The sequence below is a fragment of the Pogoniulus pusillus genome, chromosome 10 (genome assembly GCF_015220805.1).
Source record: "Pogoniulus pusillus isolate bPogPus1 chromosome 10, bPogPus1.pri, whole genome shotgun sequence".
NCBI lineage: Eukaryota > Metazoa > Chordata > Aves > Piciformes > Lybiidae > Pogoniulus > Pogoniulus pusillus.
Window position 1 is genome coordinate 33388276 of NC_087273.1, and position 1049676 is coordinate 34437951.

The 1049676-nt window shown below is 45.2% G+C and overlaps 4 protein-coding genes and 4 long non-coding RNA genes across 26 annotated transcripts; 6 read left to right on the forward strand and 2 right to left on the reverse strand.

Annotated features, from left to right (window-relative positions):
- The first annotated feature begins 92757 nt into the window (after nucleotides 1-92757).
- PTPRM (protein tyrosine phosphatase receptor type M) lies at nucleotides 92758-690848 on the forward strand. 11 transcript variants are annotated; one of them, XM_064150185.1, is made up of 35 exons: nucleotides 92758-93363; nucleotides 222750-222872; nucleotides 264451-264716; nucleotides 281856-281934; nucleotides 289014-289129; nucleotides 304172-304346; nucleotides 318746-319039; nucleotides 388378-388686; nucleotides 391092-391201; nucleotides 395307-395508; nucleotides 399859-399961; nucleotides 433177-433450; nucleotides 435178-435214; nucleotides 443605-443679; nucleotides 469052-469184; nucleotides 481162-481191; nucleotides 548865-549016; nucleotides 552553-552627; nucleotides 552859-552885; nucleotides 558626-558637; nucleotides 559399-559586; nucleotides 599543-599630; nucleotides 611047-611123; nucleotides 615530-615566; nucleotides 636786-636883; nucleotides 656673-656789; nucleotides 665473-665627; nucleotides 666438-666573; nucleotides 666868-667017; nucleotides 667588-667761; nucleotides 671685-671816; nucleotides 675427-675552; nucleotides 677686-677849; nucleotides 681440-681575; nucleotides 682293-682692. In XM_064150185.1, exons 1-35 carry the CDS (start codon nucleotides 93291-93293, stop codon nucleotides 682302-682304), a joined length of 4455 nt encoding a protein of 1484 aa, XP_064006255.1. In that variant the 5' UTR covers nucleotides 92758-93290; the 3' UTR covers nucleotides 682305-682692. The 11 variants fall into 11 exon arrangements, with proteins under 11 accessions (XP_064006255.1, XP_064006248.1, XP_064006249.1 ...); XM_064150178.1 differs by lacking the exon at nucleotides 682293-682692 and adding an exon at nucleotides 689884-690848 and having other exon boundaries at nucleotides 92759-93363; XM_064150179.1 differs by lacking the exon at nucleotides 682293-682692 and adding an exon at nucleotides 689884-690848 and having other exon boundaries at nucleotides 92759-93363; nucleotides 481165-481191.
- On the reverse strand, nucleotides 621481-705082 carry LOC135178858 (uncharacterized). Its single transcript, XR_010303763.1, has 4 exons — nucleotides 704831-705082; nucleotides 662133-662334; nucleotides 644477-644583; nucleotides 621481-621734 (listed from the first exon to the last, which is right to left on the reverse strand). It is a non-coding gene; the product is annotated as an uncharacterized LOC135178858 (long non-coding RNA).
- Nucleotides 704843-716537, forward strand: LOC135178857 (uncharacterized). Its single transcript, XR_010303762.1, has 2 exons — nucleotides 704843-705061; nucleotides 715649-716537. It is a non-coding gene; the product is annotated as an uncharacterized LOC135178857 (long non-coding RNA).
- A 17000-nt stretch (nucleotides 716538-733537) lies between these two features.
- RAB12 (RAB12, member RAS oncogene family) lies at nucleotides 733538-766454 on the forward strand. Its single transcript, XM_064150191.1, is given in 7 exon segments — nucleotides 733538-733804; nucleotides 733806-734013; nucleotides 751169-751229; nucleotides 759619-759757; nucleotides 760291-760380; nucleotides 762945-763049; nucleotides 764104-766454. Coding segments are annotated over 7 exon segments (753 nt in total). The 5' UTR covers nucleotides 733538-733768; the 3' UTR covers nucleotides 764218-766454.
- Nucleotides 766455-791328: 24874 nt separating this feature from the next.
- LOC135178862 (uncharacterized) lies at nucleotides 791329-797778 on the forward strand. Its single transcript, XR_010303764.1, has 3 exons — nucleotides 791329-791481; nucleotides 792427-792555; nucleotides 797676-797778. It is a non-coding gene; the product is annotated as an uncharacterized LOC135178862 (long non-coding RNA).
- A 2745-nt stretch (nucleotides 797779-800523) lies between these two features.
- Nucleotides 800524-937372, forward strand: MTCL1 (microtubule crosslinking factor 1). Of its 9 annotated transcripts, XM_064150197.1 has the most exons (17): nucleotides 800524-801599; nucleotides 815757-815981; nucleotides 819127-819285; nucleotides 884463-884522; nucleotides 887051-887128; nucleotides 892240-893565; nucleotides 894557-894712; nucleotides 903906-903998; nucleotides 907179-907409; nucleotides 909002-909187; nucleotides 914907-915074; nucleotides 915847-916101; nucleotides 921227-921532; nucleotides 924578-924609; nucleotides 926137-927697; nucleotides 931554-931611; nucleotides 935669-935758. In XM_064150197.1, the coding sequence occupies exons 1-16, from the start codon at nucleotides 800703-800705 to the stop codon at nucleotides 931590-931592; spliced, it is 5772 nt and encodes a 1923-aa protein (XP_064006267.1). In that variant the 5' UTR covers nucleotides 800524-800702; the 3' UTR covers nucleotides 931593-931611; nucleotides 935669-935758. The 9 variants fall into 9 exon arrangements, with proteins under 9 accessions (XP_064006267.1, XP_064006262.1, XP_064006263.1 ...); XM_064150192.1 differs by lacking the exon at nucleotides 931554-931611 and having other exon boundaries at nucleotides 935669-937372; XM_064150193.1 differs by lacking the exon at nucleotides 931554-931611 and having other exon boundaries at nucleotides 887054-887128; nucleotides 935669-937372.
- Nucleotides 937373-942496: 5124 nt separating this feature from the next.
- Nucleotides 942497-1003108, reverse strand: LOC135179033 (uncharacterized). The gene is made up of 2 exons (XR_010303874.1): nucleotides 1002156-1003108; nucleotides 942497-943585 (listed from the first exon to the last, which is right to left on the reverse strand). It is a non-coding gene; the product is annotated as an uncharacterized LOC135179033 (long non-coding RNA).
- A 29856-nt stretch (nucleotides 1003109-1032964) lies between these two features.
- Nucleotides 1032965-1044525, forward strand: NDUFV2 (NADH:ubiquinone oxidoreductase core subunit V2). The gene is made up of 8 exons (XM_064150202.1): nucleotides 1032965-1033125; nucleotides 1035948-1036013; nucleotides 1037287-1037349; nucleotides 1037441-1037557; nucleotides 1039764-1039932; nucleotides 1041709-1041818; nucleotides 1043257-1043333; nucleotides 1044370-1044525. Exons 1-8 carry the CDS (start codon nucleotides 1032982-1032984, stop codon nucleotides 1044461-1044463), a joined length of 840 nt encoding a protein of 279 aa, XP_064006272.1. The 5' UTR covers nucleotides 1032965-1032981; the 3' UTR covers nucleotides 1044464-1044525.
- The last annotated feature ends 5151 nt before the right edge of the window (nucleotides 1044526-1049676 follow it).

Here is a 1049676-nt window from a genome sequence, read left to right on the forward strand (position 1 = left end):
CTGTATCAAAGATGAGAAAATTCCACTGGGTGTAATGGAAGCATGATGAAGAAACCCAGCTCAAAAAAACCTGAGGATAATTTAGGATGGAAGTGACCTTAAGGATTGTCTATTTCCAACCCTTTTGCCATGGGCAGGGACACCTTTCACAAGACCAGGTTGCTCAAGCCCTCATCCAGCCTTTCCTTGAACAACTCCAGGAAGAGGGCATCTGCAACCTCCCTGGGAAATTTCTTCCTAACATCCAGTCAAAATCTGCCCTCTTCCCCCTTAAACCATTGCCCCTTATCCTATCACAAAAAGCTCTTGTCAAAAGTCCTTCCTCATCTTCCTTGTAGGTTCCCTATAGCTGCTATAAGGTCTTCTTGGAGCCTTCTATGCTCTAGGCTGAACATAGAATCATAGAATCAAGCAGGCTGGAAGAGACCTCCAAGATCATCCAGTCCAACCTAGCACCCAGCCCTGTCCAATCAACTAGACCATGGCACTAAGTGCCTTAGCCAGGCTGTTTTTGAACACCTTGAGGGAGGGTGAATCTCACAAGCTGTCCCCATAGAGGAGGTGCTCCAGCCCTCTGAGTATCTTCACAGCCTCTTCTGGACCCACTCCAATAATTCAATGACTTTCATGTATTTGGGGCACCAGAACCACATGTTCAAGCCCAAATTACTTCACAAGCCCTGCTTTGCAAACTGGAGCGTATGGAGTGTGCTCAGAAAACAGAAAATTAAGTGAGCTTCATTTTCCCTCAGTTTTGAGGGCCCAGATCTAAGAGGGCAACATGGAGAAGTCTACATTGACACAACAATGGATGGCTCAAGTGCTTCAGTGGAAAAAAATAAGGAAGAAACCATGTTCCAGCCCTGGAACCATTCCAGGGCAGGTTGTCTGGGGTTCTGAGCAACCTGCCCTAGTTGAAGATGACCCTGCTGACTGCTGACTGCAAGGTGTTGGGACTAGATGACATTTAAAGCTACCCTCCAGACCAAACCAGTCTGTGAATCTTAGTAGACAGCTTTCACAAGAGATGACTAAGTTGCCCAACCAGGAGGACACTTCCAATGGCAAAGCTACTCAATGTATGGATATTAATGTTTGAAGCATGAAGTTGTTGTCTTGTTGCTATTTTGTTTTGTTTGTTTATTATCCAGCATAGCAGATAAAAAGCAGGAAGTGTTTGGAGCAGTTTCCTAAATGCAAAGGGGCTAAGAGCATCCCATGGGAAATGTGAGAGGTTTGAGGAAGTCAAATCCAGTAAGGCTTTGCCAGTGGTCACACTCTGGAACCATCAGCGTTTTGAGCCTCAAATAGTACAGGGGAAACAGCTGTGGAATTGTAGATCTGGTTAAACCTCTTGGAGACCAGAAGTTGGGGGAATATCTAACAGCAGTTTTCCACCTTAGAGTAGCCTAAAAACAAGTGAGTGACCCTGATTTCTCCTACATATGGGGGCCTGCATCAGCAACAGCGTGGCCAGCAGGACCAGGGCAGTGTCTGGCTCCCTGTATTCAGCACTGGTGAGAGCGCACCTCAAATACTGGGTTCAGTTTTGGGGCACACACTCCAAGAAGGGCACTGAGATGCCAGAAAGGGTCCAAAGAAGGGCAACAAACCTGGTGAGGAGTCTGCAGAGGAGCAGTTGAGGGAAGTAGAGTTCCTTAGTCTGGAGAAAAGACGACTGAGAAGAGGCCTCACTCTCTGAAACTCCCTGAAAGGAGGTTGAGTGAGGTGGGGGTTAGTCTCTTCTCCTAAGTAACAAGTGACAGGGTAAGAGGAAACAGCCTCAAGTTGCTTCAGAAAAGGTTTAGGCTGGACATGAAGAAGAACTTTTTTTCCCTGAAAGGTTTATCAAACCTTGGAACAATTTGGCCAGGGCAGAGGCAGAGTCCTCATCCCTAGAGTGACTAAAACACTGTGTGGACATGATGCTGAGGGACATGGTGTAGTGGTGATCTGATAGTGCAAGGTTAATGGTTGAACTTGATGATCTGAAAGACATCTTCCAACCAGACAAATCCTACAATTCTACAGCATCTTCACCTCCACACCCCACAGACAGAGCAGGAGCACTCAAGAGAAAGCCTACCTCATCCTTTCCTGCTCTGGAAATTTTCTGTGTCTGCAAGAGAAACTGCTGCAAGGAGAGAGGCATTGAAAACAGGGAAGGAAGCAAACACATTAACAATCAGGAAACCACCGAGTAGAGAAGGGCAGGTAGAACGGCTTCAGAGAGAATGCCTGGAGAGCTTTTGAGTTGGGTGTTACTTCAAAGAGGTTCTTTACTCACTGCTCTGTGGCTTCTGTGGTTTGAGGGTTTTTTTTGTGTGTGTAGCTCTTGTGTTTTGGTTCCTGCTGTAATCAGGGGAAGTAAATCAGAATGCATGACATTTATTTTCAGCATGAATTTTGCTTCCTACCAGTTAACAGCATGCAAGATAACCTCTTTAGCAACTGAAGGAAAGCCAATCACTGTCCTTCACAAAGGAGAGCCATAAGAGGCCACTGATCTCCCTTATGTAACCAGGCTGATAAAAAAAAAAAGAGGTTCCAGATGGTGTATTTGGGCCTTGTTATACCTTGAGTTTAGCATCATCGAATCATTAAGGTTGGAAAAGACCTCTAAGACCATCAGGTTCAACAACCAACCCAAAGTGCCACATCCACAAGGTTTCTGAACACCTCCAGGGATGATGACTCCACCACCTCCCTGGACAGATTGTTCCAATGCCTGACCACTGTTATGATGACTCCACCACCTCCCTGGACAGCTTGTTCCAATGCCTGATCACTCTTTCAGGGAAAAAAATCATTCCCACTACCCAACCAAAAGGTCCTCTGACACAACTCTAGGCTAGCTCCATTTAGGATGAAGCTGCCTCAGGCCTCTGCTTCACTCTGTTTCATCAGCTGACATTTTGCAAGCTGCTTTTTCACTACACTGAGTGAAATTCACAATAAATCAGTTATTCTTCAGGAGACCTGGCATGTTGAAAATGAAAATAAGAGTCTTCTGAGATCCAAAGCCGCAGGCATGAATTGAAGCCTATAGATTTGGACCCATGTCTCTCCTCTATCCTTTCCCTACAAGATTAAAGGGTTTTAGGTTCTAGTCTATTTAAGTCTGAGGAGGGCAGGGAAAGCCTCCCCTTCATCTTGTCTTTTCACACAACAAACACTGGATGAGGTTCATACTGCAAGTGTTGGCACTTGGATCTCTTGCTCACCAGCAAAAAAGATTAAAAGTGTCTCTTTGGCACATCCCATCAGAGGATTTCTTTTTATGCCTTGGATCAACAGAAGCTTTGGTTCAAAAAGCATGGAAGCAGGTGTCTCTTTTACCTCATGCCCATCTATCCTTCCCTCCTCCTTCAGAAAATTGTTCTTTAGCTCTCTCAAGGATACACAGCAGTTAGGTAACCATTTGTTTCTGCTTTATCTTGACAGGTCCAAACCAAAACAACATTAACCCCAGGATGCAGGACTCAAAATCGCCTACACTTTTATCATTATTGTTATATAGATGATAGATTGCATTAAGTAATCCACACAATATCATGCTATCAGATATGAACCAGTGCTCCTCTCCAAGGTTATGTTTAGCATCTCTTAAAATGCAGCTTTTCCATCAGAAACTTCTGACTGTTCAGAAGGAAGTACCCCCGAGGTGGATATTCTCTTGCCTTTACAAAAAGCCTTGCTTGAGATAGTTTCATGCATACTCCAAGGCTTGTAAAAACCCATTTAACCTTCTGTCCCTTCCCCCAGTCACTCACTTATGCTTGTGACCTTTCCAAAGCCATGGTGGGAGGGGTTTTGCACTGAGCTAGACAGTAGAACTATGGAACACACGACAAGGAATTGCTTCTTTCATTGGCAGTGCTAATGGCTCAAGTTGTAGATTGTGGCTGTGGGACATCTTTCCTTGAGCTGACATAAAGATCAAATTGTAGCTTATTCCTGCTGTGCCCTAGTCTTATCTGACAAGACTAAACACTGCTCCCATGCCTTGTTGTCCTTCCACATTAATATTACACTCCTGAAAGATAAGATACTTGACCCTGGACAGGCTGGAGAGCCACACATAGGGGAACCTCATGAAGTTCAACAAGGACGAGTGTAAGGTCCTGCACCTGAGGAGGAATAATGCCCTGCATCAAGTGAGATCAGCTCCAATGAAAAGGACCTAGACAACAAAATTGTGCTGCTAGGCAATAAGTTACCCATGGGACAGCAATGTGCCCTTGTGGCCAAGAAGAGCAATGGTATCCTAGGGTGCACTAAGAGGAGTGTGTCAAGCAGATCAAGGGAGGTTCTCCTCTTTGCACCGGGGTGACACTGCACCTCAAGTTCTGGGCTCTCCTGTTTATAAGAGACAAGGAATTACAGGAGAGAGTCCATTAGAAGTTACAGATGCTGAGGGGAATGGAACATCTCTGTGAGGAGGAAAGGCTGAGAGATATGGGGCTGTTTAGCTTGGAGAAGAGCAGACTGAGAGGGGAACTTCTCAACGCTCAGCAATATCTACAGGGCAGAGAGACAAAAGGATGGGGCCAGACTATTTTCAGTGGTGCCCAGCAGCAGGACAAGGGGCAACAGGGAAACATACAAACACAGGATGTGTCAACTGAACTTAAGGAAAAACTTTGAAGGTACCAGAGCCCTGAAGCAGGCTGCTCAGAATAGTTGTGGAGTCTCCACTGGGGAGATTCCAAAACTGCCTGGACATTGTGATCCTGGGCAACCTGCTGTGGGTGACCCTGCTTTAGGAGGGCTGGACTAGGTGATCTCCAAAGGTCCCTTCCAACCCCTGCAATTCTGTGGTGTGGGATGTCCTACTACCAGTAGTAGTTGGTTTGGATTTTCTCAAATTCTGTGGAGCAGAGCAGAAATGCCCTGCCTTGGTCTCCCAGCAGGGACACTTTAGAAGCAGCAAAGGCCTGGATGTTCTACATCACTTTTTTGGGGGGGTGGGATGAGGTTTGTTTGTTGGTTTGATTTGGGGTTTTGGGGTACTTTTTTGTGTATGTGTTTTTCCTCCCATTTCCTAACCTACCATAACCTACTTCCATGCTTGTGCAATCACTTGAGAGCTATCTCCTTCCCACTCCTTCCCCCTGCCTACCTCATCAACCTGTTGCTGGACTCTCAAATCCTCAAGCACTACAAGAGGAGAGTCTTCTTTTCTCAGCTAAATTAACACCAATCTGCTCTTGTTAGAGTGACATTCTCCTGAGAGCAGCCATACAACCTCTTCATTTCCTTTACCCCTTCTCTTATGGCTTCAGAAGTAGCACATCCTCGCACCAGAGACACTTGCATGAATCAATTTGCAGTGACCAGCTTAAAAATCTCTCCTGGGCCACTCTAGCTGCTTTCATTTGGAGCTGTACAGTGAGGAAATTGCTGCCCTGTGATGGCTGTGAAGACAACTTGACAAGGGATGGAGGTGAAACTCTCATGTTGGCATGCCGTGCTTGCTCCTCAAGTCAGCTCTCACAGCCTCAGTGGGAGCATCATCAGGCCTGTTAAGCACATTTCAGATTAGTCTTTTTTATGATCCTTACAATTCTCTTCACACACACTGTACATCTGGGCATTTGTGCAGGAGAGTGGTCTGGTATCATCCCTCAGAATCAGTTTCATGCTGGTAATCCTTGCCAAACTTTACAGAAGCTATGGGCGAAATCCTGCCCTGTCTAAAGCCAACAGCAAACTTCCCACGAGAAGCAGAGTCCAGGACCATATTATCAGTTTTACCCACAAGAACCAGCTTTCTTGTGCCTGTCTGGAGAGCTTTCTGCTGAGAGCTATTCCTTCCTCATGGAGAAAAGGCTGGAAGGCAAGCAAAATCTGCCCAACATAAGTAGGATATTAAATGTGGTGTTAGGGTTTTTAAAGACAGTCTTCCTCCTTGGAAGGAGTGCCCGAAGCACAGCTGCCAGGTGAAAACCTCCTAGAGGCATCCTCATTGTCCCCAGACTGATAAAACCTGCTGGAAGAAGCTGTGGATCTTTTTTTTTCCTCTGTTTTTTTCCCTCCAGTGAGTAATTCTCAGAGAAGAAATAACCTTAAACTCAGCATCTCAGTCTGGATATTATGCCTGGAGAGGAGGAGCCATCTAACCTCCTGGGTGATTATTCTTTAAACCACCACCAAAAAAAATACCAACAAAAACAAACCAGGAATAAACATGGGTTTGTGGTTTGGGTTTTTTGGGGTTTTTTGATTTTACTGTGGCTTTCATGGATAAAGCAGCTCCTGACTGACCTCCCTGTCAAGCTGCTGCACTAGCAGCTCCCCAATTACTCACTAAATGTCTCCCAATCATTTGGTGTGTTAGAGATGATTTGCAGCAGGCTGCATGCTCCGAGTTAGTACATCTTACTGGGGACATTAAAGTCCTCGTTGCCATAGTTTTGCTGACTCTTTCATCATTGTGTTTTATCATTTCTCTACACCAAAGCTGCAAGTGAAACAGTAGCTTCTAAGATATTATCTTCCTGGCTGTCAAATATCTCTGGGGCAGGGGTAAGTGAACCTCAATATAGACCACAGAATTTCAGGAGAGAGAGAGGAATTACTAAGGTTTCAAAACCAAAAAGGTCATGTAATCATGGAATCATTTTGGCTGGAAGAGACTTTTAAGACCATCAAACCCAGCTGCCAAGTCCACCACTAAACCACTTCCTTCAGCATCACATCCAGCCTGGTCCAAGGCTTGACTAAGATTTCAGGGAAGAAATTTTTCCTCATATCAAACCTAGACCTCCCATGGTGTAAGTTATGGCTGTTTCCTCTCATCCTAACACAATGCTAATAGTAACTGATCTTCTTTAGCTGCAGGCCATTGATCCTACAATTAGACAACCCTGTAAACTTAGAGAAGGTGGTTTGAGGCAAGAGATTTTCATGCTTGAACCTGGCTCTCCAGTAGGAGTAAGTAGCAGTAGATCTCTGTCTCTTTTTTTTTTCCCTTCCCTTACTGTTTAGGTTGTGGAACCACATTCAACCAGCTCACATTCTCCACTCTTGAAGCAATTTAAACCTTTGGGGTTTTTTGAAGCCACATAGTCTCAAAGATGATCAGAAGTACACCTGATATGAAGGGTGGACTATTCCACTCTCTCTTGTCCATCAGATTGGCTTACTACAAGAAAACCAGACACAAGCAAATCTCCTACACATCAGGCTTCTAACAGAGTAATGAACTCTCTTAACATCCAGAGCATTAATAACCACTCATGCAAAACAAATCTGAAAATTGCAGAATAATCACAGAAATATATTTCTAGATGCATCAGAAGAGATGCAATAATAAAAGATCCTCCCTTCAAATCACCAGTTCATGAGTTCTGTGATCCTAAAAACCAGGCAGGCTTCCAAATGGTAAAACATCACATCTATTTGAACTGACTCGTTTTTCCTCCTGCATTCCTTAAAGGTCAATTTGAAACAAATGTGTACATTTGGTGGGGGGGGGTGGTGTTGTTGTAATTTATTTGCCTTCTATGGCTACAGGAATTTTTTAATTGGGAATCATAATGTTCCTGCTCCTTAAAATTGAATTTAATATTCATCAGAACAGCAGAAAAGCTACCACCATCTAACAGTGGTAATAGGATGGATGATAAACAGCCCAAGATCTTCACAGGAGGATCTATCATCATCCTCCAATACCATCTACAGTGATGTTGCAGAAAAGAATCCTGGAGAAAAGAGGACTCAATGGAGACCTTATGGAGGCCTTTAGTATCTAAACAGGTGCATAAAAAAGTTGTGAACACAGTTTTTGATAGGGCCTGTGATGACAGAACAAGGGGTGATGGTTTTAAAGTAAAAGAGGGAGATTCAGGCTAGGGAGAAGGAAGAAGAAATTGTTTACACTGAGGGTAGAAAGACCCTGGCACATGTTGCTCAGACAGGTGGTAGCAGCCACATAGCTGGAATCATTCCAGGTCAGGTTGGACTGGGCTTGAGAAACACGCTTTAGTTGCACATGTTCCTACTGGCTGCAATGGAGTTGGGTTAGATGACTTCAAAAGGTCGATCTTGTGATGGATTTATGACCATGATGACCAATCAATGATTTACTTAAACATAAAATCAATAGAACTTCCAAAACAAAACAATGAGATACTTGTCTGAAAAGAAAGAAGGTAAATGCTATGCCCTAATTCCTCATTCATCAGTGAATTCCTCCATCCTCTTTAATAATTTCATTTGGGACTCTCAGAGAAGATGTAACCACTTGCTCCATAACAGAGGTTTCCCACCTGCTCTATACAGGCTGAAAAAATAAGCAGGTGGAAAACAAACAGACAATCAAGCCACCTATAGCCAACTCAGGTTAGGTGTTCTGACTGACTCCAAAAGGATGACAACCTGTATCCCATGTCTGGCCTGGGACTGTATCCCAGCAATACCATGGCAGTGATGAAATCAAGCCCTTGCTTTTAAAACTGGAAGAGAAGAGAAGAGAAGAGAAGAGAAGAGAAGAGAAGAGAAGAGAAGAGAAGAGAAGAGAAGAGAAGAGAAGAGAAGAGAAGAGAAGAGAAGAGAAGAGAAGAGAAGAGAAGAGAAGAGAAGAGAAGAGAAGAGAAGAGAAGAGAAGAGAAGAGAAGAGAAGAGAAGAGAAGAGAAGAGAAGAGAAGAGAAGAGAAGAGAAGAAGGCTCCAAGGAGACCTTGTTGTAGCCTTCCTGTATCTAAAGGAGGCCTACAAGAAAGCTGATGAGGGATGTTTTTAGGATGTTGGGTAGTGATGGGACTAAGGGAAATGGAGTAAAACTAGAAGTGGGTAGATTCAGACTGGAGATCAGGAAGAAGTTCTTCAGCGTGAGGGTGGTAAGACTCTGAAACAGATTGCCCAGGGAGGTGGTGGAAGCCTCATCCTTGAATGTTTTTAAGGCCAGGATGGATGTGGCTCTGAGCAACCTGATCTAGTGTGAGGTGTTTCTGCTCATGGTAGGGGGGTTGAAGCTAGATGATCCCTGAGGTCCCTTCGAGCCCTGACATGTGGTTTCACATGCCTTTATCTCCTCCACCTGAGGTGGTTAGGCAGGAACCAAGTGTTCCTATCTGGCCATCATTAACCAACTTACTTTTGATAGATGTTGTAGTAGAAATGCTTATTGTTGAGTTAAATATTGATTTCATTCCAGCCTGAGGCATAGGGAGGTTTCTTTCTTCTGACTTCTTTCACCTGATGCTATGCTGACTCAAGCAAATGGAAATTCACCATGAGGTTCATAAAGTCTTTAAAAGCTTTTCAGGGGGCTGTCTGACAAGAGATATTCTGTGATTTCATAGTATGGCTTGTGTTGGAAGGGATGTTAAAGATCATCTAGTCCAAGCCCCCTGCCATAGGCACAGACACCTCACACTAGATCAGGTTGCTCAGAGCCCTATCCAGTCTGGCCTTAAAAACCTCCAAGGATGGAGGCTTCCACCACCTCTCTGGCCAACCTATTCCTGTGTCTCCCCACCCTCATGGTGAAGAACTTCTTCCTAACATCCCATCTGAATCTACCCACTTCTAGTTTTGCTCCATTCCCCCTAGTCCTATTACCTGACATCCTAAAAGTTCCTCACCAGCTTTCATAGAATACATTGGGTTGGAAAAGACCCAGAGGTGGTGCATCCACCACTTCTCTGGGCAATCTGTTCCAGTGTCTCACCACCCTCATAGTAAAGAACCTCTTCCTAACTTCCAATCTCAGTCTAACCCGGTCCATTTGAAACCATTGCTCCTTGTCCTATCACCACATGCCCTTATAAAAAGTCTATCTCCAGCTTTCCTCTAAGTGCCCTTCAGATACTGAAAGGGTGCTCTAAGGTGTCTTCTCCAGGCTGAACAGACCCTGCTCCCTCAATCTGTCCTTGTAGAAGAGATTTGCTTCTTTTTACATTATCAGATCTGCTTTCTGCAGTCCACATCTGGTTATGGGTTAAGTTCATCAGGTAATTATTTATTACTTCATACAGGCTTACTTGAAAGGAATGGATTCAGGCATGACTGTATCTGCAGTGCCTTCAGATCAGGTTTTAGGGCTGTAGATCTCTGCACTAACCACAAATAAATGTTAAGGAAAAGTCTCAAACCCCAATACTATTAAACAGAGGGAAACTTCAAAAACAGCAGCATATGGTACATATGCAACTACTAAGAAGCCACCTCAAAATCCTTGGTGTATCTCCATAAATCCTTAATCTAGGGATACCCCAATAAGAGAGCCCCTAAATAACCTTTTAGTAACAACTGCATGCTAAAGACCAAGCTCCATGTTCTCTAATCCATTTGAAAGCTTCTTCAGTGTTTGCTTCTAAATCAAGAGGAGCAGCAAGATCCAGGGCCAGAATGCGTGTGCAACTGTTTAATCTCTTCAAATCTTTTAATGGTGCCATAATTAACCAGTTCTGGTGTTCAGGCTCAGATCCAGGCAGGCAAGGCTTAACATGATCAAATTTAAGCAGCTAAATTGTGTGTTCAATTCGGGACATGGTTAATGGCCAAGGTGGTGTTAGGGTGATGATTGGACTATCGTAGAGGCCTTTTCAAACCACAACAACTCTATGATTCTATTCTACATCAAATGGACCTCCAATGGTTGGACTCTATGATCTAAAAGGTCTCTTCCACAATGATTGTGTGATTCTATGATCTTCTGCAAGAATATGTATAAGATGAGCTAGATCTGCCTAGCTTTTGCAGTTTCAGAAGGCAGAGAAGAATTAGGCAGCTACCAGAGGACATTTAATGATTTGATGTTTGATAAACTGTTCTGTAGCAGCCTCTGAAAGTGTCAGACATAGAAAACCCTTCACTTGGCATTTCCAACTCAGCAGGGACTTCTGCTGACACCTTTGCATCTCCCCAAGTATTGCTTTCCTCTTCTATGACACAAAAGAAGCACAACCAAGTAGTGGTGATAGAAAACATTGCCATTTTTCAAGCATCAAGCCACCAGGAGGAACAGATCCTTTTGTTCCTAACTAGAACAGCAAAAGCAAGAACCCCTGCACGCACTTCATGCAGTTTATTTCTTCAGAGCTCCAGGAGCTGTTTCCATCCTTTGGTCTATTTCATGTTAAGGCTGCAATTTTGGAAGCAAGTACTCAGGTGTGAAGATAAAAAGGTAGCACAGACCCTTGTTTTTCACACTGGAAGTGATGAGAAAAAGCAGTAAGAGCTGCAGACTGTAACAAGCATCAAATCCATTTCACTACAGATGCTGTTTTTTTCCTTTAATCGTGGGTGGTGAATCTACACAGAATCATAAAGTTGGTTTGGCTAGGAAAAACCTCTAAGATCATGGAGCCCAACCTTCAACCTCACACAACCATGGCCATTAAACAACTCCTGAAGTGCTATGTCCACGAATTTCTTGTCAGCCTGTTGCAATACCTAGCCACTCTCCCAGGAAATAAGTTGTTCCTCATGTCCAATATAAACCCCTTTTGGTGCAAGTTTAGGTCATTTCCTCTTGTTCTATTACCTGATACTAGGGAGAAGAGGCTGACTCCCACAGAATTGCAGTGCAGAACTCCCACCTCACTACAATGTCCTTTCAGGGAGCTGTAGAGAGCAAGAAGGTCTCCCCTCAGCCTTCTTTTCTCCAGACCAAACAACCCTACTTCCTTCACTGTCTCCTCGTAAGAGCTGTTCTCCAGACCCTTCACCAGCTTTGTTGCCCTCTCTGAGGTCACTCCAGCAACTCAGTGGTCTTCTTGAAGTGAGAGGCACATAACTGTGAGTGTAAGTGTTCCAAGAACTCTGCTAAAAACTTGAGGTGCCTAAAGTTCTACGTAAAAATGTGCAGAGCTTGGACCAGACTGCCTGGAGAGGTTGTGGAATCTCCTCTGGAGACTTTCAGTATCCACTTGGATATTGTGCAACCTGATCCAGGTGTATTCATGTCAGCAGGGGGGGAGGACTTGATGATCTCCAGACGTTCCTCCCAACCCCCACCATTTTGTGAGGCTGTGTTTGGGCAGTAGTTTTATTGCAGAGGTAGTTCAGCTACTGAAATGTTTCCTTCTGTTTGTGTATCCCAATTGGACCTCAACTTGCTTTTTAAAGAAATAACCAGTTTATTTCAGGCAAACCCTGGAACTTCTTCAAGAAGAGTTGTCAGTGGTTAGGTAGAGCTGGGCTGGCCACTAAACAAGTGACAAAGACTCTTTATGAACCCCTTTCCTTTCCCAAATGGAAGAGAAAGGGAGGAATGGAGAGAGACTGATGGGTTGGGAGACCAACTAAACCATCTGGAATGGAAAGAACAATCCAATAAAACAGAGAGAAAAAGACACAAACCCATATCCAACTCAGCCCCTGATAGCAATGATGTCATCATTGCCATCACTGATGTTGGGAGATGAGGCACTAGGGAAGTCCCAGACTAGACTGAGCAACAGATGAGAACTGGATTCAGGAACACAAGGACTGGAATTGGAAACAGAACAGAGTCCTCCTGGGACACCAAACATGCAGGTAGTAGCTTGATCCTAGTGATCCCTCAGCTTGATCCTGAAGATGCCACCCAAGGGATGAAATCCCTTGTTGGTCAGTTGAGGGTCACCTGTCCTGTCTGCTCATCCCCACTGATGCCACCTCTGACTTCCTGAAGCCCAAAATGAGGCACAAAATGGGGCAGTGCCCTTGGTCTGCTTATGAGCCTTTCTGCATCCTAGCCCTTGGCAGTAATTCAGCATTCTCAGTGCTAGAAGCAGCCACTGTGCATACAAACCTGCCCTGGATTTCAGAAAGTGCTGTCATGGACCAGAGACTGATCTGAGAAGTCACATTCCTGACCAGAACTGATTTTGGTCTAGCTCAAACCAGGAGAGAAGGTAAAAGATGGAAAAATTAATTTTACTAAACTCTCACTTTCAAGTATAGAAATTTGCTAGTCTGAAAGCAGCTGCCTTGCTTTACATGAAGGTGCCTGTCCCATCCTTTCAGGGATATGAACTGGCTTCTATTCAGATGTCCATAGAGAGTCAAGCAGAAAGAGCATGGAATGATTTTTGGAAGCAAAGATGGTTGCAGGGCTTTGAGCTTGCCAAATTAGGTGGGAAATGATGTTTCCTCTGTGACAGGCAGCTTTGCCTCATTCTGTTCGTGACAGAAACTCCCCAAAGTGACATGACTGATCCCCACAACTGGTGGAAATGCAGGTATTTCAGCTATGAGTCACCTGAAGTGATGGCTCAAGCACTCCTGCCTGCTTACTATGCCATTAGACAGCTTATTACCCCAGCAGGTCTACCTGGAGAGCCTGCTTACAGGCATTTCTGCAGGCTTCTGCTGTGATCTCCTGTCAGATGGGATGGGACAGGGATGCAAAGGTCTTCTAACCTCCTTGGAGACTACTGCTTAAAAGGCAGATGGATGCAAGCAATAATTTACCTCGAGGGAACCTGGTGTTCTGCTTTTGGCTGGGACTGAGATAATTTTCTTCCAAGTAGCTGGTGCAGTGCTGTGGTTTGGATTTGGAATGAGAACAGTGTTGAAAACACGGAGTTGTTTTAGTTGTTCCTAAGCCAAAGACTTTGAATCTTCTCATAGAAGAGAAAGTCACAAGAAGTATGATTTGCAGATAGGGAGAGATGATTCTACCACTCTCCTCTGGTGAGTCCTCACCTGGAATGTTGTGTCCCACTTTGGGGACCTCAGCACAAGAATAACATGGACCTGATGGAGCCACAAAGATGATCAGGGGGCCGGAGCCCCTCTGTTGTGAGGGTGTGCTCAGAGAGTTGGGGTTGTTCAACATGAAGGAGAGAAGCCTCCAGGGAGACCTTACAGCAGCCATCCAGCACCTGAAGTGGACCTTCAAGAAAGCTGAGGAGGGACTTTTTACAAGGGCTTGTGGCACAAGGACAAGGGCCAATGTTTTTAATCTAGAGCAAGGTAGATTTAGACTGGATATTAGGAAGAAATTTGTTAGTACAAGAGCAGTAGAACACTGAAACAAGATGTCCAGGAAGGTGGTAGAGGCCCTCTTCTTGGAAACATTCAATGAGTTCTACCTGATTTTGATTCTTCTCCACATCCCACTGGGTGGGAGTGAGCGAGCAGCTGTGTGGGGCTTAGTTGCCAGCTGGGGTTGAAATACAGCAAGCAGCCAAACTGCTTCTTCTCCTGCTCCAGTGAGAGAAGCCTGAAGCTTTGCCAGTTGGAGCTCAATCATGCTGCTGTCCAGTCTTCTGCACCTCTAAGCTAACAAAACATTATCCTCCAAACAGGAAATGAGATGTGGCAAAACAGTTCCCTATCCAAGGTTACATTCTGAATTTCCAGAAGGTGGCTTTGGAGCCTGCTTGCATCATGTTTCTTTTGGAAAGAATGGAGCTTAGGAGTTGTTCTTTGGGTCTTGGGATCTGCCAGATTCTGGAAAAGAGAATCAGACCCTCAAAAGGTTGCTGGAAAAAACATAAATATCAGGTGTTACCAAGAACCTCACCCTGAGCAGCAGAGAATAGACAAAAAACCTTACTAAATACTATTGTATTTTTGTTCCTTCATCCTCTCCCAAAAAAGTGAAGATTCCATTTCAAAGGTTTTCTACCATGGCAATCAGATGGCAGACCTTCGAGGGTTGGCTTGAAAGCTGCTGGGGCTGTGGTGGTCACTGATTATCTGCATTTGATCATTACTAGAGTAAGACTGCACTGACATAAGCATGACCATAGAATCAAAGAATGATAGAATCAGCCAGGTTGGAAGATACCTCCAAGATTTCAATTCCCTGGTCCAGATCATTGATAAAGATGTTGAACAGAGCTGGGCCCAGCACTGATCCCTGAGGGACACCGCTAGTGACAGCTGCCAACTGGATGTGGCACCATTCACCACCACTCTCTGGGCCCAGCCTTCCAGCCACTTCTTGACCCATATCAGAGTGAATCTGTCCAAGCCATGAGCTGCCAGCTTTGCCAGGAGCTTCTTGTGGCAGACAGTGTCAAAGGCTTTGCTGTGATTCTGTGAAGTGATTGTGCCCTTGGACTCAGCACTGGTGAGGTCACACATCAAATACTGGGTTCAGTTTTGGGCCTCTCATTCCAAGAAAGACATTGAGCTGCTGAAATGTGTCCAGAGAAGGGCAATGATGCTAATGAAAAGTCTAGAGGACAGGTCTTTTTGAGGAGTGGCTGAGGGAACTAAGATTGTTTAGTCTGGAGAAGAGGAGACTGGGGAGAGACCTTCTGGGGAGAGACTTTCTACAACTACCTGAAAGGAGGTTGTAGTGAGGTGGGGCTTGGTCTCTCCCTAGGATCAGGTGATAGAATGGGAGGAAATGACCTGAAATGGTGCCAGAGAAGGCTTAGATTGGATATTAGAAAAAAATTCTTTCCTGAAAGAGCAGTCAGGTATCAGAACAGCCTGCACAGGGTGATAATGGGGTCACCATCCCCAGAGATATTCAAGAAGCATGTGGATATGGCACTTCAGGAAATGGTGTAATGGCCATTGTGGTTATAGGTTGAAGGTTGGACTTGAATATCTCAGAGATCTCCTCCAAATGAAACAGTTCTAGGAGTCTGTGGGACCTAGCCTAGAAGGTAATGCTTCTGCCCATGATGGGGGGTTGGAATTAGATGATTCTTAACAACCCTTCCAACCCCAACCATTCCATGATTCTTTGATTCTCTGAAAATGGGGTCATATAGCAGTTGTTTGCTTAAAGCAATTTCACAACCAAGCTAAAAATTATTGCATTCAACTGCATTAAAGCTGTGCCATAAATACCATCATAGATTTGCTGTGATCTTAGCAGTCTAAGCACCCTAGAAATAAAACCAGCAGAAGGCATTTTACCTTCATGTTGTTGTGTTTTGCTCATTTGCAGTCCTGTATCTAATTAAAGAAGTAAATGCAGGTACCTCACTAAGTAATAGTTACTCTGTTCTGCTGGAAAGGGTTCAATATCCATATGATAATATAGATCCATATATGTGTATATATATCTCATCTATTGAAAGACTGATCTCTTCTCTAAATGTTACAAAACCTGGCTGTGGCCCTGTATAAAATGAGGAGCTGGGTGTTACTCACAAGTTCCTCAGAACATCTGCTAAACACATTAAACTGGACTTCAGCATCCCCCTTAATAGTATTCCTGTTGCTAGGAAACAGTTCTCAAGACCCCATAAGCCTTGTCTTTGGGCCTGCTTTCAGACTTTCCTCACAGCTCTGGTATTCTCAAAATTGCCTTTCCAGTTTTCATTGTCTTTCCTGTTGGTTTTGGTTTTTTTTTTTCTTATTTCTTTGCTTGCAAAATCCAGCTCTGTAAATCATAGAATCAACCAGGTTGGAAGAGACCTCCAAGATCATCCAGGCCAACCTAGCACCCAGCCCTAGCCAGTCAACCAGACCATGGCACCAAGTGCTTCATCCAGTCTTTGCTTGAACTCCTCCAGGGACGGTGCCTCCACCACCTCCCTGGGCAGCCCATTCCAATGCCAATCACTCTCTCTGACAACAACTTCCTCCTGACATCCAGCCTATACTTCCCTCACCACAACTTGAGACTGTGTCCCCTTGTTCTATTGCTGATTGCCTGGGACAAGAGGCCAACCCCCACCTGGCTACAACCTCCCTTCAGGTGGTTGTAGACAGCAATGAGGTCCCCCCTGAGCCTCCTCTTCTCTAGGCTAAACAACCCCAGCTCCCTCAGCCTCTCCTCATAGGGAGAAGATGAAGATTGTGTGGCCAAGCAGTGGTATCAAAGTATGGAATCATAAAGGCTGGAAAAGACCTCTAAGTTCAACCATTAACTCAGCACTGCCAGGTAAGCCATGTCGCTCAGCACCACATCTACACAGCTTTTAAACACCTGCAAGGATGGTGACTCCACCAGTGCCCTGGGCATCCTGGTCTAATGCCTGACTGATCTTTCAGCAAAAACTAAATAAATCTTAATATCCAGTTTAAACCTTCCCTGGCTCAGTCTGAGGTCATTTTCTCCTGTCCAATCAGTTGCTATTTGGAAGGACACCAACCTCACCACAACCTTCCTTGCTGCTTGCAACTAGATGACCTTTCCAACCCAGATAATTCTATGATTCTATAATTCTTCAGGTAGTTGTAGAGAGAGAGGAGGTCTCCCCTCAGCCTTTCCCTGGAGCTCTCCTTCCACGTGAACACTACTGAGATACCTCAAAGGTGTTCCTGGAACAACTTTTTACCCTCAGCCTTTGTCCTGGGATGAATGCTTAATGTGGATGAGACTACTCATGGAAGATTGCCACTTCCTAAGTGGCAACATCTGTATTTCTATCTCAGATGCAATGATTTCCTTCCCTGCACTAGTGAGGTGTTTATTGCACCCATCTGCAGCAAGATGAAGCTTAACTGGAAGCCTTACAGGTTTATTTGAATCATGGAATGGTAGAATCAGAAAATCATAGAATTACAGAATCATACAATCACAGAGCCATAGAATCACAGAATGACAGAATCATAGAATGATGGAATCATTTAGGTTGGAAAAGACCTTCAATTTACAATCATAGAATCAGTCAGGGTTGGAAGGGACCACAAGGATCATCTAGTTCCAACCTCCCTGCCATGGGCAGGGACACCTTACCCTAGATCAGGCTGGTCAGATCCTCTTCCAACCTGGCCTTAAATACCTCCAGGGATGGGGCCTCAACCACCTCCCTGGGCAACCCAGTTTAACCATTAAGCCTACCCTGCCAAGTCCACCAAGCATCACATCCCCAAGCATCACATCTACATGTTTTTTAAACACAGAATCACAGAATATGCTGGGTTGGAAGGGATCCTCAAAGGTCATCTTGTCTCTTCCCCCTGTGATGAGCAAGGACATCTCCAAACAGAACAATGCATTTGATGCCCTTTGAGATGATATCAGTCTGCAGGTAAGACTCACCATGGGTTTAGTAGAAGGAAAGGACACTATGTCCTCTTGCTCTTGCTTATAAATAAATTGTACAGTTTATCTTTCAGACATCCTCCCCAAGCCAAAATGGTAATGATAGCTCTAATTATTAAAATGTGTTGCTAGCTGGGCTTGTTATCACCTCCCAAGGATCAGCAAAGGGATAGGTGCCATGGATTTGATGACAGGATTGCTTTAGTGGCTCTTGTTTGACAAAGCACAAGTAAGGAGGTGGTGAAAAGGTCGCAGAAGGTGGCAAAAAGGGTGAATTCAGCATTCTGCTCTCGAAGGCGCTCCTTAGGTATCCTCCAAAGAGATTTCTCAAAAGCTAGTCTGGGATATAAAAAAAACCCAAAGCTTCTAGACTTACCCTGTTTAACCTCTTCCATATCCCTGATTCAACACAATCTCCACATATAGGTTGCCAGGACACTTTTCCCTCAGTGTATCAAACTTCTGACCTTGCAGTTGTTGTAAGTCAATCACAACGACACATTCTGCTGTTCCGTGTTATAAATAAAGGCAACTTGCTCATCAAATGCCAAAGAGCCTCCAGCACTGTGCAGCTTGAGCCTGTGCTTCTCACACCTTCATGTCTGCCACCGAGCTACAGCTTTATTTATACTCTTGATGGCTTCAGCTCCCTTATACTCATAAGGGGAATCCATAAAGCAAGATTCACCAAATGAAGTAATGGGTGTGGACAGAAAATCAAGTGTAAGTGGAGAAGCAAAGGACTGTAATCCTGCAGGCTAGAGTGCAATCCTTGAGAGCCTGCTCAGTGGAAAACTTGTTCCCCCCAACTACCTGAATCCTTGTCTCTATGGAATCTGTAACTTCAATGCTACTGACAATAATCATTGAGTAATTTTCTGTGCTCACTTCTTACCCTGCTCTCTTAGGAGGTTGGATCGCTTCAGCTAGACGGTAACAGCTTCCTTCTGTGTCTTGCATGCTGTGATGAATCACAAAGCTTCACACTTTGCTCTGTCACTTTGTTTTCCCACATGGAAATTAATCTGAAAAAATGGGAAGAAAAGAGTTGGAGTTGGATTCAACTTCCTGCAAGAATCATCTTGTCCTGAAATGAGGGTCTTGATTTTCCCTTATCTGGTTATGAGCCTCAGACTAATCACCTATGAAATGCTGGAATGCTTGATTTATATCTGGCAAGGATTAGGGCTGGGCTGGTCACTAGATGAGTGTCAGGCTTTCTATGAACCCCTCTGCCTTCCAAAAGGAAAGAGAAAAGGGAGAGAGATGAATGGGGTGGGAAAGGAATTAAACCAGCTAGGATGGAAAGAAGAGCAATCTAATGAAATGGAGTCAAAGAATTACAAACCAACATAGAACTCAACCCCTGATGGCAATGACATCACCACTGATGCTGCTGATGCTGAGGGCAGGCACTAGGGAATTTCCAAGCTCGACTCAGCAGCAGATAGGAACTGGATTCAGGAGCTGGATTCTGGAATTTGATTCAGGAACACATGATTTGAGATTGAAGGCAGATGGGACAGGTTCCTCCTAAGACACTGGCTGTTGAATAAGAGGCTTGACACTGGCAATACCTCAGCTTGATCCTGATGATGCCATCCATGAGATGGAATCCCTTTGTTGGATAATTGAGGGTCACCTGTCCTGCCCACTTCTCCCCACAAATGCCACCTCTAACCTCCTCCTCCCTAAGGTATGGCACAAGATGTGGCAGTGTCCTTGGTCTGCACAGGAACAAGACTAAGCCAAAGCCTTTCTGCAGCCCAGCCCTTGGCCGTAACTCTCCCCATCAGTGCTAAAAGCAGCCACTGTCTGTGCAAATATGCCCTGAACTTCACAAAGTGCCCTCACTGAGCAGAAACTGAGCTGAGAAGTCACATCTCTGACCAGAACTGGTTCTGCTCTAGCTCTAACCAAGACAATATCACTAATAAGTGACATTAAATTTGTGTCACTGCTGAGAATGCAGGATGTGAACATGCTGCAGATCTTGGGGAGCCCGGAAAGGAGACAACTTGTAAACCAAATCCATCCTACACAGCACAACTTTGTCATGCAAATCCTGGCATTGCTGACAGCTGCCCCCGAGTGAATTCAGAAATTGCTCAGTATAAACTCCAGTATCAAAAAACTATGGGCCTTGGGTTTTACATCCAAACCAAAGCACTCCTTGAGAGTCTTGATTTCAGAACACTGTTCCAGTTTTAAGGTTGCTGGTGACTGAGGGCATTAAGAGGACAATATATTTATAGGCCAAAGGAGCTTCAGCCAAATCCTTGTTTTACTGTGGAGGAGCTGATCACAACTTCATCACTCGAGATTGCTTGGCTGTCATTCATTAAGATATGCACACCAGTCACTCTGGGCCCAGTGACAAGGCTAAATAATGCCACAGAGAAGAAGGCTAAGAGATGCACTCCAGCTGTCCCCTGTCCTGCATCCTAAATATATCTCTTCAGTGGTTTGACTGGCTTAGTTTCCAGGAAGACAAGCAAAGGTTTAGCTTTGTATCTGGCAATAAATGAAGGAGGGTTTCTAGGGGGAAGGTTTGTTCTTCACAACACAGAGCACAGGACTTAAGAAGTGGCTTTGCTGTCCCCATGTGTTGAGTTAAAAAGAGATTTTGGCAAAGCATGATAATCCTCAACATGGCATTTTTTTCTTGTTTGTGTTATCCTCTTTCAAATCCTCAGTAAAACTCTCCCAACCTACCTACAGAAATGTGGCAACAGTTTGGTTCTCCTGTTCTCAGAAGTGCCCATCAGGCTGGTGGGGAAGGTCCTCCTGCCTCCGTACATTCCTCATCTCCCTTTGCTCCCTAAGAAAAGCTCTCGTGGTAGAGAGATGTCTCATTATTGGAGGGTTGTGCAGGAGAAGGTGTCCAAGATTTGGAAAGAATTATTTTCAAGGTTTCTCAACTGGTGTTTATGGCAGCAATAGACAGTTTTGTAGATTCACAAGTTGCATCGTGTGGGAAGGGTCTCTCAAAGGTCATCTTGTCCAACCCCCTGGGCAATGTATTCCAGTGTTCTACCACTCTCATTGTAAAGAACTTCTTCCTGAAGTCCAACCTAAATATAATCTGCTCCAGTTTTGAGCCATTGCCCCATGTCCTGTCACCACAAGCCCTTCTATACAGCCCTTCCCCAGCCTTCCTCTATGTCCCTTTCAGATATGGAAGTGTCTGAAATAAGGTCTCCCCAGAGCCTTCTCTCCTCCTGGCTGAATGACCCCACCTTTCTCAGCCTGGCTTCATATGAGAGATGCTCCAGGCCTCTGATCATCTTTGTGAGCCTCCCCTGGACCTCTCCAGTAGATCTATGTCTCTTTTGTACTGAATGTCCCACAACTGGCCAAAGGGTCAAGGCACATCTCCTTCAGCCCACTCTTGACTTTGCTAGAGATTGTTTTGGGCATGGGAGTGACTTCACTGAATGGAGAGGAGAGGAGAGATGAAGGAAATGGCCTTCAGAAAGTCAAAACTATGCTTTTTTCTTCTTTTGAAGAAAGAGAGCAAGCCACTGAGAAAGAAAGCAGTGGTCAGCCATTGGAACAGGGTGCACTGGATGGTGATGAAGTCACTGACCCTGGAGGTCTTCAAAAACTGTGTAGACATGGCACTTCAGAACATGATTTAATGGCCATGGTGGTGTTGTGATGAATTGTGGATTTTACAGTCTTAGAGGTCTTTTCCAACCCAAACAATTCTATGATTCTATAAAGTAAGCTGGGCAAGGAATGTTGATCAGACACAAGAGATGAGGAACTGATTTGAATCTTTAGAGTGTGTCAGGAATTATGAGCCAGCTTTGGGATCTCATTACCATCATGGAGATGGAAGTCCTTGGGCTGATGGTGTTGGGACCTCAGGATTTAAGAATCAGTCTAGGCAAGAGAATTCAAAGAAGGCACATACCTAGGACTCTGTCCTAGTCACTGGGAACTAAAGCTGGGGAGCTTGGCATGACTTGTGGATATTCCAACCCGATACTGTGAATTTCCTTGCATTTCCTTCTCAATTTGCAGAGGGCCTGGAGCAGAGCCAGCTCTCCTCCTTGTCCAAGCCCAATGGTGTTCGTGTGTCACTGTCAGAATGACAGGGCTGAAGGAGTCCTGCCTGTGGATTTGCACCTCCCATCACTTTTGCATGCTGATTTTTTGAACCTGTTGTCCTGAGTAGCACAGTTTCTGCTGGGCACTCTGCCACAAATCCTCTCTCAGGTGGAAAGTAGCAATTAATTCTGTTCAGCAGAGCACTAATTTGGGCAGCACGGCTGCTGGGATGATCGCTGGAGAGAAGGGCACATTTTGTGCTGTCCCTCAAGGCCAGAAAACCTCCAAATCTTCCATGATAGTCCCAAAGAAGATATGTTGGGAAAGCTGGCTGAAAAAGATGTTTTTCTTTTAGATGATTTTCCCCTGTAGAGCATTTGGGTTAACAAGGAGAAGCTCATTCAATTGTGGAAGCAAAGGTGGCCTCTGGACTCCTGTGAGCTGCTTCTGCTCAAATGAACTTGTTTAGTGAGACAGCTTCCCAAGCCTGGAACTCATTCCTTTGAACTTTCACACTTTGTGAGCCAGTAATTAAAGATATTAAAGGAAGAGGTTGAGGGAGGGCACAATTGCTTGGTTTTCAGTCGCTTGTTTGTGCTTGCCTGGAGTTCAGCCCTGGGAAGTGTGATCCTTCTGATGTTTAAAAGAAACCAGACTACAAAATATCCTATTGCTTTTGCCTCTTGGCTTTCTCAGTTGCAGAGCATATCACTTAGCAGGAGGAAAGGAAGCCCATGGCTTGCATTTTGGCACCTAGCTCTTGGCACTTATGTAATCTGCTTTTAGGACAGACTGTTGCATTTTAACCATTTTCCCCCGACTGCTCAATTATCAATCTGTCTTTATCATCCAAATTTCAAAGGTGTGTGGGGGGGTGAGGGTTGACCAGCTCTGTTTTCATCACAGATTTAAAGCTGATTACTTCTTTGGGATCCTCATAAGCTCCATCTCTGAAGCTAGTGCTTTTCTGCAGTATGGTCTTGGTTGTTTTTCTTTCTTTTGGAGGTCCTTTGTCTGGGGTTATTACTTTGGCTGTCTTAATAAGCAAAAGCCATCTGGAGGCATGGTTGACCGAGTTTGCACCTGCGTCTGCATCTGCACTGTCTGGCCGTGTCAGGTGGATGTTCACTTAAAAGATCCATCTCAGTGTGAAGGAAAAAGGAAAAGAAAAGGGAGGGAGGGTGTAAAATTGTTATTCCTGCCTCACTGCAACAGCAGGTGCACCAGATGGCTCACCAAGTAATTAGAGTGAAGAGACAGTGTCAAGACTTCATGTGGTGTGGTCTGCAAGTGATCATCAAATCAAATTCTTTATCAAAGATGGACCTCTCTTTCTCTCTCTCTCTCTCTCTCTCTCTCTCTCCCCCCCCCCCCCCCCCCTTCTCTCCACTGGCACAATCGATACACATTTGAAATGGCACATGGGATCTGCTTCCTTGCATGTGAGTACCTGGAATGCAGACAGAGAAACCTGGTCAGGAGGAGACCATCCTTGTTAAGCAACCATCTGTCCCAACAGACTGTCCCAAAGCGTTCTCAGCCTGTTGAGTAGTTATGCTTCATTTTATTTGAAGACCATCTTCCCTAAAAAAAACCCCACCTCTTATTTTTTCTTCAGCTCCTTAAGTGGTTACCTAGAAGAAATGTTGTCATGCAGTGTGTAAACAGTATAAAGCTTCCTCATAGAGTTCTGCTTTGCCAGCACAACAAGACCTTGAGCTGGTTTAATCTACAGACCTAATTATTTCTAAAGCTTCTTGTAGGTTGTTTTTTTCCCTTTTTCTTTGCTTTTCACTGTGTTGTCTCTCTTAGGCACAGGGTGAGACTTGCTGCTGCTTGAATCTGCTGGATAGATCTACTAGGTGGTGATTAGCATATTAGATATCAACATTCTATCCCTTTGTCTCAGCCTGGAGCATCCCAGCAGAAGACCACTGCATCCAGGATGACTATGAGCCAGTAATATGCTCTGTTGGCCAAGAAGGCCAACAGTATTTTAAGGTTCTTAAAGAAGAGTGTGGCCAGCAGGTGAAGAAAGGTTTTTCTCCCCCACTGCTCTGCCCTAGTGAAGCCACATCTGGAGTATTTTGGCCAGTTCTGGACTCCCCAGTTCAAGAGAGACAGGGAACTCCTGGAGAGAGTCCAGTGGAGGCTATACAGAAGTTGCAAGGATTCAGCATCCTTCCTGTGAGAAGGAAAGGTTGAAAGACCTGATATGGGAAAAGAGGGAAAGCCAATATAGAATGTAGCAACCTAGGTAACCATTAGCTGTATAAAGCATCATCAATCAGGTATACACAAAGTGATTTAAGCATGAGAAGCCCCAGAAACACTCCCATGAAGAAGAATACTGTATTCAAAGATGAGACCATCAGAAACTTTGGCCAAGAATGTGACCCATAACTGCTGCCAGATGGACAAAAAGTAGAGGACAAATGAGGAAGATGTCAAGCCTTCATCAAAAAGACTCCAAAAGACGACCACCAGGTGGCAATGAGCATGCGTGAAGAGGCAGGACGTTAGGGAAATGAGTTCCAAGAACTGCCTGGAACAACTTCACCTATTCCTACAACTAACTGTACTGGCCCTGCCCATGTACTGAATATGTATGACTTTATAGCATAAGTACCTTACCTGCACGAGGTGCAGGTGTGCAGGGTTTTGGGGGAGAGATCCCCCCCATCACCCAGTGCCAAATAACTATATCTTTCCTTACAACACTCTGAGTGCTCTGAGCTATCCTTTTCAGTAAGACAGACCTGGGATTGTTCAGCATGGAGAAGAGCAGCCTGAGAGGGGATCTTACCAATGTTAATCAGTATCTAAAGGGTGGGGGTCAAGAGGATAGGGCCAGAATCATTTCAGTGGTGCCTAGCGATAGGACGAGGGCAAAGAGACACAAACTGGAACCCAGGAGGTTCCATCTGATCATGAGGAGAAACTTTGTTGCTGTGAGGGTACTGGAGGCCTGGAGCAAGCTGCCCAGAGAGGTTGTGAAGCCTCCTTCACTGGAGAGATTCCAAACCCACCTGGGCAATGTGCTGTGGGTGCCCTTGTTTTAGCATGGGGGTTGGACTAGATGTTCTCCATAGGTGCCTTCTAACTCCTACCATTCTGTCATTCTGTGATTCTTGAAAAGAACTTCTGCCCACCCTCCTCTCTAACTCACCTGCAATAACCACTCCAACTACCAGCACCTTCTCCCCTATTTTTCATGACCTTATTGTAGAACCATCGAGGTTGGAAAATATCTCCATTATCAGGTCCAACTCCACACCAGCATGGACATTAAACTACAACCTGAAGTACCATGTCTACACATTATTTGAAGTCTGCCAGGTGTGCTGACTCCAACACCTCCCTGGGCAGCCTGTTCCAGTGCCTGGCCACTCTTTCAGTAAATAAATTGTTCATAATTTCTCATCTAAACTTTTCCCTGGTGCAACTTGAGGCCATTTCCTCTCGTTCCCCACTTGAATTCCTACATCACACCCAGGGATCTCTACACCCTTCTGGCACCAAAGGGAGAGACATCACTGAAGACTACAACCACTGGTGAGCTATTTAATAACATCCCTAAGGTTTTAAATACTTCTCCAAGGGTATTTCTGTTTATGCTCTGAACTGTGTCTCTTTGTCACACAGCATTTCATCAAATAACTACAGCAAAGCAACAGCAGATGAAAAAGAAGAAGCCTAAAGCTGAGCTTTCAGCTGGCTTCTCAGATAATCACAGAGTAGCAGGGGAGCAGCTGCACAAGGCTTAGATACTCCAGGATAAATTCTGTGGGAAAAAAACTTCCATGTAGAAAGAACTTTTAACAATGTATAGAATGCTAGGTTAGGATTTGAATCTCAGGCAGGTATTTTGTTGTCCTGCTGATATTGCCTACAAACTGCATCCTCCTTTTTTTTATGTTTTATTTGATTGTCAGCATGTGTGGTGAATGGTTTGGTTTTGCTTTTTTTTTCTCCCCAGTGATATTCAGAGCTCTGTGCTTAACAGTGGTGGAAGATTTACCTTTGTGAGCCTGTGAAAAATCATTCTCTAGCTAAAAGTTTTCTGCTAATGGAAGTTGTCATAGAATCATCATAGAATCAATCAGGTTGGAAGAGACCTCCAAGATCAGCCAGTCCAACCTAGAACCCAGCCCTACCCAGTCATCTAGACCATGGCACTAAATGCCTCAGCTTTTCTTGAACCCCTCCAGGGATGGTGACTCCACCACCTCCCTGGGCAGCCCATTCCAATGACAAATCACTCTCCCTGTGAAGAACCTCCTCTTAACAGCCAGCCTATACTTCCCCTGGCAGAGACCTTAAAGATCAGCTAGCTCCAACCCCTCCAAGCATGGACAGAGACATCCTCCATTAGATCAGGTTGCTGAAGGCTCCATCCAATCTGGCCCTGACCACCCCCAGGGAGGGAACATCCACGACCACTCTGGGCAACCTGTTCCAGAGTTCCACCACCCTCACTGTAGAAAATCTCTTCCTAATATCCAGTCATAATCTTTTTCCATCTTAATTTTTTTCCAGGGAGCTACTGTAGAGCAGGGCTTTGTAGCCTAGAAGTAGCACCTGAAACATCTGATGTTGAACCCAAGAAAGTTCTCCAGAGCTTGCAGCATTTTGGTATATAACTCTGAAACTACAGTTTTTATTTGTCTGTCTTTTACAAACCACTCAAAAGCTACCACCCAGCAGTATTGAACCTTGCTGGGTTTTGGGGTTTTTCGGCCAGAATGCTTTTACCCAGGGCTTGTACATTATCCACCTAGCTCCAGAAGCTAATCAGGGGACAGCCCTTCCAACACCTACTGTTCTGTCACTCTGTGTGCTTGGACATAGTATCTCTGGGACTGGACTGGGCCAAACAGAAACCAGTAGTACTCTTGCTTTCTTTTGCAATCACAGAATCACTGAGTGGTGAGGGTTGGAAGTGACCTCTGATGATCATCTGGTCAGACCCTACTACTAAAGCAGAGTCACCCACAGCAGGACACCCAGGATCACAATGCCCCAGCAAGTTTGAAATCTCTCCACTCCACAACCTCTCTGGGCAGCCTGCTCCAGGATTACAGAACCCTCACAGCAAAGAAGTTTCTTCTCCTCCTCAGATGAAATATCCTGCACCTCAGTTTGCATCTTCTTGTCTTATCACTTGACCACTGAAAAGAGCCTGGCCCCCACCTTTTAGCTACTGATCACCATTGAGAAGATTGCCTCTCAGACTCCATTTGTCCAGGCTAAACAGCCCCAGGTCTCTCAGCCTTTTCTCCTCACAGAGATGTTCCAGTCCCCTCAGCATCTTTGGAGCCTCCACTGGTTTCTCTGTAGTAGTTCCCTGTGTCTCTTAAACTGGGGGGAGCCCAGAAACACTGCTCTCTGTCTTCTCTCCTCTTCCTTCCATCTCCACTCCCCTCAGACTCAGCAGGCCTCCGAGCCCAATTCTTGAGCCCATACTATTGTAGAAAATTCCATGGTGAGAACACCTCATGTCTTATCAGAAAGAAAACTCAGTTTCTCAGCTGACAAACCTGGCTCTAGGTGCCCACCACATGTAAAGGCCTTTGACTCCTTGCATGGTTTTGCACAGATCCTGAACTTTAGTTTTCCTTGCTAACCAGCTGAAAATAAGGAACTACTCAGGCTTTTCTGACCCAGATGGATTTCAGTTTCTGCTTATTGGACTCAGTGCTTTACGGTCTCGGCAGAGCACTGCCTAATTTCATAGAATCACAGAATTGCTTTGGTGGGAAGAGAGCTTTCAGATCACCTAGGCCAACCCTTAACCCTGCACTGCCAAGTTACCACGAAGCTGTGTCCTTCAGGACCACGACTACATGGCTTTGAAACACCTCCAGGGATGGGGAGTCCACCACTTTCCTGGGCAGCCTATTGCAGGGGTTGGCAACCTTTTTAGGGAAGATGTTGCTCCTAATATCCAACAGCAATGGGGGTTACAAATCCCTTATTTCTTCTAGCCCTCAGTTTAGTGTGGAGTCAGATGTTCAGTGCTTTCAACCTCTGGACAGTGATCAAAGCTTATTAGTTATCTGCTCCTGTAATGGTGGTGGTGAGCAGTGTGTCACTACCTTGCAACTGCATTCTGGGTTATTCATGGCACTACTTTTATCTTCCACTCTAGTAAAAAGGAGCCAATTTTTTTTGTTAATCACCTTTGCAAATCAAACCTAACAATAACTAATTAAATCAGCTCTTGTAGAAACAGAGAGTTATAGAATTGCTTTGGTGGGAAAAGACCTCTAAGTCCAGCTGTCACGCAAAGACCACTATGGCCATTAAACCATGTTCTAAGGAGCCATGTCCACAGATTTCTTGAAGACCTCCAGGAATGTTGACTCCATCACCTCCCTGGGCAACATATTCCACTCTTTCAGAAAAGAAATATTTCCAAATATCCAACCTAAACCTCCTCTGGCACAATTTCAGGTCATTTCTTGTCATTATATCACCTAATAATGGGGAGAAGAGAACAACCCTCAGTTCACCACAACCTCCTCTTCTGTATCTGCTCCATTTTTAACTATTTCCAGAGCAGATTTTGGATGTCTTTTCTATACAGCTAGAGTTTGCACCATCAAATATATTTTCATTGAAACATGAAAAAACATTAATCTGGTTTTTTAAATCCCCCAAATCTTTATTTCCCTCTAAGAGGCAGCCTAGGAGCTTTCCTCAGCTTTAGTCTGCATGCTTGCCTTTGCTTCTGTAATATCTTCATAGGTACCTGAAAACACAGCTTCTTTCCCTACTGCTTTTGATTATTCCTGGTTGGTAAACAATGAAGATTAATTGTTTTCTGATGTGGCAGGAGCAAACGTGCTTCTTATTCACAAGTAACCTTGGTAGTGTCATGAGGGGCACAAACAGCTCTGGGAAGGATGCTCTTAGCCAGCTGCACTTTTCAGAGCTACAAAGAAAGATCCTCTAGCTTAAGTAGATAAAACTAGGGCAGAGAACTAAGCCGTGGTCCAAGTCTCATATGCAAATTAATAGGTAATTAAGTCAAAATGCATCTTTGAAGTTATTTTCCTGTTTTTATAAAGCTCTTAAATGTTTATGGAACATTTGAGGAGCTGCTTGTTTTCCTGTTGTGTAGCAATTCAAGAACTACAGAATGCATCGTGTTAGAAAGGACCCCCGAAGGTCATCTTGTCCAGCTCCCTGCAATGAGCAGGGACATCAACTAGATCAGGTTGCTAAGGGCCCCAGCAAGTTTGACCTTCAATGTTTCCAGCAATAGGGCTTCCACCATCTAGCTAAGCAACCTGTTAATTATTTCAGGAAAGAAATTTTTCCTACTATCTAACCCAAACTTCCTTTGGCACAATTTCAGGTAGTTTCATTGCTGTCTACAACTACCTGAAGGGACATTGTAGCCAGGTGAGGGTTGGCCTCTTCTACCAGGCAACCAGCAACAGAACAAGGGGACACAGTCTCAAGTTGTGCCAGGGTAGGTATAGGCTGGATGTTAGGAGGAAATTCTTCACAGAGAGAGTGATTGGCATTGGAATGGGCTGCCCAGGGAGGTGGTGGAGGCACCGTCCCTGGAGGTGTTCAAGAAAAGCCTGGATGAGGCACTTAGTGCCATGGTCTAGTTGATTGGCTAGGGCTGGGTGCTAGGTTGGCCTGGATGATCTTGGAGGTCTCTTCCAACATGGTTGATTCTATGATTCCATGATTTTATCACCTGATACTAGAGACAAGAGACTGATACCCACCTCACTCCAACCTCCTTTCAGGGAGTCATAGAGAGCAACGAGGTCTTCCCTCAGCCTCCTCTTGTCCAGACAACAATCTTCAGTAAGTTTGAATCATGTTGCATCCCTTGGGAAAACACAAACATGCCCTTAGTGATGAGAGGAAGAAGGGCACTTAAATCCTAATGCAGACATCTTTTTATTCACAAAAGTATAGGAGGACTCAGAGTAATTTAACTGCTTATAAAATGAAGCAAATGGCTATATTTACACTGGTAGATGATGGAACACAACAAAAATGCTCTCATTCTGCAAATGTTTTCTGTGATATGTTTGCAAACAGTGAAACAAAAGAAATAGCAAAATGATGCCATTAATCTATTCATTTGGCTCTGTTGTAATGTTTTCTCAAATCAAATTATTCCCTAATGACCTATTTGGTGTTTTGCATTATCTTCGAAACAAATCATCTATTACTTTAGTACTTTCCCAGCCCTTAGAAATGTGTCTCAGCGCTTCAAACATAGTTCAGAGAATCACAGAATGGTTTGGGTTGGAAGAGACCTTTAAAGGTCATCTAGTCTGACCCCTTCTGCAACTAAGGCAGGCTGCTCAGAGCCCCAAATCAAGCTTACCTGGAATGGTTCCAGGGATGAGCCATTTACCACCTCTTTGGGGAACATGGGGCACAGTCTCACCACTCTCAGTGTAATCACTTTCCTTCTTCTCTCTAGTCTAAATCTCTCTCTTTCAGTTTAAACCCATCAGCCTTTGTCCTGTCACAACAGCACCTGCTAAAAAGTCTGTCTCCAGCTTTCTTATATCACCTCCTTTATGTACTGAGAGCCTGTAATAAGGTCTCCTGGAGACTTGTATTCTCCTGGCCGAAAACCCCAACTCTCTCAGCCTGTCCTCTCAGCCGAGGAATTCCAGCCCTCACACCACTGCTGTGGCCCACTCTGGCCCTGCTCCAACAGGTGCATATCTGTCATGTGCTGAGGACTTCAGAGCAGGATCCAGCACTGCAGGTGGGGTCTCAAGAGCAAGGAGCAGTAGGGAAGAATCCCCTTCCTCCACCTGCTGCCCACATTGCTGGGGATCAGCCCAGAACAAAATTAGTTCTGGGCTGTGAGCACACATTGCCAGCTCATGTCCAGCTTTTCATCCACCATCACTCCCATGTCCTTCACAAGGCTGCTCTCTCCCTTTGTCTCCCAGTCTGGGTTGATAGCAGGGATTGCCCCAAGACAGGTGCAGAACCTTGCACTTACGTGGTTGATCCTCATGAGGTTCACAAAGGTCATGTAGGAAAGCAACTTTTATTTCTATTCCACAAATAGGAAACTGAGGTGCTGTGATCCTAAAAAAGCTTAGTTACTTTTATTTCTATTCCACAAATAGGGAACTGAGGTGCTGTGATCCTAAAAAAGCTTACTTACTTTTATTTCTATTCCACAAATAGGGAACTGAGGTGCTGTGATCCTAAAAAAGCTTAGTTACTTTTATTTCTATTCCACAAATAGGGAACTGAGGTGCTGTGATCCTAACAAAGCTTAGTTACTTTTACTTCTATTCCACAAATAGGAAACTGAGGTGCTGTGATCCTAAAAAAGCTTAGTTACTTTTACTTCTATTCCACAAATAGGAAACTGAGGTGCTGTGATCCTAACAAAGCTTAGTTACTTTTATTTCTATTCCACAAATAGGAAACTGAGGTGCTGTGATCCTAAAAAAGCTTAGTTACTTTTATTTCTATTCCACAAATAGGAAACTGAGGTGCTGTGATCCTAAAAAAGCTTAGTTTTACTTCAATTCCACAAATAGGGAACTGAGGTGCTGTGATCCTAACAAAGCTTAGTGACTTTTATTTCTATTCCACAAATAGGGAACTGAGGTGCTGTGATCCTAACAAAGCTTAGTTACTGGCAGGTGTAGCCCCAGTGAATTTCTGCAGTGGCAGAGCCTAAGGGGACGACCAAGATGAAAAAAGAACAAGGACAGGGCTAAGAGTGAAGCAAGGTCACCTCACACTCAGCTTGGACAATCCTTGACAAATAAAACTGATAAAATTAGGTCTGCCTTCATATTAACATCTTTAATGCAATCCTTCAGTCCTAAGTGCTGTTCTGCTTCTGACTGGGATGGAATGTTTTCTTCCTAGTAGCTGGTGCCCTGCTGTGGTTTGGATTTGGAATAATAATGACATTGCTAACATACCAATGAGTTTGTTGTTACAAATTTGCCTTTCTACTAAGTCATGAACTTGTCATCTTCTCACCCTACTACTGCTGAAGAAGCTTTGAGGAAACGTGGCCAGGACAGCTGACCCCAACTGGCCAAAAGAATATTCCAGACTATATAAAGCCATGGGCAGTATACAAACTGGGAGGAGTAAGATAGGAAGGAGGGCCTGAGCATTACTTGTTCAGTGGGCAGGTGAACAATTCATATAATCATTGAACCATAGAATTGTTTCACTTGGAAAAGACCTCTAGGATCATCAAGTCCAAATGTCAACATAAGACCACCATGGCCATTAAACCAAGTCCCAAAGTGCCATGTCCAAACGTTTCTTGAACACCTCTGGGGATGGTGCCTCCACCATCTCCCTGGGCAGCCTGTTCCAATGCCTGACCATTCTTTCAGGAAAGAAATTTTCCCTAATATCCAACCTAAACATCCCCTGGCACAATTTCAGGCCATTTCTTCTCATTTTATCACCTGATACTAAGGAGAAGAGACCAATCCCTACCTCACTCCAACCTCCTTTCAGGGAGTTGTAGAGAGCAATGAGGTGTTCCCTCAGCTTCCTTTTCTACAGACTAAACAATCCTAGTTCCTCCAGCTACTCCTCATAAGACTTTCTTTCTAGATCCTTCACCAGCTTTGTTTGCCCTTCTCTGGACCTTGTCCTGCACCTCAACGTCTTTGCAGTGAAGCTCCTGAAATTGAATGCAATTGCACTGTGCCTTACTTGTTTTGTGTAATATTATTGTTGTTGCTGTTATTACTATTATGATTGTTATTGCTATTTTCTGTACTATTAAACTCTCTTTAGCCTGGACTCTCCTCCATCTGACTGTGACAGACTGGGTGTGCAACTCTGCAGTGTTTAGCTGCCTGCCAGGTTAACCCATAACAAATTCAAAGTGCCATTTTCAGTAGTTAATGGTGGAATATTTTGGCCACCTGGAGTTCAGACACCAGAGCACTGGACCAGAGTGCCCAGAGAAGCTGTGGAATTTCCTTCTCTGGTAAGATTCCAAACAGACTTGGACTTTGTGATGCTGGACGATGTGCTGTGCGTGCCCCTGCTTTAGCACAGGGGTTGGATTAGGTGATCTGCAGAGATCCCTTGCAACCCCTATTGCCCTGTGAATTCTGTGACTCTGTGAAATGTGTTCAATAAATTCATGCTGCGATGTAAGGTTGCCATGCCAAAAATCTTGAGCTCATTTGGAGCTAAAAGCCAGCTGTGCTCAGTAAAACTCTGCTGTACCCACGGTAGGACGTGGCCCTCTGTGGACTCAGCAGAATATTTTTGCAGCTTTTCTAATTAAAATAATAATGATGTGGTATCTATTGGCATGGAATTCCAAATGTAAGCCTCAGGGTCAAATGGCTTAGAAAACTGAAGCTCTCTGCTCCCTTTGTAGGGAAAAAAAAAAGAGATGAGACAGTTCTGGGCGGATTCATTTACATAAATTACAAATATTTATTGCTGATAATTCCATCTACCGGGTTCTGCTCTCCATCTGGAATCTTTCTGCATAAGTGAGAAATAAATGATTGCTCCTGCACCCCAGAACTGGTCACTCACTGGTCGTGTTGTCAGAGAGTCATAGAATATGGAAAATATCTTGAGGGCCATCAAGTCCAACCATTAACCCAGCACCAACAGGTCACCACTAAACCATGGCCCTCAGCACCACACCTACAAAGCCTTTAAATCCCGTCAGTGATGGGGGCTCCACTGCTTTCCTGATGTAGACATCACCTTGAGTACTGGGTTCAGTTCTGGGCCCCCCAGTTTAGGAAGGACATTGAGATGCTTGAGCATGTCCAGAGAAGGGCGACGAGGCTGGTGAGAGGCCTTGAGCACAGCCCTACGAGGAGAGGCTGAGGGAGCTGGGATTGGTTAGCCTGGAGAAGAGGAGGCTCAGGGCAGACCTTATTGCTGTCTACAACTACCTGAGGGGTGGTTGTGGCCAGGAGGAGGTTGCTCTCTTCTCTCAGGTGGCCAGCACCAGAACAAGAGGACACAGCCTCAAGCTACGCCAGGGGAAATTTAGGCTGGAGGTGAGGAGAAAGTTCTTCACTGAGAGAGTCATTGGGCACTGGAATGGGCTGCCCGGGGAGGTGGTGGAGTCGCTGTCCCTGGAGCTGTTCAAGGCAAGGTTGGACGTGGCACTTGGTGCCATGGTCTAGCCTTGAGCTCTGTGGTAAAGGGTTGGACTTGATGATGTGTGAGGTCTCTTCCAATCCTAATAATACTTTGATACTGTGAGACTGTGATTCTGTAGTAGTTTGGAGGGTCCCAGGTTTCCTTTAGAAAACTACAGGGAACAAGTCCCATCCCAGGGGACAGACCTGCTCATCCCAGGACATTGTAATGTTGTTATTCTGTACTGCTTTCTGGCATCTGTGACAGTTTGGGTGTTACCTGTCCCCCCCCACACACACACTTTGAAAATCAGCTAGACTAGAGCCATCCTGCTCTGGAAATTGAGTGAAGGTTATTATTTACAGCTGGCACAATATACAAGCAGATATTTACAGTATATACAGTTATAGACAGAAACATACAGGGTAAAAGGCAATAGAGAAACACAACAGCCCTCCCAGAAACCTGAGTCCCCAGGAGGGGCTCCCAACCACCCCTGCACCTTCCCCCTGCCCCTCTCAACCTTACCCCAGTCCCAAGGAAGAATGGAGGTTCAGCCAGGGGGTTAGGAAGCAAAGTGGATTAATTAAAGGGCAGAGAGAGGCTAGAGAGAAATGCAGCTCAGCCAGTGCCCCAGCAGAAGTGCCTTAGCTATGTTTTGATTCTTCTTCTTGTATCTCTCAGCAAGCCTATGAGTGAGGCAGACACCAGCCCTGTTTTCCTTCCGCAGCCTATGATCCAGTCCTTCCCCCCAGAACATTCCAGCTAAGCTCAAACTAGCACAGCATCACAGCTCCCAAGGCAGTGCCTGGCTGTATCTCCTCTCCTCCCTGCCTCTCCCCCCTCCCTCCCCTGCAGCAGAGCTGCCCCTGCTCACCTCAGGCTCTGTGTGGAGATGGCTCCTGGCTGCAGGCAGCTCTCAGCTGCCCCACGCGGCCTGCTGAGGCCTTGCAGGCCTACGCTGGGCAGGGCAGCTCCGGCCTGCTCTCAGGCCTGCCCAGGCTGGAAGGGGTGGAGGGTTCTAGAAGGCCTTGGCCTGACAGCCTAAGGATGTGTTCACTCTACCTGACTGCCCTCTGCATGCATGCAGCTGCCAAGAGACTCTCCCTTTGCACTCCCAGTGGGTGAGCAGTGTCTCACTGCTGCCCCCCAGAAGCAGCCAGAGGCCTTTCTGCCCTGCAGCCCCATGGGCAGCCTGTTCCAAGCCTTTACAGCCCTTTCGGGGAAAAAACTATTCTCCCAGGTCTCCTCTGCCAGGCAAGCAGCAACAGAGCAAGGGGACACAGTCTCAAGTTGTGCCAGGGGAGGTCTAGGCTGGATGTTAGGAGGAAGTTGTTGGCAGAGAGAGTGATTGGCATTGGAATGGGCTGCCCAGGGAGGTGGTGGAGTCACCGTCCCTGGAGGTGTTGAAGCAAAGCCTGGCTGAGGCACTTAGTGCCATGGTCTGGTTGACTGGCTAGGGCTGGGTGCTAGGTTGGCCTGGATGATCTTGGAGGTCTCTTCCAACCTGGTTGATTCTATGATTCCTAACATCCAACCTAAACTTCCCCTGGTGCAACTTGAAGCTGTTTTCTCTCATCCTACCACTTGCTGCTTGAGAGAAGAGCCCAACACCCACAAAACAGGGGCAGAAGAATAATGCAGTAGAAGGAGGTCTGTTAGAGGGTGCATGGACTTCTTATGAGCACAGGCAGTGTTCACAGGTCTGGTGCTCCTAAGTATGGCAGGTAAAGGTCCTGTAACCTGGTTAGCTTTGGGGCTGAGGAAAACAACAGAATCATAGAACCGCTGAGGTTGGAAGAGGCTTTAAAGATCAAGAGATCATCAAGCCCAATCATCAAGAACACACTGTCAAGAGAGTTAGGAGGCCCTTTTTGTGGAACAAAAAAACCCAGACCAGCACAGGAAATCACAGAACTGAGCCCAATTAGCTGCACGTCAGAGTGGATGCTGGTGAAGTGATTTTCCTTGAACTGAAGCAGTATGGTGGAGGATCAATCAATCAATTTATAAGCACCTCGAGGGTAATAACAGTCTAGTGAATGTGGATTTGTCAAGGACAAATTGTATCAAACCAATCTAATTTCTTCCTTTGACAGGATAAGTGAATAAAGGGGAAGCAGTAGATGTGATATATCTTGACTTCAGTGAGGCTCTCGAGTCTCCTACATCGCATTCTTGTAAGCAAATTAAGGCACATGATTAAATCACTGCAGAGAAGGCTCACAGCTGGCTGGGAAAACAAAATCAAAGAGAAACGATCAATGGTTCCTTGTGTCAAACTGGGAGGACAATGAAAATGGGGTGGTTTTGAGATCAGATCCCTTCAGTCCTGTGCTGAGCAATGGGCTGGATTATTAGGTGCTGAGAAGGCTTTTAAATTTGGAATGAGTGTCAGAAACTGGGAAGTTATTCCAAAATCAACTGGTGGAAATTTGCTAGAGGGATGTGAAATGTACAAAATCATAGAATGCATTGGGTTGGATGGGACCCTCAAAGCTATCTTATCCAACCACCCTGCAGCATGCAGGGACATCTCCAACTAGATCAAGCTACCCCAGGCCCTGTAAAGTTTGACCGTGAATGTCTCCAGGGGTGGGGGCACAATCAGCTGCCATAGAACCATAGATTCATAGAATCATAGACTGATTTGGGCTGGAAGCCACCTTTAAAGGTCATCTAGTCCAACTGCCCAGCACTCAGCAGGTACATCTTCAACTAGAGCAGGCTGCTCAAAGTCCCATCCAACCTGGCCTGGAATGGTTTCAGAAACAGGGCACCTACCCTGGGTAACCTGTTCTGGTGTCTCACCACCCTCAGTGTAAAGATTCCTTCCTTCTAACTAGTCTAAATCTCCCTCTTTTAGATCAAAACCATCACCCCTTGTCCTGTCATAATGACCTCTGTTAAAAAGATTGTCCCACACTTTCTAATTGGACACTTTAAGTACCAAAAGGACTCCAGAAGTTCTCCCTGAAGCTTTCTCTTCTCCAGGCTGAACAGCTCCAACTCTCTCATCTCATTCTTGCAGCAGAGAAGAATCAGTCATCCCATCATTGCTGTGGCCTCCTCTGGCCCTGCTCCAACAAGTCTGTGCATGACTTTCTTATGCTGAGGACTCCAGAGCTGGACTCAGCACTGCAGATGGGGTCTCAGCAGAGTGCAGCATGAGTAGCAGGGCTGAATCCCCACACTGCTGGGGATGCAGCCTGGGACACAGCTGGTTCTGGGCTGTATCACACATTGTTGAGTCACATACAACTTTTCACTCACCAGTACCCCCAAGTCCTTCCCTGCTGAATGGGAGAAACCTTTTTTATATGTGAAATGTGGAAAAATCCATGTGGAAGCACCATAAGAAAAGGAGTTGGAAGTTGGAGGGGATGTAGACAGTGGCAACAGTGTTGGGAAATATTCTTCTTCTTCTCAGACATATTGATTTTCATTTCTAAAGGGTAACAGCTTCTAGGTGGCTCTAGGGACTCTGCTTGAGGGGGGAGCTGGACAAGATGACCTCCAGAGGTCCTTTTAAACCTCAGCCTTTCTGTGTTTATGTGTAAATCTAGCTATCCTTGAGATCAGTCATACCTCAGTTAGAATCTAGTGTCAGCTTTCAGGCTATAGGAAAGATGTAAACAAATATTAAAAGGGCAAAAGGAAGAGTAGATAAATGACAGAGGCTTGAAAAATCTGACATTTGAAGTAGAACAAAAGTGAGGGATGCCACCTCTTTCATTTCTCCTCTTCCTCTACCCTGCCCTGGACAGGCCACATCTGGAGTACTGGCTTCAGTCCCCGACTCCCCTCTCCAAGAGAGACAAGAAATTGCTGGAGAGAGTCCAGTAAAGGTGACAAAGATGCTGCGGGGAAAGGAGCATCTCTGTGAGGAGGAAAGGCTGAGAGACACGGGGCCATTCAGCCTGGAGAAGCCTGAGAGGGGATCTCTCAATAATGATCAATATCTAAAGGGTGGGAATCCAGAGAATGGAGCCAAACTCTTCTCAGTGGTGGCCAGCTACAGGGCAAGGTGCAACAGGCACAAACTGGAGCACAGAAGATTCCATCTGAATGTGAGGAGAAACTTCTTTCTTGTGAGGCTGCGGGAGCCTTGGAGCAGGCTGCTCAGAGAGGTTGTGAAGTCTCCTCTGGAGAGATTCCAAGCCCACCCAGACATTGTGACCCTGGACAGCCTGCTGTGGGTGACCCTGCTTTGGCAGAGGAGTTGGATTAGATGACCTTCAGGGGTCCCTTTTAACACCTACAATGCCAGATTTCTGTAATTCTGTGCTTTTTGCACAGGACAGCATATTTCTTACATCTTCTCAGTGCCAGATTTGCAAAGTATCTGACTGTATCACTGGAGATATTCAAGGTGAGAGTCGATAAGGCTGTGGGCAGCTTGATCTAGTTGAGAAGGTCCCTGCTTACAGCAGAAAGGGTTGGACTAGGAGACCTTTAGAGGTCCTTCCCAACCCAAACTACCCTATGATTCTATGATCTAATGTGTGAAAACTCAGGGTTCACCAGACTTCTGATGCAGCTTTGCTTCTGTGTCATTTTGTGACGTCTTTCAAAGTGTGGATGGTCTTTATTTCTGAGCCACCCAATTCAAGAGAGATGTTGAGGTGCTGGAACGTGTCCAGAGGAGGGTGATGAAGCTGGTGAAAAGCCTGGAACACAAACGCTATGAGGAGAGGCTGAGGGAGCTGGGGGTGTTTAACCTGCAGAAGAGGAGGCTCAGGGCAGACCTCATTGCTGTCTGCAACTACCTGAAGGGAGGCTGTAGCCAGGTGGGGATTGGTCTCTTCTCCCAGGCAACCAGCAACAGAACAAGGGGACACAGTCACAAGTTGTGCCAGGGGAGGTCTAGGCTGGGTGTTAGGAGGAAGCTGTTGCCAGAGAGAGTGATTGGCATTGGAATGGGTTGCCCAGGGAGGTGATGGAGTCACTGTCCCTGGAAGTGTTGAAGAAAAGCCTGGATGAGGTATTTAGTGCCATGGTCTAGGTGATTGGCTAGGGCTGGGTGCTAGGTTGGCCTGGCTGATCTTGGAGGTCTCTTCCAACCTGGTAGATTCTATGATTCTATGATTCTTTTTTGGGGTTGTTGTTTTGATTTGGTTTGGGTTTTTCTCCATGTTGGTAGCTTGGGGTTTGGGGTTTCTTTTTTTGTGTGCTTAGAAAAATCTCTAGACAGATGAAACTCTCTCTTGGTGTTGGCAACTAAGACTTGGAGGAAAGGAAAACAATAGTCTTTCTCTGCTTGGGACTTTGTAAATTTTCTAGTATTTTCTTTTCCTGTTTTCTACCAATTGGAGCAACACAGGTAAACTAAATGAGTAATGCTAGTCAAGAAAACACTGTGGCTTTGTAGAGTCACTATTCATGAAGAAAAAAACCTTGAAACGTTTCCAGAACTAGGAGGAAGAGAATTTATTGTTCCTACTGGCACCCAGAATAACTATTGCTTTGTGTCATCATTTTATAATCCTTGTCTGTCAATAAACATAACTGTAGTGAGCAATAAAAATGATACAGGCTCAGGCAGGCAACACTACCCTGGTAAAACAAATTTATGAGCCATTTAATATTTTTAATCCTATTACAGAGATGACCTCAAACCCCAGAGCATTTATCTAAGCCTCTGTCCCCTCAAGGAGCACATGTGGAGGTCAGATAAGTGAAACCTGCTTTACAATCACGTTGATCTTGGTTTGAGGTTGGGCAACAAGAGGGAGATAGGCTGGAACGGTAGATACCTGTCTGCAAAAACAAACCAGCCCTGTTAGTGTCTGTCTCCTACCTAGCACAGAGTTGCTCAAACTCTTTTGCAGACTCAAAATGAGGCTGTTCATCCAAAAGCACAAAACTTTGGTACATTGTACTTTTTTTCCTCTTCTCCCCATCAGTTACATGCCAACGATTACTCCAGTTCCACCATCGATCCACGATGACTTATCACAACGGGGAGTCATTCTGTTTACTCAGCCTCAGAAATCTGGGAGATGTTATTTGATCTGCAGCCTCCATTAAACACACCAAATACATTTCCTTCTCTATGGTCTCATCTTATTAACGAGACATGGCAATGACACTGTCTGCTAATTGCTACCCAACTAGAGCTTTGTGCCTTGTTAATTTGGTCTAAGACATTTCCCCCGCATAACACAGTGTGGATATCACTAATAGGGGAAAGACAGGTAGTTAATTGGTATCCTGAGTATTACACAGGCAAATAAAAACTTGACTGATAATCAGTTTTTCTCTGATGGAAGGGTCAGCTCTTGTCACTAGCTTCTACACCATCCTTTCTATGCTGTAATATATAAAGTTCTTAGTCTAGTAAACAATGCTGAGATCTGTAATGGCTACCAGAGGAAGACAAGCTGCTGCCTGGAAGTTAGAATGGATTAATATAAAGAAATGCTCACTTTAAAAAAAAAAACCAAAAAACACCTCAGTGAGAGATTCTCCTAAAGGTGAGAGCCATTGGGGCTCCTAGGTCAGCATGTACACCAAATCTCCGGGGAAGCCTGCAAGACACATGGGCTTAACAATTCAGCTACAAGATCCACCAAATACGAAGTGAGAGGAGCTAGAAAGATGCATATTGTTATTGTTTGGGAAGCCAGGAGAGTCAGTCTGGCTGCAGAGGTTCTGCTTCTAGTCCTAGTCTGTCATGTAAGGGAGGAATTTTTGACAGCCAATCTTTGAGTGCTGCAAAGAAAAGAACTGAAAGTGCAAAGAAAGGACTTTTCTTTCACCCCATCTACTCACAAATTCTATTTGTTCTTGGACTCAGACCCAAGTCGTTCTGCAGTGCCTCATCAAAAATACAGGTTGAATTTTCAGTTCTTGTTTCTTATGTATACCAATGTCCTCTGCTGCACCCGCCAAGGTACAGCTCAGTCAAAACAAGTGATAGTTCTTACAGAGTGTGAGCTAATTGTTGAGCTAAGTACCCAGGGACAGCATTCAAATCTCCTAAACCAGGTGGTAATGGCAGCTTTCTGCTCATGAGGAGATACATTTTGGTAGAAGGAATGGATTGAATGCAATTCTCTTTCTGCACATTGGAGGTTTGTGGAGTGTTGGCATCCTGAAGTCCCCAGCGGGGACAGAGCCATGAGCATGCAGCATCTCTTAGGCAAGCGCAAGACTTTTAGATAGACAAGTCTTCATTGAGACAAATTTGCTAACCACATAGAATGCTACACATTGTGTTCAATGTCTGCCTGCTGACTTGTGAGGAAATGTTCTGCTTCCACTGCTCATTTTATTCAGATTTCTGAGTCTGAAGAACCGCCTTCGGACAAATAATCAGTTAAACGTAGCCGCTGAAAACAAACCCCAGCAAGACTGCAGCATCAATTAATTTCTTAGACATGGGAATGGCTCTCTGGATAACAACCAGAAGCAGCCAGGCAAGAAAAATCAAGAGCTAAGATGAGGGCAACAAAATGGCCCACTAAATTCAGCACAGCCTGATGACAGCCAGACTCTAGATGGATCTTGCCACAGAACTGCAAAGAAACTATGTCTGGTCTTCACCGTGTGAGGTGAGATGGGTGTGCAGAGCTCAGTGCAGCACCCTTGCTCCCACTCTTTGTTCTGCCTAATGTTACTCCAGCTTGCAGAAAATGGATGAATTCCAACTTCTCAAGCACTGTCTGATCTTAGAGACCTATTTAAAAACCAACAGAGAATATTTTACCTCTATTGCTGTAACAACATCTACAGTTAAAAAGGGGGAAAAGATGCCTATCAATTTGTGTCTCTTCTCTCCCAGTTTGGGTGGGGCTTTCTCGGTGCATTTGAAAGCTATCTGTACATTGTCTGCTTCAGTGTTTGCTCAGTCTAGTCACTCTGTTCTCCTGGGGAGAAGGAGCTAAGGGAGGGGGCTGGGTAAAAGAAAGGAGAAAAAAAAGCATCACGTAGCAAGAAAAGAAGGAATTAATAAAGAAATAGGGCAGTATGCTTTTTAAATCTGAACAAAAAATCACAGGTGTTTGTGGCTGCATCTAGGGAAAAGGATAAGGAAAATGTTTTAATTGATTGGGGTTTGATGCAACAGCTCCTGGAGAAAGGAAGAGCAATGGCGATTTTCTCCCTCCAGGGAAGGAAAACCAAGGGAGGAAAACCAGGTGAGAGTCTTTCTCCCTGCTAGGGCTGCTGTTCTGTGCATGGCATGAGATGTGCAGTGTGTTAAGCACAGCATAGCCAAAAGAACTACTGTTCTTCTCTGGCAAGTCTGCTGGTGGACAAGCAAATGTTCTCTCAGTCTGTTCCCTTTCCCTCCAAGTCTCAGTGCAGCTGTCCAGTTGGAGGATTACAGGTACTGCATGTGCTTAAGAGATTGCTAACTCAAGCTCCTGTTTTTCCCTCCTTCCCTTCCTTCCACTGGGTGGGCAGTTCTCATTTTTCATTCAGTATCATGCTGTGTTTTCTACTTTCAAATCTAATATTGATGGAGGAGGGAAAAATGAAGTCATCAATAGTGTAAGGAGTAAATCATCAGCCTTGATTTATAGTTATTTTTTCCCCTCACCTTGCAGAGAAAGCTGTAGGGTGAAATTGAGTCTTGGAATTGTTAAGGTTGGAAAAGACCTCTAAGACCATCAAGTCCAACTTTCTACCCAACACTTCCATGACTACTGGACTATGTACTGAAATGCTATGTCTATTCATGTTTTTAATACCATCAGGAGTGGTGACTCCACCACCTCCCTGGTCAGCCTGTTCCTATAACTGAAGAAATTCTTCCCAATATCCAACCTAAATCTTCTCTGGCATAGCTTGAGGCCATTTCCTTTTGTCCTGTCGTTAGTTACTTGAGAGAAGAGGCCAAAACCAGACTCTCAACAACCTCCTTTCAGGCAAGTGCAGAATCATAGAATCATAGAATCATAAAATCAGCCAGGTTGGAAGAGACCTCCAAGATCATCCAGTCCAACCTATCCCCCAGCCCTATCCAGTCAACTAGACCATGGCACCAAGTGCCTCATCCAGGCTTTTCTTGAAGACCTCAGAGCAAGAAGGTGTCCTCTCAGCCTCCTCTTCTTCAGACTAAACAACCCCAGCTGCCTCAGACTCTCTTCACAAGACCTGCTCTCCCAACCCCTCACCAGCTTCATTGCCCTTGTACCACAGTGCCCAAAATTGAACCCATTACTCCAGGTATGATCTCAGCAGTGTTGAGTACAGTTGCACAATAATTTGCTTGCTCCTGCTGGCCACACCATTTCTGATACAGGCCAGGATGCAGTTGGCCTTCTTGGCCACCTGGACACACACTGGCCCACGTTCAGCTGGCTGTCAAACAATACACTTCAGTTGCTTTCCCACCAGGCAGCTTGAGGAAGATCCAACTGCTGCTGAGGGCGGAGAAAAATGCAAGTCAACAAGAGTAGTGCTGATAAGCTTATTTAAACTGCTTCCACACGACCTCTTTCTTCCCTCTCCTACACAATGTTTGTCACACTGGTTCTTGTACTACCAGCTACACCAAAAGGCCACCTTGAAATCCATTTCACAAAATACCATTTCCCCCAGACGTGTTTTCCACACCTTATTTATGATTAGGGAGGGGAGCTGGAAATGTAACCTTTGATCCAGACTAAATAACTTTTTTTTCCAGTTCACCCAGAACTGTCATTTCCCCTGAATTGACTAAAAGAGAAGCTAAAAAAAGCTGTTTGCTGAAAATTCTCTCATGATGCCAGTGTCTCAAAGACAAGCTGGGACTAGTCTGTATCAAGATGCTTTTAAAAAGCCCACATGTATTTGTATTATTGCAGTATTTTTCCTTTGGCAAAGGTAATTTCACAGGGGATTTATAAATGATGAAGGCTTCCAGAGTGTGCAGGAAATCCAGGCGGAGCTAATGCCAGATATCTGTTTACACCTTGATATGACCAAAGAGGTTTTCAGCAAGCAACAAAGGTGATCTCACAGTCTGCTATTAATGACTTTTGCCTTTGTAAAAATACCTGGATGTGGGTGTTTCCAAAACTCAAATGCTAAGGCATATTTTGGTTTCCTAAAGTTAAATCATAGATTCATAGAATTAAGTTGGAAAAGACTCCTTAAGTCCAACCATTATCCCAGCACTGCTAAGTCCACCATTAATGCAACAGCTCACAGGATCCAGCACCTCATCTACACATCTTTTCAGTGTCTCCAGGGATGAGGATTCCATCACTTCCCTGGGCAGCCTTTTCCAAGGCTTGACAATCCTTTTAGGGGAGTAATTGTTCCTCATGTCCAACCTAAACTTTCCCTGGTGGAAATTGAGGCTCTTTCCTCTTATGTCATCATTTATTACTTGGGAGAAGAGACCATCACCCATGTCACTCCAGCCTCCTTTCAGGCAGTTGTAGGGTGAGAGGGTCTCCCCTCAACCTCCTTCTCTCCAACTGAAACAACCCCAGCTCCTTCCTCACAAGGTTCTGATTCTCAAGTGGCCAATGAAGCAGCACAGCCTAAGAAAATGAAGTGAGAGGGAAGGAGAGAGACTGAGGAGTGGCAGTTCTGGTGGCTGTGTCTAAGACTGACACTGATAGATCAGCTTTGGGAGGTAGAGATTTGGCTTGCCCTACACCTCTGTAAAGTGCTTAGCATATTTTGGCCCCTGCAAGTTGTTGCATTAATAATCACTTTGGCTCCTAAATCACAAAGAACCTTAAGCTCAGTCCAGTCAATGTTTAACCTGGCTCAGGAGGGAAAAGAGAAGGTGACACTCCAAGCCCTCTCTATTTGAGTTCCCAAGATGCAGGGTAAACATCTCAACAGTGGGGTAGATCACACAGTCCCAACATGGTGTGGGCTAGAAGGGACCTCTGGAGATCATCTTGTCCAACCCCCTTGTGAAAGCAGGGTCACCCACAGCAGGTTGTCCAGGCAGAGCTGGAATCTCACCAAAGGGGCAGAATACACATCCTTTCTGAGCAGCCTGCTTCAGGACTCTGACAGCCCCACAGAAAAGAAATTTCTCCTCATGTACCTAGACATTCACATTGTTTTAATAACTTCTGATGATCAGCACTGAAATGGTTAACAGTGAAAATAATTTAAAACACTTCTGATCTCCTCTTCAGTGCTCTCTGTGGATGCAGGCCAGTGTCAGATTCTTGTTTACTGTCCCAAGGTTGTTCCTTGCGAGAAGGGAGATTAGCAGAGGTAGTTTAGGAGAAGATCTCTGACTGTAAGCATGGAAGAAAAAATGCTGCAAGTCTGATGGAGATGGCTTGGGCCATATCTGTAAAGATTATAAGCTATTGAAGAAGAGCCTGTTCATCTGACACACATTTCATGTAATGCAAAGAATTATTTGGGAAAAATAATCCACAATAAAAAAAAGAGCAGAAAATGAGGTCTAAAGGAGTGCTCTGTATTCCTGGCTTTTATGGTGCTAGTGGAAAGCTGTAAGGAAAAGGATGTGATGATACCCAGGATTTATAAGCCACTGGAAAGAAGATGAGATGGTGCTATAACACTCACAGTAATAGCTGGTGTCTTCACAATGTTCAGTGCAGGAATACTGCCAGCAGATCCAGAGAGGTGATTCTGCCATTGCTCTGCTGAGACTTCGCCTGGAGAATCGTGTCCAGGTCTGGAGTCTTCAGATTGGAAAGGACATAGACCTAATGGAGCAGATCCAGATGAAAGCCATGAAAATCATCAGGGGATTGGAACACCTCTACTATGAAGACAGGTGGAGAGAGCTGGGGGTGTTCAGCCTGGAGAAGAGCAGGCTCTGGGGATACCTAATAGCAGCCTGCCAGTACCTGAAGTGGACTACAAGAAAGTTAGAGAGACTGTTTGCAAAGGCCTGGAGAGATAGCACAAGGGGCAATGGCTCCAAAGAGCATACTTAGATTGGATGTTAGGAACAAGTTCTTTGCTATGAAGGTGGTGGAACACTGGAACAGGCTGTTCAAGGAAGTGGTCTGGGATCCATTCCTGGGGATATTCAAGGTGAGGCTTGACAGGGCTCTGGGCAACCTGATCTAGTTGAGGATGTCCCTGCTGACTGCAGCAGGGGTTGGGCTAGATGACTTTTGGAGGTCCCCTCCAAACCAGACCATTTTGTGATTCTGTAATTCTGTAAGGTGATGGTGGAACAAAGAACATAATGCAGATTTACAATCAGTGATCTGTAGAATGGATGTTCCTGAAAGGGACATCCCCTGAGAGGTGTTCCTGAGAGAATTCTCTCCACAATGACAAAGAAGAAGGGAGAGAGAAATCAGAACCATAGAATTGTTTTGGTTAGAAAAGACCTCTAGGATTACCAAGTCCAACAATTGACCTAAGACCAAAATGGTCACTGAACCATGTCCCCAAGCGTCACGGCCACACATTTCTTGGACACATCCAGAGACAATGACTCCATCAAGCATCCTGTTCCAATGCCTGACCACTCTTTCAGTAAGTGCATTCTTCCTAATATCCAGTTTAAACTTGTAAAGCAATTCCCATGTTCCAAGGGAAATGGTAGTGGAAGGGCCCAGAGCACAACTCTTATGATGAGTGAGTGGGACTGTTCAGCCTGGAGAAATGGAGAGTGAGGGGAGAGCTCATTGCTCTCTACAGCTGCCTGAAAGGTGGTTGGAGCAAGGAGGGGGACAGCCTTCCCTCCCTCATGGCAAGCCACAGGACACATTGACCTGGTGCTTAGCGGCATGGTACAGTGGGGACTGTGCAGTGCTGTGTTGAAGTTTGGACTGGATGATCTTGAAGGTCTCTCCCAACCAAAGACATGTGCTGATAAGGAAACCAACCAACCAAAAAGTAATATTTACTCAGTATTTTGCAACTATTAAATATGGATGCATCAAAATACTTCAATTGCTCTTTAAAATTAAAATGTACCAGGGCAATAAATATGTTAAGCTCCTTTGTTGTTAGAGGTCAGCACAGGCTAAAAATCTGGATTGCTAAACAAGCTTAGAGACAATATTGATTTTTGTGCTTCCCAACCTCTTTAGCCCATAGTTATATATTTGTGAAGCTGCTGTTTGGAATTTATTTCTGCTGGAAAATCCTGTTTAGAATTGTAGAACAGCTTCAGTCAAAAAAGGCCTCTAAGATCATCGAGTCTAACTGTCAACCTAACACTGCCATGGCCATTACACCATGTCCCAAAGTGCCAGACCCACACATGTCTCAAAGTGCCATGTCCACCACCTCTCTGGGCAGCCTGTTGCAATGCCTCACCACTCTTTCAGGGAAGAAAGTTTTTTCTAACATCCACCCTATTGCTTCCCTGACACCATTTCAGGCCATTTCCTCTTGTTCTACCACCTGATATTACAGAGAAGAGACTGAACAACACTTGGATACAGAGAGTTGTCGAAGTTTTCCCTCACCCTCCCGTTCTCCAGACTAATCAATGTCAGTTCCCTCAGCTGCTCCTCCTAAGATCTGTTCTCTAGACCCCTCACAAGATTTTCACAAACAGTGTGATTTAGTTCAGATAAAATCCAGAGACATGGAATAAAGCTCAAGTTGGTGATCTTCAAGATCTTTCCCAAGCAAACCACTTCTATGATTTGAAGGTTGGAGGTGGGGGTGTGGGGATAGCATTGGTGGTGAGGGGAATGTGGGGGTGTAAGGAACAGGCAAGTGCCAATTAAAAGCATAATGTGTCTGTGGAGATTTTCTTTATGTTTGTTCTCCTTGGCATGAAACTTTCTAATGAAGGAAATGTCCTTTAAATTCAAAGCTAAGTGCTGCTGGAGTGGAGTACACATTATCTGAAAGACCAACAGATGTTTTAACTTCTGTCAAGAGGACAAAGCACAATGGGTTTGAGCCTGGCAGTGTTAGTGGGTACTTGTTTACATGTTGGTATTCTTCAGGAAAACAAACTTTAACCTTGACACAATGATGGAAGCTTGAGGGGGGGGGAAGAAAGGAAAACTGAGTGGCTGAGCCACTCCATTTCCTTTCAAGGTGCAGCAGCAGCAGCAGGAGACGCCTTCCTGTGTGACACGCAGAGGCTAGAACAATAGCACATGTGGGGAAGTGGCTAAATGATTACCTTTTTCTTTAGTCAGTGATGCATCTCTGAAACAATGAGTGTTCAGAGCTAACTTCCTTCAGCCTTCTCCCTCCCTGCTCCTCATCCCCCCAGGAAATACATATAAGAACCTTAGAGGTAGCTCCTGCAGCTGGGGAGGAATAGTGGTGGAGTCGCCGTCCCTGGAGCTGTTCAAGGCAGGATTGGACGTGGCACTTGGTGCCATGGTTTAGCCTTGACCTCTCTGGTAAAGGCTTGGACTTGATGATCTATGAGGTCTCTTCCAACCCTGGTGATACTGTGATACTCTGATACCAGTTCAGGTGAGGGCTGACCTGCTGGGAAGCAGCTCCACAGAGAAGGATCTGGGAGTGTTGGTGGACAACAAGTTCACTGTGAGTCACTGATGTGACCTTGTGGCCAAAAAGGCAAATGGTCTCCTGCAGTGCATGAAGAGTATGAGCAGCAGGTCTGCCCTGCTGAGGCCAAATTTTGAGTACTGTGCCCTCCAGGGAGAACAGGGATCCCCAATACCAGAGAGAGAAGGAATTACTGGAGAGAGTCCAGTAGAAGGCCATGAAGATGCTGATGGGACTGGAGCACCTCTGTCTCTCTCAGCATCTAGAAGCTGAGAGAGATGGGGTTGTTTAGCCTGGAGAAGAGCAGCCTGAGAGGGGATCTTCTGAATGCTCAGCAAGAGCTAAAGGATGAGTGGCAGGAGGATGGGGCTAAACTTTCAGGGGTGCCCAGCCACAGGACAAGGGGTGACAGTCGCAAGCTGGAACCCAGGAGATTCCATCTGAAGATAAGGAAAAGTTATCTTGCTCTGAGAGTGCTGAAGCCCTGGAGCAGGCTGCCCAGAGAGGCTGTGGGGTCTCCTTCTCTGTGAAGATTCCAAACCCACCTGGACATTGCAATCCTGGGCAGCCTGCTCTGGCTGGCCCTGCTTTAGTGGTGTGGTTGGACTAGACAAACTCCAGAGGTCCCTTCTGATCCACATGTTGTGTGCCTTGCTGTCTGTGTGATTTATTGAAGTGACTAAGACCAAAAGGCCAAAATGGAATCAAAATGTGGGAAAGCATGGACAATATGATTCCAGAGCCAAGCAGTGGCAGTCATGATTACATCAGTCCAGTCTTACTGTAGTAAATTCAGTGACCACCACAGCCCCAGCAGCTTTCCAAGCCAACCCTCAAAGGTCTGCCATCTGATTTCCATGGTAGAGAACCTTTGAAATGGAATCTTCACTTTTTTTTTCCCTATGGAGGTGTGAAGGCACAAATATATACTAGTATTTGGAAAGTTTATTTTAGTCTATGCTTCTGCTGCTCAGGGTGAGGTTCTTGGTAGCACCTGATATTTATGTTTTTTCCAGCAACCTTTTGAGGGTCTGATTCTCTTTTCCAGCATCTGGCAGATCCCAAGACCCAAAGAACAAATCCTAAGCTCCATTCTTTCCAAAAGAAACATGATGCAAGCAGGCTCCAAAGCCACCTTCTGGAAATTCAGAATGTAACCTTGGATAGGGAACTGTTTTGCCACATCTCATTTCCTGTTTGGAGGATAATGTTTTGTTAGCTTAGAGGTGCAGAAGACTGGACAGCAGCATGATTGAGCTCCAACTGGCAAAGCTTCAGGCTTCTCTCACTGGAGCAGGAGAAGAAGCAGTTTGGCTGCTTGCTGTATTTCAACCCCAGCTGGCAACTAAGCCCCACACAGCTGCTCGCTCACTCCCACCCAGTGGGATGTGGAGAAGAATCAAAATCAGGAAGAACTTGTGGGGTAAGAGTACTTTGAGAGTTGAAATTGAAGTAAAATTTTATCATGACCTCATGAAAAGGAAGATAAAAAAAAGAAAGTTGAAATAAAACCAAAGAAAGTCAAGTGAGGCACAGTGCAGCTGTTCATCACCTACTGACCAGTGCTCAGATAGTCCCACATCAGTGATCCATTCCTCAGAGTCAAATTCCCCTGGTTTATATACTGGGCATGATGTCATATGGTATGGAATATTCCTTTTTATGCTCTGCAATATTCCTTTATATAGTCTGGAATATCCTTTTAGTCACTTTGGGTGAAAGAAAGAAAGGGTGAAAGCTGTCTCAGCTTTCTTTCCTCCCACCTTGGAATCACAGAACCCACTGGGTTGGAAGGAACCTTTAAGTCACCTTATCCAAATCCCCTACAAGCAGCAGGGACATCCCCAAATAGGTCAGGTTACTCAGAGTTCTGTCAAGCTTGACCTGGATTATCTCCAGGGACTTCCATCACCTCCCTGGGCAACCATTTCCAGTGTCTCATCACCCTTATAATAAAGAACTTCTTCCCAATGTCCAATCTAAATCTAGCCTTCTCTAATTTAAACCCACAGGCCCTTGTCCCAGTGGGCAGCCTGCTTTAACAGGGTGTTGGACTAGCTGATTCCCAGAGGTCCATTCCAATCTCCACTTTTCCATGATTCTATGATTCTGTAGTCATAGTTCAGTGACAGAAAGCCCACCTGAGTTGTTGCCTAGGTTGCTTTCCTGCCAGTACCTGAAAGTGAGTCAGCAATAAAAAAGTGACGTTAGCCATCATTTTCTTGGGTCATATCCATTCAATGGTGGTTTTGAGGAGCATAGAAGTGATGGAGTGGCTCAGTTCTTGTCACAGTGACACAAGCTGCCACTGAAAAAAAAGAAACAACAAAAAAACCCCAACAAAACAAAAAAACAATGAGCAAGGAAAGCAAATGTATGCACCAGAGCATGGAGAGTAGGATATCCTCTTTCCACTGGCCATACATGGATGACAAAGCACACACAGGATGTGGCTGAAATGGCCTAGTGTGCTAGTTTGAAGCTAGCTAGAATGTTTTGGTGGGAAGAACTAGATTACAGGCTGTGAAAGAGAGACAAGGCTAATGTCTACTTACAGGCTTGCTGAGAGATATAAGAACAAGAATCCAAACATAGATAAGGCACTTCTTCTTGGAGCATTGCTTGAGCTGCACTACTCTCTAGCCTCCCTGCCATCTCTCTGATTAATCCACTTTGCTTCCTAACCGCCCTGGCTGAACCTCCATTCTCCCTTGGGACTGGGGTAAGGTTGAGAGGGGTGGGAGAAGGTGGAAGGGCAGTTGGGAGCCCCTCCTGGGGACTCAGGTTTCTGGGAGGGCTGTTGTGTTTCTGTATTACCTTTTACCTTGCCTATCTCTGCCTCTAACTGTATATACTGTAAATATCTGCTTGTATATTGTGCTAGCTGTAAATATAAGCTGCATTCAATTCCCAGAGCTGGCTGAGTCTAGTCTGGGTGATTTCCAAAGTGGAGGGGGCGGGGAACACCCAAACCATCACAGCTAGCCAGGGACAACAGCAACACAAACAGTGATGAGAGAGTGTAGTTAGCATACAGAGCAATATTCTGGAACCATTATAAGTGAAGGACTTTTCAGACTAGCTGATCACAGAATGTCAGGGGCTGGAAGGGACCTCGGAAGATCATCCAGTCCAACACCCCTGCCAGAGCAGGATCACCTATACCAGATCACACAGGAATGCATCCAGGATGGTCTTGGATGTGTCCAGAGAGGGAGAGACTCCAGAACCCCCCTGGGCAGCCTGTTCCAGTGTTCTATCACTCTCACAGGCAAAAAATTCCTCCTTGTGTTTCCAGGAAACTTCCTATGCCTCAACTTCCATGCATTGTCCCTTGTCCTGTCAGTGGAAAGAAGAGCTGAGGACCACCTGAGTGCAATGTTCAAGGTGTTGTTTGATCACTTCCACTTGAAGCTTTCAAATAATGAAAGAAAAAGGTGTTTGTTTTAACCTTTGCTCCCCCCCCCCCCCCCTTACTTACATAATTTTAATAAAAACAGCCAGAACTTTTTTCCTTCCCCATCTGAGAAGAGAGAAATCTGTTAGTTGGAGCTTTGCTTGTTTCCAGACACATCTTCAGCATTTCCCTGTTCCTTGCCAGTGTTCCCTGCACTGCCTGCTCCTCTTTAAGATTGCAGAGGGGAACTCAAAAGGTTCCTTTGCAATCTGTGACCTCCACAACTTTAGTAAACAAGGGCACAGGAGGTTTCAGAGGCAGCAAGTTTGGAGTTGCTGCATGTTAATCGACTCATTACCTTTCACAGAAATAATGACCTCTGCTAACATCCTCTCTAACGTGGCCTTCTTCAGACTAAATTCTTCATCTGTCCTGATGGGCTGCCTCATAAAGTGCTTGCCAGTCTCATTAGGTCTCTAATTCCCATTTGTACACAACTCTTCCGTCTGCTCTCTTCTGGTCTCTTTTTTTCTTTATTCTGAGCCATCCTTTGCTTTCTGTGCCTCTGCAGCTTCTGTTCCATTTAGAAACAGCATGGCAGCAACAGGGGTTAATGCCAACACAGAATTTCTCGATGCCAGAATTAGGAAGCTCTCCTCTGGATGTTATTTTTCCATTATTCACTGTACAAAGTGCTGAAGCAATACCTCAAGGAATGTGGTTTGGGTTTTATATTATTCATTTTCCTTGCATCATCCCCAGTTTCAGCTGATCATTGATTTCTTCCAAGCCAGGATTCAAATGTGCTGGACTCTGTTCCTGTTGGCTCCTGCAGGTCTCTTTTGACTGCCATCTGACCAGAGCCCCCCCATAGCTTTCATCTGTTTTCACTCCAAATCCTGCTTCTAAAATGTAAAATGCTGGCCTCTAGCCAGCATGTTGCCTTTTGCTCTTCCTGTGGCCCAGACCTCAATTAAAGATTTAACAAAAAAGCCAAATAATGGAATAAAATCTCAAAGTTTTCTCCAAATGAGAGCGCTGAGCCTTTCACAGGCAGCTCCTGCACTCTTTGGCAGTTGAAATCTAGCACAAGCTTTGCTCACATAATAGGAAATAGCTTTAAAAAAAAAAAAAAGAAAAAGAAATATAAAACCTATTTCTGGAGCTTCCAATTGTTGCCTTTAGGTTTTAACACCTCTGATTTTATAAAATCTACATGAAAGATGAAAGCAAATTGACCTTTTCAGACTTCCTGGGTTATCATCTCTACTTCTGTGCAGGGAGTGCAGGATAGCAGCAGTCTCCTGCAGTTCAGTGAGCATCATTCCACACAGTTTCCACTTGCAAGCTCATGAGCCATCCTCACTGGGGTATATGGGGCTGTCCTGAGTTTTCCCATGCTTGTGGAAGATCCTCATCTTTGCAAGCAGTGACAAATCCAGAGGAACATCTGCATCTTGTAGAGGAAAGTCTGAGTCTCATAGAGGAGTATCTAAATCTCTTAGATGAGCACCTGGATCTCACAGAGGAACATCTACATCTTGTAGGTGATATGTTATACCTGTAGAGCAGTGTTGGCTTTGGAATCTCAAGATCAGAGCCTCTATTTTAGCAAAGCACTGGGATAAAGCTGTGTTATCCTCAGAGGAATCTGCTATTTAAACCTAGTGAGAGTAGGAGTACTTAAAACTGATTATCTTCATGTTTATTCATAGAATCATGGAATGATTTGGGTGGGAAAGGACCTTAAAGGTCATCAATGGATATAAGCTGCAGCACGGGAGGTTCCACCTCAATGCAAGGGGGAACTTCTTTGCTGTAAGGGTCACAGAGCACTGGAACAGGCTCCCCAGAGAGGTTGTGAGTCTCCTTCTCTGGCGACTTTCAAGGCCTGGATGCACTCTTCTGCAGCCTAAGATAGATTGTGTGCTCCTGTTCTGGCAGGAGGGTTGTACTTGATGATCTCTTTGGGTCTCTTCCAACGCCTAACATCTTGTGATTCTGTGATCTAGTTCCACTCCCCCTGCCATGGGCAGAGACACCTCCTACTAGACCAGGTTGCTTCAAGGTCCCATCCAACCTGGCTCTGAACACTTCCAGGCTTGGAGGCTCCAGAGCTTTTCTAGGCAACCTGTTCTGGTGCCTTACCACCTTCATGGGAAAGAAATTCTTCCTAATGTCTGATCTTAATCTACCTTCTACTTTGAAGCCATTACTCCTCATCATGTCACCTCATGTCTTTGTAACAAGTCTCTCTCCAACTCCCCTGTACCCCCCTGCAAATATTGGAAGGCTGCTAAAAGGTCTTCTCAGAGACTTCTCTTCTCCAGGCTGAGGTTTTGTTTGCTATTGACATGATTTTACAATGAGAAACTCAAAGGAGGTTTGAGGTGAAGGAGAGGATCAACTCCTCCATGTACAGTTCTCATAGAATCATAGAATGGTTTAGGTTGTAAGGGACCTCAAAGATCATCTAGATCCAACCCCCTACCATAGGCGGGGAGTGCATGTGTCTGTTGAGGCAAACCAAATCCAGGTTGGTCTTCAACCAGCCTGTCAGGGAGCACAGTCTTGGATGTGCTACTGGAAGAGATGATTCAGAAGGACTCATGACACTAAAGCACTTTTGTCCAAGTATATGACAGACACTTGGAATGTGTGATGTGCAAAACCGATCCAGCTGGAGACTGGTTTGAAACAGAAGATGGTGAATCCTGTATTTTTCTGATGGCTTTGGGAAAGGATGAGTTTGTTCTCCCAAACCACAGGCTTCTCCCCTTCCTCCTTAATTCTCAAAACATCTTGCTTGGCATAGACATTGAGGAGCCCCTGCTGCAAAACTAAGTTTAGCTCCTGAAAAAAGAATCACAGCAGTTACTGGCTCATTCTTTAGGACACATCCATTGGGGTAGGGGGTTTGTTTGTTCTGGTTGTTGTTTTTCTCTGTTCCAAACATTTTACCTTGAACGAGTTACATTCACAAACAAACAAAAACATTCCTTCTGTTTTTTGGAGGAGTTGTTTTGTGTGGATGCTGGCAGCCACTTTGGAATTCTAGGTGCCAGCAGTATTAATGCACTGAATTGTATCAAAAAGGTCTTCCACTCTTCTGAGTGCAGTTGGAATTTCTCAAGGTCCCAGTTGCATTTATTTCCTTGGAAATTCAAGGCCTTTCAGCTGAGAGACAGGTTGCCAGCTGATGCTTGAAGCTCTATATAGCAATGGTAGAGAAGGAAAAAGTGCACTGAGAAGACTGTGGCCAGCAGGTCAAGTGAAGCTCTCTTCCCACTCTATTCTCCTCTAGTGAGACCACATCTGGAGTACTAGGGAAAATTCTGGGCTCCTCAATTCAAGACAAACAATAACTACTGGAGAGAGTCAAACAGAGGCTACAAAGATGTTGATGGGAGAGGAGCATCTCTGTGAGGAGGAGAGGCTGAGAGAAATGGCATTGTTTAACCTGGAGAAGAGTAGCCCGAAAGGAGATCTTCTCAATGCTCAGCAGGAGCTAAAGGGCAGGAGGCAAGAGGCTGGGGCCAGACTCTTCAGTGGTGCCTGGACACATGTGCTAGTTTGAAGCAGGCTAGAATGTTTTGGTGAGAAGGACTAGGTTACAGGCTGTGAAAGGAAAACAATGGGGATGTCTACTTCCCTCATAGGCTTGCTGAGATATACAGGAACAAGAAATAAAAACATAGATAACCACTCACTTGGGCTGCTGAGCTGCATCTTACTCTCTAACCTCACTCTCCATTTTGGACTAATCCACTTTGCTTCCTCACCCCCTGGCTGAACCTCCATTCTTCCTTGGGACTGGGGTAAGGTGGAGAGGGGTAGGGGGAAGGTGAAGAGGTGGTTGGGAGCCCCTCCTGGGGACTCAGGTTTCTGGGAGGGCTGTTGTGTTTCTGTATTACCTTTTACCCTGTATGTTTCTGTCTCTAACTGTATATACTGTAAATATCTGCTTGTATATTGTGCCAGCTGTAAATATAAGCTTCATTCAATTTCCAGAGCCTAGTCTGGGTGATTTCCAAAGTGTGTGTGTGTGGGTAAAACCCAAACCATCACAACACAGGACAAGGAGCAATGAGCACAAACTGGAACACAGGAGTTTCTATCTGAAGACGAGGAGAAATCTCATTGGTGTGAGGGTGCTAGACCCTTGGAGCAGGCTGCCTAGAGAGGCTATGAAGTCTCCTCTGGAAAGATTCCAAACCCACCTAGACATTGTGATCCTGGATGACCTGCTGTGGGTGCTCCTGCTTTGGCAGAGGTTTTGGACCCAGTGATCCACAGAGTTCCTTTCCAAGCCCTATCCTGTGACATGAGTCTTCCCAGGCCTCTGTGTCTACAATATATCAAGCTTAGGCAAGCATACATACAGAACCAGATGAAACATGAAATGGGCAATAGGAAAGTTTACATGACCTTCATTGGTGCTCTTGAGGAAACCATGATAATGCCACCACAGCAGCAAATGCTCACTTCTTTTGTGTTTGGGGAAATTGTTTCTCTAAAACATTTCTTGCCATGAAATCTTTCACCTGAGACATTTTCAATATGAAAGAAAATGTTCCCCCAGCAGAACGGCTTTATCGTGGCATTGCCCTCTCAGACTGGATTGTTTCTATAGTAATGAGCTGCACCAGAAAAAATAGCCTGAGAATGTTGGGGGAGGCAGAAACAAGAGCTGCTGTTGGGTTCCCCACTCAAAGCCAATGAACTGCTGAGCACTGCTGACAAAAAAATGAATGGAGGGAATGTGGCTGTTTAGAAAATACGTTCATAAATATGAGAGACTCACTGCAAGTGGAATTCTCCCATCCCTAGATATGCTAGTGGATGGCTTTTTTATGTTTCAGTGCACAAATTAGAGATGCTTCCCAGGGTGTCTTGGAGACAATTCCAGATTTTTGGCAAATCCATCCTGAGAACTGTGCAGCGTGTTGGAACAAACACAGAATCAGTCATATCATTATGATTTCGTTTGTACTGTGGTCACCTCACCTTCCTGCTCCTTGTTTTCCTTCCCTTGATCCTCTGATTCATTCTTCTGACACAATTTCTTTCCTTTCTAAGACATTAATTTTCATTGTCTTGGAGACTAGAATATACTGGCTCACTTTCCACTCCAGCTCTGCCTTCTTAGTCATGTACAGCTTATATAAAACAGGCTGTGCTAAACAAGAGCCCTTAACTGAGTACAGCAGGGGAAGAAACAGGCACTAAAAACAGCCCCACACAACTGCAGTGAAGATCTTGCATTGCTTTCACAAGAATATGGAAGACAAAAAGTGTGTGCCAAAATAAATCTGCTCTCGTCTCGGCTACAGCAGAAGCAATTTTGGTCAGGGATGTGACTTCTCAGCTCAGTGTCTGCTCAGTGAGGGCACTTCCTGAAGTTCCAGGCAGGTTTGTACAGCCAGGGGCTGTTTCCAGTGCTGAGAATGGTGATGAGGAGAGTTACTGCTGAGGGCTGAACTGCAGAAAAGCTCTGGCTTAGGCTTGCTTCTGTGCAGTCCAAGGGCACTGCCACATCTCATGCTCGACTTTGGGGTGCAGGAAGTCAGAAGTGGCATCTGTGGGGAGGAGCAGACAGGACAGCTGGCCCACAACTGACCAACAAGAGAATCCATCCCACAGACATCATCTTCAGGATCAAGCTGAGCGTTCACCAGCCAGTGTCAGAGGAGGACTCTGTCCCTTCTGCCTTCGGTTTTGATTTATGAGTTCCTCAATCCCTTTCCAGAACCCAGCTCCTGAATTTGGTTCCCATCTGCTGCTGAGTCCATATAGGTTTGTAACTCTTTGTGTCTGTTTCATTGAATTGTTCTTCCCATCCCACTTGCTTTAGTTTCTTTCTCAACCTATCAGTCTCTCTCCCTTATTGCTCTTCTCTTCCTTTTGGGAAGGGAGAGGGGGCCATAGAGAGCCTTTGGCACTCCTCTGGTGGCTGGTGCATCCCTACCCTCAACAAAATATGAAGGGGAAAAAAAGGACACAAGGTACATTTTGTACTCCTCAAGGGAGATTGTAAAATAAATACTCTTCAAAGTATTTCAGATGTTTCTTACAGCAACTCTCCCCAGTACTTTAGAACTTCTCTCTTTCCCCTCCACAGCCAAGTCAAAAAGTAACTCTAATGCCTTGTCTTTGTGAACAAAAAGTAAGCCTTAGATAGAGCTTTAAAATATCATGAATAAGCACTTGAAAATGTTTCACCAGTCAAGAACAAAAAAAAAAGGAACCCAGATCAGAAATGGATCATTCTCAGAGTTTGTGGTGATTAACACCTTATTAAATCCCAAAGAAAACATCCAGAAGGAAGCTGCTGCCACCTTTATGCAGGCTTAATAACAACTTACCCTGAAAAAGAGAGAAATCCCAACTGGAAATTAAGGAAGACTGATACTTTGCACTCTGTTTAAGTGTGTCAAACCCTGAGCAGAACTCTTGAGATGCTATTTTTGGGGATTTTGAATATTCTTTCCCTTTGGAAGAGAACAATTTAATAAGCATGAGTCATGGAGGGGTTGCGAGAGGTAAATCGCCTCAGACAAATCCCACTGCTTAATGAAACAATTGCTGGGCATGGCCACAGCCAGCAGATTTAACAGGCAGGGATGGTTCACAAACCTGTAGTCAACCTGAGGCATGGATGGATTACTGTGGCCTGATCCCTTCAAATGTAGGACAGGTGAAAAAGAGAAGGTAAAATAAAATGGGTAAGGAACATGACAGAGGTGGAAAGCAAATGGCTGAAAGCATTTTCAGAAGAGAAAGATCTCTGCTGAGATCAATGACTTTAAATTTTAGTTTACAGAACATTCTTAAACTGATGACTTCTCATAGAGGTTCATGAGCTTTTTGCTAGCAGTTCCACAGGATCATAGAATCAAGCAGGTTGGAAGAGACCTCCAAGATCAGCCAGTCCAAAATAGCACCCAGCCCTAGCCAGTCAACTAGACCATGACACTAAGTGCCTCAGCCAGGCTCTTCTTGAACACCCCCAGGGATGGAGACTCCACCACCTCCCTGGGCAGCCCATTCCAATGCCAATCACTCTCTCTGACAACAACTTCCTCCTAACATCCAGCCTAGACCTCCCCTGGCACAACTTGTGACTGTGTCCCCTTGTTCTGTTGCTGGTTGCCTGGGAGAAGAGACCAACCCCCACCTGGCTACAACCTCCCTTCAGGTTGTGATCTGATCTCATAATCAATTCATAGAACATATGGAATTAAATCCTACCTCTTTAAGATTGATCTTGCAAGCACAGCAAACCAGAAACAAAACAAAAATAAAAAGCAACCAAGCTGCTTGCTGTGTGGAATTGTCTATATCAATCTCAGAACCATAGAATCATAGATTCAGAAGTGTAGAATCACAAAATCATAAAGCTGTAGAATCACAGAATGGTTTGGGTTGGAAGGACCCTTAAAGATCTTCTAGTTCCAACCCACCTGATATAGGCAGGGACACTTACTAGACCAGCTTGCACATGATCCCATCCAACCTGGCTTTCAACATATGCAACGGTGGAGCCTCCACAACTTCTCTGGGTGCCCTGTTCTAGTGCCCCACCACCCTCATGGGGAAGAAGTCTGTTCCAAATCCAGCCTTTTTCCACTTTGAAGCCATTGCTCCTCATACTGTTAGTGAACACCTTTGTCAAAAGTCTCTCTCCAGCTGTCCTGTAGCCCCCTCAGATACTGGAAGGCTCATCTAGGCTGTCTCCAGAGCCTTTTCTTCTCCAGGCTGAAGCACTCCAACTCTCTCAGCCTGGCATCGCAGCAGAGGGCTTCCAGCTCTCCCATCATTATTGTGGCCTCCTCTTGTTCCAGTTCAACAGGTCCATGTCTCTCCTGTGTTCAGGATTTCAGAGTGAGACCCAGCACTGCAGGTGGGGGCTCAGAAGAGCAGAGCAGAGAGGCAGAATCCTCTCCCTCCACCTGCTGCCCATGCTGCTGGGAATGCAGCCCAAGACATGGTTGGTTTCTGGGATGAATATTTGGATAGAAACGAGGCTTTTGAAGTGATGAATCTTTCAAATGATATCTGATTTCCTAATATGATTGAGACAAAGGCTTCATGTTCAATAACACAGCAGGTTTTTCTGGATATACATGTATCTAACCACAGCTACAACAGCCAAGAGGATTAGCTTGGGCCATCCATATGTGGTCTGTTTCCTTTTGCTGCTGTTACCTGTTTTACAAGAGTGTAGAAACACTGTGAATGAAATGCTGGTGATGGAAAAGGCCATTTGAAAGAAAATCAATTTACAATTGAAGTCTGCACTGTATATTTTCACACTGTATATTTTTAGCTGTAGGTGACCTGAATCAGTGTCTGGTGACATCTCTAATATGTAGAAGTCCAACTGCTCAACTCCCCATGCTCTGTGCTAGGCAAAGGGGCTGATGTGAACATCTATTTAGACTATTCAGTGCTCATTAGTGAGGAAATGAAGTTTCTTAAAGTGGTATGAAAATCATTGCATATATCCAGTAAACAAAATCAAAGTCTATAAAGTTGGAGGCAAAAGCTTTAGAGTTTCTATAAATTTGGGAGGGAAGAAAATGCTGAGTCCTAGAAACATAGAAGAGTTTCATTTGGAAAAGACCTCTAAGATCATTGAGTCCAACTGTCAACCTAACACCACCACAACCACTAAACCATGCCCTGAAGTGCCATGTCCACATGTTTCTTGAACATCTCCAGGAACAACTCTACCACCTCCTGCAGCAGCCTATTCTAGTGCCTGACCTCTAGAAGAGGTTTCTGTGAATTGTGGCTATTTTAGCTACTCTGATGTACTTAAATAGGATTTTTTGGTGTGCTTTAAAAGTCAGCATGTGATTATTAAAAGCAATATATTCAAAATGGACTCATCATTCTACCGTCTGATTTAATCATCGACTTACTTTGCTTTGATTGATGTGAATCATGAAGGTATGAAAGCATAAGCAGTTTAAAAATGAGACTTGGAATTTTGTTCTTCATGATAATCATCACTTAAATAATCGGGAAAAAAAGAGAAGGAAAAAGAGAAGGAAAAGAAAAAGAGAAGGAAAAAGAGAAGGAAAAAGAAAAAGAGAAGGGAAAAGAAAAAGAAAAAGAGAAGAGGAAGAAAAGAAAAAGAGGAAGAAAAAGAAATAGAGAAATAGAGAAATAGAGAAAGAAAGAAAGAAAGAAAGAAAGAAAGAAAGAAAGAAAGAAAGAAAGAAAGAAAGAAAGAAAGAAAGAGGAAGAAGAAGAAGAGGAAGAGGAGGAGGAAGAAGAAGAGGAGGAGGAAGAAGAAGAGGAAGAAGAAGAAGAAGAAGAAGAAGAAGAAGAAGAAGAAGAAGAAGAAGAAGAAGAAGAAGAAGAAGAAGAAGAAGAAGAAGAGGAGGAGGAGGAGGAGGAGGAGGAGGAGGAGGAGGAGGAGGAGGAGGAGGAGGAGGAGGAGGAGGAAGAAGAAGAAGAAGAAGAATGTGCTAGTTTGAAGGTAGCTAGAACGTTTTGGTGGAGAAGGACTAGATTGCAGGCTGTGAAAAGAAAACAGAATGATGTCTACTTCCCTCATAGGCTTGCTGAGAGATACAAGAACAAGAATCCAAACATAGATAATTCACTTCTGCTGGAGAGCTTGGAGCTGCATTTCTCTCTCTAGCCTCTCTGCCATCTCTCTGATTAATCCACTTTGCTTCCTAACCCCTTGGCCGAACCTCCATTCTTCCTTGGGACTGCGGTAAGGTTGAGATGGGGGGGAGAGAAGGTGGAAGGGCAGTTGGGAGCCCCTCCTGGAGACTCAAGTTTCTGGGAGGGCTGTTGTGTTTCTGTATTAACTTTTACTTTGTATATTTATGTAGATAAACATATATACTGTAAATATCTGCTTGTATATTGTGCTAAGCTGTAAATAATAAGCTTCATTCATATTTCCAGAGCTGGCTGAGCCCAGTCTGGGTGATTTCCAAAGTGTGGCAGGGTGGGTAACACCCAGACCATCACAAAGAATAGGAAGAAGAAAAGAAAAGAGAAAACAGACAAGAAAGGAGAAGGGAAGGGAAGGGAAGGGAAGGGGAGGGGAGGGGAGGGGAGGGGAGGGGAGGGGAGGGGAGGGGAGGGGAGGGGAGGGGAGAGAGGAGAAGAGAAGAGAAGAGAAGAGAAGAGAAGAGAAGAGAAGAGAAGAGAAGAGAAGAGAAGAGAAGAGAAAAAAAAGATAAAAGAGAGAAGAGAAGAGAAGAGAAGAGAAGAGAAGAGAAGAGAAGAGAAGAGAAGAGAAGAGAAGAGAAGAGAAGAGAAGAGAAGAGAAGAGAAGAGAAGAGAAGAGGAAAAGAAAAGAAAAGAAAAGAAAAGAAAAGAAAAGAAAAGAAAAGAAAAGAAAAGAAAAGAAAAGAAAAGAAAAGAAAAGAAAAGAAAAGAAAAGAAAAGAAAAGAAAAGAAAAGAAAAGTTGTGCTGAGAATGTTCCTATTTGTTTACGGTGGAGATTTGATTATCTTCTAATTTCCTAACACCGTCTTTGGTTAGGAATAAATCCAGGTTATACTGGCTCTATTTTGTATGATTTTGTGGATAATGTCTTCCCTACAGTCTAGGAAAAACTAAACAAAACACAATTTGTACTTTTCTTGCAGTTCTGTGAAATATTTCAGCCACTTTAATCCAATTTCTCACACTTACTATTTGTTTAAAAATCTTTCACTGGGGACCATGTTTTAATGATTCCTTTCCTGAAATTAAAACAGCAGTATACATCTTGAGATACAGAAAAGACAGACCCTGGACTTATTTCAATTCTTTCTGAGCACAAGCATTGAATTTATTTAATCATTCTAGCTGCAGAATGCTAGATTGACTACAGAATTTGTTGGGGGAGAATAGATGAGGAAATATGGAATAAGAACTTCAGATATATCCTTGGGCTACTTAGGGGAAGGTATAGCAAGAGAAACAAACAAATGAAAAGAAAATTAATTCATATATCCATGGGTACTAAAACATGTTACTGTTTCAAGTCTAATATATTCCTTTGCACATCTATTGCCTTTTTTATATATTTATACAGAAAAGACAAAAAAAAAAGTTGTCAATGTGGTTTCCCTTTAAAAACAATAACCCAGCTACTGCTTTATATTTCTTTTAAATACCTGCATTTGGAGAAAGAAGCCATTAAGGTAAGGTCAGTGCTGGCTGAAATCATAGAATCATAGAATCAAGCAGGTTGGAAGAGACCTCCAAGGTCATCCAGGCCAACCAAGCACCCAGCCCTAGACAGTCAACTAGACCATGGCACTGAGCCAGCCTTTGCTTGAACACTTCCAGGGATGGAGACTCCACCACCTCCCTGGGCAGCCCATTCCAATGCCAATCACTCTCTCTGACAACAACTTCCTCCTAACATCCAGCCTAGACCTCCCCTGGCACAACTTGAGACTGTGTCCCCTTGTTCTACTGCTGCTTGCCTGGCAGAAGAGACCAAGCCCCACCTGGCTGCAACCTCCCTTCAGGTAGTTGTAGACAGCAATGAGGTCAGCCCTGAGCCTCCTCTTCTCCAGGCTACACACCCCCAGCTCCCTCAGCCTCTCCTCCCAGGGCTGTGTTCCAGGCCTCTCCCCAGCTTTGTTGCCCTTCTCTGTTCTCTCATGGTTGTTAGGCTAGGACCACTTCTCAAATTGTTTTGTCTTTCAAAATCATAGAGAGATGGAAACAGACTGTAAACACACACAAGCATCAGTCAGCAGATTGCTTTGAGCTCGCCAGAGCAAAGTTATGTTTGAAACACAGGATCATACAAGGTTTTGGGGTAAGGGACACTTACAGGTCATCTAGCCCAAACTCACTGCAGTCAGGAGCAACATCTTCGACTAGAATAGGTTGCTCAGAGCCCCAAAGAACCTGATCTGGAACGTTTTTTCCAAGGATGGGGCTTCTACCACCTCTCTGGACAACGTGGGCCACTGTCTCACCACCCTAAATTCAAATAAATTCTTCCTTCTCCCTAGTCCAGATCTCTCTCTTTTAGTTTAAGCCCATCACCCCTTGTCCTGTCACAAGAGACTCTGCTAAAAACTCTGTCCCCAGTTTTCTGATCAACCCCTTTAAGAGATGAGGGACCACAAGAAAGTTGCCTCTGCACCTTTCTCTTCTTATAATGTACTCTAAATGAAATACACTAGTTTTGAGTCACAGAACTCATTTCATTATCTGATTTTTAGATATGCCTGCTTCAGGGGAGATAGTGGGAAGTGCACTTCTCCTTTTCAGCTCCACCATAAAGACTGAGACATATTTCAGCATTTACTGAATGCAAACCCTTTGCAAACCACTCAGAACGAGGGCTGCTTTTCCACCTCTAGGGTAAAGAGAAGTTGGCAGAGCTTTACACAAATCCACTATGGTGACATCAGAATATCCTGTGTTGGTTATTCAGTGTTGTTAGGGAAATAAACTAGATTCCCATTAGCACAGTGAACATCCCATGGGGTTTTTTTTTCTCTCCCTTTTTGTACAGTCAAATTATGTAAGTGGAATCAATTCATAGAATCACAGAATTGCCTAGATGGGAAAAGATCTTTAAGGCTGTTGAGTCTAATCATTAACCTAACACTGATAAGTCCTTGACTAAACCATATCCCTTAGCTCCACATCTACCCAGCTTTTAAAAGTCTTCCAGGGATGGCGTCTCCACCACTGACCTGGGAAGCCTGTTCCAATGAAGTTCTTGGTAACTTGGTTCTTACATAGAATTGTTTCAATTGGAAAAGACTTCTAAGGTCTTTGAGTCCAACTGTTGACCTAACACCACCATGGCCATTAAACCACATCCCAGAGTGTTGTGTCTACATGCCCTAATAAATTGTTATGACCTTGATAAAAGTTTAGGAGTCAGATTATTCCTTCTGTGCTTGCTGCTAGAAAACAAACAAACAAACAGAAGCTAAAACCAAAACAAACCCCCAAATGAACAAACAAATAAAACCCCCACAAAAACCAGCATCTAAATATTGCTGTATTAAAGAAAAAAAGTAAAGAAATAAATAATACAGTACAATAAATATTGAAGTGCAGGCAAAAGCTGACCTGATCAGAAACTAAGCACGAAGCTTACTGTGGTGGTTTGGGTGTTACCTGCCTCCCCACACTTGTGAAAATCACCCAGACTAGACTCAGCTGATATGGAAATTAGAATGGAGCTTTATATTTACAGCTTAGCACAATAGGTCTAGGCTGGATGTTAGGAGGAAGTTGTTGGCAGAGAGAGTGATTGGCATTGGAATGGGCTGCCCAGGGAGGTGGTGGAGTTGCTGTCCCTGGAGGTGTTCAAGCAAAGCCTGGCTGAGGCACTTAGTGCCATGGTCTGGTTGACTGGCTAGGGCTGGGTGCTAGGCTGGCCTGGCTGATCTTGGAGGTCTCTTCCAAGCTGCTTGATTCTATGATTCTATGAATATACAAGCAGCTCTTTACAATCTCTACAGCTATAGACAGAAAGATACAAATGAAAAACAGTACAGAAACACAACAACCCTGCCAGAAACCAGAGTCCCCAGGAGAGGCTCCCAAGCACCCTTCCACCTCCTTTCCACCCCTCTACCTTATCCCAGACTTTGCCTTATGTTCAAGGTGAGTTTGGAGATTTGGCCAGGGGGGGCAGGAACCAGATGGATTAGTCACACAGACAGCACGTTATAGAGAGAAGGGAGGCAGCCAAAGCCAGAGAGCAACTCTGTTATCTATGTTTGTGTTCTTGTTTTTATACATCTCAGCAAGCCTATGAGTGAAGTAGACATCACCATTGCTTCCTTTTCACAGCCTATAATCTAATCCCTCCCACTAAAATGTCCCAGCTAGGCTCAAATCAGCACACTTACCCTATGCAAATAAGTGCCAACTGTTCTTTATAGATGTGGTGCTGGGGGACATGGTTTAGCACCAGGCTTGATAGAGTTAGGTAATGGTTTGACTCAGTGACCTTGCACCTCCAACACTGGGTTCAGTTTTGGGCCCCTGACTACAGGTGCTGCAGAATGTCCAGAAAAGAGCAACAAAGCTGGTGAAGGGTCTAGAGAACAGGTCTTATGAAAGGTGTGGAAGGAACTAGGGTTGTCTAGTCTGGAGAAAAGGAAGCTGATGAGAGACCTCATTGTAGTGAGATGGGAGTCAGTCTCTTCTCCTTAGTGCCAGGTAAGAGAATGAGAGGCAATAGTTTGAAATTGTGCCAGTGGAGATTTAGGTTGGATATGAGAAATACTCCATTACTGAAAGAGTGGTCAGGCATTGGAATAGGTTGGCCAGGGAAGTGGTGGAGTCACCATCCTTGGAGGTGTTCAAGAAACACGTGGACATGGCATGCCAGGACATGGTTTAATGGCCATGGTGGTCTTAGGTTGACAGTTGGATCCAATGATCTTAAGAGGTTTTTTCCAACCACAACAGTTCTGTGATTTTAATGTTCTTTTCAAGCCAAAACAATTCTATGATTGAACCTGAATCAAACAAGGGCTTCTTTTGTGTGTCTCATGCCAAGAATTAAATAGGATTCTCTTTGCCACAGCATCCCATAGGCAAAGTCCTACCAAAAGGCTTTTCTTCAGACAAAAACCCCAAACAAACAAGGGACAGTCTGGTTCTAACTCTGAATACATGATGAAAAGAAGCTCTTGGGGGGAAAAAATATATTTATACACAGAGAAGAGTCATTAGGCTTAACTTCTGTTAAAGGAGCAGTAGAATGAAATGCAAGTAATTAAGGATGGAGGCCAGTGGTTACATGTGATAAATTATTTGGCAGTGGTGATTTGCTTTAAAGCATCTCCCCTTAAGGGGGTGTTTGTTATTCTTGAAAGCTTTATCTGGGAACAAGGAGAGACTTGAGCAGGAAGCTGGATTCAGTAAACAGAATGAGCCACTAAATGATTTAAAAACATAAAAGTTGTGTGCATTTTTAAACGTGCACACTGGCATCAATTTTGCAAAGCAATTGCTTGGTGTGATTATTGTGTCTGTCATCACTCTTCAGTTATGACTAAACAACTTTTAACTTCATCATGTCCCCTTTTCAAGCAGTTTACTGTTATGCAGAGAGAGGATTTTTTTTTTCCCTTCTTGTGAAAGGAGTGGCCAAATCCAGACATTTGGCTACCTATTACTGAAATTTGGCAAGCTGTGAGATTCAGTCAGCAAAGAGATGTGAAGCAGTCCACTTAACTCATATCCAGCTGTCAAAGTGGTCCAGCTACTGAGCAGAGAGCTGCTGCTCTCAACCCAGCAGAAGCATTTCGTTTTCTCTAACTGCAAATAGATTCTATTGAAGAAGCCTACCAAAGGTTGAGGGGTTTATTGATATTGCACAACTTGAGAATGCAAAACATCTTCTAATGCACTGAGTAACTTCTGAATAGACAGCATTCTGCTGTTATCCTCCTTCCCTGCACCAATCCCATCATTTTGGAGAAAATTGGGTCACCAGGAGTGAAAATTCAGTCTTATTAATGTGAAAGGAGACAGTTTTGACCTGGACAGCCTGAAAATTTGTGTGCAGAAATACTCACGAAGATCAGCAGAGGCAAGCAGGGAGGAATAACTCCCTGGATCAGTACAGGTGAGCAAGTGACCTGCTGGAAAGCAGCTCTGCAGTGAAGGTCCTGGAAGTCCTGGGGGATGACAAGTTCACTGTGAGACAGCATTGTGCTCTTGATGGCCAATGGTCTCCTGGGGTGCATTAAGAACTGTGTGACCAGCATGTCAGTAGACATTCTCTTCTTCCTCTACTCTGCCCTAGTGAGACCACATCTGGAACCCTTTCTCCAGCACAAGAGAAACAAGGAACTACTGTAGGAAGTCAAATAGAGGGCCATGAAGATGCTGAGAGGACTGGAGCATCTCTAAGAGAGGAAAAGCTGAGACACCTCAGGCTGTTTAGCCTGGAAAAGAGCAGCTTGAGAGGTGATCTTCTCAATGTCAGCAAAAACCAAAGGATGGGAGTCAAGAGAACAGGGCCAGACTCTTTTCAGTAGTGCCCAGTCACAAGACAAAGGGCAGTGGACACAAACTGAAACACAGAAAGTTCCCTGCAGTAAACCTAAGACATTGGGAGGGGAACAAGGAAATATAGAACTTTACCTTCTCTACTAAAAATAGCTTAGATCAAGAAACACTTCCCCTATGTTTCATTCCATTCAAAACATGGAGTGCTTTTAAAAGCATCAGGATAAATCTCAGCCAGCTTTTGAATTATTTTAGCATATCTGGGACTGCAGATGTTGCCTTAATTATCCTCAGAAACATATTAGTGAGATCAGCTTCCAGGCAGGCTCTCAGCAGCTCTGAACAGCCCAGGATTTCCTCCTTTATGTTTGCTTACCACAAAATGGTGCTCAACCTCTCTCTATGTTTTTGGAACTGGAGTAAGTGTCAGCTGTAGATTTTGGAGGAGAAGACATTCACATTTTCTTTCATCAAAAGGGATTTATTTCTTTACCATGCGACATCTTCTCTCACCATAAAAGATGAGGAGGAGGTTAGAGCTAGGTAGGAGTTGGTCTCTAGTAACAAGTGAAAGGGTGAGAGGAAATGGCTTCAAGCTGCATCAAGGGAGGTTTAGAAAGGAACTAGAAGGAAATTCTTTACTAAAAGGGTCTTGGACATTGGAACAAGCTTTCCAGGGAGGTGGCTGAATCCTCATTCCTGTAGGTGTTTCACAGAGGCAGAGATGTGGTGCTGAGGGACATGGTTTAGCACCAGACTTGGTAGGGTTAGATGCTTGTTGGACACAATGATCTTAAAGATCTTTTCCAACCAAAGTGATTCTATGGTTCTGTGCTTTAGTGACAGGTTTGAACTCTTTTGTCATGTTTTTTAGGTCTATTAAAGTTTGCTTTCCACTTCCTAAAAAACAAATAGAAAGCCCCAGATCTCTGAATCTGAAATGTGTGAGTCATTGTGAACATTATTTTAATGACTGAAGTAGCAAGGATAATTTTCTTCTTGGCTTCTTGAAGACAAATAATGTGTGTTTAGGATCTTAAAAATACAATAATGATTTTACAAGTAAGGAAGCTGGTGAAAAGAAGTAAATAACAAAACACTTTCTACTTAAAATAGTCTGTTTATGGAACAGGCATAGCATTTGGAGGGGAAAATTAATACATTTTTGAAATGCCTATGCCCAACATTCATTAGAATAGAAGCAAATTTCCTGTGCTCCTTGAGTTAAAAAATGTTTCTTTTTGCCTGGAATACTCCAATATTCATTAGGGATAAACACCCACAAGCAAACAAATGAAAACCAAAAGCAAACCCAACCTAAACACTTTAACTCTCCCCAAACACTCCCAAATAAAAAAAACAAAAGAAAACCCACAAACCAAAACCAAACCAACCAACCAAACAGAAAAGGCAGGAAGAGAATGAGAAGAATTGTTTGATAAGCTAGTTTTTAGGCTATCCCTTTAGCCTAAAGTGAATTTGGGTTCCAATCCTTCTTCCACAACATGTGTCAAGATGAAAGGCTGATAAATACAGATATTACAGCTCAAAGCTCCATTCAGCCTGGCTTTGAACACTTCAAGCCTGGAGCTTCCACAAGTTTTCTAGGCAATCTCTTCCAGTGCCTCACCACACTCATGGGGAAGAATTTCTTCCTAAAGTCTAATTCCTATCCAGCTTCTTTCAGTTCAGAGCCATTACCCCTTGTGCTGTCACTACAATAATGTCCTTAAAAGTGCTTTAGATGCAGACTTTCTTCAATGCAGACACTTAACTTTCATGTTATAGATCTTATTGCTTTATTAGTTTTCCTCTGGGTAGCCTGAAAAGAAAAATCAACTCAACTGCTAAGAACTTTTCCAGTAGCTGAAAGAATTTGACCTGACTCTTTGGTGGTTAAACTGGACTTTCCCCCACCTCCAATGACATTTTCCAAAGTATACACCAGAAGAGGTATCTGCCAAGTCAGATGATATGTGGAAGAGAATACTGAACATAGAGAGTTAGGGAAATGATGATACCTCCACAAATGGGTACAAAAAACTGGTATTATAAAACTCTCAGTGTTCAGAATGATAGATGGCTTCCATCTTCTTGCTTTGTTTTTTTCTTCTCACCTTCTCCTTCCATCTTCTTGCTGTGGTTTTCTCTTGGTTCCAAACCAGGACCAACTCGATGTGTACTATCAGAAGGTGGTTATCCAATTAGCATCAGGCCCTAGGTGAACTACCAAACTCCCACCATGCCTGTGTATTCAGAAGAGGTTCAGAGGAGATCTGAAATGGTGTTAAAAGTGACAGCATTGGCCTGCTGGCTCTTGGGTTCTGAGCCAAATGGAGATGAGCTCATTTAGGAAATAGTGGGATGCTATTAGGAACTGTGGTGGCTTGGCCCTGACTAGGGATCAAATGTCTACCAAAGTCATTCTATCACTCTCCTTCTTACATGGATAGTGGAGAGAGGAAAGTACAACAAAAGGCCCCTAATGAGATAGAAGCAATTTAATAGTGTGAAGCACAAGCAAAGGCCATGCACAGAAGCAAAAGGAACCAGAGATGTTATTCTCTGCTTCTCATCAGCACACAGTGGTTGGTCACTCCTGGGAAGCAGGGTTCTAACATGCATAGTGGTTGCAGGTGCCATAGATGTGTATTTACACACTTCCTTCTTTCACTTTGTATGTACATCTGTGTGCTAGTTTGAAGCAAGCTAGAATGTTTTGGTGAGAAAAACTAGATTATAGGCTGTGAAAGGAAAACAATGGTGATGTCTGCTTCCCTCAGAGTCCTACTGAACAAGAAGAAAGTAATGATCTTGGAGATCTCTTCCAACCTGGTTGATTCTATGATATGACTCTATGATACATAAACATTAGATAACACTTTTGCCACTTTGCTGCACTCTCTGGCTGGGCTCTGGCTGAGCTGCATCTCCCTAACCTCATCTGCCACTAACCTTGCTTCTTAACCTCTTGGCTGAACCTCTTTTCTTCCTTAGGACTGGGGTAAGGTTGAGAGGGGCAGGGGGAAGGTGCAGGGGTGGTTGAGAGCCCCTCCTGGGGACTCAGGTTTCTGAGAGGGCTGTTGTGTTTCTGTATTACCTTTTACCTTGTATATTTCTGTCTCTAACTGTATATACTGTAAATATCTGCTTGTATATTGTGCTAGCTGCAAATAAATAGCTTCATTTATATTCCCAGAGCCCAACTGAGTCTAGCTAGGTGCTTCTAAAGTGGGGGGGGTCGGATAACATCCAAACCACCACAGTCTGAGCTCACATCACATGGCATGTGATACACTTTTGGCCAGTTTGATTCAGCTGGCCCAGCTGTGCCCCCTGCCAAGGTCTTGACCACACCTCAGCATACTCTTGGGGCAGAGAAGTGTTGGAAAAGCACAGCCTGGGTGCTCATTCAGCAGTAGCCAAAACACTGGTGTGCTATCAACACTCAGCTACAGAACTGCAAAACACAGCACTAAAAGATGCTCTGAGGAGAATTTACCCCAGATCAGCTAAACCCATATCCTAAAAGACATCATCATAGCTCCAAGAATTAAAGAAAGGAGAGAGAACAAAGAGATGACAGGGTAAGAGGAACAGAAAGACAGCCACAGAATCACAGGATGGTGGGGGCTGGAAGAAACCTCTGCAGATCATCTAGTTCAACACCTCTGCTAAGGCAGGGTCACCCACAGCAAGTTGCCCAGGATCACAATGTCCAGGCAGGTATAGAATTTCTCCTGAGAAGAGGACTCCATAACCTCTCTGGGCAGTTTGTTTCAGTGCTCTGCCACCCTCAAATTGAAAAAGTTTCTGCTTACCTTTGGGTGGAGCTTCCTGTGTTGTAGCTTGTTGAAAAGCTGATACAGTTTTAAGGCTACAACCTTAAAGCAAGTTAATACAGAGTGACATTTTGGAGAGAAAGATGGGAATGGATCATTCTGGTTATGTCTAAACTGATGGTCTCATGTGCATCATCTTGTAATAAAGTCCTGGCCTTCATTTTTTTAGACTGGATATTAGAAAGAAATTCTTTGCAGTGAAAGGTGATGAGACACTGGAACAGGTTTCCTGGGTAGGTTCTGGATGTGCCATTCCTGCTTTCAGCAGGGGGGTTGAAACTAGATGATCTTTAAGGTCTCTTCCAACCCAAACTATTCTAAGGTTCTGTGATTATCAACTGGCTTCTGCACACTTGGCCTTGTGTAAGAGAAAGGTGTGACATCACAACCTGGTTTGCTGCTGAGAGACCAAGAGACCAGACCATGACCTTAGTGTTTAGTGATAAACTATAGACACCCAGAGAGAGGTGTATGAGGTGTTCCTATGCATGACTGCCCAGGGAGGTGGTGGAGTCACTGTCCCTGAAGGTGTTCAAGCAAAGCCTGGCTGAGGCACTTACTGCCATGGTCTAGTTGACTGCATAGGGCTGGGTGCTAGGTTGGCCTGGATGACCTTGGAGGTCTCTTCCAACCTGGTTGATTCTATGATTCTATGTTGTTTACAGCACAGCACCAGACAGCAGGATTCTTCGCCTCATGATATCAAGAAAGAAATAAAAAAAAGTAATGTGCTGTAGCAGTCCCAGAGATATTAAAAGAAAAAAAAACCCAAACACATATATATATATCTCCAGAAATTGTTGATGTTGAATGAACTGGAAAACAGGCCTCAAAATGTAAAATCTTATTAGCTGTACCTGGAAGAGTGGCTCAATGCTGTGAGTCATCACAGCTCTACAACAAATCCTTGTAACATTTCTGACAATGGTGTTTTGTCTCCAAGAGAGCAGAAGAGGAGAAAATCAACTATTTTTAGTCTCTGACCTGAGAATATTTTGGACAAAAAGCAGGTGCAAGTCAGAGAGGCCTCTCTGAAGTCTGTTCTCAGAAAAGACTCAGTTGGAAAAGTCTGACTGGTGGTGGTTCCATCCCAGGTGAGCTATTCCTACAACGATATCTGAAGTTGCTTCCAAGTTCCATCATGCCACACCAAGAGAGTAAAGGCAGATCCCTTCATGTAAGGGTGGAGCTGAAGGTTTCATCTGTGGTCTTTAGAAGGACTCAAATTTGAAATGCAAGTTTTTCTGAGCACAGCCATTAGAAAACCCTCTGTATGTTGAGAGGTTAAACACTACACCAGGCCTCCAATCCTAAAAATGCCAAAGAGCAAAATGCTTACTCCTAACTCTTGCCCTGCTCCTTTGGTCATCTCACTACATGAAGGTCATTGAGGTGCTGGAGTGTGCCCAGAGTAGGATAACAAAGCTGCAGAAAGGTCTGGATAATAGGTCTTCTGAGGAGTAGCTGAAGGAACTGGGATTATTTGAGCTGGAAAACAGGGGGGTGAGGGGAGACCCTCTAGCTCTCTATAACTCCCTGAAAGGAGGTTGAAGCAAGGTAAGGGGCAGTGTCTTCTCCCAAGCAATAGGACAATGGCCTTAAATTATGTCAGGGGAGGTTTAGGTTGGGTATTAGGAAAAATGCCTTCCCTGAAAGGGTTATCCAGGCCTTGAACAGGCTGCCAAGGGCAGTGGTTGAGTTCCCAACCCTGAAGGGGTTTAAAAGATATGAATATGTGGTGTTGAAGTATATATTTCATCTGTGAACTTGACAATGTTTGGTTCATGGCTGAACTTGATGATCTTAAGTGTCTCTTCCGACCCAAATGATTCTATGATTCTGTAGATATGCTGTGCAGTAATAACTAAGCCTTATGGATAAGCAGCCTGTTTGTGACCAGAGAATGACTCCTTGGTTGCCCTCTTAATGCCTAATTTTGACAGAACAGAAACAGCCACAGATGCAAAAGCCAGAAGATCCTGCAGGGTGTGGTTGGAGGCAGAGATATGGGAGGAAGGGCTGCATCCAAGATAGTTTGGCAGAGTGCTACAGTCAAATGGATACTCAGAGCTTAGCAAATATTCAAATGGTCCAACTCTGTAGGCAATGATAATCAAAACAGTCACCTCATGTCTCAGCTCTCTTTAAGAGAGTAAGGGAAGCCTTGGTTTCACAAATGCCACCTTCCTACTGGTAGAGGAGTGGATGTGGATCCTGAGGATGAGTTGTGCTGCTGGTGTTACTGGGTCTTTAACAGCCCTATTTCCAAATCACACCCTTCCAAGCCCCTCTCTGAAAACTGTGCCCACTTTCCAGTATGCCACCATTGTGAAGTATCTCAGCTGTGACACAATGCACTTGTTCCAACAATCCAACTGAAACAAACACTTGGCCCATAGGGTTGGAGGCTAGATGGTCATTTAAAGAAATTTAAGCATCATGAAATTCTGTTTCATTTTACACCTTATCCTCCCTCTTCCCCTTTATCTCCATCTACCATTAACAAGCTCTTTCTCCCCATTCTTATCTATTTTCCTTCCTTGCCTTTCATCCCTGTTTGTGTCCTTTTCATTTTCCCTTCCTTTACTTTTCTTTTTTTCCAAGGCCTTTTGATCATCTTGTCTTCTAAGACCCCCCAGGTTCTTTACCCCTCTGTGTTCCTGGGCTTTTCCATTTTAGACCAGCCTTTCCCTCTCTTCTTCCTTACTATATTCCTGCATCTTCAGATGAACTAAACCTTACTCCACCAATCCCAGGGTCTGATCTCCAGCATTGCCTGTGACAAATATTAGTCACTGTTCCTTAATGAGCAGATTTGGATGGAAACAAAGTGTATGGCTAGAAGGAACAGAGAGGAAAATGGGGAGATAAAAATCAGTGGGATGAAAATGAATTTAATTACATTGTTCTTATCATTGTATCATCCAAATGCTCATTTGCCTTGACAACCGTTTTCTCTCAGCATGTGTGACAGCTTAGCCATATACTTCATGTATAGCATTGTCCCTCATTTGTTATTAAAGAGCAATGCAAGGTTTGTCTAAATGAAACCAGAGCTGCATTCTCCCAGCAGGAATTGAAACTTCAGAGCAAATCATCTTGCCAAGAGTGTCTGTGCAGGTCATGTATCCCTGTATCTGTTTTAATTATTCCCCTCTAAACAAGCTTGGTTTGTGTAGCTGTGTATAAACAGCAGCAAGACACACAAGGGTGTGGGGTAAGCTACCCACTTACAAATTAACCTCATTATCCATTAAACTGCTGCAGATCAACTCATTTGCTCACTTCCACGTGTTTCCAGGCAAAGTGTTTCTGCTCTGAGGCTTCTCAAAGTTCCCTAAACTTCTATTCTAAAACCAACACTCTTGAACTTGAGATTTCTTATTCCCTACCTTGCTCACTGCAGGATCTGCATGTGCCCAAGCCCTCTGGTCACGTATCCTGCCAGAGTGGTTTGTAGATCAAATTCATACCTTTCAGATTCTGCTGTGACAGAAAAAAATAGAGCTTAACTTCAGGAAAGAAATTCCTTAACTTACAACACTCAACACCTACAGCTGCTTTTCTCCTAATTTGAGCTGGAGCCAGCACTGTGCCTAGATGGCCATGAGGGCCAAGAGTGTCATGGCTTGGGTCAGCAACAGTGTGGCCAGAAGGGCTAAGGCAGTGATTGTCTCCGTACAGTAGGCACTGCTGAGGCCACATCTCCAATACTGGATTCAGTTTTGGGCCCCTCACTACAAGACAGACATTGAGGTGCTGGATCAGGTGCAAAGAATGACAATAAAGCTGGTGAAGAGTCTACAGCACAAGCTTTGTGAGGTGTGGCTGAGGTACCTGGGGTCGGTTAGCCTGGAGAAAACAAGGCTCAGGTACCTTTCCACTCTCTACAATTCCCTGAAAGGAGGTTGGAACAGGGTGGGGCAGTGTCTTTTCCCAAGAAACAAGCAATGCAACAAGGAGAAGTGGCCTCAAGTTTCACCAAAGGAGGTTTAGATTGAGCATTAGGAAAAATTTCTTCCCTGAAAGAGTGGTTAAATCTTTGAACAGGCTTCTTAGGGAGGTGGTGGAATTGCCATCCCTGGAGGAGCTTAAAAACCATATAAATTTGGTGCTGAGGGACACAATTTAGTGGTGAACTTGGCAGTGCTGTGTTAATGGTTGTACTTGATGATCATGGAGGTATTTTTAACCATGATGATTCCATGATTTTATGATTTCTTCACTAAATCTGCTTGGGACTTTTTTGCCAGCACCTGAGGCTGATCACTAGATCTGCTTGGGGTTTTTTTTTTGTCAGTAGCTGAGGCTGATCAGTCTCTTTCCTTCTCTCTGACCAATTGTTAAGCACCAAAGTCCTAGTCTTTTCCACACAGCTGAATAACACTCTAACCTCACTCTGTTAAATGATGATAAAAAACATCACCACTCATGCTAATTCTGTCACTCTCCCACTTAAACCCATCCAGAATTGGTCCTTGAGAATGAACCAAGTGTCCTGGGTAATCTAAAGTTATTACTCAGAACTGGTGATTCTTGGCAGAGAAGCATTAAATGCCTTTTTCAAGGAATCCAGTTACTGAGGATGATCTAATGCAAACTCTGAGAATCTCCTCAGTCTGCAGTACAAAACAGACCTCTTAATTTCAGAAAGGTACAACCCACTTCAGGGAAACATCTGACAAAACCCACCCCTTTCCCAACAATTTGCTGCAGACTAAACCATTCCTCCCTTCTATGCTTGAAAACGTTTCTTTGAACATCAGATCAGGCTTCTGCAAAGTCTTTTACTGGTGTATAAGTAAAGCATTCATTTCTTAAAGTCTTTAAAATACTCTGTGTGATATCAACTGTAATTCATCATAAACCCCATAGTACACATACAGGCCACAGGAAAGCTTGTCTTTACAATGACACTGGTATTTCATTTCACTCTGAGCAGAGCCCAGAGCATGCCACTGACAAGTTTCCAGATTTCAGCCACTTAAGAACTATGAAATATAAGTGATGATATAAAACTGGGAGTGGGCGACCTAGTGTCAGGCTATGCTGCCATTCAGTGAGACTTGGTCAGGTTGGAGAGTTGGGAAAGAAGCAGCTCATGAAGTTCAGCAAGGGCAAGTGTAGAATTCTTGCACCAGTACAGGTGAGGGTTGGACCCACTGGTAAGCAGACCCATAGAAAAGGACCTAGGAGTGCTAGTGGTTGTGGCAGGTACAACCACCCTCACAAACACAAAGGTGCAGAGAGACACCAGAGAAAGGGCCAAGGCTTGCTAGGAGCTCAACAGGGCATAAACAGTTTCCAGGTGGCTGTTGCTGTCTGTTTTGTGTGTAACTCCACAACAGTAGACAATAAGCCAGTAAGAGGCCAATGGTCTCCTGAGGTGTACTAACAATAGTGTGGCCAGCAGGTCAAGAGACATTCTCCTTTCCCTCTACTCTGCCCTAGTGAGGCCACATCTGGTGTACTGGGTTTAGTTCTGGGATTCCCAGTTCAAGACAGTCAAGGTAGTCAACTAGTAAAGAGAGTACAGAGGAGGCTACCAAGATGCTGAGGGAACTAGAGCATCTCTGAGGAGGAAAGGCTCAGAAACCTGGGGCTGTTTAGCCTGGAGAAGAGCAAATTCAGAGCTAAAGTGTAGGAGTCAAGAGGCTGGAACTAGATTTTTTACAGTGGTGCCTGGTGATAGGGCAAGGGGCAAATGACACAAACTGGAACCCAGGAGGCTCCATCTGAACATGAGGAGAAACTTTGTAGTGAAGGTGGTGGACCCCTAGAGCAGGCTGCCCAGAGAGATGGAGGAGTCTCCTTCTCTGGAGATTCCAAACCCACCTGGACAGTGCAATCCTGAGCAACCTGCTGTGAATGACCCTGCTTTAGCAACGGGGTTGGACTAGATGATCTCACGAGGTCCCTTCCAACCCCCACCATGCTTGGATTTGTGATTCTGTGATAAGTGAGCCATTTGTATTCCAAATATGCCTTTCATTTTAGCTGCAGATAAGTTTGAGTCTTCTGTGTCAGACACAATTGTTTCATCATGTTCTGGATTCCTTTATTCTGGGTTTCTGATTGCTCTCACCCTTCATGCCTTCCCCCTTCATTAGTGCTTCTGTTACATGCTGTTTTGCTGCCTAACTGCACCTTTCCTTTCTTTGTTTCTTTGCTTTCTTTCCCCTCCTTTCTTTCCCTTGCCTATTGTATTTTTCCTAGAGTCTCTTCAGAGAAACAGAATCACAGAGAGGAATTAAGAAAAATGAGAAAAAATCGTTCCCAAGGGCATCATAAGCAGCCCAGAAATGTTTGCTTCTCAGTAAAACCTCAAATGTTCAGTGAATGGGAGAGATGTTTCCTGTTACCTTTGTCTAAGACTGATACAGCTATTAGTGAAGTCTTGTGGCTGTGTGAGCTTCAACAGAAGTGGAGAAGATGCAGCACATTTGTGTCTAAGTGGTATTTATAAAGGTCAGAATAGAATTTGGGGTAGCTGAAGATTAAAGATTTTTATTTTGGAGAAGTTGTCCTGAGCTGAGCTAGACCACAGTCAGTTCTGGTCAGGGATGTGAATTCTTAGCTCAGTCTCTGCTCAGTGAGGGCATTTGCTGAAGTGCAGGGCAGGTTTGCACAGCCAGGGGCTGCTTCTAGCAGTGAGAATGCTGATGAGGAGAGTTACTGCCAAGGGCTGGGCTGCAGAAAGGTTCTGTCTCAGACTTGCTCCTGAGTGCACCAAGGCCACTGCCACACCTGGTGCTCCACTTTGGGGAACAGGAAGTCAAGGGAGGCACCTGTGGGAATGAGTGGACAGGACAGGTGACCCTCCATTAACCCTCAGCTCCATCCCATGGTACGGCAGCATCAGGATCAATCTGAGAGATCACCAGGGTCAAGCCTCTTCTCCAGTGGCTAGTGTCCCAGAAGGACCCTGTTGCTTCTGTCTTCAATCTCAATCCATGAGTTCCTGAATCCCTTCCCAGAATACAGCTCCTGAATCCAGTTCTCACCTGCTGCTGAGTCAAATCTGGGACTTCCCAGATTTTACCTGCCACAGTAAAATCACTGACCAGAATTAATTCTGTCCTGGATCAAACCAGGACAGTCACAGAAATTCATAGAATCATCAAATCAGAGAATCATTCAGATTGGAAAAGACCACTAAGATTATCAAGTCCAACCCTCTACCCAACCCTTCTATGACCACTAGACCCTGTCTCAAAGTGACACACATAACTCACTTTTTTAAACACCTTCAGGGATGGTGACTCCACCACTTTCCTGGGCAGCCTGTTCCAACACCTGAACACTGTTATAGAGGGGAAAATTTTCCCAATATCCAATTTAAAGCTCTCTTGGTGCAACCTGAGGCTGTTTCCTCTTGTCCTGTCATTTCCTACTTGAGAGAAGTAAGTGTTTGAGAGCAGTAAGTAACACTGCTATGTAGCCCTTGAAGTGTAGCTAGGTTGGTTTGGGTCTGGGGTTTTTTTTGACAGGGGCAGTGGTTTTGCCCCACAACAAGCCTGTACTTCACACTAATCCATGTAACAAAGCTAGTGGGGGGCCTGGGACACAAACCCTATGAGGACAGGCTGAGGGAGCTGGGGTTGTTTAGCCTGGAGAAGAGGAGGCTCAGGGGGGACCTCATTTCTGTCTACAACTACCTGAAGGGAGGCTGTAGCCAGGTGGGGGGGTGGCCTCTTCTCCCAGGCAACCAGCAATAGAACAAGGGGACACAGCCTCAAGTTGTGCCAGGGGAGGTCTAGGCTGGATGTTAGGAGGAAGTTTTTGGCAGAGAGAGTGATTGGCATTGGAATGGGCTGCCCAGGGAGGTGGTGGAGTCTCCATCCCTGGAGGTGTTGAAGAAAAGCCTGGATGAGGCACTTAGTGCCATGGTCTAGTTGACTGGCTAGGGCTGGGTGCTAGCTTGGCCTGGATGATCTTGGAGGTCTCTTCCAACCTGGGGATTCTATGATTCTAAAACTCCCAGCCCTACCACACTGCAGAATTCCCATTAGCTTTAATGGAAGTGTTGCAGAAGAAGGGACAACAGGATCAGGACTCATTTGGAAAAGCAAAATAACATGTAATGATTCACCACGACTGCAAAGCCTCCCTGACTCATAATTATCACACTTCTTGCTTGGTAATCGGTCCTGCCTCATCAGAAGGGTTATTTAAACCAGTGAGAGGAATCCATTTAAGCACTGTGCTTCAACTCATACATTTGTGCCCATCATAACTCTTCATTTAGGCTTAATAAAATAATTTAGCAGTTAGTAGAAAATTGATTATTAAATAATAGATTTTGGGTTGCTTTTTTTTTATAGCACAGTAGTGCGCAGAACAGGAGGATCAATACCAATCGTGGCCACAATGAATTTCAAGTTATTATTCTCTATTCCTTTGACTAATCAATGGGTAGCTGAATTCCTGCTAATTTTATTATGTTGAACTAGCTAAAAATGTCACTGCATGCAAATAAAGTCACTCTTTGATATATTTCTGCTCTTCTCCCCCATGCTCCCTGCTTGGTCTCCTTAGGGCCACTCTATTTAAATAAGCTCCCATTATTTTCAGGGGAATGAGTTGCTGAAGGGAAATATTTGTGTCCCTTCACTGGACATCTGCTGCTGGTATGAAAGCAATCAAGAGGAAAAAATGATGGCATGAAACACTTTTAACTTTCACGCCTCTTTATCATTCTGCACAAGCAGACACCACTGAGAATTCAATCGCCTCTAAAACAGATTCCTCCCCTTCTGAGAAAAGGAGGAAGCATAGAAAATAAAGAACTGGGGGGAGGAAGCCTAAATGAGAGCAGATTTTACAGGTGAACTTTCCAACTTTGTAGTACCTCCCCTGATTCAATATTAAGTACAACCAGGTCCTGCACTTGCATCACAACAACCCCAGGAATGCTCCAGGCACTGAAGAAGACAGAACCTGACCCTGGTGATCATAGAATCATAGAATCAGTCAGGGTTGGAAGGGACCACAAGGATCATCTAGTTCCAACCCCCTTGCTTGGGGCAGAGTGGCTGGAAATCTGCCTGGTGGAAAAGGACCTGGGAGTGCTGGTTGACAGCTGGCTGAAGATGAGCCAGCACGTGCTCAGGTGGCCAAAAAGGTCAAGAGCATCCTGGCTTGCATTAGCTCTAGTGTGGCCAACAGGACTAGGACAGCGGCTGTCCTCCTGATCGTTCCCCTGTACTCAGCACTGGTCAGGCCACTCCTCTAGTGCTGGGTTCAATTTTGGGACCACCTCTCCAGAGTGCTGAGGTGCTGAAATGGGTTCAAAGAAGGGTACCAAAGCTGGTGATAGGTCTGGAGGACAGTTCTTTGGAGGAGAGCCTGAGGGAACCTGGGTGGTTTACACCTTCTTGCTGTCTGTAACTCCTTGAAAGAAGGTTGGAGCAAGGTGGGGGTTGATCTCTTCTCCCAAGGAACAAGTGATAGAATGAGAGGCAATGACCCCAAGTTCCATCAGAGGAGGTTTATGTTGAACATCAGAAGAAACTTCTTCATTGAAAGGATTCTCAAGACTGGAACAGCATCCCCAGGGAGGAGTTTTAATCCCTATTGCTGGGGCTGTTTCAGGGGCAGAGGTGTGGTGCTAAAGGACAAGGTTGAGCATTAGACTTCATAGAGTCAATGATCTAAGAAGTCTTTTCCAACCAAAATTATTGTCTGATCCTTTGATTCTGTGATCCAAAAATCAAATTTTGGTCAGGCATTTCTAGAGATGGCTACTAAAGGGAATGCTCCATTTACATCAAGAGAAGCATAGCCAGCAGGTTAAGGGAGGTGATTCTCTCCTACTCCACTCTGGTGAGACCCCACCTAGATTACTGTGGGCCCTGGAGCTCCTATTACAAGAAAGATATAGATGTGGTGGAGTGTGTCCAGAGAAGGGCCATGAGGATGTTCAGAGGCCTGGAGCACCTCTGCTATGGAGGCAGACTGAGTTGAGGCAGTTCAGTCCAGAGAAGAGAAGGCTCTGAGGAAACCTTACTGTGCCTTCCAGCATCTGAAAGGAGCCTACAAGAAAGCTGCAGAAGGACTTTTTAGAGTGTTAGGTAGTGATAAGAAGACTAGGGGGGATGGAGCAAAACTGTAAGTGGGTAGATTCAGATTGGATGTTAGGAAGAAGTTCTTCACCAGGAGGGTGGTGAGATACTGGGACAGGTTGTCCAGAGAGGTGGTAAAAGCCTCATCCCTGAAGGTTTTCAAGGCCAGTCTGGATGGGGGCTCTGAGCAGCCTGATCTAGTGTGAAGTGTCCCTGCCCATGGCAGGCGAGCTGGAACTAGATGATCCTTGAGGTCCCTTCCAGCCCTGACAATTCTGTGATTCTATGATTTGATGGGAGCCTGTGGAGAAACCCATTCTGGAAAAGGGTTTATTGATGTAGAGGGATGGACTAGAATATTTTCAGCAGCAGAAAGCATAATGCTGTAACTCTGCTGGTACAGCTCAGTGTGTGTTCCTGCTTTTATGTAATAAATGTTAATTTCTTTTGGAACAATTACTCTGTCTTGGAAGACTGAGAAGTTCTCTCACTCCATAGTGCTTACCTCCTAAATCTGGATTTTTTTTTTGGCCTCATTCCTTGACGTGGCTGATTACAGAAGTACTGAAGAGAAAGAAGAGCAGCTTGAAGTTTGAATGAGTATGGGAGAGGTAGAACAGCAAGGAACTTTGGAGATAGTGAAATTAAGCCCAAATTTGTAATAGAAAAGGATGTTAACCCAGATGAATGACAAGATCAAAGCAATGAGTGACAAAGATGATATTACAGTCTGTATTTGCACAGACTTTGAAGACTGAATATATGAATATTTGTAAGCATTTGCATTTCATCAGTGCTGTTTCTGTTTCTCTCTGCTCCTGACCAATCTTCTTCAGCTATACACAAATGTGAAGGTTATACACTCTCACTTGGCATAAGTAGGTGTTTGTTTAACAGTATTAGGCATTTGAACTCTTTTGCTCTTGTCTCCTGAATGTACCTCTTGATAACATTGACAGAGACATTGCTAAGGACATACACATTTTGGGAGAAGCTAAGAAGTAGTAAAAGAAGAATAGGATCAGTAGGGTTGGAAAAGACCTCCAAGATTGTTAGGTCCAATGATTAACCCATGGACTTATCACTGTGGACCTGCTTGGTGATCACCAAACATGATCCTAACCCTGCAGATTTTCTTCCTCAAAAGGCTTTTCAAGGCCTCTATCAGGGTGCCTGAGGAAGTGGTAGACTCCCCAGCCATAGAGGGATTTTAAAGACATGTAGATGTGATGATGAGGGACACGGTTTAGTGGTGGACTTTGCAGTGCTGGGTTGATGGTTGGACTTGGTCTTAAAGGTCTGTTTCAACCAAAACAATTCTATAATCCTATGGTTGTCTTCCTGGCTTTACCTCAGGTTGGCCTCATCATCATGAGCCTGCATGATGATCTGGAGCCTTTGGTGAACCTAGCCATGCTCTCCTGGCCTGCCCTATCCACCTTGCTGGAGCTGGTGGATCAGCCCTGTGTCTTGTTTCCTGCTGGGTGGTGTTGCTGCACTCAACTCTGTGCTCCTCACCCTTTAGGAACAGCTGAGCTTTTCTGTTCCCTGACAGAATGTTCAGGTTTGAAGTGGCCTGCTTCTCACATGTGCCACACACACACACACACACACACTAAATTATCTGTAAGGGTAGAATTTAAAGTCACAATGTTTTTTAGTCTTTGTAGATTATTCAACATAACAGATTTCTAAAAATGCTGAAGATCAGAAGACAGGATTTGGCTTGCAGACATCAAATTACATAGAACTAAAGCTGGTGTGAGGTACAAGTCCTTCCTTGTCCATACGAATCACACATGTAGGTAGAAGGAGATTATGTTGATCATAGAATCAAAACCTTTGCTTCCAGCAGAGAGACAGCATCGCATATAGAGTTAATTTTTATATGAGCTTACAAGCTTCTGCCTGCCTCAGCTAGGCTCTGTCTTATCCATCTTATTACAGCCAAGTGTGAGATTATGAAATAGATATTCTTCACAATGCAGTGATCTGTTCTTGGGCTGGAACCCGCAACAACCACCTCTATACAGTATTAGCTGTTGCTCGGTGCTCCCCTTCTGACATTCAGATCTTAAAGGGCTCTCACTGTTTTCCCTGGATACTTTGGACATTTCCTCATCTATCTTTCAACCATTTCTGATTGAAGATAGTTTCTCTCTCTTGTCTTTTAATGTTGTTCTTTTTTTTTTTTAAGATCTGAACGTGTTTTCTCTCTCAAGTCTCAGCTATGATAAAATTATCAGGAGGGACCACATAGAATTTCCTCAGCTATCATAAAGTAGTCATTTTTTACTAGTTGGAAACAAAGGGATGTGGAGTTTGGTTACCACCAAACTTAATTTCCTCAGCTATTATAAAATAGTCAGTTTTTACTAGTTGGAAACAAAGAGGACTTGGAGTTTGGTTACCACCAAACTTCAGAGCGATCAAGTGAGTAAGGTAATGTGTCCTTGGTGTTGTCTTGGATCTAATTTAAATTCCCAGAGACTCAAATAAATTTGATAGAACCAATAACAACTTTATAGAGTGCCCTTCTCTCTTCCCCCTTCTTTCCCAAAAGAAAGGAATTAGATGTAGAGAGAGGAAAAGGTAAGCACAACCAAATAAATAATGACTGGTTAGGGCTGGGTGTTAGGTTGGACTGGATGATCTTGGAGGTCTCTTCCAACCTGGTTGATTCTATGATTCTATGATTCTAAAAGGTATCTGAGGTAGGGAAGTTACAAAGGTATAGGGAAGAGAAAACAAATACAAAATGTGTAAATATGACCAGATTTTGATGGTAATGGGTTTGTCTGTCTCTTGGGTGACGGCCACGTGGTAAGAACAAAACAAGCCAGGAACAGGATGGTGTTGTTGTAAGCAGGGAGAACAGGAAGTCCTCCTGCTTTTATAGAGCTTTAGACAGGAAGGGGGAATGGGCTAACCATGATCACCTGGTGGTGATCAGACCCACCTCTGAGGAGGGGTCAAGACCACCTAGGGTCAGGTTCAAGGTCACTCCCCCTGGAGGATTAACCCTGTCCAGGTACAAAATGGATTGTTATCATAGCTTGAACAAGTTATACTGGAAAATGAAAACAAACAAAGAAGCAAGTAGTTATGTTACAGAATCAGAGAAGCCCAGAGCAGTGGAGTTTGGAAGAGACCTCTGGAGATCATGTAGTCCAACCACCATGCTAAAGAAGAATTACCCACAAGAGGTTGCACAGGATCACAACAGTCAGGCAGGTTTGGAATCTCTCCAGAGAAGGAGAAACCACAACCTCTCTGGGCAGCTTGCTCTAGGGCTCTAGCACCCTCACAGCAAAGAAGTTTTTCCTCATGTTCAGATGGAACCTCCTGGGTTTCAGTTTAAGCCTGTTACCCCTTGTTCTGTGCCTGGGAACCACTGAAAAGAGTCCAGCCCCATCCTCTTGCCCCCTGCCCTTTAGATAATGTTAAGCATTGATAAGATCTCTTTCTTTCATTACACATGACAACATGTGATAGGGAGCAGTCACCATTGTGATTAGCACATCTCAGAGGCAAATGAACAATCAGGGAGCAATCCCAGTGCCAGGAAGCCCCAGAAGAAATAAGCAGGAAAGATTATAAGCAAGATGATGGAACATTTTGTCTGTGGAAACTTTGGCAGCTGGTTTAGCTTGACCTTAGATTCCAAGGAGCTCTCAATCGTTCCTCAGAGGCAATGAAAGACAGGGTATAGGATAGAGGTGATCTTTTGAGGACACTAAAATCACACTAGAAGATATATCCAGAACACTACATTTAGCACTGAATTAGATTTCAGCAACAAATGAAACCTTTTCAACATCTATGGATACAAATACATGAAACATTATGAAATAACTGAGTATAATGCAATCAACAAATCCTAGTGTACAGATAAGCACTTTTATTTTCTGTTATTATTTATTGCTGAAGGCTTTGACAGAAAACTCAGCTGTGAAAAAGTGAAGAGTGTGAGTATCACAGGATGACAGAATGTCAGGGGTTAGAAGGCACCTTAAAACCTCATCCAGTTCAACCTCCATGCCAGAGCAGGATCACCTAGAGCAGATCACATAGGAGTGCATCCAGGCAGGTTTTGAATATCTCCAGAGAGGTACACTCCACAACCCCCCTGTGCAGCATGTCCCAATGTTCTGTCACCCTCACAGTGAAAAAATTCCTCCTCATGTTTCCATAGAACTTCCTATGCCTCAACTTCCACCCATTGCCCCTTGTCCTGCCATTGGGCATCACCCAGAAGAGCCTGATTCCAGCCTCTGGGCACTCATTCTTTACATACTGATAAACATGAATGAGGTTATGCCTTAGTCTCCTCCTCTCCAAGCTAAAGAGCCCCAGCTCCCTCAGTCTCTCCTCAGAAAGAAGATGTTCCACTCCATCATTTTTGTGGCTCTGCACTGGACTCTTTCAAGCAGTTTCCTGAGGTTGTTCTTGAACTGAGAGGCCCAGATCTGGACACAATATTCCAGATGCAGCCTCACTAGGGAAAGGATAACCTCTCTCAACCTACTAACCACACCCCAGAATGGCATTGGCATTCTTGGCCACAAGGGCACATTGCAATGTGAGTGAGAAGGTCAAGCCAGCTGAAGGTAAATGAAGACTGGCAAAGGACACATTTCTGTACATTTAAGAAGAAAGAGGGAAATGGGAAAAGAAAGGAAATCCTTTCATTTGGCATCTACTCTCTCGACCTAAACTGGTCATGGGATTTGTCCTGAGTGAGTAGAGACTGGCTCTGGAATTTCACTGTAGCTGAGAAGCAGCTTTGATGAAAACAGAGAATTCAAATTGCTGTTTGTCTAACTGCTAACAAAGCAGAATCATAGGAAAGCACAGAATCATCATAGACTGGTTTCGTTTGGAAGAAACTCCTAAAGGTCATCTGGCCCAACCCCCCTGCAGTCAGCAGGGACATCTGCTACTAGATCAGGTTGCTCAGAACCCCAAACAACTTGACCTGGAATGGTTCCAGGTTTGGAGCTTCTACCACCTCTCTGGGCAACTGGGACAGTGTTTTACCACCCTCAGCACAAACAAACAAACAAACAAACAAATAAACAAATAAAACATTCATTCTCTCTAGTCTGAATCTCCTCCTTTTACTTTTAAACCATCACCCCTTGTCCTGCAACAGCAGGCCCTGATAAATAGTCTGTCCCCAGCTTCCTCATCGGCCTCTTACAGTACTGAAAGACCACAAAAATATTTCCTTCAGGCTGAACAACCCCAACTCTCTCAGCCTGCCAGCACAGCATAGTTCCAGCCCTCTGACAATTTTTGTGCCCTCCACTAGACCTGTTCCAACATGTCCATGTCTCTCCTGTGCTGAAGGATCCAGAGCTGGACTCAGCACTGTAGGTGGGGTCTCAGAGGAACAAAACAGAGGGGCAGAATCCCCTCCCTCAACCTGCTGGCTTGTTAGCTGTAGTTAACTAAAAGAATTTGTCCCTGTCCTGTGGAAAAATATAAAGACAATTACTTTTTAATCTCATTTCAGTAGTAAAATCACTGAAAGATTCATAAAGCTTTTCTGTCCTGTCTTTAGAGTGAGACAGGGAAAATAATTCTTGTCCAACTACTTTACAGTGCAAAAAATAGCTCTGAGCTGTGTGATGTTATCTGCTGCTGATCCCAAAGGATCAGGTGACAGTTCTGTGGCCAGCATTCTTGGCCACTTAATCAGCATTGTCACAGGTCAAAGCAAGGCAGGATGTTTGGGCCTTCCTCCAGTATTTAAATAGGAGTCTTCGCTGGTCTATTTGTGCTGTAACATGAGCAAGAGAGTGTTCCTGCTTCAGATCATTATAGGAAGGTTGACTTCATGCTATGGATTAGACAGGATGGCCTTGAGGCCTTATGGAATTTGAGATATGTTTACTTGTTCTTGTGCCAATGATATAGAATGAGCAGCACTGTGAATATCATTAGTGCCTTAAAGGAAAGGTGACAGCTAAAGAGATAACCATTGTCTATATCTAACTGATAAGAATATATATTTGTGTGTGTATATCCTAAATATTAATTAAGAACTTCTGCTTCTGCATTATGATAAGGATTTGGACCTCAGAACTCTCTGATCAGTAACCCACATCTCTGTAGGTTTGGAATTTCTTAAAATCATTTCTTGTAAGGAACTCAGATATCTGGAACACTGGAAAAAGATCTACAAGACAATGGCAAGCAGGGAGAGGGCAACTGAACCAGGCAGTTTCGTGTAATAAACAGTGTGATTACTCAGATTTTAGCATCACATTAATTTCCCCCCAAAAGAATATATGCAAATTCTGTATTGGCCTGGTTTGGCCTGGATCAGAACCAGTTCTGGTGAGGGATGTGAATACTCAGATCAGTCTCTGCTTAGTGAGGGCACTTTCTGAAGCCCAGGGCAGGTTTGCAGAGGGAACAGTGATGAGGAAAATTACTGCCAAGGGCTGGGCTGGGCTTAGACTTGCCCCTGTGCAGACCAAGAGCATTGCCACATTTTGTGTGCCACCTCAGGCTGCAGGAATTTAGCATTGACATCTGCAGGGAGAAGCAGAAAACAGAGGTGACCTTCAACTGACCAACAAGGAATTCCATCCCATGGACATCATATTCAGGATCAAGCTGAGAGATCACCTAAGTCAAGCCTCTTTTTCCATGATTGGTGTTCCAGGAGGACTCTGTCCATTCTTCTGCCTTTAATCCTGATCCATATGTTCCTGAATCCTGTTCCAGAATCCATTTCCTGATTCCAGTTCCCATCTGCTGTTGAGTCCAGTCTGGGACTTGCTCAGTGCCTGCCCCCAGTGGTGACAATAGTAATGTCATTGCCATCAGGATTTGGGTTCCATATAGGTTTGTATCTCTTTTATCTCTATTTCATTGGATTGTTTTTCTTTGCATCAGAGCTGGTTTAATTTCTTCCCCAAACCATGAGTCTCTCCCTTCTTCCCTTTCTCTTCCATTTGGGAAGGCAGAGGGATTTAAAGAGAGACACTGGCACTTGTCTGGTGGCTGGCCCAGTCCTGACCCTTGACATGCATTTAAAAATAAAACAAAAACCCTTCCAGGAAGGCTGACTATGTGTTTCCTGTTTATGTACATTAAAACCTAGAAAATAGTTAAAATATCTTCCAGGTGATTTTTCCCCTCTATGCCATGTCCAATTCTCTGACTCCCTTCAGCAGGAGTCATTTTATTTGTGCTATTTTTGTGACCTCTCACCTCCCTAAGATGAAAGGTGTGTAGAGAGGGAAGCATCATCAGGTGTTTCATTCAGGTGAGCCAGTTCAAGCACTGATGCAAAGCATCTGTCAGGGAGAGACAATCAGCAAAATACTTATTTTGCAGCTGCTTCAAATCCCCTTTCCAACCATAGTTTATATCTTTTAGCCCTCAAACTCTTTTGAAAGCATCCTTGGAATCCAACCATTAGTGAACTATGCCTTTTTATCTAGGGTTGTCTCAATGCTCTAGTTCTTTTTTTTTTGTAGTGTTACTTGTTTTATCCATGGCCTGGTACTAAACTGCAGCAAAACACAGCTAACAAGTTCCAATCAGCCACTCATGAGCTGTGCTTTCTGCTGCTCTTGTTGTTTTAGCTATTCCCCAGAGCTTAACTGCTTCTTGAATTTTCTGGAATTAAAGCAGGATGGTTCTGTCTGTGAAGGTTAAGCACTCTGTGACCACACACCGCACTCCACAGAGCTCGGTGACTTTCTGCCTCACCTTCACTATGCTAACACCAAATAGCTGTGGATATAGGTTCACTGTTTCCAAAGCCATCACACAGACAGAGTTGAGCATTATGATTCTGTCTCTGAACATGATACCTCATCACATGGTCTTAGGATTGACTTTGGCTGATCAGAGATAGAGCATTACCTGTGTCTTGACATTGTAAACCTCAGAAGAAGTCATCATTAGTGTAAGCATTGGTTTAACTTCTCATTTTTGGAGTTTCAGTGACAGATCTACTAGAAGGTATTAGGACACTCACTTGTTGGACTGGGGCCAGAGGAGGTCACAATAATGATGCAAGGGTCAGAACCTCTCCGCTATGAGGACAGGCTGAGAGAGATGGGATTGCTCAGCCTGGAGAAGGCTCCAGGGAGAGCTTCTTGTGGCCTTTTACTACTTCCAAGAGCCTGATAATAAAGCTGGGGACAAAGTTTTTAGCAGAGCCTGTTATGACAGAACAAGGGTGATGGTCTTAAACTGAGAGTTTCAGACTGAACAGAAAGAAGAATGTTTCTTATGCTGAGGGTGGTGAGACACTGGCCCAGACTGCCCAGAGAGATGGCAGAAGCCCCAGCCCTGGAAGCATTCCAGATCAGGTTGTCTGGGGCTCTGAGCAACTTGCTCTAGTTGCAGAACATCCCTACTGACTGCACGGGGGGTTTGAACTAAATGACCTTTAAAGGTTTTTTCCAAACCAAAACATTATATGATTCTACAATTCCAAGACACCTTTTAAAGTAAAATTTACTGCAAGTGAAATTACTTTTCATGTAATTTTATCTTTAATTTAAATCTAATTTAAAATTACCTTTCTTTAGGTTTTTCTAACAGCTTTGTACTTAAAACGCAGAACTTTCATGGTTTCTAATTTTCAGAAGCTCTAACTGCAGCCTTTAAAGAACATAAAATGTGCATAAATTATGCAAGCAGGAAAAAAAAGAGAAAAGGTAAAATAAATCATTTTTTTTACTGCAGCATGCCCCAGGTTACCAAGGCTTTGGGGAATTAAGGTAACGTTTTATGGTAAGAAGCCTGGGAAGTTCCAGGCAGCTAATAAACGACGGAAATGTTCACAAATCAAAAGTCTGACGTCAGGAAGCACAACAATTAATGCTATTCTGCCCTCTCGTGTTAACTTTTGAGGTAGCTGCCTTAATTCCACCTCCTCAGCCTCCCCCTCCCCCTACCTAAAAGTTCATGTCCTTTGGTGAAGATTGCACCACACAACAAACGCCATCAGCAGAAACATAATGGAGCAGTGTCCTGACAACAGCATGGCTGGGCGATTGCGGGAGGCGATACAGCTGCGTGCCTAAGCTTGAAGATGATGTATTATGTGTAAAAAATAATACAAAAGATGCACAAACCATTAACGCTGTAACTTGCACGACCACGGCGGGGGATGGGGAGAGTTAAAACCTCGACTGTAGTGAGCATGAAGCTAGTATATGAGCAGCTAAGAGAGGACCTTGGAGGTCACTTCCAACTTGGTTGATTCTATGACCTGTGCTATAGAAAAATGAGAACTTAGAATCTGAGCTTTTGCATTTGTGATTGCCAGCTCAAAGCCTTAATTGCAATGTTACCTATAGGCTTGTTTTTACCATTTTATTTTAACACACAGGGGGAAAAATGGGCTCTAAATCTGGCCACACTTGCGCTTGCAATAAAAAGCTTTCATTGAAAGCCACAGCCAACAAAAATATTTCCACCTCTAGACGTCCAATTGAGAAGGAAATGGTTTAAAACCCACAAACAACATCCTTGAAGTGTCTTGGACACCAGGAGCCAAAGCCCTGACGTGAAAAAGACTGTCAAGCAGCTGGATTTCATACATGACACAGACAAATGCCACAAGCTGCAGACTGCAATTAATGAAAGGTACCTGCCATTTTGACATGATCTTCCTTCCATCAGGCACTATGAAATCCTACTCAAGGGAGTAAAAGCTGTGACCTTGCTTTCAGCTGTGGCATCTCCAGCGGTTTCTTCCTACCTTGCAACCAGCTCCAGAGGAGCAAAGGGTGTTTGCTAACTGAGGGGTGGCCAAGGCATCTAAGTTTTCTTAGCAGCACACAAACGAGAAGCAATTGAGTGGAAACAGAGCCCACAGGAACTGCTTACACCTGAATTTGGTGTCCTCAAGTTGCATCAGAGGAGATTTAGATTGGACATTAGAAGGAACTTCTTCACTGGTAGGACTCTTTAAACACTGGAATAGGCTGCCCAGGGAGGTAGTTGAATCCCTATTCCTGTATGTGTTTCAAAGAGGCAGAGATGTGGTGCTGATGGACGTGGTTTAGCATCAGGCTTGGTAGAGTTAGATAATGGTTGGACTTAATGATCTGAAAGATCCTTTCCAACCCAAGCGGTTCTCTGGTTCACCTCAGACCTCGGCTGTCAGGGCAGGGCTCTTCAACGTCTTCCACCGCGCTCTTGAGTAGCAGCTTCAAATTAGCTCCTCCAACAGACTCCAGATCTCTTGTCAAAACAACAGAAAACGATTACGAAGAGGCACCGCTTTTCTCTTCCCTTAATCCTTTCCCGGTCCTGGTGTCTCAGGATAGAGCTGGGGCAGGGAGGGAGCGCGGAGGCTTCTCCCTCCTCCAGGGCCCAGCCGCTCCCGTTCAGGCCCCAGCCGCTGCCGTCCAGGGCCCAGCCGCTGCCGTCCAGGGCCCAGCCGCTGCCGTCCAGGGCCCAGCCGCTGCCGTTCAGGGCCCAGCCGCTCCCGTTCAGGGCCCAGCCGCTGCCGTCCAGGGCCCAGCCGCTTCCCTCAGGGCCCAGCCGCTTCCCTCAGGGCCCAGCCGCTTCCCTCAGGGCCCAGCCGCTGCCGTCCAGGGCCCAGCCGCTCCCGCCCAGGGCCCAGCCGCTCCCGCCCAGGGCCCAGCCGCTCCCGTCCAGGGCCCAGCCGCTCCCGTCCAGGGCCCAGCCGCTGCCGTCCAGGGCCCAGCCGCTGCCGTCCAGGGCCCAGCCGCTGCCGTCCAGGGCCCAGCCGCTTCCCTCAGGGCGCCGTCCTGGCTGGGCAGGTAACCACGGCGCAGTCTTCACTTCTTCGGCAGCTCTCACAGTGGCAAAGTTACCGAGGATCACTTGACTGAGATTTTTCTCTATTTTAAAACGCATGCATTTATTTATTTATTTCCCCCAGTTTTTTCCTTCTCTTTACCCGCTGCTCCGAGAACTTTTCGACACAGTCCTGCCAGGCATGGAGCCGCCACCTCTTGCAGACAAAGCCACTTTGAAGACAGAGAAGAGAAAAAGGGGAGGTGGAAGAGAAAGAGACGGGAGAGCTTCTCCTCCGCAGGCGGCAAGCGACAGCCGTTGCCCGGAGCCCTGGCCGTGGCCAGCCTCTCCTCGCCCTCTAGTGGGGTAAAGCGTCGGCGCCGGCGGCTGGGCGTGACTTTCATCCGCTCCCTTTAGCCTGCCGGGGGGGACCGAGAGTCAGTCAGGGAACTGAGCTAAATCGGGACTAGCGGCAGTGCTGGGTGAAGATAGTCCGGGATTAACGGCGTCCCCCTCGTTCCCGACAACCCACCTCAGGGCACTGAGGAAGGCGAGAGGTGTCCCGCGCGGTCCCCCCGGCTGAGGGCAGCGGCGCAGCTGAAGACGGACGGGCAGCCCCAGGGCTCTTCCTAGCCCTTTTCTGCCCGCTCTTCAAAGCGAGGAGAGGGGGAAACAGCCCCGTGAAGGAGAACGAGGTGGGAATCTGGCTCCCCCCACCCCCTCTCTCCCCTCAGTGCCTGGAGAGAGGGGCGAGAGAGGGGAGCCTCCTACTTTGGCAAGCACTTTGGCACTTTGCTGGATCCGGAGAAAGAGAAGGTGGAAATATGGGGAAAGTTGGAACTTGCCTGGTTACTTTGGCTGGACTTTTGCTGGCGGCTGGAGCAGAGACGTTCACAGGTAAGGAACCGCTTCGCCTGCCCCGGGGGCCAGATAGCTCTCCCAGGTGCGGATGGTTGGGGGTGATGAGGGGAAGCTCTGGCTTTTCGCTTTCACTTAGCTTTTGGTTTGTGGGGTTTTCAGTTGTTTTGCTTTTTTTATTTCTCCGTCCTCTTGGTGGGGCTGACAGCGGAGCTGAGGAGGAGGAGGAAGGGAGGAAAAAAAGCGTCCCAAGAAGGCGGAGAGGAAAGCGCCGAGCTGCGCCGAGGGGAGAGGCGAGGGCAGGGGTGGAGGGACGGACGGGCGGGCGGGACTCGGCATCGCTCCGACGTTTCGCCGACTTTCCCCAAAGTTTCCCGTTGCTCCGGCTAGGGAAGGCGAGGGGGTGAGGTACCAAGGAGTCACCGGTCCCTCTCCTCTGCCCGGAGGATGGGCGAAGGAGAGTTTGCCTTGTTTCCTAGCTGCCCTCTCTGTCTCACTTCGCTCGCCCCCCGGGAGCTCTCTGCCCTTTGGGCTGCCCGGAGGTAAAGCCGTGGCCTCTCATTTTCTGACACCCTCCCCCCCCCCCCCCCACCTCGATCACCCCCTCAAAGAGCAGGGATTGAGATGTCTGAGTTTAAGGGATGCCAGGGTTCACTGCCAGCGAGGAACCCGGCAAAACGCTCTACTGACAACATTTTTCTGTTGCCCGAAGTCCAAGAGCTACTGCCGGTGATTATAGAATCGTTTCGATTGGAAAAGACCTCTAAGATCGAGTCCAGCCATTATCTAGCTACTGTATCCGGAATGGGCACCGATCTCGGTGTCGAGTCCTCTTGCCTATACCCCTGCCCTGTTTCTCTGTTGAAGAAACCCATCATTCTAGGCAGAAATTTAGGTTGTGAAATAGTTCCACAGGCTTCGGGGGTATTCTTTGCTTTGTTTTTGTTTGCCTTCTTCTTGCTTGTTTGTTTTGTCCTTAACGTGAAGTTAGAGACAATCACGTTAAATTGAAGACAGCTGGGCTTCAGTTCATGAGCAGTCTGCTTTGGTCTGGTGGGAAGCAATACTTTTGACTCTATTTCTTGTTGCTCAGGCTGCAAGAGTTGTTTATGTTCTGTATGTTACATGTTGCTTCTATGTAGCACCGTAGCCAAGACGAAGTTTTACGGCTAAGAATTGCCAGTCTGCTTTTAAACTTTGTCAGGATTGGGAAAAAAAAAAAGTGTATTGTCTGGTTTTATGTTGAGTTCTAGGGTGAGTTTTTTTATAGATGCAGCTGTGTTCCCTCTCGTTCCTCTCCAGTGTTTTTACTGTGGATGAGGCAGAAGATTCCCGAGCAGAAAACTGCTTTGTGCTGAGGTGATATATAACAATGAGAAAATCTTTTCCCCAAGCAGTCCTGGTAGGATGAAACCCTCCTCTAGAGTGAATTATGGACCTGAACTCATGGATGTTAGCCCTATAACTCATTAACACTGGAAGTCAAGCTCCAGACTTGAGCACGAGCTCTTGCTTTATGAGATAAACTCATTGCTGACCTGGGTGAACTGCCTTACTTCTTGTTTCAAGTTAAGCTGGGGCAGCCCTTCTTCTCCTGGATGCTTAAGTAACTTAAATGTCTGCCACACACTGATGCTGTATAAGGGTCAGTGTTTAAGGCTTGTTCATGTTGCTGAAGAACAATTCCACATTAGTCTTGTATTTGTATCTGGTGTGCTTGTTTCTTTTGAAAGAACCGTGATGTAAAACATCATTCTGAGGTGACCTGTGCATGGTGTTATTCCAAAAGTGCTATTCCAACCCTTCCCAAGCACAATAACACAGAAGCTATGACTTGCATACCTCAAAGCACAGCATGGGATGCAAAACCTGGCCTCCTCTGTTCCTCTGCAAGCGTCTGACCATGTGTGTTAAATATTGAATGTAACGATTATTTGTGAAGCTGCACATAGAGATTCTTTTTTAGTATTGATTCCTGGCACTCAGAATAAAATTGATTGAATTCCCATTTTTGTACTTTTCCATGCCAAGTGCGTGCCTGGGAGTAATTTTTTTTTTTGCCCTGGGTTTGGGGGATTGCTTTTGTTAAGAGCTTGATGCATCGGTGTGATAGAAATTAAATGACAGAAGAAATCTGCTCTTGAGTTTGGGTAGCTGCCCCTTGTTGCAGGTAGGAGTTAAGTGGCTTAATCTACAATAAAATGGGAAAACCAGACAGGAGGAAAAAGAAATCAAATCCAACTCCACACGTACTCTAAGCAAGGAATAGCAGTGGGTGAGTTAAGTCATTGTTGGCATTTAAAATTTCATGTTTATTTTTACACTTTCCTAAAGTGATTTGGTTTAGAGGTTGAGCTTGAACATTGAAGTCAGCTATTGTTTCTTAGTTAGAAAATAATCTTACTGTAAGATCAGATCTTGGCTTTTTAAGGCCTGGGAGCTTACAAGTAATCTTTGGAAAGCAGCTTAACAGTTAATAACAATGCGATTTTTCTCCGAGCTTTTAACTAAGGAATTTCACATTCTGGATTCAGCAGTTCAAGGAGCAAATGGTTTGAAGAATTCAAACTGCTGTCGCTAAAAACAGTGTCCTAATGCAGCTTCATTTATTTTAAAGTAGCTGAGATCACACTGCAAGAGTGGCTTTTTGGGTTTGTTTGTGGGATTTCCCTTTTGTTTCTTTCTGAGTAGAGGTGACACACTAAATTCAGATGATTTTTTGGTTAGAATTCTGAAGTAATTGTTATGAAGCAGCCCGTATGAACACCAAAAGCTGGTATAACACGAGTTCCTGTCCTACAAAATGCCACCTGGCTCCACCGTGTTCCTTCTGCCGTCTCCCTGGTAGATTATTCGGGTTAGGGAAAGCAATCCTCTCCTGCAAGGGATTGAGGGCAAACACAGAGATGGGGAAAGTTAGAAGGGATGTTGTAGGACTATATATTAGCCCTTCTATAAAACAAAGGATCTGGGTGAGCTGACTTCTGCCAAATACCCAAGCAGGAGATGCAGAATAGAGGTGGGAAATGATGGTTTTGTGAGGAGTTCATGGTCAGATAGATGTAAACCTGCAGGCAGTCGGAATGCTGGTATCAGTGCTGCTCACTTGTTGCCCCAGTTGGGCTGAGGGAAGGGCTACTGGTAGGCTGGTAGGATCTCTTTTGCTGTGGGAAGCCATGGAGCTGTGTATTGACACATTCTTTTTGTAATACTGGTTTGGAAAGTTTCCTCTGAGAAGAGATGGTTCCTGCCGCAGTGAGAGAGATGTAGATGGAAAGATGGACTAAAGGTGCTCTTAGAAGGCTGTTAACATCAAACCAGGGCTACTGATGATTCTGAAGAGAACAGGAAAATAGCAAAAATTACTTTTCCTAATGACTAGTAAAGGTTTTACATGCAGAATAATGATACTAAAGCTGTTTTATGGATTAAAATCACAAAACCATGCCTCCTGAATGGATATTACACCTTGAATACCCTTATTTTTGGAGGTAGGCATTCCAATATTATCTTCTTTTCCACTTTTGGAGGTAAGAAAGGAGCTTGAAACACTGAAGTTGAAACTTAGAGTGCTCATACTGATACTTGATGACTGCAGGGAGGAAATAGAAAAATGAGTACAGATTAAGTCTACATGGGTTCAGTCCCGGCTGAAATGAAGCTTCTTATAATTGAGGCAATGTATAGCAAAAAGCCCTACAGTATCTTTTTTCTCAGGGTAGTCAGTATCTCTGGAAACCTTTAACAGCTCTTCTGATCATCAGCGAAGAGCTTCAAGGGTGGTTCTAGCTCATTGTAACAAATTCTCCTTTTGCTTGCATCGCTTTTTCCACCTGCTTTCCTTTCTCTCCACCCATCCATCAAACCTGTATCCCCATGCTTCCTAAGGGAAGTAACATATGCCAGGGAAAATGTGGGTTTATTAGTGGCAGAGGCAGTTGTCAATTCATCAACAAAACTATTCCAGTTCAAGTTTGTAGTGAGGCCAAATCCACCCGAAACTGTGAGGGCTGTGGGGAGATGTGCTCAAGTAAAGCTTCTTGCTGTCAGATGAATGACTTGGTTTGTGTTTTACACCTAAAAGTGTTCACAGAATCATGGAATCTCAGTATGATGAGGCTTGGAAGGCATTTCTGGAGATTATCTAGTCCAACCCCCTCTGCTAAAGCAGGATCACACACAGCAGGTTGCCCAGGAGTGCAATGACCAGCTGGGTTTGAAGTATTTCCAGAGAAGGAGGCTCTGCAAACTCTCTGAGCAGCCTGCTCCAGGGCTCCAGCATCCTCACAGCAAAGTTTCTCCTCATATTCAGATGGAACCTCCTTTATTCCTGTTTGAACCCATTATCTCTTATCCTGTCACTGAGCACCACTGAATAGAACCAGGCTCCATCCTCTTGAGCCTCCCCACCCTTTAGTTACTGATCGGCACTGAGAAGTTCCCCTCTCATTCTGCTCTTCTCTAGCCTAAATAGCCCCAGGTGTCTTGGCCTTTCCTACTTGCAGAGATGCTCCACGCCCTTCAGCATCTTCATAGCCTCCACTACACTCTCTCCAGTAGTTCCTCATCTCTTTGAACCGAGGATTTCAGAACTGGACCCAGTGCTTTAGATGTGGCATCACTAGGGCAGAGTAATGGGGGAGGAGAAAATTTTTGTGTTTAAAATAGTTCAGCAAATTAATGGAAACATGCTGAAGAATCAGCTTCTAAATATGTATTTTTTTTTTCTCTCTCTTTTTTCACCATTTCATAGAAACAGGTGAAATAATTTGTGTTCCACTCTAAAGTGGGACATACAATAGAATGCTTCAGGTGAAAATGAGAGTCTGGGTTTTAGAAGTGGCCCCATTTGTCTAAGAAGAAATTATGTGTTGTGTATGTGGGTTGAATTTTAAGTTTTTCTGTATTGAGCTATTCTGGTCTCGTTCTGGTGTGTAATTTTGGAGGAAATAGTGTATTCAGTGCTCACAGAAGTTGCCAGATTGACAGCTCGAGAGAGCAAATCCTCAGGCAAATCGCATGTTAGGACAGAGCCAGTAAGCTCCTGAACTTCATCTCGCTAACATCATCAATTCTGAGTTTAGTTTGTGTCAGTAATTTCAACCAGGGAAAAATCTCAGGTGCACACTCCGGGGGGGGGGAGCCCAGTCATTTTCTGGGGTCAGGACCTGTCCCCTGATCCAGGATATCACAGGCTGCAACTTTATCCCTCTCAAGTGGTCTTTCCTTTAGGATATTTATTGTGTCTAAAGCTCGTTAGTGTCGCTGTCAGGCACTTACTTGAGGTGTAGCTGCATCGCTGTGTTTTAAAGGTGTTTCAACAGAAAACAAAACAGAGTTATGAACCTTTCAGCTCCCATTTTATGACTCTTGTGTAAGGAAGTAAAAATGTTCTTCCCCTCCCCCCCCCCAGAAATAAATTATTGGTTGATGTGTGAACGCAGCTGAATTATCTGCTCATTCTCTGCAGGAAAAAACAAACCAACAACAAAGACTTTCCCTTTTATTGTATTTGATTTTTGCCAGTAACTTCCAGATCAGCATTTCTACTTCGATGTGCTACAATTTCAATGTGTCACAAAGAACTTCAAGAAAACAAAACCAATTCAGACCATGTGGTCATGTGTTTAGGGGAGGAAAAAATACCCCATCCCTAGAAGTCTAGGAATAAATCTTCCCGTCTGGCTTTATTCACCCCACGATGCTCAGATGCTTCTTTCTGCTTTTCCTGCTGCCTTTATGAACTCGGCTTGCTGTGATCTGCTGCTGATCACTAGGTGTAGCTGCATCTCCAACTCCCCTTCTCAGAGCACGGAAAGAGGAAGGGTTGTAAAGTAGAAAGAGGAAGGGCTGTAAACTGGGCTTCATGAAAATGGGGGTGTACTTAGAGCTGGGGAGGTGTGAAAATCCACGATGGGTTTTAGGGACCTAGAGAATTTGAATTTATTGGTGGCTTGTTTGCAGAGGGTTGGTTATAACACAAATCAGCTTTTAATAATTTGTAAAAAGGCTGATTTCAGTGTCTGGGTTAGCATGAAACAGAGAGGTGAATGAATGCTCTAAAGAACAGAAATACACTTTTAAAAATGCATGTAAACGGCAAAATTTACAATTCCCTGGAGATTTAAATATAAGGTTATTGGTATAGGGGTAGGATAAAGTTATCTTTTAGAATGACAGAATTGGTTTTGTTAGAAGAAATCTTTAAGATCATTGAGCCCTTCTATTATCTAACTCCACCAATTCTGGAGTGAAGCTATGTCCCTCACCACTACATCTATATGGCTTTAAAAAACACCTCCAAAGGTGCTTTTCTGATGACTATAGACTAGACTGAGTAAATAATTTAAGAGCATCACAAGCTGGTGGGGGTTGGAAAAGACCTCTGGACATCATCTAGTCCAACCCCTCTGCTAAAGCAGGGCCGCTCACAGCAGGTCCAAAACATCCAGGTGGATGATCTTGGAGGTCTCTTCCAACCTGGTTGATTGTATGATTCTATGATTTGAATCCAGTGACCTCTGGAGGTCCTTTCCAACCCCTAACACTCTACAGGGATTCAGGCACTTCCCTAGGGAGCCTGTTCCAGTGTCTGAGAACCCTTTCAGAGAAGAATTTTCTTCTAATACCCAAAGTAAAACTCTCCTGGTGCAACTTGAGGCTATTGCCTCTTGTCCTGTTACTTGGGAGAAGAGACCAACCCCTTCTCTCTACAGCCTCTTTCATGTAACTGTAGAGAGTGAGAAGATCACCCCTCAGCCTCTTTTTCTGTAGCAACTCCATCAAAACATCTGTCAAGCCCTGCAACAGGCTGCCCAGGGCAGTGGTGGAGGGATTTAAAAGCTGTGTAGATGTGCTGCTGAGTGGCAGAGTTTAGTGGTGACCTGGCAGTGCTGGATAAACAGTTGGACTCGGAGATCTTAGAGGTTTTTTCCAACCTAAATAATTCTGCGACTCTCTGATCTTTACACATAGCCATTAATAACATTACACTTAATAATCCTTTTTTATCCTCATGAAATCATGCAAGCCCATCATTTTCCTGAGCGTGTTTGGTTTTCTCTTTCTCTTCCACTCCATGTGCAGTCTGGCCTGTTTCATGGAGCAGTAAGTTTTGGCTACAGTAGGAGTTTTATGAGGGACAGATAGGCTTTCCCCTTCCCTTTTTAAATCTTCTTCACTGTTAGGTGATAATAAAGCTCTCCTCAGTACTGTTTTGTTCATCACAAGGAATGTGGTTGTGCTCTGGAATAACTCATAGCAAATTGCCTTTTTCATCACTTCAGCTCTTCATCTTGTAGAATGAAGCAGAGGCTCACACACCCCTGTTAGGGTTGGTTTGGGGGGTTGCATTTTTGTTTGTTTCCTTTACCTTTACAGCCCAGATATTTGGGGCACTTTTCTAGAAAGGTCATGCTTTATCACCCTGAATTTTAACACTTCTTTTAGCCCTTAACTTTAAAATCAGTTATCATTGAGACTCTTATTTTTGATAGTAATATAGCAGATAAAATACTTCTGCCTGCAGCCCTTTGTTTTAATTCCATAGGATGTAAAGTGAGGATGAGAAGGAGAATGAGAGTTAAGAATCTTAGCAGCACAACTAAGGTAAGATTGAGGGGGATATTACAGAAGTTTTTGTGCACATTCAGGTGAATGGATAGTGGAGTAGCAATGTCATGAGGCTGTCATAATTAAGTTGTTCTTACAGATAAACAGAGAGGGCTTTTTGCATTTGCTTTTCTGGTGGCTATAGACTGAGAAAATAACAGAATCACAAGCTGGTGAGGGTTGGAAAAGACCTCTGGACATCATATAGTCCAACCCCTCTGCTAAAACAGGGTCGCTCACAGCAGGTCCAAAACATCCAGGTGGGTTCAAAATCTCTTCAGAGAAGGGGAATTCGTGGTCTCAATTCATGGTCTCTCTGGGCAGCCTGCTCTGAGACTCAGGCACCTTCACAGCAAAGAAGTTTCTCCTCATGTGCAGATAGAATTTCCTGTATTCCAGTTTGTGCCTGCTGCCCCTTGTTGTGTCACTGGGCAGCACCAAAAAGAGTCTGTCCCCATTCTCTTGCCTCCCACCCTTTATCTCCTGCTGAGCATTGAGAAGATCCCCTCTCAGATTGCTCCTCTCCAAGCCAAAGAGCCTTGAGTCTTTTGTGCTTCCTCCCAGTTTTATATAATGAATTATATTTCATGGGACTTTCTGTTCAGCCCATTTGAAAATAACTCTGGAGGAGCCCACTCTACTGGACACAGAATGAAGGGACCTTTGGAGATAACCTACTCCAACCCCCACTGCTAAAGCAGAGTCCCCCAGAGCAGATAGCCCAGGACTGCAATGCCCAGGTGGGTTTGGAACTACTCCAGAGAAGTAGACTCCACAACCTCTATAGGCAGCCTGCTCCAGAGTTCCAGCACCCTCACAGCAAAGAGGCTTCCATCCATGGCATGAACATTTTTATTCTTGTATATGTGCTTGTAATCCATGGACTAAGTTATGACTATGTCTTACAGTTTTTGTTATCAAGGCTCTATAGTTCTGGAGGTGTGCAGAGGGAAAGCACTATTGAAAAAAGAATGTTGCAGGAGTTGCTCTGCTTGGTGTCTAACCTAAAGCAGTTCACATTGTGCTTTACCTGTGTAGTAATTCCCACTTGTTTTACTACTTCTGCCAGAAGAAATTCTTCCCTGTGAGGATGGTAAGGCCCTGGAACAGGTTGTCCAGGGAAGTTCTGAAGCTTCCAAGCCTGGATGTGTCCAAAGCCAGGCTGGATGGGGCCTTGAGCAACCTGGTGTAGTAGAAGGTGTCCCTGTCCATGACAACTGTCATGGAACTAGATGGGCTTTAAGGTCCCTTCCAACCCAACATGTTCCATGCTTCTATGATTTTCATATTTGTGGCTTTTAGCTGTTTTAACAAGCACTCAAAAACACATGTGAAATTCAAGTGCCACCTGCATGGACTGTGTCAGGTCCCAGAGAAGAATCATAAAATCAACCAGGTTGGAAGAGACCTCCAAGATCACCCAGTCCAACCTAGCACCCAGCCCTAGCCAGTCAACTAGACCATGGCACTAAATGCCTCATCCAGGCTTTGCTTGTACTCCAGGGATGGTGACTCCACCATCTCCCTGGGCAGCCCATTCCAATGCCAATCACTCTCTCTGACAACAACTTCCTCCTAACATCCAGCCTAGACCTCCCCTGGCACAACTTGAGAATGTGTCCCCTTGTTCTGTTGCTGGTTGCCTGGTAGAAGAGACCAACCCCCACCTGGCTACAGCCTCCCTTCAGGTAGTTGTAGACAGTAATGAGGTCCCCCCTGAGCCTCCTCTTCTCCAGGCTAAACAACCCCAGCTCCCTCAGTCTCTCCTCATGGGGTTTGTCTTCCAAGCCTTTCACCAGCTTCCTCAAGTAGTTGTGTGGTGTAGTTGCTGCCTCTTCTTAGGTGAAAAGACTGTTTTGTTGATCATTTTTTGCACATTATTGCTATTTTAGTACTTTAAGATCTGTCTTACTTAATTGGTTTTATATCTGCTGTATTATCTTAGCCAGGATATTATTTTCTCCCAGTGGAATGTTCTGAACCTGGAAAGTTTTCCCACGTTGGAATGAGGTAGCCTGCTGTGAACCATACCAGTGGAACACAGCATGGAAAAGTCACACAGATATTTTACCTCCCGTTGTGATCGTTAGTTGCTTAGTGATCAGAACTCCTACATAGCTGTGGAAGACAATGGGTTTCAGCCTGACCTCTGGTATTTGTCTCTAGCATGGGTGAGGATAATCACAGTGGTCTTTTACATGGTTTTGACCTGTTGCATTTCTTAATTATTATTATTTCATGACTGAGACTTCTGAATTTCTATTTAAATAAAAAGAGGAAAAGTGACAGTTTGGCACTCCCCAAGTTATTTAGAGCCCTCTACAGCATCCACTTCTCACCACCTGTAACTTCACTTTTCCCTAGAAACTCAACAATTCCTTAGATGCTGTGACACATTTAGGAGACAAAGGCAGGCAGCTGTGGACATTTCCAGCAGGTATAGCACTTGGGAGGGTAATTCTTAATGACTGAGAATGGTTGTAGCTTCCCCCCCCCCTCCCCCTTCTCTTTAATGTTACCTTCTCTGCATTCTGCAAGGGAAATTATTTCACAAAGCACCACATTCAACACTTGAGTTCAGCACTTTACATAACACATCACTTAAGCTGTTTTTCATTTTACCTTCTGCAGAGACAGCTTACTGAAGTAATTCCTCAGTTATGGAAGATAAATTGTTGTCCCAGTAATCATTCTAAGGCATTGTGCAAATCATGCTCTCTGGATGTGTCTAAGAAAGACGATGAAGATGGGGAAGAGTCCAGAGCACTGCTGAGGAAATTGGGGTCATTTAGCCTGGAGAAATGGAGGCTGAGAGGACACAAACTCACTTTGTGCAGCTCCCTGAAAGAAGGTTGTAGTAAGGTGGGGGTCAATCTGATTCCCAAGTAACAAGTAATAGGGCAAGAGGAAACAGCCTCAAGTTGCACCAGGGGAAGTTTAGGTTGGATGTGAGGAGCAACTTCTACCCCAGAAAGGTTATCAAGCCCTAGAATAGGCTGTTCAGGGAAGTGGTGGAGTCCTTATCCCTGGAGGGATTTAGAAGCCCTGTAGGTGTGCTGCAAAAGGACAGGTTTTAGTGGTGACCTGGTTAATGGCTGGACTTGGTGGTCTTAAAGATCTTTTCTGGTCTAAACAGTTGTATGCTTCTGTGAGAGGTGTCATCTTGATTCAGGCCTGGCTTAGAAGAACATCTTTGCAAGTCACCTACAAATCCAGAAGCAACTGCTTTTTTTTAGGTTAGGCCTGTGAGTGTCAGAGGAAACCAACACAGCCAAAACACAATTAAAGTTAATATTTCTTTAAAACCTTAATGGTTGAAAAGGAGGAATGGAAGCCTGTGTGTTGCCCAACATTTCTGCCTTCTGTTTGCAGTGACAGGAAAGCAGATAGATTGAAGAGCAGGTGTAAAGTTCATGAGGTGTGTTCTATTTATCTTTCCTTTAAGAATTGTTGTTAGAATTGCCTACATAAATCTAGGCTAGTAAAGGATTGATGTGAATTAGCCCAGCTTTTTCACCTGGGGCTTTGGAAAACACTGGAGTTTGCTTGCTTTATTTATTTAAGAGTGTTTGAGACAAGCACACACCCTTTAGAGCAAATAGGCATTGAAATTGCACAGGGCCCAGGAGCCCCAGACAAGTTGAAATAGACTCTTGACAAATAAAAAGCTGGCAGCAGCATCAAACGTGGGTTGGGGGTTGAAATGAATCTCTCAGACACTTCAGAGCTGGATCTCCACACCTGCAATTGCTTAGCTGAAAGTCACTCTGCTCACTCAAATGTCACTGCTTTGCATCCTGAATATTGAGGACTAAAAGCTCTTAATATGGGCAACATTTGCAAGACTATAAAAAGATGTCAATGTGAACAACCTTAAAATGCCCTTCAGGTTGCAGCCCACTATTAAGGATAAGGATTATCCATGCTGGGGAATGACATGGAAATAGCCCTTTAAGAATAGTATTCCTCAACTATTTGTGTTGTATTTTCAGCTGTTGGCAGACATGCTGCTGTGTTTTGTGGGCTGATTCACTGGCACATCCATTGCTGCATGTTGACTTCAGATTTAGCTGTACTTTCCTTTGTCATGTAGTGGAGTCTTGAACTGCAGATAGTAATTCTGTGTTGGGCGTAGGGGCAAAGCCTTAAGTATTTCATCTGTTCAGACCAAGATGTTTGGAGAAAGACTCTCTGGGCTTGGTCTAGGTGTGTGGTTGAAGAAACACAGAATAGCAGGGACTGGAAGAGACCTCTGGAAAGCATTTGGTCCAATCCTCTTGCTAAAGCAGGGTAGCCCACAGCAGGCTGCCCAAGACCACAATGTCCAGGTGAGTCTGGAATCTCTCCAGGGAAGGAAACTCCACAACCCCTCTGAACAACCTGCTCCAGGGCTCTGGCACCCTCAGAAGAAAGAGAAACTTTTCCTCATGTTCAGCTGGAACCTCCTGGGTTTCAGTTTGTGTCTGTTGCCCCTTTTCCTGTCACTGAGCACCACTGAAGAGTCTGGCCCATCCTCTTGACCTCTACCCTTTAAATATTGCCAAGTGTTGACCAGATTCCGTCTCAGTCTGCTCTTCTCCAGGATAAACGGTCCCAGGTCTCTCAGTCTTTCCTCTTCACAGAGATGGTCCAGTTCCCTTGACATCTTTGCAGCCTCCACTGGACTCTCTTCAGTAGTTCTCTGTCTCTCTTGAGCTGGGAAGCACAGAATTAGATCCAGTGCTCCAGATGTGGCCTTGCTAGGGCAGAGAAGAGATGGAGGAGAACTTCTCTTAACCTGCTGGCCACACTCTTCTTAATGCATCCCAGAGGACCCTTGAGGGCACATTGCTGGCTCATAGTGAACTTGTGGTCCATCAGCACTCCCCAGTCATTCTTCTGGGAGCTGCTTTCCAGCACATCCCCTTCACACCTGTACTGGTGCAGGTGGTTTTTCCTCCACAAGTACAGGATTCTATGTTTGCCCTTGTTGTATTTCATGAGGTTCCCCCATGCCTAACTCTGCAGCCAGTCCAGGCTTGGCTGAATGGCAGCACAATCTTCTGATTGTTTCAAGTGGAACTAGGGAACGTCGATTTTGACCTTATTCTGGCATCACTTGGGAATTACTGCATAGGTTTTGGATGCATAGGATGGGTTGCAGTTCAGACTGCAACACAGAAGCTTGTATTTAGAAAGTTACTCCTTGCCTGTCAGTTCTGTTGTGTTCTGGAGTCAGTTTTTGACGTGAAGCCCAAACTTGAGCAGTTTGTAATGAAAATTGTTGGCAAACTTGAAGATCTCAGTTTCAAGACGAGTGTAAACTCACTGCTGCCTGAATTGGACTCCAGTAAATCTGCCTCAGTGAAGCTGCATCTGACAGTCTTGTTTGCTTCAAATCACTGCTTGTAGTGAGTGGATCAGAGTTCTGCAAACCACGCTCTGGGAGCCACTCAGTTGCAGTGAAGAATAAATTGGACTTTACCAGAACTCTGCCTGCTCAAGTGTTCAGCAGCTGCAGAATTCAAAATTAATTTGGGCTTGTATGCCAGAATTAGATGATGTGGATTTCAGGACCTTTGGGAGCCAAACTGCAAAACCCCTGGGATCTACGTGCTTGAAACTGGCAGTGAGCAAATGCCTGCCACTCACCAGCAGTCCTATTCACATGATTCCAGGGCTTTGACTCCACACAGTGGTCTAGCAATAAAAGAAAGAATTGGCCAATTATGGTAATCTGCCAGAGCTGTGTACTCTGGAATTTTGTGCAGAGTAAGAAGGAGAGTTCCTACCTGCTCTCAATTCTCTCTAAAATTATACTTTAGTACCAGCTATTCCACAGCAAATGGCACATAGAGTTAACAACGTTTTTAATTGCCAAGCCACCTCTAAGGATGTGCCACCTCCTGTTCCCTCTCACTTCCTTTCCTGTGTTCATGTCTATTCCTCATTACCATGTTCCACAAAACCCCAAATTGTTTTTGCTTTCCTCTGCCACCTCCATCCTTTGAGAAGCTCTGACTGGAGTGAGAAGAAAGACAAGACAGGATGTCCTCCTTAGAGCCACCACCCTCCTGAGGTAGTATGGACCTTTACACTTTGGGGGTTGATATGCACATCTTGAAACCCTCCCAAGAGGCTGAGACAAAGGCTTGGAGATATAGTTCCTGCCTGTGTGAGTGTTACTCACAACAAATTAGGATGCTTGCCTTTTAAAATTGGTTTTGCTGAGAGAAAAATGGTCCAATGCATGTGATGACACACATGCTAGCTGAACGTGGGCTTCAAAGTACTGTGAGGAAGGTTGGTGTGGTTGAGCTCCAGGAAGAGCTTCTTGTGGCCTTTTGGTACTTACAGGGGCCTGTGAGAAAGACAGAGATAGACTCATTAGTAGAGCCTGTTGTGACAGGACAATGGATGACAGATTCAAACTAAGTGAGGGACATTAGACTAGAGATAAGGGAGATTTTTTTTTTTACACAGAGGATAGTGAGACACTGACTCAGGTTTCCCAGAGAGGTGGTAGATGTACCATCCCAGGAACCATTCCAGCTCAGGTTGTTTGTGGCTCCAAGCAACATGCCTTAATTGTAGATGTCCCTGCTTAGCACAGGAGTGTTGGGCTAGATGACCTTTAAAATCTCTTATCACCCAAGCCATTCTGTGACTCTAAGTTTAATTCTTCCTTCGCTCTGCCTGTGTTTGCACTGAACAGCAACAGCAGGAAGTGCTGGTGGAGAAGGAGATGCTGGGGCCAGATCTAGATTTCAGCCCAGATGGACATCATTTGTAATATTACTTGAGTGTGAACAGTTTCTATTAGTGTGAAGTAAATTGATGATTGTTGTTTTTCAAGATGAAAGCAATTACTAATCCTGTCACAATAATAAAACTCACAGATGAATGCAGTAGGTTTGGGGCATACTCTGAAAGGAATTCATAGAGCCTGGAACCCCTCTGTTGTGAGGATAGGCTGAGAGTTAGGGGTGTTCACCTTGGAGAAGGCAGCATGGAGACCTTTATTGTGATTTTCTACTATTTGAAGGAGGCCTAGAGGAGAGCTGTACATTTTACGTTGTCACATAGAGACAGGATGAGAGGTAATGGCTTTGAATTGGAAGAAGATGGATTAAGATTAGACATTAGGGAGAGATTCTTCCCTGTGAGGTTTGTGAGGCACTGGAATAGGTTGTCCAGAGAAGTTCTGGAGGCTTCAAGCCTGGAAGTGTTCAAAGGCAGGTTGCATGGGACCTTGAAACAACCTGCTCTAGCAGGAGGTGTCTCTGCCCACGGCAGGTGGGTTGGAACTAGATGATCTTTAAGGTTCATTCTAACCCAAACTGGTTTTACCTCCTCAGCCTGCCTTTGAATATTCATCTGGAGTATCTTTCTGTAGACAGAATGCTATTAAGTATTGAGAGGTATCAGCATTTCTAAATCTTTTGAGCACTGCTTATGGGGAGAAACTTAGAATTTTCTCTTCCCTGTCTGCTTCTGTTCTTTATAGATACAGCATTTATTCTATTTCTAAAGATTAGGAACATGTTTGACTTCTTGTTCAAATCCTGTGGTTAAATGTTTAACATCCAAAATGTGGGTTAACTTGTGTTTTGTCTGTGCTGCTGTGTTGATTTTGGCTAATTTATGTGTGCTACTAATGCTCATGCAGTGTGTTCTGTGCTGCCAGTGCATAGATTTAGCAGTTAAAACTCTGCTTTAGGATGAGCTCTGAAGTTCACACTGTTCTTAGTGTGCAGATTATTAATGTGGTTCCTATTGATGTCCTGGTTTGAGCTAGAGAAGAACCAATTCTGGACAGAGATGTGACTTCTCAGCTCAGTCTCTGTTTAGTGCTCACTTTCTGAAGTTCAGGGCAGGTTTGAACAGCCAGTGGCTGTTGCTAGCAGTGAGAATGCTGATGGGGAGAGCTACTTCCAAGGGCTGGGCTGCACAAAGGCTCTGGTTTAGACTTGCTCTTCTCCAGACGAAGGGCATGTGCTCCATGCTGGGGTGCAGGAAGTCATTGTTGCACAGGACAGATCACCCTAAACTGACCAACAAGAGATTCCATCCTGTTCAAGATCAAGCTGAGAGATCAGCAGCATCAAACCTCTTCTTCAATAAGCAGTGCCCCAGGAGGACTCTGTCCCTTCTGCCTTTAATCCCAATTCATGTGTCTCTGAATGCTTTTCCAGAATCTAACTCCTGAATCTGGTTCCCATCTGCTGCTGTGTGCAGTCTGAGACTTCCCCAGTGCCTGCCCCCAGCCTCAGTGGTGACAATGCTGAAGTCTTTGCCATCAGGCACTAGGTTGAATATTGGTTTGTAGATCTTTGTATCTATTTCACTTTATTATTTTTCTTTCTATCCCAGCTGCTTTATTTTCTTTCCCAACCTGTCAGTCTGTCTTTCTTTCTTCCTTTGGGAAGGGAGAGGGGTTGTTAGAGAGCTTCTGTGACTCATTTGGTGGCCAGCCCAGCCCTGACCCTTGCAGGCCACATTTGCATCATTCCCTACGATACAAGATAGCTTCTACGGTGCTGAAGTGATCACCTAAAGCATTCAGTGTGTCACTCCATATTGAGAGCAGAAGATTCCTTCTTAATCCCTGTATGGCTGATGTCTCTGTTGGAGTGTTAATAGATAGTCTAATTTGTGAGCTAAATTAGTAATTGTATTATGAGTCTAAACCTTATTAAGCCCTTTGTGTAGAATTAGATCACAGAGCTTTGGGAAGCTGAGTAGTGGTTGGGTTCTGTCTCCTCTCTAGCGACAGGAGCAAGTTTGCTGGCATCTTTTCTTCAGGGTTGCATAGCTATGAGACTGCAGATTTATTTTTTGCTGGCTTTGTCAGTACTAACAGAATCTCAGTTTGAAAAGCAGGGTAGCTTTGAGGATAATTTAGGATTTCCAAGCAGAGCTTCGGATATCTGAAGGAAGGAAGATTCTGTGTTCAGTTGAGGTGAGGCAATGACTGGGAATATGAAAAGATTACTCTGATCTTGTGTACACAAAGTGCATGGAGGTTCAGCTGTGTGTGGATTGTTGGAATCACAGAATGACAGGGACCTCTGAAGATTATCTAGTTCAACCCCTTTGGCTAAAGCAGGGTCACCTACAGCAGGTTGTCCAGAATCACAATGTCCAGAGGATTTGTCTCTCCAGAGAAGACTTCCTCCAGCGCTGACACATTCACAGCAAAGAAGTTTTTCCTCCTGTTCAAGATGGAATCTCATGGGTTCCACTTTGTGTCCATTGCCCCTTGTCCTCTCACTGCACACCACTGAAAAGAATTTGGCTTCACCTTCTTGACCTCTGTCCTTCAGATATTGATGAGCATTGAGAATATAACCTCTGCTCTTCTCTAGGCTAAAGAGCTCCAGGTCTCTCAGCTTTTCCACCTCAGAGATGCTCCAGTGGACTGTCTCCAGGAGTTCTCTGTTTCTGTTAAACAGGAAAGCCTAGAATTGTATACAGGACTCCAGATGTTGCCTCATTTAGGCAAAGTAGAGGAACCAGTTGAACCTCCCTTGACCTGCTGGCCATAGTCTCCTTAATGCACCCCAGGAGACCCTTCTCCTTCTTGGTCACAAGAGCACAATGTTGGCTCCTGGTGAACTTCTTGTCCACTGGCATTCCCAGGTCTGTCTCTGCAGAACTCCTTTCTCACAGGTCAACCCCTTCACCTGTACTGGTGGAAGGAGCTATTCCTTTCCAGATGCAGGACACTTGACCTTGCTGAACTTCATGAGATTTCTGTGTCTGACTCTCCAGTCTGTCCAGGCCTTGCTGTGTGGCAGAACATCCTGGTGATGGGCTTCATGGAAAGGTTTTTAAATGGCTGCAGTTACATAACAAGCTGCTGATGATTCTGTGGAGGTATGTTCCTGTAGGAGTTTGGGTCGATGAACTCTGAAGTTCAACAAATGTCTTGAGTTAGGTTTTTTAGGTTGTTTGCTTCCAGAAACATTCAGTACCCACCTAGAGATGGAGGATACTTCTCTTATCTCTCTGTTGTGCTGCTGGATTTCATGAGCACTTCTCATGTTCCTGTGCTAATCTAGGTGGGCCAGCTGAGACTATTTTCAGAGCTGATTCATGCTCCCTACTCTGATTCACAACAGTCAGCCAGCTAATGCAGCCTGGTCCTAGGTGGAGCTAATTGCCTCCAGCGATGGATCCGTGGGGGCTTAATGGATTTTAACAGCACCAGCAGTAAATGTTTATGTTGGTATGGAAGATGTCTGTGAGCTGTTGTGCCTTTGGTACAGGAATATTTTGTCCATGGTCAAAGGTCTACTTTAAGAGGACATATTCATGACTACTCCATACATCTTCCTGAATGTACATGAAGTAGAATCACAGAATGGAAGGACCTTTGGAGATCAAGTCCAAGCCCCTGCCAAAGCAGGATCACCTAGGGTGGGTCACACAGGAATGCATTCAGACAGGTCATCAAAAGTCTCTAGAGAAACAGGCTCCACATCCAGTGGTATCAAGTTCTACTTTGTAAACAGCACTCTAAAGTGTTGTAAGAAACTACTCTTGTTTTATATCTCAGGCTATCAGGGACCTATATTTAATGGTTTGGCTTATTTGTGGTTGTAAACTAAGGGCATTTGAAATGCATGAAGAGTGAATGAAAATAACAGGATTTATTGCTTGTGTCACTTTGTTTTGTTGGTGAAAAGCTGAATGTGTGCTGACAACATGCACTTACAGCCCAGAACCAACCATGCCCTGGGCTGCTTAACCAGCAGTCTGGGAAGCAGGTGGAGGAAGGAGAATCTGCCCCTCTGCTCTGCTGAGACCCTACCTGCAGTTCTGAGTCCAGCCCTGGAGTCCTCAGCATAGGAGACACAAGGAACTGTTGAAGAGGAGCCAGAGGATACCACAATAATAATGTGAGGGCTGGGATTCAATTGCTGTGAAGCCGAGCTGAGAGAGTTGGGGTTGTTCAGCCTGGAGAAGGCTCCAGGGACACCCTAGAGCAGACTTCCAGTACTCAAAGTGGCCTAGAAGAAAGTCTAGGACAGAGTTTTTAGCAGGGCATGTTGTGACAGGAGAAGGGGTAATGGGTTTAAACTAAGGGGAGGAGATTTAGGCTGGATACAAGACATTTTTGACACTGAGGATGGTGATGCACTGGCCTAGGTTGCCCAGAGAGGTGGTAAATGCCTCATCTCTGGAACCATTCCAGGTCAGGTTGTTTGGGGTGTTGAGAAACCTCTGGTTGTAGATGTCCCCGTTCAGTGTAGGGGGCATTGGACTAGATGATCTTGAAACATTGCTTCCAATCCAAAACACTCCATGATAATATGATTCTGTGATCTGACACTTCTAAAGAGCTTTCTGTTACTGTATCCCATTTAGCATTATATTTTGTAAAAGACCTCAATAAATACTTCTGTGTCTGTCCTGAGGGAGAAAACCCAAAGACTTCTGCACTGTTCTGTTCCATGCAGATTCGTTCCCTCAGCCTTCCCACTCTGTATTTATTATGTACCTGTGGGTCAAGCAGGCAAAAGTCATTTCCAAGAGTTAACTGGCTTCAGGTGTGTCTGTGGCAGACTGTATCTGTTAAGGGGTTCTGTGTAGATCACAAATTGATTGTCAAGCTTCTGGAAGTGTTTTGGTAGGTGAGTAGTGTTTGTGAGAGTTTTTGTATGTTTTAGTGAGGCTTGAGAACAAAGCTGAAGAGAACTTCAGTCTAAATTCCTGTTGAAGGGAGAAAATCATGCCCTTTATCTACCTTTTGGTAACAAAAGCAAGTCACAGTGGCTAAGTCTTGAAGATGGAATAACGTTGGGATGTGGGAGTGATTTGACAGGACAAGAGGTGACAAGCACAAACTTGAACATAAGAACTTCCATCTAAACATGAAGAGGAGCTTCTTTAAGGCTGATGGAGCACTGGAACAAGCTGCCTGGAGAGGTGATTGAGTCTGCATCCCTGGAGTAATACAAACCCCCCCTGGATGTTTTCCTATGTGGCTTTCTGTAGATGAACCTGCCTTGATAGGGAGGTTGGACTTCATCTCTTGAGGTCTTTTCCAACCTTTACCAGTCTGTGGTGATAGAGCTTTCTTGCCTACTTTGTCAGAGGTGTGGTTAGGAGTATCATGATGGTACCTAATGATAATACTTCACCCTGCTCACAGGACATGGAGCAATGGGCACAAATAGGAACGCAGGAGGTTCCATCTGTACGTGAGGAAAAGCACCTTTGCTGTGAGGGATCCATAGCCCTAGAGCAGGCTCCTCAGAGAGGTTTGGAGTCTCCTCCTCTGGAAAGATTCCAAACCCACCTGGACATTGTGATCCTGGGCTGCCTGCTCTGGGTGACTCTGCTTTAGCATGGGGGTTGAATTAGGTGGTCTCCAGAGGTCTCTTCCAACCCCCACCATTCCTTCTTCCTCCCTTAACTTTATATACTGGGCGTAATATCACACGATCTGGGATACCTCACTGGTTTGTTGAGATCAGCTGTCCCATCCAGCTTCTTGTGCACCCTCAGCCTGCTTGCTGATGGGGTGAGGAGCAAAAAAGACCTTGATAATGGATAAGCACTGTTAAACAGTCACTAAAATATCCCCGAGTTTCTGTTTCCACTACAAATCACAGAATCATTTCTGTGTGAAGAAACCTTTTAGATCACCAAGTCCAAAACACAGCCCAATCCCATCTACTAGGAAGAGAATTAACTCTAGCTTGGATAAACCCAGCACCTTTGTCTGGTTTGGAATGTGGGTATCTGGGAAAAGGGAGCCCTCTGGGTACTTAAAGAGCAAATTATCTGTTCCCCATTAGGTTTAGCCATCCAGTGGGAGATGGCAGAGCAGTGATTTAAGCCAGGAATGAATACTTGAGGCTTTGACTTTGGTGTGCTGCTTTTTACTGGTTCTTTTCTTCTTTATTTTTTTCTTCTCCTGTAAATAAGTTTTCTGATCCTGAGGGAGAGGATGGGAGGACAGTGGTGTGATAACTACCTGCTGTACAGCATTAATTATGGTATAGATTACATATTAATAGGGTACTCTCCAGGAGTCTCCCAGTGGGAGGTACAGGAGGAAGCTATTTCAGAAGCAGGGAGCAACAGAGAAGCTTTGTGCATGGCAGCATGGGAGATGGGACTGTGTGCTGAAGTTGTGAGGGCAGCAGCTCTGCCAAACCTCATGATGCATCATTGCCATAGAAAAATCTAGAGCTGTGCTGGCTTGGAAGGAGCTTGCAGTTAGGGAATGTGTGCCAGAAGTTTTCCAGGGATTGCTGTGTTACAAGAGGATGGGACCAGACACTTTCTAGTGGTGTTCAGTGACAGGACAAGGAGCAACAGCCATGAACTGGAACCCAGAAGGTTCCATCTGACCATGAGGAAGACTCCTCTTTGGAGCAAGCTGCCCAGAGGGATTGTGGAGTCTCCTTCTCTGGAGAGATTCCAAACTCCTCTGGATTCTGTGACACTGGATAACCTGCTGTGGGTGATCCTGCTTTAGCAGGGTGTTTGGACTGGATGATTTCCAGAGGTCACTTCCAACCTCCCCACTCTGTGATTCTGTGATTTTGAGACATGTAGGAAGGGATTGTGCATGGACATGAAGGTTTATAAAAGCTTTGCAGGCTAAGAGCTTTTCAAGGTACATTTAGTTGAGATACTTTTCTGCTTAGGCTTGCTTATGGTCTCCTATATTGCATTTATGTGGTGGGAGTTTGAGAGCTGTGGCCTTGTTGTTTATTCCTGAAGGAGGGAGCACTTGCCTATTAAAAAAAAAAGGGGGGTGGTGGAGAAAAAAGAATAACTGTGTGGTTGTTATGTTAAATGAATTTTAAAGCTGGTGAGAAGAGGCATTCAGAGATGAGAATGCTTGGGGGGAGGAGAAATGAAAGTGCATTGAAGCTGTTTCCCCTCGAGGGCTTTAGACAGGATGGAGAAGTAGTGCATACTGAAGCCTTGTTTATAGTCTTTCACTTACTGTTAATAAACCAGAGATGTTCTAAAAGGTTTCCATAATTAAAATGCAGTCCTTGAGTGTAGTGCATTTTCAGAGGGGTCTAAAGCCTTGCTGCCTCCCAGACTGCTTAAATCATTATAGATAAAAAAAACTGCTGCACTGGACTTCATGTTTTGCAGCTGCTTTCAATCAAGATGATATTACAAATGGTGGTTATTGAATAAATGAAAACAGAACTTATGAGCAAGCTGATGATAGATGGATGAAGATGAGCCAGCAGTGTGCCCAGGTGGCCAAGAGGGCCAACAGCACCCTGGTCTGGATCAAGGATAGTGTGGCCAGCAGGACCAGGCCAGTGATTGTCCCCCTGTACTCAGCACTGGTGAGGCCACACCTTGGATAATGGATTCAGTCTTGGTGTGCCTACCACCTTGAATAATGGGTTCAGCCTTGGGGTGCCTACTCCAAGAAGGACATTGATATGCTGGAAAGAGTCTAGAGAAGGGCAAGAAAGCTGGCAAAGGGACTGGAGAACAGGTCTTGTGAGGAACAGCTGAGAGAACTGGGGTTGCTTAGCCTACAGAAAAGGAGGCTGAGGAGAGACCTTCTCACTCTCTATAACTCCCTGAAAGGGTATTGAATTCAGCTGGGAGGATGTTATCTTCTCCCAAGTGACAAGGCAAGAAGAAATGTCTACAAGTTGCACCATTGGATGTTTAGGTTGGTCATTAGAAGAAACTTCTTCCCTGAAAGGGTTCTCAAATGCAGAAACAGCCTCTAAGAGGATATTTGGGCCCCTCAATTCAAGAAGGATGTTGAGGTGCTGGAACATGTCCAGAGAAGGGCAACAAAGCTGGTGAGGGGCCTGGAGCACAAATCCTATGAGGAGAGGTTGAGGGAGCTGTGCCTGTTTAGCCTGGAGAAGAGGAGGCTCAGGGGTGATCTTATTATTGTCTACAACTACCTGAAGGGGCATTGTAGCCAGGTGGGGGGTGGCCTCTTCTCCCAGGTAACCAGCAATAGAACAAGAGGACACAGTCTCAAGCTGTGCCAGGGTAGGTATAGGCTGGATGTTAGGAAGAAGTGATTTCCCATTGGAATGGGCTGCCCAGGGAGGTGGTGGAGGCACCGTCCCTGGGGGTCTTCAAGAAAAGCCTGGCTGAGGCACTTAGTGCCATGGTCTGGTTGATTGGATAGGGCTGGGTGCTAGGTTGGACTGGATGATCTTGGAGGTCTCTTCCAACCTGCTTGATTCTATGATTCCATGTTTGAATCCACATCCTTGGAGGTATTTAAAAGCCACCAGGATGTGGTACTGAGGGACATAGTTTGATATCAGCCTTGCTAGAGTTTGAGAATGGTTGGGCTCAATGATCTGAAAGGTCTTTTCCAACCAAACTGACTATGATTCTGTGGCAAGTGTACCAATTGATTGGTTAGAACTAATTGCCAGTATAGAGAATGAGATTGCCTTTCCCCTCCCCCCTGTTCTCCTTAATTGGTTGAGTATTAAGAAATCTGGTTTGTTCCTGGAAAGCAGTGACTTGCAATCTTCTGGCAGAACTTCCTAATGAAAAGAAAGAAAGAAAACCAAAAAAGGGGCACAAGAATTAGCATAATAAATAATTATTGCTTGCAGGGTTTTTTTTTATTGTTCTGATAATGAAAACGTTCAAAAGCAAACCACTTGAGTAGAAAGTAATTGCTCTGACAAGCACCACACAACCAGCCTTCACAATGAAATCAACTTTCCTTCAATGTCAACCTGATTTGCTCTCCCCAGAAAAGCTTCCTCACATTATGGAAATGTGTGTGCTTTTTTTTCTTTCCCCTCCCCTCCTCCCTATCACCAGAAAAGAATGAAACTGCAGGCATCTAATTAATCTTGTCTGACGTTTGATTTCCTACTCGGGTTAAAACATGAGACAGGTGGGTCTAGTTTTCCCCCCCTCTCCCTCAATGCATGACCACAGGCAAATCACTCCATTAATGTCAAGCTGTATCTGTGTGTCTCTGGCTCTGCCACATGTCAGTCATTAGTGCATTAACGTTGCTTGGGTTTGATTCATATATACCAGTTTTCTTGTCTGGGTGGCTTGGTAAATAGGAAACTAGGAAGCTTCAGCTCTACATCACAAGTATTTCACCTTGACCCTCCTTGGGAAGGAAAGTGAGCTCCATAGGAGGAGGATTAGAAGTGGCAATTTGTAGAACAGGGAATTTCCAAGCTGGTGTCTTCAAGGAGAAGAAAACTGATTTGGTGTTGACATTTATATTGATTAGCAGTGTTCCTGTTAGAGACTAAGAACTTCTCCTAAGGCCTGATTCTGTTACCTGCAGAAGTCTAGTCTCGTTGTTTCTCCAGAGTACGTGGGGAAAAACCTTCCTAACACCAGTTAGATGCACCATGGGGGTTTTGTTTTCTGAGATCCTGGCTAATGGTTTCTGCCAGAGGCAGCAGACAGCCCTTGGAAATGTGATGGTTTGACCTTGCGTGCTAAACCCAGTGAAACTGCTATACTTTTACATACCTCAGCACCACAAACATTTAGAAGGATACAATTAAGAACTTAGATCTAAATATTTATCCTAGTTTGAGCTAGACCTGAATCAATTCTATTCCTGGATGTGACTTCTCAGCTCAGTCTGTGCTCAGTGAGGGCACTTTGTGAAGTTCAGGGCAGGTTTGCACAGCCAGTGGCTGTTTCTAGCAGTGAGAAGGCTGAAGAGAAGAGTTACTTCCAAGGGCTGGGCTGCAGAAAGGCTCTGGCTTAGACTTTCTCCTGTTCAGAGCAAGGCCACAGCCATGTCTGATGCCCCAGTTTGGGGTGCAGGAAGTAAGAGATGGCACCTGCAGGGATGAGTGGACAGGACAGATAATCCTCAACTGACCAACAAAGGATTCCATCCCATGGACGGCATCGTCAGGATCAGGCTGAGGGATCTGCCTGGGTCAAGCCTCTTCTCCCATGGCTGGTGTCCCAGGAGGACTCTGTTCATCCTGTGTGTTCCTGATTCAGTTTCCAGAATCCAGTTTCTGAATCTGGTTTCCCTCTGTTTCTGAGTCCAGTCTGGGATTTCCTCAGTGTCTGCCCCCAGCATCAGTGGTGACAAGGGTGATGCCATTGCCACCAGGGGCTGGGTTCCACACTGGTTTCTAGCTCTTTGTTTCATTGGATTGTTCTTCTTTCCATACCAGCTTACTTGATTTCCTTTCCACTCCATCAATCTTTCCCTCCTTCCCTTTGGGGAGGTAGAGTGGCATTGCTCCTTCAGTGACCCTAACCCCTGACAGCAGTGGATCCTACTTATTCTTAAAAATCAAACAGTGATAACTTGAAGCAGTTTCATAATTAAAAGCAGCAAACTGAAAAATATCTTAATGAGCATATTTTTAGTACTAAAAATCCCCACATGTACTAGACCAAACAAAAATGTGTGTGTATATATACAGCTTTGATATGTAAGGCAAAATATAGATATATAAATAGTATCTTACCAGAAGTAAACTGGCAGAAACTATCAATGAGAAATTTTCTCTTGATGATGAAACACTCCCAGAAATGTGGTAGATGCCCTATCTCTGGAAATGTTCCATGTCAGCTTGTTTGGGCTCTAAGCAATGTGGTCTAGTTGAAGATGCCCCTGCTCAGCGCAGGTAGGTTGGACTAGATGACCTTAAAAGGTCCTTTACAACCCAAACAGTTCTGTGATTGTATGATTGACTAGTGGCTACACCACACATCACCTGTTTTTGAACAGTGGCTGATAGAATCTGATACCAGGGGAATGAATATTTAGACCTAAAATAGAGAGAAACTTATTCATAACAAACTTCTGGTGATAATGGCTGTCACTATTATTGTGCTGGTGCTTGGTTTAACTGCTTGCCTGTGCTCTCAAAAGGTGGCTTCACCAAACAGAGGTAGGAGATGAAGCCAGGAGATGCTACTACCCCATAAACCAATCATGATTGTGTGATTGTTGCTGGCAGCTTTTAGCTTCACCCAACAGAGGTAGGAGATGGAGGTAGGAAAAGCCACTACCTGATAAACCAGTCTTGATTATGAGATGGTTGCTGGCATCTTTTCCCTGGACAGTCATTTCAAAGCCCTACTGTTCCTTGAGCAGTGATATCTCTAGAGGAGTTTGTGGAAAGGAATGCTAGGCACAAACATATTTTGTTGTTGCAGAGGAACTAGAACCTTGTGCTGTGCCTGAAGATTTTGGGGTTTATGTTCCTTCAACTGCTGTTGACTTCCAGCTGATTACTCATTTCATGTGTTGTAGAACCTTAAACCTTTCTTTTAGTCTGGAGACCAAATTAAATAAGACTCAGAGGCCTGACTAGACACGTTTTGAACCCCAGGCATGTTATTATTCCCAAGGGTATGGTCCATTTGAAACTCATCTACATAAATGTCCATTCCTGTCCTATTTCATTATTTATCCTTTGAACAATAAATTTCACTCTTGCCAGAAATGTGCTAAATAATGATGTGACACCTGCTGGTCGTTTCCAGGGGACTGAAGTTCCTGTTTACAGAGAATTCTGGAGTTCATAGTCACAGCAGAAAACATCTTGCTAGTCATCACTGAGCAATCAAAAGGTTATGGGTTATTTTGTGTTGAAATTAATTACCATGTCAGGCTTCTAATTAGGTGCTGGTGTGTTGCAGCTGAGATCTCACCAGACTGGTATGCAAGTGTGTCCTCTGTCTTCCTGTGATTTTGAAGTCTTAGCATAGAATCACAGAACAACTTGGGTTAGAAAGAACTTCTAAAGGTCATCTAGTTCAGCTCCACTGCACTGAGCTGAGAAATCTGCAAGGAAATCAGGATGTGCTGTCCATGCTGGCCTTAAATCTTTCCAGAGATATGGCACTGACCACCACTGTGGGCAACCTGGACCAACGTCTCACTACTCTCAGTATAAAAATGTCTTCCTTCTCTCTAGTCTAAGTCTCACTTCCATTTAGTTTCAAACCATCACCTTTTGTCTATAACAAAAGGCCTTCCTTAAAAAAGTGTCTCCCCACTTTTCTTATCAGCAACATGAAGTGCTGAAGTGCCACACAAAGGTCTCCCTGGAGCCTTCTCTTCTCCATTCTCAACAACCTCAGCTCTCAGCCTGTTCTCATAGCACAGAGGTTCCAGTCCTCACATCATTGCTGTGGCCTCCATGACAAGAGGTCCATGTCTCTCCTGTGCTGAAGATTCCAGAACTGGATCAAGCACTGAAGGTGGGTTCTCAGCAGAGCAGAGGGGCAGAATTTTCTCTCTTCACCTGCTGCCCACTCAGCTGGGAATGCAGCCCAGAGTAAGGTTGGTTCTGCATTTTGAGTACACAGTACTGATTCATCCACCAGCCCCCCGCTAAGTCCTCCACAGGGCTGTTCTCCATTCCTTCATCCCCCAACCTGTACTGATACTGCAGATTGTGCTGAGTTACATGCAAAACCTAGCACTTGGCATTGTTGAACGCCATGATGTTCAAACATACCCACTTCTCTAGCTTGTCCAGCTTCCTCTGCATGAATTCCCTTCCCTTGGGCATGTTAACCCCATAGCTCAGTTTGGTGTCATCTGCAAACTTGCAGAAGATGCACCTGATCTCAGGATGTAATTGATGAAGTTATTAACAAAGATGAGGACATGAGATTATACTGGTCCACAGTAGAATTCTGTAGGCTCTTCAGTGGATTCTAAAGGTTCTGTAGATTCCAAACTTGGGGATCTAGGTTCTAAGTACAATTCTTATACTGTTTAAACTGCTTAGTGGAGGCTTTTTAAAGTCCTATAAAACATTGCAAAGAGATTCTTAGTTCTTTTTCCTCTGGTTACTGCTGGTTTAGCTAACAATGTGCTAATGTGGTCTTATTAAGGGATAAAATGCAGAACACTATGTAGCATGCTTCAGCATTTAGTCATAGAATTGTAGAGTTATTTTGGTTGGAAAAGATCTTCAAGATCACAGATTCCAATTATTACCTAACCCTGGCAAGTCTGATGCTCTGCAACACCCATTTGTGACTTTTCAACACCTCTAGGGATGGGGATTCAACCACTTCCCTGGGGAGCCTGTTCTGGTGCTTGAGCACCCTTTCAGGGAAGAATTTCCTTCTGATGTCCAAGACAACCTCTCCTGGTGCAATTTGAGGCCATGTCCTCTTATTACTTGCTACTCCAGAGAAGAGACCCAAGCCCACTTTACTCCGACCTCCTTTCAGGAAGTTGTATGGTGCGCAGTCCATCTCCCCTCAACCTCTCTTTCTCCAAGATGATCAACCCCTGTTCCCTCAGCTGCTCCTCACAAGGCCTGTTCCCCAGACCCTTCACCCAGCTTCATTGCCCTTCTCTGGACCCACTCCAACACCTCAGTGTTCTTCATGTAGTAAGTGGCACAAAATAGTGCTGAGTACAGTGGAACAACCACTTTCCTGGGCCTCCTGGCCCCACCATTCCTGGTACAGGCTGTGTTGCTCCTATTTTCATTTCTGTGTGTATAGAGATGGGCACAGAAGTGCCAATTTTAACTCTGGATTCAAAGCAAGACACAAAAAAAATAGTGTTAGACACCACACTTTACACATTAACATACTTCTTACCAGCCTTTTTGCTCCAATACTAATTATGGCTGGTTGCTGGAGGTTCTACTGCTGGTAGGTGTTTTGAAACCTAGCTAAAGCTGCTGGAATGTGAAGCTTCAAATTCTGGCTTATTTTACAGTGCAAGAGCTTTAGACTAGGTAATCTCCAGAGCAGCCTTTTAACCCCCACCATGCTGGGGTTCTGTGAGCTGTTTTCTTTGTTGGGTACCCTATGGCATGAGCAGTTTTCTCTCCAGCAGCTTGATTTGCTTCTGTCATGGATGTCCAGTTAATCTATCAAGCTCTTGTCTGGATGTTTGCCATAAGTAGGTGTTGTGTTGTTTCTGTCTTTGCAACAAGGCTGTGTAACAGTTTACATAATCTTTAGAATGAGGAAACTTTTTATTTTGAATTTTCAACACCCTTTTCAGTCTGGGCAACCCACTGTGCTTTTAATTGGGCATGGAATTAAAATAGATTTGTTTACTCAGTTGGTGTTATCTGGCCTGTCAGTACCAGCAAAACTACTTGGGGCAAAGTTTGAGGCTAATGCCTTGCTCTTTTTTCTGACATACTCCAGAAACAATAGTCATTATAACTTTGAGACTAAAGCAATTAAATGAACAAATCAACCCCACGCAGTGAAATGAAAAAAGTAGACTCCCCTCCCAAGGTTGCTTCCCCAGCACAGAAGGAGTAGGGGCAGGGGAAGATGTCTGGGCATGGATAAGGCCATGTTTGCCCCATCAAGCCTATCAGGAAAGACAGGGAACTACTGGTGAGAGTCCAGTACAGGCTACAAAGGTGCTGAGGGGAATGGAGCATCTCTGTGAGGAGGAAAGGCTGAGAGACCTGGGGCTGTTTAGCCTAGACAGGAGCAGCCCGAGAGGGAATCTTCTCAGTGCTCAGTAATAGCTAAGGAGTGGGCAAAAAGTGTGTAGAGCCAGACTCTTTCCAGTGGTGTCCAGAGACAGGATGGTGATCACAAACTGAAAACTTGGTGGTTCCATCTGAAGAGAAGAAAACACTTTTCCTCTGTAAGGGTGGTAGAGCCCTGGAGCAGGCTGCTCAGAGGACTTGTGGAGTCTTTTTCCATGAGGAGATTCCAGACTTATCAGGACATGTGATCCTGGCAGTCTGCTATGGGTGACCCTGCTTTAGCTGCAGGGTTGGACCAGACAGATCTCGAGAGGTCTCTTCCAACCCCCAGCACGCTGGCATTCTGTGACCTCTATTTTTACTTCACGTGTTTGAGTTCTTCAGACAAATGTGGAGGAACACTTTGGTGTTCTTTCACTTCTCCAGTGGAAAGGATTTGCAGTGAATCTATGTGTAGTGATTGAACCCCGAGTTTAGATCTTCTCTGGTTTAATTGTACGGTGTAGCTGGTTTAATTGCACAGTGTAGCTGGTTTAATTGGTCTTTCATTCTTTTGTGGCTGAATAGGATTTTGTGTGGTTGAGAAAATGCTTCCATTCAATCTGGATTGAAGTTCTATCCTTGGTGATAGCTTTGGTGAGGTTCATCAGATCCATCTGATCTAATGGAGGATGTCCATGCTTACTACAGGGGAGTTGATCTAGATGCCCTTTGGATGTCATTTCCAATCCAAGGCATTATGATTTTATGGCTTGTTGCATGTAGCCCTTTAAAAGGCCTGAATTATGTAAAATGGATTTTTGCCTTTTTCAGAAAACACCCTTATGTGTTAAGGCTAAAATGATAATTTTGGCTTTATTAATTCTACAGGGGAATTCCAATGGCTCATTGGTTTTGCTGCAAATGCTAAACATAATGTAGTTAAAAGCTCAGAGGAAGCATAAGATCACAGTCTGTGATCTCCTGGGCAGAGTTCAAGAATCGGTGCTGAATGTATAGCAAGGAGCACTGGGCCTCTGGTTCCCTTTTGGACATAGACTGACACTTTGAGAAACACAGTAAATGATTCTGCTTTTAGGATCTGTCTCTGTATAAATTCACTGCTCACCAGATCATGTGAAGTCACCTACTACTGGTTGTCAAGAGGTTCTTAAGGGGCTGGGCATGTGAAATAGCAGCATGGACCACCACTGCTTGAAGAGTAAACAGTTCAATTTGTAGGCATTCAAACCACACTGTGAAAAGTATCTTCCTAACTTCTGTGATGCTTGATACTTCAAATTCCTTTCTTTGGGATTTTTTGGTGTGTCTTGTATCTTATTATATGTTAAGATTTCACTGTATGCTGTGTTCACTATATTCCATTTCTTCATGTCTCTTCTCCAGGCTAAGCAACCTGTGTTAGTTTGAAGCTAATTAGAATATTTTAATGAGAGAAATGAGATCATTGGTTGTGAAAAGAAAACAATGATGAAGTCTGTATCATTCATTGGTTTGCTGAGAGGGATAAAAAGCCAAAAAGTCAACAGTTTGTCCCACTCGGTTCTGTGAGGCTGCTCCTGTTTGCTTCCTCCTTCACTCTGCTCTAATACCTCTCTGCTAACCTTGGCTAACACAGAAAACCTAAGCTTTACTGGTTGGTTGTTTGGGAAAGTAGAGGGAGAAAGAGAGGGCAGTTTTGAGCCCCTTCTGGGCAGTTTCCTTTGTCCTGGAGGGAGTTTGGATTTCTATATTATTCCTAATTTGTATCTAATTGCAAATACTTGTAAATATCTTGTGTATATATGTTTGTAACTTCTGCTTTGCTGTAAATACAGCTTCAGCTTACTTCCAAGCCATCTGAGCTGCTAGTCTGGTAAATTTCAGTAGTGTGTGTGTGAAGTTTCTAACCCACCAGAGAACCCAAGGTCCTGCTGCTGCTCCTCACAAGACCTGTTCTCCAGATGCTTTGTGAACCTGATGTATTCCACAGCAAGGGAAGCTGCTGTTGGCACAGGAGGGCTGGATTTCCAGTCTTCCATAGGGCAAAGGCAAAAGAATCTCTATCCCTGCCATCAGTTTGTATTGGGTGTAATGTAAACTTCATTAGAAGTTTGTACAGTTTCATAAACCCCTCTCAGCTTCTACTGCCCAGTAGAGTTTTAAATACTCATCTGTTCTGTGTAGATTGGAGAGATCTGGGGAGATAGCAGGGGAAAAAATGAGCTTAATTTTTGTTTTAATTAAACAAGACTTATATTGGTTATGAAGCTCCTTCTGCAGATTGTCTGCTGCTGAAGTATATTTTTACCAGTCTCATTTAAATTATCGTGTTTGATATCACTCCCTTGTAATGCAACTACTGTGACTTAGTAATTTGCCACTAATTCTTGATTAACATAATGACAGCAAGCTTTAATAAAGTCAGGCTAATATTAATGATTTGCTACGGATTTGCTACTATGTTGTAGAGCATGAGAAGTTTGTTGTGCTCATCTTCTGAGACACAACTTGCTGAGAGCATAGAATCGTGGAATCATTTTGGTCAGAAGAGACCTTCACGATCATCAGGTTCAACCATTAACCCAGCACTGCCAGGTCACCACTGAACCATGTCCCTCAGCACCACATCTCTGTGGCTTTTAAATCCTTCCAGGGGTGGGGACTTCAGCACTGCCTTGGGCAGTCTATCCCAGGACTCAACAACCCTTTTGGGTAAGACCTTTTCTTTTAATATGACGAACTGATAGATTGCATTGGTTAGAAGGCACTCTCAAAGGTCATCTTGTTGACTCCTCCTGCAGTGAGCAGAACACCTCCAACTAGATCAGGCTGCCCAGGGTCTGATCTTGAATGTCTCAAGGGACAAGGCCTCAACCACATCCCCAGGCAACCTGTTCCTGTATTTTAAATAATTGTCTTTGTAAATAATTTCCTTGTAATTTGGAACCTAAATACACCCTGCTCTAGGTTCAAACTATGCTCCTTGTCCTATCCCTAGAAGCTTTTCTAACCAGTGCTTCCCCAGTTTTCCTGTAAGTCCGGATAGATACCATGTAGCTATAATGTTTCCCTGGAGCCCTCTCTTCTCTAGGTTCCAGGGATATATTGTAACTACATTTTACTTCCAATCTATTGCACCCTCCTGGTGCAACGTGAGGCCATTTTCTTTCGTTATTTTTGAGAAGAAACTTACCCCCACCTGGTTCTAACCTCCTTCCAGGGAGCTGTAGAGAGTGTGAGAAGATCACCCCCCAGGCTCCTTCTTTTCCAGGCTAAGTGACCCCAGCACTCTCAGCTGCTGCTGCTGAGGGTTGCTCTCCAGACCCTTCCAGCTTTGTTGCCTTTCTTTCCACCTGAACCAGCACCTCCATGTCACAGAATTACAGAAACATTCAGGTTGGAAAAGACTCTCAGGATCACCAAGTCCAACAACATCCCTACTGTGCAAGGTTCACCCTAAACCATATCCCCAAGCACCACATCCAAATAGCTTTTAAACGCATCCAGGATTGGTGACCCCACCACCTCCCTGGGCAGCCCATTCCAAAGCCTTGCCACTCTTGCTGGGGAAAAAAAAAGAATTCCTAATATCTAGCCTAAACCTACCCAGTCACAGCTTGAAGCCATTCCCTTTTGTTCTGTCACTGATTACCAGAAGAGACCAGAACTCACCTCTCTACAATGTCCTTTCAGGGAGTTGTAAAGAGTGATGATGTCCTTCATGGAGTAGGGCGGCCCAAAACTGAATCCAAATGCCAAGTACAGGAGGTCAATAACTTCCCTGGTCCTGCTGGCCACACTATTGCTGATCCAAGCCAGGATGCTGTTGGCCTTCTTGGCCACCTGGGCACACACTGGCTCATCTTCAGATGGCTGTTGACAAACATTCCCAGGTCCTTTTCTAATGGGCACATTTCCAGCCACTCTTCCCAAGTCTGGAGCATGCATGGGGTAGTTGTGATCCAAATGCAGAATTCAGTACTTGGCCTTGTTGATTCTCATCCTCTTGGCCTTGGCCTATTTATCTGTCATGTTTTCTACTTTTTTTCTCTGTGTCCAAAGAAACTGAGCCACTTCTTTGGAAACTAAAGTCAGGAAAGGTACAGTTAAACCACTCACAGTTGGTCTTAATTAGAACAGGATTGTACCTAGTGATCACTATACTGAACACTACAAATAATGTTTTACAAAGTTTCTATCCCTGATCTGTTTTGGAGTAAAATCTTTGTCATTTTTACTTTTGGTCTTAAAGTGTTTAAGGTAAATAAAACAGTAAACAAACCAGCACCTCTCTGCACATTTCCTCATCTGCAGAGGAGCCTATAAAGCTCTTGCTGTTGTGAGCATCTGTCTTGACTTTAAAAGAGACAGAGAGAAGAGTTTAACCAAACTACTCAAAGATGGCAATACCTGCAATGCAGTTAACCTAAATAAAGTATGATGAAACCAGTTATGAAACAGTTCTGGCCACAACTGCTTTAAGGGTTTTGCTTTTTCCATCCTGAAGTAGCTGGTGTGACTGGGCACACAGCCCACGAGTTTTCAAACAATGGTCAGGAATCTTCTGAAAGCTGGAAAAGATATTTGCTGTCTTCATGGATTTTATTTTATGTGAAGTTTACATAACAAATAAAGAATTTTGGTAGTTGTTGTAGCAGCCTTAATGGAGAAGGAGCTTAATTATTGATAATTTACAGGGGTGGAACACAGGCTGGATTTTCACCCGCGTAAATCTGCCGCTGCTGTAGCAACAGTCGGAGTGTATCATTTAGTGCTTAGGCTGTTTGTGGACTATGCAAAATCATAATTACAGAAAGCAATGTACCAATGTAGGGGCTGGAATGTAAATGAGCTGTGTCTCATCCACTCTTGAATTTTTTAGAAGGGATATACTTGATGTGAATGTGTCTACCTCTCAGGTTTTGTGTCCCTCATTGTTTCCCATGTGTAAGGGAACAGCTGGTTATTGTTTAGGACATCTATACCATGGCATGGGAAAAGGGAGCATGGAAGCAAATATAAAGCCAGAAAGTTGTTGTTGTTGCAGGACCAGAGAATGTAAATGAGCTCATCTCTTTCCAAATAGTGGGATGTTAGTAGGAACTTACAGTAAAGACACCAAAAAGCAAAGAAGGAAGAGAGAACAATGAGATGACAGGCCAGAAGGGGGAAAAAAGTAGTCCCCACAGGATAGCAGGGTTTGGAAGGGACCTCTGGAGATACCTAGTCCAACCTTCTTGATAAAACAGGGTCACCCAGAGTAGGTTGCCCAGTATTACGATGTCCAGGCAGATTTGGAACCTCTCAGGTTTGGAAGAACAAGAAACTTGAAACACACTAAATATATAGAAGTAGTCTCAAAGTGTTTATGTGAATGTCAGTTTACAGAAGTATTTGAGCTTGATGTATGTGAATGAGATGACCACAGATTTGTTTTAGTTAGAAAAGACCTTTAGGATTCAACCATTATCTAACTCAAATCTGGTGCTAAACCATGTCCCTAAGCACCACATTTCTGTCTTTTCAACACCTCTGGGGAAGGGGATTCAAACACCTCCCTGGGGAGTCTGTTCCAATGTATGAGAACCCTTTTAAGTGAAGAAATTTATTCTAATATTCAACCCAAACTCCAGCAGTGCAACTTGAGGCCATTTCCTGTCATCGTTATTGCTAGGGAAAAGAGACTAACCCTCACCTCGCTGCAGTCTCCTTTCAGGGAGGTGTAGAGAGAAGGTTTCTCCTCGACCTCCTTTCATCTTCTAAACAACCCCATTGCTGCCAGCTGCTCCTCAGAAGACCTGTTCTCCAAATTCTTCATCAGCTTTTTTTGTCCTTCTCTGGACTCACTCCAGCACCTCAATGATTTTCTTGTAGTGAAGGACTGAAAATACAGATTTTTATACTTATCCCCTCTAAAAGATAGCATTTAAGTGCACTGTGTACTCAAATGTCATCAGAGAAGTTAAGGTGGATGTTGTGAGTTAAGGAGAAGCAAGAATGGTGTTTTCCATGCCAAGCTGTTTGTAGAGGTTGATAAGGAGTTGACGTAAAAGAAAAGTGGTGACTGTGAAGGTGCCACCTTTTAATTTGCTGCTCCAGTCATAATGTGCTCAGCAGTGCTTCAGTTTTGTGTTGAGTGCAGCCAAGACATCTGTAGAGACTTGACGTGGCGGAAAAGCCTGGAAGTGATATAAAGGCTGTACTGTGCCCATCTCCTTAAGCAGCTTGGAAGAGAAAAGGGAATTTATTATTTAGATGTTTATGAAAAGGATGAGAAGAGTTAATGTGTGAATGGGCAGGAAAAAAAGAAGACAGACTAATTGAATTGGGGGGTGGTGGTGGGGACCTGCAGCTTTCAAAACTGGTGGTAGCTTTTTCTTGCATCTTAAATTAAGCTCAGAGTCACAGAATCACAGAATGATGGGGGGATTTGTGGTGGGGTTGGAAGGGAACTCTGGAAATATCTAGTCCAACCCTACTGCTAAAAAACGGTCGCCTGCAGCATGCTGCCCAGGATCATATCCAGGTAGGACTGAAATCTCTCTAAAGAACAAGACTATCTCTGCTTCAGGGATCTGGCACACCCACAGCAAGGAAAATGTTCCTACTGTACAGATGTAACTTCCTGGGGTTGAGTTTGTGCCAACTGCCCCTTGTCCTGTAGCTGGGCGACACTGAAAAGAGTCTGGCCCCATACTCTTGACCCCTGCCCTTCAGATATTGATGAGCATTGTCAAGATCCCCTCTTAGGCTGCTCTTCTCCAGGCTAAACAGCCCCAGGTGTCTCAGCCTTTCCTCCTCACAGAGATGCTCCAGTCCCCTCTGCATCTTTGTAGCTTTCACTGGACTCTCTCCAGTAATTCTGTCTCTCTTGAACTGGGAAGTTCAAAGTTGGACTCAGTACTCTAGATGTGGCTTGACTAGGGCAGACTAGAAGGACAGGAGAACCTCTGCGATCTGCTGGTCACGCTCTTGTGACCAGCACCCCAAGGGACCATTGACTTTCTTTTCTCAAGGACAGGTTTCTGGCTCATGGTGGACTTGTCCACCATCACTCCCAGTTCTTTCTCCACAGAGCTGTTTTCCAGCAGATCCATCTCTAAGCTGTACTGGTATAGGGGCTTATTCCTTCTAAGTTACTGGTGCTTAGTTTCTGTATGTAATACAGTAAAAGTTTCTGTATACTAATAAATAGCAAGCAGTTTGAGTGTCTTCAAGGCTCATGCTTGTTTCCATGACCTACATGTTTGTTGGTAGGAGTGATTACTAAAACACATGAGAGGTTTTGTTGGCTTCAGTGTATGTGAAAATCCCAGAGTAAAGCAGGGTAGGAGAAATGGTGCAGGATGTGAGAAATGGTTTGTGAATCTTGTCTTTCAGCTCCATCATGAGTGTCGAGGTCGCAGGTTCTGATTTTGAGGGTTTAAATTTCCCAGGGATGGATTGTTTCTTTTCACTTAGGAAAACCAAAATAAATTTCTTCCTCTTGTTCCTTTTCAGGTTAATAAACCAGGGAAAAGTGTGCTTTGATTCCAAATACATGAATTTTATGAGAGATCTGGATGTAGGCTTTAAGTTGCAGTGTCTAGTGAGTTGTCCACTGCCTTCTTTATAAATTGGGATTTTATTTTGTCTGCTTCACTAAACTGCAAGGTTTAATATTAACTCTGGTTTTATCTCCAGCACTACATAAAACTGCAGGCTGACTAAAAATTTCTGTGCTGAAATGGTGGCAAAGATTCTGGGGCTTCCAGGTTGCTGTTTGGTACTTTGGGGTCTTCCTTTTCTTCCTTTTCTTCCTTTTCTTCCTTTTCTTCCTTTTCTTCCTTTTCTTCCTTTTCTTCCTTTTCTTCCTTTTCTTCCTTTTCTTCCTTTTCTTCCTTTTCTTCCTTTTCTTCCTTTTCTTCCTTTTCTTCCTTTTCTTCCTTTTCCCCATCTTTATTATTTTTCACATTTTCCCTCCTATTTACTCTTTTATTTCCTCTTTTTTCCTATTTTTCCCTTTCTCTCTTTTTTCTTCTCTTTCTTCCTATTCTTAATTTTTCTACACTCTTTTGCTCTCTCTTATTTATTTTTTCTTTTACTCCTCTCTCTTTTTTCTTTTTCCACATCTTTTTCCTTTTCCTTCCTCTTTTTAATTTCTTTCCACTCTCTTTTTTCTTTATTTTTTCTTTTACCCCCTCTCTTTTTTCTTTCTACATATCTTTTTTCTCCCTCCCCTAACTTTTCTTTCTCTGCTCTTCTTTTTCTCACTCTTTCTTCCTTTCCCTCCCTCCCTTCTTCTGTTTTCCTTCTCCCTCCTTTTTACTCTTAACTACTCCCTCTTTTCCCCCTTCTTTCTTCTTTTTCTCTCTTTTAACTGAGACTAAAAAGAAAGAAAAAAGATACTTACTGCAATGAGTTGCCAACTACTTTGACTTCCCTGCAATAATCCACATAAAAAACCAAAACCAAACTCCTTGTGTTATTAAAATTACCTTTCCATTTGTGTCATTAAAGTTACTTTTGCAGTTGTGTTATTAAAGTTACCTTTGCAAAGTCTCCAGTGTGAGCTATAGAAAATGGAGTTGTTTGCTACCCAACTCTGTAGCCCTTATTAAGCTTTCCCCATCCTGCAAAGGCAACAGTGCTGAAATACAGGAGAGGCTGCATTAAATCCTTGGCTGGCAGTTTTGTGGGGGATTGAGTATTGAAATGCAGCAAAGCAAATAATGAAGGCATATGTTTACCTATAATTCTTTTTTACCTTGGGAGCAGGATTAAATGGGAACAGTTTGGTTGTTGTCAAATTCTTAACAGTTGCTTTCAAGCATGAAACAGTCCCAGGGCTCCCGGAGGATTTACTTAGCAGTTTGAATAGAGAGGTCTTTACTGCTAATGGAACTGAGATGGCAGACTTAAGCGATGGGTTGCTTTATAGCCTCTTTAGCCACTTGAGAAGATGTAACATCAAATAGCTAAACTCACCTTGGTCTCCATTGGTATTGGGGAAGTTGCACAAAGATTAGTGAATAAATAATTCAGAGCAGTGTGAACATCTTGAAGCTGCAGCCTTGCAAGCATCTAAAAGCTTCATGCATAGAAGGTTTAGTACCAAGAGATGGTCTGGAGTTTTTGTGTGAGCTTTGCCCTAGGGAGCATTTACTGATGATTCAAAACCAAAATAAACCAGTAGGGATTGACTGAGGTTTGTACAGAGGTCTTTAAGATGCAGAAATGTTCATCATGAAAAGGAATACGTTAGCTTTGAGGGGATGGCTTGAATCGTTCTGCTGGTTTTGATGGGGAGAAGTTGAGGTTTATTAGCATTTCAGCTTTTTTGGAGTTGTGGGAAACTCCAAGACTGGAAGAGTTGGAAATCATGTTGGTCAGGGACTAGAGCGACATGGTCTACTGGGAGAAATCACATCTTGAGTACTGTGTCCAGTTTTGGGGCCCCTCAGCTTAAGAAAGATGTTGAGGTACTTGAATGTGTCCAGAGAAGGGCACCAAGGCTGGTGAGGGGGCTGGAGCACAGCCCTTTGAGGAGCATCTGAGGGAGCTGGAGGTGTTCAGCCTGGAGAAGATGAGGCTCAGGGGAGACCTCGTTGCTCTCTACAACTACCTGAAAGAAGATTGTAGCCAGGTGGGGGTTGGTCTCTTTTCCCAGGCAACCAGTGACAGAACAAGAAGACACAGTCTCAAGCTATGCCAGGGCAGGTTTAGGCTGGGCATTAGGAAGAAGTTCTTCACAGAAAAAGTGATTGACATTGGAATGGGCTGCCCAGGGAGGTGGTGGAGACATCATCCCTGGAAATGTTTGAAAGGAGACTGGAGGAGGCACTTACTGCCATGGTTTAGTTAATTAGAAAGTGTTGGGTGATAGTTTGGACTCGATGATCTTGTAGGTCTTTTCCAACCTAGTTAATTCTGTGATTCTGTGCCCTGTACGTGGCAAGGGGTTGGAAATAGATGATCTTTAAGTTCCCTTTCAGCTCAAACCATTCCCTGATTCTGTATTTGCTGTTTAATTCCCTTCCTTGTGATTTCTGATGAATATTATTTAACAAGATCTTTACTAAATCATTGTTTATACACATTTCTTTAATATGTGATTGTGGATTCATCCTCAATTCTGCCTACAAATCCGGTTTTCACTTTTGTTTTGGCCTTGGTTGGGGTTTTTAGTTTGTATTTTTTTGGTGGTTTTACTTTGTTTGTTTGGTGTGAGGGTTTGTGTGTGTGGGCTGGGGTTTTGTTTGTTGTTTTTTTTATGTTTCAGAATTTTGTTTTGCTTAAGGTTGTGTCTGGTTTGGGACTCACCAGTTGAAGAGAGAAAGTGAAGTACTCTATAGAGGACAGCAGAGGCTGCAAAGATGCTGAGGGGACTGGAGCATCTCTGTAAGGAAGAAGAGATGAAAGATCTGGAGCTATTTAGCCATGAGAAAAGCAGCCTCAAAAGGTGATGATCAATAGCAAAAAAGCAGATGTCAAGAGAGCGGGACCAGACTGTTTGCAGTGATGCCCCTTGTCCTGTAACAAGGGGCAATGGGCACAAACTGGAATTAGAAAGTCTTTAGATGGTGTTTCCATCTGCAGATGAGGAAATGGTTCCCTGTGAGGGTGCTGGAGCCTGGAGCAGGCTGCCCAAAGAGGCTGTGGGATCTCTTTCTCTAGAGAGATTCCAAATCCACCCGGACATCGTGCTTGCTGCCCCTTGTTCTGTTGCTGGGCACCTCTGAAAATAGGCTGGGCCATTTCTCTTGAATCTTTAGCACTCAGAATATCCCCTTTCAAGCTGCTCTTCTCCAGACTAAACAGCCCCAGGTCTCTCAGCTTTTCCTCCTCACAGAAATGCTCCAATCCCCTCAGCATCTTTGTAGCTCTTGCTCAACTCTCTCCTTTAGTTCTCTGTTTCTCTGGAATTGGGCAGCCCAGAACTGGACAGAATTCTCAACACAACTCTTTCTCATCACTGCTTTGCCCATTGGCACTAACATGTTCTTTTCTCCTTTCTTCTCATAATATATTTGAGAAACTTTGTATTTTTTTGTATTTCATCATGGTAGGTGAGTTCACAGTTTCCATGGAAAAATGGCAAAATGGCATCCATTTCTCACAGTCTCTGGAAAACTCAGGACCCATTGGTAGCTTTTAGTCACTTTCCTGCCTTTTATTTTCCTTTGGTTTGTTTTTTCTTGGTCATGGCTTCCTTCCATTAACAACCAATTTAGTGCCCTCTCACTCTTTCATGGGAGAAGCGAAGGCATTTCTGTTGAGGTCAGCAGATCTCATCCTGAGGTATTGTTACATTCACTTGCCTCTTTAAACAGGAATATCTCTTCAGGGACTTCCTTAGCTCGACTCTGAAGTGTTCTTGGGAAGCTAAAGATTGGTCACCTCCCATTGTCTGAGGAATGGCATGCTTACAATTCTGCTCGTGTTCTCAGGCACAGCCAACGTTTATAGGCTTCTCTTCCTGTCTGAAAGACAAGCAGGACCTTTTTCCAGGCCAAACAGCCCTTTTCCACAGCAGTGAAGTGAAATATAAGACTCATAAAATCAAGAATATGAAATGGGAGAGGTTTGCTCTGCTTGAGTCTTTTGGGAATTGACACTGGAAGGAGTTTTGTAGCCGTTTGCAAGTGCCACTGCAAAGTGTTTGAGATGAATTCCTTGGGGTTTAGAGGTATGGTGAATCTTGCAGTCAGCTGGAACACAGAGAAGTTTTTCAGGTGGTTGATCTTCACCTGCAAGCTCACAGCAAAATGAAATGTCTGCCATGTAGTTGCCTGGATTTGCAGCGGGGTGAGGGAAGAGATTCTTGGCATTGATGAAATAACCAGACTAACGTGAACAACATCTGGCAAAAAGAAGCATAAGATTGGGTTGGGTTAGAAGACATCTTACAGGCCATGTAAGCCAACCATTCTTCAGTGGGCAAGGACACCTTCCACGATACCAGGTCACCGAGCAACCTGACCTAAAATGTTTCCAGGCATGGGGCTTCTACCAGTCTGCATTGGTGTCTCATCACCTGCAGTGGAAAACATTTCTTTGCTCTACTGAATCTGTCTTACCTCTTTTAGTTTCATCATGCCTTGTCCTGTCCTGACAGGCCCTGCTAAAAATCTGTCCCCACCTTTCTGATTGACCACTTCAATTATTGAAAGGCCATGAGAAGGTCTTCCTGGAGCCTTCTTTTCTCCAAGCTGAATAACCAACCCCCTCGTTGTGAGCTTCTGCTTAAAATGAGACATCTTCCACAAAACAAAGCTGCTCAGGGCCCCATCCAGTCCTAACCTGAGCACTTCCAAGGAGGAGACACCCAGGTATTGCATTAGCTAAAGGTCTAGGGAAGGTTTTAACTGCTGTGAGAGAACACACATGGTAGAAAACTTATTTTCTTCTAAAATTGTCATCTTACAAGAACTCAGATTAGATTGGGCAGTTGAGTGACCTGATCATTCCAAACTCCTTGATGTTTCAGATCTACCTACTTGTGAAAGAGGAATTAGGAGGAGGATCTGAAATCCTGGGGTAGAATTCCAGTTGTACATTCAGAGATTGTTGCAGTGGGGGTTTAACTGTTCCAGAAACAAACCATAGCAACTAATGTTGCTGAAAGGGACTCAGTTGATTCAAACATAGCAACCTCTGAAAGAAATTGGAGAGGTGGATGCTCTGCAGTGTTAACTAACTTACAAACCAATGAATATTAACTGGATTATAACCAAAACTCTTGCTTTTCACTCTGTAGATTGCTGGTATCTGAAGGTTAGTAGGCATGTCCTGTGCATACTGGACCGGATGACTCTCTCTATTTCCCTAAGACAAAATAACAGAGTTCCTGTGCCTGCCAGTAATCACCAATTAAAGTGGAATCCTTGTTTACCAGTCTTGAGCTACCCCAGGGCAGACTGAGTCAGTGTTGTGGTGGTTTTCTTTACAGTAAACCTCCTCTTAATGGCTCTCTCATGAAGGATCCTTCCGGGCTTCCTACGTTACAAGTGTGCCACAGGAAATTTTTAGCTTGGGGTCACCCACACTAAGAGGTAACCCAGCTAGATGAGCTCACTGCTTCCTTTTTGCTCCTGTTGTCAACTTTTATTAGCAAGGAAAGTGACAAATAAATAGTCTCTTCAACAGAAGCCAGGCTTCCTCATGTGGATCTATTGTTGCTGTTCATGTTCTGCATGCATTTCTCAAATGTTTTCTTTCAAGTGTCTAAGGGAAGAAAGTTTCAGGGATGTCTTTCACCTGTGGTTTCTACAAACCACTGTTACCTGGCTCATGAAGACCAATGCTATCCTCAGTTGCATGAAGAGGAGTGGGCAGCAGGTTGATGGAGGTTCTCCTCCCCCTCTACACTGCCCTAATGAGGCCACATTTGGAGTACTGGGTCCAGTTCTGGGCTACCCCAGTTCAAGAGAGACAGGGAACTACTGCTGAGACAAGCAAGCATGTTGAGGGGCCTGGAGTACCTGTGTGAGGAGGAAAGGCTAAGAGACCTGGAGATATTTAGCCTGGAGAAAAGCAGCCTCAGAAGGGATCTTCTCAATACCCAGCAAGAGGTAAAGGACAGGGGTCAGAAGGATAGGGCCAGACTCTTTCAGTGGTACACAGTGACAGAATAAAGGGTAATGGGCACAAAACGGAACTCAGGAGGTTCCATCCTGAAGATGGGGAAAAAAATTCCTTATTGTGAGAGTGCTGGAGCAGGCTGCCCAGAGAGCTTGTGAAGTGTCCTCTACAGAGACTCCAAACCCACTTGGAGATTGATCCTGGGTGACCTGCTGTAGGTCACCCTACGTCAGCCATGGGTGTTGACTTAGATGAACTCCAGAGTTCTCTTCCAACCCCCACCGCACTGAGATTGTGTGATTTGTTGCCCAGCATTTTAATATCACTTGAGTAAGATCATATCTTAAAATTAGGGAGGAAAAAGTAAATCTCTATACTAATATTTAGAAAAGGTCCCCACTGACACTAAGTTGTGTTGTGGCTATTAACAATGCCAAGGAGCTTGGGAAGTGGGAATTGCTTTCTCACATCCATACTCTAACAGCCATCAATCCTTCACTACAGAAATGGAGAATTTCCATAGCTCTTTGTCTTTAAATCTTTTGGGGTTTAGATAAATATGTGCCTAAAGATATCTTGGTGAAGCAGAAACTTGTGTCTGCAGGACAGCACTTGCAGTGTTGGAAGCTGCTCAAGCTCATGACAAAAATCCAGAGGGCACCAATTAGAATTCTATTAGTCAAATATGTATAACCTCCAAGGTTGACCCCTCTTAAAGCTTTTTTTGTTTTCTCTGTTTTATTGCTTTCACAGTATCCACACATTTGACCTCTGTATCCTGCAACAGAGCTTTACTGAATAAAAAATGTGCTTTAGTGGTCTGTACCCTTTGCCGGTAAAGACCTTGTGGAGGTCTTCTAGAAAATCCACACAATGTGCTGTGGTGAAAAGTTGCTTTTCCTAGACAAGAATTTTCCCTCTGTTTAGGGCTTGATTTAGATTGAAGTGAATTTACAAACAACAGAAAAAGAAAGGCTAAGAGGGTACGAACCGCCTGTTAAAGGCCAGTTTCCTCCTTTTGTTTCTTTTTCCTTTCAAGGGAAGCTGATCTGGCTTTTGGGTTATGGAAATGTTTACATGCTTTTGGAGATGGTATTATCAGAAGGTACTGGGGTGGTATGGGGGGGGCTGTTAGTCTCTCTGCCACATTACCTATATGTAGCTGTTTTCACAATTAAGTCCTCCTGAAACTCCCAGCATAATCTAAGATCAGGAAGTTAACTCCCCCCTGCTCTTCATACATCAGTTCTGGGCCCACTGTTCCATGAAGGGCAGAGACTTTTCAGATTATCTGGGTGGGTTTGAGTTGCTTGGTTTGTTTTTAAACACTGTTTTTTCAATTCTTAGCAGTAGTGGTAGGATTGTGAGGTCTAGGCAAGTGATTGGGCTTGATGATCTCAAAGGTCTCTTCCAACCTCAGCAATTCTGTTTCTATTTTTTTTCCTTTCAGTTCTCATTCTCCAGAGTCATCTTTTCATGGTATGTGTTTCTTTGTATGTGTTTGCCAGAGTATGTATTGCAGAGAATATTTTGAGTTGGAAGGGACTATAAAGATTCTCACTAGATCAAGTTGCTCAAAGCTCCAGACAACCTGACTTGAAAGAGTTCCAGAGATTGGGCATTTAACTTCTCTGGGCAGCCCAGATCAGAGTTTCACCTCCATCAGTGTAAAATTTTCTTCCTTTTCTCTAGCATAAGTCTCATGTCTTTTAGTTTAAAACCATCATGCCTTGAGCTGTCAAAACAGGTCCTGTGAAAATGATTGTCTTCATCCTTCTTCTAGGCTTATTTTAAGTACTGAAAGGCCACAAGGCCTCCCTGAAGTCTTCTGCAGGCTGAAAAACTCCAACTCTCTCAGCCTGTCCTCACAGCAGAGGAGTTCCAGCCCTCCCATCTGCTGTTCCCTCCTCTGGCCCTCCTCCAACATGTCCCTGTCTCTCCTGTGTTGAGGACTCCAGACCTGGAGTAACCACTGCAGGTGATGTCTCAGCAGAGCAGAGAGGCAGAAACCCCTCCTTCTGCCTGCTGCCCTTGCTACTGAGAATGCAGCCCAGGACATGGTTTGCTTCTGGACTGTGAGCACAGGTTGCTGGCTTGTGTGCAGCTTTTCACTCATCAGCATCCCAGGTCCTTCTCCATAGGGCTGCTTTCCACCCCCGCCAGCCTTATCAAGCCTCATGAAGTTCATCCTCCTTAATTAATATATATATATATATATATATATATATATTTATTTATATTTCACTGTAAGAGTAGATCCTTTATCTTATGACATGGGTGATGTATCTGCAGTATTAGATGCTTTTCTCAGTGTTCCTCATATACAGAAGCCAAAGCAAGTCTGTAAAACTGAACTTTAGTTACATCTTCATGTAATGAACCATGGAACTTGACATAATTTTCTGGGTTTGAGTTCCTTAGCCCTAATAAATGATCAAAAGCAGTCAGGAACATGCTCAGGTTCACTGGACTGTACTCAATAACATAGCTGACTGATTTTAACCATCTTCCCCTGGAATTTGACCAGGGAAATGCAGTAGAAGCAGGTGAAAGTGCACTGGATGATAGTGGTGTGATTAATACTGATATAACTGTAACAAAAACTGGCTCATAATATTATTCCCTACTGTCCCCAAGTGTGCTGTTTGAACACAGAGGTCAGGAAACTCAGACACCATCTCTTCTCCCAAGTCACAAGTAATAGAATAAGAGGAAATGGCCTCAAGTTGTCCCAGGGGAGGTTTAAATTGGACATGTGGAACAATTTTCTCCCCCAAAAGGATTGTCCAAGCCCTGGAGCAGACTGCCCAGGGTAGTGGTGGTGGAGTCCTCATCCCTGGAGGGATTTAAAAGTTCTGTAGATGTGGTGCTGAGGGACATGGTTTAGTGGCGACCTAGAGGTGCTGGGTTAATGGTTGTGCTTGATGATCTGCAAGGTCTTTTCCAACCAAAACGATTCCATGAGTCTATAATTAAGGGTGGATTATCTTGGCTTTATACTCTGTTTATGTAACCCTTGAGTCAGAAACGAAAGCTTTAGCTTTGCCAGGCACATTGTATCTGCAGCTCACTGTCCTCAGTGGGGGGGTTGTTCTGGCTGCTCTGCTCTGCTTGCTGTCCTCTTCAGCTCTTCCTTGTAACACTGCAGCTTCTCGGTGTTTAATTACCTTAAAACGCTTGAGAGACAACGAGCTCCTGTCAGCTGTGTGAAGATTCGTGACTCGAGAGAGGAAAGAGATTCACGTTGGTGCCTGCCAGGGGAACCAGCTGCTGCTGCAGCTCAGCTGTAGCCTGGCTGGCTGTGTGGACACCTGGAACTGTCACTGCAGAAGTGCTTCATGCATGATGTGATAAGGTGTTCTCCCGGGCAGCCTCCTCTGGGTGACCCTGCCTTAGCAGTGAGGTTGGACTAGATGATCTCCAGAGGTCTCTTTCAACTACCCCCACTCTATGCTAAGCTGTAACAATTTGTGCTTGGGCAGTTTCCTACAGACCTGATTTTCTTCCTTTCACTTTGACAAAACTCAGCTACCTGAGTTCAAATTCGTTTTTAAGTGAGATATAGTGAGGAGAGCTTCTAGGGGCAACAGTGAAGAGAGCTTCATGGGGAGATAGTTTGATATTGTGTTGTTGGAAATACACTGTTTTCAGTGTATTTCACATTCTGCCTTGTCCTGAGGATGGTTATTAAGCTTGTGTATACTAATGTTATTGAATTAATTATTGCTTTGATTTGGACTCGATGAAGATTATGATTTGCAGTGTTTAAGGTCTCTTGCCTAAGGTTGTAAGTTGAAAAGTATGATTAGGTGTTTTGTCTGGCACTGCTTATTTAATCTTGACCTAAACACAGATAGAGGATCTGTGATTTTATCTCTTGACTCTGTCTGGGTGACAAGGCAGGGATTATGTATTTCCACAGGAGTTAAAAAGAAGAAAACAGCTAAAACTATGGATAAGAGGGTATGAGGAGAAACTTGGAAGCTGCTGGCATTCCTGTTAACCTGAATTTCTTTCTAAGAACACTGCTTTTTGTGGGGTTGGTTTCCTCCTTACCTTGAATAATAAGACAGCTAAAAATGCTGAGGTCTGCACTAACAATTTTGTATGAACAGAACCAATTCTGGGTTAGAAGAGGTAAAGGTCAACTAACCTCAGTTTCAGAGGTCAGTCTCTCTGAAGCTAGATAATTAAGGCAGTATTCAAACTGATGTTTTCACACAGGACTCAAGCTGGAGACTCAAACTCAGGAAAAAAAACTTCAGCACCCAGATGTTGTCTCAAAATTGGGAAAGTAAATCAAGGCTCCATTAAAAATCTGTGATGCTACTTTCAGCAGGGTTAAACATTATCAGATAAATGATCTAGATGTTAGGTGGTTCTGTCTGTTGTGGGTGACACAAAGTGGACGAGATTAATTGTATACTAGCAGTGACAGCAACAGTAGAGATCTTTGCTTGTAACCAAGCTGCTGCTCATCATTTTTGCTGACAGCTAAAGAGCAGTGAATGGGGGTTCTGAGTGGAGGTTAAATTATGTCTGTCAAGGGTCGGGGCTCGTTGACCTTGAGAAATTCCAGAGGCTCTCTAAGAATGCCTCTGCCTCCCCAAAGGGAAGAGGAAGGGAATAAGGAAGAGAGACTGATGAGTTAGGAAAGAAATTAAACCAGATGGGATGGAAATGAGAACAATCTAATGAAATAGAGACAAAGAGATACGAACCAATATCTAATGCAACCCCTAATGGCAATGAGGTCACCTCTGTCACCACTGACGCTGGGGGCAGGCACTGGGGAAGTCCTAGATTCGACTCAGCAGCAGATGGAAACTAGATTTGGGAGCTGGATTCTGAAACTGGATTCAGAAACATATGGATCTGGATGAAAGGCAGAATGGACAGAATCTTTCTGGGGCATTGGCCATTGAACAGGCTTGACCCGGGTGATCCTTCAGCTTGATCCTGAAGATATCATCCATGTGATGGTATCAACCAGAAATATGGCAAAGAACAAGGGGTGGAAGAACAATGTGAAATGTAGTGACCTTGGTAAGAGAAGGAGTTATGAGAGTGTGGATTTATGCTTGCTGCTGTTAGAAATAGACTTTTGTCCTCATCACAGCAGCAAATGCACTACCTTTAAGAAAAGCAGGAGGAGAAACTGAAAATCCAATTGAAAGCAGCCTAACAACTACAAAACAAAGGAAAAACTCAGAGAGGAAGCAATAATTAAAAGCACTAATTGAGGCCACTAAGCCCATCCATTAATAAAAGTACATCAACAAAGTAATCAGCAGATTAAAGCCCAAATAATGAAAACATTAGGCCTGCAATACTAATTTAAAGCACTAAATGAAAAGGAGGAGGCATTACTGTTGTCTCTGAAGATCTACTCACTGTATATGGCCTCAAGAATTAAATTGAATATTTTAATAATTAAAGAGCTTTTAGTGGCCTAGGCTGGGGGGAGGGAAAGCAGTTTTGTTTCCCTATTCATTGTTCAGTTTTGCTGAATAACAGTGGATTGGTTATATGCCATCCACAAACATGCAATCAAAATGTAGGTGTCCTGGTTTGGGCTAGAGCACAACCAGTTTTGGTCAGTGATGTGAATTCTCTGCTCAGTGAGGGCACTTTCTGAAGTTCAGGGCAGGTTTGCACAGCCAGGGGCTGCTTCTAGCAGTGAGAGCACTGATGAGGGGGAGAGTTATTGTCAGGGGCTGGGCTGCAGAGAGGCTCTGGCTCAGACTTGCTCCTTTCACACCAAGGGCACTGCCATATTTCGTGCTCCACCTCAGTGTTAAGAAAGTCAGATGTGATAGCTGTGGGGAGGAGCAGACAGGACAGATGACCCTCAGCTGACCAACAAGGGATTCCATCTTATGGGCAGCCTCTTCAGGATCAAGCTGAAGGATCACCAGACTCAAGTCTCTTCTTCAATGGCTGGTGTGCCAGGAGGATTCTGTCCCTTATACCTTTGACTCTATCCATGTGTTCTTGAATCCATTTTCAAATTCCAGGTCCCAGATTTGCTTTCCATCTGCTGCTGAGACCAGTCTGGGGCTTGCCCAGTGCCTGCCTCCAGCATCAGTGGTGGCAATGGTGATGCCATTGCCAGGAGGAGTTGGGTTGGATATCGGTTTGTATTTCTTTGTTTCTGTTTCATTGAATTGTTCTTACTTCCAGCCCAGCTGGTTTAGTTTCTTTCCCAATCCATCAGTCTCTCTCCCTTATTCTCTCTCTCCCCCCTTTGGGATGGCAGAGGGATTCATAGAGAGCTTTTGGCACTCATCTAGTGGCCAGTCCAGCCCTGACCCCTGACAGCAACCATTCTAGTCAGGAGTAAATCCCATACCTCACTGAGTTACTCTGAGTGTTAGTAGATCATGTGGGTGCTCTGTCAGAGCTGTAATGAAATAAGGAGGAATAATATCTTTTTGGTAGCTCACAGTTGTATTTTGATTAATAAATGCTTCTCAACAGAAAAGGTATTTCCATCATGAAATAAGCTGAAAAAGTCTGAAAGGGAATTAGAACAAATAATAGATATTATGAGTCTTGAAAAAAAGCCTTGAAATTTGCCATTTGGGTAGGCAATTTCAGTAACAATTACTGTTACTGCTTGATTAGGAGGACAGATGAACCAAAATGCAAGGACACATAGTAAGTGTTCTAATAATTCACCTCTTGAATAAAGAGCTGAGATGAGGTTTTGAAGCAGTAAAATATTGCCTTAATTAAGTATTATAAATGACAGAATTTCTGATTTAAGGCCCTTTTTAATAGTTTAAATGACACTTTTTGTTGTTTTTTACCTCTTCTGATGTTTTTATCCTGAAATGTTCTATGTAACCATATGCTTTACACACTTCTCTCATAGAATCATAGACTGGATGGTTTGGAAGTGACCTTATAGGTCACCTAGTTCCAATCCCTGTGCTATAGGCAGGGACACCTCCTACTAGACCAGGTTTCTCAAGACTCCATTCAAACTGGCTTTGAACACTTCCAGATTTGGAGCCTCCACAGCTTCTCTGTGTAGCCTGTTCTAGTCACAGGGAAGGATTTCCTCCCAGTGTCTAGTCAGAATTGAGTTATTTCAAGTCTGAAGTAATTACCCTTTGTTCTCTCAAGGGTATTGTCATTTCAAGGAGTCCCTCTCCAGCTTTCCTGTAGCCCACTTCAAATACTGGAAGGCCAAAACAAGGTGTCCCTGGAGTCTTCCCTTCTCCAAGCTGAACAATGGTAACTCTCTCAGCCTGTCATCACAGCAGAGGGATTCCAGCCCCTGCACCATTGTTGTGACCTGCTCCAACAGGTCTATGTCCCTCCTATGTTGAGAAGTCCAGAGCTGGACCCAGAACTGCAGGTGGGGTCTCAGTGAGGCAGAGAAGAGGGGCAGAATCCCCTCCTTCCACCTGCTGTCCACCCTGCTGAGGTTGCAGCCCAAGACATGGTTGGTTTCCAGGCTGTAAGCTTACATTGCTGGCTTATTTTGAGCTTCTCATCAAACAACACACCCCTGTCCTTCTCAGAAGTACTTTCCATCCATTCTCCATCCAGACTGTATTTGTGCTTGGAATTGTCCTAACTCTGGTGCAACCATTGCACTTGGCTTTGAGTTGAACTTTGGCTTCAGCTGCCTTACAGAATCACAGAATGGTTTAGGTTGGAAGGGACCTCAAAGTTCATCTAGTTCCAACCTCCTGCCATAGGCAGGGACACCTCCCACTAGAACAGACCTCCTACTTAGTCATTCACTGTCCTGCTTGTTCATGCTGCTGTTCCCACCACCAGAGGCCGAGGTAATAACTGCTGTTGAAATCAATTAAAATGTTCTCTAGGAAAAAAAAAAACCCAAAGAGTTCCAGTTGTAAGCATTTTTTTGAGGTAATACAGAGCATTTGGTCAGAGGCTAGAATGTGAAATTAAAAATTGCTGAAATGTCTCAATTATTTTAAAGCTTCAGATGATGAGGTTAATCTATTGCTAACTTCTACAAAATGGATATATCTGAAATATCTCCAGTAACTTTCTGCTCCAAGCTCTTCAGTTACTGCAAGTATATCTCTGTCAATAGTTCATTGTGGCACAAAGATGAAAATCTTATAGAATCACAGAATTGTCAGGGCTGGAAGGGACCTCAAGGATCATCCAGTTCCAACCCCCCTACCACGGGCAGGGACATCTCACACTAGATCAGGCTGCCTGGAGCCACAGCCAACCTGGTCTTAAAAACCTCCAGGCATGAGGCTTCTACCACCTCCCTGGACAACCTGTTCCAGTGTCTCATTACCCTCATGGTGAAGAACTTCTTCCTAACAACCAATCTGAATCTCTCCACTTCTAGTCCTATCACTACTTGACATCCTAAAAATTCCCTTGTCAGCGCTCTTCTAGGCCCCCTTCAGATACTGGAAGGACACAATAAAGTCTTCTTGGAGCGCTCTCTTCTCTAAACTGAACAGCTTCAACTCTCCCAGTCTGTCTCCACAGTAGAGGTGCTCCAGCACTCTGATCATCCTCATGGCCCTTCTCTGGACACACTCCAGCACATCCATATCTTTCTTGTAATAGAGGTTCCAGAACTGGCCACAGTACTTTAGGTGGGGTCTCACCAGAGTGGAATAGACTTCAGAATCTTTATTTCAAAGCCAGTTTGGACAAAGCTTTGGGCAGCCTGATCTAAGAGAAGATGTCCCTGACCAAGGCAGATGATCTTTAAGGTCCCTTCCAGCCCAAACCATTTTATAGTTCTAGATGTCATAGATCTGGAAGGAACATAAGAGAGATGGTACATGTTCCATTCCTGGAAATATTCCAGGTCAGGTTGTTTAGGGCTCTGAGGAGTGGGTGCCAAGAAGAGGAGGACAGGCTATTTTCAATGGCACAAGGTGATAGGACAAGGAATAATGGATATAAGCCAGAACACAGGAAATTCCACCTCAACATGAGGAGGAACCTTACTGTGAGAATAACAGAGTACTGGAACAGGCTGCCCAGAGAGGTTGTGTCGTCTCCTTCTCTGAAGACCTTGAAAGCCAACCTGGCTATGTTCCTGTGGGACCTGACCTAGGTGATCCTGCTTTGGCAGAGGGGTTGGACACGATGATCTCTAGAGGTCCCTTCCAATCCCTAACATTCTATGATTCTATGACTTAAAGATGACACTGCTGACAGCAAGGAGGTTGAGACCTTTAGAGGTTCCTCCAAGCCCAAACCATTCTATGTTTCTATGATAGTGTGATGAAACCTTTTCCATAGTTTGTACAATTCCAGTTTTCCATTCTGGAGACTGCCCCAACACATGGTGAATTGTGAAACTTTGGAACAGTGCTGGTTGCTGGCTTGTAGGTGATCTGAACTCCCACACTGAGTTCAGTGGCTGATGTGTCTGAGTTGCTTAGTGTCTTCTCCAAGTTGTTTGTCTTTCTCCAATTCCACAGTGCATGTGTCATTTCTAACAACACAATTTGGATGCCCCAGCATTTTCTGGCTCTTGTTTCTTCACCACAGGGGACTGTAGCAAAAGCTTTAGTGGGATAAGATATCTGCACCATGTCTGAGATAGTCACAGCCAAAGGGTAAATGGAAACCAGACAGAGTAATATATACAGAATTCATTAGAAATAGTGTGGCCAGCAAGACTTTGTCTCTCTCTTTTCCTGGAGCAAAACATCCTACTCCCTTTTTTAAAATGTCCACCTAACTTCTCATCTTGCAAGACACAGTTCTGATGATGTTTCATATTGATTCCTAAGATGGGTGAAGCTTCATCATTGACAAACAACAAAAAATACAGGAAAATACCACATAGGAGCACGTGGATGATATTTTAGTGGAGCTGAGTATGATAAGAGAGACAAAACAAAAATTAAGCATACTTCTCTCACTGCATTATTCACTTTCAATTCTGGTTTTAATCTTTGGACCACTTAATTTAACAAGTAAATATTCCAACTGTTCCACATAGAAAAATTCCTCAAGACACTTCAAGAAGCATCAACATCTACTATTTATTGTGCAATTCCAGCTACATGTGGCAGATCTATTCAATATCACTTTTCCTACAGCTTTATCACTCAGATTTTTCTTTAATATCATTAGATATTCATTGAAATAGAACAGAAATGTTCTTTCAGGATGTCTATTACTCAGTTCAAGGTATTAGGTTCACAGAATCACAGACTATTAGAGAGGTTGGAAGTGATCTCTGGAGATCATCTAGCCCAGCCCCACTGCTAAAGCAGGGCCATCCACAGTAAGCTGCTCAGGATCACAATGTCCAGGTGGGTTTGGAATCTCTCTATAGGAGACTCCACAACCTCTCTGCACAGCCTGCTTCTGGGCTCCAGTGCCCTCACAGGAAAAAATATTTCTCCTCATGTTGAGATGGAACCTCCTGGGTTCCAGTTTGTGCCTGCTGACCCTTGTCTTGTGACTGAGCACAACTGAAAAGAGCCTGGCCCCAACCTCTTGCCTCCTACCCCTTAGCTGTTACTGAGCATTGAGAAGATCCTCTCCCAGCCTACTCTTCTCCATGCTAAACAACCTCAGGTGTCTCAGCTTTTCCTCCTCAGAGGTGCTCCAATAGCTTTAGCATCTCTGTAGCCTCTGCTGGCTTCTCTCCAGTAGTTCCTTTTCTCTCTTGAACTGGGGAGCACACACCTAGACACAAGCTTCCAGATGTGGCCTCACTAGGGCAGAATAGAGGGAAAGGAGAACCTCTCTTTTCTTTGTGTCAGTGTTTAGTATGCTTGGTTTTTAGTCATACAGCTGCTAAACCAAAAAAGACTTCATATACAAAAGCCTATTTTGTTTGGGACCCTGTGATGAAACACGTTTGATGATCAGTCACAATAGGACATTGTGTAACTGATCCATGCACTGCAAAGGGAAACCTGGAAGCCTCCCTCTTCATTTTCCTTTCTTTCTGTGATTCCAGTGATTGCCTCAGTGCCCTAAATCCTCCTGTGTCAGCAATTAGCAGTAGCAGTGTTTCATTAATCCATCAGATTTCTGATGTGGCACATTCTAAGACCGGGAGATAATGGGCAATCATTTGTTTAAACCTCAGGATTAGGCTCTGATGCATCAGGCTGTGGCGTGGCAGTGACAGCAATGCTGGCAGAGCTGTGAATTAAAGCAGATTTGGGGCTGATGCTCTCAAATCTAGTGGCAGCTTTGCTGTCTTGTACCTTTAATTTGGTAAATAGGTAGTGCAGCTTACTTAGAGTTAAGTAACAGCTGTGGGGTTTTAACAGCATTGATATGGTATTCCTCAGGACCCAGCACTGAGGCCACCTCTGCTTAACATCTTTGTTAGTGATCTGCATGAGGACATTGTTCTCTGCTCGAGTATTGTGTTCAGTTTTGGGCACCTCAATACAAGAGGGATGCTGAGGTGCTGCAGCGAGTGCAGAGGAGGGCAACAAAGCTGAGGAAGGGCCTGGAGAATAAATCTTATGAGTGACTGAAGGAGCTGGGGATGGTTAGTTTGAAGAAGAGGAGGCTGAAGGGAGACTTCATTGCTGTCTCCAGCTACCTGAAAGGACATCGTGGAGAGGTTGGTGCTGGTCTCTTCTCAGAGGTTGTCATGGTTTTTTAAAGAGTGGACAGAGGGAGATGCTCTCAAGTGGATTGGGAAAGAAACACAGAATTACCATGGTGTCAGACCACACCTTGAGTACTGTGTCCAGTTCTGGGCCCCTCAATTCAAGAAGGATGTTGAGGTGCTGGAACATGTCCAGAGAAGGGCAACAAAGCTGGTGAGGGGCCTGGAGCACAAATCCTATGAGGAGAGGCTGAGGGAGCTGGGGGTGTGCAGCCTGGAGAAGAGGAGGCTCAGGGGTGACCTCATTGCTGTCTACAACTACCTGAAGGGGCATTGTAGCCAGGTGGGGGTTGGTCTCTTCTCCCAGGCAACCAGCAATAGAACAAGGGGACACAGTCTCAAGTTGTGCCAGGGGAGGTCTAGGCTGGATGTTAGGAAGAAGTTCTTCACAGAGAGAGTGATTGGCATTGGAATGGGCTGCCCAGGGAGGTGGTGGAGGCACCGTTCCTGGGGGTCTTCAAGAAAAGCCTGGCTGAGGCACTTAGTGCCATGGTCTGGTTGATTGGACAGGGCTGGGTGCTAGGTTGGCCTGGATGATCTTGGAGGTCTCTTCCAACCTGGTTGAGTCTATGATTCTATGATTCAATGCTGAGCAAATGAGGAAGCCTGGCTTAGCTGCATATATTTCAGAGTGAAAACTGAGTGCTCTGCTCTGCATCTCTTCCAAAGAGTTTCAGGGTGAAATATTGTCTCTGAATGCATGTATAGATACCCTCAGAAAGGGGAGCAGACAGAGGATAAATGAGCTACCTTTGAAAAGAAAGATACAGAAAGAAGTTACAGAGCATATACAGGATACACAGCACCCCCTCAAACCTTCTCCCAACACTAAGCCACCATCCCTGCTGCTCCCCTCCAGTGCCTCTGCCACCCATAGAGCCAAGCAAGGCCTCTGCAGGCCCCAAGCAGTTTGCCCTGATAATGAGCTCCCACCAGAGACAGCAGGCAGGAGGGAGAGGGAAGGAGAGTGAGTTGGCCTTGCCACCAGCTTACAGAGGTAGCAGAACTATGGGGTTGGATACCAACTTGACACATTCCTGTGTCCACCCCCTGGGCTCCTCCAGTCCCCAGAGGACTTTTAACTCTTTGGTTCCTAACCCACGGCAGAGGTAATTAGCGATAGGGTGAGAGGGAATGGCCTCAGGCTGCTACTGGGGAAGGTGTGGTGAGTAGTCCCACAGGACATAAAATGGGCTTGAGCATGTCCTGTGCTATTCGCCTGCCTGTCTGCACTGCAGCCAGAGGCGGGAACACAGGACAAAGGAACCCAGGCAGCGCAGACTGGTTCAGTCCGGTTGCCTGACAGGGGTTTCGTGGGGCCCGCGCCCCTGTTGCGTGCAGGGCGAATGCGCTCCCCGCTTTGTAAGACAGCAGCCTGTGGGTTCTGCCTGTTTTGTGTCTGCTTGGGTGATTGCCAGAGGTGATTGGGTGATTGTGTGGGCAGTGAGATCGTTAGCCTCGGCCATTACCCTATAAGCGGGGGTGAACAGGTGAATGAGGAGCTGGCTTGCTCGGTTCGTGCCTCACTCACCTGCCGCTCACCCTCCCGCCGCCTCAAGCCGCCTCAGCCACCTCCGCCAGCAGCTGATTGCACTTTGCGGCCCACATGGAATTTGCCACAGGACTTCTGTTGGATATTTTCCTGCCTGTGTTTTGGCCAGGGACATTAGGACTGGTGAGTATCCTCCATTCTTTGTTCAAGTTGCTAAAGGATTTTAATCAACCTCACAAGCGGCGAATTAAGCAGCCAGCACGATCAGGGAAGGGATTTTCCCAGCTGCTCGGCACTGGTGGGGCCACACATTGTGTACTGTTGTCAGTTTTGGCCTCCTCAGGGGTGGCCTCATTGCTGTCTACAACTACCTGAAGGGAGGTTGTAGCCAGGTGGGGGTTGGTCTCTTCTGCCAGGCAACCAGAAACAGAACAAGGGGACACAGTTTCAAGTTGTGCCAGGGGAGGTCTAGGCTGGATGTTAGGAGGAAGTTGTTGTCAGAGAGAGTGATTGGCATTGGAATGGGCTGCCCAGGGAGGTGGTGGAGGCATCGTCCCTGGAGGTGTGCAAGAAAAGCCTGGCTGAGGCACATAGTGCCATGGTCTGGTTGACTGGATAGGGCTGGGTGCTAGGTTGGACTGGATGATCTTGGAGGTCTCTTCCAACCTGGTTGATTCTGTGATTCTCCTCATTACAAGAAGAACACTGAGGTGCTGGAGTGTGTCCAAAGAAAGTAACTAAGCTGATGAAGGGCCTTGAACACAAGTCCTGTGAGGAACATCTGAGCGAATGGAAGTTGTTTACTCTGGATAAGAGGAAACTGAGGGGCAGACCCTGAAAGGAGGTTGGAGTGAGGTGGTGTTGGTCTCTTCTCACATGAAACACGTGACTGGACAAGAGGAAATGGCCTTGAGTCATGCTAAGGGAGATTCAAGTGGGATATTGGGAAAGTTTTCTTCAGGGAAAGGGATATCAGGCATTGGAACAAGCTGAAAGTACTTAAGAGCACTTAAAAGCCAGGTGGATGTGGGCTGAGGGACATGGTTTAGTGGTAGTAGCTTAGCAGCAGCGGTGCAATTGTGAGCTTCAGGGGAGAGATTGGACTTGATGATCTCCAAGTTTTCTTCCGACCTCTTCTAACCTCAGCAATTCAATGATTTTATGATTCTGTATTTCACGTTGTATGAATCAGTTATTACACACTATTTCCTAAATATTTGTTTTCTCAAGTTAAAATAAACCAAATTCCACAATGGAACTGTGCAGGGTACCCAGAGACTCTGAACTTACCACCACTGGCTTTGGAAACTCACTGTAGGGCTTCATACATTAGCAAGAAACATCGTGGGCAATGAATTTAAAACCTAGCCATGACACATCTGCTATCTCATTTGTACTGAAAGGTTGCTTTTTCTTTTCCCAGTTAATGCATCCAGATTATTATTATTATTATTAATGCTAAATGCATTTGAAATGCCTGTTCCTTACAAAACACAGGAGTTGTACTAAACCAGAGGAGTTTTATAGTCCTCCTAAGCTTTTAGAAAGGGCTGTTTCATTTGGGTACTAAGCACTGGCTTTTAATAAGGACAACTCTTCAGAATGCTGGCAGTTGATTTAATTTGGAACTTAGGCAGTGTATTGAACTTCCAAATTGTTGTGCTCTTGTATTCTAGAGGCAAAAGAACATTTAAAGGTGTTTTCTCCTTTCAGTTGAGTGGTACTTTCATAAGAGCACTGTAAGTGCAGTAATTGCTGAAGTGATCAGCCTGGTAATACTACTTGGCTCATCTCTGGGAATAGGAAAGGTAGAGAGGGAATCACATAATGCTGCACTGGAGATCTGGTCAGTGCTGATCAGCATTTAAAAGGCAGAAATCAAGGGGATGGGGCCAGTCTCTTCTGCCCAGCAGCAGGGCAAGCAATCTTTGGCACAAAGAGGAACCCAGGAAGTTCCATCTGAACATGAAGAAAACTTCTTTGCTGTGAGGGTGCAGAGCTTGGGACCTGGCTTCCCAGAATGGTTGTGGAGTCTCCTCTGAAAACGCTCCAAATCCACTTGGATATTATGATTCTGGGCAAGCTGCTGTGGGCCACCCTGCTTTAGCAGAGGAATTGGACTAGATGATTCCCAGAGGTTCCTTCCACTCCCCCACCATGCTGGGATTCTGTGAATAGCAGATGGCAGCTTGTCTAGAGTGTAATCACAACCAGACAGAAGTGAGCTTTTGTTCACCTGTGTTGACAGCATTGGGTCCATTATAAAGAAATACCAAAATCTCCTTTGACTGACTGCTGCACAGTTAGGAGAGATTGCCCACTGTGGCCAGATAGGTTTTGCTGCTTCCTCTGAAGCTCAGAGTCACAGAACTATTGAATTTTTCAGGTGGGAAGAAACCTTTGAGTCCAACTGTTAACACTGCTAGATCACCATTAAACCATGTCACTCAGCACCACCATATCATCTCCTCTCTTCTGCTGACCTAGTGAATACTGTATGGCATGAGCAGACAGACGATTGTAGAGAGGTGATGTTCATCTGCAGGGTTTTGCATGGGCACTAAAAGCCCACCACAGCAACCCTCAGTAGCTCTGTCTGCACAGAGGACCTCTCTTTGCTATCACCTTCAGGGCCAAGAAGTGTTTAGCAGCTTCCTACCCCCAGCCCCAAAGCTGTTCTCTTCCATTCCACGCGGTGGCATTTGCAGAGCTCTTTGTAACAGCCCTGGGGATTTCTCTGACATTAAAAAAACGAAGAAAGAAAAATTGCTACAGAGTGACCTTTTATTAACTACAACCTTCAGCATCTTCCCAGAGCTGCTGGGGTAAAATTGGTACCATTGCATTTTAAGTTCCAAGACTGTTAATGTGTCCCCTTATGTGCCTCCTGGTTGTAATTTTCCTAACAGAAACACTTAGATAAGGCTTTGGGGAGTCTTCTTAGTCCTGAGGAATAGCTGACTAAAAATAATTTGCTTTAAAACATAAAAAAAAACAAACAAACAACCCCAAACCAAACAAACAACAAATGAACAAACAAACAAAAGTAAAAAAAAAACAGCAGAATGTTTTCATGATCAGAATCTGCATACAGTGGGCAAGGTGTCAGGGCTGTTTTCTACTGGACTGAGTCAAAAAGCTGCATTTCCACTTTTGGCTCTTTGAGATGCTTTCTTGGTTTCAGTGATGGGCATTTGAGGGACCAGGATGAAAACCTGTTTTCATTAAGTGAGCCCTGTCTGCCTTGAGTTTGAGCTGTACTTGCCAATATTGTCGCATCTAAAATGGTTGTTCCTTCTCTACTCTGCCCCAGTTTGGACACATCATAGAGTCATAGAATCAACCAGGTTGGAAGAGACCTCCAAGATCATCCAGTCCAACCTATCCCCCAGCCCTATCCAGTCAACTAGACCATGGCACTAAGTGCCTCATCCAGTGGAGTACTTTGTCAGTTTCCGGTCTCCCCAGTTTAAGGGAGATGATTAACTACTGGAGAGAGTGCACTGGAGGCTACAAAGATGCTGAAGGGATTGGAACATCTCTGGTGATGAAAGGCTGAGAGACCTGGGGCTCTTCAGCTAGGAGAAGAGCAGCCTGAGAGGGGATCTGTTCAGTGCTCAACAAGGGAAGGGAGAAAGAGGTTGGGGCCAAACTCTTCTTAGTGGTGCTGAGCAACAGGATGAGGAACCCAGAAGCTTCCATATAAAGAAGAGGAAAAAATTCTTTGCTGTGTAGGTGCTGGAGCCCTGGAGCAGACTGCCCAGAGGGGTTGTAAAGTCTGCTTCTCTGGAGAGATTCCAAACCCACCCAGATATTGTGTTCCTGTGCAACCTTCTGTGGCTGACCCTGCTTCAGCGGGGAGATGGGACTGTATGATCTTCAAATGTTCCTTTCCAACCCCTACCATTTTATAATTCTATGAACTGAACAATTTGCTGTTTACTTTCATCTGGGGCTTTCTCTTCCTTTCAGATTAAGCTATTTTAGTATCATAAGATCATTGCAAATTCATCTGACCTGAGGCAACTTGGATGTGGTCAAGGATGATTGTACTGTTGAGGCAGAAATATGGTTATGGTGGGGTGAGAGTGGAGCTGAATTACTTTTAAATTTTAGATTCTATCTCTGCACTTAGGAATAATCTACTAAATAAGAGTCTTATTACACATATGCAGCAGAATTTTATCTATAAAGCCATCAGGCTTTAAAAATAAATAAGTAAAGTTTGTCTCTGATGGATGGTGAATCAATAATCTTCTGCCTCATATGAAGTGCCCCATAAAGAAGCTCCATCTTAGTAGAATAAATGAAGATTAGCCCTTCTAGGAGAGAAGTTTTGTGCTGTAAGTCATTGAGACTGCTTAATTCTCTTTCCTCGCCCATATCCTCCCTGCTCTGTTCCTCTCCCTTCTTCCCTGTAGCAAATATTGTGCTGGTGGAGGAAGATTGACCACCCAAACTGTGTTACCACTCTTACACTTGTTTTGTTGCACTGGATATTGACACAATGTTGGGGAATTCCATAAAAATAGTTTTGTCTCCAAAAGAATCTTCCCCTGCCCAGCCTCCCACATCCTCTCACCCCACTTTACACGGAGCAGGGTGCTCAAGAAAAGACTGGATCAGGCACTTAGTGCCATGGTTTAATTGACTGGATAGTGCTGGGGGATGGGTTGGACTGGATGCTCTTGGAGGTCTCTTCCAACCTGGTTCAATCTATGATTCTATCATCTTCAACTAGATCAGGTTACTTGAAGCCCCAAACAACCTAACTGGAAACATTTCCAGGGATGGGACATCTACCATCTCTCTGGGCAAGCTGGTCCAATGTTTCACCACTCTCCAGTGTAAAATATTTCTTCCTTCTGTCTGCACTGAGTGCAAGCTGTCTCTAGACTCCTGCGTAAAGCATCTGGGAAAGTGTGAACAAGTCACCAGTGCTGCTGTGTTCCTACCTATGTTTTGCTTCTCAATTTTTCTCTGTTCTTAAATTACCAGCGTATGTTTGCCTGAACTTAGATGTGTTAGAAGAAAAGGACACCTAATGTTGCAGAGTAGCTTCAACTCATGTTGTAATACCATCTCCCTTCCTGAATATGTTGCATGTAAAGCCCAAACAATTCCAACATTCATCAGTAGCACATGGATGTGGAACTTGGGTAGTTTTATTTTTTGTCCCCAAGTTGTAAACTCACTGTAAGTGAAAATCTTTGGTGGAGACCTTAAACGAAATTCAGTTCTCTGAATCACATAGAATTATGAGATTTTAAATGGATATCTGGAGAACATTTAATCCATTCCCCTGACTTCCCAGGATTACGGTACCCAGACAGATTTTGAATCTCTCCAGAGAAAGAGACTCCACAGCTCCTCTGGGCAGCCTGCTTCAGGATTCCAGCACCCTCACAGCAAAGAATTTTCCCTCTTGTTCAGATGGAATCTCCTGGGTAGCACTTTGTGCCTGTTACTCCCTGTCCTGTCGCTGGGCACCACTGTGTTGTTGATCTCTTATAGTTGAGTACACAGCCTGTTAAGTCACCTCCTGTTCATAATCTCCTTGCTTGTTATGAAACAGGAGAGATGAAGCAACATGTAGAAACTGAAGCATCTTTCTGTCTCTCTCTTTTCTCATTTGTAACTCTTTTGATCGACTTTCTCTCTGCTACTGCAGTCCGTCCTTGCTGACAGTGATGACAGTGCTGCTTCTCTCTGGTTTACATTTCCGTTAGGACTTCCTTTCAAATTCGAGCCCATATTTCTCTTTCATGGTCAGATGGTCATTTGGGCCAACTGCTTCCAGTCAGTCTCTTACCTATCATCATCAGTCTGAGTGAAAAATGGGGCAGGTTGGCATGCTGGAATGTGTCTCTTCTCTTATGCTGTGATCCTTCCCCTGGAATACCTCTAATCATTGCTCTATTTGTTGAGGAAAGAAAAATTGTATGGTCTTTATTTTTGAAAGCTATGAGTCACTTCGGATTTCAGTTGCTGAATTTTGCATTGACAGGAGGCAGATTGCATTGAAGACCATAAACTGACAGTTTAGGGCAAGCATGCTCTTGCCTCAGGCAGTCAAGGCTGTAGCCCACTCCATCCTTCCAAGTTAGGACATTCACCCCTCCTGAGGTTCCTTGTCCTTTCTGCTGATGGATTGAGGAAGACAAGCAGCACATGGGTAGGCAAACACCTCACCCAGGCACTTGGTGCCATTTAACAGTTTTCCCCTGCATTTGACATTTTCATTTCCCTTCCTCACCTCGCTCATCACTAACTGTTTGGGTCTTGTTTGCTGTACACAACACTAATAGAGAATGACAGAAGACAAATATGAGCTCCATTACTCATTTTATATGCTGCATATTCCAGCAATATTACATGAGAAGCCTCACCAGCTGAATCATGAAGGCAACACTTAAGATTTAATTGATGCTGACCTTGTGTGGCCATTATTCAGGGTAAAGTGTAGGGGTGGGGGGATTGTTGTTGCCTTTTTTTGTTTGCTTAGATTTTTTTTCTCTGCTTTTAACAAAACGTTGGTGCCCAGCAATGTGCAGATACTCTATTTGCTGCTCTGTAATTCCTTTCTGACTTTTCTACAGTCACAGCACCACTATCAGATTACGCTCTGCATAGAAAATTATCTTCCAGACTCTCAAGCTGTGGTAGAAGAGGTTTAGGTTGGACATGAGGAATAATTTCTTCCCAAAAAGAGTTGTCAAGCCCTTTAACAGGCTGCTCAGGGCAGTGCTGGAGCCCCTATTCCTGGAGGGATTTAAAAGCTGTGTAGATAGGGTGTTGAGGGACATGATTTAGTGGTTGGTCATGCTGGGTTACTGGTTTGCCTTGATGATCTTAAGAGTCTCCTTCATTCTATTTAATGATTATGAAGCCAGAGAAAAGTTTGGGCATTATATAGATATTGCAGGCATGTCCCTCTTTCATTTCTCTCTAATCCACCCTTCTTGACAATATGAAAATTCTCATAATGTCTATTATCACACTGAGAAATTAATTACCCTGGCTTATGAAACTCTGCTGACCACCGTGACTGATTTGGTCTCCTACTTTATTCTACGGTTAAAAGCTGCGTGTGGAATCCTCTCTCTCTCACTAAAGGACCTGGCTGTTGCCTCCTTGTTATTCATGCAGAAAAGCTGGTAGTTGAAAATATTAAAGGGATTATCATGAATATTTGCAGAATCATCAAATCATAAACTCATTTAAGCTGTAGGAGACCTTTAAGAGCATGAAGTTGAAACGTTAACCCAGTACTGCCAAGTCACCATTAAGCTGTGTCCCTCAGCATCATGCCTATATAGCTTTTAAATGCCTCCAGGGATGGGGACTCTGCCACTGGCCAAGACAAGCCTGTGCCAGGGATTGATAGCCCTTTGGGGAAAGAAATCGCTCCTTGTGTCCTACCTAAACTTCCCCTGGTGCAGCCTGAGGATATTTCCTCTTGTTCTATCACTGACCCCCTCTTCAGTCCAACCTCCTTTCAGGTAGTTGTAGAGAGGCAGAAGGTCTCCTCTCAGCTTCTTTTTCTCCAGACTAAACAAGCCCAGTTCCCTCCTCACAAGAACCTTTTCTCCAGACCTGTCACCAGCTTCATTTCCTTTCTTTAGACATTCTCCAGCACCTCAAAGTCCTTGGAGTGAGTGGCCCAAAACTGAACTCTTCATTTGAGGTTCAGTCTCATTTTGAGTTTGGAGCCATATTATGACAGATTCCTCCAAGAAAAAGATGTGGAAAGGTTATTTTTTCATAACTATCTCTAATATTTCTCATACATTTTCCAATTTCTCTGCTACTTAGCTACAATACATTATTTAGAGCATAAAAGATATTAATTTGAAAGCCTGATCTCTAGAGATAAGGCAGCTTTCCTTTCTAATAACCCATTTAATGTACAGGGTGCCTAGCAAGACTTCTGCAGATAATACTTCTGATTGCATTAAAATAATTACTTCATTCAGGTTGTACTATTCCACACATTTGTGCTCCAAGGAGAAGTACATGACAGGGTTTAAGCTTCATAAATGATGATATAACATCAAATTCCCATATGGAAAATGTGATTTTCTTCTTGTTCATTATTTTTGGTTCAGTTCTTGGTGGTTAACTATTGTTGTTTAGTTCTTACCACATGCCATGAAGGTATCACCTCTTCTTTGTGATGGCCTTTTGGTTTAAAACCTGTCCCACTCTAGCATTGCTTTGTTATTTGACTACAAATATCAATTAAAAATCAATGTTTTTGCCTACTGGGTATTTTTTTCCTCTACTTCACAGGAGGTTTGCAGAATCCCAGAGTTGGAAAAGACCTCCAAGGTCATAGAGCCCAATTATTAACCCAGCATTAGCAAGTCCACTGCTGAGGACAGGATATTTGTTTAACCGTAGACAGAATCATAGAATAGTTTGAGTAGGAAGAGGTCTTAAAGATCATCCAGTACCAAACCCCTTGCTGTGGAGAGGACACCTTCCACTAGATCAAGTGGATCAAAGCCTCATTCAGCCTGATCTTAAACACTTTCAGAGATGAGGTGACCACAACTTCTCTGGGCGACTCCTTACCACCTTCACAGTACAGAGCTTCTTCTTGATGTCTAATCTAAATCTACACTGATCTAGTTTAAAACTACTGCCTCTTGTCCTGTCACCAATTAGGCATGCATCTTCTTTTGCTATAATGAATGTGTATTTAACTTCCAGAAAAAAAAAGATGTTAACAAAACTTGCACTTTTTCTTAGCCAAATCATATCTGGACACAAAGATGACACCAGTTAAAGTGGAAAAGAGAATTCTGGAGGAGACAGCAAATGTTGATGTGGCTTTATACTAGGGGCAAATTTAAAAAGTCTTAATTTTCTGTAGGCTTTTGAATCACAGACTAGTTTGGCTTGGAAGGAACCTTTCTAGGTCACCAAATCCAATCACCCTGTAGTCAGCAGAGACATCTTCAACTAGAACAGGTTACTCAGAGCCCCAAACAACCAGATCTGGAGTGGTTCCAGGGATGTGGCTTCTCTGGGCAGCCTGGGCCAATGTCTCACCACTCTGTGTAGCAATTTTTTTCCTTCCCTCTAGTGTGGATTTCCTCTCTTTAAACCCATCACCCTCTGTCCTACCACAATGAAGAACCAGTTTGATGTAGCTTTCCATGTGGAATACTTGAATTGCAGACTCTGATTCTGGTTAAAATGGTTTCCTTGGTTGCTGTACTTAAATATTGGTGAGGTGTCAGACGCTTTTTCCATTGCATGGATGAAATCCAATATCCCAGACCTCCCTTCCACAAATAACTCTCTAGCATAGAGAAATAAATAGTTTCTCTCTTCCCTGGTGTTTCCTTGCAGCTAAGAGTGAGGCAGTGTAGGTTGGAGTAGGTACTAGGCACCAGTCTTACCTAAGACGCAGGTGAATATCAGACTTGTGAAGAGCAGCCTGAGCGGGCAAGAGCTCAGCAACAGCTAAAGGATAGGGGGCAAGAGGATGGAGCCAGACTCTTTTCGATGGTGTCCAGTGACAGAATAAGGAGTAACAGGCACAAACTGGAACTCAGGAGGTTCCATGTGAACATGAGGGAGAGAGCTTCTTTGCTGTGAGGGTGCTGAAGCCATGAAGCAGGCTGCTTAGAGAGGTCACGGAGTTTCCTTCTCTGTAGAGACTCCAAACCCCTGTACGTTATGATCTTGAGCAACCTGCTGTGCGTAACACTGCTTTAGCAGGAGGGTTGGACTGGATGATCCCCAGACTGCCCTCTTAACACACACACACACACCCCACCACCCCACCACCCCCCCCCCCCCCCCCCTTCTGGAATTCTGTGAAATTGCATAGAAATGATGGAAGGTCAGCATCTGGTATGTGATCTCCAAGTGACCTCCTGGGTCTGCTGCTTTTCTGCTGAGGCATTTCCAGTTTTCCAGCCTGTGTCAAGGCTGCTCACTTTCAGTGCACATCCCAGCTGATTTCCAAGCCATGTAGGAAGTTTTGAAGACGAACTAGTTTCTTGAATGGCATTTAATCAGTAAAGCTGAAAAATCAGTGTTTCTGCAAGAAATTACTCACTGTTTGGTGCCATCTGTGTCTTTTATAAACCAGAAAATATTTGGCATATTATCTTTTTCCTTTCAAATGCAACTGCAAGATGATATCAGAGGAACAGTGTGCTGGTTTGGGGTATGGGTTTGTTGTGGGTTTTTTTAACTGTATCACAGAATTTGCATTCATATAAAATTAATTTCTTTGAATCATCTCTCAGGATGCTTAGACTAAATGGTCTCCAGAGGGCCCTTCCAAACCACATCATCCTGTAATTCTGTGATCTTTGCAATTTAATGTACTTTTTATTCTGGCAATTCCTAGGATGTGGCTGAACGTGGTGGGTTTGGGTCTTGTCATCTCTTCTCATGTCATATCCTTTCTGCTAAGAGAGTATGAAAGGGAACAGCAGCTCTTCCACTCTCTTTTTCAAGCACTACAAGTAATGTGTAGGAGTGTCTCACCCAGATAAATATGTTCCAGTTATTATGTGCGTATTACTGCCCTCAGAATCCCAGAATATCAGCATGATGGGGGTTGGAGGAGACCTCTGGTGATCATCTAGTCCAACACACCTGTTAAAGTAGAATCACCTAGAACAGGCTGCCCAAGATCATAATGTCCAAGTGGGTTAGGAATCACTCCAGAGAAGTAAACTCCACAACCTCTCTGGACAGCCTGCTTCAACACCCTCACAGGAAAGAACTTTCTCCTCACGTTCAGATGAAATCTCCTAGGTTCCAGTTTGCTTCCACTGCCCCTCGTTCTGTCCATGGGCACCATTGGTAAGAGTCTGGCTCCTATCCCCCACATTTTAACTCTTATTGAGAAGATGTTATCTCAGGCTGCTCTTCTCAAGGCTCAACAAGAGCCCAGATCTCTCAGCCTTTCCACTTCACAGAGATGCTCCAGACCCCTCAGCATCTTGCTAGCTTCCTCTGGACTCTTCCCAGTGATCCCTTGTCTCTCTTGAGCTAAGAAGTCCAGAACTGGACCCAGCACTACAGATGTTGCCTGATGTGCCAGGTTGACAATTATAGGGTTCAAAATCCTCTGGGGACTAGAAGATTGATATTCAATCCTATAATTCTGCTACCTTCTTATAGACTCACAGCAAGGCCAGCTCATTCTCCTTTCCTCTTCCAGCCATGTGTTGGGCAGGAGCCGCCTTTATCGGGACACACATGTAAGGACTAGGCCTGTTTTGGGACCTCTAGAGGCTTACATTTAGGCTCCTTGGATGGTGGAGGTGTTGGGGAGGATCGGAGCACTGGGCATTATAGTTTTGCGTTGGGGAAAACTCAAAGGGTTAACCATGGATGCTGTGTTTGCTTTGTAATCTCTTTTCTGTCTCTCTCTCCAGATATAATTCTGTGTTTTTTATCCAATTCATTTGAGAGCTTCATTCTGTTGGCTCTCTTTAAACACCACGATACCTGACTAGAGCAGAATAGAGTGGGAGAAGAATAGGTGAGAGCTGTGCTAAGCAGAATGTATTGGTTTAAGCCTGGCCTGGGAAAGGGAGGTGATGTCCAGATGAGAAATGAATGGGAAGGGAGGAGGGGAGAGTGTGAATGTGGGTTTGAGATGTTAGAGAAGAAGCAGTGGGGAGTTCATTCCTGGGCAGTGGTTTTTATCAGGATTGTGGAGCAGGAGTGTTTGTGTGCTTTAGTCTGAACAGTCTGCTTATTTCTTTGTCACTGTAGTCATGGGCTCTTACAGCCCTTCTGACCTCTACATGTGCTTATCATTCTGGGGCAATGGACAGGGTGCTGCTTGGGGCAGCAAGTGAGAACAGGTACTTCCATCTTGGACAATGGTGACTTTTTCCCAATTTCAATATTCCAGGAACTTTTCAAGCTTCACCTAAAAGGGAGAAAGAAACAAGGTTACACTGAAAGTAGAATTAAAGAGAATCTGCCTGACAACCTTTAGATAAATCTTCCCAATGGCTGGTACAGGTCCTGTGGATTTATTGCTGCCAGCAAGTTAAACTGCATAAACCAAAGTGTGGATTTCCTTTGTTTGGTTGCTTTTAAGGTGGAAGATTTTGTCACCTTAGAAAGGAAGTAGAGTCCCATTCAAGCTTGGTTGAAAGGCAGGCAGAACTGGAGGTGGTGTTGCTTGTGCTGTACTTCTAGGTGCTGTGCAGGTTGATGGGGTCTGTTGGAATCTCTTTCTCTGGAGGGATTCAAAATCCCCCTGGGTGTGATCCTGTGCAGCCTGCTCTGGGTGACCTTGCTTTAGCAGGGAGGTTGGACTAGATGATCTCCAGAGGTCCCTTCCAACCCTCACCATTCTGTGATTCTGTGAGAAGAATGTCCCTCAAACTGCTGGACATGTTTTTCTTAATGCACCCCAGGATGATGTGCTGTTGACAAGAGATCCTAAAATTCATTTAGTCAAATGAATTTCATTCACATTCTGAGCAACCTATTCTAGCTGAAGATGTCCTTAGCTCACTGCAGGTGGCTTGGACTAGATGACCTTGAAAGGTCCATTCCAATCCACTCTGATTCCTTGATACTAGATGGGTTCATGTGATATGTGGATGATTCCTTTGCTGATTCAGAACCCAAGTAGAGTGTTTATTTTTGCTGCTTCTTCCACTATTCAAAATGAACTCATTTTTTTAGTCATTTACATCACAGATTAATGCTGTATGACTCTATTGCTTCTAATCTTCCTTTCTTGACATTGATCTCTAAATTAAGAATGTTAAACCCTTGTTTTTCTTCATTAGAAGAGGATGTTAGAGCTTTGGTTATGAAATGAGCTAGTGTTCCTTAATGTTACAAGCAATTTAAACATATGCTAGGATATGATGTAAGATGCTTCTGAAAGGAGAAATTTACATGAGTCATCACTCTTACAGCAAAATGGCAACCAGTAAAGTCAAGACAGAACATCTGGAGTTGTGTTTTCTGGCTAGCAACCTTCACTTCTTCCTTAAGGAACTTGATGTGCTTTTCAAATACATCAACAACTTCCAAATAGGGTAGGTGTTGCTTGTCATCATTTTAGGCAGAGATAAAGAAGTTTGGGCATCATTCCAGTACCAACTTTGTTCATAAAAATCAGTATTTTTAACATATGTTCAGGAATTCAGAGCAGTAATAGGATGAAAAAGAGCTCTGGCTGAGGGAAGAACTGCTTAGAAGGGCAGGTAGCACTAGGACAAGGGACAAAAGTTTTAAACCAGGGCAAGGTAGATTGATATTGGCCATTAGGATGAAGTTCTTTGCAATGAGGGTGGTGGAACACTGGAACAGATTGCCCATGGAAGTGGTGGAGTCCCAAGCCCTGGAGGCATTCAAGGTTAGGCTTGGTGGGGCTCTGGGCAACCTGATCTGGTTGAGGATGTCCTTGCTGACTGCAGAGTGTTTGGAATAGATGACCTCTAGAGGTCCCTTCCAACCAGTGCATTCTATGATTCTATGGATGAAGGTAGGAAAAATGCTTAGTTACTAAAAGATCTTGGAAGGGAGGAGGGATCACATCTGCAGTATTTATATGTATACATAAACATGTTTTTGTTGGAGAGAAGTACAAACATATGGTGGCATGAGATGGAGGATATTGGAACAAAGAAAGCTATTAAAAGGGGAGACCTTTGAGCCTCTTTTTGTTATCTTGACCAGGATAATTTTTCTTTTCTTTTCACGACTTTTGTTCTGGCATCAAATTTTGTATCCACACCAGTCTTTTTCTGCCTTCAACACAGATCTGAGGCAATTGCAATCTGTGGTAGCAATTCTTGATTCTCCTCCCTCCTGGGGTTCCCTTCCTGGTTTGTTTTACTCTTTTTCCCTGGCATATTGACAGAGTCATCTGCTTCCTTCTCTGTCTTAAGAGAGCTGAGCTGTTGGGGTATAATTAGAAAAATGTAGTGGGTGGAGGATGGAGCTGTGGCAATGCTTTGGATGGTTGTCAGGAACATGTCTATTCCTTTTTTTTTCTTCCTAAAGAACATCGTAATTTTGTGCTTTGAAGAGAGTTTAAGACATACAAGTGACTCAGAGAATGGTTGGGATTGTAAGGGTCTTAATCAAGGTCAGTTAGTCCAACCCCCAGCAGTCAGCAGGGACATCTGTGACTAGAGCAAGTTGCTCAGAGCCTCTTTCAACCTGGCCTGGAATGATTCCAAGGATGGGGCTTCTACCACCTCTCTGAGCAACCTGGGCCAGTGTCTTACCACCTTCAGCATAAAGAATTTCTTCCTTCTATCTCATCTAAGTCTCCTCCTTTTAGTTTAAACTCATCAGCCCTTGTTCTGCCACAACAATGATTGCAAAGAACTCTGTCCCCATTTTACAGCCCTCCTTAAGTATTGAAAGGTGAGGAGAAGGTCTCCTGAATATAAAACGACAAACCCCATTATGTGAACTTAAATTGCAGAGGAACACAATAACCTGTTTTTCAGATGCACAATTTAAGTAGAAAAGAGTTAATAAACTTAGAGGCTTTGGATTTTATTCCATAGTATTTTGAAGAGGAAAGAATGAAGTGTCCTATAAAGACAATCAATGCATAAAAATGAACTAAATTTAAAAAAAAGAGTTACTTTAAAAGACAGAATTTATTAAAAGGCAGTGGCATTGGGAAGGGATCAGTTATGCACAAAGACTGAATTGTGTTTTGCTGAGTGCCTTTTGTTCTACTTTACCTTGTCATAGAATGCTCCTCTGGCATAGCACCACAGAATTGTTTAGGCTGCAGAAGACCTTTAAGACCATTGAGTCCAATCATTAATTCAGCACTGTCAATTCATCACTAAACCACAGTTCCTCAGCACCACATCTACAAGGCTTTTAAATCTCTCCAGGTTTGGGGACTCCACCACTCCCCTGGGCAGCCTGTTCCAGGACTTGGTAAGCCTTTGGGGGAAGAAACTGTTCCCAGTATCCAACTTAAACCTTCCTTGGTGCAACTTGAGGCCATTTCCACATATCTTATCTCTTGGTACCTAGGAGAAGAAACCAGTCCCTCACTTCCCTCTGACCTTCTTTCAGGAAGCTGCAGAGAGACAGGTCTTTCCTCAGCCTCATGGTCTCTAGGTTCAGGTTACTCATCTGGTTCCCTCAGTTGCTCCTCACAGGACTTGGTTCTCCAGACCCTTCATCAGCTTTTTTTCTCTTCTCCAGACCCACTCCAGTATCTGAATGTTCTTCCTGGAGTTTGAGACTTCGTTGTAGTCATTCAGTGCAGTTCAGTTATACTGGAAAACAAAGTTCTGTGAGTTTCCAAATCCACACAATTATCAGGAGAGAAAAAAAAATGTGTCATTCTATTGTACTCTTGTAAGTGGCTTTTTCATCTTTGGTCAAGACTACAACTAACTGTAAAACAAAAAAGAAAAAGAGTTTGTGCATATTCTGAGCTTTTTTTTAGTCTGTGGACAATAAACTATTTCTTGGCCAGCAGGACTTTCAATAGAGAGGTGGTATGTGATTCCAGTTTATTCCACTGGGTCAGAAAATAGAACATTGGAATTTTGAGCTGGATTTTTGGGTTTGAGAAAATGTTGTGCTTCAACAGCTTCAGCTTCTAGGATAGTAAGGCTGGTGAAGGGTCTGGAGAATAAACCTTATGAGGAGTGGCTTTGAGGGAACTGGGATTGTTTAGTCTGGAGGAGAGGAGGCTGAGGGGAGATCTCACTGCTCTCTACAATACCCTGAAAGGAGGCTGTAGTGAATTGAGGGTTGGTCTCTTCTCCCCAGCATCAGGTGATAGAATGAGATGAAATGGCCTGAAATTGTGCCAGGAATGGCTTAGATTGGAAGTTAGGGAAAAAATATTTCCAGAAAGATTGATCAGGCATTGGAACAGGCTGCTTAGGGAGGTGGTGAAGTCATCACCTCTGGAGGTGTTCAAGAAATACGTGGACATTGTACTTCAGGATATCATTTAATGGTCAAGGTGGTGTTAGATTGAGGGCTGAACTCAAAGATCTTAGAGGTCTTTTTCAACCAAAGCAGTTCTATGACTCTGTGATTCAAAACTGGTGTAGGGTGCTTGAATTGTTGTTTTTTTGGGGGTTTGGGCTACTCAGCAGCCTTTTTATGCTGCTGGGAAAAAGAGGTGTTGCCTTTGCCAGGACTTAGTCCCAAGTCCCTTAAAAATTTAATCACTGTAAAGATCAATACCTAAAGTAGTTAGCCAATATTTCACCGAGCTTAGAGGAAGTTGGGAGCTACAAGATTTTAATGAATTATTGAATGCTGCTTGCAGGAGATGGATTTAAATAAACTACAAATACTTCCCTCCCTTCCCCCCATTCTTTTCTTCCTTTTATTTTCCTTTCCTTTTACCAGAGTGTTGTGCTCCGTTAAGAGGAGCTTGAAGTATCCTAAGGCTGAAAAAGAGTGGTTGTACAGAAGTCACTTCCCAGACAGAGCTTGCCCCAGAATAATTTGGAATGATGGTATTAAACATGCAGAGACTTTCAGGGCTACATGTAAACCACATGGCACCTCATGAATTATTCAGAGTAGCCCACAGGTATAATTACTCAGAGAAGTGAAAATGAAGGAAATTATTTCCTATTAATGTTTGCTTATTCAGATAATTATTGTAGTGATCTTTATGTAGTTCTCTGAGTCGAGCTCACACAAGGCTTTTGATGCTGTCTCCCTGAATATCCTTGTAGAGAAGCTTAAGAAGTGTAGGTTAGAGGAGTGGACAGTGAGGTGGATTGAGAACTGAGTGAAAGGTAGAGCTCTGAGGGTTGTGATCAGTGGTGCAGAATATACTTGGAGGCCTGGAGCTTGTAGTGTTCCCCAGTGGGCAGGATGGGGTCCAGTCTCAGTCAACGTCTTCATCACTGACCTTGATGGAAGGGTGGAATAGATCCTCAGCAAATTGGTGATGGGAGGAATGGCTGACACCCCATCAGACTGTGCTGCCATTCAGTGAGACCTGGACAGGCTGGAGAATTAGGTAGGGGGGAACCTCGTGACATTCAACAAGGGCAAGTCCTGAACCTGGAGAGGATTCATCTCCTGCACCAGTACAGGTGAGGGTGTGACCTGATGGAAAGCAGCTCCACGGAAAAGGACCTGGCATTGCTGGTGGACAGGAAATTCACCACGAGGCAGTAATGTGGCCTGGCGGCCAAGAAGGCAGGTGGTCCCATGGAGTGTGGCCAGCAGGTCAAGGGATGTTCTCCTCCCCCTCTACTTTGCCCTAGTCAGGACACATCTAGAGTACTGAGTCCAGTTCTGGGCTCCCCAATTCAAGAAAGGCAAGAAACTGCTGGAGACTGGAGTCCAACAGAAGCTACCAAGAAGCTGAGGGACTGCAGCATCTCTGTGAGTAGAAAAGGCTGAGAGACCTGGGACTGTTTAGCCTGGAGAACAGCAGCCTCAGAGGGAATCTGTTCAATGCTCAGCAATATCTGAAGGGCAGGGGCAAAAGGATGAAGCCAGATTCTTCAGTGGTGTCTGTGGACAGGACAAGGAGCAGTGGGCACAAACTGGGACCCAGGAAGTTCCATGTGAGCAGGAAGAGAAACTCCTCTGCTGTGAGGATGCCAAAGCCATGGAGCAGGCTGTCAAGAGACATTGTGGAGTCTTCTTCTCTAGAGAGATTTTAATCCTGGGCAACTTGCCATGGGACACCCTGCTTTACCAGGGGTTTGGACTAGATGATCTCCAAAGGGTCACTCCAACCCTCACCATTCTGTGACTTAGTGTAAAATATGTGTACTATACACGCATTTTCCTTGTGACCTTAAACCCAGGAATGGTGCATGAATCATCTGTGTTAATATTCCTCTACCAAATCACATATTCTACTTCACTCTTCTCTTCTGTGCTTTCAAACAACACCTTCCTCAATTGATCTTGTTGTGCAGACATGCCACGTTCTGACACCAGATGTAACACATCAGAGGATTTCAGAAAGGTGCCCAGGTGGATGAAAGTGGAGCTCTCCAAGCTGCCATGTATAAAATATGAGTGTCAGCTCGGCAAAATGAAAGACCCTCTGCATGAAGCAGAATGGCAGGGAGAAGAAAATGGCTTTAGGTCTCATTTTGAAAACAACAGAATCACAGAACGTTAGAGTTTTGAAGTGATCTCCAAAGATCACCAAGTCCAATCCCCTGTCCAAAAGCAGGATTCCTTAGGGTAGTCCACACAGGAATGCATCCAGGCAGGTTTTGAAAGTCTCCAGAGAAGGACATTCCACAGCCTCCCTGGGCTTGACCCTCTTGGCCACAAGGGCACATTGCTATCTGATGGTGAATTTACTGTCCACTAGGACTCCAAGGTCTTTGTACAGATGTTCTTTCTAATGTGAGTAATCCCACTGAATAAAATTATTCAGATTTGGTGTTGAAGTTAAAAATTCAATCCTCCAGCTGCTCCAAAGACAAGTGCAAAATCTATCAGAGCCTTTTCTGCTTTGGTGTAGACAATGGCCACGTTGCTTCTTAGCTTCTGGTGTCAAAAGGTGCTACAGAAAACCAGGAAGATTATATTTTAATTTGTATTTAAATGTATTTTAGCCACTCTCTGCCTTTTAGAGCCTGGAATTGTCTTTTTTTTTTTTCCAAGTTCATAAAAATGCTAGAACTAGTATTTAAACCGGTTTTGCTATGGTTGGAAAACACCTTTAAGATGATCAAGTCCAATCATTATCTTATTCTACCAGGGGCATTGTTACACCGTGTCCTTGAGCAAGCACAGAACAGTTTGTGTTGGAAAGGGTCTTTAAAGGTCATCTAGTCCAACCCCCCTGCAGCCAGTAGGGAGATCTTCCACTAGAGCAGGCTCAGAGCCCCAGACAACCTGACTTGGAATGATTTCAGGGATGAGGCTTCTGCCACTTCTCTGGGTAACCTGGGCTAGTGTCTCATCACCTTAAAAGCAAACTAATTCTTCTTTCTCTCTAGTGTGAATCTCTCTCTTTCAGTTTAAAACTGTCACCCTCTGTTCTGTTCAAAAGAGCTCTGCTGAAAGAATTCAAGTGTCTTGGATTTACTTCTTTTGAGGCATTGTCTTCTATTTGCAGACACAACACATAGCATCACAAAACGTAAGTTCTCCACTTGACAAAATCAAGCTTCCCAGTTCATCCCAGTGGACAAAGAACCAATTTCTTTCTCTTGATTTTGAGTATCAGTCAGACATTTTGTATAACCTAATTGGTCAGGCTTCTGCTGTTGATAGTGGCAAAAAACCTCTTGCAGGGCCTCACATCTCACTTTTCTTGGTTACTTTTCATAGTGTTGGATCAAATACCTAATGGAGTGTCTGTCTTCATTATAGAGGGAGTGCCAATGGCTAGCTTAAGTGATAACCAGAGAGAGGTTACATTAGTATTTTGCAGCTTGAGCCATTGGGAATCCTCTTCAGATATGGTGCTGCAGGTGCAGAGTGACACCATCAATGCTGTCATCAATGGCATTGTTGGGTTCTAGGAAAACAGACATAAAGAAGTGCTCTGCACTTCTGGATCTGTCCCTGACTCCTGCAGAGCTGGAATTAAAAAGTGATTATCATGTAATTCTGTGTTTGTCACTTTTGATATAAGAATCAATTATCTTCTCTCAAGTAACAAGGAATAGGAAAAGAGGACATGGCCTCAAGTTGCACCACGTGACATTTTGGTTCCCCAGAAGGAAAAATTTCTTACCTGAAAGAGTTGTCCAGCCCTGGAACAGGCTGTCCAAGGCACTGGTGGAGTCTTCATCCCCAAAGACATTTAAAAGCTGTGAAAGGATGCTGAGGGACATGGTTTAGTGCTGGTTTAATGGTTGGGTTTGATGACATTTAAGGACTCCCAAGGGTTTGTGAATCTATGATTCTTTATATGTTTGTGCCTATACAGACTAGTGACTAATTCTTTAATCCTGGAGAATCTCAGTAGCAAAAATAGCAAATTAGTAAGGACACAAAATAGACTTGGTGAAATGGATGTGGGGAAATATGTTTTAGTGATGAAGTTTTATAATAAGGTATTTGTCAGTTCGTAGTTAATGTATGTGCTCCATAAAAGTATTACCTCTGCATTTCCCTCCTCCTCTACTCTGCTGAGACTGCATCTAGAATACTGTGTCCAGATCTGGGCTCCTCAGTTCAAGAAGGACCTCAGGGAACTGCTTGGAAGAATCTAGCACAGAGCCACAAAAATGGTTAAGGGAATAGAATATCTTCCTTACGAGGAGAGATTGAGGGAACTGGGGCTCATTAGCTTGGAGAAGAGGAGACTGAGGGGTGACCTCATCAATGTTTATAAAGATGTAAAGGGTGAGTGCCAGGAGGCTGGAGCCAGGCTCTGCTTGGTGATGCCCAATGACAGGACAAGGATCAATGGGTGGAAACTGAGGCATAGGAAGTTCAGTGGAAACATGAGGAAATTTTTTTTCCCCTGTGAGAGTGACAGAACACTGGAACAGGCTGCCCAGAAATGATGTGGAGTCTCCTTCACTAGAGACATTCAAAACACCCCTGGATGCATTCCTGTGCAGCCTACTCTAGGTGATCCTGCTCTGACAGGGGGGTTGGATGAGCTTTTGATGTCCCTTCCAACCCCTAACGTTCTGTGATTCAGAGATTATCTAACTAAAGCTGATAGTAAACTGTATCCCTTAGCACCATAACCAAATGGTTCACTCTGCTGCAGTCCTCACTTCTTCTGTTGGCTGAGGCAGTCTCGTTGCCCAGAGGTAGAACTGCATCCCCTTTCTCAGGGAGAGGCTGTGTTTAGCTCTCTGTGGCAGCAGGATGGCTGCCAGACACTACAGTGCATTTCTGCCACAGCAAGTATTAGGTATAGCAACACTGAAACCAGCAAATCCTGCAGACTTTGACAGAAGAGAACATAAATGAGGATCAAAAAAGCCTGCCTGATAGAAATCCATCTGGCTTTTACAGCTTTACCTCATCAATTATAAACCACTCTTGTTTGTGTTCAGGGAGCTCAACAGCCCCCTACGATGCATCCTCCACCCTCTGCTGTCTTCTCTCATTCACACAGACAAGCTGGTGCCAGCTTCCATCATGGGATGAGGAGAGCTGTGGGTGACAGTTTGTGTGACAGTTTATCCATCTCTGTTCACTCCATAAACCTGTTTTTATGTAGATGGTTGTCACCGCGCTTGGATATGACAATGTGAATGCAAATAAATAGAAGAGCTGCAGAATTTCTGGCTGTCAGTGAGGTTTAGAAACCTTCTGTAGTAAAGAAGATGCCTTTATCTGCTCTGGTGAGACCTCACTTGCAGTGCTGGGGCCAGATCTGGAGTCCTCAACAAAAGAGAGACATGGACCTGTTGGAGCAGTTCTAGAGGAGGCCACAGCAATGATCCAAGGGCTTAAAACCCTCTGCTGTGACAACAGGCAGGGAGAGTTGGGGTTGTTCATCCCGGAGCAATGAAGGCTCTAGGAAGACCTTATTTCAGCCCTTCAGTATTTACGAGGGACTAGAAGAAAGACGGTGATGATGGTTTTAGCATGGCCTATTGTGGCAAGACAAGGGTTGGTGGTTTTAAGTTAAAAGAGAGAGATTTAGACTGGATAGAAGGAGGAATTTTTTTTTTTTACCCTGAGAGGTGAAACCCTGGCCCAGATTGCCCAGAGAGGTAGTAGATTCTCCATCCCTGGAACCATTCCAGTTGAGGTTGTTAGGGGCTCTGAGCAACCTGCTTGAGCTGTAGGTGTTGCTGCTGGCAGCAGTGGGGTTTGACTATATGACCTGCACTTGGGTCACAACCACCACAAGCAATAGTACAGGCTTGGGGCAGCGTGTCTGGAGAGCTGCCTGGCAGAAAGAAATCTGAGGGTTGTGATAGACAGGAGCTGAATATGAGCCAGCAGTGTGCCCATGCAGCTAAGAAGGCCAATGGCATCCTGGCTTGGATTAAAAATGCTGTGGCCAGCAGGAGTAGGGAGGTGATTGTTCCCCTATACTCAGCTTTGGCGAGGCCACATCTTGAGTATTGTTTCAGTTTTGGGCACCTCAATGCAAAAGAGATGTGGAGGTGCTGGAGAGGGTCCAGAGGAGGGCAACAAACCTGGGGAAGGGTCTGGGGAATAAATCTTATGAGGAGCAACTGAGGGAGCTGGGGATGGTTAATTTGAGAAAGAGAAGGCTGAGGGGAGACCTCATTGCTGTCTACAACTACCTGAAAGGACATTGTGGAGAGGATGGTGCTGGGCTCTTCTCACGGGTAATTGGAGACAGAACAAGGAGGAATGGCCTCAAGCTGAGCCTGGGTAAGTTTAGATTGGACATTAGGTAAAAGTTTTTCATGGAGAGAGTAGTCAGGCACTGGAACGAGCTGCCCGGGGAGGTGGTACAGTCACCCACCCTGGATGTGTTTAAAGGTCGTTTGGATGTGGTGCTTAGGGCTATGGTTTAAGGTGAATCTTGTAGAGCAGGGTTCTAGGTTGGACTTGGTGATCCTGAGGGGCTTTGCCAACCTGGATGTTCCTGTGATTCTGTGATCCCTTCCAACCCAAACCATTCTACAATTTTAGGAAATGTCTTGAAACTCCTGGACCCTGAGTCAGCTGAATCAGATCCAGTAAGTTCTGTGAGGTGAAATTTTGAAATGCAGACAGTATCTTCTGGTTTGGAATACTCTGAGAACTTTCCATAGCATTTTTATGTTCCACTTGCATGAAACCAAATCCCAGACTTAACAAGAATGCTGTGAATGAAGTTGAGCTTGAACCCACCACCTCCCTGGGCAGCCTGTTCCAATACCAATCACTCTCTCTGTGAAGAACTTCCTCCTAACATCCAGCCTATACTTTCCCTATCACAACTTGAGACTGTGTCCCCTTGTACTATTGCTGGTTGCCTGGGAGAAGAGGCCACCCCCCACCTGGCTACAATGTCCCTTCAGGATAGGGCTGGGGCATGGGTTGGACTGGATGATCTTGGAGGTCTCTTCCAACCTGGTTGATTCTATGATTCAAGGTGCATACAGAAGGAGAATGGAGGTCTAGGGCTCACAATGGAGAATGTTAAATCACAGAATGTCAGGGGCTGGAAGTGACCTCAAAAGATCATGAAGTCTGATCGAATTTCTCAGAATTTTACAAACCTCTCTGTAAAACTTCCAGAGTTAAAAATTCACCACTGCGTTAGGATGTAAGAAGCAACTTAAATCTGCATCCCTAAAATAAAATAAATTCAAAAACTTTGAAACACTTTGATAAGATTATGAAAAGGAAGAAAATAGTTTCTCAGCTCTTTTTCCTTGACTAAAAAGCTTGAGGGAAGAACAAAAGGTATTTAAAAAATGCAAGGTATGAGAACAGCTTTTTAGATGTTTATAAAATCTAACAAATTGTGAAAGTTCCTCCTTAGGCATTAAAACCTCCTCATGCCTTGGTCTGGTACCTCTCATTTGTCCACTTCTTTTGCTTTCCTCTTCACTTTAACAAGCAATCACATGTGCACCAGCTAAATGTCTGATAAATCTCCAGGCAAGGCTGGGTTGACTTGTGTGGAACTGACTTTAAAAATATTTGATGGAACATTGCTTCAGTCTCTGAATACTTGTCAGCTTAGATTTATTACAGCTGCTCCCCTTCCAGAGATGTGCACTTTGCTCCTTGGGGACCTTTCTCTCTCTTTTGCTGTATGGTCCCAGCTATTGTAGTGTCACAGTCAATCAATTATTCACTTCCACACTTGGAGTCCAGCAGGACATTGGTAACTTATCACCAGAACTTCCTGATTGCTTTGCTCTTGTCTGTAGAAGTAAAATAGGGTTGGGGTTTTTTTTTTGTTAGTTTGTTTAGGCTTTGGCTTTTTTTTTCTTCTGTTTTGTCTTTTGGCTTGTTGGTTTTGTGTGCAATCTGTTGTATTTTGCTATTTGTCATTTTTGGTTTTAAGTAGATGGGTGCATGTTCCTTTTAAAGAATTAGAGGGGAAATGAAGTTTCAAGCAAGGTCAGGATTATGGAGCGTCTAAAGGACTTGCTGTAGCTGGGAATGTCTCTGCCTACTGCAATGGGGGTTGGACTAGATGACCTTTAAAATTCCTTTCCAATCCAAACCTTTCTATGATTCTGTGAAGTTTAACAAGTCCTGCACCTGGAGAGGAATAACCCCCTGCACCAGCACAGGTGAGGGAAGCAGCTCTACAGAGAGTAACTAGGAGTGCTGGTGTGCAACGAGTTCATCATAAGCCAGAAATGTGCCCTTGTGGCCAAGAAAGCAAACGGTCTCCTGGGGTGCATGAAGAAGAATGTGGCCAGCAGGTCAAGGGAGATTCTCCTCCCCCTCTATTCTGCCCTAGTCAGGCCAAGTCTGGAGTATTGTAACCAGTTCTGGGAAACCTTTGAGTGAATTCTATACTAGTAAAAAAAACAAATTAGAACTTCTATTCACCATATTTATGTCTCAGGAGGTCTGAGGAAAACTTGAGTAGTAAAGGTCTCCTGATTTGAGCCAGACCACAACAAATTCTGTTCAGAGATGTGACTTCTCAGTTCACTGTCTGTTCAGTGGCAGCAGTTTCTGAAGCTCAGGGCAGTGATTACTTCTAGCAGTGAGAGCACTGATAGGGAGAGTTATTGCCAAGGGCTGGGCTGCAGAAAGACTCTGGCTTAGACTTGCTTCTGTACAGAGCAAGGGCAGTGCCACATATTGTGCCCCACCTTGGAGTGCAGGAAATCAGAGATGGCACCTGCAGGGAGGAGTGACCCCCAACTGACCAACAAGGACTTTCATCTCATGGATGGCATCTTCAGGATCAAGCTGAGGGATCACCAGGGTCAAGCCTCTTCAGTAGTTGGTGTCCCAGGAGGGATCTGCTCTGGTTTTGATCCTTATCTGTATGTTCCTGAATCCAATTCTTAAATCTTGTTCCTGTCTTGCAACTGAGTTTGGTCTGGAACTTTTCTAGTGCTTTCCCCAGCATCAGTGGTGACAGTGCCACCAGGGGTTGGGTTGGATATTGGTTTGTATGTGTTCTGTTGAACTTTTCTTATTTCCAACCCAGCTGGTTTAGTTTCTTTCCCAACCCATCATCCTCTCTCCCTTCTTCCCATCTCCTCCCTTTGCAAAGGCAGAGGGGTGCATAGAAAGCCTCTGGCACTCACACGTTGGCCAGCCCAGCTGTAACCCTTGATAAAAGGTGAATTTATTGCTCTCAGGAACACAAGAAAGCCTATGCCTTACTTTTTAAATTGAAAATGTCATTTGTGTCTTCAATCAGCATTTCTTCCCTTCCCCCTCTTTCCCTGCACCTCCAGAGAAGCGTAGGTCAGAAGTGTGGAACCTTTCAGTGTTAGTGGTCAGTGCTTCTATTTAGAGCTTTCCTGAGTGGAATCCTGTAGAGCTGGTCATTTAGCATGTTACAGTGGACTCAGTTAGCACCAGGAGGTCACTTAAATGCTCTTTCAAGAATATTTTCTGATTTTCTCAGTCCTGTGATAAAAGAATCAAAGTTGACTTGTAACCAGCCCTTGTCAAAGAAGCTATAGCTGACAAACTTGAAGCCAGTTATGTTCATGACATGCAGCACTCAGCCAGCCCCTGTTTCACAAGCAATTGAGATTTAGAGTGACCCACTTTTCCTTTATTCAGCAAATTCCTGGGTTTCTTCTGTTCAAACAGAACTCACTGGCAAGGTTGTTCCACAGCCAAACGTTTTTGGTAGCAGATGACTTCCTCTGTACTTTTCTTCAGGTGTTTACTCAATGCTCTAGTATTTTATCCTCCAAATAAAAGCATGATCACAAATATATCATACAGGATGTTTTCCCCCTTACTTTGACTTAGCATCTTCAGCAAATATGGCCAATTTTAGGGTTTCAGCCCACAGAACCAATCTGAGTTGAAAGAGGAAGGAATCAGATCTTACATCAGATCTTACAGTTTGTAAAGCTGCAAAATGAGAGCTCTACGGAGAAATGGACATAAAGGATTGGACCAGACTCTTTTTGCTTGTGCCCAGCAACAGAACAAGGGACAGTGAGCACAAACTAGAGCACAGGAAGCTGCATCTGTTGCTTAGCCTGGAGAAAATGAGGCTCAGAGGACATCTCCTCACTCTACAGTTTCCTCAAATGAGGATGTACTGAGGTAGGGATTGGTCTCTTCTCCCTAGCAACAAGCAATAAAGCGAGAGAAAAAGGCCTCAAGTTGTGCCAGGAGAGGTTTAGGTTGGATATTAGAAGAAACTTCTTCTCAAGCACTGGAACAAGCTCCCCAGGAAGGTGGTTGGATCTCCATCCCAGGAGGTGTTTAAAAGACATAGAGATGTGATGCTGAAGGGTATGGTTTAGCAGCAGAGTTGGCAGACTTAGATTATGGTTAGACTCAGTGATCTTAAAGTTTTTTCCCAACTGAAACTGTGCTATAATTTATCTTTAAATCTGAAGCCAAGATAAAGAGCCAAATTCAAAATGTTTTCAAGGGTAATGTTGCCATCTAGAAAAGTGAAACATAGATATTTCCACATTTTGAAGTGTAACTGTATGTCATGAAATCTGCTTATTTGTTCTGAATTCCAGTATAGGAGCAGGTGCACTGCACCAAAACCACTTTTCTTACAGGAAGCTTCCCTTGCTGAATGGATAGAATCACAGAACCTTAGAACTGTTGGGATTGAAAGACACAGAACCACAAAACTCAGAGGTTGGAAGTGACCTCCAGAGATCATTGAGTCCAGCCTCCCTGCCAAGCAGGATTCCCTAGGGTAATCCACACAGGAATCCATCCAGGCAGATTTTGCAAGTCTCCAGAGAAAGAAACTCCACAAGTTCCCTGGGCAAACTGTTTCAGTGCAGATTGTTTCAGGGTTCTGTCACCCTCACTGTAAAGAAGTTCCTCCTCGTGTTGAGGTGAAATGTTCTGTGTTCCAATTTGCAGCCATTGCTCCTTGTCTCATTGCTGCAGACCACCAAAAAGAGCTTGGCCCCATCCATTTGATACCCACTCTTCAGATATTTGTAGACATTCATGAGATCTCCTCTCAGTCTTCTCTTCTCCAGACTAAACAGTCCCAGGGCTCTCACGCTCTCTTCATAGGGGAAGATGCTCAAGTTCCCCAGTCATCCTCAGGGCTCTATGTTGGACTGTCCCCAGCAGGTCCCTGTCTCTCTTGAACTGGGGAGCCTAAAATTGGACACAGTATTCCATGTGTGGTCTCACCAAGGTAGAGTAGAGGGGAGAAGAACCTCCCTATACCTGCTGGACACATTTCTCTGGATGCACCCCAGCCCTTTGAGATCAAGTCCAACAACAATCAGAGTTCATAATCCCACTCCTAAGCTTCTACCACTAGATTGCATCCCTCAGTATCACATCCACATGTATAGCTACATAGTGAGGATTTTGCCTGCAGAGCTACCCTAGCAGAACTTACATCTCTGCTTTTTTCTGGAGGGGGTGCAGGAAGCATGTTACAATGTCACTGAGCTGAGTCCCCAGTTGCACCCATTTCTGTATTTATTCCATGTACTGGTTGGAAAACTGGCAGCAAGTGAGAAATGATGTAGATTATGTTGAAATAAAGATGTGTTTTATCCCTGCAGATGAGTTGCAGAAGGTAGCTTAGATGTTTAGCCAGCTAAGGCTTCCTGGTATACTTAAATTCTTGTACATCTTTCCCTTCTCCCTGAGACCCAAATTTAAATCCATCACTCGAGGATATCATGGGGATTTGTACACTTGCTGGTGGATTGGAGTCCCATAAAACAATGAAAAGATTATGCTTATCCCTTCTTATTCCTTCTGTAACAGATGTAATATTAATAATATATATCTTTTTTTTCTTCAGTCACTCATCTTTAATCTGGTGCAAATTAACTGAAATTAGAACTTGTCTATATTTTAGCATTTCAGAGCACTTCAGGCAAGAGAACACATATGACTGATTATTTCTGGTAGGAGGTAATGAGATAGGTATACTGAACTGTTTCTTTTTGCACACACTGTGGTTTCCAGCCATTGGAACAGGCTGGCCAGGTCAGTGGTGAAGTCATCATCTGTGGAGGGATGATGTTAACAATTGGACTTAGAGATCTTAAAGGTCTCGTTCAACCAGAATGATTCCATGAGCCTATGTTCTTTCCACATAAACTCCAGTGCTGCTTTGGTGGCTTGCAGAACTTGGGAGTTTGTTGCAGAACTCATACATTGGTTTAGGCTTGCTCTTAATGGTATGGAAAATTCTCTCAACTCTGGAGACTTTTTAGCAGCTAAATTGTTAGCAAAGTTGTTTCTGGCAGCTTCCTGCACCATTCTCCACTTTACAGGACAGAAAGCATGCTGAGAAGGGAAATGAGAATGATATTGCTTGTACTTCCAGCTGATGATCTGGTCCAGGTTAAATCTGGTTATAACATCTCACATGTACATTACATTTCTAAGATGTTCCCAGATGGTTGTAACTGAAAAGCCTGAAGTATTCCATTGGAGCTCAGAGAGATCAGCAGGGTCAGGTAAATTTGCTCATCTTTCAAATCAAATCTAATCATGTCTTTTGATCACTAAATAATTACCTCTGAGTTTGTGTTTTGAAGCATGTGTGAAAGAAAATGTGGCCCTCAAATAGACAAGATTTCTGTCGTTGAATTCATTGGTTTGATCATAGACATCAGCATAGACGCAGCATTGTGATTAGCACAAACCATTTAATTGCTGTCCTAAATTTGGTCTGCAGATGAATGACTTAATTCATCACTAGCTTGAGTGAGATCAGCAGAAAGGCTGGTACAAGAGGAAGATGGATTTGGAACTCTGTAACACTGGAATGCTTCCCAGGATTTACCATTTTCTTTGGGGAATTTCCTTTAGAAGGAAAAAATTAAGGATATTTTTAAATATGTCTTAGAAGAAGGTTTTAACAATGACAGTTAAGGTTGGAAAAGACCTTCAAGACTGAGTCCAGTTGTTAACTCAGCAGTACCAGGTCACTACTAAACCATGTTTTTTCAGTACTGTATCTTTCAAATCCCTCCAAGGGTGGGGACTCTACCATTGCCCTGGGCAAATTCTTCCAGGGCTTAACCACTCTTTCAACGAAGATATTTTCTATAATATCCAACTTATACCTCCCTGCTGCACCCCTCTTTTCTTGCTATTTGGGAGAGCAAACTGACCCCCACCTGGCTTTAGCATCCTTCCATTGAGTTTTAGAGAGTGAAAAGATGTCTCCTCAGCCTCACTTTCTCCAGGGTAAACAACCCTGGTTTCTTCACCCAATCATAGAATCAAGCAGATTGGAAGAAACCTCCAAGATCATCCAGTCCAACCTAGCACCCAGCCCTAGCCAGTCACTAAGTGCCTCAGCCAGGCTTTTTTTAATATCTCTAGGGACGGCAACTCCACCACCTCCATGGGCAGCCCATTCCAATGCTAATCACTCTCTCTGGCAACAACTTCTTCCTAACATCCAGCCTATACTTCCCTTGGCACAACTTGAGACTGTGTCCCCTTGTTCTGTTGCTGGTTGCCTGGCAGAAGAGACCAACCCCCACCTGACTACAGCCTCCCTTCAGGTAGTTGTAGACAGCAATGATGTCTGCCCTGAGCCTCCTCTTCTCCAGACTAAACATCTTCAGCTCCCTCAGCCTCTCCTCACAGGGCTGTGTTCCAGGCCCCTCACCAGCTTTGTTGCCCTTCTCTGGACACATTCCAGTATCTCAACATCTCTCTTGAATTGAGGAGCCCACAGCTGGACACAGTACTCAAAAAACTTCTTATGTAGACCCTTCACCAACTTTACTGCCCTTCACTGGACTCACTCTAACACGTCAAAGTCTATCTTGGAGTGAGAGGCCCAAAACTGAACCCAGGACTCAGGCTGCAACTTCATAAACAGCAAGCAGTGTTTCCAAGTTCTGTGTTCTGGGCTGAAAAGACTCCTATGTCCTTGTCTGCTTCTTGTAATAGGATTGTGTATATGTTTAGTGAATGCTTCCAACTAATCCTTTTTATTATTTTTGCAATCTGATCATATTTCTCTTTTAAATGAACAACATGTATGTTTAACATGCATTTCCCCAGAGCCACCAATTTCTGTGAAAGCTATCAGGGTGTAATAGCATTGTCAGAAAAGCTCCTTTTCTTCTTTTAAACCCTTAGATTTAATCCCTCCAAGCAGCAAGCAACATGCTGGCCAGAGAATTAACTTCAGATTGGAGATAAAGAGGAGGCCAAAGTTAATGACAGTTACAGAAAGCTGGAAGATATAATATTATACAAGTAGGAGAGCAACAGCTTGCAGAGCAGGTTGCAGTATTTGCTTTGTGAGGGATAACTAGTGCAAAAGAAAGTGTGGTCTCTGTGTTGGCAGAAAAGCACATTTTCTGGTAAATAGACTTTTTTTTTTTTCAAACTAATTTTGCTGTGAACATGGAGGAAATAAGTTTCAGGGATTGTGTTTGGGATGATACTGCTGAGTTGTTTGACATCAGGACAATAAATAGATGTGCTGTGGGATAGAAAAAATTCAATAATCAGGCTTAAAGTTTCTATTTTATATGGTGAAATAGTGACATAGAAAGGAAATTGGTTTAATGGGGAAAGAAATGAATCATATTTTCCAATGAAACTCAGAGTAACAGTTTCTATCCTACTGAAAAGCAAATAAATACGAATTTCAAGACTTAGAACTGTTTAGACTGGAACATCATCAAGTCCATCCATTAACTCGACACTACCAAGTCCACCACTAAACCATGTCCCTCAGCACCACATCTACACATCTCTTAAATCCCTTCACTGATGATGATTCAACCCCTTACCTGGGTTGCCTCTTCCAGGGTTTGACAACCCTTTTGCAGAAGAAATTTTTCCTCATGTCCAACTTAAACCTCTCCTGGCAGAACTTGAGGCTGTTTCTTCTTATCCTGCTATTTGTTTCTTTGGGAAGAGATCACTCCAACTTCACTTCAATCTCCTTTCAGGTAGTTACAGACAGCGACATGAAGCATGTTCCCAGAAAGACGTGTAGTAAATATTCTCTGAGGTGCGAGTACTTACTAAGTATTTTCAGTCCTGTTTCATCAAAAGCTTTAGAACCCCAGTGAGTGTCTAAAACATGATGTGGTGTCCCAAAACAAGACAGAAGTTAAAGCTGATGTGTCACACAGAGATTCATAGCAGTCTCAAAAAGCTGAATTCCTTCCTGTAATCATTTAATTTTATCTGATTGAGGTTACGTAAAATATTTGAGCCTCATAATTCTTTGCACTCCATTGCACTGAGAGTCCAGGAGCTCTGTCCAAAGTATTGTCTTTTTTTTACTGAGAGTGAAAACAGAGCTGCCACATCTTCATAGTTTACACAGGGTGCCCAGGTTTGAATCATTGAATCAGCCAGGTTGGAAGAGACCTCCAAGATCATTTGGTCCAACCTAGCACCCAGCCCTAGCCAGTCAACCAGACCATGGCACTAAGTGCCTCAGCCAGGCTTTTCTTGCACACCTCCAGGGACGGTGACTCCACCACCTCCCTGGGCAGCCCATTCCAATGCCAGTCAGTCTCTCTGGAAAGAACTTCCTCCTAACATCCAGCCTAGACCTGCCCTGGCACAACTTGAGACTGTGTCCCCTTGTTCTTTTGCTGCTTGCCTGGGAGAAGAGACCAACCCTCACCTGACTACAACCTCCCTTCAGGTAGCTGTAGACAGCAATGAAGTCAGTCCTGAGCCTCCTCTTCTCCAGGCTAAACAACCCCAGCTCCCTCAGCCTTTCCTCATAGGGTTTGTGTTCCAGGCTTCTCACCAGCTTTGTTGCCCTTCTCTGGACACGTTCCACATTTTGCTGGAAAATACATTGCAAATAAATGCTGCATTTTAAAATAGAAGCTAGAAATTATCTGAATAATGACGAAATTTAATCAGCAGCATTGAAACCTCTTGGAAAGTGAAGCCAATACAACCTTGGGAGTTAAGTAGGGCAGTTTATTAAAACAAATGGAAGAGATCAATTCCCAGCTTTTCAAGTCTCGGCCAGTAGACTAAATCAGGAATAAGCAGTATGTAAGAGAATGCTTTAATGACAGAATCCTCTTATCTTGGAAACCAAGTAATAAAATGTAGTTATTATTGTCTGGTTGCTGCTAGCATAGCTTTGACATTAAGTACAAGTAGACATCTGCCTTTTTAGAGAGTGGGTGAGTGCTTCAGTGCTACTCAGGCCAGGAGAGAAGAACCCAGGGCTTTGTTTTGTGCACAACCTCCCTAAGTGGTTGGAAAGAGAAAAGGCAACAATGATACTTTAAAAGAGTTAGGAGGAAGTTGTTGCCAGAGAGAGAGAATTGCTATTGGAATGGGCTGCCCAGGGAGGTGGTGGAGTTACCATCCCTGGAGGTGTTCAAGATAAGCCTGGATGAGGCACTTAGTGTCATGGTCTAGTTGACTGGCTAGGGCTGTGTGATAGGTTGGACTGGATGATCTTGGAGCTCTATTCCAGCCTGGTTGATTCTATGATAATTTCTAAATATGTTTCATGTAAACTTTCAGCATCAGCTTTATCGAGACTTGTACTAAAATAGTTATGATGCTCATAATTGATAACAGAAGATTGTTGTGATCTGTGTCTTACAAAACTCAGAATATTTGTAATGAGGAAGAGGTTTGTGAAATATTGCCTGAGAACAACTGAAACTGGTCTGTCTCTGAATTCATAATATCTTCATTCTGTCCAGAACAGTGTTCAGGAAATATATCCAGGCATGGCATAAGCTTCCTATTGATCTCTGGTGAATTACACAGAATCCCAGCATGGTAGGAATTGGAATGGATGTCTGGAGGTGATCTAGTTGCACTCCCCTACTAAAGCAAGGACACCCACAGTAGGTTTTCTAGGATTGCAATGTCCAAGTGGGTTTGGAATCTCTCCAGAGAAGGAATTTCCACAACTTTTCTGGGCAGCCTGCTCCAGGGCTCCAGCAATCTCACAGTAATTTTTTTCCTTACATTCAGATGGACCCTACTGTGTTCCAGTTTGTTCCCACTGCACCTTGCCCTGACCATGGGCACTACTGAAAAGAGAATGGTTGTATTCTCTTTTTCCTTAGTCTTTAGTTGTTAGTCACCATTGAGAAGATCCCCTCTGAGGCTGCTCTTCTCCAGGCTAAACAGTCCAGGTTTCTCAGCCTTTCCTCCTCACATAGATGCTCCAGGGACCTCAGTATCTTTGTAGCCTCTGCTGGACTCTTTAGTAGTTTCTTGTCTCTCAAACTGACAAGCCTGGAACTGGCCAGAATACTCCAGGTATGTCCTGACTGGGACAAAGAAGAGGGTGAGAACTTCTCTCAACCTTCTGGCCAGACTCCACAGAGTGTCAAATATTAGCTTCACTTAGGAAAGTCCCCTTACAGTGAGAATTTTAAGCTCTACTAAGCAGTGTTGGAAGGAATTTGAGATCAGAAGCTTATTCACAGAAAGTTTTGGCTGTAGAAATTGTCTCACACAGCACTCAGTCAATTTACCTTCAGAGAACATGACAGAGTTCATGCTTTTTCTTTCATTACTTCAGCCTTCAATTAAGCAAAGTCATTTAGCAGAAGCATATTGTTATGCAGGCAGTGGTGGCAAAATAATGATGCTCTTTAGAGCCTAAGTGAGCATGCTTCTCAACTGTGTTAGTAATGTGGAAAGATTTACTTGAAAGACAGAGAGATCAAGAGGCAGTTCTTTGGCTGGAGTTGGTTCTCCTCTCAGAGAAGTTAGAGAATGTAATACTCAGCAGCTGTTTAAAATGCTTTTACCTGAGCAGTCAAACATTCCCAACACATACTTCGTCATTGCCCACAAGGAGCTGTCTTTACTCTTTTGTCACTTGGGTCACAACAACCCCAGGCAATGCCACAGGCTTGGAGAAGAGTGGCTTGAAAGTTGCCCAGCAGAAAAGAGCCTGTGGGTGCTGCTTGACAGTCATTTGAACGTGGGCCAGAGGTGTGCTCGAATGACCAAGAAGGCCAACTGCATCCTGGCTTGAATCAGCAATTGTGTGATCAGCAGCAGTAGGGAAGTGATCATGCTGCTGTCATGCACCTCAAATACTGGGTTGAGTTTTGGGCCACTCACTCCAAGAAGACCATTGAGTTGCTGGGACATATGCAAAGAAGGACAGCAAAGCTGGTGAAGGGTTTATAAAACAAGTCTTGTGAGGAGCAGCTGAGGGCACTGGGGTTGTTTAGTCTGTAGGATGCTGAGGGGAGACCTCACTGCTCTCTACAGCTCCCTGAAAGGAGGTTGTAGTGCTGTGGGAGTTTGTCTTTTTTTCCAAGGATCAAGTGATAGTGTGAGAGGAAATGGCCTGAAGTTGTGTCAGAGGATGTTTAGGTTGGATATTAGGGAAAAAGTGTTTCTGGAAATTGTGGTCAGGTATTGCAACAGGACACTCAAAGGGGTAGGGGTCTCACTGTGTTAAGACACTGATGAACCTCAGAAATAAATGGGTGCTGCACAATTAAGCTAGTGACTAGGGAGAAAGGACCAACCTCACCTCACGACAACTTCCTTTCAGGTAGTTCTGGAGAGCCAGAGGGTCTCCCCTCAGCCTTCTCCTCTCCCTGACTAAACAAGCCCAGCTTTCTCAGCTGTCCCTCATAACAGCTGTTTTGAAGATCCTTCAGGAGTACTTGACATATTTCTCTTCATTTCTCCCTTTCCAAAATACACCATTCATATTCTGTTGACATCATTCCCTTCCAAGACACTTGAGCTGTGTCCAGTTCTGGGCAACTCAATTTAAGAAAGAGGTTGAGGTGCTTGAATGTGTCCAGAGAAGGGCACCAAGGCTGGTGAGGGGGCTGGAGCACAGCCCTACAAGAAGAGGCTGAAGGAGCTGGAGGTGTTTAGCCTGGAGAAGAGGAGGCTCAGGGATTACCCCATTGCTGTCTACAACTACCTGAAAGGAGATTGTAGCCAGGTGGGGGTTGGTTTCTTCTCCCAGGCATGCAGTGACAGAACAAGAGGACACAGCCTCAAGCTGTGCCAGGGCACGTTTAGGCTGGATGTTAGGAGGAAGTTCTTCACAGTAAGAGTGATTAGTCCATTCCACAGCAGGAGTGGAATGGGCTGCCTGGGGAGGTGTTGGAGGCACCATCCCTGAAGGTTTTAAAAGGAGGCTGGATGAGGCACTTTGTGCCATGGTTTAGTTAATTAGATGTTAGGTGATAGATTAGACTTGATGATCCTAGAGGTCTTTCCTAACCTGGTTAATTCTGTGAACTTTCCTTAGTTTTTTTTTTTTTTTTTTTTTTAATCCTTTCATCCTTCAAGGTAAAAAAACCCCAACAAATAACAAAACAAAACAACATAAATGTACTGAGTTATTAGCAGAGTCTAGGTTAAGTAAAATCACCTCATCATCAGGACATGTCATGTACCTTACTGTGAGCGGCAGCACTGCCAGGCGTTTGCTTCTTTTACTTGAATGCTGTGATTCTCTTCAGCAGAGTTCATGTGATGAGCAAATGGAGGTGTTCAGAAGGGGTGCTGAACCTCTAGTTTCTTCTCACCTTTCTCTTTTCATGGGACTGGGAAAGCACTGGTGCACTCTGAGATCTCGTAGTGGTTGTTGTAGTAGGGGAACCCCTTTGAAATATTTACTTCCTTATTTCTTCCAAAACATAATTATCACTTCATTAGGAAACCATAGTCACGGGATTTTGCAATGGGTGGTCAGTTAGCACTAGTTTCCTTGTTTAATCACTAACTGAATGTTGTACTTAGACAAATATTTTGCTGACTTAAATGCCTAAAACTACTTGGAGAAGTTCAAATCCATTAAATCTTTTGGATGACCTTGAGTTTACCACAGCACATCTGGTGTGCTGCATGGGCTTGTGTAAGGGGCTCTAAGGATTTTGCTCTGTGGTTCCCCACAGATTTGATAAAATCAAGGAATAGTTTGGGCTGGAAGGGACCTTAAAGGACATTGTGTTCTATATACTCTGCCTGGGCAGAGATATCTTCGACCAGGCCTTCAACTCACTCTAGGTGAGCCTGCTTTAGTGGGAGGTTTAGAAAGGATGAACTTCAGAGGTCAATTCCAACATTTACCATGTTGTGATTCTGTCATTCAGTCCAAAACATTTCCTCGTGGATACACAAATAAAATGCTCACCAATGGGACGTCATTATGGTGAGTGTGAGGTTTTTAGACATGATTTTCAGTTCTGGTGTCAAGTTGCAGAATAACAATGTGAGCAGGCATGATGCTGCTTGGGAGACAGCCCATTTCATGCACTTGATGTAGCCTGTGGGGAAGTTCTCTTGCTGTTGCACGTGATGAAGTTTTTATGTGATGGAAATGATGATATTGCATATTACATGTTGGTGGGTAAAAAGCTGGACATGAGCCAGCAATGTGAGCTCACAGCCTGGAAGCCACCAGTATGCTGCATTGCATCCCCAGCAATGTGGGCAGCAGGTGGAGGGAGAGGATTCTACTCCTCTGCTCCTCTCTGCTGAGACCCCTCTGCAGTGCTGGGTCTAGCTCTGGATTTCTCAGCACAGGAGAGGCAGGGGCCTGTTGGAGATGGTCCAGATAAGGCCACAACAATGATGTAAGGGCTAGAATTCCTCTGCTATGAGGACAGGATGAGAGAGTTTGGGTTATTCATCTTGGAGAAGAAAAGGCTCCAGAGACACCTGTTTGTGGGCTTTCCCTGTTTAAAGGGGCTGATCAGAAAGCTGGGGACAGATTTTTTTGGTGGGGTCTACAGTGAGAGGATGAGGGGTGATGGTTTGAAACTAAAAAGAGAAGATATTTAGATTGGAGAGAAGAAGCATTTACCTTGAGACTGCTGGCCCTTTGGGCTAGGTTGCCCAGAGAGGTGGTAGATGCCCCATCCATGGAATCATTGCAGGTCAGGTTGTCTGGGACTCTGAGCAACCTTATCTAGTTGCAGATGTCATTGCTGACTGCAGGGAGATTGTCCTAGATGACCTTTAGAAGACCATTCCTCCCATACTAGTCTGTGACTCTAAATTTAAGGAGTTTTCTGACCTCCATTTAAGACTTTGAAGAGCAGCCACTTCAGTTCCTACTGATCTAAATGGTTTGGGCTTAATTTCAGTCCTTCAGAAGTCAGTAAAGTGACTTTTATATTCTTCTTTTTATTTCTGTAAAGAAAAAGTGCTTTGTGCTGATGATTGCATCCTAGAAGTTGCTTGTTAATGTTCAGGTTTGGTGTTGCTAAGCAGTCATAATAATTAATCTTTTGTGTGATAGAGCTAATATTTTTGTGTGATATACTGGAAAGCTGTTACCACTTAGAAGTTGTCCACACATTTCCATAACTGGTCCAAAACAATGTTGACAGAAATATGGAGATGACATTTAGTAAGCTGCAAGACCATGAGAAATGTTTATTTTTAAGATAAACTCAGCTCCTGCTTGAACCCTTCTCTGTTCCTCATACAGCACTGAGAGCACTAATATCTGGCGTTTCAGGCATCAGCACTAATTGTGTACTGATTTAATTACTTGATTGTTGAATGTGTTGACATTTAATGGGATAATTTAAAACCCCCAAAGGGAGCAGCATGACTTCTTGAGCAGCCTTATTTATCAGTGCCTTATAATACACCTTCCAGAACCTGTTTTCTTTAAGATTTCCACCGCAAAATTCAAATTTTGGGGGAGAGAGATTATTGAGCTACATTTATTTTTTTCCCTAAGCAATTTTAATACTTATTTTAGTTCCTCTGATAATATCATAGGTAAAAAATAGTGTTGAATATTTGTCAGACTAGGAAGTCCATTGTGTATTGCTCCTCTTGTACCAGCTTGCTGTATAAAGTCAAGTCTGGATTTTTGGAAGCAAGAAAGAGGTTATATCTCTGATACTACTGTATGATATTGATATGTTTTTCTTCAGTCATACTTATCAAAGAATTGCTTCAGTTGGAAGAGACTTTTAAGATCATTGAGTCCAACCATCAGCCCAATACCACTGTGGCCGTTAAACACTGTCCCTAAATGCCATGTCCATGCATTGAGCACCGCAGAGGTGGTGACTCCATCACCTCCCTGGGCAACCTATTCCAATGCTTGACTATATGTATATATAGTACTTAAAAGGGCATATTAATCAAGCAGAGGAGACAAATGCACTGTATAACAGTTGCTTTTCCCCAGAATCCTGCATTTCCATAGCTCTCCCCTTTATGCAAATCACACCATGGCTGGATATTCACTTCAGCAAGATTTTGTTCTCTGCCCGTCAATTTAGCTGCTTTAACTGGGTCATTACAACGGCTGAAGGATGATCTGCAGAAATACAAACAAGGAATCTGTCAGCACTATTTCATTACCAAAGCTGAGAGATGTCCAACATAATTACCCAGACTAACATCTGGAGAGGGTTAGCGATGGGAAACGTGCCAGGATTGTTGGCACATACAATAAAGCATTAGCCATATGCATGAAGCTTTAGAACGGGAATGAGCTGGGTGAGTGCTGCAAGTAAAAGGTGCAGAATACAGCAAAGATGATTTATGAACGAAGCTACTGTGGTGATGGGTTTGAGTAAACTACTCCAAGAAGCTGCATCTCAGAGCTTTCACATAATCACAGAATGTCAGGGGCTGGAAGGGACCTTGAAAGATCATCCAGTCCAACCTCCTTGCCAGAGCAGGGTCACCTAGAGCAGACCACACAGGAATGCATGAGACAGGTTTTGAATATCTGCAGAGAGGGAGACTCCACAACTCCCCTGGGCAGCCTGTTCCAGTGCTCTGTCACTCTCACAGGGAAAAAAAAATCCTTCTCATGTTTACATGAAACTTCCTATGCCTCAGCTTCCAGCCATTGCCCCTTGTCCTACCATTGGGCATCATCAAGCAGAGCCTGGCTCCATCCTCCTGGCATGCACCCTTTACATCTTTATAAACATTGATGAGATCACCTCTCAGTCTCCTCTTCCTCAAGCAGCAGAGCCCCAACTCCCTCAGTCTCTCCTCATAAGAAAGATGTTACATTCCCTTCATCATTTTGTGGCTCTGTGCTGGACTCTCCAAAGCAGTTCTATGTCCTTCCTGAACTCAGGTGCCCAGAACCTGTCACCATATTCCAGACATGGCCTCATCAGGGCAGAGTAGAGAGCGAGGAGAACCTCTCTCAACCTACTAACCATAGCCCTTCTAATTCAGCCAAGAATGGCATTGGTCCTCCTGGCCGCAAGAGCACATTGGTGGCTCATGGTCAACTTCCCATCCACTAGGACCTCCTTTTATCCTTCACTGCCATCCAACAGGTCAGTACCCAACTGACCTCAGTTTAAGGAGTACTGCTTGTCTCAGAAGGTTAGGGATATATGTTATCTAATTTGGAAAAGAGAAGACTGAGAGATAAGTGTTTTTCACTAGCTGAAGGGTGGGTGTCAAGAAGGCAGCACTAATCTCTTTTCATTGATGTCCTGTGATAGCACAAGGGACAATGGATACCAACTGTAACACAGGTAGTTCCAGCTCAATGCAAGGAAATCTTCTTTATGGCAAGGGTGACTGAGCCCTGAAACAGGCTGTCCAGAGAGGTTGTGGAGCCTCCTTCTCTAGAGAACTTCAAGACCTATCTGGATGCATTCCTTTATGGCCTGCCATAGGCAATCCTGCTTTGGCAGGGGAGTTTGAATGAATGATCTCTGAAGGTCTCTTCCAACCCTTACCAATCTATGATTCTGTGATTATTTGAGCTTGCTGTGAAGAATTAATTTACATGAAAGTTGGATCTCTCCATCAGAGAAAAAGCAGCATCTGTTTGCTGAATGGAAGGTTAGATTTGTGCCCTTTTATCAGGCCAAGCTCCCTTAACATTTCCTTGTTTAATACAGTGCTGAGGGTCTTCGCTCCTGATTCTTCTCCTGCTAGGAGCCTAACAAAATACTTTGAAGGAAGCATGATTTGTCTTTATGCTCCAGCCTCTATCTCTTCATAGTCTCACTTTACCAGCAGAATGAGAATCAACAAACTATGAGTTTTGGATCATTTCAATGGCCATAGAAGCTTGCTCTGATGAACATGAAGTAGGCAGGAAATACTGAGTTGGAAATTAAGTCATGTTCTTCACCACTTGCAAATTTCCTACCACCTTTTTACACTTTCATAGGTTCACAGACTGTTTGGGGTTGGAAGGGACCTTTAAAGGCCACAACTGCCTGTGCAAGGATTTTTTCAATACATCAGGCTGCTCAGAGCCATGTCCAAGCTGTCCTGGAATGGTTGCAGAGATGGAGCTTATACCACCTTTCTGGACAACCTGGGCTAGTGTTTCAAAACCCTCATTGTAAAAGCTTCCTTTCTTCTATCTAGTCTGGATCTCTCTCTTTTAGCTTGAAACAGCAAGGTCTCCCCTAACTTTTCTCCAGGCTAAACAACCCCAACCAGGACAAAAAAAGGAGCTATGTGGATGTCAAATGCCTCTTAACTAGAACATCAAAGACTTACCTCTGCTCTTGATTCCTGCTTCTTTTTTAGGTATTACATCATTTCTGAATGTATTGCATGGATTACTGAAAAACTTTGCAGAGAAGACAGTCACAAAACATCCAGCTAGTTCTCATGGCAGTTGGAGGTGATTCTATGATATATGCTGTGAGGTGTAGGAGAAATACTTCACTGTAAAATGTTTCCTCATGTGAACTTGTAAAATAACCTGCTCCAGGAATCTGATGCAATTATCTTCATTCATCTTCTGACGAACAGCACAGCACATTAATAGGACAATTTGTTGCATCTAAAATGAGAGATATTTGCTGACTACCAACAAAATATTTGAACTTAAAGCCATGTGGTGCCTTAAAATTGCAGGTTGCAGCACCAACAGACTGTCCTGTTGTAGATAGCTGTGGTAAACACTTGTTTACAGCTCTGCCTTCAGTAAGAGCTTCAATTCATGCTTAATTATTAAGAACAAATGAGCTCCCAAGGAGATGTCATGTATTTTGTTATATCTGAAATGAGCTAGAAAGCTCTTCTAATTAATTCACTTATTTCTTCTTACATCAACTACATCCATACACAGTGAACATCAGTATTTTGTTTAGAATCAAATAAAGCCTGATTTGTATCTTTTCCATTAAAAATAGAAGACCACAGTGGATTGAATCTTGGCCACAGAATCCTAACATAGTGGAGATTGGAAGGGACCTATAGAGATCCCTCTAGTCCAACTTCACTGCTAAAGCAGGGTCACCCACAGCAGGTTGCACAGGATTGCAGCATCCAAATGAGTTTGGAATCTCTCTAGAGGAGACTCCACGACCACTCTGGTCAGCCTGATCCAGGGATCTGGCACCTTCACAGTAAAGAATATTTTCTTCCTGTTCAGATGGAACCTCCTGGGATCCACTTTGTGGCTGCTGCCCCTTGTCCTGTCCTGGGCACCATTGAAAAGTGTCTGACACTATCCTCTTGACCTCCACCCCTTAGATGTTGCTGAGCACTGAGACCCCCTCTCAGGCTGCTCTTCTCCAGGCTAAGCAGCCCCAGCCCTCTCAACCTTTCCTCTTCACAGAGATTCTCCAGGCCCCTCAAAGTCTCTGTAGCCTCTACTGCGCTCTCTGCAGTAGTTCCTCGTCTCTCTTGAGCTAGGGAGCCTGAAACTGGACACAGCACTCCACATGAGTCCTCGGTAGGGCAGAGCACAAAGGGAGAACCTACTCCTACTGGCCACACTGCTTTTGAGAAGAGCATTTCATGGTCAGCTGTAAACTTGGTGAAAGTTGTGCATAGTGTGTGTGGATGATGTGTGTAAATTTACTGTGATCACTTGAATTAGAAATAATAAGCAGTGTCATTGATTACAATATCCAACAATTCTTCATTTACTCCTGTTTTCACATCATGAGAAAAGCTGAGAACATGATGCTTGACAGTCTTATGGATAAAAAGGCAACATCTAATGTGGCAGTTTGGAAGCCAAACCTCTGTTTAATGAAGCTGTATCAGTGCAACAGATTTATGCTGCAAACAAATCTTCCTCAAGCATTTGATGACCAAGTTAAGCACCGATTCCCTTCCACATTGCTGCTTTGGTTTTGCTCAAAGGAAAATAAGCAGAGTATTTATTAGATGAGCTAAACCACAACCTAAAACCAAGCTGACCACGTCCCTTTCCAAACAGAAGGATGATCATTATTTAAAAGAGGGTGCATCTTCCTCCCTCCCTCCCTCCTCAACCCCTTTAATAACCTTCCTGTAATCCTTTAATCCTGTAAGCTTTTATCTGGGGCTTTGTGTATATTACCAGAGCAACTTTCTTTCATTACAACATCATCAAAGAATGGGTTGCTGATGTGCTCTAGTGCACAGGGAGTGTTAGGAATATATGGGGTTTTTTTTTGCTTTTTTAGAAATACAGTCCCAGAATCCCAGCATGGTGGCAGTTGGAAAGGACCTCTGGAGCTCATCTACTCCAACTCCCCTGCTAAAGCAGGGTCACCCATAGGATTTTTCCCAGGATCACAGTGTCCAGGCCATTTTGGAATCTCTTCAGAGAAGGAGGTGCTACAGTTTCTCTTGGCAGAGAGGTCTCTGGCATCCTCACAACAAAGAATTTTTTCCTCCTGTTCAGATGGAACCTCCTGGGGTCCAGTTTGTGCCTGTTTGCCCTTGTCCTTTTACTGTGCACCACTGGAAAGAGTCTGGCCCCACCCTCTCATCCGCCAACCTTTAGCTATTGCTCAGCATTGATCAGATCCCCTCTCAGGCTGCTCTGCTCCAGGCCAAACAGGCCCAAGTCTCTCAGCCTTTCCTGCTCACAGAGATGCTCCACTCCCTTCAGCATCTCTGTGCCTTCTGTTGGCCTCTCTCCAGTGGTTCCTTCTCTGTGTTCAGCTGAGGAACACAGAAATGGATCCACTCCTCAAAATAATTCCTTTCTGTCCCTGCTTTGCCTGCTGGATGCAAGAGGTTACTTTCTCCCTGCTTCTCATAATGCACTTTAAAGGCTAAACTTCTGCACACTTTTTCCAGAGAAAAATTAGCTTGGAGTAACTTCAAGGTTCATAAGCAATGTCCTGTAACTCAGTTTATTGACTGAGGGTCTAAAAATTATCTATTTGTGTGTGTAACACACTAACCCTCTTGCCAGTTGCCAAGACAGGAGGAACAAATGACAGTTGGAGTCTCACCAGAGCAGTGTTGAGGGCCTGATCCACATGCTAAACCCAGGATGCTCTGGATGCAGCCCAGGATTGTGGGCTGTCAGCACACCTTGTTAACTCATGTTCAGTTTTCCACCCACCTGCCCACTCAAGTAGTTCTCCTCAGGGCCGCTTTACAGTTCTTCATCCTCCAGCCTAGACTGATACTGAGGATTGCCCTGACCTATGTGCAGGACCTTTCTCTTGGCCTTTTTGAACCTCACAAGATTCACACAAGCCTGCTTCCCAAGCTTATCCAAGTCCCTCCGGATAGTTTGTGTTATCAGTATAATGATCTTTTTTTCAAGACAAATCTTTAAACTGTTCAGCAGTTGTAGTTGCTTTAAATAAAGTGTGTAGATTGTTTGGGTTGGGAGTTTTTTTGTTGACTAGGTTGGAGTTAGCAGTAACATCCAACTGGCCCCCAGTAAGCTGTAAGCATTGGGTTTGTGGTTTAGAACAGCTGGAGTGCTGGCTTTGTGTGAGCTGTCTCAGGAGAATCCTGGTGTGGGTAGACTGCATCATTGACTTCTACACTGCTTTATAGATGATTCTTGTATGGAAATATATATATATATATATATCATAGAATCAACTAGGTTGGAAGAGACCTCCAAGATCATTCGGTCCAACCTAGCACCCAACCCTAGCCAATCAATCAGACCATGGCACTAAGTGCCTCAGACAGGCTTTTTTTAACATCTCCAGGGACAGCAACTCCACCACCTCCCTGGGCAGCCCATTCCAATGCCAATCACTCTCTCTGACAACAACTTCCTTCTAACATCCAGCCTAGACCTCCCCTGGCACAACTTGAGACTGTGTCCCCTTGTTCTGTTGCTGGTTGCCTGGCAGAAGAGACCAACCCCCACCTGGCTACAATCTCCTTTAGGTAGTTGTAGACAGCAATGATGTCTGCCCTGAGCCTCCTCTTCTGCAGGCTAAACACCCCCAGCTCCCTCAGCCTCTCCTCACAGGGCTGTGTTCCAGGTCTCTCACCAGCTTTGTTACCCTTCTCCTGACATGTTCCAGTACCTCAACATCTCTCCTGAATTGAGGAGCCCAGAACTGGACACAGCACTCAAAATGTGGCCTGAGCAGTGCTGAGTACAGGGGAAGAATAACCTCCCTTGTCCTACTGGCCACACTGCTCTTGATCCAGACACAGGATGCCATTGGCTCTCTTGGCCACCTGGCCACACTGCTGGCTCATCTTTAGCTACTATCTACCAGTACCTCCAGCTCCCCCTACAAATAAAAAGATAGGGGAGATGTCTGCAGAACTCCTGATGCCTCTTCCCAGGTTGTTCTTGCTCCCACCCACTGACAGCTGGGGAAAGCACTGTGGAGTATCTCTTCTCACCCTGAAGACACTCATCTTTGAAGAGATTGATTCAGGCTTTTTAACTACCTCTCAAGAATCTCTCTCCTCTGTGAGGAGTGGCTGAGGGAACTGGTGGTGTTTAGTCTGGAGGAAAGCAGACTGAGAGGGGACCTTGTTCTTTGATAGGAGGTTGCAGCAAGTTGAGGGTCGATCACTTCTCCCAGATAAGAATCTATAAGATATTTTCCTGTCAAGGCTTGTAAAGCCCTGAAATAGGCTGTCAAGGGCAGTTGTGGAGTTCCCATCCCAGAGGAATTTAAATGACATGTAGATGTGGTGCTGAGGGACACTGTTTACTGGTGACTTGGCACTGCTGGGTTAACAGCTGGACTTGATGATCTTGGAGGTGCTTTCCAAGCTTAATAATTCTATGTTAAGTTTAGTTCAAGTTTAAAATAGTGAGGTGTCCATTTGATGCTGGTGCAGTGCAGTTGTAGGTCACTGCAGAGTGAAAAGGCACTGGCTGGTTTTATTCCACCTCACATCATCTTCTTTCAAAAGCTACATTTCAAAGCTAAAATAAACTTATCTAGAGCTGTGCAGTAGCAAGTTGGAAGGGAATGAAATGAATAAAAAGACCTATTTTTTATTAATTCTGATAATAATCATGATTTTATCTGTCATCAGTCTCAGTGGTAGGCTTGACCAATTCTCACATTTCTCTCACATTTTCTGAGGAAGTGTTGTAACTTTTGTTTCAGAATTGCTGAATAATCAGTTTTAGTGCTTGCTTCTTTGGATCTCCCTTTCCTTTCTTAGTTTTTCTTCTAGGAAATGAAGGCTCTGAGGAGTGGCTTTTCTTTTGAAACCCACTAGTATTTTTATAAGTGTTGGGGCTTAAGCTCTATCAGGAGTTTTGTTATCTAGCAGTCTTGAAAAGAAGTTGCTTATTTAAATCACTGGATCTTACTTCTATAATGCCAGAGTTATCATAGGATTTTCCTTCTAATTGATTTATTTTTATTAAAGATATTGTGATGGTTTGGGGGTTACCCCGCCCCTCCTACACTTTTGAATTTGCCCCAGCTAACTCAGACAGCCTCTGGGAATATAGATGAAGCAATTTATTTACAGCTAGCAGAATTTACAAGTAGCTATTTACAATATATACAGTTATATACAGTTATATACAGAAATATACAAAGGATAAACAATACAAAAGCACAACTCCCCTCCCAGAAACCTGAGTCCCCAGGAGGGGCTCTCAAACCACCCCAACACCTCCCCCTGGCCCTCTTAACCTTACCCCAGTTCTCAGGAAGAAGAGAGGTGCATCCAAGAGGTTAGGGAGCAAGGTTAGTAGGAGCAGGGTTAATGAGATGTGACCAGGTCCAAGGCAAAAGCAAGAGTGAGAAACAAAATGGAGAAAAAGTCTTTCTTCTTCCCAGAGCTCTCAGCGAGACTGTGAGAGAAGTTGACATCAATTGTTTTCATTTCACTGCCCGTTATCTAGTTCTGTTACCAAAACATTCCAGCTTGCTTCAAACTAGCACAGATATCTTAGACTGGTCATTAGGAAAAAAATCTTTACTATGAGGGTGGTGGAAAACTCTAACAAGTTGCCCAGGAAGGTGGTGAAGGTTCAGGTCAGGCTTGATGGGACTCTAAGCAACATGATCTAGCTGGGGATGTCCCTGCTTACCATAGAGGGGTTGGACAAAACAACCTTTAAACCATCTTTGTGTTTCACCCTCTTCTGTTCTTCATAATGTGATGGTTTGGGGGTTACCCCGCCCCCCCACACTTTTGAATTTGCCCCAGCTAACTCAGACGGACCTCTGGGAATATAGATGAAGCAATTTATTTACAGCTAGCAGAATTTACAAGCAGCTATTTACAATATATACAGTTATATACAGTTATATACAGAAATATACAAAGGATAAACAATATGAAAGCACAACTCCCCTCCCAGAAACCTGAGTCCCCAGGAGGGGCTCTCAAACCACCCCAACACCTCCCCCCGGCCCTCTCAACCTTACCCCAGTTCTCAGGAAGAAGAGAGGTGCAGCCAAGAGGTTAGGGAGCAAGGTTAGTAGGAGCAGGGTTAATGAGATGTGACCAGGTCTAAGGCAAAAGCAAGAGAGAGAACAAAATGGAGAAAAAGTCTTTCTTCTTCCCAGAGTTCTCAGCATGACTGTGAGAGAAGTAGACACAATTGTTTTTCATTTCACTGCCCGTTATCTAGTTCTGTTACCAAAACATTCCAGCTTGCTTCAAACTAGCACAATCCACCCCTTGTCTACTTCGCTCAGAGTATCGCTGAGAATTATCCAATCTAACCTAAACCAATATTTACACTAAAATAATATATACAAGTTCAGTTCACACTTCAATCAGATGTAGGTGATTCAAAAGCTCAGAACAGGGACTCCCAGGTGATGTTGGGTTTCGTGCTCACGTGCTGTAGATTCTATTGTAGATTCTCTCAGTGTTGGGCGCCGATGTTACCTAGAATAGAAAACTCCTAACAACTTGAATTTAAACTCTCTCAGCTAAGGTTAAATTTCTCTGTGGAATACACTGGATTTCACCATTCTCCTGCATTACCCAGTATGTATGACCAGGACCTTCAGCAGAAACCACCCCTCGGACAGGTTTCCCTTCGCCCGAAGGAGAAAATACCCAAACAGTTTTCCCTAACAGATTCTTCTCACGTACAACAGGAACTTTATCACCGTCTACTGTTTGGACCAAATCTGATTGTGCAGGTCCTGCTCTGTTTACTGAACCTCTACTATTTACCAACCAGGTAGCTTGTGCTAAATGTTTGTCCCAGTTTTTTAGAGTTCCACCCCCCATGGCTTTTAGGGTGGTTTTCAGCAAACCATTGTAGCGTTCAATCTTCCCTGAAGCTGGTGCATAGTAGGGTATGTGATAGATCCATTCAATACCATGCTCTTTGGCCCAGTTTTTCACAAGATTATTCTTGAAATGAGTACCATTGTCTGACTCAATTCTTTCTGGAGTTCCATGTCTCCACAAGATCTGTCTCTCCAAACCAACAATAGTGTTACGTGCAGTAGCATGTGGAACTGGATAGGTTTCCAGCCATCCAGTGCTGGCTTCTACCATCGTCAACACATACTGCTTGCCAGAACGAGATCGAGGTAAAGTGATGTAGTCAATCTGCCAGGCTTCACCATACTTGTACTTTGACCATCTCTCACCATACCATAAGGGCTTGATTCGCTTAGCCTGCTTAATAGCAGCACAAATGTCACAGTCATAGATGACTTGGGTGATAGCGTCCATGGACAAGTCAATTGACCTATCACGAGCCCATCGGTATGTTCCATCTCTGCCTTGATGTCCAGATGAGTCATGGGCCCACCGAGCTAAGAACAGCTCACCTCGGTGTTTCCAATCAAGGTCAAGGTCAAGTTCAGAGTTGGTATCAACTTGAGAAATCTTAGCAGCTTGATCTGCCTTCTGGTTATGTTGATGTTCCTCAGTGGCTCTGCGCTTAGGCATGTGTGCATCTACGTGCCGCACCTTCACTGGAATTTTCTCCAGCCGTGCATCAATGTCCTGCCATAGATCAGCACACCAAATAGGCTTTCCTTTCCTCTGCCAACCATTCTTCTTCCAGTCCTTTAGCCAACCCCATAGAGCATTGGCTACCATCCACGAGTCGGTGTAGAGGTAAAGGATAGGCCAATTCTCACGTTCAGCCACATCAAGAGCAAGTTGAACAGCTTTTACCTCAGCGAACTGACTGGATTCTCCTTCTCCATCTTTTGTTTCGGTAACTCTCCTGGTTGGACTCCAAACTGCTGACTTCCATATTCGCTTGTTCCCAACAAGACGACAGGAACCATCTGTGAACAAAGCATAGTTCTTTTCCTGATCAGAGAGATCACCATAGGGAGGAGCTTCCTCAGCACGAGTTATTTTCTCCTCTGGAGGTTTGGAACAGTCTGTGCCTTCCGGCCAGTTGGTGATCACCTCCACCAGACCAGGTCGATCAAGATTACCCATTCGTGCTCGTTGGGTTATCAAAGCCATCCATTTAGACCAGGTTGCATCTGTGGCATGATGTGGTGATGAACCTTTGCCCTTGAACATCCAGTTAAGAACTGGCAGTCTAGGAGCTAAAAGCAATTGTGACTCAGTTCCAATTACTTCAGAAGCTGCTTTCACTCCCTCATAGGCTGCTAGTATCTCTTTCTCTGTTGCAGTGTAATTTGTTTCTGAACCTCTGTAACAACGTCCCCAGAAACCAAGTGGACGACCACGTGTCTCATTTGGAGCTCTCTGCCAAAGACTCCAAGTTGGACCATTGTCACTGGCAGCCGTGTACAGAATGTTTTTAATGTCTGGACCAGATCTCACAGGTCCCAGGCCCACTGCATGGACTACTTCTCGTTTGATCTGATCAAAGGCTGCTTGTTGTTCAGGTCCCCACTCGAAATTGTTTCTCTTACGAGTCACATCATGCAGAGGTTTGACAATCTGACTGAAACCAGGAATGTGTAGTCTCCAAAATCCCACCACACCAAGGAAAGAAAGTGTGTCCTTCTTACTGGTGGGAACTGCCATGGTAGAGACTTTGTTGATCACATCCTGAGGAATGTAACGGCGACCATCCTGCCACCGCACTCCCAGAAACTGAATTTCTTTGGCAGGTCCTTTGACCTTGTCTCTCTTAATGGCAAAACCTGCTTGCAACAGAATGTCAATGATTTTGTTACCTTTCTCGAAGACTTCCTCAGCAGTTTGGCCCCACACAATGATGTCGTCGATGTACTGGATGTGCTCTGGAGCTTTACCTTTCTCCAGTGCATTGTGGATGACTGAGTGACAGATGGTTGAGCTGTGTTTCCACCCCTGAGGCAAACGGTTGAACTGGTACTGGATTCCTCTCCAGGTGAATGCAAACTGAGGCCTGCACTCCTTTGCTATGGGAATAGAGAAGAAAGCATTAGCAATGTCTATGGTTGCATACCATTTAGCCTCCTTTGATTCCAGCTCGTACTGGAGTTCCAGCATGTCTGGCACAGCTGCACTCATGGGTGGCGTCACCTCGTTGAGGGCACGAAAGTCAACTGTCAGTCTCCAATCACCCGTAGGTTTACGCACAGGCCAGATGGGACTGTTGAAAGGTGAATGAGCTTTCTCGATGACAGCCTGACTCTCCAATTGACGAATCAGCTGATGAATGGGCAACAAAGAGTCACGGTTAGTTCTGTACTGCCTATGATGAACAGTTTGAGTTGCAATTGGCACTTCCAGGTCCTCTATGTCATGATGTCCCACAACTGCAGATTCATCAGAAAGTTCTGGTCTAACAGACAATTTCAATTTATCATCCTCAATCTCTACAGATGCTATTCCAAAAGCCCATTTGTGACCCTTAGGATCTTTGAAACAACCTTGTCTCAAAAAGTCAATTCCCAAAATGCAAGGCGCATCAGGACCAGTTACAATAGTATGTGTCTTCCACTCTTTACCAGTTAAACTGATCTCAGCCTGTACCTTAGTTAACTCTTGAGATCCACCAGTGATTCCAAAGATAGAAATGGACTCTGTCCCTTTACAATTTGATGGCAATAAAGTACACTGAGCACCTGTGTCAACTAAAGCCCTGTATTTCCGAACTCTTGAACTGCCAGGCCACCTAATGAATACATTCCAATAGATTCGGTTTTCTCCACTATCCCTTTCCTCCTCCTGGCTGGAGGCAGGGCACCCCTAATGCTGAACATGGCATGTGGGGTGTACACAATGATTGGTGTTGTTGTGAGAGGAACTGCAACTGTTGGAACAATTGCAGCTGCTCTCGGGAGCTGAAGAAGTGACAGCTACCTTTCGGGCATTACTGCCTCTGTTTCTGCCACTCTGCAGATCCCTGACTCTCTTTGAAAGAGCTGAAGTAGGTTTACCATCCCATTTGTTCATGTTCTCCCCGTATGTGTCACGCAGAAGTATCCACAGTGACGCACGTGATTGCTGCTGTCTGGGTGGAATTTGTCTCCTCCTAGGCTGGAATTGCCTTGCAGGAGGTGGGCGTCTGTTCCTGACTGCAGAAACATGCACCCATTCAGATGATGCAGGAATGGTATCCTTTACCAGATTAGTAATGTTTTTAAGATCCTCCTTCAGTTCTTTCATGGTATCTTTAATCTCTGTGGTCATAGTTTGTATGGCAGAGACTAGGCCAGAATGTGACAAGCTGTCCTCAATCTGCCTGAGCTGATCAGTGAATTCACCAACAGTGAAAGACCTTCCATTATCACTCCTTGCTAGGAATTTACTGGCCAAGATGTTAGCATAGGATGAAGGAGCAAGCTTAATCAGCTTCTTCATGAGACCTGTTCCCAAAGGAATATCGTCAGGCTCATGAGTACCATGATCTCCATAAAGCACTTCCTTCATAGCAAACTCCTTCAGAAGCTTAATTCCCTGCTCAACGGTGTTCCACTTCTTGGCAGCCCATGGCAAATCATCTCGGGAAGGATATCTCATAGCCACAGCCAACAGAAGGCGTGTCCACAAGCTAACCCTACCAAGAGGACTTGCTAGGTGTTTGTCCACTCCACTCTCCTTAGTGAGTGGTCCCAGCTGCTTGGCAGACTTGTCTCCTACCTGCAGGGCATTAGCACCAATGCCACGGCATCTCACTAGCCAGCTTAGGATTGGCTCACCTGATTCTCTTGTGTATTCCTTCCTAACTTCCCTGACCTCTCTGAGTGGATCCTTGGAGCCTTGGATGTCATCTTCCTCCTCTTCCTCCTGTTGTTCTGGTGGTGCCGGGCCTAACACAATCTTCCTCATAGCATTCCTAAACTCATGGGAACCATCCTCTCTCCTGGCAGCTAACCTCACAGCACTCCTCTCACTTGAGTATTGTTGTCTCAGCACATCTACAAGGTCTCGTAGACTAACTGCCTCCTCTTCCTCCTCTTGCTGCTGATCACCAGAGGTCCCATCTCTTACATCCTCCTGCGAACCACTCTTTGTCTTAGCTTTTGCCTTAGCAGGTGCCAGAAGGGCCTGAGCAGCAACAGACTTGGATGTGTCTGCTGGAGGATTTGAATCTTTAGGAGTCTGACTTGGAGGGTTTGAATCCTTAGGGGTCTGACCTGGAGCATTTGAATTATTGGAGGTCTGACTTGGAGCATTTGAGTTCAGATCTGCCTTGCTTTTAACAGAAGGATTTTGGTTCTGGTCTACTGGCTGGGGGTTCGAATTGGCTGAACTGGTGTCATTAGGATTTGGACTGACTGGGCTAGTGTTACCAGCATTAGCATTAGCATTAGTGGGATAATTTGCCTGTCCTGCTGGGATGCCTGCCAACCCCGATGTGTTTTCATTTTTGCTAGGAACATTCTGATTTTGGGTACCTGCCTGTGCTCCTGAGGCTCCTGCCGAACTCTGCCCGTTATCATTGTTTACATTAGTGGCGGGAACATTGGCTGTGTTCCCAGCACTTGGAGAAGGAGGGGCAGAGGCTGGCAAGGGGGAAGCCGATAACTGTGTTCCCTTGTTTTGCTGTGAAAGAGACTGCTTCTGAGACACAGAATTTTTCCTAGCTCTTACAGAAGCTGGTTTTGAATTTTTCACCAATAATGCCAAAATTAATATGAATATCAAAATCATGAGGCAAATATTAAAAACTGTGAGAAGAAAAACAGTTTTACACGAGCATGTGCCTATGCAAACAGTTGGAATTCCTGTCTTAGGCTGAATAACTCTCATTAGAGCCATATTCAAAGCAGAATTTCCATTGATTGTCACATTATTGACCAGAGCTCCTGTGATATCCTTGGTAATATTCTCAGAGATATTAAAACCAGCATAACCAAGAATAAAATCACCCCAGCTCCAGAACATATCTGAAACCTTAGCTTTAGCCTTATTATAAGCCAGATCAATAAAATAAGCAACAATTTGAGCTTTTATCCAATTAAATGCCAAGTAAACAAAACCAGACCAGAGCAATGCACCAACCAAATACAATAGCTGCTTGATCAGCTTCATCTTAATTCCCAGAGCTAATTTCCACTCACTGAAATATCTAGCCCCACGTTGGGAAAGCCAATAAAAAATGTGATGGTTTGGGGGTTACCCCGCCCCCCCACACTTTTGAATTTGCCCCAGCTAACTCAGACGGACCTCTGGGAATATAGATGAAGCAATTTATTTACAGCTAGCAGAATTTACAAGCAGCTATTTACAATATATACAGTTATATACAGTTATATACAGAAATATACAAAGGATAAACAATATGAAAGCACAACTCCCCTCCCAGAAACCTGAGTCCCCAGGAGGGGCTCTCAAACCACCCCAACACCTCCCCCCGGCCCTCTCAACCTTACCCCAGTTCTCAGGAAGAAGAGAGGTGCAGCCAAGAGGTTAGGGAGCAAGGTTAGTAGGAGCAGGGTTAATGAGATGTGACCAGGTCTAAGGCAAAAGCAAGAGAGAGAACAAAATGGAGAAAAAGTCTTTCTTCTTCCCAGAGTTCTCAGCATGACTGTGAGAGAAGTAGACACAATTGTTTTTCATTTCACTGCCCGTTATCTAGTTCTGTTACCAAAACATTCCAGCTTGCTTCAAACTAGCACACATAATCAATAAGAGGGATGTGGAGATGCTGGAGCATGTCCAGAGAAGGGCCATGAAGATGCTCAGAGGGCTGGAGCAGCTCTGCTATGTGGACAGACTGAAAGAGTTGGGGTTGTTCAGTCTGGAGAAGAGGAGGCTCCCAGGTGACCTTCTTGTGGCCTTCCAGTATCTGAAGGGAGCCTGCAGAAAAGCTGGGGAGGCACTTTTTAGGATTTCAGGGAGTGACAGGACTAGGGGGAATGGAGCAAAATTGGAGATGGGTAGGTTCAGGATGGATGTGAGAAGGAAGCTGTTAAGCATGAGAGTAGTGAGAGCCTGGAATGGGTTGCCCAGGGAAGTGGTTGAGGCCCCATCCCTGGAGATGTTTAAGGCCAGGCTGGATGAGGCTCTGGGTAGCCTGATGTAGGGTAGGGTATCCCTGCCCATGGCAGGGGAGTTGGAAGTAGATGATAGGTGTGGTATCTTCCAACCCTGACTGATTTTATGATTCTATGAGATTCTATGATTTAGGGACCTCAGCTCCAGGAGTTAAGGAGAGTTGCTGTCTGTGTTGGTGAAATACAAGGAAGAAATACTGCCTGCTCCTCACATATAAATAAATACATCCAAGAGAATTTACTGTTTCTATCTCAGTGAAAATTCAGCACATTTTACTTGCAACATAGAGTCCAAGGATTGATCTTGTTAACCAATCCTGGTGTAATGTGGAAGCTGCATAACAAAACCTTTGTGGTACATGTCTTGTATGAGGAATTGCCATATCTATTGGATTATGGAATGTGTTGAAAAGGAATTAAAATTTAGAACAGAATGCAGATATGGTGTATTTAATGGAAAGGATGGAAATGCATAGAATCACAGAATGGTTTGAGTTGGAGGATGCCCTTAAGATCATCAGCTTCCAACACCTCCACCATGGGCAGGGATACATTCCACTAGACCAAGTCTAAACAGGCCTTCCCTGTCAAATCTGGCCTTAAGCACCTCCAGGGAGGGGGCATCCACAGCCCCCCTGGGCAACCTGTTCCAGTGTCTCATCACCTTCAATGTAAAGAGTTTCTCACCAATATCCAGTCTAAATTCTTCCAGCTTCAGCCCACCTCTCCCCATGCTATCACTACAAGCCCTCGTAAAAAGTCTCTCCCCAGCTTTCTTGTATGCCCTCTTCAGGTACTGAGAGGCCACAATAAGGTGTCCCTGGAGCCTTTTTTTTCTGTAGGCTGAGCATCCCCAATTCTTACAGCCTGTTCCCACAGGGAAGGTGCTCCAGGTCCTCCTGTGGACCTGCTCAAACAGTTTAGTGTTATTTTAGTGTTGGGAACACCAGACATGGATGCAGTACTCCAGATGGTAGTCTCACAAGAGCAGAGGGGGAGAATCACCTCAGTTCTACTTCCTGGCAGCATGGAAAGGAGATTGTTTAGCCTTGTGAAGAACAAGAGATCTCTGCAATGCTGATGAATACCTAAAAGGTGGAGTTCAAGAGAATGGGGCTAGACTCCTTAGTGGTGCCCAGTGACAGGACAAAGGGCAGCACACACAAACTGGAACCCAGGAGGTTCCATCTGAATTGTTAGTTTTAAGAATAAGTGGGGGGGAAAGCTAGACTAATAACTCTACCAGCAAGTTTCCCATCTTTGATGAAAAGAATTCTGCAAAGTTTCTGAAGGTGCAGAGATGAGGCAGCAGCTCTGCCAGGTCTCAGTGGTCTGCTCTGACTGACAGCTGTAGAGCTTCCCAAACACATCTTGACAGTTAACCACTCTGAGACACGGGGAACTGTATTTTAAGTTTGCAAAAAAGGTACAATGTGACATTTACAAGGTTTCTGAGCAGAAAAACCTCAGGGACAAATTCAATCCATATTACCTTTATTTCATCCCAGCCTTCCTTAAATACATTGCCCAAATTGTTCTGATGTCTCTTCTACTGATAAAGACCTAATGCCTAGGAACTACCTTGTCATTTTGAGGCTGCCAGAAGCTTTCAAAACCAGCATTTCTCCCTCTGAAACATGAAGTGTTTTCCTGCTGCTGAAATGACATTACAGCTTGCAGGCTTTCTTCATTCATCCCCAGTGATACCAGCTGCTGTGGAAGGTTAGATCTGAGTCATCGTCCCCCCCTCAAAGGAAACTTGACAGTTCATTTCAGAGGCTCCTTTTTTTGTCTCCAATTTCTGAGCAGAAGGTAGTGTGCATTCAGAATCTTCTAGCAGAAACAGAACAAAAAAAGGTATTTCTCAGAATTAGTCTGTCATAGTTTCAAGCACCAGAGTCGTTAGGCAATTCTCAAGTGACATTGTAATTACAGAGTGCAGCCCCACTGATGTTATACTAAAGGTAGAAAGAGCTATTCCTATAAAAAAACTCCAGCATTTTCAGTTCCTTGCACCTTCCTCAGCACCCTCCCTTTAAAGCATCCTTGACTAAAGCACTACTTCACATGGGGTTACTTCACAGTTGTAATTTTGATTGACTAAATAAGCTATGTTCCACAGAGAGGTTCCTATTCAAACAGCAGACAGAAGAAATTGCTCCACATAAACAATTAGCAAACCCAATTAAGTAAAATCATGCTTTTTCCCCCCACAAGGTATTGGATGACCAAAGTGATGCATGTAGTTGAAAGCAGGTTGTGATAGCAGTGAAGATGCTACAGAACCAGAATTGGTTTGGTGGAAGAGACTTCTAAGGTCATTGAGTCCAAGTGTTAAGCCAGTGCTGCCAGGTCACCACTAGACCATGTCTCTCAGCATCTTATTCATACCATAGAACCAAACAGGTTGGAAGAGACCTCCAAGATCATGCAGGCCAACCTAGCATCCAGCCCTAGCCAGTCAATTAGATCATGGCACTGAGTGCCTCATCCAGTCTTTTTTGAACACCTCCAGGGACAGTGACTCCAACACCTCCCTGGACAGCTCATTCCAATGCCAATCACTCTCTCTGCCAACAACTTCCTCCTAACACCCAGCCTAGACCACCCCTGGCACAACTTGAGGCTGTGTCCCCTTGTTCTGTTGCTGGTTGCCTGGCAGAAGAGACCAACACTGCCCTGGACAAGCTGTTCCAAGTTTTCACAACCCTTTTGGGGAAGAAATTGTTCTTAGTACCTAAACCAAAAGTCCTCTGGTGAAACTTGAGGCCATTGCCTCGTATCCTTCATATTCTATTTTTTGTTACTTGGGAGAAGTGACCAATTCCAACCTCACTTCAACTTCTTTTCAAGTAGTGGTAGAGAGTGAGAAGGTCTCTCCTCAGCGTCCTTTGCTTCAGGCTAAACAACACAATTCCCAGAGCTGCTCCTCACAAATCCTGTTCTCTAGACTCTTCACCAGCTTTATTGCATTTCTCTAGACATGCTCTAGCACCTCAATCTCCTTTTTATATTGAGGAGCCTAAAACTCATTTCTGTATTCCAAGTGTGGTCTCACCACTGTTTATTATGATGGCCCAACCACTGCCCTGCTCCTGCTGGCCACACTGTTTCTAATGCAGGCCAAGATGCTGTTTGCCTTCTTAGCCACCAGAGCACACGCTGCCTCATATTCATTTGGCTGTCAACCAACACCTCTGCATCCTTTTCCACCATGGGAATTTCCAGCCACTCTTCCCCAGGCCTGTATTGATCATGGGGTTGTTGTGTCCTAAGTGCAGGAACAAACATTTTGCATTGTTGAACCTGATCCCCTTGGCCTCAGCCCATGGATACAGCCTGTCCAAGTCACTCTGTAGAGCTTTCCTGACCTCAAGCAGATCATCACTCCCACCCCACTTGCAAACTTACTGAAGATGCCCAGTATCTTTTTTGAGGTGTTTGATTCATCATAGTCTTTTCTACCTCAAAGTCCTCCTAAAGCTTTGATAAACATTTCTTACCAGGTTCAGTTACTTTATTTAAAGCGGAGAGGGTAGAAAGTGTTTAGTTGCATTGCACACATTTGTTGTTGCTTTCAGTGTCAGGGGACTTACTTCAGCGTCAAGGGAAGCATTTTTGGCCTTCAGCTTCTTTATCATAATTGTGGAACGTTCTTTGGGTTCTGATGGAGATGGATTTAGGCTCTTTATTGAGGGGATGTTTTTCATGAAGCAGGGGTGGTGAGCAGAAAGAAGGCATTGAAATTCAGTAATGTGCATAATTCATCTATCATAATTTAACAAATGGAAAAGACCAAGACAAGCTGCCATCCATCACAATTATTTAACTGCACTCCAGGGTGAGTTAAATTACATTAAACAACTTTTGGCTTGGCAGATTCAGAGAATTGTATTGAGCATCTTCTCAATCAGTTACTGCTGCTGCTCAGTGATTTACTGGTTTGACATTTGTTACAAAACATTTAATTGGAACTAGAGATTTTTCAGAGCTGTTTTCAAAACAAAGTTGCGTGGATAAAGCATTTTATGTGTCTAGCGCTTAAATAGTGGCAACCAAACTTAAACTGAAAGTGATATTACTGCAAGTCTGAATTTATCAAATCCTGTGACAGTTTGGGTTGGAAGGGACCTTAAAGATCATCTCTCCCCTGCCACAGGCAAGGAGGCCTCCTACTAGACCAGGTTGCTCAAGGCCCCATCCAGCTTTGCTTTGCACACTTCCAGGTTTGGAGCTTCCACAACTTGTTTGGGTGACCTGTTCCAGTGTCTCACCACCCTTATGGGAGAGAATTACTTCCAAATGTCTAATCTGAATCGAGCTTCTTCCAACCTGAAGCTATTGCCATGGTCTAGATGACTGGATAGGGCTGGATGATAGGTTGGACTGGATGATCTTGGAAATCTCTTCCAACCTGGTTGATTCTATGATTCATCCAATCACTACACACCTTTGTAAAATGTTCCTCTCCAGCTGTCCTCTAGCCCCTTCCAATACTGGAACTATCCTTTAGAGGTAGCTCCTGGCTCCCTGGAATAGATACTGGAAAGCCAGGACCTTAAAAGAACAGCTTTTCTCATTGTTGTGTCCAAAGTCAAGGGGCTACAGCCCAGAGACTCTTCAACCCTTAAGTTAACCTTTTGGCAAGGTCCTATGTTTGTTTCTTGCTTTTCTGAGATGAACTATTTCACGTTGCTCATATTATAATTTAACCAAAATAAACTTTCTCCTCATTAATAAGAAACAAGCTAGATAAAGAAGAAAATCTTTCTTTGTACATTTCTACATGTGGATGTGGTGCTGAGGGATATGGCTTAGTGATGAGTTGGTAGCCATGGGTTTAGATTGGTCATTAGAAAAAAAAAAATCTGTCCCAAAGGGGTTTTCCAGCCCTGGAACAGGCTGTCCAAGGCAGTGGTGGAATCTCCATCCCTGGAAGGATTGAAAATCCATGTGGATGTGGTGCTCAGCATCATGGTTTAGCAGTGACCTGTCAGTACTAGGATAATGGTTGGGCTTGATGACCTTAAAGGTCTTTTCCAACCAAAATGATTTTGTGATTCTATAATTCTGTCAATAAGCTGTTTAATCAGATTCTCATGTATTGTTTTATGTGAGAAAAAGCTTCCCTTCTTCACTAACACTTCCTGCTGTCAGCTTCTGTGGATTATCACATTTCACAGAATCATAGAATCACAAGATGGTGGGAATTGGAAGGGACCTCTGGAGATCATGTAATCCAACCCTGCTGCCAGAGCAGGTTTACCTAGAGCAGGTTGCACAGGAGGGTTTGGAATGACTCCAGGGATGGAGACTTCCCCACCTCTCTGGCAGCCTGGTCATCCTCACAAGTAAGAAATTCCTTTTCATGCTTAGATGGAACTTCCTGTGCTCATACTTGTACCCATTATAGCTCTTGTCCTGTTCCTGGGCAGCGCTGAAAAAGCATTGGTCCCATCCTCCTGACACCCACCCTCTAAGTATTTATATGCATTGATAACATCTCCTCTCAGTCTTTTCTTCTCCAGATTAAAAAAGACCCAAATCATTCTGCAGTTCTTCATAGGAGAGATGTTCTAGTCCCCTAATCACAGAAATATTCAGGTTGGAAAAGACCCTCAGGATCACCGAGTCTAACCAATAACTCTACAAGGCTCACCCTTTAACCACATCCCCAAGTACCACATCCAAATGACTTCTAAACACATCCAGGGCTGGTGACTCAACCACCTCCCTGGGCAGCCCATTCCAATGCCTGATAACTCTTGCTGGGAAAAGAAAAAACTTCCTAATGTGCAGTGTAAACCTACCCAGTCACAGCTTGAGGCCATTCCCTCTTGTTCTATTGCTAATTACCTGTGAGAAGAGCCCAGCAGCAGTCTTTCCACAACATCCTTTCAGGTAGCTGTAGACAGCAAAGATGTTTCCCCTCAGCCTTCTCTTTTTCAAACTAAATCATCTTTGTAGCCCTTTACTGTACCCTCTCACGCAGCTCCCTGTCCTTCTTGAACTGGGGAGTTCAGAACAACACTTCAGATGAGGCCTCCTCAAAGGCTGGGAGAACCTTCCACAATCTGCTTACCACATCTTCTTGATGCCCCCTTCTTGATGTCCTTGGCCTTTATGGCCAGTAAGACACGTTACTGGCTCAAGGTCCTTCTGTTGTCCAGGTTTTTAAGTCATTTGCAAGATTACTGTTGGCTGTGGCTGCATCTTTCTTGCCTCTTCCTTCTCTTAAGCAAGGCTTAGTCAGTTTCACCTACCTACTGGAGATCTTGTAGCTGTCGACAGAACTTGTTCCATGCCCCCTAGTCAAAAGATTTCTTCCACATGCATCTCTTCATTCAAATGCCATCTTATAACCTGACACTAAGATTATGGGAAAGTAATTAGTCAACTGATTAGAATGAGGAGCAGTGAAAGGCAGCCTAATACGATACTAATTAGAGGGCTTTTGGCAGTGTGGTGAGAGATGAACAAAGATGATTACAGGGAGATGGACCTTAAAGGCAAGGATTTGCAGTTAGCAGTAAAAGATTTATGATACTGAAGCTGTTTTTTATTTGATATCTGTGGAACTGCTGCAGTAGACCAAACTTGAGATCATCGAGATGTTGTCTCAAGACTCTTAATGAGTAGGGTGCATTTTCTAAGACCATGAAGCCATCTTTGTGGCTTCAATTTTGGCTGTTTGTCCAGAGAAGGAGTCTCCACAATCTCTATGGGCAGTGTGCTCCTGGTCTCTGACATCCTCACAGCAAAAAAAGTTTCTCCTCGTGTTCAGATGGAATTTCCTGGGTTCCAGTTTCTGCCTATTGCTTCTTGTCTTGTGACTGAGCACCACTGAAAAGTGACTAGCCCCATCCTTCTGTCTCCCACCCTTTGGCTATTGATCAACACTGAGGAGTTCCACTCTCATTCTGCTCTTCTCTAGGCTAAACAGCCTCAGTCTTTCCTCCTCACAGAGATGCTCCAGACCCCTCAGCATCTTTGTAGCCTCCACTGGTCTGTCTGCAGTAGCTCTGTGTCTCTCCTGAAGTGAGGTGCAAAGAACTGGACTTAGTACCCCAGATGTAGCCTCACTACTGCAGGTTGGAAGTGGAGGAGAACCTCTCTCAACCTGCTGGCCATATTCTTCTTAATGCAGCCCAGTCAAAAAGGTAAGGGAGTGTGTAGTTCCATGTAGTCCTAAGCTGCCTTTTTCTTGTGGTGCAATGTTTAAGTGAGTTTAATACTGATTTAATCCTCTGATAAGCTGAAATTGGAAGTAATCATTTTATATTATTGCTGGCAATGCCCTGTTCAGCTATCAAGAAGACTCAAGAATTCACTCTCAGGGTCATATGAGCTTGGGGATGTCAATGTTGCAGCTGGAGTGGTTTGAATGCCCTCAAATGTGGGTCTCTCTCACAGTCGATCAGCAGTTTCTAAAATCACTTCTTCTCCTTCTGGGCAGAGGTTGTAGACGTGGTGAATGAAATAAAATCTAATTTATTGCAAGAGATAATGACTAAAAATGAGAGGAAAGGAAAAAAAACAGATCAGCAGCAAAACACATTTAAAAATAGAAAGTTATTTATACCTGCAGCACAGTGAAGTTCTGTTGTGCTGCCTGGATTTAGGAAGCAGAGCTGGGCTCAAACCTTAGTGATAATAACTCAAAACTTTTCTGATGTAGTAAACTAATTACTCATGTCAGCCTCCCTGAAAGTGTTGAAGAAGCATGTATACATGGCAATTCAGGACAAGGTTTAGTGGACATGGCTGTGTTGGGTTGATGATTGGATTTGATGATCTTAAAGGTCTTTTCTGACCTTAATGATTGTATGATTCTATGTGTTGAAGTTGCTTGATGGAGGTTTTTGACTGCTTTATCAACATGGTTCCTGTTGTAGTCAATTTATTGAGTGTCATAGATGTGGAGTGTGCTGGTTTGTGTTTAGCACAATATATACAAGCAGATATTTACAGTATATACAGAAATATACAAGGTAAAAGGTAATACAGAAACACAACAGCTCTCCCAGAAACCTGAGTCCCCAGGAGGGGCTCCCAACCTCACTTCCACTTTCTTCCACCCCTCTCTACCTTACCTTAGATGTTGACTTGTGCCCAAGGAAGAATGGAGGGTCAGGCAGGGGGGTTAGGAAGCAGGTGGATTAATCAGAGAGATGGCAGGTTAAGGTTAGAGAGAGAGAAATGCATCTCAAAGCTCAGGCAGTAGCCAAATGTCTTATCCATATTTACATTCTTGTTCTTATACCTCTCAGCAAGCCTATGAGTGAAGTAGACATCACCACTGTTTCTCTTTCACAGCCTGTGATCTAATTCTTCTCACCAAAACATTCTAGATAGTTTCAAACTAGCACATGGAGGTTCTGCTTTCTCCTCATCCAAAGGGTTGTGTTGACAGCAGGAACCAAAACAAAATGAATCCTTGCTTATAGGGAAAGGCCAAGACCGGAGACTGTTTAGGCTGGAGAAGAACAGACTGAGAGGAAATCTTAACAATGCTGATCAATAGCTAAAGAGTCAGGGACAAGAGGGTGGGGACACACTCTTTTCAGTGGTGCCCAGTAACAGGACAAGAGACAATGGGCCCAAACTGGAATCCAGGAATTTACATCTGAACAGAATGGAAAACTTCTTGAACTTTGAGGGCAGTTGAGGCACTGAAGCAGTCCACCCAGAGAGCTGCTGGAGTCTCTGTCTATAGAGAGATTCCAAACCTGCCTGGACATTGTGATCCCAAGCAACCTGCTATGGGTGACCCTGCCTTTGCAGGGTGACCCTTCCAACTTCCAGCATGCTGGGATTCTGTGATTTTCCTAAATCATTGAGTAGCTGTGGAGCTGTATCATAAACTAAATGGGGTGGGATGGAGCTAGAACAATTCACAGCCACTGCGTGGTAAAATTCATACCCTGCAACTTCAAAAAGAAAACTAGATATGTTAGCAGCCTCTCTCACCTGAAGGAAAACTCTCAGAACAAGAGAGGAAATGCATGGAAGAGACCCTGGAGATTGGAAAACAACAACAAAAAAAAAAAAGGAAAAACAAGCAGATGGGGGAGGGACTGCACAGGGGCTTCGGTATCCCTTTGAATTCTTTCACTGAGTACAGTTCTTCTGTGGCATTTGTTCTGAAGTGTTTCAGTGCACACATTAAAATTCATAGCATAAACAGCTGTTTAATTAGATGATAAACTGTTTAAACTTACAGGGGGAAACTGCATTTGTGAGACAGGCTGATAATGAATGAAATTAATCCCAATGAATCCTGTCTGGTTGTCTATATATTGACAAAGTGGAATACAAACCTTAGTATAGACTGGGTTCAATTTTGGGCCCCTTGCTTCAAGGATGTTGAGGTGCTGGAGCAGATCCAGAGTAAGGTCAACAAAGCTGATGAAGGGTCTGGTGAACAGCTCTTGTGAGCAGCAGCCACTGTGATACTGTGATACTGTGTTTAGTCTGGGGAATAAGAGGCTCAGGGGAGACCTTCTGGCTTCCTCAAACTCCCTGAAAGGCCATTGGAATGAGGTGGGTGTTTGTCTGTTGTCCCAGCTTACAACAATTAGGATGAATAGAAACAGCAAAAGTTTCAGCATTAGGGCTTCAGGTTGAATATTAGGACCAGTTTCTTTTCTGGAAGGATTGTCATTGCCACACTGCCCAGGGCAGTGGTGAAGTCCCCATCCCTGGAGGAATTTAAAAAGCTGTGTAGATGTGATGCTGAGGAACATGGTTTAGTGATGTATTTGGTAGTATTGGGATAATGGTTGGACTTGATGATCTTAGAGATCTTTTCCAACCTAAATGATTATGTAACTCTATATTTTGTGCAAATCTAGATTTTTGGATATATCAGGCAGAAGAAACGAGGGTGGTGGAACACTGGAACAGGATGCCCAGGGAGGTGGTTGAGTCCCTAACCCTGGAGATAGTCAAAGTGAAGCTCAACAGGACTTTGGACAACCTGATGTAGTTGAGGATGCCTCTGCTTGCTGCAGAGTGAGTTGGACTAAATGACCTCTGGAGGTTCCTTCCAACCCAGCCCAGATTGTACAATTCTGTGGTCCTATTATTGGTTTCATGGAAAGATTTTATTGGGTTATTTTGTGTGTGTTTTGCTTTTATTGTGGTTTAGCTTAAAAGCCTCTGAGACCAGCTAACTTTGCCTTTGTTCTTTACTTAAAGCCAGAAGTGTGTTGTAAATAGTCTGGATTTCTCATCCGAGCTTAATACGCCGTTATCTAACAGGATGCACTAAGTGTTCTGCCCCAACTGCAGAACTCATCAAGCAAATGGAAAGATTAGCCCAGAAATCAAGCTTCCAACTTTTATTTCCTCACAATCAATAGGCAAGTAATGCACATTGGGTTTATAATGATATTGAGATTGACTGCTTAAATCCTTTTTAAAGTTCAAAGCTGGAAACAGATTGTGTGTGTGAGCAATCCACAGCAGAGTTCCTAAGCAGGGGTTTGTGATAAATAAGTGAAACTGGGTTTGACTGAAATGGCCCATCAGGCCCACATGGCTTTAACAGGAAGATTTCAGCTTAGAAAAACACCAGACAGAGATTTGGAGAAGCATCAAGCATTGGTTTCACAGCACCTGAGGTTGCTTTGTGGAGTCTGTCTTCTGGGAGACTTAAAGACAAGCTGCTAGTTAAAACCAAGCAGCGCCAGGGAGGATGATGGAGTTTCAAGTACACTTGGGTTCTTTGAGCTCAGAAAGTTTAAAGGTGAAGGATCATTTTGGCAGATGAGAAGAACACTGCCAGCTGTCTCCCTGAAATCTCTTTATACAAACAGGATATTAGGGCAGATTTTTGATAACAAAAGGAAACCAAAACAAAACCAAATCTATTGTTCTGATTTGAGGTAGAACAGAACCAATTCTGGTCAGGGATGTGACTTCTCAGCTGAGTTCCTGCTCAGTGAAGGCACTTTCTGAATTTCAGGGCATGTTTGCACAGCCAGTGGCTGCTTCTAGCAGACAGAATAATGATGGGCAGAACAGAAGGGTTCAGAGTCTCTGTCATTCAGCTAGTGGCCAGCACTAAACCTTGACACCAGAAAAACAATAAATGCTCTAATAATTGGATGAAATGGTAGTTCATCTATCAGCTGTCAGAACTGCCTTTGATGAAACAGGTTGTCTTTAGGCTCTATGATTGTCTTTAGGCTGTAGCCAGGTGGGGGTTGGTCTCTTCTGCCAGGCAAACAACAACAGAACAAAGGGACACAGTTTCAAGTTGTGCCAGGGGAGATATAGGCTGGATATTAGTAGGAAGTTGTTGCCAGAGAGAGTGATTGGCATTGGAATGGGCTGCCCAGGGAGGTGGTGGAGTCACCATCCCTGGAGGTGTTGAAGAAAAGCCTGGCTGAGACACTTTGTGCCATGGTCTGGCTGATTGTATAGGGCTGGGTGCTAGGTTGGACCGGATGATGTTGGAGGTCTCTTCCAACCTGGTTGATTCTATGATTCCATGAATGACACAAGCTGAATAGAATGGTGATGTTGGCTTTCAGTAATGTAGGAAAAGAAAAAGCAAAAGAAAAAATGCTACCTTAAAAGTTTTAATGGAAGTATCCCGTTGAAAATCAAATTACACTGGGAATAGGAATTTGAAAGCTTTGTGAGGTGAAGAGCTTCCAGTGCTGGTGGTAGAAAAGGTGGCACTCTCTTTGCTCATGCTGGGTTTCCCCTGGGAACTGGGAAGGATGTGGCATGAGAAGGTTTATCCTCATGAATTCCAGTGCAGTGTTTCCTGAATCATAGAATCATAGAATCATAGAATCAACCAGGTTGGAAGAGACCTCCAAGATCATCGAGTCCAACCTATCACCCAGCCCTATCCAGTCAACTAGACCATGGCACTGAGTGCCTCATCCAGTCTTTTCTTGAAGACCCCCAGGGACGGTGCCTCCACCACCTCCCTGGGCAGCCCATTCCAATGGGAAATCACTCTCTCTGTGAAGAACTTCTTCCTAACATCCAGCCTATACCTACCCTGGCACAACTGAATGGATGGTTGAGAAGTGATGTGATGTGGGCTCATAATCATGGCCTTTATGATGGTAGCTTAGCTTACTTTCAAATAAACTGAAGCATGGACATTTCTTATGAAGGATTTTGCCTATGAGGAATTGTTTCAATCCCTTCCTCCCACCTGGGGATGGGGGGAAGAGAGAAAAGCTTGAATAACCCTGCTGTGTTTTTTCCTTGCTTGTGAACTGCATTTTCTTTATCTCAGATTCCCTAATATGTCCATTTATTTCATGAATGCCATCTGTGAAGTTTGGTGGTGCTGCCCAAATGCCTTGCTCTGCTCTCTTCTCCTTTCCTCTGGACAAATCATTCTGAGACAGCTCTCTTGTGCGGTATTTTAGTGAAAGGTAGAATGCTGAGGTACTCAAGTGAGGTGAACTGAAAAGGAGTAAGCAGTTTTTAGGATAATCAATTGAAAAAAAAAAAGTGTAATTAATGTTTCACTGAATTGATATCACTGAAAGCAGACAGCTGTCCTCTTTCCTCTTGTGGAAATGTGTCTATCTGCCATGGATCAGCACAACCACTTCTCCCTCTCCTACAGAGAGGTTAATGATGAGTAGTTCCTGAACTCACCCTTTGTGAGGGCAGCACTTTATCCGAGGAAGCTACTTAGGATTTTGCCTCTAGGCTCTGGTAGCTCTACAGGAGCAAATGGAACTGGGAATAAAAATGAATTAGTGAGTAATTTGGGTCACAAGAGCCTTCATCAGTGCTTCATGCTTGGGACAGAGTGGCTAGAAATTGCCTGGCAGAAAAGGACCTGGTGATGTTGGTGGACAGCTCTCTGGATATGAACCAGGTGACCAAGAAGGCAAACAACATCTGGACCAGTATCAGCAGTACTGTGACCAGCAGGACTGAGGAAGTGTTTGTCCCCCTGTACTCAGCACTATTGAGGCCATGGCTTGAACTGTGGGTTCAGTTTTGGGACTTTCACCACAGCAAAGACATTTTGGTGCTGGAGTGTGTCCAGAAAAGAGCAACAAGCTGGTGAAGGGTCTGGAGAAGAGGTCTTGTGAGGGAACTGGGGTTGTTTGATCTAAAGAAAAGGAGGCTTGGGGAGACATCTTCACCTTCTACAGATATCTGAAAGGAGATTAGAACTAGGTGGGTGTTGGTCTCTTCTCCCAGGTAACAATCAATAGAACAAAAGGAAATGGCTTCAAGTTGCAGTAGGAGAGCTTTATGTTGACTGTTAGAAAAAAGATTCTTCACTGATATTTACACCTTGGAACAGGCTGCCCAAAGAAGTGGTGGAGTTTCTGTCCTTGGAGGATTTAAAAGCTTTGTAGATGAGGTACTGAGGTAGTGCTGCATTAACAATTGGACCTAATGATATTAAAGGTCCATTTGAACCCAGAAAAATGATTCTGTGATTCTGTTTCTTATTATGTTTAGATATTTTCTTATTAATTCCAGCTGCACTCAGCCATGTTTTGGTGATAGCTCTCCTTGGAGAACTAAAAGGAGAAATGAAGGTAAAAATGCAGTGAAACCTAAGTGAGGATAGACACATTATCCATGATAATTAAATTAATAAAGGCAGCATCTGTTGCCAACATAGGAAATCACAAATGGATGCTGAGTGGAAAAGAGCTATATGGTAGATGCTTGCTCCCTTGGTTGACAGAAGGTGAAGTGTTGCAGAATGACCTCATCCTTCTCTACCTGAAAAGAGGTTGTAGTGAGATGAGGTTGGCCTCTTCTCCCTAGTATCAGCTGATAGAATGAGAGGACATGGCCTGACATTGCTGTCTACAACTACCTGAAGGGAGGTTGTATTCAGGTGGGGGTTGGTGTCTTCTGCCAGGCAACCAGCAACAGAACAAGGGGACACAGTTTCAAGTTGTGACAGGGGAGGTCTAGGCTGGATGTTAGGAGGAAGTTCTTTCCAGAGAGAGTGATTTGCATTGGAATGGGCTGCCCAGGGAGGGGTGGTGGAGTCACCATCCCTGAAGGTGTTCAAGAGAGGACTGGATCAGGCATTTAGTGTCATGGTCTGGATGACTGGGTGCTATTTTGGACTGAATGAACTTGGAAGTCTCTTCCAACCTGGTTGATTCTATGATTCTATGAAATTGTGCCAGGGGAGGTTTAGGTTGGGCACTAGGAAAATTAGACATTAAGAGTGGTCAGTCATTAGAACAGGTTGCCCAGGAAGGTGGTGGAGTTATTGTCTCTGGAGGTGTTCAAGAAATGTGCAGACGTGATGCTTCAGGACATGAGTTAGTGACCGCCGTGGTCTGAGGTAGATGGCTGCATTTGGTGATTTATGGCTGGACTTTATGATTTTAGAGGTCTTTTCCAACTGAAACAATTTTATGATTCTACAATTCAAGTGACTGGTTAATGTATGGCTGATGTATGGGCCAGGAGCTAGACTACCTTCTCTGCCAGCCAAGATGACTGAATTCTTTTTCACACATTTAGCAAAGGGCTTTTGTGCACTCCTGGGTGGTAGCTATAAAAATAAATTAAGTGAATCTTTCGCTAGAAACTATATAAAAGAGGTGTTCAGTTGCCTTTTTGTTTTTCTCAGGAGGCTTATTCCACTGCCAGGATATCTTTTGAATTTTTAATTCTGTTTTAAGTATGTGAAAAGAGGATCCTTCTGTGGGTTATTTGTAGGTCAAAGCTTTATGTCGAAACGTTTCAGGCAGTTTGTACAGAAGAGTTCTGCATTTTGAAGCGGGGGGGGTTTGTCGTGTATTTGTGATAAACAAGATAGGAAGCATCTGGGAAATCTGCCTTTTATTTATTCATTTGTATCGTGGTTTTGACCTCAGCAGGTTGAGTCAGCTCCAAAGTACACACACGTCACCCATCTCCCTTTTGCCACTACTGTGCCAAATGTGACCTGTTTAATAAGCTGTGTACAGCTGTAGGTTAATGTTAAGGGTCAGGGCTGGGCTCACCACTAGACAAGTGACAGAAGTTCTCTATGAACCCCTCTGCCTTCCCAAAGGGACGAGAAAAAGGGAGAGACTAATGGGTTGGGAAAGAAATGAAACCAGTTGGGATGGAAAGAAGAACAATCCAATGAAATAGAGACAAAGAGACACAAACCAATATGGAATCCAACCCCCAATGGCAAAGTTGTCATCATTGGTGTCATTGATGCTGGGGACAGGCACTGGGGAAGTGCCAAACTGGACTCAGAATGAGATTCAGGAGCTGGATTCTGGAAAGAGTTAGGCAGAAGGGACAGAGTCCTCCTGTGACAGCAGCCATTGAAGAAGAAGCTTGATCCTGTTGATCCCTCAGCTTTATCATAGAATCAAGCAGGTTGGAAGAGACCTCCAAGATCACCCAGTCCAACCTCAGCCCTATCCAGTCATCTAGACCATGGCACTAAGTGCCTCATCCAGGCTTTTCTTGAACACCTCCAGGGACAGTGACTCCACCACCTCCCTGGGCAGCCCATTCCAATAGCACTGTCCATGGGATATAATCCCTTGTTGCTCAGTTGAGAGTCACCTGCCCCATATGCTGCTCCCCACAAGTGCCACCTTTATTTCCTACCTCCCAAGGTGCAGCACAAGATGGAAACAGAATCCCATCATTGTGAGCCAGTGTTTGGGGTTTTGTTTTGCTTTGTTTTATTTTTTCCAGAGCATTGCAATAAAATCCAGTAACCCAAATTCTGAATTTCTCTCAGTATCTATCCGACAAGAGGCATTTTTTGGGAACACACTTTGCTTGTGCAAAGATGGGCAGGTTTCCAGGGGATATTCAAGCTGACAGGTCTGTCTTCCAGAAAACACAGATTCGTTACAATGTCCTGTGTCACCAAAATGGAAATGTTCTTGGAGGCATTTGTGTAGATTCAGTTTCTGTCAGGTAAGAGGAAGGGGAACAGAGAGAACAACTGTAAATGTTTTATGAACATGCTGTGAGCTTTTGAAGTCTGAGAAAGAACAGCTTTAAATGTGTATCCCAAACGATTATTTTCTGTGTTCTGTCACCACCTGTGACACTGCTGGAAATGGGTCTATGGATTTGGAACTCTCTAGCATCCTGATGCCAGCTTTTCCACATTTCTTCACAGATTCATAGAATACCAGCACAGTGTGGGTTGGGAGGGAAATCTGGAGCTCCTCTTGCCTAAGCTCACGGCTAAAGCAGGGTCAACCACAGCAGGTTGTCCAGGATCACAATGTTCAGGCCATTTTGGAATCGCTCCAGAGAAGGAGACTCCAAAGCCCCTCAGGCAGCATACTCCATATCCACATCTCTGACAACCTCACAGCAAAGAATTTTTAACTCATATTCAGATGGAACCTTCTAGGTTCCAATTTATGCCTATTGTCCCTTGTTATGTGACTGGACACCACTGAGAAGAGTTTGGCCCCATGCTCTCTTTCTCCCCTGCACTTTGGATCTTGTTTAGAATTGGGAAGATCCCACCTGAGGCTGCTCTTCTCCACCCTATCCAGCTCCAGGTCTCTCAGCCTTTCCTCCTCATAGAGATGTGTCTGTCCCCTCAGCATCTTTATAGCTTCCACTGAGCTCTCTCCAGTAGTTCCCTGTCTCTCTTGCACTGGGGAGCAGAGAACTGGAGAGAGTATTGCAGATGTGGCCTGGTTTAGCTAGAGAAGAAGGTGAGGAGAACCTCTCCCAGCCTGCTTCAAATAAACCTTCATGCACATTAGGATAAATACAGTGTGCTCTTTATCTGTATTTACTTTAAGTGGTTACTTTCATCTTAAAATATTTTCTTTGTGTAAGCTCGTAAAGTTTTTGAGATCCAAACAGATTTAACCAAATAAAAATAGAAGCCCACAAGGAAGAGGTACACTTAGACAATGATATATTTGTATTGAACTGGATTCCTGATGGTTAAGTAGATGACTGCACTTAAAAGACACACAGGGTCTAATGGATTGTGTTGCATCTTGTGAATTTGTCAATCCAGTTCCTCTCAGGAGTCCAAAACCATCTCTAAAATGTAGCAGAAGGCAAAGAATCTTGGTGGGATACATATCCCCTGATTTACTTATATTTCAGTTGGTGCAGAATTGATCCTTTGCCATTCAGTTTGTGAATCCAGAATGTGATGTCACTTTAACTGGCAGGGAAATGGCTTTGCTTGATTAAACTGTCTAGCAGTCAATGTGTGTTTTGATTGTTATTAGAAAGTCTAATAGCAAAAAAAAAATGGGCAGAATCTCTCAAGTGGATGAGTTGATTACAAACACTTGCCCATGTTTCTAAACGTTGTAGTGAAAAGAGATGTTAAAGACAATGAATAAATATTCAGATGCTACTATTCCTTCTTCATATCATGTGTGGATAACTTTTTATCAAGTGGAAATTTTGTACAGTAAGAGTTTCACAGGTGGAAAGCAGACAAAGTGCTGCAGAGGAAGGCTTGAGAACCTGAGTAGATGCTAAGAAGCTACCAGCAGGGCAGGGGAGCTGATTCTCCCCCTCTAATCTGCTCTTCTGAGACTCCACCTGGAGTACTGTGTCCAGATCTTGTGTCCCTGACACAAGAAGGGAATTGAACTATTGAGTAGCTCCAGAGGCCGCAGAAATGATTAGAGAGCTGGAGAGACTGTCCTGTAGGGGTAGCCTGCAAGAGTTAGGGCAGCTCAGCCTGGAGAAATGAAGGCTCAAGGGACATCTTAGGGCAGCCTTCCAGTACCTGAAGGGGGTCTGCTGGAAAGCTGGGGAGGGACATTTTGTGGTGCTGGGTCCAGCTCTAGAGCTCTCAGCACAGGAGAGAAATGGACCTGTTGGAGCACAGACAGAAGATGCTACAACAGGCTTGAAAACCTTCTGCTGTGAGGTCAGGCTGAGAGAGTTGGGATTGCTCAACCTGTAGAAAAGAAGGCTCCTGGGAGACCTGATAGCAGCCTTCCAGTATTTGAAGGGACCTCTAAGAAAGATGGAGACAGATATTTCATAGGATCATAGAATGGTTTAGGTCGGAAGGGGCCTCAAAGATCATCCAGTTCCAACCCCCCACCATAGGCAGGGGCCCCTCCCACTAGAACAGGTCACTCAAGGCCTCATCCAACCTGGCCTTAAACACCTCCAGGGAGAGAGCAGCCACAACCTTCCTGGGCACTCTGTGCCAGTGTCTCACCACCCTCACTGGAAAGAACTTCTTCCTAACACCTAGTTTAAATCTCCCTTCTTCCAATTTAAACCTATTACTCCTCATCCTGTCATTACAAGGCGTTAGCAGAGCCTGTTGTGACAGGACAAGGAGTAATGGTTTAAAAATGTAAGGAGAAGATTTATAGTAGATAACAGGTAAAAAAAAAATCCACTGAAGGTGGTGAGACACTGGCCCAGGTTGCCCAGAGAGGTGGTAGATGCCCCATCCCTGGAAACATTCCAGGTTAGGTTGTTTGGGGTCCTGAGCAACCTGATCTGATTGAAGACCTCCCTGCTGAGTTCAGGGCAGAGTGGACTAGAAGACCTTTAAAGGTTCTTTCCATCCTAAAGCATTCTATGATTCTGTGAAGAAATGACATACTTTCATGTACAGATAATTTCTCTGGAAGATTTCATGCTTTCAAACTTCTTCCCAGCTGGACACTGGGACTCACATTAGGAAGGCTGCACTCCACTTAGGTGAAGCTTGTCGAATATAATGAAGCTTTCATCTTCTGTTGTGCTTTCTGATAAGATTTTCTGTGACACCATTTACACTATTCCAGGCAAAACGAGTTCTGTTTTGTTTTGTTCTGTTTTAAGCTAAATTTTGTCTGCCTCCTATTTTAATGCAGCTTGGCAAGGCTCAGCCTGCTGTGCCTATGGCCAGATAGGAAGGATGATGAATAGCCCTGGAGTTGAGCTTTGTTTGAACAGCTGCAGAATTCACTTTAATATGGACTGAAATCTCTGTGACGAGGTTTATATTTGTTTTCCTGAATAGGAAAGATGTCATTCTGCACTGGAGTGAAACATCAAAGAGAAACAGGAGTTTTGTAACCCTGTGTTGGTCTCAGTGTAAAAAGGCAGGAGAAGCATCCTCAAAGCAAAGGGAAAAGCAAAGTTTTGTGGATTCTTGTGCTTAACATTAGATTCTATTCTTCTGAATTCCTGAGAACAAAATTTTCCCTCTCCCGTCTTGGGATTCCTTTCTAAATCACATAGAGAAGAATGGGGGAAAGAGGGGACATAAATATTCCTTTCTTTTGGAGTGTTTGAAGTTTTTTGAGGTAGATGTCATGATGTGACCCCCACCAACACAAAATCTGGTACCTCTTTTCATACCTGGGAGCATCTAATTCTTCCCTTACTGGGAAGAATACAAGAGACAAGTTTGAGAGCTAATGTCCCAATATTTATATTCTTCTTCTAAAATACAGATTCTGAGGCATGGAATGCTTTGGCTTTTGTGAAGAACACTGACCATCCCAGCTTTGGAAGCACTTGGATTTTTCAGATTCGTTTTTGCTGGCTTGGTTTTGTTGCGTCCTGATGATTGTGTTGCATGTGAGAATTTATCTGCAAATTAAGTACAACCTAAGCAGATCAAGGGAGGTTCTCATTCCCCTCCATTTTCCCCTAGTCAGGCCACATCTGGAGTATTCTGCCCAGTCCCAGGCTGAGACAGTGAGCTGCTGCACACTCTCTAGTGGAGAGTTCTAAAGATGCTGAGGAATGGGAGCATCTCTGTAAGGAAGAAAGACTGAGGAACCCAAGGCTGCTTAGCCTGGAGAAGTGCAGCTGAGAGATCTTCCCAACGCTCAGCATTATCCGAAGGGCAGGGGTGCAGGGGCAAGAGGATGGGTCTGATTCCTTTCAGTTGTGCCCAGCCACAGAACAAGGGGCATTGGACACAAACTGGAACTCACGAGGTCCCGTGTGAATGTGAGGAGAAACTGCTTTGCTATTAGGGTGCTCTGTGGAGCAGGCTGCCCAGAGAAGTTGTGGAGTCTCCTTCTCTGGAGAGATTCCAAACCCACCTGGATATTGTGATCCTGGCCAACCTGCTGTGAGTGACCCAGCTTTAATAGGGGACTTGAACTAGATGATCTCTTTAGGTCTCTTCTAGCCTCCAACATGTTGGAATTCTGTGATTTTACTCTGTGATTTTCTTTTGCTGACAAGAAGGTTTTATGCCTTCTGAGAAAGTGTTAATTAGTAAATAGAGAATTGTCTGTTTTGAAAGCCCTATTAAAACTCCCCAGCCTGCACTGAGTCATGCTGCAGTTGTTAGGATTAGAAATTCAGAGCCTGTTACCTGCACCCCTGGCTGAGTTTCTCTCTTTGTGCTTCTTTCACAGGTTGCTGTACATTTGATGAGCCTCTCAGTTCCTGTGGCTACAGTCAGTCTGATGATGATGATCTCAACTGGGACCAAGTGAATGCACCAATAAAGCCTTCCTCAGCTCAAGGGATGCCATCAGGTTGGTCTTTTGCTTTCTTTCTCTTTGACATTAGCTTAGGTGCTTCTTTAGCACTTCTTTACATTGTATTGTTAAAATACCACTTGGATACAATGCTTGTTGTGTTTAAGGTAATTTTGATATTGTTATTTAACATTGTGCTCTGGTTTTGGCTGGACCTCATTCCAGGTCAGCAACCCTGTATTCTGCTGAGCTAAAGATATATTCATAGAATCATAGAGTGGGTTGTGTTGGAAGGGACCTTAAAGATCACCTAGGTCCAACACCTCTATATAGACATAGAAACCTGCCACTGGAGCAGGCTACTCAAGGCCCTGTCCAGCCTGACCTTGAACACCTCCAGGGAGGGGCCATCCACAGCCTCCCTGTTTCAACGTCTCAATACCCTCACTGTAATGAATGCCTTATTAATATCCACTCCTCAGGCTCAAAGCCACTCTCCCTCATCCTATCACTACAAGCCCTTGCAAAAAGTCCCTCCCCAGATTTCTCATGGGCTCCCTGCAGGTACTGGAAGACCACTCTAAGGTCTCCTTGGAGCTTTCTCTTCTCTAGGCTGAACAGCTCCTGTCACTACAGGGGAGATGTTCCAACCCTCCAATCATAGTCTATCATTACAGCCATTCCTTTACCACTTCATACATAAACTTTATCCATTGGTTATTCCTCTTTACATTTATTTATGTCATTAATTTAGTTGTCTTGCTGGGTTAAGAGTTTCCCTCCTCTCATGCACTGATGTCCATCCCCTGGGGGGATGATTACCTGCAGCCCTCCTTAACATCTTCAGTTTTTATAGACTAAGCCTTCTTTAATTATTGTCATCCAAAGTAACCAAAGCGAAAAGACTTCTTCATAAAACCACTGTTTGGAGCATCATGGGACTTCTACATCTCAGAGTTATAGAATTCTGGGTTAGGATGAACCTTAAGGATCATCTGCTGCAAACTTCCTTGGGAAAAGCATGGCCTAAATAAGATTGCCCAGCATTTGTCCAGCTCAAATGAGCCTCAGAATTTAGTATAAATACACCCAAAACACTTAAAAGCATTGAAGACAGATGCCCTGGTGCTTCACATCCATTGCATTGAGTTCTTTAATGCACTTTGGCATTTCTGTAAATTACCTTTAACAGCTGTTTTTCTCATGGAAATGCTCTCCCTGTGTTTTTAGATAAAGAAAGTAGGAGAAAAATATGTGAATCTCCAGAAATGAAAAATGTCTTCTCCAAAATTGTCAAGCCCTGGAGCAGGCTGCCCAGGGAAATGCTGGAGTCACCATCCCTGGAGTGGCTTCAAAGCTGTGTAGATGTGTTGCTGAAGGACATGGTTTAGTGGTGACCTGGCAGTGCTGGGTTAACTTTTGGACTCAGTGATCAAGGTCTCCTTCAACTATGATTCTATGAACTTTAGTGTTTTTTTCTTTCAGCACTTTGATTCCTTTGACAGAGGTAAGACTCTCAACTTCAAGCTGAGCATTCATTTTCCCTGAGTCACGGCACTTGGATCGTCATGCTTAGATTAAGTTCATCATCCCAGATAAAGGAGGTTCTTGCAAATTCCTTTTCAAACTGGCTTCCATCCAATGGTCTTGGCACACACTGCTAAACATTTTCTGGACTATTTCATTAGTGCTTAATATTGTTTCTCAAGTTGGAGCACACACACATAGTTTATCAGTCATCTTGGCTTGCAGCAGAAGATATACATTCCTTTCCTCAATCGTGCCACTGGAAATTTTCTTTCTCTTCCAAATTTCATTCATTACTCTCCCCCAGTTGGATTTTTTGGAAAGCAATTATTATGTTTTTTGCAGTCTTGGCAGATAGGAGAGGTTCAAATCTATGTTCTTTCCTGTGATGACCACAGGCTTGAAGACGTTCTGGTCTGTTTTGGTTTCCCAGGGGCAAGAGTCCAGACTCCAGAGTGGTATTTTTATGGAAGGAAAATGATATCTCTGTAACTTTGTTTATCAGATGTCACACAACTCGTTTCTTATTTGTCTTCCTGCCCTTTTTTTTTTAATCAGCAGCCTGAAATAAAGTTCTGATGATCAAGTGAAAAAGGTATTACATTTGGTAATAAATTATATTTAGAGTTTAGGGAGTTTGATTTCTGCCCATAAAGGAAGTGAAATATGCTTTGGGAGTCTTGGGTCAGAAGATGAACGAGTTAGTTTGAGGAGGGCTGCGGATATTGGTGCCTTAAAAGGTCAAAAACCCCTTTGAGAGGGAAAGAGATGCTCACTTTTTGCAAATGAGATGCCATGTGTCTAAGGGCATGCATCAGTCAAGTGGGATCTAATATTTCCTCATAATTTAATCTAGACATTATTTTCCTGTACTTGTTCAAAACATTATCTTAATGACTTTAATTAGGGTTTTTTTTTTGGGTAGCCTTAGCCCAGAGAGTTACATGATACACTTCAAAAACTGATTTCAAGTAGGTTGTCAGCAGTTTCTCAGCTACATATTGCAAAGCAAAATAACTTCAGATGCTAATGAAAAGAACAGCTCAGATTAATAGTTTGTGGGGAATTGTTGGCTTGGAAGCTCAAATGCTTGATACAACAACGTTGTAATGCTAGGCTGTAATAAGAGCTCTCAGTTCAGTAGTCCCTTGTCAGGAGGGATAAAAAAAACCCCAAAACAAATAATGCACATAACATTCCTAATTTCAGGCAATATGCTCCAGTGAGTGAGCTGATGTCAATATATAATAGTTTGTGTAACTTGGTGGCAGCCGGGGAGAAGCTCAGTAGTTGTGGCATTTGATTTATTTTAATCTGCTTGAGGCTGCTGAGAGCAGAGCTCTGCTTCAGATAGATAAATGTTTTGGCTGGATGTGTTATTTCAGTGGCACAAAACACACACCATGTGATTTGCCATTGGAATGGGCTGCCCAGGGAGGTGGTGGAATCACTGTCCCTGGAAGTGCTCAAGAAAAGGATGGATGAGGCACTTAGTGCCATGGTCTAGTTGACTGGATAGAGCTGGGTGCTAGGTTGGACTGGATGATCTTGGAGCTCTCTTCCAACCTGGTTGATTCTATGATGTTCATGTATAGCTGTGTGTGCACATTCATGCACACAAGACATCTTTACAGCTTCCTATCAGTGAAGGTGTAAAGACCACACATCAGTGGTTTACCACACAATCTGGTTTTAGATGAAAATTGGCAATTTGAATCAAAGATAACAGTAAAAAGTGTTTCTTGCAGTAAATTTTAATCCCTGACTGACTGTGTGTCCAGGTTAGAGCTAGGGCAGAACCAATTCTGTTTGGGGATTTGGTTTCTCAGCTCAGCATCTGCTCAGTGAGGACACTTTCTCAGGTTCAGGGCAGGTTTGCCACAGTGGCTGCATCTCTAGCAGTGAGAATGCTGATGGGGTGGGTTGCTGCCAAGGGCTGGGCTGCAGAAAGCTCTGGCTTGGGCTTGCTCCTCTCCAGACCACAGGCACTGTGAAATCTTGTGCTCTGCCTTGTAAGGCAGAGGTGGCAACTGCAGGGAGGAACAGACAGGACAAGTGATCCTCAACTGACCAACAAGGGATTCCATCCCATGGACATCATCTTTAGGATAAAACTTGAGGGGTCATCAAGATCAAGCCTGGTATTCAATGGCTGGTAGCCCAAGAGGAATCTGTCTATTCTGCCTTCAGTCCCAATCCATATGTTCCCAAGTCTGATTCTAGAATCTAGCTCCTAAATCTGGTTCTCACCTGGTGCTGAGTCCAGCCTGAGACTTCTTCAGTACCTGCCTTCAGCATCAGTGGCAACTGTGGTGATAGTATTGCCATTAGGGGTTGGGTTTGGTATTAGTTGGTATCTCTTTGTCTGTATTTCGGATTGAATGTTAGGAAGAAGTTCTTCACTAGGAAGGTGATGAGATGCTGGAACAGGTTGCCCAGGGAGGTGGTGGAATCTCTGTTGCTGGAGGTGTTTATGGCCAGGCTGGATGTGGCTCTGAGCAACCTGATCTAGTGTGAGATGTCCTTGCCCATGGCAGAGGGGTTGGAACTGGATGACCCTTGAGGTTCCTTCCAGCCCTGATAACTTTGTGATTCTGTTTCACTAGGCTGTTCTTATTTCCATCCCAACTGATTTAGTTTCTTTCATAACCCATCAGTCTCTTTCCCTTTTCCCCTTTGGGAAGGCAGAGGCATTTGTAGAGAGCCTCTGGCACTTGTCTAGTGGCCAGCTCAGCCCTGACCTGTGACACTGTCAGAGAAACATGAAGTTATCGCTACTAAAGCAAGCAGGGTGCTGGCTGTATAATTTCTGTGATAAATATAAACATGACCTTTAAGGAATCACTACTGATCTGCAATTGCATTAAACAGACCCAAACAGCAATGACACCATAATATATATTTCAGTAGATATTTGGATGGATTACACGAGGGTGGTTAACCCCCTGCTCTTCTGTTTGGAGTGGCCTGTGCCTCAGAGGTGGTAAATGCTGTAGGAAGAGCAGCTCTTCCTTTTCTCAGCCTCTATCTGTTCCCAAACTGTTTATAAACAGTGTCAAAACTGTAATTATAGAAACACTTAGTTATTATTAATTCCATCTTGCTTTGGCCTACAAAACATTTTCAGCAGTTAGATATTAATGTGGAGATTTAATACACACTTACAATTTACAAGCTGAAGAATTAATATATATGTAAATGAAATGCATAAGCACAGTTTGCTACTTGAGAACAACTGGCACATAGCAGCGAAGAGGAGGAAGGGTCAGAGCTATGAAACAAGGAGTTATGTAAGGTCAGGAGTAGTCCAAGGAATGAGTGGCATAAGATTCGACTCACACCTTAAGTACTGGGTTCAGTTTTGGGACCTTCACTACAAGAAGGACATTTTGGTGCTGGAAGGAGTCCATAGATGGGTGACAAAGCTGGGGAAGGATCTAGAGAACAGGAGGATTCCTGCTGTGAAGACAGGCTGAGGGAACTGGGGTTGTTTAGGCTGGAGAAAAGGAGGCTATAGAGAGACCTCTCTACAACTCACTGAATGGACATTTTAGTAAGGTGAAGGTCAGTCTCTTCTCCCAAGGAGCAAGCAACAAGATGAGGAGAAATGACCTTAAGCTGGGTGTTAGAAAGGCTCTCTGGAGATCATCTAGTCCAATCCCTCTGTTAAAGCAACCTGAGAGCTTTGTTCAACAATCAGAATAATCTGAGAATCATGGAATCAGTTTTGTTGGAAAAGACCTCTAAATCATTGTCTACTTCTGCCAAGTGTGGTGCTAAACCATGCCCCCAGCTACATCTGCTTATTGCTTGCTGTGACAGCTTGCATGTATCTCATGCTCATCTTTATACCTTCTGCCCTGACTTAGAGGTTTCAGCACCTGCCACTAGTATTTGGGTTATTACAAACATTGAGCATCCACTTTAGGAAGTTTCATCTGAACATGAAGAGGAATTTTTTTCTTGTGAGGGTGGCTGAGTGCTGGAACAGGCTGCCCAGAGGGATTGTGGAGTCTCCCTCTCTGGAGATATTCAAAACCTAGTTGACTGGATAGGGCTGGGGGCTGGGTGCTAGGTTGGCCTGGATGATCTTGGAGGTCTCTTCCAACCTGGTTGATTCTATGATTCTAACCCACCTGGATGTGTTCCTGTGTGATCTGGTATAGGTGGTCCTGCTCTGGCAGGGAGGTTGGACTGGATGAGCTTTCCAGGTGCCTTCTAGCCCCTAACATTCTGTGATTCTTGCAGAGGGAAGTAGGAGATCTGTTGCCATCAGAATCTCTGGTTCTGAGTTGCTGATAGTGTTCTTAGTTTGATGAATAAGTTACTAGACACTTGGTCATGTTTTTTGTCACATCTTTGATAGATCAAATAGTGGGGGTAATTCATAGGGTCACAGAATACCAGATTGAAGGGACCTCAAGGGTCATCTAGTCCAATCATTCAGGGTAAGAACATACTTGAAATGAGATGGCCCAGTACCCTGTCAAGCTGGGCCTTGAAACTCTCTAATGCATGGGAATCCACCACCTCTCTTGGGAGTTTATTCCCATATGGATTCACTCAATTACTTCCTGTAGATGTCCTTTATATATTATTTTGATTTTACACTCTTTTCTTTTTCTGAGGGACAATGTCTTGAATATAAAGAGGTAATGCCCAGCATAGGTGACTGGCTTTCAGATTTCCATCTTTATTCAGTATTTATACTCTAACTTTGTCCTTCTCCCTTACACATACCATCAGCCCTCTGATAATACCAACATAGCATCACAGAGTCTAAAAATTGCACAATCATAGAATGATAGGAGTTGGAAGGGAGTTCCAGAGATCATCAAGTCCAACCTTGCCAAAGCAGGGTTGCTTAAGGCAGGCCACACAGGAACACATCCAGATGGCTCTTGAAAGTTTCTAGAGAAGATTTCATAACATCTCTTGGCAGCCTGCTCCAGTGCTCCATCACCCTTACAGCAAAGAAGTTTTTCCTCATGTTGAAGTGGAACTTCCTGTGCTCCAGTTTGTATCTGTTGCCCTTCACCCTACCACAGAATACCACTGAAAAGAGACTAGCACCTTCCTCTTGACACCCACCCTTCAGATATGTGTAAATATTAATAAGATCTCCTCTCACTCTTGGGGACATGGTTTAGTGTTGACCCTTCAGCACTGAGTTGAGGTTGGCTTGCCTGATCTTTGAGGTCTCTTCCAACTGGATGAATGCTGTGATTCTGTGATTTTCCAGGCTAAGCAGTCCTGTGTCTCTCAGACTTTCCTTGTCAGATGCTCCAGTCCCTTCATCACCTCATAGCCTCTCTCACATATCTCTGTTCCTCTTGAACTGGGGAGCACAGAAACAGACACAATACTTCAAAAGTGTTCTCACTAAGACAGAGTAGAGGGGGAGGAAAACCTCCTTAACCTCCTGGCCACACTCTTCTTAATGCACTCCAGAATACCATGGTCTTCATGGCCATGAGGGCACGTTGCTATCCCATGGATAACTTTTTGTCCACTGCATGTATTGCCCTCATGTTTGAATGCAAGTGGAAGCGAGGGGACATGCTATACTAGAATCCAGCACTGATTGCTACAGGCTTGTTCAACATATTGCCCTTCTGGCCAAGGGAGACAATGGCAGCCTGTGGTGCATCAGGAAAGGTGCTTCTAACAGGTCTAGGGAGGTTCTTCTCCCATTCTACTCTGCCCTAGTGAGACCACATCTGGAATATTGTGTCCAGTTTTGGGGGCCCCAGTTCAGGAGAGACAGAAACCTGCTGGAGAGAGTCCAGAGGAGAGCCACGAGGAGGACTGGGGGACTTGAGCATCTCCCCTATGAAGAGAGACTGGGAGCCCTGGGGATGTTTAGTCCAGAAAAGAGAAGGCTGAGAGATCTCATCAACATGTGCAAAGATCTGAGGGGTGGGTGTCAAGTGGCTGGGGCCAGTCTCTTTTCAGTGGTCTGCAACAATAAGACAAGGAGCAACAGCTACAAACTGGAACATAGAAGGTTTCACCTCAACATGAGCAGAAACTTCTTTACAGTGAGGATGAAACAGGCTGCCCAGAAAGGTTGTGGAGTCTTCTTCTCTGAAGACTTTCAAAACCTGCCTGGATGCATTCCTGTGCAGACTACCCTGGAGGGTCCTGCCTGGGCAGGAAGATTGGACCTGAAGGTCTTTGGAGGTCATTTCCAAACCTTTAAGTTTCTGTGCTATTTGACTGGAAAATGATGATCTGGCAAATTAAGACTCCTTTAATATTTGAGGAACTCTTCAGTGGAAGTCAGAGGCTATAAGAAAAGTGTGGCAATTGACTTATTAATCCAGAAAGTTCTCAAAGCAACCTGGAAGATGAGGTTGGCTGCTGCTGAGGGCGTTTTAGTGTCTCACCATGTAGTGCCATACTCATTTACCTTGCTGTGATTCCATGCTCCTGCTGAGGTTACATATAACACCTGCCACAATATATGCTAAGAAGCAGCTCACATAACAAACTAGACAATGGATCTGGGTTTGAAATGGATTTCTTGACAGCAAAAATGTGTAGAATTGCAAAGTTAGACACTAGAAACTCAATCTCCCTCCCATCCTCTACCCATAGTGCCAGACATTGTCCTGCTGGTTGAGCATGTCAGAGTCCTGTTTCAGATTTCCCTGCTAAATTACAGGTAGAAAAACAATGTATGACTGAGCTTTGGGTTGTGTGTTTGTTATCTCTCTCTGGAATGTTCATGAGGAGTTTTGCCTGATGAGACAGGAGTATCCCAACAGGTGAGAGTGAAAGTGAGCTAGGAGAAACCCAACAGGAGGGAGAGAAAGTGTTTCATATTCATAGAGTCATAGAATCAAGCAGGTTGGAAGAGACCTCCAAGATCATCCAGGCCAGCCTAGCACCCAGCCCTATCCAGTCATCTAGACCATGGCACTAAGTGCCTCACCCAGGCTTTTCTTGAATACCTCCAGAGATGGCAACTCCACCACCTCCCTGGGCAGCCCATTCCAATGCCAATCACTCTCTCAGCCAACAGCTTCCTCCTAACACCCAGCCTATTGTGAAGGTAGTAAAGCATAATTTAAGTACTACTACTACTTTTGCCTTACCTTCTGGGGAAGTAACATTTCATAGAAGAGTAGAAATTGTTTCAGTTAGAAAAGACCTCTAAGTTTGTCAAGTCCAACTATCATTTCTGAAACCATTATGGTCTGCAAACTTCAGTTACTGCTGGTGAAAGCTCTTGGTTCAGGAAAGACAACACAGAGTGTAAATTTTCCTTGCTGGGGATGTGCTTGAAACATGCAAATGCGCCTCAGAAAGTCTGGGTCCCCCCAGCAATATAAATGAAGTGCTGCAGTGTAGGGTTCTCTAGGTACTCAGTTGTTACCAGCCATGCTGTGGGTAATTTACTGCTTCTGCTCCAGTTTCAGCACACTGGTATTAGGTAGCAAAACAAATTTCATGCCTCTTTGCCTGCTTGTTTTCTTCTACTGGAGAATGTAAATAATTTGCCTGTTTGAGAAGAACTGCAGCTGGTAAAAATCTTATGAGGACTTTAGCCTGCAGAAGACCTGGACTGAGAGGGAAGCTCAGTGCTGACCAATAGATAAAAGGCAGGGGGGTCTAGAGGATGGGGCCAGACTCTTTTCAGTGATTCCCAGTGACAGGGCAAGGGGCAACAGATACAAACTGGAGTCCAAGAGGTTCCATCTGAACAGGAGGAGAAAATTCTGTGCTGTGAGGGTGCTGGAGCCCTGGATGAGGCTGCCCAGAGAGACTGTGGAGTCTTCTTCTCTAGAGAGCTTCCATAGGCACCATTGTGATCTTGACCAAGCTGCTGTGGGTGACCCTGCTTTGGTAGAGGGGTTAAGCTAGATGACCTCCAGAAGTCCTTTCTAATCCCCACTGTGCTGGGATTCTGTGACTGTGAGTAAATGTGTATCTGAAGGTACTGCACTCACTGCACTGCAAGGGGGAAAGGAAGGAGAACAATCAGAGTATTCCTAAACAAGCTTTTCTTTAGTAATTAATGCACTCTTCATTTCTTGCAGTCTTGAGGAGTTTTCTTTCAGTCTCATGCTTATCCCTTCAGATTTCTTCTTATCCATCCCGCCCTTTAGAAACTAATAAAGAATGGATCAAAACTTTTCCTTGCATCTACAGGCTTTAGAGTGTGTAACGAGGCTGTCTCCATTTTGGGGGCTAAGTCAGTTATTTCCTGACTTAGAACTTTATTAGAACTGGTTTTAGAGTTTTTAGGACAGCTCCACATGACAAGACCACAGTGATAGTCACCACTAGAACACTGGCCAACTGGAGATGGGCTCCACCACTCTTCTTTAGGAGATAAAAGTAATGATTCCTCAGGGAATCATCTTCTTGGCATATTATTTTAAAGGCCTTTTGCTGAAATTAAAGAGGGAATTCTTGTCTCAATTAGATTTATGGGAGATTTTTTTCATCCCTTCTTACAGTGCCTAATTTGTTGGCAGGCATTGATGACTGATAGTATGCTGTTAGCAGCTTGAGCTGTGACTAGAGTAAGAGCAGCCAAAAAGTCATTGATTTGAGTGATTTGAGGCAGAGGTCATTAAATGCTGCATCAGAAAGCTATTTGGCAAAGCTGTCATTCACGGAGTGCTTGTTTGTTGGGTTGAATTGGAAATGACTCTGAAGTACAAGACAGTGATAAAGAGTCACACACACACGAAATGAGAGCATGGTGGGGCCTGGAAGGGACCACTGGAGATCACCTAGTCCAATTCTCCTGCTAAAGCAGAGTCACCCACAGCAGGCTGCCCCCAGGATCACAATATCCATGCAGGTTTGGGATCTCTTCAGAGAAGGAGACTCCACAACTTATCTGGGCATCTTGCTCCGGGGCTCTGGCACCCACACAGCAAAGAAAATTTCCCTCATGTTTCTGGGTTCCAATTTGTGTCTGTTGCCCCTTGTCCTGTGACTGGGAACCACTGAAAAGGGTCTGGCTCCATCCTTTCTCCTCCCTTCCCTATTTGTCTGTTGATCAACAAATTGCCTCATCTTGCTCATCTCCAGGCTCAACAGCCCCAGGTGTCTCAGGCTTTCCTTCTCACAGAGATGCTCCACTCCTCTCAGCATATTCATAGCCTCTTCTGGGCTCTCTAAAGTAGTTTCTTGTCTCTCTTGCACTGGAGAGCCCAGAACTGGCCCCAGCTGTCCAGCTGTAGCTTCACCAGAATACCTTCCTCCTCACCAATGTCAAAGCCAGAACAATGTTCCAGCCAAAACAATATTTTAATCACAGTTTAAGAACAAAAGTATTTTTAGCATCTCCTTTTGTCTTTCTTCTTTTAGCAGAGAATTGTTCTGTTTAAATTATGTCACTAACATTAACCAAGCCTTGTAGGAAGTTTGCTATGCAATATTTTCAAGGCTACAGTAGAAGTGTGCTGGGAAATGTCTACTATTTTTTGCAGATTGCAGTTTCTTCTCTCAGCATTTATGTAATGTATTTATGTAAAAGTGGTAGAAATGTCTCTGTGTAAAGGTTGCATAAACAACAGTTTTTGAGCAGAAGTCATGGCTTCCACCAATAGCAGCACATTTAGGCTTCAAGTGCCTCTAGGTACCTATGCTTTCTGGACTATGACCATCAGGATGTGTGAGGTGATTTTCTCCTTCTCTCAGAGCATTTGCTCTGCTCTCATGAGACTCCACATTCAGAACTGTGTCCAGCTCTGGAGTTCTCAGTGCAGGAGAGCCACAGACATATTGGAGCAGAGTCACAGGAAGCCACAAAAATGATCCATGGGCTAGAATCCCTCTTCTGTGAGGACAGGCTGAGACAGTTGGGATTGTTCATCCTGGAGAAGAGAAGGATCCAGAGAGACCTTGGGGCAGCCTTTTAGTACCTGAAAGGGGCCAATAAGAAGGCTGGGGAGGGACTTGCTACAAGGACTTCTAGTGATGTGACATGGATTTAAGCTGGGAGGTTGGAGAATTAGACAGGACATTAGGAAGAAATTCTTTAGAGTGAGGGTGATGAGACACTGGAACAGATTGCCCAGTAGGTTGTAGATCTCCCCTCCCTGGAAAGGTTCAAGACCAGGTCAGACAGAGCCTTGAGCAGCCTCATCTAGTAGCAGTTGTCCCAGTCCATGGAGGCTAGGTTGCAACCAGGTGATCTTTAAGGGTCCCTTCCAACCCAAACCATTCCATAATTCCATGACTTCTGCTGCCAGGTTGAGGACAGGCATGTAGCAGCATGTCAGGTGACTGCAGAGGTGAGTTAATGCAGAAGGAAATAGCTTGGATTCTGTTTGGTGTTGCATTGAAGTCCTCCTGGAGGCAATCAGTTTGCCCCTCCATATCAGGCACAATTTTAATTTCCTTGTATATGTTCACAGAACTCAGAGTCAGGAGAAGAAGCAATTAAAAGGCTTTCATTAATTGCATGAGCTGAATTAAGGAGCTCAGTACTTTTGTTCTCAGTGTTGAAGCAATATAGTTATTTCCCTCACCAGCTGAAATAATGCTGCCTTCATCTAGAAGTCACAACATTTCTAATCAGCTGCATTTCAGGAGCACAAAGGAAGAAAAAGAAACACTGTCTGGACCTCATTGAGAAATTAATGATGTACAGAGCTGTTTAATTATGAGCAAACAGGTGCAGGTAATTATCCAAGTCATAATGTTGCAGCAGCTAATAACGTCAAATATTTGTGATAATTGCCCGCCGGCAACTGATCGCAGCTCTCGGCTCCTCACGTGGGGCAGAGCTGAAAAGCACTTTTCAGTACACTTGCACTCATCTGTGCACAAAGAGGAAAAGGTGGTGAGGCACTGGCCTAGGCTGACAGAGACGTGGTAGATGCCCCATCCCTGGAAACGCTCCTGGTCAGGTTGGATGGAGCTCTGAGCAACCTAATCAAGAATCTTAGAATTCTAGGTTATGACTGATCTTAGAATCAACCAACTAGGTTGGAAGAGACCTCCAAGATCATCCAGGCCAGCCTAGCACCCAGCCCTAGCCAGTCATCTAGACCATGGCACTAAGTGCCTCAGCCAGGCTTTTCTTCAACACCTCCAGAGACGCTGACTCCACCACCTCCCTGGGCAGCCCATTCCAATGCCAATCACTCTCTCTGGCAACAACTTCCTCCTAACACCCAGCCTATACTTCCCTTGGCACAACTTGAGACTGTGTCCCCTTGCTCTGTTGCTGGTTGCCTGGCAGAAGAGACCAACCCCACCTGGCTACAGCCTCCCTTCAGGTAATTGTAGACAGCAATGAGGTCCCCCCTGAGCCTCCCCTTCTCCAGGCTGCACACCCCCAGCTCCCTCAGCGTCTCCTCTTAGGGTTTGTGTTTCAAGCCTCTCACCAGCTTTGTCGCCCTTCTCTGGCCATGTCCTTAATGAATGCAGGAGGGTTGGGCTATGTGACCTTTAAAGGTCCCTTCCAGACAAAAAAATGTTGTGAATCTTTGAGGCCAAATATGGATTACTGGGTCCAGTTCGGGGCTTCCCAGTTCAAGAGAGACAAGGAACTACTGGACAGAGTTCAGCAGAGCACATGAAGTTGCTGAGGGGACTGGAGCATCTCTGTGAGGAGGAAAGGTTGAGAGATGTGTGGCTGTTTAGCCAGTAGAAGTGCAGCCTGAGAGGGGATCTTCTCAGTGCTGATGAGACCCCACTTGCAGAACTGTGTCCAGCTCTGGAGTTTTCAGTGCAGAAGAGACATGGACATATTGAAGCAGGGCCAAAGTAAGCCACACACTCTGCATGTGTTTAAAAGTCCTTTGGATGTGATGCTTGAAGACATGGCTTAAGGGTGAACTTTGTGGAGTGGGGATACCAGTTGGACTTGATGATCCCAGAGGTCTTTTCCAACCAGAATGTGTCTGTGATTTTGTGAATGGCTGAAGGGATGAATAGCTAAAGGGTCAAGGGAATGGGAGCAGACTCTTTGCAGTGGTGTCCTGTGACAGCACAAGGGGCAACAGACATAAACCACAACCCAGGGGGTTACAGCTGCATGTGAGGGGAAATTTCTTTGCCCTGAGGACTACAGAATCCTGGAGCAGGCTGCCCAGAGAGGTTGTGAGGTTTCTTTCTCTGGAGACATTCGAAACCTGCCTAAACATTGCAATTATGGGCAACCTGCCATGGGTGACCCTGCTTTAGCTGGAGGGTTGGGCTAGGTGATGCCTAGAGGTCCCTTCCAACCCTCCCGGTGCTGAGATTCTGTCACAATAGGTTTATATTTGGTGTAGCCTTCACAGCTGCACAGCACCAGCAGGAAGACTGTGTTTCTCCTTTTCTACACATCTGTGTCAATTATCCTTGTCCAGCTTCTCCTTTGCTTTCACCATTCTTTTCTCTTCCAAGCTGTATGGAAAATGCCTCCAGCTTTTATTTGCCATTCAGTGTGTTATTAAGGTTTAGATGAGATATATCCTTTTCTATCAAGTCATTCCCCTTTATAGCTTTATTTTCACTAAACAGCAGTGATGTTCTGACTCAACAGCAAATGAGTCATAAAAAAAAAACCTTCTCCAAAGTGGAGTATTTCTGGAATCTGAGATCTGTAATTGTTATGACTTACTGAAAGATATTTAGCAATATACAGATGAAACCATCCAGACATAAATAAAAAGTTCTGCAGCTTTGTTTCCCATTAATGAATCTGCCTTGGAAGTTCCAGGAAAGAGCTCCTCTGAGATCTTTTAATTACCAATATCACTGTCGTTTAAATGAAAATACTCTTGGAAATGCTTGTTCTCTACCTGCAATAGGGCAATAAAAATTGCTACTGCAATGATGCTTCGCCAACTAGAGTGCTGCTATTTATCTGTTGTGTCTGGCAAATGGAGTTTGCCCTGCCTAAGAGTACCTACAAGTCCTCTGGAGGGCCATGAAAATGAGCAGGGCTTGGTACAGCTCTCCTACAAAGACAGGCAGAGGGAGCTGGGGTGGTTCAGCCTGGAGAAGAGAAAGCTCCAAGGAGACATAACAGCAACCTTTCAGTACTTGAATGGGGCCTGGAAGGAGGATGGAGAAAAGCTGTTTACAAAGGCCTGCAGCAATAGGATGAGGGGCAATGGCTGCAGACTAGAGAAGAGTAGATTTAGGTTGGGCATGAAGTTCTTTACCATGAGGATGGTGGACCACTGGAACAAGTTGCTTGGGGAGGTTATTGAGGCCCCAACCCTGGAGGTATTGAAAGTGAGGCTCAACAATGTTCTGGGGAACCTGCTCTAGTTGAGGATGCCCCTGCTGACTGCAAGGTAGGATTGGACTAGGTGACCTCTGGAGGTCCATTCTAACCCAAGCCATTCTATGATTTTATGGTATAATCTCAGCTTGTCTTCTTTGAGGCCTTTGAGATCATCCCATCCAGTGCAAGTACTCCAAATTCTGCTGAATCCCCTATCATAGACTTTACATCCAGCATCAACTGCTGTCTTTGTTGCTGTTTGCTGTTTACTACTCCCAACTGGAGATGCTTTTTCTCAGCATTACTATCATTCGCAGATTTGTTTCCTAACTGAAGCATTGCTGGTGCACTGCACTTCAGCACATCATTGATGCCTGGGGAAGCACCAACTGTCACATTCCCTGAAGGGTTTTGGGATATCTGGTTGGGGGTTTTTGATTCACTTTTTGCCTGTTAAAATATCACAGAATCATAGAATCAAGCAGGTTGGAAGAGACCTCAGGATCATCCAGGCCAACCTATCCCCCAGCCCTAGCCACTCAACTAGACCATGGCACTAAGTGCCTTATCCAGGCTTTTCTTGAACACCTCCAGGGACAGCAACTCCACCACCTCCCTGGGCAGCCCATTCCAATGCCAATCACTCTTTGTCCAAAACTTCCTCCTAACATCCTTTCTTTATATTTGTCCTCATTTAAGGAGAATTTGCTGGAATATTTGAAGATAGGCCTCAGAAAGCATGAATAATTCTGGCTGCATGTATTCTGACTCTGGCTAGAACCACATTGATGGTCCCTCGTGCTTCTGCTGAACCTCAGGATATTCTGAGCCAAGGTTGTTGCTTTTGCTTTGAAAGGAACAGATAGAATCGTAGACTTTTAGGATCATTAATGTTGGAAGTGACTTCTAAGATCATCAAGTCTAACCTTCTACCCGACACCTCCATGACCAGCAAGCCATGTCCTGAAGTTCCACCTCTCATTTTTTTAACACCTCCAGGGATGGTGACTCTACCTTCTCCCTGGGCAGCCTGTTCCAATTCTTGACCACTCTTTCAGTAAAGAATTTTTTCTCCTAACATCCAATCTAAAGTTGCCCTGGTGCAGCCTGAGGCCACACGAAGAGGCTAGGTTTCACTTGGCTTCCAAACCTGCAGCTGCATTACTTGTGTTCAAAAGAAGCGATGTTACCATCTGCTTTTGTCCCAAGGTGTTCTTCAGTATGTAACACAAAGCCTCCTGCTTGCTTCCAAGCCAAGGTTAAACTCTGGAAAAGCATTTTCAGAAAAGGAGACCATTTTCCACTCATTTTCCATCTATTTTGAGGTTGTTAATTAAGTGTGAGCAGCAGCTTTGCCCTCATCTGATGTTCTTTGTCTGCAGAGCTAAAGTTCGTTATATGCGACGTGTTAATTACAGCACAGTAATTAAAAGTATAATTACTGGTTTTCTTTGTTCAGTACAGTCTATTCTATGGTTTCAAAAAGCATTTTGCCTCAAATATTTTCATGGTCTCTTAAAAAGGGACAAATCCCTTTGTTAGAAATGAAATACTCAAGTACATTTAATTGCTCTTTTTGGAAGAGAAATCGCAGAATCATAGAGTCATTAAAATTGGAGAAGACCTCCAAGATCATCAAATCCAACTCTCAACCCCCTCTACCATGACCACTAAAACATGTCCCAAAAGGACATGTCTGCATCTGTTTTGATCATCTACAGGGATGGTGATTTCACCACTTCCATGGGCAGCCTGTTCCAGGGCTTGACAACCCTACTGGAGAAGAATTGTTCCTCTTGCCCAACTTAAACCTCCCCTTCTGCAACTTGAGGCCACTTTCTCTCCTCATCTGATTTGTTGTTTAGGTGGCACCTGCCTCACTCCAGTCTCCTTTCAGGGAGTTGTAGAGAGTGAGAAAGTCCCACCTTAACCTCCTTTTCTTACAGAATCACAGATTTATTGAGGCTGGAATAGACCTCTGATATCATCAAGTCCAGCCTATGACCTAACACCACCACATTGACCAGAGCATGGTGTTATGTGCCACATCCAGACTTTCCTTAAACACCTCCAGGGACAGCAACTCCACCACCTCCCTGAGCAGCCCATTCCAGTGTCTGATTACACTTTCTGTGAGGAAGTGCTTCTACCATCCAGTCTAAACTTCACCTGGTGAAGCTTCAGGCTGCCCAGGGGCATTGTATAGTCTCCCTTTCTGGAGATATTCAAGCCTGACCTGGATGCATTCCTGTGTGATCTGCTATAGGTGATCCTGCTTTGGCAGAGGGGTTGGACTGGATGAGCTTTCAAGGTGCCTCCCAGCCCCTAACATTCTGTGATTCAGGCCTTGACCTCTTGTCACAGGTTGAACAAACTTTCCAATGCCTGACCATAATACTTTGTCACAATAAGATGAAAAATCCTGGTGGAAATTGTGAACACATCATACTTAGAACTGGAGCAACACATTGATTGTTAGCATCTAGGACTAGAGCCTGAAGCTGAATGATGGTTTCTCTGGTTCTAAATTATGTTAGCCAGATGGGTGCAAATGCTCACAGCTGGAGGTGTGATGGGCTGTATTTTGTGAGTAGAAGTTTCTTGTAATTTAAATTGATGAAGAGACCCCAGTAACAGAGTTTTTCTGTGCTGGAGCTCACCCAGAGAAGAGTGAGGAGGCTTGTGAAAGGCTTGGAGCACATGACTTATGAGGTGCATCTAAAGGAGCTGGAGTTGTTCAGTCTGGAGAAGAGAAGGCTGAAGAGAGACCTCTTTGCTCTCTACAACTACTTGAAGGGAGATTGGAGTGAGGAGGGGACAGCCTCTCCTCCCTGGGGTCAAGCGACAAGACTAGAAAAAATGGCTTCAAGCTGCACCAGGGGAGGTTAAGGCTGAATATTAGGAACTGTTTTTTCACTGAAAGGGTTCTCAAACACTGGAATGGTCTGCCCAGGGCAGTAGTGGAGTCACTGCCCTTGAAGGTGTTTAAGCAGTGTGTGGACCTGGCTCTGGGGGACATGGTTTGGTGTTGACCCTTCAGTACTGGGTCAAGGGTTGGACTGAATTATCTTTGAGCTTTCTTGCAACCATACATATTCTGTGGTTCTACCCTCTCCTGCTCTGTTACTACTGCTTCCTCCACCATCACATCCCTTTTCAGTAAAGAAAAAATTAAGAAAGGAAAAAAAAGAAAGAGGAACCTATTCTGTATAATTATTCTATCTTAATTGGAGAGATTATCTTCAAAACTGTGTCACACTGTGGAAAGCTAAGTGTAGTCTTACTTTACAGTTCCAAATGGTTTGTTACAACCTCTGAAATGTTTTTACTGTGAGACTCAGATGTGAATGTACAACTGAGTTTTATACAAATTGCTTTAGGAGAAGAAAAAGACTTCAGGGTTTTATTTTTGGTTCTTTAATGAGGAACATGCACTCAGGCAACATTTCCCAAGTAAATCTTTTACTTTATGAATCAGAGTATCGGGTTAGAAGGGACCTCAAGGATCATCTGATCTAACCTGTCTTTAGACAAGCATGGCCCAGACAAGATGGCCTAGCCCCTCTTCAGCTAAATATTAGCAATGTCTGATGCTGGGGTCTCCACCACTTCCCTGGGGAGATTATTCCAATGGCTGAATGTCCTTGTGAAACATTTTTCCTCTGTTGTCTAAATGGAATTTCCCCAGGATGAACTGGCAGCCATCACTCCTCATCCTTTCTGTGTGACTCCTTGTTAAAAGGGAGTCTCTCTCTTCTTTGTAACCAACCTCTACACACTGGAACATGGTGAGAAAATCTCACTGACCCTTCTTTCCTCCATGGTGAGTAAATTCTCTTTGCCCAGCTTCCACACCTCTACCTGATGTGTTTCCTAACAGATGGTGTATTAATGATAGTCCAAACAATACTTTGCCCATTTCAGAAAACAGGCTGCAACAGCATTTTATATTACACTTCAAGGTTATTGAAGGCTCTGCACTTAAGGAATATCTCTTGAGAAAAGACCTTTGGTTCCTTCTGTCAGCCTGGTTGGTGTTTTGTTTTGTTTTGTTTTGTTTTGTTTCCCCTCTTCTGTTTATTTAGCAAAAAAAAGAAAGAAAAAAAGAGTCTATTCCTGTTTTAATTAAAAGAAGCCCAGAAGAAGGTGTTAATAACAAGATGTTTCTTGTGACTCAACAAATCAAAAGCATATTCCCTCACCACAAGTTGCTGACATCCATATCTAATGCCAAATACTGCTTGTTACTGTGCAGGAAACAGTTTTTTTCAGCTTCTGGCTTCAGGTAATAATAATAGAACAGTAAAACACATTTAGAGGTCTTCAGCAGGCTTTGGGTTTAACATTACACAGGATCACAGGGCATCAGGGGCTGAAAGGGACCCAAGCAGATCATCAAGTCCAACTTTCGTATCAAATAAATTATAGCATGTTCTAAATTCACTTGTTGGGCTCAATATTATGTTGAGAATGGTTCTACTTATCAGGAAAAAAGTATAATCAAGGGCATACCAATTATGACTAAAAAGGTGCTATTTGTTTCCTTCCCACAACAGAAAGAGTGCTGTATTTCATTTTTGTGGAGGCCATGCACCCATTTTTATGTCTGTTCTCTATGTACTGACAGTTGCTGCTCTTGTTTCATATCTGTCTTTCTGCACATTTGGTGGAGAAGTCTAAAATTAGAGAGATAAGTTCTTCACAGAGAGTAATTTGCCATTGGAATGGGCTGCCCAGGGAGGTGGTGGAGGCACCGTCCCTGGAAGTGTGCAAGCAAAGCCTGGATGAGGCACTTAGTGCCATGGTCTAGTTGACTGGATAGGGCTGGGTGCTAGGTTGGACCGGATGAACTTGGAGGTCTCTTCCAACCTGGTTGATTCTATGATTCTATGAAATAGGGCAGGGATTGAGAAAAGTGACATTCACCACTGATGACTGTTTAAGAGTCATTTGTAGAATTGCAGAATCATTTTAGTTGGAAAAGACCTTTAAGATCATCAAGCCCAACCATTATCTAACTCTACCAAGTCTGGTGCTAAACCATGTCCTTCAGCAGCACCTCTCTGTGGCTTTTAAACACCTGCAGGAATGGGGATTCAACTACCTCTCTGGGGAGCCTGTTCCAGTGGTTGAGAACTCTTTCAGTGCAGAAGGTTCTTTTAATGCACAACCTAAACCTCCCCATGTAGAGCTTGAGGCTTTTTCCTCTTGTCCTATCGCTTGTTACCTTGGAAAAGAGACCAACACTTAAATTGCTATAACCTCCTTTCAGGTAGTTGTGGAGAGTTATAAGTCCTCCTATGAGCCTGCTTTTCTCCAGATTAAACAATCCCAGTTCCCTCAGCTGATCCTCACAAGACCTGTTCTCCAGACCCTTCACTAGTTTCATTGCCCTTCTCTGGACCCATTCCATCACCTTGGCATCTTTCTTGTAATGAAGTGCGCCAAACTGAAACCAGTACTCCAGGTGCAGCCTCCCCATTGCTGAGTACCTTGCCACACAAAATAACTGCAGATGCCACACAGCATGGCCCTCTTACATGCCAGTTTCCCTTTAGGTGGCACTAACAAAATCTACATTGTCATTTGTCTAGGAATGTCATGAGTTTTTCCTGAATGAGTAGCACCTCATCACAGCCAGGAGGCCCTGTGGTACCCTGCTTAATTCACAGAAAATCCAATTGACCCGAGCAGGTTAAGTGGCTCACTTGAGATAATGAGTCAATGGCAGAGTACAAATCAAAGCTGAGAGGTACTTAGACCAGTTCACAATTCCAAATCAGACACCTGTATGGCTTTCTGCTCTCAAACACTGATGCTGACTCAAAGATTGCAATCCATCTTTCACTCCAATTACTCTAGGTGAACCTGCTTTATCAGAGCAGTCGGACTACATTAGATTAGACCAGAAAAGACTTTAGGAAGAATTTCTTCCCCATGGCAGTGGTGGTAAGGCACTGGAACAGGTTGCCAGAGAAGCTGTGGAGGCTATAAACCTGCAAGTGTTCAAAGCCAGGCTGGATGAGGCCTCCAGTAACCCAGTCTGGTAGGTGATGTCCCTGTCTATGGTAGGGTAGTTGAAATTGGATGACCTTTAAGGTCCATTCCAACTCAAGTCATTCTATGATTCTATGCCTAGATGATCTTCAGAGATCCCTTCCAAGCCCCATCATCCTATGACTCTGGGATTTAAACTTCCATTGCAATGAAAACAACCTTCATGAAAGAGCCATTGGTGAAACAGAAGCTTTTTATAACAGATATTTACACTCACCATTGAGCGAGTTACCCTAAAGAAATGCAGACATTGAACTGTCTTCAAATGCTGTGTACCTTTCTCACTTGAGTGAGCTCCAGGTTGCAGGTGACTCAGGAGAAGTTTCTCTTCACATTAGTTCAAGGCAGGAAAATTTCTTTCTCATTCTTTATGGAATTTTCTTTCAGAAAGCCTGAGCTACTCTTCTTCAGCCTCTTCCTGGTGACAGAACTTTGTCTCAAGTGCTCCACATTTAAGGTTTCTCTCCATTTTGCATTGCAGTCATCTGTAAATGTTGGTAGTCTGATAGTACTTGTCCTGACTCTGTATTTTTAAACTTCTGAGTGTTATCAAGTGATGCACATTTGTGATGCAGATTGCATTTGAAAGGCTAGAAACTGTCTTTGGCAGTTGAAATTTCTAAGTCTCTGTTACCAGCACAGGGCTACAAAGATGCTGAGAGCACTGGAGAATCTCTACAACCAAGAAAGGCTCAGACCTGGGGCTCTTTAGCATGGAGAAGAGCAGACACAGAGGAGATCTAAAGGGTGGGAGTAAAGAGGATGGGCCAGACTCTTTACAGTGGTGCCCAGTCACAGGACAAGAGGCAACAGGCCCAAACTGGAACCCAGGAGGTGTGAGGAACAAATTCTTTGCTGTGAGGATGCTGGAGCCCTGGAACAGGTTGCCTTAAGAGTCTGTGGAGTCTCCATCTCTGGAGAGATTTCAAAGCCACCTGGACATTGTGATCCCTGGCAGCCTGCTGTAGGTGATCCTGCATTAGCAGTGGAACAGGACCGTGGGACTTCCAGAGGTCCTTTCCAAGCCCTACCATTGTGAGATTCTCTGATTCCAGGTCTTTGATTCCAGACACCAAATCACTGTGTCTGTGTAACTGGGCACCAGCCATGCCTTTCACCATCTGTGGTGAATCTCTTCTTATCTAGGGGAAAAAAAAAGGCTAAAAGCTGCAGAATATTTGTGTGAAGATCTACAAGAACAAAGCAGAAGGATAAGGGGAAATGTATAAATTATAGAGCTTGTAGCAGACTGTTCAGCAGAATTATTCCACTGGATTTTCTATTAAAATGCCAACTGTTTGTTAAAAATAGTGAATATTTGTATTGCTCTATTATCATCTTAGCTGAGTCTTGGTGACACATCCAACCCTAAAATACTACTTATCTGTGCTACTGAAGCGTTGGAGCTATTGTTATGTAATTGTAGTACTGAGTATCCATTCCTCACTATCTTCAGAGTTAAAGGAGAACTGAGGATTGCAGGTTTCTTTCTAGGTATAAGTAGAACCATAAAAATCATTGAATTGTTTTGGTTGGAAGAGATCTTTGAGTTCATTGTGTCTCAACCATCAACCAAAGCTGGTCACAGTAAATAAGCCATGTTTCGAAGTGCCATGTCCACATGTTTCTTGAACACCTTGTGGGAGGGTGACTCCACCATCTTCCTGGGTAGCCTGTTCCAATGCCTGACCACTCTTTCAGGGAAGAAATGTTTCTTAATATCCAGTGTAAACTTCTTAATATCCAGTGTAAACTTCCCCTGGCACAGTTTCAGGCCATTTCCTCTTGTTCTCACCTGATACTAGGAAGGTGAGATCAACGCCTGCCTCACTCCAGCCTTCTGTCAGGTCACTGTAGGCAGCAATAACATCTTGCCTCAGCCTTCTCTTCTCTAGACTAAACAACCTCAGTTTCCTCAGCCACTCATCATAAGACTTGCTCTCCACATGCTTCATCAGCTTCGTTGCCCTTCTCTGGGTACACTCCAGCTTCTTTCCTCTAGTCAGCAGCCCAAGCTCGAAACCAGTATTTGAGGTGTGGCTTCACTAATGCCAGAGGATAATCACCTCTTTACTCCTGCTGTCCACACCATTCCCGAGACAGGCCAGGATGCTGTTGACCTTTGTGGCCACCTGGGCCCACTGCTGGATCATGTTCAGTCGCTGTCAGCCAACACTCCCAGCTTCTTTTCTGCTAGGCAGCTTCCCAGCCACTCTGCCCCAAGCCTGTAGCACCGCATGGCATAGTTGTGACTCAAGTGCAGGACCCAGCCTGATATAACTGACCCTGGCCAATCAATCCAGCTCTCTTTGCAGAGCCTTTCTTCCTTCAAGCAGATCAACACTCCCACCCAACTTACTGTCATCTGCAAACACATCTGCAAACCTACAGTAAATTAACTAAATGATGTTGAGTGATATAAAAGGAAAAATAATTAGGCTATAATTGCTGTCCTGGCTGAGACAGATGAGAAATCATAAGTAACTGCAGAGTGACAACATGCTTTATGCCAGAAAAAGAAAAGCTGCAATAAGGAAAAGGAAGCTAAGGGAAAAGATAGGTTCTGGTCTCCCTGTGAGTTATATCTCTGTGGATATAACTTAGATGCTGGAGAATTTTAGTTATTCCTCAGCTATGGTCCCTTTCAAAGTACAAGTGATGTTTCCTAACTGCTTAAGCATGTGCTGTATTGTTGTAGGGAGTAAAATACTTTCTGCTTTGCTCCTTATGCTTGATTAAAAAGCAATTCCCTGGTAATGATTTTTTTTTTGGCAGCTGAGGACCCTTAAACAACATTTTTAGTAGTGTCTCAGAAAATCTTCAGTGTTTTCAGTTTGTTTTTTCTTTCTCTCTTCTTTTTTTTAATGGACTGAACTACTCCTTAAAAAGCAAAGGAAGAAAACACAACCTTTTCTAGCTGCCATGAATACAAAAAGAATGCTACAGAGATTAAGTGAAGGGTTGGTATTTTGGCTCAACCAGGGGTTTGCCATCTGTTAGGAACTCATTTGAGATTTTAAAGGTATGAAATGCTGATAGTGTTGTTTGGTTCAGATTAAAATTAGCTCATCTAAAACATGCTTTTCCTGTGCTGTTCAGCACACAATGTGTCTTTCAAACTGATTTAGCTGGAGAAAGAAAGGGGATGGGTGCTTGAATAGTAAGTCAGAGGGGAAGGGACAAACATAGGGTCTTGCACTGGGAAAGAACAACCTCAGGTATCAGTTGGTAGGCAACTCCCCAGAGTTGCCTACCAACTCCTACCATTCTGTGATTATATAGAGAGAGTTTATAAACTGTATCTAAGCATATAAATCTTAAACTGGTGTTTGTAGGTGTGAAATAAAGATCAGTGGTTTTTCATAATAGCACAGTCAACTAACTGTGCCCATAGAAAAGCATCTTTTCCTAGGAATCCTCAGTTCTTATAAAGAGAAATAGTTGTAGCAGAATCCAATTCTTAAAGGATTTTTTCCCCCTAAGCTTTCATTTCCTCCTTTCTGCTTTGTTTCTGAAGGATTGGAAAACAGTATTTTTATGGACTGCTGCAAAGTTTACTCAAGGGGTATCAAGACAGCAATTTTTCTAATCAAAAGTATAAAGATTTTTAAATCAGTGAAACAGGCTTATACATTGTCATCATTGAAGTTTGGTTTAGTGCTGATCTTGTTTTGTTTGAAAATGTTTGGCTGAGGAAAGCAGAGGATTCGAGAGCAAACAGCAATTCAGCATTATCCCTGTCTAGTTGCTTGAGCTGGGTTCACAGAGCTGTTGGTCTCTCTTGAAGTAACCCTTGTCAGAATGTGTCAGAATATTTGCCCCTGACTTTTGATGAAACAGTTCACAGAATCACAGCATTAACCAGGCTAGAAAAGACCTTTGAGATCACCAAGTCCAACCTATAACCTGACACTTTCTGATTAACCCATAGCTCCAAGTGCCTCATCCAGCCTCCTCTTAGACACCTCCAGGGATGAGGACTTCACCACCTCCCTGGGCAGCCCATTCCAATGCCAATCACTCTCTCTGCCAACAACTTCCTCCTAACACCCAGCCTGAACCTGCCCTGGCACAGCTTGAGACTGTGTCCCCTTGTTCTCTTGCTGGGTGCCTGGCAGAAGAGACCAACCCCACCCGGCTACAGCCTCCCTTCAGGTGGCTGCAGACAGCAGTGAGCTCTGCCCTAGCAAGGACATTTGCAGCACATTCTTCTCTCCTGCCAAACCAGGCTGGAAGTTACATTATTTTGTATTTTCAATTGCCAGTCTCTATAGTTCTGGAAGAAGTTTTGGGTGAAGTCTTTTTAAAGTCTGGATCCCATCTAGAGGGACCTTGACAGGCTGGAGAGATGGGCTCATGCCAACCTCATGAAGTTCAACAAGGCAAAGTGCAAGGTCTTGCATTTGGGTAGGGGCAATCCCAAGCACAAATATAAGTTGGGCGATGAACAGATTGAGAGCAGCCCTGCGGAGGACTTGAGGCTGCTGGTTGATGAGGTGCTTGACATGAGTCACCAATGTGCACTGGCAGCTGAAAAAGCCAACTGTATCCTGGGCTGCAGCAAAAGATGTGTGGGCTCAGACTGTGAGAGGTGTTTCTGGCCCTCTACTCTGCTCTAGTGAGACCCCACCTGGAGTGCTGTGTCCAGCTCTGGTGCCCAAAACACAAGACAGAGATGAACCTATTGGAGAGGATCACAAAGATAATCAGAGGGCTGGAGCACCTCTTCTACAAGGATAGGCTGTGGTGAGAGGACAAGGGGCAATGGTTTTAAACTAGATCAGGGTTGATTATGTTGGACATTGGGAGGAAGTTCTTTACTATGAGGGCAGTGGAACACTGGACTAGGTTGCCCAGGGAAGTAGTTGAGGCCCCATCCTTGCAGATATTCAGGTCAGGCTCAGTGAGGCTCTGGGTAACCCGATCTAATGGAGGATGTCTGCTCACTGCAGAGATGTTGGACTAGATGACCTTTGGCTGTCCTTTCTGACCCAAACCATTCCTTAATTCTATGATTTAGATTACACATTAAGAAGAAGTTGTTTGTTTTAAGCTTGGTGGAACATTGGACCGGGTTGTCCAGAGAAGTTGTGCACACCTCCTGCCTTTAACTGTTGAAAACCAGGCTGGCTGAGGCTTTGAGCAACTTTGTCTAGTGGGAGGTGTCCCTGTCCATGGCAGAGGGGTTGAAACTAGATGATCTTTAAGGTCCCTTTCAACTCCAGCCATTCTACGAGCTATGAAACAGGGCAGTAAGAGCTCATCTGCCATCAACACTTTTCAGTCATTGTGTTTTTCCCTTTCCCTCTATGACCTCTGTGAGTTTTGCTACTGAAATACAAGAAGAGGTGACAGACTATTACAGAAAGATGAGTGGAAGCAGTGCATTTGTAAGACCAGACTGATTCATCCTGGCTGACCTCCATTACAATAACGCTATCAGCCAATCCACCTACTCAAGTGATAATGAAGTAGAAGTAATTAGGTTTTAAATAAAAATGTCCCTTACATTATTCTTTCAGGAAATTAACTTAGATTCTGCTAAAGCTTAGTGAGCTTTACCTCCTATATCATGACAAGTCTTATCAAAGTGATGAGCAAATAGTAGGAATAGCCTAGATCCATTTATCTATTAATTGTTCGGCATAAGACGGAGTCAGTCGAGCCTTGGTCTGCACCAAAAATCAAGTTGGAGCCTGTTATGAAAGGGGTGATGCTGCTGCCTCATTGGGAAAGTTTCCTTGCTTTTTAAAAGAAGTACATTGCAAAAGATTAAAAAACCTCTTTATCTCTAGAGACTTACATAAGAAAGGGGGAGGGGGAAGAGGATTAATTTGCAGCAGGCTTTGGTTAAAACAGCGGTGCACAGCCTGCTTTGGCAGGGCAAGGCAAAGGATTCGTTCTGTGAAAACAGAATGTACGTTCTGTAGGTAGCTGTTTGCTGTTTTCTTCACACAGCAACCTCTGTGCCTCAGCAGGCAGGCAGTTCAGGGTTATTTGATGTAAAAAAAAACCTATCCAGAAAAATGTTTAAAAGGATTTGTTGATGATCAGAGTGCTGGAGCATCTGCGCTATGGAGACAGGCTGCAAGAGTTGGGGCTGTTCAGCATGGAGAAGAGAAGGCTGCAGGGAGACCTTATAGCAACCTTCCAGTACCTGAAAAGGGCCCATAAGAAAGCTGAAGATCATAGAATCATAGAATCAACCAGGTTGGAAGAGACCTCCAAGATCATCCAGTCCAACCTAGCACCCAGCCCTGTCCAGTCAATTACACCATGGCACTAAGTGCCTCATCCAGTCCTTTCTTGAACACCTTCAGGGATGGCGACTCCACCACCTCCCTGGGCAGCCCATTCCAATGCCAATCACTCTCTCTGTGAACAACTTCCACCTAACATCCAGTCTAAATCTCCTCTCTTCCAGTTTAAACCCATTACTCCTCATCCTGTCATTACAAGACCTTGTCAGTAGTCCCTCCCCAGCCTTCCTGTAGGCCTCCTTCAGATACTGGAAGGCCACTATAAGGGCTTCTTGAATCCATCTCTTCTCCAGACTGAACAGCCCCAACTCTCTCAGCCTGTCCTCATAGCAGAGCTGCTGCAGCCCTCTGAGCATCTTCATGGCCCTCCTTTGGGCTCACTCCAACAGTTCCATGTCCTTCTTGTGTTGGGGGCTCCAGAACTGCACACAGTACTCCAGCTGGGGTCTGAGGAGAGCAGAGTAAAGGGGCAGAATCCCCTCCCTTGCCCTGCTGGCTACACTGCTCTTGCTGCAGCCCAGGACACAGTTGGCTGTCTTGGCTGCCCATGCACACTGTCAGCTCATGTTGAGCTTTTGACCCCCAGGTCCTTTTCCTCAGGGCTGCTCTCAGCCATTCACCACCCAACCTGCATCTGTGCCTGAAATTGTGCCAAACCAGCCTGATGCACATATATATATACATACACATACCAGGGGTTTAATGTGAGTATTTTCTGCCACTTGACATAATTATTCCTGAGCTGATTGCAGATAAGTCTTTGAAATTCGGTACATTTAGTTTGAATCTTCACCACTAACACACTTAAAAAATATTAGCAAAAAATAAGGTAGGCAGGCTCCAAAGGATCACAGCAAAAAAGACCCAGCAGCAGCAATGTGGTGCTGCAAACGTGGTTTTGACAAACCAAACTGAAGTCAAGCAAAACAATTCTATCAACAAAACAAGAAGACAAGAAGTGAGGTGAGAGCAATAAATGCTACCATGTCCCAAGGAAAGATGAGCTGCTTGCCTAAAGATGAACTTATGTCACTCACAGTATTCTTCATTCCTTCTCTTGACACCAAGTTGTACTCTTTAACACAACACAAAATATTTCCTATGTTGTAAAGGATAATTGAGTCTAACAATTATTCACTGTAGGATTTTTGTTTTCCTTTTGTATTTTTGTGTAACCTGGTTCATTATGGTACTGTTTTATAACATTTCCAGAGGTGTTTCTCTCTTGAAAAGCTGTTGAAGTGTAGCTTGTGTGGTAATCTGAAACAGGCTTTCAAAGCAACAATGAAAAAAGGTCTGTAGTACTTCAGCAGATACCTTAAAATGGTTTATGTTTGCAAAGAAGGAAAGGAAATATAGGGAATTTCACAGAATCACAAAATGATAGGATGTGGAAGGGACCTCTGGAGATCATCAAGCCCAACCCACCTGCCAAGGTGGATTTCATCTAGAGAAGGTGACACAGGTTTTGAATGACTCCAGAGATGGAGACTCAACCAGCATTCTGGGCAGCCTGGTGCAGTGCTCCATCAACCTTAAATTAATTTGCTTCTCATGTTTAGATGGCACTTTTTATGTTCAAGTCTGTGCCCAGTATCCCTTGTCTTGTCACTGGGTATCACTGAAAAAAGACCAGCCCCATCCTCCTGCAATTCACCTTTTCATATGTATAAACATTTATGCATTCATTAAATAATTGCATTTCTTCATAGAGTCACAGAATGATTTAGGGTAGAAGGATCTTCTAAAGGTTTTCTACTCCACCCTACCCTTGCAGTCAGCAAGAACATCTTCAACTAGATCAGGTTGCTCAGAGACTCAACCAACCTGGCCTTGCATGCTTACAGAGATGAGACACCTACCACCTGTCTGGGCAGCCTGGGCTGGTGTCTCATCACCCTCAGGGTAAACAATTTTTTTCTTCAGTCTGAATCTCACTTTTTTAGTTTAAAACCATCACCCTTTGTCCTACCACAATGGGCTCTGCTAAAATGTGTGTCCCCATCCTTATTCTGTGCTCCTTTAAGTACTAAAAGGTACAAGAAGCAGGCTGGATGTTAGGAGGAAGTTCTTCACAGAGAGAGTGATTTGCCATTGGAATGGGCTGCCCAGGGAGGTGGTGGAGTAGCTGTCCCTGGAGGTGTTCAAGAAAAGCCTGGATGAGGCACTTAGTGCCATGGTCTGGTTGATTGACTAGGGCTGGGTGCTAGGTTGGACTGGATGATCTTGGAGGTCTCTTCCAAGGTTGATTGTATGATTCTCTTCTTCAGGCTGAACAACCCCAGCTCTCTTAGCCTGCTGTCAAAGCAGCGGTGTTCAATCCCTCAAATCATTGTTGTGGCCTCCTCTTTCCACTTCACAGTCACTCACATTCCTTAATATTCCACATTTATATTAAATTATGGGCTTGAAAAATAAATTTACAAGAGTTTAAGTCAGTGTTGTCCAAACCTTTTTGGCTTCAGCACTGTTACCAAGCCTTAATTTTCACTGGGCCACCAGCTACCCTTAATATATTAACTGAAGACACCGTAGAGAATCATGCTTGATATGGTCCTGCATAGTTTATTTCCTCTAGGCAATTTGGGAGTTCCAAGTCTGTTTAGAAATGCCTGAATACTGTTGAGAAAAGTAGTTTCAGGACATAGGAGCTTGAGTTCTGCTTAATTAATTAGCACTTGCTTCTTGAGGCTAGGGTGAGTTCAGTAGTTCTACTGCTATACAAAATGCATAGAAGTGCCAATAACATTTTACAGCTTGCAGCTACTCTCTTGACAAATTAGCTTTGACAAAAATCAACTCTAAGGTTTCTGTATCACTCACTTAGGTATTTTTGGATGTTGCATGCGTGACTATAATGGCTTTTCAATTACCAATTTTTAACTAAGCTGTGAAATGTCAGGTTCCTGCCGTAGCAGGAACTCAGAACTCCAGCAAGCATCATGCAGAAACATTATTCATGCACTTTCCCAATTTTTAATCCTATTGAAGCCAAATTAAGTAGTATTTAAATGCTTTCCTGAATGGTACTTAAGCACATCGTTATGCCCTTGTGCTAATTAGAGTCATATGCTTTCCCATTTGGTAAAACCCCCAACCCTGTTGCTCTTTTGAGAGGCATTCTAGTACCTGGGGTTGGGAGTCATGGAAACTGGAGGGGTTATTTTGGTGATGGATCAGGACCAAACTAACTTTAATGCATCTGTAGGAGACTATGACTTCAATAAGGTGTATCAATGCCCTGCATAAGACTGCACAGGAGAAAACAGGATATATAGTTCCATGGGAGAAGTGTGTTAACTAGAGTGGTTTGCCATTGGAATGGGCTGCCCAGGGAGGTGGTGGAGTCACCAACCCTGGAGGTGTTCAAGATAATCCTGGATGAGGCACTTAGTGCCATGGTCTGGTTGACTGGATAGGGCTGGGTGCTAGGTTGGACTGAATGATCTTGGAGGTCTCTTCCAACCTGCTTGATTCTATGATTCTATGCACCAGTTAAATGATTTGGGGATGTTTTCTGTTGTATTTCAGGTGGATCCAACTGCAGAATAACTAGGATAAAGCAAATGGGGACACCTTGCTGCTCTTTACAACTGCCTGAAAGCAGACTGCAGTGAGTTAGGGGGAGTCAGTCTCTTCTCACTGGTATATGTGATAGAACAAGTGGAAATAAGCTGAAATTATGCCAAAAGAGGTTTAGATTGGATAGTAGTAAGAAAATATTTACTGAAAGAGTGGTCAGACACTAGAATAGGTTGTTCAGGAAGGTAATAGAGTCACTGTCCCTGGAGGTTTTCTAGCAGTGTGTGGGCAAGGTATTTCAGGACATGGTTTAATGGCCATGGTGGTCTTAGTTTGAGTGTTGGACTTGATGACGTTAGAGGTCATTTCCAACCAAAATAATTCTGTGCTTCTACAAAATAGACATAGTAGTACAAGACTTAAATCCAATTCCATCTGGGGCTTAGAAAAGTCTCCTTAAAGGAATGAGAAGTGAAATTCCCACTTTATAGGGTTACAGATAGCTTTGGAAATTCTGCTTCTTTCCACAGTGAAGGAAATTATTGTTTGAATAAACACAGATAAATTGGCAGCTTGCACAGTGTTCCTTATTTGTGGTCTAGCCTGTGATGTAGTCTCTCCTAGATAAGAGCCTTTAAAGATAGCTTTACTGTGCTGGTTATCTTGACTGGACTAAACTGGCCAGGAGTCTTTCCTTCCTGGAATGTCAGAAAGAGGGTTTTTTTTGCTTAGGAATCACAGAATCATAAAATAATTGTTTTGGTTGGAAAAGACCAACAAGAGCATCAAATCCAACTGTCAAAATAAGACCACCATGGACATTAAAGCATGTCCCCAAAGTGCCGTGTCCACACATTTCTTGAACACTTCCAGGGATGGTGACTCCATCACCTCTCTGGGCAGCCTGTTCCAATGCCTGACCACTCTTTTTGGAAAGAATTTTTCCCTTACATATAGCTTAAACTTCCCCTGGCACAATTTCAGGCTGTTTCCATTCATACTAGGGAGACACCCACGTTGTTGCAGACTCCTTTCAGGCAGTTGTAGAGAGTGAGAAGGTCTCCCCTCAGCTCCCATTTCTCCATATTAAGCAAGCCCAGATCTCTAGCCACTTCTCACAAGACATCTTCTCCAGACCCTTCAATGTCTTTGTTGCCCTTCTCTGGACATGCTCCTGCAACTCTGTCTCCTTGTAGGGAAGAACTGAGGTTGTTTAGCTCAGAAAAGAGGAGACTCAGGGGTGACCTCATTGCTGTCTACAACTACCTGAAAGGAGATTGTTGCCAGGTGGGGATTGGTCTCCTCCTAGGCAGCCAGCAACAGAACAAGGGGACACAGTCTCAAGTTGTGCCAGGGGAGGTCTAGGCTGGATGTTAGGAGGAAGTTGTTGGCAGAGAGAGTGATTGGCATTGGAATGGGCTGCCCAGGGAGGTGGTGGAGTCGCCGTCCCTGGAGATGTTCAAGCAAAGACTGGATGGGGCACTTAGTGCCATGGTCTAGGTGACTGGCTAGGGCTGGGTTCTAGATTGGACTGGATGATCTTGGAGATCTCTTCCAACCTGCTTGATTCTGTGATTCTGTGAAGGGCCCAAAACTGAGCACAGTATCTGAAGTGCAGCCTCACCAGTGCTGAGTACAGAGGCATGATCGCTGCCGTAGTCTTGCTCACCACACTATTCCAGATACAAGCCAGGATGCTGTTGGACTTCTTGGACACCTGGGCATGTTCAGACAGCTGTCAGACAACACCCCCCACTGCTTTTCTACCAGGCAACTTTCCTTAAATTATATTTATTTTTCAATTTATCCTTTACTGAAACTCCTTGATGTGACCCTATCATAGAAGTTAGACACTGGGTCACAGATACCTCTGCACTGTGACCCTATCATAGAAGTCAGACACTGGGTCACAGATACCTCTGTACTGTGACCCTGTCATAGAAGTTAGACACTGGGTTACAGATACCTCTGTACTGTGACCCTATCATAGAAGTCAGACACTGGGTCACAGATACCTCTGTACTGTGACCCTATCATAGAAGTCAGACACTGGGTCACAGATACCTCTGTACTGGGACCCTATCATAGAAGTCAGACACTGGGTCACAGATACCTCTGTACTGTGACCCTATCATAGAAGTTAGACACTGGATCACAGATACCTCTGTACTGTGACCCTATCATAGAAGTTAGACACTGGGTCACAGATACCTCTGTACTGTGACCCTATCATAGAAGTCAGACACTGGGTCACAGATACCCCTGTACTGGGACCCTGTCATAGAAGTCAGACACTGGGTCACAGATACCTCTGTACTGTGACCCTATCATAGAAGTTAGACACTGGGTTACAGGTACCTCTGTACTGTGACCCTATCATAGAAGTCAGACACTGGGTCACAGATACCTCTGTACTGTGACCCTATCATAGAAGTCAGACACTGGGTCACAGATACCTCTGTACTGTGACCCTATCATAGAAGTCAGACACTGGGTCACAGATACCTCTGTACTGTGACCCTGTCATAGAAGTCAGACACTGGGTCACAGATACCTCTGTACTGTGACCCTATCATAGAAGTCAGACACTGGGTCACAGATACCTCTGTACTTGTGACGTGCTTTCCAGTTTGGAATATCAAGTAGGAAAGAGGAAATCTGAACACTTGAGTTATGTCACTTTTCTTTCTACTGGTGATAGGTGTAACAGGATCCTTAAGAAGAGAAAACCAAAATGGGATATTTATTTAGATACCAGTTTGTGGAAAATCCTGTCAGCTGCTTCCATGGCAAAGGCACAAGCGCAGTAAAATTAGAAAGAAATCCTGGATCTTATCCTTTGAGGCTTAAACCATCTTGTAGTTGCCACGAGGCTCAAGAGTAAAGGCCCTGAGCCATCCTGTTGTTCATCAACTGAACACAGGCCCTGAATGTGCCTAAATATTTACTCAGCGAGTCTTACCTAAGGTCTGCAAAGTGCTTCTGTGGAGGAAAAATGTTCCAAATGCTCATCTAAAATAGTAGTTGGAAAAAGCCAACTCCTTGTGTTTTGCAGAGTCAGTGAGTGATTCCACCCAGAAAAACAAACAAACAGAATTCTCTGATCCAACTTATAGTGTTGTGCTTCTAATTTCTGAGCAAGATTTTGTACTTGGAAGTAAAAGAATCGAGGTTGCATATAGTCCACCCTAAGGGAGCTTTAAATGGTAGTGTTAGATGAGAAAATGATGGTTACTTTGACTCAAATGGGTAGGTTAAACATTACCCTGCAGACTATTGGAGATCTGTGGAGTTGTTTTGATTGGGTTTTCTTTTTCCCTGCTCTGTGATAGAAAAGGTGGATTTCTTGTGAGCTACCTTAATTCTCACTCACAGAACCAGGAATAAATTACTGCAGTAACAGAGTGGCCCTTGAGGCTAATATACTTCTGAAATTACCCATATGTCAAACAAGATTTCAGAAGGCTCCTGCTTGTTGTGGGATTTAGTGCCACAGGCAATACAGTAGTGTTTTGTTGTCTCTCTTACAGGCCTGTGACAAACTATCAGATATTTGAGTGGAATGCAGCAAGTGGATGTCATTTACAGGAGCTGTCTTACTGCAGATACTAATCCGTGCAACACCTTATTAGCAGCTGACACACCTGACAGGATTAGAATCACAGAATGCATTGGGTTGGAAGAGTCCCTAGAAGGTCATCTTGTTCAGTTCCCCTTCAGTGAGCAGGGATCTCTTTAACTAGATATGTTGCTTAGAGACCCATGGAGTTTGACCTTGAGTGTCTCCAGGGACTTCACCACATCCCTGGGTAACCTGTTCCAGTATTTTACTACTCTCATTGTGAAGAGCTTCTTCCTGATGTCCAACCTAAATCTGCTCTCCTCCAGTTTCACACCATTGCCCCTCATCCTATTGCTACAAGCTCTCTGAACAGTCCATCTCCAGCTTTCCTGTAGGTCCCCTTCAGATATTGAAATGCAACTCTAAGGTCTTACTGGAGCCTTCTCTTCTCCAGGCTGAACAATCTCAATTCTTTCAGCCTGTCTTTGTAGGAGAGGTGCTCCAGCTCTCTGGTCATCTTTGTTGCTTCCTCTGGGCCCACTCCAGCAGGTCCATGTCCTTCTTGTGTTTGGGATTCCATAACTGAACACAGTTCTGCAGGTAAGGTCTTACTGAAGCAGAGTGACAGAATCACCTCTCTAGATCAGCTGGCCACACTTCTTTAGATGCAGCCCAGGATGCAATTGGCCTTCTAGGCTGCAAGGGCAAATTGTTGTTCATGTTGCTCGCTTTCAGCCTCTCATCCACCAGCATTAGGAGGAGAGTTTGCCTTTATCAGTAGTTAGGAAATGGTGGTAGTGTGCTTTCCAGAGAACACTGTGTGCAGAATGTACTGGGCCTGTCTGCTTTTGAATGAGAAGTAACCTATTGCTGGGGTGGTCTGAAATCTGGAGGGATATACATAGGTATGATCTCTAGTCAAACATTAACCTGGCAACCCAAAGCTGAAACAAAATTGAATTTCTCCAGGAGTTGTAAAGCTCACTCTCTTTGGACCTGGAGAAGCTTTTTATATTAACCTCTGTGTTTAACAAACCTTTCAGGCTGCCATTGGGAAGGGAGAAGGGCACCAGTAGCTCTTGACCCTGTTCTTGGAGATGGCCCTTTTCAATCAGGATAACATGCAGGATCAACCCATGCCTCCTCCAGTTACATCCACTTTCCCAAAGCTTTTACCTGAAGAGTAACTGCTTCACTCCAGGAGCTCCCCTGAAACATGCTAAGGCTGATTTCTGCTTACCTCCTGAGTATTGTTTTCTTAAATGCTGAGTTACATGGTTGAATAGGTTACAAAAATAACAACTAATGCTAGTGGAGGTGCAGCAAAGAGAGTGCGCTTGGGAAAGAAGAGAGACTTTCTGGACTACAGCATAGATTGTTGGTACATGTTGGTTAGTTTTATCATAGCATTGTTTTGCTTGGAAGAGACCTCTAAAATCACTGAGTCCAACTGCCAGCCTTGGACCACCATGGCCATTAAACCATGTCCCAGAGTGCCATGTCCACAGGTTTCTTGAACTCCTCCAGGGACAGTGACTGCACCACCTCCCTGGGCAGCCTGTTCCAGATACTTCAGTGACAAAATACAGATATTTCAGTGACTAAACAACTGTCTCATGCTTTGAATGCCAAGCTATAATGAAATGCAAGTTGACCTATAAGTGACTCTCTAGAAAATGTGGATTGTGGTTCTGCTTGCTGCCTTCACTCTATGTGTGACTATTAATGTGGGGACCAATGGCATGAGTCGAAAAGGATTGGGAAGGAGTGAGTGTGTTTAAAAGAGAGGGATAAAGGGACAACAGGCACACATCAAGTATAAATAGCTGAGCACTGTTGGTGTGACTCTACCTGAGGTTTGATCATTGAAGGTTGTCCTGTGTTCATATTAAACCCTATTTCTAACCATGGTGGGTGTGGATGCACTCTCATCTTCAAAGTGTGTCTGAACACTCATAAGCTTCAAACCAGGCTATTCAGAGGGGAGTAGAAAAGATCTGAATGCCAGAAAATGGTCATTTTTGTGGCTTTGTCAGGCCCTGCTCCTATAGGTCAATACCTTTCTCATGCTGAAGACTCCAGCGCTGGACCCAGCACTGCTGGTGGGGTCTCACTAGAGCAGAGTAGAGGGGTAGAATCTCTCGTTTGACCTGCTGGCTACAATTAGGAACAGACAAGGTGAGGAAGCATTTGCAAGTGTATGCCTTAGAGGCAGGGAAAGGTTCTTTTGTGCTAAATAGGTTTTATTCTGTTTGTGAGTTTGGAATCTTCCTCTTATTTTCCTGAGAAGAGAAGGAAGGTGCAAACAATGCTTCTGAGCAGATTGTCATTCTATGTGTGATAAAGCAGGCAGTAGCTCAAGGTGTCTTCTGATAGCTTTTTGTATATGAGGAACAGACACTAAACCAGGCCAGAGATGATGAAAGGAGGGGAGATTTTTCTGTTGACCCAGCAGAAGACAGATGGAGTTTGTTAAAACCAAGAGGCTATTGAAAGTTGCTAATGTGAAAAGCAGGTTTTGAGGAAAAGGGCCCTTGTTGCAAAGGCTCAGTTGGGCAAGAAAGGTATTTGTTTTTAAATGGCTCTATTTTATCTCTGTCACTCAACAGAATCCAAGTTTTCAGACAGAAGAGAGCTCCTTCAAGTTCATGTTCTAATAAAACATTACTTCTTCAAAGTCCTTCTGGTAGTTTTTGGTGTGTTCACTTGAAAGAGAAGGTGCAGACAGGTCTGGCTCAAAGCTCTGGCATCTCTGAGATCCAGTCATAGCATTAAAGTTAAAAAAAGTGAGAGCTGGTGAAAGGTTATTAGGCCAGCTTTGAAGAAACCCAGCTGACTGCATGATGAGGACTCTTGAGATTTTGAAGAAGACTCTGTGTTTCTTTGGTGGGAAGCTGCCTGTTGTGAGTACAGTTTGTAAATTGGTTTACTTGTGGAACAGTGTGCAGCAAAACCCTCTCGGGCTGCAGAAAGTGCTGGTGGACCAGCCAGATTGTGTCATTTCAGGCCAAACAGTGGATGAGGGATCTTGGAGAAATTAAATGAACCAAGAATATTGTCCTGCACTGAATTTGTCTCTTTGAAGTCCAGAAGGAGCACAGGGTTTTTTTCTTAAAATAAAAGGGAAAGCTCCCCCAAGCTGCTGCAGTCCTTGGACAGTTTGTTAGTGACCGGCACTAGTGAGCAGAGCTTCTCCTGGTGGTACTGCGTTACTGCCTTGGGACTGCACTGCAGTCCTACAGGGGCAGGAGGAGCTGCACAACTAATTGGAGACTGTTCACCCATACTGCACTCACCCTCCCTTACCAAAGAGTGGGAGAATTACCTTATTGCATTTGCTTTGGATGCAAGCAAGTCAAGCTCCCTGTGCAACAAAATATAACAGTATTTTTTCAGTTGGTTTCATCAGTGGAATTGCAGTTCAATGTGATCCTTTTCTCCTGCTCTTCAGAAAGTTTTACACAAATCCAATGCTAACTTATCTTTGTTCCAAATCAACAATGTCCTGCACCCACAAAGTAGAAGCTAAGAAAATTATGTCTTATTTAAAAGACCTTTAACTGCAGGTAACATTCAAAACTGTGAGCTTTAGCTTTCCCTTCCATTAAAGGGAGGATTTTCCAAAGGACTGGGCTTGGAAGAGACCTTTGGAGATCACCTAGATCAACCCCTCTGCTAAAGCAGGGTCACCCAGAGCAGGCTGCCTAAGATGGCAATGTCCAGGTGGGTTTGGAATTTCTCCAGGGAAGAGGACTCCACAACCTCTCTGGGCAGCCTGCTCCAGGACTCTGTTGTCACAGGCTGGAAGGAAAAATAATCAATTGTCCTCCACAGTTCATCATGAATTTGTCCTCCACAATTCCATCATGGAATCATAGAATCACAGAATCACTTTGGTTGGAAAAGAACTTTAAGTTAATAATTGAGACCAATGATTACAGAACTCTATCAAGGGTGGTGCTAAATCTTGCCCTGTAGCATCACATCTCCACCCCTTTTAAACACCTCCAGAAGTGATGATTCAACCACTTCCCTGGGGAGCTTATTCCAGTGTTTAAGAATGCAGAAGAGTTTTCTAATGTCTTACCTAAACCTCTCCTGGCACAACTTGAGGCCATTTATTCTGCCCTATCTCTTGTTCCTTGAGAGAAGAGAGCAACACCCACCTGGCTACAGCCTCTTTTCAGAGAGCTATAGAAAGCAAGAAGTTGTTCTCTCTGCCTCCTTTTCTCCAGACTAGACAAACCCAGTTCTCTCAGCTGCTTCTCATAAAACCTGTTCTCCAGAGTCTTTTCCGTGGAAGTGCTCCAGCACTTCAATGCCATTTTCATAATGAGGGACTGAACCCAGTAGTCAAGATGTGGCCTCACCAGTGCTAAGTACAGGTGGACAATCACTGCCCTACTCCTGCTGGTCACACTTTTTTCTGATGCAGGCCAGGATGCTGTTGGCCTTCTTGTCCACCTAGGCGTACTCTGGGTCATACTCAATAAGGCAGCACTGTATAAGCAATGTATAAAGATGATGGAAAATCAACTCCCTTTCTTAGCTCACTAGTCACATTATCTTCCTGCATGAAAAATGATCCCACATGCAATTTCATCGTGTTTGACACTCTGAGTCTAAAAAGTGGCTGTTAAGAAGGTGATGTGACGTGGTGAAAACTTGCAGATGTGACTGGGAAATCTCTCCTGTGCCATTTCCATCAGTTTTGTGGGACAGTGCACTGCTTTTCCACTTGTCACATATATATATATATATATATATATATTTTTTTTTTTTTTTTTTTTTTCAAAGCAATGCTTCATTCTTTTATTGCAGTTTTGAAGTCACTTTATCTTCTGGGCATCTTGGGGTTTTTGTGTGTACAAAGCTTCAGTTTCCTCTGTAACTAACAGAAAATTTCCACTGATGCTAATGAGAATCACTGGGATGCTTGACTGCTTATTTCTTCTGGAGCAGCTCTAGACTCTATTTTCTCTTATCAAGTCTTATCTCTTCTGAGAATGAATGTTTTAACAAACTCACTATTAGCTGAATGACTGCTGAAGGATTTTGCAGTGGGGAGTTGTAAACAGCAACAGCAGCTGCAGAAAATTCACCAGTTTGTTGATTTAAACCTTCAGGGTGAAATGGTGAAGTATGGACGATTTAGCAAGTCTGTGGACTTAAGAAGCCTGAATTTAATGAGTGCTGTGCAACATCAGCTACCTACCTTGGATTTTCTTCTCAGTTTGATTTCAGTGTGTGCCATCAAACTACTAATTGTGTTTAGTGCCTAAACATAGACCTGAGCTCTAAGCCCCAGTAAATGCCATTCAAGCATTCTGATTGAGGAAATGACCTTCATCCATGGTTTTAAACATGAAACTGCACCTAGGAAAATTAGTCACCTTAAAAGGAGTGTGGTTATAGTCAGAAGTGCACTCTCTTCACAGAATCCCAGCATGGTAGGGGTTGCAAGGGACCTCTGCAGATCAACCAGCCTGAACTCCCTGATAAAGCAAGATCACCCATAGCAGGTTGCTCACTGTCACAGTCTCCAGGTGGGTTTGGAATATCTCCAGAGGAGGAGACTCCACAACCTCTCTGAATAGCCTGAACCAGGGTTCTAGCACTCTCAAAATCAAGAAGTCTTTATTCATGTTCAGATGGAACCTCGTGAGCTCCACTTTGTGCAGACTGACACTTGTCCTATCTGAGAAGTGTCTGGCCCTGTTTCTCTTGACCTCCACCCTTTAGCTCTTGACAAACATTGAGAAGATGCCCTCTCAATCTGCTTGTCTCCAGGCTAAAGCAGCCCCAGGTCTTGCAGCCTTTCTTCCTCACAGAGATGCTCCAGTTCCCTGCTGGACTCTACACTAATTTCCTGTCGCTCTAGCTCAGACCTGGACACGCTACTCTAAACGTGATCTCAGGAGAGCAGAGTAGAGGGGAAAGAGATCCTCCCTTGACCTGCTTGTTACAAATGAGTACCAAACTGAAGATGACTTTATGTGTTTTGTTGTGGCATTGCTGTTTCCTGGCAGATACAGCAGTGAACAGTGGCAGTTATTTTCTGTGTTTCTCATCTGCTAGTTACTACTGCTAGCAGTAAAACTAACCCAGCAAATCTGAATGACATCCTGCTGCTTAATTCAGTTCTCTTTAAAGATTCCTTTTTCTTACAAAAAGGGAAGTAGGATTTATTCTGTTTACAGTGACATTCTCTGTACTTTTTCATTTTCAACAAAGGAGTTCCAGAGGGATTTTCAAACCAGGCTGAGAAGATTCCTCTTCTTAAGCCACTAATAAATCTTCAGACACTTCAGTTGTGCAATCCATACCCTTTTAATCAGAATGCTTTAAGTTGAATAGTTATTAAAGATGTAATTCTCCCAAAGACTGTTGGTTTATTAGTAGCACTGAACATAGAACTGGTTGGATTATCAGGAAGATACTGGTTTGAAATTTTAAAGTGGCTAAGAGAAGGTGGACATCTTCCCATGGTGTTCTCATGGTAAGATTTCTAATAATAGAATGGCTTCAGTTGGGAGGGGCCTTAAAAAACATCTAGTTCAAATCCCCCTACCATGAGGAGGGACACGTCCTAGTAAGACCCCATTGCTCAAGACCACCATCCAACCTGGCTTTGAACATCTCCTCAAAGCCTGGAGCTCAAACCTTTGACCCACGTGTCAAGGATTAGGGCTGGGCTGGCCACTAGATGAGTGATAGATGTTCTCTATGATTCCCTGTCTCTTCTTCTCCATGAACTTCTCCAATGCAAGTCCTTCCCACAGACTGCAGCTGTTCAGAACCTCCTCCACTGTGGGCTCCTTGTATGAGGTGCAGTTCATAGAATCATAGAATCAAGCAGGTTGGAAGAGATCTCCAAGATCATCCAGTCCAACCTAGCACCCAGCCCTAGCCACTCAACTAGACCATGACACCAAGTGCCTCATCCAGGCTTTTCTTGAACACCCACAGGGATGGTGCCTCCACCACCTCCCTGGGCAGCCCATTCCACTTGCAAATCACTCTTTCTGTGAACAACTTCCTCCTAACATCCAGCCTATACTTCCCCCGTCACAACTTGAGACTGTGTCCCCTTGTTCATTGCTTGTTGTCTGGCTGAAGAGACCAACCCCCACCTGGCTACAACTTCAAGTTCTTCAAGGACAGACTGATTCATTGTAGATCCCTTGCACAGGGCTACAAGTCCTGCCACAAACCTGCTCCAGGCTGGGTCCTTTCTCTACAGGGCCATAGATTCCGCCAATAGCCTCCTCCAGTGCAGGCTCTCCAGTAGCATCCCAACATCTTTCAGGCCCAATGTGATGTCCTCCATGGGCTGCAGGAGGAGATCTGCTCCACTGTTGCCCATATGATTCAAGATTAAATATTTACTGAATACAAATTACTCTAAGTGGAAGCAAAGGCATTTTTTAAAGTGATGTTTTAATTGCAGCTCACTTTATTAGGGAAAGGAAAATTAAATGGTGAAGAAATTCAACAGGTGACTTTGTTTTTCAGGTTCTTTCATGATGGTGAATACATCTGGGAGATATGCTGGGCAGAAAGCTCACCTCTTGATGCCCCATCTGAAAGAAAATGATACCCATTGCATCGATTTCCACTATTATATCTCAAGCAAGAGTGGATCTAGCCCTGGCACTTTGAATATCTACGTGAAAGTTAACAATGGACCTATTGGTAACCCAGTCTGGAACACCTCTAGCACTCCTACTTGGGGCAGAGCAGAACTGGCAATAAGCACTTTCTGGCCCAATTTTTATCAGGTATGTTTTCCTTTTTTTAATGAAATGCTCATTCTTGTGATAGTTATCTGCTTCCTGGTGGTTATTTTGACTTTAAACCAAAATGTCAGTACATTTTGTTGATTTCTAATCCTATTTGTATTGATGATGCTAACTGTTTGGGGTTTACATGTGCAAATCAGAGTTATAGAGTGGTTTCTGTTGGAATGGACCTGAAAAATCATCTAGTTCCAACCTCCCTGCCATGGACAGGAATACCTTCCACTAGACCAGGTTGCTCAAGGACCTGTTCAACCCAGCCTTAAACAGTTCCAGGGAGCCCCTTTGCTGGCATCCACAGCCTCCCTGGGCAACCTGTTAAAGTGTCTCATCAACCTTACTGTAAAGAATTTCTTCCTAATATCTAGCCTAAATCTGCTCTTTTCCACCTTAAAGCCATTTTCCCTTCTCCTATTACTACAAGCCCTCGTAAAAACTCCCTCCCCAGCTTTCTTGCAAGTCCCCTTCAGGTATTGAAAGGCCACTCTAAAGTCTCCCTGGAACCTTCTCTTCTCCAGGCTGAACAGCCCAAGTTCTCACTGATCTTTAATTGTATTTCCATAGATTCTGCTAATTGCTTGGGTTTTACATCTACAAATCATAGAATCGTAGAAAGGTTTGGATTGGAGGAAACCTTAAAGCTCATCTAGCTCAAACCTCCCTGAACTGAACAGGGACACCTCCTAGTAGACCATATTGCTCAAGGCCACCATCCAACCTGGCTTTGAACACTTCCAGGTTTGGAGCCTCCACAACTTGTCCCCATGCCTCAGCAACCTCATGGGGAAAAATTCCTTCCCAATGTCTAATCTCATCCAACCTGGCTTTGAACACTTCCAGGTTTGGAGCCTCCACAACTTGTCCCCATGCCTCAGCAACCTCATGGGGAAAAATTCCTTCCCAATGTCTAATCTCATCCAACCTGGCTTTGAACACTTCCAGGTTTGGAGCCTCCACAACTTGTCCCCATGCCTCAGCAACCTCATGGGGAAAAATTCCTTCCCAATGTCTAATCTCATCCAACCTGGCTTTGAACACTTCCAGGTTTGGAGCCTCCACAACTTGTCCCCATGCCTCAGCAACCTCATGGGGAAAAATTCCTTCCCAATGTCTAATCTCATCCAACCTGGCTTTGAACACTTCCAGGTTTGGAGCCTCCACAACTTGTCCCCATGCCTCAGCAACCTCATGGGGAAAAATTCCTTCCCAATGTCTAATCTCATCCAACCTGGCTTTGAACACTTCCAGGTTTGGAGCCTCCACAACTTGTCCCCATGCCTCAGCAACCTCATGGGGAAAAATTCCTTCCTAATGTCTAATCTCATCCAACCTGGCTTTGAACACTTCCTCACCCGGAGCTTCCCCAACACCTCTGGCAGCCTATTCCAGCACCTCACCACTCTTGTGGGGAGGAATTCATTCCTAATGTCTAATATAATGTCTGTTATGGCTTGGTGTGTTCACCTACGTGTATTTATTGAAGCATATGAAACGTTTGCACACAGACAGAAGCTTTCAATGAGGATAAGATAATTATATTGAAACAACTGAGCTATTTTACCACTGATTTCAGTGAGTTGCCTCCATATCCCTGTAATTCACTCACTTTTTCAGTTCATTAGAGATGCTGCAATTGAATGCCAGTAGATTTTTAGTACAGTAGAGTCTTCAGGTTTGATTTAGATCAGCAATACTTGTTGCTTCGCCGCCAGAAGAATCTTTGAGTCCTCAGATTGACTCCTCAGTTTGAATGCAATATCCATTTGTTCTGTCCAGTGATAAACACAAATGTGAAGTAGCAATTGTAGGAATGGGCTTCTGATTATATCCTAAAGATCTAAGGAGAATTTCACTTGGCAGCTCCTTAGAGTGCTGCTTTTCTGCAGGGAAGTTTACAGATTATTTACTATTGTATAGTAGTTCCAAGCTTTTTTTCCTTCTTCCCACAAAATAGATATATTTTACACAAGCAAGTAATTTGGTGTAGTAAGGAGAGACCAGTAAATCAAAGACATTATTGAGGTTTCTCTCATCTTCACCTTCACTTTGGAAAATTCTATCTGGATTTTATTTGGTTCCTGTGCTGAACATTGTCACTATACTTATGGCTTCAAGCTCTCTGAGGAAAACTCACTCCCAAAGATGACCTCATAGAATCATGGAATGGGCTGGGTTGGAAGGAACCTCTAAAGGTCTTTTAGTCCAACCTCTCCTGCAGTCAGCAGGGGAATGCTCAATTAGATCAGGTTGCCCAGAGCCCTGTCAATCCTCATCTTTAATATCTCCAGGGATGAGGCCTCAAACATTTCCCTGGGCAACCTGTTCCAGTCTTCCACCACCCTCATTGTGAAGAACCTGTTTCTAATATCCAATTTAAATCTGCTCTTCTATAATTTGAAGCAATTCTGTGATTCTGTTCTGTGACTTTCTAAGGCTCTATGGCTTTATTGAACCAAGTGAAGTTGGTTAAGGAGATCTGTAAGGAAAAGAAATTAAAGAGAGGAGCATAGAATCATAAAGGTTGGAAAAGAGCTCCGAGATCACTAAGTACAAATGTAAACTCAACACTACGAAGTTCAGCACTAAACTACATCCCTAAGTGCCACATCTATGTATTTCTTTAAACACTTCCAAATAGGAGAACTCCCCCTCTCCACTGTGCAGCCTGTTTTAGGGCCAGGCAACTCTTTCAGGGAAGAAATTGTTCCTAATGTTCAAGATAAATCTTGAGGTTGTTGTTTCATCTCATTCTGTTGCTTGTTACTTGAGAGAAAAGGCTTGACCCCCACCTCACTACAACCTCCTTTCAGGGAGCTATAGAGAGCCAGAAAGTCTTCCCTAAGCCTCCTTTTCTCCAGGCTGACCATCCTTAGTTCCCTCAGCTGCTCCACAGTCTCAAGTTGTGCCAGGGGAAGTATAGGCTGGATGTGAGGAAGAAGTTCTTCACAGAGAGAGTGATTGTCATTGGAATGGGCTGCCCAGGGAGGTGGTGGAGTCACCATCCCTGGAAGTGTTCAAGAAAAGCCTGGATGAGGCACTTAGTTCCATGGTCTAGTTGATTGGATAGGGCTGGGTGCTAGGTTGGCCTGGATGATCTTGGAGGTCTCTTCCAACCTGGTTGATTCTATGATGACTCTATGATGATGATTCTATGATGATTCTAACTCTGTGCTCTACATCTTTCACCATCTTCATTGCTGGGTTTTTTTGACTCAATCCAGCACCTCAAATGTCCATCTTGTAAGGAGGGACAACATTTCAAGGTTATAACATTTACACAGTTGAGAATACTTCACAACATAGTGAAGTATTCTGGTCTATATTGCTGCTGATGCAGGGAAAAAAAATAAGAAAAGGGAGTCAAAATAACTCTCTACTGGCAACTGGAAATTCAGTTGTGCAGTGTGAATTAGATTGTGGAGTGAGTTTTAATCCCACTTCTAAAGATGTACTTGTTTAAATCACATGTTACTAACACACATATGCAAAGCAATCAAAAGATTTAATAATTAGCAGTATTTTTGTTCTTGTAGCACCAGTTAGCCAAGCTTTTTAGTACCTTTCATGGATCTCCATTTAAAATTGACTCTTTGGAAGTGCACTTGCTGAACAAAGTAATTAATTTCTTTTAGTCTAGCCTTTCTCCTAAGTAATTTTTTTTGTTGTTCTATGTGGAGGTTTCATAGAATCATATCATAGAATCATAGAATCAAGCAGGTTGGAAGAGACCTCCAAGATCATCCAGTTCTACCTAGCACCCAGCCCTAGCCAATCAATCAGACCATGGCACTAAGTGCCTCAGCCAGGCTTTGCTTGAACACCTTCAGGGATGGTGACTCCACCACCTCCCTGGGCAGCCCATTCCAATGCCAATCACTCTCTCTGCCAACAACTTCCTCCTAACATCCAGCCTAGACCTTCCCCAGCACAACTTGAGACTGTGTCCCCTTGTTCTATTGCTGGTTGCCTGGCAGAAGAGACCAACCCCCACCTGGCTACAGCCTGCCTTCAGGTAGTTGTAGACAACAATGAGGTCACCTCTGAACCTCCTCTTCTGCAGGCTGCACACCCCCAGCTCCCTCAGCCTCTCCTCATAGGGTTTGTGTTCCAGGCCCTTCAGCAGCCTTGTTGCCCTTCTCTGGACATGTTAAATCACTATCATAACCTGCACCTAACAACACTGATTGTAGTTTAATTGCTACTTATTTTAACTTAAATTGTCAAGTATTCCATTGATTGAGGACATGTATTTAATTCCATAATTAATGGTCTTCTCAGTGCTGCTGCTTCACATCTGCTTTTCACTTTAGGTCATATCTACACTGCAGTCCAGTTCCTGGTTACCGTTATAGCTACACTAGCAGTTTCTAAGCTGCCAAACACCTCCTGAGGGTCAAAGATTTATCAGCACAGGTTGTTCTTTTCTGCCTGCTCCTCCTGGTCTCCAAGCTATTTGTTTCAAAGTAGCTGGGATGTTTCTACCAGAGCTGGTTTTATTTTTGTGTTATCAAACCCCTTTAGGAGTTGTCTCGGGAGGGAACCTTGCTTTTCACTTTTGGTTATGGGTCACAAGAGAGATGGTTTGCTTTGCTAAGCTCTTGTACACACCTTGAGCAAGGGCATCAGGGAGTTTATCACTGAAACGAGGTGGGGGTCAGCCTCTTCTCCCAAGTGACAAGTGATAGGATGAGAGAAAATTGCCTCAAGTTGCACCACTGGAAGTTTAGGTTGGATATTACAAGAAACCTCTTCCCTGAAAGGTTTCTGAAACACTGGAACAGGCTCCTTGGGCATGTAGTTCAGTCTCTGTTCCTGAAGGTGTTTAAAAGAGGCAGAGATGTGGTGCTGAGGGACATGGTTATACACCAGACCTGGTAGAGTTAGCAGTTGGACTTGATGATCTTAAAGGTCTTTTACAGCTGAAATGATTCTATAAATAACAGGAAAAAAGAAATTATCCTCAAGTTATGGCAGGTGAGGTTTAGGCTGGACATTAGGAAACCTTCTTCCCTGGAAGGACAATCAAGCTCTGTAGCTGCCCAGGGAAGTGGTGGAATCGCCATCCCTGGGCTGGTTTCAAAGTCATGTGGCTGTTGTCCTGAGGGACATAGCTTAGTGATGATTTGGCTGTGCTGGGTTAGTGATTGGCCTTCACAATCTGAAAAGTCTCTTTCAACCCTTAACATTGTATGATTCCTTGATTCTACTAGAGACAGCCTGCAAACAAAACAAAGCTTTTCAGGATTAGTAAGACCTTCACAGAATCACAGCTTTGCACAGGGAAAAAGGAGGAGGGTTAAATACAACACAGATTGCTGTGGGTAGTGGTGAGCTTGGTTTTAGATTCTTGGGGAGTCTTAGGAGGTTGAGAAGGTCTTAAATTGATGCTTTTAGGTACAAACCCATCCTAAAGAGGCTGCTTCCCTACAAAGAAGGAGGTGGAAGAGTTTTAGGTGGTTTTATTTTCCTTAGTGTTTTGGTACTTTTGTCTTCATTTAGATCTTTTAGCAGGAGGCAAATCTGTTGTTTTCTTGTTTTGTGTGCTTAGAATGAGGGAGTAATTTCTTTTCTTTTTCCTACTTAGTGATTCTCAGATCAATTGGTAGCATCCTAGTTTATTATTCAGTGATTCTGTAAATTTAAGTATATTTTGGGGTCTTCACAGTATCATCAAGGTTGGAAGAGACCTCATAGATCATCAAGTCCAGCCCTTTACCACAGAGCTCAAGGCTAGACCATGGCACCAAGTGCCACGTCCAATCCTGCCTTGAACAGCTCCAGGGACGGCGACTCCACCACCTCCCCGGGCAGCCCATTCCAGTGTCCAATGACTCTCTCAGTGAAGAACTTTCTCCTCACCTCCAGCCTAAATCTCCCCTGGCACAGCCTGAGGCTGTGTCCTCTTGTTCTGGTGCTGGCCACCTGAGAGAAGAGAGTAACATCCTCCTGGCCACAACCACCCCTCAGGTAGTTGTAGACAGCAATAAGGTCACCCCCAAGACTCCTCCTCTCCAGGCTAACCAATCCCAGCTCCCTCAGCCTCTCCTCGTAGGGCTGTGCTTAAGGCCTCTCTTAAAGATCTTTTGGAGCTTTACGGTGTGCAGAACACCACTTTGAGTGGCTGAATCTGGTGAGCAGTTTGCATTCCTTGCTCCTAAACCTGGAAGCAAACAACTGGCACAGCAGCATGGTGAGTTCCACCCTGTCCCCTTCTCAGCTGGTATCTTCAGAGTGATTTGCTTTTCACTTTGCAGGGAGTCAGGCATGGCAGCAGTGAGCTGAAACAAATCTTGATTAAATAAAACAACCAACACCATGGTTTGGAAAAAAAACAAACAAACAAACAGAAATGGGATTGAAAGGATTAAAAACAGCTTCCAGTGGAGTGATGCTGCTCTCTGTGCCACTGCACAATCTTTAAACCTTACATTCCTATGAAGCTGAAATGAGAAAATAGGAGAATATCCTGATAGTAGTTCCCAATTCTTTTGAGAGAGGACAAAAAGGAATCACAGAGTCATTAAAGTTGAGGAAGAAGTCTAAGGTCATGAAGTCCAAGCCTCCATGACCACTAGAAAATGTCCTGAAGTGCCACATCTACTCATTTCTTTTAGCACCTTCATGGATGGTGACTCAACCACCTCCCTGGGCAGCCTGTTCCAATGTCTGACCACTCTTTCAGGAAAGGAATTTTTCCTAATACTTGACTTAAACTTCCCCTGGCACAGTTTGTGGCCATCACCTCTCATTTTGTCATTAGTTTCTTGAGAGAAGAGACCAACAGCAGCAATAAGACAAGGAGCAATGGCAACAAACTGGAACACAAAAGGTTTCACCTCAACATGAGGAGAAACTTCTTTCCAGTGAGGGTGACAGAGCCCTGGAACAGGCTGCCCAGAGAGGTTGTGGAGTCTCCTTCTCTGGAGACTTTCAAAACCTGCCTGGATGCATTCCTGTGTGAGCTACCCTACAGGATCCTGCCTTGGCAAAAGGGTTGGACTCGATCTCTGGAGGTCCCTCCCAGCCTCTAAAGTTCTGATTCTGTGAACATTCATCTCCAACCTCCTTTCAGGTAGCTGTAGAGAACAATACAGTCTCTGTTCAGCCTCCCTTTCCTCAAGCTAAGCAATCCCAGCTCACTCAGACTCTCTTCATGCTCTCCAAACCCCTCACCAGCTTCATTGCCCTAGCATTACATGCTACCACTCCACACTGAGATGAGATTTACTCTTCACCATTCTGACATTTTCCCCTGTAAATTAGGAGTTTAGGGAATAAGGAGCCAGAAATCCAACCTGCCTTTTCAAATCTGGACTTAAGCTTTCATTTGTTTCATAACTTGCTTTGTACTTGCTTTGCTCAGAGGCCAGCTCATGCGATGGACTGAAGTTATTGGGCTGGGACAGGGAATTAAGGGTCTTGTGCTGTAAATGTCAGGCTTCCATGCTCATGTGTTGTGTGTGTTGCATGCAGCTGCACGTGTATGGTTCAGAATAAACTTTGAAATGCATACTGCAGTTTGACCCTGTGCCAGGCATCTTAAATAGCTCTTCTTCACTGAGTTGGGTGGTTTGGGAATAGTTATTGTCAGAAGAACATGCCAGAGAAAACCACATATCTAAATAGAAAAACCCCAGCAGCCTAGGAGTAGCCAAGAGAAAGCAGGTGAGTGGAGTTTTTTCTTGTCACAAACACAAGGTTCTGTTATTTCCTCCTGTCCCTTGTTCGTAAAATAAGAAAGCTTCTGGGATATCAGTAGGAAAAATGTAAACTGACACCTGGTTTATAAACAAAAAGTGAAGAATAAGATCACAAAATCATAGAATGGTTTTGGTAGGAAAGACTTCCAAGATCATTGAGTCCAGCCATTAACCCAGCACTGCCAGGTCGTAGGATCACAGGCTTACAGCATGTTAGGGGTTGGAAGGGACCCAAGGAGATCACCAAGGCCAACCCCCCTGCCAGAGCAGGACAATACTACCTAACACAGGTCACAGAGGAACACATCCAGACAGGCCTTGAAAGTCTCCAGAGAAGGAGACCCCACAACCTCTCTGGGGAGTCTGTTCCAGTGCTCTGGGACCCTTACAGTAAAGAAATTCCCCCTTGTGTTGCAACTTACATCCATTGCTCCTTGTCCTATCACAGGGAGCAAGTGAGAAGAGCCTGTCCTCCCCATCCTGGCCAATCTTCAGATATTTGTAAACATATATCAAATCCCCTCTACATCTTCTCTTTTCCAGACTAAACAGCCCCAGGTTCCTCAGCCTCTTCTCATAAGCCATGCCCTCCAGTCCCTTAATCATCCTTGTATCCCTCTGCTGGACTCTCTCCAGCAGATCCCTGTCCCTCTTAAACTGAGGAGCCCAAAACTGAACACAGTATTCAAGATGGGGTCTCATCAGGGCAGAGTAGAAGGGGAAGAGAACCTCCCTTGATCTGCTGGGCACCCTTCTAGGTCACCACTAAACCATGTCCCACAGCTCCAGACCTACATAGCTTTAAAGTCCCTCCAGGGATTGGAACTCCACTGCTGTTCTAGGCAGCCTGTTGCAGAATTTTTTCCTAATATTCAATCTAAACCCTCACTGGTGCAACTTGAGTCCATTTTCTCTTCTCCTATCACCTGCTACTTGGGAGGAGAGACCAACCCTCACCTTGCTACAACCTGCTTTCAGGGAGTTGTAGAGAGTGAGAAGGTCATCATCACCCTTCTTATCACCAGGCTAAACAATCCCAGTTCACTCAGCCACTTCTCAGATGTGTGCTGTAGATCTCTCTGGGCTTCTTTGCCCTTCTTTGGGCACGCTCCAGCAATTGTGTACTTGTTAGAGGTTTCTTTGGAGCTTCAGGTTGGCAACAACCACCAAAGTGCTTTTTGATGTGCTTGAGTGCATATGTGAGTGCCAAATGGTAGTTGTGTTGGAGTGAGAGGAGGGGAGAGCAACAGCATAAATCCAATTCCCAGCTGGGGAGACCTGATCATATTTTAGGCAGGCCAAATCAATAATCTGTGATGGGTTTCTGCAGAGCCTGCTGCCCCAGTTTGAGCTAGAACTGATTCTGTTCAGTGCTATGACTTCTTAGCTCAGTCTCCGGTCAGTGAGGGCACTTTCTCGAGTTTAGAGCGGGTTTGCACAGGCAGTGGCTGCTGCTAGCAGTGAGAGCACTGATGGGGTGAGCTACTGCTAAGGGCTGGGCTGCAGAAAGGCTCTGGCTTAGACTTGCTCCTGTGCAGAACAAAGGCACTGCTACATCTCGTGCCCCACCTTGGGGTGCACAAAGTCAGAGGTGGTACCTGTGGGGAGGAACAGACAGGAGAGATGACATTCAACTGACCAGCAAAGGATCCCATCCCATGGATAGCATTTTCAGGATTAAGCTGAAGGGTATCAAGGATCAAACCTCCTCTTTAGTAGTTCATGTCACAGAACTCTGTCAGTTCTGCCTTTGATTTTGATCCATGTGTTCCTGAATCCAGTTCCAGAATCCAGCTCCTGAATCTGGTTTCCATCTGCCGTTGAGTCCAGTCTGTGATTTCCTCAGAGCCTCAGTTCCTTCTGTGCATCAGTTGTGGCAATGGTGGCATCATTGCCATCAGGAGTTGAGCTGGATATTGCTTTGTCTCTGCCTCTACTTCATTGGATTGTTCTTCTTTCCATCCCAGCTAGTTTAGTTTCATTCCAACCCTATCAGTTTCTCTGCCTTCTTCCTTTTTTCTTTCTTAGAGAGCTTCTGCCACTTGTCTAGTTGCCATCCCAGCCCTGAGCCTTGACACTTGTGAAGGACCAGGTCAGGTACCTCCCTCTATGTGGCCATGACAAAGCAGCAGTCGCTGTGATCATACATTGCTGATGAAGCAAGTAGACCTGGGCTTAGTCAAAAGCAGAAGAGCTCAGCCCACAGGGGTAGAAGGCAATGCCAAGTTTCTGGAGGGAAGCCAGGCTTAGCACCTTGTGAAATCAAGCCGAGGAAGGTGCAAAGCCCAGCAGGCAGAGAGAAGAGCACGCTGTGGGCAGGGCACGGTGCAGCCAGGATGGCAGCCTGACGCTAAGCAGCTTTCTTGCTACCCCTTTCTCTTTCTCATTTCTGCCAAGTGCTATTTTTAAGCCGTGTGAAGTAGTGAGTGTTTATATTAGGTACAATCCACCTTTTGACCAAAAGCCTTGTAATTTCACCCTGACAAAGGCAGGAATTTACGGCGTGAGGTTGTGTAGCAACAAACCCTGTTTATATGCATTGTTCTTCAGAACACAGAAGTTATCTTGAGCTGCACATTTTTCAGCAGTAAGCATTTCTGCTGCCGAGCAGCTCCTCTTTCTTTGTTCCTACGTAGCAAGGGGAAGTGGCAGGAATGAAAAGCTAATTTTGCTCTTCACTGAAGCAGGGAGGATCAGGGACAAAGTGGGGCTAAACTACTTCCCTGGTTCCTGTTTGGCAAGCCTGCCAGGAGGAGAAGGGAGTAAAAGAGCTTGCAGGCAGAGCTTTTTCCTGAGCACATGAATCCAGTGCTTTAACCAGTTGTTTCCGGGCTGATAAGGGGGTGAAATAACAGACCAAAAAAACAATCTGAGGGCTGCCCAGTCTGAGGTTGCTTGAGCATTGTCTTTGTTTGGTCTGCTGTCACTTTTTTGGATCCTGAAGGTGTTGCATCAGCCACAAGGAAAAGCAAAGTTTGGAGGTGGGAGTGAAAATGTGAACTTTCACAAGAAAAGCAGCTAAACCATGAAATTATGTGGGGAAAATGGAGCCTAGAATCATAAAATAGCCTGGGTTGGAAGAGACCTTAATGATCATCTAGTTCCAACCTCCCTGCTATTGGCAGGGATGCCTTTCACTGGACCAGGCTGCTCAAGGCTTCATCCAGCCTGGCCTTGAATACTTCCAGGGAGGGGGTATCCACAACTTCCCAGGGTAACCTGCTCCAGTTTCTCACCACCTTCTGTTGAGAATTTCCTCATAACATCCAATCTAATTCTCCCTTCTTCCAGCTTAAAGCCATTCCCCCTCATCCTATCACTACAAGCCTTTCTAAATTGTCCCACCCCAGCTCTCCCATAGCCCAGTTCAGGTACTGGGAGGCTGCTCTAAGGTCTCACTGGAGCCTTCTCCAGTCTGAACAGACCCAGCTCTCTCAGCCTGAAGTGAAATAAATGCCTGTGTTTCATAGAATCACAGAAACAACCAGCTTGGAAAAGCCCCTCAGGATCACCAAGTCCAACCTGTATCCCTACTCTACAAGATTCACCTGAAACCACATCCCTAAGCACCACATCCAAACAACCCTTAAACACATCCAGGGTGGGTGACTGCACCACCTCCCTGGGCAGCTCATTCCAGTGCCTGACCACTCTCTCTGTGGGTTTTTTTTTTCCTAGTGTCCAATCTAAACCTCATGAAACTCCTAGTAAAGCTGATTCAGATCTGGAAAGAGCCTTGGCATCTCTCATGGAATGGCTTAAATTGGAAGGGACCTTAAACATTATGAGGGGACCTTGAGTTAGAAGGGACCTTAAACATTATGAAGTTCCAACACTCCTGCTGTAAGCAGAGACACCTCCCACCACACCAGGTTGCTCAAAGCCTAATCCAGCCTGGTCTTAAACATTTCCAGGGATGAGGCATTCACAATATGACCTTTTCAAAGAATTAATGAGCTACCAGAGGTGCTGTGAGGGTAGTGAATCACTGGAACAGGTTGTCCAGAGAAGTCCTAGAGGCTGCTAGCCTGGAAGTGTTCAAAATGAATTGGTCCTTGAGTGACCTGGTCTAGTAGGAGGTGTTTTAACCATTCTATGGTTCTATGATTGTGAAGTGTTTCCAGGCACTTTCCTGAGCATGGTTACTTCTTCCCCTGTACTCAACACTGTCAGGCCACACCTTGAGTCCTGTGTCCAGTCTGGCCCCCAACACTGCTGGGCTGGAACCAAACTATAGTCCAGCCCCCGACACTGCTGGACTGGAACCAAACTATAGTCTGGTCCCCAGCACTGCTGGGATGGAACCAAACTATAGTCCAGCCCCTGACACTGCTGGGCTGGAACCAAACTATAGTCTGGTCCCCAGCACTGCTGGGCTGGAACCAAACTATAGTCTGGTCCCCAGCACTGCTGGGCTGGAACCAAACTATAGTCCAGCCCCTGACACTGCTGGGCTGGAACCAAACTATAGTCTGGTCCCCAGCACTGCTGGGCTGGAACCAAACTATAGTCCTGCCCTGACACTGTCATGTTCATTTGTATATGAAGCAGAAGACACATGAGCAATGCCTCTTTGGTGATGGTGTGTCACTGAAAGCTGGTGATGGTTTGGGTGTTCCCTGCCCCCCCACACTTTGGAACTCAACTCAGCAGCTCTGGAAATTGAATGCAGCTTTATATTTACAGCTTAGCACGATATACAAACAGGTATTTATAATCTATACAGAAATGTGCACATTAAAAAGTAATACAGAGACACAACAGCCCTCCCAGAAACCTGACTCCCCAAGAATGGGGGGACTCAACCACTCTTTCACCTTCCTCCCACCTCTCTACCTTACCCAAGACCTTGCCTTATATTCAAGGTAGTTTGAAGGGTCAGCCAGGGGGGTTAGGAAGCAGATGGATTAGTCACACAGACAGCAGGTTAGGTTAGAGAGAGAAGTTCAGCCCAAAGCCCAGACAGAGAGCGATTCTGTTCTCTATATCTGTGTTCTTGTTCTTATCCATCTCAGCAAGCCTACGAGTGCAGTAGACATCACCAGTGTTTCCTTTTCACAGCCTGTAATCAAGTTCTTCTCACTAAAATATTCTATCTAGCTTCAAACTAGCACATAGCTGTGGTGTCTTTTTCCATGTACTAAGAGTTCCATAGTTGCTGTCAGAAACTTCTGATGGTTAAAGCTGCTATCAGCTCGGCTCTGGCTTTACATGGGCACATGATTAAGCTGACAATATTTCACTTTGTACTGCTCTTCTTTGGAACATGCCCTCTTTAATGACACTAATTGTAAGCTAATGCTATGTCCAGCTGGCAGTTTCTTGAATCATTGCCTGGCTTATCTGTCATAAGGACATTTTTGGAATGTTATCCAGAGATCACAGAATCCCAGGATGGTGAGGGCTGGAAGGGACCTCTGGAGGTCATATAGTCCTTGCCCAGTGTTAAAGCAGGGTCAACCACAGCAGGTTGCCCAAGATTTCAATTTCCAGGTGGATCTGGAATCTCTCCAGAGAGGGAGACTCTATGTGATGGTTTGGGTATTACCCACCCCCCCACACTTTAGAAATCACCCAGGAATCTTCTTCAGCAAGACTCTGAGGGGAGTAGACATCACCATTGTTTTCCTTCACAGCCTATGATCTAGTTCCTCTCACCAAAACACTCTACCCTGCTTCAAACTAGCACACTCCACAACCTCTCTGTGCAGCCTGCTCCAGGGTTCTGAGTTCCTGAAGAACCCTTTTGGCTTTCAGACTTTCCTCATTGCCATCTTGTTGCTGCCTGGTTCATCTAGGGGCAAAAGTGGCTCTTAGTTGAAATTCTCATATAGAGAGGAGACAAAACTAGAATGAAAGTAGTTATTTCCTTGTCAGCCACGTGGAGTTAAAGCTGTGTTTACAGCAATTCCCAGGGAGATTAGCAGAAATGGACAGGGAGCTAGAAGATCATAGAATTATGGAATCATTTCAGTTGGAAGAGACTTCTAAGATTGCTGAGTCCAACCATTAACTGCCAGGTCACCCTCAGCACCACATCTACATGGCTTTTCAATTTCTCAAAGCACAGTGACTCCACTGCTGCCCTGGGCTGCTTGTTGCAGGGCTTGGCAACTCTTTGGGGTAAGAAATTATTCCTCATGTCCAACCTAAATCTCCCTTGGTGCATCCTGAGTTTCCTCTTGTCACATTACATGTTACCTGGGAAAAGAGATTGACCCCCACCTTGCTCCTTTCAGGTAGTTGTAGAGAGTGAGGCCTCCCCTCAGCCTCCCTTCCTCCAGGCTAAACTGCTCACAAGAGCTGTTCTCTAGACTCTTTCACCAGGTACACTGCCCTTCTTTGGATGCATTCCAGCACCTGAATGTCTTTCTTGTAGCAAGGACCCTAAAATCAAAGATAGCATTCAAGGTTTGACCTCAGCAGGGCTGAGTACAGGGAGACAATCACTGCCCTACTCCTGCTGGCCACACTATCGCTGATTGAAGCCAGGATGCTGTTGGCCTTCCTGGCCACCTGGGCACACACTGGATCAATTTTGGCTTAGTGTTGACCAATACTCCCCAGTCCTTCCTCACTGGACAGTTATCTGTTATCTGGGAGAGAGAGAATTGAAGTCCACAGATAGAGCAATGAGAAAGATGTGAGAAGGCAGACGCAGGAGGTGGTGGAAAATTTGCTCCCCTCAAGGTTTACTTTGAATCCAGAATGGGTGCTCTGCCAGTGTTTATTCAGCACCAGGAAATAGAGATGGGAGGCCATCTGTTTTCCTTGTGACATGTTTGCATTCAGTGTCATTCTCGTTCTGCTGAAGTAATCGCACTGAAGGAGAGGGTTTGTAATGTCCTTCAGCATCTGCTCCAAGGTCAAGGACAGCATATGTGTGTAAAATGGTTTCTAAACTTTGTCTTCCTCAGTTTACTTCCTGGGACTAGCTAGAAGAGGAAATTAGAGTTGACTTGGAGTAAATCATGACCTGGATCTGAGGTTGAGGGAGCTGGGATTATTTAGTCTGGAGAAGAGGAGTCTGAGAGGAGACTTCATTGCTCTTTACAACTCCCTGAAAGGAGTGAATGTTGGTCTCTCCTCCTTAGTATCAGGTGATAGAACAAGAGGAAATAGCCTGAAATTGTGCCAGGGGAGGTTTAGATTGGATATTAGGAAAAATTTTGTTATGGAAAAAGTGGTCAGTCATTGGAACAGACTGCCCAGGCAGACTCACCATCCCTGGAGATGTTCAGGAATTGTGTGGACACGGCAGTTCAGGACATGGTTCAATGGCCATGGAGGTCTTAGGTTGACAGTTGAACCTGGTGATCTTAGGAATCTCTTCCAAACACAGTAGAATCATAGAACCAACCAGGTTGGAAGAGACCTCCAAGATCATCCAGTCCAACCTAGCACCCAGCCCTATCCAATCAACCAGACCATGGCACTAAGTGCCTCATCCAGTCTTTTCTTGAAGACCCCCAGGGACGGTGCCTCCACCACCTCCCTGGGCAGCCCATTCCAATGGGAAATCACTCTCTCTGTGAAGAACTTCTTCCTAATATCCAGCCTATACCTACCCTGGCACAACTTCAGACTGTGTCCCCTTGTTCTATTGCTGGTTACCTGGGAGAAGAGGCCACCCTCCACCTGGCTACAATGTCCCTTCAGGTAGTTGTAGACAGTAATAAGATCACCCCTGAGCCTTCTCCTCTCCAGGCTAAACAGGCCCAGCTCCCTCAACCTCTCCTCATAGGATTTGTGCTCCAGGCCCCTCTGTACTTCAGTGATTCTTGAAGGTCCATTTGGAAAGGTACCTGCTAACATTGCTGGAATGCTTGCACCTATTCCACATAAACATTCCTGGGACATTCAAAGCTCAAGCTGACAGAGTTTGGAGAGGTTTACTTTGCAGTGTGCTGAAACCAGACGACAAGAACAGTCCATTTATTTAGTGACCTATTTATAGCCATTAAACAAACCGCAGCAAATGCATCTGCTTTGCTTAATTCACTATGTTGGGTGGAAGATTAAGAGCATGGAAAAGGCACTCCTTAAAAATAGGTATGACTTTGTCTGTGCACTGCAAATCTCTGTGCACTGCAGAGCTGCAGCTGTTTAAATCAAAGCAAGAGTTTACTCTGCAAGACAGAGAACTGAAACAAAAATATCAATCTGAAGATGATCATTAGGTAGCTACTATTGGAAGGATTTGGTTATTTCTTACCAGGATGACTCTCATAAACCTCTAAAAATAGTACAAATATATATATTTTTAAAGTGATTTATCTTCTGGTTAATTCTAATTGTAAGAACAATACACTTTGAGAGTTTTTGCTTGTACTTTGTTTTCACAGAATCATAGAATCACAGAACTGCTGGGGTTGGAAGGGACTTTAAAGATCATTTACACCAACCCATCTGTCGTAGGCATGGGCACCTTTCATTAGACCAGGCCACTCAAGGCCTTATCCAACCTGGCCTTGAACAACTCCAGGGAGGGGACATCCACAACTTCCCTGAGCAATCTGTTCCAGTGCCTCACCACCCTGCCTGTAGAGAATTTCTTTCTAATATCTAATCTAAATCTGCCCTCCTCAAGCTTCAATCCATTCCCTCTTGTCCTATCACTACAAGCCCTTCTAAAAAGTCCTTTCCCAGCTTTCTTGTAGGACTTTGTCTGGTACTGGCAATTCACTACAAGGTCTTTCCAGAGCCTTCTCTAGGCTGAGCAACCCCAACTCTCACAATCTGTCCTCACAGGGTTGGTTCTCCAACCTTCTGATCATCTTCTTGGCCCTCCTCTGGACTCACTCCAACAGTTAGTTCAAAGCTCTTCTTGTGTTTGGGGCACCAGAATTGGACACAGGACTCCTGGTGGAGTCTCATGGAAGCAGAGGATAGGGGGAGAATCACCTCACTCATCTTGCTGCTGACACTGCTGATGCAACCCAGCATATAGGGTTGGCCTTCTGGGCTGCAAGCACATATTGCTGGCTCATGCTGAGTTTTCCTTCAAGCAACACCTCAACTACTTCTAATCAAGACTCCTTTCCACCCACTCCTTGCACAGCCTATATTTGCTCTTGGACTTGCCCCCACCCAGGTGCAGGGCTTTGCATTTGGCCTTGTTGAACTTCATGAGGTTGGCATGGACCCACCTGCCAACCCTGTCCAAGTCCCACTGGATGTCATCCTCTCTCCCCAGGCATGTCAGCCGAGCCATACAGTTTGATGTCATCTGCAAGCCTGCCATGAGTGTACTCAAATCCACTGTCCATATTTCCAACAAAGATGTTAAACAGATATTTCATAATGTTCTCAACACATTGAAGAGGTTGATCCATTTTTCCACCACAGAATCATTTTATAATCCCTGTGTTGTAAAGCTGATAACTGAAATATTTATTCCCCTTTTCTTTTCTCTCCTCAGGTTGTTTTTGAAGTGGTCACATCAGGTCACTCAGGATATGTGGCTGTTGATGAAGTGAAGGTTTTAGGACATCCATGTAGTAAGTACCTGTCTGCTGTTTTAAAGCCACCCTCTAAAAAGAGCATGCCATTGTGTTTCAATAAACATAGAAGCAGGAGAGAAGGGAAATGTCAGAAAACAATGTCACTGCTATAAGTACAGGTTGAGCATGTACAGAATGTTCTGGTATTTGAGCACTTCACCTTATGGGCTTTAAAAGCATCTCTTGTAAGCACCCTGTGTACAAAGCTTGTCATGAGCCCCAGACCCTAACTGAGCCTTGTCACAACACCTGCAGAACAAAAACCATCAAGATTTGTTGATGAGTTTCCTGTCTGCAATGAAAATTCACTGCAGCCACCAGCTAAGGCATTAGTGAGAGCAGATGAACAGCACAAGAGCTGAATATACACTTGACAGAACAAGAGGACATGGTCTCAGACTGTGCCAGGGCAGGTTTAGGCTGGGTGTTAGGAAGAAATTCTTCACAGCAAGAGTGATTGGCATTGGAATGGGCTGCCCGGGGAGGTGGTGGAGTCACCATCCCTGGAGGTGTTTAAAAAGAGGCTGGATGAGGCACTTAGTGCCATGGTCTAGTTAATTAGAAGGGTTAGGTGATAGGTTGGACTTGATGATCCTAGAGGTCTTTTCCAATCTGGTTAATTCTGTGATTCTGTTTTTCATTTGTCCAAGGCTTAAGAGGGAAGAAAACTCAGCTGTTTGAGGGCTGAGTCATGCTAAGTGAGATGATTTAGGGTACTTCTCCAGGTTCAAGGCTCAATTTCTACACTGTTTTGCTTCATGTGCCTTTACCCCAGGTTCAAGGCTCAATTTCTATGCTGTTTTGCTTCATGTGCATTTACCCCAGGTTCAAGGCTCAATTTCTACACTGTTTTGCTTCTTTATGTGCATTTACCCCATTATTAAGGAAATGCAACACTTTATTATCCTAAATCCTTTTAAAGGTGATGTCACTCAAAACTTTGTACATTAAAGCTTTCATTTCCTAATCCAGCTGTAGCTGAACAGATTACTTAGATATACCATTATATCATGTATTTTCTGTCTGTTAAATAAGGTGTATTGAGATCATACATGGCATTGCAAGTTATAATCTTGTTGTCCAATCTTACACCATTTGGCCAATTTGGGATTCATTAAGAAGAGCCTCATTAGCAGAGTGAAAGAGGTTCTCCCCATGCTAGACTTTGCACTAGCAAGGCCACATCTGGAATATACTGGAGCCAGTTCTGAGTCCCTAGGTTCTTGAGAGACAGGGAACCACTGGAGAGAGTCCAATGAAGGCTACAAAGATGAGGGGCCTGGAGCATCTCTGTGAGGAGGAAAGGCTGAGATACCCGAGGCTGTTTAGCCTGGAGAAGAGCAGCCTGAGAGGGGATCTTATCAATGATGATCAATAGCTAAAGGGTGGGGGCAAAAGGATGGGTCCAGACCCTTTTCATTGGTGTCCAGTGACAGGACAAGGGGCAAGAGGAACAAACTGGAACTCAGAAGGTTCCATCTGAACATAATGACAAAATTCTTTCCCATGAGGGTGCTGGAGCCCTGGAGCAGGCTGGCCAGAGAGGCTATGGAGTCTCCTCTGAGAGATTCCAAACCCACCTGGACATTGTGATCCTGGACAACCTGCTGTGAGTGACCCTGTTTTAGCAGGAGGGTTGCACTAGGTGATCCCATATCATTCTGTGAAATGACTGAGGAAAAAGACACCAACTCCTGTGTAGTAGCTCAGCCTCCTCTTACAGGCTGTTGTTCTTGCATGCATTCCTTGGGGCTTGTTAGAAAAGCTGTGATTTAAAATAAAAAGTAGTTTATTGGCTGGCACCAGAGTGCCTCATAAAAATGGTTATAGTGTTAGTGGTGAAAAGACTCAGACATTCCTTCACATGCAGAGCCATTCCTACAGGATCAGCAGCTGTTATTCCTGAATCACTTAGTTCTAATAAAGGCAGCAGGCTCTCATGTCGTTAGGCATTTGTGCATTTCTGCTGCTGTGATTTTGAATTTATATCTTTGCTTCAGGTAGGAGAAGCCTAAAGCAGCATTTTATCAGCTTAATGATTTTGGGGGTGCAGATTTTGAGAGGTTTGATCTGCACATTTTGTACCAACCAGTTCTCCAGACCTGCAAGTTAGCTGCTCTTAATGTGGAGGCTGAGTTGCATCTCATAGCGTGTGGAGTTCTAAAGTGGCAGTGCTAAAATGCAAAAGCTCTAATGAAAAACTCTTGGGTGAAGTAATTAAAATGTTGGGAATTAAGACATCAAACCAGTTACATTGTCTACAAGGAAACTGAAATAGTGTGAAAATTAGGATAGATCTACTATGTGTCTAAACCTGTGCAAGACTCATGATGTTATTCTTTTTATATAGTGCCAGAATAAAAAGTACTTTGGGAATTATTAACACCTTAAACCAAAATTGAAATGGAAAAAAACCTATTTGCTGGTTGATTGTCTGGGCAGTAAGGACAAAGATCTCCCAGAGTGCAAGATGTAAATGTGTAGAAAGGAAAGGGATGGGTAGTTGGTTGAGGTTTGTCTTGAGTGTGTAGAATCATAGATTCAGAATTGATTCTGTTGGAAAAGACCTCTAAGATCATCAAGTCCAACCATCCACCCAAAAGCACCATGGCCATTAACCATGTCCCAGAGTGCCACGTCTACATGTTTTTTGAACACCTCCAGGGGTGGTGACTCCACCACCTCCCTGGCCAGCCTGTTCCAATGTCTGACCACTCTTTCAGTAAGGATTTTCTCCCTAATGCCCAACCTAAAATTCCCCCATGTATGGTTCTGTTTGTTCATAAAACTCAACACCCCTCTCCACTTAGACCTCACCTGGTAACAGAGAATTGCCATTTCTGCAGTGTTCAGGAGGACAAGAGAAAAAATCAGTGTGCTCAAAAAGTGACTGGCAAGCAGGGAACACAGAATCTCAGCATGGTGAGAGTTAGAAGGGACCTTTGGAGATCACCCAGTCCAACCCTCCTGCTAGAACAGGGTCACCCACAGTAGGTTGCCCAGGATCACAGTGTCCAGGTGGAGAAGGGGTCCAGGAGTCTCCCAGAGAAGCAGACTCCACAACCTCCCCTATGTCTGAGCTAGAGAATCAGCTCAAACGGCCACAGCAGCCTGCTCCAGTGATCTGGCACCTCCACTTTACAGAAGTTTTCCCTTATGCTCAGATGCATGCTCCTGTGCTCCAGTTTATGCCCACTGCCCCTTGCCCTGTCGCTGAGCACCACTGAAAAGAGCCCAGCTCCATCCCCTTGACCTCCACCCTTTATATATCAATCAGCACTGAGAAGATCAAGACTTTTACTGGATAGTCAGACATTTGATAGGAGAAGAAGTGGATGACTTTGACTCAAAGTCTGACTATCCTAACTGGGAAGTACTGAAGAAAATAACACTTCAATAAGGACTGTTACCACAAAAAAAGATTCCTTCCATAGTTAGATATTATTTTAGGTGTTTTTATCCCATCTCCTCCTCCTTGCTCTAGACACTGAGCTCTCTTGAATTCTAGTAGCTAGTTATTTATAAATTCCTTAAAGCTGTGATTTCTCCCAGGGATAAAATCTTCTAAGAAAATGTCAGCAACACTTTAAATGGTTGTGAATCTCTGCTAGACAGTGTATGTTTAGTTTGCCAGTTTACTGTAGGTGCTAAGATTTGATGTCTGAAAGCAATGTGCAGAGCCTGGCTTATCTGCTAGTACAGACAGTACAAAAACTTCCCCTTGCCTCTGCTAGGATTTGGCTGGTTAAGGAATGCTGCCTTTTCAAGGAGGAGGTCCTGGATGAAATGTCTGTGTTATCCCATGCCATCTGGGTAACTCTTTCCAGCAAAACAAAAATACACTTACTCTCTTGCCTCATTCAATGCACACAGTTCTTGTAGGAGTATCTATTTTGAGACCCCACCTGAAGTACTTGAGACCTGCAGTGCTGGGTCCAGCTTTGGATTTTCCAACACAAGAAGGACCTGGAACTGTTAGGAAGGGTCCAGGGGAGGCCAGGAATGTAAATAGAGGGCTGGAAGACCTCTGCTATGAAAACAGGCTGAGAGAGTTGGGGTTGTTCAGCCCAGAGAAGAGAAGGCTCCAGGAAGACTTTATAGTGGCCTTCCAACATTTGAAGGGGACTACAAGACAGTAGCAGCAGAGGGACTTTTGACAAAGGAGTGAAGTGACAGGATGAGGGGTAATGGCTTCAAACTGGAAGAGACTGGATTAAGATTACACATTAGGATGAAATTCTGCCTCATGAGGGTGCTGAAGCACTGGAACAGGTTGTCCAGAGAAGTTGTGGAGCCTCCAAGTCTAAGGCAAGTTGAAAGAGACCTTGAGCAACTTGGTCTAGTAGGAGTGTCCCTACCCATGGCAGGGGAGATGGAACTAGATGATCATTATGAGGCCTTCCAACCCAAACCATTCTACAATTCTAGGATTTGTGAAGTTGTGTGTAGATGTTTTCCTTTAATTTTCACCAGGAGTATTTTCTTCTCCTAACTAAAAACTAAGTATCAGTATGGAGTATATTGCAGAATCACAGAATGTTAGGGGCTGGGTGGACCTCCAGAAATCAAGTCCAACCCTCCTGCCAAGCAGGATCACTGTGGGTAGTCCACACAGGAATGCATCCAAGTGGGTTCTGAAAGTCTCTAGAGAAGGAGACTCCACGACCTCTTTGGGCAGCCTGTTCCAGTGCTCCATCACCCTCACTGTAAAGAAGTGTCTCCTCATGTTGAGGTGGATCCTGCTTTGTTCTAGCTTGTAAATCTTGTTCCTTGCCCTATCACTGGGCACCAGCAAAAAGAGATGATCACCTTCATCTTGACAGCCACCTCTCAGATATTTATAGATATTGATAGGGTTCCTTCTCAGCCTTCTCTTCTCAAGACTAAACAGCCCCAGATCTCTCAGTCTTTCCTCAAAGGAGAGATGTTCAAGTCATTTGATTATCCTCAAAGCTAACTCATAACTCTAACTTTCAGTAGATCTCCATCTCTCTCTCTCTGTAGATCCCTGCTTCACATGAATTGTGGAGCCCAAACCTGGACACAGTATTCCAGGTGTGATCTCACTAGTGCAAAGTGGGGGAGGAAAATCTCTCTCAAACTGCTGGACACACTTTTCTTAATGCACTCAGGATGCCAGTGTCCCTTTTGACCACAAGGGCACATTGTTGTCCCATGGAGAATTTGATGTTCACTGGGACTCCAGGGTCTTTCTCCATGGAGCTGCTTTCCAGCAGAATGATTCCTAGTCTGTGCTGGTGCCTGGCATTATTCTGCCCTAGATACAGGGCTCTGCTCTTGCTCTTATTGAACTATTGAACTTCATGAGGTTGTGGGGTTTTCATGGGGGGAGGAATCATAGAATCAACCAGGTTGGAAGAGACCTCCAAGATCATCCAGTCCAACCTAGCACCCAGCCCTAGCCAGTCAACTAGACCATGGCACTAAGTGCCTCATCCAGGCTTTTCTTAAAGACTCCCAGGGAAGGTTGGTTGGGTTTATTTGTTGCTTCTTCTTCACATATTTGGTATTTGTTTGATTGTTGCTTGTTTGTTTTTTGTTTGTGGGGATTTTTGGTTTAGGTAATTTATATGGTGGTTTGGTTTGGGTTTCTTTGGGGTTTTTTTTGGCTGGTTTGATTGCTTTGAGTTTTTTTGTTTGTTTTGCCTGCAATGTTACTGAAAAGATCTGTGTTTAAAGAATTCCTCTGTAGTTGGTGAAAAGTGTTGTGTTGATATTTTATCCATTTGGTGTGTTGCATTTCCAAAGCATCTCTTCTCAACTTGTTTCCCTGACAACATCACACAACTTTTTACTGCTTTCTGTAGTTGGTGGTGTATGTAACAGAGCTTTATTCAAAACATCCTTAGTTTCCAGTATGATCTTTACTAATAGTGTTATTGCAAGAGGGGTTCTGAGCTAAGATGATTTACACAGCAGGAGCAATTAAATAGCACCCTTCTCTTCTGCTCTCTCATGGAATGATGGGGGTTGGAAGGGACCTCTGTAGATCATCTAGTCCAACCTCCTTATAAAGCAGGGTCATCTACAGCAGGCTCCCCAGCATAGCTATGTCCAAGTGGTTTCGGAATCTCTTCAGGTAGGGGACTCCCCATACTCACTGGGCAGCCTGCTCCAGTGCTCCAGCATCTTGGTCTGAGGACAGGTGTATGATTCAACAAGTGCTGGGTCATACATTTGCATCAGAACAGCCCCATGAACACTCCAGGCTTGGGGAAAATTGTCTAGAAATCTCCTTAGCTTGTGGAGGACCAGGGAATGTACATGCACAGCCATCTCAATGTGAGCCAACGTGTGCCCAGGTGGCCCAGAAGGGCAGCTGCATCCTGGCTTTGATCAGAAATCCTGTGGGCAACAGGAATAAGGTAGGGATTGCCCTCCTGGGCTTAGTATTGGTGAGTATACCTGAAATATTTGGTTCAGTTTTGGACCCCTCACTGTGAGAAGGCCATTAAGCTGGAGCATGTCCAGAGAAGGGCAATGAAGCTGGTGAAGGGTCTAGAGCACAAAGTCCTGTGAGAAGTGGCAGAGGGAACTGGAGTTGTTTAGCCCAAAGAAAGGGAAGCTTAGGGGAGACCTTCTCACTCTCTACCACTCCCAGAAAGGAGATTTTAGTAAGGTGAGGGTCAGTCTCTTCCCCCAGGAAACAAGACACAAGATGAGAAGAAATAACCTCAAGTTGCAGCAATGGAGGTTAAGATTGAGTATTAGGAAACAATTCTTTGTTGATGAGTGATTAAGCCCTGGAACAGCCTGCCCAAGGATGTAGTAGAATTGCCACCCCTGGAAGTGTTCAAAAAATGTGTAGATGACCTGCTGAGGGACATGGTGACCTGCAAATGTTGGATTAATGGTTTGACTAGATGATCTTGGAGGCCTTTTCCAGGCTTGCTGACTCCATGATTCTGATGTACGGAGTAGAGATAGAGAGGAAACCAACCTAAACTCCAACATCTAGTCAGTGATTTCAACCTTTCAAACCAAGACTGTTTCATTTGTTCAGTGTGTCAGCACTTCCACACTGCATAACTTACTCCTTTGTCTTCTCCCAACAGCAAAAACTCCCCACTTCTTGCGTCTGCAGAGCGTGGAAGTCAATGCAGGACAGTTTGCTACTTTTCAGTGCACCGCTAATGGTGGAACAGACTCCAGTGACAGACTCTGGTTGCAGGTAATTTCTTTCCTTCATAATGCACTGAGATCTGAAGTCCACCACTCTAATTGGAATGTAGAAGAGCAAAAAAAAAAGAAAGCTAGAGCTGTCCATTCCATCATTATTAGATTTTATAGCTCCTTTGAACTGCTGTGTAGTTGGTGTTCTGTTGTAGGAAGTGACCCTGGAAGATTTTCCTCCCTTGTTTCAATGGGACACCTTACTGAAACTAAAGGTACTGAGTTTGTTACATGTGGTGATCACAAGGAAGGCTAAATCCCCACGGAGGAGCACATGACTTTCTCAGAAAGTCTGTGCTGGCTATCTGCAACATGAAGCATCATGATTTTCTTGCCTTGTCTTTTAATCTGTTTAGTGTTTTCAGCTAAATTTCTGTTTGCTTCCAGCACTTCCCATATTCCCTTCTTTGAGGGAGTACTTTAAGAGAGCCTACAGGAAAGATAGGGAGAGATTGTATCAGGGAGGGCAGTGATAGGATGAGAGGTAACGATTTTGAAGTAAAAGAGGGAAAATTTAGATTATATATTAGGAAGAACTTCAGTGTGATGGTAGTGAGGTACTGGAGCAAATTGTTCAGAGCAGCTGTGGATGCCACATCCCAGGAAACATTCCTGGTTTGTTTGGGCAAGGCTTTGAGCATCCTAGAATCATAGAATCAGTCAGGGTTGGAAAGGACCACAAGGATTATCTAGTTCCAACCTCTCTGCCATGGGCAGGGGCACCCTACCCTAGATCAGGCTGGCCAAAGCCTCATCCATCCTGGCCTTAAACACCTCCAGGGATGGGGCCTCAACCACCAACCTGGGCAACCCATTCCAGAGTCTCACCACTCTCATGGTGAAGAACTTCATCCTCATGTCCAGTCTGAACCTACTTATCTCTAGCTTTGCTCCATTCCCCCATCCTAATCTAGTTGAAGATGTTCCTGCTCAGTGCAGGAGATAGGTGGCCTTTAAAGGCCCTTCCAACCTAAACTATTCCATTATTTAATAGACATCTGTTCAAATCTGATGTTTTATAGTGCCAAAGAATCCTGCCTGTATTCACTGAGTCCTTTTTTTTGTTGTTGTTATTGTTGATTCTATGATTCTAGGTTGTTTTTTTTTACTTATTCAGTTACTCAGTTTCTAGATATCAGATCTTGACTTAAGGACCGTCTCCAACTCCTTTCCTTTCAGTAAAGTCAGTCTCAGAATCACAGAATGCCAGGTTGGAAAGGACCTCAAGAATCATCTGCTCCTCCCCTTATCCATTTGCATAACCCCCGAAACCATGCACCTTACTTAATCTCTTTTAATAATGGGGGGTGCAGATTTAACTGCTATCCTGCTGCCATCACCCCAGAGTTCAAAAGAGATAAAAGTCAGGATGCTGTTGGTCTTCTTGGCCAGTTGGGCACATGCTGGCTCATCTTCAGCCAGCTGCCAACCAACACTCCTCTATAAGCTAATCTCATTCTCCTTACCACCAGCAGCAGGAATTTCCAGAGTATCTTTGCTGATTTTAGTTAAATGATTTCTTGTTTATTCACATTTATGAGACTTCTCTCTGTAGATGAAGACTAAGAGAGTAGTGACAGATTGACTTTTTGGGGTATTTATCTTCCTGCAGAACCACTGTTTATTTTTCCTGCCCATACGACTGCAGGTCCCTCTGGTAATCACTCTGAGGTTGTGTAAATTCCAGATGTGCCTCAGTGTAAGAACATTTTCAAAGTTAACAGCTTCTCCTGGATCACTTGGATTTATTTTTCTGCTTGTTTGCCCATATCCACAGATGTCTGCTGCTGCTTGCAGTAAGACTGAGCAGAGAGCTGCACATGTGGGATGCTGCAAACTTAAGGCTCTGAGCTGCAGTTCCCAACTGGATTAGTTGTGTTTTTGTGTTCTGGGTCACTACAGGGTAACAGATCCCTAGGCCTTGCAGTTCTCCATCAATCAACTGACACCATCTGCTTTCACGGTGTGATCTTGAGGAATTCTGTTGTGCCTGCTTTTAGCATCCCAGGACACTGCCACAGGACCATGACAGCAACGTAGATACCTCTCATAGCCATCAGAAAACAGGATGTCTTCTGCACCATGTGTCTGGTTAAACAGACCTTAAAGGTTCTTTTGTCCCCAGCAACTTTCAAACCAATATTCAACTACAAGGCATCTTCATAAAAGTCATTCAGATTTACAACAGAGCCAGAACAATAAAATGGAAACCTTTCTCTGGAGATATTTATGCTGGTGCTCAGCTAAAAGATATTCAGGTTATAGTCATGCTACAAATGGGTCATTCAACGAGTTCACCATGACCCAGCCATGTGTCCTCGTGGCCACAAAGGGCAATGGTCTCCTCTGGTCCATTAAGAAGAATGCAGTCAGCAGGTTAAGGGAAGTTCTCCTTGCCATTTACTCTGGCCTAGCAAGGCCACATTTGGCCTACTGTGTCCAGTTCTGGGCTCCACAGTCTAGGGGAGGCAGGGAACTACTGGAGAGAGTCCAATGGAAGCTACAAAGATGCTGAGGGGACCAGAGCATCTCTGTGAAGAGGAAAGGCTGAGAGACCTGAGGCTGTTTAGTCTGCAGAAGAGCATCCTGAAAGGGGATCTTCTCAATGCTGATTAATATCTAATATCCAAATAATAATAATAATAATAATAATAATAATAATAATAATAATAATAATAATAATAATATCTATTTCTATAGTGCAAGAAGAAGAATATCTGTATCTATAGTGCTAGGGGTTAAGAAGGTGGGTTTAGACTCTTTTCAGTGGTGCCCGTTGAGAAGACAATGGGCACAAGATGTAGTGTATCAGGTTTTGTTTAAACCTTGCACTCTAAACCTTTCACCAGCTTCATCACCTTCATCACTGGATGTGCTCCAGTACCTCAGTGTTCTTCTTGGAGTGAGGGCCTCAAACCTGAACCCAGCATTCATGGTTTGACCTCACCAGCACTGAGTACTGTGGCAACAATCACTTCCCTGGTCCTGCTGGCCATACTATAGCTGATCCAAGCCAGGGTGCTGGTAGCTTTCTTGGCCACCCAACCACATGGTGAGTCATATCTAGCTGGCTAGCACAGACCTAGGAGTAAAAATGTGCTGAAGAGATGGAAATAACAACAAAATCTCGGGCTGTCTGACAGCTGCAGTGAGAAGCAGCATCAGACATACCAACAGCAAGAGAATGTTCCCTGGCAGAATGGGAGAGGGTGGAATCTTTCATACCTGTGGTTTCTGCATGAGGAACACATGCTGATTCATTTGCAGCCAAGAAACTCAGAGCAGGATCATTTTAAGGACCAGTCTTCTCAAAACTATGCAAACAGTTTATTACCTGTTAATAAGGCATTTGCCTTCTCTTCTCTTTCCTGACAGATGTCTGTCAGGGTATGTGAGGGGTTTTTTTTGGGTGTATATTCAGTAGTTATTTGTTAAGGGTGTGAAGAGTATGAAAGATTTTATTCCACTACATACATAGCCTGTATGCATTATTTGTTATTCAAAGGAAGAGATATAATCCCATGTCAGAGGGAGTTCTGGAAAGCAAATTGTTTTCCCCCCAAATGCACACACATAAATGACAGGTATCAAAAACATCCTTCTGAGGACATGGAGCCAGTGCAACGACCCCTGGCAAGTTATGAAGACAAAATACATTTATAGGCTATACAAACTGCTTGTGTGTGTGTATGTCTGCATGTGCTTCCTTGTGTAAATCACACAAAGTATCCCAGGAGGTGAGCCAGACTCCTGGGGTTTCATGAGAATGGTTTGCTGTGCTGCAGGCTCTCCAAGGCTTTCACATAATTCCTCTTTCCATTGCTAAGTCTGGAAGCACTTTGGGGAAGAAACTGTTTCAACCAGCTTTGAGTCCTAAGCTAATGAAACAGCATTACACTGGTTAAAAGTGACAGAATCACAGAATTGGTTTGGTTGGAAAAGACCTTTAAGATCATTGAGTCCAACCATTATCTAACCCTACCATGTCAGGTGCTAGCCCATAGCAGCACCACACCTATGTGATTTTTAAATCCCTCCAGGGGTGAAGATTCATCTACCTCCCTGGGGATCTTATTTCAGTGTTTGAGAACCTACTCAGTGAAGAAGTTTCTTCTGATGTCCAACCTAAACCTCCTCTGGTGCGACTTCAGGCCATTTCCTCTTGTCCTATCACCAGTTACTTAGGAGAAGAATTCAGACTCACTTCACTTCAAGCTTTCAGTAGAGAGCCAGACAATGTCCCCATGTTCTCCTTTTCTCCAGGCCCTCAGCCACTTCTCAGAAGACTTTTTCTCCATCCCCTTCATCAAATTTGTACACATATAACAAGTTACTAACATGTAAATAATGGGAACTGTACAAGGGAATAGGCCTACAAAAGATTTTTTAATTTGTTATTAAAATTAATAGTTGGGGTTTTAGCAATAGGTGCTTTGGGGTACTACAGGAGTGCAGGAGATCATTCTGGAGGTGTTGAAAAAAGCCTGGATGAGGCACTTAGTGCTGTGGTCTAGTTGATTGGACAGGGCTGGGTGATAGGTTGGACTGGGTGAGCTTGGAGGTCTCTTCCAACCTGGTTGATTCTATGCTGCTCATAAACAGTTCAGTGTCCCATGACTGGTGAGAACACCTTGTGCATAGCTCATTGCCTTGGGTCCATTGACTTCAGAAGAACTGTAATGACATGAATTGACTGAAGACTTTGCCAGAACTACTTGTGTTCTGAGGTCTCTGCATCTTGATGTGAATCTTGTGTGTCACTCTGGGTGTTTAAGTCTCTCTGCTAGAGCATCCTGCTTGGGTTTCTTCTCACCTTGCTATTTTTCCTTCTCCTGATCTTAAGGACTGTCTTCCTGATTGATGTGAGTGCTGCACCTTTGCTGGCCTGAGTATAACTTTATGTACTCTGTGTTGACATTGGGATCAGTTTTGTTGTTTCATTGAGCTTGTTTTTCTCTCAACATGTGAGCATCTGAGTCTTTTCTCCTGTTCCCTATCCCTCATCTCTGCCAGGGAGAGGTCAGTGGGTGCTAGACTTTAGCTCCAGATACAAGCTAAAGGCAGACAGGGCACAAACTGAAATACAAGAAATTCTACTTAAACATAAACATAGAAAGATAATTTACAGTGTTCAAACACTGGAACAGGTTGCTTGGAGAGGATAAGGAGTCTCCATCCTTGGAGATACCAAAATTGCAGCTGGATGCAGTCAAGAGCAACTTGCTGTAGTTGACTGCTTTGTGCAGGTGGCTGTGACTGTGTGAAATCCTTTCCAAGCACAGAGACTTTGTGGTTCTGAGACACTTATAAATCACTGTTTTCATCTGGTACATTTATCAGCTTCACTGATAAGGACATAGCAGTATGGAGGTTTTCCTCCTTCCCTATCTACCCCATACATAATTCACATTAGATGAAGAGAAGTTGTTCTGAGATTACCTTTATCAGTCTAACCTTGCTGAGATTCTGGTCTGACTTTGGAGGTGAAGCAACCCGAGTTGTGTTCTCTTTTCAAGAAACCCAATGTGATGTGTTTAATCTTCCAGTTATACTGAAGCATTAAATAATACAGTACATGATGATTACCAAACTGGAGAGCATGGAGCAGCTGACCTGTGCCACAGATGGCTGGTTAAATTCAACTTACTTTTCAAGAGTGTGTTAGATATGCTGTTCCTGGACCCAGAAGACTGCCTTGATATGATGCACAGTTCAGCAGCAGTAGAATCACTTAGGGACAGTGAGTGAGTTAGGTAATTGGTGAGGTAAATTCAATCAGCTTTCAGTGCTGTGCTCTTGGACCTTTGGGAGATAGAAAGTGACCTTTAAAATGAATGCTGTGCTCAAAATGTAACAGCTTACTACTGGGAGGTATCATATTCAGATTGGAGGTTAGCAGAGGCTTTGCTTGTTTATTTCTTTTTAAGACCAAGGGCTGTTGAAGCTGTTTTGGAGTGAGAGACAAAGTAAAGATTAGATTAATTGAAACCCAAAGAGAAGATAGCAGGAAAGAAACAGTGTTGAGGGAGGTGTTTTGGGGATGGCAACTGTTGAATATGCGACTGGTTCAGTAGTCAAGACCAAAACACCTCTGGCCAAACCCTTCTACATTAGCTTCCCTGGTACCTGAACCAATGTGTACTATGCTTGCTTTATTTGCAAATGGCAGGTGCCTAGAGAACAGGTCTTGCAAGGAGGAGCTGAGCAAAATGGGGTTGCTTAGCCTGGAGAAAAAGAGGCTCGTGGGAGATGGTTCTTGTTCTCTGCAGCTCCCTGAAAAGAAGCTGTAACCAAGTGGGGATCAGTCTCTTCTCCAAGGTCAGAAGTGATGGAACAAAAGGAAGTGGCCTCAAGTTGCACCAGGGAAGATTTAGGTTGAACACTGGGAAAATTCTCTTCCCTGAAAAGGTTGTTAAGCCATAGAGCAGGTTTCCCAGGGAAGTGGTGGACTCCCTGGAGGAGTTTATAGCTCTGTGTATGTGATGCTCAGGGAATCAGTTTAGTGGTGACCTGGTAGTGCTGGGTTAATGCTTGGGCTTGATCTAAAAGGTTTTTTCCAACCATAAGGATTCTGTGATTCCATTATTCCTCTTCCTATTCATACATCCAGGTTGGAAGAATCTTTTCAGGAGACCATTTCTTCTCCCTCAATATGGCATTAAATGCATAGGCTGCTTTCTTGGCTACTAATTACTTACCTGGTCTGTAAGATCTAAAATTGCTTCAGTTTTGCCTGCCATTTGCCTGCTATTCCAGTGGTTAAAAAGCTTTGGAATAGACTTTAGATTGTCCCCAGAAATTGAATTTGTTCATCTCATGCTGTTATTCTTTCCAAGAATATAACATTTTTCAGTGAAGAGAGAGTAGAAGACGAGCACAGTGATTTTCAACTCTCCTCTTACTTGCATAGAGAAGTAAGACAAATGCCTGCATCAGTTCTTTGCACTGTGTGTATGGATTGAAGTTATGCTAATAATTATGAAATTATTATAGTTGGAAGGGACCCTTAAGGTCATCTAATCCCAGCTGGCTGCAGAGGGGTTTGACATCTTCATGTAGAACAGATTGCTTAGAGACTTGTCCAACTTGACTTGGAATGTTTCCAGGGACAAGGCTTCTACCACCTTTTTGCACAACCCGGGCCAGCAACTCACCACCCTTGATGTAAACAATTTCTTCCTTCTGTCTAGTCTAAATCTTCCTCTTTAAATGAAAACCATCACCCCTTGTCTGGTTGCTACAGGAAAAGATTTTGAAAAGATTGTCCCCATCCTTCTGATAGGCTCCTTTTAAATACTGGAAGACTGCAAATTCCCACCAGAGCCTTCCCTTCTGCAGGCCTAACAACCCCAACTCTCTCATCCTGGTCTTACAGCAAGGAGCATTCAGCCCTCAGTTCACGTCTGTGCCTTTCTCTACCCTTTCTCCAACAGGTTCATGTCTCTCCTGTGCTGATGACTCCAGAGCTATATCCAGAACTGCAGGTGGGGGGCTCAGCAGAGCAGAGGGGCAGAATCCCCTCCCTCCACCTGCTGCCAACACTGCTGGGGGATGCAGTGCAGGACATGCCTGATTCAGGGTTGTGAGCACATTGTTTGCTTCTGTCCAACTTTTTACTCACCAGCACCCCCAAATCCTTTTCTGCAGGCCTGCTCTCAAGCCCCTCATACCACAGCTTGCATTGATACCAGGGACTACCCCAACTCTGATGCAGGACCTTACGCAATAATGGTTTTGCTTTTATTTCAGAGAATCCCAGAACCAGTCAGGGTTGAAAGGGACCACAAGAATCATCTATTTCCAACCCCCCTGCCATGGCCAGGGACACCCTACCCATTTCAGTATGTTTAATTGTATCTGCCAGTAGTTATCACTGCATAATATTTGCTAGCATCACTATTTGATGTGTAACTTCAGCAACATTTTATGATATTACCTGGCAGCTGCAGGCTGTATCTAGGCTTAGTCATCATGAAGAGGTTTATTGTGAGTGATGTGATTTGAAGAAAAGACTCAGTTACCTATCACACAAACACTGGAAGCTGAAATCCTCCTTGAAAGGAGAAACAACAACCTTTTGCTTGAACGCCCCTGAGTTACACATGCTGAGTGCAATTCCAGCAATGATTCCAAACAGAACAATAATAATATTTTTCCACCATGGCTTCATTACTCAAATGAAATACACTTGTTAATGCAGACAGATGGAATAAATAGAGGCTAATCACAGGATCTGTGGTGGTTCTAATCTGGGCTGACAAACAGTTGTCTTGGTTATGAAAGCAAGTCTGGAAATCCAGAGGCGGAGCTGACTGTCTTCATTACTGAGATCTGAACCCTGTGAAGCAATTTAGTTGAGGTATTAATTACTATTGGATTTGGATTTTATACATCTTTTGAACAAAATTACTTGAGGTGCTGCTGATGTTATTTGAGATCCCTCTGGTGTGACTCTCATCACTGGTTTATAGTTGTGCATATCCGAACGAGTGATAACAGACCTTGCCTGTGTTCAGTTTGGGGCTTCTCGCTACAAGAGTGGGATTGAATTGCTGGAGCATGTCCAGAGAAGGGCAACAAAGCTGGTGACAGGTCTAGAGAACAGGTCTTATAAGGAGCAGCTGAGAGAACTGGGCTTGGCTGGAGAACAGGAGGCTGAGGGGAGACCTCATTGATCTCTACAACTCCCTGACAGGAGGTTGGAGTGAGGTGGGGGTCAGTCTGTTCTCCCTAGTATCAAGTGACAGAACAAGAGAGAATGGTCTCAAATTGCTCCAGGGGAAAATTTAGGTTGAATATTAGGAAATATTTCTTCATTGAAAGAGGGGTCAGGTACTGGAGTAAGTTGCCCATGGAGGTAGTGGAGTCCCTGTTCCTGCAGGTGTTCATGAAGCGTGGATGTGGCACTTTGGGACACGGTTTCATGGCCACGGCAGTGTTAGGTTGGTGGTTGGACTCAGTTCCAGAGGTGTTTTGCAGCTGAAGCAATTCTGTGATTCTGTGTGAAGAGCTGCTTAATCTCTATCTACAGGCAGAGGGTGACTGACCAATGCCTCCTTTTAGGCAAGAATATTTAAAGCAAGCCTTGAGAGTGATTGATGCAGTGGCAGTGCTGGAAATGTTATCATTCCAGAACTCCATTCCCTCAGAATTACTGCTGTGCTTGTACTAAAAGTATTTCTGAAAGGTCTAATATATATCTTATTGCTGCTAAATTGCCACTCATTGAGAAGACTTGGAGTTAGTTCATTGCCTAAAAGAGACTCTAAGTCTAATTTAAATAAGCATCAACCTATTTCTTTTCAGTCTGGCTTGCCTAAAATGGAGAAATAATGTGCTTTTTAAAGTGCTTAAAGCTGTCTCTGTATTCATTTAATATGCTGCTGCTAAGAATATGGATTTTTCACAACGAGTATATCCCAAGGTTAAATTAAGATTATTCTTTTTATATCCCTATGCATTAAATAAGATGTTGGGTAATAGAAAATTTATTCTTACAACTGACTTAGCAGCCATATATTTTCATTAGTTGCCTTAAATAGCTTCTTACAATATGTGTATTTATGTTGTTTCGGAGGCTTTCCCTGAGTGCTTGGAAACATGAGGGTTGCTCAGCAGGCAGTGGAAGCTGTTCTTTGCATTTTTGGATCTCCACATCTTTCAGGCTGCCAGTGGAAGCTGTTCTTTGCAGTTTTTGGATCTCCACCTCTTTCAGGCTTTGCTTTCTTCTTCTCCTCTAGACAGCGTGGATAGCTCTGCTCTGATGACCTGACCCTTGTAGTCCAAGCAAGTCTCACATGTCCAATCAGTGTCCCTGGCTGTGCTGTGTTAATGGCTGGAACTGATTGTCTTAATCATAGAATCAAGGAGGTTGGAAGAGACCTCCAATGTCATCCAGTCCAACCTAGCACCCAGCCCTAGCCAATCAACTAGGGCACCAAGTGCCTCATGCAGTCTTTTCTTGAACACCTTCAGGGACAGCAACTCCACCACCTCCCTGGGCAGCCCATTCCAATGGCAAATCACTCTCTCTGGCAACAACTTCCTCCTAACATCCAGCCTACTAAAGATCTATTCCAACCAAAACAATTCAGTGATTAATGATTCCCTGACATTAAATGACTATGGCAGCTTCCTTTTCCCAAGAGGTTATGTGTCCTGTTCGCACAGTTGCAGAATCACTCTGTCACAGCATGGTGGACATTGGAAGGACCTCTGGAAATCATCCAGTCCAACCTCTCTGCTAAAGCAGAGTCACCCACACCAGACTGCACAGGATCACAAAGCCCAGGTGGGTTTGGAATCTCTCCAGAGAAGGAGTGTCCACAACCTCTCTGGGCTGCCTGCTCCAGGACTTCAGCAACCTCACGGGAAAGAAGTTTCTCTTCATGTCAGGTGGAACTTCCTGTGTTACAGTTTGTGCTCACTGCCTCTTCTCCTCTCACTGGGAACTGATGCTGAGGGGACTGGAGCATCTCTGATGAGGACGGACTGAGAGACCAGGGTCTGAGAGGAGATTTTCTTGATGCTGATCAATAGGTAAAGGCTCAAGAGGATGAGGACAGACTTTTCAGTGGTGCCAGCAACAGGACTAGAGGTCACAAGCACAAAGTGGAACGCAGAACTGGATCCAGTACTGACCTCAGGGGAACACCACTAGCTACAGGCCTGGTATTTGAGCAGTTCCCTATGTTGACTGATGGTAGTTTATATGGCAGCCCACACTGGGCAGTTCAGGATTTCTACTGGACTTTGGGATGTCTGAGGGGACTGGTCTGGGAGATTATCTTCTGTGCAGAGCCACTGACAAATGTCTTTGACTCATACCTTTTCCTGGTCTTCTCTCTTCATGGGCTGCAAGTTAAGGAAGAAATTTTACTGCCTCATGGCATTAGCTAATCCTTTCCCTCAACCTCCTTTCTTTAACAGTCTCCTGTCAACTTTGTTGGCTGGCAACAAAAAGAAACAGTTCTTAAAATATATACATGGTCCTTCTAATTGTTTCCTGATGGTAAAATTCAGGATAGAGGTGCCCTGCATGGAAAGGTGGGTGTATCCTGCAGTTTGGAGTGCAGATGGGCTTTTTCACACTCTAAATGAGCTGAGCTAGTTTAGGTAGTGGAATTAATCAGCCTGTGGCAGCATGTTGTTCCCTAGAGAAGAACTTACCCTAGTTCTTTGCAAGATAAAGCAGCCTGCATAAAGCTTCCTAATGTTGTGACAAGGAGAAAGGAAAACCTACCACAGGTGGAGGCAATGTAAGCCTGTGGTTTGGCCACAAGTGCAGTCCTGAAGGAGTCTGAAGACTGCAGAAACATACTTTAAAACCACATGGGCTGTGACTGGTCACCTGCTCTGGCAATCAGGATCAATCAGTTATGGTCTTAGGTGAAAAAATAATGTTGCTTTTAAGAAATCTGCATTCTCCAGAGTCATAGCTAACTTGATGTCCTGGTTTGAGCTAGAGCTAGAGCAGAAGCAGTTCTGCTAGAGCAGAATTCTCTGCTCAGTGCCAGCACATTCTGAAGTTCAGGGCAGGTTTGCACAGCCAGTAGCTGCTCCCTGCAATGAGAACGCTGATGGGAAGAGGTACTGCCAAGGGCTGGGCTGCAGAAAAGGTTTGGCTTAGACTTGCTTCTGTGCAGACCAAGGACCCTGCCACATCTTGTGTCCCACCCTGGGCTGCAGGAAGTTAGAGGTGGCACTTGCAGGGAGGAGCAGCCAGGACAGGAAACCCTCAACTGACTGACAAGGGATTCCATCCCATGGACATCACCTTCAGGATCAAGATGAGGGGTCACCAGAGTGAAGCCTCCTCTTCCATGGCCAGTGGCCCAGGAAGACACCTGTCAGTTCTGATCCTGATCCATATGTTCCTGAATGCAGTTCCAGAATCCAGCTCCTGAATCTGGTTCCCATCTACTGCTGAGTCCAGTCTGAGACTTTCCCAGTGCCTGGCCCCAGCATCGATGGTGGTAATGGTGATGCTAGGGGTTGGCCTGGGTATTATTTTGTGTCTTTGTCTCTATTTCTTTCAATCCCAGCTGGGATTAGTTTCTTTCAATCCCAGCTGGGATCAGTTTCTTTCAATTCCAGCTGGTTTATTTTCTTTCCTTCCCCATCAGTCTTTCTCCCTTCTTCTCTTTAGGAAGGCAGAGAGTTTCATAGAGAGCCTCTGGCACTTGCCTGCATACCAGCACAGCCCTAACACTTAACACCAACTCTTCCTGCTTTCTGCAACCGTTCATGCTTGAAGGATCTTTTGGTGACCACTAAAAAAGAAAACAAAGGAGTTGTGAAACAGCAAATACAAATATTTACTTCCAAATTTTGTTCTTGGTAATTGCTATCAGAGAAGCCACTTTATCAGCAGCTCAGAATCCTAAGAATTTTAAGGAGCTGGTAAATTACCTGAAGTAATTCTCTAGTGATGATTTAAGAGCAGTTTTTTTAGTCATGACAGTAGATTGTTCTTTGGATATCTTTACAAGCATTTCCCCCTCTTTCTTTTAAATAAGCTGTACCTGTGTTACTGTACATGAAAATGAGTGTTAGTGTTAATGATGCTGGGGTTGGAGCTTTAATGGCATGAGTAACTTTGCCTTGGTTTTGTGATTTATGGATGAGTTTAAATTTATGTGGCTGGTATTGGAAACTCTGCTTATAACTGATATTTTAAGAGTACTTTCAATATAGCAGCAACTAAAGGGCATAAAATAAGGTCACTGATTCTCAAATGAGTCTTAAATCGTGCTGGACAAGCTACAAACTCAAGGGCAGAAAACCAGACAGCACCACTGGTGTGGATGGGTTACAGAAGCTTAGCAGTGAAAGACCTTTGCCTTGCTTGCAGCTCCTCAACTCAGGAAAACCTACTAAAGATAATCAATATCAGGAAAATCTCCTAAAAATATCTACTGTCTGGTCAGCAGGAGCAGGGAGGTGATTGTCCCCCTGTACTTAATACTGCTGAGGTCACACCTTGAGAAATGTGTTCAGTTCCAGGCCACTCACTGTAGGGAGGACATTGAGGTGCTGGAGAGTGTCCCGAGAAGGGCAGCAGGGCTGGAGAATGGCCTGGGGCACATGGCCTACAGGGTGTGTCTGAGGGAGCTGGGTCTGGTCAGTCTGGAGAAGATAAGGCTGAAGGGAGACCTCATCACTCTCCACACCTACCTGAAGAGAGGTTGGAGCAAGGAGGAGGTAGCCTCTTCTTGATGAGAAGCAGCAGGACCAGATGAAGTGGTTTCAAGCTGCATCACAAGAGGTTTAGGCTGGCTAATATGAAATATTTCTTCACAGAGAAGGTTATCAAACGTTGGAATGGTCTGCCCAGGGCAGTGCTGGAGTCCCCATCCCCAAGGGTGTTCAAGCAGAGTGTCGACCTGGTGCTTAGGGACATGGTTTAGCATCAGCCCTTCAGTGCTAGGTCAAAGGTTGGACTGGGTGATCTTCAAGGTGTCTCCCAGCAGATATATTCTGTGATTCTAGCTATGCCTTTCTGAAAAGCCAGTCTTCTGGGAGGTTCTGGTTGGGGTTCTCCAGCTCCTCTTGATGTTTTGATGATGGTTGTAGCCTTCAGTTGGAAATGTGCTTCTGTGAAAATCGTGTCTTTCCTGTGTGCTCATGTGGGTAAATGTTGTCACTAGGGTTTTTATGATTTGGGCTTTTTTTTTCAACTGGGTCAAATAAGTCAAGGATTATATGTTTTCTGAAGGCTTTTGAGTGTTCATAGTGCATGTAGCTCAATTCATGGTCAGGTGAAACACAAGTTCTTACAAGCCAAGGCTCTCTGCCTTCGTCTTGCTGTCAGAGAACCTGGCAGGATCTCATCCCTGCCCTCCTCTGTCTCCATAATCCAGTCATGCTCTGCATTATGAGGGAGTAGGCCAGTAGCATGAGACCTTGTGGTCTTTGGGACCTTGTGGCCTTTGAGGCCTTGTGCTTTTTGGCTGTTACATGGCTCATTTTCATGTGCCACGGGTGCAATACATTGAGGCTGAGACACTGCACTGAAATAGAACCTGACGAGTTCCCAGATCATAAGATTCATAGATGGTTCCAGTTGGAAAGAACCTTTAAAGGTCATCTAGTCCAACCCTTCTGTGGTCATCACAGACTTCTTCAACTAGATCAGGCTGCTCAGAGCCCTGTTCAACACGACCTGGAACATTTAACTTGGATAGGTTGTTCCTCATGTATAGGAAGTGAGAAATACAGACTGCTTCAGCCTTGGTGATGGTTTGCATGTTAAATACATGCCTAGCCTCTTCCACCCAGGCTGGTGATAGACCCATGTGTGTGTGCTGCTATAGAACCATTTGCTGACTTGTCTGCCCAAAATACATGTGTCAAGTAGCAGATATGGAGAGGAAGTGGAGACTGAGTATTCTGGGCTTCATGGTCCTTTAAAATTAGTATATGTAAACTAGTATGTACCTTAGGAGAAAAAGAGGCTGAAAGAAGGCTGGAGCCAGGTGGGGGTTGGTCTCTTTAGTAATAAGTGATAGAATGAGATGAAATGGCCTCAAAGTTGCACTAGGGGAGGTTCAGTTTGGACATTAGAAGAAACTTCTTCACTGAAAGGATTCTCAAACACTTGAAGTGGCTTCACACAGAGGTGGTTGAATTCCCACCCCTGGAGGTGTTTAAAAGATGCAGAGATGTGGTGCTTATGGACGTGGTTTAGCACCACGCTTGGTAGAGTTAGATAATAGTTGCACTTGTGTAAAGCAAGCCAATTAAGTAAAGCAAGCCAATTAAGTAAATCCTACATTGCTCTTAAATCTTTCTATTAGTTAATCTATAAAAGGTTGAAAGCAGCTGTTCCAAATGAGTGCTCACCCACTGGTGATGAATGGCTGAACTCCCAGTGAAGCCTCAGTAACATCCCACACAACATAAATACCTGGAAAGTCACACTCAGACCTGTTCTGACCCTGCCTGCCCTTTGAGGAGCAGGAGAGAAACAGAATTGGTTGTCAGCATGGGTGTTTTTTGAGCATGACTAATAATCTTGTCTCTTTTTTTTTGCTCCTAGGGCATTTATGTAAGAGATGCACCTTTGAAGGACATCAAAGTGTTCAACTTCCGCCGGTTTGTGGCTCTCTTTAGCGTGGTAAATGCCACCAAGAGGGATGCTGGCAACTATCGCTGCATGATTCGGACCGAAGGAGGAGTTGGGGTCTCCAACTATGCCGAGCTGATAGTCAAAGGTATTCCACCATAAAACCCAATATTTGCATGCTCAGTGTATGGGATGAGGGCCTGCAGTTGCTAATTGGTTAGGAATGTCACCCATGGCCTGTTCCAGTCAATAAGAGGTTCAATAAATCAATTCTGTTTGTCTACATCTTAGCAGTCAGTCCAGCTGTAACAAGGGAGTGACAGAAGCAGCCAGGGCTAATTAATGAGCTATTTGTTGATTGCTGTTCTCAATATTTTCTCCAACTGCAGTCTTCAGGATTAGATCATAGAATCATAGAATTGTTTGGGTTAGAAGTGACTTTAAGGATCATCCAGTTCCAACCCACCTGCCATGAGGAGGGACAGCTTCCACTAGACCAAGTTGCTCAAGGTCTCATCCAACCTGGTCATGAACAACTTCAGGGAGGGGTTAGCCGTGGCCTCCCTGGCCAACCTGTTCCAGTGTCTCACCACCCTCACTATAAGGACTTCAGCCCTAACATCCAATTTAAATCTCATCTCCTCAAGCTTCAATCCATTCTCTCTTATACTGCTGCAACAAGCCCTTGTCAGGGCTGGACGTGGATGAATTTGTTCTGCATCCTATCTCACTCTTGAATTTGAGTATGACCAGTGATGAAAAAAATGAGGCAGCAATGATTGGTACAGATGTTTAAAAGCTTCTTTTTTTGAAGGTATGAACTTAATGCTGTTTATTTACCTTCTTTGTGGAGATTCTGTTCTAAATATAGATAGATTTACTACAAAATATGAACCTCATAAAGTTCAAAGAGGCAAGTGTAGAGTACAGCATCTGGAGAGGAATAACCTCCTACACTGATACAGGTGATGAGGGGTCGACTTGCTGGAAAGCAGCTCTGTATAGAAAGACCTGGGAATGCTGGTGGACAGGTTCCCCATGAGGCATTAGTGTGCTCTTGTGGCCAAGAAAGCCAGTGGTGCCTAGAGGTTCACTTACATGAGTGTGACCAGCAAGTAAGGGAGGTTCTTCTCCCCATCTACTCCTCCCCTACTCATATCTAGAGTACTGGGTCCAGTTCTAGGCTCCACAAGCTCAGAAATACAAAACTTCTAGACAGAGTCCAGCAGAGTCTGTAAAGATACTGAGAGGCCTGGAGCATCTCTATGAGGAGGAAGGGCTGAGAGACATGAGTCTGTTTAGCCTGGAGAAGAGCAGCCTGAGGGGGAATCTTCTCAATGCCAATCAATAGCTAAGGGGTAGGAGATGAGAGGATGGGGACAGATTCTTCTCAGTGCTGTCCAGTGACAGTACAAGGGGCAACAGACACAACCTGCAACCTAGGAGGTTCCACCTAAATCTTTGCTGTGAATGTACCAGAGCCCTGGATCAGGCTGTCCAGATTGGTTGTGGAGTCTCCTTCCCTGGAGAGATTTCAAACCCACCTGGACATTATGATCCTGGGCAACCTGCTGTGGGTGCCCCTGATTTAGCAGGGTGGGGTTGGACTAGTTGACCACAAGATAGCAGCTATCTCAGAGAAGGAGGTTGCACCTAAGTGGTATATGAAGATAAGACTGAAGAAGTTGTTGTATGAACAGATCATAAAATAGTGGGAGTTGGAAGAAAACTCTCTGGATCATCTAATCCAACCCTCCTGCTGAAGCAGGGTCACCTAGAGCAGGTTGTATAAACAGATGAGGAAAGAAATAGAATGGATGAGTTAAGGCATGGTAGTAGGCATGAGATAAGGCATGAGAGGAGTCTCAGGGGTTACCTAATTGTTGTCTACAGCTATCTGAAAGGATGATGTAGCCAGGTTAGAGTTGGTCTCTTCTCCTAGGCAACCAGCAATAGAACAAGGGGACCCAGTCTCAAGTTGTGCTGGGGGAGATATAGGCTGTATGTGAGGAGGAAGTTCTTCACAGAGAGAGTGATTGCCATTGGAATGGGCTGCCCAGGGAGGTGGTGGAGTCACCATTCCTGGAGGTGTTCAAGAAAAGACTGGATGAGGCACTTAGTGCCATGGTCTAGTTGACTGGACAGGGCTGGGTGCTAGGTTGGACTGGATGATCTTGGAGGTCTCTTCCAACCTGGTTGATTCTGTGATTCTGTGGTGGAAAAAAAAAATGAAGTCATTCCAGTTCAAGCACAAAAAGGAAATAAAAGATGTCCCAAAATGGAGATTTATAAAAGTCAGAAAAGAAAATGTGACCTACGAGCCCCAAAGGGAGTGAAGAAGCATCTTTCAGACCTAACACCAGTGAAAATGAGGAACAATAGTTTGCATTTGAGGCAATCCTGCAGCATCAGTGACAGGAGATACAGGAAGCTGAAGAATTTAGGGGTGTTTTTCCTTTTCAATTTCTTTAATTTAGGGTGTTTAAATTTATTAGTGCTCCTTTTGCCATGCAGCAGATGAAATTACAAAGCATATCATTAAAGAATTTGTGCTTACCCAGGTTGTTCTTTACACTGGGCACTGGGAACAAGTGGATAGCCTTAGGGTGTAATCCCATTAACTACTTGTAGAGTGGCAAAGTAATTATGGTAATCCCCATTGCCTCTACTGGAGCTTTTACAAGACCACCTGCAGGTCATTCCTTCTGACCTAAAAAAGCTCTTATTTTAGACGTTGTGCTGTAAAACCTGAGATGACTATGCTGAAATAGCAGCATTAGGGGCTAATTAGTAAACAGCCTTTCTTATTGATGGCTTATAATTAAGGAATTGCACTTGCTAATGTTTTGTTTTTCAGCAGCTTCTTTGCAACGTTGGTTAGCAAGCACCAAAGACAGTGGGTGCCTTTCAGTGTGTGTGTGTGTGTGTGTATATATATAAACCAATCCATTACCATCAGTAAGTCAAGGAAAAACTACATTTAGCCACATTGCTTGTAATGCTTAGTACACTTGGGAATTACTGATGGCTTAATAACCATGTGTGGAAGCAGTTGTGTAATTGCTCCCTGCTCTTTGTTGCAAACAAAGAATCTAATTCTCTTCTCATTTACTCTGGTGTAACTAAGCTGACTTAAGAGGAATTTCCCTGGAATCACATTGTGGGGATGACAGGAGAGTAAAAGTTTGGAAGTTAGAGGCAATCAGATCCTCACACTTAATGTGCTCTTTCATTCTGGTTACTGAACTTGCAGCTCTCAGTTACAAACAAAGTAAATCCTGTGTTAGGAATTACCCAAATATCTATGATTATGTGGTTGGTTTGTTGGTTTTTTGGATGGTTTTGTTTGGGTTGGTTGGTTTGTGTTGGTTGGTTTTGGTTGGTTGGTTTGTGAGTGTTTTTTTTTAGCAGGGGGGGTTTGAGTTGCTCAGCCTGGAAAAGAGAAGGTTCTGGGGAGACCTTCTTGTGCCTATTAAAGGGGTCTAGAAGAAAGATGGGGGCAGTCTTTTTTGCAGGGTCTGTTGTGACAGGAGAAGGAGTGGTGGTTTGAAACTCAAAGAGGGAGATTTAGATGGGAGAGAAGAAGGAATTTTATTTCACTTTTTTACTCTGAGAAGTGAGACCCTGACCCAGATTGCCCAGAGAGGTGGTAGAAGCACCATCCCTAGAACCATTCCAGGTCAGGCAGTTTGGAGTTCTAAGCAATCTGATCTAGTTGCAGATGTACCTTTCATTGTAAACATAATTTCACTACATAGAAACTTACTCTAAGTAGAGGCCAATCCCTCTCCTGTGTAGCCCTCTTTAAATTTTCTAGTACTACTGTGATGATGTTGTATGACACTGGAAACCAAGTACCAGAACCTTTAAAATCATCAGAAGTGTTGTGAACTTCAGGTGCTGCAAACCAAACCTGGCATCAGAGAATGATAGAATGGTCTGGGTTGGAAGGGACCCCCAAAGGTCATCTAGTCCAACCTCCTCTGCAGTCAGCAGGGGAATGCTCAACTAGATCAGGTTGCCCATACCCCCATGGAGCTTCACCTTGAATATGTCCAGGGATTTGGCCTCAACCACCTCCCTGGACAACCTATTCCAGTGTTCCACTACCCTCATGGCAAAAAGCTTGTTCCTAACATCCAATCTAAATCTATTCTTCTGTAGTTTGAAGCCCCTGCCCCTCATCCTATGGCTGCAGGCCTTTGTAAACAGTCTTTCTCCAGCCTTCTTGGAGGCTCCCCTCAGGTACTGGAAGGTCGTTATTAGGTCTCCCAGTGCCTTCTCTTCTCCAGGCTGATCAACCCCAGCTTTCTCAGCCCGTGGTCACAGCAGAGGTGCTCCAACCCCCTGATCATTTTTGTGGCCCTCCTCTGGACCTGTTGATCAGTTCCATATCCTTCCCATGGGAATAGGAATGAAGTTTTGATGTGAGATATGGAAGGAAATGCCTAATGCTCTTTTATTTTCTTTTTCCTTTGATTTTTTACTTCTGCCTTCTTCATCTTACCTTCTTTATTTTGTCTTCTTTTCTTACCTGAGCAGATACTGCTTTAGCAAGGTTTAATATGTATGGAGAAGGGGCAAAAAAAAGCAATTAAAGAGCTGTCAATTAATCCCATGTTATCTTACTAAAGAACTGTAAACACGAATACTGTCTAGTTAATGAGCAAAAAGCTTGTCAGTGAACAATTAAGCCTGGCCTTAAACAAGAAGGGAAAAGGATTATTTTGTTGAGAACTTGTTTATGTTATCTCATCTGACTCTTAGAGGGTGGTGAAATAAAGTATTGATTGCCCTATTTAAATCAAACCTGAAGGGGAGGTTTTCAATTTCCACAAGTGTTTGCTCTGATAGGAGAGGCTGAAAAGACAAGTGCCTTGTCATTGTGTGTGCTCAAACTACACAGGATCCTCATCTAAGTTTGTCAGGGAATTGGATTGAAATGTCACTTTATGTAATGGGAGACATGAAATTGGCCTTGTCAGATCACCCACTCAGTGGGAAAAAAAACCAAACTAACCACCCAAACAACCAAACAAAAACCCCAACAAGCAGTTTGTATGGAACAGGTGACATAAAGTAATCAAGCATTGAGCCAAAGGCAAATAGGAGGGTGGAATTGATTAAGTGTATTTGCTGAAGTAAATTAGGCTTCTGCATATGATCCCCAGGTTGAATGTCCCTAACAGTGGGCAGATCCAACACAGATTAGATTTAGGAGAGCAGAATGAGCCTGTCTGAGCAGACATCAGATTATTGCAGAGTTCAGACTACTTATTGAGTTCAAACAAGGTAAGCCCAGGTGTCAAATTGGTTAAAAGGAGTTTTGTAAGGTTTTTAAGTGAGGGCACAGCAAGGTAGCCATCTGTAATGTTGGCAGCTTAAATCTCTCCATCCTTCCAAATGGAAGATTTAACACCAGGAGCAGAACCAAACTGCTTCTAGACCTCTAGAGAAAAGAATCCGTTCTGGAGGGCAAAATCATTTTGAGATCAGCACTCTGAAAATATTAACAATTGCTTCTCTGTGGCATCAATTGCACTGTAGGCTTGTTTTGATTGGAAAAGACATCTAAGATTGAGTCCAGCCATCAGCCCAATGCTGTCCTGGCCATGAAATCACATCCTGAAATGCTGTGTCTGCACTTTTTTGCACACACAATTTAGAATCTAATTTGTAGATTAAATATACACAGGTACTCTGCATCTGCTTTCTCTACCAACCTGCATTTCATGTTGGATCTGTCAGTTCAGTCATATCTTTTTTACAGTCAGTGCTGCTATTAGGACTGTGATGGGTTAGGAACTTTCCTCCCCTCCTCTACTATAGAAAGTTACCAGACTAGCTCAGACAGCTTGGAAGTGAGGTGAAGCTATCCTTACAGCAAAGCAAAATTGACAAGCATATATACATAATGTATTTACAAGTACTTACAATTATATACAAATTGGAAACAGTACAGAAATCCAAACTCCCTCCTAGGCAAAAGAAACTGCCCAGGATGGCTGAAAGGCATCCTGTCTCCCTCAACTTCCCCAGACAGACAAACAAAACAACCAGTTTATGTTGTTTTCTGTTAGCCAAGATTAGCAGAAAAGATGTTAGAGTGGAGTGAGGAGGAAGCAAATAGGAGTAGTGTCCCTGACAAGTCGCTTGACATTTTGGCTTTTTATCCCTCTCAGCAAACCAGTGAATGATACAAATTTCATTGGTATTTTCCTTTTATAACCAATGATCTAATGTCATAGGATCAGAATCAGGCAGGGTTGGAAGGGACCACAAGGATCATCTAGTTCCAACCCCCCTGCCATGGGCAGGGATACCCTACCCTAGAGCAGGCTGGCCACAGCCTCATTCAGCCTGGCCTTAAACACCTCCAGGGATGGGGCCTTAACCACCTCCCTGGGCAACCCATTCCAGGCTCTCACCACTCTCATGCTGAACAACTTCCTCCTCACATCTGTTGGGGAGGGGAAATTAATTGATGGGAGATGATATTTTCTAAAATTAATATTGTTTATTAATTTTGCTATTCAGAGCTCTGCCCCCACCCCCCAATTTTAATAATATTGTGGTTCTTACACAGTCATGGAAACATTCTATGGATAATATCCAGATCTAGCAACAACCAGCAAAATACATAAACATTAATTGGACTGGAAGAGAAGGTTCCCACAGTCAAATGCTGCTTGTGGTCAATATGCTGCTTGCCCAGTAGCTGGGCTCAAGCTCTTTCTGCTCTATGGCAGAAGGCAATGGAGAGTTACAAAGAGGCATTTAAGCATTTACTCACAGGTTATGATTACCTACTCGTGGGGGCTTAGTCACAGTCCAGACAGTGCCCAAATGCTCCCAGGGGACTCTGTCTTGTTGGACATTGAGGCTTGAATCTTCCCAGCTTCTGGGGACAGGAGGCAGACAATCTCTGACCTTATCTCCTGGCTTCTTCTGGACCATCTGTGTATATGCCCAGGGATTCTAGGCAGGACCTTCAGGTGCAGAGGCAGATGTGTGCAGCCTCAGCACAATGTCAGCTGGCCACACAGGCTGATCACCTGCAGGCATCCAGGGTCTGCTCCTGGTAACTGGCGGCAGTGGAGTTTGGCAGGCAGCACTAAGGCAGTGTGCAATAGCAGCAGGGCTGGGAGCAGCAGAGAGAGCAGGCAGAGAGCAGGGAAGCAAAAGCAGGTTGTTCACCTGCCTATCTCCTTTTGTCAATGTGCCCCTTGGACACAAGCACAGCCACTCAGGGTGGCAGTTAGCCAAACCTTGCCATGTTAGGCAAAGCCACAGGCTCACTTTGCCCTAATGTGGGAGCAGCACAGGCCCTGCACTAGGCAGGCACAAGCTAAGTGTGTGCACCTTACACCATAGGGCCCTGGGCAGGCCAGACTCAGTGGCTCCAGGTTCTTCTGTGTCCATTTCCCATGCTTGCCCCTCTGGTGGAGCAGAAAAGCATGCCTGGGCAAGGCAGGACATGTCCGAGCCTATTTTGGGCCTACCAGGCCTACCACAACAACATCCAGTCTGGATTTCCCCACCTCCAGCTTTGCTCCATTCCCCCTTGTCCTGTCACTCCCTGAGAGCCTAAAAAGTCCCTGTCCCTCCTCAGCTTTTTGTAGGCTCCCTTCAGATCCTGGAAGGCCACAAGAAGGTCACCTTGGAGCCTCCTCTTCTCCAGACTGAACAGCCCCAACTCTTTCAGTCTGTCCTCGTTAAAATCTTCCAGTTAGCCTCAAACCAGCTCCAAGACTTATTTCCATGGGTCACCTGACAACTCCTGCCATGAAGTCCTGCTTTCAGGTACTTGTATTTTGGTAAACTGACTTCAGGCTGCTATTTTCCTGTACCCGTGTGTGCCTCAGCCTGAAGGCTTTGAGACATCCTCCAGCCAAGGCACTTGAGATAGTTCAACCACCTTAGCAAGCTGCCTGCAGGAAGCCACTGAAGTCTCTCAGCTTCAAATGAGGGACTTCTTTTTTTGTTTACTTCCAGAAAAGCAATAGCTGTGTCAGGAATGCTGCTTTTATGCTCCTTGGAAAACCTGCTTTACATAGAATCATGGAATCATCATGGTTGGAAGAGACCTTTCAGATTGTCAAGTTCAGCCATTATCACAGCACTGCCAGGTTCACCACTAACCATGTTCCCTAGCACCATGTCTACATAGCTTTTAAATCCCACCAGGGATGAGGATTCCATCACTGCCTGGAAAGCCTGGCAAGCAAAATCACTGAATGGAATTGGTTCTGTTCTACCTCAAACCATGACAGTGCTTGACTCTGGCTCTCATATTTATGGAGTGGCTGGTTAAAAGGAGTATCATATTGGTAATGAAGTGTTCATTATAAGTGCAGTGTACTCCAGCTGGGGAGGAGTAGCAACAGGCACCACTACAGGTTGGGGGCTGCCCTGCTGGGAAGCTGTTATGCGGAGAAAGACCTTGGAGTGCTGGTGGACAGCAAGTTCTGCATGGGCCAGCAATGTGCCCTTGTGGCCAAGAGAGCCAATAGAATGCTGGGGTGCATCAGGAAAAGTGTGGCCAGCAGGGCTAGGGAGGTTTTTCTCCCCCTCTACTTTGCTCTGGTGAGATCACATCTGGAATACTGTGTCAAATTTTGGGCTCCCCAATTCAAAAGAGACAGAAACCTGCTGGAAGGAGTCCAACGGAGAGCCACAAGGATGACTGGGGGACTTGAGCTTCCCTGTGAAGAGAGACTGAGAGCTCTGAGGCTGTTTAGTCTGGAGAAGAGTGAGAGGAGATCTCTTCAGTGTGTACAAATATGTGAGTGGTGGGTGTCAAGTGGCTGGGGCCAATCTCTTTTTGCTGATCAGCAACAAGAAGACAAGGAGCCACAGCTACAAACTGAAATATAGAAAGTTTCACCTCAAGATGAGCAGAACCTTTGTTAGAGTGAGGGTGACAGAGCCCTGGAACAGGCTGCCCAGAGAGGTAGTGGAGTCTTCTTCTCTGGAGACTTTCCAAACCTGCCTGGACGCACTCCTGTGTGAACTATCCTCAGGGGTCCTGCTTTGGCAGGGGGGGTTGAACTCAATGACCTCTGGAGGTCCCTTCCAACCTCTAAAGTTCTGTGTTTCTGTAATCTTATTCAACCTTAACCTCTGCTATGATGCCTGTTAGCATTAGACAACATTACTATAGCGTAGTACCAAACAACAGCATACACAGGCTTTGCTGAAACCTTTTGCACTGTTGGTCATGAAAGAATGAAAAATCTGCCCTGGGGGTTCAAAAGACAATAAAATAGTGCCTGTTTCAAGTCCTTGTAATATTTGCAACGACCTGGTGTAACCACTAACCTTGGTGACCTAACTCCTGAGTCCGCATTTTGAACGGCGCTTCAACCAGCCCTTTAGTAGCATTTGGAACTTGAAAGTAATTAACTGTTCTTTCAGCATGGCTAAGTAAATGCCTCAGGATGCTCTAGAAACGTTTCATTTCATGTCTCAGTTCACAAAACAGCCTAATGATTTAAATTGATGCTAAATCATTTTGAGTTGAGTCAGAGCTGTTTGCAGCCGTGCTAGCGCTGCGTGAAGCCGTAGTTTAGCTACCTTAGGAATAAGGATTTTGGTGTGTGTCTAACCCAGGAGATAACTTCTGGCACATAACAGCATTTTCCTTAGGGATCTGAAAATATAAACACTGTTTGGTTTCTCTCTTGGAATCTAGCACAAAATACAGAGGTTAATTTTGTATTTACTCCAAGCAGTAATAATTATTACAGGATTAAATGTTGGAAAAGATCTCCAAGATTGAGCCCAAACCTTAAACCAGCACTGCCATAAACCATGTCCCTCAGCACCATATCTTTTAAATCCCTCCAGGGATGGAGACTCCACCACCTCCCCTAAGCAGCTTGTTCCACTTTCCTAATATCCAGTTTAAATCTCTCCTGATGCAATTTGAGGCTCTTACCTCTTATATTGTCATTTTTCTTGGGAGAAGATGGTCTAGTTGACTGGCTAGGGCTGGGTGCTAGGTTGGACTGGATGATCTTGGAGGTCTCTTCCAACCTGGTTGATTCTATGATTCCCACCTCACCTTTCAGGGAGTTGGTCAGAGCAAGAAGGTCTCCCCTCAGTCTCTGTTTGTTCAAGCTAAGCAATTCCAGTGCCCTCATCTGCTCCTCACAAGACCTTCTCTCCAGACCCTTTGTGCTAGCTTGAGCCTAGCTAGAATGTTTTGGTGAGAAGGACTAGATTACAGGCTGTGAAAGGAAAACAAGGCTGATGTCTACCTCGCTCATAGGCTTGCTGAGATGTATAAGAATAAGAATCAAAACATAGATTAAGCACTTCTGCTGGGGATCTGGCTGAGCTGCATCTCTCTCTAGCCTCTTTGACTAATCCACTTTGCTTCCTAAACCCCTGGCCAAACCTCCCTTCTTCCTTGGGACTGGGGTAAGGTTGAGAGGGGTAGGGGGAAGGTGAAGGGGCAGTTGGGAGCCCCTCCTGGGGATTCAGGTTTCTGGGAGGAGTTGTGTTTCTGTATTACCTTTCACCTTGTCAGTTTCTGTATTACCTTTTCCCTTGTATATTTCTGTATATGCTGCAAATATCTGCTTGTATATTGAGCTAAGCTGTAAGTATAAGCTTCATTCAATTTCCAGAGCCAGCTGAGTCTAGTCTGGGTGATTTCCAAAGTTGGGGGGGACGAGTAACACCCAAACCATCACACCCTTCACCAGCTTAATTGCCCTTCTCTGAACACACTCCAGCACCAAAGTGTCTTTCTTTCAGTGAGGGCCCCAAAACTGAACCCAGTATTCAAGGTGTGGCTTCATCAGTGGCAACTAGCAGGGAACAATTACCTCCCTGATTTTGCTGGCCACACCATTGCTGATCCAAACTAGGATGCTGTTGGGCTTCTTGGCCACCTGAGTACATGGCAGCTCACATTCAGCCAGCTGTTGAGCAGCACTCTCAGCTTAGTAGAGATCTTTGCAGACATTTTTGACCGTTGCCTGCTCTGTCATATATCATAGTCATAGTCACCCTGGTGGACCAGGACTTCCAATTCTTCCTGCTTGTTACCCAAGCTGCGTGCATTGGTGTAGATGCATTTCAGCTGGGTTCTCGATTCCTCAATTGTCCCTAGTTTCCTTCCCACTCTCTCCTTCTCAGAGAGAGTAATTGCCTCACCCACCCCCTTCAGACCTAGTTTAAAGCCCTCCTAATGAGCCCTGCCAACTCCAGTGCCAGGACTCTCCTGCCCCTCCTAGACAACTGCACCCCATCACGAATGCATCAGGAATGGTGTGGTCAGCAGGAGCAGGGAGGTCATTCTGCCCCTGTACTCTGCACTGGTTAGACCACACCTTGAGTACTGTGTTCAGTTCTGGGCCCCCCAGTTTAGGAGGGACATTGAAATGCTTGAGCGTGTCCAGAGAAGGGCGACGAGGCTGGGGAGAGGCCTTGAGCACAGCCCTACGAGGAGAGGCTGAGGGAGCTGGGATTGGTTAGCCTGGAGAAGAGGAGGCTCAGGGGTGACCTTATTGCTGTCTACAACTACCTGAGGGTTGGTTGTGGCCAGGAGGAGGTTGCTCTCTTCTCTCAGGTGGCCAGCACCAGAGGACACAGCCTCAGGCTGCGCCAGGGGAAATTTAGGCTGGAGGTGAGGAGAAAGTTCTTCACTGAGAGAGTCATTGGACACTGGAATGGGCTGCCCGGGGAGGTGGTGGAGTCGCCGTCCCTGGGGCTGTTCAAGGCAGGATTGGATGTGGCACTTGGTGCCATGGTCTAGCCTTGGGATTTGTGGTAAAAGGTTGGACTTGATGATCTATGAGGTCTCTTCCAATTCTGATGATACTGTGATAATGTTTTCCATGCCAGCAAATTATCATTGTGAAGCTGTCAAATTTATATGCATGTATATATATATATATATATATATATATATATATATATATATATTAACCTTATGTTTGCTGTTTTATGATGTCATATTTCAGCAGTTATAGATTGCATCAATGAGTATGATTTTACAGGGCTAATTAGAGACACTATCTGAGGTGTAGCTGATCTGCAGTGTACTTAGGGCTCTGAGAGTTGAGTACTTTCTGTGTAAATGAGGAAAGGTAACGCAGGATAATTATGTGTTTGTCAAAACAGCAATTCTGCTATTTCTCAGGATATATTAATACTTATTTCCAGAGTTCCCTTGTGCTTCTTTCTTTCTTTTATGTTCTTTGACTTTGAAGTCCTTGAGAAAATGCTGAAACAGGTAAATTGAACTTCTTTTCAGTTTCACTGCCCATATCTCAACACATTGGGAAACAGTGAGCAGAAGAGAATAAATCTGAATCTGCAGCTTTGGGAAGGCAGATGTTTGGTGTTCATTACATATTCTGGGTAGCCTTAAGAAGGTGGCAGTGTTTGCTGATAGTTACATTAGGCATATTGGATCCAACAGTGCCTTATTACAGCAGCCTGGTATCATTCTGCTCGAATATATTTAACCAATGGGATGGTGAATTTTATGCAGATGTGAAGCATGAAAGAGCAGAGTGATTTCCTGCTTAATCATTAGAGGAAAAAAAAGAATTTGCTATTTATCTTTAAAAAGAGATGAAGTCTGCAATTTATTTCAGCAATCTAATTCAAAATCAGCTGTCTAGCATGTAATAAATAAAAGAGGGTTTAAACTTTTGCTCACATTTGAGAATCTTTAGAACCCAGACTATCACAGAGTCAGTCAGGGTTGGAAGGGACCACAAGGAACGTCCAGTTCCAACCCCCCATGCCCAGGGACACCCTCCCCTACTTCAGTCTGGCCAGAGCTCCGTGCAAACTGACCTTAAACACCTCCAGGGATGGAGCCTCAACCACCTCCCTGGGCAACCCATTCCATGCTCTCAACGATCAGGACATCATACACACTTGCTCTGAGAGAGCACTGCTGCTCTGTGGTAGTTAGTGAAAACAAACCACTGTGTGAAACAAGAGCCAGGCTCACCATAAAGACCCAGCAGCTCCCCCAGCTCTCATTTAGAAGATCTCTCTCTCTTTAACCAGGATATAAGACTTGAAGAAATACTACATTTATTCTGCTCTACAAAGAAGTCTGGAAATATGAAGGCTGAGTTGTACAGCCTGTGAGACACTGAAAAGCTTTAGGTAAACCTTCCTGAAAAGGTTGTCTAGCCCTGGAACAGGCAGCTAAGTGGAGTGGTAAAGTCCCCAACCCTGGAAGAGCTCAACAAATGTGTAGGTGTGGCACTTACAGGCATGGTTTAGTGGTGGATTTGGCAGTTCTGGGTTAATGGTTAAACTTGATTATCTTGGAGGTCTTTTCCAAGCAAAATGATTCTATGATTCTACAAAGTGAATTAAGTTCATTTTTTTTGTGTCATGCAGGAATCACAAAGGAAAGACTGCACTAACTCTAGCTTTAAAATATTAGTTTTGAGTAGGAATTATACCTACTAAAAATGGATTTGGATGAGAAAACCTGAGAACATCTTTTAAATTGGAAGTTAAAAATGGATGTGTAATATCTAGCACATAAGGTCAAGGTTCAGGGCTGGGCTAGCCAGCAGATGAGTGACTGAGGCTCCCTATGAAATTCCCTGCTTTCCCAAAGGGAACAGAAAGAGCATAAGGGAGACAGACTGATTGATTGGGAAAGGAATTCAACCAAATGGAATGGAAATAAGAAAAATCATGTGAAACAGAGGCAGAGGTACATAGCAATATCCAATCTAATGCCCAATGGCAATTACGTCACCGTTGTTACCACTGATGTTGGGGGCAGGCAGTGCAGAAGTCCCAGACTGAACTCAACAGCAAATGGAAACCAAATTCAGGAGCTGAATCCTGAAACTGGATTCAGAAACACAAAGACCAGGATCAAAGTCAGAGAGAGTCCTCTTGGGATACTGGCCATTGAAGAAAAGGCTTGACCCTGGTGAACCCTTAGCTTCATCCTGAAGATGATGTCCCTGAGATAGAATCCCTTGTCTAGGGTCACCTGTTGTGGCCATTTCTCCCCACATGTGCCACTTCTGACTTCCTGCACCCCACGGTGGGGCACAAGATGTGGCAGTGCCCTTGTTCTGCACAGGTGTCTAAGCCAGAGCCTTTCTGCAGCCTAGGCCTTGGCAGTGAACTCTCCATCAGCATTTTCACTGCTAGAAGCAGCCACTGGCTCTGCAAACCTGCCCTGAACCTCAGAAAGTGCCCTCACTGAGCAGAGATCGAGCTGAGAAGTCAAATCCTTGACCAGAGTTGATTCTGTTGTACCTCAAACTATGACAAATAGAATTCCAGCCACACTTGGTTTGAAGTTATATGGTGTAAAACAAAAGCTTCATGTTCAAATCTCAAAGCACATAAGCAAAAGCGTTTGCGTCTCAGAGTTTCTTGGACATAAGTTCATTTTTTCTGATGACTTCTTCATGTCTATAGTTTTATGCAACCTTCCCCTCTAATACAGTACACAACTTGTTGCTTGTTTGAATGTTATAGATACAGGAAAAGTGCCAGTGTGACCATTGCTGCTTTTTGCCACTTCTTGTCCTTCAGAGCCGCCGGTTCCCATCGCCCCACCTCAGCTGTCCTCAGTCGGTGCAACTTACCTGTGGATCCAGTTGAACGCCAACTCCATCAATGGGGATGGCCCCATCATTCAAAGGGAGGTTGAATACCGAACTGCAAGTGGCAGCTGGTATGACATCCAGCCTGTGGACTCCACAAGCTATAAGATTGGGCACCTGGATCCTGACACAGAGTACGAAATCAGCGTGTTGCTTACGCGACCGGGTGAAGGAGGAACCGGCTCCCCTGGCCCAGCTCTCAAGACAAGGACAAAATGTGCTGGTGAGTACTCCAGAAGAAATGCTGTAAGCATCTTTCTAGGGTTGAATGTATATGTCATTTCCATTGCAGGCTGCAGGAATCAAGACTGAATGCTTTTAAGCCATTAGCTATGATGACCTTGAAACCAGGGTGGGTTGTAGATGAAATCATGCCTGTGCTTGCTTTGAAGTGGTCAGTGTAGAGTGCTGGATAAACAATTTTTGCTCTCAGGTGTGCCTTGAGCTCTCTCCATTTTATTATATCCTTCTTTTTTTTTACCAGTGTGTGCTTGGGTTTCAGATTAGTTCATCTTTTTTTGGGGTGCTCTTCTTGGCAAAAAAACCTGTTTGCTTTGGATAGAGTTTCTTTGTTCTGTTTGGGTTTTTTTTTCAGTGTTGGTATATCAAACTTGTAGATAAAATAGAGAGAGATCTCTATGACAGCAAAAGGATGGAGTATTACATCTCAATTAGCAGCTGAGGTTTTGCTTCCCTGAGTGACTGAGAGGATATCTTTTCATTAGAATGAGCTAGTGTGATTTGTGACACTGTGTAGCAGTCTTGGCTCCTGGTTTGGATGTTGTAATTAATAGTGCTGACCTATGATGGTGAAAAGACACAAAGTAAACATATTATGCCAAAGCAATTGTATAGTAATTTTCAGGAAGAGTGGCACTGATATTAATTTGGGATTCAACTGTTCAGAAAATAATAGAGTATACTGTGACCTGGATCGTTTTGTTGTTTGTTATTAATATTTCCCCTTCCTAATATTTTGAATCTTCTTTCTGCTGCTGTAAGGTTGGTGGAAGATAGAAGTGAGGAAATTGAGAGTCTAAATTACTGAGACTAAAGGAATGGGTTTAGCTTATTGATCTTAATCCTTTAAAGAATGTTTTGGTGATGTTTGTCCTATTTAATGATGCATTTCTATTGAATATGAAAATAAAGTGGGTTTTTTTTTCTCTCTGGTGAAGTTATCTGGCAACTTAGCAGGGGCTAAGTGCTGTTTAAGTTAAACTGGCTGGTGTGGTGTCAAGCACAGGATGAAATACAGTTGCTGTCAGGACTCTGGTGTTGGTCTTGGAGATGCAACCTTATACAAATATTAGCACTTTCATGCCTTTAGGGTTCTTCTTTTTTGCTTCCTTTCATTACTGGGATGATGGATTTAATGCAGAATGCCAAAAAGCACTGCAGTGATGTTACAGTAGCCACAGAATTCTAGAGCTTTTTTGGTTAGACCTATAAGATCATTGAGTTCAGCCATTATCTAACTCTAACAAGTATTTGCTATTTAGAAGATGTTCTTTACTAGACTAAGATACCTCCAGCTTAGTCAAAAGTGAGACATAAAAGTTCTTTAGACTTCCCTTCAGGAGGGCTTCTGGGTCACTGTGACTTTCATAACAGTGCAAAATCATAGAGTCATAGAATGGTTTGGGTTGGAAAGGATCTTAAAGATCATCTAGTTCCAACCTCCCTGTCATAGGCAGGGACACCTTCCACTAGACCAGTGGATTTGTCTAGACATGGTCAGTACATATTTAATACACAAGTGCTTCAGTTACTCTAAAATTAAAACCTTTTTCTCTCATTGTTTCATCATCTGCTTCTATGATTTAATAATGTAACATTGGATTGGGAGATGTTTGGGAGAGCTTATTGTGGTCTTTCAGTACTTACAGGAAGCCTGTTAGAAATATGGGGACAGACTTCTTAGCAGGGCCTGCTGTGACAGGGCAAGTGGTGATGGTTTTAAACTAAAAGAGGGAGGTTTAGACTAGATAAGAGGAAGAAATTGTTTATGACAGTAGTAAAATGCTGGTCCATGTTGCCTAGAGAGTTGGTAGGAGCCTCATCCCTGCCACCATTCCAAGTTAGGATGTCTGGGGCTCTGAGCAACCTGCTGTAGTTGCAGATGTCCCTGCTGGCTGCAGAAGGATTGGACTAGGTGACCTCTAAAGGTTCCTTCCAATAGAAAACATTCTACAAATCCATTACAAAATAGAAGGAAGGGAAGAAGACACATGGCTTGAGATGAAGGCACTTTAGTAGCTGAAGCAAGAGCTGCACTCACCAGTGAACCCAAGTAAGGAAGATATTCGCTGTTTCCCATCAGTAGGCAGGTGGGGAAAAGGGCTTTGGCACACCCAGCATCTACTTGAGAAGACAAACAGCACACCAGTGAACATACCTTCTTTATTCTCCTTTCTTTGTTTTTTTGCCTGTTGACCATGAGATCATACAGTCTGGAATATCTCTATGGTGAGGTGGAGGTAGCTGTCCCTGCTTTGTCCCCTACTACTTTGTCCAGCTACTTGCCCACTTCCAGTTTGCTCACTGGAAGGATGAAGTGGGTGAAAGAGCCTAGAGGTTGTGCAGGCACTGCTGAGCAACATTCAAAACATCAGTGTGTCCTCAACCTTGGTTTAGTCACAAATCCCATACACTGCACCACAGAGGATGTTAACTCCATCCCAGTTAAACATATTAGAGAGAAATCCATGATTTTTAGTCATAGAATTACAGAATTAGTTTGCTTGGAAGATGCCTTTAAGATCATTGAGTCCAACTGTTAACCCAGCACTGCCAAGTCACTGCTAAACCATGTCACTCAGCACCAATTCTACTTGTTTTATTAAACACCTCCAAGGAAGGTGGCTCCACCATTTCCCCAGGCAGCCTGACCTAGGGCTTGGAAATCCTTTTGGGGTAAAAGCCCCCCGACCTTTTTCACTAAGAAAACCACACCATTCTTGGTCTTTTCAATGATACATTGAGTTGAATATTAAACTGTGCAGTCAGCCTCATAAACCACCATGTACTGGAACTATTTTATTACCTCATAATGTCTTGTAATACATCAGCATTAGTTGTGTTTTCATTAAGCTAAACAGTAACCTCAAATTAGAAGCAGAAAGTGGTGGCTAGCTGAAAAACTTAAATTGAGTGATGATATTAAGTCTCTCTCTACAAATTGGCTCCTTTTTTTTTCTTATAGCAGATGATTCTGCTTAGAAGGTATAGTGCTTATTGGTTAACTGTTAGCAAGTGACATGCTAATAACTGGCCCAAGGGCTTAAAAAGGATGCTGATAAACTAATGATGGTATAATTAAGTAGGGTAGAAGTAAAATACTGCCAGTCTCCAAAGCATATCACAGAATTAATAAAAGAGGAGTCTTTAAGAGTCATTGCACCTTTTTAATTACCACCATAATTGTATGCTGCTTGCCCATTCCCTTGGGGTCTAGCAAACCACTCAGAGACCTGAAGCAGTGTGTTACACATTCAATAATCTTAATAGTTCTCCAAAGCATTTGAAATATGTTTTCATTTTAGCAAAATGAGATTTCAGGAGCTTATAACAGACAAGTCCTAGCTGTAACTTCTCATAAATAAAAGCATCTAAAATTAGAATGCAAAGAAATGCAAATGCATCCCCCTCACTGGAGCAGTTTGATGCCTTCTAAAGTGTTTTGCTTCCTTTTGATGCAATGTAATACATAAATGTAAGTGTTCAGGTTTGGATTAGATTTAACTTAGAATGTGAAGTTCAGGTTTGAAAAAGAGGAGGTTCATGGATTGAGGACATTGTGAACCACAGCTGAGTCAGAAAAAAACGAAGTGGGGTTTATTGTTCCAAGGTGTGAAATGATAGAATGTTGGAAAAGACTTGTAAGGTCATTGAGCACAACTATTATCTTACACTAACAAGTCTAAACCATGTCTCAGCACCACATCTCTGCCTTTCAAGCATCTCCAGGAATGGGGATTCAACCACCTCCCCTGGGCAGCCTGGTCCAGTGCTTGAGAACCCTTTCAATGAAGAACCTGCTTTTGATGTCCAGCCTAAACCTCCCCTGGTGCAACTTGAGGCTCTTTCTGTTTGTCCTATCACTTGTTACTGGAGAGAAAAGGCTGACCCTCACCTCACTACAACCTCTTCTCAGGGACTTGTAGGTAGCAAGAAGGTCTGTCATGAGATTCCTTTTCTCCAGGCTAAATAACCTCACTTCTCTTAGCCACTCCTCAGAAGACCTGTTCATTGCCTGTCTCTGGACTTACTCCAGCAGCCTTCCCAGCTTATTTGAATTTGAATCCCTGATTGCTGTGCTCAGAACAACCTGTTGAGCTCTGTGGTAAAGGGTTGGACTTGATGATCTGTGAAGTCTCTTCCAATCCTAATAATACTGTGATACTGTGAAATGGAAACTCATCAGGAGATACATGACAGAACATTTCCATTGTACAGTATATCTCAAATTCATAGAATCATAGAATTGTCAGGGTTGGAAGGGACCTCAAGAATTGTCCACTTCCCACCCCCCTGCCATGGGCAGGGACACCTCACACTTAGATCAGTTTGCTGTGATGCCTATTTTCCACTGTGTGGAAATAGAACTTTCTCAGAGGCAGCATTGGTTTAATCTGAAAACTGTAGTCTGTTTCAAAGCTGAAGTATAAAACAACCTTCCCTATGTCCTAATTTTAGGGAGTCTCTACAAGTCATGCAGTATTGTCACACACCCCCTAACTGCATCAGCATGGCACAGATGGAAGTGTCTTTAGGTAGATGTTCACTGCTTTGAACCCTGAGAGCAAAGTCAACACAGTCAAGAATCACAGAATCCCAATGTGGAGGGTGTTGGAAGGGACCTCTGGGGGCCATCTAGTCCAAGCCCTCTGCTAAAGCAGAGTCACCCACAGCAGATTGTGCAGGATTGTAATGCCTAGGTGGGTTTAGAATCTCTCCAGAGAAGACAAGTCAAACAGGACTCCATGCCAGCACTTTCCTCCTGCTTCATGGCATGAACAGCTCTCAACTTCCCACAAGATGGACAACCTGCATCCCCTCCTGTATGACATTCTGAATACTCAATCATCTTTGCATCTGAGCTTCACTATTTTCCACCCTCCTACCTTCCTTTCTTATTAACTCTGTAGTTAGTCTCTCCCTTCTTCAGTGTTCACATGGCAGCCTATCTTGGACCTCAGTGCTTCTCACTGCTTATTTCCATGCCCTTCCCTTTTCTATATCATTATTATGAAATATTAGCTCCTTCCTAAGAGCTTATCTAGGCTGAGATGGTGGCTGCCTTTCTCTGTCCTTACAGGCTTCTTGGGACCTTTTGACTCTTTTGTCTGAAACAAAAAGTGAGGAACTTTGTGTCACAGGGAATGAAGTTCTTCCTTCTTGTTGCTTTGCTTTGGATATCTGCCTGTGAAAGAGGTTCAGGTTTTGGTTTCTTTTTTTTCCAGCCATGTAACAAATTCTTAACATCAGATAGTTTTGTGATCATAAGAAAATGTCAACTTGAAGTCATCCTAAAGGTTCTTTTCTACCTCTCTTTCTTAGAACTTCACAATTGTCTCAGAAGTTCCAACCAAAGTCATGCCGTCATGTTGTCCCTTCTAACCCTCAGATCACAGACGTCCTGAGGAGGAGGAGGGTTACAGATGTTGCACCAGCTTAGTTTCCATGGAAAAAAGGACAGTGGTGCTTCTGAAATCACCATGCCAAACCTGAAACTGTAATAAACTTGAGTGAGAATTTATGCTCAGCTTTCAGACCAGGAAGTCCACTGTGAACTTTCATTTCATGCATGGTTTTATTGGGAAACTAAGTCACAGGTTTAATGCAGATTTGAAATGAGGGATGCCTACTCCATCACACCTTCTCCTAATGCTTTTCTGACATGCTCCACTTTCTCATAAGGGAAAAACCTTACTAAGCCTCACTGTTTCTTGCTGATCTCTCTAATGTTGTACAGAAGAGTCTTGCCTTGTATTATTGGGTGACCATTTCCCTCTGGGAGACCTCTGAGTCTGAATGAAAAGCAAAGGAACCAAAACCAACCAACCAAACATAAAAACCCAAACAAAACCAGTAAATGGCAGCTAGTACAGCTGCAATAAATCAGAACCACTGAATGGTGGGGTTGGAAAGGACCTGTGGACATCATCTAGTCCAACCCCCCTACTAAAGCATGGTCACACAGAGCAGGTTGCCCAGGACTGCAGTGTACAGGTGGGTTTGGAATCTCTTCAGAGAAAACTCTGCAACCCTTATGGGTAGTCAGTTCCAGTGCTCCATCACCCTCACAAGATAGGTTTTTCATCATCTTTAGATGGAACCTCCTGGTTTGCCTCCCACCCTTTAGATATTGGTCAGCACTGAGAAGATCTCCTCCCTCTTCTCCTGTGCCACTCTGAGCTGTAAGAAAGGCAAAAAGGAAGACCTGGGGAACTTCAGGTTGGCTAACCTCAACATAATCCCCAGGAAGGTGATGGAATAACCAGACTCAGAAACCATTTTCAGGCACACAAAGGAGCTCCTCATTACAATAAGGACAAGCATTTTGGATTCTTTCCTGACAATTACATCTGCATTAATATAGGGGTGGAAATTCAGTGTTTGTAAGAAGAACTGACAGAAGAAGAGCTCTGGTGGTGTGAAAAGTAGTCATATAAATGGACACTTAGCTCTTCACTTCATTAGATTCCCATTTCATAACATTTGCAGAGGAAGAAATTAACCTGCTCTGCAAGACAAATGAACCTTCACCATCTTACAGCAAACCTGGGAGGTAAAGTTATTAATTTCACATCTGCTAGGCAGAGGGAATGTGAAGAAAACATGACCCTTGAGAGAAAGTAGATTATATCATTTTTCCTATGACATAGCTCCATCTCCACATTTGTTGCAGTTGCCTATTAATTATAAGGATAAGCTCAAAAGCAACCCAAAACTCCACACTCAAAGAATTGTTCTACTTCATTTTAATTGAGGAAGACTTTCTCAGTATGGAGTGAAAAGTAAAATAGACCCAGTAAGGAGGGAGTCTTCTGAAGATTGGTGTGTGAGCACCTTTATTAAGAGTGGTAAATAAGCTGTACCTATGAAAGATGTCTATGAGGATATCCTACAGCATCATTTTATTCTGAACAAATGAAACCTGAACAATTCCATGCTTTTGATCTCTCTTTTCAGAAGTGTTACTGAAAATGTGAATGAGTGCTCCACTAATCTCTTAGTAAAAGCCATTAGGAATAAAGAAAAGGGAATATTCTGGGTGTAGAATCATAGAATCAAGCAGGTTGGAAGAGACTTCTAATATCATCCAGGCCAATCTATCCCCCAGCCCTAGCCAGTCAACTAGACCATGGCACTAAGTGCCTCATCCAGGCTTTTCTTGAACACCTCCAGTGATGGTAACTCCACCACCTCCCTAGGCAGCCCATTCCAATGCCAAGCACTTTCTCTGTGAAGAGCTTCCTCCTAACATCCAGCCTGTACTTCTCCTGGCACAACTTGAGACTGTGTCCACATCCAGCCTGTACTTCTCCTGGCACAACTTGAGACTGTGTCCACATCCAGCCTGTACTTCTCCTGGCACAACTTGAGACTGTGTCCCCTTGTTCTAAAATTTACTTTCTTTTGAAACAAAAATCAAACTGTCTGTCAGTTGGTCTTTGTTTTGACTTTTTCAGCAGGTGTTTTGTTTGCAAGCAGCTGAAAAAAACCCCACAGAATAAAAATAATAAATACTACTAATAAAAAACCAAAGACCCACCCCAAACTATTCAATGATTTACTTAATTACTCCTGCACAGCATTGAATTGGAGAGGATGACCCAACATGTTAACTGCTGTGTCTGGTCAAGTAAATGAAATAAGTAAATACCTGAATGAATGAATGAAAATAGAATGACCTAAGCATAATTACAGATGACTTTGAAATGACAACTGACAAAATTTGTCCTATAATTAAATTTCCATTATAAAAGTTTCATCCCTTTTCCTTTCTGTCTGATGTGTGAGGCTAAATTGTGAAGAGTATTCATTTATAAAAGGAAGAATTAGAGAGCTATAATTTATAATTCAGGGTAATCAATGAAAGCATTTCTTGTGTCAAAAACCCTTTCACTGACAAATAGCATTGCATTGTTATTTGTTTTTAAAAAAAGAAGCTCCAAAATCCTGCCTCTTTTTTTTGGTTGTTTTTCACATATGCTGTAAAATGAGCTGAAAAATTCTGTTGGCTTAATCAAGTCTTGCAGTAATTCAAAGTAATATTATGCAGATAGGGCTGAGCTTCTCAGTCTGCTTTTATTACCATTAAAATTGTCTCTCTCTGTTTCTGAGACTGTTCATGAAAAAGTAGGAGCTTTCTAAGTTCATCTCACCAAGGTTCTGCTTAACATGGAACAGGTCATCTTGAGTGTCATGGCAAAGCACCTGCAGGATGGCCAAGGGATCAGGCCCAGCCAGCATGGGTTTAGGAGGGGCAGGTCCTACCTGACCAACCTGATCTCCTTTTATCATCAGGTTAACCCCTGGTAAATGTGGGGCAGGCTGTGGATGTAATCTACCTGGACTTCAGCAAAGCCTTGGACACCATCTGCCACAACAAGCTCCTGGCAAAGCTGACAGCTCATGGTTTGGACAGATTCACTCTGATATGGGTCAAGAACTGGCTGGGCCCAGAGAGTAGTGGTGAATGGTGCCACATCCAGTTGGCAGCTGTCACTAGTGGTGCTCCCCAGGGATCAGTACTGGGCCCAGTCCTATTCAACATCTTCATTGATCATCTGGACAAGGGGATTGAGTCCAGCATCAGTAAGTTTGCAGATGACACCAAGCTAGGAGCAGTTGTGGAGCTGTTGGAGGGTAGGAGAGCCCTGCAGAGGGACCTGTACAGTCTGGATGGGTGGGCAGAGGGCAGTGGGATGAGATTTAACAAGACCAAGTGCAGGGTTCCACACTTTGGCCACAACAACCCCAAGCAGCACTACAGGCTGGGGACAGATTGGCTGGAGAGCAGCCAGGCAGAAAGGGACCTGGGGGTGCTGGTAGGTAGTAGCTGAAGATGAGCCAGCAGTGTGTCCAGGAGAGCCAATGGCATCCTGCCCTGGCTCAGGAACAGTGTGGCCAGCAGGACAAGGGAGGGTATTCTGCCCCTGTACTCAGCACTGGTCAGGCCACACCTTGAGTGCTGTGTCCAGTTCTGGGCTCCTCAATTCTAGAGAGATGTTGAGGTGCTAGAACATGTCCAGAGAAGGGTGACAAAGCTGGTGAGGGGCCTGGAACACAGCCCTGTGAGGAGAGGCTGAGGGAGCTGGGGGTGTGCAGCCTGGAGAAGAGGAGGCTCAGGGGTGACCTCATTGCTGTCTACAACTGCCTGAAGGGACATTGTAGCCAGGTGGGGTTGGTCTCTTCTGCCAGGCAAGCAGCAACAGAACAAGGGGACACAGTCTTGAATTGTGCTGGGGGAGGTCGAGGCTGGATGTGAGGAGGAAGTTCCTGCCAGAGAGAGAGATTGGCATTGGAATGGGCTGCCCAGGGAGGTGGTGGAGTCACCGTTCCTGGAGGTGTTCAAGAAAAGCCTGGCTGAGGCACTTAGTGCCATGGTCTGGTTGACTGGACAGGGCTGGGTGCTAGGTTGGCCTGGATGATCTTGGAGGTCTCTTCCAACCTGCTTGATTCTATGATTCTATGATCTTGAAGAGTTGTCTCTAGTACAAGTGCTCTCCCAAGGGACAAATCATAGAATGAGAAGAAACAGCTATAAGTTGGTAAACCAGGAAAGGTTTAGGTTAGACATGAGGAACAATTTCTTTCCCCAATGGATTTCCAATTGAATCAGGCTGCCCAGGAGTTGAGGTCATCATACCTGAATGAATTCAAACTAAATGTGGATGTGATGCTGTGGGACATGGTTGTGGTGGTTTAAAACTTAACAGTCTGACCTGGCTCTGAATTATAAGCAAGAAATAGGTAAGTAGTTCAGAGGATTGGCTACCAAAGAATAATAACAGATTAGTCCATTTGCTTGCAGGTTAGGATAAAGTGTGCTGCACAAACCATTCCTTCTTCCTTTTCTCTTCCTCACTCCAGCTGCTGCTGGCTGATGCTTTTGTACAGTTTTCACTGACTTTGGCTGAGATTCTTCTTATGGCTAAGTAGAGAGCAGCAGTGGGACCTTTCTGTCTTCTCTTTCTCCCTTGTAAAGGTGGGGGTGGAGAGCTATTTTACTTGTCCCTCTGTCCAAGGAGGTCCTTCTGTTGTTTGTGACTTGTAAATAACTGTAGATATTTACATATTGTAAACACAACTAATTGTAACTATTTTGTATAGATATATTACATACATTGAGGGTTGGACTCGATGATCTAGGGAGGACCCTTCCAATCCCTAACATCCTGTTATCCTGTGTTTTATACTTCTAGAATTTAGCTTGCTTGTAAATACGGCTTCATTTTGCTTCCAAACCTTCTGAGCTAGTCTGGTGTCATTCTATTTTGGGGGTAATTTCGACCCACCGCAGTGGTTTACTGATGAGACTTAGCAGTGCAGTGTCAAAAGCTGGACTTGATCATGAAAATCTCTTCCAACTGAAATGATTCTATTATTCAATTTACTCCTGCATAACTCAGGCATCACAGGTGGATGGAAGTGAATCTTTCACACACCCATCTGAGCTCCATACTTGCAAAAGGATTTTGTGGGCTTTTGTGATCACTGCAAATTAGGCAGAAATCACTTATTGCCTGCTGATTTCTCTTACTGTACTATCTGTTATTTAAACAGAGTGTACATGCCATTAATGCAGATTTATTCTGCTTCAGTGACATGACCTCTGTTGAGCATCTAATGTACAGCATCATACTGAGCTCCTAAAATAACTGACTTGAAAATCGGCTATTTTCAGCAAGATAATTTTCAGCAACTGCCTACTAAAATTCAAAGCAATCATTTACTTCTCTGTGTACCAGCACCTTGCTCTTAGTCTTTTGACTTGCAGATTATTGCTTATGGTAGCAGCCAGTGCTAACATCTTAAGCCTATCAGAAAAGTGCCTTTTTGTGTTCATTTTCCTGCATTGCAATAGCTGCAACCTGGATGTTCCTGCACAATGCTGGGGCTAGTTTGTCCCATTCTTTCATCTCTCCAAACTTATTTCTGCACTGATTGTTAGAAGGTCTATGGATTGGAGTTAGATAATATCTTAGGGTTTTCTTCTGCTTTTCACAGAATCACAGAATGTTAGGGGTTGGAAGGGACCTTCAGAAATTGAGTCCAACTCCCCTGCCAAAGCAGAATCATCTAGGGTAGTCCACACAGAAATGTGTTTAGAGCTTTATGGAACACAGTGCTGCAGTGTATCAGACTGAAGCTTTATCCTTAAAATTATAGAGTTGCTTAGGCTGGAAAAGATCCTCAAGATTCTCTAGTCCAAGCATTAACCCACCACTAACAAGTCCACTGCTAAATCATGTCCCTAGGCTCATTTGCCTATCATTTGATATTTCTCCCTAGCATCAAGTGATAGGATGAAGGAAAATGACATCAAGTTGTGTCAAAGATGTTTAGAATCACAGAATCATAGAATCAACGAGGTTGGAAGAGATCTCCAAGATCATCCAGTCCAACATATCATCCAGCCCTAGCCAGTCATCTAGTCCATGGCACTAAATGCCTCATCCAGGCTTCTCTTGAACACCTCCAGGGACAGTGACTCCACCACCTCCATAGGCAGCCCAGTACCTCCAGGGATGGTGATTCAACTGCTCCCCTGGACAGCCTGTGCCAGGGCTTGACAATCCTTTTGGGAAAGAAACTGTCCCTAAGGTTCAAGCTAAACCTCATGCTGTGCAGCTTGAACCTCTTACCTTCTCATCTTGTCAAGCTTTACTTGGAAGAACAAACCAACTCCCTCAGATTCAAAGACTTGAGGTGTCATCTGTTAGTGAGAAGCTTTAAGTGGCCCTAGATGTCTTCTGTAACAATTGTGATCTAGTTTCTGCTGATTGGACAGATTGAAATAGAGAAATGGCAGGGCAGTGAACTGCTCTGGCTTTGCAATGTCTTAAAGATGCATGAAGAAGCCAGAGGTGTCCCTCAGAGAACTCTGTGAGCATGGGTGCATCACAGAGCTCCAGAAACATTTCCATTTTTCAATCAGAGAGGATTGCTAAGTGTCATGATCAAAAATGGGCACATTGATGGTTGGAGCAAACTTCTATTATGTTCTTGGATTGTGATGGCTTTTTACAACTCCTAACTCCAGGTTTGTTTTTCTGAGCACAGGCAACAATTTCTTTTTTATTCTTTTTCTTTCTTTTTCTCCACAAGATTATTTCTGTCCCCAAAGTGATAGGGGAGCTATAAAGTAGTTTTAAACTCTATCTCAGAACAAGATGAGCTATGTGTGCTATGTTTGTTTGCTTGTTTTCTTATTTGTGCTAATTGTTAAAGTTGCCCAAGCAGTTGGTAAGAGAATGATTAAGAAATGTATGTGAAAAATATGACATTGTCTGAGGGATATGATTTAGTGGTGATCTGGCAGTGCTCAGTTAATGGTTGGACTTGATAATCTTAAAGGTCTCTTCCAAGCAAAATGATTTTGTGGTTCTCTGTTCATGGATGTCTTTAGGCTTATACTTGCTTGTGCTATTTTTTGTGCAAAACACCAAAGTTAGGGTCTGGAAAACAAGTTTCATGAGGAGTGGCTGAGGGAATTGGGGTTGTTTAGCTTGTGGAAAAGGAGGCTGAGGAGAGACCTCCTGGATCTTAGCAACTATCTGAAAGGAGAATGGAGTGAGGTGGGAGTTGGTCTCTTGTCCCTACTAACAAGTGATAAGACAAGTGGAAATGACCTCAGATTGCACCAGGAGAGGTTTAGGTTGGACATTAGAAGAAAGTTCCTCACTGGAAAGGTTCTCAGACACTGGGACAAGCTGCCCAAGGAGACAGCTAAATCCATGGAAGTGTTTAAAAGAGACAGAAATGTACCAAATGAATTCAGAAGGAAGTCTCTTTCAAAGTCAGTTGCTTGACTTTGACACACAGTGGCTGATGTTTGGATACAATAAAAGCCATTAAATACTACTTAAAGCAGTAGTGAGTATCTTGGGTTTCTTCATATTAAATGTTAAAGCACTCAGCCTTTTGGAAAGAAACCTAAAGTGATATCCTGGGTAGTACATGTGCAGGTGTAGCAGTAGGAGGATAGAACTTGTACAAGCAGGGTCTGGATAGTAAAAAAATAATCATGAATTAAAATCAGAATTTTGTCTTACTGTAGTAAAATTCTGTGAAAGGAAACAAAATGGCCTACTCCCAGTTCTAAGGCTCCATGGATTGCAAAACAAAACAAATCAGTATTTTTGCTGCTTAGGAGAAGAAAAAAGGCTTCAGTGGTGTTGCATGATCCACCAAATTGCATCTAGAAATGACTTAACCTGCAGGAATCTGTACTGGGTTAGGAAGCCTTTACCTGCCAGTGACTTGCACAAACTGATGCAGTTTGTAGCCATATCCTAACTCTGCATGTAGAGAAACAACAAAGGGATAAAAGCAGAACAGCTTTTGTGGGGGAGTGAGCAAGAGTGAGCAACAGCCTCTTGTTGAGGAGGGAAAAGGGAAAGGAGTAAGCTCATTTCAGATGGAAGCATTCTGGATGAGGATCAGGAGACCCTTGAGTCTGTTGCTTTGGCAAAAGTTAAACTCATTAATGCAGTCCAACCTTGGCCTGATTCCTTCTCTTTTTCTTTTTCTTTTTCTTTTTTTTTTTTTTTTTTTGCTGATTTCCAGCATTTTCTTTTGCTTAGATCCATGGAGAAAACTTCTTTCCTCCTCATTAACTTTCCTCTTCTATTCATCATGTTTGACACCAGTTTTGGGAGCATTTCTTGTCTAAACCATATTACAAAATAGGTTATGTAGGCGTAATTCTGAAAACCAGAGTTGGTAAAGCAGCAATTCAAGCAACTAAGATATTATTGAAGAAGAAATTCTGAGGCAAGTAGATTAAAACACCAAAATGATTTTTCTTGTAGATCAAAACACCAAAATGATTTTCATGTAGATCAAAACACCAAAATGATTTTCATGTAGATCAAAAAACCAAAATGATTTTTCCTTGTAGATTAAAACACCAAAATGATTTTCCTTGTAGATTAAAACACCAAAATTATTATTTCCTTGTAGATTAAAACACCAAAATGATTTTCTTGTAGATTAAAACACCAAAATTATTTTCTTGTAGATTAAAACACCAAAATTATTTTCTTGTAGATTAAAACACCAAAATTATTTTCTTGTAGATTAAAACACCAAAATGATTTTCTTGTAGATTAAAACACCAAAATTATTATTTCCTTGTAGATTAAAACACCAAAATGATTTTTCTTGTAGATTAAAACACCAAAATGATTTTTCTTGTAGATCAAAACACCAAAATGATTTTTCTTGTAGATTAAAACACCAACATGATTTTTCTTGTAGATTAAAACACATATTAGCAGGGGAAGGAGTGTGTGTGGGACCTATTCTATTTCAAGATGCAGAAAACAATCACCCAAAAGGTGGAAGGGTTAGGTGATAGGTTGGACTTGATGATCCAGGAGGTCTTTTCCAACCTGGTAAATTCTGTGACTGTGACTCTGTGACCAAGTCCTTGGTATTTATAAGGAGTAATCAGAGAAGTTAAGAAATGTTTGTTTTCAAGGTACCATTAAGTACCTTATACAGGTAAAGTAGGTACTAGGGCAATAGGTAGTAGTAATCTTTTTATGCTGTGTGACTGTTTTTCCATCATGCTGTTATGCCAAGTCATTTTATTTAGGACAAACTAAATACAAGCCACTGAGACTTGACTCATTTTGCCTTCTGTGATCAAACCTGGGAAGATTTTGTCCATATTTTCATCACAGACTTTATTCTGACTTTGCCCCGGAATTGCTATGCATAATTGGAGGAGATGCTGTGGCTCCTTAGAAATCTTAGTAACAGTGGAAACAAAAACTTCTTACTCCAATCAGCTTATTTTCTAAGGTAGTCTAATTGAGAATTACTTCCAGCTTTTCTATGTGCTGTCCAGAACTGTGCTTGTGAGTATCTCAGGTAGCTTCTGTAGTCAACATGGCAAGATAGGCTGATTCAGAGCAGCATCCAAAGAAAGCATTATCATCTTTTAAATGAATCTTGTCTTTATTCATATTTTAAAGTCACTCTGTAAATCTTATCATCTTTCCACTGATGATGAAATGTTTTCTGGGGGACTAATCATAGAATCAACCAGGTTGGAAGAGAGTTCCAAGATCATCCAGTCCAACCTAGCACCCAGCCCTGTCCAATCAACTAGACCATGGCACTAAGTGCCTCATCTAATCATTTCTTCAACACCTCCAGGGATGGCAACTCCACCATCTCCCTGGACAGGCCATTCCAATGCCAGTCACTCTCTCTGGCAACAACTTCCTCCTAACATCCAGCCTAGACCTCCCCTGGCACAACTTGAGGCTGTGTCCCCTTGTTCTGTTGCTGCTTGCCTGGCAGAAGAGACCAACCCCCTACAGCCTCCCTTCAGCTAGTTGTAGGCAGTATCATCACAGAAGCCTTTCTGTGGGTAAAGATGGGATGAAGATAATATTGACTGCTCCTGTAAAATAAGTGAACTCTCTAGACTGTCAGCACAGTGATAGTGTCAGTCCTAATGTCTACTGATGAAGGACTAAAATCAGTTGTTATCCAAAAAAAAAAAAAACCCAAACCTAAAAACCATCAGGTTTGGGCTAAAACTTCACTTTTAGGCCATTTCTGAATACATCCTGCTACAACACAGACAGTGCTTTGACTTTCTGTGTTCTTACTCTGAATAGAGAAGATTAAATCTTGTCTCTTTAATCTTCTAGGCTCGATCCATTCATTTTCAGATGAGCCATTGCCAAGGTTAAAGTGTAATAACACGTTGACTTTCCTTGCTCTCAGTGGCTGCCTCAAGGATGATACCATTTATCATGTCAGTGGAGTTAGACATTGTCCAAACATCCAATGTAAACATGGTAATTTCCATACCAGAAAACAGAAATTTAACATCCTGAAGTTAGCTGCTGTGACTTTTATGTAACTGATTTGAGACACTGTGAGAGATGCCAGGACGTTGTGCTGCTTAAGAATAGGCTGACAACAGTTGTGCTACTGGCAGAAGAAAGGAAAAATAGTTCTGTTCTTTTATCACAACGATTGGATATATTTGTTTAGTATTTTTAATGGTTCTTAATGGAGAGAATCACAGAACTTTAGAAGTTGGAAGGGAACTCTTGAGCTCATTGAGTCCAACTTCCCTGTCAAGGCAGGATCTCCTAGGGTAGTTCACATAAAAAGGCATCCAGAGAGGTCTTGAAAGTCTCCAGAGAAGGAGATTCCACAACCTCTCTGGGCAGCCTGTTCCAGTGCTCTGTCACCTTCACTGTAAAGAAGTTTCTCCTCATGTTGTGGTGAAACCTTCTGTATTCCAATTTGTATCCATTGCTCCTTGTCCTATCACTGCTGACCAGTGAAAAGAGACTGGCCCCAGCCACTTGACATCCACCTCTCAGATACTTGTGCACATTGGTGAGATCTCCTCTCAGTCTTCTCTTTTCCAGACTAAACAGCCCCAGGGCTCTCAGTCTCTCTTTGTAGGTCAGAGAGAATGGGTTGTTTCCATGGACTTTATGGTTAAATTCAGTCAAAAAGACCAAACTTTGTGATTTTGAAGGTCCCTTCAAATTCAAGCCACTCCATGACTCTATGAAATTGGACTCCAGAAAAAAATTCTTCACAATAGCAGCAATCAGACATTGGAATAATCTCCAAATAGAAGTAGTGGATTTCCCTGCACTGGATAGTTTGGTGCTGGACCATTTCATTGAAACTACACCATCACCTAGAAAGTTTGGACCAGGTGATCCTTGGAGTCTCTTCCAAGCTGAGATTATGAGAAACTATATTTCTGAATAGCTATGTCATATATTGCTGTAGGTTGGATAGTAGGAGGAATTTCTTTACTGGAAGAGTGATAGGGCATTGGAAGAAGCTGCCTGGGGAGGTGGTGGTGTTAAAATACCTGGCTGTGGTCAAAAAATGAGTAGATGTGGCACTTCAGGAAATGGTCTAGTGGTTGTGGAGGTGTTGGGAAGAAGGGTGGATCTGATGGTCTTCAAACTGGTTTCCAACATTAATGATTTTCTAATTCTAAACCAGGTCCCAGGTTTCTCTATGCCAATAGCTTACTTATATAGAATCACAGAATGAGTTAGATTGGAAGGGACCTCAAAGATCATCCAGTTCCACCTCCTTGCCGTAAGCAGGGACACCTCCCACTAGAACAAGTCATTCAAGGCTTCATCTAACCTGGCCCTGAACACCTCCAGGGAGGGAGCAGCCACAACTTCCCTGGGCAACCTGTGCCAGTGTCTCACCACCCTCACTTCCTAACATCTAGTTTCAATCTCCCCTCTGCCAGTTTAAATGCATTATTCCTCGTCCTGTCATTGCAAGACCTTGTAAATAGTCCCTCCCCAGCCCTTTTGTAGGCCCCCTTTAGATACTGGAAGGCTACTCCAAGGTCTCCTCAAAGCCTTTTCTTCACCAGGCTGAAGAGCCTCAACTCTTTCAGTCTCTCCTCATAGCAGAGGTGCTCCAACCCCCTGAGAATCTCCGTGGCCCTCCTATGGATGCACTCCAACAGTTCCATGTCCTTCTTGTGTTGGGACCTCCATAACTATACACAGTATTCTCTCTCTATATATGTTATTAGTAAAAACACCAGTGTATGTTTAGAGTATTGGAAGGTTATTCACACAGTACAGCTGACTGATCAAAATGTGTTACAGTTACATACCACTCCTGGCCAAACCAGATTAGAAATGACAGTGCCTGTGCTGCTATGACTGACTTATTATGTTCCAAAGATGTTTTGATAGCTCAAAACAACACTTCCTTCAAGCATGAATGGCCACTGGAAGAACAAATCTCTGATTTTAGCCACACACACTCCAAACTTCATGGAACAGACAAGGGAAGGCACTGGAACAAGAGCATAGGTAACTGAAAAAATGAGTGATGCAATGGAAGAGACACAGAGGTGCCTGAATTCCTCTTTCCCTACTAGAATTCATACAAAGTTAAGCAGATTCAAATCTCAGATGCTCAATCTTTTTAAAATCACATTGTGAATGTTTATCAAATTCTATTATTGTTGTTGTTATGGTTTTTATTGTGGGTTCTGGGGCCCTCCTCGCAGGAGAGCTATGGACCCGTTGGAGTGGGTCCTGAGGAGAGCACAAAACTATCAGAGGACTAAAACCTGCTACTCATTATTGTGCAGAGAAGGCAGCATCTCTCCCCAGGATCAGGACTTTTTGTCTGCAGTCACAGAGTCACTGAATGACAGGGGTTGGAAGGGACACCTGGAGATCCAGTCAGACCTCCCTGACAAAGCAGGGTCACCCAAGCAAGTTGTCCAGGATCACAATGTTTGAAATCTCTCCAGAAGAAGAGATTCCACAACCTCCCTGGTCTGTGTGCTGCAAGGCTCCAGCAGCTTCAAAGTGAAGAAGTTTTTCCTTATGTTTAGGTGGAACCTCCTTGGTTCCAGTTTGTGCCTGTTGTCCCTTGTGTCCTATCACTGGTCACCACTGAAAAGAATCTGATCCCATCCTCTTCATGCCCACCCTTTAGTTCTTGCCAAGCATTGAAATAATCCTCTCTTGGGGTGCTCTTCACTGGGCTAAACAGCCCCAGGTCTCTCAGCCTTTCCTCTGGGCTAATCAGCCCCAGGTCTCTCAGCCTTTCCTCCCCATAGAGATGCTCCAGGCCCCTCAGCATCTTTGTAGCCTCTGCTGAACTCTGTCCAGTAGTTTCTTGTCTCTCTGGACCCAGTGGACTCAGAACTGCATAAGGAATAAAGAAGTTTGGACATAAAAGTGGCCACTCAAAATCAAGCTAGGATTTTGGAGATTGTGCTAGGAACAGCTACATCCTCTCCTTCTGCTTTTTGGAGCTAGAAATGTGTCTGAAGCTTTGGCTGAGTGATTCTTTCAGTTGTGATCCATTGTCCTTGGGCCAACCAAAGCCTGCTGATGTCTCTGAAGGGAATGCCAACCAATGAGGGAGACAAAGCTCTTTTTTGTCCTGTGGAGGAATTATATCTGGTATAGGCCCCCCTCAGGTGCTTCAAGAAAGAGCATCAGAGGAAGCCCAAGGGGAGTACTCTCAAAAGAATCAAAGGAATGTGACCATCCTGCATCTTCTGGTTAATCTTCCTTGTAAAATAAAGAGCTAGTTCAGAGTTGAGTTTGATCCAAGAAGCTCCTGACAGTTTCTTTTGATGTCTTTTCAAGCCAGGGAGGATTTTTATTTTAACCTATAGTTCCAACATGGAAAGGACATCTGTCACTGCTGTGTATGTGCCATTTGGCTTCTCTGTGATCCCCCCAAAAATTTGTAAAGTGCTTTTTGAAACTTCTGCTGGTGAACTTTTCCCTTTAACTGGATGATGACACTTTCATCAAGCCACCATCCAAGAGCAAAGTCATTTAGAATATAACCAGGGTGAGTTGTGAACTCAGCACGCATTGATCTGCAATAAATCTAGACAAAAGCAATCTCATCTTCAGGAGAGCACTGACTCCTCCAGGGACTCAGATAAACACCAAAAGAGACTGAGCTGCTCCTTCAAAAATTAGATTTAGAAAAATGAAAGTTGTAGTTCTGCAGAGGTTTCCAGAGCTGCAGCATCTCTTGGATTATTCAGTGTTAATGATTTTTCCTTCCCACCCCTAAGCAGAGATATTGCAGCTGCTCCAATGGTGCTAACTTCAGCACGGAACCATTCCGGGATGCAGAAGAGTAGCTGAGGTAAAGAGGAAGTTCTTTAGATTTGGAGTGACAAAATAGTAGAACAGTAGAACAGGTGTCCCAGGGACTGGGGTCGAGGCCCTGTTCCTGGAGACATTCAAAACCAGACTCAAGGTGGCCCTGGGCAGCCTAGGGTTGTTTAGCCTGGAGAAGAGGAGGCTCAGGGGTGATCTTATTGCTGCTACAACTACCTGAAGGGAAGTGGTAGCCAGGTGGGGGTTGGTCTCTTCTCCCAGGCAACCAGCAACAGAACAAGGGGACACAGTCTCAAGTTGTGCCAGGGAAGGTCTAGGCTGGATGTTAGGAGGAAGTTGTTGTCAGAGAGAGTGATTGGCATTGGAATGGGCTGCCCAGGGAGGTGGTGGAGTCACCGTCCCTAGAGATGTTCATAAAAGCCTGGCTGAGGCACTTAGTGCCATGGTCTAGTTGACTGGATAGGGCTGGGTTCTAGATTGGACTGGATGATCTTGGAGGTCTCTTCCAACCTGCTTGATTCTATGATGTAATGGTAAATGTCCCTGCTCACATCCCTGAGATGAAATTTGAGGGTCTCCTCCAACCCAATGCAATCTGTGAACCTGTGAATCTGTGATCCAGTTAATAACATTCTAGCTGACCACAACCCCATATGACCCAGCATACAAGGAGGGTCCACTAGCAGCCAGAAGCATTCTGGAATTCAGAGCACATTCTGAAAGGGAGTAAGCTGAGGAATTTGGAGGTTAGCCAGAAGAAGGCACAGCCTCAGCTTCTTGGAATATGTGAGTGTTAAATCAGCAAGGAAAGTCCCTGGTAATGAGATGTCTTTGAGGAAATAGTTGCTGGCCTGCTTTCAACTTGTATTTTTGCAGAGAAGCATAAGGAGGAGTATTGGTTTCCCAAAGGGTTGGATTCCAGCCCCAGCACATATGCTTTCCCATAATTTTTGTTCACCATTTCCATGGTTTCTTTGGAAAAGTCGAGCTGAGAAGTGGAGAGCTGAAAGGATGAGGAGATTTAGCCATATTTTTTTTTCATTAGAAAGAGACAAGCCAAGAAACTGGCATGGGGATCTTTTCCTTTTTCACAGACCACTTCCCTTTCCTGCCTTGCCTTTGAAAGTCAAATTGGAAGAGGAGGAACTCAGATATTCAGAGAAAGCTATTTTTGGGTGCCTAGTCTTCTAAGAAAGAATCATGAAATTGGTCTTTTAAAAGGAGATGAAAAGAGATTTCTGCAGCCTATCTAAATCCTATTACCATGCAGATCTGTAGTGAAATTTCTCTTACGTCATGGCTTGAAAGATCTTTTGAAGACACAGAAGTGCTACCTTATCTTTGCTTGGGAAAAAAAAAAAGGGGGGGGGGGGGGTTTGCAAATTTATTCAGCCACTTTTTATAGAACCAGATTGTGCTATAATAAGTAACTGGATCACCAACGGGCAGGAAAAGCGCTTGCAGAACTTTAATGTTATGGATTATATCCTAAATGGTGACTTGGGTGGAGATTTGCTGTCAGGATTAAGTGATATAGAATATAGCTGTAGCCTGGGGAAGTGTTCCTAGGAAAAACAGTCTGCAAGTCACCTCAGCATAGCATGGTGGAGGTTGTAAGAGACTGGTGGAGATCATCTAGTCCAACCCCTCTGGTAAAGCAGGGGCACCCACAGCAGGTTGCCCAGGATCACAATGTCCAAGTATGCTTGGAATCTCCACTCCACAACCTCTTTGAGCAGCCTGTTCCAGGGCTCCAGAATCCTCACTGGAAAGCTTTCCTTATGTTCAGGTGTGTGATGGTTTGGGTGTTACTTGCTGCCCCACACCTGTGAAAATCACCTAGACTAGACTCAGCCCAGCTGGAAATGGAATGAAGCTTTAAATTTGCAGCTTAGCACAATATACAAGCAGATAGTTGCAATCTGTACAGCTATAGACAGAAATATGCAAGTTAAAAAGTAATGCAGAAACACAGCAGCCCTCCCAGAAACCTGAGTCCCCAGGAGGGGCTCCCAACCACCCTTCCACCTTCCTCCCACCCCTCTACCTTACCCAAGACTTTGCCTTATGCTCAAGATAGCTTGGAGGGTTGGCCAGGGAGGGTTAGGAAGCAGAAGGATTAGTCACACAGATGGCAGGTTGGGTTAGAGAGAGAAGTTCATCCCAAAACCCAGACAGAGAGTGACTCTGTTATCTGTTCTTGTTCTTACACATCTCAGCAAGTCTCTGAGCTTTGTATTTACAGCTTAGCACAATATACAAGCAGATAGTTGCAAACTTTACAGCTAGAGACAGAAATATGCAAGTTAAAAAGTAATACAGAAACACAACAGCCCTCCCAGAAACCTGAGTCCCCAGGAGGGGCTCACAACTGCCCTTCCACCTTCTTCTCACCCCAGACTTTGCCTTATGTTCAAGGTGAGTTTGGAGGATCGGCCAGCGGGGGTAGGAAGCAGATGGATTAGTTAGGCAGCGAGTTAGAGAGAGAGAAGAAGTGCAGTCCAAAGTCCAGAGAGCAAATTCTGTTATCTGTGTTTGTGCTCTTGTTCTTATACATCTCAGCAAGCCTATGAGTGCAGTAGACATCACCATTGTCTCCTTTTCTCAGCCTATAATCTAATTCTTCTGACCAAAACATCCTAGCTAGGCTCAGACTAGCACAGTGTGGAACTTCCTGTGTCCTGGTTTGTGTCCATTCCCCCTTGTCCTGTCACTGGGTGCCGCTGAAAGGAGTCTGGCCCCATCCTCCTCACCTCCACCTTTTTGATATTGAAAAGCACTATGGAAAATCTCTTCTCCCAGAGCAGATTCATCTGTTCTTCCCCAGGCTCCACAGCCCCAGATCTCTCAGCCTTTCCTACTCACAGAGATGCTCCAGGCCCCTCAACGTCTTCATAGCTTCCACTGGACTCTCTCCAGTAGTTCCTTGTCTGTCTTGAACTGGGGAGCCCAGCACTCGACCCAGAACTGCAGATGTGGCCTCACTAGGGCAGAGTAGAGTGAACAGAGAGCCTCCTGTGGAGCTCTGGTCAGACTCTTCACGCCTCCCAGGAGATCACTAGTCACAAGTGAATATCATCTCATCTCACTTTGCAAAATCAGCTCTCATTTCCATGCCTACAAGTGCACACAAAAATAACAGACAAAAAAATAGAGAGAAATGGAAGAAGAGTTCTAATCTTTTTTATTATTATTATTTTATTCTTTATGAAGTGACTTAAACCTAGGGGCAGCTTGCCCTGTGAAAATGGCAGCTTCATCTAGCAAAACCCTCTGAATTATTTCATCTAAGTACATTTTAACCACAGCAATATTTTGCACATCTTGGCCTGATACTACCACATTGAAACTAAACTTCTCTGAAGTCGGCTTGCTGAGACAGGAGGAACACATGATTAACTTCAGATGTTGGTATGTTTTCCCTGATGGCCACTCTGTGGTTTATAGAGCTGCAAAATGTTTCTCTCCTCATAAAAGAAGCAATTCCTTAGCTTTAATGGTACCTGTAGTTAAGTGCAGTTCCAAAACACATAGCGCTAATGATGTAGAAAGGAATTATGCTGCATGACTTTCACTGGTGTAAAATCAATCTGTGCCATGGTTGTGGATCTCTCTCTTCCTGTGTTTCTCATGCTTTTATTGTACATGATTCCATTACCAGTTTGTCATTTCCTTCTAAGCACTGGGTGTCTTGTGTGGTGCTTTCCTAATGTCATGGTTGTACAGGGTCAGTGCTAAACTGACCCTACTGGACAGTGAAGTGGATTGAGAACTGGCTGAAGGACACAGCTCAAAAGGCTGTGGTCAGTGGAGCAGAGTCTAGTTAGAGGCCTGTAGCTTGTGGTGTTCCCTGGGGATCAGTGCTGGGAGAAGTCTTCTTCCACATCTTCATCAATGTTCTTGATGAAGGGAAGGAGAGGGCCCTCAGTAGGTGTGTTGATGATACAGAACTAGGAGGCATGGCTGATACCCCATCGGGCTGTGCTGCCATTCAGTGAGAGCCAGACAGGATGGAGAGTTAGGCAGAGGAGAACCTCACAAAGTTCAACAAGGGCAACTGTGCAGTTCTGTACCTGGGGAGATAAAACCCACTGCACCAGTACAGATGAGAGATTGACCTGCTGGAAAGCAGCTCCAAGGAGAAGGACCTGGGAGTGCTGTGCTGGTGATCAAAAAATTCACCACGAACCAGCAAAATGCCCTTCGAGCCAAGAAGAATAAAGAGCTTGGCCAGCAGGTCGAGCTTCTTCTCATCCTCTACTCTGCCCTAGTGAGGGTACATCTGCAGTCCTGAGTCCAGTACTGGGCTCCCAAATCCAGCAGAGACAAGGAACTAAGGGACAAAATTGAACAGAAGCCATGAAGATGCTGAGGGGACAGGAGAATCTCTGTAAATAGGAAAGGCTGAGAGATTTGGAGCAGCTTAGCCTGGAGAGGAATAGACTGAGAGGGGATCTTCTCAATGCTGATACAGAGTTAAAGGATGAGGGTCAAGAGGACGGGACCAAACTCCTTTCCAGCAAAAGAACAAGGGACAAAGAGTACAAACCATACCACAGGAAAATTCACCTACACATGAAGGAAAACTTTTTGCCTCTGAGAATGACAAAGTCCTGGAGGAGGCTGTCCAGAGAGCTTGTGGAGTCTCCTGCTCTGGAGAAGTTTCAAACCTGCCCAGACACTTTGATCCTGCTCAGTGTGCTCTGAGAGACTTTGCTTCAGCAGGGGGTCAGACTAGATAATCTCCAGAGGTCCTTTTCAACCCCTGTCATCCTATGACTGCAGGCAAAAAGTCCAGATCTTGAGGCTGGATTCTGCCTTCTTTACAGGAGCTTTTCTGTTTCCAGAGTACTTTATAGCACTGTGAGAAAAGTCTGACTAATCACTACTAGGCATCAGAAATCCCTGGGCTTGGCTGCAGAGAGTGTGTAAAGTCACTTGCAGAGGGGTCAGTTCACTAGTGCTTGCTTTCCATTAATATTTCCCCCAGCAACAGCTAAGAGACTTCACGAAGTCTTCAAGTTTAAAATTGCCCTTTGAGAGCCTTCTGTACTTTCATTGTGTTGGCAACTCAGGTAGATTTAGAGTGATTACTGTGAGGGGGAAAAAGAGGTTTAATGAGTCACTCATCTGTTTAGGTAAGGCACAGCTAAGTGACTTTATTTATTTATTTTCCCTCCATGTCTTTGATTTGCAGACCTCCATAAAACTTTTAACAGCCTCCCAGCATCATCCAGCACCTTGCATAATGCATATAAGCCTGTTGAGAAGAGGTCTGCTCAGGTACCTGCCAAAGATCACATAGTTGTAATTGATGGAGCCCTGGAAATCCCAGCAGTGTAACTTCCAGCCTGGTGATTTGCAGAAGGGTTTAAGCTGTGTCATCTAGACCAAATCAGATAGTGACACTCTGGGAATTACAAGTGTTGTAAATCCACATGATTGTTGCTCAAGTGTATTTTAGCAGATGGTTCAGAGCTGGGCTAAGGCCCACATGAAAAAAAAAAAGAGGGAGCAAAACCAGGATACATCTCTGTAATTTTGGCTTCTTAGTGCAACACAAGACTTCTTAGACATTGTTCTAGGAGTAGAGGAGAGCTCAGATCTTTATTGTCACAAGCTAGGACATGGAATCATAGAATGGTTTGGGTTCGAAGGAACGATAAAGGTCTAGTTCCAGCTCTCCTGCCGTGATCAGAGACACCTCCTACTAGACCAGGCTGCTCAAAACCCTGTCCATCCTGGGTTTGAACACTTCCAGGGAAGGGGCATCCACAGCTTCCTTGGGAAACTTGCTGCAGTAGCTTGCCAGCTTCACTGGAGAGGTCTCTTCCAACCTGGTTGATTCTATGATAATTTCTTAGTAGAGCATTAGCTCTTAAACTAGAATCAAAATAGAGCATTGGCTCTTAAGCTGCTACAGACCTTGAATATCTCCAAGGATGGGACCTCCACCATACACCATATGCTGGGTTTAGTTATTGGTAAGGAATATCAGACAACTGGGAATGATTTTAAGGAAGAGAAAAAGTAAAGCTCAGAAAATTTAGTCACAGGAAAAGGGCAACTACCTGTGAAAAACAGGTGAGAATTGGGAAAATGACCTTTGACTTGACAAAGCTGAATTATGTTTCAGTAGCAGAATGGATCCTGAAGCAGCTCAGTGCTTGCACAATACTGTTAGACAGATGCAAGTTCTTGGAATGGATGATCTTAAAGGATTTTTCCTACTCAAATGATTTTAGGAATGCAGTCATCCTACAATGTTTTATAGCCAGCTCTTTCTAAACCACACATTTTCCCTGGCTATACTATAATATTTCTATATGACATAATATCATATAAATATAATATAATTAATAAGAGCACATTAGTCTGTTCCTTCTAGACAAATCACTTCTGATTTAAAATGATTTATCTAATTAGGGATGCCAAAGTCTGCCCTCTTCTAGTTTCTCAGTAGATCAAGCCTGTTCTGGGAAGGTTCAGGATCTTTTTGTGCAATCAGAACCCTCAGGAGTTCATACACTCTTTAGAGATATAAAACAACTTCAGAAATTGAAGTAGAGAAAATTATATGTGTTGATTTCCTTATCTTTCCCTTATTTTTGATTGATTTTATTCCTCTTTGCTCTTCTACTCCAAATCTGGGGTTGAATCTGGTCCTGTGCAGGCTAAGACTGGATGAGGCACTTAGTGCCATGGTCTAGTTGATTGGTTAGGGCTGGGTGCTAGGTTGGACTGGATGATCTTGGAGGTCTCTTCAAACCTGGTTGATTCTATGATTCTATTATTCTAAGGAAAGAAATAAGCTTCTTAAGGTAGTATTATTCCTAAACAGTAATTATAGGGATTATAAAAGTAGTAGCTATGTTATATGAAACATAGTATTTTCTGTGCCATATTTTAGCTGTGTTGTTACCTAATGCCATAGTTTTAGCTATATATTAGAGCTGTATAACAAGAAAATTGTTAGCTGTGTTATATACATTGAAAGAATTCTATTCAAGGCTAAACTGTGAGTACTGTGTTTGGTTTTGGGTCCCTCACTACCAGAAGGACATTCAGGTGCTGGAAGATGTCCAGAGAAGGGCAATCGTGCTGGTGAAGGATCTAGAGGACAGATCTTGTGGAGAGTATCTATGGGAGCCAGGGTTGTTCAGCCTGGAGAAAAGGAGGTTGAGGGGAGACCTTCTTGCTCCCTGCAACTTCCTGAGAGGAGATTAAAGCCAAGTGAGGGTCAGTCTGCTCTCCTTAGTGAGGAGTGACAGGACAAGTGAAATGACCTTGAGTTTTACCAGGGAAGTTTTCTATTAGGAGCAATTCTGTCCCTGAAAGGGTTTCAAAGCCCTGTAAGAGGCTGTGCAAGGCAGTGATGGAGTCTCCATCTCTGGAGGGATTAAAAAGCTGTGTTAGACATGGTGTGGAGGGACACAGTTTAGTTGTGGACCTGGCAGTACTGGGTTAATGGCTGACCTTGGTGATCTGAAAGAGACACAGTTTAGTTGTGGACCTGGCAGTACTGGGTTAATAGCTGACCTTGGTGATCTGAAAGTGACACAGTTTAGTTGTGGACCTGGCAGTACTGGGTTAATGGCTGACCTTGGTGATCTGAAAGGGACACAGTTTAGTTGTGGACCTGGCAGTACTGGGTTAATGGCTGACCTTGGTGATCTGAAAGTTTCCTTCCAAAATGCTTGTAATGATTGTAGGCTTTGCCACAGGATGTGAAAACCTGGGCTGGCTGCCTGTGAGCTAGCTGATGTCTAGAAATCACAGGCTGTTTGTCTTCTCAGCCAGCCGTGGTGAGAAGAAAATCTAACTCAGGGTAGAGCCCACAGTCCTAATCTGAGGTGATTTGCTGGAATGTTATATCTGTGGACACTTGAATATGTCCCATCTAACCTGAATTATAATCCCTTTAACCCTCTTGCAAAGTAGTGGAACAAAATCTAGGGCTGCATGTGGCTTCAAACAAGCTGTGGAATCCTACTTAGTCATCTGAAATTAGTCCTGCAAAGAAGGAGCAAGTCCCTAAAGATGTTTCAAGCTTCAAAAGCCTTGTTGTCCTGAGGAAGAACCAAATTCAAGCATTTTCCATTCTCAGCAATGGCCTTCTTTGGTTAAAAAAGAGCTTTGACAAATCTCTTCTGTTGAGCAACGGGCTCTAAATGGTGTCAGAAGTATGACATATCAGAATTAAAGCTCTAGATGTCCGAGCAGAAGCTTTTGGATTGCCAGACATGCTGAAAACCATAGAACCAGGAACATGCTCCTCAACCATGTCTCTGTTGAATACCTCTCTCAGCTTGGGAGATTTGAATTGGCAATGTTAAGACAGCAAACTTTTAGTCTGCAACTGCCTAATACTGGTTTTGGAGTAGTCTTGCCCTGAGCATCTTCCTAACTCGCAATAGCAGCTGAGAGCCACATGGAAACAACTTTTCACAGGAGACAGAGGTCTCTGCAGGATAATGATGTTTCCCAAACCTGCTGTGTCAAGGGTGGATAAAATGAAATGATATACACATAGGGCAGGTCTTGAAACCTCCAAAATCCTCATGGTGCTGAAGTTAGATAAAGTTTGGACTTGAAGATCTTCAAGGTCTTTCCTAACTGAAATAGTTCCATGAATTACATCATGTTGGGACATGGTTTAATGGCCATGGTGGTGCTTGACCAGTGGTTAGATGATTCTATGATTGGTAGATGGTTCTATGATTCATCATATCTATGAAATGATTCTATGATCCTCTGATCATGCAGTCAGATTTACTTCCAGTGTGGAGGTACTGGGTTAAGAAATCCAGAAAGATGGGAACTGAAAATGAAACTGATATCTGTAATTGCTGTGTCCTGCATAGACAAACTGCAGTGGTGAAGTTGAAGGGCAAAGGCAGAAAATGCCCCAAAGCATTTTAATTTTTATAGCTTCTGAACTAATAGGGGCATGTCATCACTCTGGGGCATATTAACAGACTAAAATGTGTACTTGGGTGAACCTCATAATGCTAACTCCACTGTGAGGCAAATGTGGTGAGAAAATAAAGCATTTTAATTATCAATGCTGTCAGACATCTTTGGAAGGTTCAGAAAAGAGACAGGCTGCTCTGGAATGGTTTTGCAAGATTATATACCACCCATGCTTGCTTATGCAGATTGTGAATTTTTCAGATGGCATAAGTCCTGACAGGGCCCCTCAGAGCATCAGCAAGTGCTTTAATAAGGAGGTTCAACAAGGCCAAGTGCAAGGTCCTGAAGCTGGGTTGAGGCAGTCCCAAGCACAAATCCAGGCTGGGCAGTGAGTGGCTGGAGAGCAGCCCTGAGGAGAGGGACTTGGAGGTGCTGGTGGACAAGAAGCTCAACATGAGCCAGCAGTGTGCACTTGCAGCCCAGAAAGCCAACCAGAGCCTGGGCTGCACCAGGAGAAGTGTGGCCAGCAGGTTGAGGGAGGTGATTCTCCCCTTCTGAGACCCCACCTGGAGTACTGCATCCAGCTCTGGAGCCCTCATTACAAGAAGGATGTGGATGTGCTGGAGTGTGTCCAGAGAAGGGCCATGAGGGTGATCAGAGGGCTGGAGCAGCTCTGCTGTGAGCACAGACTGAAAGAGTTGGGGCTGTTCAGTCTGGAGGAGGATCCCAGGTGACCTTATTGTGGCATTTCAGTATCTGAAGTGGGCCTACAAAAAAGCTGGGGAGGGACTTTTTAGGCTATCAGGCAGTGACAGGACTGGGGGGAATGGAGCAAAGCTGGAGGTGAGGAGATTCAGACTGGATGTGAGGAGGAAGTTGTTGAGAAGGTGAGAGCCTGGAATGGGTTGCCCAGGGAGGTGGTTGAGGCCCCATGCCTGGAGGTGTTTAAGGCCAGGCTAAGTGGGGCTCTGGCCAGCCTGGTGTAGGGTAGGGTATCCCTGCCCATGTCAGGGGGATTGGAACTAGATGATCCTTGTGGTCCCTTCCAACCCCACCTGATTCTATGATTCTAGGAACTCTGCAATATAGGTGAACAGTTTTCAGCCTGGAGTGATTGGAATATGTGGTAAAATAGCAGAGGAATATTGCAGAATCAGAGATTGGTTGCAAGGGACCCATGGAAATCATCCAGTTCAAACTCCATGCTAAATAAATCAGGGTCACCCACAGTGGATTGCCCAGGATCACAATGGTCAGGTGGGTTTGGAATCCCTCTGGAGAAGGAGACTCCACAGCCTCTCCAGGCAGAGCCTGCTCCAGTGCTCCAGCATCCTCACAGCAAAGAAGTTTCTCCTTATCTTCAGATGGAAACTCCTGAGTTTCTATTGCCCCTTGTGCAGGGCACCACTGAAAAGAATCTGGCCACATCTTCTTGTCATCCACCTTTTATCTCTTGCTGAGCATTGAGAAGATTCCCTCTCAGACTTCTCCAGGCCTCTCAGACTTTCCTCCTCACAGAGATGCTCCAGTCCCTTAAATTGTCTTGGTAGCTTCCTTTGGACTCTCCAGTAGCAACTTGTTTCTCCAGCACTGGGGAGCTGTGGTGGGTTGGGAACTTTGCACTCACACACAGTTTACCAGACTGACTCAGATGACTTTAAAGTGAGTTGAAGCTATTTTTACAGCAAAGCAAAACTGCCAAGCATGTACACACAACACATTTACAAGTGTTTATAATTGTATACAAACTGGAAATAATGCAGACATCCAATCTCTCTCCTGGACAAAGAAAACTGCTCAGAAGGGGCTCTGAGCTACCCTCTATGCCCTCTCCCTCTCCCTCGACTTTCCCAGACAGACAAACAGCAAAGCTTATGTTGTTTTCTGTTAGCCAAGATTAGAGGAATTAGGGCAGATTGAAGGGGAAGTGAAAGGGAACAGCATTGTAGACTAAAGTGGGACAAACTGTTCACATTTTGGCTTTTCATCCCTCTCAGCAAACCAGTGAATGATACAGACTTCATCCTTATTTTCTTTTCACAGCCAACGATCTAATTTCTCTCATTGAAATATTCCACCTAGCCTCAAAACATCACAGGAGCCCAGAACTGAACACCATGCTCCAGATGTGGCCTCACTAAGGCACAGTGCTGGCCACACTCTACTTAACACACTTCAGGAGCCCTTTGCCTTTTCTGGCCACAAGAGCTCACTGCTGACTCACAGTGAACTTCTTGTCTACCTCCCAGGTCCTTCTCTGCAGAGCTGCATTCCGGCAGCTCAACACCTGCCCTGTGCTGGTGTAGGACCTTATGCTTGCTCATGTTAAACTTCATGAGGATCTCCTCCACACAACTTTCCAGCCTGAATGACAGCACAAACAGACAGGATGTACAGAATCATAGAATCAAGCAGGTTGGAAGAGACCTCCAAGGTCATCCAGTTCAACCTAGCACCCAGCCCTGTCCAATCAACCAGAGCATGGCACTAAGTGCCTCAGCCAGGCTTGTCTTGAACACCTCCCTGGGCAGCCCATTCCAATGCCAATCACTCTCTCTGACAACAACTTCCTCTTAACATCCAGCCTAGACCTCCTCTAGCACAACTTGAGACTGTGTCCCCTTGTTCCGTTGCTGGTTGCCTGGCAGAAGAGACCAACCCCACCTGGCTACAGCCTCCCTTCAGGTAGTTGTAGCAGCAATGAGGACCCCCTGAGCCTCCTCTTCTGTAGGCTGCACACCTCCAGCTCCCTCAGCCTCTCCTCATGGGGTTTGTGTTCCAGGCCCCTCACCAGCCCTGTTGCACTTCTCTGGATGTTCAGTATCTGAACATCTCTCTTGAACTGAGGAGCCCAGAACTGGACACAGTACTCAAGGTGTGGCCTGACCAGTGCTGAGTACAGGGGCAGAATAACCTCCCTTGTCCTGCTGGCCACACTGTTGCTGAGCCAGGCCAGGATGCCCTTGGCTCTCTTGGCTGCCTGGGCACGCTGCTGTCAGCCACTCTAACCAGTTCTGTATAATCATCAACTTAGTGAGGGTCTACTCTACCCCTCTATGCAGGTCATTGATGAGAGGTGTAGAACAAGACTGGATCCACTTCTGATCCTTGGGGAATAGGAATTATGTAACAAGTCTTCACCAGCTTAGCAAGGTGCTGATATTGCTGCCACTTTAACTGCCAACATGAGCTCGTCCTCCTACATACCACAGCAATTGCAGACTCTCAGATATGTACAGTGGGAGGTTGACAGTGAAGTCCTGCACAATGCAAACCAGATGTCAAAAAAAATCAATAAACAGCTGCTGACACACTGTGGAAAATTAAGGGGTGAGGAAGAAAAATGGTGAAATGTTTCATTGTTAAGCTTAAAATAAAGTTTTTAGGGAAACTCCCCCCCTACTCTTCTTTTCTGTCTGTATATGTTGTGATGAGGAAAGATCTGTAAAGAAGAAGAAAATCCTCTTTGGGAGGCATTGTGCTAAGGAATAAATATCTTTTTTTAAGCTAACTTCTTTTCCAAAGAGGATGGCTGGGTTTTTTTTACCTGAAGAAACAGGAACATAAGTATTTTTTAGTTCCTCTCATTGTCTCACTCCTTTCTTTGTCTTTTCCCTCCAATCCAGTAAAATTTCCCCTGCTTTTTCTGCTGTACAAAACTGGTGCTTCACCTATTCATGGCTTTAAGTTGCACAAAAGCTTGAAGAACTTGGATATAGACATGTGTGAAGGTGGATGGCTCTGAGGGCAGATGGTACTCTCAGATTCAGTTTGTGGAGCTTGACTCTTAGCTCGTATTACACAGACCCATGGAACTGCAGGAGGAACATCTCAAAGATCTTCATGTTCAACTTGAACAGGGGTTCTAAGCTTCTCAACCAAAACTAGAGAGCAGGCTTGTCTCATGGCCTCACATTGCCTCAGCTTTAGCATCCAAAAAAAGCAAACTTAAGAGGTGATTTGTCTTTTGAAATGCTGTTGGAAATAGCTAAAGGGATGATGATGAAAAACCCCACAGCTAAAGCAGCAAGACATGCTTGGATAATTCATTCCAACAGGCAAGCACATTAATAACCTGCAAAAGGACAATACAGATGTTCCCCACCACATTTCCTCTAGCAGTGTGGAACTGCACATTGCAATGGGAAACAAAATTCTTTGTTTATGAGGCTTAATATTGATGATAATCAGTGTAAAACTGCACAGAAGGCTGAGAAAGAGCTGCATAAGTTCTTCACTTCTGAGTGTTTTGCTTGTCTTCATTTGCTGCCACTCTCAAAATGTAAAGCTAATGTGCAGGACTTGAGTCATGTGCATTCATTTCACACCTTAGCTTCTTTCCTGCCATTCTTGTGCAGAAGTGTCACCTAAAGGAATTGTTTCCCTGTCATTGCATAGTTGCTGTTGTTATTTCTCATGACTTCATGAAGAATAGAGGAAGAAATTAAGCAGTACTGGATTTAGAAGGAAATCATGAACCAAGGGGAAAACCTGGATCCTTTTGTTGTTGTGTCTTGAGTTGCTTTCCTGATTCTCTTCTTTCACTTTTTTTCTGCTCAGTTCAGTCCACATAATCAATCCAAAGCACAAATGTATTTCACCAAGCCACTTCCCACCAGTCTTGGCTAAGTGAGGAGGTCTCAGCTGAGTGGAGATTGGCAAACATCTACAAGAAAGGCTTAGAAGTAGGACTTGGGAAACTGCAGACCTGTCAGTGTGACCATAGTGCTGGGGAAGGGCATGGAGAAAGTCATCTTGAGTGCCATTATGCAACATGTGCAGGGGTGTCAGATCATCAGGCCAAGTCAGCATGGGTTCAGCAAGTACTTCTTCATGAACCTCATGACCTACTACAAAAACATAACCCACTTGGTGGATGAGGGAAAAGCTGTGGCTGTTGTCTGGACTTTAGTAAAGCCTTTGACATCTTTATGGGAGGTTTAGATTGGATATTAGGAAAAAAATGTTTACTGAAAGAGTGATCAGGAGGTGGTGAAGCAACCATTCCAGAAGGTGTTCAAGAAATGTGTGGAAATGGCACTGTGGGGAATGCAGTGTGCCCAGGTGACCAAGAGAGCCAAGGGCATCCTGGCCTGGATCAGGAACAGTGTGGCCAGGAGGACAAGGGAGGTTATTCTGCCCCTGTACTCAGCACTGGTCAGGCCACACCTTGAGTGCTGTGTCCAGTTCTGGGCTTCTCAGTTCAAGAGAGATGTTGAGGTACTGGAACGTGTACAGAGAAGGGCAACAAAGCTGGTGAGGGGCCTGGAGCACAGCCCTGTGAGGAGAGGCTGAGGGAGCTGGGGGTGTTTATGCTGGAGAAGATGAGGCTCAGGGGTGATCTCATTGCTGTCTACAACTACCTGAAGGGAGGCTGTAGCCAGGTAGGGTTGGTCTCATCTCCCAGGCAACCACCAATAGAACAAGGGGACACAGTCTCAAGTTGTGCCAGGGGAGGTCTAGGCTGGATGTTAGGAAGAAGTTGTTGTCAGAGAGAGTGATTGGCATTGGAATGGGCTGCCCAGGGAGGTGGTGGAGTCGCTGTCCGTGAAGGTGTTCAAGCAAAGCCTGGCTGAGGCACTTAGTGCCATGGTCTGGTTGACTGGCTAGGGCTGGGTGCTAGGTTGGCCTGGCTGATCTTGGAAGTCTCTTCCAAGCTTGTCGATTCTATGAGTCTGTGGTTTAATGGCCATGGTGGTCTTAGGCTGACAGTTGGGCTAGATGAACTTAGAGGTCTTTTTCAGCCAAAACAATTCTATGATTCTATATTTCTGTAAGGAAAAATACAGTTACTGGTCTGACTAATCTGTGTTCAATTGGTATGTGCAGCTAGTATAATAATGTCTTATTTTTTACTTTTTGGTTCTGGTAATAAGTAGATAAATAAATAGATAAATAGATAATGGTTTGTAACAGACTGTCAAGGATAGTCAAACATATAATTAATATTCTTAGTGCTTTTACCTTTTTTGTGCATGATTCTGATAGTTTGAGTGAGTCTTCTGTAGGATAAAGCTCTATTTCAAAAGTTTTAACTAATCATGTTAGTTTTGTTTACATCAATTTGTAAGGCTCATTTCAGTTGCTTTAACACTAGTGAATATCTCTGGAGATTCTGTTTACAGGCTCACAGGATGTTAGGGGTTGGAGGGGACCCAAGGAGATCATCGAGTCTAACCCCCCTGCCAGAGCAGGACAATACTATCTAACACACATCACACAGCAACACATCCAGACAGGCCTTGAAAGTCTCCAGAGAAGGAGACCCCACAGCTTCTCTGGGCAGCCTGTGCCAGTGCTCTGTGACCCTTACAGTAAAGAAGTTTCCCCTTGTGTTGAGGTGGAACCTCCTGTGCTGCAAGTTACACCCATTGCTCCTTCTCCTATAGTGTCGCCCCTGGTCTGCCTGCCAGTACACAAGGGCAGAGAGTCTCCTGCAGAGTCCATTTAATCTGAAATCCTTGTAGAGATGAGGCAGAGATCCTAGAATGTTTTGGATTGAAAGGAACTTTAGAGATTATCTGGTTCCAACCTCCCTACCATGTGCAAGGTCATCTCCCACTAGGCCAGGTTGCTCAGAGCTCCATCCAACTTGGCTTTGAAAACTTCAAGGGATGGGGATTTCATAACTTCTCTGTGAAACCTGCTCCAGTGCCTCATCACCCTCACAGGAAAGAATTCCTTCCTTCTCTCTAATCTAACATCTCCTTTTTTCAGTTGAAAACCACCATCCCTTGTCCTTTCACAACAAGCCCTGCTAAAAAGTCTGTCCCCAGAATTCTTTTAGGCCCCTTTAAGTACTGAAAGGCAACAAGGTCTCCTTGGAGCCTTCTCTTCTCAAGGCTGAGCAACCCTAACTCACTCAGCCTGTCCTCACAGCAGAGGGGTTCCAGCTCTTGGATCATTGTTGTGACCCTCTCTGGACCTGCTCCAACAAGTCTGTGTCTCTCATATGCTAAGAACTCCAGAGCTGGACCCAGCACTGCAAGCAGAGTCACAGCAGAGTGGGCCAGTCTATGCTAGAATCATAGAATCATAGAATCAACCAGGTTGGAAGAGACCTCCAAGATCATCCAGTCCAACCTAGCACCCAGCCCTAGCCAGTCAACCAGACCATGGCACTAAGTGCCTCAGCCAGGCTTTTCTTCAACACCTCCAGGGACGGTGCCTCCCCCACCCCCCTGGGCAGCCCATTCCAATGCCAATCACTCTCTCTGCCAACAACTTCCTCCTAACATCCAGCCTAGACCTCCCCTGGCACAACTTGAGACTGCTTCCCCTTGTTCTGTTGCTGGTTGCCTGGCAGAAGAGTGGAGACCTGTATTTAAGCAAATAAACTGTGCTCAAGAGAAGTTAATTGAGTCATGCTCAGTGGAAGTATGTGGCTAGATTTGTTTCTTGTGCATTTATCAGGAGTTTCAGATTTTGCTATCTACTTGCACAGGTGAAATCTTGATAGATTGGTGCAGCAGCATCTTCGTCCTCGTCTTGCTCCGTCAGGAGGTAAACATTTGTGTTCCATTGCTCTAAAGAACAGAAGTATTACAGAGCAATTAGAACTGTGAGGTTAATTGCCTCTTTCAAGCCCATTATGCCTCAGTTGTTTACTTCTAAGCAAGATGTGAAAAGCTGATATCAAACCAAGCAATCGTGAAGGCGAGAGCTTGAGGAAAGCAAACCTCTTCTTTTGCTTGTAGGAGTTCTTTTATGTATGAGGAGTGAGTCTACAGCCAGGCAAGTCTGTAGATCTTGTCAAAAATCCTCTTCTGCCACGGAAAATAGACACCATTCCTTGTGGCTGTTCAGTATTTATGTTGCATCCCAATAACATCTTGCTCTGAAGCTGGAGAAAAATTGTCAATTACAAATATCCACTTGCATGCTCTGGTAACCAGCCAGAGCCTTGAAGAAAAGGCCTTTGCTCATCTCTGTCCTTCACATTTCATTCCTAAGAATGTTGTGCAGTTTCATCTGCAAAACTCATTCTGATAAGCTCACTGAACTGCTGAAATTGTCTCCTTTCAATAAATCTACAATTACACATGTTATTTAGAGCATCCACTGCAGACTAAATCACAGTATGAAAGGGCAGAAAATGCATGTGCAATAACAAGTCCAAGGGGTATGGTTCCTTCTGAGCTGACCCCAATCACTGCTTGGGGAGAATGTCTTGCACAGCATTCACAGCACATGGCAGCAAAAATAGCATGGGGTTGTGCACAAACCTTGCTACTATTTCCCTTATTTCTTTCTTGACAGTAAAAACAGAGTAAATGTCTTTCTCCAAGACATTAAGAGTGTGGCCAGTTGGTCGAGGGAAGTTCTTCTCCTCCTCTATGCTGGTGATGTCTTATCTGGAGTACTGGGTCCAGATTCTCCCCCTCTATGCTAGTGATGTCTTATCTGGAGTACTGGGTCCAGATTCTCCCCCTCTATGCTAGTGATGTCTTATTTGGAGTACTGGGTCCAGCTATGCTAGTGATGTCTTATCTGGAGTACTGGGTCCAGATTCTACCCCTCTATGCTAGTGATGTCTTATTTGGAGTACTGGGTCCAGTTCTGGCCTCCTCAGTCCAACAGAGACAAGGAAACATGGGAGAGAGTCCAGCAGATGCTACAAAGATGATTACAGAACTGGAATATCTCTGTGAGGAAGGCAGGCTGAGAGACATGCAGCTGCTTAGCCTGGAGAAGGGCATTTTCTCAATGCTTGGCAAGAGGATGGGGCAAGACCCTTTTCAGTGGTGCCCAGTGATGGGACAAGGGGCAACAGACACAAACTAGAACGCAGGAATTTCCACCTAAACTTCTTTCCTATGAGGGTGCTGGAGCTTTGGGCCAGGCTTCCCAGTGAGATTTTGGAGTCCTCTTCTTGGGAGGGATCCCAAGCCTGCCTTGTCGTGGTGATCCTGAACAAGCTGCTGTGGGCTGGGTGACCCTGCTTAGCAGTGGTGTTGGACTAGATGATCTCCAGGGGTCACTTCCAACCCCTACCCATTTGTGGTTCTGTGATTCTGTCAAGATTTCCCCAGAGGATCCAAAATTAAGATCTCTCCTTTTTCCACCTTGCTCAGCAAAGGAACTTCTGGAGTTTAGAGTAGGAAGTTTTGTGAAATGTAAATGCAAGCAGCTGAGCACTGAAAGACATTTTCTTTGTGTCCATGACTTCAGGTGAAAACCAGGCAAACACCATTTAGGTTTATTAGATGATACACTCTGTGAAGAGGGAAAGGCAGGAATGTAGCCTACACATAGACTGTGGAAGATAGGATTTGGTGCTGAGGTTGTCCCTTCCAAGCCTGTGCTATTGTCCCAGGCCCTTCTGGTATTCTCAGATGCAAAGGACTTAGAGAAGTTTTTGAATCAAAGTGAATTAAAGGATCCAGTCTGCCATAGCAAGGACTTTTTGTTCCAAAAGCAATATCTGAGGAGTACTTTTTCACTTCATTGGTGTAACATTAAGTATTTTTAATGGACTACCAAGAACAAAACCCAAAATGATTAGTATCTCTCCATATCAAAATCTCTACAATCCTTTATCTGCTGTGAGAAATGAGTTCCAGATAAAACACAATTATCTGAGAGATGTGTCAGTGATCTGTAGAGATACCTTTCTTCAGAGTTTAAAAATACAGACTGTAGAGTTTTTTCCCCTCCTCATGCAGAGGACATGTCGTACATGTAACTAATATTAACTGATTCCTCACTTACTCTTTGCCATCTCTTTATCTGAATGTCTTCTGCAGTCTCTGATTTTATCTTCTGTTTTACAGAGCTCATAAACAGAAGATAAGTGTCATTTAATTCTCTAGTTCTTTAGCTCCTAGGTTAGTGGAATATTAAGAAGTTCACCAGAGCCAGCAATGTGCCCTCATGGTCAAGAATGCCAGTGGTTTTCTGCAGTGCATGAAGAAGTGTGACTACAAAGTTTAAGGGAGATTCTCTTCTCCCTCCATTCTGTCCTGGTGAGGCATATCTGGAGTACTGAGCCCAATTCTGGGCTCGCAGTTCAAGAGAAGCAGGGAACTGCTGGAGAGAGTCCAGCAGAGGTTACAAAGACACTGAGGGAACTGGAGAATCTCTCAGAGGAGAAAAGGCTGAGAGACCTGAGGCTAGGTCAGAAATGAAATGATTGAAAGAGGATCTTCTCAACGTTCATCAATAGCTAAAGGGCAGGAGGCAAGGAAATTAGGGTCAGAATCTTTTCTGTGGTGCACAGTGACAGGACATGGGACAAATTCAAACACAAGTTTTACCTAAACCATAAGGAAGAACATTTCCTGTGAGGACACTTGGAGCAGGCTGGCCAAAGGGGCTGTGGAGTCTCCTTCTCTCCAGAGATTCCAAACCCACCTGGCCATTGTGATCCTGGGCAGCCTGCTCTGGGTGGCCTTGATTTTGCAGCAGGGTTGGATTAGATGATCTCTAGAGGTCTCTTGCAACTCCTACCATCCTATGAGTAATTATTTATTCTAGGTTATTATTACTGCTGCTGCTGCTGGTGGTGGTGCTCTTATTATTGTTGTTCATTTAGTGTCATAGGTTTGTCAGCAGGGTGCTGTTGAAAACTGTATTCATAGAATCATAGAATCAACCAGGTTGGAAGAGACCTCCAAGATCATCTAGTCCAACCTAGCACCCAGCCCTATCCAGTCAACTAGACCATGGCACTAAGTGCCTCAGCCAGGCTTTTCTTGAAGACCCCCAGGGACGGTGCCTCCACCACCTCCCTGGGCAGCCCATTCCAATGGGAAATCACTCTCTCTGTGAAGAACTTCTTCCTAATATCCAGCCTATACCTACCCTGGCACAACTTGAGACTGTGTCCCCTTGTTCTGTTGCTGGTTACCTGGGAGAAGAGGCCACCCCCCACCTGGCTACAATGCCCCTTCAGGCAGTGGTAAAGCTTCTCTTTCTTTTCAAAAGATGTTTTGATTTTAATTCTTTTTCCTCTGAAAGGTTTCTATCATTTGACTTCCTTTGCTGCTTCCCCTCCCCCACCCCCTTTTCTTCTGTTTATACACAAATCCATTACCTTCTCTCTGAAACCAGTGCTGCACTTGAAACCAGTCAAGTGAGGTGACTGGATTTGGCAGTGCATGTGTGTGCATGGGGCTTGAAAAGAGGGATACAACTGATTCCTTGTATTCATCTTCATTATCCTCCTTCAGTTTGGGTAGATGGCCATTGAGGAGATAAGTAGTGGGTCAAGACTTTAATAAAATTGAGAGTTATTAAAGGTCACTGTGGTGATTTTTTAATACCTAGTCTGGAAGGAGAAATTATTACTGTCATTCTTATGCAGTACAAGCAGGGATGTGCTCCTTAAATAATGGAGTAAAGCAATGTGTTTAAAGTAGGTAGCAGTGAAAAAAAAAAGTGTTGCTTGGGTTTTTTTTATTCCTTCTTATTTGTCACACACCATTAAACACCTTCTCCTCCAGGCTAAACGAGGCATCTGCTACTTTGGCCTACTTATCAACAGAAGGGAAACTTTTATTGGCATGACATCATTATATTTAAGCTTCCCTAGAAGATGAAGTAAACCAGCTTGAGGAATTGAGGATGCTATTTCATCTCTAGGTGAATCTGCCTGCTTTTGGAAGAAGGAAGTGATGGTTGGTAAATGAGAACTCAAGTTTAGGCACCGTTATGTGCATTCTCCTGCTCCCCAAAAGATGACAGCCCAAATTTTGACATCAGAATGACCACCAACCTCACCTTAGGGAGAAGTGAGGCTAACCAAGCATCCAAAACAATAATTCGTGATGCCAATGTGTACAGAGGTTTTAGAGTGAAGGATTTATAGACATCAGAGTTGGATTTTAAGTCTCTCAAAGCTGTTATTTAGAATTAGTGGTGGATTAAAGCAGAACATGTAGCACACAGGTTATTGTTGTGATTGTTTTCAAGGATTCAGCTGCATGATGGTTTGGGGATTCTTTGTATTTTAGCTTTCTTTTTTTTTTTTAAGCTAAAATTAAAATGTGGTTTCTGGAGCACAGTACTGCAGGTAGAACTCTGAAGCTACAGTCAAAAAATATGCATCAGATTGCTGCATTCCACCTGTCAGCCTGGAGCTCTCAGTTTTCCCTGTTCATCACGTGCTGCAGTCTCAAAGGAGTCCATAACATTTTCTTTCAAATGCTGATGTCAAGTACTGCCAATGGGTAAAGCTACATTTTGCTTTCTCTAGTTTCTTTGCAGGCTCTGGATACTTAGTCCATACATTGCACTGCGTTTCAGAAGGTGAGCATGGGAGGCAAAAACTGACAGCAAACTTTTGCTTAGAAATAATCATAGAATGGTTTGTGTTGGAAGGGACCTTTAAAGGTCACCTAGTCCAACATCCCTGCAGTTCACTGGACAGATGTAAGTAGAGCAGGTTGTATGCCTTGTATGTAAGGTTTGAGAGGGCAGGGTATTTTCCATTTGACATTCTCACATTTTTCTGAGGGACAAAATTAAGGTGCAGGCAACAACTTTGACAGGCAGAACTGTTGCTATTGTGTCAGGGAGAATGGGACACCTGAGTCAACTACTTTCATGATGTCTACAACTACCTGAAGGGAGGTTGTAGCCAGGTGGGGGTTGGTCTCTTCTGCCAGGCAAGCAGCAACAGAACAAGGGGACACAGTCTCAAGTTGTGCCAGGGGAGGTCTAGACTGGATGTTAGGAGGAAGTTGTTGGCAGAGAGAGTGATTGGCATTGGAATGGGCTGCCCAGGGAGGTGGGGGAGTCATTGTCAAATATGCTCTAAAGATGAAGAAATCTCCTTTTGAAAACTGAGAATTTCAGAGGGTCTAAAACAAATGCAAAAACCCCTCTGAGTATAGAAAAGTTCATGGAAGACTGAGACCTCATTGCTTAGATATCTGTATCACTCTGCACTCTTGGGACTTGTTTCATATGTACCAAGTACAGTTTTTCTGCATTCTTCCCCCCACACCCTCTCCCTTCTGTGTGCAATATTAATTCTCTGCATAATTCAAGAGAAATATGTCCGTCTGACCAACCAGGAGTTGCTTTACTGGCACGGTAGAATAGACCAGAGCATCATATTGTTACAGCTTGCAAGATTTCTGTTATGCACTGTAAATTGAAGGAGTAATGACCTGCCTGCCTGGTTTCAGGAACATCTGTGCCAGGCACAATGAACTCTCTGAATTCTTCTCTCCCTGAAATGTGTATTTACATTAGCAGTGTAAATGACTTCTATGTAATATATATATATATATATATATATATATATATATATATATATATATGTATGTATGTATTTATTTCCTTTGGAAGCTATATAGTTCCTTCATTTTATGCTATTTGCTGCTTCAGCATGTAAATGTCATCTCTTATCTCTTGATTTCCACAGAATATCCATACAAATGGAGAATATTCAGATAAATTCCACAGAATGTCCATATAAAAGGCTCCAGGATATTGTAGAGCTAGACAGAAATGAATAGCCACGACAGAGCTTTTTTACCTCTCTCTCTCTCTATATAGATAATAGTTATTCTGTCTTTCACATTTGGGAGTCATAATATGCCATTAATGAATGAAAAGTGGCTTATTCTATTTACAATAACATAAGTGCATTGTGAATCTATTGGATTTTCTTTCCAAGCTTTAGCATTATCAGCGAAGCTGAGAGACAACACAAGTTCATTACACTTAAATAAATGACAGAAATTTAGTTTCGATTGTTGTTTGCAGTAGAAGAATAATAGGTGTCAAGAGGTAAAATAGCTTCTGTGAGAAAGGAATCATCAAGAAGAAATTGAGGAATTGGATATGATGGGGAGGAGGGAGAAAAGAGAAAATTATTTTTCTAGGATTATCATCAGAAATACAGTGCTGTAGGCAGACAGAGCCCTTGTAACACAGGCACTGAGCCCTCAGATTCTTCTGGAGTGTTTCTCATGGCAATAACCTTACAAGCCACTTTAAATTTGCCCTTAGAAGTCCAATTATCTGTGTTTCCAACTGAAAAGGGTCACACAACTGGACATGAGCAGACAGTGTGAGCTTGCAGACCAGAAGGCTAATCACACCCTGGGCTGTGTCAAAAGCAGCATGGCCAGGAGATCCAGATACTCTGCTTTGGTGACACCTCACCTGCAGTACTGTGTCCAGATCTGGAGCCCTCAATGTAGGAGTGACATGGACCTGATGGAGCTGGTCCAGAGGGAGGCCATGAAAATGCTATTTCAGGTGGAACATGAGAAATGTGGAAGCCAGAGAGGGTTTTATTTATTCAGAATCAGCCAGGCATGGAGACTTTCAGAAATCCAGGGCCTGAAGTCAAGGTGAATTTTCAGAACACCTCATGGACAGAGACTCATAGATTCATTAAGGCTGGAAAAGTCCTCTAAGGTATCACACAGTATCACAGTATTATCAGGGTTGGAAGAGACCTCACAGATCATCAAGTGATCAAATCCAACCCAACACCACCGTGACCACTAAACCACATCCCAGAGTGCCACGTTTACATGTTCTTAAGCACCTCCAGAGATGGTGACTCCACCACTTCCCTGAGAAGCCTGTTCCAATGCCTGACCTCTCTTCCAGTAGAGAATTTATTGCTAATATCTAATTGAGGAGAGAAAACTGACCTCAGCTGAAAGGTTGAATGTCCAGGGACTTGGAGGGGGTTGATGTGAGAGAGCTTTGACTTCTTTCTTATTCTGCAACTAGAAGAGTTATGCTTTTTCCTTGTGGACTTCTGCCATGGAATGACTTAGCTGTAAGGTCTGTAGCTTGTCATTCTGAATGTGTTGTCTGACCCTAAACAAGTGCTCATTCTTTTTTCCCTCTCCAATTCTATAGAAGTAATTATTTATTTATTGTTTTCATTAACTTTTCATAAGTACATGAGAGACCAGCTAACACTTGGCTTGACACATGTTAATGGCTCCTTTACATCTTTGTCTGCTTGAAGGAAACTGATGAAACCTACTGGAAATTAAGGCTGTAAATTTACAGGTAGGGATTTCAGTCTGATCAATATGTTGGTGGTAAGGCTAACAGTTTATTGTTTCACAATGCATTGGCTAGAAGCTGGGGAATCAATGTCTGGGAATGAAACAGAGGTGTCGGGTATGAGAGGAACATTGCTGTCATGATGTCTGGAGGCCAGTGGATTGTGTCAGAGACAGCTGCAGTAGTTTTGTCAAATATGGTGTGTGAAGAACTAATGGAAAAGTCAGAAACATTAATTCTCACTTGTGAGCTTAAATCTTTCAATACCATGTTGTCCTGGTTAGTGCTAGGATAGAACCATTCCTGCTTACTGACATTAGATGCTGTGCTGAAAGCACACAGATTAAGCAGAAATGATGTTTGTAGTTGTTGTAGTACAGAAGCAATGGCAGAAAATGATGACCTCAAGCTCTGGTAATGTAGAGAGTTCAAGTCTGGCCCCAAGTACCAGTGATCATTTCAGGTTAGCTGCTCATGTTGCACTGAGGTTTGCACATCTTTGGAGCTGTCTTTCCATAAGTTTCAATTCCTCTTCTTATCTTGTGATAAAAGGAGGTGTCTTGGCCACTCCATTATTACCAGCTCCCAGAATTACCACTGTGCTGATCTGAGGCTAACTGGAATATTTTAATGAGAGAAATTAGATCATTGGTTGTAAAAAGAAAGCAATGGAGGCTTTCAAGGCCTGTCTGGATGTGTTCCTCTGTGATCTGTGTTAGATAGTATTGTCCTGCTCTGGCAGGGGGGTTGGACTCGATGATCTCCTCGGGTCCCTTCCAACCCCTAGCATCCTGTGGTCCTGTAAATGATGAGGTCTGTATCATTCATTGGTTTGCTGAGAGGGATAAGCTAAAATGTAAAATGACAAATGCTGTGTCAGCAGTGGTGTCCTCAGCATAAGAAAAGCTTGGACCTGTTGAAGCAGATCCAGAGAGGCCACAGCATTGATCCAAGTGCTGGAACCTCTCTGCTGTGAGGACAGGCTGAGACAGTTGGGGTGGATCGGCCTGGAGAAGAGAAGGCTTTGGGGAGACCTCATAGCAGTCTTGAAGTACTTACAGTGGGGCTACAGACACGAGGGGTTTGTAGCATATCAGGGAGTGCAGTGATAGAATGAGGTGTAAGAGAAGCCTGAGAGGAGATCTCATCAGTATCTATAACTATCTGAGGGGTGGGGGTCAACTGGAGTTGTTCAAAGAAAAGGAGGCTGAGGAGAGACCTTTTCTTTCTATACAACTACCTGAAAGGAGATTGAAGGGAAGTGGGTTTGAGTTTTTTCTACCAAGTAACAAGAAATAGGACAAGAGGAAACAGCCTCAGGGGAGGTTTAGGTTGGACATTAGGAAAAATTTCTTCCTTGAAAGGGTTGTAAAGCCCTGAAATAGGCTGCTCAGGGAAGTGGTGGAGTTCTGATACCTGGAGGGATTGAAAAGATATGAAGATGTGGTGCTGAGAGATGTGATTTAGTGGTAACCTGGCAGTACTGGGTTGAGAATTGAGCTTGATAATCTTTTAGGGTCTCTTCCAACCTAAGCAATTCTGTGACATTGTGATTCTAAGATGTCAGTTACATGCTGCCAGCTTACAGCTGACATGTCTGTGTGCTTGCAGTGCTTTGCAGCAGGCACACTTAACCTTTAATTCTGATTATACTTCTATAGTGACTAAACCACAAAGCCTGGGATATTTTAGCACAGTTCTTATTACAAAAGCAATACATGAAATACTTGCAGAGCTACCCTCTCCCTGAGATTCCACATCACCTCAGGAAAGAAATTTTCACTGGACCAGGAATTCTGTTCTTTTCAATGAGCATGAAGCTATTGCCCACTTTCCTCACCAAAACCAATCTTACATGAGGAGCTTTTGCTAAAGCTCTTTGGTACAGACCTCCAGTTAGGCACCCAGTACACTTTGTTCTACAGTAGTACCTTAGAGGGCTCTGAAAACAAAGCCATGATTTCTTTGAGGGATTCTCATATTATACTTCTTAGAATTACAGAAGAGTTAAGGCTGGAAAAGACTTCCAACCAACACCACCATGTCCACTAAGCCATGTCCTGAAATGTTGTGTCTACACATTATTTTTTAGTATCTTCAGGAATAGAATCATAAAATCAACCAGGTTGGAGGAGACCTCCAATAGTGACCACCAATTCCCTGGCAGTGACCACCAATTCCCTGGTCAGACTGCTCCAGTAACTATCCAGCCTAAACCTACCTGGCCCAACTTGACACCATTTCCTCTTGTCATGTTGCTTGTTCTCTGGAGGAAATAACCAACACTTATTTCACTACAACCTCCTTTCAGGTGATTGTAAATCACAATAAGGTCTCCCTGCATTCTTCTCTGGACTAAACAATCCCAACTCCCTCAGCCATACCTCATATGTCACTGCTCCCTCATACAGCCCAGGATGCTGGTGGCCTTCTTGGCCACCTCAGCACACACTGCCACGTGTTCAGCTGGTCCTTTCCAGCTGAGCAGCTTTCCACATCTTCTGCCCCAGTCCTGTAGCATGGGCTGGATTTACAATGACCCAAGTTCAAGACTCCATACTTGGCCTTGTTGAACATCATACAACTGATGCCAGACCCTTAGTCCACCCTGTCTAGATGCCTCTGCAGAGCCTTCCTGCCTCTGAGAAGAACAACACTCCTGCTCAACTTAATGTCATCTGTAAACTTACTGGAGGTGGTCTCAATGCCCTCATTCAGCTCACTGATAAAGATGTTAAACAAGACTGGCCCCAAAACTGAGCCCTGAGGAATACCACTTGTGACTGGCCACCAGCTTGGTTTTACTCATTTCACCATCACTTTCTGGGCTTTGCAATCCAGCCAGCTTTTAACCCAGCGAAGAGTACACCTATCTAAGCTATTTCTAGATATCACTGACCAGTCAATTGACAGAGAAAGGAGACTTTGCAGCAGACTGAAAAAAGAGAACATACTGTTACCTCCATGCCTTCTAGAAAGAGAAATCACAAGTGGTGCTTTCCAGGTATATCTGTAGGCTGGCAAATAAAAATTGCATGTAGGGGCTGAATACTGCATCCAGTTATTGTGGCTTTATGGCTTTAGCTTCAAGCAGTGGTGATGGTCTTTTGATGATCCACTTGGAATCTTTGACTCTCTGATGAGCTGTGAGATTCATTATGAAATCTCAGGCTTCAGCATTCTTTCTTCATTTGCTGTTTCATTTGCCAGTGAAGTGATCTATAAATCCCATGACTTATCTTATTTTCACACGTGGAAGCTCTATGATTCACCTATATTAAATCTTTTGCCCAGTGAATAAATGTGGATCTGATATTTCACCTCAGTGTGGCTACTGAGCTGAACAAATGTGCTCCTCATTGGTAAGAGAAGTTGACAACCTTTTACCCTGCAGGAAAAAATGACCAAGTAGAGCTGGGCTGTTCACAGAGACCAAAGTGCTCTAGGAAAATGATGTGACAGATTGCAAGAGCAAATTTGTCATCACTATGGTAGGACAGTCTCACTGTTTGACAAATGCTGTGTTCAGCAGTGGTGCCTTCAGCATAAGAAAGACTTGGACCTGTTGAAGCAGGTCCAGAGAGGCCACAGCATTGATCCAAGTGCTGGAACCTCTCTGCTGTGAGGACAGGCTGAGACAGTTGGGGTGGATTAGCCTGGAGAAGAGAAGGCTTTGGGGAGACCTCATAGCAGTCTTGAGGTACTTAAAGTGGGGCTACAGACACGAGGGGTTTGTAGCATATCAGGGAGTGTAGTGGTAGAATGAGGTGTAAGAGAAGCCTGAGAGGAGATCTCATCAGTATCTATAACTATCTGAGGGGTGGGGGTCAAGTGCCTGGGGCCAATCTCTTTTTACTGCTCAGGAGCAATAAGACAAGGAGTGACAGCTACAAACTGGAACAGGGAAGGTTTCTGCTCAACATGAGGAGAAACTTCTTTACAGTGAGGGTAACAGAGCACTGGAACAGGCTGCCCAGAGAGGTTGTGGAATCTCCTTCTCTGGAGACTTTCAAAACCTACCTGGATGTATTCCTATTCAGACTACTCTAGAGGATCCTGCTTGGCAGACTTGGTGATCTCTGCTGGTCCCTTCCAACCTCTAATGTTGTATGATCCTGTGGTTCAGTAACTGTTTCAGACTGAAAGAGATCAGGTATTAGAAATTCTTCACTGTGAGGGTGGTGAGACAGTGGCAGAGGTTGCCCAGAATGCTGGTAGATGCTCCATCCTGGGGCACATAGAAGGTAAGACTGAGTGGGGCTTTGAGCAATGTAATCTAGTGGAAAGTGTCTCTGCCCACATCAGGGTGGTTGTAGCTAGATGATGTTTAAGATCCCTGCTGTCTACAACTACCTGAAGGGACACTGTAGCCAGGTGGGGCTTGGTCTCTTCTGCCAGGCAAGCAGCAACAGAACAAGGGGACACAGTCTTGAATTGTGCTGGGGGAGGTCTAGGCTGGATGTTAGGAGGAAGTTGTTGGCAGAGAGAGTGATTGGCATTGGAATGGGCTGCCCAGGGAGGTGGTGGAGTAACCGTCCCTGGAGGTGTTGAATAAAAGCCTGGCTGAGGCACTTAGTGCCATGGTCTAGTTGAGTGGCTAGGGCTGGGTGCTAGGTTGGCCTGGATGATCTTGGAGGTCTCTTCCAACCTGGTTGATTCTATGATTCTAACCCAAACCATTCTAGTCATCATATGGACTTCTGAGGTATCTGCTGCACCCATTCCTGACCCCAAGGTTCCAGTGGTTTCCTAGAAAACTTATCAGTCCCAAAGCTGTACACTCAAGTCTTTGGTCACCACATATTAAATGTATTACTTGGTATTAAAGCATTCCTTAGTCTCAATGTTCTACATCACAGTGTATGCTTAGGTATAAAAGCTTCTTGGTGTCCTTTTGAGATGTTACAAAGCATCCAAACCCTACAATAAAAATCACAGAAACTTTTCACTTTGTGAGAGCTAAGTGATCATCAAATATTTAATGAAAGTGGATGCTGACTGTGTTTAATCATGCTAGGAATTGGTATGAAAGATTAAAGAACCATCATGTAGGGTAAGGGAAAACCATTAAGGGAAAATATATGCTTAAGAAGAAAAATGAATTGAAAACTATTTCAAATGTGCTGGATTTTGAAAGATTCAGTGGCCTCAGGTCTCCTGTAGATACAAGGGCCTCTAGTCCTTTCTCCTCTTACTTTACAACTAGTAGGTGAGCAGTTTGCAAGCAGTTTGCAGACACCCTGGGCAATATGCTTGGCTTAGTTCTGTAACGTTGTAATTTGTCTTTGGCTGAGAGGATAGATTTATTTCTTCTGCACTCACATGGCCAAATTCAGCCCCTGGATGTGTACATTAGGTGTCAGGTTCCTGCACCAAGATGACAGAGTGTGTTTTCCTACAGGCAATGTGTTACTCCAACACAAGATTGAGATGGTAGCCTGTGGTCACAAGGTGAGCCATTTGCCATCTGATGAAGTTGTTTTTGTTTTGGGTGCAAGTGAAACAAACACATTTTAGAAAGCAGAAGCAGTTGGCAAAGGGAAGGCAATCTCAACAATTACCACCTTTAATTTTCCATGTGCCACGAGCCACAAATGTTTGATTTATCTGAAGGACTTCCACTCTCCTCCAGCCTGAGATGCTGTATTAGAGAAGTTTTCTATATGCACAACATTACTTAAAAACTACTTTCTTTGCAGAAACCAAGTGAAAAGCAAAGATTATTCACAGTATAACAAGAGTTTGTCCTGTGCTATCCATATAATTCTCTGATAAAATCATTTCTAATTAACGCTGGCAATTAAAGATACATTTTTTCTCTCCTTTTTAATGACTCTTCTGTAAAGAATATGTTTCTCTTTTTCTCCTCTGGAATCTAGCTGGCAGCTTCCATCCCTTAAACTTCAGCCTTGTCTTTGCTAATATATAATTCCACTCAATAGCAAGAATGCTCACCTGGAGCTGCTCAAGGTAGCATCATTGGAATGGGCTGCCCAGGGAGGTGGTGGAGTCACAGTCCCTGGAGGTGTTCAAGCAAAGCCTGGATGAGGCACTTGGTGCCATGGTCTAGTTGACTGGCTAGGGCTGGGGGTTAGGTTGGACTGGATGATCTTGGAGGTCTCTTCCAACCTGGTTGATTCTATGATTCTGTGGTGTAGTGGTGACCTGATAGTGTTGGATGATTTAATGATTGGACTTGATCTTAAAAGTCTCTTCCAACCACAACTGTAATTCTGTTTCCTTTGTCTCTATAGTATTGCTATGTTCATTTCATGGTACCTACTTCCCTCTTGATGTAAGACCATCTCTGCTTCAAGATAAGGACAAATATTTCTATGTTTTAGCATCTGAAAGAAGTTGCAAATTCTGCTGGAGCACAGGGGTTTCTTTATTGTCATTTTAATAGCTCTTCAATTTTAATGAGAATAAAACTGTTAACAACAACCTAGAGTCATGCAGGCAATCCTATGGTCTGCTGAATATCCTGTAAAGAATAATGTCTCTACAGTTATAAACATTTGGCTTTGCTTTTGTCAAGAGGTTGTAGCAACCTCATGAACAAGAGGATGGAATCTTGAGTCACTGAAAAGTGCAGTTGGAATTATTGCTTTATTTTATGTGAGTTAATTTATTTATGGGTCATGATTAACTCCTGTGAAGCTGACAGAAGTCTCCCAGAGTTTTGCTTTGCCGTTTGTAACTAACTTCATGGTTGTGTTTCTAAAAGTTTATACTGCAAAGCTATCTGGAGAAATCCTGGAGAGACAATTTGTCACACATTCTGAAAGCAGGTGCCAGGTGCATGCCTTAGGTTGCCCTCTGCTAGGAGGCAGAAACTCCACAAGCTGGTGAAGGGCCTTGAACACAAGCCTTATGAGGAATGACTGAGGGAACTGGTGATGTTTAGCTGCCAGAAAAGGAAGCTGAAGAGAGACTTCACTGCCTTCTGAAATACCTCAAAGGAGGTTGGAGTGAAGTGGATGTGGATATGAACTACAGCACAGGAAGTTCCACCTTGACATGAGGAGGAACTTCTTTACTGTTAAGGGTCACAGACCACTGGAACAGGCTCCCCAGAGAGGTTGTGGAGTCTCCTTCTCTGGAGACTTCCAAGACTGATCTGGATGTGTTCCTGTGTAACCTGCACTAGATTATGGTCCTGCTCTGGCAGGGGAGTTGAACTCAATGATTGTGCAGGTCCTTTCTGACCCCTAACATCCTGTGATCACAGGATCACAGGATATTAGGTGTTGGAAGGGACCAAAGGAGATCAACTTGAGAGCCCTGTGGTGAACATCTCTTCTGGGGTTCAAATGTTATCCTAAGTGGGAAGGGTACAAAGTTCCTGGAATGGGCTGTTCAGGGCAGTGGTGGAGTCACCATCCCTGGAAGGTTATAAACAACTACCTGAAGGTAGGCTGTAGCCAGGTGGGGGTTGGTCTCTTCTGCCAGGCAGCCAGCAACAGAGCAAGGGGACACAGTCTGAAGTTGTGCCAGGGGAGGTCTAGGCTGGATTGTAAGAGGAAGTTGTTGTCAGAGAGAGTGATTGGCATTGGAATGGGCTGCCCAGGGAGGTGGTGGAGTCGCCATCCCTGGAGGTGTTGAAGCAAAGCCTGGCTGAGGCACTTAGTGCCATGGTCTGGTTGATTGGACACAGCTGGGTGCTTGATTCTATGATTCTATGAATGTGTAGATGTACTGCTGACAGGTGTGGTCCAGTGGTGACCTGGCAGTGTTCATTAATGCTTGGACTTGATGATCTTAAAGGTTTCTTCCAACTACAATGATTTTATGATTCTGTGATTCTAAATCAATTTTGAAATCTCAAAAGAAATAAGAAGTAGGGAAAACCTGGTAAAAAGAACTAATCTCTCAGAGGTCTAAAAGTGATGTGCTTTAAAACTTCTTGAAAGTTCTGACCATGCAAACTCCCCATTTAGTTGAATTCTTAATTAAAAACATTATTCTGTAGCACATCTAATTAACTTTTTAGCAGGGGAGTAAAAAATGTCTGTGTCTCCAGTAATTCCACAGACTTGCAGAGAAGTATTTATCAGAAGAAAGCTTTTCTGTCTTGGATCCTTCTTTTTCACATGTCTTGAGCAATCTTTTGTAATTTTTTTAAGTAATACTGTTTTAACTGCCATGGTTCCATGCTGCTAGCACTGATACCCTTTGAAACAATTCTTTCTGCCCCAGTTCTTAATGCACTGTGATTTCACCCAAAATTAAAACAAAAAGAAATATTCTTTAGTGCAAAATCTATGGTCTGTTTTATTTTGGTATTTACTGAGGTCTTCTTCATTCAAGGAACTCGGACTTGTGCCTGGATCAGACCTAAATATTCAAACTCCAAACCCAGCTGTTACGGATCAACCTATCCCAACCTGAAGTCAGATCAGATTTCTCACAGGCTCAAACAACCTGACCTGGAATGTTTCCATGATGGAGCATCTACCAGCTCTTCAGGAAAACCTGGGCCAGTGTTTCAGCATCCTTAGTGTAAAAAAATTCTTTCCTTAGATCTATTCTAGTCATTCACCTGCAAACCATCAACTGTTATCCAGTCACAACTGTCCCTGCTAAAAAGTCTTTCCCCTTCTTTTGTATTGGCCTCTTGAAGTACTGAAAGAATCAAAGAATCAACCAGGCTGGAAGAGACCTCCAAGATCATCCAGGCCAACCTAGCACCCAGCCCTAGCCAGTCAACTAGACCATGGCACTAAGTGCCTCAGCCAGGCTTTTCTAGAACACTTCCAGGGACTGTGACTCCACCACCTCCCTGGGCAGCCCATTCCAATGCCAATCACTCTCTCTGACAACAACTTCCTCCTAACATCCAGCCTGTACTTCCCCCAGCACAACTTGAGACTGTTTCCACAAAAAGGTCTCCTTACAACCTTTTCTTCAGGCTTTCTCAGCTTGTCCTCACAGCAGAAGAATTCAAGTCTTCTGCTAATTTTTGTAGCCTCCCCTGGATCCACTCCAATAGGTCCACTTTTCCCCTGTGCTGAGGGCTCCAGAGTGGGACTCAGCACTGACACTGAGGATCAGAGCAGAGGAGCAGAATCCCCTCACTCTACCTCCTGCCCACACTGTAACCAATCTGCCCAGCTGGTTTTTGGCTGAGAACATGTTGCTGGTTCATGTCCACCTGTTCAACCATCAGCACCCCCAAGTCCTTGTCCACAGAACTGTTCTCCATCCTTTCACCCCCTAGCACATGTTGATAATGGAGATTGCCCCAAACCAGGTGCAAGATCTTGCACTGTGTTTTGTTGCATCTCATGATAGTAACAATTTCTTATCACCTTTACCCTGTTCTGGTGAGACTTCACCTGGCATGTTGTGTCCAGGTCTGGAGCCCTCAATATAGGAAGGACATGGATCTGATGAAGCAAGGCCAGAGGAGGGCCACAAAAATGATCAGGGGATTGGAGCATCTCTGCTATGAGGACAGGCTGAAGGAGCTAGGGTTGTTCAGTCTGGAGAAGACTCTGGGGAGACTTAATAGGAGCCTTGCAGCACCTGAAAGAAGGCTGGAGAGAGACTGTTTACAAAGGCCTGTGGTGATAGGACAAGGGACAATGTGTCTGAAGTAGAGAAGAGCAGATTTAGATTGGATGTTCTTTATTATAAGGGCGGTGGACCACTGGAACAGGTTGCCCAGGGAGGTGGTTGGGACTCCATCCCTGGAGATATTCAAAGTGAAGCTCAGCAGGGCTCTGGGCAACCTGATGTGGTTGACAATGTTCCCTGCTGACTGCAGGGAGGTTGGACTAGATGACCTTCAGAGGTTCCTCCCAATCCAGAACATTCTATGATTCTGTGATTAATGGCTATGTTCTGTTCTTTCAGATTAACTATCAGAAATGGGAGTTCTGAATTCACAACCCTATTTACAAGTCTGTGAAACTAGTTCCTACAACCATGATGTGGCTCAGAATGCAGCTGTGCACTTGGCACATTTGCACAAGCACAAAGCAGATGTTTAGTGGTTGAGAAATTCCTAGCTTTATTTCTTTCCAGATTTTGTGTGCCTGTGTGTATCCAATCCAGCAAACCATTTTTGTGTGCATGCAGATTACTGACAATAGTAAGCACCATAATTTAAGATTAAAACAAGTGACCCCTGAATCATTCTGCAAGCAGCAGGTCTTCTGCTGTCACCTTCTCACTTGATTCAATTCTGAGTAACAAATAAGAGCTTAGATTTCCTGTTACACAGATTTTGATACTAAAAAGGTTTGATTTATCTCTTTCTTGTTTTTTCCTATGTTCTCAAAGCAAGCTATTTGAAAACTTTCTTTTCCTGTCTAAATAGAGACACTTCTGTGGCTGTTCTGTGCCTAAAAAATTTAGGAGCTGATGATTTTGAGCTGTTATAGGTCCTTGTTGCTCTTTATGCCTTGAGGTTTTGGAGATTTCTTGTTTTCTTTTTTTTTACTCTCTCCCTAATTCTGTTAGGAAAGATAAGCCTTGAAATGAAAATATGGTCACTCCACAACCTCTATGTAAAATATTATCCTGGATTTTTCATTTCATAACTGTGATAGAGACAGGGCAAAGGCTGTGATGAGAAAGTTCTGATCTTAGAGTTATTTCCCAACCAAAACAATTCTGATTCTATGATTTGTAACAGATGTCAGCAGTTTATAAATTCAAATTAGAGCAACTTACAAATAGTGGCTGTGTAGCACTTGCCTTTTTATTACTTGGAGTGTGACCTTTTCCAGGGTAGCAATTATTTTCCATTAGTTTGCTTCAGTTGGGGAAAAAAAAACCCAAAGCTTAATGGACTTTGAATCCTGGGTCACTGGTGATAGAATTAGACAGTTCTCAAATTTGTGTAATTGCTGTCATACCCAGTTCTGTAAATTTGTCAAACCAGCTTATCTCTGGTGGACTTTTACCAGTCACTTTCTGTGTTTCCCATCAGCTGGGTGGTAGAACAGTGACCTGTGAAGCTGGGTTATGTCTCCATAGCGAGGCAACTATCAGCCTCTGGCCAGTGACATCCTGGCCCCTCTCTTTCACTCAGGATTTCAGGTGTTTTAGCAACCTCCCATAACCTCCACCTTCCTGAATATTTGATGGCTGCTTTATGTTCTTCCATGTCAGTGATGGTTCTGGCAGAAGTGCACACATTCTTTAATCCACTTGACAGGACCAAATTTAGAAGAGGGGAAGGAAGCAAAAGGACCAAATGCAAAGTGACCTGTAGCGATTAAAGTAGAGGATGCTGCAGGCAATGCAGGGAAATGTAGTCCTGATGAATGATTCATCTGTATGACTACATAAAGAAAATAAACCACAGAGACTCAAGACCATGTGTGGGAGTAAGGCATAGCTTAACAGAATCACAGAATCATAGAATCAACCAGGTTGGAAGAGACCTTCAAGATCATCCAGTCCAACCTAGCACCCAGGGCAGTCAGGTAGAGTGAACACATCCTTAGGCTGTCAGGCCAAGGCCTTCTAGAACCCTCCACCCCTTCCAGCCTGGGCAGGCCTGAGAGCAGGCCGGAGCTGCCCTGCCCAGCGTAGGCCTGCAAGGCCTCAGCAGGCCGCGTGGGGCAGCTGAGAGCTGCCTGCAGCCAGGAGCCATCTCCACACAGAGCCTGAGGTGAGCAGGGGCAGCTCTGCCTGCAGGGGAGGGAGGGGGGAGAGGCAGGGAGGAGAGGAGACGAGATACAGCCAGGCACTGCCTTGGGAGCTGTGATGCTGGAGAGCAGCACAGAACAACAACAGTACAGTGTCCTGGGACGAGCAGGTCTGCCCCTGGGACGGGACTTGCTCTCTGCATTTGTCTTAACTACCACAAGGAATTGCAGCTGCTTCCAGGAAAATGGGCTAGAAAAAGGCTTTTCCCTCCCCTGAGAACTTGTAAATGTTCATGCTGTTCCCATGCTCTGGCCACTGAGCAGAAGAATGTCTGTTAGGAGAGTGCTGTTTCCCCTGTTCACAGTGGATGGTCAAACTCCTCATGCTCTTCTCAGGGTGGTGTTTAATCGTGGGCCTGCGCCACCTCTCACTCTGCCTGGAAGCTGATCTGTTGCCCCTGTGCTACCGATTGATTTGTGTTCAGGGAGCACAGTGCTGCTGTAACTGTGTGAAGAAGGCAGGTAGGTGGCCACGAGAGCAATTCCTCAGACCTTCAGCTTCCTTTGTCTTGCCTGTGGCTTCACAAATATGAGCAGCATCTGGGCTGCATGCTGTGTGAATTGGTCTAGAAGTCTGTGACCTGTGCCAGCTTCTGAAGGGTACCACAGGTGTGGAGATACATGACTGGGGAAATCATAGAATCATCGAATTAACCAGGTTGGAAGAGACCTCCAAGATCAGCCAGTCCAACCTAGCACCCAGCCCTAGCCAGTCAACCAGACCATGGCACTAAGTGCCTCAGCCAGGCTTTGCTTCAACACCTCCAGGCACAGTGACTCCACCACCTCCCTGGGCAGCCCATTCCAATGCCAATCACTCTCTCTGCCAACAACTTCCTCCTAACATCCAGCCTAGACCTCTCCTGGCACAACTTGAGACTGTGTCCCCTTGCTCTGTTGCTAGTTGCCTGGCAGAAGAGACCAACCCCCACCTGGCTACAACCTCCCTTCAGGTAGTTGTAGACAGCAATGAGGTCTGCCCTGAGCCTCCTCTTCTCCAGGCTGCACACCCCCAGCTCCCTCAGCCTCTCCTCATAGGGTTTGTGTTCCAGGCCTTTCACCAGCTTTGTCTCTGTGTCAGATCAGCTGCACCAGAGGAGGATTGGAGTTGCTACTGGGAAATCTTCCCCAAAAAGGTAGTCAAGCCATGAACCAGGCTGCCCGGGGAAGTTGTGGATGTCCCCTCCATGCAAGTGTTCAAGGCCAGGCTGGAGAGGGCCTTGAGTAACATGATCTAGTGAAATGTGTCCCTTACTCATGGCAGGAAGGGTTGAACTAAGTGATCATTGAGATCTGTTTCAGCCCAAACCATTCTATGTTTCTATGATTCTGTGTTTCTATGATTCTATGTGTGATGGTTTGGGTGATCCCTGCCCATCCCCACTTTGGAAAATCACCCAGACTAGACTCAGAGGCTCTGGAAATTGAGTGAAGCTTTGTATTTACAGCTTAGCACAATACACAAGCAGGTATTTACAGTATATACAGAAATATACAAGTTAAAAAGGTAATACAGAAACACAACAGCCCTCTCAGAAACCTGTGTCTCTAGGAGGGGCTTCCAACCACCTTTCCACCTTCCTCCCACCCCTCTACCTTACCCCAGACTTTGCCTTATGCTCAAGGTGAGATTGGAGGGTCAGCCAGGGAAGCAGATGGATTAGTCACACAGACAGCAGGTTAGGTTAGAGAGAAATGCAGCCACAAAGACAGGGAGCAAACAACTCTGTTATCTGTATTTATGTTCTTGTTCTTATACATCTCGGCAAGCCTATGAGTGCAGTAGACATCACCATTGTTTCCTTTTCACAGCCTATGATCTAATTCTTCTCACCAAAGCATTCTAGCTAGCTTCAGACTAGCACACTATGGTTCTGGACTAGCACACTATGGTTCTGTGTTTCTGTGACTCTATGGACGTTGATCATTTGATTCTGATTTTCCTCAAAGATCCTTTTTAATCCAACCATCTACCAAAGGTAGGGTCTACCAAAAGAGGGCATTTTCACTTGCTCTCTTACCATAGCAACTCTTTTGCCAAATATTTCTTGCAATCTTCTATTTCTTATTGATTTACATATTCACAGAGGTTCCTGGGGTGAAGCTGGGATAGACTGTCACTGCCATACCTGTGAAGTGAAAAGTGTATGTCTGTGCACTTCATTTTTTTTTTCATTTCTCTGTTAGAAGTGTGCTTCCTTCAGGCAAAAGAAAGAGAACCTGAAGAACTCAGGCTTGTCTGTCTTTCAAACTCTCTAGAATTAGCTTGTCATGAAATGTAGAACTAATGTGTAGTTGTAAAAACCACTGCCAGCAGTTTCCTCACTAGGGGCTGATGGCTAAGTAGATTTAGGAATGAAAGGGGTTATTATAAAGTGATTACTGAATAGCTAGGTATGTCATTTTAAACAAGCAGCCAAAGCCTAGGTTGCAGATTTGGAAGGTAATCTTGTTTGTATCCTTCATACTTAAAAATCTGATTTTGATTGTGGAGGAGTAATCACCTAATGTAAGTAATTTGACACACACAAAAAAATACATTGAATAGTGTTTTTCTTTGGTTCCTTATTTGAATAATATTCCTATTAGAATCTAAATGACTCACCCCTCTGAGTGTACCTATAAAATGACAACATAAAGAAATATTAGATGCAGTTTGCATTGGCTCAGATTTAAATTTTGCTATAAAGTGAAAAGTTTGTATCAGCTGTTGCAGAGAATCATAGAATGCTCCAGGTCATGAAAGAAAACATGTGGAAACTAACACTTAGGAACACTGCTAACTTTAAGAGGCTGTTGTTGGTAATTAAAGCAATGAGTTCCTGGTGATTAACAGGGTGTTACTGATGCTTAAGAGGGTGCTATTGATGATCATAACTGTGAATGTCAGCCTGAAGGCACAGACCTTGTGGGCTAAGTGTAGCCATGAATTGGAGAGAAAGAGACGAAAATGAGTCATAGAATCCTAGGATGATTTGGGTTGGAAAGGACCTCAAAGATCATCTAGTTCCAAACTCCCTGCTGTGGGCAGGGATACCTTCCACTAGAACAGATTGCTCAAGACTTTGTCCAGCCTTACTCTTCGGAGAGGAAGCATCCACAGCTTCTCCGGGCAACCTTTTCCAGTGTTTCACAACCCTCACCATAAAGAATTTCTTTCTAATATCCAGTCTAAGTCTTTCTGAGCTTCAGTCCATTCCCTCATGTCCTATTGCTACTAGCCCTTGTAAAAAGCCCCTCCTCAGCTTTCTTGTAGGCCCCCTTCAGTAGGTACTGGAAGGCTGCTATAAGGCTTCTTCAGTGCCTTCTCTTCTCCAGGTTGAATGGCCTCAACTCTCATAGCCTACTTCAGCTCTCTGATCTTCTTTGTGGCCCTCCTCTGGACCTGCCATATTACAGAATTACAGAATGTATTTGCTGGAAAGGACCTCTAAAAGTCATCTGGGCCAGCCCCCTGCAGTAAGCAGGAACTTCCCCAACAACATCAGGTTGCTCAGATCCCCATCAAACCTAACCTTGAATGTCTCTAAGGATGCCTCTAATTTTGCAGTATCGTGTCACAGAATCACAGAATGACAAGGGTTGGAAGGGTCAAGTTCAAGCTCTGTATCTGGATCCTGTACCTTTAAAGTTTGCTTCCAAGCCAAACCATTCTATGATTCTCTAGCCATAATGACAGCAGGATGGTTTGGGAGATGATCACTTCTTCTCTTTTGCCCAGGAGGCTGGCAGGAAAAAGGAGCTATGTTTGAGCACATCCCATAGATGAGAACCTTCCAGTTGTCAGATTCTAGGAAGTGGTTTAGTCCAGAGACATAAACCTGTTTAGGGTGAGGTTGCCCTGAGATGTGTTTCTTCATGCTGAAGTCTTTTCCTAATGAAGACTTCTCTCTCTGTGGATGCTGATCACATTAGTAAAGGTGCTGGGAGAAACACACAGAAGAACAGTCTGGGGAAACCCTACAGCAGCATTTCAGTATCTGAAGGAGGCCTACAGGAAAGCTAGGGAATGACTCTTCACAAGGGCTGGTAGTGATAGGATAAGGGGAAACAGTAGGTTAAGGTTAGACATAAGGAGAATCTTCTTTTCTACAAGGGTGGTGAAACACTGGAACAAGATGGCCAGAGAGGTGTTGGAGGCTCCACCTGTGGAGATATTCAAGGCTAAATTTGATGGGACCCTGACCAATGTGATCGGGTTAATTATGTCCCTGATTACTGCAGGGGGGTTGGACAAAGTGACCTTTGAGGGTCCCTTTCAGCTTGACCCATTCTGTGATTTTATGACTCAGACTGGATGTGAGGAGGAAGTTGTTCAGCATGAGAGTGGTGAGAGCCTGATATGGGTTGCTCAGGGAGGTGGTTGAGGCCTCATCCCTGGAGGAGTTTAAGGCCAGGCTGGATGAGGCTGTGGGCAGCCTGATCTAGGGTAGGGTGTCCCTGCCCATGGCAAGGGGGTTGTAACGAGATGATCCTTGTGGTCCCTTCCAACCCTGGCTGATTCTATGATTCTATGATTCTTATGCCTTACTCCTCTTAATGCTCTAAGCCAACAAGAACTTGAAATGGCACAGAAGTCATCTTCACAAACTATTGCTCATAGCTATCATTCTGATGACTTCAGGGTACATACATGCTCATGTTCATCATCCTTCAAGGGCGTTTTCATTGTGAAAGACAAATGAATATAATTAAAAGGATATAATTAAAACAAGAAGGAAAGAAGATTAAAATAGGAAAATCATTTTAAAAGTAATATAAGTAAAAGAAGCCTTTTCCCACCCCGAATTTGCTCAGAGAAAAACAGGCATAGTTTGGTTCTCAGCACATAATATATATTGCAAAATTGATTACTCCTTCCTTTTTCATGTCTCAGGTGACTATCATTTCAGTTTTGCTGTCTCATAGTTCTCTCTCTCACTAGAGCTGAAGCTCTGCAGGGCCTGCATCTCAACATTTTTTACCATGTCAAGGAGTATGTTTGGAAGACTGATAGAAGTGCTGCTTTTTCTGTGGGAGGCATCTATTCTTGCAGAAGGCAGAAGGAGGGACATGTTCTTATGAAAATCCTATTAGCAAGGAACAGTGAATGATTGGTAGGAATTTTAAATACCAGAGCTTAAAATCTTTCCAGGAGATGCTGAGGATCTTCTGCGGTCATTCAGTCACCCTGCGGTCACTCCCCAGCGCTCTCAGAGCATGGGTTTGACTTTAAACACAACTTGTTAGCTTATGGAGTCTCCTTCCCTGCAGAGATTCCAAACCCACCTGGACATTAGAATCCTGGGCAACCTGCTTTGGGTGACCCTGATTTAGCAAAGGGGTTGGACTAGGTGACCTCCAGATGCCCCTTCTAACCCCCGCCATGCTAACATTTTGTGTAACAAAGCGTCTTAAATTGCCTGCTGAATCACACATGTAGCCCTGATTCATCAGTGGAATCAAATCTGAGGTGTGTATGTGCTTACAGTCTCTACCACTATGGTGTGAGTGTTCATGGCACATGAAAAAAGGCCCCATCAAGTCTGACCTTGAATGTCTCTAAGGATGGGACCTCCACCACCTCTCTGGGCAACCTGCTCCAGTATTTCAATGAAGTTATATGCAACACCCTCTGATGGTGATGTTTGAATAACATGACTTTACTCAGAGTGATCTGAACAAGACTGCTTAGGCAATCTGTGGCAAAGTCTGTACATTTAACTGCCATTAATTAGCTTTTGTGCTTTAAAGAGGTGAAGTGAACAATACACAAGCACAGAATTTATTGGGGTGAAAGGGACCCTCGGAGGTCATCTTGTCCAATCTCCCTGCAGTGAGCAAGGACATCTCCAACTAGAATCGATTGCTCAGGACCCCATCACATCTTATCTTGAATGTCTCCAGGGATGGGGCCTCAAGCCCAACCTTAAATCTGAAATGATTCACTTTTCATCTTGAATGTGTGTATTTTCTTATTCTGTTCAGACTTTATTTCCTCTGGAATGTCCAATCTGGAATTTAAACCACAGGAGTTGCTACAGAAAAAACCACACTAATAGTTTGCCTAGACAAGGCGTAAATTCTCCATTGCTGTTGTCTCAGATGTCTTTCCAATAGTATATAACAGATACCAGATGTCTGCAGCCACTGGAGTATCATGGAGAAAATCCCCATGATGCTGCTTTCCTCATCTCTTCTTCCAGTGGGTTTGGAAAAACAAAGCTTCTCGGCAGAGTTTTCCTTCTAAACCCACATTTTGATGACCAATAGGAGGACTCTAAAATATACCTCAATAACCCCTCTGATTCTGAAATTGAGATCTGGGGGTAAAGGTGGGGGGCTGGAGGAAACATTGTGCTTTTGGTAAGAAGTAAAGTGTGACGTTCCAGAGAAATGAGCTGTGAATTGCAGCTGCAATGGAAATTGATCCTGTCTGTCAGGCTCTGCTCCATATTCTCAGAGAAAACAGCAGAGCAGGGAAGGAGCCAAGATCATGGATTAAATGGGATGCTAAAGTGCCAGGGGCTAGAATGGGGCTTGCTGGTCCCTCAGGTCAGAGCTGCAACTGTCAGACGTCACTGCTCGATACCCTGCTGAAGCTAGCAGAAGGAGAGCAGGAGGAAGAGTGCTGCAGGCGCCAGCGGGGGAATTGGGAAGAAGTACCTGGCTCAGCTTCAGGCGTGACAGGCGGTGAGCTCCATCGGGATGAAAAACTCTTCTCCTCTGAATCAGTAGATCTTCTTTTCCCTTTTTGCCTTATGATTTGTACCAGTGAGGCATAAGAAAACAGCTGGAATACTGAGAATTGTAGAATCACAGAATGATTTGGATTGGAAGGGACCTTTAAAGGTCACCTACTCCAATTCTCCCGCAGTCAGTAGGGACATCTGCAACTAGAGCAGAATGTTCAGAGCTCCATCCAAGCTGACGTGGAGTGTTTTGAGGAATGTGGTATATACAACCTCTCTGGGCAGTCAGGAGTGTCTCACCACCCTCATGGCAAAGAATTTCTCCCTTCTCTCTAGCCTAAATCTTCACTGTTTCAGTTTAAAACTACCACCCCTTGTCCTGTCACAACAGACCCTGCTAAAATGTCTGCCCCCAGCTTTCTTACAGGTTCCTTTAATCCTGCAAAGCCTCAAGGTGGTCTCCTTGGACCCTTTTTCTTCTGCAGGCTGAACGACCCTAACTCTCTCAAAGTGTTGTCACAGCAGAGGGCTTCCAGCCCTTGTATCATTGTTGTGGTCCCCCTTTAAAGACCAAAGTTCATCTGGAGAACTGCAGAATGAGTGGAGAGGTCTGACCTGGTAAATTCTCTGCAGATAGACCTTTTCTAACTCAGCACAGAAACCATGGCTCAGCAAAGAGCTTTGTTGTAGGAGGTATAGATATTGCAGACAATATAATCAGTATGCTATATTAATCTCCTTATTCATCTTCTACTCTAAACAAAAATGATTTCTGTTACTAGCACTGTGAAATGGCACTTCTGTGTAGCTGTCAGTCTCTTGATCACAGAGTCACATAATCCCAGCACGGGAGTGATTGGAAGGACCTCTGGGCATCATCTAGTCCAACCCCTCTGCTAAAGCAGGATCACCCACAGCAGGTTGCCCAGGATCACAATGGCCAGATGTGTTTGGAATCTCTCCTGAGAAGGAGACTCCACAGTCCCTCTGGGCAAAGAAGTTTTTCCTCATGTTTAGGTAGAACTTCCTAGGTTCTAGTTTACATCCATTTCCCCTTGCCCTGTCTTTGGGCAGCACTGAAAAGAGTCTGGCCCCATCCTCTTCCCCCCATCTTTTAGATATTGATCAGCATTGAAAGGATTCCCAAGGTAATGACAGGTTTCTAGTGCTCAGTGGCAGAAGGTGCCAGGTTCACAGAATGACAGATGCAAGGTAGCAGCAGCAGAGCATTGCTAGGACAACAACCTTCAAATTCTACCTGAACAGTTAGCGCACATCTCCTGAGCAGAGCAGCAGTTTCTAGACCACTTGGTTTTCATTTCCTGTTGGGAACTTACCATGGGAAAGTGATAAAAACATCTTGCAGAAACCAGCTAAATAAAGTCATCCTGCTATCCCTTTTAAATCACACTCCTTAGTTGTCATTCTTTCACAGTGTTCTTTCCCCAAGTATCCTGTGTCCTTCCTGATGAAGACCATGTACTTCCCAGTGCATTGGAGGTGGTGAACTAGTCTCTCAGAACCATATTACATCAAATATTTCTTCTGGGGCATACAACAGCCTCTCCAGAGAAGCTCAGTGCTAACTTGATCAAAAGGAAACTTGGTTTTCTATCTTTTGCTGCAATAACTGCTATTTTTCACTGCTGGCATGAGCTACCTGCTTTTTTTCATCCAAAAAATTCCATTGACCATAGGAATTTATTTTTTTTCCTGCTAAAAGTAGAGATGTTTCCTTCTTCCTTGGGTACTGTCTGAATTAACTGAACTTAAGCCATAATTGTCATATACCTCCAGAGTATAAATCTGTTATGATTGAGAGCTGTGTAGAGCAGATGAGAAATGATATCATCAGGTTTGTAACGAAGTCATCCCTGATAAATGGAGGAAGAGTGGCACTGGGAAGAAAAAAGAAAGAAAATAAAGTAGTGATACTTCAGGAATGAGTTTTATTTGATGAAAGGAATAGCAAAACAACAAAACATTCTCTAGTCTACTACCCATGGCCATTTTGAGAGTGCAAGAGTGAGACCAAGAACATAACATGGGTATATTCTTTGGAGAACAGGCCTGTGTCTTCAGAGGCTCTTTCATAGAGGAACCTCTCACCTCTTTGGAATATTCACAGAATATTATGGGAACATTATGGATTGGAAAGAAACTCAAAAGATCATCTAGTCCAACCCCCTTACTTGAGCAAGACTGCCTAGAGTAGACCACACATGAATGTTCTCCAAAGAAGGAGACTCCACAACCTTTCTGGGCAGCCTGTTCCAGTGTTTTGCCACCCTTTCAGTGAACATTGCCCATTAACCAGCAATTATTCCACCTGGTACCTCATATAAGATCTTTATTTAACCTCATTGATCTTTCTCTGCAGCGCCTCAGGGGTTTTTTTTTGTATCCTCCGCCTTTCTTTCTTTAAGAGTTGTCATAAACTGCTTGACCCAGTGGTTGATACACTATGTTATCTCCATAAAGAAATCACACAGTCACAGAATGATTGGGGTTGGAAGGGACCTTTGGAGATTATCTAGTCCAATCCCCCTGCCTGAGCAGATTCACACAGAGGACTTTGCATAGGATAACATCCAGGTGGTTTTGAGTGACTCCAGGGATGGAGACTCCATCACTTCTCTGGGCAGCCTGTTCAAGGGCTCTACCACCCTTAAGGAAAAGATCCTCCCTCCATTTAGATGGAACTTCATTAGGGCCCTATTGGAATAGGCTGCCAAGGGAAGTGACAGAGTCCCTGTGCCTGGAAGGACTGTAAAGACATATAGCTGTGGTGCTGGGGGAACACAGAGCTGCACAATCTCTGAAATGAATGGCAAGAAATCCAGATAGGAGCTGTGTAGCCGTCTGCTACTCTAGATTACAGAATCAAGTCAGGAACCAAAGTAACCAGGGTATTTGCTTTGCTTGATGAGCTTTATCCTCTGAATATCAACAAAAGCCGAATTGTCTTCATCTTTTACAACCTAATCTCTTTCTTCCCTTGCCTGTTTTGTTAGAAGTGAAAATGTGTCTGTCATGCTCTTAAAAATTACTTCAAGATTTAACTAGAGGGCTAACTTGTACTTTTTATTGAGATAACATGACATAAGAATATTTTCCTTCTGGGCAGAAATCTTGGCTAGGTTTTGATGCAGTGGGGTTTTTTTGTTGGTTTTTGTTGGGGTTTTTTTTCAACAGCCACTGGATTTCAGTTTTAAAATGCTACAAATTAGATTTATGGCTCTATAAAATGATGTCTGGTGGATTTGTGGATGTGCCTACTGTTTAACCAAGCAAGCTGTTCCTTATTCCTGCACCTAGGAACTCTCTTGAACTGGTGTGTATGTCAGGGTCACCTCAGTTTTGTTGATTTTCTAGTCCTGTTTAGTCCATTCAGATGGAATTACAGTTGCACAATACCCATCAGATGTCCTCATCTAAACAAAAAATGCCTAGAAACTCAAATTAAATTAAAAAAAAGCCCTCTCCTTTTTGGTGAAATTTATGTCTGAGTTATGCAGAAGTAAATAGAATCATAGATTCATTTTGGCTGGAAAAGACCTTTAGTATCAAGTCCAACCATTAATCCAGCACTGCCAAGTCACCACCAAACCATGTCCCTCAGCACTCTATCTACACATCTTTGAAGCACCTGCAGGGGTGGCAACTCCACTACTGCCCTGTGCAACCTGTTCCAGAGATTGACAAACACTTTGAGAATGGTCCCTGGGTAACATAGAAAATATTCCAGGCAGAAGAAGTAGTTGCTGCTAAGCTGTAAGTGTTAGCTGCAACACGTGGCTGCCTTTAACGAGCCACAAACAAGGAGAGGCCGGAAGGCTCCGTGCTGAATGCAGGAAGGCAGGATGCAGAAAGGCTAATGTAGAAAGGCACAGGTTTCTAAATCATCCCCTTTTATAGACTTCATTTTGAAAATCAAACTGGCCAAGGGGCAGTGGCACCATGGTTCTGGCCAGTGGATTCAAAGCTTCCTGCCTCCTTTGGCCACGCAGGCACATTGAGGGCAGCACAAGATACTTGGCACGTGGTGCTAAGCCCCCTACCCCTCAAGGCTTTGCTGGGGCCAAACCCTTATTGTTTCCTCATCTAACTCAACCCCCAGATGCCACAACAGGAGGAGAAGAGCAAGGGTTAAACCAGCCTAGCACGATTTATGCCCTACCAGGACAGTGTGGAAGCACATAAATGGCTCTATACTGATTTCTCCTTGGCAAGGACATTTTTACCAGTCACCCTACTCACTAGGAAGGAGACTGGGATTAGATCCATCATTGAATCTATTTGGCTTTGCCTCTTTTTTTTTTTTCCTCACTAGTTGGCAACCATTCTGTATTAGCGAGCAACACCTTGGATGGTGGCAATTAATAATGAAAAAAAAACCCACAAACCATAAAGTGGAGGACTGAAAGGGAGAAAAAAACATCCTGCTTTGTAGATGTTAGAGAGAACAAGCAATTTCTTAACACCTTTTCTTCAAGGAATTAAGATGAATCAGGTCTTTGAACAAGTATTTCAAGCATGCCAGGATTTTATTAAAAACCAAGGAGATGAAATCCTGTGTAAATTGTTTAGAACATTCCCAGTGAAGACATGTTGATTAATAAACATAAAACAGGGAAGATGCATATTAATTTGTTTACGTATAAGAGGCTCATTAAAAGTCTTATAAGCATTTAACTAGTGAAGCAGTGGATAAAACCAGACACTGTCTTTAATCTTGTTGAGGGCTGCAATATGAAAACCCCCAGATAACTGCTAAATAAGTATAATAGCTCTATTAATGACCATGTTTTGAAGATGTGCAGCATGTCTCAGCTCAATGATTGTAATTTTACTGAGATATGGTGGAGATTTGGATTCACATTTCTATCCTAAGTGCTGAGGACCAGCAGATAATGAAGAAAACTTCATTTCATGAACCACAGTCTTTGATTCGTGGTGTTAGGTTATAGGCTGGACTTGATGATCTCAGAGGTCTTTTCCAGCCTCAATGATTCTGTGATTCTGTGATCCTTTTTGTCAAGGATTAGGGTTGGGCCAGGCAGTATGGGAGTGACAAATGCTCTCAACAAAGCCCTTTGCCTTCCCAAAGAGAGAAAAGAAAAGGAAGGAGAGAGAAACTGATGGGGTGAGGAAGAAACTAAACCAGCTTGGACAAAAATAAGCACAGTAAAATCACATAGAGACAAAGAGATACAAACCAATAAGGAACCCAACCCCTGATGGCAGTGAGGTTGCCTTTATCACCACTGATTCTGGGGACAGGCACTGAGGAAGTCCCAAACCAGATTCAGAAGTTGCATTCTGGAATTGGATTCAGGAACAGATCAGAACTGGATCAGAATCAAAGGCAGAACAGGCCTCCTCAAACACTGGCCACTGACCTCTTGGACTGACTCTGGTGATCCCTCAGCTTGATCCTGAAGGTGCCACCCATAGGATGCAATCCCTTGTTGGTGAGTTGAGCGTCACCCATCCTGTCTGCTCCTCCCTACTGGTGCCACCTCTGTCTTTCTGCAGCCCAAGGTGGGGCACAAGATGTGGCAGAGCTCTTGGTCTGCACAGGAGCAAGTCTAAACCAGAATCTTTCTGCAGCCCAGCCCTAAGCAGTAACTCTCTCCATCAATGCTCTCACTTCTAGAAGCAGCAAGCCTGCCTTGCACTTGAGAAAGTGTCCTTACTGACCAGAGACTGAGCTGAGAAGTCAAATCCTTCAACAGAATTAGTTCCGACCTAGCTCAACCCAAAACTTCTCTGTAGGTAGCTATAGTATGATTTTGTGAGATGTGATTTATGGCTGGTTGTCAGTGGGGAGATCTCTAGGGAAGCACAGACTCAGTAGGATATTGGTTGATGTACCTCCCATTGCTTTTGGTTCTTTGCAAAACCACTGCTACAAACTGAGGTATTAGCACTGTCTGTATCAGATGTGGTTAACAGGAAGGGAAATAAAACCCAAACAAAAACAAGGAAAAAGGAAGGAAGAAGCTGTTAACAAACAACTTTTATGGGGAAAGAACCCTATGGACTGTTCAAAAGGAATTGAGATATTAACTTAATGTTCTGGGTAAATGGAGATTGAGTAATTCCTTTCAGTCTCACTTCAAAACAAATGAATCAGAAATAGCTGAGGAACCCCCTAACACTTTTCCATTGTATAAATAGTCCTGGGAGAAAATCACCATGCGTTTGCAAGTTGTACCTAAAATTACTTTCTCTTTTCAGCTACTTGTTTTGTGAAGGGTTTTACTCTCAAAGTATTAAAGTAAATTTGTTTGCATTTGGAGATAGTTTTGCAAGCAAGATAGGTAGAAAAAGGTAAGCATCACTTAAACTCTGTCTTACACTTGGAGTTGAAGCATGAAAAGTTTCTGGTATTTTGTTTGTTTTTCATTTTGCATCAAAGACACTGGAGAGCTGGGCAAAGAGGAACCTAATGAGGTTCAACAAGGATAAGTGCAGAGTCTTGCATCTGGGAAGGAATAATACATTGCACTTGTACAGGCTGGGATGTGATCTGCTGGAATGAAGTCCTGTGGAGAAGAACCTGTGAGTCCTGGTGGCCAACAAGCTATCCATGTGACAGCAATGTACCCTTGTGGCCAACAAGGCCATTTGTTTCCTGGGGTGCATTAAAAGGAGTGTGGCCAGCAGATTGAGGAAGGTTCTCCTCACCCTCCACTCTGCCCTGGTGAGGCTTCACCTGGAATATTGTGTCCAGTTTTGGGCTCCCCAGTTCAGAAGGGACAGGAATCTACTTGAAGGAGTCCAAAGGGAGGGCTACGAAGATGATTAAGGAGCTGGAGCACTGCCCTGTGAGGAGAGGCTGAAGAACCCTCAGGCTTTTTGGTCTGGTGAAGAGAAGACTTAGAGGGGATCTAATGAATGTTTATAAAGATCTCAGGGATGGATGTCAAGAGGGAGTGGACAGCTTCCTGTCAGTTGTGCCCTGTGATAGGACAAGAGGCAATGGATATAAACTACAGCACAGGAAGTTCCACCTCAATGTGAGGAGGTACTTCTTTACTGTAAGGGTTATAGAGCACTGGAACAGGTTCCTCAGAGAGGTTGTGGAGTCTCCTTCTCTGGAAACTTTCAAGACCCATCTCATCACCAAGTTCCTGTGTGACCTGCACTAGGTTATGGTCCTGCTCCAGCAGGAGGGTTGGACTCGGTGATCTCCGAAGGCCCCTTCCAATTCCTAAGATCCTGTGATCCTGTGATCATTCCCTAAATATGGTTTTGTTTTTATGTTTTTTTTTCCTTCTCTGATTTACAGAGAGCTAAACTTTTTATTGTCATTTGCAAAGTGAAGCACTAAATTTCTGTTTCCACTTATGCATCGTGTTCATAGACCTATACAACCTCTTATTTCTCATGTGGTTTCCTACTATAATATGAATATCTAATCATACCCAAATTTTGTTGCCAATTTTGCAGATCCAATGCGTGGGCCACGAAAACTGGAGGTTGTGGAGATCAAAGCCAGACAGATCACTGTTTGCTGGGAACCATTTGGATACAACGTCACTCGGTGCCATCGATACAACCTCACAGTCCACTACCGATACCAGGCTGGAGGACAGGAGCAAGTGAGAGAAGAAGTAAGCTGGGATACAGAAAGTTCACACCCCCAGCACACAATCACTAACTTATCACCATACACGAATGTCAGCATCAAATTAATACTAATGAATCCTGAAGGACGGAAAGAAAGCCAAGAGCTTGTAGTACAGACTGATGAAGATGGTGAGTTGTTGTGTTGACATATTGTGCATACTACCTGACAGCCAAACCATCCTTCTGTGGAAGTGCATATTCTATCTTCACTGAAGTCTGTGGCAGGTTTTCTGTCAGCTTCACTGATGTTAAGGCATTAAAGAGTCCATTAAAAACAGTCTTAACTAAATAAAAAAATGAATTAAGATGTTATAATATAACCTTTTATGTAACCTGTAACATCACACATCCATTTAATCCTTTCTTCATTCAATTCATAACTGATGCCTGAGCTATGTTCTGCCTCTTGAAAGTTCCAGGATCATTGTGAAGAACTTTAAGCTGATTATTCCCAGCATCCTCATGTAGATATTTTCTATAGATTGCTATGTTCAGCATGAAATATTTATTGATTTAGAATCATAGAATCAATCAAGGTTGGAAGGGACCACAAGGATCATCTCGTTCCAACTCCCCTGCCATAGGCAAGGATACCCTACCATAGATCAGGCTGCCCACAGCCCCATCCAGCCTGGCCTTAAACACCTTAAACTGTCTGGTAGCCTAAAAAGTCCTCCCCAGCTTTTTTATAGGCTCCCTTCAGATACTGGAAGGCCACAAGAAGGTCACCTGGGAGCCTTCTCCAGACTGAACAGCCCCAACTCTTGCAGTCTGTTCTCACAGCAGAGCTGCTCCAGCCCTCTGATCATCCTCATGGCCCCTCTCTGAGCATGCTCCAGCACCTCCACATTCTTCTTGTAATGGGGGCTCCAGAACTGGATGCAGTGTTCTAGGTGGGGTCTCAGCAGAGCAGAGTAGAGAGGGAGAATCACCTCCCTCAACCTGCTGGCCTATTTCTCAAGCTTCAGCTTTCCAACCACAGGACATTATTAGCTGATTATGCACAGAATATATTCTGTAGACAGACATTGAAAAATAAAGATATTCCATTTCATTTAATAGTTTTCAGCTAACACAGGGATTTAAATATTTCAAATTTAGTATTTATTTGAGCAATATTGTGAATTGTGAGTATTCTCAGCAGAACTGGCTACCATGTCTCTGTAGTGCTCTAATAACATTGGATGAAAAGGTTCCACCACCCTCCTATGTCCTCTGTGACATTACTGTGGTTATAAATACAGAGTTTACTAGAGCTCAGTTAGCTACAACACCACAGTGCAACTTCCTGCTTGAACTGGTCATGCATTAAGAATTCATTGTCCCTTCCAGAACACTCTCTGCTGAGGTATACCCCCTTAGTGCCCTCTGCAAATGCACCTAGGGTTTATTGACCTTGCTTTTAGCCATTTTAAACTGCTCAGAGGAATCTTACCAAATGACTGGCATTGCTTTATACAATAGATATGTCCAAGTCCCACTTTTATTCTCTGCAATATGAGCAAGAATGGCTTTCCATTCCCCTCAGATCACTGATAGGTTTAACAGAGTCACAGAGTGGGAAGGGTTTGAAGGCTCATCTAGTCCAACCCTGCTGCTAAAGCAAGGTGAGCAGCCTAATTCTTTTTACAAAACTGATTTGCCTTTTTCTTTCAACAATAATGTTCTAGAGGAAAAGTGTGACATTCACCAGTTCCTTCTTACACTGAAGGTGGTGCATAGAGAATCACAGAATGATAGAATGGCTTGAGTTGGAAGGGCCCTCAAAGATCATCTAGTTACAAACTCCTTGACATGGACAGGGACACCCTCTACTAGGTCAGGTTGCTCAAGGCCACATCTAACATGGCTTTGAACACTTCCAGGCTTGGAGCCTCCACAGCTTCTCTACACAAGCTGTTCTGTGAGGAAGAATTTCTTCCTGAAGTCTAATCTCAGCCCAGCTTCTTCCAGTCTGAAGCCATCACAGTTTATCCTGTCACTACATGCCTTTGTCAGAAGTTCCTATGCCTCTCTCCTGGAGAACCTCTGCGAATACTAGAAGGATCCGCTTCAAATACTAGAAGGAGTAAATTCTTAACATCTTTTTAAGGAAGATGTTTCCTTGACATTGTCTTCTTAAATAGTCCCAAGTTGTGTCGGGGCAGGTCTAGGCTGGATGTTAGGAGGAAGTTGTGCCAGAGAGAGTGAGTGGCATTGGAATGGGCTGCCCAGGGAGGTGGTGGAGGCACCGTCCCTGGAGGTGTTGAAGCAAAGCCTGGCTTAGGCACTTAGTGCCATGGTCTAGTTGACTGGCTAGGGCTGGGTGCTAGGTTGGCCTGGATGATCTTGGAGGTCTCTTCCAACCTGCTTGATTTTATGATTCTATGAAATAAATAATTCTCATCCTGAGCCACCTTGGTCGTTGCTTGACTTTTGGGGAAATGGGGATGTTTTCTTCCTGCCTCAACAGCATAAATAATAAGCAGATTGTCTCCTTCTGACTTTTCTCTCAAACCAGCACTTTTTATTTTTTCCCCTCTTGTGTCTGTTAGTCCCAAGTGCTGTGCCACTGGAATCCATCCAAGGGAGTACCTTTGAGGAGAAGATTTTTCTTCAGTGGAGAGAGCCAGTGCAAACATACGGTGTGATTACTTTGTACGAGGTACCTGTGTTTTGCCACGTTCTAATTTTCATGTAGTTTTCTGTAATTAGGAAGAAAATCAAGCATTCCCCCCCCCCCCCTCAGTTTCTGTAAAATGAATCTTCTCTTTGAAAACAGCAACATGAAGCCATAACATCAAGTTTATAATGTAGCAGTTAATTATGCAGGACTCAAAATATCCCTGGGTTAGTTGCTTTAGAAAACTACTGCTTTTTAGACCCATGGGATCAGTATTTCATCCAGCAATGTGGATCAAATATTTAAAAGATTGATAGATCTTGGTGAATTTTTTACTATACACTCAGAGCTAACAGAGTGATGCCAGCCAGCCTCACATTTATGTGATGATAAGATGATGATTTCGATGAGATAAGGCTCATTACAAGAAGCCCATTCTAACAGAAACAAGCAAGCGTAATTAAAGAGGGAAAAAAACATATATCTAGCATGTTTTAAATGCAAATTCAAGCAAACTGTATGTTGCTAGATGGCTCAAAATCACTGCTTTTTTTTTTTTTCACTCCTGTGGAGCCTCTCCCTGAATACCTTTTAGAAAAATTGACAAAAGACTGCAGAGATTAAGCTGTCAGACAGTAATCACTGTTAAGCTTCTTACCTGACCTCACTACAAAATTGGTATTGAAATGTTTTGTTTAAACAGCAACAACAGCTATAAAAAACCACCACGGTGTAAAGGAAAAGTTAAATTGAACAGTAACCTATTGATAGTGGTTTGAAAACTGTTTTGGAAACTCTTTTATTGTAAGATGATAAAATGTTATCCAAATTTGTGATTTTTTAATTGTTATTATTAAGCTAACTAGCCTCCAGCTTGTTCAACAGTTGGCCCTCTTCAGACTCAACTCAAGATGTTAAGGATTTTGTTGATGTTTGGCTGTGTGGACATAGAAACACACAATGGTGGATCACTGTCCTGGTTTGAGCTAGAGCAGAACCACTTCTGGTCAGGGATTTGACTTCTCAGCTCAGGCTCTGCTCAGTGAGGGCACTTTCTGAAGTTCAGGGCAGGTTTGCACAGTGGCTGCTTCTAGCACGGTGAAAGCTCACGGGGAGAGTTACTGCAAAGGGCTGGGCTACAAAAAGACCCTGACTAAAACCTGCTCCTGTGCAGACCAAAAGCACTGCCACAACTTGTGCCCCATCTTAAGGTATAAGAAGTCAAAGGTGGCACCTGTGAGTGGGAGCAGACAGGACAAGTGACATTCAAATAAGTACCAAGGGATTCCACCCCATGAATGGCATCTTCAGAATCAATCTGAGGGATCACCAGTGTCACAGGAGGACTCTGCCCCTTCTGCCTTCAAAGCTGAATCCAGTTCCAAAAGGCAGCTCCTGAATCTGGTTCCTGTCTGCCACTGAATCCAGTGTGCAGCTTCCCCAGTAGTTGCCCAGCCCCTGGAGGTTTTCTGACAAGCTCTGCAGCTATTCAGACACCTCCAGTTTTTATGATATGTAGAACATGTGCTGTAAGACACACTTAGTAAGCCTTTGCAAGTACCACAGGTAGTGAGACCCCCAGTGACCACTGCCATTGCTCCAACTCCCACAAGCCCTGCTGCTGCTTCAGCATCATTTCCTTCCCAGGTGGTTTAGTTTCTTTCCCAGCCCATCAGTCTCACTCCATTATTCCCTTTCTCTCCTCTCTGGGACAGCAGAGAAGTTCATATGGAGCCTCTGTCACTCACCTAGTGGCTGACCTGGCCTTTACTCTAGATGAACATCCTTCTAATTAGGACCATGCATGTCTGTCTAATTACATCACCCAGGAGATTATGCACTGTATATGTGCAGTTCATTCTTAAATAGATATAGATGCTACTCTATCTGACAGGGGTTGTGCAGGTGTCCTCAGTGATGGAAAAGAATGACTTGCATGCATTTTCCAAGGTAGCCAGAGATGTGTAATTCTCTGAACATCAAAAGAACCTAGCAGTCTACCAATGAAGAAAATACTGAACAGAAAATAGTGGTATCTTCTTAGACTCCTTATCTAATATACCTCAAAGGAGAGATGGAGGAAGCAAAGCAATCACTTACATCAGAAACTTGATTTAATTAAATTTTGAGTGAAGTGTATCAGCAAATTGATGCAACCAAACTGTCCCTCCTTTTAGAGACACCAGGTTAGTTCAGTCAGGCAGCTGGGTAAGAACAGACACCTCATTGCCAAAAGCTCATTTGTCAATACTTCTTCTGCCCTTTGTTTTTTCTCAGAAGCCTTGGATGATAGAATCATAGAATGGTTTGTATTGGAAGGGCCCTTTAAAGGTCATTTAGTCCAATCCCTGCTTAGGAGGTTAAGCCCCCTTCAGCTTAATTAAGCTCCTTGTAAGGCACTTAGAGTTTGATTTACAGGTGAGGAATTGTAAAGGATCTCCCTATAACTGCTGAAATAATGTTGGGGTTTATCTAAATGGTATCAAAGGTTTTATTGCTAATAATCACACCTTATGCATGTTATATGTAAAAATCATGTGAAAATCAATTTTTATTAAGACAGAGGTTCTAGCAAATTGCATCTGTTTAAAGTGTGTAATGCTAAGGTCAAACAGCATCCTGGCTTGTAGCAGCAGTATTGTGGCCACAAGATAGAGAGCTGATTGTTCCCCTGTACTTGGCAGTGGTGAAGCCACAACTTTGAGTATGGGATTCAGTTCTGGACTCCCCGTTACAAGAGGGGCATTGAGGTACTGGAACATGTCCAAAGAAGAGCAGTAAAGCTGATGAAGGATTTTCTGAGGAGTGGCTGGAGGAACCAGGGTTGTTTAGCCTGGAGAAAAGGAGGCTGTGGGGAGACCTCATTGCTCTCTACAACTGCCTGAAATGAGGTTGGAGTGAAACAGGGGTTGGTCTCTTCTGCAAAATATGAAGCAACAGAATGAGAGGAATTGGCATCAAGTTACATAGGGAAGATTTAGGTTGGACACGAGAAAGAAACTCTTCTCAGATGCAGTTTTCTATCTCTGAACCATTCTGCCCAAGGCAGTGCTTGAATCATCTCTGGAGGTATTTAAAAGCTATGTAGATATGACATTGAGGGACATGGTTTATCAGTGAACTTGATAGTGTTGGGTTAGTGGCTGGACTCAATGATCTTAAAGGTCTTTTCCAGCCTAACCAATTCAGTGCCTCTATGATTTTATATTTCAATGCATTACTTCTTGTGTCTTCTTAATTATAATGATATGGAATAAATATAGCCCCCCCCCAAAATCAAATATCACTTTATATTCAAGAGAATGTTGGAATTATTCACATGCAAATGCAACTTTAAGAAGGAAGGATGAATAATTTTTACTTTTGCATCTTTTTAATGGATTTTTTTTTTATTTTTAAATTCTCATTACAGCACATGGAAATCAGTAATTAACAGCAGAAATCTAGCTCAAGGTTTGCTGTGAACTTACATTAAAGTTTCTAATGAAAACTAAAAATACTGTTTGAATCAAAGAATGGTCTGAGGACACAATATAACTCTGCCTGTATTACTTAACATTTTATCTCTCTTCCAAATGAGAATCTGACCTAGGTATGATATAATGACCTGAGGAATTCCAAATTAGCAATTAGAACATCTTAAGCTTCAGATTAAAATACCAGCTTTACACACTTGCTGGAAATTTTGCCTTAAGCTGCCCTTATCGTCTTCTGTTGTGCAAAGTATAATTAGAGTGAAGTCAGCTGGAACTGGGGGCTGCACCTTCTGTTCTCCTCTTAGCTGTTTTTAACCTGGTTGGTTTGGGTCTGTTCTTGGTGCCGATCGAAACCAACAGTAAGATTAATTCCAAACATGACACTGTTCAAAGCCAGCATCTTGAAGGAATTACTCTAAGCCTGAGCTCGTCCTTTAGAGTTGTAATCGAGCTGCCTCTAAGTCTCGGTATCTATCAAAGTAATAACTCATCCCAGTTATGCCTGAGTTTCTATGTCCCTTCATGGGACTTGGGATTTGAAGAGCATAAGAGAGTAAGATAGCTTATCATAAAATGTCTGACAGCGCATACATCAGGAGAGTTTACTGGATAAAGATGCAATCTCTGTCCACCTGCTCAAGGCAGTTGATAACTTTCTCATTCTTTTGCAGATCACCTACAAAGCAGTCAGTTCCTTTGACCCAGAAATAGATTTATCCAATCAAAGTGGACGTGTCTCCAAGCTGGGAAATGAAACGCACTATCTCTTTTTTGGACTCTATCCTGGCACTACCTACTCCTTCACCATCAGAGCCAGCACAGCTAAAGGCTTTGGACCTCCAATCACAAACCAGTTCACCACTAAAATATCAGGTACTTGATTAAAGAATTCTGTTTATTTAAGTCTATGTAAGTATATTTAGCATCATAGAATGAACAAGGTTGGAAGGGACCTCTAGGGTTGTAGCCAGGTGGGGGTTGGTCTCTTCTCCCAGGCAACCAGCAACAGAACAAGGGGACACAGTCTCAAGTTGTGCTGGGGGAAGTATAGGCTGGGTGTTAAGAGGAAGTTGTTGGCAGAGAGAGTGATTGGCATTGGAGTGGGCTGCCCAGGGAGGTGGTGCAGGCACCGTACCTGGAGGTGTTCAAGAAAAGCCTGGCTGAGGCACTTGGTGCCATGGTCTAGTTGACTGGCTAGGGCTGGGGGATAGGTTGGCCTGGATGATCTTGGAGGTCTCTTCCAACCTGCTTGATTCTATGATTCTATGATTCTAAGATTCTATGATCTAGTCCAACCTCTCTGCAGTAAGCAGGGACACCCCTGGCTAGATCAGGTTGCTAGGAGACTCATCAAGCCTGACATTGAATGTCTCCAGGGATGGGGCCTCCACCATGTTCCCAAGCAATCTGTTCCAATGTTCCACCACTTTCATAGTAAAGAGCTTCCTAATGTCAAAATCTACCATTCTCTAATTTAAAACCATTACCTCTTGTCCCATCTCTTCTAAGATCATTGTCCCTGTCTTTCTTGTAGGTTGCCTTTAAGTACTGACAGGCCACAAGAAGGTCTCCCTGGAGAGCCTTCTATTCTCCAGGCCAAACATCCCAAACACTGTCAGCCTGTCCTCACAGCAGAGGGGTTCCAGCCTACAAATAATTTTATGTAACATTATTTAAGGTGATTGTTTGGGTGATTATTTGGATATTTGCATCTCCTTTAAGATAAAAGCAGCAAACTGAAAAAACTAAATTACATGATCATCCTGGAAGATGCCAAAGTGACAGGTATTAACATACCTCATATAGCTTAAACATCAGCTAGTACTTTGCAACTTACCACCTAAGGAACCCTATGAATTATGTGCCTGCAGTCAGAGCCAGCTGCTCTTGCAACATTTAGCATAGGGTTTTTTGGACGTGAGGATGAGGGTTTCATTCAGAGCTTAGTCAGCCTTGACATGATGCTAAATTAGTACAGTAACGGTGCTGGAAAATGTCTTTAATGAGCCATGAAGAATTGAGAGCAGAGCAGAAATACTCCATGTCTACCCTCACTTAGGAAGTGTAGCTAACTACCAGCCTGTGTGTGTATGTTCCTAGCAGGCATGTGGACTGAAGTGGATATGAAACTGTATTAGACAGGAACATCAGGACTAGCAGTTTGCAGATAACAGCAGCACGGCTCTGTCACTTCTGCAGATCCATGAACAATATCTCAAAGTCCTCCCAGAGGCAGAGGAACATTTTTTTTTCTCCAGCTGATGGGATGCAGAGCTTTTACATCCTCTCAAATGCTTATGTAATTGATGGCAAAGTGTTGTGCAAAGTTACAGCTGAAAGAATCTCTTTGCTCTCCGCTTCTCTACAGGCTTCTTGAGAATTAAACTGAGAGTTGAACTGTGGTCCCTTGATAATAGTTATAGAAAATTGCCTTAGCAGTCTGTGGGCAGCTTTGCTTTTCAGAAAGGATCAAGAAAAGAATCTGGATGCAAAATCTTTCTCATTTACTCTCATTCTCATTTTCTCATTATTCATTTTCTGTTATCATAATACTTAAAATAAACAAACAAATAAATAAATTAAACAACAAGCTTTAAACACAAATAGGGCAATTTCCTTTTGCTTATTACAGGCAAGGGTAGGTAACGGGCAGTGGAAATTATTGCCAAGACAAATGTTTGTACAGAAAAGAAAGAAAGAAATCTGTTGCTAATTTTCAAGGTAAAACAATTATTCTGTACAGAAAGTCTAAACACTGATCAGTAGAGATGGGGTTCATTTTTCCAATCCTTTTCCTACACTGAGTAGAAGCTGTCAGAAACCAATTTTCTGACAAGAAAGACTTGATAAGCAAAACTGGGCACTCCACATAAAGATAGTATCAACCTCTAGCAAATAGAACAGCTCCAACGAAGCAAGACTTCACTTCCCTCAAAGCCTTGTCATGTCCTGGAACAGGGTGTCTGAGGAAGTGGTAGAGCCACCCTCCCTGCAAGGGTCTTAAAAGCTCAGTTGATGTGGTACTGAGGGACATTGGTGGTGACCTGGCAGTGCTGGGTTAATGGTTGAACTTGGTAACCTTAAAGGTCTTTTCCAACCAAAATGATTCTTTGAGTTAGGGTGACAGAATCACTCATTAGAGTGAGGAATGAAGAAGTCTGTTGATGAGAATCTGCCCATTTGGGAGATTAATCTTGTCCTGCTGAATCTTGTCCTTTTCTGATCCTTTGCTAAGATGTTGTACATTTGATATGCACCAACTAAAACTCAGTAGTGTGAACAGACCTTGCACGCACGCCTGTGAACGAGACTAATCTCCAGGTTGCCATGTGAGACCTCACCTGGAGTACTGTATCCAGGTCTGGAGCCCTCAATATAGGAAGGACATGGACTTGATGGAGCAGGTCTGGAGGGGGGGGGGGGGGCACAAAAATGATCAGAGGGTTGGAGAACTTCTGCTATGCTGACAAGCTGAGGGAGCTGGAGGTGTTCAGCATGGAGAAGAGGAGGCTCTGGGGAGACTCCAGTACCTGAAGGAGACTATAAGAAGGCTGGAGAGAGACTGTTTGCAAAGGCCTGTTTACAAAGGCCTATGATGACAGGACAAGGAGCAATGGCTTCAAAGTAGAGAAGAGCAGATTTAGATTGCATGTTAGGGACAAGTTCTTTACTTTGAGGGTGGTGGACCACTGGAGCAGGTTGCCCAGGGAGATGGTTTGGGGCCCATCCCTGAAGCCTCACCTTTAAGGTGAGGCTCGGGAGGGCTCTGGGAAGCCTGGTTTAGTTGAGAATGTCCCTGCTGACTGAAAGGGAGGGTTGGAATAGATGACTTCCAGAGGTTCCTTCCATCCCAGACCATTCCATGATTTTGTGTGGAGAGGTTCTCTAAGCTGTCTGCTTTGCACACCACTCACCTTTAACTTTGTGTTAGTTCCTGTACTAATAGGGGATTTTTCTGACCTGTCCATAAGTACTTAAAACCAGTCTCTTGACGAAGCTAAAGTAGAAACTGAGTGTGTATGGTTTTGATTATCACTGAAAAGCTACAGCTGAATTTTTAGCTGCTGAATGTGGTGTCTTCTTTGCTGGACCCAGCACTGCAGGTGGGGTCTAAGTGGAGCAGAGCAGAGGGGCAGAATCCTCTCCCTCAACTTTCATTATTTTCATATCACCATTAACCAATGGATAATGAGGACACAACAGACCAGCAAGTCAGCAAGCAGCCTTCCATCCAGTATAACATCAAAATGCCATTAGATGACAGCACTGAAAGTAAGAGCACCAATAGAAGACAATAGCCAAGGCATCATTTGTTTTAATCACAACTCTAATTTCTTAATGAAGACACAGTATGCTAAAGTGCCATCGAGTGTGGCTTCAAACTAAGAGAAGCTCTCACAGCAATAATCTTGCCTCATTATTGTTAATTATGTCTGTGGTGGACCAAAGACAGTTATAGCTCCATTAAAATTCCAGGAATGCCAAATACTGAGAGCACATCCTGATGGCCACTGAGACAGTTTGCCTTCAAAAAACAGTCACTTCAACCTACACTTCTTCTAGGGAGACCTTCTAACAGCCTTCCAGTACCTGAAGGGGGCCTACAAGAAAGCTGTGGAGGGACCTTCTTACAAAGGCCTGTGGTTAATAGATACATAAGGGGGAATGCATCTTAGATAAAAGAGGGTAGATTTAAACTAGACATTAGAAAGGGATTCTTTACAGTGAGGGTGGTGGGACGCCAGAACAGGTTGCCTGGGGAGACTGTGGATAGCTTCTCCCTGGAGGTATTCAAGACTAAGTTGGAGAGGGCTTTGAGCAACCTGGTATAGTGGAAGGGGTCCCTGCCCCTGGTGACAGGGGCTGGGGGGAAAATGGAACTAGATGGTCTTTAAAGTCCCTTCCAAGCCAAACCATTCCATGATTCCATGATTACTTTTAATTTCCCAGTCATGGATTTTTGGTGTTTTCTTCAAACTTCCTCCTCCTAGTGTCTGTTTCCTGTCTTGGAATTGTCTCTGAGCTGAGATTTCTTTTTGTTTCTTTTCTGAAGTTATTTAGCAGCTGTCTCACTTCTGTGTGGCAACAGAAAGCATCTTAAGACTTATAATACAGTCTTTATGTTTGAGGAAGTCTTTAAAATCACCTATTCAAATCAAGCTACACATCTTAGAAGAAGAAATACAGGAATACTGATTATTTTTGCCTCTTTTCTTATTCTAGCCCCCTCGATGCCACCGTATGAACTTGAAACACCTTTGAATCAGACTGACAGCACTGTGACAGTCTTGCTGAAACCAGCACAGAGCAGAGGAGCTCCTGTCAGGTATTTGGAGGGGCATGGGGGTAGAGAACATTTACAGAATTAAACCCAAATTGATTAATTTCTTGAACATGTTTTCTGGGGATTTGCTACACAGCAATCAGTGTCTAAATTCGTGTCTGCATTAGCTCTAATTAAATTAAATAACTGGAGAAAATGGAAGTGCTTTGATGTTGAGTGCTCGTGTATTGTTTAAAGGATTTGATCCAGATGCAAGTGGCTTGTTCTTTGAAGATAAGGAACAAAGCCATAGTTCTGTTGTGTGGGTGGCTTCTTTAAGGTAATTGCTTACTGCAGTGTTATAAGTTCAAGGGCATATCACATTTTTTATGCTGAGCTACTGTCTTTAATATTCCCTCTTCTTGTTTACTTCACAGATTTAAGATAAGCAACTCTCAGTTAACCAGTTTCAACCACACATGTGGTAACATTTAGAAAGTTATTACATTTAATTGACCATCATGGCAGAAATAGGGGGGGAAAAAATCAACAGGCAAACCCAGAAGCTCAGAATCCTTCATTAAGTAGCAGGAGTTAATGATTTCCATCTTGCAAAGGTTCATTCACTTATATGATGATGTGTAAGTCCTTGGTTGCTTAGAATAAAAGAGGCTTTTTCACTGAAGAAAACATAGGAATGGTTAGATTATTTTGAGTGACAGCCAACAATGAGGTCAATATTCTGAACCAATGAAAATACAGATAAGAAAAGTACAAGTTTGGGTTTGTCTTTTTCAGAGATTAGAATGTTTTTTCCTTGTGGCTAATGATGTATCATCAAAAATAGGTTAATTCTCTTGCTGATAAGTTTCCACCTATAGTGCATGACTATCAACTGTTTTCATCACAATACTAAGGTTTTTAGGGATTTAGTCTAGATTTTCTTTGAAACACCTCACCTGTGAAGACGGGCTGAGAGAGGTGGGGTTGCTCAGCCTGGAAAATAGAAGGCTCTAGGGAGACCTTATAGCAACCTTCCATTATTTGAAGGGCGATACAGGTGAGCCAGAAAGAGACATTTGACAGACACATGGAGCAACAGGATGAGAGGTAATGGCTTCAAACTGGAAGAAACTGGATTAAGATCAGACATTAGGAATAAATTCTTCACTATGAGATTGGTGAGGCACTGGAACAAACACCCAGAGAAGTTGTGAAAGTGTTCCAAGCCAGGGTGAATGGAGCCTTGATCTACCTGGTCTGGTAGCAAAGGGTTGGAACTAGATGGTGTTTGAGATCCTTTCCAACCCAACCCATTCTATGATTCTGTGAAATGCAGATCTGGTAATAGCCACTGATGTGTGAATGAAAATAACTGTTCTTTGAGTTTCTTCAGAATATTCAATGGTTTAGATAATTAAGTCTTGTCACTGTACTGCATATTCTTGCAGTATATATTGTATCTAATGTAGGTCTACAGTTAGAAAATGCCACCCTTTGGGTCATTCAGACTTTTGAAATAGAAAATGTAACATACTGGGGCAATGTGAGTCAGCTGAGGCAAAAAAAAAGTGATTAAAGCAGCTTTAATGAAAACAATGTAGAAGATTAAATTAGAAACAGAATGATACTTATCTTGCTTTATTTCACAGAACAATATTATAGTCCTTCTGAATTCAAGCATCTGGATTAAAATAATGCCAGTTGGGGTAGTATAAACACAACATATTAGACCATTAATAAAAAAACCACAACAGCTTCATTCCTTTTATCTGTATCAGGAGCTAAAGATGATCGACTTCTCTAGCAGCAGTGACACATCAGAAACTTCACTGACAAGGAAAAGGAGCTAGTTAGGAGATTAAAGTGTGCCAAATAAGGTGATGAGTGGTTAGGGAAATAGAAAGAGAGATTTAAAGTAACATGAAGCTGACAGATGAACACATAGCAGCAAATTAACCGAGGTCCTTTGCAACAGGTCTTAAAATCAAACGATTGCTGAGTGCAAACTCACAGTGTAAATACTGAGTGAGGCAGAGAGTGATAATTAAAGCAAGAATTTAATACTTTTAACATCAAGCTCTCCAGCATAGCTGACAGAACACCTTCTGCATATGGATTTTATCATTGTAATCTGTATTCCTCAGGTGTTGGGAGTTTAGTCATACTTCATTTATGCAGAGCACTAAGCAAGATGCCTTGTCTATTGATTGGGCTACAACTGCTGGCTGGGTTAATGCAGATCTCTGAAGCTGCACTAAACTTGCAGTGTAAATGATTGGTGTTGTTTTATCGATCCACACATCAGCCATGTCACATAAAAATCTTAAATTCCTGAGATGGATAAGGAGAGCACAAATTCTACCACTCAAGTCCACAAAGCTAAGCAGGGAGGTAGTTCAGAATTCCAGCTTTTTTCCTCAGATTAAATTGCTTTTCTCTACTTAAGTATGAAAAAAAGAATTACATTCTATGCCTCATCATATCTAGGGAGGAACAATCTATGTATCACTAGAGGTGAAAAAAAGAATCACATTCTATACCTCATCATATCTAAGGAGGAATAATCTATGTATCACTAGAGGTGAAAAAAAGAATGACATTCTATACCTCATTATATCTAGGGAGGAACAATCTATGTATCACTAGAGGTTAGGGGTTGACCTGTTGGAAAGCAGCTCTGCGGAGAATGATCTAAGAATGCTGGTGGACAACTTCACCAAGAGGTTTCAGTGTGCTCTTGTGACCAAGAAGACCAATGGTCTCTTGTTATAAGAACAGCATTACCAGCAGATTGTCAAGAGAGGTCCTCCTTCCTTTCTATTTTGCCCCAGTAAAGCCACATCTGTAGTCCATGTCCAGTTCTGGGCACCCCATTTCAAGAGGGGCACGGAACTACAGGAAAGAGTCCAACACAAGCTGCTGAGGGGACTGGAGAATCTCTGTGAGGAGGAAAGGCTGAAAGACCTGAGGCTGTTTAGCCTGGAGAAGAGCAGACTGAGAAGAGGTCTTCCCAGTGCTCAGCAAGAGCTAAAGGGCAAGGGTCAAAAGGATGGGGCCAGATGCTTTTCAGTGCTGCCCGGTGACAGGACAAGACAAGGGCAAAAACTGGAACCCAGAAGGTTCTGTCTAAATGTAAGGAAAAACTTCTTTGCCATGAGGCTGCTAGAGCCCCGGAGCAGGCTGCCCAGAGGAGCTGTGGAGTCTCCTGAAAAGATTCCAAAGCTACCTGGACATGGTGGTCCTGAGTTAACTGCTGTGGTTGCCCCTGCTTTAGCAGGAGGGTTGGACTAGATGATCTCCAGAGCTCACTTCCATCCCCATGTGCTAGTTTGAAGCAGGCTAGAATGTTTTGGTGAGAGAAAGTAGATAATTGGCTATGAAAAGGAAAACAATGGTTGTGTCTCCTTCCCTCATCAGTCTCGCTGAGAGCTCTGGGAACAAGAAGTCAACATTAGATAACATTCTCCATTTTGTTTCTCACTCTGCCTTTGTCTTCAGACCTAGCCACAGCTCCTTAACCTCGCTGCCACTAACCTTCCTTCTTAACCTCTTGGCTGCACCTCTATTCTTTCTCAGGATTGGGGGTAAGGTTGAGAGGGGCAGGGGGAGGAAAAACAAGGCACCAGGTTTGGCAGGCATGAGATTCTGTGATTTTTCACATGCAGCCACTGCAACAAAAAACCAGCAGGGGCAATGCTCATTGTTTCAGTGTTGATTCAAAAAGCAGACTTGACAGAAGCATTCAGGAAGCTCTGTTTGCAGTGATAAAGTGCACATCAATCAAGAAGGCCAAACGGCATCCCAGGTTCTTTTAGAATTCAGAAGACTGGACATGATTAAAATGTCTTTTGTCAGAATTTTAATACAACAAGGACTGTCTGCTTTGTCTTCAATTTATGGGCCAGCTTGTTTCAGGGCTGTGGCTGTGTTTATTTCAAGGAGATTATTTCAGAATTATATATGTTTAAAGCAGGAATGCATTCAGTAATGATGAATGTGCACCCATCTCTAACAGCTGGCTAAGCTATTTTGATTTTTGGAATGATTGTCCTTTGCAAGGTTTGCTTTATTTTAATTTAAGCTATTGGCTCTGTGGAAATTGCATAATATATTTCTTCCTGTGGATGTTCTCTGCTTTGGGGGAGGTTTTCAAGGATTTGTGTATGTGTCAGTAAATAATTTGCATAAAAATCATACAGAGGACATTGAGATGCTGGAGCATGTCCAGAGAAGGGCACCAAAGCTAGTGAAGGGTGTGCAGAACAAATCTTACAAGGAACAGCTGAGGGAACTGGGGTTATTTAGTCTGGGGGAAAGGATGCTAAAGGGAGACCTTCTTACTTTCTATAGCTTCCTGTTAAAAAGGTTGTAGTGAGTTGGGGGTCTGTTTTTCTCCTCCCAAGGAACAAGTGATAGGACAAGAAGGAATGGCCTCAGGTTGCATTAGGTTGGGCATGAGGAATAATTTCTTCTCTAAAGAAATTGTCAAGCCCTGGAACAGGCTGTCCAGAGTGGTGGTGGATTCCCCACCCCTGGGGGGGTGGGGATTTCAAAGCTATTGATTTGCAGGTATGATGCTGAGGGATGTGGTTTAGTAGTGGACTTGTCAGTGCTGGGTTAATGGTTGGACTTGATGATCTAAAAGACTTTTTCCAACCAAATGATTTTATGATGAATAACGACCTATGAAACTGCTGATCTCTGACACCTGCAAAGGAGATCTTCACTGCTATGTAAATGTAAATATCTTTTTTCCTGTGAGGGCTTTTTAACATCCATTAATGGACTTGCTCTTCTAAGGAGCTATCATTCTACCTTTTATTTCCTCAGGGTTAGTTAGCCTAAAGCTTAAAAGCCTTTGGGGCCAACTTGTACATAAATTGGCCACTTCCATACAGTTTAACTAATGAATGCTAATGTATTCCAAAGCTCTGGCTCATCCATAGAGATGAAAAATATAATGCTCAGTGTCTCTGTATGTTTAGTGTTGTTTATATATTTGTCTATGTTAGATTGAGTTTTAGGTTGTTTACACTCCCATATAAAAGGTTCTTGTGACCTCTGGCAAAGTTTTCCTGCAAGCTTTGAGCTTCAGTGGGGAGAAGCAAGTTTTCTCCATGGCATAGATTTTTGTTCAGTCTTGTCATGATAAAGGTTGAGTGTTTCCACTTCTGTTTTATCTCACTTGCAGAATGTGGCCACTGCTATTCCATGCCACAGACTCAAAGCACTGCATCAGCAAACATCCCAAAGACAACACTGGAATCACTTGGTGGTAGGTGCTCCTCTGGGAGCAGCACACTGGGTGAAAAAAAAAGCAAGGATTAGGGAGAATCACAGGATCAAAGAATTGTCTCAGTTGGAAAATTCCTTTAAAATAACCAAGTCCAACCACAGACCTAACACCACCCTGGCCATCAAGCCACGTCCTGAAGTGCCATGTCTACACATTTTTCAAACACCTCCAAGCACAGATCTCCACCACCTCCCTGGGTAGGCTGTTCCAGTGCTTGACCACTGATTTAGTAAAGGAATTTTTGCTATTATCCAACCTAGACTTCCCTTGGTGGAACATTTGACCATTTCCTCTCTTACTATTACTTGATACTAGGAGAAGAGACCAACCACCAGCTCAGGACAACTTCCTTTCAGGCAGTTATAGAGTGTGAGAAGGTCTCCTCTCAGCTTCCTTTTCTCCAGACTAAACAATCTCAATTTCTCTAGTTGTTCCTCATAAGATTCCTTATCCAGATCCTTCATCATCTCTGTTGTCCTTCTCTGTACATACTCCAGCACCTCAGAGTCCTTCTGGAAGGCAATGCCACCCAGGCCTTGTGATCTATTTCTCCTATGACAGTGAAAAATTCAGCTAACCTGTGTTATCCCACTAAACCCTCCCAGCCATTTAGTGCCCTGTTCAACCACCCTTCCTGCTCTCATTGACACCACAAACATTTGATACTTTCTTTTTCCAACCTAAAGTGAAAGAACAGTTTGGGTTGTTCAGCCTGGAGAAGGCTCCAAGACCTTACTGCTACCTTTCTTTGAAGACCCTATAAAGAAAAATGTGGACAGTCTTTTAAGCAGAGCTCATTGTGACTGGCCAAGGGATGATGAGTTTAAACTAAACAGAGGAGATTTAGACTAAAGAGAAGAAAGAATATTTTCATACTGAGGGTGGTGAAACCCTGTCCCAGGTTGCCCAGAGATGTGGTAGATGCCCCAATTCTGGAAGCATTCCAGGTCAACATGAACAGGGCTTTGAGCAACCTGCTCTAGTTGCAGTTGTCCCTGCTGACTGCAGGGAGGTTGGACTACATAACCTTTAAAGGTCCCTTCCAACCCAAACTATTGTATGATTCTATGACTATGGTTAGAAATTCAGGCTAAGTCAGGTCTGAAATGGGAGAAGGTTGCTTTGCAGAACAGGAGTGTTCACTGTGTGGACGAAGGCATGGCAACAGCACATGCAAATGAAAGCATTGCAATATCTTCCTACCTAGCAAGTAATGTAGTGCTTTCATGGTACTGGAATTTCCTTCTCTTCCCAGAGACATTACACAGGAATGCAGTAATGAGGAAGAAAAAAATTCCCATATAGCAAAACTCTGCATTAACTAGTAAAGATTTGAAAAGCTTCCCAGTATAAAAACACTGAACTTTGGCCTTTCAAGAGCTCCCTGCTTAAACAGTCTAGCTATTTGGAGGGGTTATGATAAAGAAATTGTTATCTTGAGATGATGTTCCTCTACATGCTCAAGTAGCATTAGTAACTCAGTAGTATGCTGAAATACCATGTTCAAAATACAGCCCTTTAATACTGCAAGCCCACAAGGCCTGAAGAGCATGAAGGGAACTGATTGCCCATTCTTTAATCTGCCCACCACATGCATCCTTTTTATCTTTTAAAGGTCTGTACACATAAAGGCTTGAGTTGTGCACTGTAGGGTCAGATCTTGCCTGCAAACTGTACTTCCAAATCATAGCTTTACAACTTGTAAAGCAGCCAGTAAACTGTTTGGAGGGTGGCTGTGATAGAGAAGAGACAGGGGGTTTATTAATTCCTGTAATTGTCACTTCTTTATAGCAACAAGTACCATTATTTACAGCAGAAAGGGTCAATTTCAGCTTCAGTGAGGGAACAGGACACTAATTGCTTATGCTGTAAAAATGCTGTAATTCTTTTTTGTTATGCAGTAGAACTTGTCCTTGGATTTTTAGTGTGGCTTGAGGTAGAATTTATGGTATGTGTTGCCTGGGTGTGCATGGTGCAGTTTCCTGTGCCCAAAACTTCCATGGTCCTTTCACTGTGACTTCTCACGTAGTCCCTGGGCAAAAGCAGCAGCATTTCCTGACTTCTTTAAGCAGTAATTTGTGTCACTGAGAACCAAGCACATAATGCTATCTGTCATTTAGCAGTGTGATTAATACTAATGAATCCATGATAAATAAAGCAAGCCCAGAATGAAAGAAGGAACAGAAGATTCCCTGTCTCTGAAGAGATTGTTTTTCAGTTTCATAGCTCACTTTCTCGTGGGCTTTGGTTATCATTAACAACTGAACAATTTGCTGCACTGCTTTGCTTGGGTTGTTTTATTTCTTTTTAGAACCATAGAATTGTTTTGGTTGGAGGAGACCTTTAAGATCACTGTGTTCGACCATCAGTCCAGCACTACAATGTCCCCAGTGTATCATGGGTTCATTGCCTACCCCAGAGAGGCAGTAGGAGAGGCACAGTCCCACCTTCATCTCAGAGCAGCCCTCCAGGATTGTAAAGAGTTGTGTTTCTCTGTCCCACAGAGTGTGTAGGGGCTCAAGTATATTTCTGGGCACTTGCCTTGAGAGAGAGAAATGTTCAGTTTAGAGACCACAATGAAAGAGTTCTGGACATGGCTGTAAATCACTGAATTCCATGATTTTTAAGTGCCTTCAGTTTAGACATGCCTGGGTTCAACTAGAGCACTCCTGGGATGAGAGATGCTGTTGCCCTGTCTTCACCAGAGTGAGCCAGGATCTGGTTTCATTTTCCTGTGTGCTGTGGAAGGATTGAAGGGGCAGTGTGTGTAAGCTGCATTTCCCCTAGTGGCTGTTGAACAGGATTATGTGGAGATGTTTTAAAGTCATTTTCTGCTGGTGTGTATCACAGTACCTTCGTGTTTGTGGTCACAGTGCTGAGTGACCCAATCTGAATTCCTGTAAAGCTGTGCTATTGTCAGGCACATCTCACCCACAACTGTGGGAGCTTTCAGTGGTGATCTTACTGTGAATTATGCATATCCCCTTCCCATATCCTTAACACCCGTGTGAAATTAGGTTTTCCACTTTGGCTTTTCATCTCACTGCAGTCTTTTGTTTTCCTGGATATTTGAATCTCATTTCTTGAGCGCTGGATGCTGAAGAGAGATGTCTCAAGTAAAAATTATGAAGTCACTTCAACTTCTTCATTTGACCCATTTGACTGAATAAGACCTCAAATCTATCTTACAGGTCCATAGTGGAAGCCACAGCTGCTTGGGCTTTTAGTCTCAAAGCCTTGGCTGTGTTGCACATCATAGAATCATAGAGCTGTGAGGTTGGAAAAGACCTTGAGAACATCAAGTCCAACCATAACCTAACATCTCCCTGTCAGGCCATGTCCCTGAGCACCTCATCCAAACATCTTTTAAGCACCTTCAGGGATGGTAACTCCACCACCTCCCTGGACAGCCTATTCCAGTGCTTGATGACATCAACCTTACATGCTTTAGCCAAAGTATATACTTTATATGGTGGGGTTTGGGTGGGGTTTTTTGGTTGTTTGGGGGTTTTAGTGTACTGGGGGGGGTGTTTTGTTTGTTTGATTGATTTGGGTTTGTTCTGGGTTTGGTTTTGTGTTTGTTGGTTTGGGTTTGGTTTTTTTTTTGGGGGGGGTGCTTTTTGAGGTCCAGTTTCTTTCATTTCATTTCTTTCACAAGTATTTAAACCAATCATGCATTTCTGAGGACCTCACAGAGCTCCAACCCAGTGGCCGTGATGTAAGCACATGTTCATCACACCATATGGTGAAAGACTTCCTCCTAACATCCAGCCTAGACCTCCCCTGGCACAACTTGAGACTGTGTCCCCTTGTTCTGTTGCTGCTTGCCTGGCAGAAGAGACCAACCCCACCTGGCTACAACCTCCCTTCAGGTAGTTGTAGACAGCAACGAGATCACCCCTGAGCCTCCTCTTCTCCAGGCTAAACAACCCCAGTTCTCTCAGCCTCTCCTCACAGGGCTGTACAGGTTCCAGGCCTCTCCCCAGCTTTGTCACTCTTCTCTGGACACATTCCAATGTCTCAACATCTCTCTTGAATTGAGGAGCCCAGAACTGGACACAGGACTCAAGGTGTGAATGCTTCTTTTGCAGAATTGTAGAATTATTTTGATTGGAAAAGACCTCTAAGAATTTCAAGTCCAACTGTTGACCTAGACCACCATGGCCATTGAACCATGTCTCCAAGTGTCATCCCTGCACATTTTTTTAACACCTTCAGAGACAGTGACTCCACCACCTCCCTGGGCAGCCTGGCTCAATCCATGACCACTCATTTGGTAAAGGTATTGTTTTAATATCCAATATAAACCTCCCCTGGCACAATTTCAGGCCATTTGCTCTCATTCTATTACCTGATACTAGGGAGAAGAGATCAACTCCCAGCTCATTACAATCTCCTTTCAGGTAGCTACAAGAGAGCAATATTAAGAAAAAATAAGTGAGGCCAAAGAATACAGAGGAACACTGCATGGAAAGAGGGAGAAAGGCTTTAGATGCGCTCCAGAGTGAAAGTGTCATATCCCATCCTGGGTGCTGAATGAGTTTTCATTTCACTGTGTGTTAACATGAAAACTTTCTGCTCATTTAAGTAGGAAAGGAAATCAGTGGCATTTGCAACAAGCATCATGACTCTAAAGCATTGCTAAGTAAAAGCTAATCTGCTCAACCAGATTACATTAAGTGACATAAAGAAACATTCGAGTCACTTACTGGACTCTACAACTGAAAGCATCAACTCTTTAGTCGGGAGCTGTGTAAATGCCTTTGCCTTAAAGAGCCTCAGAGAACAGTAGGGTGAATGTCTAAGACATGAAAATATTGAGTTTAGGGAGAAAGTACCATGGGGAAGTCAGTGGAGGGTGAATTAATCATGTTCTCATATCTAAAGCAGAAGCCGTTCTCAAGATTAGTCTGGTCAGGCAGTAGAAGCACAAGGCCAAAATCTCATCTGTATTTAACAGTTGTGCTAATCCTGAACTGTGCAGAATCTTTTATCTACAGCCAGATTTGCTGTGGGAAGAGCTGCACAGTGTCACCCTGCCAAGGTTTTTATGCCATCTAATCCTGCAAGAGCTGTTCCCAGTGTGGGGAGGAGGAAGAGTTATACCTTCCCTGACACAGGAGAAGGTCAGCCTTATATTTATCCTCACGACTCCTGAGAAACTGGAGAGAACACAACAAAACCTGGCTAGTTTTTTTGCATCTGCACTGCTGGGTAGAGTGCCCTGCACAGCCTTTCAGTAGAGAAGAAAGGATGAAAAGGAGCACAGACAGTATCTCTATTTCCAAATTCCTGGATCAAGACCCACTGCATTTAAATTGTGGCAAGAGATGATAGCATTGGGAAACAAGAATTTTGTAGTGGTGATTTTTGCTGTGGTCCTGTTCTCCCACAGCAGAGCTGGCTGGAGAAAATACATCTGTGTCTCAGTTTTCTTTTCCATTGCAGTTGAAGCACAGGCACATCCTGCTTCCACCAAGTGGATGTTATTCTTTTTCAAGTAACAAACAGCAGGATAACAAGAAATGGTCTCAAGCTCTGCAAGGAGAGGTTTAAGTTGGATATTAGGAAAAAATTCTTTACTGATAAAGTGGTCAAGCTGCCCAGGAAGGTGGTGGAGTCACCATCCCTGGAAGTGCTAAAATCTTTAGCACATGATTTAATGGGCACGGCAGCATTCAGCTGATGTTTGGACTTGATGATCTTGGAGGTCTTTTCCAACCTCAATGTTTCTATGGTTCTAAACTTCCCATGGAAGAAAAATCTGGCAGAAGGAGAAAATGGACAAACAAGACCACATCCAAATCACCACATCATGCATCTTTGAGCTAGTCTGTCAGTGCTCCAAGTTGTATTCCCTGGCTGAATAGCTGCAAAACTTCATCTCCTCTGTGAATGCTTTAATGAGCAGTAAACAGTTTTCAAGCTTGGCATCAAAAAACCTGTTGAAGTTGGCTTGTGTATTCACTCAGCTGCCTCAGCAAATATTTTTCTTTCTGTGCTGCACACAAACAGCAGGTTGCAGAGCATCTTTGAAAAGGGGAGAAGAGAAGAATTCTGCCTCTGCTTAGAAACCACTCCTTTTAATACACTTACTTAATTCCCCAGCCAAATACAGTGGGGAGCTTCCACTGCATAGCTTTTTAAGATGTGGAAAGATTGCATTCTTTTAGTGTTAGTATTGTGTCATTAATCCATTAGCTCTTCTCCTGCTTTAAATGCATTTCACAGACAATAAGCAGCCTGAGAGGGATCTTCTCAATGCTCAGCAAGAGCTAAAGGGCAATGGTCCAGAGGTTGGGGCCAAACTGTTTTCAGTGGTGCACAATCACAGGAAAAGGGGGAAGGGAGAACAAACTGGAAATCAGAAGGTTCCATCTGAGCATGAAAAAGATCTTCTTTTCTGTGACTGTAACAGCCTTGGCAGAAGATGCCCAGAGAGGTTGTGGAATTTCTTTCTCTGGAGAGATTCCAAACCCACCTGGACATTGTGATCCTCGGCAACCTTCTGCGGGTGACCCTGCTTTAGCAGTGGGGTTGGAGCAGGTGATGTCCAGAGGTCCCTTCCAGTCCCCACCCTTCTGTGATTCTGTGAAGAGCCTGGCTGATTCACAGGATCACAGGATATTAGGGGTTGGAAGGGACCCAAGGAGATCATCACATCCACCCCCCCTGCCATAGCAGGACCACACCATCTAGCACAGATCACAAAGGAACACATCCAAACAGGCCTTGAAAGTTTCCAGAGAAGGAGACTCCACAACCTCTCTGGGGAGCCTGTTCCAGTGCTCTGTGACCCTCACAGTGAAGAAATTCCTCCTTGTGTTGAGGCAGAACCTCTTGTGCTGCAATTTACACCCATTGCTCCTTGTCCTTTCCCAGGGAGCAGTGAGCAGAGCCTGTCCCCCCCCCCCCCCTTTCCTGACCCCTAGCTCTCAGATGTTTATAAACATTGGTTAAATCCCCTCTCAGTCTTCTCTTTTTCAGACTAAACAGCCCCAGGTCCCTCAGCCTCTCCTCATAAGCCATGCCCTCCAGTCCTCTAATCATCCTCGTAGCTCTCTGCTGTACCCTCTCCAGCAGATCCCTGTCCCTCTTAAACCGTGGAGCCCAAAATTTGCCCTACCAAAGGAATCAAAGTTTTTCCTTATTTTTAGATGGAACTTCCTGTGTGATAATTTGTGCCTGTTGCCTCTTGTCCTCTTGCATGAAGACCACCTCTTTTTAATTCCAGTAGATCAATCAATTCTGAACAATGTGGAATAAAAACAAGGTAGTCTAGTAAACAGGTGGTAAAGTACTTGAATCTCACACTTTTAAGATTTATATTTCACAGAATCACAGAATGTCAGGGGCTGGAAGGAACCTCAAAAGCTCATCCAGTGTAACCCCCATGCCAGAGAAGGATCACTGATATCAGATCACATAGGAGTGCGTCCAGGCAGGTTTTAAATATCTTCAAAGAGGGGAAACTCCACGACCCCCTTGGGCAGCCTGTTCCAGTCTTCTGTCACCCTCACAGGGAAAAAATCCTCCTCGTGTTTAAATGAAACTTTCTATGCCTCAGCTTTGGATTCCACTGTAGATTTCTGGACATGGTGCTGAGGGATACGGTTTAATGGTGGACTTGGCAGTGTTGTATTAATGATTTGACTTTATGATCTGAAAGGTCTTTTCCAACCAAATCAATTATTTGACTGTCTGATTCTGAGCCCATCCTAGTCAGAAGCAGACCTCCAACTTGCAAGCAGCAGTGAGCTTTCTTTGAATATCAGAAGGTGAGGAAGTTCTTCTGCTGGTTCTGATGAGATGGGCTGTGTGTTCTCGTGGGTTGTTGCATATTGGTTTGCATGTCTTCAGACTCCTGGAATTTCCTTTTGTTCCTTCCTCATTGATCTGTACTTCAGTACCATTGTGCATCACTGCTTTCTTCCTCTGCAACAGATTGAAAGGAAAGGATCAATCAGCTCTGCCGTGGCTTTTGCTTATGAATATTTTCTTCAGATCCCCTCTAAGTTCATTTTCTTTTAGACTAAATTATTTCAGACAGTTTTGCTTTCTTTAATTTCTTTTAATCTGCAAAAAGACTTCATTCCTTATTTTTTTCCATGCTTCCCAGTTGTTGTCTAAATTGGCCTTGGCAACCTGAAAACTGATGAGTTAAATGGTGTAATATTGGCTTATAAAAGCACCTCGTTTGCTGCACTAAGATATTTTTATCTCCTATTTATGAACTTATCTTTTTCTTTGCTGTGTTCCTTTTAAAAAGAAATTAAGCAAAGAACATAAAGCTGATTAAGAAGCTTTGAAATGGTTTTTGGATTGTTCCAAGTAGCATAAATGTAAATTCATTGAAAGTATCTCTTCTGGCTTGGTGCCAAAAACATATCACTGTACTTTCAGCAAAATTGGTTGAAATCTAAAGCACTGTTACTAGAAAACACAGTTCAGACAACTAAAATCTTGTTTTGTGATACAATGACACATTGTAGCCTGCAGGAATTTATAAGGCTGCTCAGTTCTTACACTTTACTGCTATGCATAGGATTCCAGTGCCATATTACTTGATCTGAAGTAACTTTGTGCTCATGCTTGTGTCCCCATTCTATGAAGTCTTTGCTATTTCACTTGATTCCACATTCAGGTAAATTGAGCAGATGAGCAGAAATGTACTTATTTAGAAGTCTTAAAATAATTCCTATATCTCTGCTGGTGTTTTTTTGCAAGGAACTTGGCTTTCTAGGATAGCAAGATCCACATCTGCTACCAGTTTGGCAGAGAAGACATGCCAATCTGTCTGAATCTAAGATTTTCAGAATCAACTGTTAGTTCTTGCCTATTTTTATGCCACACAAGGTGATCATCTTGTAGACCACTTCTGAGACCTAACCTTGCATCCTAACTGCTACATCCCTGTGACAGATTTCTAATTGCTAAGTTGCAGTCACATCAAAAGGAAAAAAAAAAACCAATCCCACATAAAGAAATCTTGAAATTAGATCAGTTAAAGAAATTATCAGCAAATATCTTTCATCTTAACCTAATTCAGTGGGAATTCTGTGCTTGATAGGAAGATTAATAACAGGTGACCTTTTAGGGAGCACTCAGCATGAGTCTAATGTTCTATTTGTTCTTTTATTATCCTGACCCTCTCTAACGAAAGGATTTTTTTCACCCTGCCCTTTGTTTACAATATGAGACTGTAATTGAGTTCATATTTCTCACCCAACCTTTCAGCTGTAATTAATATTTTATTAGAACAGATTTTATCACTAAATAGCCTCGCAGCAGGGTATGGAGCCACATGCACAGGTCCCCCCACACACACGTATGCTCATGAAGGTGCTAGAGAGTTACTGATGCCAAGAAAGTTCCATGTAATGAGTCATGCCTGAGAGGACACAAAATATGTTCGTGGTGCCCAGTTAATGATCCAAAGCAATTTAGGATTGATCTTATCTCAGCCAAAGCAGGACAAAAAGTTGCAAGAATGAAGCATACAATGTGGTGTTATTATGTTAAACATGTGGCATCTAACAGAAATTGCCTGTTCAGGACCAGCTATTATCTGCTTTCACTATTGTATTTCATGAGCAAGAACAGTTTAGGTCATATGCTTTTTGTGCTAAGAGTTACATGCTGTTCTCTGAGCCTTGCTAAGCACTGACACCTCCACAAAGTGACAGATGTAAAAATCTGAGCATTTAGGTTGCTACTTTATTTGTTCTTTAAACTGAGATAACCCCAACTGCCTTCCTTTCCCTGCACTGCATACTGAGCAAGGAGGTTTGTCGCTCTAAACTATTCTGATGGAAAGAAGATGTTTTCAATGCAAGTTTTGACAGGTGAAGGCAGTCTTATTCTAGACATGATTGTAGAATCATAGACTGGGCTGGGCTGGAAGGGATCTTTCAGGGTCATCTAGTCCAATATCCCAGCAGTCAGCAGGGATGGCTCCAACTAGAGCAGGTTGCTCACAGCCCTCTACAACCTGACCTCAAATGGTTCCAGGGTTTGAGCTTCTGCCACTTGACTTGGGCAACTTGAGCTGCTGTTTCACCACCTTCAGGGTAAACAGTCCCTTCCTTCTCTCTAGTCTATATCTCCTGCTTTTAGTTTAAAACCATTGCCCCTTTTCCTGTCAAAACAGGTATTGCTAAAAAGTCTGTCCACAGCTTTCTTATAGGCCCCTTTAAGTATAGAAAGTTCCCAAGATCTCCCTGGGGCCTTCTCTTCTCCAGGCTAAACAAACCCAAAGCTCTCAATTTGTCCTCACAGCAGAGGAGTTCTAGCCCTAGAATCATTGTTGTGGCCTCCTCTGGCCCCACTCCAACAGGTCCACGTCTCTCTTGTACTGAGGCCTCCAGGGTTGGACCCAACACTGCAGATGGGGACTCAGCAGAGTGGCACAGAGGGGCACAATCACCTCAGTGATTCTGACTTTACAGTTTAAATAGCTGTAAACTAGATTTGAGGTGGTTATTTTTAAATTGGATCATTTTGATGATTGGCTTTTTCATCAGAGAAGCCTCCAACACAATCTGGGACTAACTGGCATTCCTGATCCTGGCAGAGTCACCCTCATAGCGAGTAATTCCACCTCCCTCAACACAGAGCTTTGTGGTAGAGATGATGAGGAGCTAAGCCTCTTCAGATTGCCAGAAGAGGAATTACAGCATGTTTCTGGTTACTGACAGGCTTGCTGCAGCAGGAAAGATGGCTTAGAAGATCCAGCACTTAGGTTTGATGTGGATGAGACCATGGTTTTACTTCTGGTGGGAGCAGGGCAAATCTGCGTAGCTTTCTGCCAATCAATGCTTGCTCCATTCCTTACTCTAAAGTTAAAATAATGGAAACAGCATCTTCCTCTCTAAAAGAAAGGAGATCTCTATTTGTGATTGTGAACAATCACAGAGTGTCATAAGAAGCAACTTCATGTACAGCTAACTCTCTGGAGAGAGTTATTTTGGTTTTTTTACTCCCCTCTTCCATGATGCTCACCACAAGATCTCAGAATAGTGGATGTGTAGCACATTTTGTGCAATTATTATCCAAGTAGTCTAATACATGTATTTGAAAGCCATGTCATAAGCAGGCTACAAAGGATTTAGGAGACTTCCCTGATTTCACAGAATGACGGAGGTTGGAAAGGATCTCCAGAGATCATTGAGTCCAACCCTGCTCTGCCAAGGCAGGATCACCTAGAGTAGTTCACACAGGAATGCAGGCAGAGAAGGACACTCCACAAGCTCTCTAGGCAGCCTGTTCCAGTGCCCTGTCACCCTCACTGCAAAGAACCTCCTCATGTTGAGGTGAAACCTTCTGTGTTGCTCCTTGTCTTATTGCTCTGGACCACTGAAAATAGATTGGCCCCATCCACTTGACGCCTACCCCTCTGATATTTGTACACATTGATGAGATCTCCTCTCAGTCTTCTCCAGATTAAACAGCCCCAGTTTATAGTGCTGTGTAGTGGACTCAGTCTTAAAACCCTGGAGATTCCAAAGCCTTATGTTAGCTCAGTTTAGACCAGCTATAGTGCTGCTCAGGCTTTGAATTAAGAGAATAAAGCCTTGTGGAGTGAGATCAATAGCATGTGGTGTCTAGAGGGACTAAGCCCTTACACTCAGTAGGAATAAAAGTTGTTCACTGGTGAAATGAAGAAATAAAGTGCTCTTTGGCTTGTGTGTGCTCTACAATATATCCAAGATAATCAGATTTTCTGGAGGATAACCAAGTTTAAGTTTAAACCTGATTTTACCCCAGTTTTGTTTTAAGAAAACAGGGTCTATATATCATGCAGATCTTTTTTTCTTTCCTTCCCTCACTATGGCTCTCTTGGAAATTTTCAAGCTCATATGAAATGTTGCATAAATACTAAGTTTCTCCCACATTTTGAAATCTCTCTGTGCAGAGGAAAGACAGGGCTGCCTGGGGAGGTGGTGGAGTCACCGTCCCTGGAGCTGTTCAAGGCAGGATTGGACGTGGCACTTGGTGCCATGGTCTAGCCTTGAGCTCTGTGGTAAAGGGTTCGACTTGATGATCTGTGAGGTCTCTTCCAACCTTGGTGATATTGTGATCTATGCTGATAGATTGGCTGTGTGCCAGTTCATTTCATTTGCTCCTTTAGCAGAGAACTATAATTCATGTACCAGCAAGTCCATGTGTAGCCCAGAAGTAGCCCCAGTATGTTGTCTCTTTTGTAGGCAATATTTGGGAGCTGCTAAAAGGAGCAGAACATGTTGAGGGTGAGAGCTGAGTATCACAGATGATATGTGGAACACGGCTGGGATTGCAGGGTGTTCTTGAGTACACAGGCTCAGTTTCTCACTGTAAAACCAGTATCTTAGTCTATTTATAAGGATTTGAATATCTTTTGAACAGGAAATTCCACCTCAGCATGAGGGAAAACTTCTTTCAGGGTGGAACAGGCTGCCCAGACAAGCTGTGAAGTCTCCTTCTCAGGAGACTTTCAATACCTTCCTGAATGTGTTCCTGGGTGACCTGCTCTAGGTGATCCTGCTTTGGCAGGGGGGGTTGGACTCGATGATCTCTGGAGATCCCTTCCAACCTCCAACATTCTGTAATCCTGCAATGATTTCTGGAGGTCCCTTCCGATGCCTACCATTCTTTGAATCTATGATCTTCTTTTTCATGAGGCACTGGAAGATCCCTGGACTGGGTCAACATAAGTGGGATGTTGTTATCCCATATACATGAAAAATCTATCAGCAAAGTTTTATGTTTGCCAAGAAATTACTGTTGACATACCTTTCAAAAAGTTGATCTATATTAGAGTGGTTTGTGGAAGAGACCAAGCATCAGTTTGTAGAGCAGGTCCAGAAATGCTCAGTAGACCCTCATGAGTGTGAAGAGATCTTGTAGCAGTCTTTCTTGGATGAACATCTTCTCCTTCCTCCAGTCTGTTAGAATATATTATAGGATTTCAGAGCTATATTATGAAATACAGTCATTTTACAAATTGCATGTTTGTAAAAGCTGTTTGATTTCATAACTATATTATTTTAGAAGTAGATTTTTCTAACTACATTGTGAAATCAAACAGCTTTTACAAACATACTGCATGTAATTTATACAAGGTAGCTGATTCTAAGTCGCTGGAAAAAGCTTTGTTTAAAGTAGATCTATATTAGGTAGACTTTGTTTTCTTCTCTCCTCCTTTATCTTTCACTTATTGTTTATCAAAAGTGATGGCACATCTCGACCTGTTTCAAGTATATTATCTGTTCCTTAATTTTTATTCTATTATTCATCCAGCTCTGGAGTCCTCAGCACAAAAAGGTCATGAACCTGCTGAGTGGGCCCAGAGAAGGTCACAACAATGATGTGAGGGTGGTTGGAATCCCTCTGCTGTGAGGACAGGCTGAGAGAGTTGACATTGTTCAGCCTGGAGAAGAGAAAGCTCCAAGGAGACTTTCTTGTGGTCTTGCAGGACTTAAAGGGAACCTGTAAGAAAGCTGTGGACAGACTTTTTAGCAGGGCCTGTTGCAACAGGAGAAGGGATGATGGTTTTAAACTGAAAGAGTGAGATCCAGACCACTGGACCATGTCCTGGAGTGCCACATCCACATGTCTTTTGAACACCACCAGGGATGGTGATTCCACCACCTCCCTGAGAAATGCACTCCTTTGATTGACCACTTTTTCAGTAAAGAAATTCTTCTTAATATCCAACCTAAACCTTCCCTGGCATATCTTGAGAGAGATGTGCCTTACAGTCTCTTCATTCTAAACATATGCAAATGCTTAATGCACTGCCAAATCTCACTTGCCACTTGCAGTCTATATTCAGCAGCTAGATATCACTGATATGGTATGGATCCCACCAGGGCTCACCTATAATCAAATATGTCTTTTGCTTGTCCAGCAAATACACAGTTCAGAGTTGAGATAATTTATGATTATACACCCAAATATGTTACTTACACCTTTAGAAAATGACTTTGGAATCAACATGAATCAGTACCGTTGTCAAGGGGTTTAAATTTTGTGTTCATTGGAATCAACATGAATCAATACCGTTGTCAAGAGGTTTAAATTTTGGGTTCATTTTTCACTTGCTTCATTTTGTGCAGAAGTATGGAGACTTTCTGATGCAATGTCACTTTTCAGTTTTATCATGTCAGCATAGAATTGTAGCCAATGCCTTGGGTGGTGAGGCTAGGGAAGCTTTATTTCATGATTAAGGAACTTCAGCTGTGAGAATGTCTTTGTCATCCTGTTTGGCTTAATTCTGACAGTTACTTTACACTTGCATACCAGCATGGTAGCAACAGTCCCAGCTGCAAGTGATGGGCAGTACCACTGCCCAATACTGAGCACCCCGATTTACATAGGTAGAAATAACCATGGGGCTGTACACACAGGGAGAAAACAAAATAAAAATAATCAATATTTATAAAGGATTTGGGAAATTGAGAGGGTTAAGAGGAGAGTTTTGATTCTCTTGCCATTCAGTGGATTTCAGTTAAGAGCAGAAGAGTCTCTTTTGCCACAGCTATTGTTGGTATTATGACTTACCATTACTTATAGAGGTTTTGATCGAGTGGTTCTTAGCAATTTGCCTACACTGTTCCAGTACTAAAGTAAGAGTTGCTTTGAATAAGGGTAGGTTAGCATGTTGAACTATTTTGGATAATGAATTTATTGATTTTTCTAAAGGATGGACTGGACAAAGGTAAAGCCATAGTCCATTAGCACACTGTGTGCTGTGTAATGGAATACAGATTATCAACTGCTGCTTACATGTTGGAAATCTTTTATTATCCTTTGAAAACAAAATTACTAGATGCTGAAACCCTTAAAAGATGTTTGTTTGTTTTCTTTCTCCTTCTCTCTCTGCTTACTAAAAGAGCAAAACTATGTTTTGAATCATCATTTGTGACTACTTAGTCTAAAGGAAGAAACATTTTGTGAATCACAGAGTCACAGAAGGGTGATGTTTGGAAGGGACCTCTGGAAATCACCCAGTCCAACCTCTCTGCTAAAGCAGGGTCACCCAAAGCAGGTTGTCCAGGATCACAATGTCCAGGTGGGTTTGGAATCTCTCCAGAGAAGGAGACTCCACAGTCTCTCTGGGCAACCTGCTTCAGGGCTCCAGCACCTTCACAACAAAGACTTTTCTTCCCATGTTTAGGTGGAGCATGTTCCCATAGGCTCCTAGTGCTCCTTGTCTCATTACTGCTCACCACTGAAAAGAGTCTGGTCTCACCATCTTGCCCCCACCCTTTAGCTCTTGCTGAGCATTGACAAGATCCTTTCTCAGTCTGCTCTACTACAGCTAAGCATCCCCTGCTCTCTCAGCCTCTCCTTCTTGCAGAGATGCTCCATTTTCCTCAGCATTTTCGTAGCCTTTGTACATGGTGGCCTGGGATTACACAGCTGAAGATCTCCACATTCTCTGCCCCTGGCAGCGTGCTTAGATTCTCTAAACCAGCACTAGGTGGCACCACTCTGGCCATTGGAAGGTGAAAGGAGGATGCATCATTGTCTTCTTTTCCTTTTTTTCCAGGTTTTCTTATAAGAACTTTTGAAGCCCAGGCTCTTAGATTTCCCTTAAGTCTTACAGAGTCCAAACTCACAAAAAAAGGAGAAAATTTCAGTTCTTTTGTGTTTATAAAATACTTTTAAATCTAAAAGAACTTACTACATCCATGATGATCATAAATCATTATTAAAGGCATTGCTTTACCACTTTCAGAGTCCATCTGACTCTCCTGCAATGAAGATATTATGTAGGAAGTGGTTTTTATTCTTGAGGGAATTGAACACATTGTCATCTTCTCCCATGGTGACTGTCCTTGGAGGATCAAGCAAAACATCTTCAGCTTCTGGGTACAGAATACTTCCCCACGTGAGAACTGTGGGGATTTCCTGTATAAATCCATATGCATTCGAAGGAGAAGTTTGCTTGGATGTATTTTTCCCTGGAAAATCCCCTTTGTAAATACTGACTTTTAAGTTTTTGAGACTGTCCATACAAAAGAGTTGGGCAGTCACAAAGCAGCTTAGGAGTTTTACATTAAAAACCAGATACTGTTCCCCAATGGACTTGGGTCTGTGAAGATAAAGCTTATTATGACACCTGAGAGTTTACATTTGGCAGTATCTCCAGGGGCTGAACCTAAGCTCTCTTATCTCCTCCTTTACAGCTGTTAAGGTATTTCTGCTTTGATTGATCTCAGAAATAGGGGCCCCTTGCATGACAATGGAAGCATTGTGTAATGTTAGTCCCTCTTGTGCTCACTCCAGGGCTGATTCTGAAAGATTTATGTTTGTCTCCGTTTTGATTTTTCCCATGGGCTGGAAATTTCAGGTGCTAGGACCAGCATTTCTTGCAAAGGAAGATGAACTTTCCTTGGAGAATCTAACCAGGCTTATCTCTTAACATGCAAAGCCACCAAATAAAGCCAGGTGTGGAAGTAGAATCATTCCATGCAAGTTCCAACGGGCTGCTAGCAAAAACAATAGTTTCTTAGTCCTTTCCCACACTTTGGGAGCATCAACTGACCTGCAGACTTAGAAACCTGCCAAAAATGGTGGATCTTAACTTGTGTCAAGCCTCCTGACTTCAAGTGAAAGATGTATACCAAAATGTTAGAGGGATCATAGACTCCCTTCATTCCCAAACATATACCTTTAGCACTGATATATCCAGAACTTACATGAGAACAGTTGAAAGAACTTTGATGTCTTCTTTGTTGAAAGTTTTATTTGCAACATTGCTTAGTTCACATCTTTTTCCCCCATTATGAATTAGTTCTCTAACAAAAGTCTTATCTTTGTTAGCATTGGTACATTAATTTGGAGGTTTTGTTTGATCTATTTTTCTTTACTGTTAAGTTCTGTATTTTCCTATATGAACCTTAAGTTCATCCAAGGTTGGATTTATAAACTTCCCCCCCACCTTTTCCCTCCAATTATAGAAGCTGTAGCAGGTCAGGCTGTCCTGTGATTGAAGCACATAAAACCCTTCAATGTCCCCAAAATAATGTCCCTGAAATAGAGAGGGGCTTCCCCTTCAACAGGCCTTTCCATCATTAGTGAACAAACTAATTTGTCCTTTTGCTAATTAAAACCTCCCTGGTTTTACATCTACTTGATAAACTCCAGTCACTTAGAATCACAGAATAGTGGGTGTTAGCAGGGACCTCTGGAGATCATCCAGTCCAACCCCCTACTTCTAAAGCAGGATCACACACAGCAAATTGCCCAGGATTACAATGTCCAGTTGGGTTTGGAATCTCTTCAGAGAAGGAGAGTCTGAAATTTCTCTGGGCAGCCTACTTCAGTGCTCTGACACACTCACAGCAAAGAAGTTTCTCCTTATATTCATATGAAACCTTCTGGGATCTAGTTGCCCCTTGTGATGGAACTGGGTAGCAGTGAAAAGAGTCTGGCCCCACCCTCTTGCCCCACATCCTTTATCAATTGATCAACATTGAGAAGATAACCTCAGTCTCTTCTTACCTAGGCTAAATAAGTGGTAGTAGATGCCCGTTCCTGGAAACATTGCAGGTCAGGTGGGATGGGGCTCTAGGACACCTCCCCTAGTTGAAGAAGTCTCTGCTCACTGTGGGAAAGTTGAGCTAGAGGATCTTTAAAGGTTCTTTCCAATCAAAACTATTCTGTGATTCCATGAATCTCTTTTCATAGATTCATAGACTCATAGATTGGTCTGGATTGAAAGGGACCTTAAAGATCATCTAGTTCCAACCTTCCTGCCACTGGCAGAGATACCTTCCACTGGATTAGCTTGCTCAAAATCTCATTCATCCTAGCCCTGAACACTTCCATAGAGGGGACAGCCATAACCTCCCTCCCTGGGCAACCTGTTCCAGTGTCTCACCACCCTCACTGTAAAGGATTTCTTCCTAATAATCCAGTCTAAATCTGCCCTCCTCAAGATTCAATCCATTCCCTTTCATCCTATCACTACAAGCCCTTGTAAATATTCCCTTCTTGGCTTTCTTCAGGGCCCCTTTAAGGTACTGGAAGTTTTCTATAAGGTCTCCCTGGAGCCTTTTCTTCTCCAGGCTGAGCAATAGATTTAGTATATGTGTTGCTAGAGCTCCTGAGTGCCTGGCAAAGCCTGTGGAACTGTTATGGTGAGACACCTGATAAATCAGAGACTGTCATCACCACCTTGGTTTAATGCCACCAATAATAAATACACAGACTCTTGCTCAGTAAGAAGAGAGTTAGTGACAATTTCTTGTAGCCTTCTTTTATTTCCTGCCAACTTAATTATTAATTCCTGTCCTTTAAAAAGTCATTTCCCTCTTCCATTTCAAGATATGCTTCACATTTAATTTCTAGTGGTTTAAAATGTTCATTTATAGGATGGATTACAACAACCATAGGATCATGGAATCACACAATCATTGTAGTTGGAAAAGACATTCCAGGTCATCAAATCCAGCTGTTAACCCAGCACCGCCAGGTCTCCACTAAACCACGTCCCTCAGCACCACATCTACAATAGCCTAATGCAATATAAAGTTTTCCAGGCTTTGAACACTTTCTAGGGGAGGAAAAAAAAAGCCTCTTTTTAAAGGATAATAAAAACTAGAAAATATCTTGAAGATGTTCTAGTTTTGAACAGTTGAAGCAACCCAGAGGAAATAAACTTCCCAATTCTCATTTTATACCTGGACAACTGAGGCACAAAATATTTCACAGCCCTGCCAAGGACAACACATAACAGTTGTATAATGATGTTCAGGGTCGTGAAGCCCAGAGAAGCTGTGGAGTCCTCATCCATAGAAAAGCTTAAGGCAGGGCTGGATGAGGCTTTGAGTAACCTGAGCTAGTGCTAGATGTACCTGTCTATGACAAGGGCATTAGACCTATAGGATCTTTAAGATCCTTTCCAACCCAAACCATTTTATGGTTCTATGATTCTAAATTCAAATGATCTTACATTTGGGTCCTTATGCCATTTTTCTTCTGTAAAATACATTCTTAAAAAATCATTATGGTTTTGTTTAGGAGAAGTATCAAGACCACTGAGGAGGGAAAAAGAGAAACAAACCAAAACAACACAGCAGTTCAATAGCTAAGCAGTCTAGGTTCTTTTCCCTTTATTTTCAATTTGGAATAGCTTTTGGTGGAGACATGTCCTGGTTTGAGCAAGAACAGATCTATATCTTGTCAGGGATTTGACTTCTCTCCCTTGCTTTTGCTCAATGAGGGCACTTTCTCAAGTTCAGGGCAGGTTTGCACAGCCAGTGGCTGCTTCTAGCAGTGACAGCACTGATAAGGAGAGTTGCTGCCAAGGGCTGGGCTGCAGAAAGGCTCTGGCTTAGACTATCTCTTGTGCAGACCACGAGCACTGCCATATCTTGTGCCCTACCTTGGGCTGCAGGATGTCAGTGTTGACACATCTGGGGAGGATTGGACAGGAGGTGTTACCCTCAACTGACCAACAAAGGATTCCACCCCATAGACAGCATCTTCAGGATCAAGCCAAGAGATCACCAGGGTCAAGCCAAGAGGTTAAAGGCCATTGTGCCAATCTGTCTTTTACCCCATGTGTGCTTGAATCCAGTTCCAAATTCCAGCTCCTGAATCTGGTTCCCATCTGCTGCTCAGCCCATCCTGGGGCATCTTCAGCGCCTGCCCCCAGCATCAGTGGTGAAAATGGCAGCATCATTGCCATCAGGGTTGTGTTCCATATTGGTTCATATCTCTTAGTCTCTGTTTCATTGGATAGTTCTTGTTCCAATCTCAGATGGATTAGTTTTGTTCACAACTCATCAGCCTCTCTCCATTCTTCCCTTTCCTTTCCCATTCAGAAGGGAGAAGGGTTCATAGCGAGGCTCTGAAACTCATCTAGCGACCCTTGACATTGGTGAATTGAGCCAGCACTTCATTAGGACTCTATTATTCCTCTTGGGTATTAGTAGGATTTCTTGCCTGTTTGAAGCTCCTTTTCCACACCTTTACATTTCACAGAATAAAGTTTCCTGACCTGTAGTCCAAAAAATTGAAATCTGCCCTATAGAGAAAGGTGCCAAAAGTACATCAGCTATTGGTAGAACTTAGATTGGTCTTTCTGAAGGAAGCAAATGTAATTTCAGTTTAATTCACATTACACAGCTCTGCTACAGAATTCCGGTGCCTTGGGAATTGAGCACAAAATCTCTTCCTACATAGACTGAAATTTACTGTTGCACCAAGAAAGAAATGTGTGGTAATTATTTTTAATGTAGGGTACAAATATTTCAAAATTTGGGATACAAAAAAGCAATTTTTTTAGTCTACTTTTTAACCTAGCAATCTCAGAACAGTTCCAGCTCTAGATGATTGTTCCCAGATACGGATCTGAACATAATTAAGATTGTAATTTTGGTTAGAAATCACACAGACCAGGCTGCTCAGATATTTACTGCTTCAATTAAAAATGGTCTGTCAATGCCTGGTAAACACATTGATTTTTTTTTCAGACACAGTTGAAAAAGGGACATGAAAGAAGAAAGAAAACATGTTAACACAGTAATTAAAGACACCAAGGACAATTAGATAAATGAACTAAACAAACCAAATGAAGACTCAAGAGGGTATCTCTTCCTAAGTACATGAAATGATAGGTGTTAGTAATTTGCTGAATCAGGGCATTATTCCACTGTTCTGAGATGAAGGAAATCAGATTTTACTTAAGTGAAGTCTCATTCAAAGTGACAAAATGACTTTCCAAGAGGATACCATTTTCCTATTTGGTACAAACATGGAGCTCAGGATTCTTGATACAGAAGTCCTTAGCATTTACAGTCTAGATATTTATGAACTGCAGTGTATGAACACATAATCAGACTTTGTCAAGGAGGGCTAGGCTCACCACTAAACAAGTGTCAGAGGCTCTCTATGGACCCCTCTCCTTCACAAAGGGAAGAGAAAGGGTAGAAGGAAAAGAGAGACTGATGGAGTGGGAAGGAAACTAAGCCAGCTGGGATAGGAAGAAGAACAATTCAATGAAATAGAGATAATGAAACGCAAACCAGTATTCAACTCCTAATAGCAATGATGTCACTTTTGTCAACACTGATGCTGGGGACAGGCACTGGGAAAGTCCCAGACTGGACTCAGCAGCAGATCAAAGCCAGATTCAAGAGCTGGCTTCTGAAACGGCATTTGGGAACACATGGATTGGAATTGAAAGCAACAGGGACAGGATCGTCCTAGGATATCAACCATTGAAGAGGAGGCTTGACCTTGATGATCCCTCAGCTTGATCCTGAAGATGCTGTTCATGGGATGGAATCCCTTTTTGGTCAGTTGAGGGTCACCTGGTCCTGCCCCCTCCACCCTGCTGGTGTCACCTCTGATTTCCTGCAGCCCAAGGTGGGGCAAAAGATGTGCCAGTGCCCTTGGTCTGCACAGGGCCAGAGCCTTTCTGCAGCCCAGCCCTTGGCAGTAACTCTCCTCATCAGCATTCTCACTGCTAGATGCAGCCACTGGCCATGGGTAACTTCAGAAAGAGCCCTCACTGAGCAGAGATTCATCCAAGAAGTCACACCCTTGACAAGAATTAGTTCTGCTCTAGCCCAAACCAGGAAAACTAAGCTAGAAATCTTTTCCAAGTAGGAAATTTAGGAAATTGTGCAGCTGCATATTGAAGAAAGCAACTTCAACAGTAAGACTGAGAGGAAGGTTTAGATTGTAATTGTAATTGGGGTAAAAATTCATTAGCAAGATGATCTCATCCTTACAAATATAAAATACATCACTCATGAAGTTCTGGCAGGTTCCCCTTGACCCAGGTACCTATAATATGTTCATTTACACCAATGTGTGGAAATTGGGCAGCAGAGAGGATTTTAGTTATTTTTTCATTAGCACTTGGACTTTGATAGAGGGGAACAGAAAAGAGCTGCTTGACCTTTCAGTGTTTAAATTATTAAAGAGCAAATAGATTGAAGGTCTAGATGCTTGCAAACCTAATTTGCCTCGTGGAGTAAGGATGAAAAGACTTCTTGAGTTTGAAATTGCTCCAGTCAACTCAGTTCTTTCTTTAATATATCTAAAGATGAATAGATGGCAGGCATTTCAAAGACAGTAGTAAACAAGGAGTCATGAAGGTGGTACAACTGACATGAATTTGCCAGGGGAAAAGGAGCAATTTAGTGATGGATTTGTTTCTAAACTATCTAAAACCTTTAATCCGTGAGTGAAAAATGGAAACCCCTCTCATTTTGACCAACACTGTTGGTGCAGGTGTTATAATCAGATCATAGTACCCCATCTGGTCTGAGATCTCTCTTCTATTCAGCTCTGCTGTGATAAAACCAGTGAAAATACTCTCCTGAAGGCAACAGCCCAATAACTTAGTTTCCCATCCATCATTCTTCACTGAAAATGAGAGATTCTTTATCTTTGCAACTGTACCCTGCTTCACTACCTTGCTAGAAGAGATATTTACATCACATTCTCTTTTTTTCCCTATCCTCCATGTAACTTCACCAAGAGTATTCATTGCAGATTCACTGAAAATTAGTCACTGGAGCAGGCTACACACTCTTCAAAGTAGCCTGGAATCCCAGTTGTAAGCAACCATGTTTTCGTCTAGAAAATCAATTGCTAAAACCATGTCAAACATTGATTTGGAGGAGAAAAAACAAGACTGCAATGTAGATATTTTATGGCTCATTTTTTTACATATTGGGTCTCTTAGGACCAACACAAGGTGGCCAGGTATTGACCTTCATGTAGTGTTTAGCATGGAATTAATCAGCTAACAGAAAGGTTTCTGCTAGATGCACAGAAATTGTTACACTCGGCTGCTCAACGTACAGACAGCAGCCTTCAAGTTTAACCTCAAGACATTTATTGGTCTCCCCACCTGCACCCAACTTCTACATGGTTAGATTTCTTTATGAGCTTCAGTGTCAGGTTAAAACATCTAAATTTAGGTGTCCATTTGTAGACATCTACATATGAGCAGAGAATTTGGTTGTTATAATCAGTGGAGTCTAGAAACTAATTAAATTGACTCAAAAGTAGACACCTTCTTGTTAGTCAGATCTTTAAGATTTATGGCCTTTACTGTCTACCTCTGCAACATCTGCAATGGGAGTTTACAGATGTACAGACTTCTTCAAGAAGACACTTAAATTTGTCTTAACATTAAACTAAAGCTCCAGCCTGGTGAAAATCAAAATCAGTCAGAGGAGGAAATGTTAACCATTCTCAGTGCTAACTTTTTTGGCATAGAAAATGCAGCACCCTACTGGAGAAGATCACCATGTCTGTTAAAAAGCCAGTAAGAGGGCCAAAAGAATTGGCATTCCTCTATCTTCTTGATGGTATTCAGCTATGAAAGTTCTGCAGACCTAGTTCAGAAGGGTTTGGATTGGAAGGGACCTTTAAAGATCATCTGTCCACAACTACCTGAAGGGACATTGTAGTCAGGTGGGGGGTGGCCTCTTCTTCCAGGCAACCAGCAATAGAACAAGGGGACACAGTCTCAAGTTGTGCCAGGGGAGGTCTAGGCTGGATGTTAGGAGGAAGTTGTTGTCAGAGAGAGTGATTGGCATTGGAATGGGCTGCCCAGGGAGGTGGTGGAGTCGCCGTCCCTGGAGGTGTTGAAGAAAAGCCTGGCTGAGGCACTTAGTGCCATGGTCTAGTTGACTGGCTAGGGCTGGGTGCTAGGTTGGCCTGGATGATCTTGGATGATCTCTTCCAACCTGGTTGATTCTATGATTCTGTGATCTAGTCTGACCTCCCTGCAGTAAGCAGGAGCATCTTCAACTCTGTCAGGTTGCTCAGAGCCCTGTGCAAACTGACCTTGGCCAGTTCTGCTGGTGGAGCATCATCTAAGCAACTCAGCATTGCCTACATGTGCAAAGACAACTAGAGGGTAGAAGCAGTATGTTAGTCTGGCTGTGCACTGACCTGATGAGGATCCTGTTAAGGAGGGGTGTGAATCTGAGTTTGGGGTGAAATGCAATTAAGGCCAATGTAAAAGTTATTAAATAGTTTATTAATATATGGAGAGAAAACTTCCCCAAGCTTATTTACAATGAACACAGACAGATTCTGTGATGTGGTTGGCAAAACTGTTTTGCAGAATGTCTACATACACTCAAATTAAATGATTTAGGAGAAATCTTTAGAAAGGTTTCTAACTAGAGAGACCTGCAGCACAAACTGCCGCTGAAAGGTCAGGCATGAACTTTCACCAACTCGGGTAAAGAGAGTTAGGCTACTCACTGGTCAAAAGCCTCAGTAGCTGCACTCCAAAAGCACAAGCAGGAAAATGCCCGGGGAGGTGGTGGAGTCGCCGTCCCTGGGGCACTTCAAGGCAAGGTTGGACGTGGCACTTGGTGCCATGGTCTGGCCTTGAGCTCTGTGGTAAAGGGTTGGACTTGATGATCTGTGAGGTCTCTTCCAACCCTGATGATACTGTGATATCTCTGGTGAAAGCCAGGTGGTGGAGTTCAGGTGGTAATGGTGTGATGGGGCTTTGCTGCTGGTTCAGTCCGGATTGAGCAGGCTGGCTGAGAAGGCTCACGGGCACGAGAGAGCTCTGCCGTGGCTCTCAGAGCGTCATCGGGGGGTCAGCAGCCACCCGGGCACAGCAGGGTGCAGGCTTGCGGGCTGGAGCGGTCGGGCTGGGTGCGGTGCGCGGCAGGGAGCGGCCCGGGGGCCGGCAGGGCGGGAAGGCGCAGCTCGGTCGCTCGTGTGGCGGCACGTGAGGCCAGCGGGGAGCGAGCAGCACAAAGGCAGCAGCACAAAGGCAGCAGCGGCAGCGGCAGGCAGCGGACAAGCAGGGAGAGGTGAGCAGTGAGCGTCTTGTTTGCCTGGATTGTCCTGTTTATCCGATGTGGGCCCAGACTAACGGTCCTTTGGCCACGGTATGATGGCAGTCAGCCCAAACGTACCACCCTGGGCAGGTTCCACAGGCCTGGCTCCCTCAGACATGGGAAGAGCGGGGGCCTGGCGCCCGGCAGCCATGAGCTGGGCGCCTGGGCTCACACAGCCGCCTCACACAGCCTGGGCCCCAGGCAGGCCCGGCGTTATGGCGCCAGGCCCTTTGTGCCCCTTTATGGCCGTTTGCTTGTTCACCTCTGCTATGGCAGACAGGCAAACATGTCCAGGCAAGTCAGAACATGTATAAGCCTGTTTTGGGCCCATGGGCCCTCCACCACAGATCCAGAGAGTGTTTAAGTACCGAAGAGCACAAAGCGGCTTGAGCCTCAGTGAGATCCAGCAGGTGCAGGAGCTCACTGGCTGTGTCCTGGCTTGATGACTGGGAAAAGTAATGTATTTTATTCCCCTTCACAAGAGGAGTGCTGGAGCATGTCCAAAGAACGGCAATGAAGCTGGTGAAGGGTGTGGAGCACAGGTCTTGTGAGCAACAGATAAGGGAACTGGAGTTCTGGAGACTTAGGGGAGACCTCACTCTCTACAACTCCCTCAAGGGATGTCGGAGTGAGGTGGATGTTGTCTCTCCTTCCTAGTAACAAGGAACAAGATGAGAGGAAATGGCTTTAGGCTGAACTAGGGGAGATTTAGACTGGCCGTTAGAAAAAAAAATCTTCCCCAAAAGGATTGTCAAGCCCTGAAACAGGCAGCTTAGGGAAGCGGTAGAGTCCCCATCCCTGGAGGTGTTTAAAACGTGTATCAGAGAATCATAGAATCATAGAACCAACCAGGCTGGAAGAGACCTCCAAGATCATCCAGTCCAACCTAGCACCCAGCCCCATCCAGTCAACTAGACCATGGCACTAAGTGCCTCATCCAGGCTTTTCTTGAAGACCTCCAGGGACGGTGCCTCCACCACCTCCCTGGGCAGTCCATTCCAATGGGAAATCACTCTCTCTGTGAAGAACTTCCTCCTAACATCCAGCCTACACTTTCCCCAGCACAATTTGAGACTCTGTACATGTGGTGCTGAGTGACATGGTTTGGTGGTGACCTGGCAGTGCCTACTTAACAGCTGGACTTGATGATCTTAACCTGTGTGGCCTTCCCTAGGTGATTCTGCTTTGCCATGCTACAGTTCTATAATCTTAAAGGTCTCTTTGAACCAGAAAAATTCTATAGCTCTGTGGTGATGTGACTAAACCCATCAGACCTGTTGCATCCAGACTAAGACCCGCTGAGCCTCATCCCAAGTGCCCTTGTACTTTGAGCAGAGTCTTCCATAAACAGAATTATCTACCTAGAAATGGTGGAGTGGGAACAATACATCAGAAGGCTATTTCATAATCTTTAATATAGTGGCTATTTCATCTTCAAGGAACATACTCTATCCAGAGTCTGCTGCTTTTTATTCATGATCAACTCCAAAGACCATAAATTGTTATTAGATGTTGATGATGTGTAAATGTGGACACATTTCTGCTTTAACGTCAGTCACTGATAGCGAGATTCAAGATTCCAGAAGGCAAATAATAAGTAAGAATCACTGGTCCCCAGTGAAGCAATAAACTTACAAGCCAGTCTCCTTTAGAGACATGGACTTCCCACTCCACAAATTTGAAAGCTCTGACTCAGGCTTTTACAGCAACTGCGAGGGTAGAGTGATTACACTGTTTGCATGCACAGCAGAAATCACAAGCTCTTTGTTCCTGTTGGAATGTCCATAGCACCTTTACAGTGGAGAGGGATGGACTGGTCCCAGTAGGTCCCAGCACAGCAAAGAACTCAAGTGCAAAATGGCTTGCCTTGCAGAATGCAGAAGAACTTTAAAAACAGGCTTATCTGTAAGAGGTGTTAGAAGTGCCTGGCTGAGAACAATTTGCAGCAGAGTGTTTTGTTCTTGCTCAGTAAGAGTCAGTATTGCCAACGACATTTTAAAAGGCTGTAATTCACTCTCTGTGTGCTTTTATAAGTAGCTGCAATGTCAACACTTTTGCAAAGACTATTCCCTGTCTTGTAATTTATTTCTTCATTTTTATCTTACTTGTTTCACTTCATTTAGACAAGGTAAACACATTAGAGAATGGAATTTATCGCTTGAAACTTACTTCTGTGGACAAAAATAAGACTTGATTCTACATTTTAGCGCTAATCAAGCAAACTTTTTCTGTGCAAGGCTGAACAAGAAACTATTCTTTGTGTTTGCTGTATGAAGCCCTGCAGTATGTGGATGGTTAAATTTGTTTTCCCGACACAAAGCCAAATTTGTCTGAATGGAGGAATCTCTTCCACAGATTCCTGTACCTGAATAGCAAAAAGACATTTTCTTCTCATACCATTATAGAATAGCTTTGGTTGGAAGGGACCTTGAAGAACATCTAGTTCCTACCTCCCTGCCATGGACAGGGGCACCTCCCACTGGATCAGGTTGCTCAAAGCCTCATCCAGCCACTTCCAAGGATGAGGCATCCACAACTTCTTTGGGCAACCCTGTCCAGTGTCTTATCACCTTCACAGTAAAGTATCTCTTCCTAATGCCTAATCTAAATCTCCCCTACTCTAGTTTAAAACCTCTGCTCCCTGACCCATCACCACAAACACTTACTCCAGCTTTCCCATATGCCCTCTTCAGGTACTGGAGGGCCACTATAAGGCCACTTTGGAGACTTCTCTCCAGGCTGAACAGCTCAAGTCTCTCAGCCTGTCCTCACAGGAGAGTTACTCCAGCATTCTAATCATTTTGTAGCCCTCCTCTGGCCCCATTTCAACAGATGCATGTCCTTCTCATGTTGAGGGCTCCAGAGATGGATGAGATACTCCAGATGAGGTCTCACAAGAGTAGAGAACAGGCACAGAGTCACCTCTCTTGGCCTTTTGACCATGCAACTTTTGATATAGCCCAGAATATGGTCAGCTTTTTGTGCTGCCAGCACACATTGACAGCTCATGTCAAGAAAGTGTTGTTTGTTTTATTTTTCCTTTTAGTTCTATTTTCCATAAATACTGGTGTGCTGCCATGGTTTCAGAATGAGCTAACTGCCTATGTCTTAAAATAACCCATGTGTGTCTTTTCTTCTTTCCTTTCTTCTCTCAGTGTCTATCAAATAGTTGTTGAAGAAGAACGCCCACGGAGGACCAAAAAGACAACTGAAATCCTGAAGTGCTACCCAGTGCCCATCCACTTCCAGAATGCCTCCCTGTTGAATTCCCAGTACTACTTTGCTGCCGAGTTTCCAGCCAATAGTTTACAAGCTGCTCAGCCTTTTACTGTCGGCGACAACAAAACCTACAGCGGTTTCTGGAACACTCCTCTTCTTCCTCACAAGAGCTACAGCATCTATTTCCAAGCTGCTAGCAGAGCCAATGGGGTAAGTTTTGGGACAGGTGTGGGCTTATATTGGTGGATATTTTTATTTGTGTGTAAATAGCTAACTGGCACCAACTAACAAGATCCCCAGTTCAGAGAAAATGAAGTAGCTGTGAATTTTAACAGGCTGAGTTGATAAAAGTAACAGTTTTCTTAGCACAGTAGTGCTTGATGATTAAAGGTTACAGGAAAGAGGAGGGGAAAACAGCATGTTTTGTCAGTGGTGGCTAGGCAAAGTAGTACATTACCATTCTATCTTATTATGGAGTACTTCTCTGGAGTCACGTGTCCAGTTCTGGTCTCACCAGTTCAGGAGAGACAAGGAACTACTGGAGAGAGTCCAACAGAGGCTACATAGATGCTGAACATCTCTGTGAGAAGGAATGACTGAGAAACCTGGGACTGATTAACCTGGAGAAGGGCAGCCTGAGGAGGTTTTATCAGTGCTGATCAAAATCTAAAGGATGGGGAGCAAGAGGATGGGGCCAGACTCTTTTTCTCTAGGTGTCCAGTGATAGGACAAGAGGCAAGGGACACAAATTGCAACCAAGGGAAGTTCTATCTGAACCTGAGGAAGAACTTCTGTGAGGGTGCAATAGCCCAGGAACAGGCTACCCAGAGAGGTTGTGGAGGTTCCTTCTCTGGAATGATTCCAAACCCACTTGCACATTGCAATTCCATATAACCTGCTGTGGGAGAGCTTTCTTTGTCAGGGACCTTGAACTAGGTGATCTCTCCAGAGGTCCCCTTCAACCCTCACCATGCTGAGATTATCCAAAACTGTACAATGAGTGCCTTTGACTGGCTTCTATTCCTTCTTTTTTGTTTCCTGTGTGGTTTTTGTGGTAGTTGTTTGTTTGCTGATTTGGTTTTGGATTTGTTTTTTGTTGTGCTTTTTTTCCCTTGCTATGTAAAGTGTTGTGATTTATTCTGATAGGGTGAGGACAGACTTGATTGTGGATTTTAGCACACCTGTCTTGGCCTATCCAGTCCCATTACTTAAGTTTGTGATGTCTTGAACTCTCATCTTCTCATTTGGTTGCCCTGACTGAATTAGAAACCACTTTTTTTTTTCTTTCCCCCTGCTCTTTCTGCAAACAGTAACAGAAAAATAAGTAGGTAGAATTGCAACAAAAAGAGTGTAAAAAGATCTTTGCAGATCATGTTTCATAGGACTAATTCTTCCTGGAATTGTTTTTCATTTCCTGGACAGACCTACCCAGAGCCCTTCAATTCTTGATAAGCTTTGGCTGTCTGTTCTGACAGCCTGGAAATGTTTTCTGCCAGAAACCATAATGATCCCTCTTTCACAGTGCACTGAGAGTGCAGAAATGTGAAACACCATTGATTATTTTCCCTTTCTCAAATTGTCTAGCACAATGCCTCAAACCATACTATCTGTAAGAAAGAGAGAAATCTCCCAAGGTCATTTTGTTGCCAGAGGAAAAAAAGCTGGAAGTTTTTCAGTGCTTTTATAAATAACTTTCACATATTTTCTTCTTTGAAAAGAATCCTGAGTGCAATGTTGATGTTCCATCCCCAAGCAGTGTTTGTCCATATTATGAAAGCACACTGGAGCTGCTTAATAAGCAGTTAAAATATGTAACAAGGCACATGAAATGAGCACTTCCCTGACATTTTTATCAGTGCTTTTAAGAGTAGAATCGTGGATGACTTTCTCTGCCTCGAAACACAAAGTGTGACCTTTTTCCTCTTTATTTGACACAGGAAACCAAAATCGACTGCGTCAGGGTAGCCACAAAAGGTATGTTTGTATTATATCATGTATTCTGTATTTCAGCTTGCTGACCTTTCCTTTACGTGGTCTTTGCAAACCTGGAGAATGTATTTTTATTTGTAAAAGGCACCACTGAACCTATTACAGGATTTAAAATGATTCATTTGCATCTCTGGCTGAGACTTAGGAGGTTTGTTTGTTTGTTTGTCCTAATTAATGTATTAGTCATTTGTAGCTGTCTACTTGAACACAAGGTTCTTTAAATATATTCTGTGGGGTTCTTTTATATGATCTCCTGATAAATATTTTGGACTAAATATAATAGAGATGTAAAATTACCCAATTGCAGGCTGTGTGCTATCTGCTTATACATCTGCAGTGAAAAATTACCCCATACTCCTAAGCAATTATCTTATCTTAATTGCTTTGTAAAAGAAAAAATGGAGAAATCACATTCTTCATTTTCACAGTACAGATCATCTATCTTTACTGGGTTGTCAGCACATGATGCTACCATTTGTGAGAGCAGGTTTGTATAATTGAAGCGGTGATAGCTATAGGTTTGAGCCCCAAACAGGGAAAGATAAGTGTGCTGCTGATGTGCATTGCTTTGAAGGCTAGGACCTGTCTGTAGTTATCTCTGTGTTCTCACCTTTTTAGTACCTCTATCTGGTGGCAGCTTCAAAACCTGAATAAGAAGTGATGGGTTACTATGGTTATTTGGAGATAGAGAAAGAAAGTGCAGCTAGGAGTAGGAGCAGGTAGTACCACCTTGTAGTTGGGGCTAAGAGCATAAAACTTCATCCCTGTACCACTCTTCCTTATGGAATATCATAGACTCATAGAATGGTTTTGGTTGGTAAAGACATTTAAGATCATTGAGACCAACCATTACCTAACTCTACCAAGTCTGGTGCTAAGTTAGGTCATAGAATCACAGAATGGGCTGGGCTGGAAGGGACGTCCAAGAATCATCTACTCAAACTCACCTTTTAGTCAGCAGAAACATCCTCAGCATCACATCTCTGCATGCATGTCTCATAGTGACTATCTCTAAGTTAACTGATTCCATGATTTCCCTCATATGTAGACTTGACAATTCACAGAATCACAGAAGAACAAGGGGTGGAAGGGACCTCTGGAAGTAATCTAGTCCAACACACCTGCCAGAGCAGGGTCACCTAGAGCAGGTGACACAGAACAGCTTCCAAGAAGGTTTTGAATCTCATCAAAGTCATCACCACCATCTGTAAATTTAAACAAGATGAAGGGAAATCTCACTATTCAAAAGTAACAGAAATTCCAGCACCTAGTTGCCTCTTTTGAAAGGCTGGATTCTCCCTAAAGTGAGAAATGCTTTTATTTTCTTATGACTTTTTGAACTTGTTCCTGGTTTGTTTTTCAAAACAGATTTCATTCTAATTTGTTAACAGATTGCTTACTAAAGCATGGGAAAGTTTAAAATCATAAAATAAAAAACTGGTTTGGATTGGGAGATACCTTTAAAGGTCATCTAGGTCAGATCCCCTACACTAAGCAGGGACAACTAGATGAGGTTGCTCAGAACCCCATCCAACCTGACCTGGAGTGTTTCCAAGAATGGAGCATCTACCACCTCCCTGGGCAACCTGGGCAAGTGTCTCACCACCCTCAGCACACAAAAAAAATATTTTCTTTCTTTCCAGTCTAAATCTCCCCTTTTTTAGTTTAAAACCATCACCCCTTCTCCTATCAAAACAGGCCCTGATAAAAAGGTTGTCCCTGTCTTTCTTGTAGCTCCATTTGAGTACTGAAAGGTCATTACAAGGTCTCCAAATAACTAAAGCAAAGTGCAAGATAGGAGATTAATCCCAGGTTCAACAGGAAACCCATGCTGTTGTTTTCCAAGGAGCTTCAGTGATACCAGGAGTACACTATGATACCTCAGAAATCCTAACAAGTGGTTAGAGGAACAGATTTTTAACTGTTTGAAGATTTGTATTCCTAATCACTGATGGATATTCAACTGTTTCAACTACTTGAAAGAGATCTCATAGTCTCCTTTGAGAAGCAGGAGTAACTTTATGGATTGGGATGGCTCCCACAGTGACAGGCTACTTTGAGTTAACCTATTTGGCAATACAGGTGTGAGAAATGGAGCTTTTTTTTTAAACAAATCTCCATACAGTTTTGGATTGAAAGCATATAGGAAAATTCTTCATAGTACCTTTGTGAGGCCTACAGAATAAGGAGAATTACTACTGTGAAGACTTGGAAACCAGAGGTGTGCTTGATGGCATTGGTAATCCCTGATGCAAAACTTTCTTGGAGATCTTCTGTAGGTCACTGATTTCCATGCTTGTGGACAGAATATCTGTATTGTAGTTTTAAATTCTATTCATTTCTAAAAATAAAATGGAGACCATGACATAATTGATAGATCTAACTTGAGAGAATCATACAACTGTTTGGTTGAAAGAGACCTGTGAGATTGTCAAATCTAACAGTTACATCCAGCACAACCAGGTCACTACTAACCATGTCCTTCAGCACCACATCTACACATTTTTAATTCCCCTGGTGCACCTTGAGGCCATTTTTGTCTTTTCCTATCACTTAGAATCATAGAATCAACCAGGTTGGAAGAGACCTTCAAGATCGTCCAGTCCAACCTAGCACCCAGCCCTATCCAGTCAACTAGACCATGGCACTAAGTGACTCATCCTGTCTTTTCTTCAACACCTCCAGTGATGGCAACTCCACCACTTCCCTGAGCAGCTCATTCCAATAGCAAGTCACTCTCTCTGTAGAGAACTTCCCCCTAACAGCCACCCTAAACCTCCCCTGGCGTAACTTGAGACTGTGTCCCCTTGTTCTATTGCTGGTTGCCTGGCAGAAGAGATCAATCTCCACCTCACTCCAGATTCCTTTCAGAGATGAAGAACGTCCCACTCAGCCTCCTTTTCTCCAGGCTAAACAACCCCAGTTACCTCAGCCACCCCTCAGAAGACTTGTGTTCCAGAAAAGAAGAATTTTCTTCCCTCTGGGGACTTCTCACATAGAGTGGGAAACAGCACAGTGCAAACAGCAAAAACCTTTCTGTCTGTGGGTTGGGAGTTTTGTGACTCCAGCATAAGCACAGGAAAATAAGCTGCTTAAGCTCCCTCATGTGCTCATGGAGTCCATTTATTACAGTGCTTCCTACAAATAAGATTGTAAATACTCTCTAGTACAAATCCAGTTTTCAGATGCTAATAGCATTTCTGAAATGCTTGTGTTCTGGGCTTCCCCTTATCTTCAAAACTTCATGTTTGGTGTGTTTTAAAGCTGAAGCAATATGCTTTAGGTCATTTGTTTATAAAACTGGCACAAACTTCTGAACAAGCTGCCCAGAAACATTGGGGAGTGTACTTCTCTGAAGACATTCAAAACTTTCCTGACCATAATCCTGGGAAACCTGTTATAGATTGGATGGAAGGGCCAATGTTAATGGCATGTGCTTCAGCAAGGCCAAATTCCAGGTCATGCACTTGCACCACAGTGACCCCAAACAACACTACAACCTTGGGGTGCTGTGACTGGAAAGCTGCCTGTCAGGAAGGGACCTGGGAGTTGTCACTGACAAGCAATTCATTATGAGCAAGCAGTGTACCCGGGTTGCAAAGAAAGCCAATGGCATCCTGGATGAGACTAGAAATTCTGTGTCCAGCAGGAGTAGGGAGGTGGTTGTCTCCTTGTACTCTGCTCTGGTGAGGCCAAAGCTCAAGTATTGTGTCCAGTTTTGGGCACCTCAATACAAGAGGGGTGTGGAGGTGCTGGAGTGAGTGCAGAGGAGGACAACAAAGCTGGGAAAGGGCCTGGAGAATAAATCTTATGAGGAGCAACTGAGGCAGTTGGGGATGGTTAGTTTGAGGAGGCTGAGATAGGTGGCTGTCTACAGCTACCTAAGGATGTTGTGGAGAGGTTGGTGCTGGTCTCTTCTCACAGGTAAATAGTGATAGAACAATAGGGAATGACCTCAAGCTGCTACTGGGTAGGTTTGAACTGGATATTAGGAAAAGGTTTTCCTAGCAAGAGTGGAGTCAGGCATTGGAATGGGCTGCCCAGGGAGCTGGTGGAGTCACAAACCCTGGGTGTGTTTAAAAGTGGTTTGGATATGGTGCCTGGGGATATGGTTTAGGGTGAACCTCATAGAACAGGAATATCAGTTGGACTTGGTGATCCTGAGGGTCTTTTCCAACCTGAATGCTTTTGTGATTGTAGGGGACCCTGCTCTAGCAAAGGTTTGGACTAGATTATCTCTAGGGGTCTTCCCACCATGCTGAGATTCTGTAATTCTTTTTAATGAAGGTTTGATCCTACAACTTTGTGTAGGCCACTGGAGTTAGTAAACATACTCTAGAATTAGTACCTACACATATTTGTGTGTGGGAAACCATGTGTGTTTTAGGACCTAATCAGGTTATCTCTGTACCTAATTTTGAGCACAAAGAATAATCTCCCAGATGACATTGCAATTATTCTGTGTTAATATGGACATCTAAGTATTTTAGTGGATAAGGTCTGTGCCATGAACTATATCTATATCTATATATATATACCCTGTAAAACAAACAGGGCTGTGCAGCCAACTCTCTGCTTCTTACTTCAAAGCCTCTGCAATTTAATTTCTGTTGAATTTAAGGATGACACCAAGCACATTGGCAACCTTTCCTGGAATCTAAGTCACTCAAGGCAACCTACAAGATAGTCTATTGAGCCAGCTAGGCTTGGCCAAGCCTCCTCATTGTCTCTATTAAGAGTGTATGGAGTCTGCCTTCAGGGTCAATATAGGAGTTCAGAACCTAACATATCATAGAATCAAGAAATGGGTTGGCTTGGAAAAGACCTTCAAGACCATGTAATTACAGCTCCCTGCTGTAGACAGGGACACCCTCCACCAGACTAGGCTGCTCAGGGCCCTGTCCAGCCTTACCTTGAAAGTCTGCAAGAAGACATCCATGACCTTCCTGAGTAACCTGTTCCGGTGTCTCAGCACTCTTACTGTAAAGAAGTTATTTACAGTACATAATTAACTTCAACTTAAGTCCAGTTTATATGAAAGATTAAGTCAGGCCTTAACAAGGAAACAAGGAAATTTCAGTAAATAAAAGGACACTGAAAAAAAAACAAAACAACAAAAACCCAAACCAAACAAACCCAAAGCAACCAACCCAAAAAGCCCAGCCTAAGGACAACTCTATCAATTCTTGTCTCTTACACTGCTGTTCTTGCTTCTTTCAGGCACAAGAGACATGAATACATCATTTTCTAGCTGCATTTAATTATCCCAATGACAGATAACCTAAAAGATGTCAGTACCCTTGAGGCCTTCTTCAGATAATTGAGATTCTATTTTATTGCTGAGATTTGCAGTGTTCATTCTATGGCCCACCATAGGCTTTTGCATTTTTTGATAAATAAAAATAAATGATTAAGTGTAACATAAAGATACTGAGTGCTCTCACTCCAAATCCAGCAGATCTTTTGACTGGGCACTTCACTTTTCACTCCAGTTAATGTCAACAGATATCTATCAGGGAGTGTAGTGATAGGGCAATGGATGACAGCTTCAAATAGAAAGAGGGTAGATTGATATTAGATATTGAGAAGAAAGTCTTCACTGTGAAGGTACTGAGACATTGGAACAGGTTGACCAGAGAGATGGTAGGTACTCCATCCTTGGAAAAATTCGAGGCCAGACTGAACAGGTCTCTGAACAACCAGATCTAGGGGAAAGTGGCACAGGGGAGTGAACAAGATCAAATGAGAGAGTGTTAGGGGTTGAAAGGAATTTCTAGTCCAAAACCTAATCCAAAACCCCTGCCAAAGCAGGATCACCTAGGGTAGGCTGCATGGGAATTCTTCCAGGTGGGTTTTTAGAGTCTCCAGAGAAGCAGATTCCACAACCTGCCCTGGGCAGCTTGTTCCAGAGCTCTGTCACCCTCACCACAAGGACCTGTCTTTTCATGTAACCTCCTGTGTTGCAGCCAGGAGAACCCATTGTTCCTTGTTCTATCATGGGTCAAGGACTCACCAAAAAGAGACCATCACCTTCATCCTGACATCCACCCCTCAGACACTGACAAATTTCCCTCTCAACCTTCTCTTCTCCGCAGTAAATAGCCCCAAGTTTCTCAGTCTTTAATCTTTAGAGCAGGGTTGTCCAAGTCACTTCATCATCTTCATAGCTCTCCATTGAGCTCTCTCCAGCAGATTCCTGTCTGTCTTAAGGTCATAGAATCATGGAATCAGCCACGTTGGAAGTGACCTCCAAGATCATCCAGTCCAACCTAGTGCCCAGCCCTGTCCAATTAACTAGACCATGGCACTAAGTGCCTCATCCAGGCTTTTCCTGAACACCTCCAGGGACAGTGACACCACCACCTCCCTGGGCAGCCCATTCCAAATAGAATCATAGAATCAACCAGGTTGGAAAAGACCTCCAAGATTATCCAAGATGATCTTTAAGGTTTCTTCCAGCTGAAACCTTTCTATGATTCTATGATAATGCATGTTCTTGCTGTCAAGCATGTGCTCATGTGGCACATGCCAGCTCAGAGGCAAGTGCAACAGGTATTTTCTCCTTCCATCAAGTATAGTTTCAAAAACCTTGGTTGGTAACAGTTTTGAAACTAGTTCTTGGGCTACAGCCATTACCCTTTTACAGATGAAACCTTTGTTAAATGCATTCTTCTAGAGATCATATAAAAACCCTGACTGCAATGATTTTAGGTGTAAGTTAGTATCAGCTGAAAGTTCTCTTCCTATTTCTGCTGAAGTCTTTGCCACTGACTTTGATATGAAAGGAATCAGACAACATGTTCCTGTGAGGCAGAGTCTTCTGGTCTGAGTTTTCCATAGAGAAAGGCTTCTAGGACCTCAGTGACTATTTGGTGTCTGCACAAATGTGGAGAGCTCAGGGCTTCCACTCCCATTATTTTTGACAAGATAATTAAACAAACAAACAAACAAAAGTCATGAAGAGATTTTTGTTCCAGTGGTAATAAAGGTTGTCGTATTTTGCTTGAAATATGGTTTTCATATACCTACTCGTTCTGCAAACCTAAATGACTCTAAAATCTCAACAGACAAAGCTGAAAACATTCCAAAACTCCTTCAAGTTTATTGCTATCCGCTTTGCAGTGGTTGGTGATTTATATTAAGCCTATATTTCCTGCTTCAACTTGCAACACTGTCTGGATAGAAGCATCTTGGTTATCTCCTAGGAACTCAGTTCTCAAGAGAGAGAGAGAGACATTCATCGTTTGCAGTATTGGAAGACTTTCATTAATTATGAGAGAGAAAGGGGTATTATAATATTTTAAATCCAATAGCAACAGCACTCTAGCAGCTACTATCAACACCGAATTTCAGTGTTGCAGAGGGATCTTTCAAAATATTATGCAGCAGCAGTTTTGAGTTTAATTGTCTGCAGATGGTAGATGATCTATTTTCCTCACTTGCTGCCACTTTCCTAATCGCACCCAGGCTGTTCTATGGAAATGAGCGATTGCTGATAAAATTTTGTCCTTAATTTTCCAATTTTTTTTCTTCTCCTTTGCATCATTCTCCAGCTGCATCATGTTGGATCTGACCTTTTAATTTATTCTTTTTAATTGTATATCCCTTAATAGATATGTATCATACTGTGCTTAACCATTTAGAGGCGATATAGAACTGCTGGCAAACAAAGAAATATGAATTTTGTTAATGTGAGATGAGTTGTCCATACCAGTTGCTGATCATTACTCTTCTGGTAGAAAAGTCTTAATACTTCAGGCACACACAAAAAAAATCAGTTTCTACAGCTTTTGCTTGTCTTAGTGGCAAAATGTGGACTTGAAACTCAGACTTCAGAAGTTACGTATATACCTAACTGAAAGCATGCCAACCTGTGGTGGTCGTTCTCTATGTGCTGGAAGTATGTGTATAGTGTGTGTGTTTTCAGAACAGAGACACATAGATACAAGGAAAATTCATCTTAACTAGCTCAAAAATAGTTCACATGAAAATTATCTTTATGAAGGAAAGAAGTGCTGTTACAAAACAAGAAAACAAAATGTGAAACCAGCTCAAATTACCTGGAGGAGTGAACACTAGAGCATGGATGACAATTAATTGTGAGTTAGAAAGCTCAGTGCTGTGACTTGCATAGCCAAAGAGTCTCCACTTTTACATGCTATGTAAATAATACGCATTGAGTCCTCTTCCTGAATGAAAGTCACATACAAAAGCTTATTAATTTGCAGAATAACCAAACTAACAACTCTAGATGAAAAGCAATTTGTGGGAGTGGGAGTGGGAACGATTGAACAAGATTCTTCTTGCTGGCCTAGCTTCAGTCTGGCTTTTTTTTCCCTCATGCATGCTGACCTGGAAATCTTCCTTTGCCTTAGCTGCGATAATCGTGACTCAGCTTACAACACCATACATTCGCATCGCCCCTGCTGCAGGCGACGACCAACTAACAGGTCAGATGTTCAAGTACAGACAACTCATCACGCCCATTCTCTCTCATTTCCTTTGGCTCCTTTTCCTTGGTGTTTTTTTTTGTTTGCTTTTTGTTGTTGTTGGGTTTTTTTCATGCTCTGCTCATAAATAGTTTTCTGTGTTGAAAGTTACTCTTTTGTTTCTAAATTTTGGTTCCTCCTCCATTAAATCGAAGTCATGTGCCTGGCACCAGAAAGTGTAGCCACACATCTGTCCATCCAACTCCACTGCATGTGCCCATTGTGTGTGTGATCTGTGGAATGTTCCTTTAAGCTTAATGTTTTGAAGAGCTATAGTCTTGCTCTATCCATAAATTGAATAGTAGTTTGAATATAGATAAATATTTGTGCACTTGTTTATTATTTTTTCTGTGTTATTAGATCTAGACACTTGAATTTCAAGACAATTGAGACTCAAGAGCTGCACGTCTAAGTTAGGACAAAGGTCTTGGATTAATTGTGGTGGATTAGAAACTTTCCCCTTCCATAATATTTGTAATTGCCAGACTAACTCAGGTGGCTTGGAAGTAAGATGAAGCTGTATTTACAGCAGAGCAAAATTTACAAGCATACATAGACAATATGTACAAGTTAGAAATAATATAGAAATCCAAACTCCTTCCCAGACAAAAGAAATTGCCCAGAAGGGTTCAAAGCTGCCCATTTTTCTCCCCCTCCAATCTCAGACAGACAAACAAAACCAAGCAGAAGCCAGCAAAATCCAGCAAAGTTTACATGTTAGTCACTGAAATTAGTGGTGAGATATTAGAGCAGATCAGGATCAAAAGGAAATTATTAGATCCACCAACACAGACCAGGCAGAAACAAACAGGGCAGCATCCCAGGACCAAGAGAGGAAATGCTGTTTATATTTTGACATTTTTATCCCTCTCACTAAACCAATGAATGATGCAGACATAATCATTGTTTTCTTTTCACAACCAATGATCTAATTTCTCCTATTCAAATTTTCCAATTATCCTCAAAGCAACACATTAATGGATTTCCTTTTGGTTTTAATGCAGAATGTTGCGAGGATCTTATGTTCTGGCAACATTTCAAAAGGCAAACAAAAAAAAACCAAAAGGAAAGAAATAAAAATTATGTATTTAAAATGATGTCATAGATGAGGTCTAGGAGTAAAAGACAATAACATGTAGTATGTGGTGTTTGAAAAGAAACAAGCCTGTAAGGTTGAATTGGTGTGATGGTTTGGGTGCTACCTGCCCCAACACACACTTAAGATCACCCAGACTAGACTCAGATGATCTGGAAATTAAAGAATGAAGTTATATTTACAGCTTAGCACAATATACAAGCAGCTATTTACCATCTATACGGCTATAGACAGAAATATTCAAGTTAAAAAGTAATACAGAAACACAACAGCCCTCCCAGAAACCAGAGTCCCCAGGAGGGGCTCTCAACCACCCTTCCACTTCCTTTCCACCCCTCTTCTTACCCCAGACTTTGCTTTACATTCAAGGTGAGTTTGGAGAATTGGCCAGGGTGGTTAGGAAGCAGACAGATTAGTTAGCAGGTTAGAGAGAGAGAAGTGCATGCAGCCAGAGCCCAAGAGCCAACTCCATTATCTATATTTATGTTCTTGTTCTTATACATCTCAGCAAGCCTATGAGTGAAGTAGGCAATCCCACTGTTTCCTTTTCACAGCCTAGAATCTAATTCTTCTCACCAAAATATCCCAGATAGGCTCGAAATAGCACAATTGGCAAAGTAAACTCAGTATGTGAGCCCATTCTTAGGCTGTATGGGTCTTGAAAGCCATTTCAGAAACTCTTCATGACCCTGGGGCAAGGGTTCTTTTTCTCCGAAAATAAGCACAGGCATCAAGCTCTTTAAAGGGATTTGGAAATCTTTTCTTTTGTCGTTTTCCAGCTTGTTGGGGTTTGGGCAGTGCTGACTGCTTTGAAGTAAGAGAGCAGGAGGGGTAACATTAGGACTCAGAGAAGGATATGAGATAAGGAGTGCAGCTACAGGGAAAACAACCTTGAAAAGTCAGCAGAGAAAGTTAGCTGTGCAGGGCGACTAAGAGGGGCCAGTCGGTCAGATCTGTCTAGGGCGTGTAGACAGCCTATACTCTGTTATGTAACCTATCAGAATGATGCAGGTTGTATTAGCTGTCTATATAAACACGACTCCTAGCTGCAATAAAGGGTTCCACTTATGCATCATATTGGTGTCTCAGCATTGTTCCAGTACCTGCACGATCTAGGCAACCCCAGTATCAGCTTAAGCAAGGAGCGTTAAAAATGGTAGGGTCTGAGGTGATTTTCGTGGGAGATGTAATGCAGGAAATAAGGCCTAGTCCATCACCAATCAGTATGTGAAAAATCTTTGCCTGGCAAAGTTCCTTAGGAAGCATGGAAATGTTATTGCCAGTGCATCTAAGAAGGAGGAGTTCAGATCTGGATACGACTATAGACAATATGATATGAGACAGTCGAATTATTCATCTTAAAATAAGAGGATCAGTGACATGTCTACCATAGCTTTTCATGCTGACTTATGTCTTATAAGCTGAGTGCTCCACAATGCCTGATTTCCCATATTGGTCAGGACAAAATTGTTGCCTGTAGATTTGTGTTCTGTACTAACATGAACTAACCAGAATAGCGTGTCTAGATGGTACCAGGAAGAACAATCTCCGGGTTGTTAGTGCTGTTGTCAGAAGCTCTGTCCAGCTATGGGTTTGTAGCCCAATTACTTTTTAAACTGAGAATACACATACAGCTTTGAAGAGACAAAGGACATCTGTTCCATGTCATTCAGCTTCAGCTACTTTTGATTTCTTCATCATAGGATTTTGTTGGACTTGGTCTTAAATGTCTGTTCATGACAAGACAATCCTATGCTTCTGTATTTTCGCATACAGAGAACTAGGTGGTTTTCTTCTCTCTTTTAGTTGTTTTAATGCTAATCTGGGTGACTATAGGAACCATTTGAGATGTAGGTACCATAGAACAGCCAGCAAAGTGTTTATTTGGTTGGTTTGTCACTGGTGAATCATAATATTGGTACTCTGTAGTTGTTTATCAGGGCTAGGACTTTAATTTCTCTTCTGCCAGGACAGAAAAATCTGTTCTAAGAGAAACTAATTTTTGTAGGGGAAAAGAATCAAAAGATACCTCAAATGGCGCTTATGGCTACTCATTAAATGTATCAAAAAGCCTCTGCAACTCCTTTGTCATTTTTGCAAGCACTTCTCAGATTTGAAAGGCTGTGTGATCAGAAGAAAAGAAGCATCTTCTTCCTCCTCAGCTGCCACAGCGGCAGTAGAGAGTGAAAGGCCTGACCCAGCCAAGGTGACTGGTCCCAGAGTAGCAAAAGGAATATTTCTGCAGAGATACTGGAGTTCCTTAGGTAGACTTTTGGACTTCAGGGCAGTACAGCAGAAATTATATCTGCAATATCCATGAAAAATCCAAAGATCTTCTAGGAGGTTTATAGTAGCTGAAGTGGACATAAGGAAGCACAAAATGAGGCATATCCTAACCACCCTTTTCTCAATCTCAAGAGCTGGGACTGGGCCAGCCCACCAGACAAGTGCCAGAGACTTGCTCTGAATCAGTCTCCCTTCCTAAAGGGAAGAAAAAGGGAATAAGGGAGAGAGACTGACAGGTTGGGAAAGAAACTAAATCATCTGTGGTGGAAAAAAGAACAATCTAGTGAAAGAGAGACAAAGATTTGCAAACCTATGTGTCTGGGGACAGACAATGAGGAAGTCCCAGGCTGGATTCAGTGGCTGAAAGGAACTTGATTCAGGAGCTGGATTCTGGAACTGGATTCAGGAACACATAGATTGGGAATGAGGACAGAATTGACAAGAGTCTGCTCACCATGAGCACATTGTGCTCCTGTGGGCAAGAAGGACTGAAGTGCTGGATCCACTTCTTGGATCCCCAGTACAAGACAGACAGAAAATATTGGAAAGAGTCTAACAGAGGCTACAGAGAGGCTAAAGGGCCTGGAGCATCTCTTTGAGGAGGAAAGTCTGAGAGACCTGGGGCTGTTAAGCCTGGAGAGGAGCATACTGAGGGTGGATCTCACCAATGCTCATCAATAGTTAAAGGGTAGAGGGATAGCAGATGAGGCAAAACTCTTTTCAGTGGTGCTCAGTGACAGGACAAGAGGCAAGGGACACAAACAACAGTCCAGGAACTTCTGTTTGAACATGAGGAGAAGCTTATTTGCCATGAGGATGCTGGAGTCCTGGAGCAAGATTCCCAGAGAGGTTGTGGAGTCCTTGTCTGAAGAGAGTCCAAACCCACCTGGACATTGTGATCTTGAACAACCTGCTGTCAGTAATCCTCGGGGGGTTGCACTGGATAATCTCCAGAGGTCCCTGTCACCATCTACCTCTCTGTGATTCTGTGGTAATAGTCCACATGATACCATCTTCATATTTTCACAAACATTGCATAACAGTAGGGTTGAAACCAGATGGAAGGTTAACAAAAAGCTATCCTATACAGAAGTGTCTGTAAGGTCTTGACTTTAAAGTTGAAAATCTACACTTTTAAGAAAGCCTGAAATCATCTGCAGTGTGCTTCAGTATTTGTCAGAGACAGTCCTTGTATTAAGTTTAAATTGGCCATGTTTGGTATTCACTTGGCCCTCATCTATTTAGTTCTGTCTGCATTCTGATAAAATAGCATGCTTGGAATTATGATTAGGGTGTTCATTCTTTCAGGCATTTTCTTAATTGTTGAAATATGTCTGAGCTACTTATATTTAAATTAAAGTATTTCCATTTGTGATTTAGTGGAGCAGCCACTACTTTAGTGGATATTATTAAGACTGATTTCCACAGAACACCCTTTTTACTACCCACTGTTAATTACCCATACAGCTGGAAGGGAGAGTTCTGTGTTGTACACTCTTCAGAGATTAAATTCGTGGTACCAATCAGATACAACAGGATATGCTGGAAAATGTGTAGAATAACTGATATTTAAGAACTGGAAAGAAGTGGCAGTGTTAAAGCTTAAAAGATTTTTACCCTGCATACCTTAAGGTCTGCTTGAGCAGCATATTTTACAGCCAAGCTAAAAGCGGTCATAAAATAACCCCAATTGGTTTCTTCTCCCCTGATTAAGTTAGCAGCATAATAAAAAGCAGAGATTTATTCAGGTGTGTATTCAGCACATCACAAGATTTATTGCCAGAGTCTGGGTCAGATTCTGTTCTCAGTCATTTCACTGTAGAAGTGAAAAAAGTCAACTGAAATCATTGATTAAATCATGACCTCATTGAATGTTTTTATTTTTTCTGTGGCAAGGGATTTACTCCAGACTTGTACTGGACACAGTTTCTTTATTAACACAGAACCCTACAGCACAAATTTGAGAAGGAGTAGTTCTCTGTTTCTCTAGTTTCTTGTCTTTTCCAACATATCTCAGGAATAGAAACACAGACTGGACAGATGTTCACATTCATTTTACTCCATCCTGACCCATGTCATGATTTGAATTAGATGTACTTTGACATGTTGAAAATGAAATGTTACTTTGGGTAATGGACAACCCAAAGAATCACAGAATCATAGAATGTCAGGGGCTAGAAGGGACCTAGGATCACCTAGACTAGATCACACAGGAGCACGTCCAGGTGGGTATGGGATGTCTCCAGAGAGGGAGACTCCACAACTCCCCATGGCAGCCTTTTCCAGTGTTCTGTCACCCTCACGGGAGGAATATTCCTCCTCATGTTTATATGAAACTCTTTATGCCTCACCTTCCACCCATTGCCCCTGTCCTGTCATTAGGCATCACCAAGAAGAGCCTGGCTCCATCTTCCTGGCACTCACCCTAAATAGAATCACTGAATGCACTGGCTTGGAAGGGAGCTTTATAGCTCATCTAATTCAAATCCCTTGCAGTAAGCAGGGGCAACCCCAGCTAGATCAGGTTGCTCAGCAGTAATCAGGGGCATCCCCAGCTAGATCGGGTTGCTCAGCAGTAATCAGGAGCATCCCCAGCTAGATCAAGTTGTTCAGTAAGCAGGGGCATCCCCAGCTAGATCAGGTTGCTCGGCAGTAATCAGGGGCATGCCCAGCTAGATCAAGTTGTTCAGTAAGCAGGGGCATCCCCAGCTAGATCAGGTTGTTCAGTAAGCAGGGGCATCCCCAGCTAGATCAGGTTGCTCGGCAGTAATCAGGGGCATGCCCAGCTAGATCAGGTTGTTCAGTAAGCAGGGGCATCCCCAGCTAGATCAGGTTGTTCAGTAAGCAGGGGCATCCCCAGCTAGATCAGGTTGGTCGGCAGTAAGCAGGGGCATCCCCAGCTAGATCGGGTTGTTCAGTAAGCAAGGGCATCCCCAGGTAGATCAGGTTGTTCAGTAAGCAGGGGCATCCCCAGCTAGATCGGGTTGTTCAGTAAGCAAGGGCATCCCCAGCTAGATCAGGTTGTTCAGTAAGCAGGGGCATCCCCAGCTAGATCAGGTTGCTCGGCAGTAAGCAGGGGCATCCCCAGCTAGATCAGGTTGTTCAGTAAGCAAGGGCATCCCCAGGTAGATCAGGTTGTTCAGTAAGCAAGGGCATCCCCAGCTAGATCAGGTTGTTCAGTAAGCAAGGGCATCCCCAGCTAGATCAGGTTGTTCAGTAAGCAGGGGCATCCCCAGCTAGATCGGGTTGTTCAGTAAGCAAGGGCATCCCCAGCTAGATCAGGTTGCTCAGAGCCTCATTAAGTCTGAAGAGCCCTATCAAGCCTGAGAGACCCATCAAGCCTGAATTGCATCATTTTCTAGCTGAGACAAGAGTGCTGCCTGTAACACCAAAGTTAAGTGCAGATACATCTGCCTGCAGGTTGGATCCACCATTTCAGCATTTCATTCTTCTCTTGATATGTCTAAGCAGTGTGTACATCAGTGGGAGCTGTGGGCAGTTATCCTTGGCAAATGTGATGTCAAAGCCACATTACAATGCGGCTACAAGGCCAGGTGACAAAGAGGACTGAAAATGGATCTGACTCTGCAGAAGTTAAATTCTAAGCAGGTTCTTACACGATGGCCCCAGCGATTGTTGCACTGATGGTTCAAGGATTCTGGTTCTCTTGCTCTGCTGGGCAGAATATAAAGCAAGAGGAAATCTTCCTCCTTTCTGCTGCACCAGCTGAACGCATTTCAATGGGCTGGAGTGTCACTTATGATTTATTGCCCATTTTTGTTCTTTTATGTGTTAGATTTGTCATTTTTGCAGTGACAGTTTCATCTATAAAACAGTATAGTTACAAGAAAATGTTAAGAGGATACAGGAGTGCCATGGGAGCTCCCCTTTCCTTTTCTCCTTTTTTTTTTTGCTAGCACAAATGTCAGGTTTTCTGTTTTTAAGTCGATATAGCCAAAGAATCCAGAGTTTTAAATGTGAATACAGCTTCCCAGAGCACCTGAAGAAGAAATAAAGTTAAAACAATTAGACAAAGACAACCTAAATATAATGCTGATAATGGTTTAGACATGAGGAAAAAGCCCATAATATAAATAAAAGCCCTTTCCAGATGCATACAATGGAGAACCTGAGCTGATGAGGAGTCACTTATCGGTGTGATTCTATTGGTGATCCTAAGGAGTCCACATTTTACAATAATAAGAATTCCTACTATTCTGCAAATGAATTAGTTTAAGTTCTGAAAGTATTGGAGTCATCACAAAAAAAACCCAGAGGTTCTGCTCAGGAGTTTAGGACCTCCTCCCATTCAGCAGCTCTTACTCTGGACAAGTTGAACTGGGGAGAATAGGTTGGGCTGGGGAGAGTGAGACCTTTACAACCATCCTGTATAAATCATAGAATCATTTTGGTTGGAAAAGACCTTTAAGATTGTGGAGTCCAACAATCAAACCACTGTGGCCATCAAACCATGTTCCAAAATGCCATGTCTATATGAGGCTTTTTGAGCAGCTCCACCACCTCTTTGGGTCGCCTGTTCTGATGCTTAGGAGAGTAGGGAGAATAAACTGCAAGAAGTCATGTCAGTAGGGCTGCTCTGACCATTGATGTTGTCCAGGAAGGTGTGGTTTTATCATTGCTATCACCAGAGCCAGTGGTGTTATACACTTGGGACAGGAAGAGCTGGAGAAGATCCCATGATCTAGAAATTTCCCCTATTCTTTATGAACAACAAGTAGCCTACTGAGGTGTGTTGTGCAAGGTGGAAACTGTCTTTCATTGAGAGGAGTTAAAATGTTGGCTGTCACAGATAAAATAGTCACTGAAGGAGCTGTGCTGCACTCCTCAAGCACACAACTAACTGAGAAGCTTGAGTGTTCCAATTCACAGCTGAAAGAAAGATAGGATTCCAAGAGTCAGTATCCAATATCTCTTTCATGAAGAGACAGAAACAAAATTTAACTTAAGCTACTGAAGTTCATCCTAGCTTAAAAAAAATCATCTATTTGCTCAGTAATGTGGGTTCTTAACACAAGGATATCTGTGGAGCTCTTTGAGGTTGAATTGGAAGGGAGGACACTTTCCTTAATCTCATTCCAGAGAATGGAAACTTGAAACCCAGTTATGAAAATAATAGGAATTAACCCACCAGGATAAAAACTGAATTCCTCACTGCCATCTGGGTAATAGTGGTCAATGTCACATCTAATTCAAACATATCTCTGCAGCAGCAATCTACAGAGAAGCAGAGAGTATGAAACAAAGCAGTAGGTGTTTTTTTCCTAGAGCATAGTTGTGTGTCATAGAGTGTGTCACTTTGTTTCTGCATGAAAAAACAAAAGATATGTACCTCTGATTTTTGCATTCAAAGCAGAACATGTTTTGCATGTACCACAATGAAAACTTAAGGAGAAACAAGGGAAGGGAGAGAAACTCAGAGATATAATTAGTATCCAAAAAAAACCCTGCAAATTTCTATGTTTCCCATCTGTAGTTATTGACTGCATTCAGAAAATGCTAAGCAATCAGAATGTTAATTTGCAAGAGAATGTGGAACCCGTTGTGGGTAAAATAACCTAAAGTTCTTAGGAAATGCAGATCTGCTGTTTGCAGCACAGGAGAGTTAACACCTTCATTATCGACCTGGATAAAGGGATGGAGTGGCCCCTCAGCATGTTTGCTGATGATAGCACACTGCGAGGAGTGGCTGACACTGTCAGGCTGTGCTGCCATTCAGCAACACCTGGGCAAACTGGAGAGCTGTTTGGGGAAGAACTTAATGAAGTTTGACAAAGGCAAGTGTAGGGTCCTGCAGAAGAGAGGAATAAGTCCCTGCACCAGTACAGGTGAGAGGTTCACCTGCTGGAAAGCAGCTCCGAGGAGAATTGGGAGTGCTCATGGACAAGTTCACCAGGAGCCAGCAAGGTGTCCTCCTGGCCATGAAGGCCGATGATGTCCCAAGGTGCATGAAGAGTGTGGCCAGCAAATCAAAGAAAGTTCTCCTCCTGGCCTACTGTGTCCTAGTGAGGCCACATCTGGAGTCCTGTGTCCAGTTCTGTGCTCCCCAGTTCAAGAGGGACAGGAAACTACTGAAGTCAGTGGAAGGCTACAAAGATGCTGAGAGGCCTGGAGCATGTCTGTGAGGAGAAAAGATGGGGGCTAAACCTTGAGCTGTTTATCCTGGAGCAGACTGAGGGAGCAATCTTCCCATTGCTTATCAATATCTAAAGCATGAGCCTCAAGAGGATGGGGCCAGACTCTTCCAGTGGTGCCCAGTGACAGGACAAGAGGCAACAGGCACAAACTGGAACCCAAGAGGTTCCATCTGAGCATGAGGGGAAAATTCTTTACTGTCAGGGTACTGGAGCCCTGGAGCAGGCTGCCCAGAGAGATTGTGAAGTCTCATTCTCCAGAAAGATTACAAACCTGTCTGGATATTGTTGTCTTGGGCAACCTGTGGTGGGTGATCCTGCTTTATCAGGGGGCTTGAATTAGGTGACCTCCAGAGGACCCTTCCAACCCCAGCCATACTGGGCTCATGTGATTTTGAGTGAGCTTTTTGAAGGTTATATTTACCACTTTTCAATTTACTGCCATTGAATCAGCTTCCAATTGTGAGTAAATACCTTGATAATTAAAAATGGTATAAAAAGAACTGAATAGGAGAAAAAAAAAGGCCTGTTTAAGGCATTCTTAATCACAGATTAAGACAGATGAATGATTTTCTGTAGCCCCTAGAAACCTACAGGAAATATCCAAACCTCGATGTATAAATCAGTGATAACCACTCAGAGGGTGGACTTAATCTATTCTGGTCCCAGTACTAGAGTCTTGGTTCATCCAGAACTGCTTCAATTTGGACAGATTTTGTTTTATTGGCAACACTGTAAATGTTGCTGGAATGTGAACAGAAGAATTGCTGCTCTGTATTGGCACAAAGACAGATTTAGACTGCTGTGGAATTATTTTTCCTTTCTTGTGCTTTCTCTTTCCCAGTTCCTCTAGCCAGCCTTCCTGTCCCAAAACCAGTGTTGACTCTGGGAATGCTTTACAGATAAAAAAGGAGGGGGTTTGTGTGTGGAGTGGCTTTTATCCTCCTTTGAATACATTTATGACAAATGTATTTTCACCTTTTCATTTGTCTTTGGGTTGCTCAGAGAGGTGGTAGATTTCCCATCCATGGAATCATTCCAGGGTGAGGTTGGATGGGGTTCTGAGCAGAATCACAGAATTAAGAAGGTTGGAAAGGACCTCTAAGATCATCAAATCCAACCTATCACCGAGTCCAGTGTATCACCTAACCCTTCTAATTAACCAAACCATGGCACTAAGTGCCTTATCCAGCCACCTCTTAAACACCTCCAGGGACAGTGACTCCACCACCTCCCTGGGCAGCCCATTCCAATGCCAATAACTCTTTCTATGAAGAACTTCTTCCTAACCTAAACCTAACCTAAACCTGCCCTGGCACAGCTCTTGTACTATCACTGGGTGCCTGGCAGAAGAGACCAACCCCAGCTGGCTACAACCTCCTTTCAGGTAGTTGTAGAGAGCAATGAGGTCTCCCCTGAGCCTCCTCTTCTCCAGGCTGCAGACTGCCAGCTCCCTCAGCCTCTACTCACAAGCCTGTGCTCCAGCCTCCTCACCAGCCTTGGTGCCCTTCTCTGAACATGTTCAAGCACCTCAATATCTTTCTTAAATTGAGGGGCCCAGAACTGGCCATAGCACTCAAGGTGTGGCCTGACCAGCACTGAGTACAGGGTCAAAAAATCTTCCCTGGTCTTGGTGATCACACTATTCCTAATGCAGGCCAGAATGTTGTTGGCTTTCTTGGCCACCTGGGCACACTGCTGTCTCATGTTGAAGATGTCCCTGCTCCTTGGACTAGATGATTTCATAATAAGTAGGTAATGAGTAATAATAATTGAATTCTAAGAGTGTGATTGGCTTTTGAAGGATTTTTGAAGAACCCTTCAGAAGAGTTACAGTGTGGAAGGAGGCTGGTAGTGGAAATCACCAGGAATGTCAGCCTCATCTGTGAGTCAGTCGTGCAACACAGGCCAGCATTGGAGCTACCACTGGGATTCCTGTACTACATTATCTTTCTGCCCTGCATTGCTCCTCCTGATCCTCACTGACTTTCCACGTGGAACTGTTCATTAATGTTCTTGTAGTTACAACCTCTGTGGCAGGAAGATGAGAAGACAGTACCTCACTCCACTACTTCTTCCCCATAGCTGCAGCTCACTCAGTTCCCACACTGGATGCGATCCCTTGCATTCATAGATGGAAAACGAAACAGTTATATTTGTCTATGCCAGGAACATTGAGTTCTGTAGCTGAGTTTCACTCTGAGTAGGTTAACTACAGAAATATTTCTCTGATTTGGCTTTCCAGCTGCTCTGCCTGGTGTAGGCCAACCACATTTTACCTCCCCTAAAGAAGTCTTTTTCAGACTTCAGATCCACACTTTTCCTGTTTGTAAACAATACTTGAAATAAACTTTCAGGGTTTTCTGATATTTCTTGTTGCTTTTCAGCACAGGTTCAGTAGTACACTTGGAAAAGTCAACCAGAGGTCTCCTTCAGTGACAGCTGAGATTTAAATGTCCTTGGTGAGGGTGATGATAAAATATTCACTACTTCTGTAGAAGTGGCTAGAAATCGGTGCCGCCTTGCTTGGAAGATGTATTCTGTCTGAGTGGGATCCTTCTGGACTGATTGCTTTCAGTTCCTTAGAGCTCATGGGTGAGAGTCACTCTTCTGTTCTGAGTACTGTTGGGTTGAAGTTACATAGAGAACCATAAAATCAAATGCTTTAGGGGTAGAAGCTTCTGATTTCAGACATTTTACCTCTAGGACTTCCTCTTCATAGAAGTCAGATTTATAAAGTGCTGTTGCACTTCCAGTAGCTCCAAGTGGGACCTTTTTTGCGACAGCATCAGCTGATGACCAACTCCACATTTCAAAGTGCTGGGACAGCTGCAGTTCCAGCAATTGGTGCCTCATTTTGAGTCATCCTCTTTCTTATTCAGTATGAGACCAATATGTATACAGAAAATGTAAGGCAAGTATGTTCTCAGTGCTTCTCAGCCAACTTTCTTGATCAGACATTTGCATCTTATTGAATCATACTGATCTTTGATGTGTCAAGTTGGGTAAAGAAGCCCAGTTTCTTCTTTTCCTAGCAGTCAGGAGGATTTTAACTTTTATCTCAGTATTGGGTCTGTCCTTCAGACATGGCACCATGACCTTTCTCTGTGTTGACACAGTGTTGTGTGATGTGCACCGTTGTGTCAGCTTCTTTGGTGATGTGGTTTGAGTGTCACAGGATCACAGGCTCACAGGATGTTAGGGGTTGGAAGGGACCCTAGGAGATCATTGAGTCCAACCCCCTTGACAGAGCAGGACAATCCTATCTAACACACATCACACAGCAACACATCCAGACAGGCCTTGAAAGTCTCCATAGAAGGAGACCCCACAACCTCTCTGGGAAGCCTATTCCAGTGCTCTGTGACCCTTACAGTAAAGAAGTTCCCCCTTGTGTTGAGGCAGAACCTCTTTTGCTGCAATTTGCACCCATTGCTCCTTGTTCTATCCCAGGGAGCAAGTGAGCAGAGCCTTCCCCCCCCTCCTGGCCAGCCCTCAGATACTTAGAGACATTTATCAAATCCTCTCTAAGTCTTCTCTTTTCCAGACTAAACAGCCCCGGGTCCCTCAGCCTCTCCTCACAGGCCATGCCCTCCAGTCCCCCTATCATCCTTCTAGCCCTCTGCTGTACCCTTCTCCAGCAGATCCCTGTCCCTCCTAAACTGGAGAGCCCAAAACTGAGCACAGTGTTCAAGATGGGGTCTCGCCAAGGCAGAGTAGAGGGGGAGGAGAACCTCCCTTGATCTGCTGGACACACTCTTCCTAATACATACACCCCAGGATCCCATCAGCCTTCTTGGCCACAAGGGCACATTGCTGTGCCATGGTTAATTTGTTATCCACCAGGACCCCCAGGTCCCTCTCCACAGGACTGTTCTCCAGCAGATCACCTCTCAGCCTGTACTGGTGCAGGCTGTGAGGTGATCTGCTGGCAATTTATAAATAAGTAACGAGGTTTTTTTTTTCTCCATGAAATAGACTAAAGTGTGTATGGCAACCATGTAGGTTCATTTTAAAGCTTGACATTCCAAAGAACAGATTATTTTTTTTCTCTCAGGAAATTATTTATCTGCAAGAAGGAGATACACCATGTTGGTATGTTCTTGGTTTTACTTTCTGGTTGTGGTGTAGCTTTTGAGCATGCTTTAAACATGATTTCAGTGCTATCAAAGCATGAGGAATTACACTTTCTTTCCCCAAGTAAGAATCTTACTTTATGCATTTTACTGATATAAATTTCCTTCAATAAGAGAAGAGGGGAAAAGAAGACTTAGTAGAAAAGTTGTCAGGAGTTAGGTCTGGGCTGGCCACCAGAGGAGTGTCAGAGGCTCTCTATGAAGCCCTCTGCCTTCCCAAAGGGAAGATAAAGGGAGTAAGGAGACTGATGGATTGGGAAAGAAACTAAACCATCTGGGGTAGAGAGAATAATCCAATGAAACAGAGACAAAGACATACAAACCAATATCCAAACCAAATACTGATGGTAATGATGTCACCATTGATGCTGGGGGCAGGCAGTGGGGAAATCCTAAACTGGATTCAGCAGCATGAATCAGGTCCATGACCTTAGATCCTGGAATTGGATTCAGGAACACACACATCAGGATTGAAAGCGGAAGGGACAGAGTCCTCCTGGGACACCAGCTATTGAAGAAGAGACTTGACCTGGGTCATCTTTCAGCTTGATCCTGAAGATGACATCCGTGGGATCCATTGTTGATCAATTGATGGTCACCTGTCCTGTCCACTCCTCCCCACAGGTGCCACCTCTGACCACCTGCTGCCCAGGGTGGGGCACAAGATGTGCCAGTGCCTTTGGTCTGCACATGGTCTGCAGCCCAGCCCTTGACAGTAACTCCTTATCAGTGCTCTCACTGCTAGAAGCAGCCACTGCCTGTGCAAACCCACCCTGAACTTGACAATTGGTCTCCTTTTATGATCAGGTTACCCACCTGGTGAATGTGGGGCAGGCTGTGGATGAAGTCTACCTGGACTTCAGCAAAGCTTTTGACACTGTCTGCCACAAGAAGCTCCCAGCAAAGCTGGCAGCTCATGGCTTGGATAGATTCACTCTGATATGGATCAAGAACTGGTTGGAGGGCTGGGCCCAGAGAGTGGTGGTGAATGGTGCCACATCCAGTTGGCAGCTGTCACTAGTGGTGTGCCCCAAGAATCAGTGCTGGGCCCAGTCCTGTTCAATATCTTTATTGATTATCTGGACGAGGGGATTGAGTCCAGCATCCATAAGTTTGCAGATGACACCAAGCTAGGGGCAGGTGTGGATCTGTTGGAAGGTAGGAGAGCCCTGCAGAGGGACCTAAACAGGCTGGATGGGTGGGCAGAGGCCAGTGGGATGAGATTGAACAAGGCCAAGTGCAGGGTTCTGCACTTTGGCCACAACAACCCCAAGCAGCACTGCAGGCTGGGGACAGAGTGGCTGGTTCTGCTCTAGCTCAAACCTCTTCAAGAAGATGATGATTTTGTCACAAAGGAGCAGATGCCCCATTTCTCAGGGCTTGCAGTTTGTTTTCCTATACCTCCTTATTTCAAATAGCACAATCTCCAGAAAAATCCTGTCTGAGGAGCCTGGATTAAGTTCCCATTAAGAATTAGATTGTGGCTAGCCCCAAAGATGCATGTCAGACTGGGAACTTGATTTGTTTTAGGCGTGGATGTTATCATCCTCAACAACCCCAAACACAGATGTTTAACAGGAAAAAGCTTCTTTGCTCACATGTGCCAACATGAATCATCCCACCCATGAGAGAGGTAGTTGGTTTGGTAGTCAGTTAAATGAGTCATATTCATCAGTGAAGGAGTTCTTTGCATTTCTTTTCATGCAGTTGTTCTGTCGCCTATATTTACATTCTCATAAAGCATATCACAAACAACATTAATAATTCATAATGAATGTTGTACTGAGGATCCTTATTTTGTTGGTCTCTTTTTCTTCACAATGATTTCTTCACAAAGATTTTTTTTTTTTTTTGTTGTTTTATTTGTGTTTTTTTTTTATCCCTCAGCTTTTCAAAACCACCAAAGCAGCAAGGTACCGAATCAGCGTGGTTGTGTTACGGGAAGTACAGAAGGCATTTTTTTAGGCCAGGGAGATCTGTAGACAGCAGTGTATATTATACCAATGAGCATGAATTACAAGGAAGATGCTCTCCTGCTAAGTGCTGTTTGAGCCAGCAGTGTGCTCAGGTGGTGAAGAAGGCAAGCAACATCCTGGCCTTCATCAAGAACATTGTAGCCAGCAGTGGTAGGGAAGTGGTTGTGCCCCCATACGCAGCACTGGTGGGGTCACACCTTGAGTGTTGGGTTCAATTTTGTTCCTTTCACTACAAGAACATTGAGTAGGTGTTGAAGAAAATCCTGGATGAGGCATTTAGTGCTATGGTCTAGTTGACTGGATAGGGCTGGGTGATACATTGCACTGGATGATCTTGGAGGTCTCTTCCAACCTGCTTGATTCTATCATTCTATGATTCTGTGATTCTAGGTGGGGAGTGTCCAGGGAAGGGCAACAAAGCTGGTGACTTACCTAGAGGACAAGTTGTATGAGGAGCGATTCAGGCAACTGACCTTGTTTAGCCTGGATGAAGAGAGGCTGAGGGGAGACCTCATTGCTCTCTACAACTACCTGAAAGGAGATCGTAGTGAGGTGTGAGTCAGTCTTTTTTCTCTAGTATCAGGTGGTGGAGCAAGAGGAAATGGCCTGAAATGATGCCAGGGGAGATTTAGGTTATAATTAGGAACAATTTCTTTACTAAAAGAGGGATCAGGCATTGGAACAGGCTGCCCAGGGATGTGGTGGAGTCGCCATCCATGGACTTCTTCCAGAACTGTGTGGACGTGGCACTGGTTCAATGACCATAGTGGTCTTAGGTTGACAGTTGCACTCAGTGATCTTAGAGGTCTTTCCAGGTCTTTTCTATATGATTGTTTCTTTCAGACATTAAAAACCAGTGCTTAGTGAGTGCCAGCATGTCATAGGAGGAAAAAAAAATAGGATAAAACCAGGATACATCAATTTCAACACTTAAATGGCTCCTGCACTCAACAAAACAGAAAGAAAACATAATCCCTGCCCCATGCTAAAAGCAGTTTATACATGAGTGATTCCAAAAGAAGCCAAGGACAGAATGCAAAAGAAAATGCTTTGAAAGGAGAACTAAAGCAGCCCTTACTCTGAGGGATTTACTAAACTAATATATTCAAGGCATGGAGTAGAGAGGGAAAAGTGAAAAAAACCACTGATCAAAACCACCTTCTGTCACAAATTATACCCTGCCCAACACCACCACCTCCTAACTTCTGCCATATGGACGAAAAAGCAGCGCAGCCTCGAAGGAGAACTGGGAATTCTGACGTGAAAGCTAACAATGAGAAAGAGGAGGGAGAACTTTTTTCCTGTAGCTGGAGTTCTACCAGGAGTAATAACAGAAAGAGTTTGTTAGCAGAATACACGCTGGCTAGCAGATGAGGAGTGAATGCCAGTCACTTAGAGTATAAACAGGCTAGCCAAGGTGGTAATTCATTTCTTCTACAAGTGTGTATGTGCTTTGGGTCTTCTCCAAGGCAGTCACAAATCCTGGCATCTGGAATGAACTCAAAACTCAAATAAGAATCATCTTGGACTGGCTCCTTTTTTCATAACGACAAAAATGCTGGTGCAGAATTTCCAATGAGGGTACAGGTTTCTGAAGTCTTGGAGCAGATGTGGGTTAGAAGTGCTGAGGAAGCTTCTACAGCAAACTGGACATTCTGCACCACTGCTGCATTCAGGTGTATTCTGCAGTCTGAGATGTAGGACTGGAACTCCTGTTCCTCATTTGTTGATGAGGTTGTGGAGTCTCCATCTCTGGAGACTTTCAAAAGCTGCATGGACAAGACCCAGTGCAACCTGCTCTAAATGAACCTATTTGAGGAAAGGGACTGGACTAGGTAATCTCCAGAGGTCCTTTCCAACCTCTACCATTCTGTAGTTCCATTATTTGACAATTACAAGAAGGATCTACCTTTGTGGAACACCTTTTTTCATACCAGTAACACAGAGATCTTTGTGCAGTTTCTTATTATGTCATACTCCATTTTATTCCAGCCCTTTCTTTTTAGTACTTCTGCACTTCCTACCTTTATCTTTATGAACCTTTATGTTACTTCCTTCCCAGAAACACCCCTATTGTCATCTATCAATGGTCTGTCAAATCAGGGAAGGGCAATGAGGATGATGAAAGGTCTGGAAAAGTCTTGCAAGGAGCAGCTGAGGGAACTGAGGTTGTTTAGCCTGAAGAAAAGGAAGCTGAGGAGAGATGTTCTTGCTCTCTACAACTCTGAAAGCAGGTTGTAGGGAGGTGGGGATTGGTCTCTTCTTCCAAAAAAACCATGCAATATTGCAAAAGGAAACAGCCTCAAGTTGCACCAGTGGAGGTTTGAGTTGGATATTAGAAGAAAATTCTTCACTGAAGATGATTTAGTGGTGACCTGGCAGTGCTGGGTTGAATAATTGTACTTCTTGATCTTAAAGGTCTTTTCCAACCAAAAGAGCATTTTACTTGGCTTGTTCACTGAGCAACTAGAATCATGGAATCACAGAATCAACCAGGTGTCTTCCAACCAAAAGAGCATTTTACTTGGCTTATTCACTGAGCAACTAGAATCATGGAATCACAGAATCAACCAGGTGTCTTCCAACCAAAAGAGCATTTTACTTGGCTCGTTCACTGAGCAACTAGAATCATGGAATCATAGAATCATCCAGGTCAAACCAATCAAGTTCCCAGTCTGACATGCATCTTTGGGACTAGCCACAATCTATTTCTTAATGGGAACTTAATCTAGGCTCCTCAGACAGGATTTTTCTGGAGATTGTGCTATTTGAAATAAGGAGGTACAGGAAAACAAACTGCAAGCCCTGAGAAATGGGGCATCTGCTCCTTTGTGACAAAATCATCATCTTCTTGAAGAGGTTTGAGCTAGAGCAGAACCAGTTCAGGTCAGAGATTTGACTTCTTTCCCCAGCAGATTGGAAGAGACCTCCACGCTCATCCAGTACAACCTATCAGCCAGCCCTGTCCAATTAACTAGACCATGGCACTAAGTGCCTCAGCCAGAGTTCTCTTCAACACCTCCAGGGGTGGCAACTCCACCACCTCCCTGGGCAGTCCATTCTAATGCCAATCACTCTCTCTGGGAAGAACTTCCTCCCAGCATCCAGCCTGTACCTCCCCTGGCACAACTAGTCTTAGCTTCCATTTTAGTGAGGAACAGATGTGCTCAAGCTTTTCTATCCACAACTTGCCTGCAGGAGAATGTTTTTTTCTGAAGTTAGGAGGTTGATCAATAACACAGAGCTTGAGCTTTCTGAGTGAGAAAGGAAAGGGAAATTTCCCACCCAAGGAACTGTCACAGTCACTATGATCTTAATACCATGCCTGGATATCTCTAATAAGAACTGGAAATTCTCAAGGGAGAGAAGACTTTTTTTTTTCTTTTGCCTGCTCTTCTAACCTATGGTACAGAAATAGAAATTTCACTGCCTGAAGTGATTTAAGAATTCATAGTGCAGCAAAGACTAAATATTAGCAACTAAAATATAATTCTCAGTCTGAAGAGGTGGTAAAATGGTAAGAAGTGGCTGAGGAATCCTGAAATTTATAAAAGAAGATTCCATTATCCAGAAAAAGTTGATGGAATAAGTTCTGAGAGTAAAAAAAAAAAAACCAAAGTGGAATTAAATCTTCAGGTGTTTCATGGGTACTACTTCAAAATATCATCACTGGATCTTACAAGGTACTAAACAAAATGGGAGCCATGAGGGAAAGCCATAAATCAGGCTAGCTGAATGCCATTTCTTCTAAGGGAAGAAAAATCAAGTTTTTCACGTTTTAAATGTGAAAGCAGCAAAGGATGGGCAGTAAATAAGTAAAAGGGAAACTGGAATCACTGAGGATCATTAGAAAGGTAAATAGCTAAGGGTTTGGAACCAAATGATGTTACTACCTTATACTTTATTCAATGCAGGAAGCCTGTGGAAATACTGTGCAGGGGTTTGTGGCACCTTGGGGGTTATCTATAAGTGTAGCTCTGTTTCTTAACTCCTGGCAGGAAGCACTCTGCTTTGTTCTCATCAGGCAAGGGCTTTCCAAAGTCAGCACCTTTTTAAACTGGCAGGAAACAGTTTACTTGTCCTTTCATTCTCAAAGCAGTTCCCCTGAGCTGTCCTGCACTCACTGCTCTTTGCTGACCTGCTGCCTTTCTAGTGGTACGCCACAACAGGCACGTCAGTTTGGTCTTGATTCTTCTTAGTCCACCAGCCCAGACAGTCTCAGCAGGAAGACAGAAATGGGGTTATTGTGAAAGGTTTAAAGTCAGGTTTGAGTGTACAAGGATAGAAACAAAAGCTTAAAGGTAAAATGAGCAAATAACCCCCAAATAAGTGACCAGGTCCAGGGCTGTGAGGAAAACTCAGTGGGGTTAGTTCAGCTGTTGGCAACAGTGTGTGGTCTGTCACTAAAACCCAGATTTTTAACTGGAGATGAGGACTCCACTAGCCTTGTTCTACTTTTTTCAAAGCTCCAGGAAATTAAAAACTACTGTATCAGACAAACTGGTTAAAACAACAATAATATGTGTTAAACTTTGTTAAAACAACAAAGAACATGGCCAGTAGGACAAGGGAGCTTATTCTTCCCCTGTACTCAGCACTGGACAGGCCACACCTTGAGTGCTGTGTCCAGTTCTGGGCTTCTCAATTCAAGAGCAATGTTGAGATATTGGAATGTGTCCAGAGAAGGGCAACAAAGCTGGTGAGGGACTTGGAGCACAGCCCTGTGAGGAGAGGCTGAGGGAGCTGGGGGTGTGCAGCCTGCAGAAGAGGAGGCTCAGGGGGGACCTCATTGCTGTCCACAACTACCTGAAGGGAGGCTGCAGCCAGGTGGGAGTTGGTCTCTTCTGCCAGGCAACCAGCAACAGAACAAGAGGACACAATCTCAAGATGTGCCAGGGGAGGTCTAGGCTGGAGGAAGTTGTTGTCAGAGAGAGTGATTGGCATTGGAATGGGCTGCCCAGGGAGGTGGTGGAGTCGCTGTCCCTGGAGGTGTTGAAGAAAAGCCTGGCTGAGACACTTAGTGCCATGGTCTGGTTGATTGGATAGGACTGGGTGCTAGGTTGGCCTGGATGATCTTGGAGGTCTCTTCCAACCTGCTTGATTCTATGATAATAAATAGAATAAATCACCATCACTCTTGTATCATGACACAACTAAACAAGAAAAGATTGTGTTTCAGTCACCAGTTGTAGTGTGGCATTGAATTGTTCCAGTTGGAAAAGACCTCTATGGTCATGGAGTCCAACTATTGACCTCAGACCACCATGGTCATTACACCATGTCCCTAAGTGCCATGTCTGCATGTTTCTTGAGCACCTAGAGGGACAGTGACTATACCACCTCCCTGGGCACCCTGATCCAATGCCTAACCACACTCTTAAGTAAAGAAATTTTTCCCTAATATCCAATCCAAACCTCTCCTGATGCAACTTGAGGCCATTTCCTTTCATCTTATCATTTGATACTAGAGAGAAGCAGTGTCAGTACACCAGAGTAAAAGAGAAACCACAACATCATTTTTTGTAAGACTTGCAATGGTAGTTTCCCAAATCCCTCTTGAAAATGTACAAACACAACTAAAAGCAGCAATTGACATTGCAGTTTATCAAGTGGAAAAATGGATTTTGCAACTACTGGCCTGAACCGCTTCAGTCCCCTTGCACACAGCTCACCCTTCCCTCCACGCTGCAAGTGCAATTGCCTGCGTGGCCAGAGGTTAAAAGTCAGTTAAGAAGTAATTACGAGGTGAGAGACACTCCTCTGGATCAAAATCTGCTTCTCAGACAGAAAACAGAGAGAAGTAAACTGCCAGCTTTTATTGTAGATGATGCACTTGAAGGTTTAATATTACCTGCTGCACAGTGTGTCTGTTAAGTACATGGAAGCGCTGGTGAGGGCACACCTCAAATGTTGGATTTGATTTTGGGACTCTCATTTCAAGAAGTACCTTGAGGTGCTAGAGCAGGTCCATAGAATGGCAGAAAAGCTGGTGAAGGTTCTGCAGCACAATCCTTCTGAGGTTCAGCTGGGGGAATTGGGGTTGTTTAGTCTGGTAAAAGGGTGCTCAGGGGAGACCTCACTCACTACAACTCCCTGAAAGAAGGTAGGAGCTGGGTGGGGGATTGGTCTCTTTTCCCAGGTAACAAGTGAGGGAACAAAAGGAAATTGCCTCCAATTGCAACAAGGGAGGTTTAGATTGGACATGAGGAAAAATTTCTTCCCCAAAAGAAGTTGTTAAGACTAGTGCAGTGGTAGATTCCCTATCCATGGTGTGTAAATGTGGAGCTGAGGGACATGGTTTAGTGGTGGACTTGTCACTGCTGGGTTAACAGTTGGGCTTGTTGATCTCAAAGGTCTCTTCCAACCAAAATGAATCTATGATTCTATGAAGAATAGACCTCGGAAGGAACCAGTCTTAGAAATTACATCTAATAACAGACAGCTTTGCAGTCTTCCTTTATTGGGTTTTAGATTTATAAGAGGACTGTGAAGTCCTCATCATGTCTTACTTTTGGCATGGTGCTTGATTCACTGCTTCCTCTTTGCCAACTTCAACTCAATAACTACTTTGGCATGAAGATACTCTGGATGTCTTCTAGATGTCTTCTGGTCTAGTTGAGGATGTCTCCTGCTTACTTGGGGAGGGAGGTTGGACTAGATGGACTCTGGAGGTCTCTTCCAGCCTGGACCATTCTATGACTCTGTGATAAACATCTGCAGCACTTTCAACCACTTTGAAGATTGCAGCAATACAGAGTTGATCATATAGGCTAGCTACATATCTAGAGATAATTGCATATTAGAAACTATAGAATACAATATTTTATATATAATGCAGTCCAAAGTATTTCTGTGTGACAGAAGGAAAATATAAATAGAACTGCTCATACCAGCATTTTATGCATCTGCATTGAAGAAAATACAGAGCCAGATTCTGGTACTTTCAGTCATACTAAGAGTTTTACTAATTTAGAATTGTTTATTGGCATTATGTTTGTCTTGCTGTTGAGCTACTATGCTGCTGGGACTGGGCAAAGAAAAAGGCAGGGGTGACCTCATTGCTGTCTACAACTACCTGAAGGGAGGTTGTAGCCAGGTTGAGGTTGGTGTCTTCTGCCAGGCAACCTGCAACAGAACAAGGGGACACAGTCTCAAGTTGTGCTGGGGGAGGTCTAGGCTGGATGTTAGGAGGAAGTTGTTGTCAGAGAGAGTGATTGGCATTGGAATGGGCTGCCCAGGGAGGTGGTTGAGGCCCCATCCTTGGAGGTGTTTGTGGCCAGGCTGGATGTGTCTCTGGGTAGTCTGATCTAGGGTAGGGTATTCTGCCCATGGCAGGGGGTTGGAACTAGATGATCCTTATGGTCCCTTCCAACCCTGACTGATTCTGTGATTCTGTGATTCTATAAATTGATAACCGATTTGCTTTATTCCTTCCCCCCCAAAAATAAAAGGTGAAGAAACAAGTAAAATATAATTGAGGCTTTCAAAATCCTCCATGAAACAGACAGCAAGATAAGGAAGTGGTCTTAATATATTACACTTCACTTAGGCTTTACTCTTCCTTCCCCCAAAAGCTACAGCAAGAAAGTGATGCATAAATCCCTGTGCCTACCTTACGGCTCAGTGCCTCAAAGGGTGAATGCTGTCATGTTTTGATTGAAAATTAAACAAAAAAAGAAGGTCCATTTAAAAAAAAATCAAATCAGTTTAGTGTATTGAATTTTGCTTCCTTAACATTTTTCATCCTGCACTCATTTAGAGGGGGAAATGGCTATTTCCTCAGACATGGGTTTGACATTCCATCACATTATACAGTAAACAGTACAAACGATGTTCTTTTTAGTTTTCCTAATGGAGAAGCTGGAAGAGCTAAGACAGTAGCTGCTGTAAGGCACTGGTTATCTCATTTAAACAGATATTAAATGTGGGTGCCAGTGGTGTGATCATCAGCTGCTTCCCACTTTGTGAATAAATTGCTTAGAAGGAGTCTTTTTGCCTACCAGATGTGACCTAGATTCAGATTTCCAAAGGCAAAAAAAAAAAAAGAGAGAGATAAAAAAAGTCTATTGTGTAAAAAAACAATTGTGAGTAAAATGCATGGTAAATGAGCTTATCTCACTTTTCCAGGTGTTTAAGCTAATATGTTACAGAATTACAGCTTCATTTATGAAAAATAATTGAGGAGAATGTTCCAGCAAATCAAATTTGGATAAAGGCTTAGGTTAGTTATGGTGGTGTTAAGCAAGTTTCTAAATGGCAGAAAGAGGAAGGAGCCAGCACAGATAATAGAAATGTGTGAATCTCTGACAAAGGTCTGCTGAAAGGGTCAGGGCTGCCAGCGGTATCCTACCTGTGCTGTGTTCGTGCCAAGCATCACAGTACAACATGGAGAACAGCATCACAGAATCCCAGCATGGTGGGGGTTGGAAGGGACCTAAGGACATCATCTAGTCCAACCCCCCTGCTAAAGCAGGTTGCCCAGGCTCATAATGTCCAAGGATGTGGATGTGCTGGAGCATGTCCAGAGAAGCATCACTGGGCTGAAGCACCTTTGCTGTGAGGACAAACTCAAGGAGTTGGGGCTGTGCAGTCTGCAGAAGAGGAGGCTCCCAGGTGACCTTCTTGTGGCCTTCCAGTATCTGAAGAAGGCCTATAAAAAAGCTGGGAAAGGACTTTTCAGGAAATCAGGGAATGACAGGACAAGGGGGAATGGAGCAAAGCTGGAGATGGGTAGGTTCAGGCTGGACATAAGGAGGAAGTTGCTCAGCATGAGAGTGGTAAGAGCCTGGAATGAGTTGCCCTGGGAGGCAGTTGGGGCCCTGTCCCTGAAGGTGTTTAAGGCCAGGCTGGATGGGGCTGTGGGCAGCCTGATGTATGGCAGGGTGTCCCTGGGCATGGCAGGGAAGTTGTAACTAGATGATCCTTGTGATCCCTTCCAACCCTGACTGATTCTATGATTCTGTGATTCTATTCTATGATTCTGTGACTCCACAGTCCTTCTGGGCCCTCCTCCAGGGCTCTAGCACCCTCACAGCAAAATTTTTCCTCATGTTCAAATGGAAGCTCCTGGGTTTCAGTTTGTGCTCTTTGTCCTTTGACCTATCACTGGATACCAGTGAAAAGAGTCTGATCCCATCCTCTTGACATGCGCCATTTAGATACTGATCAGCACTGAGGAGATCTCTCAGCCTTCTCTTCCACAGGTTAAACAGTCCCAGGTCTCTCATCCTTTTTTTCTCTGAGAGCTGCTTCTGTCTCTTCCATTATCCTTGCAGCCCTCCATTTGACTCTCTCCAGTAGTTCCCTGTCTCTCTTGAATTGGAGAACTCGGAACTGGATGCAGCACTCCAGATTGGGCCTCACTAAGGCAGAATAGAGCTGGAGAAGGGCCTCCCTCGACCTGCTGGTCCCACTCTTTTTTCTGCATTCCAGGATGGCATTGGCCTTCCTGGCCACAAGGGCACATTGCTGGCTGCTGGTGAACTTGTCCACTTGTGCTCTGGGCAGCCGCTTCGCATCTCTCTCCCTATCACAGCATGAATGAAAGCAGGTTTTTTGCCTTAAAGTTCTAAGCATTGGTATCTATCAGACCAGGATAAATCTAATGACTTTGGTAGGTTAAGTGTATAAACATGGAAAGAACAACATCCTTATTTTGTCTGTCTTCTCCTTTCACTGTTTCCATAGGGGCTGCCACCCGAAAACCAGACCCAGAGCCTGAGAAGCAGACGGACCACACTGTTAAAATCGCTGGAGTCATTGCAGGCATCTTGCTCTTCGTCATAATATTTCTGGGGGTCGTGCTGGTAATGAAGAAAAGGTGAGCAATAAAACATAGATGTTCTCTATGTGCATACTCATGTCACAGCATCTCCTCCAGCAGTTCCCAATTTGATATTGGGAAAAGTATCCAGCTACCTTCATGCCTTATGCCACGGGGTTTGGGAAGTACTGCTTCCTTCAACTCCCACTGATTTGTTAGTTTTTTCCACAGTGTCTGTTTCATCCCACAATATATTCTATGAATTAGTCTTTGTTATAGAAGGAAAATAACTTGAGGTTAATGGTTCTAGCACTTTATGCATTAGTACTGCATGATGGGCTCTAATAATAGAAGAGTATCTCTATCCTGAGAGTGAGTCTCCACTTTATTCAGCAGATCAGCTGAAAGCTAGATGTAGTTTCCTCTTTGAATGTGAAAGAAATCCTCAGTCAGACAGGAATTAGAGCTAAAGTAATTTGTGTTAAGAATAGGATCTGTATTCTTCTGCATAAACTTCATTCCCTGAAAACAAATGGAAATGTGATGATGATGTTGACTGTTTCCAGATGCTAGTTCAACGCACACACAGAGTTTGTTTTGCTTTGACTATCATTTGAAAACTGTTACAACCTTGTAAGTGTAAAGCTTTTAAACCTGGTTCCTTTCTAAGCACTGTGAAAGGAAAAACAATAAAGGATAAATTCCCTGGTAGCTAGGGAGGTGGCATTGGTAAGGAAAAGAATGCCTGTGTGATCAGGAGAAATTCATTAGAATTAAGGTTCAAGGTGTCCTGAGTGATGTCAGATTTGCAAATGTCAACGCGGGGATGGGATTTTGTGAGAGCTATGCAGAAGGACTGGTCATGAATTCTCCTTCCTCCTCTGCCATGATCTCCTTATTGCCCCATAACCACTCACCTCCTTGCCATTCATCCTGTCTTGTCCCCTTATCTTCCGGGGGGGGAGCAATCTTGGCCTGCTTTTGCTCATGCCAACACTGGGTAATTTAATTGTATGTTAACTAATTTGGCAGATCTGAGACAGTCCAAGGCTCTGACATGCCTGAAACTCTTGCAGGCTTTGAAGAGCATAGGTGCACATCTCAGGAGGCAGCTGCCTAGCAGTGCCTCAGGGCAACCAACAGAAGTAGCTGTTTCTCACTCTCCTTGAAGACAGAAACAGGGTCGTGAGTTAGAAGGGCTCTGTGCAGAGAAAGGTGAGCTGTGGCCAGGGTTGAGGGTAAGGTCATGGTGAGAGGTAGGTAAAGCAGTTAAAAAGCTGATTTATGGAAGAGATTGAGACTTAGGCCCCAGGGTAAGTGTGACTGGGACAATAAAATTGGTCCAGTAACCAAATCTCAATAAAGCACAGTGTAGTCTGTTCTGACTTTGCACCGCCTTTTCTCTTCCCACTTGTGATTTCTTGCGTCATTCATGCCTTCAATTTTAACAGCTGAACTCCCAAACTCTTCCCTGGGGCCAGGCACAGCATTTGGCATGCAGGGAGGAAGGGTTTCTGGTGCTGTCTAGCCAATCCTTCTTCACACAATCCCTGACAGGTCTTCATCACTCTCTCTCTTCCCATTCTGAGCCTGTTCTTAAACATTTGCACCCAAGGTAGAATATATTCACCCAAGGGAGAAGAGACATTCTTAGTCTCGAAAGGAGAGCATTGCAAAGTGATCCAGATAGTTTCAAAGTAAATAAGGTGTCAGGGTCTCTGGCTGAATGGATGTTACACCTGCTCTTGGTTCTTCCTCTAGGGAAAAGCTCTTTGATAATCTAATTGTTAAAGGCAATCCTAAGTGTTTGCATGTTAATGCAGAAGGATACTTGATCCTTTCTCTCTACTACAGCACAGTAATTATTATTCAGGGTAATTCTGTTGTTAAGAGAAAAGTGCATTATGTGAGCTCCTTTAGCATCTGGAATAATTTTGCATATGACAGAGGTGAAAGTATTGAAAGTACAAATCCAGGACCTCTGTTACCAAATACAAATGATTTCATTGTGTAGCACAGGAGGAATGATCTGTGTAACTTCAGCACACCCCAGAATGATGCGGCAGCCTTGAACAAAACAAACCGTGGAATGAGTTGAAGTGAATACTAAGAAGCCTGAATGGTTCATCTGTGTAACAGGATGTGACTAGGCTTTAATGAGGGTTTCAGGAGGGAGGTAGATTGTGTCCCAGACCTCTAAAGCAGATGCTGTAGCCTAGAAGGTCCTGAATACAATTACACTCATGACTTAAGCAAAAGATGAACCGATTATTCAATAGATTGTTATTGGTGCATTAATTCACTGTGCTGCAGAGAGCCCCCATGGTTTCACCTTGGTTCAGTTACTGTGTATACATTATGCATTCGAAGAAAAATGTATAAATCATTCTGCAAGCTCAGTCTAACCACAGGATTTTTGCAGTTTTATGATACTTTAGGTGCTACTTTGTGAAGCAGTCTTCTCCAGCTGGCATGTCGTCTGACTGCGGCACTTAATCATCTAATTTAATTTACTTTATCAAGAGTTTTACTGGAGTAAAGATCTGAAGGAAAAGTAAAATAGCACCTTGTGACTCACTGTCACCTTTCCTTTGACAACAACTTCCCTCTCAATCACTATCACATGCAGACCTTGGGCTACAAGGTTGGGTTGCACCACCCTGTGTCTACATGCTCTGACAATTGTTTTGGTTGGAGGTGGCTGCAGCAATGTCTCATTTACACTCCGCTATCCCAAGGCATATCCCAAGCATTGTAGTGTCTGTTATTCATTCTTTCATGGAAATAAGTCCTTGTTGATTTGATCTCCAGATCTGACAAGTGCATTACATTTACTCTGTCTCTGAGGCTTCACAATTCTTAATTAACTTAAACCATTTCTTTTCATTGACGAGAAATCTGGGAAGTGGTTTTACTGTACATGGTAATCATGACTTTGCCCAACATATACCTTTATTAGTCACCTCATTCCACCCAGCAGCCATTTTTTTCCTTGCCAGGTACCAAAGATTTTCACAATCAGCTTCTTGAACTTTTAATTCAGTTGCCAAGTAGACAAGACCAACATTCAAAGCAGAGCAGATTGGTGACTATCAAAGCAGTACAGAGAAAAGCCAATGGCCATTAGATATCACTACTAATTTCACTGTATAGTGGTCCTTTCAAGTAGCTGTAAACTGGGTCACAGAATGATTAGGTGGTCCAACTATTCAATGCATGGTATGGAGTCTCTAGTGTAGGTAGGAAGGGTAGGTGGGTAGGACACTAAACGTTTTTAAACCAGATTTGGGTGCTTGTCACCAGAGTCAGGAGAAGAGTGGTAGCACTTTTTTGGTTTCATCCCCTCTTGCTTGTTCTTTATCTGTTCTCTTTTCTTTATCCCTTCAACCACATCCCTGGATAAAAATGTCACATCATGTAGACTAGAAACCTGCAAACCATTCCTAATACCAACAGGGTCATATCAATGAGATCACTCTTCTCTGTCAAGTCAGAATACTGTCAGTAGACTTTGTTTTCCTCAGCCATGCTCTGAACCTCTCGCGTGAGAGTTAACATCACATCAGTGGAAACCAGTAAATGCGTGTCCACGGTATTGCTCCACCATGGATTTTTAATCTGATTCTGAATACTAAATCTCAGGCAAGGTGCTTGATCTTTGCCAGTCTTTGATATACCTGCAAAGGGCTTTATAAAAAATAAATACAAAATGCAGCAAGCAGGTTCACATTTTGGTCAGCTTAAAGTAGAGAAGTGAAGGTGAGAGAACTGTTCCCACAACCTTTAGAAAAGTAACAGCAATTAAATCAAGACTTGGAAAGATCAGGACCTTACTGCTTTGTTGTGTTTTTTTTTCTTCTTCTTTTTAATTTTTTTAAGTTTTGTTTTTCTTTTATATTCAGTTTCAGCCAAGCTTACAAAATATGCAGAAGTTTATTGATCCAAGGTTAAAGGAATATATGTCTTTGGGGCAGCTGTTTCATTCAGGGCTACCATCTTGTTGCTACAATGAGAGCACAGTAAGGAAGAGGTTATTAAAATTTAATGACATTGGCTTCTGCTTCAGCTGTAGGATGGAGTTTTTCTGGTCATTGTATTTCTCCCTTAAATTAAAAAAATAGGTTATTTCCCTTATTTTCAGTTTCTCTTTAGTTTCTGTTTTCACCTCTCTGTGCTTGAGCCTTCCAGTAGTTTCTAACAAATGTTACTGTGGCATCTTTTTAACTCTAAGTCTCTGGTTTTTGACAGTGGATGAGGAAGGCTTTTGTTGGGCTGGGAAGCAAGTCCAGGCTGTTCAGTCAGAAACCTTTGTCAACAATTTCAAGTAGTCAGGACAGAAATGGAGATAATAGGGATGAAGATATTCTGGTCTCCTCCCAGTGCTCTCCCTGAACTTTGTTTTTCTCTCTAGACCAGCTACAAAAGAGAGATGATGTAATTGTGGCATCTTTTTAACTCTGAGTCTCTGGCTCTTGACAGTGGATGAGGAAGGCTTTTGCTGGGCTGGGAATGCATTGATCCCATTCCCTGGAAGCAAGTCCAGGCTCTTCAGTCATAAAGCTTTGTCACTGTGGAAACGACACAAGTCCAGGAACTTTCCCTTCTAGTGGAACAATCTCATAGCTGTGTTGATATTAATATATTTCATAGTGGGCCCTTATGCTATACAAGTGATATCTAACATATTTATTTATGCCTTCAGTTCTGAAGGGTATAAAATCACTTCATGTTCTCACTGCACACAGAAAGAGTTTTTAAATAACCTCTCTAGTGGGAAGTGACTCAAGACCCATGCACAGAATAAAATGTGGCCAAGGTTGGACAAAATCTTTGGGTCACTAAGGGAAAAAGACTTTTCATATGTGGAGTGGGAGGAAGTTTGATGCATTATGTAGGAAGGAAAGTGGAACTTGTCCATATTTCTTAGGAAAAAAAAAAAGAAAGAAAAAAAAGAGAAGAAATGCTAAATCCTTTCAATTATAAATGTTGGCTTTTCATGTGGCCCGAGGACTTGCAAGTTTAAAACTTTCTGTTTCTGTCGGTTTTAAATTTCTTCTTTTTATCCATTTTCTTTCTTGCAGTATATTTGTGAGAGTCAAAACTCACAGTGCTCATTTTTTTCAAGGGCTTTTCATATGAAACAAACCCCACAACTCTAACAACACAAAAAAAATCAACTGAAGCTGGAGACTTCTAATTTTTCTCATCCTATATAAAATTTCTAATGGGACATTTATGCAGATTTTTAGTGGGGCATTAAGGCATTTTTTTTCCAATGAAGCATTTGTACAAATTAAAGCTCCTGGATTTTTAGCTTTCTTTTTGGGGTTGGTTTGTTGTTGGTTTTTTTTTTTTTTTTAGAAGGAATAATTTATCTCTCTAATATATTTGGCATCATTCTGCCTATAAGACCCAGCAGTGCTTCACTGATAAATTGTATTTATTGTTGTTCCTCGAATTATTATACATCTTTTAGAAGCATGAGCATATTTGTACTAATTATATTAAATCTCTGTTATGGCAACATATGGCAAGAAAAAGGGTTGGCAGTGTCATCAGGTTCTAAATGAAAGTGGGAGAATGAGTAATTCTGAAAAGAAGGGCGGGGGGGGGGGCATTAAATGATAACTGAACCAGAAAATAACTCCATGCTAATAGAGACAAGGGGTTTGGTGGGACCTGATCCTGTTCACCTTGCTGAAGGCAATAGGATACGTGCTGGTGAAAGCAGCACAGAACTGTCTTGCAGCTTTCCCCCATCTCCATTCTTTGGTAGCTTTTGAAAGTCAGCTTTAACAGGTGCACATTTTGGCAGATGTGCCCCATGATTAAAGATTCAGTATCCAGCCTCTTGTGTTTGAACAATGCTGTTTGCATCAGGAAAAAAAAAATATAAAGGAATAAAATGTGGGAAATCTTTCCAACTGCACCTTCACACAAAGAAGATAAGAGAGAAAATTTGATGAAAGCCTGGTGTTCAAAGGGGTGCCTGGAGCATGTAGCTGGAGGCAAGTTAACGTTAGTTATAGTCCTTTGCAAGGGCTGTTTACATGTTGCCTCTGTAGTCAAAGGGCTGGATGCATGTGCTGCAAAAATTAGAGATGCCTACATGGCTCCCTTCAGTCTTTTATCTTAGCAACATGTGAATGCTGCTTGACATTCTGCTTAGAGATGTTTTAACGTCTCCAGCCTCTTTTTAATTGCAGTCAATAATAGAATTCATTTAGGATGGAATTTGCCCCTGTTGAAAAGTTGAAGTCCTGCTTGTGGTGAGCTCGTAGCTGAGGGATGAGGAGGTGAGGGTCACAAAAAAAGGTCACAGAATGGAACCTCTCTGCAATGAGGGCAGGCTGACCCAAAATATATTCTCAAACAGTCTTAAATAAACTTACTTTAGGGCTGGAGCACCTCTCCTATGAAGACAGGCTGAGAGAGTTGGGGATTTTCAGCCTGGAGAAGGCTCCAGAGAGACCTTCGTGTGTCCTTTTCAGTACCTAAAGGGGCATAGGGGAAAGATGTTTTTATCAGGGTCTGTTGTGGCAGGACAAGGGATGATGTTTTTTAAACTACAAGAGGGAGATAGGATAGAAGGAAGATATGTTTTTGTGCTGAGGGTGGTGAGACACTGGCACAGGTTGCCTGGAGGGGCGGTAGATGCCTCATCCCTGGAAATACTCAGCCTGTTTTTTCCTCTCCATTACATTTCAAAGCAGAATGTGTGTTTTTAAAACACTTCTCTTTTTTGTGAGCACTAAACCTTAGGGTCTGGAGCCCTCAACATGTTCCCATGGACCTAGTGGAGCAGGTCCAGAGGAGGGCCACAAATCAGAGGGTTGGAGCACCTCTGCTACAGTGGCAGGCTAAGGGAGCTGTGGATGTTCAGCCTGGAGAGGAGGAGGCTCCAGAGAGACTTAATAGCAGCCTGCCAGTATCTGAAGGAGCCTATAAGAAGGATGGAGAGAGACTGTTTTCAGAGGCCTGCAGTGATAGGATGAGAGGCAATGGCTTCAAACTAGAGAATAGCAGACTTAGATTGGATGTTAGGAACTGGTTCTTTACCATGAAAGTGTTGGAACACTGGAACCTCTGGGCAGCCTGATCTAGTTGCAGATGTCCCTGCTGACTGCAGATAAGTTTGGACTAGATGACCAGCAGGAGTAGGGAGGTGACTGCCCCTTGTACTCTGCACTGATGAGGCCAAACCTGAAGTATTGTGTCCAGTTTTGGGCACCTCAATACAAGAGAGATGCAGAGGTGCTGGAGTGAGTGCAGAGGAGAGCAACGAAGCTGGGGAAGGGTCTGGAGAATAAATCTTATGAGGAGCAACTGAGGAAGCTGGGGATGGTTAGTTTGAAGAGGAGGTGGAGGGGAAACATCATTGCTGTCTACAGCTACCTGAAAGGACCTTGTGGAAAAGTTGGTGCTGGTCCAGTTACCTTCTCTCACACATAATTAGTGCTAGAGTAGGAGGGAATGGCCTCAAGCAGCAACTGGGTAGGTTTAGACAACAGGAATTTTTTTTTCCCAGCAGGAGAGGTCAGACATTGGAATGAGCTGCCCAGGGAGGTGGTGGAGTCACCAACCCTGGATGCGTTTAAAAGTTGTTTGGATGTGGTGCTCAGGGATATGGTTTAGGGTGAAGTAGGGATATGGGTTGGACTTGGTGATCCTGAGGGGCTTTTCCAACCTGACTGTTTCTGTGATTCTGTGAAAGGGTTGGTCATGACAAGGCTGGTTTCAATGCAGACACTACAGTCTAGTTTCCATTTTTATTATTTTTTGTGTCTTACTTCTCCCCCATCACCCTCCTTTCCTCTCCATCTCAAATTTTCCCCCTCTTCCTCCTTTTCTATCTCCATACTTTTCTCTCTATCTTCTTCTTCCCACCACCCCGTCTTCCTCCATTCCTCTCCATCTCCTACATTTTGCCCATCTTTCTCTTTTCATCTTCATCTCTCTCTTTTTCCTTTTCATCTCCCTCCTTTCAGCACCACCTCCACCCTTTCTCACCCCACCCTACTTTTTCCTCTTTTTTCCCCCAAACTCAGAGCACCTGGATTCTATTTGAGTCTCCTCCCACCCCAGGTGTCACCACTTTGCCCTCCTTGTCCATTGCCCTTTATAATCTGCCCCAGTAAAGGCAGAACTCCTAAGCTGTGCCCAACTGGGCAGAGGGATCCTCCTCTTGTCATCACTGGTGAGTACCCATGGTGCACACTGGGTGACTGGTGAAGGGTATCTAAAGGCTGGGGGGCCTTGGTGGCCCCCCAGCTAGGTAGGGCAGATTGCTGTTGGTCAGTCTAACCTCATGGATGCTGGCTGGGCTTTCTTGCTCAGGCTAAACTCCTCTCTGTTTAGTTGCTTCTTTCTGCTCACTTGTAAAGTTGTAAAAAATGACAGGAATAAATCTGTGAGATGTTTTGAGGAGCCTTGAATGAGCATGAAGGAAGTGTCTGAGAATCCCTAGCAAGGAAAAGGGAATAAAACTTAAGTCTGTTTGGCACTATATATGTCAGAGTGGCTAAAACTATCTCTTGTTTTATAACTAAGTTAAAACTAGCTTTACTCAGCACCAGGTGAAGTCTTGACTGTGTTATGCATACCCAGATTCCAACCCACTCCCTCCCACTCTGTGTTCCACTGCTATGCTTTTACAGTAACAATATTCTGGTTTAACACAGTTGCATGTAACACTGTGTTGGACAACTACACTTTGAACACGAGCAAAATATGAGGTTCAGAGCCTGACATCTGAAACGTGTGGATTTGAACCCTGCAGCTTTACCTCTTTGGAAAAGCACTTACTGTCTATAGATGCCATGGCCCAGCTCTGGCAGGGCATCTGGGCTCTGAGATCTGCAGAGGTCCCTTCCAACCTCTAACACCTTATGATCCTGTGATATCAGGTAAAACGTGAACCTGCTGCAAGCATTTGTCTAAAGCTTTTGTTCTTGTGAAGCAGAGAAGAGAAATGAGTTTAGAAGATCAGTAAGAAATCAGAAGTTGCTCAAGCTGGTCACAGCTGGCCAGAGAGATGCCACACTGCAACTGCCTTTCAATCCCTCACTGGAAGAATCTTTTGACAAAGATCAACTCTACAACATGTTTTTTGGATACAGAGGTTCATCCACCAGGGAAATATTTGCCTTTGTAGTGTGTATTCTCAGCTGGCATGCAATCAAGGTAGTCAAAACATGTCACAGCTGTGGAGAGCCTGCCTGACTTGGCATTCATAGCTAAGAACTCTGCAACTGAAAAAGTGGACAGAGATTGTGCAGACTACAGGTCACAGAAGAAGCAAACTCTTTCTGAGGGTCACTACTCACCAGGGATTTCTCTCCTGCCAATTTCACACCTCTCTTTGAAAGCCCTGATTGCAAACTGTCTTTTAGCATAACTCTGAAACATGGGAACCTAGGAAAGCTCAATGTGGCTCTAGGCAGCTTGATCTAGTTGGAGGTGTCCTTGTTCATTGCAGAGGTAGGGTTAGACTAGATGACCTAGTGCAATCGTGATTCTGTAATTGGAGCTTTATACAAAGCTTGGGGAGGGGAAATTTTCAAAACCCAAATATAAAGCAGTAAGTTGAGAAGAGACAAACTCATCTCAGTTGCACCCTGAGATAGGACAAGGGGTAATGGATGTAGACTACAGCACAGGAAATTCCATCTCAACATGAGGATGAACTTCTTTACGGTTTACAGAGCACTGGAACAAGACTCCCAGAGAGATTGTGGAGTTTCCTTCTCTGGAGATTTTCCAGATGTGTTTCTGTGCAACCTGTGCTAGGTTCTATGATCCTCATCTGACAGGGGGGGATTGGTCTTGATCTGTGGAAGTGCCTTCCAACTCCTAACATCTTGTGAAGGGTTGAGCTCTTCCAGGAACAGTGAGACATTCAGTCTGGGAAACACTGGGGTCTCGAAAAAGCAAGCTGCCTTTCTGAATAAAAGATCCACTCATTGATAGGAATAGTTGCCTTGAGCAGACAAACTCTTTGCAGTGAATAGATATTATACTTTTGGCATTGTTCTGTGCCTCCGTTCTCTTTGGAACTCAATTACATCCAGAATCAAACAACACAGAGGCCCCATAACTGAGTTGTGGTACATTTATTGTTTCTGATACAACACAGACTAGTGTCATTAGCACAAATCTGCACATGCAGGTGAGTTCACACCTGTTCTTGCCACTGTATACACAGTTTTCAGGTGCAATGTCAAATGCTTTGTTGTCTGCATCAGAAGAAGCAATAAAGAAATTAGTTTTGCAAGTACTCTGTGGAATTGGGCTGAGAAGCAAGAGGTAAAGGCAAAACTTCCCATGGGAGAAAAGAGAAACTGGGGCATGCTGTTAAGGAGCTGCAGTTGTTCGTCTTTGTGGTTAACATTTTCATGCAGCTCTCTAAAAAGGCTGTTGCTGGGAACAACAGAGGAGGAAAGTGGTCACACATACCTTCCTACCTAGTTGTCTGAGGTTTCCTGCACCTTGAAATGTCATCAAATCCAGCTCCAGGCTTTAACTTCTTCTGGAGTACCAATATGCTCATCTCAGGACACAGTAAGATCTGCTTCAGAGCTCTGAGCAATGCAGGCCATCTCACACAGAGAAGAATTACCACGGCCCATATGAGTTCATGTTCTCCCTCTGTGTGGCATACAGAGTAGAACATCAATTAAAATACTATACAAGGTCAGGGGGAACTTCAGAAGCATTCCTAAAAGAAAAGCTTACCCTATGCTAAGAACTAATCAATTAGATTGTCCCTAAATTCTTAATGAAATAAAAAAAGGTTAAAAAAGATGATTCAGTTTCAGCCATACCTAGAATGAGCTTGTGAAATGTGAATTAAAAAAAGCTTCTGACCTTTTTATTCAGGCAGTTTCTGTATTCTGCAGTAAAGTAGGTTTACTCAAGCTTATTTTTAGTTTTCCAGTGATTTAGACAGATAGATAAATATTTTTGTCCTTACCATGTAGCTTAGGGACAAAAAAAATCCAGCATGTGGCAAATTTAGAGCCTCGTTTTGGAAAGGGGAGGGGAGAAGAAGAGAAACGGGAGAGAGGAATGAAGAGAGGTGAAATGAGAGAGAGGGGGGAGGGAAGAACAGGAAGAGGGGAAAGGAGAAGATGAAGATATCCCCTCTTTAGGGAAGGGATTTTGGACTAGGTGACTTTGAAAGGCCCCTTCCAAACCATGGTATGATCATAGCTGGAGGGCTTCTCTACTTTGGGCTGAAGCAGAGCATGTCTGAGTGGATGACCTGACTGTGCAAGAGATGGTGGAGGAAAGAGTGACTTGTTCCATGTTTCTCAACATGATGGTGCTCTATCTCCAGCTTCCTCTTTGTGACATTCACGTGGGCAGAAACAACAGGGACACCAGAACAGTTTTTATTTTTCCCTCTGCCCCATGGGGAATTCCCACCAAAATAATTTTATCAAACAAGGGTAACCTTTTTATCTGTGTGGCAAGAATATTTTCACTCAGTTGAGCTAAGCTGTGGCCATTCATTTTTCCCTTCTGTCCTGCCAATGGCAGAAAATAATTCCACCAAGTAAAAAAAGGGATATCCAGAAATTCTACTCTGAAAGAAGCTTCTTAATCCATGTTCTGAAATTCTGCATTGCTATCATTTTTAAGACCATGTTATATTTATTTTTAATGCATCTGAGGAGCAATCAAAAGTGTTCTATCACTTTAGTTGGCCTGTTTGTGTGTGTAGTATATGCAGAGGTAAATATCCATTAAATATCTAACAATACCTAGATAGTAGGTGTGCTTTAAGGTGGTTTGATTTAATAGTTGGAGATGCATTATGTATTGCTTAAAGTTTGATGGAGTTTGGATATGCCATCTGTCTGGTCCAGACATGTTGCATGAGATACTCAGATATGCATTCTTGCTGCCTTTCATTTGTGTCACCAGTTCTGGTCTCAGTTTCATCTTGATTTTTCATACATTAATATTTGGCTTTTCTTTCCTTCCATTTCATCTTTTCCACCACTGCCTAATCCTTCCACCATCATGGCAGAAGAAGCTATCACTCCTACACTTATTACCTGTAAGTAACTTCTTTGGAGATACACTTTCTGCCATGTTGTTCCATGCATAAGTAGTGAATGCTAATATTGAACATTCCTTTATGAAAGCAAGCTTTGTAAAAGTTTTATCAAGGTGAAAAACAACCTGGTCAATAGTGTCATGAAATATTTAGCCTTACAGTGGTTTCTTACACCTCATGCTGTGCAGTGGAGTCCTTTGAATGTGGCTATGTAACTAACTTTCTTCACTGAAAAGTAGTAGGTGTAAATATCACTGCCACACCTGTGAGAATTTTTCATGCCTAACTATGTTGTACAATTTGTTTAGTGGCTTCCTCCTCGTTTGTGTTGTGGAGGTACAGCCTTGGTTAGACAGAGGCATAAGCATTTCCAGTTGTTGCTGTGTACGTATTACTACTTTGTCATGAGTAATGACCATGCACAAACACCTGCCTGACAAACCTGGTGGCCTTCTATGAACAGGTCACAACATGAATAGATGAGGGGTGAGCGACTGATGTAATTTACCTGGACCTGAGCAAGGCTTTTGGCACTGTCCTGCACCACATCCTGGTATCCAAGCTGGTGACACATGGGTTTGATGGGTGGACCACCAAATGGATAGAGGACTGGCTTGACGGCCACACACAAAGAGTGGCTGTCAATGGCTCCATGTCCAAGTGGAGGCCAGTGACAAGTGGAGTCCCTCAGGGATTAGTCCTGGGACCAGTCTTGTTCAACATCTTTGTTGGTGCCATGGACAGAGGCACTGAGTGCAGCCTCAGCAAGTTTGCTGATGACACCAAGCTGTGTGGTGCAGCAGACACTCTGTAGGGCAGGGATCCATCCAGAGGGACCTGGACAGACTGCAGAGTTGGGCACATGCCAACCTCATGAGGTTCAACAAGACCAAGTGCAGGGTCCTGCATCTGGGTGGAGGCAATCCCAAGCACAACTCCAGGCTGGGCAGTGGGTGGCTGGAGAGCAGCCATGAGGAGAGGGACTTGGGAGTGCTGGTGGATGTGAAGCTCAACATGAGCCAGCAGTGTGCACTTGCAGCCCAGAAAGCCAAACAGATCCTGGGCTGCATCAGGACAGGTGTAGCCAGCAGGTCAAGGGAGGTGATTCTCCCCCTCCACTCTGCTCTGGTGAGACCTCACCTGGAGTATTGCATCCAGTTCTGGAGCCTCCATTACAAGAAGGATGTGGATGTGCTGGAGTGTGTCCAGAGAAGGGCCACTGGGTGATCAGAGGGCTGCAGCATCTCTCTTATGAGGACAGACTGAAAGAGTTGGGGTTGCTCAGTCTGGAGAAGAGGAGGCTCTGAGATGATCATCTTGGTGGCCTTTCAGTATCTGAAGGGGGCCTACAAAAAAGCTGTGGAGGGACTTTTTAGGCTATCAGGTAGTGACAGGACTAAGAGGGATGGAGCAAAGCTGGAGATGGGTAGGTTCAGACTGGATGTGAGGAGGAAGTTCTTCATCATGAGAGTGGTGAGAGTCTGGAGTGGGTTGCCCAGGGTGGTGGTTGAGGCCCCATCCCTGGAGGTGTTTAAGACCATGCTAGATGGGACTCTGGGCAGCCTGCCTTAGTGTAGGGTGTCCCTGGGCATGGCAGAGGTGTTGGAGCTAGATGATTGTTGTGGTCCCTTCCAACCCTGATAGATTCTATTCTATTCTACCACAAGTCACCATCACTAGAATGAATTTCAAATGAGAGAACACTAAAAAAAAAAAGAGGGCAAGATGAAGCCTACCTTCCAGTAAGTCATAACTTCCCTTTTGGTACAGTCCTTAGTAGCAGCAATTCAGGATTCTTTATTTACCCAAAGCCTTTGTTTCACTCCCTGCTGTCAGCAGGTGGTGAATGCAAAGGGTTCTTCAGTGAGTTTAGCAAATCCCTTTCCAAAACTGGCCACCTTTTCTCATTTTTAGTTGTGAGGAATAAAGACAGCTTTTGGATTAGCTAAGTATCAGGGATCTTGGTTAGTCATGAAATGAGATGTACTTAAGGATAACAAAGCTGGCAAAGGGTCTAGAGAAAGTCTCATGAGGAGTGACTGAGAGAACTGAGGTTGTTTAGTCTGGAGAGGAGGAGACTGAGAGGAGATCTGCAGCTACCTGAAGGGAGGTTGTAGCCAGGTGGAGGTTGGTCTTTTCTCTCAGGCAAGCAGTGACAGAAGAAGGAGACAGTCTCAAGCTGCACCAGAGGAGATTTAGATGCTAGGAAGAAGTTCTTAGCACAGTGATTGGCATTGGAATGGGCTGCCCAGGGAGGTGGCAGAATCCCCATTCCTGGAAGTGTTTGAAAAGAGACTGAATGAGACACTTGGTGCCATGGTTTTGTTGATTAGATGGTGTTGAGTGATAGGTTGGACTGGATTATCTTGGAGGCCTCTTCCAACGTGGTTGATTCTATTCTATGACATATACAGCATCTCAAACTTTGTTTCTTTTCCCAAGATGAAAAGTCCACATTTTCCATGAAATAGGCCTTCAGTAAAACCAAGATATCAGTTTGAGAGCATTTCAATATTGTTTCTAGAATGTAAAAAAAAAATAGCAGTAGGTCATTGCCATAATAATTAATTGTATTTTAATTAGTATTTTAATTTATTTCATGTCTCAAGGCAAAGTCAAAAAATAGGCTAGAAACAGATGGGACATTAAATGAAATGCTTTCATTATTCAGAGAATTTGTATGGGGTTATTTTTGTGTTATCAGTGGGAAGAAAGAGGGGAAAAAAAGGAAGAATTGAAGATTTCTGTCAGTTGTACAAACAGATTATGCAATTTGTTGGAGCACTGCCTTGTGAAGAGAGGCTGAGGGACCTGAGGCTTTTTGGTCTGGTGGAGAGAAGACTTAGAAGGGATCTAATCAATGTTTATGAGTATCTGAGAGTTGGGAGTCAAGAAGGAGGGGACAAACTATTCTCAGTTGCGCCCTGTGATGGGATAAGGGATAATGGGTATAAACTACAGCACAAGAAGTTCTATCCCAACATGAGGAGGAACTTATTTACTGTAAGGGTCACAGAGCATTGGACCAGGCTCCCCAGAGAGGTCATGGAGTCTCCTCCTCTGGAGACTTTCAAGACCTACCTGTTCCTGTGTGACCTGTGCTATGTTATGATCCTACTCTGGCAGGGGCATTGGATTCAATGATCTCTGGAGGTCCCTTCCAATCCCTAACACACTGTGATCCTGTAATCATAGAGAGTGTTGATAGTGAATGGAATAGGACTTCTGATTATTATTTAGAACACTCTCACAGCAGATTCTCAAAAAGATCATGATACAAATTCAGTGGCTTTATAGTTTGGGTGAATTAACTCCTTCAAAAGAGAGCTGGGCAGAAAGGAACCTTGTGAAGTTCAACCAGGTCAAGTGTTAGGTCCTGTGCCCAAGGGGGAATAACCCCCTGCAACAGTACAGGTAAGGGGTTAACCTGCTGGAAAGCAGCTCCAGAGGGAAAAACTTGGGAGTCCTGGTGGACAACATTGCCAGCACTGTGCTACTCTGGCCAAGAATGCAAATGATCTCCTGGAGCACATAAAGCAGAATGTCACCAGCAGATTGAGAGAGGTTTTTCTCCCTCTCTCTCCCCCTCTACTCTTCCCTAGTGGGGTCACATCTGGAGTGTTACATCCATTTCTGGAATCCTCGCTTCAAGAGACAAGGAACTGCTGAAGAGAGCTCCAATGGAGGGATATTAATAATTTTGAGAGACTAGAACATATCTCTATAATGATGAGAAGAGCCTGAGAGGCTCAGGGCTGTTTATCCTGAAGAGCAGCCTGAGAGGGGACCTTCTAAATCGGTCAGGTCAAAAGGATGAGGCTGGATTCTTTCCTGTCATGTCCAGCAACAGGATAAGAGGCACAATCTGGAACACAAGACGTTCCACCTAAACATGAAGAAAAACTTCTTTCCTGTGAGGGTGACAGAACAGCAGAGTCTTTATCTGTCAAGATTCCAAACCCACCTGGGCATTTCCATCCTGGGTAACCTGCTCTGGTTGACCTTGCTTTAGCAGAGGTGTTGGAGTAGATGATCCCCAGAGGTCCCTTCTAGACTCCATAATTCTGTGAGAAGAAATTGGGTGATTTTGCCCTTGCATCATTTTCTTCCCTTTCTGGTGAAAGAAAAGCAATGAGTCCTCAGAGGAGCAGACAAGATCGACCCATAATAGGGGGAAATATTTTGGACCAAATTCTCCACCTCTTTATGCACCACAGAATTACATTGAAATCAGTGGAAGTCTCAGATGAATGCAGAATTCATTACAGCTTTATTTTTAGCTGAGGAAGTCAGTGTGGATTATAAAATGTTCTATATTTTGAGAAACATAATTGGAAGTACTCTGCCACTGCTAATTTACCACTTTTACACTGAGTATCTTATTCAGCTTTACTGATTAGCCATTGTAAATTCAAGCTGTACCATCCAAGGGACCGTCTGAAATAGTTACTATTGTCTTGCGTGCTGTGGACTCCTCCTCGGTAGGCTGCGATCTTTGACACTTCTAGATTCATCCCAAAATTTAAGAAATGGAATAACTGACAGATGCTTGGAGCCCTTGATGGATCACAGGATGTTAGGGGTTGGAAGGGACCTCCATAGTTCAAGTCCAACCTCTTCTGCCACAGCAGAAGCATAGATTGTAGCTCAGGTCACACAGGAACACATCCAGATGGGTCTTGAAAGTCTCCAGTGAGGGAAACTCCACAACCTCTCTGGGCAGCCTGTTCAAGTGCTCTGTGACTTACAGTAAAGAAGTTCCTCCTCATGTTGAGGTGGAACTTTCTGTGCTGTAGTTCATACCCATTACTCTTTTGTCCTATCCCAGGGTGCAATTGAAGAGAGTTTGTCCATTCCCTCTTGACTCCCAGCCCTCATGTAGAAACCTTGATTAGATCCCCTCTAAGTCTTCTCTTCACCAGACCAAAATGCCTGAGGTCCCTCAGCCCCTCCTCATAGGGATGTGCTCCAGACCCTTGATGATCTTCATAGCCCTCCATTGGACTATCTCCAGTAGATCCCTGTCCCTCCCAAATTGAGTAGCACAAAACTGAATGCAGTCATCAGAGGTGGACCCACAGCTGGGCATGTTTGGCAGAGAATTATTTCATTGTGCTTACCAGTTAACTACTCAAGGGATGTTACAGAGAAGAAACTGAGTACTGCTGTTGAACGTAGGAAGCTCCATCTAAGCATGAGGAAGAACATCTTTACCTTAAGGATGGTAGAGCACTGGAGCAGGCTGCCCAGAGAGGTGATGAAGTCTCCCTATCTAAAGTCTTTCAAAACCCACCTGGACACCATCCTGTGCAACCTGCTATAGGTGAGCCTGCTTTGGCAAAGGGATGGGACTATGATCTCCAGAGATCACTTCCAACCTTTATGATTCTGTGTGACTCTCTTAAGTGGGCTTAAATACCTCTGCCAGCTCCTTTCCTCACTCTCTCTCTGTGTGAACTGAGGCATATTTTAATCTTTCACCTGAGACAAGCAGTAGTCTGGAGTTTGTCTGTCTATAGTCAGTCCTGTATGAGTTCTTCCATTCTTCAGTTCAGAGCAAATTTAATACTGCTCATTAACCCTGCAGCAGCTCTTTCGACTTTGCAGTTGATTCCACATGAAGGGAACAAGAACGGAGATGGTGTTGTTAGTGCCACTTGCTGGTGTTTTCAGCATGATTGCTTTCTCCTGACATGGTTTCTGCTGGGCAAAACCCCTGCTGTGCTGGCCAGAGGAGGAAAAGGACATCACCAGTGTATTGTGTAATTATGGCTAGATGAACTAGGTACACCTTAACCAGGTACTGGTGTGTGCCCAGTGAAGGCTGCAGAGCATAAGGCATGTAAGGAGTGGCTGAGGGAGCTGGGCTTGTTCAATCTGGACAAAAGGAGGCTGAGGGGAGACCTTCTCGCTCTCTATGACTCTCTGAAAGGAGACTGAAGCATGGTGAGGGTTGATCTCTTCTCCTGAGTAACAAGTGATAGAACAAGAGAAAATGGCCTCAAGTTGCACCAGGGAAGGCTTAGATTGGACATATATAACAAATTCTGGATGGAAAGGGTTTTCAAGATCTGGAACAGGCTACCCAGAGCCAGTGGTGGAGTTTCTATCCTTGGAGGGATTTAAAGCCATGTAGATGCAGTGCTGAGTGACATGGTTTTGTGATGACTTATCAGTCTGGGGTTCTTGGTTGGACTCAATGATCTTAACCAAAACAATTCTGTGGCTCTTTAAGGAGCACCACTGTCCTGACTGATGAACATTAACTTCTATATTTGGGATTTTCATTTTGATAAGGGTTCTCTCCTTGGAGATTATTGATTGTTAGTGTTTAAGGAGCTTGTGAACATGGCACTTCAAGACCTTTTTTAATGCCCATGGTGGTCTTAGGTTTGTGGTTGGACTTGACAACCTTAAGTTCTTTTCCAGCCAAAACAATTCTAACTAACATAGCTGATTCATGCAAATCCAAGCATCAAAGGGAGTGAATGGTTGGACCATCCTGAGTTTACTTGAGATACTGGCACCTAATGGATAGTTTGAGAAATTCAATTTGCAGGGGCAGAGAATTAGATCATAGCTGCTGTAAGTTATTTTCAAGAAAGGACTTCATTACTGCTATGAGTAGGATGTGCACCCAATTAAAATACTAAGTAGCAAAGGTGCATTTTCATGTTGTCCCTCAGTTTGAACTCGAAATCAAAATGATATGCTGTGATCATTACTGAATTTAAGTACTTGCTCAGCCATGATGATGCACAGGAGATCAATGCGTGATGTGATTCTATTTTTGTGCCTTTTCACAAGTCATTTCAGTTTCTGAAAGGTGCAGCAGGGAAATAGGAGACAATTGTTGCCCAGTAGCCCTGTAAAATAGTCATCACATTAAAATCTCTCTAGTATGAAGTGGCTTCTTGGCATATGGTTTTAGCAGTTTAATATCTGGTATGGCCTTGATGAGAGAACTTTATATGAAATGGATTTTTGGATCTGGGAATTTGACCTGGAGGGCTTTTGGGCGGGTCCCCAGTTTAAAAGAGACAAAGAACTACTGGAAAGAGTACAGTGGCGACTGCAAAGTTGTTGAAGGGTCTAAAACATCTCTCTATGGGAGAAAGGCTGAAAGAGCTTGAACTGTTCAGCCTGGAGAGGAACAACCTGAAAGAGGATCTTCTCAATGCTGATCAAACTCTAAGGGGCAGGAGGCAAAAGGATGGGGCCAGGCTCTTTTTAGTATCACCCAGCAACAGAACAAGGGGCAACAGCCACAAATTGGAACACAAGAAATTCTACCTGAATGTGAGGAAAAACTTCTTTCCATTGTGGGTGAGAGAGCACTGGACCAGGCTGTTAAGAATGGTTGTGGAGTCTTCTCTGAAGAGATTCCAAACCTTCCCGGCTGTTGTGATCCTGGGCATTCTGCTCCTGGTGACCCTGCTCTTGAAGGGTGATCTAGATGATCTCCAGAGGTCACTTCCAAAACTTACCAGTCTGTGATTCTGTGATATTATTTGTCCCAGCACTGATCATCTAGTCAGGCAATGTAGCAGAGAAGTGCATCACAGGTATCCCCTCTGTCTAGAAATCTCCATTTAGAAGCCTAAAGCAATACTGACACATTACTGTCAATGGATGATACAGGACTAGAGGTCCTATTGCCTATTTATGACACAAAGAGAAGACAATTCCTTCTACAAGAGAATTAATTCTTTAAACATTGAACTTTTGCTTCTAAATGTGGCTAGAAATATACTTCCTCCTGTTTCCATGAGCATTTGGTAGTTTGAAGCCCAGTTGAATTACAATTTTCTTATGTCTCTGGCTTGAGTTCAGGAGTCTGAGAGCCTGTTTAGTTCTCTTGTGTTTCTTGCTTTGAGAGCAGATTTTCAGTGCTGCAGCTCTGTTTTGAGACTTCATTTGGGGTTCATTTTCTCAGCCCCATAGTGGTTGACCTTTATCATAGAACTGTAGAATGGGTTTGGATAGAACAAACCTTTAAGATCATCAAGTGCAACCATTATCTAACTCTATGAAGTATGGTGCTAAACCATGTCCCTCAGCACCACATCTCTTCCTCTTTTAAACACCTCTCGGGATGGGGATTCAACCACCTCTCTTGGGAGCCTGTTCCAGGGTTTGAGAACCATTTCAGTGAAAAAGTTTCATCTAATATCCAACCTAAACCTCCCCTGGTGCAACTTGAGGCCATTTCCTCTTGTTCTGTTAACGGCAGAAAACACAAGGATCTAATATTAGCAAAATGACCCTCATCATCAGAGTCATAAAGTCTCAAAACAATCATTGGTGTTGAAATTAAGAGTGATGTCTAGAAAAATCACAGGAGCTATTTATCCATCATCTTTGAAACTTCTGTAGCAATTTTAAAACTAAGAAAAGGGTTAGAAAGAATATTCTTAACTTCCTCTACCCCTGAAACGAGAATAAGTTCCTCAGCTTGTGTCTCACAGGTGGAGGGGAGCACTGAACAGAGGCAACAAGACTGTGTTTGAGCTGTTTTGATGTGTTTGATCCATTAGACTGTGCCTGTGATCTCTTCTGAATCTTTAATTTAGCAGAGATACACAGACTTGGATCACAGAATCACCTAACCCAAAATAAACTTGGGTTTCTGTAATTGTCTTGTAAGCCAGACTTAAATGATCTGGGGCTATCCCTTGAGTTTTGGCGTGCCTGGCAAAGCCTAGAATGCCAGCATGTTGAAATCTTTGCATAATACAAAGCCTAGAATGCCAGGATGTTGAAATCTTTGCATATTACACAGTGCCCAAAATAGCAAAGAGGATGATTTACTAAGTCACCATCACTGAAAAATAGATTTGTGGGCTGTGTGCCATATGCTTGGAGTACAGAGGTGTGATGTCTAGCTTTCATGACGAGCTGCTAAGCAATCTCAGAATTAGAATGTTATTTTTAATGGAAATACCACATCATGTGAAAAACTGTAATCTGAAATCACCATTTCTTACACCAGTTCCTTGTGTCTTCTGATTCTTTTGGATCTGATTGTATTGCTTCTCAGGCAAGACTAACATTCCCATCTCTCTGTAGAAAAAAATGTTATAAGTATTCCTTAACACTCAGACCACCAGTAAGTAAATCCTTTTCATTGTTTATTCTTTTATTAGCTCTTTATGAATCATGTGAGCCACCCAGAGCAGTGATCTGACTTTATGAAATACCTTCCTTGAGGTGCAACAGAGGTACTCAATCACTCATGTGAAGTAGCAGCTCTGGTATTGTTGTCTATCTAGAGTTTAGTATAGGTTTTAACACTGTTTCCCCCAGCTTTCTCCTGGAGAAACTGGCTGCTGATGGCTCAAGTGTATGCTTTGACAGGTAAATAACAGGTTGGATGGTGGGACTCAAAGATGGGGGTGAACAGACTAAATTCTGTTGGTGAGTGGTCACTAGTGGTGTTCACCAGGGCTGTGTATTGGAGCCAGCTTTCTTTAATACCTTTACTGATGATCTGGGATCAAGGGCACCCTCAGGAAGTTTGCAGATGACACCAAGTTGAGAGGGAGCTTTCATCTGCCTGAAGCTAGGAAGGCTCTACAGAGGAATCTGGACAGACTGGATCAATTGGCCAAGGCCAATGGGATGAGGTTCAATCAGGCCAAGTGCTGCATCAGAAAAGTCTGTCAGTGCTGCAGGCTTGAGACAGCATCTCTGGAAAGCTGCCTGGTGGAGAAAGACCTGGGGTTGTTTGTCAACAGCTGGCTGGATTCAAGCCAGCACATGCCCATTTGGTTAAGAAGGCCAACAGCATCCTGGTCTGTATCAGGATTAGCATGGCCAGAAGGACCAGGGCATTCTTTGTGTCCCTCTCCTCAGCACTGGTGAAGCCACCCCTTGAGCACTGGATTCAGGTTTGGGGCCCTTGCTACAAGGACGTTGAAGCAATGAAGTGCATTGAAAGAAAAGGCTAGTTGACTGGACAGGGCTGGGTGCTAGGTTGGACTGGCTGATGTTGGAGGTCTCTTCCAACCTGGTTGATGCTATGAAAGGTAATGAAGCTGTTGAAGGATCTAGATCATAGGTCTTGTGAGGAAAGGCTGATGGAACTTGCGTTGTGGAGCTTAGAGGAGGTGCAGCAGAGACCTTCTCCCTCCTGAAAGGAGGTTGGAACCAGACAGGGGTCAGTATCTTGAACCTACTAACAAGTGACACGGCAAGTAGAAATGGCATCAAGTTGTGAAAGCTTTGTTAGAACTTGGAATGAGCTGCCCTGGGCAGTGGTGGTGTCACCACCTCTAAAGGGATTTCAGAGCTGTGTAGATGTAGTGCTGAGAGACGTGGGCTTGTGGGGACCTTGCAGTGCTGGATTAACTGTTGGACTTGATGATATTAAAGGTCTCTTCCAACCAAAAGCATTTTAGGATTCCAAGATTCTGTTATATTTTCTGGGCATTTTTACATATTTACTCCGAGTTGCTTTTCTAATGCCTCTATGTAGGAAAGCCACAGCCATTTCTGAAACGACCCAGGCTTTTCTCATTCACATCAGCCCAGCTGTGTAGAGCAAGAAAGCCTGCTCTGCACTGCGCTGTGAGGGTGGGTTTTCCAAAATAAATGGGTAGCAGAGAGTGAGTGAGGTTGAAGTGTCAGAAGTGACTAATTGTTGTGCTGCTCACACCATCACACTCAGCCACTGTCCTTGCTCCTTCAGTGTCAAGCAGTATATTTGCAGATGAGCCAGGTTTGGGGGTTTTTCTGCCCTTAAAGGGGCAATTTCACTGTACACTGTTTTGGGAAGCCAATGAAACTGCAGGGAAAATACATGCTTATGCTATCTGGAGATGATTTGATTCTTTCCATGTTAATAAAAGCTTTGCCTTGCTTTTCCAAGCTAGCATACAGGGACTCAAATTGAAGACTGGGATTGCTTTTAGAAACTGTAGATTCCATATACTCTTGTAGGATAAGACTGAAAGCCTCTTTAGTATTTATAACACTGAAGCATAATGCATACATTTGGGAAAGGAAGACAGGGTAGGAACAGAAAGTACTAAAGAAGCTACCTTTGGATTGGAGGTTTTCTTTTGCTGTCCCATATTCAGCCTTGCTCAATTAGTGCTGCCAGTTCACCAGGGTGAGCTATCTTCTCTGTAAATCAGTGGATGGAATTAATTCCTTGATTAATCTGTTGACAGTAGTTGGTTAGGGGAATGGAGCATCTCTCTTGCATGGAAAGGGTGAGACACCTGGGGTTGTTTAGCCTGGAGAAGCGCAGAATGAGAGGGGATCTTACCAATGCATATAAATATCTAAAGGATGGAGTTCATGAGGATGGATTCTTTAATCATAGTGGGATCTTTAAGGACAAGTTCTTTTCAGTGATGTTCAGTGATGATACAAGGGGCAGCTGTCACAAACCAGGCAGGGGATCACTTGAACTTAAGAAGAATCTTTTTTATCTTGATGATGACAGAGCATTGAACCAGTCTGCCCAGAGAGACTGTGGGGTCTCCTTCTCTAAGTGTGCTCAAAACCCACCTAGATACTGTGATTCTGTGCAACTTGCTGTGGGTGTTCCAGCTGCAGCAGGAGGGTTGGACTAGATAATCCTCAGAGGCCCCTTCCCACCTCTACTGTTCTAAGATCTGATGATTCTATGATTAAAGAAAGATTGAATGAACATGGTAATTACTTGCATCAGGGATTAGTTCTTTGTTTTCATGGTGAAAAATGAAGTGCATCAATTTGCTGCTTTTTTGCTTGCCTGAAAATTGATATTGCTTATATTTAGGAGTGGAAAGAGAACAGTGACATAAAGTAGTAAAGAAGCTACCTTTGGATTTGAGTTTTTGTTTTGCTGTCCCATATTGATCCTTGCTGAATTAATGTGACCAGTCTACCAGGGTGAGCTGTCTTTTCTACAAAGCTGTGGATGGAATTAATTCCTTGATTAACCTGTTGACAGTAGTTGACCTCCTTAGTATCAAGTGACAGAGCAAGAGGAAATGGCCTGAAATTGTGCCAGGGGAGGTTTAGATTGGATATTAGGAAACACTTTGTTATGGAAAGAGTGGTCAGACATTGTAACAGCCTGCCCAAGAAGGTGATAGAGTCACCATCTCTGGAGATGTTCAGGACAGGTGTGGACATGGCACTTTGCAACATGGTTTAGTAGTCACAGTGATGCTAGGTTGACAGTTGGACTCCATGATCTTAGAGGTCCTTTCTAAGAAAGAGACCTGGGGGTACTGATAGATAGTACTCTGAAGATGAGCCAGCAGTGTGCCCAGGTGGCCAAGAGAGCCAATGGCATCCTGGCCTGGATCAGGAATAGTGTGGCCAGCAGGACGAGGGAGGTTATTCTCCCCCTGTATTCAACACTGGTCAGGCCACACCTTGAGTCCTTGTCCAGTTCTGGGCTCATCAATTAAAGAGAGATGTTGAGGTGCTGGAACGTGTCCAGAGAAGGGTGACAAAGCTGGTGAGTGGCCTGGAACACAAACCCTGTGAGGAGAGGCTGAGGGAGCTGGGGGTGTGCAGCCTGCAGAAGAGGAGGCTCAGGGGTGACTTCATTGCTGTCTACAACTACCTGAAGGGAGGCTGTGGCCAGGTGGGGGTTGGTCTCTTCTGCCAGGCAACCAGCAACAGAACAAGGGGACACAGTCTCAAGTTGTGCGGGGCAAAGTAAAGGCTGGATGTCAGGAGGAAGTTGTTGTCAGAGAGAGTGATTGGCATTGGAATGGGCTGCCCAGGGAGGTGGTGGAGGTGTTCAAGAAAGGCCTGGATGAGGCACTTAATGCCATGGTCTAGTTGACTGGCTAGGGCTGGGTGCTAGGTTGGCCTGGATGATCTTGGAGGTCTCTTCCAACTGGTTGATTGTATGATTCTATGATTTGTAGCTTAGTAAAACCTTCAGTTCCCAAACCAGCCATTCTTGTTGTCACAGTCATTTTAGGCACTGAGATGTTGCCATCACCTACCATCATTATTGAATTAGACTTTTAAAGAGAATGGAAGGTGAATCATTTTCATCCACCTTAAGACTCTTTCTCTGGGGGTGGGAGGGGAAAGTGGTTTAGCTGTTTAACTCTGAAATTGCATTTTCTGTATCTGTAGATCCCTCAAAGCTGACTCCAGATTCTTTCATTTGAAATATCCAGATGGAAAGTAAAGGGTTTTTTTCCTTATTCTAATGTATTTATTGTGCAAGAGGGGAAATGGCATTGGAAACTCATTTTCTTTAACCCCCAAACCTGCCATTAAACTTTGTGTGACTGCAAATGTGTGAACAGTAAAGAAGCTACACTGCATATTAAGAGCAAAAATCACTTCATAAGTTATGTTGCTAAAGACTTGTGGGGTTTTTCTTTCCTGAAAGACTGAAGTGTTAGCTTTCAAAATAACTTAATGAAATATTGACCTGGTCAACAGAGGATATCTGGAAAAGGTTCAACTGAAAGGAATAAGGCGAACATTGTTCTGCTGGACTGGAGGAGGACAAGCAGCAAAACAATGCTTAAAATAAAATGTGTAGAGGAAATCATACACAGAATCTAGCCTAAGACTTTGCTACAGTGAAGCACAGGCTTGGTCACTTCTGTGATGCAGATAAGAACAACTGTAACAAGATACTCTCTGTTGACTGATGTCAGCAGAGGGTACTGAGATGTCATAGTTATTAGCATTGTAATAACATCTATTGTCTGATTATATTTTGGTTTGAGCTTCTTATCTGCAATCTTTTCTCTGACCCCTGAAGCCCATGGGAGATGCTTTGGCAGAAATACCTTTGTTAAGCCTATCTGCAGGGGTTATGGCCAGGTTAATAATAATTCACCTCACTGTAGCTTGTGTCAGTCTTGACTCTTAATTTCACCGTGAAAATGTTCTAATCTTGGCTGCTTTTCCTTCCTCTGCTTTTCATTTCTATGCTTATCTACAGTGTCCCTTAAATTCCCCTGTGGTCTAGACCAGAAGATTCCTGGAGGGAAGAACAGTAGCCATGGCCTTTCTGTAGCATCTGGCTGACCCAAATCACAATTCGCTTCCAAATCTCCTTTCTGACACTTTTCTTGGTCATTGTGTTCCTGCAGTGAATTACTAACAGGCTGTCTAGAGAGGTGATAAATACTGCATCCCTGGAAACATTCCAGGCCAGGTTGGACAGGGCTCTGAGCAACCTGATCCAGTTGTGTCCTTGCTCCCTGCAGGGGAGTTGAGTTAGTCCATTCCAAACCAAAACATTTTATGATTCAATGAACTTTGTCACCAGAGATAAGGAACCATATCTCAGTTGCTTTTTTGGAATCATAGAATGGTCTGGGTTGGAAGGGACCTCCAATGGTCATCTAGTCCAATTCCTCCTGCAGTTAAGCAGGGACATCCTCAACTAGATCAGGTTGCTCAGAGACCTGTCAAGCTTTACCTTGAATACCTCCAGGGATGGGGCCTCAACTACCTCTCTGGGCATCCTGTTCTTCTACCACTCCTGGTCATTCCACTGCCTCCATCTCTGACAGTGAGTGCAAGAATTCTGTCTTGTTCTACCAGGGCAGTGGCCCACATGGAAGCTACAGTTAGGAAGATTGCATCAGCTCTGAAACTGAGCCTCACAAAAACTACACAAAACAGGAAGCAGAGCAATGGCCTGTGCCATATGCTTCCAAATCCAGCAGATCCTGGCATTTCCTCAGTCCCTGGTGGGAAAGAACATGTTTTACAAGATTTAGCATAGATACTAAAGTCATGGCTCTATTTCGTTTACAAGTGTGCAAGAAAGGTTTTATTATTACTGCTGTTATGATTAAACTGTAGCTTTTAGTGTGTGCTACAGAGAGAAATCTATAGGACTGCCAACAAAGTTTTGCACAAAGCTTCAGGCTTGGGCCAGAGTGACTGGAAAGATGCCCAGTGGAAAAGGACTTGGAGGTCTTGATTGATAGCCAGCTGAGGATGAGCCAGCATGTGGCCAGGTGGCCAAGAAGGCCACCAGCATCTTGGTCTATATGTGCAGAAGCGTGGCCACCAGGACAAGGACAACAACTGTCCTTCTGTACTTGGCACTGGTGAGGCTGCGTCTCAAATGCTCATTTCAATTTTGGCCTCTTCACTCCAAGAAGTAAAAGAAGGATAAGATCCAGAAACAGGTCTGGAGAACAGGTCTCGTGAGGAGTTGCTGAAAGAACTGTAGTTGTTCAGCCTGGAGAAAAGAAAGCTGAGGGAGACCACCTTGCTTTCTGCAACCCCCTGAGAGGAAGTTGAAGGAAAGTGAGGGTTGGTATCTCCTCCCTCCTAACAAGAGATAGGGCAAGAGGAAATGACCTCAAGATGTGCAGAAGAGATTTAGGTTGAACACTAGCAACAAAAATTCTTCCCCAAAAGGTTTGTCAAGCCCTGGGAAAAAGGCTGCCCAGGGAACTGGTGGAGTCACCAACCCTGATGGGATGTAGTGCAGATGTGATGCTGCAGAACACGGTTTAGTGGTGACCTGGCAGTGCTGAGTGAATGGGTGGACCTGATGATCTTAAAGGTCTATTCCATCCTAAACAACTCTATATTTCTATGGTTCTATAATTCTGTTTGTTCATTCTTCTGCCAGCCAGCACCAGTAATCCCAATAAAAAGAGACAGCAGTTGGGGCAGACCAGAGTTTTGTAGGGCTTGTGCTGTGAAATAGCTGCTCCTGTGAGTTCTGAGTTGGTGAACAGAAAAAGAAAAAGGCACATTTCTCTTTCTAGCAGCTGAAGCTCAGCACAACTTCTGCATTTGATCTGAGATCCCTTGGTGAGACATTGAACCAAATGCCAAGGGGCATCTAAGATATGCTCAGTTCACCTGCAAAAGGAGTTAACTTCTCTCCTTCCTTCTCATTCCCTGATTCCTCTGATCATGAAGACACAGCTTAGAGCTACCCCAGACATCTCTGACTTGGCAGAAGGAAAAGCAAAGCATTTGCTAACCTGTGCATTTCACAGTTATACAGAAATGAGAGGAACAGCTGGTTTAGAGCAATTATCCCACTCCACATCTCCCAGGGGGAAGTGATTGTGTGTTTCCCTCCTCTGTGGTGATGGCAGTAGCCAAAAGTGAGTGTTCCAGTATGGATTTGGCCAACACATTCCTATTTGGTGTAACATGCCCATTTAGGTAGAGGAAGTTATGGTTTATGAAGGTTGATGGTTTAGGTAGATTACAGTTTACTTAAAGGTGAGTGTTGGATGATACTTTAGGTATAGTGGATCATGCTTTGCAGTCTGTGGTCCTGTTTGGTGATTGCCCGTGGAAGGGTCACTTCAAAGGGACTAAGATCAAAGCTTAAAGCACACAGTCAGACTTTGTGATCTTGGAGGTCTTTCCCAACCAAAGCAGTTTTGTGATTCAACACCCACAGCAACACATGTTTCCTTATGTCAAAACAAGGTATTGCTTGGTGTATTAAGAAATGCTTTTCATTTCACGATTGCCTGTTGTTCTTTGAATCATAACCTCTCCTTGCTGCTTTAATTTAAGAGAAAAAGCCATTTAATGTAGATAGCTCCTGAAAGCATTTGCTGTGTGCAAGCTTTAATTAAATCTACACATAAAGCTTTAAAAGAACAAGAATCAAATTAATTGCAGCCAGGACTATGCATTTATTTCTGTGACAGGCTGCTGCATGTTAGAGAACAGGCAATCTGTGTCCCCTTAGTAAACTCAAGATCACTTTTTGTTAGTATGGTAGGTTACTGATAAGCATCTTCAGCCTGGCACTGTTTACATCTCACCAACAGACTCTCTTCCAAATGGTTTGAAGGAGTGGAAAGTTGGAGGTCTGTGAAGTGGAATAAACTGGTCTCTCCTTTCTGCATCGGTGCAGACTGACCTTTGTAATTAGGCAAGACTTTAATTAAGGCAAATGCAGTCAACGCAAATAGGGCAAAAGGATTTGTAGCTGATTATGGTTCTCACGGCATACCTGAAATAAATTCATTTCAAAGCATCATTATTAGGTGATTTTTCAATGGCATGGAGTCTAGAAGCAGAAAATATCGTTCATAACAACTTCTGGGTTTACTGGAAGAGTGGTCAAGTGGAGGTGGTGGAGTCACTATCCCTGAAGGTGTTCCAAAAAACCATGTAGATGTGGCACTCTGGGACATGGATTAACAGCCATGATGATGTTGGGTTGGCAGTTGAGCTCAAAAATCTTAGAGGTCTCTTCCAATCAAAAGCTTCCTATGATTCTAAGTTAGTGACTGTGAGTCCATGATGAAGTATTCAGATGTACGCAGTGCTGACATACGCATGGAGAAAGCACAGAAACATTCAGTAGAAGATAGAACTTTGACTGTTTGATGGATGATAGCTTTCTTGATGAGAGTTTCAATGTTATAAATGTTTTTTTTTCTCTCTGCAATCGGTTCTGGTGTCTCACCACCCTCACAGTGAAGAATTTCTTCCTAATATCCAGTCTAAATCTCTCCTACTCAAGCTTAAAGATATCGCATCCTAATGACTACAGGCCCTTTTAAAAGTCCCTTCCTGAATTTCTCCCCCTTTAAGCATTGGAAGGGTGTTATAAAGTCTGCCTGTAGCCTTCTTTCCTCCAAGCTGAACAGCCTCAGCTCCCTCAATCTGTCCCCACAGAGGAGGTGCTCCATGTAAGTTTGATGACCTAAAATATCTAAACCAGGGATCACTCAAACAGGTTGCCCAGAGAGGTTGTAGAGTCTCCCTCTCTGGAGATGTTCAAAAGCTGCCTGGATGCGTTCCTGTGTGATCTGGTATAGGTGATCCTGCTCTGGCATGGGGGTTGGACTGGATGAGCTTTTGAGGTCACTTCCAGCCCCTGACATGTGTTTCTGTGATTTGCTATCCTGCTATGTGAATCTAAGTGCTGAATGTCCTTAATTACTACTGACCTGCAGAATCTGGTCCCATATTTGGATGTCAGTGCAGCAGTATTACAGGTTAGGGGTTGACCTGCTGGAAGGAAACACCATAAAAAAGGACCTGTGAGCACTGGTGGACAAGTTCAGCATGAAACAATGTGCCCTTCTGTCCAGGAGGGCCCGTGGTGTCCTGGGGTGCATGAAGAAGAGTGTGGCCAGCAGGTGCAAGAGAGGTTTTCCTGCTCCTCTATCCTGCCCTCCTGAAGGCATATCTGGAGTATTGTGTCTATTTCTGGGTTTCTCAGTTTGAGAGAGACATGAAACTACTGTACACAGCCTAGCAGAAGCTACAAAGGCGTGGGGTAACAGGAGCATCTGTCTGAGGGAAAAAAGGCTGAGAGACCTGGGGCTGTTTAGCCTGGGGAAGAGCATCTTGAGAGGAGACCTGCTCGGTGCTCAACAACAGCTAAAGGGCTTGGGGAAGAGGATGAGACCAGACTCTTTTTAGTGTTCCCCAGTGACAGAGCAAGGGGCAGTGTGTGCAAACTGGAAACCAGGAGGTTCTGGCTGATCCTGAAGAAAAACTTTTCTGTGATCATACCAGAGCCCTGGAGCAGGCAGAGAGACTGTAGTGGAACACTGGAAGGTGAATGGGACCCAAGCCCTGCAGATATTAAAGGTGAGGTTTGGCAGGGCTCTGGGCAATCTGATGTAGCAGAGGATGTGCCTGCTGACGGCAGGGGGGTTGGGATAGATGACCTCTGGAGGTCCTTTCCAACCCAGACCACCCTATGATTCTGTGACTGTGGAGTCTTTTTCTCTGGAAAGATTCCATTCACCTGGACATTGTGATCCATGGCAATCTACAGTGGGTGACCCTGCTTTAACAGCGAGGTTGAAGTAGACAATCTCCAGAGGTCACTTGCCATAACATAAAGCTCATTTTTCACTGGTCATACAGTTTCACCTCATCCTGCAAGACTTCTGCTCTGTGGTTCTGCCTGCAACAACCTTGGGAGCTGCTTTGCAGACAAAGAGTAATGGTTTCCTCTTTAGCTGCTCCCCTAATATGCAAAGCAAGTTTAATTAGATGCTGTTCAGCCCTCTCTGCTACATATTTTTCCACTCGCTGGCTCTGGCTGGAATACACACATTCTACGTGCAGAGGTTGCTACTGAGTGTACAGTGCCCCTGGAAGCATTTATGGCTAATCTTGCCCTCAGCATGCATAATGTAGCTAAGGACTAATTAAAGGTTAAAGAATAGGGATCCATCTTTTCTCTGCCCAAGGAATAGAAGAGTGTGTTCTGCAGGGGGTCAGATGCTGCTTTCAACTGGACAGGATTGGTAGGCTGCTGCAAACCTCAACCACACAAGATTAAAATTAGGGATATTCCAGGTTTGCTCAAGCACCAACAAAGGGCTAATAAATCACTGCCTTGTGTTGGGTAGTGAATTAGCTGCTCTACTGTGTTTCATATAAATATGTAATGCTACAAGGCATACATGGGTACAATGTAGATCCGATTTCATCAGGGACATTTTTTATTTGTCCTAGCATCCTGACTTCTGAAAAGTATCTGTGGTTCTGTTGTTCACTTTGCTGTTGAAACAAACATCATTGCCTTCTCTCAGGCCTCAGTAATGGCTGATTAAAGCAGATTTTGATTACTTCAAGCTATTGGCATCCCTCTACCATGAAACATAAGAGAAGTTAACAGCGAAGTGATGAAGCTGTGGTGGTAGATGAAGCTTTGGCTGTTCAGTGGAAGTCTACCTTTGCAAGGCTACCGTAGTCTATCTTCACATGGCTACCATTTCCAGAGATTTTTGAGTGTTAAGACTTCTGCAAAACCTTTCACAGCAGAATAGATTATAACTTCGGAGTTCTTTTCAAGCCATCTTTTCACTGTGATGAAGAGACGGGGAGCAACTTGATGCAAGCTAAGTTCTGTTTGTTGTACTTTCAGCACTTGGTTATATACCTTTAAATCCAAGCCAAAAGGTCATGCCAAGTCCTAATTGGTCATTAAGACAGACCCCAGTACAGTCATTAAGACAGACTTCTTACCTTAGCAACTAGATAAGCAAGGATTAACAAAACCCGCAGGTTCATGCTTTACATTGTTTCAGCTGTTGCAACATCCTCTAAGCTCATTTCGACCTTCTATTTTACTTAGTACTTTTCCACTTATACATTCTGAACCCATGGATTATGTTCCAGTGTGTCAGGATCAAGCAGCTGTACAGCACTAAAAATCCTACCATTCCCAACAGTGACTTCTTTCCTGAAATACATTAAGAAGAGTGTGACTAGAAGACTGAGGGAGGTTCTCATTCCTCTCGACTCTGTCATTGTTGGGGCACATCTGGAGTGTTGGGTCCTGTGGTGGGTTGAAATTATCCCCAGGCTAAATCAGCAGACTGACTCAGAACTAGCCCAAGCCACTACAGGTCCACTTCTGGGCTTCTCAATTCCAGAGAGAAGAAACTTTTGGAGAGAGTCCAGCAGAAGCTACAAAGATGCTGTAGGTACTGGAACATCTCTTTGAGGGGAAAAAAGGATGAGAGATTTGTCGCTGTTTAGCCTGCAGAAGAGCAGCCTGAGCTGGCATCTCAGGCTGCTCCTTATCTAAAAGGCAGAATGATGCAAGACACTTCTCAGTTGTGCCCAGCAATAGAAAAATGGGTAACAGGCTCAGGAAGTTTCATATAAACATAAGGAAACATCATCCTTGTTGTGACGGTTCCAGAGCCCCTGAGCAGGCTGCTGAGAGAGGTTTTGTAGTTTCCTTCTCTGTAAAGATTCCAAACCCACCTGAATATTGCAGTCCTGGGCAACCTGCTGTGAGTGGCCCTGCTTTAGCAGAGAGGTTGGACTAGACATCCAGGGGTCCCTTCCAACCACTGCCATCTGTGCTTCTGTGATTCTTCCTGGCATAACAATGTAATAATAGAAATTGCTTTGTAAATGAATTTCATGATGGGTAGAAGAAACTGTGTGGGAATCAGAAGATCTGAGTTCTGTCACCAGATGAAAATTCTCAAAGCTTTTGGGTGCTTTCTTCTCCACATGAATTAAATTTTGACTGCTAATAACTGCTGCAAAATGATTGGTTCAGAGCTGTTGGATAATTAGAGAGGCAGAGTGGTTCATGAGGGGTTCCTGGAGAACAAGTCTGGTGAGGAACAGCTTTGGGGATGGGTCTTGTTCAACAGGGAGAAAAGGAGGTCTCTCTTCTCCCTCTCCACAACTACCTGAAAGGAGGTTGCAGTGAGGTGGGAGTTGGTCTCTACTCTTTAGTATGAAGTGATAGAACAAGAGGAAATGACCTCAAGTTACACCAGGAGATATTTATATTGAATATTAAACCAAAAAAAATCTTTCCTGAAAGAGTGGTCAGGCATTGGAACAGGCTGCCCAGGGAGCTGGTGGAGTTACTGCCCCTGGAGGAACTTAAAAAGCATGTAAACATGGTACTTCAGGGCACAGTTTAGTGGGGCATTGTTGTGACTACGATCTGATGATCTTAAAGATCTTTTTCAACTTTTAACGATTTGTGATTCTGGGTTTCCTTTATCATCACTTAGATGTAAGGAAATTCTCTCTTGGTGTCTATATAAAAAGGAAGCCAAGCTTGCCTGGTTGTTGGAATATCAGTACCTGAAAAATCTGTGATGGAGACATCACCAGTAAGGTTTAGCCACATATACACACAGAAACACATGTTCTCTTTTGAGCAGCCCTTGCAAAAGCACCAGGGGAGGTGTAAAGTGTTTTCTCTAACACCAGCTGCTTTGACACTTGAGTGGCTGCAAAGCTGCCTCTTTCCCACGGCTGGAAAAATCAGCATCCAAGCTTTACTGCTTGAACTCTCATGTGTGTGGTGGATCACTCTTTTGGGAAAAAGGGAAAAACACAAACCACCAACAAAAAAGCCTAGAGTTATTATTTAAAGCCCAAGTATTTCAGTAGAAGGTTCCTTGGATAAAGGTATGAAAGATGGAAAAAAAAGAGCAATATAACAATTTGGCATCTCCTGCTTTTCAGAAATGCATAAATAAAATAACTGAGCCTACTAAACCACTTAGAGTCTAATCATTTGCTGCCTGATGTGACTTCAGATAGCCATAGGGTGGAAATCAGATGGAAAAGGTCCTATGATTAAATTAGCTGCCTTCAGACAGGCACTACTTACAAGGGGGTTTTGGTGTGATTAAAGAACATCAACAGTAAGTCAAGCAAATAAGATCAAATAGGTGACCCTCAGAAAGGGAAATTAACCTCCATCGTAAATAAAAGGTTACTGCCCACTACAAGCCCTCCAGGATGTGCTGCTCTTGGTTAATCACATCTTTCACTTCCAGCACATGATTGCCATTCTGGTTATTTACAGAGGAATGCACATCCTTAATACAAGATGCAACTAATAGCATTTATTTTCCCTCTCTTTTTAACTCGATGCTGCTTTTTAGTCACACAAATAATGAGATCCTGCTTCTCATCCTGTCAATGTCCTCTTGAATTTATCAGTGATTCCATATTTTGTTGTAAGCAGATTCAGCTGAGCAGTGCTGGTTTCTCCATCACTTCATGTTTTATAGGTGTTTCCAATCTCTGCATTATCACTTGGTGGGTTTAAAATATTGAGAGCAAATTGGCATTTTGGTCACAAGTTTTAGTGTTTGATTACTTTTCCTTCTGTGGATGCTCTTGAAGTCTATTTTTTCATACTGTGCCCTGCCAGAGTCAGTCTAGTAAAGACCTGAGCTGAGTTTATAGTGTAGGGATTTCATAATATATGCTTTCCATTTGGAGAATCTGGACTTCAATAGTCAAATCAGTACTCTTTTTTCAGTCTTTAGCACAGATGAAAAAGTGCAGTGGTCCAAAAAGTTGTAAAATCCTATAAAAAGTCACTTCATGTTATTGTGGTGCTTGTGAATTTTGTGTGGATCAAAAGCTGCTCTGTCTTTCATTCTCTGAGAGCCAAGAAATGCACAAAGATTGGACTAACTAACCAGGAATGAAAGCACAGCAGGCAAGGTCACTGTCTTGGTTTGTGATTACTGATTAGTTACCAAAAGCTCAAAGCTACATTAGCCTAGCTTCATCTTCTTCACATCATTAACCTCCTCAGTACCTCTAGGGTTTTCCTATTGCGAACTTCTCCATAAAGAACAGAATCACAGCAAGGTGGGAGTTGGAATGACCTCTGGAGATCTAGTCTAGCCTGCTAGTGACTAGATCTGCTAAAGCAGAGTCACCTGCAGCAGGTTGCCCAGAATCACAATATCCAAGCAGGTTTGGATTCTCTCTAGAGAAGGAGATTGTACAACCCTTCTGGGTAGCCTTCTGTAGTGCTCCAACACCCTCAGATAAATATTGATGCAGAACTTGTCTGACAAAAGGGATGTCCATCCACATAATTCATTTGACATCATTAACAGCTTCTACGTGCTTGATTCCTACTGGGAGTTGAGAAATGGCAGCTTTGCAGATGTGATATTGGACAGTAGCAGAATGGCCACCACGAGGGCTCATGATGTCTTTATTCTCTGGGGAGATCTTATTGTGGCTTTCCAGTACTTGAAGGGAGCCTATAAGAAAGATAGAACAGACTTTAGCAGGGCCTGATGTGACAGGACAAGGGGTGATTCTGACTAGAGAGAAGGAAAGATTTTTATATGATGGAGGTAGTGAGATATGCCCCATCCTTGGAGATATTCCAGGTCAAATGAGACAGAACTCTGAGCAATCTTTTCTAGCTGAAGATGTCCCTGGCCACTGCAGGGGAGCTAGACTAGATGACCTTCAAAGGTCCATTCCAAACACAACCATTCTGATATTGTCTAACTCTATGAAACCTATGTCCCATGCTACTTGCTTAGTATCAACTAACAGAACATTGATGCTGTGGTTTGTCCTGTTCTCTGCAGGCTGTTTTATTGCATTATGTCCTACACTGACACTGTCACTTGCAATGAAAATCTTTCCTTGTCTGTCCAAGGTCAGTAAGAAGGACAATTCTGGTTTGTTGTGTGCATGCAAGTCGTGAAATGTTAAAGAGAGGTTGAGTAGACCAGCAAATGTCCTAGAAGTTCAGATACAGTTAGTTCACCCTTACTTCGGCTGCCATGAGTGATTTGACATCTGTACTTTGTAGTTTCTTCCTTCTGGAGCATGTGATTGTGCTTTGATAGCAACCCTTAATCTATTATTAATGCAGTTGTATCTAGATCAAACCTGAAGATCCTTAGTCATGTCAGAAAGTCATGCTAGTCTATTTTTATATCATTTGAGGATCTATCCGAAGTGAGAGAAGTGAAGTTCTGGAGTTCTGATGCCAGGTGTTCCATATCTCTGTTCCCCTATATAGGCTGTAATGTGAGGCTCTGTTGGTATGTGCATACTTGTGCACTGCTAATACACCTTCTCAGTTTCTTGTCTCAAGAATGGAAAGAAAAACTTCTTTACTTCGAGATTGACAGAGCATTGGAACAATCTGCCTAGAGAGGTTATGGAGTCTCCTCCTCTGGCCAGATTCCAAACCCACCTGGTTGCAATCGTGTGCAACCTGCTCTAGATGACCTTGTGCTAGGGTGTTTCAGAGGATTTCATCCCTCTCACTATGAGGAGGACATTGAGGTGCTGAGGCACATCCAAAGAAGGGTAATGCAGTTCAAGAAGGGTCTAGAAGACATGTTTTGTGAGGAGTGTGTGAGTGAGCTGGAATTTTGTAGTCTGGAGGAAAGGAAGCTTCTTGCTCTACTGAAAAGTGGTTGGAGTGAGGTGGGAACTGGTCTCTTTCTTCATGTAATTATTGATAGAACAAGAGGAAAGAGCCTCAAGTTGCACCAGGGGAGGTTTAGGTTGGATGTTAGGAATAATTTATTTGCATAAAGGGCTGTCAAGCCCTGGAGAAGGCTGCCCAGGTCAGTGTTGTACCTTCCGTCCTTGGAAGGATTTAAAAGATGCATTCATGTAGTACTGAGGGGCAGGGTTTGGTAGTGACTTGGCAGTGCTGTGCTAAAGGTTAACTTGAAGGCCTTTCTGACAGTCTGCTCCAATCAAAAGGAATCTGTTATTCTATGATTCCTATGCTGCTTGTTACAAATCTCAAGAGAAAAGATGTTTACAGCATACCAGAGTTACTGCAGAAGACAACAGAAGCAGCAGATAGACACCGGATAGAAAGCCTTGGAGTTGCACCTCTTGCTGGTTTAGTCCATAGCAGCACCCAGTGTGACATTCTGCCTTTGCAAATCAGAGGGAGCAGGACAGAGTTACATTTCCCTCACCATCAAGCCAGCTCCACTCCTAGACAGTGTCAGACCTTTCTTTTTTACTTCTACTGGAACATTTCCTACAGTAGCTAATTTGCCAGTGAAATACAGACATTTAAATATGTCAGCTGCACTTCTTTTTTATACTTATATGCATCTTGGAGTTTATTTACAGATGGCATCTTTATGCTTATATCTAATAGCTATTAAAATTTCCCTGTGCCTTATTTCTTTTGAAAGTCTCTTTACCAAGCCTGTCAGCTTTTCATCCCTACAGCTAAAAATAAATGTTTATACAGAAATCAGAAGAGATTGAAATTATGAGTTGATTCACAAATAGGGGGGAAAAACATATCTAAAAGGAAATTACACAGCTCTCATTAATTATTCCATGGATACTTCTGTTTGTGGGAGTGGTGCATTGATCATATGTTTAATTTATTGTATTTTTTCTTCAGTCCTGAAGAAAGTTGAGTAGCTGAAACCACAAGATTAGAGGGAAACGAGCCAAAGTTTCACGTTGCATTTAGCCATAGGAAATACCACTTTTTGAATTGCTCTGAAAGAGGCATTGCACATCCACAGCTGGAATTTTTGCTGCCCTTTATTGTAGCAGCAGCAGCTGCCATTTTTTCTATTCCATAGCATTAAACCAACCCATAATTTTGCAGCAAATTCTGCCAGAAATGTGCATGTGAATACTGATACTCCATACTGAACCTGGCTTCCAAATCTTTATTTCTGGGCAGTGTGTGCAATGCTAAAGGAAATGGCATTTTCCTGTTGCTGTGACACCACACTGGTACCAAAAAATCATCCTCTTGTGACATTTTCAGCTGGAAAATAATGAGGAGTGAGAAGAATGAGTAATTCCCAAGAAAATAACAGCCTGGCCATAAGGAAAGTAAAGTGCACTGTCCTCTACTCTTTCCACTGCTCCTGCAGTTGAAGATGATCTTCAGCTTCAGAAAATGCAGTTTTCATATCTTTTCCTTACACATGATAAGAAGGTCAAAGCTGTCATAGAGGAGTCAGCTTCCAGGAGTTGAGTTGATGTAGCAGCATTAAATCTGCATTTCTGGGACAAATTCCATTGAGGAATTTTAACAGAATGCTGGAACACCAAGAAGATCAGCTAGAAAACATCATTCTGTTTCTTGGCTTACTTCTCACATAACAAAGTGTTTGAGCCAGATGCCTCCCTCAGCCTTCAGATGTTTGTTTTTAATGTACCTGTGGTTTGTACATGCTGCAGTTCTTACAGACAATGCCCAATCTTCAGCCAATAATAGAATGGTTTTGCTTGGAAGAGACTTTTAAGACCATCAAGTCTAACTGTTAAACTAATGCTGCCATGTCACCACTAAACCTTGTCCTTCATCTATGGAGCTTTTAAAACCCTTGCAGGGATAGTGGCTCTGCAACTTCCCGAGGTAGCCTGTTCTAGGACTTGAAAACACTTTTTCCTCATGTCCAGACTAAACCTCCCTTGGTGCAACTTGAAGCCATTTTCTCTTGTCCTGTCTCTTCTTGCTTGGGAGAGTCTCCCTTGGCTTCAGCCTTCTTTCAGGTGGGTATAGAGAACACTAAGATCTCCCCTCAGCCTCCTGTTCTCCAGGCTACATAATCCCAGTTCCCTCAGTGGCTTCTCACAAGACCTCTTCTCCACACCCTTCACCAGTTTCATTGCCCTTCTCTGGACCTTCTCCAGCACCTCAATGCCCTTCTTTCAGTGAGAGTCTTTAAACAGAATCACATTGTCTCCAGGGACAGAATTCTCAACACTTCACCACATTGTCATTTATGCAAGTTGCTTCTTTTTTTCTCCATTGTGATACGTGCAGCACTATTTCAGGCAGCTAATGATTGCTCTCTCAGATGCAATTATGCCAAGCAGATCTGAGGCAAACAAATCAGAGCTGCGGACGAAGCTCGCATTCAGCCAGCTCTTCAGCAGGTTCCCCTCAGCAGAGGAGCAGACCATCTTTGTGAAGGGATGTGTGTTAAATTGCACAACAGCTGAATCCAGCTAGAAGAAGTTATTAAGGAAAGCAGCCTACCGTGGCAATTTCCTAGTACCGGTTTGTTTTGACACCAACTATTTTTCTCTCAATAACTGTCAGTGAATCCATGTTCACCTGATATTTACTCTCCTCATACAGTTGGCAGTTAAAAGGCTGTTTCCAAAGTCAGGTGGCTGTATCTCATTTTCCAGCAATGCTTGCTCCTCATTCCTTATCCTTTTTGTTTGCCAAACACCTCGCTTTCCTTTGCAGACAATGCTTGGTGATACAGTAAGGCTGCAGTATGTTTTCACAGAGATTATTTTTTTTTTCTGCTGCTTGGAAAACAGTTGTTTGAAGACCAGTTGCATAAATGGTATTTTCACATCAAATGTATTTGTGTTTCTCGTGTCAGCCAAGTGGAAACTGCATTTTTAATAGGGTATTTTGAGCGTCAGCAGATGTGTAACAGAAAGAAGGGGACTCTAAAATAAATCAATTTGTGATGTTTCATAAACTTACTTAATTCCACACTCAGCACTTGTCCTATTAGCAAGTAAGAAAGCAAAGAGCAGGATGTTTTTCATCCATTCTGTTGTGAACTAGAAGGGCATGATATGGTGGGAAAAATATGCTTAAACTGCTTTATGATCAGGAGCTCCTTGGCTTGTCTAAAGGAGCCATGGTTATTTATTAGGGTTTGTTTCTCTACTGAGATTGTAGCAGATGAGCTGCTTCTTGCCTGCTCAGTCTGAAAATAAGAGCAGGCAAGGAGGAGATGCTACAGCTGGTACCTCCCCACCTCTTCCACTTGCTGGCTGTCAGTGTGGAGCTCCTGTCTGCAGCAAAACCTTTGGGTGTTTCATTGACCAGGTTTATTTTGTGGAGGTTTTCTTCCCTGCCGTGTTAAAAACAGGCATTTAGAGTGATGTGATGCAGAATGTGACCATAAGCAAATTGGTTTATCTCATTGAGGACAGAAGATATGTAGACATGGATCTGAGTGATGTTGTTTAGCCGTGAGCTTGGTAGTGTCTGCTTGATGGTTGGACTTGTTGAGCATCAGAGTGGTGAGAGCCTGGAATGGGTTGCTCAGGGAGGTGGTTGAGGCCCCATCCCTGAAGATGTTTAAGGCCAGACTGGATGGGGCAGTGGGCAGCCTGCCCCTAGGGTAGGGTGTCCCTGGGCATGGCAGGGGGTTTGGAATTAGGTGATCCTTGTGGTCCCTTCCAACCCTGCCTGATTCTATTGATTCTATGATTAAGTACCAACAGACTTAAACTGGAAGTGGAATTTTGAAGCAACAAATTCTGACAACTGTTAATAACACACCCACATTATTTCTTGTTGAGCCTGAAAGTGCTGCTGGCCATTGCTCTGAAGCTTTTGTTTTTATTTGTGGAAGAAAACTACTCTCCATAGGTGCTTCAGGGCATATTTTGCTCTGCAATGGATGTTGATGTGCTCATAAATGTGTAATCTCCATTGTGAGCTGGTGATATGTTAATGCCAAGTTCATGAGATTAATTGAGCCACATGCTGTCCTGTGATTCTCTTCATACACTTTTGAATAGCATCAGCATTTTCATGCTTTTAATTTGCAAATGACCCTTGCATGGCAATACATTATGTCAGCAGACATCTCACAAGATATTCTCAGGGTCTATCAGCCAGATCCTGCTGCAGGTTTTCTGCGTCTCAACCCATCTCCACAGTTGGTCCCCAGTTGCTATAAACTCACTGAGGATGAACGTGCACTGACCTTTAAAAATTGCAGCATTTAAAATAAAATGCTCAACTCAAGTAACTTTTGAAGTAGATCATCAATTAAAGGGTATTTTTACCACCTCTTTAATTGCATGCACCAGAACCCGTTTTCTGTTTTATACCCAAGCCCCTAAGCTTCATAACCCAGCAATTGATGTCTTGTTCAATGTTAAATTGCAGAAGCCAGGTTAAAAAAGAAGAGCTGAAAAAAAACAGAAGAGCTGCTTGCTCCTGCAGTTGGTATATCAATGTGGGAAAAAATGTACATCATAAGTTGAAAAAAATCATAGTTTTGTACATATCAACTATATAAAATACAGATTGTGTAATTTTAATGAGGGGGAGAAAGGGGATTTACAGAAGAAGTGTGATTTATTTAGGTGTTTCTATTTTGGGATAATCTCAAAACTCAACAACATCAGTTATCCTCAAAATACTTTAAGGCAGACTTCACAGGCTCACAGGATGTTAGAGGTTGGAAGGGACCCTAGGAGATCATCCAGTCCAACCCCTCTACTAGAGCAGGACAATACTATCTAATACAGATCACAGAGGAACACATCCAGACAGGCCTTGAAAGTCTCCAGAGAAGGAGACTCCACCACCTCTCTGGGAAGTCTATTCCAGTGCTCTGTGACCCTTACAGTAAATAAGTTCCCCCTTGTGTTGAGGCAGAACCTCTTGTGCTGCAACTTTCACCCATTGCTCCTTGTCCTATCCCAGGGAGCAAGTGAGAAGAGTCTGTCTCCCCCCTCCTGGCCAGTCTTCAGATACTGATAAACATTTATCAAATCCCTTCTAAGTCTTCTCCAGACTAAACAGCCCCAGGTCCCTCAGCCTCTCCTCATAAGCCATGCCCTCCAGTCCCCTAATCATCCATCTGGCCCTCTGCTGGACCCTTTCCAGCAGATCCCTGTCCCTAACTTGAGGTTGAAAAGGAATATATGTGAAACAGAGAAGGCCCTCATTAAAGTGTTACTATTAAAGACAAAATAAAAGTGCAAAGGCCAAATTTACTATTACACTCCAATTGCTTTTGGATGTTTTGGAGAATCAAATCAGCCATTATCTGGACTTAACTGCTCTGTTAAATCAATTTTATGACTGTTTTCCACTGGTAAAGCAGAAAAATACAGCTGAAATCTATAGATCCAACTGTTCTAAACGAGATACCTTAGATGTAAAGTATTTAAGTGTAGACTTGGCTGTGATTCTCATTGTCAGCTCCAAAGATAATGGAACTACAAGTTCATTTCTAGTATCCTCCCAGTCTACTGAGGAGTAAGAAGAGAACTTTCTCCTTAATTTCTGGAAAAAAGTAGCTTACTTAGTCATGAAAGCCCTAAATCACATTTTTGTATACATCCCAAATCCACTTTACCCCTTCAATGCAGGCAAAACATACTGAAAGTAGGATCGAATACCAAAGATTCAACTTCAGTGTGCATTTTGGAGCATCATCTTTCTGGTTTCATTTTGGTGTTTCCATTTTCCAGTGTTACTAAAGCATCAAACTCCCTTTGCTTTCTGGCTCTAGCCAAACGACTTATTCTGAGAGCAAAGACTTTGTGGCCTTTTGGCAATGAGCCATTGTGGTCAAGTAGGACAGTGGCAGACTGGGGTACATTAAGAGTGTGACTTACAGGACAAGGAAAGTTCTCCTTCTCCTCTACCCTGCCCTAGTGACACCACATCTGGTCCAGTTCTAGCCTTACCAGTTCAAGAGAGACAGGAAACTGCTGGAGAGATTCCAACAAGGCTACAAAGATGCTGAGGGAGCTGGAGTACCTCTGTGAGGAGGAAAGACTGAGAGACCTGGGGCTGTTTAGCTGGAGAAAAGCAGACTGAGAGAGTATCTTCTCGATTCTCAGCAAGACCTAAAGGGTAGGGGGCCTGAGGATGGGGCCCAGACTCTTTTCAGTGCTGTCCAGCAATAGCATAAGTGGCAATGGGCACAAACTGGAACACAGGAAGTTCCCCCTGAACATGTTCTAGTGGGAGGTGTCCCTGCCAATGGAAAGGGGTTGAAAATTATGTTTTGAGGTCCTTTCCAACCTACACTATTCTATGATTCTATAAGCAAAAACTCCTTTTTTGTAGCCATGGAGCAGGCTGACCAGAGGGGTTATGGAGTCTCCTTTGGAGAGATCCCAAACCTGTCTGGACATTGTGATCCTGGGCAACCCATTCAAGTGATCCTGCTCTGGCAGAGAAGTTGGACTAGATGATCTCCAGACATCCTTTCCAGCTCCACCACTCTGGGCCCCTGTGATTCTGTGACCTTTCAGACAAGCCATTTATGAGACACAGGGGTACATATGACGTCTGATGATTTGCCGCAGCGGAGTCCTTCCTTATGCAGCAACCTGAACTGAGCTCAAACCTGAGGTGTGATCAGCATCTCTCAGCTGCCTCTCTCTTTTCACTGAATGTCTGTCTACAAATCAGCCATGTTTTGGCTGAAACCTGTCACAATAGGTTGTACTCACCAAATTCTTAGTATAAGTCTTCTGTGTGGAATAAGTCAGACAAGGCATTAAGAGAGTAGGACTGCAGATAGTATCAGCTCTGGCTTTGTAAGCGTTCTCCTGGGTACCTCTGTCATCCGTGGAGGTGTTCAAGAAAAGATTGGATGAAGCACTTAGTGCTGTGGTCTAGTTGACCTGGCTAGGGCTGGGTGCTAGGTTGGACTGGATGATCTTGGAGGTCTCTTCCAACCTGGTTGATTCTATGATTCGGGTATTTACTAGTTTTAATTTAATTCATCTGTAAAATGTACTGGCAATGACTGAAATCTAAGTCACAAGCTAAATATCAGGCTTATTTTCTGTGTTCTACCTTCTTTGTACTTTTATTGACTGTTATTAGTTCTGTAGTAGTAAGATTTGGACCACCTTTTAGAGCCATAGAATTGTTAGGGCTGGAAGGGACATAAAGGATCATCTAGTTCCATTCTTGAGAGTTTTGGTAGGGGGTTTTGGATTGAGGGTTTTTTTTACTGATCTGCTTGTCCTGGGAGAGTTCAGGCTTGGAGGAGGAGAATGTGATCTTTTACACCACAGCACCAGTGGAAATGCATTCTCTTGGCTTCTTAGCAGTACTCAGAACAAGGGATGACAGAAACCACAGAATCAACACAATTAGTACTACCCAAAAATAGTTACCTTTAGCTGTGAGTTAAGGTCATTACCACAAGGTTCAGTTATTATCTAGCTCACCAAGCAAATCATCAAAGTATAATCATTAGAGCAATTCAACACAATCTCTGTTCTCTGGTCAGAATTTACCTTTCTTAGGTTGTTTCTTCCTGCTCTCCATGATGTTGCAGGGGGTTTCTTGAACTAAGACTCGTGGTCGTGGTTAACATGGGGGTAAGCAGGAAGAATTACTTACATGAATGAACATATAGGAATGGAAATTTGCCCTGTAAAGTGGAAGCAAAACTCAAAACTCATGATGCACCCAAGCTGGAGGAAGCAAATGATGAACCAACCATCTCAGATTCGAAAAGAACTGTCAGATGAAATGACAGGTCCAGTAGAAAAAATCTTTAATAGAGCTATTGAGTCAGAGTGGTTCAGTATGAATGGAGAATATCAAATGTAGTGTCCATCTCCAAGGGAAAGAATCAGCAATAGAACAAGGGGACACAGTCTCAAATTGTGCTGGGGGAGGTCTAGGCTGGATATTAGGAGGAAGTTCTTCACAGAGAGAGTGATTTAGCATTGGAATGGGCTGCCCAGGGAGGTGGTGGAGTCACCGTCCCTGGAGGTGTTGAAGAAAAGCCTGGATGGGGCACTTAGTGCCATGATCTAGATGACTGGCTAGGGCTGGGTGCTAGGTTGGACTGGATGATCTTGGAGGTCTCTTCCAACCTGATTGATTCTATGGGCACCTGTTGTCTCAGTTAATCTTACTTTTGTCCAAGGCTTTAGAGCATTTTTTGAGGAAAATGCTTTGGAAATTAAATTAAATGGAGATATGATCCTAGGAAAACAGATTTACTAGGACAGCTCATGCCAAATTAATAGAATCTTCTTCTGTAGTGTTAGAAATGATCACCTACGTGGCAGGAATGTCAGTCTGTGTGCAGGTCAGTAGGACCACAGGTGCACTGCTGTTGGGTTGTGTATTGGTTAAACCAAGATGATCGTGGAAATGGTAGGACACATAAGAAGATGGTCACAGAATTGCAATGTGTTAAGGGCTGGAAGTGGCCATCTTGTTCAACACCCCTGCTAAAGCAGTCACCCACAGCAGGTTGCCAAGGATCACAATGTCCAGGTAGAGAATCCACAACCTCTCTTGGTAACCTGATCCAGATCTCTGACATCCTCAGAGGAAAGAAGTTTGAACTTAAGTTTAGGTGGAACTGCTCATGTTCCAGTTCATGCCCACTGCCCCTTGTTGTATTGCTGGACAGCGTTGAAGAGAGTCTGGCCCCATTCTCATGTTCTCCACCCTTTAACTGTTGATCAGCACTGAGAAGATCCTTTCTTAGGATGCTCTTCTCCATGCTAAGGAGTCCCAGGTCTCTCAGCCTTTCCTCCTAAGAGACGTTCCAGTCCCCTCAGCATCTTTGTAGCCTCCACTGGACTGTATTCAGTAATCTCTCCTTGCCTCTCTTGAACTTGGGATCCCAGAACTAGACCCAGTACTCTAGACACAGCCTCACCAAGGCAAACTAGAGGGGCAGAAAAGCTTCCTTTGGCCTGGTGACCACACTCTTATGAAGAGAATAGGTCCCTAAGTGGCCCCAGATATGCACTGAAAATACCTTGTGAGATTGAAATATCTTTGCAACAAAACAGCCGACAGAGGTTTCTGTGCTGGAGGTGTTGATGTGATGTCTAAGCAGCTAAGGAAATATTCCCAGTCACACAGAACATACCTTCAGTGGGTGAAAGGCAGCCCTTCCACGTTCAGTTCCATGCAGGCTTTTAAACCCAGCCTTCATTATACACCTTTGGAGTGACCAATTTGTTGTTGGCTTATGTCTGTGAATTTGTTCTTAGTAAGCGTACTGCCATTCTCTCTACAACTGCCTAAAGGGAGGTTGTCATGAGGTGGATGTTGCTCTCCTCTTCCAACTGACTAGTGGTAGAACAGGAGGGAATGGTCTCAAGCTGCACCAGGGGAAGCATAAACTGGCCATTAGGATATTTTTTTTCACTGAGAGGGTTGGCAGTCATTGGAAGAGGCTGCCCAGGGTGGTGTTTGAGTCACTATGTTTAAAAACCAGTGTAAATGTGATGCTTAGGGGTAGACTTGGCAGAGCAGGGTTAATGATCAGGCTCAATGAAAGTGACATTCAAGAGAGTGTCTCTTCCAACAGAAATGATTTTATGATTCTATGAAAAGAGGAGGAAAAGCAAATCAGCTAAACAACACAAACACACCGAGGAATTCTAGTGGCTGGTACTGAAGTTGAAAGCATCCTCCTCGGATTATTCCACAATCATCTCTTCAGAATAGAGGCACTCTTCTGAGACAGAAGAAAAGAGAGAGGGGGAAACAAACCTGCAAAAATCTTCAAACAGTCTCTCTAGTTATTTAAACTGCTCTTACTATTTCAGTAGGAGCAGAGCCCAGACGAGCGCAATCACTGGGCTGTGGATGCCGAACAGCGAGACAATAGCAAACTCATTTCTGCTGCTTTTTTGGTGGCTCTTAATCTTTATTGGAGATGTGTAGATTACAGAATTCATTGTATATTTTTTTTCCCTTTCCTTCTTGGTATATGTATGTGTGAAATCGTTGCTGAAACCCACTCCTTCCTGCTCTTCCCAGGGGTTTATCAATCGCTGTCTGCCTAGCTGTGACATTTTTGGATTGGTAGTCACTCACTACACTTTGGGATGTGTTTTATCCCTCCTTTGTGTGCACTGAATAGCATGGTAGGGTGAATTGAATCTTGACATTTTGAAGTGAAATAGGCTTGTTTTCTTCTTCAAATCCCTGAAGTTGTTTAGTGAAATGCTGCAGAGTATGGGCTGCTTTTTTTCCTTCTTCTTTTTTTTAAATATATAAATAGGAAGAAGATTAAGTTTTGAAAGCACAATGGTTGCCTGTAGACTGTGGAATGGTGGGAAAAAGGGGTAAGCATACCTTGATGTCAGGAACAGCTTTCTGAGAGTGAGGGTTGGGAGAGAGAAAGGGAGAAAGAAAGTAGAGGAAGATTCAGAAATAGAACCACAGAATCATTTTCGTTGGAAGAGACCTTTCAGATCAACAAGTCCAACCATTAACCCAGCACTGTCAGGTCACTGATAAAACACATTTCTCAGCACCACAGCTACACGAGGATGCTGAGAGGACTGCAGCATTTCTATTACAAGGAGAGGAGCTATTTTTTGCCTGGAGAAGACTGAGAGGGAGTCATTGCAATGCATATAAATATCTAGAATCATAGAATTAGCCAGGTTGGAAGAGATCCCCAAGATCATGCAGTCTAACCTAGCACCCAGCCCTAGCCAGTCAACTAGACCATGGCACCAAGTGCCTCAGCCAGGCTTTGCTTCAACACCTCCAGGGATGGTGACTCCACCACTTCCCTGGGCAGCCCATTCCAATGCCAGTCACTCTCTCTGTGAAGAGCTTCCTCTTAACATCCAGCCTAGACCTCCCCTGGCACAACTTGAGACTGTGTCCCCTTGTTCTGTTGCTGGGTGCCTGAGAGAAAAGACCAACCCCACCTGGCTACAGCCTCCCTTCAGGTAGTTGTAGACAGCAATGAGGTCCCCCCTGAGCCTCTTCTCTAGGCTCAACACCCCCAGCTACCTCAGCCTCTCCTCATAGGATTTGTGCTCCAGGCCTTTCACCAGCTGCTTTGCCCTTTTTTGGACATGTTCTAGCACAAGGATGGGGTGGATCTCAAATCATTGGTGGTCATGGATAGGGCAAGGAGCAACAGCTGTATATTAGAGCACAGGAGTTTACACCTAAAGTTAAGAAGAAACTTGCTTACTTTGAGTGTAGTGTAACACTGGACCACACTGCCCTGAGAGGTTATGAAGTCATCTTCTCTGGAGAGTTTCCAAACTCACCTGGACATCTTCCTGTGCAACCTAATCTAAGTATATCAGCATTAGCAGCAGGATTGGATAAGATGGACCCTTCCAACCACTACCATTTTATGACTCTATGGTTCTATACTTCTTAGATCCTTCCAAGGACAGTGACTCCACCACTGCCCTGGGCAGCTTGTTTCAAGTCTACAACCATTTCAGGGTAGAATTTTGTCTTAATACCTAACCCAAACCTCCCCTGCTGCAACTTGAATAAATGAAGATTGTATTCAGCCTAGTACTTGCTCCATCAATGCAGTGTGCCAGCTGAAAGGTGGTGTGGTAAGAAAGGTCAGCCTTCTGTAGATCAATTAAATCTTGTCTGAAGTTGTATTCAGAGCAGGGATTGGATTGGAAGTTCCATATCTATAGATCAACTTCATCTTATTCATCCATGTATGTTGAATTTATTCTTTTCATCCTAAGTTACTTTTATTCCTTTGAATTCCCTCAGTTCTTTGTGATCTGCAATGCTCAGGTCTAGCAGTGGAGATAGCCATGGTCTTCAAAAAGATTAGATGCAAACTTCAAAAGATGTCTAATTTCTGAGGTTGCTTGGACTTCACTGCTTCTAACTTTCTTGCTGCTTCTATGGAGTGTTTTTTCCTGCTTTTATCGATGCAAATATTCCCCATTTAATGAAGACTGTTTATTGAATTTGCTCATCAATTAGAAAAGCATTCTAGCCAAAAAGGCAAAACACTGAGAGTTGTAGAATTCCAAGAACTAAGATATATCATTTATTAAGAGCCCTATATACCAAACCATCGATAATAGGACAAGAGGAAATGGTCTCAAGTTGCACCAGGGAAGGTTTTAGATTGAACATGAGGAAACAATTCTTTACCAAAAGGACCATCAAGCCATGGAACAGACTGCCTAGGGAAGTAGTGGAGTCACCATCCCTGGAGGGATTTTAAAACCATACAGATGTGATGCTTAGGGACATGGTTTGGCAGTGCACTTGGCAGTGTTGAGTTAGTGGTTGGACTTGATGATTTTAAATGCCTCTTCCAACCAAAAACACAGAACATTAGAGGTTGGAATGCACCTCCAGAGATTGAGTCCAACCTCCCTGCCAAGGCAGGATCACCTAGGATGCACAGGAATGCATCCAGGAGGGTTTGGAAAGTCTCTGGAGAAGGAGAATCCACAACCTCTCTGGGCAGCCTGTTCCAGTGCTCTGTCACCCTCACTGTAAAGAAGTTACTCCTCATGTTGAGATGAAACCTGTGTTCCATTTTATAGCTGTTGCTTCTTGTCTTGTTGATGCTGACCACTGAAAAAGAGATTGATCCTATCCACTGGACACCAACCCCTCAGACTTTGATGAGATCTCCTCTCTTCTCCAGATTAAACAGCCCCAGGTTTCTCAATCTCTCTTTGTGGGGGAGATGCTCAAGTCTCCCAGTCATCTTTGTGGCTCTCCAATGGACCTTCTCCAGCAGGTCTCTTTCTCTCTTGAATTTGAGACCCCAAAACTGGACACAGTATTCCAGGTATGGTCTCATCAGGGCAGAGTAGAGGGGGAGAAGAACCCTCCTGCTGGCACACTTTTTGTGATGCACCCCAGGATGCCATTGGCTCTCTTGGATTCAGTGAGTCTGTGATGACACTCAGAGCCATTTATCAAGAAAACACAGTTTGGAACTATCTGAAACAGATAAAAATACAACTCTTAAGTTGCAGATTTTAGAAGTGTTCAATTAACTTTGTCCCCCTAACAATTCATCCGTCACAACCATGCCAACACTCACACACAACATACGACACCAAAACATAATGTACACAAATAGGACTGTAAATGCAAGAGTCTCTTGTCAAGTCTTCCATCTTTCAGCTAGTTGTGAGGCACTTAGTAAACTACAAGATCCCCAGACTTCTAGAACCACCCAGAGATAAAAGAATACTGCACCAAAAAGCTTTGTCTGTGTCACTCTCTGCAGCAAGTCTTATGTCTGAACCAAGTAATGCTGCTTCCATCCCCACCCTGCTAGAAATTAAGCAGTGAATGGATGTACAGCACAACGTTCATGTGTCACATTTACAACAAACCCAGAGGAATATTCTGTTTGCATCTGTACCAACACAAATCAGCTCTGAAAGCGTTAAGATAAAGCCATGGCTCTGGTTCTGCCATTCCTTTGAGATATGACCAATTAAATCATAGGGCTTCCAACATTTCTGAACAATAAATAAGTACTTGTGACTTATCTGTTGCAGTGATAAATGTCTGTATTTGCCTTGCTGGAATATAAACACTCCCTTTCAGAGCTTGCTGTGCATTTCACACTTTAGACTTTAGATTTGTAAATCATTTGCTCCAAAAGGAATATGAGAGAGTGTGTGGAGAGTTTTGTTCAAGTCCTTGCAAACTCTAAAAGAATTGATTACACAGAATCACAGAATGGGGGGGGGAGGGAAGGGACCTCTTCACTTCATCTAGTTAAACTCTCATAGTAAATCAGAGTCACCTATACCAGGTGGCCCAACATCACAATGTCTAGGAAGGTTTGGAATCACTCCAGAGAAAGAGACTCCACAACCTCTCTAAGCAGCCTGTACCAGGGCTCTGGTACCCTTGGAGGAAACAAGTTTCTCCTTGTGTTGAAGTGGAAATATTTGTGTTCCAGTTCATGCCCATTGAATTGTAGAATCATAGAATCAGTCAGGGGACCACAAGAATCATCTAGTTCCAACCCCCCCTGCTGTGCCCAGGGACACCCTACCCGAGATCAGGCTGCCCAGAGCCCCATCCAGCCTCCAGGAACGGGTCCTCAACCACCTCCCTGGGCAACCCATTCCAGGCTCTCACCACTCTCATTGCTCCTTGTCCTATTGCTTGGCACCACTGAAAAGAATCTGACCTCATCCTCTTGCCTCCTCTTACATAATGATCAGCATTGAGAAGATCCCCTCGCAGGATGCTCTCCTCTGTACTCAACAGCCTCAGGTCTTTCAGCCTTTCCTCCTAAGACATGCTTCAGCCCCATCAGCAGCTTTATAGCCTCTGCTGGACTGTCTCCAGCAGTCTCCTCCCTGTCTCTCTTGAATTGGGGACCCCAGAACTGAACACAGTACTCCAGACATGGCCTCACTAGGGCAGAATTAATAAAGGAGCTTACTGAATAATTGAAATTTGGAGAGAATATTCAATAAATTTTAGCTACTATGAAAGCAAATTTTCTCAGAAAGGAATTGAGGCACAGTCTCCTAAGATGTGTTGAGGATTTATTCACACCCCTCCCACTTACATAGTTAGTTACCAGTGCAAGATATCCACTCGTTAGCCCTAAATGTCAGTGGCAGAGGAGATTCACAGGTTTTTAATAGACTTTTATGAAGGGGGAAATAAATAAATAAATAAATAAAATACATTTTTCTGTATGGTCCTAGAGCACATTTAGGTTTATGGAATGAATTAGTTCACTAGGAAAGGTTTTAAAGAGATGCCTTTAAGCATCTTCAAATTAGATATATAATGGTAAAGTCAATTAACTGTTTATTTGCATATAATGTGAGCTTATAGTTGGAAAAGGTTGGTTAGGTGGGTAGGTAATGGAAATGAAGGAAGTTCTAGATATTTATATAACATAAAATGTTGTTATATTATAGTATGCTGCTTTTTATATTGTATTGTATCAGCTGGTGAAAAGCTCAACAGGAGCCAGCAGTGTGCACACAAAGCCAAGATGGTAAACGTGTCTTGGGCTGCATCAAATGAAGCAGGGCAAGGGAGGGGATTCTGCCCCTTTACTCCACTCTCATGAGGTTCCACCTGGAGTACTGTGTGCAGTTCTGGAGCCCCCAACACAAAAAGGACATAGAACTGTTGGAATGAGTCCAGAGGAAGGCTACAAAGATGCTCAGAGGGCTGCAGCAGCTCTGCTCTGAGGACAGGCTACGAGACTTTGCGCTCTTCAGCCTGGAGAAGAGAAGGCTTCCAAGAGATCTTGGAGTGGCCTTCCAGTATCTGAAGGGGCCTATAGAAGGTCTGGGGAGGGTCTATATACAAGGTCTTGTAATGACAGGACGAGGAGTAATGGGTTTAAACTGGAAGAGGGGAGATTTAAACTGGATGTTAGGAAGAAGTTCTTTACAGTGAGGGAGGTGAGACCCTGGCACAGGTTGCCTAGGGATGTTGTGGCTGCTCTCTCCCTGGAGGTTTTCAAGGCCAGGTTGGGTGAGGTCTTGAGCAACCTGTTCTAGTGGGAGGCATCCCTGCCTCGAGTGGGAGGTTGGAACTAGATGATGTTTGAGGTCCCTTCCAACCTAACCCATCCAATTATTCTATTCTATTTTACTATATCATATTTGATATTGTATTGCATATTAACCCTATTCCATTAGCCTAGTAATACAAAAAGACACACATTCCCTTATGCATATTGCACATACAAATGAAAATAATTTGACCCATGAGGGGGGGAAAAATAAAATACTTTTTTTAGCTGTGGTCTAAGCTGCCAGAAAAAAAATGAATTCTGCTGTTTATTCTGTTAGCTTTCATATTTAATTGCCTACCTAGTCATCTGTGGACATAATGTTGGCACACTGTGCATAATATGATACAGTCTCATTTTAAGGGTATAATGAACTTCAGTTTCTTAAGTGGAGTTTATATTAGGTGGCATTTTCCTTTTTGAGATAATTGCATTTCTCTGAGAAGAAGCTTTATAGCAAAAAGATTAGAAATCTGAGTGGATTTTGTCAGGTGGAAGAAAACATTTGCAATGGTCACAGACAGAAAGCCAGCTGGGTGTTCTGATGCTAGATCCCCTCAGAAGAGGCTAAAAAGAAACTACCAGTAAGAATTCTATAATTTCTTTAACTCTCTTGACTGTACCTCAAAAGGACCCCAAAGGTGCAGGGAGTCAAGAATTTCTTGGACACCTCAGGAAATAAGAGTTGCTTTTGTTGCTACTGTTTAAACCAGACAACACCACCCAGCTATATATATGTGTCCAGGTCTGCAGATCTCAATATAGAGACAACATAGACCTGATGGAGTGGGTCCAGAGGAGGACCTTGAAAATGTTTAGCGGTTTGGAGCACCTCTGCTGTGAGGACAGGCTGAGAGAGCTGGAGTTGTTCAACCTGGAGCAGAAGAGGCTCTGGGGAGAGCTAATAGTAGCCTTCCAGGGCCTGACCCTTCAGAAGGCGGCTAGAAAGGGACTGTTTACAAAAGCCTGTGGTAGCAGGACGAGGGGCAACGGTTTCAAACTAGAGAAGAGTAGATTTAGGTTGGATGTTAGGAACAGGTTCTTTACTATGAGGGTGGTGGAACACTGAACAGGTTGCCCAGGGACGTGGTTGGGGTCCCATCCCTGGAGAGATTCAAAATGAGGCTCAACAGGGCTCTGGGCAACCTGATCTGGTTGAGAATGTCCCTGCTGACTGCAGGGGGGTTGGACTAGATGAGCCTCGGAGGTCACTTCCAACGCAGAAGCTTCTATGAGTCTGTGATTCTCTGTGTTAATTGGTATCCACCAGACTGTTCTTCATAAATTCCATTGCAACATTTGGAGCACAAATGTCTAAGCAAACCTTTGACATCATTCAGAGATAGAAGTGCTTCAAGCAGAACTTTCAAACTGGATATTTTATTTGCTGTTGCCTTTGTCTCTTCTGAAGACCATTCTCACAGAAGTTAAAGGTCTCTTGATTAGAGTGTGTCACTTAGAAGAGCATGGAAATGCCAGAGATTTAATTATTGCTGTTTCATTGCCACAGCAATTATTGTATATTTAATTCCTTTCTTAAAAGTAGGGCAAGGGGGGAAAGATGCCTGGCAAGTGCATTCAGTGTGGTTCTTCCTTCTCTTCTCATGAAGCTGAACAAAAGTCCTGCTTGAGTAAAACAAGCTGTAAAGGTTTCTCTCACTTGATCAGAGGGAGGAAGTTTAAGGAGAGGGAGGACCTTGCAAAGCTCAGGCAACTAATTGCAGATGATTTCTGTGGCAGGGTGAGCAAACGTCAGCACAGAATTCCCAAAGAGCCTAATGAGAACACTGGACATCTTCACCTTTGAAATCTGGGAGGCTGACCCCAGGGGCAGATTTGGATGGCAAATAGTCAAAAGCAGCTGTGACTAGAAAACCTTGTGATTTCCATGTCCACCACAGATACAAACCAGGTTTTCACAAGCCCCTGACAATTAGGGACTTAACTCTTGACACAAGCAAGAAAGCTGTGAACGTTCTATGTCCATTTATTAGCTTTTCAAATGAAAGTCTGGCTTTCCCATTTTCCCCTGGGCATGGAAAATCTGGTGCTCCCAGGATGGAATGGATTTTATGTCAGTCTAGACCTCTCAAGGGAAGAAGTCCTTCTCTCTTCTTGCTGCAGTAATACTGAGCCAATGGAGCACATTAATTACACCTGAGAGCTGCCACCACAGTCTTGTGGTCCTTTGATTTTCCTTGAAGCCCATCCTGGATTTCCATTTACCTGGAAGGGGAAAAGCCAGTAGTGTGGAAATATATTCTCCTGTAGTGCAAGTTTCTCTCTTAATTTGCTCTTACAAAACCCAACTCCTATTGTTAGATGATTTCAGAAACTTACAAGGCTTTCAGCCAGCTCCTCGAGAGCCTAAGCTGTAATTGACCTCAGAACAAAGTGGAAGACTTCAACCCAGAAGTAGTGAAACAATTCAGTCAAGAAGGGGCAAATGCACATTTAGAGTTGTCCAACTTAAAGGTGTGCTTAATTTGGTCACTCTTCATCAAAAAAAAAAAAAAATATTGAAGAAGAGAAATCTTTCAGTCAGGCACAACAATAAAAGAGAAACCAGCAGAGACTGAGCATGGACCATTTAGGGGAAGAGAGAAAAACAAGCGTAGTAGACACAAACAAATTCATAGTTTTCTTTATTCAACAGATGGGTGGAAGGAATTCTAATGAAATTCAGCAAAGACAGGTGTAGAGCCCTGCCCCCAGGGAAGAGTAACCCCCTGCACCAGTACAAGTGTGGGGTTGACCTGCTGGAAAGCAGTTCCGTGAAGAAGGACCTGAGAGTTCTAGGGAACAAGCTTACCATGAGCCATCAACATCCTCTCATGGCAAAGAAGGCAGATGGTCTCCTGTGGGACACAAAGAATAGTATAGCCAGCAGGCTGAGGGAGGTAGTCCTTCCCTTTTCTCCTTTTCCTCTTTTCCTTGCCCCAGCCAGGCCACACGTGGAGTCCTGTGTCCAGTTCTGGACTCCCAGCCTCAAGAGTAACAGGGACCTACTGGAGAGAGTCTATTGGAAGCTACAAAGATGCTGAGGGCACTGCAGCATCTCTGTGAGAAGGAAAGGCTGAGACACCTGGGCCTGTTTAGCCTGGAGAAGAGCAGCCTAAGGGGGTGATCTTCTCAATGTTCATCAACAGATAAAGGGTGGGTCAAGAAGATGGGGCCAGACTCTTTTCAGTGGTACCCAGCAATTGGACAAGGGGCAAGGGGCACAAACTGAAACACAGCAGATTCCACCTATACATGAGGGAAAAAATTCTTTGCCGTGAGGCTGCTGGAGTTCTGGAGCAGGCTGCCAGAGAGTCTTCTTTGTGGAGTCTTCTTCTCTGGACAGATTTCAAACCCACCTGGATGCTGTGATCATGTGCAACCTGCTCTGGGTGACCCTGCTTAGCAGAGAACTTGTACCAAATGATCTCCAGAGGTCGTTTCCAACCCCTACCACTCTGGGATTCTGTGAACTTGTAGGTTTTACCAGGAACCTTTATTGTCCATAGGTCAGCTAGTACAAGGATGAAGGAAAGCAGTGCTTTAATGAGCTTGCATTTGAAGTCTTTAATGCAATGAGTAGTTTGGCTGTGAAACTGATTTTCACCAAGCTTATAGCAGGTGAAATGGACATCTCTGTGGGTTTGTAAAATATTGAGGTTGTTAAAATCCAGGTGCAAATAGTGCTAAATAGCATTTTTTGTAAGGCATGTAAAGTCTTGATATTTCAAGATTTAGAGCAACTTCTTGCCAATTGGAGGACTGGAAACAGGGAGAGGGGAGGGAGGTTTAGCACATCTGCATTTTATGGTATCCCTTAGACTTCCCAGAATATCACAGAAACGAGATACAAGATCAGTTGGGCTCAGGTCTAAGCCATTATGGCTACGACTGATGAAGTTCCCTTTATCAACAGCTGTGATTCTGACCTTTGTGGGCTTTGCTGCTTATTTCCTGATTTATACATTTTCATAACCTTTATCTCATTTTGAGCAAAATAAAATTTAAGACAAATTCTCTAGATAACTATAATTCAGTTGCTGTAACCTTGTCAAACATTTGCTTTTAACAAGGATGTTCAAATCATGTGCTTATAGATATACATCATCAGCATTCTTACAGTGTAATCATAGAGTGGTTTGGGTTGAAAGGGACCTCAAAGACTACCTACTTGCAGTTCCCCTGACATGGGCAGGGACACCTTCCACTAGACCAGGTCTCTGAAAGACCTGTCTAGTCTGGTCTTGAAGACTTCCAAGGAGGGTACATCCACAACCTCCCTGAGCAACCTGTTCCAATGTCTCACCACCTTCACTGTAAAATATTTCTTCCTAATGTGGAGTCAAAATCTACACTTTTTGAGCTTCAGTCCATTCCTCCTCATCCTATAACTACAAGCCCTTGTAAAAAGTCCCTTCTCAGCTTTCACATAGATCCCCTTCAGGTACTGGAAGGTCACTATAAGGTCTTCTTGGAGTCCTCTTTTCTCCAGACTGAACAATCCCAACTTCCGTAGGGGAAGTGCTCCATCTTCATGGCCTCCTCTGGATCCCTGGAGAATCATGAAGGGTCTCTGCTCTATTTCTTGCTCATTAAATCCTTCTGTTGCTGCCTTCCTTCCAGTTCCTTTTGCTCTTTTAGCACTACTGTGCCACAGTCTCAAGCCTCCCTTCTTATCCTCCTGACCACTTCGACACCACACAGCTTGGTGTCATCCACAAACTTTTTTGGTAGCCAGATGTTCATTACAAAAGCAAAAATCTCCTCTGACATTTAGGGAAGAATTAATGTACTTACACAAACCTCCCTGCATCAAAAACTTGAATTCCTGCTTTGGAGACCCAGAATCGTTCATCTCTCCTCTTTAGTATCCTATTGTCTTATTTAGTATCATGACAGGGCTAAAACTACTCAGAGATTCCTTTCCTGGTTTATGATGCTAACGTGATTCAGGCCATGTTAGCTCCAAAATGAGCCAGTTTGTCTATAGTTTGGCCTGTGATCAGTGAGGAGAGCACTTTTCCTTTGGGAGCCAAATGCAAAGCAACTGAAGCAGATTGAAGCTGGCAGTGACTAATGAAGTCTTGTGAAGGAGTCAGGAGTCAGTGGGTTACTACATGGGGATGGATTGAGAAGAGACTAACAGCAGCCTCTTTGTTTAGTGTATGTAGCCTCTCTTTTGGGGGAGGGGGGGCATTATCAGTGGTTCTGTGAAGAAAAACCTTCCAAAACTAAGGGAAAAAACCTTACTGATGTATGTCTCTGAAACACAGACACACACATTTGGTGCAGTGGAGATAATTCCAGGCTTCCATGTTTAATGAGCCAGGGTGGTTGCCTAAAGGTGTTCTACATGTTAATAATTTTAATCAGTCAGACAGAATTTATGGAGCTGCAATTCCAGCTGAAATTAGCATGAGTTAGAGCCGCAGTCATTTGTTTCTCTGAGCGTTCTCCTTCCTTTGCTGGTTTGATAATGTGCCCTCTTGTCACGGAATCCAGCACAATAAATCAGTTGTAACGCAGCCTGCTCTGGGAATTCTACACAGAGCATTGCTACTGCGAGTAGGGAGCACTGCAGCTGGGTTTGCATTTGCTGGAGATGTAAGATCTGAGGGCACGGACCGAAGGTCAGAGGAGGAGAAGGACTATGCCAGTCTGCTCTCAGAGGAGCTAGAAAAATGGCAGAGACAACACCAGGCAAACTTCTGCCTCCAGCCAGCTGACCCAGGTCAGGCATAGCTGCAGACTGCTTCTGCTTAAAGCTTGTGATTAAATGATGTGAATTAATCATAGAATTAGCTTGGTTGCAAGAGACCTCTAAGACTATCATGTCCAATCGTTAACCCAACACTGTCAGGTCACCACTAAACCATGCCCCTCAGCAACACATCTGCATGGCTTTTGAATCTCTCCAGGGATGGAGGCTCCACCACTGCTCTGGGCAGCCTCTTCCCAGACTTGACAATCCTTTTGGGAAAGAAATTGTTCTAATGGTGAACCAAAACCTCCCTGGTGCAACCTGAGGCTGTTTTCTCTTGTTCTGTTGTTTCCTTTGCCTAACCTCAACAAGGTTTAAATGAGGATGGAGGAAATCACACTCTGAGAAGGGAACATGCCATCATTCTGCCATCTTTAGCTGTGCTTAGCACTCGAGATTGTGCTGAGGCAAAGGTCCAGCCTGAGCCACAAGTTTGGGAATTTTACTGGAATTCTGCAGCAACTCCTAGAATCATAGAATCCTTTTGGTTGGGAATACATCAAGAACACAACACCACCATGCCCACTGAACCATGTCCTGAATTGCCATGGCTACACAATTTTTTAACACCTCCAGGAATGGTGACACCCCCACTTGCCTGGGCAGCCAAGTGATCACTTCTCTGCCTGTGACCACTCTTTCGGTAAGGAAATTGTAGGCCTCTTCTGCCAGGCAACCAGCGATAGAACAAGGGGACACAGTCTCAAGTTGTGCCGGGGTAGGTCTAGGCTGGATGTTAGGAGGAAGTTGTTGCCAGAGAGAGTGATTGGCATTGGAATGGGCTGCCCAGGGAGGTGGTGGAGGCACTGTCCCTGGAGATGTTGAAGAAAAGCCTGTCTGAGGCACTTAGTGCCATGGTCTAGTTGACTGGCTAGGGCTGGGTGCTAGGTTGGACTGGATGATCTTGGAGGCCTCTGCCAGCCTGCTTGATTCTATGATTAAACCTCCTCTGGTACAGCTTGAGGCCATTTTCTCTTGTGCTATTGCCTGTAAAACCTTGGAGAAGAGACCAACACCTGCCTGGCACCAACCTCCTTTCAGGCAGTTGTAGAGAGTGAGTAGGTCTCCCTTCAACCTCCTTTTCTTCAGGCTCAGCAATCCCACATCTCTCAGCTTCTCCTCATTGCCCCTTCACCAGCTTCATTGCCCTTCCAGCACCTAAATGTCCCTGAAGTGAGTGACCCAAAATACAGAAAAGCACTGTTGGTTTACAGTGCATTTGTTCCTAAAGTACTTACTTGTCAGAGCTTGATGCTAAACAAAGTCTTTAAGACTTCCCTTTTCATTTGAGGTTTTATTTTTTTAGACATTTTCATTCATAGACTTTTACATTTTTTAGACATTTTTCACTTTTAGCCTTTTTAGGTTTTAAGCATTTAAATTTTTAGGCTTTTTATTTACTTACAGGTTTTTTTCAGACCTTTTTATTAGACTTTTTATTTTTAAGGATTTAACTTTTTTTTTTTACCTTGATTTCTTTTTCAGTCCATTTACTTCTTGGATATTTTAAGACCTTTGGGCTTCACCTAACACATTTTAGTTTTTAGACTTCTTAATTTTTAGACCTTTTACTTTGAGGCTTTTGAATTATTTCTTTTTAGACATTTTACTTGTTTTGACATTTTAATTTTGGGGGGTTTTTTTTAGGTTTTAGAGTTTTCATTTTATTGTTCTAAACTCTTTTTAGACACTTTCATTTTTAGATTTTTTAGGTGTTAGCCTTTTCATTTTATTGTTCTAAACTTCTCTCTTTAGACACTTCAATTTTTTTACTTTTCAGGTTGTAGACTTTTTGTTTTATTCAAAACTTCTCTATTTAGACACCTTAAATTTTTGGCATTTTAGGTTTTAGAGTTTTCATTTTATTGCCCTAAACTTCTCTTCTTAGACACTTTAACTTTTACACTTTTTAGGTTGTAGACTTTTCACTCTATGCTAAACTGCTGTTTTTAGACACTTTACTTTTTTGACAATTTAGGTTTTAGAGTTTTCATTTTATTGTTCTAAACTTCTCTTTTTAGACACTAAATTTTAGACATTTTAAGTTGCAGAGTTTTCATTTTATTCTACACTTTGCTTTTTAGACACTTGAACCTTTTGATTTTTGAGGTTGTAGACTTTTCATTTTATTCCAAACTTCCATTTTTAGACACTTTATTTTTTTGACATTTTAGGTTTTAGAGTTTTCATTTATTGTTCTAAACTTCTCCTTTTAGACACTTTAATTTTTAGACTTTTTAGGGTTTAGCCTTTTCATTTTATTTCTCTAAACTTCTCTTTGTAGACACTTTCATTTTTAGACTTTCAGGGTATAGCCTTTTCATTTTATTGTTTTAAACTTCTCTTTTTAGACACTTTAACTTTTAGACATTTTAGGTTGTAGACTTTTCATTTTATTCTAAACTACTCTTTTTAGCCACTTTAATTTTTAGACTTTTTAAGGTTTAGACTTTTCATTTTATTGTTTTAAACTTCTCTTTTTAGACGTTTTCGTTTTAAGACTTTTTAGAGTTTAGGATCTTTATTCTGAACTTCTCTTTTTAGATACTTTCATTTTTAGACTTTTAAAGTTGTAGACTTTCATTTTATTGTTTTAAACTTTTCTTTTTAGACATTTTCATTTTTAGACTGTTTAGGGGTTTGACTTTTTCATTTTATTGTTCTACTTTAACTTTCAGACTTTAGCTTGTAGACTTTTCATTTTACTGTTCTAAACTTCTCTTTTTAGACACTTTAACTTTCAGACTTTTTAGCTTGTAGTCTTTTCATTTTGCTGTTCTAAACTTCTCTTTTTAGACACTTTAACTTTCAGACTTTAGCTTGTAGACTTTTCATTTTACTGTTCTAAACTTCTCATTTTAGACATTTTCATTTTTAGACTTTTGATTTTGTTTTAATGACCATTTTATATTTTAGACTCTTAATTTTAAAACTTCTTATTCAGACATCTTATTTTTCAGGTCTTTTATTTTTCAGACTTTTTATTTTTCAGGCTTTTTTTTCAGACCTTTTATTTTTCAGACTTACTATTTTTCAGAGTTATTATTTTTCAGGCCTCTTATTTCTCAGGCTTCGTATTTCTCAGGCTTCTTACTTTTCAGGCTTCCTATTTTTTTAGGCTCCTAATATTTTAGGTTGAAAATCATTCAAAGATTTTAACTGAAACACTGTGAATCAAACTGATTCAAGCTCTCCACAGTCTCTAGCTGTCCCAGCCTCTGCACACAGAGAGCAACAAGATTTGTGTTTTTCCACCTCATTAAACTGACAGCAGAAATTAGTCTGTGGTATTAAAAACTAAAAAGTTAAATTACAGCTCCACGTGTCCTTTATGCAGTGGGGTGTGTGAAAGATGTTTGATTTTAATGTTCTCTATAATGGAGACTTTAAATTGCAATGTTTGTCAAATCTCCCATCTTTGTTTCGGCGCGGAATATTAATTACCCTTTTAACTAGGAGAGGTAAATAAAATGAGCATCCACTGCCTGCCTAGGGGTAAATTGCAGATTCCTGACAACGTGAGGTGGCGTGCTAAATGTCAGTTTTGTCAAACAAATTTAGAGGAACAGTTAAGCTATTAGCTTCCCGTTGTTACAGGGTGGTTTTTTTCCTTGCACTGAATGGCTGTTGCTAGCAGCAGGGGCACTGTACCATATGGAACACGAAGGGAGCTAAATTGAATAAGCAGGATGAATGAGGAGATAGCACTACAGACGCACTCAATTAGTTTATAACTGTCTATTAACTTCTGTTGGTGGTTTTGAATAAACAATAGATTAACCATTGCAGCCCTCCTTGTCCTGCCTGAAACCACTGGGATGATGGCATGCAGAGAAGAAGGAGCACAGCTCTTTCTGCTTTCTGGTTTTTACCTCCTGCTTCTTAATGACTTGTGCAGTGCTGGCAGGACCTGTGAGTAATAAAATGCATTAATTCCAAAGTAGCAGCTCAAAATATTTCAGATGTGGTATTGCATACAAAACAGTTCTTTGAATACAATTACCCTTCTGTCTATTTCTTAGGAGCTGCTTTAGTAGCAGGGCAGCAGTACTATGATTCCAAGGACACTGAGGTGCTGGAGCGTGTCCAAAGAAGGTCAATGAAGCTGGTAAAGGGTCTGGAGAACAAGTCTTGTGAGCAAAGGATAAGGGAACTGTAGTAGATTAACCTGGAGAAAAGGAGGGTCAAGAGAGACCTTCTTGCTCCCTACAGCTACCAGAAAGGAGGTTGGAGTGAGATAGGTGTCAGACTCTTCTCCCAAGTAACAAGCAACAAGACAAGAGGAAATGGTCTCAAATTGCTCTAGGGTAGGTTTAGGCTGGACATTAGGAAGGAGTTCTTCCCCAAAAGGCTTGCCAAAGCCTAGTGCAGGCTGCCCAGAGCAGTGGTGGAATCGCCATCCCTGGATGGATTCAAAAACCATGTAGACGTGCTGCTGGGGAACATGGTTTAGCAGTGACCTGGCAATGTTGAGTTAATGCTTGGACTTGATGATCTTAAAGACCTTTTTTAACCCAAATGATTCTGTGATTCTAACTTTATTCTGAATCACTGCCCCAGTGCAATGCTGAGGGTCAGTCTGCTCATCTGCTGATTCATCTTAATATGAGGTGTTTCAGGTATTTTACAACACTTAAAAACTACATCCTATTTTTAGCCTTGTTGCTGTTTGACAATTACCACCACCTAACTACACAGGTAAGAGAGTGTCCTGGTTTTGCTGGGACAGAATCCCAGGCCAGCCATGGGCTGTAGGCCAGTAGCAGTTTTGAGTCAGCCAGGACAGTTGAACTGAATTGGCTATAGGTGGTTCCAAGACCATCAACACCACACTCAGCATAAAGGGGGAAGTTGGCTTCAGAGAGACAGCTTCTTGTTTGGCTTTCTGCTCTTATGGTTTGTGACCCTGCTCCTTTTCCTGTGAACTGCATTCTTGTTAGTTGTGACCACTGCACCGTTGCTGAGCTAAGTATGACTTTAGAGATTTTATACTGGCATTTGGATCAGTTTTACTCTTTCACTAAATGTTTTCAACTCATGAGTCCTCTCTCCTTTTCCTCAGTCCTCTTTCTCTGCTGAGGATGAGTCATTGGGTGATACAACTGGTACAGTTTAGTGTAAACATGGACAGACAGGTTAATGTTGGGAAGCAGGTGCTGGGGACCTGAAAGAAAGTTGGGAATGCAGTGCTTGGAGAACTCATGACATTAATACATAAAAATATGGGCTCCATTAGTGGTCTGGTTCAGCATTAAAGTCGATGAAAATGCAAAGATTCTGTTTTCTGGACCAGGCTTTCATTTAGGTAATGATACTCATCCTACTGAAGACCTTTCATCTCTCAGCTAAATGCAGTAGTCTTCTGCATCTCCTGTGTGAGGAGGCAGCTTCCTGCTCGCATCTTCCCGAGATACATCTTAGTGATGAGTGGAGTGGCTTCTGTCTGTCCTCTTCCCACACACATTTCACAGGGAGTGCTACAAGTTTTCATTAGCAAAACTCCTCAAGTGAAAGGACCAATATTAATAAAGTGGGAAAACAACTTGAAAGTCTTGTGTTGAGTAGGAACTGTGGTAGATGGTGGAGACAAACTAGGAGAGCAGGGGAGGATTAAGATGTCCTATTGGCTACAGGCTACATTATTAATGTCTTCTTATCCATATGTTGTTTTGGGGTCTTAGAAAAAACAAACAGAAAGCTGAATTCCAAATCATGGTAGCATTTGTCTGCTTCTGATGAATTATATTTTTTCTTTAATTATACTTGGAAATGGCAGTAACTGAGGAACTTTTCCTCATTTCTGAAATCAGCTATCAGAGTAGATGCAATGGTGCTCTAGTGTCCCTTAAAATTCTACCCAAACTTAGATCCTAAGTGTCCCAACCAGGTGGCCATGTGTTAGGTTGGATAGTAGGAAAAACTTCGTTAATGCAGGAGTGGTCAAGCACTGGTTGAATTGATGGAATTCAATTGATGGTTGAATTAACATAACTTGAGGTGTTAAAAAATACTTAGACGTGATACTTTGGTTCATGGTTTAATGGCCATGGTGGTGTTGGGTCAACAGTTGAACTCTGTCTTGGAGGACTTTGCAAACAGAAATGATTCTAAGATCTCCTTTTCATGGTTTAATGGCCATGGTGGTGTTGGGTCAACAGTTGAACTCTGTCTTGGAGGGCTTTCCAAACAGAAGTGATTCTAAGATCTCCTGAACACCCCCAGCTCCCTCAGCCTCTCTTCATAGGGTTTGTGTTCCAGGCCCCTCACCAGCTTTGCCACCCTTCTCTGGACACATTCCAGCACCTCAACATCTCTCTTGAATTAAAGGGCCCAGAACTGGACACAGGTCTCACGGTGCAGCACTTGGGTGATATTGTGATTAAGAGGATTCCATTACTAAGTTTAATGGCTGTACTAGAGATCCTGATTTTGCACTTGGTCTCACACCAGTAAAAGCTAGCAATCAGAAGCTTGTTAGTTCCTTGATAGAAGCACCATGCTGTTCTCCAAGGGCTGAATGTCCTGTTCTGAAGTCTTTGTGCAACCAGCCCTCCAGGCAGTCAAGTGTAATGAGTTTTACGTCAGCTGTAATCAACCATAAGGATTTCCTTTAAAAGCCTTTCTACTGAAGAACTCATCTGGCTAGAGTAGGAAATGTCAATCCAGTCAAAATATTTGCTTGACATCTGCTCTTAAAATTGTTATTATTTGATTCAATCTGTGTGCTAAAGAGAAATTGCCATGTTCTAGTGTGTGAATGTGGTGTATTGGTGGTGGTGTGCTCATACTCCTTTTACTTTTGAAGAGAATCACCACACTATATTTTCAGGTGCTGTCCATAGACATAATGAGTATATTAGGGACTGAGTAGAAAACATGAGACAAAACATGAGGAGAACCTGTTCCACAGTAAGTAGTGGTTGAGAAACAGTCCTACTCACTACATTTATTTCAAGTGCAGAAAGGTAATTCAGCAGCTTCTCTAAAAGGCTAAAAGATGCACTTATTCTTGAATGTTAGTGACTGGTAGTGATGTCATGCTGCTGAGGGAGACATGGTCTAGTGGTGACCTGGCAGTGCTGACTTCACAGCTGGACTCAATCTTAAAGAGCTCTTCCCAAAATGATCTCTATGTTAATACCTTACCAACTTTTCCCTCTAATTTCTGTTAATGGAACTCCTACCCAGACCTGCCTCCTGGCATAACCTGCAGTTTATTACTCAAGTGCCACCTTCCAAATCATGCAGAGCTTTCAGAGAATTCAGCACTAGCTGTAGCACAGCATTGTGGGGGTTAGAAGGGACTTCTGGAGATGACTTAGTCCAACTGCTCTGCTAAAGCAGAGTCACCCACAGCAGGCTGCCCAGCATCACAAGGTCCAGGCTAGTCTGGATTCTCTCTAGAGAAAAGAAAATCCACAGCCTCTTCAGGCAGCCTGATCCAATGTTCCAGCACCTGCAAGGTAAAATAATAGTGATGAATAAACTCGTGGAAAGGATATTATTAACCAATAAATTATTCAGGGGTGCAGAATCTTCTGTAGAAGTCTAAGTTTTAAAACAGAAGTACTGCCTTTTTTGCTACCAAACTCTGCTAGTTTGGGTTGGGGGATTTTTTGTCTCTTTTTAATAAAGAAAGAGCAATTTTCCTTGCTGCCATCACAGTTTACATCCTGTCTCTGTAAATAATGAGTTGGAAAGTAAATTTTAGCACTACCATATTATATCTTAGCAACTTCATGGCTGTTCATTGTTATTAGAGAAGTGAAAAGGAATAGTTTGTTGTTTATCAGCACAAAATCCTGTTAGTTCTATTTCTGGCTTCCATTCCAACTTCCTGACAGGTCTGTGTATCTCAGTAGAACTTGGTGTACTCAGGATATTACAAGGCTACTATGAAGTGTAACATTCCAGGGTCTCTGAAGTACTGGGCTGTGCGTTGTATAATGACCATTGCTGTTAATCCCAAGTACTAGCTGATTGATGTATTTAACCATGGTGCAGTACTGCAGATCTTTGTGATGTTGCCTCCTCAACAACAACTCAAATGTCTTGCAACCCCAGTTAATAACTGTAGTATTTTTGTAGTGGATGGATTTCATCAGGGGGAGTGCATTGCCACTGTTTGTAGCTTTCACTCTGTTTGCTCGAAAGGAATGTTACTGTGTAAGATTAGTTCAGAAGCTTCAGAATCTTCCTTTTTCAAGGATAAAAGACAGAATTTTTGTCTTTCTGCACAAGTCCAGAGTAGGGGGTGCTCTGCTGAAAAGCACCTCTGCAGAGAAAGACCTCTGTGTGCTGGTGGACAACAAATTCACCATGAGCTAGCAATCTCTTCTTGTGGACAGAAAGATCAATGGTGTCCTGGGGTGCATTAAGAAGAGTGTGGCAAACAGGTCAAGGATGGTTCTCTTACCCCTCTGCTCTGTCCTAGTCAGGCCACAAATAGAATCCTGGGTTGAGTTGTGGGCTTCTTGGTTCAAGAAAGACAGAGAACTGCTGCAGAGAGCCTGCAGAGATGCTTGAGGGGATTGAAACATCTCTATTAGGAGGAAAGTTTGTGAGAGCTGAGGTTGTTTAGCGTGGAGGAAAGGAGACCAAGAGGCACTTAGTGCCGTGGTCTAGATGACTGGATAGGGCTGGGTGATAGATTGGACTGGATGATCTTGGAGGTCTCTTCCAACCTGGTTGATTCTATGATTTTCAATGCTGATCGTTATCTAAAGGGTGGTGGGTAAGAGAGAAGGGGCAGACTCTTTTCAGTGGTGCCCAGTGATGGGACAAGGGGCAGCAGCCACAAACTGGAATCCAAAAGGTTCTATCTGAACACAGGGTAAAACTTCTTTGCTTTGAGGGTAATCGAGGGCCTGTAGCAGACCTTCCCAGAGAGGTTGTAAAGTTTCTATATCTGGAGAGCATTGTAATCCTGGCCAGCCTTCTGAGGGTGCCCCTGCTTTAGCAGGGGAGTGGGACTAGATGATCCCCAGAGCATTGTAATCCTGGCCAGCCTTCTGAGGGTGCCCCTGCTTTAGCAAGGGAGTGGGACTAGATGATCCCCAGAGCATTGTAATCCTGGCCAGCCTTCTGAAGGTGCCCCTGCTTTAGCAAGGGAGTGGGACTAGATGATCCCCAGAAGCCCCAACCCCTGCCATCCTGGGATTCTGTGATCTAACACTGTATTTCCATGGAGAACAGAACTGGGGTTGAGAGAACGTTTAAGGCATTCATTTTCTCTTTGTGTTTCTGTGACAGAGATGTAGACTTAAAGGTAGCATGGATCTGTGCAACCATTCTGATTCTTCAGTCTTTGGATTATCATAGTGCTTGTAGGTGGCAAAGCTCTGAGTGAAAATCCCATATTATATGCATTTATTAACATTCTTTTCTGATATTATTGAGACTGCAACACTTTAGTTTTTTTTCCAGCTGGATCTGTATTAAAAAGGTTTAAAGAATCTTTCCTTGACACCTTTCTTAGATCTTTTAATTAAGAAAGACTTTGGGGTTAATAAGTTCACATTTGCCAGAATTAAAAATGAAGGTATCTAAATATGTATTTGAATGTTCTCATCTAAAGCCAAGGAGCAATGGATATAAGTTACAGGTGAAGAGATTCCACCTCAACACAAGGGGGAACTTCCTTACTGTAAGGGTCACAGAGCACTGGAACAGACTCCCCAGAGAGGTTGTGGAGTTTCCCTCTCTAGAGACTTTCAAGGCCCATCTGGATGCATTTCTCTGTGACCTGAGTTAGATTGTGTGGTCCTGCTCTGGCAGGGAGGTTGGGATCTCTTTGGGTCCCTTCCAACCCCAGACATCCTGTGATCCTGGTATGTGCCTTTGTCAGCCACTCCTTTCACACCAGCCCCTAACACGGATTAGAACATCGAATCATTTTGGTTGGAAGAGACCTTTAAGGTCATCAGGTACAACCATTAATCAACTTTCCTTGCTATGTAAGCATCTTCATCTGATGATCTCCAGCGGTCCCTTCTACCTCCTATCATTATGTAATTATGAGCCACTGAATATAGAAGTGCTGGACAGCTTTGTTACCTGTTTCCTGTAGAAGTCCCATTCCTCTGCATGAGAGAAGACTGGAGTGAGGGAAATTCTCCTGCTTCTCTACTTTGCCCAAGGGAGCCCACTTCTGAAGTAGAGTCCAGTTCTGGACTCCCCAGTTCAAGAGAGACAGGAAGCTATTTGAGAGAGACCAGTGGAGGCTAGATAAATGCTGAGGGGACTGGGGCATATCCATGAAGAAGAAAGGCTGAGAGACCTGGGGCTGTTTAGCCTGGGGAAGAGCAGCCTGAGAGGGAATCTTCTGAACGTTTGGCAAGAACTAAGGGATGGGGGACAAGAGGATGGGGCCAGACTCTTTTCAGTGGTGCCCAAACTGAAATCCAGGAAGTTCCATCCAGCCATGAGAAGAAACTTCTTTCCTTTGAGGGTGCTGGACCCCTGGAGCAGGTTGCCCCCAAACAATTGTGGAGTTTTTCGTCTTTAATCTGATTACCAGGGTAGTTGTGGAGTCTCCCTCTCTGGAAAGATTCCAAACCATCTAGACATTGTAATCCTGGGCCCCCTGCTGTGGCCCAGAGCTGTTCCCCAGAGATCCCTTGCAACCACCACCTTTCTGTGATTCTGTGACTCTGTGCAGCTGCAGACTGACCAAATAGCATCAGCTTCACCAGGTCTTGGCTGGACTGCTCTCTCCTGCAGCCACAGTTTCAGATCACCAACAGTCCATCTGCCACTGCACTTCCACTGCCAATTAGATGATACCTGTGGCTTGGGAGAGTGCTTGAATTGTTTTCCAAGCTGCATGTTGCTGAGGAACCCCTGCTCAATGCCTGCCTTCCTGCAGTGTGCACAGAGCACTTCTAAATTAGCACACTGCCAAGAGCACTGCGCTCCGGGTGCATTTTCATGCATCCTACTTGTTATGCTACTCACCTTCAGGGGATGGCCCAATTTTAGTTGCCCCTTAGGAAAAAAAATTAGTTTCTTCTTCACATGGCTGAGTGTTGCTTATCCAGAGATTTTAGTCAGTGGCTTTTGCAGAGACAGAATTTTCTCACGGAAGAAAAGGAAGATAGAGCCCACAAAGAGGTGAATTAAACCCCTCTGCAGTTGGACATTTTGAGCTGCTGAGGTTTAGAATCATAGAATCAACCAGGTTGGAAGAGATCTCCAAGATCATCCAATCCAACCTATCACCCTGCCCTATCCAATCAACTAGACCATGGGGTCTAGAACACAAGAGGAGCAGCTGCAGGAACCTGGAACACAAATGCTATGAGGAGAGGCTGAGGGAGCTGGGAGTGTGCAGCCTGGAGAAGAGGAGACTCAGGGCAGACCTCATTGCTGTCTACAACTGTAGCCAGGTGGGAGTTGGTCTCTTCTGGCAGGCAACCAGCAGTAGAACAAGGGGACACAGTCTCAAGTTGTGCCGGGGGTAGTATAGGCTGGAAGTTAGGAGGAAGTTGTTGGCAGAGAGAGTGATTGGCATTGGAATGGGCTGCCCAGGGAGGTGGTGGAGTTGCTGTGCCTGGAGGTGTTGAAGGAAAGCCTGGCTGAGGCACTTAGTGCCATGGTCTGGTTGATTGGCTAGGGCTGGGTGCTAGGTTGAACTGGATGATCTTGGAGGTCTCTTCAATCTGGTCGATTCTATGATTGAAGTAGGATAGTTCAGCCTGGAGAAAAGGAGGCTCAAGAGTGACCTCCTCCTCTCCAACTCCCTGAAAGGAGGTTAGTGAGGTGGGGGTTGGTCTCCTCTGCCAGATCACAAATGACAGGACAGAAGGAAATGGCCTCAAGGTGCACCAGGAGATGTTTAGGTTGGACATTAGGGAAAACATCTTCCCCGAAAGGGTCGTCAAGCCCTGGAGCAGGCTGCCCAGTGCACTGCTGGAGTCCCCATCCCTGAAAGGATTGAGAAGTTGTGCAGATGTGGCACTGAGCAACATGGTTTAGTGGTGACCTGGCAGTGCTTGGTTAATGGTTAGACTTGATAATGCTAAAGGTGTCTCCCAACCAAAGGGGAAGAAATGCTTTCTTCCAGTCAGCAAGTATAGGACTGTGGTTCATGGAATGCTGTCTTGTGTAGAAAGCAATCTCTCCAGGAACTGAAAAGGTCCATCTGATTGCAGGATTTACACAGGAGCTAGATCAGGACACTTAGCTGTCTCCTAGAGCATATGTGACTATACAATGAAATATTTCATCAACAAAAATCTTGTGGCTGTTTTGTCTTCTCTTCCCAGGGAGCAATAAGGCAATCACAAAATAGCAAGGGTTGGAAGGGACCTCTGAAGATCATGCAGTCCAACTGCCTTGTTCATCTAGAATAGGTTATGTAGGGTGGTGTCCAGGCAGGTTTTGAACAATTCCAGAGAAAGAGACTCCACCACTTCTCTGAGCAGCTGTTCCAGTGCTCTACCAGCCTCTAAGGAAAGAAAATCCTCCTCATGTTTAGATGGAACTTCTGTGCTTAAGGCAACAACTGAGTCTTATTAGATTAAGTCTATCAAAACCTTTGCTTTTGATTCTGCCCTACATCATTCTGTATATTTAGTTACATATTTCCATGCATCTATGTGTGAATATGATTTAGACAACACATATAGAATATACATCTATTTAAACAGCAAATGTGCTAAGGATAATTCCTTTGAGGAGTGCTTTGGAGAACTTTAAACTATTTATATGGATTCTATTTTATGTCTTTATGCCAACAAAGCCAAGTGTGACGGAATCACAGAATAGCAGAGGCTGGAAGGGACCTCGAAATCTCATCCAGTCCAACCTCCTGCCAGAGCAGGGTCACCTAGACCAGGAACACATCCAGGCGGGTTTTGGATATCTCCAGAGAGGGAGACTCCACAGCCCCCCTGGGCAGCCTGTTCCAGTGCTCTGTCACCCTCACAGGGAAAAAAATCCCCCTCATGTTTACATGAAACTTTCTATGCCTCACCTTCCACCCACTGCTCCTTGTCCTGTCATTGGGCATCACCCAGCAGAGCCTGGCTCCATCCTCTTGGCACTCACCCTTTACCTAGTTTTAAGTGTCTTAGTTTCTGTCCAGTGAGAGAGATCCATGCAGAGACCTGAATACCTTGAGGACAAAATATTACTTCTACTTAAAACTGTCACAGTTGCCATTATGACTTTTTATTAACTTTATCCTAGAAGGGATTTGTTGGACTCTGCAGAAATCTGCTTGCTCTACCTAAGACAAAGTTCCTCACCCCCTAGTGAAGATAAGAAATTACATCACGTTGAAAATACCTGTCCAGTACCCAGGTTAACCTAAGGTAGTGTTGCACTGTGGGGTTTCAGATTTGCTGTTTGTGTAACCATTTATGTGGCAGATGAACTTTTAAAGATGCTTGTCTGGCCATGGTTAAGGAGTTCAGAATCTCACAGCAAATCTCAAAAGTAGAGGTTAGTGAGTATGAAGGATGATGGAACTACCCCGTAATAGACTTATCTGCTGTACAGCTCTGTAATTCCTCCTGCTCTGAAAATGAAGTGAAAATGTGGTGTGAGGAAAATGATCCCAGAACAAATTTGCATTGGTGTAACACTGCATCTTGTCTCAGTTTGTGAAAGCAGGGGGATTTTGGGCACCTACAGTTCACAGCACCCCTGGGAGTTGGAGGTTCTGCTTAAACCTGACAGCTATGGGATGAGAAGGTGTTTTCTTTTCATCATTAGCCAGCTTGTTCTAGAATGATAATTAGTCTCAGGAAGAGAAGTTCAAAATCTGTCACAAGTGTGTTTCTCTGAAGAGCTTTCATGTTGTCTGGCACCACATATCACACCAGTCCCTCCTCCTGAGCAAGCCCTGGTGTTGTCTGTTGAGTTCTTTATTCAGATCATATGATAATATGACTGGGGAGGGGGGGGGAAGAGGAGGGAAGAAGAAAAGCTGTTGAGACCAAGAGGAAGAATTGCAATGTCAGATGCAAAATCCCTTTAAATGATAGATTATAAATATGGTTTTCTTGCACCATGGGCAAAATCATTAACACTTCTCTCCACCATACTATGAAGGAGATAAATCTGTCTGTGAGCTCACAATGACACACACATCTTTCACTCATCCAAACTGTTCCTTTTAAGTGTTATCTCTTAAAATAAAATTAGGTGTGTGTATTCATTTGCATACAAAACAATCTTGGTGCTCTTGTTAACTTCAGGCAGGTAGAAAGGCAGAGCTGTGAACAAAACAAGAAGTCCAGGTTCTGTGTTCATTTATTGCTTTTAATTGAGTTAGCCTAAAATAACACTTTTGGGGGGGGAGGGGAGGGGAAAAAAGGTATCCTCAAGCAAAGTGGAAGGACAGGTGTGGAGTTTTCCTGTGCCTGTACATTTCAGCATAGGATCCCTTCAGAACTAAAATACTTAATTTCCATGAAGTTAAAATAGTGTAGGAGAAAATGGGTCAAGCAGATTGATGTATGTTACAGTTGTTTTCGTGGCCAAGGCCAGTGATCTCCTGGGGTGCATTAAGATTGTGGCCAGCAGGTCAAGTGAGGTTCTCTTCACATATACGCTGCCATAGTCGGGCCACAATTGGAGTCCTGTGTCCAGTTGTGGACTCCTCAGTCCAAGAGACACAGAACTACTGGAAAGAGTCCAGCAGTGTCTATAAAGATGCTGAGGGGACTGCAGCACCCCTGTGAAGTAGAAAGGCTGAGAGCCCTGGGGCTGGATAGCCTGGAGAAGGCCAAGCGGGGATCTTCTCAATGCTGCTCCATAGGTGGGGGTGGGGGCAAACTCTTTTCAGTGTTACCCAGCAGCTGGGCAAGGGGCAATGGGCACTAACTGGAACCCAGGAGGTTTCATCTGAACATGGGTTTTCAGAGCTCTGGAGCAGGCTGACCAGAAAGACTGTGGAGTCTCCTTCTCTGGAGAGATTTCAGACCAGCTGGACATTGTGACCCTGGACAAACTGCTGTGGCTTATTCTTTAGCAGGGAGGTTGGACTAGATGCTCCTCAGAGGTCCTGCAAGCCCTATCAAGTAGGGATTCGAGGATATATGTACTGTTAATGTAGCAGAAGTTAATGCAAATCAGACACAATGGAAAATGGAGCATTTCATCTTCATTAAGAGGAGAATATGTCTGTTATTAATACCATATTAGAAAATCAAACTATAATTTGCCTTTTTTTTTCCAGGGAAGATGATCACTTTCCCCTTATGCAGTTCTGTGTGAATACAGCTAGCCCACTAACACAAGGGTTTATTGATCAAAATACTTACACAAGGTCTTCTCCTTAAGTTAGAAAAGTGGGTTTGTACATGCAGCAGAAGAAAAACAATGAAGTCACTGGCTAGAATAATCTATTTCTATCAGAATATTTCATTACATATTTAATGCTATTTTAAGTAATGTATGTATGTAATTTTATGAGCACTCAGTTTGAGGCCCTTCACTCTGCAAGAAGGACATTGAGGTGCTGCAGGATGTCCAGAGCAACAAAGGTAGTGAAGAGCCTGAAGAACAGGTCTTGTGAGGGGCCACTGAGGTAACTGGGGTTCTTCAGCCTGGAGAAACAGAGGTTGAAGGGAAACCTCATTGCCCTCTACAGCTTCTTGATAAAAAGGTTGGAGTGAGGTGGGACATAATCTCCGCAGTATCAGGTGTTAGAATGAGTGTAAATAGCCTGAAATTCTGCTGGGGGGAGGGGTTGGATGTATGTTAGGAACAATTTCCTTACTGAAAGAGTGGTCAGGTATTGGAACAGGCTGCCCAGGGAAGTAGTGGAGTCACCATCCCTGGAAGTGTTCAAGAGATGTGTGGACATGTCTTCTTTGGCACATGGTTTAACAGCCATAGTGTTCTTAGGTTGGCAGTTGGACTTGATGAACTTGGAGGTCTTTTCCAGCAAAAACAATTCTATGATTGTGTGGCTCTATGTCATTCTTACACTGGTCACAGAATCACAGATCTTTGAGAGCTCTTCCAACCTTTGACCCAGCACTGAAGGGTCAATACTAAACCATGTCCTTTAGTGCCAAGTACACACTGCCTAAACACTTCCAGGGATGGAGACTCCACCACTGCCCTGGGCAGACCATTCTAATGTTTGATAACCCCCTCTGTGAAGAAATATTTCCTAGCACCCAGCCTGAACCTCTCCTGGCTCAGCTTGAAACCATTTCCTCTAGTCCTGTTGCTTGTCATCAAGAAGAAGAGGCTGCCCCCTCCTCACTCCAACTTCCCTTCAGGTAGTTGTAGAGAGTCACGAGGTGTCCCCTCAGCCTCTTTTTCTCCAGATGAACACCCCAAGCTCCCTCAGATTCTCCTCCATAGGCCACGTGCACCAAACCCTTCACCAGCCTCATTGCCTTTCTCTGGAGACACTCCAGCACTTTAACATCCTTCTCATAGTGAAGGGCCCAGAACTCAACACTAAATGATGTGTGACGGTTTTTCATCTGCCTTAGAGGACCCATTGCTGAAGACAGGAGAAAAAAACCTATTTGGGTTACAGACAAGGGATGTTTTCCTGTGAAAGGAAAAATAATTAGAACAAAAGTGTGGGGGGGAAATGTATAAACACAATAGAGAGGGATTAAGTCAGTAGCATTTGGAGGCTTTCTTATACACTTCTTGTGGAGAGCTTTTATTAAATTACATCTCCAGATTGAGTGCTGCTGAACCCATGATGCTCAGTACATGATTTTAAATTAAAGCATTTTCCCCAAAATAATGAGTCTTCTTTTAGCATCCCACAGCCAGCCAAAATAGATGAGCAAAGTAATTAATTTTGGAGTTAATTAATCCTGCTGGGTATATCATAAGTAGCCTAAAACAATACAAACAGGTGAGTGATTTGAAGTGTCAGAAAAACAGCTAAGGTATTTACATCCTGGTTTGTGTGTAATCTGTGCAGGGGTTGCTTATTCAATAGAAAATTGCATCAAATTTTGGTTTAGCAGTCCACCAGACTGTGACCATGGCCATTAATAAACATTGAGATGACTACAGGAACAAAGCAAAGACACAGTCATGCAGTCACTGGCCTCTGCTCAGCCCTTGATCAGATGTTCCTTTCCTGATATTTACTTTTAGTATCTCTAGGATCCCGTGGTGACATCTTCCACAATCATTTGCTCTCAGGGAAAGAATGTAACCCAACAGCATAGCACTGAATGAGGCACTTAGTGCCATGGTCTAGTTGACTGGATAGGGCTGGGGAATAGGTTGGACTGGATGATATCGGAGGTCTCTCCCAACCTGGTTGATTCTATGATTCTATGAACTTTTGTCTTCAGAGGGTCACTACAGGATTTCTTTCTCCTGCTGTTTGTGCAGTCATTTAAATCCAGTGTTGTGTGTTGTTAGGAATACTTTCATAGAATCATAGGAGTGTAGAGCCTGGAAGGGTCCTTCAGAGATCATTGAGTTCAACCTCTCCACCAAAGCAGGATCACCTATGGCAGGTCACACAGGAATGCAACCAGCAGGGTCTTGAAAATCTGTAGAGAAGGAGACTCCACAACCTCTCTGGGCAGCCCATTCCAGTGCTCAGGCACCCTCGGCAGTGAAGTTCTTCCTCATGATGAGATGAAACCTCCTGGGCCCCAATTTGTGTCCATTGCCCCTTCTGTCATTAGACACCACTGAAAAGAGACTATCTCCTTTTTCTTGACACCTTCCTTTCAGAAACTTATAAACACATCAATAAGATCTCCTCTCAGTCTTCTCTTTTCCAGACTAAACAGCCTCAGGTCTCTCATGTGCATCACTTCATCTCTGTCAGCACACTGGATTTTATCTTAAGTGACTCTCCAGAGAGATGAAGTTGTAAAGTAATAACCCTAATTCTATTTTCTTTTTAGTACCAATTAAAAATACCATGTGGTCCAAATAACATTGTCCACAACAAGACCTTATTGCAGAGAGAGCTTATTGAGGCCTGTTTATCTTTAAAGGGGGCTCACGAGGTTTTTTACAAGGAAATGTAGCAATGGGACTGAAAGAAGATAGATTTAAATAAGGTGATCTGAAAGAAGATTGTAAATGATGGAGGTTGCTCTCTTCTCCCAAGTAAGAAGTGATAAGAAAAGCCTGGATGAGGCACTTAGTGCCATGGTCTAGATGACTGGATAGGGCTGGGTGCTAGGTTGGACTGGATGATCTTGGAGGTCTCTTCCAACCTGGTTGATTCTATGATAAGGAAAGAGAAAATGTCTTCAAGTTGCACCAGGGAAGGTTTAGGTTGGACATGAGGAAGAATTTCTTCCCCCAAAAGGTTGTCAAGTCCTAGAACAGACTACCCATGGCAGTGGTGGAGTCCCCATCCCTGAAAACATTTAAAAGTCACGTGGATGTGGCAGTGTGGGACATGATTTAGTTGTGACCTGGCAGTGCTGGGCTAAGGGTCATACTTAATGACCTTAAGGGTGTCTCCCAACCAAACCAATTCTGGGATAATGAAATGAAGTTCCATAGTTTTACAAGTTTGTTGAATCTTGTGTGTTTTGAGCCTCCTAGGGATCAAGAGATCCAAGCAACAGATGAGTTGCACAGACTGCAGCAGTGCAGCACTTTCAGCAATATCTGAAAAAGGCAGATGTTAAAAAAAAAAAACCAAAAGTTATATTCAGCTCAAGTTTGCTTGCCTGAGTCCAGTGGGTGTTTTTGTTCACAGTACAAAAGTCTGGCTGCTATTGTTCTTTTCCTCCAGCAGTTGTTTCAGTTTTGAACTTTTCCCACAAGACCTATTTCCAGAATTAGATTCAGATGCAGAAGTGCTGTGCAGTTGTTAGTGTCATAAAAACAGTCTGCTCTATCTTGGTAATGGGACTAAAACAAAAAAATGAAGGAAATGAGAAAATGTTGCTCTAATTTCTTCAAGAAAATTAGCTGACTGCTTTGAAAAATGGAGTTTCCTGGTGTCGGTGTCGTAAGCAAGATCTCTGGTTGTCAGTGTAAGCAAGAGCTTATAGAGTCATAGAATGGTCTAGGTTGGAAGGGACCTCAAGGATCATCCAGCTCCAACCCCCCCACCATAGGCAAGGACACCTCCCACTAGAGCAAGTTGCTCAAGGCCTCATCCAACCTGGCCTTGAACACCTCCAGGGAGGGAGCAGCCGGTTTTGAAACCAGAAAACAGGTTCTGGTTTCAAAACTCAGCTACGTTGAGAGCTGCCCAGTGTTTGGCAGGTGGTGGGAGTAGCTGTAGATGCTTTAAGGCTAAAAAGGATCAGAAGAGAAGCCATGCATGACTTACCATGTTGTCTTCTCAGCTAAGGGTGGAAAAAGGAAAAGCTATAATCAGTTCATATTGTCACTTTGATAAGTATGTCCTTACAAAGGACTTGAATTAAGTCATTTGTGCATTAGGGGATGCATCTCAGATTCTACTTTACGGAATCACAGAACATGAGGGGTTGGAATAGGACCTCAAAAGATCATCTAGTCCAACCCCCCTGCCACAGCAGGATCATCTAGAGTAGGTCACACAGGAATGTGTCCAGTTGGGCTTTAAATGTTACCAGAGAAGACTCCACAACTTCTCCAAGTAGACCATTCCAATGTTTTGTCACCCTCACATGTAACCTCCTATGCTCCAGGCTGTATCCACTGCCCCCTGTGCTATCACTGGACATCACTGAGCAGAGCCTGGCTGCATGCTCCTGGTGCTGGCCCTTCACATATTTGTAAACACGAATGAGGTGACCTCTCAGTCTCCCCTCTCCAAGTTCAGGAGCCCCAGTTCCCTCAGCCTTTACTCCTAAGGGAGGTGTTCCACACCCTTCATCATCTTTGTGGCGCTGCATTGGATCCTTCCAGGATCCTGAGGTTCTTCTTGAACTGAGGGGCACAGAACAGGACATCATAGTCCAGATGTGGCCTCACCAGGGCACAGTAGAGAGGGAGAAGAACCTCTCTGTATCTACTAACTACACCCTTTCTAACACACCCCAGGAAACCTTTGCTTTTCTTGGCCACAAGGGTACTTTAAGTAATATATTACTCTTTTATTACAATTAGATATGGAGGAGGAAGCGACCAAATGATTTAAAGATGTAAGAGTTTTATTTTACTGATGGTATTTCAGTGAATTTGAGTGAGTTTTTGTAAGAGTTCAGACTAGATGATCTACTGGTCCCATCTGTGTTTATCCAGTGAAATAATCTCATTGCTCTCTACAACTACCTGAAGGGAAGTTGTAGCCAGGTGGGGGTTGATCTCTTCTGCCAGGCAACCAGCAACAGAACAAGGGGACACAGTCTCAAGTTGTGCCAAGGGAAGTCTAGGCTGGATGTTAGAAGGAAGTTGTTGTCAGAGAGAGTGATTGGCATTGGAATGGGCTGCCCAGGGAGGTGGTGGAGTCACCATCCCTGGAGGTGTTGAAGAAAAGCCTGGATGAGGCATTTAGTGCCATGGTCTAGATCACTGGCTAGGGCTGGGTGCTAGGTTGGAGGTCTCTTCCAACCTGGTTGATTCTGTGATTCTAAATGCACAGTATCTGTGGAGCACTTATTTCTCTGTAAAACCCATCCCTTAAAGATACTATACAGAAGGAATCTGGAAAATTCCAAATGTATATAAACAAGGACTTGGAGAAAGGTTTGCTCTAGGACAATCACAGGCCACAAACAGTGAGATCCACCATCATCAGGATCACAGATGTCTCACAGAGGCTGAAGGAAAAAAAGGAAGACTTTTGGACTTGTTATTTTGCAATGGTGGTTAAGCACTAGTCTGGAGGAGGCAATGAGATTTCTGTTTTGACAGGAACAGACAGGTCTGGAAGAGGAAAAAATAAAGTATATGTGTCCAAAACACTTAAAGCTTAATGAATCACTGTTATAGTATCAGAATCCAGATCTTGCCTCTGACAGACCACTCCTACTGAGAAGCTACTCACTCTTGTGACTAATTCTCCTGGAATCCAGTGACAGAAAGTAGTTTTTAGAAATGCAGGCCCATTCAGAAGGTCACTTGCTTGTGCAAAGTGTGTTAGGAGGTCAAACGTGTGTACAGCATGATGTAAAGCAGTTAGCTGTATCGTGTGGTGTCCCAGTGAAACAGCTCCAGGCAGTTCTATGCATGAGAAGGGAAAATTGTTACCTATTTTTCTTGTTTCAGTTTCAGCAAAATCTCCTTTCCATCCTTTTTATTTATGCATTTCAACAGATTTGGCTCAGCTGACATTAGTGTTGTATCCAAGTAATCCTCTTCAGTTCTGTGATCCCCAAGGATTAATATTCTGTTCACCTTAAGTCAGTGGATTCAAACTAGAGAAGAGCGGGTTTAGATTGGATGTCAGGAACAGGTTCTTCGCTATGAGGTTGGTGGAACACTGGAACAGGTTGCCCAGGGAGGTGATTGAGACCCCATCCCTGGAGATACTCAAGTTGAGGCTCAACAGGGCTCTGGGCAACCTGATTTATTTGAGGATGCTCCTGCTGACTGTAGCAGGGCTTGGATTAGATGACCTTCAGAGGTGCCTTCCAACCCAGCCCATTCTATGATCCCTTGCTTTTGGGAGTCTGTGCAATCAAATGTAAACTTCCAGAAGTGCAAAAGAATTGGAAATATGTTAGCTCAGTGATGCAGTTTGTAACCACATTAGTATCTAAACAGCATGACCTAATCAACGTAAAGACTCTCTGCTCATTGAGTGTTGCTGACTTCTTTTCCTCCTTTTTTTTTCCCCCTTTCTTCCTCAACATTCATTCCTTAAGAAAACTGGCTAAAAAACGGAAAGAGACACTGAGTAGCACACGGCAGGAAATGACAGTGATGGTGAATTCAATGGATAAAAGCTACACTGAGCAAGGCACCAACTGTGATGAAGCTTTCTCTTTCATGGACACTCACAATCTAAATGGCAGATGTAAGTTTTTTTTTTCTTTTCTTTTCTCTCTCTCCCTTTTATTATTTTTTTTTCTTTTTTGGAAGGTGGAAGAAAGGTGTAAATGGATTTTAAAATATTCCTCATTACTCAGTCATGGAAAATCCATAGGACCCAAAGTATCCCACTGTGCAGCACATTACAGTATGTATTCGAATGAGCAAGACAGTCAGATATCAAGAACAGGCTTCTTCAAAAATAATAAGGATAATTGAGCTTTTTTCTGCCCATCCTTTTCTTCTGCAGAAGAGCAAAGGCATTACTGAAACAGCTGTAGCTTTATCTTTCTCCAATCCCTATTATGTTACAAATTTTACACCTCTCATGCTGCCCCAAATCCTTCAAATGCTTCCCCTATTCCTTTTTTTTTTCCTCCCCTTTTTTCTTTTGGCAAAATTTATTTTTGCATGTCATAACCTAATAATCATGATCTTATTGCCTTTATTATTTTCCAGCTCTAGACGATGCTCTTTCAGTTGCTTGTGCAAAGAAAGGTCTCAGCAGAATTGTCCATTCTGCAATCTCATAAGAGATTCTCTAATATCCTGAGTCTCCTTCAATCTATCTTAAAATTACATCAAATTTGGCATGTAAAATGTCCTGTACTAGAATGTTAGCCAAAGACTCACTCCTGTCTGGAGGCTGGCCCTAAGCAAAGACCAGGCAAAACAGTAGTTTCATATAATTGTTAAAAAGAAGGGAAAAGAATTACTATGTTTAAAAAAAAAATGCTTCTTTTTTGTAGTTCTTAAAGCACTTCAGTTGTGTTGGGTATTTTTTCCTACCAGTATTTCTGAGCTTCTCCAGAATTGGTGAAAAACTGAATTTTGTTTCAAGTACTAACAGAATGTGAGGCCCAACTCCCACTCTTTAATAATATGCTTAAGAACTTGCCTTTGACAAGCTGGGTTGTGCAAACACTCTGTGAGGTTTATGCAGTGAGACTTCTCCCGGCAGCGTTGGGCTCAGAATTTGCAATGTTAATTTGTGTTTGAGTTACTTTTGAAATGGCTTTGAAATAGGTCTTTCAATATATCTGACTTGCCTTTGGGGTGAGAATATATCGTTGCAGTTGAGATTCCTTGCTCCTGGGAAGAGATCAAGAGGGTTGACTTCATTTTCCATTATCGTGATGGAGTTTACCAAAAAGCATTACTGAATGGTCACTGTGACCAAAGAAGCTGCAATAAGCTCCTGAGACTATACCCTCTCTATATAAACCATCTTAAACCAATGTGAAATCATTAGCATAGCAAGTATTTTATGCCACTTGAGGGCCAGAACCTATAATTAGTCTTCTAGAAGAAATGTGGTCATGAGTGGAAACAGTCTGAAGTCTTTAGGACTAATCTTTGTGTAAGACCTTGTACTCGAGAGATAGAACATTTCTGCTTCCTATGGAAGTTTCTTACACTGGCTGCATCCTGCACCTAAACAATTGTGCTGTTTAGTAGTTTGCAGCATCCCTAACCTCAACTAATATTTACATCCAGACCCAAAAGGAGAACAACTCTGTTCTTGCCATCTGGCAATTCAGGAGACTAAATCAAAGAAAAGTAGTCTCAGATATTACAAATGAATGTGACTTCCAGCACTGTTGAAGCCAGTTTTCAGATAACTTCATCATAACAAGGGCTGGCAGCTGTATGCCTTAGAACCTGCATGCCCTGCTCTGGCAGGGGAGTTGGACTCGGTGATCTCTTTGGGTGCCTTCCAACCCCTAACATCCTGTGGTCAACAAAAAATTATATGGGTGAAAGCCAGAAGGACAAATACCCACTCCTCATCCAGCAGATCCTGTCTTCCTCAGTTATACTTTTGCTTCACAAATTCCCCTAACTGTAGAATCATTTTGGTTGGAATAGGCCTTTAAGATCATCAAGTGCAATCCTTAACCCAGCCAGTGCTAAACCACGTCCCTCAGCACTACATCTACAGAGTTTTTCAATCCTTCCAGGAAATTGGGACTTCCACCACTGTCCTGGGCATCCTATTCCAGGGCTTCACAACCCTTTTGGAGAAGGAATTGTTCCTAATGTCCATCCTAAACCTCTCCTGGCGCAATTTGAGGCTGTTTCATCCTATCATTTGGGAGACAATTTAGTAGTCATGATAGTGTCTGATGGTTGGACTTGATGATCTCAGTGGACTTTTCTAACCTTAATGATTCTACAAAGAGACTGCCCCCTGCCTTGCTACAATCTACCTTCAGATAGCTGTAGAGAGTGAGAAGCTCTCTCCTCACCCACTTTTTCTCTAGACCAAACAGCCCCAGTTCCCTCAGCTGCTCCTCATAATGCTTGTGCTCCAGACCCTTTACCAGCTTCCTTGCTCTTCTTTGGCTCATCTGTCCCTAGGTATCCAGAATGTTCTTGCACTCCCTGACCCAACTGAATTTGTGCTGTGTAGACAAGCAGCTAAGGCTCAATTTGCCATGAGCTTTGTTTGAAAGCCGTTGACTGAACGTGCTGTAAGATGCTGCGATTTATTCCAACCTGTTGAACGCATCTGAGCTTCTAATGGTCATTCACATGATCTTTGTATGCCAAGGAGCTACCTGAACTGAATTTTATTGAGTTGGCCTTTCCTGTAAGTTTTAGCAATGGATAAATGATTTAATACCAGTGACAGCTTTTCATCCAAAGTAAATATTCAAGCAAAGTAAATATTCAGGGCATAGTAGTATCTGTGTACATATTATCCACTTGTCTGAATGAATCAAAAAAAAAAAAGAGGATAAAATGAATGACAGTAGAATATTTTCATGAAGTATTTAAAGTATTATTAGATAAACTTAGTAATAATTAAAGCTTCTGTCAAAAACATCTCTTGTCGTTGTGATGTCCTTATGCAGGCATCCACCATTCAGTCTAATCATGTGCTTGAAGAAGTGTATTTGTCATCACTGATCAAAATGTTTTCTCTGATGACAGCAAAGGGCAATGAAGATGGTGAAAGGTATACAGAACAGGTCTTCTGGGGAGCAGCTGAGGGAACTGGGATTGTTTAGTCCAGAGAAAAGGAGGCTGAGGGCAGATCTGATTGTTCTCTTATAACTCCCAGAAAGGAGGCTGTAGTGAGGTGAGGATTGGTCTCTTCTCTCAAATATCAGGTGATAGAACAAGAGGAAATGGACTGAAATTGTGCCAGGGAATTTTTAGGTTGGATATTAGGAAAAAAAAAAATTGACTGAAAGAGTGGTCAGGCATTGGAACAGGCTGCCCAGGGAGGTGGTGGAGTCACCATCCCTAGAGGTGTTCAAGAAACATGTGGGCATGGCAGCTCCAGGACATGGTTTAATGGCCACAGTGATCTTAAGTTGATGGTTGGACTGGATGATCTTGGAGGTCTTTTCCAACCAAAACAATTCAGTGAACTCTTGTGAAGCCTGGTTTTCCCTAGGTCCTGATGCCAGCTGCCACAATAAGAGAAACTCTAAGCCAAGTCCTCCACATCCCTCAGCTCAAGCAGCCCTGTATCACTGCTCTGTCTCTAACCAGCTTTGTTTCTCTTTGCAGCTGTATCTTCACCATCTTCATTTACAATGAAAACTAACACACTGAGCACAACAGTGCCTAATTCCTATTACCCAGGTAACCAATTTATTTTTTTCTTGCTTTCCACCCTGTATGGCCCTTTTCACAAGAAAAGCATATTTAATGGTGTTCTTGTGCTTCTTGCCTTAGAAATTTAATTCACAGATGAGCAACCCATGGGTTGCTTGCAGTAGCTTTCTGAAAGAAAACGCAGCAACATTTATCAACCATTTACTCTTCTCTCTCTTTTTACCTTTCCTGCATTGACCTGCTTATGATGTATGACAGATCCATTTGTGCCAACTGCAATTTTAGGTGAGAACATTTCCCTTTATCAAAGTTTATCACTAAAGCCGTTTAGAAAGTTGCAGTTCTCATGGGTACAGGCAATAAGATGCAAAGAGCTGGAGTTTTATGTCTGAAGGGAGGGGTGGAAGGTTTGGCTGTAATGAGGATGCTATGGAGTGCTGAGGATGCTAGGGACAGGTATCAGGCTTCATTACTGCTGTTGTAGTGCAAGTCAGGGGAGAAAGGAGAGAAATAATCTTACCAAGTGGATTTATGATGAAATGTTTTTGCATGTATTTGGAGTGACACAAAAGAATTTGATCGTTGCAGCAGCTGAAATATTTTCCTTCATCTATTTTTCCCCCCCCATTTTATCTCAGAAAGGAGTATGTCTCTTCTGGAAGTAAATAAATGAACAAATAGCTAGATAGATAGATAGATAGATAAATAACTAAATAAAATGTTTTTTTCCTAATTATACCACTCACAATAACAAAAAATCAGACAAAACACACATTTGGCTACTCTCTGTCTGTCGTTTCCTCTCACTGTACCACACATGCCTGTCAAAGTGGAGATTCAGAGCAGAGATGCTGTTGGGAACAGCAAAATGACACAGTGCTTAAAGAGTATGATTTGTCACACATCAGGTGCCACAGGAACAAAACAAAACAGTAGGTTAAAAACATCTGGGGGAAGTATTTCATAGTGGAACTATGAACTTATGAAAGTCCCGTGTTGAAGAGAGGTTTCTGCAGCACTAAATCAATAAGCATGAGGCACTGTCATATTTTCAATGCTTAAGCAACACTTTGTGGCTTGTGTTAATTCACACCTCCTTCCCTTACTAACTTTAAAATTAACAGGGAGATGATTTATTTAAATAACAAATCAAAATATAAACGTGCAAGAATTCAGAATGTAAGTGTGCAAGAACCCAGGCTCCAATGTCAAGCCTTTTTATTTACTCTTTTTACAACATATTTTCCTTTCTCCTCTTTTTTTTTCTAATCACTGGAAAAGAAATAAATAAAAAAGCACCTCTGAAGTGACTCCTGCCCTTGAAGTTAAATGAGCTTAAATAAAAGGCTTCAAGGAGGCCTTGGAGTGACCTTCCAGTATCTGTGAAGGAGGCCTACAAGAAGGCTAAAGAAGGACTATTTACAAGGTCTTGTAATGACAAGACAAGGAGTAATAGGTTTAAACTGGATGTTAGGAAGAAGTTCTTTCCAGTGAGGATGGTGAAACACTGGAACAGGTTGTGCCAGGGAGGCTGTGGATGCTCCCTCCCTGGAGGTGTTCAAGGCCAGATTGGATTGAGCAACCTGTTCTAATGGGAGGTGTCCCTGCCTGTGGTGGGACATTTGAACTAGATAATCCTTGAAGTCTCTTCCAACCTAAACTATCCTATGATAAAAGTAAAGCAAAGCATGTTAAAAGTAGAAGTTGAGGAAGGTGATCTTGAAAAACTTGCTATTGCCAGGCAGTATTTAGTGCAGCGTATTTCAGCACAGTAACATGGGGAAGGAACTGGTGTGGTTTTATACATTATGTAAATCTAGGAGAAGGTAATGATAGTAACAATGAAATAATCTGCATGCAAATGAAATTTGCAGTGCCTTTTAACTGCCTGAGATGTTAGATTCTTTTTCTTTTTTTTTTGGGGGGGTGGGGGTTGTGCTTCAGCATTCTTTCAACGCTTCCTCCTGTAGATGTCCTTCCTGACCTTGTAGGTGGGTGAGGAGAAAAATACTATTATCAGGAGAAAAAACTATTAAGATTTTCTATCTGGATTAATTTTTAGTTAATGGTTTCTCTATTTTGTTGTTTGGTGTTTTGGTTTTTTTTTATGATCCTTTGTTATGTAATAATGGTGGTGAAATTATTTGTTAGTTGCTCTCCCCCCCCAAGAAATAATCTCTAAAGCAAGGAATTCAGATATCAAAGACACACTGTGGGGAAAACAAGAAAAAGAAAGAATCTTTACTCCTGCTAAGTCTATAAAATCTTGAATCAGTTAGATATGCATTTTATGGGCCACTACTTCAACCTGTGCTTGCTCATCTTGGGAAATCATTCAGTTATTTCACTGTGGACAATGAATATTTTTCTAACCCTTGTTGGGGAGGGGAAATTAATTGATGGGAGATGATATTTTCTGAAATTAATATTGTTTATTAATTTTGCTATTCAGAGCTCTGCCCCCACCCCCCAATTTTAATAATATTGTGGTTCTTCCACAGTCATGGAAACATTCTATGGATAATATCCAGATCTAGCAACAACCAGCAAAATACATAAACATTAATTGGACTGGAAGAGAAGGTTCCTGCGGTCAAATGCGGCTTGTGGTCAATATGCTGCTTGCCCAGTAGCTGGGCTCAAGCTCTTTCTGCTCTATGGCAGAAGGCAATGGAGAATTACAAAGAGGCACTTAAGCATTTACTCACAGGTTATGATTACCCACTCGTGGGGGCTTAGTCACAGTCCACATAGTGCCCAAATGCTCCCAGGGGACTCTGTCTTGTTGGACATTGAGGCTTGAATCTTCCCAGCTTCTGGGGACAGGAGGCAGACAATCTCTGACCTTGTCTCCTGGCTTCTTCTGGACCATCTGTGTATAAGCCCAGGGATTCTAGGCAGGACCTTCAGGTGCAGAGGCAGATGTGTGCAGCCTCAGCACGATGTCAGATGGCCACACAGGCCGATAGCCTGCAGGCATCCAGGGTCTGCTCCTGGTAACTGGCAGCAGTGGAGTTTGGCAGGCAGCAGTAAGGCAGTGTGCAATAGCAGCAGGGCTGGGAGCAGCAGAGAGAGCAGGCAGAGAGCAGGGAAGCAAAAGCAGGTTGTTCACCTGCCTATCTCCTTTTGTCAATGTGCCCCTTGGACACAAGCACAGCCACTCAGGGTGGCAGTTAGCCAAACCTTGCCATGTTAGGCAAAGCCACAGGCTCACTTTGCCCTAATGTGGGAACAGCACAGGCCCTGCACTAGGCAGGCACAAGCTAAGTGTGTGCACCTTACACCATAGGGCCCTGGGCAGGCCAGACTCAGTGGCTCCAGGTTCTCCTGTGTCCATTTCCCATGCTTGCTCCTCTGGTGGGGCAGAAAAGCATGCCTGGGCAAGGCAGGACACGTCCATGCCTATTTTGGGCCTATCAGGCCTACCACAACAACCTTACATCTTAAAAATTGAGTGCCCTTTTATGAGTGCTTTCCATTCAGACCAGGGCTACCTGTTGTAAACTGTGTTTATGCCTACAGGAACAGGTTTTTTACCTGAGGTAAATCAGATTAGCTGTGTTTGAGTTAGTGGAGGAAGAGAGCTGTTAAACTACGCTGGGTTTGAATTGTGACTGATGCCTGTTAATGCTGGCTGGCAACGTCCACAGAAGTTGTCTTTAGATTGCAAGGTCAAGCCCATAGTTAGAATGAAACTAACTTTTCAGTGTGAGCTCCTGGGAAGTGGACAGGGCTGGGGAATGGTTGAGTTTAGTTTCCAGAATTTGCTAGAAAGGCCACAACATACTTATAGCATTTCCAGATTTATGGGAGTGTTCAGCCTGCAGAAGAAAAAGCTCCAGGGAGAGCTTCTTGTGGCATGTCAGTATTTAAAGGGGCCTGTAAGAAAACCATGAGCAGGCTTTGTAGCTCAGCCTGTTGTGAAAGGATAAGGGGTGATGGTTTTAAACTAAGAGACGGGAAATTTAAACTAGATAGGAGGAAGAAATTGTGCTGAGGGTGTTGAAACCTTGTCCCAGGTTGCCCAGAGAGGTGGTTGATGCCTCATCCCTGCAAACATTGTAGGTCAGGCTGTTTGGGGCTCTGAGCAACCTGCTGTAGTTGAAGATATTACCTGCAGTAAGGTTGGACTAGATGACCTTGAAAGGTCTCTTCTAACAGTGTTTCTATAACAGGAGCTAAACCCTTATCTGCTGGGCCTGAATGTGGGTCATGCTTGCCTGGTATCAGCCATGTGTGTATTTCTGAAACTGGAGAGTCTCAACACTCTGGGCTGGCTTTTCCAGCCCAAAAGACACTGAGCTGGCTTTCCAGATACCTCCTGTGCTATGAATTCATTTAACTAATAAGTGACTATATTATTTAATATGGGTTGTACAGCTCTATGGGAATGAGTAAGTGGAGAGCAGAGCAGCTGCAGCTGTAAGTACTTCAGCTGGACAAACCATTGCATATGAACACTGCATCTAAAGGAGCTCAGCCTTTAAAAAACAGTGCTCAAAGGCAAAGCAAAAAGCTGTGATATATATGTCTCCTAATCTACCATCTCAAACAAGCATTTAAAGACAAGACAGTTTAGAAATATCACTCTCAAATGAGAGAAAAAAATGTATTAATGCAGCTATAAGAGAAATGGAGAGAGGAAAATCAGTCTGAAACTCCCAGGAAGGAGATTCATAAGTAATTTCGTGGGTGGTTGGATTAGAAGATCTCCAGAGGTCCCTTCCAACTTCTACCATTGTGAGACCTGTGGTTAAACTGCTGCTTTCATAGCACAAGACCCCCACTATCTGAAAACATTGCCTTCATCTTAGCTACTAACAGTCAGTTACAAGGGGTTCTGTAGCTGGCCAAAAAAATCCCAAAGCTTTCTGACCTGTTTCTGACATTAAAATAAGCCACCCAAAAAATCATGATCAGCTCCCTACACCTTTTTTTGTCTTCTGTGTCATAGCCACCTCGTAGTTTTCAGGTGCCATTTCAACAGTGACATACTGTACCTACCCTTGTATATACCACACTTCATGCCATGCATTCCAAGGTGCTTTGCAGTACAATTTTATCACCTTGTTAGACAAAAAAACAATCTGATTGGCAGCAAAAGTAGTGAAATGCTCCTGCTCATCCCCATAATTTTTTTCTCTCTTATTTTTGGTTTAGGTTTAATTCACAGTTCATATTGGCTGCATCCTTGCTGAGGACCAGATTTCATGTGTCTTAGTATCAATGTGAATGGAGAGAACCTAAAATCACCCTTGAAAATGTGATTTGTTGAGCTTTGTGGCTTTATCATCAGTTTCAGTGGTATAACTTAAGACCAAAACCGCACCTTTAATGAGATGTGGTAGCATTTTTGGTGGGTACATCAGAATTTTGGGGCCCTTTCATCCAGAGCATTTATGGAACTCTCTGTTATACCTAACTTATGAATGTGGAAATATTACTTTAACGCTTCCCTTTCATACAACATATTTTACAACCTAATATTTTTTTAAGCCAGCATTTTTCTAGAGCCTTTCCTCCATTTAGGGTGCAGCCAGTGAGGAGCAGTTTAAACACCACATTTGTAATTTCAATTAAGCTCTTTGAGATAGATAGCATTATTTGGATATACAGAAGAAATATTTATGCTGATATATGGGCCTTAGAATTTGGGTTGTCTGCTGGTTTGGGTTTTTTTTTTCTCTTGTCAAGAGACAAATTTCCATCAAAGCAGGAAGGAAGTCTTGTTGCTTCTGTAGGTACAGTGCACTTTCACATCTGTCTGTTTACTACTGAGTGTTAAATTTTAATCTCAGTTGCATCTGTGGGAACTGACTCACTGTAAGATACTTTGGTTTCAGTACAGTTAATTCAGACTGAGAAACTGAGATCAGAATCTGACTCGCTTAGGAAATCACTCTGTAAAGACTAAGTCACAAACATAAAACTACCTGTCATGATGAATGCAGTACTGTTGCTTATGGCCTGTTTCCTTTTTCTCCTCCTCTTTTTTTTTTTCTCCTGATATGTATCTTCTTAAAAGTGCCAATCAATGGTAAGTTGCCCATTTTGCCCCATGGAAGAGATGTGGAGGGTTGGGAGAGTATGTGTCTCATGAGAATTTTAGCCAGCCCACTGGGTTCTCCTGTTTGTTGGCTTGCATGTCAGTTGACACATAACATTCCATGCCTAATGTGGTGGCTCATGACATATACCATGGTCCTAAAGCATGTTCAGCAGTCAGTCAAGACATTTCTCCTGATCAGATGATCCTCTGCATTTGTCCTCTCGTAGTTTGTCTCCCAATGTTGTATCAGATCTACATTTCCATTGCAGTCCTAGCTTGAAGAAACCATAAGCCATTTTGTGCATCTTTTTATTTTGCTCACTCCAAACATTTGCTCTGAATTTGCCCTGTAAAATAGAGCACTTAAGCAATCTAAGAAGAGTGCAAGTCCAGTTTCACTCTGTGGGACTTGTCGAAGTTTCAGCATGAAACTTCAACGGAGTTTAGAACCAAAAGCCTCATGTAAAACCTGTTTGTAATCAGCTAGTGACATTTAAAATGACCCTAGAGTTTGGACTGCTCTGCAATGCTTCCATTGTAGAACCATGGACTTTGCTTCATCCCAACCAGTCTTGCAATCTCCCCGTGTAAACTGCTCCATGGATTTATTGTTCTCCTGGTGTAGCCTTCACAGACTGAAGCGATACTGATGGTGTCAGATTTCTGCCACTCCTCTAGAAATCTGTGTAACAGCTGTTTCCCTTAGGAAGTGAAATGAGCCAGGACATGATGAGATGCTCTTTTTCTAGATGAAACCCACACGATGGTCAGTGACACAAGCAGCCTGGTCCAATCCCACACCTACAAGAAGCGAGATCCGGTGGATGTGCCCTACCAGACCGGACAGCTCCATCCAGCCATCCGTGTAGCTGACTTGCTACAACACATCACCCAGATGAAGTGTGCAGAAGGCTATGGGTTCAAAGAGGAGTATGAAGTAAGTGTCAGGTTTAATTATTTGGTTATTGTGTCTTCTGTGCTGTTGGCTTGGTCTGTCTGTTGCCTGTACCACGGAACAGGGGAAAATAGTTGCTCAACCAAGTGAGGCAAGATATGGAATGGAAAAGGTTATCTCTACAGAGAGGAAATGTTCTGATTGTAACTCTGAAGAGTGAGGATTGTGACACAAACTCCTTTCTTGGAATGGGCTGCCCAGGGAGGTGGTGGAGTCGCCGTCCCTGGAGGTGTTTAAAAAGATACTGGATGAGGCACTTAGTGCCATGGTCTAGTTGACTGGCTAGGGCTGGGTGCTAGGTTGGACCGGCTGATCTTGGAGGTTTCTTCCAACCTGGTTGATTCTATGATTCTATGAAACCTCTGCCTAATTCTGCTTTCATAAAGATGTAGACTCAAAAAAAAAAAAGCCAACAGATTCACTAGTGTTGCCCCAGAACTTGACAGATTTTTTCTTCTCCTGCTGAAGAATATTGCTCTTTTTCCAAAGCTCTGCCTCACAGGTTGTCTAATCACAGTTGCCCTGTAACATGACACTAGCTTGGAAATCAAGTTCTACAAGCAGTATTTATTGGAGTAATCCTAGTCATCATGGACAGGAAAGTCACAAATCTTCAGGGAGGTCCAAAGGGCTATAAAATTTATTCTGTGATGCCTGACCCATTTCCCACTGGCTGGAGGCTCTAATCTTTATTTTTTATATTAACTCAGTCTCCCCCTTTATCCCTTCTTTTTAATTCTTCTGTTCCTGTGTTTCATGCTAGAGTGATCTGTTCCTTCCTGTTATCTCCTTAGTTTTGAATGTCATGATCACTGCATAGAACATAGAACCATAAAATGGTTTGACTTGGAAGGCACTTCAAAGGTCGTTCAATACAACCTCTCTGCCATAGGTAGGATCACCTTCTACTAAAACAGGTTACTTAACACCTGTGGTTGAGGCCCCATCCCTGGAGGTGTTTAAGGCCAGGCTGGATGGGGCTCTGGCCAGCTGGAGCTAGGCTAGGGTGTCCCTGGGGTTTGGAACTAGATGATCCTTGTGGTCCCTTCCAACCCTGACTGATTCTATGATTCTATAACATCCCATCCAACATGGTGTTCAACAATTCCAGCAATTGGTCCTCCAAAGCTTCTCTTGGCAGCCTGATCCTGGGCTCTGTCACTCTAAAAGAAAAGACATTTTCCCTCATGTACAGGTAGAACCTTCTGTATTCCAGTTTATGCTCTTTGGCCTTGTTCTATCTATGGACACCAATGAAAAAAGTCTGCCCTCATCCTTTTGTCCTCCTACCCTTTAGACATTGCTGGGCATTGCAAAGTTCCACTCTTGCACTGCTCTTCTCCAGGTTACACAGCCTCAGGTGTCTTAGCTTTTCCTCCTCACAAAGATGCTCCTGTCTCCTCAGCATCTTTGTGGCCTCTGATGGACTCTTCCCACTAGTTTCTTATCTCTCTTGAGCTGAAGACTCAGAACTGGATCTGATACTCCAGATGTGACCTCACTGAGGCAGAACAGAGCAGAAAGACAACCTCCCTCAACCTGCTGGCCATACTTTTCTTCGTGCACACACCAAGACTGTTGGCCTTCCTGGCCACAAGGACACATCACTGGTTCATGGTGCACTTGTCCACCAGCACTCCCAGGCCCTTTGCAGAGCTGCTTTCCAACAAGTCAACCCCTCACCTGTACTGGTGCAGGTGGTTATTCCTCCCCAGGTGCCCGGGGAGGTGGTGGAGTCGCCGTCCCTGGGGCAGTTCAAGGCAATGTTGGATGTGGCACTTGGTGCCATGGTCTAGCCTTGAGCTGTGTGGTAAAGGGTTGGACTTGATGATCTGTGAGGTCTCTTCCAACCCTGATGATACTGTGATACTGTGACTCTACAGTTGTCCTTTTAGAACTTCATCAGTTTCCCATCTACTGAAGTCCCCAGCCTGTCCAGGTCTGACAGGCTGTCAGCTATTCCTCCCTGTTTGATATCACCAGTAAACTCGCTGAGACCCCACTCTGTCCCTTCATCTAGGTCACTGGGGTGAACATGGTGAACAAAAGTTGTCAAAAGAAGGTTGTGTTTTCATTCTTTCATGAGAGAAGGGAGGAGGACAAAGGGGTTGGGTAAGATGACCTCCAGAGTTCCTTCCAGCCTGATTCATTCTACAATTCTATGACAATGAACAAAATTCAAATTATTTCCACAGCATAAGGCAAGCAATAATTTCTCTCTTGAGTATTCACAATCATGCCCTGTCCTGGAGGCTCCATACAATGTGCTGAAGTTTTAAAGGTAGGAAGCAATGCATCTATTAGTGTGGGTCCTTCATGACTCATATGGTTCCTAGTCCATTGCTGAGTTTTTACAGGCATGCATGTTATTTGCATTTTCCAAGAGACAGTGATTTAGTGAAGCTTGCTTTGTGTCATGCCAGCTCCATCTTGTAATTGCTTAAATATGTAATTGTTTAAACTGATGCTTGTAGTATTAAAATCCAAAGCCCATGCTCCAGGCCACAAACAAAGTCACTGATGACATTTTTTTTTCCCCCACTAAAATGTAGAAAACAATTTATTCCCAGAAGGAGCTAATCACTTGTCAACTTCCATTTGTGTGGTTGACTTAAACGAGGGCTTCTTTACGCCACTGTTCTTTAGAAATGATAGAAATGAACATTCCTGTCTTTGGAAAAGATTTGCTCATTAGCCAAAACCTTTTGTACCAGCATTAAGCCTAGAGGAAAGCTACAATTAATTTGTTTTAAACAAAAAAACCCAACAAAATTAAAAATGAAAAAGGACTGTAAAATGGAATTTCTAATGCAGCCAATGACATGACTTTTTAACGAGAGTGGATCAAATGATGCTGCTGAGAAACAGTTTCCAGCAAAATCACTTCATTTTGAGCTTACCATGCTGATGAAAGTCATCCCATTACAGGCAGAGGATGTAGTCATGACTAATGCCAGGAGATGCAGTACATTAGGGTGCAGCTGGTTAACATTAACAGAAACACAGAAACATTCAGCTTGAAAAAGCCCCTCAGGATCACCAAGTCCAACCAATGTCCCTAAACCACAAGGTCCACCCTAAACTATATCCCTAAACAAATGACTTTTAAACACATCCAGGGTTGGTGACTCCATCGCCTCCCTGGGCAGCCCATTCCAATACCTGACCATTCTTTCCCTGAAAAAATGTTTCCTACTGTCCAATCTAAACCTACCCAGTCACAGCTTGAGGCCATTCCCTCTTGTTCTGTCACCATGCTCTCCCCAAAAAGATGTTTCCTAATGTCCAGTCTAAACCTACCCAGTCACAGCTTGAGGCTATTCACTCTTGTTCTGCCACCATGCTCTCCCCAAAAAGATGTTTCCTACTGTCCAGTCTAAACCTACCCAGTCACAGCTTGAGGCCATTCCCTCTTGTTCTGTCATTGTGCTCTACCCAAAAGAAAAGTTTCCTACTGTCCAGTCTAAACCTACCCAGTCACAGCTTGAGGCCATTCCCTCTTGTTCTGCCACCATGCTCTCCCCAAAAAGATGTTTCCTAATGTCCAGTCTAAACCTACCCAGTCACAGCTTGAGGCCATTCCCTCTTGTTCTGCCACCATGCTCTCCCCAAAAAGATGTTTCCTACTGTCCAGTCTAAACCTACCCAGTCACAGCTTGAGGCCATTCCCTCTTGTTCTGCCACCATGCTCTCCCCAAAAAGATGTTTCCTACTGTCCAATCTAAACCTACTCAGTCACAGCTTGAGGCCATTCCCTCTTGTTCTGCCACCATGCTCTCCCCAAAAAGATGTTTCCTACTGTCCAGTCTAAACCTACCCAGTCACAGCTTGAGGCCACTCCCTCTTGTTCTGCCACTGTTTACCTGTGAGAAGAGACCATCTCTGCAAAAGGGGATCTGATGAAATTCAGCAAAGGCAGGTGTAGGGTCCTGCACCTGGGGAGGATAACTCCAAGACGAGTACAGCTGAGAAGTTCAAGTTCACCATGACTCAGCAATATGCTCCTGTGGCCAAGAAGGCAAATGGTGTCCTGGAAGTCCTGGACTGCATTATGAAGAGTATAGTAGGCAGGTCAAAAGAGGCTCTTCTGCCTCTTTACTCTGCCCCAATGAGATCACATCTGGAGTATTGGATCCAGTTCTGGGCTCCCCAGTTCAAGAGAGGCAGGGAACTACTGGAGCGAATCCAGCAGAGGCTATAAAGAGGCTGAAGGGATAGAAGCCTCTCTGTGAGGAGGAAAGGCTGAGACCTGGGGCTGTTGAGCATGGTGAAGAACAACCTGAGAGGTGATCATCTCAATGTTGTTCAGTATCTAAGCAGTGGAGGTGAAGGAGATGGGGCCAGGCTCATTTCAGTGGTGCCCAGTAGCAGGACAGGGGGCAGCAGGGAAAAACTGGAATCCACAAGCTTCCATCTGATCATAATGAAAATCTTTGCTGCAAGGTTGCTGCAGCCCTGGCACAGGCTGCCCAGAGAGGTTTTGGAGTCTCCTTCTTTTGAAGGATTCCAAACCCACCTGGACACATTTCTGAACAACCTACTGTGGGTGACCCTGCTTTTGCATCATCTCCAGAGGTCCCTTTTAGTCCTCACCATTCAGTGATTCTGGGGATAGTGACAAGGAAGATAGAGTTAAAATTCTGCAGCTGCTCCTGAAAAAGTCCTGTTTGTATGTGGAAAGTGTTTATAGTGAGACTAAACTGTAATTAGCTGTGTCTTTAAGGTTGGCTTTTTTTCCCATTGAACTACTGGACTTCAGTCTGCCAGAACAAGCTCCTGGCAAAGCTGGCAGCTCATGGTTTGGACAGATTCACTCTGATATGGGTCAAGAACTGGCTGTAAGGCTGGGCCCAGAGAGTGGTGGTGAATGGTGCCACATCCAGTTGGCAGCTGTCACTAGTGGTGTGCCCCAAGGATCAGTGCTGGGTCCAGTCCTGTTCATTACCTTTATTGATGATCTGGAGAAAGGGATTGAGTCCAGCATCAGTAAGTTTGCAAATGACACCAAGCTAGGAGCAGGTGTTGATCTGTTGGAGGGTAGGAGAGCCCTGCAGAGGGACCTAGACAGGCTGGATGGGTGAGCAGAGGCCAATTCGATGACATTTAACAAGGCCAAGTGCAAGGTTCTACACTTTGGCCACAACAACCCCAAGCAGTGCCACAGGCTGGGGACGGAGTGGCTGGAGAGCAGCCAGGCAGAAAGGGACCTGGGGGTACTGGTAGATAGTAGCTGAAGATGAGCCAGCAGTGTGCCCAGGTGGCCAAGAGAGCCAATGGCATCCTGGCTTAGATCAGGAACAATGTGGTCAATAGGACGAGGGAGGTTATTCTGCCCCTGTACTCAGCACTGGTCAGGCCACACCTTGAGTACTATGTCCAGTTCTGGGCTCCTCAATTCAAGAGAAAGGTGTGTCCAGAGAAGGGTGATAAAGCTGGTGAGAGGCCTGGAGCATAGCGCTGTGAGGAGAGGCTGAGGGAGCTGGGGGTGTGCAGCCTAGAGAAGAGAAAGCTCAGGAGTGACCTCATTGCTGTCTACAACTACCTGAAGGGAGGCTTGCCAGAGAGAGTGATTGGCATTGGAATGGGCTGCCCAGGGAGTCACTGGTGGTGGGGTCACTGACCCTGGAGGTGTTGAAGAAAAGCCTGGCTGAGGCACTTAGTGCCATGGTCTAGTTGATTGGACAGAGCTGGATGCTAGGTTGGACTGGATGATCTTGGAGGTCTCTTCCAACCTGGTTGATCCTATGATTCTAACATAATATTTCCCTCATATCTCCGTGAAAACTGGCCAATACATTCTCTCACTGTGGAGACTGCAATTCTCTGTTTACACTGCTGTCAGAGTGATGCCCATCCTCTTTACAGGCTTGAACAAGGCAGCCAAAGAATCTTTTCCTCGTAAATGATCAGAAGGATAACTGCCCAAATGAAGAGAAAGAAGTAGTCTGGCAGGGGATTTGTTTTGAATGAAGTCTCCTAGATTACTTTTTTGGTCTCACAAAACAGCAGGATTATGTAGTCTCACAAGGGAAAGAGTTTGATTCAGGAGAAATTCACACAGGATTCACTCTGAAAATGAATCTGTTAAACTGAACAGAAAGTGAAGTACCACATTACCCATTAACAGCACTTCAGAGGTGTGCAAGGATGTAGTATTTACTGTCATGCATAGTTTTAAGTGCTTTAAAATGAAACTTTATAATTAAGAGTCCACTTGGCTTAACAATTAGGGCTACTGCTCACAGTTTAAGCACACCTGCATAGTTCTAAGTCCTGTTGACTTCAAGGTCGACTCAGTAACATAACTATCACCAAAAAAATAAGGTTAAAAAGTCCTCTTCAAGCAACAGTAGATTGGTTTCTTAGTCTGCATTAGGATAACCCTCCTGAGATACTGTGTATCTTGAGCTCTCAGTGCATGGGGACTTGGGGAAGTAGAATCATTGAATGGGTTAGGGTAGAAGGGACCTCAAAGATCATCCAGTTCCAACCCCCTGCCATAGGCAGGGACACCTCCCACTAGAACAGGTTGCTCAAGGCCTCATCCAACCTGGCCTTGAAGACCTTCAGCCTCCCTGGGCAACCTGTATATCTGAATAGTGTAGTTACACCCTGTTGCTCTCCTTCTGGAAGGAACTGAGCCACCTGGGCTCTCTAACTATAAAGACTTTGATGCAATCCTTCTGTGCTCAACACAGCCGAGGCTGCACGCAGAATACTGAGTTCAGTTTTGGACCCCTCACCAGACAAAAAACAGGAGAGGTGTTAGGGTGGGTCCAGAGAAGGGCAACAAATCTGGTGAAGTGTCTGGAAAACAGATCTTGTGAGAAGTGGCTGAGGGAAATGAGATCGTTTAGGCTAGGGAAAAAGAGGATGAGCAGAGACCTCACTCTCTACAAAGCCCTCAAAGGAGATTGGAGCGAGGTGGGGGTCGGTCTCTACTCCCAAGGAACAAGGAATAGGACATGAGGAAATGGGATTAAATTGCACCAGGGGAGAATTAGGTTAGACATTGGGCAAAATTTCTTCCTGGAAGGGGCTGTCAAGCCTTGGAACAGGCTGCCCATGGCAGGGGTGAAGTCGCTATCCCTGGAGAGATTTAAAAGCTGGGCAGATATATTACTGAGGGACACAGTTTAGTGGTGGACTTGGCAGTGTTGAGTTAATAGTTCCACTCAGTCTGAAAGGTTTTTCCAACCAAACCAATTCTGTGATTCTTTAAATGTTGCCAGGGAGCCATCCCCAGCCTGTCCCTGCTCCTGCAAAGAATGCAGCTGTTTAGAGCAGGATCGTGCCCTGGGTGTAGCAGCACACGCTCTGATCTGCAGAACAAGAGCAAACACAGATGTCTTCTGTGGCACAACAGCAATGAGTTCACTGCCTGTGTTCCCATGTGTTTCTCTGGTGTGAAATTAACATGGATACTTCTTTAAGCTGTGGACTCAAGTATTGGCTTTTGTTTGAGGTCTGATGGAGTGTGAATGATGGGATGAGATTGCACAGGAATCCTTAAACCTGGGGAAGCTTCCACACAGCTAGTCTGCAGCAGATCCTTAAAATCCATCCTATATCCTGTTAGACCCTTAAGAAATGAGAGTTTCTGGCTTGTTTCTAGCACTGCTAGACTGACAGGATAACATTGACCTATGTCAAGGGTTAGGGGTGAGCTCTAGATGAGTGACAGATGGTCTCTATGGGAGGAGAAAGGGGAGAAGGGAGGGAGACTAATGAGGTGGGAAAGCAACTAAACTAGCTGGAATAGAAATCAGCACAATACAATGAAACAAACAAAAAGAGGTACAAACCAAGATCAAACCTAAGCTCTGATGATAATGATATCACCATTGTCACTGCTGGTGCTGGGGACAGGCACTGGAGAAGTCCCACACTGGATTCAGCAGCAGATGGCAACTAGATTCAAGAGATTAGTTATAAAACTGGATTCAGGAAAACATGGATTGGGATTGAAGGCAGAAGGAACAGAGCCCTCCTTGGACACTGACCATTGGAGAAGAGGCTTGACTCTGATGATTCCTCAGCTTGATCCTGAAGATGCTGTCCATAGGATGTAATCCCTTGTTGGTAGTTGAGGGTCACCTATCCTGTACTATCCTACCTGCAAGTGCCACCTCTGACTTCCTGCAGCCCAAGGTAAGGCTCCAGTTGTGCCAGTGTCCTTGGTCTGTACAGGAGCAAGTCTCAGGCAGAGCCTTTCTGCAGCCCAACCCTTGACAGTAACTTTCCCCATCACCATTCTCACTGCTAGCAGCAGCACTGGGCTGTGCAAACCTGCCCTGAACTTCAGAAAGTGCCCTCACCCAGCAGAGACTGAGCTGAGAAGTCAAATCCCTGACCAGAACTGGTTCTGGTCCAGCTCAAAACAAGACAGTCTGATTTCACATTTCACAAGGCCATAAATGTACAGAAGAATGAAGTGAGTTCATCTCCTCCCTAAACAGGTAAACTAAGCCTAATGGAGGTGTAGCTAGGGCAAAACCAGAGAAATTCACCAATATTGTGTAATTGTAATTAAGATCTACTTTTACCCCTATTTTTAGATCAGCAAAAAATTGGTTTATGTTTAGTGTAAATTGGTTCTTTGCCAGATTACATTTAGTTGACATAAGACACTTCCAGATCGATTTCAGAGTGTCCACACAGGAGCTTGGACTGGTTTAACAGAATTGATTTAAAAACACACCTTTAATTAAACCAGTGCACCTTTGAGTAGATAAAGCCCTGCAAAATCAATTTCACATTATGTTCCATGACAGGGAGCTCTGAGCTTCCATTATCTCAGACCCAGAGGTTCCTTTGAGCAGCCAGGATTTGCAAAGGATGTCCTGCTCATATCATCCTCACTTACTCTCACTAACAGGACAGTGTCAGTAACAGAGCTTAAAAACAGGTTGCTCTATGTAACTTTGACTGAAGGCTTTCCCCCAGCTATCTCTCTCTTCAAGTGCATCCTTTCTCCAGGTTTTGTGGTATTTAACTGTTTCAGTCAGGAAATAGTTTTATCCTGATATCATTAAACAAGTGCTGTTGCTAATAGAAGTTTTACACTGTTTGAAACTGTACTGATTATGCTCCTTTCATTCTGTGTGCTATCCACTTTGAGGTGTTGCAATCCAGTTCTGGGCCTCTCAAATTAAGAAAGATGTTGAGATGCTTGAACATGTCAGGAGAAGGGCAGCAAGGCTGGTGAGGGGGCAGGAGCACAGCACTACCAGGAGAGGCTGAGGGAGCTGGGGGGTGTTCAGCCTGGAGAAGAGGAGGTTCAGGGCAGACCTCATTGTTCTCTACAACTACCTGAAGGGAGGATGTAGCCAGGTGGAGTTGGTCTCTGCTCCCAGGCAACCAGTGACAGAACAAGAAGACATAGCCTCAAGCTGTGCCAGGGCAAGTTTAGGCTGGATGTTAAGTTCTTCACAGAAGGAGTGATTGGCATTGGAATGGGACTGCCCAGGGAGGTGGTTGAGACACTCTCCCTGAAGGTGTTTAAAAGGAGACTGGATGAGGCTCTTAGTGCCGTGGCTTAGTTAATTAGAAGGGTTAGGTTCTAGGTTGGACTCAATGATCTTAGAGGTCTTTTCCAACCTGGTTAATTCTGTGATTCTCTAATCTTCTTAGCAATGTATTCATTGAAATGAGACTTCAGAAGATAGGCAGACAGATGTGCTACCCAGAAGAAGAGGTTTTTCTTTCCATGCAGTGCACTACTGACCACTGAAATATTTGGGGTAAACAAACTAGAATGATAGAAACAGAAAATGCTTTTTAAGACACACATGAGAAAATGAAGTCTCTAAGACCAGCAGAAATACTGACCCATATTCTGGGGGGACAGAAGGTATTGTAGAAAGCAGAAAACTTTTCATGGAAAAAAAGTTTTGCCTTCATTTAAGGTTTTGTTTGCTCCAGACCACTGTTAGATATGTCTGACCTAGGTCTGAAGCCAAGTGAAGTTTCTCTTTTCCGCTGTCATGCTAAGACTAGAATCCTGCCCCTCCAACCCAGTCCTCCAGCTGCGATTTTCCATTCTCTTTGGTTCCAGCTGGAAGACAAATTTGCTGCCATGTAACACTTCCAAGCCCTGTTCTGAAATCTTGAAGTTAGAAGCAAAAAGAAGAAATTTGTTGATGTTCTCTTCACAGAGCTTCTGAAGGGCCCCAGCTGGTGCTAGGTTTTCTGCATATGTTCCTTGGCCTGTCTCACCTCCACCCTGCTCATTTTTATCTTCCTTTTTTCTTTCCCTCTGGTCTTACTTGCTGTGCTGCAGCACCAGCTGAGGCAGCCAATATCACAGTCAGGGCAGGATATTCTCTATCCCACAAGACACGAATTACAAAGGAAGAAGAAAGGCTCAGGAACACTGGGAGGGAATGGGGGCAGTTTAAATGTGGGAAGGAGAACATCTGTGACCTGCAGGTAACTCTTTGTCTCTGGATTTTAGAATAAGAAGAAAATTCATTAGAGTTTGGAAGTTGAGGAGCAGGTGATGCAAGGAGGCAGGAAGGTGGAGAAGAAGAAAGTAGTTTATACAGGAGATTCTATGCTTGTCCTGCAAGCAAATGCAATTATATAGACTTATCTTACTGTTGTTCTTCTGCATGCAATACAATTCTTTCTTTAAAATGCCAAAGGAGACTAAAGTGTTAGCCCTGTACCTGCCACAGTAGCAGGAACAGCCAGGAAACAGTGGGAATTTGTCCTGTGAAAATACTGTGGGAAGCTATTGGAAATATTAACCTACAGACACATTTTCTGTTGTTGTTTTATGACTTTTGCTCTGTTCAGGTGGGGCTCAGAACAATCACCTGAATGCTCAGTTGAATTCTTCAGTCCTGGGAAGTTGCAGTGTTCTGATTATAGGCACATGTTGTTATGTAAATGTATTCTCTGCCATGCACAATGAAGGACAGCCACATAGAATTATTTTAGCCAGAAGACACCTTTGAGATCATCAGCTCCTACAGTTAAAGGTCCTTTATGTGGCACAGGTGTTTCTCTGTTATCAAGGAGTCTGCTTTACTTGGCACCTCCAGTGATGGTGACTCCATCACCTCCCTGGGCAGCCTATTCCAGTGCCTGACCACTCAGTCATTTTTGTTCCCCCTAATATGTAATCTGAACCTCCCCTGGGACAATTTCAAGCCATTTTCTCCTGTTCCATTCCATGTTCCTTGGGGGAAGAGACCAATCCACACCTTCCTCCAGCTCCCTTGAGGGAGTTGTAGAGAGTGAGAAGAGCTCCTTCCAGTCTTCTCTTCTTTAGACTAAACAGTCCCACTTCCCTCAGCTGCACCCCCTAAGACCTGTTTTCTAGACCCTTCATCAGCTTCATTGTCCCTCTCTGGACCTACTCCAGCACCTCAATGTCCTTCTTAGAGAGAGGGACCCAAAACTGGATACAGTATTTGAGGTGTGACCTCACCAGTGCCAAGTAAAGGGAAACAGTCACCTCTCTGTTCCTGATGCCCACTCTATTCCTGATCCACGCCAGGATGCTGTTGGCCTTCTGGCCACCTGAGCACACAGCTGGCTCATGTTCAGACAGCTGTCAACCAGCACCCCAAGTCCTTTCCTGCTGGGCAACTTTCCAGTTGCTCTGCCTGTAGCACTTATGGGGTTGTGACTCAACTGCAGGATCCGACACTTAAACCTCCTACAGCTGACATCAGCCTGTGGTCCAGCCTGTCCAGATCCATTGGCAGAGCCTTCCTGCCCTCAAGCAGATCAATACTCCCACCCAGGTTAGTGTCATCTGCAAAGCTAGGTTTTGGCTTCAGGTTTAGACAATCTGTGTGTCATTATAAGCTAACAAACACCATGGTAGGAAACTAAATGAGGCCAGTGAACTGATTTTCACTTCTATCAGGAGTTTCCAGATGGAAATCCACAAGAATAGCTTTAGTGTGATAGGTGATAGGTCAAAATCCCTAAATGCTGGTGACAGGTATGAATGGGAAGAAAGAAAGGTCTTGGAAACATTGCAGGCTATATGCTGCCTATTTGCACCAGGCTGGGTTATTAATTATTCAAGTAAGACATTGAATATTTGATCAGAATCTGTAATCTCTTCTTCAGTTAACGTATTATTTACCTTTTAAAACTGCTGATGTGCCACACTTTTCCCATTGCACCTGCAAAAAAAAAAAACCAAAGTGGTCCAATTTATGTGCAAGGAATAATATATTGGGCTTTAATGTTCAAGATATTATTCATTACTTCCTACTCCTATAAGCCTCCTTAGCTCCTTCATATTTTATTAGTGCCCTTTAAAAGGACATAAAAAAATCAGTCATGTAGTTATTCCATTTTAAATTATGCAAATGATGTTAAATGCAATTATAATCTATTCTTTATTAATTATATATGCACCCACTGTGTTTTCTGGGGATCGTATTTATTCACTACAAATAATTAAGCGTTTTAGCTCGTTGCTGGTTTCCTGACCAGAGCATTACCATTGGCTGTTTGTCAAGGGAAAGAAACATTTTTTCCAATCAAATTAGCATAATTTAGCTATTAGGAGTTTTCATTTAGCAGCAGTTTATCCACAGCACACCTAAAATATGCATTATTTTCTGTAATGCATTTGTTTTAAATAAGTTTCAATAGCCGCTATAAAATTTTCAGGCAATGAAAATTTGTGCTCTTTTGTAGCCTGTGGCTCAGTGTCTTAAGAGGTTTTCTAGTTGGAACTCAAGACCTCTTCTTGCATGGCATGCCACTGCCCACAGTCATGGGGAAACTTCTTCTCTTTTCATAGAATCATAGAATCAAGCAGGTTGGAAGAGACCTCCAGGATCATCCAGTCATTGTATAGTCACATATGCTCTAGGAGACAGCTAAGTGTCCTGATCTAGCTCCTGTGTAAATCCTGCAATGAGATGGACCTTTTCAGTTCCTGGAGACAGTGCTTTCTACACAAGACAGCATTCCATGCACCACAGTCCTATACTAGCTGACTGGAAGAAAGCATTTTTTCCCCTTTGGTTGGGAGACACCTTTAGCATTATCAAGTCTAACCATTAACCAAGCACTGCCAGGTCACCACTAAACCATGTTGCTCAGTGCCACATCTACACAACTTCTCAATCCTTTCAGGGATGGGGACTCCAGCAGTGCACTGGGCAGCCTGCTCCAGGGCTTGACGACCCTTTTGGGGAAGATGTTTTCCCTAATGTCCAACCTAAACATCTCCTGGTGCACCTTGAGGCCATTTCCTTCTGTCCTGTCATTTGTGATCTGGCAGAGGAGACCAACTCCCACCTCACTCTAACCTCCTTTCAGGGAGTTGGAGAGCAGGAGGTCTCTCTTGAGCCTCCTTTTCTCCAGGCTGAACTATCCTACTTCAATCATAGAATCGACCAGGTTGGAAGAGACCTCCAAGATCATCCAGTCCAACCTAGCACCCAGCCCTAGCCAATCAACCAGACCATGGCACTAAGAGCCTCATCCAGGCTTTTCTTCAACACCTCCAGGCACAGCAACTCCACCACCTCCCTGGGCAGCCCATTCCAATGCCAATCACTCTCTCTGCCAACAACTTCCTCCTAACTTCCAGCCTATACTACCCCCGGCACAACTTGAGACTGTGTCCCCTTGTTCTACTGCAGGTTGCCTGAAAGAAGACACCAACCCCATTTGGCTACAACCTCCCTTCATATAGTGTAGACTACCTTGCTCTGTATACATCTTATTAATTAACAGTTAGGTCCCCCTGGGTCTTCATCAAGTCATCAGAAAGATGAAGAGGACTTAGCCTGCCGAACAGCCATGAAAAGATGCAGGCATCTTAGTCAGGCATGAGCAGAGCAGTTATGGGATAAAATTGGTTCCCAAGCCAAAGGTGATGGGAAGACTGCTCTGCAATGGGGCTGGGAGTCCCGATGAACATCAAGTTCAAAGGATATGTAGATGTGGTGCTGCAGAACGTAGTTTGCAATGTTGCATTAATGGTTGGACTTCATGAGCTTAGAGTTCTCTTCCAACTACAATGACTCTATGATGCTGTGATTCTCTAAGTGAGGTGTTTTACTGATGCACAGGCTGAGACTGTTCAGAAGCAGTCATAGCTATGGCTTCCTTCTGCTAACAAGGCTAACAGGTAGCTTGCACTGAAGAGAAGGCTGGTGAAGGGCCTGGAACACAAAGTCTGTGAGGAGAGGCTGAGGGAGCTGGGGGTGTGCAGCCTGCAGAAGAGGAGGCTCAGGGGTGACCTCATTGCTATCTACAACTACCTGAAGGGAGGCTGTAGCCAGGTGGGGGTTGGTCTCTTCTGCCAGGCAACCAACAACAGAAGAAGGGGACACAGTCTCAAGTTGTGCCAGGGGAGGTCTAGGCTGGATGTTAGGAGGAAGTTGTTGGCAGAGAGAGTGATTGGCATTGGAATGGGCTGCCCAGGGAGGTGGTGCAGTCACCATCCCTGGAGGTGTTAAGTAAAAAGCCTGGCTTAGGCACTTAGTGCCATGGTCTGGTTGACTGGCTAGGGCTGGGTGCTAGGTTGGCCTGGATGATCTTGGAAGTCTCTTCCAACCTGCTTGATTCTATGATCAACTCCCTTTAGCAAAATCATAGATCTTTGTTTCTGTCCTACCCACGCAGTGACAGGATTATCTTCTGAAAAGAATGTCTCCTTGTATCTATTCTCCTTCTGAGCAGAATCTCTCTCTCTCTGAGCTGGCAGAAGCTTCCATGAAATGGAGAATTGGTTCTTCAAGTAAGCAATGAAGTTGTAGTGTGTGATTCATCTGGGCCAAGGCAATGGAGACACTTTGGTGCTTTTGACTAAATCACAGAGATTAGAGTCTCGACATGAGAAAATGTTACCATTCAGGTTCTTTGCAGTAAATACCTACACAGGAACAATCTCTGTGCTTTTCCTTACCAAGAGTGATGAAAAAGCAACAGAATTCCAGCATGAGGTAACAAATGTTGAAAAGGTAGGTCAGATCCTGTATCTTCTGCTTGGGAAAGAGCAGTAAAAGCAGCCACCTGCAACTCCACATGAATAGTTAGGAAGGAGATGAGGTGGCTTAAACAGATGGGGGAAAGCTTGTCATGCAAAGCTCTTTTTAGATGTTCGTGTCTTTCCAAGATCCTCTGAATCTAAGCCTGCCTGTCAAATTAAGACATATGCTTTTTAATCTTGAGAGAGAGAGACTGCTCACTGCAGTTCCTCAGTCTTTTGTGATACCAGTGTTGCTCTTCCAAGGGCTGTCAACCATTACTCATTGCCAAAATGCTTTAGTGAATTGTCTGCTTGAAGAGTGCTTCAGAGCATTGTCCTCTGCATGAGCCCGGGGTATCAGCTGAGCCTTTGTTCACTTAGCCTCGGTATTCGTCTGCGCCTGTTTCTGTTTGCCTTTGCTGTGGCTGGTCAAGTCAGACAAACAACTATCTGTATTTTCACCTTGTGGGTTTGCTGACTCGTGTTAAAGCTCCAGTGTTTATGCTTTTGGTAAGCAACCTTCTGTAAGGTTGGCATAGTAAACTATGTAAAGATTCTCTGAGTAAGGAAATCCTTCAAGTGGCACAGAGCCACTCCATCAGCTCCAGTAGCAAGTCTCTCCCTTGTCTCCTGGACAGTGAAATATCACATCCCTGGCTGCTGTGATGTTCCCTTAGCATAGTCTGAGCCATGCCAGGGATCAGTGTTACTTCTGCAATGCTAACAGCAATTACTCATTATTCCTTATAACAGAGGGAATCAGGAGCACCAAGGAAAGCTATCGAGCAGCAGCTTTAAAGTCTACAAAGGGAAAGATTTTTCACCCAGCACACAATTACATCGTGGAGCTCATTGCCTCAAGATGCTGTGAAGCCCAAATTATAAATGGGTTAAAAAATGGGCTAGACAAAGTCATTATTAAACACAATGGCTGTGTGCAGTCTCCCACCGAGAAAGAGATTGCTCTGGACAGCCATTGATTGCTAGAAGCTAAGTGGGTATGCTGGGGAAAGATTCATCCTCTGTTTGCTCTATTCTTCACACTTCTTTGTAAACATCTGCCACTAGTACTGTCATAGCAAAAATAATGGGTTGTATGGACCTCTGGTTTGACCCAGTGTGGCTGTTAACACACATGAAGATGAAAATTAATCAGTGCTTACACACACACAAAGCAAACTATGTGATAAGTAATGGTAATGTTTTTCTTAGTTGTTTTTTTCTTCTATATATTGGTAGTCATCCATTTATATAGCACACAAACAGTTCTTTGAGTTGGCTAGCATCCTTGGTGTTTTCTAGTTCTCTCACTTTAGTAGCTGTTTTCCTGCCTGCCCTTGTTTGAGTAAGACCAGGACCAGTTCTGGTCAGGAATTTGACTTCTCAGCTCAGTCTCTGCTCAGTGAGGGCAATTCCCGAAGTTCAGGGCAGGTTTGCACAGCCAGTGGTTACTGCTAGCAGTGAGAATGCTCATGGGGAGTGTTACTGCCAAGGGTTGGGCTGCAGAAAGGCTCTGCCTGAGACTTGCTCCTGTACAGACCAAGGGCACTGCCACAACTAGAGCCCTACCTTGGGCTGAAGGAAGTCAGAGGTGGCACTTGCAGGTAGGATAGTACAGGACAGGTGACCCCTAACTGACCAACAAGGCCTTGCAACCCATCAACAGCATCTTCATGATCAAGGTTGAGAGGTCACTGGAGTCAAGCCTCTTCTCCAATGGTCAGTGTCCAAGGAGGACTCTGTTCCTTCTGCCTTCAATCCTGATCCATGTGTTCCTGAATCCAGTTCCAGACTCCATCTTCTGAATCTGTTTTCCACCTGCTGCTGAATGCAGTCTGGGACCTTCCCAATGCCTGCCCCCAGCAGAAGTTGTGTCAATGGGGATGTCATTGCTGTCAGGGATTAGTTTTGATCTTGGTTTGTATCTCTTTCTGTTTATTTCATTGTACTATGCTCATTTCTGTTCCAGATGGTTTAGTTGCTTTTCCAATCCATCAGTCTCTGTCTTTTGTTTCCCTTTGGAAAAGGAGAGGGGTTCACAGAAATCCTGTGATGGTTTGGGTGTTTACCTGCCCCTCCCCACTCTTATGAAATCACCCAGACTAGACTCAGCTGCCTGGAAATGAAGTAGCACAGCTTTATACTTACAGCTTAGCACAATATACAAGCAGGTATTTACCATCTCTACAGCTATAGGCAGAAACAGACAAGTTAAAAACAATGCAGAAACACAGCAGCCCTCCCAGAAACCAGAGTCCCCAGGAGGGGATCCCAACCACCCTTCCACCTTCTTCCCACCCCTCTACCTTATCCCAGACTTTGCCTTATGTTCCAGGTGAGTTTGGAGGATTGGCCAGGGGGGTTAAAAAGCAGAAGGATTAGTTACACAGAAACCAGGCCAGGGAGAAAACTGCAAGCACCCAGAGACCCACTCTGGTGGCTGTCTTATCTACTGGGCCCCCCAGTTTAGGAGGGACATCGAGATGCTTGAGCGTGTCCAGAGAAGGGCGACGAGGCTGTGGAGAGGCCTTGAGCACAGCCCTATGAGGAGGGGCTGAGGGAGCTGGGATTGTTTAGCCTGGAGAAGAGGAGGCTCAGGGGTGACCTTATTGCTGTCTACAACTACCTTGAGGGGTGGTTGTGGCCAGGAGGAGGTTGCTCTCTTCTCTCAGGTGGCCAGCACCAGAACAGGAGGACACAGCCTCAGGCTACGCCAGGGGAGATTTAGGCTTGAGGTGAGGAGAAAGTTCTTCACTGAGAGAGTCATTGGACACTGGAATGGGCTGCCCGGGGAGGTGGTGGAGTCGCCGTCCCTGGAGCTGTTCAAGGCAAGGTTGGACGTGGCACTTGGTGCCATGGTCTAGCCTTGAGCTCTGTGGTAAAGGGTTGGACTTGATGATCTGTGAGGTCTCTTCCAACCTTGGTGATACTGTGATACATTTACGTTCTTGGTTTCATTCATCTCAGCAAGCCTATGAGTGAAGTGGACATCACCACTGTTTCCTTTTCACAACCTATAAGCTCATTTCTCTCACTAAAATATTCCAGCTGGCCTCAAACTAGCACAGTTCCCCTGTCACTTGTCTAGTTGCTAGCCCAGCCTTGACCCTTGACGCTGATCCACTGTCTCCTTGTTGGGCTATGAAATGCAGGACGGTGATGTTGTAGAGGGAAAGAATGATTTGACTGTAAAGTGTTTTTATTCAAAATGCATGTAGCTGCTCTGCTAAAGCCTAATCCTTGAGCTTTCATTCTGAGCAGTGCTTTATTCTGCAGAGAGCCTTGTTTACATTAATGAGGCCCTTTCAAGAGAGCTGTGGTACTTACAGTACACGGAGGCAGTGGAATTAAACTCCTGGTGTGGGCACTAAACCACTTCTCGCTTTTAAGAGAGCGAAGGCAGGACGGTTAATATGAATTCTGAAATTAGAACAAGTCAAGCTGCCAAACCACACCAAAGCATTTGCTTTGGGGAAAACCTTTTAAACCTAAGAAAATTCGGTGTCTGGCTGCTTTCCTGCTATCTTTACACACATTTCAGTTTCACCACTGACTTTTTAATTGTCTCTTCTTCTCCTCCATCACCAGCTTGCATTTAACGTGTTGATGGTTACATTGTGAATCGCATCTATAGAAACGACAGTAGCTACAACATCCAAAACCCTTTGGATCCGAGGAAAATCACATCAGTTGCTCATGCCTTTTATATGTTTAATTGCAGATCTGCTTAGAGATTGACATATTTTCCCTCCATTTGTCAGCTCTCTCTGCACAGCGTTTGTGTTTGTTTTACTGGTATTTACTAAGCACATATATCTCCGGCGCACAAAGCAAGCTATAAAAAAGGCCAGGCTGTCTGCAGCACTCAAGGCTTTGATAAAGTTTAACTCTTTGCTAGATTGCTTTTTATTCCTTGGTACTGTTGAGACTGTTGGTCTGTCACCTCGTGGTGGTTTTTTTTCAGGTCACTGATTGTGCCATCCATCAATTCCTGAACATTGCTGAGGTAGAAGGACGGCCTAGTTGGGAAGCAGATGTCTTTCCTGTTGGTGTAATGAGGAGCAATTTTCTTCTAGCTCCAGTCTCTTCTCCCAGACAACCAGCAACAGAACAAGGGGACACAGCCTCAAGTTGTGCTGGGGGAAGTATAGTCTGGATGTTAGGAGGAAGTTCTTCACAGAGAGTGATTGGCTTTGGAATGGGCTGCCCAGGGCAGTGCTAGAGTCACCATCCCTGGGGGCGTTCAGGCAGCCTGTGGAGCTGGTGCTTAGCGACATGGTTTAGTGTCGACCCTGCAGTGTGGGGTCAGAGGTTGGACTGGATGATCTCTGAGGGCTCTTCCAACTGGATGTTTTCTGTGATTCCGTGAAAATTCTATGGTTCTATGATCTAACTCACTCTTCATCATTGTATTTGCTTCACTTGGCAGACTTTGGAACACAGAATGTAATAGCCCTTTTAATAAGTGATCTGATCACTATGGACTTTATTGGATTGTTTTAAACAAATAGCAATTGGCTTATTGAGAGGCAGATGCCTGGAGTCTTTGTATTGTCTTGTCAAGGAAATATTTATCTCCAGACCCTTTTATTTTTTTGAAGTTTTGTTTTATGGGGGGGATGCAGAGAATAAAGGCATCTGCTGCTATTCAACAGAGCTTTTATGGTGTTGGCTTGCCTCAATTAATCTAGTGTGAGAGCAGTGTTCTAATGAAAGGAAATGTAGACTAGAGGAGTAGAGCTGCGATGTATATAAATCTGGAGATGTCCATGGAGAGCTGATGAATTGCTGTATTTTGCTTGAGTTTATGCAAAAGAGAAAATGAAGAAGCAGATTGCAAAACCCAGATTTATACATGAAGTCATTAAACCTCAGTCTTTATTGTGGAAGAATTGGTGCAGTGCTCAGCAAGATCAGAATCTGGACAACTCAGTGGCTAGGTCCTGTTCTCAGGGGGTCCTGCATGTCAAGACGAAAGCCACAGTCCTGAATGTGATCTTCAGGGCAAAACTGTGATTGCTCCTTCTCTGTTCTTAAAGCTGTGAATTTAAATCATATTTTCAACTATTTTTTTTCTCCTCTCTCATTCAGCTTTTCTTTAGGTTTCTTATTTCATAATTCAGTTGTCACACTGACTTTGTCACTATTCAGCTAGCTCACTTAGTCCATAAACAACTCACCCTCATGTCCTCACCACATTGTCCTTCAGAAAAAGGACTGCTCTGTCACTTTGCTCCCCACCCCTCATCCCTTTTTTTTTCCCCACAGTCTGTTTTCAGGGACTATTACACTTGGTTCATTCTTTTGTTGATATTTTTACACAGTGAAAATAAAACACCACCACGTTGGAGTAAAAGAAATGCCCTTGTTGCATGTCTGCCTAGTGAGTTACTGATGGCATTCACATTGTCTTCACCATTGTTACTGCTGAAGATTGATGGTTTTCAGTTAGTCAAATCCTTATTTCACTTGCAGAATATATTATCATAGAATCAGTCAGGGTTGGAAGGGACCTCAAGGATCATCTAGTTCCAACTCCTCTGCCATGGGCAGGGACACCCTATGCTAGATCAGGGGGTTATTCCCTGAATGTATGGTGTGTGAGTGATAAGTAAGAAAGACATTTTTCCACCTAAACATGAAGGAAAAAATGGACAGCAGGGCCAGTGCCATCCTGGGATGTATTTGAAGGGGTGTGGCAAGCAGGTCGAGAGAGGATCTCCTGCCCCTCTACTCTGCCGTGGTGAAGCCACATCTGGAGTACAGTGTCCAGCTCTGCACCCCCTAGTTCAAGAGGGTCATAGAACTGCTTCAGAGAGTCCAGCACAGGGTCACAAAGGTGATGAAGGGAATGGAACATTTCTCTTATGAAGAGAGCCTGAGGGAGCTGGGGCTGTGCTGCTTGGAGGAGACTGAGAGGTGACCTCATCAGTGATTATAAATATGTCAAGATGAGTGCCAGGAGGCTGGAGCCAGGCTCTGCTGGGTGATGCCCGGTAACAGGACAAACAGCAATGGGTGGAAGCTGAGGCATAGGAAGTTTCATTTAAACATGAGGAGGATTTTTTTCCCCTGTGAGGGTGACAGAGCACTGGAACAGGCTGCCCAGGGGGGTTGTGGAATCTCCTTCTCTGGAGATACTCCAAACCTGCCTGGATGTGTTGCAGTGTGATCTGGCATAGATCACCCTGCTCCAGCAGGGGGGTTGGACTTGATGATCTTTCAAGTTTCCTTCTAGTCTCTAACATTCTGTGATTCTGTGAACCTGCTTTGGGTGACCTTGCTTCAGCAGGATGGTTGGGCTAGATGATCTCCAGAGGTGCCTTCCAACCCCTACCATTCTGTGTATGAGTGATTGGCATTGGAATGGGCCAGGGAGGTGGTGGAGTCCCTGTCCCTGGAGGTGTTGAAGAAAAGCCTGGATGGGGCACTTGGTGATATGGTTTAGTTGAGTGGACAGGGCTGGGTGCTAGGTTGGACTGGGTGATCCTGGAGGTCTCTTCCAACCTGCTTGATTCTATAATTCTATGATTCACTTTATCCATGAGCTGAGCCTGGCTCATCTGAGCAGCCTGTGATTCCATGTAGTATATCTTAGAATAATCTCTCTATTTTTCATCCCGATTGATAAATTGCCTCAGGGATAGATTCCATGGAATTATGAAGTGCTGCATATACATTTCAAACATCAGAACAGGACAATTCAGGTTGGTGAGCTGCTGCTGTTCATTAGTGCTCATAACCAGATACTCTTTGTTCTGAGGAGTAGTCTTGGGGCTGGTTTGACATGCTGCTGTCTGTTGGTATGCAGTGAGTATGCTAAAGATGATTGGGTTAACAGTTGACAGCAACACTTGTCATCATTGTCAATCCCATTACCACTGCTACTATTTTTATGCTAATTGTCTTTTATGTGCTCTTTAATACTCCATATTATTCTTTCAGCAGTTGCTCAGAGAGGTATGGAATCATCTAGGAGCAACACTGATTTTTTTCATAATGTCCTTACCCACTCACTCCTTCCCACTAAGTGTGGAGATGTCCAAAGGGAAGGTGATTGGCAGAAAGCAATTAGAGAGTGAGAGCCTGCAGAGGGATGTCTGGGTGAAGGAAACAGACCTCTAAAAAGCTGGAGCCAGGAGTTCTGAATAGTGAAGCAGCAAGAGCTGCTATCGTTGTGGAAGCACTCGGTGGCTCTACTGTGACACACGACTGCTTTCCCCAGACAGAATACATGCATTGAGATGAGTGTGACCAGCAGGAACTGAGAGGTTCTTCTCCTTCTCTACTCTGCCCTAGGAAGGACACATATAGAGTATTCTGTCAAGTTCTGGACTCCTCAGTTCAAAAGAGAGAAGGAACTGACAGAGGTAGTGCAACAGAAGCTACAAAGGTGCTGAGGGGCCTGGGGCATCTCTTTGAGCGTGAAGGGCTGAGACTCCTGGGGCTGTTTAGCCTGCAGAAGAGCAGACTGAGAGGGGATCTTCTCAATGCTGATCAATAGCTAAAGGGTGGGGGGCAAGAGGGTGAGGCCAGACTCTTTTCAGCAGTGCTCAATGACAGGACAAGGGGCAATGGACACAAACTGGAGCACAGGTTCCACCAGAAACTGTTTTTTTTCCACAGGAAAAATCTTAGTTCCTGTGTGGGTGCCAGAGGTACCTGATGCAGGTTGGCCAGAAACGCTGTAGAGTCTCCACCCTTTGTGAGATTTCACACCTCTTGTGAGATTTTAAACCTATATGGACACTGTGAAACCTGGCAACTTACTTTGGGTGATCTTGTTTTAGCAGAGATGTTAAACTAGATGGTATCTTGAGCTCCCTTCCAACCCCCACCATGCTGGAATTGTCAGAGTCTGTGAACTGCACAGTCAAATATAGGGACTGGGATTACATGACAGTGAGGAAAAGAGGAATGTAGCTTTAACAGGAGAACCTTTTCTTTGGTGCAAGGAAAATGCTGGGTTAAAAGTCAAGCCTAGAGGAGTAAAAAATTGTCTTTTTTATATGCTAAAAGCCACTGTATTTGTGAATAAGCAACACAGACATCGAAACCCAAAATTTCCTCTGAAGATCCAAAAATGTAATGACCCAGCAGAACCCTTTTGTGAAAGGTCATCACAAGCAGTCCTTGATCTGTCTTAACCTAACATATGGAATGGGCTGCCTAGGGAGGTGGTGAAGTCACCATCCCTGGAGGTGTTCCAGAGGAGACTGGATGAGGCACTTAGTGCCATGGTCTAGTTGACTGGACAGGGCTGGGTGCTAGATTGGACTGGATCATCTTGGAGGTCTCTTCCAACCTGCTTGATTCTATGATTGTCTTCTGTGATTCACACGAAGTACCAGGACCTGGCCTGCATCAGGAATGGTGTGGTCAGCAGGAGCAGGGAGGTCATTCTGCCCCTGTACTCTGCACTGGTTAGACCACACCTTGAGTACTGTGTTCAGTTCTGGGCCCCCCAGTTTAGGAGGGACACTGAGATGCTTGAGCGTGTCCAGAGAAGGGCGACGAGGCTGGTGAGAGGCCTTGAGCACAAGCCTTATGAGGAGAGGCTGAGGGAGCTGGGATTGGTTAGCCTGGAGAAGAGGAGGCTCAGGGGTGACCTTATTGCTGTCTACAACTACCTGAGGGGTGGTTGTAGCCAGGAGGAGGTTGCTCTCTTCTCTCAGGTGGCCAGCGCCAGAACAAGAGGACACAGCCTCAGGCTACGCCAGGGGAAATTTAGGCTGGAGGTGAGGAGAAAGTTCTTCCCTGAGAGAGTCATTGGACACTGGAATGGGCTGCCCGGGGAGGTGGTGGAGTCGCCGTCCCTGGGGCTGTTCAAGGCAAGATTGGACGTGGCACTTGGTGCCATGGTCTAGCCTTGAGCTCTGTGGTAAAGGGTTGGACTTGATGATCTGTGAGGTCTCTTCCAACCCTGATGATACTGTGATACTGTGAATTATATTCTATGATGATTATGATTATATTACTCTTAACTTCCCTTTCCCTTGAAAAGTACTGTCTTATCCACTGGGAAAAACAACAACATGCAAAACATTACTCTTCCATCTGTGCAGTCTGCCTTTTGTCTCGCAGTTTAATATGATGTCACTGTCGCCCTGTAGCGGAATTAAAATCTTATGATGTGAGCTTTGTTTCTTTCTTCTCTTCTATCCAAACGATATTAGCTAGAGCCGCCTAGATACGCGCAGGAAAACCCCCGGGGCTCACTTAGTGAGCAAAATCTGAGGGGTGCTTTATCACTCCTGAAAGGTTAGATCAGCTGTGTGTACATTACCACGTGGCAGATGAAGATAGGAGGAGATTTGTTCCCGTCTCGGGTTCGACATGTGTCTGCTTTGGGTTTGTTTCTCCACACGCTGTTTTCTCTTGCTTCGGGGAGTTTTAGTATGCTCAAGGTTTCAGCGGATTGTGTGATTTCCAAATCAGAACCAGCTTGTCTTTACAGGGGATTTGAAGATGTTATCAGGCTTCCTATGCTTGGGCCAGCTGATAATTCGAAGAGTCAGGCAGTTGCTGTGAATCCTGAGCTCGGCGCATCCTCTCAATTACAACGATTTATTCAGATAAAACCAGGCATCAATGTTACTGAATTAGCTAGGAATGGGTTAGAAGTCACCTTCCTTAGCAGCATTAAAGGGTCACAGAATTACTTTGGTTGGAAGAGACCTCTAAGGTCATCCAGTCCAACCGTTAATCCAGCACTGCCAGATCACTACTAAACCACATCCCTCAGCACTACGTCGCCATGGCTTTTAAATGCCTCTGGGGATGGAGGGATTTAATCTCTTTCTCTGTTTTCCTTTTTCACTTCTTTTTGTCTTTTTTTTCCCCTTTTTTTTTCTTTTTTCTTATTTCTTTTCTTCTTGTTTTTTTTTACTTCCCCTCCCCCTTTTTCTTCTATTCTTTTTCATTTCTTATCATAATTTAAAGCCGTTTGAATTCTATAGGCAGAAAAATAGTTGTAGTTCTTGCCTACCTATTTCATATCACATTGTGTCTTTATTCTCTGCTTTAATAACATTTCCTTAGCCCTCTGAAACCATTCCCTGCAGCAAGTATTTATTATTTCTAAAGTAAATCAAATATCATAATGCTAATCTGCAGGAGGAAAAAAATGGGTTAGAGTCAGGAAAAGATCGTTCCAGCTGAACACGAGGAGCAACTATTTTTCCTGTGAGGATGACAGAGCACTGGAAGAGGCTGCCCACAGAGTCTCTATCTCTGGAGAGACTCCAAACCCACCTGGATACTGTGATTCTGGGCAAAATGTAGAGGGTGATTCTACTTTAATAGAGAGGTTGGACAAGATGATCTCCAAAGGTTCCCTCCAGTTCCCACTGGGTTTCTGGGACTCTGTGAAGCCTCTGTCCAGTCACGTTGCATTTATGGGTATTACACTCAGAAGAGGAAGCTCGGGAGAGATCTCATTGCTGTCTACAACTACCTGAAGGGAGGTCTCTTCTGACAGGCAACCAGCAATAGAACAAGGGGACACAGCCTCAAGCTGTGCCAGGGGAGGTCTAGGCTGGATGTTAGGAGGAAGTTCTGCACAGAGTGATTGGCATTGGAATGGGCTGCCCAGGGAGGTAGTGGAGTTGCCATCCCTGGAGGTGTTGAAGAAAAGCCTGGATGAGGCATTTATTGAAATGGTCTGGTTGATTGGACAGGGCTGGGTGCTAGGTTGGGCTGGATGATCTTGAAGGTCTCCTCCAACCTGGTTGATTCTATGACTCTGTGATTCATGAGTGTTTCTCACATTCACTGTCTTCTTGGGAATGTACAAGGTCTGACAGTTGTGAACAAAACTTTTAATTGCCTACTGTATTAAAAGAAAATGAAGCAGAAATAGAGAACTATAAAACCCCAGATCCTGTACATAAAAACTATTAAGTCCCTCAAAAGCAGCAAATCTATTTTCAGAAGAGGAAATAAGCACTGCTTGAGACCACCTTTTATTTTTTGACACCCAAGTTACAAAATATTATCTCCTGCAAGTGTGCATATTGTGCCCAGAGGGTCCTTCCTATAATAACAAAAAAGAAAACCCAAGGATCATAAAATCCCATCGACATACTCTATTTTTCTGCTGGAGATAAATCAGGAAGATTAATGAGGTTAAGTTATTGCTATGGAGTGTGCCAGGGAATAAGTTTCTAAATTAGAATTTTAATTGTATGTTCTCTTGCAGCCCTCTTAGTAATTCATATTTCACCACATTTCCCAAATCTTTCCTTAAATGGAAGTCTCAGAGAATTTTGGAGGGCTGAAAGTAATGGAGTTTTTAAAACCTAAGTAGGTAAGATGAAAATGAGTCTGAATGCTGACAGAAACTAGGTTATCAATCCAACTTTTGGATCAGCTTGCAGAGTCTGTGCAGATTGATAGTCTGCTAGTTTGATATTTTGGTGAGAGGAATTAGATTATAGGCTGTGAAAAGGAAACAATGGTGATGTCTGCTTCACTCATAGGCTTGCTGAGATGTATAACAACAAGAACATATAGATAAGAGAGCCGCTCTCTGTCTCTTGGGGCTGCATGAACTTCTCTCTAACCTAACCTGTTGTCTTTGTGACTAATCCATCTCCCCCTGACTGACCCTCCAAACTAACCTTTGAATGTAAGGCAAAGTCTGGGGTAAGGTAGAGGAGTGGGGAGAAGGTGAAGGGCAGTTGGGAGCCCCTCCTGGGGACTCTGGTTTCTGGGAGGGCTGCTGTGTTTGTGCATTACTTTTTAACTTGTGTATTTCTGTATCTATTAGAAATAGCTGCTTGTATATTGTGCTAAGCTGTAAATACAAAGCTTCATTCTTTAATTTCCAGAGCTGCTGAGTCTAGTCTGGGTGATTTTTCTTAAGGTGGGTAACACCCAAACCAGCACAGAGAGGAAGAGGTTCTTTACTATGAGGGCGGTGAGACACTTGGACAGGTTGCCCAGAGAAGTTGTAGGTGTCTCATCTCTAGAAGTCTAACAGTAGAGTGGAGGAGGTTTTGAGCAATCTGATTTAGTGGGAGGTGTCCCTGCCCACATCAGGGAGGTTGGAACTAGATGATCTTTAGGGTCCTTTCCAACTCAAGCCATTCTGTGATTCTATGAATCTTACTGGTGAGCTTAGGATGTGGCAGTGTCAGATGCCAAGATAGGAAATGACATTGACAGACATCAGATGCCAACAAATAGGTGAATATAATAATAAAAATAAATAAATAGAAGCTTATGGGAAAAAAATATTAAAAACATGGGAAATAATCCTTCATTAATTGTTTCTCCATGATACTCTCTTCTGCAACATTGTCATCGTTTAAGACCAAATGCCAACTGGTCATTGGAGACTAAATGTACCAAAATATTTCAATCACACATATATGCAATACCTCCCTGTTCAGCAGAAGAAAGGATATGGTCTGAGAGAGACGTTTTATGGGTCTTTGTGGTGGTTCCAGCCACACCATGGGTTCTGTTACAGTGTCTCTCGGTAGACCTCCTCACTTATCATCTGGGTCCCTCTCCTTGAGCCACCCAGGACACTGTCAGATACAGGACTGGGTAAAAACCAGTATCTGATTCTTGATTATCTTGTTCACAAGGAGAAAATTCTTTCCTGAGAGGATGACCAGGCTGCCCAGAGAGGTTGTGGAGTCTCCATCTCTGAAGACTTTCAAAACCCACCTGGATGTATTCCAGTGCAACATGCTGTGGGTGTCCCTGCTTTAATAGGGAGGTCAGATTAGATGATCTCCAGTGGTCCTTCCCAACTCCTACCATGCTGGGATTCTTTGAAAGGCACTTGGTGTCTAAAAACTCACTTTCCCCATATCTGGCACAATCTGCTGTTCCTGGAGGTGTGCTACACCTTCAGCACTTCCATAGTGACTGACAAGTTGCTTCCACTTAAGTCACTGCTCTTTTCTTATGACTGAGCTACTGTCTTACCCTATCACATTAACTAAATCTCACAAGCATTTGCTAACATTGTTGTCAATTAGAGTTAACTCAAGCTAACTGCTACAAGTATCTGTGGTGTTAAAGATACCACAGCAAAGCAGTTCCACCAGTTTAATGTGCTTTCATCATGCACTTATAGCTTGTCTAGACCAAAGGGTTTAGACACCAAAGCCTGTGACTTTAATGATACACATGTAATAGACAATATGCTGACAAGAAGCATTTTGCTGCTAAAAAAGGAACACACCAACACAATGGCAGAATTAGAAGCAGATTTGGTCTTAGCAACCAGTTTTAGTCCTGCCTTTTGAAATCCTAATGGTGAGTTGTGCTGCAGTTAGTCGGTGGAGGAGGTAACAGTTCCCCTTCCATTTCAACATTTGGTGTGGGCAACTATCATGGTTAGTGTCTCAGAAGACCAGAAGATTATTGGCAGTGCTGGATTGATGGTTGAATTTGGTGATCTGTTGATGATTTTGATAACTTGATGAGCTCTTTATAGTCTCTTCCAGCCAAAATGACCTTAAATTCAATGACTGTAAGAACGTTTGCTTTCCTACTCTTCTTTTCCTGTGTAATGTGAACTAACTTAACTGTACCTAAGAAGGAATAGAGTCTGGTGCCTATCTCTAGCTATTCAAGCCCTTATGAGTGGATATTTCTTGGTTTCTTTTACATCAGTTCAGCAAGGCACAACCACAAAAAAGAGCAGGGCAGAGGTGATGTATGCTGGACTACAACAGTTTATCTGCTCTAGGAGTGACCTAGAGAGATGCTGAGATGCTGGAACATGTGCAAGAAGGGCAACAAAGCTGGTGAGAGACCTGGAACACAGCCCTGTGAGGAGAGGCCAAGGGAGCTGGGAGTGTGCAGTCTGGAGAAGAGTAGGCTCGAGGGTGACCTCATTGCTCTCTACAACTACCTGAAGGGAAACTGTAGCCAGGTGGGGCTTGGTCTCTTCTGCCAGGCAACCAGCAATAGAACAAGGGGACACAGTCTCAAGTTGTACCAAAGGAGGTCTAGGCTGGATGTTAGGAGGAAGTTGTTGCCAGAGAGAGTGATTGGCATTGGAATGGGCTGCCCAGGGAGGTGGTGGAGTCACCGTCCCTGGAGGTGTTAAGAAAAGCCTGGCTGAGGCATTTATTGAAATGGTCTAGTTGACTGGATGGGGCTGGGTGCTAGGTTGTACTGGATGATCTTGGAGGTCTCTTCCAACCTGGTTGATTCTGTGATTCTATGATAATGGTTTCAGTCTAAATATCAGCCTAATTTTTCCAAACAGAACAAGGGATTTTGGTTGACATCTTCAGTATATTCATTCTGCAACAACGTATATTGTTTCCTTTGGTGTTTGTTTCTTTGGAGGGGGAGGAGGGTGTTTGGCTGGTTGGTTGGATTTGGTAGGTTTTGTTGCTGCTGCTGCTGCTGTTTGTTTGTTTTTATTTCCATATTCAGACCTAGGTCAGAGCAACAGACTGATAAATGCTTTAGAACTGCTGGAGGCAGTTTACATTGATTAGATAGATTTTCACACTGGCTCTTGCAACAGGCACTTTTCAAGGGCAGGGATAGTAAAACATGGGGTTTTCTTTTAATTCTATTATTTGAAAACCAGACATAATTCTCAGAGATTGAAGCTGACAGAGGAGTTTTTCTGATGGTGAATATATTCTCTAGTGGCACGCTGTCATCCACAGATGCTCTCAGTGACCAAAGCAATGTCTGAAGTAGAAAGAGCTGCTTACATGCAGTAGGCTGCCATCAGTGAAGTCATTCACCACTGCTCACAGCCACTTGGAGTGTTTTATTACTTGCAGGTGATGCATTTTCAATGATAAAATCTTTCTTCAAAGTGATGAGAAGATTAAAAATGTCCTTTCCTTGCTTGGACCTCTCTGTGGGTTTCTTGAACTTCTCTATCAGTGATTGTTCTTAATTCCTTAACAACCTAAATACTCACTTATCACCAAGCTGAATGTGCTTGTTTCCATTTTCTGTTTAAAACAACAGTTAATGTTGATAAGCAACAAGAATATGCCAGGCTCTGGATGCTGGGAAACCAATGAACTGGCAGATTGACTGTGCTCCTAAATCTTGCACTACTCATTAAATGAGCCTGAAGGTCCTTGTCCTCCAAACGTTTATGGACTTGTTTAAAATAAAAAGTGTGTTTACTAGAACCTGTAAATGCAAAGAACAGTCTAATGTGGCACTAGGCTCTTAACTCAGAGTTTAATGGATGCCTTCTTCTTCCCATCTGTAATCTCCACATAAAAAGTGGGTAGAGCAGGAGCAAAGGGTGGTATATTTAGGTAAAATGATCCATGTATCTTCAATACCCAGTTCAGGGCATTTTAGGCATCTCATTTAGCTGCAGCTCGTAGGACTTGTGGTAGAAATGTGGAGATGCTGGAGCGTGTCCAGAGAAGGGCCATGAGGATGATCAGAGGGATGGAGCAGCTCTGCTATGAGGACAGACTGAAAGAGTTGGGGCTGTCCAGTCTGGAGAAGAGGAGGCTCCAAGGTGACCTTCCTGTGGCCTTCCAGGATCTGAAGGAGGCTTACAAAAAATCTGGGGAGGGACTTTTTAGGTTATCAGGGAGTGACAGGACTAAGGGGAATGGAGCAAAGCTGGAGGTGGAGAAGGTTCAGGCTGGACGTGAGGAGGAAGTTATTGAGCATGAGAGTGGTGAGAGCCTGGAATGGGTTGCCCAGGGAGGTTGTGGCTGCTCCCTCCCTGGAGATGTTCAAGGCCAGGTTGGATGAGGCCTTGAGTGACCTGTTCTAGTGGGAGGTGTCCCTGTCTATGGCGGGGGGTTGGAACTGGCTGAGCTTTGAGGTCTCTTCCAACCAAAACCATTCTATGATCTTCAGTACCCATTTCAGGGCATTTTAGGCATCTGATTTAGCTGCAGCTCAAAGGACTTGTGGCAGAAATATTGATTTGGTGAAATGATCCGTGTATCTTCACTATCCAGGTCAGGGTATTTTAGGCATCTAATTCAGCTACTACTCACTGGGCTTGTGGTAGAAATGTTGGTTTCTGCTACAGCTAATTGAGGATGGAGAACAACCTCCATTAGGACCCCTAATAGTTGTCTGGGCTAAAGCAGACGGTGTGCAGACCTCTGCATGTAGCTTTAAAAAGGCTTTCAGAGGTGGTTTTAACTGAATAGGTCAAATTCCTGATTTTGCTGAAGCCCATCTTAATCTGTGTGTCTGGAAATAACAATGGCAAAATGGATGTTAGCAGTGGAGAAATCCTGGGTCAGTTTGGAACACCAGCTGCCATCATCATACATTGCAAGTAAACCCACAGATCAAGCTTAAGGCTTTTTACACACCAAAATCACCATTTCCCTGTACCTGTGAAGAATAGTCTTGCCTATTAACTCAACAGAGAAAGGTCTATCATCATAGTATCATAGAATCAGGCAGGGTTGGAAGGGACCACAAGGATGATCTAGTTCCAGCCTCCCTGACATGCCCAGGGACACCCTACCCTACCTCAGGCTGGCCAGAGACACATCCAGCCTGGCCTTAAACGCCTCCAGGCATGGGGCCTCAACCACCAACCTGGGTAACCCATTCCAGGCTCTCACCACTCTCATGCTCAACAACTTCCTCCTCATGTTCAGCCTGAACCTTCCCATCTCCAGCTTTGCTCCATTCCCCTTAGTCTTGTCACTCCCTGATATCCTAAAAAGTCCCTCCCCAGCTTTTTTTGTAGGCCCCCTTCAGATCCTGGAAGGCCACAGGAAGGTCACCTTGGAGCCTCCTCTTCTCCAGACTGAACAGCCCCAACTCTTTCAGTCTATCCTCATAGGAGAGCTGCTCCAGCCCTCTGATCATGCTCGTGGCCCTTCTCTGGACACACTCCTGCATCTCCACATCCTTCTTGTAATGGGGGCTCCAGAGCTGGATGCAGTACTCCAGGTGAGGTCTCACCAGAGCAGAGTAGAGGGGGAGAATCACCTCCCTTGCCCTGCTGGCTACACTTCTCCTGATGCAGCCCAGGATCTGGTTGGCCCTCCAGGCTGCAAGTGCACACTGCTGGCTCATGTTGAGCTTCTCATCCACCAGCACCCCCAAGTCCCTCTCCTCAGGGCTGCTCTCCAGCCAGTCTTATTTCTTTGCTTGTAAGAACTTGTGTTTGGTAAATGACATCTTAGGAGACTACACTGTTGTCACCTAGCAACTATGAAGTGGTTTTTTGAAGAAGTTGCTGCTTGGCTTTGGACTAATAATAAAAATTGTAATTGCACTCAACATGTTACATTTGTAGATCTGGAAGTGCTTACAAAGATGCATTATTTTTAGTGTCTTTAATTGGAAGTGTGACAATCCAGGCTGGGAAATGTGTTGCCAAACCCAACAATCAACAGAGCAGTAATCTGTGTCCTGGAGATCTTACCCTGCTCTCCACATTCCAGCCTCTTGGAATTATGCTTTGTTTTTTACAGATCCCTTCCAATATTTTTTTGGTCTTATGAATATTCAATGAGGAAAGGGAATAATTTTTAAAAGCTGTATTTGCAGTGATTTTCTCCCCCTCTCATTTGAGATATTGCAGTTATTTTCTATTTGAGGGTTACAGTGAATTAGCCCTTGGCAAATATTTAATGTTTAATGGAAACCACTGCAGCATTGAGTTAAAGCAAGCAAAACCTTCACATTCATCCTGAGATGATCTTGCTGCTGCATCACTGGCCCATCCTCAGGCTGCAGTTCTGTAGAATTCAAGTTATTTTAGAAACTGTTTCATCCTGATTAGTGAAGTATTTTCTAATGACAGAATGGCAGTTGACATTGCAGGCTCAGATATCTGCTTTGACAAGTTGAACACTATGTTATTTTTCAAGTAGGTGACAGGCTGAGTAGCCAGGGGGTTGTGATTTCTAAGTATCATAGAATCGACCAGGTTGGAAGAGACCTCCAAGATCATCCAGGCCAACCTATCCATCCAGTCCAGCCCTAACCAGTCAACTAGACCATGGCACTAAGTGCCTCAGCCAGGCTTTGCTTGAACACCTCCAGGGAGTGTGACTCCACCACCTCCCTGGGCAGCCCATTCCAATGCCAATCACTCTCTCTGCCAACAACTTCCTCCTACAATCCAGCCTAGACCTCCCCCAGCACAGCTTGAGACTGTGTCCCCTTGTTCTGTTGCTGGTTGCCTGGCAGAAGAAACCAACCCCCACCTGGCTACAGCAATGAGGTCTCCCCTCAGCCTCCTCTTCTGCAGGCTGCACACCCCCAGCTCCCTCAGCCTCTCCTCACAGGGCTGTGTTCCAGGCCCCTCACCAGCATCATTGCCCTTCTCTGGACACCTTCCAGCATCTCAACATCTCTCTTGAGTTGAGGAGCCCAGAACTGGACACAATACTCAAGGTGTGGCCTGACCAGTGATGAGTACAAGGGAAGAATAACCTCCCTTGTCCTGCTGGCCACACTGTTCCTGATGCAGGCCAGGATGCCATTGGCTCTCCTAGCTACCTGGGCACACTGCTGGCTCTTCTTCAGCTATTATCTACCAGCATCCTCAGGTCACTTTCTTCCTGGTTGCTCTCCAGCCACTCTGCCCCTCATATCACTCACGTGATACAAGTTAAAGAACTGCAGAGAATCCCAGCATAGTGCACATTGGAAGGGACCTCTGGAGATCTCTGCTAAAGCAGGGTCACCCACAGCAGATTTCCCAGGATGAAAGTGTCCAGGTGGGTTTGGAATCTCTTCAGAGAAAGAGACTCCACAGCCTTTCTGGGCAGCATGGTTCAGTGCTCCATCTGAGGGGGATGGTCAGAAGTAGATAATCCTTAAGGTCCCTTCCAGCTCAGACAATTCAATGATTGTATGATTCTGAGATCTAATAGTGGCCTTCCAGTACCGGAAAGAGGCCTCCAAGAAGCATGGAGAGGGACTGTTTACAAAGATCTGTAGTGATAGGACAAGGGGCAATGGCTTCAAACTAAAGAGCAGATTTGGGTTAGAACCTAGGAATAAATTCTTTGCCATGAGGGTAGTGGAACACTGGACCAGGTTGCCCAGGGAAGTGGTTGAGATATTCAAGGTGAGGCTTGACAGGGCTCTGGGCAACCTGATCTAGTTGCAAATGTCCCTGCTGACTGCAGAGGAGGTTGGATTGGATGACCTTTGGAGAGCCTTTCCAACCCACACCATTCTATGATTCTAAGATCATCAACGCTGAGAAAATCTGCTCCTCACTAAGCAGTCCTCTCTGTGTGCTCCTCTCCTAACTCAGCAGCCCCAAGCGTTCCTTGTCAGCGAGATGCTCTCCAAAACAAAATTCTACTTTAAATTATTGGAGAAATGTCCTGCACACATTTTCATTTCTCCATTGCCCTTGCCAGACATCCTGTGGAATGAAGCTGTTTGGGGACATATTTCTTCCTAACAGTCCCCACTCTTGAGAAACTTTTCAGGCTGAATGCGAAGGAATAGCCACTAAGATAAGGCGTGGGCTGCCGCGCAGCAGTCTCCTCGGAGAGCAGTATGTCAGCAAAGACATTAAAAAAAATCCAGTAATGAAACATTTCTTTCTCACAAGTAAGGAAAGATCTTGACAGATCATCTGTTACGAGGTATCTGCTCTGTTCTTTCTCACTCGTGGGAGAAATGGGATTTCTCCTTTATAATTCACGGTGGATTACCGTTGTGTTGCGGTTGCTGTAATGGCAGCACACGGGGAATTTAGGAAATGACACTCCAGCTGTCTTTTACAATAACTGTTTCTTTTTATGCTTCTGCACTGTAATGCCTCTCCCTCTGAATTCTCTTCCCTGTACACTTCTCCCTGCAACACAGGCAGAATCACAGACAGGTGAAAGGGATCTCCGGGGAACCTCTAGTCCAGCCGATGCCTCTGTGCATCCCAACACGAGTTAAACAGTAGGACAAGGGAGGTTTTTCTTCCCCTGTACTCAGCACTGGTCAGGCCACACCTTGAGTGCTGTGTCCAGTTCTGGGCCCCTCAATTTAAGAGAGATGTTGAGGTGCTGGAATGTGTCCAGAGAAGGGTGACAAAGCTGGTGAGGGGCCTGGAGCACAAACCCTATGACAAGAGGCTGAGGGAGCTGGGGGTGTTTAGCCTGCAGAAGAGGAGGCTCAGGGCTGATCTGATTGCTGTCTACAACTACCTGAAGGGACATTGTAGCCAGGTGGGGGTTGGTCTCTTCTGCCAGGCACCCAGCAACAGACCAAGGGGACACAGTCTCAAGTTGTGCCAGGTAAAGTACAGGCTGGATATTAGGAGGAAGTTTTTGCCAGAGAGAGTGATTGGCATTGGAATGGGCTGCCTGGGGAGGTGGTGGAGTCACCGTGCCTGGAGGTGTTGAAGCAAAGCCTGGCTGAGGCACTTAGTGCCGTGGTCTGGTTGATTGGTTAGGGCTGGGTGATAGGTTGGACTGGATGATCTTGGAGGTCTCTTCCAACCTGGTTGATTCTATGAAATATGGATCTACATTAATTCCATCTATTTTTTTCCACTGTTTTTCACTAGCTTATTGATAAAGATCCAAAGCAAAAGCATATATCTGGAGTTCTTTTTCTAGAATACATTTTTAATAAAGACAACAAAGTCGAGCTGCAGCAGCAGGAGACATAAATCTGTCTCCCAGTTTTCTTTGCTGTGTGAGGTCTGATACATATTTATTCTAAAGGACAGAATTATCTACGTAGCAGATACATTATTAGGAGATATTTTATCTGTAAGGCTCATTAAGCTTATCATTGTTTTCAGAAGTTCCAAAGAGGTGGGAGAAATTGAACCCACACATTAGCAGATGAGAAGCAGACAAGCTGCTCCAATCACTCTGTCTTCCCTGAATCCAATACTGCATAAATCTTTCCCTCTTGTCTCCTGAGATTTACTTTAATTGATTGGTTTAAATCAATTTTGTACAAGTTCATTAGTGGGACAGAGAGAAATCCCTAAGAATGTATTTGAGTTCTCTGTATTTCCAGGCATATGCTTGGGATCTGTACTAGCAAGACTTGTAATGGTGACTGAATTCAATCCAAAACCCCTCACTGGGTTTATGGATCAGTCCTGTGGACTGGTCTCTAGCAGAAGGACTGTAAGCAACTGAGAATTCTCTCTAGTCTATCTAGCTATCTGCAAACCAAAATCCTGGGGAAGATCCTTGAATGGTTTGGCTTGGAAAAGACCTTTAAAGATCACCTAGTCCAACCCTTCTGTAGTCAGCAAGGACATTGCAACTAGAGCAGGTTGTTTAGAGCCACATTCAACCTGATCTGGAAGTCTTCTGTGGTTGGGGCATCTACCACCTCTCTGAGCAGCTTGGACCAGTGTTTAAGATAAGCAGGTCGAGTTTTAGATCAGATGAATGATCAGTCTGTTCTACCTTTGGAGCTTTGCTGCTGAACATTTCCATCTCCATTTTGTCTTTACCTGTGTTTATTTTGGTCATCATCATTTTGCCTTTACCTGTGTTTGTTTTGTTCATCACCCAAAGCTGTCTAAGAATTAATCACAGAACTAACCAGGTTGGGAAAAAACCTTCAAGATCATCAAGTCTAACCTAACAGCTTCCAATTAAACCGTGGCACTAAGTGCCTCATCCAATCTCTTTTTAAACACCTCCAGGGACAGTGACTCCATCACCTCCCTGGGCAGCCCATTCCAATGGCAAATCTTCTTCCTGACATCTAGCCTAATCCTCCCCTGTCACAGCTTGAGACTGTGTCCTCTTGTTCTGTCGCTGGTTGCCTGAGAGAAGAGACCAACCCCCCTTCCAAGTGTGAACTTTGGAAGAATCACAGAATTTCTTAGATTGGAAAACACCTCCAAGCTCATTGAGTCCAATCATTAGTTTCACACTGACAAGTCCTTGACTAAACCAAATCCTTCAGCACATCTAATCTCTATGAATCACTATGATGGGTAAGGACCACCAGGAACAGCCAGTCCGACCTTCATCCCAGCATCCTTCATCATTAGACCTTAGCCTCAAGTGCCACATCCACTCTCCTTTTAAACACCTCCAGGAATGGCAACTCCACCACCTCCCTGGGCAGCCTGTGCCAGTGCCTGACCACCTGCTCAGTAAAGAACTTCCTCCAAACATCCAACCTAAACCTCCCCTGATGCAACTTGAGGCCATTTCACCATGTCCTATCATTAGTAATTCAGAAGAGACCAGCTCCAGCCTCACTACAACCTCCTTTTAGGCAGTTGTAGAGGGCAATAAGAAACAGAGACATAGGTCTTTGCCCATGGAGACCAGTTCCATGTGCAGTTCAGTCTGGCTCATTCCGCTCACCCTGACCTAGGAGTGCTCTGGAGTTTGGTGTGCAGGCAGGGGGGCTTGCGTGCTTGCTTTAGATGCTGTTGGCAGATACATAATCAGATAATGATTGATGCCTTTTGTGGCAAACAGCCACAATGCTGTAAATCATTGTAGGATTTAGAGGGTTCCACTTCTGTACCTTGGCAGGAATCAGTGTTTCTCAGAGCTGTGACCAACAGTACTGTGCCACGATTAAGGACAAACCAATTTCTCTTAATAGGTTTTAAGTTGAAAATCAGCTCTCTGGTGAACTTAAAAGTGATTTCATTTTAGGCATTGAATGTCCCTGAGTTCCACTGACTTCAGCATGAGATCAGGGATTGATTTCGATTTTTATGCTCCTTGACAATGGAAATTGTGGAGAGTTGCACAACAACCCATTTCAGGTGTTATGACAAGGGGCACTAATGGTAGTCCAGTTAATAGACCAGTTTATTTGTCTTTAAAACTGATCAGAATGCACTGAGGTCTTGCAGAAGATCCAAACTTCCCAGTGTTTTCCCTGTATAATTTGGGGTTTAGCCAGTTTGAGCTGCTGCTGCCTGAAAATTAAATCATGGACCAAAAGATTTAATCTACAAATTAATTCTAGTAGAAATATCCAAGTGGGAGTTAGGACCAGATATTGTCCTGATACAAATCCACAGGTTTGTTTGACAACTAAATAGTTTTGGACAAGATACATTCCAATATCTCAACATCTCTCTGGAATTGAGGAGCCCAGAACTGGACACAGCACTCAAGGTGTGGCCTGACCAGTGCTGAGTACAGAGGCAGAATAACCTCCCTTGTCCTGCTGGCCACACTGCTCCTGATCCAGGCCAGGATGCCATTGGCTCTCTTGGCCACCTGGGCACACTTCTGGCTCATGTTCAGCTATTATCTACCAGTACCCCCAGGTCACTTTCTTCCTGGTTGCTCTCCAGCCACTCTGTCCCCAGCCTGTAGCACTGCTTGGGGTTGTTGTGGCCAAAGTGCAGAACCCTGCACTTGGCCTTGTTCAATCTCATCCCCTTGGCCTCTGCCCATCCAGCCAGCCTGTCAAGGTCCCTCTGCAGGGCTCTCCTACCCTCCATGATGTGGTAAAGTGCATCAAAATCAAGTGACTTAAAGATACAATATGTATGTGGAGATGCTCTATTAGACCACAGAATGCACAAGTCAGTTAGGGCATAACAATCTGCTTGCTGCTTTCTTGGCATTTTATGTGTTTTATTAAGGTACTAAATATATATATTTTAACACCTTCATCTTTCTCATCTACATTAAATGTGTTAATTATAGCAGAGAGTTTGGGTGAATATTAGATTATATCTTTTATACAGTCACATTTGTATTATCTGACAGAACATCTCACAGTCATCTTGGCGGTGTGATAGCAAACCCCACATACATGCTTGTAGAATCCAAGTGGGCTTTTTTTAATGCCTGTATAAGTTAGATCCACAAGGAAAACATTCAAGAACTACCTGAATGGTAATGCTTGTTAATACAGTGTGTAATTCTGCACTCAAATAGTGGAGCAATCCCAAATCTGATGAGGAAGGTCCTTCATCTTCATGAGTGTATGAGAGTCTTTTTAGTAGTTCCTGTTGCAGCAGGACAAGGAGTGATGGTTTTAAACTGAAAGAGAGAGGGTTTTACTGGAGAAGGGAGAATTCTTCTACACTAAGGGTGGTGAGACCCTGTTGCAGGTTGCCCAGAGAGATGGTCTCAATGATCTCTTTGGGTTCCTTCCAACCCCTGACATCCTGTGATCCTCTGGTAGAAGGCCCATCTCTATCATAGAATCATAGAATCAACCAGGTTGGAAGAGACCTCCAAGCTCATCCAGTCCAACCTAGCACCCAGCCCTGTCCAGTCAACTAGACCATGGCACTGAGTGCCTCAGCCAGGCTTTTCTTGAAGACCTCCAGGGATGGTGACTCCACCACCTCCCTGGGCAGCCCATTCCAATGGGAAATCATTCCCTCTGTGAAGAACTTCCTCCTAACATCTAGAAACATTATAGGTCAGGTTTTATAGATCTCCGAGCAACCTGCTCTAGTTGCTGATGTCCGTGCTGACTACAGAGAGTTGTCTAGATGACCTTAAAAAGTCCCTTCCAACCAAAGCCATTCTGTGAGTCTATGATTTTACAAACCATGTGGAGAAACTGGATAGCAGAAATGCTGGCACTGAATAGGCTGGATGTTAGGAGGAAGTTCTTCACGGAGGGAGTGATTTCCCATTGGAATGAGCTGCCCAGGGAGGTGGTGGAGTCACCATCCCTGGAGGTGTTCAAGAAAAGACTGGATGAGACACCTGGTGTCATGGTCTAGTTGACTGGATAGAGCTGGGTGCTAGGTTGGACTGGATGATCTCAGAGGTCTCTTCCAACCTGGTTGATTCTATGAGTCTATGAAAGAATGCAGCTTTGGAAAGATTTATTAGCACTTCACATCCAAATAATTCTTCTTGCTGTTACACAGATAATCTCATGTCAAATTTTGGGTAATATCTAAAACAGGTAATCTCTGTGGCTCTTTGCCAAGAGCATTTAAACAGGAGACTCACATTTTCACTCAGCAAAAGAATCATTTAAGTGACAATTCAACAACAATACCTACAAGTACTGTCTGTCTTCCCCTTGGTTTTATCCATAAGCTAACTACTGCTGCATGTTGTTCTTAATGTCACTTTCTTTCCATTTGTAGAGCTTCTTTGAAGGACAGTCTGCACCATGGGATTCAGCTAAGAAAGACGAGAACAGAATGAAAAATAGATATGGGAATATCATTGCATGTAAGTGTTGGCAACATAATTGTGCACTGTGTTAACTTCCCTTTAGGGCTGGGTAAGAATGGCCACCAGCTTCATCAGCTTTATATTCCTTGTCTCTTATTAAGAAGATAAAAGTGAAGGAAGATGAGTTTTTTTGGGGGGGGGTTATGGTTGATTGGTTTTTGGGTTTTTTTTGGAGAAAACTGTCAGATTTTATGTGTTTCCTCAACTGACCTTCTGTATACCTTCCACTCTGTTGCCAGTGTTTGGCTGAGGGAGAAAGATCTTTAGTATTCAGCTCTACAGTTCCCAAACTGCTTCTGGCATGCTAACAAAAATGTGTCCATCCACATACCTTGATACTGGGTCATGCTTATTGCCCCCTCCCTGGAGCTGTTCAAGGCCAGGGCCTTGAGCAACCTGGTCTAGTGGATTGTGTTCCTGCCCATGGCAGAGGGGTTGGAATTAGATGATCTTTAAGGTCCCTTTCAACCCAACATTTCAATGATTCTATGACATAGTAGGGTGGACAGCACTGCTATGTAAGTATTTTGTTATGACAGTGACAGCTCTCCTGACTTACCCTCTTCATGCCTCTAAGGCAGATTCTTAAAGGGAAAAAAAGAGTGAGAATCCATATGTTTTACTTTAAAATGCCAAGCTTGAGAAAGATTGGATATCCTAACAATCAAATAACCTGAGGAGATGCTAACATGATTTGTGAGACTGCAAAACATTGTACCAAGAGATGCTGCACATGAGCAGTAAAATTATATTCTTATTTACACACTGGTGCAGTTGCACTGAAGCAGTGAGTTCCCAGGGATCATCTGTAGGAAAAGATCCCTTCCCTGGTTGCTCCTTCAAGAGATAAGTTTAAGATATGAAAAGTATGTGTTTCTACCAGCCAGCCAGAGAGCCATGGATAGATGGGAGCAAAGAAATAGAATTATAGATCAAAGCATTGATTTGGTTGAAAGAATCATAGAATCAACCAGGTTGGAAGAGATCTCCAAGATCATCCAGTCCAACCTAGCACTCAGCCCTATCCATTCACATTTAATCACAGAATCACCCAATGTCAGGGGCTGGAAGGGATCTTCAGGATCATCCAGTCCAACCTCTAACACAGCACTGCAGAGGCAACACTAAACCATGTTCTTAAACACCACAGAGTCACAGAAAACATCCAGTTGGAAGAGACCCTCAAAGATCATCCAATCCAACCTTATCTCTGACACTGAAGGGTCAACACTAAACCATGTCCCCAAGTGCCAGGTCCACACAGTGCTTAAACACCTCTAGGGCTGGTCTGTCTTGGACAGACCATTCCAATGTGTGAGAACCCTTTCAGTGAAGAACTGTTTCTTAATACCCAGCCTAAACCTCCTCTGTGGCAGTTTGCATCCATTTCCTCTAGTCCTGTTGCTTGCCACCAGGGAGTAGAGACTAGGCACCACTTCACTCCAACCTACCTTCAGGGAGTTGTAGAGAGCCATCAGGCTGAGAAGGAGCCTCAGTGTCCTCTTCTCCAGACTGAACAATTCCAGTTCCCTCAGCTGCTTCTCACAGCACATGTTCTCACAGGCCTCACTGCATTGCCTTACACTTATCCTTTGGTTGGAGAAAATAGATTACCAGTGCTGTATGCACAAGATAAATGAAGTGATGGGTACCCAAGGGAAAACAAGGAAAAGGTATGAAATCCACAACTCAGTGGCAATTACAAGTGATACTGAAGGCTTTCTGAGAGGGCAAATGTAACTCAGGTCATTTGGGTCTCGATTTATTCTGAGTGTCCTCAGTATTTAGCAAAGCAAAGTCAGGTGGAGTTGTTCTCAGTAACACTTCCTATTTATGTGGCTGTTTAGACTTAAAGGCAGGACCTTAAAAGAGGCTGAAACTGCCCATGGTTTGTCATCTGTTAAATACCTGTATGCAGTGGGGCAGAGAGCACTTTGGTTTATGTGGTTTTCTGCTGGATAGATAATCACTTCTCTCAGACCATGAGAATATCACTTTAGAAATCCATTTCTGAAAACTTGTCCCAGATAGAATCATAGAATCAGTCAGGGTTGGAAGGGACTGCAATGGGCTGCCCAGGGAGGTGGTGGAGTCACCATCCCTGGAGGTGTTCAAGAAAAGCCTGGATGAGGCACTTAGTGCAGGCACTGGATGAGGCACTTAGTGCAGGCACTGGATGAGGCACTGGATAGGGCTGGGTGCTAGGTTGGACTGGATGATCTTGGAGGTCTCTTCCAACCTGCTTGATTCTATGATCTAGTTCCAACCCCCCTGTCATGGGCATGGACACCCTACCCTACATCAGGCTGGCCAGAGACACATCCAGCCTGTCCTTAAACACCTCCAGGGATAAGGCCTCAGCCACCTCCCTGGGCAGCCCATTCCAGGCTTTCATCACTCTCATGCTGAACAATTTCCTCATGTTCAGGCTGAACCTACCCATCTCCAGATTCACTCCATGCCCCCTCGTGCTGTCACTCCCTGATATCCTAAAAAGTCCCTCCCCAGCTTTTCTGTAGGCCCCCTTCAGATCCTGGAAGGCCACAAGAAGGTCATCTGGGAGCCTCCTCTTCTCCAGCCTGAACAGCCCCAACTCTTTCAGTCTGTCCTCATAGGAGATAGTTTTGGTTTAGTTGGACTTGGTGATCTTAAAGGTCTTTTCCAAGCCAACCAATTCCAGGATTCTGTGATTTGAATGAGTTGCCTTTTTATGCTGTGCTTAAAGACAAAACTGTATGACAGCTCAGATGCCATTGAGCATAATGAAGTGTTTGGCTTTGTTGGGTTTTTTTTTCTGTTAAGCAGTTAATGTAATTTTTTTTCTATCCATTTATCCTCTTTGTTTACATTTTCCCCAAGATACTCTTTGTACATTATTGCCTTTGTGCACATTATTGTACTCTGAGGGAACTAAAACAATAGCACCAAGTGGCCAGCACTGCAGGAGCTTGTCAAAGTGGCAATATGCTTTACATTCCCCAAGTGATGTGCATTTAATTGGCTACAGGCATGCTCTTCCCACCCCACGAAAGTGGCTACAGCTTGTGACCCACTCTGTCAACAAACTGAGTCATGATTACAGCTCAGTCACCCACAGAAGTCATCATCCTTCTGTACTGAACACAGAAAGCTTTGTCTTCTTCAAATCATAGAATCATAGAATCATAGAATCATAGAATCAACCAGGTTGGAAGAGACCTCAAAGATCATCCAGTCCAACCTATCACCCAGCCCTAGCCAGTCAACCAGACCATGGCACTGAGTGCCTCAGCCAGTCTTTTCTTGAAGACCCCCAGGGACGGTGCCTCCACCACCTCCCTGGGCAGCCCATTCCAATGGGAAATCACTCTCTCTGTGAAAAACTTCTTCCTAACATCCAGCCTATACCTACCCTGGCACAACTTGAGACTGTGTCCCCTTGTTCTATTGCTGGTTACCTGGGAGAAGAGGCCAACCCCCACCTGGCTACAATGTCCCTTCAGGTAGTTGTAGACAGTAATAAGATCACCCCTGAGCCTCCTCTTCTCCAGGCTAAACAGGCCCAGTTCTCTCAACCTCTCCTCATAGGATTTGTGTTCCAGGCCCCTCACCAGCTTCGTTGCCCTTCTCTGGACATGTTCCAGTACCTCAACATCTTTCTTGAATTGAGGGGCCCAGAACTGGACACAGTACTCAAGGTGTGGCCTGACCAGTGCTGAGTACAGGGGAAGAATAACCTCCCTTGTCCTACTGGCCACACTGTTCCTGATGCAGGCCAGGATGCCATTGGCTCTCTTGGCCACCTGGGCACACTGCTGGCTCATCTTCAGCTTACTATCTATCAGTACCCCCAGGTCCCTTTCCTCCTGGCTGCTCTCCAGCCACTCAGTCCCCAGCCTATAGCGCTGCTTGGGGTTATTGTGGCCAAAGTGCAGAACCCTGCACTTGGCCTTGTTAAATCTCATCTCATTGGCCTCTGCCCACCCATCCAGCCTGTCCAGGTCCCTCTGCAGGGCTCTCCTACCTTCCAACAGATCAACACCTGCTCCTAGCTTGGTGTCATCTGCAAACTTACTGATGCTGGACTCAATGCCCTCGTCCAGATCATCAATAAAGATATTGAACAGGACTGGGCCCAGCACTGATCCTTGGGGAACACCACTTGTGACTGGCTGCCAACTGGACGTGGCACCATTCACCACCACTCTCTGAGCTCTGCCATCCAGCCAGTTCTTGATCCAGCACAGAGTGAATCTGTCCAAACCATGAGCTGCCAGCTTGGCTAGGAGCTTCTTGTGGCAGACAGTGTCAAAGGCTTTGCTGAAGTCCAAGTAGACTACATCCACAGCCTTCCCCACATTCACCAGGCGGGTAACCTGATCATAAAAGGAGATCAGGTTGGTGAGGCAGGACCTGCCCTTCCTAAACCCATGCTGGCTGGGCCTGATCCCTTGGCTATCCTGTAGGTGCTTTGTGATGGCACCCAAGATGACCTGTTCCATGACCTTGCCTGGCACTGAGGTCAGGCTCACAGGTCTGTAGTTTTCTGGCTCCTCCTTACGACCCTTCTTGTGTATGGGAATCACATTGGCCAGCTTCCAGTCTTCAGGGACCTCTCCAGTGAGCCAGGACTGCTGATAAATGATGGAGAGTGGCTTGGCCAGCTCAGCTGCCAGCTCTCTCAGCACCCTAGGGTGGATCCCATCCGGTCCCATGGACTTGTGAGGATCCAAGTGACTTAGCAGATCCCTTACTGCTTCCTCATGGATTAGAGGGGGACTGTACTGGTCCCTGACTCCATCCACCACTTCAGGAGTCCAGCTGTCCTGGAGACAACCTGTCCCACTAGTGAAGATTGAGGCAAAGAAGGTGTTAAGCACCTCTGCCTTTTCCTCATCCTTTGTCACTCTATTCCCCTCTCTATCTAACAAGGACTGGAGGTTGTCCTTGGCCCTTCTCTTGCTATTCATATATTTAAAGAAACACTTTTTATTTTCCTTGGCAGCTGTGGCCAGCCTGAGCTCCAAGTGGGCTTTTGCCTCTCTAATTTTTCCTCTACAAGACCTAGCAACCTCCTTGAACTTCTCCTGGGACACCTCCCCTCTTTTCCAAAGGTGATACACTCTCTTTTTAATCTTTAATTCCTTCAGCAGCTCCCTGCCCATCCAGCCTGGCTGCCTCCCTCGTCGGCTCATCTTCCGGCTCAGTGGCACTGCCTGCTCCTGTGCCTTCAGGAGTTCTTTCTTGAAGCAGGTCCAACCTTCCTGGACCCCTTTGTTTCTAAGGGCTATTTCCCAAGGAACTTTCTGAATTAGTTCCTTAAATAGGCTGAAGTCTGCCCTTCGGAAGTCCAGTGTGGAGGTTCTGTTGATGCCCCTCCTGGTTTCTCCACGTATTGAAAACTCTATAATTTCATGGTCACTGGACCCCAGGCAGCCTCCAACCACCACATCCCCTACCAGCCCCTCTCTATTTGTGAGCAGCAGGTCAAGCAGGGCTGCCCCCCTGGTAGGCTCACGTAACAGCTGGGATAGGAAGTTGTCTTCCACACATTGCAGAAACCTTCTAGACTGCTTCTTCTCTGCAGTGTTTAAGTCCCAGCAGATGTCTGGTAGGTTAAAGTCGCCCACCAGAACAAGGGCAGGTGATCTTGAGGCAGCCTCCAGTTGCTTAAAGAGTAATAAATCAACCTCTTCTTCCTGGTTGGGTGGTCTGTAACAGACTCCAACCAGGATATCAGCCTTGTTGGCCTTCGCCTTAAGTCTCACCCATAATGACTCAACTTGATCATCCCTGATTTCTACCTCCATGACATCCAGAGCATCCCTAATATACAGAGCCACTCCCCCGCCCTTTCTCCCTTGCCTGTCTCTCCTGAAGAGTCTGTAGCCATTGATTACAGCACACCAATCATGTGAGCCATCCCACCATGTTTCAGTGATGGCGACAATATCATAGTTTCCCTCCAGCACCAGAGCTTCCAGCTCCTCTTGTTTGTTACCCATACTGCGTGCATTAGTGTACATGCACTTCAGCTGGGCTGCTGCTTTTACTCCTAGCTCTAGCCTACCTTCCTCAATTCCCTTTGATTTATCTCTGGTGCTGTCATGTTTAACCCCCTCCCCCTTCCATTCTAGTTTAAAGCCCTCTCAACAAGCCCAGCCAGCTCATGTGCCAGGGTCCTTCTCCCCTTCTGTGATAGTTGTGTCCCATCTGCTGATTGCAGACCTGTGGCAAGATGAAGTTCCCCAATATCAAAGAATCCAAAGTTATGTTGGATGCACCAACCTCTGAGCCACTTGTTCATCAAATATGCTTTCCTATTCTTCTCTGTATTCCAGTCTGTGACTAAGGGTATAGATGAAAAGATTACCTGTGCCCCTGCTCCCTCAACTGCTTTCCCCAGTGTCTTAAAGTCCCTTTTGATAGCTTTTAGCCCTCTGTTATTAATCTCATCATTCCCTGCCTGTATAACTAATAAGGGATAGTAATCAGAGGGCTGCACTACAGTAGGCAGCCTCCTGGTAACATCCCTGACCTGGGCTCCAGGGAGGCAGCAGACCTCCCTGTGGAAGGGGTCTGGTCGGCATATGGGGCCCTCTGTTCCCTGCAGAAGGGAATCACCAATAACAATTACCCTCCTCTTTTTCTTCTGGGTACTTGTTCTGATGCGAGGGGGCAACTGAGTTGCCCTCCCAGCTGGTGATGCTTCTGCCTGCTCCAGGATCACCTCATCCTCAACCTCTAGTGCCCTATATCTGTTATGTAAGGGCAGCTGGGGATGTGAAGATGGCTGGAAGGGTTTTCCCTTGCCCCTTCTGGCAGGCACCTGCATCCATTCTTCTTGGTTGCTCTGTTCGTCTCCCTCTGGCAAGGGGGACTGCAGAGCATGTTGCTCTTTTGTACCTTCCCTTTCAGCCTTCAGTCGTTCCACCTCTCCCTTGAGTTCAGCCACCAGGGTAAGCAGACAATCAATCTGCTCACACCTAATGCAGCCATTGCCTGTGTCGAGTGCCAGGCTCCAGCACTCCTCACATCCAGACGTCTGGACGCCTGTACTCCTACAGGTGGGCTCTGTTTGGGTGCCCACAGTTTTACAAGTATTATACAGCTTGGACCTAGTTCGAACCATGTCTGCTATCCTGAAGGTCTCCTGCGAGTTGTTAGCTGTGGTGGTTTTTTTTTTTTTTTTTTTTTTTTTTTCATGAAATGGATTGGGTGGAAAAGGACCTTACAAAGGTTGTCATTCCAACAACCTTGCACTCAGCAGAGACATCTTGGGCTAGATCAGGTTGCTTAGAGCCCCAGACAACCTGACCTGGAATGGTTCCAGGGATGGGGCTTTTAACATGCAACCCAGGACAGTGTCTCACAACCCTCAGTGTAAAATGTTTCTTTCTCTCTAGTCTGAATCTCCCTTTTAGTTCAAAACCAACAGCCCTTTGTCCTGTTACAACAGCCCCTGCTAAAAAGTATGTCCTCATCTTTCTTAGCAGCTCCTTTAAGTACAGAAAAGGCACAAGGAGGTCTCCCTAGAGCATTCTCTCCTCCAGGCTGAAAAGCCCCACTCTCAGCCTGGCCTCAGCAGAGAGCTTCCAGCCCCTGACCATTTTCATGACTGTCACTGGCCCATTCAAACAGTTCCATTTCTCTCCTGTGCTGAGGGCTTCAGAGCTGGACTCAAGACTGCAAGTGAGGTCTCAGGAGTGAAGCAGAGGGGCAGAATCCCCTCCTTCCACCTGCTGCCCATGCTGTTTGGGGATGCAGCCGAGGACAGAGCTGGCTTCTAGGCTGTGAATGCAATTGCCAGCTCATACCCAGTTTTTCACCCATTGGCACCCTCAAGTCCTTCTCCTCAGGGCTACTCTCAACCTCTTCATCTCCCCCGCTTGTACTGATACCACAGATTGCTGTGCCTCAGGCATAGGACCTTGCTCTTGGCCTTGCTGAACCTCATGTGTTTCACACAAGCCTACTTCTCAAGCTTGTCCAGGTCCCTCTGGATGGCATTCCAATGAGAGTTGTGTGTTTTCTCATTAGGAGCAAAAACTGGCACCAATCAACCAAAAAAATCACTTTTGAGCTAAGAAAAAAATCTGTTTCTGCCATAAATGCGTGGAGTTATGCATAGATTTTGGGAGCATCTTGCTAGAATCTTTAGTGGAATCAAAATTGGAAGCAATTTTGGAATGGGAGGGGTTCTGTATTTAGGTAAAAGCTTAAGTCAATATCGACCAAACGAGAAGATGCTATCGATCACAGCTTTTAAAAGCAGCTAAAGATTTCAGGTGAGGCATCTATAAATGGCTTGATTTGCAAAGCAGCAGCAAGGCACGTCCCAAGAAAGGGTCATTGGCCAGACATGTTCATCAACCAGCTGCTCCTGGGGCTCATTAGAGATCACAGTCTGTGGGCTGGCATATACATGCTGTAGGTAATGCTTATATTCATCATCTATTACCATTTTCTACAAAGGCAACTGGATTCTGACATCATTTTGAAAGCTTGAGTGATCAGTGCAAAGTTAAGTTTGATCTCCTAATAGAAGGGTATCAAAATAGCAATTACCTGGAAAAGAAAGAGTTTAAAAGCTGCAAAAAAAAAATGTCAAAGGCAGTTGAAATATAAAGGAAAAAAAAAATACCCTAAAATTCTAGAGAGTTAACCTAGAGCCTATTTAAGAGTCAACACATGGCAGTGGTGGGTTAGTGGCTGGATACCAGGATCTTAAAGGCTTTTCCCAACCAACATCTATTTTGGAGGAATATATGGCTTGTGTACCACTTAGGTTTAAATCTACTTGCCATAAGCAAAGGCATAGACCCAGGAACATTTATTTCTTGTTGACTGAAGATTTTGGTTTTGCAAATTAAGAAGTGTTGCCATGCAGTGAGGAGTTAAGTAGAGTTGTCAAAGCAATAAAAAAGGGGCATCACTGCAAATAAATGGGATTGAGCAGTCCATTACCTCCAGAATTCCCTGAGATAGAGAATGCAGTGCTAGAAAAGATGTATAGGAGAAAAAAATACTGTTTGAAACTATAGGTGTGATGCAGCTTCTGTAGTTTTGCCCAGTCTGAAGCAAGAATTATTGCAATGAAAGGAAGGAGTAAATGAAAAAATATCAAACCACAAGGAAAGGTGAAGAAAAGATATCAGAATCAAGCAGGTTGGAAAAGACCTCAAGATCATTCAGTCCAACCTAGCACCCAGCCCTGGCCAGTCAACCAGACCATGGCACTAAGTGCCTCAGCCAGGCTTTTCTCCAGGGACAGTGACTGCACCACCTCCTTGGGCAGCCCATTCCAATGGCAAATCACTCCAGGCTAAACAGCCTCAGGTCTCCCAGTCTTTCTTCATGAGGCTCTGAGATTTCTAGTGCCACGGAGCATGGAAGAGTGTGAAATAAAGAATCTGCCTCTTTCTTCCCTACTCAACCATTTGCAAACCTCTCCACTTGTAATCTCAAAGCAATATCACTGTAAGAACCACTTGCCCTCTCCATCTTCCCCTATAATGTGGACCAATATTATGCTGCTGAAGATGAAGTTGGGTGGATAAGCCACTCGATGTTCCTTCATCCATTCATTATCTTTTAGAAGGTTTTTAGGAGTCAGAGTTTGGGGGTTTGTTTAGAACAAGGATGGCAAGTTTCAAGTGTTTCAATGCTTATTTACATTTGCAACAGAACCATAATAGTCACAAAGGTTTATGAGCAGCTGCAAGTAATATTAGCTCAGCTAGCAAGGAGCATTCAAACACAATAATATACAGGTATCTAATTAGCAGGAGTAACTTGTAAACAATGCATCAGTGAAGTGGCTGTTTACTAACACTCCATCCTTGAGATCATGCCCTCAATTTGTTTCAACAACTTGTGCAGCGTTCTGGAAAAGCCATTGTGTTTTGTTGGTTTTGAACCACGAGAATCAAGAGCAGTAAATAAAGTCTCAACAAAAATATCAGCCTCAGCAGCATGCAGAGGTTCATTCTAAGGGCACATCTGTGTGGGGATATGGTTTAGGGTGAACCTGGTAGAGTAGGGATATGGGTTGGACTTGGTGATCCTGAGGGGCTTTACCAACCTGAATGTTTCTGTGATTCTGTCATTTAGAACATAGAATCACTAAGTTGGAAAAGACCTCATAGGATCATAGAATCAACCAGGTTGGAAGAGACTTCCAAGATCATCCAGTCCAACCTAGCACCCAGCCCTAGCCAGTCAACTAGACCATGGCACTAAGTGCCTCAGCCAGGCTTTTCTTCAACACCTCAAAGATCGTAAGTTCAATCATCAACCCAGTATCACCATGTCCAGTAAACCAAGGCCTCAAGTGTCATATCTGCACACCTTTTGAACACCTCCAGAGGTGGTGACTTCACCACATCCCTGGGCTAGCCTCCAGCACTTCTGAGTCACTGCTGTGGTGTCATAAAGGAAATGAGGCAGCTGACAAGAAAAGAACTCATGCAGTGGTGGTTTGGATCAGAAAAACGTTTGCATCCTTCTGGGTTGATATGGATGGCCACAGTGGAGCAAAATTCAGTGGCAAAACCATCATCTGACTGCTTGGGTTTTGTCATTGCTTCATTTTGCTTTCCCCCTTGATGAAAGCATAATGAGCTTTCTCCACAAACTGTGAGGTGGTAATTTTGCCTTCTAGAATGACTTTGACTTACTTTGAGCAGTGCAGAATCACAGCATTTAGCATTTCCCAAAGGCTAAACTTTTGACAACGTAATGTCATGTATTTTATTGACAGAAGGGGAGGGTGTCAAGGCAAAAAGTCCTCACATAACTACAAGGGATTTCACATTGGAAATATTTAAGGTGTTCAGTCTGAAAATCAGAATGGATTTGAACCATCTAAATGACTGAAATGAGGATTAAGTGTAGATATGCTGGGTTTGCAGACAACGTGGTGAAAGGTCTGGAAAATAAGTGCTCTGAGGAGTGGCTGAAGAAACTGGGAAGAGAGGCTGAGGGGAAATCTCATTGCTGTCTACAGCTCCCTGAAAAGAGGTTGTAGTGAGGTGGGGGTTGGTCTGTTCTCCTTAGTATCAGGTGACAGAAGAGGAGATGGCCTGAAATTGTGACAAAGGAGGTTTAGACTGGATGTTAGAAAAAATTTCTTGACTGAAAGGGTCTTCAGACATAGGAATAGGTTGCCCAAGGAGGTGGTGGAGTCGCCATCCCTAGAGCTGTTCAAGAAATGAGTGAATATGGCACTTTGAGACACAGTTTAATGGCCATAGTGGTCTTAGGTTAATGGTCAGACTCAGTAACCCTAAAGGTTCTACGGTGCTAAAGCCAAGCATCAAGTTGCAAAAGCTGAGGAGTTTTCTTTGACTTCAAAGTAATACTTTGATGGAAGTTTTGTTACTGGATATGCCTCTAATGACTTTTTTTTTCCTCTCCATTGTTGCTGTTTCAGATGATCACTCCCGAGTGAGGCTGCAGCCCATTGAAGGAGAGACGAGTTCGGATTACATCAATGGGAATTATATCGATGTGCGTATGCCGGCGTAGTCAGCAAACCTAACCTTGTGTTCAGCTCTGCTTATTCTCACTTTAGTCACAGTCTCTAATAGGCATCACAGCTAATATCAGCTACTAAACATTGTTGGTAGGTGCTATCTTTGGAAGCCAGGTGTACACTGAAGGGTAATAACAAATGAGAAACAAAAAAAGAGCCTGAAAGGTTTTGTCAATCAGCAAATGAAAGGACTCTCTCCTCTAACTGCCACCAGATTGAAACCTTGCCAGCACCACTGTATGGCTACTTTGCCTGCTGGTGCTTCTGTGGGCTAACAAAACATTATTTTCACTTTCTGTCAACAGCTTGGCATCATTCCACATTTAAAAGAAAGCTGCTTGCATATTAATGTGACAAAACTCTGTAATGCCTAATGCAGAGATTTGCAATCTCTTGTCATCTCTGCACTTTTAAGTCGCCTTCAAAGTACGTTCTGCAGCTGTTAACCAGTGCCTCTAATGCAAGCAAGACATTTCATTAAATATGTAAGCTGTTTAATTATTGAAGGTGGCTTCTTTGTTCATCCTGCAGCGTGTTAACTTAATGTTTTACATTAGAATAAATTCTTTAGGAGACAAGGTGGTTTTGGTTGACAGAATGAACTCGAAAGTAGGATTGGAAATCATTAGAAAGTCAATAGTATCTAAAGCCAGGTATCTCTGGATGGCAAAGGTAATAATCTTGCTGCTTAACATGGGTGCTGGATGCTAGGCTGTGGCAAACAAGTGTTTCTTCGTAGCAATCTCTGCCTGATAAAGATTTCTTGTTCGGAAGTGTAGTCTTTAAAAGATGGTGTCACAGTTTATAGCTGAAACAGGAATGCAACTGATGTTTTTTTCTCCTTGAAGACCTAGATCTATAGAAAAAGAGTAGGTGCTTCCATTGCAGCAGTGTGAAGTTGTAATGCTCTGAAGAGATCTCCTTCCATTGTTTTTTATCAGCATGTTTAAGAATTCAGTTATGCTTACATTTCTGCTCAGCCCCTTGCTTTTAGAAAGAATAACACACTCACCAAGAGGTAAAGGCACATACCACAGAACCTTAGTGCTTGGAAGGGACCTCCAGAGATCATCCAGTCCAACCCCCCACCAAAGCAGGACCTCCTAGGGTAGTTCACACAGGAATGCATCCAGGCAGGTTTTGATAGTCTCCAGAGAAGGAGACTCCATAACCTCTCTGGGCAGCCTGCTCCAGGACTCCATCATCCTGACCATAAAGAAGTTTCTCCTCATGTTGAGGTGAAAGCTTCTGTGTTCCATTTTGCAATGTCCAGGAGGAGCTGTGGCTGTTCAGGAGATGGGAATGATTTGACAACAAGCCCTGTCCCAGGAATATGACCCTGGCTCCCTGTGCCTCCCAGATCTGCCACACCTTGTACTCATGAGTCTGAAACACTTCTTATTGCCAACATGATGGATGTTGACAGCATCAAATGTCTGGAGCCTGTTACATATCCCTCTAAACTCTGAAGGGAATAATCACACATGAAATAATGTAGGAAGCTCACACTGTGATCCTAGATTTGAATTTGCTTTCACATTTTCTCCAGCATCGAGGGTTGTTCTCATTCTTAGGCTACTAGTGTGTGTCAGATTTTGATCTGACTCCAAAATATTAAAAGATGGTGAAGAATGAGGACTTGGACCATACAGTCTGATGTAATGTGATAGCTACGTGAGACAGCTACACAGCAATCTGGTTTTTTTCCCTTATGGAAATACAAAGGAATGAAGAGATTGTGGTCTTGAAAGAAACAGTGTCTGAGAACCAAAAAATTCTCTCCCACATCCTCAGCAGGATCTCAAAGCTTGGAGGACTTCAGACATGTTGCAAACATAACTCTATCACAAAACAATTTTATTTTGTTGTTTATAATCTTCCAAATCAGGTTTCCATTTGAAATACCTGTTTTCTGCTACAGAAGCAGCTGCAGATTTACTCATGCCAGTACAAGAATCATAGAATCAAGCACGGTGGAAGAGACTTCCAAGATCATCCAGGCCAACCTAGCACCCAGTCCTATCCAGTCAACTAGACCATGGCACTAAGTGCCTCAGCCAGGCTTTTCTTCAACACCTCCAGGGACAGCGACTCCGCCACCTCCCTGGGCAGCCCATTCCAATGCCAATCACTCTCTCTGCCAACAACTTCCTCCTAACATCCAGCCTAGACCTTGCCTGGCACAGCGTGAGACTGTGTCCCCTTGTTCTGTTGTTGTTTGCCTGGCAGAAGAGACCAACCGCCACCTGGCTATAATGTCCCTTCAGATAGTTGTAGACAGCAATGAGGTCTGCCCTGAGCCTCCTCTTCTGCAGGCTGCACACCCCCAGCTCCCTCAGCCTCTCCTCACAGGGCTGTGCTCCAGGCCTCTCACCAGCTTCGTCACCTTTCTCTGGACACGTTCCAGGACCCTGTTTACTAAGGTCTGTAGTGATACGATGAGGGACAATGGCTGTAGAGAAGAATAGATTTAGATACAATGTTAGAGACAAACTCTTTACAATGAGGGTAGTGGAACGCTGGAAAAGGTTGCCCAGAAGATATTTGATGCTCCATCCTTGGAGATATTCAAAGTGAGGCTCAAGAGGGCTCTGAGCAACCTGATCTTATGAAATATGTCCCTGCTCACTGCATGGGGTTGGATTAGATGGCCTTTGGAGGTCCATTCCAACCCAGACCGTTCTGTGATCCTATTAGGACAGTTGCCAGAATAAAGCTGTTCATGAGGGACATCACCATCACAGAAACCAGGACATTCCCTCAGAAAAAGCAGAGGCAAAATGGTTATGCTGTATTTTTGTCCCATGTGGGTTTTTTTCACTGGAAAACAGCAACATTCAATCCCAGCTACTAGGGATATTAGATAACACATGGCAGGGGAAAAATAAAGTAACTGTGTGACTATCTGAGCACTTCTTGGTTTATAGACTCCCCAGTAAAGGAACCAAGTCTGCTATTCTTGTTCTTCTTGTAATGATCAAGATGTCTTCAGCTGTTTTGGTTGTTTCCCACCCTGCATTGCTTGCTCTTCTACAAAGAAATTGTAATGGCATGCAAGCTGCAGCTCTAAGTTCCTCCTGTTGGTGACTGAAAACCATTATCAAAAGATTAACACTGACAGAACTGAGTTTATCAACTGAGTGTGTGATCTAAACTTTTAGTGGCCCTCCCATCACATCAGAAGCTCAAATACTATCAAAACCATAGAGTCATCAAATGGTTTAGGTTGGAAGGGACCTCAAAGCTCATCCAGTTCCAAATCCCCACCATAAGCAGGGACACCTCCCTCTAGAACAGGTAGCTCAAGGCCTCATCCAACCTGGCCTTGAACACCTTCAGGGAGGGAGTAGGCACAATCTCCCTCGGCAACTGTCCCAGTGTCTCACCACCCTCACTAGAAATAACTTCTTCCTAACATCCAGTTTAAATCTCCCCTCTTCCAGTTTAAACTCATTACTCCTCAACCTGTCATTACAAGACCTTGTAAACAGCCCCTCCTCAGCCCTCCTGTAGGCTCCCTTCAGATATTGGAAAGCTACTCCAAGGTCTCCTTGAAGCCTTCTCTTCTGCAAGCTGAAGAGCTTCAATTCTCTCAGCCTGTCCTCATAGCAGAGCTGCTGCAGCCCTCGGAGCATCTCTGTGGCCTCCTCTGGACTCACTCCAAGAGTTGCGTGTCCTTCCTAAATGGCACTGTTCCCTATCAGCAGCCTATTCAGTGCCACAAAGAATCCATAGGGTATTAAGTCTTTATAGCATGGCCAACTTAAGCTGTTCTTGTCATCAGAGAGAAACAGAATTGGTGTGTGCTCATCCCATTTAGATGTGAACAGATGTCTTTGCACCAAACCATTTAGTCAAAGAATTCACCCTTTTTACCCTCCACAGGTAACAAACCACAGCAGACAGAGTGAGCACCTCCCCTTCTGGATGCACATCCAGCATTCTTTAGCTGTCAAAAAAAAAAGGGGGGGGGATGGGGGTGGGAATTGGCTTTGCACTCAGTAGCTTGGAGATACAGCTCAGTCTCTGTAAGCATCTGATGCCATTAACTGCAAGTGCTAGAGAGGGTTTCACACTGTTCATTTGCAACAAAGCCAACAAGGGACTGAAAGAACATATTACTGCTGTCCCCTAATGTACAGAGCTGAAGCTTAAGTGTCTTGCAGAAAACACATTTGGGTTGTTTTGTTTCTTTTTGTTCTGCTTCTCCTTTGCACTACCCTCAGTGAAAAGAACTTTTTAATCTAATACATTATCTCTGCCATTGTGATTTTCACTGAATAATACCTTAAATGAAATTTCACAGCAACATAGCCAAGGTTTATCATACTTACATTTCTTTTTTTTCCTCTTTTTTTTTGTTTTGTTCAATTTCTTTCAGGGCTATCATAGACCAAATCACTACATTGCTACACAAGGTAAGTTTATTACCCTTTATTGTTGGTTATATGATGTTAAAAGGTTTTGTCACTTGGATTACACTTTATACTCTTTGATACGGGTTCTTGCCACAGTCAATATCCAGGGCAGAGCAGGCTCAATCACTTAGGTACAAAGGACCCAACTGAATTATTATCTCATTTCCTGGTCTGTCAAGTAAGCCATCCTTTACCTTTGTGTTCAGCTAGGGTTTGGGTCAAAAAAGCAAAATCTGTGTGTTTTGGCAGAGGTTGCTCTATGTGTTGCTACTCCTGAAAAAAATAGGAATAAGTCATGGTAGAAACAGATATTCAGCATAATATTCAGAGATGTGTCATGGAAATGGATGATAATTGTTCAGTGATGATCAGGCATCAGGTCCTTAAAATGCCAAAGCACTTCAGTTAACAAATTGTGATGGAAGGCCCAAAGATACTACACTTGCAAAAGGATCTAGAGAGACAATTCTGCAGTTTGTCATTTAAAAGTCTGCTTGTGAACAAGGACTTAATCCTTAGCCAGCACCCAAATTAATCTCCATGTTTTTAACTTGTCCCCAAAGACTTTATCTGCCCATTCTGATGCATTCCCGTTTATTTTTTGGTCCAGCTCAGAACTGAAAAGTTAAATCCAGCTGGCAGCTGATCACAAGTGGTATTCCTCAGGGCTCAGTGTTGGGACCACTTCTGTTTAATATCTTTATTGATGACCTTGATGCAGACACAGAGTGTGGCAGCAGTAAGTTTGCAGATGACACCAAGTTGGGTGGCAGTGTTGATCTGCAGGAGAGTAGGGAGCCTCTAGGTTGGATGGATGGGCCAATGTTAATGGCATGAGCTTTGACAAGGCACGTGCCAGGTCTTGCACTTGGGCCACAACAACCCCAAGCAATGCTACAAGCCTGAGGCAGTGTGGCTGGAAAGCTGCCCAGCTGAAAGGGACCTGAGGGTTGTAATAGGCAAACAATTCAATATGAGCAGGCAGAGTGCCCAGATGGCAAAGAAAGCCAATGGCATCCTGGCTGGGATTAGAAATGCTGTGTCCAGCAGGAGCAGGGAAGTGATTGTCCCCTTGGACTCTGCTTTACCGAGACCACACCTCGGGTATTGTGTTCAGTTTTGGGCACCTCATTACCAGAGGGATATGGATGTGCTGGAGCAAGTGCTGAGGAGAGCAATGAAGCTGGAGCATCTACCACCTGTATGACCTCTGTCCATGTCTCCCCCTCTCAGTGGTGACATTCCTTCCTTCTAGCTAGTCTAAACCTCCCCCTTTTTATTTAAAATCATTACCCCTTGTCCTATCAGGACAGACCCTGCTAGAATGATTGTGTCTCCAAGCCTGGAGGTGTCTCTGCCCATGGCAGGGTGGGTGGAACTAGATGATCTTTAAGGTTTCCTCCAACCTGAACCATTCTATAATTCTGTGATCAATGCAGCCCAACAGTTGAGCTGCTCATGTAGTTCCTTTGCTGTCTACTTTACATCACTCTTTAAATAACTTTCCCCCTTCTCCCATTTCTCCTCCACCGTAGCTATCTCAGGAGCTCAAGCCTATTGTTCTTTGAAGGAAGATGTCATTATGTTGAGTCAGCCCAAAATCTCTGAGGAGGCAGAATGATTGATATTTAATTTTCTGATGTTCTTCTTAAGCAGCATTCAACATACCAAGTGTTAATGAGCAAATATAATTGTTTGAAGGGAAGAAGTGGCAAATTTAATCAGTTTGTAATAGACTTCCAATCTGCTTTTAACAGAGCTGGGAGCTGCATAATCACCTGTTTATTAAAGTGTTTCTGTCTCCCATACTAACCAGAGTTTGACAGAGACAGGCATCTCTCCACCTTGGCATTCATACCATCCTGCTGCTAAATTGAATTAGGGGAAGGAATACTTTTTTGAAAAGGCTTATGTAATTGAGGCTTTCTCAACTAATCATCCCAAAAAAAAAAAAGCAACCAGGTTTTACTTCCATTTCAAGAGTGTGCCAGTTCATTTCTATGATTAACATCAATCTCCCTTTATGTGATAAGCCTAATGCCAGTGGTAGACTGAAACTGCAGCTAATGAAGACTTCTGGTGATCTGCTCTAACTGGCATCAACAGATGGGATCCACACCTGAGTCACCATGATTAAAAAGAGTCCCTCTTCTGCAGCCAGCGCATGGGGTCGTGCAGAGCCAGCAAGCTGCTGCAGTCTAACACTCTCTGGGCTGTTTTATGTAACCCTGGTTCCCATGGATAGAATTCCTTCTTTTTTTTTAAGAAAAAGGAAAATGAAAAAGTGAAAGAAAAGGAAGGAAAAATAGAATTATAAAACCATAGAATCAAGCAGATAGGAAGAGACCTCCAAGATCATCCAGTCCGACCTAGCACCCAGCCCTAGCCAGTCAACTAGACCATGGCACTAAGTGCCTCAGCCAGGCTTTGCTTCAACACCTCCAGGGACGGTGCCTCCACCACCTCCCTGGGCAGCCCATTCCAATGCCAATCACTCTCTCTGACAACAACTTCCTCCTAACATCCAACCTAGACTTCCCCTGGCACAACTTGAGACTGTGCCCCCTTGTTCTGTTGCTGTTTGCCTGAGAGAAGAGGCCAACTCAACCACCTGGCCACAGCCTCCCTTCAGGTAGTTGTAGACAGCAACGAGATCACCCCTGAGCCTCCTCTTCTGCAGGCTGCACACCCCCAGCTCCCTCAGCCCTTCCTCATAGGGTTTGTGTTCCAGGCCCCTCAGCAGCTTTGTTGCCCTTCTCTGGACATGTTCCAGCACCTCAATATCTCTCTTGAATTGAGGGGCCCAGAACTGGACACAGTACTCAAGGTGTGGCCTGACCAGTGCTGAGTACCGGGGAAGAAAAACCTCCCTTGTCCTACTGCCACACTGTTCCTGATCCAGGCCAGGCTGCCCTTGGCTTTCTTGGCCACCTGGGCACACTGCTGGCTCATCTTCAGCCTATTATCTACCAGTTCCCCCAGGACCCTTTCTGCCTGATAGCAGAATTTGTACTCTTGTTCCATTTATTGATTTCTTTCTTGCCATGAGTTAGGTAATCAGTTCTTTTTAACCAGGTCATTTAATGGCAATGTTAGGTCAAATATCTGTATGGTAGCTAAACACACTGTTTCATGCTATCAACACCATTGATAACCACCTGAAGATGAGCCAATGTGTGCTCAAGTGGCCAAGAAGAGCAGCAGCATGCTGGCTTGGATCAGCAATAGTATGACCAGGGCAGTGACTACCCTGTACTCAGCACTGGTGAGGCCACACCTCAAATACCAGATTCAGTTTAGGACCTCTCACTCCAAGGACCATACAGAGCTCTACATATGCTCTACTGTGTGCTCAAGGACTATAAGGTGCTGAAGTCTGTTCAGACAAGGGCAAGAAAGATGGTGAAGGGTCTGGAGGATAGGAGTGGCTGAGAGGACCAGAGATGTTCATCCTGGAGGAAGGGATGCTGAGACCTTCTCACTCTCTACAACTGCCTGAAAGAAGATTTAGGTCAGTCTTTTCTCCCAGGTAACAAGTGATAGGGTAAGAAGAAATGGCCTCAAGTTGTACCAGAGGAGATTTAGGTTGGACATTAGGAAAAATTTCTTTTGTGAAAGGCTTGTCAAGCCCTGGAACAGGCTGCCCAGGGCAGTGGTGAAGTCTCCATCCCTGGAGTGATTTAAAAGCCATGTAGATGTGGCGAGGTGGTGGAGTCGCCGTCTCTGGGGCAGTTCAAGGCAGGATTGGACGTGGCACTTGGTGCCATGGTCTAGCCTTGGGCTCTGTGGTAAAGGGTTGGACTTGATGATCTGTGAAGTCTCTTCCAACCTTGGTGATACTGTGATGATTCAGTGGTGACCTGGCAGAGCTGAACCAATTATTTGACTTGGTGATCTTTAAAGTCTTTCTAACCAAAACAATTCTATGAATCTATTTGAAAATGATTTGTGGAAGCACTTCAGAACATGTCTCAATGACTGCAAAAAGTTATTCTTGAAAATAAAGCAGCTTTTTTTTTACAACTACCTGAAGGGAGGTTGTAGCCAGGTGGGGTTGGCCTCTTCTGCCAGGCAAGCAGCAATAGAACAAGGGGACACAGTCTCAAGTTGTGCCAGGGGAGGTCTAGGCTGGATGTTAGGAGGAAGTTGTTGCCAGTGAGAGTGATTGGCATTGGAATGGGCTGCCCAGGGAGGTGGTGGAGGCACCATCCCTGGAGGTGTTGAAGCAAAGCCTGGCTGAGGCACTTAATGCCATGGTCTAGTTGACTGGCTAGGGCTGGGTGCTAGGTTGGCCTGGATGATCCTGGAGGTTGCTTCCAACCTGCTTGATTGTATGATTCTGTGGTTTAGGTATAAAAGCCCAGCACAGCCTTTCAACCTCTTTTTGTCTGCATGCAGCTACAAAGCAAATGCTGAAATGTTTCACTTTGGGTATTGCTGGTTATGAAGACAGACGTCAAGCCAAGTTTCAGCCAGAAGGAGTTTTAAAGTCCTGAAACAATAAATATTTAGAATGGAAATGTTTACTGCCTTCAGTAGAGCAGCATAAACTTGCCACCATAATAACCCCTTTCAGATTCCTTCTCTTTTCTGCAAAATATGTCTTTTTTTCTTCCACACACCACTGTATATGTTGTGTGAACATGTTAATAAGGGCTTTCAGAAACAAAAATACATTTTCTTTCAAACTGGAAGGTTCCTTTCAGGCATCTGAAGCAGAAATATTGCTTTGAATAATAACACTCTTAACTTTCTTGGCATGCTTTCTTTTTTGTCCTTTTTTTCTTTTCTTTTTGGTGGTTGTTTTTATGTTGCAGAAAGTTGTCAGAGATAGAGCAGTGTGGAACTTCCACACTTATCCCTACAGAGAAACTTTGGCTGCCGTGGTTTTAGCTCCCAGATGAAAATTCACACTTGGAATGACTTCAGGGAGAGTTGCAAAACAACAAAGGGAGATAGTTCCATGCAATAGTTCAGCTTTATAGATGCTGTCATTCCTGCACGTAGTCAGAATGATTTCCTAACACATATACATGATGCCATAACTGAATTGGTAGATTCAGGGAGAGCAGTGGATGTAGTCTACCTTGACCTTAGCCAGGCCTTTGACACTGTCTCCCATGGCATCCTAGTGAACAAGCTCAGGAAGTGTGGGATGGAAGAGCAGGCAGTGAGGTGGGTTAGGAACTGGTTGAAAGATAGTTCAAAGAGTAGTAATCAATGGTGCTAGGTCCTGCTGGAGAGCTGTATCCAGTGGAATCCCCCAAGGATCAGTGCTGGGTCCAGTCCTGTTCAACATCTTCATCAATTGACATTGATGAGGGGACAGACAGACAGAGTCTGCTCAGCAAGTTTGCTGATGACACCAAACTGGAAGGCTTGGCTGATACAGCTGAAGGCTGTGTGGCCACCCAGCAAGACCTGGACAGACTGAGAGCTGGGCACAGAGGAATGAAATGAGGTTCAACAAGGACAAGTGCAGAGTCCTGCATCTGGAGAGGAATAATAAACTGCAGCAGTACAGGCTGGGAGGTGATCTGCTGGAGAGCAGCCCTGTGGAGAGGGACCTGGGGGTCCTGGTGGATAACAAATTAACCATGGCACAGCAATGTGCCCCTGTGGCCAAGAAGGCCAATAGGATCTTGGGGTGTATTAAGAAGAGTGTGTCCAGCAGATCAAAGGAGGTTCTCCTCCCCCTCTACTCTGCCCTGCTGAGACCTCATCTTGAGTACTGCATTCAATTTTAGGCTCGCCAGTTTAAGAGGGACAGGGATCTGCTGGAGAGGGTCCACGGGAGGGCTACAAGGATGATTAGGAGACTGGAGGGCATGGCAACGTTCCCTCACAACCAGGACCTTGGGGAAAAATGAAAGAAGGAAGTAGCCAAAATGAACTCATCTTTTTAAGCCAGAGAATAGTGATGATTTTATTACATCCTGATGGTTATGATTGACTCAACATGAAAATAGAAAGGAGAAATTGGAAAGAGTAATTAGCTTCTTTTGTCCATTCCCTGAGGAACCTTCTACTGAAGGGGATAAAATGATCTTCATCTTCTCATCCATCATCAGAATTGATTCTGCTTTACAAGCTGATATGTAGAACCCAGTCCAAGAAGTCAATTACCTAAGATTTTTTGAGTAGCAGATACTACAGGCAGCATGTTTTCTGCAAAACAAATGTGGGATCTGTGAGTCTTCCCAAACTCAGATGGACAATTTAGAATGAGTGATTAACAGGTATCAGTACTTCCATGATGCAAATCACTTTTACTGAGAAGAATCATAGAATCAAGCAGGTTGGAAGCAACCTCCAAGATCATCCAGGCCAACCTAGCACCCAGCCCTATCCAGTCAACTAGACCACGGCACTAAATGTCTCATCCAGTCTTTGCTTCAACACCTCCAGGGACGGTGACTCCACCACCTCCCTGGGCAGCCCATTCTAATGCCAATCACTCTCTCTGCCAACAACTGCCTCCTAACATCCAGCCTAGACCTCCCCAGGCACAATTTGAGACTGTGTCCCTTTATTCTGTTGCTGCTTGCCTGGCAGAAGAGACCAACCCCACCTGGCTACAGCCTCCCTTCAGGCAGTTGTAGACAACAAGGAGGTCCCCCTTGAGCCTCCTCTTCTCCAGGCTGCACACCCCCAGCTCCCTCAGCCTCTTCTCACAGGGCTGTGTTCCAGGCCCCTCACCAGCTTTGTCACCCTTCTCTGGACACCTTCCAGCACCTCAACATCTCTCTTGCATTGAAGGGCCCAGAACTGGACACAGCACTCAAGCTAAATCAGCTTTCTTCTTGAAAAACATTGATTCTAAACTGAAGTTTTCTGTGTGCTGCTTTTACAAAGGCAATTCAGGTTCAAACTGTGAGCACTGTGAACTCAGATAGAGAAAAATACCTTAGGCTGCTACTTGGTCTTATAGAATCATAGAATCGTTAAGGTTGGAAAGGATCTATAGGATCATCAAGTCTAACTGAATCAATTTGACTTGTATCTCACTTTCTCAGGTGAGTCACCTACCATTGTCCTGATCTGCTTGACTGTAATTAATCACTTAAATATCTGTAGGGTACAGAGAGGAACTTCTAGACTGGTTTATTGGGGTTTGGTTGTGATTTCCTACATTTAAGAAAAGGAGAATCAGCATTCTTGACCAGGTGGGCAAGGTTGGCCAGCAGCATCCCAGCTTGGATCAGCAAAAGTGTGGCCAGCAGGACCAGTGACTTGATTGTCTCTCTGTACTCAGCATTGCTGATGCCACACTTCAAATACTGGGTTCAGTTTTGGGACACTGAGATGCTGGAGTGTGTCCTGAGAAGGGCAACAAAGCTGGTGAAGGGTTTGGACCATGAGTCTTGTGAGGAGTGACTGAGGGAACTGGGGTTGTTTAGCCTAGAGAAAAGGAGACTGAGGGGACACCTCACTCTCTACAACTCCCTTATGTTGCTTCTCTCAAGTGACAGAAGATTAGGAAAGAGAAATTGGCCTCAAGTTGCACCAGGGAAGGTTTAGGTTGGATATTAATAACAACTTCTTCCTCAAAAGGCTTGTCAAGCCCTGGGGCAGGCTGCCCAGGGAAGTGCTGGAGTCCCAGTCCCTAGAGGGACTGAAAAGCCATGTAGATGTGGTACTGAGGAACACGTTTTAGTGGTTAACTTGATGAGTTGGATTTGATCATCTGAAAGGTCTTTTCCAACCAAAGCAGCTCTATGATTCTGTATGTGACCAGTAGAACTGTGTAGACAGCTTTAAGCTGCCTTCAGCCCTGCCTGATCTCAGGCCATCTGAATAAATTTGGACCACCTCTGTTGCTGACATCTCCTCCTCTGCCATTCTGCAGAACTTCTGGGAGTAACCAAAAAGTGTTAGGGGGATTGCCTCTTTATTTTGGGGGGAAATGGTGTGACATTTACATTTTATTTTGTCAACACACAACAAACTGAGCTAGAATTGTAAATGTTGCCGTGGAGAAATGTCAGTCAATGCAGATGTGACACTTTATGAGATGGAAAGTTAGCTGTAGTGTTGGGAAATCATCTTAAACAGCCCCTGCCAGGAGTGAACAAATAAAATCTGGGTTCAGATTTGAAAGTATAATTGATAAATTGCTCTTAGAATGTGGTGGAAATACTAATATGGAGCAGGGACAGGGTGAGTGACCTGGGAGGTGGCATGTGGATCTGTTGGAAAGGGTCTAGAGGAGGGACACAAAGATGATCAGAGGCCTTGAATGCCTCTTGCCAGGCAGGCAGCAACAGAACAAGGGGACACAGTCTCAAGGTGTGCCAGGGGAGGTCTAGGCTGGATGTTAGAAGGAAGTTGTTGGCAGAGAGAGTGATTGGCATTGGAATGGGCTGCCCAGGGAGGTGGTGGAGTCACCGTCCCTGGAGGTGTTGAATCAAAGCCTGGCTGAGGCACTTAGTGCCATGGTCTAGTTGACTGGCTAGGACTGGGTGCTAGGTTGGACTGGATGATCTTGGAGGTCTCTTCCAACCTGGTTGATTCTGTGATTCTATGGTGGAGTCCTCATCCCTAGAGGTCTTTAAAAACCGCATGGATGTGGTGCTGAGGGACATGGTTTAGTGAGAGAGGTTTAGCAGAGAGTTTAAGGTGAGCTGTTGGACTTGATCTCAAAGTTCTCTTCCAGCCTCAACAGTTCTGTGCTTCTATGAAAATCCAAAGCATAAATGCCACATCCCCATGAAACTTCCTGGTTATGCACAGAATCCCTGCAGAATAGGGTCAGAGGAGATGACAGTAGGAGAAGTGATCCAGTTGATGGGTACATCTATATACACACACTTAAGGGAAAAAAAATATATATACATCTCAAAGTGATTATCCAGTTTTGTGAAAGAGCAATATTAAAGAAATCATTTGCTGGAATAATCAATGTTGGCAGTACTCAAAGGATATGTGGTTTTTAGCATCTCTATATTAAACTGGGAGTTTGGAATGAAGTGGGGTTTGTAATAGCTAGCTGTGAGACACTAGGGGAGGGAGCCTTGATTTGCTTGAGGATAGGAAGGCTCCACAGAGGGACCTGGACTGGTGGGCTGAAGCCAATTGTATGGGGTTCAACCAGGGCCAAGTGCTGGATCCTGCAATTAGGTCAAAATGACCCCCTAAATGCCCCAGACTTGGGGCAGAGTAGCTGCAAACTGCTTGGCAGAAAAGGCTTTAAAGGTGTCGGTCCAAATCCAGATGAACATGAGACAGCATTGTGACCAGATCTCCAAGAAGGCAAACAGCATCCTGGCTTGGATCAGGAATAGTGTAGCCAACAGGACCAGAGCAGTGATTGTTGCCCCTGTAGTCAGCACTAGTGAGGGCATACCTTGAGTCCTGGGTTCAGTTTTGAGTCCCTCGGCACAAGAATGGCATTGAGGTGTTGGAGTTGGTCTAGAGCAGAGCAACAAAGCTGCTGAAGTGCCTGGAGAACAGGGTTTGTGAGGAGCAGCTGAGGGAACTGGCATTGTTTAGCCTGGAGAAAAGGAGGTTCAGGAGAGACCTTCTCATTTTCTTCAACTCCCTGAGCAGAAATTGGAGCAAGGTGGTGTTGGTCTCTTCTCCATAGCAGCAAGTGATGGGACAAAAGGAAACAACCTCAAGTTATGCCAGGGAGGCTTAGATGAGATATTTGGTGAAACTTGCTCGTTGAACAGCTTGTCATGGCCTGAAACAGACTGTCCAGGAAGCTGGTTAAGTTGCCATCCCTGGAGGTGTTTATAAAGGCACAGAGATGTGGTGCTGAGGGACATGGTTTACCACCAGAACTGACAGTTAGATGATGGTTGGACTTGATCTGAAAAGTCTTTTCCAACCAAAGTAATTCCATGTTTCTATATTCCACAAACCAGCAGGGCTGTGTTTCATTAGCATACACTGCAAACAACATGTTACAAGTCAAATTCTTCTTATATCCTTTTTAGATTTAGAATGAGATGGGAGAGCACACATGGCAAAATTCTCCTCTCCTTCATCCTGGGCAAGATCTAATGCTGCCTCCTCTAAGTATCAGCGGAGCTGCTGTCGAAAGCCAGCCAAAGCAGGGGGCAGTCTCGTGGGAGCTATAGATAAAATTCCTCGGTGCACCTCAGTCACTTAGCAATTTAAACCTCGTTGAAAGCTAATGGGACTTGAAAGCACTTGGAAAATTTCATTTTGGGAGAGCCAATTTTCACACAGAGCAGCGTGCCGGCAGCGGGGGCTTGCTGCCCGGCCACCCCCAAGCAGGTAGGATTCAGTTTCTGCTTGAAACTCAGCCAGTTCCTATTCTCTCTGCTGTCCCTTGGCTGATAATGAGAGAAAGCTGTGGTTTTTTTTCCTGAGCAAACCCTCCTGCACCAGGCAGGATTTCTCCCAATAAAGCATTTCTGCTTGCTTTTTTAAGCAGCTTTTTTTCCTCCCCAGGAAATGTCAAGCTAACAAGATTCAGTGAGATCTGTTTCTTATTGACAATCCATCTACGGGGAGGAAATCATGAAAAGCACCATTTAAATTCATAGCTCAGCCCTGATTAACTCACTTGGGTACAGCTGAGGTGACTTGCTGGGGAACAGTGCTGCTGCATACTGGGGTTTGGTTTGTGTTGTAAGGTCACTTTGGTGCTAAAGGCCAAAAATCAGCAAGGAAAATACATGCTGGACAGTTTGCAGCTCAGAGATTCTGCATATGTTTGAAGTACACCACAGATTCTGAAGTCTAGGTTAAAACTGGTGTTAGGAGAAACAAGACAGGTTTTAATTTGATTGTGAATTGAGATGTGGTAGAATTCTTCCTTACAAAAAGGTGTTCCTTACAAAAAAGTTGGGAGGAAGTTCTTTACTGAGGGGGTGGTCAGGCACTGGCACAGGCTGCCCAGGGAGGTGGTGGAGTCATCACCCCTGGAGGTGTTTAAAAGGAGAGTGGATGTGGCACTTGAGGCTATGCTCTAGTGATGAAGGATGCTGGGATGAAGGTTGGACTGGCTGATCCAGGTGATCCTTTCCCACCAGAGCAATTCATAGTGATTAGATGTTGTGCTGAGGGATTTGGTGTAGTCAAGGACTTGTCAGTGTGGAACTAATGATTGGATTGCACTCGATGAGCTTGAAGGTGTGATGGTTTGGATGTTACCTGCCCCCCACACTTTAGAAATCACCCAGGTTAGACTCAGCCAGCTCTGGAAATATGAATGAAGCTTATATTTACAGCTAGCACAATATACAGGCAGATATTTACAGTATATACAGTTATAGACAGAAATATACAAGGTAAAAGGTAATACAGAAACACAACAGCCCTCCCAGAAATCTGAGTCCCCAGGAGGGGCTCACAACTGCCCTTCCACCTTCCCCCTACCCCTCTCAACCTCACCCCAGTCCCAAGGAAGAATGGAGGTTTGGCTAGGGGGGTTAGGAAACAAAGTGGATTAGTCAAAGAGACTAGAGAGAGATGCAGCTCAGCCAGATCCCCAGCAGAAGTGAGAGTGTGTTATCTATGTTTTGCTTTTATTTTTCTACATCTCAGCAAGCCTATGAGTGAAGTAGACATCCCCCTTGTTTTCCTTTCACAGCCTGTAATCTAGTTCTTCTCACCAAAACATTCTAACTAGCTTCAAACTAGCACAGAAGGCCTTTTCCAATCCGAGAAATCCTGTGATTCTGTGCTCTGCCTTCCCAGACTGAGTTTGTTACTGCTTCTGCAAACAAGTGGCTCATCTCTGAATCTATTGCCATGGAGGAATCAGTTAAATCAGGTTTAAATCGAGAGGAAGGGTTTTTTTTCCAACCCTCACATAAGAGTAGCCACAGCACCAGGTGTTCTTTAGGCTGATTCTATGATTCTATGATTGTCCTTGGATGCAGGAGGTAGCAGGGTTGGCCATGCAGTTAGGCAGCCACGTGGTTATCAGGACCAGAAGCAGCAAGGAGATGTGGCAAAGGCAAAGACAGGAGCAAAAGAGCAAACAGGAACTTGACTGCCTCTTAAATAGTGTGGTGGACAGGAATGGGAGTGGGGTAAACTGACGTGGGAGGTCCTCCCCCCAGGAATGGCCAGGTTTCCCTACCCACCTGGGGCCAGGTTTCCAGACCATTTCCTCCACCCCAAATAAACTTAACACAGAACAGCTTCCAATGAGGTACCCAAGAGTACAGAACTTAATGATGTGCCTGCAAATAAGATCTTTGGCACATTGCCTTATTGAGCAGGGGAAAGCAAGAACCCCATATTTCATTCAAGGGAGATGTTCCCTTGCCTGCAGTCAGTGATATTTATCATTTGAGGTAACATTTGGGGGTTGGACTAGGTGACCTTTAAAGGTCCTTCACAACCCAAACTATTCTATGATTTAACTACAGGGCTTTTTACATAACTTTGTCTGAAAGGGAGTTTTGTTCTTACCTCAGAATTCTACCATGATTAGAAGAGCAAAAACCATGCACTCATGGATGAGCAGATCACTGACTGGCAGACCATGAGTGACGCTGTCATTTGGCTTCCTCCTCTGAAATTCTCTCTAAGTTATCCCACTAACACCTGCTCTATCCCATTAAAGATGTAGTCTACCTGGACTTCAGCAAAGCCTTGGACACCATCTGCCAGAACAAACTCCTGGCAAAGCTGGCAGCTCATGGCTTGGACAGATTCACTCTGATATGGGTCAAGAACTGGCTGTAAGGCTGGGCCCAGAGAGTGGTGGTGAATGGTGCCACATCCAGTTGGCAGCTGTCACTAGTGGTGTGCCCCAAGGATCAGTGCTGGGCCCAGTCCTGTTCAATATCTTTATTGATGATCTGGACGAGGGGATTGAGTCCAGCATCATTAAGTTTGCAGATGACACCAAGCTAGGAGCAGGTGTGGAGCTGTTGGAAGGTAGGAGAGCCCTGCAGAGGGACCTGGACAGGCTGGATGGGTGGGCAGAGGCCAAGGGGATGAGATTTAACAAGGCCAAGTGCAGGGTTCTGCACTTTGGCCACAACAACGCCAAGCAGCACTACAGGCTGGGGACAGAATGTCTGGAGAGCAGCCAGGCAGAAAGGGACCTGGGGATGCTGGCAGATAGTAGCTGAAGATGAGCCAGCAGTGTGCCCAAGTGGCCAAGAGAGCCAATGGCATCCTGGCCTGTATCAGGAACAGTGTGGCCAGGAGGACAAGGGAGGTTATTCTGCCCCTGTACTCAGCACTGGTCAGGCCACACCTTGAGTGCTGTGTCCAGTTCTGGGCCCCTCAATTCAAGAGAGATGTTGAGATACTGGAATGTGTCCAGAGGAGGGCAACGAAGCAAAGAATGTCTGCACTGAGGTGTTCCCTCAAACAGCTACCCTTGTGTGGTCGAGTTGTAGGCCCCCACAAGAGCAAGCAGCAAGTTTTACTTCAGTAAAAAGCAAAGACAGTTATTGCTACTACAAAGTGCAATAACCATTAGGTGAGGAGACCATTTTATAACCTTCTCTTCATGCAGGGTGGATGTGTCTGCTGGCTGGAAGAAGGTTTATTGCACTCTTTTCAAGAAGGAATTTAACTCCTGTAGATATAAATCTTGCATCTTGTCAGCCTCCTGCCTCCATCAACACATGCTAATGGCTACCACTGCCCAGGCACTGTCCCTGGGGAGCCTTTAGAGCTTCAGGGTACCTGTTCATTTTCTGCACGTTTCTAGGTTTAGTATCTATCACTGAAATTGGTCTCGGTTGGACCGAACATTAGCTTGTGGATCTAACATTCTGCACTAGCAAAAGGGTTTAGAAGTGATTTGTTCCTTGTTTAAGCTGCTTGTTTTTCCAGCAGTTGAAAAAATGGCCTGTAGATTTACAAGTCCCACCCGAGTAAGTGCTGGGGACACTTCAGGCATCAGGCTTTACTTGTTTCTTTGTGTGTTTGCCTGCTTTCCTACGTCTGAACTCTTTTATCCTGCATTCTGAGCTGCTTTATCACACTGAATTGATCACACACCCCAGCAGCAACACCAGTTGTGAGAACTGGTGCTAAGGGACACGGTTTAGCACCAGACTTGGTAGAGAACAGTTGGACTCAATGATCTTAAAGGTCGTTTCCAACCGACACGATTTTATGATTCTCTATCTGAGCCTCACCGTAACAAGCAGAAATGGAGGCTCTAGAAAGCTCTGTGTGCAGAAGCAGCTCCCTAGGAATTCAAACCACTCTTAAAAGCTGCAGGATTTTCCATTTGCTAATATGTTTGCATCCCCTGTGCAGCAAGCAACAACTGCTGGTAACCCAGCTAATGGCTGTGATACGTACAACTGCTCATTCCTATGGAGCCTTTTCAATAATGCGTTTAATTAGCTTGGGGTTTGGAGGGTTGATTGCTTTTTCTTCTTTCCCCCTCTGCTTTTCATCCTCTGCTTGCAGTGTGGTTTTGCTTCCTTTTTATTTATTTATTTTTTCCACAGCAGAGATCTTTGATCCCAACTACTGCATTGTGTAACTAATGGGGTGCGCTGCAGGCTTACTGTTAGGCAGTGCAGCTCCTTCTCTTCAGACCTTCTCCTCCCGCAATGGGACAACTGCTGAGAGTAACCTTCCTGCCTGTAGTGCACACATCTGTTAACTTGATGCTTAGAACAATTACAGGCTCTTTCTCTCCTTACTACCAGCCTCTGGAATCAAATTGTTCAGTGCTTCATGACAATAAATACTCTGACTCTACCTAGCCCCTAATGCTTTTCACTTCTGGTTAGAGACAAGTAATAATTTATTCATATGTCAGGAAATTCATTTGGAAAATGTCAAGGAAGAAAGAAAAATGAGAGAGAAAAGAATTACTTTCTGAGACTCTGAGGTAGGTTTTCAGGTGTAGTTTTGGGTTTGTTTTTTTTTTCCTTGTCTGTTGGTGTCCTGGACGTGAAAGAAGTTTGGAGGTTACATGTAAGAATTGGAGAGGAAGGGAAAACTTGAGGAGAGCAGGAAATCCTGTCAAGCACTTTTTGATTAGGATTGACTTATCATTTGGATAGTAAGATGAAGAAGAGCATAGGACATTTCTTCTAGAAGAACAATTGGAATCCAGCTTGAGAGGCTTGTCAGAGCTCAGTTCTTTCTCTGGCCTGAAAAGTTTTATTGCTATTTCTAAAGAGTGATTTTTCTCATAGTTTATTCTTTTTCTCTAGGAAAAAAAATGGCAAACTCATAATCTTTAGGAAGAAATTAGCATTCAGGAGCTCTCCTCACTTGTAATTTGTGATTTCAGGATCTGAACTGTAAGACTCTTTAAATCATAAGACAAATTTGACTGTCTCTAGAGAAAAATAAAATAATAATAATCAGGAATAAATTGGTCCAGGTTATCCCAGAGCTGTCAAAAAGAAACAACTGTGGCAAAGCAAAGTCCAACCTTCTTGCATCTCAAATGAATCTGTAGGAAAGAAAACTGAAATCAAACATAAAGGAACTTGCTCCATTGTCCTTCAGTTTCTCACAGATTCTGACTTCTTGAAGGAGAACGGAAGATGGGTGGGTAGACAGAGGATCTTTCTTCACCATTCCTGAAGCTCTATGGAGAATGTATTCAGGTGAACAGTCCTGAAGCATCAGAAACCACTGTGGTGACAGAATGCAGTGAAGCCATTTTGAGTCTCTTCATTGGATAGGGCTGGGTGATAGGTTGGACTAGATGATCTTGGAGGTCTCTTCCAACCTGGTTGATTCTATGATTAAACCAGGATCCTCCAAGTAATAGTGTTGTTATTTGTTGTCCTTGATCAAACTTAGTGTGCTAGGAACTTGTAAACTCTATCCAGGACACCACTCTGTGGAAAACTGCCTTTCCCTAATGCTACTTAAAAGATGATACCATTAATGGTTTTGTTTGAGAGGAAAGAAGGAGCTCTACAAAGACAGAATCACAGAGGAGTTTTAGCTGGAAGGGATCTTTCAATCATGAAGTATATTAACCCAGCACTACCAAGTCGCCCCTAAACCGTGTTCCTCAGCACTGCATCTACATGTCCTGTAAACCCCTCCATAGATGTTGATTTCTTCACTGCTCTGGGCAGCCTGTTCCAGGGCTTGGTGAGCCTTTTGGTACTTTTTCTTACAGTGAGTAAAATAATCTTCCTTCTACCAGTAGGAGAAGTTGGCCCGAAACCTTTTCTAATGCTGTTGTGACTTTACTTGACCTAAAAGCTGTATTAGAATCATAGAATGGTCTAGGTTGGAAGGGACCTCAAGGATCATCCAGCTCCAACCCCTCACCATAGGCAGGGACACCTCCCACTAGAGCAGGTTGCTCAAGGCTTCATCCAGCCTGGCCTTGAACCTCCCTGGTTAATGCGTTCCAGTGTCTCACCACCCTTACTGTAAAGAACTTCCTCCTAACATCTAGTCTAAATCTCCCCTCTTCCAGTTTAAACCCTTTAGCCCTGGTCCTGTCACTACATGACCTTGTAAATGGTCCTTCCCCAGCCTTCCTGTAGGACCCCTTCAGATATTGGAAGGCCATTATAAGGTCTCCTTGAATGCTTCTCTTCTCCAGACTGAAAAGCCCCAACTCTCATAGCCTGTGCTCAGAGCAGAGCTGCTGCAGCCCTCTGAGCATCTTCATGGCCCTGCTCTGGACTCACTCCAACAGTTCCATGTCCCTCTTGTGTTGGGGGCTCCAGATATTGAATCTCATATTACTAAACAGAAGCAAGCTAAACTTTCACTACAATATCTGTTAGTTATCTTCCTGTGACAATCAAAACTGCAATTGGACCATGCCTGCATCACATCTGCAGGACGCTATGCAGGAATGAATTGAACAAATATGGTGAGGCATGATTCAACTCTTGTTATAGTTCAGAAAAGAGGCTCACAAAAGTTCACTCCTGTAAAAGAAAAGCAACTTTTAAAATACATATATGTCAAGTTTTGTGGCCACAACATCTTGAGTTTGGTCATTTCAGAAGCTGTAGGTTTAGATCCTAAACAGCCGAAGGCTGTGCGGCCACCCAGCGAGACCTGGACAGACTGAGAGCTGGGTACAGAGGAACCAAATGAGGTTCAACAAGGACAGGTGCAGAGTCCTGCACCTTTCAAGGAATAATAAACTGCAGCAGTACAGGCTGGGAGGTGATCTGCTGGAGAGCAGCCCTGTGGAGAGGGACCTGGGGGTCCTGGTGGATAACAAATTTCCCATGGCACAGCAATGTGCCCTTGTGGCCAAGAAGGCTGATGGGATCCTGGGGTATATTAGGAAGAGTGTGTCCAGCAGATCAAGGGAGGTTCTCCTCCCCCTCTACTCTGCCCTGTTGAGACCTCATCTTGAGTACTACATTCAATTTTAGGCTTGCCACTTTAAGAGGGACAGGGATCTGCTGGAGAGGATCCAGGGGAGGGCTACAAGGATGATGAGTGGACTGGAGGGCATGGCTTATGAGGAGAGGCTGAGGGACCTGGGGCTGTTTAGTCTGGAGAAGAGAAGACTTAAAGGGGATTTGATAGATGTTCATAAGTATCTGGAGGCTGGCCAGGAAGGGGGGACAGGCTCTGCTCACTGCTCCCTGGGATAGGACAAGGACCAATGGGTGTAAATTGCAGGACAGGACGTTCTGCCGCAACACAAGGGGGAACTTCTTTACTGTAAAGGTCACAGAGCACTGGAACAGGCTTCCCAGAGAGGTTGTGGTGTCTCCTTCTCTGGAGACTTGGCCTGTCTGGATGTGTTTCTGTGTGATTTGTGTTAGATAGCATTGTCCTGCTCTGGCAGGGGGCTTGGACTTGATGACCTCCTTGGGTCCCTTCCAACCCCTAACATCCTGTGAGCCTGTGATCTGTGATCCTACTGTTACTTCTGCTCTGAGACCTTCTGATGTTTCTCGTGTTCCAGATTCTTGGTGTTTTCAGTGTTTTCTTCTCCTGTTATATGAACTACAAACAAAAGACAAGTCAAGTAACTGTAGGGAAACTCTATTTGCAGCTTATTTAAAAGCAGAGAAAATAGAAGGGAGAATATAGAACTTATTTAAGTGGCACATGGAAACTATGGGTGATAAAATGAAGCTTTGAAATTGCTGAAAACAATGTTGAAATGTTCCAAAAATGTAGGTCATTTCCACCTGTTTTGTTAAACTTTACTTCTAAATAAGTCATGTCTTAACTATGGTGTAGTTTCTGTAGTGGGATGGCTTTGGCTTTCCTTTAGCATTGAATACTTTGGGTTGGAAGGGACCTTCAAAGATCATCTAGTGCAATCCCTCTGCCAGGGTAATGTTGTAACAATATATTAATTCCTTTTTCACTAAGTACTTGACTGAAAAGTTTATGCTCAAAGGTAGCTCAAAGTGGCAAACTGTGGGTGCTAAATTCCCCACATCTGTCAGTGGAATGTTTTTGAATGTTCTGGAACGTTTTGTGTTGCTTTCAGCAGTAGAGGAGAAACATTCAGGCCACTATGTTATCCATTTGTCCTCCAATTAGCTGATTTAAGGCACCCCTTTACATAGCCACTGAATGCTTACTCAGTGTGGCAGTTCAGTAATGGATTCAGTAAGGATGTTAAGCTTACAGTCACAGAACCATAGGATGGTTTGGGTTGGAAGGACCTCTAAATATCACCTAGCTCAGACACCCTCACCATGGGCAGGGACAAATTCTACTACAGCAGGTTGCTCAAAGCCCCATTCAACCTGGCTTTGAACACCCTCAGGGAAGGGACATCCACAGCCTTCCTGGGCCACCTGTTCCCATATCTCACTCCTCTCACTGTAAAGAATTCCTTCGTAATATCCAGTCTGAATGTACCCTCTTCTGTCTTAAAGCCATTCCCTTTCATCCTGTCACTAAAAGCCTTTGTAACAAGTCCCTCTCCAGCTTTCTTGTAGGTCCCTTTTAGACATCTTCAAGTAGAGAAAGTTGCTCAAAGCTCCATCCAACCTGCCATTGAATGTTTCCAGGATCGGGGCATCTACCACCTCTTGGGGCAACCCATGTGGTACCTGACAGTATTTTACCTGAGGTATCTGACAGCCCTTTACATTTGTTTGTTCTTATTGGCTCAGTAATTCTAAAGCAGTGATTTGAAGGTGAGGTGGCACACTGAACAACATGGGTAGGAGTAGTGGCTTGGATTTGGACCCCAACAAATTGGAATTCACTCCTAGAGTAAATTACCAATGGGACTCAGAACTTGGAAGCAAAATGAAAGCTGTATTTACAAAGGTGAACTAAATAGAAGTGGTATGAAAGGCACTAAAGATATAGAGGGTATATTTACATATATTTACAAGTCAGAAACAATACAAGGATCCTTCTGCACTGATTTGCACACCCCTGGACAAGGGAAAGGCAAACAGCTTACAAGGGAAAAGAGAGAGAAAACAGAGAGAAAGCTGCACTGCTACTTAGCCATCACAAGAATCCCAGCCAAGGTCAGCAAAGCCAAGCAAAAACCACCAGCCAGCAGCCAGGGCAAAGAAGAGAAAAGGAAAAAGAGTAGTTTGTGCAGCAAACTGTATCCCAGTCACCAATCCAATAGAGTGATATAGATCTATCTATTTTTGTTCTTCTGCAGCCAACCCTGTACTTCAATTAGCTTTTACTCGAAGATCTCCAGAAAGTTCCTATTCTTGCTTATAATTGAGAGTCAGGCTAGAGTACCAGCTTCAAACCACCACAGCAAGACACACAGGCAAGAAAGAGGTGGGACCAGGCATATGCCAAGTGATGTGGTTGTTCTTCTCAGGGAGGTTGTGGAGTCTTCTTTTATAGAGATCCCAAACCTGCCTGGACACTACCCTGGGTCAGCACAGTCCCAAGCACAAATCCAGAGGGGGGGGGGAATGGCTGAGAGCAGCCCTGAGGAAAAGGACCTGGGGGTCTGGGTTGATGAAAAGCTCAGCATGAGCCTGCAGTGTGAGTGCAGCCCAGACAGCAACCCTGTGCTGGGCTGCAGCAAGAGCAGTGTGGGCAGCAGGGCAAGGGAGGGGATTCTGCCCCTTTGCACTGCTCTCATGAGACTCCACCTGGAGTACTGTATGCAGTTCTGGAGTCCCCAACATGAGAAGGACATGGAACTGTTGGAGAGAGTCTAGAGGAGGCCACAAAGACGCTCAGAGGGCTGCAGCAGCTCTGCTATGAGGACAGGCTATGAGAGCTGGGACTCTTCAGCCTGGAGATGAGGATTCGAGGAGACCTTGTAGTAGCCTTCCAGTATCTGAAGAGGGCCCACAGGAGGGCTGGGGAGGGACTATTCACAAGGTCTTGTAATGACAGGACAAGGGGTAATGGGTTTAAACTGGCAGAGGGGAGATTTAAACTGGATGTTAGGAAGAAGTTCTTTGCAGTGAGGGTGGTGAGACACTGGCACAGGTTGCCCAGGGAGGTTGTGGCTGCTCCCTCCCTGAAAGTGTTCAAAGTTAGGTTGGATGAGGCCTTGAGCTACCTGTTCTAGTAGGTGGTGTCCCTGCCTATGGTGGGAGGTTGGAACTGGATGATCCTTGAGGTCCCTTCCAACCTAGACCATTCTGTGCTTCTATTCTGTGGTCAACATGCTTCAGGGGGGTTGTTAGACTAGGAGGTCCTAAGAGATCATTTCCAGCCCACTCCATTCTGTGACTCCATTCTCAGTATTCTACATTTCTGTCATGCTTTCTGTCACACTTCCCATGGGCTGCTGCTCAGCTTTAGCACAGCACTAGAGGAAGCCTTGTGGGTTCATCTACAAAAGGCTGTTGGGGAAAGCTCTGCAGAGGACTGGGCTGCTGTGCCAGGGTTCTTCAGCACTTCCCTTGCTGTTTTGCAAAGTGATACACTGCAGCACAACACTATAACTTCTGTCTCACTTCAGGAGGTACAATTTAGAGGCTGAGGTGATTTGATGGATAGTGTATACAAAGCAAAATATTAGAAACCAAGAAAGGCCACACAGTCCATGGAGGCTCATTTCATTCTGCAAACACCCTCCCTAGTTTATCTTCCAATCGTTAAGAGAAAGACTAATGGTATCCATTTTTTACAACTCCACTTCTGGGTATTAGGGAGATAAATACCCAAATGTTGGAGAAGTAACTTTCTTTCAGAGCACTATTTCAGGGAGGGTTCAAAAAAAAAGAGCCCACACTTAAATGCAGACAGGTGGCAGGACAGAAAATGAAGTGACCCTAAATACACCGATAGTGATCTGATTATCTGTGTGTAGTCACAGTTTCTCACTGTTCCCCAGAGGCCAGCTTCCGATCCTGAGGTGTTCAGAGGGTAACCTTTCATGTGATTTTATTGTTTCAGGACCAATGCAGGAGACAATATATGACTTCTGGAGGATGGTGTGGCATGAAAACACAGCCAGCATAATCATGGTTACTAACCTCGTAGAAGTGGGAAGGGTAAGTGATTTTTGTACTTAAAAAGATGAAAGACTTCCAAGGTGTTTGCTTTTGGAAATTAAAGAGCAGACCAACAAGATGCTTACACACCGAGTGTGGGGCATAAAATATTTATGAGTGCCTGTGCTGAGAGGTTCATTATCAATTATTTTTAAACATGCCTTGGATGTTTGGCTTTGATAACATTAGCACAGTGGAAAAAAAAAAGGAGCCAGTAAAGCTGCCTGCTGTAGAGCACAGCCTGCAAAGACTGCAGAAGAGAGAAGCTGTCCTATCTGTATATATCTCAGACAGAGAGTTTCTATTAAGGGAAACCTGGGAATTGGTTACAGAACAAGGTATGGAGTCTTTCTTCTTGTATTGGAGGGAGGCCTTGAGCACAAGCCCTAGGAGGAGAGGCTGAGGGAGCTGGGATTGTTTAGCCTGGAGAAGAGGAGGCTCGGAGGAGACCTTATTGCTGTCTACAACTACCTGAGGGGAGCTTGTAGCCAGGAGGAGGTTGCTCTCTTCTCTCAGGTGGCCAGCACCAGAACAAGAGGACACAGCCTCAAGCTATGCCAGGGGAAATTTAGGCTTGAGGTGAGGAGAAAGTTCTTCACTGAGAGAGTCATTGGACACTGGAATGGGCTGCCCGGGGAGGTGGTGGAGTCGCCGTCCCTGGAGCTGTTCAAAGCAGGATTGGACGTGGCACTTGGTGCCATGGTCTAGCCTTGAGCTCTGTGGAAAAGGGTTGGACTTGATGATCTATGAGGTCTCTTCCAACCTTGGTGAGACTGTGAGACTGAGAGGGTGCAATTCTGACACAGATTCCTGAGAAAAGTAGTTAAACTATAAAATTGGAGCTGCTTCGTGTTATGTGGTCAACAGATTGAGAGAGGCGATTCTGCTGAGGTGCCCCCTGGAGTACTGTTTCCAGCTGGGGGGTCCCCAACTCAAGAAGACCATGGACCTGCTGGAGCATGTTCAGAGGAGAGCACAAAGATGGTCAGAGAGGTGGGGGCCCACTCCTGCAAGGTTAGGCTGGGGAAGTTGGGGTTGTTCAGCCTGGAGAAGAAAAAGCTCCAGGGAGACTTTATAGCAGCATTTCAATATCTGAAGGGGACCTGCAGCAAGGCTGGGCAGGGACTGCTTAGAAGGGCTTGTAGCAATAAGATGAGGGACAGTGGATTTAAACTGGAGTGGGGTACATGTAGGTTAGACATAAGGAGAAAGTTCCTTACAATGACAGTGGTGAAATACTGGAACAAGCTGCCCAGAGATGTGGTGGAGGCTCCATCCTTAGAGACATCCAAGATCAAACTTGTTGGGGCCTTAAGCAACCTGATGTAGTTGGAGGTGTCCCTGCTCACTGCAGGGGGGTTGGAGAAGATGGCCTTCAAGGATTCCTTCCAATCTGATGCATTCTGGGATTCTGTGAATCTGTACACAGGGTCTTGTGTCCAATCCTGGGCTTCCCAGATGAAGAGGGACAGGGAAATACTAGAGAGTCTAATGGAGGCTACAAAGATGATCAAGGAACTGGGACATCTCTCTTATGAGGGAAGGCTGAGATGCCAGGGTCTATTTAGTATGCAGAAGAGAAGACTAAGAGGGGATCTTATTAATGTTTATAAATATCTGATGGGTAGGTGTCAAGAAGGGTCAAGAAGAAGGGTCCAGTCTCTTTTCAAAGTGGAACATAGGAAGTTCCACCTCAGCATGAGGAGAAACTTCTTTACAGTGAGGGTAGTGTAGAACTGGAACGGGCTGCCCAGAGAGGTTGTGGAGTCTCCCCTTCTTTAGAGACTTTCAAAACCCGCCTGGATGCACTTCTGTGTGGCCTGCCTATGTAATCCTGCTTTGGCAGGGGAAGGTGGACTCATGATCTCTAGATGTCCCTTCCATCTATGATTCCATCCATTCTATGATTTTCCTAACTCAGGCTGGTTTGTTTGGGTTTCCCTTCCTGTAAGCCTTGCAGACACCAAAAAATCTTTACTCATCCGGGGACTAAATTTGTCGACCAGGAAGTCTTCTTCAGGAGCTGCATAGTAGAGGGAAGCTTGAGTTACCTGGTTGATACTCTGTACTTTTCTGTCTGTGCTTGATCACTTCTAAAATAAGCCTCCTACTCAAGTCATTATGGCTAATTCTGTTTGCAGCAAGTACTGAATGGAACCATTCCCTTTGTTTCTCACAACCGTCAATAACTGAGGATTTAATCTGCCTCTTTGTCTGTGCACTGGTGTCTTAAATCTCATCTGGGATGTTTTATCCAAGAACATTTGCTTGGGAATTTGGCATAGAACTTTCATTTAGAATGAATAATTAAAAAAAAGAGAATAAGGGGGGAAAAAGCCAGCACCAACTCACTGCTTTTATTGCAGCTACTGCAATCAGTGTAATCAAAGCACAGCCTTAAGAAGTCGTGACCACATATCTTGGTGTGAGCCACATGGTTTAAAGAGATGTTTGTAATTTCATGCTGGGGGAGTGGTTGGTACCCCTCTGCCCTGTGGCATCTTCCAGAGTAGAGAGCACCCTGGTTTGTGATTAGACTTGATCTTAAAGGTCTCTTCCAAGCAAAACGATTCTACGTTGCCACGATTCTATCATCTCCTTTTTTAGCAAGCCCAGTTTTACAATCTCCATTTATTCTTCCTTCTGTCCTTTCTCAGCTGTTAATATACATCCTAGCATTTAGATGTCAGTGTGCCCAGGCCTGCCAACAGATCAGGAGCCAAGATTATTTTTAGATAGCAAAAAAAAAAAGATGGGATGGGTGACTGCAGTTAACACCTGCTGCAGGAACGTGTGTATGACTAATTGCACAGACAAAAAGAAGATCATGGAGGCAGTTTCAAAAACCTCAATCCCTCAAGTGAGGAAGAAGTTGGAAATAGTTGGATGATCCCATATCTGTTCAAAACAGCTGGACTGGGGAGAATAGGAAGCTCTCCAGCAAACCTTTTTTTGTTAAAGCTTTATGCATGTTGATAAGTACCCAAGTACACAACTTTAAAAGGGATGCTTTCAGGCTGTGGATAAACAAGCCTTAGAACACAGATAGCATACAGCCTGAAACCATAGACTTCCTGAAGTCAGTGTTTTAAAGCATCTGTTAGAGCAAACTGTCAGGTATGAGCTGGGGAAATAATGGGGCTTGGGTGCCAGTGTTAGAATCATAGAATCAACCAGGTTGGAAGAGACCTCCAAGATCATCCAGGCCAACCTACCACCCAGACCTATCCAGTCAACTAGACCATGGCACTAAGTGCCTCAGCCAGGCTTTGCTTCAACACCTCCAGGGACAGTGACTCCAACACCTCCCTGGGCAGCCCATTCCAATGCAAATCACTCGCTTTGACAACAACTTCCTCCTGACATCCAGCCTAGACCTCCTCCTGCACAACTTGAGACTGTGTCCTCTTGTTCTGTTGCTGATTGCCTGGCAGAAGAGACCAACCCCTACCTGGCTACAGCCTCCCTTCAGGGAGTTGTAGACAGCAGTGAGGTCCCCCCTGAACCTCCTCTTCTCCAGGCTGCACACTCCCAGCTCCCTCAGCCTCTCCTCAGCCTCGACTCAGAACAATTGCCTAGACAACAATTTGTGCCACCATGGAGTTTTCTTCAGGGTGCAGAGTCCCAGCAGGACACAGATCTATGGCTTTGTTGTTTCTGGCAGTGGTAGAAATGGTTTTGTTTTCACTTTCTCTGGAGGCCAGAGAAAGTTGAGGTCAGAAAGCAGAAAAGAAATGAAAATGTATGAGGTGCAGAATGATGCAGTCACTCCTCCACTGGTGTTTCTGTCCTGCTCCCAGAGCTGGAACCATCATCAACAACAAGGAGGCATATCAGAAACACACCATCTGTCCCACAACCCCTAACACCAACTTTATGCCATCCTGTGGAATCACAGAATGGGTTGGGTTGGAAGAGACCTTTAAAGGTCATCTAGTTCAACACCCCCATGCAATCAGCAGGAACATCTGCAACTAGATCAAGCTGCTCAGAGCCCCAAACAACCCTACCTTGAATACTGTTTCCAGGAATGGGGCTATTCCCACCTCCCTAGGCAACCTGTGCCAATGTTTCTCCACCTTCATTATAAAATCATCACTTGATTAGTGATGATTTTAATGGACCTTTTGGTAGCATTCCTGTGGGTCAAACTTTGTAACCTTCCCAACCTTGAGGTTTTCCTTTTCTGTCGGTGGAACAGGAATCACAGTGGGTTTATTAATTTGAATTTTTAACCCTCTTGACTCTTTGCAAGCTGAGGAGGAAAATTCCTTCCTATTTGCTGGAAAATGGAGTCTCTATTTAACATGTCTGCTGCACAGCCTACGTCCTTCATGAATTAAGCATCGAGAGGCTGTACATGTATTTGTTTACCAGGACTGGCTGGGTAGTCATTAAATCAGAGCTGGGAACTCGCTTCTTGCCCTGGAGCATTATGCAGCAGGACCATTTTAATTGCGGATGGTGGAATCACCATGAGGCTATCCCTAATGCAAGCACCTGCTGCAAATGACTCGGTCCCCACATTACCCTCCAGCAGGGTCTGGGTACATCTGCCAATAGCTGTCATTATCTGAGGCACACTTGTCAAAACCGCGCATCCCTTTAAGCTCTTGCGTGTTCCAGCCAGAGACCCTTGTCAGTGGTTCTGGCACCTGCAGACTGCCGTGCACCTGGCATTTAAATGGCAGGGAAATGTGTTTTGATTGTTTTCCCTCTTTAATGAACCCACCTAAGGGAGATTGAGCTCTTTATCTGGCCGCCCGTTACCCAGCCGCTCCCATTTCCGCGGCTCGTGTGGAAATTCAGACCCCGCTCGCGCTGCTGCGCTAATCCATCTGCCAGAAACCTTATCACAAAATCTGCACAGGGCTCCCTAAGGAGACTTTTGTACTGGTAATTTAAGCTAATGATTTCTAAACATATTTAGTCAGTTTTATGAAGACCTCATTAGGATGTGGCTGTTTATTAAAAATCTAAATGAGGCCTCGCAGTCATTTAGAAAACTCAGTGCTGGGTTGCATGAACGGTTCTTTGGTAATGGGTGATGAGATGGGTTTTAGTTAAGATCAGGAAGAAGCAGTTTTCCAAAATGCACACTAATGGGTAAAAAGCAAAACCAAGGCTCATAAAAATGTATCAAAGTGACCGCAAGCTGTTTCCAACTGATGTGTTTGGGGTGGTACCGATGCAAGAGGCCTCCACGTTCATGTTTGTGAGTGGCAGAGGAGGTGAGGATAATATTAACTCAGGCATCTTTTCCTGAGAAATGTAGCATAATCTGATCATAGAATCAAGCAGGTTGGAAGAGACCTCCAAGATCATCCAGGCCAATCTAGCACCCAGTCCTATCCAGTCAACTAGACCATGGCACTAAGTGCCTCATCCAGGCTTTGATTCAACACCTCCAGGGACGGTGCCTCCACCACCTCCCTGGGCAGCCCATTCCAATGCCAATCACTCTCACTGCTAAGAACTTCCTCCTAACATCCAGCCTAGACCTGCCCCAGCACAACTTGAGACTGTGTCCCCTTGTTCTGTTGCTGCTTGCCTGGCAGAGGAGACCAACCCCCACCTGGCTACAACCTCTCTTCAGGGAGTTGTAGACAGCAATGAGGTCACCCCTGAGCCTCCTCTTCTCCAGGCTAAGATGGAATGTTCTAGAAGAAACAAAACTTTGTATCCCACTGGCATAGGGGTGATTGGAAAAATACAGTCACAGAACCAATTGTTTTGGTTGGAAGAGACCTTTGAGATCACTGAGTCCAACCATTAACCCAGCACTGCCAGGTCACCATTAAAACATGTCCCTCAGCACCACATCTGCATAGCTTTTCAATCCCTCCATGGATAGAGACTCCATCACTTCCCTGGGTAGCCTGTTCTAGGGCTTGACAAACCTTTCTGAGAAGAAATTGTTCCTAATGTCCAACCTAAACCTTCCCTAGCACAGTTTGAGGCCATTTCCTCATGTCCTATCCCCTGTTGCTCAGGAAAAGAGCCTGGCTCACGCCTCGCTACAACCTTCTCTCAGAAAGTTGTAGAGGGTGAGACTTGCCCTGAGTCTCCTTTTCTCCAGCCTGAAGGACCCCAGTTCCTTCAGCTGCTCCTCATTAGATTTGTTCTCTAGACTTTTCACCAGCTTCTTTGCTCTTTTTGGGTGCCCCCTACCTACTGGAAAATGCACACAATCCTGAACTCCAGCAGTTCCTTCAGCTGCTCCTCATTAGATTTGTTCTCTAGACTTTTCACCAGCTTCTTTGCTCTTTTTGGGTGCCCCCTACCTACTGGAAAATGCACACAATCCTGAACTCCAGCAGTTCCTTCAGCTGCTCCTCATTAGATTTGTTCTCTAGACTTTTCACCAGCTTCTTTGCTCTTTTTGGGTGCCCCCTACCTACTGGAAAATGCACGCAGTCCTGAACTCCAGCAGTTCCTTCAGCTGCTCCTCAGAAGATTTGTTCTCTAGACTTTTCACCAGCTTCTTTGCTCTTTTTGGGTGCCCCCTACCTACTGGAAAATGCACACAGTCCTGAACTCCAGCAGTTCCTTCAGCTGCTCCTCAGAAGATTTGTTCTCTAGACTTTTCACCAGCTTCTTTGCTCTTTTTGGGTGCCCCCTACCTACTGGAAAATGCACACAGTCCTGAACTCCAGCAGTTCCTTCAGCTGCTCCTCAGAAGATTTGTTCTCTAGACTTTTCACCAGCTTCTTTGCTCTTTTTGGGTGCCCCCTACCTACTGGAAAATGCACACAGTCCTGAACTCCAGCAGTTCCTTCAGCTGCTCCTCAGAAGATTTGTTCTCTAGACTTTTCACCAGCTTCTTTGCTCTTTTTGGGTACCTCCTACCTACTGGAAAATGCACACAATGCAACAACCTTGCTTACTCCAAAAGACTGTTCTGGAGTGCAAAATTCCAAAGACAGAGCTGGATCCTTCTGTGGAACGCAATGGGAACTGGACCAGATACTGGCCAAAGCCTCAGGCTGCCTTTCAAAGTGTTTCAATGTTCGCATGTATTGAAACATTTCTTTCCTCCTCAGAGAGTTACACTGGGAAGATTCAGAACATATTTGGTTGTGCCATCTAGCTGTCACCTCCATCTCTGCTCTTGTTGGGCTGGTGCTACTACTGGCTTGGCAGACTCAAACCTTGGCATCTCCCATCATTTGTCAGCAATCACTTTCTCTCTCCCTGCCGTGTTTTAACTTGAGGCAGAGGAATTTTCGTAATGCATGATTAAGAAGTGGTTGGACTACACGGATGAAATTCAGTGGAGGTGGTTGATAGATAAATGTGCTGCAAGGACTCGTGGTTGTCTATCATGCTTTTAGTGTGAGGAAGTATTTTGGGGGGGGGGTAACAACTCAAATCACTGGAAATAATGATAAAAACCAAAACCTCCCCCCAGGAGCATAGTAATTACAGTAATTAGAGTTTCCCAATCATCCAGAATTAGATAGCAGCCAGTGTTAATAGTGTTAATAAGCACACAAAGGACCCTTTATTTGAGAGGAAGCAAGACTGACCACAACAGAAGGGATGTGATGCACACAAGGGAATGAAGGTCAAATAAGCCCAAAGTACACACACCTTAGTGCTGCCAAAGCAGCCTCTTGCTGCCATCTTACTTCCCGGGAGTGCTGTGCTTTCCTGGTAGCTTTCTCAGGCTCCTCCTGGGTGAGTTTTTCTTCCTTGCTCTTTATTTACAGAGGGAAAAAGAAAAAAAATACAGTGATGGCTTAGCTTTTTTCTTTGATGGGCCTGCAGTTGACATGTTACATGCACAACATTCATCTGCCTTGCTGCAAAAATGTCAATGGCTTCAAGCTTTCACAGAGTCACAGGAAAACACAGAATGGTGGGGGGTGGAAAGGAACTTTGGAGGTCATCTAGTCCATCTTCCCTGCCAAGGCAGAGTCACCCAGAGCAGATTACCCAGGATCATGTCCAGGAGACTTCTGAATGTCTCCAGAGAAGGGGACTTGCACTTTAGATCCTTCACCAGTTTCATTGCCCTTCTTTGCACGCTCCAAACCTAAACTCCTTGTAGTGAAGGGTGCAGAAATGAACCCAGTATTCAAGGTGAGGCCTCACCAGTTCCCAGCAGAGGAAAATCATCAATTCCCTACTCCTGCTAGCTACATCTTCCTCAGATCCAGTTGATGATCCATTTCTGTCACAGACAGGCATTAGACATCCAAAAAAACTGCCAGATACATCCCTGCCCAAAGACTTCTTCCTGTATACATATTTCAAGAACCATCAAAGACAAAGCAACATGTGAAAGTGGTCAAAAAACATGCAGATGTGACACTCTGGGGTGTGAGTTAGCAGGCATGGTGGTGTTGGGTTGATGGTTGGACTTAATGATCTTACAGGCCTTTTCCAACCTTAATGATTCTATGATGCCATGATAAATGCTGCAAAATTTCCAGCAAAGTTGAGGTCTTTTCATAGGACAAAATGGGAAATTTTTGTCACAGAGCTATGATGAAGCTTGCACTTAAGCATTTAAAGTTTTGGGAATCTTCTGTGCAGAACCCTTTAACAGACAAAGGTAAATTTAAACTGTACTTAAGATTCAAATCACCCTTTACAGAGATATCACAGAACATTAGGGGCTGGAAGGGACCTTGAAAGAGCATCCAGTCCAACACCCCTGCCAGAGCAGGGTCTCCTATACCAGATCACAAAGGAACACATCCAGCTGGGTCTTAAATATCTCCAAAGAGGGAGTCTCCAGAACGCCCCTGGACAGCCTGCTCCAGGGTTCTGTCACCCTCACAGTGAAAAAAAACCTCATCGTGTTTGTATGGAAATTCCTATGCCTCAGCTCCCACCCACTGCCTCTTGTCCTGCCACGGGGCACCACTGAGCAGAGCCTGACCCAGCCTCTCTACATATTTATATGCATGAATGAGGCCACCTCTGTCTCCTCTTCTCCAAGCTAAAGAGACCCAGCTCCCTCAGTCTCTCCTCATAAGGAAGATGTGCCACTCCCTTCATCATTTTTGTGGCTCTGTGCTGGACTCTTTGAAGCAGTTCCCTGAGCTCCTTCTTGAAATGGGGAGCCCAGAACTGGACACAATACTCCAAATGAGGCCTCACCAGAGCAGAGTAGAGGGGGAGGAGAACCCCTCTTGACCTACTAACCACAGCCCTCCTAATGCACCCCAGGATGCGATTGGCCTTCTTGCCACAAGTGCACATTGCTGGCTCATGGTCAACCTTCCATTCACTAGGACCCCCAGGTCCTTTTCACCTTCACTGCTCTCCTGCAGGTCAGTCCTGAACCTATACTGACACCTGGGGCTGTTCTCTCCCAGCTGCAAGACTCTACTTGCTGAACTTCATTAAATTCCTCCCTGCCCAACTCTCCAGCCTAAGTCTCACTATCACAGAAGTGAAACTCCAGAACTCTTTTAACCCATCTCACACACAGCACACTTGTATTGATAAGTGCAGGAACACTCAATCTAATTGAAACTGCCTCTAAATGCAATAAACCAAATTACCTACCTTGGAATTAGTTCAGGACTCTGGCAGTAGTGCTCCTTAGGAGGTGTGCCAAAGGTGTTTGTGAGCAGAGTGGTGACTAAGATCTCTTTTGATTTTTCTACTGTGAGAAAGAAACCACATTTTATAAATGAAAGGGAGAAAGGATGCTACATGAAACCCTTCTCTACCTCTAGGTAATACTTACCTCAGCTTCTCAAACCTAGAAATAGGTTTACCATCTTCACCATCTAGAGAAGCTTAATTCCTTATAATCATGGGCATAGTCTCAGGTTGTGCCAGGGGAGGTCTAGGCTGGATGTTAGGAGGAAGTTCTTCACAGAGAGAGTGATTGGCATTGGAATGGGCTGCCCAGGGAGGTGGTGGAGTCACCATCCCTGGAGGTGTTCAAGAAAAGCCTGGATGAAGCACTTAGTGCCATGGTCTAGTTGATTGGCTAGGTCTGGGTGAAAGGTTTGACTGAGTGATCTTGTCGGTCTCTTCCAAGCTGGTTGATTCTATGATTCAGTGATTCCATGTTTATCCAGAGCATCTGTGATCTGTTTGTATGGTACATATATGTCACCTTATAGTCTGTGCTCCTATTTTTGGTTTCACTGTAATTCCACTGACTCTTACTGGGTAGAGTTTATACCTTTACAGCATCAATAAGAGAAGGGAAAAAAAAACCCAATCCTAATTTATAACTGCTGTTAATCCTTTGAGTCAGTGAACCCTTCTAGTTGTCAAAACAGATTTCAGCTTTCTAGGCTTCTAACCAGAGAGAACAAGTTGGCTTTACTCCATTAGGGCTATCAGGGGCAGGCCCTTAGTTGAAAATAATTTTTTTAAAGCTCTTTTTCTTCATGGCTGTTTGCACTCATTTGATAAAGATGCCTGCAGATTAGCAACATTAACATCATCAAGCAGGACATCAGCCTGCAAGCCTTCAGTACTTTCCCATGCCACTCAAAGCAGCCACGGTTTCAGCTCTCGGTGTTTTGATGCATTCTCCTTTCCAGTGAAAGCTTGGTTTCAAAGCATGTTAATCAACAGAGATTAATATCTTAATGCTTGCTAATCCAATTGAGGTAATTCACTTTGAGAAAGAAATACAAGAGGTTTAAGGATACAGAAATGCACTGACCCCCGTGTTGGGCTGGCTGCTGAAGTAGAGCCAAGGCATTGGATGCAAAATGCAGTTTGCAAAGAGGGCTTCAAGTCCTCCTTTGAAATGTCAGGACTAGCAAAATAGCTTCATCACTGCAGGTCTCTTCACCCCAGCAGCCTCATGAAATGAGTTTTCTCTGTGAAGGAAGGAGTATCCTGGAGGCACTGACACAGTTTTACCTTACCCAGTAGGGGAACACATAGAGCTTTCTATCCTAAACTAGCTGATCAGATTGTAGAGCCAGAAGGCAATCCTCTAAACTCGGTGGTGCTCTGTAGCTCCACTAATGTCATGGTTTTGCTCTTGGAACAGAAGCATAATTCAGAGCACAGGCTGTTCTGCTCAGAGCAGGCACATCAGGTCCCCAGAGCACAGGATCTGAGCTATATGCCCATAATTTCACAGTTGTGTAAGGGATTAAGACAGGCTTTGAGGAGCTCCAGCTAATCCTGTAACCATCCTTCATCTTGGCACCGAAACACCTTTCTCATGTGTTCTGTGCTCAGCCTTTTCTATTTCCTGCAGGGCTATGCTCACATCTACTAATTTGCAGCCTTTTTAAACTACCAGTGGGAAACAAAACTGCCTAAGCACAAGCAGTGAAGTAGAGGCAATCCATATTCTTCTGTTACAGAATCACAGGTAGGGGTTGGAAGGAACCTCTGGAGATCATCTAATCCGACCCCCATGCTAAAGCAGGATCACCCACAGAAGTTTGCCCAGTATTGCCATGCCCAGTTGTGCTTGGAGCTCCAGAGAAGGAGACTCCGTGGCCTCTCTGGGCAGCCTGCTCCAGAACCCTCAAACTGAACATGTTTTTCCTCCTGTTCAGGTGGAACTTCCTGAGTTCCAGCTTGTGCCTCTTCTCCTGATGGTATTGGCAATGGAGGCAGGAACACTACAACAGCTTTACCTTGGATTAGTTGAAAGCAATTTTTCTAGACTAGTTTTTTGTCACAGCTAAAGGAAGGCCACACCATGGATTTGGCCAGTCAGTTCCATCTAACCTAACTACCAGTACACCTTAAGCGTAAAGAACTGCATCAGTCTGCTCAGAGAAGTGGTGAAGTCTCCATCCTTGGAAGGATTTCAAGGACATGTAGACATGGTGCTGGTTTAGTGGTGAATTTGGCAGAGTTGGATTAACAGTTGAACTCAAAGATCTTAAAGATATCTTCCAACCAAAACAGCTCTATGATTCTAAGATCAGCGGGGCCACAGACGTTCCCTCTACTGGAAAGCACTGGTGTGTGGCTACTAATGGACATTTCCAGAAAGCTATTTCTTCTGGACAAAAGTCAAATGAGAGTGCATCCAGAACAAGCAACACAGTCTCAGGTTGTGCCAGAGGAGGTTGGACTGCATGATCTTGGAGGTCTCTTCCAACCTGGTTGATTCTATGATTCTATTCTATAGGCTGGATGTTAGGAGGAAGTTGTTGCCAGAGAGAGTGATTGGCATTGGAATGGGCTGGCCAGAAAGGTGGTGGAGTCACCATCCCTGAAGGTGTTCAAGAAAAGACTGAATGAGGCATTTAGTTCCATGGTCTAGTTGATTGGCTGGGTGCTAGGTTGGCCTGGATGATCTTGGAGGCCTCTTCCAACCTGTTTGATTCTATGATTCTAAGGTTGTGCTGCTAGGGCAAGGTAGGGAGGCAGAGAGTGGAGAATTATATCAGCTCTGAGGCATCACTGGAACAAGTTTGAGCTAGTAAAACTCACGGAGACATCTCTCCCCCTCTGAGAGCTGTGAACAGCAACTCCTGACTGCCTTTATACAGGTTCATTTATCTGATGGTGCCAAAGAGCATCTTAAATGTTATATATCTCCATGCTCCTCCAAAGCTCTTCTAGAGAACAGTAAAATAAAGTATAAATCAATTAAGCGCCTTGCTCAAAAGCAAACGAAGAAAACGAAGGAAAGAAAGATCAGGTTTTATCTTCTGTCCAAGGTTGCTTTATACCTTTTAAAACATTCTTAAATCACAATATGTTGGGGCTTTTTGTTTGAAAAGTATTTAAATACAAACACTTCCAACGATTGGATGTCCTTTTACTTCAATTCAAACCAAATGGAAGTTCTGTGATGTTATCCAAGCTACGCCTGTAAAATCCATTAAGCACTTTCCTTTTTTTTTATCCACCAGTGAGCTTGGTTGGCTGTTTCGTTTTATATCCTAAAGGTTCCACTTCAGAATTTATGTCTGGCCTATCTTCATCACTTGGTTGAGGATTAATTTTAAATTAGAATGTATAATACTGCTCTTCACTAACGACAGTCTGAGCAGCACGCAGCAGCTTATATCACCTCCTCGCTAAGAATATTTCAGAATCAGAGGAAATTGGGAACTTGGAATAATCACTGTTATGAAACTCTTCTCTACGAGCTACAAAGTGTATTTCACAGCCAGCTCACATATTAATTCTGTAATGTTCCTCCCATTCTAAACCTCTAAGTAAATGAATTACTGTCCTATGACGACAGGCCGAAAGAGTTGGGGCTGTTCAGTCTGGAGAAGAGGAGGATCTCAGGTGAACTTATTGTGGTCTTTCAGTATCTGAAGGGGGCCTACAAAAAAGCTGTGGAAGGACTTTTCAGGGTCTGAGGGAGTGGCAGGACTAGGAGGAATGGAGCAAAGCTGGAAATGGGTAGGCTCAGGCTGGACGTGAGGAGGAAGTTGTTGAGCCTGCAGTGGGTTGCCCAGGGAGGTGGTTGAGGCCCCATCCCTGGAGGTGTTTAAGGCCAGGCTGGATGAGGCTGTGGCCAGCTTGCTCTAGGGTAGGGTGTCCCTGGGCATGGCAGAGGGGTTGGAACTAGATGATCCTTGTGGTCCCTTCCAACCCTGATTCTGTGTCCTGGCTTTCATGCTGCCTTCAGCTAGCTGTGCGGCGTTGCCAAATGGCTAACTACACACCTTCGGCATCGGCGGTTTGTGTCCTTTAGCCATTTGCTGCCTGCATTTTTAACTCTGAGTCAGCCATATTTAGACTCTTCCACTGGGAGGTGGAAGTAGATGATCATCACCTCCACATTCTGAGGATCATTAGCAAAACCAACATGTTTGGAACAGTTGGGCAGTGTACCTCGGGAGGAGTAGATTAAACCGGAGCAGTTCCGTTTTGTCTCTGGCATTCACTCTTTTATCTCATCTTGTGATGAACAGCTGTATTTTCTGGCATGTTGTGAGGCTGTAAACGTGGGGTGTGTTTGAACAAACTCTCCATTAGAGTTCTGCTCAGATGAGATTTCAGAATTATGTCTTCTCCTTTGTGGATGATATTTACTGTTACGGTAGCAACTGCATGGGGAGAAGGGAGGGGGGGAAAGGAAAGAAAGACCTAATTCATTTAATATTCAGTTCTGGATTCGTGTATCAATTATTTAGCTAAACCTTCTGTTACTAATTTTTCTTTGTAAAACATGTACCAAATGTTTATAAAAGGGAGGGAAGAGATTCATCGAGTTACAGTAGCTAAAGCTGTGCTAAAAATGAACAAGCATATGTTACCAACAGAGTTTCTCATACTTGATGAGCAAAGCCATGCTCTGTTTTGTTGCAATTGTCTTTCCTTGTACAAACAAAGGCCCTGATCCAAAAAAGCATTTGTAAATGTGATTTTGGTTTACACTCTTTCATCTTCTTCTGTCTGTAAGACTATAATGCATTTATCTGAGAGGTTCTGGAGGTGTTCAAGAAAAGATGAGGCACTTAATGCCATGGTTTAGTTGACTGGATGGGGCTGGGTGCTAGGTTGGACTGGATGAGCTTGGAGGTCTCTTCCAACCTGGTTGGTTCTATGATTCTGGATGAGATGGGAGACTGCTCCTTAAGCATTTGCTTTACTTTTGGCTCATCAGGAGTGCATAGAGTTGCCAAGTCTAGAGCTCAGCACAGATTCAAGGTCAGTGATGTGGTTGAAAGAAGCCCTCAAAGGGCATTTTGTCCAACTCTCCTCATTGAGCAGGAGCACTTCTAAATAGATGAGGCTGCCTAGGATCACAGAATCACAGAATGTTAGAGCTAGGAAGGGACCTTCAGAGATCATCGAGTCTAATCCCACTGCCAAAGCAGGATCCCTTAGGGTAGTCTGCACAGGAATGCATCCAGGCACGCATTGAAAGGCTCCAGAGAAGGAGACTCCACAGCCTCTCTGGGCAGCCTTTTCCAGTGCTCCATCACCCTCACTGTAAGGAAGTTTCTCCTCATCACATCCCTGGGCAACCTGTTTCAGTATTTTAATACTCATTGTAAAGAACTCCCTCCTTATGTCCATGCACATGCAGCAACACTGCAGAACAAGAGCCAAAAGTAGGAAAAAAGCTTGAATTAAAAAAAAGTTGAAGAGTTTTTTGCCTCCTCCCAGCGAGTGAATCATTTAGTGCCACTCTGTGGCTCTGACTGTGGCTTTGGCACCATAACAGCCCCTGTTCCACTTGGGAAAGTTTTCAGGAAATGGTGTTGTCATGGATCCTTCTGCTCAGCTCCAATCTGCTCCATGTCCAACCCCCCCTCCCCCTGTGCAGCAGAGTAAGAAATCCCCAGCTGGCCAAGCTTCATGAGGCACCAAAGGCTCTAACTGCTGTGCGACATCCCCCAAAGCTTCCCTAATTATTCTACTGCATCATCTTAAATAAGGTTTAAAAGAGAGGGGGGAAAAAGGGAGGAAAGAAATCCTACAGTTGAGACATAAGAAGATGAGAACTGTACCCTTCTAAATTGGTCTTTCTAAATGTCTCTTGTTCTTAGTCATAATCCAGACTGTCTAGACCTACCAAGTTAGCAACAGGCGTGCTTTCCTTCAAAGCTGAGCAATTTAATTCAGCCAGGCTTGGGTGTTTTTTACCCTGATTGTTTATTTTACTAAACTAGAGCTGTTTGGAGGATGGCAGGCACCCATCAAAAAGAAATGAGGCTAAAGTTAGCAACAAAGTGGAGTGCTGCTTCAAAGTGCTGTGACTATGGCTGAGGGAACTGGGGCTGTTTATTCTGGAGAAAGAAGAGGCTGAGGGGAGACCTTCCCCCTCTCTACAGCTGCCTCTGGGGGTTGGTGTCTTCCCCCAAGTAACAAGCAGTAAGACAAGAGGAAATGGCCTCAAGTTGCATCTCGAGGAAGGTTTAGGTTTGGCATGACCTCAGGTTTCACGAGGAGAAGTTTAGGTTGGATGTGAGGAACAGTCTCTCCCCCAGAACGGTCACTAAGTCCTAGAACAGGCTGCCCAGGGAAGTGGTGGAACCTCTCACTCACAAAGGAACTTAAAAGATATATGGATGTGATGCTGAGGGGCATGGTTTAGTGATGAAATTGGCAGTGCTGGGTTAATGGCTGAATTTGGTCTTAAAGGTGTCTTCCAACCAAAGCAAGTCTATGATTAGCATCACCACTGCAGCTGCTCCCTTCCTATGTACCCTGGCTGTCTTCATGTGGTTTAGGTTCTAAATATGGCAAAGAGAAGTGAACAGGGCAGGAAAAGCAAACTGTATCCTGAGATGGGGTTGTTAGTGAGCTGCTTCCATCTGGAGGCAGCATGAACTGCCTGATTCTGCATGGAGAGTCAAAAAATGATCTTAGCCATGGGTAGGAAAACTCTTCTTCAGAGAGTCCCCATCAATGTCTAGAGCAACCTGGCCAGCAGGTCAAGAGAGAAGATTTTGCCTCTCCACGCTATTTATGGTGACACCCCACTTGGAGTGTTGGGTCCAGCTCTAGAATCCTCAGCACAGGAGATACATTGACCTGTTGGAGAAGGTCCAAAAAAGCCACAACAATGATGGAAGGGCTGGAAGCCCTCTGCTGTGAGGACAGATTGAGAGACCTGGAGTTGTTTAGCCTGGAGAAGAATCCAGAGGGACCTTCTTGTTGTCCTTACAGCACTTAAAGGAGCCTATAAGAAGTACTGGGACAGTCTTTTAAGCAGGGCCTGTTTCTTCAGGAGAATGGCTTGTGATTTTAAACTAAAAGAGGGTACATTTAGACAGATAAAAAGGGGAATTTTCTGCCATTGAGGGTTGTGAAAAACTAGTCCAAGTTTCTCAGAGTGGTAGTAGAAGTTCCATCCCTGCAATCACTCCAAGCCAGGTTGTCTGGGGCTCTAACCAACCTCACCTAGTTGCAGATGTCTCCATTGACTACAGAGCTACAGCGGGGGTGGACTAGAGGACCTTTAAAGGTCCCTTGCGACCCAAACCATTCTGTAATTCACAAAGGGTCCTTTTGCTGGCCTAAGGGACATGAACAGTGTGAATTTTCTGGTTTATTTGAAGAGAGACAAAACAATAAAGCATTCCTTGTTTCTCACTTAGCCTCTATCAGAGTATTTTTGGAATTACAACCAAACAAGATAAGATCTGAATAAATACCAAGCAGATGCAAGAGCAGAGAGCAGCAACCGCAAACCACTTGCAGCAATGTTTAATGCTTTTGAAATGGCTGTTCACTGCTTACAGCTGATGGATATGCTGTAGAGATGAAGATGGATTTGCCAGAGATCCTGGGGTTAGGGCACCCTGGGGTTGGTCTTTGGCTGGTGGAAACATTATTGTCCACACTGACACCTTCTCGCCTTGCTGGCTGGTGAGCACAGTGGGGTCTTGGTAGCCTTGCACCTGCTATAGGATTGTTGAGCACTGCTGGGATTGTTTGTTGTCACAGGATCACAGGATGTTAGGGGTTGGAAGGAACCTCTGGAGATCTTCAAGTCCAACCTCCCTGCCAGAGCAGGACCACAGCAGGTCGCACAGGAACACATCCAGATGGGTCTTAGAAGTCTCCAGAAAAGGCGACTCCACAACCTCTTTGGGGAGCCTGATCCAGTGCTCCATGACCCTTATAGTAAAGAAGTTCTTCCTCATGTTGAGGTGAAACTTTCTGTGCTGTAGTTTACATCCTTTGCCACTTGTCCTATCACAGGGCATGAGTGCACAGAGGCTGTCCCTGTCCCTTTCTCACCTTCAGCTCTCAGATATTTATATGTATTTATTAGATCCCCTCTCAGTCTTCTCTTGAGCTTAAACAGCCCCAGGTCCCTTAGCCTTTCCTCATAAGGCAGTGCTTCAGTCCTTTAATCATCCTTGTAGCTTTCTGTTGGACTCTCAAGTAGATTCCTGTCCCTCTTCAACTGGAGAGCCCAGAACTGCTCCAAATCCCAACTCCAAGGCTCTTGCTATGGAAGGGAACTGTTAAACACAGTGTTTAGCAGTTAACCCCAAACCATGCTTAAAACCAGAAGAAATGTGAAGACCATACAGAACTTTTCTTAGCCAATGCTAATGTTGTTACTAGGTCTGAAGACAAGCATAGCAAAATAAAGAAAAAACTTCTTATAGCTACCTGAGCTCCAGTTCTGCTCCAGGAGCTTTCCACCAGCTGGGGAAGCAGAAATAAGCTCTTAGGAAGCTTGTGTGATTTTGTGGCTGGGAGCCAGGGCTTAGGACCAAGCTACTCTTTTTTTCTCTGAAGAGGATCCTGATGTGAGGCTGTTTTCTTTGCAGTCCTTTAACTCAGTTCTATTCAGATTTAATTTTTTTTTCCTGCTAAAGAGTCATAAAAATGTCCAGGACTACCAACCTTGCCTGGACAAGCTTTGTTTTATCAGACTTTGTTAGTGCTTTCATGTGGCAACACCTTTCCTTCTGTCCAGCGACGATCAGGTACATCACTTGGAACAAACTCTGGACAATCCTTTACATAGTAAATCTGGAGTGTGTGTAAAGAAATGATCTGAATCATGCATTGCAGTTTTCAAGGTGTGCTTATATAGATGTTCATCAGTTTTACCTTTTGCTGAAGACCAGACAGGATGGCAGTTCAAATGTTTTGGCATGATAATGCCCTCGAGAAACGCTCCCCCAGCTGTGGAATTTAACTATTTTTTTCCCCTATCAGTTTCCTGTTGAATATTTGAAGTATTTGGTTGGTTTGAGGGTTAGTGGTTGGGTTTTTTTTGCTCTACTCATTTAAGTGTATGTTTAAGTAAATCAGTAGATTTGCACAGGATCATTTTGGCTGGAAGAGATGAGTGAGTCCAACCGTTAACCCAGAACTGCTGAGTCCACTGCTAAACCATGTCCCTCAGCACCACATTTATACATGTATTAAAAGATCTATTTTAAGTTTTCCCTTCAGTGAAAGGAAGAGACAAACCATTCCAAGCAGCAGATGTGTAACAGATGTTCCTCCTAGCACGTACTGCACTCCTGGACGATGGCCAGGTGCAGCGGTGAAAGTGGAGCTATTACCATGATAGAGCAGAACAAAAGAGGGATGTAAGTTACGTGCTGGCTTCCCTGCCCACCACCTTGTCCTCACAAATGGGAAGGAGGCGAAAGCTTTTCAGTCTCTCATCTATTTTCAGCAGCATGTACAGTCCCCACAAACAGCTACTTTGCATATCTTCACTATAGAATCATAGAAACAAGCAGGTTGGAAGAGACCTACAAGATCTTCCACTCCAACCTAGCACCCAGCCCTAGCCAGTCAACCAGACCATGGCACTAAGTGCCTCATCCAGGCTTTGCTTGAACACCTCCAGGGACAGCAACTCCACCACCTCCCTGGGCAGCCCATTCCAATGCCAATCACTCTCTCTGCCAACAACTTCCTCCTAACATCCAGCCTAGACCTCCCCCAGCACAACTTGAGACTGTGTCCCCTTGTTCTGTTGCTGGTTGCCTGGCAGAAGAGACCAACTCCCACCTGGCTACAACCTCCCTTCAGGTAGTTGTAGACAGCAATGAGGTCAGCCCTGAGCCTCCTCTTCTCCAGGCTGCACACCCCAGCTCCCTCAGCCTCTCCTCAAAGCGTTTGTGTTCCAGGCCTTTCACCATCTTTGTCACCCTTCTCTGGATGCTTTCCAGTGCCTCAACATCTCCTTTGTGGTCCCCACACACTTGCTGGAATCTCACCTGAACCACAACAGGACTCTCACCTGAAACTCTGAAAGCTGACTTAAACAAGGAAGAGATGATGTCCCTTAGAACTTGGATCACCTGCACCAGCTGCAAACAGAGCTGTCTGCAGACCACTGGGGTTTAAAGCATCATTGCCCAGAAGGCAGAATGGATTCGGTGTGAATCCTCTGAAAGAAATGCACCTTAATTTCTTTTGTGTTTTGTTTTGAAAGGTGAAGTGCTGCAAATACTGGCCCGATGACACAGAGATATACAAAGACATTAAAGTTACCCTCATAGAAACGGAGCTCCTAGCTGAATACGTGATCCGGACATTTGCAGTCGAAAAGGTAAGTGCCCAGATCTGCTTCTTTCTTCCTTGAACGCGGTGGGATTGCCTCAGGAACTTCGAGACAACACGGGAAAGTGCAGCCTTTCGTCTGGCATCCCGGGTTGGTACCTGGCTTTTGGGTAAACGACTGCCGCCCTCTTATGGCAGATCCTGGTTTTCCTGCGATCCGCCGCTTTTCTGAGCTCTCCATCACTGTCGGCTCCTGCCTGAGTTTAAAAAAGTGATGTTCCTTGGCTAGGAGAAATCGAAGCCTCCCTCCCAGCAATCAATTGCAAAGCACATTCGTGCTGTTTTCCCATCTCCTTCTCCCCACAGTCATTTTCTCTCTTTACCAGGGGCACCATTACTTAGAAGCTCGTGGTGGAAAATGCTGTTATGTGTTGGGCTGGTGCGGCCCTGGTCTGCAGAGACCAACCTGAAACAAACTTTGTTTTCTTCTCAAGGCAATTTCATTTTGTATGTGGAATCTGTCTTCATATGGAGAGCTTCTTTAATATGGGGGTGGTGGAACACTAGAGCAAGTTGCCCAGGAAGGCAGTGGGCATCCCATCCCTGCAGACATTCAGAGTCAAACTTGGTGGGGCTCTGAGCAACCTGATCTAGTTGGGAATGTCCTGCTCACTGCAGGGGAGTTGGACTAGAAGGCCTTTAAATGCCAACCCAATGCATTCCATCATTCTACACATCAGCAAGAGTTAGGCTGAGAGTTGGGCAGGGAGGAATTTAAGGAAATTCAACAAGGGCAACTGTCTATAGAGGCTTGCACCTGGGAAAGAATAACCCCAGGTGTCAGTATAGGTTCAGGGCTGACCTGCTGGAAGGCAGTGAAGACCTAGGAGTCCTAGTGGATGAGTTGTTGACCATGAGCCAGCAGTGTGCTCTTGTGTCCAGGAAAGCCAATGCCACTCTGGTGTGTATTAGAAGGGCTGTGGCTAGTAGGTCGAGAGAGGTTCTTCTGCTCTTCTACTTTGCCTTGGTGAAGCTGCATCTGGAGTACTGTGTCCAGTTCTTGGTCCCCCAGTTCAAGAAGGACAGTGAACTCTTGGAAACAGTCCAGCACAGAGCCACAAAGAGGATTAAGGGAACGGAGCACCTCTGTTATGTGGAAAGACTGAGGGAGCTGGGGCTCTTTAGCTTGGAGAAAAGGAGACTGAGAGGTGACCTCATCAATGTTTATAAAGATGTGCAGGGTGAGTGCCAGGAGGCTGGAGCCAGGCTCTGCTGGGTGATGCCCAACAACAGGATAAGCAGCAGTGGGTGGAAGCTGAGGCATAGGAACTTTCATGGAAACATGAGGATGATTTTTTTTCCCTGTGAGAGTGACAGAGCACTGGAACAGGCTGCCATGGGGAGTTGTGGAGTCTCCCTCTCTGGAGATACTCAAGTCTCACCTGGATGCATTCCTGTATGATCTGGTATAGGTGATCCTGCTGTGGTAGGGGGGTTGGCCTGGATGAGCTTTTGAGGTCACTCCAGCCCCTGACATTCTGTGACCCTGTGATTCCCATCGACATGTTGTATTGCTGTTCATCGGAATAGTGCCATAGGTTGGTTTGATGCTCAGTAGCTCTGCCAAAGAGCTTGTTATATGTGCACAACATAAAGTTAACAAGGCACTGCAAGTGAGAAGAAGCAGGATCAGTCAGTGGTAAAAAGTGTCAGGCATTTTGTGTCAGTTCAGGGGATTTAGTCACATTTAATTAAAGGATGGAAGTGTTTTAATTGTGTGTACCAACACTCACTTGAGACGCAGAACAACAAGGAAAGGGAAGATTTGATACTTCTAATGGTACACTGAAGTAATGTTCTCCTGGTATCACCATGAGATTTTCATTTAATTAGCTTAGAAAACTTTGAGTTAGTTGCAGCTCCTGTGAGAAGGTTCTCTCTTGTGAGAAGAATGTTTGTGCTCTGCACCTATCTGAAAGGAAGCTGTGACAAGGTGGAGGTCAGTGTCTTCTCCCTAGTAACAAGCAACATGATGAGAGGAAGTAGCCTCAAGCAGCACCACAGAAGGTTTAGTTTGGATAGTAAAAGAAGATTCTCCAGTTAAAGAGATCTCAAGCACTGGAATAGACATCCCAGTGTGGTGGTTGAATCCCCATGCCTGGTGGTGTTCAAAGGTGGTAGAAATGTGGTGCTGAGGGACATGGTTTAGTACCAACCAGACTTAGTAGAGGTAGACAATGGTTTGGACTCAATGATGTTAACAAAACAGTTCTACAGTTCTAAGAGAAATCCCTCTGTTGTGTTGTCCATTAAACTTAAGGATTGATTTTTTGCTTCTCCTGTGCCCATTAATCCCTACACAGGTTGCTGAAGCCTTGGAGCTCTACCAGCAAGAATTTAATACCTAAAATATAGATAAGAATGTGAAAGCTGAGACTAGTTTGACACCAGCCTGGGTAGAGTGACATAATAGTTGGACCTGATGATCCGAAAGACCTTTTCCAACCAAAACAATTCTCTGATGAACGATTTTTGCTTCTCCTGTGCCCTTTAATCCCTACACAGGTTGCTGAAGCCTTGGAGCTCTAACAGCAAGAATTTAATACCTAAAATATAGATAAGAATGTGAAAGCTGAGACTAGTTTGACACCAGCCTTGGTAGAGTGAAATAATAGTTGGACCTGATGATCTTCACAGGATGTTAGGGGTTGGAAGGGACCCAAGGACATCATTGAGTCCAACCCCCCTGCCAGAGCAGGACAATACTATCTAACACACATCACAGAGGAAGACATCCAGACAGGCCTTGAAAGTCTCCAGAGAAGGAGACCTCACAACCTCTCTGGGAAGCCTATTCCTTCTGACCTTTACAGTAAAGAAGTTCCCCCTTGTGTTGAGGTGGAACATGAAGAACATGAAAACTGAGACTAGTTTAACACCAGCCTTGGTAGAGTGAAATAACAGTTGGAGCTGATGATCTTAAAGGTCTTTTCCAACCAAAATGATGCTATGATTGTATGATCCTTAGCATCAAAGCATCCTGCAGCCAGGTAGATGATGACCAAAGTTGAAAGGTCATGGTAGATGACTGCCAGAAAGGCCACTTGACATCCACACTAACAAACAAATTGGAGTTTTCAACTGTTTCACTTATTTACTGCTCTAGTTGAAGCTGCCCCTGCTTACTGCAGGAAAGGCTGGACCAGATGATCTTTTAAAGGTCCACTCTAACCCAATGCATCCTATGATGCTCTGATTCTAGTGCTTAAATATGCATCAACACAGCAACCTGAGGGTAATGACGATGGATTTACGTGGTTTGGATGAACTGAAATATCCTATCATGCTTACCACTCTACATATTCTACATCAGCTGCATCCAAGCCTGTTGTTTCCTTGCACTTAGATATTTTTAATAAACAGATGAGAGAAGGTGGCTACACTTTGAAGTAGATAAAGCATTGGTTGGTCTCCATTCTGCAGATTTTAAGCCCATGCTTTGATGTTAGCTTTTCACTTCTTAACTGGGACTGGGAAGGAAAAGGAGTTGGGGGGAAAAAAAAAAGAGAGAGAGGATTTTACAGCTGAACATAACCAAACTGTCTTGAATAAGTGCATTAGAGCAGACAGAGATAAAAGGCACTAAACATTTTCTTTCTTACAGAAGAAAAATAAAAATCTCCATCTGAAAAGATTTCATTTAGACACTGCTTTTTAATAGATGGTAGTTTTTCAGTAAGCCTCTAAAAGCAGTGTCAATGTAACTTGAGTAAAATGCAAGGGGGGGGGGATTTTGTTTACCCCATTTCCCATCGTTTTTTAACTCTTGTGATGGTGTTGCAAGGTCAAGTCTGTATATCTCTGCCACTCTCTACATTTCTGATCCTCTGGGACTGATGCTTGTCAGGCTCTCTAAGGCAAGCTGTGTCATAAGACACAGAACCACAGAATTAATCAGGTTGGAAAAGACCTTCAAGATCATTGAGTCCATCCCAATGCCAATCACTCTTTCTGTGAAGAACTTCTTCCTAACATCCATCCTAAACCTCCTCTGGCACAGCTTGAAACTGTTTCCTGTTGTTCTGTCACTGAGTGCCTGGGAGAAGAGACCAACCCCAGCTGGCTACAATCTCCTTTCAGGTAGTTGTAGAGAGCAATGTGGTCTCCTTTGAGCCTCCTCATCTCCAGGCTGAGAACACAATCCATCTTAACCACATCTGAAGGTATTACCAAGAGAAGGATAGTGTTGGAACCTCAGTGATTTGAGGTGAGTGCTTTTAAGAACCACAAAGTTGAGGGCCTCCAGAGGCTAAACAGGTCCAGGAGGTGGACTGGAAAGTGTAGTTTGTTTCTCATTTCATTCTCATAAGCCCTGCATCCCTATAAAACTGGATGCAGTGTCAGTTTTTGCCCCTTTCCCTCTCTCTCTCCTTCCCAATGCTGCTCCCTTATCTTTGCAATGCAGGGAAGTGAGGCTTGGAGCAGCCTTGGCTGGGGCCCAGAGCTGGTGAGCTGAATTTTAGCTGCATCACTCAGGTTCAATATGGAAGGGGTATAGAGGGATGGTATGGGAGGGACATTTGAAGCCTGGGGTTTGGGCCTGATTTGGAGAAAGGAGGTGAGAAACTTTGGCCTAAGGAGTTTTTTGGATAATGGTGGCTAAATTATGCAATGGATCTGGTGTACTTTATATGCTTTGTAGTGTTTCACATAGTTATGAGTAGCATTTCCATTTAAACTTTCCAATTCTACCCAATCCAGAGTGGAGCATTTTTCCTTTACCTCCTTTGAGAAGGATTAAAGAGCCTGACTTGCTCCTTAAACCTAGACACTCAGTTCCAAGGGACTCCAGGGCAGCCAGCAACAGAACAAGGGGACACAGGCTCAAGTTGTGCTGGGGGAAGTATAGGCTGGATGTTAGGAGGAAGCTGTTGTCAAAGCGAGTGATTTGCATTGGAATGGGCTGCCCAGGGAGGTGGTGGAGTCACCGTCCCTGGAGGTGGTCAAGAGAAGACAGGATGAGGCACTCAGTGCCATGGTCTAGTTGACTGGCTAGGGCTGGGTGCTAGGTTGGACTGGATGATCTTGGAAGTCTCTTCCAAGCTGGTTGATTCTATGATTCTGTGATTCTATGATCACAGAGGGCCTTTCCAATAATTCTGTGATTCAACCATCAGAAGTCCCTTTTGATAATCTATCCTGTTTGTGTATGAACATCTCACACTAGCTCCTGAAATACAACTTAGAATTGATTTGTTTGGAGTTAAATTGATTGGTGTTTTTTTGTGGGGTTTGGTTAGTTGATTGGTTTGTTTGGGGTTTTTTACTGGCTATTTGCTAATGGTTGAGAAGTAGGAGGATAACACTAAGAAAACTGACCCCAAAATCCTACCCTGATCCTGAAGACCACCTCCTAGATGTGCTTTCCATTGTGTGCAGCAGCAGTTCCTCTGGAGCAGAGCTCATTTACAGCACAACAGCCAAGTCAGATGAATTACTCAGACAGTGACACCCAGCAGCACCTCAAGCATTTGTTGCATTTTTTAACATCCCAGGGTTTGGTAGCAGTGAACTCCATTTTCTGTTTGTTTCATCTGAAAAAAAAAAAGAGAAACAAAAATAAACAACAACAGCAACAGAAAAAAAAGGTAAAAATACAGTCTTTCTGAGTGGAGCAAATGCTTTTATGATTCGTGCAGTTGGGTTGCTATTTTGGGTTTAGAAACCAGCAGGGAAGCTACAGACATGAAAATCATTCTTTTGTAGATGTAATAAGCAAAGCCATTACAAAAGTACCCTGGATGCAAACCCTTTTCTTAGGAGCTGAGTGGTACCAGCAAGAGACAAAAATGCAGGCAGTGTGACAAAGATCATTTTGTAGAACTACAGAAGCAGAGAATGGTTTCAGTTGGACAAGACCTCTGAAGATCACCAAGTCCAACCATCAGCCTAAGGCCATCATGGCAATTAAACCACATCTTAAAGTGCCATGCCTATGCATTTCTTGAACATCTCCAAGGACAGCAACTCCACCACCTCTCTGGGCAGCCTGTTCCAATGCCTGGCCACTCTTTCAGCAAAGACATTTTTCCTTCCCTGGCACAATTTGAGGCCATTTCTTCTATCACTTGTTACTAAAGAGAAGAGACCAACTCCCACCTCACTAAAACCTCCTTTCAGGGAGTTGTAGAGAGCAGTGAGGTCTCCCCTCAGCTTCCTCTTCTCCAGACAAAACTACCTCAGGTTGTCCCTCAGCCACCCCTCATAAGACTTCTTCTCTAAGCCTTTCACCAGCTCTGTTGCCCTTCTCTGGACACACTCTAGTGTCCTATCCCTGATGCCCAAGATACACAGGACATATCCTGATGTGCCCAGCATTATTTTTGAGGGGCATTTTACTTTCTTTTAAATGACTTCAGAATCAAGGTATGAAGAATGTCTGTGAGGCACTCATTTCAGCCCTCAGTTTGCATGGTCATGGTCTTGGTTTGTTGACTGTGATCTTTGTTTCTTGAGAGATTGTGGACAGTTGTTGTGAGCAATGTGGAAGGGTCTGGGACGTGGATTACCTCACTTACACACAGCTACTTAGGGAGCTGGAGGCTTTGCTTGTAGTAGCAGAAAGATCTGTTAACTACCACACTCTAAAATCCCCAAAGTACAGAGAGCAAATTGTGTTTGATTATGTTAGCTTTATGGAGAAAGAGGACCCAGGAGTCCTGGTGGACAGCAAGTTTACTATGAGCCAGCAACATGACCCTGTGGCCAAGAAGGCCAATGGTCTCCTGGGGTACATTTAAGAAGTGTGTGGCCAGCAGGTCAAAAGAGTTTCTTCTCCCCATCTGCTCTGCCCTAGTGAGGCTGCATCTGAAGTACTAAGTCAAATTCCAGGCTCCTCAGTTTGAGAGGCAGGAAACTACCATAGACAGTTCAGCAGAAGCTATGAAAACGTTGAGAGGATTGGAGCACATCTGTGAGGAAGAAAGGCTGAGCCACCACAGGCAGACCAAGGGGAGATCCTCTCCATGCTGATCTGAAGGGCATGGAGCAAGAGGATGGGGCCAGACTCTTTTCATTGGTGCCAAAGAATAGGACAAGGGTCAATGGGCACAAACTGAACTCAGGAGGTTCCATCTGAACTTAAGGAAAAGCTTCTTTCCTTTGAGACTGATTGAGTACTGGAGCAGGTTGCCCAGAGACGTTGTGGAGTCTCCTTCTCTGGAGATATACCAAACCCACCTGGACATTGTGATCCTGGGCAACCTGCTATGTATGACCCTATTAAAGCATGTTCTCATGAGGTCCCTTCAACCTCCACTATGGGTGATCCTACCAAAGCAGGGTGCCATGAAGTCCCTTCCAACCTCCACTATGCTGTGATGCTGTGTTTGCTAGCTCATCTTAAAATGCAAATTAGCTTGTCTATTCCTGCTTTTCAGTGTTCTATGAATTTTAGGATATAAGGTCATTTCTGTTGCAAGGTGTGGTCTCCCTCTCCCATACCAATGCCACATATGGCCTCCATCTTCTCCCTCACCTCCCTATCTGTATCATGGTTTCCAAGAGAGATGACTGTTGATATCCCTCTGTGCAAATGCCCTGGATTCAGAGACCCTCAGCTTGAGGTGCCAGAGCATCAGATACACCAAGATACCCCAAGCCCAGTCCAATCATGGAGCACTGGCACAGCCAAAATTTCTCAACCATGGAAAATCCCAGGCTCCTTTAGCTGGCAAGGCAGGAATAAATGAAGAGGTTTAGATTAGTTCATTGTGCAAAGTGAACTAGACATTTTATATGCAAACCACCTCAAGACAGGAAATACATCTTTGAGAAGAAAAACTGTAAACCACCAGTTATTAATATCACTGACATTTAGTCCAGCCTAGACATGATATGTCATAATTTTGCTGTTTGCTCATGAAATATGTATGATGGCCTCTGGTCTGTGGGTTTCTATGAGAACAAAATACTGGCAGCTCCATTTTTAGAGGGGGAAGGGGACATGCAAGCACTGGGAAAATCAAACTTAGCATGCATACCTCTAATATCCAGTCTGCTCCAGAAAGTCACATGGGAAATTACTTAACACAATCTGCTCCTCATCCATACTTGTCTCACCATATCCATGCCCTTGTAGACTGCAGGAAATCACTTGAAGGGTGAGCGTGTGGAGGGGCTACAAACTCAGCCCCTATCATTAGAGGTGCAAAAAGCTCTCTTATTATTCAGCTGTTTCCTTCAGACCAATGAAGGAGACAAATGATAAGGAAAATTACGCTGAAGCTGTAGTTCACTGAAGTCAGCAACAAAATGCCTGTGGAGAGCAGTGGTGGCAGGGGAAAAAATGTCATCTGTGCGGTATGTCTGTGGCTTTGCTGCTGATCTGCTCTATGATCACGCTGCTCATCATAAAGCCACTGTGTTCAAAGCAACCTGGTGCTCAAATACAGAGAGGAGCAGCTATCTTGTTGCTAAGAGATTGGACTACATTGCAGCCAATCTAGTGCTAAATTAATCCATTTTGCTGCAAGGCTTTGAAACCAGTCGATCCATAACCTTTGAACTCGCTCTCCTGCCACGAGGACGCTCTCCAGCAGTCAGCAGAGGTTGTACCAGCAGGGGGTGGATGCTCTTCAGCCAGACTCAGGCTTTTGAAGTTCCATCCTTACGACATCTCTTGCCCAACGTCTTTCAAGTTGCAGCTTGTTGGTTTATTTCTGTTTCGACAGCGAGGTGCCCACGAGATCCGCGAAATCAGGCAGTTTCACTTCACCGGCTGGCCAGACCACGGTGTACCCTACCATGCAACAGGCCTGCTGGGATTCGTACGGCAGGTCAAATCCAAGAGCCCACCCAACGCTGGACCTCTGGTTGTTCACTGCAGGTAGGCAGAACACCTTCACCAAAAGGGTTCTCAAACACTGCAACCGGCTCCCCAGCGCGGTGGTTGAGTCCCCATGGCTGGAGGCATTTAAAAGACACACAGATGTGGTGCTGTGTGACATGGGTTAGCATCAGACTTGATAGAGTCTGGTAATGGTTGGACTCAATGATCTTAAAGGTCTTTTCCAAGGAAAATGATTCTATGGTGTTAAGAGAAATCCTTACATGGTGTTGTCCACTATACTTCAGGACCAACTTTTGCTTCTCTTGTACCACATAATCTCCCCACAGGTTGCTGAAGCCTCTGAAACTCTTCTCAAGACAACTTAAAACCTTTAATACAGATAAGAATGTGGACACTGAGTCTGAAATCCTTCACATGCCTGAAAGCAAGGCTCAGTTTCCATAATCATCCCACTGATGAACTATCTGCAATGTGGACCCTTACACTACATTTTCCAGTGCTCTGTTGAACATTAATAGGGGAACAATATTTTTATCAGGGCTTATTGTGACAGGACAATTGGTGATGGTTTCAAACTGAAAAAAGAGGTGAGATTTAGGCTAGAAAGTGAGAAACATATTTGTACACTGAGGGTGATGAAACATACCCAGGTTGCCCAGAAAGGTGGTGAGTGCCTCATCCCTGGAACCATTCCAGGTCAGATTGTCTGGGGCTCTGAGCAACTTGACTGAGCTGCAGATGTCCCTGCTGACTGCGGGGATGTTGGACTAGATGTCCTTTAAAGGTGTCCTCCAACCCAAGCCATTCTATGATTCTATGATTAACTGTGCTCCTCTCTTGCTTTAGTGCTGGTGCTGGCAGAACTGGATGCTTCATTGTGATTGACATCATGCTGGACATGGCAGAAAGAGAAGGTGTGGTAGACATATACAACTGTGTGAGAGAGCTTCGATCCCGGAGAGTTAACATGGTGCAGACCGAGGTACTGTTAACCCACTGGAACACTGCTGTGTGCTTTGCCAGAAAAAATACTCATCTAGCCTGTGAAACTAAAGCTCCTTTGTGGCTGGCACATTGTGTCCAGTTCTAGCTGGGTGCTAGGTTGGACTGGATGATCTTGGAGGTCTCTTCCAACCTGGTTGGTTCTATGATTCTGTGATTCTTTTCCAGCCATGCTGGATCTGTGTTGCTGTGAACAATATTAGTTGTAGGTTTTTTGGAACTAAAATACTGTTAGCACATCCTATGTCAATAATTCTTTTCCTTGCTTTACCAGGAGCAGTATGTCTTCATCCATGATGCCATCCTGGAAGCCTGTCTTTGTGGGGACACGTCAGTTCCAGCTTCCCAAGTTAGGTCTGTTTACTATGAAATGAATAAACTGGATCCTCAAACTAACTCTAGCCAGATCAAAGAGGAATTTAGGGTAAGTTGTGGCTGACATTACCTAGAAGCTATACAATTAAGCTATACTAAGACTTTTGGTGAAGTACTTGCTCATAATTAAGCAATTTAAGACCAGCTTGCTTATAACCAACCAATTTAGGACCATACCTGGGAGGGAAAGCCTTCCAAAAAAAAAAGAAAAAGGAGAACAGGCTGTCACTAATTGCTACTGAATGATGATGTGCATCAAAGAATGCTGTGGGGTAGTAGTAAAATCCTCCTTTTCCTCAAGGGAAGGATGTTGATTCCTCTCACCAGCCTCTCTGCAGAAGGCAGGTTTGCTCTGCCAGCTGTCTTGGAGCTGTCTTTCACATCTCTGTGCTTCCAGGATTTGTTTTTTGGGTTTGGTTGGGTTTTGTTTGTTTGGTTTGGTGTTTTTTTTCTTCCAAAGCCTGCTGACTGAGATGTGTTTTCATTTCTCTGCATATTGATTCCTGCTGAATGAAGCTGAATGCCGACTTGATCTGTCTTTAAATATTTTGGGCTGCTTTCGCCGCTATCTTAATTTCTCTGTTGTATTTGTTTACTCTTTGTGGTTGCTGTTTGAAAGACTTTAAATATGGTGACTCCAACTCTGCGTGTAGAAGACTGCAGCATAGCACTTCTACCACGGAATCATGAGAAGAACCGCTGCATGGATGTTCTGCCTCCAGACAGATGCCTGCCTTTCCTCATAACGATAGATGGAGAGAGCAGTAACTACATTAACGCTGCCCTGATGGATGTAAGTCTCCCCTACCTCATTAATAATACAGAAAAAGGGAGCAAGCAGCCCTTGAAAACTGAAGCAATGCTAGAAAAGTGGAGTCAGCATAAGATGACCAAAATCCTCCTGGCTTGTTTTCTGAAGAAACATGGCACAAAATCTTTAAACTCCCCAGTACATTTAGGATCCCACATATGTTATGTCCCAGCCAGTGCTGTGCTCTAAGAGCAAGTCAGAGAGTTCTGAAAAACTGAAAGCTGCCTGCATTTCTCCCTGGTGCTTGAACTTTTAACCATCTGGCCAGAACAAAAAAAAAAGGGGGTGGGGGGAAGTGCTACGTATTGAGACACCAAGGTAGTTGAACAGGATAACAAGGCTTGCATCAATATTTCAGTTCCCTTTGTTTCTCATTTAACCAGTAATTAACAGAAGAAAAATAATTGTCTGTAAGCATGAGACAGTAGAGAAGCTATTACTTCAGCCTTCTTGTTTATTTCTCTTGTAATTAATGGTTCCTCCTCGTGTTTGGGTGGAATTCTTTTTCCTTTCTAATGCATCAATGGTGATTCTGATACTGCTAATAGAATACTAGTAAGAAGACAATTAAACTGCCTTTACAGTCTGTAGATATTTATATCCTATCTTTGACAGTTTGGGGGTATAGTAATTGCAATTCTCAAACACATAAATAACAAGAAATGAGAGGTTAGAAAAGACTGAAGACATTGTAAATGGTCCTTTGGAAAAATGAAGCTGGAGTAATAAGAGTTTGTAGCAGCTTTTGCCTTTCTTCCCTTCCAAGTTCTCAAAGTCTTCTTGTAAAATAAGCCCAAGTTCAAAACCTCTGTGTAAAAAGGTAGATGTAGCCAGGTGGGGGTTGGTCTCTTCTGCCAGGCAACCAGCAACAGAACAAGGGGACACAGTCTCAAGTTGTGCCAGGGAGGTCTGGGCTGGATGTTAGGAGGAAGTTCTGCACAGAGTGACTGGCACTGGAATGGGCTGCCCAGGGAGGTAGTGGAATCGCCATCCCTGGAGGTGCTCAAGAGAAGACTGGATGAGGCACTTAGTGCCATGGTCTAGTTGATTGGACAGGGCTGGGTGATGGGTTGGCCTGGATGATCTTGAAGGTCTCTTCCAACCTATGGTGGATTCTATGGTTGTATGTATTGTCTTTATGCTCATCTATGTAGACAAGCTGAGAACAAAAGCTGAAGTGTCTTCTCTAGGTTCTCACAGTAGGTCAACATTTCCTGTTAGAACAGAGCTTCCTTGATCTGGAGTTTCCAACCTTGCCATTAGTTGTGTTCTTTCCTCCAGAGTTCAGTTCTGTTTTCTTCTGTAAATTGAATGATACTCAAAAAGAGCAGTGCCTCACTATTTTCTTTGAAGATACTTTCCTTCACTGCCAAAACAATGATCTGGATCCAAAAAGGTGTCTCAACAAAAGGCTCCAAGGATGAAGTGATCTGGGTTGCTCTCCAACTAAAGCTTCCTAGCCAAGCTTCTGCAGCAACTCTTCACTGATGGGCAAAAGCCCTTTGAGAGGTAGCAAGCAAAATGCTCATTATTCAATACCAGAATGAGTTTGGAAAAACTGCCAGGGTTTCTAAATGAAGGAGGCAAGGAAAGACTTTCAAGAATCTCTCATCTGCATAAAACTTCCAAGGATGAGCTGGATAGATGGCCTGAGGCACATGATATGAGGTTAAACAAGGCCCAGTGCCAGGCCCCCTGTATGTGGGTCAAGTCAACCCCCTGCAGTGCTCCAGGCCTGGGACAAAGTGGCTGCAAATTGCCCTGTGGAAAAGAACTAGAGGATGCTGATTGATAGCTGGATGTGAGCCAGCATGTACCCAGGTGGTGAAGAAGACCAACAACATCCTAGCTAGGATCAACAATAGTGTGGCAAGAATAAGGCAGTGACCATGCTGGTGAAGCTGTGCCTCGAATGCAGGCTACAGTTTTGAGTTCCTCACTACAAGAAGTGCATTGAGGTGCTACAGTATGTCCAGAGAAGTGCAGCACAGATGGTGAGACATCTAGAGCACAAGCCTGTGAGGAGAGGCTGAGGGAACTGGGGTTGCTTAGCCTGGGGAAAAAGAGGCTCAACTATCTGAAAGGAGGCTGGAGCAAGGTAGGAGTTGGTCTGTTCTTCCAAGCATCAAGAGAAAGGATGAGGAGAAGTGGCTTCAAGCTGCACCAGGAGAGGTTTAGGTTGAATATTAAGAAAAATGTATTTACTGAGAGAGTGATTAAGCCCTGGAACAGGCTCCCCAGAGCAGTGGTGGAGTCCCCATTCCTGGAGGGGTTTAAAAGACTGTAGATGTGGTACTGAGGGACATGTGCTGGATTGAAGGCTGCTCAAAATTTTGTAGTGGTTTTACTGGAGGTAAAGACTTCTGATGGTTTGACTCCATGCCTGTGGCATAAAACACACTGCACAAATATAACATCTGCAGAAGTTAGATTTTGCCCAGATACAGTTTATTAATATTGAAGCTTATAAGTTCGAGGCTGAAGGGAGACCTCACTGCTCTCTACAACTACCTGAATGGTGGTGGTAGTGAGGTGGAGATTCATAGGACCACAGGATGTTAGGGGTTGGAAGGGACCCAAAGAGATCATCAAGTCCAACACCCCCTGCCAGAGCAGGACAATACTATCTAACACAGATCACAGAGGAACACATCCAGAAAGGCCTTGAAAGTCTCCAGAGAAGGAGACTCCACAACCTCTCTGGGGAGCCTGTTCCAGTTCTCTGGGACCCTTACAGTAAAGAAGTTCCCCCTTGTGTTGAGGTGGAACCTCCTGTGCTGCAGCATCCATCCGTTGCTCCTTGTCCAGTTACGGGGAGCAAGTGAGCAGAGCCTGTCCCCCCGTCCTGGCCATCCCTCAGATATTTACATTTATCAAATCCCCTCTAAGACTTCTCTTCTCCAGACTAAACAGCCCCAGGTCCCTCAGCCTCTCCTCATAAGCCATGCCCTCCAGTCCCCTAATCATCCTTGTAGCCCTCCCCTGGGCCCTCTCCAGTAGATCCTTGTCCCTCTTAAACTGGGGAGCCTAAAATTGAACCCAGTACTCAAGATGAGGTCTCAGCAGGCAGAGTAGAGGGGGAGGAGAACCTCCCTTGATCTGCTGGACAAACTTCCTAATACACCCCAGGATCCTATTGGCCTTCTTGGCCACAAGGGCACATTGCTGTGCCATGGTTAGCTTGTTATCTACCAGGACCCCCAGGTCCCCGGACTGCTTTTCAGCAGACCACCTCCCAGTCTGTACTGGTGGAGTTTGTTATTCCTCCCCAGATGCAGGACTCTGCACTTGTCCTTGTTGAACTTCATCTGGTTCCTCTGTGCCCAGCTCTCAGTCTGTCCAGGTCTTGCTAGGTGGCCACACAGCCTTCAGCTGTATCAGCCAAGCCTTCCAGCGTGGTGTCATCAGCAAACTTGCTGAGCAGACACTCTGTGCCCTCAACAATGCCATTGATGCAGATGTTAAACAGGATTGGCCCCAGCACTGATCCCTGGTTGGTCTCTTCTCCCAAGTATCAGGTTATAGAGGGAGAGGAAATGGCCTCAAGTTGTACCAGGGGATGTTTATATTGGCTATTAAGCAATTTTTTCCTACTTAAAGAATGATTAGACATTGGGACAGGCTGCCCAGGGAGGTGGTGGAGTCACTGTCTCTGGAGGAGTTCAGAAAACATGTAGATATGGCACTTGAGGACATGCTATAGCAGCCATGGTGGTGTTATGCTGACAGTTGTACTCAATGATCTTAGGGGTCTTTTCCAATTGAACCAATTCTATAAGACCTGGGGAAAGGCTTGAAAGCAGTGTATTAATTATATAAAAAGTAGAAACAATGCTTCCAGTGCCAAAGTTTTAGGGGCTAAATGGATCTCTCTCTCTTCTCACTGTCTGGTTATTTCTTTGCAGAGCTACAAGCAACCGTCTGCTTTTATAGTCACGCAGCATCCTTTACCAAATACTGTCAAAGATTTCTGGAGGCTGGTCCTAGATTATCACTGCACCTCAATAGTTATGCTGAATGATGTGGATCCTGCACAAGTAAGTCCAGAAAACTGCTTCATTCCAAAGAGGAGTGCTAAAGCCTTGGCATTTCAGAAGAGCTTTAGGACATAATTAGTTTCATAAAACAGTATTAAATGCTAACACACTAAGAAATTGATTTGTAGCTTGCAGACACACATAAGGAAAGGAGAGTAAATCAGCCCAGCAGCAGAATCTGGTGGACAACAAGTTCACCATGAGCCAGCAATGTGGCCTTGGGGCCAAGAAGGGCAGCGGTCTCCTAGGGAGCATCAGAAGAGTAGATCAAGGGTGGTTCTCCTCCTGCTCTACACTGTCCTCGTGAGCCCAAACCCAGTGTACTGTATCCAGTTCTGGGCTGCCCAGTTCAAGAGAGTCAAGGAGCTACTGCAGTGAGTCCAGTGGAAGCTACAAAGGTGATGAGGGGACTGAGGAACACACACAGAAGCACACAGACCTATAATTTATTCTGACAAGAGAAGATACTTTGGGAAGAGTTGCTAAAACCTCCAAATGATGGTTGCAGGATTCTGACTCAAGTCTGAAACACACTATTTATAGCCAAAAGTCACAAACAGAAGCCAGCAGCTATTCATTAGCCTGTTCAAATGGCCTTGGTCTGCTTACCAGGGGCTCAGTTTTCCCAATGGGGAAATCTGTGTTACCTCTGGGACAAAATGACATTGTTAGAGAGGACCTAACAAGCCTGGGGACTAAGCATCCTTCAGAAGAGAAAACAGGGCAGCCAAATGTATGAGAGGGCACAGTTACCTCACAGAAGAGTTGTGCATGCTATACATGCTCCTTAGAAAATTGGAAAACTACTGGTTGGGCAATTTAATCACTGGCATTAATCACTCAGCATACTACAACCTGACTCTGAGTGGTGCAGCTCCAGGTCCTTACACAGATATCATTTCCTTGGCTCCCACAAACCGCACCAGCCATATGCTGGAGTAACACAGTGGCCATCCAGGTTCTTACTATGTAAATAGTTGTTAATTATTAGTTAAAAGCATTGGCTTTTTTTGTGTGTGTGTGTTTTCCCTTTTTATAGCAGGCTGGATGTCATCCTTATTTGGGATATGATCAAGAATCATTTTAGCTTTGTGTATTGCGCAGGCTTAGGCAAAATGCCTCTTTGGTTTTTCTTCTTTTGCACATGAAGACTTCTTGTTTTCAAAACACACTAAGCTCCCATTTTCACCATTCAAAAGAGATGTGTAGGAATTCCACACACTGTTTTAAAGGCCACATTTCTGATTCCAAACCCTTTCCATTGTCTACAGGGAGCAAAATAGAAAGGCAGAACTTTTATTCATGAGCCTGAGATTATTTTCTGAGTGAATAAGGAAAGAGTCGGGGGAGTCAGACTGTTAGGGACTGCTGAAGAGAGGGGTTTTAATTTGTGGACTGTGTTTTGAATTTACAATAGTGCATGGCTATTGCCAGCATTTATTAGCCTCACAGGCTTTTAAAAGCTATTGGGATATGCAGTTAATGCACCTGCTCTCTGCAGTATGTTAAACCTTTTTCCCTCTTAATGTAACAATCTTTTCATTAGGAATAAATCTCCCAACCCTTTCGGAGCGCAGAGAAGCAGAGAGAGGGCAGAGCTTATTAAAACCACTCATTCCATCCAGATTTATTACTAATTACTCTTATCGTTATTATTTATGGATATATGGAGTGTTTACAGTTCTGGTTAGATATTAGACAATTTCTGTGGATTGTTATGCTCCGCTGGGAAATGAAATTCCACCTTTCACAGCAACTCTGGCTTCAAGAGAGTCACTGGCATCCACATACACATGGAACACGCGGACCTTAGGTGCTTTTGGTATCCTCAGAGCTGGAAAAATCTCGGCTTCCCAAAGCAGCTCCAGCAAAGAGCTCTGCTTATTCTCATTTAGGCCTTTTGCAGAGGTCTGCTATAACAGCATCCCTCTGTGTTTGAAAGGCTTGCACTAGACTCTGCACATCTAAAATGATCTGAGCATTTGCATTTGTTACCTATGTTATATTTTAACACCAGCATAGTTCACAACAGCCAAAAAAAAAATGCTGGAAGGTTTGAGCAATGTTTGAGAAGCAATTTGCAGAGGTCTGTTACAACAGCATCCCTCTGTGTTTGAAAGGCTTGCACTAGACTCTGCACATCTAAAATGATCTGAGCATTTGCATTTGTTACCTATGTTATATTTTAACACCAGCATAGTTCACAACAGCCAAAAAAAAAATGCTGGAAGGTTTGAGCAATGTTTGAGAAGCAATTTGCAGAGGTCTGTTACAACAGCATCCCTCTGTGTTTGAAAGGCTTGCACTAGACTCTGCACGTCTAAAATGATCTGAGCATTTGCATTTGTTACCTGTGTTATATTTTAACACCAGCATAGTTCACAACAGCCAAAAAAAAAATGCTGCAAGGTTTGAGCAATGTTTGAGAAGCAATTTGCAGAGGTCTGTTACAACAGCATCCCTCTGTGTTTGAAAGGCTTGCACTAGACTCTGCACGTCTAAAATGATCTGAGCATTTGCATTTGTTACCTATGTTATATTTTAACACCAGCATAGTTCACAACAGCCAAACCAAAAAAACGCTGCAAGGTTTGAGCAATGTTTGAGAAGCAATTTGCTCAGCAGACTGAATCTAGGGGGAGTTGAAAATAAATGAAAAAAAATATATTTTCCTCCTTGAAATTTCTGGGTTTAACTTGTTAAAGTGAACTCCTGCAAATCAGACCCTGTTCTCTTCTTAATTGATGTAGTAAGTGATTATGTTTCCCTCAAACGTAGTCATCTCCAAACGGCTTTGTGGAGGGCTAAGTGTTATAAGAAATGCAAAACAACATCTGGAGTAAATGTGATTTGTCAGCTCAGCTCTGGATCAGCAACAGTCAAGGCAGCAGAATGAAGACCACAGCTGTTTTGCTGAATGAAATCAAGTTCCAAATCTGACATCAATGCTTCTGCAAGCAAACAAAATTTCACGAGTTCATACTTAATTTTGGTGAATGTTTTGCAAAAGCCACATGATGGAACTGCTGTAAATATCCTGGGGCGGGGTTTGGGGGGGGAGAGGGAGTGGGTTTGGAAATCATCAGGGGCTTTATGGAAAAAAATGCACAAGCAGAGCCTAGCTTCAAAAAACCTCCTTGCAAAGTGTTGATTTAATCTCTAAAGCATTAACAGGGATGAGAATTGGTTTCTGGATTAAGCCATCATGATGTTGTTAGGCGCTAAAACCGTGCAAGATAATGGTAATGTGACTTTGTGGTCTTTAGACACCTAAGAAGTGATGTTTCCTGAGCACTAAAGAAAGCAGAATTGCTATTTTTGGGTGGCATTCATAAGGTGAAATGGAGCAGTTATTGAAAAATGTAAAGCAATGCCGATGCTAAATGGTGTCGTCAGTCAAGGATAATGAAACAGCCGTGGAAGTTAAGTCCTGAGGTTGGAGAATTGATGCTCCCTTCAGAGTATGAAGCACAGGGTGTGTTTTATGAAGATACTTGGGCAGTGTTTCAGTCATAAATGGAGCACTAAGAGAGATCTGGGGAGGTCTATCAAGGCAGCACGAAATTCCAACTCATTAACTCTCTGCTTTCGTGTTTGTGGTTTTTTATAGCTGTGTCCTCAGTACTGGCCAGAAAATGGAGTACACCGACATGGTCCTATTCAGGTGGAGTTTGTCTCAGCTGATCTGGAAGAAGACATAATCAGCCGGATATTCCGAATTTACAACGCAGCCAGGGTAAGATCATACAGTCACAGAATCAACCAGGCTGGAAGAGACCTCCAAGATCAGCCAGGCCAACCTAGCACCCAGCCCTGGCCAGTCAACTAGACCATGGCACCAAGTGCCTCAGCCAGGCTTTGCTTCAACACCTCCAGGGACAGTGACTCCACCACCTCCCTGGGCAGCCCATTCCAATGCCAATCACTCTCTCTGCCAACAACTTCCTCCTAACATCCAGCCTAGACCTCCCCCAGCACAACTTGAGACTGTGTCCCCTTGTTCTGTTGCTGGCTGCTTGGGAGAAGAGACCAACCCCCACTTGGCCACAGTCCCCCTTCAGGTAGTTTTTTTAGAGTGTCAAGTAGTGATAGGACTAGAGGGAAAGGAGCAAAACTAGAAGTGGATAGATTCAGATTGGATGTTAGGAAGAAGTTCTTCACCATGAGGGCAGTGAGACACTGAACAGGTTGCCCAGGGAGGTGGTAGAAGCCACATCCCTGGAAGTTTTTAAGGGCTGGCTGAATGTGGCTCTGAGCAACCTGATCTCGTGTGGGGTGTCCCTGCCCATGGCAGGAGGTTGGATCTAGACAATCCTTAGGACCCCTTCCAGCCCTGACAATTCTGTGATTCTGTGACCCTAGATGGAGGGAGCCTTTGCAATGGACTGGTATTGATCACCAAAGAACCACAGCTATGAATGAGCTGCAGTCTGCTGAAAAGAGTCAGGAACTGACTTGAGGTCCCATAGAATCATAATATCATAGAAAGTTTTGGGTTGGAAGGGACCTTTAAAGCTCATCTAGTCCAACCCCCCTGCAGTAAGCAGAGACATCTGCAACTGGAGCAGGCTGCTCAGAGCCCCAAACAACCTGACCTGGAATATTTTCAGGGATGGGGCATCTGCCATCTCCCTGAGCAACCTGTGACAGGGTCTTTACCAACCTCATTGGAAAAAAATTCTTCCTTCTATCTAGTCTAAATAGTTTAAAACCATTGTTCCTTGTACTGAGAGCTACCTTGTCCCCTTGGTTTCAATCAGAACAATGCAAGACCCCCAAAAAAGGCATGTTAATGGAGAAGCAGATTGTAAATATCAGGTATTTCTTTACTACTACAAAGGTCTTGCATTCACAATGGATGTGGCCAAAGAAGCTCACAATCTCCAGCAGCACTGATGTGAGCTGGACATAGCTGACATGCTTTGGGAAGAGGAGGTCACCAGCTGAAAGAAACCAGACAGGAAATCAGGAGATTGCACATTTTGACATAAGGCAGACAAAACCCACTGAGGAACGCATCAAATGCTCCATCCACTTTGGTTTATTCCTGCGCCTTGTTAATTTTAGATCCTCTCTATGACCTCTCACTCTAGGGACAAAATTGTATTGCAACATTTCAGAACGCTGCTTGTTTTCAAAGTGGCACTGAGCTGCCCTTTACTTTGCCCAGATGTGAAAGTGGCAAATCCTAGCCTACAAATCCAGCTTTCATGTGTGTGTTTATTATGCCCTTTTTCAAAAGACTGCAATTTTCTGCCACTAACACTTGCTCTGTTCTCCTTTTTGATTTGAAATCACCATAAAGCAACTGGTTTAGGAATGTGTCACCCTAGAGGGGTTCTGACTGCTGCAGGAGCACACAATAAAATAAAATGTAGTTAGATTTCTTTTTTTTTTAATAAGCTAGAATCATCTGAGGGTTTCATTTGGTGTTTTTAAATGATTCCTGCTTCAAAATATCTTGAGAGGTTCTGACCTTTCTTGTAAAAATAAAAGTAAAAAGAGAGAAGCACAGAAACATTCTTCAAAATGCTGAAGCATATCGGGGGGGGGGGGGAAGTCTGTAGTTGAAGTTGTGTTGCTACCAGATTCCTGCTATGATATTAATTCATTATTTGCTTGATCCTGCAGCTGTAGCATTGCTCTATTCTGGTCTTATTTGCATAGCACTCTGTTTAAAACCTCTTGTGCTAATAACTCTGCTGGAAATTAAAAGCTGCAGCTCCTCAAGGGCAGTTTGAAATCACACAAGTAGTTTGTTCAGTGGTGAGCTGCTTCAACAGCTTCTCCTCACCTATACCAAAGAGCTCAATTAGGCAGGCATAAATAATGCTGTTCTTTCTCCTGCTTGTTGGCTCAATCTCCACAGCCCCAAGATGGCTATCGGATGGTGCAGCAGTTCCAGTTCCTAGGGTGGCCCATGTACAGAGACACCCCAGTCTCCAAACGCTCCTTCTTGAAGCTCATCCGCCAAGTGGAGAAGTGGCAGGAAGAATACAACGGAGGAGAGGGGCGCACCGTCGTGCACTGCTTGTGAGTACCAGGAACAGGGGAGAGCAATCTCAGGGGTCTGTGTCAGCTTTAAAATCATCTGTGCACAGGAGAAGAGCTGTCTTTCTCATCCAGACCTGGATGAATAACACAGCTGCTCATTTAAAAGTTTTGTCTATTTAAATTCTTCCCAAGGACCACAGAATCACAGAACCTTAGAGGTCAGAAGGACCTCCAGAGACAGAATCATAGAACCATAGAACGGTTTAGGTTGGAAGAGATCTCAAAGATCATCTAGTTCCAACTCCCCACCATAGGCAGGGACACCTCCCAATAGAACAGGTTGCTCAAGGCCTCATGCAACCTGGCCTTGAACACCTCCAGGGAGGGAGCAGCCACAACCTACCTGGGCAACCTGTGACATTATCTCACCACCCTCACTGGAAAGAACTTCTTCCTAAGATCCAGTTTAAATCTCCCTTCTGCCAGTTTAAACTCATTACTCCTCATCCTGTTATTACAAGACCTCCTAAATAGTCCCCAGCCCTTCAGATACTGGAAGACTACTACAAGGTCTCCTCGAAGCCTTCTCCAGGCTGAAAAGCCCCAAGATCATCAAGTCCAACTCTCCTGCCAAGCAGGAGCCCCTAGGGCAGTTTGCACAGGAAGGCATCCAGGCAGGTTTTGAAAGTCTCCAGAGAAGATTCCACAACCTCTCTGGGCAGCCTGTTCCAGTGCTCTGTCACCCTCACTGGAAAGAAGTTTCTCCTCATGTTGAGCTGAAACCTTCTCTGTTCCAGTTTGTAGCTGTTGCTCCTTGTCTTATTGCTACTGACCAGAGAAAAGAGATTGGCCCCAGCCACTTGACACCCACTCCTCAGACATTTGTAGACGTTGTAGAATGCTTTTGGTTGGAAGAGACCTTTAAAGGTCACATAGTCCAGCCCCTTTGCAGCGAGCAGGGGCATCTTCAACTAGATTAGGAGGATCTAGTTTAAGAAGGAAGACAGAAAGATGAATTGTATTTCTTTGTCATAAATTCATGAGTTTCCTTTTCTTGGTGGACCCCTGAAAGGATGATGGGCACAAGTTAAGTCTATTTTATATAAAGATATCCAGTGACTTTTGCAGCTGGAAAAGGTGCTTGTTTCTTCAGAGTAAATCAAAACTTCACCTTCAGGACAACATGCCTTTTATTTCTAGGCACAAGGGCCACAGAAATGAGTATTGGAAGGCCGATTCCTCTTCCTGACTTAAAGGACAGAAGTAAAGGTGGTGTGACAGACCAGTTACAATGACCTTGTAGCTGACTTAACTTTTTCTAATAATGGTATATCATAAAATCATAGGTTGCTAGAATCATTTTGGTTAGAAAATACTTTTAAGAACATCAAAGTTCGATCATTAACTCGGCACTGCCAAGTCCGCCACTACACCATGTCCCTCAGCACCACGTCTGCATGGCTTTTAAATCCTTCCAGGGATGATGCCTCCACCACTTCCTTGGGCAGCATTTTCCAGGCCTTGACAACTCTTTTGGTGGGCCCTGTATTTCTGTGACCTCTGTGCTCCACTGGGACCATCATCCACATGTGACATCATCCACTCTGCCACTTTCGATACAGCTTAACACTTGTACATGCTGTTTGACCTCTTTTGAGGCAGTCTTTTGAGACCAAGTCTTCAGTGCCTCAAGTTGCATCTCTCTTCCTCTAAACATGTTCTGAGATGCTGTCACGATGGAGAAGGGGGATGATAATGGGAAAAGCACACACTAGCACTCTTCCAGAAGTTGGGACCTGCTGCCAGAACAATGGAGGACAACCTAAGAGTATATTATTAATTCCCACTATCACTGACCTTGAACAAGTCATTGCTCTCCAATTTCCCCCCATTCATAGAATGGGGATAATAATACATTCATCAAAGAAGCATTGTGCAGTGTGATTAATTAATGTTTTGAGATCTTTAGCTGAAAATACCCTTTTGAAGTGCAAATTACTGTTATCTCTGAGGTGGCTGATGATATTAAACAGTTGTACAACATCACACCGTGCGTCACTTCCAGGCAGTAAAGAAAGAAGCAGCTCTAATATAATCCTTTTAAATGACTTTATTTTAATTAAAATTCTCAAAGAGTCCCACAATATCAGGCAATGTTTTGGCAGCAGAGAGCATCCTTTTCAGGCTGCTGGGATGTGACAGATGTATCTCCCTTTGAAAATCAACCGTTTGGCGAAGCTGGTTTGAAAGACCTGCTCCCTAACTCATCTGCTCTCTGGTAATTATCAAGGTCTTTTTATTTTCAGTGAAGCACAGCCTAAAGATTATGATGAGAATAGCTGTAGAAATAATAAGACTTCCAGAAAGAAAGAGATTCTCTCCAAGATTAAAAATAACCAGGGATAAAGTATTATTAAATGCTATATTTGATCCTGCACATGAACGTTTGTGCCCGGCTCCTTTGTTAGCGAGTCACTTCGGGTTCTCATCCTCTGATGCCGTGGGTGGAGGGGGGAATACACAACACTTTTAAAAGCAGGCATTGCCAAGGGAATAGCACAGCCCCACCTAGTGCCTCGTTAAAGTAGGAGCCACTAGAAGGGCTCCTACACACAAGACTTTAGGCGCTTTCGCTGCTCATCTGAAACACTTTTGAGTCCAGGAGGAAAGCACCTAGAATAAAATGGATCTAGAATAAAATGAATTCAGATTCACTTCCTTCACATTGCTTCAAAACACTCTTGGGACCAAGAAGAAAGCACCAGGATCTAGAATAAAATTCATTCAGATTCACTTCCTTCATGTTGCTTCAAAACACTCTTGGGACCAAGAGGAAAGCATCAGGATCTAGAATAAAATGAATTCAGATTCACTTTGTTTGTGTTGCTTCAAAACACTTTTGGGACCAGGAAGAAAGCATTAGGATCCAGGCAAAGAAGAACTCAAGGATTCTAGGTGATCTTTTGAAGTCCCTTCCAAACCCTAAGGTGCTGTGATTCTGTAATTCACTTTCTCTATGGCATTCTCAGGCCATGTGGTCATTACAGCCTCGTGGGTTTACAGAATCACTATCAATCACCATGGCTGGAAAAGGCCATGAAGATCTTCAAGTTGAATCATGACAGCACAAAGGGCTGTTAAACTGAATTGTTTCTATGCTTGGAAACATTCAAGATTAGGTTGGACAGGATTCTGAACAATCTGATCTAGATGAAGATGTCTCTGCTTATTAAAAGAGAATTGGACTAGGTGACCCTTAAAGGTTCTTTCCAACCCAAACCATTCTCTGAATCCATGATCCTATGAATCTAAAAGTACCTTGTCATTCTTTTAGCACCCTCTTTGTGCTGTCTTAAGTGTTTGCTGAAGGGTAGTGGAAAACTCAGACGCTCATGTTCCTCCAGGCTTTCAGCCTGCTGAACTCTGAATCACAGCTTTGAGATCTTTCAGCCCATTCATTTCCAATTAAAAACCAAGTTCAGCCTGGAGTTCATGAACCTTTGAGAGCAGGAACATTCTCCAGTTTCTAACCTACCAGAACTTCTGCCTTCTGTAGCCATCCCTGGGGCCGTAGGAACTTGTCAGACAGAGTCAGCTCTCACTGAGCCATTTCATCACTTCTGTTGCAGGAATGGAGGTGGCCGCAGTGGGACATTTTGTGCAATCAGCATCGTTTGTGAAATGCTTCGACATCAGAGGGCTGTCGATGTATTCCATGCTGTGAAGACACTGAGGAATAATAAGCCCAACATGGTGGACCTTCTGGTAGGAGCTTTGTTAACTGCATCACTAAATTTTTGTAATTTCCTTTTTTTCCCCCCCTTTTTTTTTCTTTTCTTGTCTTTCCTTTCCATTTTTCCCATTTCTGTTTTTTTCTTATCTTTATCCCTTTTTTCTTTCCTTTTTCCCTTTTTTTCTTTTCTTTTTTCTTTTATTTTTTCCTTTTCTTTTTTCTTTTCTTTTCTTCTTTCTTTTTTCTTCTTTTTTCTTTTTTCTTTTATTATTTCTTCTTTCTTTTTTCCTTTTCTTTTCTTCTTTTTTCTTTCCTTCTTTCTTTTTTTCTTTTTTCTTTTATCTTTTTTCTTTTCTTTTTTCATTTTCTTTTTTCTTTTCTATTTTCTTTTTTCTTTTTTTTCTTTTTCTTTTTTTCCTTCTTTTTCTTTTTTATTTTTTCTTTTTTTCTTGTTTACTTTCTTTTTTTCCTTCTTTTTCTTTTTTCTTATTTTTCTTTTCTTTCCTTCTTTCTTTTTTCTTTTTTTCTTTTATCTTTTTTCTTTTCTTTTTTTCATTTTCTTTTTTCTTTTCTTTTTTTCTTCTTTTTCTTTTTTCCTTTTTTCTTCCTTTTTTCTTGTTTACTTTCTTTTTTTTCTTATTTTTCTTTTTTCTTTTCTTATTTTTCTTTTTTTTTCTTTCCTTCTTTCTTTTCTATTTTCTTATCTTTTCCCTGTTTTTTTCCCTGTTTTTTTTTCTGTTTTTCCTCAGAAGACTCCTTAAGATTTCCAGGATTTGCAGTGGGAGTTGTTCACAAAGCAAGCAAGTCATTTTCAAAGGGGATAATGAAGTCACTTCACTTACAAGAGTACTTTTGCACTGCTTTCTTCCCAAGGAGACTTTGTCTCTCTCCATTTGAATTTTTAAAGAGTTTTAAACTTTTCAGCCACACATCCTTATTAATTCTCTTTTCCGTCAGGCTGAGCCAAGTGGAGAGCAGCCCTTGCAGGGGGAGAAATAATAGCTATGTAAAAATGGAATGCCAGATTTTCAAATTATATCTTTTATAAATAGCTTAATCACCCTAATATTTATCAAAGCTCTGAATTTCAGTTTGACATCCAGAATATTGCATTTAATTACGGCTGCGCTATCTCCTAGAAAGATTAAAGAAGTTCAGAAGCAAAGGGCCATGTGCAATTATTTTCCTAGAGAGTGTTTTATGAGCTTGCTCATTCATTTATTTATTTATTAATTTGTTCCTCTTTGAAATGGAGGCTTGCTGCAGTGCCAGCTGCTGTGGCACAAGGGCTGCGGAACAGCTGAAACCAGCAGGTTCTCACACTCCAGTGGGTAGTTCTGTACTTGGAGAGGGATGGAGCATGATACCCTTGTTCTGAAGCCTGGGTTATGAAGGGCAGTGGTTTCCAACATCCTGCTGTAGAGGTGGATACTGAAGAGGCAGCTGGACTCAATTTAGCATCACAGGCAAGAGGAAGCAGCATCTGGGCAGTTTCAGAGGTGCTACACTGATTTTTATACAATAATTGAATCAACCATTTTGGTTGGAAAGGCCCTTTAAGGTTGTCAAGTTCAAATGCTAACCAAGCATTGCCAAGTCACCACTAAACCACGTCCCTCAGCACCACATCCATGCACGTTGTACATCTGTCCAGGGATAGGGACTACATCACTGCTCTAGGCAGCTTGTGCCAGGGTTTGACAACCCTTTCAGTGAAGAAATACTTCCTGCGGTCCAGACTAAACTGTCCTGGTGCAACCTGAGGCCATTTCCTCTTGTCCTATCACTTGTTCCTTGAGAGAAGAGACTGATCCCCACCTTGCTACAATCACTTTTTAGACTAAGTTCTCCCCTAAGCCTCCTTTCCTTCTGACTAAAAAACTCCAGTTCCCTCAGCTGCTCCTCACAGGAGCTCTAGACTTCTTGAGCACTTCTGTTGCTCTCCCCCTGGGCAAGCTCCAGCACCATAATGAGGGCAAAAATTTAGCCTAGTACTTTAGGTGCAGCCTCACCAGTGCTGATTACTGGTGGATAAACTCTGTCCTGGTCCTGCTGGCCACACTATTCCTGATACAGACAAGGATGCTATTTGCCTTCTTGGCCACTTGGGCACACGCTGGCTCACCTTCATCTGGCTGTCAGTTAACACCCCACGCCCTTTTCTGCCAGGCAGTTTCCAGCCATTCTTCCCCAAGCATTGCACGGAGTTGTCTTGACCCCAGTCCAGGACCCAGCACTTGGCCTTGTTGAGCCTTGGCCCATCAATCCAATCTGTTCAGATCCTTCTGCAGATCCTTCCTACCCTCAAGCAGATCAACACTCCTGCCCAACTAGATGTCAGCTGCAAACTTACTGAGGGTGCCCTTGATTCTCTTGCCCAGGTGGTTGATAAAGATCTTAAAGAGAACCAGCCCCAGTACTGAGCCCTGGGGAACAGAAGTGCTGCTTAAACAAGGTTGGGGCATATTTCAGCGTCTTCTCTACAGACTGCCCAGGCTGAGGCAGAAGGCATCTCACAAAGCTGGTTCATCCACTTGTGATTTTAGGAGAGATCCCCCTGTCTCAGATGGAAGACTTCTCTCACACCTCGTGTCCAGGTGTGAAACACAGAGGAGAATGAGCAGAATGCAGAAGGCTCTGCTGAGAGGCTTTCAGACTCTGGGTAGATGGACAGGGGCAGCAATTCCCCACCACACACACCACCGGGCGATATCCATCCCATGGAAGAACATCTCCCACTCCATTCTCCATCACATTCCTTTCATCTATACTACCTGTGAAATCCTAGATCTTCCCTTGCACCCTGCTCTGGCCAGGCTCAGGGCAAAAAAAACCAGATGTTGCCAGCTGTGCAGTACCCCAGGGAGATGAGCCAGGGGTGTGGAACTGTGAATCTTATGTCAAGTGATTTGCCATTGGAATGGGCTGCCCAGGGAGGTGGTGGAGGCACCGTCCCTGGAGGTCTTCAAGAAAAGGCTGGATGAGGCACTTAGTGCCATGGTCTAGTTGACTGGACAGGGCTGGGTGCTAGGTTGGCCTGGATGATCTTGGAGGTCTACTCCAACCTGGTTGATGCTATGATTCTATAATTCTAAGTGAGAAACTATCAAGCTTCTGCAGTGGTGGGAGGGAGCAGCTTAGCTGGCTCCTCTTCCTTTGGTTTATACTCACAGGAGGAGAACTGTCACGCTGAGAACCATACATTTTGATTTCCTGGCTATTAAGAAAAATGTCCTACTTCTTCATTCAGATGGTATAGTTTAGAGAGGTATTTGGCAGGCCTGCTGTTCTCCCTTCTCCCAGAGCTGAAGTCCACAAAACTCACTGATCTCTGAGGCATTCATCTCAGAGAAATAAAAAGGAAATTACCAGCATGAAGATGCTCAGCTGGAGAAAATGCTCTCTATAAATCCCCATTTGTGACACTTCTCCAGGTGGAGGTTTGTCAGGCAACTGTCTCCATGTTCCAGCAGAAAAAAAAAGTTCTTTTAATCAAAAAGCTTAATGTGTCATTATAAAATATACAAACAGCATTTAGTAAATTGAGGATGGTTTTCTGAACACCTTGTGAGGAGTTTTCATTAGGAGATTTCAAACCCCTTGTGTGGTGGTTTTGGACCACACAGAATATGGTATTTACCCCCAAAGGAGTAATATAACCACACTTGCACAGAATTTGGAAGTTGAATGGAAGTAAGATTTTAAACACACAAAAAAAAAGGAAAAAAAGAAAAGGAATACAAACTAAATACAAAGGTAAACTAAATATAAAAGGTAATAAACGTATATATATATATATATATATATACACACACACATATAACCCAACAGGAGCCCAGACCTGCCTGGACAAAGCCCAGAGGCTGTTGAGCAGCTAACAAATATTATCTCTCCCCATCCCTACCACTGTTCTTATCATAACCCAAACAAGGTAAGAAGAAAGCAAGCAAAGATCAGAAGGAGAAAAGAGGAAAAAAGAACAGGCTTCAGATTATACAGAAATTTGCAGGATAAGTGAGATAGGATAAAGATATTTTGTAATGTCCTGTTCAACCTCCCTGGGACATCCAGCCCCCTGGACTCCCAAATTCTCTGGAAAACTTTGTTTATGCTAATACATTAGTCCTAAACCTATAACAACTTGTGAACCAGAGAATCAACCAGACACCTCCAAGATCATCCAGTCCAACCTAGCACCATGGCACTAAGTGCCTCAGCCAGGCTTTTCTTCAACACCTCCAGGGATGGCGACTCCACCACCTCCCTGGGCAGCCCATTCCAATGCCAATCACTCTCTCTGCCAACAACTTCCTCCTAACATCCAGCCTAGACCTCCCCCAGCACAACTTGAGACTGTGTCCCCTTGTTCTGTTGCTAGTTGCCTGGGAGAATGGAATCATAGAATCAACCAGGTTGGAAGAGACCTCCAAAATCATCCAGTCCAACCAGAGACCAACCCCCACCTGGCTACAGCCTCCCTTCAGGTAGTTGCAGACAGCAATGAGGTCACCCCTGAGCCTTCTCTTCTCCAGGCTGCACACCCCCAGCTCCCTCAGCCTCTCCTCACAGGGCTGTGCTCCAGGCCTCTCACCAGCTTTGTTGCCCTTCTCTGGACAGGTTCCAGTACTTCAACATCTCTCTTGAATTGAGGAGCCCAGAACTGAACACAGTACTCAAGGTGTGGCCTAACCAGTGCTGAGTACAGGGGAAGAATAGTGACAGAGACCACTGTTGTTTTCCTCATTTTGGAGAGAGAGGAACAAAGATGGGACAATCAGGATTTATCTTGTCACTACATCATTCATTGAGAAGCAGCATCCAAACTACATCTCTTCAGTCTTTCTGTGTTACTCTGTGGGAACTAATATTTGAATTAGCTACATTTCATTCTCCGTGTAAATTGTTTCATGGTAAGCAGACCCAGGCAGAAGTATCTAGGGGTCCTGATGGACAAGTTCACCAAGAGCCAGCAACGTGCCCTTGTGGGCAAGAAGGCTAATGGGATCCCAAGTGCATTAAGAAGATTATGGTCAGCAGGTCAAGGCAAATTTTCCTTCTCATCTGCTCTGCCCTAGTGAGGCCACATCTGGAGTGATGGGTCCAGTTCTGGGCTCTCCAGCTCAAGAGAGATAAGGAACTACTGAGAAGACTCCAACACAGGGCTATTAAGATGATGGGGAGGTCTGGAGCATCTCAGTGAGGAAAAGCTGAGAGACCTGGGGCTGTTGAGCCTGGAAAAAGAAGCCTGAGATAGGATCACTCCATGCTTATCAACAGCTAAAGGGTGGGGAGCAAGAGGATGGGACCAGGCTCTTTTCAATGATGCCCAGTGACAGGACATGGGACAATGGGCATAAATTGGAACCCAGAGGTTCCACCTGAACATGAGGAAAAACTTCTTTTCTGTGAGGTTGCCAGAGTTCTGGAGCAGGCTGCCCAGAGAGGTTGTGGAGTCTCCTTCTCTGGAGAGATAACCAAACCCCATCTGGACACTGTGTCCTGGGCAGTCTTCTGTGGGTGACTCTGTTTTAACAGAAGGGTTGGACTAGATGATCTCCAGAGGTTCCCTCCAGTCCCTACCATTCTGTAGTTCTGTGTTTAAGGGAATCATAAGGATAGTTGATCTCTTTTTCTGATTCTGCTAACTTTATCCTTTATGACTTAATTTAATTTGCCTTTGCCTCAGTTTCCATAACTGAAAAACAAAAATGAGAGCAAGGATATTCACCTACCCAAGTAAAATTTTCTGGTAGAAGATTAAATGCTCAGAATTCTAACAGTATTTCACAAAAATAGTTTCCAGATTGCTTTATCAATACCTTTTAGGCACTTTCTGATGAGATGAAGGACACTATTTATGGTCCATACTTAGAGATTCATCTCTTCATTTCATTGCACCCTTTGATTTTCCTGCAAGTGTAAAAACCTGAACAATAACCTCTGTAAAATATGGAACTAGGAAATTCTTCAGCCATCATACAACAGCATCACATGATACTACAAAATGCCCAAAGCCTTCTGATTGGACCTACCAATAGATGTTCTGGGGGAGAAAGAGCAATAAATATACCTTTCTCCACCTAGCTAATGTAAAGAGACTTTTAATATCCACCACCAAGGGAATAATAAAAATGTACAAGGGACACACATGGCTGAACCCAGTGGGAAATAATGTATGCCTGCTCCTGAAGACAGGTATTTGGTTTACTGAAAGTGACAGTTACTCTGCTGGATCTGTAAATCAGCATAAAATGAGCGTGGGGAAATGGAAATGGATGAGTGGCTGCTCTCTTGTTTTGATCTGTTCTGCAGTTATAGAATAGTTTTCATTTCTGTGGATATATATATGCAATATAAGCAGAAAAGGAATCATCTGCCTCATACTCCTTCCCTTCCTTCTTTTTCTCTTCTCATTCTGAAAAGGCACAAGCAGTTTGTGGAAGCTCTGCAAGACCTTCCAAACCTCACATACATCTCAATCATAACTTAGGTGATACATTCACTGAAGTTTTGTTTTCTTGGAGTGATAGCTCTCAGCAAAAGAATTCAGAAGTTCCGTACGCTCATTTGGGGCTTTTTGATTGTTGTAATATCATTTGGGCTCTTACACCTTCAGGTGGAGCCTCATCTCTCACCTAAAATGTGACCCAAAAATCACAAGTAGAGGTCAAAAGAGTTAATTCTTTTAAATGCATTAATGAAAACGAAACTGTAAAGCCTGGATGAGGCACTTAGTGTCATGGTCTAGTTGATTGGACAGGGCTGGGTGCTAGGTTGGACTGGATGATCTTGGAGGTCTCTTCCAACCTGGTTGATTCTATGAAGTGTAACTGTAATCTTCAACTTGTAATGTTGAGAAGGTGAAACCTCAGTGAGCCAGACAGTTAAGGCTGGGTTTGTTCCTGTGTGACAACAAATGCTTAGTTGTTGTTCATTAATTGATAATTAATTAATTAACTTCATAAAGACACTTAATTAAGTGGATTGTGGGAACAGACAATCTACTATCTCCTTCAGCTTTTTTGTTTCATTTCAATGTGTAGTACTACTAAATATTTATAGAATCATAGAATGGTTCAGATTGGAGAGGACCTTTAAAGATCATTGAGTCCAACTCCCCTGCAGTCAGCAGAGACATCTTCAACTAGATCACGTTGCTCAGATTCCAATCCAACCTGACCTGGAATGGTTCCAGGGATGGAGCATCTACCACTTCTCTGGGCAACCTGGGCTAGTGCTACCACTCTCAGCATAACAAATTTCTTCCTCCTCTGTAGCCTAGATCTCCCTGGTTTAAAGCCATCATCCCTTGTTTTGTCAGGAAGTCTGTGTTTGAAGGACAGGGTCAGCACCTGAAAATGTGGGTAACAGAAGAGCTGTTAAAAGCCTAACTTATGCATCATCATTAACTGCTAATAATTAACTGGAATGAACCCTGGAGAAGAGAAGGAGACCTTACAGTGGATTTCCAGTACCTGAATACAAGAAAGCTGGGGAAGGATTTTCACAAGGGCTTGTAGTGATAGGACAAGGGGAGATGGATTTAAGCTGAAAGAGGGGATATTTAGACTCGATAATAGGAAGAAATTCTTTACAGTGAGGGTGGTGAGACACTGGAACACTTGGTCTGGGGAGACTGTGGATGCCTCCTTCCTGGAAGTGTTCAAAGCCAGGTCGGATGGGATCTTAAGCAACCTGCTTTAGTGGAAGGTGTTCTTGCACTTGGCGGGGGTGTGGAACTAGATGATCTCTAAAGTCTCTTCCAATCCAAACCGTTCTGTGATTCCATCACCAATTTAGCCTAGGCCTGATCCTACAGAGCCATTGCACTGGGAGAGGACAGTATTTTTGCTGTGGGTTTGGGCTGCATGTGAGGAAGGAACAATGAGCAGCTCTTGCCATGAGATGTAGGGAGGTATAAGTGACATGAAAATAAACATTATAACCCGGGAAGTGCTAAACCCTGGGTCTGTATTAAGATAAACATTTCCAGGGAGGCATTTCAATAACTTCAGTTCTGCTGAAGTGCCACATGGAGGTTTTGACAGATGATAGAAGGGTTGCAAGTCAGTTTGTTTACTTGTAGTCAATTCTTCTCATACAAGTGTTTTAGAGCAGCTAAATACACATCTAATACGAGCAGCAGAGTTAAGTTATTGTGTGTGATGTCTATTGTCTGCTTAATATAAAGATTTTCTCATCTGAATACAAATTGGATTTGCAACCTGGTTCCCACTGACAACAGCTTGATAGTAAATAATTTGAGCAGAAGAGAACTATTGATCCCCTTAATTAAGTTCCTTCAATAACTGACTTTGTGGCTTTCTTCTGATTTTTCAGGATCAATACAAATTCTGCTATGAAGTAGCTTTGGAATACTTGAATTCTGGCTGACGGTGTAAGCAGCACAGACAAAGCTCCTGCTTTTCAGCACCACCAACAAAGCAAGTTGCTTCATGATACCTATGTAAAACGAGATGACAACTTCTCACTGTTCTGCTTCTACTGCTTTGTCCAACTGGCTCTTTTGAAGAGCCCCAAGAGATGTTTCTGAACCTTGCTTGCACCGCCCGGTTCCCACTACGATGCCGCTGCTTGACACCCATCTGAACGTACACCGCAACCCCACGGCAGCTGTTTGGACACCATCTGCATCCGCGGCCACTGAGGCGATGAAGCAGCATAGTCCTCTGGTGGATGAGAGCACAATGATATTCTTACCGAGGGATTCGGATTCTCCTCTTCTCTCGCCGTTGCCAGTCACCGTCACAGCCTCGTGTCCATTTTTCTGTTCTGTGGAGAATGCTGTCTGGCATTTATTTTATTTTTGAGGGGGGGGTTGTTGGTTTTATAATATCTGATTTTTAGTTCTGTTTGTATCCTAACACACAACAAAATGATCCATATGTAGCTTAGCTGAACTAATTTGGCAGACCAAATCACGTTACCTTCTTTTGAAGTCAGAGAGAGAATCCTGGACAGAAATACAGAGAGAAAAAGGAAAATACAGAATGCTCAGATTAATATATCCAAAGTCTGTTGTTGGTTTCTTTCTTCTACATCATCTTCTTCTTCTTCCTCATCTTCTTCTTCTTCTATTTGTTTATATTGTAAATATTTTTTTATTATTTCATCAAATTATTTATTCATTAAATGAACTTTTTTTTTTCCTTTTTTTTTTTGGTGAAGCACAGTGAGTGACAATCATTTTTATCAAGCCCTGGAAATGCTTATTGTATGATAGTGTAAACATTTGTTTACCTTGTATGGATTCTCAGCTCAATAAATAATTACATACATGATAACATCTTTAATTTAATATCTTTTGGAATTTCAGATCCTTCAATCAAGCTTCCCTTTTTCAGAGCTGGTAAGCACTATGCTACCTGCAGAGCATCTTTATTGTGTGATCCAGTGTTGATCCAGACAATGGAGGTGCTGTGCCGAGAGGTGAATTGTATCACAAATGATGAATGTGCACAGATGTAGAGCCTGAAAATTGTCCTGACACATGAAGAAGAAGAGATGATGTTGGGCATGTACACTCTGCTCAGTCTTTTCATGGCATCCCTTGCCAGCTCTGAACATGACCTGCAATTCCCTGCTACAAAGAGGGTGATACAGAAAAACATCTTTGCTGTGAGGATGCTGGAGCCCTGATGCAGTGTCCTTCTCTGGAAAGATTCCAAACCCAATTGGACATCGGGATGCTGGGCAGTCTGCTGTGAGTGACACTGCTTCAGCAGAGGAGTTGGACTGGGTGATGTCCAGATGTCACTTCCAGCCCTTGCCATGCTGGGATTCTGCAATACAGTGAGTTTGTTCTTGAGAAGAACAACTGCTGTGAGGAGGACATGATTCCTCAGGTGAAACACTATAGAACCACAGAATGGTTTGGGTTGGAAGGAACCTTTCAAGTCTCTACAGTCCAATCCCCCTTCAGTTAGCAGGGACATCTGCAACTAGAGCAGGCTGGTCCACGTACCAGGCATTGCTGTAAATTGCACAGAGATGCTGAAGAACTTACAAGCTCAAGCCTCGGAGGGGTAAGAGAAGTCCCAGACTGGACTCAGCAGTGGATGGGAACCAGATTCAAAAGCTGGATTCTGGAACTGGATTCAGGAACATGTGGAAGGGGATTGAAGTCAGAAGGGACAAAGCTCTCCTTGGACACTGGCAGTTGAAGAAGAGGCTCGACCATGCTGATCCCTCAGCTTTCTCCTGAATATGACATCCACTGCATGCAAACCCTTGCTGGTCAGTTGAGGGTCACCTGTTCTGTCCCCTCCTCCCTGTGGGTGCCACTTCTGACATCCTGTACCCCAAGGCGGGGCACAAGATAAGGCAGTGTCCTGTGTCTGCAGAGGAACAAATCTAGACAGAACCTTTCTGCAGCCCAGCCCTTGGCAGTAACTCTCCCCATCAGCATTCTCACTGCTACAGGCAGCCACTGGCTGTGTAAGCCTGCCCTGAACTTGAGAGAGTGCCCTCACTGAGCAGAGACTGAGGTAAGTTACAGCACTGACCAGAATTGACTCTGGTCTAGCTCAGACCAGGACATACAGGTGCTGTGATCCCAAAGGTGAGTGAGATTATTGAAATGCACCAGGAATCATGGCAATCTCTCCCAGGGACAGAGACCGTCATGCCTACCAGACATTATTTCAGCTGCAGAACTCCTGCAGACACAGGCAGGTCTTGAGGGATTATGTGGGAGAGGACATGAGGAGGAAGGAGCTCTGCAGTGTTTCTTCTTGTTTTACTGCTACTACTTTTTGTTGCTGTTGCTGTTCTTCTGACAGAGGCATGGTCAGACACGTGTTACAGAGCTTCTATGATGTAGTCCCAAGAGACACTCTGTGAGCTACAATGCCTGAAAATTGGAGCCAGCTAAAGAAATCACAACAAGCAGCTCTGTGTCCTCGCTGTGGTACAACAGCTATCAATCGATACAAACGACAGAGAAATCCAGGCTTAGGTAAACCAGAACTTTGGGGGGAAGACAATAAAGATGAGGACTTCAGAAGGTAAGAAGAGAGAAACCACAAGGAATTAGGGAATCACAGAATGGTGGGGAGTGGAAGGGCCCTCCAGAGATCATGTATTCCAACCCTCCTGCCAAAGCAAGTTGGCCTAGGACAGGTTGCAACAATTAGGAGCAGAAAAGAGATTAACATGAGGGGCAGGTGATTGTGAAGCAGCATGGAGCATATGGAAGTTATCTGGAGGGTGGCATTATAGAGGACACAACAAAGGGACAGCAGCAGTGACAGCCCCTTCAGTGTTCATAAACCAGCGCCAAGGAAATGAGGAAAGGGCCTGAAGTTGCACCAAGGGAGGTTTAGGATGGACATTAGGAAAAATGTATTACCCAAAAGGGTTGGTCAAGCCCTGGAACAGGCTGCCCAAGGCAGTGCTGGAGTCACCATTCCTGAAGAGATCGAAAAGCCATGTAGATGTGGTGCTGAGGGATGTGGTTTAGTGCTAACCTGATAGTGCTGGGTTAACAGTTGGACTTAGAATCACAGTATCATGGAATCATTTGGATAGGAGGGGACCTTAAAGATCACCCAGCTCTAAGCCTCCTGCCACAGGCTGGGACACCTTCTACTAAACCAGGTTGCTCAAGGCCCCATCTAGCCTGGCTTTGCTGATTTGGATGATTTTAAAGCTCAAATTCAGCCATGATGTTAACCATGACCCCTAGGTCTTTTTCTGCTGGGCAACTTTCCAGCAACTCTTACCCAAGCTTGGAATGCTCATACTGTTATTGTTAGCCAGGTGCAGGACCCAGCACTTGGCCTTGTTGAACATCATCCTACTGGACTCAGCCTATCAATTCCAGCCTGTCCAGATCCCTCTGTAGAGCCTCCCTACCCTCTAGTAGATCACACATGCAACTTGGTGTTGTCTACAAACTTACTGAGGGTATCCTTGTTCTTCTGGTGCCACAATCCTGCTTCTCACTCCAGGATCATTTAGAACATAGCTCATGAAACTTCATCTCAATTCCCCCCCATTCCTGTCACCTCAGAATGTGAGGGTTTTTCTAGGTAGAGATATTTGAGATAGGTGGGCAGGAGGAGTGAGGTGGAAGCAGCTGTGATCTACAAACACCCTGCCATGATTTTCTGCAATACAGCTGATAGTACTCAATTCACAACAGCACAGACAAGGTGGATTTTAACACCAGAGAGAGATGCTTGCTGTAGCTTGTCCAAAGGAAAGTGTGAGGAGGAGATTAATATCTCATGCTCCCTGACAGTCTCTCTAAGCAATGGCATTTTTATTCCTCGGGCTCTGCTATTGATGTGCTTTCAGTAGCAGCTAGAAGACAGTTAATTGTATCTCTACAGTTGTGCTATTTGTAGTAATTGTTTTTTGGAGGGTTGGGGGTTTTGTTTTGTGAAGATGTGCTCAGGGGCCACAGTTAAAGCAGAAGTCTCACTGATGATGGACACAGGCTACTAGGCCTGGGTAAATGCAATTAGAACTCCTGGTCCTACAAACATTTACATCAATACCCTCTTGTCTGGTTCCACTTGCACAAAAAAAAAACCCAACAACAGTTCAATATTCACACACAATTTGTATCTGAGCTCATCAGTCCTTCTAAATGCTATAGCACACAATCCCAGCATGGTGATGGTTGGAAGGGACCTCTGGAAATCATCTAGTCCAAGAGCCCCTCTAAAGTAGGGTCACCCACAGCAGGCTGCCCAGCACCACAACATTCAAGTGGGTTTGGAATCTCTCCAGGGTAGAAGACTCTACAACCTTTCTGGGCAGCCTGCTCCAGGCCTCTGGCACCCTCACTGGAAATATGTTTTTCCTTATGTTCAGGTGTAATCTTTTGGGTTCCAGGCTATTCTTGTTGCTCCTTTTCCTGTCACCGGGCACCAGTAAAAAGAGTTTGGCCCCATCCTCTTGTGCCCCCTGCTTTAACTGTTGATGAGCATTGAGAAAATCCAATCTCAGTCTGCTTCCAGGCTTAACAGCCCCAGGTCTCTCAGCCTTTCCTTCTCCCAGAGATGCCCCAGAACCCCCAGCATCTCCATCACCCTGTGTTGGCCTCTCTCCAGTAGTTCCTTGTCTCTCTACCTTCTCTCCTACCAAGAGAACTCCCATGTATACACACACCGGATGTGAAGCAGATGTGTGGGCCTGTGACACGAGCAAAACTCAAGCCTTCCTCTAAACAACATAGAAGAAAATCTCCTCATCCTCCTACTTCTAGCCTGCCTGTACCAGCATCTGTTGAGATCTGGCAGGAAGAGAGCATGTGCACAAAGCTGTTCAACAACAATAAATGAACAAAGTGTTATCCATCTGCCTCCTGCCTTCTTCAGGCTGCCTTGCATGGAGCTATGCCTCAGCTTGACAGCCAAAGGGGTTGGTAAGTGAGTGCTGTTGCAATTGCTTTGAACAAAAGCTTCTGCTCTATTAAACTGCCCTGTCTTTCGAGCAGACGACAAAGCCTGCTGGTCAAATTGAGCTTCCCTCTCCTTCTGTTTGCACTCCTCCTCTCCTCCCCCTGTTCCTCACTGCCAATGTCCCCTCTTGGCAAATCTCTCCGACCCACATTCTGCCTATCTTGACTGCACTCCAAAGATCAGTCTGTAGTCATCCTGATTTAGTTCTGACAGGTGGTTTGGCCAAGAGTGTGTTCTCCAGTGAAGGTTCCCTTTCCTGATGACAGCGTTGCTCTCCTGTCTACCATCCCATCACATCTGTTGGCAGCACAGCCTGGGGCAGAGGATCATCTGCTGGAGGTGAGTGGGGTTTTAGTGGCTCACGTGGTGTTTACCTTCAGTGTTTCTAAACCCTCTTCTCTCCTAAAACCTTCTGAGAACCCTCTCTCTCAACACATGCAGTTGTAGCATATTTCCATTCAATTTCCACTTCTAGGAAGAATTAGACACCCTTCTCTACCTGGTACTGCTGGCACAACTGCAAATGATCATAGAATGCTTTGAGTTGGACAGGACCTTTAAAGCAAGGACATCTTCAACTAGATCAACTTTCTCGGAGCCCCAGCCAACCCGACCTGGAATGGTTCCAAGAATGGGATTTCTACCACCTCTCTGGGAAACCTGGGCCAGTATTTCACCACCTGCAGTGTAAAAAAGGTCCTCCTTAGGTTCACTTCTTGTCCTGCCACATACCATTGGCATTCTGCACTGTGAGCTCACACAGGCACTTCATGTCCAGCTTTTCATCTGCCACTACCTCCAAGAAGGGTCTGTTCCATGCCCAATATGCAGGCCAGAGCCATGCCTTTGGGAAAGCTGCTGCATTCCAGGGGCCCAGCTGGCCAGATCTGAGATAGCAGAGCTCCCAGATCCAACCCACAATTGCCACCCCATGTCAAAGTCCAAAGAAGCAGAGGAGACTGCCACATCATCACCAAAAGGCTGGCAGTGCCTTCTCACCAAGCAAGGTGGCAAGGCAAGAAATTAATAGCAACATAAAATCTTTCTTAATTGGGCTCCCACATAACGACACACAGAAGCTATAAAGCTGATAAAGGTTCACTATTCAGTTGGACAATTCTCTTCACAATAGCCATGGTTAAAAATAACCACCAGTTCTCTGCTTAAACATGCCCAAGCATGGCCAAACATGCCCAGACACTGCACAGGCTCTGTTCCTGGCAGGACTTGTGGCTTGCAGGGAGAGGCACTGATCCACAGGCCTGGGAGGCAGAGGTACCTCTTCTGGCTCATTTCATCCCCACTTCCCTGTTTTCCACCCAGTTCCATCTCTGGAAGAGGGGGACTGGTGAGAGGGATTCTGGATGTCCTGCTGGACGCCTTCTTAAAGGAAAGCCTGTGGACACCAGGTGAGGCAGGAGATTTAAACTTTACAATCACCAACGTCTGGATTGACCTTTGAGTGCCAGAGCTTGACCAGGAGAGGCCCCGCTCATCCAGCATGCCAGACCCTGAGGTGGCAGATGATCCACCTGCTGCATAGGGCTCCCCTGCAGGGGTCAGAGAGGCTGAACCAGAAGCAAAGCATCCTATGAGCTGCTATGAAGAAACTCAAGTCTGTTCCAGCCTGCCCCATTACCCCATCAGAGATGAATGGCACCTGGCAGGGGCTACACTGGCAAGACAATGCTTAACGTAGTCTCCCAGAAGAGCTACCCTGTCAGCCCTGCCCAGCTCACCACATGCCATACTCTGCTTCTTTCCTTTCTGCCCTCTCTTTCCCCATGGGCCCACAGGAACCATGGCGCACCTCAAGGAGGCAAACAGCTCCCTGGCCACAGGGCCTGAACCCCACCACCATCTTCTCAGTTAGGTCAGCACCCAGGAGGCCACCATGGTCCATTTCCAGGCTATCATTGTCTGGGTGACATTCCCTATGAAGCTCACGTAAAGAAACGAGGGGAAGCCACATGAGGTGACAGTGGGGGGGAGTAGGCATCTCCATGGTGACCACCACTGGAATGCAGTGCCACTGGCTGCAGCCACAACAGCATCATAACCACAGCTGTGGCCAGGCCACTGTGATGTGGTGCCCAGAGGAATATTTAATGAGAGTCATCTCCCTGGGCTGGCACTCCCAGAGGAGCACCTCTCTCAGGAGGCAGCATCTCCCCTGAGATGCTGCCTCCTGAGCTCCACAGAAGCTCGGAGGTGCAAAATGCTGACGACGCCCATGGAAGAGACAGCAAACGCCGCCTCACAGCCCCACGGAAGGGCGCTGAGCCGGTGTCAGAGGAGGCACCACGAGGTGAGGGATGGCTCCGCTCTGCCAAGGCAGCAGCCTCCATCCCACACCTTCACCTCCTACACACACCTGCAGGTTCCCAACAGGCAGGTGCAGGCTTCCACACAGGGCAGCCGGAGCTGGAACTCAGACTTCTCTAGGCTCCAGCTCCCACCACTGCCCTGCTCACCGAGGACACAGGGTGCTGCCAGGCTGGCCACACAGGTACGGAGCTTGGGAGGGCAAATGGCAGGCAGGCAGAAGGTGCAGGAGGGAGGGGGACAGGTGGGCACTAGTATTGGTGTTGGGGGTGGGGGAAGGGTGGCACTGGGGGGCTTGAAGGTGCCAGGGCAGCCCGCTCATCCGAGCTCTTCCAGCTGGGGGAGTCAGGGACAAAGAAACCACACTCCTCACATGCAGCTTCTCTCCCTGCCTTCTCTTGCAGATCAGCAGCATGGTGCCACTGCCACCCATCAGAAGCAGAATGGTGACACAGGACAGCGTAACCCATGTGACAACCTGGCTGCCAAGGCAGGCAGTGGGCACAGGCACAGCTCCGGTGTGGCGAGATGCTGCCACTTCTGGCCAGCTGCCATCACCAGCACTCTCTGCAGCATCTGCCAGAAGCCAAACCTGTAGGAACAGAGCCAGTAGCACTGCAGTCAGTGGCTACCTACAGCCAGTGCCACCTCCCCGGGACACTTGCCCTGAGTCTGGCAGAACAATGATGCTCAGAAACCGCAAGCTGGTCCCATACAGACCCAGAGGCGCAGCCTGTGCTGAGGAGGTGAAAGAGGCAGTTCAGGATTTGGTGCTTCACCAGGTTCTAGGCAAGGTTTGCCCTGGCATCCAGGGACATGGCCAGCAGCCGGTGGTGGCACAGAGGGAGAAGCCACTCAAGGCCCACCCAGCTCTCTCCTTGACTGATGCCAGAACACCTCACGGCACTGGTGCAGCTGTGCCAGTGTGCACAGAGAGGGACATGGAGCCAGAGCAGCAGAGAGAAGCAGCAGGGATGGCAGCACCAGCACTGCATATCCACTGCAACCTGGGCAGCAGGCCACAGCAGCAGGCACAGGACGAGGCTGCTGGCAAGCCTCTGCATCTCTCCATTGACACCAAGCCTATGGGCAGAAACTTCCTGGCCTGCAGGAGGCACAGACTGACCCCCCTGTGGCTAACAGTCACCCTGCAGCAGCAGCGGCATGACCTGAAGCAGACCCAGCTCCACCAGCGGCTTGTCCAGAAGCCTCTCCAAGCCATCTGGACAGGGGAGAAGACTACCTGGCTTCAACCATCTGAGTTCCACCTTGCTGCAGGACCATCACCTTCCCCACCCCAGTGCCACCAGGCGGTGTCGGCATGCCCACAAGGGCAGGAATACATAGAGGACAGCAGCAGCAAGAAAGAGGTGCCAGGGCAGCTGCAAGACCCCAGAAAGGATGAGGCAGGAACTGCACAAGGCACAGAACAGAAGCAAGTGCCAGCTGAGGACGAGGACATGCTCGGGGCCTCGACTCACACGGAGATACAGGAGGAGAAGGAAGGGGAGGAGGAGGGAGAGGAGGGAGAGGAGGGAGAGGAGGGAGAGGAGGGAGAGGAGGGAGAGGAGGGAGAGGAGGGAGAGGAGGGAGAGGAGGGAGAGGAGGGAGAGGAGGGAGAGGAGGGAGAGGAGGGCGAGGAGGGAGAGGAGGGAGAGGAGGGAGAGGAGGGAGAGGAGGGAGAGGAGGGAGAGGAGGGAGAGGAGGGAGAGGAGGGAGAGGAGGGAGAGGAGGGAGAGGAGGGAGAGGAGGACAGCAACTCGGAGCTGTCCCAACACCCCAAAATCAATAGCCTCTGGATCAACCCCTCCTACCTGGAGCTCTCCCAGGACCCGATTTCCACCTCTGCAACGCAGGAGCCCTCCAGCTCATCCAGCATGGGCCACACGGAGGCTGAGACAGAAGCTTCATCTCTGGGTGGAGCTCCTGAAGATCCTCTCAAGGGCCAGGCTCATGTCCCACTCTGCCCCACAGACCGCCAGGATACTTATGTGGAGGCAACCCGACTGCCTGGGAGCAGTGCCATGGCGAGGAAGACTGTGGTCTTCTCCACACATGCTCAAGAGCAGAAAGCCCTGGTACTGCCAGCCCCTCCGGCCCCGTGCAGCCCTACACCCAGCCGAGAGGCTTTAATGCAGGCAGCCCCTCGGGACACTGAGGCCATCTTGGCTGGAAAGCCTCAGGGAGTGGCCAGCACAGCCACCGCGTACCCAGCACCGCACCGGGCTGAGGCATCCCCTTCGCCTCATCCAGAGGCTACGGCAGATGCTGGCATGACCCGGGGGCGCCTGGCTCGGCAGCGACGGCCCTCTGTCTTCAGGAGGACACCGAGAGCTCTGCACAGAGCTTTCTGTGCTTTCTCCTCCTGCACAAGGACACAGACTGACTAGTAGCACCTGCTGCCAGCGGATGAGACCAGCCAGCACCACCTGGCAACAAACCCCCACCCGGCCCTGCACCTGCAGCACCCAGAAGCAGAGGCATGGAGGGGCACCAGCAACCTGCAAAATGACCCCCAAGGCTCACGCAGCGTTATGAGGTAGGTGTATTTCATTGCAGCGCCGGCTGCAGGCAGGGTGGCTCCACCAGTCCTGCACACCCCATGCTGGCACAAGCCACAGTTTATGTTACAGGAGCAGGCACATTCATAATAAGAGGTAGGGTTAGTACAAGTACTTCTTGGAGTTCATTAACAAAGGTATCTTCCCATCCTTCGCCCCAGTTCCAACCCACCCTGGTGGTCTGGAATGGTTATCTGAGATGAGCACCAGCAGAGTCTTCCTCACAGGGTCTTTTCATCTTTGATCAGCAGGCCCCTCTTTACTGCTCCTGTCAGGATAGCTCTGCTTCTCCTGTATCTCCTACCTGCTTCCCTTAGTCACTGCAGGCCTGGGCCTTTACAAGATTACGTATCTCAGATCTCCAACCAGCAGCTCCAGACACTTCTGCAGCAGTCATTGTTTAGGTTTGCATATTATCATCTGACTGCTATAAACAACATTTCTACACAGTTTGGTATTTTATGGCTCACTACAGATACCCTCAAAATGTGCATATGGTCTGTGAGGCCCTTTACCAGCACTCCTTGATTTTTCTTCTGCCACCAGGAACCACAGAATGCAACCTAAATCTACCCTTCTCAAACCGTTACCCCTTGCCCTAGTGCTATGTGCACTTGGAAACAGTCCCTCCCCAGATGTCTTCTAGGCCCTTTTCACACACTGGAAGGTAACTACAAGGTCTCTCTGGAGACTTTTCCACGCTGAACAACCCCAGCTCAACTCTCTGAGCCTGTGTCTGCATAGGAGAGCTGCTCCAGCCCTCAGATCATTTTGGTGTCTCTCCTCTGGACCCTTTCTTGTGTTCAGGACCCCATAGCCAGACACAGTACTCCAGGAGAGGTCTGGAATCACCTCCCCCTCCTCCAGGTGCTTTATGATCTTTCTAGGAGGGTCACATGTGCTTCGCCTTTAAATCTCATCCACCACAAAGCAAAGGTGGACAATAGAGTGAATTATTGTGGACTGGGAGTTTTTCCTATAGGAAGTGCCTCCACGTTCTCACGTTTGCCCGTGGCCCTAGGTGCACTGCCAGCCTGCAGAGTGCCACCACTGAAACCCCTTGGAAAGAATTAAGTTCTTTCCAATTTTCAAGCTTTTTGGACATTTATGTATTTGTTGAACAGCATAAAACTGATGGTGACGGAGCTGAACATGAACTCGGAAGCCACTCTGCCAGCGTAGCTTATCACCAGATCAAACAACCTAAAAGGAAGAAAGACATTACCACACAGGAGACAACGCTCTTTGTGTGAAGTAATTACCATGCTCTTTGTACTCAATTGCCTGGTTGTAGAGCTTCAAGAAACACTTCTGGTGAGGGAATGTTTGGGGAAAGCTTTTAGAGTCGAAACCAGAAGCCAGGCTGACTGTTGCAACACAACCCAGATAAGATTACAAGTACAAATTCTCTGCTCAACAGGCAGAAAATGTGTTTATAATACTATCATTGTACTCAAGGCTTCCTAACAATTTATGCCTTCGTCGAGTCCAAATAAATTTTCTTATACAACATATGGCACCAAGCTGAGCCAATCAGGAGGCTCCACTGATTGTGTTCCCAGTGCCGCAGCAATTTCACCAACCATGCAACACATTTTGCCAGTAAATGTATAGATGGAGAAGCCATTACCAGCATAAATCACTCCTCCTTGCTGTATATGTTAGCATATTTGTTACTGTAACTCGCAGGTGTGGAGCTCTAAATACGCTTCACATGATGATGAGCTGTGTGCGTCCAGTGGGATTGAGCTTGCAGAAGATGCTTAAAAGGACTGGCCCATGGGGATGGCCTTGTTCCACCACTGAACCTGAAATTAGTTGCATTGCTGCTATAGGTCCACCAGTAAGCTGAAGTAAGCCAGGCCCTGCTACCCAAGTAGTGAGAGGCGCTCAGCAGACACAAATACACTTACAGACTTTGACTCTTCCACGTCCACCCCAGTGCTGCATCACACAGAGTCACAGAAAGATAGAGGTTGGAAAGGATCTCTGGAGATCATCTAGTCTAACACCCCTAACAAAGCAGGGTCACCCCACAGCAGGTTGCCCAGGATCACACTGGGCAGGTTTGAAATCAGTCCAGAGGAGGAGACTCCACAACCTTTCTGGGCAGCCTGCTGCAGTGCTCCAGAACCCCCACAGAAATGTTTTTCTTCATAGAATCATAGAACTGATTTGGTTATAAAAGACCTCTAATACCATCAAGTCCAATCAGCACCATGGCCACTAAACCATGTCCCAGAGTGCCATCTCCTCACATTTTTTAACAGCTTCAGAGACATCGACTCTACCACCTCCCTAGGCAATCTGTTCCAATGCCTGACCATTCTTTCTGTAAAGAAATTCTTCCTAATATCCACCCTTAAACCTACCCTGGCACAATTTCAGGCCATTTCCTCTGCATCACTTGATGCTAGAGAGGACAAACAGACCTCCCATCTCACTCTGACCTCCTCTCAGGTAGTTGTAGAGAGCAATGAGGTCTCCTCTCAGCCTCTTCTTTTCCAGGCTATACAACCCCAGGTCCCTCAGCCATTCCTTGCAAGATTAGTCCTCTAGACTCTTCACCATCATGTTCAAATGGAACTTCTCAGGTTCCTATTTGTGCCCACCATTCCCTGCCCTGTTGTTGGGCACCACTGAAAAGAGTCTGCCTCCAGCCTCTTATCCCTCACCCTTTAGCTTTTGCTCAGCATTGAAAAGACTCCTTCTCAGGCTGCTCATCTCCAGGCTAAACGGCCCCAGGTCTCTCAGCCTTTCCGCCTCACAGAGATGCTCCAGGCCCCTCAGCACCTCTGCAGCTTCTGCTGGACTCTTTCCAGTAGTTCCCTGTCTCTCTTGAACTGAGGAGCCCAGAACGAGACCCCGAATTCCAGATGCGGCCTCACTAGGATAAAACAGATGGGGAGTAAAACTTCCCTCAACGTGCTGGTCACTCTCCTTAATGCACTTCAGGAGACCATTGTCCTTCTTGGCCACAAAGCCACATTGCTGGCTCATGGTGAACTTGTTGTCCACTTGTTACCCACAGGTTGAGCTAAGTCTTTTGGGACCAGAGGTGTGTAATTACCCCACACTTGATCCCAACACTGTGGAGATCACTATGGGAAGCACTATATGAAGAGTGATATAATGTATTCTCAATTTAACCAACATATTTTTACACCCTTGTCAGGAAGTACATAGTGTAGAAGATTCTTTGTCAGTCTCACAGGTTGTCCAGAAGGACACAGAGACGAAAGCAACTGGCAAACAGCTCCAGGCTTGCCATAGTCTGCATCTAGAATACTAGGAACTGAAGCCTTTTTAGGATGCTTTCCCAGACAGACCTGGCTGTAGGTTGGTTTATTCCAGAACAGACCTTGTGTCAGCCAGCAGTACAGGGGACATGACATGCTGCTCCACAGGCAGCTCCTCCAAGCCCTGGAGCCACTGCCCTGGCCTCCTCCTCTACTAAAACAACAGTGCTACAAAACAGGCAGCAAAAAGGTCAAGAGAAGCTGCAGCTCATTTGAAGGCTGTTAGTAATTAACAAGAGGAAGTTCCCAGCAGCCAGGCCAGCACATGAATCCCACCTTCAGCCCACTGACCTAAGGCTTTGTTTTCCCCTTACAGGGTTCATGCCACTCACAGTTGTTCTTCTTGGCTCCCTCCCAACTTATTTTCCCAGCAGCTATACGGGGGAAAAGTAGCATCCCAATTAAACTCTTTCTCTCTCTACAAGCTACCACAGATCACCCTCAATTTCTTGTTTGCATTACTCCTGTGGTGATACAATTTTGGGGTTAAGTTCTTTAAATGCAATTCTTTCACCTAAGCACATTCACATATATCTGTTTGGATCTGGAGTTTTTGCTTATAGCAAGGGGCAACAGCCTATCAGCAGCTTAACTCATTTGTGTCCCTCAGCACCACATCTGCAAAGCTTTTAGACACCTCCAGGGACTGCGACTCCACCACTGCCCTGGGCAGCCTGTCCCCGGGCTTGACAGCCATTTGGGGGAGGAAACTTTTTCATAATGTCCAACCTAAACCTACCCTGGTGCAACGTGAGGCCACTTCTTTTTGTCCTACTGCTTGTTACTTGGGAGAAGAGACTGAAACCCACATTGCTCCAACCTCCTTTCAGGGAGTTGTAGAGAGCAAGGAGGTCTCTCCTGAGCCACCCTGTGTCCCGGCTGAACAACCTCAATTCCCTCAGGCAGTCTACACAGGACTTATGCTCTAGACTCTACCAACTTTGTTGCCCTTCTCTGGACATGCTCGGGGAGGAGTCACGACAGGCTCTGCTCACTTGCTCCCTGTGATAGGACAAGGAGCAACGGACGGAAGCTGCAGCACAGGCGGTTCCACCTCAACACAAGGGGGAACTTCTTGACTGTAAGGGTCCCAGAGAACTGGCACAGGCTCCCCAGAGAGGCTGTGGAGTCTCCTTCTCTGGAGACTTCCAAGGCCTCTGTGACCTGAGCTAGATTGTACAGTCCTTCTCTGGCAGGAAGGGTGGACTCAATGATCTCTTTGAGTCCCCTCCAACTCCTGACATTCTCCGATCCAGCACCTCAATGTCCTCCTTGACATGAGAGGCCTGAAACTGAACCAGCGTTTAAGAGCCAATACCAGGAGGGCGATCACTGGCCAGAAGCGATGATGCATCGTTCTGGAGAGCTTCTGGTGCTGGCACTTACTGCCCACTGTCACCTATCCCCCTTGTTGTGGAGGCAGGGAATTAATGTGGCCATGTCAGGAATTTTATCTAAAACCAGAGTTATTTCAGTTCCCCAAAGCCACCCCCAAACTATACGCAGAAATGAATGTCGTTTAATTAGCAGATGCAGTTCAGTTGAGAAGGTCTACAAGGATACCATAGGCAATTGGACTATTTTGGCAGTCAGAAGCTGGGACAGACTTGAGCTACTAAATGAACAGCGTTTCCCACTTAACAATCAAGCTGAGCCAAAAGCTACTCACAGGTGAGGGGGCTGGCTGGAAGGAGGGGCGCTCCCGCTGCTTGTCCTCTGCTCTCTTTCAGAGGCCGCTGCAGGGTCGTTAGGCCCTACTGAGCCTGCATGAAGGGCGCCAATGGCTGGAAGCCTCCTTCTTCCTTCGGAGCAGCGCGCCGGGGACTCCGTCTGCAGAATCTCTCCAGGCAGGGGAGAACTCCCCGGCGGGGGCGACCTGTAAGGCGGGACCCCCAGGGCGGTAAGCCCCCCAGCATTTACACCCTCCCCAGACACAGAGCAGAGCTCCCACTGCCCGGGCGCGAGCGCCGCAGCCGGCCCCAGCGCGGGCGCCGCACGGGGACCCGCTCGCGCCGCACGGGGGCACCGCTCGTGCAGCAGAGGCACCGCTTGTGCCGCAGGGGGGCACCGCTTGTGCCGCAGGGGGGCACCGCTTGTGCCGCAGGGGGGCACCGCTTGTGCAGCAGGGGGGCACCGCTTGTGCAGCAGGGGGGCCCCGCTTGTGCCGCAGGGGGGCACCGCTTGTGCAGCAGGGGGGCACCGCTTGTGCAGCAGGGGGGCACCGCTTGTGCAGCAGGGGGGCACCGCTTGTGCAGCAGGGGCACCGCTGGTGCCGCAGGGGGGCACCGCTCGTGCCGCAGGGGGGCACCGCTCGTGCCGCAGGGGCACCGCTCGTGCCGCAGGGGGGCACCGCTCGTGCCGCAGGGGGGCACCGCTCGTGCCGCAGGGGGGCACCGCTCGTGCAGCAGGGGCACCGCTCGTGCCGCACGGGGACCCGCTCGTGCCGCACGGGGACCCGCTTGTGCCGCACGGGGACCCGCTTGTGCCGCAGGGGGGCACCGCTTGTGCCGCACGGGGCACCGCTCGCGCCGCACGGGGCACCTGCAGGGCGGGGGGCGGGGGGGGGCGGGGGAACAGGTCTGTTCGCGCCTTGTCCTCGTGTGAAAAATAGTACCCGTGTCAATATGAGACAAGGCAGAATAGAATATAAAAACAGGAGAAAATAAAAACATGGCAAAGCAGGGTGTATCGGAGCTAACTAAGGTGGAGACGTTGAAAGCTACGAGCGATAACACAAAACGCTGCGGAAAGACAGCCCCCGTTCAATATGGGACGTGAGTACAACAGGGGGACAGGGGTGTGTCAGGGCTAAGGAAGCTGGAGACGTTGGAACCTACGGGTGATAGCACAAAGCGCTGTGAAGAGATAGCGACCTGTCAATGGGGTCGCTGCATCCATTTAAACGTGCAAAAGACTGTCTCTTCCACATGCCTCCCTCCTTCGCCCATCTAATTGCTCTTATCTTTAAGCTTACTGAGATGGTGGTGCAAGCTGGAATGCAGTTTCATTCAACCCCCCCCCTTCCTCCTTGTCTGTGACCTCTTGCCACGAATTGATCGGATCAAACATATGATTCTGTATGTATTTCTCACACAACCACAGAGCGAGAGGAATTTAGGGGTGTACAGGACTCCAGGACACCCATCCTGCACTGTGGGGCAAGGAGAAAATATCCTCCTCTGACCCGCAGCCGCGGCAGGAAACGCTTCTGCCGCTCTGAATGACAAATGGCACAAGCCAGGGATTTTGGCAAATTAAAAAGTGTAATTTATGATGCTGCATAATTCTAGCTGCTCAGCAGGTGTGACATTATGTGCTTATCTGAAAGCCAAAAGAGGTGAAGTGGGTGAGAGTGCGTTTTGCAGGAGGCCGTTCACCAGGCAGCACCACCGGCTGCTTCGAGCCCCAGGGCTTTTCTCCCGGAGGGCTGTGCCAGCAGCAGAGACCTCCCAGCCCCATGCATTCACGGCTGCCCGTGAGGACTGTTCACCTTCTTGGGTTTGGCAGCAGCTGACAGATCTGTGTCACAGCAGCTTTTCCTCAGGAGCGCTCAGCTCCCGATGCCTTTTCCCCCAGCAGAAGAGCTGATCACTGATTCTCAGCAGGAACTGGCACAGTTCCTTGGCTTATTCAGTACCCCACAAAGAGCTGCTGAGTAAAGCGTTTCTGGAGAAAGAGAGGGAATAACAGTCTGGAGCCGTTCCCACCTGGTGTCATAGCAAAGTTCATCAGCCAGGAGGGCAACAAAGCTGGTGAAGGGCCTGGGACACAAACCCTATGAGGAGAGGCTGAGGGAGCTGGGGGTGTGCAGCCTGGAGAAGAGGAGGCTCAGAGGTGATCTTATTACTGTCTACAACTACCTGAAGGGGCATTGTAGCCGGGTGGGGGGTGGCCTCTTCTGCCAGGCAACCAGCAATAGAACAAGGGGACACAGTCTCAAGTTGTGCCGGGGTAGGTCTAGGCTGGATGTTAGGAAGAAGTTCTTCACAGAGAGAGTGATTGGCATTGGAATGGGCTGCCCAGGGAGGTGGTGGAGTCACCATCCCTGGAGGTGTTCAAGCAAAGCCTGGATGAGGCACTTAATGCCATGGTCTAGTTGATTGGCTAGGGCTGGGTGCTAGGTTGGACTGGATGATCTTGGAGGTCTCTTCCAGCCTGGTTGATTCTATGATTAATCTCTGTAAGAGAAGAAAATTAGCCTCTCTGTGTGGTGAGGTTTTACTATGGCTCACAACTGCTATTACACGTGCTCAAAAATCCAAAAAACCCTGAAAAGAAATGAGTCACAGAATCACTGTGGTTGGAAGAGACCTTTAAGATCATCAAGTCCAATCACTAGCCCAGTCACAATTAAAGCATGTCCATCAGCACCTCATAGGGTCATAGAATCAGAATCAGTCAGGGTTGGAAAGGACCACAAGGATCATCTAGTTCTAGCCCTTCCCCCCCTGCCATGGGCACATCTTGAAGACTGTCAGAAAAGAAATTGCTACAAACATGTACAAAAGAATAAAAAGCCCTTTTCAGGACCAAAAGTGGTTCACTCAAAACACTTGGGAGTAAATGCTAATATCATGAGTGTTTAGAAGGTAGAAAAACCTGATGTTGACACCCTGTTATAAAGCATCAAGGACTCAGGGGGCTGCCCTGGGCTATGTCACACACAGGTCCTTCAGCGTGATTTCATCACCTTTCATTTCTTCAGGTTTAGGACACAAAGAATGAAAAGATTGTATCTTCTTTATTATTTAGTCAGTCCTTGGAGGCTCACAGCACAGATGTCATGTGCACAGCCATGAGATACTTTTAATTCAGCAGCAGTGAATATAGGAGAGGATAAAGCAAAGTGTGGTATAGAAGCTGTTCCTTGCTCCCTTCTCCTGGCATTGAGCAGGGAAAGGCACTGGCCACCCACCTGGCTTCTCAGAGCATGTGGGTTACCTGTCTGGCTGTGGGTTAGGTTGGAAAGGACATTTAAAGGCCATCTAGTCCAACCCCCCTGCAGTCAGCAGGAACACCTTCAACTAGACCAGATTGCTCAGGGTACCAGACAGCCTGACCAGGAATGGTTCCAGGAATGGGGCACCTCCCACCTCTCTGGTAAACCTGGGCAACTGTTTCACCACGCTTAGTGTAACAAATGTCTTCCTTCTCTCTAGTCTAAATCTTCCCTCTTTTAGTTTAAAACCATCACCTCTTGTCCTGTCACAAGAGGCCCTGCTAAATAGAGCCCATCCCCACCTTTCCTCCAGGCCCCTTTAAGTGCTGAGAGCCCATAATAAGATCTCAATGTCAAGAAACAATCTTTCCAAAAGGTGTAGCTTACCTGAGAGGTGGGGAGAAGATGATATTTATTATTGAAGAGACATAGAAATAGGAGTGAAAATGAGTGCAACAAAGCTGTGTTTGAAGGTTAGCTACATCAGCACTCTGCAGACAGGATCTTTCTGTGACATATGAAACACTTTATCTGGGCTGTGTGAGTAGGGTTCCTAATTTTTCTTCTCTTCAGTTCTCATCTCTACAGGTCTCTGCTGGCTACTCATCCTTCCAAGCAGAGTAAAGCTGTCAGACAAAGCAAGCTGTGAGACAGAATCAAAACTCACAGCTTGGAGTGTCCCTAGTTGGACAACAAGATGGGTTGAACTGGCAGGCAGCTGGTCAAGAGGACCAAGGTCCATTGCAATCCTGATGTGTTTCCTTCCCTGTCTCCCAGTCCATTAGAATCACAGAATCATAGGTTTGTTTTGGTTGTAAAAGACCTTTAAAGTCAGTGAGTCCAACCATTATTTGACTCTACCAAGTATGGTGAGGAAGGATGTCTCTTAGCACCACATCTCTCTGTGGTTTTAACACATCTTGGGATAATGATTCAACTGCATTCCCCAAGGAACCTGTTCCAGTGTTTGAAAACCCCTTCAGGGTTTTCTTCTAACACCCAACATAAACCTCTCCCTTCTAACACCCAACATAAACCTCCCCTTTCTAATGCCCAACACAAACTTCCCCCTTCTAGCATCCAACACAAACCTCCCCTTTCTAACGCCCAACATAAACCTCTCCCTTCTAACACCCAACATAAACCTCTCCCTTCTAACACCCAACATAAACCTCCCCTTTCTAATGCCCAACACAAACTTCCCCCTTCTAGCATCCAACACAAACCTCCCCTTTCTAACGCCCAACATAAACCTCTCCCTTCTAACACCCAACATAAACCTCCCCTTTCTAATGCCCAACACAAACTTCCCCCTTCTAGCATCCAACACAAACCTCCCCTTTCTAACGCCCAACATAAACCTCCCCCTTCTAACACCCAATATAAACCTCCCCTGGTGCAGCCTGAGATTTAGTTTTTTTATGGGGTGTCCAGGACAAGGGGAAGTGTTGCTGAGTGAATTGAGGCTGAGGGGAAATTCATCTTCCTACTAATTCCTGCTCCTATTTCTAACTCTGTTGAATCCCCTAATTTACTGCCACCTTCACCCCTCAGAACAGCTCCCACATAGGGTATGAAACACCAGTGAAAAGAGTGGCTTTTGGAGAGCCCAGAGCAAATACCTCCTTATGTTTTTTACTGTCTTTTTTTTCTATTTTTGAACTTTCTGCCCCCCCTTTAAGTCCTTGATTCAATCCTCGACAGTTTCTGTGCAGCTCAGCTGGCTTCCTCATTTTTCACACCAGATTTTGTGACACACTAGATCAAGCACCTCACTGAAAGCTCAGAAACTGCGTAATCGATTTCATTCCCACCATCCATTAATTCAGTAATTCCATCCAAAAAAATAATCTAGCTTGGGTGGTTTGGTTTGTTCTTTGTAAACCTGGACAGATTGTTGTTGGTTTTTTTTTTTTTCCTGGAGGTTTTCTATCTCCCAGATATGTATGGAGTTCTTTCCCCCTTAATATTCCATTCCTGAACTACAGGCTGATATTAGAGTCACTAGAAAGCACATTCTGACACCCGTGGCAGTAGAAAGAGGTGGCAGGAACCTTCCAGACATTTTACTGCTGGACAGTGGCAATCAGTAGAGTAGATTGCAATGTCTACACATGGGCAATCTGGTGGTTTCAGTCCTGTCATTGCTAGGACCCCAATTACTGCTTTCAAGTAGGTTGGGGGAGCAAAAAGGAGTAAGAATATCATGTAATTCTAGAATCATAGGATGGGTTGGGTTGGAAAGACCTTCAAAGGTCATCTAGTCCACTCCTCACTGCACTGAGCAGAGATATAAAATCATAGAGTGGTTTAGGTTGGAAGGGAGCTCAAAGCTCATCCAGTTCCAATCTCCCGCCATAGGCAGGGACATCTCCCACTAGAACAGGTCACTCAAGGCCTCATCCAGCCTGGCCTTGAACACCTCCAGGGAGGGAGCAGCCACAACCTCTCTGGGCAACCTGTGCCAGTGTCTCACCACTCTCACTGTAAAGAACTTCTAGCATCTAAGTTTAAATGTCCCCTCTGCCAGCTTAAACCCATTACTCCTCATCTTGTCATTACAAAACCTTGTAAATAGTCCCTCCCCAGTCTTCCTCTAGGCCCCTTTCAGATACTGGAAGGCTGAAGGTCTCTTCAAAGCCTTCTCTTCTTCAGGCTGAAGAGCCCCAACTCTCATAGCCTGTCTTCATGGGACAGGTGCTCCCACCCTCTGAGCATCTTGTGGCCCTACTCTGGACTCACTCCAACCATTCAACATCCTTCTTGTGTGTTGTTCAGAGCTCATCCAACTTGACAAGGAATGCTTCCAGAGATGGGGCATTTTCTGCCTCTCTGGGCAACCTGGGCCAGTGTTTCACCACTCTCAGTAGAAAAAATGCCTTAGTTCTATCTAGTCTAAATCTCCTTATTTTAGTTTAAAAACATTAGTGATAAAACTCATGGGTTCAAGGTAAAGGCAATTTAGCAGATAAAGCAAAAGCCACACACACAAGTAGAGCAAGCCAAGGAATTCATTGCCCACTTCCCATCAGGCAGGTGTTCAGCCATCTCCAGGAAAGCAGGGCTCCACCATTCATGACAGTGACCTGGGAAGATAAACACCATCACTCCAAAGCTTTCATCAATAAGAAGACCAGAACAACTTGGTACCAGGTTAATCCACCAGCTAGAGGAGGAGAACATGACTATTAAGGGTTCTTTACTAAACTCTTTATTAGGAGAGGACAGACTTAGAGAACTGGAGTTCCAGCTGGATGTTGGAACTCGATCTTTAAGATCCCTTCAACCCAAACCATTCTATGATTCTGTGAATTGTGTTCATTGCATCCCCTTGAAATACAGGAAAGAATGAGATTCCATGCATCTTCTTTGGAGTCTTTCCCTTTGGATTTTTTCCAGCAGTTTGAGGTGTAAGATAAGGTAGAAATTCCTACAGCCCTTCCCAATCTTGCACTCCCCTGGAGGCAGGTGCCACAGGGCAGTGCAGACTTAGCAGCTCAGGTCAGTGTTGGCTTGGGAACCACCATGATCCAGACTCAGGAATTTTACTGGCCTTATTTCTGCTCCCCATCCCATTTTTCAGTGAGTGTTCTGATAGTTTAATCACCACATGGATTGCATTAGCTACATTTTTGCTTTACATGAGCCATCTTAAGCCTCTTTTAATGTGGGTAATCAAGAACTGATTGCGTGATGCCGTGGGGGACAGAAAAGGTTGCAAACAAATGGTCTGTAACACACACATTAACCCCTCCTTTCCATTTGCTGTTTCCTAGTTCCAGTCCAGAATTCTTTTCCCTATATATTGCTGGGAATCAGTCAGCTCCAAATGCACCTCAGGCACAGCAGCTAGAGCTTGGCAGATCTTGAGGTGTAGGGAGAAGGGAGAGACGAAAGAGAGAGGGAGGGGGAGAAGCAGATGTATTTATTTCTCAACTGTGATAATGACTGAAAGAAGATGAGCAAAAGAGTCAAAGGTTCACTTGAAAAGCTCCATTAACATTTTTATTCTAAAGGGCTGGGGTTGGTTTTTTTTGTCTGCATCTTACTACACCAAGATCAGAGATGGTTCATAGGCACTGCAGATAGAATGTGTGTTGTGACCACAGACGTGCTGAACAACCATTTTGATTTCTATGAGCCATCTCCTCCTCATACAGAGACACTATCAACACCTGCACACAGACCACAGACCTCAGCCCAGCAGGAATTCCTAAGATGTTAACAAACCTCATTTAACCTCCCCAGCCTCTGCTAGGAGTTGTGATTCCCAGTGTAAATAACAAAATGGTCTACACACACTGTTTGTGAATGTGTCAGTGTGAGCACAGAACTGCCTGGTGCCTGGGCTGATGTTTGCTATAACTTTCTGTAAAAAAATCCCCATTGGAAAAGGGCTTGAGAGACCTCTTCCTAGGAGTGAGCCATCAGAAGCAACACCTTCACTCCTCCCTGCCAGCCAGTTTCTCAAAACTCACCTTTCAAAGCTCCTGAATAGCCCTGTGCTGCTCAACTGCACAGCTCAGCACACTGAGCTGCCTGCTTTCTCTGCACCTCCCCTGTTAGGTTAAAGCATGTGGCTGGTGGAAAAGGATTTGGAGGTGTTGGTTGACATCCAGCTGAAGGTGAGCCAGCAGTGTGCACAGGTGGCCAAGAAGGCCAACGGCATCCTGCCTTGGATCAAAAGGACTAGGGCAGAGACAGTCCCCTGGACTGGGCGCTACTGAGGCAATACCTAAAATGCTGGGTTTGGTTTTGGACTACTCACTCCAAGAAGGATATTGAGGTGCTGGAGCATGTCTAGAGAACAGCAACAATGCTGACTAAGGTTCTGGAGAACAAGCCTTGTGAGGATTGCCTGAGGGAACTGGGGTTGTGTAGCCTAGAGAAAAGAAGGCTCAGAGGAGACCTTCTCACTCTTAGGGATCTCTGGAAGGTGGTCATAGAAAGCTGGGGGTTGGTCTCTTCTCCCAAGGAACAAGTGATATGACGAGAGGAAACAGCTTTAAGTTGCATCAGGTGGGGTTGGACATTAGGAAAAAAATCTTCACTGAAAGGGTTGTCAACCCTTGGAACAGGCTGCCCAGGGAGATGGTGGAGTTACTATCCCTGGAGGGATTTAAAAGCTGTGTAGATGTGATGCTGAAGGACATGGTTTAGTGGTGACTTGGCAGTGCTGAGTTAATGGTTGGACTTGATGATCTTAAAGACCTTTTCCAATCAAAACTATTCAAAGATTCCACATCTGAAGGGCATCCTCCTGAGCCTTTTGAGGGTCTCCACAGAGACAAAGAACATTTGTAGCCCAGGCTGAATTTGTTTTGTTACTCCCTCTGGCCCTTCTTTTCTAGGCCATGGCCTCCATTGGTCTTCATGCCCACAGACAGAGTTTTTCTCAGGAGGATGCAGGCAGCAAAGCCTGAATTTTCCCTTTTATGTCAGAAAGGCTCAGGGCTCGAAATTATTAAAGGTGATTAGTCTGACCACTAAAGCATTTACCAGGAGCTCGCCAACTGGATCCCATCTGATTTCCATCAAGGAAGACAAAGCAAACCCCCATTTGGATGACTTGGAATGAGGTGCTGATTTATATTTATTTCAGTGGAAGAGTTAAGCCTTTTCAAAGAGGATAAAGTTCCACTGAGACTGAGTGACAGATCCCAAACTAAGAAGCTTTAGCACTTTATTCATTTATAAGAATGTATTTGTATTCACTGTAATGTGTGACAATTCCAAATAACCTTTTTATTTTCTCCCTTTTTTTTTTCCTTTTCCCTTTTTAATGTGCTTTTTATTGAAACAGGAGAAATGTGTTAACAGAAGCCTGTGCTCAGAAATCCAGTATTTGCAACATATTTTATGCAAATAGCTGTCCTTCAAGGTTACCTCTACAAGTCTTGCTAGGGTATAACCTCTACAAGTCTTGCTGGGGTATAACACCAAACCTGCAACCAGCAGAAAAAAGCACATTGAGGCCTGGTTTCACAACATCACAGAATGAACCAGGTTGGAAAAGACCTCTAAGATCAGCTGTAAAGGGTTAACCCTCCTGGGGGAGTGGTCTTCACCCTGACCTCAGGTGGTCTTGAACACTACCAGGTGTGGTGGTTAGCCCACTCCCACTTCCTACAATCCATACAAAGCCAGAAGAACACACTCTCACACACTCTGTCTCTCTAGATACCCCCCCCCTCTCTCTAGATACCCCCCCCACATAGATACCCCCCCAAGATAGATACCCCCCTCTCTCTCTCTAGATACCCCTCTCTAGATATATCTCTCTCTATCTCTAGATCTCTCTCAATCTCTATCTAGATCTCAATCTCTAGATCTTGATATCTCTCTCTCAATCTCTAGATGTCTCTCAATTTCTAGATCTTGATCTCTCTCTAGATCTCTCTTGACCTCTAGATCTCTCCCTCTCCCTCTCTCTCTCTTTCTCCCTGCCTGACAGCATCACCTTCCTCTTTCTGGTGCTATTTGTTTTACCACATGGCCATAACCCACGAGGCAGACAAACCCCTGCCATCCATCTGGTTGTATTTACATATTTTGTATCTTGGTTTCCCTTCCCTATATCTTTTGTAATGTCCCTACCTCATATACCTTTTATTATTGTTAAACTTTATTTTTTCTTCTTTTAATTTCCAAATCCAAGTAAGATTGAGTGTGCTTACCTTTTCCTCTCTCTACATCTAATTCCTTTTCTTTGGGAAAGAAGGGGGAAGAGGGAAAGGCATCCTATAAATTGCTGTTGGTGCTATTCACTATATTGGAGTCTCTGGGAAATTTAAACTAGAACCAAGACAATCATTGAGTCCAGCCTATCACTTAATACCTTCTAATTAACTAACCCATGGTACTACGTGCCTCATCCAGCCTCCTCTTAAACACCTCCAGGGATGGTAACTCCACCACTTCCCTGGGCAGCCCATTCCAATGTCAATCTCTCTTCCCATGAAGACCTTCTTCCTAACATCCAGCCTAAACCTGAGACTGTGTCCTACCTCTTGGCATTACTAAGAGCTTTGACTTTGAAATGTTTATGATAAAATAAGCTAAAACTGATTTTATTAAGATGAAATTCAGAACAGTGGTTACATGCATAGTATTTTCACAGAATCAGTCAGGGTTGGAAGGGACCACAAGGATCGTCTAGCTCCAACTCCCCTACTATGGGCACAGACATCCTACCCTACATCAGGCTGGCCAGAGCCTCATCCAGCCTGGCCTTAAACATCTCCAGGGATGGGGCCTCAACTGCCTCCCTGGGCAACACTCTGTGTCTGCATCAAGGTCACCAATAAAGATGTTAAACAGAAGTGGTCCTAACACTGAACCCTGAGGAATACCACTTGTGACTCGCCACCAGCTGGATTTAACTCCATTAACTTCAGTACTTTAAGTAGTGAAAAGTTGCAGTAAGGTCTCCTCAAAGTCTTCTGTTCTCCAGGGTGAACAACCCCAACTCTCTCAGCCTTGCCTCACAGCAGAATGATTCCACCCCTCGCATCATTGTTGTGACCTCCTCTGGTCTTGTTCCAACAGGTCCATGTCTCTCCCGTGCTGAGGACTCCAGAGGTGAACCCAACACTGCAGATGGGGTCTCAGTAGAGAGGAGCAGAGGGGCAGAATCCCCTTCCTCCACCTGCTGCCCACTCTGCTGAGGAGGCAGCTCAAGACACAGTTGGCTTCTAGGCTGTGAGTGCATATTGCCAACTCATGCCCAACTTTTCACACACCAGCACCCCCAAGTCTTCTCCACGGCAGTGCTTCTCCGTTAGCTGTGCTGCAGTTTATGTCTGAGTAAATCTGAGGGGCAAGTGTGAAAGACTGAAATCATTCATCCTGCTCTTCAGAGTTGAAGAACTACTGTACTGAACATCACTGCTGTGGACTAAAGTCATCTTGAGAAAAATGAACAGAAAACAGGAAGAAACCAACCTCTTGAAAAATAACCAATAACTTGGAAAGAGCATTCATCACCCTACAGATAAATGCAGCAAGGTTAGAGAACGCTGGGGATGTTTAATGATTCAGTGGGAGAACTTTTCAAAGGCAAGAAAGAGGAGCAATTGGTCCCTGACATTGATATTTATTGTTATTTGTTGCATTTAATAGTATTATGGAGCATTTGTGTCTCAGAATTTCCTCTGCGGTACCTAAAGGGCATGATGACAAGCACTACAGGAAAGCTTAAAATAGGTATTTTTAACTACCAAGGATGTAGGGGGAGGAAGAAAATAGAAGCTAATTGCAGAAAAACAGCCACATCATCTTTTTTGATCCTTGTTTCCCCCCCACCCTCCCTTAGATGCTGAGTTAGATCCCCAAATGAGTAGTCTCCAGAGGGGACTGAAGGATGACATTTCTGTTGTGTGGCAGCTCTTTGGGCTGTGACATTTGGTTGGACTCAATGATCTTAAAGGTTGTTTGGGTTTTTTTTCCAACCAAAATGATTCTGTGATTTATTGTTGCTGCTGTGTTTGTTACTTTGCACAAGGATAAAGACAACCCACGTCCATTGTGCCAAGGTGCTGCCTTTCCACATCCAACCCCTGTGTTGGAGAGTCTGGGTGAGGGCAGGGCTGCCCTGGGGCACTGGGTTCTGCTCTTGCGCTGTGCAAGCCTTCAGGAAAAGCCTGAAGGAAATAGATACCTTCCTGTAAAAGATCTGCCCTGTGAAGCTGTCTGCTTCCCATCTGATAAACGAACAGCATGTACTAACCAGCCCTAATGGGCAGGATGCAGGTGAGTGGCTCAGAACTGGCATAAGAATAGGAACAAATGGCACAGAGTGGAGGACAGGGAAAATGCCCATTTGAGGTGCATGTTTTTGTCACAAGAATAGAGATGGATTTCTCTAAGCATGGTGATATTCAATTTTACCCCCCACAGCAGCATGTCTGGGGCGGGGGGAGGGTGATACCATTGCAGTCTCTGCTCTGAGAACGAATCAGCAATGGAAACCAAAGGAAAACGACACCAAAGGCATTTAAAATTCACATCCCAAATATCTTCTTTCCTTTTTTTTTTTTCCCCTTTGCATATTTACTCCCTTGATTGGCATTAGCATGCAGTCTGGTACCCGATGAAAGCACAGCCTAAGTTCATCAAAGATAACAAGTAATTCTGAGTAATGACTAAATGGCATTCCCAGGTATCTACTTTGGGAAAAAAAAAGAGAGGGAAATGAGTAGCTGTGGTGGTAATTACCCAACATGGGCTCCATATACAAAGCCCAGCATTTATGAATATCGAACAAGGCTCTATTTGTGTTAGCGAGGTGTCAGTTTACTTCTCTCATGCACCCAAAAAAGAACAAAAAAGAGAAAGGGAAAAGCCATTTGTCGTTATCACAAGAGCTGTTTGTTAAAGCTGAAAGGAGATAAATCATTAATAGGGATGTCATTTATTCATTACAGTTAAAATATATATATATATATATATATATATATATATATATATATAGCCACTTGTCACTTGGATGAAGCTAGTTTCTCCTCTCATCTCAGCTTATTGACATCAGAGATGAAAAGAGCTTCCTTGCTGCATTCCTGTTGGAGCTTAAAGCCTTTACAATGGTTTATTGATGAGCTAGTCTGTTGCAAATCAAGACTGCCGAGGCTTAAGATTGTAGTGACAATTACATGGTGTTTTGTCGCGAAGCTACCAATTTGCACGGGATTGATGATAGCTTGACATTAAGCAAATAAAGTATTATTATTGTAATTTAGCAGCACATTTCATTGAAAACACTGCTTTGGACCAATGCACAGGCGTCTACCACACTGCTATGATATCTCTTTCATGCTGAAAGTTAACCACTTCGATACCCTCAATAGGGGAAAAAGGGATAGAGAACATAGAGTGTAGCGACCTAGTTACATCATTAACTGTGTGGGCACCCGTATTGAGCATCGTCAATCAGATGAACACAAAGGAGGTGGGTGAAGCTTGAGAGGGTCTTGAAACACTCTCATGGAGAAGAAGAGTGCCGTATTCAAAGATGCGAACATTGGAGACTCCAGGCAAGAATGTGACCCAAAACTGATGCCAGGCAGAGAGGTCAGCCTGAGGAAGATGTTGACCTTCCTCCCAAAGACGCCAAAAGACAACCACCAGGTGGCAATGAGCATGCGTGAAGAGGTGGGACATGATGGAAATGAGTTCCAGGAACTGATTGTAATATCTCCTTCTAGTCCAAGAACTAATTGTAATAACCCCACCCCTGTACTGAATATGCATGAATTTGTAGCACAAATATTCTACCTGAACCGGGTGAAGGTGTGCAAGGGCTTTGGAGGAGGACCTCCCCTTGTCACCCAGCGCTGACCAAACATACCTTACCTAATAACGCTTAGCGTGTTGTGAGGTCTCATTTTTCCACATGTCACCCTTCAGCCTGACATTTCCACCTCTGCCAATGCAAAGGTACAACTGCCAAGTCCTGCAGGCACTAAGACAGAATCACAGAAACATTCCAGTTGGGAAAGACCCTCAAGATCTTCAAGTCCAACTGATATCCCTACCCTACAAGGTTCATCCTAAAGCATATCCCCGAGCACCACGTCCAAATGACTTTTAAACACGTCCAGGGTTGGTGACTCCACCACCATCCTGGGCAGCCCATTCCAATGCCTGACCACTCTTGCTGGGAAAAAAAAGTTTCCTAATGTCCAGTCTAAACCTACCCAGTCTATTGGAGAGCGTCCAGGAAGGGCTATGAAGATGCTGAGCACCTCTGTGAGGAGGAAAGGCTGAGAGACCTGGGGCTATTCAACCTGCAGAAGAGAATCCTGATCAGTAACTAAAGTGTGGAGGGAAAGAGGATGGGGCCAGATGCTTTTCAGTGGTGCCAAATGATAGCACAAAGGGCAACTGGAGCACAGGGGCTTCCACCTGAACATGAGGATAAACTTTGCTGTGAGGGTGCTGGGGCCCTGGAGCAGACTGCTCAGAGAGGTTCCAAATCCACCTGGGCATTGCAATCTTGGGCAACCTGCTGTGGGTGACCCTGCTTTAGCTGAGAGGTTAGACTAGATGATTTCCACAGATCCCTTCCAACTCCTACTACTTTCCCTTAAGCAAACATCTTCAGCAACACTGGCTTTGAATTACACCTCTCAGTTAAAACTGGGCCTGTGCTGATGGCACTGCTCAGCTTTAATAATGAGAAAAGTCTCTGGTGCCCTGTCAGCTGTCTAGGAACATAAACTCCCCACATGGTAGGGGGAAAAAAATATTGCCTCTTCTAATGCTGCTTAGCAGCGTGACATCTTTCCAGAGACTGCCAGAGCTCAAGAAATACAGCACACTGTGATAAACCACATGCACCTCCATAACCTAGTACTGCACTGGGGGCATGTACAGATTAATGATACAGAGCTCACAAGATGAAATACACCAAAAAGCTGATGCTTTAATACCCTCAGTCAGGAGATTATTCATCTTAAGGAGTGCTTTTCTCAAACAGGTATCTGTCCCTCCCAACCTCATATTGACTCTGAAAGCAGTGAGGGCATCTCCACAACTTGCCTTCTTTTTTTTTACCCTACTGTGATTTTCCATGAGCCCACATTGATGTCGTTTTTGTGTTTTGAATGAGACACTGTTTTGTGCTTGATCATTTAAGACTTTCAGCTATCATTACTTGAGTCACTGGCTGTGAATTTCACAATATTGCAGTGGCACAGTGGAACACCACAGATGAAATTTGTTGTGGGTTTTACTTTCATGTATATTGAAGTCACTTTTCAGTATGTACAGAGATCAGAATCATGGAATCATCACATGGTTTGGGTTGGATGAGACCTTTAAGACCATCATGTCCAGTCATCAATCCAGCACTGCCAGGTCACCACTAAACCATGTCCCTTAGCACCACATAGAATCACAGAATTATAGAATCAAGCAGGTTGGAAGAGACCTCCAAGATCATCCAGTCCAACCTAGCACCCAGCCCTGTCCAATCAACTAGACCATGGCACTAGGTGCCTCAGCCAGGCTTTGCTTCAACATCTTCAGGGATGGCAACTCCACCACTTCCCTGGGCAACTGATTCCAATGCCAATCACTCTCTCTGTCTTTTCAGTCTTTCTAAGGATAGGGACTCCACCACTCCCTGGGCAGCCTGTTTCAGGCCTTGACAACCCTTTGGGGAAGAAAGTGTTCCCCATGTCCAACCTAAACTTTCCCTGGCACAACTTGAGGCCATTTCCTCTTGTCCTCTTGCTGGTTACCTGGGAGAAGAGATTAACCTCCATCTTGCTGCAACCTCCCTTCAGGCAGTTGTACAGAGTGAGAAGGACTTCCCTTAGCCTTCTTCTCTCCAGGCTGAACAATCCCAGTTCCCTCAGCCACTCCTTGTAAGATTTCTGCTCTAGATCCTTCATTGTCCTTTTTTGGACTGGTTCCAGCACCTAAATGTCCTTCTTCTAGGGAAAGACTACAAGGCATTGTTATTTCATTATTAATATTCCAGAGTTCCATCATGACATAATTTTGTATAGGTTGTTTTGGGGGGGTTATTTTTTGTTGTTTTGGGGTTTTTGGCTATTTAGCCTGGAGAAAAGTAGACTAAGAGGGAATCTTATCAATGCTAATCAACAGCTAAAGGTCAAGGGGCAAGAGGATGAGATCAGACTCTTAGAATACAATCACAGAATCACAGAATCACTTTGATTGGAAAATACCTCTAAGATCATCGAGTCCAGCCATCCATCTAAGACCACCATGGCCATTAAACCATGTCCATGTGTTTCTGTAACACCATCCTGCTCCACCACTTCTCTGGACAACCTGCTCCAATGCCTGACCACTCCTTCTGTAAAGAAACCTATCCTCATACCTAAAGCTCCCCTGGCACAATTTCATGCCATTGCTTTTTGTTCTATCACCTGATACTAGAGAGAAGAGACTGACTCCTGCCTCACTACAAACTCCTTTCAGGGAGTTATAAAGAGCAATGAGGTCTCCCCTTAGCCTTCTCCACACTAAATAACCCCACTTCCCATAGCCACTCCTCATAAGAGTTGTTCTCTAGACTTGTCACCAGCTTTGTTGCTCTTCTCTGGACATGCTCCAGTATCTTAATGTCCTTCTTGGAGGTGGCCCAAAACTGAACACAGTTCAGTATTCGAGGTGCAGCCTCACTGGTACCACTACTGAGTATAGGAACATGATCACTTCTCTGTTTCTGCTGGCCACACTATTCCTGATCCAGGCCAGGATGCTGGTGGCCTTCTTGGCCATGTGAGCACACTGCTGGCTTATGATCACCTGGCTGCTGACCAACAGCCCCAGGTCTTTTTCCAGAGGGCAGCTTTCCAGCCACTCTGCCCCAAGCATGTAGCATTCATGGGGTTGTTGTGACTCAAGTGCAGGACTCAGCACTTGGCTTTATCAAACCACATACAGCTGACCTTGGTCCATCAACCCAGCCTGCCCAGATTCCTTAGCAGGGCCTTCCTACCCTCAGGCAGACCAACACCCCTACCCAATTTAGCATCACCTGCAACTTACTGAGGATGTACTCAACTCTCTCATCCAGGTCATTGATAAAGATTTTAAAGAGAATGGTGCCCAAAACTGAGCCTTAGGGAGCTTCATTCATGACCTGTTGCCAGTTGTATTTAATCCCATTCACCATCCCTCTTTGGGCCCATCCATCCAGCAAAGAATCCAAGCCATAAGCAGCCAGTTCCTCTGGGAGGATACTGTGGAAAATGGTGTCAAAGCCTTTACTAAAGCCCAGAAAAACAACATCCACATCCTACTTTCTTTTCAGTGGTGCCCCATGATAGGACAAGGGGCAATGGGAGCAAACTGGATCACAGGGAGTTTTACCTGAACATGAAGGCAAACTTCTTCCCTTTGAAGGGCAGTACAAAAGAGGCCAACTCAGCAGCAAGAGCCCTTTATAGGAAACCTGGACAGGGTTAGCACCAAGCTTGCAAGGCAGAACTTTCAGCAACATCATTTTGCTGGCCTGCTTCACACGGAGCTGTAAAGAGAGCTAGGGAGCCTCAGGCAGTAGACACTTGAGGATCTGTAAGTCTCCTGGAGCAAACTCCCCATTCAGAACACCACCAAACTTTAGGAAAGTCTAGATCCCATTTTATGAGGCTTTAAACTGTTTCTTGTTAGAGCTGTGAAGACTAGACATAAATCTCTGTCCAAAACAGCAATCTTCTTATATTTCATTACTGGCACCACAAGGCTCTCTGAAATGTTCTCTATCAGAACCATCATAACAATGGGTTGGGGCTAAGCTCTCTATCCCAAGCTCAGTCACAGCAAACCTTCTAAGACGTTAAATCTGCTCCTGCTTTTGGTTTATTAGCACTTCCTAAGCCTTTCCAGTTAGGTACTGGGTCTGAGGCAGCAGCTAGCAGCTGTGAGAGAAGAGAAAGAGAATCTAGCATCACACCTCTGCTATGGCTGATGAAAGGAGCACTTCATTTCGGGACATGTTATCTTAACAAGCTGCTGAAGGTAGTTGAAACTAATCTGTTCTTTTGCCTTGCTACGGATTGGCCGGTGTATAACTCTTGGCTGAGAGCTGGTAACTGGCTACAAGGGCTCTTCTGCTCCATCTAGGGGAAAAATCAAACATTTAGGTGAATTAAAGCTGTATTTGAACTAATCTGTCTGATTCTTGTCCTCACACGGACCAGAAGGGCTCATGTGGGCAGTTACTGAAGAGCAGCCAGCAGCCACAACAGATGAGAAGCAGCTAAGGACAGTTTCTGACTTTCTCCTCCAGGTTCAGTGTGTCCTGGCCTGCTCAACAGGAATGAGGGATTCAGATGCTTATCCTGTTTGTTCCAGTGTGCTGTTTAAATTTGCAGTTAAGCTCCAAGGGGAGTTTAACTGGTTTTGACTAGTCAAGCTAGACTGGTCTCTGCCTTTTGGGTGTCCAAGGTGTGAATATGTCTGTGCTTGAACTCTCTAGACCTATCCAATGTCTCCCCAAAAGTGGTCACTGCCTTTAAATGAACTGAAGTCTGGTTTAGCCATTGCTACTAGCAGGGAAGTTCTCCTTCATGACAGAAGGCTATGAAGGGCTGCAGGGGGCTATGAAGATGATGAGGGGACAGATGCATCTCTGTGAGGAAGAAAGGCTGAGAAACCTCAGGCTGTTTAGGCTGGAGAAGACTGAGAGGGGTTCTTCTCAATGTTATTCAATAGCTTAAGGGTGGGGGGCAAGAGGATATGACCAGGCTCTTTTCAGTGGTACCCAGTGATAGGATAAGATGCAATTGGCACAAATTGGAACCCAGAAACACCTGAACATGAGGAAAAAATTCTTTGCTGTGAAGGTGCTGAGGCCCCAGACCAGGCTGCCCAGAGATGTTGTGAAGTCTCCTTCTCTGAAGAGATTTCAGACTCACATGGATGTGATCCTGTGCAGCCTGCTTTAGCAGGGGAGGTTGGACTGGATGATCTCCAGAGGTTCTTCCAAACCCCACCATTCTGTGATTCTGTGTGATTCTCTGTGTGATCCTCCTATGAGATGAAGAACAAAACCACAAGTTTGGTGCTTCATGTCCAGCAAAGTCAGTGCAGACTCCTCGAGATGTGGCCTTTCCTAGCAGCCACTTCTGCCTGTATCTGTATAAGATTATTGTTGCATACATCCTTTTACCAGGTCTGTATTTTCCATATAGAATCATATGAATCATATACATAGAGAATCATAAAATCAACCAGGCTGATTTTATGATTCTATATATATGAAGAATCCTTGAAGAGACCTCCAGGATCATCCAGTCCAACTTATCACCCAGCCCTGTCTAATCAACTAGACCATGGCACTAAGTGCCTCATCCAGGCTTTTCTTGAACGCCTCCAGGGATGGCAACTCCACCACCTCCCTGGGCAACCCATTCCAATGTCAATCACTCTCTCTGTCTTTTCAGTCTTTCTAAGGATAGGGACTCCACCACTCCCTGGGCAGCCTGTTTCAGGCACAACTTGAGGCCATTTCCTCTTGTCCTCTTGCTGGTTACCTGGGAGAAGAGATTAACCTCCATCTTGCTGCAACCTCCCTTCAGGCAGTTGTACAGAGTGAGAAGGACTCCCCTTAGCCTTCTTCTCTCCAGTCTAAACCTGTCCCAGCTGCAACTTGAGACTGTGTCCCCTTGTTCTGTTGCTGGTTGCCTGGCAGAAGAGACTGACCCCTACTCGGCTACAGCCTCCCTTCAGGTAGAACTCCAGTAACAACTCCAGTAACAACAGATATTATTTGACTTACTTTCTCTCCCCACACTTTTGCACACATGCAGATCATTGTTTTCAAGTAGCAAACTTGTACATAGGTTAAGTTACAGCTAGACACACCATTTCTCTAAACAAAGAGGACCTTGGAATAGGCTCCATTTCCTTTCACTTACTCTGAACAAACACACCACTAACTTCTCACACGTGGGCTTGAATATTGCTTTCCTTTCACTTACTCCGAACAAACACACCACTAACTTCTCACACATGGGCTTGAATATTGCTGTTACATCCTGGTTGCCTTCTGTAAGCAAACAACTCTAGGAAAAAGGACTAAGATTGATTCATTTGGTAATGTCAGGGTGATTAAATCACTTCATCTCAGCAGGCACGGGTCTGTACTAGTGAACTTCCTCCCAGTCAGAGCTCAGCAACTACCTAACATCCAGCCCCTAACATCCTACTGTCCTATGAACTGGTTTTAGAGCCAAGGCTGGAATTCTTCTCCTATTTTTGTTGCTAGAGGGCCATCTCGTGGTATGTTTTACTAACAATAAACGATAACAAAACCCCCGCAAAGCCGCTGGGTGCTTCCACATCTCCCATGCATCCGCTCTTCTCAAAGCTCCTTTTGAAATGGAAATAACCTCATCTTGAATCGCACTTCTGAGTCATATTTGTTAGGGACTGGAGCAGAGGACCCATTTCTATTTGCTTCTTAAAATAAAGAAAGAATGAATTGAAAGGGTTTGGAGTGGGAAGCGAATAGCTCCCATTTACAGCGTGGAGTTATCCCTTCCTTAACAGCCAATGCATTGATCAGGGCTGGAAGCAGGTGGCCTTGCTGTCTTTATGTGATATATGGACTTCTGCAGCCACCAGGCATGAAATAGTCTGAAATCCATATGAATTCAAATAATACCTCTTGTTACTGGAGTTCTAATGTGGTGTTTTTTTAATAGATAACCTTAAAAACAGGCAAAGCACACAGCAAATTGGCATTTGGGATGCTGCAGATCATAGAATCACTGGCAGAATGGTTTAGGAGCTTATCAACAGAACTTAGTTTATCAACTGACTGTATCATCTAAACTTTTAGTGGCCCTCCCATCACGTCAGAAACTCAAATACTATCAAAACCATAGAATCCTAGAATGGTTTAGGTTGAAAGGGACTTCATCCAGTCCATCCACTTCCAACTCCCCCCACCATAGGCAGGGACACCTCCCACTAGAACAGGTCACTCAAGGCCTCATCCAACCTGGCCTTGAACAGCTCCAGGGAGGGAGCAGCCACAACCTCCCTGGGCAACCTATGCCAGTGTCTCACCACCCTCACTGGAATGAACCCTCTCCTAACATCTAGTTTGAATCTCCCTCTCCCAGTTTAAACCCATTACCCCTTGTCCTGTCATTACCAGACCTTGTCAATTGTCCCTCCCCAGCCCTCCTGTAAGCCCCCTTCGGATACTGGAAGGCTACTCCAAGGTCTCCTCGAAGCCTTCCCTTCTCCAGGCTGAAGAGCCCCAACTCTCTCAGCCTATCCTCATAGCAGAGCTGCTGCAGCCCTCTTAGCATCTTTGTGGCCTCCTCTAGACTCTCTCCAACAGTTCCATGTCCTTCTTGTGTTGGGGGCTCCAGAACTGCACACAATACTCCAGGTGGGGTCTGAGGAGAGCAGAGCAAAGGGGCAGAATCCCCTCCCTTGCCCTGCTGCCCACACTGCTCTTGCTGCAGCCCAGCACAGGGTTGCTGTCTGGGCTGCACTCACACTGCAGGCTCATGCTGAGCTTTTCATCAACCCTGACCCCCAGGGCCTGTTCCTCAGGGCTGCTCTCAGCCACTCCCCACCCAGGCTGGATTTGTGCTTGGGACTGTGCTGACCCAGGTGCAGGACCTTACACTTGGCCTTGTTGAATGTCATGAGGTTGGCCTGGGCCCACCTCTGCAGCCTTTCCAGGTCCCTCTGGATGGATCCCTGCCCTCTAGCAAGTCAACTGTGCCACATAGCTTGGTGTTATGATGGCAAGAGTTTTCCAGTGGCAGGGATGTGTTGCTTCACATTTACTCAAAATTCCTGGTTTCAAATCTGGAGGGGAAAAAAATGGACCCACTTAAACTAGAATCAGTAGAAGAAACCAGAAACTGATTTGAATTTTGGTAGATTTCCCTTTCCATAAGACAAATTCTCACACAAGGCTAAACAATGAAACAATGCAGCATGCAAAATGCTACTCTGCTTTTCATTTCAAGACATGGTTTAGTGGGCATGAAGGTGTTTGCCTTGATGACCTTAGAGGTTTTTTCCAACTCTCATGGTTCTTTGATTCTCTGAAGATCCAATGTCTAGAGGAAAACCAAAGTCTTTCCATAAAACAGAGTGTCTCTATGCATTGAAAGCTTCATCTCCACAGCTTTGAGCAAGACCCTACCATTCATCTTTTATGTATAAAACCATTCTCCTGCCCATTTGTAAACTATAATTATCCATTGTCCTCTCATTGAAAGGGAAAAAGGCACTGGGTAGCCAAAGATCACTGCTGGTCCATCCTCAGCTATCAGTGAAGTCAGTGAAAATGAAAAGGTAATTACAGAGGGTCTCTGGAATAGTCCATGACGATTAACATCTCTTCTAAAAGAAGTCAGCTTTACATTTTAAAGAGCAGAGTCTTACACTGCAGGATTTATTTAGTCAGTCTTCTCTGCTTAGCTTCTCTCATGTTTGTGCTACACAGGCAATGGCCTTCTGCAAAAGGATGGTCACAAGACAAGGACCATTTAAAAGTCAAACAGAGAAGCACAAAGAAGAGGAGCAACACAGGGGTGAACCCCGAAGAGAAACCCTGCTTCAGGACATGAACTGGAGAGCAGACAGGTGTGATTCCCAGAACAATGCTGAATATTTTTAGCTTAAATGGCTGTGGTCAGAAGAGTGTGATCAGCAGGACGAGGCAGGTTCTCCTCCCCTCTGCTCTGCCCTAGTCAGGACACATCTAGAGTACTGGGTTCAGTTCTGGGCTCTCCAGTTCAAGAGACACAGAGAACTACAGGACAGAGCCCAGCAGAAGCTACAAACTTAATGAGGGGACTGGAGCATCTGTGTGAGAAGGAAAGACTGAGAGACCTGGGGCTGTTTAGCCTGGAGAAGACTGAGAGGGGAGCTTATAAATGCTCAGCAAGAGCTACAGGATGAGGTTCTAGAGCATAGAGAGAGACTCTTTTCAGTGGTGTCCAGTTATAGGACAAAGGGAACAGGCACTAACTAGAACACAGGGGGTTCCATCTGCTTCCTTCCAAACTCCCTGCAAGTCAGAAGCCAGTAACCTGAGCAGTGCTAGCCACAGACCCAATCACAAAATTGTTCTATACCCTTTGGTATCCTTCAGCCATATCTCCACATCCTTCCAGAAGTATAAATATGAAAAATGAACATAGCTATGAGCTATGAAACATGAAGATGGCATTCTGGTGATGCTGTTAGAACTGACACCTGTACTGGCAAAACGACTTCACTGTTCTCCTTTGCTCCTTCTTCCCAAACCTAGCATTAATGTCTGATTTTGAAATGATCACCTACAGTGAACTTTCAGCTCTTCATTTCACTCATCTTCTGAAATAAGCAAGCCAATGCGATACAGACAAACCTGAGATGGCTCCAAAAGAGGTCATTTGAAAGACAGCATAGCCCAAACCACACACCAAGAGAGTTACCTGCTGAGGAGAACTCAGGCTGGCTCGGGTTTTGCTCTCTCTTTTCACTGGAGCCCAGTGGCAATGGCTACAAACTGGAGCACAGGAAATTCTGCCTCAGTGTGAGGACAAACTTCTTTGCTGTGAGGGTGCTGGAGCACGGGAGCAGGCTTCTCAGAGAGTCTCTTTCTCTGGAGAATTTCAAAACCCACCTGGATGCATTCCTGTGGGGCCTGCCCTAAGTGAATCTGCTTAGCCTTGTGGTTTGGATCTCCAGAGGTCCCTTCCAACTCCCACCGTTCTGTGATTCTGTAATGACCCTAAAGTACAGACATGGCATTCCAGTATCACAGCTCTTTGGACTGGGTAATTGCATTTAAACAGGTAACTAAGTCCTCTCTGTAAAGCAATTTGTATTCATTATCTGCTTCCTAGCCGATCTTTATGTCATCTTTAACCCATCCAGGCGAAGATTCTGTAGCATCACCTACACAATTGATTTTAAAAAGAGCACTGAAGTACTTTAACGATCCCTTTGGAACCGGCTGGAGACACCCAGCTCTGTCAGCCTGGTTATCAGCTGCATATCAAAGCCCCTCAGTAATTCAGTTTTAAATCTCTACGCTGTGCACACTTCTTTTCCCACAAGGACACATCTTTTATTCAGAGCGTGCCTTATTACATCAAACCCACCAGAGGAATCCAACACTGTATGAATACAGCTGCCTTGTTCCATTAGATCCACAGCTGACTATAAAATAAACATGGTGAGGTTCCTCAGAAAGACAGCCTTACCTCCCATGAAATGATGCTGGTTGACAGCTGAAATGTATAACTTTATTTTAAACAACATTTACTGGCTTGCTACTTTGAGTGGCATTCAAGCAGATAAGGAGATCCCTCCTCCTCCCTCAGTTTGCCTAGAAACAACCTGTCTTCCACTTTCCAAGATAATTAGAAAATGAGTATTATTTAATGCCACCTGAAGAAGAACTTTAACAGGACATGAATTATTGGTATAAATGTATTTAATTTTGGAAGATGCTACTCATCTTCTCCTTTCTACATTGCTTTGGTAGAGAAAAGGTTGCCCAGAGAGGAGGCATTTAAGGTCAAACTGATCCAGTTGAAGATGCCCCTGCTCACTACAGGGGTGTTGGACAAGATGACCTTCAAGGGTCCCTTCCAACCCAGCACATTCTATGATTCTAGGATTACTTGGTTCTAACCATGCTTAAAAATTGTATTCTATTTCTCCCTGCCCTTAATCTGCAGCTGCATGTACAGAATTAGCAGGTAATGAGATAAATTAAGAAGGATTGAGTGCCAACTGTGAGAACCAAGCTCTTCATCTGTCATTTAAAAGACAATAGACTTTGAAGATGTAATAAGACATTTAGGATGATAATGAGCATTAGAACCATAGTGAGATTAGAAATTTTTAAGTGAACCTTAATTATATTTTTCAATTTTCAGTAATTGGCTGCCAGTAAATCCCTCCTGTACCAGTCAGACCAGAATACAAGACAGCTTTTTGTGTCTTCCTTTCTGGAAGGCTTTTCTGCAGGATTTCCTCGATACCTTTTCTTCACCTTGTCAGTAACTGAGGGCTCAGAGCTAAGTGGCCAAGGAAATGTTTCTCCTAATTACACAGCCTAAATCCTCTGGCATATTTTTAGCTTTATTCTCAGTTGTTCAGATTACACCGGGAAGCAAAAGGCTTCAAATTCAGTTTGATGCTGTGAATAATCCACAGACTTCCTCTCGCTCCCTCTGTAAGAGGCTGTGAGGGTAGCTGCAGTGAACAGGCAGCATCTAGTGGTCTGGAAATGCATAAACAGTCCAAGTTCTTAACAGTTCCAAGTTCACAGTATAAATAATTCATGAACTAGAAGTATTACAGCATCATAGAATCGTGGAAGACCTTTAAGATCATTAAGCCTGACCATTAACCCAACACTACCATGTCCACTGTTAAGCCATGTCCCTCAGCACCATAGCCACATGGCTTTTAAATGCCTCCAGGGATGGGGACTCCACCATCTCCCTGGGCAGCCTGCTCCAGGGACTGACAAAACTTTCTGGGAAGATTTTTTTTTTCCTAATATGCAAAGTAAACCTATCCTGGTGCAAGCTGAGGCCCTTACCTCTCATTCCAGCAAGTCTAGGGAGGTTCTCCTTTCCCTTTGCTCCGCCCTGGTGAGACCACACCTGGAATACTGTGTCCGGTTTTAGGCTCCCCAGTTCAAGAGAGGCAGAGACCTGCTGGAGACAGTCCAACAGAGAGCTATGAGGACAACTGGGTGTGATGGTTTGGGTTTTACTCCCCCACACACACTTAAGAAAATCACCCAGACTAGACTCAGCAGCTGGAAATTAAAGAATGAAGCTTTATATTTCCAGCTTAGCACAACACACAAGCATTTACAACCTATACAGCTATAGACAGAAACGTACAGGTTAAACAGTAATACAGAAACACAGCAGCCCTCCCAGAAACCTGAGTCCCCAGGGGAGGGGCGAGAGCTTTCTACTCTACCTTACCCCAGACTTTGCGTTATGTGCAAGGTGAGTTTGGAGAATCGGCCAGGGGGGTTAGGAAGCAGAAGGATTAGTTATACAGACAGCAGGTTAGGGAGAAAAGTCCAGGCAGCCAAAGCCAGAGAGAGACTCTGTTATCTATATTTAAGTTCTTGCTTTTATACATCTCAGCAAGCCTATGAGTGAAGTAGACATCACCACTGTTTCCTTTTCACAGCCTATCATCTAATTCTTCTCACTAAAATATCCCAGCTAGGCTCAAACTAGCACACTGGGGCACCTGAACACCTCTCTTGTGAGGAAAGACTGAGAGAACTGGGGCTGTTTAGTCTGGACAGGAGAAGCCTAAAAGGAAGGTCATTAGTCTCTATAAGTATCTGAGAAGTGGGTGTCAGGATGGAGGAGATGGTCTCCTTTTGGTGGTGCACAGTGATAGCACAAGGAAAAACAGGTACAAGCTAGAACACAGGAGGTTCCACCTCAACGTGAGAAACTTCTTTCCAGTGAGGGTGACAGAGCACCAGAACAGGCTGCCCAGAGAGTATCACAGTATCACAGTATCACACAGTATCACAGTATCATCAGGGTTGGAAGAGACCTCACAGATCATCAAGTCCAACCCTTTACCACAGAGCTCAAGGCTAGACCATGGCACCAAGTGCCACGTCCAACCTTGCCTTGAACAGCTCCAGGGACAGCGACTCCACCACCTCCCCGGGCAGCCCATTCCAGTGTCCAATGACTCTCTCAGTGAAGAACTTTCTCCTCACCTCCAGCCTAAATCTCCCCTGGCGCAGCCTGAGGCTGTGTCCTCTTGTTCTGGTGCTGGCCACCTGAGAGAAGAGAGCAACCTCCTCCTGGCCACAACCTCCCCTCAGGTAGTTGTAGACAGCAATAAGGTCACCCCTGAGCCTCCTCTTCTCCAGGCTAACCAATCCCAGCTCCCTCAGCCTCTCCTCGTAGGGCTGTGCTCGAGGCCTCTCCCCAGCCTCATCGCCCTTCTCTGGACACGCTCAAGCATCTCAACGTCCCTTTTAAACTGGGGGTCCAGAACTGAACACAGCACTCAAGGTGTGGTCTAACCAGTGCAGAGTACAGGGGCAGAATGACCTCCCTGCTCCTGCTGACCACACCATTCCTGATGCAGGCCAGGATGCCACTGGCTCGCTTGGCCACCTGGGCACACTGCTGGCTCATGTTCAGGCGGGTATCAATCAGTACCCCCAGATCCCTTTCTGTCTGGCTGCTCTCCAGCCACTCCGACCCCAGCCTGTATCTCTGCATGGGGTTGTTGTGGCCAAAGTGCAGCACCCTGCACTTGGAGCTATTGAACCCCATCCCATTGGCCTCTGCCCATCTGTGCAGGCGGTCAAGGTCCCGCTGCAGAGCCCTTCTGCCCTCCAGCTCAGTCACATCTGCCCCCAGCTTAGTGTCATCTGCAAACTTGCTGATGACTGACTCGATGCCCTCATCCAGATCATCTATGAAGATGTTAAAGAGGATGGGGCCCAGCACTGATCCCTGAGGGACACCACTAGTGACAGCCGCCAGCTGGATGTGGCACCATTCACCACCACTCTCTGGGTCCGGCCCTCCAGCCAGTTCCTAACCCAGCACAGAGTGTTGCCATCCAAGCCATGGGCTGACAGCTTGGCCAGCAGTTTGCTGTGGGGGACAGTGTAAGGTCCCAGCACGCAAGGCCAGAGTCACCTCAACATTCCACTCTCTAAATTGGACAGATATGGATTTGGTGGGTGGACTGCTCAGGGGATGAGGAACTCACTGGATGGTTGCATACAGGGAGGTCAATGACTTGCTACCCAGATGGAGATGGATAGCAAGTCGTGTCCCACAGGGGTCCACACTGCCACCACTGGTGTTCAATATCTTCATCGCTGACACAGACAATGGGACTGAGTGGGCAAGTATGCCAGTAGCACCCATCTGAGTGGTGTGGTTGACATGCCTGAGAGACAGGATCATTCAGAGGGACCTGGACAACCCTGAGAAGTGAGTCCGTGTGTACCCCAGGAGGTTCCACGGCACCTAGTTCAAGGTCCTGCACATGGGCCAGGGCAATCCCTGCTTGCTACCAACACAGGCTGGGAGGATGCAATAGAGAGTAGCCCTGTAGAGAAGGACCTGGGAAAGTTGGTAGGTGAAAGGCTCGACATGAGATGGCAACGTGTGCTCACACACCAGCACCAGCTGTGTCTTAGGCTGCACCCAAAGCAGCCTGGGCAGCAGGTGGAGGGAGGGGACTCTGCCCCTCTGCTCCAGCTGGGTCCAGCTGTGGAGCCCTCATCATGGGGAAGACACAGACCTGTCAGAGCAGAGCCCGAGGAGGCCACGACAACGATTCCAGGGCTGTAACCCCTCTGCTGCGAGGACAGGCTGAGAAAGCTGCACTTGTTCAGCTTGGAGAAGAGAAGGCTCCTGGGAGGCCTTCTTATGGCCTTTAATCACTACGAGATGTCACTCAGAAAGCTGGGGACAGGCTTTTTAGCAGGGCCTGTTGTGACAGCACAAGGGACGGTGGTTTTAACTTAAGGGGGAGATTTAGACTAGAAGGAATAAAGTTATCACACTGAGGGTGCTGACACAGGTGGCCCAGAAAGGCGGAGAATGCCGCATCCGTGGTAATACTCAGTTCAGGTGGTTTAGGGTTCTGAGCAATCTAATCCAGACGCAGATGTCCCTGCCCAATGCAGAGGAGTTGGACTAAATGACCTTTAGAGGTCTCTTCCCACCCAAACCACTCTGCCGGTCTGTAAGGCGCTGATGCACCGCTTCGGCCGCTCTCCCAGCCCTGTCAGGGGGAGGCCGCCCGCCCCACACAAGCAAAAGCCGGACAGGCGGGGCGGGCAGGACGGAAGGACGGACGGGACGGAAGGACGGACGAGCGAGAGGTCGTTCCCCGCCCTCGGCACTGCGGCGCGGGCCGCGGCTCCGGCGCTGTAGAGGGCGCTGCGCAGCCCGGCCCGGCGCAGGCTTGGGCGCGTCGCTCCCGGCGGCGGCGGCGGCTGTGGCGGCGGCGCAGTTCCCGTTCCTGTTGCTGCTGCCGTTCTGTCGGGGTGGGCCGAGCGCAGGGCCGGGAGGCAGCGGACGTAGCTCGTCCTCGCTGCTGTTCCTTCCTTCCCTCTGCCTCTCAGCCGCCGGTGCTGGTGGCGGGGAGGGAGCGCGGGGCGCCAGCGCGGCGCCGCATGCGTCGCTGATGGAGCCGGGCTCGGGGCTGCCGCAGCGCAGGTTGGGGGGGCGGCGGGTTGGACCTCGGGACGGGTTCCGCTGGGGGTTCGCCGGCTCTCTCCGGGGGACAGGCCCGCCGCAGGAAGCAGCCGCCGCGCCCGGCCGACTTTAAGCTGCAGGTGATCATCATCGGGTCGCGGGGGGTGGGCAAGACCAGCCTCATGGAGCGCTTCACCGACGACACCTTCTGCGAGGCCTGCAAGTCCACCGTGGGTAAGAGAGCCCGTCCGGCCGCGCCCCGTCCCGTCCCGGGGGAGGGGGGCTGGCCCCGTCCCGGTGCTCGCCGTGCCCACCCTGCTGCAGGGGCCTGGCCGTAGATAGATGGGGCTCGGTGTGGCAGCCGCCTGCCCTGGCCCCTCTCCTGCCTTCCCCCAAGTGTGGGCCCCTTCCCCACATGCCGGCTCCAGGCTTTCCCCTCGGGGGCCTCCCAGGCTTCGTCTCCTGTCTGGGATATGTGGTGGTCCCAGTGCCAGTCCGCTTCCCACCCAGCCTCATAGCAGGGTTGCTTTGCCCTGGCTGCGTTCCTCATCCGTGTGGGAAGTTCGTGGGGTTTATGTTGAGAGAGCTCCTTGGTGCCAAACTTCCCAACTTTTGATGGAAAGGTCACAGAGGTCCCAGTTCCCTTCGCAAGTTTGGGGACGGTGTTGGGTGCCCGGCTCAAGTCTTACTAACAAAACCCCCACTTTAAAACCAGGTAGGGGTGGTTGGCAAAACATGGTAACTGTGCTCAAGTCTTAGATGTTGTGTGTAGGGAAACAGAAGTACTCTGGAAGTTGAAAAGTTGCCCTGTGTGTTTTCAGTGTAGTCGATGTGATGTAAAATACTCTTCCAGACCATGGTGTGATTAATCCCAGATTGATGGTTCCCCCTTGTGATGTTAGAGCTGAGGAATTTAATGTTCCTCAAAGAGTAGTACCTCTTGAGCACGCTGTGTGTTTTGCTCCTCGCACAACTAACTGGAGAGCCACCTCCTAGTTTTGTAGTAGCCTCTTATTCATGGTTTACTCACCCGTGCAAGTCGTGAGGTAATTTAGTGCCTGCTGTCTTCTAATACACAGATGTGTAAAGGTAGGAAAACAAGCTGGTTAGTCTGCGTCGTTGCTGGCGTCTTGTCCTTGGAGTTGAACTCCTTGAGTATGGCAGCAAGGAGGTTGTTAAGTCTGTGTCATGGGAAAATATGTGTGCTTAGGTTAATTGTAGCTTGGAATGTGAGGAAACTTAGAGCATCTGATGGAAAGTAGTTGTATTGCCCTTTGGAACCTGAATTATTGCTATTCAAAACTATCTTCCTATGATAAGACACAGTTACTCCTAGCTGAAAGCTAATGTGTATTGTATCAGTAGTTTATCATTCTTTCCAAGGTTGTCTTAGATTCCAGGTCTGGTCTGGTAGTGCAGATCACTCTTAGTGTTGATGTGTTTTTGGTTTGAAGTTGATAACCTCGTAGAAGTTAGTAACACATTAAAGGCATTAATCCTCAAGTGACCTGGCGCAAGGAAGAAATGCTGGTGGCTTCTGTAGATGGGCAGATTTAATTAAGTGTATAGTCCAATTGAGGAGATGGAACTAATATTGGAGTGCTTTCTTTATGACTTCTTCAAGTCTAGGTATTGTTTGGAACTTGTTTTGAGCTCACATCTTCTTTGTGTTGACCAACATTGAGAGTTCCTGCAAGGCTGGCCTCCATCAGTAGGTTTAGTTTCCTGATCTAAACTTGGGAAATGGTATTCTAGACCCCCGGTCCAGACTTCCAGTCTGGTGCTTTGTAAGCAAAACTGATTTCCTAGATAACTGAGACAGCGATTGATGCAAAGAAGCTTCCTTATTTTGGCAAAGAAACAGGAAATAAGCGATGGTGTGCTGTTAGACAGAAGATTACGTAATGTTTGATACATAAAGTGTGCCAACATAAAGCAGTGCAGGGAATTCACTTGTGCCAAAATGCATGTAGAAAGAGCTGACAGTAATGGCATTCTTTCAAGGTCCTCTGACTAAACTTGAGAGCTGCTGAGATTCCCCCAGATCCCTTGGCTGCACTGTAGAGCTTGAAAAAGTAACCTCTGCTGTTTACGTTTCATACAGATTGAAAGCAGCCCAAGCTCCAAAACAACATGAGGTTAGACTTTGAGAGCTGAAATCATCAGGCTTCTTCATTGCCACCACTTACTGCAGTGGCTTTCAAGAGCTACAAGGGGACAGAGAATGTGTTTTGAATCACTGTTGAAAACCCTGTGACTGGTCCAGTTTCAGAGGGAGGTAGCTAAACTGTAAATACCTTGAGATGCTGTTTGAAAAGTCCAAACATTTGCTGTGCCTACCTTATATTAGGAAAGCTAAATGTGTTTTAAATGGGATGCTAAATATGTATGTTTACCTCCTTCATATTAATGCTCTCAACCTTGATTTTATACTAAACCTGTAGAAGTACAAGCCAAACAACAACATTTAACACCTTAACCTTTTTCATGGAAGCGTGCAGGCTGCTCAAGGCTCTTCCCCAACAGTGGAAGAACTGCAAATGCCCCAGAAGTTGTTGAGTGCTGGTTTAGGATAGTTATAGAATCATTAAAGTTGGAAAAAACCTCCAAGATTGTCAAGTCCAAACATGAACCCAGCCAGCCAGGTCACCACTGAATCATGTCCTTCAGCACCACAGGTCTTCTGAACACCTCCAGGAATGAAGACCCCACCACAGCCCTGGGCGTCCTGTTCCCAGGCCCAACCACCCTTTTGGTGAAGAAATGTTTCCTAATATCTCATCTAAGCCTCCCCTGGTGTAACTTGAGGCCATTTTCTCCTGTCTTATCACTTGCCTCCTAGGAGAGGAGACAATTCCCTACTGGCTCCAGCCTTCTTTCAGGTAGTTGTAGAGAGCAAGGAGGTCTCTTATACCTGCGTTACTTCTGTAACAATAAATACTTGCATTCACAGATGTGATGATGAATTGAGCTCTGAAAACTCTGATTTGTGTACCCTACAAGTCCTGCCTGTACCTTCAGCAGCTGAAACTACCTTTTCAAGCACTATACGATAAAAATCCCTGAATTCTGGCACTCTGTGTTGCTTAAGACAAGAGAAAGTATAAAAGATGTTGATTTGGAGCCAGGCTCTTAAATTCTTCCTGGCTTCAGGGCAACTTTTGTGAGAGGAATCATGTTTTTCAAAGCTGTTGTGCTTTTATGAACTTGTTTTATGTCAGCAGTCAGTATTCACCTTCCCTCTCTTGAGCCGCACTTAAAGGGGAAGAAAATGCCCTTTTTGAACCTTGGTAGTCAAGTTCCATCATTATTTTTTTAATGGTTTTCATTGGGAATGCTCAGGGCAAACAGATCCCTGTTGTGTAGCTGTGCAGCTGTCAGTGCCACTGGGGTACAGCCCCACTGCTGGGAAGAAGGTCCAGTATGGCCGCTGACAAATTCCCATAACGCTGTGTCATTGAAAAGCGGAGTGTTTCTGCTGAGCAGGAGTGGTGTGGATTCCATTAAGGAAGACACAGGATTTTAATGCTAATTTAAGAAGACTACACTGCCAGATTGGTAAAGTCAAGTCTGTAATAAAATCACATCACCACGTCTTCAGCCTCATCTCCGACGCTGAAGTTCTTTGAAAGCATTCAAAAATAGCTTGGCAGATTTCAGCGCGGCACACGATGTGCTGCTGTTGATCTAAAATTCTTTTGATGTATTTATTTTGGGCTGCTAGTTGCATAGAATATTGTGTCTGCTTCATCTGCTGTTTACATAGTACTGAGAGTGCTCAATATGCTCAAATATTTACTGATTTTTAATTTTGTTTTGCATGTGATTGGTGTCAGATGAGGAATAGATGTTGCTGTTTCCAGTTTTTATGTGCTGGGTGGTAGATGGGTAGGTTCAGACTGGACATGAGGAGGAAGTTCTTCACCATAAGAGTAGTGAAAGGCTGGAATGGGTTGCCCAGGGAGCTAGTTGAGGCCCTGTCCCTGGAGGTGTTTAAGGCCAGGCTGGATGAGGTTCTGGCCAGCCTGATGTAGGGTATGGTGTCCCTGCCCATGGCAGGGGGGTTGGAACTGGATGATCCTTGTGGTCCCTTCCAACCCTGACTGATTCTATGATTCTTACTTTTAGGTTATAACTTGTTTTTATTGGTTGGTGAGGCAAAGAAATAGTTTACAAACACAAGGATGTAAAATGACTCTCTTTGTGCCAGTGTTAAATCCAGAGTAGCTAAGATAACTTCCATAATGAAGTAGTGCTTGTAGAAGAGTAATATTTGCATCATACTAGCTTTGCCAGCAAGCTTAAGCATATATTTTAAAGTAAAATTTGATCTCCATTTATGATTTGCTGCCTGACCCTCATCCACCTGCACTATTTACACAGGAGCAGAATGCAAAACTATCAGTTTGAGGTTTTGCAGGCCCTTGACAATTAAAAACCAAATTCAGCATGAAAGAGCATGATTTCCCAGAGGTAGTGGATAGATACTCGTGTGAGATGATTGACAAATGAGTGGTGAAGGAAGAGTGCTTGCTTTTGCTTCTTCCCCCCTCCTTACTTCATCCCAAGTTGTTTTTATGCCCAGGGAAATGCATCATAATTCAGATATCTGTGGTGGTGATGTTGTAATTTATACATTGGCTTTAAAAAATGGTTCTGTCTTGCACTCTCTTCATCAGTCACTGTATTTAATAGTGAAAGGCCTGGATTCCCTTCCCAGTGTCAGTCCAGTCACTGCTCAGTCTCATAGTTGTCTGTCCTACCTGCATCAGCCAAATCTTATAGTCTCATGGAACGATTTGAGTTGGAAGGGTCCTTAAAGGTCAGCAAGTTCCAACCCACCTGCCATGGGGAACACCTCCCACTAGACCCGCTTGGTCAAGGCTCCAATCCAGCCTGCCTTGTATCACTTGCAGGTCTGGAACACTTGCACAACTTCTCTGGGCAACCTGTTCCAATACCTCACCACCTTTATTGGGAAGAATTTCTTAATGTCTAATCTATATCGAGCTGCTTCCAGTTCGAAGCCTTTGCCTCTCATCCTGTCACTACATGCCTTTGTAAAAAGTCTCCAGCTGGTTTAGCTTCTCCCTGGCTTTTCTGCTGGTTTTCTTCCATGACAGATCATAGAATCATAGAATCAACCAGGTTGGAAGAGACCTCCAAGATCATCCAGTCCAACCTATCACCCAGCCCTATCCAGTCGACCAGACCATGGCACTGAGTGCCTCATCCAGTCTTTTCTTGAACACCCCCAGGGACGGTGCCTCCACCACCTCCCTGGGCAGCCCATTCCAATGGGAAATCACTCTCTCTGTGAAGAACTTCTTCCTAACATCCAGCCTATACCTACCCTGGCACAACTTGAGACTGTGTCCCCTTGTTCTGTTGCTGGTTGCCTGGGAGAAGAGGCCAACCCCCACCTGGCTACAATGCCCCTTCAGGTAGTTGTAGACAGTAATAAGATCACCCCTGAGCCTCCTCTTCTCCAGGCTAAACAGGCCCAGCTCCCTCAACCTCTCCTCATAGGATTTGTGCTCCAGGCCCCTCACCAGCTTTGTTGCCCTTCTCTGGACATGTTCCAGCACCTCAACATCTTTCTTGAATTGAGGAGCCCAGATCTCCACAACTCCTCTACTCGGAGCACTTCCCATCCATCTCTTTTAGCTGCAGGCATTATGCTTCTCTCCAGGTTGTAATCTCTAAACCTGAGGTTCCTGCTCACCCAAAACTGAAGCCCAGCACTGACTCACTTCTCAGGCAGCTGACTCTCCTGCTCCCTCAGATCAAGTTGAGCTTCTTGGTTGTTTTTTTAATGGTACAAGTTCTGCGGCCTTGCTTTATCCTTCATCTCTTTTCCACCAGGTCTGAAAGCATCCCAAGAGAGAGGCCTTGCCTTTGATAGTATCAGAGCAGCTTGGGTGCCATGTGCATTGCTGTATCCTTTTAGCAGCTGTTCAGAGGAGACTACTGCTTGTAGTAAAGTCTTAAGATTGCTTCTCTCCTGATTTACAAGCAAAATCATAGGGAGAGCTACTCTGCTAAACCTGGAATGGGAAGGATTGTTGTGGATCAGGATGTGAATGCTGTGACCTGTGATTCAGTACTAATTGTAGCCTGTGAGAACCAGATCAGTGACATGCAAATGTACTGCTATGTAAGGCTCCTTTGACTTCCCAGAAATGCTCTTTGACCTTGTGTCACCTAACTTTGATCTTACTGTGAAGTGGTTGATGTTGTGAAAGTTTGGAACTCATTAGGTTAATAGAGTCATGTCCATCAATTAATGATAAAGGTGAAAACTTCAGTTTTATCTTTTCTCACAGCAATCTTAAGTAAGGCATCTTCACTTTTAACATATGTATGCATATATAGGATATATAAAATTACATGTATATATACATATGTTCAGGAATACTGTTCCTATTCAGAACCTTTCCTCGTTCTATATCTTTAGAACAGTGGACTGAAAACATAAAAGTTCCCTTCCCATAAGCTTGTTGTGTGGCATAATTGTTCCTTTTAAAAGTATCACTTGGTCATTTTTCAGAACCACCCTTTAAGTTGCTCCTCAATTTTTTACTTTCCTCATCACTATTCTGTCAAGCATTTATAAACGTAGTATGTGGATTATTAACCATTTAAAAAACCTTTTCTCAGTAAATTGCCCTAACAATGTCAAAATTGGTAATTTGGCATAATCTCAGATGAAGAACAATCTACATCAGATTCTCAGGTAAACATCCTGAGTAAAAGAACATTTCACTTTTTGCCATGCTGGTATCCACCTGTGAGTTCTTTCTGACAAGCATTATTCATTTTAGTTTTTCCTCTAAAGATTTCTTTTCCCCTTCTACAAGATGGAACTGAAAATTTAGTTGGAATGGGGAGAAAGGAGAATGGGTAGAAATAGAATTTTCTTGGTTTATGGCATCATGAAGTAGTGTTCAGATGTAACAGAAATCAGAGAACGTTTTGGCTGGGAAGGGACCTTGAAAAGTTCAACTTCCCCTGCAGTCAGCAGGGACATCTGCAACATCAGATTGCTCAGAGCCCAGTCCAACCTGACCTGGAATGTTTCCAGAGATGGGGCATCTTCCACCTCTCCAGGCAACCTGGGCCACTGTTTTGTCACCCTCAGCCTAAAACATTTCTTCCTTAGACCCATTTAAAGAGTTTTGTAGGAGACATTGTACCCCAAATCAGGTCTGCACTTAGATTGAGACACCTTTACTGTTGCACAAAAAAAATGATGACACTTTTGATTAGCTAGAAATATTTTTTTGTGATAACTGAATTATTATCTTCTCATGTCCAAGGTGTTAATACACATCTGTTCTTAATATATTGGCTTTTTGACAATAACAGAATGGTTTGAATTGGAAAGGACCTTAAAGGTCATCTAATTCCAACCACCCTGCTATCAGCAGGGACACCTCCTACTAGACCAGCTTGCTCAAGGCTCCATCCAATCTGACTTTGAACACTTCCACGTTTGGACTCTCCACAACTTCTGGCAGCCTGTTCCAGTGCTTCACCACCCTCATGGGGAAGAATTTCTTCCTAGTATCTACTTTAATAATACTGCAAGTAAAACAAATCCCTCATTAACCATATGCTGCAGTTACTACAAATAGAATAGATAATACAGGTAGAGGAGAGCAGGAGGCTGGAAATTCACACTGAAAGCAGTTTTATATTTGGGAAAACCTTAAGGAGTGTGTAAGACCCTTCCTTGAATGTCTTCATTTCTATAGCCATAAGTTTAGGGAATGCAACTTGGAACAGAAGCTGGTGTGCCATGGAAGCTGCTTTTTACCTTTGTGAACAGTGTTGTCAGATGTAAGTCATGTTTTGCCTTGGATATGTCAAGTTCCACGTTTTACAGCATTTGATGTAATGTGCATAGTTGTTTGAATTCTCATAAGGTAACAAAATTATATTCTAAAATAGAAAAAGGTGGTGTATAAAGCAGGAAACTATAAATTGTCAGAGCTCAGGAAGAGGATTTTGTGAAGGTTTTAATTATCAAGATGTGAAGAAGATTAAATTTGCAATTGACTTTGTTTTCTTCATTTGTACATTTCAGCTGATAGAATGGTAGGGCTTGGAAGGGACCTCCAGACATCTAATCCGAACACACTGCTAAAGGATGGTCACACAGAGCAGGTTGCCCAGGATTGTGTCCTGGTGGGTTTTAAAGGTCTTCACAGAGACTCCACAACCTCTCTAGGTAGCTTGATCCAGTGCTTTGGCATTCTCACAGGAAAAAGGTTTATCCTGACGTCTACATGAAACTTCCTGAGTTCCAGTTTGTGCCTGTTGCCTCTTGCCCTATCACTGGGCACCACTGAAAAGAGCCTGGCACCATTCTCTTGATGCTCTTCCTTTAGGTATTGATCAGAATTGATATGAGCCTCTTCCACTCTGCTTTTCTCCAGGCTAAATAGCCTCTGGTGTCTCAGCCTCTACTTGATGTTGAGGTGACTGGAGCTTCTTTATCTTTGTAGGCTCTGATGGACTCTCTCTGGTTGTGCCTGTTTTTCTTGATGTAGGGAGCACAGAACTGGAGCAAACAGTCCATATGTGACCTGACTAGGGCAGAGTAAAAGGGGAGGAGAACCTCCCCCAGCTTGCTGGGCACACCCTTGTTCATGCACCCCAGGATAACATTGGACTTTTTAGTCTCAGGAGTGCATTGCTGGTTCATGGTGAATTTTGTCCACCAGCACTCCCAGACCCTTCTTTGCAGAGCTGCTTTCCAGCAGATCACCCCCGCACCTGTAATGGCACAGAGGGGTGTTCCTTCTTGGGTGCAGGACTCTATGCTTGCTCTCGTTGAACTTCAGGAGGTTCAGGCCCTGGATTTTATCAGCACTGCAGAGGTGCCAAAGCACCTCATATTCCCTGGTCAGAACGTATATGAGATGACAGGATTAAAGCAACAGCCCAAGTGAAGAGGCCACTTGAACAGTGTGGAGCACAGTTCAGTTTGCAAGGGGAGTGGAATGCAGCTGTCAGACTCCGTCTTTGCTGTGAACAGCTGAACATGTCATTAGCAAAGGGAAAGAGAAAGTAGGGCCCTAGAATGCTGGGTTCTGGATTTTCATATTTCTTGCAGGGAGCTTAAATGTTGATTTCACAGGAAATAATTTGTGCACTATGCAGAATAATTGCAGGTTTAGGTATACCACAACATGGAAGAGACACATTTTGTAGTGCACTTCATCACAAAGATCATGAAGTCCTTATTAAGTCTCTTCACTTGGCTGTCCTTAAAGAAAAAGGAGGGTGAATATTCCCATTCAATACCCACACTTCTACAACCTATTTTTTCTGATATCCCAAGGAGTGGGAAATGAGACCCAAACCAAATACTAACTTCAGTCTCATTTTGAAGTCGATTCTGCCTTTTTAATATCTGGAAGAGTGCTGCTCATGAAATAAGTTTATTTTCTTTTAGGTGAGGTAGTTGTAGCTCACTGTTTTCCTGTTCTGTAATCAGGAGTATTGAAAAGAAGCTTTTTTTGTGAAGGCACAGAGTGCCTTATTCCTTCCAAGCTCCCTTCTGGCTTATTCTGTTTCTCACAGTTTTGGTGCATGCTTTGAATTTACTACTCTAAACAGTATCAAACCCCCTACATTTTATGTTTTATACAAAAAATATCAAGAAATTTCAACTTCCTCCATTCCCACTGAGTTTGGAAGTACCAAACATCTGAGGTGTTGAGAAACTGACTTAAAAATCATTGGCAGTTTCCTTAGAACTCGTTTTCATTACACCTCCAGAATTTAGTCCCTCCATGTGTATATATATATTTGTTTTGTTTTCTTTTCCTCCTGTTGTTGGTGTATCTGTTTCGTTCTGGTCTGTAGCACAGTTGCCAGTTGAGCTATGGGTACACTTTTATTTTAGGCAAGCAGTCTCAGATGTCTGTGTGTTAATCAGTCTGGAATTACACACTGAAGCTTTATGCCCAGCGTACTTTACCTGCCTCTAAAATAATCCTCAGGCTGCTTCATGTCTGACTAAGACTTAATAATTCCAAATATCTTCTTAAAATCTTTATAGCACACAGTTTGAAAAAGGTATTTCCACTTGAGGGTGTTAAGATTTACTGCATGTCCTACAGCTTCAATAAAATTAAGGTACAGTGGACTTGGGTTTGTTTTTATCCCTTGAAGCAGTTTTTGCAGTCATCCCTTCCCCCCATCATGTGCTTTTTTATTTTACTTCCTTCCTCTCCCTTGGTAGAAACAAGTATCAAAGATCTTGAACATCTTCCCATTGATTGTAGCAGCTTCTGGATGGGTGTAAATGTTGTATTTAGTTACAGACCAAGGCTAACGAAGGTGGTTCTTGCCTGGAGGAGCGTGTGACCTCAATCCTCAATACCACCTCAAGTCATCAGTGGTAGTGGAAGTAAGACAATTTGGCTGTATAATGCTGTCAGATGTCCAAATTACATCAACTGTGGTAGGCTTTGAGCTGTATATCTCCTCTGATGCTTAATTAGTATATAACCTCTGAATTTTTAAACTGTATTCTTTAAAAGTGGCCTGATTATTTTCCCCTGATTTTATTGTTCAGATACAAATCACTTGGAAGCCTCTGAAAATTGGATCTGTGGGGATTGATTTTAGTTAGAGGAGGATATTTTTTTGTGTGCTCTATTTGCATCTGTTTCCCCAGTCCTTCCTTTAACTTCACTCTCAGGAAATCTTGGCCACCAAAAGGTCACTCTCTGTGCCTTAAGCAGAACAGTTTCAACTTCCCTTTTCTGCCACTTAAGCAAAAAATAATAATGCTACTGAAAATGCAGATGTAAAATGCATGGTGAGAAGTTTTCTTTTGCTATTTGTTTTACTTCTAAACAAATCCTTTTAAAGAGGGAGGTGAGGCCCAGTTCTGTGTTTTTCCATTTGTGCTTTAGGAGATAATTTTGACTTCCTCTTTGGGGTGAAAAATTAATATAATCTTTTCCAGGCAAAACTTAATTTTTATTGGATTTCAGTTTGAAGTTTGGAACAGCTTCAGGTTTGGTTCAGTGACAAGAACGTCACCCTCACTGACTTGCCCTTATCTAGAACTTCATTAGTGCACTTCTATTTTGAGTGCCTGTTCTCTTTCTTTTAAGGCTGTTTATTTTTGAAAGCCATGCAGGCAGTTCGCTGAGCTGTGTCTTTAATACTCTCTAAAACCCCCTTCTATTCTACCAGCATTCTGTTTTCCCTGGGAAAAAAAAGTGTTGTTTCCGTTGGGCACATATTGGAATAGATGTTCTCCTTTGTATGAAGTGTATTTTTAATCACAGAATCCCAGCATGATGGGAGTTGGAAGGGACCTCTGGAAATCATCTGGGCCAACCCTCTGTGAAAGCAGGGTCACCCACAGCAGGTTGCCTGAGAATGCAATGTCCAGGCAGGTTTGTAATCTCTCCAGAGAAGGAGACTTCACAATCTCTCTGGGAAGCTTGCTCCAGGTCTCTGGTAAACTGTCAGGAAAGAAGTTTTTCCTCATGTTCAGGTGGTTCAAGTTTAAACCTATTGCCTGCTGTCCTGTCGCTGAGCACCAGTGACAAAGAGTCTGGCCCCATCTGCTTGCCCCCCCCCCCCCCCAAACTTTATTGCTAAGCATTGAGAAGATATCTTAGTCTACTCTTTTCCAACCTAAACAGCCCCAGGTATTACAGCCTTTCCTTACCAGTCCCCTCATCATCAATAGCTAAAGGGCAGAGCATCAAGAAGATGGGACCAGACTCTTTTCAGTGGTGCCCAGTGGCAGGACAAGGAGCACTGGGTGATGCAAATTGGAACACAGCAAGCTCCACCTAAGCATGAGAAAACATTTCTTTCCTGTGAAGATTCTGTAGCCCTGGAGCAGGCTGCCCAGAGAGGTCATGGAGTCTCTGGGGAGATTCCAAACTTATCTGGATAATGCCATCCCAGGCAACCTGCTGTGGGTGACCCTGCTTTAGCAGGGACATTGGACGAGTCCTGAGGAGGGCCACAGAAATGATCAGAGGACTGGAGTACCTCTCCTATGACAACAGGCTACAAGAGTTGGGGCTCTTAAGCATAGAGAAGAGAAGGCTTCAAGGAGACCTTGTAGTTGCCTTCTAGTATCTGAAGTGGGCTACAGGAGGGCTGGGGAGGTACTATTTACAAGACCTTGTAATGATAGGACCAGGAATAATGGGTTTAAACTGGCAGAGAGGAGATGTAAACTAGATGTTAGGAAGAAGTTCTTTGCAGTGAGGGTTGTGAGACACTGGCACAGGTTGCCCAGGGAGGTTGTGGCTGCTCTCTCCCTGGAGATGTTCAAGGCCAGGTTGGACGAGGCCTTGAGCAACTTGTTCTGCTAGGAGGTGTCCCTGCCTGTGGCAGGGGCTTGGAACTGAATGATCTTTGAGGTCCTTTCCAACCTGAACCATTCTATGACTAGATGACCTCCAGAGGTCCCTTCCAACTCCTACCATTTTGTGATCTGAAGTTTTGGGCCTTTTTTGTTAATTCTTATATATCAATGGGATATGTGTTTGGATTCCTGAAAAAGGCCTTTCCAGAGAAGAATGAAGATCCAATCTGACATCCAAATGCTCAGCTTTTAGCTCATAAGAAGGAAAGTTGTCATCAGCATTTACTCATGGCATGAGCAGATTAATTGTAGAAAAACTGAATACATTGACTGCCTGTGGTCCAGGTGAGCCTTATTTATAGAGAAAAGGCCACCCTAAAGGGAGGGGAGATTGTGGTAGGTCTTGGTTGCCTTTACATCACTGTGACATGAGAAAGGGTACAACCATAAGCACATGGCTCAGTGGCATGCATTCATTTGGGTTTTCATTGACAATAAATTAGCCAGCAGGCATTTGAAACACAAACCAGGTAGCATGTATGCCAGGAGTGCTCTGACAACATTGCAGTAGCTGGAGAACCTTTTAAAACCCTTTCTGTGTGTAGTTTGGATCTCATGCAGTTGTCAACAGCAATTATTGATTCTTCTGGTCTATTGGACTATACATAAATCTGTGCCCTCAGTTCTGTTTGTGTAACAAAGGACACAAGGTGCTCAAGTGGCTTCTGTTAGCTGTTGTTGACTTGTTTTTAGGGGATACCTGCTGTAGCTGGAGGTATGTGTTGAGGAGCATATAGAGTGCTAGCAGCATGTTGTGCCAGGGCTACTAAATGCTGTTGGTCAGTGCTCACATTGAAGCACACTGCTCTGTGCAGCTCCACAGCTTCAAGGCTGGAGCAGTCTCTGAATGCCCAAGTTTATTAACCTTGGGTGTTAGTTGTGTTTTGGGATCTGACTTCAGGGTGTTAGTTGTGTTTTGGGATCTGACTGCACAAGGAGTACCAGAGTCATTACAGACACCACAAAACTTTGCAGAATTCTGATCATTTGCTTGTGCTTAACAGGTCTTAGAAGCAGGTTTAGCAAGACTAAGAGGGTCAGTCACATCCTGGGCTCCATCGCCAGCAGCATGGGCTAAGGGGATTTTGCCCATTTACTCCATTCTGGTGAGACCTTACTTGCAGTTCTGGGTCCAGCTCTGGAGTCAGCACAGGAGGGACATGGACCTGTTAGAGTGGAGCCAGAGGAGGCTACAGCAGTGATAAGAAAGCTGGAAGCCCTCTGCTGTGAAGGCAGGCTGAGGGAGTTGGTGGTGTTCAGCCTGGAGAGGAGACGGTTCTGTAGAGACACTACTGTGGCCTTTCACTATTTAAAGGAGTTGATCAGAAAGCTGAGGCTACACAGACCTTTTAGCAGGGCCTGTTGTGACAGGACAAAGGTTGATGATTTTAAACTAGAAGAGTGACAATTAGACTAGATACAGTGAAGATTTTTTTTCCACTAAGGATGTTGAGACACTGGCACAAGTCTCACACACAGCTAGGACTCACCACAACTAAGGTGGTTGAAGCTGTTCAAGCAGTCATTTGGTTGCAGAAGCCTCAATCCTGGGAACATTTCAGGTCAGGTTAGACAGGGCTCTGAGCAACCTGATCTAGTTAAAGGTGTCCCTGCCTAATGTAGGGGGTTTGTACTTAGATGACCTTTGAAGGTCCCTTCAAACCCAAACCATTCTATGAAGATTGAGCAACTCATACCTTGCTTAGAGGAGCTGTACATTAAATGTTTGTGAAAGCAAGTAGTTTAAAGAGTTTATCAAATACTGCTGTAGTATGACTGCTCTAAACCCCCCACCATCTTCTACAAGCAGGCTTCACACCTTCTCTATCCTGTGCTAAACAGACAAGCTTTTCAAAAGCTGTTTGCAACCATCTTGCTGGAGAATGGGAGTTTTTAGCACTTGGTCCAAGTATTCTGTTCTACAACTGCAAATATGAGGAATGTCTTAAGACTGGCTTAGTGAGTAGAAATGTGCAGTTGTCCAAATCCCTGTTGTGGTGGGTTAGTAAATGTTTGTAATCCTTAATAGTGGAAAGAGTTACTATGCTGATTGACTTTCAGAGGCTATGAAGTTTTCCCTGGTGTTTTTGATAGCTGGAGCCATTGTACAGACAGCAAACTCTTTAATTTAGGTATTTATTTCCATTGTCATTAATCAAACCAAATAATTTATGTCCAACTTTTTCATCATTCAAGATGATGCTTGAAATGGAAGTGGAAAACAAATTATCTTGTTGTTGTTTTAATTAAATTACTAATTTGTATGGAAACTCTTTAAGCACTACCTTTGGCCAGGTCTGTGGTGGAACACAGTAATGAAACCTGACAGGCTCAGGAATTTGTTTCTTCATGTGCAGAAGGAAAGCTGCCAGGTTTTTTTTTTCCTTCAGCACTAGCAGACATGAAGCTTTCAGTATTGTGCTGATGCCTGCAGAGCGTTACTAATTATGAAAAGCAGTCAAGCAACCTTTGCTTAGCTCTGGTGAGCTGAACTTTTAGTGTTAAATGATTCAAACAGTTCTGGAGAAGAATGGGCTTTTCCCAAGCTGTTACTGGTTTGCTTTGTTCACAGCAGAATTGAACGGTAGGAAAATGTTTCATAGTGTGACTTTGAGGTGGTTAATAGAAAGGTCTGCCTTTGAAATAAAGAATGTCAACAGCATTCTTATTTCAACATCGTCTTTGAGCATGGAGACTCCTTCCTACTTCATTTCATAGAATGGTTGGAGTTGGGAGGGACCACAAAGATTGTCTAGTTACAAAGCCCCTGCTGTGGGCAGGGACTCCTCCTACTAGACCTGGCTGTTCAAGGCTCCATCCAACCTGTCTTTGAATACTTTCAGGCTTGGAGCCTCCACAGCTTCTCTATGTAACCTGTTCCAGTGCCTCACCACCCTCATGGGAAAGAATTTCTTCCTAATGTCTAATCTCAGTTTCCAGTTTGAAGCCATTGCCCCCTGGTCTGTCAGTCCGTGCCTTTGTCAGAAGTCCCTCTCCTGTATCACTCTTCAAATACTGGAGGGCTGCCATAAGGCCCACTCAGAGCCTTCTCAAGACCAGACAACTCCAGCTCTCTCTGCCTGTCCTTACAGCAGAGGTGCTCCAGCACTCTGATCATCTTCTTGGCCCAGCTTTGGACCCACTCTAACAATAACAGTTCCATGTCCTTCTTGTGTTGAGGGCTCTAGAGCTGGACCCAGCACTGCCAATGGGGTCTCAGGAGAGCAGAGGGGCAGCATGCCCTCCCTCCACCTGCTGCCCACGCTGCTTTGGATGCAGCCCAGGACACAGTTGGCTTTCTGGGCTATGGGCACGTATTGACAGCTCATGTTGAGCTTCTTACCAGCCAGCACCTCCAAGTTCTCCTCAGCACTGCTTTCTATCCATTCTCCACCCAGCCTGTGTTTGTACTTGGGATTGACCTAATTCAGGTACAGAACCTTGCACTTGGCCTTGTGGAACTTCATGAGGGTTCACACAGGCCCACCTCTCAATCTGGTCCCCTGGATGACATCCTTCCCCTACAGTGTGTTGAGCACACCGCACAGTGTGGTGTCATCTGCAAACGTGCTGAGGATGCCTAGATCCCATTGAAATTTGCCTTGCTCTGTTTCCTTATACCAACAGCTTGGCAGATATATCTGCCTTTAGAAGCCCTTTGGAATAAACACTGAGCCAACAATATATAGCTGCTTTTTAGGATGTAAAATGTACTTCCCCCCCCCCCCATCTAAATTTTCAGGAGTTTTAAAAGCTTTGCAGAAAGTCCTTTCTGTCAGAGTTGCAATCCAGTCTTGACTGACTCTGTCAGCAAGGGCACTTGGATGCAACCAAGGGCAAACATTAGGAAAAAGGAATATTTTTTGCTAGAGAAAATAATTTTTTAATCTCCTCTCTTTGATCTTAGTCCTTGGTATGCAGTTGCACGTGAAATAGCAAAAGCATTTCCAACACTCCTGCATTTCTGTATGAGTTTATGTTCTGTTGTCTATTATTTCCCCCTCTTTGATTTAGCAGTGTTAGGAGAAGTGGCATTCAGAAGGAAGAGCTGAAGAAAAAAAACTTCATACAAATGTATAGTAAAATGAAGAAAACTAACTCAATCTCAACTGAAATCAGCACCTCTACAAATGCTGTTATGCTGTAGGCCATTTATACCCTGAAATACTCTTGTAGGGGAGGTGATAATCTTTGTATCTAGGTGTTGTTTGACCACAGTTTGTCTTAATGTGTTGATGACCAGCATTGTTTAATAGAAGTAAAATCTTTCTGTGTAGCAAGGTCTTTGTGGTTCTGTCCTTGATACTGGGTACACATTCCAAATGTGGCTGGAGTTTTGAGATGCTGGATAAAAGTACCAAGCAGTTGAAAATGAAACGTTACAAATCTCTAAATCTAAGCTGTATGCTAATAAATATTTGCTGGAATTAGGAGTCAAAGTGCTGACAAGCCTCTATCTAAAACAGCTCCAGCACTTCTACTAAAGCACTTTCCAGATGCTAACCATCCAGGCTGGAAACCAGGTGTGTCTGGTTCCCACTTCACGGGCTGCAAAACTGATGTGGAGGGACTGGTTTTGCTCCGTGCCTCCAGGGCACCTGTGCCGGCTGGAGGTATAGCAGCAGGCTTGTCCTTGACAGTCTGAGGTGAAAAGGGGAAAAACAAACATTTTGTGCCTGTCGTTGTGTTGTTTTGCTGGGTTTAGCTGCTGCTGGAAGTGTTGCACAAAGCAGAAGGTTTATGCTGTGATGCTGCCAAACTGTGTGGCTCACGGAATATAGAGTGGTTATCAAGTCCCCATGATGTCCCTGAGGTGACCCATAGTGGTGTAAACCCTTCTGCTTGTTCAGACTGTTACAAGTTGATATAGGGAAAAAACAAAACAAAACCAACAACAAAAAGTACCCCTTTGAACCCTCATTACTTTTGCTTCTTATTCCTCCTTTTCTGTTCACTGTATTTTATTTATAGGTGTTGATTTTAAAATCAAAACAGTAGAGCTAAGAGGAAAGAAAATTAGATTACAAATCTGGTAAGTAAAACAAACATGCAACCAGCAGTATGTTTTAATTTTTATGTTCTGGCATGGATTAATATGCTTGTCTAATACTATTAACTGTTATAAGCTGGTTTAGCTCTTGCTCTATTCCTCTTCTCCTCTGTTCCCACTAGACTTAAGCAAAACCCAAACAGCTTTTAGATTTTCATGAGGGTGAAAGAGGAGAAGGATAAAGTTAGAAATAGGATGTGAATTTAATTGCTGAAATGTCAGTGCATCCTTGAGGCCTCAGTGGGTTTGCCTAGAAGGATGACATCACCTACACAAGAAACAGATTAGGAGTTGTACAAACAACGAAAGGTGACAAAAGTGTTACATAGACACTACAGAAGTAGACTTTGGGGGTTGATTTTCTGAACTGTGTTAACAGTTATAAAACTCTGAAATATTTTCTAAACTGTTTTTCTGAACCTTGGTACAGGCAATGCTGTTTCTTTGACATGTTTAATAACTTGCAAGTGAAGAGCATTCAAGAGTTAAGTATATCATATCCACTCTAAACAGCACTAAGAATTGAAATGATCACATATGCACCTGAACTGGTGCCCAAGTCCTGCTACAGAGAGCAGCTCAAAGTCTAAGCTGAGCTTCTCCTTTCTGGAGTAGGTCAGGTGTTTCCTCACTGTGATTCTCCATGTCAGTGATTAAAACTATTGTTATTGTTTAAAAATCATTTAGCTTAAAAGCTCTTTTGTTTTTCAGAGTAGTGCAATACATAAACATTGCTATGAGAGAATAAGCCAGCTACCTTCTATACATTAATCTTATATAACTACTACACAGAAGCTTAGCTTTGGGTTATTAACAGTGCCTGATGCAGAACTGGCATTGTAGCTAAACTGTTAAAGCTGCTAACAATCCATAAAAGGGGGTAAGAAAACTCTAAATGTGTTGGTTTGTTACACTTCTGGGATGTTCTGGTGGTTTCTCGTCCTTAACTATATGGACGCAATGAATTCAGCTACTAACTCCTCTTGGCAGGTCACCATCAACTGTCTGTCACACCATGTGTCTGTCTTGCTTCCCTCTGAGTTAACTGCTGCTTCATCTCTGGTATCACCAGTCACCTAACACTTCAATGTTAGTGGCATGTCTTCACCCATCATCTGTCCCTGTTTGGAAACGTGTGACCACAAGGCTGGCAGCTGAGCCAGCAAATGGTAGCCAGGGTCTGCTGGAGATGACAGAGGTAACAACAAATTCTGGTATGGAGATGCTACTAATGTGAATTCTTGCTATGAAATGTGCTAAAACTTACCAAATAATTTCTTCACAATGAATGACTGCCTTATAGGTGAGAAGTTTTGTTGACAAAGAGATGTTTAAACCATTATTTTCCACATATTGAGAATATGCTGGGTAGGATCTAAGAAGCTTTGAAAATGGAGAGGTTGATAAAACATGGCCATTGCTGCTGTGTGAAGCTGGTAAAGTGGTGGAGAACACACAATGCTAAGAGATAATGGTTTAAAACAGGATGAAATCTTGGAACTGACCATTTTGCTCCTACATGTTAGTTTCTTAAAATGCTTTTATTAGACTTTGTCCTTAATCAGAAGTAAATCAAGGCAGTTTGGGAATTAGGTAAGCACTCATTTTGCTGATTTAGCCTGAATTATGTTGTGTATGTTATTGGGCCTTTATAAACCTTAATTATCCTCAAATCATGTAGGTTGGAAAAGACCTTTAAGGTCTAGTCCAACCATTAACCTGACGTTGCCAACTCCACCACTAAACCGTATCCCTCGGCACCACATCTACATGTCTTCTAATTCCACCCAGGGATGGTGATTCTGCCACAGCAACTCTTCCCCTATTCCCCTGACTTTCAGTCAGGAAACAACCTCCTGCTCCTTGGATTATGAACTGATTGAGCATCACTGAGGACACAAAGTAGCATCCACCTTCTTTGGGCCACCTCGAACAGCAGAGGTGCCCTTTCAGCTGCCAGGAGGAGTAGATTAACTCTACTTCTGCAGATGGCAGTTCTTGGTTGAAACAAGCTCATATATGCTTTTCCAAAGCCTGAGAACTAGACTAAACAGTAGGAACCCTGCTTTCATGCTTTGAAGCTTAGGTGTGTCTGTCTCCTCTTGCCTGAATCATCTGGGGACTCGGCTGACATAAGCAGCAGTCACTTCTGCCTTGCCTTCTGAGAGGACCTGGTTGCTGGAGGCTATGGTGCCCTTTTAGAGGTCCAGAGAGGCTCTCTGGTATTCCTACAGGTTTAACATGCAAGAAAGACAGTCACCTGGAAAGAAAACAGTCCTGATTTCACAGAATAGTGAGGGTTGGAAAGAACCTCTGGAGATGATCTAGTTCAGTCCTCCTTCTAAAGCAGGTTTGCCTTGAGCAGGTTACAGAGGAACACATCGAGGCTTGAGATTTGTTTCTGAAGGTTGTTCAAATGGGTGCATTTTCATCAGTAGTTTACAACTCTTACCTTTTTTCTAATGTACAGTTTGTTGTCTTGGAAAACCTCTGGGGTGAGGATTAGTCTGAGGAAAAGATCACCTGTCCTGGGCTAGAACAGAATGTAATGCCTTCTGTTCAGTACCTCTGAAATAAATCATTTATTACATGAAAAGCTCTCAATGCAGGAGGAAAAAAGCTCAGCTTGACCTCAAAAATTAGCTAAAAACATACAAACCAATATTGTCTGCAGGTTCCATAAAAGCACAAAGCATGTGAAAATGTTAAATGAGTGTTACATTCTTTATTATGTTTCGAAGTATTGCCCTTTCTGTTGCCACTTCACACCACCACTCAAAGGAATTAATTTAACCTCAGAGCCAAAGGCAGTTTTGAACCTGTTCCATTTGTTCATTTCAAGCAACTTGTATTAGTCAGAAGGGACCTCTGGTAGCCATCTAGTCCAGCCCTCCCCTGCTTTAGTAGGGTCACCTGCAGCAAGCTACCCAGGTGGGTTTGGAATCTCTCTGGAGAAGGAGACTCTCCAGCCTCTCTGGACAGCCTGCTCTAGGTTTCTGGCACACTCAGAGGAAAGAAGTTTTTCGTCATGTTCAGGTGTTCCTGTGTTGTAGTTTATGCCCATTTGTCCTATTGCTGGGCATCACTACAAAGGGCCTGGCCCCATCTCTTGACCCTCACACCCTTTAAATATGGGTATGGACTGAGAAGATCATCTCTGTCTGCGCTTCTCCAGGCTAAATAGCCCCAGGTCCCTTATCCTCATCACAGAAATGCTCCAGCCCCCCTCAACATCTTTTAGCCGCTGGATGCTTTCCAGTGGTTCTCTGTCTCTTGAAGTGGGGAGCACAGAACTGGAAACAATACTCCAGATGTGGCCTGACTACAGCAGAGTAGAGGTGGAGGAGAACCTCCCTTAACCTGTTGACCACAGTCAACTTAATGCAGCCCAGGAGACCATTGGCCACCAATGCACATTGCCATCTCATAATGAACCTGTTTCCTACCAGGACTCAGAGGTGCTTCTCCTAGAAAGACATTTATATAGAACCCAAATTATCCAGGCCTATTTTAATCAAGACCAACTTTATTTGTGTTGTATTTTATGCTGTCTGAAGTAGTGAGACTGTGACAAGCCATCACCTGAGGATGGGCGTTGTGTGGTTTTAATTTGCTTCTGCTTGGTGTGATGTTTGTTCGTGTTTTCAGGGTGGTGTCTACTTTCTGGTTTGGAAACAGAGATGCAGAATCAAGCAGTGGGATTTTATTCTTGCAGATTCTAGCTGATCAAGGAGCCACACACTGCATGTTTTTGATTTCAGTTTAGTAGGGTTTTTTTTCATGAGAACAATTTCTTGATGAAATCAACTGAAGGAAACCACTTTTAGCATTAAAAAAGGAATAATCTATTTTTGGGTTGTTGGTTTTTTTCTAGTGATGCTAAATTATTGCTCAAGTTGTAGCAATTTGTTACTTGGATTTTGAATTAAATTGGACTGGCTTACTTCTGTTGATTCAGACCAAGCAAATAAAAGAATTAGCTACACATCATCACTTATGAGTAATGATAGCCTGGTTAAATCATGTTCACCTCATCTTCCAGCATTGCCCATAGTGTTTCAACAGCAATCCTTAGTAAAACACTCCTCAAGTGTAGTACATCAATGAAAACACCATAACAAATTTAATTACACAAAAGGAAGACATTTGAAGTTGATCTTTTTAGTATTAGCTCTGTGTTAGGAGATGCCATTTTTTCTTCAGTATTGGAAGAGGTTTTTGCCTTGTAGAAGATGAGATTTTTCCTTATGAAAAATCATCTTGATCCTCTTCTCAACCTGTGCCTTCTTTAGGTAGCTTAGTCTTCTATTCTGAGCTTACTGAAGAAGTATCATAGAGTCATAGAGTTGGTCAAGGTTGGAAGGGACCACAAGAATCATCTAGTTCCAACCCCCCTGCCATGGGCAGGAAACCCTACCCTGGATCAGGCTGCCCAGAGCCCCATCTAGCCTGGCCTAAAACACTTCCAGGGATGGAGCCTCAGCCACCTCCCTGGGCAACCCATTCCAGGCTCTCACCACTCTCATGCTGAAGAACTTCTTCCTCACATCCAGCCTGAACCTACCCATCTCCAGCTTTGTTCCATTCCTGCTAGTCCTGTCACTCCCTGATATCCTGAAAAGTCAAGTAGTTTGCTAATGTTCATCTAACTGAAGGACAGCATAAATGTAATGCAAACCCAGTTTATTTTCTTACCCCTTTCAGAGGAAAAGGGATTAAAATACCATCTTCACAATCAGAAACCTGTGAACTGGTTTCATTTAAACTTGCTGCAGCAGTAGAGTCATTTGTTGTGTGAGTCATGGAGAAGTCAATCCCTCAAAGCAAGTCAAAGAAAGTCTCCCTTAGTTCATGGTAATTAGCATGACTGGCAGGTGACAGTTGGTGGCCATCTGGCCATTTAACATACGTAGTGGGCAGCCAGGCTGTCCATGACTGGTTTAAATTGGCCAAAGCATGTGGTGTGACTCAGCCAGAAAGCCAGGGTACAAATTGTGTGGTGTTTGAGTGAAAGACAGGGAGTGCAAGAACTAAGGGTGTAGCAGCCTGGGAACACTCCAAACTTCTACAGAGCCTGAGGGTGTTACGGAATGAGGAGAGGTTGGTAGTAGAGGCTGACTTAAAGATACAACACCTAGCAGGCAAGAAAGGTGGAGCTGGAGATAACTGGAATGGCAAAGTATCATGTTGTGCAGGTAGCTCCATCACCTACCCCAGTCAGTGTTGCTAACTGTCTTCAGGGAAGGTGGTTGAACAGCAACATGTTTATTTCCTCTCTGGTTTTCCAGTGTATGAGCTGAGTGATCTGGTTGTGCCTCTGTGATGGAGTTGCTCAAGGTCCATAGCACTGACCTGAAGGCATAGTCAGGTGATACTGAAACAGCTCCTTTATTTCTGTCTTCTGCTAGGGGCATTGGGCATTGTAAAATCACTTCAGTTGCAAAAGACCTTTAAGGTCTTTGAGTCCCACCGTTAGCTAACTACCAACTTTGGTGCTAAACCAAATCCTTCAGCACCACACCTCTGCACCTTCTAAACGTGTCCAGAGGTGGGAATTCAGCCACCTCCCTGGGGAGCCTTTTAGTGAAGATGTTTCTGATATCCAACCTAAACCTACCCATGAGGTCGTATCACTTATTACTAGGGAGAAGAGACCAATACCCACCTTGCCATAACCTCCTTATAGGTAGTTACAAAGAGTGAGAAAGTCTCCCCTCAGCCACCTTTTCTCCAGACTAAACAACCACCGTTCCCTCAGGTGCTCCACACAGGCCTTGTGCTCTAGGCCATTCAGCAGCTTTGTTGCTCTTGGCTGGACCTGCTCCAGCACCTTGGTGTCCTTCATGTAGAAAGAGACAGAGGGAGAAGACCACATAGCTAAACAAATAAATAACTTTTTTCCCCCCTCTCCATTATTCTGGCCAAAACTGGCATTGATCATCCTTCCACATCAGGTACGGCCTTTCACTTGCCATCTAGTCACATCTTAATGGTGGAACTGAATGGATCCCATCCTTAGTCCTCTAGTCTGGATTAGCAAGAGCTGGCAGAGGCTGCTCGGCAAGTTCACGAGCACCAAAGCAATGTTATCCATATGTGGAAAATCAACGGTTCCTACTAAAACATCTAAATCTTCCATGGAGTGAAACAGCCAAAGGATCTTTAAGAAATTCAATCTGACAACATCAAAGAAGTGATGGAATAGAAAGTAGAATTGCTTGTTCTGAGTGATACTTATGTCCTTTCAGCTGCCAGAACTTGTATTGCTTTAATAAAAATGTCTTTTTGGTGATAAGAAAGCACCCCATTAACTATCTAAAATGGTCTGAAATACTGCTAGAGTTTGTCCTTACTGAAACAAGCTACCTCTTTGCACCTTCTCTGGGCTACCAAAGGTTTGTATGAACAAAAATCTGCATGGGATTTGAATAGAAACCCAAATGACTGCATCAGGGATTTGCTCTCTTCTGCCCCATATTGCAATGCCCTTGGCTTGCAGCGAAGCGTGAGGCAGTGTTTTCCCACAGGCTGTGAAGCTGAGGTTTCAAATCTTTCTCTAGTGGACACTGGTTTGTGAAATCACTAGCAAAGATTTGTGGCTATCAAGTATCCTTGTGGCAATTTCATGAGCAAGTTAAATATTTTTAAACCTGCTTAGTTAAAATTCTTGAAGGTTATATGAAGAGCGAGAGCTGTGTATGGTGTTTTATTCTACTGGTGGTGGTGTGCAAGCTTTAAAAGAAGGAATTGTTCAGGACAATCAACAGGGGCTCTTTTTTGTGTGTGTGTGAACATGATGTTTTGGGGTTTTTTTGGTGACAAGTTTCAGGTCCCCATTGTTAATCTCATTCCCAAATTCCTCCTCCTCCTTTTGTCTAAAGTGTGACTGTTAAAGAGAATTCCTGTTAAGCTTTGGAGTCCCAACACACATGCATGTGTTTCCCTCCACTCTTAGTTTGGGTCCATCTTTTGCCTTGCTCTAATGGTGAAACATCAAACTCGCCCATCAAGCTGGACTCAAGCAGCAAATGCTTGATGCCTTTGAAGCCCCATTGAACTTACTTTCCAGTTGTGATACCAATTCCATTTTAAGACCTAGGATATGCACCAATTATGCTTAAAAAACCCCAAAACAAACTGCCAAAAATCCCAAATGCATCCTCTTCCTGCCCCTTTTGTCTAAAATGTGAGTGTTAAAGAGAGATCCTGTTAAGCTTTGGAGTCCTGACACGCATGCACACATTTCCCTCCATCCACTCTTAGTTTGGGTCCATCTTTTGCCTTGCTCTAAAGGTGAAACATCAAAATCACCCATCAAGCTGGACTCAAGCAGCAAATGCATGATGCCTTTGAAGCACCATCTAACTGACTTTTCCAATTATGATACCAATCCCATTTTAAGACTTAGGATATGCACCAGTTGTGCTAAAAAACACCCAAAATCAGTCTCCCCTCTGTACCTGGGAAGATCATGGAGCAGATCCTCCTGAAGGCTCTGCTAAGCAAGTGGTAAACAAACACAACTGCCAAAAATCATCCCTAAGCAGGCTTGATGAAATGATTTAAAGCAGCTCACAAGTTTTTATGGTTCACTATAAAAATAACCCTATTATCTCATCCACGTTGGAATAAAAGCTATAGCTAGTATGGACAACACTGTGTCTCTGCTGGAAAATCATCTCCAGTGTAAATCCAACCTGTCCAAGATAGGTACAAGGCTGGAAGTGAGAATGGGAGTGGTGTTTGAACATCTCAGATTAGCTCTAAGTGTAGCAGCCAGCTGTCTGCCTTCAAAAGCCGGAGCACACAGTGCTTGCTCGCTCTTTCCATTCGCTTCTGCTCATAGCCTCTTCATTTAGTTTCAGTGCCTAGACCAAAGTGCTCTGGTTGATCCAAAAAGCCTCTGAGCACTCAACTCCTCATAATCAGTGCATTGCTGGTTGTCTAGCTGGGTGTCTGGCTGTGGTTGATAAGCATGCCTCCATCTCCTCTTCCATTTCTTTTTTCAAGGCTATTTAAACCTGCCAAACCCCAAGACCACAAACTCAGCTTCATCTGCTGATACATTTGCATTGGACAGCTTCATTCTTAGACATGTATAGAACTGTTTGGTGGCCTTTCTTGGTGAAGTTAGTATGGGAATAAGGACTACTGATACAGAAACTTCCAATGGTTGAAAGTCCAGCTCCATTTCTTTTTTTGAGCCTGAAATTCACACAAACAGACATTCTACACTGAGTATTTCCTTAGGAGTGTGTGTGTGTGTGTGTGTGTTGGGGGAAGGGTGTTTGCATTAAAATAGAACCCCAAGTTATTGTGTACTTCACAAATTGATGAAATGTTTGTGCCAATGTTTGCTGCTGCTTCTCAGGGACACAGCAGGTCAGGAGAGATTCAACAGCATTACCTCAGCTTATTACAGAAGTGCCAAGGGAATTATTTTGGTGTATGATATCACCAAGAAGGAAACATTTGATGATTTACCAAAATGGATGAAAATGATCGATAAGGTAAGCCATAAAGATTATCTTTTTACATATGTTTGTTGGTTTGTTTGGTTTTTTTTTTTTCCTCAGAAGTATTCTGTGAGACTGCTAATTGACATAGGATTATTAATACCTGCTAATTTTCCCTAGATTCTTTTAGCCAGGATTTAACAGTCTGCTTTTATTGCTATATAGTTGTCTGTTCCTGCTTCCTTGGCCTGGAATCATCCCTGTTCAAAGTGGCACTGGAAATCTGTAACATTTTTAATCAGCCTGTGTGCTGGAGAGGAAAAAAAAGTCTTTATTTCCTGTCTGTGAAATAAGGTCATGATGTCCATTGCTAGAGGAACTTGACCAGCTGGTTCTCAAGTTGTGTTTTCAAAATGGAATGTCAAAGTTGACATTGAAAGTCTTTGAAATAACATCTGAGAAGAACCTTTACACCTGAACTGTGCTTATGTGATTCTTAGTAGAGCAATTGCACATGTTTAATACTATTGGTCTTACAAAATCTTAATGTTTTTTTAGCTAGTTAACTGAAAATGTTTTAATTGCAGTATGCTTCAGAAGATGCAGAGCTTCTATTAGTTGGAAATAAACTGGACTGTGAAGTTGATCGAGAGATTACTCGACAGCAGGGAGAAAAGGTAAGAACAGGTCTAACCAAACTCTTAGTTTGGTGGCATTGCAGCTCAGGGTCCATGGCTACTCTTCTGCAAATGGTTAGACCTGAGATCTAACTGAAGTGGTGGGAGGCTCAGGGGTGATCTCATTACTGTCTACAAATACCTGAAGGGAGGCTGTAGCCAGGTGGGGTTGGTCTCTTCTCCCAGGCAACCAGCAACAGAACAAGGGGACACAGTCTCAAGTTGTGACAGGGCAGGTCTAGGCTGGATGTTAGGAGGAAGTTGTTGTCAGAGAGAGTGATTTGCATTGGAATGGGCTGCCCAGGGAGGTGGTGGAGTTGTCCCTGGAGGTGTTGAAGAAAAGCCTGGCTGAGGCACTTAGTGCCATGGTCTAGTTGACTGGACAGGGCTGGGTGCTAGGTTGAACTGGCTGATCTTGGAGGTCTCTTCCAACCTGGTTGATTCTAAGATTCTGTCAAAATTCATTGTACTTACTCTACAGACTGTGCAGTTACCTGTTCCTGCTGGAGCAGAGTGTCTTCAAGCTAAAGAGAGTACCACAGAAATTATCAGTGAGTGGGGGCAGATTTCCTACAAAGACAGGCTAAGAGTGTTGAGGATGTTCAGCCTGGAGAAGAGAAGGCTCTGGGCAGACATTAGAGCAGCCTTCCAGTACCTGAAAGGAATCTACAAGAAAGCTGGGGAGGGATTGTTTGCAGCACTAGGACAAGGGGCAATGATTTTGAACTAGAGAAGGATAGATTTGAATTGGACGTTAGGAACAAGTTCTTTACTGTGAGAATGAAGCAACACTGGAACACATTCCCCGGGGTAGAGGTGGTGGAGGCCCCATCCCAGGAGGCATTCAAGGCCAGAGCTGATGGGGCTTTGAGCAGCCTGATCTAGTTGTGGATGTCCCTGCTTACTGCAGGGGGGTTGGACTAGACAAGCTCTAGAGGTCCCTTCCAACCCAGTGCATCTTATGATTCTGTGATTTTAGAAAGAGTGAGTTGCAGCTTGTCTTGGAGTACCCCTCTCCTTTTTGGGCTCTGAAACAGGGTACAATGAAAACTTAAATTACAAATGGAAATACTTTTTCTCAGGACACCTTTGCGCACTTCCTTCCAGTTGTTTGCTTTTCAGGTAGTATTTTAGGATAGGCAAAGCCCTGCCTGATGATGCAGTTCACTTCTGTTTGTATTTTGTTCTCTTCCAACCACAAAAGTGCTGAGGAACTGACAATAGAGTACATTCTAGCATGGCACTCATAGCACAGTCTTGATCAAGACACTGTCATTGTGGGCAAGCCCAAACGTTTTCCTTCACCTACCCATCATGTGTTTGGAAGGGAAGCATTTTCTGTTAGAGAGGCCAGTACTGGTCTGTCCTTTCATTTTGTATTTTACTAATCATAGAATGTTAGGGGTTGTAAGGAACCTCAAAAGATCATCCAGTCCAGCCTCCCTGTCAGAGCAGGACCACCTAAAGCAGATCACACAGGAATGCATCCAGGCAGGTTTTGAATGTCTTCAGTGAAGGAAATGCCACAGCTTCTCTGGGCAGCCTGTTCCTGTGTCCTGTCACCCTCACAGTGACAAAGTTTTTACTTGTGTTCACTTGAAACCTCCAGCTTAAACCCCTTGCCTTGTTTCTGTTATTTGACATCACTGAGAAGAGCTTGTTTCCATCCTCCCAATACTTGCCCTTCAAACACTTATAAACATGAATGAGGGCTCAGTCTCCTCTTCTCCAAGCTCAAGAGCCCCAGCTCCCTCAACCTTTCCTCATAATGGAGTTGTTCCATTCCCTTCATCATCTTTGTGGCTCTGCCCTGGACTCTCTCAAGTAGTTCTCTGAGATCCTTGACCTGAGGGACCCAGAACTGGGCACAATATTCCAGATGTGGCCTCACCAGGGCAGAGTAGAGGGGAAGGAGAACCTCTCTCGACCTACTAACCCTTCTAATACACCCCAGGATGCCATTGGCTTTCTTGGCCACAAGGGCACATTGCTGACTCATGGGCATCCTGTCGTTCACCTGGACTCCCAGGCCACTTTCCCCAGAGCTGCCTTCCAGTAGGTCAGCCCTCAGCCTGTACTGGTCTATGTGGTTGTTCATTCCCAGATGCAAGACTCTGCACTTTTCCATGTTGTATATCATTAAATTTCTTCCTGCCCAACTCTCCAGCCTGTCCAGGTCTCTCTGAACAGCAGCAGAGCCTTCAGGTGTGTCAGCCACTCCACCCAGTTTTGTGTCATCCGCAAACTTGGTGACAGTGCCCTCTGTTCCTGCAGCCAGGTGGTTGGTGAACATACTGAATAAGGTTCTTCTGAAAAGTTGTTACTGCTTGGCAGTCTGCAGCACACCACACCACACCACCTCAGGACTTGCATTCCTCAGCACACAACAACAAACCAACTTTAAGTGAAAATAAGCAGTATGTGGCAATATTCATGATGGTTAGCTGAAATAATTTTCAGTCACAGATTTGGGGACAGTTGTTGGGTTTATGTGAAAGGTTTCAGGGGCTTTGTGGCTGCTTGGTTTGTATCTTCACAGAGTTGTGTGTTCTCTCTTCCCTCAGTTTGCACAGCAGATAACTGGGATGCGGTTCTGCGAAGCAAGTGCCAAGGATAACTTTAACGTGGATGAAATCTTTCTAAAGCTTGTTGATGACATTCTGAAAAAGGTAAGACATTCAGGTGGAAGTTCCCATGACCACATTAGTGGTTACTGACTAATGACTGCAGGTGCTTGTTGGGAGGATGTAGGGCATGAGGGCATGCAGTCAGGTGACGTTTTTTGGTTAATACATAGCAGCCATGATGTAGTTCACAGACTCTGCTGTTGAATTTGCTTCTGTTTTCTCTGCTTCCTCAGCCCTCTAACTTCCCTCTCTAGCAGCAGCTGGCTGTGCATTTGCCTGCTTTCATTTGTGGGCAGGTCTGTGGTTGGTTGTTGTGGTCGGTTTAGGAAGTGGCTTTATTTCAATAACATCTCCTAATTTGTGTGAAAGAAGATCTTTACACAGCTGACTCAAGTGTAGCTCCCTGTTAACCAAAATACCCCTAAATGGAGGCTTTGGCTGACAGAAAACTCTTGAAACGAGCTCTTTGTGCCAAGGTCTGTGCAGATGGCCAACCATATCCTGGGCTACATCGCAAGATGTGTGGCCAGCAGGTCGGGGGAAGTGATTCTGTTCCTTTACTCTTGTGAGACCTCACCTGGAGCACTGAATCCAGCTCTGGAGCCCACACGAGAAGGACATGGATCTGTTGCAGAGGGTCCAGAGGAGTGCCACAGAGATGATCAGAAAGCATAATAGGACAGGCTGAGAGAGTTGGGGTTGTTGAACTGGGAGAAAAGAAGGCTTCAGGGAGACCTTACAGTGGCCTTCGGGTACCTGAAGGGGGCCTACAGAAAAGCTGGAATGGGCTTGTTTATGAGGGCTTGTGGTGGTTTTTAACTAGACCAGGGTAGATTTAGATTGGACATTAGGAAAAGGTTCTATACTGTAAGAGTGGTGAGACACTAGAGCAGGTTGCCCAGAGAAGCTGTGGGCAACTTCATCCCTGAAAGTGATGGACCAGGCTGGATGAGGCCTTTGAGCAACCTGACCTAGTGGAAGGTGTCCCAGTCGGTGGCAGGGAGGGTTGAAACTGGGTGATTTTTCAGATTCTTTCCAACTCAAAGCCATTCTGTGGTTCTATGACTGTTTACAGATGATTTTTCTTTTCTTTAAGATGCCACTGGATGTTATAAGGAATGAGCTGTCCAACAGTATCCTGTCCTTGCAACCAGAGCCAGAAATCCCACCAGAACTGCCTCCTCCAAGGCCGCATGTCCGTTGCTGTTGACTTGTTACTCCACGCAGTGAAGAAGAAGAGCAGGAGGGTCAAAGAAGTTTTCTGTACTACTCTGCACTACAATCATTTGGCAGTTTCTTGTTGCACTTTGTTATTCGAGTCAGAGCTACACACTAACTTGTAAATATGCAAATATGCAATCCTGTGTAGGATTCAGCTATAACATTTAATTATTACCCCCCCCCCCCCCCTCACCGTGATGATGGTTCATTCATTGCCCCAGTGTTATAAATACTGTACAGTGGGTGGGGGTTGACCACACTTCCAGATGGGGAGGAGGAAGAGGAGGCGGAGAAATTAAATCCATACCTATTCTTGACATAAATGTTGTAATAGTTCTTTGTTATTCTAAACAGGCAGAAGCTCTTCTGGTATGAAGATCAGTATTTGGTGCTTTGCTAACTATTTTAAAGACAAATTTTTTTAAGAACAGAGGACTTCATGTACAAAGCTTCCATAATCAGCATTACCTTTCCTTTTTAACGTAGTGAAAACTTCTTCTGGCTGTTGCATCTTCTGCTGACTGGATTTATCAAGAAGCTAAGTCTAATTTTTGTTTCTTTTTTATTATTATTATTATTATTGGCAATCTTTTTATTTATTGCATTCTAAATGCTGCACCCTCTCTTTCTATACCAAGGCATCACATCTGGTGCAAGAGCTAAGATTGCACTCTGAAGTAGCATATATATCATTTTCTGCATAAGCCTAAACTCGGTGGCAAAGAATCATTAAGTTTCAGTAAAAGAATTGAGATATATTCAAGCTCTAAAGGAAGGTATAAAAAATTAACAATGCTGCTGTCCTAGACAAATCCTTTAAAAAAGAAAAGTAATTCATATGATGTTTTCCTGTGTGAAGGAATATATATATATATATATATATATGTCTACTTGTCTGGACATCTGTTGGGTTGGGAGGGCAGAGGGGAGGGGAATCTAAGGTTAAAATTATTTTCTTCCCTACTAGTGGAAATGATTCCCATACCAACAAATACTGTGTTGGGTTTTTTTTGTCTGATAATGAGTTTGTGAATACTATCCTGGGGGTATCTTCTTTTATTCAAATGCACTGTTTAGTTTAGCTGTGGTAAATGGGTAGTTACATATTTGAATAACTTGGTGTGTCCTGAATGTTGTGGTATTGAAAACAAAACAAAAACCCAACACGTTGTGGTCTTTCTAAACTAAGTGGAGTGCAAATAAACTTTTGTATTTATGAATGGCAGTGGAACTGCACCTGTTCTTAGAATGGCAAGTCACAAACAATGCTCCAGATTCTGTCTCTTAGCCAACACTTGGTTGAATTTCTGTTAGGATTTCATTTTCAGTCGGACAGTTCCTGGAGGTGCAGTGAGGAGAGCAGCAGATGTTAGTTGTTCACCTTGACCTGCTGCTCCATTGGGGGAGCAGCTGATGAGGTAGCCTGGCTGATAGCTTCAAGTAGCATGTGACTGCTTGTCATGCTGCCTTAGCAGGCAGTCAGCAAACGATTAATTACACTGGCAACACAAGTATGAACCAGAACTTTCACACTACAGCTTCTCCACTTCTCATTCTCTGGTGCCAGAACCCATTTTGTCACTTTGGCCACTCTTGCAGCCAGAACACTGGCACTGAGCAGTAGGGTAATACCACTGACTGAAACAGCTTCTCCCTCTTTTCTGGAAGGAAAGGGGGGGGAAAAAAGACACAACAAACTGTTACCATTAGAAAAATATTTATCAAAAGGATTAAAGCAGAGCCCTTATTTCGACAACTGAGCTCTGACATTCTGCATACAACACAATGTAGGTCTTTACCACACTCGGATTTCAACTGACAGCTTAAGGAAGCGTGGTTGATATTTGTGCTTATGTCTTCTGCCACCTTGTGCCTAAGCAGTTTGCTTTTTTAGGTAGTAAACTTGGGGTTTACTATCACATTGGTGAGAGAAAATCAGTTTCTAAAGCACTTGTAGGACTTCTGATGGTACTGTGGGCAATAGCAAGGAAGGGAAAACGATGGGAAAATGAGTTTTACCTTGACAACCATTTTATTTTAGCTGATTTGTTTTTATTTGTACTTAGAAACTTGTGATTTTTTTTTTCCTGACTTTAATAAAAATTAAGAACTTTGACTTAGATAAACTTTCTTTTTCTGTAATTCTATGCTGTCTGTATATAGGTGGATTGGGATCCCAGTCTCTTGTACCAAAAATTAAATCCTATTGCCTTTGAGAAAAACATATTTATGTATGAGTGCTTGAATGTATTTGATTATTCAGTGGGAATCATGAAGCGTTCAGGAAACCTGTCTGCTTTGCATCCATTGAGAGACTGAAGAGGCTTTTGTCTCCTAATTCTAGATCTTCAGCTTACAAGTCAAAAAAAAGTTCATGTCTGTCCTTGCAGCGCCTTGGAGGGTGATATGGAAAGGTGAGTGGGGCAAAAAAAGGATTCTTGCTGCGCTGCTTCATACCTTAGATGTCAGCAAGGGTTGGGCTGACTGCTGATGGACTTCTTGAATGGTCTGCACAACCATGGAGAGATCACAGGATGGGAAAAAGGGAAGATGAGCTTTAAGTCTGTTCTGACCTGTGTTAGAAGGTAGAGTCACCATCCCTGGAGGTGTTGAAGCAAAGCCTGGATGAGGCACTTGGTGCCATGGTCTAGTTGACTGGATAGGGCTGGGTGATAGGTTGGACTGGATGATCTTGAAGGTCTCTTCCAACGTGGTTGATTCTGTTCTATTGCTGTTCTTTAGGAGCCCTGGTTCAGGTAGCCCATTCCCACTCTTCAGGGGCTAAGTGAAGTTGTTTCCTTCTAGTACCCAACATAGAGAACATGGTCCACCACTAAACTCATCACCTGCTGCCAAATTCCTCAAGTCTCTGGTGGTTTCTTGATGCTGGAGAAAGTACACCAGAGTGTCTTTTGATAAGCAAACAGAAATGACAGAGAGGGTTAGAAATAGGATAGTAACATCTAGCCCAAAGTAGTGATAGTTTCCTGACTTCCACAGGCTCTCCAGAGAGGTTGTGGAGTCTCCTCTGGAGACTTTCAAGACCTGTCTGGATGTGTGCCTGTGTGGCCTCCACTAGATTATGGTCCTGCTCTGGCAGAGGAGTTGGACTTGATGAACTCTGTAGGTCACTTCCAACCCCTAACATCCTGTGATCCTTGTAGTGATGGTAAATCAGATCCTTGAACGGTGGTTGGGATTTAGGGCAGTAAGCTCCTGTAATCAGACAGTTCCAGTGGTTTGTCCACCTAGCACAGCATCTCCTGCCAAAGCCAAGGGTCAGGAGTCAGGACACTGCTAAAATATGTGACTGTGTCCATAAAGTGTTAGATCTGTCTGTGATGGACGTTGAACCAGTGGGTTGGCTTAACACATCATTTCTTCATAGGTGACCAGAAGGAAAGTAAGGAAGACTGGAAGCTTCTCTTCATGCAAAAGAGTGAGTCATCACCCTTCTCACAGGTAAACAGTGATAGAACAAGAGGGAATGGCTTCAACCTGTGACTGGGTAGGTTTAGACTAGATACTAGGAATTTTTTTCCCCAGCAAGAGTGGTCAGGCATTGGAATGTGCTGCCCAGGGGGGTGGTGGAGTCACCAACCCTGGATGTGTTTAAAGGTCCTTTGAATGTAGTGCTTAGGGATGTGGTTTAGGGTGAACCTTGTAGGGTAGGGGTATTGGTTGGAATTGGTGATTCTGAGGAGCTTTTCCAACCTCAATGTTTCTGTGATATGGAAAAAGCTGGAAACCATTGGCTTACCAGGGTGCCTAGAATTCGTGTGTGCCAGAGGAACAGTGACAGTCCCATCTTCCTTTCACCAAATGCTCTGCTGCCCCAGAGGAGAGCTACACAGCTGATGTCAGTATTTGGTTCTTCTGATGAAGGAGATGTAACAGAAGAAAAAAAAATTAAGACTGGAAGTGTTTTTTGCTGTAGCAAAATTAGGGCTGTGGGCTTGTGCTCTTGCTGGAGATTTCAGCATTCCCTCAAACAATCAGAATTGCTGAAGTTGGAAAAGATCTTTAAGATAGAGGCCAACCATTAACCCAGCATTGACAGCTCACCACTGAACCGTGTCCCTCAGCACCACACCACACCTTTAAGTCCCTCTAGGGATGGGAACTTCAGTGCTACCCTGGGCAGCCTCTTCCAGGGCTTGGCAACCCTTTCAGGGAAGAGATTTCTCCTAATGTCTAACCTAAACCTCCCCTCAAAGCACAGATGAAGGATGTTTTCCTCTTGTCCTGCCACTTGTTACTAGGCACCAACACCCACTTAGCTCCAACCTCACTTCAGGGAACTGTAGAGAGAAGCTCTCCCATGAGCCTCCTTTTCTCAGGTAGAACAACCCCAGTTCCCTCAGCCACTCCTCATAAGAACTCTTTTAAACTCCTCCCCAGCTTCATTGTTCTGCTTTGGACATGCTCCAGCACCTTACATAATCAGTGAATGCAGAGGGTAGAAGGCACCTCTGAAGCTCATCTAACCCAACTGCCTTTGTAATGCAGGGTCACCCAGAGCAGGTGGCCCAGCACCCCAATGGCCAGGTGGGTTTGGAATCTCTGGAGAAGGGGACTTCACAGTCTCTCTGGGCAGCCTGGTCCAGTGCACCAGCACCCTCACAGCAAAGGCCTCCATCTTATGGTAATGACATGAGGGAAGTTCTCAATGTCCTTTGTGTAGTGAGGTGCCCAAAACTAAGCCCAATATTCAAACAGCAGAACTCAGCAGTGCAGGGATGCAATGACTGCTCTGCTCCTGCTGGCCACACTGATCCTGCTGATCCAAGGCCAAGGTTTTTGGCCTTCTTAGCCACCTGGGTACAGGCTAAGTCATGTTCATCTGACTTGTCATCCAACAGCCCCAGGTCCTTTTCCAGGAGATGCCTTTCTAGCCACTCTGCCCCAAGCCTCGAGTATTCATGGGAGTGTTGTAAACCAAGTGCAGGACCTAGCACTTGGCCATGTTGAGCTTCATCCCACTGGCTTCAGTCCACTGATCCAGCCTGTCCAGATCCCTTAGTAGAGCCTTCCTATCCTCAAGTAGATCAACACTCCCACTTCTGCAAACTTAGGGTGCACTCAACCTCCTTGTCCAGATCATTGCTAAAGATATTAAAGAGAACTGACCCCAGTAATGAGCCCTGGGAGACACCACTTGCAACTGGCCACCAACAGGATTCCAGTCCACTCCCCCCCACACATTTTGGGCACAGCCAGCCAGCCAGATGCTTACCCAGCAAAGTGTCCACTCATCCAAGCCATGAGCAACCAGTATCCCCCACAGGAGGCTGTGGGAGGTGACATGAACTTGGACTGAAGTCCAAGTAAACAATATCCACAGCTTTTCCCTCACCCACTTCATCACCTTGTCCTAGGAGGAGATCAGGTTAGTTGAGCAGGATGTTGCTGTCATGAAGGTGAGAACAATGGTGCTGCTGCTGAAGCATTCCTTTCCCTCTAATGAGAATGGCTCACTGCTAATGGAAGCTGTAGTTCCACTTCGAGGAGAAAAGGCAGGAATATTTGGACTGTTGCAAATCCCTGCAGTGGTTTATACAGACTTTTAATGGTGTTAATGGCAAATCTTCATTCCAAATAGCTTTAAGTGGCTCAGCTGAATTGTTTAGGTTGGAAAAGACCTTTAAGCCTAAGTGCCAGAGTTCATATTCGGGTGAGAGAAGAAGTTTGGAGTGCTGCAAAGGTTTTATGGTTATGGGCTTGAGTTCTTCACTCTGATATGGGTCAAGAAGTGGCTGGAAGGCTGGGCCCAGAGAGTAGTGGTGAATGGTGCCACATCCAGTTGGCAGCTGTCACTAGTGGTGTGCCCCAAGGATCAGTGCTGGGTCCAGTCCTGTTCCACATCTTTATTGATAAGCTGGACGAGGAGATTGAGTCCAGCATCAGTAAGTTTGCAGATGACACCAAGCTAGGAGCAGGTATGGATCTGTTGGAGGGTAGGAGAGCCCTACAGAGGGACTGTGACAGGCTGCATGGGTGGGCAGAGGCCAAGGGGATGAGATTTAACAAGGCCAAGTGCAGGGTTCTGCACTTTGGCCACAACAACCCCAAGCAGCACTACAGGCTGGGGACTGAATGGCTGGAGAGCAGCCAGGCAGAAAGGGACCTGGGGGTACTGGTAGATAGTAGCTGAAGATGAGCCAGCAGCATGCTCAGGTGGCCAAAAGAGCCAATGGCATCCTGGCCTGGATCAGGAGCAGTGTGGCCAGTAGGACAAGGGAGGTTATTCTGCCCCTGTACTCAGCACTGGTCAGGCCACACCTGGAGTGCTGTGTCCAGTTCTGGGCCCCTCAAGTCAAGAGAGATGCTGAGGTGCTGGAATATGTCCAGAGAAGGGCAACAAAGCTGGTGAGGGGCCTGGAGCACAAACCCTGTGAGGAGAGGCTGAAGGAGCTGGGGGTGTGCAGCCTGGAGAAGAGGAGGCTCAGGGGTGACTTCATTGCTGTCTACAGCTACCTGAAGGGAGGATGTGGCTAGGTGGGGTTGGTCTCTTCTGCCAGGCACCCAGCAACAGAACAAGGGGACACAGTCTCAAGTTGTGCCAGGGGAGGTCCAGGCTGGATGTTAGGAGGAAGCTGTTGGCAGAGAGAGTGATTGGCATTGGAATGGGCTGCCCAGGGAGGTGGTGGAGTCACCGTCCCTGGAGGTGTTGAAGCAAAGCCTGGCTGAGGCACTCAGTGCCATGGTCTGGTTGACTGGCTAGGGCTGGGTGCTAGGTTGGCCTGGATGATGTTGGAGGTCTCTTCCACCTGGTTGATTCTGTGACTCTCTGCAAGGGCTGCTGCAGGTTGACCGTTAGGGGGCACTGAAGCTCCACCACAGCAGGGTCCGGTGCCTGCCCTGTTGGGTTAGCAACTGCTGCCTCCTCCTTCAGCAGCTGTCTCCTCTCAAAACTGCTTTCTCCGAAGCGGCAACTTAAAGTCTAATAATGAGGAGCAGCTTTGAGCACGGAAGATGTAGTCAAATATGTGGCGTTAATACAAGGAAGGAATCACTAAAGGATTTTAAATATCCACTTCTCTTTCTGTGGGCAAAGTCGTGTTTGCTTAAATACCTTCCCTGACAGAAGGGATGGTCTTAGTTAACTCCCAGGCACCTATATGGCAGCTGTAATTTGCTTAGTTGTGCTTCTCGAGGATCTCCGTTAATGACTTGCTCAAAAGTCACTAAGGGTCCAGATGAGTCTTCATCATTTGCTGACAAATGGAGCAAAACATTCAAGCTGGATTCATTATGGAGCAAAGCTGCAGGGGGGGAGATTCGGACTTGGATGTGAGGAGGAAGTTGTTCAGCATGAGAGTGGTGAGAGGCTGGAATGGGTTGCCCAGGGAGGTGGTTGAGGCCCCATCCCTGGAGGTGTTTAAGGCCAGGCTGGATGAGGCTGTGGCCAGCCTGATCTAGGGTAGGGTGTCCCTGCCCATGGCAAGGGGGTTGGAACTGGATGATCCTTGTGGTCCCTTCCAGCCCTGATTCTGTGATTCTAAGCTGTGACTGGGTAGATTTAGACTAGATATTAGGAAAGATTTTCTCACAGCAAGAGTTGGTCAGGCATTGGAATGGGCTTCCCAGGGAGGTTTTGGATGTGTTTAAAAGTTGTTTGGATGTGGTGCTTGGGGATATGGTTTAGGGTGCACCTTGTCGAGTAGAGATATTGGTTGGACTTGGTGATCCTGAAGGGCTTTTCCAACCTGAACATTTCTATGTGATTCTGTGTGAATATGTAAATAAATCCCCAGTGTGATTTGTTACTCCTCATTTTACCAGGACTCATAATAACTTTTCTTTTTTCACTCTCAGAATTGTCCCTAAAATACTTCCTTTGTGCCATTTCTTGATTTGGGTGCCCATGGGTGAAATTATTTTTCCTTCCAACCCTGGCTGAAAGAAATCTCTTTCTAATGAAGGCTGTTTATTCCTAAAATGATCCAGCTTTAATTCAAGCTACTTCAGAGGTCCAATTCGATCCATTATTCTCCAAGGATGCTGTTCTGTCTCAGGATCAGTGCTGAGCAACCTGATCTCATTATAGATGTCCCAGCTCACTTGGACAAGATGACCTTCGAGGGTCCATTCCAACCCAATGCATTGGATGATCCTATTAAAGCCAAATTTGATGTCAGTCTGGATCAGTGCCAGCCCTTGCAAAAGATTTCAACTTTCTGTAGATCCTCTCAGACAGTTAGGAAACATTTTGGGTTTGTTTGCCTTATAAATCTACCTTTTTATCTCCTAAAGGTGATTTTGCTCTCTGATTTTGCTCTCTTTTGTTTTGTTTTGTTTGAAGTTAGTTATGGGTTTGGTCATCATGGAGGAATTAAGATGCTTTTTAGATTAAAATTGGTGTGTTCTTGTAAGCCAGAGTTCCTTATCATGTTCCCTAGAGCCCTTTCAAGTGTCATATGAGGGTTATAATGATTGCTGTGTGTATCTGTTATCCAGAGGTGTTGGAATAAGCTTGAGAAGTGGGTCCATGTGAACCTCAAGAGGTTCAACAAAGCCAAGTGCACAGTCCTGCACTTGGGCTGGGGCAATCCCTGGTGTCAGTCCCAGCTGGGGGTTGAAGGGATGGAGAGCAGCTCTGTGGAGAAGGATTTCAGGGTGCTCGTGGATGAAAAGCTGGACATGAGCCACCCACGTGTGCTGGCAGCCCAGAAGCCATCCGTGCCCTGGGCTGCATCCAAAACAGCATGGATGGAGGGAGGGGATTTTGCCCCTCTGCTCTGCTGAGACCCCAGCTGCAGTGCTGGGTCCAGCTTTGGAGGCCTCAGCACAGGAGAGACATGGACATGTTGGAGAGAGGCCAGAGGAGGCAACAAAGATATTCCAAGGGCAGCAACATGTCTGCTGTGAGGGCAGGCTGAGAGCTGGAGTTGTTCATCCTGGAGAAGGGAAGGCTCTTGGGAGACCTTCTTGTGGCCTGTCAGTACTCAGAGAGGTCTGTCCTGGTTTTGCTGGGACAATCCCAGGCTAGCCATGGGCTGCAGGCCATTTGCAGTTGTGAGGCAGCCAGGACAGCTGCCCTGAATTGGCTACAGGTGGGTCCCAGGCTGTAAACCTCACTCTTGTACAGAGGGGGAAGTTTGCTGAGGAGATTTCTGTTTGGACTCCTGCTGTTGCTGGAGCTCTTGACTCTGCTCTTCTTCCTTCTTCTGTTCCTGAGAACTGCTTTCCTGTTTCTTGTGATTCACTGAGCTGCTTGTAACTTGCAGTACTTTCTGTTGCCACTGGGATCAGTTTTGCTGTTTTGTGGGATTTGTTTTCATCCCAACCTGTAGGTCTTCTCTTCCTGACCCCATCTCTTGGCTGGTAGAGCAGCTGCTGCCTTTAGCCTTGGATACGAGCTAAATAGGCACCACAGCCTCTAAGAAACATGGGGGGCAATCCTTTTAGCTGGGCCTGTTTGGTAGGACTGAGGGTGATGGCTTTGAACTAAAAGAGTGAGATTTAGGCTGGATAGAAGCATGGTAAGACACGGGCACAAGTTGCCCAGAGACATGATAGAAGCCCCATCCCTGGAACCATTCCAGGTCAGGTTGGACAGGGCTCTGAGCAACCTGAACTAGTTGAAGATGTTCCCTGCTGACTGCAGTGAGGGGTGGGACTCAATGACCTTTAAAGGTGCCCTCTAACCTGAACCATTCTGTGATCCCTGTGTAAAGGTAGGCTTTATGGAATTGTCCAAGCCTGCATGAAAGGCTGGAGGGAAGGCACATGAAGCTGTTGCCTTCTGCTACACATCTCTGACTATGGCTACTTCTTGGAGGAGGCTGCAGCTGCCCCTGCTGGGGCTCTCTAGTGTCATGGCAGGAGGGAAACAACAATTCAAAGAGTTCTGATAACCCCTGGGAGGAAGAGGAAACCAAAACAGCCCTCTGCAGCCAGTGATGACCTCTGCATGAGGACACAGCTTTGTTTGCTCCAGTGCAGCTTCGATTGTTGAGAACAGAGAAGTGGAAAGGGCTGCTCAGGCCTCTTTAGCTTAATCCCTCGTGATTATAGACATAAAATAGAGGCTTTTCCCCCTGCTGCCATCCTCTAATAGACAAGGATTAGAAGAAAACAGGAAAGCAGGGTGGGAAATCTTGATGCTGAACTCCTGGTGTGCCTGAGTGAATGAATCGTAATGGCACAATGGATTCTTCTTCCCAGAATTGACTGCTGCTTGCATTTGCTTTTTGAATTATTGATACCTTCAGTGTGCTGTGGCACTAAGTTATGCAGCAGAACCATGCACTGTGTGGGGGGGAGAAAAACACTTCCCCTTTCATTTGCACCTATCATCTGCTAATTCATTTTGCCCCCAGAGTTCTCTTGCCAGAAGAAACAGCTGAACCTCTTCACCTATTTCTATGCTTCCCATCATTTTAAGACCCTGTATCAAACGTTTCTATCAGTCATATCACTGTAGACTTGGTGAGTCCAAGCATCTCCAAGAGTTTCTGTGTCAGAAGCTGGTTTATGTAGCTCTAAGCATCCTTACAGCCTCTCCCTGTACAATTCTTTTTCCAGAAGGCCAGCACTGCCTTCCAAACTCTGCTTTCACTCGTAGAATTGTGCAATAGTTTTGATTGGAGAAGACTTTTAAGATCATCCAACCATTATTTAAGTCTAACAAGTCTGGTGCTGAACCATGTGTCTTTTAGATGCCTCCAGGGATGAGGACCTAACCACCTCCCTGGGGAGCCTATTCCAGGGTTGGAGAAACTTTTCAGTGAAGAGGTTTCTTCTAACAAGCAACTTAGAAGGCTGAATATGAGCCAGCAGTGTGCCCAGGTGGCCAAGACAGCCAATGGCATCCTGGCCTGGATCAGGAACAGTGTGGCCAGGAGGACAAGGGAGGTTATTCTGCCCCTGTACTCAGAAATCACAGAAATCACAGAAACAACCAGGTTGGAAGAGACCTCCAAGATCATCCAGGCCAACCTAGCACCCAGCCCTGTCCAATCAACCAGACCATGGCACTAAGTGCCTCATCCAGTCTCTTCTTGAACACTTGCAGGGACGGTGACTCCACCATCTCCCTGGGCAGCCCATTCCAATGCCAATCACTCTCTCTGCCAAGACCTTCCTCCTAACATCAAACCTAGACCTCCTCCAGCACAACTTGAAACTGTGTCCCCTTGTTCTATTGCTGGTTGCCTGGCAGAAGAGACCAACCCCCACCTGGCTACAGCCTCCCTTCAGCACTGGTCAGGCCACACCTTGAGTGCTGTGTCCAGTTCTGGGCTCCTCAAGTCAAGAGAGATGTTGAGATACTGGAATGTGTCCAGAGAAGGGCAACAAAGCTGGTGAGGGGCCTGGAGCACAGCCCTGTGAGGAGAGGCTGAGGGAGCTGGGGGTGTGCAGCCTGGAGGAGGCTCAGGGGTGACCTCATTGCTGTCTACAACTATCTGAAGGGAGGTTGTAGCCAGGTGGGGGTTGGTCTCTTCTGCCAGGCACCCAGCAACAGAACAAGGGGACACAGTCTCAAGTTGTGCTAGGGGAGGTCTAGGCTGGATGTTAGGAGGAAGTTGTTGCCAGAGAGAGTGATTGGCATTGGAATGGGCTGCCCAGGGAGGTGGTGGAGTCACCGTCCCTGGAGGTGTTGAAGCAAAGCCTGGCTGAGGCACTTAGTGCCATGGTCTGGTTGACTGGATAGGGCTGGGTGCTAGGTTGGCCTGGCTGATCTTGGAGGCCTCTTCCAACCTGCTTGATTCTATGATTCTATGGTTCCTCAGCCTGGAGAAGAGAAGGCCTGGAGGAGACCAGACAGTAGTGTGGTGGGTTTTAAAGACAGCAGGCAGAAATTAAACTCTCAAATGAAATTGGAGGAAAAAAAAAATACAGACATATTTAGAGAGAAATACAGAGACAGACATTACAAAGCAATGACCCCAGCCCTGGCAACCCCCCCCCTTGAGTTTTCCCCCATCCCAGAACCTAAAGCTAATACTCCCCAGGGCTCCAATCCTCCCCTCAGTGCCTCTGCCAGCCAGAGAGGCCTCCGGAGGCCTCCTGCTTGCAGGTTCTTCCCGCCACACACACAGGGCAGGAGGGGGAGAAAGGAGAAGCAGCTGACCTTGTTGTGAGTCTATAAAGAGGTAGCAGAAATAGGGGATATTGAATGCCAATCTTCTAGTCCCCAGGGGATTTTTAACCCTGCTGTGCCAGCCTGGGACCTGCCCGGGGAGGTGGTGGAGTCGCCGTCCCTGGAGCTGTTCAAGGCACTTGGTGCCATGGTCTAGCCTTGAGCTGTGTGGTAAAGGGTTGGACTTGATGATCTGTGAGGTCTCTTCCACCCCTGATGATACTGTGATACTGTGAGGGGTGCAGGGGGACTGCTGACAGGGGCTTGTAATGACAGGACGAGGAGGAATGGGTTTAAAGTGGCAGAGGGGAGATTCAAACTGGGTGTTAGGAAGTTCTCTACAGTGAGGGTGGTGAGACACTGGCACAGGTTGTCCAGGGAGGTTGTGGAGCACAGAATCACCCAATGTGATCAAAGATCACATTGGGTGATTCTGTGCTCCACAACCTCCCTGGAGATGTTCAAGGCCAGGTTGGACGAGGCCTTGAGCGACCTGTTCCTGTGGGAGGTGTCCCTGCCTGTGGCAGGGGGTTGCAACTGGATGAGCTTTGAAGTCACTTCCAACCTAAACCATTCTAGGATTCTATGGTTTTGATAGTGTTTGAGTTTCTGGTGTGATGGGAGGGCCACTGTGATGGTTTGGGTGTTCCCTGCCCCCGCACACACTTTGGAAACCACCCAGGCTAGACTCAGCCAGCTCTGGAAATAGGAATGCAGCTTTTATTTACAGCTGGCACAATATACAGGCAGATATTTACAGTAGATACAGTTAGAGACAGAAATAGACAAAGTAAAAGGTAATACAGAAACACAGCAGCCCTCCCAGAAACCTGAGTCCCCAGGAGGGGCTCTCAACTTTCCCCCTACCCCTCTCAACCTTGCCCCAGCCCCAAGCAAGAATAGAGGTTAGGCCAGGGGGTTAGGAAGCAAAGTGGATTAGTCCAAAATGAAGGGTGAGGTTAGAGAGTAAGATGCAGCTCAGCCAGCAGCCCAAGTGTGAGTGATGATCTATGTTTTTATTTCTTGTTCCCATACATCTCAGCAAGCCTATGAGGGAAGCAGACATCAGCCTTGTTTTCCTTTCACAGCCTGTAATCTCGTCCTTCTCACCAAAACTTTCTAGCCTGCTTCAAACTAGCACAGCCACTAAAAGTTTAGATGATACAGTCAGTTGATAAACTGAGTTCTGCTGATAAACTCCCTTCCAACCTCAACCATTCTGCCAGTGATTCTATGATCTGCAGCATCCCAAATGCCATTTTGGTGTGTGCTTTGCCTGTTTTTAAGGTTATCCATTTAAAAAAACCCATTAAAACTCCAGTAACAAGAGGTATTATTTGAATTCATATGGATTCCAGACTATTTCATGCCTGGTGGCTGCAAAAGTCCATATGTCACATTAAGAAAGCAAGACCATTCTGTTCTAGTGGGAGGTGTCCCTGCCTATGGCAGGGGGTTGGAACTAGATGATCTTTGAGGTCCTTTCTCAACCCAAACCATTCCATGATACTGTGAATGAGGGACCTAAAATTAAACACAGTCTTTGAGGTATAGCCTCCCCAGTGCTGAGTAGAGGGGGATGATTGCTGCCCTGGTCCCACTGGTCACACTGTTGCTGATACAGGCCAGGATGCTGTTGGTCTTCTTAGTTTGCATAATACCTTTTCATCAGTTAATCAGTAATTTGTCCAGAGAAGGGCTTTTTCTTCCATCTTATGGCATCTTACTATCTTTAAGAGTCTCTGATGAGGGATGTGGTTGAATGGCTTCTAAAAACCACAGAGTCCCTGCATGGTGGGAGTTGGAAAGAGTCTCAGGAAATCCTCTAGTCCAACCCCCCATGCTAAAGCAGAGTCACCCACAGCAGGTTGCACAGGATCATGTCCAGGTGGGCCACCTACACTTAGGTCAAGCTGAAAAAAGCCTGGAAAAGCTCTGTCCACAAGCCTGGGAAAGCATGCCCTTGTTTTTCAGTGGGAAGAAGAAAGCCTGAAAGAGTTTTGAATGAAAAGTGCTCTTCAAACTGCTTCTCATTTTGCTGACTCCATTCTCTGTAACATCTTGATCTCTCTTGTTGTACCTAGGGTGAGGGTTGCTGGGCTGTGTATAAAATGCCAGCTAACATCTTGAATTACAAAAGGCAGAGAGGAAAACAAGATCTGATTATGAGCTGAAACCACCCACTCAGAAGATGCTTTCCAGTGCAGTAGTAGAAACTGTGCATTGTTATCTGTAACTGTTAGCCTCAGCTAATGGAATATTGGATCTGTAACATATTAGATGCCCAGAAAGGATGTAGAGTCCTCTCTGGAGAGATTCCAAACCTGCCTGGACATTGCCTTCTTGGGCAACCTGTTGTGGGTGACTCTGCTTTAGCTGGGGGATTGGACTAGATGATCTCTAGAGTACCCTTCTTACCCTCTCACCATGCTGGGAGTGTGTGATTCTGTAACCACAGTGGATTATCTTCCTAGCAGCAGCTAGCACAGGCTGGCATTTGTGTGCTCCCCTTATTCAATTCAATTCCTGCCTGTTCACAGGGCAGTAATTGCAGTCTCAGGAAGCTCAGGTTAATGAGGAAATTGAGCTTTATATCTTTCTGGGTCATAAGATACTGATATGGTAAATGTGTTTGGGTAAGAGAAATTCAAATCATGGCAGGTTGTGCTAGGCTGTGATAGCACTCAGAGAGGATGTTTAGATGTCTTCTGATATTGAAGATGTCATTGAGAAGGGAACACAAGGGAGGGTAGAAGAGAGCTATCCTCACCAGTTCAGCTTCTCTTTTCTGGACTGCAATTAGGTCAGTGAGAAAAAGGGAATCTGGGGCTTTCTGCAATAAAGTCAATCTTTGCCATGCATTATGCATCTAAGTGAGACTCCTATCAGAGTTTGAGAGACAAAGGCTTAAAGCAGGATTTTGTCAGGTTGTCAGGCAGGATTTGCCCTTGGTGAAGCTGTGCTGGTTGTAGCCAATCACCTCTTCACTATTCTTCTGTTTCAGTAGTGCCTCCAGGAGGATCTGCTCCATGATCTTACTGGGCACAGAGGTGAGAGTGACTGGCCTGGAGTTCCCTGGCTCCTCCTTCCCACCCTTTTAGAAAATGGGGGTTATGTTTCCCTTTTCCCAGTCAGTGAGGACTGCACCAGACTGCCAGGACTATTGGAATAGAATAGAGAAGGGTTTAGCAACCTCATCTGCCAGTTCCCTCAGCATTCGTGGATGTATCCCATCGGGTCCCATGGACTTGAACACTTTCAGGTTCTTCAGGTGATCACGAACCTGATCTTCACTTATGATGGGCAGCTCTTCCTTCCAGTCCCTGCCATTATCTTCCATGGCTCCAGGGGTGTGGCTGGAGGCCTTTGCAGTGAGGACTGAGGTAAGGAAGTCATGGAGAACCTCAGCCTTTTCCATGTCACTCGTGACCATTTCAGCTGTTTCTTTTCTGAGGAGGCTCACACCTTCCCTAGGCTTCTTTTTACCACTGATATACCTGTAGAAATTCTTGGTGTTCCCTTTGATTTTCCTGGCCAGATTCAATTCAAACACTGTCTTGGCTTTCCTAACCAGTTCTCTAGCTGCTGGGGCAGCTTCCTTATATACCCCCATCAGTTAAAAGGAATACAGAAATTCCAAACCCCTCCTGAACATCAGAAACTGTCCAGGAGGGCTCTGAGCCAACTCCCCTCCTTTTCCCACCCCCTCCCTTATATCAGAAGGCTTACATGCAGGGGTAAGATAAGGAGGAGATTAATTCAGGTTACACAGGCTCAGGCAGAGATAGTTAATGCAGCAGCAGCCAGAGACACCGACTTTGTTTATGTGTCTTGGTTTTATATCTGTCAGCAGAACCTATGAGTGATATAGACACCACTATTATTTTATTCTCACAACCAATTACCTAATTTCTCTCATTAAAATACTCCAGATAGCCTCAAACCAGCACAATCCACTGCTCTGTATCACTCAGTATTATATGAGGCTGCTGAATGAACTGGGGTTGCTCAGCTTGGAGAAAAAGAGGCCCAGGGGGGACCTCCTTGCTCTCTACAAATTCCCTGAAAGGAGAGTTTCAAAGGAGAGTGAGGTGAGGGTTGGTCTTTTCTCCCTAGTAACTAGGAATAGGACAAAAGGAAATGGCCTCGAGTTGTGCCAGGAGAGATTTAGGTTGAATGATAGGAAAGCTTTCTTCCCTGAAAGGATTGCAAAGCCCAGGAACAGGCTGCCCAAGGCAGTGGTGGAGTCACCATCCTTGGAGGTGTTGAAAAACTGTGTAGTCCTGGCACTCTGAGCCATGGTTTAGCAGACCTGGTAGTGTTAGGTTGGCAGTTCAGCTCAGTCTTAGAGGTCTTTTCCAGCCTTAATGATCCCATGAATACTTGATCTTAGAGGTCTTTTCTAACCTTAATGATCCCATGAATAAAGGAGAGAAGCTGAAATAAATGTCCTTCTGGTAGCATATGGCCAGACAAGGCTGCTCTCTCTCTAATAATTTTCTAATAGCACTAATATTTCCATCAGCAGGATGGATGTTTCTGAGGGAATGGCTCTAGGTCTGCTTGCAGATGTGACACAGCACAGCCAAAGACTGTCAGGAGTGTAGGTTACACACCCAAAATTCAGTTCCAAACAATGTTGGAGTTCTGAGACCTCTCAATGCAAATCAAACCTCTGGATGGTGCAGGATTAGTCACTGACAAAATCCAACTGGAGGGGGATTGTTTCCTCCCACCGAAACTGTGGGCGGAGATCTGGGTTCACATCCTTACTTGTTAACTCTTCCCTGTTCCTGGCCAGGGAATCTCTGGGATTGTGATCCCCAGCCTGTTTAAGTAACCCTTTAATAAGGGTTCTGGTTTCCTTGTTAGAGGCACAGATTTCAGAGCTGAGGTTCTGGTGTCTCCATAACTCTTTCCTAGGCTCTACATGATTATATTAGCTCATGGTTCTAGCCCTGAAGAGAGTGTAATTTCATCCTCACATTTCAAAAGGTTAATGTCTTCTCATTAGCAATAAAGGGTCACATCCTGTGGCTAAAAAAAGGATATAAACAGTATCTTACATCTGAATTTCCAACCCATGTGAGCAGTGGAAAAATGAAGAGGAGTGGGAAGGAGTCATCACATCATATACTTATCTAAATCTGGATGCTTACATTAGATTCCTCCACCAAGTAGAGGCAGGAGGAGTCATCTCTCTCACTGCTAGGGAAGCCAAGAGATAGTAGGCTCATCATTTATTTACCAAAATATTTGCTTGTGTCTGATTATATATCAAGCACCACATAAAGCTGCTGTGAGTATCTCACCTTCTTCCCAGCCTCTCGATTTCTTAGGCTGCTGAACTTGGAGTACACCACAATGCCTTCTCTTGAGCCCTAGGCCAACAGGAATCAACAAAGAAGCTTGAAGGAGGCAGGGAAGGAAAATTTTTCAGGAGTGCCAGAGGTTCTCTATGAAGCCCTCTGCCTTCCCAAGGGGCAGAGAAGGGGGAGAGGCTGATGGGCTGGGAAAGAAACTAAACCAGCTGGGATGGAAAGGAAAACAATCAAATGAAACAGACACAGAGATACAAACCCAACATGGAACCCAACCCCTGATGGCAATGACATCACTACTGTCACCACTGATGCTGGGAGCAGGCATTAGGGAAGTCCCAAACTGGACTCAGCAGCAGATAGGAACTGGATTTAGGAGCCAGATTCAGGAACACATGGATCAAAGTCAGAACAGAGTCTTTCTCAGACACCAACCAGTGAAGAAAAGGTTTGAAGCCTGCTGATCCCTCCACTTTATCCTGGAGATGATATCCATGGGATACAATCCGTTGTTGGTCAGTTGAAGGTCACCTGTCCTGTCTGCTTCTCCCTGCAGATGCCTCCTCTGACTTCCTGTCCCCCAGGGTGGGACAGAAGATGTGGCAGAGGCCTTGGTCTGCCCAGAAGCAAGTCTAAGCCAGAGCCTTTCTGCAGCCCAACCCTTGGCAGTAACTCTCCCCATCGGTGCTCTCACTGCTGGGAGCAGCCCCTGCCTGTGCAAACCTGCCCTGGACTTCACGAAGTGCCCTCACTGAGCAGAGACTGAGACGGGAGGTCAAATCCCTGTCCTGAACTGGTTCTGCACTCGCTTAAACCAGGATCATTTGGAGCAAAACTCTCGGCCAACACGAACTGTGAGAGCTTAACGAGTCACACTGGCCATGCACTTCAGTATTTGAGCTGGGGGACTGAAGAAGGTCATGCTTTGAAGACCTAACTGGAAACAATCTAATCATGATTGGAGTAATGACATAATTGTAGGAAGCAAAGGCGAGACTCCAGCAGGGTCACGTAGGCAGCAGCTACCACGGGAAGGGCCAGCAGACCCACAGCCCTCGCAAGCAGATGCTGCCTGGGGGGCTGGAAGGTCCCCACTGCTGTAACAGCCTCTCTGCCACCGGCAGCAGCAGCAGCAGCAGCAGCAGCAGCAGCAGCAGCAGCGACCTTTAATCTGAGTGCAGGTAGATGAAAGGTGCCGCAGGTTGGCCTCGCCGCGCCGCAATGGCAGCTCTGATTACAGCGCAGCTCTCTCAGGAACAGCAGCTCTGGAGAGGCCAGGCCAGGGTGTGGTGGTGAGAATTACAGGCTTTCCTGACAGCACCGAGGCAAACAAAAACACCGACCAACTGGAAACCTCATCGCTTCTTCTCTTTCAGTCCTGATGGCCAGCTCCATCCCAACGACCTGCCCGGAGCCATCGCAGCCGAACCCACAACAAAGGATGCACCGCGGGGATCGGCTGCAGACGGCAGAAACCTTCCCAGAGGAGAAAAGAGGTGAGGAATGTACAACTGGTTTTGTGGCTTCTCCTTCGGCAAATGGCTGGCTTGCAGAAACGCTAATTAAGCTTCTGTCTTTAAAACGTGCTTTTTGTTTGCTCCCTAAGGTTTAAAACCGGTGGAAATAGTTCAGCGATCGCCGAGGCTCTCATTTGTTGCAAATTGGAGTGTGATGTTGGCTTGGCAGGGTAATGATGTCTCCTTTTCTTCTTGCCCTTGCACCAGGGCACTGTTCCCCAGCAGCCACAGCCCAGAGAGACAAACCATCTCCTTGATGGTCACATCACTCAATTCAAGAAAGATGTTGAGGTGCTGGAACATGTCCAGAGAAGGGCAACAAAGCTGGTGAGGGGCCTGGAGCACAAATCCTATGAGGAGAGGCTGAGGGAGATGGGGGTGTTTAGCCTGGAGAAGAGGAGGCTCAGGGGTGATCTTATTACTGTCTACAACTACCTGAAGGGGCATTGCAGCCAGGTGGGGGGTGGCCTCTTCTCCCAGGCAACCAACAACAGAACAAGGGGACACAGTCTCAAGTTGTGCCAGGGGAGGTATAGGCTGGATGTTAGGAGGGAATTCTTCACAGAGAGAGTGATTGGCATTGGAATGGGCTGCCCAGGGAGGTGGTGGAGTCACCGTCCCTGGAGGTGTTGAAGCAAAGCCTGGCTGAGGCACTTAGTGCCATGGTCTAGTTGACTGGCTAGGGCTGGGTGCTAGGTTGGACTGGATGATCTTGGAGGTCTCTTCCAACCTGGTTGATTCTATGATTCTGTGATCTTGTCCCGTGTAGATTCAGGTAGCCTTTGGAGCCCTTCAATCAGGTTACCTACAGGCCTGCATCTGCCATCTTCCCTCACCTTCACAGCCTTGGGAAGGTGGGAAGGAATTCACCTTTGGGAGTGTTTTTGAGAAGAGCTTAACTTTACTTGCTGTGAACTGAATGGGGCTCGGGGGCTCTGGGTAGGGAAGATGTTTATAGAGTCCTTCACTGCATGTGGGCAGTGCTGTCCTCTGAGTCAGGAATATCTCTGCCATGAGAAAACATAGCATACCCCAAAAAGGGCCACACAGATGCTGAGAGGACTGGAGCATCTCTCTGAGGAGGAAAGGCTGGGGGCTGTTTAGCCTGGAAAAGAAAAGAATGAGAGAGGATCTTCTCAGTGCTTCTCAATATCTGAAGGGTGAAGGTCATGAGGATGGGGCTGGGCTCTTCTCAGTAGTGTCCACTGATAGAGCAAAGGGAAATGAGTACATGGCAGGTTTCACTTGAGCTCAAGGAGAAAATTCTTTCTTCCCCACCTCCAGAGGCATTTAAGAATGGTGTAGATGTAATGCTTAGGGATATGGTTTAGGCAAGGACTTACAAGTTGTTCAACTAATGATTGGATTCAATGATCTTAAGTATCTTTTCCAATCTAGGGGACTGTGTGATTCTTTGAGGGTGAAGAGATCTGCAGCAGGCTGCCCAGAGAGGCTGTGGAATCTCCTTCTCTAGACAGATCCCAAACCCACCCAGACATTGTGATCCTGGGCAACCTGCTGTGGGTGACCCTGTTTTAGCAAGGCTTTTGGGCTAAATGATCTCCAGAGCTCCCTTCCAATCTCCATGATTCTATGGAAAGAAAACATCTTGTCTGTCTCATTCACAGATATCACTTCTTTAGCATTGTCCTACACAGTTTATTGGATAAATGGCAAAAAAGGACCATCAGTTGTTTCCACTGGAGTACGTGGATAATGTGATTTACTCCTGTACAGTCATTGGGCATGTATGTGGTTAAATAGTCCCTAATTCAGAAGCATCTCACCTGCTTTTGCTATGAAAGCCATCAGACCATAGCTATGTGCTGAGTTTAGGGCAGTTTCAGCTCTTCCACAGAACTTAAGCCATGGCCATAGCAGATCCTGGGCTGCATCAGGAGAAGTGTAGCCAGCAGGTCAAGAGAGGTGATTCTCCCCCTCTACTATGCTCTGCTGAGACCCCACCTGGAGTACTGCATCCAGATCTGGAGCCCTCATTACAAGAAGGATGTGGATGTGCTGGAGTGTGTCCAGGGAAGGGCCACGAGGATGCTCAGAGGGCTGCAGCAGCTCTGCTATGAGGACAGACTGAAAGAGTTGGGGCTGTTCAGTGTGGAGAGGAGAAGACTTCGAGGTGGCCTTATTGTGGCCTCCTAGTATCTGAAGGGGGCCTACAGAAAAGCTGGGGAGGGACTTTTTAGGCTCTTAGGGAGTGGCAGGACTAGGGGGAAGGGAGCAAAGCTGGAAGTGGGGAGATTAAGACTGGAGGTGAGGAGGAAGTTGTTCAGCATAAGAGTGGTGACAGCCTGGAATGGGTTGCCCAGGGAGGTAGTTGAGGCCTCATCACTGGAGGTGTTTAAGGCCAGGCTGGATGAGGCTGTGGCCAGCCTGATCTAGAGTAGGGTGTCCCTGCCCATGGCAGGGGGTTGGAACTAGATCATCCTTGTGGTCCCTTCCAACCCTGACTGATTCTATGATTCTAAGCTGTGACTGGGTAGATTTAGACTAGATATTAGGAAAGGTTTTCTCAAAGCAAGAGTGGTCAGGCATTGGAATGTGCTTCTCAGGGAGGTTCTGAAGTCCCCAACCCTGGATGTGTTTAAAAGCTGTTTGGATGTGGTGCTTTGGGATATGGTTTAGGGTGCACCTTGTAGAGTAGGTATATTGGTTGGACTTGGTGATCCTTAGGGGCTTTTCCAACTAGATGATCCTTGTGGTACCCTCCAACTCTGGCTGATTCTGTGATTCTGTATATTCCAGTTATCTTAGTCTTCAGGCTTTAGAATCTCAATGGGAGTAATGAAGAGAGAGCAGTCTGATTAGCTGGTGGAGCTGACTAAAAGGCACCTTCATTACAAAGGAGCTTGAAAAAAAAAAGAATACAAGAATGAAACTATCCCAAATGGTTTAAAGGTAAAATACTAATAATGGTATCAAACAGCATAACAAAGCAAATGTCTGCATTTCCCTGGAATGAATATTTAATGGATGCCACAACGATGTACATGGCTTTATGCTCTTCTGCTTTAATGATCTTTACCACAGCTTGAAGTCCTTTTGTCTTGTCCCTTTCCACTGCCATCAGCTGGAAGAGACAGAGATGAAAACAAGGGTAATTTCCCCACGGTGGTTGCTTGGCACTATTTCTGCTCTGCTCAGCCACGAGCTGAAGTTTAAAGGATGAAGTGCTGTCACTCAACCCACTTCTTCCCTCCACCCCTTCTCACCAGGGTTAACCACACTCCTCAGTCACCAAGGAAACGTGTGGCTCCTTTGCCCATCTCACTGCCACCTTCCAACCTCATGTGGAGAACGTCACCGTAATCTCATTAGGAGGGTGAATTTGCCATTGAAGCTTGAATTCCCACAACAGGAGGGGAGTGGACTAATGCAATTAAGCAAATTAGTGTTTTGAGCCATTGCATGATGTCTGGCTAATGCCATGAGCAAAAGGCTAGGTAGTGTTCTTCCTCTGGTAAAAACACTGATCAGCAAAACAATATCCTGTGTTGTGTGCAGGGAAATGCTGTAGCCCTCTCTCATCTGTAAGAGCCTATAAAGCATAGAATCACAATCTGGTTTGGGTTGGAAGAGACCTTAAATATCATCTGGTTCCACTTCCATGCCATGGGCAGAGACATCTACCATGGAAAGATAATTGTTTGCTTGACCCAAAAACCTGAATTTCATAGAATCATAGCATGACCCAGGTTGGAAGAAACCTCCAAGCTCATCCAGTCCAACCTAGCACCCGGCCCCATCCAATCAACCAGACCATGGCACTAAGTGCCTCATCCAGGCTTTCCCCCTTTTCTTTTTCCCTGTCCTGGTGATTCTGATTGGTTTTTAGCTGTGTAACATTAAATGCTTCTAGAAGTAGAGAAGCTCAAACCAGCACATTTTGGGTCACTTCTCTCCTAGGGTGTGTAACAGTGGTTCCCAGATCGCAACAAAACTGCTCTTGGCTTCAAATCCTGTTTTGATCTTTCTTAAGTGCCACAAATAACCATTTTGCCAATTTTTCTGGCATATTCAGTAATCCTCTGGAAATGTGGATTATTAAATGCCTGAGGCAGAGCTTTTCTGCCTTTTGTTGCAAGGTTTCGAGGCTAATCCAGGTCCCTCCTCTCTCACCCTGCCAAGAAAACAAAGCTGCAAGAGCGGACTGTAGCATGAATTGGAAAGCATCAATCTTTGAATTGATTCCTGGCACATGAGTTTTGAAGGCAGCCTCTCCCTGGGGAAGAAGGAGAGAAGCAGCACTCCCCTCCTGTGGATAATTCTGCTGTCTCCATCACACCCTTTCTTCCTGGGGCGGTGGAAGATGGAACAGCGTGGTGAGGATCCAGCAGCCTCATACGCATATCGATTACTACAGAGGTTATGCTGCTGTCTGCAATTTCCAATGGGAAAGGCAGGGATAGCAAGAAAGGAATAACAAGTAAGTAGGAATAGAAAGAAAGGGTAGGTTCAGTCAGGGACTTCCCCAGTGCCTGCCCCCAGCATCAGTGGTGACAATGGTGACAGCATTGCCATCAGGGCTTAGGTTGGATATTGGTTTGTATCTATTTGCTCCTGGTTCACTAGATTGCTCTTATCTCCATCCCAGCTGGTTTAGTTTCTTTCCCAGCCATCAGTCTCTCTTTATTCTCTTTATTTTCTTCCCTTTGGAAAAGGAGAGGGGTTCATAGAGAGCCTCTGACAGTCATTTGACAGACAACCCAACCCTAACCATTGACAGAAACGTTAGCAGTAGCTTAGTGTCAAGTAACAAAGCTGGTGAGAGGCCTGGAACACAGGCCTATGAGGACAGCTTGAGAGACCTGGGGTTGTTTAGCCTGGAGAAGAGGAGGCTCAGGGGTGACTTCATTGCTGTCTACAACTACCTGAAGGGACATTGTAGCCAGGTGGGGTTGGTCTCTTCTGCCAGGCAACCAGCAATAGAACAAGGGGACACAGTTTCAAGTTGTGCCAGGGGAGGTCTAGGCTGGATGTTAGGAGGAAGTTGTTGGCAGAGAGAGTGATTGGCATTGGAATGGGCTGCCCAGGGAGGAGGTGGAGTCACCATCCCTGGAGGTGCTCAACAAAAGCCTGGATGAAGCACTTAGTGCCATGATCTAGTTGATTGGACAGGGTTGGGTGCTAGATTGGAGTCGATGAGCTTGGAGGTCTTTTCCAACCTGGTTGATTCTATGATTCTATGACAAGAGGAAACACCCTCAAGTTGTGCAGACAGAAGTTTGAGTTGGACATGAGGAACAATTTTTCTTCCTGAAAGGGTTATCCAGTCCTGGATCAGGCTACCCAAGACAGTGGTGGAGTGATTTGAAAGCCATGTGGATGTGGTGCTGAGGAACATGGTTTAGAGGTGGATTTGGCAGTGCAAAGTTTTTGGTTTGACTTGATGATCTTAGAGGGTTTTTTGCAACCTAAACAATTTTGTAATTCCAGTCCTGTGAATAGAAAGCAAGCTGGGGGAAAAACATTTGCAAATGCACATAGCACTGACAAGGGGATAAGTTTTAAACTACAGAAGGGTGGATTTAGACTGAACATTAGGAGAAAGTTCTTTTCTATGAGGGTGGTGCAACACTGGAACAGGTTCCCCAGAGAGCTGGTAGTTGCCCCATCACTGGAGACATTCAAAAGTGGGAGCTCTGAACAACCTGATCTAGTTGAAGATGTCCCTGCTCACTGGGCTTGCTGACCTTTAGAGGTCCCTTCCTACTCAATGCATTTTATTATTCCACAAAGTGTGTTTTAGTAGAAGTTACTGTGCTGCTACTCATCTACTCCTGAATAAATCCCTGTCTGCCAATGGGCACTAGAGTCAGGCAATGTGAGAACGTGACTTATTACTAAATAAGGGCACTGGTTATGCTGTTTGCTTTATATAATCCATGATCTCCATCCTAAGCTACTTACAAAACAGATATTATGTAGGCAGCCTCCATGGTCCCAAAGGATAGTGGCATCTTAGCATTTTTTTTGCCTGAAGACACGAGTGCCTTCAACAGAGTCAGTGCTGACAACATCTGTCCCAAGCTTGAAGACAGGCTCAATGGTTTGAAGAGTGTCACAGAGCTGTGTTCCAGTGGTCACAGACTGTAGCTCAGATGAGTCAGTGGTCTGAAGCATGTTACAGAGCTGTGTTCCAGTGGTCACAGACTGTAGCTCAGATGAGCCAGTGGTCTGAAGCATGTTACAGAGCTGTGTTCCAGTGGTCACAGACTGTAGCTCAGATGAGCCAGTGGTCTGAAGCATGTTACAGAGCTGTGTTCCAGTGGTCACAGACTGTAGCTCAGATGAGCCAGTGGTCTGAAGCATGTTACAAAGCTGTGTTCCAGTGGTCACAGACTGTAGCTCAGATGAGTCAGTGGTCTGAAGCATGTTACAAAGCTGTGTTCCAGTGGTCACAGATTCTGAGCAGAGCTGGTACCAGAGAGAAACCAAAACGTGCTGAAAGAGAAAGCAAGGGGCAAAGTGAGCTCTGTGCTGTGATGACAACAGCCATACAATTTGGATTAAAGTATTTCAGTATTTATGGCATCAGATTAGATAAGGATGAAGGAAAAAAAAAAGAGGGGAATTAATGTTTTCAAATATCATCCCCCCCCTCATCCCAATACCATTACAGGGTAGAACCAAGGGATTATTTTTTTCCCTATGTAAGTTCTTACATAACATGGCCCTGAAGTAGTCATGCTTTGCCTGTTTGGGTTGCTGGTCTTTTTTTTCCCCCTTTTACGAGGTTTGGATTTAAATGTATCCTTAATCCTGCATATCCTGCTTGGAAAAGCTTAGATCTGTTATGTACTGTGTAGTGTCCCATGGAAGGTTTGGCCTGTGGAAGAGAGGTTGGACTAGATGGTCTTTAAGATCTATGACTATGATTTTAGTCCTTAACCTTAGCCATGATATTTTTATTTGGATCCTATTCTTCACTTAATACAAGTGTGAACACTAATTGAGACAAAGAAAACCCAGCAAAAATAGCAACATTTATTTGTTATCACTCACTGCAGTAGCAACACAGATTTGTGGCCCATCAAGAGAGACCAGGATAAGCTTGAAAAGTGGATCTGTCTGAACCTCAGGGGGTACAAACAGGCCAAGGTCCTCTTTCTGGGTTGGGGCAATTACTGGAGTCAATGAAGAGATGGAGAGCAGCCCTGTGGATAAGGCTTTAGGGGTGCTGGTGGCTTAAAAAGCTGGGCATGTGCTAACAGTCCAGAAGCCAACTGTGTCCTGGGCTGCACCCAAAGCAGTGCAGGCAGAGGTAGAGGAAGGGGATCCTGCTTCTTTACTCTGCCCTGGTTGAGACCCCAGCTACAGTGCTGGGTCCAGCTTTGGAGTCCTCAGCACTAGAGAGAGATGCACCTGTTGCAGTGGGGCCAGAAGAGGCCACAATGATGATGGGAGGGCTGGAACCACACTGCTGTGAGGACAGGCTAAGAGTTGTGGTTGTTCATTCTGGAGAAGAGAAGGCTTCTGGGAGACCTTCTGGAGGCCTTTTGGTATGTAAAGAGGCCTAGAAGTAAGCTGGGAACAGACTTTTTAGCAGGACCTGATGTGACAGGACAAAGAGTGATGATTTTAGACTAAAAGAGAGGAGATTTGGGCCAGATAGAAGAAAGAAATCTTTTACCATGAGGGTGGTGAAACACTGACCCAGGTGGCCCATAGATGTGGTAGATGCTCCATTCTGGGTCAGATTGGACAGGACTCCAAGGAACCTGCTCTAATTGCAGATGTCCCTGCTGACTGCAAGGGATTTTGGACTAGAAGATCTTTAAAGGTTCCTTCCAACCTGACCCATTATATGATTCTATCATTGTGCACATGTGGGAAAGGGAAGCTTTTTCTTCAGCTATACTTAAAAGCATTTATTTCAATTCACAGACTAAAGTCAATTATTTATTCACTGAAAGAGCAGGGAAGCCTGAACATACCATACCATAAATACTAATTTTAGTGGCTCCTGTTCTGTTGTACCTATGTTGTGTGCCCAACTCCCCCCACAATCAACAGCCCATCTTCCAAACATCCTGGTGTGTGGAAATCAATCTTTCTTGCTCATACTTCTCCTTGTGTCAAGGTAATTCATTCCTGATCATCAACTTCTGCTTCTTCCAGGACTGCATTTTTGTAGTTACTTAATAATGACGAGAGAAAGCTGCAAGTTCCTTAAAAATCACTGCTTTGTCAGCTGCTTGTGGAGCCTTCTCAGCTGCAGGAGATAACTGTGGGCTTGCCTCAAAGTTGCTGCATAATCGAGAGCTTGACTGTTGCACCGGGATACAAGGACGTGCCCCAAATTTGGATGGGTGAGTTGGAGAGGGAGTTCCATGTGGAAGCAGGGGCAGGGAAGCAGGCTTCAGTAATCAGCTTTCCTGAGCTCTAACAGACCAGCAGATGCACCGAGGACAAAGCAAGTCCTAAAGCAGCATGGGCAGAGTATTTGTAAGAAGTAATTGTCTGGGATTTTCAGAGGCGGAGGGGAAAAAAAAGGCATAGGGAGCAGCTGTCTCAAAAACCAGGCTTAAATCAAAACCAGCTACAGCTTTGAAGTGAGCTGGCACTAAAGCCAGAGGTCCTAAAGGTTTAGCATCGACTGGAGGTAGATTAATTGAAGTTACTGAAAAGAGACAAAATAAAGAATACAGCATGTCTGCCCAAGGCATCTTAGGAGGAATTGAAGTGGGAATGAAAGAGAAATTTGGGATTTAGCTTCTGCTGGGAACAGCCTCTTTAATCATGGTTAGAAAAGAAATAGTTGAAGAGGTGCTGAAAAGAAATAGTTGAAGAGGTGCTGAGGCCAGGAGGAAATAATAGAGTGGGAATGAAGCACTGTGGAAAAATACTGACTCCCTAATTGCTGAATTTGGCACTGATGTATCTGGGAAGTTAATCCTGTTGAAGGTTTGCTGTACCTGGGATATTGGTTAGCTACCAGAGGTACATGTGTGTGCAAAGTCTGACTCTTTTCTGCAGCTTTCTCCAGCCAACTGTACCATTAGAAATGGATAATTTATACTCTTACAAGACCGATGTTTTGCTCAGTGTAAGGTGACACTTTCCTTGCAGAATATCCAAAGTGCCAGCCAACAGGCATCTTATTAGTCTGCTTCTCTGGCTTTTAAAATGTCTTTCATAAGCCTGGGACTTATTTCTGATGTTGAGGTAATATCAAGCTGCATCTTACAGTGAGTATACCCAGGAATATGTATCAATCTCAACAACCAGAAACTGTGCAAAGCATCTGTCTTCAGCAGGTGACAAGTGTATGACCAGATCAAATGCACCAGCGACAAGTTTGGAGGTGATACCAAGCTGAGTGGTGTGGTTGATAAGTCTGCAGCACAGGATGCCATCCAGAGGGACCTGGACAGGCTGGAAAGGTAGGCTCATGAGTTTTGCCATGGCAAAGTGCAAGGTCCTGCACACAGGTTGGGGCAATCCTCGATATCAACGTGGGCTGGAGTATGATGAGATTCAGAGTGGCCCCTGGGGGTACTGGTGGACGAGAAGCTGGATGTGAGCCAGTGACATGCACTTGCAGCCCAGAAGGCATCCTGGGCTGCACTAAAAGCAGCGTGGCCAGCAGATTGAGAGCTGACTGCCACTCCGCTCTGCTCTGGTGAGACCTCACCTGGAGTACTGCGTCCAGCCAGCTCTGGGGCCCCCAGCACACAAAAGGACACGGACCTGAGGGAGTGAGTTCAGAGGAGGGCCACAAAGATGATCGGAGGGCTGGAGCACCTCTGCTGCGAGAACAAGCTGAGGGATTTGGGGCTCCCGGGAGACCTTATTGTGGCCTTTCAGTACTTAAAGGAGCTGATAAGAAAGATGAGGACAATCTTTCAGCAGGGCCCGTTGTGACTGGACAAGGCATGGTGATTTGAAACTAAAAGAGGAAGACTTAGGCTAGAGAGAAGGAGGAAATATTTTACCATGAGGGTGGTGAGACTCTGGCCCAAGTTGCCCAGATATGCTTCATTCTTGCAAACATTCCAGGTCAGGTGTTTTGGGGCTCAGAGCAACCTGATCTAGTTTCAGATGTCCCTGCTAACAGCAGGGGGCTGGACTAGATGACCCTTCAGGGTCCCTCCCGACCCAAACCATTCTGTGACTCTGTGACAGCAGCTCCAGCAGAGAGCTGGGACATTTAACAGCTGTGTGCTGTACGAGCGTGGAGGAGGCAGTCACGGTGTAGACAAAACTCCTGGGTCCAGGAATAAAGCTTTAAAAAGGATCCCTGGGGCTTTGAATCCCCCAAGGTGAGATAGCACTTGAGGGAAGAGACTGTGAAAGTTGATAAGGTTTGTCAACTTGAAAAGGTGTCCCTGTTTGTGCCCCGTTGCTGCTGTTAATGTGTTACTGGGATACCTGCTGGCCCTGACTGGGAGTCCTCTGGGGTGGTGTAATCACAGAGCACAGCACGACAATGTAGAGATCACACCTCAGGATGTGCAACAGATAAAGGGGGCAAGAATCACAGAGTAGTAGAATTGCTTTGGTTAGAAAAGACCTTTAAGATCATTGAGTCCAACTTTGATCTAACTCTACCAAATCTGGTACTAAACCATGTCCCTCAGCACCACTTCTCTACCATGTTCAAACACCTTCAGGGATGAGGATTCAACCACCTCCCTGGGGAGGCTGTTCCAGCATTTGAGAACCATTTCAAGTGAAGAAATTTCTTCTAATATCCAACCTAAACCTCACCTGGTGCAACTTGAGGCCCTTTCCTCTTGGCCTGTCTCTTGTTAGACATCAATCCTCATCACAGTCCATCATCCTTTCAGGGAGTTGTACAGAGCAAGAAGGTCTCCCCTCAGCCTTCATTTCTCCAACAACCCCAGTTCCCTCAGCCACTCCCCATAAGACCTATTCTCTAGACCCTTCCCTGGACCTGCTCCAGCACCTCAATGTCCTTCTGGGAGTGGGGGCCCCAACGCTGAACCCAGTATTCAAGGTGTGGCCTCCCCAGTGCTGAGTACAGGGAGATGATCACTGCCCTGGTCCTGCTGGCCACACTATTGCTGATCCAGCTCAGGATGCTGTTGCCCTTTTGGCCACCCCAGCACACACTGGCTTATCTTCAGCTGGCTGTCAACCAACACTTCCAGGTCTTTCTCTGCAAAGCAGATTTCCAGCCACCCTTCCTCAAGCCTTCAGCACTCATGGGGTTGTTGTGACCCAAATTCAGGACTTGACCTTGTTGAATCTCATACAGTTTGACCTTATCCCATTGATCCAGCCTGGCCATGTCCCTCAGCAGAGCCTCTCTACCCTCATAAACATCAACACTTACTCCCAGCTTAGTGTCATCTGCAAACTTAGTAAGGGTGCCTCAATCCCCTTGTCCAGATCATTGATATTAAAGAGATCTGGCCCCAGTACTGAGCCCCGAGGAGCACCACTTGTGGCTGGTTTTGAAAGACTCAACCAGATACATACTGGTTTATCCTTACACATGGCCTGTATCAATGCACTTGTGTCTTCATTTGCTATTTTAGCTCTGCAACCATCAGTGCTCCCTCAGATCTCTGATCCTGCCCATTACAAGTTGGCTGCTCTTAATGGTGTTAACTGGAGCAGATCTCAGATAGGGATTTGAAACGGGAGAAAATAACAGCTTAGGCTTAGGCTACTGTAAGCTGGGCTGGCTTGGGGACAAATTCACACTTAGGCTGAGCCTTTTCTCTAAGTAATTGTAAACTCTCTCATGCTTCAGCCCCAAAAGAGAATTTTGGCAGCCCTGCCCTGCCAGAGACTGTGCCTTACACCATGTAAGATGCACGATAGATAATCTAAGTCATTGGGCTTAGCATCTACTTTCCCTAATCGTTTGTGCAAATACAGCTTAGTTATCAAATGTCTGCATTAATCACACAAAGGATACCAGCACTGCCAAAATAAATGGGTTGTCAAAGGGTTATATGGCTGATTATTTGTATTATTCAACCAACACCCAGCCCTCCCATTATGTTAAGAGCTGCACAAGCCTGTTCAGAAACTGCTCCAGCACCAGGGAGGTGCAGGAGTAATTTATGCTAGGGGAAAACAATTGGACATTACAAGCAAATAAAGAAAGAAAGGGGAGAGGAGAATGAAGGTGGGTGTGACAGGCTGTGGCAGCTTATTCCTGTGAGAACCATCAGGAGGGAGTTTTAAGAGGAGGAAAAAATGGTTTGATATAAATAAATGAGAAACATGATAGCAGTGATGCTGGCTGGGCATTTGCCTAGCCCAAAGGAGATTTCTGTGGCATGTGCTTAGCTGGCATATTAGGGTGGGTCTTACTCTCATTTCGTCTTAGGCTCTTAGTCTCATTCACACCATACCTATTCGCACCACGCTCAGAGGGGCTCTCCAAATGGCATTGTGGAGGATGGAGAAGGAGCACAGCCAAAAGACTACAGCTGGTGCCACACCGCACCCATCTGCCAGCTGCACCCAGGCAGGCACGTGCCTGGTCGGGGTTACTGGGGCTGCATTTCTTTGTCATTAAGCACTTCGTGCTGCCAGCACAACGTAAAGGGCTCTCCGTGTGGCTGAGCATAGAATCATAGAATCAACCAGGTTGGAAGAGACCTCCAAGATCATCCAGTCCAACCTAGCACCCAGCCCTATCCAGTCAACTAGACCATGGCACTAAGTGCCTCATCCAGGCTTTTCTTGAAGACCCCCAGGGACAGTGCCTCCACCACCTCCCTGGGCAGCCCATTCCAATGGGAAATCACTCTCTCTGTGAAGAACTTCTTCCTAATATCCAGCCTATACCTACCCTGGCACAACTTGAGACTGTGTCCCCTTGTTCTATTGCTGGTTGTCATCCATCTCATCAGCCTAACCTGCCTTGCTGCTGCGTGTTTTCACATCCACAGTGTGAGCGTGGATGTCAGTAAATCACTTTTATTAAGGTGCCTGCTTCAACTGCTGCTGCCTCTGAATGCAATGCATAGCAAACTTCACCTTATGTGAGGTTCAGGGAGATTTAAATTAGGTATCAGGAAAAAAATTACTTACTGAAAGAGCATTGGAAGAGGCTGCTCAGGGAGGTGGTGGAGTCTCCATCCCTGGAGGTGTTCAAAAACTGTGCAGACATGGCACTTTAGAACACCTTGAGTACTGTCTGTGTCCAGTTTTGGGCCCCTTAATTTAAGAAAGAAGTTGAGGTGTTTGAACATGTCCAGAGAAGGGCACCAAGGTTGCTAAGAGGGCTGGAGCACAGCTCTGTGAGGAAAGGCTGAGGGAGCTGGGGGTGTTGAGCTTGGAGAGGAGGAGGCTCAGGGGTGACCTCATTGCTGTCTACAACTACCTGAAGAGAGGCTGTAGCCAGATGGGGGTTGGCTTCTTCTGCCAGGCACCCAGCTACAGAACAAGGGGACACAGTCTTGAGCTGCACCAGGGCAGGTTTAGGCTGGATGTTAGGAAGAAGTTCTTCACAGCAAGAGTGATTGGCATTGGAATGGGCTGTCCGGGGAGGCGGTGGAGTCCCCATCCCTGGAGGTGTTTAAAAGGAGGCTGGATGAGGCACTTAGTGCCATGCTTTGGTTAATTAGAAGAGTTAGGTGATAGGTTGGACTCAATCCTATAGGTCTTTTCCAACCTGGTTAATTCTGTGACTCTGTGGTTTAATGCACATGGTGGTGCTGGGTTGATGGTTGGACTTGATGATCTTAGAGGTCTCTTTGCCCTTGACCTGCCCTAGATAAATAGAGCTTCAAAATAATTAAAGGCTCATGATGTGGCAGTGACCTCAGAAAAGAAAGGGGATCACAGCGAAGATACCTGGGACATGTCCTTGTGTTCTGTGCATCTTCCTCTTGAAACACAGAATCCTTAAGGGGCAAGTTGAGTTTTGGTCCTCTTTAGGAGCTTGTGGTCAGTGGCACACAGCAGTAGAAGAAGACATCATAAAAGTAAAGCATTTAGGAACAAAACATGTAGTAAAAAAAAAAAAAAAGAAACAAAAACCAAGCCAGAAAACCAAACCCAAACCCCCCCAAAATGACCACACCATAAAACAGAATAAATACAAGCAGTTGTGTATTTGCAGTGTAAAATTTACAAGGTACCCGCAGGAAACTGGACTCTGTCAGGCACCCAAGTGTCTCAGATTAATTCTCCCAGACAATTCCCAGCCTTTTGTGAACGTGCTCCTGTTTTCCACCTCCCTAATTCCTTTCCCCTCCAGTGCAAAGAAGCCTGGCACTGTCTCTCTGCTATTGTTTGTAGAAAAGTGGCTTATCTTGGGCCATGCTTTTTCCTTTCAGTTTCCTTTTGAATGGAACCGTTCTGTTCGTGGGACAAAGTCAAAACAGGGTGCTCATAAATTACTGCAGAGCAGTTCCCCTTTCATCGCAGGCATAAAACCTAGCAAGTGAAGATGGAATTCCCATCAGCTCTTGGAAGTGCTAATCAAAGCCACAGGAGGAACAAAACAGCCTTGTTGGTATCTCCCACCTGAGGCAATGTTGTTAATGTTTCCATAACAATTACTCGTTCTCAGGATGAAATACAGCGAGGGACACCTCTCTTACTCTCCAGACTTCTGGAAAAGGAGGCTTGCTTGAACTAGCCAGCGGCATATTGCTAAAGGAAGCACCAACTGAGAGCACAGTGAGGTAGGAAATCCTGATAATGACAGAATAACAGGTTGATAGGGCTTGGAAGGGAGATCGTCTAGTCTAACACCCCTGCTAAAGCAGGTTGCACAGGATTGCGTCCAGGTAGGTTTGAAATCTCTCCAGAGAAAGAGACTCCATGACTGCTCTGGGCAGCCTGCTCCAATGCTCCAGCATCCTTCACAGGAAAGATTTTCCCAATGTTCAGGTAGAACCACCTGGGTTCCTACATGTGCCTATTGCTCCTTGTGGGCATCACTGAAGAGTCTGGCCCTGTGTTCTTGACCTCCAACTTACTGATAAGCATTGAGAGGATTCTCTCAGTCTTCTCCAGGCTAAACAGTCCCAGATCTCTCAGCCTTTCCTCCTCACACACATGTCCAGTCCCCTCAGCATCTTCTGCTGGACTGTCTCCAGTAATTCCTTGTCCCTCTTGAACTGGGGAGCCCAGAACTGGACCCAGGACTCACTAAAGCTTAGCAGAGGGAAGAGAACCTCCCTTGGCCTGTTGGTCACACTCTTTTCAAGGAAGAGAACTTCCCTTCACCTGTTGGTCACACTCTTTTCAAGGAAGAGAACTTCCCTTCACCTGTTGGTCACATTCTTTTCAAGCACCCCAGGAGACTATTTGCCTTTGAGTCCACAAAAGCAGGTTGCTCACTCGTGGTGAACTTGTCCATCAGCACTCCTGTGACTGTACAATCTAGCTCAGGTCACAGAGGAACACATTCTCCAGAGAAGGAGACTCCACAACCTCTCTGGAGAGCTTCTTCCAGTGCTCTGTGACTCTTATAAAGAAGTTCCTCCTTGTGTTGAGGTGGAACCTCCTGTGCTGCAGCTTACATCCATTGCTCCTTGTCCTACTCCAGGGAGCAAGTGAGCAGAGCCCTCAGATATTTATAGACATTTATTAAACCCCCTCTCAGTCTTCTCTTCTCCAGACTAAACAGCCCCAGGTCTCTCAGCCTCTCATAAGGCAATGTTTCAGTCCCCTAATCATCCTTGTAGCCATCTGTTGGATTCTCTCGAGCAAATCCCCATCTCTCTTAAACTAGGGAGTCCAAAACTGAACACAGTACTCAAGATGGGCACTCACCAGGGCAGAGCACAGGTGGAGAAGAACCTCCCTTAATCTGCTGGACGCAGTCCAGCACCCCAGGTGCCTGGTGCCCTCAAGCTCCAGCACTTTTTGCCTTTACCTTGTGCCCAGATGGTGCTGCCCACCCCCCATTAAAAAACCCAAGCCTGGAACTACCCTCCACATGGAGATGACATGAGACTCCCAAGGATTTCATGAGCTTTACCACCCTGGTGTGTCCAAGGTGCCTGGTAGAGGAGCCAGAAATATCCTGGTTGCTGCTCTCCTCTCTACCCATTAGGCTGTGCCTCTTTCCCACGCTTCAACCTCTCCTCTCCTGTCATTCACTCTCCGGCTGCTTCTCAAACGGCAAGGGCTGTAATTCCATACTCCCCTTAGCTCCCAAAGGATGGATCCGTGCCTCTTGGAGTTCAGCCACAGCCAAGAACTTGCTGATTCCCTCACCCCCGCTGCCTCTGTGTCTGCTCTGAGCAAAGAGATAAACGCGGTGGCTCATTGCTTTTGTGCTGCCGGTCCCTGGAGAGAGGATTTTCGTGAAGCCTGAGCTCAGAAATAAAAAGGAAACAACAAAACAGGGGCAATGCTCCACAGCACACAGCCGGGAATCGAATATTTCTCCCCAGAATGAGACTTTCTGGTGGCTGTGTCCACCTCTGGAGTCTTCAGCGCAGGAGAGACATGAACTTGTTCGAGTGGGTCCAAAGAAGACCATGAAGATGATCAGAGCACCTCGGCTGTGAGAACAAGCTGGAAGAGTCGGGGGTGCTTAGCCTGGAGAAGAGAAGGTGCTGGGGAGACCTTAGAGCTGCCTCCCAATATTCGAACGAGGCTACAGGAAACCTGGAGCGGGACTTTTCTCAAAGACATGTAGTGACAGGGTGCAGGGTAATGGCTTCAAACTGGAAGAAACTGGATTGAGATTAGACATTAGAAAGAAATTCTCCCCTATGTGGGTGGTGAAGCACTGGGACAGGTTGCCAGAGAAGTTGTGGAGGCTTCAAGCCTTGAAGTGTTCAAAGAGAGGTGGGATGGAGCCCTGAGCCGCCTGCTTTAGTTGGAGGTGTCCCTGCCCATGGCAAAGAGGTTGAAACTAGATAATCTTTGGGGTCTCTTCCAACCCAAGCCAGTCTGAGATGCTGTGATTGTGTGAAGCAGCTGGCAGAGCCGCCCTTGGAATAAAGCGCATGGGGAAAGTAGTTCGCAGGGAGCGGAGCCGGCGGAGCCTGGCTGCTTGTCAGAGGGGGCGGATCCTGCGCACGGGCGGGCACCGGAGCGGCCCCGGCAGCCGCGGGGCTATTTCAGGAGCCGGTCGGAGGCGGCGGCCGGCGCTAGAGGGGCAGCAGCAGCCATGGGTTAGCGGTGTTGGGGGGCAGAGCAGAGAGGAGTGGGGGTTGCAGGGCGGTCTTTGCCTGAGGTTGAGGGAGTAGAAAGGAGGGTTTTATTTTGGGCTGCATCACAACTTGAGCTGCATCAAGCTGAGGCAGGCGGAGAGGGGAGCGGGAGGAGAGGGAGAAAAGGGAGGAGGAGGAGAAGGAGGTGGAGGCTGCCACCGGGGGATTTGGGCTCGTTTTCCTGAAACAAATCAGTGTTCGAGAGAGAGCAGCGAGGAGGAGGAGGAGAAGAAGGAGGAGGAGGAGGAGGTGGTGGTGTGGGGGCAAGAAGAGGGGGCTCGAGAAAGAAAAGTGTGAGGGCTGTGTCTGGGGGAAGCAGAAGTGATGAGAGAGCGAACGGGGAGGCTGGAGGAGGCTGCCCGTCCTGCTGCTGCAGCACCCCCGCGGCCACCGCTGCTGCCCCGCCGCCCCCCGCCCGCTCCATGGAGGCTCTGAACGGACCTGGACACAACCCCGGTCCCGGCCCGGGACCCGGCGATGCTCTACGACATCCTTCTTCTCCTTCGCCCGGCCACCACCATCCGCACGCCGAGAAGAAGCGGCTGCACCGCGCCCCTTCGCCCGCCAGACCCTTCCTCAAGGACCTCCACACCCGCTCCGCCGCCGCCACCGCCGCCAAGCCGCCGCCCGCACCCCCTAAATCCCCCGGCCTTTCCAGCCGGCCTCCTCCGTCTCCGCACCCGGGAGCCCACCCGCCGGCCGCGGGGCTCCTGGCAGCACCGGGCCGCCTCTCCCGCCGCCCCACCGCCCCGGGGGGCAAGGCCGCCGCCGCCGCCGCCGGCACCGCCGCGGGCAGGGCGGGTGCAAAGGCCTCCCCGTGCGCTAAGCGGGCGGCCCGCGGTCCGGAGCTGGGCCCCGGTGGTCGCGGTGGCGGGAGGCAGCCCGGTAGCGAAGGGGCCCCGCCGCCCGGTAAGGGTAAGAAGGGGAAGCGGGTCTCGGCGGCAGCGGGCAGCGGCCATGCGGCGGCGGCTCTGGCCCGCGTCGGCCACACGGACAGCAGCTCCGACCTGTCTGACTGCCCCTCCGAGCCGCTTTCCGACGAGCAGCGCCTGGCCCCGGCAGCCAGCAGCGACGCCGAGTCCGCTACCGGCTCCAGCGACCGTGAACGGGAGGCTCTCGCCGCACAACCCGCTTCCGAGCTAACCCGCACTGGCACCGGGCGTGGAGCTCCGCCGCTTCCCGGGCCGCGGGGGGATCCGCTGCCCGTGGCTCCGAGTGGGGGAAGAGCATCGAGCCGCGGGGAACCGGCACCGGCGGCGGCCCCGGAGGAGCTGCAGCGGGAGGTGGAGGAGCTGCGCTCGGAGAACGAGTACCTCAAGGTGAGCATCGCCCGTGAAGAGCGGCCTTGGCCCAGGGAAGGGAAGGGGGGAGGCAGCGGGAGCGGCACTCTCCTCTCCTGCCCGGCACTGTAGGGTCTGTGCTGGAGGTGGGACAGTCCCGCGATGAATCCCCTCCCTCGGGAAAAAATGCCCAATTGCACCCCGGATGGGTCAGGAAGAGGCCAGCCGTGCCCCGCCGCAAAGAGCAAGTACCCAGTTTCACCCCAAAACGGGACGGGGAGAGGCCAGCAGCGCTCCCCGGCAAAGCGGGGCTGGGGCACGGCTTAAAGGCAGATCAGGGATTTAAGCTTGAAGTCACCGCTCCCTGTGATCAGGTTTGTGGATGAACCTAAGCCTGGTGCAGCGTGTACGGTGACAACGTGATGTTTGCTTGGTGTGGTGGTAGCTCAGCAAACCCCAACTCTTGCTAAAGCTCCTGGCTAGCAAGACCTTGCTTTCCAGGAACTGTTTTCCTCGGTATCCCCTTTGAAGTGAAGGCAAAAAAAGCTGTTTCCCTCGTTTGATGTGGAAAGGATAAGAGTGAGACGTTGTCCGGTTGTTGTTACTTCATGGCTGGAAAGAAAGCCGCTGGTGGTGAGATACCAACAGAGTAACGGGAGTGACGATTTAAGAGTGTGGTGCGTGGTTGTGCAGGTAAAAAAAGTATGTTCATCCTCAGAGAGGGAGGGAGGTGGAAGAGCTAAATCCAGGCATGCTCTGAGCTGAGTTGACCTGCAGGAACCTTTGCTTGGACTTGCACTTACAATCTGATCTTTTTTGGCACAGCAAAGAGGCTGTAAAGATCTATAAATAAGAGAAACTGAGGTAATGGTGTAACTGCAGCTACTGTCCCGGTTGACTCTGTTGCTGGGTGAGGACAGTTTTGTTCCCTGATTGTGGAAACATCCTGTTGTCAAGCACAATAACGAGGATGGAAATCCGTGGGAGTTTTGCTCTGATGAGGACTGGAGCTGGATATATAACCTTGGGAGAGAAGCGTAGTGAAGATCCTGACTAGGCTTGTTGTAAGGAGTTCTGGCTAAAGGACAAGTAAGGATGTTGAGCACAGCAAAAGGTTAACTGCAAGGCTCTTAGCTGGGTCTGGTGCTGCTTAATGAACTGCAAAAAGGGATGAGCAATGATACAGCAAAAAATTCAGGTGACATTAAGGGTTGTGGTGGTTTGGGTTTTTTTTATCTTAAGTCATGCCTAGCAAAGCCCAGACAGAACTTAATCATGTCCTTAACAGACCTAAGGAATGAAAAATGAAGGCAGAGGATGGGAAATAAATCTCGAGTGTTGAAAAGCTGAAGCATTTCAGGAGAGGGGAAGGATGGAGTGTGGACTTTTCTAGGGTTTAAATGTGTTGTGCTCACTCAGGTGCATCATGAGAGATGGAGCAATGAAAATCTTTGCTCAGCCTAAAACTGCAGGCAGAAATGATTTCATGTTCCAGTATTTTATAGATCTGTAGCTTTTACACAGACCAGTGGGTGTACCTGAAGTCCTGTGGGCACTGCTGACTGTCTAGAAAAGGGCAATAGAGAACCAGACCAGTAAAAGTTATTGGCACACAGCAAAGCTTTTGTAGTGCTCGTTGGATGGAGGATTTGAGAGTGCCGAAGTGAGATGTAATGTTCTATAAAACGATGAGAGAACCTTTCTCAGAAGTTTCTGTTCAACTCTGCAGCCTAGAAACAAGAGGAGGTGTAATGAAAGTAGAACTGATAAGGGAATTGCTTTAGGAGTCAGTGAATTGGCATCCATATCGGAAGTAACAGAGGTCAAAAGCCCAGGAGCGTCTCCTTGCATTAAGATTTGCAGAGTTGTAATCCTTAAACTTCAACCCATTATGAAGAACATGCTGAACCTTCTTGAAAGTGTTTTCCAACTGTAGGAAACTGAAAAATAGTTTGTCTCAATTATCCAGGACTGTCCAATGTTAGAGTGCCCCACCTGATCACAGGACCTAGTTGGCATTGGCAAGTTCTAGATAAAGAACTTTCTTTTGCATCACTTCAGACTTCTCACTCTTCTTATGTCATTTCAAACTTCTCATCTCAACAGTGTCTTCAGAGCTTCCTCTTTGATACCTTCATCTACAGCAGTTATGTCCCAAGCCTTTTTTGATTTGGATGAGGATTTTTTCAGGCTGCATTCCTGAGGCCAGTAGGATAATAGAGCCTTGGAGCCCTGTGGCCATGTCCTGGTGCCTGGAAAGCCATGAGCTCACATTGTCACCTATTCTGACCTTCTCTCCTTGTGCATAAAGTCTTAGCAGTTCTGGTGCTTTCTCAAAATGATTTGAAACAGCTCATTGGAAGCAGAGCTGTCAGGCCAAATCTCAAACTTCATTTTCCTTTCTTGGGGAGGTTTATAACACTCTTCTGCAAATTAAAACCACAGTGTCACCCGAGTTGTTGACTTATGGATTTGTTCCTCCTGTTATTCCGCAGAAGCTCAGCATGGTGGGGGTTGGAAGGGACCTCTGGGGATGATCTAGTCCAACCCCCTTGCTAACAGGCTGGCCTACAACATGATTTTCTTGGTTGGGGTTGGAATAAGCTGCATTTCTCCTTTAACTGGAGGGGGCTAAGGGCCAACAGGGAAGCTGTCAGCTGTATATAGACGAATGATGAGATAAATCCCAGCAGAAACTGTTAATTTCCTGAGCATGGCCATATGCCCAATTTCATAGTTTTCACTCCGTTTTTCCCTCCCTGCAGCTGGAGTGCAACAGAAAATGTGCATCATTTTAAAGCCTGCTTCAGGGATATTTATTGTTCACACAGGAAGATCTCTGGAATAAACTCCCAAGGGAGGTGGTGGATTCCCCTGCATTAGGCAGTTTCAAGGCCCAGCTTGACAGTGCTGAGCCATCTCATTTAAACTGTATTCTGAAAGGTTGGACTGGATGATCCTTGAGGTCCCTTCCAACCTGGTGTTCTGTGAATCTTTCATGAATGTTTCACGTGTCTGGGACATAGATTATAAACCTCACTTGCTACAAGATCTTCTCACTTGCTCCCTGTGATAGGACAAGGAGCAATGAATTTAAGTTGCAGCACAAGACTTTCCACCTCAACACAACAGAGAACTTTACTGTAAGGGTCACAGACTACTGGAACAGGGCCTCTAAAGAGGCTGTGGAGTCTCCTCTGGAGACTTTCAAGGCCTGTCTGGATGTGTTCCTCTGTGACCTGAGCTACATTGTATGGTCCTGCTCTGGCAAGGGGGTTGAACTTGATCCCTTTGGGTCCCTTTCAGCCCCTGACATCCTGTGTTATATATGCACATGCACATAGATTTGATGTTAAAGATTACTTGAGATGAAAGAGCTACCAGGAAAAAAAAAACAACCAAGGCAAACACAATTGTTGGTTTTGTTTCTACTCAAGAAGTGCTAGAAATTCTTCCAGAATGCTCCATGAAAGCCTTTGCAGAGCAGGTTGTTGGTGCTGCAGACATCTTAGAACGGGTCAGGCATTGGAACAAGCTGCCCAGGGAAGCTGTGGAGTCACCTTCTCTGAAGGAGTTCAAAAAGTGTGTGCTTTTTGGTTTCAGTTGCTCATTGCTTTCAGTTTCTTGTCTTTCTTGCATAATTTGATCAGCCTGGAAAAGAGAAGGCTCCAGGGAGATCTTATTGTGGTCTCCCAGTACTTAAAAGGAGGCCTCTAGGAAAGCTGGGGACAGTCCTTTTAGCAGGGTCTGTTGCAACAGGGCAAGGGGTGATGGTTTTAAACTAAAAGAGTGTAGATTTAGGCTAGAGAGAAGGAGGAAATGTTTTACATTGGGAGTGGTAAAACACTGGCCCAGGTGGCCCAGAGAGCTGGTAGATGCCCAATCCTTGTAAACATTTCAGATCAGGTTGGATAGGACTCTGAGCAACCTGATCTAGCTGTATGTACCCCTGCTGACTGCAGGGGGTTGGACTACGTGACCTTTAAAGGACCTTTCCAACACAAATCAGTCTAAAATCCTCATTTCAGGTGTGTAAGATAGCAATTATGGTGTGGTTCCTGACGAGGCCATTGGTAAAAGCTGGTGGAGGGTGAAGTTGCAGTGGTTGCCAGCTGGTCCAATTAGCGGCAGCAAAATGCTTCCCAAACACGTGGCCAGTTTTCAGGATTACTTTTAAGTGTCCAGCACGTGGAGAAGTGTGTCATGTGCTGTGCAAATCCTCAGGAGGCTTTGCAAGATGCTCTTGGTGGTGTAGAACCCTCTAAAGGATGAGGGATCCTAAAGAATAAGGCCTGAATTTCAGCAATTGAAAGTATTCTTGCTCGGTTTTGGGCACAGTTTAATCCAGCCTGGCTTAACGACACACAGGTGCTCAGCAGAAGCAGCAGCAGTGTTTGAGTCGTGACAGCTGCCCCTTTTCTCTTCACATTCTTCACAGCTGTGGTGTAAAAGTAGCCTCCTGCATGGAGGGCTGGACTAGATGATCCCCAGAGCTCCCTTCCAACCCCTTATGCTGCGATTCTGTAAGGTGTGAACTTCGTACAGCCCTTAAAAAAAAAACCCTGGTGCTTGCTCTGCTTTGCTTTATTGGTGTTTGTCTCAACACAGAGAGGTGCTCAAACACACCAGGAATGCTGCCATGGCATGGACTAGCATGAAAATCATTTCTCAGCTGCCTTTGAGTTGCTTATCATCATCATCATCATCTTCTTCCTATCATTTTTCTTTCATCTTTCTGTATTATTTTTTCTGTGACATATCTGGAGGCAAACTGAATAAGGAACCACTCCAGGCTCCTTATTCTTCTCTGATACATCTAAAGGACGTTCACTTGTGGTTAAAATCAGGGTGCCTGTCATAAGAGGTTACACTGTGTTTCTCCACTCCCTTGAAACTGTAGATCTTTGTGTCCTTGTAACTGTAGGTCTTAGGTCTATAGGACTGAGATGAATTCGTGAGGACTAATTTCACTGCTTCTTTTCTCAACCTGCAGGAGCTTTGTATGTCAAAGGGTTTTTGCAGAGTCTGTGAAGTGGTGGGATCAATTTTATTCCATTTAGTGAAGGCTACTGGGGTTAGCCAAGCAAAGCTCATCTCCCATATCTGCTTGACATGCTCCTTTTCCCACCTGGTGACTGCAGACAGCAGAGGTGATAACCCTGTTACAGGCACATGGCCCATATGGCTGCAGGGATGGTCAGCTGTCAAGAGGGGGGAAGAATAGCAAGGCCTGTGCCTCCTGAGCCCCATCTAGGATCAGAGAATCGGTCAGGGTTGGAAGGGACCACAAGGATCATCTACTTCCAAGCGCCCTGCCATGGGCAGGGACACCCTACTCTAGATCAGGCTGCCCACAGCCTCATCCAGCCTGGCCTTAAACACCTCCAGGGATGGGGCCTCAACCATCTCCCTGGGCAACCCATTCCAGGCTCTCACCACTCTCATGCTGAAAAACTTCCTCCTCACATCCAGCCTAAATCTCCCTACTTCCAGCTTTGCTCCATTCCTCCTAGTCCTGTCACTTCCTGAGAGCCTGAAAAGTCCCTCCCCAGCTTTTTTTGTAGGCCCCCTTAAGATACTGGGAGGCCACAAGAAGGTCATCTTGGAGCCTCCTCTTCTCCAGACTGAACAGCCCCAACTCTCAGCCTGTCCTCAGGAGAGCTGCTCCATCCCTCTGATCTCCTTGTGGCCCTTCTCTGGACACACTCCAGCACATCCATACCTGTCTAGTAATAGGGGCTCCAGAACTGAACACAGTGCTCCAGGTGGGGTCTCAGCAGAGTAGAGGGGGAGAATCCCCTCCCTTGCCCTGCTGTGTTCTTGTCACCACCTGCTGCTGCCGGGAGGGGATTAGCTGTATGCTGCCCCAGGTACTATAATTTTTTTTGTGGTGACCCTCCATAGGTGATGCCAATGTTGTACCAGTCAGAGCACAGAATCATGCAATGGTTTGGGTTAGAAGGGACCTTTAAAGGTCATCTAGTCCAACCCCCAGCAGCCATCAGGGACATCTGCAACGAGATGAGGTTGCTCAAAGACCTGTCCAACCTGACTTGGGATTGTTCTGGAGTTGGTAACCTCACTGGGCAACCTGTTATGAATGTAGATGACTGTTTTGAATGGCTTCAACCACCCTAGTTGAGGAAATGTGTTGGAACAATACTGGGACTAACGCTGGAAGCAAGCAGGAAAGCTGCCAGGCACTGCTTTCACTCTTGGATCCTACAAACTTTAGCCAGCCCTAAAGTCAACAGGTTCTCACAGTGGGTTTTTTTTTCAGTGATCTTGTTTTGGTGATCACAGGTGCAAACTATGTCAGATCAGTGCACAGCTTGGAGTTTGATTTGAGAGCAAACCAGTACAATTAGGATCCCAGGGGCTTTGTGTTCTTTAGCACATGTTGCAAGAGGCCACAATAATGAGTGGTGCCTTCTCCCCAGCCCAAACCTTTGAGAGTGTGTTTAGCCCTATGGCAGCTCTGCTGTGAAGTGCTATGGGGGCTGTGTTTATTCCTGAGCAGCAGCATTTGCTATGTACAGGCAGTCAGGGATAGTTTTCAGTACAAACCCTAGAGATTACAGCAAATCACAGCTCATGGATCCTGGATTTATCAAGGACTTTTGATAAAGTTCAGGATTTGTCAGTGTAAGAGCAGCTACTCACTGTTGTCACAGAACCACACAACCACACAATGTTGCGGGCTGGAAGGGACCTTGAAAGATTGTCCAGTTCAACCCCCCTGCCAGAGCAGGAGCACCTAGAATGGATCACAGGATATTAGGAGTTTGAAGGGACCCAAGGAGATCGAGTCCAACCCCCCTTGCCAGAGCAGGATTGCACAGGAGCACATCCAGGCAGGTCTTGAATATCTCCAGAGAGAGACTCCACAACCCCCTTGGGCAGCCTGTTCCAGTCCTGTCACCCTCACAGGGAAAAAAATTCTTCCTCATGTTTACATGAAGCTTCCTATACCTCAGCTTCCACCCATTGCCCCTTGTCCTGTCACTGGGCATCACCCAGCAGAGCCTGGCTTCATCCTCCTTGCAGTCACCCTTTATATCTTTATAAACATGGATGAGGTCACCTCTCAGTCTCCTCCTGTCCAAGCAGCAGAGCCCCAGCTCCCTCAGTCTCTCCTCATAAGGAAGATGTTCCACTCCTTTCACCATTTCTGTGTCTCTTTCAAGCAGTTCCCTGTCTTTGAACTGAGTGACCCAGAACTAGAGACAGTATTTGAGATGCAGCCTTACCAGGGCAGAGTCGAGGGGGAGGAGAACCTCTCCCCTCCCTTCCTCACTCTTGTTTGGTTTGATGTTTATTTAAGAACCTGTTTAGAAGATAGTCAGCTTCCTTTTTTTTACTATAAATTGAATTTTATCCTTCATTTGCATTGGATGTGTTAAGAACAATGTGGCTAGCATGTCAAGGGACACTTCTCTGCCCTAGTGAGGCCATGTCTGGATTCCTGGGCCAGGACAAAGAATTCCTGGAGAGAGTCTAGTGGAGGCAAAGATGCTGAGAGGACTGGAGCCTTTCTGTGATGGGGAGAGACCCTGTTGATCTGGGGCTGCTTAGCCTGGAGAAGAGCAGACAGAGGGAATCCCTCCTTGATGATCAGTATCTAAAGAGTCAAGAGGGTGGGAAAGGACTCTTCAGTGGTGCCCAGCAAGAGGACAAGGAGCAATGGGCACAAACTGGAGCCCAGGAGGTTCTATCTGAACACAAGGAAAAGCTTCTTTCCTCTGAGGGTGCTGGAGCAGGCTGCCCAGAGAGACTGTGGAGTCATCTTCTCTGAAGAGAGTCCAAACCCACCTGGACGTTGCAATCCTGGGCAACCTGCTGTGGGTGACCGTGCTTTAGTAGGGGGGGAGGGAGGTTGGACTGGAGGTCCAACCAGAAGTCCCTTCCAATCCCTACCATGGTGGGATTGTGTGATTTTCTTAAGTACTGTAGAGTTTATTGGGCTGGAATGTTTCTGTCTTCCTAGCCTGCAGATGTTTCTGAGCTAGTATATAACTTCTGGAGACTGATGTGTTCTAATTCACTGGAGCCTAAAGATTTTCCGTTTGCTAATATCCATAGCTCTAAATTAATTCAATTTCCATACATCTTTTTATGTGATTTTCCTCCTAATGGCAATTTCCAGAATTCCTTTTTTGTTTTACTCCTGTCTGGGTTCTAGTTTTTACCTTTTATTAACACTCTTAAGAGTTTGTTTTTTTTCTGTATTAGCTAGCAATTCTCATCTCAGTCAGGGTAGATCAGCTGGGCTGATGCCCAGGACTGTCTTTATATGCAGTTTAAAGGTCTTACTTTGGGCTGTATTTAGTCTGGCCCCTTGAACAAAACATGTCCATCCTTTAAAGTTGTCCAGAGGACTCAAGAGTAATGGAACACATTATGGTGCAGGCTTGGAGGGTAGGTCTGTAGTCTCTAGTTTCAGAAGGAATCCAGATCTCATGTGCTCCGTGGGCTGAATGATTGTGCAGTTGGTGAGGGTGGTTGGAAATTTTACTTTCAAACCTCATTATGGATCTCAACCAGACTGGCCAAGCAGACACAGTTGTGCAAGTATTCCTGGTTGCTTCAGTGGGAGTGACTCACATGAATATGGTTAGCCTAAGAGCTGCATGGCCTGACTCTCTTTCTCTCTCTTTTTTTCTTTTTTCCTTCCCAAAGAGTCCTAAACAAAGGCACATTCCTGTAATTTACCCCTAATTACCCTTCATTATACCTGAAATCAATAACAAACAAGCGTGACGTCAGTGAAGGTATTAATGACACAATGGCATCTCTACTGCCAGGCAAGTCAGCAGAGATGTGAAATGACCCCATTAGTATGTATTTGGGCTAGGCAGCAATGTAAACTGTGAGAGGGCTTTCCCCTTTCAGCCAGTTCACCAGACTGAAAGGGAAAGAGTGAATCCTGTTGCTTTTGCACTGAAGTCTAGGAGAACCCTGCAAATGCAGCAGGGGTATAAGTATGTTCATGCAGCCACCCCATAAATCTGAAATGAGTTACCCCTATTAGACCCCAAATGGCTTCCATTTGTTCTCCCTGATGACCAGGGTGGCATCTGGAAAGAGAAGCAGTTTGGCTTTTTTCTGAACAACATTCCTTCTTCCAGGGCTCTGCCTGGTGCTGTTCTGGCTGAAGGTAATAAAGTCATTACCATGAAATTAAAAGGGATCCAGAGGAAACTCTCATCCCCTCTAGCAAAGAGAAGCTTCTTAGGCCAGCACTTCACCTTTTAATTGCTGCTTTGGGGTGCTGGAACAGGTCCTCCCTGTTTAAGGAAAGGAGTAGGCTTTCCATTATTACTTTTTTTTTTGAGATGAGGGATGACCACTTTATTACTTGTTTGTTTTAATTTCTTGTAAGTGCCTATTCTGACTTCTTTCTTTGGTTTTGCAATGTTAAAATCCCTGTTAGGAAGCCCAACACCTCTAATCATAGAATCACACACTGGTTTGGGTTGGAAAGGACCTTAAGGATCATCCACTTCCAGCCCCTCTGCCATGGGCAGGGACTCTTCCCATTAGACCAGGCTGCTTGAGATGCTGACTCTGATCACTTCCAGGCTTGGTGCTTCCAAGACTCTCTGGGCAGTATATTCCAGTGTCTCACCTCTTGAAAGACCTTTAATTCTTACTCACAATGCCTGACTTTGGGATTTTTTTAAGGTTCTGAGATTACTGCATTGACTTTACTAAGGCTTAACATATTTTCCTCTAAAGCAGTAGGATTGTCTGTTCAGGAAGTAGGATCATCATAGTTCGAGTTGCAGTTTCCACTCCCCTGGGTCTTCAACTTAGCTTCTTCTCTGTCTCCTGTGTGCACATCACTTTAGAAGGAGAGTTTAAGCTGTCCTGGTTTTGTAGGTGTCATCATAACAGCTCAGATTTAGGAGATGCTAACACAAGGTTTCAGTCTCTATGCCAGTATCACAAGTACCTACCAAGGAGAATAAGCTCCTATGAATTGGGAGCACCTACACCTTTGCTGCTGATGTTGTGGCCCATATCAAGAGCAAGATAATGTCTTTGCCTAGAAAAAAGACTATTCCTGTGTTCCAGAAATGGCCATACAAAATCTGAACCACATATTGTTTTCCTGTATTTTGGTGTTGCAGAGGTGACATATTCCTCTGTGTGTATACTTAATATACAAACCCAGAGTTTAATCTTGCTACTCAAAAAAGGCTTAGTCTGTCCCACTTGGGTTTTTCCTTCCCAGACAGGGCAGACTCTGTAGATCCAAGCCCCAAGCTCTACAGTAACAGAGCTAAAAGCAACATGTGTGGTAAAGTTTCTCCTCCTTAGATGGTCAAAATTGTTCATACCCTCGTTGTGTTTGGATGTATGTTGCTGTGCTTTGAAGCTCATCCAATAGATGCTGAAGCTCATCCAATAGATGCTGTATTCCTAAATGCAAAGGGTCTGGTTTCTAGATGAAAGTTGAGGGAGTAGACAAAAATTAAGTGTGTGGAAAAGTAGCCCAATTCATTAAAAAAATAAATAACTTATCCTAGAGGAGATCTGTGCAAGGTTTTAAAGCAGATTTCTTGATTGTAGATTTTGATTTTCAGTTTATCTGAAAAGTTGGGCTAGAGAGAGCAATTTGTGTGCTTATAACCAAAAGCAAAGACAAGCATAACACAATAAAGCACAGACTTGCAGTCAGAGATCTGCTGTTAAGGGAGGCTGAGAGGACTTCACTTTTCCTAGCAGCAAAAGACCATTTCTCCTGAAATACAGCTCATGCCAATGCTTGTAACTCTTTGAGGAACAACTTTGACAGGAGTAAAGACCTTTTGGTTGGATTCAAGCCTCTAAGGTTGACTCTGAAGGCTGGGAGAGTGCCCACGCCCACTGAGGGGATTGGGGAATATTCAGTTTTACTGAGGGGTTTGGAGATTGGGTTGTTAAAATGAGTTTCACTTTGAAATTTGATTGTAATGAATGCTCTAAAGCCATCTCCTGTGGGTGATTTGTCTTTAGAAGCCAATGAGATTGACTGATTCCAAACCCTGCTACAGATAAGGAAGTTTGAGATGGGCAATAACATTAAAACTCCTATCACTTTGTTATTAAATATAAATGTCACATTGTAAACCAGATCCCATTTATTTCATGGTGGCAGATGTTTTCCTTTTGTGAGGATCTGTGCTCCAAAATTCTCAGTTTACAACCAAATTATTAGCATTCAGAAGATGATATCAAACAGTTAATTGAAATAACAAGCCTTATGCTTACCCAAAATTTGACTTAAGCTGCCTCAAGTAACTGAAGTTAAAACGTAGGTGTATAAATGCTGGAAGCTTTATAAAGTAGATGGGATTTTGGTAGGAGGAATGCTGTAGTTGTTGCTTTGAGCAACCCAGTGCTTGGCAGTTGGCTTTGCAGGGCAAGGTTAATGGTTGGATTTGATGATCTTAAAGGTCTCTTTCAACCAAACCAATTGTATGATCTAACCAAAGAAGTTCTTGCTATGGCAAAGGGTTTGGAACTACCAAGAAGGATGGAGAGGGACTGTTTACAAAGGTCTGTAGTGATAGGACAAGAGGCAATGACTTCAAACTAGAGAAGAGTAGATTGAGAGTGGATGTTAGAAACAAGTCCTTTACCATGAAGGTGGTGGAACACTGGAACAGGTTGCTCAGGGAGGTCTTTGAGGCCCTGAAAATATTCCAAGTGAGGCTTGACAGGGCTCTGGGCAACCTGATCTGGTTGAGGATGTCCCTGCTTACTGCAGAGGGGGTCGGACTAAAGTACTTTTAGAGGTCCCTTCCAACCCTACCCATTCTCTGATTCTATTTTTCATCTATTCCAACCCAAACCATTCTATGCATTGTGAATTCTAACATAAGGGTGGTAACAAGGCTAAAAAAAGTTTGTGTCTTCCTCTGTTCTGGGCTGTGCTCAAAGAGAAGATTTGTCCCTCATTTGTAATTAGAGCTTCAATGAGCAAGATGGATAATGGGGGGGGAAAAAAACCCATAACCATCCAACCAGTTATGTCATGGGAAGGGGGAGTGGTTGAGAGGACTGCCAGGAGGATGTAGGCAGACCTATTCCTGGAGGGACTGGACATGGGTAGTAGTCCAGCCTGGAGGTGGAATTTGTCAGGGGAGCCAACTGCATAGCAGTGCCTTCTCCACTTGATCTAAATGTAAAATAGTCTCCAGCCATCTTTGGTATTTCAAGAGTCATTTGGAGGTCTGGAATGAGGTGACAGTGCGGCTAGCCCTGGTGCAAGTTCTCCTTGAATCTTTTTAAAGGTGTGCATATCAAATGCAATTTTAAAGGAACAACCCTAAAATTAGTGGGGCATTTCAAATGTTCTCTTCCTGGCCCATTTTCTTCTTCTTCTCCCTCCCCCAACCCCCCAGCTTTTTTTTTCAAGTGGAGTCACAGTTTTCCTCTAATGCAGCAGTTTAATGTCTTGTACACCTGTGCCTGGAAGACCTTCATAAGGGTTTTAGCTCTGGAACTTCAGTCATGCACTGATTAAACAAATGGGAATCATAGAGCTTATCCTGTTCAGCTGTAAATCTTTAAATCTGACTTTAAAGAGCATGTGCTGTACAGGTTGTAATGTGGATTTGGGAGAGTTCATCATGGCCAGGTGACTCTCACAAGCACAGGTTTTCTTTTGTCCCTGTGGTTCCCTTATTGGATCAGAAATTCAGGTTTCTCCCACACCCATCCCATCTGTCATTAAGCTCATGCAGAGTGGTAGGCTTTTTGGGGACAGCATTTTCACATGGAGATGTTTGGGGTTTGGCATAAAGATTCAGGGGACAATTTCGTTTTTAAGAGGTGCTTTTCATCACAATAGGCTCAGAATCCAGTGGTGCTGGGATACTTGTTTCAGTAGGTGTACTGTAGTCGAAATGAAGCAAGCAGTTGGTTCAGACAGTGACAACTTTGCAAACTTATTTTAGTTAGAACAATTCTACGAACAGGGACATTTTCAACTAGATCAGGTTGCTTACAGCTCTGTCCAGCCTTGCCTTGCTTTTGCCTTGCTTTTGCCTTGCTTTTGCCTTGCTTTTGCCTTGCTTTTGCCTTGCTTTTGCCTTGCTTTTGCCTTGCTTTTGCCTTGCTTTTGCCTTGCTTTTGCCTTGCTTTTGCCTTGCTTTTGCCTTGCTTTTGCCTTGCTTTTGCCTTGCTTTTGCCTTGCTTTTGCCTTGCTTTTGCCTTGCTTTTGCCTTGCTTTTGCCTTGCTTTTGCCTTGCTTTTGCCTTGCTTTTGCCTTGCTTTTGCCTTGCTTTTGCCTTGCTTTTGCCTTGCTTTTGCCTTGCTTTTGCCTTGCTTTTGCCTTGCTTTTGCCTTGCTTTTGCCTTGCTTTTGCCTTGCTTTTGCCTTGCTTTTGCCTTGCTTTTGCCTTGCTTTTGCCTTGCTTTTGCCTTGCTTTTGCCTTGCTTTTGCCTTGCTTTTGCCTTGCTTTTGCCTTGCTTTTGCCTTGCTTTTGCCTTGCTTTTGCCTTTTTTCAGCATTTACCACCTTTTCTGGTCAACCTAGGCCAGGATCTAGCCACCCTCAACATAAAACATTTCTTCCTTCTTACTAGTCTAGATCTCCTTTTAGTTTAAAGCTGTCACCCCTTGTCCTGTCACAGCAAGCCCTGCTGGAAAGGCTGTCCTCATCTTTCTTACCAGCTCTTTTAAGTACTGAAAGGCCAGAAGAAGGTCTCCCTGGAGCCTTCTCTTTTGCAGGCTGAACAACCCCAACTTTCTCAACCCTGCCTCACAGTGGAGGGTTTTAGGGGTAAACTTTGCAGAGTAGGGGTAGTGGTTTGACTCAGTGATCTCAAGGGTCTTTTCCAATCTGAATGACTCTGTGATTTCTGTGGTTCCATCCCTCACATCAGCTTTGTAACCTTCTCTGAACTTGCTGCAGCAGGACCACTTGGAGATGGTAAAATTAAAGGTGTTGCTAGTTTCAGGAGATGGACAAGCATCTGGTCTGCTTATAATTATTAAAGCAATTACGAGACATGTAAGGAGGATTCATTAATTTAGCTCAGTGTAATACAAGCTGGGATACAGCTTACACTGCTCGGACTTGTGGAGCTGCAGGTTGCAATCTGGTTCCCCTCATTAGTGCCGTATCCTGGGGAGCTCGTTTCCTATTTCGCTCCCGTGGGTGAGATTTGGAGTTCTGATGGAGCACTGCTCTGACTTCTCACAGGATGAGCTGGATGAGCTTCGGGCCGAGATGGAAGAAATGCGTGACAGCTACTTAGAAGAAGATGTTTACCAGCTGCAGGAGCTGCGGCGAGAGCTGGACCGGGCGAACAAGAACTGCCGCATTCTGCAGTATCGTCTCAGGAAAGCCGAGCAGAAGAGCTTGAAAGTTGCACAAACAGGCCATGTGGATGGAGAGCTCATCAGGAGCCTGGAACAAGATTTAAAGGTGTGTGAGAGATTCATAATCACAGGGAACTCGGGCAGATGGGGATTTGGCTGCCTGCAGTTGGACTGACCTGTTGGAAGGCAGCAAAGGGGAAAAGGATCTGGGGGTCCTAGTTGATGGGAGGTTGACCACGAGCCAGCAGTGTGCTCTTGTGGTCAGGAAGGCCACTGCCATTCTGGGCTGTGGTGAGTAGGTCGAGAGAGGTTCTCCTGCCCCTCTACTCTGCCCTGGTGAGGCTGCATCTGGAGTACTGTGTCCAGTTCTGGGCCCCCTAGTTCAAGAGGGACATAAGACTGCTTCAGAGAGTCCAGCACTGAGCCACAAAGATGATGAAGGGCATGGAACATCTCTCTGACAAGGAGAGAGTGAGGGAGCTGGAGCTCTTCAGCTTGGAGGAGACTGGCAAATGACCTCATCAGTGTTTATAAAGGTGTTAAGGGTGAGTGCCAGGAGGCTGGAGCCAGGCTCTGCTGGGTGATGCCCAATGACAGTGCAAGGGGAAATGGATAGAAGTTGAGGCATAGGAAGTTTCATGGAAACATGAGGAGAAATTTTTCCCCTGTGAGGGTAACAGAGCACTGGAACAGGCTGCCATGGGGAGTTGTGGAGTCTCCCTCTCTGGAGATATTCAAGACTTGCCTGGACACATTCCTGTGTGATCTGTTCTAGGTGATCCTGCTCCGGCAGGGGGTCTGGACTAGATTAGCTTTTGAGGTCCCTTCCAGCCCCTGACATTCTGTGACGGGAGGGAGGCTGACATGTGAAGCAGGCAATAGTTCTCCAAATGTCAGGAGCAATTTCCTCCCTCAGCAGCAGAGAGCAAATATGCAGCTTATCACAGAAAGATGTGTTTAGTGAGGAAAAAAAAAACCCATGTGCTTAGATTCACAATGAAAGAGATGCAGTCAAGTTACATTTATGCATTGGGAAGATTTAAAAGGGTTTGTTTTGCTGACTTTACCACAAGCCTTAGCTTTGCACAACTGTAGCCAAAATCTGATCTGCTCTCCTCAATTCATCTTGTTTCTTTCCTTTTCTCTTCTTGCTTATGCCAAAAAAAACCTAGTCAGAGTGGCATTTCATAGTGCCTAATAAGTTGCTCATAACAGGAACAGACTGCTCTAGTATTTCAGATAGAGAATGAAAATGCTAGTCCCATAAAACCCCAAGTTCCTTTAAAAATTGTGCTCCTACTGAAGCAGCTTTCATGTTTCTCAGAAGTATTTCCATCAAAGCTAAGCCTTGTATAGGCCTGATGCTTATCTAGCTTTAGTGATCTCTCCTAATATTGCTGTCTGGTAGCTGTTTTGAAAATACCTTCTGTAATTCTTCTTATCACTGCAATCATGAAGCATTTTATACTTATAAAAAAGAAAACCAAACCCAAGCAAACATAATATAAATACTGGCCTGGATCAGGAACAGTGTGGCCAGTAGGACAAGGGAGGTTATTCTGCCCCTGTACTCAGCACTGGTCAGGCCACACCTTGAGTCCTGTGTCCATTTCTGAGCCCCTCAATTCAAGAGAGATGTTGAGGTGCTGGAAGGTGTCCAGAGAAGGTCGACAAAGCTGGTGAGGGGCCTGGAACACAAACCCCATGAGGAAAGGCTGAGGGAGCTGTGGTTGTTTAGCTTGGAGAAGAGGAGGCTCAGGGGTGACCTCATTGCTGTCTACAACTCCCTGAAGGGAGGTTTTAGCCAGGTGGGGGTTGGTCTCTTCTGCCAGGCAACCAACAACAGAACAAGGGAACATAGTCTCAAGTTGTACCGGAGGAAGTATAGGCTGGATGTTAGCATCCAAGTTGTTGGCAGAAAGAGTGATTTGCACTGGAATGGGCTGCCCAGGGAGGTGGTGGAGGTGTCGGCCTTGGAGGTGTTGAAGCAAAGCCTGGCTGAGGCACTTAGTGCCATGGTCTAGTTGACTGGCTAGGGCTGGACTGGATGGATAGGTTGGACTGACTGATCTTGGAGGTCTCTTCCAACCTGATTGATTCTATGATTCTATGAAAATTCTTCTGAAACTGGAATGGTTTGCTCCCAGTGTGGACATAAGTGATGCATCAAATCATCAAACTCTGAAAATATCAGAACTGGTTTTACCTTTTATGATAGAACACAAATGATGGTCTTGTCCTACCAGAAATGACACTGTGCTCAGTAAAAGTCTGGTACACAGATTCGAGCGAAAGAGATACTGAAGCGTTTGAGTTTGTTTGCTTTGCTTTTGCTGACTTGCTGTAATTCAGCAGCTCATCTTTTTCCCTGATGAATCACCTTTCCAAATGGGTTTGGAGTAAATATTTTTGTTCTTGTTAGGCTGGACTCAGTAACCCTAAGCTAACATCTCTGTGCTTTTGTACTACTCTTGCCCTGTTGTGATTGCTGCTGGAGCAGCAGATTTAGGAGGATGAGACTGCTGTGTGGATGCAGCTTTGATCGATGACCTGTCAACTTTGCAAGACAACTCCTCATCTTTTGTTTCTTGATGTGATATGCTGTGGCTTTGATGTGTGACTTTGGTATCTACTTGTTCCATAGAATCACAGAATCATTGTGGTTGGAAAAGATATTTAAGATCATTGAGTCACAGAATCACAGAATTAACCAGGTTGGAAAGACCTTAGAGCTTGAGTCCAACCTATCACCTAACACCTTCTAATTAACTGAACCGTGGTGCTAAGTGCCTCATCCAGTGTCCTTTTAAACACCTCCAGGAATGGTGACTCCACCACCTCCCTGAGCAGCTCATTCCAATGCCCATCACTCTTTCTGTGAAAGAACTTCCTAACATCCAGCCTAAACCTGCCCTGGCACAGCTTGAGACTGTGTCCTCTTGATCTGTCACTGGCTGCCTGGGAGTGCGAGCATCACCATTTCCTCCTGCTGTTCTTGGTATCAGGTTAGCATTATGTGGAGAGATCTGGAGATAGGTAATCAAATAGATTTTCATCTTGGATTTCTTTATTGGAAATAAATATTCATTTGGGTGCTTGGAGGGCTTGGAGTGCTTCATCAACAGTCTTATAACCGAATTAAAGAATCCCTTGGCTGTCTGGGGCAGTAATGTGCTTCCTGCTCTAGGAGATAATTCTGTAGCTGTTGCTTCTCATGGATCATCCTCATGCATTTGTACCCTTCTCCTCAGGTAGCCAAAGATGTTTCTGTCAGACTGCACCACGAGTTGGAGAGCGTGGAGGAGAAACGTGTTAAAGCAGAAGATGAAAACGAAGTCCTTCGGCAGCAGATTATCGAGGTGGAGGTGTCCAAGCAGACGCTGCAAAATGAGCTGGACAAGTTAAAAGAGGTAGGTGATCACCAGGAAGGTCATGCAGAGCAGTGTTGCTGGGTGAGGTGGGACATTTGACATGCAAGCCTGGACTAACTCCTACATGAAATGCCTACTGATATTGCTTGTACCGTTGCCCAGGAGGTCTCCTTGCCTTTGTCGTGTGTCCTAAATGAGTTGGTAATTTAGAAACAATAGAGAGAGGCTGTGAAACAATCCTGGGGCTTGTGTCTAAGGCTTCTGTCCCGTTTCAATCTGGCTCCTCAGAGTCTGTCTTCCTGGTGGAGCAAAACTACCTTTGATTTGACTTCAGCTAGCTCTGTCTCTCCAAAGAGTGGGGCTTCCACCTCCTTGAGAGTCAAATGAGGTGTGTGTGACTTGTCTGAGAGGACACTTCAGATAGGCAAGCCGCCGCTGTGGCTGGTGCTGGTGCTGCTGCTCAGTGGTGACAGTGGGAGCCACCAGCATATGCCAGGCAGCAGGAATGTGCTTTGTAATATATAAATAACGTTGTACTTCAGGGGCAGAAACACTCTTGAGGAGAAGGATCATTTCAGTGGGAGCTGACATATGGTCACACTGGGTGAAGCATCCTTGGAAGCGAGCAAACTGAGGAGCAGGGGACAGTACAATCCAAATGCTAAGTGTGGCTCTTTGCTAAAGCCCACATCCCAAGCTGCAGTAGTGTTCTGTTCTCCTACCAGTACAGCAGATTGGCAGCTTGCAGCCTCTGCTCTGTTTTAAACCAGATTGAGTGAGATAGAGCATTTAAACATAATGAGGTAAGGCATTTATCCTCTGAGCCCTGGTCAGATTTAGAGAGCTGCTGCAATTATGTCTTATTTTAATCTCTCAAACATTGCTTACAAGTCAACTGGTACAAAGCCTGACTCAGTTTTATCAGGACAAGCTCTATTTAATTCCTCCATGCTTTTGGGTTATGAGGAGTCCAGTGCAAGACTTTTGGAGCATTTTGTACCCAAGAGATCATCAATGTTGTTTAGATAACATAGGAGCCTAACACAGAAGATTAAAGTCTACATGATGTTTTAGCTGTTGTCCTGCTTTCTCAGTGCTGTTTGTTGATGTTGCTCGATGTTTTAGCTGTTGTCCTGCTTTCTCAGTGCTATTTGTTGATGTTGTGCTTGATGGACATGTTGCAGGTCTGCAGTCTATATTCCATACAAAAATAATGTGTCATCCACAGTGCCAAATGTGGTGCTTGTTGTTAACACCCACGTTTACTAGATACTGCTTGGTGGCCAATAGTAGGTGAACATTGAGAAGGCACTGCTGCACCAGTTTCTAACCCTATCCAGGCTGAGTTTACCCTGCTTCCCCAGAAGAGCTGTTTCTTCCCCAAAAGGGATGGTTGTCAAACCTTGGAACAAGCTGCCCAGGGAAATGATGCAGTCCACATCCCTGAAGGGATTTAAAAGTTGTGTATATGTGGTGCTGAGGGATGTGGTTTAGTGGTGCCGTGGTAGTGCTGGGTTAACAGCTGGACTCAATGATCTTAAAGGTCTTTTCCCACCTAAATGTTTCTATGCTTCTTAGGTTGCTGCAGCCCACAGAGCAGGGAAGCACAAGTCACTCTGCTGTCTCTCTGCTGCATTGCAAGTCATAATGAACATACCCTTAATTTGGAAGCAGACTTTACCCCGTAAGAGGCAGAGGTTGGAAGGAAGCTAGGGAAAAACAGGGAGATGACAGACAGAATGGGATCATTCATGCTGATTTGGAGGCACAGAAGAGTTGGTCTCTTCTCCCACGCAACCAGCAACAGAACAAGGGGACACAGTCTCAAGTTGTGCTGGGAGAGGTATAGGCTGGATGTTAGGAGGAAGTTCTTCACAGAGAGTGTGGTTTGCTATTGGAATGGGCTGCCCAGGGAGGTGCTGGAGTCACTGTGCCTGGAGGTGTTGAAGCAAAGCCTGGCTGAGGCACTTAGTGCCATGGTCTAGTTGATTTGCTAGGGCTGGGTGCTAGATTGGACTGGATGATCTTGGAGGTCTCTTCCAACTTGCTTGATTCTATGATTCTATAAGATGTAGCATAAAAAGTTGTGGTAGCAGTAGTAGAGGTAATCTGGTTTTCCATACCAGGAGTGCTGGTTTCTCTGGGAGTCCGAATTTTACAAGGCCACGGTAGATGATAACATGAAGGTTTGTGTCTTTGGCAGGTCACACAGGGACAGATGAGCCAAAAGTTGGAGAGACACAGTGTTATACACACCAAATAAGACTGTTTGCAACACTGTTGCCATTGCTGGGGAAAATAATGGTGAAATTCAAAATATTCTTGCCTCAAGCTGTGTTCAAATAGGTACCAGAAGCAGTTCCTCTTTAGCAGCACTTACTGCATACAAAGCTCTCAAGAAATGCATTATAGGTATGCCAGTGGGCAAACTAGTTCTTTAGATCTCAGGAGACAAGTGGCCCAAAGGCCACGTAGCTTCTTCCCAATCCACTCTGCTGTGCATCCTGTCTATCTGAAGGCTGACACTTAGAGGGAACGTCTTGCCCATGCAGTCCTGGAGCGCTGCCCGAGACCCAGTTAGGCAGTGGTAGCTTTCTGAAGTAGCTCACTGTCACCATATGCTCCTCTTCCGTAACATCCTGGGCTATTCTCAGCCCTTTTCCTCCATCATCTGATCAACAACAGGCTTTTCTCACATCCCTATTCCTGTTTCTGGCTTGACTCAGTGCTGTCTTCTGCTTCCTCCTGCCATACAATTCCCTGGGGTCGCTGCAGTGGATAGTATCTGCGTTCGTTACCTTTAGTGTATTTGGAATGCTGAAATGTCTTTAGGACTTTCTTCTTAAAGGTACTTTCCTTTTTTATTCATGATGTTTGGGAAGATTCCTAACATTCCAATGACAGGACAAGGGGCAGTGGGTGGAAGTTGAGGCATAGGATGTTTCATGCAAACGTGAGGAGGAGTTTTTGTTCCCTGTGAACACTGGAGCAGGCTGCCCAGGGGGGTTGTGGAGTCTGCCTCTCTGGAGATATTCAAGACCTGCCTGGATGGGTTTCTGTGTGATCTGTTCTAGGTGATCCTGCTCTGGCAAGGGGATTGGACTGTATGAGCTTTTGAGGTCCCTTCCAGCCCCTGACATTCTAATTCTGTGATTCAGCAGTACTGTTATGTATTCTCTCACCCCACTGCCTATTTCCATCTCCTGTGATACTTTCAGCAGGATTTTTTTTGGTGTAAAATACATACAGAGTTCCTCTGTCTAAATGAAATCTTAATTTCCAAAAAGCAAAAGAAACCTAATTTCACTTTTAACTAGGAAATTGATTTTGGTCTCCTCCTGACCATTTAATTTGAGATAGACTTTCCTTTTTCATCACTAAATATCATTGCTCAGCATGCTTCAGCTTTGCAAATAAAAGCAAAGTTAAAACAGGGGAAGAGTGGTAAGTCACTTGCCCTGTTATTCACTGTGTTCCCACCTCCTTATCTATTGCTGTGTCTTAGCTCATGCACTTCCCTCCCCAGTCCCAGATGCTTCTGGATTCCCATTTCATGACATGGATCATAGAATCATAGATCAGTTTTGGGTTGGAATGGGCTTTTAAAGGTGATCTAGTCCAACCCACCCTGCAGTCAACAGGTATGTCTGCAAATAGATCAGGTTGCTCAGGACCCCATTCAGTCTGCTTGGAATGGTTTTAGGGATGGGGAATCTTGGGATGTTGTCTGGGCAACATCTCACTATCCTAAGCATTAAAATTTCTTCCTTCTCTCTAAATCTAATCTTTTAGTTTAAAACCATCACCTCTTGTCCTGTCACAACAGGCCCTGCTGAAAAGATTGTCCCCAGCTTTCTTCTAGTCTCACTTAAGTACTGAAATATTGCAATAAGGTCTTCTGGAGCCTTCTACAGGCTCAACAACCCCAACTCTTTCAGCCTGTCCTCACAGTAGAGATGCTCTAGCCCTCAAATAATTTTTGTGGCCTCCTCTGGACCAGCTCCAACTGCTTCATTTCTTTCCTGTGCTGATGCTGCCATGATCTCAGCAGCTGTTGTATAAACTATCAAAACCACATCTAGCCTCTCATTTTGTTCTGGTATCTCCCAGATACTCCCCATCACCAAAATACTCTGAGTTTCACTGATTGTTTCAATAAGGAGCTCTCAGATCATCAATGAGTCACTGAAAGGTTTTTATGATGATGCCATCTCTTTCCCTTCCCCACTCCCCCCCCCCCCGCCCCTTTCTTTCATAAACATGATGCAACCCTCCAAATGCTTTTGGAAGCATTTCCTGTAGCTGTGTTTTGAGCTAAGAAATGCATAGGTAAGGATTTTTAACCAATGCTTGTGGATTTTATCCAGTTATGATGCCTTCCACTTAGACATCATTCTTCTCTGAATGACTTCATCAGTACCTTGGCAGCCACTTTGCTTAATATACTCCTTTTGTTCAGACCTCTTAGCCAAAAGGTAATACAGAGCTTTTTTCTTTCCCATAATACTTCTCTTTTATTGTTTCTCTCATATTTGGCTTGTTTGTTGTTGTGTGGGTTCACCACTCTGCTCTTCTTGCTTGAGATACTTCTATCAGTTGTTTTGAAGCCAGCAGTGTGCTCTTGTGACCAAAGAGGCCAGTGGTCTCCTGGGGTGCATTAAAAAGTGTGTGGCCAGCAGGTTGTGGGAAGCTCTTCTGCCTCTCTTAGTGAGGCCACATCTTCAGTACTGGGTCCAGTTCTGGGCTTCCCAGATCAAGGGAGGCAGGGAACTACTGTGGAGGCTACATAGATGCTGAGGGAACTGGAGCATCACTGTGAGGAGGCAAGGGTGAGAGACCTGGGGCTGTTCAGCCTGGAGAAGAACAGGACTGAGAGAGAACGCATCAGTGTGGAGCAATATCTAAAGGGTGAGGTGCAAGTGGATGGGGCCAGACCCTTTTCAGTGGTACCCAGCAACAGGACAAGGAACAATAAGCATAAATTTGAGCCCAGAAAGTTTTGTCTGAACCTGAGGAAAAAAAGCTTCTTTCCTCAGACTGACCAAGCACTGACTGGAACAGGCTTCCCAGAGAGGCCATGGAATCTCCTTCTCTGAAGAGATTCCAAACCCACCTGGACATTGTGATCTTGGGGACCCTGCTGCATGTGACCCTGCTTTAGAAGGAAGGTTGGATTAGGTGATCCCCAGAAGTCCTTTTGAGCCCCTGCCATGCTGGGGTTCTGTTGCTGTATATATCAGTGAGGGACAAGGCAACAGCAACACAAGAATGTGTGGATATAGTAGTTGAAGCCAAAGCCATTTATTGCTATAGCAGCAGTCTTCTTATGTGCCATTTCTACAACTGGTGGTAACTCTACAAGCTATGGAATACAGTGATGGGGTAAAATACTGGGGTTTAACACTCTTATTGGGTAACAGTGAGGTGCTGGCTACCCTGGCACGGACTGCTTTCAGTTCTGTGTTCTGAGTTTGCTGTGCTTCTGTACAAACATTGCACGAGGTGAGCATCCCTGTTTACTATGTATCTAACCTCCATCTCCCTGCGTCAAGGGGACACAGGGGTGTGCTCTAGCTGACTCCCTCGGTTCCCACAGGGTTCTGTGATACTTCTTAGGTTGGACTGGATGATCTTGGAGGTCTCTTCCAACCTGGTTGATTCTATGATTCTTTCCCCAAGCAATAAGGTTTTCTCTCTAGTATTTTGTATTGACCATACCAAGTTTTTCCTCCTTCACTCCTCACTGCTGCAGCATTGATCTTCTCTGTTTTTTTTCCCCCCCACAACTGCATTCACCTACTTTTTCCCTTTTTTACTGTGAACTTTTCCACTCCTTTTGGCCTTCCCTCTGGTGCCTTTTCTTTTTTTTTTTGGTGGCATTCTCCATCAGAGCCTCAGACTTTTCCTACTGCTGTGAACACCTCTTTGTCACATACCCTTGTAAAACTGGGATGTCTCTTAGAACTGGCCCTTCTAGGAATTTGCTGGGATTTTTAGTGACTTACCAAAGCTGCTGCTTCCATACAAATGTAGAGGCAAAGACAATGCATGCTCACAGATTTGCTAAGTACACATATCACTGCCAAGCCTTATTTGCTTTTATTTCCCTTTTGTTGTCTGGGTGATTAATGTCACCATTTGAGTCAATAGGCTGCTAGGAGAGACTCCGTCACTAGCGGATTACTTTGGCAGCATCCCTGCAACTGTCATTTTCCTCTTCCTGATAGCCTAATTCAGCTCCTGAGAATCACTGATACATATTAAGCATTTAATTTGGTGAACCAAGAGCATTCAGAAAATTCTTGCAGTTTCCTTTGCTTACAACAATGCAAAATCTTTACCAGGTGTCACAGAATTCATAGAACTGTAGAATCAGCCTGGTTGGAAGAGACCTCCAAGATCATCCAGTCCAACCTAGCACCCAGCCCTGTCCAGTCAACTCAAAGTGCCTCAGCCAGTCTTTTCTTGAACACCTCCAGGGATGGTGATTCCTCCACCTCTCTGGGCAGCCCATTCCAATGGTAAATCACTTTCTCTGTGAAGAAACCCTCCAACCCTCACCATGCTGGGGTTTTGCAAAACAGAGCATAAAACGTGCAGAGGCTGTGAAGTGTGATTATTCCAGCTGGAAATCACTTTTTCCCTCTGATATAAATCCCTAGATATAGGGTGGAGCATTCCCTCTGATCTGAATCCCTAGATAGAGGGTGGGACTATACACAAGTGGTGAAGGAATTATTCTTGGTGAAACCACATGCTTGTAGAAAATATTGCCCTTGTGTTCATGAGCAAGGACTTGCTACGTGGCAGTTAAGGGGGCACATGATGTTCTTCAGCCATTTCTCAAGTGGAATCTACTTACTGGGGTGAAAGAGGGCCTGTGCTGTGAAAGAAACTTGATTATCTCTTTGGTAATACATGACTTCTATTAAAGAGTTTAAACAATGCGAGTTTGCTGAGCAGCAAGACAGAAGGTTTGTAAGCTATGGATTCAAATAACATTTAAAGGGCTAAATGAAAGGTACATGTTGAGTCTGTAACCCTACTCAGAAGTTAATTGCCTGTGACAGTTAAAAGTCAGGAAGTCTCATGCAATAGTCATGACTTAAACCATTAGCTGCATGAAGGCTTCACTGCAGCACCATCTTGTCTCCAGTAGCTTGCTTTTCCCCTGTGATGAATAATGAATTGGTACCTAAATGACAGTGAATGATTTCTACTCATTATGGCATTCCAGGAGCTGTATTGATAGTGAAATGGTCTGCTCTGTGTGGAGACCAATGAGCAGGGTGGAGGGGAAGGTGTGGAAATGGATCAGCCTCAGACCAAAACCATAGAATGGGTTGGGTTGGGAGGAACCTTTAGAGATCATTAAGTCCATACCCCCAACCCCTCTGAAATGTATTTGGAGTACTGCACTCATCTCTGGTGTCCTCAGCTCGAGAAGGACATGGACCTGATGGAGTGAGTCCTGAGGAGGGCTGTGAAAATGATCAGGGGATTGGAGCACCTCTGCTATGAGGACAGGGTGAGGGAGCTGGGGTTGTGCAGCCTGGAGAAGAGACTATAGGGAGACCTAATAGCAGCCTTCCAGTACCTGAAGGGAGCCTCCAAGAGGGATGGAGAGAGACTGTTCACAAAGACCTGCAGTGACAGGATGAGGGACAGTGGTCCCTTCCAACCTCTCCCATGCTTGGATGCTGTGAGTCTGTGCGTTGAAATGCCCCACTTGTTGTGTGTTTTTTCTTGCTGCACAGCAGAACCCTTTTGGTGGCCAAAAGGCTGCTGCTCTTCCAATAACAGAGACTAGCATGGAGATAACCTCCACAAAGCTCAAGTTGTCTTATCAGTCTCCCCATCCTCCACACAGTTACCAGAAATAACCTTGCTGTTGGTCACATGGGCTTCAGCAGTGACAGTGCAAACAAACTGTAGCCTCTCTGACATCTGTATAGAGCTCTCAGGGGGGAAAGAATTGCAGGCTTATTTTCCATGCCTTCCCTTAACCTATCTACAGCATCATTAAAAGTCTTCTTCAGCAAAACCTTGTTAAAAATTGGTAGCAAATCTTTCAAGTGTTGGGGGGGTGTGTGGAAATTAGGGCATACTCTTTGTGTTCTAAGTCACACTTCAATTGGGGCAGAAGTCCTCGATGGAGACAGTACCCTTTGCTTTCCTTGCCAAGATGTGGGCAAGACTTTGTGCCAGAGCAAGCAAATTTTGGCAGTGTGCTGCTATTCTGTGAGCAGAAGCTTGGATTAAAAGCTGAACTGTCCACAGTCGAGTGTACACTCAAGTTAATTAGGAATATTCCTTATCTTTCCTCTCTCTGGTGAAATTCAAGCTGTCCACCACCTGGCAACTGTTCATATGGTGTTGTGGGGGAGATGGGTACCCAGCAGCCCTGCTTTGAGCTAGGCCAGGACTAATTCTGTTCAGTGCTTTGACTTCTCAGCTCTGTCTGCTTTCTGAGGTTCAGGGCAAGTTTGCACAGCCAGTGGCTGCTTCTAGCATTGAGAATGCTGATGGGGAGCGTTACTGCCAAAGACCCTGGCTTAAACTCACCCCTGTGTGGACTAAGGACACTGACACATCTTGTGTCCTTCTTGGGGACAGGAAATCAGAGGTGGTGCCTGCAGGGGTGGAACTGAACTAACCAGCAAGGAAGGCTGGGCCCAGAGAGCGGTGGTGAATGGTGCCACATTCAGTTGGTAGCCAGTCACAGTCTACTTGATTGGACAGGGCTGCATGATAGGTTGTGCTGGATGACCTTGGAGGTCTCTCCCAACCTGGCTGATTCTACAAAGAAGGGATTCCATCCCATGGATGTCACGTTCGATATAAAGCTGAGGGATCACCAGGGTCAAGCCTCTTCTTCGCTGGCTGGTGTCCAAGAACTCTGTCTGTTCTCTCTTCAATTCCAAACCATGCATTCCTGAACCCAGTTCCAGAATCCAGCTCCTGAATCCAGTTCCAATCTGCTGCTGAGTCCAGTCTGGGACTTGCCCAGTGCCTGCTCCCAGCATCAGTGGTGACAACAGTGACTTCATTGATATTGGGTTCCATATTGGTTTATATCTCTTTGTCTCTATTCTGTTGGATTGTTTTTCTTTCCATTCCAGCTGCTTCATTTTTCTTTCCCAGCCCATCAGTCTCTCACCCCTCTTCCTTTCCTCTTCCCCTTGGGAAGGCAGAGGCATTCATAAAGAGCATCTACAACTTGTCTGATGGCCAGCCCAGCCCTAGCCCTTGACATGAGAGCATCCCACTTTCAGAGAGGTCTGAAAAATAGCAGAGCTATCCCTCCCCACTTTCCTCCCAGGACTTGGAGGCGCCAGTATTCCTCTAAAATGGATCTGACCTCAAGTCTTTCAGGGAGCTCCAGCTGAAGGGGCAAGGGGGCTATGAACCTATAAAGAAGGACCCTTCATTTGTCAATCAGTGCACCCTGGCATCGCAGACAAGCTTGGTGCCACCAGTCCTGTGAGGCTCAGCTTCCCTGCCACGCTTTGGCTGGCTCCCGGTGAGCAGAGCAGGCGCCAAATGTTGTCATCTCACATGGCTGGGAATTTCATCCCCAGCATCTGGAGCTCTGGGTAGCAGGATGGAAAAGAGGAAGAGGCAGTCTGTCAGGGTGAGAAAGAGGAGCATGGTGAGATGTGGAGTTTCTTACTCAATTTCCTGGGTTGCAAGTGGGTTTTTTTGTGGTGGGGCAGTACTCCATGTCAGAGTGCTGTCTTGGTTCTAGTTCAAATTGCCCAGAGACTCCAATAGAGTTAATAGGACCAATAGCAATTTATAGGATGCCTTTCCCTCTTCCCCCTTCTTTCCCAAAGAAAAGGAATTAGATGTAGAGAGGATAAGGTAAAGTCCACCCAAATAAATAATCTCACTGCAGTTTGGAAGTTAAAAGAAAAGTTTAACAATAAATAAAAGGTATTTGAGGTAGGGAAGTTACAAAGGTGCAGGGAAGGGAAAACAAGATATGAAATATGTAAATACAACCAGATTTGATGGCAGTGGTTTTGCCTGCCTCGTGGGTTATGGCTAAAACAAAGAGTACCAGGAGACAGGATGGTGATGCTGGCAAGCAGGTAGGCAGGGAGACAGAGAGAAACAGGAAGTTCCTCTGTTTTTATAGGGATCTTAGGAAGTGGGAGTGGGCTAACCACCACATCTGGTAGCATTTGGACACAGCCCTGGAGAGGGGTCAGGGGGACCTGGGGTCAGGGTCAAGACCACTCCCCCAGGAGGGTTAACCCTTTACAAGTACACATCACATCAGGGTATTGGTACTTAGGAGGGTGGCACTGCTCAGAAACGCGTAGGCAGGTGGAGGAAAAAAAATCAGAGCTATTGATGTTTGTCCTACTTTGAAAGGGTTAATTGGCACAAGCCAACCTCATGAGCTTCAGCAAGACCAAGTGCAGGGTCCTGCATCTGGGTCAGGACAAGCCCAAGCACAAATCCAGGCTGGGCAGTGAGTGGCTGGAGAGCAGCCCTGAGGAGAGGGACTTGGAGGTGCTGGTGGATGAGAAGCTCAACATGAGCCAGCAGTGTGCACTTACAGCCCAGAAAGCCAACCAGAGCCTGGGCTTCGTCAGGAAAAGTGTGGCCAGCAGGGTGAGGGAGGTGATTCTCCCTCTCTACTGTGCTCTGGTGAGACCTCACCTGGAGTACTGCATCCAGTTCTGGAGCCCTCATTACAAGAAGGATGTGGACATGCTGGAGTGTGTCCAGAGAAGGGCCACTGGGATGATCAGAGGGCTGCAGCAGCTCTCCTGTGAGGGCAGACTGAAAGAGTTGGGGCTGTTCAGTCTGGAGAAGAGGAGGCTCCAAGATGACCTTCTTGTGGCCTTCCAGTATCTGAAGGGGGCCTACAGAAAAGCTGGAGAGGGACTTTTCAGGTTCTTAGAGAGTGACAGGACTAGGGGGAATGGAGCAAAGCTGGAAGTGGGGAGATTCAGGCTGGACATGAGGAGGAAGTTGTTGAGCATGAGAGTGGTGAGAGCCTGGAATAGGTTGCCCAGGTTGGTGGTTGAGGCCCCATGCCTGGAGGTGTTTAAGGTCAGGCTGAAAATGAGGCTGTGGCCAGCCTGATCTAGGGTAGGGTGTCCCTGGGCATGGCAGAGGGGTTGGAACTAGATGATCCTTGTGGTCCCTTCCAACCCTGCCTGATTCTATGGTTCTGATTCTATGATTACTTCTCTTCTCAAATTAATTGTTTAGGCATAGAATCATAGAGCACACTGCTGGCTCATGTTGAGCTTCTCGTCCACCAGCACCCCCAAGTCCCTCTCCCCAGGGCTGCTCTCCAGCTCTGTTTTTAAAAGGAGAAGGCAGCTTATTGCACAGATAACTTACACATTATTAACATCACAGTACTCGAGCTGTCAGAGGATCAAGGAAGGGGAAGGTTCTGCCTGTCTTGGCAAGTTTTGCATTGCTACATGCTTCAGCATTGGGCTTTCTGCCTTCCCTGCACTTGGCACTATGCTAGTAAGCCTGGCTCTGCTGCTCGAAGATATAGTGCCAGGTAGCCCAGCCTGGTGGTGCATCACATGTCACCTGGATCTGTCAAGAAGGTCTCTGTTCCCTTGGAATGGCAAAATGGAGTTGTTGTTGGAACTAGGTCAGGAAAAGGCTTTAAGTGGCAAAGATGTGGAACTGGATCACAGAATGACAGAGTGGTAGGGGTTGGGAGGGACCTGTGGAGATCACCTAGTCTAACTCCCCTCCTAAAGGGAATTCAGCTAGAACTGAGCAGTTGAGAGTCTTGAAGCAGCCTCTAATCAGCTCTTTATTTCTGCTTTCTGTAAAGAACCTCTCTCCTTGGTGCCACAATTGGGAATACTTTTACCCATCTCACCAATCCAATTCATGCCAAAGCTGATGGCATGTGCAGGACTTCAGCCCCTTTCTCATCCCCCTCTAGGAGTGATCCCCACATTCTGTAGATCCCCATGGGTTTTGCCAGCAGTTACATCACCAGGGAACTCACTGCAAGGCTAGCATGGTTTTCCATCCCATTCCTACACTCAACCTGCTGAGAAATTCCTGGGAAGGAGGCAGAGGCTGTGCTGTGGGAGGGGGCACATTGAAGTCTTCCTTTGATTTGGATTTGGGGTTGTGCCTTGCTGTGAGAAAGCCTGAAGTTTCTTTTAGCACCCATAATGGTGCTTCATTCGTGATGCTATCAGCCCCTAATGGTTCCTTGCCTCTGATTTCAGTGTTTCCTTTTCTTTTTACTGCATATTTTGTTTCCAGATGAAAGCTTCAGCCCAAATGAATACAAGAATTGCAGGATATTCTTACCTGAATGTGAACATTTTAGGTCTTGCTCCAGTGGAGCTGAGGAGAGTAAATGGTGTTAATATTTAGGGACATCACCATAACGTGTGTGTGGGCAGAAGGAGCACAATGATCCATCTGAGATTGCCAAATGTACATATTGGTCTATTTAAGGCCTCTTTCTCAGGGATTGCTCCAAAATAGCTACAGTCCAACCTCTTCAGCACACTCTTGCTGCAGTCAGCTGTGCCAGAAGAAACTGGGTCTTGTGCAGAGATTGGTGAAGGCAGCTCTCCTCACCACCACTCTGTGCAGGGTGTAGGATAAATTCCCATCCCTGAGTTCCAGGGTGTCAATACATCAGAGCTTGAAATGATTCAACAGCAGGTTGAAATCCAGAGGTCTTTATGTTGCCCTTCTCTGTAATGTTTTTCATCACATATATAGCATTTTTCTATCAAGTACATAATTGAGGATTGTTTGCTCATCTTTCTGTTCAGTTTCTAAGGGTGATCCTTCATAGACAGGTTGGGTTGGAAGGGACTTTTAAAGGTCCTCAAGTCTAACCCCCCCTGCAGTCAGCAGGAATATCTTGCTCAGAGCCCCATCCAACCTGACCTGGAATGGTTCCAGGGATGTGGTTTCTACCATCTTCTGGACAACCTGGGCCAGTGTCTCATCATCCTCACTGCAAACAGTTGCTTCCTCTCTCCAGTCTAGATCTCCTCTCTTTTAGTTTCAAGCCATTGCCCTTTGTCCTATCACAACAGGCTCTGCTAAAGAAATTGTCCCCACCTTTCTTCTAGGACCCCTTTAACTACTGGAAGGCCACAAATAGGTACCCCTAGAAGAAAGATGGGGATGGAGTATCTAGCAGGGCCTGTTGTGACAGGACAAGAGATGAAGGGTTTAAACTGAAAGAGGGAGATTCAGACTATAGAGAACAAGAAGGTTTCTTTCCAGTGAGGGTGGTGAGACAGTGGCCCATGTTGCCCAGAGAGGTGGTAGACACCCCAGCCTTGGGAGCATTACAGATCAGGTTGAACAAGGCTCTGAGCAGCCTGCTTTTAGTTGCAGATGGCTCTGTTCAGTGCAGGAGGACTGGGCTAGGTAACCTTTAAAAGTCCCTTCCAACCCAAGCCATTCTTTAGTCCTATGAAGAGAAGCCTTGTAGGGATGAGCATTGCTGGCGTGGAGACATCCTTTGTGTCTTCATGGATGCTTTCCTTAGAAGCAAGAGCAAAGGCTGTGGATGTGATACTCCCCTGTACTCTGCACTGGTTAGACCACACCTTGAGTACTGTGTTCAATTCTGGGCCCCCCAGTTTAGGAGGGACATTGAGATGCTTGAGCGTGTCCAGAGAAGGGCGACAAGGCTGGTAAGAGGCCTTGAGCACAGCCCTATGAGGAGGAGCTGGGATTGGTTAGCCTGGAGAAGAGGAGGCTCAGGGGTGACCTTATTGCTGTCTACAACTACCTGAGGGGTGGTTGTGGCCAGGAGGAGGTTGCTCTCTTCTCTCAGGTGGCCAGCACCAGAACAAGAGGACACAGCCTCAGGCTGTGCCAGGGGAAATTTAGGCTTGAGATGAGGAGAAAGTTCTTCACTGAGAGAGTCATTGGACACTGGAATGGGCTGCCCGGGGAGGTGGTGGAGTCGCCGTCCCTGGGGCTGTTCAAGGCAGGATTGGACGTGGCACTTGGTGCCATGGTCTAGCCTTGAGCTCTGTGGTAAAGGGTTGGACTTGATCTATGAGGACTCTTCCCACCTTGGTGATACTGTGGTAAGCATCCAGATTGTAAGATTTAATGATCTACAGCAGGTCAGTAGTTCTTCAAAGTCTTTGGCATTAGTAGAAAGATCTCTGTACCATTGCTATGTAATTTTTCATAGCAAGCACAAATCAAGACAGGGAAAAACAAAGCCTTGCCATGCATTCTCTTCACTTTCCCAGCACGTAATTCTCAGCATATAAAGACTGACAGTGCTCTCCAGGGTTCACTGAACCTGGGTACTAATAAAGGCATTTCTACAACCAAACCTGACAGTCTGTTAACTGGTTTTAAATGTAGGTGTTGATTGGATCCTGCCACCTTTCTTCAGCTGACATAATTGAAGGAGATGGAAGCACTAATTGCAATGCAAAGGTTGTCATGCTCATCATATTGCAATTGGTCTTTAAAACTGAAGCTGTCTTTTCATCCCTTTCCTGGTCTGAAGCTGATTCTGTTCCTCTCTTGGTCACTTGAGCTCTTGCTCTGGGGTCCTGGAGTTGAGAGAGGAGAAGATGAGATTTCCATTTGGACAATGAGAAAAGGAAATAGTTCAGATAAATCCCCCACCACCAGGGGTTTATTTTAATCCTGTCTCACAAGTGGGAACTGCTGGGTGAGGAGGATGTGGCCATAACCCCTTGGAGACTTGTGATGGGTAGGAGGAAGAGAAAACTTTGGAATACTTCTGCTTGAGCTTTGATTTTTCTTTTCATGGACTTTTTGTGTTGCAAGTTCTTATAGTTGATTATCCATAATCAAGACTTTTCAAACAGAGTCGTTAGGGGACTAGAACATCTCTCTTATAAAGGAAGGCTGAGTGACTTGGGGGCCTGGAGAAGAAAAGATTGAGGAGGGAATCTTCTCAGTGCTTATAAATACTTAAAAGGCAGGTGTCAGAAGGATGGGGCCAGTCTTCTTTTTTCAGTGGTGCTCAGTGACGGCACAAGAGGTAATGGGCACAAACTTGAACATAGGAAGTTCCATCTAAACATGAGGAAGAACTTTGAGTGTGGCAGAGCACTGGAACAGGCTGCTCAGAGCTGGAGGTGGAGTCTCCATCTCTGGAGACATGCAAATTCTGCCCTGGATGCCCTCCTGTGCAACCTGCTCTGGCAGGGAGGTTAGACTAGTTGGTCTCCAGAGGTCCCTTCCAACCCCTGACATTCTGTGTTTAACACCACCATTTCTGCTGTCCTTCTGAAAATCTTCCCAAGGAACTAAAAACTTTAAACCAGATTGGCAGGTTGACAGTAGCAGGAGGAATTGGTTTTGCCCTGCATAACTGCTAGCAGAAAAGAGACGAGGCATTGTTAAGGATTTAGTTGCTTTCTTTTTTCCTCCAACCAAACACAGACTATTACTTTCCAAGGAGAGATTTGCATTAATGAAATCATTAGTGACTGCATTTAGGGTTTGGGGTTTTTTTGGACAGCACTCTTAGCTATCATACTCAGGCAATTAGACCTCTGTAGCACACAGGGCAACAGCAACTTCACTTTTCCTCTTTGGGAGATGCAGAATTTGGCCAGCAGTGAGCAGTTGTCAGAATGATCATAGCTGCCTGCAGTTCTTTTCTTTCTAAGCTCATGGTGTAGTGGTTCTTTGGCTTTTTGCCTTTTTGTTTTCTTCATTCACTGCAGGCCTAGTTTGTTGGTTGTTTCTTTTTTGCCCCGTGACTGAACGTGTGTTATGGAGGCAGCCCTGGGGAACGATGTGGTGACGAAATGCAAAGTGAAATATCATATCACTGCCTAAGGAAGGATCAAAACAGCCTGTGTTGAGCTTTTTAGGACTTCAGCATTCAGGTCCTGAGAACTTTGGAATATGGAAAGATATATGTGTCAAATTGAATTAGAGCTGGTTGCTGATGAGTCGCAAGCAGTGTTCCCCAGGGCTCAGTACTGGGACCAGTTCTCTTTAATATCTTCATCAGTGATCTGCATGAGGGTATTGAGACCACCCTTGGTAAGTTTGATGATGAAAACAAGTTGGGAGGGGGTGTTGACCTCCTTGAGGGTGGGAAGGCTCTACACAGGGACCTGGATTAATGGGCTGAGGCCAGTGCTGGATGTGGCAACTTGGTTCACATCAACCCCATGCAATGCTGCAGAATTGGGGAAGAGTGGCTGGAAACTTTCTGGTGGAAAAAGATCTAGGGCTTTGGTCAATAGTCAGTTGAGCATGAGCTAGCATTTGCCCAGGTGGCCAAAGAGGCCAACAGCATCCTGGCCTGTATCAGAAAGAGTGAGCCAACAGGAACAGTGAAGTGATTGCCCCTCTGTGGTGAAGCCACACCTTGAGTACTGGCTTCAGTTTTGGGCTCCTAACTACCTGAAGGGAGGCTGTGACCAGGTGGGGTTGGTCTCTTCTGCCAGGCAACCAGCAACAGGAGAAGGGGACACAGCCTCAAGTTCTGCCAAGGGAGGTCTAGGCTGGATGTTAGGAGGAAGTTGTTGCTAGAGAGAGTGATTGGCATTGGAATGGGCTGCCCAGGGAGGTAGTGGAGTCACTGTCCCTGGAGGTGTTGAAGAAAAGCCTGGATGAGACACTTGGTGCTGTGGTCTAGTTGATTGTCTAGGGCTGAGTAATAGGTTGGGCTGGATGATCTTGGAGGTCTCTTCCACCCTGCTTGATTCTGTAATTCAATAGAAGAAGGACACTGATGTGCTTAAAATCACCCAGAGAAGGGCACTGAAGCTGGTGAAGGGTCTACAGCACAGGTCTTGTGAGGAGCCACTGGGGGAACTAGGATTGTTTAGCCTGGAGAAAAACAGGCTGAGGAGAGACCTTCTCCTTCTACAACTCCATGAAAGGAGGTTGAAGCCAGGTGTGGGTCAGTCTCTTCTCCTAAGTAACAAGTCATAAAACAAGAGAAAACTGCTTCAAGTTGCACCAGGGCAGATTTAGGTTGGACATGAGGAAGTATTTCTTCACTGAAAGAGAGGTGAAGCCCCAGAACAGGGTGCCCAGGGAAGTGGTAAAGTCACCATCCCTGGAAAGATGTGGAGATGTGGTGCTGAGGGATGTAGTAGTGGACTTGGCAGTGCTGGGTTAACAGTTGGACTTAGTAATTTTAAATGTCTCTTCCAACCAAAATAATTCTTAGACTGCAGCCTGGTGACTGAACTTAGGTATTTACAAGGGGCTGGAGGTAGGGGAATCCAGTCCCTGGGGGTGTCAAAGCTCTGACTGCTGTCTCTGCAGTTTCTAAAGGGGGGCTGGCTATGCAGTGAGCCAAGGAAAGCCTTCCCAGGTAACAGTGACAGTCTGCAGAGACAGACTGCCCAACAAGAGGTTTTTTTTCTGTCTCAAACTCTTTATTATTCTTGCAGGCCTGATGAATCCTTCAGACTAATACAAATGCCTCAAAGCACCCATTGTTTTGGTTTGATGTTCAGTAGCAAACAAGCATGGGAGGTTTCACAAAGTAGTTTGATTACCACCAAATACAGAGTCAAGGTTTCAGTGTCTTGCAGTTGTGGATATTATGAATACTGGCTTTAAAAGCCTGTCTTTTAGTGTCTTCTGGTGCAGTGCCTACTCTTGCCCACATGATGTGCAATTCAGCTACCACACAGGCTCTTTTCCCCATCTGTTGGTACCATTTTGTCTGCTCCAGACCATAAATTCAGGGCTGTGGCAACAGGTAATGAACTAAAATCCACACTAAGTGAGGCTGAGCCTGGTACTTCTGTTCTTGGAGGTGTTATGTAAAGCATCACCTGGAGCTTGCTGTTTGCTCAAGCAGACTGTCAGGGTGAAGCTGTTGAGTCTGCTGTTTGGTTCCCAGTCCTGAAATCTCAGCATGAGCTGAGATTTGGTCATCAGCAAGAGCACAAACGTGTTCTGCTGAACAGGCTGTATTCCTTGGCATAGGCTGTCTGTTCTTGCTATGAGTGGAGATAGCCTCTTCTGATGATGACACATCTGAGGGCACCAGCCAGCTCACCAGCTTCTGCCTTCCACAAAGGATGCTAATTCATTTGTCTGCCAGGAGGAATGGATTAAAATCCATCTCCTTTCTCTTCTTTGCCCACCACTGGGAAGATCTACATGCATAAATATCTCTTTGACAGAACAGTTGCCTGGTTTGCCTGGGGCAGCTTTTGATGCTTCTGCTCTTTGGTGGGTTTGGGGCACTTGCTGGATGAAGGGGCATTGGATAAAAACTTCCCCCGTGGCAGTGAAAGGCTGTCTGGATTCTCTGAAGATTTCCTGGCTTTCTGGGATTGTACACATTCTCTGTGCATTGCCTCACAGTTGTCTGCAGAGTCTTAGAACTCTGAAATGCTTTAGGTTGGAAGGGATCTTTGCAGATCCAACTCCCCTGCAGTCAGAAGGAGTATTTGCAACTAGAGCAGGTTGCTCAGAGCCTCAAACAACCTGACCTGATTTTTTTCCAGGTATGGGGCACCTGCCTATATCTCTGGGCAACCTTGGCCTGTGTCTCACCACCCTCAGTGGAAAAAACTTCTTCCTTCTCTCTAGTCTTAAGTCTCCCCTCTTTTAGTTTAAAACCATCAGCCCATGTGCTATAGCAACAGGCACTGCTGAAAGGATTGTCCCCATCTTTCTTATCAGCTCCTTTAATTACTGAAGGGCCTCAATTACTCATAGAATCAGCCAGGTTGGAAGAGACTGTTTAAGATGTCTGTGGCATGCAACAAGAAGAACCATAATGAACTCTGAGCTAATATCTAACTGACTTCTTGAGGAAATGGCCACAAGTTGCACCAGAGGAAGTTAGAAGAAACTTCTTCACTGAAATTGTTCTCAAATACTGGAATAGGCTTCCCAGGAAGGTGGTTGAATCCTCATCCCTGGTGGTGTTTACAAGATGATCATAGAATCAACCAGGTTGGAAGATACCTCCAAGATCAGCCAGTCCAACCTATCACTCAGCTCTGTCCAGTCAACCAGACCATGGCACTAAGTGCCCCATCCAGTCTTTGCTTCAACACCTCCAGGGAGGCGACTCCACCACCTCCCTGGGCAGCCCATTCCAATGCCAATCACTCTCTCTGACAACAACTTCCTCCTAACATCCAGTCTAGACCTCCCCTGGCACAACTTGAGACTGTTCCCTTGTTCTGTTGCTGGTTGCCTGGCAGAAGAGACCAACCCCCTCCAGGCTACAACCTCCCTTCAGGTAGTTGTAGACAGCAATGAGGTCCCCCTGAGCCTCCTCTTCTGCAGGCTGCACACCCCCAGCTCCCCCAGCCTCTCCTCACAGGGCTGTGCTCCAGGCCCCTCACCAGCTTTGTCACCCTTCTCTGGACATATTCCAGCACCTCAACATCTCTCTTGAACTGAGGAGCTCAGACCTGGACACAGCACTCCACGTGTGGCCTGAGCAGTGCTGAGTCCAGGGGCAGAATAACCTCCCTTGTCCTCCTGGCCACCCTGTTCCTGATGCAGGCCAGGATGCCCTTGGCTCTTTTGGCCACCTGGGCACACTGCTGGCTCATCTTCAGCTACTATCTACCAGTACCCCCAGGTCCCATTCTGCATGGCTGCTCTCCAGGCACTCTGTCTCCTTGGAGACTTCTCTAGGCTGAACAACCCCAGCTCTCTCAGTTTGTCCTTATAGGAGAAAGGCAGAAAGGAAGAAGAAGATTGGAATGCTCAAGGTTTGTGGGGTGTTTTTTTGCACACAGAGTGGAACTGTAGAAAAAGAGCAGCTCTTTCAGATATAAAATATGATAAAAGGCATCAGCATAATGGTGCTCAGCAGAAGCAAGTGAGTAGCAAAAGAGGAATGTCATTTCAATTATGCCATAAATTCACTTTGGGCTGGCACAGACAGCTATCAGAGGGCAGACAGAATTTCCTTCCTAACCCTCTGGTTTTAATTTGCAGTTGGCATTTTTCCTTTGGTGCAGCAGAGGTTGGAAGAAATCTTCCCCCCTTGTTTGTTTGTTGTTGGGGTTTTTTTTTGCTGTGAAGTTTGTTTGCCTGGAAGCATTCATCTGCTTGTGTTATTCATTCCCTGCCTTTTCTTTTCCCCCCTCCTTCTTCTTTTTGTTTCTTTTTATGATGTGAATTTCCTGTGATGATCTCGTGATGTTTACAGCATTATCAGTGATGGCATAAACCAGAGCTCCATGCCTTGTTTTCATAGTTGGGTGTGGTAGAGAATAGCCACATCCAGGGAGCTCCATCTAACCTCAGCTTGAGACTCATTCCAGGCACAAGGCAAATCAGTGCTGTCAAGCTCAAGGACTGTCTCCACTGAGTTCCTGGGGGATTTAAACAGTAGCAAGAAGAAAATAAGTTAATAAAGAAGAAAGAGCATGCTGAAAGTAAATTCAATCTGCTATTGATTGCTACTGCAAAGGAAACAGGCATTGAGGAACAAAGCAGGGCTGTCTGCAGGGCTGTTGCATGCAGAAGAATTTCTAGTGCCCTTAAACAGATTTTCAGCCACTTAAGGTCTAAGGAGCTCCTTCACACGGTAAAAAACAATTCAAGTAAGAGATTTCAGAGTGCTTAGTGACATTGGGTAGTGTATTTGGGGCCATCAAGATGTTCTGAGTTGGAGACCCTCACTGTAAATCAAAATCATTGTGTTAGTTGGAAAATAGCTTTGAGAACACTGAGTGCAACTGCTCTCTGTCTCTACCAACTCTGGTGCTAAACCATGTCCCTCAACACCACGTCTTTGTTGGGGCTCTTCCTCCTGGAGAAGAGAAGGCCTTGAGGAGACCTTGTAGTGGCCTTCCAGTATCTGAAGGGAGCCTACAGGGGGGCTGGGGAGGGACTATTGACAAGGTCTTGCTGAGACAGGGTGAGGAGTATGGGGTTTAAATTGGCAGAGGAGAGATTTAAATTGGATGTTAGGAAGAAGTTCTTTCCAGAGAGGGCACAGGTTGCCCAGGGAGGTTGTTGGTGCTTCCTGTTTGCAGGTGTTCAGGGCCAGGTTGGATGAAGCCTTGAGAGACCTGTTCTGGTGGGAGGTGTCCCTGCCTGCGGCAGAGGGTTGGAACTGGATGAGCTTTGAGGTCCCTTCCAACCTAAACCATTCTATGATTTGAAACAATTCTAAGGCTAGAAATTCAGCCATCTTGCTGGGGAGCCTGTTCCAGTGTTTGAGAACCCTTTCAGTGAAGAAGTTTCTTCTAATGTTCAACCTAATTCTCCTCTGGTGCAACTTGAGGCTGCTTCCTCTTGTCCTGTCTCTTGTCACTAGGTGGAAGAGACTGACTCCCACCACACTCCCACCTCCTTTCAGGTAGATATAAAGAGCAAGAAGATCTCTCCTCAGCCTCTTTCTCTGCAGGCTACACAACCCCAGTTCCTCAGCCACTGCCATAAGTCCTCTTCTCCACACCCTTCACCACGTTTGTTGCCTTTCTCTGCACATACTCCAGCACCATAATACCTTTCCTGTAGAAAGAGACATCATGAACATCTCTGAGTTTCCTAATGGGGAAAAACGACCCACAGGGTTGTTGAAGACATATTCTACTTCAATTCTTTCTCTTTCTGTTGTTCCTGATCCCTTTAGTAGGGGCAGCCTTTGAACTTTGAGTCCCAGCTACTATGGAGCCAGAGTATTTTGTCCTGGGGTATGTTTGAAAGCAGATTTCACATTTAATTTTGTTTTTTTTCAGGTTTGAATTGATATATTTGTGTGGCTAAAGAGTTTCTGTCTTCTTTCTCTCTCCTTTTATTGACAGCTTTACAAATCACAGCTTGTAGCTTTGATCTCTGTTGTTAAAACAAGTGCTACTGTGGACGTGCCTGAGGGGTAGGATGCCACTCAGGGGGACCTGGACAGACCTGAGGTCTGTGTGAACCTTGTGAGGTTCAATAAGACCAAGTGCAAGGTCCTGCACCTGGGTCAGCACAATCCTCAGTGTCAGAGCAGGCTGGGGGATGAAGGGATGGAGAGCAGCCCTGTGGAGAAGGACTTAGGAGCGCTGGTGGGTGAAAAACTGATGGTGAGGCAGCAATGTGCGCTCATAGCTCAGAACTATGCCCTGGGCCAATCCTTAGCAGCATGGTGGAGGGAGGGGATTCTGCCCCTCTACTCCACTCTGCTGAGGCCCCAGCTGTGGTGCTGGGTCCAGTTCTGGAGCTTTCAGCACAGGAGAAACATGGACCTATTGGAGTGAGTCCAGAGGAGGCCACAAAGACAGCTCAAGGGCTGGAACCCTCCTGCTGTGAGCACAGGCTGAGAGAGTTAGAATTGTTCAGTCTGGAGAACAAAAGGCTCCAGGAACACCTTCTTGTGGCATTTCATTACTTAAAGGGGCCTAGAAGAAAGAAGGGGACTGACTTTCTAGCAGGGCCTGCTATAGCAGGATAAGGGATGATGGTTTTCAACTAAAAGAGGAAGATTTAGACTAGAGAGTCAAGAAGTAGTTTATGGTGAGGGCAATGAGACCCTGGCCCAGGTTGGTCACAGAAGTGGTAGGTGCCCCATCCTTGGAAGCCTTCCAGGTCGGGTTGTTTTGGGCTCTGAGCAACCTGCAGACATCCCTGCTGACCACAGGGGAGTGGGACTATATGACCTTTAAAGGTCCCTTCCACCCCAAACTATTCCATGATTCTATGATCTTTAAGCTGCTGGTGTTTACTGCAGGATAAAGTGCTGCTGCTGCTTACTTTGCTCCCTCAGTCCAAGACGAAGTGACTTTCCTGCTGGCACAGAGAGCTGCCCAAGGCAAGCTATTACAGGATAACTTTTTGGGCAGACAGCACAAACAGGTCACCAGGCTGTGCAACTCACTGCTGTGTGATTATCACCAAAGGGCAAGGACTTTGAGAAACTCAAAGGAGACCAGGCATGAATCTGCATGAAGTGAGCAACCAGACCAGCCCTATGAGTGCAGACATCACCACGAGGTTTAGCACTGAAGGTGATGCTGGATTTAAGAGTTAAGCACACATCAACTTTGGAGATTTATCTGGGGTAGCTTGAAGGGATTTCCTGCAGCAGCTGCTTCCTTTGGGCACCAGCACCATAGAATTGTAGAATCAACCAGGTTGGAAGAGACCTCCGAGATCATCCAGGCCAACCTAGCACCCAGCCCTAGCCAATCAACCAGACCATGGCACTAAGTGCCTCATCCAGGCTTTGCTTGAACACCTCCAGGCACGGTGACTCCACCACCTCCCTGGGCAGCCCATTCCAATGCCAATCACTCTCTCTGCCAACAACTTCCTCCTAACATCCAGCCTAGACCTCCCCTGGCACAACTTGAGTCTGTGTCCCCTTGTTCTGTTGCTGGTTGCCTGGCAGAAGAGACCAACCCCACCTGGCTACAGTCTCCTTTCAGGTAGTTGTAGACAGCAATGAGGTCACTCCTGAGCCTCCTCTTTGCTTCCCAAAGGGATCATGCAGGTGTCTCTCTCTCTCCCTGATATGCAGAACCTTGCTAGAAATGTTCTCATTGAAGCTGAGGAGCTTCACAGCCCAAAATCCCTCACAGAAGGGATTACATCTGAATTGAAACTCTAGTTTCATATTCTTCTTTCATCTGAGCTACTAAAACCCCTCCTCCAAACACCCAAAGTCCATTTTCCCCTGTGTTTTGGCACCCCTTTTGGGTTGTTTTTTTCACTCTCAGGACAGCTTCCAGACGTGGCTGGCTTTTCTGAGATGATGCTTGTCTTCTCCTCACTTGGGTTAAAAATAGTAGATCCTAATAATGTAGTTGCTTATCTAATTTCACTCTAGCCAAATAAACTAAATTGAAGTGGGCTGTATCATCTTGCTGCTTCCTGATGGGTTTCTAAATGGAAACTGCTAGAGGAACATCCACTTGGTAGTTCAGCCCAAGTCTTTTTCTGTTTGATGTCTTCTCCCACTGATAAATAAAGGAAAGATAGCATTACAGAATTGCTAGCAAGCCTCACAGTGCAGTTTTCAGCTGGTGCTTTAACAGGGCTTTTTAGCAAGGTTTAGGCTATCATCATGGATGTCTAAGCTTAATCCTGCCTGTAGTCAAATGGGATTTAAGGCTGCTCTGTACCTTCCCAGCAGAGTTGGAGTAAACAGGATTTGTGTGGGTAGGTATCTGAGAAGGGACAGCTGCAAAACACATCCATGGTTACATGTGGAGCATGTGGGCTGCAGCTCATAGAGGGCTTTAGGGTCACGCAGGAAAGGAGCTGCTGCTCAATGCCAGGCCCAGGTCAGCCTCTTTCTCCAGGGCATGAAGAAATGGACACTTGTGGCAGAGCCACATGCCAGTGGGGACTGCTTTTTGTGCTGGGGTTGGATGTTAGGAACAATTCTTTACCATGAGGGTAGTGGAACACTAAAATAGGTTGCCTGGGGAGGTGGTTGGGGCCCCATCCTAGAGATAGTGAAGGTGAGTCTTGACAGGGCTCTGGGCAACCTGGTCTGGTTGAGGATGTCCATGCTTACTGCAGAGGGGGTTGGGCTAGATGGCCTTTGTAGGTCCCTTCCAACCCAGACCATTCTAAGCTGGATCTAGCGAGGAGTCAAGCTCCATGCAGAGATGTGTGTAGTCCTTTTCTCTGAGCACTGAAATGTGTTGGTAGAATCGTGGAATCAGCCAGGCTGGAAGAGACCTCCAAGATCATCCAGTCCAACCTAGCACCCAGCCCTGTCCAATCAACTAAACCATGGCACTAAGCATCTCCTCCAGGCTTTTCTTGAACACCTCCAGTGATGGTGACTAAAGTTAAGTGTCTTCCAAGGTTTTCAATCCTCTGGACATGGGGTTATCTAAAAGCTCTTGGTCCCATCTTTACACTTATCAGAAATGTAGGAAAATAACATTGTGCAGGAAAATTAGGAGCAGTCTGACCAAGGCACAGGAGTTGCTCTCACATGGGTGGGAAGTGGAAAGAATTAGACCAGGTGGTGGGGATACAGCATGCTGACACAGCTGAGGCAGCAAAAGGAGACAAGAACTAATCCTGTGCCACCTCAGCAGTGCTTGGAAAATTCAGCCCAGGAGATCTGGGGAATTTATTACATCTTTATTAACTGTTATGCTGAATTTCATAGTGCCCTGAATCACTTGAGGAAGGAACTGGTGGTGGCTTTCCTTAGCTTAGAGTCACAGAATGTTTTGGGTTGGGAGACACCTTTCAAGATCATCTAGTCCAACCTCCCTGCAATGAACAGAGACATCTTCAACTAGACCAGGTTTCTTAGAGCCCAGCCCAACCTCACCTGGAAGGTTTCAAGGGATGGGGCATCTTCCACCTCTCTGGGCAACCTCTGCCAGTGTCTCACCATGCATCAGTGTACATAAAAAGTAAGTCCCCTGTCTATACTCTGAATCTACCATCATTTAGTTCAAAACCACTTGTATCATCCAGCTAGCATGCAGAAGATGCAAGTGACCTACTTGCCCAGCTCCAAATGAGTGCAGGGTGCTGGAGTCACTCAGACTCAGTGGGATGGTGTCAGCCTGTAGCCACAAGTTTTGGTAGGATGAGGCCAGGGCTGCAGCATGGTCAGTTCCTGGGAGCAAGGAGTCCCCTTGTGGCTCAAAGCCACCTGGAGCCAAACCTATGAAGCAGCCATGCACCCATCCATGCAAAGGCAGCATCCAAGATGTCCTCCCTTCTAATGCTCCCCTCCCTGAAAGACTGCTCCACTAGGAGAGATCTGCACAACAGTAGCAGCAGGTTCCTTTCTTCATCCAACATCTATCACACAGTGTTGCTGTTTGCACTCAAAATGGCCCCAAGCCCAGGCAGGAACCACTTTTCTCTGCACTAGCTGGCAACTTGGAAACAGGGAGAGTCTTGAAATGAGTGTTTTGTCTCTCTTTGTGAGTAGGATTGATTTGGAAATCCTTGCAGATGTGAAAGAGTGGCCAGTGGCGTGGAGGATCTGGGAACTGAAAGCTACCTGAGAAAGGCTTAGGTGTTTCTTTGAACACCTCTCTCTTTGAAATGAGTTAGACAATGAGGGTAAATCACTGGTGGCTTGTTAGTGTGAGACTCAGTTTTGTTCTTCTTCAGGAATTTGGTATGCTTCACCTTTCTTCTTCTGACTCATGTTCTTTGTGTTCAGTGGGAATTCAAGCGGTGGATAGAAAAGGTGCTGTGGGGAGGCTTTACTGGAAAGCTGAAAGAAGCAGAAGAATTGAAGGTTTGAACTGCTTTGGAGGCTATTCATTTGAACCAGTACTCCAGAATGTGAAGTAGCAGAGCTGCTGATCAACACCAAGGCTCTTTTGATCATTTCTGCTCTGAGGACAGGCTAAGAGAGTTGGGGTTGTCCAGCCTGGAGAAGAGAAGGCTCTAGGGAGACCTTATAGTGGTCTTTCAGCACTGAATGAAAACTGGGAACAGACTTTTTATCAGGCCCTGGCTTGGCAGGACAAGGGGTGATGGTTACAAACAGAAAGAAGAAGATGTAGACTAGATAGATGGAAGAAGTTCTCCACTATGAGAGTGAAGAGGCACTGACACAGGTTGCCCAGGGAAGCTGTGGATGTCCCATTTCTGGAACTATGCCAGGTCAGGTTGTTTGGGGCTCTGAGAAACCTGCTCTGGCTGAAGATGTCCCTGCTAACTATGGGGCTGTTGGACTACACAGTCTTTAAGGTCCCTTCCAATCAATGAGCAATGGGTGTAAGTTGCAGCACAATAAGTTCCACCTCAACACAAGGGAGAACTTCTTTACTGTAAGGGTCACAGAGCACTGGAACAGGCTCCCCAGAGAGGTCGTGGGTTCTCCTTGTGTGGAGACTTTCAAGGCCTGTCTGGATGTGTTCCTGTGTGATCTGTGCTAGATTGTGTGGTCCTGCTCTGACAGGGGGGGTTTGACTTGATGATCTCCTTGGGTCCCTTTCAACCCTTAACATCCTGTGATCTGCTGTAGATGTTCTGTCTCTCTGCAGAGAAATCATGCATGGTCTTCTCTAGTTGAGTGCTGAGACGTGTGCTAGGTGCCCACAGAAACTCCAGTGCCAACTGTCTGAAGCTGTTAAAAAAGCTTCTCTTTCTAGCATGCCCATCCCTTAGACCTTCACAGACACACAGAGTGTTCATCCAAGGATGCAGAGATGTCTATTCCAGCTCTGTTTCAGTCTGCAGTGGATGCTTAAACAAGAAATTCTTGAAGGACTGGAGGTGGGAGGTCTCCAACATTCTCCATGGTAAATGTTAATGTATGTAGCAGACAGAAGGAGTATTATACCAAAAAGTTAATGCTTTCACATTTTTCTGGTGCTGACCTATGGCAAGGAGGCCAATATCTGCATTATTTCCATGGTGGGTTTCTTCATCAGGGAGGAGTGAAAGCAAAGAATGAAGAGATTTCAACTCAAAGCCATTTGTTCCTGTGGAAGTATGATTTAAAGTGAAAACCTCTTTAAAAGTAGAAAGGAAAAAAAATAAATCAAGATCTGGGCAAGATAGAAATATATTTTGATTGTCAATAGAAGTCCCAGGTAGAGATAGAGGCACCCAAATTATGCTTTTTATTTTATTTAGAGTCATGGAAATTATTCTAAAGATTATTCTTTTCTTTCCTATCAGAGACTATTCTAAAATCATAGAATCAACCAGGTTGGAAGAGACCTCCGAGATCATCCAGGCCAACCTAGCACCCAGCCCTAGCCAATCAACCAGACCATGGCACTAAGTGCCTCAGCCAGTCTGCTTGAACACCTCCAGGGACAGCAACTCCACCACCTCCCTGGGCAGCCCATTCCAATGCCAATCACTCTCTCTGCCAACAACTTCCTCCTAACATCCAGCCTAGACCTCCTCCGGCACAACTTGAGACTGTGTCCCCTTGTTCTGTTGCTGATTGCTTGGGAGAAGAGACCAACCCCACCTGGCTACAGCCTCCCTTCAGGTAGTTGTAGACAGCAATGAGGTCAGCCCTGAGCCTCCTCTGCTGCAGGTTGCACACCCCCAGCTCCCTCAGCCTCTCCTCACAGGGCTGTGCTCCAGGCCCCTCACTAGCTTTGTTACCTTTCTCTGGATGTATTCCAGCATCTTAACATCTCTCTTGAATTGAGGAGCCCAGAACTGGATGCAGGACTCCAGGTGTGGCCTGAGCAGTGCTGAGTACAGGGGCAGAATAACCTCCCTTCTCCTGCTGGCCACACTGTTCCTGATGCAGAATTATAGAATCATGCAAAGGGTTGGGTTTAAAGGGACTTGTAAAGGTCATCAAGTCCAAGCCCCTCTGCCCTAAGCAGGGAATCCTCAACTAGATCAGGTTGCTCAGGCTCTGTTGCTGGTTGCCTGGGAGGAGAGACCAACTCTTCTGTGCCTCCAAATCACCATGAATGATCCCATTCTGCCTGTCATCTCCCTCTTTTTCCCTAGCTCCCTTCCAACATTTGTCTCTTGTGGGGTAAAGTCTGCTTCCTAAAGAAAGATGTGTTCGTTATGACTTGCAGTGCATCTGCTCATGTCCAGCTTCTCACCCATCAGTAGCCCCCAAGTCCTTTTCTGCATGGCTGCTTTCTATCAAACTCATCCCCTGGTCTGTATTAGGTTTCATTGTAAGGAGATATTATCACTTTATGTGGCCTCAAAATATCCCAGGTACTTCCCAGGAAAGGCAGAAGGCAGGTCATAAAGACTCTGCAGTGTAAAACTGAGGCTTGCAGTGTCTGCTTTAGCAGCTAATGGATAATTTTCTGAACCACTGGTTGTAGTATGGCTGAAATTGGAGCAATGATCAACCCTCTCATGCTTTCCTGAGAGATGCAGTGGAGTATATATATAATGCAGAGGAAGGTTTATGCCACAAAGACAGAGTTGTTTATGGGTACACAATTAAAGGGATCATCAGAAGGCTTTACTCAAAGGTCCTGCACAGACTCAGAGTGTGGGCAGGTCTCCTGCATCGGCGTGAGTCAGGAGAATGTGTTGCCAAGTGTGAGAAGGCAGACGGTGTTTGCAGTCTGTCTCTTGTGATGTTCTCCTGGCTCACAGCTGCAGCACCATTCTCCCAACAACAGACACCCTTTCTTGCTTTAGTGATGATGAAGTACCTCTGTAAACCAAGATGTTTCCTGCTGCCCTCCTGACCAAGGAGATCTGGGAAAATAGCTGGTGCCTTCTTTGATGTGTTAAAAGTGTGGCCAACAGGTTAAAGGAGGTTCTTCTACCCCTCTACTCTGCCCTAGGAAGGCCACATCTGGAGTACTGGCTCCAGTTGTGGGCTCCCCACTTCAAGAAAGTGGCCAGCGCCAGAACGAGAGGATACAGCCTCAGGCTGTGCCAGGGGAGATTTAGGCTGGAGGTGAGGAGAAAGTTCTTCACTGAGAGAGTCATTGGACACTGGAATGGGCTGCCCGGGGAGGTGGTGGAGTCGCCGTCCCTGGAGCTGTTCAAGGCAGGATTGGACTTGGCACTTGGTGCCATGGTCTGGCCTTGAGCTCTGTGGCAAAGGGTTGGACTTGATGATCTGTGAGGTCTCTTCCAACCCTGATGATACTGTGATACTGTGAACTTCTGGAGAGACTTCAGTAACTGAGGAGGAGGAGGCTTTTTCTAATCCCCTGCCATGAGCAGGAACGTCTTTGAATCTTTTTAGTTGGAAAAGACCTCTGAGATGTAAGAGAACCGAGGTGGTTTAGCCTGAAGAAGAGGAGGCTGAGGGGAGACCTCATTGCTCTCTGCAGCTCCCTGAAAAAAGGTTGTTTTGAAGTGGAGGTTGGTCTCTTGTCCCTAGTATCAAGTGATAGAGCGAGAGGAAATGGCCTGAAATTGTGCCAGGGAAGGTTTAGATTGGCTGTTGGGAGAATTTTCTTTACTGAAGGGTTTGTCATGCGTTGGAACAGGCTGCCCAGGGAGGTGGTGGAGTCACCATCCCTGGAGGTGTCCAGAAAACGTATGAACACAACATGTCAGGACATGGTTTTGAGGAGGGAAGGCTGAGAGATGTAGGCTGTTCAGCCTGCAGAAGAGCAGACTGGGAGGAGATCAGTTTTGAAAGGCCAGGAGTCAGGGGGATGGGGCCAGACTCTTCTCATTGGGCCACAGTGACAGGATGAGGGGCAACAGATCTGAACCAAAACAGAGGAGGTTCCATCTGAGCAGCAAGTAATACTTCTTTACTGTGAGGTTGCTGGAGCCCTGGAGCAGACTGCCCAGAGTGGTTGTGGAGAGATTGTGAGCCCACCTGAACATTGTGATCCTGGGCAGCCCTCTGTGCGTGCCCCTGCTTTAGCTGAGGGGTAGGACTAGATGATCTGTCTTGAGAGAGTCCAGCACAGAGCCACAAAGATGGTGAACATCTCTCTTACATGGAGAGCCTGAGGATGCTGGGGCTTTTTAGTTTGGAGGAGAGGAGCCTGAGAGGTGGCCTCATCAATGTTTACAACTACATAAAGGGTGAGTGCCAGGAGGATGTAGCAGGCTCTGCTGAGTGATGCCCAATGGCAGGGTAAGGGGCAGTGGGTGGAAGCTGAAGTATAGGAAGTTTCATGGAAACATGAGGAGGAATTTTTCCCCTGTGAGGGTGACAGAGCACTGGAACAGGCTGCCATGGGAGGCTGTGGAGTCTCTCTCTCTGGAGATGTTCAAGACCTGCCTGGACACATTCCTGTGTGATCTGGTAGTGGTGATCCTGCTTTGGCAGGGGGGTTGGACTGGATGAGCTTTGGAGGTCCCTTCCAGCCCCTGGCATTCTGTGATTCCGTGACTAGATGATTTCCAGAGTTCACTTTCAACCTTTGCCAGTTTGTGATTCTGTCTTTGGTTCAGTTGTTTTGTACATTCTGGTAGAAACTGTTCCAGCCATTTGCCAGAAAGTTGTGTGTATCCAACGTGTTAAGATCAGCAGATGTGGTTTGGATAACATGTTGAGCTGTTTCCAGAGTTCATGCTTAATTCAAGGAGGCCTTTGTGCCAAAAGAGGAGAAACAAACAAATCCAAACCAGAGGCACCTGCAGTATTTATCAAGGCAGAAGGTGTTCTGTTGGGTAACACAATATAGAGAGTCATGGTAATGCCTTTCTTTATGTGCAGAAATCACCACACTCACTTGAATGTAAAAACATGAGGTGCTTCTCACTGCCTTAGACTCTCAGGTGCCTCCAGAAGCTTCTCTGTTGCCTCAGACAGGTGTATACCAAGGTGTGAACATAGCATAGAACAGTCAGAGTTGGAAGGGACCTTTAAATGTCATCAACTCTCATACAGTCAGCAAGGACATCTGTAACCAAAGCAGGCTGCTCAGAGCCCTGAACATCCTGACCTGGAATGTTGCCAAGGATGGAGCTCCAACCACCTCTCTGGGCAACCAGGGCCAGTGTTTCACCACCCTCAGTGTGAAAAATGCATTCCTTGTATCTAGTCTAAATCTCCCCTCTTTAAAACCACCACCCCTTGTCCTGTCACAGCAGGCCCTGCTAAAAAGGTTGGCCCCATCTTTCTTACAGTGCTTTAAGTACTGAAAGTCTGCAGTAAGGTTCTCCAGGTGGATCAACCCATACTCTCCTCCCCTGTCCTTGGAACAGAGGTGTTCCAGCCCTCAGATCATTCTGACCCCCTCCAAGAGGTGTGTGTCTTTCCTGCATTGAGGACTCCAGAGCTGGACACAGTACTCCAAGTGAAGTCTCAAATGTTCCCAGAAGGGCCAGTGTAGAACACAGATTTGAGACATATGTTGGGGTTATTGTGGTGACTTTAGGCCTTTTTGCTCCTCCCCTAGATTGTAAAACCAGAAATACATGTCCTGTCCTTTGATGAACACATGCTCCCACTGTGCTTGCTTTTCTTGCAGGAACAGGAAAATCAGTTGGCTCTTGGAATTCCTCCTTTTGGAAAACACATAGCATAATGCTCTGGTTATTCCAGCATCTTCACTCTCTAAGTGGTGTGTTTGCAGCTTCCAGGGCAGCAGCTGCAGATGCCTTCAGCTGCATTTTCACTGCTTAGAGAGATGATAATGAGGGAGGAAAAAAATTGTCTGTGTAGAAAGCACATTTTTCCAGATCTCTTCAGACTTAGTGTTCAGTTGGAGTAATGAGGAACAGATGAGTGCTAGCAGCATGGGTTATGAAGTCCCCTCTTAGGGAAGCAGCTGTTCTTGGAGCAGTTGTCCACAGTGCCTTTGGAGGCTCGATGTGCTCTGGATACAGTGGGGAAGCAAGAGTCACTTAAGCTCAGAAGAGAAGTTTGTGGCATTTTGGTTGTCTTGGCAGTTCATGTTTGGGTGTCTTCTGCTTAATTAGAGAAAAAAGGTTTGGTTACTGTTTGATTAACTGTGTCCAGTTCTGGGCCCCTCCATTCAAGAGAGATGTTGAGGTGCTTGAACGTGTCCAGAGAAGGGTGACAAAGCTGGTGAGGGGCCTGGAACACAAACCCTGTGAGGAGAGGCTGAGGGAGCTGGGGGTGTGCAGCCTGCAGAAGAGGAGGCTCAGGGCAGAGCTCATTGCTGTCTACAGCTACCTGAAGGGAGGCTGCAGCCAGGTGGAGGTTGGCCTCTTCTGCCAGGCACCCAGTGACAGAACAAGAAGGCACAGTCTCAAGCTGCAGCAGGGCAGGTTTAGGCTGGATGTTAGGAAGAAGTTCTTCACAGCATTGTGATTGGCATTGGAATGGGCTGCCCAGGGAGGTGGTGGAGTCACCATCCCTGGAGGTATTTAAGAGGAGGCTGGATGGGGCACTTAGTGCCATGCTTAAGTTAATTAGAAGGGGTTGGATGATAGGTTGGACTCAATGATCTCAAAGGTCTTTTCTGACCTGGTTAATTCTGTGATTCTGTGACTTTTAGTACCCTGTTTAGCACACCATACAAACCAGCGGTGACCAACTTCTTCCTCTTCATACAGGAGTCTTATCCAGCTTCCTGGTACCTGGAACTATAGTCACTAAATGCAGATTATTAAAAGAGATGTAGCTCTTGTACCACCTTGATTTGCACATTTTTGTGTTGTTTAGTGCTGCTGTTGATTCCTGAGATCTTGTTTGCATCCCTTTCACAGTCATTGAATCCAACCATTATCCAGCTACCAAGTCTGGTGCTAAACAATGTTCCTCAGCACCACATCTCTGCATCTTGTAAACACCTCCAAGGATGGGGCTTCAATCACCTTCCTGAGAGGCCTATTCCAGTATGTGAGAACAATTTCAGTGAAGAAGTTTCTTCTAATATCCAACTAAACTTCCTCTGGTGCAACTTGAGGCCATTTCCTCAAGAAGTCAGTTAGATGTTAGCTCAAGGTTCATTATGGTTCTTCTTATTGCATGCCACAGACATCTTAAAAGCTGATAGGGAAGACATCAGGTTGAAAAAGGAGAAGCCATATGTGCTTGTGACCTGTTTGTTCTCATGAGACCTTCATGGCAGCAGGATCTGTCAGTCCTTTCTCTGCAAATCTCCCCTTTCACTCTTGAAGTCTGGCAAACAACTTCAGTTTAAGCATCAGAAGATGCTGCTGCTGAACAAGCTCCTTAGCAAAGTGCTCATTTGGGGTAAATGCTGACCTCACCAAAGTCCCAAGTGTGAGTCCAAATGCAGTGTTCTTCATTTAGTGCCTGGCATGAACCCACACACAGAGAAATACAGGCTCAGCTGAGATTAAAATGAATGTCAGAAAGTGGTTGGAGAGATACTATCAAGTTCTACCTTCCTATCCAAACAGCCTGCTCTGATTTTACTTATGAGGTCTGAGTTGGTCCATGCTTGCTGATTGGAGACAACAGATCAAAGGCAATGTGGACCCAAAAATAACCACTCCCATGCACTCAGACCTCCCTTCAGAATCCAGAATGCTCTGGGATTTATGTTTTAGAGTGTTCTTGTTGTCTAGAAGAGCACAGGCATTGCCTGTCTGCTCAAATCTAGGATTGTAATGATTCTAATTGAAAACAGGCACCTAAAGATCTAAAGAAAAGTCCTGAAATGGCCACAAAACTTCATACTTGAAGTCTGAAACTAGTTTATAGTTGGTGAGAGTGAGGAAGAGACTTCTTGACTGGGCAAACTATCTGTGTTAACCATCAGGCTTCTTACCCACTTCTCTGAAGCAGGTGGTAGTGTCTGCAGTAGAGACATGGTGCCAGAGGATGGATGAGTAACTTGATTAGCCTCTGTATCCTCTTCTTACATTTCTGCTGAAGTGCTGTGTACATTTCCAGGCATTCAAGTACAATCTGCTGTCCTGATATGGACCCATTCCTTTGAGAGATATAAGTTGGATGAGGCAGGCCAGGAGAGTCCATCCCAGTTCATGTATTCAGGATAAGCTTTTGCCAGCAGCAAGGCTTTGCCTTTGTTCTTACTCATTTGTATTCAGCATCTTTTTTTTCCCCCCTTTCATTTGTGATGGAAGAATGATTCCATCTGAAGAACTCTGCATTGGTCACTCATTTCACAGCTGTGGCCATGGTTGTCTTTCTTAATAATGAGTGCAATTATCACCAAGCCAGGCATGTTCGTGGTGGGACTTCACAGCTTGGCTGGTTTGCACCTTTTCTGTCTCATGGGCATGGCACAATTTTGTTCTTGTGTTTGCTGTGATAGCTTACAGTTGTCTTTATTGCTTTGAAAAAAGCCAAATCTGGCCAAGTTCTAGCATTAAAGTTAGATCACCTTACTCTAAAATAGTAAGATCATCAATGGAAAACCTGTTTGGGGATAAGAAGTCATCAGAATGAATAGCCTGTTTTCACAAAGACAGACAGATGGTTCACTCATTAGCAGTAGACTCCTGAAATGCCCTCTCCTGCTGTTCCTTTATTCTGTAGCTGAGTGTCCCACTCTACTCTGCCCTGCTGGGGCTGCATCTGGAGTACCGTGTCCAGTTCTGGGTCTCCCAGATCAAGAGGGACATAGAACTGCTTGAGGGAGTCCAGCCCAGAGCCACAAAGATGATGAAGGGAATGGAACCTCTCTTACAGGGAGAGACTGAGGGAGCTGGGGCTCTGCTGCTTGGAGGAGAGGGGACTGAGAGGTGACCTCATCAGTGTTTATAAATATGTAAAGGGGGAGTGCCAGGAGGCTGGAGCCAGGCTCTGCTGGGTGATGCCTGATGACAGGACAAGGGGCAATGGCTGGAAGTTGAGGCATAAGAAGTTTTGTGGAAACATAAGGAGGATTTTTTCCCCTGTGAGGGTGACACAGCACTGGAACAGGCTGCCCAGGGGGGTTGTGGAGTCTCCCTCTCTGGAGGTATTCAAGACCCACCTGGACACGTTCCTGTGAAATCTGGTATAGGAGATCCTGCTCTGGCAGGGGAGTTGGACTGGATGAGCTTTGGACTGGATGAGCTTTGGAGGTGCCTTCCAGCCCCTGACATTCTGTGATTCTGTACTTCTGTGATCCCCACTGTTTGGTAGGTCAGTGTCTATTGCTGTTCTTCAGCAACTTTGAACCCTGGGGTGTTCAAGAAAAGACTGGATGAGGCATTTAGTGCCATGGGCTAGTTGATTGGATAGGGCTGGGTGCTAGGTTTGACTGAGTGATCTTGGAGGTCTTTTCCAACCTGGTTGATTCTATGATTCTCAGTGCCCCAGCTCCTTCTGTTAGATGGGTGAGCATTAATCAAACATCTCTGACAGGAGAACCCCCTGGGAATCCAGAAAGTGCGTCGAGAGCCCAGCCCAGTGTGGGACTGATGTCAGACACTGGTCCACAGATAAGAGGGAAGGGTGTTTTGCTCTTCCTGTGATGTGGAGATGACAGATGCTTGCAGAGAGCAGGGGCTGATCATTTCCCTACCAAATGCTGGGATTGAGTAACATGCTCTCTTGCTTTTCCAGACATGGCTGGCAAGAACTGGTTGGACATGGAAGAATGAGTTTAGTCATGGACTAGAGCAGCAGCAGCTGGGGCAGACTGTAGAGTAACTGCTGGTCACAGTGTTACTTCCAAGTATCAATCTGATTTGTGTTTACAGTCCTGCTGCTCATACCACTTACAGTGGCATTCTCTAACTGCTGTTGCTTTTGTCACTAGGTTGACCTTACAGCTCATCTCTTCTTAGGATCTTCCCTAACACAGGTTTCTAGACCTTTTCTTTCCTGAGCTTCCCTACTCATGCATTTCCAGATGAAGAGAATGACCCTTTTGAAGGAGCATCCTTAGCCTTGCAGCCTGGCCCACTGGGAATCAGTCTCTGCAAGTTCTTGTGAAGTCACTGGTGGCAACTGGTAGAAGTGACTTGAAAAAAATTCCTTCAGCTGAAACAGCCTTTATTGTCTCCTGTCCAGAACTGGAGGTCACCAGGGACACACAGAGTTCCCAGGAGGAACACAGAGTCATAAAATGATTTGGGTTGGAAGGCACTTTAAAGATCATCTTTCTCTAATGCTCTTGCCATGAGCAGGGAACCATTTTGGTTGGAAAAGACCTCTGAGATGTAAGAGAACTGAGGTGGTTTAGTCTGGAGAAGAGGAGGCTGAGGGGAGACTTCATTGCTCTCTGCAGCTCCCTGAAAAAAGGTTGTTTTGAAGTGGAGGTTGGTCTCTTGTCCCTAGTATCAAGTGATAGAGCGAGAGGAAATGGCCTGAAATTGTGCCAGGGAAGGTTTAGATTGGCTGTTGGGAGAATTTTCTTTACTGAAGGGTTTGTCATGCATTGGAATGGGCTGCCCAGGGAGGTGGTGGAGTCACCATCCCTGGAGGTGTTCAAATAAACATAGGAACATAACATTTCAGGACATGGTTTAATGGCTGTGATGGTGTTAATTCAGAAGTTGGACTTCATCTTAGAAGTCTTTTCCAGCCAAAACAATTCTGTGATTCTATGATCATTGAGTCCAACCTTCCACTAGACTGTGCTGAATCTATGATTCAAAGCCTCATCCAGCCTGGCTTTGAGCTCTTCCAGGAAGAGGACATCCACAGCTTCACTGGGCAACCTATTGCTCCTATCCCCATGTCTGTTTCCCTGCATGAGTCTTGATAGCAGCAACAGCCTATTCTGTTGAGCTCTTCTTGAAGCTCCTTGCCTTTGTCTGAGCTTGCAGCAGGGAAAGCTGAATGGTTCTGACTGCAGGACACAGCTGAGAAGCAGCTCCTCAGAGCTATAAACCTGACCACGGTTTTTTGGGGAACTCCTTATCTGTGCTGCTCCCTTTCCCTCTTCCCCTCCCTTTCCCTCTTCCCCTCCCTTTCCCTCTTCCCCTCCCTTTCCCTCTTCCCCTCCCTTTCCCTCTTCCCCTCCCTTTCCCTCTTCCCCTCCCTTTCCCTCTTCCCCTCCCTTTCCCTCTTCCCCTCCCTTTCCCTCTTCCCCTCCCTTTCCCTCTTCCCCTCCCTTTCCCTCTCCCCCCCCTCTCTCCCCATTTAAGAATTCAACAGTGTAGGCTTCCATGAGGGAGCAGAACTGAGCAGAGGGACCATAATGGTGCAAAGCTGGCACATTCCCAGTTTGACAGAGCTTTGAACCAACTTCTCTCCTCTTGGCAGCAGCTGTATCATGGCTGGCTTGTGCCAGGTTGCACCTATTAATGCTGATGCTGAATCTGGCTGGTTTCCAGGATAGCTGCCATAATGTGACATGATAAATGGGGTTTCAGTGTGGGGGAACAGCAAGGGGAATCTAAGAATGAATTGTGACTGCTATTTGTGCAACTGGGAAACCATCTGAGGTGCATTTATTTACAGTACCTGCCTGGTTTTCCAGTTAGGCCAAATTATGCACCAATTTTTATCCCAGGATAGTAGAGTTTATTCAGATGTGATGTAAGGTAATTGCACAATGAATGTCAACTGATCTTGTCATTTCTGTTGCTTGGAGAGAGGAAGTAAGTGACCTTAACAATATCTGTTGTTCTACCTATAATAGGCAGATCTTTACAAAATCCAGATTTAAAGGTTAATCCTTGCAAAGATTTAATCCTTGCAACAACCCTGGGAGATGAGCAAGCTGCAGCCCAAAAATTAGGGGATAGGAAAACTGATGTTGAATTAGAGCTCAATGTCCTTGCTTGTAACTGCTGCTTCAGTTGTCTGTCTGTGTGGGATAGAAACAGAGGTGTGGAGGAATTGAAAACGTGGAAGCATAGAATTGTTTTTAGTTGGAGGAGACCTTTAAGAGATCATCAAATCCAACTGTTAACCCAGCAGCGACAAATCCAGCCCTAAGCACCACATCAGCATGTCTTTTCAATCCCTCCAGGGCTGGTGACTCCACCACTTCCCTGGGCAGCCTGTTTAAGGGCTTGAGAACCCTTTTGGGAAGCAAATTGTTCCTCATGTCCAATTTAAACCTCCCCTGGTGCAACTTGAGGCTGTTTCCTCTTGCAGGATAATCTGCCTGTGACCTCTCTTGAAGACTAATCTGCTTGTTCTGCTCCAAAGTGGGGGTAGTCTCAGGACATTCCTCTTCCTTTTTCTAAGCTTCTGCTTGACCTTTGCAGCTGAACTTTCAGGCTCTGCTGACTGTTCAGCCTCTCCAAGGCTCTGCAAGAAAGTCTACACCTTGTAGGCATTGTTTGCATCATAAATACCCAGTTGTGGGGAAGATGAGAAAAATCAGTGTTCATTTTCTTCATTTAGCAACTTCTTACAACTGTGGGCAGAGATCCAGGCATGTTTGCACAAGCACCCAGGAGCAAAGAGTCTTAAAAACTCTTGGTTTGGAGAAATTTGCACGGGCAGCAGTGGGCACCAGGTGACTTTGCTGCCAGTTATCCCCTGTTGTTTGGGATGCTGCAGCGTGCAGCTAATTCCTCACGTGGGTGAGGACAAAGAGGCTTCAATGGAGGCTGAAATCTCAGCTAATCCCCTCTGTGGTGACACGCTGACAGACAGAAAAAGCAACAGCAGGATCACAAGGAAGTAAAACTAAAACATTTTGAAGAGCTGGAAGTAACCAGCCTGAAAATACCAGCTGAAAATCTGGGAGCAGCCATCTGCCAGGGGTAGCCTTAAAAATACACCTCAAAGCTGACTGGTTTTCCACATTGAGGTTTTTCTGGCTTCATCTTCAGTGAGTCTGACATAGCCAAGTTAAAATGTGTGAGCCAATGGCAATGTTAAAAGCTCTAACCCATTTAAAACGTTATTGCACCATCCTACCCGACATATTGATGCAGGGAAGGACTGGTTGTGGGTTTAAGTTCTCTTTTCATGAGGGAAGAAAAAGAAAAAAGGCTTTTGAACCAAAAGATCTGAATGGAACCATTTGGGCTATGAAAGCCTCAATGCCTTTCAATTCATTGTTAAAGTCCAGCCAAAAGGAAAATGCTGCTGCTGCTGCTGCAGATAATTCCCACCTAGTTTCTTGCTGTGAAATAGATCCAGAAGTGCTGCTCTGCACTGGGAATGTGTTAATGCAACGGCAGCACTGGGGACTTCACTCCCTCCTGCACTTGATGTTGTTTCCAGCCTTCAATGCTTCTGATATTAAAGTTATTATTGTTGTTAAGGCGTTATTATTAAAGCAGTAGTAGTAGCATTACTATCATCAGTAGTAGCATTGGTAGCAGTAGTAGTATTTTATTGTTGTTATAGCATTGTTATTCTTAGAGCATTATCATTGTTAGGGAAAGGTGAATTCCCTGGCTTCTCTGGAGAATCCTATTTCCAGGAAATCTGGGAAGGAAGAGCAGCTGGTTTAGGGGAAAGCTTCTTATAGCTGCTTTTTAACACATCAAAGTGAAACTTTGGTGACAAGTGGTGTACCTCAGGCCTCCATGCTGGGACTAATGCTGTTGTCTTCCTCAGTGACATAAACAGGACTGAGTGTAACCCTTAGAAAGTTCTCGGGTGAAGCCAGGTTAAGTGGAGTGGTTGGCATGCCTGAGGGACAGGGTGGTATCCACAGGGAACTGGACAAGCTCAAGAGGTGAGCCTGTGTGAACTACATAAGCTTCAACAAGACCGAGTGCAGGGTCCTGCACCTGAGTCAGGGCAATCCCAGGTATCAATCCAGGCTGGGGGGCGAAGAGATGGAGAGCAGCCCTCTGGAGAAGAGTCTGGGGGTACTGGTGGCTGAAAATCTGGACACGAGCCAGCAAAGTGTGCTCACAGTTCAGAACCAACTGTGCTTTGGCTGCATCCAAAACAGCATGGATGGAGGGAGGGGATTTTGCCCCTCTGCTCTGCTGAGACCCCAGCTGCAGTGCTGGGTCCAGCTTTGGAGGCCTCAGCACAGGAGAGACATGGACATGTTGGAGAGAGGCCAGAGGAGGCAACAAAGATGATCCAAGGGCAGCAACATGTCTGCTGTGAGGGCAGGCTGAGAGCTGGAGTTGTTCATCCTGGAGAAGGGAAGGCTCTTGGGAGACCTTCTTGTGACCTGTCAGTACTCAGAGAGGTCTGTCCTGGTTTTGCTGGGACAATCCCAGGCTAGCCATGGGCTGCAGGCCATTTGCAGTTGTGAGGCAGCCAGGACAGCTGCCCTGAATTGGCTACAGGTGGGTCCCAGGCTGTAAACCTCACTCTTGTACAGAGGGGGAAGTTTGCTGAGGAGATTTCTGTTTGGACTCTTGCTGTTGCTGGAGCTCTTGACTCTGCTCTTCTTCCTTCTTCTGTTCCTGAGAACTGCTTTCCTGTTTCTTGTGATTCACTGAGCTGCTTGTAACTTGCAGTACTTTCTGTTGCCACTGGGATCAGTTTTGCTGTTTTGTGGGATTTGTTTTCATCCCAACCTGTAGGTCTTCTCTTCCTGACCCCATCTCTTGGCTGGTAGAACAGCTGCTGCCTTTAGCCTTGGATACGAGCTAAATAGGCACCACAGCCTCTAACAAACATGGGGGGCAATCCTTTTAGCAGAGCCTGTTGTGACAAGATAAGGAGTGATGGTTTGAAACTAAAAGAGAGGAGAATCAGCCTATGGAGAAGGAAGAGGTTTTTTTCCAGTGAGGGTGGTGAGACACTGTCCCAGGTTGCCCAGAGAGGTGGGAGAAGCCCCATCCCTGGAACCATTCCAGGTCAAGTTGAAGAGGGCTCTGAGCACCCTGCTTTGGTTGCAGATGTCCCTTCTGACTGCTAAGTGACCTTTAAAGGTCCCTTTCCCAACCCAAAAAGTTCTGTCGTTCTGTGGTTGGAAGACTCCAAGCGTGATCAGCTGGTAGCTTGGACTCTTTGCAGCTCTTCCCCTGGGCTTATCTACATCAGCACTGCCCAGCGAGCATCCTGCCACTCCAGGTGTCTTGTGGGACTGAATGGTTCAGCTGGGGCTCCAGCATTCCTTCTGGGGGCTGCACAGAGGAGCAGCTCAGGGGTTAAACTCACACTACTAGGAAATCCCACAGAGAAGTTAGAGGGCAGAGGAAAGAAAGAGGCCCCCTAAAGAGAAGAAAAGCAGGGCCAGAGGGGAGCATTGTCATTCAGGGGAGCCATGTGGCATCTGACAAGTGTGCAGAAATCCTGGGCTTGCCTGTCAGAGGGGCTGTGATTCTGCTGGGGGTGCTGGAGCGAGGTCAGAGGGCTGCCTCAGGGCTAACAATGAACCACTCACACCAGTATGTGCAGCCTCAATAGCTGCAAACACTACAGAGTCACTTTTCTCTGCAGAAGTTAACATGCTTATTGAATTGCTTGTGGTTGGTTGTTCTTTTCTGTGCTACTTATGCTATTTTGGTCTATTTGGAGGCAGAAAATGGTTTATTTTATACCTCAGTAGTGCTAAATGGTGCTCCAAAAGCTGGCTGGTTTATTTAAAGAGAAACAAACCCCACTGAATCATTCTGGGAGGGACTTAAGAGCCTGTTTAGTTCATCCTGCAGGATCTGCAAGGCACTGCTGGAGTCATAGCAACAAGCAGTCCGGAGGGTACACGGTGCTGTCTAGGAGCCCAGTGGCAAAAACAAAAATGAGGTTAAAACCAAGAAGGATCTTCTTTAAGCACCAGTCAGAAACAATCCTTTGCTGTTCCTAAAGTGTGAGGAGTTTTATAATCTGGAAAATGGGAGAAGTGCATTCCTTTTAATAAAAGCCACCCAATTATGATTGGGTAGTGGGGGGCCTGGAGCTGGTGAGGGGCCTGGAGCACAAATCCTATGAGGAGAGGTTGAGGGAGCTGGGATTGTTTAGCCTGGAGAAGAGGAGGCTCAGGGGTGATCTTATTACTGTCTACAACTACCTGAAGGGGCATTGTAGCCAGGTGGGGGGTGGCCTCTTCTCCCAGGTAACCAGCAATAGAACAAGGGGACACAGTCTCAAGTTGTGCCAGGGTAGGTATAGGCTGGATGTTAGGAAGAAGTTCTTGCCAGAGAGAGTGATTGGCATTGGAATGGGCTGCCCAGGGAGGTGGTGGAGGCACCGTCCCTGGGGGTCTTCAAGCAAAGCCTGGCTGAGGCACTTAGTGCCATGGTCTAGTTGACTGGTTAGGGCTGGGTGCTAGGTTGGACTGGATGATCTTGGAGGTCTCTTCCAGCATGGTTGATTCTATGATTGATGCCTCTCAGGATGTAAGGTTACAACAAGTTTTCCTTTGTTTTTTGTTATAAGGGGGGACTACTTGCCTAAAACCTGCCAGTTTTATGTTGACAGTTAGGGAAATGAATAAGCAAAGGCTGAAGAAGATTCATCCAAATGAGGTTTTGGTTCCAAGTCATTAAAAAGAATTCTCTCAACGAGAGTTTTATTTCACTTAGCTCTAGATCTGCTTTGGCATCAAGTTTGTTTGTCTCCTTCTGGGGCACAAACAGCTCTCTCCAGTTTCCCCATGTAAATGAGAGCACTTCAGAAATTCACACTTCAGTTGTATGCAAAACAAAGAGAAAACAACAAAATCAGATGAGGAACTTAGGTTGTGTTCGGGGCATTTGGGGTAGCCAGGCAGAGCTTTTCTAGTGGTGACACTGGTGTACCAAGTAGTAGAACTTCAGGTCCTTTCAGAGAATTTGTAGAACAGCTCATTTTTTTCCCTGAGACTGTTTCTAGAGATTGCAACACTTGGCCTGATTTTTTTTCCCTTTTTCTTGATTTTTCTTTTTCCTGATTTTTTTTTTTCTTCTCTCCTCCTCCTCTTCCCCCTCCCTCTCTCTCTGTCTCCCTTTCCCTTTGCCTTTTCCCCTTCCCCCCTTTGCCTTTTCCCCTTCCCCCCTTTGCCTTTTTCCCTTCCCCCCTTTGCCTTTTTCCCTTCCCCCCTTTGCCTTTTTCCCTTCCCCCCTTTGCCTTTTTCCCTTCCCCCCTTTGCCTTTTTCCCTTCCCCCCTTTGCCTTTTTCCCTTCCCCCCTTTGCCTTTTTCCCTTCCCCCCTTTGCCTTTTTCCCTTCCCCCCTTTGCCTTTTTCCCTTCCCCCCTTTGCCTTTTTCCCTTCCCCCCTTTGCCTTTTTCCCTTCCCCCCTTTGCCTTTTTCCCTTCCCCCCTTTGCCTTTTTCCCTTCCCCCCTTTGCCTTTACCCTTTTTCCTTTTCCAGTTAGACACTGTAATGCACTACCCAGGGTAGTGCCATGGTCTAGTCAGTGTGGTGGTGTTAGGTCATAGGTTGGACTTGATGATCTCAGAAGTCTATTCCAGCCTCAACAGTTCTGTGATTCTCTGCAATTCTGATTTCCCTTTCCCAATTTCTTTCTTTTTCAAGGGTTTTTTGTCACTGAAGGCTCTCACTCCCCATTTACCCATCCCAAGATGTAGGGTCCCACCTTCCTGGCATGCACTGTGTGTACTGACTTGTGCCAAATGCAGATCATAAGGCTATCTAAAACAGAAACAGTAGCATCAGTATAGATGTCTGAGGCTCCTTTGTTTTTAAGGACAAGGTCACTGCATCTTCTGCTTTGTATTTAGAGGCAAAATGCTGCCAAAGATGGGGGAGAATCAGAATTCCAGCATGGTGGAGGTTAGAATGGACCTCTGGAGATCATGTAGTCCAAGCACCCATGCTAAAGCAAGGTGACCCACAGCAGGTTGCCCAAGATCACAGTGTCCATGTGGGTTTGGAAACTCTCCAGAGAAGGAGACTCTGCAACCTCTCTGAGCAGCCTGCTCCAGTGTTCCAGCAGCCTCACAGGTGCTTCATCACCTTATATTCAGATGAAACTTCCTGGATTGCAGTCTGTGCCCATTGCCCCTTGTCCTATGACTGGTGCCACTGAAGGAGCCTGGCTCTGTCCTCTTCGCACCTATCCTTCAGCTGTTGATTAGCATTCAGAAGACCTCCCTTCAAGATACCCTTCTCCAGGCTAAACAGTCCCACGACTCTCAGCCTTTCCTGCTCACAGAGATGCTCCAGTCCTCTCAGCAGCATCTTTGTACTGTCTGCTTGTCTCTCTTGAACTATGGATCCCAGAAGTGAGCCCAGCACTTGACCTACTGGACACCTTTTAGAGATAGATTGGGAGAAAAACTAGGTGCTTCTCCCTTTCAGGTTAGTCAGAGCATACTTCAGAGCTCCCCTTGAGGATCCTGACAAGGTAGGGCAGTCAGGAAAGGAAAAGCAAGGGTTGAAAGTGATGTGTTGGTTGAGATCAGCTGCTAACTGCCTGGTTCATAGAATCAGAGAACTGTCAGGGTCGGAAGGGACTTCCAGTTCCAGCCCCCTTGCCATGGGCACAGACACCTCACACTAGATCAAGCTGTCTAGAGCCTCATCCAGCCTGGCCTTAAAAACTTCCAGGGATGAGGCTTCTACCACCTCTCTGGGCAGCCTGTTCCAGTGTCTCACCACCCTCATTGTGAAGAACTTTTTCCAATCTAAATCTCCCTACTTCCAGTTTTGCTCCATTCCCCCTAGTCCCATCACTACCTGACACCCTAAAAAGTCCCTCCCCAGCTTTCTTGTAACCCGCTTCAGATGTTGGAAGGCCACAATAAGGTCTCCTCAGAGCCTTCTCCTCTGCAGACTGAGCACCCCCAACTCTCTCAGCCTGTCCTCAGGAGAGCTGCTCCAGTCCTCTGATGGTCCTCGTGGTATCACAGTATCACAGTATCACCAAGGTTGGAAGAGACCTCACAGATCATCAAGTCCAACCCTTTACCACAGTGCCCAAGGCTAGACCATGGCACCAAGTGCCACATCCAACCTTGCCTTGAACTGCCCCAGGGACGACGACTCCACCACCTCCCCGGGCAGCCCATTCCAGTGTCCAATGACTCTCTCAGTGAAGAACTTTCTCCTCACCTCGAGCCGAAATTTCCCCTGGTGCAGCTTGAGGCTGTGTCCTCTCGTTCTGGTGCTGGCCACCTGAGAGAAGACAGCAACCTCCTCCTGGCCACAACCTCCCCTCAGGTAGTTGTAGACAGCAATAAGGTCACCCCTGAGCCTCCTCTTCTCCAGGCTAAACAACCCCAGCTCCCTCAGCCTCTCCTCGTAGGGCTGTGCTCGAGGTCTCTCCCCAGCCTCGTCGCCCTTCTCTGGACACGCTCAAGCATTTCGATGTCCCTCCTAAACTGGGGGGCCCAGAACTGAACGCAGTACTCGAGGTGTGGTCTGACCAGTGCAGAGTACAGGGGCAGAATGACCTCCCTGCTCCTGCTGACCACACCATTCCTGATGCAGGCCAGGATGCCACTGGCCCTCTTGGCCACCTGGGCACACTGCTGGCTCATGTTCAGGCGGGTATCAATCAGTACCCCCAGATCCCTCTCTGTCTGGCTGCAGTCCTCTCTGGACACGCTCCAGCACATCCATATCCTTCTTGTAGTAGGGGCTCCAGAACTGAACACAGTACTCCAGGTGGGGTCTCACCAGGCTGGTGTAGAGTGGGAGAATCACCTCCCTTCACCTGCTGGCCACGCTTCTCTTGATGCAGCCCAGGATACAGTTGAGTTACAAGTGCACACTGGCGACTCATGTTGAGCTTCTCATCTACCAGTGACCTTTTCTTCAGGGCTCATTGATAGAGCCACTCTGCACTTCCCAATGTTTGAACTGCCAAGACTATCTGGGATCTCAGAAAATGGGTCTGAGGACTTGCTTCTTCTCAAAGAAGCAAAAGAAGCCCAGAGTGAGGTTTCTGACAGTCTAGAAATGCATCTTTTATTCAGATCCTCCATGAAATCTATGATGACATGAAATTTTTTCACTGCTCATCAGCAGCCATGCAGGAAGGTGAGTCCCAGAAGCTGTTTCATTCTTTTGCCAGTCCACAGGCAGAGTGTGGACCCAGGTAGCCACCACGACACACCTGCTTTAGAATCACAGAATCAGCCAGGTTGGAAGAGACCTCCAAGCTCATCCAGTCCAACCTATAGGACCACAAGGAATTCAAATGAAACATTTTTTCTGCTGTGGGAATCCTCAAGGCAGTTCTCTATGCTCTTATTTTAAGCACTGGCCCTGCAAAACCCTTTGAGATGAGGTTGGCCCTCCCCTAAGAAACATCTTGCCCACGAGGAGCTGCTTTTCCTGAGGGACTGAGGATGCAGAAAGGAAGAGCAAGCAATGAATTAAGTGGTGGAGAGGAACACTTTTTGTGCTTAAATTAGAACCATGACAAGTGTGTGAATTTCCTCACTGTAATAGCTTCTGTCATCTGAGAAATAATGATGGAAAGAAAACCTACAGGTCTCTGGCAGTCCTTCCACTGGACCATCATTATTCACTCTAATGCATACATATTATTCATAGTCATTAATCTTTGGCACCCAAGCTGGGATTAAAGCCTATTCTGCTGTTAGTTGCCATGTTTTGGCTCAAAAGCTCATCCCCCAGTGTAACTCCATTGCTGGAGGGGCTTAAAAGCTGTGTAGATGTGGTTCTGAGGGAGGTGGATTTGGCAGTGCTGGGTTAACAGTTGGGCTTGATCTTAAAAGTCTTTCCCAACATAAATGATTGTTTCCACTTTGCTATGGTCAGGGGAATAGCAGCTTTTAGGCAACTTTTGCCTTGACTAGTGGTAGAGAATCAATATCTAGCCAAGTGGTTTGAGGTTTTTCCTTTTTTCTTCTTCTTCTTCTTCTTCCTTTTTTTGTTTTTCCCTCCCTTGTTGTTTAGTTTTACTGGTCAGGGAAAAGAGATGGAAGTTTATCAGATACCCTAAGAAATCTGCACTTGCTGTTTCTTTAGGCTTTGCTCTCTACAACTACCTGAAAGGAGGTTGGAGGGGGGGATGGGTGTTGGTTTCTTCTCCCTGGTATCAAGTGATTGAGAGGAAATTGCCTCAAGTTGCACTGGAGGGGACTTAGATTAGATACTAGGAAGAATTTCTTTCCTGAAACAGTGGGCCAGGCTGCCCAGGGAAGTGGTGGAGTCACCATCCCTTGGAGGTGTTGAAAACCATGCAGATATGGCACTTCAGGACACAGTTTAATGGCCAGAATGTTAAGTCAGTGGTTGGACTCAATGATCCTTGTCCTGTCATCACTGGTGAGTCTCTGTGGTGCATACTGGGTGACTGGTGAAGGGGATCTAAAGGCTGGGGGGCAGGACAGATTGCTGCTGGTCACTCTAACACTGCTGGCTCATGTTCATTCGCCAGCCAGCCCCCCCAGGGCCCTCTCTGCCTAGCTGCTCTCCAGCCACTCTGTCCCCAGCCTCTGATAATACATCCACCTCTTCTTGCCTTCAGACTCATTGTGGCATCAGGACATGACTTGATCATGTCCTTTCATCACACATCCCTGCTGCCTGCCTTTAAGTCACAGCAGAGCAAAAGCAAACATGGATTAGTGACTATTAGATCCTTCTCCCTTGTGTCCTGTCCACTTTCCTACAAGCCTGCATTTCAGAAAGGACAGTGGGAGCCTTACACTGCCTGAGGCATTCCTAAAGCTCAGGGCAATGTGATTTTTTCATATTTCATCATACAAAAAGCAGAGATTAGTGTGATTTTGGCACTGAATTATCTTCCACTCTGGTTCCTGGTGTTCAGCCACTTGTATATGGCTAAATTCTTGTACTGAATATGCTGATTTATAGTCAAAAAAGTGCCTCCTTAGCTTTTTAGTTGAGAACTATGATAGAAAGGTACTTCCCCTGCTACATTTTCCCAGCCTGCAGTACCCAGCATTCCTGCTTTGCTTTTTCTGGGTACCTTGCAAAGCTTTCCACATATGAAGAGGTTCTTTGGAATAGGCAAATCAAATACAAAGCACATGAGGATGTTCCTGGTCTGGCCTATTTCAGCATGAAAAATATCCAGGGAGTTAGGAGGACCTTGGGGTTCCTGTCTCAAGAGGATTTTTCAGAAGCTGATTCTTGAATCCTCTTCAGACACCTCTTTTAGTAAACAACAGCATCAACAAGCTGTGCACATGGGATCAGTAGGGCTTCTCTGTAGTTGATGTGGTTTGGGCATGGTTACAGGCAAGGGCACGCCAACTGGCAGCAGCTTTCAGAGGCTTGTGAAGTTGACATGTGCTGCTCACCCTCTGCCTATTTCTTTCTCTCTTTGGGGCTGGATGTGCAGCAGCACAATCCAGAGAGCTGGGAGTGGGATGATGCCACTTGCTCCACAAACAGATGCTTTACAGCGAGTACAGAACAGCACAAAGAACTCTGCCAATGTTTCACCACTCTCATTGTAAACAATTTCTTCCAAGTGCCTCCAGCTGCAGAGATGGAGCCAGTTCATTCTGTGCTACCAAGGGCATCTAGAAAGCAAAGCCACTTGCCACTTAGCTGGTAGTCCCAGTTTCAGGACAGCTTTAGAATGGTTGCAGTTGGAAAGGACATTTAAGGGTCATCTAGTCCTCTGCAGTCAGCAGAGACGTCTTCAACTAGACCAGGCTTCTGTTCCTGGATCAGGAACAGTGTGGCCAGTAGGACAAGGGAAGTTATTCTTCCCCTGTACTCAACACTGGTCCAGCCTATCACCCAGCCCTATCCAGTCATTTAGACCATGGTACCAAGTGCCTCATCCAGTTTCCTCTTGAACACCTCCAGGAACAGCGACTCCACCACCTCCCTGGGCAGCCCATTCCAATGCCAATCACTCTCTCTGCCAACAACTTCCTCCTAACATCCAGCCTGGACCTCCCCTGGAACAACTTGAGACTGTGTCCCCTTGTTCTGTTGCTGATTGCCTGGCAGAAGAGACCAACCGCACCTGGCTGCAGCCTCCCTTCAGGTAGTTGTAGACAGCAATGAGGTCACCTCTGAGCCTTCTCTTCTGCAGGCTGCACACCCACAGCTCCCCCAGCCTCTCCTCACAGGGCTGTGTTCCAGGCCCCTCACCAGCTTTGTCACCCTTCTCTGGACACCTTCCAGCACCTCAACATCTCTCTTGAATTGAGGGGCCCAGAACTGGACACAGCACTCAAGATGTGGCCTCACCAGTGCTGACCATTCTTGCTTGAATTTCATTCCTCTAATTGATGTTCTTGCTTACTGTAGCAGAATTAACTTTAATTGTTCTTGAACTATGGCTTGCCAAGTAGGCATGTCTTGGGAGTCACCCATTCACCTGCATTAAGTGATGTGTAGGACTAAAGGGTGCCATGGGTAGCATCTTATCTAAGGTTCACAGATGAGGTTCTGTCTGAGCTTCACCCTTGCTGCTTTCTTCCTCTATTTTTATAAATCCTTTTTTTGTTTGTTTGTTTTCTTTTCTTTTCTTTTTGTTGTCCCCTGAGTGCAGTGTCCTTAAAGTTATGAAATAATAGGCAGGCAGTGGTGGATTACAAAGACTATCTGGGACATGTTCAATGGGGATCGTTGCAGTTGGCTTTTAATCTCTCTGCTTCTTTAGAGTTTCATTTAATACTTGATAGAAACAGCAAGATGCTCTAATCCAGGGGGAGATTGAATATGCTTGGACTTACTGTTTGCTGCTCAAGGAAAATTCCTTCCAGCGCCAATGTGTGGGGGAAAAAAAACTACCACAAAACAAACGACAACCAAAAAACCCAAACAAAAAAAAGCCAGTCCTGTGGCTGTTGATGTATTAGTGCAGATCTTGCAGTGCTCTGAGTGTCTATCACTGGATTACAAGATCACAGGATGGTACAGGTTGGAAGGGACCTCTGGGGATCGTTGAGTCCAACCCTTCTGCCAGAGCAGGACCACAGTCTAGTGCAGGTTGCGCAGGGATGCATCCAGGCAGGTCTTGAAAGTCTCCAGAAAAGGAAACTCCACATCCTCTTTGGGAAGATGTCTTGGACCAGAGGAGAGAAAATTTGTTCTTGTACAGATCCCTCATGTTGTGGGATTTAAGGCACAAGTGAGGCCAAATATCAAAAGCAAGACTGTTTATTAAGGATACAAGTGAATGGAACACGGGGTGGGAGAGAAACATAAAGAGAATAGAATAGATTCAACCAGGTTGGAAGAGAGCTCCAAGATCATCCTGTCCAACCTATCCATCCACTCCAGCCCTATCCAGTCAACTAGACCATGGCACTAAGTGCCTCATCCAGTCTTTTCTTGAACACCTCCAGGGACGGTGACTCCACCACTTCCCTGGGCAGCCCATTCCAATGCCAATCACTCTCTCTGTGAAGAGCTTCCTCCTAACAAGCAGAGAAAGAGAGGAGAAGAGCAGCAAAATGAGGAGGGGAGAGAGAAAGTCTCCGGAATGCAAGTCCTTTTCAGTTTGTGTTGTCCAGGGATGTTTCCAGTGAGTGATGTCTTCAGAGCAGGCATCTTTCCGCAGGTCTTTTAATACATTGTTTTAGTCACAGTCTCAGGTATGTCTCCAAGTGTAGCCCCCAGGGAACCTGCCTGTGTATTCTCTTGCTGGGGAGGACCTCTGCCCACCCCCCTGCCTTTTACCTGTCCATACACCCAATACACACCCGGGGCTAGTCAGGCCAAGTGGCCACTCTATTGTATTGTCCAGAAGACTTCTACACCATCCTCCCTTTCCGGGGTAGCTGATGCGTGGAGATGATCTTGTCTTTGTTGCACATTCCAGAGGGTCTCCTGCCACCCCCTCCCGGGGCAGTCACTGGTCTGGTGAGTGGGTCTTATCCTTTGTGGGGTATATCTCAGTTCCTGATACAATCACAAGGTGATTTGCATCCAGACAGGATTCTTACAGGAGCCTGTTTCGGTGCTCTGTGACCCTTACAGCGAAGAAGTTCCTCTTCTGATCCTGAGGCTCTTTTCCAACCTGGCTGTTTCTGTGATTCTGTAGTTTACATCCATTGGCCCTTGTTCTATCACAGGGCACAAGTGAGAAGAGGCTGTTCCCTCCCTCTGGACACCCATCCCTCATATATTTATATGCATTTGTTAGATCCCATCTTAGTCTTCTCTCCAGACTAAGCAGCCTCAGGTCTCTCAGCCTTTCCTCATCAGGCAGAGCTGCGGCCCCTTCATCATCCTCTTAGCCCTGCCTTGGACTGTCCCTCCTGAACTGGGGAGCCCAGAACTGGATGCAATATATCTGCAGAAAAACCCTTCCAAAATGACTCTCTTATGGTAATTGTCATTATTCTGTAAGGTTTGGGTTTTACACCCATACCTTGGGCACTGCAGGGAGGGCAGAGCTGTGCGTTTCCTCCCTGTCCCAGCGCCGTACATTGCTGCGGCAACCTCCTGACCTGGCTTTTCATTTGCAACCGTTTTGGAAAGAGATTGTTGAAGAGCCAAGCCTAATCCCAGAGGTATGTGCTCTGCTGACACTGCCTGAGCCCTCTAATTACCTCATTAGTGTTAGATGGGAGCAGACAACCCGTGAAAAAATCTGCTGGGCACTACAGACACACAGAAACAGACCTGTCCTGAACCTGCCTGCCAAGAGGAATACTACTCATCCTCAGCCACCCAGCAGCATCACAGAATGGTGGGGGTTGGGAGGAACCTCTGGAGATCATCTAGTCCAACTCTTCCTGCTAAAGCAGAGCCACCCAGGGAAGATTGCCCAGGATCATGTCCTGGTGGTTTTAAAAGCCTCCAGTGGAGACTCCCCAAGCTCTGTGGGCAGCCTGGTCCAGTGCTTGTTCATCCCAAAAGAAAAGCTGGTTTTCTTCCTGTCTTCTTCTTGTCTTCTGGTTTGTGCCCAATGTCCTCTTACTGGGCACCACTGAAAAGAGTTTTACCCCATCCTCTTGATCCCTGCCCTTTAGATATTGACCACTATTCATAAGATCTTCTCTCAGAGGTCTCCAGCCCTGTGTGATGATACATTCCCAGTGCCTATAGTTCAGTCCAAGCTTCAGAATGCCAAGAGAGACATGGTATCCATCGCTGAGAGGGTGGGCACCAACTGGGGCTGTCCACTTCTCTGGACAAAACAGGCATTGCAAACCTCTTGGAGAGGACAAACCAGATTGTAAGATGTTCTTAAGCCTTTTGTTGTTGTTGTTGTTTTGACACTTACTGCAGCAACCTGAGCAAATTAGACACCTGCTAGAGAAAGAAAACCCTTAGAGACATCCCCCAGCATACCTGATGTGCTGTCCCCCAACATACCTCCTGTGCCATTCCCCATCCTCATCGTGCTTCTTGGCACCACCCAAGACTCAATGCAGGCTGCCTGTAAATAGCAGTGAATGGCCCTCCCCTCTTCTCCCTGAACAAGTCCTTTAAATCCCAAACAGTCTATGAGGGACTGCAGGAAATGTACTGCTGTCATGGCACACAGGCTTGAATTGGGGGCTGATGGTGGGCAGCTGACCAGGACTGGCTTTAGGAAATTGGACAGCATGACCAGGTAGAGCTCAGGAGAGGGATGTGGGGTATGCATTTCTGAAGGAAGGCAATATGAGAGCATTTAGTGCTGATCAGTGCACACCCAGCATGGCATTTCCTGTGGCACTGGAGAGCTAGGACAGGCATAACTGCTGGGTTTGGGCTTTTGTTCATAAGAACACCAAGAAGGCAGGGCATGCACAGGGATACAGACCTGCTCCCCAACTGCAGAGCTAGAGCCTGTTTGTGCTGTGCCACCAAGAGCACTTAGAAATCAAGATTGCATAGTTGGTGATCTCAACATGCATCATAGAACCAAAGAGTCATAGAATTATTTGCATTACACAGGACCTTTAAAGGTCATCTAATCCAAACTCCCTGCAGTCAGCAGGGACATCTTCAACTGGCATAGGTTTCTCAGAGCCCCAGATGACCTGGCCTGGAGTATTTCCAAGGATGGGGCATCTACCACCTCTCTGGGCAACTTGGGCCAGTGTTTCACCACCTTCAGTGCAGAAATTCTTCCATCTCGCTGGTCTAAATCTCCCCACTTTTAGTTTAAAGCCATCACCCCTTGTCCTGTCACAACAGGTCCTGCTAAAAAGATTGCCTCCACCTTTCTTCAAGGCTCCTTTAAGTACCAAAAGGCCACAATAAGATCTCCTTGCAGCATTTTGTTCTCCAGCTTTCTCAGTGTGTCCTCACAGCAGAGGGCTTCCTCTGACCATTTATATTCCCTCCTCTGGACCCAGTTCAACAGGCCTATGTCTTTCCTGTGCTGAGGACTTCAGAGCTGGATGCAATACATCCTGAATGAAATGATGTGTTGTGAGCTGAGCCAGCCCAGCTATCTGCCATCCACCTGCAGGCTGCCATCTCACCTTCCAGCGCTTCAGACAGCGGCTGCAACCTGCTGTTTCCCTCCCCCAGCACGCTCCCAGACCTGTCACACCAAATTATTTGCCAACAGCAAGCCAGCTAATGTCACAACAGTGTCAGTCTGCATGTGAAGGGCACTGGGAAGCCGTGAGAGACAACCACAGCTGCCTGTTAGTAGTAAGAGGCAAAAGAGGCTCCTCCAAAGCCTCTATTCATAAGCACAGCACAATGGAATAACGCAGCGTTAGGGAAATTTAAGCTGGTGCTGAAAGCTTGTGTGCTTTGCTGGTCTTTTTTCCTTTTTCACTCAAGAGATGGCTTTTATCCTGTTTATGATATTTCAGACATGGCTTTCTTTGCTAGGTCATGTGGCTGATGGGTATCACAGTGTTCAGAGGGTTCCAGTAAATGGCAGTGAGTGCAGATACAGATCGCGTGCGTCAAAGCCAGCCTTATCAGGGCTCACGGAGATATCTTTTTCAAGGACCTACAGCTGCTGAAAAGCAATAAGAAGTTCATTGTGTTCTCCACTTGCATTAACCATCCTGTAGGTAGGTACAAGAGAAAGCTACCACCATGCTTTCTGTTGTAAGGAAATCACAGAATCAGGAATGATCCCGAAATCATAGAATGGTTTGGGTTGGAAAGGACCTTCAATGGTCATCTAGTTCAGTGCCCCTGCTATGAACAGGGACATGAGTTGCTCAGAGCCCCATCAAGCCTGACCTTGAAAATCATCAGGGATGGGGCCTCCACCACCCCACAGAGTCACAGAATGTTAGAGGTTGGAAGGGACCTCCAGAGATTGAGTCCAACCCTCCTGCCAAAAGCAGGATCCCCTAGGGTAGTCAGCGCAGGAATGCATCCAGGCAGGTCTTGAAAGTCTCCAGAGAAAGAGGCACCACAACCCCACCCTGGGCAGCCTGTTCCAGTGCTCACAGTGAGGTGAAAACTTCAAGTTTGTATCCATTGTTCCATGTCTTATTACTGTGCAGCACTGAAAAGAGATTGGCCTCATCCACTTGACACCCACCCATCAGGTATTTCACAGAATCACAGAATGTCAGGGGCTGGAAGGGACCTCCAAAGCTCATCCAGTCCAACTTCCCTGCCAGAGCAGGATCTCCTATACCAGATTTCACAGGAATGTGTCCAGGCAGGTCTTGAATATCTCTGGAGAGGGAGACTCCAGAGCAGCCTGTTCCAACGTTCTGTCGCCCTCACAGGGGAAAAATTCCTTCTTGAATTTACATGAAACTTCCTATACCTCAGCTTCCACCCATTGCCCCTTGTCCTGCCATCAGGCATCACCCAGCAGAGCCTGGCTCCAGCCTCTTGGCACTCACCCTTTACATCCTTATAAACATTAACGAGGTCACTGCTCTGTCTTCTCTTCTCCAGCTCCCTCAGGCTCTCCTCATAAGAGAGATGTTCCATTTATATTTATAGATACTCATCATATCCCCTCTCAGTCTTCTCTACTCCAGGCTAAACAGCCTCAGGTCTCTCAGTCTCCCTTCATAGCAGAGAAGCTCAAGCATCATCCTCATGGCTCTCCCCTGGACTCTCTCCAGCAATTCCCTGTCTCTCTTGAATTGGGAAGCCCAAAACTGGGTACAGTACTCCATGTGTGGTCTCACCAGGGCAGAGTAGAGGGAGAGAAGAACCTCACTCTACCTACTGGACACACTTCTTGATGCACACCAGGATACCCTTGGCCCTGTTGGCCTCAAGGGCACATTGCTGGCCCATGCAGAACTTACTGTCCACTAGGACCCCAAGATCTTTCTCTGTGGAGCAGCTCTCCAACAGGGTGGCCCCTAAGTCCCTGGGTATCCTGTTTTGGTGTTCCACCACCTTCATAGTAAAGAACTTCTTCCTAATGTCCACTCATCATCTACCTTTCTCCAGTACAATACAGAAGCATGAGAGAGCTGCAAGACAAAACTTCTGTTGGGTACTTGGGGTTTAGAAACACTTCTGCCTCTCCTGAGGAAACAGGTCTTGATCATGTTCTTTCAGTGATGTGTTGATAGGAGAGTGTTAAAGAGAATCTTTTTGGTTGGAAAAGACCTTTAAGATCATCAACTCCAATCAAGTGGTTGCAGAGTGACAGAGCTCTGCACAAAGGGTTTTTTCTGTGTCTACCAGAAGGAGCAAGCAAGGGTAACACTGAAGCAGTGAGATAAATGGGGATGATGAACACCCTTGATGGGGTCTGGTATGTCCAAAGCTGCCAAAAGTTGAGAGACAAACTGCCTGCTCTGGCCAGTGGAGCTGGGTTTGTGTGGAGGGAAGGTGCCAGAGGAGAAGCACTGAGGTCTTCTGCTTTTTCATTCTGTGCCATAATCTTTCCATGATCTTTTGGGTTTTCCTTGCAAGGTTCTTGTAGCAGGGATGGTAGCTTCTATGAGAAGCTGCTGGAAGCTTGCCTCATGTCTTATGGAGCTGATCCCAGCCAGCTCCAAGTCAGACCCACTGCTGGTGAAGGCCAAGCCCCTCAACAATGGATAACATATTTAAGAGAGGAAATAACCTGACCCTGGGTGGAGAAGTGAGAATATGTGAAAGAAACAACTATGCAGACACCAAGATCAGTACAGAAGGAGAGGAAGTATGTTCTCCACATGCTGGAACAGAGGTCCTGCTATAGCCCATGGTGAAAACCATGGTGAGACAGCTGTCCTCATGCAGCCCGTGGAGATCCAGGGTGGGGCTGACATCCACTGGCGCAGTGCCTGGCAAACACTTGCAGTGAGGCATTCCTGAGCAGTGGTTAGCAATGCATTTAACTAACACTTCAGGATAAATCCACCATCTGTTACACAGTGGATCTGGTTTTCTTCTGATTGACATTCATGCCAAGCTGGATTACCTTCAATTAAGCCACTGACATTTCTTGGAGAGCAGCCACTACGAAGGAGTTGGTCTGTTGGCAAGACCTGAAGTCACATACCATAGAACAGAATGACAAAGTTGGAAGGGGCTTCTGGAGATCATCTAGTCCAACCCCTCTCCTAAAGCAGAGTCACCCACAGCAGGTTGCCCAGGATTGAAGTCTCTCTGGCAAAGGAGACTTCATGACCTCTCCAGGCAGCCTGGTGCAGTGTGCTGCTGCTCTCGGAGGGAAGAAGTTGTACTTTGTGTTCACATAGCACTTCTCATGTTCCAGTTTGGACATGTTGCCCCTTACCCTGCCACTGGACACCCTTGAAAAGTCTGGCTCCATCCTCTTACCCCTACCCTTTAGCTATTTATCAGCATTGATGAGATCCCCTCTCGTGCTGCTCTTTTCCAGGCCAAACAGCCCCAGGTCTCTCAGCCTTTCCTCCTCACAGAGATGCTCCAGGCTCCTCAGCATCCTTGTAGCCTCTGCTGGACTCTCTCCCATAGTTCCTTGTCTCTCTTGAACTGGGGAGCCCAGAACTGGACACGGTATTCCATGTATGACCTGGCTAGGGTAGAGGGGGATTAGAACCTCCCTTGACCTGCTGTTCACACTCTTCTTAATGCCCCTCTGGATGTTTTGTTCGTTCTGGAATGTGTGAGGGCTCAGCATCATGAAGTTGTCTCTTATTATGAAATGCCCAATTGTTGGCCTTGCAGATACTGGAAAAGGAGGCTGAGGGGAGACCATATCACTCTACAACTACCTCAAAGGAGATTGTAGTGTGGAGGGTGTTGGTCTCTTCTCACAAGTTGTGACTAATAGGACAAGAGGAAATGGCCTTGAGATATGCCAAGGAGGTTTAGCTTAGACATTAGGAAAAACTTCAGTACTGAAGAGAGGCCAGGCAGAGAGTGACCTGGGGGTACTGGTTGACAGCTGACTGAACATGAGCCAGCAATGTGCCCAGGTGGCCAAGAAGGCCACTGGCATCCTGGCCTGGATCAGGAATAGTGTGGCCAGCAGGACCAGGGGAGTCATTCTTCCCCTGTACTCAGCACTGGTTAGGCTACACTTTGAGTACTATGTCCAGTTTGGGGGTCCTCAGTTGTTGAGGTGCTTGAATGTGTCCAGAGAAGGGCACCTAGGCTGGTGAAGGGCCTGGAGCACAGCCCTGAGAGGAGAGGCGAGGGAGCTGGAGGTGTGCAGCCTGGAGAAAAGGAGGCTCAGGGGAGACCTCATTGCTGCCTACAACTACCTGAAAGGAGGTTGTAGCCAGCTGGGTTGGTTTCTTCTGCCAGGCACCCAGTGAAAGAACAACAGGACACAGTCTCAAGCTGTGGCAGGGCAGGTTTAGGCTAGATGATAAGAAGTTCTTCCCAGAGAGAGTGATTGGCATTGGAATAGGCTGCCCAGGGAGGTGGTGGAGTCACCATCCCTGAAGGTGTTTAAGAGGAGACAGGATGAGACACTCAGTGCCATGGTTTGGTTAATTAGAAGGATTGGTAATAGGTTGGACTCGGTGATCCTAGAGGTCTTTTCCAACCTGGTCAATTCTGTGGAAGGGTTCTCAAAGCTGGAGCAGGCTGCCCAGAGAAGTGACTGAATCACCATCCCTGGATATATTCAGAAGCTGTCTAGACATGGTACTCAAGGATATGGTGTAGTAGTGGCCCTGGTAGAGTTAGATAACAGTTGTACTCAATGATCATGAAGTCCTTTTCCAACCACAGCCATGCTGTGATTCTTCACCTACTGCTGTACTTGGAGCTGGTGGATTTGGTCACTCATGCATGCACGTTGAGAGCAGTGCCAGCTGTCTCTCAGGCAGCGTTTGCTAATGAATGCAAATGCAGATGGTGATTACCCATTTCAAAGTGCTGGGGAGCGAGCCCTCGCTGGGCACAGAGCATTATTCATGCAGCTCATCAGCCCCAGCGAGATGCTGGTGCATAATTCCTCGCACATCACAGTGATAGAACTTGCCTTGGGGGCTGGCCTTTCCAAGCCAGCCTCTCTGCTTTGGCGTTGCAGACGTTGTCACTTCAATAGCTGACGACTTGATTCTGCAGGTTGGGTTTGAGGCGCAGACGATAGCAAGCCCACGCTCGCCCGCAGGTGCCAGACTGCACCCAAAACCACTCGCTCCTCTTAATAGCAGTGACATGCTGGCAGCTCCTAGGGGTTCTGTGTTCTTTCCTCCTTCTTTCCCAAATCCTTCTCAATCGCTGCCTGTTCCCAGCTCTAAGCACATCCTACTCTCAGCTTACCTCAGGGTGAAAACTTGGGGCATAATAATGTCTTGCACATAGGATTGTTCCTGTTGTACATCACAGGATCACAGAAGGTTAGGGGTTGGAAGGGACCCAAGGAGATCATCCAGTCCAACTCCCCTGCCAGAGCAGGGCAATACTATCTAACGCAGATCACAGAGGAACACATCCAGACAGGCCTTGAAAGTCTCCAGAGAAGGAGACCTCACAACCTTCTATACATGAAAAGAATCTCTTAGGTAAAACTGTTTGGGTATTTTCTCCTTTGGGCAAAGGGAAACCTGTCCGAGGGGTGGTTTCTGCTGAAGGTCTTGGTCATACATGCTGAGTAATTACAAATAGCGTGGAGGGGTAGTTCCTAGTCCACAACAGCTCTTGAACTTCGTTTCTGTGTCCCACTCAACCTCTGATTCCAGTGCGTTCACTTCTGCTTGCTCTCCCCCACTGTTGCAGTTTAAAGTGGGACAGATTGCTCTTTTCCCTCTTCCACAAGGGGCAGAAGAAAACCTCTCACACACAGGACTGGAGAACTGGAAAGTTTAAATGGAAAGGCAATTCATATGCTACAGTGCTATAGTGCAAAGCATAGTAAAGCATATAAAATACAGAGAAATCCACAGCCTGGGTTTAACTCCTTAAGCCAAACCTTCCTCTATACCAGGCTAACAAAACCCAGGCTTCCATGCCCAAATTCAGCAGCTCCAAGCCTACTTGGCAGCACTGGCAAGGTCAACGAGGCCTTTTCTCCCCCAGCAGAGAGATAAGAACCTGCTTGTCCTTCCCAAGAGGAGAAAGAAAGGGAAAAGGGGAGAAATTAACTTTGCAGCTAGATTTATAGGGATGCAGGATTTATGGGGAGAAACACAAATGTTACACCTTTCCAGTACACCTCCTAGCTCCTGGAGGTCTGTAACCCTCTGGTGCTCTCAAAGGCACATAGGCACAAACCCACCTGCACAGGCTCACTCTCACTTGCTCAGTTTGCAGGACCTTCCTTGGGCTGGTGTCACTGAAAGACACAAATCATCTCTCCCTCTCCATGCTAGGGTCCTAGGAAAGTGAAAATGGTAGAACTTGTTTCAGTTGGAGAAGACCTTTAAGATCATCGAGTTCAAAACTGATTGTGTCTCTTTCTGCTGGTAACGCTGTAGCTGCTACATCCCATAACCTTTTGGGAAGACCTTTAAACACTGGGTGATTTATTTACCCCCATGTATTAGGTCTCCTTGGTAGCTGAGAGATGTGGTGGCAATCAAACTGCAGCAGAGCTGTGAAGGCAGAGAACTTCCTCTTTTCTAGGAGACTACATTAACTAAAGGACTACTCAAATCTTCTCTAGCCATCATTGAAAGATCTTTTGGTAGACAGCCAACCCTGGCTGGTCTCTTGAGTCTAAAACCTAGTGTGGAAATGCTCCTTCTGGCATTATTTCCTGAAGCTTCTGATGTTGATCTGCTCTACATCAAAGAGAAATGCTCCTTTCTTGCATCATTTTACAGTTCTAATCACTTAAGCTCCTGGTGTGTTCCACCTGCTGCTGCTTGCACCTGCAGCCCCACTGCAGCATCAGCTCTGCTGGCTGGTGTCTCAGTGGGTCTCACACTGCTGAAATGGAGAGGATAGAAAGGGTGGGTTGGAAGCAACCTTTAAAGCTCATCAAGTCCAACTTGCCTGCACTCAGCAGGGACATCTGCATCTCGGGCTTGTTGCTCAGAGCCTTGGCCAACCTGACCTGGAGTGTTTCCAGGGGTGGGGCATCTACCACCTCTCTGGGCAACCTGGGCCAACGTTTCACCACCCTCAGGGTAGATAATGCCTTCCTTCTATCTAGCCTAAATCTCTGTCTTTGAGTTTCATACCATTACCCCTTGTCGTGTCATAACAAATGTTGATTGGACAGGGCTGGGTGATAAGTTGGACTGGATGATCTTGGAGGTCTCTTCCAAGGTGGTTGATTCTATGATTCTATGGACAGGTCCTGCTAAGAAGATTGTCCTTGTCATTCTTATGGGCCCTCTCTAACCCTTGACAGGCCACAAGAATGTCTGCCTGTAACCTTCTCTTCTCCAATCTGGACAACCCCGAGTCTCTCAGCCTGTCCTCACAGCAGAGAGGTTCCACCCCTGGATCATTTTTGTGGCCTCCTCCACCAGGTCTATGTTTCTCCAGTGCTGAGGAACATCACAGCTGAACCCAGGGATGCAGGTGTGGGTCTCAGCAGAGCAGAGGGGCAGAATCCCCTCCCTCCACCTGCTGCCCACACTGCTTTGGATGCAGCCCAGGACACAACTGATTCTGGGCTGTGAGGGCACAATGCCAGCTCATGTCCAGCTTTTCACCCACCAGCACACACAGATCTTCTCCACAGGGCTGCTCTCCACCCCTTCATCCCTCAGCCTGTATTGATACCAGGGGTTGCTCTGAGCCATGTGCTGGACGTTGCACTTGGCCTTGTTGAATTTCCTGAGGTTACCAAAATCTTTCCTTACTCTTGTGTAGGGCTCAGAATCATAGAAAGCTTTGTCCAGGCAGTCTCTCGTTGCCATGCCTGTGTTTCTAGTCCTCATCTGACACGTAGGAAGGAAAGTTTCTGCCTGGAATCCAGTGGTAGCTCCCAGAGGTACATATCTCATTCTTTTTCCTACACTGAGCACAGACTCAGCCTAAGGTTTAGTCTCTGCCTTATGGAAATCTGGAGCAATCTTCCTGCTGAGCACTGATCAGAAGGATCTCCTTACGCATAGCCAAACAGGGCAGTGGGGAACTGCTTAAAGCAAGGCCCTGTCTGGGGCAATACCTTACAGACTTGCTAGTCTGGCTCTGTGAAATCCATTTTTCCAGTGAGGAGGAGGAGAAGAGCTTGCATCTTCCAAAGCCTGCCTCCTTCCTTTTTCTCAGCCTGTCATCCACATCTCCTACCTGAATTTTAATTCTTCCCTCTATTTTTCCAAGCAACAGAGCAAAGGCTCCCTTACTTTCTCTTGCACACACAGCCCGTGTGTGTATCTGGATGTGTCCAAGTGTGACATCCAGCTGAGCTCCAGCGTTTTTCAGTGGTGCCCAGGGGTAGACAACAGGCACGAGCTAAGATAGGGGAACTTCCACCAAAACATAAGGGAAAGCTGCTTTCATGTGAGGGTGCTGGAGCCAGAGCAGTTGTGGAGTCTCCTTCTCTGGAGAGATTCCAAACCTACCTACACATTGTGATCCTGAGCAGCCTGCTGTGGGTGACCCTACTTTAGCAAAGGGGTTGGAGTGGATGATCTCTAGAGGGCCCTTCCAACCCCTTCCATGCTGTGACTCTGTCACCTTTTGCCAAGAGGTTTTTAAGAGCTGGCACAAAGTTCTTAATTCCTTGCCCAATTGGAAGCTGTTTGCTACAGTCATGCATTGAGGCCTCTGCAGAATTTAGTGGACTCATCCCTGACTCTAAGGACTTCTAAATTAAATGCATTAAGCAGTCAACTTCTTCTTGCCCAGGCTATAGTCTCACTTGACATCACAAGGATGACCAGTCAAGTGTGAGGGCCAGGGCTGTGCCCCCTATCTCTTCAACCATAGTGGACTAGGCTGCACAGAGAGGTTGTGGAGTCTTCTCTGGAGAGATTCCAAACCCACCTGGATGTAATCCTGGGCAACCTGTTGAGGGTAACCCTGCTTTAGCAGGGGTGTTGGACAAGGTGATCTGCAGGGGTCCCCTCCAACCACTGTGATTGTGTCACAGTGACCTATCTGGTGTGTCAGGGCTTGATGCTACTGACTGTTGACTGCCTTTAGTTCTGTACCTTCTAAAATCACACCACATTTAAAACAAAAAGAGAGAGAGAGAAGTGTTTATCCTGGCTCAGCTTGTGTAACAGGTTCTCATATGATGTTTTGAGTGCTTTAAGTCTTCTTTTGGTTCAGCTCTTTCAAGTATGCAAGAAAAACAAACCACCAACATTTCTCTTACTCAGCTTCATTAGTTAAAGGGAATCAGTGGATTCTAGCAGAGAGCAGATTAGCAGAAATAAACTGTAGTGTGTCTTGGGCATATGGTGCAGCACATGAATGGGTTTTAAGTACTGAAGTGAGGCTAGCAAAGAGCAGAAGGTTTGTCTTTGCATGCAGTAATTATCGTTAGCAGTAGCTGCATAGCTTCAGTCACAAACCACAGAGCCACAGAGAGCTTGCAGTTGGGGTTTGCATGGGGTGTGTGGGCTTGTGTCTGAGCTCACATTGTGTTTTGTGCCAGCTAATGGTTGGGCATGAGGCTGGATTTAGCTTTTTAGGAAGAGTTTAAGGCCAGGCTGGATGGGGCTCTGGCCAGCCTGATCTAGGATAGGGTGTCCCTGGCCATGGCAGAGGGGTTTGAACTAGATGATCCTTGTGGTCCCTTCCAACCCTGACTGATTCTATATAACAGGATGCTTCTTCCCTCCCTTCCTTTCCTCTTCGCTGGGCTCGTGTTTTCCAGCACTGATTAAAGAGACTGGGAGGGAGTGTTGCCAGCAGGTCAAAGGAGGTTCTCCTCCCCATCTACTCTGCCCTAGTCAGGTCATACCCAGAGTGTTGTGTCCAGTTTTAGGGTCCCCAGTTCAAGAGAGACAGGGAACTGCTGGAGAGAGCCCAGTGGAGGCTCCAGAGATGCTGAGGGGACTGCAGCATCTCTGTAAGGTGGAAAGCCTGAGAGACCTGGGGCTGTTTAGCTTGGAGAAGAGCAGCCCGAGAGGGATCTTCTTAGTGCTGATCCATATCCAAAGGATGGAGGTCAAGAGGATGGGGCCACTGATGGGACAGGGGGGCTACAGGCACAAACTGGTGCACAAGAAGTTCCACCTAAACATAAGGAAAAACTTCTTTCCTATGAGGGTGCCTGAGCCTTGGAGCAGGCTGTTCAGAGAGGTTGTGGTGTCTCCCTCTTAGGAGAGATTCCAAACTTGCCTGGACATTGCAGTCCTGGGCAGCCTGCTGTGGGTGACCCTGCTGTATCAGGGGGTTGGCCTAGATGATCTCCAGAGGTCCCTTCTTCCCTCTGCCATGCTGTCATTCTGTGATTTGGAACACAGAAGCCGGTGCTGGTCCCAGCACACTACTCCAGTGCGTGAGCCAGAGGAAAGGCATGCTGAGGGCAAGTCCATGACAACCCAGGCATTGCCTCAGATGGCAATTGTCCCCTGCAGAGCAAATAGAAGCAGAGGCAGTAAATAAAAGAGGCCACAAAGTCAGGATGATTGCTGGGGAGTATCAGCCTTCAGGCTCCAGTCACAAACAGAGCAAACCAGCCAACTTTGAATTCAAGTGACTGCTGCAGCCTCAAGCTTCCCACTCTTTTTTTCCTCATATCTGTTGTTCCTCTCTGTTACTTCAACCTGCAGAGAGCAAATGTATGCTTCTTCCAAATGGACCCAGGTCACAGCAGTTTGAACTTAGTACAGCCTTGTGTCTCAGGACCACCACGGCTAACATCTTTATGGTGCTCCACTTGCCACTCCTCAGGAAGATTCTGCTTTGCCATTTAGGTGCTGACAGGCTTCTGGACACCAAGCAGAGGTGATGACATCAGTCCCATGTCTTTAAAAATCCTGCTTATAAAAGGATATAGACTTTGGCAAAATCACTCCAGTCTGATTTAGAAAGTAGCTTAATTACCCAGAGCCTTACCTAGGCTTTGTCTGGGCTCCTCAGTAAGTTTGCTAGCACAAATTTACCAATAGTCACAGAATCCTTTGGGTTGGAGGAGACCTTTAGGATTCTCATCAAGTCCAACTGTTAACTTACCACAGTCAGGTCCACCAATGCACATGTCCCTTAGCACCACATCAAAACAGTTTCAAAGTCCCTCCAGGGATGATGACTCCACCACCTCCCTGGGCAGCCCATTCCAATGCCAACAACTTCCTCCTAACATCCATCCTAGACCTCCCCTGGCACAACTTGAGACTGTGTCCCCTTGTTCTGTTGCTGGTTGCCTGACAGAAAAGACCGACTCCCACCTGGCTACAGCCTCTCTTCAGGTAGTTGTAGAGAGCAACAAGGTCACCCTTGAGCCTCCTTTTCTCCAGGCTAAACACCCCCAGCTCCCTCAGCCTCTCCTCCTCTCCTCAGGGAATGTCAACCCTTTTGGGAAATAAATTGTTCCTCATGTCCAACCTAAACCATCCTGGTAGAACTTGAGGCTATTTCCTCTTGTGCTATTGCTTCTTACTTGGCAGAAGGCAGTGACCTCACTCCAGCCTCCTTTCAGACATTTGTAACAAATGAGATCTCACTTCAGCCTCCTTCTCTGCAGCTTAGACGACTCCAGCTCCTCCTCACAGGCCTTGTGCTCTGTGTAATCTTACTTTACATAGCTTGCACATGCACATCCTTCCCTGGTTTTCTGGGGAGCTGCTTTCCTCTGGGTTTTCCACAATGTGTTTCACATCCACTCTGAGTAACATTCTTGGCCTTCTGCCTTGGATTAATCAAACATAAATCATTGCCCTATGCAGAAGGAAAGTTTTGCCCCAAAAATGTGATGGTCCAGAGAAGAAACTAAGATGCTTACTCTCCCCTCTGTGAACTTTTAACTAATTTCATTCTCCTTTTTCTCGTGTGTGTGGTGAGAAATGTTGTGCATTGGAGAATTCACTGTCAGTGCCCTGATCATCATGGGGTTTTCACTGATTAGCATGAAAAATTAAATCCCCAGCTGCTCAGGAGGCTATCCTTGCTTTCTCCTAAATGAGTTTTATAGCAATGAGCCTGACAAACCTGCAGGCTTTGTGTTCAGCTTATCAATAACTCAGTGCTGCTTCTCTTGCAGAGTTCCCTGAAGAGAAGAGGCAGCAGAGAGATACACAAAGAAAAAAAGACGTTTACCCAGGTATGGTTTTGGTGGTTAAAATCACATGATAACACTCCCAATTTTCTTTTTCTGGCTGCTGACAGGGCCATCAGGCACATTAACTAGAGTGCAATTAGACCTTAATCTACTGAGACCTCCTAGAGATAATGTAGAAGCAATTGAGGACGCGATGGTGATCTCTAAACCACGCAGCTCCTCTGTCTGTAGATTCAGGCTGTGGGTTTTCTAGACAGAGAGAAAAATCACCTTGCCTCACAAAGTGATTGGATCACATCTTAGGGACTAACTAAACTTATACATGGTGCCAAAGCTGTGTTGCTAATGAGCATCCTGGCAGGCAGTGTGGTTTGCACGCTGCAGAGGCACCTCACGAGCTCTCATGGCACACACTGGGGTTTGATCCCTCGTGAACTTGTGCTCCTCCAAGCTGAGGCACAACACAGAGCCTAAGCTGCCCACTCACTCTCCTTTTGGACACTGGTTTCACTGGAATTCTGTAGGCTGATTCCCTCAGGGAAGTGGTCAGCTTGGTTTCCTCTGCTTTTTTGTGCTGACTGTAGGAGTTAAAGCTTTTTCCCAGCACCAGTGTGGTTGGTGTTTATAGCTGGAGAGGTGGGGGTAGTGTTTCACCTTCCAGAGAAAGGAGCCAAGTGTGATGTGATGTCTTTGTTAGAGAAGGGTTGAGCCTCCTCTGCTGCCCCTTCAGCAAGCTTAGCATACACAGCTAAGACCTACAGGTTGTCTTTGAGTCAGTGGAGTCCTAAAATCATAACACCCATAATGAATGCTTGAAGCAGGTCCAGAGGAGGGCCACAAAAATGGTCAGAGGGCTGTCCACTGAGGTTTGTGGGTGGCACTGTCCTTCCTTTCCTCATTCCTGGAACTACAGAGCAGCACAGAGGGAATGGATTCCTTGTACTTGCTTCCTCTGCCCAAATCCAGGCATTAAGATCAGCTCTGTTTTGCCTTGGAAAGCCTTAGAAAGGATGTAAGAATATTAACTGAGGAACCATGGGTCAGCTCTGCACTACTTGAAGTGATCCCTGATTTTTTTTTCCAGGGGAGAGGAAGGCTTTATGCTGTGCACACATTGTAGCTCCTGCAAGAAAGGGATTTGGGCTTGAAAGTGGAAACCATTGCAACAGCACTGTGCAAGGTGCCCAGTCAGTTTTCCTTCAGCAGTATTTTAGGCCAGGAAGGTCTGAGAAACAGCCTTCTAGGTTGAGGTGGTCAGCATATCCAAGCCATCTCCCAGCTCTGGAAAGTCTCCAAACCCATTCAGAGGGTGGCTGAGATCAGAGCATGCCACAGAAAGTGTCTAACCTGGTGAAAAAAACACCAGGTCCTGGGGCATGGCCCAAAGGGGTAGGCAAGGACACAGCCCAGGAGGCTCAAAGCTCTGCTCCTCAGGGATACCTAAGATAAGTTCAGGTGCCCATTATGTGGCCAATAGGTTTCCCCTCTACCCTTCTCTGGTGAAGCTGCACGTGGAGTCCTGTGTCCACTTGTGTGCTCCTCAGTTCAAGAGGGACAGGAAACTACTGGAGAGAGTCCATCTAAAGGATGGAGTATGAGGATGGGGCTAGGCCCTCCTCAGTGGTGCCCAGTGATAAGACTGGGAGCAATGGGTACAAACTAGAACTTAAGGAGAAACTTTTTTGCTTTGAGGTTGTTGGAGCACTGGAGCAGGCTCCTCAGAGTGGGTATGGGTTCCATTTCTCTGGAGAGGTTCCAGACCTTCCTAGATGTGATCCTGTGCAAACTAGAGGTGCACCTGCAGCAGCAGAGGGGTTGGACTAAATGATCTCCAGAGGTCCCTTTCAACCTCTATCATTCTATGTTTCTATATATTGTGAGTGAAAAGCAACTGCAAACTCAGAGTCAGTGCATCCACATGCTCACAGATTACTCAGAATCATAGAATCAACCAGGTTGGAAGAGACCTCCAAAATCATCCAGTCCAACCTAGCACCCAGCCCTGTCCAGTCAACTAGACCATGGCACTAAGTGCCTCATCCAGGCTTTTCTTGAGCACCTCCAAGGACGGTGACTCCACCACCTCCCTGGGCAGCCCATTCCAATGCCAATCACTCTGTCTGGCCAAAACTTCCTCCTAACATCCAGCCTAGAATTCCCCTGGCACAACTTGAGGCTGTGTCCCCTTGTTCTGTTGCTGCTTGCCTGGGAGATAAGACAATCCCTCGCCTGGCCACAGCCACCCTTGAGGTAGTTGTAGACAGCAGTGAGGTCACCCCCAAGCCTCCTCTCCTGCAGGCTGCACACCCCCAGCTCCTTCAGCCTCTCCTCACAGGGCTGTGCTCCAGGCCTCTCACCAGCTTTACTTGCAGCAAATGGCAGAAACTGATGTTTTTACTTCCTGGGAGCTCATCACTAAGGTTATCAGGGGCAGCACACCCACCGCAGGGCACGCTGAGCAAGCAATGCCTGCTGCAGTCGGTTGTCTCGAAGCGGTGTAGAGGTAGACCTCATAGCAGCTCTTACCCAACCACCTCTGGCAGCACTGAAGAAAAAAAGTTTTTGTTCAGCAGAATTGCAGAATGGAGCCTCTTGGAAAAGCCCAGGCATCAGGCAAACCCCAGAGAAAAGTGGTCCTGCAGCGCAAGGTAGGAGTGCCAGACGCTTGGGTGCTGCTCCTGCTGCCCTGCCGGCAGACTTGCAACGCCAAACCTGCTTACCTGTCTGCTGCCTGGCCGTGCCCTTCAGCCGGTGGTGGTGCCTGGTGGTGGTGCTGCTAGAGGAGATGGTGTTGGTCTCTATCTCTCTTTGTGTCTTCTTGGCAGTAAAGAAATATCGTCTCTGGGGGGGGATTTTTGATCAGCTCTTCATTCTCATCACATCGTTGACTGTTACATAATGATTTAGTCCTTTCTTTTAAGTTTCCTTTCATTTATCTCCACGTTCTACATTTGTCTAAATTAGCCTGCAGGCTCTGCAGGGAGGGATCTGGGGGGGGGGGGAGGGTGGGTTCTTTCTGCCTTTTATTTTTTCCCTCCCCATTTACATCCCTCTGAAGTGCCCTGCAGAGCTGCAATGCTATTGCATGTGAATAATCACCCTCAGTAATCACTAATTCCCATTTATCCCTAATGATCTCTTAAGGTCCGTGACTAGCACCGTGAGTGGTGGAGCAGTTTTGCAGTGCTGTCCCTGCTCTTGGAGCAGTTTTGCAGTGCTGTTCCTGCTCTTGGAGCAGTTTTGCAGTGCTGTCCCTTCTCTTGGGGCAGTATTGCAGTGCTGTTCCTGCTCTTGGAGCAGTTTTGCAGTGCTGTTCCTGCTCTTGGAGCAGTTTTGCAGTGCTGTTCCTGCTCTTGGAGCAGTTTTGCAGTGCTGTTCCTTCTGTTGGAGCAGTTTTGCAGTGCTGTTCCTTCTCTTGGAGCAGTTTTGCAGTGCTGTCCCTTTTCTTGGAGCAGTTTTGCAGTGCTGTCCCTTCTCTTGGAGCAGTTTTGCAGTGCTGTCCCTGCTCTTGGAGCAGTTTTGCAGCGCTGTTCCTGCTCTTGGAGCAGTTTTGCAGTGCTGTTCCTTCTCTTGGAGCAGTTTTGCAGTGCTGTTCCTTCTCTTGGAGCAGTTTTGCAGTGCTGTTCCTTCTCTTGGAGCAGTTTTGCAGTGCTGTTCCTTCTCTTGGAGCAGTTTTGCAGTGCTGTTTCTTCTCTTGGAGCAGTTTTGCAGTGCTATCCTTTCTCTTGGAGCAGTTTTGCAGTGCTGTTCCTTCTCTTATTGCTATACCATCTGCCCCACACCCACCTTTTAGGAAAGCAGGTCCTGGATGTGAAATACAGCCAGGCTGTGCCATATTTCAGCCCCTGGGATTCAAGCCTCTTACTCCTCCAAAACGGTGGGAACACTGTTATTCTCCTCCTTTTTTCCCCCTCCCCTTTTCTTTTGTGATGAATAGCAAACTGCTCTTAATTTTGGTGGTTTAGCCTCTCCTATAGTTTGCTTTACGTGTCAAAATGCCACTTGACTGTGTGGGTATCTCACCCTCTTGTTGTTTCTACTTGGTTTCAACTGATCAAGAAATGGCTGATATTTCTGAACACAAAGTTTCAGAGGGACAGATGCATGAAGGTTGGAGTCTTACCCTGCTGGCATGCTTAGATCTAGCTGATAAATCCCTCCCGACTGTTCTTTTCCTGTGGGGGGAAAACCCAAGCAGTCTGGGGAATGGGATTTTTCAGTAGTCATGTTCCCTGGCAGAGAGACGGGGAAGATCTAGAGCTTTCTCACCTTTCCAGATGAGCTCTGTGTTTAGGAGGTGAGATTAACATCCATCAGCTCTGTTGGTTCATGTGAGGCTTGTGTTTGTGTCACAAAAACAGAACCTAGGGGCAAAACCTAGCAATAAAGTCTCTCCATTAAAAGGAGGTGATGGTGGTTTTGTCCTGATCTAACAACACTAACTCCAAAGCACGTTGAGTCATGCAGTGATGCCCAGCAAAAAAACGCTGGGGCCCTAACCCCAAACCCATCAAAGCCTTTCCCTTTTCATCAAAAGCTCCAAAATGTTGTCCCAAGTGTGAGTCAGTGACTCTTATTTAGGTTATTTGGTGGCAGTTGGTGTCAGACTGGAGCTTACTCAGACCCCCGGCTTGGAGCTGCCCCCTCCCAGTGCTCCCAATCTGGGGGGGAGGGAGGGCTGATCTTTCCCTATGTTTATCCATCCAGCTGCCAGCAGTCAGGGAGGTGCAAGAAGCACGGGGGGAAATGCTGGGTTAGAAAGGCAGAATAAGGAGGATGTCAGATGTGATTATTTCCAAGCTATTAACAGATAAATAAACTGGAGCAGTGACCCCACTGGTGAGCTCCGCTCTGCCTCCCTGCTTTGGCAGTAGCTTTCCTTGGGATCTTTGTATTTCCCTAAAAGCCACGGGGCTAAACTGGCTCTAAATGACAGGAAAACCAAAGGGAGTGTATTGTGCAGCCCTGACCGAAGATCTTGCTTTCATCATACAACTTTATCCCGCCGGAGCAACCCGAAATTCGGAGTGAGGCTAGATGGAGTTCTGCCAGGTGTTTTATCTGATACTTCGTTTTCAGTCACAAAGAGGAAAACGATTTGCAAATGTAGGTGTGAAAAAGAGGGGCAGTGTATGTGAGACAATGAAGAGGAGGAAAAGGCCATCTCCTGGAGGCTCTGCTTCTAATCAGTTAGTTGCACCTTGATGGTATTCATCGAAAACTCACATCTCTGGTGCCAGAAACACAAAGACTGAAGTTTTGATAGTCAACTGATCAAGTTGTGTCTGGCTCTTGCTTACGACTGAAAACCACCTACTAACAGAAACTTTGACTATTACTTCTGTCCTGTGACTTAAGATCTAGTTTTTTCACTATTTAGCATTTCAAAGTCCCAACCTCTCCATCCTGTGATGGTTTGGGTGTTCTCTGCCCACCCCACACACTTTGGAAGTCACCCAGACTAGACTCAGCAGCTTTGGGAATTGAATGAAGCTTTGTATTTACAGCTTAGCCCAAGATACAGGTAGATAGTTACAATATATACAGAAATAAACAAGTTAAAAAGTAAAACAGAAACACAACAGCCCTCCCAGAAACCTGAGTCCCCAGGAGGGGCTCCCAACCACCTTCCCACCTTCCTCCCACCCCTCTCCCTTACCCTAGATCTTGCCTTATGTTTAAGGTAGTTTGGAGGGTCAGGCAGGTGGGTTAGGAAGCAGATGGATTAGTCACACAGACGGCAGGTTAGGTTAGAAAGAGGTTGAGCTCCAGAGAGAAATTCTGTTATCTATATTTATGTTCTTATTGTACATCTCAGCAAGCCTATGAGTGAAGTAGACATCACCACTGTTTCCTTTTCACAGACAGCTATCTAATTCTTCTCAGCAAAACATTCTAGCTAGGCTCAAACTAGCACACATCCCAATCCCAGCCTGCACCAAGCAGGATCAGTAGGAAAGCTGAGTTCAGAAGGATATAACCGATTACTTTTGTGCCTCTTTAGTTATTAATAGCTGAAATTAAGACATAATTAGTATCTATCAAAACAGAAGGGAGCAAAACCAATCTAAGGAAAGCAAAAGAGACACAGCATGCAAGGATTTGCTCTTCAGGAGTTAAATAGTCTTGGACTGCTGAGCTGTAATGAGTTTTGTAAACGTTTTGGGTGTTTTTGGGTGTGAAAAAAGGAAAGTCAGGCAGGTTTTCCTCTGGGTTTGGTCGCCCTTCTTAGGAATGACAACCAAATGATGCTATTGCGAGATGACAGCGCTCCAGAGACTGAAATGAAGTCTCCATAGATCATTGCACATATGCCCACCCAGCCTTCCAACAATGGTATATAAAACCTGCCGTCTCAAGAGAGCCTCTTTCAAAGCCTGCCTGCCATTGTGCTGCTAACGCTGATAAATGTGTCTCTTAGCAGGCCAAGTGCCCGGATCTCCATGGCAATCCATGAAAGGGATTCACGCAAGGAAATTGTTCACCGGCTTAGAATTTGCTTAACCTCCTCTCTTACTTCAGCACAATGCACGCTGGAGTTTGCTTTTGAGGTGCAGCACTCGAGAATGCCCAATGCACACAGAATGAAATCAAAGTCTCATTCAATAGCCTGGCGCTCCCTGAAAGGCAGCAGGCTTCATGTGGGACGGATTTGGATGTGATCATGGTTTAATGATTTTATTTTCCTTCCCTTTTCCCCCACGTGTTCACCAATCTCCCATGTGAACAGTTGTTTGTATCGGAAACAGTAGTGGTAACCTGATCCGTACAGCAGCAGAGGCAGCAGTGTGCATCCTATTCTAAAAGCACATCAGGCAGCCTCTGGTTAATAGGAGTCATTGAAGTTTTCACTCTGCAAGGCAGCCATGCAGCTTAACACACCTTTTTTTTGTCTTAGAATCATAGAATCAGTCCAGCTTGGAAGGGACCACAAGGATCAGCCAGCTCCATCTTCCCTGCCATGCACCCTACCCTACATCAGGCTGTCCAGAGCCCCATGCAGCCTGGCCTTAAACACCTCCAGCCATGGGGCCTCAACCACCTCCCTGGGCAACCCATTCCAGGCTCTCACCGCTCTCATGCTCAACAACTTCCTCCTCATGTCCACTCTGAACCTACTCATCTCCAGCTTTGCTCCATTCCCCCTAGTCCTGTCACTCCCTGAGAGCCTAAAAAGTTCCTCCCCAGCCTTTTTGTAGACCCCCTTCAGATACTGGAAGGCCACAATAAGATCACTTCAAAGCCTTCTCTTCTCCAGACTGAACAGCCCCAGCCTCTTGGTGCTTTCTAGCTGAAGGAGCCTCAGATTTGGGATTGTGATGAGCAAATCTGCCAGAGCAGGCTTTGTTTTGTGGCGCTGAAAGGGGAGCAAAAGTATCTTTAAACATCAACAGGACAGAAAGTGCCAACAAACTCATGGAGCCTTTTCATCTGAGTCATTATTTTCCACGAGATTTGCTTGGGTTTTGAGAGAAAGTGAGCATTGTGCTGGCACTCTTGCATCACTGAACACTTGCACAAGCACAATTGATTTGTTTTTATCCCCCCTCTTAACTCTGGTCAAGCTGCTTTGCCAATTTAACCAGAACCAAGCCATGAAACGAGTCAGCTGTGTGATTTGTGCAGCTCTGTGTCGTGTTTGTGTACCTAACAGAGGGTAGGGAGGTGGAGAGTCTGTGAATGAAGCTCCTGCTTGTGCTTCTGTTACAATTTAATCTCTCTTTTGTTTTTTTGCTGGGGGGGTGATTATTCTTGGCAGGAGGACAGTGCTGATTTGAAGTGCCAGCTCCAGTTTGCCAAAGAGGAGGCAGCGTTGATGCGCAAGAAGATGGCCAAGCTGGGGAGAGAGAAAGATGAACTGGAGCAGGAGCTCCAGAAGTACAAGTCCATCTATGGAGACGTGGACAGTCCCTTGCCTACTGGGGAGGCAGGAGGACCACCCAGCACCAGGGAGGCTGAGCTGAAGCTTCGTTTGAAGCTGGTGGAGGAAGAAGCCAACATACTAGGCAGAAAAATAGTGGAACTGGAGGTGGAGAACAGGGGGATTAAAGCTGAGATGGAGGATATGAGGTGCCAGTATGAAAAAGAGTGTCTCAGCAGGGACCACATTTCAAGCATTCCTACCTCACCCTACGGCGACTCCGTGGAGTCAGCCACGGAGCTGCGCCGGCACCTGCAGTTTGTGGAAGAGGAAGCAGAGCTACTGCGGAGGTCGATCTCCGAAATCGAGGATCACAACAAGCAGCTAACCAACGAGCTGAACAAATTCAAGTTCGAGCCGGGCCAAGAACCGGGCTGGTTGGATGAGACAGCCTCCAAGTGTGGTGGGACCTTGCAAGAGGAGCTGAAGTCAGCCAGGTTGCAAATCAATGAGCTGAGTGGGAAAGTGATGAAGCTGCAGTACGAGAACAGGGTCCTGATGTCCAACGTCCAGCGTTACGATCTTGCCTCTCACCTGGGCCTGCGCACTTCCAGCCCCAGGGACAGCGACGCTGACAGCGATGCTGGGAAGAAGGAGAGTGACAGCGATGAGGGTCGTCCACCTCAGCCAAAGAGAGAGGGACCCATTGGGGGTGAGAGCGACTCCGAAGACGTTTATGAGAAGACATCGGGTTTTGGGAGTGGGAAACCATCGGAAGTGAGCGACCTGTGCTCCGCTGAGCTCATCAGAGTGAAAGAGGACACCGAGTCACTAATCAACATCAAACGCGAGGCGGAGCGGCTGGAGCGGACCGTGGAGCGCCTTATCACTGACACGGACAGCTTGATCTACGACGCCAAGGTGCACATAACCAGCAGCCCGCCCGCCCAGCAGGACCTCAGAAGCAGTGACGAAAGAGGAGAAGACAAGTACGAACCCGAGCTTCTGGACACGGTCAACGTCAGGATGAAAGCTTTCCGGAAGGAGCTGCAGACCTTCCTGGAGAAGGTTGATCACATTGGAGAGGGCCTTAAGGAGCAGATGGAAGACCTTTCCCCTCTTCCCCATCTCACCGAGTCTTCCAGTTTTCTGTCCACGATGACATCCATGTCCCGAGACTCTCCCATTGGTAACCTGGGGAAGGATTTAATCACCGACTTCCAGGTAGGTCAGCCCCACATTTGCCTTCTTTCTGTTTATCATTTCTCCTTCTTTCTGGCATTGCTACCCTAGAGCTAATTTTCCTCCCAGCTGCTTTGTTATGATTTCAGACCCGCGATGTATCGAAGTGCGTAACGTTAAACACTTTATAGGTTTTGTGATTTCGTTTTGTTTTCTTTTCTTTTGATTATTTGCACAACTCCTTTGACTCAGAGGTGGTTCCTCGTGGCAAACAAAAAAAAGGCTAATCCGCTGGTGCTATAGAGATCTGTCTTCTTTTCTTGTCCGTAGCAGCAGTGCTTCCCTGTGAAAGAGGAGATTAATTAAACCAGTCCCCCAAAATGTATCAATTCTGATGAATGTCCATTAGCAGCCTTGCTAAGAAATGTGAGGAGGTCTTTATTATGCTCTCTCGTCAAAGGGTCAGGCGTGTTCTCAAAAGCCTTGCCAAAAGAACCCAACCGAACGCAGTTTTCTAAGTGATGTGTTTTGAAAGGCCTGCTTACAGCTCACTCCCCTAAGCGAGCAGCGAGTGAGAAGCTCTGTAGCCAACGAAGGACTGCCTTGCCTAAAGCCTTGCCCCTGGGCGCATGTCTAAACTGCCACCACTGCCACACTGGACATGGCTTTTCTGCACAGCACAAGTAAGGAAGGAAGAGCCTTGTGTCCCCCGTATCCTTCATGACTTGTATGCTTGCTGTTGGTTTGACTCATGCATCCTCATTGCATGCGCCTCATAACCAGTGTTTGCATTCTTTTTTCCTCTCTTTTTCTCTTTTTTGCTTTTCAGATGTTTCAGCCCATCATTTTGCTCATCCTCATTTTGGTTTTGTTCTCTTCACTCTCTTATGCCACTGTATTTAAGTTGGTTTTTCTGTTCACGCTTTTCTTTGTCTTGTAGTTTTTTCAGTCGTCTACCTTACCCATTTTGGTTTTTCTTTATTCCCTCCTGTCCTTCTGTTTTTTCGTTGTAAACCGCCCATGCACCTAACAGTCCAAACTGAGGGATCAGATGGCGTGGCAGCTCAAACAAGACCGTGGAGAAGAGCAAGAGATTCACCACCAGCGAGCCACCACCGACCCACACCGCAGAGCTGATGGAGACATTAAACTCTACAGGCCAGCAGACAAGGGCTGTTTCAGTCTAGAGGTCAGCACAGCAGCCCACCTTACTCACTACCTCCTGCTGCCTTAGCCAGGAGATGAGTAACAGGAGCCAGGGGTTGGGGGAGTAAATTGGACTGAATGCAGCACCCCTCTTGTGAAAGTTGTGGTTGACCTCTTTTCCCCTCCTTGCAGTTTCAGAGAAGCAAATTGCTCCTGACTTTGGGCTCTGCCTCCAGTAGCTTGGCGAAAGGGGCAAATACGGCTCAGGGATCTGCCACAGTCGAGAAATGAAAGGTCACAAGAGGTTGTAAATGAAAGGTCACAAGAGGTTGTAATCCCTCTTGTGAGATCCTGCTTTTAGATTCCAGCTGGTTGGATATTTTAAATCTGGAAGGTCTGCGGGCAGAGATCACTTTGCATTTCGCCTGGCAGTAGTCTGCACAGGAGAAGGTTTGAGGCCGGTGTGCACGGTGCTTCTCAGCAGAGAACACAGCACCCTGCAGCCTGCCAGAAGGACTTATTTAGAGCAGAGCTCTCCCTTGTTTGGGTTGTTGAGTACTTTTCCATTCTTCAGAAACATCCATCAGTTTTTGTTTCAGTCTCCATCCATGCAGAGGCCATATCCGCCTCAGTAAACATCTCCTTAGCTGCTTTCTCGTGCGTAAAGGCTGTCCAGACACTGCAGCTGGTCCTGAAGAAAAAGCATTTCAAATGCCTCTCCAGAAAGGTGAGCTTGCAGCGCTGAAAAAGTGTTTCTGCTGGCCACTGGGAAGCCAAATCTGCCTTGAGCCTGCAGTGTTTAGAAGAGCTGCTAGTGAGGGAAGAGTCTGAATATGGGTTTGCTTCTAAAGCCCCAGAAAGCCAGGTAGGAAGGAGAGGCTTCAGAGCAGCTGATAGCCAAGCAGCACCCTGCTGTAATGACTAGCAAAAGGAGAGTGGCCTTCATCTTAACACAGGTAACTCTTTGCTGATCTGGTTTTAGGTGGTTTAAATGATCCTGCCAGTGCTGGGTTTTTGTTAGGAGTAGAATAATTCATTTGTTCAACAGCTTCTCCTCCAACTTTTCACTTTTACCTGTGATAGTAAAGCCTCAGAAAGGATATCTGATAAGCTTCTCACTGAAAGGTAAAGTCTTTCTTCCTCAGCTGTGAAATGGAATCATGAGATAGAGAAACTTTATCCTTCAGTGTGGTCCCTTGTGCAGTTGTCTTGGTCAGTAGTTGCTAGAATGTTTTGGGTTGGAAGTGACCTTGCACTCAGCAAGGACCCACCCCTCAACTAGACCCAGAGCCCCCAACAATCCAACATGGAATGTTTCCAGGGATGAGGCTTCTACCACCATTTTGGGCAACCTGGGCCAGTGTTTCACTATTCTGAGTGTTAAAAAATTCTTCCTTAAGTCAGAAAGTGACCACAGCAAATATTTACAGTATTTCTGTTAAAGTCTTGTCATCTTTTTTGCAGTTCCTCCTTATCTTAGATTGACCTTGTTATTATATAGTAAGCCCTGTGTATGAGCCCTCTGTTAGGGTAAGAGGTTTGGGTCACCTTGGCACAGCATCTGTTTTGTCCTCTCCCAGGATGGGAGGATGTGTACAGCAAACTGTGCTTCAACAGAGGCTGGGTAGTTTTCCCACCATAGCCTGATAAGGAACCAGCCAGTAATTAGAACCAAAGGTAGAGATTAGCCAGCTTAGGTCCAAACGAGCTCAAAAGATGAGCAAGGCTGGGGCTGAAATGACCTAACCAGAGAAAATTGTTGAAGATTGAGATGTTGGTTTCAGTCAGATTTGATTAAGCAACAAAGAACCTTACACAGCTTTGTGCTAAAACTTGGCTGTGGGTGGTCAGCCACTTATTGAATCATAGAATCAGCCAAGGTTGGAAGGGACCACAAGGATCATCTAGTTCCAGCCCCCCTGCCATGGGCAGGGACACCCTACCCTACATCAGGCTGCTCAGAACCCTATCTAGCCTGGCCTTAAACACCTCCAGGGATGGGGCCTCAACCACCTCCCTGGGCAATCCATTCCAGGCTCTCATCACTCTCATGCTGAACAACTTCCTCCTCACATCCAGTCTGAATCTTCCCACCTCCAGCTTTGCTCCATTCCCCCTAGTCTGTCACTCCCTAATTTCCTGCAAAGTCCTTCCCCAGCTATTTTGTAGCCCCCCTTCAGATACTGAGAGGCCACAATAAGGCCACCTCAGAGCCTCTTCTTCTCCAAACAGAACCCCAACTCTTTCAGTCTGTGCTCACAGCAGAGCTGCTCCAGCCCTCTGATCCTCCTCGTGGCCCTTCTCTGGACACAGTCCAGCACATCCACCTCCTTCTTGTAATGGGGGCTCCAGAGCTGGATGCAGTACTCCAGGTGGGGTCTCAGCAGAGCAGAGTAAAGGGAGAGAATCACCTCCCTCGACCTGCTGGCCACACTTCTAAATCTTAAAATCTTACCCTCTGTAATAGTCAAACCCAAGTGAAGCAGAAGATTCCTCCAAACAATTCTGTATGTTTAGCGTCCTTTAGTTTTTCATTTCACACCCTGTGCTAGCCAAACCTGCCATCCTTTGGTGCCAGATGAATGAGCTAGGAAAAACACTGCTCAAATACCAAAGGGATATTTTTTTACTACCACAGAGATTTGAGACGGAGCCTGTGACCTTTCAGTGCTCACAGCAGAGGTGGCTACACCTAAGCTGTTACCTGCTTTAACTGATGAAGTGAGAAAGTAGACAGCCCTGACTGATGACCTTCTTGCTGTGTATGGACTTTAAGCATGAGAACAAGGCATTTCCACAAGGCAAATGTTTTCCTTTTCAGCAAGAAAAGGCACTTTTCTAAAGCATTTTTTTCCCAAGATGAATTTTAAACGAGGGTTGGGTTTTTTTTTTCCCAAGCAATGCTCAGCAGCCCCCATTTAACCATTTTTGTTTCCCTCTGGCTTTAAAAATGAGCATCGTGGGAGCCTAATTTGTTTGATTAAACACTGACTGCTGCTTAAAACTATCCTGTAGCGTTAGCTGTAAACATCTGCCTTTGTTTGGAGCTTCACACTGCAGTTGTTAGTGCAACAGTATTATTAGAATGTATTTGCATATTAAAGAGGTGAGTTCCAGTCACAGACCAAAGGAAATTGCATCTTGAAATTGCCTTCAGAGCAGGGCTTTGTTTTCTGGCTGAAAAAAAAAGACATTCAGCTGCTGTTGCAGGAGGATGGAGCCCATTGGGGTGGGTGATGGATCCATTATTCATGACTTGAGCAGAGCTGGGTTATGGTGGGAGGGGGAAATCATTCTTTAGCATCCAAAGAAAAAGTGAGGGAACAAGTGAGAATTGCCCTAAAAGACAGGGAGGAACTAAAAAAGGGGAAATCATTCTTTAGCATCCAAAGAAAAAGTGAGGGAACAAGTGAGAATTGCCCTAAAAGACAGGGAGGAACTAAAAAAAAGGGAAATCATTCTTTAGCATCCAAAGAAAAAGTGAGGGAACAAGTGAGAATTGCCCTAAAAGACAGGGAAGAACTACAAAAAGGGAAATCATTCTTTAGCATCCAAAGAAAAAGTGAGGGAACAAGTGAGAATTGCTCTAAAAGACAGGGAAGAACTACAAAAAGGGAAATCATTCTTTAGCATCCAAAGAAAAAGTGAGGGAACAAGTAAGAATTGCCCTAAAAGACAGGGAGGAACTAAAAAAGGGGAAATCATTCTTTAGCATCCAAAGAAAAAGTGAGGGAACAAGTGAGAATTGCCCTAAAAGACAGGGAGGAACTAAAAAAACTCACACAAATGCTTCATGGAGCAAACAGCACAAATCAAAAAGATTCCTATCGCAACAAATGGGGGAAAAGGGAAATAATGTTACATCTGGTGAGTTTTAGCCTTATTCCCAATGGAATATCCATAAACAAAAGCCAGATTCCTTAAGCTATCCCCTGTTTATTTAGGAACAAGAAAAGATTCTAGAGAAGGGAAAAAATGGTCTTTTAAATACAGTTTGTTGCACTGTTTGATACCTGATGCTCTTAAACAGGAGCTGCATCTCCTAGCTCTAGGTATTCCTTCAGAGGGCATCAGTTCTACCCTTACCTGAGTAAGAACGTGTCAGACTCATCACCACATTTCAGATTTGGATTATTTTCATACCCAGCTTTTAAAGACTTAACAACATTTGGGTTTGTGTCAGGAAAATGCCACAAAATCTCTGAGACTCCCAAGTTATGGGAAAAGAACTAAGGAAGCAAACTCACTTAGAAGGAACAACTGTCACTAGAGAATTGAAACGAATGCAGATAGGCCAGAGAAGGTGAAAGCATAGCTTAAGAACTTTTCCACAGGGTCTAGTAATAAAGCTGAAACAGAGTTCCTGCTGGAGAATGATTTCTTCTGGGCCGTTTTCAGTCTCTTTCTTCATTCCCAAAGAGGTGGTGGAGTCACTGTCCCTGGAGGTGTTCAAGAAAAGACTGGCACTTAGTGCCATGGTCTAGTTGACTGGATAGGGCTGGCTGATAGATTGGACTGGATGATCTTGGAGGTCTCTTCCAACCTGCTTGGTTGATTCTATTGATTTTCTGATTTTCCTTACTCATCATGCCCCTGAAAAAAAACTATCACACATCTCTATTACTCTGGGTTAAGTGTGGACCAACCAGACACAGTGATGTACAAGTCAGGTAAGTGACTTTATTACTGCTTTGAACTACTGTGTGGACCCATTTGGGCTATGCAAGGAGAATTTTGGTCTGTATTTTGAACGTTCTGGGTTTAGCTGGTTTTGGTGTGTCTCTGCTGCTCCTTCTGTGCAGTTTTCCTATTCATGATCGACCAGCTGCAAGCCATGTGCTGAAAATGTATACACCCTTTTCTCTTGCCCTGATTTAAGGTTTTGTTTACCCAGAAAGGAAGCAGCAAACATTTTTAATACGTTGTGATTTTCTTTTTTTAACTGCTCCTGAAAAATAAGCCCAAACCAACAAATGAAGACCACGTAGAAAGTTGTATCTCTTTAGTGTCCTCTATTCCTCCAGCATGAAATCGAGGGAAGGAGACAAACTGGTGTTGCCTGTGTTCCTTCCCACCAAGATTAGAGGCAGCAGGAATAATTTACTTTGATGAAGTGTATTCTTCTTTGCTATGCAAGATTCCATAAAGGTTAACAATATAATGGCTTAAAAGACCCTTTATGATGTAAATCTGGATGTCCCAGTAGACCTAAGTGAACTGGGCGAGACTTTGTGTACCATCCACACAATGAGATGGATTTGTAAAGGCTTGGAGCAAAGTGTTCTGCTTTTTCCCCCACATCAGAGACTGTTCTTATAACCTCAGACAAATAACCACACAACTGCCTGTTGGACAGCAGCAGGTGGAAGAGATGTCGTTTGTTTTTAAGGGGTGAGGAGAAAAATACCTCTTTCAAGGGGTGAGAAGAGTACATTTTTGTAAGCAGCTTCTGAGAGTTCAGTTTCATGCTTAGTGCATGAAAAAAACCCAGGCACTGGGAGTTCATGTCTGATCTGATTGCTTGCATGCATGGGATGGTCAGACATCATGTGTGAAAAAAGGTAGCTCTGGTCAAATGCAAGGTCCAGAGTTCAAAGCATTGCAGCATTGGAATGGGCTGCCCAGGGAGGTGGTGGAGGCACCGTCCCTGGGGGTCTTCAAGAAAAGACTGGATGAGGCACTTAGTGCCATGGTCTAGTTGATTGGATAGGGCTGGGTGCTAGGTTGGACTGGATGATCTTGGAGGTCTCTTCCAACCTGGTTGATTCTATGATTCTATGATTCTGAGGAGCAGTGTTAAATGTTAGGTGAACAGCATAAAAATGGTCATCTTTTGGCTTCCTGGAATTACATACCAATACTGAAGAGCATCTTTCATCTGTGTCTCTTCAGGCCTTATTTTGCTTCATCCTTTCTGGAAGAAAAAATGTCTGGGAAAAAAAAAATAATGAATTTTGTTGTTCATAGTTGTTGCCTCTAAGCCAGTGCAGTTTGCAGGCAAAAGTAGGTTGTTACTACCTGTGGTAAAATGGAGAAAACAGAGAAAGAGAACTCAGCCATACCTTAAGGTGCATGGCACTCGTGTAGAAAGAAGTCAGGGCAGAAATGTGAGATGGGGTGAGCTGGAAAGTAACCAGTAAAGCTGGGAGGGACAAAAAGGGCAAGGAGGAAGTGGTGGTGAAGCTCCCAAAGCATGGGTAGCTTTTCTCTGCACGTGCTCTTGAGGTAAAGACATTGGTATGGATTACCTTGTTCTGGAGTGGTAACAGGTGAGAGAAAAGGACTTGGCAGAAGGGCTTGGCACTGCCTGTCCAGGAGGATGGGAGTGGAAGTAGATGTGGAATTGGGACAATTGGGCTGCCTGTGAAACTGTCACTTGGTGTCGAGCTGCGGATGAAGCGTTTCTGTGGCGTCGTGATGGAGTAGCTCAAGCTCGTAGTACCTGTTATGTTGTGTTTGTACACCCTGTCTGAGTGAGTTTGTGTCTGCTCCTGTGGTGTTGGTGTGTTGTGCCTTGGCCACCGTGGTCAGGGTGGTTTCTGTTCCTCGTGTAGCTCATTGCTCGATAAGGACAAAGGCAACAAAGAATGGAAGTTCAGAGGTGATCAGTTTCCCTGCCCATTTCCTAGCAGCGCTGTCTTTCCAAAGCAAAACAGTTGTGCCACAAAGCACACCCTGCTGAGTATAGAGCAGGGACCTGATTTCCACCCAGAAACCTGTATAACCCTCTAAGCATAGACACAGAGACATCCATCAGTAGAGCATCAAGTACTGCATATACAGATACCACAGGATGCATTTCTACATACTCTTCACTCACAATGCAGATGTTCAGCAGCAATCTATCAGGCACTTAAGCAGCCTTATCTCCTTTAATTTGAGCACTACAAATCCCTGTGTGTCTGGCAGAAAGGACATGATAGGAAATTGTTCACTATGAAGAGTCCCCAGGTTGCACTGGAAGGCAAAAGATGCATTCATGCATTAGCTGCTTTTTGACACATTGACTTTACTGTTTATAAAGATAGAGGCAAAAAAAAATTGCACTGCCTAATGTGCAGTCTCTCTGTCTTCATCATGTGTTTAATCTCTTCCCAATTCCAACAGCTGTCACATAATCCCAGCACCCAACTTGGTTTTACGTGGGCTACATGTTGGTTAAAAAAATGAATGAGTTATTAATCATTTCCTTGCCCTAATTTTGCAGGCTTGTGGTGGTGTCCACACACACCTAACTGGGTGTGTTAATACCATTAATACTAGTCTGAAGGAGAAGGGGGGGGGGAAAGAGTTCTTTTAACAAATCCTTCTTCATTGGGAAACACAGAATAGTGAAAAATTCAAACCTTACCTTCCTGGTGACTTCTGCTGCTCTGATCCAGGCTCCTGTTTTTCAGGAATCCCAAGAACCGTAGAATCATTTCGGTTGGAAAACACCTCCGAGATCACTGAATCCAACCATTCACCCTAACACCACCATGACCATTAAACCATGTCCCAGAGTGCCATGAGCACACATTTTGAAACACTTCTGAAGTCTAACAATGTTTCTATTTACATAGACTATTTCTATTTACATATACATCCCTCTCCAGTGTAAGAGGGACAAGGATCTGCTGGAGAGGGTCCAGTGGAGGGCTTCCAGGATGGTAAGGGGACTGGAGGGCATGGCTTATGAGGAGAGGCTGAGGGACCTGGGGCTGTTTAGTCTGGAGAAAAGAAGACTGAGAGGGCATTTGATAAATGTTTCTAAGTAACAGGAGAGGGGGGACAGGCTCTGCTCACTTGCTCCCTGGGAGAGGACAAGGAGCAATGGGTGTAAGCTGCAGCAAAGGAGGTTCCACCTCAACACAAGGGGGAACTTCTTTACTGTAAGGGTACTTCAGCAAAGTATGGTCATGCAGGTGATTTTTGGGATACTTGCATCTGCTTTATCTCCTTATTCCCTGGACAACAAGAGGAGAGTCTATTCCACTGACAAATATGTTGTGAATAACCAAAAGTCTCCCAGGAAGGGCTGCCACAACCTGAATAGCAGCAGCAGCTGGTCTGGCTCACAGGAAGCAGGAGGAGTGCCCAGAATGAGGAGATGAGTGCCAGGGTTGATGTTGGAGGGGAAATAGCAACTCAGCCCCCAGGAGTGGTCCCACAGACAGCATTGCATCATTGCAGCTGCTGAGATTGAAGTTTACTGGACTTCTGCCAGCAGATAATTTGGGATTATATTTCAAAGCCTGAAGTGATCCCTTCTTTAAACGTGTGTTTGCTCTGGTTAAGTAGGAGTTTGGTGCTGTAGTTGTTTCTGTGGTCACACACTTGAAGAGGACAGCATCTGTCTGAGCGTGACCTTCGGATAGGCAAATCAGGGAAAGACACAAAACAAAGGGCATGGAAACTTTTTGGTCAAGAACAGAAACAGCAGAAGGTTAACTACCATAGTAGAAATAATCAGGCCTGACTTCTTGGGTCTGAATTTCTGAATTAAGTAACTTTCAGAAGTAAAGTGGATGCCACAAACCTGAAACTGTGAAGATCAAAATCGTGTTGGAGCTGAAAGAGGGGATTCTTAAGCACCTCAGTCAGATCTCAGGGTCACACAGCCTGTCACCATGACATCTGTGGAGTAATTACTCTGAGTAGGAATCACAGAGTGCAGCTGACTTGCACAGAGAGCTGCCCTGTGTCTGAAGAGACCCTGCTTGCTCAGTTGGTTTAATGAACCTTATCCCATTAGCTGCCTAATCAGAAGTGTAGCACATGAATAAATGATTTGGTTCAATATTCATTAGATGCATCTTCTGCAGAGATGTTAAAATTGCATAGCTTTGATGGTCGTAAATGCACCACCAACTGTCTGCTTCTGTGCATAGGAGCAAACCTCCCTGACCTTGTGCTGGCTCAGCTACTCAGGTGCAAACCCCGAGCAGAGGAGAGCTGAAGGCAATAGCCAACATGTAACACCAGCATCCCAACATCAGTTTTCCAAAGGAAGCAATGCCCACACACTTGGAGGCCCCATCCCCAGAGCCATTCTATGATTTAGGGCACTGCTGTGTTTTGTTTGCACACTGTGCTTTGGTTTGAATTGTTGATACCTCTGAGTCGTGCAGATGTCTGTCCTGTGGGCCTTTGCTTTTTGTCCTTGATCTCTTAACACCACGGGGACACGTGTTCTGCTAAAGCTGTCCCTTTGTCCTGCTGATCAGCTCAGGGATTCCCCTGTTTTACCTGTACAGAATGTATCGATACAGGAGCTTCAGGCTCAGCTTGAGCAGGAGACGAGACTTCACCGAGAGGAGCAAGAAAAGTTTGCAGAGAGGATCATCCAGGTAAATACCAACCCCACCTCCTGGGAGAGATGTGTGACCATGATGTGTGGCGTGGATCTTGTTTCTCAGCACCGTGGGCACATTTGGATGGGCTCCTTTGACCTTGTCTGAGTAAATGAAGAAGCTGGAGAGTGGGGAAATGTGAACTCAGGCCTGTTCTGTCACCTTCAATCCAGCTTTTCTCTGCTTACTGGAGAGAAGAAGTCTTGTCCTCTGTGCAGGGCGAGTCAAGGTGGGGATGTGAAATGCTGCATGGGGAATTGCATCAGCCCCTTCAGCTCTCAGTGAGCACAGTTTGTCTCTGTGCCTAAATCTAGCTCATTCTAGCCCAGAGAAAATCCAGCTCTACTCTGAATTCAGTCAGGGGAGCTGTAACCAAGACACAACTCAGGGCTATTTTATTTGTAAGTTGCAGCACAAAAGGTTCCACCTCAACACCAGGGGGAACTTCTTTACTGTAAGGGTCACAGAGCACTGCAGCAACTGGAACAGGTTCCCCAGGGAGGTTGTGGGGTCTCCTTCCCTAGAGACTTTCAAGGCCTGTTGGATGTGTTCCTCTGTGATCTGTGCTAGACTGTGTGGTCCTGCTCTGGCAGGGGGGTTGGACTCAGTGATCTCCTTGAGTCCTTTCCAATCCCTAATATCCTGTGATCCTGTGATTTCTCGGTACCACATCCTTCCAACCCTCTTATTCCTGAGTGGTGAACCTTTGGAAAGCTGCAGCAGGTTAGTTCATCATTTTGTGGTCTCTAGCTCCAGAGCAAAGCAGAACAACATCTGTGGTTAATTTTTGCAGGTTGTTTGGCTCTAAACTCAAGATTCCTTTTTAAATTTACTCCATGCAATATAATTATTGCTCAGTATAAAGCATTCTGCCTTGTGCCACCTAATCTCATTATGCTCAACTGGTATCTCCCCAGTTTACTCCTAAGTAGCATTAATTTCCAGTTGGACTCCACAGGAGCTTTCTCATGGAGGCTTTTGAAGGCAATCACCAAATTGATTTCCTTCCTAGTCACCTAGGCCATGAAGGCTTCTTGGAAGCTCTGCTTGCCTCTTAAACTTCTTTTCTTTTGCAATAGCTCTCCATTGAAAAAATAAAAGCCCCAAAACATAATGCTTTATGAAGCTACCTCCACCAGGGTCATCTGCAAGAATTTGCCACCACAGGGACTTAGATGATAGCAGCCTGTAAAGACAATCAAGCCTGCAGCAAAACCAAAGCAATCTATTGGTGTTGGCAGCCAGTAGAAGCAGAAGAATAAAAGCATCTTCTGGATTCTTCATTTTTTCCAGATTATGCCCATCCTGTTGCTGTTGTTCTTTTCTCATCACCTTCCAGGATTTCTGGTGGAAATGACTCAAATCTTTGCTGTATCGAACCATCACTTTGTTGGGTGGAAGAAGTGAATCAAATCCAAACTTGTCTGTTTCATCCCATAGAAGTCAAATGTAGAATAAGTTCTTTTTGTTTTGTTCTGCTTTTTTTTCCCCACTATGTCACTCATAGAGACATTTAATGACATCAAATCAAAGTGCACCAGCAGTGCGCTATCTCCACACGTCTTCTTAGGGGCCACGTATAGGAGTTTGGAGCCCTTATGGCTGATTTTGTTCCAGATGACTTTGAAGTTGCATTTGAAACCCAAATTGAAATTCAAATTGAATTGGTTTGTTTTTTTTAATCTAAGGCATAACAGCATCAATGCTGAGATTTTGCATTATTCCAGAGTACATCATGTAAAGGGCATGAAGGTACTGACCATCCCCAGTCTGCACTAGTAGCCTGTGTCAGAAGCATCTGGCTGTTGTTATGCAACTCAAGGTTTTGTTTGTTGGCAGTAGTCGTTGCTAGAGGATGTCCTGAAGAATCATCCCTGAAAGTATTCTTCCCTCCTTTGTGAGTGCTGTTTGTCGCAGGGTGTGTTGGTGCGGTTGGAAACCATCCTGGTCATCGGTGCATGGTGGCTTTCATAGATTCCATCATCTGTGGAGCTGGTCAGCAAAGGGCAAAGGTGGAAAACAGCAGAAACATCTGTAAAGAGTGACTCTCTACTCGTTTTCCATCTGCCTTTTTATGGTCCATGTGGACCACAGCTTGCTTGAAGTGGGAAGACAACCTCATGTAAGACGAGGTGTCGTACAGCTAGCTTGTACGAGCGCTGTTGGGTGCAGGTCATGCCATGGTTTAACTTTCTCCACAGAGAATGTTCTTCAACATTGGAAGGGTCTGCCCAGGGCAGTGGTGGAGCTGCTATCCCTGGAGGTGCTTAAGCAGTGTGTGGACCTGGTGCTTAGGCACGTAGTTTAGGATTGACCCTAATAAACTGAGTTGAAGGTTGGCCTGGATGATTTTTGAGGTGTCTTCCAAGTGGATGGTTTCTGTGATTTGGACCTACTGAAGGAGAAGTCCTATTTAAAGAGCAAATGTTTCAGCTGGCCTTGTGTTGAAACAGATGTCATTATAGGTGTGCTCCAGAAAATGAGCTTCTCTTGGTGCTTACAGGGCTGAACCGGAGGCATGCTGAGTGTTGATTTGCAGTTCCTGTGTGTGCCTCTGATCTGGTCACATCAGAGTGAGGAGCTGTGTACTGTAACTCCTTCAGATGCCTCCAGGTGTCAAGTGTGAGAAGTGAAAGACCAGTAGTTGTATTTGAGATGCTGGATGTGGTTTGTTCAGAAGCATTGCCCTTCTAGAAGCAGAGCAAGATGTGGCCACAGTGGAAAGAGGGAGTCTGAGGATGATATAAGAGGCAAGGACAATATTCTAGGTTGGCTGAAGTGCAGCTGTGGTCCCACCTTGTAGGAATGGCTATAAATGCCTTTAGCAGGTGTGATATGTGCAGCAGTGTAGGGTGGAGGCTATGCTGGGAACACACTGCAGGGGTACAATCAAGAGAGGGAGGAGATGTGTGGTGTGAAACATTTAGGCAGCAGAAGAGGTCTCATGCACCTTTGAAGTAGATGTCCAGCAGGTTACTTGGATGTGGTTATCTAAGCAAAGCTTCTCTGCTGCTGTCCTCTTTGATTCAAGTGCTGAGGAACTTAATGAGCCAAACTCACTAGCTGCTCACTACTGATGAACATGAGAGATTTGTCTAAGCCAACAAGGCTCAAAGTCCTGGAAACACTGTCCCAGGATACCACCTCATTGACATGGTGTCTGTCATTCCATTAAAGCTGGAGGAGGAGCACTTGCAGACCCTGCGGAGGAAAGACTTGGAAGTGCAGAGCCTGACTTTGCAGAACAAACTGGAGGAAAAGACCTGGAGCCAGGAGAAAAGCCTGCTGCAGCAAGAACTCAGGCATTTCAAGCAGGACACCTTTCTGCTGTACGTCAAACTGAAGTGGCTGCTGAAACACTGGCGGCAAGGCAAGCGAATGGAGGAGGAAAGGGAGGACGTGCTAGAGGTAACTGCCCCACCTTATTCACCCAAGGAGACTGCAAGTGGTGGGGTGCTGGGATGTTCCCCCCTGAAGTGTAGACTTCCAATATGATGTAGCAGCAGCAACTCAGTAATTGCCCATAGATGTAAAGGAGGCTCAAGTTAAACCTGAAGCCTGTGGTTGGGTGGGCTTGTGCTAAAGAATATTGGGTGTGATATGTTAGAGGTCACCCATCTTCACATCTAAACCCTTAACCTGTGCAAGCATCTGGTCCTGAAAAACTCCCTTACACTAAATTTAATTGAGCCTCAAAGATAGGACTCCTGAGTCCTTTTTGGAAGGGAAAACAAACAAACAAGCCAAACGCCCCTACCAAGCTGATGGAGTCAAATGTGTTTGGATGGTTGGGTGCTGTTGTGTTTCTCATGGCGTGCACAGTGTGTTCCTTCAGCAGTGCAGATGGAGGGAAGCTCTGCTCACATGTTGACAGAAGAATCATGCAGCTTCTTGGGGGAACTTGGAGTGAATCATTCCTTTTCTTGTTCCTCTCCTCCGTACACACACGTCTCTGACCACCGGTAGTCATCGCAGTGATTTTCCAAGTAGCAACTCAATTAAGACCAGGGATTTCAGGAGTACAGAACAACCTGGGATCCCCAGGATGACACATCTCAGCAGGGGTGTGATTGCCAGCCAGCATGTGCTGGTAAAGAAAAGGGCTGCTACATCATGTTGAGTTGCATGTCCACGACTAGCATTTGCCGTGGAAACCTCACTTAAGTGTATTTTATACAAAGTCCTTCAGAACAAACAGATTTATTTTGCAGGTTCATGTTGTTCTGAAGCTATTTGCTAAGGCAACTAAATATTTTTTCCCTTCATTTCTCTCTAATTTTTCCTGATCAGTAATTTTTCATTCTTAGCTGCCCACTGCTTTTTCAGTATGTGCTGCACTTGGCAGCAGAAGCAACCTTTCAGGTCTGGCAGGAGTACGCTGAAGTCGAATGCTTTGTATTCTTAGATGAAGGGGGGATGAAAATCTTTGCCTTCATCTGTGTTGGTGATAAAAACCAGATACAAAAGATGAGTAGCTATGTAGAAATCATTTGCTCTTACTTTGTTTCAGCAGGACTAATTTGCCCCTCTCTAAAGCAGCTCATTTTCTAACAGCAAGGCAGCTTTCATCTTTTTCACCGTTCGGATTTTGTCACTGGTTGCTGTAGCCACCAACCCTCCTCCAGACAGTGTTGGAGTCGTGTGTATCAGAGGATAAAGTGGTAGCTTTGCATACTTGCTGATCTCCATCCCTTCAGCAGGCAAGAGACCAGTGTCTTGGGTAGTTTTTCACTGAGGGATGAGGGATGGCGTCTGCCGTGCTGCAGGACGCCCACCTTCCCAGCTGCATGAGCTCCTATCGTGCAAGGCTCCGCAGTGTGGTGCTGGCAGATGCAACATGCCATACATCACCCCAAGATCATTTCCTGCTGCCTGCAGAATAGAAGTCAGTCTGTCCCACCAGGGAGATGCAGGGGGAGAGAAATGGTCCCTCTTCCTTAGCCTGTCAGCACATTTCTGTCCCCTCGGAGCACTGATGTGTCTCACCTCTTCCATTTTAGACCGAGCACCCCGAGGCCCTCCCAGACTTTGGCATTCAGTCTGAGCAGAAGGTGGATGATGCAGGAAGAGATGAAGAGGAAGATGTTGTGTTTCCACTGGCAGATTTCTCCCAGTGTCCCACCACGGAGAGCACTGATCACGGACCACCACTGCAGACTGCAGAGTTACTGCAGCAGCAGAAGCAGGTACTACAGCAGTTGTATACATCATGGGCTTGCAAAGCAGGGCAGGGGGTTTCCAAGGGAGTTCGTTTTCTTCTGCTGCTGTGCTAAATCACCTAGAATCATACTTGTAAAAATAATTCTGGCCACACAGCAATTACATTAGATTTATATTTAATCAGGAGCCACGTGGTTGCTGTTCTGCTGCTGGCAGATGCTATCAGTGAAAAATCCCATTTCCTCTAGTGGCTCTTTGCCCAGAAACATCTATCAGTATGGGAGGGTTTGCAGAATTCACATGCTCCTCTTGCCTGAGCACATCTATTGTCTTCTGCTGTCAAGCTTTTAGTAAGGAGAGGTGATTTTATTTCCTTTCAATAATTTAAGAACCTAGCACACGTATTTAATCTTTCCTTGGAGGTGGTGGGAAAGCAGTGGGAAAGTTCCTTCCTGGCAATGGGCATGTTTTCTGATGCCTAAAAGCAAATCATGCTGACTTTTCCCTCTGCCACCTCCTGTGCCCTGCCTGTGTGTCTCAGAGCAATGCCACATATCCCAGGTTTTTCCTCTCTGCAGTTAAATCCCATCAGTCCTAATGATAATAACCATAGCAAACATTCAGAGGAGACAGACTAAAGGCTTCTGGGGTGTATTAGGAGGGTTGTGGATAGTAGGTTGAGAGAGGTTCTGCTGCCCATCTACTCTGCCTTGGTGAGGCTATATCTAGAGTACTGTGTCTAGTTTTGGGATCCCCAGTTCAAGAGGGACATAGAACTGCTTGAGAGAGTCCAGCACAGAGCCAGGAAGATGGTGAAGGAAATGAAACACCTCTCTTACGAGGAGAGCCTGAGGGAGCTGGGGCTGTGCTGCTTGGAGAAGAGGAGACTGAGAGGTGACCTTATTCATGTTTATAAAGATGTGAAGATGAGTGCCAGGAGGCTGGAGCCAGTCTCTGCTGGGTGATGCCCAGTGACAGGACAAGGGGCAGTGGGTGGAAGCTGAGGCATAGGAAGCAAACATGAGGAAATTGTTTTTCCCTGTGAGGGTGACAGAGCACTGGAACAGGCTGCTCAGGGGGTGTGGAATCTCCCTCCCTGGAGACAGTCAAAGCCCTCCTGGATGCATTCCTGTGTGATCTGGTCTAGGTGATCCTTCTCTGGCAGGGGGGTTGGACTGGATGAGCTTTCGAGGACCCTTCCAGACCCTGACATTCTGTGATTCTGACAGCATGGTCACACTCAGAGTTGCAGTCAACAGCTCAATGTCAGCATGGAGACCAGTGACAAGTGGGCCTGGTGCTGTTGGACGTCTCTGTCAGTGACAAGGACAGTGGAGCTGAGGCACCCTCAGCAATTTGCAGGTGACACCAAGCTGTGTGGTGCAGCTGACACACTGGAGGGCAGGGATGCTGTCCAGGGGGATTTGGACAGGATTGAGAGGTGGGCCCAAGCCAACCGTAGGAAGTTCATCAAGGCCAAGTGTGAGGTCAATCCCAAGCACAAATAGAGGCAAAGAGTGGCTCGAGGAGAAGGAATTGGGGCTGTCAGTGGGCAAAAAACTATCCTTCTAGCCTGGTCTTGTGAGACCTCACCTGGACTCCTGTATCCAGTTCTGGACCAGCACAAGAAGGACATTGAACTGTTGGAGCAAGGCCAGAGGAGAGTCACAAAGATGATCAGAGGGCCAAAGCAGCTCCCCTGTGAGGTTTGGCTGCAAGAGTTGGGGTTGTTCAGACTGGACAAGAGAAGGTGGAGTTGCTGTCCCTGGAGGTGTTGAAGAGGCTGGATGAGGCACTTAGTGCCATGGTCTAGTTGATTGGACAGGGCTGGGTGATAGGTTGAACTGGACGAGCTTGGAGGTCTCTTCCAACCTGGTTGATTCTATGATTCTATAAGGCTCCAGGGAGATCTTATAGTTGCCTTGCAGTACCTGAAAGGAGCCTACAAAAAAGAGAGAAAGGAACTTTCTACTTGAGCTTGTAGTGATAGGACAAGAGGGAATGGATTGAAGCATGAGGAGGGCAGATTTAGGCTGCATACTGGGAATAAATTCTTTACAGTGAGGGTGATGAGACACTGGAACAGGTTGCCCAAGGAAGCTGTGGACATCCCTGTGCTGGAAGTGTTCAAGGCCAGATTGGATGTGCCTCGAGCAACCTGGTCTAGTGGAAGGTGTCACTGGCCATAGCAGGGGGGGGTGGATTTAGATGGTCTTTAAGATCCCTTCCAACCCAAACCATTCTATGATCCTGTGATTCTGCAGCTTCCTCAAGCCCACAGCTGTGGTTATATGGGGAATTCAGGATGAGTGGTGCATCTGGAAGTCTCCAAGGCTTACACCTGCCCAAGAGAGCCCTAAGTTGTGCTTGGCAAGCTCTGAGCTGAAATGCATTAGCACTTGTTTCACATTAGGAGGGCAATTTTGCGACAGCCTGGGAGTGGCTGAGATAAGTAGGTCAGAAAAGAAGAAAAGGCTTACGGTAACTTGAAGTAACCCACATTTATTTTTAACCTTTCATGTTAATATTTAATGGCTTGTATTTTCAGCCTGCTGCTGACTTCCTCACCCTGCCTGCAAAGTGGAATTGCTTTGAGAAAAATGCTAAACCCTGAGGCCTTCATTTCAACAAGATGCATTTAATTCTGTGTGGTCGTGATTGCAGGCACTTGGCTGGGTGGAAAGGACACATCTCACTGGTCTGGGAATTTTGTGTGGCCAGTGTGGAGGAATGGAGGTGCAGCAGAGGAGAGAGGGGAGAAAGAATGCTAACTGAGGAGAGGGAGACTCTGAGAAGGGTCATTAAGGTTAGAAAAGACTAAGGTTATAGAATGAATCATAGAGCAGTTTGGGTTGGAAGAGACCTTGAGGGTTATAGAATCAAAGAATCACAGAATTAACCAGGTTGGGGAAGACCTCTAGGATCATCGAGTCCAACCTATCACCTAACCCTACTAACTGACCAATGGCACTAAGTGCCTCATCCAGCCTGCTCTTAAACACCTCCAGGGATGGTGACTCTACCACCTCCCCGGGCAGCCCATTCCAATGCTCAACAGCATTGCAGGCAGCAGCTGCCACTGGGCACAGCACAGCACTTGGCTGAAAGAATCTTTAATTAATCAGGCCATCACCTGGATGGTCCTGCTAAACAGGAGGGCATCTCCATCCTCTGCCATAGGCTGTTCTGTGCAGCTGCATACAGGGAGCTGGGGTTGTTTAGCCTGGAGAAGAGGAGACTCGGGGGTGACATCATTGCTGTCTACAACTACCTGAAGGGAGGCTGTAGCCAGGTGGGGGTTGGTCTATTCTCCCAGGCAACCAGCAACAGAGCAAGGGGACACAGTCTCAAGTTGTGCCAAGGGAAGTATAGGCTGGATGTTAGGAGGAAGTTGTTGGCAGAGAGAGTGATTGGCATTGGAATGGGCTGCCCAGGGAGGTGGTGGAGTCACTGTCCCTGGAGGTGTTGAAGAAAAGCCTGGCTGAGGCACTTAGTGCCATGGTCTAGTTGATGGGATAGGGCTGGGTGATAGGTTGAACTGGATGATCTTAGAGGTCTCTTCCAACCTGCTTGATTCACTGATCAAGAGCATGGGACCAGACTTTTTTCAGTGGCATCCAGTGACAGAAAAAGGACAGTGAGCACAAACACAGGGGGTTCCATCTGAACATGAGGAAACTATTCTCTCCTGTGAGGGTGCTGGAGCAGCCTGCCCAGAGAGCTTGTGGAGCCTCCTTCTCTGGAGAGATTCCAAACTCACCTGGGCATTGCAATCCTGGTCAAGCTTCTGTGGGTGACTTTGCTTTAGCAGAGGGTTTGGTCTAGACAATCCTCAAAGATCTCTTCCAGTCCCCACCATTCTCTGATTCTGTGATGTAGCTTGGTCTAGTGTTATTCGGAATGGGCTGCCCAGGGAGGTGGTGGAGTCACTGTCCCTGCAGGTGTTCAAGAAAAAAGACTGGATGAGGCACTTAGTGCCATGGTCTGGTTGACTGGATAGGGCTGGGTGGTGGATTGGACTGGATGAGCCTGGTTGATTCTATGATTCTATGTTTCTATGATTCTATTTGGGTTTATTTTCTTCTGCCTTGTTTTCCCCATGACATCCTTAGACTGCCATGACAGGAAGGGTTATGCATCATACCAGAAACCACATAAGGTGGCTCTTGAGTGAGGACACTTCACAGCCATTTGAGGTCATGGTTTGCAAAGAGGATGAGTTCATATTTTGATGCACTCCATACCCAGCAGCTCCTCTTGTGGCACTAAGGACCAGTCTTCAGAAGAGCTCCGATTCCCACACAAGAGGCTTCAGATGTTTGGAGAATTTAGCCTTAGTTGGATATGAGAACAAAAAAATTCATGGTGGAAACACAAAATCTCATCCTGTAATGAAGAGTAGGTGATCTTCTATGCATGATGGAAAGTGCTGCTGTGTGCTAGGAAACTGCTAATTGGCATGAAACGTTAATGGAATTAATTCTGCATCTGTGGGTGCGTTTCTTATGAAACCCCCTGTTGTACACCAGCCCTTCTCATTACCCCAAACGGATCGTAGGGCAGGCAAAAAGCTCCTGCAGTCATTTCTCTGCATTCAGCAGGGCTTGGGGTTTTTTTTTGCTGATGAATCAAATGGCTTGGAAAAAAGTAGACCACATTTTGTTTATTTCTAAGTTAAAAAAGGGCACCGTTGGGCTGTGTGGCCGTTCAGTGAGACCAGGACAGGCTGGAGAGTTGGGCAAAGAGGAACCTGATGAAATTCAACAAGGGCAAGTGTAGGCTCCTGCTCCTGGGGATGAATAACCTCCTGCACCTGTACAGGTGAGGGGATGACCTCCTGGAAAGCAGCTGTGCAGGTGAGGACCTGGGAGTGCTGATGGACAAGTTCAGCATGAGGCAGCAATGTGCTTATTGTGGCCAGGAAGGCCAGTGGTATTTCAGAGTGCATTAAAAAGAGCATGGCCAGCAGGTTGAGGGAAGATCTCCTTCCCTCTGTTCTGCCCTCCTGAAGGCACATCTAGAATACTGTGTCAGCTCTCAACTCCTCAGTTCGAGAGAGACAGGGAACTATTGGTGAGAGTTCAGCAAAGGCTACAAAACCACTGAGGAGACAGCAGCATCTCTGTGAGGAGGAAAGACTGAGAGACCTGGGGCTGCTTAGCCTGGAGAAGAGCAGCCTGAGAGGAATCTTCTCAGTGCTGACCAACAGCTAAAGGGTGAGAGTCAAGCAGCAGTAGGGAAGTTATTGTCCCCTTGTACTCTGCTCTGGTGAGGCCACACCTCAAGTACTGCATTCAGTTTTGGTCACCTCAACACAAGAGGGATGTGGAGGTGCTGGAGTGAGTGCAGAGGAGGGCAATGAAGAATAAATTGTATGGGAGCGACTGAGGGAGCTGGGGCTGGTTAGTTTGAAGAAGAGGAGGCTGAGAGGAGACCTCATCACTTCCTACAGATACCTGAAAGGACATTGTGGAGAGGTTGGTCAGGTGTCGAAATGGGCTGCCCAGGGAGGTGGTTGAGTCACTAACCCTGGATGTGGTGCTTGGGGGTATGGTTTAGAGTGAACCTTGTAGAGAAGGGATATCAGTTGGGCTTGGTGACCCTGAGTGGCTTCTCCAGCCTGAATGTTTCTGTGGTTCTGATTCTTCCATGCAGTGGGCTTGCAGGCACGTTTTGACTCCTAAAACAATGGCAGTGGAGGCTGAAGCCATCCAGTGGCAACATTTGTTTGCTTCCCTGTGGCAGGCAAGTGAGAACCGGAGGCTGCTGAACGCTCTGAAGGCTTTGCTGGATGAGTTCCGCTGGGAGCTGCGGGAGGAGGAGCGCGAGCGCCAGGGCCTCCAGCAGCAGTACGCCCTGCACAAGGCAGCCTGGGAGGTGGACGTGGCTGAGCTGAAGTGCCACCTCCAACAGGTAATGTCCTCCACGACCCCCGCTGGTAAAGGTCCTTAGTGCCACGGGAGACCGAAGACAGCCAGCAAGGGGACTATTCAGAGTCTGAAGGTGGGCAACAAAAAAGCTGGGGAGGGACTTTTTAGGCTACCAGGGAGTGACAGGACTAGGGGGAATGGAGCAAAGCTGGAGGTGGGGAGATTCAGAGTGGACGTGAGGAGAAAGTTCTTCACCATGAGAGTGGTGAGAACCTGGAATGGGTTGCCCAGGCCCCATCCCTGGAGGTGTTTAAGGCCAGGCTGAATGAGGCTGTGGCCAGCCTGATCTAGGGTACAGTATCCCTGCCCGTGACAGCGGGGTTGGAACTAGATGATCCTTGTGGTCCCTTCCAACCTTGACTAATTCTCTGATTCTATGTTTATTCATTTTACTCTGATGCCTGAAAGCCTTCCCCCAGCAAAGTTTGAGTTAAGCTTTGCCTCCTGAGTTGCCTTCTGGATTCCAGCTGTCCCAGTAAGAGCACTTATGGAATAGGTACTGTGTAATGTAGGTGAGGACGCTAGGGGTACCTGAACCTCTTCTTGCTGAGTTTTCTCCTACGAGTTGGCTTGGTCTCAGCTGCAGTAATGGGACATGTGGGTGTCTGTATATGTTGGCTCCTGGTCTAGCAGGAGCTGTCTCTGCCCGTGGCAGGGCGATTGCAACTAGATGTACTTCAAGGTCTCTTCCAACTCGAGCCATTCAATGATCATACAATGTTTAATGTCCTGGTAATACTTTATTTCATTTCCAGGTGGAAGGGAAGAGTGAGAACACCTCAGGAGAAACAGGCCTCACTTCTGATGCAAAGGGAGCCTTTAAAAGGGAGAGAGAGGAGCACAAGAAACTTCTGGCTGAGAGTCACAGTGTAGTGATGGACCTCCGCTGGCAAATCCAGCACAATGAGAAGAACTGGAACCGGGAAAAGGTGGAGCTCCTCGACAGGCTTGACAGAGAGCGGCGAGAATGGGAGCATCAGAGGAAGGAGCTGCTCAGGAGGATAGAGCAGGTAAGGAGTCACTTTGGGATAGGGAGTCACCTTGGGATAAGGAGTCACCTTGGGATAAGGAGTGGCTGGCTGCACGTAGGAGGCATCACACCATTAGTACACTCAGACCGAGGGCAAGCAACTGTACTAAGAAGCAGCAGAGGAACAATTTTGCCTCCTTGACTACATCAATGTTTCTCATGCTCCAAAACAATTTGCATGCACAAGGGAGTAAAAGAAATGCTCATAATCCCTGTAAAAGACCACTTAGGAGAAATCAACTCCAGGTTAAAGGCCATTTCCTGCCTCGATTCAATTACCCTGAGCAGACACAGTCCTATCGATTCCTTCTGTTTGAAAGCTTTTGTGCACCTCTTTGTGCTGAAGTGCTCGATCCCACACAGAAGGTTATTCAAGGTTTGACATACAGCTTCCTGCCAAAAAAAGTCTCTTCATCTGTGAATCAGCCATTAAAGATGCAGCTGCTCTGACTGCTCAGTCTCAACCAGATTCTTTTTCTCTAGCAAAGGAACCTGGGTGCTAACACAGATTTGTTTTGGTTGGAAAAGATCTCTGAGATCACTGAGCCCAACCATTGACCCAACAACACCGTGGCCATTAAACCCTGTCCCAAAATGCTATGTCTACGCATTTTTTGGACAGCACCAAGGATGGTGACTCCACCACTTGCCTGGACAGCCTGTTCCAGTGCTCAACCATGCAGAGCTCTGACTGTAAACTACTCAGCAGCTGTCAATAATAACATTCAGAAGACACTTCTGACCGTTGTCACCTGAATCTTGTCCACATCTCTGCCATCATTTGCAAGTCTGATAAGAGCCTGCCTTGTTTTTCATGCCCATCCATACTTTCATCTGCTTAGTCTTAGAGACAAATTATATCTAATGAATTTGTTATCCAGCTGGAAGCCACAGAGAAAATAAAAAGTTTAATGAGGGGGAGTTAATATTCCAGTTTTGATTGAACATTGTTCAGCTCTGAGTCATGCGTTCCAGGAACAGCAAGAATAACAAATTGTGGCTCCTTGGTTAGCTGAACATTTTTCCTTCCTTAGGACATCAGAGATAGAAGGGCACCAGATTTGTGCCTGCTTTTTTAGGGAGCACTACACTTGAATGAAGCACAGGTAGCTTCACAGGTTAAACTGGAGACAGCCTGGTCAACTTATAGCATGGTTGGGTTGGAAGGGACCTTTAAAAGTCATCTAGTCCAACCCCGTCTGCAATGAGCAAGGGCAGCTTCAGTTAGATCAGGTTGCTTACAGCCCATCCTGGTTTGGAATGTTTCCAGTATTGCAGCTTCTACCAGCTCTCTGGGCAACCTGAGCCAGTGTCTCACCACTCTCAGGGTAAAAATCTTCCTTTTCTCCAGTCTGAATAATTCAGTTTAAAACCATCACCCCTTCTCCCATCACAACAGATCATGCTAAAAAGGTTGTCCCCATCTTCAGGCCCCCTTGAAGGCCATAATAAGGTCTCCCAACTTCGTGACCAGTTTCTGGAAAGGGTTCTTTATTCGTGTCTCATGTGCAAGAAGAAGCTAAAGGGAAGACACCAAGCTGTAAATATGAGGAGTGCAAGACTAAACCTCATTTTGAGCCATGGCTGTGAAACTCACAGAGAAGGACTTGGGAAAATCCTGTACTCTACAGATAGGTCTAAAGTCCCTACTAAAAGTGGAGCTCTGAGTGGGGAAGTGGACCAATACAAAGGTTTTCCAGATCACAAAAGGTTCTTTTTGAGCTTTTAAATTCAAAATAATATCAATAAATGTCAGTGTGGATTTTTTTCCTTCCCATTTATCTGAGGGGAGTTGTGTTTGCTTCATGCAGCTTGTTGAGCAGCCCAATAGCACATCTGTGAAGGGAGAACACCAGCACCTGTGAGCTAAGAAGGCTTGTACCTCTTCATCCAAATTACCTGGTTTCTAGAGTTCAGCAGGACAAGGTGGAAGGACAAGGAAAGTCTCCTTTTCTGGAGACTTTTAAGACCCATCTGGATGCATTCCTGTGTGACCTGTGCTAGATTCTATGGTCTTGCTCTGGCAGGGGTTGGACTCGATGCGCTCTGGAGGTCCCTTCTAACCCCTAACATCCTGTGATCCTGCTTTGACTGAGCTGTTTTCTACCTGTTGAGTGTCAGTGGCCAAACTGCATCCTGTGGATTCTTGATGCATGATGGGAATTAAATAACCTTCAGGACATGTCCCAGCATACAAAGGATGTGGACACACCGAGAGTCGCTGGTACCTCTTTGGATGCTTATGCTGCTGGCCCTGTGAACTGTATTTTTTAATGTTAGTCTCTTCAGTGTATCCTCAATAGCTTGAGGGACTTAACCTGGTTCAAAACTGCATTTCCTATTCTCTGGGAATGGGGCACTTCAAAGGAAGCAACAGAGAAATTCCTGTTAGTGTCACCTAGCCTTCAGTTCTCATTAAACTTGACATAACCTCTTAGTGTCATCTTGAGAGAGACAAAAAATAGCTCTTAACCAGCCCTAGAGATGATTTCTTCTGATACTACTCCAAGAGCTCTGTGCTTCAACTGTGTATGTGCTGTACAACAGAGCTGTACTCAGAATTAGCAAGAGATGGGGGCAATAAATATTATACCAAGCTAATTTCAGAAGAGTAGATCAGAGAATCATTGGTTGGTAAAGACGTTTCAGATCATCAAGTCCAACCATTACTTAACTCTACCATGTCTGGTGCTAAACCATGTCCCTAAGCACCACATATATGCTTCTTTTAAACACCTCCTGGGACTGGGATTCAACCAGTCCCCTGGGGAGCCTGTTCCAGTGTTTGAGAACTCTTTCAGTGAAGTAATTACTTCCTAATATCCAACCTAAACCTTCCCCACTGCACCTTGAGGCCATTTCCTCTTGTCCTATCACTTGGTCCATGGGAGAAAAGACCAACCCCCACCCATCTCCAACCTCCTCTCAAAGAGTTGTAGAGAGCAAGAAGGTGTCTCCTCAGCCAGGATGATCAGAAGGAGCATTTGAAATCTTGGCTACTTGCCTGCAGAGCTTCATAACTCCATCCTTGTTTACAATCAAACATTTCCCTGTGTGACAGAAAGCTTCCAAATATTTGCAGGCTTTTAGCTGAATATCTTCTCAGATCACAGTCGTGCCCTGCTGTATATGGAAACAATTAGTCTATCTCCAAAGTCCTTCTCCCCAGGGTTTTTGTGTGTGTATTCCATGTATGGCAATACGTAGAGGATAAGGAGGCTGCACCAGTGGGTATGTTTGAAACACAGAGTCCAAGAGACAGCAGGAGCACGTGTGCCAAATTTCATGCTCGTGTTTGTCGCTTGTCTGCTTTCACACACAGCTCCTGAATAATACACATATGGGAAGGGGGAGGCTCCCACCAATGAATAAAGCATATAAAATACTTTTTTACTCTAGGCATTGGAATATTGCTCTCATAGGGAAAAAAAAAAAACATGTTGACCTACTTTTCTCAGAGCTCAAAGCTGCCTCTTGTTTTTTTAGCCATTTTAAGTGTACTGTCACTTTGTTTTCCCTTAGAGAATCTCCCTTCTCTCTGCTCCTACAGCTAATTGTGCTCAGAGAGTGCTGGCAAATATTTAAAACAAATAACTAAGCCCACCAAATCTTTTTTGTTTTTAAAAATATGTATTTAAACCCACCAAAAAGCAAGCCCCAAATAACTAAATCCACAAAGAAACCCAAATACTTAATCCACAGCCTTTCCCTTCCCCCCTCCAAATAATTAATCTCATGGGAAAAATAAGGTAAATATTTAAACCCACCAAAAAAGGTTGGAAAAGGCCTCTAAGATCATCAAGTCCAACCATCAAATCAATAACCCAACACCACCATGCCCACTAAACCACGTCCCAGAGTACCACGTCTACACGGTTTTTTAACACCTCTAAGACTGGTGACTGCACCACCTCCCTGGGCAGCCTGCTGCAATGCCTGACTACTCTTTCAGGGAAGAAATTTTCCACAGTGTCCAACCTAAACCTCTACTGGCACAACTTGAGACCATTTCCTCTCCTCCTATCACTAGCTACTAGGGAGAAAAGACCACCTCCTGCCTCAATGCATCCTCCTGTCAGGGAGTTGTAGAGCGTGAGAAGGTCTCCCCTGAGCCACCTTTTCTCCAGGCAAATCAACCCCAGTTCCCTCAACCATTGTTCACAGAGAGAGTGATTGGCATTGGAATGGGCTGCCCAGGGAGGTGGTGGAGTCACCATCCCTGGAGGTGTTCAGGAAAAGCCTGGATGAGGCATTTAGTGCCATGGTCTGGTTGACTGGCTAGGGCTGGGGGATAGGTTGGACTGGATGATCTTGGAGGTCTCTTCCAACCTGGTTGATTCTATGAATCCTCACAAGACCTCTGCTCTAGACCCTTCACCAGCATTGTTGCCCTTCTCTGAACATGCCCTAGAATCTCAATGTGCTTTGGGCCAGGGTAGTGGCATCTAGGCAGAAAGGCAAACTGAAAACAAAAGGCAATGGCACAGCTCTCCTGTCTTGGAGTCACAGTGTTAGACAGTTCCTGCAGCAGGCCAAGTGGATCTTAGCTTAGGCTAGATGTTAGGAAAACATTCTTCACAGAAAGAGTGACTGGAATCTGAATAGGCTGCCCAGGGAGATGGTGGAGTCACTTTCCCTGGAGGTGTTTAAAAAGAGATTGAATGGGGCACTTGGTGCCATGGTTTAGTTGATTAGATGGTGTTGGGTGGTAGGTTGCACTCGATGATCTTGAGAAAGTCTTTTCCAACCTGGCTGATTCTGTGATCATCTACTCCAGCCTCCCCACCACAGGCAGGTCAACTAGACTCAGCTGCTAAAGGCCCTCATCCAACCCAGCCTTGAACACCCCTAGGGAAGAGACACCCACAACCTCCCTGGGCAGCCTATTCCAGAGTGCCACCACCCTATCACTCAAAAGCCTGTGAGTAAGTAACACCAAAGTCCTCAAGACATCCTGCTTTGTGGAAGGACCAGTAAGGCAAATCTGGCATCCCTGGAGCCAGCTGGTGATCTCGTGGCGCTGGCTCCTGCAGAAGGATGAGTTCTGCAGAGTGCCATGCACTACGTCCCTAACTCCTGTTCCTTTTAACTTGCCTTGTCTCCAGCTTCAGAAGGAAGTGAGCCCTCGAAGAGGAGGCAGTTTTCTCTGTGACCAGAAGGAGAACAACCATCGTCCATTCGCAGCCCAGGGCAATCTGCACGTGCCTCGTGCCATGGGCTCAAGGTCCTACTCCGATTCCGACGCCATTCAGTTTGAGGACAGGTCACTGTCCAAGCTGAAGGAGAGCGACCGCTGCAGTGCCACAGAGAACCTCTTCCTGGAGTCGCTGTCTCTTGATTCCCCTGATGAGTCTGATGAGCACCGCTCCCGGCAGCTGGAGCGGGAGAAGTTCCTCACCGGAATAACAGAGGTATGAGCTCTTCTGTCAGGCTGTTGTGTTGTCTCCTGTGTCAACTGGTGCAACAGCTCTGCTGCAGGAAGAGGGTACTGGGCCACAGGCACTGTTTAGAGTGAATTTTGGTGTGGGCCAGATTTCATTCCTGCTTAGACCAGAGTCAGTCACCCAAGAAGGTGGGAGCCAGCCTAAAAGTCTCAAAGGTTCCCTCAGCTTGTGATCATTCTTGTTATGGATGACCACAGATCACAGAACCTTAGAGGTTGGAAGGGACCACCAGAGATCATCAAGTCCAGCCTCTCTGCCAAGGGTATAATTGGCACAGCATGCTGGTTTGGAATATCTTCAGTCTCTTCCAGTTGGTAGTAGATGTGTGTGTGAGGAAGGATGGGCTGTGTTTTGTCAGTGAGGCAGTAACTGCTGTAGAGAGGCACTTCAAGAAATTATAATGGTTTGGGTTGGAAGGGACCTACCAGAAGGCCTCCTCTCAGCCTTCTTTTCTCCAGAAGATGTGTTTGTGTGTTCAGGCTTGAGAGTCTGACCACTCTGGAAAAAGAATCTGTCTACATGTTGGCTCTCAAGCTCCTTACAGGACCAGGTTCAGGCTTGACTGGAGCGTGGATGCTTGTGAAAGTTTGACCCAAGCATCTCTTTGAGACATGTGATGTTGTTGCCTAAAGGACTAAGAAATCAACTTCTTCAAGAAGGGGAGAAAAGAGATGAAGAGGGAGAAGAACTGTGAGCATCCTTACATTTTAAGCATCCTAACTGTGTTCCAGTTTTCCTCCCACAAGTGTATGGCTGGCACTGCAGGTCTCATCTTTATTATTTCTTAACCTTTATTCCATACAGATCCAAGTGCTCAATGAGGAATGTTAGTACCAGTGACACAGGTTCTGTGTTTTGTGTTTAATTTGGATTGCTGTTGTCTTCCCTTCAAGCTCAACCTGATTATTTCAGAAGGGAGATATCTCTTTCCTTCCCTGGTTTTCAGATATTGTCATCAGTAACAAGTGTGTTGGCAGGGGACTTTGGTCAGTTTGGTCCTTGATGGTATTTGATATCTTCTTTCCTTCAGAGCATGATTTAGTGCAATCTAGGCAGAGCCATTTCCCCACAGAGGCTTTGCTCAAGCAGAACTAATAGGAGTTTAATGAATAGCTGATCTGAGGATGCACAGAGGCAGCTGCAGCTTGCTGATGGTTCTTCTTCACTGTGTTTTCTTTGTGGTACTAACAGCAGTAGAAGTTAATCATGAAATCACAGAGTTATGGCATTGGTTTGGTTGCCAAAGACCTTCGAGATAATCAAATCCAACTATTAACCCAGCACTGCCAAGTCCACCACTACACCATGTCCCTCAGCAGCACATCTACACGGCTTTTAAATCCCTCCAGAGCTGGGGAATCCACCACTGCACTGGGCAGCCTCCTCCAGTGCTTTTGGTGAACTGATTTTTCCTTATGTCCAAACTAAACCTCTCTTGGTGCAATTTGAGGCCATTTTCTCTTGTCCTGTTGTGTGTTGCTTGGCAAAAGAGACTGATGCCCACCTGACTCCAATCTCCTTTCAGGAAATTGCAGAGAGGGAGGAGGTCTTCTCCCCTCAGCCTCCTCTATTCTCCAGACTGAGCAACCCCAGTTCCCTAAACAACTCCTCAGGAGATCCTTCACCAGCTTTGTTGCAATTCTTGGGACACTCCAGCACCTCCAATGAAGGGTCTAGAATCCAATCTTCAACCTGATGCTTCATTCAGATAGATCAGATTTTCTCTGTAGTAACTCTGCCAAAGCCACCAACATTATTCCAGACTTACACCAGAGTGAATGCAAGGAGGATCGATTTACTCCAGGTCTTAACTCTGGATAAATACCAGAAAGGTATTTGCTGAGTTAGGAGGTGCTCCTTTTGAATAGCCACAACTGGAAATCCACTTCTGTGTTAGTCATGACCTTGATTTCTTGAGGACAAACAAAATTAATAGCTGCTAGTACTCTATTTCCCTGATTAGATTTTGTATTCTCTGTAATTTATTAGAAGTAGAAGCAAACAGTTGGAAAAGAAAGGAACTGCAGAGCAATTGCTTCAGAAATATCTTTTAAAGGAACAATTCATTATGAGAATTGCCAAAGGGAAATAATCACAGTAGCAACATCTTGATGCTGTTAGCAAGCTGTAGGTGCTGTCCTCATGGAACAAGTAATGATCTACACACAGAGTTCATGTAGCAAGTTTGATGAGCTGCAGCTGGGGCATTTGTTGGTGCCAAGAGAACATATCATACAATCTTATGTCAAAGGACCTTTTCACTCACTACAACTACCTGAAAGGAGGTTGTAATGAGGTGGGGGTAGGTTTCTTCTCCCAAGGAAGAAGTGATAGGTCAAGAGGAAAGAGAGTCAGGTTGCATCAGGGGAGATTTAGGTTGGACACTGGGAGCAATTTCTTTCCTGAAAGATTGTCAAGACCTGGAAGAGGCTTCCCAGAGAACTGGTGGAGTCTTCATTCCTGGAGGAATTTAAAAGGTGTGTAGATGTGGTGCTGAGGGACACGCTTTAGTGGAGGAGCTGGCAGTGCTGGGCTAATGCTTGGCTTCAATGACCCTAAAGGTCTCTTCCAACCAAAACAATTCCATGATTTTATGATTCTATCTCTAATTTCAGCACAGACAGGTCTCTGGCATAAGGCAGGTTATCACCACAGAATAAATTCACCCACAGCTATATGATCCAAGCCAAGATACTGTACACATGGAAAAACACGTGGAAAAAAGTCCATTGGCAGCCTCCAGTTGCGATTGCAGAGGACTATGAAAGTTCAGAGCTGTTGTAGATTTGACATGTGGGCTTGCCCTGTGCAGTTGTTGTCCTGGTTGGGATTGCCTGTTCTGCTGCCTGTGTACAGAGGGATTTAAGGTTCTTTCAGAAGGAAAATCAGCCCTTTTATAGCGATAAACACACCTGGTGCAGCTGATGAGAAGTGAGTGACAATATGACCACAAGCTATTGCCACCAGCATGCTCAGAGGTAACTTCCCTTCTGTGTTTCTCTTTTTCTTCAGGAGGAAGAAACACACAAAGGAAACCTTCAAAGGTGAGTAAAACTTACAGGGGTCTCTGGAGTCCAAGCTAGAGACCCATGGCATAGCCCTGGTTCCTCCTAAGCCACCTATGAACCACAGCATTTATCCAGGGATTATTTTGTCTCAGTATGCTTCTGTTCTGATCTGATGGATGTGGGCCATGTTCAGCTGTGGTGCACAAAGCTCAGACCTTATGAAAGTGCCTGAAGCTGCAGCTTGTGCTGAAGGCTTTGCCTACTCTGTCAAGTAGTTCAGACAGCTGGTGCTGAGGACCTGGAGAAGAGGAGGCTCAGGGGGCACCTCACTGCTGTCTACAACTACCTGAAGGGAGGTTGTAGCCAGATGGGGGTTGGTCTCTTCTCCCAGGCAATCAGCAACAGAACAAGGAGACACAGTCCTGAGTTGTGCCGGAGGAGGTCTAGGCTGGATGTTAGGAGGAAGTTGTTGGCAGAGAGAGTGATTGGCATTGGAATGGGCTGCCCAGGGAGGTGGTGGAGTTGCCATCCCTGGAGGTGTTCAAGGAAAGCCTGGCTGAGGCACTTAGTGCCATGGTCTAGTTGATGGGATAGGGCTGGGTGCTAGGTTGGACTGGATGATCTTGGAGGTCTCTTCCAACCTGCTTGATTCTATGACCTGACATACAATCATAGAATCCTTTGGGTTGGAAAATACTTTAAGATCATCAAATCCACCTTTTAACCCCACACTGCCAAGTCCACCACTAAACAGGCTGCCCAGAGAGGTTGTGGTGTCTCCTTCTCTGGAGAATTTCAAGACCCATCTGGATGCATTCCTGTGCAACCTTTGCTAGATTATATGGTCGTGAGCAGCCTGTTCCAGGCCCTGACAACCCTTTCAAGAATGAAATGGTTCCTAATGTCCAACATAAGTCTTCTCTGGTGCAACTTGAGGCTATTTTCTCTTGTACTATCACTTAGAAGGCAAGGTCAACTTCCACCTTTCTACAGCCTCCTTTCAGGTAGTTGTAGAGGAAGAAAGTCTCCCCTTAAGCACACTTGATGCTTGAGTAATCTCCTTCAGAAAGGAGTTTGACTTCTACTTAAAATGGAGCAGCAGGACAACTCAGTTGGATGCCTGTTGCTTGTACCAGCTGGTGGAATACAGAAAGGCCACGAGTCCTGCTTGGATTGTCACAAGCACTCATTCCCTGGAAATGATGCACTTCTGAAATGCATCCTACACCTCCCTAGTTCAGGCATTTTCCTCATCTATGTGAGGACAGTAAATTAAGAGCCATTAATAAACCATGTGGTGCTGTTAATGACACACCAGGAACGCCTGTGTTGCACAGCTGCTTTAAAGGTTAGTCCCAAGGATCGGACCAGATGGTCCTTGAGGTCACTTCAAACCAGATCCTGTAGCAAAAGGGAACTTTAGCCAAAGAGAGAACTGAAGTGGGTTTATATATTCATATATATATAAGCAGGTAGTGAAAGTTGGGTTTCCTGAGTGAGTTTGTTGCTGAAAAGAAGAATTTCCAAGCCCGTGTGGTGACTGATTTGTGTTCCCCTCTCCAGGGCGATGTCTGTTTCCTCCATGTCGGAATTTCAGCGCCTGATGGATATTTCCCCATTTCTGCCAGAAAAAAACTTGCCTTTATCGAGCAGCAAAGATGACATTACCCCTCCCCTGTCTCCTGACGACCTGAAGTACATCGAAGAGTTCAACAAAAACTGGGATTACAGTAACCCAAGGAATCACGGTGGGGCCACTGAGAAGCCTGCAGAAGGCTGGGCGGAAAGGACAGAAATGGGGAAAGCTGGCAACGAGCCTCCCTCAGACCCCTTTCAGGCATCCTCGTGGTACCTCACCACCAGTGTCACCATGACGACTAACACTGTGACCAGCCCGGAGCACTGCCAGAAGCAGCCGACGAGGAGTCACAGCGTAACAGAGAAGATGGGAGTTCGGGTCTTCCACAGCCCCCCGGTTGTCCGCAGGTTTGATAACTCGGTGCTCAGTGGCAGCGAAGGGAAGAGCCAGGTGGAGCCGGATTTCCTCTTCTCTGTGACCAAAGCCATGGGGAACGGCGCCGAGGCAAAAGGTCCTTCCGCGGACGTGTTCGGGAGGTGGTCGTGTGAGCTGGCCAAACACCACAAGGACTTTCTGGAGGGCGGTCTGCGTCCCATCGAGCGGCCCCTTTGCACTACCGTAGGCTTTGCCTCGCCCTTGCACAGCCTGGAGATGTCCAAAAACATGAGTGACGACATGAAGGAGGTGGCTTTCTCCGTGCGCAACGCCATACGCTCCAACTCGGCAGAGCCGCAGTTCAAGGACTCCGCCTGTCAGACCAACGGCATGAGAACCACCGGCACACAGACCACCCAGACCATCAGCGTCGGCCTGCAGACAGAGACCCTGCGCAGCATCACCAGCAGCCCACACAAGTGTCTGACGCCCAAGGGGGGGTCCACGCCTGTCTCTTCGCCGTCCCGAAGCCTGAGGAGCAGGCAGGTGCCGCCGGTCATCGAGAAGGTGCAGGCTAAGTTTGAGCGCACCTGCTGCTCCCCCAAGTATGGCTCTCCCAAGCTGCAGAGGAAAGCCCTTCCCAAGTCAGAGCAGCCGAATAACCGGGCTCTGCCCGGCACGCCTCAGAAGGGATTCAGTGAGTCCGCCTGGGCTAGGTCAACTACTACGAGGGAGAGCCCTGTCCACACCACCATCAACGATGGCCTCTCCAGTTTGTTCAACATCATCGACCATAGCCCTAGCCCCATCTTTCACGACACCTTCCAAAAGTGTCCCAGGTCTGGCAGCCGGTCCAGGTCAGCAGAACCCAGACCAGAACTGAGCCCCTTGCAGGAGCCCTGTACAAATGCCCGCGGCAGATCACCCAGTCCCCTCCGCTTGGGGACAGAGGCGCAAAAGGAAGAAGGGACTGAGGTGACAAGCATCAGGCAGGACTTATCCGCTCCTCCAGGGTACACGCTCACAGAAAATGCTGCCAGGATCTTGAATAAGAAACTTTTGGAGCATGCCTTAAAGGAAGAGAGGAGGCTACCTTCACACAGCCCACCAAATCTTAGCAATGACAACAGCACAGGAGAAATTGTCAAAGTAGATCCAGGGTCCATAGAGGTAACGAGTTTGTTTGTTCTTCCTCCTATAGCTAAATGCACCCTTCTCTGAACAAATGCATTACGAGGTCTCTTGCAGCCCTACTGAGTATTCCCAATGACCATCCTAGTCCTGTCATGGTACCACCAGCGAGTGCCAGTCAGGAAATGACTGGATTAGTCACTGAAGAACTCATTAAAGGATTGAGTTTCTATCCTGACAGCTTATCAGGCTTGAAAGCATCAGAAGAGCTTTATCCTTTAGAGGATAAAGATGCCCTCTTACAGGATAAAAGTGGTTGTCCCCTGAATGACTGGGATGAGGGGGTTCTGTCACAACACACACCACATGTTACACATGCTCCAGGGACTTCAGGGTTGAGCAAATTTCTCTTTTATGATGGATGGATGGAAAGGTGGCTGTGGGTCTTAACAAGCTGATGTGAAAAGTAGTCTCTACAATCCCCTGAAGCAGCACTTCAGGGTCTCTAGGGTGACTTTTCTGGATGTGTCTGGTTAGAGTTTGGCTTGGGTCTGTGAATGTGATTAAATGGAGTGGTGATTGGTACTGACTGTTGCTGCCTCACAAAAATAAGACTGAGAACCAAAAAATGTAGTCAGCTAAGGTAAGCACTTACCTCTCTGGGGTTCAAGATCTCACTGTTGATATTTTGCTGTCATCATCTGTCTCAACAAGTACTGGGGGTCAGCCTCAGGTACAGCAGTGTGCTAGAGCACGCAACAAACATGAGGGTGTGGTGACTGAGAGAAGCTTTCAGTTAGCACTATCTCAGCCTCCTCTTTCTGCTGAAGCTTTGTGCAGATGAGGGCGTTGCCCTGAGGAGGCCTGGAGAAGCTGAATTCTGGCCAGCAGTATTATTACAAATTATGCCCAATGTTGCTGGTCAGTGCTGCTCTGCATGGCAGGGGCACTACCATGGCATCCTCTTCTCCCCATGCTGCCCCTTTATCATCCCGATGTTTTGATGGGCCCAGGCCACAGGGCAGCACCCTCCTTGCCTCCAAGAAGGCATCCTCCTTGCCGTAGGACATTCCACCTTGTCCTCACTGGGCTGATTTTCACCACTTCTGCCTCAGATATCCTCAAGGGATGGTTCAACCCCTATTTTAACTCAACATTTGGCTTGGAGGATGTGTGGGGACCCAAGAGCTGAGACTTTTGGTCTGCAGTTTGCCTTACTCTAGAGGAGCGGTTCTCAATGGACAGTTCCTTTTCGGTAGGTGCTGCTCAGAGGATGTGATACTTTTGCCTCAGAGGATGCAGAACTAAGGGTGGATTTGCACTGTGCAGTATGAACAGATATAAGCAGAGAAGTTTGTACAGGTGAAAAGGAGACCACGTGGACATTCTAAATAGCAGCGAATGAAAATGGGCTTTGTGCACAAAGCTCAGAGGGGGTGAGTGGGGAAACAGCCTCATTTCTCTGACTCTTTCTAGCTATCCTTGGACTTTGTCCTTAGTTTGAAATACTGGGGGTGCCTTATCAGTCCTTACTAGAGAGCGTGTTGTATTCTCACCGGTTCTGCTCAGCTTTGGCCCCAGGGCATCCCTAAAAGCTCTTGATTTCCTCCTGCATCTTCTAAATGCCTCAGCAGATTTCAAGTAGCAGCAAAGGGATGTCATCTCACATCACTGGATGTCATCCCACACCACCACAAACTGCTGTCGGCAAAATCAACCAGTGTTGGGCCCTGAGTTTGATGCATGGAGAGATTTGGGTCAGTGCTGTTTAGCAAAAACTCACTGACCATCATCCTGGCAGAAAGTTGCTCCTCTTTGTGAAATCTTAGTACTTTTTGCCTAGTTTTTTGAGTTCTGAGCTTTAGAGCTAAGATCTGCTTTTCCCTTGCAGCTTTTACTCAGTTGTATCACAGTATCACCAAGGTTGGAAGAGATCTCATAGATCATCAAGTCCAACCCTTTATCACTGTGGTCATTATGATCTTTGGGTGGTCCTGTCATGTGCTTCAATAAGGAAGATTGTGGCTGTTCACACAATGAGTTTAGCTTGTCCTAGGCAAGGTGATGCTCTACAGGACATGCTTCATGGCGCATGGGTTGAGTGCTGTAAACAAAACCACAAACAAGCTGAGGCTCTGTAGGTGCCTTGGGTTACTTATGATTTATACTGACCACACATGTTCCACTTAGCACACTTGGCACAAAGGCAGGGACAGCAGCTCAGTGACGATGCTCTTGGAGGAAGCAGGTTGTGCTTGGGGATGTACCTGCCACCCTCCTGCAGGTCTCCATTCTGTTTCCCCTTCACCTGTTGCTTTCCAGCCAGGACAAGTGACCTTCTTACCACCAAACACCTTGTTTCTGCACTCATGGCAGGGTGGATTAATGACTTGTAGACTTGCTTGAAGCACCTCTTGGTGACTTTTGTTTCAGTGGAGCTTTTGAATGGTTATGTAGTTTATATTCCTACTGCAGATATGAAGTCTAGTTCATATATAAATATATATACACACATATTTACATACATGTGTGTGGGAGGGAGGTTAGTGTATTTGCATACAGAGTATTAATATCCTTGTGATTTCTAACTTGCCCAGAGCTGCTTACAAGCAAATTCAAGTGTAGCCTACGAAGTGCTGATTCATTGAGCCACTATCTGACTTGTTTATCTTAGGATTTATAACTATTCCTCATAATAAAACAGATTAGCATTATCTAGCTAACAACATAAGAGCTGCATGAACATTTCTGTAACTAGCAAGGGACTAAACCATAGAGGTTGCACAACAGACCTGGGCTGGAGGTCAGGCTCATTTCTGGGGACAGCAGCGTGAAAGGACCATCCCCAGCAGAGCCAAGGAGGAAAGCTGGTGCTGAACAGGTCAGCATCAGAGAGGGAAAGCTAACAAGAAGGGATGGGCTTGTCAGAATCAAAGGGCTTTTGTAGAATCATAAAATCACAGAATGGTTTAGGATGGAAGGAATCTTTAGAGGTCATCTAGTCCACTACCCCCTGCAGTCAGCAGGGACATCTTCAACTAGATCAGGTTGCTCAGAGCCCATTGCTGCTTGGCCTGGAATATTTCCAGGGATGGGGCATCTACCACCTCTGGGCAACCTGCTCAAGTGTTTCATCGCCCTCATTGTAAGCAGTTCCTTCCTCTATCTAGTCTAAATCTCCTCCTTTTGGTTTGAAGTCGTCACCCCTTGTTCTGTCAAAACAGGCTCTGCTAAAAAGATTGTCCCCATCTTTTTTGCCCTTTAAGTACTGGAAGGCCACCATAAGGTCTCCCTGGAGCCTTCCCTTCTCCAGACTTTAGTCTGAATCTCCCATCTAGCATCAGTGCTAAATGGGAACAAGAGAGAAGGGTGAGGCAAAGAGCTTTGGTGAAACCTGAGCAACATAAGCAAGAGCAACAGAAGCAACACTAAATATTGTTTGCTTTTTCACTTGTTAATGATTTCCACAGGAGAAATTCTCTCTTGAAATCAAACAAAGTGGGGGGGAGGGGGGGGGAAGGAATGCAGCTTTATTCCTCTTTCCCAATAACATGATTTATCCCTAGCTCTACTCAAGGTAGGCAAAGGATGAGAGATGATTTCTCTCCTGAGTAGAAATGTTTGGTTTGTTTAATGCTAGTTCCACTGTGCTAGGACTGTAAAAGGTTGGTTTGTTTGCTTCCTTCCTTTCTATAGCTTTTTCTGCTGGTGGCTTATCTTTTCCTTTTGGTTATTAGTTTCCCTGTGCTAGCAGTGGTAACATGATCTGAATGGGTAATAACCTTTGGAGGACTCCTTCCTGAGACATTAAATTCATCACTTAAAATAAGAATGGATTAAAACAGTTCTTTCCAACCTACTTGCTTTCTTTTTCTTTTCTGTCTGTTCTGTCCAGAACCAAACTGTCTTATTAACTACCCCCTGGGGACTCTAACCCTGCCTGCCTCACTGCTGTAAGTCCTTTCTACCTTGTTTCCAGAGCTTTCTGAAAGCGATCGTGTGTGAACATGTGGGGATCTAAATGGCCACGGCTCCAGAGCTGTCAATACACAGCCAGCATCCCCGTGGGGTCTTTTCTATGTGACACTCAGGAAGCCCTCAGGATAGGAGCCCACCTGCCTCCTCCTGCAGCAGCACAGGCTATGGAGAGGCCACACTTTAGTCAGACTTGGTGCTGTTGGGATATCACAGAACGTCAGGGGTTGGAAGGGACCTCTCAAAAGATCATCCAGTCCACACCACCCCCCCAACCCTTGCCAGAGCAGGTATAGTTTGTTAAACTTTACCAAGCTGGGGAAATTTAAGCCTAGCATAGAAGAAAAAGCAAAAATTTCTGGGGAGGGATTCAGAATTATAATAAATACAGGAGGGTTGTGGGGTGTTTTTGGACAAATACAGGGCATGACACAGCTTTTCAAGCTGCCCCAGGCTATATTCCTTCCAGCCATGGAGAGGGCTGGGAAGGGGGTCTTGATGACCACCTTTGCTCATGCAGCTGTTCCCAGCCCAGTTTTGATCATGGAAGCTGTGCAGATGTAAGCTGTGATCATCCACTCCACCTCAGAGCCAAAAATAATGATTGATTTATCAACACAGGCATAGCCACGACGGCTGACAGCCTGGCTTAGGAAAGGGGCTGAAATTGAAGCTGAAATCATTTTTCCCATGTTCAATGTCTGGGCTAAGAAGTGCTGCCTCTCCACCCACACTTCCAAGTAACCCCCAGAATAAATTATCCAGAAGATATTTTTTTCAAGGGCATTTCTGTCTGTGAAAGCTACATGTGGTAAGCACGGAGGGAATTTAAGAAACCCTTCCAGGCAGTTTCCTCGTCAGGGCTGAATCTCCTTAGCACACATCCAGGAAGCCACATTACAAGTCATAGAATCACTGAATCTTTAAGGTTGGGAAAGACCTCTAAGAATCTAACCATCAACCCAACACCATGACCACTAAGCCATGCCCATGGCATAAGCAGCCAGCATGTTATAAAACACTCGACCAGTCACTTCTTGGCCCTGGAGCAGCATCCCTCACCAGCACAGCCCTGTGTACAGCCCAGATAAGAAGAGCTTAACCCTGCCATGCGGTAAAAGCTGACCAACATCTGCAGGCATGCTGGAGGGAGGCTTTTGAACTGGGAGGCAGCAGTGGAAATAAGTTTAGTTGTCACCATGCTGCCTCTCATTTACTACTATGAAACTCAGATAAAGCAGCCAGAAGCAAGCAGGGCTGTGGAGATATCCATTTAAGCTGCAGTTTGGAAAGAGGCTAAGACAAAAAAGCCTCACAAATCTCCTTTTGGAGCCTCTAATTCACCGTGCTGCTCTGCCTGTGAGCATTGCTGGTCACATGGATTTCCATTGCCAAAGCTGAGTCTAGTGGCAGCTTTCGCAGACCATATGTTGCCTCAGGCAGGGGGTGAAGTAAGGACACCAAGACAATCTTCATTAGCACCACTTCATATTTCAGCCTTACTGTTGTTTCAAAGAGGGTTGTTGTTGTTGTGAAGTTCCTGGTGCAGAGATGAGGCTGGAGATGCAAAAAGGCAGCAGTGCTGGCCTAGGCTCCACAGCTTCCCTGAGCATAGAATCACAGAAGCAGAGGAGAATCAGAGATTGGCAAGGGTTGGAGGGGACTTTTGGAGATCATCTAGTCCAACCCCCCTGCAAGAATCAGAGAATGGCAGGGGTTGGAAGTAGCCTCTGGTGATCATCTAATCCAACCCCTTTGCTGACACAGGTACTCACAGAGTCACAGAGTTGTCAGGGATGCTCTAGCTCCAGCCCCCCTGCGATGGGCAGGGACACCCTCCACTAGATCAGGTTACCCAGAGCCACGTCCAGCCTGGCCTTAAAAACTTTCAGGGATGGGGTTTCCACCACCACCCTGGACAACCTGTACTCCTAGATCAGCTTGCACAGTAAATGCAGCCAGGCAGGTTTTGAAAGTCTTCAGAGGAGACTCCGCAAGCAGCTTCTGTCATGGCTTGTTGATCCCAAAGACATCAACAGTCACCAGTCACAGAGACTTCTCCAAGTCTGACAATGAACTCTCTCCATAACACACACCTCCACGAGCTCCATTTCCCCTGCCTCAGCTCTGTGTCATCCCAATTGTCATGTAACATCCATGGTTGGTCCTCCCACTGCCACGGAGAAGTGGCACATCACCTTGTTTGTTCACTGCCAATCACATCATGTTACCCACTCCAGTGTCCTCCACCCCTAGTCACATCCCTCCTTCTCCATGTGAAGTGGTGTGCTGAATCCTGTCCTTCTTGTAGTACCGTCCTGCTGCTGCCTCGCTTTGTCTGTGCCTCTCTGTGCCACAGCTTTTCCTTTGCATTGTGCCATTTCTGGTCTCTCTCTTCATTTATCAGCAGTTTGCTCTCTGATTTTGAGAGTGGCTTGTACTGCACTCTCCTCTCCAGTGTGCACGTTCCTCTAGGTTGACAAATTCCTCTGATTTGCCTTTCTAAATTCCAAAGCCTTCAGTGAAACTCAGAAGTTTGGCTCTGGTGGTACAAGACCAACTTGCTCCTTCAATCGCTCACCTTGATGTAAGGCGTGTTTGGAGCAAGATGGAAAAGCTCAGCTGGGCTCTGAGCAAAGTCCAAGCAATATTAGAAGCAATTACCAACGTGGTGCCAGGGTGAGAAATCACAGCTGCAGGTTGTTTCTACTTGCAAGGGCAGGCTGAGAGAGCCTGAACAGCAGGAAGTTAGTAGAGGAATAAAATGCCAGGGGTTTTTTCTCCCACTTCTGCGAATGTCATCTTTAATGTACAGTACCACTGAATCCTGTAACTCAGGCTTCAGCAGCTGGCAGTGAGGAGTGATGGATCCAGAAGATGAAACCTGTAAGTAAGCCTCATCTTCTATCCAGCTGGAGGTCACAACTAGTCCTGTAGTCGTTATTCTGCTGCTGAGAGTCTTTACCTTCATGTCAGCTTGGACACTGAAGAAGATAGAATGAGTCAGTGGTTGATTTACACCCCACTTGCAGATGCTAAACCTGGCCTTTGTTTTCTTCTTTGCACCTTCGGTGATGAATAGTGGATTTTCCTGAGCTGTCATGCAAATGTGCTTCACAGCTCTTCCCTTTCTAGCACAAGGAGAATTAGCAGCTGAAAGTTTGTCAGCTAATCCTGCTCATCCCAGACATTTTCCTTTCATTCCATCCTTACCTGCACCATAGATCATGGACATACCTGCAGATACCTGGGGCCCACAGCCAGCCAGATTGCTCATGTTCTTGCTGTCTTGTTCTTGCTGTCAAAGCTGGCTTGATCTGAGCATTGGCAAATAGCTGCTGGTCTAGATGTTGGCCTTTGCAGCACCAGAAATCGTGCTGTGCTCATCCCCAGGGCTGCTGCACCTTGGCTTGGCTTTAAGATACAATCAAGCTTTTATTTCAGGGTTGTGAACCTTGAAGGACCAAACAGGACTTTAAATGCAGCTGGTAGGCTGTATAAAATTACCCCTCAGCAGTATTCGTTCATCACCAGCACTGCCACAGGGCTACTCTGTTGCTTTTGTTCCATGACATGAGATATCATAGAATAGTTTGGGTTGGAAGGGACTGTTAAAGGTCTTCTAGTCCAACCCCTCTGCAGTCAGCAGGGACATCTGCAACTAGATCAGGTCGTGCAGAGCCCCATCCAACCTGACCTGGAATGGTTCCGGGGATGGGGCTTCTAACCACCTCTCTGGACCAGTGTTTCACCACCCTCGGTGCCAAAAATGTCTCCCTAATTTCTAGCCTAAGTCTCCCTTTTTTAGTTTAGACCCACGAGCCCTTGTCCTGTCACAGTGAGCCCTGCTCAAAAGACTGTCTCTGTCTTTCTTCAAGGCCCCTCTAAGTCCTGGAAGGCCACCATAGTGTCTCCCCAAAGCCTCCTCTTCTCCAGGCTTAGCTTTGGCTTGAATTTGTTTCTTTTTAACTCTGTGCACCCAAACAGCCTCTAATGCAAGTCACTAACCACTGTTTTGCTTTCTTGGCTGCCAAGGAACTACCTTGTTCTGCACTAGCCCCATCCCTCCAACCCTGCTTCTCCCGGCCAGAGAGACCAGCGAACCGTCGCCCGCCGTCGCGATGGGCTTCACATTCCCCTACTGCCTCACAGTCGCAGTCCACCGGAGACCTGACTTCCTTGGAGGAGAGTGGAAGCAAGGAGCCATGGGCAGAGACCCCCAGCCAGGGAGGCGAGCCAGCCTAAATCCATACAGGAAGAGCAGGGCTCCGACTCGCCTGGGCCAGGTTGCCCGCCAGCTGTCTCTGCCAGCGAGGAGAGAGGTCCGCTCGGAGAGGTCCAAGAATGTTCTCAGATGCAGCTGCTGAATGTCCGACCTGGGAAACAAGAGGTGTTTCTAGAATGAAACAGTTAATGTGCCTGTAATAACTTAACATTTTCATTTTGGCTTGTTTTTTCTTTTTTTTGGTTGTTTTTTTTCATAGCTGATAAAACTATTTTTGTCTCCATCTTTTCTACATACAGTATCTTCACACAAAAAAACAAACACCCAACCAAACAAAAAAAAACCACAAACAGAACAAAAAAAAAGCCAAACCAAAATGTAAAGAACAAAGGAAAAGGAAAAAAAAAAGGTACAACTGATCTAAAGCAAGATTTAAAATCACAAAAAGCAAAGTACCTGAAGTTCTAAGGGAGTTTGGTTACGTGCTCGCGCTCTCTCCAAATACTGACTGCCTTTTGGTTATATTTGCACTGTTACATTTTGAGTTTGGGGTCTGAAGGGGTTGGTTTTTGTTTTGTTTTTTTGGGTGGGGAGGGTTGTTTCCTTTTTATGATGATGATGATGATGGTTTCGTGTCAAACGAGGGTCTTAAGTTAATTTTATTCTGTTTTTAATGTTAGTGTTGTGAGTTTTTAAAAGCAAAGGCTCTTGGAGGTGCTTCAACTGCCTGAAGCGAGACCTTTTAAAGTAGCCAAGAAAGCCATCTAAGCTAGTTCACTAGACTGGTGTGAATTGAGGGGGAAATACAGGTAAAACATAAGGAAAAAAAAGGTGTAGTAGCCAAGAAAGCCATCTAATGCTAGTTCACTAGACTGGTGTGAATTGAGGGGGAAATACAGGTAAAACATAAGGGAAAAAAAGGTGTAGTAGCCAAGAAAGCCATCTAATGCTAGTTCACTAGACTGGTGTGAATTGAGGGGGAAATACAGGTAAAACATAAGGAAAAAAAGGTGTTAATACAAATAGATGGATACTAAAAATGAAGGGGGGAAAAAAAACAACCCCAACAAACCAAGCAGGAGATGAAAGGATGCCTCAGAAAGTCTTCTGGAGTTAGCTGTAAAATACACCTACGATACTTGACTTGCATGCCTCTGGGTCCTCGCACTTTAGTGCATGTACATACTGCTCCTGTACCATCACCTAAATGTGAGTCAACCTGTTCCACTGTTCATATTGTTGTGAATTTACCTGTACTGTACTTTTATTGTTGGTATTCTTGCATTGACTATTAAAAGAATCCTCTCCCTCCCCCCAAAAAAAAAAAGCCAAAACCAACCAAACAAGAAAAAGAGTTTTTAAGTCATTAGCAGTTCAACTGGCGTTTACCGAGGCCTTCCTTCCCTTTGGGAAACCCCTTGGAGCCCTCTGGGTGGTACTAAATTGTTAACTGGTCTTGTTGCAGGGTCTGTTGGAGACCATGTGAAGTGGAAATAAAAACCCACAAAACCAAACCCTCAGTACTTACAAGCTGCCTGAGTGCTTTGTGATGGTTGGTTCATGGAATCGTGGAACCAGAGGAACCGTTGGGGTGGGAAAAGACCTTTGAGATGTCACAGGCTGAGTTTATTCAAAACCATCCTTGCCTTGTGTGTAGAATCATAGAATCAAGCAGGTTGGAAGAAACCTCCAAGATCATCCAGTCTAACCTAGCACCCAGCCCTATCCAGTCATCTAGACCATGGCACTACATTGCAGAATCACAGAACATTAGAGGTTGGAAGGGACCTCTAGAGATCATTGAGTCCAACCCCCTCCCTGTCAAAGCAGGATCCCCGAGGGTAGTTCACACAGGAACACATCCAGGTGGGTTTGAAAAGCCTCCAGAGAAAGAGACTTCACAACTTCTCTGGGCAGCCTGTTCCAGGGCTCTGTCACCCTCACTGTAAAGTAGTTTTCCTCATGCTGAGGTGAAACCTTCTGTGTTCCACGTTCCCTAATAAAATCACCAGACTATCTCAGAAGGTTTGGAAGCAAAATGAAGCTACCTTTTACAGCAAAGCTAAAATCTAAAAGCATAAAACACAATTAATATGTACAAAATAAATATTTAGAGAGACACCAAAAGCACCCTCTTAAGGGCCCAAGTCACCCCTCTGGCCAAACCCAGAGGGATTCCAACTGCCTCCTTCATCCTCCTCCTCTTTCTTTCCCTTTCCTGTTACCTCCCAGGCAGTTTGTGGCAGCAAGAAGGCCAGGACAGAGATAAAAGGCTATGCAAAGCAGAGTTGCAGAGGAGAGGAGCAAAGAAGAAAGGGAGGGAATTGTTTATGCAACTGAATTCTATCCCCATCAGGAAGCAAATGGAACTTCTTTACTGTAAGGGTCATAGAGCACTGGAATAGGCTTCCCAGAGAGGTTGTGAGGTCTCCTTCTCTGGAGACTTTCAAGGCCTGTCTGGATGTGTTCATCTGTGACCTGTGTTAGATAGTATTGCCCTGCTCTGGCAGGGGGGTTGGACTCGATGATTTCCCTGGGTCCCTTCCAACCCCTAACATCCTATGATCTTTTGAGGTCCCTTCCAGCCCTGACATTCTGTAATTTCCTCTCATCCTGTCATTTGTTGCATGTGAGAAGAGATCAACTCTCAACTATGGGAGGGAAAAGCCTCCAAACTCCCACTTGGGAAAAGAAGAGGGATTTACAAGAGGCAGAGATGTGGTGCTGAGGGACACGCTTTAGCACCAGATTGTTTGGGCTCCATGATCTTAAAGGTCTTGTCCAACCAAAATTAATCTATGCTTCTTTATATGACAAAAATCATGGCAAAGCCAAATATTAGAGTGACTCCTAGGAGCCCTGGGTGAGGCCATGGGAAGGTTTCTGAATTCCCTCACAGCAGTTGCTCAGGCAGATAGTGAGACTCACCTTCTCGTTCCCTCTGAGGCCATACAGCTTGTTGCTTGCAGTCCTTTAGGGGAGTGAGAACCAGTTGGCTAAGTGTGATACCAAAGCTGTGAACCTGTCCAGTGTTAATCCAAGCTTCACCCATGGAGACCAATAAACCCAAGGAGCAAATGCAGCTGAGAATGCACAAGTTTCCACGAGGCTTCCACTACCTCTCGAGCTACTTTGCCTGGGACCATCTGTTTGGCCACATGCTTTCTCTGGGAGCCCCAGAACTGCTCCTGACTAGTTATCCCATTGGTGAACTGGCTCGTTCCTCTTCAATTTCCTTTGCTGATTTGTTAAAGAGCACCATCTGGGATCCCTAGAAACCTTCCTGGTTAGCTCTTTCAGGTGGTAAGTCACTCACATCCCGTCCTGCTGCAGCATCACCGGCTTTCTAGGAAGCTTTACCCAGCTGTGGATTAAGAACAGGCTCCCTAGCTCCCAAATAACAGCCAGCTGTGGTTTGATGTCTCCCACATCAGTGTGGACCATGGCTATAGATGTGGTCCTGAGCAACCCAGCTGTGATCACAGAATGACAGAATTAAGCAGGTTGGAAAAGACCTTTGAGATCACCGAGTCCAAACTATCAACCAACACCTTCTAACTAACTAAACCATGGCACCAAGTGCCACATCCAGTCTCCTTTTAAACACCTGCAGGGATGGTGACTCCACCACCTCCCAAGACAGCCCATTCACTCTTTCTATGAAGAACTTCTTCCTAACATCCAGCCTAAACCTGTCCTGGTGCAACTTGAGACTGTGTCCTCTTGTTCTGACGCTGGGTGCCTGGGAGGAGAGACCAACCCCCACCTGCCTACCAAACAAAAAGATTCTACAGTTCTGTTAACCCAGTGTCATGAAGCCCACCTGTGGGTCATCATTAGGAAAAGTAGCACTTACCCAGAGAAGCAGTGACAGAAACCTGCTGTCATCTAATGGCTGGCTGGTGCTCCAGCCAAAACATTGGTGTCCAGTGCTTCAGTCCTCAGCAGCAATAGTAGTGATGATTTCCTTCCCAAGTGTCTCAAACCCCCACCATTAAATTATTAAATTCATCCTCCTCAACTCTGAACGCTTAAAACTCCCTGTGGTGGCCACACATCTTGCCTGAAAAGCCTCTTGTTGCAGCTGCTGAGCTGTTGCTAGGATTTCACTTTGGGAGTGGAAGGAGAACCATGTGCAGGAAGTGTTTAGAGGGTCCAAGAAGAGTTGCGATTGTGGAAGGAGGCTTAAGACTTATTGGTTTCAACCCTGTTGATTGAAACTATTTGATTTCAAAATCTCACCAGCAGCAGCTTTGCAGGAAGAAAGGGAGAGGCTGCTGCTTCCTTAAAAGCTCTTTCTGCCAGGTGAACAAAGTTGAAGTTGCAAAGGGATCAAAGAATTGCTTTGGTTGGAAAAGACCTTTAAGATCAAGTCTAACCTTTCACCCACCACTGCCAGCTCACCACTAAACCAGGTCCCTCAGCACCACATCTCTATATCTGATTTATAGTATCCAAAGCCTCTTTTATATTGCAAAGCTGTAGTTTTCACTTCTACAGCCTCATTTTTAGGGTGCAAAGGCTCAGTTTCAGGTTGCAGAGTCACATTTTCAGGGTCTAAGGTTTCATTGTGAGCATTTAGCTTGTGATTTTTAGGAGCAAACTCCTTGAGTTTAGGGCCAGAATCCTCATGTTTAAGATGCAAGCCCATCATTTAATACCTGTAGTCCTTTTTCTTTAAGACCCACCGTTTTGGTTTTAGAGTCCAAACCTTTAGTGTTAGAGCTCAAAACCTGATTTCTAAGCTCCAAAGTTTGCACTTCACAGATACAAAGGCTCATTTTTAAGGGCCCAGAGCATCACTTTCTCAAAGCCTGAAGTCTGATTTTGAAGGTCCAAAGCCTCATTTCTAAAATTCAAAGCCTAATTTATAGTAACTCCACCACTTCCCCAGACAGCCTGTTCCAGGGCTTGACAACCCTTTTGGGGAAGAAACTGTTCCTAATGCCCAGCCTAAACCTCCTCTGGTGCAACTTGAGGCCATCTCATCTTGTCCTATCACTTGAACGAGCAGTGTTGTCTACCAGCAAGTGAAAAACGCTGTTCTGGTGCTTGTGACAGCTGTAATTTCCCTTAATGATGCAGAAGAGAATTCAGGTGACTGATTTGACGCTTTGATGCCAGCAAATGCCATTTGCCTTGCAAATCGAGGCTAGACCAGCCTGCAGGATTAGCTCCTGGCCACCCTGAAACCATGACGGGCTGGGAGGAGAAGCAGCTGCCTGTGGCTTGACAGGTAAAGTGCTTATGGAACAGCAGGAATCACCCAAACAAAAGCGAGGCAGCAACAGCAACAAGGAGAAGGCAGAAACTCTGCAGGCAACCTTAAAAAGAATGGCATTAATTAAGCATCAGCTCCTTTCTAGTCTAATTAGCAAATACAGCAAGGTCTCAAAGTGAAGGGTTTGTAAAGGGTTGGACTTGATGATCTGTGAGGTCTCTTCCAACCCTGATGATACTATGATACTGTGATCACCTTTCTGCTGGCTCTCTGCAATCACCGAGGCTTTTCTCTTCCCATAAGCACTTCTGAAGTTGGAGGATTCCCTCTCACTCCCAAATTATTCCAGCAAGCTCCATAATGCCTTAGATAAATCAAATCATAAACTGAAAGGGCCTGCAGTCCATCGGAGGTTATTTTCACAGCTTCTAAGAGAAAAGGAAAAGCCTTTTTGGAGGCTGTGCAGCTCGCTGGGTGTCTGGGGGGTACCTGAATTAGTGCCTCATGAATAGTCAGGGCAGGAGAAGCCTCGCAGATTGCCACATCAATCAGTGGGAAAGGATACGGATGCCTCTGTCACAGCGCCGCCTGATGAGCCTGGAATCGATCGCTGCCTCTCACCTGGGGTTGTTCTTTGGGCTTGGAGATATCTCCTGGCTCTGCACCGCAGCAGGGACGAGGAACAGGCCTGCTCTTTGTGACATCTCTCCCAGCCCAGCCGGCTTTTTGAGGGGGTTGCAGCACCCCAAGGTGTTGGGCTATATCTCTCCTGCCACTGCAATGCCCATCTGTGCGGCGGGAGGGGGAAGAGCCAGCCCTTTCTCCTGCTGTGCTTCGTGCCCCAGGCAACCCCAGCGCTGCCCTCTGCTCTCCACACCAGGCAGACCTGGAGGTGTGCCAGCGGGGATGATGTGCAGCCTCTGAACCCATCTACACAGGGCCACAAGGACAGGCTCCAAACACAACAAGGCACCACCACAGCTGCATTGCACCTCAGTGCCTGGGCAAAGACAGGGCTTGTATCCTCAACAGTGTGGCCAGCAGGACTGGGGCAGGGATTCTTCCCCTGTACTCAGCACTGGTAAGGCCACACCTTCAGTATCAGGTTCAGTTTGGGGCCCCTCACTACAATAAGGTCATAGAGGTGCTAGGGCACATCCAGAGAGAAGCAGTGAAGCTGGTGAAGGGCTGGAGAGCAGGTCTGGTGAGGAGCAGCTGAGGGAACTGGGGTTGGTGAGGCTGAGGGGAGACCTTCTTGTTCTCTACAAGTCGCTCAGAGGAGGTTGGAGTGAGGTGCTTGTCTGGGGGTCAGTCTGTTCTCCCAGGGAACAAGCAACAGGACAAGGGGAAGTGGCCTCACGTTGCACAAAGGGAGGTTTAGATTGGACATGAGGAACAATTTCTTCCCCAAAAAGGGTTTTCAAGCCCTGGAACAGGCTGCCCAGGGAAGTGGTGAAGTCCCCATCCCTGGAGAGGTTTAAAAGCCATATAGATGTGGTGCTGAGGGAAATGGCTGAGTGGTGAGCTGGCAGTGCTGGATTAACAGTCAGACATGATGACCTTAAAGATCTCTTCCAAACAAAACCCTTCTGTGATTCCATGGCTCATCCCCACCACCCCCTTTCCCTTGTGTCCCACTCGGGGCAAAAGAAATCTCTGTGCCCACAGAGTGCCCCAAGGTGTGCATCTTGCCCTTTCTTTTCCTTCCCTCAGTCTCAGAAGCCATCGAGCTCCTTCACACTCTCTGAGGAGGGACCTACCACATCTCTTGCTCACTCTCTGGTCCCCTGTTTTGTCTTCTTTTCATGTAAATCACTGCAACCTGCTGGAGTATTGTGAAGCTGCTGAGTGCATACTATTTTCATATGAAATGACAGCTAATGTCTCCATGTAGCCCAGACTGCTTTCTGGAGAGGCTTAATGGCTTAAGCAAAGTCTGCTTCCCTTCCCTGTTTTCCACCTTCTTATCCATCTTGCAGGAGTATGAGACTTTCTGCCTTCAGGTGTGGGTGAGAGAGATTCATGGCCTGCTGTAAGTACCTCTAGACTAAACACCATTTTTATTCCTTGCAGAGAAGATTTAGGATTTCTCCTCTCATTATTCATCCTTGGTTTGGTGTAAAAAGACCTTCTGGAGGTCAGCTTCAGCATTCTCTGAAAAACAAGAAGTGAGACATCCTAAGAGTACCTGGTGGTCTGGGCAGGGTTTTGCAGGTGAGGGAGGGCTCGCCAGGCTGCTCAGCAAAGATGATGCAGTCTCTTGTTCTGGAGTTGGCCTGAAGAAAGGCAATGCTCCCCATGGAGTAAGAGTTTGGAGGCAAAACTGGGGCTGGGGCTATACAGACTCCAAGCAGCTCTACAGAAGTCTCTGGATTGGCAAAGAAGTCCCAGGCTTGACAGGTTTAAGCTGCAGGAGGTCAAGAGGTGGGCGGCAGAAATGCTCTCCTGTTGTGGACATGGCACCCACATGCCTGGGTTAGTCTTGCCCAGGGGGATGGACTGAGATCTGAGGAGAGAGAGTCAGAGAGAAAAATAAATTAGAAGGCAGCATAGCTGGCAGCTGCATGTAGATGGGTATCTGAGTGAGAAGAATCCTATTAAATGTCAACAAGAGTATTTTATAGTTCTGGGGTCCTCTTAAACTCATATAGATGTTTCTATCACTTATTTGCAATTGGCTTTTTAGTCCCTACTAAGGTAAGACTTCAAACAAGCTTATGTAGAAAAGCATCACAGACTCAGCTATGCCCTTCCTGCTCACTCTGCTTCTCTCCACTGTAATCACCTAATCACAGAATCACGGAATGATAGGAGTTAGAAGGGATCTCTGGACAGCATCCAGCCCATCAGAGGGCTGGGGCAGAGGGCTGGAGCATCTCTCCTATGAGGACAGACTGAAAGAGTTGGGGCTGTTCAGTCTGGAGAAGAGGAGGCTCCCAGGTGACCTTCTTGTGGCCTTCCAGTATTTGTAACATCCAGCCTAGACCTCCCCTGGCACAACTTGAGTCTGTGTCCCCTTGTTCTGTTGCTGCTTGCCTGGCAGAAGAGACCAACCCCCACCTGGCTACAGCCTCCCTTCAGGCATGTCTTCCTCAGCAGGTTGAGAGTGGCTGAGAGAAGTGGGATTGTTTCTTTAGTCAACTCTGGAGAAGAGGATATTGAGGGGAGACTTTGTTGTTCTTTACAAGTACCTGAAAGGAGGTTGCAGTGAGGTGGTTATTGGTCTCTTCTCCCATGAAAGAAGCAACAGGATGAGAGGAAATGGCCTCAAGTTGTACCAGGGGAGGTTTAGTTTGGGCATATGGAAAAATTTCTTTCCTTAAAGAGTGGTCAGGCATTGGAACAGGCTGCCCAGGGAAGAGGTGGAGTCCCCACCCCTGGAGGTGTTCAAAAACATGGAGATGTGGCTCTTCAGGGCATGGTTTAGTGGCCATGGTTTACTGGTCATGTTGGCTAGGCCAGCATTTGAGGTCAATGATCTTAGAGGCCTTTTCCAACTGAAAGAATTCTGATTCTATGATTCCAAGGTGGTTGCAAACAACAATCTCCTTCTCTGGAGACTTTCAAGACCCATTCGGATGCGTTCCTGTGTGACCTGAGCTAGACTCTATGGTCCTGGTCTGGCAGAAGGGTTGGACTCAATGACCTGTGCAGGTCCCTTCCAACCCCTAACATCCTGTGACCTTGGCTCCAAAATACTACACCTTGCAGTAACAGACAACAAGGCACAATTTTAAGGTGCTGAAAAGCCTCCCGGTGGAGTGGTCCTTGTTTTTAGAACCATAGAGTCAACCAGGTTGGAAGAGACCTCCAAGCTCATCCAGTCCAACCTAGCACCCAGCCCTAACCAATCAACCAGACCATGGCACTAAGTGCCCCATCCAGGCTTTTCTTGAAGACCCCCAGGGACGGTGCCTCCACCACCTCCCTGGGCAGCCCATTCCAATGCCAATCACTCTCTCTGGCAAGAACTTCTTCCTAACATCCTGCCTATAGCTACCCTGGCACAACTTGAGACTCTGTCCCCTTGTTCTATTGCTGCTTGCCTAGGAGAAGAGGCCACCCCCCACCTGGCTACAATGCCCCTTCAGGTAGTTGTAGACAGCAATAAGATCACCCCTGAGCCTCCTCTTCTCCAGGCTAAACAGGCCCAGCTTCCTCAGCCTCTCCTCATAGGATTTGTGCTCCAGGCCCCTCACCAGCTTTGTTGCCCTTCTCTGGACACATTCCAGCATCTCAACATCTTTCTTGAATTGAGGGGCCCAGAACTGGACACAGCACTCAAGGTGTGGCCTGACCAGTGCTGAGTATAGGGGAAGAATAACCTCCCTTGTCCTACTGGCCACACTGTTCCTGATGCAGGCCAGGATGCCATTGGCTCTCTTGGCCACCTGGGCACACTGCTGGCTCATCTTCAGCTTACTATCTATCAGTACCCCCAGGTATTTCAGGTACTAAGAATTGCAATGTTAAAGGCTTGGCAAATGGGAACATGAATCCCACTGATTTTCTGCCCAGGGAAGAGACTTAACTAATACACTTTGGGAACAAGCCTCTTGACTCCAGCTTCACTCTGTCTTTAAAATATGCTCTCAGTTCCTGGTGTTGTCTGAGAGTAGCTGTGCATTGTGTTGTTCCTGACTCAATTTTTCAGCAAGCTGCAATGGCAGGAGAGAAGAAAGAAATCCACTTTGCATACATGAAGGAGAGGGAGAACAACAAAGGCCATGATTTTGTCACAGCTATTTCCATGACAAAACCAACGACTTTTGAGCAGCTCTTTTCTTCAGCACAGTGTCGCTGTGGTTTGTCATGGAAATCACAGCTTAGACAAAAAACCAAAGCCCTGGCTTCCCAAATTATTCCTGTTGCCTCCAGTCTGTGATGCTTCTGACACCACCACAGCTTCACTGCCAGCACACAGAACGCAACTGAGATACGTTGTGCAGGCAGCCTAAATGTTTGGCAAGTAGGAATTGGTGTAGTCATCTCAAAAAGGGCATCCCAAATGTTTTACACATAGGAATTGTTGTGGTCATGTTAAAAAGAAAGACAAATATATATTAAAGGTGATTTTTTAAAATGAAATACAAGCACCATGAAATAGGTGGGAGGAAAAACAGCAATAAGAAGGTAGGAAAGGCAGAATTCCCCCCCTGGAAACCAGCATCCTAAATTGTCTTTGATAAATAACAGGCCTGATTCTGATTTCCCAGGGGGCAGGCTCAGATCTGTAGCTTGGCTGTAGCAAAGCTTGAGTACTGCCACTCAAAGTTACAGACCTTGCCTGTCTGTAGCACTGACACTGTCTCACAATCAATTCGTGCTTGACTGACAAAGAAACCCTGAGATGATGGAGCTGTTCTGTGTTGTGTTTTTCCAACAAGCCCTTGAATCTTCAGCAGAGTAGATCAACCTGCCAGGCTGAAGAGTACAGAATCAGCGAATTGTCAGGGCTGCAAGGGACCTCAAAGATCATCCTGTTCCAACCCCACCCTGCCATGGGCAGGGACACCTCACACTAGATCAGGTTGCTCAAAGCCCTGTCCAGCCTGGCCTTGAAAACCTCCAGGGATGGAGCCTCCACCACTTTAAGTCGAGCTTCTCATCCACCGGTACCTACAAGTCCCTGTCCCCAGGACTGCTCTCCAGCCAGTCACTGCCCACCCTATATTTGTGCTTGGGATTGCCTCGATCCCGATGCAGGACCTTGCACTTGGTCTTGTCGAACCTCATGAGGTTGGCTTGGGCCCACCTCTCCAGCCTGTCCAGGTCCCTCTGCATGGATCCCTGCCCTGCAGCACGTCAGCTGCACCACACAGCTTGGTGTCATCAGCAAACTTGCTGAGGCTGCACTCAATGCCTCTGTCCATGTTGCCAATGAAGATGTCAAACAAGACTGGTCCCAGTACTGATCCTTGAAGGACTCCACTTGTCACTGGCCTCCACTTGGACATGGACCCATTGACAGCCACTCTTTAGGTGCAGCCATCGAGCCAGCTTTTTCTCCACTGAGTTGTCTATCCATCAAACCTGTATTTTAGCAGCACAGTGATTCCCAACAAAGGAGAAATGGTGGGACACTCTTCCCTGAGTTATTCTTCACATGGAGAAGTGAAGCAAAAGTATTTATTCCAAAACTGCAGCACCCTGGCATAACACCTCCTCATGAACACAGGTTTCTTCTACTCAGCAAACAATTACTGCATCTTCCTAGCACAGGGCTAAATAATTCAGTAGAAACATTTTCCTGCTTGAAAGAGCCTCTCTGAGCAATTGGTCACCAGGTCTGGGTTGTATGACCAGCAGCCCTCTTGACTCATAGAGGCACAGAATTGTTTCATTTGGAAGGTCTCTAAGACTGGCTCCAATCATCAACATAACACCACCATAGTCATTAAACCATGCCCCAAAGTGCCATGTCTATACAGCTTTGAATTCCTCCAAGCATGGTGACTCCTCCACTTCCATGGGCAGCCTGTTCCAGTGCCTGAACACTCTTTCAGGAAAGAATCTTTTCCTGATATCCAATCTAAATCTTCCCAATCAAATTCACATCAATCCTCAAGAGGAAACCAGGAGAACATCTACTTGCTGCAGATTTTGTCCCACTGCTCAACCACCACCAGCTGCCAGATCTAGAACTGGTTTATTCAAGCAGCCCCACTACCAGGGTTTCTGGTTTCTCCCAGTGGATCACTGCAAGACCAACACAGACAATCCCTCTGGTGCTGGTTTGTCAGGTTAGGCAGAAGCAACTTCAAAATTCAAAGGAAGCCAGGATAGGGAGCAGAGTCAGGAACTAGCCCACTGTTGCCTGAGGCTACTCCTGACCTGAATGGAAATGAAAACACACTACCTTTGACCAAAATTAAATCATCGTTTGAGCTACTTAGCAAGTTAACAAAATGTACTGTGACCTACATAGCAGAAAGTGTTGGAGATGTGCAAATATTTCTTTCCGTGGGACCCAGGTTACTCCACAAAAACCCAGCTGTAGAAGCTACAGTTTCTGAAGCCTCTTACAGCAGAGGATGGACAAAGTGAAGAAACAGCTAGACATTTTTAACCTCCACATCCATTAGGTCAGGCCTGCAATGATTCTAGTCAGGGCAGCAGACAGTGCTGACAGACAAAGTGATGAAGCTTGGTGCATTCTGCAGTGCAGACACACTAATTACAGCCTAGAAGCAATCATCTGAACAGAGAAGAATGCATTACATGCAGGAAGTTCCTTGCCAGCTGCCTGGAGGCAGCACCTTCAGGGTCACTCTACAGAAATAAAACCTATTGGGCAGCACAGTGAGCATTAAATTTTCCTAGATGTACATCAGCTAAAGATGCATTTCTAAACCACTTCTAAAGAGCTGAGTCACAGAGGAGAATGCAATTAAATGTATATCTGCTAAACAGTCTCCTAAAGAAAGACAGCTAAGATGCATCTTTCTATCTATAAATGTATTTATCTGTCAGTTTATTTATATCTGAATCTATCTATCTATCTACATTTCTAATTATCTACCTAGATAGACAGCTATCCATCCATCTATGCATCTATTTATCTGTATATTCATTTATATATCCATTATGTATCAGCTCTTTTTTATAGGTAGCTAGCTAGATGATAGACAAATGGATATATATCTACATGTATATATCTCTATCTATCTATCTATCTATCTAACTATCCATCCATTCACCTATCTATCCAACCATTTATCTATCTATCCATCTATCTACCTACATATCCATCTATCCACCTATTCAGCCACCTATCCATCCATCTATCTATCCATCTACCTACATATCCATCTATCCACCTATTCATCCACCTATCCATCCATCTATTCACCTGACTGTCTGTCTATCTAGATATCCATCCATCTGTCTATGTATCCATCCATCCACCCACCCATCCATCCACCCATCCACCCATCCATCCACCCATCCATCCATCCATCCATCCATCCACCTATTCATCCATCTATCTACCTACCTATCCATCTATCTATCCATCTATCCCTTCATCCATCCACCTATTCATCCATCTATCTACCCATCTATTTATCCATCTATCCACCCATGCATCCATCCATCCACCTGTCTGTGAAACAGAAAGTCTGTTTGATCTGTGTACACCTCCTTGTGCCTGTCCATCTCTTTTCACCTGTACCAAAGTAAAACCAGACCCTTCCCTACCATGGGAGTCTTCTCATGCTGCATAAAATGACCTTCCCCAAAACAGGGCAGAGGAGATGTCCTTTGGGCCAGGACTAAATCCAGTCAGCTGGACATTTCCACACCTCTGAGCAGCATTCTTCTGTCCCATATCAGCACCACAGACTACTGCAAAGCTGGAGTCTGGACATGAAAGAGCTGAGTCATTGCATTGTATTTGCTCTGCTGGTTCTGACCAGTATTTGTGTGTAAAGGCTCAGGTCAGATTAAGGAGATAAATACAATGCAGAGCTTTAAGGATAAGTTAAATGGACAGTGAAAATTGGTCTTTAATCTGCTTAGGAAGTCTTTGTGATTAAAGTGGAGCATTTTCTTTTCCTGTGCTAATGAAGGACCAGGCAAGATGGTGATTAAAGAAATGTCTGGGGAATAGCACAAAAGCCTGGCTGGTTTTGCTGCTGCCACTTTCCTTTCTAAATCATTTGCACAGATCAATTTTGGTTTCTTTTCCATATCAGTGCCATCAGCTGAAGCACACAGATGCTATCAAGAGCTGCACAGGTTGCCCTTCAACCTCCATCACAGTCAGTTTCCTTTTTCCAGCAGGCATCTGAGTGTGCTACCAGGTACATAAACCTCCTTTTGATGCATGCTTGATGCAAATAAGCCTTTGCTTTAGGGAGTAGCAGACCATGAGCTGGCACACACATCAAACAGCCTGCAAATCCTTTCCCCACCAAAGATGTGGGTTTATAGCATGCCACTGGCTCGTTATACCCTAACACAGCTGTCAAATGCTGTACAGCTATGGCATGAAATGGCCTGAAATTGTGCCAGAGAAGGTTTACATTGGGTACTGAGAAGAGTTTCTTTACTGAAGGAGTGGTCAGGCATTGGAATAGGTTCCCAGTGAGGTGGAGGTGTCACCATAGAATCATAGAATCAACCAGGTTGGAAGAGACCTCCAAGATCATCCAGTCCAACCTAGCACCCAGCCCTAACCAATCAACCAGACCATGGCACTAAGTGCCTCATCCAGGCTTTGCTTGAAGACCCCCAGGGACGGTGCCTCCACCACCTCCCTGGGCAGCCCATTCCAATGGGAAATCACTCTCTCTGTGAAGAACTTCTTCCTAACATCCAGCCTATACCTACCCTGGCACAACTTGAGACTGTGTCCCCTTGTTCTATTGCTGGTTACCTGGGAGAAGAGGCCACCCCCCACCTGTGTGGACATGGTACTTAGGGACATTCTTTCATGGTCATGATGATCTCGGGTTGACTGTTGGACTCGATGATCTTAGAGGTCTTCTCCAGCTGAAACCATTCCATGTTTCCATGATACTATGATGGCTTTTGAAAACAGCCACTCATTGCATTGATGGAGCACATGCTCTGCAAAACCTTCTCTGAGACACCTGCATCCTCAGAAGCCCTAAGAAACTGCAATTAGTCCTCCTGATGGACTAGGAAGCAGAGGAAACAGACACTGATGTCAGTTGAACCCAAGCTAACTGGTGTTTGGTGTACAGACCTGATTTGCTGGTGATTGTTTTTAACAAGACCAAACCCAATATTTAAAAGGCACTGGTGCTCACTGGGAAGTGCAAGGGCAACCTGATTGGAACTACTGGACCATGAAGAAGAGAGGTGCCACATGAGATGGTGCTGCCCTCAGTTAATCTGGTATTTTCTGAATGAGAGAAGTGTGGCCAGCAGGTTGAGGGGAGGGATTCTCCTCCCTCTCACTCTGGTGAGACCCCACCTGGAGTACTGCATCCAGTTCTGGAGCCCCCATTACAGGAAAGATATGGACATGCTGGAATGTGTCCAAAGAAGGGCCACGAGGATGATTAGAGGGCTGGAGCACCTCTGCTATGGAGACAGGCTGAGAGAGTTGGGGCTGTTCAGTTTGGAGAGGAGAAGGCTCTGAGGAGACCTTATTGTGGCCTTCCAGTATCTGAAGGGGGCTACAAAAAAGCTGGGGAGAGACTTTCTGGGGTGTCAGGTAGTGATAAAACTAGAGGGAATGGAGCAAATCTAGAAGTGGGGAGATTAAGATTGGAAAAAGTTCTTCAGCATGAGGGTGGTGAGACACTGGAACAGGTTTCCCAGGGAGGTGGTGGAAGCCTCATCCCTGGAGATTTCTAAGGCTGGATGTGGCTCTGGGCAAGATGATCTAGTGTGAGGTGTCCCTGCCCATGGCAGGGGGCTTGAAACTGGATGATCTTTGAGGTCCCTTCCAGCTCTTGGAGTTCTGTGACTCTATGATTCTCTGAAATGAAACTTTGTGTTCCAAACAAAACCAAAGAGGCTTTGTGTGCTGAAAATGTGGTTAGAAGAGACAGACACCTGACAATTGTTTCCTCTCCTCTCTTCAGTCCTGCCACACTTAAAACTTGAGAATCTGACTGCTGCCATTCTATGGTTTATTTAATAAGCAATGTGACTAACATTTGTCCCAGAACTGATTTGCTCATCCCTACCTTCAGGAAAGACTCGTGTGCAGTGGAGAGTGTTTTTACACACTAAAACCCCACCTAATCACACAAGCACACACTTGTCTGTCTGAGTTTGTTGGAGAGGGCAAGATGAAAGCAAAAGTGCCTCACACCTAGGGTGGAGAGTGATGAGGTTTTGCTTTGGGAATGGGGTGCCCAGGGCTGGAAGGACCTCCAGAGGGTGCTGCCTAGATCCACCTCACCCTTCTCCTGGATAAAATATGTCTGTGCTGGGAATCACAGAGTCACAGGATGGTGGGGGTTGGAGGGACCCCTGGAGAGCATCTAGTCCAAGCCCCTGTTGGAGCAGGGTCACCTAGAGCACACTGCTCAGCACCACATTCAGGAAGGTTTGGAATCTCTCCAGGGAATACAGGGAAGATGTTCCTCCCACTGTGGCACTGCTGTAGAACATCATCTCTAGGAGCACAAATGACCAGACACTCCTGGTGGCCTCTGTGAACAAGTGGTTATGAACATGCTGGAGTCTCCTATGTCTGGCTTAGCTGCCACATACAGCAACACAGAGCCAAAGAGTTCGACCAGTAATGCTCTACCAGGATTTCCTCAGATAGTTCTAAGTCTTCTCCATGTTGCAGGACTGTATTTTGCCAGGAGATTATTCTGTATACCAGTAACAGAATCTCTGGCAGTACAGCTGTGTTGGAGTGACCTACAGAAGTTCTTAGAATCACAGAACCATTTAGGTTGCAAAAGACTTTTGATATCATCGAGCCCTACCAAGATCATCAACTGTTTTCCTACTGCAGAAAGAAACTGTGACACTAATTAAATTTGAGCAAGTAGAAGCAAGAGAAAGGAATTTCTTTGTCTCTCTGCTTTTGGCAGTGAGAAACATATTTAGAAGGAGCTTTTTGGAATCTGGTCTGTTTGAAAAGGGAAAATCCATAGCAGTTCAGGATGCAGTAGCAATGCTATGCAAGAAAAGATTCCCCCCTAGTCATTTTCATAACTGAGGCTGGATGCCCTTTAGTTGGCAGTGCCTGAGGGAAAGAGTGCTCTTACCATTTTTCTGGAGGTGTGTGGTCTCTGTAGAGACATATTTGTGTTCTTTTAACTTGGATGGGAGATCTAACAATGGAAATGTTCCAGAAGGCTTGGCAGGTTTGAGCAAGAGAGGCCAAGCAGCATCACGGCAAGAGCAAGTGACAGTTGCCATAAGAAACAACAACTGCTGATCCCATTTCCAGGAGCCAGGATGAAGGGTGAAGGACATTGTCCTGGGTTGAGCTAAAACAGAACCAGTTTTGATCAGAGATTTGACTTCTCAGCTCAGTCTCTGCACAGCCAGAGGCACTGACAACACTGATGGGGAGAGTTCCTGTCAAGGGCTGAGCTGCACAAAGACTCTGGCTTAGAACTGCTCCTGTGCACATCAAGGGCACTGCTGCAGGATGTCAGAGGTGGCACCTGTAGAAAGGCATAAACAGGACAGGTGACCCTCAACTGACAAACAAGGGCCCCAGAGACATCATCTTCCAGATGAAGCTGAGGGACCACCGGGGTCAAGCCTCTTCTTCCCTGTCTGGTGTCCCAGGAAGACTCTCTCTGTTCCGCCTTCGGTCCTGATCTGCATGTTCCTGAACCCAGATCCAGAATCCAGCTCCTGAATCCAGCTCCCATCTGCTGCTGAACCCAGTCTGTTCTGTGGGGCAGCTCAATATTGGGGGTTGTGCATATTTGTATTTTCATTAGTTTCTTGTTAGTATTATTGCATTTTTCCTTTTATCATTACTGCTTCACTAAATCTCATTCCAGGGGGTGGGTGTTCCAACCCATGCCATGGAAAACACCTCTCAGTTCAAGCTAACATCTTTGAGGATTTCCTGGGAGCTGTAGGTGGCAAGCTGCCATCTGTGGGGCTTGCAACACCAATAAGAACTGGTCCCAGTGGCGGATGAGGAGCCTGGAGCCTTATGAAAATATGTTGCTCGCGGGCATGTCGCAGACTGGCAGCGATATCAGTCTCAAAGGTGGTGTTGGCCTCCTGCCATCACCCAGCACAATCAAAGGGCAGCTTGGCAAGCAGCAGGGACATTGTCTAGAGCTGTTTGTACAGCAAGTCTGGTGCTGCAGATTGAGAAAGTGAAATCTAGGAGCACCTTGATCTGTTTCCCTGTGCTTCCTGCAGCAAGGGTGGGAAAAGGTCTGGGTTTAAAACAAGGAGAGTAAAAGGTCAGCTGTGTTTAATGCCACACTTAGCTCTGTAGATGACACCAAGTTTTTCTCTGTGCCCAGAGGCCCTACGAGGAGAGGCTGAGGGAGCTGGGATTGGTTAGCCTGGAGAAGAGGAGGCTCAGGGGTGACCTTATTGCTGTCTACAACTACCTGAAGGGTGGTTGTGGCCAGGGGGAGGTTGCTCTCTTCTCTCAGGTGGCCAGCACCAGAACGAGAGGACACAGCCTCAGGCTGCGCCAGGGGAAATTTAGGCTTGAGGTGAGGAGAAAGTTCTTCACTGAGAGAGTCATTGGACACTGGAATGGGCTGCCCGGGGAGGTGGTGGAGTCGTCGTCCCTGGGGCTGTTCAAGGCAAGGTTGGATGTGGCACTTGGTGCCATGGTCTAGCCTTGAGCTCTGTGGTAAAGGGTTGGACTTGATGATCTGTGAGGTCTCTTCCAACCTTGGTGATACTGTGATACTGTGATACTGTGATTTGTGATGGGAACCAGTCCATACAGAGCAGCTGGGACAGGGTTTTACTGTGGTGCTAAAAGAGAGCCCAGTATCCACAGTGTACTCTTCATAGAATCATTAAGGTTGGAAAAGACCTCTAAGATCATCAGGTCCAACCATCAACCCAACACTGTTCATCTGTGAGCATATCCATCTCCCATTCATCCACGAATGCATCCATCTCCCACGTGCTGGAAAAAGCTCTGCAACATTCATCACAAAGCAGTTTCTTATTTCCAGACAGAATTTCAGCTATTGCTCTAGTTCTAGGAGAACCTGCATCAGCTCCTTAATTCCTTGTTCTTACCTTTTCAGCTAACCTAGGGCAAAGAGGTACCCGATGTTAACAGCCACTGAACCTCTACACCAGGGACAGGACAAGTGGCAAAGGGCTCAAAGTGAAGCTCAAACAGAAAGTTCCACCTGAAGAGGAGGTAAAAATTCTTTCTGTAAGGGTGAAAGAGCCTTGGAGCAGGCTGCCCAGAGAAGTTGTGGAGTCTTCTTATACGGAAAGATCCCAAACACATGGACATTTTCACTCTGGGCAACCTGCTTGAGTGACCCTGCTTTAGCAGGGGTATTGAACTAGATGATCTCCAGATGTGCCCTCCAGCCCACACCATGCTGGAATTCTGCAACACAAAGCCCCACATTGTTTCAGAATCCACACCTAGCACTTAGGACTACAATTAAACTTAGGTTTAATTCTGTCCTACGCCCAGGCCAGAAACCCAAGTTTACACCCAGTCAAAGCAAAAAGCTCCTCTACACCACATCTTTCACCAGAACACAAACACTTCACATCCAGACCAAGATGCTGGCTCAGGCCAGACATTCTTGCTGGTTTTAAAACCTTGACAAACAAATATCTTGCGAGGCTTGATCCTCCTAGTGACTTCTGAAGTCATCTACATCTAGGTAAAAAGCCTGTGGGTGAATCTCTTTCTTAGCAGAAATTTCTCTGCTAGTTCTACTGAATCACTCAGGCAGAGAGAGCCCAGCCCAGATACTTCACCTCCGTAGCATTTCCTGTGCTCCCTGCACAAGGGGGAAAACAAAAGCACAGAGACCAGGGAACTGCCAGCCTTGGCTGCAGGAACCCTTTACAGATGGAGAGCAGGAGTTGTCCAAGGGTCTCCTGCCTTCCACACTATGTCAAAACATAGCCAGAGGTCCAATTCTTCCCCTTACTTTCACTATATTTAAAACATTAGATTTGGATAAGAGGTATTTTAGTGTCAGAGACAAATGTGATCTGACTTTGAAGGCTTTTTCTTTCAGGCACTGTCTCCTAGGGTGTTCACTGTCTAGCAGCCTTGCATTATTTCAGCCCCATTATGCTTAAGATAATGATAAAGATACTACCACATATCTTTATATATGGATGAAGGTATCAAAGGAATCCTCAGCAGATTTGAAGATGGCACTAAATTGGATGGAAGTATTGATCTGTTTGAGGGTAGGGAGACCTGGACAGGTAGGACCAGTGGGATGAGGTCAATGGGGTGAGGTTCAACAAGGTCAACTGCTGGGTCCTTCACTTGGGTCACAACAACCCCATAAATGCTCCAGGCTTGGAGAAGGGTTCCTGGGAAGCTGTCTGTTGGAAAAGGAGCTGGGCCAGCTGAATATGAGCCAGTGTGTGCACAGGCAGCCAAGAAGGCCAACAAATACCTTTGCTTGGATCAGATGTAGTGTGACCAGCAGGTGAGGGGCCTGGAGCACAGCCCTGTGAGGAGAGGCTGAGGGAGCTGAGGTTGTTTAGCCTGGAGAAGAGGAGGCTCAGGGCAGACCTCATTGCTGTCTACAACTACCTGAAGGGAATCTGTAGCCAGGTGGGGGTTGGTCTCTTCTGCCAGGCAACCAGCAATAGAACAAGGGGACACAGTCTCAAGTTGTGGCAGGGCAAGTCTAGGCTGGATGTTAGGAGGAAGTTCTTGCTAGAGAGAGTGACTGGCATTGGAATGGGCTGCCCAGGGAGGTGGTGGAGTCACTGTGCCTGGAGGTGTTCAAGCAAAGCCTGGCTGAGGCACTCAGTGCCATGGTCTGGTTGATTGGACAGGGCTGGGAGATAGGTTGGACTGGATGAGCTTGGAGGTCTCTTCCAACCTGTCTGATTCCATGATTCTATGAGTCTACAAAGCAGTGTGAAAAAAACTGTTTTGCTATGGCTGGGCCATCAGCTCAACAAATATTTGTTGCTCTGAGGATGGAAGAGACACTCTCAGGGATATAATTATCCTTTTTTCTATTTTTTTACTAGTAAAAAGGGTGATGAATTTCCACTGCAACAGAAAAAAAAAACACTCAAACTCTCCCTTACAGTCAAAGAACATCAAGGAAATGCTTTGAAGAGCAATGTAGGTACTAAAGCTCTTCAACACCAGTAAAGAGCAATCCTGCTTTTGCAATCAGTCTTTCTGAGTAAGAGTTTTTCAGTCTTGCTCACTCATTCTGATCCTGCACTGTGGTTGCAAAGCAAGAGAAACAGGGCAGAATTACAGGGGGAAATACCTTTAAAACCAAAAAGGCTTTGAATTTTGGTGTGGGGTTGTTTTTTTTTAGCAAAGCCTTTGCACTATCAGTTTCCTGTTGCCAACAGAAGGATTTCTGGAATATTAAGATGTCACACAGGCTCGGAGGGCTGGGAATATCAAATCCATAAATTAGCATCATGTCAAAAACTAATACATCTCTCTATCATCACAGCTTTCCCCTGTGAACCAGAGAGAGGAGAGGGCTTGGCCCCACGGAGGTTAAACATCTGGGAAAGCACTCAATATACAGAATCCACAAATGACTGGCAGCCCACATGAAATTTGTTGTCTCCAATTGATTGAGAGCGGTGTGAGGGATCCCACAAGGGATATTATCCTGTTTGGCCTTAAGCCACTGGCTGGAAAATATGCATCTTGGAGGTGAAATTGAATTGCATGGATTTGTCTTCTAAATATCCACCATATGCTCTCATAACAGCAAGCGTCAGCCACGTCTGCACGCTGAATGGTTTATTGTGTGGCTGTTGTCTTTAGGCTTTGCTTCCAATCCTTGGTACACAACACAAGGTCTGTAAATATTTGAGTCATACACGAGACATGAAATGAGTTTATCCCAGGCTTGTACAAAAGAAGCCTTGACAGACCCAATGTTTGTTCACACGTTGATTGCTCTGCTTTATGTAATTACAGGCATGTACCAGTCCCTCAGCACTCTCCATCCTTATGTCTTTCAATCCTAAAGCAATTTGTGCTGCTTAAACTATTGTGGAAAAGGTAGAAACTGTCCCTGAAGGCACCTCCACTCAGTCATCATTAATAAACTAGCAACACAGAAAAGCAATGCAGCCTGTTCTCTAGTTAATAACATCTTGTCTGGTCTATAGAAGGCTTGCAAAACCAGCTGAGAATAAGGGCTGCAAAGAGCATATGTAGAGCAGTTATCTGGTACTACAATAGGAAAGCAGGATCACAGAATGTTAGGGGCTAGAAGGGACCTCAAAAGCTCATCCAGTCCAACCCCCCTGCCACAGCAGGATCACCCAGAGCAGATCACACAGCAACGCATCCAGGCAGGTCTTGAATATCTCCAGAGAAGGAGACTCCACAACCCCCCTGGGTAGCCTGTTCCAAATTGCCCAAATCCAGTTCTTTCCGAGAGGCTGCATCATAGAATCACAGACCTCCAGAATGACTTAGGCTGGAAAGGACCTCAGAGATGATCTAGTTCCAATATCTCCTGCCTATCAGCGTCACAAGCTCTGACACAAGCCTGAGGGCTCCATCCAGGAGAGCAGCTCCCTGCACTGCAGGTCCCAGCCCCATCCAGCACACAGGGACAGCCACACCTACAGCACAGCTCAGGGAGCTGAGCTGAGACACATCCCCGTGGCCCTTGGCTTCAGATGGTGGGGCAGCAGGGCCAGGGGAGGCTGGTCCCAGCCACTGACACCTGGTAGCAGCCCAGCACCTGGGCAGGAGTTCTCAACACCATGATAACCTCTAAAAATAGAAGAGTTACACGAGTAGCAAAGTGCCCTGTGAAAATGGCTGTGAAGGTTCAGAGTGAAGATTCATTCAGCAAAACCAAATAGCAAAATCTTGGGCAGAAAGCCAAGAAGCAGCCATCAAGTAAATATATCACTGACTTCAAGGCATGGTTTTTCCCAAGCTGGAGCCTGTGTGCTGAGCAGAAATTTGTCTCCCAAAAGTGCTACATCAGGTCACTTCTTGTCCCATCACCATCGAGCCCCAAAACAATGCAAAGTCACTCAAATTAAATGGGATTTGCAGAGATACTGAGGCCTGGTGACAGCCACAACAGACAAACTGGTCTTGTAGCTATCATCTCAACTTAGCATCTCCATCACCAGCTGCTTGACAAAGCTCACCTGAATATTAATATTAGTGAAAAATGAATGGATCTTGTAGAGTTTCTTCAAGATTATGATAAATAACAGCTCTAAAATAGCTGTGATGATAAAATCCTTCCTCAGCTAGATAAGCCATTGCTTTTCTAGGCATGGAATCAGCTGTGAAGCTGTTGATCTGGACAGACTGAATATCAAGTGGAACTGGTGTTGTTCTGGCTGGGAGAAAAGAAGACTGAAGTGAGACCTTCTGGCTGTCTACAACTCCCTGAAAGAAGAGTGGGTGAGGTGGGGCTCAGTGTCTTACAATCACATGGAATTTCTTATGCCTCAGCTTCCACCCATTGCCCCTTGTACTGTCTTTTCACCCCCAGGAAAATGTGTGTAGATAGAATCATAGAATCAAACAGGTGGAAGAGACCTCCAAGATCATCCAGGCCAACCTATCTCCCAGCCCTGTCCAATCAACCAGACCATGGCACTAAGTGCCTCAGCCAGGCTTTGCTTGAACACCTCCAGGGACGGTGACTCCATCACCTCCCTGGGCAGCCCATTCCAATGCCAATCACTCTCTCTGCCAACAACTTCCTCCTAACATCCAGCCTAGACCTCCCCTGGCACAACTTGAGACTGTGTCCCCTTGTTCTCTTGCTGGTGGCCTGGCAGAAGAGGCCACCCCCCACCTGGCTACAGCCTCCCTTCAGGTAGCTGTAGAGGGCAATGAGGTCACCCCTGAGCCTCCTCTTCTGCAAGCTGCACACCCCCAGCTCCCTCAGCCTCTCCTCACAGGGCTGTGCTCCAGGCCCCTCACCAGCTTCGCTGCCCTCCTCTGGACACATTCCAGCATCTCAACATCTCTCTGGAATGAAGGAGCCCAGAACTGGACACAGGACTCAAGGTGTGGCCTGACCAGTGCTGAGTACAGGGGCAGACTGGTAGATTTGTGCTCAGTTATATTTATTTTCAATCAAACCTTCTTCTGGGTTAAAAGAAGAACCAAAAGAGGACCAAGGGAGCTGCTCATTGCTGGTAACAATGCAGGCAGTGACCATTATGTGGTAGAATGTTCTCGGCAGCAGTGCCGCCTGTGGAGTGGAAGGTGCACAGGGACTGCTCTAGCAAATTATTCATGGCCAGTAAATAATGCAGAATGTGTCTCCAGAGCTCAGGAAGTGCACCTTTCTGCTCTGCACACCACACTGCTATTTCAGGAGGCATTTTTATTTTTCTTCGAGTTAGTTGCTTCTCAACAGTGTCCCTTTGGCTAAGCTGGAGCCTGGGGGGTGGTTTTCACACAACATTTGGACATTTCCCCATCTCACACACAACCTAAAAGAAGAGAATTCTTTTTCCTGATCCTGTTTTTATTAGGATTTAAGTCCCTATATAACCAGGCTACTGGTCAGGCCACACCTTGAGTACTGTGTCCAGTTCTGGGCCACTCAATTCAAGAAGGATGTTGAGGTGCTGGAACATGTCCAGAGAAGGGCAACAAAGCTGGTGAGGGGCCTGGAACACAAACCCTATGAGGAGAGGTTGAGGGAGCTGGGCCTGTTTAGCCTGGAGAAGAGGAGGCTCAGGGGTGATCTTATTACTGTCTACAACTACCTGAAGGGGCATTGTAGCCAGGTGGGGGGTGGCCTCTTCTCCCAGGTAACCAGCAATAGAACAAGGGGACACAGTCTCAAGTTGTGCCAGGGTAGGTATAGGCTGGATATTAGGAAGAAGTTCTTCACAGAGAGAGTGATTGGCATTGGAATGGGCTGCCCAGGGAGGTGGTGGAGTCACTGTCCCTGGGGGTCTTCAAGCAAAGCCTGGATGAGGCATTTAGTGCCATGGTCTGGTTGATTGGTTAGGGCTGGGTGCTAGGTTGGACTGGATGATCTTGGAGGTCTCTTCCAACCTGGTTGATTCTATGATTCTATCTACACACATTTTCCTGGGGGTGAAAAGACAGTACAAGGGGCAATGGGGGGAAGCTGAGGCATAAGAAATTCCATGTAAACATGAGGAAAAGTTTTTTTCACTGTAAGGGCTGACAGAGCACTGGAACAGGCTGCCTGGGGGGGATTGTGGAGTCTCCTTCTCTGGAGATATTCAAAACCCACCTGGATGTGTTCCTGTGTGATCTGGTATAGGTGATCCTGCTCTGGCAGGGGGGGTTGGACTGGATGAGCTTTCAAGGTCCCTTCCAGCCCCTGGCATTCTGTGAATATTGTCTCCAAACCACATTATTCTGTTCAGTTTAGGGGTAATGTTTGCAGTGTCAGCCACAGAGCAGGTTCTGTAGCAGTGGGTACTGCATCAGCCTCCTGCAAAATGTGCTGTCTGTCTTTGGGAGCTCACAAATGAGGTTATGATAAGTTGCAGCTGGCTGATGAGGAAACAAGTGAGCAAAATATCATGTCCTAATTAAAGGAGCTGGCTTGCTTTCCACTTGGCTACTGAAGTAAAAGGAGTGACTTGGAAAGCTGCTGGTCTTCCTACCTCATGTCTGAATCACGTTTATTAATCATTACTGATTTCTCATCATGCTTCTCCCCTGGGAGAAACAGAAGAGGAATCTTTCTCTTGCCCTTTGGCTATGCGGTTTGCAGCCTGGATGACTCAGGCTAAGCTGGACTGTTTCTTCTCTTTTCACCCCAGGTGATGTGTTCAGCATGCTCTGGGCTGGTCTGCAGGATAAAATCATACAGTCACAGAATGGCTTGTGTTGGAAGTGACCCCAAAGATCATCTAGTTCCAACCCCCTGCCACGGACAGGGACACCTTCTACTAGGACAGCTTGCTCAAGGCACCATCCAGCCTGGCATGAAGCCTCCACAACTTCTCTGGGCAACCTGTTCCAGTGCCTCACCACCCCCATGGTGAAGAAAGCCTTCCTAATGCCTATCCCAACTCAAGCTTCTCCATTAGCTATTTAGAAACCAGCTAGACTAAACTAATGGGTATTTATGCCTAAGATTCCCAAGAGCTATTTCACTCTTGGGCAAAAGCAGTTGGGAAATGTGGTAATAGAGTCTATCCACTCTTTCAGAGGGGCAAGCAAACTTACTTTGCAAACATAACTGGCCTGCATAGATCTATTTCCAGGAGAAAGTCCCTGGGGTAGTTCCTATCCAATTCTGCATTTCTTTTAGGATCTTCTTTCAGCAGAAGTTTAGGTTGGGCACTAGGAAAAATATCTTCACTCAAAAGGCTGTCAAGCCCTGGAACAGGCTGCCCAAAGGAGTGCTGGAGTCACCGTCCCCGGGGAGGTTTAAAAGCTGGGTAGACGTGGTGCTGAGGGATGTGGTTTAGTAGTGGGTTTGGCAGTGTTAGGTTTATTGTTGGACTTGATCTTAAAGGTCTTTTCCAACCTTAATGGCTCTGTGATTCTCAGGTACATCCTTCTGAAAATCAGGAATTTTTTTCCCCTTTTCTTTTTATTTAGTTCATGCAGGTAAATAAAGGTGGGAAAGGGAAAGTTATCCAAGGGGTCTCTTTTCACTTAGATTTTTGAGTGTCTTCTGCTGAACAAAAATCTTGGTATGCTTTAAGGCTTGACAGAAACACTGGACAGTGCCTGACAACTCTCTAGAATTAAAATGCTAACTATTAACAGAGCAGATCTATACTTATGAACTCAGAAATACACTTAATCCAAAATTCATGGATGACAGGGAATCACCTAAGGAGTTAATCATTTGGATGGGCCCATTTAAGCATCAGCTAGGTAGAAGTTACAGACAAGCTGAGATATCTTCAATGTAACACCACGGGAGGGAGGGAGGGAAGGGAGGGAAGGGAGGGAAGGGAGGGAAGGGAGGGAGGGAGGGAGGGAGGGAGGGAGGAAGGGAGGAAGGGAGGAAGGGAGGAAGGGAGGAAGGGAGGAAGGGAGGAAGGGAGGAAGGGAGGAAGGGAGGAAGGGAGGAAGGGAGGAAGGGAGGAAGGGAGGAAGGAAGGAAGGAAGGAAGGAAGGAAGGAAGGAAGGAAGGAAGGGAGGAAGGGAGGGAGGGAGGGAGGGAGGGAGGGAGGGAGGGAGGGAGGGAGGGAGGGAGGGAGGGAGGGAGGGAGGGAGGGAGGGAGGGAGGGAGGGAGGGAGGGAGGGAGGGAGGGAGGGAGGGAGGGAGGGAGGGAGGGAGGAAGGGAGGAAGGGAGGAAGGGAGGAAGGGAGGAAGGGAGGAAGGGAGGAAGGGAGGAAGGGAGGAAGGGAGGAAGGGAGGAAGGGAGGAAGGGAGGAAGGGAGGAAGGGAGGAAGGGAGGAAGGGAGGAAGGGAGGAAGGGAGGAAGGGAGGAAGGGAGGAAGGGAGGAAGGGAGGAAGGGAGGAAGGGAGGAAGGGAGGAAGGGAGGAAGGGAGGAAGGGAGGAAGGGAGGAAGGGAGGAAGGGAGGAAGGGAGGAAGGGAGGAAGGGAGGAAGGGAGGAAGGGAGGAAGGGAGGAAGGGAGGAAGGGAGGAAGGGAGGAAGGGAGGAAGGGAGGAAGGGAGGAAGGGAGGAAGGGAGGAAGGGAGGAAGGGAGGAAGGGAGGAAGGGAGGAAGGGAGGAAGGGAGGAAGGGAGGAAGGGAGGAAGGGAGGAAGGGAGGAAGGGAGGAAGGGAGGAAGGGAGGAAGGGAGGAAGGGAGGAAGGGAGGAAGGGAGGAAGGGAGGAAGGGAGGAAGGGAGGAAGGGAGGAAGGGAGGAAGGGAGGAAGGGAGGAAGGGAGGAAGGGAGGAAGGGAGGAAGGGAGGAAGGGAGGAAGGGAGGAAGGGAGGAAGGAGAATGTCTTCAGCAAAAAGGCAAAATGAGTTGGTTTGATTAAATCAGTCATTGTTTGCTAACAATGGTGCACCAGACTGCAGTGTATTCATGTGGGGTTGTTTTCAAGCTTTCAGAGCTGTCTATTTCGAGTGCTTTGAAAACCTCACCCCTTGCTGCGGGGCAAACATGCAATTAAAGAGAGTGTCACATTCTCATGCTGTCGTTACAAACTCTGCTTTCTTACTCTCAAACTGACCTACTTTACTCTTGAAACCAATTGGTCAGAAAAGGACAGAGGCAATTGGCATGGCTGTTAAGCACCAAATGTTGTTTAAGATACAAGCACAGTGAATGCTGAAAAGAAAGGTGCTCCTTGCAACATAACAATGAAGCACTCCAGTTGTTTCGGTGGAATTAAGCTAGGAGAGAATGTTCTCTAGGACAGCTAGAAGGAAAACCAACTAATATATCATTATACTCAAAAGCTATCAACTGGAAATCAGATAGAGACCATTAGAGATACCTTACACTCTGCTCCTCCTGGATGGGCCCAGACAATTTTCAGTGGTTCCCAGTGATACAGGCACAACTGGAACACAGGAGGTTCCATCTGAACATGAGGGAAAACATCTTGACTTTGAGGGTGCTGGAACAAGCTGACCACAGAAAGTGTGGACTCTCCTCTGAAGAAATTCCAAATACATCTCTATGCAATCCAAGGCAACCTGCTGTGGGTAACTCTGCTTTAGCAGGAGGGTTGAACTGGATGATTCCCAGAGGTCCCTTTCAACCTCCACCTATTTGTGATCCTGTGATAACTCCTCCAGATCCATAGAAAGGATCTGATAGGTTAGACCTTCTCTGATAGGTTAGCAGCTGGCAACACTACATTCACATCCTTTAGAAATGTTTCCATATGAGTCTGTACCACAGCAATCTACCCCCAAGATGGCCAAAGCAAGGTTGACAATAAGGATTCAACTTGGTCAAGCATCACTAAGAACAATTTAGTTTCCACCTTATGTCTGAGCATTCACCAAGGACAGACATTCCAGTGAAACTTCTGCACTGCACTTGCTCACACAGTGAGCAAGTTCAATCAGTGGTGAGAAAATTTCCCTCCTTCCTTGCACCCTGCTCTCAGCTGAGGCTCACTCTTTTGGTCAGCCTTTGTCTCAGCTGGCCCCAAGTTCACTCCCACTCTGCTGACTAGGTGAGAAGAGCACCAAAAGGTGAATGCTCCTTCAGGCTGTTAGGTCACTGAACAGAAATAGTGAAAAGGCTAAAGGTGAGGACACTCCACACGTAAATATCAAGACTAAATAGTCCTTGGCCTAGTTTTAACTTCCCACTCTGTGTAAATGGTCAAAATGAAAGCTCCTGCTTCATTGTCCCAATTACACTTCTTTCTTCTCTCAGACTTCTTGTTGTGGCTTTAAATTCTTGCTGTGCCTTCAGGCTCCAGCATCACACCTACTTATTAAAACAGAGGAGTCATCTTCAAATCATCTTCTGCAGATGCAAAGCCTGTGACTAAATAACTTCTCATTTAGTTTAGCATTCCCATCTTCTGAGAGAGTTGGCAGAGCTATCAGGAACTGATGCAGTGAGCCCTCCATCAAACACTCTAAAGGCACTCACTACACCTCAGCAGTGTTAATTTTGTCCTTCCTGGTTTCTTCCACCACCTCTACACCAAACTGACTTGTGAGAAGATTTAACATACCTTGAGATAAACAAGCAGCAACCAATAAAAAATGGGAATCTGGAAAGCTTCTTCTCATGGCAATGAGCAGCTACTCAACAGCTGCAATCACTGATTCATGTGAGTCAGTCACTGCTCAGCAATGCAAGTAAAGAGGTTGCAATTTCATCAGGTCCCGTGGAGGCCACTGCCTCCTAGAAGACTTCCAACCCCTGATGTGAGGTCTGGGATGCCTTTAGAGAGCTGACATATGTGCTGGAGAGAGCCTGGCTGGTAACGAACAGAGAAACCACCTTATCTGATGTGACAAAATCCCTGCTCCCAGGTGCTCCTCAGCCATTGCCAGATGTTGGCAGTTCCTCTTCAGAAGATGAGAAGGCCAGGAAGACATGCAAACTGCAGATGGTGAGAGGATGTGACTGTGACCCTTGGGCCTGACAGCTGAAACTAGGCTGTTCTTCTGCTTCTGCTGTCCCCAGCACATTGCTCTCCACAAGGCTCAGTGACACATCCTCTTAGTTTTCACACTCACGTGGCAAATTTGACCTGACAGGCAATTCACAGAGAAGTAACATACAAGAATGAGCTTGTGCCTCAAGAATGTCAGCATTTTAAATCAAATCTTTTACGGGTTTGTGCCTTTTTTTTTTTCAAGGGACATTGAGTTTTGCAGCAGTTGGGACTGCAGAGCAAAGCACTGAATACCAGGAGTAGAATGCAAGCAGGATATGGCCTCCTGTGATAGGCTCCAAGATCATCCAGCCCAACCTAGCACCCAGCCCTAGCCAATCAACCAGACCATGGCACTAAGTGCCTCAGCCAGGCTTTGCTTGAACACCTCCAGGGATGGCAACTCCACCACCTCCCTGGGCAGCCCATTCCAATGCCAATCACTCTCTCTGCCAACAACTTCCTCCTAACATCCAGCCTAGACCTCCCCCAGCACAACTTGAGACTGTGTCCCCTTGTTCTATCGTTGGTTGCCTGACAGAAGAGACCAACCCCCACCTGGCTACAACCTCCCATCAGGTAGTTGTAGACAGCAATAAGGTCCCCCCTGAGCCTCCTCTTCTCCAGGCTGCACACCCCCAGCTCCCTCAGCCTCTCCTCATAGGGTTTGTGTTCCAGGCCTTTCACCAGCTTCATCATGTTGGCCACATGTTGGGTATGTGTCTGAAATATGTGTTTATATACAAACATGGAAATCATTCTGAAAGATGAAGTCTTAAGAGAAGTACCTGACAGTCTCAAGTGAAGTATCTCCTGGAAGGTCTGACAGCATATTGGAAGTTTTGGTTATCGCTTTAAACCCTGCAGCAAACTGTGATTGATGGATTGCTCTTCCTGAACATTTCTTTGCTCCTTTCCATCCCATTTAATCTATCCTTGTAATTCCTCAGGGGAAAAAAAATCACCCTAACCACTGCAAGCCCATCATTTCATTTCTAAAATTAAATGCATCAACATAATGACACCGAGGTTCTGCCATCCAGTGCTCCTCATTGCCTGAGTGCTAGGTGATCTTATTTGCTACCTGTGAGCCAGTTAGGCAGCTGTGATACATGCAAATGCCTTCTGAAATCTGTTTTCCAGCTTTTCTAATCCCTGTTTTACAAAGGAAATCAGCAGATGTTATGTATGGAAAACATCTCTGTGTGCCACTCCCTTCACTGCAAGGGACAAACTGGAATTTCAAGAGGACTTGATTACATTTACATTTTAAAACATATTTCTGGCTGTTAACTGGCTCAGTTTCTTTTTGTTGTTGTTGTTGTTGTTGTTCTTTCCTGTATCATAGCAGATGTCTGCAGCTTGGTGACTTCCCATCATTAAGCTACAGTATTATGTCACCAAACTGTTGATGGTCTATGATCTATACCCTCTGAGCAAGTTTGCTGTTGATACTAAACCAGAAGGCTGTGCTGCCTCAGGGAGCCCATGGCAGGCTCAGGAGCTGGGCAGAGAGGAACCTAGGGAGAAATAACCCCTGGTTCACCTTGCAGTTCTGCCCCATCACTGCCCATTCTGTGAGTCTGTCCACTAAAGACTATCTTCCAACTGGTTCCCAATCGTCTTCTCTCCCAGTGGTTTAGGGAATCATACAAGCCATCCTCCCTCTCATCAACACCCACAGTTGTCTCTTAGTCCACTACTTCTTTGGCCCTTTTCAGCCTTCCCTCCCCTCAATATGGGGTCAGTTCCTCTCATCCTATTGCTTCTTACTTGGTAGAAGAGACCAACCTCCACCTCACTTCAACCTCCTTTCAGGGAGCTGTAGAAAGCATGAAGATCACCCCTGAAATTCCTTTTCTCCAGACTAAACAGCCCTGGTTGTTGAGTCTGGAGACACAAGACAGTCACTTGTCACAAGCCAGTCACTTGTCACAAGTCTTGTGCTTATAGACAATAACTCTAATTTCTCTGCTCTGTCTGCATCTCCACTGTCCTTATGCTTGTGTCCTTAATACTTGAAAAGGTTTCTAGGATAACCCTCATTGTTTCTTTTTGGGCAAGAGATACTCATCCCTGCAATATATCCAGACAAACTCTGCATTCAATGCAGTGCAGAGTGTGTGTAGACTCAAGTTGCACCAGGGAAAGTTTAGGTTGAACACTGGGAACAACTTCTTGGCAGAAAGGATTTTCAAGTCCTGTAGCAGTCTGCCCAGGGAAGTGGTGGAGTCACAATGCCTGGAAAGATGTGCTGAGGGACATGGTTTAGTGGTGAGCTGGTAGTGCTGGGTTAGACTTGATGATCTTGCCATCACTTGATGATCTGTTGCCATCCAGAGAGACCTAGACAGGCTGAAGAGATGGGTACAAGCCAACCTCATGAGGTTCAACAAGACCAAGTACAGGTCCTGCATCTGGGTCAAGGCAATCCCAAGCACAAATACAGGCTGGGGAGTGACTGACTGGAGAGAAGTCCTGAGTAGAGGGACTTGGGGGTGCTGGTGCACAGGAAGCTCAACATGAGCCAGCACTGTGCACTTGCAGCCCAGAAAGCCAACCAGATCCTGGGCTGCATCAGGAGAAGTGTGGCCAGCAGGGCCAGGGAGGTGATTCTCCCCCTCTACTGTGCTCTGTTAAGACCCCACCTGGAGTACTGCATCCAGTTCTAGAGCCCCTATTACAGGAGGGGTGTGGAGATGCTGGAGCATGTCCAGAGAAAGGCCACGAGGATGCTCAGAGGGCTGGAGCAGCTCTGCTGTGAGGACAGACTGAAAAAGTTGGGGCTGCTCAGTCTGGAGAAGAGAAGGCTACGAGGTGACCTCCTTGTGGCCTTCCAGTATCTGAAAGGGGCCTACAAAAAAGCTGGGGAGGGACTCTTTAGGCTCTCAGGGAGTGACAGGACTAGGGGGAATGGAGCAAAGCTGGAGGTGGGTAGGTTCAGGCTGGACATGAGGAGGAAGTTGTTCAGCATGAGAGTGGTGAGAGCCTGCAATGGGTTGCCCAGGGAGGTGGTTGAGGCCCCATCCCTGGAGGTGTTTAAGGCCAGGCTGGATGGGGCTGTGGGCAGCCTGCTCTAGGGTAGGGTATCCCTGCCCATGGCAGGGGGGTTGGAACTGGACGATCCTTGTGGTCCCTTCCAACCCTGACTGATTCTATGATTCTGTGATCTTAAAGGTCTGTTCCAATCTGAACAGTTCCATGCCTCTGTGACTCTACACATGACTGTATAATGAAATTATCCTTTTCCCTGTACACACACATTCACTGTAAATATGATGCTGCAGAAACCAGAAGCGACGCACCAAGGTGAGCTACTTCTAGGACAAAGAGCAGACATTAACAACAGAAGTGGCCTGCACAGACTTGTGGAGCTGTGGTTTGCATTACGTTAAGGAGAAGCAGCCAGGAAAAACATGTCACACTTTCCATCAGTGCACATAAAACCTCTGAGCCATGGTATCTCTGATTCTCCTTATCCACCAGCTCCATCAATTCAGAGAAACCCCAGCATGTGCCAGCAGCCTGGAAGAAAACAAGGATGAGGGAAGCGACACTTCTTTGCACGCAGGAGCTGGCTGTGCCTCACCAAACACAAACACCATTCATCATCTTCCAGACACTATTTCATACCAACCATTTTGCTGTCTCCTCAATGCATCTGTCTGTTTATCTGTTCTCAAGCACCATCTGCTTGTCCTGCTCTCTCGCGCCGCACATGTTCGCAGCAGCTACACCTCCAAGGTGACAAATGAGCAGTCGAGCTAATTTCATTGGGATAAACAAGAAAGCAAGAGCCAGATGGAAAGCCATGGAGAGAGCCAATGTCATTTGGGGGAGGAGGGGGGGGGGGGGAGAGTGTTTGGAGGAAGAATCACCATAACAACAGCAAGTGCAAAAGAAGGGGTTTCTAATCTGTCTCTACCACTAATTGCTATGAATATTTTATCCTTGCCCTGGTGGTTTATCCATGTCCAGATCAATGATTTACTGGCAGATGGCTTATTTTGGTTTGATTGTTGTTTTGGGGGGGGGTCCATTAAAATTGAATTGGGTTTATTTTCTCAAGGTTTGAAGTTTAAACTTTTCATTCTGTTTGTTTGGGGTTTTTTTTTCAATCAGATATTTGTAAGGAAGGAGTGATCAGAGGAGTTCAGTGACTTGGTGGTTGTTGCAGTGAGCCTATCATTTTCTTACAGATTTAATCACTGCAAGGACAGAAGTTACTTGTTGATGGTGTTCACTCACGTCTTGCTTTCAGTTTGCAGATCAGCTTTTGAACCTCTAAGTTCTTTTCTCTCTGTGGCACTTCCTGGTGCTGGCACAGCATAAAGATCTTACAAATAATCCCCATTATGCTGGCAGAGGTCCAGCTGACTTCAAAGAAAGCACCCGGATCTCTCTATGCCTGACAAAACCCACTTAACTAAAGTGGTTTAAAAAACGTTTTAGGTGAACCACCACAGAGATTAATGCATAAGTGTGTGTGCAGGTGGAGGGCAACGGAGCTGCTGAAGGGTCTCAAAGCACAAGTCTTGAGAGAAGCAGCTGAAGGAGCTGCGGCTGTTTAGCCTCAAGAAGCAGAGGCTGAGGGGAGACCGGACTCTCTCCAGCCCCCTGAAAAGAGGAAAAGAAGTTGGAGAGAGGTGGAGGTTGGTCTCTTCTCCCAGATAACAAGCAACAGGTGTGATGGTTTGGGTGTTCCCCACCCCCCCACACTGGAAAATCACCCAGCCTAGACTCAGCGGCTCTGGAAATAGAACGAAGCTTTGTATGTACAGCTCAGCACAAGATACAAGCAGGTAGTTACAGTACATGCAGAAATGCACAAGTTAAAAAGTAATACAGAAACACAACAGCCCTCCCAGAAACCAGGAGGTGGTGGAGTTGCCATCCCTGGAGGTGTTCAAGAAAAGCCTGGATGGGGCACTTAGTGCCATGGTCTAGTTGACTGGATAGGGCTGGGTGACAGGTTGGACTGGATGAGCTTGGAGGTCTCTTCCAACCTGGTTGATTCTATGATTCCATGATGTAGAGTCCCCAGGAGGGGCTCACAACCACCCTTCCACCTTCCTCCCACCCCTCTTCCTTACCCCAGACTTTGCTTTACACTCAAGGTAGTTTGAAGGGTCGGTCAGGTGGGTTAGAGAGCAGATGGATTAATCAAACAGACAGCAGGTTAGGTTAGAGAGGGAAGTTCAGCCCAAAGCCCAGAGAGTGACTCTGTTATCTATATTTGTGTTCTTGTTCTTATACATCTCAGCAAGCCTATGAATGAATTAGACATCACCAGTTTCCTTTTCACAGCCTGTAATCTAATTCTTCTCACCAAAACGTTCTAGCTAGGCTCAAACTAGCACAACAGGACAGAAGGAAATTGCCTAAAGTTGCACCAGAGGAAGTGCAGGTTGGACATTAGGATAAAATTCTTCTCCAGAAGGGTTGTCAAGGCCTAGAACAGGCTGCCTAGGAAATGGGTAGAGTCATCATCCTGGGAGCTATCTAAAAGCTGTGCAGATGTGCTGCTGAGGGACATGGTTTAGCAGTGACCTGCCAGTGCTGGGTTAACAGTTGGACCTGATGATCTCAGAGGTCTTTTCCAACTTCAATGGTTCTATGATTCTATATGCAGCTTTAAAACAGTTTTACACTGCCTGAGCTTGGCTCAGCAAGAGATGTATCCTAAAGTGAGAGAATATACCTGGAACTGAACTAAATAAGCCTATTTTGGCTTTCCTACATAGAAAATGGATTTTTAAAGCATGATTACAGTTGAGTAGGGAGATGACTTAGAGCTGGAAGTAAAATCCTTTGTTTAGGGTAATAAACACCAACATTGTTCAAAAGCCATTGAGCCATAGAATGGTTTGGGCTGAAAGCAACCTTTAAATGTCATCTAGTCAAATTGCTCTGCAGTCAGCTAGATCAGTTTGCTCAGAGCCCAGTCCAACCTGACCTGGAATGTTTCCAGGGATGGGGCACAGCAGAGGACAGCATCTTGCAGAGAAATCTATGTGATATGAGCACTCAATCACAGGAAATCCCATCTCAACATGAGAAAAAAAATTCTCTGCTCTGAAGGTGACAGAGCACCAGAACAGGCTACCCAGAGAGGTTGTGGAATCTCCCTCTCTAGAAATCATCAAACCCCACCTGGACACATTCCTGTGTGACCTGCCCTAGGTGTTTCTGCTTTGCAGGAGTTTGGACTCAATCACAGGATGTTAGGGACCTCCAGAGATCCTCATGTTAGGGGCAGAACTTCCCATGTTGGAGTTTGCATCCATTGCCCCTCATAGGGTACAAGTGAGTAGAGGCTGTCCCTTCATTGTTGATGCCCAAGCCTCATATATTTAGATCCATCTACTAAATCCCTTTTCAGTCTTCTCCTCTTCAGACTAAAAAGCCTCAGGTCTCTCAGCCTTTTCTCATAAAGCAGTGCTCCATCCCCTTAATCACCCTTGTAGCCCTCCACTGGACTCTCTCAAGTAGATCCCTGTCCCTCCTGAACTGGGGAGCCCAGAACTGGATGCAGTATTCCAGGTGAGGTCTCAACAAAGCAGAGTAGAGGGGAAGAAGAACCTCTGGAGGTTACTTCCAACTGCTAGAATTCTGTGATTCCCACATAGGAGACAGCAGTGACCTTACTGCAAAGGAGAATCTGGTTTATCATTCCTAGTGGCTCACAGATACAGAGCCAAGCAGGGAGGCTGAGGAACCTCTCATGTTCACCACCAATAGTCTCTCACCAAGTTTAACAATACAGACTCAGAAAATGAGGAGGAACTTTCCTGTGAGGGTGCCAGAACTCTGGAGCAGGCTTCCCAAAGTGCTTGTGGAGTTTCCTTCTCTGGAGTCATTCCCAATTTGCCTAGACATTGTAATCCTATGCTAACTGCTGTGGGTGACCCTGCTTTAGCACTGGGGTTGGACTAGCTGAACTTCAGAGGTCCCTCCCAACCTCCCAGCACACTGGGATTCCCTGATCCTTTGTCTCTGTGAAATACTTCATTTTGCTAATAGGAACTTCCAAGATGTCTAGGTTTTGTACCTCATCATTAGGATCTGGTTCCCATATCACAAAGAAAACCAGCATGTGAAAGTAACGTGATCTAACCAAAAAAATCCCTCAAAAGGAGCATCCCAAAGCCTAATTTCCTTGCTGTGTGCAGTCAGCAATGGCTTCAAAGACCAAGTTGTCTGCATCAGAAGCTCCTGTTTCATGCTTTTGGGTGGAAATACCCAACAGAAAAATGTGCTCCCATCCTCAGTGGAATATAAACATTTGCTTTGAAGATACAGTTTCAACCAACCTCCATTAGCCTCTTCCATAAGGAAACAGTCACTCCTGACAAGCATTCATTATAAGGATGCCCTTTTAAAGTACTTTTAGGCTCTACAAAGTGCTCTGTTTGCCTCAAACTGCAGCTATTCTGCTGGATAGTAAAGAATTACTCCGTGGGCTGGAAGGCTTTGCTCTTTGTCTCTGTTCTCCTACTAAACACATGGTTTTCCATCAGCCTACTCAACCAGTTTGCTTTTGTTATGTTAAGCACTGATGGAAAGATGAAGGCTCGGATCTTTCCCATATTCCTGTCCATTCCAAGTGCAATCAATGTTATTTGCATGAGAAGAAATGTTAAGATATTGTTTAGTTTAATTTTGAGCACAGTATCATGTGAGATGCTTGCACACTGAAACGGAAGGCTAGGTTTAATAAACAGAAGGGTCTTTTGTCTTCAAAAGTCTAAGTTCCTAAGGGAAAGGAATCCTCATGGAGATGAAAAAGCCTCAATAAAAAGCCTCTAAATCATTGCATTTGATCCTTACAATCTAATAATGGAATCACAGAATGGTAGGGATTGGAAGGGACTGCTGAAGATCACGTAGTCCAAACGCACTGCAAAGCAGGGTCAACCAGGGCAGGGTCACTATGTCCAGGCAGGATTGGAATCTCTCCAGAAAAGGAGACCCCACAACCTCTCTAAGTAGCCTGTTCCAATCTTCTGTCACCCTCAAAATAAGTTTTTGCCTATGTTCAGGTGGAACTTCCCATGTTCTAGTTTGTACCCATTGCCCCTTATCTTGTCTCTGGGCACCATCCTCTTGACTCCCACTCTTTTGATACTGATCAGCATTGCCAAGATTCCCTCCTGGTCTGCTCTTCTCCAGACTAACCAGTCCCAGATCTCTCAGCTTTTCCTTCTCACAGACATGCTCCAGTCCCCTCAGCATCTTTGTAGCCTCCACTGGTCATCTGGATGCAGTGCTTAGGGCTATGGTTTAAGGTGAATCTTGTAGTACTTTCCTGTCTCCCTTGAACTGGCAAGCCCAGAACTGGACCCAGTACTCCAGAAAAAGCCTCATAAGGGCAGAGCAGAGAGAACCTCCCTCAACATTCTGGCCACACTCTTCTTAATGCACCCCAGGAGACCACTGGTCACTTTGGTGTCAAAATCTGAAGACCTTGGAGCACATCAAAACCTTTCCTGAACAAATATGAGGAAATCTGGAAGGCAACTTCAGCCAGGAACTGCCTGATGGACCTCTTGCAGTCCAGCAGGAGAACAGCAGAAGAGGGACATGTTTGCTCATCCCAAACACAGGGAGCACTCTATTTTCAGTAATACCCACTCTGTCCCTCTATCCAGGTGCTTCTGAGGATCAGGTGTGACCCAGAGAGCCTTGAGTATTAGAATCCTTTGGTCCTTTATTTGGAATCCTTTGACCTTTTCTTTTTCCTTTTCTAAGCTCTCTTACTACTGTTTCAAACACTCATGTACATAGGGACAGATCTGCACCTGGTGACCTGCTCATTGCCAAGGTGGAAAAAGCCCATGGACTCAGCAACAGATGAGTAAGCAGCACCCTGCATGCAGTGAAGCAGTTACATAACATGCAGGTGCTCTGGAGAGAATTTACACTTCCCAAGCTAGCAGGATTCACAAAGAATTCCACAGAACAAGCTTTATGTATCTGCAAAATTAAATGCCTCTCCATCTGTACTGTGTCCAGCTCTGGAGACCTCAGGACAAGGAGGAGATAGAATTGTTAGAGAGGGTCCAGAGGAGGCTGCAAAAATGATCAGAGGGATGGAACCCCTCTACCCTGAGGACAGGTTGAAAGAGTTGGGGTTGTTCAGCCTGGAGAAGGCTGCAGGAAGACCTTATTGTGGTCTTTCAGTACTTAAAGGGGCCTAGAACAAAGATGAGGGCAGCCTTTTTAGCAGAGCCTGTTGTGACAGGACAAGAGATGATGGTTTTAAACTATAAAAGGTGAGATTTGGACTAGATAGAAGGAAAACATTTTACACACTGAGGGTGGTGAAACACTGGCAGAGGTTATCCAGAGAGGTGGCAGATGTCTCATCCCTGAAGCCATTCCAGGTTGGATGGGACACTGAGCAACCTGATCTAGAAGATGTCCTTGTTCACTGCAGGAGAGATTGGACTTGTTGACATTTAAAGGTTCCTTCCAACCCAAACCATTCTATGATTGTATGATTCTATGCCTGTGCTAATCTTTCCTTAACATCAACTGTACTCAGTGGAGGACCTTACTCTCACTGTACCTGAAACAGGACATGATCATCTGGCAAGATCAAAGATGGAAATACACCAGGACAAGAACCTGTGAGAATCAAATTCCAATACAAAAATTAAAGCTCTGTAGCCCTTGTTTAGTGTTTTCAGAAGGCTTATTTGACTGAGATTTACATGAGCAGACATTACTGTGAAAGTGCACAGCTCAAAACCCAGAGTACATTCTTAATAATCAACTTTGTTGCATCTCCAGCAATAGGGATCAGAAAATCTTCCACTGCATTTACCAGGTTCTGAAAATGGATCATGCATGTGACAGTGGGAGGAAAAATAAACCCCAGTGAAATTCTGCAGTGAGGCTGTGGCCCAGAAAGAGATACCTGCTCCTGCACTCATTCTATCTCAAACCACCTTTATTAAAGCTCTCTGTACAAATGTTATTATCCTCCAGCCTGCAAAGCTGCTTATCTGGGGAAGAAGTTCTGGGTTAGGACTGCCAAGTGAAAGCAAGGTTGCTTTTCCAGTGGCTTCAGCATCAGGACTAACAGCTTTAGCTTCAATACCACTCTAAATCCTTTCAGACTTCTCAGCTTTGAATGCCTCCATCTAGAAATACTCCACAGAAATACTGCCCTCCCTCTCAGCAGCTTTGTAGGATTTAGCAACTTGACACTTGCAGAGCTTTTTTAAGATGCACTTGAACCTGTGTGCCCAGGTGACCAAGAGACCAGACAGTATGCTGGCTTGCATAAGGACTAGTGTGATCAGCAGGACTGGCAGGGATTGTCCCCCTGTTCTCAGCACTGGTGAGGGTCCAGAGAAGGGCAACAAAACTGGTGAAGGGTCTAGAGATGTCCAGAGAAGGGCAACAAAACTGGTGAAGGGTCTAGAGACGTCCAGAGAAGGGCAACAAAACTGGTGAAGGGTCTAGAGACTAAGTCTTATGAGGAGCAGCTGAGGGAACCAGGGTTGTTTTGCCTGGAGAAAAGCAGGCTGAGGGGAGACCTTCTTGCTCCCTACAGCTCCCTAGAAGGAGGATGGAGTAAGGTGGTAGTTGGTCCCTCCTTCCAAGTAACATGAGACAGAATAGAGGAGGTGCCAGGGGAGGTTTAGGCTGGACATTAGCAAAAGTTTCTTCACCAAAAGGGTTGTGAGGCCTGGAACAGGCTGAACAGGGAAGCAGTGGAGTCTTCATCCCTGAAGGGATTTAAGAGCCACAGAGAAGTGGTATTGAGGGACATAGTTTAGTGGTGGGCTTGCCAACACTGGGTTAACAGTTGGATCTGATGATCTTAAAAGTTGCTTCAAACCAAAACACTTCCATGATTATACTCAGCTTTATTATTACAGTGCTGGCTACTCACTTTTCCCTAGGAAAATGTGCCAGGTCTCCTAAATAAAATATTTCTAGGCACTTAATGGAAATCAAATGTTAAAAATAGGACACTAAAGACCTACTTTGGACTATCTTCTACCCCTCCATGTGCACAACAGTTAAGGGCAGCTTCATTTAACTCTGCGTTAGCCTAATTGCTGGGTGCCTACCACGTCCATCTGTGTGCATTATAGTGGAGACATGCACTGAGGGCTTAATGAGTCAGACACCTGCTCAGATGAACAAATGGCCTGGAATTATCACTGGTAAACATCATCCACACATTTAAGATGCTCTTAATTTAAAAGGAGTGCCAATGCACCAAATGAAATGGAGGTGAGTACTAGAACTAGATTACTCCAGCCAGGCTGCATCTGCAGTAATTGTGGCACATCCCCAAGGCCATCCTCTGGCAATGCAACTGAGGAGGGAGAGCCTTCAGGTAGGGTTCCCCTCTAGGGAATGTTCTTGCTAAAGGTACAGGAGGATGTGGGAGGGGAAATGCTATCTGGGGTGGATCACAGCCCTACTGGGCATTGCATTATGTGTGATCAGCGCAATGGACCAAACTAGGCAGTCACACAATGGTATGGGTTGGAAGGCAGCTCTAGACATCATCTACCCCAACCACCCTGCTAAAAGCAAGGTCACTCACAGCAGACTGCCCAGGATCACAATGTCTAGGTGGATTTAGAATCTCTCCAGAAAAGGAAACTCCACAACTTCTCTGGGCAGTCAGCTCCAGGGCTCCAGCATCCTCAAAGGAAACAAGTTTCTCCTCCTGTTTAGGTGGAACTTCCTGTGGTGCAGACTGTGAACATTGCCCCTTGTCACATCGCTGGGCACAACAGAAAAGACTCTAGCCCCATCCTCTTGACCTCTGCCCATTAGACATTTATAAATCTAAACCTTGCTGCCAGGAAACGTTCTCTGGTACTGTTTAATTTACTATTATTGAATTGCCAGTGGGCCCAGAACAGCAGAATTGTCAGTGTGAAGACCTGTAGTGCACAGAGCAGGGTAGAGTCATTTCAGTCCAGCTCCTCTGGCACAAAAATCCCATCTTCATGCTTTCATACCATTAATACAACCCTCACACAATTTGCTGCTGTCAGAAAGATCTGTGAAGCAGCTTACTCTGAGTAACCACAGATACTAGTATCACAGTATCATCAGGGTTGGAAGAGACCTCACAGATCATCAAGTCCAACCCTTTACCACAGAGCTCAAGGCCAGACCATGGCACCAAGTGCCATGTCCAACCTTGCCTTGAAGTGTCCCAGGGACGGCGACTCCACCACCTCCCCAGGCAGCCCATTCCAGTGTCCAATGACTCTCTCAGTGAAGAACTTTCTCCTCACCTCCAGCCTAAATCTCCCCTGGCACAGCCTGAGGCTGTGTCCTCTTGTTCTGGTGCTGGCCACCTGAGAGAAGAGAGCAACCTCCTCCTGGCCACAACCTCCCCTCAGGTAGTTGTAGACAGCAATAAGGTCACCCCTGAGCCTCCTCTTCTCCAGGCTAACCAATCCCAGCTCCCTCAGCCTCTCCTCGTAGGGCTGTGCTCAAGGCCTCTCTCCAGCCTCGTCGCCCTTCTCTGGACACGCTCAAGCATCTCAATGTCCCTCCTAAACTGGGGGGCCCAGAACTGAACACAGTACTCAAGGTGTGGTCTAACCAGTGCAGAGTACAGGGGCAGAATGACCTCCCTGCTCCTGCTGACCACACCATTCCTGATGCAGGCCAGGATGCCACTGGCTCTCTTGGCCACATGGGCACACTGCTGGCTCATGTTCAGGCGGGTATCAATCAGTACCCCCAGATCCCTCTCTGTCTGGCTGCTCTCCAGCCACTCCGACCCTAGCCTGTATCTCTCCATGGGGTTGTTGTAGCCCAAGTGCAGCACCAGTCAGACATCCCAAACAGCCTCCTCCAGCCAGAAGCATTGTTATGGTTGTGTTTGTGGTGACATTTCACAGCAATAATGCAGGGGAATAATGGACAAAAGCAGAGAAACAACAAGATCATAAAAGCCTTCTTCATACTCGGTACAGAAAATGGCATTCCCAATTTCATTTTCATTTATGCTACTGGAAATAGGCAGCTGATGTTTCTCTCAAGGGTTTTTCCAAGGCCTGAAGGAAAACAGCTCCCAGGACAGGCCTTTTTCAAGGCATATTTGGTGGCACACAATTAATGGTGGCATTAGCATGTGGTACTCCTGGTTGCCCTGGTTACCCTACGCCACCAAGGCTGTGAACAGGCTTTCTTGAGTTCTGGCTCAGCTCTTGTACTCTAAGTATCATAGTAACTGATGTTGTAAGGACACCAAGCTTTCTTTCTCCTCCATAACAACTTTAACCCCACCTTCTTTCTATGTTTGCACAAGTAGGCAGGTCCCAGTTGGGAGTTTTAACTCACTTCTTGAATATTTCATCCTTTTCTTTCAGCTCATTACAATTTTGAATGCTATGTCCCTGGGTCACAGAATCACAGAGTCACAGAATCATAGAATGGGCTGTGCCAGAAGAGACCTCCAAATGTCATCTTCTTCAACCCTCCCTGTGCTAGTTTGAGACCAGCTGGGATATTTTGGTGAGAAGAATTAGATGATAGGCTGTGAAAGGGAAACAATGGTGATGTCTACTTCACTCATAGGCTTGCTGAGATGTATAAAAACAAGAACATAAATCATAGAATCAACCAGGTTCGAAGAGACCTCCAAGATCATCCAGTCCAACCTAGCACCCAGCCCTAACCAATCAACCAGACCATGGCACTAAGTGCCTCAGCCAGGCTTTTCTTGAAGACCCCCAGGGACGGTGACTCCAGCACCTCCCTGGGCAGCCCATTCCAATGCCAATCACTCTCTCTGTGAAGAACTTCTTCCTAATATCCAGCCTATACCTCCCCTGGCACAACTTGAGACTGTGTCCCCTTGTTCTATTGCTGGTTGCCTGGGAGAAGAGGCCACCCCCCACCTGGCTACAATGCCCCTTCAGGTAGTTGTAGACGGTAATAAGATCACCCCTGAGCCTCAGAGTTGCTGTGTGTCTCTGGGCACCTGTACTTTTTCTCCCTGGCCTGCTTTCTGTGTAACTAATCCTTCTGCTTTCTAACCCCCCTGGCCAATCCTCCAAATTCACCTTGCATGTAAGGCAAAGTCTGGGATAAGGTAGAGGGATGGAAAGAAGATGGAAGGGTGGCTGGGAGCTGACAGAGCAAACCCTCTGAAAATCAAAACCAACTTGACACACTGAAATTTAAGAAGGGAAAGTCCTGATAGCTGGACAAAGATTAGCAGCTCATTAGGCTTCCATCAAGTCACTCACTTGTACTGTTGAGGAGTTGTTTGGTTTAGAGCATGAATTTCTATCTGAACATGAGGAAAAACTTCTGTCCTGTGAAGGTGGTGAAGCACAGGACTAGGCTGCCCAGAGAGGCTGTGTAATCTCCTTCACTGGAGAGATTCCAAACCCAACTGCACATAGAATCAGAGAATCATAGAATCAGTCAGGGTTGCAAGGGACCACAAGGATCATCTAGTTTCACCCCCCCTGCTGTGGGCAGGGACACCCTACCCTAGAGCAGGCTGCCCACAGCCTCATCCAGCCTGGCCTTAAACACCTCCAGGGATGGGGCCTCAACCACCTCCCTGGGCAACCCATTCCAGGCTCTCCCCACTCTCATGCTGAACAACTTCCTCCTCACATCCATTCCAAATCTCCTCATCTCCAGCTTTGCTCCATTCCCCCTAGTCCTGTCACTCCCTGACAGCCTAAAAAGTCCCTCCCCATGGTCATGGGCAGCCTGCTGTGGGTAGCCCTGCTTTAGCAGGGCAGGGTGGACCAGATGCTCTCCAGAGGCTACTTTCAACCCCCAACCATTCCATGATTCTGTGATCTCAGGTATATGAAGGAAGCTGATCTTGGCACAAATGTGATTTTATCTCCAAACCAAACAGATTTGGAGTCACTAGAAACCTTAGAAATAGGTGTATTTTTACAGATGGTGAAAGCTCCTTCAGAACATGGCTCCCACATCTTTTTAGTGCCTTGTACATACTCAGCTCTGCTGTTGTAGATGGTATCTAATGTAATATAGCCTGCATGCTCCAGAAACTGCCAAATGTTTTCCATAACCCTTCTTCTTATTAAAATATTCCAGATGCATCTGTACTGCACTAAATCCTGTGCTGCTATTTGGCATGAACCGTATCTTCAAGACTGCTCTGCAGAGCTAAACTGTGCCAAGACTGAGTATTGATTGTTACTTATTGTAGGCTGCATGCTAATAAATCTCTGTGTCTTGGCCAGCCATATATAGATAGCCCTGGAGAAATCACTCCTGCATTTTTATAGCCCTGTCCTAGTGAAACAAGGCACTAACAAGTACCTTCATAATGTTGTGAGATGAAGAAATTGATCCAGTAAAAGCTTGATCTGGTAAGCAAAAGCCACTGCCTGCCACATCCTGGTGCTGGAATGGAGGTGTCTCCACCTGGACTAAGGCTACAGCCAAGAGAGAAGCTGAAACAGGGAGAGGTTAAACCTCTCCATGGCCCTATAAGAAGGACAGACTTTATATTGTGCCACATTCTCATATAGTCTTCTTTTTCCCTTGAACTTTAGCATGCTCTGACTCCCTTTTTCCAGGCAGTTATCACTCTCACTGAGCAAGCTTTTCAGAGACAAAAGAACATGAACATTCCACATGAAACTCTAAAGTTACACATATGTTCTTATGGCAAGACTGACTCAAGAATCTGGAAAGAAAGAGAGTTTTCATCACCCTGTCCTATAAAGCTAGAAGTTGTTATCTGGGTTTAATTTCAGCCTGAATGTTAACATTCCCCACCTTGTTGTCTGGAGACACATCCATTTTGGAGACACTATTAACACACCTGTATTCTGTCAGAAGTCTGAGGGAGAAAAGTTGCTAAGTTGAAGTCTGGGATCCTTTTCAGCTATGTCACTGCAAATTACATTTCTGGAGCCACTCAGTGTCTTGTAGAGCCAGTGACTTTTCTTCACTAATTACCAAGCCATGAGCTCAAATGTTCACTTTCAGTGCCTACTCACGACCATTTTTAGTTATCTCTCTTTACTAAGGAAATGAAGCCTGCTCTGTAGCACTTGGATGTCTACCTGTTTGTCCATCCCAGTCATATTTAGCTGACTTCCACTAAATCTGACACTTAGTAGAGGCTTTAATAATAGATAACAGAAGACAATTTGATTGCTCAGACAACCATGTATAGTAGAGTGATTTAAGTTGGAAGGGACATTCAAAGATCATCTAGTCCAAACCCCTTGCAGTCAACAGGGACATCTTCAACTAGATCAAGTTGCTCAGAGTTCAGTCCAACTCTCTGGGCAGCATGAGACAGGGTCTCACCACCCTCAGTGTGAGAAGTTTCTTCCTTCTCTCTAGGCTAAATCTCTCTGGTTTAGTGTAAAACCATCACTTCTTTTCTGTCACAACAGGCCCTGCTGAAAAGCTTGTCCTCATCCTTCTGATAGTCCACCTTCAAGTATTAAAAGGCTACAAGAAGGTTCCCTGGAACCTTCTATTCTCCAGGCTGAACAACCCCAACTCTCTCAGCCTGTCCCTGTAGGTGTTGCATCCCCTTGATCATTTTTGTGGCCTCCTCTAGACCCACTCTAACAGATCCATGTCTTTCCTGTGCTGAGGACTCCAGAGCTGGACACAGTACTTCCAAATGGAGCTATTTTAGATGTCCATATGAATCCTCCACCTGCTGCTTCAGACAGGTGCAAGTCTTCACATTTATCTATTGATGTATTTTGCATCTCAGCTTCAGTTCCACGTGGAAGTCTCTAGGGCAGCACACAGGCTTTAGGCAAAGACATAAATGTCTAAGAGCCTGAATCCCACCCTAAATTCTATCAAGGTTTGTGAAAGTCCTTTGACTGCTAAGTTAATGACCACAGCAGAAAGCTTAACATTTATCTGTCACCTTTAAAGTACCAGTTCAGAGCTGGCCACAGCCAGGTACTGCCTCCTTTAAACTGGTAGTTGTGGGTATGGAAGGTCCTGGTGATACTGTGAAGAGGCTTAAGATTAGGCAGAGAGGGAACTTCAGGGACAACAAGGCTTTCATCAAAGACATGCTGGGGAGGCTGCAGTCATTGCAGCAGGGATTGCAGTGGCAATCAGACATGAACTTAGAGAAACCCAACCTTATTTTCACTGTTTCCCCTGTTTATTGTATTGCTTAGAGTGCTGCTCACTAATCATTCCAGACACAACCCAAAAGGCCCCAATTCATTTGTAGGCTTTCCTAAGCATCTTTCCTCACACTTCTACCAGCAATGCTGCTCCTAAGGAAGTCTTAAGTCTGCAGAAGACCTCACAGGCATATTCCCAGCCTTGGACTTCAGTCAGGGTCACTACCTCTTGTACACAGACCCATGTTCAGGAATACATCTCAGAGGTCTACTCTAATGCAGCAGTCTATTTGCCAACTTTAAAGTGAATTAAAACTCAGGGATTCATTCAACCCATTGCTCTGACTTCCTAGCTCTCTTAACACTTAAAAAGCTGCCCAGTAGATAAAGAACTGAAGTGACAGCAGACTGGATGTGAACCAGTCTGTGCACAGGTGGCCAAGGTGGCCAACAGCATCACAGGTGGCTTGGACCTAGTGACAGTGTTTCCAACAGGACCAGGGGAGCAGTTGTCACCCTCTACTTAGCACTAGTGAGGACACACCTTGAGCATTGGGTTCAGTTTTCAGTACAAGAGAGACATTGAGCTCCTGGAGCAGGTCCAGAGAAGGGCAACAAAGCTAGAGATGAGCGTGGAGAGCAGGTCTTGTGAGGAGCAGCTGAGGGAACTGGGGTTGTTCAGACTGGATAAAAGAAAGCTGAGAGGAGATCCTCTCTCTACAGCTACCTGAAAGGAGGATGGAGACAGGTGGGAGTTGGTCTCTTCTCCTTAGTAACAAATGATAGGTAACACAAGAGGAAATGGCATCAAGTTGCACCAGGGGAGGTTTAGGTTGAATATCAGAAAAAACTTCTTCACTGAAAGGGTCTTCAAACACTGAATTGGTCTCCTCAAGAAGATGGCTGAATGTCTCCCATCCATGGAGGAGTTTAAAAGACACAGAGATGTGCAAACTTCCCTGTTCTAAAGAAAAAAAATCCTAGAACTTAAGGCTACCTTAGATAAGATTTGATTCAATACTATCTATGGATTCAAATATTACAGCACATAAAAGAGGGGAGATTTAGACTAGATAGAAGGAAGACATTTTTTATACTGAATGCAGTGAAACACTGGCCCAACTTGCCCAAAGAGGTGGTAGGAGCTCCATCCCTGGAAACATTCCAAGTCTGGTTGTTTGGGGGTCTGAGTGGCCTGATCCAGTTGAAGATGCCACCACTGACTGCAAGAAGGCTGGGCTAGATGACCTTTAGAGGTCCCTTCCAACCCAAAGCATTCTATGATTCTATGAAGAACTAAACAAAATGTGTACATAGGAGCAGGCAGAGCATCCTGACTCGTGAGCTGTATTATCCTGCCACGAGAAGCAGGTCCTGTGGCCAGACTGCACTTCAGTTTGGGAAGGAGTTTGAACAGGCTGGTTCTGCATCTCGCTTTGGGGCTAAGCAAAAGAAAGTAGAGAAATGCCTTTGAAAGGCAGACAGGTTGATCAGTCATGCTATTCAAGTGTCAGATTTCTAGTTCAGGTGGGGATTTAATTTCCTTCTGACATGCAGGGATTCATTCCCTTTATTTACTCCCTTCTTCACATCCAGTTCTTTCAACACACTGTTCACATGATGTGTTTTTTAAACTCATATGAGTTCTTACTGGGAATAAGAACGATCCTAAATTCCCAAGTGACTGGGTGGCTCACCAGGGTTTATGACTAATGAAATTTTTCTCACTCCCTCAAAGATACATCATCAGGACAATTGTTTCCCCAAGGAGATGTCCTTGTGCATTTAAAAACCACACCACGTTCTTCCCCTGTGCTTTGTGGCAGATGCAGCTGGGCTCCAGACACAGGTGGACACACAGCTACTTTGTGAGCTGGTATCAGCCTAATCCACATGTTCCTGAATCTAGTTCCAGAATCCAGCTCCTGAAGCAGTTCCTGCCCTCCACTGAGTTCAGTCTGGAACTTCCCCAGTGCTTGCCCCTTTCATCAATGGTGATGGTAATGCCAATTGACATCAGGGGGCTGGGTCCAACATTTGACTGTATCTATTTGCCTCCATTTCACTTTATTGTTATTATTTTCATTAAAGCTGTTTTATATTTAATTCCCAGCCCATCAGTCTCTCTCTCTTCTTTCCTTTCTCTTCTCTCTGGCACTCACCTAGTGGCCAGCCCAGCCCTGGCACCTCTAAAAAGTACTGGCTGTTGGATGAGATGGCAGCACTAGGTAAGTGATAACATGAAATATCTTTGGCCTTTTTATGGGATAAAATAAAGTAATAGTTATAAAAGAATTCTAAAAGGGCCAGCAGAGGAGCCACTATCCATGCCCCAGACATTTAGTTGTTACACCAGCTTCTCACACAGTCTAGCACCTTCTGTAGAAAACAAACCTTCATGCTGGTACAGCTTTACAGTCTGACAGAAGTGGCCAGGGCACAGCCTGAAGAAATCCCTTTCTTCTCTGTGCAGCACCCAAGATGAGTCCTATTAGAGCAGTCAGCAGGAACTTCTCTGCACCTCTCTACCAACCTCCTGCCCATCCAAACCTGCTCTCATCCCATAGAGGCAGCTCTGCCTTATTATTTTCTCTGACTTCTGCCCTCCAGATGAAACTTGTGGAACAAATACACCTGAAAGCTCAGCCAAAACTTCCTCTGGGACTTTTTGCTCTCAGCACATGGAAGTCCATCCTCTGCCAGGCAAAGAGATGTAGCTCACTCCAGGGCAAAACTGATCACTGTTAGGACCCACAAAGACTGCTTCTGGTCTTAGCTGATAGATTCGAGGGTGTGGGGAGGTGTATTTGAGTGTCTTCAATCTGCTGTTAATCATTAGTGATGAGGGATCAATAATGTCCTTTCCCAGAGAACAGAAAGGTCTGTGAGGCTTTTGCAGAGCAAGAGGATGGCTGATAACTAAAAGGCTTCTTTCAAGGCACAAAAGGGAGTGTAAAATGACAGGAGTTTGTGTGGGTTTGGGAGCTGAGAGGGAAGAAAGAAGCTTTGTCAGCCTTTATTCCTCATTCTTTCTTCTTAGTGACCATACACAACCAGGAACAGCCTATCACAGAGAGCTGCTGTTTGTGTTTTCAGTGTTGACGGTTGGTACCCTGATCTTCCAGTCACTATCCACATAACTCAGGTCTGTAGAGCACCAGTGACATGAGGAGGGATTTTTGTGGAAGTCAAGGGCAAAATCAGCTTGAGTCCCCTTCAACTCAACAGAAGGATAACAAATGTCAGGATCATGGTCTGGCTGTGCACAAATTGGTGCCATTAGCAGGAGGAAGTGCATACTGATCGATAAGGGTTGGCACTTAATGCCTCTGAAGTATTGGTGAGCTGGCAATTTACATCTGCTCACAGCACTGAACATAGTCACAACAATTTACTGTCTTCTTCCCTGCTGAAACCCACCAATATAAACCACCAGGCAGGCACTAGCTGAATTCTTCCTTCTAGTCTCCTAAGGTCTGGTTAAAACACAATAAATCTCAGGTGAGGAATGGGTAAGGAGATGAGGTGCTGTTTAATGCACAGGTGACTGTCATCAGGTAGCATCATGATTTCCTCATCAGATTTCTTTGTTGTGACTTCTCAGATTTCCTCAGAAGGCCACTCACAGCACATGCACATCCTTTTGAACTTGCAGTTTCAATTTATTTTGTCCCATCTGCAGTGCTTTCATTCCCCATGACTCTTGAGGCTCAGCCTCCTTACTCTTGCTCAGGATTTACTCAACGGGAAGGGATCCACAACCTGTTGCAATTCCAGCCTGGGAGCCAACCCCTAGGCAGCTCACCCCCTGCTCTGTGTTTCCACAGGGAAAGGCAGAACCCACACACAGGCTCTGTGCTGCAGACTGCACTGGTGTCCTTACTTGAAGGTAAAGCCTATTGGTGGCAACTTCCAAATTACCCATTGACAATTTCATCCATGAGCTCCAGGTAGCTCATTTCCAAGAAGATTAAACTGCTCTCCTATGATGGAAACTGTCCAGAGAAAGAGTACTTCACAGAGCTTTCCCAGAAATTACCACCATTTCTCTCCCAGTTGCCAAGGAAACCAACAATGGACCTTTGGCAATGCAGACAGCAGCAGTGAAAAAAAGAGTTGTACACACCTGAAGGAACACAAATGCTCTCCTCCAAGAAAGGCTTCAAGTACTGAAAGGATGCATTAAGGTCTCCCTGGAGTCTTCTCTTCTCCAGGTTGAACTACCTCAACTCTCTCAGCCTGTCCTCATGTCAGAGATGCTCTTTCCCTCTAATCATTTTTGTGATCTCCTCTGGACCCACTCAATCATGGTCTTGTGCTGAGGAATCCAGAGCTGGACATGATACTCCAGATGAGTTCAAGGTGTTGCAACAACTCTAAGGCACCCTGTAAGCTCCCTGATATTTCAAATACCACAGATCACACATATAAAAGGAAATAAAGCAGTTGCAGATAAAACAGCTTCTCATGTTTGGCCCACCCAAACAGTCATGGATGCCAAGAGGACAGAGTTAAAGTTAGAAGTGATCAGGCCAGAGGTATGAAAGCTCAGAGAACATCTTGGAAGTGCCTGAGTATGAGCACTAAGCAGAGACAGGCATTTGAGGGTGGTGTAAAAAAGTCAGTAGCCCAGACAGTGCAGCCAGCTGTGGAACCACTCTCATGATGTCACAGCTTTAGAGAGAAACCTGTTGCATTACAGTCAGGTTGAGTGGAGTCCTGCTCCACAAACTACTTCTGAGAAGAAAACAAGAAGTGGGATATCTGCACCAACACATTTAACAGAGGTGAGACTCCAGAGAAGCAGAATCTCCAGGCAGATGGAGAGCTGCCTAAAAGCCCTTGCTTTCTAGGTCTGTCTTACTGTGGAAGCCACAATGAAAAACTTTGCCTCACTAGGTGGAAGATGCAGAGAGTAGGGCATGGTGTTATGGAGGGTAGAATAAACAGAGAGAAGAGTACACTGTTACAGAACCTCTTCTGCATCCAAACCACTCAGTATTACCACTCTGCACAAACACATCACTCAGATCTGGTGGATTACTCAGGATCTTCAGGCCCTAGAGGTCATTGTACTGTAAACTGATGTAGTCACTGTATAGCATAGTGCAGCACACACAAAAAACCTGGCACAGCTCTAAGCAGCTGCTCCCTAGGGCAGGCACATCGGTGCTGAGGCTGAAGAAGCTTTTTGCTGCCTCTTGGTATGAAGCACTTGGTGACTTGAGCAACCTGAATTTGAGAGATGTATGTGCTAAGTCACGGTGTCCTACAGAAACTACCAAGAGACCACGCTAAGCACTGCCATTCGTTTGCTTTATGTCCCTCTCACTGCTCAAACCCAGCCTCTTAGCCCACAAATAAACCCCATCCTCTCAGGTGTATTCTCAGTGAATCGAGTCAGGTGCACCAGAGACACATTCGATGTTCAGATTCACTGGTTTAATTTCAGCAGCTTGCCACTACTGCCTCATACCTCATCCTACTACCAGATTTATCTCCAGGTCGTGGTTTGGGTTTGTGGGTTTAGGGGGTTTTTTGTCCATCCATGATTCCCTGCACCATTCAGAGCTTTGCCTTACTCTTGGCAGACGAGTGATTCATGCATCTCTCTCTGGAGACAACGACATTTTCAGTGCTTCTTCCTGCACTAGTAACACCTACAGACAACTCCTCTTCCGAGGGTTTTTGACGGTTATTTTGTTGCCTCTTATTGTACAAAAGAATAGAACCCAAACAACACTGCTATGAAAAGACTCCTTATAGTAGCTTTCTCCTGCCTTTGCCCTCAGGGTACTGCCATCGTTATCTATTAGCCACAGAACAGCCTAAGTTTGTCATGTCTCTTAACAGCCTGGTTTATTATTTACTGTTCCTTTCACTGGTCTATCAGCTCATCTGTCCTCTTCCATGCCTCCTGCTTTCACCACCAGCACGTCGCATCGCTGTTCCCCTGGCTTCTCTAAAAGCACTCAGAGGGAGGAGAGCTCATTTACTCCTACAGCTCCCGTTTGTACCAAGAGGGACTCTCCAGCGTCAGGCTGAGCGCCCATATCAGGACTCTCCATAAACACTCAGGTTCACAAGGTTTCGGTGGTTTGTCTTTTGCTTTACTTGAGACTGCCCTCCTTTGACAACGCCGGGAAATTCTTTGACGGTGTCCTGAAAGAATTTTCCTCCTTGTTTTTGTCTGACTGCTACAGAAGCTCAGGAGGAGGGCAGGGCTGACTGATGATGCACCAGAGACGAGGCTCTGTATCAAACTCGGCTTCATCCACTGTTTAGAGTCTCGTTGATCATTTTGTTCAGCATAAATCTTCACCACATAGCTACATCCAGCTGCCTTTTGCCAGACCTTTAAAGGTACAGATCTCTAAATATTCCTTTTTCCAACAAGTGTAACGATAATAATTAATAAACTAAGCACTGCTAGGCTGGCTGAGGCACTTAGTGCCGTGGTCTAGTTGGCTGGATAGGGCTGGGTGCTAGGTTGGACTGGATGAACTTGGAGGTCTCTTCCAAGCTGGTTGATTCTATGATTCGAAGTGATACAGACTCTGAGCAGAAAAAGGCAGGAGAACAAACTCCAGATGCAAACACTTCAATTGTCTTTGTAGGGTGGAGCCTGCACTAGTGCTAACTGCCCACACATGTGGCAATATCAGCAAGGTTAATCTGTGAGGTCTATGATTATAGGTACCTGAAACTGAGGTTCGAACTCACACAATTGGCAAGCAGTTATCAGCGCTCTAGAAGAGGTACTAAAGAGGTCCCCAAACCACACCAAGATCAGAAATCTTAACTGAACTGATATCTAAACTGCATTAAAACACAGTTGCCAGAACCTATGCTTCAGAAACAATCTGGTTTTGAGAAGTCAAGCACTGCAGTTTGTTTTTCTAAATCAAGTTAACATTTCCTCCACCAACTGCAGAGGATTAGGAACTGGATTAGGTGGATTAGGAACTGGTTCCAAGATAGAGTTCAGAGGGTGGTGATCAATAGTGCCAGGTCCAGCTGGAGAGCTGTGACTACACGTACCAGTAGCCTGTTCATTAAAGTAACTCACAGGACTGCAAAGAAAAACCTCTTGCAGGACTATTAATTTTCCTTTGTGGTTTTCTCCTCACCCAGCAGTCAAAACCAAACAACATTTTACCTAAGGCAGGGCAGAAGGTTTTGTTGCAGCACTGCTTTGCTCTGCTTTGTCAGACATAATCCAGTTCTGGACATTGCTCCACCCTTGCCAAATGAGAACATATCTGCAAGTATTCAAGCTCCTCCAGGGCTGGCTTCAGCTGGGAGATCTGCACAGCTGAATGAGATATTTTTGTGCTCAGGGAAGGAAAGAATGTTATCATCAGTCAGGCCCTCTCTGGAAATGGCAATAAATTGCTTATGCCAAATTTCAGCTAATGCTGGCCTTTCCCCAACACATTGCCACATATTTCTTTCTATCTCCAGACTGCATCCAAATTGCCATTCTGTGATTCTGCTGGCATAAAGCCTTCAGGACAACAGCTTGAACCAGGCCATTATCAGAGCAGTGCACATCCGTGGAGTCATGAGTGAGTTTATTTATACACGTCCTGCCCCAGCACCCAGCTCCCAGTGCCAGGCGTGGCTGGGCAGTGACTCAGCAGCAGGAAACCTGATGTTGCTCCCTCTCAGCTCACATCCAGGGCGTCCTTGCTTCCTAACAGTCACCAGAGCATCACACAACTTCTAAAAAAGACTTAATCACCTTCCTCCTGCACTCCCCCCCCCCCCTTGCCCATACTACATCTCTGTCATGTGCAGCATTATATATCTTCTCTGCCCTTCACTCCTTCCCTCTCTCCAGAGAAGTGAAAAGACAGTTCTGGAGGAACTGAAACCCAACAGCAAACTTCGCTGAGATTTTACCTAAGCCAGCTAAGAAAAAAACCCTCAGCTGGGAAGTGCAGAGGTTTATTCTGAGCATTCCTTGTTTCTTTGCTTCCAGCAAAACATTTTGTTAAGCTTCACTTGAGCAACTTAGTCTAGTGGAGGGTGTCCCTGTCAGTAACAGGGGGGCTGGAACTAGATTATCTTTAAGGTCCCTTCCTAGCCAAACTATTCTGTGGTTCTATGATTCAACTTGCCTATGTTCAAAGGCACAGAAGTGTATGAAGGCTCAGGCTCATGAAAGAAAGAGCACAGTTCCCCCTCCCCCCCATTTAAATCTTGATAACGTCCTTCAACTACATGACATATATATGTAGTATATATGTGTAGGCTGACTTCTTGATCTGCTTCAGTCTAGTGAGCACATTTCAGCTACAATGGTTTAATGTGTCCTTTTTACCTCAGATTCTCTCACTCCTTTGATGGCTCCCAAGAGGACAAGTGGGTAACCTACTGATAGTCATGGCACAAAACTCCTCCAAAAGCTTGTCCAGACCCAGGATCCCATGAAAATTTGCCTTGAGGTGTCAGTGGGGGGAAACTTAGCCCTTTCTTTTCCTTGATGGGTCTCCCAGTTTGGTGGCCTCAGCCTCTGTGCAAGCTGTCTGCAAAGGGGGCAGCCAAGAGGCACAGACTGAAACCCAGTGGAGAATATCCACACACCTACATCTCTCTCTGGAGCATGTCTCTTATGAGAAGAGGCTCAGAGACCTGAGGCTGTTTAGTCTGGAGAATCATAGAATCAACCAGGTTGGAAGAGACCTCCAAGATCATCCAGGCCAACCTATCCCCCAGCCCCATCCAGTCAACTAGACCATGGCACCAAGTGCCTCATCCAGTCTCCTCTTGAAGACCTCCAGGGACCTGCCCTTGTTCTGGTGGGTGACTTTAACCTACCAGACATCTGCTGGGACTTAAACACTGCAGTCTAGAAGGTTTCTAGAAGAACAGATTGAGAAGAGATCTTTTCAATGCTCAGCAGTATTTAAAGGACACCGGACAACAGGCACAAGATCATTTAAATGTGGTACTTGGGGATATGGTTGGAGATGATGATCCCAAGGGTCTTTTCCAACCTGAATGATTCTGTAATTCTGTATGACTGAATGTATAGCCCAGAAGGTTCAATCTGAACATGAGGAAAAACTTTTTTTCCCTGTGAGAGTGACAGAGTATGGGAAAGGACAGCCCAGAAAGGGTACAGAGTCTTCTCTGAAGACTTTCAAAACCCATCTGGACATGATCCTACACAACCTGCTCTGGGTGACCCTGCTTTAGCAGGGGTGTTGGACTAGATGATCTCCAGAGGTCACTTCCAACCCCTACCAATACTGAACAGAGTCACCAATACTAAGTAAAGCCATTAGAGCATTTGGGGGGGAGGTGGATGGTCCATATCTAGTGTCCAACACAAAAGGATTGTGGCCCTTGAGCAAGTTTAGAACCAGTTTATGCTTGGGCAGTCAGACAAAGGGCATGTGCAGGGACAAGGTTTGCTACAGGACACTGTGAGGAAGACTGTAATTTGCCACTGGAGATCACCAGTGGGCCACTGACTCATTTTGAACTACAGAGCCATAGGATGTTAGGTGTTGGAGGGGACCTCCAGAGATCACCCAGTCCAACCCTCCCTGCCAAAGCAGGGTCACCTAGGGCAGGTCACACCGGAATGCATCCAGGAGGGTTTTGGAAGTCACCACCTCTCTGGGCAGCCTGTTCCTGTGCTCTGTTACCTTCTCAGTGAAGAAGTTTCGCAGAGGAAAGATGCCAGCGGCTGCAGCGCTCAGCCTGGGGGTCTGTACCCAGGCTGCCACTTCATATACCAGAACGGGTTGGGTTGGAAGGGACCACGGAGATCACAGAGCTCCAATTCCCCTGCCATGGAGAGGGAGACTTTCCACTAGATCAGGCTGCTAAAGGTCCCATCCAACCTGCCTTTGAGCACTGTTCCAGGGTTCCATGCACAGCTCCTCTGGACAGGCTGCTCCGGTGCCTCACCACGCTCAGAGGTCGTTGCTAGTGTCTAAGCTAAATCCACCCTTCCCCTTCTCTGCTCGGCCGCATGCTTGTGCCGCCGTTACGGCCACAGCACAACACGCGATTCGTGCCCCCCAGGCCATCCCCCGAGGGGCAGCCGGGCCTGAGCCATGGCCCCGCAGGCGGCTGGCAGCGCAGCGGCTGCCGCCTGTGCCGCCGGGACCTGTGGCGCCACCTTGTGGCGGCGGCGGGACCGGGAGACGGGGCCGAGGAGACACGGACATGAACGGGGCAGCGGGACCGGGAGACGGGGCCGAGGAGACACGGACATGAACGGGGCAGCGGGACCGGGAGACGGGGCCGAGGAGACACGGACATGAACGGGGCAGCACGGGGCGGCGGGACCGGGAGACGGGGCCGAGGAGACACGGACATGAACGGGGCAGGGAGACGGGGCCGAGGAGACACGGACATGGATGGGGCAGCACGGGGCAGGGAGACGGGGCCGAGGAGACACGGACATGGATGGGGCAGCACGGGGCGGCGGGACCGGGAGACAGGGCCGAGGAGACACGGACATGAACGGGGCAGCACGGGGCGGCGGGACCGGGAGACGGGACTGAGGAGACACGGACATGGATGGGGCAGCACGGGGCGGCGGGACCGGCGTGGGGCCGGCGAGGACCGGCGGAGAGGGAAGCTTGCAGAGGGAAGCGCACAGCCTCTGGCAGCAGGTCGGCTGCCCCTGCAAGCATCCTGCCCTTTCTGTTTCGGTTCCGCTCAGATGACAGACACACTTGTCCGGAACAAAGCAACGCGACTGAAGATACAGCCTGGAGGAAGTGGTGTGGACGGGGACAGTGTTTGCTGTGGGGAGCGACTCATTTTGTGAAGAAACCTGTTTTTTTTTCCCATCACTCAACCCTAAGTCGTCTCAGCCTCCTGAGCACTGACAGCCTGTGCCTGGCTCTGTAGCCACTCCAGGAGACGAGCACGAAGGCGAGTACCCTGCGGAGGTCACCGGCTCCGGTGATCGCCAGCACTTCAGCAGAGCTCCGTGGCACCGCTGCAGCATCCAGGAGCACAGGATCACGCAGGATGGTAGGGGTTGGAAAGGACCTCCACAGCGCATCCAGTCCAACCCCCCCTGCGCCAGAGCGGGACCACAGAATCAGGCACAGGTCGCACAGCAATGCATGCAGACGGGTCTTGGAAAGTCTCCTATCTGCAGTGTTCAGCAGGCTCTTAACTGCAGCAACACCCGGAATCAGGTGGAATTCCATAGGATTCTTTGAATACCAGGTTGGAAAAGACCTCAAGGATTATCTAATCTAACCTTTCAGGGTAAGAACGCAGCTTGTCGTTTCAATGAGATGGCTCAGCACCCTGTCAAGCTGGGCCTTGAAACTGTCTCATGTAAGGGAATCCACCACCTCCCTCGGGGGTGTATTCCAATATCTAAGAGTTCAAGGGCAGACGTTCTCAATGGAGGAGGTTATTTACTCTTACCACTTGCACCTAACAGCAGTTTTCAGATGTACTGAATGAAATGGGGGAGAGAGTTCGCCTAAGCATTTGCATATGATTCAAGGTAGCAATGATCCGAGCTCCTGGGTGCCAGTACAATGTAGAGGAAAAAGCTACACACAGAGCTAATCACTCTCCAATCTACACTTCTTATCACTCTGAAAAGCGCTTGGGGGAAAAAGCAGCACAAAGAAGCAACAGATCCATTGTTAATTCATCCGAGTAGACTTCTAGATCTGGAGAACACGGGAACACATCCTCACAGATAAGTGAAATCAAAATCTTCCAACATCTAGTACTAGAGAAACGGAGAAACAATGCCGGGGGGGAAATGAAGTGAAGGAAACCAGAAACCCCAAGCCTTAACACAAGAGCTCAGAAATATCTGTTTATGAAAAAGAGTAAAAAGGAAAAGCTCAATGCTAACTCCACAACTGATTTTAACATCTGGAGTGGTTTTATTTAGTTTCTTTCCTTCCTAATTAAAAGACCACACCTTGAGTACTGTGTTCAGTTCTGGGCCCCCCAGTTTAGGAGGGACATTGAGATGCTTGAGCATGTCCAGAGAAGGGCGACGAGGCTGGTGAGAGGCCTTGAGCACAGCCCTATGAGGAGAGGCTGAGGGAGCTGGGATTGGTTAGCCTGGAGAAGAGGAGGCTCAGGGGTGACCTTATTGCTGTCTACAACTACCTGAGGGGTGGTTGTGGCCAGGGGGAGGTTGCTCTCTTCTCTCAGGTGGCCAGCACCAGAACGAGAGGACACAGCCTCAGGCTGCGCCAGGGGAGATTTAGGCTGGAGGTGAGGAGAAAGTTCTTCACTGAGAGAGTCATTGGACACTGGAATAGGCTGCCCGGGGAGGTGGTGGAGTCGCCGTCCCTGGGGCAGTTCAAGGCAAGGTTGGATGTGGCACTTGGTGCCATGGTCTAGCCTTGAGCTCTGTGGTAAAGGGTTGGACTTGATGATCTGTGAGGTCTCTTCCAACCCTGATGATACTGTGATACTGTGATGTGGCTGACAACTGAAAATTCGATGTCATTGTGGTATCATTGCCTCTATTTTACAGGCTAACTCAAAACAAACTTTACTCTCACTAACCTTTGTATATTTCACCCTCTTCCATTCCTCCAAAGGAGGCCCAAAGCAGGTTTGAAAAAGGATGAACAAAAATATATAGGAGGTGGAAAAAGCATGCATAAAATGATTTTGAGCATCATGACATACAACTTTCTTCTTCTGTTCTGTATGTCTCAATACCTATAACACTAAACATGATGTAAAACACCAATTAACCTGCTTTATGAGCAGTCAGATAGATTACTTGTTCAAAGTATATAGCAAAAAAGAAAGTCTTATAAGGTCCCAAAAGTCTGATTTGCACTTCAGACAGAAAACTGCTTACCTCCAGCTGAACTAATGCCTAGTAGAGGTTGCTTTGTGTATATTTTTGACTGTAAGAGAGGGTTTCTCCTTTCACAGTGTTAATGGATGAAAATGTGGAACAATAAATCCACACCCCTCAATAAGTGAATGTACATTTAACTTTGTCCCACCTGAAACACCCATACAGAATTTCCATTATTATGTGATACTCTGCTTAGGGTTATCATGAGTTCCTACCTAAAAGGTATCAAATGCCTTGCACTGATTCCGTGGAGAGAATGGGGGGAAAGGCTGCTGAAACAAGTTGAATATGAACCAGCAGTGTTTCCAGGTGGCCAAGAAGGCCAACAGCATCCTGGCACATAGCAGAAACAGTGTGGCCAGCACGAGTAAGGCAGTGATCATGCCCCTGTACTCACCACTGGTGAGGCCACACCTCAAATACTGGGTTCAGTTTTGGGCCCCACATGAGTGTGGCAATGATCATCCCCCTGTACTCACCACTGGTATCATAGAATCAGCCAGGTTGGAGGAGACCTCCAAGCTCATCCAGTCCAACCTATCACCCAGCCCTACCCAGTCAACTAGACCATGGCACTAAGTGCCTCAGCCAGGCTTTTATTGAATACCTTCAGGGATGGCGACTCCCTGGGCAGCCCACACCTGAGGCCTCACCTCAAATACTGGGTTCAGTTTTGGACCCCTCTTGACAAGAAGGGCATTGAGGTGCCAGAGCATGTCCAGCAGAGGCATAGAAGCTGGTAAAGGGTATGGAGAACAGGTCTTCACTGAGCAGTGACCGAGGAAACTGGGGTTGCTTAGCCTGGAGAAAAGGAGGCTCAGGAGAGATCTTGCTCTGGCAGTGCTGGGTGAACAGCTGGACTTGATCTTGCCCTTCTCTTTTGATAGTGATTAACAGTTGGACAACCTTGACCTCATTTGTGTCTTTGACCGTGGGTGAAAAGCAAAGAACCCTGGGAGCAAACAGGAACGGCACAAGCTTTCCCTGGCTATCTGTGTGCCTGCATAAGATGCGCTCATAAATATGTTCTGCTGGAGACAACTAGAGGAGAGCAGCTGGGAGGAGATGGCACTTTTATAACCACATGCTAATTTTTTTTCCATAGCTCATTGCCGAGCATTGCTGAGCAGTGATCTTGCGAGTGAGTGCCAGTTTGTTTTGTTCAGCTCACTTTAATGGCTTAATGATGCCTAATTGGAGTTCTTGGGTACTGCCAGTGAAGGGACACCACGCTCCATTAAGCCCAGGATATTTACTTTGAGAAAATGAGTGAGTGCACCGTTTTCTGGGAGTACTAATAGACTGAAATGGATTTCAGAAAGCCTTTTACCGGCAAAGAATAACTCAAGCAGGGTCATATGCTTCGCTCCCGGGATGAGCCCAGGGTGCAGCCTGTCACTCACTGCTTCTTCATTAAGGAAAATCCTGCACATCTTGCTGAGAGTGGTCTTGATGTGTCAAGCTGCGAGTGGCACCAAACTTGGGACTTTTATGTTTAGAACAGGCAGCAGCTTTGAGGTATCAGAGAACTGAATGATTGAATTGTCAGGGCTAGAAAGGACCTTAAGGGTCATTTAGTTCTAACCAACCCGCCACGGGCAGGGACGCTTCACACTAGATCAGGTTGCTCAGAGCCCCACCCAGCCCGGCCCTAAAGACCAGGAGATAGTTGTTTTTAAGTTAATTCATCATTGTACTGACTATTTGCAAGGCTGCCCACTCAGGTGCCCCCTGGAAATTTCATTATTGTCTGATTCAAATGGCATCCTGGCCTGCATCAGGAATGGTGTGGTCAGCAGGAGCAGGGAGGTCATTCTGCCCCTGTACTCTGCACTGGTTAGACCACACCTTGAGTACTGGGTTCAGTTGTGGGCCCCCCAGTTTAGGAGGGACATCGAAATGCTTGAGCATGTCCAGAGAAGGGCAACGAGGCTGGGGAGAGGCCTTGAGCACAGCCCTACGAAGAGAGGCTGAGGGAGCTGGGATTGGTTAGCCTGGAGAAGAGGAGGCTCGGGGGTGACCTTATTGCTGTCTACAACTACCTGAGGGGTGGTTGTGGCCAGGAGGAGGTTGCTCTCTTCTCTCAGGTGGCCAGCACCAGAACAAGAGGACACAGCCTCAGGCTGTGCCAGGGGAGATTTAGGCTGGAGGTGAGGAGAAAGTTCTTCACTGAGAGAGTCATTGGACACTGGAATGGGCTGCCCGGGGAGGTGGTGGAGTCGCCGTCCCTGGAGCTGTTCAAGGCAGGACTGGACGTGGCACTTGGTGCCATGGTCTAGCCTTGAGCTCTGTGGTAAAGAGTTGGACTTGATGATCTGTGAGGTCTCTTCCAACCCTGATAATACTGTGATAACACAGATTGGTGAGTGACCTCTGGGGATCATCTGGTCCAACACCCCTGTTAAAGCAGGGTCACCCACGGTAGGCTGCTCAGGATCACAATGTCCACGTGGGTTTTGAAAGCCTCCAGAGATGAACACAACCTCTAGGCAGCCTGTTCCAGTGCTCCAGCACCCTCAAAGGAGAGAAGCTTTTCCTCATGTTCAGATGGAACCTCCTGGGTTCCAGTTTATGCCTGTTGCCCATTACCCTGTCACTGGGCACCACTGAAGATAATCTGGCTCCATCCCCTTGACTTCTGCCCTTTAGATATTGCACAGCATTGAGAAGATCCCTCCTAGTCAACTCTTCTCCAGGCTAAACAGCCCTAAGCCACTCAGCCTTGCTTCCTGAGAGAGAAGCTCCAGTCCCCTGAGTTGCTCTGTAGCCTGTGATGGACTCTCTCCAGTAGTTCCCTGTCTTTCTTGAAGTGGGGAGCCCACAACTAGACACAATATTCCAGATGTATCCTTACACACAGAATCACAGAATCAACCAGGTTGGAAGAGACCTCCAAGATCATCCAGTCCAACCTATCCCCCAGCCCTATCCAGTCAACCAGACCATGGCACTAAGTGCCTCATCCAGTCTTTTCTTGAAGACCTCCAGGGACGGTGCAGGGCAGAGTAGAGTGGGGAATGCCTCAATCTGTTCCTGTCTACATGTCTTACTTCTACTTGAACTTGTTTCTACATTGCTACTAGCACTAGTAAACATTCTTTGGAAAGTCTACCCATTTTTCTCCCATGTCTAAAACAAGGCAGACAAGCAGGAAAAAAAAAATCATGATGAGCAATGAAACACTGAAACACAAAAATGATAGTAGAAAGGACTAAAAGGCTTCACACTTTTATCACCTCTTCTGTTCACTTGCCATGTACACGTGGAAAACTGTCCCACAGCAATATTTTCATTTGCCACCTGATTTTTTGACTGCTTTTTTCTTTCCAGTCTCACTCATGCAAATATGGCAGTACGTGTTGGCTAGGGATGATTCATTTGTCTTGCTGACAGTCAGTCCAATGAATTAGAAATAATCACAGCTCTGTGATGTTTAATTGTACCTTCCTTCTAATTTTTTCAGTGCTTTTGAGGAAAATAAAGGGGTGAGGAGGAGGGAAAAAAGGTCCTATAGAATCATATAGAAGCATAGAGTTGTTTTGCAAGAAACTTCTAAGAACATCAAGTCCAAGCTTTAGCCAGCACTGCTAAGTCACCACTAAACCATATCCCTCAGCACCACACCTACACATCTTTTAAAACCCTCCAGGGATGGGAAATCCACCACTTCTCTGGGCAGCCAGTTCCAGGGCTTGAAAACCATTTTTGGGAAGAAACTGTTCAAATTGTCCAACCTAAACCTCCCCTGGTGCAACTTCAGGCCATTTTCTCTTGTCCTAGTGTTTGTACCTTGGGAGAAGGGACTGACCTTCACCTCATTCCAACCTCCTCTCAGGGAGCTGTAGAAAGCAAGGAGGTCTCCCCTCAACCTCTTTTCCCCCAGGCTGAACAACCCCAGTTCCTTCAGCTGCTCCTTACAAGACCTGTTCTCCAGACCCTTCACCAGCTTCATTGCACCTCAGTGCCCTTGTCGTGAAGGGCCCAAAACTGAATGCAGTATTAAAGCTGTGCCCTCACCAATGCCAACTACAGTGGGCAATCCCTGTCCCAGTCCTTGCTGTTTGGGAGAATAAATCTACCTAAGCATAGCTCCTGAGGACAGATGGGAAGCAGAATTTGAATCTGAATTCCATAACAATTCCAACAGCAGGGAAAGTCCAAAATAGCTTCTTTCATCATGAGCCATACTGGGGCTAAGGATGTGACTTGCTGTTCACAAGTCTGCTTCTGTTATGAGAACCTTCACATATTCAAGGGCTACCTCCGAGAAACAAGTTTGCTTCCTTAGTTTCTATGTGAAGATAATCAGTGGAAATAGGACACGTTGCTGAACTTGAGTGTGAAAAAGATGGATCTGCTCCTCACAAGCTCATACTTCACCAGGAGGAGACCCACAAAGAGTAACAGTTCTCTTTAATGTGATGAGCACTTGCTAAAGGAGAGAGTTCAGACATCCCCAGAACTTTGTCACACTGACCTTCTACTACAGCATTTTGCACTGATCAGACTGATTGCTTATCTACTCTGTTCTGCTGAGACCCCACCAGCAGTCCTGGGTCCAGATCTGGAGGTCTCATTACAGGACAGGCAGGGACCTGTTAAAGTGCATCCAGAGGAGGTGACAAAAAATATCTAAGGGCTGGAATCCCTCTGCTGTGAAGACAGGCTGAGATAGTTGGGCTTGTTCAGCCTGGAAGACCTTCATGTGGCCTTTCAGTACTTAAAGGGGCCGAGAAGACAGACAGGGTGATCTTATTACTGTCTACAACTACCTGAAGGGGCATTGTAGCCAGGTTGGGGGTGGCCTCTTCTCCCAGGCAACCAGCAATAGAACAAGGGGGGACAGTCTCAAGTTGTGCCAGGGTAGGTATAGGCTGGATATTAGGAGGAAGTTCTTCACAGAAAGAGTGATTGGCATTGGAATGGGCTGCCCAGGGAGGTGGTGGAGGCACCATCCTTGGAGGTCTTCAAGCAAAGCCTGGATGAGGCACTTAGTGCCATGGTCTAGTTGACTGGATAGGGCTGGGTGCTAGGTTGGACTGGATGAGCTTGGAGGTCTCTTCCAACCTGGTTGATTCTATGATTCTATGAAAGGCACCCTCACCATCACACGCATGTATAGTCACCCAACCTGAACTGAAACCTTCTCCTGTAGCTCTGCTCAGAGCCTGTCACACTGTAATACTCAGACTGGAGGCTGTTCTCTGCTTTGTATCTACCACCACAGCATCCTCATCTCAACTCCTTCCCTCAGTCATGCTGAAACACAGTCACTGTACCACAGAATCAAATCACAGAATGCACACAGAGTTAGAAGAGATTCACAGGGATCAACAAATCCACCTCCTGACTGCACATGTGGCAACTCAGAAGTTAAACAACATAGCAAAGACATTTGAGATCATTGAGTCCAACCATTAACTCAGTACTTCTAAGTCCTGTAGTATGTGCCATAGGATGCCTTTCAAAGTGGTCTGCTCCATAACCTTCCCCAGTACTGAGGTCAGACTGACAGGTCTGTGATTCCCCAGTTCTAGCCCTTCTTTTATATTAGCATCACACTTCACAGACTGGAAGGGACCTCAAAAGCTCATTCAGTCCATTGCCCCTGCCACAGCAGGGTCACCTATACCAGATCACACAGGCAGGTTAGGAATATCTGCAGAGGGGGCAATTCTACAATCCCCTGGGCAGCCTGTTCCAGTGCTCTGTCACCCTCACAGGGAAAAAATTCCTCCTCGTGTTTCCATGGAACTTCCTATGCCTCACCTTCCACCCACTGCCCCTTGTCCTGTCACTGGGCATCACTGAGCAGATCCTGGCTTCATCCTACTGCCACTCATCCTTTATGTGTTTGCTAACCTACATCTGACTGGGGCCTCTCCAGTTAGCCAAGACTGGGAGCAATGGCTTCTGGCAGAAGCCAGATTTAGATTAGACCCTAGGCAGAAATTCTTCCCTGTGAGGGTAATGATGCACTGGCACAGGTCGCCCAGACAAGCTGTGGAGGCCCAAGCCTGGACGTGTTCAAAGCCAGGCTGGATGAGGCCTTGAGCACCACGGTCTAGTGGAAGGTGCCCCTTGCTGCTGGCAGAGGAGTGGGACTAGATGATCTCTCAGGCCCTTCCAACACAAACCATTCTATTGAGTCTATGCAGTGATGGAAAGTGGCTTGGGGAGGACTTCTGGCAGCTTCCTCAGTACCCTGGGGTGGATCCTGCCCAGCTCCACATTACAATGCCTTTAGTTACAAGCAGTTACTAAAACACATCACTGCTCAGAGAGCACCAAACCAATTTCCTTGCTGCTGAGCAAATCTCCCCTCAGACAAAACACCTATGGGCAACTTCCCATTTGCTCCTTCCACACAAAATGACCGTTCAAGGGGGCCTCTGCAGTTTCTCTTAGTCCCACTCCTTTCAGAACCTCCAAATCTCTTCAAGAACCCCATTTAAGCCCCTCCAGCTGTTCTCCCCTCACCGACCCAACCAAACCCACCCGAAAGCAGACAGAAGATGGTGAGTACCTGCTTCACCGGCTACAGGTTTCAGGCTGTTGGTCTCTGCCGTGTGGCTCCTCGGAGGGCGTCCTCCAAGCGTCAGGAGCTCTGCAGCCGATCAGCGTGCCCACGGCAGCGCCTGATGGCTTTAACTCAGCGCAGCTGTGCCTCGCTATTACCTCAGCACCTGGGGACCATGGTCTGCAGGAAGGATCCTGTCCCAGGCCGGCCTGAATCGTGTTACAGTTCCAAGGCATCTTTGGCAACTGCTAATAGCGGCTGCCTATTTTTAGTTCGTTTTTCTGCTCTTCTTTCAGCCCAGATCTGTCCTATTTAAACCCTTCTTTCGAAAAGCAGAGGTTTTAGACCAGCAATAGTTGTCGCTCAGTTCGAGGATGTATGTGGTTACCGCCTTTAACAGGAGTATTCCATTAGATTGCTTCCACTCGGGCGTCTCAGCTGCAGCCTAACTCTTTTGGGCCTCGATCTCTCTTTCTTCTCCATAGTCTCACAGTATCTCTGTGGCGGAGGGTCCAAACTATACCTGCAACACTTATCCATCGCATTCTTCTGCTCCGGTGGGCGACCCGCGGGCGAGCAGACCAAAGCCTCGGCGCCTCTCAGTCTCTCACAGGCACCACACCTGGCCTCGTTTCGCAGCTTGCTTTGTCTGTGGTAAGCGCAGGTCGGGGATGCTGCGCATCGGCGTCTTCCTTTCTGCAGAAGTAACTCGGGAGTGGTTCTAGGGGTGCTTTTACCTGCTGCTAGTGGTCAAAGGCGCTCGTCAAAACGCTTAAAACCCTTAAAAAAAAGGTCTGTTTGCTGCTGCTCCTTTCGTTTTGTTTGCTACCCGTTTGCCTTCCGTGCCTCTGTGGCACTTGCCTCCCCGACGACCGGCAGCCCTGACCCTGGCTGTCTCCCACGCTGTGCCGAGGGACTGAAGCGGATTGCCTCACCTGGGGATACAGCTGCCCGGTTGAGCTCGGCCGAACCCGAGGCTAGGCAACGACCTAGCAACGGCCTAGCAAGGAGTTGCGACACCAGGACCTGCCGCTCCGCCGCTCAGGTCCGCCGCTCCGGCCCGCCACTCGGACCGCCGCTCCAGCCCGAGGCCCCGGTCCGCCGCTCCGGCCCGCCACTCGGTCCGCCGCCCCAGCCCGAGGCCCCGGTCCGCCGCTCCGGTCCGCCGCTCCAGCCCGCGGGCCGACCGCTTGCTCTACGCAGCACCCGATGGAGCTGCTCCAGCCTGCAAACCCGGGTCCTACTCTGCCCAGGTGGCTGCTGACCACTCTGATGACTTCCTTGTGTCGTGTCCGGGAGCCTTATCTGACACCTGCTCAACCCGGACCGAACACGCAGCAAAGCCCCGCGGCAGCACTGCCGTGTGGAGGGCCCCCGCGTCGCTGCCACTCTGTTTTCCCTGTTTGTGCTTTTGGATTGCGGCTGTTGAGACGCTTAACCAGTGAGTAAGTGTGCGAGTTTGAAGCTAGCTAGAATGCTTTGGTGAGAAGAACTAGATTACAGGCTGTGAAAGAGAAAACAAGGGGGATCTCTACTTCACTCATAGGCTTGGTGAGATGTGTAAGAACAAGAATGCAAACATAGATAAGAATCATAGAATAGAATCGTAAAATCATAGAATCAACCAGGTTGGAAGAGGCCTCCAAGATCATTCAGTCCAACCTAGCACCCAGCCCCATCCAGTCAACTAGACCATAGAATAATAGAATCAACCAGGTTGGAAGAGACCTCCAAGATCATCCAGTCCAACCTAGCACCCAGCCCTAGCCAGTCAACCAGACCATGGCACTAAGTGCCTCAGCCAGGCTTTGCTTGAACACCTCCAGGGACAGCAACTCCACCACCTCCCTGGGCAGCCCATTCCAATGGGAAATCACTCTCTCTGTTAAGAACTTCTTCCTAATATCCAGCCTATACCTACCCTGGCACAACTTGAGACTGTGTCGCCTTCCAACAGCCTGAAACTTCCTCCTAACATCCAGCCTATACTATAAGGCACTTTTTGGGGCATTGCCTGAGCTGCACTTCTCTCTAGCCTCTCTGATGTCTCTCTGACTAATCCACTTTGCTTCCTAACCCCCTGGCTGAACCTCCATTCTTCCTTGGGACTGGGGTAAGGTTGAGAGGGGTGGGAGAAGGTGGAAGGGCAGTTGGGAGCCCTTCCTGGAGACTCAGGTTTCTGGGAGGGGAGTTGTGTTTCTGTATTACCTTTTACCTTGTATGTTTCTGTATACAACTGTATATACTGTAAATATCTGCTTCTGTATTGATCTATGCTGTAAATATAAGCTTCATTCAAATTTCCAGAGCCAGCTGAGTCTAGTCTGGGTGATTTCCAAAGTGTGTGGGGGGGGGGTGGTGGGGAACACCCAAGCCATCACAGTAAGTTAACTCCCTGTTCTCAAATTTGTGGCAGCTGCTGCTGAACCTTTCAGCAGCAGTTTGTGCTGCAAGACTCTCCAGTTAGAAACGTTTTCTAAACACCTTTCCTCAATCATTTACATTTCATCTCACTCTGTAGGTATGCTCTGCAAAAAAAACAGTTTTACCATTTACCAACTGCATCTCTCTATGTTAATTGTAAGTTTGGGGGATTGGTTTTATAGATATATTTAGTAAACTATTTAATATTTTTTCTATCACCCTCATTACGATTCACTTCTAACCCAGATTCAAACCCTTCCTTAACAGTCTCGCAGAAAAGGGCATGAATTCCCATCTAAACCCTTTGTTCCCAGGGGAATTGTTTTCATATAGCCAGTAGTACCTATTTCATAGAATCAAGCAGGTTGGAAGAGACCTCCAAGATCATCCAGGCCAAGCTAGCACCCAGCCCTAGCCAGTCAACTAGACCATGGCACTAAGTGCCTCATCCAGGCTTTGCTTGAGCACCTCCAGGAATGGTGACTCCACCACCTCCCTGGGTAGCCCATTCCAATGGGAAATCACTCTCTCTGTGAAGAACTTCCTCCTAACATCTGAATATGAGACACCAAGTTATTTCAAGGGTCCTGCTCCTCAGCTTTTGCTCTTTGTTTGCATACTTCCATATTTTCAGGTCACATTCAGTGACCCCCTGAATGTCTGCCACTTGCTGAGAGAAGAGTAGCAGAAGGAATAGAATTTGACACCTTCAGTATCAGTAAGCAGAAATGGCCACAACTTTCTCAGTACCTCCCATGAGCCCACACAGCTTTATTGCCATACATGGAACTGAAATCTATGACCACTGCCTGGAAACTCCACCACTGCCCAGGGAAGTCTCTTCCAGGGCTTGGCAACCCTCTGGGGGAAGAAATTGTTCCTGATAGCCAACCTAAACCTTTCCACACAAACCTTGAGGCCATTTCCTCTCACCCTGCCACTTGTTATTTGGGGGAAGAAACTGGCCCCCACCTCACTACAGTCTTCTCTCAGGGAGTTGTAGAGAATGAGAAGGTCTTCCCTCAACCTTATTTCCTCTGCATGTTAAACAACTCCATGTCCCTCAGCTGGTCCTCACAAGATCTGTGCTCTAGACCCTTCATCCCCTTCATTGCCCTTCTTTGGACCTGCTGCAGCACTTCAATGTTCCTTTTAGTGAGGGACCCAAAACTGAACTCAGTACTCCAGATGTGGCCTCAGCAGTACTGAGTACAGGGTGGGACAATTACTGCTATAGTCCTGCTGGCCACACTGTTCCTGATACAGGCCCAGATGCTCTTGGCCACCTGGGCATACTGCTTGGTTCCATTCAGCTGGCTGCCAAACACCCCCCTCCAGGTCCTTTTCCACTGGGCAGTTTCCCAGCTGCTCTTCCCCAAGCCTGGACCACTACAGGGGGTTGTTGTGACCCAAGTGCAGGACCCAGCACTTGGCCTTGTTGAACCTTATACCAGTGTCCTGAACCCATTGATCCACCCTGTAGAGCCTTCCTACCCTCAAGCAGATCAAGACTCCACAACTTGTTGCTGTCTGCAACTGCTGAGTTTTCCAGTAAGTGGGAACCAACAAGCCAGGAGCTTGAAACCACACAACTGTCCCTGCTGTTTTACATTTCAGGTATTAGACAGTAGTGGTGCAGAGACTGTGCAGATGATGCAGCTCCACATTTGTAGGGTTTGGAGGCTGATTTCTTACCTGGTGCAGAGAAATTCCAACTATGTAGCAGGGCTCAGAAATTTTGTCATGAAATAGGTTGTGTCCTGATGGAGTGCTGCTAGTAAAAGAAAACTGGGATGTTGATGCGAGTGGCACAGTCACAGATGGTTGCAACCTCCTCCCAGCTATCTGCTTGACTTACTTTTCCCAAAATTAGCACTAGTCACAGCTCATTCTAGTGAGAATTGCCTCAAGCATGCTGCCACAATTGCTGTCTAATGGCCTGGAGAGGAAGAGCCCAAGTGTTGGGAACTCCACACCAAGTGTCACTCACAGCTTTAATAGCCAGCTTCAGAGGGATTGAAACTGCTAAAAAACCTGTCTGGGCTACTGGGGAAACCCATGTAAGATGTTTGGTACAGTTCCAAGGCTAAGGAAGGGAAATATCACTCTTTTTCTGTTCTTTAGTTACACTCTATTGCCTTAGAGATCAGGGAATAAAGCACACACAGGCTATTCATGGATTTATGCTGCAGCATAATGATCTCTCCTGCTTTGCTAGTTCTTCCTTCATTAAGAATTCCTGGCATTTGGTTTGATAGAGAGACAAGGAACTACTGAAGAGAGTCCAGCAAAGGGCTGTGAAGATACTGAGGGGATTGGAGCATCTCTGTGAGGAGGAAAGGCTGAGAGGCCTGGGGTTGTTTAGTCTGGAAAAGAGAAGACTGAAAAGGAATCTTCTCAACGTTGATCAATATGTAAGGATGGGGAGCAAGAGGATGGGACCTGCTCCTTTCAGTGCTGCCCAGTGACAGGACAAAGGGCAACAGACACAAACTGGAACCCAGGAGGTTCCATCTGAACAGGAGGAAGAACTTGTGAACCTGTGAATGTGATGGAGCTCTGGAGCAGGCTGCTCCAGAGAGGTTGTGGAGTCTCCTTCTCTGGGGAGATCCCAAACCCACTCCAACTTTGTCATTCTGGACAACCTGCTCTGAGTGATCCTGCTTCAGCAGGGGTGTTGGATTAGATGATCTCCAGAGGTCCTAGTGCTAAGTATGTAGGCTGCACAATGTGTTTTCCCCATGGTAGCAGGTCACTTCTGCAATGAGGTGCCCCAAACTAAACCCAATGTACTTACATGGAGGCACATCTCATTAGAGCTCAAGACCTTTAAAGTGACTGAGTGGTGGCTGGTGTTGGGGTAGGTTGTGCTGACTGAAAAACAGCACCAGCATTCTTGGTGGAGAATCTTTATTAGTCTCCTCAGCTGACATCTTTTGCCTCGCTCTCACAGTGGGAGACACTGCATTTGCTGCTTGTGAAACTGTATGTAAGGAATACAGATGTAAAGTGCTGTCTTCTTTTCAGCCAAGCTTGTGTCATTCTGTTTAAATTCCAAAATGAGGTCACAGCAAGGCTTTTTTTGCATCCAAACGAGAGTTGCTTTGATGTGAGGGTTGTTTTTGTTATTGTCATTGATTTTTTTTTGTCCTCGTTGTTGTTTGGGAGTTTGGTTTGCTGCTGCAATTGCCAGAGGCATGAGCAACTGTAAATTCCACACAAAACTGAACCCAAAACCGACAGTGCTGATTTGCTATAGCACCTGTCAGGCAAGGAATCACATCCATTGACTTCAGCAGCTGAAAAGCTCCAACATTAAGTGCTTCAGCTATTGACTGGAGTAAGAAGAGCAGTAAACCAGGTTGGAGAGTTTTTGACGTGCTGACCTAGGAAGGATTAAAATACCAAAGAAAGAAGAGCTGTTTGGAAGGTACTTAGAGACATACTGGGGAAGGAAGATTTAGACAATATAGAGTGGAAAAAAATACCCATTTTTATCACACAATAATTACAACCCAACAAGATGTTGTCTTAAAGTGGTCAGAAGGTGGTGAATGTCCATTGCTTGAGATGCTTCTCCTTGGTGTCCCTTGATGCAGAAGGATTGAGGTTAGAAACATAGTAAACTGGTATGCTTGTCTTTAGCCTGGAGAAGAGGAGGCTTAGGGGGGACCTCATTGCTGTCTACATCTACCTGAAGGGAGGCTGTAGCCAGGTGGGGGTGGGTCTCTTCTGCCAGGCAACCAGCAACAGAACAAGGGGACATAGACTTAGGTTGTGTTGGAGGGAGTATAGGCTGGATGTTAGGAGGAAGTTCTTCACAGAGAGAGTGATTTCCCATGGGAATGGGCTGCCCAGGGAGGTGGTGGAGTCACCGTCCCTGGAGGTGTTCAAGACAAGCCTGTCTGAGGCATTTTGTGCCATGGTCTAGATGACTGGATAGGGCTGGGTGCTAGGTTGGCCTGGATGATCTTGGAGGTCTCTTCCAACCTGGCTGATTCCATGATTCTATGATTTGCATGGAAGCAGCATAACTTAGAACAAAGAACTGAAAGTAGTCTGTGCCAAGATAGCCAACACCTCACTACTGACTTGCTGGTAAGCTCCTTTATGGAGAAAGACCTGAGAGTGCTGGTGGACAGCAAGTTCACCATGACCACCAATGTGCTCTTATGGCCAAAAAGAGTGTGGCCTGCAGGTCAGGAGAGGTTCTTCTCCCCCTTTATGCTGTGAGTTAATAACTCAGGAGGAAGCAATTATTAGAGCTCCTCACCTTGCTTTGGGATGACACATCAGCTCCTGCCTTGCACATTAATCTCAATTGCCCAGGCAGAAGGAATAATTAGTTCTTACACTCCTTGCATTCTGGCAGCCTGAACTGTAATCTGCAGCCCAAGGGTAAAGATCTCATCTAAGTCACCTTTATGCACAATGAAAACCTGAAGGAGCTTTGCTTCTAAATCTTTTTGGTGAATTGAGCTAACACCTAACAGGGCAGCACAATTCTTCAACCACTTCTGCTGTTTCTCCAGCACTGACAACTGCATCAAACTCATTTTCCACGTTTCAAACCCCTTGAGGAGAAAAGTAGTGAAAGGGTTGGGGTAGGGAGGTTTAGGATCCCATTTTTTACCCAAAGGTAAGGATAACACCTCCTCTTTTCCTCCTCTGCTAGGTTTAGCATTCCCAACCCTGTCTCCTGCTGTGATGATGATGGTTATTGAGGCTGCAAGGACCACACACATTGTGCTGCAGCAGCAGGGTACAGCTGCATCTACAATTCACTCAGGGATCAGTTCTGTCCTTGCCTCCTTGCTTCTCTCTTTCTGAGTTACAGGGGATAACCAGGTATGGGCCACCTCTTCTCCAGGGAAACAGGATATTTCTGTTTGTGCCTGCATGTGCTCTCACTCTGTGGGAAGAATAAAACATCTATGGAGTGATGAGTTGAAAAACCACACTGGTGAGCTCCTGAAAGACAAAACAAGCAGATTTACTTACTAGTTGTTACGACCAACAGCGTAAAGTAGGGGCTTCAGAATGGCACTGACAGCCTAAGTGGTGCTAAAACCAACAGACTAATTGTGCTGGTTTGAAGCTAGCTGGAATGTTTTGGTGAGAAGAATTGGATTACAGGCTGTGAAAAGGAAACAGTAGTGATATCTACTTCACTCATAGGCTTGCTGAGATGCATAAGAACAAGAACACAAACATAGATAATAGAGTTGCTCTCTGTCTGGGCTTTGGGCTGAACTTCCCTCTCTAACCTAACCTGCCATCTGTGTGACTAATCCATCTGCTTCCTAACCCACCTGGCCAACCCTCAAAACTACCTTAAACATCAGGCAAGATCTAGGGTAAGGTAGAGGAGTGGGAGGAAGGTGGGAAGGTGGTTGGGAGCCCCTCCTGGGGACTCAGGTTTCTGGGAGGGCTGCTGTGTTTCTGTTTTACTTTTAAACTTGTATATTTCTATATATCTGCTGTAAATACCTGCTTGTATATTGTGCTAAGCTGTAAGTATAAAGCTTTCATTCAATTTCCAGAGCCACTGAGTCTAGTCTGGGTGAATTTCCAAAGGGGGGAGGGGGAACACCCAAACCATCACACTAATGTCCTACATTAGCTGCTCTTTGGTAACTCTGATTTACAAAGTAAAATCATGGAGTCATAGATAATTGGGTAAGAAGGGACCATTAAAGGTCATCCAGTCAAACCTTCCTGCAGTCAGCAGGGACATCTGCAAGTAGAGCAGGTTGCTCAGAGCCCTAAACAACCTGAGCTGGAATGTTGCCAGGGATGGGGCTTTACCACTTCTCTGGGCAACCTGGGCCATTGTCTCACCACCCTCAGTGTAAAATACCTACACATCATGCTTTCTGCCAGCCAGTGGTCAGGCAGAAGACTGGATTTAGCTGTCTAACAGGATGCCTCTCCCTCCCTCTTCACTGGGCTCCTATGTTCCAGAGCTGGTTAAAGAGACCAGGATTGTGACCAGCAGGATGGGGGAGATTCTTCTTCCCGTCTTGCTCTCTCCTAGTGAAGCCTCATCTGGAGTACTGTGTCCAGTTCTGGGCTCCCTGTTTCCAGATGGACAGGGTACTTGCTACTTGAGAGCATACAGCAAAGGGCTACAAAAATGATTAAGAGTCTAGAACATCTCTCTGACAAAGAAAGGCTGCAGGGCTTGGGGCTGTTTAGCCCAGAGAAGAGGAGACTGAGAGGGGAATCATATCAATGCTTATAAATACTTATGGGGTAGGTGTCAGAAGGATGGGGCCAGTCTTTATTTCACTGGTGCTCAGTGACAACACAAGGGGTAACAGGCACAGACTTGTACATATGAACTTCCTTCTAAACATGAGGAAAAACTTCTTTCCTGGGAGGGTGCCAGAGCCCCAGAGAAGGCTGCCAGAGAGGTTGTTGAGTCTCCTTCTTTGGAGACATTCCAAATCTGCTTGAACATATTCCCATGCCTGATGATCTGGGTGACCCTGGTGTAGCAGGGGCATTGGACTAGATGATCTGCAGAGGTCCCTTCCAACCCTTATCATTCTGTGGGGCTCTTTCCCCCCAAAACCTGAGGAAAACACTTGCTGGTTATAAACAGAGTTGTTTTCCTTTCGAGGAAGCCAATCTCTGCTGCCAACTCAAAGCCAGATGGTGTGTTTGGATTTATTTAGACATGACCCACTTCACAGGAGGGAGCGTTGCCCATCTAAGAGGAAACCTCTCCCCTCTGGGCTTGTGTGTGAGGGACCAAACTTCAGGCTGATCAGGCTGAATGCAAAGCACTGCTGAGCCCAGCGCTGTACTGCAGGTGGTTCATCCCATTAGCAGCTCAGCTGGATACTGTGGGAATTTGGTGCCTTCTAAGAAGGGTCATTGGACACTGGAATGGGCTGCCCGGGGAGGTGGTGGAGTCGCCGTCCCTGGAGCTGTTCAAGGCAGGATTGGACGTGGCACTTGGTGCCATGGTCTAGCCTTGAGCTCTGTGGTAAAGGGTTGGACTTGATGATCTGTGAGGTCTCTTCCAACCCTGATGATACTATGAGTAGAGCAGTACTCAGCACCAGTGAGACCACATCTCAAATACTGCTTTCAGTTTTGGCCCCCTCACTCCAAGCAGGACTCTGAGGTACTGAAGTATGTCCGAAGAACAGCAACGAAGCTGGTGAAGGGCCTACAGCACAGGTCTTGTGAGGAGCAGCTGAGGGAAGTGGGGTTGCTGAGCCTGAAGAAGAGGATGCTGAAGGGACAACTTCTTGCTCTCTACAACTCCCTGATCGGACACTGGAGTAAAGTGGGGGTCAGTCTCTTCTCCCAGGGAACAGGTAGTAGAACAAGAGGAAACAGAGGCTTAGATTGGACTTTTGGAACTATTTCTTCCCTGAAAGAGTTGTCAAGCCCTGGAATAGGCTGCCCAGGGCAGTGGCAGATTCATCATGCCTGGGGGGATTGAAAAGCTGTGTAGAGATGTGGTACTGAGGGAAGTGGTGTAGTGGTGACCTGGCAGTGCTGGATTAACACCTGGACTTGATCTCAAAGGTCTTTTCCAACCAAAACAGTTCTGTGATTCCATGATTTTTAATTTCTGGAGAAAAAAAAAAGCTATTCCAGCACTAGAAAGAACCAATATCCATTTTGGTGCCAATATCTTTTTCATGTATGGGGCTCAGCTCCTGGGTTATAGCTTTTTATGTTTCAACTAATAGTATTTTCCCAAATAAGATCATATTTTCTCTCCCTATCTACAGCCATTGCTACTTTAAACTTGATGCTTCCTGTTCTCAGGCTGCTGCCCCTCTGGTAGAGCAAAGGCTCTGGATTACATTTTCATCTATTTTCAGGTCTTTTTTTCCTTTGTGTCCAGTAATTACATTGTGAATGTCTTCAGGATGAAAGAGTATCAGGTGTTCTGGTGCATTTTCCAGCCCCTCTGTGGTTTGCAATTGCTCCCAGTTAGAAAGGGCAGCTACCAACTGAAATATTTCTGGTGGGAAGCCATTAGTGAAAATTCATGTTCCATTAGTGAACTTTCCATTAGTGAACTTTCCATTAGCCAGTGTAACCATCTACTAAGTGTTGGCTCAACATTCTTCTGCCTCTCTGCTTCGTAACTGGTTCATCACAAGTCACAGCAGAGCTCCCAACCACTGCTTCCAAAGGGAAATACAATGGGGAGCAATTTTGGCTGTAGAGCCTGCTGCAAAGCAGAAACTTCCCCTGTGAAGGGAAATCATCTGTAGGAAGTTACTTTGCTGCTCCTGAGATGGTGCCACAACTTCTGGAGGTGGCTTCAGGCATCTGAATCTCTCTTGTTCAGTTTGGCCTCTTCAAAAGCACTTTAAGCCAAAATGAAAACAAGCTTAAAACAACAGAGAGGTTCACAGGGGGACTAAAATTAACATTCTCTCAGCAACATAATTAAACCTGCTGAGATGACTTCTTTACAGCTACCTAAAAGGAGCTTGGAGCAAGGAGGGGGTCAGCCTCTTCTCTCTGGTGGCAAGTGACAGGGCTAGAGGAAATTATTACAACTCGTAGCAGGGGAAGTTCAGGCTGGATATTAGGAAATGTTTCTTCACTAAAAGGGTTTTCAAACATTGGAATGGTCTGCCCAGGGCAGTAGTGGAGGCACCACCCCTGGAGGTGTTTAAGCTGTGTGTGGATGTGGTGCTCAGAAACAGGTTTGGTGTTGGCCCTTCAGTGCTGATTTGAAGGTCAAATCTTCAAGGTCTCTTCCAACCAGGCAGATTCTGTGGTTCTGTGATCCTGAGCAAAACATCCCTAAACAAGCTCTTCAGTGCTGCATTAGAGATTGTTTCTCACCCATTAGTAAATGAAGTGTGTAAAACACAGCCTCACCATCACATCAGCTGTTGTATCTCACAATACCCCACCAACCAAGATGGGTACACAGCAGGCACTGCATCCCTTCATGTTATCATGGTAATCGTAGAATCATAGAGTCATAGAGTCAGTCAGGGTTGGAGGGGACCACAAGGATCATCTAGTTCAAACCCCCCTGCCATGGGCAGGGACACCTTACCCTAGATCAGGCTGCCCACAGCCTCATCCAGCCTGGCCTTAAACACCTCCAGGGATGGGGCCTCAACCACCTCCCTGGGCAACCCATTCCAGGCTCTCACCACTCTCATGCTCAGCAACTTCCTCCTCACATCCAGTCTGAATCTCCTCACCTCCAGCTTCGCTCCATTCCCCCTAGTCCTCACTCCCTGATATCCTGGAAACTCCTTCCCCAGCTTTTTTGTAGGCCCCCTTCAAATACTGAAAGGCCACAAGAAGGTCACCTGGGAGCCTCCTCTTCTCCAGTCTGAATCATGAATCTCAGAGGCACAGTTATCCCCTGGCTCACTTGATCGGGGATTAGCTTAGCCTGGAGAGAAGGAGGCTGAAAGGAGACCTACTTGCCCTCTATACTCTCTGAAAGGAGGTTAAGGGTGCCAAGTGGCTGGGGCCAATCTCTTTTTTGTGGTCCACAGCTATAAGACAAGGAGCAATGGCTACAAACTGGAACACAAAAGGTTTCACCTCAACATGAGGAGAAACTTCTTTACAGTGAGGGTAATCGAGAACTGAAACAGGCTGCCCAGAAAGGTTGTGGAGTCTCTTTCAAAACCCACCTGGATGCATTCCTATGCAAACTACCCTAGGGGATCCTGCTTGGATAAGGAGGTTGGACTTGAAAATCTCTGGAAGTCCCTTCCAACCTCTAATGTTCTGTGATTCTGTGAAGTAAGGTGGGGATCAGGTCTCTTCTCCCAAGGAACAAGCAATAGGGCAAGAGGAAACAGCACCAAGTTGCACCAGGGGAAGTTTAGCCTGGATGTTAGGAAAAGTTTCTTCTCCCACAGGGTTGTCAAGCCCTGGAACAGGCTACCCAGGGAAGTAACAACAATAGAACAGGAAACAGCCTGCTCTTCAGGGAGCACAAACCATCCAAGCTGCCACCTTCTCCCTCTCTAGCACCAAAGGTTCTTTGACCTCAGTGCAATAGCCTGGAAAAAAGAGAGTGCAGCTCAGCACTCACTCATTTATACATATATATATATATATATATATATATACCTACCTTTTTATCTGGTGACCAGGAGCTGGCACAGGCTGTTCTATTGCTCTCAATAAATTTCCATGGTCTCTGAAGATAAACCAGTTTGGGGAATTTCACTCTATCACCATCATTACATTTGCCTTCAGTAAATTTACCTGGAACGTCTTTCCAGAGGACTAAACTGCAGCACAGCAAGGGAGATGAGAAATTGCTACTCACAAGCTGCTGCCTTGTAAAGGTTAGCTTATAAAAACGTGTGCTGACCGAGGCAGTATTTTTCATTGCTGTGTTGGGGATGAAGATTTGGTTATGTTAAGATTTCTTACACATCCAGGAGTGTCTTCACACGTCTATAAATAAGAGGAACTGCTGAGCTCTGAATCAGTAAGCTTTGCTAAATCACTAAGCTAAATCATTTAGCCACTCTTGGAGAATTTTAGGAAGCCCTAAGGGTTGTGAAGGCAGGAAGAGAGATGAAAGTGCTTCCATTTGTCTGAAGAAAAGCAATTTTTCAATGGGGTACACAACTAGTACTTCATCAAAGGCATCTTCTCAGGAGCATCTTCCAAGGACAGTCAGGACACAGCAGTGCAGAAATAAGTGCCAGTTCTTGGCTGACAAACTACAAGTACTTTGGGAAAACCAAGGACCCAGCATAGAACCCCAGAACTGGTTTTGTTGACCTTTAAGATGATCGAGTCTAACTATTAAGCCAGAACTGCCAAGTCCACCATTAAACCATGTCACATCTCCAGGGCTTTTAAATCCCTCCAGGGATGGGGACTCCACCACCCCCCTGGGCAGCCTATTCCAGGGCTTGACAGCTCTCTTGGGGAAGAAATTTTTCCTAATGTTCAACCTAAACCTCCCCTGGTGCAACTTGAGGCCATTTCCTCTTGTGCTATCACTTGTTACTTAGAAGAAGAGACCAAGCCTAAATTAGCTTCAGTCTTCTTTAGGGTCTCTATAGAAAGCAAGAAGCTCTCCACTGACCCTCCCTTTCTCCAGATTAAGCAACCCCAAACATCTCTGCAGAGAACTTGGCTTGCTGAACACAGAATCTCAGAATCAATCAGGCTGGAAAAGACCTTCAAGATCAAGTCCAACCTATCACCTGGCACCTTCTAATTAACTAATCCATGGCACCAAGTGCCTCATTCAGTCTCCTTTTAAACACCTCCAGGGATGGGGACTCCATCACCTCCCCAGGCAGCCCATTCCAATGCCAATCACTCTTGCTGTGAAGAACTTCTTCCTAACATCCAGACTAAACCTGCCCTGGTGCAGCTTGATACTGTGTCCTCTTGTTCTATCACTGGCTGCCTGGAAGAAGAGACCAACCCCTGCCTGGCTACAACCTCCTTTCAGGCAGTTGTAGACAGTGATTAGGTCCTGCCTCAGCCTCCTCTTCTCTGAGCTAAACTCCTTTTTCGTAGAATCATACAATCATGGAATGGTTTAGGTTGGAAGGGACCTCAAAGCTCATCCACTTCCAAGCCCCTGCTATAGGCAGAGACACCTCCCACTAGAACAGGTTGCATTAGTTTTCCTTGGACTAAGCATGAGAAAGAGTTGTGCTAGCAGGAAACCAGAGTTTCAGGAGCATGGCAAGTAAGAGCAATGCTGGAACTCAGAACTCTACCTCCAACATTATGCATCTGTTTGCTTACCTACAGAACAGGAGGAAAAGAAAGCTGAGAAGTCCTAATGCTGAGGTTCTCACTCAGCCAGGACCTCACTCTGCCAGGTATTACAATTTCCTGACAACATTTCAGTTTCCAATTCATGTGTATGATGTAGAGAAGAACATTTATAAATGATTGTGTGGTTTGAAACCTTGTGGATGCATTCAGATGTTACAGTACCCACTAACATGTCACAAGGCTAAAGGAAATATCTAGAAGTGCTTCTGGTGATCTGGGACTTTAAAATGATGGCAATATGTTCCTATGATTTAGTTTCCTTCCAAATGCTATCCCGTGGAGCTGTACATCCCCAGAATTCTCCATGCATGTTGATACCTCTTAATTCTTCCTCCCATGGGAACCAAAGCATCAACTGGGCCACAATCTCATGTGTGGAGCTGCATGTGCATACATCAATGCCAGTCCCAAAGCTTTGCCTGCACTTGAGTGGTCTGAAATTTGTGAAATTTGTTATCTGCTTGAAAAATATTGCCACTAAAGGTAGAACTGCAACTGTGGCTTGTATTAAATTATAGGCCATGGTATTGTGGAAAGATTCAAGCATGTGAATTAATATAAATAGGAATAATTTCTCCCAATAGATGTTCATAGAATCATAGAATCATTTTGGTTGGAAAATAGCTTTTAGATCATCAGGTCCAACCATTATTTATCTTTACCAAGTCTAGTATTAGACCATCTCCCTCAGTAAATACCTGCAGGGATGAGGACTCAATCACCTCCCTGTGGAGCCTGTTGCAGTGTTTGAGAGCCATTTCAGTGAAGAAATTTCTTCTAATATCCACTCTCAACCTGCCATGGCACAACTTGAAGTCATTTCCTCTTGTCCTACCACTTGTGAGAAGAGACCAACACCCTACAATCACAAGCAGCTGTTGAAAGTGAGAAGGTCTCTCTTCAGCTTCCTTTTCCCCTAAGGGAACGATCTTAGTTCCCTCCACTGTACTGGAGCTGTGGCCTGAGCAGTGTTGAGTATAGGGAGACAATCACTTTCCTGCTCCTGCTGGCCACAGGATTGATGATAGAGGCCAGGATGCTGTTTGCCTTCTTGGCCAGTGGGGCACACACTATCTCGTCTTAGGCTGGTGTCTGAGAGCTGGTTGTCAGGAGGGGGGGACAGGCTCTGCTCACTTGCTCCCTGGCATAGGACAAGGAGCAATGGGTGGAAGCTGCAGCACAGGAGGTTCCACCTCAACACAAGGGGGAACTTCTTTACTGTAGGGGTTACAGAGCACTGGCACAGGCTGCCCAGAGAGGTTGTGGAGTCTCCTTCTCTGGAGCCTTTCAAGGCCTGTCTGGATGTGTTCCTGTGTGACCTGAGCTAGACTGTACAGTCCTGTTCTTGCAGGGCGGTTGGACTCAATGGTCTCTTTGGGTCTCTTCCATCTCCTAACATCCTGTGATCCTGTGATCTTCACATGGCTGTTGATCCACATCCTCAGATCTTGCTCTGCTGGGTAGCTTTCCAGCCACTCTTCCCCAAGCCTGGAGCACCTCAGAGAGTTGGTGTGACACAAGTGCAGGACAGTGTCACAGTATCACAGTATTATTAGGATTGGAAGAGACCTCACAGATCATCAAGTCCAACCCTTTACCACAGAGCTCAAGGCTAGACCATGGCACCAAGTGCCACATCCAACCTTGCCTTGAACAGCCCCAGGGACGGCGACTCCACCACCTCCCCGGGCAGCCCATTCCAGTGTCCAATGACTCTCTCAGTGAAGAACTTTCTCCTCACCTCCAGCCTAAATTTCCCCTGGCGTAGCTTGAGGCTGTGTCCTCTTGTTCTGGTGCTGGCCACCTGAGAGAAGAGAGCAACCTCCTCCTGGCCACAACCACCCCTCAGGTAGTTGTAGACAGCAATAAGGTCACCCCTGAGCCTCCTCTTCTCCAGGCTAAACAATCCCAGCTCCCTCAGCCTCTCCTCGTAGGGCTGTGCTCAAGGCCTCTCCCCAGCCTCGTCTCCCTTCTCTGGACATGCTCAAGCATCTCAATGTCCCTCCTAAACTGGGGGGCCCAGAACTGAACACAGTACTCAAGGTGTGGTCTAACCAGTGCAGAGTACAGGGGCAGAATGACCTCCCTGCTCCTGCATGAGCCAGCAGTGTGCCCAGGTAGCCAAGAGAGCCAATGGCATACTGGCCTGCATCAGGACCTGGCACTTGGCTTTGTTGCACCTCACAATGGTTCAACACAAAGGTGTCATTCAAGTGGGAGAAATTGTCTGCAGTTGTCTTTTCATTTGGATGATAAGACACCCCAAACATCATAGGCTGACCCAAAACACTGCTGTGTCATTGCACTCCCTAAATCACCAAAGACACGTTGGAGCATTCCAGGCAGGATTTATTGCAAGGACTCTTCAGCTAAAGTGGAACTGTCCCATAAAACCTTATTTTGTTGGCAAAGCAGTGTAAAGAAGCGATGGCTCTTCACAAAGAGCTGCTGTAAATCATCTTCCTGGTCACAAGGTGGCAATAAGAACCCAATGTGCTTTGCAAATAGGCATTTATAGTTAAAGCACAGCACTTTTTTACAGTGGAGTTTATGTATCAGCTTACACCTAGCTCAGTGCTTCTCCTGAGCAGAAAATCTCTTTCCAGAACTCCTCAAGGCCAAGGCAATCATAGAGTCATATTCTTCCCCTGTACTCAACACTGGTCAGGCCATGCCTTGAGTACTGTGTCCAGTTCTGGGTCCCTCAATTCAAGAGAGATGTTGAGGTGCTGGAATGTGCCCAGAGAAGGGCAGCATTAGAAGGAGTGTGGCCAGCAGGGCGAGGGAGGTGATTCTCCCCCTTCACTCTGCTCTGGTGAGACCCCACCTGGAGTACTGCATCCAGTTCTGGAGCCCCTGGGACAAGATGTGGAGATGCTGGAGCGTGTCCAGAGAGGGGCCATGAGGAAGCTCAGAGGGCTGCAGCAGCCTTGCTGCGAGGACAGACTGAAAGAGTTGGGGCTGTTCAGTCTGGAGAAGAGGAGGCTCTCAGGTGACCTTCTTGTGGCCTTCCAGTATGTGAAGGGGACCTACAAAAAAGCTGGGAAGGGACTTTTTAGGCTCTGAGGGAGTGACAGGACTAAGAGGAATGGAGCAAAGCTGGAGATGGGTAGGTTCAAGCTGGACATGAGCAGGAAGTTGTTCAGCATGAGAGTGGTGAGAGGCTGGAATGGGTTGCCCAGGGAGGTGGTTGAGGCCCCATCCCTGGAGGTGTTTAAGGCCAGGCTGGATGAGGCTGTGGCCAGCCTGCCCTAGGGTAGGGTGTCCCTGCCCATGGCAGGGGGGGTTGGAACGAGATGATCCTTGCGGTGCCTTCCAACCCTGACTGCTTCTATGACTCTATGAAAACGTGCGCTTGCTCCTTACCCTCCGTGGCTCCGGCTAGGCTGCGGCTGAAGAGAGGTTTGGCTGAGGCACCAGCTCTGGCCTCGCCCCACCCGCCCGAGCATCTTGCGCAGCGAGCGCAGAGCGGCGCAATGGGCGCAAGTGGCCGCTGGGTGGCAGTAAGTGACAAGGCTGTGGCTGCTGCGTCCCCGCATGCTGCCCCGGCAGCGGCGCCCGCCCTGGAGCGCCGAAAGGCTGCAGGCTGCTGCCGACACACTGCCTGGAACACTCCGGATTGCAGCTGCGTGTTTGCCGTCTGCTGGCCTCTGAAATCCACCAGCGGAGCGCTGTGCTTCTTTTGCTGCGGTGCCCGAGTGTGGCAGGGTGGAGACAGCAGCTGCGGTAAGGCAAGGGGGTGACTCCAACAGAAAGGAGCAGCTTGCTCAGGGTCACCTCTCAGACTAAAGCCTGCACTTCATCTCCTCTGGTTTCATAACGAGTCAGATTAACTCGGTCAGCCAAACCTTCGCAGAGCTCTACTGCTGTTGTTTGAAGCTTGCTCTAAGTAGAGTGCTCGCAGCTCTGGAGTCCTCAGCCTGAGAAGGGCACAGACCTGCCAGAGCAGGTCCAGAAGAGGCAACGAAACTGTTCCAGGGGCTGGAACCCTTCTGCTGTGAGGATAGGCTGGGAGACTTAAACTTGTTCTGCCTGAGAAGACTGGGAGGGGATCTTCTCAATGCTTATCAACATCTAAAGGGCAGGATGAAGAGGATGGGGCCAGACTCTTCACTGTTGCCCGGCAACAGGACAAGGGGCAATGGGCACAAACTGAAACACGGGAGGTCCCATATGAACATGAGGGACAACGTCTTTCCTGTGAGGTGTGAGGTTGCCAGAGCACGGAAAGAGGCTGTCCAGAGAGGTTGTGGAGTTTCCAAACCCATCTGGACATTGTGATTCTGAGCAACCTGCTCTAGCAGGGGGGTTGGACAAACTCCAGAAGTCACTTCCAACCTTCATCATTCTGTTTCTGTGCTGAAAGCAAGTATGCTGCTGCAATATTACACAGAAGGGGAGAATATTTGCACTTCTAAATGAGACAGGAGGGTCAGGTAACCAAGCAGACTTAGCACCTCTATGCACCAGATGTGTTAAAAGGAGGCGAAATCTGCTTCTTTATCTGCTCTGAAGTCAGGTGATTACAGTAGCTACATAAAAGCTAAGACCTTTAGAACCAAACTCAGATAATGTTTATCCAGGTATAAAGACTCTGTGAAGATAAAGCTCATTATCTCCAGCCTTTCCAGACTGAGGAAGAAGCGTGATATTCATAGTGACATATGGGAAGCTAAGGTTAAATTTAGAATAGAATAGACCAGGTTGGAAGAGACCTCCAACATCATCCAGTCCAACCTAGCACCCAGCCCTAGCCAATCAACCAGACCATGGCACTAAGTGCCTCAGCCAGGCTTTGCTTCAACATCTCCAGGGACAGTGACTCCATCACCTCCCTGGGCAGCCCATTCCAATGCCAATCACTCTCTCTGACAACAACTTCCTCCTAACATCCAGCCTAGACCTCCCCTGGCACAACTTGAGACTGTGTCCCCTTGCTCTGTTGCTGGTTGCCTGGGAGAAGAGACCAACCCCCACCTGGCTACAGCCTCCCTTCAGGTAGCTGTAGACAGCAATGAGGTTCCCCCTGAGCCTCCTCTTCTGTGCTATGCTTGGATCATCTGACAGGATCTTCAGATCCAAAGATAGTTTTATACCCACCCATTTCTGAAGGTATCTGTGTCTGAGGAGCTCTGCTTCTAATTTAGGTTGTTCAAACCTTGCTGGAGCACTCAGAGAGTCCACCAAGAAGAGGTTCATCCTTTCAGCAGGTTAGTGCTTCCTCTAAAGGTCAGACCAGGATATTTATGGGGTAATCTGCTCTCTTAAAAGGATGGGGATGGGGAGAAGATTTTTTTCTTTTCCCTTGGAAAACATTCCAAGATTGGCAGTTGAAAGATCTCCCACAGAAAACATGATAAAAATCTCAAGGAGCTGGAAGTTTCCTATGTTCCTAAGTGGCATTTTTCACAAGGAAAAAAAAATAGGCCTTGACCTCTTCCAGTCCTAAGGCCAGCCAGAAATCTAGGTGCAAATGAAGAGCTTTCTAAAAGCATTTACTAGCTTTGAATAAATCTGTAAACAAAACTAAATGCCCCAAATTCCTTCTAGTCAAACCTAAGTGAAGCCTGCTGAATTATGTCAACAGGAAAATATTTGACCTATTTTGTTTGTAAAACATTGCACAAATCTAACAAATAAATGGAGTAAACAGCTCCAGAAAGAGTGCAGCAGCAGGAGGCAAAATATCTTCCTGGAGATGTCAGGGTGGATAGTGAGCTGAAGACCTGCATCATGGGAATGAGCTAAATAAGGCTTGAAATCTGCTCTAACACATTTAGCCTTCCTGCTCTTATTTCATTCTTTGGGTTATTTAGGACAGGAGCAAAAACTTAAGTAGCAATCATAGAATCACAGAATCCGTCAGGGTTGGAAGCCACCACAAGGATCATCTTGTTCCAACCCCCCTGCTGTGGGCAGGGACACCTCACACGAGATCAGGCTGTCCAGAGCCTCATCCAGCCTGGCCTTAAACACCTCCAGGGATGGAGCTTCCACCACCTCCCTGAGCAACCCATTGCAGGCTCTCACCACTCTCATGCTGAAGAACTTCTTCCTAACATCCAGAGTGAATCTACTCATTTCTAGCTTTGTTTCATTCCCCCCAGTCCTGTCACTCCCTCATATCCTGAAAAGTCCTTCCCCAGCTTTTTTTGTAGGCCCCCTTCAGATACTGAAAGGCCACAAGAAGGTCACCTCAGAGCCTTCTCCAATTCACCTCTGGTGTACTTTAGGTGGAACTCAGACTAAGAATGACTCAGTCTTTTGACTGACAGAGGATGACAGTCAGTGAGCATGGGTAAAACGTGTGGTGCAGTTCTCTCTATACACATTGGCTGTCCAAACCAAGTGAGAAAATGTAGAATGTTCTGGGTTGGAAGTGACCTCCAAAGGTCATCTTGTCCAACCTCCTCCTGCACACAGCAGGGGCATCCTCAACTAGACCAGGTTTCCCAGAGCCCCATGGAGCCTCACCTTGAATATCTCCAGGGTTGGGGCCCAAATCACCTCCCTGGGCAACCTCTTCCAGTGTTCCACTACTCTCCCAGTAAAGAATTTGTTCCTAACATCCAATCTAAATCTCTTCTCTAGTTTGAAGCAATTGTCCCTTGTCCTATCACTGCAGGCCTTTGTAAGCAGACTCTCTTCATCCTCCTTGTAGGCTCCCTTCAGGTACTGGAAGGTCACTATTAGGTTTCCCTGGAGCCTTCTCTTCTCCAAACTGTGTCTGCATTCAGCTTTCCTGTGGGTCAAGACCTGCAGGTGTTCAAAAAAGACTGGATGAGGCACTTAGTGCTATGGTCTACTTGAATAGACAGGGCTTGGTGCTAGGTTGGACTGGATGATCCTGGAGGTCTCTTCCAACCTGGCTGATTGTATGATTCTGTGATTCTGTCTGGTCCTGACATTTGCTCCTGCTGTCCAGGGAGGCAAATATGTCTTGCCATGCATTAAGAAGAGCGTGACCAGCAAGTCGAGGGGGGTTCTTCTCACCATCTACTCTGCCCTGTTCAGGCCAGATCTGGAGTGCTGTGTCCAGTTCTGGGCTCCCCAGTTCAAGAGAGACAGGGAAGTACGAGAGAGTCCAGAGGAGGCTATGAAGATGCTGAGAGGACTGGAGCATCTCTGTGAGAAGGAAAGGCTGAGAGCTCTGGGGCTGTTTAGCCTGGAGAAGAGCAGAGGGGATCTTCTCAATGCTGATCAATAGCTAAAGGAGAGGGGTGTCATGGCCAGGCTCTTTTCAGTGGTGCCCAGCAATAGGACAAAGGGCAACAGGCACAAACTAGAATCCAGGAGATTCTATCTGACCATAGGGAAAAACTTCTTTCCTGTGAAGGTGATGGAGCCCTGGAGCAGCTGCCCAGAGAGACTGTGGAGTCTTCTTCTCTGGAGAGATTCCAAGCCTGCCTGGACATTGTGATCCTGGGCAACCTGCTGTGGGTGACCCTGCTTTAGCAGGGGGGCTGGACTAGATGATCTTCCAACCCCCACCATGCTGTGATTCTGCAACTTTGTGATATCTGGGTTCAACACAAACAAAATGTATTTCACCAATAGGTCTTCCCCCTGCACATTTCTCCCTCCTGACTCTGCCTGCCATTCTGGAGTCAATCCAGCTGATCCCCCAGCTGAGTACAGCATGGGTTTCCTGTGTTTGTCAAGCCACTCAGCAGAGAGTTAGAAGCAGTGACTCTCCTGAGAGCAGCCTCCACTCCCCCTCTAGCTGAGCCACCAAAAGCTGCCTTCCCACCATCAGATAGAAGCAAAAGATAAATGAGTATATAAATGGGTTTTGGGTCATTCATGTGCTGAAATGCCAGATTTGAATTGTCTCTGACTTTACACTCGGTCTCAGCAGCAACCACCACTTGCTAGATGCAAATGCTAGACAGAATTTATAATCTCTTGTTCTTCAGCTGTGAACCTCAGCAGATGGTTTCAGTCTGTGCAGATTAAGAGCAAAGTAGCACTTTTTGTATTTCCAGAAGAAATGGGAATGACTTAACACCAATTACAGCGAGATGATGCAAAACAGGGAAGACAGCATCCCAAGCACTGAACTTTGACTGATTCCAGCAGATTTTGGGATGATAAATGTTACATTTGGCAGTTTAGAGTCATCCACGACACAAATGGTTGTGCAGCTGTGAGAGGGAAGACTGAATCTGCAATTGGAGTGGGATTTGGTTCCACAGTCCTTTGGTTCCACTCCAGCCTTTAATTTCCAATACAACTTTCTCTGCAAGGACACATTAGAAGTCGTTTGTCAGTGGAACAGTTCCTCTGAGTAAAGCTCCTTTTATGTCCTCTCCTCGCCTCCAAGAGGTTAAATCAAGGCACTGAGCAGGAGAGGACAGAAGTAATTGTGGAACAGAGGGGGAAGTGCAAGGTCATGACACAACAGCATCAAACAAATGACACAACAGACGATGCCATGAGTGTGACTGCTGTCAGCTCCACCAGGCCTAACTGCTGTCCTGGGGTTTTCAGATAGCAGAGCAAAGAAGAACTTTAATGAGAAAGGTTATTTTAGGTATTCCTATCTATGAGGAGTGTCTGAGGGAGCTGGGGTTATTCAGTCTGGAGAAGAGGTGGCTGAAGGGCAATCTCATCAACTCTCTTTACTTGAAGGGAGGGGGAGGTTGGAGTGAGGAGGAGTTCAGCCTCTTCTCCTGGGTGTCAAGCAACAGGAATACAGGAAATACTTCCAAGCTGCACCAGAGGAGGTTCAGGCTGAATATTAGGAAATATTTTTTCACTGAAAGGGTTCTCAAACATTAGAATGGTCTGCCCAGGGCAGTGGTGGAGTGACCATCGCTGGAGGTGTTTAAGCAGTGCATGGACCTGGCCCTTAGGGACATGGTTTAATGTTGACTCTTCAGTGCTGAATTGAGGATTGGCCTTGATGATCTCTAAGGTCTCTTCCCAACAGGATGTTTTCTGTGATTCTGTGGTCTATAGGACATTTCTCCCCACTAGAGTGTGCAGCACAGAGAAAGCATGAAGCAAGTGGGCAATGGGAACTGGCATAACAGTGTAATGGAAGAGAAAGTTTTCCACAGAACTATTACCCTAATGGCACCAGACCTGCATATTGGCCCACCCAGAAGCTGTCATGGGTTTGGCTTTGGTGTGTAGTTACCTATCCTGCAGCTAAGGTCGGGCAAGGACCACACTGCAGGATGGTGCAATGTGCTGGTTGATCTTATGGAATCATAGAATCAACCAGGCTGGAAGAGAACTCCAAGATCATCCAGGCCAACCTAGCACCCAGCCCTATCCAAACAATTAGACCATGGCACTAAGTGCCTCAGCCAGGCTTCTCTTCAACACTTCCAGGGATGGTAACTCCACCACCTCCCTGGGCAGCCCATTCCAATGCCAATCACTCTCTCTGCCAACAACTTCCTCCTAACATCCAGCCTAGACCTCCCCGGGCACAACTTGAGATTGTGTCCCCTTGTTCTGTTGCTGCTTGCCTGGCAGAAGAGACCAACTCCCACCTGGCTACAGCCTCCCTTCAGGTAGTTTTAGACAGCAATGAGGTCACCCCTGAGCCTCCTCTTCTCCAGGCTGCACACCCCCAGCTCCCTCAGCCTCTCCTCACAGGGCTGTGTTCCAGGCCCCTCACCAGCTTCGTTGCCCTTCTCTGGACACATTCCAGCACCCCAACATCTCTCTTGAATTGAGGAGCCCAGAACTGGACACAGGGCTCAAGGTGTGGCCTGACCAGTGCTGAGTACAGGGGCAGAATAACCTCCCTTTTCCTACTGGCCACACTGCTCCTGATCCAGGCCAGGATGCCATTGGCTCTTTTGGCCACCTGAGCATGCTGCTGGCTCATCTTCAGCTACTCTCTACCAGTACCCCCAGGTCCCTTTCTGCCTGCCTGCTCTCCAGGCACTATGTCCCCAGCCTGTAGTGCTGCTTGGGATTGTTGTGGCCAAAGTGTAGAACCCTGCACTTGGCCTTGTTAAATCTCATCCTATTGGCCTCTGACCGACCACCCATCCAGCCTGTCAAGGTCATGTGCTGTCACCCAGTGTCTGACATGGAAATAGCTCTTTTACAGTAACTATGAGGACTGACTAGAAGAAATAAAGAGTGCAGCTTTATAAGGAGAGGGAGGCCTTCAAAGTGAAATCAAACCTTTGGAGAATAAAGAACAGTCAGAAGTTCCCCTTATTCTGTAGATAAATTTAGGGAAACAATATTTGCAGCAATGTTCTGAGTGGTTGTGGGTGGGGAAAGACTCAACTCACTAGGACATTTAATCAGGAGAGGGAAAAGCATGTGGCAGCTACTGAAACAAATGTGAGATTTAGGTGTCAGCAAAGTACCAGGGCAGCAGCTGCATTCAAGTGGTTTTTCTGATGAAACCTCAGATAGCAATTGCAAAATTCATTAAGTCTGCTCAGGGATGAAAAGAGAAAGGATGAGGAAAGGCAGGTGAGTTCAAGGGCACTGTTTTCATTAAGATAGGAGAGGCTAAATTGTGCCTGGATCTGTGAAGAGGATAAATCAAGGAAGGAAGAGGAGAAGCCTGAAGATGATTAAAGATGGTTTGATGAGTGAGGATCAGAAACTAGAAGAAAGGATGAGGTTAAGTCCTTGGGAACATGGTTGGGAGAGGAGAACAAATGATAAAATGCAATGTTCAGAGTCTGTGGTGGCAGGAATACAGCAACTCATAGGTAGATAAGGACATGTATTTTTGGGTCTGGCACAGGCTTGGTGCTGGGTGCTAGAAAGTTGTGATTGTGCAGGGGCCAAGCCCATGAAAGGCTTTTGTGTTGTAAGCAGGACCTGCACACCAGGATGCTCCTCTCAGCTCGGCAGCAGTTTGTTTCACCATAGGTAGCAATGTGTGGAACAGCTGGATCCTGATAATGCATAAAGGTATCAAATCAGCCTGCGTGTTCCCAGCAGAATTAATGACTCTCAGAGCTTTGGATGTAAGACAAATGTAATTCCTGTGCTTGTAATTATTATCACACAATCATAGGCACCTTTCTGTTGGAAAAAAACTTTAAGATCATCGAGTTCAACCATTCTCTAACTCTACCAAGTCTGGTGCTAAACCATGTCCCTCAGCACCACGTCTCTGCCTCTTTTAAACGCCTCCAGGGACAGTGACTCCACCTCTTCACTGGGCAGCCTGTTCCAGGGCTTGACAACGCTTTCAGTGAAGAAGTTTCTTCTAAAAGCCAACCTAAAGCTCCCCTGAGGCTTTTTTCCTTTTGTCTTATGACTTGTTACCTGGGAGAAGAGACTGATCCACAGCTCACTCTAACCTTCTTTCAGGGAGCTGCAGAGAGCAAAAAGCCTCCCTTTGCCCAGGCTCAAAACCCCCATTTCCCTCAGCTACTCCTCGCAAGACCTGTTCTCCAGACCCTTCATCAGCTTAATTTCCTTTCTTTGGACAGACTCCAGCACATTGCTCTTCCTTGGAATGAGAGGTCCACAAGTAAATCCAGTACTCAAGCTGCTGCCTCACCGGTGCTGAGTCCAGGGGAACAATCACTTCCCTTGCCCTGCTGGTCACACTGTATCTGATCCAAGCCAGGATGCTGTTTGCCTTCTTGGCCAATTAGCCTCATACTGGCTCATCTTCAATCAACACCTCCTGGACAGCTTTCCAGCCACTCTTCCATATGCCTGGAGCCTTCATGGGGTTGTTGTTGCCCAAGTACCTTAGCACTTTTCTTTGTTTACTGTAGTGGTAGCTCTGACTAGGTCTGCACGTTTTGATTCACATTAGGTAAAACAGATTCCTTCCCTGAGCACCCACTTTGATGCGAGGGAAAAGCTGATAAGACCTGGTGATAGCAGAGCTCTGCTAACAGGAGCATTAAGCCGTGAAAGGATCATGTAAGGTGAACAGATCAGAGATTAAAGGGCAAATAAACCCCATCCTGGTCATCCAGGATAATAGATAAGGACGGCAGAAACTTGTTTGTGCCCTGGGATAACCAACAGGATGAAAACCACTTGGTTTAGAAAGTCAGTGCCCTGAAATTCTTACCAGGCAAAGCAAAATATGTCCCTTTAAGCTGCAGAATAACAACAACTAATAATAATTTGACCAGAAGTCAAATCCCTTCCTGCTAGAATCTTGTTGCCTCTAGGAAAGAACTGAAGATGCTGCCTCCTTTCATGCCCACATTCACTGAGTTGCCTTTTTGGTTACTTTTTAAATTATTATTATTTATTTATTGTAACCTCAACCCCAAGAGGTTTAATGCATTTTAATTTCTTTGTAAGTAGGTCACTGGTTTTCCTCTTCTGCTCCTTTTCCTTTCTCCTTCTACAGCAACTTGTTGTCTAAACCTTTCCTTATTCCCTTCAGAATAAGAAACAACCAGCCAACGACCAGAGCTTTGCAGGCATTTCCAATCTATTTTGGCTATTCTACTACGTTCCCACTTTAGCCTCACCCACTCAGTACCCACCAGGCTGTTCTCAAGTTCTTGCCTTTCCATCTGCTACTCCTTCACAGATAAAGATTCAGGGAGGAAAATCATCCCAGGAAGATGAAAGCTGCGAACTGCAGGCAAGGGGAAACTTGTTCTTAAAGAACATGACAAGGCAACACAAGTTGTTACTAAAGCTGTCACCTCTCTGGTCACACAGGATCATTATAACATGACAGGAACAGAGTGGCTGAGGAAAGGGCCTCAAGTTGTGCCAGAGGAGGCTTAGGTTGGATATTAGGAACAATTTCTTCCCTGGAATTGTTGTCAAGCCCTAGAACAGCCTGTCCAGGGAAGTGGAGGAGTGAGGCCCCACCCCTGCAGGGATTGAAAAGCCTTGTAGATATGGTTTAGTGGTGGATTTGGCTGTGATGGGTTAGTGGTTGGACTTGATGATCTTAAAAGTCTTTTCCAACCAAAATGATTCTATGATTCTATGGCTGTCAGGAGTTTAAAAGGCAATAGCCTAAACTCCCATCCCAAGATGTCCTTCCTGCATTATTCTTTGTCATGAGGGTAGTGAAACATTGGAACAGGTTGCCCAAGAAGGTGGTTGGGACCCCATCCCTGGAGATAGTCAAGGTGAGATTTCACAGGGCTCTGGGCAACCTGATCTAGTTGAGGATGTCCATGCTGACTGCAGAGGGGGTTGCACTACATGACCTTTAGAGGTCTCTCTCAACCCAGATCATACTATAATTTATCTTGACTGAAAATTACACTCACTTCTCTTCCCACCTCCCACAACACTTGCAGACCTCAGTAATAAAATAACCTCCAAATTGTCACAAAAAAGACTTCACCCAGCATGAAGTGGGGAGAGCCTGCAGGGAGGGAGTTGGCAAGGAGAATTATGATAGGTGCAGGTGGTAACTGTATATAGGGGGCTGCATCTCTGCCTCTTTGCCTGGAGAAGACTAAGAGGAGATCTCATCAATGTATACAAATATCTGAGTCGTGGAGTCATGTCAAGTGGATGGAGCCAACCTCTTTTCAGTGGTCAGCAGCAATAAGACAAGGAGCAATAGCTACAAACTGGAACACAGAAGGTTTCAGCTCAACATGAGGCAAAATTTCTTTACAGTGAGGGTGACAGAGCACTGGAACAGGCTGCCCAGGGAGGTTGTGGAGTTTCCTTCTCTGGAGACTTTCAAGGCTTGCCTGGATGTGTTCCTATGGAAACCACCCTAGGGCATCCCGCTTGGCAGGGGGGCTGGACTCTGGAGGTCTCTTCCAAGCCCTAAGGTTCTGTGATTCTGTGAAAAGGAGAGTGCATGGGTCCATTTTTAGCTCAGATGCTGGAGGCTGCATTTGCTCAGCACCCTGAAGCCCAGTTTATGACTCCAGGGCCATCCCACCAGAGCTGCTGTGTTACCTGGAGCAGAGCAGCATTCAGACTCCTGTCTCTGTCAGCAGAAGATGAGAGGTTCATAAGCGCTGTGGGAGGAAGACATCAATAATAAATGAGCTAAATAATGAAGACTGGTTGTACCTAATTATAGCTCTGGCTGCCCTTTGGAATCAGGGAAGTTCAAAGCTGCTGCTGCAAAAAGATGCTGATCCCTTCTGTGAATGGCATTTGAACTTCATGGATGATTAACTTGAGAGCATCAGAAGATGCCAATGGAAGTCACACCAGCCTTTTGTAGCCTCGTTGGAAGACAGAAGCAGTGGCTCTCACAGCACTTTATTTACACATCAAAACATTCTTCAGCTTAAATTAATAATTAGCCTGAACGCAGAAGCAATGTAAGAATTAAGATTAGATTGTGTAGGCTGTTCAGAAGCTGTTTTTCCTCACAGCTTTTGGTACCTGACTTGGGAGGCTAATTTAGGAGCTCTTCAAGCTCTGTGTGTAGTCAGAAACATCATAGAATCATAGAATCAAGCAGGTTGGAAGAGACCTCCAAGATCATCCAGTCCAAGCAAGCACCCAGACCTATCCAGTCAACTAGACCATGGCACTAAGTGCCTCCTCCTGTCTTTTCTTGACAGTTCACTACAGAAGGAGCAGAAATCCCCAACCCAGGCATTTAAGTGTCTAATGGTAAGTATGTGAATGCATTGACCTCCTCATCCCTCTCTGTTAATGGTTTAATTGAGAAGAATCCTCCCTGTGAAGTTGTTGTATTCCCCTACTTAAACTTCACAGGGAGGATTCGCTTGTGCATGTTCAGTCACTCGCAAGAGGGAGGTTTCAGAAGATGTAGCTGGCCAGGCTGTCAGCTTGGATGTGGAGTACAACAGTCCAGATGTGGACAGGAAGAAGAGGTACCACAAGGGTCATGCTTTAACCCTTTATCTCCTTCATCTCACTATAAACCTGGTCTTACTTTGGAGAAAAGGAGTCTGAGGGGAGACTTTCTAGTTCTCTACAGCTCCCTGAAGGAAGGTTGTAGCAGATGGGGGGTGGTCTCTTCTTCCAAGGGAAAATGGTAAGGACAAGAGGGTCACAAGTTGGCCCAGGGGAGGTTTAGGTCGGACAGTGGAAGAAGCTCCTTCACTGAAAGTTCAAGTTCTTGTACATTGGAACTGGCTGCCCAGGGAGGTAGATGAGTCCCCATCCCTGGTGGCCTTAGGTTGACAGTTGGACTTGAAGATCTTAGAGGTATTTTCCAATCATAACAATGCTGTGATTGGATGTGGAGATGCTGGAGTGTGTCCAGAGGAGGGCCACGAGGATACTCAGAGGGCTGGAGCAGCTCTGCTATGAGGACAGACTGAAAGAGTTGGGGCTGTGCAGTCTGGAGCAGAGGAGGCTCCCAGGTCACCTTCTTGTCACCTGCCAGTATCTGAAGGGAGCCTACAAAAAAGCTGGGAAGGGACTTTTTAGGCCATCAGGTAGTGACAGGAGCAGGGGAAACAGAGCGAAGCTGGAGGTGGGGAGATTCAGACTGGATGTGAGGAGGAAGTTGTTGAGCATGAGAGTGGTGAGAGCCTGGAATGGGTTGCCCAGGGAGGTGGTTGAGGCCCCATCCCTGGAGGTGTTTAAGGCCAGGCTGGATGAGGCTGTGGGCAGCCTGCTCTAGGGTAGGGTGTCCCTGCCCATGGCAGGGGAGTTGGAACTGGCTGCTCCTTGTGATCCTTGACTGATTCTATGATTCTAAGAGGGAACAGCCTCGAGTTGCACCAGGGGAAGTTTGGGTTGGACATTAGGAAAAACGTCTTTTCTGCAGGGTTTGTCAGGCCCTGGAACGGGGTGCCCAGGGCAGTGGTGCAGTCACCCTCCCTGGAGCAGTGTCAAAGCCGTGTAGATGTGCTGTCGAGGGACATGGTTTAGTGCTGCCTTGGCAGTGCTGGGTTAACGGTTGGACTGGGTGATCCCAACGCTCTCTGGCAACCCAAACGACTCTGTGCCCCTGTGACAGCTCGGGCGGCTGGACAGACCCTTCCCTGGGCGGGAAGCCAAGCCGAGTCCCGCTCCGAGCCCAGCGCGCCGCCCTGACCCCCGCCAGCCGCGGGAAGGCAGCGCGCCCCCGACAGCCAGCGTCGCGGACCCCTCGGGCTGCGCGCTCCCGACGGCCAGCGTTGTGGACCCCTCGGGCTGCGCGCTCCCGACAGCCAGCGTCGCGGACCCCTCGGGCTGCGCGCTCCCGACGGCCAGCGTTGTGGACTCCTTGGGCTGCGCGCTCCCGACAGCCAGCGTTGTGGACCCCTCGGGCTGCGCGCTCCCGACAGCCAGCGTTGTGGACCCCTCGGGCTGCGCGCTCCCGACAGCCAGCGTTGTGGACCCCTCTGGCTGCGCGCTCCCGACAGCCAGCGTTGTGGACCCCTCGGGCTGCGCGCTCCCGACGGCCAGCGTTGTGGACCCCTCGGGCTGCGCGCTCCCGACAGCCAGCGTCGCGGACCCCTCGGGCTGCGCGCTCCCGACGGCCAGCGTTGTGGACTCCTTGGGCTGCGCGCTCCCGACAGCCAGCGTTGTGGACCCCTCGGGCTGCGCGCTCCCGACAGCCAGCGTTGTGGACCCCTCGGGCTGCGCGCTCCCGACAGCCAGCGTTGTGGACCCCTCTGGCTGCGCGCTCCCGGCCGCTCCCCTCTGGCTGCGCGCTGCCGGCCGCTCCCCTCTGGCTGCGCGCTCCCGGCCGCTCCCTCTGGCTGCGCGCTGCCGGCGGGCGAGCGGGCGCGCTCTCGCGCTCTCGCGGGCGGCGCGTGCCCGGCGCATGCGCGGGGCCTGCGTCTCCTTGAGTCCGCTCGGAGGGCGAGCGCAGGCCGCAAGGAGAGGGCAGAGGCGGACGGGGGCCGCTGCCGCTGCCGCCGCCGCTATGTTCCTGTGCGCCCCGCTGCGGGCCGCGGCCGCACGCTCGGTAAGCGGGGAGCCTGCTGCTTTGGCCGTGCCGTGCGCTTTTTCCGCGCGGGACGGGGCAGGGCTCGGCTGAGCGAGGCCGAGCGGGAGCTGGGAGGCCGCGGTGAGGAGAGGAGGGGGTGGTGGCTACGGTCACAGCTGGTAGGCGGGAGGCTGAGCCCCGCGGGAGGGCACGGCAGGGCCTCGGCGGAGGAAGGCCTTGACCGGGCGGTGGAACGGCGCTTCTGCTGGGTGTCTGCTTTGCCCTCGGGGCTTGCCGGAGTTGCCTGACCAGCTGCAGAGCTGCGCTGCCTGGCATCGAGCTGCCTGCTCTGGAGCTGCGTACCGGCGGTGATTGGGAAGTTCCCCAAGCAGAAACAAGATTTCTGTCTTGCCTGCGTCTTTTAGGTTCATTGCCCTTAACCTACAACATTGCGTGTGTAGGAATAACCTTTGGAAGGCAAACTCTTCATTCCTTTTTCGCTTCTCAACCAGCTCTTCACGACAGTCGCAATCGTTTAGGGCAGGGCAAGAAAAAAATGGGCTCATTCTATTTCTTCTTCAGGTGTGGTAATGGAAAACAGTGCGGTATGTTTGGGTATAAACCAGGGGGTTTCATCTGAAGTGTGTCCTTTTGAAGGAGCACTACGAATGCATTGGGTTTAGTTAACACCAAGTGTGATCCCAGAGCATCACATCCCTCTTTCTGTGCTCCTTTCAGTGTTGTCTGCAGAATTTCAGTTGTATTTTCAGGCTGTACTTACACTTTTAAGTCTTTTGCCTGAGTTTTGTATGCTGTCTCGCTGACTGAGAACACTCAAGTTGGCCTGTCAGTGCAATTCATTTGATGTTCGACGTCTTTATGGATAATCTGGATGAGGGGATTGAGTCCAGCATCAGTAAGTTTGCAGATGACACCAAGCTAGGAGCAGGTGTGGAGCTGTTGGAAGGTAGGAGAGCCCTGCAGAGGGACCTGGACAGGCTGCATGGGTGGGCAGAGGCCAATGGGATGAGATTTAACAAGGCCAAGTGCAGGGTTCTGCACTTTGGCCACAACAACCCCAAGCAGCACTACAGGCTGGGGACAGAGTGGCTGGAGAGCAGCCAGGAAGAAAGGGACCTGGGGGTGCTGGTAGATAGTAGCTGAACATGAGCCAGCAGTGTGTCCAGAAGAGCCAATGGCATCCTGGCCTGAATCAGGAACAGTGTGGCCAGCAGGACAAGGGAGGTTATTCTGCCCCTGTACTCAACACTGGTCAGGCCACACCTTGAGTCCTGTGTCCAGTTCTGGGCTCCTCAATTCAAGAAAGATGTTGAGCTACTGGAATGTGACCAGAGAAGGGTGACAAAGCTGGTGAGGGGCCTGGAGCACAGCCCTGTGAGGAGAGGCTGAGGGAGCTGGGGGTGTGCAGCCTAGAGAAGAGGAGGCTCAGGGCAGAGCTCATTGCTGTCTACAACTACCTGAAGGGAGGCTGTAGCCAGGTGGGGGTTGGTCTCTTCTCCCAGACAACCAGCAACAGAACAAGGGGACAGAGTCTCAGGTTGTGCCAGGGGAGGTCTAGGCTGGATGTTAGGAGGAAGTTGTTGGCAGAAAGAGTGATTGGCATTGGAATGGGCTGCCCAGGGAGGTGGTGGAGTCACCATCCTTGGAGGTGTTGAAGAGAAGCCTGGATGAGGCACTTAATGCCATGGTCTTGTTGATTAGATAGGGCTGGGAGATAGGCTGGACTGGATGATGTTGGAGGTCTCTTCCAACCTGGTTGCTTCTGTGATTCAATGATTCTGTGTGCTTCTTACCAGCTGATAAAGACAGCTGAGACTTTGCTGGGAAAAATGGCACGTGGGAACAACTTACAGCCCAGAGTTATCCCTGTACCCCAGAGGTCACTTTGGCCTCTTGACTCAGCATGGCAAACAAATTGCTTTTCTGGATTGCTGTTTGCAGGTGTGCCAGAAGTAGAGAGCAAAGAGTAGATGGACGAGCAGAACAGCATACACAGAACTGCACAGGAAGTCAGTGCTTCCTGGAAGGACTGATCATATGACAGGGGAATACTGCATTCGTGGTGTGAAACTACAGGAGCTGCTGCTGAAAACACTGAGCTGGTCAGATTGCTCTTACAGGAGAGCAGGGGCTGTAGTTCCCTCAGATTGGGGCTTGGATTTCAAATTCTGTGACTGTATGTTTGCTGGTTTGATGTTGATCCACTTAATGTCTAAAAGGTAGCTATTAAGAGAACAGGGCCAGGCTCTTCTCAGTGGTGCCCAGTGACAGGACAAGGAGCTCAGGATTTTCCTGTGTATGAACAAAAACTTCCCTGTGAGGGTGATGGAGCCCTAGAGCAGGCTGCCCAAAAAAAAGCTGAGTAGTCTCCTTCTCTGGAGAGACTCCAAACCTACCTGGACATTGTGATTCTGGGCCATCTACTCAAGGCAAACCTGCTTTGGCAGGAGGGTGGGACTAGAGGATCTCCAGAGGTCCATTCCAAACCTTCGCCATACTGGGATTCTAGAATCCTGTAAATGCTTACTAGAGAAGAACCTCAGGAAAAGTCTTCATGAAGTGACTGATGAGGATCTGTATTCAAGGCTCTGGAGCAGTAGCAGAAGATTACATGGTTGAAGCTAAAACCCCTTTAATTTCTACACTGGAATGGTCTCGGCAAGTTAAAATTGCTCTCCAAATAGCACAGGGAAAACTGTAATAGTCTCTTCTTAATTTAACTGTTAGTGATCACAGTGAAATTAATGACTTACAGCTAGAATAGAAACCAAGCTGTATGTGAAAGCAGCCACTAGCAGTGTGTAGATTATCAACTACTAGTATTATCTACTTGTTTGCAGGTGAGACAAGTCCGATACATACACAGAACAACAGTGCGCAATGCCAGTGGAGGAGCCTTGTTTGTGGTAAGTCATTTTCTTTCTTAATGGAAAGGGAGATGAGTAAGAAGAGTTTGGCATCTCCTTTGTTCAAGCTCAGAGCTGCTGGTGTGCAGGACCTTGCTATAAAAGCCTACTGGCATGCACAAAGAAACATGTTTTCAGTAAAGCGTTTCCTTGGAGTATCAAAAAGGTTTTATGGTAATTTTTTACAGAATCACAGGGTGATGTGGGTTGGAAGGGATCTCTGAAGATCATCTAGTCCAAACCTCTGCTAAAGCAGGGTCATTCAGGACAAGTTGTCCAGGATTACAATGAGCAGGCTCTATCTTCTTGACACCCAACTCTTAGATATTGATGAAGATTGCAAAGATTTCCTTTCAGTCTGCTCTTTTGGGGCTAAAGAGCCCTAGGTCTCTCAGCCTTCTCACAGGGATGGTCAAGTTACCTCAGCATCTTTGTAGACTCCATTGGACTCTCTCCAGTAGTTCCCTGTCTGTCTTGAACTGGGGAGCACAGAACTGGACATAGGACTCCAGATGTGGGCTCATTTGGGTAAAGTAGAGGGGAGGTGAACCTCCCTCGACCTGCTGGTCACACTCTCTTATTAACATACCTCAAGACACCACTGGCCTTTTGGGCCATAAGGACATGTTGCTGGCTCATGGTGGACTTGTCCACCAGCACTCCCAGATGGAGCTGCTTTCCAGCAAGTCGGTCCCTCACCTGTACTGGTGTAGGAGGTTATTCCTCCTCAGGTGCAGGACTCTACCTGCTTTGCATTTCTTTCCTTTCTCTGAAACCCCTTTTATTAGTAATGGTGACATGAGCAGCATTTGTATGATTGCAGAGGAGATGTTTCATTATCAACCAGTTCTTGTTCCCTTTTTTAACTGGAGTTAATAGAGTTTGTAATAGAAGGCCATGAAGCTTTTTGCAAGCTCAGTTTCTTGAAGGAAATGTTTGGCCTCAAAATTGCCCTTAGCTGAAAGTCTAGCCCTGATCCCTAGGAGCTGTTCATTTATGTGAAGTAACATGTTGCATCTTGAATCATAATTTGGGTTAGGTATTATCATAGGGAAAGCCCTTAAGTTTCCATGTGTGAGGCCGATGTGGTGTCTGTTTACCTCTATAGAGAGCCTGAAGTATCTTTAAGAGGTAGATTCTGTCTCATTCTTCTCCATGAAGACTTTTTAGCTAGTCTATAGTGTAACAGCTGAAGGATTTGCCACTTGGTAGCAGCCAGCATGTTACTAGGGTCAGCCCTCTTTTTATACCTTTTCTGTTTCTTTTCCTGAAGCACAGAGACAGTCCTGAAAACAACCCAGATACGCCATTTGAGTTCACACCTGAAAACCAAAAGGTAAGGAGACAAAAAGAAGTGAAGTGCACAGACTTTGTTCTTTTGGATCAGTACTTACTGGATTGTTTTGTCCCCCCTTTGCCTTAAAAAGCGCATAGAAGCCATCATTAACAACTACCCAGAGGGACACAAGTCAGCAGCTGTCATGGCAGTACTGGATCTGGCCCAGAGGCAGCATGGGTGGTTGCCCATATCTGCTATGAACAAGGTATTTAGTGCCTTTATTATCTTTTAAACCTAATTTTATTGTGCTCTTTCAGTGTCTTAATAGAATATTGACTTGTTTGATCAAAGTCATAGTAATGTGGGATTTACATCTGGAACACAATTGTGAGAGTTCTCTGTGGCACTGCATTTGAAAAGATGAAAAGGATTCAGGACTTAGAGGCTGCATTCTTTGCAGATTGGCCCACTCTAGAAACTACAGACAGAAGAAAACAAATATTCTGTGAGCCTTATTTAGAATCATAGAATTACAAACTCATTAAGGTTGGAAAAACTCTGTGAGATCACTGAGTCCAACCATTAACCCAGCACTGCCAGGTCACCACTGAACCATGTCCCTCAGCACCATGTCTACACAACTTTTAAATCCCTCCAGCAATGGGACTCCACCACTTCTTCAGGCAGCCTGGTCCATGACTTGACAACCATTTGAGGGGAAAAATGTTGTAAAGTCCAACCTGAGCATCCCCTGGTGTAACTTGAGGGCTTTTCCTCTCTTCTTATCACTCGGTACCTGGGAGAAGACTAATATCTCCAGGTTTGTAAGTGGACAGATATTTTCTGTGGTCTACTTGCCTGTTGTACAGAGTGAAACATAAGCCATTGGAAGCAGCCAGTTCTGCATCTGAACAGGTGGCCAGGAGTCCAGATTAATGGGTTTAGGGACATGCACAAGAGCTGTCTCCACGGAGATCACTCTTCACCCCATTTACTGGCTGTGACACCAACCTGCAGGTGTTGCTGTGGTGCTCCTAAGCACAGCTGTGGTGCATCACAGAACCTGAGGCAGACTTGGATATGTCTGAGTTGGGTGAATGTGGCAGCAGCCTCCAAGTATTCCCCTCCCAAAAGGCTGACATGGGTTACCATGGGCAGATGTGTATGAGTTCTGCTCATTCATAGAGCAGCATGAGCTGGAGCTGATAGAGAAGTCTGGAACCCACCTGCCTCCTCACACCTACCTTGTGTGTGATGCTGGAGGGGAGTTGAACTCCTTGTTATGCTAATCCACGTTTTAGTGGAGCTTGTGCTTGAGTAGGGTGACTCCAATTGACACCTGAATCACAGAATAACACAGAATGGTGGGAGTTGGAAGATACCTCTGGAGATCATCCAGTCCAACCCCCTGCTAAAGCAGGGTCACTCACAGCAGGGTGCCCAGGGTTACAGTGCCCAGGCAAGTTTGGAGTCTCTCCAGAGGACACGTCACAACATTTCTGCACAGCCTATTTCAGCACTTGCAAGAGCCCTCACAAGAAAGAAATTTATTCATGTTTAGGTGGAATCTCCTGGGGTTCCAGTTTATGTGCCATGTCCTGTTGCAGTGCATCACTGAAAAGAGTCTGGCTCCATCCTCTTGACACCTGCCCTTTAGATACTGATAAGCATTGAGAAGATCTCTTACCAGTTTTCTCCACAGGGACAGAGCAGAGCGGGGAACGAGAACCTTCCTTGATTTGATGGCCACACTCTTAATGTGTGCCAAGACACGTTGGCCTTCCTGGCCATATGCATATATTGCTGTTACTGGTAAACTTGTCCACCAGCAACATGGAGCTGCTTTCCAGCAAGTCAGCTCTTCAGCTGTACTGGTGCAGGCTGCTGTTCCTCCCCAGCTTCAGGACTTTACACTGGTTCTCATTGAATGTCGTGAGATTCCCCTCTACCCAACTCCCCAGCCTGTCCTGCTCTTGCTGAATGGCAGCACAGCCTGACTGGGTGTCAGCCACTCTTCCCTGTTCTGTGTTGTCTGCAAACTTGATGAGGGTTCACTCTGTCCTTTCAACCAGGTCACTGATGGAAATGTAAAACAAGACTGAACCCAATCCTGACCTCTGGGGAACTCCACTAGCTGCAGGCCTCCAGCTAGACTCTACAGCACTGATTACAACGCTCTGAGCTTTGCCCTTCAGCCAGTTCTCAGCCTGCCTCACTGTTCACTCATCTAACCCACGATTCTGAAGCTTCCCTAGAGGGATGTTATTGGAGTATCAGAAGCCTTGCTGAAGTCTAGACACCATCCACCACTCTCCCCTCATCCACCCAGCTAGTTCAAGATTGGGCATTCCCTCTCTCTTCCTCATTCCTTGCTGCAGGCAGAGGAAAGGTGACTTGACCGAAACAGCTTGCTGACCACCTGTACTGCTGCCCTGTGAGAATCTGACGCAGTATCTGTGCTCTCCTCACAGGTTGCTGAAGTTTTGGAAATGCCTCCCATGAGGGTGTATGAAGTAGCAACCTTCTACACCATGTACAACCGCAAACCAGTGGGGAAGTACCACATTCAGGTCTGCACCACCACGCCTTGCATGCTGCGGGACTCGGACAGTATTCTGGAAGCCATTAAGAAGAAACTTGGTATGAAACAAATTTGGAATACCTATTTTATTCTTTTGCTGGTTTAATGCTCCTGGGGCAAAATTCTTCGTGTGGTGGGGACAGCAGTAGGGTTGTAAATAGTGAAATGATTGGTGAATAGGTTCCAGACTCCTCAAAGGTCAGGTTTGGTTTTGATTCTTTAAAGATCTCAGTAGAGTGAAGCAGAAAAGGCCATTGTTTGGAGAGCCCTTTACTGGTCTTAAAATTGTTACAAGGGCAGATTGGCAGGAAAGGCATGTTTTTAACAGCACTCTTGGACTGAGAAATTATGCATTGTCCTATATATGTGAGAGGACTTGGAGTGCTGTGGCATTTCAGTAAATTCAAAATAGGATTTTTAAGAGATGCTGTGTGGAAGTTGTGTTTCACTGAAGATGACAGAATTGTAGAATGGTTTGGATTAGAAAGGACCTTAAAGGTCCAGTGCCCCTGCAGTCAGCATGGACATCTTGCAACTAGATCAGGCTGTTCAGAGCCCCATCCAGCCTGGCTTTGAACACTTCCAGGCTTGGAGCCTCCAGAGCTTCTCTGGGCAGCCTGTTCCAATGCTTCATGACCCCGACAGTGAAGAACTATTTCTTATATCTAATCTCTTATCTATCCTCTTTCAGTTTAAAGCCGTAACCTCTTGTCCCATCCCTACATGCCCTTGTAATGAAAGGCCACAAGGTCACCCTGAAGCCTTCTCATCTCCAGGCTGGACAACCCCAACTCAGCCTGTCCTCACAGCAGCGGGGTTCCCACCTTAGGATTGTTGTGGCTTCCTCTGGATGGTGTACAACAGGACACAGTTGGCTTCTGGGCAATGAACACACATTGCCGTCACATGTCCAGCACCACCAGGGCTGCTCTCGATCCCTGTGTTCCCCAGTCTGGAGTAATTGCAAGGATTGCCCTGAGCCAGATGCAGAACCCTGCACTTGGCCTTGTTGAACCTCACGGGGCTTGCACGGGCTCACCTTTCAAGCTTAGGATGGTAAACATGATGTTAATGTAACTTACAAATACTCCATGGAAAATGTCCACTGAGGCTGCAGCCTGTGGGAGAACTCAGGAGGTTTGTGGGATGGGTTTTTTTTCCTCCTTATTGGGTGGTTATGTGGGAAAGAAGGTAAGATCAACTAGCAGCTCTTCCCCTTCCATCAAGATGCACTAACGTTTCCGGAGAACTGCTGTGATAAGAGCTGCAGAACAGCTGTTTATTCACTTCTCCCCTTCTGATAACTGTGGAGGAAAACTGCATTTCAGCATCCTCCCTTCTACAGAGAATGCTCTTGGCTTCACACTCTAATGTTGTTTTGTATCATGTCCTTCTGCACCACAACTCTGAGCCTTTAAACAACACCAGGGGTGGGGATTTAACCACCTCCCTGGGAAGCCTTTTCCAGGGTTTGAGAAACCTTTCAGTCAAGAAGCTTCTCCTAATGTCTAACTTAAACCTCCCCTGGTGCAACTTAAGGCTGTTTTCCCTCATCCTAGAGTAGTTCTTTATCATAGAATGGTCATTTCATGGCTGTTTAGCAATAAATTGTACCTGAAGACCTCTATAAAAAAGGTCTTAAAGAGTTACTCCCAAGAGTGACTTCAGTTTATTAGAATCTTTTGTTTAATGGAAATGCTTTTGGACTCATTTAAAATGATTATTTAACTACACAAATGCTTTTAAGGCCAAAATACAAGTAATGAGGAGACTGAGAATGATGTTTTACCAGTCTTGTTCAGCAGCCACTGCTGATCCTTACTTTATTGTTTTAGGTATAAAAGTTGGAGAAACAACCCCTGATAAGCTCTTCACACTGATAGAAGTGGAATGTTTGGGTGCTTGTGTCAATGCACCCATGGTTCAAATCAATGACAACTACTATGTAAGTATGGCAGTCCCTTCTGAAAGGTCACACTTCTTTGCTGGCCTGTCTCTAGCTTCACAGTTTGAAGTTTTGGTTGGTTAGTTAAAATTCCTCTTGGCAGGGGTCAGTGTGTATAAGCAGCTGGGACCTCTGGAGATTGTCTAGTCCGACACCCCCTGCTAAAGTGGGGTCACCCAGAGCAGGTTGCTCAGGATTGCAATGTCCAGTTGGGTTTGGAATCTGCAGAGAAGGTAACTCTACAGCCTCTCTGCATAGCCTGCTCTAGGACTCCTGCACCCTCACAGGAAAGAAGTTTTTGTCATAAAATGGTAGGGCTTTGAAGATACACTTAAACATCAAGTCCAACGTCCTTGCTAAAGCAGGACCACCCAGGACAGGTCACACAGAAGCTCCTGGGTTTTGGCCTTTTGGCGGAGGGCGTTGTTATGACAGTGCATGGGAGGATTTTCCCTTGATGTATACGAGTGGGGTGATGCTATTCTGCAGTGTTGGCCTGCCCATCAGTCTCCAGCTTCTAAATGGGAATTTGTTAAGCAGCCTGATGGAAATCTTGGACTGGTTAAACTTGTAAACTTCCGAGAGGTTGTGGAGTCTGCCTCTGTGGAGATCTCCAAACCCCACCTGGCAATCACACTGCGCAACCTGCTGTGGGTGACTCTGCTTTAGCAGAGGGACTGGACTAGGTGATGATCCCCAAAGGTCACTCCAACCCCCACCATGCTGGGATTGAGTCGTGGCTCACTTGGATGCCATCAGACCAACAGAATGAATTCCCTGAATCCACCTTTTTTAAAAACCTCTTTTTGAACTACTTTATTAGCACAATCTGATTAATCTTCTGACAACTTGAACTGTACCCACAATCTTTTTGTCACAGCTGACAGCATTTTGCAGTATCTGCAGTGGCAGGTGTAGTAGGCAGAGACCCATTTCACTGATCCACCAAGAAAGCTGTAAAACACCCCCATGTTATAGATCGTGGAATCAGAGTTGTTTGGGTTAGAAGAGATCTTTAAGATCATCAAGACCAAATGTTACCCCAGCACTGCCAGGTCACCATTAAAACAACCCCACATCCCTCAGCGCCACATAGATGCAGCTTTTCAATCTCTCCAGAGATGGGAGATTCCACCACCTCCCTGCACAACCTGTTCCAGGCTTTGACAACTCTTTCAGGAAAGAAATTATTCCTGATGATCAATGTGAACATTTAGTTCTAACATAATTTCTGCAACTACCTCTAAACAAGAAAACCAAAACATTAAACTGTCAGTTGGCTTTTTAATGTTCCTAATTCTTTAAGCCAGTATGTGTAAGTGGATAGGATGAAAATTGCTCCTGCTGGGATCATGCCAAAGAGAGACTGCTAACAACTGGCACAATTGTTGACTATTTTGTTAATGATTTGGGTTTTGCTCTTTTTTTTTTCCCACAGGAAGATTTGACACCTAAAGATATTGAAGACATCATTGATGAGCTGAAGGCTGGCAAAGTTCCCAAACCTGGCCCAAGGTATGCTCTATTAGTTTAATACTGGCCAGCTGCTTCGAGGCTGATCTTGTTGAGAAAGCTAAATTCCTGTTCCAGTGGTTGGATTTCACAACCTTCAGCTAAAAAGTATGATTTTAATGACCAGGGTGGTGTGTGTACCATGATGTGTGGTGTGGCCAACATGCTGGAAGGAAGGATGGGATGTTGTCCAGAGGGACCTGAACAGGCTTGAGAGGTGGGACAGTGCCAACTTCATGGACTGCAACAAAGCCAAGTGCAAGGTCCTGCCCTTGGGTCAGGGCAATCCCAAGCACAAATACAGGCTGGGTGGAGAATGGAGGGAGGGCAGTGCTTAGAAGGACTTGGGGATTCTGGGTGATGAAAAGCTCAACATGAGATCCCAATATGTGTAAAATAATGTGAAGGCTGAAATCTCTCTGCCATGAGAACAGGCTGAGAGAGTTGTTCAGCCTGGAGAAGAGAAAGCTCCAGAGAGACCTTAGAGCAGCCTTCCAGTGTTTTAAGGGGGCTACAGAACAGGTGAAGAGGGATGTTTTACAAAGACATGTAGTGACAAGGCAAGGGGTAATGGCTTCAAACTGGAAGAATATGGGTGGAAATTAGGTATTAGAAAGAAATAGAACTTCTTCTCCATGAGAAGGGCAAGACACTGTAACAGGTTACTCAGAGAAATGTAGAAGCTCCAAGCCTGGAAGTGTTTAAAGCCAAGTTGGACAGGGCCTTGAGCAAGCTGGTCTGGTAGGAGTCCAAGCCACAGGCAGGGGAGTTTGAACTAGATGATCTTTGACCCAAATCAGTCTGATGAAGAAATTAAAGTAGTGGTCCTATTTTGTATTTCTATTGCAAAACTACTTACTTGAGTTTGGAATCCTGATCTTAGCACAGTATTGCACATTTTGGAAGCTTGTGTGAACCATGGAAGAAAAAGTGGTTTCACCTTTTAAGTCAGATTCCTAACTGTCTTCTCTGCAGTGGTTAAAATGTGTCTGTGGCAAGAATGCCACCAGCAAGAAACAAATCTGCTGTTGTTTTTCAGGAGTGGACGTTTTTCTTGTGAGCCAGCTGGAGGCCTCACGTCTCTGACTGAACCACCCAAAGGACCAGGTTTTGGAGTTAGAGCTGACCTCTGAGGATTTTTGTAATATAAAATGAACCGTGGAAATTATAATAAAGTCATTTTAATCTCAGTAAAGTCATGTATGTTCTTACACTTTTCAGATGAAGCAGGCTGGGCAGTGGCAATTAGAGTAATGCCTGCAAGGTGTAATAGGAATTCTAGATGATAAGGGGTTCTGTAGACTACAAAGAGACTGACAGTCAACATGGCAGGGAAGTGAAAGTTGCATCTTTTGATCACCGAAAATTCTTTCCACGTTTCTTAAGGTTCTTTGAAGAAGCACCAAAAATTACTAAATTCCAAGTCTGGCAAATGCACAAGGAAACAAACCAAAAGGAGATGGACTGGCTTGACATCCCCTCAAGCTGTTCTGCTGTTCAGCAAGAGCAGGAGAGGCTGGAGAGTTGGGCAGAGAGGAATCTCATGAAGTGCTACGAGGGCAAACATAGGGCCCTGCACCTGGAAAGGAATAACCCCTTGCACCAGTACAAGTGAGTGACTAATCTGCTAGAAAGCTGCTTTGTGGGAAAAGACCTGTGAGTACTGCTGGACAAGTTCACAATGAGTCAGCAACTGCCCTAATGGCCAAGGCGGCAAATGTGTCCTGGGGTGCATGAAGAGTGTGGCCAGCAGATCAAGGGAGGTTCTCCTTCCCGCTCTGCTCTAGTGAGACCACATCTGTAGCACTGGGTCCAGTTCTGGGCTCTCCAGTTCAAGAGAGACAGGGAGCCTACTGGAGAGAGTCTAGCAGAGGTTGAGGAAGGGACTAGAGTATCTCTGTGAGAAGGAAAGGTTAAGGGACCTCAGGATGTTTAGCCAGAAGAGCAGCCTGACAAGTGTCTTTGCAGTGCTCATCAGTAGTTAAAGGGTGGGGGTCGAGAGTGGAACCAGACTCTTTTCAGTAGTGCCCAGTAACAGAACAAGGGGCAACAAGCACAAACAGGAACCTCCAATGTTCTTCTGAAGATGAGGGAAAAACTTCTTTGCTGTGAGGGGGCCTGAGACCTGGAGCAGGCTGCCCAGAGAGGTTGTGGAGTCTCCTCTAGACAGCTTCCAAACCTGTCTGGAGACTGATCCTGGGAAACCTGCTCTGGTGCCTCTGCCTTAGGAGTGGGATTAGACTGGATTATCTCCACAGGAATATTCTGACTCTTGCCACACTGTGATTCTGTGAAGCCATCTGACCAAACTTTACCACTTTAACTGGAATTTAATACCAAAACCCCAAAGAGGATCCAAAATCCAGCAAGTTCAGTAAGAGGGAGTGGTTCTTCAGTCTAATTCTTGTTATTACCATTCAAAGGGGAAGGGTGAAAATTTATCTTTTTATCATGTTACAAGAAAGCCCCAAATAGCAACCAAAACAAGGAACAGCAACAAGAAATCACTTCTTAAATAAATTTATTCTGTACAGTCAAGGTATGGAGGTAGGAGAGGACAAAGAGACCAGAATGGTTTTACATACATGGCCAAGTGTAACGTATGAACCAGGTATGAATCAGAGACCCTCCTTTGACCTTACTGCTGTCACCTCATTTTAAGCACTAATCTGTATAAACTGAGGTATTTATCCCAATACATGAAGAAACTGTTGGGGAAAAAAGGGAGTGCATGCTGATTATCAGTACTTCTCTAAATTAGTCTCTCCTCTTCTGAGTCAGTTTTTGTTACATACCTTTCCCTGCATTATCTCATCTAGTTTGTTTATGCCACCTCATGTTGGTGATGTTCCTGTGGCAAGGATATCAATCATTTTGGTGCAATAAGTCCACTAATTCCTTGATGAGGAAAGGGTAATGCACATTAGTGGTACAGATGTGTCACAGCACTGTTAAATTACATCTTTTAAAACAGCTTTAGGACTGAAATATTTTAAAAGAAGTAAGCAAATAACCATTAGTCTTTCTCATCAACTTCAGCAGCTGCAGGAGGCTATACAGTCCTGGTTTCTACAACAAAAAAAGCTTGGCAGTTGTATTGATATCAGTGACTAAAGGAAAATCACATCCTGCTTTTTACTGTATGAGGGACATGCTCTAATAGTTCTCCAAATGCTGAAGTGGAAGCCAAAGAATGCCCTTTAACTTGGAAGGATTGAAAATAGACTACCTGGAGAAGATACTAGGAATGTACAGTCCTGAAAGAAAAAAATGACACTTAGAGCATGAAAGCAGGAGACATGGAAAAAATGTGTGTTTTCTTTGGTAAGGATGGAGTAATAGGAAACTCCACTAGATACCCGCTGGCAGTAGGTAACAGCATTTCTGTCATCTCCACACATTGCTAGAAAGGTGTTTTCTCAAACAGTATTGTCATGAAATAGGGAGCAAAGGGAAGAGTTGCTGGAGACAAGCAACTAACTAAAGGGAAGAGACTAACACAGGGTTAGCAGTGAGCAGTTAACTGACTGATGTCTTCTGCTAGTTGTGCAATCATTTTGCTTGGAAGAGACCCTTAAGATCATCAGGCCCAACCATTAATCTAGCATTGCTAGGTCACCACTAAACTATGACCCTCAGCACTCTATCTACAGGTCTCTTAAATCTCTCCAGGGTTGGAGACTCCATCATTTCCCTGGGCAGCCTATGCCTGGGCTTGACCATCTTTTGGGGGAAAAACTTTTCCTAATATCCAACCAAAAAACTCCCCTGGCACAACTTGAGGCCATCTCCTCTTGCCTGATTGCTTGTTACTAGGTAGACGTGACTGACTGCCATCCAACTCCAACCTCCTTTCAGGTAGCTGTAAAGAGCTAAGTCTCCCCTCAGCCTCCTTTTCTCTGGACTAAGCAACCCCAGGTCTCTCAGCTGCTCCTCACAAAACCTGTTCTCCCCTTCACTAGCTTTGTTGCACTTTAGACACTCAGGCACAAAAATGTCCTTGAAATGTGAGCCCCCAAACAACCCAGTATTCAAGGTGTCCCAACAGCCTTCCAGTACAGGGGGACAATCACTGCCCTAGTCCCAGTGACCACACTACTGCTGATGCAAGCCAGGATGCTGTTGGCCTTCTTGGCCACCTACCAGTCCAAACAGTAGTTATTATAAAAGCTTTAAAGAGCATTCTTTTTTAGCTACTGGTAAATATTATTACCACATTTTAACATCTGCTGCACAAGATATTGCTGATGAAACTCCTTCCCCTTTCCCTCAGCTGACATGAAAGAACATAAAGTATTTTTTGATACTACAATGAGAAATGTGGAAATGGTACATGACACTGAAACACCTGAGCCTTGTTGGAAGCTGTTGTATTTTCTCTTAATGCTAGCAGGATTATTCTAACTAGTGCCATAAACACTGCCCATGTGACTGCCCTGAGGAATGCTGCAAGACACCTTCTTTTTAACTTCTTTGTCATTTTGCATGGACTGGAGCTGGGATTGAAACCCAGGCTAAACTTTCTTATGCAAGTGAATAAATTAATTGATTGGAAGAGGTTGCACAAAGGATGTTTGGTGCAGAACAGCACCAAACAACAGTTTGTTTGGTGTGAATTCAGATTACAATAGCTAATTTCCTAGACAACCTGCCTGAAACCCAATAGGTGGTGAAATTCACTCTGTGAAATTCTGGTCAGTGCAAAACATGTTTCCTAAGGGATTTAGATTCTCTAATTATAAAAAAAATCAGACATGTAGTATGAACTTACTTTATTTGCAGTTACCTAGTAATGGAAAAGAAAGTAAGTTTAATGGAGCAAGTGTGCCCTGGAAACAAAATTCCAGGTTGTTACTGATTTCAGAGTGTGTTTGAGGTACAATACAATAGAAATACAATTTAACATCCAACAATAGTTGGATGAGGGTGTTGGAGCACGGGAACAGGTTGCCCAGGGTTGAGGCCCCTTCCCTGGAGACATTCAAGGTGATGCTTGATGGGGCCCTGGGTGACCTGGTCTAGTGGGGATGTCCCTGCTGACTGCAGGAGGGTCAGACTAGATGACCTGTAGAGGTCCCTTCTGGTCCAGACCCTTCTATGGTTCTATGATGTGAACACAGCTCTCTTTGTTACCTGATGACAGGTGCTGTGGTACCTGCTCCCGCTCAGCTCACAGTGCTCAACGGTGATGCTAACACCAGAAAGACACAGCAGTTATTTAATGACACAGAGGACTTGTAGCAGCGCTGGTACGGTTAAGATCTGAAAGCGCAAAGGAGTTTGCCTGAACAGATGACCTTTGCAGAAGTAATGTTTTCATTCTGAAGAAATATCCCTTTCTGACCTGCATAGTACATATTAAAGGAGGTCCTGCTCTCTACACAGTCAGCAAAGTAATCCAACAGCAGATTGAACACAGCAAGTAAAGCTACACTAAATGGAAGACCTTTGTTTAGCTGGCTCAAAACACACCTGACAGACACCTGTTACTCAAAAAGCCACGCGAGTTATCTTGCCACACAATACTATCTTAACAAGCAGATGCAAACCCGTTCGCAAGCTCAGATGAATGACCGGCTTTCAGGGTAGCGACTAACACCAGCCTACTTCTGCAGCATCTCCACCTGTCGATGCCTTTATCTGGCTTACTTGGGCAAGCAAGACACTTCACCGTTCTGGAAACATGTCAGCTGGCCCCAGCGTTGGACGGGGCTGGGAGATGCATGCACCCTACAGAAGGTCCCGCAGCTCTTTGCCTGCATCCACAGGGATGTGAAGAGCTAGGAGGGAGCGACAGCTGGCCGGCGGCAGCGGATTGCGCCGTAACGAAGGGCTGGAGTGAGCCCCAACCGGCAGGATTTTGCCTCAGCGAGGGGCCAGAGATCCAACCGGGAGTCTGCCTCAGTGAAGGCCCGTAAGGGCGGAACTCCGACCGCGCCATCAGCCGCAGCGAGTTGGTCCTTCCATAGCCTAAGACCGCGGGTACCCTGCAGGCGAGTGATGCTCTCTCCAACACCGCGCCACACACACCTGGATCGCAGTGCTTCTCCCAAAAGCTGCAGAGCACTTCACCGGCCCGCGGTATTCCGCTCGTACCGCCTCGGAGCGCGCACGCAGCGGGAGCGGCAACCCTCCTCAGCCGCCGCTGCCCTCCGCTCCCCGCTCGGCTCGGCAGCGCCGGCGCCCACGGGCCGCGCATGCGCGCTGCGCCGCCCCTGAAAACTCACTGCGCCATCGCCGCCGGAAAACCCCTCCCCGGGGAGGGAGCGGCCGCCACGGGCACGGTAGTGGCGGCAGGGGAGGAAAGGGGTCTTACTGGTATCGCGAAGTCAGCTCCTACCCCGCC

Excerpts from the sequence above, each read along its gene's own strand:
- PTPRM (XM_064150178.1), top strand. The coding sequence starts at position 93,291 with ATGGGGAAAGTTGGAACTTGCCTGGTTACTTTGGCTGGACTTTTGCTG. Across the intron at positions 93,364-222,749 it reads TGGAGCAGAGACGTTCACAG|GTTGCTGTACATTTGATGAG; the intron begins GTAAGGAACCGC and ends CTTCTTTCACAG. Across the intron at positions 665,628-666,437 it reads CCTCTGGTTGTTCACTGCAG|TGCTGGTGCTGGCAGAACTG; the intron begins GTAGGCAGAACA and ends CTCTTGCTTTAG.
- MTCL1 (XM_064150192.1), top strand. The coding sequence starts at position 800,703 with ATGGAGGCTCTGAACGGACCTGGACACAACCCCGGTCCCGGCCCGGGA. Across the intron at positions 801,600-815,756 it reads CGGAGAACGAGTACCTCAAG|GATGAGCTGGATGAGCTTCG; the intron begins GTGAGCATCGCC and ends GACTTCTCACAG. Across the intron at positions 887,129-892,239 it reads AAGTGGTCCTGCAGCGCAAG|GAGGACAGTGCTGATTTGAA; the intron begins GTAGGAGTGCCA and ends TATTCTTGGCAG.
- NDUFV2 (XM_064150202.1), top strand. The coding sequence starts at position 1,032,982 with ATGCGCGGGGCCTGCGTCTCCTTGAGTCCGCTCGGAGGGCGAGCGCAG. Across the intron at positions 1,033,126-1,035,947 it reads GGGCCGCGGCCGCACGCTCG|GTGAGACAAGTCCGATACAT; the intron begins GTAAGCGGGGAG and ends ACTTGTTTGCAG. Across the intron at positions 1,037,558-1,039,763 it reads CCATATCTGCTATGAACAAG|GTTGCTGAAGTTTTGGAAAT; the intron begins GTATTTAGTGCC and ends CTCTCCTCACAG.